Here is a 1146152-nt window from a genome sequence, read left to right as displayed (position 1 = left end):
AAGTTTCTAGCCTCCACCCACTAACATATAAATCAAGTATGGTATCTATCATTAGTGAAGAGAGTCATCAAAAGCTCGTTTTCAGTTTTTTCGGTTCTGAGGTGAAACTCAGAAGATGAAGACGTGATAGTCGGCAATTTACTATATTGAAGGGTAATGGTTGTGCGATAGTGGCGAGGAGATTTTATCGCTTTTTGTTGGGTCAGTATGTTACTATAGACATTAAGTTAGTAGAGAAAATTGTTTTGTTTGCCAAAAAGTTTTAATAACTTACGAGCCATGCGTGTTTCTAAGGAACATTATAATGGCTGTTAGCATGTTATACTGAGTGTGCTGTTTGAAAAGTCAATATCAACTTTCAACGGCTAATGAGATATTTTTACAGCAATTCTAAGATAAAATCAAACATGATATCCATCACGAAATTGTCGTTGAAATCACGAAATTGTCGTCCGATATTTTAGGGGTCCATTTTGTTGAGATAATGTAAAACAATGATTTTGCAAGGTTTTTAAAAGTAGCGAGTTGGTTATCAGCTATGTCATGGAAGTTGAAGATGAAAACGATAATTGATTAAACTTGACATGTTACAGTAAAATAGTGGCTTTAATACACCGAAACAAACCCTTTTTTAACTTTAGCGGTGTTATTATAATTGTTATGATATTTTTAATTGTACTTATATATTTTTTAAAGGTTGGAATAAAGAATAATACTATATAACTACCTATAGAACAGTAACTCTTCGTCCCGCACCAATTCGTATCGAACGCCGACGTCTTAAATGGCCGTAAGTCGCTAAGGAGTAAGGGAGAGAGCACGTAGATGTGTCTCATTCGCACTTACGCGATAGGCGGAAAACGGTAACAATGAGATTTTCGTAGTATTCGGGGTGAGTTTTAAGTCACAAGATTTGATTTGAGATTTAAGAAAGTAAAGAAACAGGTTTGTGAGAGTCGCAATAAGTAGAATATAAAGCTATACTTAGACTTTATGATAAATAATCTTTGTTAAAAATAGACACGGAACCCGCATGCTCTTCTAACCAATAAGTAAGACTCGGAGATGCATTGCTAACCCGTCTGTCAACATTTCTGAGGTCTAACCACAAACCCATATTGTGGTTATAGACCAGCTCAATATGAAAGCTGAGAACTTAAGGTAGTTATTCCGAGTATACGTTTCCAAAAGGAAAGCCTTTGTGGTATCTGACTGGAGTTACGAATCTACGATAGGATGGTAAGGTAAATCAAAAGGCCCTTTTTCACTTGGATACCATGTGCCACGGACAAGCGCCATCTAGCGCATATTTTACGAACCAATTAGTTCGTTTACGATGTCAATGACAAAGATATTTGAAAATGTAAAGTTAACCAAAAAATCTAACAGATGTCGCTAATAACTGACGCCAAAAAAGAAGATTACCAAGATGGAGTGATGACGGAGCACGGATTTAATTTTCTGCTCCCGATTAATATTATTACAACAAACTAAAAACAACCATTTATACCAGTATTATTTAAGGCCTTAATGATGATAAATAAATAATAATTAAATAATAATAATAAACCAATTTTGCGCCACTAACTTCGCTAGCTTCGGGAAACTATTCGAGATTACGTTGCCAGCAACAAGTTGTTTGAAAATCAGATGACCTTTATTAGAACTGCATACATTTTCCTTGCCGTTCTAAGACCTGAGTGGCGTCACTGAGTGAAAAGAGGGGTAGGCAACTTCGAGAAAAATCGTCGGAAAGAGCTCAACGATCGCCAAACATGAAAGAATCGTCTCAAACCTATTGCTACACTTTCAACTCGGATGGACATTTAAGTATTCTGCCTCCAATGTGACCGGGTGTTCAAGATAAAGTTCGGATTTGCGAGCGCACGAGAGAAAAGACAAGGAGAGTTATAACATTGTACATTTTCCTAGTAAGAAAGGGCCTTTAGCGTCTTCATCTTTAACAAGTAGCTACTTAGTTTATACTATTATTAATAACATGATATTATTAAGTGCTAAAGGCGTTTCTCGGTTGGCTATATGGGTTTCCTCACGATATTTTCCTTCACTATTGAGCACGCGATAATCATTTACGATCTAAACATGAACTTTAAAACAAACTCAAAATCATTGGATGAGAACCGTACTGGGATTCAAACCTGCGACTTCACAGTTACAGTCAAGCGTTCTTCTGTAACATGCTTCTGTACTTGGGTACATGTATTATAACATCATTATTTAGCATTATCCTGTTTTCACAGGGTCTGCTTACCTAACATCAACATTTGACAGATCCGGATTTTACAGAAGCTACTGCCTGACTGACTCTCCTCCTGTCAACTTTTAATATAACATTCACACAGGCCTGTCTCCCTTTCTTCCAGTCATCCCGGTCTTAGGCTAATAATAATATCATCACCAGCCCATTAACGTCCCCACTGCTGGGGCACGGGCCTTCCCTATGGATGGATAGGGAGATCGGGCCTTAAACCACCACGCGGGCCCAGTGCGGATTGGTGGTTATTAACGACTGCTAATGCAGCCGGGACCAACGGCTTAACGTGCCTTCCGAAGCGCGGAGGAGCTCGAGATAAAAACTTTTTTTTTTTGTGGTCACCCATCCTTTGACCGGCCTCTGCGAAAGTTACTTTACTTCAACATTCGCAGATCGAGCGTGTTTACCGCTGCGCCACCGAGCTCCTCAATCCTCAAATAATAATATAAATGTTATTAAAAACAAAGAACAATTGCTTAGCCCGAAAATTCAAACTTACTGTTACTTACTGTTACTGTTGGTATAAATGGTTGTTTTTACATCAGATAAAGAATTGTGAACAATTTGTATTGACATCCCATTCTTCTTATTAAAACATCAGCTAACATGCAGCAATCAAATCCGAAAATATCTTTATTCAGTAGGTAATATAGTTACACTTTGAATCGTCATTACATAACGAACGTCTCATACGCCTAAAACTACTGCAGCTTCTCACAACCTGTATACCCGGGGAAAAGAAGCTACAAGAAAAACCTCGGAACAGGGCCATATACTTTCTAAAAATATATAATATATTGTTCTACAATTTCTATAGACATTCTATAGGCAATGAAATGTTCAAAACATACTCTTATAATATTAATAGGCTTTTCGTATATGTACCTCTCTTCCCCATTAGTCTTATAACAGTCGCGGTTATAAATATAACAGAATAAGGGCTATTACAGATGGTCTGTGTTTTAGCTGCAAAATTGCAGGAAGGATGTTTGTGCGGTTTGTCATCGAAGCGACTGCAATGCAACAGCTATAGAATGCAGATCGGTATTTAACTTCTTGAAGTTAATGTTGGAGCCCGATATAATGAAAATGTTATGATAGTAATAATTCCAAATGTAATCTAGCAATATGTTTGTTGTTTTGATGCCAATATGCCAACAACTACACAAAAATTACATACATACAAACTCACACTGGAAATCGCGGGCGGAACCACAAATGATCAAAGATAACTTGCAGCCACTATTGATACGAAGTCCTCAGATGGATATGATGAACCTTACGACGATAAGGTCCATCATGTTATGAAGGACACAAACCCTGTGTCGGATTTTACGACATGCCCAGGAAGACAAGCAGCTGAACACTCCCCGTCCAGCGAAGAAGTTACATCATCTTTGATACTTTGCAAAGTGATACATCTAAAAAAGCAATATCCCACACGTTACTAATACAAAAACTTAGTTATATCGGTATTCATGGCGATCTGCTGCGGTGGCTGGAGTCCTATCTTAGAGATCGTACTCAGGCTGTAGCTGTTAAAGGATTTATATCTAGCTTTATCCCGATTACTTCTGGTGTGCCACAGGGCTCTCACCTTGGACCCCTACTATTTAATATTTTCATAAACGATATTGCTGAGTGTTTTAATCACGCCAATATACTTTTATATGCAGATGATACAAAAATATTTTCTATTATAAAATCGGAGAAAGACTGTTACAATTTGCAAGCAGATCTCGATAGATTATACATATACTGCTCAAATAATAAACTACATCTAAATCAAGATAAATGTCACATAATAACATATACAAGAAAGAAAAAACCAGTTTCCTATACCTACAATTTTGATGGTAAAGCTCTGAGTAGAGTATCCGAGATGAGAGATTTGGGTGTAAATTTGGATAGCCAGCTGTTGTTTGATTCACACGTTAACAAAATTACTTCTAAAGCCTACAGAATGTTGGGTTTTATGTTTCGTCAAGGCAAAAATTTCAAAAAGGCCAAGACGCTGATTTTATTGTATAATTCACTTGTTCGATCGCAGCTAGAATATGCATCAACCGTTTGGAGTCCACAATACGCCAAGTATATTGACGCTGTAGAGAGAATTCAAAATAAATTTATTAGATGGTTAAAATTTAAATTTAAGAACCATAAATTTGAAAATATTGTATCTCTGGCAAAGCGAAGGGAACATAGAGATCAAATTTATTTATACAAAATTATTAATAATTTAATAGATTCCCCATACCTGGTTAGTCAGATTGCGTTTAGGTGCCCAGTTGCAAGATTGCGTTCAAATAGAATTTTTTCTATTCCCAATGCAGCCACCAATTACGCCAGAAATAGATTTATTGTACGAGCATGTTTAAACTATGATGGATTTTATGGTGATATAGATATATTTTCTAGTAAGGTAAATGCCTTTATCAATGCTGTAAAACAATGTAGCTGAAATGATTAAAACATGTAATAGATAGATATATAATGAATGCTTAGATATAGAGGGATTGTTTACAGACGTTTCTTTTTGTACCTATTAATTTAATTCTTGGGCCTAACAGTATAACTTAATATAATTTATAGACTAGTTCACCGCAATTTGCAACGAAATATAATATATGTTAGATACATCGGTGGAAACTGCTTTGGCTTAATGTGTTTAATTATAAGTTTATATCTTTAAGTATCTATTGTGTAAGCTGTTTGTTTCCTTAATAAAGAAAAATAAAAATAAAATAAAAAAATATTGCTATTTGACATAAAATTTGCTATTTGGCAATGTTAAAATGCAATATTGTTTTTTTAGATGGATTTCTTCGACGAGGACTATTTAATCCCCCAGGTGTAATTAACTTATTTTATCTAGGCTCTAGGTTCAAGTATAGTTAATTTATTAAGTTCTTTATTCAGTCCGTTTGTACTAGTCCTAACATACCTACCATTTTATATACTCCAATAACACATATTAAGGTGACTCGCACTCAAGTACCGACATATTTTGTTTTACTATCATAACCTTTTTCATGACGGTATTCGGTCCCGTAAGATGTCATACGGCGAAATAACACGGTATTACGACTGTAAAAGTACCCCACAACACAAATATTTGTCGATACTATACTTTCGGCCATCTTTGGATAATAAAAGTGGTGACATAAACTCAATAGTTTACTGGATGTGGCTTAAAGCTTTTTTTATGACGTGACTTATTGTAGATTTGCCGCAGATGGCATTAACTACTTTGCCGGATAAATGGGAAACGTTGAAGGCTCTCACCCGGTACAACATTTAAGACAACACGCTTGAGGGTGCCCAGTTGGGCGCGAACCTCGGCTCAGGACGTCCTCTGAGAGGAAAAATATAATAAAATATAATCGACTCTAATGGGTCGATAGCGATAAGCGCTGATTGAGGGAAATCGTCGACCACGACGGCGGGGTCGGTATCGGGGTCCTGAAGTTGTGGTTTAAAGCGTTATTACTACTATTAAAGCAAATTACTACTTCATCACAATGTTGCTTACTATTAAGACTCAATACTTTTTTGTGACGAATTATACTAGTTCTATTTGCGAGAACCTTAAATTGGTTCTGAGGTTGTTATTCCAGTCTATAATTTGTTTTTGAAAAATCATGGTTCTCCAAGAATTAATTTTTTTTTTCTTTCGTTAGAGCCTGGCAGTTGAGCGTTAAATTGTATCTATGGATTCGATAAAGTGTAAAAAAATCCAACTAAGTACACATTCATATATATATATATATATATATATATATATATATATGGACATAACATTTTTACACTGATGTAGAAATGTTGTCAACTACTGGAAAAGACATTATTTAAAATTTGATTGAATTCGGAATCTAAAACACGGGTAGTAATTTAAATACATTGATTTATATGGAGTAAAGCGAAAGTGAGAATCAGCTATTTATATATATATATATATATATATATATATATATATATATATATATATATATATAAATATATATATATATATATATAATATATATTTAAATAATGTCTTTTCCAGTAGTTGACAACATTTCTACATCAGTGTAAAAATGTTATGTCCACACAATAAAAGCGGTATCATATAACTGACGACATCAGCTCTGTATTTAGCAGAGCATAGTGTGATATTACTGGTACAAGTCATAACTTCATACCACACGGTATGGCAATGTAGGACAGAAGAGGCGAGTCACAGGGACTGTAACCTAGAACCTGACAGAGGGCAGCAGTAACTGTCAGTACTATTCAAAGGCGGAGGACAGGAGTCCTAAGTACAACTTTGAAATAGACTACTCTGGGCGCCATCTCACTTGCGTCATACAAAATACTGCGGAGCGGAAGGCAAGAGGGAAATCACTGCCCCATTTTTCCCTTCTTCTATGGTGTAGGTTATGAGGTGGATAACCAACCTCATCAACCCTGATGTCACGGTTACTATTGAGCTGGCAAAGGCCCTTGACATGACTCATGTAACGACTACGTACTTACATCAGTAAGTAGTAACCGGGACCGACGGATTAACGTGCCTTCCGAAGCACGGATCGTCTTACTTTCGGACAATCAGGTGATCAGCCTGTAATTTACTAACCAAACTAGGGATCACAAAGTGATTTTTGTGATATGTCCCCACTGGGATTTAAATCCAGGACTTACGGATCGACCCAATGCTCAACCACTGGACCACGGAGGCCGTTAAAAGTATGCTGCCCTAAAGAGTAGCATGGAGAATGCTACACCGACAAGAGCGTGGCTCTTAAATTAGTGATGATGAATACTTGCAGTATCCGAGCTGAGCCACATAATATGCGATGACATATGCTTCGTTATTATGAACCCGCCCTGAACGCAGCAATGTTAATTTGTTACCACAATGTTAATTGAGATGGGGTTATGCGCGAAGTGTTGAAGAGTTTCAGTAAATATGATGGATTTTGAGGCCCTCGTGGCTCATTGAGAGTGCTCGTGGCTTGGTTTAAAAGGTCAGATTGAATACTGAATCCAAAATTTATTTTAGACTAGCTTCTTGCCCTCACATATGGCAATGAAACATGGCCGCTCACGAAAGAGCACATTTATAAAATAAGAGTGGCACAACGGGCTATAGTGCGCGCCATGTTAGGTATCCACCTGGTAGATCGTATACCAAACGTCGGAATTCGGCAATGCACTAAAGTCGAAGATGAACAGGACACTTGGCAAGACGGAAATATAACAGATGGACTAAGGCTGTTACTGAATGGTGGCCAAGGCAGACCACCAGCCCGGTGGTCGGATGACATTGTGAGGTATGCCGGAAAGCAACGGATGAGACTTGCACAGGACCGGAAAGGAGGGCGTGAAACAGAGGAGGCCTATACCTAGCAGTGAGTGGATACAGGCTGAGTAAATAGATAGTTTCCTGCCCGAGAATTTGGTATAATTCCACTTGATATTAACTCAGAATCGTGACGAGCTGCATCATCCACCTCAGTGTTCGGTACGATGAAATTAACACACTCAAAAAATGATAATTAAATGAAAAAAAATCAGACTCGGACGGGACTTGAACCCGAAGTTCTTTCCAAGCCAGCGGTTACCTAACCATTAACCACAAGCACCACTAGGTCCTCCTCGTGCCCATGCAAAAATCTTTCGATCTATGTAACGTCATAAAGCCAATCTGTATATTGTTATGATAAAAATTATCATCCCTAGCAATATGTTGTATGTATGTTGTTGTAATAATATAATATATAAAGATTACGCTCTTCAAAGCATTTTGTACATCTTTGTACACGTGCGGTTTGTGGATCAGCTTTACGAAGCGTATATACAGTGACCTGAGAGTGCAATACAACAATGCGTTCAGGGCGCTGCTGGGGCTGTCGCGACGCTGTAGCGCCTCCGGCATGTTCTGCGAGGCGCGTGTCGACGACTTCCACGCGATCATGCGTAAGCGCTGTGCGTCTCTGTTGCGCCGTGCGCGTGTCAGCCCCAACACCATACACCATCATGAGCGCATTGGTGGACCGGTACGACTCGCCGCTGCTGAACCGCTGGGTGCGATTGCACGCTGTTACAAAGCTGCCCGCGGCTTCGGTGATTCGGGCCGGTCTCATGTGTTTTATTTTTATGTTGTTCGTTTTTCAAATCTGTTACTAATACTAGGTTAAGCTTTTTGTTACTAACTAAATATGGACTAGTTTCCGAAATAAATATTTTGAATTTGAATTTGAATATCCTGTTTTTTTTCACAGGATCTGCTTACCTAACTTGAAGATTTGACAGATCCCGTTTTTTACAGAAACGACTGTCTGTCTGACCTTCCATCTCGCGCAGGGAATACCAATCCAATACAGGTTAAGTCACATACCTCCGAAAATGCATTTCTCCTGAATGTGAGTTTCCTCGTGTTTTCCTCCTTCGCTGAACACGTGAAAATAATTTATTATCCAAACATGAATTCGAAAACAAATTCGATTTAGGCCTGTAATGGATTCGAACCTGCGACCGCAAAGTGAGAGGCAAGCGTTCTACCAACTGGGCTACCACGGCATCACTCTGTATATAGTAAAAATATTATGAAATTTACTTGCTTCCACGACGAATAGAAGATGTTACTTTTTTAAAACTTGTCTCAGTTTTGCATAAAGCTTTCCATGTCGACATGTTGATTGAAGCCCGTCGCTCGAACGTGGACTGCTTCTTGTAAATAATTCAGCCGGCTAATCAATACTCATGACATGGAATTGAGTGTTTTATATGACGAGTTCTGGGTCATAAGTGATCATACCTACACAGTGTGTGAGAAACAGTGTGAAAACAGAAAGATGTGGTGTACAAGACGATATAGTGACTAATATTGAGACGAGAATGTTAACTTGGTTTGGACACTAGAGCGGATGAAGGATTGCGAAAGCAATATATAAAGCGAATGTTGGTAGGGTAGGGGTAGGGCTGGCAACCAATCAGCTCGCGACACCAAACACTTCAGGACCCTTGATACCGATCCCGCCGGCGTAGTCGACGATTTCCCTCAATCAGCGTTTATCGCTATCGACCCATTAGGGTCGATTAATTCTTTCAAATATTTTTCTTCTTAGACGACGCCTTGAGCCGAGATTCGCGCCTAACTGGGCACCCTCAAGCGTGTTGTCTTAAACGTTGTACCGGGTGAGAGCCTTCAGCGCTCCCCATTTGTCCGGCCAAGTAGTTAATGCCATCTGCGGCAAATCTACAATATGCGAGATGCGGCAAAATCTACGAGATGTCCTTTGATAAGTTTCAGTACGATCTACTCTGAACCGGCGTGCTTGTATGAAACGATTGATGAATGTGGTGGAAGCAAGAGAAGTCAAGATCTAAGAAAATGGAATTCTATAGACTCTGCGTACCCCGGTGGGAAATAGGCGTGGCCTTTTTAACCCGCCAGCATTACGTATCGACGTAAGCTGGGCTAACAGACGGAGGCAGGTAATCCTAATAACGATATCGAATCTGGACCCCGTCCAACTGCAACCGTCAACATGCGCTGAGCTCACATTAATTACTCCAATATACCTATGAGGAGCTCGGTGGCGCAGCGGTAAACGCGCTCGGTCTGTGATTGTTGAAGTTAAGCAACTTTCGCAAAGGCCGGTCATAGGATGGGTGACCACAAAAAAAAAGTTCTCATCTCGAGCTCCTCCGTGCTTCGGAAAGCACGTTAAGCCGTTGGTCCCGGCTGCATTAACAGTCGTTAATAACCATCAATCCGCACTGGGCCCGCGTGATGGTTTAAGGCCCGATCTCCCTATCCATCCATAGGGAAGGCCCGTGCCCCAGCAGTGGGGATGTTAATGGGCTGATGATGATGACCTATGCGCAGATTTATAGTTAAACTAGCTTTGGCCGCGGTTTCATCATCTTTGATCGTTGCATGATGCGAATTTAACATGAAAATACGTTCTGAGTTTATTATTCGGTCAGATCGTAGAATTTATTGTTTCATGATGTGTTCGACCATTTCATGAAATGGTCATATTTCATGAAATAGCCAACTTAGGTTGACCATATCGTTGAAACGTCAACGTTTAATGATAACATTTCAATCAACGTTTGGCTATATCGTTAATATAGGCGGTGTCCATGCGGTGTCCATGCGGTGTCCATGCGGTGTCCATGCGGTGTCCATGCGGTGTCCATGCTATGTGGTGTAATACAAATGCGAATAGTCGATTGATTTCATAGGTTCAAAATTATGTACCTATTCGATATGGAAAATTGTACAATTACATTGACGGTGCTCGAGAGGAGCTCGTTGGCGCAGCGGTAAACGCGCTCGGTCTGCGATTGTTGAAGTTAAGCAACTTTCGCAAAGGCCGGTCATAGGATGGGTGACCATAAAAAAAAAGTTTTCATCTGGAGCTCCTCCGTGCTTCGGAAGGCACGTTAAGCCGTTGGTCCCGGCTGCATTAGCAGTCGTCAATAACCATCAATCCGCACTGGGCCCGCGTGATGGTTTAAGGCCCGATCTCCCTATCCATCCATAGGGAAGGCCCGTGCCCCAGCAGTGGGGACGTTAATGGGCTGATGATGATGATGATGACATTGACGGTGTATAGTTTACCCACCCTCGTATATGTTTAAGTTCCATGTAATACAAAACAACGTAAAATCAATAATGACTATTAGCTTTTACTGCTTTAATTGTTTTGTTTGAATACCGGCTCGACCTCTAAGCCCCCGATTTCAACTACGTATATGAGTTTTAATTCTTGTTTGGTTTTACTTTGGGCTAGCTCAGTTGATAATAATAGTCGTAAGCATATTGTTATGTGTCATTACAAAGAGTAAACGTACTTGATACGATCTATTGACAGTTTTAACATTACCACTTGAGTACGATCCATACATACATAAACAGCCTACACACGACCCACTGCTGGGCACAGGCCTCCCCTCAATCAACCGGAGAGGGTATGGAGCATACTCCACTACGCTACTCGACTGCGGGTTGGTGGAGGTGTTTTTACGGCTAATAGCCGGGACCAATGGCTTAACGTGCACTCCGAAGCCCGGAATCATCTTACTTTTTCGGACAATCAGGTGATTCAAGCCTGAAAAGTCCTTACCAAACAAATGACAGTCTCAAAAAGTGATTTCGAAAATGTCCCCATTGGGAGTCGAACCCTGACCTCTAGATCGTGAGCCTGACGTTGTAACCACTAGACCACGGAGGCTGTTAAAGTATGCAAGATGCGACAAAAAATTGCGAAAATTTTCTTTGAGACACAAGTGAAATACACTTCTCATCAAAAAAATCGAAACACTTCCGTTTTCATTGTTTCTGTCCGAATTTAACACAAAAAAGAATTCATACGATGAAAAAAAATACATAAATGTATAGCTGGCAGTTTGGCCATTACAGTAATAAGCGAAAATTCTAAATTCAAAATTAGAATTTCATTTGTTTATCTTATAAACGAAATGAATCACTGTTTTGAGACAAATGTGTGTTTAGGGTTGGAGTACATTTAGCGTTTAAAAACTAAAAATTGGCGCCTATCCTTAAACTTTTTGATTTTTATTTCAATACTGTGACTTTGGGACGTCTGAAAAAAGGTTTTTTTTTCTAAAACGTATGGATACTTCGCCCACAGAAGCCGCCCAAGTTGTGGCATTGCTGGATTCTGGCCTTAGTCAGCGTGTTGTGGCTGCAAGACTGCATCTAAGCCTGTCATCTGTTCATAGAGTCTATAAACGTTATCGGGAGACTGGTTTGTTCACGCGCCGTTCAGGATCTGGCAGGAATCGGGTCACTTCTGAGCGAGATGATCGATTTATTGTAACAACTTCTTTAAGAAATCGACGCCTTAACGCTTTTCAACTGCAGCAGCGGCTTCGTGTTGTACGAAGGGTGGCTGTAAGTGACTCTACAATTAGAAGAAGGTTGAAGGATCGTGGACTGGTACCGCATAAGCCAGCAAATGGGCCGAAATTAACTGCAGACCATCGAAGAGCGCGCCTTAACTTTGCACGTGAGCACCTAAATTGGTCATACCTACAGTGGAGCAAAGTTCTCTTTTCTGATGAGTGTAAAATTATGCTGTATGGTAACGACGGAAGGAACAAGGTCTACAGAAGAGACGGAGAACGCTATGCACAATGCTGCATTGAAGAAAAGGTCAGCTATGGTGGCGGTTCTGTAGGTATGACCAATTTAGGTGCTCACGTGCAAAGTTAAGGCGCGCTCTTCGATGGTCTGCAGTTAATTTCGGCCCATTTGCTGGCTTATGCGGTACCAGTCCACGATCCTTCAACCTTCTTCTAATTGTAGAGTCACTTACAGCCACCCTTCGTACAACACGAAGCCGCTGCTGCAGTTGAAAAGCGTTAAGGCGTCGATTTCTTAAAGAAGTTGTTACAATAAATCGATCATCTCGCTCAGAAGTGACCCGATTCCTGCCAGATCCTGAACGGCGCGTGAACAAACCAGTCTCCCGATAACGTTTATAGACTCTATGAACAGATGACAGCCTTAGATGCAGTCTTGCAGCCACAACACGCTGACTAAGGCCAGAATCCAGCAATGCCACAACTTGGGCGGCTTCTGTGGGCGAAGTATCCATACGTTTTAGAAAAAAAACCTTTTTTCAGACGTCCCAAAGTCACAGTATTGAAATAAAAAACAAAAAGTTTAAGGATAGGCGCCAATTTTTAGTTTTTAAACGCTAAATGTACTCCAACCCTAAACACACATTTGTCTCAAAACAGTGATTCATTTCGTTTATAAGATAAACAAATGAAATTCTAATTTTGAATTTAGAATTTTCGCTTATTACTGTAATGGCCAAACTGCCAGCTATACATTTATGTATTTTTTTTCATCGTATGAATTCTTTTTTGTGTTAAATTCGGACAGAAACAATGAAAACGGAAGTGTTTCGATTTTTTTGATGAGAAGTGTATTTGTCCTAGTTTAGGAACGTCAAATGTTTGTAAGTACCTACTTTACTTAATTTTTAATGTAGTGCATCCACCATGTTCACACAAGCTAGAGTCGATGATTTCTATGCTATGATCAGGAAGAAAAATGCTTCCCTGATGTACAGGTTGCGGTCCAGTTCCAATGGCATTCTGAAGGCGTTGGCATGTAAATTGGAGCTGCCAATATGGAAACAATTTATGGGGGTGCTAATCGCTTCCTATTAAAATGAGATGTGTGTACTTTTATACATTGTTTTAAGTTTACGCGGTTATTATCATAATTAAAGCACATAATAACGGGTTCTTACCGCGTTTAAATGGGGATATGAGACTCCCGATATTTCGACATCGAAAACATAAACAAGCGGCAAAGAAAGAGGGTAGACAGATATGTCTGCCCTTAGAAAATTATGGATCTACCTACTCCACTCCAATCTCATCAGTCATCCCGTGATCATGGCACTTCCAACAGTGTCAAAATATCGGGAGTCTCATATCCCCATTTAAACGCGGTAAGAACCCGTTATTATGTGCTTTAATTGTGTGTACTTTTGATTAAGATTTACTAACCTTAGTGTTAAGTGTTTTTTGTATTTACTAACAATTGGGCCTGAGTTGTCAAAATAAACATAAACATTATTTTTATTTAATTTCTATGATTGCAAAAGGGTAAATTACTTAGCCACTATTAGGTGGAGACTTGTAATTAGCCCTTGGTTATTGTCTGGTAATTATTTTTAGAAAATGTATATGGCCGTAAGTCTTCCTGAAAATAAATAAATACTTCCGGTGAGTGCCCGAATATAAGTTACGTTGCACGAAACCAGAGCACGGATCACGGAAACACGGACTGCTCGCTCGCACGAACAAACCGACACAATATTCTAAACACGAATTCTATTTGCGACCGTTCAGTACAGAGTATGTTTGTTTTCAACGCAACAATTATGTTGCACATTTTGGGGAATTTCAGATAGGTTTCACATTCCGAGAATTTTTTTTAATTTCTGGCTTAGTACGGAATGTTCTTTTTGGCTTGTACCTAATATCGTGTTGCTTGTGAAGGACGATATACGATCCCGACGGCCCGATTACTCTACCCATAGAGGCGGCCAATCAGCTTGCGACACCAAACACTTCAGAACCCCGATAGCCAAGTAGTTAATGCCATCTGTGGCAAATCTACAATAAGTCACGTCATAAAAAAAAAACAGTGTTGATTGTGAGGTAAATTGGGTAGTTTCCTAGGTTAAAAATAAATTATGAAATTCTGATTACTAAATAAATATAGATCTAAAAGGTGACGAAAAACGTTATCTTTTTTCTATTTAACTTATTCATAAAAAAAATGTAATAATAAGTGAGACATTTTGTCACATTTTTCTATGACGTCACAGTGTGCAAATTCCATACTTACTAATTTTGTATTTCGACGTTTAGTAAAAAGTAACTGATTTGACTAATTGGAAACTACTCTATCTGTGCCCAGAAGTATTCAATCAATCAATCAATAGTATTATTCCCAGTGGTATTATTCCTTATTCTATTTATGCCCAGGGTATTACGCAATTTGCAAAGGATTATGACAATCGACGGTGACAGTGATAAAAATATTACTTCTTGTTAAGTTACAACATGACCAACGTCCGGCCTTAAGCGGCTCAATAGTTTTTTTTTTTTAATAGTCACACTAACACCAAGGTGATGAGGTCGGTCATTCACCTCATAACCCTTAGGAGAGAATTTTTTAAAATGTTACAAAATTAACTTTGTTTAGTTAACATTGCATGTTGATAAACCAGTTTTTTGAAAGTAAGATGATTCGTGCTTCGGAAGGCATGTTAAGCCGTTGGTGCCGGTTACTACTTACTGATGAAAGTTCGTAGTTACATGAGCCATGTCAGGGGTATTGGGCGGCTCAATAATAACCCTGACACTAGGGTTGGTGAGGTTCGTTATCAACTAAGCAACCAGCAGTAAGGTAACAGCTGATAGCATACAAGTTTTTTTAGGGTACGGTACCATAATTGTAAAAAAGGAACCCTTATGAGAGTATTTTATCCCAGAAAAGAAGGCAAATAAACACAAAATAAAACGGTAGGGACTTAATTATTATTTATAAAATTCCAACACGAATTTTTCATTTTATAAACACCCGAAATTAGCCTGGACTTTGTAATGTAAGGGGCTATTTACATTCCCTCCCCGGCGTTGCGGTTGAACAATTATTATGTTACAATGTGAAATCAACCTTCTACGGGTAAATATTTTAAAAGGCTCGCTTCTAGCTTTCATCCTTAACAATGAAATACGGGGAAAATTGCGGTAAATATTTTTAAGTCCATTGAATATATCTGATTCGCGCGGTCGTGAAAATGTTTTGTGTAAGATACTGTGATCTTGTGGTTCCTGTGCTTGTTTATAAATAGGAGAGCGCCGGTTTGTACCCCGGTACCGTACTTGCAATAATGAGTTATTAATTTATCTTAAAAGCAGTTTTCACTAATACAGTTGACTCGACCATTATAGGCGGCAATACGGCTCCCTATTTCGCCATAGAGGCAGCCAATCAGCTCGCGACACCAAACACTTTAGGACCCCGATACCACTAGATTTCCCTCATTCAGCGCTTATCGCTATCAACCCACTAGGGTCGATTAATTCTTTCAAATATTTTTCCTCTCAGACGACGCCCTGAGCCGAGGTTCGCGCCCAACTGGGCTCCCTCAGGCCTGTTGTCTTAAACATTGTACCGGGTGAGAGCCTTCAGCGCTCCCCATTTGTCCGGCCAAGTAGTTAATGCCATCTGCGGCAAATCTACAATAAGTCACGTCAAAAAAAAGGCTCCCTATTTAGTCTAACTTAAAGCTCAGTGTGGTGTGGGTTTTTAGTTCATTTTGCGATGGATTTATATTTGACTACTCCAATAAATATAATAATAATAATAGGCTATATAGGTGGCCCATCCAGTAAATGTCCAGTCACCGCCTTTTCATTCTATCTTTATTATTAACATTGGTCGAGACGCCATAGTCCTCCATAACCCCAGTATCCCGGTCCACTAACCCCACAATAGCCCAGTTCCCTTTGTTTCCATAATCTGCAATAGTCCTCCTACACGAACTGAGGATTGTCTTTGGGTGCACTCCCATAGTGCAAACAGGGATAATCGCCGGTTGGTGTCACACCACATCTAGATTGAATTGTCTTAAGGGGCTTCTACGTGTTGGCTTCGGCCCCACGAACGTACGGACTTTTGTAAAGTCCGGGACGCCATATGCCCGAGATGCTAAAAATATAAGAGAGAGACTAAAATATGAGAACGATATGCTTAGATATGGAAACGAAATACATAGGGTAATTCCGGGATAGACGGCCGTACGGGAGAGTTGGCCAGTGCCTAAAAATTGTACAAAGAATCGCTAGATGGCATAACCACGTACTCAGGTTGCTTGCCGAGGTGCGTAAGAACAAACGTACGCCAAAAGTTCCGCGAAAAAAAATGAAAATGTTATTAAAAACCTAATGTTTTGATTTGAATAATGCTAATTCTTTTTTAAGAGTTTACGTACGAAGTTGTGGTCATATTAGTTTTCAAAAATAACATGTTTTTTTTAGTATTTTTACCAGATAATGAACGGTGCTACATAATAAGCTCAAAACTACGGCATGGTTTTGCGTTTTTTTCACTTGGATGGTATGGCCATCTCTCCCGGATGATTAGGAGAGATGGCCTTGGTTTGTCAGTGACAGATGGCCATATGATTGTAGGGGATAAATTTTAATATTTTATTGTGATCGTTATTTTTTTAAATTTATTTCGTCAAAGAATGAACGCATATAACTCCAACACAAATTTTAAAAAATCTTTCTCCGATTCCTGAATGGTTAGAAGAGGTACGCAAACGAGCGAAGCAAGTTGGCAAAGTTCTCACTTCTGAGAATCATATTCATGTAAGAAAGTCTAAAGAAGAGGCTCGACTGCTCAAGGAACAAAAAAAAAGATTAAGAAGGAACAAGAAAGTAATAAAAAATACAATTAAAGGAAGGAAGGATCAAGACTAAGAAAGTAGAAAAGACTGATGATAGCAATAAAATGACTGACAAACCAAAAAATAAATTACCTCTTAAAAGAAAATCGACTAGGAAAATATCTAAAAGCAGCGATGACGAAGAAGAAGAGATAGTTTTAAATGATACAGATGAAAAGAGCGATATGAAAGAAGAAAACAATTGTGTAGGCTGTGGAAAAAAATATTAACAAACACAGCTAATCGAAGATTGGATTCAATGTGCCATTTGTTTTCAATGTGAATTGCACAGAATTTGATACCGTGTGCTCTAAATGCGGTCGATGCAAAAAAAGTCAGATGGCACAAAGTAAAGCTGTGTTAAAAATAAAAAAGTGAGATTTAGTACTGGCCATCTTACCCGTCCTACTATGGCCATCTCACCCTTAGTATCCGGGAGAGATGGCCAGAGCTGTTTTTTTTTTAAAGTTAGTTTTAAGGTTGAACTCTTTAAAAAATATCAATATTATATGTCACTTCCATAAGTTAAATGTTCAGAGTTTAATTAAAAGTACTGATTATCATAATGCATATTGTAGTTTAATTTTTATTAGGCTTCAAAAAAACTATGGCCATCTACCCCGGCTTTACCCTAATAATTACGTAGTCGGTCCCAAAGTTCTGTCACAGGCACATTATTTTTTAAATTTCGAACATGCTTTTACAAAAAATTTATGGCGTTCCATTTTTGAATGTTTGACAATTATTTTAAAACAAAAAATGATCATTTGCCGTGATTTATTACGATGGAGTGGACCTTGAAAGAAAACCGAATCGCAATTTTAGCGTTGCATCGCTGTGGACACTCGCCGAGTACCATTTTCAAGTTGCTCAAAAATTTGAAAATAACACTTAGGTTTGTGTATCGTACCATAAATAGGTATAATGAAGTCTCAAGTGTTGAGGACAAGAAAAGAACTGGCCGGCCTCGCTCCGCAAGAACACCAGCAGTGATCAAAGCGATAAAGGCGCGCATACGAAGAAATCCTGTCCGAAAACAGAAACTGATGGCTTTGCAGATGGGGGTCAGTAGAAAAACAGTCAAAAAGGTTTTAAACTAAGACCTTAAGTTGCGAGCATACAAGAAAAAGAGTGGACACTTACTTAATGCCCGCCTGAAAGCAATTAGACTCAAAAGATCCCGGTTGTTATTAAAACGGTACGCGAGAAACCGACACCGTGACATACTTTTTACAGACGAAAAAATTTTTGATATAGAAGAAAAGTACAATAAGCAAAACGATAGAGTGTACGCAGAGAACTCTGAAGAAGCAGGAAAAAAAGTTCCGCGGGTTCAACATGGGCATCATCCATCTTCAGTGATGGTCTGGTTAGGTGTCTCTTACTATGGGCCAACGGAGGTTCATTTCTGCGAAAAAGGTGTCAAAACCAGTGCAAAAGTGTACCAAGAGACGGTTTTGAATCGGCTTGTCAAAGATCTGCCCAACACGCTATTTTCAGGACATCATTTCGTGTTCCAGCAGGATTCTGCGCCTGCACACAAAGCCAAAACTACTCAAGCCTGGTTCGACCATCAAAAAATTGACTTTATTAGACACGAAGATTGGCCTTCCTATAGTCCGGACCTTAATCCTCTGGATTATAAAATTTGGCAGGTCTTAGAGAACAAGGTCTGTGCTAAACCCCACAAAAATTTGGCGAGCCTGAAGTCAGCCATAATTAAAGCCGTCGCTGAAATAGACATGAATATGGTGCGTGCTGCGATAGATGACTGGCCGCGGCGTTTGAGGGAAGTTATTAAAAACAAGGGAGGTCATTTCGAATAATTTTAAGTTATTTTCATTTCTTAATAAATATACTTTAAATTGATATATAAATTTTTATAAACTTATTGGTACTTTTTATTTTATCACTATTTTCATATATGACAGAACTTTGGGACCGACTACGTATATATAGTCGTAAGCTTAACCTGCAACCTGGAACCTGACAGAGGGCAGCAGTAATTGTCAATACTATTCAGAGGCGGAGGACAGGAGTAATAGTATGGCTTTATAATAGACTACTCTGGGCGCCATCCCACTTGCATCAGAGTACTGCGGGCCGGAAGACAAGAGGGAAACCACTGCCCTATTTTTCCCTAAAAAAGTAGCATTGAAAATGCTGCACCGACACGAGCGTGGCTCTTAAATTGATGATGATGATGAAGCTTATAATTATTATAGTATTAAATACAGCCGCACATATCGTAACAGCGTATGTATTTATCAGAGGAACTACAGAACTAATACTGCCGAGTCGCACCATTATTTACATGCTAAGTTTATTATTTAATCTATAAGTTTAAGTTTGGAGCTGGTAACCAACTCACTTGCCAAAGTTTTCAAGCCGCCCCAAGGCCTTTGACTTACTAGTCGTCCTACTAACTCACGTAAGTCAATGCTAAAGAGAATTAGTGCTTTCTTTTGGTGCGTACATTTCTCTAAAGGTTCGGTAGTTTTTGGAACTTTTTTATTTAGGTACTTACATAAGAGCTAGTAAGAGTAGGGGAAAAGACGCAAATGTAGAGAGTTATTGAGGACATAGAGGCAAGATAATTGAACACTTAATAAGGCACGACATCATCGTGCGCGGAAGTAAAAGTTTTCCTTCAAAACCCTTTAAAAACTGTCCATTGTAGTAATCGTCTATAACTTGGTTATGGTTCATTTTTCAAAAAACTTACAATAAATTGTGAATTAGAAACTACAATTCGATTTTCATCGCGGAGTGTGTGATTAGAAATATTTTGCAACTTTATATTAGTTACGCAACGAACACCAAATTGTCGTTGTAATGTGCAATGGTAGGTTTATTGGTGGTGCGTCCGTGGTATGAATAATTAGTAAAGGTTTACCTTATTTTAATAGTAGTATATACAATAGTATATAATAGTAGTATTCACGGTGTTACTGATATGGTAACGAATACTTGGGATGATTCAGACCATGATTCTGAATTGATATCCAGTGGAATTTCCAGTCGGAAAATTCATGAAAATGCTTGTGTTTTTTTATTATTTTCTGTTTCATACTTTTAATTCGAAATTTGAAAATTTGACTTCATATCAACTCAGAACCGTAGTCTGAATCATCTCTCAAAGTTTTCGTTACGATGTTACCTTCACCTTGTATAGAATTTGCTTTTGGTTTCATACAAGACCATTAACCCGGCCCGAACTCTATTGGCCGGTATTACGTATCGGCAGGGGACGGGACTTCACTTTATTAACGTTACTTACATGTAGTAGATTTTCACCACGACCAATAAACACATTGCGAAAAGATGACAGCTACAGCGGCACAGGCAGATACTTCGCCGTACAAAAGGTACTCGGTTTCCACGATCAAGCGGTCCCATCAAAACTGGAGCACCCTGTAGCACACTCCAGCTGAGCTTTTGTTCTTCACACTTCCCTTTTACCCTGCTTCTAGATTCTATAGCTATTTTTATCATGCAGCTTTTGTTTCGTTGTTAAGTTGAAATTGTTGATAGGCGCTGGGAAGCTGTGGTAGCCCAGTTGGTAGAAAGCTTGCTTATCACTTTTGAGGTCGCAGGTTAAAATCCCAGGCCTAGCATCTATTTTGAATCCAAGACAAACTTTTTACAAAGTACAAACTTCCTATAGAAATAGAAAATCACAAACCAAGTTTACGAAACGGAATTTTTCACTCCAAGACAAAACTCCAGAAACTAAAACAAACATAATCATTATCTACATCACTAATTTAAGAGCTTTAAAAGCTCTTGTCGGTGTAGCATTATAAATGCTATTTTTAAGGGAAAAATAGGACAGTAGTTTCCCTCTTGCCTTCCGCCCAACTAAGACAAAGTGGGTAAATCGTGCAATTTGTTCATTTTGCAAGTACAGGGATGATTGGTTTCATCGCTTAGCGTTTAATTATTTACCCTTTGTACAGGACTAGGTCATTTTCGATGCTACCCAGTAAAATGGTTCGATAGGGGTGGGATATTCGATATGCACAATGTTCATACAAATGGTGCAATACTTCGATTCAGGAAAACTTTTTTGATAAAAATATCATAAACAGCTTATATACGTCCCAATGCTGGGCAGAGACTTCCTCTCAATCAACCGGAGGAGCATACTATACTGCATATACCGCCCACATACTACTACTACACACACACTACACTACACTACACACACTATACACTGCATATATTACTATACTTATTATTATTATTGCGTATGGCAGACAAAAATAAAATATCCTGCGTGGATCATATATCCAGCTGAAGCTCCCCTAAACAAGTCTCTGCCGCATCCGTCACACAGTGCAGCTCGGCTATACCACCTGGGAACCGGTGCAGAGGGCACTCGTTCACTGTGTGAGATATGGTTTGATCCGGGTGACCACATTCACCGTATGGCGACTCCTTTAAGCCCCATTTATGTAGGTGATGCTTTGACTTTCCGCGGTTGGTCCTACACCGGTTATACACATACTACATATACTATTATAATACATAATGGCCCCGATTCCTGCAAACACCGCCTAATTTTATTTTAAGTTATATCCGTCATTTTCATACCCGTCGAAAAGGAAAGGGACGGATGATTCACAGCTCTTAATTTTAGGAAGAATGAGTAAATGAATGTGTCGGGTTATTGACTGATGTAAAATTTTTAGACGGTTGGTTTAGATTTGTGCTTAAAATTGACGTATGTTTCATAAATTTTATGCTTGTCAATTACCCGTCCCTTTCCTTTTCGGCGGATAAGAAAATGACAGATATAACTTAAAATAAAATTAGATGGTATTTACAGGAATTAGCACCATTATGGAGCATGCTCCACCAAGCCGCTTCACTGCGGGTGGAGGTGGTGGCCCGGAGTTCCGACGTGCCAGCAGAGCAGTACACAATTGAAGACAGGAGTCCAACAGTAAACAGTTTATTGAAGAAAATGTAATTGGCACTTCACATACAGGAACTTACACACACATACACACACTCCCGCAAACACTCACACACACACACAGTCACAGTTGTCACATAATCAGATGCAATGGACACGTAGAGACACAGTTAAAGATAGTGGACACAGCCACAGTTAAGTAATATAAATGTTACTCTGATCAAGGTGGCGGATGTATTTTTTTTTAAAGAGCGTCTAGGGCCCTGTGCCGAGGTTTTTCTCGCAGCTTCTTTTCCCCGGCTATACAGTGAGAAGCTGCAGTAGTTTTAGGCGGACGAGACGTTCGTTATGTACAAATTGACACTTCAAAGTGTAGTTACACTTTGTTACCTATTGAATAAAAATATTTTCGGATTTGAATTTGAGTTTGAATGCGTCAGAGCAGAATAAAGGAATTGTGGAATGGAACAGATTTCGCAATTTAAAATGATTGGCGGTAAAGAGAGGCCAGTATGTGCAGAATTTGCGCTCCGCTACAACCTTACCCACGGTGACACCCCTATTAAGGCCAGTACCCGGGGTATTTGCCCGAACTCTTTGTTATTAAAACTTTATCAACGCGGCTTATTTTACAATAATTAAACTAAGCCACGGTTAATAGCTTACGACGTAGACCCCTGTCCGTGGCACTATATTTTTTAATAGAACATAACATTGCATCACGTCTGTATCTTCGAAGGGGTAGGCAGAGGTTTACTGTACACCCACTTCACGCCAGCTATGTTAAAGCACACCCAACTTCATACAAACAACTTCGTTTTACACAGACACGCGCGACTGAGTCTGTGACGTCTGGCGCCATTCGATTAAAGACTAAAGTAAGACCGAGGGGGTGAGGTAAACCTAGCTTAGCCGCTGGTGGGAAGCGTATAGTTGCCGTTCTATACGTAGTATTATTCCTCATTCTATGATTTTAGTTCCATATACAGGGTGTTAGTGACAGCGTAACGAAAACTTTGATGAATGATTCAGACCATGATTCTGAGCTGATATTAAGTAGAAATTTCCGTCGCAAAAGTATGGAACTGAAATTGATTAAAAAAAATCACTAAATCTTTCATAAATTTTCTGACAGGAAATTCCACTTGATATTAACTCAGAATCATGAAATGGATCATCCCCCTCAGTATTTGTTACGGTGTCATTAACACCCATACCCACTTGTATGCCTGCCTGTATGTACTTGTACGGGGTAAAAAAAGTATAGAATTGAAAATAATTAAAAAACTAAAAAAAAAAAAAAATATTTTGCGACGGAAAATTCCATTTGATATTAACTCAGAGTCATGGTCTGAATCATCCCCCTTAGTATTCATTACGATGTCACTAACACCCTTCATGTGGCTTTTTTAGACTGATATCATTACATGACCAGTTAATCATGACACGGTGATACTGATGATAATAGTCTCAGTTGATAACACATACAAAGAGCTAACCCCAGTCAATGTTTATTTGCAGCCTGTCCCAAAAAAGGAAACAAAACATACCCGTATTAATAAACCGCGATAATTTTTCATAAACCACCCACATACCGAGCCAAAGTGCCTTCGTGACTCGCTACAAGCGAACTATTTCACTCAATCATTCAATCACTCAATAGCCAGCTGGCGTAAATAAGAGCTATAGGTAAAGGTGAAATAAATCAATAGAGTGGCGAGTGACTCGTCAAACTTCTAATTGAAATGTTGGGCCGGTTTCATAAATCATTGACGGATCGTGGATGTAGGGTTGAGCGTGGTTTGCTGGTTGATTTGAGCGTGGTTGCACATTTAAATGATATTAAGTAAGAGATAATCATCATCATCATCATCAGCTCATTAACGTCCCCACTGTTGGGGCACGGGCCTTCCCTATTGTTGCGGGCCTTAAACTATCACGCGGGCCAGTGCGGATTGATGGTTATTAACAACTGCTAATGCAGCCGGGACCAACGGCTTAACGTGCCTTCCGAAGCACGGAGGAGCGCGAGATGAAAACTTTTTTTTTGTGGTCACCCGAAGAGATAGTATGGAAGAATAATGAATGGGGATTTGGTTGTTTATGGTATAAGTTATGGCATAAATTTAGGTTGGTTAATTATTATTATTTATTATTTATTTATTTATAAAGGTACATACAACATTACAGTGTAATTTAATGCGCTGTATGACGAGAATGAATAAAATTAATAATATTGTATGTGTGTTAATGAATAGGACGGTAGGAAGTTTTTGAAATATAAAGTGGTTGTCTATTATTGGATTGTAGTCGGAATGTATGGGGCATTTGTTTTTTTTTTGAAAATAAAAGGAGTCAAAATAATAGGGCTAACATGTGCGACATGATAAAATTTTGTCACGGTCATTTTATCGATTCTGGCGATATAATTATGTCGTTTTGTCGATTAGTGTTAATATGTGAACCCACATATGTCATGTTGTTCTATCAAAATGCGAACAAAATCACGAGGCACGCATGTCAGGGGAAAAAATCTTATCAATTTCGAGACAATTTATTGAATCCATCGAGAATTTTATCACTTGTGCGTGTTAGCCCTGCTGATGATGAATTTTGCAATAAAATACCAGATAATATTTTAAATTTGTCAGAAAATAAATTTAATGCTCACGTGAAGCTTACTTTATGTAAAAAAGCTTATAAGATTAATGTGTTTTATTTTTACTTCTTTTTGTATACCCAAGTGCATGCATTAATTCTTGGTGAAAACTTGATTGGCTTCTGTACTACCTTAAGTGTGTTATACTGATACATGTGTTATTTTAAGCTGTCTGTTTTCCTTAAATAAAAAAAAAATGATTACCTAAATGATAAAAATGTCTGGGATTGAATGTGTTTCTCTAGTTATTAAATAACTTGTAATGTACCCTTATTGATTTAAAAGATGTGTTGCTGTTGCAGTGTCTTGTCATTTCTTCTCCTTAGCCATAACACCTTGCAAAATGACATAATTTCAAAAATGTTACATTGACCTTCAACAAGTTTATCCATGACTAGCTTTTGCCCGCGACTTCGTCCGAGTGACGTGTTATAAAAGAGAGATCTATGTGTGTGGAAGTGCATATCAAATTTCAAGCATCTAACTTATGCAGTTTAGATTTTTTCATACAATTTTTTTTCCCGCTTACTCCCATTTTTCAAAATACAGCCATAACTAAACTTTATATTTACTAAGGTATGCATGCGTGCTAGATTGAAAACATCTATCTTACGCGGTTTCGATTTTTTCATACAAATGTTTTTTCCCGCTAACTTCCGTTTCCGTGGGAATTTTGCAATATCCTGTTGCAACTAAGCTTTAAGTTAACTAAGGTATCTGCATGCCAAATTTCAAGCGTCTAACTTAAGTGGTTTTAATTTTTCATACAAAAGGATTTTCCCGCTAATTCCCGTTCCCGTGGGAATTCTTTTCTTAGTGCACCTCTACGGTACCTAAGCTACGTCCCTTCCAAATTTCAAGTGCCTTCGTTTAGCCATATCCAGTAGCTTTATTTCCTTGTTAACCCCACAAACTTCCCTTCAGTGTAAGGTGAAAAATGCTAGGAGCTGTCGGTAATTTTTCACCCGGGTCTGCTTTCGTTCACAATATGGACTAATACAGCCTGTCCGCCTTTGTAAGGATTACGAGATTGGCACTCCTTTCACATTTATGTTTCTGTACTCTAGGATATTTTATAAGGTTTTGTGGTTTAGTTTCGAATGACAGGTCCTTTGTGATTTTATTTCGTTATTATTATGAACAATACGAACTCCTGTTCAACACTCTGTTTCTTCACATGTTTTTTTTGACGTGACTTATAGTAGATTTGCCGCAGATGGCATTAACTACTTGGCCGGACAAATGAAGGAGCGCTGAAGGCTCTCACCCGGTACAACGTTTAAGACAACAGGCCTGAGGGTGCCCAGTTGGGCGCGAACCTCGGCTCAGGGCGTCGTCTGAGAGGAAAAATATTTGAAAGAATTTATCGACCCTAGTAGGTCGATAGTGATAAGCGCTGATTGAGGGAAATCGTTGACCGCGGCGGCGCGGGGTCGGTATCGGGGTCCGGAGTTCTTCACATGTGTTTTATACTTTTTTTGTCAAGCTTGTTGATCTTTGTGCTGTTTATAGCTAGACACCTGGACCAAGGTTCAATTCCTGATGAAGCAATTTAAGAACTTTTTTAAACAGCCTCAAATTTGGGTTCCTCCTCCAACTCCAAAGTTGTTTCCTCTGTTCTGTAAAACCAATCAAAAAAAATAAAATAAATAAATAAATAAAATAAACGAAGCTTAAGTTAAACATGAGAGGTACTCTATTGAAGTAAGCAATTTGCAATGAAATCGGTGTAATGTTTCCAAGTAATATTATATTAGGGCTCGTTCAGGTTAGTTGCCGTACATAATTATCACTTGGAAGCCGCAAGTGCTCATGCTGCAATTTGGTGAAATTCCGAGAAATCCATGTGAAGCCACGGGCTATGACGCACAATGGTGATTCAGTGATTCGGCATGTAATTGTTATTTATTAACTTAATTCCGCCCTGACACCCTGACGCCCTGATACTCTCACACCAGGGTTAATGAGGTTGATAATCCACCTCACAACCCACACGATAAATAATAATAATAATTTTATTGCCAAAAAAGTAGGTACAACACAGGTACAGGTAATAGGTAGGTAGGTGTTTTCCAACTAAATATTAATGTAATGTGTGTATATTTTAATGTTGTGTTGTTGTTAATGCTGTTCTGGGAGCAAATAAAAAACATAGAACACGTTCAGCTGCTTGTCTTCCCGGGCATGTCGTAAAAACCGACAGAGGGATTGTGTCCTCTAACATGATTGACTAATGTTATGGGCGATAGGCTGATCCCTTATCACCATAAGGTTTATCATATCCAGCTTACGACATCGTATCAACAGTGGTTGCAAGTTGTCTTTGATTACGGGCGTGAGTTTATGTATGTATGTAAATGTATATGTGTGTCGTAGATTTTACCTAAATAAACTTTCTTTTTTTTTTACAATTCTTTCCTTAAAATAGCTTAGTATTAGACACAGATATAAATAAGTAGGTATTATAGCTGACTAAGTATATGAATACTTGTATTACAGCCTATGATGCCTCTCTCCTGGATATTTATGTTACTTAAGCTAGCTAGTATACGTACTTATGTTACCAAAACAAAGAAATACAAACGTTTTTAATGATTGACTTATCAAAACAAAAAGACAGAAAGATCCTCTCTTTGTGTATGTCTACGTGAGTGTGTGTGTGAGAAGGTGTGTAAAAGAGTAAAACATAAAAGGATAGAAGAAGAAGACTTAATTCTGCCGGTTTGAACCCCGTGCTTGCACCAGTAATTAATTAATTTAATCTTAAGTGCTGGTTTCACTAACACAGTTGACTCGACCATTATAGTACGGCGCAGGCCATACGGCTCACCACTAGATAAGTCGGTCTTATTCTTCTTATCGTGTGGGTTGTAAGGTGGAATACCAACCTCATTAACCCTGATGTCAACGTTATTACTGAGCCGCCAAAGGCCTCTGACATAGCTCACGTAACGACTACATACATCAGAAAGTAGTAACCGGGATCAACGGCTTAACGTGCCTTTCGAAGCACGGATCATCTTACTTTCTGACAATCAGGTGATCAGCCTGTAAAGTCCTATCTAAACTAGGGATCACAAGGTGATTCTTATGATATGTGTAACCCCGGTACCGGGCTTGCACCAGTGATTAATTAATTTAATCTTAAGTGCAGGTTTCACTAACACAGTTGGGTCGATTATTATAGACGGCGATACGGCTCACCCCTTCTCACATTGGTCTAACAGAAAGCTCGGTGAGGTGTGGGTACTTAGTTCATCTTGCGATGGATGTACTAAGTACCCCCGACGAACTTATGTTATTTTTTAAGTGTTGCAAATATTGTGTTTATTTTATTCGTCTGTAACATGTCCTGAGTTTATGTTATTGTGCAATTGTTGATCGATTGGTTAAACTCTGAAAAGTGGTTTAAAAGTTAGGTGGCAGCTAACTTGCATACACACATACATACATAGCGGTCAAGCACATAACCCTCCTTGTTGCTTTGCCGCAGTCGGGTAAATATGAGCGAGTCAGCCTTTTTACAAGTCATGTTATGTTTCACTCCAACGTTCCTTACCTTATGTATTTCCCTTTATCATTACGGTCACGAGTACTAATATGTATAGTGTATACACTTTGAGACCATGTCACAATTAACTTTTTTGACAAATTAAAACGTAAGTCTCATTAAATGTCAAATATGATAGTGCGACAGGGTTCTAAAGTGGGTACATGATATTGCTTATGACTGTACGTCGTCCCTTACCATTCCCGACATTAACACGCTCGTTTGCAAGGATCGCCGCCCACTGCGCTAATGCTGCACAAACCATCTTGACGTGTCTGATCCGCTATGGAAATTGCAAGTTCGCGTCAACAGTAGATAGGATGGGATGTGAAATGTGAAGTCATAGACCGCGTTAATGTTTAGGTGTAGTAGGTTAGAAAATAGGTTTGTTTATATTTACATAAGATCACCAACTAACGTTGGTCTATCAGAAAACTCAGTGAGATGTGTATAATGTACCTCCGACCAAAGTGAAAGTCATATTCGGTAATTTTCTGTAACAAAACCTCGATTTCTTTCAACCTTTGGCGGCCAGCATAGGATGTTTTCGGGGTACAGAACTGAGCATAGTACCCCGCCAGCCACGGTTTGGTAGTGTCATGTTGGAAGTTGTATATATTCGTCTCGCTGTGTAAACTTCGATACCGCGTTTCACGACTGCATTATTGAATGTGGCGCCATCTGTTACATGTGGGCCGAACTAGCTGGCAAACTAGTTTGGTCCGCCACAAACCAAAACCAATTCAGGTAGGCAAAATGCACAGTTTATTTATGCAAGAAATCTTTCAGCGGAACTTTTTTTTCACGTGAGTTATTGTAGATTTTTCGCAAATGGCGTTTATTACTTGGCGGAGAGGGCTCTTACTCGATACAAAATTTAAGACAACAGGCCTGAACGTGCCCAGTTGGGCGCGAAGCTTGGCTCTGGGCGTCATCTGAGACGATTATATTTGAAAGTAACATTACCCTAGGCGGTCGATAGCGTTAAGCGCTTGGATGAGGGAAACCGTCGACCACGCCGGAGAAGTCGGTATTGGGGTCCTGAAATGATTGTTGTCGGGAGCTCCAGAATAACTAAATAATATAGGCGCCATAGCATGGCTCCATCGCAGCACAAGCTGAGCGATTTCCTTTTGCCCGTAAGTATTCGCAATATTCATTATTATCTAGTTCATATAACAAATGTAAATTGTTACTGGCAATAAATTTATTTTATTCTTATTCTTATATATTAAGATAAGTAATATAAGAAAGTGGTGAGATGAATAAGAAATTAAGCTAAGCGTAACCGATACGTCGTACAAAAATCTTGAGTCTAGGGGCACGGGAGTGCCCCATTTTTGCCTAAAGTGTAAAATATGTAAACTTAGGGTTTGTATAGTTAGCCCGTGTAGAGTTGGAAGCTTGGCTCTACATGAGAACTGATAAGTTTTTGACTTTGCGATCGATATAATTTCATCTTGGCTACATTTTACATCAAAATGTTTTTCGTGGGATACATTTTTCTTTCAATTCGTTACAAAAAGTGTCACCAGTAGACATTGATGTATACCTAATATGTTATATATTGCCATTAGAAAACCCAATAAAAAAACGAGTTCACACCATTCAATTGACAGTAATACATTAACTTTTATCCACTCTCCAATGTCACCATCAAAACAAATATCACAATGAAACGGCAAAAGCCTACTAATTGCCTATTTGCAGAAACAAAATGAACTGGATTTTTCCAAATATAACTGGTTATAACATTCAAAATGGCGGGCATATCGAAATAATGGCGTCCCATACTGCGATATAACATTGTGCTTAAAGCGTTAAGGATTATTAAGCCTTTTGACGTTCATTTTTTACACCCTTAACCCTTTGGGCGAGTTTAACAAATGGTGTCTGCAATATAATGTTTGGTTTATCGCTGAATTTTTTATACATTGTTAGACACAATAGGTTTTTTTTTTATAAAAAGTAGGTCAGATGTTGTTCACTACAAGGGCCTTTGAGACTGTGAAAGGTTTCATGAATAAAAGAGGTTTTATTCTCTATAGTCTATACAGGGTGTTAGTGACATATACATAGACATATAGTAGCGAAAATAAAATATGACATCTACATGATTGTAGGTATTTTTCGTGCCCCAATTTAAATCGAACAACGTAAGGGAGTTAGTAACAACATAACGAAAACTTTGAGGGATAATTCAGACCATGATTCTGAGTTATCAAGTGGAATTTTCCTTCGCAATATTATGTAACTGAAAATGATTAAAAAAACACTAAAATTTACAAGACTAAGAATCACCCGTCTGATTCACCCGTCTCGTTGTTCGTTTCGTTATCACTTACGATTTATGATTATGATTCAGCTCGTTTTTCTAAGAATATCAAGAGAAACTTTCCACCGCAAAAGTATAATAATAATAATAATAATAAAATATTTATTTCAGATTCTGCATCCATATAATGTTAGTTAAACAATAGAGACTTACGAACTATGTTAGTATATTAAATTAAATGACATTACTTGGCCACACGGCGTATAGGTAACACGTGAGTCATAACCCAGTGTTTCCAGAATGGGCCATCCATCCTCTCTGCTACGATTCTTAGAAGACTGTTGGCGCTGCCACGTACTCTCGTTATTAGGGAACTGACTCGCTTGCGAACGATAGCATGGAAGCCATCAGTATGCGCATCAGCAAACATTGCAGACGCACTACAGTAACGTGGAAGCCCCAACAATGATCTAAACACATTGTTATATAGGACCCGCAGAGCGCTGTAAGCTTTTTGAGTAAAGTTGATCCATATGCTGCAGGTGTAAAAAGATTGGCAGTATGCCTTAAACAATGTAATTTTCACTTCTTTAGTACACCGAGCAAACCTACGAATCAACATATTACTCCTCACTGACAACGCCCTACGTTCCCTCTCTATGTCCATGTCATCATTTTGCGATGCAGTGACCCAATGCCCCAGATATTTAAATTCTGACACTATTTTCAGAGGAGTGCCCTCAAGAGTGACCGGCGGCGGTACATATTGTTGCTCTTTAGTACCTACTCTGAAAATCAGCAACTCACTCTTTTTGGCGTTATATCTGAGGCCATGGACCTCCGCGTATCGCTCACAAATGCCGATAAGCTTCCTCAGAGCGCTAATTGATGGGCTCAGCAGCACCATATCATCAGCGTAACTTATATTATTAACGAATAGAATTGAAAATAGTTTAAAAAAAAATCCACTTGATATCAACTCAGAATCATGGTCTGAATTATCCCTGTATTTTGCCATTTTATTTTTTTTTAAATATGGGCTCTCATCATCACTAATTTAAGAGCCACGCTCTTGTCGGTGTAGCATTCAATGCAATGGGCTCTATGCAGCTTAAATCAGAAATGGGACTGAAAATAATTTTAATAATCACTTTATTTTTTATGAATTTTCTGACTGGATTACATTTGATATCAACTCAGTATCATGGATTTAATAGACAATTGGGTCGTGCACTAGGTTCAAGATAAATTATGAAATTGTGATTACTAAATAAAGACAGATATAAAACCAACGGAAAACATTTTCTTTTTTCTATTTAATTTATTTATGAATTTTAATCAAGAAAAACTAAATAATAAGTCCGACATTTTATCATGTTTTTTCTACATAACAGTGTGCTTTTTCATAGAAATTGCATATTAATTTCGTGTTTTGACGTTTAGTAAAAAATAACGAATTTGACTTGTTGGAAACCAGGCTAGCAGTAGATAAGTCACAGTATTATCCATAGCACTATTAACTTATGTAATTTCTGATAGTCTATCGGCATAGAAAAAGGAATGATTCTACGAATAGACTGACAACTCTCCGCTCCCCACCAGCTTCTGAGCTAGGTTTACCTCACCCCCTCGGTCTTACTTTAGTCTTCAATCGTAAAAACGTCAGACGTCACACACACAGATGCGGGCGCACGATAACGCCAATGTATAGTGTCTGTGTAAAACGAGGTTGTTAGTATGAAATATCTTGGAGAAAAAAAAACCCAGTGCAGGAGAAAAAGCAATTGTATTGCTCGCGTAACCAATTTAAATAATTCCCAAACTAAAACTAACCAAATAGAAACCAGAACAACTAGAATATTATCGTTCCCTACCATCGTTTTCTGTTCAAAATCCCGAGCTCAAAGCTTCGTGGTTCCCTAATATTACAATATGGCCGGCAATTTTCACATCAAAGGGAAAAGGACCTCGTCTAAGGAGTACGAAGTATCATGTTTATTTTACCTTTGGAGAGGGCACTATATTACGTTGGTCTAACAGAAAGTTCCGTGAAGTGTGCGTACTTAGTTCATCTTGCGATGGATGTACTTTTGATTACTTAATTTGGGACAATATAATCGAGAGCTTATGCTGTGATGTGATGTGAGATCCGTCAGTCAACGCTACCCATTTGTCCGACCAGATAGTGAGACCATTCGAGGAAAATCTCCAATTAGTCACCTCGTGTCATGATTTATCTTCCAACTATTTAAAATTTATTTTAAAGAATTCAGTAAAGCAAAATAAAGTCAATAAGCAGATTCATTTGGAGGAAAGTTTTCGGTTACAACAAGATTACAACTATGAATGACCAGAGAAAGAAAGGGAAGAGATCAGCTGACAGTGACAGATAGATAGTTCAATTTTAGGTCACCAGAGGCGCGTAGGTCGCTCGTAGAATGAACCGCGAAAGCACATTGATGCGTTTTCTACATGCAGCATTCATAATTAGGTTTATGTTCATTACCAATAAAGGATCGCTGTTTTCTTCAAAACACAACATAACATCACATTTCCGAATTGATGAAAATGCCGCATCCATTTACACATTCTTCAATGTTTATTATAATGCTTATGAATACATTATAAGGAGGCGTTAATAAGGATATTTTATAATAATGTACGAACAAAATTGTGCGTGTACCAAACAGCAAATTACGTAATTACAAGTACCTATCCAATTTCAATTAGGTATATTGTAATCTTTGTTATTTATCTTTGAAATTCGAATTTTGTAACCCTTTGTTTTCAGACTTTTAATTATTATATTCCTTAGTTTGTGGTTCTATGGGTGCTTGTATGCTGGACTGGGAGCGAATAAAAAACAGGAATAAGAAACAGCTAAACGTAGCTGCTTATCTAACCAGGCATGTCGTAAAAACCGACAAAAATATATCATTATGATAGATAAAATACTTGATTGAGCACAATGGACACAAGAATGAGGACAACAGATACAGAAAGGCACAACAGGCGGCCTTATTACTCGTGCAGCAATTTCTTACAGGCAACCTTCGGGGGCAGGAAAATTTTGTACAAAATATAATAGCATAGCAGTAGCGGGTTAGTGCATTCTAACATATTATAAACAAATAAAAGGACTACCTATAAAAATACGTACATTGAACTATCTATAATATACACTATGAAAGTCATCACAGACGATCAGCTGATCATCTATCGACCACTTTGTCGACCAGTTTAGGACTGTCATTTAAAAGCGCCTGCGGCACGACTTCCGCGCGATTTATGTCGTGGGCTTTGACCAATAGCCGTACGACGTTTATCCACGTAGATATAAGTCAAATTCTCGATATCGACTTGGAGTATGTATGTACGTAGTATTAAAGAGAAAAAAGATAAAAACCAAAAAATGGCACTATCTTGGTGCTTATACACTTTTTTGATCTTTTAAGCTCTTAAACACTTTTTCGATCTCTTTAAGAGGCTGAATGGTGCCAATTTGATTTAAAAATAAAAAACAGTTATGACATGAAAAGTAAAACAAAATACTACACATACTACACACGACTTCACTCTACTACTACATACTATACGACTATTGGTAATATACTTAATTCACGAGGCATATAAAAAGTGTGACTTCATAAACATCTTTCAACTCCTGTACTAACTCAATTCTCTTCACCCCATATAAAGCCCCTAACAATACGTACCCTATTCTTCACAGACCATTTTCTTCACCCGCAAACCCCACCTATCTACACTAAAGGCGCATGTTATGTCATTGAAATATTTGTCCCGTCAACCGAAGCACAATACGTACATAATGGACCTTTTTTCCGATTGGATAGTTTTTTAAGCGTCGTCGACGGTGCGGGGCATTGAGTTCCGTCATAGTATAACGAGAACATAACATAAACATAAACTGCCTATATACGTCCCACTGCTGGGCACAGGCCTCCCCTCAATCAACCGGAGGGGGTATGGAGCATACTCCACCACGCTGCTCCACTGCGGGTTGGTGGAGGTGTTTTTACGGCTAATAGCCGGGACCAACGGCTTAACGTGCCCTCCGAAGCACGGAATCATCTTACTTTTTCGAACAATCAGGTGATTCAAGCCTGAAAAGTCCTTACCAAACAAAGGACTGTCTCACAAAGTGATTTCGACAATGTCCCCATCGGGAATCGAACCCGGACCTCCAGATCGTGAGCCTAACGCTCTAACCACTAGACCACGGAGGCTGTCGAACGAGAACAAGGGGGTTAAAACAGCCTTTTTTTGACGTGACTTATTGTAGAAATGCCGAAGATAGCATTAAATACTTGGCCGGAAAGTTAAAAAGGCCACATCGAAACAAATCATATAGAAAAGCAATATGACATTTGCGCATATAAAAGTAAAGCAAGTAAGTAGTTTGCGCAATGCACACAAATGTCATAATATATAGCAATATTGCTTTTTTAGATGAATTGCTTCAATGTGGCCTTTTAACCTCCTGTTCTCTCTATACTGTGGTTAAGTGCATCAGAATTGAATTTATATTACTTTCAGAGGGGTTCCGCTATTATATATGTATTATTTTACGGGAAAAGGACTTTGGTGTCCTTTAGATATCTTAAGTTTCTTTTGATTGATGAGTTAATATTTCGTCACAGGTTGCTTTTTCATACATATTCTATAGTAATTTCGTGTTTTGACGTTTTAGTAAAAAATAACTGATTTGACTAGTTGGAAACTACCCTATTTCTTCCCATTTAGTGCCCACTAACTTATAACATGGACGGCCCGTAAGAGTATAGGGCGGTTAAAATGGCCACATCGAAGCAATTCACCTACGAAAGCAATATTGCTTTTTGACATTTGTTTGTATTGCGCACTTACTTTTATATGCGCTTTTTTTTTGACGTGACTTATTGTAGATTTGCCGCAGATGGCATTAACTACTTGGCCGGACAAATGGGGAGCGCTGAAGGCTCTCACCCGATACAACGTTTAAGACAACAGGCCTGAGGGTGCCCAGTTGGGCGCGAACCTCGGCTCAGGGCGTCGTCTGAGAGGAAAAATATTTGAAAGAATTAATCTACCCTAGTGGGTCGATAGCGATAAGCGTTGAAGGAGGGAAATCGTCGACCACTCTGGCGAGGTCGGTATCGGGGTCCTGAAGTATTTTATATGCGCAAATGTGGAATTGCAATATTGCTTTCTTAGATGAATTGCTTCGATGTGCCCATTTTAACCCCCCAGGAATAAAAGATATCTTAGGTATTGGTTATGTACAACTACTTGTTGTTTTAATTGTTACTGGCCAATACGATTTAAACAATAACGTACCTATTAAAGTTAACACACAAACATTTTCATTCACAAAAGACCCATATAGTAAATAAGTTTCCTAACCGAATTCACACCAATGGAAAAAGCGATTACTTACCTACTCAAATGTATTGAGCCATTGGATACCCTATTTTAAGTTTAGTTTTATTAGAAACGTTTTATGTTAACGGCCTCTGTGGTCCAGTGGTTGAGCGTTGGGCTCACGATCCGGAGGCGCCGGGTTCGAATCCCATTGGGGACTTACCACAAAAATCTCCTTGTGATCCTTAGTTTGATCAGATTACAGGCTGATCACCTGATTGTCCGAAAGTAAGATGGAAGGCACGTTAAGCCGTTGGTCCCATTTACTACTTACTGATTTAACGTAAAATAACCGCCGTTTGAGGCCGCCTATTGTACTAATTCTATTTCTCTTTTGTTTTTTCCTGTTTGTGCAATAAAGTATTTGTTATGTTATGTTATGTAAAATAAGATAAGATATTTATTGCATTCCTGATGTTTTCTCTCTCTCTATTTAAGAGCTGCGCTTTTGTCGGTGGAGTAATCGCCATTCCTTTCTTCTTCCCGCCAAAACCTTCACCTCCCGATACGACACGACGTGCACCTTCTCTTCCTGATGTTTTACAGAGGTCTTAAAAAAAGAAAGTACAAACAGGAACCCTAATCCCCGTAATCGTTACATAAGCCACGTCAGGGGCTATTGGCGGCTTAATAATAACCCTGACACCAGGGTTGATGAGGCACGCGATAAGAAGAAGAATACTAGGAACTGAATTTATTTTATAAGAATGTATTTAATTATGTAGTAACACATTTAAGAGGAAATGTTACTATGGCTGACTGCGTAGGTAGTACACATACATACATACATAAACTCACGCTCGTAATCCCTAATGGGGTGGGCAGAGCCACAAGTAATCAAAGACAACCGACAGAGGGATTGTGTCCTCTAACATGATGGACTAATGTTATGGGCGATAGGCTGATCCCTTATCACCATAAGGTTCATCATATCCAGCTTACGACATCATATCAACAGTGGCTGCAAGTTGTCTTTGACTGCGTAGGTAGTACTTAATTTTAAACTAATAACTCGACTTGTCTATGAACCGGCGTGCGTGTATGAAACTATTTGATGAATGGTGGAGGAAGCAAGAGAAGTGTGTCAGGATCGTAGATCGTGGCAAATGGAATTCCATAGCATCAGCTTACCCCGGTGGGAAATAGGCGTGAGATTATGTATATAATAAATAAAATAAAATAAAAATAAATAAAATATACAGGGTGTAAGTGAAATCGTAACGAAAACTTTGAGGGATGATACAGGCCATGATTCTGAGTTGGTACCAAGTGGAATTTTCCGTCGCAAAGGAACATGGAACGGTAAATAATTAAAAAAAAACACTAAAATTTTCTGGAATTTTCCGACAGGAAAATCCACTTGATATCAACTCAGAATCATGGTCTGAATTATCGCTCTTAGCATTTGTTACGATGTTACTAACACCATATTATCTACTTGTTTGGCTACTTGTATGTACTTGTGTCAGTGAAAGTGACATCGTTATCAAAACAAATACTGAAGGGTGATTGAGCTCATTATTTTGAGTTAATATCAAGTGGAATTTTCTATCGCAACTTTCTCTTCTAATTTAAAAAAGTACATGAATGTTGAGACGAAACATTCATAACATAAACTGCCTATATACGTCCCACTGCTGGGCACAGGCCTCCCCTCAATCAACCGGAGGGGGTATGGAGCATACTCCACCACGCTGCTCCACTGCGGGTTGGTGGAGGTATTTTTACGGCTAATAGCCGGGACCAACGGCTTAACGTGCCCTCCGAAGCACGGAATCATCTTACTTTTTCGGACAATCAGGTGATTCAAGCCTGAAAAGTCCTTACCAAACAAAGGACAGTCTCACAAAGTGATTTCGACAATGTCCCCATCGGGAATCGAACCCGGACCTCCAGATCGTGAGCCTAACGCTCTAACCACTAGACCACGGAGGCTGTGCACGAAACATTCCACTTGATATTAACTCAGAATCTTCTTCTTCTATCGTGTGGTGTCAGGGTTATTACTGAGCCGCCATAGTCCCCTGACATGACTCACGTAACGACTACGTACTTACATCAGTATGTAATAACCGCGACCAACGGCTTAACGTGCCTTCCGAAGCACGGATCGTTTAACTTTCAGAATCATGATCTGAATCATTCCCCTCAGTATTCGTTACGTCACTAACGCCCTGTATACCTACTATAGGTATAATCAATATAACCAAAAGCCTATAATTATAAAAGTTTGAACCACATGTCGTCAACCTTAATTTTAAACCATTAAAGTAATATTTGTATCTATAAAAATGTATGTATTGATAATTAATAAATCAAGTTGGAAGTGGTTTTCCGATACAAATTACCAATGAAAAACATCGGTCGCCCGTAAGTGTGATTAGCGCAGGTTTTCGAAGATCCTTAGGGCTAGCGCAGACAGACTACAAAATTTATGCTTTGATGCATTTTTTTTAGAAACCCTATTGTGAGAACGTTTGGTTCTAACTGTAAGGTGACCAATGATTTCCGAAATTCTTTTCAAATTCTTGTTTAGATCATCAACATCACTAATTTAACAGCCACGCTCTTGTCAGTGTATCATCCTCCATGCTACTTTTTAGGGAAACATGGAGCATGGTTTCCCTCTTGCCTTCTGCTCCGCAGTATTCTGTCTGACGTGAGGGTGATGGCGCCCAGAGTAGTCTATTTCAAAGCCGTACTAAGGCTCCTGTCCTCCGCCTCTGAATAGTGCTGACAGTTACTGCTGCCCTCTGTCTGTTTACAGGTTACAGTTCCTGTGACTCGCTTCTTCTGTCCTGCAATGCCGTACCGATGGCTCCCATCTCTGCCTCTGCAACCGTTGAGGTCTTCACCCGTATCCCCGGGCAAGGATTCTACGGGAATCGGGGCTTAGATCTTAAGCTAGAATATTCCACCTATTATAAATAAATAAAACTGCTACGTATATAACTGCACTAAAACTGCATTCTATTGCAGTTCGTTTCAATCAGTTACGCAAACCGCACATACTTGCGTCCTGGCTGCAGTTTTCCAGCTATCTCACAGTTCGTTTGAAATATCCCTTACTTACGAGTAGCTATCAAAAATATCGGGACACTGGTAACGGTGTGATTAGGACAGGTTTTCAGTGGTCGTTAGCCGAATCGCGCGTCAGAGCGATTAGGATTCGTTCGATGTCCCGTTCCATACAGTTTTGGACTTTTATTTTTCGAAAGGACGGGATTTGAACATGAAGCTCTTTATCAAGCCGGGACGAGTGTGTCAAATGGTTACATTACACCACTGGGTCCTCATCGTGTTCATGGGGTTTGTTTTTGATCTATTTCGCGATTGTGCTGACGACAGGAGACGGGAGAGAGAGAGAGAGAGAGAAATATTTATTAATCAACTGTGGCAGTACTAATTAAATAAATAAAGGAGGGTGCAATCCCGTGCGAGACATTTCGGGTTGATTTTCTCTTTGTGAGTTTTCCTAAGCGCGGGTGAGTGCTAGACCAAAATCTCTGTTATTTTTATGTTTACATTGGCCCCGATACCAGCAGACCTTTATTTTTTTTTAATTTTAAGTTATACCCGACATTTTCTTATCCCCCGAATAGGAAATGGACCGATGATTGACAACTGCTTTTACTGACAATTTTAAAATGAATGTATTCATTCCCCGAGCAATTTAAAAAGGCATCTCGCTGGCATACAACCCGTTCGACTTAATTCTGTCGAGTTATTGGCCAATATAAAAATTTGAGAGGGTTTTCAAAATTCTTGTATAAAATTGACGTGTGTTCCATTTTTATGCCTGCCAATTACCCGCCCCTTTCCTTTTCGGCGGATTAGAAAATGACAGGTATAACTTAAAATAAAATTAGATGGTGTGTATTTGAATCAGAACCGTTATCTACTAACAAAAGTCAAGCTACCCTAACAGGGTAGACAAAGCCACAAATTTTCAGTAATAACAACCCATGATTGTGATAAAGGCTTTTAAGAGCGTACTGTGCCTCGTTTTACACGTACAGCCTGTCAGCGAACTTCACACATCACACAGCCATCCAGTTCAACAACACTTTTAAGGTCTTGTCTCTGCTTACCCCGGTGGGAAATAGGCGTGAGTTTATCTATGTAAGTATCACTCTACCGTCAGCTTAAGTTATGGGTCAAATACAATACATTTCTTACAAACATTATACTTCATTAATTACCGTAATTTATTAATAACTTATTTACAGTTGATTTAAATATTCAGTATTCTGTGGGACTTCATACTCTGACCGTAACCGGCCCCAGTTGCATGGGTTACGCTATCGCGTGGCATGCGACATGTAACTCCATCAAATAAACATACGATGTTTGTCTGCGTAAGCAGCTAACGATAGCTGCGTCTATTGGACGAAACAGGCGACATATATCGCGTTTCGTGCGATAGAGTGACCCGTGAGGACTCGCAAGCGGTTCGTTTTATATATTTTTTATCAGACAACACACGGTGAATGGTAAAGCCAAATCGATACGAATTAACATTTAAAACGAACATTACTGAATTTTCGAGGGAAGTAATTTACACATTGGTTGGCGAAATGTTTTTTTTGTAGTGATGTACTTTTGATTGCCGCATCAATCGCTTATTATCCTCCGTGGTCCGGTGGTTGGGGGATGGGCACATGAACCGGAGGTTCCGAGTTCGATTCCCGGTGGGGACATATTATTACAAAAGTAACTTAACTAGTTTGGTAAGGATGTTGCATGATGCTGATCACACTATTTTCAAAAAGTAAGATAATCCGTGCTTCGCAAGGCACGTTAAGCAGTCGATCCCGGCAAATATTTACTTAGTAACTAAGTACAGCACGTTACTAACAAAATGTATGTAGTTGACACCAAATAAAAAATATGTGGGATTCATATCTCGCTATCGATTGTCATAATTCTTTGCAACTTGGCTAAAACCCCTGGTGTCTTGTTGACTGCGCAAAAAATAAACAATATTTCAAACTCCAGACATTATTTAGGAAGTCCGGGTGTTAAAAACAACTTTATAATAATTCAGTGAAACAAAGTCGTTTATGTTGTCTATCATTAAGTGCAATTATGAAAAATGATACGCGCCCAAATTTCATTATTTTATAATAAACGTATCTTTCTTTCTTTCTTTCTTTCAAATTTACGAGGTGGCTGTTAAAAAATACTTGCCAAGTGCATGTCAGTTCCGAGTAGACTTAGGTTCTGCAGGGTGATTCTCAAAAGTACAGTCATTAGGCTGGATGCCGATCCTGACCCACCGGCGTGGTCGACGATTTTCTTCATTCGACGCTTATCGCTATCGACCCACTAGGGTCGATTAATTTGATTCAAATATTTTTCCTCTCAGACGACGCCCTGAGCCGAGGTTCGCGCCTAACTGGGCATCACTTTTTGAATTTTTTTCAAATAGTTTAGAAGATTAGAAGAAGTCGTTGTCGTATGCTATGGTAAACAAACTCTTACAACAAATTAGCATACGACCACAGCTATATTCTAAACATCACTACTTGAAAGTATTTCTTGTATCATACATTTCAAAGCGTGATTTTTCCGTAGTTGGGTTTTAGTTTTTAAACCCATATTTTTATTTATACTATGTTGTTGTATGACTCAAATGGGATTGTGCCGGACTTGTTTGTCGCATGCACCCTGAGCGGTGGGCACGGATCGTCACGCATTGGGTGCCTCATGACGGGTACAGAGGTCGTGGTAGACCTCGAAAGAGATGGCGTGACGACTTGGACACTTGCCGGAGGGACTGGGCGGAGTACGCACAGGACCGCGAAAAATGGAAAGAGGAAGGGGAGGCCTTTATCCAACAGTGAGATCTTGTAGGCTAGATTAGATGAGACTAGACTATTTTGAGATCTTATTTATTAAGATCACAATTTCCTGATAAAACGAACAAAGAGTATTTTTTTATACTTACTTTGTAACTTAAAGTTTATAACCTAATTATGTTTTTTATTTACTCCCAGTTCAGCAAAGAAGTATCTACAGTTGATGTTTTAATTCCAAAATGTTTATTTTTACCAACGGAACCCAAAAAATCTGAACAAAAGAACAAAAATCGCGGCCATTAGTAATCGTGACGTGAGGAAAAAAGCAAACGGTTTTTTTAATTAAAGGTGTTTTCCAAGGAATTTATCATGGTAGTATCTGGTAATGACTACGAAAACATAAAATATTAGCTTGAGCTTTTGTTTGTAAATAAATGTTGAATGATGTTGCTGTTGGTTAAGATTTACTTGGTGTAAGCTGGACATCATCATACGGGAGGACTTCCGCCTGAAGGGCGTGGTGTATCGCAGTTTCATGAACACCATCGATACAACACAAAAAATGCCTTCTTCTTCTATCGTGTGGGTTGTAAGGTGAACTAACCCTGGTGTCAGGTGACATGGCTCACGTAACGACTACTTACATCAGTATTAATCAGTAAGTAGTAACCGCTAACGTCTTAACATGCCTTCCAAAGCACGGATCATCTTGCTTTCGGACAATCAGGTGATCAGCCTGTAATGTCCTAACCAAACTAGGGATCACTAAGTGAGTTTTGTGATATGTGCCCACCGGGATTCGAACCCAGGACCTCCGGGTCGTGAGGCCAACGCTCAACCACTGGACTACGGAGGTCGTTACTATTGATATTGAAATTATTTTTTTGAAGATAAATCTAGTCTTTGTTCATCAATTAGGCTAAATAATACGCACCCAATAAACCTTTGCTAAAAATCTCCAACCGGAAAAAAATCAAACCCCGAAATTCCCCAAAAAAATCTCTACATCAGAAAAGTGGCTAAAAGGTGTTCGAAACCAAAAACCGTTAAATAAATCATTGAAGTATAGAGGGCGTAAAACGGTTGGGCCGAAGACCGGCAAAAATTAAATTATTCTATTTCTTTAGGCATCTGCGTGCTGCTCTGAAATTCGTAATTGAGAGAAGAAAATTCTTGAATCGACCCTCCTGTATATACCAAGAGCTGATGACACCCCCTAGCTACTATCTAAAGTTCATATTATGGTTCCGAACATTCCGATATCAAATATATAAACAAGTGGCAAAGAAAGAGGGTAGACGGATATGTCTGCCCATAGAAAATTATGGATCTACCTACTCCACTCCAATCTCATCAGTCATCCCGTGATCATGGCACTTGCAACAATGTCGAAATATCGGGAGTCTCATATCCCTGATTTAAACGCGGTAAGAACCCGTTATTATATTATTATATTTTAATTACTATATAAATGTTTGGTAAATTACTTTCAAAATCAAATCAAAATCAAAAAATGTATTTTTATAAATTCAGTCGTACATTAGTTTATTGGAGTTTCCTTTTAAGCAACAAATTGCCTGTGTCAGGAAAAACTCCGCTCTTCCAGTGTTTGTTATTATCAATAAAGAAATATTGTAATGCCAAACTTTGATACGAGCCTTTTTCCAGCAGTAGGATCTCATAGGTTATCTAAATGATTTATCTATCTATCTAGGTTAGATATGGACCGTCTCTCGTTAGGACACCAAGGTGGCGCAACGACAGTCGTATGTACGAGTCACCAGCAAAATGTAACAGTACTTATATGAGTTGCGGAACCAATAAAGCAACACGAGCCAACTGTTTTCTTTTTGTTGTGTCCTAGTAAGATATAGGCCTAACACACAGGCCTAACACAGCCCGAATATCTAAGACTTAGTCCCATCATCTTGGCGGTCAATTTATTATTTTTAATTATTTTATTTTTACTCGACAGCTGTGATTTTTCCAAAGCAATTAAAGTGTTATCCACGTGGACTAAGCTGGCATGACTGTCAGATTCATATTATTATGTAAAGAGATTATATATTTATTGTCCGAAAAAGTAAGATGATTCCGTGCTTCGGAGGGCACGTTAAGACGTTGGTCCCGGCTATTAGCCGTAAAAACACCTCCACCAACCCGCATTGGAGCAGCGTGGTGGAGTATGCTCCATACCCCCTCCGGTTGATTGAGGGGAGGCCTGTGCCCAGCAGTGGGACGTATATAGGCTGTTTATGTTATGTTATGTATGTAAAGAGCATTGACATGTGCCCGATGAAATCTACTAATATAATGTAAACTAGTACAATGTTTACAATTATTTCATTATATTTTGGTAAAATAATTATGTTAGTCAGTACCTAACTAAAGAAGGACGTACATTGACCAAATCCGAAATATCCTTAGAAAAGGCTAAGTAAGATCTCCTTTGAGACGGCGTGCATGTATGAAACGATTGATAAATGTGGATGAAGCAAGAGAAGTATGTCAGGATCGAAGCAAATGGAATTCCATAGTCTCTGCTTACTCCAGTGGGAAATAACCGTGAGTTTATGCATGTATGTAAGTACTTAACTAAAGAATCTTTTAAAACAAAACTCGTCATTTTCGGGTTAACAGCTCTATATAGTTTTTCTTTGCGTGTGACCTAATTCAGGAGGTGGGGTCAGTCCGTAACAAGGTTCAGCCTTTATTTGGAAAGCTTTTTTTTTCAACATTCCAAGTTCGATCACCTTGTTTATACGCATTTTAGGTACCTAATGTTTGCACTGATTGTTTTTGGAATAACCCAGGATTTTTTTGAACGAAAAGTGGTTATAGATAGATAGATAGATAAAATACTTTATTGAGCACAATGGACACAAAATACAGACATAAGGACAACATATACCGAAAAGGACAACAGGCGGCCTTATTGATTATGAAGCAATTTCTTCCAGGCAACCTTTGGGTACAGGAAAATTTACATTTTCTTTTTATTTTTTGTTAACGCATTTCTGAATACTTACACTTATTTTCGATTTCTATTATTATGAATTAAACATGTATGTAAGTATAGTATGAATATGTCGTTATACTGCTTTTATTGATGACGTCACACGACAGTATTTCTATACGGTTTGTATGAAAATTTTCATTTTGACGTTTTGTAAAAACTGTCTCATTTGTTTAGGTTCTCAAGTAGCCTACATTGACTTCCGCTAGTTGGAGTTTTTATTGACGTTAAAGTTTAAAAAATACTTTTAATTTTTTGATGATAATCGTAATTATCGTTTGCAGTCTCTGCAGCTTGCTTGTTTCATGTCGAGAGTTTTCAATTCCCGGTCAACCGAGGGTCGCCAGGTCTCTTTGGGCCGCCCCTTTTTGCGTTCTCATCGTGACAGGTATTCCACAGGTCTTTTGAAGACATGATTAATCCACTGCCACTTTCGTGTGCATATATGAGCCTCCACATCAGGGGGTCTAAACAGGCCACATCGAAGCAATTTATCTTAAAAAGCAGTATTGCATTGTTTTAAGTTTAAGCGGTTATTATCACAATTAAATCACATAAAAAAGGGTTCTTACCACGTTTAAATCAGTCATCCCGTGATCGTGGCACTTGCAAAAGTGTCGAAATATCGGGAGTCTCATATCCCTGATTTAAACGCGGTAAGAACCCGTTATTATGTGTTTTAAGCAGTATTGCAATTTGACATTCGCGCATATAAAAGTAAGCGCGCAATGCAAACAAATGTCAAATAGCAATATTGCTTTATTAGATGAATTGCTTCAATGTGGCGTTTTTAATCCCCCTAGATTGCGAAGAGTGGAAACTTCTTATTTGAGCCCTACATTCCAATAGAGGATAAAAGGATTATAAGAAGAAGAATCATAATGATACTTTAATATAATAAAAAAAAAAAACAATTTAGTCTTAACAGTATAAAAATAGGACTGAATATCGTTTACTGAGAATACCTTTTGTTAATGGAGTGCAATGAAATATAGAATGACATTAATTCCTTTTGAGTGGTTCGCGGACAATGACGTAGAATACAGGAGAGGCGTGATCTTTCTAGGAACTGTGATTTTCAATATGTGCCTTTTGTGCATATTATTATAACACAAAAAAAAGGAAAAGTAAGTAAAGTCATTATTATTGCGTATAGCAGACAAGAATAAAATGTCCTACATGGATCATATATCCAGCTTAAGATCCCATAGCCAAGCACTGTCGCAGCAGTCGAACAATGCAGCTCGGCTATGCCACCCGGGAACCGGTGTAGAGGGCACTCGTTCACTATGTGAGATAGGGTTTGATCCGGGTGACCGCATTCACAGTATGGCGACTCCTTTAAGCCCCATTTATGTAGGTGACGGTTCGACTTTCCATGATGAGTAAAGTCATGATCAAGTTCTATCTTAATGCAAAATCATGAAACTAAATAAATTAAGTCGTGATTTTGTATTCAGATCAATTTTTGTTTATACTTGGAAAATATTGTGGAGTACTTACCTCAGACTGCGATCTCAAATTGCAAACTGAAAGAAAGAAAAGTATGTATTATTAAAGGATACAGTAACAAACCCGTACTGGGTCTAACTTAAGTCTAGATAAACGTAAGTGCGACTGAGACAAAGCAAAAGCTGATGGTAGGGCTGGCAGAGGAAGACCTAGAAGGACGTACATTGCCCAGATTGGAGATGTCCTTAGAAAAGGTTTAGTAGTATCTACTCTGAACCGGCATGCGTGTATGAAGCGAATGATGAATGTGATCCTTCCTTCCTAGGAAGAGAAGTGTGTCAGGATCGAAGCAAATGGAATTCCATAGTCTCTGCTTACCCAGGAGAAAAGAAATAGGCGTGAGTTTATGTATGTGTATATATGTGACCGAGACTGACAGTCCACGCTTACTCCTAAGCGGCTTACAGCTATTCATTCACGACTAAAGTGTAACCCAGAGAGGGTGAAGGCGTCGTCCGATGCGAATAGGTAGGGAGGGGGGAGTTGCCGTTCTATACGTAGTATTACCAATTTTTTATTTTATGACATCGTGTGGCATCGCTCTACGGGTAGTATTAATAAACTAATCTCAGCTTCGACTCTGGCAACTAGACCTGGACGCCAAACTGGCCCAAAACCGACCAACCTATAGAATAAGCGGGACAAGGCTTAGGAATAGAAGAAGAAGCTTAGACTCTGCGCTCAGGATCATGTTATTAAAGTGATAGTTCTTATATAAAAACAGGGACTTGAGCAGAGAAGATCTTGAGTGTTGAAATTTCGTTCTGTGCAATAAAGTTTATTTCTTCTTCTTCTTTATGTGTGGGTTATGAGATGGATTACCAACCTCATCAACCCTAGTGTCAGGGTTATTATTGAGCCGCCAAAGACCTCTGACATGGCTCATGTAATGACTAATACGAAAGTAACTTTTATTTTCTGTAAGTACATTTGATTTGATTTGATCTTGAGGGCAGTCTCATCTTACTGAACCTTGTCCAACGACATCTCCAATGTAGTCAATGGCCTTCTAGGTCTTCCTCTCCCAAGCCTTCCTCCAACCTTCGCTTTACATACAGCTTTCGTAATTCTATTATCCTTCACCCTAACTCTCGAGTAAATTCAACACAAAGCGAATCCAGAGTGAATAGTTATAATTAATATCATTGTGGTAGATAATTAATCATTTCCATTCCGATTCATTACCGTTTCGCCAGTCTAGCACTATTCGTAATGTGGTATAAGGGCAGTCAATACTTGCATTGACTGTATTGAAAGTCATGAAATAAACGATTATCTCCTTCTTCATGACTTTTTGGAAGTCTATAAAAGCTACATGATTAATGGCCATTTGTCATAGCTTTAAGGCATAATCTAGTGGTTCTCAAATTTTAAGATAACAGCACCTTCAGTAACCGTATCCTGATGGTTAAAGGTGAATACATTTCGTTGTTTTGTAATTCTGAAAATAAAAATAGATTATTTCGCGGAACTCTGGTGATTTTACCACAGAACCTGATTTGGGAAACTCTGGTTTAATCTTCTTCTATCGTGTGGGTTGTGAGGTAGATTACCAACCTCATCAACCCTGGTGTCAGGGTTACTATTGAGTCGCCAAAGGCCCCTGACATGACTCGTGTAACGACTATGCACTTACATTCATCTTACTTCCAGACAATCACGTGATCAGCCTGTAATGTCTTAACCAAACTAGGTATCACAAAGGGATTTTTGTGATATATCCCCACCGGGATTCGAACCCAGGGCTTCCGGATCGTGAGCCCAATGCTCAACCACTGGACTACGGAGGCCGTTCAATCTGGTCTGTTTTAATCATCGTTATTAATATAATATAAAAGCTACGGAACCCTAAAAAAACCTATATTCGTCCCACATTCGTCACACACTATATTCGTCGAACTGCACTTAAGATGAATTAATAACTACATACATAAATTCATGCCTATTTCCCACCGGGGTAAGCAGGGACGATGGAATTCCATTTGCTTCGATCCTGACATACTTCTCTAGCTTCCTCCACATTCATCAATCGTTTCATACACGCACGCCGCGCCGGTTCAGAGTAAACCACCTCTAATTTGGCCAACGTACGTCCTTCTAGGTCTTCCTCTGCCAGACCTACCACTAACCTTCGCTTTATATACTGCTTTCGTAATCCTATTGTCCTTCATCCTTTCTATGTTCAAACTAACTTATAACTATCTTAAAAAAAACTAGTACTAAGGCTCTGAAAATTTATTTTAATATGAAAACCAACGTTGAAGTTTATTATTAGCGCTTTATTAGGCGAGCTTGTTTTAAACAATAGGAATGCAAATAGTGCATCCATGCACACGCTAATTATATTTCATACTACCCGCATAAAATTATGGAATAATTTTGAATTTTAATTTGAAATTGCTCGTTATAAAGAGCAAAAACAACTATTGTAGATACAATACAATTATACCTATTGTATTGTATTACAATGAGGAATGTTACTAGGTCAGAAAAACGACTTGAAATGTTCCACAGTAGCCTTTATATATATACAAATATACTAGGTTTTGTTTTATTTAAAAATACCAAGTAATTATTCTCAACAACAACATTTTCATGTATAATTATGCCAAGAAAAGATCTTATCGATCGCAATGTCAAAAAGTCATCAGATCTCATGTAGAGCCAAGCCTATAATAGGGCAGTTTCCAACTAGTCAAATCAGTTACTTTTTAATAAACGTCAAAACACGAAGTCACTATGGATATTGTATAAAAAGCAACAATACTAAAATAAAAAGAAATAATTACAAAAAGTCTCAAGCAACCTGTGACGTCATAGAAAAAAAAAAATGTCGCACTTATTATTATTAGTCGCACATTTTTCTCGATTAAAATTCATAAATAAGTTAAATAGAAAAAAAGAAAACGCCTTTTGTCACCTATAGATCTGTTTTTATTTAGTAATCAGAATTTCTAAATTTATATTTGACCTAGGAAACTACCGGATTCTATACGCTCTAACTATACAAACCCTAAGTTCCCAAACTCTACACTTTAGGCAAATATGGGGTTACGAATATACGGCGGAAATACGAATAAGTGCGGGGCGAGAGTTGCCGTTCTATATGTAGTATTATTCTGTAACAAATGAAACACTATGACGTCATGCGAATTCGCAGTATTTCGTAAATCAAATTTGCAATATGCAAGGTGCAAGCATTTTGATTGCAGCCATCCGTCTTGCGTGCAATGCTGACATTGTTCAGGTACCAATAACAAGGAGGCATGTTTGTGCGCAATGTACCATGAATCCTGAATATACGGGGCATCTTGTGACGTCATAATGTACAGTCATGAGCAGTATCATGTACCCACTTTAGAACCCTGTCGCACTATGACATTTAATGAGACTTACGGTTTATTTTGTCAAAAAAGTTAATGTGACAAAGTTTCAAAGTGTATACATATTAGTACTCGTGACCAAACGGGTCTCCTGTGTGTTGCCAGGTCAGTTCGACAACAACAACATAATATAGATGAAATGCCCGCCGACGTCTAGTTGTCCGTAGATGGAATGGAGTGGGTGGAATTAACTCGTGAAGTTGAACTAGACATTGCTGTCTTTTTTATGTATATTACATAATATATATCAACTAGATATATATATGTGGTAGTGAGAAGTATGCATGAAATGGAACGCAAGACGATGAAGGAAAGGGACGGATGACGTGAGAGGAAGGAGAGACGAGGATATATGGCGGAGAGTGACTAAGTGCGCGCGGAGAAGTTTTGTATCTTTTCTTTGTATAATAATTTAAATAAAAGTGTGTGTGTTGAAAAATACCTTTTATTTTGAAAGCCCGGTCCCACATAATATAAATAATAAAAAATAAACAATAATATATAGGACCGGGCTATATATGTGGGTCGCGTGGGTTGTGAGGTAGATTACCAACACCATCACCCCTGGTGTTAGAGTTATTATTGAGCCGCAAAAGTCTCCTGAAATGGCTCATGTATAGATAACTTACTGATGTAGTAATCGGGACCAACGGCTATATTACACGCTACGAATAAATATTATTTATTCGTGTACGTGTAATCTACGAAAAAAAAAAATAACAAAAAAAATATATACATAAAAAAAAATGCTTGAATCATAGGTAATCGATTAACACGTGTTTTTCAGTATCTATGCCGTTAAGCCGTTGGTCCCGGTTACTTCTTACTGACGTAAGTGAGTAATCGTTAGGCATATGAGCCATGTCAGGGGCCTTTGGCGGCTCAATCATAACCCTGACACCAGGGTTGATGAGGTTGGTATTCACCTCACAACCTACACGATAAGAAGAAGAAGTATTTATGCCCGATTAATGGCAATTGTTTAAACTCACCTCAATTACATGGAACTTAGACATAACAGACGAGGAGTGCTCTGTCTACCCCGTTAAGATACGACTGTTGAGTTGGGAATCGCACTTCATCTCTAGTGATACATAATGCTTTATACTACACTAACAAGGGAAATAGCTATCATTTTTGTATACGTAATATATTTTCACGTTGGAAATTCATAGTAGGTACACCAATATGGGTATATTTGTGGCTCTGCCCACCCCATTAGGGATTAATGGCGCGAATTTATGTATGTATGTGTACAATGGGTCCGCAAGATGTGGTAATAAAACCGTCTTTTATTAACTCGGGAAATTAGTTCCGTCCAGTGATGGGCCGATGGAATCTTCCCACTTTGGTAACGTTCTTGGCAGTAAAAAGCTTGGTGTAAAAATAGGTAATTTTCCTAACCTTTAGGCAGATAAGACCAAAGTACGAGAAATAACAATTTGAAAAAGGTCTTTACTATTTGAAGTGGAATTTGCCATCGCAAAAGTATAGTATAAAATTGAAAATAATAAAAACAAAATTGCGATGGAAAATTCCACTTGATATTTACTCAGAATCATGGTTTGAATCATCCTCTTCAGTATTTGTTACGATGTCACTAACAATTTTTTTTTTGTTTCTTTCTTTCTCACTTTCGGAATATTCCCGGAAACGGAACTGGTCCTGTCAAATGTACTGAAGGTAATTAGAACGTAGCTACCTTTATGGTGATAAAAATAAACATTTGGTCGTTTTCTCGTCCATAAAATAATGTTTTTGTTTCCTAATAAATTACCTACAAAGGATGTTTCTAAACAATTTGTTTCTTTGAAGCCTGGAAGAGATTGCTGATGAGTTTATTTATTTATTAAAGTACAAACACATTACATATAAAAACACTAGCTTTTGCCCACGGCTTTCTACCCCTTTTTGGTTTGGGGCAGATTAACAAAAAAAATAAAAAATGATGCACGATTTTTTCGTTAGTCCGTATACTAATTTTTATCTTTCTACCTTGAAAATTGCGGAATGCTACATACAAACTTCCACCACCCATTTAAGGGAAGTGGGGGGTTAGAAAGAGACGAAAAATAACCTATGTCACTCTCCATCACTTCAACGAGTGAAACGAACTCAACAGTATTATGTTGCATGCCAATAATCTTTATACTTTTAAGATTCAGCATGTAACCTTAATGTACCCAATATTTTTGTTTGAAATAAATAGCTTTAATTCTTTTTTTAATTTAATAGAAAAAAAAACTATCTCAACTTAAAAAATCACGTCAATTCGTCGCTCCGTTATGTCGTGAAAGACGGAAAAAGAAACAGACAGACACAGATATAATATTAGTATAAATAGTTGCCTTAACGACATTAACTATTTGGGTAGATCACAGGTAGTCTAGAGTAAGTCGTCGCAAATTTAGGTTTAACATAACAAATACAAAACATAAGATTTTGTTTTCGTGTGGAAATTTAAATACTTGTTTTCAAAACATGCACGTACCTATTTACAAGATCGAAGAGGACACATCGCCTTTTGACAATATTTTCTAATCTAATCTAATCTAGCCTACAAGATCCCACTGCAGGGCGAAAGCTTCCCCTTCCTCTTTCCATTTTTCGCGGTCCTGTGCATACTCCAGTCCCTCCGGCAAGCGTCCAAGTCGTCACGCCGCCATCTCTATCGAGGTCTACCACGACGCCTGTACCTATCATGAGGCACCCAATGCGTGACGATCCGTGCCCACCGCTCAGAGTGTATGCGACAAACATGTCCGGCCCAATCCCATTTGAGTCTGGCTTTTCGTCCCACATCAGCGATTCCCGTTTTTGAACGCAGTGTTGTGTTTCAATATTTTCAACTTTACTAAAAAGTCTTTTAGAAAAATAACAGCCTTTATTCCTCCCATCAACTAGCTACGAAGCCAAATCCCGTTGGGAGCAAAAAACATGGAAAAATCTACACTCACAAAGAGGATCAATTTTTAAACTTGCTGTTTCTATATCGCTTGCAAAATACTCTGGACATAGAGCAGTTGAGCAGGAATATGTAAACAACTCCCATACCACCCCGGAAACTACATATAGCAATCTCACCAATCTGTCACTTTAGCATAGAAAAAAGAATCTTCTTCTATCGTGTGGGTTGTGGGGAACTACCAACCTCATCAACCTGTCTGGGTTCTTATTGCGCCGCCAAAGGCTGACATAGCTCATGTAACGGTTACTCACTTACATCACTAAGTAGCAACCGGGACCGCCTGTTTAACGTGCCTTCCGAAGCACGGATCATCTTAATTTCAAGCAATCAGGTGAACAGCCTGTAATGTTCTAACCAAAGTAGGAATCACAAAGTGATTTTTGTAATATGTCCCCACCGGGATTCGAACCAGGGACCTCCGGATCGTGAGCTCAACGCTCATCCACTGGACCACAGAGGCCGTTATAGAGAATAAAGAATAGTACTATGTATGAAACGGTAAATCTCCGCTAAGCCTCCGCATCAATTTGGTATCGGACGCCGAATTTGACCTAAATGAACCCGAAGCCACAGCCTCCGTGGTCTAGTGGTTAGAGCGTTAGGCTCACGATCTGGAGGTCCGGGTTCGGTTCCCGATGGGGACATTGTCGAAATCACTTTGTGAGACTGTCCTTTGTTTGGTAAGGACTTTTCAGGCTTGAATCACCTAATGGTCTGAAAAAGTAAGATGATTCCGTACTTCGGAGGGCACGTTAAGCCGTTGGTCCCGGCTATTAGCCGCAAAAACACCTCCACCAACCCGCAGTGGAGCAGGGTGGTGGAGTATGCTCCATACCCTCTCCGGTTGATTGAGGGGAGGCCTGTGCCCAGCAGTGGGACGTTTATATATATAGGCTGTTTATGTTATGTAAATAAATTATTTGAGTCTTGCTTGAGTTGCATTAGCCGTATTTGTATGCATTTACTTATTTATTTAGGTATATATATTGTATTTAGTGTGTATATTTATACGTAAATATATGTTTATAATATATTTATGAAATATATATTATATAATATATAATTTATTTAAATGTGGTTTGTAGGTTTAGGTTAATATTTTGTTTTATATTAGTATAAGTAATTTCTAAATGTTTTGTACGCGTATGTATGTCTATCTATATAATATTATACGTTGAAAGTCTCTCTTGTCACGTAGGTCAGCTGGAAGAAATCTCTTTGTTTAGAGATAAGCTTGCCTGTACTATCTGTTTTCTTTGTATGTTTCTTGTGTCTGTTTTATTGTGTACAAATAAATAAATAAAAATAAAATAATAATTATCTTCCTATCGTGTGATAATAATTATAGTATGGAAATGACATACATAATAAATATTACTATTTTATTCTATGCTCGAATGACAGACGATTGTTGTGTTGATGTTTCAATAAATATCGATGTTTAGAATCTATATGAACCAGAAACTACACAAGAAAAGTGAAAACATCTAAAAGGTGTTCCATCTAATACGTCTTATAACAATTTAAATTATACCATACCGATTTAGTCAAAAATCCATTACCACAAGTAATAAACTCACTTGGAAATCGTTTCACCGACATTATATAACATCGCATCGTTCGAGTGAGCTAGAAATTCAATTTGTGGCCCATCAACGTTACTCGTCTGGATTCCTTTACCCATTTGCATATTAAAATGAGTTCACGGTTCCTTAGTAGGGGATGGGAACTTTCTAGAATATTGATACGTTACGATTGAGTTGCTGAAGTTAAAAAATGTACGATTGAAATTGTGAAAATAAGAAAGAATAAACAACACACATGCAATCAGAAATCATAATCATTTATTCAACGTAATTGTCATGGATAAACTTGTTGAAGTTCAATGCAGCATTATTGAATTTACGTCATTTCGCAAGGTGTTATGGCTGAGGAGAAGAAACGACAAGAAACTGCAACAGCAACACATCTTTTAAATCAATGAGGGAATACATTACAAGTTCTTTAATAACTAGAGGAACACATTTAACACCAGTCTAATAAAATTTATCATTTAGGTCATCATTAATCTCATAATAAGCTTTTTTACATAAAGTAAGCTTGACATGAGCTTCTAATGTATTTTCTGATAAATTCAAAATATTATCTGGTAGATTTTATTATAAAAACGTATTCATAACCCCAAAAAAAGATGAATTTAATGAACATCCTCTATGCTTTTTGTAGTTGTTATGTGAAAATTTTTCAGTAATGTTATTGTCTTGTTTTTGTGTGTGGAATCCTTTTATTATAAACAATTTCTATTCTATTCTATTCACGATGTTTTTTTTTTCAAATTTAATGTATAGACGAAAGTTACTCTCACAGACAAACCGAGGACTTGGTTTTGTGGGGATTTTATTGTATCTATATTTTTTGTATCCCATGATAATAAAAATACCTATATTGCACCGTATATTGCAGTCGGGCAATATGTAGCAAGTTCTTTCACAAGAAATTGATATTCAGCCGCCAGTTGTGCTTCTCTTGTCACTTTTGTAATTATTTTTACTGTTGTGGTAATATGTGCAATAAAGCGTTTTTTTATACGCTTTATTAAAAGAAAAGAAAGAAGCTACACGCGGCTCACAAATACAAATTATCAATAAATAAATCAAACTAAGAACTAGCTAACCTATAAATGAGCAATAACTATAAATCTTCTGTTATTTTAATTCAATAACCTCACCATAAACACGTCGCCTATTCCCGATTAATTTAACACCATAAAATATTCGTTTCACCCCTAATCTTATCTCGAAAATGTAGTGAAGCCTATACGAAATTAGTTAGCGGCACGCGACCTGTTCTGAATAAAGGGGTTGTAAAATAGGGGTTGCTAGTTATAATACTAATAATATATTGTAGCCAGATCATATAATTTTTCAATTTCGTGATAAACAAAACGAAAAAAAACCCACAGAAAAAAAATTCAAAGAAAACAAAAATTAAATTAAATAAACCTCGGCTCAGGGCGTCGTCTGAAAGGAAGTATTCGTATATCTGAAAGAATTTATTTATATATTTATTTATTAAGTACTACTACATCATTGTCTTCTATGCTGTTCTGGGAGCAAATAAAAAACATAGAACACGTTCAGCTGCTTCTCTTCCCGGGCATGTCGTAAAAACCGACAGAGGGATTGTGTCCTCTAACATGATGGACTAATGTTATGGGCGATAGGCTGATCCCTTATCACCATAAGGTTCATCATATCCATCTTTGGGCTTCGTATCAACAGTGGCTGCAAGTTGTCTTTGATTACTTGTGGCTCTGCCCACCCCATTGGGGATTACGGGCGTGAGTTTATGTATGTATGTATGTACTACATCATACATACAAAACATTAACAACTAAGTGAATTACTAAAATTAAGACTTATATATATGACAATTACAGTGTACATAGCATCTACAAATTAGTAACAAATTAACAAAGCAGTATATAGCGATAAGCGCTGAATGAGGGAAATCGTCGATCGTATATACTTACTGTAATTTATTCTTCTATCGTGTGGGTTGTGAGGTTGGAGTACCAAGCTCACAAACCCTGGTGTCAGGGTTACTATTGAGCCGCCAAAGGCCCCTGACATGGCTCATGTAACAACTACTTACTTACATCAGTAAGTAGTAACCGGGACCAACGGCTTAACGTGCCTTCAGAAGCACGGACCATATTACTTTTGGGCAATCTGGTGATCAGCCAGTAATGTCCTAACCAAACTAGGGACCACAAAGTAATTTTTTTTGATATGTCCCCACCGGGAATCGAACCCGGGACCTCCAGATCGTGAACCCAATGCTCAACCACTGGACTACAGTATATAACAACGTCACCCCTGCATCGCCCATTCTGCGTGTTATTTATATATTTCTCTTTCGAAGCGGGCCGCAAATTGAACACGCCTGGCGCTAAGCATAACTGCACTAAGCCGTTATTAACATAATATTTATACTTTGAAACTGTGATTCTGATAAGTGTGTGCTAAGCTCAACCTTACAACTTTGGCACCATAAACCAGTGGGAATAGAAAATGAAATGGAGAAATATTCACAGCTCAATGAAATAATTCCTGTACGATTGGTTATAACTCTAGAAAACTTGCAACAACATTTGATATTGCCGCGTTTGATTTCAATCATAGAGCACCAATGCCCTCCGGCGGATCGGAGTAGGTACTCAGTTCATCTTGCGACGGATGTACCTCTGACTAACCCAATTGGGAATTGAGTCGTGAGTTCATAATGTTGCTGATTCCAGTACGGTCACGAGCATTAATATGTATACACTTTGGCACTATGTCACATTAACTTTTTTGACAAACTGAACTGTAAGTCTCACTAAATGTCAAATATGTTAGTGCGACAGAGTCCTAAAGTGGGTACGTTATATTGCTCATGACTGTACACACCATCTAATTAATTTTATTTTAAGTTATACCTGTCATTTTCTTATCCGCCGAAAACGAATGGGACACGTAATCGACAAGCATAAACTTTATGGAACAGACAATTTTAGGCAGAAATTAAAAAAGAACCCTCGCAAAATTTTACATTGGCCAATAACCTGACAAAATTAAGACAACAGCACACGTCAAACGAGTTGCATATTAGCGAGATGCCTATTTCATTTACTCATTCATTTTAAAATTATCATTTCCTTTCCTTTTCGGCGGATAAAAATATTATGACAAGTATAACTTAAAATAAAATTGGGACGTAGTTACATAGACTTATTTTAATCACCTTATCGCCCATAACAATTTTCTATCATGTTAGAAAAGACACATTCCTCTGTCATATTTTACTACATTCCCGGGAAGACAAGCAGACATAAACATAAACTCACGCCCGTAATCCGTAATGGGGTGGGCAGAGCCACAAGTAATCAAAGACAACTTGCAGCCACTGTTGATACGATGTCGTAAGCTGGATATGATGAACCTTATGGTGATAAGGGATCAGCCTATCGCCCATAACATTAGTCCATCATGTTAGAGGACACAATCCCTTTGTCGGTTTTTACGACAAGCCCGGGAAGACAAGCAGAATAGAAGCATTTCGATTTGTATGACAGCTCACCTATTATATAGCTTCTTAGCTTCGAGAGAGGAGGCTGACAAGTAACTGAACGTTACCAGTCTAGATAAGAACTTAAGTAGTATTTCCTTCAATACTACCTAAGTATTTATTACCTTCAACCCGAAATTATTAACCTACTTGCCATTAATTATATAAACACACATACATAAATAGCCTATATACGTCCCACTGCTGGGCACAGGCCTCCCCTCAATCAACTGGAGGGGGTATGGAGCATCCTCCACCACGCTGCTCCGCTGCGGGTTGGTGGAGATGTTTTTTACTAATAGCCGGGACCAACAGCTTAACGTGCCCTCATCTTCTTATTTTTCAGACGATCAGGTGATTAAACCCTGAAAAGTCCTTACCAAACAAAGGACAGTCTCACAAAGTGATTTGGACAATGTCCCCATCGGGAATCAAACGCGGACCTCCGAATCGTGAGTCTGACGCTCTAACCACTAGACCACAGAGGCTGTGTGTGTGGAGGCAATAATTAATCTCTCCTAAATTATAACCTCAAACACGGGTAATTCAACTTTAACAATTGATAGGAAAGCGGGTCATAGCCAGGCAATATTGTGAAACAAAGGAGCGATATTGAGCGAGTGGGGGTAAGTATATAGCAGGTGAGTATACTGAAGTTTCTAATCTAGAGGAGTTTCATTCGCAGCATTAGAGGCTAGCGTTACACCGAAACGAACCAACATAATATATATATCGTCGTCTCCCTAGCATTATGCCGTTTTTCCCAGGGTTAGCTTACCTAACCTGAAGATTTTAGATAGGTCCGGTTTTTACAGAAGAAGTGTCTTCAGCAAATATTAACACTTTCAAGGACAGAACGTCTAATGACGTTCCGATTCCAAGTTGTCATACTCTCCTATTATAAACCATCAATGACCCACGGTCTGTCCGCGAAAGGGTTAATAATATTAGTAATTATTATTATTATTATTTGTCATTTTTTCCAATTTATTAACTTTCTTTCGATAATAAATTATGTATATTCCAAATAATAAAACTTAAAAATAATTATTTACATGTCAATAGCAAAACGGTTAGTAGAATAAACGCTTAATAAAATGTATAATATTAATAGTTTAATATAATATGTATTACTAAGTAAAAGTTTAATATTTTGAAAGCAAACATTATTAGTAACGGCCTCCGTTGTCCAAAAGTTTGAGCGTTCGGCTCACGATCCGGAGGTCCTGGGTTCAAATCCCGGTGGGGACATTATCACGAAACTCATTTTTCCCTACTTCGGTTAGGACATTATAGGCTGGTAGTCGTTACATGAGTCATATCAGGGGCCTTTAGCGGTTCAATAATAACCCTGAGAACAGGGTTGATGGGGTTGGTAATCTACCTCACAACCCACGCGATAGAAGAAGTTGGGGTGGGCAGAGCCATAAGTAATCAAAGACAACTTGCAGCCACTGTTGATTAATACGAAGTTTATCAAGCCAAGATATCGGTCTATCGCCCATAATAATTGTTCATCATGTTCGAAAAGACAATCCCTTTGTCGGTTTTTACGACATGCCCGGGAAGACATGCAATTTAACTTATTTTATATATAGAAGAAGTCACTTGAAACTTAAGAAATTGAAGCGGCACGGTGTAAGAACGGCCGCTTTAAGGTGGCCGTTCTAGTCTCACTTCCAGGTTACGGGTATTAGGTAGGTAATCAACTCTAGTGAAAGCCTCTTTAGAGAAACTAGCTTTATTATGCCTCTTTATCTACCGGCCTTTGGATTGGATAACTATTGAAAGAAATTGTATCACTTGGAGTTTGTACGAGTTTTCTTGAGTTTTCTTTCTAGACAATATTCAATATCGTCTACTTATAAAAAGAAAGCCAGTCAGTGCCGGAAAGGGGGTTCTAAATGGATTTTATTATTTTACATTTATTTTTAATTCAATATTCATTAATTTTTTATTTTAATATTTAAATTTCATTTTAATAAATAAGATTTTAATTTTAGTTTTGATTTTAATAATTTTCAATTTTAAAGTGACATAATTGTATCTTACAATATGGGTACCTACCCGAAATAAATTCCTTTTTTTTATAAATAAAATACCTATATGAAAGATCGTTCCTCTTACTTCTCTTTTTTCTAGGAATCTTATAGAAGGGATATTATTATGTATAGAGTATTTGTATAAATATTAACTGTATTTTTTATTATACAGGATGTTAGTGACATCGTAACGAATACTAAGGGGGATGATTCAGACTATGATTCTAAGTTAATATCAAGTGGAATTTTCCGTCGCAAAATTCATGTATTTTTTAAGTTTTTTTAAATTAATTCCAACTCTATACTTTTGCGATGAAAATTTCCACTTGATATATTAACTTAGAATAATCAGCTGAATCATCCCCCTTAGTGTTCGTTACGATGTCACTTACACCCCGTACAAGTACATACGGTAGCCATACAAGTATGTATGGGTGTTAGTGACATCGTAACGAATACTGAGAGGGATGATTCATACCATGATTCTGAGTTTAAGTTTTTCCATTCCATACTTTTGCTTTTTTTTGTTCCATGGGCTGAATCATCCCTCAAAGTTTTCGTTACGATGTCACTAACAACCTGTATTTTTTACTCTACTAATCTTATAGATGCATCTGCCACAAACCAACCCCAAGAGCTCAACTTAAACTGTTTTTTACCCACTTGAAGTTCATTTGGCCAAAAAAAGACGTTACTCAATTACCAAGCGGTAGTATTTACATAAAAAGTTATGAAACACCTGAAGCAAACAGAACTAGGTTGAAATTATATTTTCAAAGCACGGATTTTTAGAGGGCGGACCTTTGGCAAATTAACCCAAAACCTGAAGGGTTAACGGGAACATTATAAGAATATATAATGAGAGGCCCGCAGAGGATCACAAGAATCCTCTTGCCCTCTCAATTAACGTTGAGTTGAAATTAATTTATTCTAACCAGAGGATTTTTAGGTGAAGCCTGAGTTGCAGCAAAATAGCGGTGATTATTAAGCACATAATTCTATTAACATACATAACATAACATATACAGCCTATTTACGTCCCACTGCAGGGCACAGGCCTCCCATCAATCAATCGGAGGGGGTATAGAGCGTACTCCACCACGCTGCTCCATTGCGGGTTGGTGGAGGTGTTTTTACGGCTAATAGCCGAGCCCAACGGCTTAACGTGCCCTCCGAAGCACGGAATCATGTTACTTTTTCGGACAATCAGGTGATTCAAGCCTGAAGAATCCTTACCAAACAAAGGACAGTCTCACAAGGTGATTTCGACAATGTCCCCATCGGGAATCGAACCTGGACCTCCATATCGCGAGCCTAACGCTCTAACCACCAGACCACGGAGGCTGTTGACATAATTCTATTAAGAAGTTATTTTTTAATGGAGCTGGAAGAGGAAGGCCTAGGCGTACATACCGCGATCAGATCCAGGATGTTTTAAAGAAATACCACGTCAAGAGTACTCCAAACCGGCGAGCATGCATGAAGTCTTTGATGAGAGTGGAACAACGGCCTCCGTGGTCCAGTGGTTGAGCGTTGTGCTCACGATTCGGAGGGCCCGGGTTCGTATCCCGGTGGGGACAAAACACAAAAATCACTTCGTGATCCCTAGTTTGGTTAGGACATTACAGGCTGATCACCTGATTGTCCAAAAGTAAGATGATCCGTGCTTCAGAAGGCACGTTAAGCCGCTGGTCCCGGTTATTATTTACTGATGTAAGTACATAGTCGTTACATGAGTCATGTCAGGGGCTTATGGCAGCTCAGTGATAACCCTAACACCAGGGTTGATGGGCTTGGTAATCCACCTCACAATCCACACGATAGAAGAAGAAGAAGAGTGGATGAAGCTGAAATAGCTGTATCCGGTTCGTAGTTAGGTTAGGTTAGAATTCCATAGTATGTCTACCCCAACGGGAAAGAGGAGAGATCTTATGTTTGTATGTGTAATTCGATTAATTATCTTTCCTTATCATAATAGTCATATGTCTCAAGGACACTATGGTGGTACCACTACGGTTGCGCCACCAATATGTATGCAGTTGACATGAGTTGTTAGCGGAGTGCTTATACAACTGCATGCATTTTTTTAGTGGCGCCACAACTGTGTCCTAGCGAGATAGGGCCCTAAGTGATTGTATCCTTGCCAAAATAAAGGACCATTGCATTAAAAAAATGCTGGTAAGTTTATAAAATTTACTTAGCTGTCTATTATCCCAGTTGTTTTAGGAATTTTGATCTCCATCTACATCCGTACTGATCTGGTAACTGGTGAAATGAGAACACCCATAAGCTTATCTTTAGACTCCGAAAATGTTACTACGATTTGACGTTTTGTGTCACTCCCCACATCAAAGGGTAGTTCAGACGTGAGTGAGATGACTCAATTGCCTGCTTGCTCCAGAAATTGCTCATCCTCGTTGATCGTTCCGAAACAGAAGAGCAAAGGATTTGATTCGATTGACATGGTCTTTGTCGTTGCATCACAGAATATCGAGCCTTCAAAGCTATGAAGCTGAGTCTGTTTCGATTGATCTTCATAATCATAATTTAATATCAGGCGAGATTCTGTTAATTAAAAAAGATATACGTCATATTTATCTGATAAATGACAATCGCTTTGGGAAAGAAATCCTCAGATGGATGGATAGAATTTAAGTTGTCAAGTGATCAGTCTATTGCCTTAGAATAATAGTTGAGAACGGACACTCTCCGCCCGCACCAATTCGTATCGGTACCGGGCAACATTTACCTCACCCCCGCAGGTTTCAGTTTAATGAGCAACTGCATGTAGCAGCGAATGCCTACTGATGGGCAATGTGTGATTTCTGTTTGCTACCTACCTGTTTCTATTATAATTAAGTAAACACCTAGGTGAATGATAAGGATTTGTTTGTGTAAGTAAGTTCTTTAAATGTATTAATGAGAAAGCGTAGCGTCTGCCGAAGTAGAAGGCATCGAGACAAACCTGTTTAGGTTTAGCGATGTTTGTAAAACAATCAATGTGTAATTTATGAAGTATTATTAAAAAAAATAACATACATACATACATAAACTCACGCCCGTTATCCCTAATGGGGTGGGCAGAGCCACAAGAAAAAAAAATTAAATGGCCTTAAGCCGTTAAGGGGCATGACAGCGCGCGCGGGTTATCGGCTCTTCTGCGTTAGGCGACACAAGGAGCGAGAGAGAGAGAGAAGTTGTGCTGTTGCTCATGTAACGTCCATCATGGTGGACACCACCCTTTCCAGGGTTCTCCCTACTCAGATTTTTACTCGCTAGATAAGGGACCACAACCTATGGGCCATCCAGACTTTCCTTTTTAGGCATAACACGACTTCGTGTCACTTTCACTGTGGACATGCCAAAGTATTAACTTTGACATTAGCAAAATGTCTTGTTAAACGAATGCTTTTAGGATTTCATAATTGTAACAGAATGTTCATTTCCCTTGATTATGTCTAATTATTTCACGTTTAGAATTAAAGATGGCGGGTTGTTATTTTACGAGGTAAAGAATAACTTCTCTTCTGGATTCTGAGTAAGGTATACGCCCTCTCCGACATGGTTGTTAGTGACATCGTAACGAAAACTGTGAGTGATGATTCCGACCATGATTCAGACCATGATTCTGAGTTGATATCAAGTTTCGCTGCAAAAGTATGGAACTGATATTGATTAAAAAAACTCAAAACGATTAATGAATTTTCCGACAAATTTCTTACCGACGGAAAAATTCACTTGATATAAACTCAGAATCATGGTCTGAATCATTCCACTTAGGATTAATTACGAATGTCATTAACACCCTGTATACATACATACACCAAGCTCACGACTATTATCCCAATTGGGGTAGCCAGACGTACACCTATCGTAAGATTAACTAAGTATCCACACCTCATCGAGCTTTCTGTCAGACGAACATGATAAGTTGCGAGCCGTATCGCCTTCTTACTAGTCAAGTTTTACTCGACAATGAAAACGAGCCAATTGTGTTATGAGTTTTGAGACATAACACAAAAATTACTTCGTGATCACTAGTTCGATTAGGAGATTACGGACTGATCTCCTGATTCTCCGAAAGTAAGATGATCCGTGATTCGGAAGGCATGTTAAGCCGTTAGTCTCGGTTACTACTTACTGATGTAAGTAGTCGTTACATGAGCCATGTCAGGGGCCTTTGGCGGCTCAATAATAACCTGACGCCAGGGTTGATGAGGTTGGTAATCCAACTCACAACTCACACCGTATCATCGGGCACATACTTTTTTTGAGGTGACTTATTGTAGATTTGCCGCAGATGGCATTAACTACTTGACCGGACAAATGGGGAGCGCTGAAGGCTCTCACCCGGTACAACGTTTAAGACAACAGGCCTGAGGGTGCCCAGTTGGGTGCGAACCTCGGCTCAGAGCGTCGTCTGAGAGAAAAAATATTAGAAAGAATTAATCTACCCTAGTGGGTCGATAGCGATAAGCGCCGATTGAGGGAAATCGTCGACCACGCCGGCGGGGTCGGTATCAGGGTCCAGGCTCAGACCCTTACTATTATTTTCGCCCCAATAATCCACCACAAAATGTCGCCATGACAAAATCGTTACTAAGTTATACCAGTAAATGTTTTGTTTAATAATTTAAGCGGTTTAATAAAGCGTAGATACTATTTAAAGGCCCCACTCTGACTGTATAAATAATTAATGATTGCATATTGGTCGGCCATCGAGGTATAAATCTATTGGAGGGTGTGTCCAGGATTTATGGTGTATTAGTTTTTGTTAACATTATTTCTGTATTGCACGCACGCACTTTAAGCAGTTGGTTCCGGCTATTAGCCTTAAAAGGACCTCCAGCAATCTGCAGTGGAGCAGCGTGGTGGAATATGCTCCATACCCCCTTCGGTTGATTGAAGGAAGGCCTGTGCCCAGCAGTGGGACGTATATATTATTATTATAGGCTATTTATATTATGTTTCTATGTTTGTATTAGTTATACGTAAGTCGTTTGAGTTATGGGATCGAACGTGTTATTTGTAAATGAGGATATAAGCTAGAAGCTCAAATGTAAGCGGTAGTACTGTTAAGTGTTCCTAAATTTTGACAGTTCTGCATACCTACTACTTATTTGAATAAACAAACATATTGTTTTGCTTATATTTTTATACTATAACGCTTTGAGCAGCGTTTAACGCGACACTTGATGGGAGAAATAGGCAGTTTTTATCCTTATTAGTACTTCCCTATAAAAAAATACACAAAAGAAAAAAACACGTAGAATAATTTCAGTTGGTTTTCTCGGCAAATTCAAAAGGAGTTATAATTTTACGTTTAGAACGGAAACTCCCCGCCCTGCACTACCCCCTCTGGCTTTTACTTATTCGTCCTTACCAAACAAAGGACAGTCTCACAAAGTCATTTCGACAATATCCCCATCGGGAATCGAACCCGGTTCTCCAGATTGTGAGCCAATATTAGGTACTTACAAGAAACATAAATAATTAGACATACGAGTATGAATAATTACGAAAGCGGTATCCATCATCAGCGGTATAATAAAGCGGAACTTGATGGTAAGGCTGGCAGAGGAAGACCAGAAGGATTTACATTGTCCAAATTGGAGATGTCCTTAGAAAAGGTTTAATACGATCTACTCTGAACCGGCGTGCGTGTATGAAGCGATTGATGAATGTGGAGGAAGCAAGAGAAGTATGTCACGATCGAAGCAAATGGAATTCTATAGGTAGTCTCTGTTCACCCCGGTGAGAAATAGACGTGAGTTTATGTATGTATAAATGTATGTATGAATAATTATGTTCTTCCCACGCTCTGTAAGCCATAGCTCAGGACAAAAAGTTTATAACTCATTTTATACCAATAGCCACCTAAGACAAAGGCATAGAAACTTTAACAAAATTCAAAACTATTTATATAAGTCTCAATGGTATTAAATTGTCGCAAGTCAAGCCCTTTGAGAAGGGTCTTGTCACGATAACACCTCAGTGACCAGGTGTAGTACTAAGCCAATCGGTGAAGGCAGAGGTTCTCAACCTGTAGTCCGGGGGCCACTAGGATACCAATGGGAGCCAACTAGACACCTCGTTTGAATGCCCTTAAGTATACCCTTTTCTCTGTTACGTTTTTTACAATACAAATACGCTTTATTGCACATTAAACACAAAACTAAAAACAATTACAAAAGTGACAAGAGACACTACCGGCGGCCGTATTGCTAGATAGCAATTTCTTCCAGGCAACCTTAGGGTGAAAGAACTTGCTACATATTGAAATAAGAGACGGTGCAATAAGTAGTAAATAATGCAATTTAACTCAGAGTAAAGTCCAAGTAAGTATTCCAAGTTTTATGATTTTATTCCAAGTCGATTCACACGATTTATGTTTAATCAATCAATCAATCATCATTTATTTGCGGAAAAAATGGTATCATTGGTTTTTAAAATAATAAAATAGTACCTAAATGTTATACCACAATAGGCACGCAAATAATTATTCATAATTATAACAATAATAAATTAAAAATAATAAAAATCAAAATAATAATAAACTATATAGTACAGTACAGTACAGTATAGTATAGTATCGTAAGTTGTTATTGTAAGTTGATTCTCAAATAAATGTACATACATAATCAATCTTACGCCTATTGTACAGAGGTTATTAAATACTATACAATTCCATTTGCTTTAATCCTGACACACTTCTCTTACTTCCTCCACGTTCATCGATCGTTTCGACCACGCATGCTGAAAGTAAATGTGACAAAATAAATAAACATGTCTTTGGTCATCTACATGCAGGCATCCCGACAATGGGCAGGCATGTCTTACACGCCAATACTGCTTAGTAAAAAGCTGCTTATGGTAGGAAGACCGATCGCAAGTTAGAGAGTCGAAATAAAATGTCTTCTGTGAAGCAAGGTTGAGAACCAGTGGGTTAGGGAATGTTTTAACTTGTCAAACCTTAAACCCTGTATCGCAGGCCTGACAAAACGTAATGCGCGTTCAATGGGGTTTTATCGTTCATTCTATTTGGGGGTAAGAGCTGAGGACACAGACAGACATAAAACCACGCCTGCAATATCTCTGGAGGTAGACAGGCCCAATTCACTAGACGACAAATTGCAAACCACATTCAATATCGAAGTCTCTAGATGGATATGACGCAAAGAGTCTAACGGCTTTCGTAGTTTAGTGGTCGAGGGTTGGGCTCACGATCCGGAAGTACCGGATTTGAATCCAGATGGGGACAAATCACAGAAACCACTTTGTGATCCCTAGTTTGGTTAGGATATTACAGACTGATAACATGACTGTCCGAAAGTAAGATGATCCGTGCTTCGGAAGGCACGCTAAGCCGTTGGTCCCGGTTACTACTTACTGATGTAAGTGAGTAATCGTTACATGGGCCATGTCAGGGGCCTTTGGCGGCTCAATAATAACTCTGACACTAGGGTTGCTGAGGTTGGTAATCCACCTCACAACCCACGCGAGATGAAATGAGTAATCAAAGACAACTTGCAGCCTTGTTGATTGAAGAAGTTCGAAGTTCATCAAGACAAGGGATCAGCATATCGCTCACAATAATTGTCTATCATGTTCGAAAAGATTCAATCTTTTCAGTTTTGTCAATGTCTTTTGTTTCAATTATTGTGAGCGATATGCTGATCCCTTGACTTGATGAACTTCCAATCAATCAACAGTGGCTGCAAGACCTTTGTCGGTTTTTATGACATGCCCGGGAAGACAAGCAAAATTAACTTATTTTTATTCGCTCAAAGAACAGCATAGAAAGTGCTCAGCTGCTCGTAAAGTTTGATATTTCCTTCAATAACTTTACCTCAATTCCGCTTATTTCATTGTATTGAAAACGGATATTTAACCATAAAAAATCGAAGGAAAAGAACTGAGCGCACTCGGGCTGCGCTACCTTGCTATAAAAATAAAAAAGACCTATAAATAAACTACGGAAAAGCCAATAAGAGGCAGTAAACGTTTCCCTTCGAAATTAAAGCCGTTACTTAGATTGGTTCGATTTCTTTTCTTACTATATAGGTGGTAAAGTTGATAACATAATAAAACGGGTTTACACCTTTATTGCTATGTTTTTCTTACAAATCATTTTTTAAAATTAAAAAAATTAAATTAAATAATAATTTATTAGCAGGCATATACCCATAGAGAACAAACACAATAAAAAAAACAATAATAATTACAAGAATAGTCATTAAAAAAGATAAATAAAATTACTAAATTTAAGCGCAGCAAACTCAGGTCAATAAGGACATATAAATAATCTGCTGTGCAAATATAGGCACCTAGGGATTTGGGCTACCTTTTTTAAAAAAAGGTAGGTTCTGAGTATGTTCAACAGGCGAATGTCGGACAGTCAGACAGTCGATATTTACTATACACTGTGATGTGATGTGTGAGGTGTGATGCGGTTTTGTTATGTCAGAATATTTAATCTAGTTATTATTCCTTTTCTGACTGCCTGTTTGACCTTACCACCTTAGAAGACAAAACTAGCTCAATATAGGTTAGGTCACTTACCTCCAAAATGCGATGTTTTTTTTCCTTTGTAATAATTTATGATTCAAACATGAGTTCAAAAACAAATTAGAAAATCATTACTTTAGGCCCGTACTTGGATTCGAACCTGCGACCTCACAATGAGAGTCAAGCGTTCTTCCAACTGGGTCACTGAGACTACTAAAAAGCAATAAAGTTCCAAAAATAAGTCAATTTTATTTATGAACCCCGGAAACTCAGAGCCTACCTAAGCTTTAAAGTAACATAAAACCTCTTTCCAACATTAAACTATGCACAAACAACAATTTTCCCTTTTAGTAAATTACTTAATTACTTATTCATATCCCATTTATTAGCTTTCGTCGCGACTGCACTTGCGTGGTAGTAATTTGTTGAGTCATTCATTAATTTGTCATTTATTAAAAAAATAAGTAACAGCAACTGCTTGTCTGCTGAAATAGATAGGTAGCTACTAAGCATCACGTTTACACATGCTCATAAAGTGGTATGCCACATCTTGTCTTTTTTTTCTTTGCTTGCGGCGAACCCAAGACGGGAGGGGGGCGGAAACGGAGCGGGGGCACAGCGGATTCGAGGCTGGGGCGCAGCGGATTCGAGGCGGGGGCGCAGCGGAGCCGAGACGGGGGCGCAGCGGATTCGAGGCGGGGGCGCAGCGTAGCCGAGACGGGGTGCAACGGAGCCGAGGCGGGGGCGCAGCGGATCCGAGGCGGGGGCGCAGCGGAGCCGAGGCGGGGGCGCAGCGGAGCCGAGGGGGGGGGGGGGCGCAGCGGAGCCGAGGCGGGGGCGCAGCGGAGCCGAGGCGTTCTTCCGAATAGTGATGTTTGAAAGTTAGCCGTAGTCTTATGCCGTGGTAATCAAACTCTATAGACAGATTGGCATTCGACCACCCCCGTGTTCTATTGACTGACTCTTCTCTACCCATCGCAAAACGGATGTGAGTTGTATGAATGTTTGTATGTTGTAGGTCTGTATATGCTACGTTACCCCCAAGGCCCACGCATTTCGCTAAATAACTAGCTAAATTCAACATTAATTTTATTTGTTTCATAATAATTATGAGAATAAATTATAACGTTAAATGAATTAACAGATTACAAAAGTGACGCGTTCCAATTAGCAAATTAAAAAGGGTCGTTTACACAGGATTGGTTTAATTTCTGTGTATCTAATTCGTTAAAAATCCTTTGGCAAATTTGTTTTTTTTTTGGTCCAGTGTTTGTACTAATGAAATAACTTCCTCAAGTTCTTCTTTTTGAGGGTATGTTTTGCTTTTATTGATGTACTAATAACGGACGAATAGGCGTGAGTTAAAGTAATGTTTGTTGATTAGATTGCATTACATATTACGAATACCACTAATACACACTTAATATACAAAAATAAACTCACGTATATTTACCACCGGGATAAGCAGAGTCTATGGAATTCCATTTGCTTCGATCCTGACACACTTCTCTTGCTCAATCAATCGTTTAAAGAGTAGACCATACGTACTGAATCTTTTCTAAGGATATCTCCAATTTGGTCAATGTAGGTCCTATAACTATTACCTACCTAAGTAATAAAGTACTTCTCACCCTCCTTATTTAAGAGCTGCGCTCTTGTCGGTGGAGTAATCGCCGTTCCTCTCTTCTTCTCGCCAAAACCTTCACCTCCCAATACGACACGACCTGCACGATCTCTTTTATTTGTTTCATAAATGTTATCCTAGGTCTACCCCTTTCTCTCTTCCCTTCAATTTTTCCTTCTATAATGTTCGTTATAAATGAATCGTGTCGTATCAGGTGGCCAATCATATTTCCTCTCCGGTTCTCTATAGTCTTCAATATGGTTCTCTTTTCTCCAACTCTTTCCAGCACTTTTTCATTTGACACCATTTCAGTCCAGCTTATACCCTCCATCCTTCGCCAACACCACATCTCAAACGCTTCCAATCTCTCTCTGTCTCTCTGTGTCATAGTCCACGTTTCACTTCCATAGAGTGCAATGCTCCAAATATATAAAGTACTTAAGCTGGACAAAATGACCAACAAGCTTTTTTTTTTTTTTTTTTTGACGTGACTTATTGTAGATTTGCCGCAGATGGCATTAACTACTTGGCCGGACAAATGGGGAGCGCTGAAGGCTCTCACCCGGACCAACAAGCTTATGCTTGTAAAATGTTCTTGTTGTTGTTATCGTTGTTGTTGCTTAATTATTTAAGCAACAAACTTCCGACCTCGCCCCAGATAGTACATTTTACTTTAATCCTCAGACAATAGAGTTCTCACAAAACAAGTACCTATACATGATATTAGTGACATGGTACTAAGAGGCAGGACTGAGCTCATGATTCTGAGTTAATATCAAGTAGAATTTTCCATCGCAAAAGTGTAGAATTGTAAATAATTTAAAAAAAAAACACAATAAGTCGTGATATTTGAGACGAAAAATTCCACTTGATATTAACTCAGAATCATGATCTGAGTCACCTTCAGTGTTCGTAATAACAACAGTTAATATTTATACAAATAAACTTTACAATAATAATTCCTACTATGAGGTTCCTAAAAAAAAGAGAAGTGAGAGGTCTTCCTCAAAAGAGGAACGTTCTTTCATATATTCTATTTGTAAGTAGACGATGTTTAATTGTCTAGAAAGAAAAACTCAAGAATCAACTCTCACTGTTCCTCGCCCTTCTCGCCGCGTACAAAATTCAGTGCAGTTACAAAAAGGCTCGTTCGCGCATATTTAATTTATATGACCACAACTGTAGCACGGGGGTGTGATACAACATTAAAACACCGAAACTGAAATACTGGACACGCAAAGGGCAATATTAATATTATTACAAAAATAACAAAGTATAAACTCACTCAATGGGATAGTACTACTACTTACTGATGTAAGTATGTAGTCGCTACATGAGCCATGTCAGGTGCCTTTGGCGGCTCAATAATAACCCTGACACCAGGGTTGATGAGGTTGGTATTCCACCTTACAACCCACACGATAAGAAGAAGAATGGGATAGTCAGAGATACCCACGTCCATCGCAAGACGAACTAAGTACCCACACCTCAACGAGCTGTCTGTTAAGTCTGTCTGTTTTGTAAGATTTTGCAGTTTTATTTGACAGGTCCTGATGGTTCTAGTAAATTAGAAGTTTACTGAAGCACTTCGCTTCGGAGTGCACGTTAAGACGTTGATACCAGCTATTAGTCGTAAAACACCTCCTTATTATAAGACTAAACAAATTATATATATAAAAAAAATATCACTGGCACAAAGATTCTCGACTCAGCGTAACCCGACCGAATTAAAGATACACACGTTGCGTAATGCTCTTTGCGGTTTTTAATTGCATTATTAAACTTGGTCGATTTATCCATGTTTAAACATAAGGGAAGCTTCACATGTTCCGACTTTATGATACGATTTTTTGTTCAAAAGTCCTGCCAATCTATGTGGGGTCGGCACAACATGTCTAAGAGATAAATAGACATTTTAATTATGCTCACTTCTTTTATTTTCAAAAATCAATTGCCTTTAAATTCCGACGACTATCCAACAATAGACAACCACCTCATACATTGTTTTAAGTTTACGCGGTTATTATCATAATTAAAACACATAATCCAGTAGTAGGTGTTGTAAAAAGCTTGAAACGGCCTAATGTGGTGAAAAAACGTGAGGACAGAGTGAGTGCGGTTTGTCGTAGTGAGTTTGGTGCGAGTTCAGATGGTTCCGAACATTCTGATATCAAAAACATAAACAAGCGGCAAAGAAAGAGGGTAAACAGATATGTCTGCCCGTAGAAAATTATGGATCTACCTACTCCACTCCAATCTCATCAGTCATCCCGTGATCATGGCACTTGCAACAGTGTCGAAATATCGGGAGTCTCATATTCGACACTGTTGCATTATCCCCATTTAAACGCGGTAAGAACCCGTTATTATGTGTTTTAACCACCTTATAATTTAAAAGGTTTCGTCCGTCCCATTCATTATTCATCCTAAATTCATACCATAAACAACTAAATCCCCATTCATTATCCTTTCATAGTCTCTCTTAATTTCTTTCACTTTTATACATGTAATAATTAACATAATATAAGAAAACAAAGTCACAATACCACAATAATTTTATTGGCCGATATAGTCGCGTTGTGTAAAGAAGACGGCCCTTAAAGATTCATTAAACACGCTCCGAAATTATTTACTTCATAGAGTTTAACATAACAAAAACAAAGCATCATGAAATAAACCCTAAAGGGTTGACAGATGTGTATTGTGCATATATCCACTGCTTGCCAGCTATTGTGTAAGTGACATAAGTGGCGAACTTACTGTCATTAACCAGGCATCCTGGAAACCACGTTACCTATATTCCAATCATGAATCATGAACTCATAATGCGAATTCAGTGGTTTAAATCCTGAACTGGGATTCACTATATTATTAATAAAATACTAAAATAATTATAATATTCTTCTTCATTTCTATCGTGTGGGTTGTGAGGTGGATTACCAACCCAATCAACCCTGGTGTCAGTGTTACAGAGCCGCCAAACGCCCCTGATATGGCTCATTTAACGACTACGTAATTACATCAGTAAGTAGTAACCGGGACCAACGGCTTAACGTGCCTTACAAAGTACGAGTCAGCCTTTCGGACAATCAGGTGACCAACCTGTAATGTCCTATAACGAAACTAGGGATCACAAAGTGATTTTCGTGATGTGTCTCCATCGGGATTTGAACCCGGAACCTCCGGATCGTTAGCACAACGCTGAAAGCACTGGACCACGGAGGCCGTTATTATAATTATGAGTAAGAAAAAAGGATATAAAAAACTAGGTACCCATTTAAATTATGGGTACCTATATTTTTATATACTTTTTTCCTACACAACTGCATTCTATGTATATTTATTTTCACTACATTCAACTTTTACGTTTAGAAATGTAACTTATTATTATAACGTTTTATTTTCCCGCATTGCAGCAGCGTGGTGGAGTATGCTCCATACCCCCTCCGGTTGATTGAGGGAAGGCCTGTGCCCAGCAGTGGGACGTATATAGGCTGTTTATGTTATGTATGTTTTGTGTAAGTGACTGTTAATAAACATAAATAAGTAAATAAATAAACCACAATAAATATACCTACAGAAAGGCATTTGAACAAAAAGTAAAGATTATTTCCTAATATTTTCATTCAACTAACTCTTTGACCCGTAATGATCATAATAAAGAGTCATAACAATAAATGTGTTGATACTAATGGATATTACTGTTTAGTGCAAGTTGGTTATTTAGATAATGGACTAACTTTATCGTTCCGTCGTTTTGCTTTGGTGGAAAGAGTGTTAATAACATAATACCATTATGGTTATAAAAAATGGGTTAGGGAATGTTGCGTGAATTGAACGGAAAATACATGTTTTGCCCTTCTTCTTCTATCGCGTGGGTTGTGAGGTGGATGACCAACCTCATAAACCCTGGGGTCAGGGTTATTATTGACCCGCCAAAGGCCCCTGACGTGACCCAAACGACCTCGTACTTACGTTAGTAAGTAGTAACCGGGATCAACTTACTTCTGGACAATCAGATGATTAGCCTGCAATGTCCTAACCAAACTAGGGATCACAAAGTGATTTGTCCCCACCGGGATTCGAACCAGGGACCTCTGGATCGTGAGCAGAACGCTCAAACTGGACGATAGAGGCCGTTATCAGTTTGAATAAAATTTCCGCACCAACTGAATACATTTTTCGCCAAATAATTAGTACAATCATGAACACCTATCACATTTTTGATTCGCATCATTTTGTTTTGTAAGTTTGATTTTTGCTGGAGAGGTTAAAACTATTAATACTACTTACTTCCAGTTCAACATCTTGTAGAGTTACGCATTCTGAAGTTGCACTTTGTAGTTCTGTCAGTGTGAATGACTTTATGTGGGTAAGGTACTCACTACTACGGCCTCTGTGGTCCAGTGGTTGAGCGTTGGACTCACAATCCGGAAGCACCGGGTTCGAATTACAAAAATCACTTTTGAGTTTGATTAGGACATTACAGGCTGAAAACCTGATTGTGCGAAAGTAAGATGAAGCCGTTGGTCCCGGTTATTATTTAATGACGTAAGTGAGTAATCGTTACATGAGCCATGACAGGGGCCTTTGGCGGCTCAGTCATAACCCTGACACCCTTGATGAGACTGGTATTCCACCACACAACCCACACGATAAGAAGAAGAAGAGGTACCTACCTAAGTAATTAAGTTGGAACATTCTGAGATATACCCACACAACAAAAAACTTCAAAATTTCTTCGTACATTCGCAAAACAAACAAACTTTAAAGAAATATATGCGTTTTAAGATTGCTCAGTTTCCTCTCGGAATAATTTTTTATTCCCTTTCCACGATCCATCTCTGGTTCCTTCGAGTGCGACATGAATTATTTAGTCTGGCCCTGTTTTACTTGCCTGTATTACCATACCATTCTTTTTATCTTCCCAATTGTTTTTTTCCGCTTAATGGTAAAAAAGTTTGGCAAGGGATTACTCGTGCTTTTATGCGTGTCTTTAATATTGTATTCGAATCATATTTTGATGATTAGGTGAAGTCGCTTTTTTATTTATTTGTCGTCGTGTTTTGTTTTGTATCAAGGGATTGTGTGTTTGACGGTAGTCCGGCTTTGGGATAACAATAAGAGTTTTAACAAATCGCTCAGATAAGAGTTACGCTCTTGTCGGTGTAGCATCCTCCATGCTACTTTTTAGGGATAAATAGTGCAGTGGTTTACCATTTGCCTTCCGCCCCGCAGTACCCTGTCTGACGCGAGTGGGATGGCGCCCAGGGTAGTCTATTTCAAAGTCGTACTAGGACTCCTGTCCTCCGTCTCTGAATAGTACTGACAGTTACTGCTGCCCTCTGTCTGGTAAATGTCAATGTTTCTAATTGTAAAAATCATCTTAAGCGAAATAATCGAACGCCCATCCACTGACTATTCTAAAAACACATATCGATTACAATTGTCTCCAATCGACAAACATTACCCAAGCTACCTTCTCCATAATCTACATGTTTTAATAGTTCAGCCATTAAAATGGTAAGCCATTAAAGTTTCGCCGTTTCGTCCCAGTATCTCCACATACAAACACTTATGTACAAATCGCTTTATGAGATAAGGTTGCAAGTTGTACTTTGCATCTTGTGTTGGAGGCGATGGTGGCTCCGGTAAATAAAACTTCGAAATATTATTACAAATGTATTAAGTACTGTACTTATTTTTAATAAAATAATAAATAAATAATAAATAAATGGATTATATTGAATTAAAACTAGGAAATAAATTTCTTCTTTTTTTTCTTTTTGTAATTATTTCTTTTTATTTTGGTGCAATAAAGTGTATTTGTATTGTATTGTATTGAAATATTTACATAAATTAGCAAGATAAGAAACATGCCTCGTTGGCAAAGTCCGTGGCGTAAGTCCTGTAATATTGCCATAGCAAAATATATTACAGTAAAGTATAATTATATGACTTTATCTTGCCAACATCTTGGTTAACAGGGATATGCTTAGTTTAAAAAAAAAAGTTTATTTCAGACATGTTCCATAGTGGTTAGTAACAAGCAATAAACAACTTAATATAGTGTTACTAAGAGAACGATTAAAAAAGAAACATTTACACACCACACGGCTCGACAACTATAAATAACAAGAAAATGTACACATTTATACAACACATTACTAATAAGCAGGTTCCCACCGCCTGGTCACCGGTATCTGCAAGTCCACTTCAGTAAAACCTTCAGTTTTATAGTGAAAAATTAAATAAAAAAGAGAAATTTCTTACAGCTCCGTTCGCGACTTTATTTTGAAAGGGACGAATGGAATGAATGTACTTACATAGAGTATGTAGTAGGCACAGATTATAATTTGTATGTTGTGAATACTTGGCTTGTATCTACTTAGAATGCTTACAAGGCCTCTGTGGGCCAGTGGAAATATTCATTTGAGCGTTGGGCTCGCAATCCGGAGGTGCGGGTTCGATTCCCGATGGGGACATTGTCGAAATCACTTTGTGAGACTGTCCTGTTTGGTAATGACTTCAGGCTTGAATCACCTGATTGTCCGAAAAAGTAAGATGATTCCGTGCTTGGCACGTTAAGCCGTTGGTCCCAGCTATTAGCCGTAAAAACACCTCCACCAACCCGCATTGGAGCAGCGTGGTGGAGTATGCTCCATACCCCCTCCGATTGAATGAGGGGAGGCCTGTGCCCAGCAGTGGAACGTGTATAGGCTGTTTATGTTATGTTTAAGTATGTAAAAGTAATTACAATAAAAAATCTAACAAAGCAAGTTTCAAACACTAGGAACATTCCGATAACAATCAGCTGCATTGGATTGCATCGCTTTAAACTTGCGGATAGCACGAATTAAAACGTATTGTTGAACCTGATGGGGTGTAATTACTGCCCAGAACTGCTGATAACCGGGTTTAACCGGATAACTGGGTTTAAAATATCCGGGTAGCTGCGAATATTACGGCGAGTAACTGTTACTTTTGACCATGGTCTTTCTATCGTCTTCTCCCGTTATCCCGCTTTCACAGGATCCGCTTACCTACCCTGAAGATTTGACTGTCTGTCTGACCTTCCAGTCCGCGAAGGGGAAACCAGCACAATATAGGTTTCACATTAATTCACATACTTCCGAAACGCATTTCTTGGGAATATCGGTTTCCTACGTTTTTTCCTTCACTGCTCAGCACGAGATAATCATTTATAATCCAACAATTTTGAAAAGCATTGGTTTAGGCTTATTTTTATTTTTGATTTATTTTCGAATTTAAAATACGAACTGAATTGCAACGGTGTCGATTCGGGCAATCACCAACATAATTATATAACTTAATTAGACAAAAATAATACTAGCACTATCTCTTTCTTGTACTTATTGTGAGTTAAGGACGGCACTAATTTATAGAGTTGTCAGACTGAAACTAGGTTATGTTTGTATCTGTCCGAATAGGCACTAATGAGTACAGTCATGAGTAATATGCACCAACTTAAGAACCCTGTCGCACTATCATATTTGACATTTAATGAGACTTACGGTTTAATTTGTTAAAAAAGTTAATGTGACATGGTATCAAAGTATAATATGCATTTAGTAATTGTGACCGTACGATGGAGGCCCGCTTTTATTAATGACGTCACCGGGTCAGTATTTCCATACAAATTCAATAGAAAAAAATACGTTTTGACGTTTTTTTAAAAGTATCTCAGCTAAGTTGTAAACACAACAAAACAGCCCATTATGTTTACTGGCGCATTGACCAAGTTTAATGCGGGCGAGTTTAAGTGAAAAAGCTGTTAAACAACAAACAGTGCACCTCACAGTTCACAGGAAGTTGGACACATTTGTATGAATTATACAAGACTGTCACAGATTAAAAATTGTGAACCTCGCAGATTTTATTCCCTTTTCTAACTTCCGGAGTTGATTCTGGTTATCTTTATTTTACGCCATTTTTGTATTCACAGTTTTGTCATTTGTTTTAAGTGGTGAGATACTATCATTTAGATATTTAAAAACAAGTATAGATCGAAAATTCGGCGTCATAATTAATTAAACATGGCGGGTTCGAATCCCGGTGGGGCCGAACCACAGAAATTACTTTGTGATCCCTTGTTTGGTTAGAATATTACATCCTGATCACCTTCACCGATTCACCGGTTGTCCGAAAGAAAGATGATCCGTGCTTCGGAAGTCACGTTAAGACTTTGGTCCCGTCATGTCAGGGGCCTTTGGCTGCGCAATAGTAACCCTGGCACTAGGGTTGATGGGGTTGGTAATCCACCTCACAACTCACACGATAGTGATATCGTAATGAATACTCAGGGGAATGATTCAGACCATGATTCTGAGTTGATATCAAGTGGAATTTTAACTCAGAATAATCAGCTGAATCATCGCTTTCAGTATTCGATACAATGTCACTAACACCCCGTACGGCCACGAGCATTAATATGTATACACTTTGGTACCATGTCACATTAACTTTTTTGACAAATTGAACTGTAAGTCTCACTAAATGTCAAATATGTTAGTGCGACAGAATCCTAAAGTGGGCACATTATATTGCTCATGACTGTACAAGTACATACGGTAGCCATACAAGTAGCCACACCGACAAGAGCGTGGCTCCCAAATTAATGATGATGAATATATTTTTCATTTACTACTCATCAAGTTGAATACATTCCTTGCAATAGGGAAACCGTCAAGCGTGGATTACAGAATACTCCTGCAGGAGTTACTTCAAGTTGGACAAGTTGAGAATACATGTGACTTGTTTGTTCCTAGCTACCAGCTTTAATGGGGCACGCCACGGGATTTACAGTTTTAACGCGCTAATTAACCTTTCACATCGGAGAAGTTATGTAGGTTTTTTTTAAATGAAAAATTTCAACGGTTGATTTACAAATCATCCCCTAATAATTAAATTATACTATACAGGTTGTTACTAACATCGCAACGTAAACTTTGACGGATGATTCAGACCACGATTACGATATCAAGTCCAATTTCCCGTCGCAAATTATGGGACTGGAAATATAATATTTATTTAAAAAATAAAATAAAAACGCGTTAGTGACATCGTAACGACATTTATGCTATTTTTTAAGCCAGTTAGAAATATTATATAAAATACAAATCAGTCTACGTAACCTTAAAATTATCAAGTGTCAGCTGTCAGTTTTGACACTTGAAAAAAAACAATTACATTTCGTTACAGCCAGCGGAAATTTCACTTAAAGAGATTTAGTCTTTTTACATTAATTTGAAAATTCTTACAAAATTATTATTACATTCAGTACTCCCAAAGGTACGTAATAATCCCCACCCACGAGAAACATACAAAAAATCCCCTGTTTCCATGCAATCCGTCATCATATCGCACAATCGGACTGGCTGGACGGACAAAGACGGGAAATGGAATTTTCAAGTAGAGAACACTTCACTGTGGCTAGAACAGGAATGCATTTAGGTAAAACGTAGCATGAAAAAAGGGTATCAGAAAAATAAACCTAAGTCTTACACTGCTTAGAAACATTTCAAGTCTTAATATCTCCAATCGAGAATTGCAATTTGAATTTGGAACCTGCTTAATTTTTGTTCTGTTCCCGCGGCAATCAAAACAAACGACGATAAATTAGGTACTAAGTTCTAAATTCAAATTCTGATACACGAATAATTGATGAACATGGAAATAAGCTTGTTTATATTCGAAAAGGCGATAAATGCCGAGGGAATTAATAAAATGGAGGCAATGTACATACATAAACTCGCACGCTGGTAATACCATAGAAACGAGGGGATATGCCCTCAGCACCACACCCCGGACACTTCAGACAAACAATCTCGTTTTACACAGACAACACACACTGACTGACGTTTGGTACACGCCGCGCATCTGTGTGTGTGATGTTTGACACCATACGATTCAAGTCTAAACTATGTTCGAGGGGGGGTGAAGTAAACCTAGCTCAGACGCTGGTGGGGAGCGGAGAGTTGCCGTTCTATACGAAGTATTATTTTTTATTCTATGTCAGCACTAAATTACATCATGTCGCACATTAACTCACATCAGCGTGTGAAGCGACCGCACCGATACATTTCTGACTGGACGGCTACATCGATTTACCCGCCATTTATTACGTAGTAACACAAGCGCGAGTTGTGATTGTGCGAAACTAAAGAAGCAATGTATGATATGGAAAGTTTTATAATACGATCGTTGACTGTCTTCTTCTATCGTGTGGTGTGGGTTGTGAGGTGAATTACCAACTCCATCAACCCTGGTATCAGGGTTACTATTGAGCCGCCAAAGGCCCGTGACATGCCTGATGTAAGTAAGTAGTCGTCGTTGGCAGTTTGAAAGGGTTCTTAATATGAATAGAGTATAAAAAAATCCCTGTTTAAAGAAACCCTAGATTTGTATCTGGCCCTCTGTGAGGGATTACTGAAGGCTTCACGCGTGACAAGTAGCCAGGCTTTTACGTCTAGCAGCTTATTTACAATTGTGATTGTATTTCTAAGTTTTTTACAATTTATAACCATTTATTACAATTGTAATTCATCATTTTATTTGTGTTTGCAAAATTGTTTCTTGTAACTATTCCAATTATGGAAATCTTTTAGACATTGATAGATTTCGATCATTTAAGAAAATACTTTTTAAAAAAAGCTTTTGGAACTTTTATGTTAGATATGTAAATTTTTTTTTCATAATCTTGATTGTTACAAAGTTTTGTTAAACTTATGGATAGAGCTATGTACGCCGTTACTGAGGTCTACATCAGACCCCTTTATAATTTTAATACTTTCAAGGACAGAATGTCTACTGACGTTCCGATCCCAAGGTGTCATAATACCTATTATGAACCATCAATGACCCATGTCCGCCAAATGGTTAATATTAGAGATAAGTAAATGCTTAATGTATACCATGTGGCAGTACTTTATTTAAATAAATAAAAAAAATACTTCTTCGTTGCAATCTGTCCTAAAACTCGGTTAATTTACATTTTTCAATAATAAAGCGTAAGTGCGTAGTCCTAAATCAGCTCAAGTGTGTGATGATTAAGCATATAACCAACACATTGTCTTGAAGACTTTGAAGTCTTGCCCACCAGGTTCGAGATTACAAACATGTATAAAGTATGTTTGTAATATAATAACTTAATGTTATTTATTTATTACAGAAATTAAAAAATATCATTTACATTTTTACCTTTACAAAAAGTTTTCAATTTATATACAGTACTCAATCAAAAAGCTCAATTAAAAATGCTCCCTTATATCACCTCTCTATAATAACTTGCTTACTAAAATTGTACCCTTCCCATCCGAAATATAATACAGACTTGACTACGTAATCTTATTACAGTTTTACCCAATCTCACGCTATCTCGTTCTTACCTGAGCGCCTATCTCTTTCACTGTCTTCCCCCCAAACTCATTCCCTATTATACCTGTTGCCACCTTAAAACAAAGAGGGACAAATCTGAAAATTAACTGGGAATTTCACACGAACCCGCATGTTATGGGCACCTTCCTGAAGGCGCGATTCGATATCGTATTGAAATGAAAGAATGAAATGAAATATATTTATTCGTAAATACTATATTACATTGCACAATAAAAGTCCTTCAGTCAACCATGTAGTGTACGAATATTAAATAATTGAATAACTAATAAAATTAAACTTAAAATCAATAATATAAATTCTATAAATGCACAACAACCAACAAGTACAAAAATTCTATTGAATTGTGACCTTAAAATAAAAAATATCCACAGCGTAAAAAGAATGGTAAATTCAAAATTGTTTTAATTTACTTTTGAAGATTGATAGCGGTAATTCCTTTATACTAAGCGGTAGGACATTATTTTTTTTTATACACATACAGAATTATCTCCGTGTTTTATTTTAGTGTTAATCCTTTCACGGACAGAGACGATGGGTCATTAATGGTTCATAATAGGTAGTAAATACCTTGGAATCGGAACGTCCGTAGACGTTCTGTCGTTGCAAGTGTTAAATGGTCGTAAGTCGCTAAGGATTATATAGTAGAACACATGAACTGTATCTCGGTCGCACTAAGGTGGCACACAGTAAGAATGAAATCGGTGTATATAGTGCCCGAGTTCTGGTCATAGAATAAGAAATAATACTACGTATAGAGAGAGCGGCAACTCTCCGATTTAGCGTCTGAGCTAGGTTTAACCTCCCCCCTCACCCCCTCGAACATAGTTTAGACTTGAATCGAGAAAGCAGCGCGCGGACCGTTGTTTTTACTTTTTACCAGTTTAGTTTATAAGTTCGAATTTTGAAATTGGACGCCGACGACGTTCTTTCGTCTGATTCGAATATTTGATTACACAGTAACTGCTGCCGCTGGTTCGCCTGCGCGGCTCCTATAAAAATATTTATTTTTACTGGTGGTTGTTTATCAAAACGTGCTAATAATTTGAAAGAAAGAAAGAAAGAAACGTTTATTTAAAGGGACACCACAGTAACAAATATAAAACAAATACTTAAATAATATATACATATGCAATAAAATTGAACCTAGTCTCCGGGGTGTGGTGTGGTATAGGGTATATAAACATTTAAGAAACGTATTAATGGAATTTATATGACATAATGAGTGATGACGCCGTGAAAATCCGTCGATATTTTTTTTATTACATGTAGTCCTAGACTGGCAACCTTACCCTAAAATCACTCATCTATACGATATCGAATCGTGTTGCGTGGAAGATCGCTGAGGTAACGTATAGGCTGTGTGGCGTCTACGTGATAACGTGAATTTGCATAGAAATAAACGGAAATAATTTCCCGAGCTTATTTATTGCATGGCGAGCTTAAGCGAGCTTTTTTCGCTTGTAAAAGTTTCAGTCTCACTTTGGAGTGTGGATGATTTTATCTGATGATGCTTATAAAGATAGATAGATACCACCCATCACGTTGGTCTAACATAAGCTAGGTTAGGTCCAGGTTAGTTCATTTTGCGATGGATGTATGATAAGGTGCAAAAGTCCAATCAGTTTCTTGCAAAGTAAAAAATGAACTGGTTGCACTTAAAAACTCCTGGTTACATGTCGTTTCTGTAATAGAACAAAAACACCTACAAAAACATACAATTTCACCACTGTTTACAAATGATTCACTGGGGTCAGTGACTGCACTTTTGCTCTTTGATTGTACCTCTGACTACCCTCTAAAAGGAAAACCTGCCTAATACAGTATGTAGGCAGTCGTTTCTGTATAAAACCGGACCTGTCAAATCTTCAGGTTAGGTAAGCGGTTCTTGTGAAAAACGGGATAATGCTTTTTTTAAATATTTTATGTTCTATACTTTTGCGATGGAAAATTCCACTTGATATCAACTCAGAATCATGGTCAGAATCATCCCTTAAAGTTTTCGTTACGATGTCATAACACCCTGTATAATTAAGCTATAAAGTTCCCAATAAAAAGGACATTGACTTGTTTTCTTTTTCAAATTCTTCTTTTTTGCACTCTGGTCTTATGTGCTCAAAGGTCAGGTTATAAACTTTTGCGTTTTTTTGCTGTCGGGGACGTTCCCAAAATGGGAATATTTCCTGAGACGGCTTATCACTGGTAATATCGCAACTCTGCGTCGAGCGGCCGTCCCGAACGGTCGTTTGTTCAGAGGTCCCGAGCTGCGCCCCGCAGCTCCCCGCGCTGCGCCCCGCAGCCCCCCGCCGCGCGCCCCGCGCCCCGTGCCGCCATTGTCTGCCGGCTACCTGCTGGCGTGACCCTGCCGCCATACATTGAGCCAACAATAGTTCTTCTCAGAACTTGCTGGCTTATCTAAGTTTCAAGGTTAAAATAACGACTGTTATTTTACAGTTGCATCGATCTTAATTTAAAACCACAGTTTCGTGGTCCTCAGTGGATACCTTGCGGTGTTAACTAAGCTGAGTGGGACGTGGCCCTGGGGCGTCCGCTTGCCTCACTTTGAGGCAGGCATATTACCCGGACGGGGCTAGAACCACCGGCCTTGGGGTCTACCCTAGTCGACTCTAGCTGTCACCCGGGGTAGAGTGACCAATCTCTACCCCTTATTCTTTTCTCTTCGTGTTTCGGGGTGTAAAAACCCTCCGCACTTAGAGCATAGGAACCCTCTTGCACAATAAGATCGGCAAAGGGATACCAGCTTAGGGCACACCATAAGCACACATCCTCTTTGTTAACCCCAACCAAAGAGGCAAAACTCACTCTCACACACCCTCGAGCAATCCCACTCGAGTTGCGAAAGTTAGCGAGCGATCGCCTCAGAGTTTCTTGCGCCGCTTATTCTCTGAGGAACGCTTTTGCGAAGCGGTAGTAATTATTCTATAGCAGATTGGCCGTCCCTTAAAAATGGCCGACAGCTCCGAGCTGTGGGCCGAAATCGGTAAACTCATTTTGACGCATATCCTAGCGGATAAAAGCAGCGCGCTTTACGCTGAGATATGCCGTTTAGTACCGCAAGTTGCGGCGTTAACTTTGCCTTCCGCGCCCCGCGTTGATAGCCCTCGTGCCGACCGTGCTTCGTCACCCAGTCTCCCCGCGACCCCCTGCCCCACCGCGTCCTTCGCGTCGTTTCCCGGCCCTGCCCGCCCCGCCGCGTCTCTTGCTTTGTCCCAATCGCGCGCGTCATCTCCTTCCCCTGCTTCCCTCCTCGCCGGTGACGATGAGGTATCGTGCGATGTCCGTATGGACGTTGCCGAGTCCGATTCGTCGTCGGAGTGTGTGGAGTCGTCCTCTTCGGAGGACATATTCACGCTCGTGGAGGGCCGTAAGGGAAAACGAGCCCGCCGTCACCGTGAATCTGAGCCTGCTAAGGTTCAGAAAACGTCCTCGGGAACGTCGATCCCCTCTTCCATCCCCGAGGTCCGTAAGGTCCCTTCCAGCCCTTCTAAGGCTGTCACTGAAGTACAAAAAGGTCCCACCCCTCCGCCCTTGTACATGAGGGACAAAAATAGGTGGAATGAAGTCTCCCTTCGGGCGAAAGAGGAGAACATCGTAATCACCAGCGCCCGCACGACCCAAGATGGGATCAAAATCCAGGTCCCGTCATCTTCTGAGCATAGAAAGCTCACTTCGATTCTAAAAGGTAGAGGAATACAATTCCATACCTACGCCCTCCCGGAGGAACGTATCCTCCGTATTATTCTAAAGGGAATCCCTAAGGAGTGGGAAACCACTCTTGTTAAGGAGGACCTTATTAAAAACGGTTTTCCGGCTCTCGAGGTGCACCGTATGCACCGCGGTCGTGGCCAAGTCCCGTACGACATGGTCACCGTTATATTAGAAAGGACGGATGAGGGCAAGAAGATCTTCAACCTGAAGACTTGTTGCGGTCTATCTGGCCTTAAAGTTGAAACTCCCCATAAGGGAGGCCCCCCAACGCAATGTCATAGATGCCAACTTTACGGGCATTCTAGTAGGCATTGTCATGCCAAGCCTAGGTGCGTAAAGTGCCTAGGTGATCACGCTACCTCGGATTGCCTTAGAGGCAAAAACGAGGTGGAACCCCCTAGCTGTGTGCTGTGTGGTCAGCAAGGTCATCCTGCGAACTATCGCGGATGCACCAAGGCTCCACGCACCCACCATAAGGTAGCTCAACGAAGGGCAGCCCGCGCTGCAGCTTCCCAACCCGGTCCCACTAAGGCCCATATGGCCCCTTCCTCGCACTCTACTCGCGATTTCCCGGCTCTGCCACTCACGCAAACCAAACTCGCGCCACAGCGTCCATCCGCATGGATTCGTCCCCCGGCAATCGTCCGACCCACAAATCCGCTCCGCGCCCAACCTAGTAGCAACTTAGGTATTCCTGCAGCCACTCTTGCGCCTCATCCGGTTCCTGCGATGGTCCCTCAGGCCTCTGCGTTTCCTGTCAACCAGTTTAGGGAATTTAGTATTCTCTTTAAGTCGGCCCTTAGTCAACTTGACAGTTTATTACACTCCCTGTCCCAATTTAAAGCCTAATAATGGATTGTACGAATAAAAGTAGAGTCAAACCGCGTTCCCTTACAATAGGTTTTTTCAATGCTGATGGCATCTTAGGTCAACGTGCAGAGATTCACGAGTTTGTAAAACATCATCAGGTAGATATTTTATTAGTGCAGGAATCTTTCCTCAAACCCTCTAATCGCGACCCCAAGATGGCGAATTATAATTTAGTGCGAAACGACAGGATCTTTGCGCCCAAAGGGGGCACTCTCATTTATTATAGAAAGTCACTTCACTGTATACCTATAGACCCGCCTGCCCTCACTGACATTGAGGCTTCGATCTGTCGAGTGGGCATGACAGGACATCAGCCAATCACACTAGTGTCGGCTTATCTATCTCCTAATAACTCTAAGAGGTTACTTAGAAGTGACCTCGAAGCCCTCTTTAATCTCAGTAATTCAGTCATAATTGCTGGCGATCTTAACGCTAAACATCTTTCTTGGAGTTGCTTAACAACAAACACAAGAGGCAGGGTATTAGAAACTCTAGCCGAGCCCCTCTATTATGATATAATAACACCATTGCAGCCCACTAGATATCCCCCTGACTTGAACCACAGACCAGAAATACTCGACTTGGCGCTTCTAAAGAACATAAACTTACGTTTATGTTCTATAGAAGTACTACACGAGTTACAATCCGACCACCGACCTGTTATATTAAAACTAGGCTCCCGTTTAGACGCCCCTGATAATCCAGCAACCCCTAAGACAGTGCTGGACTGGGAGAAGGTGGCCGAAGGCCTCCAGTCTTCTAGTTCAGTATACTTAGATAGTATCCCAGTAGAAATAGCCTCCTTAGAGGAGGCCTCGACAGCTATTAACTCCCTCACGGATCACGTGAGGTCGGTTTTGAATAAAAGTTCAAAACAGGTTCCGGAGATGGAAGACCATCGCTGGAAACTGCCTACCGATATCCGTGATCTGCTAACGGAGAAAAACGCAGCCACCCGCGCATATGATTCCAATCGCACCGAGGAATGTCGCCGTCATTTGCGTCTCTTGCAGCATACTGTAAGAAAACGTATTAATGACATGCGACAGAATCGGTGGGATAATCTTTTGAGCGGCATTGAGCCCCACCACCAGGCCATCTGGCAGCTGTCTAGGTCTCTTCAAAAGGATACGGTTGTTCCTACTCCTCCTCTCAATAGGCCTAACCAACCCCCCGCTTTTGACGATGACGAAAAAGCCGAATGCCTTGCCGACAGTCTCGAAGCCCAATGTTCGCCCAGTACTCTCCCTATCGATCGTAGGCACCTCTCGACGGTGAACTCTGAAGTTCAGCGTAGGGCTTCTGTACCTCCCACCGATCCTCCTCTTCCACAGGTTACTGAGGAAGAGGTACTAGGTATCATCAAAAGATTTCATACCCGAAAAGCCCCTGGCTCAGATGGTATCACGAATCGTGTCCTTAAAAACTTCGGTGCTCCCCTCATCTGCTTACTAACGGCAATATTCAACGTCGCCATGAGCAACTGCGTCTTTCCACAGCAGTGGAAAGAAGCAATTGTAATTGGTATACCAAAGCCTGGGAAACCTAAAAACGAACCTTCCAGTTACCGCCCTATAAGTCTCCTCAATACCATGGGGAAGATTTATGAGCGGCTCATATTTGCTAGATTACGGGACTACGCCGAATCCAATAGTCTTATTCCACCAGAGCAGTTTGGTTTTAGAACCAAACACTCCTGTGTTCAACAAGTGCACCGTATTGTTGAACATATCTCCAGTAGATTAAACTTAAAAAAACCTGTCGCTACGGGAGCGCTCTTCTTCGATGTGGCGAAAGCGTTCGACAAAGTCTGGCACAACGGCTTGATCTACAAGCTTTATTCACTGGGAGTGCCAGACCGTCTCGTGCACATCATACGAGACTTCCTCTCAAATCGAACCTTTCGCTACCGCGTAGAAGGGACGCTCTCGTCACCGCACCCGATACATGCCGGAGTCCCACAAGGCTCCGTCCTCTCCCCTTTACTATTTTCATTGTATACTAGTGACATTCCCAAATCCCCTAATACCGAATTAGCTTTATTTGCGGATGATACAGCCATCTATTCTTCGTGCCGTGGTCGAGTTATGATGACCGGAATCCTCCAACGCGCGGCCAATGCCTTGGGCAAGTGGTTTCGCAAATGGAGAATCGAGGTAAACCCGGAGAAAAGTGCAGCGGTGTACTTTTCAAAGGGCTATTATAACACGCCACGGTCACGCCGTCAACTTAAAATCATTAAGATGTTTGGCAAGCCGATCCCTTGGGAGGAGCAAGTCAAATATCTCGGCGTAGTCTTAGATAGACGTCTTACTTTCAAGGCCCATATCAAACGTGTGCGCGATCGCGCCGCGTTTGTAATGGGCCGTCTTCACTGTCTTCTTAACAAGCGAAGTAAATTGTCCCTTAGGAATAAGGTGAAAATCTACACGACTTGCATCCGTCCGATCATGACCTATGCAGGGGTAGTTTTCGCTCATGCGAGTCCCTCTCACATCCAGCGTCTACAGGTAATACAAAATCGTTTCATGCGGAAAGCCACGGGAGCTCCGTGGTTCCTTCGCAATGAAAATCTGCACATTGACCTAGGTCTGCCAACCATTGCCCAATGGCTCAAATTAGCTTCCAAACGTTTTTTCGATTCTGCTCCGCACCACCCAAATCCCCTGGTAGTTGCGGCTTCCGAGTACATTCCGCTTAGGGACGGTACTGAAAAGTATCGGCGCCCGAAGGACGTAATATACGATCCCGACGACCCGATTACTCTAGCCATAGAGGCAGCCAATCAGCTCGCGACACCAAACACTTCAGGACCCCGATACCGACCCCGCCGGCGTGGTCGACGATTTCCCTCATTCAGCGCTTATCGCTATCGACCCACTAGGGTCGATTAATTCTTTCAAATATTTTTCCTCTCAGACGACGCCCTGAGCCGAGGTTCGCGCCCAACTGGGCACCCTCAGGCCTGTTGTCTTAAACGTTGTACCGGGTGAGAGCCTTCAGCGCTCCCCATTTGTCCGGCCAAGTAGTTAATGCCATCTGCGGCAAATCTACAATAAGTCACGTCAAAAATACAAAAATACAAGATAATATCGCAACGTTATTTAGAATGTACAAACAATCCCGTGTGTAAGCAAAGACAAATAAAATATGCTGCGATGACTTTTGACGGATGAGACTTGAGATTGAGGAAGTGGAGGATTCTCGGATGTTCCTGCTATTGGATATTAAACGTACATAGTACTGTAAATTGCTTTTTTTTTTAATAAGTTTTTCGTGAGTTACCGGTTGAGAACCCTCAGCGCTCCCCATATGTTATTCATCCCCATATTGTCATTGTTTACAGACAAATTATCTTTATCATAATTAAAACACATAATAACGGGTTCTTACCGCGTTTGTTTGTTTGTTTTTATGTGTTTTAATTATGATAATAACCGCGTAAACTTAAAACAATGTATAAATTATCTTTATTTCCAGAAGTTACGAGTCAACAAACCCTTCTTACATTCCTTAACTGTTAAGGTAAGGAATGTAAGACTTCAGGGTTAGGAGTGTTAAGTTAAGGTAGGTAAGGAGTGTTAAGGTTTCAAATAGTAGGGACTAGTTCATTAGTATAATGTATATACCTAACAATTTACAATTGGTAGTAATGAATATGAATTTTTCAACAGATTTAAGACAGAATGACAAAAATTTTGTAAAAAATGATATTAGAGGTTTACGGTTAGTGACTATTTCGAAGATAGTAATGCATGGGAGTAACTGTCTGGTAACCAATATTTGACATCTTAATTACTTAAATTGTAAGTATTCATTATATTATATATATATATTTTTTATTTTTTTTTTATAAATTGCCTACAACACTTTACTCTACATAAACACAATTTAAGGACGATTTAAAAGTAATTATTAAAATACGATTGGCGGCCTTATTGCTAAATATAAATTTCTTCCGAAGAAGCTTATGGTGCGACGAAGGTTAACCACTGTGTTACATAAATTTCATTATTGAAAATTTTGTGAATTACTGACTAATGTATTTATATACTATTACATGTAACATATATAAAAATCACTATGACTGTAAGTAAATCTTTTACTAAAAGTTCATATTTCCTTGCAAAATAAATTAAAAACATTGGTCGTAGGCAATTTCTTTTTTAACGAAATGGCAACGTGGGGTGGGATGACGTCAGCTGGGCTAACCTTGAAATGTTAGCTGACACTTTTTGTTCAAAAGTGGTTTTTTATACCATGGTAGAGACTACGGAATTCAATTTCCGTCGATCCTGATCTACCTTCCTTGCTTCCTCCACATTCATGAATTGTTTTATACACACAATAGATCGTTATTAAAACTTTTTAAGGACTACCCCAATTTGATCAGTGTACGTTCTTCTAAATCTTTCCAACACACCAACCATTAAACTTAAGGGCTTGCAATGGCGGTTTGTCACAGGATTGAGCATACCTAGTTTTCTTATACCATGGTCTCTGCTTACCACGGTAAGAAATAGGCGAAGTATGTGTGCAAGTTTCATGTTTAACTGGGATAGGACATGATATTTTGACTTTGACATTTTAAGTTACGAAATATCAAATAATGTCGTGATCATTAAATGTTTGTAACAACTTTTCAGTACAGTATGTCAGACAAGTAGATATGTTTTTTTCGTCTCCGCGTAGAGAAAGATGTTTTAAAACTTTGTCGTGACAAAGTATATTTATAACTTATAAATTAAGTAGATTTAAACTTTACCTCGTTATTTATAAGCGTCGTACTCGTATGAAGATTTTAACTCCAAAAAGAGTATTTAAGTCTTCAAAACATCCTTAACAGTTTTAAGTAGAACTTTGTTCATCGGAAGCTGACTTTAGAAGCATTGTTGTGTTCACAAAGAGCTCCGATGGAGTGACACAAAGGAAACTAACAAACAAAGTAGATTTGGAGACAAAAGCACAAAATCACTTGTTTCTCGCGTTCATCTTGAGGAACGAGTCGTTATAAACTTTTTTATAGGCACAGTTTTTTTTGTACCTAAAATATTCTCTCTCTCTTTATTTAAGAGCTGCGCTCTTGTCGGTAGAGTAATCGCTATTCCTCTCTTCTTCCCGCCAAAACCTTCACCTCCTGATACGACACGACCTGCACCTTCTCTTAAAATAGTACAAATAAAACACAAAAAAAAAACACTAAAAAACCGAATACTTAAAATATTGAAAATGAAAATTGCGTAGAAACAATAAAGACATACACACAAACGGTGTTATTACAAAATGAAGACTAAAAAATAATAATTACAAAAAAATAAATAATTGAAAATAATTACAGTCCACGTCACGAAAGATGTCCAGCGGGTGGCGCTGCTGTCGCAGTTTCTGTATAGAATTGGGTAGTTTCCTAGGTCGAAGATGAAATACTGGTTTACTAAATAAAGACAGATCTAAGACTAATGAAAAACATTTTACTTTTTCTATTTAACTTATTTATGAATTTTAATCAAGAATAATGTGTGCGTCATTTTGTTTGCGTATGAAGTAACAGTGTGCTTTTCATACTAATTCCATAGTAATCTTGTGTTTTGACGTTTAGTAAAAAGTGACTTATGACTGTTATTGTCTTGTCAATTAATTTCATTAAAATCCATCGACTTTTGTCGTGGTGTGGATTATAAATTGAAACCTAGTTAGTGGGCTCTGTTTTCCGCATTTAGACTCTAAGATGGCCCATTATGCGTGTAATAGTTGACTACTTAAGCCAACCTATCTCCTTCCAGAAGCTCAGAAGCCTCCTGGGGTTTTCACAGGCTTCGCGGAGCGACCCCATTCCATTGAGGATTTTTACCCGTTGTGCTGACACTCCCGTGCATTCCAGGATTACATGGGGTTTCTTCTGCGTCCAGACAGCCTCTGCAAAGTGGGCTGTCCGTTATCCCTAAATTAAATAGGTGTTTGTTGAGTGGGCAGTGACCCGTAATACTGCCCACTACTATTCGGAGGTCATTGCGGTTGAAATTGAAACCTAATTTAACTTTAAATTTTCGTTTTGTAATACCACTGAAAGTGTTAAGTCTTCGATTTTTCGGGAGAATGCCTAACGTCCTAGTGTTACGGGTTTGAATCCCGGTTCGGTCTCCAAACTATTGATTTGACTTTATCAGTTAAAATTCATGTTTCATGAATTTATATCCGTGTTACATAGGACCCAAATGTAACTAGCGTGTTTTTTTTTTGGATATCATCAATTAATGCATACATTTTAGTGGTATTGCGTATGATATTACGAATGTTAATTAAAAAAAAACTTTTGCGGTCATTCAGTATACATTCTGCCAACTAGACCACCACGGTAGTATCCAATGGAGGTGAGTATATAACTTTATTGAAAGATGAATACGAAGTAATATTTAATCTCGAACCTCAAGATAAGGCCACAGGTGAGAAGATGGTGTGTACATTCACGGGACTAAGTTTTAAGCAAACGCAGAAGCGAGCGAGTTAAACAAATTGAAAGAGGCGCAGGCGTTCGGATTACCTAAAGTATTTATCATATACACAAGATCACGCCTATTCTCTGTTGGGGTAGGCAGAGTTCACGGAAAATCACTTACTACGATCCTGTCACCTTTTTCGCTCCTTCCACTCATTAAAGACTTCATGCATGCTCGCACTAGGGTATTCTTGACCTGGCCTTTCTTTAAAACGTCATCATCGCTCGGTCTGCGATTGTTGAAGTTAAGCAACTTTCGCAATGGCCGGTCATAGCATGGGTGACCACAAAAAAAAGTGTTCATCTTGAGCTCCTCCGTGCTTCAGAGGGCACGTTAAGCCGTTGGCCCCGGCTGCATTAGCAGTCGTTAATAACCATCAATCCGCACTGGGCTCGCGTGATGGTTTAAGGCCCGATCTCCCTATCAATCCATAGGGAAGGCCCGTGCCCCAGCAGAGGGGACGTTAATGGGTTGATGATGATGAAATAACATTACTTGTACTAAAACATAAAAGTGTAAGACCAGTATTTATTTGTCAAATGCAAACCCCATTCGAATGTAAAAATATTTGCAAAGAGAATTTTTCAGTTAGCTCACGTAGGCTACGCGCGTAGCTGTCGTAGCGGATCGTAGCATACGTAGCAAGTTTTACGTAGGCACATGCTGTGGTTTTTAAAATAGACACGATAAATAGTTGCGAGATTCTTATTGTTGTACACGCCCGTATTTCTTAACGGGGTGAGCAGAATTAGAAGTAATGGAGACAACCGTTGAAGCCACTTGTTATGAAGCCTTATGATGGTACGGAGTTTGAACAAGAACAGCATAGAAGACATTTTAAAAAATAATTAAAAATGATGATTATAAGAAAATGATAGAAGAGTTCTAAAGTATTTCGAATCGAACAAATAACTAGTCATTATTTTTCCATGAAAAAGATTTTTCGTTCTATTTTTTTAAACCATTCTAAAAATAGAACATACTAATGAAAAAAACATCAAAGTGATAACGTTGTTATGATGTAAGTACAAATGTTATTTTCATAGAAATATTTAATAAGCCTAAATCCTGAAAGTATCCACATTTTTGTCGTGAATTTCTCGTCGTTATTTTATTAAGTAACGAAATATTCGAGATGAAATTCCTTTGGGTTCAAACTAATTCTTTTATTTCTTTATTAGTCCATACACACATGAACTCACACCTATTTAATAGTCCATAAAAACGATAAATATATATTTTTTAACACAATAAACCTAATATATATGTCGTGGCCAGATCGTAGAATTGATCATTTCATGATGTGTTTGACCAATATCATGAAGTAATCATGCATATAGTTGCTTATATCGTTATACGTTTTGTGTTCATTGATCTGGCCAAACTACATCATGATGTGGCCAACGTATGATATTATACTTCATGAAATATAACCATTTCATGAAATGATCAATTCTATGATCTGGCCACGACATATACACACTTACCGTAGTCGCACACGCCGTCATCGCACGGCAACCCCGCGCCCGCGCACCGCACCCCGCTAGTTCCCTACATGGCCAGTCGCCATCCAGTGTCCCTTGAAAACATTGTTACAATTTGTGTTATCAAGAATAAAATCGATTCCAGACTTAATATGACAAAAGAGACACGGACCCGTTGATCCCTGTTACTACTTACTGATGCAAGTTAGTAGTCGTTACATGAGCAATGTCAGGGGGCCTTTGGCGGTTCAATAGTAACCCAGACAACAACGTTGATGGGGTTGGTAATCCACCTCACAACCCACACGATAGAAGAAGAGACATAGAATAGAATAGAAAAAAAAGTACTATTGATTGGCAGCTTGATCAAGTATTATGCAGATGATACTGCACGATAGTGTAGGACTTCGCATCAAGAGTGGCTGTAAATAGTCTTCAAATTACCCATAGCTCCGCTCTGCGATTAGGAATAACGAGAGTGAATTTATATGCGTGTCATGTGGGGATAAAACACAATTATAACAATAACAAGTTAAGGCCTCGTGTACCATATATGGGCCACGGCAAATTGCATAATTACGCAGTTGGCCCGCGATGAGTAATGTTGACGTACATGTTGTTGCCTCTCGTGGTTTCGAAGGTACGAAGGCTTGTACGCACTGTTAGACGGTATTCTTGAACAGCCATATTCATAAATACAGTTCCATTAAAAAAAAAGAGAAAGAACAGGAGGAAGTTGGGTTAAAAGAGGAAGGCCTAAGCGTAGATACCGCGACCAGATCCAGGATGTTTAAAATAAGGATAAACCAGCGAGCGTGCACTGAGGGTGGTATTAATAAACTAATTTCAGCTGAAACTACCCTCAAGATCATGTTCAAGTCCCTGTTTTTGACATGATCTTGTCACATTTACATGATCTTGACCGCAGTCTCAAAACTGAGATTAGTTTATTAATACTAACCCTAGTCTCTGATGAAAGTGGTAGAAGAAAAACTGCTATCGTGTCTATTTCAAAAAGCTGTGTCAGGATCGTTATAAGTGGAACTCCGTTGTCTCTGCCTACCCCAATAGGAAATAGGCGTGATCTTAGGTATATATATATATGTATGTAGTTCTTTAACACAAAATATATCTCGACCATTTTACACCTCGCCAGGCTCGAGAAGAGACGGATCTTATTAAGGAAAATAAATTAGTCAGTCCAAATAACTATCTTCAAAGCTCACCAGTTCAAGGCAAAAAAGTCTGGAAAATTACTTTTTTATGTTACTTAGTTCTTTTTTGTTATCTCTGTTGACTTTTAGGAGTGACGTTTCGTTCCCACCTTTCACCTTCCACCAATGAGTTATTAATTTATCTTAAGTGCAGTTTTCACTAATACAGTTGACTCGACCATTATAGACGGCGATACGGCTCACCACCTATCACGTTGGTCTAACAGAAAACTCGGTAAGGTGTGGGTACTAAGTTCATCAAGTTCATTATGTACCTCTGACTACCCCATTGGATTACAATCGTTAACTTTATGTAAGTATGTTTATTTCATAAATATATTCGTTCATATAGTGATATAAGGTTCGAAAAACGCCGATTTAAATCTTCAAAAGACGACATAAATAGTGTGAAATCATAAAAAATCGGTACAAATAGGGTCTCGTGTAGACGTAACACTGAAAATTTTCACATCTGACAATATTATTATATGAACCATGCTTGCATTCCTATTGAGTTGCGCAGAGACAAAGCAACGATTGGGCAAGATGATTGGACACTTAACAAGACACGACGAATTTATTAAAAACATCATAGAAGGGAAGCGAGGATGACGTAGACCAAGAAGAGCTTACATGGAACAAATTAAAGAGAAGGCAAACGTCGTGTCATATAAGGAGGTGAAATAATTGGCCTTTGATGTACAAGAATGGAGAATGTTACACCGACACGAGAGTGGCTCTTAAATTATTGATGACGAGAGTCAGTCATCAACACAACACGTAGCCGCTCTTAATATTTTGTCCCAGACACTGGTGATAATTTTAGCTATCTAACCATTTATGATAAGATGATAATTTGGCCGTAATAACCTAAACTGTTTGACAAAAACAACTTATAATTAACTTAAACTTATAAAGTTCAACTTTGATATTTAAAAAAAAATAATAAAAGTAATAATTAATTTTACACACATTTTTTTTTTTAATTTTAGACGCGTGAGTGTGGGGCTTACGATCCGGAGGCCCCGGGTTCGAATCCCGGTGGAGACATATCACAAAAAAACACTTTGGTTATCATATTACAGGCTGATCACCTGATTGTCCGAAAGTTAGATGATCCGTGCTTCGGAAGGCACGTTAAGCCCGGTCCCGGTTGCTACTGTTATGTGTTATGTTAGGGGCCTTTGGTGGTTCAGTAATAACCCTGACACCAGGGTTGATGAGGTTAGTATTGCACCTCACAACCTACACGATAGGATGAAGATAATTTCACACACTCACAATAAATTATGTTTATTCCTATTAACCTTAATAATATTTAGCCACCCCAAAACTGTAAAGGTCACATCACCATACCGACCTAAAAACACATATACCGCATCCAAAATTAAATTATCACTTCGTGCCCTACTTGAAATTCCACAGAGTAATAAAAGTAAACAACGCAACATTGCTTTAATTTCCTCCACAATAACGTACGCTATCTCATACTACAGTACAATAATTTGCAAAACGAAATTATAGCCGAAAACAGCCGAGCTACATTCGTCATAAACTGAGTGAACCTTTATTACACGCATATATTAAGGGTATCTCCTCACTGCGCGACGATATCGCATTAATCTGCGACCATAAAGGAGCTTTGTCTCGACGCGATACAATAAGTTATTTCACTCAGTCAAAGATACGTAGATAGAAGAAAATATATAAATTAATTAGTATAAAAATTGTAATCCATTGGTACTGATTATAATACACACTATCTAATTTTATTTTAAGTTACAACTGTCATTTTCTTATCCGCCGAGAAGGAAAAGGATGGATAATCGACAGGCATAAATTTATGGAACACACGTCAATTTTAGGCAGAAAGAGACCCTCCCAAAGTTTTATATTTGCTAATGACCCCACAAAATTAAGTTAGGCGAATGAATGAATAACCCGAGCGAATAAAATAGGCCGGATTATTCATTCATTCATTTTGAAATATTGACAGTTGTCAATCATTCGTTCCTTTTTTTCGGCAGATAAGAAAATGACAGGTGTAATTTAAAGTAAAATTAGGAGGTGTTTGCAGGAATAAGGACCAATTTACCGTGTTCTTACCCCTTTGAAATATGAATTATGAGATTCCCAATTATTTTTAGTCCCGATTATGATTATAATCGCGTAAACCTCAGATAATGTATTATAATTATGTACATTATAGTTAATAATGTTTTAAGATATTATTTTAATTTATAATTTACTTTAAGACACAAAATGATAATGTAGAAATCAACAACGGTTTCTCAGGCGGAGACGGGAGCCATTGGTACTGCAATGCAGGACGGAAGGGGCAAGTCACAGACAGAGGGTAGCAGTAACTGACAGTACTATTCAGAGGCGGAGGACAGGAGTCCTAGTACGGTTTTGAACTACTCTGGGCGCCATCATACTCGCGTCAGACAGAATACTGCGGGACGGAACGCAAGAGGGAAACCCCTGCCCCATTTTTCCCTAAAACAGTAGCATGGAGACAAATAGCCGTGACATCAATAAGAAGAGAAATAGAAGAAATAACAATAGATAAAAATACATGTTATGACATGTACGTTCACAACATTTATACTTCCAAAGAAAAAATACATACATAAACCGTTTGTAATTGTTTAATATTTTTTTTTCGTGTTTAGTATTGTATTTTATTGATAGAGACTTGTATGGGCTGATCACTTATCAATTATTATTAATATTATTACTTATCAATAATAGAATATTAGGTAATATAAATTGTTTATTATAAAAGGACGCCATACACAAAAACAAGACATAAAATCATTTAAAATTTTCACAAAACAATTACAAAGAAGCAAGACGGATGGAATTGTAGCGTTGACAGCGAATCTCCGAACGGCGACTCTCACGGCGAACGAACCAAAATTGCAATGATTTCAGTGGTAAAAAAATTTTATGTACTTAGCGTAATTAAAATTGTGTTTTGAACTGTATGTAAATGACAGATGTGAGGTCAAGCAGTCGCCGTTCGGGGAGTCGCTGTCAACGCTACAATTCGACGGATGTACATCGAAGTTATCATAAGGTGGTGGTGGACGTCCTGAGATAAACCTCACTCAGCACAAGTCGTGGCGGTAACCGCGACCCTGGTATTTTGTGGACTCTGCTAGGTGAAGCACAAACATCGTGTTCTATAAAATACAGGTTGTTAGTGACATCGTAACGAATACTCAGGGGGATGATTCAGACCATGATTCTGAGTTAATATCAAGTGGAATTTTTCGTCACAAAATTCATGATTTTTTTTTCGTCACTTACATCCCGCATAAGTACATACCGTAGCCATACAAGTAGGTATGGGTGTTAGTGACACCGTAACGAATACTGAGGGGGATGGTTCAGACCATGATTCTGAGTTGATATCAAGTGGTATTTTCAGTCAAATTGTGTTTTTTTTTTAATTATTTTCAATTTCATTCTTTTGCGACGGAAAATTCCACTTGATATCAACTTAGAATCATGGCCTCAATCACCCCCCAAAGTTTTCGTTACGATGTCACTACCAGCCTGTATATCACCCGTCATACGGTTCATCATGCCCATACTGAGGACGAGCGCTCGCCGGCCTCGCTTCACCTGCCCTGTTCACATCAAGCTCAACAGCCAAATTAAATTTCATTGTAAACGAAGCGAACCTTCATTTTACGAAGCTAATAGCTCGGCGCTCAACTGGAGTGAACTAAGTTAACTTGTTAGTCAAATTGTGTAAAGTAAGAGCGGTGGGCTAACTACAAAAAGTGAATCAAATATAACAGATAGGGACGCTTTTTCTTTATTTATTTATTTTATTTTAGTTATTTATTTCACTCACAATCACTATCTTTACAGGATAACCTAATGCGACAGAGTTGGGGACTTATTTATACATATTTAAAATTAATCATTAATTATTTTTTACTAGTACAATATACGATTTCCTTAATTAAGTATAACAGATCACACTCATTGCTATTTTTGCGAATTCACTCTTGGAACACGAAAACAGATCCACTCTCTCGGCTATCTCATTTACTGTGCGCAAGGTTCGAACAAATGGGTCTTTTGACAGAAGGTTGGTGCAGGCCGTCGGTACTGCCAATAGGCGGTATTCTATTGTCTTCGTTATCAATATAACATAAGAAACATTAGGACAGCTTCGTCATTGGAGTCCTTTAAAGGGCAACTCAAGGCGCATTTCCTTACTTCTATTTCCTCTTCATCTTCATAATCTATTTTCTCCTTTTCTTCCATAGTATATGTAGTAGTTTAAGTATTGATTATGTGTATAATTATTATGTAGTTTATGTACTGGTAAGTGCATCTACCTTTGTATTATACGTACAAGTATTCCCATGCTGCACTATCCCGCCATATTACATAATATTAAACATATCCTATACTTAAAGGTTGCCTGGAAGAGATTGCTACTTAGCAATAAGGTCGCCTATTGTACTAGTTCTATTTCTCTTTTGTTTTGTATTTTGTCTTTTCCTGTTTGTGCAATAGAGTATCTGTTATGTAATGCATAAGCTATTTTTGAATTTGGATTTGAGTTTCTTACTTTTGCGACGGAAAATTCTACTTGATGTTAAATCAAAATCACGGTTTACTTACGGTGTCACTAATACCCTGTATGGAAAAATTATCCACACTATTAGGTATAATAATACAATAAGTAGTTCAAACTACCCCAATATCTGTAAATAACTAAATCACAACCAATCAAACATAAATTTACAACCCCACAACAAATTAAACATCAATAACAACCAAATCACAAGCACATTATTAACTAAACTGTTACTAATCATGTTAACAACGGAACTATAACTGTAACAAACGAAGTTACAATGTTACATAATGGTTACAACTTTAATTGTAACATTAATTGTTACAGTAACTGTAAACGTTAACCCGACAGAGTTGCAGTTTGATTCCGATAGTAAAGAATACAAAGTTATAAACATACGATACTCGCGTATCAAAATCAACCCTGCAGATATTTTATAAACCCGAAACATAATTTGTTAACCAATTGATATAAATACACCATCATAGACATTCACGATCACGATCCGGAGGTCCTGGGTTCGAATCCCGGTGGGGACATATCAAAAATCTCTTTGATCATTTTAGTTTGGTTCGGATATTACAGATTGATCACCTGATTGTCCGAAAGTAATATGATCCGTGCTTCGGAAGGCACGTTAAGCCGTTGGTCCCGGTTACTACTTACTGATATAAGTGCGTAGTCGTTACATGATTCATGTCAGGGGCCTTTGGCGGCTCAATAGTAACCCTGAGACCAGGGTTGATGAGGTTGATAATCCACCTCACAACCCATACGATACAAGAAGACTAGTTCATAAGGTTTCTGAGGATGGTTATCCTTTCCGCAGTTCCCTAAATCCGAGGTCCCCTCATTTACCCAACAAAGCTTTCATGACGTCCTAATAAACACACTGTGCTGTGATATTTTTGAAAAAATATTTTCGTTGCCATATGCATATTAGGTGCGCGCGATAGGCGTACAACATCCCTAACAAATGTATGCGCATATATTATTGTGTGTACAGATAGGCTTTGTGGCGCTAAGATGTTGCTTACTGTTCAAATGTAAAAAAGAAAAAAAATTACCTACATATTTTTTTTGTACACATACATACATACATACATAACTCACGCCTATTTCCCACCGGGGTAAGCAGAGACTATAGAATTCCATTTGCTTCGATCCTGACACACTTCTCTTGCCTCCTCCACACTCATCAATCGCTTCATACACGCACGCCGGTTCAGAGTAGATCGTATTGAACCTTTTCTAAGGACATCTCCAATTTGATCATCGTAAGTCCTTCTCGGTCTTCCTCTGCCAGCCCTACCATCAACTTTCGCTTTATATACCGCTTTTGCAATCCTTCATCCGCTCAACGTGTCCAAACCAACCTAACATTCCCTTCTCAATCCTAGTCACTATATCGTCTTTTACACCACATCTCTGTCTTATCACACTGTTTCTCACTCTATCACTCAACTTCACACCGCAGATGCTACGCAAAGACCTCATTTCTACGGCATTGATCCTACTTTCATGCTTTTTTTTTGTATTCTTTATTATACATCATCATCAGCCGTAAGACGCCCATTGCTGGGCATAGGCCTCCCCCAAGGATCTCCACGACTATCGGTCCTGCGCTGCCCGCATCCAGCGGCTTCCCGCGACCTTCACCAGATCGTCAGTCCACCTTGTAGCGGGCCTACCCACTGACCATCGTCCGACACGTGGTCACCATTCGAGAACCTTTCTGCCCCAGCAGCCATCGGTTCTCCTCGCTATGTGTCCTGCCCACTGCCACTTCAGCTTGGCAATTCTCCGCAATTCTTCTTATTATACACCACGTTAAAAAAAGATAATCCAGGATAGCTATCTTCGTAGAACGTGTGATATACTGATGTATGACATCGTGATTCGGCATGGACACTAAACCACTGATTTCGAGTTTATGAGTTAGAAATCATGTTTGGGTCATAGGTAATTTACCACGTTGTGTCCAGGATTTGTACTGGTTAGTGGCAATTACATGGGACTTAAACATAGCTGGTGAGAAGTGGGTCATACTATACACCTCAGTTTACCCCTTCGGGAATACAGGCGTGATGTTACGTTAACAAAAAGAACATAGTTACAAAAAATATTGAAAAAATATATAATAAAATGCGCTGTGTTTTAGAAGCGTGACCATTAAATAAATGGCTTTCGTTTCGGAGAAAAATCATAATTGTTTGTTAATAAATTTAAAATAATAATAAAAACGTGTATAAAATAATATTTATTTTTCTTTTTTTATTGAAAGATGAAAATCTCTTTGTATATTTTTTAAAGCAGCATTTTACCCCCGCGACGTGTTTGTGTCGATAGCTGGGGCCGATCATGAATATGTCGCGCAACTTGCCCGGTTTTTGTACGACACGCTATGTCTGAGAATCTGTTATATCGAGAGACTACTAGTACCCTACTCTGAGTGTGTGTCATTGGCTTTTGTAAGCCTTTACAAAAAAAAAGATACTGATTTTGTTTAACAGTGGAGCAGCGTAGAGACATGCTTCATTTCCTCGTCGGTTGATTGAATGGTGATCGTGCTAACCAAACTAGGAATCACGTAATGATTTTTGTGATATGTCCCCACCAAGAATTGAAGCCGGGACCTCCGGATCGTAAGCCCAAAGCTCAAACCACTGGAACACATAGGCCGTTATCTATGATAATTACTTTGAATAAATGATTCCGATTTCTAATTTCTGTGACTTTGTCTACTCTCATAGTGTGTCAAAATGGTAACATGATTACCTTCTCCTCATTCATAATAATCTCACAAACTCGTGTAGGGCAACTCAAGCTAGAATAGTAACAGCTTAACCGGGCCAACACATCATTTGCCGGATTACATTTCTCCTTCTCTTTAAAGGCCAATCTACACAGAGTCTAAATGTAAGTACCGGAAGAGTTACTGGTCCTACATTCAAGATATTATCACAGCAGGTGCATATCAAAATTTAAAATTTATTAGTAAGTTCAATTAGTTCATCCAAAGATCAAGAAAGCACAAGATTAAAGATAGAAACAGTTTTTGCTGTATTCTCACAGTAGGCATAGAATAAGCAATAATACTACGTATAGAACGGCAACTCTCCGCTCCCCACCAGCGTCTGAGCTAGGTTTACCTCACCCCCTCCAACATAGTTTAAACTGTGTTTAGATTTGAATGGTAAAAGCTGCACGCGGAGCGTTTTTTTTTTATCAGTTTAGTTTATATTTATGTTCGAATTTTGAAATTGCGATGATTCGAGAGATGTCTCGAGCAATTTGTAACATAAGAATAATACATTTTATATCCACTTAACTAAAAATTGGGTAAAATCATCGTCTCGTCTTATCGACCCGTTTTAAGAAATTTCCATGCGGTGCGATCACACAGGAACCCGCTTCCCGGTTCGGCTCGAAACGCTCTTGTTAACCTCTGTGTACATTAGCCTTAAAGACATCCCGTAACTTTATAACACGAAACACAAACGCATACAACATATTCTAGTTTACTTAGGACGAGAATTAGCTACGATTGTGCTGAAGATAATTTCTTGTTTGACTCCTTAATCATCAATTGTACATGTTGTAAGTACATAGTCATTCAGGCAGGGGAGTCAGGGGTCGAACGGATCAATAATAACCCTGAAACCAGGTTTGATGAGGTTGGTCATCCTTACAACCCACACGATAGAAAAAAGAACTCCCCGATACCGACCCCGCCGGCATGGTCGACGACTTCCCTCAATCAGCGCTTATCGCTATCGACCCTCTAGTGTAGATTAATTCTTTCAAATATTTTTCCTCTCAGACGACGCCCTGAACCGAGGTTTGCGCGCAACTGGGCACCCTTAGGCATGTTGTCTTAAACGTTGTACCGGGTGAGAGCCTTCAGCACTCCCCATTTGTCCGGCCAAGTAGTTAATGCCAGGTGCGGCAAATCTACAATAAGTCACGTCAAAAAAAAAAGTTAATATACCCAATTAGCCAATTCATACCAAACTAGGTAAGTGAAGCTAAGCTAGTAAATACACACATTATGTAAACTCACGCTCGAACTTCCTTACAGGGTGGAGCAGAACCAGAAAGTAATTAAAATACAACTTTGGCAGTCGCCTTTGATACAAAATCGCAAGACGGGTGACGTAAATTGTCGTTGATAGTATTATTTATTCCATCGAGATAACTTCATCATCATCATCAGCCCATTAACGTCCCCATTGCTGGGGCACAGGCCTTCCCTATGGATGGATAGGGAGATCGGGCCTTAAACCTCACGCGGGCCCAGTGCGGATTGATGGTTATTAACGACTGCTAATGCAACCGGGACCAACGGCTTAACGTGCCTTTCGAAGCACGGAGGAGCTCGAGATGAAAACTTTTTTTTTGTGGTCACCCATCCTATGACCGGCCTTTGCGAAAGTTGCTTAACTTCAACAATCGCAGACCGAGCGCGTTTACCGCTGCGCCACTGAGCTCCTCAAACGAGATAATGTGTAGGTAAGTAATTATGTAAGCGTGTTTTTATTATGCTCTTGGCACAAAAAAAAGTTCTAAGACACACGTGTTCACAATTCGTCTTCTTCTATCGTGTGGGTTGTCAGGTGATTTACCAACCTCATCAACGCTGGTGTCAGAGTTATAGAGCCGCCAAAGACCCCTGACATGGCTCATGTAAGGACTACTTACTTACATCAGTAAGTAGTAACCGGGACCAACGGCTTAACGTGCCTTCTGAAGCACGGATCATTTTACTTCACTGTGTGTTTCTATACGTGTTTTTAATGTGTGTGACAATTATTCATTTTGTGACAAATGGATTCAAATTTTTACCGACTTCGAAAAAGGAGGAGGTTCTCAATTGGACAGTATATTTTTTTGCTTCCAGATTATTCTTCTTAAACAGCTGTCTGAGTGCTAAGTTTTGTTATAAAGTCGAAATTTTCCGATAAAAAATATAAAATCTATATTTGTATTATTAGTAAGTACCATATTATTATTATCGTTACATTTTTATCCATCAGACTATATTAATATTAATTGTAATTGTTCAGTAGGTAACATAGTTATACTTTGAATCGTAATTTTTTCAATACCGAACGTCTCATCCGCCTAAAACTACTGCAGCTTCTCACAACCTGTATAGCCGGGGAAAAGAAGCTGCAAGAAAAAGCTCGACACAGGGCCCTGGACGTTCGTTCTTTTAAAAATAAACATAAAATATTGTTATACAATTTAGCAATTTGGCTGCCTGATATCGATTCCCAGACAGTTAATCTCGTGCATTCATATCTACACCCTAAATAATTACTAATAATAATGTCGAAATCAATTAATAGTTAATATTTAGTCGATGTAAGTTGCTTTAACAAATTAGTCGACGATAAAAGAACTTTCTTGATAATACTTATTTAGTTTCACTTCAAAGCACTTACAGGTCCTCTTGGGAAGTTCGTTATAGAACTTAGTTGTAGTACGAGTTCGTTTATTTAATATTTCAGTCCCGACATACACTACTAGACACATACATACATACATACGTAAACTCACGCGTATTTCCCACCGGGGTAAGCAGAGACTATGGAATTCGATTTGCTTCTTCCTGACGCACTTCTCTTGCTTCTTCTACATTCATTAATCGTTTCATACACGCACGCCGGCTCAGAGTAGATCATACTAAACCTTTTCCAAGGACATTTCCAATTCGGTCAATGTATGTCCGTTTAGGTCACACAGACACTCCTAAGACAATTCGTAAGTAAGTATATTTGTAGTAAGACCACGGTAACATGATCATTAACTAACATACGGATACCTGGATATACATAAAGCTGCCTCAGGTACATGCTCTATAAATAAAACAACCATTGAAATAATAAATAATAAGTATATTGGTTACTTACTCTAAATTTCCAAAACGCACGCGTGCTCAAACACAAGTGTACACGTGTTCAAAATGGTACGTCTGCCTTCGATGCGTGCTCGAATCAAAAAAGCCCCAATGAAAGACAAACACGCCTTTTTATACCCTTTCTCCTAGTGTTGCCATATGAAGGCAACACAAATTCGCACAAAATTACAGAAAACCTAACATTCGACCATCCTGACGTCGTGCATGTCCTCATGCACGTAGACAAAACGTCTAATGTTCAAACCTAACATTCGGCGGGCCAAGTGATTCCACACTCATCGAGAACAGTTACAAAGCTTCACTTAAAATCTAAAAGTACAACGACATATAATCACATTTACGGGGTGAAACATCAGCTCTTCTTTCTAATCATAATATAAAGCTATTCAAGTTGTCAATAGTTCGCAAACCCTTCCTTCTCACGAACTATTGCAAAGCAATTGAGTGTGAACCTTCTTTCTCACACTTGTAATTATCGTATACAAACCTTCCTTCTTATATACGATAATTAAAATAATCATAATATAAAGCTACTCAAGTTGTCAATAGTTCGCAAACCCTTCCTTCTCACGAACCATTGCAAAGCAATTGAGTGTGAACCTTCTTTCTCACACTTGTAACTATCGTATACAAACCTTTCCTTCTTATATACGATAATTAAAATAATCATAATATTACAAAGCTATTCAAGTTGGCAATAGTTCGCAAACCTTTCTTTCTCACGAACTATTGCAAAGCAATTGAGTGTGAACCTTCTTTCTCACACTTGTAACTATCGTATACAAACCCTTCCTTCTTATATACGATAATTAAAATAATCATAATATTATAAAGCTATTCAAGTTGGCAATAGTTCGCAAACCCTTCTTTCTCACGAACTATTGCAAAGCAATTGAGTGTGAACCTTCTTTCTCACACTTGTAACTATCGTATACAAACCCTTCCTTCTTATATACGATAATTAAAATAATCATAACATTATAAAGCTATTCAAGTTGGCAATAGTTCGCAAACCCTTCTTTCTCACGAACTATTGCAAAGCAATTGAGTGTGAACCTTCTTTCTCACACTTGTAACTATCGTATACAAACCCTTCCTTCTTATATACGATAATTAAAATAATTGTGAACCCTCCTCACAAAATTGAAAGTCACCTTAACTAAATAGCTATGAGCCCTCCTTCTCAAGCTATTACTAAATACACATCTTACAGTTTCATCCAACAAACAGTACCTCTACTTACTTTCTTTTGATTGTATATAATAATGACACAATCAGTCATCTTCATCACTACTTTCTTTATCATCATTAACGTGAATCCAGGGTGACATTCGATTTGTTAAATGAAGTAGTCATCAATCCCAACAAATTCAAACTCAAAAATATGTTTATTCAGTAGGTAACATTGTTACACTTTGAATCGTCAATTTTTACATCTTTAAGGGATTCCCGAACTGACAATAAAGTATAATTTTGCGTTTCGCATACTATTTCGTTCAACATAGGATTAATTTCCGCATCCATCTGAAGTCCAAACATTACCTCAGTCCGTCCCGTTGTTTTCCGACGGGTGTTGTTCATGCCCCATTGGACTCTACCTATCTTGTCATCCCAGACGTTCTTGTCAAAATTAAGATTTTGCGCAGTTAACGACCCTAACATCGTGCGATTACACTGCTCTACTTGTCCATTGGACCTAGGACTTGCAACTGCGTTCAACACGTGTCTAATACCTTTATCCGAGCAAAACGTTTGAACACGTACGATGTGAAGCAAGTACCGCGGTCGCTAATAATTCGATCTGGGTTTCTGAATGTATAGAAAATATCTTCTAATTCTCGTGTTGTTGTAACTGTTTTTGGTATTTCTGACTGGCCTGATAAATATAAATTTCGTAAAGGCATCTACGACTACCAATAGGTAAGAGTTTTCCTCTCTTTGATCGCACAAAAAGGTCCAAGGTGATTGATGTACAGGGTGTGAAAAGGCACCTCGACTTTTCGTTTACGTGGAATAGGCCCTCATTTGAATTAGTTTTCTGTTATGTACTTTAACCCATCTGCATCAATATCAGTGGTAAGAAATTCCCGAATGCGACCCAGTTCACTATCACCTAATTGAAGAGTCTACAACCTGTCCCCCTCATTGATTGACATAACCGTCGGGTAAAGACCAGCGTCAATTTCCATTGAACTAAGATCCTCAATTGGGTTCCGAAATAGAAGGTCCACGTGCGACATTTTCGTGCCAGCACGATATTCAAAAAGCAAAAACAGCCACCAGCGGGCAATACGTCATTTTCATTTCAGTCATATTTGTACATCCCAACTCCTCTAATGATTGCGCGAAGCAATGCTTGTATTCGTTCAAAATGTTAAAATAGACGTCGTTTATGTGGCTCTTCAAGCGTTTTTGCTAAAGTTAACATCTTTAGGCTCTATACCTAAATGCTCGCCAACGAGGTCTGTGGGTGATGTACAAATATGATTGACAATCTGAACTCTATTTCATCTACCTATAATATCACCTTCATCAATATAACAAAAGCTGACAATGGGGTAATATGAACAAAGAGCTGACCTTCCTCTACTTTGTATAACCCGCCGGCTATCGTGAATTCTCGGTTTGGCTTCCCCACGACTCTTCCGCTAAGCCTAACATATCAATTAATCACAACATCAGTACGAGCTCTGATAATCGCCTCTCCACTCAATCTTGCGCATGAAGCGGAGACGACCTTTACACTCGCAGTATCACCACTACCACCGTTAGCAAAAGGGAATTCATCATCATAATAAAACCTCAATTCGTTGGCATTCTTGAATACCAGCACCTGCTTCTGTTCGGTGAAGGGCTGTCCTACTAATATCGGACAATTGAGCAGATTACTGTCAACCACGTGACACAAAACATCCGCACTAACACCGTCGATGCATAAATTAACCTGTGTCCTGCCCATGGACAAAATAAAATTACTACCAAAACTTTTAATGGAGTCGGGGGTTGATCACAAGTCTACCCCAAAATCAGTGTCGTTGTTTGTTTTATGAGCGAAACTTCGCTACCAAAATCTATAAACGATATCATAGAGGTGTCATTTACCCTAACTGTATTGAAATATTTTGAGCCCGACTTAGAGGTAAGTATGCGCATGATTTTAGGAATGTTACCTAGATTATCACGGTTTTCAAAAAAAAAAAAAAAAAAGGGACTCTGAAAGTTTCCATTTTATGACCGAACCTACGACATCCTGTACATGGGCATACGACAGCATTTTTGTTCTGCAAAAGCGGGCCATTCGGGCGATTTACAAATTGGGACCCAAGATGTCACTTAGAAATAAATTTAAAGAAATTAATATTTTAACTATGGCATCACAATATATCTTTGAAAACTTAATATATGTAAAAAAACATATAGGATTATTTGCAAAAAATAGCGATCGGCACATTGTTAATACCCGGAATAAAAATAAACTTGCTTTACAAGTCAGTCGATTACATAAGATTACTAAATCTTTTAAGGGGCAATGTATACGTTTTTACAATAAGATTCCCATTGACATTCAGAATTTGCCTTTCAACTGCTTTAAGAAAGTAGTTAAACAAAAACTTTACAAAAAAGGTTATTATAAAGTTAGTGATTATTTAGAAGATATGAATGCATGGGATTAACTGTCTGAGAACTGATATTAGGCAGCTAAATTACTCAATTGTATATCAATATTTTATGTTTATTTTTATTTTTTTTTTTAAAAGAACGTCTAGGGCCCTGTGCCGAGGTTTTTCTTGCAGCTTCTTTTCCCCGGCTATACAGGTTGTGAGAAGCTGCAGTAGTTTTAGGCGGATGAGACGTTCGTTATGTAAAAATTGACGATTCAAAGTGTAACTATGTTACCTACTGAATAAAGATATTTTTGAATTTGAATTTGAATTTGATTAAATTCATATTGGTCGTCTGGGGTGATAAAGGAAGTTAAGGGTTTCGATTCTTCTGCAATAGGCACCTGGTAGTATCCAGATGCCAGATCCAAAGTTATAAAGTAGGCCTGCCCCACTAATCGAGCAATCTCGTCTTCAATCACTGCCATCAGGTACCTTATCTTAACTGTCATTGAATTCAGAAACCTATAATCAACACAGAGCCTTTGTTTACCGTCCTTCTTACGAACCAACATAATTGGACTCGCATATTCCGATACAATTTCTCGTACAATCCCCGCATTCATCATCTCACCAACCATTTCTCTTACTTGTTGTCGTTCCTTGTGCGACAATATATAAGGCCGGTAAACCACAGGACGCTCAATATTCAATTCAATTTTCATTTCAGTCATATTTGTACATCCCAACTCCTCTAATGATTGCGCGAAGCAATGCTTGTATTCGTTCAAAATGTTAAAATAGACGTCGTTTATGTGGCTCTTCAAGCGTTTTTGCTAAAGTTAACATCTTTAGGCTCTATACCTAAATGCTCGCCAACGAGGTCTGTGGGTGATGTACAAATATGATTGACAATCTGAACTCTATTTCATCTACCTATAATATCACCTTCATCAATATAACAAAAGCTGACAATGGGGTAATATGAACAAAGAGCTGACCTTCCTCTACTTTGTATAACCCGCCGGCTATCGTGAATTCTCGGTTTGGCTTCCCCACGACTCTTCCGCTAAGCCTAACATATCAATTAATCACAACATCAGTACGAGCTCTGATAATCGCCTCTCCACTCAATCTTGCGCATGAAGCGGAGACGACCTTTACACTCGCAGTATCACCACTACCACCGTTAGCAAAAGGGAATTCATCATCATAATAAAACCTCAATTCGTTGGCATTCTTGAATACCAGCACCTGCTTCTGTTCGGTGAAGGGCTGTCCTACTAATATCGGACAATTGAGCAGATTACTGTCAACCACGTGACACAAAACATCCGCACTAACACCGTCGATGCATAAATTAACCTGTGTCCTGCCCATGGACAAAATAAAATTACTACCAAAACTTTTAATGGAGTCGGGGGTTGATCACAAGTCTACCCCAAAATCAGTGTCGTTGTTTGTTTTATGAGCGAAACTTCGCTACCAAAATCTATAAACGATATCATAGAGGTGTCATTTACCCTAACTGTATTGAAATATTTTGAGCCCGACTTAGAGGTAAGTATGCGCATGATTTTAGGAATGTTACCTAGATTATCACGGTTTTCAAAAAAAAAAAAAAAAAGGGACTCTGAAAGTTTCCATTTTATGACCGAACCTACGACATCCTGTACATTGGACCAGAGGTTTGGAGCATTTAAGATACGGGTAACCTTTTCCCCTACAGTTAAAACAAAATAATTTGTAACTTGAATTTTTTTTTGAAGTCTTAACTGATTTATCCCTATTGTCATTATTACTTCCCGCTGTGGATTCAGTCGACTACTTTGTTTTATTAAAATGAAAGCGATCGGGCGGCGGTTGGTTCTCCTTATTACTCATCAGAAAATGGAGTTGATCAGGCTGCGTACATCGTAACGCTTATCGCTGGATCTAATTGTCTTGTCACTTAATCCGTGGATAATGCAGTCCACGGCTCGTTTCCCTTCGATGTCACACCGGTTCACGATGGCTAATTCTTCATAATAATAAACCTCTAGCGGTTCACCAAACCTACTCTTTCGCCTAAGCGTATCCTCCAGGGATTGGCCATAATCATGTTCAAAAGGAAATGCGTCTAACCACTTTTGCTGCCATTCTGCCCAGCTGTACAAAATAGAATTGAAGCTTTCATACCAAACTTTGGCCAACTCCTGCAGTTTCTGCATTGCGAAGTGGATAACGGTTGTTCTCATCCCATCCGTAAACAGTGGCACACTCATTAACTTTCTTTAACCAAGTATCAATCTTTTGACTTTTCGATGAGGGTCCAAATTCGGGTAACATGGTTCATAATACTACTGGAAGGATGTGATGTGGCGACTGCTGTCGGATTAGGTTAAGATCTTAAGTTAACTAATGATTCAACAATATTAAGAACATCTTTAGATGAAAATGTAGGGCTATCTGACCTTTCTATTCCCTTAGCTGCCGACGAACGTCGCACCTCCTGCCCTTCGCCGCGACGTCGTTGGCTGTGTCGCTCGTTGTGCCGACGCGTGAAGCGACGTCTCTCTCCGGCTGCACTCCCGGCTCTCTCTCCGGCTGCGCTCCCGGCTTGTATCGGCTCGGCTCGGCTCGGCTCGGCTCGGCTCGGCTCGGCTCGGCTCGTCTCGGCTCGTCTCGGCTCGTCTCGGCTCGTCTCGGCTCGGCTCGGCTCGTCTCGGCTCGTCTCGGCTCGTCTCGGCTCGTCTCGGCTCGTCTCGGCTCGGCTCGGCTCGGCTCGGCTCGTCTCGGCTCGGCTCGGCTCGGCTCGGCTCGTCTCGGCTCGTCTCGGCTCGTCTCGGCTCGTCTCGGCTCGGCTCGGCTCGGCTCGGCTCGGCTCGGCTCGGCTCGGCTCGGCTCGGCTCGGCTCGGCTCGGCTCGGCTCGGCTCGGCTCGGCTCGGCTCGGCTCGTCAGTCGTCTTTGTGGAACGATCTCGTCTTCAAGAGGCATAATCTGGAACTCGAAAACATTAGAACATGTAAATATTCTTCAGATAACCCTATATGTATATATTTATACAGATATATTTCCAAAGTAAAATATCTCAAAAACGGTGTATCCTGATTAACACATATGGATACGATCCCACTTCTGAAATGTAGTAAGACCACGGTAACATGATCATTAACTAACATACGGATACCTGGATATACATAAAGCTGCCTCAGGTACATGCTCTATAAATAAAACAACCATTGAAATAATAAATAATAAGTATATTGGTTACTTACTCTAAATTTCCAAAACGCACGCGTGCTCAAACACAAGTGTACACGTGTTCAAAATGGTACGTCTGCCTTCGATGCGTGCTCGAATCAAAAAAGCCCCAATGAAAGACAAACACGCCTTTTTATACCCTTTCTCCTAGTGTTGCCATATGAAGGCAACACAAATTCGCACAAAATTACAGAAAACCTAACATATTTAATAAAGTAACTACGTATGTTATCGTTACATGGCTTAACCCGTTAAGAAGCTGATATGATTAAGTAAGATTAACAATCGCCTTTGAACAACACCCAATAACTCCTTTTAAATTGTTTGTAGAATGACTATGTAAAGTGCCTATCGTCAATAAAATACAACCAGAATCAGAATCAGAATCATTTATTCAACGTAATTATCATGGATAAACTTGTTGAAGGTCAATGTAACATTTTTGAATTTACGTCATTTCGCAAGGTGTTATGGCTGAGGAGAAGAAATGACAAGAAACTGCAACAGCAACACATCTTTTAAATCAATGAGGGTACATTACAAGTTATTTAATAACTAGAGGAACACATTCAATACCAGACATTTTTAGAATAGAATAGAATAGAATAGAAAAAGTTTATTATAAAAGGACGCCACACACAAAAAAAGACAACAACATCATATCAAATTTCCACTAAAACAATTACAAAAAAGCAAGACGCATGTTTGTCGAAATGACCATAAGGTGGTGGTGGACGTCCTGAGATAAAAGGGCCTCACTCAGCACAAGTCGCGGCGTGAACCACGACGCTGATATTATGTGGACCCTGTTGGGTGACGCACGAACATCGTATTTCATAAACATGTGTTAATGGTGTATATATTCAAATTCAATTCCAAAATATACATTATAATATATACCAAATTATATTAATAGAATAGAATTAGAGTGTACATAGACAAATATTATTGCAAAGATGTACGTAAATACTTAAGGTTAGAATAAAAAAAAAAAAAAAAAAGTTATTAATATAGGTAAAACTAGTAAACAAATGTAATAATATAAACAAATACGAATTCCATGAATGTGTATTGTGTAGTCTGTCTGTGTTAGTACCTATATGTATATTGCGCGCGCCGCACCCCAATTCTAGCTCGGTCGGTAAAGTAGTTTGGTTACTACTAGTACTTACAAACAAAATATATTTTTTTCATTCGACCGCCGCGCCGCCGAACGGGCACGACGTGTTCCTAAAGTAAAGCGAAATTATATATTTTATCATTTAGGTAATCATTAATCTTATAATAGGCTTTTTTACATAAAGTAAGCTTCACGTGAGCTTTAAATTTGTTCTTTACAAACCCTACAAACCAAAATCACACATGCTCAAAGGAAATTTAAACCTCTTCCATTTGAAATACCTACTGTATATAAATATGAGATATTGTTCAATTTCATGCGAATATTTATTTTATCTCGCGAGGAACATAAAAAAATAGTTGTTTGTTAACAACTTGATTAAAAACTGCCAGTAAATCAGTTTCGTTCAATGCGATCTCGTTAAAGCATCTCATACAGAGGAACTGAATAAAAAATATGAATGAAAATTCACGTTTTTAAACGAAAAACATATTAAAGGTATGCAAAATCTGGTCTGTGTGTAATTTATATGGAAAAATTGTGGATACCCATCAGATGCTGATTCGGTTTTTTGTTTCGGAAACTTTTTTGCCGAAGTGCTTTTATTTTATAAACAATGCAGTACGGTAAATAAAATCGAATAATAGTTTTTAACTGGTTTTGGGGGTGATAGAAGAGTGGAACGTTGAGTGCTAGGCAATCTATTTTGTTTTTTTTTTGTTTTATACGTATTCATAAAGTCACGTACAACATGTACACATACAAATTTACTCTCATACATACAACTCAATTTGCAACCACTGTGCTGAATCATGTTGGAAAATAACATGGGTATTTATACAGGGTGTTAGTGACATCGTAAAGAATACTGAGGGGGATGACTCAGACCATGATTCTGAGTTAATATCAAGTGGAATTTTCCGTCGCAAAATTCATGTTTTTTTTTTAGTTTTTTTTTAATTATTTTCAATTCTGTACTTTTGCGATCGAAAATTCTACTTGATATATTATCTAACTCAGAATCATGGCCTGAATCATCCCTAATATTTTCTTTACGATGTCACAAACACCCTGTACATATTTTAAGTTTGTAACATCTGACTAAAAATATCTTCTAACGACAAAGTCATCATTCGTTTTAATTCCGAATTTCAATAGATTTTCGTAATTTTTCAGAACTATCATACAAACATCATTCGGCGACTGTTTTGGTATGTTTCGTAGATATGAATTTTATCCATCATATTTTATTTTGTTTACAATAAAGTACATTATTAGCAGATCAAAAAATGAAGATGAAGATAAACCATGGTTTTCGATAGCCATCTACCAAACCAGACCCGTAGACTAAGCTAAAATCTATCGCCAAACTTTTTACTGGTGTTTTGGCAAAATTCCAACTCCATGTATTAAGGTGGTGGCTCACCGGATTGTTACATTACACGCCAGCGTCAATCATTACACAATAGGATGATTTTTTAAAGGTGTTATGTTCTGACGTTTCTGTGATGCAAATATTTTTTATAACTATAAAGTGATTGTAATTGCGATGTCTCAGAGGACGCCCTGAGCCGAGGTTCGCGTCCAACTGGGCACCCTCAGGCCTGTTGTCTTAAACGTTGTACCGGGTGAGAGCCTTCAGCGCTCCCTATTTGTCCGGCCAAGTAGTTAATGCCACCTGCGGCAAATCTACAATAAATAAAATAATAATAATAATAATTGCGATGCGATAGAGAATTAAAAGACTTTAATAAAGCTCAAAATGTACAGAATAAGCACCCCTGAAATAATGTAATACGACACTTAATTTTTTTTTATGAATCCGAGAGAGCACTGTCCAGAGAAAGTGTGACGTACATCGTAGCGTCCCGGGTTCGAATCCCTGCTCGAGCCCTAAACTACTTAAGTCGACATTATGAGTTTGAATTCATGTTTCGATCATTATAATTGGCATCACGTGGGCGTGAACCTCGGCTCAGTTCGTCGTCTGAGGTGATAATGAATCAATCACGACACTAGTGGGCCGAAAGCGATAAGCACTGAACGAGGGAAATCTTCTACCAAGCCGGCGCGGTCAGTATCGAAGTCCTGAAGTTTTTGTTGTCGCGACCTAATTGGCTGCCTCTATGGCTAGAGAAAACTGGTCGTCAGAATATTACGTCTTTCAGGACCGAAAAAAGCAACATTGACTGTGGTAAAAATATACGGAATTGACAGTCACAGAGATAAGTGTCAAAGTGTATGGCATTGACATGTCACCTTGTCAATCCCATACACTTTGACCACTGTGACTGTCGCTTTCCGAAATCATTCGCAACTTGCCTAAGGCTCCTAAATTGCTACGTTACACGCTAACGCCCGTTGACTGACCGCCTTTGCGCGCGGGTCCAAAACTTCGGCAGTACGTATCACTCGAAGAGACCTTTGCGCGAAAATTTGGTACCACTTCAGTGGTTTAGTTGGGTCTGGGCATTTCGCTATTTAGCCTAATGACGCTCTTGTGCGTTCACTGTGGACCAGACTAACCTATGGCACAAGTTCACAAACATTAAATTTCATCTTGGTCTTAGAAGTTACGATATAAATTAATCGTTTGGAAAATTGATTTGTAAAATTAATGCTTGCTTTTGGCATCAGTATAAATTAATAAAATTACCGAGCTGGTGACCGCAATCGGTAGAGGTTGGCGTTGGACGACGGTTGCAAACCACACAGGTTCCAGATTTTATCCGACCAGTGCTACAAAAAACAAATCGATTGTTGCTTCACCATCTATACCATCTAACGATTAGAAAGAAAGAAAGAAACATTTATTACTTCCGGACATCACAGACACAGACAGACAGGTACATTACATTTAACACGATTAGACTTTAGACTTTACAGACATTTTAAAAGCTGAGAAAAATACTGCTTAAATCATCAACTTCCCCCTAGCCTTATGCCGTTTCCACAGGGTCCGCTTACCCAACCTGAAGATTTGACAGATTCGGTTTTTTTACAGAAGCGACTGCTTGTTTGACCTTCCAACCCGCGAAAGGAAATCCAACCCAAAAGTATATAATAGTATTGTAGTAGTACAGTATAGTAGTACCAACCTCATCAACCCTGGTGTCAGGTGTCCACCTCACAACCCACACGATAAGAAGAAGAATAAATAAACGATTTTCATCTAAAATGTCAGTCATACTGCTACTGCCGCTCCAGCATTGGACTTTACAGACATTTTAAAAGCTGTCAAAAAACACTGCTTAAATCATTTGATAGGAATGTAAAAGTGTGCCTGAGAATGTAATAAGTGTGTGTGTGAGTGTGTGTATGTATGTGTGTATATTTTGTATTTTTTTTCTGTTTCTTTTACGTTTTTGTTAATAATTGTGATTTTGTGTAATATTTTTTTCCCCTACTGTGTTGGTATTGTTACTGTGGTGTCCTCTAATAATAAATACTTTCTTTCTTTCTTTCTTCCTAATAATACATTTGAAACAAAAGTTTCAATGTTCCATAATTACTAAGCCATGCCTTCTGATAGACCTTTGCCCTAGTGTTTAAAGAAAGTACAGAGAATGTCACTTTTAAAGATTCACGCACTATACATAGTAAGCTATTCGGCTAGATACATGAATAAATGTTTGATAAGGTATTCTTACCTTTTGTTTTCTTGACGTTTTGTTGGTTACGGGACGATGGTTATACCCACTTTGGGGATGACTAGCACAGCGAGTGGTTGCAAAAAAATTGCAAAGGAGTTGTAGGTGTAATTAATAAGGTAGTAGAGTAGATAATGTGTTTGCTTTCCCGCCATATCTTATGTTAAGAAGTTTATAACACTTTTCTAAAGAAAGTTCCATTTCGTTTATCGATTCGTTCAGTCTTCTATCTATCCTATGTGGATAACATGACTTATGCAATGACCATATTGTTGAGTGGTAAGTACTGTCTTCTGATTATTACCATCGCCCATCTTCTTAACAGCAACCCCTTAACAGCGTTGCCTTGTACGGTCAAGCGGTTTTTGTCGTAAAAATACCTAAGGAAAGACCTCTCAAAGCCTCGTCGAAACACATTTAAACATACTTTACAAATAAAAACTTTAATCTACACTTACATAGCTAATCCCTAACATTGCCGGTGCTATTTTCAGTGTACGAAACAGTAACTATTTTCTCTAATAAAGACAGACAGAGTATAATCTGCTTACTAAAAATTTTGCCACGAACTAAAAAATGAACATTTCAACTCGCGTATAGAACCCAACGAGCGTGGAATTCCGCACAAGCCACCGGATTTCCCTGGACAACTAGTGATGTTACTATTCGGCTAGTTACTCAATTTAAGTTCGCTAAGTATTCAAGTCAGAAAAGTGACTCGAGTCATTTTGGGAGCACAGATTTAATGGTAATAAAAAAAATAGTAAAAAATATAATTAAGGGATTGTGCTTAGTTTTTCATGTCGCGTCGTTTAGAGATTCAATTTTTCGTGAACTTTATGGATATTTTTTTGATATTTATTAAATTAAATTGATTTAATTTTGTTACGGCATTTGTGTCGGGCATACCGAGATACATAATATAAAGACGTTTTGTTAAAATTTAATTGTACGGAAGAAGCTGTTAAAAACAAAACAAAAACAATTTTCAAAGAGTATCATTTCCGTTAGTTTTTGTAATGAAACGAAAGAAAATAACCAAGAAAATGAGTGATCGAATCAACTGAATTGAATCACTCGTTTCGATCAATCCCAGCTCTATTACTAACTTTTTGACATAGCACACGACCTCTCCAGGAAACTACTTCTGTTGAATTAGCGGCTTTTCTAACTTCACAGACGAACCCTGCCTGAATTTATGTCACTAATGCTTCTGAAGAGATTTAGTTCAGTTCATATATAATGTAGCCTGTGGAACATTAAACTGTGTTTTAAAGTTGCAAATATTTAGACTACTTTGGTAGAGATATATGGTTTTGCGGTGCTTCGGTATGTTTTGGAATATTAGTTGCAAAATGTTATATTCAGAATTGGGTGATGCTACCAGATTATCATTTATGTTACAACGACGTAACACATTTTCATGTGCCAATCCGGTTGTAGAGGCGATGATGGGAGCCATCGGTACGGCAATACAGAACGGAAGGGGCAAGTCACAGGGACTGTAACCTGGAACCTGACGGAGGGCAGCAGTAACTGTCAGTACTATTCAGAAGCGGAGGACAGGAGTCCTAGTACGGCTTTGAAATAGACTACACTGGGCGCCATCCCACTTGCGTCAGACAGTATACTGCGGGGCGGAAGACAAGAGGGACACCACTGCCCTGTTTTTCCCTAAAAAAAGTAGCATGGAGAGTTAGGAGAACGCTACGCCGACAAGAGCGTGGCTCTTAAATTAGCGATGATGATGAATCCGAATAAATTAATTAATTCATTCTTTGAACTTTTATACAATTCTAACATATCCATCAAATTACAAGATTAAACGAAGGCAACTCTGTACAACGCCATCTATTTTTTTTTTTCTGGGAGCGTAGCCTGGAAAGTTCTTCATTGCAATAAAACAAACGAACACAATATGTGACATAAATTTGAACTAAGTAATCTATGATACAAAATAAAAGAAGACTTACCTCAGATATTAACAGCACCCATTCTCACCTATAACAAAATAAAATTCGTTAGTAATCTTAATTAAAGACAAAATAAAGATAATACGATAAAGGACCTTGACCGTAACTGTATCAGACCCGTCCCCCCCTTCCAACACGTAATTTTTTGTATTTCATTAGTATCTTTAAAAATATTACCAATTAGTTATAATTTCAAATTGCATTGGGTTTAGAAATAAAATTAAAAAAAGGTTTGTCTAAAATCGAAATTGGTTGAAACAATGCTGTATCAGGCGGTACCCAAAATTATACTTAAAAACCCGAATTCCGGCTAAACCTCGCGTATTTCGAGAAAGTCGCCATAGAACAAAAATATCAACTCAGTAAGACGCTTCGAATGAGATGTCTGGAATCTGTTGATTGAGGGGGACGTATTGACACATTGTCCTTTTAAAATTAAAAATATGTTTTTTTTACTTGACATAAAAAACCATCTATCCCCACGAACAAACCATACCAACACATCGAGTAGTAGTCACATTATAAAAGTGGGACTTTTACGAAAAAACCTATTTCGCCCGCCTGTTTCCTCGCAAAAAATATGATTCAAGCTCTAAGTAGGAACATAAGGCGGTCATCGGCAGCCCATATTTCTTTATGAAACCTTGAAGGCACTTAAATTCGATGTCGGGACCCTTTTATTTCGTGCCCAGGGGTAATGTTTTAGAAACAGTCTACCCTTTGATTTTTTTGCATGTTTTCCCAAAGCTTTCAGGAAAAAATCTCGGTTAAAAGATTTTTGTTGTTTATTGCGTTCCTTTTTACGTCGTGCCCTGTGATGTGTTATTTATAATGTTCAGTGGTGCGTTACTGCTGATTGTGAAGAGGGATAAGGGTGATATACTTACATTTCATGTAAACACAAGGTTCAATTCGTGATCATAAACTCTGTTTAAGTAGGATGCTTTGGCTTACCAACATTATAGCAAAGTCTATACCTTCTATAACACATTTGATGAAAGAAATATAAATAATTCCGGTTGCAACCGACTGTAGTCGCAAAAGCATACCAATTTTATAAGATTGAAAGAGACAGTTCATCATCTCCTTAGCGTATTCCATTTTTTATTTTCATCCCACAACCTATGTTGGTAGGAAATTATGTGAAAAAAATAATGTAACGGACTAAAACCGGTCGAATGCAGTAAGTCTAATTTTAATTAATTACCGGAACATACTCAAAGCAGGTATATCTTATTATTTTACCAAACAATCACAGTATTCCTTCCTATTGTGTTTTAATACAATTTAAATTCCACGTGTTACCTTCTCAACTCAACAATACTGGTTTGAAATGAGTAGGTCTTCAGAAAACTCGTGTGTAATTGTAAATTTATGTACAATAGAAAATTTTACTTCCTTAAAATTAATCAACCTAATTATTTATATTTCCTGATGAAAAGAATACGGGCTTAATACAAAGTCTTATTGCTATCTTATTGCTTGACACAAGGCTGCTGACGATGATCAATGATCTCAACCACACGATAGAAGAAAAAACATGCCTTGATGAACCACACTCTGGTACGTCTACGGACTATCGGTAAAGGTCATCAGCGTCTACTATAAAACAAACTAAAATATACACGAAACAAAACAAATCAAGACGGTACCGAGCTAGACAACGGTGAAGCGAGCTAAGATAAATATGTCTGGGATACCGTTTATTCTCAACATAATCGCGTTAGCTTCTTTAACATAACATAACATATACTTTATTGCATAAACAGAAAAATACAAAACAAAAGAGAAATAGAAAGAGTACAATAGGCGGCCTTATTGCTAAGTAGCAATCTCTTTCAGACAACCTTTAAGCATAGGAGACATTTGATATTTGAATTTGAATACAATATAGCGGGATAGTGCAGCATGGGAATACTTGTACATATAAAAAATCCAAAAATACAAAGATAGATACACTTACGAATACATAAACTACATAATATTCATCATCATCATCACCAGCCCATTAATGTCCCCACTGCTGAGGCACGGGCCTTCCCTATGGATGCATAGGGAGATCGGGCCTTAAACCACCACGCGGGCCCAGTGCGGATTGGTGGTTATTAACGACTGCTAACGCAGCTGGGACCAACGGCTTAACGTGCCTTCCGAAGCACGGAGGAGTTCGAGATGATTCTTTTTGTGGTCACCCATCCTATGACCGGCCTTTGCGAAAGTTGTTTAACTTCAACAATCGCAGACCGAGCGCGTTAACCGCTGCGCGACCGAGCTCCTCACATAATATTACACAAAGGTATAATTGTTATAATAAATAAATCTATATATTATTATGTATATACAATAACAATAATGTCAAAAATATTTTATTTTATCGACATGTTATATTTAACAAAGAACACGTTCAACTTCGCCACAGAGGTGGAGATTTAGTCTTTTAAGTCCGTTCCTGTGTTTTGATCTAAGTGCCAATTGGTATCCTAATCAGCCCAGCGACTAAGCTGTAAAAAGGGCGTTAAGGCGAGCTTAAAACCTGTCAAGCTGCTTATTTTATCATCCCAGACGGATTAACTAAATGTGAGGGGCCTACTTACAAATTTTAAAACAAATGTCATTACTTTTAACAATAACTAGTAATATAATTATAGTAAATAGTATTACATATTTTATTTTGTTTTATATCATTTTATTTTAGTTTTATTTTATTTTATTTTTATTGTATCTTTTATTTTTGTATATGGGTTTTTTATGCCTGAAATAAACGACTTATTATGATATTATAATAACACATAAAATATTATTATTTAAAACACGTAACACACAAGCCCAAACAATTACACCTTCAAATAACCCCGCAAAATTCACTTTAATAGCACCTCTTAAACCGGGTAATACTCGACAAAAATCCTGGTAAAATCTAAAACCCGGGTGAAGCCCGCTTTGATCGCGTTTCATTATCAATTCACCACATGAATCACAACTTTACTGTCCGACAAAGCACCAGCGGAGTGACGACGTTATAGGAGATTTGGGAATTGGTTGAACCAGCCAGTTAGCATTTTAGCTGTACGTGATCGGTTTTAGAAATATTTGGAACCGTTCAATGGCTTCTTCGTAACTCATCAAGAGGTTTAAGTGAAACAATTCGCACGTTACCGTCTATTCAGGCGTAATTCTTACCATGGTCCCTCCTATTATCACAACACGTAACATAGGCTCACGACTGTATCCCAATTGGGGTAGTCAGTTCCATCGCAAGATGAACTAAGTACCCACACCTCACCGAGCTTTCTGTTAGACCAATGTGAGAAGGGGTGAGCCGTTTCGCCGTCTATAATGATCGAGCCAACTGTATTTATTTTATTTAACAATTTATTGTACACAGGATAACACAGAAACACAATATGACAATGGCCCCGATTCCTGTAGACGCCAACAAATTTTATTTTAAGTTATACCCGTCATTTTCTTATCCGCCGAATAGGAAACTGATAGATGATTGACAGCTGTTAATTTTAAAATAAATGAGTGGATGAATGAATAACCCGGACGAATCAAATAGCATCTCGCTGGTATGCAAACCGTTTGTCGTGTGCTGTCAACTTAATTCTGTCTGGTTATTGACCAATGTAAACATTTTAGAGATTTCTGCTTAAAATTGAAGTGTGTTCCATAAATTTTATGCCTGTCGATTACCCATCCCTTTCCTTTTCAGCGGATAAGAAAATGACAGGTTAACTTAAAATAAAATTAGATGGTGTGTATTGGAATTAGCACCAGTTGCTCCAATGCTTCAATGGAGATCTTCTTCTTCTTATCGTGTGGGTCGTGAGGTAGAATACCAACCTCATCAACCCTGGTGTCAGGGTTATAATTGAGCCGCCAAAGGCCCCTGACATGGCTCATGTAACGATTACTCACTTACATCAGTAAATAGTAACCGGGACCAACGGCTTAACGTGCCTACCGAAGCACGGATCATCTTACTTTCGGACAATCAGGTGATCAGCCTGTAATGTCCTAACCAAACTAGGGATCACAAAGTGATTTTTGTGATATGCCCCTACCGGGATTCGAACCCGGGGCCTCCGGATCGTGAGTCCAACGCTCAACCACTGGACCACAGAGGCCGTGGAGATGGGCGGGACACATTGCTCGATTGAGCAAAGAAAGATGGACCCGCAGGTTAGTGGCGCCCACGAGCATTCACAAGACCGAGAGGAAGACCACCAATGAGATGGAAGGACGACATCGTACGGCACGCAGGATATTATCATGACTGGATGTCGATAGCCCAAGATCCTCGGAAGTGGAAAAACATGGAAGAGGCCTACGTCTGAAATTGGGTCGTGTACTAGGCTCAAGATAAATTATGCAATTCTGATTACTAAATAAAGACAGATCTAACATACATACATACATAAACTCACGCCCGTAATCCCTAATGGGGTGGGCAAAGCCACAAGTAATCGAGACTTGCAGCCACTGTTGATACGATGTCGTAAGCTGGATATGATGAACCTTATGGTGATAAGGGATCAGCCTATCGCCCATAACATTAGTCCATCATTCCCGTCATCATTTCAGTCCGTCATTAGACAGATCTAAAACTAACGAAAAACATTTTCTTTTTCTATTTAACTTATTTATGAATTTGAACGTAATAATAACTACGACATTTTATCATGTTTTTCTATGACGTCATATTTCCATAGTAATTTCGTGTTTTGACGTTTAGTAAAAAGTAACTGATTTGACTAGTTGGAAACTAGCCTATTGTATATGAATTTAGGCTGATATAGACAGATAGCTTCAATGCGTGGTTACATCTGGCAAAGTACAGAAACCAGTGTTGTGACTTGTGACGTTCATAAGTGACGTATCAGACGCATTAGGCTGATCGATTCTATTCTGTCCAACAGTACTTATGCAAGTATCATTTAAATTATTCGCAACAGTTGGAAATCATGTAAAATTATATAATAATTATATCGTGCTCCATATCCGTCATAAAGTTCATTTCCATCAGAAATTATGAAATGAGGGTAATTTGTAACTGCTTTGTGTCCGTGACGTGTCATGGGTTTAAAAAGTTAAATGTTACCCGAATGTATATAAACTGAGTATGGTAACTGTATAATGTATGGTTATATAATGTGTGTTTTGCGGTCAATGGGATCGCCCCTATTACATGGGACATAAACATAGCTGGCAAGAAGTGAGTGATTGAATTGACTTTAACTGAATTGAAAATAATTAAAAAAAAACAAATAAAAATTTAATAATAAAAATAATTTAATTTATTTTAATTTAATTTAAATGAATAAAAAACTTAAGTTCATTTAAAAAAAAGATAAAATATTATGTATATTGCGACGGAAAATTCTGCCTCAGAATCACTAACAACCTGTATATTATTTACACAGCTCTGCCTACCTGTCCCGTGATGTTGTGTTGTTTTATGTGATGTTATTAATAAAATGATATTGAAGACTCTTTAAAAAAAATAATAATAATAATATATTTTTTTTATTATTTTTTTTAAATATCGCGAAAATTTTAAATTTTGAATTAAGAGTGAATAAAAAGAATAGCCTCATGAAAAATCTAAAGGGAATCGATCGATTTTGATGTTTTATTAATGCGTCTCAGTGGGTTCATGGATGGTTTAGTGATCAGAGATGTTCGGCATTGACATAGTATAAACAAATAGACTCACAATCGCTAAAGATATATTTTTTAATAAGTGTCCAAACCGTCTTATATATACGTACATATAAAGATATGTAGATAACAGTATAAGTTTGTTTCTTCTAATTAAGATGATTATGATTGTTAAAAATAAAGAGCAATATCGGATGTACATTGTCGTCATGATCGTCGTTATATGAGCCATGTTAGGGGCCTTTGGCGGCTCAATAATAACCCTGACACCAGGGTTGATGGGGTTGGTAATCCACACGATAAGAAGAAGAAGAATATTGTCGATTAAATTCGACACGCCGTCGCTTAGTGATAAGATGCGTAGACGCTGTTTTACACAGATATTTAAATAATGGACCCAGGTCCATTATTGCAAATAGATTACCAAAAACAAAGACGACAGTGAAGTTGTCATGAACTAATTTAATTAGCTTTGGTTACCAATTTCGACGAAGTGTATTTCTGTGAGATCAGCTAACCAATAGCTTTATAGAAGCCGAGAAAGCTACCAAAGGTATCGCCTGACTTATGTCTGAAGTTAGAACGTGTAACCGAATGAATTAGTAAAATGGAATAACTTGCAACTACTACTATTTTCTCTACATACCATCACGCCTGTATTCCCGAAGGGATAGAAAGAGGTATTATGTATACCAATGCAAAAGGAAGGAGGAACGGAATGTTAGGTTAGTTTGGACAGTCATGAGCAATATAATGTACTCACTTTAGGACTCTATCGCACTACCATATTTGTCATTTAGTGAGACTTTTAGTTCAATTTGTCAAAAAATTTAATGTGACATGGTACCAATATGTATAAGTACATATTAATGCTCGTGACCGGACACGTAGAGCGGATGAAGGATAATACCTCTAGAATTGCGAAAGCGGTATATATAGCGAAAGTTGATGGTAGGGCTGGCAGAGGAAGACCTAGAAGGACTTACATTGACCAAATTGGAGATGTCCTTAGAAAAGGTTTAGTACGATCTACTCTGAATCGGCGTGCGTGTATGAAACGATGAATGTGGATGAAGCAAGAGAAGTGTGTCAGGGTCGAAGCAAATGGAATTGTTTTAAATTCCTGTTTCCTGTTTTTAAATTCTATAATTTAAAAATGGAAAATTCCACTTAATATTAACTTAGAATTATGAATCAAATCACCCGCGCAGTATTAGTTACGACGTCACTTAAGCCCCGTACATACTTACAGTAGCCACACAAGTGCGTATGAGTGTTAGTGACATCTTAACAAATACTGAGGGAGATGATTCGAAGTTGATATTAAATGGAATTTCTTGTCGCAAAATTCATGAAAATATTAGTGTGTCAGGATCGAAGCAAATGGAATTGTATAGTCTCTGCTTACCCCGGTGGGAAATAGGCGTGAGTTTATGTATTTATTAGTCTTTTTATTATTATTCTCAGTTTCATATTTTTGCGACGGAAAATTTCGCTTGATAACTACTCAGAATCATGGTCTGAATCATCTCTTATAGTTTTTGTTACCATGTCACTAACACCTTGTATCATCATCATCATCATCATTATCAGCCGTACGACGCCCACTGCTGGGCATATGTCTCCCCCAAGGATCTCCACACCTTGTATACCTAAACGCTATTTCTACAATTCGTACGGTCACTATTATGTATGCACTTTGAAACCATGTCACATTTACTTTTTTGACAAATTAAACCGTACAACTCATGAAATGTCAAATATGATAGCGCGACAGGGTTTAGGGATGATATTGCTTATGACTGAACATTACATAGATAATAAAACATACAACTACGTTATTACCAGACTATCAATAATTGAATTTGGAGTTACCTAAGCTACTACACTGTTTATAAATGTATAATTTTACCATTTTCCCTGGAAATTAATATGACAGCTGGCAATCAGTCTCCTCATTAATGTCGGCCATGATGTAAAATTTAAAATATTCCGCTTTTCTGGCAGAAACAAATGGAATTATTCACTAGAAAACATTTATGTCACTCTTCGATAAAAGTTTTAAGCATATTCTTTGTTTATTAATGCTGAGAAAACAAACAATTGGCATTATACGTGAACGAAACTTTCTAGACAAAAACATTGGAAAGTTCTTAAGAAGTCCATGGATATTTTCTGAAAACGATTCCATTTTACTATTGTTTGGTTCAACACTGATATTGATTTCACTTTTCTATTGAGAGAAAAAGCCCCTTTACCAGTTATAAAATACTTTATCTAAGTTACTCTAGTACCCTCGTTAACACAATTATCTCCGTTCAACTCCCTTGTTGTACTAGGCCAGTTTCCAACTAGTCTGACGAAGCGCGACGTCCGACCGGGTCCAGTGGTTGAGCGTTGGGCTCACGATCCGGATGTCCCAGGTTCGAATCCCTGAGGGGACATATCACAAAAATCACTTTGTGATCCCTGGTTTGGTTAGGACATCACATGACATGATTGTCCAAAAGTAAGATGACCCGTGCTTCGGAAGGCATAATTATTAAGCCGTTGGTCCCAGTTATTACTTACTGATGTAAGTATGTAGTCGTTACATGAGTCATGTCAGGGGGTTTCAGCTCATTAATAACTCTGGGAGCAGGGTAGATGAGGTTGGTAATATACCTCACAACCCACACGATAGAAGAAGACTGATTTTTATTTAGTAATATAACATAAAAGACCGAGAAAAAGATGGCTTGACGAGTTAGATGCATACTTGACTTCTTGGAAAGAGAAACCCTAAGATCGGGAGGAGTAGGAGAAAGCAGAGAGGTTTCTGCCGTGCAGTGAGATGGTATAGGCTAGAAATGGAATAGAACATAAAATAACATAAGGTCGCGACCATATCCCTATTGGGATAATCAGAGGTTTCATCCCAAGATGAAATAAGTACCCACACCTCACCGAGCTTTCTGTTAGACCGACGGCTTAGGTGGTGAGACGTATCGCCGTCTATACTTATAGTCGAGCCAAAAAGTACACTTAATCTCCTAAGGCCAAGATTTCCAGACACAATAGTTAGTGTGATAATACTACTGCTCTCAGGTAGGGAGGTGCTCGTCATAATCAAACAATTCAGCAATTCTCTTGAATAATATTATATATTCATAAACAATGTTAACTCTCCAACTCTTCATAACAGATTACCGCAACCGAACAAAATTCCCTTCACCGCCTTTTTAAAAACGTCCCCGTTCGAAAAAGAAGAAATCTAAATAAAAACAAATGAAATAATATGCGAGTTCCAAATTAAAAATAATAAAGTCGTGACACAGATTCACGACTTTATTTCGTCTGTTATTAAGTTATTAAATCTACATACATACATAAACTCACGCTCGTAATCCCTAATGGGGTGGGCAGAGCCACAAGTAATCAAAGACAACTTGCAGCCACTGTTGATACGATGTCGTAAGCTGGATATGATGAACTTTATGGTGATAAGGTATCAGCCTATCCCCATAACATTAGTCCATCATGTTAGAGGACACAATCCCTCTGTCGGTTTTTACGACATGCCCGGGAAGACAAGCAGCTGAACGTTTTCTATGTTTTTTTATTTGCTCCCAGAACAGCATAGAAGAATTATTAAATCTAATAATAATTAAATAATAAAATAAACATTACGAATCCTAACATTAGACAATGAGGTTTGGATTTTAAAAGGACGTTCGGATTTACGACATTAAACAAATTAATAACTCATTGGTACAAGTCCGGTACCGGGGTTCGAAGGCGCTCCCCGATTGAGAAATAAGCCGGACCATATGATCGCAGTGACAAAAACATAAAAAATAAGAGTAAAATACCGCAGCTGTGGGGAAAACTTCTCCATGACGAATGCACACCAATCAAAAGTTTACCAATGGCAATGACGTACATTTATCCATCCCTAACTTCCCACAATCGTTTGGATAAAATTCCGTATAAATGGCAAACGATTTTTCATACAAAACAAACCTGTAAGAGTTGTAACGACAAACTACATTTCTGTATTATATGTGTGTGTATATAAACTCACGCCCGTAATACCTAATGGGGTGAGCAGAGCACAAGTAATCAAAGACAACTTGCAGCCACTGTTGATACGATGTCGTAAGCTGGATAATATGATGAACCTTACAGTTACCTTACGGATAATGATCCGTACGTTTCCTACTGTGTACCAATACCTACTTATACCTAAAATAAATGATTCTATCTATCTATCTATCTATCTATAAGGGATCAGCCTATCGCCCATAACATTAGTCCATCATGTAAGGGGATACCATCCCTCTGTCGGATTTTACGACATGCCCGGGAAGACTAGCAGCTGAACGTGTTCTATGTTTTTTTATTATTTCTGTATTAAAAAAGTTAAAACGATCTGATTTAATTTTTTAAAGCTTGCCACCCCTATTACATGGGACTTAGGGTGGTATTAATAAACGAATCTCAGCTGAGACTGCCCTCAAGATCATGCTCAAGTCTCTGAGATATATGAGAATTGTCACAGTCATGATCCTGAGGGTAGTCTCGAAGCTGAGATTAGTTTATTAATACCACCATTAAACAGCTGGTGAGGTGTGCGGTGTACTAGACACTCCTGCCCACACCTTTAGTGATACAGGCGTGATCTTATGCTAAGTTGTTATTTTTTTTAAAAAGCTCGGTGAAATGTGGGTACTTAGTTCATCTTGCGATGGATGTACCTCTGACTACCCCAATTGGGATTGGGAGCTTATGTTACCTCAATGTTATGTTTTTTTTTTCAGTTTCGAAATGTTTTAACGATTATATTTGGACTTTATCTCTATGCCTCAGTTTTGATTCTCGCTAGGAAACTATCACAATATCTGTTAATACTTCAGGTCTTCTTCTCTCGTGTGGGTTGTGAGGTGGATTACCAACCCCGTCAACCACCAGGGTTGCTATTGAGCCGCTAAAGGCCCCTGACATGGCTCATGTAACGACTACTTACTTACATCAGCAAGTACTAACCGGGAGCAACAGTTTAACGTGCCTTCCGATATCCTAACCTAACTAGGGATCACAAAGTGATTTTTATGATATGTTCCCACCGGGATTTAAACCCGGGACCTCCGGATCGTGAGCCCAAGGCTCAAACCACTGGACCACGGAGGCCGTTAATTTTTCAGGCTAGGCAGCGGACGCCGTGAAAAATGTGATACCGTTAGGGAGAAGATGTGATCCTTACCTACTTATTTTAAGTAATAAGTAATTTTATTTTAAGTTACACCTGCCATTGTCTTATTCGCAGAATTGGAAAATAACAGGTAATAAAAAGCATAAAATTTACGGAACACACTCACAAAATTATACTTCAAGCAATTTATGGTCCCGACAGAATTAAGTTAAAAACACACGTCAAATGGGATGCATATCAGGTAGATGCCTATTTGATTTTGGCCGAGTTCTGTCATTTATTTAAAAAATATCAGATGTCAGTCATCCGTCTTTTTACTTTTACGGCGGATAAGGAAATTAAATAAAATTATCAGGTGTCTGCAGGAACCAGGGCCATTTCAAGCTTCAAGGCTTCTATGTACAGAAATAGATACCAAATGTTCCACCTAAGAATTGGAATGTTTCATTTCATTTTTATTATCAACATATCTATTTCATAAACGACATTATAACGTTTTCCTTATAGTAATATGAATTCAAGGTAACGGTTACTTTAATAAATTATCCATGTTTTATTACCCCACCCCCGCTGCATGGGTTACGCTATCGACATACACGCGACAAGTGACGCAACAAATGCTCAGTCGAGTCATGCTTCGCATGAACGTCACACAACTATTGGTTGAAACTCGATAAACTATGTGGTTTAGGTTATAGTTCTCTATGTTCCACCTAAAAGGTCGATTCCCAACCCTGACGCTGCGCTGGCAAAATTGTCCCTGTTGACAGAAGCCATTTAGAAAAAAAAAAAGGTCGATTAATTCTTTTAAATATAATCCTCTCAGACGCCCTGAGCCGAGGTTCACGCCCAATTGGTTAACCACCAGGCCTGTTGTCTTAAATTTTTGTCAAGTATTTATTGCCATTTGCGGTACATCTACAATAAGTCACAAAAAAGTGCCTATGCCTAAATTTATCATAAAAGAAAAACACAGAGAGGCTCTCTTATAAATGGATCTTAGGGCAACCCGCGGTAACCTTCTGCCTTACCACTTACCCTTCCGAAACGAATGACCACAATTTAGACCAATAAACATGCAGAACCACCAACCAATCCACTTGAATTATTTATTTGAATTTCGAACATTTGCTTTTTCTCCGCGGCTAGTGTAAAATTTTAAAATTGGAATGCGCATTTTTAAAAAAAATGTTGCTTTAGAAAGTTTTTAAAATTCATCCACCACAATAATTTATTATTATTTATTAGTTTTACAATAAAATTATTGAATTTTTAATAATATTCTTTTAAATTCGTATTCGAGCCCATTGATTTTAATATTATTATATTAGAAATAACGTTATTACGTTTTGAAAAATAAGTATTTGCATATTTTTTATTTGCATATTTGTTAGCTAAACATCAGGGTCCTATTTCTCGGGTATGTTTCCTTTACCGCTGAGCACAATTAAAACAGGATTTCGAAAATAAATTCTCAAATCCCATTGTTTGGATTCGAACCAGCGACCTCACGAGAGTCAAGCGTTCGTCCAACTTGACTACCACGGCTCAATTGTGTTTTATTGGCAATAAACATAGCGAGTATTTCCGCTGAGTGACAATTTCTCGCGGCCTATTGATTCCTATGTTGTCACCACATATGATTGATGCTGATGCTCCACCTACAAGCCACCTGGGTTGTAACCCAGTGGTTCAAGACAAAATAATTCTGTTTTTAATACGCCCATTTTTTTACGTGACTTATTTTAGGTTTGCCGCAGATGGCATTAACTACTTGGCCGGACAAATGGGGAGCACTGAAGGTTTTTAAGTATTTCGAACCTGAAAAGGAAAACGGAACGTATAATATCCTAAGTAATACAGTTCATTCAAATGTGTGGGGTTTTATTATAATTACCAGCGCTCCCTACACCTACATAGTCCCTTATCGCTTTCGACCCACTAGGATCGATTCATTCTTTCAAATATTCTTCCTCTCAGACGACGCCCTGAGCCGAGGTTTGCGCCCAACGGAGACCCTCAGGCCTGTTGTCTTAAATTTTGTACCGGGTGAGAGCCCGGAGAGAGAGAAAGAGAGAGAGAGAGAGAGAGAGAGTTAATGCCACCTGCGGCAAATCTACAATAAGTCACGTCAAAAAAAAGAAAAAAAATACACCTACATATAGGACAAACACATACCACACCCTTTTGCTTCGCCGCCGTTAAAATATATAGCGGAAAACGCTACGAAATAGTAACTTAGTCCATATTATTAAGGCATCTATATCTTAATAACCACATATGACTCCAACGATCCATCACTGCCAATAAAACGTTAGCAGAGTGCTCTTTCAGGAGGAACAAAAAAAAATACTGCGTATGTGGGTAGTTGGAAAATCGAATAACTATAGTGATGACAGGTAACGGTTATCTTCCCAGGCATGGCGTCAAAACCGACAGAGGAATTAAGTCCTTTCTAATAATTTATACTTATTCTCTCATACACGCCGAACTCTCACACACCCTCATTTATAAAACATACGCACACACACCCTAACAAACACACGCAAATATAAAAAAAAAGTATTGTAAACCACAATTTATTAACACAGTTTAATTAGTTTTAATTTGTATGATTTTTTTACCTTTGATGGGTTTGCTCTTGGCCCAAGACTTGCCCGAAAGCATTGACGAGGCCTAAGATGGAGCGAACTCGTCCAGAAGGTGCCTGTTATGGTGTTGTGGTGATTATTGTTTAGAATTAAGCATTTTTTTTAGGAGGTATTTTTGGGGCACAGCTGAAAATCAGCGTTGTGGCACTCCCTCAATGTCGGAGTGTCACAACATACTGCTGAGCTGATGTCCCTTTTTAGAAATAAATTTTAATTATTATCTTCAACTCTACTATGTACCTATACCTACTTAAATCTAAAATAAATGATTTCAGAATGTTCAATGACTGACCTCATCAACCCTTGTGTCAGGGTTACTATTGAGCCGCCGAAGACAAGTAACATGGCTCATGTAACGACTGCATACTTATCTAACCCACTAACGTTATCCCTCTTTTTAGAGATAATAGGTATTCAAATGTTCAAATACTTAAGTATAACGCAAGTCGCCAGTCAGAAAGTGGTTCTAATTCAGCTCACTAGATTTGAAAGACTGGACGATGCATGAAGCGCTGAAGTAGCTGAAGCTAAAACAGCTTCGCATATGTTATGTCATTATTCCTATATCAACCCGAATATAATAATTTTCTTCTTCGGGTTGATATAGGATCATCATCATCCCGTTTTTCACAGGGTCCGCTTACCTAACCTGTAGATTTGACAGGTCCGGTCTTTTACAGAAGTGACTGCCTGTCTGACCTTCCGACCCGCGAAGGACCAGCCCAAGTTAGGTTAGATCACCTTCCAATACGTATTTCTTGGGAATGTAGGTTTCTTTACGATGTTTTCCTTCACAGTTGAGCACGATAATCATTTAATTTTATGATTCAAAAATTAATACAAATTTTAAATTCGAAAATATTCGGTTAAGCAAAATATGGCTACTAACTAATTAATGAATAATTAATAATATTAATTATAAAAAGCACCTGTCGTTTGTATGAAATACGATTCGCTTTAATTCAGTCAAATCAGTTATCGCACGTGCTGTTTTTATCGACGATCGAAGCCACTAAAACGTTCGAGATCAGACTTCAAGTTAAGTTCAGAATTCAGGCAAAGTTTTTGTGGTCTAAAGTTGTTTTATTTGTTTTCAGAAACCGCCAGAATTTTCTTTTTCTTACCTTTTAATTGGTTCCTTTCGGATATCATTGATGAGACGTTCGTTATGTAAAATTGACGATTCAAAGTGTAACTATGTTACCTACTGAATAAAGATATTTTTGAATTTGAATTCGGGGCAAGGTAGAAAGCTAAAAATTGGAACACAGACCATAATTTTGTGGAAATCTGCCTCCAACCTCTTCAAAGAGGGGGTAAAACTTTTTATATTATGGAATTTTACACAGTATTCAAGGTAGGAAGCTAAATTTTGGTACATTATAAAAAGGGAGAAGTGTGTAAAGTTCGAAGCAAATGGAATTTCATAGTCTCTGCTTACCCCGGTGGGAAATAGGTGTGAGAGTTTATGTAGGAAAAGGGGCCGTGTTACCTAGAATTTAATGCGAGTGAAACTGCGGGCAAAAGCTAGTATATGTACCTCTATATATAGACCATAATGTGGATAAGATGACGTTATAAGATGTAATTATTATTATTTCTAGATACTACTTGATATCGCTGCTGAGCAAAGACCTTTCCCGTGTTTACCCACATATCCCCGTGCAGACTCCATTATACAGAGTGTTAGTGACATCGTAGGGAATACTGAGGGGGATGATTCAGACCCTGATTCTGAGTTAATATCAAGTGAAAATTTACATCGTAAAGTTATTTTTTTTGTGTGTTTTTAAATTATTTTCAATCTATACTTTTGCGAGGGAAAATTCCACTTGATATTAACTCAGAATAATCCACTGAATCACCCCCCTCAGTATTCGTTACTATGTCACTTACCCCGTACAAGTAGCCATACAGTGCGTATGGGTGTTAGTGACACCGTAACCAATACTGATGAGGATGATTCAGACCATGATTTGTGAGTTGATAAAAAACCAAGTGGAATTTTTAGTTCCATATTTTTACGTTTTTGCTGTTTTCAACTCGATAACTTGTCAACCATAGCTGACACAACCCAGAAAATCAAACTAAAACATCTATTTACTTGTATTTAACTTATGTACAAGTAATTTAAGTTACACCGGGAGTACTTTAGCAGATTGAACGCAAATACCTTTGAATTCCTTACACCTAATGAATAAGTTTTAATTACTTGACTAACAAAGAAATAGCTTTGGAATTCCCAAATTAAGCAAATTTAAGTTATTTGAATAAGGGACGGTTGGGATTCGAGACTAATTTCTATCTAGTCAGCATATCTTGCTTGCTGAAAAGTGACTCATAAGGGATTCAATAAAATTAAGCTCGTAAGGGACGGGGTCATAATTTCATGACAACACAATAATGGAAGCCTATTAATTAGGGTTCCGTAGCCAAATGGCAAAAACGGAACCCTTATGGATTCGTCATGTCTGTCTGTCCGTTCGTATGTCACAGACGATTTTTGGTAAGTAGATTGTATTCTGTGAACCGCATTTGAATTAAGCTGTAAGCTCCCCAAACAAAATAAAATAAATAAATAGAGGAAAGTAAGATGATTCCGTGCTTCGGAGGACACGTTAAGCCGTTGGTCCCGGCTATTAGCCGTAAAAGCACCTCCACCAACCCGCATTGGAGCAGCGTGGTGGAGTATGCTCCTTACCCCCTCCGGTTGATTGAGGGGAGGCCTGTGCCCAGCAGTGGGACGTATATAGGCTGTTTATGTTTTGTTAAATAGAGGAAAAAAATTTTTGAGTTTCAGTTCTAAGTATAGGCAACCCCCAACATTTTTTGCTTTTTTTCTATTTTCGTGCGAAAATGCTAACCCATATGTGTGGAGTATTTAAGGATAGGTCTTGAAAAATTATATTGAGGTTTCTAATATAATGTTATACCATTACCGGCGTATACAACATTCAAGTTAAAATTTTAAACAAATTAATAAAACAACACGTACACGTGTTTGAGATAACTTAAAGTTAGAAGTTAAATAATAACAATGTTGGGTAGGAACTATAGAAAGTAAAATTATAGGAAATTCAATTTTATACAATTATTTTTTTTTTTATACTGGTAATTTTATAATATTTAAAGTAAGTGTTAGTTAGTTACTTTTCCTTATAATCAACGGCTTCCGTGGTCTAGTGGTTGAGTGTTAGGCTCACTATCCGGTTAGGGTTCGACTCCCGGTAGAGACATATCACAAAGATGACTTTTTGATGCCTAGTTTGGTGAAGCCATTACAGGGAGATTCTGTGACATTGACATAATTATACCATTTTAAGCGAATTTTATGCGATTAAATGTTTCTGATTTCAGGCTGATAACATAACATAACAAATACATTATTACACAAACAGGAAAAAACAAAAGAGAAATAGAATGAGTACAATAGGCAGCCTTATTGCTAAGTAGCAATCTCTTCCAGGCAACCCGATCACACGATCACCCGATTGTCCAAAAGTAAGACGATCCGTGTTTCGGAGGGCGCGTTTAGCAGTCGATCCGGGCTGTATGTTTAAAATATGTTAAATTGACCTTTCAACTTTCATAGTTTTGGGGAACGCCGATTGGATATCCGTCATTGTGATATAAAAATAACCTGTATTATCCACCTGAAAGGAGCTTGTATATCGTGATATAACTTACATATTTCATAAGCATACTTTATTACTATACTGCCTGAGGCTAACTCAACACTGCTTCGTGAGAATCTGAATAGGGATAGTTTCTTACAAATTCGTCTTAATAATAATATAGGAGCTGTGGTGCCTCATTATTCTGCGAAAAATACTTTTCTGTTAGGCGAACAACTTCATCTCCCTAGCATTATCCTGTTTTTCACAGGGTACGCTTACCTAACCTGAAGATTTGACAGGTCCGGTTTTTTACAGACGCGACTGCCTGTCCGACCTTCCAAATCGCGAAGGGATAACCAACCCAATGCAGGTTAGGTCACATACCTCCGAAAATGCATCTCTCGAGAATGTGGATTTCCTCGCGATGTTTTCCTTCACCGCTGAGGAGGTGATAATCATTTATGATCCAAACATGAATTGGAAAACAAACGTCAATCATTCATCAATCCTACGACCTCAAAGTGAGAGGCAAGCGTTCTACCAACTGGGCCACCACGGCTCCTTCAACAAATTGATCTATGATAATAATGTTGAATAAATGCTTCTGATTTATTTATCGAAAGTCTGTTGAAGATCACAGATTACTGTTTTGACCTTAATATTACCAGATACCTATGCCTTATTGGATTTGGCATACCAATTATCAGACAGGAAGAACACACCGTTATTATTAATGCTCCATTCCACTGTGTTGATATTTGTTGAAATATAATTATGATTATCTTCTCTTGTGTGGTTTATGAAGTCAGTGACCTCATCAACCCTGGTGTCCGGGTTACTATTGAGCCGCCAGAGGTCCCTGACATAGCTCATGTAACGACTACTTACTTATGCATTATAATATGTAGGTACTTTTTCAAAATTTCGTGATAGTTGGTTGACCAATTAGCAACGTTTCAAACAAAGTCAATCACTACATAGAAAAAACAAAGTAGCTTTTTCTGTCCCTATATTTGTATGTACGCTTAAATATTTAAAACTACGCAACGGATTTTAATGTGTTTTTTTTTTAATAGATAGAGTGATTCAAGAGAAAGGTTTATATCTATAATAACATCTATTAAATAGTGGAGAAATACTGTTATTTTTAAGGTTTTAATGTGATATCGTAAATAATTTCATTTTTTCCTCAGTATAGCACCCGAGTGAAGCCGGGGCGGGTCGCTAGTTTTTGTATATACTTAAGTAAATGTTTATAATGATAACTGGCTCATGTATAATAAAAAAATGAAAATAATTACCTTTTAGAATCACTTTAGATTTATTTAATTATTTATTATGGTCCATGAACAGCAGTAATAAACAAAATAAAATACACAAGGAAAAGTTCCGGTATGCCTGCCAATTATAGACGCACACAACACTGACTAAGATAATAATAATAAAAAGTAAAAACTAAAGTTAACAAATTATAAAAGGAACAATAATTGAAAATAAAATTTAAAAAGACATAGATCGTGTAAACTTTTTTTAAAAGCTTCCTTTTTTCAGATTCGTACTTTATGCCTTAAAACCAAGTGTTTTGACAAAAAAGAAAAAGAGAAAAATGACCCATAACTGAGGACTTTGGGATCCGCTGTTTATATTAAGGTCGTAGGGTCCATTGTTAAGGCCTTCATTGTATACGTGGTCTTTTGTAAGCAAGACATTGGCTGGCTTTATGAAGTTGGATTAAATTCTCTAGTCTAGTACATTGAGGGACTTACTTTAGCTGGATAATGAAAAAAATAAAATTTTAAAAATTAAAACCCAAATACTATTATCGTCATTCCCTGTTTTTTTTTACTCACCACCTAGTTTTCACATCTACTAAAAAGCTGAGGGGATGCGTGTGTAGTCAGTCTGTCTTTTCATATATGTTTTTGTAAACTACTTCATTTTATAAGTAAATATTATTATGTATTCATTTAAGTTGTATTTGTGGGAGACACGGCTTCCGTGCCTCACTTAGCAGGGTCCACAGAATACCAGCGTCGTGGCTCGCGCCGCGGCTTATGCTGAGTGAGGCCCTTTTATAAAGGACACCACCACCATCGTTGACCAGTCCATACACTCAATTATTTCTATTTCTCGTGTATGTTGTTGTTTTTTATTATGTGTTTGATTGTAAGTTATGTGTTACTCCGTGTTTTTATTGTATATTTTTTGTTTGTTTTATATTTGTTGCTGTGGTGTCCCTTTATAATAAACGTTTCTTTCTTTCTTTCTTTCTTTCTTGCGATGCTTGTACCTCTGAGTAGTCCAATCGGTAATGTAGTCGTAAGTGTTTGTATGTTATGCTATATTTTATAAGTTATTTATCCAACAAACACCCTCGGTCTTTATTGAATAAATTATACGAAATGAACTGTCAACGCGTAAGGATTCAAACAATTTCGCACGCAGCGAATCCACACATAGCCACACGAATTCTCGCTGACATTCCCTTTGCTTCCTTCGCTTTGCTTCGCATTCATCTGGTATGAATCACACCCTATAATAAATTTGCCAATACGCAACAGTTGTTCGACAAAATTCATTTTATTTTTACGACAACATTAAGCATCGGAAGGTTCGGTTATTTATGGAACGGCCTAGACTGGATTAATAAAATATTTATGGATCTTCGGATTTTGTTGGGAATTATATTTTGGATTTTTTCGGTTTTAACTTGTGAAAGATTCTCGTGGAAACATAGTAAACTTTGAATAAATACATTGAACGACATAGAATAAGTCTATATTGGTGCTAATTCCTGCAGACGCCAGCTAATTTTGTTTTAAGGTATACCTGTCATTTTCTTATCCGCTGAAAAAGAAACAGACGGGTAATCGACAGGCATAAAATTTATGGAACACACGTCAATTTTAAGCAGAAATCTAAAACCAGTTGTCTAAAAATTTTACATCGGCCAATAACCCGACAGAGTTAAGTAGACAGCATGTCAAACGGATTGCATACCAACGAGATGCCTATTTTATTCGCCCGAGTTATTCATTCGTTTTAAAATTAACTTGTTGACAGTCATCCGTCCCTTTCCTTTTTGGCGGATAAGAAAATGACGGGTATAACTTAAAATAAAATTAGGAGGTGTCTACAAGAATCGGGGCCATTGTGTCGTTGTTATTTATATTTTAACGACTGAACTGCACTGAATTCGACTTGTTTGAATACACGTTTGGATCAATTGATTTTCAGGATTTGTGACCGATTAGGCTCGCTGCCTACCTATTACATGGGATTACTTGACCATAGATGGCGATGAATGTGTGTTAGTAATACTTTACACCTCTGCGTACTGCTTCGAGTATATAGATGTGAAGCAATGTCATGTTATTAACACCTGCAAAAGCTATTCAGTGCTGAAGCGGTTCGTCTAACAAAAGCCGTGCCCAGTTGGTAGAACGCTTGCCTCTCACTTTGAGGTCGCTGGCTCGAATCCATCAAAGGCCTAAACCAATGATTGTCGAATTTGTTTCCGAATTCATGTTTGGACAATAAATGATTATCACGTCCCCAGCGGTGAAGGAAAACATCGTGAGGAAACCCACATTCTCAAGAAATGCATTTTTGGAGGTATGTGACCTAACATGTATTGGGCTGATTTTCCCTTCTCGGGTTGGAAGGTCAGGCAGGCAGTCGCTTCTGTAAAAAAACCAGACCTGTCAAATCTTCAGGTCAGGTAAGCGGACACTGTGGAAACGGAATAATGCTACGGGGATGTTGATGATTTAAGCAGTACTTTTCACAGCTTTTAAAATGTCTGTAAAGTCCAATGTAGGAGCAGCAGCATGACTGACATCTTAGGTTTTTTTTTTCTTTTTGACTTATTGTAGATTTGCCTACTACTTGGCCGGACAAATGGGGAGCGCTGGAGACTCTCACCCGGTACAAAATTTAGGTGAAGATCGTTAGGTGGTATCGATGGCGAAGCAACTCTCGTTTTGTTTGATTGAATTTGATTGAAATCTTCAGGTTACGAAAGCAGATCAGTATCACCTTCAGCATTTCATTTAAAATAAGTTATTCTGCTATTCGTAGCGAACGCACATAAATGCTAAACAGCAATTTTGCTTTTTTAGATTAAGAGCCTAGTATGGCCTTTTAAATCTCTTGCTATCAGACGCTAAACTTTGGCATATATGCCATCACTTTATCAGCAAATCATGAAACAGGTTTTTACTTTCTGCATAAGTAGCTGAGATGAATAAGTTTTAGATCTAACAAACCAGTGTACTCGTAAAGTGGTTTAAAAAAGGCTGGATCTATTCTAAAAAAATAAATAAGTATAGCGTACGTACACTCTTAATGGATTATTATTTAATAATATTCTCAAACATTTTAATGGACTCTACAAAATATATCATATGGCCTAGCAACAAAACGTAGTTTAAACTCTTGCAATGGTGACTCGGCACGTTTCTGGAAATAAAATTACAGTCATCAAATATTATGTAACATTATTGAATAGAGAACGGTAACTTTCCGCCCCGCACCAATGCTTTCAGCGCCTACCTCACCCTCTCTGGAAGAACTTTCGCCTTCAACTGTGGTGAGCCACTAAGGAGTGAGAGAGAGAGCGCGCGGGCTGTGTCTTGTTCGCAATAATGAACTTTCCAGGCTATGTTCACCAAAAACAATATAGATGGCGTTGTTCAACTTTAACGTAATAATTACCTATTTTCTCACTACTCGGGTACGGTCACGAGCATTAATAATGTATACACTTTGGTACCATGTCACACTTTTTTGACAAATTGAACTGTAAGTCTCACTAAATGTCAAATATGTTAGTGCGACAGATTCCTAAAGTGGGTACATTATATTGCTCATGACTGTACATAATCATTCCAAAATACAACGTTATGGCAGAAGCATAATTTAAAAATTATTATTGTTTGATATTTGGATCACATTATTTATAGAATTATGTTGCTACCTATATTGCTTCTCTTTATTTTGATTAGAATAATAATGGGTGGAAGATGTAATTGTGCCTAGGTAAAATAAAAAGGGTCAAAACAAAGATAAAAGATGCAATTATGTCTGTTATCTATGAAATTAGAAGGTTAAACTAAGAAAAATATGTACAGCGCCATCTATATTGTTTTTGAGGAAATTAACCTGGAAAGACCCTCATTACGCGTTAGACAACATGTTAAGGACATTTTTTTTTGTATGGAGTGTTCGGGGTGCGGAAAAGGAAAAGGATCTTCTGATACGTGGTCACAATCGGTATTAACGCCCATATAGTACACGATTAAAAAACATAGAAACCGTTCAGCTGTTTGTCTTCTCGGGCATGTCGTAATATCCGACAGAGGGATTGTGTTATTTCTAACATGATCGACTAATGTTATGGGCTGATCCTTTTTACCATAACCTTCATTATATCCATTTTAGGACTTCCTATGAATAGTGGCTGCAAGTTGTCTTTTAAGTTCCACCAGGACACTCAGGACTCACGGGAGTGTGAGTTTATGTATGTATGTATCGTTACCATCCTGCTGCCCTTAACCTACTCTAAGTGGGTCGGCAAAACTTGTATTTCTCTTTCATTCCTCTTTGTCAGTCGTCTTTTCTGAACTCACACCTTTCACACACAAATCCTTCTTCTTACAGTCCATCTACACTTTCTTGGATCGCCCTCTACCTATATATCCGTCCATTCATACTTATCACTATGATTGTATGTATTTATTACCTATTTTTAGTCATCTTCATCTATTTCTTCGTCGTAAACTGGTTTATTTTTTTCGTACTTAGTCTTCGTCTTCGTCTTCGCTTTGCTTTCGGTTGCGTTTTCGTTTTCCGTCGGACTCGTCTGATCTTCTGTCATCTCCGTCTTCTTTAGTGTCGACTGTTTCAGCTTCTGGTTTTTTTGGCTGCGACCCAAAAAATAAACTCTAAGGAAGTTTTATAGGTCCACGCGGGTTTACTAATATACCAATAATACCGACAATTATAATACACAGTGCATGATCTAATAAAATCATCGACGACGCAACCAAATAGAGACCTTAAAATTTTCTTGCCTAGAATTAATTTGGTAAACTAGCTGAGATAAGAAAGAGACGAGGCGTTTTGATTGGCTTATTCAAAATCCTAACACGTTGGAAAGTTACGTGTCAAAGGAGTCGACTGTCAGGAGGCATTTTATATTATGATCTATATTAGTCAGATAATGTTGGCAAGAGCCTTTCACCTGTGATTAGGAGTCATCTATATTATCAATCTATCTAACATAACATACATAGAAAATATCAAGCGTATTTCTCTTGGGGTAGGCAGATACCACGAAATTCCACTTACTACTATCAGATGCTAGCAGATCCTGGATGTTTTAAAGAAAGGTCAGGTCAAGAGTAGAGGTGGTATCGTCAAGGATTAAGAAAAAAGTAAAATAACATAATGTAGTGAGATAACTAAGATAAACTTGACTATTAAGATTCGAGTGTCCTTTACGACTGCACATGATAATGATCTACTTATGTTAGAAAGGTCAATATACATGAAAGTTATACAATAAACTACATAACGACATTACATCGAAGCCAAACGTTTGTTGTGTTGATGCACACACATGATAGTCGAGTCAATAAAGCTGTAACATCGATAAAACTTCTTAATACTTACTCAAGAACGACTGGACAAAGAGCTGCTTTTGAAGATTAAGAAGCAAAGACTTTAATTGACTCGACTATAAGGAATCTTCGGCCGTTGATTCATTTCATATTTAAATAAACTATGTTTTGCTAGTGAAAAATGCTTGTCACTGACGACAAACTTTATCTCAGAAAGTGTAAACCCAAACAATATTTAAAGCTTTGCCCCAATTGAAGTGGAATTGCATCGTTTGGAGCGTCAGGATTTTTTTCTCCGATAAAGATGGAGTGACGATCTCAATGCCTACCCCGCACAGATTGATGGCAGTTTTCGCTGAAGACTGTGAAAGGTGGACGGATGAAGGGGAAGGCACTTGCTAAGCCAACATTTCGTTTACAATAACGATGAAACGAATGGAAAGTGATGAGTATGAATGCTGACGGATATAGAGGTAGAGAACGACCCAAAAAAGTGTGAATGGATTGTGCGAGGATGTTTGTGTGAACGATGAAAGTACTGAGACAACAAGTGATATGGATGGAAGAGGAATACATGTTGTGCCGATACAAGAGTGGGATAAGAGCAGGTGGATGCTAATGACGAAGTACACAGACGTTTCACTGAAACGTCATATCAATTTGTCTCCATAGCGATAAGAAGTGGAATTCTCTGCCATCTTCTGTATGTCTGAATGCATATAACCCGGGTGCTTTCAAGGCCAGAGTGAGCAGATACCTTATGGGCGAGCTCGTTTCATCTTAGGCCATGTCTATGTCTTCGGGTAAGTGCAAACCCATCAAAGGTAAAAAAACAGCAAAAGTCCGCACAGATATCAAGAAATCCTGACGCTACGTCCACTTTGGTTCCGCTCAGATTCAACGCTTTGCATATTAATGCAGCTATAGCAAGAATAATTTTCCACAGTCTGTGTTTCTAAAACATTTGGAGTCTTTAAGACATCTTCCGTGAGTAGGTACTTACCTACAGGTAACACGACATGCCTATAGCAAAAAAAAAAAATTGACGCGTAGTCTTGTCGTCAGTTTCAAGTGTTAGGCAAGATTCATGATGTGATGTGCTTTCCAATCCCACAACTTACTTTTGAAATGGTGTTAAATGACTGATCTTGTCTAACCTCCAAGTTGGTATCGGGAACTTTTTCGACCTCACTATCTTGACTTTGTTAACAACGCGGTTCCTAAAACAATAAAAATGATTTTGCAAATGTTTACAGATCAGGGGTGTTAAGAAAACGCCATTGAAGCAATTCTAAAAATCAATATTGCAATGTGACATTGTAAGTGTGCAATGTCATCAACCGTCAAATATAAATTTTGCCTTTTTAGAGAATTCAATTACTTTGTTGGCAAAGTGAAAACTTAATATTTATTTGCTCCGATTTTATTACTTTTTTGGAAATGTCTCGGTTAGGTACATTGTTTGCCAAAGGTAGGTATATTATTAGAAAGAAAACATACGTGAATAGGGATAAGAACAAAAAGCTGATGTTTGTATTCATATAATGAATACAATACAATTTATTTTTTATTTGAGTTTATAAGAATTTCCTCAACAATAACGAAAGTCCTGTATTAGGTAAAAATATGCCAGCTAATAATTATTTTTCCGCATCATACACATTGTCAGAATTTTAGGTTTTGTAGGGAATTATATTCACTATCACAGAACAGATAAAGCTCATTTTTGTTTTGATAATTTGAAAAATTCGAATACCATTTAAGATATTACCCAGTTAAATCTTCTGATGACGCCATCGTTAAGATTTTTTCAAATAAACAAAACAACAAATGACAATCTGTTGTGTGATACTGATTTTAATTTCATATTCAACTGAAAATTCTGACAGCTCGTACGATGCAGAAGAAATTTGGTCTGTTTATCAGCTGCACGTGGGATGCGAACGAATGTTGGGCTGTTTATTAGCTTAATAATCATTATTATGGTTCATTTTTCGTGAAGGTAAAGTAAATACGTGAAAGATAACGTACCTTTATTTGAATGATGGAAACAAAAACGGCATGAACATATCCCTACTGTCTCTGTTGAATGTTTTTTGTCCCAACTTGACTTTAATTTCCTTAAATTTCTTTAGATGCCTTCTAAGTTGCAATCTTTTCAAATAGAAAAAAACTACCGTTTAAAAGAACTCTTGAAAACTTTTAACATTTTCGGCTGTGTTAGATGAGATAGAACTATAGCGATTGCAATAAGCAAAGCAACTTTTCAAAAAGTACCACTGTCTCTTTCACTCAACAAAAATAATTGGTGTAAAATAAAAATGTTATTGAGATTATCAGTCAGTTTACATTGCACAAAAATAAGTTGCCTGCTAAAAATTACTACATGAGCAATAATGTCACCTGTTATGCAAAATCTTTTGAACAATCGTAAAATTATTGTTTGGTTTTAATCACTCTTCTTTATTATTAAAATATGAAATTGTACTATAATAGGGTAGTTTTTAATCAGTCAAATCAGTTATTTTTTACTTAATGTCAAAACTAGTGTTTAGTAATTTTTATAAAGAACTTCTTTATAATAAAGGATTTTTTTATAAAGACGCAACATGTGACGTCATAGAAAAACGTTACAAAATGTCGCACTTATTATTATGTGTTTCTTTATTAAAATTCATAAATAACTTAAGTAGGTACATAGAAAAATGAAAACGTTTTCTGTCACCATATCAAGGTGTGTCTTTATTTAGTAATAAGAATGTCATAATTTATCTTTGACCTAGGAAACTACCCAAAAGTTGTTGTTTTAACTATTTTTGTAACTGTTGTTGTTGTTCCCGTATTGTTGTTGTTGTGTTCGTATTGTTATTGTTGATGATGTTAATTGTAGTTGTGTTTCATATACTATACACTTTGTGGTTTTTCAGGCGTGATGCTATGTTATTTTTTGTTTTTTATTGCAATGGCTACATTTCCATCCCATAGTTCCAACACACGCCACAATTTGAAAGTTACTTACTTGTCAGTCAAGAAAGGTTTTGCAATATGAGGTGGTTTATAGCGCCTTTCCAATCCAAATCTATTCCTAAAATAGAAAATTACCAATAGATTGGGATTCCAATAAGAGAATATCAAAATTATGTAAAAGATGATATTTGTTTGAGGTTTACGCGGTTCGGTTCGGTGGGCATATTAAGCCGTTGGTCTCAGCAATTAGCTGTAAAAACACATGACCAACCAGCAATGGAGCAGCGCGTTGCGTGGCGAAGTATACTCCATAACCCCTATGATTGATTAAAAGGAAGTATGTGCCGAGCAGTGGGACGTATATAGGCTGTTTATATAATGTTATGTAAACGTATGTCTACTCTCCTTTGCCGTTTGTTTGCGCATTTGATATCCACTCCAATTTCATCAGTCATCCCGTGATCATGGCACTTGCAATGTCGGGAAATATCGGGAGTCTCATATTCCTGTTTTAACGCGGTAAGAACCCGGTTTTATGTGTTTTGAATTATAATGATAACCGCGTAGACCTCAAACAATGTATACAATAAGTGACGTCAAAAAATAGGAATTGAAATTAAAAAAGCGTAAAACTTTCAAATGTGCATCTCTGAATGAAATTCAAATTATTAATGATACTTTTTTCCTACTAATAATAACGAAGGCTTGTGTGATTCGATAAACTTTAATTTTGAAATTCCTATTAATATTAAATTTGAAATCGTTTGGCCTATAAGAGTATTAATTAGACCGCGCCACAAAATAAGTCCCGCGGCGCTAATGTTGCAGTCATCCCGATTCCTGCAGACACCTTTTAATTCAATTTAAACTTATACCTGTCATTTTCTTACCCGCTGAAAAAGAAATGATCGGAGGATTGACAACGGTTAATTTTAGAGGTAAAATGAATGAATAATCCGGGCGATTAAAATAGGCATCTCGCTGATATGCAGTTTGACGTGTGCTGTCAACTTAGTAGGGTTTTTTACATTTCTGCATAAAATTGATTTTCAAGGTGTGTGCCATAAATTTTATGTGCCTGTCGATTATCCATCCGTTCCTTTCCTTTTCCCAGGTATAACTTAAAATGAAACGTGGACTATGGCACAGAGAGACAGAGAGAGGTTGGAAGCGTTTGAGATGTGGTGTCGGCGAAGGATGGAGGGTTTAAGCTGGACTGAAATGATGTCAAATGAAAAAGTGCTGGAAAGAGTTGAAGAAAAGAGAACCATATTGAAGACTATAGAGAACCGGGGAGGAAATATGATTGGCCACCTGATAGATTCATTTATAACAAACATTATAGAAGGAAAAATTGAAGGGAAGAGAGGAAGGGGTAGACCTAGGATAACATTATTGAAACAAATAAAAGAGAAGGTGCAGGTCGTGTCGTATCGAGAGGTGAAGGTTTTGGCGGGAAGAAGAGAAGAATGGCGATTACTCCACCGACAAGAGCGCAGCTCTTAAAGAGAGAGGGAACTTAAAATAAATCTAGATTGTGTGTACTGGAATCAGCACGATTATCTGCATAAAATGATTATGACTTGTCAACTACAACTTGTTGAATTAAAATCCGCGGGACTACCTTCGTGGCGCGCACTTTATTCAATATCAATCTAGAGTCCGTCGTCTGGCAGATAGGCTATCGGACAGTTTACCAGCAAGAGGTCCTAAAGAAATAAAAATAAAAAACTTTATACTGTAAAAGTGAGAATTTATTTGGTAAGTATTTGTAACGTTTTGCTTAACATATTGACAGTTAACTTACTTTTGCGGGTAATGCATCGTGACTCCCTTCGGTGTGACCTTGAGTTTGCAAGGTCCATTGCTACCACACGGACATCCCCCCTTTCTTCCTCGCATGTTGTAGGCAGGGATAGCTCTTATTCTGTGAAGAAAAAATACTATTATCGTTCACTGTCACCTGATAACAGGTCTACCAACCCGCAATGAAGCAGCGTGGTAATGTTCCATACGCCTTCCAGTTGATTGGGGGGAGGGGGGGGGGGGCTGACAACGCTCACGATCCGGAGGTCCCGGGTTCGAATCCCGGTGAGGAAAATCACAAAAACCACTAAGTGATCCCTACTTTGGTTAGGACATTACATTAGGATTGTCCAAAAGTAGGACGTGCTTCGGAAGGCACGTTTAGACGTTGGTCCCAGTTACTACTTACTGATGCAACTTAGTAGTCGGTACATGAGCCATGTCAGGGGCTTTTGGCGGTTCAATAGTAACCCTGACACCAGGGTTGATTGGGTTGGTAATCCATTTCACAACCCACACGATAAAAGAAGAGGGGGTAAAAAGGGGTGGAAAAGTTTGTATGAAACGTCTATACTTACTTAGTTTTTAGACTAGGGTTTCACGTGAACGAAGTCGCGGGTAACTGCTAGTAATATAACCTGACTAAAATAAGAAGCATTTAAGTGGTCATAACTTACTCTCTCTTACTGAACACTTTCCATTTCGGCTTCTCGACAGCGACATATCGTAATTTTGACAAACTGAAAATTAAACATTGTACTTATTAGTTTGTTTTTTGCTGCTGGACTAAAAATACTTTCAGCAGTCATTGACCTCGTATGTCAATGATGCCAGTATAAAGTCTACAGAGAGATCACAGCATTAACGATAGGCTGGTAACCTGTTGAGACCTCCGAGGTCTCGTGGTCAAGTGTTAGGCTCACGATCCGGAGGTCCCGGGTTCGAATCCCCGTGGGGACAATCACTTCGTGATCCCTAGCTTGGTTAGGACATTACAAGCTGATCACCCGATTGTCTGAAAGTAAGGTGATCCGTCCTTCGGAAGGCACGATAAGCCTTTGGTTCCGGTTAGTTTAGTCGCTACAGGAGCCATGTGACGGATCAATATTAACCCTGACACCAGGGTTGATGAGGTTGATAATCCACCTCACATCCTACGCGATAGATATTGGACTTCTTTACCAAAACTATTGTATTCGTCCAAGAGATTACGAAAAATAGCAGTTTAAAACAATTACCTTGTATTACTGCAAGCCTCATCGACTTGCCTTTGAGAAAAAAAGCCTTTGCTGTTGATTATACCCATTTGGCCGACCGTATGTCTCGTTTCTGAAAACAGAACTAAACAAAATCTTTTGACAGATCAGCTGAGAATTTCTTTTCTCCACCATACACCATGGAGTCACAAAAACGTGTGACTGAACTCAAAACTTAATCGGAATTATTTCATGATATCTTTGGTTCTGTAACATTCTGCTTCGCTTATTTTATTTGGTATTTGGGATGTTTTTCACATTTTCAAATTTATATGGCTTGGATAAGTTTGACAGTATGACAGATGACGGAGAGTTATTGTCTTTCTTTTTTTTAGTTTTATAGCTTTACATTGTGGATTGGCAAGGAGAATTCATTGCGATGAGAGACTTTACATACGGTGTTCCCCGAAAAACACGATAGATGGCGTTGTTAAGTTTTGTCTTCGTGTAAACTTCTAATTTTATGGATAGTTTTATGGATTTTTTCATCTTTTATCTTTGTTTTTGGGTATAAATGATGACCCTTTTTATTACACCAAGGTACAATTACATTCGTATTTTGAGCCATATTTATCTATTACACTAGTTAAATAAAGAAGAAAAAACGCCTTTTTTTAAGTTATCATCATCTTCTTCTTCATAATTCATCAATAATAATTATTCTCGAAGTAAAAAGTATAATACCAATTGATAGGTACATAATAAATGAATAATATTACTTTGATAAAACTTAGAACAAAAAATATCTAATACTTACTTACCAGAACATTTACATGAAAAAATTGCCTTCGATTTCTTTGAAGCACTAATATTGAAGGGAACACAATATTTTTCGTCATGTACCACGTATGAATGTTTATAAATAGGTATGTAAGTACAGAAAACATCTTTCGAGAACCAAAATACATCACAGACTACTGTCTAGACTAAGCGAGGTGTCTTCAAAATTCGTTTTAACCTAACAAGCCGTTTCACCCGTCTATTTTAACCCTTTTACAGACTTCAAAATAAATTTCAATGCCTGTTATTCGGATACCTCTCGACCCTCATTATAACTCTAAGAGCGTTGGTACGAAAAATAAAAGAGATTGATGAATTGTGAACGTAATAATTTCCGCTCGAAGGAAGAGTTGTTTTTAAAACGTTTATGTTTAGCGTGCTTTAAGGAAATTTGGTCAATTCTTCATTGAGTTTCAGATGAAAAATACACCAGTGTTTAGTTTGGTAACAGGAAATGGTTAGGCGATTAAATAATTAGTTCCTTGGGGGTTAAATGGCCATTCATCTAAGATAGCAATTTGAAATTTGTTTGCATTGCGCACTTTATTTTATAATATGCTCAGATGTCAAACTGCAATATTGTTTTGTTAGATGAGTTGCATCATTGTGGTCTTTTTAACCCCTGTTATATTTAAATGGCGTGGTTATATGACCATTATTTGCGAGGATCTTTCCTAATAAGATTGGTTATAAGCCACATGTCGCCGTTGCAAAAACCGGCTGGATGACATCATCAGAAATCAGAATCATTTTATTGAACGTAATTATCATGGATAAACTTGTTGAAGGTCAATGTAACATTTTTGAATTTATGTCATTTCACAAGGTGTTATGGCTGAGGAGAAGAAATGACAATCAATTCATCACTTGTAGAAATAATGTAAACTTCTTTTTAGTAGTATATTTGTGTATATACGTGTGTGTGTGTGTGCGTGCATACGTGTACATAGGGTGTGTGCAAGGAAGTGAAACGTTTGCATGGGATAGTGAGGAAAACCATAAAATTGTTGCTGTTGTTATGAAACTATAAAGAAACTAGCTAAAATAAATAGGATTTTTTGAAGAAAGGTCTTCTTTTTTGTCCTAGCAGTTTTGTCCGGCCGGGTAGTTGATGCTATCTGCGGTAAATCTACAACAAGTCACGTAAAAAACGGCCTAAGTGTTAATGCCATATAGTCGTACAGAATCGAACCAAACCGAATATCCTTGTAACCTAGTGTGCTTGTGAATCTAAACTATTGTGTCTGGAAATCTCGGCCTTAGCACGTCACAATAAGTCACGTCAAAAAAGAGAAAAAGGATAGGTCTTTAGTGATACGAATGTTGGAATTTTTCGTTCATACACAGCAGCCAGAGGACAACTTCTAGTTTGTTTACATATGAAGTCTGAAGATGGACATGAAGAATAAACCGTATGGTGAAAGCATCAGCTTATCAACCACTATCATCATCAACGGCCTCGGCGGTCCAGTGGTTGGAGCGGGAGCTCACGGTCCGGAGGTCCCGGGGAAATATCACAAAAATCACTTTGTGATCGCTAGTTTGGTTAGGACATTACAGGCTGATCACCTGATTGTCCGAAAGTAAGATGATTCGTGCTTCGGAAGGCACGTTAAGCCGTTGGTCCTGGTTACTACTTACTGATGTGGGCCTTTGGCGGCTCAATAATAACCCTGACACCAGGGTTGCCGAGGTTGGTAATCCACCTGACAACCCACACGATAGAAGAATATTATCAGCGGCTGCACAGAATACTTATACATCGAAATAGCATAACTTACTTACCTCTAATATCATCATACCTGAAACAAAAAAATATTGTATGTATTTTAAGGTTAAGGTATTTATGGTATGGGCCTCTGTCGCCTGATGAAAATAAATAAATAAATAAAAAACACGCGAGGAACACAAATCCCTAACAGGAAGCTCGGTGAGGTGATGGTAGGTACTTAACATATTTACGGTTCATTACATTAGTACATTAACAGCCTCCGTGGTCTAGTGGTTAGAGCGTTAGGCTCACGATCTGGAGGTCCGGGTTCGATTCCCGATGGGGACATTGTCGAAATGACTTTGTGAGACTGTCCTTTGTTTGGTAAGGCTTGAATCACCTGATTGTCCGAAAAGTAAGATGATTCCGTGCTTCGGAGGGCACGTTCAGCCGTTGGTCCCGGCTTTTAGCCGTAAAAACACCTCCACCAACCCGCATTGGAGCAGCGTGGTGGAGTATGCTCCGTACCCCCTCCGGTTGATTGAGGGCGTATATAGGCTGTTTATGTTATGTTATGTACATTAGTACTTTACCTCTGACTACCCCAATTGAGATATTGTCGTGAGCTTATGTTATATTAAAAAACTAATTCAATACAGCATCTTCACACGTAATATACCCTTTATGAGGGAAGTATGTCGTGTAGGGATAATCCAACAAAAATAGCTCTCCGTCGATATCCTAAGAAAATTACAAGTTGAAGATTGCCGCGGGAGCTCTCTAAGATATAAATCATTTTCTATTAGATTCTCCATCGGGTAGCGGTGTGTCAGGAATATTGAGCTGAGAGTGTGCTAAGCGAGTCACTATAGTAACTCTATTATAATCGTCCCTCGCGTGGGTTGTGAAATCATCGACCAATCTCTTCAATCCCGTGGCGTTTTTATAACACATACTTTTCTAATATTCGATGTGAGCAATGCGAAAATAAAAGTGTGATTAGAAATAATTATTTTGCAGCTTTATATTAGTTACGCTACCCACTACCAAATTGTCGTTTCAATTTACAATAGTAGGTAAGTTGTAGTTGTTGTTGCTGGCTTTTGCCCAGCAGTGGGACATTTAGGCTAGACAAGATAAATTAAGAAGGACTTGGCTCGACAGCTTAACGTTCTCCAAGAGTTGGGTACTCAGAAAATCGAACCCAGCACGACCGGATCTACCTATGGGCTAATTGGGTTGCAGCCCAGGGCCCCGGGGTTACAAGGGGCCCCCAGATCCCGCTAAAAAGTAGACCATAATTTGAAAAAAAAAAATGTCTGTTAAAATATTTTTTGCTATTAGTTGAGTATTAAGATAGGCCCCCAAGTAGTTTCAGCCCAGGGCCCCACAAATTCACAATCCGGCCATGGAACCCAGGACGTCTGGATTGTGAGCCAAGCTCAACCACTAGACCACAGAGGCTCTGACTTCTTTATTTTTTTACAGGTGTTAAGAAGTCAAAATAAAGCAGCATGGAGAATACTACTCCAAGAAGAGCGTGCGGCTCTTAAATTAGTGATTATGTGAAGAAGTCCAATATCGAACTAGTCTGAAAACATATTTGTGGTTAAGTGGTTTCATGTAATAATAAAACACTACACAAATTTACAATAAATTTAGTGAAGAAACTTATTCTAAGGTGGGCAAAGGCAGCCTTATCACTAAGAGCGATCTCTTCCGGACAACCTTCATGTATTAAAATAATAGTTTAACCCTCTAATAGGTAACTTTTTTAAGTGCAATCAATATCCAGTAGTTTCTCTATCAATCTAGGTTACTGAGACGCTTCCCTACTTTGCTTGTATATCGTGCAAAATTGTCTATTCCGTGGTTTTGTTAACAAAATCACTCTTAAATTTTTCAAAAAGGTGCTTTTGTACGTGGTTTTCACTATAAGGCGATATATTTGCTTAAGAGACACTTTCTAGTTTAAAAAAAAATGTCACACATAGATAAAGTACAAAAATCACCTTACAACACTCGCTCCTCAGTTAAGACACCTATCTTTCCTCCATGATTAGTGGTGTCAGAACCCTTGTCACAATCTGCGGACGAGAGGCAACATATTGCAGAGTTTTATCTTTTTGTCCGAGATTATATGGGCAAATTGCGACGCCGATACTCCCAACTAGTTGGTCTCAGTTAACTTACTTGCATAACATTTGTAATATTTACGTAAAGATATAAAACATATATATAAACTTGTATATTGTAGTGAGGTTAGCGCAGGACCGGAAAGGGTGGTGTGAAATGGAGGTGGCCTATACCCAACAGTGGGATGATGCAGGCTGATAATTGATGATGATTATGATTATGATGATGAAAGTGTATGCAACGGCGTATTGAGTTAACCTCTTAGGATCGAGATTTCCAGACACTATAGTTAAACAGTGTGATTGGATTTTAAATTTATTTATTTATTGCATGTCACATTGTGGCTTACAGTTCTTATAAGTAAATAATGTACAAGCATGTGACACCCTGTAAGAGCACCGCAAAAGTATTCCAACAATAACTTAAAACTAAAAAAATATAAATTATTTTTTATATACCTAAACTTAATTTAGAATTTAGAAATAATATAATATATACTAAGTACCTACTTATACTATTATTATTTTTAAGTAATTATCAGTAACTAAGCTTTATTTTATATATTAGGCAACAATAAAATTATAATTTTTATTTAACTTATTACAATCATCAAATAGCTCTTCTATCTTATAAAAGGCTTTATTTAACAAATACTTTTTTAGTAGTTTTTCGAAACAGGAGAACTTCTCTTCCTTTTTAATATAGTTCGGGATGCTATTGTAGATTGTAGAATGACATTCAGTCTTACGACTATAAGGGAACTTTAGTAAACCCGTCTTTTCACACGTACCCATACATGTCATAGATACATAAAGTCCCGCCTACCTCCCGTTGGGATAGGCAGAGACCACGGAAGATGGACTGTGGAAGGATTCATCATTTCAATCCTTAAATTTCGTTTTTGTTTGGCTAAGCGTCGACGAAAGCGGATGCGTCTTGGCTAGGCCTTTGCTTATTAAAACAACTTATAACACAACATAACATACACAGCCCCTATATATCCCTCTGCTGAACACTGGCCTACCCTCAATCAAGCGGAGGGGATATAGCATACTCCACCACGCTGCTCCACTGCGGGTGAAACAACTTACATCGCATATAACATAAATAGCATATATACGTCCCACTATAGAGCACACTACTCAATTGGAGGAGTATACTCCATCACGCTGCTTTTCTGCGAGTCTATGGAGATTTTCGGACAAGTATTCCTGCACCTATGGCTTAAATCCGAAGGATGGAATTATCTTACTTTTCGGAACAATCTGACGATTGAAGTCTGCAATGTCCTAGCCCAACAAAAATTATTCTCATAAAGTAATTGTAAGAATGTTCCTACGGGAATCGCACCCGGACCTCCAGATCGTGTAAGATTAATATTATACGTGTTTACCACAAAGGATATATTTTTAAACTATTCTTAGACTATTCTTCTAGGTACGTTAAGTCCAGAAATAGTCGCATCGTGCAGTTACCCAATAAATTTCCGATACGTAGCTATTCTTGTTTAATGCTCAGTAATTTATCCGAAGCACAATACAAAAAGACATTTGGATAAGTAGTCCTTACAGAACCCATTATTATAGAATAAATAATAGTACTAAAGACAGTTAGGCTTTACATTATTAAGTGGTTTGTATCATGCTACTTGAATGCCAGTAATTTGTCCGGCCAAGTAGTTAATGCCATCTGCGGCAAATCTACAACAAGTCACGTCAAAAAAAAAAAAGGAATAGTGTGAGAATGATTTAGAAAGGTGTGATTATTCATGGGCGCCATCCCACTCGCGTCAGACAGAGTACTGCGGGGCAGAAGGCAAGAGGGATACCACTGCTCTAATTTTCCCTAAAAAGCAGCATGGAAAATGCTACAGCGACAAGACCGTGGCCCTTAAATTAGTGATGATGATTGTTCAATGAAGATAGAAACTAGAAGCTCAAATGTAGCACTGTCGAGTGTTCCTAAATTTTGACAGTTCTTCATACACTCCAGCTAAAATTCGTAATAAGTTTGGAAAAGGCAGATTTGATTGAAAATAAGTTTTTCTAAGTTTCTTCTTTCCGATCTTTAGGGAATAAATATAACACTATCATTTCGCAGTTAAACGCTGCGCAAAGGGTTATAGTGTAAGTTATAGGTTATAGTGTTTACTCAAATAGTATGGGCAACTGTCAAAATTTAAGAACGCTCAACAGTAGCGACACCTGATGGAAGATATAGGCAGTTTTTATCCTCATTGTACGATACTTTTGCGAAACAAAAGTGAAAAATTAAGGTATATTTTGTACATTGTATGTCTATTTGCTTTCTTTTTATATTTATTCTGTTCTGCGGATTTATTATGAAGATTAGAAGGAGACAATACATAAACTGCCTGTATACGTCCCACTGCTGGGCACAGGCCTCCCCTCAATCGACCGGAGGGGGTATGGAGCATACTCCACCACGCTGCTCCAATGCTGGTTGGTGGAGGTGTTTTTACGGCTAATAGCTGGGACCAACGGCTTGACGTGCCCTTCGAAGCACGGAATAATCTTACTTTTTCGGACAATCAGGTGACTCAAGCCTGAAAAGTCCTTACCAAACGAAGGACAGTCTCACAAAGCGATTTCGACAATGTCCCCATCGGGAATCGAACCCGGACCTCCAGATCGTGAGCCTGACGCTCTAACCACTAGACCACGGAGGCTGTCAACAGTGTGTGAAGGAGACAATAATATCGTCTAATGGCGCCCGTCAGCACATAACCCATAGCAAGTTCTTACATAAATATAACTGTCGATTTTAAATAGAAGATAAGCAGCTGAATTCCATTTATTGTTTTTTATTCGCTTCCATCACCATCCTCCTGGCCTTATCCCATTCTAGTTGGGAACAATATGTATGTAGTATTCACACCTTTCACACACATATCCTTCTTTACACAATCCATCCACACTTTCTTTGGTCGTCCCCTACCCCTATATCTATACACATTCATACTCATAACTTTCCCCATTATATGTTTGCCATGCCATCTTCTTTATTCGCCCCAGTCTAATAAAAGTAAATTAAAATGCATATTTTCTGCAAATTGTACCAAAATACTCATATGTTTTGTAAAGCAAGCAGAAGACATGAATTGGAATTATCCTACTCACGTCATGGAATCAAAACTGTTCGTCGATCGCTTTCCAAATAACCCTTAAATTGCGTCTAACTTCTAACAATCTTTCTTTTATAAATAGGTTATATGTTTTATTGTACCAGACAGATTCTGTCATCGAGATATTACAAGGCTTATCGACAATTTATACGTCCTTCTTATGTAAAAAAAGTGCCTTTACAGGACACGACACAGGACAAGGAATTTACCACTGCATACATAAGTTTCAGTCATAACATAAGTTCGAAAGATGAAGTAAAAAAAAAATGTAAAAAAAAACAAATTAAAAAAAAAATTATAATAAATTTTTGTTTCATAAATTATATATAAATTTTCTTTGTATTCTAAAGCAATAAAGAGTATACAACAAACAAGTAAGTACCCACACCTCACCGAGCTTTCTGTTAGACGAACGTAATAAGTGGTGAGCTGTAACGTCGTCTATTAACCCGTTCACGGACAGAGACCATGGGTCATTGATGGTTCATAATAGGTAGTATGAGAGTATGACAACTTGGAATCGGAACGTTATTAGACGTTCTGTCCTTTAAAGTGTTAAGGTCGAGACCAATGTGATTAACTTATTGGTGCAAGTCCTGTGGTACACCGGCGTACCACAGGCCAACACTGACTCAGATACATTTAGATAGTTATAACATGGATAATTTGAAGCTCCATCATATACATCAACATCAAAATACTGTGAATGTGGTCAAATGGATCAAACTCTATCTCACATAGTGAACGAGTGCCCTCTACACCGGTTCACAGGTGGCATAGCCGAGCTGCATTGTGTGACGAATGCAGCGGAGACTTGGTTGAGGGAGCTTAAGCTAGATATAATATGATCCACGCAGGATATTATTTTCCATAAGTACGCAATAATAATAAAATACAGTTTGGTGACATTTACAATACTTTGTCAATAATTTTCAAAAGAAAGCCCTTTAAATGGTATTTCTTAATAAAAGGGTACAATATCGTTCAATGTAAATTTAACAAATTACGATTGCTAATACCCAGTTTATCGTACTTCGAATGACATTACAGGAATCGTAAATTTATGCATTAAACTTTGTTGTTAATTGTTGTAAGAAGCCGATTTGTGGTGTCGTCGGGGCTTAAGTCTAAGGTTTACAGCGTCAAAAAGATTTACTTAAATACAGATGCGAAAATGGGTATCCATACTAATATTATAAATGGGAAAGTATGTCTCTGTCTGTCTGTTTGTCTGTCTTTCTCGGCAAAACGCAGTGACGAATTCAGGTGATTTATAAGAGGAGACAGTTGAAGGGATGGAGAGTCGCAAAGGCTACGTTTTGTCCCTTTCCTCAAAGGGGTTGAATTTTGTATGGAGCAATTTTCAAGGTAGAAAGCTAAAAATTGGTATGTGGACTATTTTTGACTAACAAAACAATCGTCATTTCTTTTTCTGGCATTCTGCCCCTAACCCCTTCAATTATGGGGTAATATTATGTTATATGGCAGTTTTCAAGGAAGGAATCTAAAAAGTGGTACATTAGGAAAGAAGCCGCGGGCAAAAGCTAGTATAATTCGTATTTTGAACACTTATTTTGCTCCAGGGTAATTCAGAACAATATTATTACAACAGCAGGAAAAATTGACGCTTATGTTTCTTTCTTTGTGCGTTTGTTCTTCTTTCACCTTACGAAGTAAGCTGGAAGAGATTACTTTCAGAGATAAGCCTACCTATTTTAACTTCTTTTTAATTTATTTCTTTTTCAAACATAAAAGCATGTATATAAAGTCGCTCTATAGTGAAAACCACGTAACCACTTTTCCGAAAAGTAAAAAAAAATACTTTTGAAAATGAAAAATCGGAATACCTTAGAAACGTTTCAAATTACGAAAAACTTTCCGTACAAGTCATTGCGTAATTATTTTTCTGGGCTGTATAATTAATAGAAAAAAAAATGGGAGAAAAAAGTACAAACTTACACTAAGGTCGGGAGAGAGCAAAGTTCGACAAAGTTTTTTTTCTTTTTTCCCTTTTCACTTGACGTTTCGAGTAATTACTTCTTTATAATGAGAGTTGTTTAGTATCTGTCTTTGAATGGAATGAAAACCCGTTAAATTTTTGTTAGAATTCGCTTTGAAAAATAAATTGCTGTTTTTTTTTAATAATATGATTAAAAGTTTCAGAAGTCCGCATTTTTCCGTCTTTAAAACATAAACGAAGAATAAAAGTTGTTTTTTTTTTTTGCCTGATGGGAAATGACGATGTGGACTAAAGTGAGACCCGTCGCGGGGGTGAAGAAAATCTAGCTCGTCACCGTTAGGAATTGGTGCGGAGCGGGGAGTGTCCATTCTATTTAGTACATACATTTACATAATTATGGTAGTCAGAGTAAATCCCTCGCAAGTGAACATAGTACAAAATGAACTAATTACCCGCACTTCACCGAGCTTTCCATTAGACCAACGTGGTGATCCGTATCGCCGTCTATAATAATTGTCGAACCGACTGTATTAGTGAAATCTACGCGAACCACGACCTTGGTACTCTGTGGACTCTATGTTATGTTCGTTATTCCATACCTATAGGCTTCTTAGCTTTTATAAACAAGCCACAAACTGTCTCTCGTTTTCACAAAAGTAAAACTACGTATAATCTGCTTACTAGACCATCTGTCGTAAGACGGAAGACCGCTTCCCACAGGAAAACTGCAATTTTTTTGCCACACCATCCACTTTTCGCACCATTTGGCGTTTGTCGTGATCATACAGTAATTTGTCACGATGGACACCCGGGATACGAAGGGAAAACTCAGTTTTCCGGGTAAAAAACGCGTTGGGTTTCGTTTGAAAAGTATTTTTTCGGTGGATTCTTGGTTGGACCAAGTGGTGGTGTTCTTGGATATTTAGCGTTTTAAAAGGACTGTAAATACATTGTTTTAAGTTTACGCGGTTATTATCATAATTAAAACACATAATAACGGGTTCTATGTTAAGTTGGGGGATATGTCTGCCCGTAGAAAATTATGGTTCTACCTACTCCATTCCAATCTCATCAGTCATCCCGCGATCATGGCACTTGCAACAGCGTCGAAATATCGAGAGTCTCATATCCTTATTTTAAACGCGGTAAGAACCCGTTATTATTTGTTTTAATTATAAAGGACTGCTTGTTAGAACAGTCGGTCCCAGTTCTTCATAATTGTCGCTATTTACAGATAGATAAAATACTTTATTGAGCACAATAGACAGATGATAGAGAGATAAGGACAATACATAGAGAAAGGGACAACAGACGGCTTTATTGTGTCAAAATCATAACATAACATCACGCCTGTGTCGCCAAGGGAGTAGGTAGAGGTGTTTATACACCCACTCTTCGCCAGCTAAGTACAAGTTCCACGTAAAAGGGGGCGCGCCTATTGCCATTAAACAGGCACAAATCCAGAAAACCTCGAGACACTAATTACCTATGAGATATCACATAATAATATCACATTCCCAGATATTATTATTTCAAATTTCAACTGTATAGTTGGCTATGTGATAAATATTCTTATTATATACTTAAAATATTATTTTAAAGACGCTTAGAAGTAGAATATTAATTATGTTTAGATTTTGAGAATTTTAAGACTGTGTATTTACTTTTTTTTTATTAGATATAATATTAGGTTAGTTAAGTTAATAAGTAGATTTATACTAGTTAATTAAGTACCTACTTACCTTCTAAATTTTCGCATGCTTATATCTAGCAAATCATGTAATAATGAGAACATAAAACCTACCAACTGTTTGACAAAACCATGAATCCTATATGAATATGATCTAAAGATTTTTATTTTTTTAAAGAGCGTCTAGGGCCCTGTGCCGAGGTTTTTCTTGCAGCTTCTTTTCCCCGGCTATACAGGTTGTGAGAAGCTGCAGTAGTTTTAGGCGGATGAGACGTTCGTTATGTAAAATTGACGATTCAAAGTGTAACTATGTTACCTACTGAATAAAGATATTTTTGAATTTGAATTTGAATTTGAGATGTCAACTGTTTATGACGATGATAATGTTTCTGATACATACAGGGTATGTACCTACATGGTATGTAACTACATGGATTTTGCTTTGTGCAAAGTCTTAACATGACCGTATGACTATATACTTACTTAAGTAACTAGTAGCCGGGACATCTGCTATGCATGCCGTCCGAAGCACGGATAATATTACTTTCGGACAATCGGGTGATCAGCTGGGAATTTCCTAATCAAACTGGGGATCACAAAGTGATTTTGTGATGTATCCCCACCGGAATACGAATCTGGGCCCTCCGGATTGCGAGCCCAACACTCAGCCAATGGACCACGGCGGCTCTAAATACCAACTAATAAGTCTGTTCTAAAGCTAAGTACCTACTAAAGATTAAGAACTAAAGCTACATACATACGGTTCTATATGTGACATATATGCTACGCATTTCAACAAGCATAATACCTTGTCACCGATAATACCTGGATAAAACAATCTTAGTATCAGGCTCGCGTGACGTCACGTGACAGATCGATATATTTCGTGCTTGACGGAGAAAGGGTGCTGTGGAAACACACGGGAGAGTTTTGAGGGGGGAAACCGCCCTTCTCGATATGATAACCGTAAAACCCATTACGTTCTCTAAAAAAACGCGCTGATGTTGGCTAAGGTTTTTGGATTTTCAAGGCAAAACTGACATACATACATACATAAACTCACGCCTATTTCTCACCGAGGTGAGCATTCTATTTGCTTCGATCCTGGCACACTACCACAACAAACAAGAGCCAAGACAAGAGCGAATAGGCACTATTTGAGTTTGTGTGCTTCACCTTCATCATCTCAGGTCAGGCAGGTTTCTGTGGCAGCTTTTAAAATGGCTGTAAAGTCCGATGCGACAGCGACAGTTGCGGCCGCACGATTTCGCCACCTCACCCACGTGCTCGCGCTTCACCTTAGACCACTTCTTAACTAGGATTATCATGCCCAAACGCATTATTTTTCTTTTAATAAACAAAATGGTTAGTGTGTTTATTAATTAGCGCTCTTCAGAATGTATTAAAAGAAACTGACAGACTTCTCAATCCTAAAAAGGTAATTTCAGCTCTTGTCGCTGTATTGTATACAGGATATTATTATTATTGTTATGTCTGATTGTTGAAATTATAGTACTGTGCAATAAAGTATATTTGATTTGATTTGATTTGATATTAGTGACATCGTACCGAATACTAAGGGGATGATTCAGACTATGATTCTGAGTTGCAAGTGGAAATTTCCGTCGCAAAATTCATGATTATTTTTTAGTTTTTTAATTATTTTCTTTTCCATACTTTTACGACGGAAAATTCCACTTGATATCAACTTAGAATCATGGCCTGAATCATCCCTCAAAGTTTCCGTTACATCACTAACACCCTGTATACCCTTGCGGTCGGCGGTAGCCTCGCACAGGCGCCAAGCGTTACCAGTTCAATAAATATCTAAGGGTGGCATTAATAAACTAACCTCAGCTGAGACTGCCATCAAGATCATGCTCAAGTCCCTGTTTTTATATAAGAACTGCCACATTGACATGATATTGAGGGCAGTCTAGTATCTGAGATTAGTTTATTAATACCATCCTTAATAATTATTAACTAGTGGATCCAACGCACCTTCGCGCGCGAGGGACTTACTACCCATAATGGAAGTAGCCATCCTATTCGGAAGTCATAATCATCTCCCTAGCTTTATCCCGTTTTACAGGATCCGCTTACCTAACCTGAAGATTTGACAGGTCCAGTTTTTACAGGAGCGACTGCATGTCTGACCTATAAACCCGCGAGGAAAATTAGCCCAGTACAGGTTAGGTTTCTTGGGAATGTGGGTTTTCTCACGATGTTTCCCTTCACCGCTGAACACGTGATACATTTATAATCCAAACATGAATTCTAAAACACCCTTAATCTTCTAACCCATAGCGGTACCGGTCAGGAAATTCTCTCGTGTATTTCAAGCTCTCATGCAAATGAAGGACCAAATATAAACTGGTAATATTGAATAATTACTTCCTCAGGACATGTCAACGTCAACTCTTTGTATGCCGAGCACCTAAATAAATAAATTATTATTTAGTTTAGTCCTAATTGGGTTTGAGGGACGAAATTTTCTTATATTACACATTGTTTTAAGTTTACGCGGTTATTATCATAATTAAAACACATAATAACGGGTTCTTACCGCGTTTAAAATAGGGATATGGATATGAACCCGTTATTATGTGTTTTTCGTATATTTTTTAAGGATTTTTAAACGTGCTAAACATTGACTCTAAGCAACAAATAATACGAATATACTGCGAATGATTAATAATACAACAACTTTTCACGTGGTCCGCTAACCTAACCTGAAGATTTGACAGGTTCAGTCAAGATCAGAATCGTAAAGATCACAAACTTGTTTTTATTGGAAAAGTTTCCCATCGGGAATCGAACCCGGAACCTAGAGAGTGCAAATTTAATCGTAAAAACGTTTCTTTCAAATCAATTTCGACAAAAATTACAGATACGCCAGTTCGCGACATTTGTGACGATAAAGATCTAAGTGAAATGATAATTATCTAGTCGTTTTGCGATATAGTCTTTAATGTAGTTAGTCATATTGCTATCAAGACCACCTGAGACTTTAGGCCAACCAAGTTTGTGTAGGTACGTAAGTATGTAAAATTCAATAGAAAATCTCTGTTATTACCCGCAAAAGAAATATTAACATAAGCAACAGCTACATGGTACAAAAGGCGGTCTTATTGCTTAAATTAGCAATCTCTTCCAGGCAACCTACGTACGAGAATGTACTTCTACTGGTGTAAGAATGTACGTATAGTCGTTACTTGAGTCATGTCAGGGGCCTTTGGCGGCTCAATAACAACCATGAGACCAGGGTTGATAAGGCTGGTACTCCACCTCACAATCCACACGATAAGAAGAAGTATAATAAAATATTATTTAGTGGTGAATTAAAAAATCTTATCTTAAATTATCGTATCTTATCTTTTCTTAACGTAACATGAGTGTTGCTTTCGTATATTCCTTATGAACAGTGTTGGAAACCGTAGCATGTTTAAGTCCCAATAGGAAAACAGGCAACATTGACAAATGCCAATACATTTTGTCGTCAGATGTCAATAAGTTATGTAGACCCCTTTTTATTCCGTGTAAGGATAGGAAATTCGACATCTATGCAAATTTTATAAGAGTTACAAGGATTTTGCTTCTATGCTGTTCTGGGAGCATATAAAAAACATAGAACACGTTCAGCTGCTTCTCTTCCCGGGCATGTCGTAAAAACCGACAGAGGGATTGTGTCCTCTAACATGATGGACTAATGTTATGGGCGATAGGCTGATCCCTTATCACCATAAGGTTCATCATATCCATCTTTGGACTTCGTATCAACAGTGGCTGCAAGTTGTCTTTGATTACTTGTGTCTCTGCCCACCCCATTAGGGATTACGGGCGTGAGTTTATGTATGTATGTATGTATGTTACAAGGACAGAAAATAATATTGCGTTGAAGACTGATCTTATTATACTCTCTCCTTGTTCGAGAGGTTTTACAGTGTAGTCTACGTCTTATGCTCCAACAAGGAGCTTTGTATAATTGAGATAGAACTTCCCTTACAGATAAATTCGTTTAATCTCCATAATTATGAAGAAAAAGAAAGTGCAAGAAAAAGATATCGCTAAGAGTAAAAGAGACAGGATGATTTACACAAAAATTTCGAGAATTAATAATAAACCAAACAAATAAAAAATAAACCAAACCATACGCAACCAAAGACTATAAAAACGGAATAATGCTAGGGATATGATTGTGTGTATAAAATTCAGTTTAAAAACTCAACTTTGTTCAAAACCCATATTTTAGGTCAAACACAGCGACCTTAACGATACTATCTCTCGAAGTCTAAACCCAAGGGTACTTTCAATATTATGATTGTTCCAGTTTCGTAGCCTATTCTCTCACATCCGTATCAGGACTATTTTGTATTTTGATAACATACGAGGGAATTGAGGGAAAAGGGATTACGGATTATAGGAGTAATCGGGAGGGTCCTTTGTAATCAGGTTATTTCTTACAGCTGTTCCTATGCCAATAGTTCGCTTTTGGTTTTTAGACGACGAGACATTTGAGTAATTTTCATGGATTTTTGGGCTTTAACGAACCAGAAGGTTCGCTGTTTAAGTTATACCTGTTATTTTCTTATCCGCTGAAAAAGAAAGGGACGGGTAATCGACAGGCATAAAAATTATGGAACACACGTCAATTTTAGAAAGAAAAAAAAAACCTTTCAAAGTTATATATTGGCCAATAACCCGACAGAATTAAGTTGACAGCACACATCAAACGGGTTGCGTATGGGCGAGATGCCTATTCTATTCGCCTGGGTTATTCATTCATTTAAAAATTAACAGTGGTTAATCATCCGTCCCTTTCCTTTTCAGCGGATAAGTAATGTTTTGACGTGACTTGTTGTAGATTTGCCGCAGATGGCATTAACTACTTGGCCGGACAAATGGGGAGCGCTGAAGGCGGTGGCGGATAAGTAAATGACAGGTGTATCATTATCACCAGCCCATTAACGTCCCCACTGCTGGGGCACGGGCCTTCTCTATGGATGGACAGGGAGATCGGGCCTTAAGGCCACCACGCGGGCCCAGTGCGGACTGGTGGTTATTAACGACTGCTAATGCAGCCGGGACCAACGGCTTAACGTGCCTTCTGAAGCACGGAGCTCGAGATGAAATCTTTTTTTTTGTGGTCACCCATCCTATGACCGGCCTTTGCGAAAGTTGCTTAACTTCAACAATCGCAGACCGAGCGCGTTTACCGCTGCGCCACCGAGCTCCTCAACAACAGGTGTATCTTAAAATAAAATTAGGATGTGTCTGCAGGAAACAGGACCACCATCACTCTCTAGTAAAGTTGAATGCTCATAAAACATGTTATTGATTTAAGCGCTAAATGGACCCCTGGAATCAAACGTAATGCCCGTCGAATACCAGTGGACAAATTAGGTGGAGCGAACTGAACGGTACTTAATTATCAGTCATGAGTCGAATAAGTGCATTAGCTCAGATTGCGATGTGTAACCTATTTAGTACCAAACCTAAGTAAGTTTCCAGTCGTTACATGAACGTCATGGCCTTTGGCGGCTTAAAAGAACATCTAGTGCCCTGTGCCGAGGTTTTTCTTGCAGCTTCTTTTCCCTTTTTTTACAGGTTGTGAAGCTGCAGTAGTATTAGGCGGATAAGACGTTCGTTATGTAAAAATTGACGATTCAAAGTGTAACCATGTTACCTACTGAATAAAGATATTTTTTAATTTGAATAATATCCTTTACTCCAGGGAAGTTGAGGCTGGTCATCCTTCACAACCCACACGTTAAAAGAGATGTCTATGTACCTATGTGTATACACCAACCTCGACCAACCGCAACCTTGGTGTCAGGGTTACTACTGAGCCGGCAATGGCCCCAGACTTAACTCACGTTAAGACTACATAAGTACTTACTATGATTCAACTCCCCAGCATACATACATAACATAAACTGCCTATATCCGTCCCACTGCTGGGCACAGGCCTCCCCTCAATCAACCATAAATATGTGTAACGCGTATCCTATATATTAGATAATAAGGTTCTGTTTCGGGTACTATCCTGTATTATGTTTTATATTATGCGGTCTACTGTTCCTCATCTTATTAATATTAAGTACTACTACTCTAGGGAAACCTATAATTGGCCTATGTATAAGCACCATTACCATTGTTAAAATTTAATTGTAAGCTGTTGGTTTTCTCAATAAACAATAAAAAAATAAAATAAAACCAGAGGGGGTATGGAGCATACTCCACCACGCTGCAATGCGGGTTGGTGGAGGTGTTTTTACGGCTAATAGCCGGGACCAACGGCTTAACGTGCCCTCCGAAGCACGGAATCATCTTACATTTTTGGACAATCAGGTGATTCAAGCCTGAAAAGTCCTTACCAAACAAAGGACAGTCTCACAAAGTGATTTCGACAATGTCCCCATCGGGAATCGAACCCGGACCTCCAGATCGTGAGCCTAACGCTCTAACCACTAGACCACGGAGGCTGTTAACTCCCCAGCATTATCCCGTTTTTCACAGGATCCGCTTACCTAATATGAAGATTATACAGGTCCAGTTTTTTACAAAAGCGACTGCTAAGCTTGTCTGACTATCCAACTCGCGAAGGGAAAACCAGCCCAACATAGGTTAGATCACACGCCTGCGGAAATGAATTTCTCGGAAATGTGGGTTTACTCACGATGTTTTCTTTCACCATTGAGCGTATGGTATTTCATTATGATCTAAAGATGAATTCGAAAACAAATTCGACAATCATTGGTGTAGGCCTGTGCTGGATTCGAACATGCGACCTCAAAGTCAGAGGCAAGCATTCTACCAACTGGGCTACCACGGCTCTTCGGCAGGTACTTACTGTAAATGCTAGTCAATGTAGTCGTTACATGAGCCATAATTTTGGCGGCTCAATAGAAATCCTGATACCAGGGTTGATGAGGTTGTTCACCCATCTCGTCACCCACTATAGGAGAGAAGAAATAACCCTACATTTTAAGAAACAGAAAAATAATGGGGTGTTAAAAGAACACATCCAAAAATAACATTGCACGTGAGAGTTTGATATCTAATTTTTTATTACTATTTCTAATTTTCAGTTACACAATGAACGGGTTAAACAAAGCTGGCAAAAAGTGGGTGTACTATACATCTCTGCCTAACCTTTTGGGAATACAGGCGTGATGCTGTGTTATGTCATGTTAAAAAAAGAATAAATATTCACCCCACATTTAAATTTAAATCGACCACATTTAATTTGCAGTTCACATATTTGGATTTATAAAAGAACACGATTGTTTTGAACCGCATTTGTAAATTTGCTTAAATATTTCTATGAGAAAAGATTTATAGGTAGCAGACCGAATTCAATTTAATGTTTGGTAATAAATTTCCCCATGGGACCGGTCAAAAGCATTCGTATTGGAATACCGTAAAATGTTTATTTACGGGGTTCATCCAAAAGCTATGTGTATTTTGTCTAGGTATATTTGGACTTTTTTTTGTTTTTTTTTTATACTTAGAATAACAGGTGTTAGTGACATTGTCATTGTTATTTGTTTTTATACATTACATTATATTAGGTTTTCCCCGAAGGGCAAGGCAAAAGGTACTATGCCTATACTGCCTGTACAAACTTTCGAGTTATAAAGCGGTTTGTTGGCACGAAGCGAAAATATACGTACACTTATATTTTCGCTTCGTGCCAACATATGTACACTTTGTTTATTGAATATTCCGATTTAATAACACTATCGCGAATGTTTTCCAACTAACTTAATGCGCTCATTAACCACAAAACATCACTTCGTATTAATTATTTAGATTATTGAAATAATGAAGAAAGCAACCGTGCCTTTCCCGTTCCCGCCAAAAAGCCTGTCACCTCATGTCAACTGATCACTTATCAAAGTCAAATTAGTACACTCGAGTTTAATCTCTTTGGTACTTCATAAAGCAAAAAGTTAATACCAGTTGTAATTGAACAAATTGCTGAAAAGACCAAATTAACTTAGAACAAAAGTTGGACGAGTTTTTATTCCTTCCCGATTTTTAATCCGGCCTGTACCTCCAATTAAGAGATCGCTTAAATCAATCCTTTCTTTAAGTCATTCAACACAGGCCTTTTGTCTCGAAACAATACGTTTCTCAATAAAAGCCTTTTATTATTTGTGAAGATCCATTTGTTCAAGCTAAGATTGGCCTGTTAACAAAGTTTTGGTTACTTACAAAACTTCGCCCCTTCTATCTTTTCAAATGAAAATGTATTTCGCATCCCCTCACTGGTATAAATATAAAGTTATACTATACTCATGGCGCCTTTCTGCCTTTTTTCGGTCGTGAATTGTTTTGGTATACATAAACAAATAAGTACATACTTGCAGATTCTACTTAAGAGGTAAGTCCATAAAATCATGTAAACTATATACTCATAAGTAGCCTTGGCGGCCTTGGTTTGGTGGTTGGCATTTGCCATGTACCGTGTTAAGAGTTTTTTTGTAATTATTTATTTTTATTTTGGTGCAATAAAGTATATTTGTAGTGTATTGTATAAGTAGATATATGGAGCAATCTTCTTCTTCTCTTCTAATCCTTTTATTCTCTCTTGGGGTATAGGGCTCGAATAACAGATTTCAACGCCTCGCGATCTTTTACAGCCTATGTAGCTTGCTCCCATGACAAGCCGAGAGTTTTTAACTCTTGGTCAACCGAGCGCGGCCAGGTCTCTTTGGACCTCCCCTTTCCCGTTTTCCACGCGCACACCAGCAGGGCTACCATGCGCATCGCGATAAAATTATCAATCGATTCAATAAATTTTGTAAAAATCGATAAGTTTGTTTTTTCCCTAACATGCGTTCCGCGTGATTTTGTTCGTATTTTGACATGTGACTTATTTGGGTTCACATATTATACCAATTGACAAAACGACCCTGATTTTAGGTCGTTGCGCATTTTAGCCCCTACTTGTCAGAGCTCGTCGGGACGTGTGTAGCAATCATCATCATCAGCCGTATGACGCCCACTGCTGGGCATAGGCCTCCCCCAAGGATCTCCACGACGATCGGTCCTGCGCTGCCCGCATCCAGCGGCTTCCCGCGACCTTCACCAGATCGTCGGTCCACCTTGTAGCGGGCCTACCCACTGAGCGTCGTCCGACACGTGGTCGCCACTCCAGAACCTTTCCGCCCCATCGGCCATCGGTTCTCCTCGCTATGTGTCCTGCCCACTGCCACTTCAGCTTTGCAATTCTCCGAGCTATGTCGGTGACTTTAGTTCTCCTGCGGATCTCCTCATTTCTGATTCGATCCAGCAGGGAAATACCGAGCATAGCTCTCTCCATTGCCCGCTGAGCGACACCGAGCCTCCTCACGAGACCCATACAATACATGGTATTTGCATGGCATGGTGTAACAATACATGGTATTTATTTATATAGAATATTAATAACCTCACACCATTCTCAAAAGAGATATTATCTCAGCCCTAATTTGCAGGAGTCCGCATGTCGCCTGTTAACTCACGTCAGCGTGTGAAGCTGCTGCATCGATTCGAACTTGAATCGAATTTGATTAAATCACCTTAACATGGTTAAAGTCCCTTGACTATGATGCTACGGAATAACTTTTATGTCTTTGCATCTAATATCTTCTACTTTCTCTTAAAAAATCTAGCGTAACATACTCGTTCATAACATAACGTTCATACAAACACACCCTTACACCTACACATACTTATATTCACATACATACATTGGTAAAACGTAAACCCTCACACACATAAATTCATTCTAACTCTGACCCCCACACATACACACTCACATCATAAATGCATATTATGCATTTATTTTGTCACTGACTTATCGTTATGATTACTTCTACTATTATACTCGCATACACTAAACTCGCATACTCACATATTCATGTTATGTTAAATGGTTTTTTTTTTACCACTGGTTGCCTGCAAGAAATTGCTGCTTTAAGGCCGCCAGATTGTACTGTATCTTTCGTGTATGTTTTGTGTAAGTAAAACTTGTTTCGTATTTATTTATTGCATGTCACATGGTATTGTTGTGAGCAATAAAGTATATTTGTATTGTACGTATTGTAATATAATATAATATTATTTATTATTATTAACAGCCTCCGTGGTCTAGTGGTAAGAGCGTTAGGCTCATGATCTGGAGGTCCGGGTTCGATTCCCGTTGGGGACATTGTCGATATCACTTTGTGAGACTGTCCTTTGTTTGGTAAGGACTTTTTCAGGCTTGAGCTTGAATCACCTGATTGTCCGAAAAAGTAAGTTGATTCCGTGCTTCGGAGGGCACGTTAAGCCGTTGGTCCCGGCTATTAGCCGTAAAAAAAACACCTCCACCAACTCGCGTTGGAGCAGCGTGGTGAAGTATGCTCCATACCCTCTCCGGTTGATTAAGAGGAGGCCTGTGCCCAGCAGTGGGACGTATATAGGCTATTTATGTTATGTTATAATATTATTGTTCTTATGCCGCTCTTTCAATTACGTTTTATAATGTAATCGTACCAGAAAACACAATAACAATAGCAAAAATATATTGTCGCAACGATATGAATATCTAAAGTGGTAAGGAAATCCAATTTCCTTATTCTGTTTACAAAGTTTCAATGTATAAATTTATTTCATCTTCAGTTCGTTTATTATATTTCGCGGTATTCCGTCCCGCGTAACTGATTTATATCTCTAAGAGTAGAATATTATTTAGGTAGGTACCTATATTCTTTAGTATAATATATCAAACTATCAAACAAACAAACATAACTTCAACAATCGCAGATTTTTTTAAAAAAAGTTAAGCATCTTTGAAGTTAAGCAACTTTCGCAAAGGCCGGTCATAGGATGGGTGACCACAAAAAAAAAGTTTTTCATCTCGAGCTCCTCCGTGCTTCGGAAGGCACGATAAGCCGTTGGTCCCGGGTATTTACTTAAGTACGTATTTAAAATATTTATAAATGCATATACCTACAAAAGATCACGCCTGTTTACCGTTGGGGTAGGCAGACACCACGGAATTCCACTTACTATAAAACTGACACCATTTTCACATATTTTAGTTTCATCAGAATCAGAATCAGAATCATTTATTCAACGTAATTATCATGGATAAACTTGTTGAAGGTCAATGTAACATTTTGAATTTACGTCATTTCGCAAGGTGTTATGGCTGAGGAGAAGAAATGACAAGAAACTGCAACAGCAACACATCTTTTAAATCAATGAGGGTACATTACAAGTTATTTAATAACTAGAGGAACACATTTAATACCAGACATTTTTATCATTTAGGTAATCATTAATCTTATAATAGGCTTTTTTACATAAAGTAAGCTTCACGTGAGCTTTAAATTTGTTCTCTGACAAATTTAAAATATTATCTGGTATTTTATTGTAAAAACGTATACATAACCCCAAAAAAGATGAATTTAATTTACTTAATCTAGAATTTTGAACAACAATTTTATTTTTATTCCTTGTGTTGTAAGTATGCCTTTCACAGTTTCTCGGAAGGAGAGATACATTTTTACGCACATACAATAATGTTTTCATAAATATATTGACTTGCGACCGTCAGTATATTTATTTCTTTAAACAGCTCCCTTAAAGAGTCCCGACAACGCAGATTATAAATAGCGCGAACTGCCCTTTTTTGAATGATGAAAATAGTTTCTACATCAGCGGCTCGACCCCACAATAAAATACCGTAAGACATTACGCTGTGGAAGTAGCTGAAGTAGACAAGTCTAGCAGTGGGTACATCTGTGAGTTGTCGGATTCTTCTGACGGCATATGCTGCTGAACTTAGCTTGCCCGCTAGTGATACAATATGTGGGCCCCATTTAAGTTTTGAATCTACAGTAATTCCTAAGAAAACGGTGTGTTCAACAAAATCTAAATTCTCGTCGTTAATTTTAATGTTATTATTTACTTTCTTTACGTTTGGTAGAGCAAATTTAATACACTTCGTTTTCTTAGCATTTAGAACTAGGTTATTTACTGTAAACCAGCTTAGAACCTGCGACACAGCGCTGTTTGCTTCGTCAAGTTCCTCTAACTTTCTATCGATTTTAAATATAAGAGAAGTGTCATCCGCGAACAGTACAATGTCAGCTTGGTTCTGTACTACATAAGGTAAATCATTTATGTACACTAAAAAAAGAAACGGCCCCAAAATGGATCCTTGAGGAACTCCCATTTGAACATGAGAGCCCGAAGAAGTTGTACTATTGATTTGTACCTTTTGTATCCTATCACCTAGATATTAATTTAACAAACTAAGAGCTCCATTATTTAGTCCATAGTGCCTCAATTTCAAAAGCAAGGTCTCGTGATCCACGCAGTCGAACGCCTTAGACAAGTCACAGAATACTCCTACGGCATTCTGCGACTCCTCCCAAGCATCGAAAATGTGTCGAACAAATGTGACACTCGCGTCTGTTGTAGACCGACCCTTAGTAAAACCAAACTGCTTGCTGTGAAGTAAGTTATTTAAATTAAAATGACATAGCAGTTGGTCGAGAATAATTTTCTCGAAAATTTTACTAAGTACTGGTAGAATAGAAACCGGTCTATAATTCGTGGGGTCTGATTTTGTGCCCGATTTAAAAAGAGGTATAACTTTACTGATTTTCATTAAATTTGGAAAAGTGCCATTTTCAACACTCATAATAAAAATGTATGCTAGATATGGTGCTAAGATATCAATAACAGAGCTCATCAAAGTCTTCATACATGCTCAATTTATTTATTTGACGTGACTTATTGTAGATTTGCCGCAGATGGCATTAACTACTTGGCCGGACAAATGGGGAGTGCTGAAGGCTCTCACCCGGTACAACGTTTAAGAAAACAGGCCTGAGGTTGCCCAGTTGGGCGCGAACCTCGGCTCAGGGCGTCGTCTGGAAGGAAAAATATTTGAAAGAATTAATCGACCCTAGTGGGTCGATAGCGATAAGCGCTGAATGAGGAAAATCGTCGACCAAATCATACATGCTCACTGGGTTAGGGTAAATTATAGAAGTATTGTTTAGTTTAAAAGCCATTTTTTATTTTCTTTTTTACCTACACTAAACATAAGCTCACGACCTTATCTCAAATGGGGTGGTCAGAGGTAAATCCACCTTTATTTTTTGACGTGACTAATTGTAGATTTGCCGTAGATGGCATTAACTACTTGGCCGGAAGTACACCCATCGCAACATGAACTAAGTACCAATGGTTCACCATGCTTTATATCAAGTTTGATATGTGTTTCTTATTTATCCAACCTGAATTTTTATTGTGTTAGGTTGAAAGCTAAATAGAGAAAATAATAAGGTGCAGTATTCGAAAGTGATGACAGGCATAAAACTTTAAAAGCTTTCGACGTGGTAACCTCTTTTTCAGAGTTCTAAAAATACATTGTAAGAGAGCCAAAGGAAATTGACATCATATTATGACGGGTTATTCTGATCCTTAAACGATCTTTTTAAAGGTCTTCTATTTTATCGTGTGAGTTATGAGGTAAATTACCAACTTCATCAACTCTGATGTCAGGGTTATTATTGAGCCGCCAAAGGACCCTGACATGGCTCATGTAACGACTACTTACTTACATCAGTAAGTACCAACCGAGACCAACGGCTTAACATGCCTTCCGAAGCACGGATCATCTTACTTTTTTGACAATCAGGCGATCAGCCTGTAATGTCCTAACTAAACTAGGGATTACAAAGTGATTTTTTTGTGATATGTCCCCACCGGGATTTGAATCCGGGACCTCCGGATCGTGAGCCCAACGCTCAACCACTGGACCACAGAGGTCGTCATTTTAAAGGTGATTTGATGATATATAACCTGCCGCTATTGTATATGTGGCGGACACAGTATACGTATACATATATACATGTAGCTATAAATTTGAGTCAGTCGTTCCCTTCACGCGTTACTAGTCGGTTCTATCACATCATACGCGCACAATATATTACTAAGTTGAAGTGTAATTACGTAAATATGTTAAAATATATTTGGACTTTCGTGAACAGAATTTTGGACTTTCTTTCTTCTCTAGACACACAACCTTCACGCTAAGACTGTGTGTCGATTTCCGTGTGGTTTCTGTCCTGTGTTAAATGTAATGCACCTGTCTGTCTGTGTCTGCGGCGTCCGGAAGTAATAAATGTTTCTTTCTTTCTTTCTTTCTTTTTAAAGTAACACACCCGCAATATACATAAGGCGATGAATCGATTCGTGTTTTGGAGGACTCGTTATGCTGTCAGTACTAAAGGCGTGCGCCCACCGCAGCGCACGGAGAAGTTACACACGTGTATTAAGCTTCGCTTTGTAAGAAAATGTATGTGGTTATGTCCACTGCAACCCACGGGGAGGCTACGCATGAATTGGCGCCATTGACACATGGGTGGCTTACTCAAATACAAAATACTTTATTACTTAGAAACTATTTACAATAATAAAGGTGATTGGAGTCTCCTTTTAAGCGTAGTGCCTGCGTCAGGAGACTCCGCTCTTCCATAAAAACAAATTGTACATAAATAAGCCAAATAAGATATATTAAAAATAACTTAATTATCAAATATATTATTTATAAGTAAAAGAGTGTAATTAAAACACATAATAACGGGTTCTTACCACGTTTAAATCTAGGATATGAGACTCCTGATATTTCGACACTGTTGCAAGTGCCATGATCACGGGATGACTGTTGCAACAGTGTCGAAATATGATAATAACCGCGTAAACCTAAAACAATAATAGAGTATAGTGTTGTGTACACAAATAAATAGGCGGTTATATAGCGCAACGCTGTCGACTTTCCACTGGAGTACTTACAGGAATATGACCAACGTCTATGTATATGCCTCCTGCAATGAAGCCCGTGGCCGTGGATTGCAGTGGCACGTGCGTAGCCTCGCGCCGTGACACGTCATACATAATCGTGTGTGGGTCTTCGTGTACTCCAATGGAAAAGTAGACCCAAGCTGTCAAACAAGTTAATACATGTAGCTAAAATGCGCCGCGTGGCCGTGCACAGCATGCGCCGCGGTAGACCCGCGCCTTTATTAAAATTTCAATTTATTTCCGTACCTACTCATCTATAGTACGCATTTTTTCCCCAACATTTAAAAATAAGTCGATAGCAAGTTTTATAACTTACCTATCGACCGTATTATCAGGAAATAAAATTAAATACTTACACAATAAATCGATGGTAAAAGCTAAGTTGTAGGCAACCGCAGCAAGTTTCCAAGTGCGCACTTCACTCGCAAGTGAAGAACTTTAGCGAGTGAAGAATGGGATAAGATTAGCGTTTATCCTTCACGGAAAATGGCAATGCGTACAGTTATGAGCAATATAATGTACCCACTTTAGGACTGTGTCGTACTAACATATTTGACATTTAGTGAGACTTACAGTTCAATTTGTCGAAAAGGTTAATGTGACATGGTAGGTACCAAAATTATTAATGCTCGTGACCGTACCTTAGCGTGTTTTGTTTTACAATAGTACATAACAATTACAAAACCAATTACAAATTAAAACAAAGAGGAACACAGGCCAGTGGCAAATCTCAATTACTACTCCTTTCCCACGTCCTCTAGTGGTTGAGTCCCGGGTTCAAAGCCCAGTTGAGCTATATCACAAAATTCACCTTGTGATCCCTGGTTTGACCACAATATTCATGTTCGAAAGTATTATGATCCGTGTTTCGCAAGGCACGATAAGCCATTGGTCCTTCATTTTGTCAACCTCTTATTATAATATTCTTCTTTTGAACAGCTTTATTACTTTTATTGTCGTTATAATCAATTCATATAATGTACCTAATGTAAGTAAGTAACAGCCTACGTGGTGTAGTGGTTCGAGCGTTAGGCTCACGATCTGGAGGTCCGGGTTAGAATCCCGATGGGGACATTGTCGAAATCACTTTGTGAGAGTCCTTTGTTTGGTAAGGACTTTTCAGGCTTGAATAACCTGATTGTCAGAAAAAGTAAGATGATTCCGTGCTTCGGAGGGCACGTTAAGCCGTTGGTCCCGGCTATTAGCCGTAAAAACACCTCCACCAACCCGCAGTCGAGTAGCGTGGTGGAGTATGCTCCATACCCTCTCCGGTTGATTGAGGGGAGGCCTGTGCCCAGCAGTGGGACGCATATAGGCTGTTTATATATTTAATGTAAGTAAGTATTTTTTGTTTTAATCTATGACTGCTGATCATAGTTATCTATTCAACTACACCATGAAGTATATTATGGAATACTTTCAGTATCCGCCGGTTAATAATGCATAGGTCGTGCTGGGGTTTCGTGATTTGCCCGCTTAATACCCGCCACATAGTTTAAAATATTAAGTTTTCGATAAATCGATAATGCAAGGCGACCAAAGTACCTTTTTAAAGTTCAGATAACGTATTTTTATCACGCCTTGATAGAAGCATGCTATAATTTTTCTCTTTAATTAATATTTTGCTTATACACAAATACTGAATTACGTCAACTCGTTAACAAATTACCTAAATTGGCCTGTAAAGTTTCAATTTTATCGCTTATCCCAGACCCTAGAAAGTAGGTCAAGATGGCAGAAAAGGTTAAAGCGTAGATTTAGCCCTGGAAAGCCTGAAAATGGAACTCGAGTGTTCTGGGAAGGAATATTTCAGCTTTCTTTGAAAGAGAACGAAAGTGGGAAATTTAGGCTGCCGAGGCGACAATGTTCTATTGAAGAATGGGGGTGTGACATGCGCTAGAAAATAGAGTTTGTTTTTACTCGACTGCGGCGAAGTAAAAAGGAGGGTTATGTGTTTTACCGCTATGTATATGTAGTATTTTTTATTCTGGTTTGTGCTAGTGACTCTATTGAACCCAACAGATAGGCTAAATAGAAACAGAGCCTACTGCAATGACCTTACGTTTAGTTCACTATTTCCATTGCATTAAAAAAAAAATCTAAGAAAGGGACCCTTTTATACAACTTTTGTCTTATCTTTAAAAGAAATCGTATACCTCTCTCCATTTAAGTACCAATAAAGGACTAAAAAGGTGGCACCTCACCGATCAAAAGATATCGATTAAAATCTTATTTATTTCACTTGAAATTGATAGAATCGATTAAGAATTGATACTTTGATTGATGCTGTGAGAATAAAATTAATGTTTACAGATACAATTGATACGGTGTTAATTTGACACGGGTATCATGTTCAAAAAACACAAAATAGTGTTAATTGCATACTTTATTTGTTTTAGATTTGTATAAAGAAATAAAAAATAATTAATTATTAGAGGACGCCACAGCTCAACCGCGCTAGTCTAGTTGGTAGAACGCTTGCCTCTCACTTTGAGGTCGCAGGTTCGAATCCAGCATAAACAAATGATTGTCGAATTTGTTTTCGAATTAATGTTTGGATCATAAATGAACCGTGAAGAAACCCTTATTCCCGAGAAATGTATTTTCGGAGGTATGTGACCCACTCCTTTAAGGATACAGGCGTGAAGTTAATCAAATCAAATATACTTTATTGCACAGAACTAAATTGCAACAATCAGACATAACACATGTATACAGTACAATAAGGGTTGTTTTATGTTAGAAATCATTTGAAAACGTCTAACCGTCTAATGCAGTAGAGAACCAATCAATAAATTGATACAGTTTTTGCGTCCCACTGGGCAGCTTTCGTAATTGCCGTCCGTTGTTCAAACTGCGCATTGCAGAGGGCATTGTACTAATTTACTCGCGCACTAAGTGCATATACGCGGAATACAAGTTTTCTCTCTAGTTACATAACACAACATACATACATACATTCATATACTCAGGCCTAATACCCACCCGGGTAAGCAGAGACTACAGACCAATCAAGTGAATATTTATTAATGATCACAATTTTCATTCAATTGATTTTTTTTGCATTCAATTGAAAAGTCAATCAAATGATTTAGTGATCAGTGGATTTTTTTTTTATTTGTTTTGTATGTTGTGTGCAATAAAGTATATTTGATTTTGATTTATGATTTGATTTATTTTAAGCAAGGCAATAATATAAAAAGTTTAATTCCTAAAACAAGAAGCTGAACAGCATTTAAATGTCAATGAGTACGTTGTGTGTGGGTGATATAGCTTGATAATGATATTAAAAGAGGGTTAATTTTCTTGTAAATTTTGTATGATATTGGTGTTACGAGTGAACAAAAAAAACGTAAAAGTTTCTGTCTATTATTCCAGTCGGGCCTGCATGACAACCGCGCCGCGAATTATATTAAATAAAAGATGCTTATCATATCCATGAATTAGAAAGTTAAACGAAAGAAAATATTTACAGCTCCATCTATTTTATTGTTGAGGAACTTAGCCTGCATGAATGTACGTAAATAATGTTATCATTGCATAAACTTTAACTTTACAATGTAAATGTTTTATCACAAACAAGCTAGTTTTGCCTACTTAATAAAATGCAAAATCTAGGTGGTGCCTTTACGCATACTTTCTTCACTTTATTACCTACTTATTTGCAAGATAAGGGACAACTTTGTGCATGTATCCATAACAAGTTTATAAGGAGGTTGCATTTGCTGAACATTCCGTGAATGTTTTAGATGGAATTTACGTGGGCCAAGATGTGGTAAGTATTATATAATGTATATTTTTAACATTTTATATTATATTAAATATTATATTCTTGTCTGAAAAATTAATAAGACCGAAAAATATCTCCACCAACCCGCAGTGGAGCAGCGTGGTGGAGTTTGCACCCCCCATTCTCTCTACCCCCTCCGTTGATTAAAAGAAGACCTGTGCCCAGTCATAGAGCCATTATAGAGGCATGTTATGTTTCATTTTTATACTTCGTGATGGACAGATAAAACGAAAAAGTAGGGATCATAAAGAGATTTTTGTGATATGTCCCCACCGGGATGAGAACCCGGATCTCCGGATCGTGAGCCTATTGGTCAACCATCAGACCACAAAGGCCGATCAATGACTAAATGATGATGATCGAACATAAATTTATGTCTATAAAAAATACCTCAAAAACGACTTGAAATTCTCTCAAGTCTCCACTCTTCGGTCACTTCAGGAGGAGTGATCGTCCCATAAATCTGGTATACCCACATCTACCGATAAATCGGTGGTTGTTTGCTGAAATCGCATGGAAAATCTATTCTGGTGATAAAACTGAGTGCGGTCAAACCTTCGATTGCCTTTACTATGGAAATCAGCTTGAGAAGGGGTCTTGATATAGGTTATATTAACAGTAAGTACCACATCTGGTCACATCTCCTGCTTGGTAGGCTTGTTATTCATTCCTAGGTTTTTCCCATGGCTTTGCTCGCGTTAAATTCGGGGTAACACGGTTCCCCTTTCCTGATGTAGCAATTTTTATCTTCCCACCTTGAAAACTGCGAAAAGTAAATGATGCACAAATAGTCCGCATACCATTTTTTAAGTTCCTACCTTATATTGTGGAGTGCTCCATACAAAGTTCACCTGAGTTCAGTAAGAGAATTCACGAATACCTAATTATTACTGAAGTTTGCTATGTAAGTAAGTATCCAATCTGATCTCAAATGACTATTTTTTTTGTAATTTTCATATTATGTGCTTTTACATTTAATTATAAACATTAGGTATTTAAATATTTGTAAACCTATTTGTAGGTGGAACGTAGAGAACTAACTATAACCTAAACCTGAAATACCAATTTTTTATGCAATTATGTTCAATGCAAATAAAGAATCTGAATCTGAATCTAAGTATGTTAAAATACTGAACGTACAGAAATGGCGTAATGGTCTTCAACTGAATTGGAGGTGGTGGCCCCGCGACAGAGCATCACACCAGAAATGTCTTTACCCTACTCACTCTCTTCTCACTCCTTAAAAAAACCGACAATCAAATGACCACCACAAGTAACCCCATAGCGGTCAGCTGAGATGACTCGATCGGTTACCAGAACCCTTTGATCGCAATAAAAGGGGTGAACCCATATATCTTTTATACAGCTTAGTTTGTTTAAATGGGCGGAATTAGCAGAATGAATGGTGACTGAAAGAAGAATAATGCACGGGTCTCCCTCTTTTCTATTTTTAAATCGATCTCATCTTTTACTAGTAATAAAGTTGGACCGAAAACGAATTGCTTTTATACGGTCGTATTTACATTCAGGTCGTTAAGTAGGTGAGGAACATTCACCGTATTGGAATCAATCGTTATTCGATTCTCGTTAAATCCTGTGCTGGACTGGGATTTGATAAAAAGAATAGAACGCGTTCAACATTTTGAACATACCCAGGCATGACACATTCAACTACATACATACATAAACTCACGCCTATCTCCCACCGGGGTAAGCAGAGACTATTGAATTCCATTTCCTTCGATCCTGACACACTTCTCTTGCTTCCTCCACACTCACCAATCGCTTCATACACGCACGCCGGTTCAGAGTAGATCGTACTAAACCGTTTCTAAGGACACCTCTAGTTTGGTCAATGTCAGTCCTTCTAGGTCAACATTCAACCGAGACAAACCGTATTGTGGTTTAACGGTATCAGTGGTTTATAAAAAAAAAAAGAAAAAAAAAGACTAATCATGGTATAAGAATACCAGGTATTCTCAATCCTATGACAAGCCGCCATTGCTACCCCATTGATGACGTAAGTGTTACCATTAAATAGGTATCCTCCAACATTCGAATAACATAAATTTTATTATCGAAAATTAAGTGAATTTGTCACATATATAAAAAATATTAAAACTGTACGTAAACCTTTTTAATTTTCTTGCAAAGTAAATTAAAAACATTGGAAAAACATGTTTTATTTTCTTATACTCCACTTATACGTTAAGTGGCATACGGTAAGAATAAGAATTTCTACTTTTATATTACAGGATCTTGAATGGCGTTCACTACTTGATCAGACAGATAGCCTCTTTCCCGGCTTTCACCCGGAAAACTTCGTCCGGAAACAAGAAAATTTATACAGAAACAGCGCAGAGAAAGGGTCGTTGGATCTAAGCGACATCTTAGAGAGATTTCCGAGATAACTCTCTGTTCGGGAATTGTTCAAATCATAACACTGAGATACAGTGACAGTGACAAACGCGCTCAGCCTCCAGAGAGAAGAGGTTGCCTGGTGTAAATTACTAGAGGACACGATTTTGGGTTCCTCATTATCAAACTAAGCAGGAATGCATGCATTGTAATCCACACTTTATTAACACATTACAAAAACAGCCTATATACGTCCCACTGCTGGACACAGGCCTCCCCTCAATCAACCGGAGGGGGCATGGAGCATACTCCACCACGCTGCCCAATGCGGGTTTGTGGAGGTGTTTTTTTTTAAAGCTAAAAGCCGGGACCAACGGCTTAACGTGCCCTCCGAAACACAGAATCATCCTACTTTTTCCGACAATTAGGTGATTCAAGCCTAAAAAGTCCTTACCAAACAAAGGACAGTCTCACAAAGTGACCTCCAGATCATGAGACTAACGCTCTAACCACTAGACCACGGAGGCCTACATCCAAAGCTAGATAAATGACTGGCTACGGTGATCAACAATTCTGTGCTCTAAGGTCTTTATTGACCCATTGCATAACGATTCAACGCGCACGCCATTCACTTAGGCCATAACATAGATCGTACATCTCAGGGAAAACGCCTTATGTTTCTAAGGAAACTCAAAATGTACATAATTTTACAAAATAAATGATGACAATAAAGCTTGAATGTCTTGAAAATACACTTCATATTACACTTTTAAAATTATAATCACTTTGCAAGTACACAAAATAAACATTCGAAATAAGAACGACTTAAAAATTTTACAAATATGTCGTTTAATAGCTACAAAGAAAGCTGATAAAATTATGTATAAAACGATTTTTATTTAAAATCTCTTACTTCTACAATTACTTGTATATTTTATACTACATTATCTCGTTTCTGAAGTCATCATCACTAATTTAAGAGCCACACTTTTTTCGGCGCATTCTCCATGCTACTTTTTAGGGAAAAATATATAAATTATCATGAGCCATATCAGGGGCCTTTGACGGGAAAAAATATATGAATAATTCAAGTAAGTACAATTTACTACTTGACAGTTTTGGATAAGTATTTTACTAATTACAATTGCTTATTTTATGCCTCTTAAAATATTTTATTTTTCCGAAAAAACTTAACGAAATTGAAAAAAATATATACATACTTTTTCCTTCAATTATGGTAGCAAAACAACATATTTTGTATAACGTGTAGAGTTTCTATTCTATTAATACGTTACATACATAAACAGCCTATATACGTCCTGCTGCTGGGCACAGACCTCCCCTCAATCAACTGGAGGAGGCATAGAGCATACTCCATCACACTGTGTAACTGCGGGTTGGTAGATGTGTTTTTAACGGCAACAGCCGGGATCAAACGGCTTAACGTGCCCTCCGAAGCATAGGATCATCTTACTTTTACAGACAATCAAGCCTGCAATGTCCTTACCAAACCAAAGGCCAGTCGCACAAAATTATTTTCGACAATGTCCACATCGGGAATCAAACCCGGACTTTTAGACCGTGAGCCCAACTCTCTAACTATTAAACTACGTAGGCTGTAACAACAGGCCACGGACGAAATAACACTATACAGGGTGTTAATGACACCGTACCAAATACTGAAGGGGATGATTCAGCTCTTGATTCTGAGTTAATATCAAGTGGAATTTTTCGTCGCAACATTCCACTAAATCTTCTTCTTCAAGTGCCTCTCCAACTAGTGGAGGTTGGCCATCAGCTCAGAAAATGTATCCTTATCTCCCGCGAGGCGGAACAGTTCGACCGCACTCGTGATCTCTGTCCACTCCCTGATATTACGCAACCAGGCCTTCTTCCTCCGACCCACTTTTCTTTTTTCTGCGACTTTGCCCATCATTATGAGTTTCAGCAGCTCGTACCTTTCGTGTCTTAGCACATGCCCTAAGTATGCAACTTTTTTCTTTTTGACGGTCTGAAAAAGTTCGCTTTTTCTTTGAACTTGCCGTTGACTTCCTCATTGGTAACTCCTTGAGTCCAACCTATTTCACTCGATATTCTGATTTAACTCAGAATCATCCCCCTCATTATTATGGTACGGTTCATTGACACCGTGTCTCTCTCTTTATTTAAGAGCTGCGCTCTTGTCGGTGGAGTAATCGCCTCCATTTTTATTACTCCATAGATAGGCCGTATAGAACGGTGGTTGCCCCAATCGCCTTCCGTTCCGCAGTACACCGACCAATTTCTCAATCGGTGATGTTCTAGCTAGAGCCCTACCAGAATCCATTTCCTCGGCCTCAAACCAGTACTGATACCGCTGCTGTCCGACATTAGGGGTGCGCTTTTGAAGTAGCGGCGCCTACTCGCTACGTCACAATATCGTCATAGAACCTAAGTAGCATTTTATAGGTTAGCCCGTCCCAGTGAGCTACCCACTACGTTCTGCTAATCCTGTCGCTGACACCATGTATAATACCTATATTAACCATTAATACTTGGCAACGAAAGGCAAATCAAGTTGATTAACCCCTAGATTATGCCAGTCAGAGTCAGTCAGTCAATAGATAGCCTGCAGCAGTTATAATCCGGACAAATGGAGAATACTGATGCGGGCAATACGAAACCAACACTGAATGCCATACGCTGAAAACTAATATATCGTGTGCCTTGTCTGACATATTAGATTAGGGCTGCCATTTCCATATCAGATCGGGATATTGCCATTAAATTCTCACATATTATAATTCATACATACAAAGATAAATTAAACACACATGTAAGTACCAAACTGCCAAATACACAGAGAGATATATAGGTATTATGTTAAATGTTTCTTTTTTACCACTGGTTGCCTGCAAGAAATTTCTGCTTAGCAATAAGGCCGCCAGATTCTACTGTATCTTTCGTGTATGTTTTCTTTAAAACTTTTTTGTATGTTGTGTGCAATAAAGTATATTTGTATTGTATTGTATATATTTAGATTGAATAAATTGAGGATGTCCTTAAAAAAGGTTTAGTATGATTTACTCTGAACCGGCGTGCGTGTATGAAACGATTGACTAATGTGGATGAAGCAAGAGAAGTGTGTCAGGATTGATGTAAATGGGAAGAAGGCGTGAGTTTATGTATATTTATAAGTAGGTATCTCATTTTGAGTTTGTAAGAAAAAAGTGATTTATTTCTATGATGAACGCCACATTGGAAATCCTTAGAAACGGTTCAGTACGATCTACTCTGAACCGGCGTGCGTGTATGAAACGATTAATGAATGTGGAGGAAGCAAGGGAAGTGTGTCAGGATCGAAGCAAATGGAATTCCATAGTATCTGCTTACCCAATGGGAAATTGAAGTGAGCTTATGTTTGTATGTATGTATGAATGAATGAACGCCACAATTCAAAACATTATCTTTCAGACCAAAAAGACACATTTAATCAACAATGAGTGATAGTCACAATATTCAAATACTTAAAACTACTTAGTACGGTTTATGCGTAGTCGTTATATGAAGCATGTCAAGTGCCTATGGCGCCTCAATAATAAACAACTCTGCTACCAGGGTTGCTAAGGTTGGCAATCCAGCTCACAAACCACACTTAAGCAACTTTTTCATTTACAATTTTGGTACAATAAAGTATATTTCGAATGTCAATTTGACACATTACACTATTCTCTACTTTATTAAGTAGCAGTAGTTTAACAGAAGCTTTTAAGGCGAACCCGTGTAATTGTAGGCATGGCAACCCTGAGAAGGGTATTCCCCAAAGATTCAGACAACCCTTTACGTTTTGAGAGATTCGTTCCCCGCTGGAGAATACGATAGACTTCGGTTATGTGTTCTGACCTATGTACGGATAGTTTATGGCATTGAGTAGACGGGGCGAACAAAGGCCTTTGGAAATTACGAGGATCTTCGTATTGCTATGGAGATGTATTAATAAATTACCTACATACAACCCACATCATTCTCAAGATGAAATTGTTACCAATGTCAATTTAAGTTTGTATAATTTATATAAACTAACTAACTTTGTAGGTCAGTGTGGTAGTCGCAACTGATTCGAAACTGACTCATTGCGTTGCTTTTCAGTTGCTACTGCAATTAGGGCTTCCCTATGTTTACCATCAGACATAGCCAACATACTTGGTCTATAAAAAAAAAGAACTATTTATAGACCTGCGGTATAGACATGGAATAAGGAATAATACTACGTATAGAACGGCAACTCTAGGCTCCCCACCAGCGGCCGACCTAGGTTTACCTCACCCCCTCTCGAACATAGTTTATACTTGAATCGTGAAGATTTAGATTTTTATCAGTTTAGCTTACACGTTCGAATTTTGAAATTGTGCGTCGACGTTCTTTCGACTGAATCGAATATTTCATCTCACATTAATTGCCCGCTGAATTATCCCTCTCAGTATTCGTTACGATGTCACTAGCACACTGTATGTGCAATTAAAGATTATTCAATGTTTGTTATGTAATATTTTTTTTAACGTGATGTACAGTCATGAGCAATATCATGTATCCACTTTAGAACCCTGTCGCACTATCATATTTGACATCAAATGAGACATACGGTTTAATTTGTCAAAAAAGTTAATGTGACATGGTTTCAAAGTGTATACATATTTTATTAGTACTCGTGACCGTAGAGTAGACAGAAGACTACTCTAAGCATTACTTCCCATTCCGAAAAAAAGCGGCTTAATTTACAAAATCCGAGGCCCAACGAAGCCAGGAACAATATTTTCCGTCAAAATGCAATTCCGTTCGCTCATTGTGTGCGCAAGTGATAAATTAATGCAGATGAATAATACAGATAAAATATATTGTGTTTTAATAAAATTACGACTCCCCATACAGTGCGGTTCCTGGATTGAGAACGAATTTTCACGGTTTAAAAGATATTGAATTTTTCATGACACGTTGCCTGTTTTCTATGTTACCTTGTGAATGTCGAACGTTTGGGAACCACTTCAGAGCTATGCGTAGGTTTTCAGGGCCTTAGCCAAGCTGTAAACAATTATTACAATTGCCAGCGACAATGTATTAGGCATTAGACAACCAAATTATTGGATTTTATTTACAACAATATTTAAGGTTTTTTTTAAAGTCTAGGGCCTTGTACCGAGGTTTTTCTGAGAAGCTGCAGTAGTTTTAGGCGGATGAGACGTTCGCTATGTAGAAACTGATGATTCAAAGTGAAACTACTTATGTTATTTGCTGAATAAAAATGTTTTTGAATTTGAATACGGGATAGACATAAGCTGATATCTCAATCCCATAAGTACATATTATTATTTATCGTGGTCACAATCGATTGTCATAATCGTTTGCAACTTAGCTCACTCCACAAATAAGACACAGGGAAATGGATCGACTAATTTGGCCACGCTTGCGTCATTTAACTATTTTCGAACTGTAGTGTTTAGTATTTTGTTTAGCCGTAGTTTTTGGTGGAGTTTAGAACGTCCTTGCCGCGGGGGTGGCCTTGTTGAGAATGCATACATTGAATTAGAATATCGAAAGCAAAAAAAAATCCGAGCTGTTATTTTAATGTCTTTGTCACTTCAGTAGGCCGAAGTGAGATGGTGGCTGAATTGAGGGTATAACGTAGAACCCTTGCCCAAAGATACGGGTGAAGAACTCAACAGTTCCTAAGGTGGAGATGGGAGCTATCGGTACGGCACTGCAGTATGGAAGAAGCAGAAGCAGCAGTACTATTCGACCCCGATACCGACCCCGCCGGCGTGGTCGACGATTTCCCTGATTCAGCGCTTATCGCTATCGACCCACTAGGGTCGATTAATTCTTTCAAATATTTTTCCTCTCAGACGACGCCCTGAGCCGAGGTTCGCGCCCAACTGGGCACCCTCAGGCCTGTTGTCTTAAACGTTGTATCGGGTGAGAGCCTTCAGCGCTCCCCATTTGTCCGGCCAAGTAGTTAATGCCATCTGCGGCAAATCTACAATAAGTCACGTCAAAAAAAAAAAATGTCAGTACTATTCATAGGCAGAAAACAGGAGTCCTAGTACGACTTTGAAATAGAATACTCTAGGCGCCACCCCACTCGCGTCAGACAGAGTACGACGGAGCGAAAGATGGTAACCACTGCCCTATTTTTGGCTAAAAAAGTAGCATGGAGAATGCTACACCGACAAGAGCGTGGTTCTTAAATTATTGATGTGAGTTATTTTGAGTTAACTTTTCTGTGCCCTAGCCAATTCTATGATGAATTATTTTATAATACCACTGTAACATAATAACTTTATGTACCACATGGAACGCAATAATTTTGATTTGTTTTGTAATTTAGTGCTAAACGCATATATCTCCCTCGTTTTATCATAGACACATCATGTTCGCCCTTTTATCCTTCATATTGATTGGAGAAGATGATCACTGATTTATTTATTTATTAAATCTTAATACTAAAAATACAATTTGTCAATGCCCTGCAAAATTGTTTAAACAGTTTGTCTGTAGGAAAGAGTCTCTACTTGTCACAGACAAGCGCCATCTAGCGAAAAGGGGGTGTAACAATTTTAGCTAGCTGGCCACATATTTTATCATAAAACAATAGAAAAACAAAATGGAGTAGCAAGAACGACGCCGTTTTATTTTCCAGCTCCTTATATTCATTATATTCAACCAAATATATCCAAACCGATTATCTATTTCTTCACTACTAATAATATGAATTTATATCTAATAGTTATTTGTAATTAGAAGAACAGTCAATGTATCACATTATTTAAAAAATAATAATATAACAGAAATTAGCTAGAACACGAGTCTAAAAGGTATTGTTTAAGTATTTTTTTTATATTTACTTTTATTTGGTTCTAGACGGATGTTCTCAGGCAAACTATTAAGTAAGCAGGGAAGTCTCTTTTTTAGAGTTCTATGGCCATAATAATTATTGACTCTAGGTACTTCGAAGTTGCCCGCGCACACCGATCTCGTGCCATAACTATGGCTTGCTAAAGGTAGTTGGTCATGCTCTTGATTGCCATACATTCCGTTGTGTAAAAAGCACTGAGTAAGAATGTCTTTTTTTTTTTTTTTTTTTGACGTGACTTATTGTAGATTTGCCGCAGATGGCATTAACTACTTGGCCGGACAAATGGGGAGCGCTGAAGGCTCTCACCCGGTAGTAAGAATGTCTTATAACGCCGTCACACGAACTAGCAAGGGACTACTGTCCAAAAACTACACTTTGTTTAGAAAGTCCTCATAACATGTGCATAAAAGTATACAATAAGATACCTGATAAATTTAAAAACGGACCCACTAAAGTTATGACTTTTAAATTACGCGAATGGCTTATTACTAAAAGTTTTTATAGTATTAGAGAATTTTTGAATTTTTGACATTTGCATGCTAATAATAATTAGCAGGATAGAGATGCTGTAACACTGCTTAATACCATATTGTGACTCTGTACCTACCTATCCTAAGCGAATAAATGATTTCTGATTTCAATTTTAGACTAGCATTCTCCAAAAATGTAGTCTCCGTTTAGTTACGAGTTTCCTTGTGGCGAAAGAATCTAATAAAGGATTGCAGTAAAAAGAAATGGCAGCATCCTAGGGCTGTATATTAGACTCACTCACTTATATGCTTCCCCTACAGATTCAAGGTAGGGGTTTAGGCGATTCTCACACTGCCCCGCATCATGCTGCATGTTGCGTGTAGACGCACCTACGCGCATATCTGCGGGAGTGCAGATTTGCATCATCGTGCGGGTTTTTTTACGCACTCACGCGCGTAGAGGCGTTTTGTAGATTAACGCACGGCGGCTCTCATTTCATTCAAACTCGTTCCAAAATCACGCGCGGCACTGCGGGATTCGGTGTGCCATACCTTGCGTTTCGCCCCGCACCTACGCGCGGGGGTGCATGTTTCTCCGCTTGTATGCGCGTGATCCGCATGAACGCGTGTAGTAGATACATTTTCTGTGTGTTAGACCGTGCGTGTTTTCTATACAAACGGAGATACTTACAAGCAACGGAAGAACACGCATCCACGCGCTACGCTGCATCATGCGGGGCAGTGTGAGAATCGCCTTAGCACCAGCTTCAGTACCGGCAGATTCAATTCCTAACCTTATTAATATACTTACAACACAAGCTCACGATTCTTCTATCGTATGGGTTGTGAGGTGGATTACCAACCCCATCAACCCTGGTGTCAGGGTTATTATTGAGCCGCCATAGGCCCCTGACATGACTCATGTAACGACTACGTACTTACATGAGTAAGTAATAACCGGGACCAATGGCTTAACGCGGCTTCCGAAGCACGGATCATCTTACTTTTCGACAATGAGGTGATCAGCCTGTAAATGTTCTAACCAAAGTAGGGATCACATAGTGATTTTTGTGATTTTTCCTCACCGGGATTCGAACCCGGGGCCTCCGGATCGTGAGCACAACGGTCAACCACTGGATAGTCATAGTAGAAGCGTACATCGCAAGAAGAACTAAGTACCCACACCTCACCGAGCTTTCTGTTACATCAACGTGATAGGTGAGCCGTATCGCCCGCCTGTAATGGTCGAGCCAAATGTATTAGTGAAAACTGCACTTAAGATAAATTACTATACTAGACTCGAGAGGAGCTCGGTGGCGCAGCGGTTAACGCGCTCGGTCTGCGATTGTTGAAGTAAAGCAACTTTTGCAAAGGCCGGTCATAGGATGGGTGACCACAAAAAAAAGTTTTCATCTCGAGCTCCTCCGTGCTTCGGAAGGCACGTTAAGCCGTTGGTCCCGGCTGCATTAGCAGTCGTTAATAACCATCAATCCGCACTGGGCCCGCGTGATGGTTTAAGGGCCGATCTCCCTATCCATCCATAGGGAAGGCCCGTGCCCCAGCAGTGGGGACGTTAATGGGCTGATGATGATGATGACTATACTAGACTAGTCTAATGTAATGACTCATTTTGTGCAAGTCCGGTACCTGTTCGACCCGGCGGCGGTCCTCGATTAGGAAGCAATCCGGTGAACCACAGTGACTTTTTAATAAAGGTTCTATGAAAATTATACGCACATACAATTTCACTGGTAATCCTAAACCAGTGGGTAGATATGGATTGTAAGATATCTCGACGCTTTATAAGTGACATATTATATTTAAATGCTATAAATAAATATTCTCGACGCTGGTTTTCAGCCTTAAATAAGATATTCGTAACATGTACCTTTGACTTCCCCAATTGTATAGTCGCGAGATTTCTTGTCCTTTTTTTTGTAATCCTTTTTAGAGGTAAATCAATTTGACTAATCGTATTGGTACCGGACAGAGTGTCGCTTCTATTGTTCAATCTATGCTTGTTCCTCACTTTCATGAACTTACCACCAACATAGCATAGTAAGTGGGTAAGTATCAAATGCGTTGTAAAGTCGCCACCTGTAGCTCAGCGCATAAACCGGGTATCCGGGTGAAGGGGGATTACTACAAAATGGCCGTTTAACCGGTTTACCACACAGTGTCTAACACCTTCGACCAAATAACGTCGTCTTATTGAGACGGCCTATAACGGCCTTCGTGGTCCAGTGGTTGAGCGTTCTGCTCACGATCCGGAAGTCCCGAGTTCGAATCCCGGTGGGAACAAATCACAAAACCACTTTGTGATCTCTAGTTTGGTAAGGACATTGCAGGGTTATCACCTGATTGTCCGAAAGTAAGATGATCCGTGCTTCGGAAGGCACGTTAAGCCGTTGGTCCCGGTTACTATTTACGCAGTCATTACTTGAGTCACGTGAGAGACCTTTGGCGGCTCAATAGTCCATTTTCAGTTCCATACTTTTGCGACTGAAAATTCCACTGGATATCAACTCAGAATCATGGTCTGAATCATCGCTCATAGTTTTCGTTACGATGTCACTTATACCTGTATGTTTATTGTAAGTGTCGCTGCAAGTTGTCGTCTGATTTCTTGTGTCTCTGCCTACTCCATTAAGCATTGTAGGCGTGGGGTTAAGATCTATAGTATCGGATCTTTTTAAAAAGCTCTCCCATTACGTCATCCTTGTATAAGAACTACCCTTTTATTCTTGCTTTATAAATTTCGACCCTTTGGAGGTTGTTTATAGGTTTAGTTTTACGAGTACGAACAAAAGTTTCCAGAAGAATTATAGCCGTCTCGTTCCCTTTTCTAGGACCCTTTAAAGACAACGAGACGACGAAGTTTCGTCGTTACGTTAACACAAAATATTGGCCCCGATTCCTGCAGACACCTCTTAATTTTATTTTAAGTTATACAAGTCATTTTCTTAACCGCCGAAAAGGAAAGGGACAGATGATTGTCAACAAGTTAATTTTAAAACGAATGAATAACCCGGGCGAATAAAATAGGCATCTCACTGGTATGTAATCCGTTTGACGTGCTGTCTACTTAACCCTGTCGGGTTATTAGCTGATGTAAAATTTTTAGACTGTTGTTTTAGATTACTGCTTAAAATTGACGTGTGTTGAATAAATTGTATGCCTATCGATTACCTGTCCCTTTCTTTTTCAGCGGATAAGAAAATGACAAGTATAACTTAAAATAAAACAACTAACATAAAAACATTAAAATATACACACATAACTTATGTTATGTGTGTATATTTTAATGTTTTAAATGTATATGTGTGTCGTAGATTTTACCTAAATAAACTTATTTATTATTATTATTAAAATTAGATGGCGTCTGCAGGAATTAGCACCATTAAGAAGATTATTATGAAAGTTTGAAAACGAACACCATGACGTCATAGAAAATTTAAAGAACTATCTAACATGAAACTAACGACCTTCGTGGTCCAGTGGTTGAGCGTTGTACTCACGATCCGGAGGTCCTTTTCCGAATGTAAGATGATCCGTGCTTCGGAAGGCACGTTAGGCCATTGGTCCCGGTTAATAGGTACTTGTGATGTAAGTAAGTAGTCGTTACATGAGCCATGTCAGCGTCCTTGGAGATTGGTACTCCATCTCACAACCTAGATGATAGAAGAACGTGAAAGTTAGTTCATTTTAAACGTAAAAAAAATACTGTACAATAGATTACAATCAGTACAAAACTCTTTATAGCACACCAAAAAAAAAAACATTAAATAAACAATTACAGACAACGAATTGGTACATACGGCGGGCTTATTGCTAACATAGTAATTTTTTATAGACTTCATAATTTATTTTTGATCTAAGAAACTACCCAATTTAGCATGTAAAACTAATTACGCTAATTCTCTTAATTAGCCTTATTTATCCTGTTTTTGCTCTTAAATCCGTCGAATGGTGTCTATTCTAGCAAAAATCTTGTATAATTAATAGTTAAACTTTCATGTGACCTTTAAAGCGAGCCTGTTTACCCAAATTGTTATTGCCAAATGTCGTTTATAATAAATAAAATTAATTATAATACGTGTTCATCACTAGGGTAAAGTGTTCTTAGAGTGTACGGTTAGCAAACTTAATGAAATCTCCAATAGTTACGACCATCTCTAACCCTCACTATATTCATTAGAAGCATAAACTATTCAAACTTAATTAAAGAAATGAAACAAAAGCAAAATTGTATGTATATCTATCTTATTGCGCCTGAGTACTCTTATGGACAGCCTATAGTATGGTCGCATTACCCTAACAAAACGTCAGTATAATAATTTTTAATAGCAACTAAGCAAAGGCAAAGGCGTGTAGTAGGGTGGTCCTTATTTTTCAAAGTAAAATATATCAATGGGGCACCCTCTAATTATGTTCTCTATGATTAAATATGAACACAGTAATTATATTTGATTTTTTAAATAATATTTAGGGGTCGCGACCGACATTTTAAAATTGTAAAAATTACTAAATCAGACTAATGTTTAAGAAAAAAATCATGAATGAATTTATAACAGAATATGAGTTTTATTTATGTATATAACACGTTAATAAGCTGTCTTGTTCTTAATTTGACCTTCCTCGCCCCCCTCGTGCCTCACATGCTCATAGGCACGCCACGCAAATCGCTCAAGTTAGTTCCGTTCCGTGTGAGAGAAGCACTAGGTCCTTCAAGTGGGCCTGATATTTTAATTTTTAACACGTTGACAGTCCAGTGATCCATATAGGGTCATGACGAACTGGCTCCATACGTCCGTGACCCATACATGGTCACTAAGAAACGACCAGGTACGCACTAAAGGCTGGAGCTCCACTTGGATCCCGGGTAATGTAGCAAAGGTTAAGTAATATGCGGGACTTACAAGGAAATTTAAACATTTTTTATGGGGACTGTCAACGTGTTAAACGATTTAAAAACTACTGGAGCAAAATCGACCAAACCAACTACAAAACATTAACATCTGATCCCCATTCCATGACATTTGTTTTCCCAAAATCAACTTAGCCAATATCAACCTCGAGATGATTATTAAAGAGCTTCTCAACCTCACTATTATTTACCTAGGAGGAGTACCTGAACCTGACAGACGAAACTATGCATTGTTTAGAATGCCAGCAGGACTGCATAGGGCTCGTTGGATGGGAAAAGCAATTTATTGCTTAAAAATATTATTATTTAGGCACCAATTCAAAATTACCAAATAGAAGAAAAAGGAATTAAATATACCTGCATATTTTCAGTAATGATTTATGTTAAATACTAGTATCAAGGTTCTATTGCTTCGTCAGCGCCCAAAAATGACTTGCAGCTATTAAAAGACCTTATTATGTTCGAGAATATAAATCCTGCACTAGCCAAAGTTTCATTAAAAAAAATAATGGGCCATTTGTGGTACTTATCAGAGGAGCTCATATGATTAGCATTTTTGATGATGAAATTACCACAGATACCAAACAAAAAATGGTTCAAGCGTTAAATAACGAAGTTCTCACTTCTCTCCGAAGCGAATAAGTCTGGATGCCATAGATATTGTAAGAAAAAATATCGAAGACTGTGTCTAGTAATTCACTTCGTTTCTGTAAAATACTCGGAATATCATCCTGTAAGATACTCGGAATATCATCCATTTTTTAGAAAAAGGAGTTGCTAACTGGCTTTTTGATGAAGAGTACAAAGTTGGAAGAGACATAGTGCGGTCAATGAAGTTAGTCAATGATATTGCAGAACGTGGTCTTGCTTTAATGGAAGCATTTAATAAGTTGATTACCATTAATGAGCAACAAAAGCAGTAACTATCTTCTTTTGATTTTCAAATAATTTAGAAAACATATCCGATAGTAAAAAATCAACCCTAGTTAGTCTCTCTCTCTTTATTTAAGAGCTGCGCTCTTGTCGCGGTGGAGTAATCGCCTTCATTACTCCATAGATAGGGCGTGTAGAACGGTGGTTGCCCCAATTAGCCTTCCGTTCCGCAGTACACCGACCAATTTCTCAATCGGTGATGTTCTAGCTAGAGCCCTACCAGAATCCATTTCCTCGGCCTCCAACCAGTACTGATACCGCTGCTGCCCGGCATCAGGGGTGCGCTTTTGAAGTAGCGGCGCCTACTCGCTACGTCACAAGATCGGCATAGAACCTAAGTAGCATTTTATAGGTTAGCCCGTCCCAGTGAGCTACCCACTACGTTCTGCTAATCCTGTCCTAGTTAGTAGTTAATAGTTAAGTAATCCTAGTTCGTAGTTAAGTATTTTTTTAATTTTTTAAATGAATGTGTGTTAATTTCAAAAAAAATTTTTTTTTTCATTTTCAAAGTCCTGTCGCAACCCCTAAAAATAAAAAATAAATTCTAAAAAAATGTCGTGTTTCTTTCTAAGCCTATAATATCACTTTGCGAGGGTGCCCCAACGACATTTCAAAAATTTTTTTTTTCTGAACAAATAAGGACCACCCTAGCGTGTAGGCATTCAGCCTACTTTAGGAGACGTTTATTTAAAAATTGTAAAATATAACTACTACATGAAAGGCAAGAATATATTTTTTTAATATATTAATCTGTCATATAAAAATATAAAAAATAAACCTTCGAAAATAACTTACCGATTTTTTTCTGTTTTGCTTTTTATTTTTATTATTATTTGACATATTGTATATTATATATATATTTTTTAAAAGTACACAATTATTTTGAACCCCAACAACGACGTCGTACAGTCTAAAACCCATTCGAAAACAATCACGTGCGCGAAAAATAGATTTACGTCACGATGTATCATAGTTTTAGTGAGTTAACAAAACATACGACAGTTTTTGTAAGAGCCGGTAGTTCGGATTACTTGTAGAGTTTGAAGGATTACGCTGCGGGGAGTGATTTTTCTAAAAGTTTTTTTTTTGCCAGTTTTCGCACGGGATTATAAAACTTACTGTTGCTTGAGGGACGAAACAGTCAAACAGAAAGTTTAGGTCTTCTATCATGTGGGTTGTGAGGTGGATAATTAACCTCATCAACCCTGGTGTCAGGGTTATTACTCAGCCTCCAGTGGCAGCTGACAACTAGGTGCTTACATCAGCAAGTAGCAACCGGGAACAACGGCTTATCGTGCCTTCCGGAGCACGGATCATCTTACTTTTGGTATAATCGGGTGAACAACCTGCAATGTCCTACCCAAACCAGACCTCAGTATATTTTTTGTGATATGTCTCCACCGGGATTCGAACCCGGGACTTCCCGAACGTAAGACCAACGCTCAACCACTGGACCACAGACGCCGTTATTACTTACTACTATTTATTTATTAATAAAGGTATACAGCATTACAGTCTAATTTAATGCGTTGTATAACGAAAAAACTGAAATATATATATTTTATTATATTATTATTTTATTTTTATTATATTTTATTATTCACTTTATTTCTCTTTTGTTTTGTATTTTGTTTTTTACTGTTTGTGCAATAAAGTATGTGTTATGTCATATATTAAATAATATACAAAATAAGCAATTAATTAAAAAACAACATCAAAACCAGCAACTTTTGAATCTACACCATAACAAAATCATGTTTTGTTTGTTTTTGGCAAAACAACGCTGTGAGCCCAAAAAGTCGGTGTCAATTTTTATGCAAATAAAAATATTTCCATTTTTATTGGTAATGTTTGAAACTCCAGTTTTTATTTTTAAAAACAATTTTAGGGCATGTACACTGAATTTGATGGCAATGTAATGTTGACCGAAAAACGTAAATTGAACTGCACAGGTTTCCATTTTCGCAAAACAAAACTGTCGAGTTAGAAAATAAAAAAATAAAATAGTGTTTATTGTGATCCACAGGTTTACATAACACAATTATAAAATAAAGATTTCCATCACAAAACGTAACAAGCTCGGGATATGCCGAGATGAAATATCTCGACGCTTTATGTGACAAATTATATTTAAATGCTATAAATAAATATTCTCGACGCTGGTTTTCAGCCTGAAATAAGATATTCGTATCATAAGATCACGTTTATATCCGAAAGAGGTAGTCCACGGATAGTCAGAGGTACATCCAATGCAAGATGGAGTTGAAGAGATGTGTTGCAAAAAACCCTGTTTATTTTTTAAATAACAAACTACACAAATCTAAGATATTGCATCTGAAACTCATTAAAGTCTAATAAGAGTGCAACAAGCAGAAACGGCTTATCTAAAAAACACATAAATTTTCGCCCCGCAGATGTCTCGTAACCCCAAAAAAACAGTTTTTCATTACGCCAGGGACAGTCACACCAAAGCGCAAGTTAATCGCAATACACTGTCAGTGTAAAACGAACTGGTGTAACTCAATTATTTCAGTTTTGAGGAGGAATTATATGAAACAGTTTTTGTGTACCCACATTTTTAAATTATTAGCTGTATTATATTTAGTTTATTTTAAATAGGTATAAGTTTATATGTAGGTAGATATGTTTTCTTTTCTGGATGGAATATAAATTAATTGTGAATATTTGAGTTACCTATTTATAATTGCAGCTGTCAAGGCTAACTAATATATATATTTATTTATTAAATCTTACAACTATCATTAAAGGTATGTGCCTCACACGACAGTGAAGCTATCTTAAATACTAAAAATTATTACAATAACAAATTTATTACATAATATCATTGATAACAAATCACAAACATGATGGCTTTTGCGAATTCACTCAGAGAGCAGCAGGATAAGTCTATTGTCTCTGCTACAGTGTTAAGATATAATTTATAAAGCAATGAAATTAAGACTATTGTAGCTATTATAAAAACGTTCCATTCGATTCACATGCCCCAACCACCACAAGCTTCTGCGCTTTAGCAGAGCCGTGAGGCTACGATTCAAAATTGCGCTAAGAAAGAGAGACGAGAGAAGAGAGGCGAGCACATTAGGTGGTTGAAACCAAAAGAGCTCATGTTGCTGATCGGAATGTGGAGAAAGCTTATGCTCGATAAGCGTTATGCTCACTAACACCTGGTACCATACTCTGACGAGTAGAAGAATGAATCGACACCAAGCCGACAACATTCCAGCTGCCGTGAGCTTCTCCTGCAGGATGTGCGATAGACTTAGATGAAAGAACAATACCCAGTGACAATGATAGTCATAAATCGTTTGAAACAAACGTATGAGGCCTGTTATAAAAATTATAAAAAAGTACAACACTTAAAGACATCCTAAAGATACTTCATCATTATCAGCCGTACGACGCCCACTGCTGGTCATAGGCCTCCCCCAAGGATCTCCACGACGATCGGTCCTGCGCTTCCCGCATCCAGCGGCTTCCCGCGATCTTCACAAGATCATCGATCCACCTTGAAAAGATACTTACTAATATACTAATTCATTCACTCACATCTCTAATCAATTTACACCTAGAAAGGTATTAACTAAATATGCTTAAAGTAATATGAAAAAAAGAACACAGGGAAAAAGAAACCAAACGTTTTCCCAAATTGCATTTAACTACTTGAATAAAAGAACACATTTAACGTTAAATTCCTCCTATTGTTTCAACCTCCGCGACACAATGAAAACAATAACTCTCTATTCATTACCTCTTTAGTCCAAAATGCGAACGTTGTTTGAGTTGTGGTCCTTTGTCGCCGAGTCGTTTTCCAAAAGAATTCCCTCTCGTAAGAAAGCGTCTCGCCAGAAGCGGGAAGATAAAAGAAATTTATTGCCCAGATTAAAGCATACTGCCCCGATTGTTTGGAACGGTGTCAATCTGACTTGGGGAATGTCGGGAATGTCGCCCGCCTTAGATTTTGTTTTCTTTGAGTTATGTCGTTTTTCTTCAGGGTTAGAATAGAATAAAATTTAAAGGTTTTAGTACAGATACCAAATTCAAAGGTTTCCATGATCCTGTTATGTAGGGGGGGGGGGGGGGCAGTGGAGCAGCGTGGTGGAGTATGCTCCATGCCCCCCCAGTTGGAAGAAAATTTGACTCTCATTACGAGGTCGCAGGTTCAAATCCCAGAACGACCCTATACCGATGATTTTAGAGAAAACCCACATTCCCAAGAAACCTAACCTGTACTGGGCTAGTTTTTCTCGCGGGTTTGAAGGTCAGACAGGCAGTCGCTTCTGTAAAAACTGGACCTGTCAAATCTCACTGAAATCATTTTGTGATCTCTAGTTTGGTCAGGACATTACAGGCTGATCAGCCTTCAGATAATCAGAAAGTAAGATGATCCTTGCTTCGGAAGGAACGTTAACGTGGTCCCGGTTACTACTTACTGATGTAAGTAAGTAGTCGTGTCAGGGGCCTTTGGCGGCTCAATAATAACCCTGACACCAGGGTTGATGAGGTTGGTAATCCTATGCGACAGAAGAATATTATAAAATACATCGTACTACTGATTTTATAAACCCGAGATCACGACTCCAAAATCATTTAAAAAATCCATCAGGCAAATAATTCCAAATCCATTTTGAAAAAGTAACAAAAGGCATTAGCTCTGTATGGGGCTTGTAAAAAAATAAAAATCCGTCTTTTCATCCATTGAGGGCGCCATTTGTCTTCAGACGCGGGACAGGTATTACAAACACAATAGGTAATTACTTTTCACAGATAAAGCACTGAAAGGTTTTCGGAAAATGTTTTGTAATTTGAATAATTCTGCGTTTTTTAATGTTCTCGACGTTTTAGAATAATTTACGAATATTAAATATAAATAACATCTTTTTAGTTGACTATTTGTGCCTCCAATGACAGACTTCCTAGGCCACGTTCCCCAAAAGCAATATAGATGGCGTTGTACAGCTTTAACGTGATACATACATACATACATAAACTCACGCCTATTTCCCACCGGGGTAAGCAGAGACTATAGAATTCCATTTGCTTCGATCCTGACACACTTCTCTTGCTTCCTCCACATTCATCAATCGCTTCATACACGCACGCCGGTTCAGAGTAGATCGTATTGAACCTTTTCTAAGGACATCTCCAATTTGATCATCGTAAGTCCTTCTCGGTCTTCCTCAGCCAGCCCTACCATCAACTTTCGCTTTATATACCGCTTTTGCAATTCTATTATCCTTCATCCGCTCAACGTGTCCAAACCAACCTAACATTCCCTTCTCAATCCTAGTCACTATATCGTCTTATCGCTTTAACGTGATAATTACCAATTTTCTCATTACTCGGGTACCCAAATCCCCTGGTAGTTGCGGCTTCCGATTACATTCCGCTTAGGGACGGTACTGAAAAGTATCGGCGTCTGAAGGACGTAATATACGATCCCGGCGACCTGATTACTCTAGGCATAGCAGCAGCCAATCAGCTCCGACACCAAACAGGACACCGATACCGACCCCACCTGCGCGGTCGACGATTTCCCTCATTCAGCGCTTATCGCTATCGACCCACTAGGGTCGATTAATTCTTTCAAATATTTTTCCTCTCATACGACGCCCTGAGCCGAGGTTCGCGCCTAACGGGGCACCCTCAGGCCTGTTGTCTTAAACGTTGTACCGGGTGAGATCCTTCAGCGCTCCCCATTTGTCCGGCCAAGTAATTAATGCCATCTGCGGCAAATCTACAATAAGTCACGTCAAAAAAGAAAATCATTACTCGGGTCCCAGTATAATCCCGGTGGAGACATATCACAAAAATCACTTTGTGATCCCTAGTTTGGTTAGGACATTACAGGCTGATCACCTGATTGTCAGAAAATAAGTAGATCCGTGCGTCCGAAGACACGTTAAGCCGTTGATCCCGGTTACTACTTACTGATGTAAGTAAGTAGTCATTACATGAGCCACGTCAGGGGCCTTTGGCGGCTCAATAATAACCCTGACACCAGGTTTGAAGAGGCTGGTATTCCACCTCACAACCTACACGATAAGAAGAAGATTATTCGGGTACATAATTATTCGAAAATACAGCGTAATGGCAGAAGCATATAATATAAAAATTATTGTTGCTTGATATTTGGATTAGATATGTATTTAATTATGTTGCTGCCTAAGACACCAGATCCAGCAATTGTGCAAAAGAGGATTGGCTTCCAGTAAGGAGTGGTGAGATTGATGAATCCATATGCTCCACACCCGTCTGATGAAATGAAGGAACAGACCTGCTTATGGTCCTCGGACCGATTGCAAGTGGTGATAAAATAAGAAGAAAAAAAATGTTGCTGCTCATATTGCTTCTCTTTATTTTGATCAGAACAATAATAGGTGGAAGATGTAATTGTAACTGGGTGTAATAAGAAGGTTCAACATTTATACCCAAAAACACAAAAATAAAAGTTGCATAATAATATGCAATGCAATAAATATTTGAATTTGAATTTTAATATGTCTGTTATATCCATGAAATTAAAAGGTTAAACGAAGGCAACTCTGAACAGCGCCATCTGTATGTTTTTGTCTGGAAAGTCCCACATTAAGGAAGTCAAGTTAATTATACGATTAACCTGATCAGTGTTCAGTTCATAAGGACAGATTAGAATCAATTTTATCTAAGCTAGTGTGAAATATTTGTCCGTCTGTCAGTCCTCAATTGTACAGTCAGTAACATAGTTTAATGTACGAAATAAAAAACTTTGAAGAACAATAAATTATTTAAAATAAATTAAAAATTAAACATACCATAAAAAGGCAATACACGTTACTTGACTTTAATAAAAAAAAACTTATTTTTATATTTTGTTATTTTTTCTTGTTACCTAAAGTGGTTGGGAGAGATGCATAATTTGTATAAAGTAGTTTGTAAGTTACACTGTTACTAACAAAAATGGGCACTATTAGTCTGAAATAAAAGATGTTTAATTTTATTTTTTATTTATTATTATAATTGATATACCTATATATACCCATTTTTCGTCATCTATGTTTTACAAGGGGCGAGCCTATGCCAGTAAGCAGGCACAAATCCTGGAAACTACGTGCTATCAACTGCCTTAGATAATGTATCTAGGATTCAAACATGAATCAAACCCTTATAGTCAAATTCAGTTGTTTAGAATTCAAACCGGAATTCTTAAGTAAATGTAATTATTCATACGAAATAAATTTTGTATAGGATGACAATTTAAAGGAAACCTACTAAGGTTTTTTTTTATTTGAAAGCCTACCTACCCAAATAGGGACAACTACTGTTTCCATACCTAATAATTTCTACATTTATACGAAATTCCGAAGTAAAAATCAATAAAATCCCTAAAATATTTTGTTTGACGTTCATTCAAATTGAACAAAAATGTTCATCAAACTAATTGTTTGAATTTTTTACAGTTTATACGCGGCTAACGTTACTTCACAGATTAACATCTGTCATGGTTAACATAGCATCGATAGAGATAATTATCAAATACAGCTTTATGTAATATAGTAGCATGGAAATGACGGAGTCATTTAGATGACTTCGTGTGACAAGATCATCTTATAGATATAATATAACTGCCTATATACGTCCCACTGCTGGGTACAGGCCTCCCCTCAATCAACCGGAGGGGGTATGGAGCATACTCCACCACGTTGCTCCAATGCGGGTTGGTGGAGGTGTTTTTACGGCTAATAGCCGGGACCAACAGCTTAACGTGCCCTCCGAAGCACGGAATCATCTTATTTTTTCAGACAATCAGGTGATTCAAGCCTGAAAAGTCCTTACCAAACAAAGGACAGTCTCACAAAGTGATTTCGACCATGTCCCCATCGGGAATCGAACCCAGACCTCCAGATCGTGAGCCTGACGCTCTAACCACTAGACCACGGAGGCTGCTGGCTTCTGAATACAAAAGTCAACCTATCTGTATCTCCTGCGGCCACACGGCAACTATTTTCGATCAAAACATAACTTTGCCCCAACTTAAAGCTATAAATCTGCCGCATCCATCCCTTGTTTATTTCTATGTTAATTTGCTCTTTGTTATCACAACCGACCATAGTTTTGCAACTAAAATACTAGCAACATAGTCCTTTTTGTTTAACAAATATAGTCGGTTTTAGTCGGTGTTACAGTTTGAGGAAGTTTGTAAAAGTGATGTTTAGTTCGGCTGTTTTTGGGACATGTAAAACGTTAGTTGGACACTTGGTAAAGGGGAAAGGTACATATCAGACACGTATGTTTATTCTTGGATTTCACGAAAATAACCCCTCTTCGACCGAACAGAAACCGACTAAAACAAAACAAAATGAAAATAAAACTTCAAACTACTCCTCGAATGGAACCTATTCATCACTTATTTAAGATCCACGCGCCACGCTCTTGTCTGTATAGCATTCTCCATGTTACTTTTTAGGGAGAAATAGGGCAGAAGCCCTCTTGTCTTCCGCCCCGCAGTAGGTACTCTTACTGACGCGATGGCACCCAAGTAGTCTATTTCAAAGCCGTACTAGGACTCCTGTCTTCCGCTTCTGAATATTAATGTGGCGGACCCAGCTAGTTGGCCACCTAGTTCCGCTCACATGCAACAGATGGCGCCACATTCAATAATGCGATCTTCAAGCAGTCGTGAAACGCGATATCGAAATTTACACAGCAAGACGCATACAACTTCCAACACAACACTGTTGGATCGTCGATTCCTAGTCACACTACCAACTTGTGGCTAGCGGGAAACTATGCTCAGTTCGGTACCCCGAAAACATCCTTTGGCGGCAGCACACTCCCGCCGCCAAAATTACTGACAGTTACTGCTGCCCTCTGTCAGGTTTCAGGTTACAGTCCCTGTGACTCGCCTGTATTGACTTACCTTATATAAATGTAACTACATTACAAACAGCATATACACATCCCACTGCTAACAGACCTCATCTCAATCAATCGTAAAAACAGAACACATTCTTGAACAGAACAGCCTATTTTAAAAATAATCGCGCATAGCCAAAGTCGACCCGGGCGAAGTAAGCTAGTGTAGATTTTTATTTATTTATTTATTGAAGATATTATAATAACTCGGACTTAGAATTCTAATGCCAAATGTGTTTTTTATAAATAAAAAAGTATATACATACTTAAAAATATATACATATATAAATAAATAAACACAAGTGTAAATTATATATTAATACTGTTCTATAATAATATACATTTATATATTACGCATTGTGTGATAGATAATGCTTTAAAGAACCTTTAATTATCAAAAGTATAAACTTCAAAGATATTTCAGCAACAAACACGGAGAAAATGATGGCTGCGAGCAGCCAATCTTTTCTTTGGAAGGAAAAGAGCATTTTCTAATAAAAAGAACAATTTTCCGATTTTTTAACATCCCTTTTTAAGGAGAAGAGTTTTATAAAGAAGTTATTATACGTCCTGCTAGGCACAGTCCCTTCGATCAACCAGGGGTTGGGGCGTACTCCACCATGTTGCTCCACGGGAGCGGGTTGGTGGAGTATTTTCTGGCTAAAAACAACAGCTTAATGTGCTTTCAAAAGCACAATTGGGTGATTCACCCCGCGATAATAAAATAATGGACAGTCGGCCAGGCAAATACTAAGTATCTTTATTTTGTCGTATACTAATAATAAAATAAAAATATTTAAAAAAGTAAACTTTATTTTAAGACATCAGCTTTGACTATTTCGTCAATATTATTAAGGACTTTATTTTATTTTATTAAACGCGCGGTAACGCGGCCAGTATAATGGGCACCTTTGAACCAGATACGAGAGGGGGCGGTATTTTAGACTGACCAGTGTTTGTGTAAGAATTTGAAATGTTTTATTATTCGTAATTTTAAGTGACAAATTGTATCTCTTATGCTATAAATCTATTTATTTATTTTATTACAAACATTGATAAGCTAAATTATTGCAATATGAATCATAGTCGTAGCCTTAAATAATCAGGCAAAATTCCCTTAAGAATATTTCAACATCAAATAGCAGAGAACATTTTTAATTAAATTTTTGTCTTGATTGACGTTTAATCTTGTATGGTAGGCAGGGAAAACAGATATTAAACATAAATTAAAATCGTTGTGGGTGTTGTTCACAGTGTATATAACCAGTGATAATTTTCCTTAAAATACTATGACTCGAATACTATTGTATTCGAGTAATTATTATAATTATACTTCTATGTAGCCTTAAAAAAAAAGGAAAAGGTTTAATACGATCTACTCTGAACCGGCGTGCGTGTATGAAGCGATTGATGAATGTGGAGGAAGCAAGAGAAGTTGTGTCAGGATCAAAGCAAATGGAATTCTATTGTCTCTGCTTACCCCGGTGGGAAATAGGCGTGAGTTTATGTATGTATGTAGCCTTTCGACTTCTTTCAAAATTATAGCTTCGAAACCAGCATCGACAAAAACCTGCGTACGGTCACGAACATTAATATGTATACACTTTGGTACCATGTCACATTAACTTTATTGACAAATTAAACCGTAAGTCTTATTAAATGTTAAATAGGATAGTGCGACAGGGTTCTAAAGTGGGTACATGATATTGCTCATGACTGCACAGACAAATAATAAGGAATAATACTACGTATAGGTAACTCTTCGCCCCGTACCAATTCGTATCGGACGCCGAGTTAGAAGTACCTCACCCCTCTGGGTTTTACTTTAGTGTAAATGGCTGTATGGATTAAGGGGTGCACGCGCGAACTTTTTGTCTCACTCGCACTTACAAGGTAAGCCGGAATATAATTTTATTAGTTTTATCTTATTTAACACTTTCAAGGACAGAACGTCTACGGACGTTCCGATTCCAAGGTGTCATACTACCTACTACGAACCATCAATGACCCTTGGTCTCTGTCCGTGAAAGGGTTAAGGAATTGCGTTTTTTAAATTATATGGGCTCATCACTTGTCACCGCAAATGTTTGATCTTGATTATTATATTGTAACCCATCTTAGAAGGTTTAAAAAGAATATTTGCTTTTTTTGTAAAGAAATTATATCATACATACATACTGTGATACCTATTTTTTTCTCTTTAATCAACTCAGTCGCTGGTTGGCTAATAAAATCAATGTTTTATTGGCATCAGTCGTAAGTCGTAAACACGAGTTGGAGGGAGATAGTTGCCTATCAATTGAATGTTTTATATCCGGTCAGATTAAACTGGGTTGATGGAGAATTCAGATCACTGTATGTGATGGATTAATGAAGTGTGGAGACTCTAGGGCGGTTGGCCAAGTTGAAAACAATTATTATTGCAGTCAACAATAACAGTGATAAAAATATAATATATATAAATTTTATAACGTCACCTTAAGTCGCCTTATGTCACCTTATGTCACCTTACGTCACCTTATGACACCTTATGTCACCTTACGTCACCAATTGTTTGCAACTTTGCTAAGGCCCATGATGTGTTTTCATTTCCTTCCTAAACTGATGAACTTTCTGGGGGGTCGCTTCTGTAAAAAATCGGACCTGTCAAATATTCAGGTTAGGTAAGCGGACCCCGTGAGAAAACGGGATAATGCTACGGAGATGATTATGATTAAAATTCATACCTAAATAAGTTAAATAGAAAAATTAACACGTTTTTTGTCACCTTTAGATTTGTCTTTATTTAGTACTCAGAAATTCATGTCATTTTATCTTTGACCTAAGAAAGTACTTCATTGTTATGGTGATAGACTGATTCCTAGTAACAATAAGGATCTTCATAATCTAACTTTAGATTTCGTATCAACATTGGCTGTTGTCTTTGTCTACTTGTGGCTGACTACCCTATTAAGGATTACAAACATGAGTTCGTGTATGAATTTAAAAATAGAAAATGCACAACTATTTTCCTCGAAATTTTCCAAATTCTGACATAACATTTGCAAGTCCTCATATAAAGCTATTGTAAGTAAGTAAGTAAGTAAGTATTTATTTTCCAAAAATAACACAAACAAAAAGTTACAATAGCAGTTGATCGTACAGAGTTTTGATACAAATAGTGATTCTCTGTCCCCCAAACTAGGAAAACCTGTATTTTGGGGGGTCAGCGAGTCCGGAAAGTTTTAGTGCTAAGGTACAGACCAAGGCTTATTATAATAATTATAAAATATAGCAGCATACGGAGTAAGAAACGGTAATATGTTTAGTCTGTGTTATTACTGCATAGTGTGTGTGTGTGTGTGTGTGTGCGTGCGTGTGTGCGTGTGTTCGTGTGTGCGTCTGTGCGTCTGTGTGTGTGTGTGTGTGTGTGTGTGTGTGTGTGTGTGTGTGTGTGTGTGTGTCTGTGTGTCTCTGTGTGTGTGTGTGTGTTGTATTACTAAAGGCCCAGCTATAAAAGTTTAATATACAAAGTTGTAGAACCAAGATTACTAGCCTGCGGCTTTCGGAGTCCCTTGAGTTCTTTTACAACACCATACCCTAGATATGGTTAGTACTTGAATATTTTGAGAATTTTGGAACTATCTCATATATGTGGGAGGGAGCGGAGAAAAACAGTCAAGCCCAATTCCCACTGTTTATTTTTTTAAAGTTTTACAACCAAATGCACACACAATATTATTTTTGAGTAATTCTTCACAAAACATTTCCAGTACCACGCGCACACACTTTCGCCATCTTTTCTAATCCCCCGTCCCTTTCACTCCTTACCTCTCACACTTCCGCTACATTCAGAGCCTTCCGTCTTCGCTCGTATCTTCCGTCCTTCTCGTACACCTGTACCTCGCATATCCTGTTTCTCTGTCTTTCAATTCCGTCTCATTCCTTCTCCTTTATCTTACCATCACCTTACTCTCTTACACCTCAAACACCTACACACACTCATACCCCACATATATATTACGTATGTAAATAGGCGGATAAAATATTATAAATGTGAGAGTAACTCTGTCTTAGGCTAGATAACTGGGTGAAATATTTTTAAACACTAATTCTTGTGACGCTGTCTGTCAATCGGTTACATTTCCACACCTAAACCGCTGAACCAATTTGAATGAAATTTGGTACGGAGTTTACTCGTAAGACCTTAGAAAAAAACAGTTTTTATCTCAGAAATCATCCCTAAAGCTACGTAGGTAATAACCGGGACCAACGGCCTAACGTGCCTTCCGAAGCACGGATCTTTTTACTTTTTGGACAATCAGGTGATCAGCCTGTAATGTCCTAACCAAACTAGGGATCACAAAGTGATTTTTGTGATTTGTCCCCACCGGGATTCGAACCCGGGACCTCCGGATCGTGAGCACAACGGTCAACCACTGGACCACGGAGGCCGTGGTTCCCTGGATTGCTAGATACAGAATGATACCTCCAAAGATACTAGCACAAAATCTTCGCTTCATTCTCTCTCATCAAAATATTGTTTACCAATACCAGAAGATTGAATTTCACACTTAATTTGCGTTTAGTTGTGTATAGCTCAGAATATCTAATTACTGCTGTGAATTTAATAAAGATTATGGTCTGATAATGTTACTAATTATAAGTTACACCGGTGGAATCGTCGGTGGATCGCTTTAAGCGATAAGGCCGCCATTTGCCATGTACTTAGTTAAGAGACTTTTTGTAATTATTTATTTTCATTTTGGAGCAATAAAGTGTATTTTTATTGTATTGTATTGTATGGAGTAAGATATAAGACAGAGAAAGATATATAAGAATAAAAGAAGGGAGGAGAAAAATGAACATCACGTCATTGTCCAGCTCTAAGTCTTCTTCTCATCGTGTGGGTTGTGACGTGGAATACCAGCCTCATCAACCCTAGTGTCAGGGTTATTATTGAGCCGCCAAAGGCCCCTGACATGGCTCACGTAACGATTACTCACTTACATCAGTAAGTAATAACCGGGACCAAAGGCTTAACGTACCTTCCGAAGCATGGATCATCTTACTTTCGGACAATCAGGTGATCAGCCTGTAATGTCCTAGCCAAACTAGGGATGAGAAAGTGATTTTTGTTATAAGTCTCCACCGGGATTCGAACCCGGGGCCTCCGGATCGTGAGCTCAACGCTCAACCACTGGACCACCCAGGCCGTTACGTACATCCAGCAAATGAAAGATTTCTTTGAATTCTACAGACAAAACAGGATATAAAACCCTGAGCTCAAGTTTCGCGAACGTGAGTTAATAGGCGACAATGTAAATCGCATAATACCTTAATGATTACTTTAAATAAGTACTTAAAATTTTATTTATTTTCATGATAAACTGTGATTCTATCATTTATTGAGCGTAAGTTACTTATAAAGTTATTAATTATAGGATACTTAGTTATTTTTGCCAGACCTACGGGGTATAAAGTAGAACCCTTGCCCAGGGATACGGGTGAAGACCTCAATGGTTGCGGAGGCGGAGATTGGAGCCATCGGGTAAGTCGCTACTGTCAGGACTGTAACCTGGAACCTGACAGAGGGCGGCAGTAACTGACAGTACTATTCAGACGTGGAGAACAGGAGTCTTAGTACGGCTTTGAAATAGACTACTCTGAGAGCTATTCAGAGCCTTATTCTTCCTCTCATACGACACCCTGAGCCAAGGATCGCGCCCAAGTGAGCACCCTCAGGCCGGTTGCCTTAAATTTTGTACCAGACGAGAGCCCTCAACGCTCCCCATTTGTCCGGCCAAGTAATTAATGCCATCTGCGGCAAATCTACAATAAGTCACGTCAAAAAATAAAAAAGTCCCCTTATGCGTTAGCGTGTAATGTATATTACTACTGGAAGTTGGTATGTATTTTATATAAGTAAGCTATTTTTTGTTTTTTATTGTAGGTTTATAATTATGATGTTGCTCAGATGGCATTAACTACTTGGCCGGACAAATGGGGAGCGCTGAGAGCTCTCATCTGGTAAAAAGATCCTTGACGATACTTTCTTATAATGTAGTAAGTACCTACAATATATAAATATAATAAATACTTTACCTTATTTTCGTAAATATTCTTAATTATTTATATTATATTGCTAAAACCTAAAACGATTTAAGCTAATCTACCTTTACTCCCTTCGTAATTAGCTTTGGAATTCCTAAACTGCTTACCCAAACCTTATTAGCACCCAATACAGAGTGTTTTATATTCTCATTAAACGAAAATCTACTTAACAAAATGGTAATGTTAACATTCTTTCCGAAGAAAGGAAGAGGCATAAATCAGACGGTTTGGTGTTCATCGCATTGTGCTAAAAACCTCGTTTCTCGTACCATAATTAAGTAACAAAAGCTAAGTAATTATGCAAGGAACGAAACAATCTACTAGGCGAATACCAGGAGCTAGGGCGCTGGATGTGGCATTGGTAAATCGTACAATTGGGTCGTGTACTGTTGACGACAGGTCGACATGGCAATTGGGGCATGAGGTGAGCCGCGGAGGCGGGGTCGCCCCGCACACCCGCACAGTCCCCGCGGCGTCTTAGTCTTAGTGTCGCACGAGTCCGTATCGACCGCTTTTATCGATTATAATCTCGCTCCCATAATTTATTACTATTGTGTTTTAAAAATGGCTACGGTTGCATCTTCGTCGCGTGTTCAAGCAAAAAAAACCAATAATTCACTCTCAAGCTCGAGAACTAGCTAGAAAAGATTTTATTATAAAAGTCGGAGATACCAGTGACGAAGATTCTTTAAGTTTTTGTTGTCGATACGTTAGATGATTCAGATGAATAAATATTAACTTAAATGAAAACGTGGTATTATTTTATTCACATTTTGTTACATACATAATAAAAATATATCGATATTGAAAACGTCACGTCGACCTGTCGTCTACTATACGTGATTCAAGATAAATTATGTAAAACGGCCTCCGTAGTCCAGCGGTTGAGCTTTGGGCTCACAATCCGGAGGCATATCGAATCCCGGTGGGGACATATCACAAAAATCACTTTGTGATCCCTAGTTTGATTAGGACATTACAGGCTGATCACCTGATTGTCCGAAAGTAAGATATCCGTGCTTTGGAAGGCACGTTAAGCCGTTGGTCCCGGTTACAACTCACTGATGTTAGTTTGTAGTCGTTACACGAGCCATGTCAGGGGCCTTTGGCGACTCAGTAATAACTCTGACACCAGGTTTGATGTGAGTGGTATTCTACCTCACAACCCACACGATAAAACACATCCTATGTAACGTCTGCCCTTTAGTTTACGAAGAGCAAGTTTTTCATGTCTCTTCCAGTAAATATTTACGTCTTTCTTGCTATTTTGCTAGTGACATCGCTTGGCGCGGGTTAATTCCATTAAAAGATTAACAAACCGCAGGACCGTTCTCAGATCGAGTAGGGTGCTCGTACAATAAATTAGGAATAGCGGAGACAATAATCATACGCAAAATAGGGACACTCATCCCCGCGCAGATACGAGCATGATTACCTCACCCCTCACTGTCTGGCTACTTTATTCTAAGACTTAAGCAGTTAGCTCAGACTGACTGTTAGAGTTAGCACGCTCAGATTGTTTCTCTCACTCGCACGCACAGGGTAAGCAGAAAAAAAAATATCACGTGTTTTTTTCTAAAGGTGTATGCTGAAATACAAAAACCTCAGTTAGCTGGTTATTTTCATTGGCATGTAGTAAAAAACTGACACAGGAAAAAGTATAACGGCCTCTGTGGTCCAGTGGTTGAGCCTTGGACTCACGATCCGGAGGCCCCGGGTTCGAATCCCGGTGGGGACATATCACAAAACTCACTTTGTGATCCCTAGTTTAGTTAGGACATTACAGGCTGATCACCTGATTGTCCGAAAGTAAGATAATCCGTGCTTCGGAAGGCACGTTAAGCCGTTGGTCCCAGTTCCTATTTACTGATGTAAGTACGTAGTCGTTACATGATCCATGTCAGGGGCCTTTGGCGGCTCAATAATGACGCTGACACCATTGTTGATGGGGTTGGTATTCCACCTCATAACCCACGCGATAAGAAGATAAATTATGAAATTCTGATTTTCAAATAAAGACAGTTCTAAAACTAACGAAAACCATTTTCTTTTTTGTACTTATTTAACTTATTTAAGAATTTAAATCAAGAAAACCGTAATAATAAGTCCGACATTTTTTCACGTTTTTCCATGACAGACAAAAGGTGACAGGAAAAAAAGATGAAGATATATTTATAATTTTAGGCGATGAAAGGTTGAGTTGATCACGTTTCATCGCACTTCACTTCAGACTTCAGGTTAAGTAGGTACTTGTTTGACTGCCCACTATATCAGGAACCACAGGAGTTCGTATTTGTTATGTTACTTGCAACATGTCGCTCCTCTCAACACAGAGGACTAACATGGAATTAAAATACAACTGGCTTGATAAGTCGTTACCACAGCTACGGAACCTATTTCATCGCCACGGTTTTTGCTTATTACATTGAATGCCGAAATAGCGAATAAACGAGGCTTGCTACTAACAAAGAGATAAGATGAAGTAACAGATTTAGCTCCACTTAGTAACAACGTTGCAATACAAGCTTTAGACTGGAGTTAGTGACTAAATTATGTGGCTGGTGAAAATTTCGCATTTATTAATAGTAGGTAAGTGCCTTTTTATTGTGCACAGGGCATTAGTGACATCGTAACATAAAAAATATATTAAAAAATCAAAAATATTTGGCTTATAAAGTTAGCGTTTTTTGAACGTCAAAAACTAAATTAAATATTATGTAACTAGCTGTAAAACTACTACCACATCGGAATCTGTAACGCTGAGGGAAAGACGTGGCCAGAAAACCTCCCAGCACGTGATCAAGGCCCTAGTCCTACTGTTTCATGTTTTCCTTTCTTTTTTAAATCCAGTTTGTATTATATAATTTATAAAATTAAGTACAGTGGTATTCCAATTACAGTCGGTGGAAGGAAATATATATCGAGGGAGATGATTCAGACCGTGATTCTGAGTGATATCAAGTGGAATTATCACGTCGCGCTGAAAGAAGCTAGTGTGGGGGATCTCTAAGGGTGGTATTAATAAACGAATCTCAGCTGAGACTGCCCTCAAGATCATGCTCAAGTCTCTGTTTTTATATGAGAATTGTCACATTGACATGATCTTGAGGGCAATCTCGAAGCTGAGATTAGTTTTTTAATACCACCCTAAATGTTACGGGCAGGGACTCTGGTAGGTAACTGTAACTGGATAGGATAATGGCAACTCGCAGCCACTTTGATAAATGTTTCAAGATGGATGTTGAACTATTTATTTAAATAAATAAATAAATATGACGCCATGGGTCCCTCGTCATACTAGAAAAGTTTCCGCTAAAACGCGCGCAATTGCTGGCAATGATTTCAAAACGATAAGTCATTCCAGACACATATTGTATTTATTTTTGTTTTTTATAGTACTCACTCGTGCCTAGGAAAACCCACAAAGAGAAAAGATATTGTATTTTTTTCTTTACTGGCAGTCCAGCAGAAAAAGATTACCTAACAGCCCTTCTGAAATCAAAATCTTTTATACCCAAATCCTTTAATAATACAATTAATTTAGTCACAAGATTCTTACTTATATTAACACTCTGCGCAATAATTCGTTATTCTTTCCCCAGTGAAGCAACAAAGAAATATTAACACGTGCTGAGATAGGCAGATGTCCGAATCGATAGATAAGCGATCGCAACCATTTGTCCTTGCTAATAATACTGGGACATTGACAAATGGACCTACGAATTCGAGCAACGTGTCGGCAAGTCGAGCAATATTTTCTTTTCTCTATTAGGGTTCCTTGGCATTTCAATTCTTTCGATTTTTTTTTTGTTTATAAGCCTGTATACCTTCTCTCTTGTTGCCTGATTCCGTGTTTATTTTTTCTTTTCTCGTATGTTGGGTGAACCTTATCCTGGTGTCAGGGTTATTATTGAGCTGCCAGAGGCCCTTGACGTGGCCATTATAATGACTGCGTAGTCATAGTGTAAAATCAATTAAAATTTCTTAACGCAACGAAGAATCTTCAATTATTAGACACTACTGACTTTGATGACAAAAGCAAGTATTCTTAAAAAAACGACCTTAAAACGTAGTATCTAATTAACATTTTAAAGGTATTCATTTTGTATATTATAATTTCATATAAAAATAAATTGTTTACGAATTTAAACATATGGAACCCTTCGTTAATAGAGCCGCAACGGTCAAGGCAATTTTGTACTCAGGTCGGGATTAAGTTTCCTTTTCATTTTCATTTATTCTTTTAACATTATTAGTCAAGTATAATGCTTTTTTATTCTTTGTTGTCCTACAGCATATTCATATATCATTGCCTTATAGTGAAAATCACGTCAACGCCTTATGGAAAAATCACATTAAGATGTGCGTGGCTATTGCTAGGTTTTGTTAAGAAAAATCACATTTCTCAGATGTGATTTCAAAAACCCCTACCAAACAGCGTCAGTATTAGCAGAACGTAGTAGGTAGCTCACTATGACGGGCTAACCTATATAATACTTAGGTTCTATGACGATCTTGTGACGTAGCAAGTAGGTGCCGCTACTTCAAAAGCACACCCCTAATGCCGGCCAGCAGTTGTATCAGTTCTGGTTGGAGGCCGAGGAAATGGATTCTGCTAGGGCTCTAGCTAGAACATCACCGATTCAGAAATTGGTCGGTGTACTGCGGAACGGAAGGCGATTGGGGCAACCACCGTTCTACACGCCCTATCTATGGAGTAATAAAGACGATTACTCCACCGACAAGAGCGCAGCTCTTAAATAAAGAGAGAGAGAGAGATTTTAAAAAGGCGCTAACAAGGTTTCAGTTTGAGGAGACAATAGTAACAAACTCGTCCGGATTTGTTCGTGCATCACATAAAAACAACTTATCGAATTCAAATTAAGTTTTGCAGTTTAAGACTTTAGTAACGTGATAAACATCTCAAATAAAATCTATCTGTTTCGTTTATGGTTTTGCGCAGAGTCAAATAAAACGCCAGATCCAAAACATTATTACCCAATGTTCCATATTCGTTCAAGGAAAAATCTGATCATTATTATATTCAGAAATAATCTGATAATCTTATTACTTTCGATAGCTATCGTAACTCTGGATCTTTATATAACTTTCATGTGACAAAATTATCCTATTCACCATTTTACCTGTTTTTAGGATATTGTGTAGATATGAGATCAGAATGGTTATTGTCTGGACGATAAAGTTAATGTTGCAGACAAATTTCTCAAAAAACTCAGTGAAGTACTTTTTGTGGTTATGGAAAAAGTACCATAGATCAACACGGGCTTCCGCGGACCGTAAGTACCCATAACCACAAAATGTCTAAGATATTTCAATGCAATGTGTGTGACGCGAAATCTCTAAAATGCGTTCCTGAATTTACTGCTAAAACATAATTTATTTTCACCAGACTAGAACATTTTGATTTTCTTTTATACCCTCTCAAATCTAAAAGATTCATTTTTCCCCTTCACTTAGCAATTGCATTAGTGTAAGAACCTTTCAAATATATTTTCTCCGAAGTTTATGGTTTTTTAGACCTTTTGTAAATTGATATTTATAACAAATAAGTAGAACCAATTTTCTTAAAGGGTTGCTTCTATGCTTCTTCTTCTATCGTGTGGGCTGTAGAATTACCAACATTATTAACCCTGATGCCAGGGTTATTATTGAGCCGCCAAAGGCCCCTGATATGGCTCATGTAACGACTACTTACTTACATCAGTAAGTAGTAACTGGGACCAACGGCTTAACGTGCCTTCCGAAGCACGGATCATCTTACTGAGTAGACTTCAAGTAGAGTTCTATTTTCTTTTCGTTACGGTGTCAAAATTATCCCCCTCAATATTCGTTAAGGTGTCAGTGCCACTAACAGTAATGTTTTTTGTAAGTATGTCGAAATATGGATCCTGTGATGTCTGAATTAAAGAACATATTACTATTACTTATTACTAACACCCATAGCTTGTATAGCTGCGATAGGTAGGGATATAGGGATGAATCAACTAATTATTCTGAGTTAATGTCAAGTAAAATTTTCTATCCCAAAAGTAAATAATTCAAAACATTAAAAGAAAACCATGAATTTTGCGACGGAAAATTCTACTTGATATTAACTCAGAATCATGGTCTCAATCATCCCCCTTAGAATTCGTTACAATATCACTAACACCCTGTATATTGTATAAGTAGTATTGTATATGCAGTGCACTGTAATTTTCTTGGGTTTCACTGCACGCGCTTTTTTGGGGTAACTTTGATAAACTCCCTCCAAGGGGCCGTTTCATCTTCCCTTGACTTTGAGACATACAGGCAGACAGTTTGGACAACTCTTTAGTCATTGTTCTACTATCTTCTATCGTGTGGGTTGTGAGGTGAAGTACCAACCTTATCAACCTTGGCGTCAGGGTTACTATTGAGCCGCCAAACGCCCTTCATATGGCTCATGTAACGACTACTTACTTACATCAGTAAGTAGTAACCGGAACCAACGGCTTAACGTGCCTTCCGAAGCACGGATCATCTTTCTTTTGGACAATCAGGATCAGTCTTTAATGTCCTAACTAAACTAGGACTTTATTCTACTGGAAGTTGCAAAATGAATATAGGGACGTAAGAAAATGATTTCGTTGCTAATGTTCTACCTTACAAGGTTATACTCGGTTAGCTTACTGGGAACGAACAGTAAACAGAACGCGTCATGATACTTATCTCCTTCTTCTTCTTCGTCGTTCCCTCACTGCTGAGGATCGCGACCACAGGTTATGGATTTTTTTTGTTTTGGTTTTTTTATCTCCTACATAGCATATTATAGCATCACGCCTGCGTCTCTAAAGGGGTTGGTCGAGGTGTGATGAGGTGAGGAAAAATGATCGAGCACATCATGAAATGATCAATTCTAAGATCTGGCCACGGCATATACACACCTACTTCTCGCCATGCTTACTTATTTTCAAATAAAAAAAATAAGTATCCAAAGAAGAAAAACTATGACCACGCCGCCGCCGCCAGTGTCAGTATCAGAGACCTTAGCCAAATCGCAAACGATTTTGACTATCAGTGACAGTGATAAAAATGTTGATATAAGATAACATGGCCATCCTGTATTACATTTTTATCATAGCCACCACAAATTGTTTGTAAGTTGACTAAAGGTGGTATTAATAAACTAATCTCAGCTTTGAGGCTGCCCTCAAGATCATGTCAATATGACAGTTCTTATATAAAAACAGGGACTTAAGCATGATTTTTAAGGGCAGTCTCAGCTGAGATCAGTTTATTAATACCACCCTAAGCTCATTATTAAAAACGTACAGCTCTCTATCCTACCCGACCGTGTGTACCCACCTAGTACGGCTAGCAAAGTAAGAAGCCTCACAGAGAATTGCAAATTACTAAAGTAATGAAAAGCTCGAGTCTTTGAACAATGGCTTGTGAAAAAAACATCCTAAAACCTTTTTAACTTAATTTAAAAGTTGATATTAAAGAATACAAAGTCCTTTTTATTTGGCTACTGTTTATTTTAGACTGTAATGTTTATGGAATAGAGTATATTACTTACAGTCATTTCGCTAAGATTTGTTTTGTTTTTATGTATGTAGTTATTAGTTATACTCAAATCACATACAAAAAAAAGACAATAAATTTCACAGTCAAAAACATCTCTATTCAGTAGGTAACATCGCTACACTTTGATCGTCAATTTTTACATAACGAACGTCTCATCCGTTTAAAATTACTACAGTTTCTCACAAACTGTATAGCCGAGGAAAAGAAACTGCAAGTAAATCTTCGGCAAAAATGTCTATTTTTATAAAATATAAGATTCAGTTATTTGGCTGCATAATAGCAGTCCCCAGACAGACAGGTAATAAAAAAGATATCGCCAAATATTAGTTTTTCAAAGAGAATAGTACTTAATGTCTCGGATAAATGGTGCCGGTGTCAATGTAATAACGATACTGATCGAAAAAGAGTTGATGAGATCGATTGTTTATCTGTGGTTGTTGAACTTAACGATTAACTACTAAACGATTACGTTGTCTTACATTGTAAATGTTGTGTGCACCTATAATTGGGTTATGTAACAGTCTAATTCCTGATGTAACTTTTATTTTATTTAATGTTTTATTATATAAGCTGTCGGTGTACCTTTTTATAAATAAATAAATAAAACTCACAACCTACACTAGACAAGAAGGAGAAGACTTAATTTGCTAACTATACAAAACTCAAAGAGCCCATGAATCAAAGCAGCTATAGCTAATACATTATAACCCTCCCATGTTCAGCAAAATATCGGATGCATCCCTCTAATTTATATCTACGCATTTGTATAAATATTTATATGAGGATAAATCTTCATTGTCAAAGAGGCAAGGTTTCTTAAGGGCTTGAGTTGGTTAAAGTAAGTTGACTGAAAATTCCGTTTCGCGTATAGGATGCCACCATGGTGTGGTCTTGTGGTACATAGGCTTGGTTTTCAAACGGGGAGCGCCGGTTCAAACCCCGGTCTTTCAATGAGTTATTAATTTATCTTAAGTGCAATTGTCACTAATACAATCGGCTCGACCATTATATATGGCGATACGACCACCTATCACGTTGGTTTAACAGAAAGCTCGGTGGCTTGTGGTTACCGAGTTCATCTTGCGATGGATGTACCTCTGATCACTCCAATGAGGGATTTTCCCCAAAAAAATATAGATAACGCTGTAAATTATTGCCTTCGTTTAACCTTCTACACGTAATTTCATGGAAAACAGGCATGGATCTGCCATCTTTGTTTCTGGGAATATATAAATGATGACACTTTTCATTACGCCCAGGCACCACACATCTTCCACCAATTATTATACTGATCAAGATAAAGAGAAGCAACATAGTGTAGCGATAAAAAAGAGGAACTCGCTAACAATAAAGTAAATTTAATAGGAAAATACTAAAAAGGAAATGGTTATGATTTAACATTGATTATTATCAAAATTTAATAATAATGTTAAATAATAATCAAAGAATATTGAATATTCTTTATTTGATAATAATCAATGTTAAATCATAACCATTTCCTTTTTTAGTATTTTCCTATTAAATTTACTTTATTTTTAGCGAGTTCCTCTTTTTTATCGCTACAATAGATAGCAACATATATATTAGGTATATAGCGTGTTAGTGACATTTGCATCGTAATGAAAACTTTGAGGAATGATTTCAGACCATGATTCTGAGTTATTTTTATTTCGTCTGTAATTTTTGTCTGATATTACTCAGAATCATGGTCTGAATCATACCCCATAGTATTCGTTACGATGTCACTAATCTGATCCAAATATCAAGCAACAGTAATTATTGTGATATAAGCTCACCCACACCTACACCTCCACCAACCCGCAGTGGAGCAGCGTGGTGGAGTATGCTCCATATCCCCTCCGGTTGATAGAGGGGAGGCCTGTGCCCAGCAGTGGGACGTATATAGGCTATTTATGTGTGTTATGTATGTATAAGCTACAAAGCTGCAATTTAATTATATCTTTAACACGTTGGCGCGCGGTACCAGCTATAACCGTAATTTGGACTCACAAAATAGCACGGTACGGTCACTTCCGCAAATAGTTGTAGTTCTTATAATCATTGCTACGGTCAATGCAGCCCAGTTTCGATACAATAATCACTTAGGCCACGCCCACTTCTTTTTTAGACACAGACCCTTTTGTTGCTACTGTCAAAATTGAGTAAAATATTTTAAGTTTCTTTGAGCCATAACTCACACATATGCAGTCTACACACACATCCACACTACGGTTATAACAGTAATAGGTGTATGCAATTTTGTTCGCCATAATACGGCTGAAGCTGTACTGAATCTTAGATTGGAGAGATGTGTTTCTCAACAGTGTAAATACGGTCATGACAGCACTGCGGTTGAAGCCGTACTTTGATTCACCTGGATCCTATATTATGCTAGGTAGACACAGTACGGCTATTGCGACTACGGTTTTAGATGTACTGATCCTAGGTAAATATTTTTTCTATATTACCCTTATCAGTACGGTATATGCAGATTACTGTCATAGATGTTACTATCGTTATGTAGTGTTTTGATTTCTCATAAATTTAACAGTACGGGGTCGATAATTACTACTGCTAATTTACGAAAAACTACCGCGCGCCAACGTGTTAAATAATTATATACCCGATTCAGGAGAAAATTACTATTTATCACGTTAAATCTGGACAGCGCCATCTATATTGATTTTATGGAACGTAGACCAGAAAAACCCTCATTGGGATACGTATAAGCATTCGTGAAGTTATGTTTAAGTGACCATCCTCAATCAATAGGGTGAATAGAGGTATCCGAGTGAGTGACTCGATCATTTATTTTGTATGACAATAGCTACGCTACTTAATGTGTGAATAAAAGTGATTTAGTCGCTATCCGTGCGGCATTTAGGTATTCTACATATCTGATATTTTATTTTCGATAACTGTTTTATGGGTTTCAAAACGTTTTTTCGATTCGACTCCGCACCAACGAAATCCCCTGGTAGTTGCGGCTTCCGAATACATCCCGCTTAGGGACGGTTAACGACCTCCGTGGTCCAGTGGTTGAGCGCTGGGCTCACGATCCGGTGGTCCCGGGATCGATTCCCGGTGGGGACATAATCACAAAAATTACTTTGTGGTCCCTAGTTTGGTTAGGACATTACAGGCTGAACACCAGATTGTCCGAAAGTAAGATTTAAGCAATTAAGCCGTTGGTCCTGGTTACTACTTACTGATGTAAGTAAGTAGTCGTTAAATGAGCCTTGTTCCCTGTCACCAGAAGATACATTATAAATTATAATTTATCTTTGACCTACTCAAATATCTAATTACTATTGTGCATGTTCACAACCACTGGTTTAACTCCAAACTCACTTAATTTAGACCACTATGCAGTTCGCTAACGAATTTATTGGTGGCAATTACCAGACGATTAATAAATTGGTAATGCTACCTCCCTAAAGGTTTGCCAGTGTTGCCACGCCTTTGCGAAACGGACGACATACAAATAATTGTACTGCAAATGAAACGTATTCAAATGACGTATACATAAGTTCACGCCTATTTCCCGTTGGGGTAGGCAGAGACCATGGACTTATACTCACTACGATCCTGACACAACATTGTCGCTCCGCTCTCATCAAAAAACCAAGTTGTACAAAAAACACAGCGTGAAAATAAGCGTTGACGTATTAACTTACTTTTCACTTCACTACCAAACTGGTCGCGAAGATAATCGTTTAAAGATGTGATGTGAAAGTCCAGTTACCGGCCTCGATATCGAACTCCTTAATTTTGCCGACTGACATTATTGTTTACGATTAGAAATTGTTTTTAACACACTAAACACTCGTTTTAACGCGTCTAGGCTCAAACTCGTCGCCAGTATTCAGGGTAGTGACTCTCACTTTGAGGTCGCAGGTTCGAATCCAGCACAGGCCTCAACCAATGACTGTCGAACTTGTTTTCGAATTCATCTTTGGATCATAACTGATTACCACGTGCTCATCAGTGAAGGAAAACATCGTGAGGAAACCCACATTCCCGAGAAATGCATTTTCGGCGGAATGTGACCTAACTGCAATCCTAATGTAATCTAACTTAATTCCAACTGTAATCCAACTAAATTTAAACTGCTTTCTCTAAGTGTAAGTAAGATCTCTAACCTCTTTCTCTAACCGCTTTCTCTAACCTAACCTGTATTGGGTTGGTATTCCCTTCGTGGTTTGGCCAGACAGGCAGTCGCTTATGTAAAAAACCGGATCTGTCCAATCTTCAGGTTAGGTAAGCGGACCCTGTGTAAAACGGGATAATGCTAGGAGATAATGATGAAATAGTGAAATAGGTATACGAATTTCCAGTAACAACCTAATTCTTTGTAAGTATTAACAATTCCCTTTGTACCAAATAGGCTGTCGTTAGTAGTTGCGGGCATTGACTAATGTGTGCGGGAAAGGGACACTAGTTAAGGAAATAATTACCGAACATAAATACATACAGACTCACATATTTCTGCGACGGAACACTCCATAAAGGAGTACCGTACGTACAACACGCTGGCGACATACGACACGAGTGCAATAGGAGTAAATTGACCAATTATTTCGCGACAACAAACACTTCAGAACCTTTGTACCGACCCCGCTGGCACGGTCGACGATTTCCCTCATGCAGCGTTTACCGCTTTCGACCGATCATCATCATCAGGCGTGCGACGCCCACTGCTGGACATAGGCCTCTCCCAAGGATCTCCACGACGATCGGTCCTGCGCTGCCCGCATCCTGCGGCTTCCCGCGACCTTCACCAGATCGTCGGTCCACCTTGTAGCGGGCCTACCCACTGAGCGTCGTCTGACACGTGATCGCCATTCTAGAACCTTTCCGCCCCAGCGGCCATCGGTTATCCTCGCTATGTTTCGACCGATCAAATCTTTTAAGTATAATCCTCTCAGCTGTATTTAGTCATTTAGTCAGAAAAAAGTAAATTTAGTATATTTTTTTCAAAAGATCTCTTTGCATCAGAATCAGAATCATTTATTCAACGTAATTATCATGGATAAACTTGTTGAAGGTCAATGTAACATTTTGAATTTACGTCATTTCGCAAGGTGTTATGGCTGAGGAGAAGAAATGACAAGAAACTGCAACAGCAACACATCTTTAAAATCGATGAGGGTACATTACAAGTTATTTAATAACTAGAGGAACACACTTAATAACAGACATGTTTATCATTTAGGTAATCATTAATCTTATAATAAGCTTTTTTACATAAAATAAGCTTCACGTGAGCTTTAAATTTAATCTCTGACAAATTTAAAATAGTATCTGGTATTTTATTGTGAAAACGTATACATAACCCCAAAAAAGATGAATTTAATTTACTTAATCTAATCTAAATCTCTTTGCTTTTAGTACCTCTACGTTGACCTGATATTATTAAGCGAACTCCACGCCCACACAGGCAAACCTTGCTCCGCCATGAAACAGCGTCACAAAATACCAGTGAGGGTCCTTCCAGGCAACATTCTCCAAAAAACAATATAGATGGCGTTTTACATCTTTACCGTGATAATTACCTATTTCTAATTGCTCGGGTAATTCATTGTTTTAAAAGACAATGTAATTTGTATGTTTATTGCACCATCCCGTGCTCCAATGCATACACTTCTTTCACCCTAAGGTTGCCTGGCAGAAATTGCTGCTTAGCAATAAGGCCGCCTATTGTGCTTATTTTAATTCGTTTGTTAATGTCCTTTGTATATGTCGTTGTGCAATAAAGTATATTTTGATTGATTGATGTAATGGCAGAAGCATATACAAAAATTGTTGCTTGATATTTGGATCACATTATGTATATAATTAAGTTTCTATCTTTAACGCTTCTCTTTATTTTGATCATAATAAATAATAGATGTAATAAAAAGGGTCATCATTTATACCCAAAAACAAAAAATAAAAGGTGCATTGCATAAGTCTGTTATCCATGAAATTAAAAAAATGTTGCTTGATATTTGGATCACATTATGTATATAATTAAGTTTCTATCTTTAACGCTTCTCTTTATTTTGATCAGAATAAATAATAGGTGTAATAAAAAGGGTCATCATTTATACCCAAAAACAAAAAATAAAAGGTGCATTGCATATGTCTGTTATCCATGAAATTAGAAGGTTAAACGAAGGAAAATCTGTGCAGCGCCATCTTATTGTTCTTGAGGAACATAGCATGGAAAGTACCTCATTGGCCATTTCGTTTGAGTTGCAACGTTCAAAATAACAAGGGCTTCCTTTTTGTTTTAATTTTGTGAAATCAAAGTGTCCGCAAGTCTCTAATTAAAGGACAAGATTTTAAATTATTAAGGAGATGAGACTAAAGGCTTTTGAGCCCTTTGCGGGTTTTTTGCAGAAAATAAAGCAGATTCGTTTGATGTACGTTCACATTGAATGCAACGCGTCGTTTTAGAGTAAAATAATAACTTGTTGAGGAGCTCGGTGGCGCAGCGGTAAACGCGCTCGGTCTGCGATTGTTGAAGTTAAGCAACTTTCGCAAAGGCCGGTCATAGGATGGGTGACCACAAAAAAAAATCATCTCAAGCTCCTCCATGCTTCGGAAGGCACGTTAAGCCGTTGGTCCCGGCTGCATTAGCAGTCGTTAATAACCATCAATCCGCACTAGGCCCGCGTGATGGTTTAAGGCCCGATCTCCCTACCCATCCATAGGGAAGGCCCGTGCCCCAGCAGTGGGCACGTTAATGGGCTGATGATGATGATGATGACCCCAATTAGAATATAGTTGTGTGCTTATGTCCGTATTTGCTATACTGTTACTCCACCTATTTCACCTTTAAAATCCAAATTGCGCAAACAAAATCGAAATAAAAGGCATCAAAATCCCTCGTTAACCAAAATCTGTACAGTCCCTAACAAAAGTCGGTGTAAAATAATTGTTGAAAACGACTTCGCGACATTGCGGATGTAATTAGCCGAGAGCAGAATAAACTTTTCCTCTGCTCCTTTTAGGGTTCTGTGGGTTAAATTTGTAAGCGGCGTAGGAAAACACTGAATGTTAGATTATGTTATTTTCATGTGCGAAATTATTTTTTTTGCGAAACGTGTATAGATCCTTTCCTAAAGCCGAATTGAGTACCTATCTACAGAAAAAAACAAGCCTTTAGTTGTTTATCATAAGAAATATGTTAAACGCAAAACTAAGGAAACGTCAACTAAGAGGGATTGGCTTATTAAATACAAAATGGGTTATAATGTCCTAAAAATAAATACTTCAATCCCGAAACATAGGTACCTACGTGAAGATGTTGTAATTTTTTTAAAAGTTTTAATTTTAATTTTTTTGCATCAAGCTTTGAACACCTTGTAAATTTTACCCATTTTATAGAAGAATAAGAAGTAGATAGTATAAACATACAGAACCATTAGTGTTCCATAAAATACACGCTTAACTATTTTCTTTTTTAAATTTCGTCAGCGACCGAGTTTTGTGATAGTGCCCAAAGGACTTTAAACCAGACCCCTCTTCAGTTCCGTGAGGAATAGGGTATAAAGTCCTTCAGAGGACTGCTTTCCCGACCACCCTCTTTTTGAAATGGACAAGGTACAAAGTTTTTATGTACTAAGGAATTCATATGTAAAGAAAGTAAATGAAAAAATACTGAACCGTGGTAGCTCAGTTGGGAGTACACTTGACTCCCACTGTGAGGACACAGGTTCAAATCCCAGCGCAGGCCTAAACCAATGATTTTCGAATTCACGTTTAGATCATAAATCATTATCACGTGTTGCGTGGAATAAACATCGTGAGGAAACCTACATTCCCGAAAAATGCGTTGGATAGGTATATGACTTAACCTGTATTGGGCTGGGCTTCCTTCGCAGGTTGGAATCTCAGACAGGCAGTCGTTCGTTACTCGGAGGAATAGAATAGAATAGAATAGAATAGAAAAGGTTTATTATAAAAGGACGCCACACACAAAAAAAAGTCAACAACATCATATCAAATTTCCACTAAAACAATTACAAAAAAGCAAGACGGATGTTTGTCGAAATGACCATAAGGTGGTGGTGGACGTCCTGAGATAAAAGGGCCTCACTCAGCACAAGTCGCGGCGTGAACCACGACGCTGGTATTATGTGGACCCTGTTAGGTGACGCACGAACATCGTAGGACGTTGTTCTGTTACTGGATTTTTGGACTCTGCTCACTGTAAGGCTTATCATGAAATGAATCGTTCTCACGAGGAATAATGTTGCGTCATAATAGTTCAAAGACCTTACATCCGGACTTGTTCATTACTTTTCGCCGCATTTAGGGTTCCGTCACTTAATTAGTAAAATGGTTTTACATTTAAAAAGATTCTCATGAACTTAGAATTCTCATGAACTTTTAACACTTAGAATTTATTTCTATTTTCTAACTTTAATTACCATTCTTTGTGATCTCATTTCAACAATAATGAACGATAATTTGAAAATTTTATGCTTACATAAATCAGACACAAAACAGTTGCTTAATTTTCGTTCTATTTTTAAACCCTAAGAGCTCAAAATAACTCGAAAAGTGGATCCGACTACCATTTGAGGATAAAGCGAACAAGACAGGTAGTGACCAAAATGTCCTACTTCCAATAAAAAAATAAACATTTTACATTTACCATCATTATTTCTAATTGCAAGATGGAAAGCATTGCCCTATTTTTCCCTAAAAAGTAGCATGGAGAATGCTACACCGACAAAAGCGTGGCTCTTAAATTAGTGATGATGGTAATGATAACTAAACACACAATAATGGGTTCTTACCGCGTTTAAATCAGGGACATGAGACTCCCGATTTCTTTATTACGTGTTTTAATTATGATAATGACCGCGTAAACTTAAAACGACGATGACAATGATGATGATTAATAATCTCTATTTTATACAGAACCATTGTATATCTTGGTAGCCATATTTTTCACGAACCATTGTCACCATGATGTCAAGTGGAGCGTGCACTGGACAAAAGTGGACAATAAAAAAAAAGAATTAAGACACTCACCGAGTTCGAGCAAAAAAGCCACCTAAAGATGATACAGTGTATAATTATTGGTATAGTACCTATATGGAAAAGTCACTGTGGTCCGACGGTACAGTCATGAGCAATATCATGTGCCCACTTTAGAACCCTGTCGCACTATCATATTTGACATTTAATGAGACTTGTAATTTAATTTGAAAAACAATTAATGTGACATGGTTTCACATGTATACATATTAGTACTCGTGACCGTCGTGACCGGGAGCGCCGCCGGTTTGAACCTCGATGCCGGATCAATGAGTATAGCACCAAGGTATTAATTTTCGACCATTATAGACTGCGATACGGCTCACCACCTATTAAATTAGTCTGTAGCGGACCCAACTAGTTGGCCACCTAGTTCCGCTCACATGCAACAGATGGCGCCACATTCAATAATGCAGTCTTCAAGCGGTCGTGAAACGCGGTATCGAAGTTTACACAGCAAGACGCATATATACAACTTCCAACACAACACTGTCGGATCGTCGATCCCTAGTCACACTAACAACTTGTGGCTAGCGGGGTACTATGCTCAGTTCGGTACCCCGAAAACATCCTTTGGCGGCAGCACACCCTCACCGCCAAAAGTCTAACAGAAAGCTTGGTGAGGTGTGAGTTAGTTCATCTTGCAATGTATATACCCCGATTGGGATAAAATCGTGAGCTAATGTTACCTATATAGATACATACATAAACTCACGCCTATTTCCCAGCGGGGTAAGCAGAGACATGGAATTCCAATTGCTTCGATCCTAGCATACTTCTTTTGATTCCTCCGCATTCATTAATCGTTTCATACACGCACGCCGGTTCAGAGTAGATCGTACTGAAATGTAAATTTAGATATATTATTTATTTATGTTTTCTGAATTGAGTAGTAGTTTTTGAGTTGAAATATTCAACTCAAAAAATTTAATATATAACTAGATATATTTTTAAACATTTTTTTTTCTCAAGCGTCAATAAATCAAACCGTATACCCTCTCAAATCTATGGCCTAACGGCAACAGTGGAATGATAATTAATTAGACTGTCTGTCTATGTTTACATAAATTAATTGGACTGTGTGATCAGCTTTGTAACAATAATTATTTTATACAGATCCATAGCACTGTAATAAGTTAAAACAAACTGTTTATAAAAGAAAATAATTTAATATTTACCAAAACATCTATTTTTTTTAGTTATACTACAAAATACTCTAACAATAAGCGTGCCGATAGAAAGAGATACATTATCACTCGACCACAAGCTAGAACGGGACAGAGAATATTTCAAGCTCGCATTCAGAAGTGTAAACTGTTACTAATTTGTGGTTATCTGATTTATTTATTTTTGGTGACAATTAATAGGACGTTCACCCTAAACTTTTGAGTTTGGAAAGTGATGCTAAGTGTCTTTTAAAATGGTAAATGAATTAATTTAATTTACTTGGTTCAGTTTTTAAAAGACCGCGGCGAAGCAAAAAGGATTGTCATATTATTATATTTGACCACTATGTATGTATGTGTGTATGCAGGTCTGTTCCAACCTAACTTCTAAACCACCTGTCAGAATTTAACATATGAGGCATCACTAGAAGCGTCTTGATTGTCCGGTGGTTATAGGCTATGTGAAGTCACGCTAATTTTATTGTGGCGCCCTCTACAGGACATAAACGGAGGACGAAAAAAGATTTTTTTTTCCAATAGTATTTTGTTGGGTATCAAATGAAAGAGCTTAATTTGGACGTTCTAAATATGTACATATTACTTGCGGGTTTGCTTGTATTTTTTCGACAATTACCTTCATTGAACTGATAACATAACTGCTCAGACCCATTCCGCATAGGTTTTATTTCCAACTCCTTATAACACATACTGGAAACACGTTATCTTAATAAACAAGACCCCAAAATAATATAACTGAAAATATAAGTTTAAAAACTACAATCCGACTAGGGAAAAATCCGCCCTAATAAGTATAAAACAGGAAATTATTTCTCTGAAAATCTGCTGTGGGGTATGCATGGCACCTGCGCACCGGGCGGCATGAATTTTATCGAGGGCTTCGACAAATAGACACAGCAAATGCTATCTATGTAGATATACGTCGTACGGCTATTGGTTGAAAGCTGGTGTTTGGTAAAGGTGTTGTAAGTATTATTTTAATTATAAATTACATCTAGATACTGTTGATGTGACGACTTTGAGATCATCCTGGCTGCCGAGTTCTTCTAAAAGCTCCGATGACTGGGAGTCTCGTGAGCGTCTTGTTTACCGGGTGAGAGGCAGCGCTTCCCATTTTCCCGGCCGAGTAGTTAATGCCATCTGCGGCAAATATACAATAAGTCACGTCAAAAAAAGTTGGCGCCTTGCACCTAGCACAAAGTTGTGATGATGAGACACATCATCAGCTATGAGGGACTATGGCGCCTAATCGACCAATGTTGGTAAACATGGATAAAATAAGCAGGCGTGGGACTGGTGACTCGCCACTCACTGTATGGGCCACCTATCTAGCCGAAGCGACAGGACGGCAAGGCGCCATGTTGCTGCCATGTTGTTTACCCGCCTCACCAACTCGCGTCTTATGTATCTGAGCGTATAGCTTTAACGCCCCAATCTGGCCCGCCAATAAATGCAAGGCAGAGGTTTTAAGTCCTGCGACCACCGCTAGGGTCCACTCCGGCCAGCCAGTGAAGGCAAGCCGGAGACGGAGGGCCTGACCGACTCTCGGGGTATCTCAGCTCCGTGGTGTCGTCACTCACCAACAGCTCGCCACAAGCTGGCCTGCGGAGACTGACTGCACTGTTGAATTCACCAGGGGGCGATGGAGTTATTATTATAGGAACAAATATAAATATAACATCGATAAACTGCACAGGGTTTCGTATCGGTGTAAAATTCCGCTTAGAATAAGTGCTGTAGCACACCATTCGTACCATTAAGTTACCTAACTTCACTGCTTAACCAAGAGGTAAGTAGGTCAAAACGAGTCGCTGTATAAATAAAAAAACTTCGTAATAACATTGGGCACGGTTTCCTTAGAACTTCGCACTTTGTGCAAATTATGTATTGTTTGTTACAGAAGTTACCCGCCAACTTGTTTAGGACGTATAGGTGCTACGGCAATGCGCATTTGGCCTAGTTTGGACATTGCAGGCTGATCATCCGATTGTTTGAAAGTAAGATGATCCGTGCTTCGAAAGTCACGTCGCCGTTGGTCCCGGTTACTACTTACTAATGTAAGTATGTATTCGTTACGTGAGTCATGTCAGGGGCCTTCGGCAGCTCAATAATTAACCTGACGCCAAGATGATGAGGCTGGTAATCCACCTTATCGGACATTATCCTACACGCGCATCTGTGTGTGTGACGTCTGAAGCCATACGATTCAAGTCTAAACTATGTTCGGGGGTGAGGTAAACCTAGCTCAGTTGCTGGTGGGGAGCGGAGAGTTGCCGTTCTAAACGTAGTATTATTCTTTATTTTATGCCATTACGATAATGATTGACTCATTGCCCATATTTAAGGGGTCCTTGTCAGAAAATTCACAATCTAACTGTCAGCTTTCACAACATACACGAAAAGATGAGCAAAAACACGACTTCTGTTCCCAGACAAGCAAAGAAACATATCATTAGGTATTTAAAAGTAAAAATTCCACAATGTAAGGTTCATTTTATCTCGTTTTGCGGTGCGTAGTTCATCAAAACACATCCGATGGTACATAAGAAACAACAAAGAAAGAAAGAAAGAAAGAAAATATTTATTCCCATATTGTACGCCACATTTACAAACTTATATTACAGAAATAAAAAAATATAGGAAAAAAAAACAAAGACAAAAAGACAATTAATAACACATACATTAATTACACAACATAGCAACAATGCTGTGTCCCTGAGGAGAAGTACGTGAACAAGTAAGTAAAATGCATTAGGTGATAGCTATTACTCAGGTTGAACCAATGAGACGAAAAACTTTCTATTTCTCCCGTCAGGTGTCGCTACTGTTGAGTTGTTTACTCATACTATTTGAGAGTTAACTACTTACTGATGTCAGTACGTAGTCGTTACATGAGTCATGTCAGGGGCCTATGGCGGCTAATAATAACCTTGACACCAGGGTTGATGTGGTTGGTATTCCACCTCACAATCCACACTATAGAAGAAGAAGGGAAAAAAAATCTAAGTACCTAGCTACCTAATTAATTAATAGATCTAGTCCAAATCCAGATCTATTGGGATATAAAGTGATCGATCCCAAAGATCACGATATATAAAGTATCTCGTAAACAAAAATTTTGAGTCGCCTATACTATTTGAGTATTGTTTTGGTTATATTTTTACAGTATAATCCTTAGCGCAGCGTTTAACTGTAAAATTATAGTGTTACATTTATTCTCTAAAGATCGGAAAAAAGTAGGTAAACTAAGAACAACTTATTTTCAATCAAATTTGCATTTTTCAACTGAAAGCTGATTTTTCGTAACATCCTTCAGAAGGGATACACTCCACGTTGCTCCACATTTTATTAGCAATTTGTCACGAATTTAAGCTACATGGATCATAAACTGCCTATATACGTCCCACTGCTGGGCACAGGCCTCCCCTCAATCAACCGGAGGGGGTATGGAGATAAAACATACTCCACCACGCTGCTCCACTGCGGGTTGGTGGAGGTGTTTTACGGCTAATAGCCGGGACCAACAGCTTAACGTGCCCTACGAAGCACGGAATCATCTTACTTTTTCGGACAATCAGGTGATTCAAGCCTGAAAAGTCCTTACCAAACAAAGGACAGTCTCACAAAGTGATTTCGACAATGTCCCCATCGGGAATCGAACCTGGACCTCCAGATCGTGAGCCTAACGCTCTAACCACTAGACCACGGAGGCTGTTGCTACATGGATAACTGTCAAAATTTAAAAACACCTAACAGTGCTGTCGCCTATATTTGAGCTTCTAAGTAGTTTTAATCATACCGACACAGATTTGTAAAAATGGTACTTAAGTAATATCTTGCCACAGAGTAGCAAAAAGTACTTAATTTAAGGCTGAGAAAAGCCTTAGAAAAGGTTTAGTACGATCTACTCTAAACGAGCGTGCGTGTTTCCAACTAGTCAAATCATTTACATTATACTAAGCGTCAAAACATAAAATTATTATGGTAATAATTATAAAATATTTTGTATGAAAAAGCACACTGTGACGTCATAGAAAACGTGATAAAATGTCGGACTTATTACGTTTTTCTTGATTGAAATTCGTAAATAAGTTAAATAGGTAAAATAATATGGTTTTCATTATTTTTAAATCTGATTTTATTCAGTAAAATTTCATAATTTATCTTGAACCCAGCACACGACCCAATTTATGAATGTGGAGGAAGCAAGAGAAATGGATTTCCATCGTGTCTACTTACCCCGGTAGGGTATAAGCGTGAGTTTATGTACCTGTATATAGTTGTTACTAATATAATTGTAGTCGATAAGGGGACGTACTAAGCTATACTAGTTAATATTTATAATATTTATGTTTAAGAGAAGAATAAGAAAATGTAGAACAGAATATTTCATACATAAGTCTAAACATAACAAAAACGCGATTACACACCCTCTTCCCCCTACCATAGTACAAATAAATCAGTAGGTTAACCTCATACACGCGTCTGGCTAGCATATTCTAAATAATATCCAAATGATAACTAATACTCTACCCTACCTTCATGGCAGTGATTTCCAGTTTATGACGTCATGCAAACGTAAAATATTGACATGTTTTTCTTTTTAATTATGAAATATTTTTTCTATTTTAGCAATCAACCAGCGTTTCTTAAGTTATCTTTGACATAGGAAACTGCCTTATTTCGTTGTTGCTACCCAACCGAATAATATGGTTTGAAGATAGTTTATCTACTGTTATTTTTATGCTATGCCCCCTATACAGGATGTGAGGAGATTTGATGAAAATAATAATAAAGATTCAATACGCAGAAATAGGAATCAGCGCCATTGTCTACTGAAAACTTTGTAAAAAAAGTTAGTGACGACAAAATTGATGATAATTTTATTTCGTTGCGCATTTTAGCTCTGCAGGTCTTTTTCTATGTGTGAGTTGTGAGGTGGATTACCAACCCCATCAGCCCTAGTGTCAGAGTTAATAATGAGCCACCAAAGGCGCCTGACATGGCTCATGTAACGACTACTTACTTACATCAGTCAGTAGTAACCGGGACCAACAGATTAACGTGTCTTCCGAAGCACGGATCATCTTACTTTCGGACAATCAGGTGATAAGCCTGTAATGTCCTAACTAAACTAGGGATCAGAAACTGATTTTCGTGATAAGACTTTACCGGGATTTGAACCCGGGACTCAAACCACTGGACCACGGAGGCCGTTATAATGTCTACTGGAAACTTAGTAAATAAGGTTATAATAAGAAGGTTAGTGACGAAAAAAATTATGATAATTTTATCACGTTGCTACTTATATACTACTTGAGGAGCTCGGTTGCGCAGCGGTAAACGCGCTCGGTCTGCGATTGTTGAAGTTAAGCAACTTTCACAAAGGGATGGGTGACCACAAAAAAAAAATCATCTCGAGCTCCTCCGTGCTTCGGAAGGCACGTTAAGCCGTTGGTCCCGGCTGCATTAGCAGTTGTTAATAACCATCAATCCGCACTGGGCCCGCGTGATGGTTTAAGGCCCGATCTCCTTATCCATTCATAGGGAAGGCCCGTGCCCCAGCAGTGGGGACGTTAATGGTCTGTAACTTATATAGTTGGTGGCGCGACAGACGTTGCGCAGAGTCCTATTGAGGTAGGGCCCTTAAGCAAAACCCCTTTGAATTTTGCCTTTCCGCTGCTACTTCGAAATAAAATATTTGCAGGTACACCAAGAACGTAGAGTTGTATGCAATTTCTTATTCCCATTTACATTACACAATCTTCGTATAAGAGCAGTGAGTCACAAAGGATCTGTACACTTCTCAGGAATTGCCTTGCTTACCCAGTGTCTCTGAACGGGCGGAGACGACGAATTTTGGATACGGTATTTAAAAATGTAATAGACAATGAATGACAACACGAAACGGTTTTCGTACAAGCGGTAAATATTTTAGGAAAACTTACAGCTGAATGTTCGAGATTTAAAAATAGATTAATAATTGCAATATATGTATAATTATTTTAATGTTGTAGACAGTAAAAACCTCGTTTTATATAGATACAAGATGTACCTAAGTACCTAGCTCAGAAAAAAAAATCTTCCTACAAGTACGAAAAGTCCCGTAATAGTATTTGTAATAAGACTATTTTTGTTTATCCCTAACCTTTCACATCAGATTTGCGACAACGGAATTTTTAATATGCGATGAAGTGTTCGTGGTGTGACTAAACCATACCTATTGAAGTGGGTACTGAGCACCTAGCCTACTTACAACTCCTCATCATGGTGATAAAATAGCTAAACAATTATAAAACGAAAAAACGCATCACGAAATAACAGAGCATAAAACAGTTAAATATGCATAATTAAAAGTAATAAGAATAAAAAAAAAACTCACCGATTCTGGAACAGCACACTAACTGCCGGCAGACGAAGTCACGTTGCAGTAAAAACTCGAACTACCCTCTCAACTGTTTAACAGGAATTTGAAAGCTGGAAGAAAAGAAATTTTATAAAAAAATTGGCAGCATAGTTTTATGATCTTAGACTGAACTTTGAACGGGAAAATTAACAAAATATAACAATTAGGTACTCACACTGCAATGATAAAATTTTCATAGTTTTCATTGACGATGTACGCAAAATGTTTTTGGCACAGTTTGCAATATTGTTCAATCACAAATGTTCTTTACACAAAATAAATTGCACTACCGACAATTTCGGAACGCGGCAAGTTTGACTCAGAGGGGTGCACCGCGCGACCACCGCGCTCAAGTCCAAACTTATACTGACCACTGACCGCTTACAATGACGGAAGTCGCACACGCACGCCCTCTATCGTTCTTAACCAATACAATCGCAGCATGGCTTGCACAAAAATGTTTTATGACGTCAAAGAATTTTTGAATGAAAACTAATAGTTAATTCATAGAACGACTTATCCTGTAATATTTTTTTGTTTTCTTTTTTTATTGTTTTCTCTCAGTTATGTTATATGAAATGACTATACTCGTGTGCCTGCGAAGGCAAAATTTAGTGAGATGTAATTTGCAACTATTATTTATAACTGTCTCTAAATTTATACACAATAAAAATCTTTATCTTTATCACGTTTCTAATCTTCAATTGAATGACAATAGATGTAAAAATGTTAATAAAGCTATGCGCTAAATAATAAATAAACATAATGAAAGGATTTAGAGAATCGCTATTTTTTTTATTATTTATTTGGGTAAGGCCGATACTTACATGCGTCATTTCTATTTTATATTTATACATCGGTATAAATTTTAACGTCATCGGACGTTAAAAACGATGTATGATTCCATCTTTGGTATTTATAATTAACGAAATGGTGTTGCCAAATGACTGGCATGGATAAAATAAGTAATTTATATTAAATAATGAAGCATAATTTTAATTTTAGCGAGATAAATCCTTTATCATGATTATTTCACGCATCGTTTTTGTGATAACGCCATCTGTTAGCATTCAATAGAAGTTATTAGCATTCAATAGCGTGTGCACGCACGCCCTCTATCGTTCTTATCCAATACAACCGCAACATTGCTTGCACAAAAATGTTTTATGACGTCAAAGAATTTTTGAATGAAATCTAATAGTTAATTCATATACCTACTTGTTCATTGTACATACATACATAAACTCACGCCCGTAATCCCTAATGGGGTGGGCAGAGCCACAAGTAATCAAAGACAACTTGCAGCCACTGTTGATACGATGTCGTAAGCTGGATATGATGAACCTTATGGTGATAAGGGATCAACCTATCGCCCATAACATTAATCCATCATGTTAGAGGACACAATCCCTTCAATTCATTGTATAATTTATATTAAGTATATTCTTTAATCATTTTTTCTTTTCTTTTTTTATTGTTTTTTCTCTCTTATGTTATTTCACTGCCTGTGTGAAATGTGTATATGCCTACAAAGGCAAAATTTAGTGAGACGTAATTTGCAACTATAACTGCAAATTTTATTTATAACTGTACTTATCTAAATTTATACACAATAAAAATCTTTATCTTTATCACGTTATTAATCTTCAATTGAATGACAATAGATGTAAAAATGTTAATAAAGCTATGCGCTAAATAATAAATAAATATAATGAATTTATTTAGAGAATCGCTAAAATTAAATTTTATTTATTTATTTGGGTAAGGCCGATACTTACATGCGTCATTTCTATTTTCTATTTATACATCGGTATAAATTTAAACGTCATCGGACGTTAAAAACGATGTATGATTCCATCTTTGGTATTTATAATTAACGAAATGGTGTTGCCAAATGACTGGCATGGATAAAAAAGTAATTTAAGTATATTAAATAATGAAGCATAATTTTAATTTTAGCGAGATAAATCCTTTTATCATGATTACTTCACGCATAGTTTTTGTGATAACGCCATCTGTCAGCATTCAATAGAAGTTATTAGCATTCAATAGCGTGTGCACGCACGCCCTCTATCGTTCTTATCCAATACAATCGCAACATTGCTTGCACAAAAATGTTTTATGACGTCAAAGAATTTTTGAATGAAATCTAATAGTTAATTCATAGACCTACTTATTCATTGTATAATTTATATTATATTCTTTAATCATTTTTTCTTTTCTTTTTTTATATTTTTTCTCTTTTATGTTTATTCACTGCCTGTGTGAAAATATGTATATGCCTGCAAAGGCAAAATTTATTGAGACGTAATTTGCGACTGTGAGTGCAACTATTTTTTTTATAATTGTACTTATCTAAAATTATACACAATAAAAATCTTTATGTTTATCACGTATCTAATCTTCAACTGAATGACAATATATGTAAAAATGTTAATAAAATTATGCTATAAATAATAAATATATAGATATTATAATGAAAGGATTTAGAGAAACGCTAAAATTACATTTTATTTATTTATTTGGGAAAGGTCGATACTTGCATTCGTCATTTCTATTTTCAATTTATACATCGGTATAAATTTTAACGTCATCAGACGATAAAAACGATGTATGATTCCATTTTTGGTATTTATTAAAACTAAACGAAATGGCGTTGCCAAATGACTAGCATGGATAGAAAAGAAAATTTTATTAAATAATGAAGGATAATTTTAATTTTTCTGAGATAAATCCTTTTATCATGATTATTTCACGCATAGTTTTTGTGATAACGCGATCTTTATCATTCAATAGAAGTTATTGGAAAAGCCAAGCAGTTGTTTTGGGTAAGGACGACAGAGGGCGTGGTTGTACTGGTCAGTATAAGTTTGGATTCTGAGCGTGGCGGTCGTGTGGTGCGCCCCTCTGGATAAAACTTGCCGCGTTTTGAACTAAGAGGGTTATACATACATAAACTCACGCCCGTAATCCCTAATGGGGTGGGCAGAGCCACAAGTAATCAAAGACAACTTGCAGCCACTGATGATACGATGTCTGCGATGTCTCGGTGTGTGTGTACTAAGATGGTTATGTAGTGATAAATCTCGAACTGTGCATTGTTTCGGGTACACCACCATGTCAATTACTCTAATGATGAGGTAGGCGTCTCCAGTAAGTATTTTTTTGTTCATTTTCCCGTTTTTTAAGGCTAAGATCATTTAAAGACCATGCCTCTGCCAAAATCTTTAAACAATTCTATTTCTATTCAATTCTTGTTTGGCTTTTGAATGATCACCATTTTCTTTACTTCTAGCTTTCAAATACGTCTTGCTAAGAAGTTACACCTTACCACGAGGGTAGTACGAGATTTTTCTGCAGAAAATCGTCCGCTGTCCCTGCAAATCGGTGAGTTTTTATCATTATCACTTTTAATTTACGTAATGTTCATCTGTGTTTTAAAATTATAAATGCAAGTGTGATTCTGTATGTCTGTTGCCTTTTCAAGTTTAAGCTGCTGAACCCATTTAGATTAAATTTGGTGTTGTGGTAGTTTAAGAGCTAGGGAAGAACATAGGATAGTTTTTATCTCGGAAATCACCCCCGAACGGGATGAAAAGGGGATGTAAAATCTAGCCGAGCGCGATAATCGAAATCCACGCGGACATATCGCAGGTGAAAACCTAGTTAATTATAGTGGTGAAAGGATTTGGCAGATATATAAATATATCTCATCTTAGCGACACTCCGAAGTACCAATATTTTGTCGTGCACATTCGTCCACACCTCACCGTGCTTTCTGTCACACCAACGTGAAAAGTGGTGAGCCGTATCGCCGTCTATAATGGTCGAGACAACTGTGTTAGTGAAAACTGCACTTAAGATAAATTAATATCTCATTGGTGCAAGTCTGGTGCCGGGGTTTGGCTTCTAAGAAGCAAGCCGATGCACCACAGGACCGCAGTGACTTCAACAGTGTCCAAGATACCTTCTCCAAACGCAACTTTGCTCAGCATTTGCCATCATTTCTCTCGTGCACTTCCCTTAGCTTTGTGCATTATTGTTTCGCAGGCAAATCTCCTAGTTTCTTTGCACTGCCTTATTTAAACCCGGCTTTGCTCGTTCCCTACCGTTTTACACTCGAACGAAATACCAAATTGTTTTGGGGCTGTATCTTTGCGCGTAAGATTTTGTGTTTTAATGCCAGTTATGCCTCAAGGGTCGCTCGTACTCCCTTTGTGAGTAGGAATGGTAACGAAATTGAATTATGTTTCTTTTTATCTTTGTTATTTTATAAATGCAAGTGCTTTATTTATTTTGGGGTGTGTGTGATATTTGGTCTAATTGAAAAGCCAGGATGCAAATTGTTTATTTTTTGACACAACACAATTCAGATGGTCAGAGTGACATCCATTGCAAGATGAACTAAGTACCCACACCTCAGCTTTCTGTTACACCGAAGTGATAGGTGGTGAGCCGTATCGCCATCTATTATGGTCAAATCGGAAACAGTGTTAGTGAAAACTACACTTAAGATAAACTAAAAATAGAAATGATTTATTACGACCATGTGTTCGTACAAATTGAGGTGTTATAAAAAATAAATATATTTTTTTAAATGACAACAAAAAAAAAATACATTTTAACTTATTGGTGGCAAGTCCGGTACCGGTATTCCGATATTACAAACGGCGCTCTATTTCAAACAATCATCATCATCTCCCTATTATCCCGTCTTTCACAGGGTCCGCTTACCTGACCTGATGATTTGACAGGTTCGATTTTTACAGAAGCGACTGCCTGTCTGTCCTTCCAACCCGCGAAGGGAAAACCAGCCCAATACAAGTTAGGTCACATACCTCTGAAAATGCGTCGGGAATGTGGGTTTCCTTACGATTTTTCCCTTCACCGCTGAGCACGTGATAATCATTTATGATCCAAACATGAATTCGAAAACAAATTCGACAATCATTGGCCTAAGTCAGTGCTGGATTCGACCTCAAAGTGAGAGGCAAGTTTCTACCAACTGGGCTACCACTGCTCTATTTCAAACAATATAGTTTGAATAGTTTGCGAGGAGCCAATTATATTTCCAATATTGACGAATCGGTAGACGAATTCGGCAGCAGTACAATAACTATGAAGTGCACACTATTTGTATGCTAAACGTTTACTGGGCTCCAGTCTTCGGTGAAAATGATAGTCCAAAATGTGAGTGACAGCGTGAATGAGACATTATTTTGATACCAATATAGCATAAGATAAACAGCCTATATACGTCCCTCTGGGCACAGGCCTCCCCTCAATCAAACGGAGGGTTCTCCCAAATTGCGTGTGATTTCACCACCGTTAGGGGCTTGATTTTAGGTACCATTTTCACCCCTTTTTAGTACACAGTTCCAAAATAAAATAAGGCATTATATTTTATACTTACTAATCCGAATGTTTTGGTAAATACTCTTTGATAAGTCTATCAGTTTATTTTGAAGTATTTACCTATCTACTTCATCATCATCAATTTAAGAGCCACGCTCTTGTCGGTGTAGCATTAATGCTACTTTTTAGGGAAAAATAGGGCAGTGGTTTCCCTCTTGCCTTCCGCCCCGCAGTACTCTGTCTGTATCTACTTATATTTTGCGTATTTTATTTTCTATGAAAAAAAGGTTCACCGCTGCAGCTTCTCACTCGACTAACTTCGAACACTAGAACCATTGCAAGTCAACCCGTTAACAGCCCACATGGGTTCAAACGGGGCATGGAATTTAAATTTTACCGTGTAGAAGCTTTGAGAATACCCTAGAACATTCTATACCGTTCTAGAACCATCTATTGTTACAGCCCTCTGGATAAAACTGATCGTAACAAAGTCATGACGTGAGACAAGATGGCGACATTTTGAAATTGTTAAAATGTATTCTTGGTACGAAGCCGTGGTAGCCCAGTTGATAGAACGCTTGCCTCTCACTTTGAGGTCGCAGGTTCGAATACAGCACAGGCCTAAACCAACGATTGTCGGATCTGTTTTCGAATTCATGTTTGGATCATAAATGATTATCACGTGCTCAGCGGTGAAGGAAAACATCGTGAGGAAAACCTACATTCTCGTGAAATGCATTATCGGAGGTATGTGACCTAACTGCAATCCTAATGTAATCTAACTTAATTCCAACTGTAATCCAACTACATTTAAACTGCTTTCTCTAAGTGTAAGTAAGATCGATCATTAACACCACAATTCACTTCAAAAACGAAAGAAATTGCAGTTTGAGAGACAAATTAGTAACTAATTAAAAACGATCGTTTGCGACGGGGTACACCCCGGACACTTCGTACAAACAACCTCGTTTTACATAGACACTATACATTGACGTTATCGTACACGCGCATCTGTGTGTGTGACGTCTGACACTATACGATTCAAATCTATGCTATGTTCGAGGGGGTGAGGTAAATCTAGTTCAGACGCAGTCGCTGGTGGGGAGCGGAGAGTTGCCGTTCTATACGTAGTATTATTCCTTATTCTATGGTCGGGGCTAAATCTGTCGTTATTTCCGCCTGCCAAGGCTGCATGTGGTGTGCTAGCGTGATCAACTGACGATCTGACAGCTAATTACTTGCTAATGTAATAAACTTTCGTCCCTAATCCCTATAGCCCCGGCGGCACAGCTACCGCGCGCGGCGTAAAAAACGCACATGCACACACATGCTATCTACATAGATAAACTTCGCGCGTCTATTGGTCGAAGCCCTCGTTATAACTCCAGCTGAGAGAGCGGGAGAAGGCAAGGCACACTTTTTTACAATATTTTTTGTCTAGATAATGTTTATCGAATCCTATAAAGATTCAAATCTATTTTTGTGGTAAGAGGTTCATCCGTGGAACGAAGTCGTCGTAGGGCCTTGGAATTCCGAACAGTAATCAATTAATTTCTTGTCTTCTTGTGTAGATAGATATTGTAATATTTTAATAATTGAATATCGTGTTAGCGCCATTTTAAAAAACCACATTCGAATGCAAGTTTTGTTTACAAAACCACGAGATAGACAAACTTGTTTAACTCCAGGTAAAAAATTGTGTTCTCAATTTTAACCAGCAATTAAATTATTTAAATGAAAACCAGATTTTTTAAAAAGAAAATTCGTTTTTATATTATTTGTACACAATAAAACAGGCACAAAGAATATACACAGAAAACAGACAGTACAGGTAAGCTTAAAAGAAAATATTAACATCAGAATATGTTTTTCATAAAGGCTTTTACACGATTTTCACTAGGATTTCACTATGTCGTATTAGGAGAACTTCCCATTGCGAAAATGTTTTAATAAATGTTAGTTTCTATAACAAAGGCCCATGCCTATATTCCCAATCTTTCAATATACTTACGGAAAGACTCGTCATCTGTAATAAGTCTGGAATGGTTAGGAACTACGTAATTTCTGTCTAGAGTTCGCCAATGTCCTGAGACGATAAGTTAAGCTTATTACTTTCCAAGTTTTCTCATACTACGCACATAAAAAGTACCTAATGAAATACATATATATAGATTAGTGTCTACACTGATCGTCTTACTTTTGTACAATCGGTTGATCATGGGGGTTAAAAAGGCCATATCGAAACAATTCATCTAAAAAAGCAACATTCCTTTTAAAATTTGACATTTGTTTGCATTGCGGACTTACTTTTATATGCGCAAAATGTCAAATCGCAATATTACTTTTTAGATGAATTGCTTCGATGTGGCCTTTTTAACCCCAGTAATGTCCTTACCAAACTTGAGATCACAAAGTTATTTTTGTGACGTGTCTTCACTGGGATTCGAACCCGAGACTTCCGGATCATGAGCCCAACGTTCAACCACTGGACCACGGAAGCCATTACAAAACGGGCATCTGGGGAAAGCAAACGCATTATACTTGCGTACTTACCAGGAAAGCGAAAATTCAATAATTCTTTCCCTGGTCGGTCGTTTCTCCCTTTGTTCGAAGTCACGATAATTGATTTCGTAGAGCCTAGAGCTTTGACAATAGTTTATTTCACGCTTCCCAGAACTCTTTCCTGTACCAAATAGGTTATTTCTATACGAATATAAAGATTTTGGTTATCATTGTGAGATTGAGAATATACGGGAAATACAACACAATTTTCTTTTTCATACATACCCATTATACGAAGCTCGCGACTATATCCCAATAGGGTAGTGAGAGGTAAATTCATCGCAAGATGAACTAAGAACCCACACCTCACCGAGCTTTTTGTTAGACCAACGTGATAGGCGGTGAGAGGTATCGCCGTCTATAATCGAGCCAACTGTTTTAGTGAAAATTATGAACGTATTAATTCATTCTGCAACATACAAAATACATAGTACTTTCGCATTATAGTTGGCTAGAATATAATATATATACAGGGTGGCCCAGAAGTTCAGGTTCAAAATAAAAAATTATATAGAGGGGCTCATTAGCTACCAGAAACACCCCCATGTATGTTCAGCATTTATTTACGGTTTAGGAGATATGACCCATTTTGTACCTTTTTCTAGATTTTCTACCTTACTTCAGAAATAATCATTTTGTCGCTATCCCTTTCTTAATAATTATTTTATTTTACTTCACAACTATGCCTAAGGCTGTGTACCGCTCAATCAAAGATAAATCAAAGTCAAATCAAGTAAAAAAAAAAGAAATCGGAAGTCAAAGTAAGAATTCGACCAAAATTGTTACAGTTGTTAAAACTTCGCCGAAGAATAATAAACACATGAGATTGTCATGGACCCTAAAAGTATTTCTAAAAACTGCTCCATTTAATAGGCTTTTAGAAACATCTAAAAAAAGTACCCTTAATACGGGCAAAAAACTAAGTAATTTGACCTCAAAGATTGCAAGACAGACAGATTTGAAGGAAAATTTGACATTCTCATACAATGTAGCTGCTTCTTTCTAACGTTGTTAAAGGTGCTCAAAGACATATTTTCAGTTAAAAGTAAATAAAAATCACGCTTATAATCGCTAACAGGGTAGACATAGCAACAATCCAAAGACAAAACTTGCAGTCACTTTTGGTATTCGTATTTTAATGAAGGTACATAGATTTCAAGGAAAAAGTTATCCCCAAACACTGTTGGTGATTCATACTATTGGATACTAAAATAAAATCTGTCTTTGAGCACCTTTAACAACGTTAGAAAGAAGCAGCTACATTGTATGAGAATGTCAAATTTTCCTTCAAATCTGTCTGTCTTGCAATCTTTGAGGGCTAATTACTTAGTTTTATGCCCATATTAAGGGTACTTTTTTTGGACGTTTCTAAAAGCCTATTAAATGGAGCAGTTTTTAGAAATACTTTCAGGGTCCATGACAATCTCATGTGTTTATTATTCTTCGGCGAAGTTTTAACAACTGTAACAATTTTGGTCGAATTCTCACTTTAACTTCCGATAACTTTTTTTTTATACTTGATTTGACTTTGATTTATCTTTGATTGAGAGGTACACAGCCTTAGGCATAGTTGTGAAGTAAAATAAAATATTTATTAAGAAAGGGATAGCGACAAAATGATTTTTTATGAAGTAAGGTAGAAAATCTAGAAAAAGGTACAAAATGGGTCATATCTCCTAACCCGTAAATAATTGCTGAACATACATGGGGGTGTTTCTGGTAGCTAATGAGCCCCTCTATCTAATTTTTCATTTTGAACCTGAACTTCTGGGCCACCCTGTATATTACTGCCGAATAGCTAATAAAGAATATATATATATATATATATATATATATATATATATATATATATATATATATATATATAGATATATATATATATAGACGGCTATTCGGCTCACCGCTTATCTCCTTAGGGTAACTAACAGAAGCTTCTTGTGGTTCAAAAAATAAAAGTAACTAGCCAATTCTTTAACAATAAAATAAGCCTTACAATTTAACAAAAACGTCTACAATTCTCTATCGCAATGACATTATTTATTTAAGGCTATAACTAAAAATCTTTCTTACTTGGTAGGTACATTTCTTCGCTGCGTGATTTCTCCGGGGAAAGTAGTGGGTTGTTTGACCGCGGACGTTAAATTCTTAATACCAGTAAAAAGTTCTTGGCATTTGTTTTTTCCCAGGTTTATATCGAGGGGTGAGTGTGTGGTTTTTTCGTTATATGTGTATGAGATGGTTCTGTTTTACATACATACATAGATAAACTCACGCCTATTTCCCACCGGGGTAAGCAGAGACGACGGAATTCCATTTGCTTCGATCCTGACATACTTCTCTTGCTTCTTCTACATTCAATACATCGTTTTCACTTTGGAAACATTCTCTGCGGTAAATAGGCTAAAAATTATGTAAAAAGAGCTTTATTTCCTGGTTAGGTAATAAAACTAAAATAGTGTCTTTAGGCAAATGAAACTAGAATACAAGAAATAACATTTTGAAAAAGAACAGCTACCAGTGTCCTAACTACTAAAAAGTTTCTACTATGGGACATTCCCGCGAACGACATCTTATTGAATAAATCTCACTAAAACCAACCGTAGTAGGTACCAACCTATTTCTAAATTGAGACTGTAGCTATAAGTGATACTCTAACACTAACAATAACTAATTAGTGAGTCCGATCTTGGTATTCAACCTTGAGATTCTCATCTAAATCACAGTGAATTTAAAAATATCTTTATTCATCAGGTAACATTTTGGAATCGTCACTTTTTACAGTTTCTCGCAACCTGTATTAGTAGCCGAAGAAAATTGTACAAGAAAAATCTCGGCACAGGGCACTAGATGTTCTTAAAAAAAACATAATACGAGTATGTTGTCCATACAACAGGCTAGCTTCCAGTTAGTCAAATCAGTTACTTTTTACTTAACGTCAAATTACGAAATTACTATGGATTCAGTATCAAAAATCACACTGTGACGTTATAGAGAAACGTGTCAAAATGTCGGACTTAATATTAGGTTTTCTTGATTAAAATTCATAAATAAGTTAAACAGGAAAATAAAACGTTTTTTGTCACCTTGGAGTACACGACCCAATTCAGTAATTTGACTGCCTAGTAACAACTATCATCATCATCAGCCCATTACCGTCCCCACTGCTGGGGCACGGGCCTTCCCTATGGATGGATAGGGAGATCGGGCCTTAAACCACCACGCGGGCCCAGTGCGGATTGGTGGTTATTAACGACTGCTAATGCAACCGGGACCAACGGCTTAACGTGCCTTCCGAAGCACGGAGGAGCTCGAGATGATTTTTTTTGTGGTCTCCCATCCTATGACCGGCCTTTGCGAAAGTTGCTTAACTTCAACAATCGCAGACCGAGCGCGTTTACCGCTGCGCCACCGAGCTCCTCAGTAACAACTATAGTTTAAAGTATATACTTAGTATATAGTAACAACTATATACTTACCATATTTTTTGTTGTAACTATTTACTGAAATCTAACGCGTTCATACATGCTTACACGGAGTATAGATACGCAACACCGTTCCGTACACTGGCGTGTCTAAAAATCTAGAGTAGACAGCATATCACGTTCCACTTTGCATGTAAATTTAAAATATATTCTCTAAGTTAATTCAAAAATACGCCTTACACGAGAAGACAGGGGAAAAATTGCATGTTCTTTGTAGGACAATGTTTATAAGACTGTATTTATTTTTTAACCTGTTGTCATGTCAAATCTTGTCAGTGGAAATGCGGTTTACAGTCACAGTTACTTGAGCGATGTTTTTATTGCCCACGAGCCCACCGCAGACTAATGATGCTATCTTACTCGTAATTCAATTGTAGATACATTCACTTGTACAATTGTAGGTAGGCTGAGGGAAAAGATACGGCGCGCCATTACAAAAATATTTATGAAAACAGCTTGCTTCTCAATCGTCCGCCGTTACCGGAGTTGCACCAATGAGTTATTAATTTATCTTAAGTGCAGTTTTTACTAACGCTGTTGGCTCGACGATCACAGACGGAGATATGATTCACCACCTATCACGATGTTCTAACAGTGTGATTCTGACTACCCTAATTGGGTTAAAGTCGCAAGCATATCACATAGCACAATTCTGTTTCTACTCAAATTCGTTATTTATTTATTTATTTATTTATTTATTTATTTATTTATTTATTTATTTATTTATTTACTATGGTACATCAACAGCAGTACATACACAAACACACAATATAAAATACACAAAGGAAAAGTTCCGGTATGCCTGCCTTATAGATGCACACAACACTGATAATAAAAAGTATAAACTAAAGTGAGCTTAAAAAGAACAATAATAATTGAAAATAAAATTTAAGAAAGAAAAAACATAAATCGTCTAATACAACACAACAACGTTTAAATGGTATGGTGGTATGGTATGTGAAAATGTTGAAATTACATCGATGCTGCAAAACAATTTTGATCAGTGGCGGCGCGTGTGGAATGTTCGTTCAGTATTGAGCTAAAAACACATCAGCAGGGTCTGCATGACAAACGCGCCGCGTGAGGCGCGAATTGTATCGAGGGCTTCGACCAATAAACGAAGCGAATGCTATCGACGTAGAATTACGTACGTCGATAGAATTAGCCTTTGATATTCGTACGTAAATCGTTCGTAATGTCAGAATATTCAAGCACTTACAATCATTGTTATAGTAAAATAAGATCGATATTTTTTTGTTAATTAACAATTGTTTTAATAACAAATCTTCAAAAATTAGTTCAATAGGCAAATAACTCATCATCAATTTAAGAGCCACGCTCTTGTCGGTGCAGCATTTGCATTTTGCAAAGGCAAATAACTATTTATTTATTATTTATTGGTAACCTTTTCTGTTGAAATTATAATAAGGAGGTAGGCATACATTTCGACTCCTGGGACTTTTTTCTCTGCCTATATTATAAGGTATGTGTAGACTACACGCGATCTCGTCAAAATTTTCGGGATCATTCTCGGAAGCATAATATTTTATGACGAGTTCCAATTCGAGATTGATCGGTTTGGGCGAATCTCATTGCGTTATACTTTTTGTTTTGAGTATGCTGATTTCCACAGAAAACTTAATTATTTAGTTAGTAATGTATAAGAATAAGGGATTTTGTTTTCTGTCAAAAAATATTTTGTTTTAATTAACCTCACTATCACAAACAAGCAGTTTGTGATAGTGATCGTTTTCAGCCACACTCGCTTTTCATTTTTTTATGATATAGACGAGGTTCTGAAAATTTCGAGATCTCTCGGGATTGATTTCCAATCCCACGGGATCTCGAATTTGCAATCTCGAGTCCAGATTACATTTCCTAGTGTACACCCAACCACCCTGGTGATGAGGAAAACACTGGTCTCAACTCTCACGAGAGTTAGCTAAACTTAGTAGGTAACCTTCATTGCCACGGTCAGCGATAGCACCACATCGCTTGCACTGGAAAGCAGCCTTTAGACGGAGTTATAAAATGACGCCTACCATATCTAATGTGTAATATCTGTAGTAATTGCTTCGGTAGCGGTTTGCGTCTGCATGGTTTTTTATACACATTATGAGTTTACGATGTTATTACTTTTGTTGACTTCATTCTTTCGTGCCCAAGACGATTAAATAAACTTAACATACCTACCCCGCTAGCCACAAGTTGGTAGTGTCACTAGGGAACGACGATCCAACGGTGTCACGTTGGAAGTTGTATATATACGTCGCGCTGTAAAAACTTCGTTAGCGCGTTTTAGGCCACATGCGTCGAATCTCCTGCGAAATGTTAAAAAAAGAAAATGAAACAAAGAGATCCTATTAGAATTGCGTTTTTTCTTTGTTTATACACTAAAATAAATACTGCTTATGAACTAGTGTAAATTATCCTTGTGCAAAACATTATAAATGGCGATACGAATTGCCACCCATCACGTCGCCTCCGTCGGTCTAAAAGAAAGCTCGTAAAATGTGGGTACTTAGTTCATCTTGCAGTTGATGTATCTCTGACTTCCCCAATTGTGATATAGTCGTGAGCTTGTGTTTTGATAGTGTTATTCAACCTTCCTTTAAAATGCCCAGGCCCCATACATCTTATCCAAACACTGCTTTAAAAGTAAGTTTTCACCGCAAACGCATTTTATTTTTAATTAGCGTAGGAAAGAAGCCAATTTGGGCCACGGCAATTAAGGTAACTTGTTTCGAACCTGTGCCAAAATTTAAAAAAAAATGCTTGAATGGTAGCCAGTGCTGTGTTAGATTAACTGATGTTAAAAGTCGGGCCCTGGAATGATGCCAACTCGCTTAGACTGATTTATTTAGTAGGCGAAGTGTAAAGAGTTATTCTCTCAATCCTTCTACAGGACATTTATATTGAGTATTTAGTTTACTTGCGTGATGAGTGGCTTATGTAAAACGACTGATGGGGACTAAATAAAGCCTTATCAAATTTCCTACACTTTATTCTTATAAACTTGAAAATTCAGAACAGTGTATAAAACAAAATTGTAGAAAATGTAATAAGCTTTCATTAAGTCGCAATTTTTTTTTCTCTTGAACGCATCGTTTTAGAGATACTTATTAGCGAAAACCTAATAATGGGCCCTTAACTGCGGCTTGCGTGAGGACTTTTAGTTTGTTAGCTCTCTAAACACCCTGAACACATTAACATTTGTCAAAGTTTCGCTTAAGCTCCCTCTCACGCACTCAATACAGTCTATACCTCCTTCTGATCAATTCGTCGACCGAACTGAAACAACATAAAAAAATAATTAATGGTACAAAAGGTAATCACAATATCCTTTATTGTATTATGTTAAATTATAAATATATTATATAAAAATATCGTGAGCTCAGTAGCATATACCGCGCTTCAACAATATAACCCTACCAATAACAAGAATCCAACCACAAAGTACAGTCTGGAAGGTGCAACATAAATCGTCAGGATAATAATTAATTCATCATGCTGTGTTCTGTGTCGCGCAGTATGAATAGATCAGTAAGTTAACTTCATAATAATGTAAACAATTATTACTTATTTTCGCCACGTCACTAATTTTGTGTCGCTACGCTTTTCTTTTGTTTTTGACCTGACTTTTTGTAGATTTGCCGCAGATGGCATTAACTACTTGGTCGGACAAATGGGGAGCGTTGAAGGCTCGCAACCGATACAACGTTTAAGACAACAGGCCTGAGTGTGCCCAGTTGGGCGCGAACCTCGGCTCAGGGCGTCGTCTGAGAGGAAAATTATTTGAAAGAATTAATCGACCCTAGTGGGTCGATTGACGCACATCAGGACATTACACAATGTTTTCTATAAGCACATCCCGGACACTTCATATAAAACACCTCGTTTTGCACAGACATTACACATTGACGTTATCGTATACGCGCATCTGTGTGTGTGTGTGTGTGTGTGTGTGTGTGTGTGGCGCTCATACGATCGAAGACTAAAGTATGACCGAGGGGGGTGAGGTAAACCTAGCTCAGCCGCTGGTGGGGCGCGCAGAGATGCCGTTCTATACGTAGTATTAGTCCTTATTCTATACTTTAGGTGTAGAACTTCAAGCATTAGCTGTTTTATGAGACAAATGGGACTTACATATGCTACTGACCTGGGGATTTGTCATGGTGGTAGGCTTAGTAAAGATACTCCACAATGATGTACAGGTTTTATACTTGGCTCCGTACAACGCCATCTATATTGCTTTTGGGGAACGTACCTTGGATAGTCGCCTATTGACCTACCACAATAGGTAATCGGTTTTATCCTTCCATTAAATAACATTTATATTATCTACACCCACCAAGTAAACTGCCCTATTTTCCCTAAACAGTAGCATGGAGAATGCTACAGCGATATGAATCGCTTTCAAAGACAGAACGTCTACGGACGTTCCGATTCCAAGGTGTCATATTACCTATTATGAACCACCAATGACCCATGGTCTCTTCAAGGACAGAACGTCTACGGACGTATCGATTCCAAGGTGTCATATTACCTATTATGAACCATCAATGACCCACGGTCTCTGTCCGTGAAAAGGTTAAATTAGTGATGAACTAGCAAGTGAGACGTTATGGCTAACGCTGCGTTAGTTATGTTACTGTTTAAATTTTCCTACGTTACAAGGATGGCGTGGTGTACGCGTTTTTCACTTGAGTAGCTTGTAAATATTTTAGTCGGAGGCCGAAGCCTTTGGAGGTCAGATGGAAAATCCCGGCCGTTATGAACTTATGTTGGTGATTTTCCACTTGACTAAGATATATTCTAGCTCCTGTATGTCGGATTGGGTGCTATATAGGTACTAGATAGGTAGGGTTATAACACGAATAACATAACACCTAACATCTTCTTGTCGTGTGGGTTGTGAGGTGGATTACCAACCTCATCAACCCTGGTGTCAGGGTTATTATTGAGCCGCCAAAGGCCCCTGACGTGACTCGCGACTACGTACTTACATCAAAAAATAGTAACCGGGATTAACGGCTTAACGTGCCTTCCGAAGCACAGATCATCTTTCGGACAATCAGGTGATCTGCCTGTAATGCAGTAAGTAGTTTTAGGCGGATGAGACGTTTGTTATGTAAAAATTGACGATTCAAAGTGTAACTATGTTACCTACTGAATAAAATATTTTTGAATTTGAATTTGAATGTCCTAACCAAACTAGAAGTCAAACGTTCTTCCTACTGAACTGCGACTCCGCGGCATTGGACAAAAAAATGTTTATTTTTGTTTTTTTTTTATCTTTATCCTTATCCAAGCAGTGAAGGAAAAACAGAAATCCCCCAACAACTTGTAAGCTCGCGATATTAACACATCAAAATGCTGTCTCAGTATACGCTCTGCCCGCGCCTTTGCTCGCGTTTTTCAGTTATTTTGTAAGTACACTGAATCCTATAAAGTATTCTTAGTTCGTTCGTAGAAAGTGCGGTTTTAATGACCCAATTACTTTTTTAGGAAATAGTCATTGAATATTAAATGTAAGTAATTTCCATACATTGTTAAGTCATTTTAAATAATCTACTGAACTTACCATTGAAACATATAAATTTAAAAAAGTATTATTAAAGCAGGTATTTGCCTTGAATTTCGCATTTTCACGAAGAAGTTGATTGCGCCGACGTGTAAAGGGTCTCTAGAATAATTGATGTCATCATCATCATCACCAGCCCATTAACGTCCCCACTGCTGGGGCACGGGCCTTCCCTATGGATGGATAGGGGAATCGGGCCTTAAACCACCACGCGGGCCCAGTGCGGATTGGTGGTTATTAACGACTGCTAATGCAGCCAGAACCAACGGCTTAACGTGCCTTCCGAAGCACGGAGGAGCTCGAGATGAAAAGTTTTTTTTGTGGTCAGCCATCCTATGACCGGCCTTTGCGAAAGTTGCTTAACTTCAACAATCGCAGACCGAGCGCGTTTACCGCTGCGCCACCGAGCTCCTCGAAAAAAAAAAAATTGATGTAATAAAGAACAATTGTAACATTTATAAAGAGTCTAGATAAGTCGAAATCTCGGCTCAGTGGCGGAGTGGCTAAGGATAGAAGTTGCAAACGATTGTGAAAATCGACAGTGACAGTGATAAAAAAAAGAAAGTGTATTTTTTTAAATTTATGTTTGTTCTTTTTCTAACATAGTCTTCACAAATGACGCATTAGAATAGTCTAATGCAACTTGGCTATTCCTGATTGTCCTATGAAGGACAATAAAGAGCGAAAAATGTATGGGATTGACATAATGAAATATGAGGTGATAGTCAATTTCATACATTTTTATCACTGTCACTGTCGATTGTTATATTCGTTTGCAACTTGGCTAAGGCCCCTGAGCCAGGTTCAGTCTTCCATGGACTCTCAGGCCTGTTGCCTTGAATTTTGTATGGATGAGAGACCTCAGCGTTCCTTATTTGTTTTGTCAATTAGTAATACGCTATCCCGCTATATTATAATAATATAATATCCCCTATACTCAGAGGTTGCCTGGAAGAGATTGCGACTTAGCAATAAGGCCACCTATTGTATTCTTTCTATTTCTCTTTTGTTTTGTATTTCCTGTTTGTGCAATAAAGTATTTGTTGTTACGTTTTCTTAAATGGCATGGCGAATCTACAAAATAGAAGTAGGCAATAAAACCGGGGGGTTAAAAAGGCCACATCAAAGCAATTCTTCTAAAAAAGCAAAAGTGCTATTAGATATTTGTGTGTATCGTGCACTTTTATAGGTGCAAATATCAAATTTCAATACTGCTTCCTTTGATGAATTGCTTCGATGTGGCTATTTTAACCCACTGATTCGCCGATTTCAGATATTCTTCAGATTAGGTAGTGACGTCATCGCCGAATTGTCATTTAGACCAAAAAGATCACAAACAAACCAATATTTCCCTTCCCAATACAAGTTTCTTTCGTTATTTACCGCTGTGTATCGGTGCGTGTAAGTACACCCCTGTCCCGTTATTACATGTCTAACTGTTCTTTATTAAAAGGATTTCTGAGCAACATGCCTTTGCTATTTCTTATCGAAGGTTTTCTTGAGCGTTAAGAAGATAATAAAGGCGTCGGTGCGAATCAAAAGTTTGGGTCAGGAAAATATTATTTGTTTCGCCTTCTTCTGGGCAAAACTTACTGCCTCCTGAAACATACATAAACTCAGTCTCTTCATCTCTAGCAGGGTAGGCAGATACACTAGCTAATAAAATATTTTGCAGCCACTTTTGATAAAAGTTGGATTATGATTCTTTTACACAGTGTGTGTCAGATATATTATTCATCCGCTATTAGCCTCTGATATAGCTCATGTAACAACTACGTACTTACTACAGCGAGTAGCAGCCGGGACTAATGGTTTTATGTGCCTTCCGAAGCAGATAATCATCATCATTTTTCGAACAATTAGGTCTTTTTGCACAATAATAATATATTAAAATAACAATAATTATATATTTATTATTATTTTTTTTTTTTTTATATTTTTAGTAATTCGCCTCAAAACCCACACGATAGAAGAGAAGAAGAAGAGTGTGCAATGTCCTGACCAAACTAAGGCCATTCTCTATCTATATACATATCTGTCTACTCAGCCTGTATCCACCCACTGCTGGGTATAGGCCTCCTCTCTTTCACGCCATCGTTTTCGGTCCAGTACAAGTTTCATCCATTGCTTTCCGACGTACCTCACAATGTCATCCGACCACCAGCCTCGTTGTCTGCCTCGATATCGCATACCATCCCTTGCTCATCATTCAGTAACAGCCTTAGTCCATCTGTTGTCTTCCCATCTTGCCAAGTGTCTTACCCATCTCCGCTTAACATCTTCGGGTCATTCTCACACAGGTGCAAAAGTCCAATCAGTTTCTTGTAATAAATTAACTGGTTGCACTTAAGACCTACTGGTTACATGTTGTTTCTGTAATAGACCAAAACACCTACTAAAACATAAATATTATAATTATGACGAGTAATGGTTCATAATTTCACCACTGTTTACAAATAATTCGCTGGGCTCATTGACTGCACTTTTGCTCTTTGATTATACATTTCGAGCGAAGCGCGACGTGGGTTGCGTCACCACGTTGACCTGGTGAGGTAGGACCCATATTCCAGCTCCGTTGTCCCATATTTCAGCACCAGCAGAGACCTTTCGTGCAGCTACTACGTAAGTTTCAAACTCATTCCCAATCGCCCCAAACTAGCCTACAGCCGACAAATTAACATAACCAACTTAATTTCCAACATTAATCCAACTACCCAACCGTATTACAACTTAAACTATTTTCTCGAAAAAAAGACTCCTCAACTCATAACAACTTTAAGCCTGGCGAAATCGATTTCATATCGAATCGGAATCGGAAAGTGATCTTCAACATTTCCTATTATAGAACTAGACGAAACTCTAAAGTGAGGCTAAGTGATTCAAAGTTAACCACTTTAACTTGGCTTGTTATCGTCGGTTTACATAGTGCGGTTTGAAAAGTGACGTTTAACTTAATGGCATACGGAAACAGTTTTCATTGAATCATTTGACAAGTCTAACTAGGTGTTAAATGCTAATTTAGCGACACATTTCTCAGACATATAAGTTCATAGACAACGCAGAACCAAACTAGAGAACTCATCGTCACAGGGTCCGCCTACTTAATCTGAAGATTTGACAGGTCCGGTTTTTTTACGGAAGCAACTGCCTGTCTGACCTTCCAACCCGTGACGGGTAAAACCAACCCAATACAGGTTAGGTCTTGTATGACAGATATGAGAAGAATAATATATACTGTTGCTAAATGTTTGTATGTTTAGTTTGTGTGAAATAAAGTATATTTGATTTGGTTGGGTTTGGTTTGATTTGATAGATGATGATTTGTATGGCTACATAGCCCTTTTGTGAAGTCTTTTAAAAACGTGCGTTTAACAACAAAGAACGTTTTGTTTACGCATGTAAGTAGATAATATATATTTTACTGTAATTTATGTAAGTCATCTTATACTATAATACATAAAAAAACAATCCCTTGGGCCATATTCTCCATCTCAAAGGCTGTTAAAAAGACCTCTAAAATAAAGGCCTTCATAAAACCTTTCCTATCTAAGGACCTTTTACCTTTTCCGTCGTTTTTCCATCCGATTTGATGTCGGGATTGGGAATATCTGAGAGATGACCACGACTTTCATATTGAATGGTGACAGATTTAACATCAAAGTGAATTCCTTAAGTGAGTGAAAATAATTTCGTGTAAGTTATTTTTCCTTTCAAAGTCTTCCTTATTTTCCTTAAGGAAGTAAAAATTGTTTCTATCTGTGTCTTTCTGTGTAGATACAATGAAATAAATATAATTAAAATTTTTATTAATTATTTATATTTATTTTTTTATTTTTATTCATCATGTGACAGACTTACCTCTGGCTACCCCAATTGTGATGTAGTCGTGAGCTTATGTTATTTTCTTATGAAAAAAAAATAAGGTACTCGTTTTCTATCTTATGGGTTGTAAGCTTGATTTTCAACCCCATCACACCTGGTGTCAGGGTTACTATTGAGCCGCCAAAGGCCCCTGACATGGCCTATGTAACAAGTACTAACTAAGATCAGTAAGTAGTAATCGGGACCAACGGCTTAACGTGCCTTCCCTTACTTTTGGACAATCAATTGATCAGCTTGTAACCAAACCAAACTAGGGATCACATAGTGATTTTTGTGATATATCCCCACAGGGATTTGAACCCGGGACCTCTGGATCGTGAGCCCAACGCTCAGACCATTGAGTTGTTTAATCTGAGAAAATATCAGTCATTAAAAAACAAACATGCATAAACTCACGCCTATTTCCCACCAGGGTAAGCAGACTATGGAATTACATCTGCTTCGTTCCTGACATACTTGTCTTGCTTCCTCCATATTTATCACTCGTTTTATACACGCACGCCGGTTCAGAGTAGATCGTACTGAACCTTTTCTAAGGACATCTCCAAATTGATCCTCTGCCAGCCCTACCACCAACCTTCACTTTATATACTGCTTTTGTAATCCTATTATTTTTTATCCGCTCTGTGTCCAAACCAACATTCCTTTCTATATCGTCTTTCACACAACATCTCTCTCTTATCACACTGTTAAACATCATATTTCCGAAAAATAAAACAATTCTTCAATTGCTACTCCTTTAAGTCTGTTTTAGCTGTATCAAGTTTGATGGACTAAGATATTTCTTACTCATCTCGGAAGGCCATTGTTTAAAGGAGCGAAGATTGAATTTATACGTCTTTCAGACTTCCACATTTCAGCTGCAGTAAATGAGATACGCTAGCTACCTACCCAAAATTTTAACCAGTTTTTTTGGATTCAGACCTTTATTCTTGTGAATTCACAATATAAAACAAAACACAAAATCATCACTATATTCCCGATAGGGCTAGTCAGAGGAACCTACAAGATGAACTACTCACTCAACAAATCCATCATTAGGTATGTAAAAAAAAAATATGTTTACTTTAATCATTCTGGAATACTTATTACGATAAACATGAGCAGAAGCTAATAAAGTCTGCCTTATTGCTAAATAACTAGACTTTGATCACAGAATAAGGAATAATACTACTCCCCACCAGTGTCTGATCTAGGTTTTACAACCCATGGAACATAGTTTAGACATAGATCGTATAGTGTTAGACGTCACACACACAGATGCGCGTGTACGATAACGTCAATGTGTGGTGTCTGTGTAAAACGAGGTTATTTGTATGAAGTGTCCGGGGTGTGCTTTGATGGAAGTGGAAGAAGCGAAATTGCTTTGTCAGAGTCGTAGTACCTGGGATTCCGTGGTCTATACCCACCCCAATGAGAAATAGGCGTGATCTTATGTATACATGTAGCTAGTAGATATCTACCAGGCAAACATAGACCACACACAAACTAGAGAAACAACCCGAAACCAGAAAAAAACTCGCGAGACGCCATGTCGCCTCGTTTTCCAATGTTACGAAATCTATGATAAGAGTGGAATACCAGGCGCTTATAATACCACCGGCTGTCACCCTCAATACTGCTTCAGACACGAAAAGCAATATGACAGGCGATGGCTCTATCGTCACGGAAATGAGTGATAAATATAAAATAGAATAAGCTTACATAATGTGATTGACGTAAAGGAAAAGGGTTTGGACCGGGATCGAAACGGGGGAACTTGTCAAAATAAATTAAGTTGTTAAGATTCATTCTTAAGTGCGCAGACTAGAGAACCATTTTAGTGTCGTCGCAACGCTCTGTGATTTTTCTGAGGCTTTCCATCTACGTTCCCCAAAGAGAAAATAGATGGTGCTGTACAGATTTCCCTTCGTTAACCTTCCAATTTCATGGATAACAGACATATTATGCATATTCTATATTTGTACGAGTGCGTACAAGTCCCCAAGCCCAGGATTTGAATAAAATTCCTAAGTCTCGGAGAGTATAGACATTCATTGGGTGCCACAACTTAGCCTAACAAAATCGTATGCAAATCTTAATATCGCGTTAAAATACATGTGGCAGCATCTATGAGCGTTCTCACGAACTAACTTTTTAATTTTATTACAATATTTGGACAATATTTGTTTTGGGAATAAATGATGACATTTATTATTACACTCAGGCACGATAACATCTTCCACCCATTATTATTCTGATCGAAATAAAGAGAAGCTATGTAGGTAGCAACATAATTCTTTAAGTGTATATTTTTAAATAATTATGTACACCGAGCAATGAGTAAATAAGTTGTTGTCATCTTAAGTCTGAATAGCGCCATCTGTATTTGTTTTGGGGAACGTAGCCAGGAATGTTTCTTAAGTATTCCATACATTTTTATCACTATCACTTTTGGAAATCGTTTGCTACTTGGCTAAACCTAGTACCTAAATAGGTACGGTCACGAGTACTAATATGTATATACAGGCTGTTAGTGACATCTTAACGAATACTGAGGGGGATGATTCAGACCATGATTCTGAGTTGATATCAAGTGGAATTTTCCGTCGCAAAATTCATGTTTTTTTTTATTATTTATTTTCTGTTACATACTTTTGCGACGGAAAATTCAACTTGATATCATCTCAGAATCATGGTCACAAACATCCCTCAAAGTTTTCGTTACGATGTCACTAACACCCTGTATACACTTTGCAACCATGTCATATTAACTTTTTTGACAATTTAAACCGTATTAAATATCAAATATGATAGTGCGACAGGGTTCTAAAGTGGGTACATGATTTTACTCTTGACTGTACAACCAGAGGATTCAGAAGCCATTAGATGCAATGATCGTGAGTGTAGAAGCAATAAGTTCAAAAGTTGAATGACATTTTATAGCGTAACCCAAAAACGTTGCCTAGCAAATAAAAAAGGCACAATCGTAAAATTTAAATAGAGTTTTTAAACTGTACTAAAATGAATACGTTTCGAAATGTCGTGTTGCGAAAAACAAAATGAGATTCGTTTTTTATGACAATTGCTGTTTATGCTATGGAGCACCTATGTGTACCTTTATGTGTGTAACTATGACACGTTATAATTTTTAGAGTAAATTAAACTTTATACCTACTCAGTAAGTGCATTATTTTACGGCATTACTGTTATACAAATAAGCTGGAAGAATAAGTGTATGAAACATTTATTTCTGGCTGCTAATGCGCAAAGCAAAAAAAAACCTGTAAAATGTCGCGAGAACTGGAAATCTGTTATTCCAGCTCTACATCCAGGGGATTAAAAGATTAGAGGTGGTGGTGTTAGAAGAAGAGAAAAGAAGAACGCGGAAAGCAAACAAAAATAAAAATCCATTGCATTTTTTACTTTTTAATTTTTGACAACATCGATAAAGACTTAATAATAATTTTAAAATATTAATACGACTTTCCCCACTGCTGGGGCACGGGCCTTCCCCAAGGATGAATAGGGAGATCGGGCCTTAAACAACCACGCGGGCTCAGTGCGGATTGGTGGTTATTAACGACTGCTAATGCAGCCGGAACCAACGGCTTAACGTGCCTTCCGAAGCACGGAGGAGCTCGAAATGAAAACTTTTTTTTTGTGGTCACCAATCCTATTACCGGCCTTTGCGAAAGTTGCTTAACTTCAACAATCGCAGACCGAGCGCGTTTACCGCTGCGCCACCGAGCTCCTCACGACAATACGACTTTAAAATCTGTCAAAAAAAAAGTAAGACGTAATATTTATCGATTACAATGTTAGAATAAATGAACTGAATGAATGAATGTGTGTTGTTACTAAAGTCACGATTCACAATAAAATTAATAACCTTTCTCTACTGCCGTATAATCGTCAAATAAACTGCCAATTAGTCAAACGCAATTTAGTCGCATTTCCGACATATTATGCAGATGCAGACCTTTCATAATTCCGTCTAAGATACACATTCATAGCAAGATTAAATAATTACGAACATTGCAACTCGAGTCTGGTGGTCGTGTTAATTGAAATTCTGCGAATTAATTTCTGAAGCATTCCACGTAGCAAACTGGAATGAACTAGTTTTAGCATGCACTAAAGCAGTCTATCTCTCTAAACACAATTCCTTAATTACCGCTATGAAGAAGCAAAACGAGACCAAAGAAAAACTCTTTATCCAGAAGAAAAAGCTGAAATAGCAATATACAAAAGCTCCTAACGAAGAAGCGAGAGAAAAGTCATTTAAATTCGTTACTAGCGCCATCTGTTAAATGCAGTTCATTAAAACGTGCTAACTGTAGCACAGTCGAGCGCCGACTGACACGGAGAATTCGAAATTCAAATTGCGCTTCTTTTTTTAAATTTTAAATTCCGCAGTTCTTGCCAGTGACAGAATGAGTTTAATTTGTGTAAGAACTTCCGCTGCAATTTGAAGAGAAATGAAACCTGTTTTGAAAAAGGTTGAAAAATTACTAAAAGTAAAATTACTTTTATCTTCTTACTTACCTATAAATTAAATGATTGATTTTTCTTAAATATTACTATTTCATTTGAAAAAAAGCCTACCAGATAGTTGAATTTAATAATTTTGTACAGATGTTCCATACCAAATTGAGTTCGTAAAAAAACTCTGAAAAAGTATGAGACCTTTCGTAAACAAAATTATCCCACAACCGTAATGTTAACTTTGTTGATTTGTTTTTCCGGTAGCTTAAATTAAGTTGTGAATTTGAAATTCCTTTTTATTTCCTTACACAATTGACATACATGCACAATCATGGGTTGTGTGTGAAATACAATAAATACTTTGAATTTGAATTATTCCAAATTAGGGGTTTTAAAGTCAAATCACCACCAACTTCATGAGATAGATAAGATTTCTTTATTTGCCATAAATGCAGTTTAAAAGATGTATGAGCTCAGCGTCTGAGCTAGGTTTACCTCACCCCCCTTCGAACATAGTTTAGTCTTGAATCGTATGGCGACAGACGTCACACACACAGTTGCGCGTGTTGATATTGTCAATGTGTAGTGTCTGTATAAAACGAGGTTGTTTGTATGAAATGTCCGGGTGTGATCTTAGGATATTTTTTTTCAGATGTTTTGAAAATTACTTTTTCTAGTATCTGTCTCTGTATAAGGAGAAATGAGACATTTTTATTTGACTTCCCTTAGGGAGAAAGGCTTTTCTAGATGTCTTTGCTTTTAAACGGGAATGTTAAAATCCAGGTAAGGGTTTGTCGGTTATATACGATAGGGTTTTAGCCATTACGAAAATGTAACTCCGCATTGCTCTTTTTAACATAATTTTGAATGGAAGAGATTGCTATTTTAGCAAATCGATAAGAATGACAAGGACGAGGAGCTCGATGGCGCAGCGGTAAACGCACTCGGTCTGCGATTGTTGAAGTTAAGCAATTTTCGCAAAGGCCGGTCATAGGATGGGTGACCACAAAAAAAAAATAAGTTCATCTCGAGCTCCCCCGTGCTTCGGAAGGCACGTTAAGCCGTTGGTCCCGGCTGCATTAGTAGTCGTTAATAACCACCAATCCGCACTGGGCCCGCGTGGTGGTTTAAGGCTCGATCTCTCTATCCATCCATAGGAAAAGCCCGTGTTCCAGCAGTGGGGACGTTAATGGGCTGGTGATCATAGCGTCGAAGAAAAAAAATAATCAAAGTCTAATTCGGATGAGACTTGTGTAGTATATTGTAGGTATTAGGAGATAAGCAGTCAAGAATAAACAGAGCTAACGAACAGACGTGCCTTTGATTTCTAATCCCGAGCTAGGGATATAAAAACTTGAACTGGCAACTCTTGTCAAGTCGGGACGAGCATCAAATAAAATATTCCACCAAAATCGCTACCATTGCATTTAAGACTACCTGAAACCACCCACCCACTCCATCCCATCTACGGACAACTAGACGTCAGCAGGCATTTCATCCTTTTGTTGTGCAACAGACCACCACACACCTTGCATACCTGGCGGATTTGTATCCGCACTAAACGTTTTGCCTCTTCCTTTTTGATGCGAACAGCAAAGAACTGGAACTGTTTGCCGTCGTCTGTTTTTCCAACTCGTTATAATCTGGGAGTCTTCAAGGATAGAGTGAATAGGCATTGGCTAGGTAAGCGTGATCCACCCTCGACCACATCGTCACTTGCGATCAGGTGAGATTGTGGACAAACGCGAGCCTATATTATTAAAAAAAAAACAATTGAAATGAATACTGATCAAACCACGGAAATCATGATATTACAGTTTACGCAAAATGTCCTGGATTCAAACGCAAACGCAAGCCTTACGGGTGTTTTGTCAAAAATATCACGTAGCGACTTTATGAGGAGCCGTATTTGCACATAAAAAGAAGTTTACGGGTTACCAAGGTACGGCGGATGGTAAAAAAAAACAAACCGTACATTCGTAAGGCCCTTATAAGTAGTATACAAACAGTTAGGCAAGTTCAACAGGCCTCGATTTATAAGGCACACGCAGCCTGCTGCGTGGCGAATATTATTAAAAAATAATATCTGGAGATACGTAAATAAGTAAGTACTTATCAAAGTTACTGCGTTTCTGCAGTATAGACTTTTATAAAACAAAAAAAATAACTCTCAGTACTGATTAAAATAAAAAAAAATGTGTACCTAATATTTGTACACAAGAATCAGTCAATTCAGTCATGACAGGCTTGCTAAACCCTAATGTATTTCATTAGTGTTGAAGGTGCTCACCCGATACAAAATTTAAGATAACAGGGCTGAGGGTGCTCAGTTGGGAGCGAACTCGTTTCAGTGCGTCATCTCAGAGGATTATATTTGAAATAATCAATCGACCCTAATGGCTCGATAGTGATAAGCGCTGAATGAGAGAAAACGTTGACCACGTCGGCGTAGTTGGTATAAAAAAAACATAGAATTATTTGCAAAAAATAGCGATCGGCACATTGTTAATACCAGGAATAAAAATAAACTTGCTTTACAAGTCAGTCGATTACATAAGATTACTAAATCTTTTAAGGGGCAATGTATACGTTTTTACAATAAGATTCCCATTGACATTCAGAATTTGCCTTTCAACTGTTTTAAGACAGTAGTTAAACAAAAACTTTACAAAAAAGGTTATTATAAAGTTAGTGATTATTTAGAAGATATGAATGAATGGGATTAACCGTCTGAGAACTGATATTAGGCAGCTAAATTACTGAATTGTATACCAATATTTTATGTTTATTTTTATTTTTTTAAAGAACGTCTAGGGCCCTGTGCCGAGGTTTTTCTTGCAGCTTCTTTTCCCCGGCTATACAGGTTGTGAGAAGCTGCAGTAGTTTTAGGCGGATAAGACGTTCGTTATGTAAAATTGACGATTCAAAGTGTAACTATGTTACCTACTGAATAAAGATATTTTTGAATTTTGAATTTGAATTTGAATATAAGTCACGTCAAATAAACGGGTCGTCAGGATCTTATATTACGTCCTTCGGGCCTATACTTTTCATTACCAACCCTAAGCGGGATGTATTCGGAAGCCTCAACTACCAGGAGATTTAGGTTAGTGTTTCAGTGTAGGCTAGTCATACCTAGCAGTTACCATATGTAGGACGCTGTTGGGACTGTCCCGCGCTCGTGTTAATAAAGGATGAGAACTTTTCCTTAGGAGGCAAAGGAAAAGCCTACAACCTGCTACACTAGTAATATATCACTTCGCCCATGATTCTCCTTTCCTCTATGGCAATATTTTAGCGAAGTCATCTTGATGCAGATGTATGATGGTATTTTTTATTTGTGCTCGTATGACGCCATCTGGTGGTTATGACAAACGTTTCTGTTCGTTCGAGTTTTGTTGGTTGATGCGAATATAAGTTTGGTATGTGTCGTTTAGTAGTTACCGTCTGGTAGATTATGTGCTTATAGATACACTTCTAGCCTTCATCGTCATTAATTTAAGAGCCACACTCTTGTCGGTGTAGCGTTCTCTATTCTTATCTATCAATGCCCAAATCTTTGACTTCCTCATAAGACACGACATTCGCCTTCTCTACCGCCAACCAAAAAAAAAAACAAGCGTCTGAAAGTGTGAGTAATTGACTTATTTATTTGATATTTGGGTTCTATTTTGCTTGGTCCACGCATTTTTGTTTCACTATGCACTTATACGTTTACTACTTGTGATTTTTTTTTTTATTAAATTAGTACGAATTAGTATGACGATATAGTGACTAAGATTGAGAAGGGAATGTTAGGTTGGTTTGGACACGTAGAGCGGATGAAGGATAATAGAATTGCAAAAGCGGTATATAAAGCAAAAGTTGATGGTAGGGCTTGCAGAGGAAGACCGAGAAGGACTTACGATGACCAAATTGGGGATGTCCTTAGAAAAGCTTTAATACGATCTACTCTGAACCGGCGTGCGTGTATGAAGCGATTGATGAATGTGGAGGAAGCAAGAGAAGTGTGTCAGGATCGAAGCAAATGGAATTCTATAGTCTCTGCTTACCCCGGTGGGAAATAGGTGTGAGTTTATGTATGTATGTATGTAAATTAGTATGAAATAATTGGGTTAGTGACGCACTCAGTATACGCTGGTAAACGTCGTACTCAATGTTACTTAATTCATAATATTTCGAAACTAAGACGAACAGAAAAATAAAATTGATGTATGGGCATCGTAGACTGGCTTCTATTTAAAGTAAGAATGATTAATTATTAAAGGTCGCGACACATAGAAACAATACAATGGCAATATTGCTAGATCCCATCAAATACATAAATGTGAAATGAGAGCCAAGTTCAATATTATGTTGTACCTATGCCTTGGTTGTTGACGTCAACGACAAAAGAAGTGAGATCTAAATATGCCAAGTTCAATGGTCAGTCCTGAAATTCATTTATAACAACATAAAATATAATTTCTTCTTATAACTTAAGATAATATTTTGTATCCTAAGGTCCGATTTGGCTAGTTTTTATATAGGTACGAATTATTATGTTCGATGGCTGGTTTCCAGCAATGCATATTTTCGGTATAATAAAATAAAAACCGACAAGTTCTTCTCGGTTTAGAACTTGCGAAGGCTATATTATACATATATCACCAATAAATGTCACCAAAAACTCGCAATGACTCAATTTTGGAGAATGCAGCCTTAAACCCAATCAAGTACTTACCTTCTTTCTTCTCAACACAATTTTATTCTCCACACAAAATTCTACACCTTCATTATTTTCCCAAAACCGTAACATCTTAGCTTTACAATATTTAGAATAAAGGTGTCAAGAAAAACTATTTGCCGCAAAATGTTTACATAAACCCCCTTAAATTCCACCCCCTAGGGGCTAGAAAAGGCGAGACCGCACTAAGGGTATAAATTCATGCCCCTTAAGGAGCTAGCGACTTTTCTAGAAGAGTGAGTTTTATTTAGTGGAATAGATGGAGGTAAGGGAATAAGGTGTAGTGGTATAGGTAATACATTAAATGAAATGTTTACTTGTGTTTGCTTACATAAAAAATATAGATTATTGGAAAGGGCTTTAAGTTGAAACGATTATGACAATCGACAGCGACAGTGATTATAGTGTATTGAATTGACATGTCATCTTATGTCATTTTTTGACAATCTCATACATCTTTACCACTGTCACTGTTTATTGTCATAATCGTTTGAAAATTGTAAAAGAATTTTTCTAACTGTTTATCAATCAGGGTCAAGAAACTTTTCAATGTGCTGGTAACAGTATCTTTACAGTGATGTTATCTTAAGGTCGTAAGGCCCAAATTCCTTTCAATGTCAAATCCCCATTATCTATCTATTGTATCCTGATATTCGTGCTTTATAATGCGAAAACATCCTTTGAACTATCTCTCGACGCTTAGTGGTTTTGCTTATAATATCTAAGTGAGATTCTATAATATTGACCACACCTAATTAGATGTTGACTTACTCAAACCGTCTTTTAGATTCCTTCAAATGTAAAACGTGGAAAGCTTACAGGATAAACCCAAATCCTCGGTCCTCAAAACCTCTAAAGGTATCCAAGTCGAAACGCAAAGGTCAGACAATCTCAGCCCGCCTTAACATTATGCAAAACACCAGAAAAGGATGTAGGGAAACTGTCAACGGCAGTTTACGAAACAATGGTTGGGCCTCAGAGAAACTGGGGTAAAAGGTCTTACGTACCTTTCAAATAGTGGTACCGGCTTGAAAGGTCAAAATGAAAGGGAAGGAAACGACGGCTTAAATATTGACGAGGCTTTCTGGGGTAAATAATGCTGTTTTAAGAATAGATTCTTGGTGTCTTAGTGTGAGAAACTGGTAACTAATGTCGGAATCGTCAATAATGTAATGTGTGCCAATGGTAAATCTTCAACTATGATTTGGTATGATTGTGTAGTAATTTTTGTGTAGATTTTACGACGGAAATGAAAAAAAAAAATGACTCGCGAGAAACTCAAAAGTATAATTTTACATGAAAGTATTATTTTTATCATTCATCATTACGTATAATGCTATAAGAAGTAGGAAGAGATGTTCTTATATTTTAAGAAACATATTATAATTACACCTCCGTCAATTATCCCCTCAAATTCAAATTCAGCAGCATTTCGCCCAAGGCGAGATCCGAATCTTAAACTTTCGGGATTTAAGGCTTGCTCCCATTCCCATTAGGACTATAAAAACAAAATACACACTTTAAATGATAATTTTAATCAGCAGAGTTGAATTTCTTGGCATTGTTTCTAAACTCTAAAGTGCTCAGTTCATAAAGTTTATATATCTCCCCTACGCATAAACCCTTTATAATCTGCAACAAAAACTTTCTGTGTTTATAGTGTCCTTTCTCTATTTGAGGGTAGTTTTAATGGTTCCACCCTTTCACTAATCTTAAGTGCGGGTACAAACGACTCGATGTGGTAGCAAGTTTTGACGATGACACAAAGTAGTGGAAGTGAAATATGTTCATTAAAAAGTTCAGATTTGTTTAGTGTCGCGGTAGAATGAAAAAAAAAACTTTAACGGCCGTCTTTAGGTACGGTCACGAGTACTAATATACACTTACACACTTATACGTACTCTTTGAAACCATGTCACATTAACTTTTTTTTAAATTACACCTTGAGGCTCATTTAAACGGTCTTACGGTTTAAACAGGGTTCTAAAGTGAGTACATGATATTGCTCATGACTGTACATGTTATATTTTTTACTGCAATCACCTAAATACCTAATAGTCATGGAACTGGGGGTTGGCCAAGTTGAAAACGATTATGACAATCGGTAATGACAGTGATAAAAATGTATGGGATTGACATAAATGGCATGTCAAACCCAGAGTCATAGTCATAATCGTATTCAACTTGGCTTACACTGTTAACATGTCAACGCATGTTTATGTCAATCTCATACATTTTATCAGTCACTGTCGGTTATCATAATCGATTGCAACTTTGCTAATCTCCCTGTTCCATGACTATTAGACATTAGGTGATCACACTAAACAATGAAACATGTAGTTACCAAAAGATCGTCGTTAAAGTTTTTTTTTTCATGGTTTTTTTTTTTGCTTTATTGGCGTAAATTATTTTAGTTTTGTGGTATTTACTACTACAAATGAACATTTCACATTGTCACTATATTCTACTACCGTTTACTTTACGTTGTTACGTTGACTTCTGATGTGATTAAAATTTCTAGCGATTTACGGATGCCTATCTAAATATAGTAATTAGTTACTATGAAATTAGCCTATCTGTTTGTTTTCTACATCTCGTGTAACACATTAAATCCTATCTTCAGTAAACCTTTAAACAAAGGATTAGCGAAAACACTTTAACTTGTCGGGTCAATAGAGTAAAGGTCCAATGTTCTATTAGGGACCCGAAAAGGTCAAATATAAAATATACTCCACGGATAACAAATCCTGATTGAAAACAAACATTGTGTTCATACATATTCACAATTTTGTGGGTAGTCCAAAAGGGTAAAGTGTCAACATTAGACTTATATGTATTCCTCAACTTTTCGTTATACATAAATTCGTATAATCTTAACGATCTGGAGGCCCCGGGTTTGAATCCCGATGGGGACATATCACGGAAATCACTTTGTGGGTCCTGGTTTGGTTAGGACATTGCAGGCTGACCCGTTTGTCCGAAAGTAAGATGATCCGTGCTTCGGAAACCACGATAAGCCGTTGGTCCCGGTTACTACTTACTGACGTAAGTACGTAGGTAGTCGTTACACGAGTCACGTCAGAGACCTTTGGCGGCCCAATAATAACCTGACTAAATTGAGTATTTCTAAATTTTATCGGTTCTCTATACTGTCTGTAAATTTGTGACAAATTGCTATAAAAAGTGAGTAACGTAGAATGTATCCCGTTTGAAGGATGACTTACGAAAAAGAAAAGCCATCAGTTAGAGAAAGACAGTTTTAATTGAGAAGAAGCTTTTCTAAGTTTTCTTCTTTCCGATCTTTAGGGAATAAATATAACACTATGATTTTGCAGTTAAACGTTGCGCAAAGGGTAATTGTAAAAATATAACCAAAATTATATGTTTGTTTACTCAAATAGTATGGGGAACTGTTAAAATTTAAGGACACCCAACAGCAGCGATACCTGATGGAAGAAATAGGAGGATGTTATAATCAAACCAGGATTTTGAAAAAAGGCTCTAAGGAGGTTTTCACTTTAAGGCGGCGTTGTGCCAGACTCGCGCATGTTGAGCTATAAAGCAGAGTTGAGCCACAACTAACCAGAAGACTACTGCACCCATACGAAGTCCTTAGTGGACAATGATGGAGTCATTCTCTCTATCTATCTCTTATCCTTTCCCAGCCGTATTCGGCCATGGCGACAAGTCTCCAATCTAGGAACGCCTAAGATGCGCTCTTATATGGCTGACGTAACCGATCTTAGCCACATTCACTGCACGTCAGCACACCTCCGATATAATTATATGTTATGCCCGCAGATGGTCGGGTACATCCCCATGTTAGATAGGTTTCATCTCAACTGTCTCCGTAACATCTTAAACATTCATTGGTACGATCATGTTCGAAATACTGATGGAGTCATTAAGCGTATGTTGACAGATGAGATCGCCATCATTAGTTTTATGTGTGTACTAAGTATATAATATCATTTTTTTAGCATTATCCACCCATCTATATTGTTTTTGGGGAACGAAGCCTGGAAAGTCCCTCAGTGGGGAAAAAAAAAGTCATCTTATTGTGAATGACCTCTAGGTTATTCCGTTTTCACAGGGTCCGCTTACCTCGAAGATTTGACAGATCCAGTTTTTTTACATAAGCGACTGCCTGTCTGACTTTCCAACCCGCGAAGGGAAAACCAGCCCAATACAGGTTAGGTCACCTCCAAAAATGCATTTCTTGAGAATGTGGGTTTCCTCACGATGTTTTCTTTCACCACTGAGCACGTGATAATCATCTATGATCCAAACATGAATTCGAAAAGAAATTCGACTATCATTGGTTTAGGCCTGTGCTGGATTCGAACCCAAATATTCGACACAAGACATTCATAACAAAACTCATCTCCAACATTTCTATTCTCCCAACACCTCAGAACAATTCCACCTCATCACGAAGGCACCTTGTGTCTGAACCTAGGCACCGCATTCGTCTTCATAGTACTAACCCCAATGCATTAAACAAAGCCAATCGACCAGGCTTAAGCCCACTGAATTATTTCATCTACGCGGTAAGAATGCTACCTACAACGAGCGGATATCAGGCAATTGTGATTCATCTGTTATACGGACATGCGCGTAAAATGTTTATCGCCGTTGGTGCTGTGGGGCTAGGAAAACGGCGGGTGGGAGACCGGATTTACATTAAACCGCCTGGTGTTATCCCGCGGATTAATTTTCACGGCTCACATATGTACCCTAAAGATTTGAGAGGTCTGGTTTTTTACAGGGAAGCGTCTCCCTAGAAAAATGTCCAGTGATAGGCACTAAACAGCACCTTACATCGGATGGATAATACATGACGAAATATTACAGCGAAAGACCATTATTGATACTTGAAACATTAGATACTTGACATTATATTACTTTTATGCTTCTTCTGGTAGGTTCTGCTTTTCTTTATTGAAGTATACGAATAAAATCGCTTATATGATTCGACGATATGGGCTTCACTCAACATGATGAAATTCGACGAGGGAATCGATTGTTTTCCCTTTTACTCCTACAGCGGTTAAATATAACAAAAAACTGTACCTTTTAACGTTTTTAAAACCCGCTACCCGCTACTCTCTCAGCCATACGCAGAGGGGATCAGAAAGAACAGAAAGTATTAGGGTGCTCCCGTGTTCGCGTTCCGCTTTGGTTATTGGTTATTACGGTAGATATACCTATTGTTCTACTGAGATACGGCCGGAGGCTTATCTCACGCGTTTGAGGGCACCGGGAAGTATGAAGCGGTTTTTGAGTTAATATACACTCAATACGTTCGGAAAATACGAAAATAACAGAGGGTGTTAGTGACATCGTAACGAAAACGTTGAGAGATGATTCAAAAAATGATTCTGAGTTGATATGAAGTGGAATTTTCCGTCGGAAATGTATGAAACTAAAAAATAATTAAAATTGACCCTTAAGTAAGTTCTACCAACTGGGCTAGCACGGCTATATAATATACAGGGTGTTAGTGACATCGTAACGAAAACTTTGAGGGTTGTTTCAGACCATGATTCTCAGTTGATATCAAGTGGAATTTTCCGTCGCAGAAGTATGAAAATAATAAAAAAAAAAACAAAAATTTTCATAAATTTTCCGACAAGAAATTCCACTTGATATCAACTCAGAATCATGGTCTGAATCATCCGCCTTAGTATTCGTTACCGGTGCCACTTATGTTTGATTCAGCTCATTATTCTAAGTTAATATCCAGAGAAATTTTCCATCGCAAAAGTAAAGAATTAAAAATAATTTAAGAAAAACTAAAAAAAAACATGAATTTTGGGACAAAAATTCCACTTGATACTAAATCAGAGTCATGGTCTGAATAATCCCTCAAAGTTTTCGTTACGATGTCACTAACACCCTGTATAGGTATAATACGTTGAGGTATATGTTGGTAATATAAGAGCGAAAGGAAAGATAAGCGACGGAAAGGTGTATTTTGTTTCAAAAATTATTATATTAGCAGCTGTAGGGGCGTTTTGATTTGACTTGACGTGGTATTTGTATATGGAGTATCCGGGATAAGTAATTTCAGTATTATTCATTATTATTATACTTTATTATTATAAGATTATTTATTGATTATCTACAAGATATAAATGCATGGGGTTAGCTGTCTGGGAACTAATATTAGGCAGCCAAATTACTAAATTGTATAACAGTATTTTTGTTTTAAAAAAAGAACGTCCAGGGTTCTGTGCCGAGGTTTTTCTTGCAGCTTCATTTCTCCGGCTATACAGGTTGAGAGAAGCTGCAGTAGTTTTAGGCGAATGATACGTTCGTTATGCAAAAATGACGATTCAAAGTGTAGCTATGTTACCTACTGAATAAAGATATTTTTGAATTTCAATTTCCTTCTTTGACATGTATTTATCCATTTCTAACGCTGGTTGCCTGGGAGATATTGCAGTTAGCAATAAGGTCACTTGCCTTTTATGTGGATGTAAAGAAGTATAAGTAAGTACTCTGTTTATGTTTAATAAGAAAATGGTTCAAATAAAACAGTCACATACATAGGCCAAAGTTTCGTTTTTATTTAGAAAATGTAATTTGTACAATTTTACTAATTTACAAGTCATCATAACTTTACTAACTACGTCTCACTCCACAAAACATAACTGCCATAATTCCTATAGACTAAAGTTCACAATTGAAAGCTTTACACGTTTTTAAGTAATATTTTACATGTAACAGTTTCACTCAATATGGTATAGATATAGCAAGTATTTACAAAACATTTTATTCTATGTATCACAGAAAAAATAATTACATTTTCTAGTGGTGTGAAGTGTAGACAATAATGGAAATCGACTTGGCTACGAACACTCCCATGCCCTCTGATTATATTTAATTTCTCTAACGCGAAATTTTTGCTTTTATTGCTGTTTTGGTAAACAGTGCAAAGGTGTGCTATGGCGCAAAGCAGTGCGAAAGACAAGTTCTTTGCTGCTATAAATGAAAATTATTATTTTTTGACAAAAAGTACTGAATTGATGTAAACCGGGTTTTTCTGTGCATGTATTGTTCACACTTCACACAAATCCCAGGAACATTCCTGTTAAATTTTACACACAGTTCTCCTGCGTCACGTTAAGTTAAAATCGCAAGTGTGTAAGCAGCCTTATAAGATCGTAGTTTACAGTATATCAATTAGTAAATACAAAACTTGATGTTTTGTCATTTCTTTTTAGTTTTATTGTGTTTCAAATAATACAATTTAAATGCTTTTTAATTACTATCACGCGCCGTAGCAAAGACACGTGTAACAAACTTTTATAAAAAACGTTTTTAATTAAGGAACAGAAAAACATTATTTTTTCATTTTTTTTAATAACTGAGTATTATTTTTACTTAATTATTATGCGTAGGCGAAGAAATGACAAAACATAGTCTTTCATTAATATTAAGAGACGGATGAGATGATACAAAGCGACATAACACTACATAATTATGATATAAGAAACTTCAATGTAGGCCATTTATGTACGTTGAATAAGTTTTTATGTAAATACAATCATTTTTTCATTCTGATAAAATTTAAGATTATGAAAATTAAGCATACGTCAATATAAAGAATCGAAATTACATTCTTATTATAAATTTCATCAAGGTTATAGTATACCTACCTACCCAAAGAGTAAACAAAATTGTAGACTTAATTTTAAATTGATGTTCATGAGACCAAAAAAGTATATATTCGAGAGAGTACGCTTTTATTTTTCGTGCAAAACGTTCGAAACGTTGATTTCTTTTAAAAATGATGAATTAATAAAATTACATTAGTGTCTACTAAGAACCATTTAAATGATACGAACTTGGCTGTAACAGGAAACGCTACCTTAAAATTCCAAAATAACATTTTAAAACTCAATTTTTGTATCTATTAGTATTTGTAGGTCGCTATAGGGTAGTTTTCAACTAGTCAAATCTGTTACTTTTTACTAAACGTCAAAACACGAAATTACTATGGAATTTGTATGTAAAAGCAATCCGTGACACCATGACGACCGGTTGCCATACAACCGCATAGATTAAGTTGAACCCGTGACGTCATAGAAAAACGTGACAAATGCGCCACTTGTTTTTACAATTTCTTTATTAAAATAATAAGTAAATTAAATAGAAAAAAGGGAAAGCTTTTTGTCACCTTTAGATCTGTATTTAATTAGTAATCACAATTTCATAATTATCTTTGACCTGGGAAACTACCCAATTGTCATAAGTACCTTTTCAAAACATTATTAGAAAACGATCAATAATTACCAAGGTTAAATCGTTTGATGGAAATTAGTGTTGTACTATATGACTGACATATTTATATTATATTTCATACCACAACATGATAGTTACTTGTTAGGCCTGTAAATATTCGAACTAGTTTGTATGAATATTTTATACCATTCGCTGTTGTGATGTTTGTTGGCACGAGTGTGCATGATAATATTAGAAACGGGATATTGAAGATAATAATCAGTAATATATATATGTTCGTGTCGGACGACGCATAGTGGGTAGGCCCGCTACAAGGTGGACCGACGATCTGGTGAAGGTTGCGGGAAGCCGCTGGATGCGGGCAGCGCAGGACCTATCGTCGTGGAGATCCTGGGGAGGCCTGTGCCCAGCACTGGGAGTCGTACGGCTGATAATGAATGAATGATATTTATCTTTATGATGCGAATTATCACCACTTATAATATAAGTAATGAGCCTTTCTTTCTTTAGATTGATGACTTAATGTATATTTTGAACTACCTACTTGGCCGGAAAAAATGGGGAGCGCTGAAGGGCTCACCCGGTGATAAATTTAAGACACCAGGCCTTACAGTGCTCAAAGTTGGGCGCGTATCTCGCCCCACGCCTGAGGATGCCTAGTATGAATACCATAATCTATATATATATATATATATGCAAGAGTCGCCGTCGCCAGACACGGCTTGGACGCGATGATGATGATGATATATAAGCAAAATAAGGTCCAAAAGGTCATTTACACGCCACTATTGCGACATCCGCCATTTTTTCAAGACGTTGCACACGAAAGAAAATATAATTGTATATTGCCTAAAGTTTCACTTATTTTGCTTTTTAGATAAATTGCATTTTACTCCTCCAGAACTGAAAGATGTCACAGCCAAAGATGAACTGAAATCTTTCAAAATAAAAGAAGTACTTAATTCAATGCGTAGGTGTGAAACACACAAAATGTTAACAATAACTTACATGGATTGATTAGTTTCGTATACATTTTTTTCTGTAAAATATTCAAATAATGACGTATGCTTAAAAATAAAATAACAAAACAAAAAAGTCAAAAAGGTTAATCTAATCAGTCTTAGATCGATTTATCGAAATAAAAATCTTTTTTTTTATCTATAGATCATTGAGCATAATGATTATGTCAAGCAATGGATATATGATTTCAAATATAATTTTATTATATTATACTTAATAATAATTTAAAATATTTTGCTATAAAATAATGATATGAAAAATAAAATATAGAATTGACATTGCACTATTGAATGGAAGAGCGCCGCTAATTTAATGATTTTATTTAATGATGATAGACAAAATACCCGCCAATGCACAACAGATAATTTTCTTAAAAACAGTCTTAAATATATTTCTTCTTTTTTCAATAAATTAACCGCTGTTTTAAAATCAGATTTGAATTGAATTGAATCGAAAACATATTTAAAAGCATATAAAGGCTTGTCTAAGACGGGTTGATAATGAGGGTAGGTTTGAGATCTGATTCAGCCAAATAAACCGGTGATTACGCTTGAAGACTTTGATCAGAGTAGAAGAAAAGTGGCATACAAGGATCGTAGCAATTGAAATTTCTTCGAAAGATAGATGGATGAAATACGTACAGATACAGAAAGACGCAACAGGCGGCATCATTGCTTATGCAGCAATTCCTTCCAGGCAGCCTTTGGGTACAGGAAAATTTTGTACAAATATAATAGAAGTAGCGTGTTAGTGCATAAACAATTAATATAACTGCCTATATGAAATACGAACATCGCCTACCGTTAAAGGGAAAAAGGTGTCAAGTTTCTAGTATGTTTGAAGTTAAAAGTATACACGACTGAATCTTTAATAAAATAAAGCAATAAATACATTTGAATTTTATTAGATTTCCTTTATAAATATTGTTTTGTTTATGCTGTTTTTTTCTAATATTATTATTTGTAAAATTGCTATTTTATTTGTTTTTGTAATGTACTTGTAAAATATAACTGTTTTGCTTTTGGTTTAAATAAAAAAAAAATACATTTTGATTAAATATGTACGTATATAAGATCAACGAGATCGTAGAACTGTAAACTGTATATATAAGCTGTGGATAATGTAGTTGATTGCATCTTAAGATAAGTTTTGCTTTAAGCTAATACAATCTGTAACAACAATATGTCTGTCTGTTAAAAAAAAATCACGCCTATTTCCCGTTGGGGTAGGCAAAGACCAAGGAATTCTACTTACCTACTTTCACTTTCGCTTCTTACCACTTATCAAAGTCTTCATGCATGGTTTAGAGTAAATAGCTACTTATTTAAAGTGTAATGGCGGGTTAAACGAATAATTTTGCCCATTGTTTTTTATTTTAATTTTTAATTTTACCTAATTAATTTAAGATATGTAGGTAATTTACGAGATATGAAGAATGGCACAACATTTTTATAGAAATTAAAGCTTATACAATTTTATTTTAAAAAGAACTGTTAATTTCGTTGGGAATTTATTTTAGGATGACACTGCAAAAATTGTAAAAGATAAATAAGTGGAATTGGGGTCAGGGTTATATTTTCTGATGTCATCCCTCATTTTTTGATAAAATATATCCTCACATTAGATACATTACACTTTAAATTGGGTGATCAGTAGTCGGTCCTTGAATTATGACGTAAAAAAATCTAACGTTACCATCTCCCTAGCGTTTTCACAGTCCGCTAAAGTCTAATAATCGAGTAATATTCAACCAATCTGAAGTATATTCAACCTATAAAAATTATGATTAGGTCTAAAACGTCGTATTTTATTACATCGCTATTTTACGAATTGTACAAAATTTATCAAGTTATGTAAAGGTAGATAAACACTTAATATAATTATAGTACAAACAAGTAAGTACCTAATGATAATGAAAGTATAGACGAGGGATAATGTTGGGTGAAAATGGTGCTAATTCCTGTAAATACCATCTAATTTTATTTTAAGTTATATCTGTCATTTTCTTATCCGCCGAAAAGTAAAGGGACGGGTAATCGACAAGCATTAAATTTATGGAACACACGTCAATTTTAAGCACAAAACTAAAACAAACGTCTAAAAATTTTACATTGGCCAATAACCCGACAGAATTAAGTTGACACTACACGTCTAACGGTTTGTATACCAGCGAGATACTTTTTTGATTCGCCCGGGTTATTCATTCATTTACTCATTCTTCCTAAAATTAAGAGCTGTCAATCATCCGTCCCTTCCCTGTCGGCGAATAAGAAAATGACAGGTATAACTTAAAGTAAAATTAGGTGACTGCAGGAATCGGGGCCAATGTTAAGATGAATTCGGAAATATTATACTGGCATTGTTGTCAATAGAAGTCGTTTCTTTAAACTGTATCCCTCGGCTGCACTTTTTAATCGATTTTCGAGAAGGCCATGGATTTATAAAACGATTATACACAAGTTCGAACGAATTTCGAACAGCTAAAAACTTTATAACTATACAAATATTCATTATTTTAACGTCTATATATTACACTTTCGCATAATTAGTTAATTATAGTAACAAGACATCAGTCAGGTAATTTTGGAATTGACGAGAAGTTTTCGTTTTAATGTTTAAAAAGATCGATCGGGTAGAATTGATCGAAAGTTAAGGACGCCACACACGATACTTTCGACATAAACCGGCACGGCATTGTTCAACATAACCCGTAAAAAAGAGTGGCCAAGAAAATTGAATGAAATTGATTGAATGTTGAGCATGGAAATGCTGCACCGACAAGAGCGTGCCTCTTAAATTGATGATGATAAAGAAAATTGTATTTAGTTTTCCTCAAACAGTCTTAAAATATTAAGAAGAAGAAAAATACAATACGATGCTTTTATGTATTATATTGTATAGGCTATTGGTATGTATGCTTATGTATATGTGTGTAAATATTAGTGTCTGTCTATGTGTGTGTGTGTATTATGTGTGTATATTTATAGAGATATATATATTTATTTACGGTTCTTTTTAGTTATGTTGGTATCATTATTATATTTGTTGCACCATCCCGTGCTCCAATGCAAACTTCTTTCACCATAAAGTTGCTGGGCAGAAATTGCTGTTTAGCAATAAGGCCGTCTATTGTGCTTATTTTTATTCGTATGTTTATGTCCTTTGTATAGTCGTTGTGCAATAATGTATTGATTGAATTGAATTGATGGCTACAATCGATATTAAATCAAGGTCTAACTAATTTAAAAGACATCGTAGCAAACTTATTTATAGACAGACAAATAAATTATGTAGATCCGTCTCCCTTGACAACTTATACATTTGGATTATGTGGCGTCCTTTATGAGAAAAAAAAAGGTTGACCTCAAAGTATTTTTACAATATACACGCAATTTTACCGTCTCGACCTTGGAGGCTTTTCGTAAGCAATCGATCAATCATGTTACCTTACTCAGTTAATCTGACAAGCTTATTTGTAGAAATAATATTTCTCCTACTTAGTATTTCCCGTAAACAGATTTCGAGGAAACCTTATTTGTCTATGGTGATTCTCACACTGCCCCGCATGATGCAATGCAGCGTAGCGCGTGGATGCGTGTTCTTCCGTTGCTTGTAAATATCTCCGTTTGGATAGAAAACACGCACAGACTAACACACAGAAAATGCATCCGCATGAACGCGCGTTGATACGCTGCCTCATGCGGGGCAGTGTGAGAATCGCCCATAAGTTGTTGAGGTCCTATTATGTACTTAGTCCAAAATCAAAACTAGGGAACGTAGTAGGTATTATATATTTTTATACTTGATTAGAAATTCAAACCAGGTATCTATTTTTTAGTAGAAAAACTTGCGTATGTATTATAAAATCATAATGTGATTCACAATATGTTTTATATTTTCACACTTATTTCTCTTAACACAAACTTGGTACTTATTTCCATTTGTTTAGAAGTCATTGCATATACTTACTTAAAACATAATATTACCTGACCCATAGTTTACTTTTGACTAGGGCTAGTTCATGTCCGAATTAAGAAAATGCCCGAATAGGTGCATCTCTCGATTAGTGGGTACACACCTTTATATAGAAAACAAAATGTAGAAATAGATAATTATTTAAACAATAAATTGATACATTTTAATTGACACTGATATTTAAAATCACTTAAAACTTGTACAAGGTACGAAAAACTGACAAACTTCAAAAGTCATAATTACAAGATAAGTTTGTTTGTTCTAAGTCACTTATGTCAACGTTTTTCACACTGTATAATAAGTTTATAACATCACAGGAAATCACTTCACAAACACAGTTTTTTTTTTTGATAAAATGGTCACTTTTCTTTTAATATTTTTCAAAATTTAATTTTTAAATAGTTTTTTAAATCGTTGGTTATACGTGAGTTGCTAGAGGCTGTTGATGACCATTACCTGCGGACAATAAATAAGTTGTAAAATTGCATTTATATTTATATTTTACATTAATAGCTCATGACTATTTTCCCGATTGGGCCCGAGTGGGAATTACCCACACTACACCGAGCTTTCGGATTGACCAACGTGATAGGTGGCAAGCTGTATCGCCGTATATAATTCTCGAACCAACTTGTTAGTAAAAACTGCACATAAGGTAAATTAATAACACATTAGTGGAAGTTTAAACGATTACGTTGTCTTACATTGCAAATGTTGTGTGCACCGATAATTGGCTTATGTAACAGTCTAATTCCTGATGTAACTTTTATTTTATTTTATTGTTTTATTATATAAGCTGTTGGTGTACCTTTTTTATAAATAAATAAATAAAGTCTAGTACACGGGTTAGAACCGGCGCTCCCCGTTTAAGATAAGATTTATTTTTTTTGACGTAACTTATTGTAAATAGAAGAAAGAGGTTGGTACGAAAAGTAGCGATAAAATTGTAACCTATTACATAAAATATACATTGCCGGTAAAGTGGCCATGGAATTTGAGAAGCAGTAGAACTATCTTAGTTATCAGCTTGCAGGAGTAGTAGTAAAAAAGAGCCGGGTTGAACCGGCGACAGTGGTTCTCGTACAAAATGCGCATTAGGACCTTTCCATCCGGTGTCTCCTCAACAAGCGTAGTAAATTATCCCTTAGGAATAAGGTGCACTCACCATTTTCCGGCCAAGTGGTTAATGCCATCAGCGGCAAATCACAATAAGTCACGTCAAAAAATAAACTTTCGACCCTCGTTCCTCTATTCCGTAAAGAAACCACTGCCCTATTTTTCTCTGAAAAAGTAGCATGGAGAATGCTACACCGACAAGAGTGTGGCTCTTAAATAAGTGATGATGCGAATGAACATTTACCTTTCTTAGTAACGGTAGCATTACTAATGGTTCTATTCGACGGCGCTAGTATGTAGTGGGCACTCGGCGACTGCGGTGTGGTCGATGTGGTTGCTACTCCCAGCTGAAAGCATGCTTCAAGTGAATACCACACGAAGTGCAGAGATATCGGATGTCGTTCTTGTAATGCATTGATTTACTGTGGCATCTACGAGTATATTGTGTAATCTCTATTCTCATATAGATACTCGTATAAGATCACTAAATCCTTTAAGGGGCAATATATACGGTTTCACAATAAGATTCCAAATGAAATTTAGAATTTACCTTTAACCAGGTTTAACAGAAAATTTTTAAAAAAGGTTAATATAAGATTAGCGATTATCTGTCATATGATTAATTGTCTGGGCACCGATATTAGGCAGCCAAGTTACTGAACTGTATATGTTTTTAAAGAAGGTCTAGGGCCCTGTGCCGAGGTTTTTCTTACAGCTTCTTTTCCCCGGCTATACGTGTTGTGAGAAGCTGCAGTACTTTCAGGCGGATGAGACGTTCGTTATGTAAAAGTTGTCGATTCAAAGTGTAACTATGTTACCTACAGAATAAAGACATATTTGCTTATTTTTATTCGTATGTTTATGTCCTTTGTATATGTCGTTGTGCAATAAAGTATTATTGATTGATATTTGATTTTGGGACAAAATTAAATGTATTGTAAGTAACTAATTATTTTCGACAGCACAAGGAACTTCAAACAAGCAGTCTCTTCTCAGTAACTTTGGTCATTAATTATGTTGTTTCCACTTAAATGAGTACTTGGGCTTTTATTTGAAGATTTAAAATGATAATTAAGGTACTATAGGTTCGAAGAACGACTCCAGTAGGGCTAACATGCGCTGCTTGATAAAATTTTGTTACGGTCGTTTATTGACTCTGACGATATAATTATGTTGTTTTGTTGATTGGTTCTATCTAATATGTGAACCCAATTAGTCATATCGTTCTGTCAAAATACAAATAGAATCACGTGACACGCATGTTAGGGGAAAAAAACAAACTTATCAATTTTAACAAAATGTATTGAATTGATCGATATTTTTTTTTAGGTTAATTTAGAAAAATAAGGTGTCCCATTATTAACGATACAGCACATTATATAAACACATTTTATTACAGGCGAATAGATGTAGGATTTTACTCTTGTGAGTCATAAAGGTATAATACTCATCAGAGAAAGCGAACTAAATATATAACTTTGCCTCATCAAACTGAAAGCATACTTCAACTGAATACCACGGCATTGGGGATTCGAGGGCAATCGGAGATTGTCCTACATTGACTGTAATTTCATGACTCAGTTTCACTTCAGCAAAGTCGCAAGTTGAAAGTGTAGGTAGTAGGAAATTGATGGTTTGCTTGTTCACTTTGGCTAGTTTAAGTATGTGTTGGAAGATTGTTGAATAGTAAAGAATAAGAAGAAGATAATTTTGGTGTTAATCTCTTCACGTAAGGCATTGATTTCGAGATAATTTTATTGCTAATTGCAAGTGTAGGTCTGTGCAGAAGAACTTTGGATTTGTTTAAAAGAAAAAAGTTTTAAGTTAAGAATGATGTTTAAAAAGAAGGTAAAAAGAAGACAAAATGTACCAGGAACCAGATTGTACTGTAGTCGAAAGAACTCTTACTTAAATATTACAGAGAACTTCCGTATTATATGTAAAGATACAAACAAAAAGATAAAGAAAAAGAAAGACTTATTAATACTATTAAACTTACTGCTGGCTGAGTGCTATCAGTCGACATAGTAGATGTTGTAATGGGACTGGTTGCACATTGTGGCGACGCGAGACTAGTAGGAGATGTTATAGAATGTGATGAAGTACCTGTTGAAGAAGATAAAAAAAAAAATAAGTTATTGTAACAGAGATCGCTATAAATATATAACTAAGAGAAACTGTTCAATGAATTAGACGATATTATAGGCGAATCAAAGATATATAACTTTTCTTAATACACTGGAATGAACGAATAGACATTTGCTAGGTATAATACAATCTTAGCTCGCGTTGTCTTGTCATTTTAAGAAATTAACCTCCTAATTCCTAGATTTCCAGACACATTAGATAAACAAAGGGTTTTGGGTTTTAAAAGGACCTTCGATGTTACGACTTTAAAGTTCCGTTTCTTTTATTAGAAAGAACTTACCAGAAGGCAGTATAACCGAGCTCCTTACAGAAGAATAAGGCGGTGGCGCTGGTGTCGAAGCAGGCTTGGCAGTATTCACTGTAGTAGCAAACCCTAACCCACCACCCGTTCTTAGATGTGGATTCCCATACGTTGCTGCGTATCTTACGTCTACACCATGAATGATACCACCGTTTGGTATTCTGTTCGCTGAAACAATATTGTTTAGGTTATTACCTATGTTTTTGGATATGTTGATAAAGTTCTTGAAACTGGTTATGGAAAATTTGATGTAAATATAATGGGTACCTAAATAATATGTTAATAATAATTACTATCAAAAAAGTCAAAACAAAAGCATGTTCTGAGAAAGAATGCCACTAAGAGAAATGATAACAATTGTGAAGAATTCCCGGCGCAATCTGTAGGAGATACTTGTGTATACTTTAGAGAGTCTAATAAGCAAAATAAAAATAGATTCCTAACTGCGTTTAATATAATGAACATAACAAACATTTGCTATAAAGATATCAATTATAACCGGATACACTGTTTATACCTTATTAACATATTGGGATATTATTAGAAACTGTTCAGCATAAATTTCTAAATTTAGAGCACATGTAAATCCAGTTCTCAGAACTTCCAGACAAATGTAAGGCGGTTAATTCAATTGAATTTTATGAATACAATCAATTTATGAACGCTCTATAAAGCCCGTATTCCTTTCATTGTGTCACCGTGAAAGCAGCACTATTTCTGCAGGACATAAGAAGCTTTGATAAACAGCTTCCTGAGGCTAGCCTTTCAGAAATACTCGTTTATTATATTTTATTTCATTTCCTTTTTCATCGCGGAGTGGCAATAGTTTAGGTAGTTATTTACTGGCAAAAATGTATTTTTTCATTCCAGGAAAATTCAAAGATATTTTACTAGGAATATAGTTCGAAGTCGAGTTTCATTTGCCAATTGGAATCGACTTGTACAATTTATCGTTGTTATTATTTATCTGTTCTATGAAGTTGTTAATGGTGTTGTTACCCTGAATCCAAATCGATGTTAAAATAAAATCAATTTAGATATATATGTTAGCTACTTACTTAATATTGTTACTTCGAATGGGGTAGATAACCTTGGTAAAGGACGCCTTTACCTAAGTCTACCTATACTAAGGGATAAACTTTTTTTCTCTCAATTATCTTTTTTCCTAATCCGCTAAGTCTTAGGTCATTGGCTTTCAGATCCTTTAAGACCCAATTTAAATTTCACCTTTGTTTTTTTAGTCTTTACCTTTGCATAACGAGTAGTTTCAAAGAACAAGTAATGAGTTTTTTGTAATTTACACTTTGTTTGTCTTGAGGAACTTCACAGCTATATAAGTAATATAAAATAAATAAATAATTATAATTATCTTTTTTTCAGGAAACTAATATTATTATTAGCTTTTACTTGTAGGTTTGCTTGTAATTACTCCATAATTATGTTGAATTGATAACATGATTACTCAGACATGTTTCAGATAGGTTTTATCGCCAAATCTTACTTAAAAGACGTATCGGAACACCGGACTTCGGACATCGTACCAATAGTGGTTACTTGTTGACTTTGATTACTTGTGGCTCTAACCATCTCAATGGGCATGAGTTTATGTATGAATGTTACGTGAACAAATCTTCCTTACCTTCAGTGGTAGTAGGTAGTCCTAAGTTGTTCAAAGCATTGCTGCAATCCTGCCTTTTATTGGGGCGCTGTAAGGAATTGTTCTGGGACCCATTACCAGGGTTGAATTGGACTGTCGATGTCGTGTCTACACTTCTTGGTAGACTACCGTTCACTGACCTGTGGAAAAAAAAATGTTGTAAATCTAGATTTTATATAAATCTACAACATTTTTCGAATAAATAGCCATATTATGGGCCCATGGTATGGGATTCGGTCCAAAACTGCTTAAATCAAAGTACTCGAATTGTTTCTTTGTATTTGTTTCTCGAGCAATTTTTTTCGGTATCAGTCTTGGCACTTTGTTGTCAAAAATCAATGATTTTGAAATCAAATCAAATATTGCACACACATACACGAAACATTTAAAAACACAAACAAGAAAGATTACAGCACAATTGGTGGCCCTATTGCCGTGCAGAAATTTTTTCCAAGTGATCAGAAATATTTGATGCAACAGATTATTTGCAACGTAGTAAATCCTATCACAGAGATTTAAAATAAAGAAGATTCTATAATCCTTATTCGCTTAATCAAACTTCGCCCTTAAAGATGCAATTACAAGTTTCACAGTCCCACGTTCTTAATTAGCGTCAGAACATTAAGCACTTACCTATTAGGAGTAAGTTTGTCACTACTTAGTGTGGGTGACTGAACTCGCAGCGAGCCGGGGGTGTAGTCATGTCCGTAATGGACATATGTGGAATATCCATTACTGTAGCCGTTTACCTGAGCAAAGAAAGGTGGGTTGAAAGGCATTATTGGATGCATCGATAAACTGACGAGCTTTTATAATAGTGCTGAGCGGCATTATTAGTGAAAGTGACAGAGGAAGTTGGAAACTTTATACAAATTTTGAATTTGGAAGGGAGGAAGATAAATATAAACCTTACTTAACAAGTTGACATTGGCATGTCTCGAAATGAATGAGATGCTTTTGTAAAGATTAAGGGATATATCATTCTTTTATCAGAAGCACAGAGTCAAAATGCAAGCAAGATAGGGAAAAGTCGCGTCGGGAAGTTTTTTTTAATCATGATGCATCTATAACAACATGCATTTGCAGCGTGGTGGAGCTCCATAACCCCTCCGGTTGATTGAGGGGAAGCCTGTATCCAGCAGTGGAACGTACATAGACTGTTTATATTATTTTGTATGTATAACCTACATTACCTTTCACTTAGTAAAAAAAGGTTATTATAGATATTGACGAACTTTACAGTGACGAAAACCACCAAAATCTCACCTTATAACAATCAGCATAAGCAGGATCGCTGTAATCATTGCTGTATCTATAAGGTTGATATGCGGTTCCCTGGTTGATTGAAGATAGAGGCACGGTGCCAGCTAAGGGTATCCCTGTACCCAGCTTTGCATTCGAGCATAGAGTGCTATCTGAACCGGTGTTGGAGTAATCCTGGGAATAAAACATACGTACATAAGCTCACAACTTCGATTCTTAATGGAGTGGGCAGTTATACTTTGCAAATCTTCACCTAATGTCTTTGCAAGCACATCGCGTTTCAACCTTTTCATAGCCTCTAAAGTTACAACGGCGTCACATCACGTTCATCATCTTGGGAATTTTCAGATAATAGGAAAACTAGTTATTATACAAATTTTTTTAGTTACCTATTAAAATACAGATTTAAGAATTAAGACTCGTATAAAATGATTTGATATTTATTTATTTTCAGATAAAATATTTTTTCATTCAATTAAAATTTGGGTTAAATCTGCTTGACAGTTAATCGAGTCTAAACAATAAATAAGTCTGAAACATTATTATCACTTTTGAATTCCATGTTTTTTTTTTCACTTACCACTTCACAACTCCCATTCGCCTGACGAAGCTCCAATTTCAAATCGCTGATATTTGAATTCCGATCGTTTTCTTTGAACAGCTCTTCGGCCGTCACCGTTACGTCTGGTTTCTCCGCAACTTGGGTCTGTTTATTCTTCCTCTGCTTTCTCTGGCATAAGATGACCAGCATAACGAGAGCCGCGACCATTATCGTCCCCGATGTCACCCCAAACAAGATCAGTAAGAGGGGGAATGTTTCTAAAAATAAAAAAGAAGGTGTTATTATTTGGGAGGACTATAAATATATTGGTGCGATGGATGAGGGTGTGATGCTTTCGGTTGATAAGGGGATTGGATATCTTCTCGAATTTCTAAAAGGAAATTTATATACGTGTACGGTATAAGCAAAGTGTTTACTTTTGTTTGGGATGAAAATGTGGAAGGATGAAAAATTACAACGATGTTATTTCAGGTTAGAATATAAACATGGAGAGATTTAGATTTGGTTATAAGAGGATTAGAAATATTTTTAAATCTGTCTTTGTCTTTGCTCTTATAAATTCTGTCTTTATTCAGTTTATCATGTTATAATGAGCCGTAGTCTAGACAAGTACTGATATGAATTTAGTAATATTAAAAAATCAATCAACCCACAAGTACCAGCTTAGTTTTAAAGCTCTATAATTATGCTACCGTTATCTAACTCAACGCTGCATTATATCGATCTGTGTCGATTATGCAAAACAAACATTTTAGCTTTCTTTGATGAATAGAAACCATTATCTTATCAAATGTGCATCAGCAGCATAAGTTGCATTTAATTCGTTTTTAAACACTTTACCTGACACTTGTATCACCAATTTGTAACCAATGCCCATCGAGTTTGCTACCCAAAGCCGTATTTTTGTTACATCTTTTACAGTGTTCAATAAATTCTTTGAAATAGCCCAAGTTGAACTCAACCTTTCAACCTTTTCATAGCCTCTAAAGTTACAACGGCGTCACATTACTGTAATGTGGTCGTTTTGACCATTAAGGTCGTTCGACAGTCTTGGGGGATAATAGTGATATCCTTCAAAGATATTCGCGATGTGCTTGCGAAGAAATATTGTGGGTATATGAAATATGCCCTTATTGTACTACGCTATAAAGTTCCAAGGCTCCTTAAACAGTTTAAAAGTGCCCTTTTTATGTGGAAGCTAGTCTTTTTGACGAGTTGCTTTTAAAAGGATTAGTCTGCTGAAGCAGCAAAGAAGAATTATTAAGGTTTATGATTTCTTAGGTAACAGCAATTCTAGATTTTAGCTGTTTCAATTTATTTTTATATAAGTACATAGATTTGATTCAGAACCTATCTAAGCACGTTATATTTATACTTAGATATTATGATGCACATTTTTGGTAAACGCATCTTCTACGCGTATTTACGCGTTTATTTAGATAAGTTAAGTTGCTTGCCTTTTAAAATTATAGTATTACAGCGTACCTTGAAAACCTCTTCGAGAAATCACAGTCGGATCCGTTTATTGTCAACAAAACCTTACAACCCGTACAAGTACATACCAGTAACTGAACAAGTGCATATGAGTTTTAGTGAGGGATCATTCAGACCATGATTCTGAGTTAAAATTTCAGTGTATTTTTTTAATTATTTTCAGTTCCATACTTTTGCGACGGAAAATTCTACTTGATATCAATTCAGAATAATGGTCTGCATCATCCTTTAAAGTTTTCGTTACGATGTCGTTTACACCCTGTATACTCACTGTTAGGCTTGAGAACAATTTCCAGGGTGTCACTCCCATACTCGTTGGAGACATTGCATTTGTACGTCCCGAAGTGCTTCGACTGGCTCTCCCTTATAATTAGTGTTGAGTTAATTACGCCTCCCAACTGAACATCTTCGAGGAACGCGTAGTCCTGTACAAACAATGAAATTGTATTACGATGTTTAAATTTCATAAGGGAATTCAAATAAGTGAGGAAGATTATTTTGTTTGTGAGATGGGTTGCGTTTCTTGTTGTCATCTAGTTATGAATTTTGTTAACAACGATCTGGAGGTCTTGGTTCGATTCCCGATGGGGACATTATCGAAATCACTATGTGCGAGTATCCTTTGTTTCGTAAGGACTTTCCACGCTTGAAGAAACTGATTGTCAGACAAAGTAAGATGATTCTTTGCTTCCAACCCGCAGTGGAGAAGCGTGGTGGAGTACGCTCCATACCCCCTCCGGTTGATTGAGAGGAAGCCTGTGCGTAGCAACGGGACGTATATAGGCTGAGTATGTTATATTATGTTTATTTTACCCACAGATTTAATATCACATCTGTGATTTTACCAAAACACAGTGTATCCTGATTTTACCGTGTGCCTACCCTATAACCATCCGAACGGTTCTATATAAATCAACTAAGTCCCTAAATCATGGGTAAACACACATTTTGCATTACACACAAGATTTATATTCCGACCACTGTTATTTATTATTGCAACTTTTTTGGAGGTGAATAATGTATCTTAGTAACGCCATATTAGATTTAGCTGTGATACTTTCCGAGTGGTATTATTATGAAAAGTGACATATGAGTGTAAGGGGAAATGAGTAATTTTGAGTAATCATGCAATCGGTCTTGGTTGAAGAGTTTCCCACCGTGGTATGCAGAGACTATGGAAATCCCTTTGCTTCGATCCTGACACACTTCTCTTGCATCCTCCACATTTTTTTATTGTTCACACACGCAAGCCTGTTCATGTAGATCGTACTAAACCTTTTCTTAGGACATCACCATATTCATTTATTTATTGCAAAGTCCGCCTATAAGGGCTCAGCAATATAAGAGGTGACAGCAGCTTCATTCTAACAATATTTATTATTAAGTGACATAGAAAATTATGAATTAAACAAATTAAAGGTAACAAAATTAATTTGGCCAATGACCGTGAGGATTTTTTTAAATTTAAATTTAACATTAGGATACTTAAATATATGCTTTATAATATTACGATGTGGCATACAAGCTAACAAGCAATTTATCTTTAACCTGAACTACTATTAATAAAATATTATTATTTCCTTAAGAGTTTGTCCTATCGTCTTAGTTTAATTTAAGGGGAAGACACTTTCTTCACGTGTTCTTTTATACACATCACTGTCATTGATTTATATTGTTCCATCTATTTCACAACACTAATTCAAACAGTTTTGTTTTTTTTCATCATCTCACCAAAACTTTATGTCTGTAAAGCATTGTATAATGTGTCTAAATAAGCGTTTGCAGTTAACAACTTCTTTAGACCCCGAGTTAGGTTATTACAAGCAAAGCTGTTGGTTTCGGCTGCTACTCACTGATGTAAGCAAGGTCACGAGTACAAACTAATATGTAAGAATACACTTTGAAATCAAAATGTAAATGTCAAATATGATAGTGCGACAGGGTTTTTAAGTGGGTACATGATATTGCTCATAACTAGTCGTTACATGAGCCGTGCGGTCTTTGGCGGCTGAATAATATGACCTTGACATCTGAATTGTTGAGGTTGGTCATTCACCTCACAATCCTCACAATCGAAGGACGTTTAAAGTCTGTTAATGTTTTATGCTCACCTGATCATGCAGACTGTCAATGTCCCGGCCATCAAAGGTCCACAATATGCTGTCAATCCTGGGTACAGCGAAAGCAGCACACTCTATGTTAACCGTGTCGCCTTGGGACCCAAACTGGGTGTGGTTTGATAGAATTTTTGGAGGACCTGCGAGCAAACATGTTCAATTAATTTCACTTCTAGGGCTTTATCTTTGAATCGCTCGCTTTCAACTCACGTTCGAAAATATAGGGTGTTAGTGACATCGTAACAAAAATGTGAAATGTGGGTGATTGAGACCTTAATTCTGAGTTGATATCAAGTGGAATTTTCCATCGCAAAACTATAATTCCACTTCATATATCTCAGAATCATGATCTGTATCATCTTCCTTAGTATTCATTACGATGTCTCTAACACCCTGTATATTACACAGCTCACGAGTTTATCCCACTAAGGCAGTTTTAAACTAGTCAAATCAGTTTCATTTTACTAAACGTCAACACTCAAAATTAGCATGGAATTCGTATGAAAAAGCAACCTGTGTCGTCATAGAAAAACGTGACGAAATGTCGCACTTATTATTACCTACATTTTTCTTTATTGAAATTCATAAATGAGTTAAATAGAAAAACTAAAACGTTGTTTGTCACCTTTACATCTGTTGTAACGAAGCATTTCGGACCAACGAGCCTTGTAGCGACATCTAGTGGTTTCTGACGATATAACGTTGTTTTTATTTTTACCCGCAGGACATCACAGATGGCGCTGCAGGGTTATCGATGGGCCCGATCTTTTCGATAATTTATTTTTATTCAAAATTAAGTTTTTAAAGTTATCTGCAACATTTATTAAAATTATATTATATTTTATTTAGGTTTTGGATCAAACAAGTCGATCGATTATTGTCGTTGATTCGGCGAATTTATGGTTTGATAGATTTCTATTTTGGCAACATTGATTGTTGGTTCGTGTGTCAGACTGACAGCTGGCTGAGCTGAGAGACAGGTTTTGGAAAGTGGGGACGTCGCGAGAGCGCCGGAGACTCCATTGCCGAAACCCGAATGTGGGCAAATTAAAGCCACAATGTATCGGCGGCATCAAGAGCCGATGTCTTGATTAATAGAAATAGCTTAACCGAGATGGTAAGTCCTTGCAATTCTTCGTGCATATTTTTGCACCAACTTGGTGATAACCTCGAGGTCCTTTGTTTTTCAGCAACATCACTGAAATCCCATCGCCTAAGGTCCAGTGGGTGGGATTAGGTTTCATCCGAGCGATGCCCAACTATCCCGGATGAACCTGTAAGTTATTTTTCTTTGTTTTGCACTCGTGAGTTGCCTTGCCACGCTGTCAGCTGAACCACATGCTAATCATTGCCATTCCTTGTTGCAGATGGGGTTTATAATTGTCTAAAGTTTTAACGTTTTTGCAAGTTTTTAACGTCTAACGTTTTGCTAGTTTAATGTAAGAAGAAGTTTATGATTGGATCAGATGATTTCAACAATGTTTTGTGAATGAAGATTCCTACTGTTTTTCTTCTGCGTTTGCAAGTTATTTCAAGCTTCATTACGGCGGAGCTTGCTTTGGTTGTTTGCACGTCGAAGCTTTTCTTTGTGCGGCGCGCATGTGGATATGCCGCGCCTCCCCTTTTGCCAACACTCCGGATAAGGCCCGGTGAAGGTCTGCGAGGTTGACCGGTGGACGTGCAGCCCGCCAGCTGCGTAACAGTTGGCCCGCTGCGCCGCCATCGTCCAGCACGCCCTGGCCTGAGCCGGCCTCAACGCATCACCTGTACGGTATTCCGGAACGCCTCAGGTAGGCCTGATAGTCGGAGGTCCTCGAGTAAGTGAGGTGCCTACAGGAGGACGGAAAGATATTTTAAAACCTAGTGCTATCTTATGGTCATGTCACAGAGTGATACTTTACCTAACGGCCCACTAGTTTTCATTGAATTCCATTCTCTAAGTAAAAAGATCCGTTTCAGTGGCGCCCTTCTTGGTGAAATTGTTGCTCTGTACAACCATTTTAGTATATAAGTGGTGTTGGCATAAACTTTAAAATAAAATTTAGTGAAAACAGTGTATTTTTTTTTATTATTAAAAGTGATGGGATTTTGTGTGAATTGTTTGTGTTAATGTTTGCATCTTAGGTTAAGTTGTGTGTGTCTTAGTATAAGTAAAGTTATAGGCCTCCTATTAGAGACCTAACTTAATTACTTATTTTGTTTTTTATGTACAATAAGTTTAAACCCAATTTTATGGCCTAAATGGTCTAGGGCTATTGACATTTTTACAACTACATTTGTGTTTTCTCTTTTAAACCTTTATATAAACTACAGGTTAAAACCAAACTTTGAACAATTTTTGATGCTTACTAGCAAATTGTTTATCACAATTGAGTTTTTTTTTTTTGCTAAACATTTGGACTACCTAAAAATAATTAAAAAACAAACAATTTCATTTTAAAAAAACAATTATATATTACCTTCTAGTACTAATTTTATAACATTTACAACAGGACATTGAGTAGAAATTGATATTTTGTTTCTTCTTTGCTTCATCATCATATTATTGACAGTTGTGCCGCTGCTTGGCAAATATTTTGCTTATTTGTTTATTGAAATATTTATAAATCTGTCTTGCAATTAAAACCTTATTCAGTAGTAAACTTACTTTACCATCTTTGCACATTGAATTATTATGTTATATTACAACTTAAAAATAAACATTTACATCATAGAAAACATAACCTTCAACAAACAAAATTAATTAAAAAACAGTTGTTTCTTTTATTGTTTTGAAAATTATTTACAGGAATAAACTAAGAATTGATGTTGTGTGATAATTACAGTTATTTGGTTTATATTATATGAAAATTTAGTACATATTTTAGAAAATAAGTTTTGGAGGCAGACTGGTACATTTTGAGACATAAATTTACTTCAGTTAACTTCAGAACTCTTTTCAAACTTGAAATTATAACTCTTAAACACAACCATGGATATCCAAACTGTTTATTTACATTCACTACTCCGTGATGAGTTAGTTTATGAAGTGAGTATTCGTGCTGAAGCACCAGCTGATACTGTTCTCAAATTGAAGAAACAGCTTAGGGAGTTGATCACTGGTTTCTCTCCGGATGAAATAATGGACGATGAACGAAAGCCACAGGCTGAATTCCCAATCATCACCGAAAAGCTGAAGGAGCTGCAGGCAAAACTTGATTTAGCAGTGAAGTCTAGGGACCGTCATCACCTTATGCGTGCTAGGGCTTTGTATAATCATCTTCATCACCGTCTTGAGCGTGTAGTATGCACGGAGTCTGTCGATAGGGACATAAAATTGAAGCTGAATAAAAATCTTATAGCTTTCAGTCACTCATTGGAAAAATTGTTGACAACAAAAAACGTCATCGACCCGGAAGGGGAAAACCGGCTAAAAGGGACAGATGGTTCAGCGATTAATTTGATGAAGTGGAACATTAAGTTCGACGGCCGTACGAGTCCACATACGTTCTTGCAGTCGATAAGTGAACGCGCCTCAGCGTTCGGAATTAGTGACAATGTACTTTTCAGGTCCGCCTTTTGTTTCTTTTCCGACCAAGGTCTTCTATGGTACAGAGGTGTTAAGGAGCAGGTTTCGTCTTGGCAGGAATTGAGTGAGCTTTTAGTCCAAGAATTCGCACCCGTTGATTTTGATTATCGTTTGCTAGGGGAGATTAGGGCTCGCACCCAAGGACAGGATGAACCAACACACATCTATTTTGCAGTTATGAACTGTATGTTTTCACAATTGAAACGACCTCTTTCGGATAATGACAAATTGGAAATTTTAATACATAATATTAGACCCGTATTTAGTGAGCAGTTAGTATTGCACGACATAGCTACGATAGCTGAACTTAAGGGAAAATGCCGGAAAATAGAATCTGCGCGACAAATGACCCAGCTGTTTGTCGAACCACCTAAGCAGTCTAGTTTGAACAATGATTTCGTTTATAAAGGCAAAACAAAACCTATTATGCCAGTCAGCGAATCCGCCGAAGTTAGGGAAATTGAACAGGTCTCGGCAGTTCAGCCACCAATTCAGGCTCAAACTTTTAGACAACCGCCAAGTAATAAAAAGCCTAGTAGTTATCCTAATACAAAATCTGCGACTAACAACTCTATATTTTGTAAAAGATGCAAGGTGTCTACTCACTCAACTGCAAGGTGTAGGGACAAGACAGTTAAATGTTTTAAATGCGGTCATTTAGGGTTTACGGTGAGGTCGTGCCCTAAATGTAACAACCCAAAAAACTAGGTTGCTCGGACAATAACGCCGACCCTCCATCGAAGGTCGAAGATGGGGACTGGAGACGTTGGTTACAGGTAGTAACTAATTATTTTAAGCTGAACAACGTAGCTTCCGTTTTGTTCGAGCCCAATGATGATGACGTTCGACCATATTTAAAACTTAATGTCCTGGATTTGACAATTTTTGGATTACTGGACTCAGGTGCAGCAATTTCAATTTTAGGAAATGGAGCACATGCATATTTTGAATCTTTAGGTTTTACAGTGCAATCAGGGAAAGAAACTAATGTTACTGTTGCGGATGGTTCCCAGTGTACATCAATAGGATTTTTAATGTTGCCCATTACATTTAATGGTGTAACCAAAATTTTGAAATTTTATATAATACCCAGTATAAAACTAAATGTTATTTTAGGCGTGGACTTTTGGCGGGCATACAATTTAATGCCAGAAATATTTGAAAGTGTTTCTTACATGAGAGGTCCACAAAAGTTTTTGGAAATGCCAGTCAACTCTATACAAGCTTATGACAGTCTTCCCAATGAACACAAAGAGTTAGCGGAGCTAATGATATCGAAATTTCATGACATTTCTTTTGAGCGCAAGGGTTTAGGTAGGACGCATCTTACTCAGCATGTCATCGACACTGGGGTTGCACCACCGGTCAAGTGTAGACCTTATCCCATGTCACCGGAAAAGCAGAAGGAACTACATAAGGAGTTGGACAGGATGCTGGCGCTGGACGTCGTCGCTCCGAGCGAGAGTCCATGGAACAATCCAGTCCTTATGGTTCCTAAAGCTGACGGTACATGGCGATTTTGTCTGGACTGCCGGAGGCTCAACTCTGTGACGAAAGGCGATGCTTATGCCATTCCCTACATACCCCAGATATTGGATAGCCTCAAGAATGCCAAATACATCAGTTCAGTGGATTTTAAATCGAGCTTTTGGCAAATTCCACTCGACCCTAGCTCACAGGAGAAGACGAGTTTTACAGTGCCTGGTAGGGGGTTGTTTAAATTTAAAGTTATGCCTTTCGGCCTATGCGGAGCTCCTGCTCGCCAACAACGGCTCATGGACATGTTGTTTGGACATCCTTTCTGCAGTGACGTAACTAAAGGCATGATATTCGTGTACATCGACGATATTATAGTAGTTGCTGAAGATCTGGAAACACACATACTTCTGTTAAAAAGACTTCACGATAGGATACACAGCGCCAATTTAACTATAAATTTTGAGAAGAGCAAATTCTTCCGTAGCTCTTTAAAATATCTGGGTTATGTAGTGGATGAGTTTGGACTTAGGACGGATCCTGATAAGGTTCGTGCTGTTCTGGAGTTCCCGGTACCCAAAAGTTCGAAGGAACTAAAAACCTTTTTAGGTGTTTGTTCATGGTACCGTAGGTTTATCAGAAATTTCTCCACCATTGCGGCACCCTTACACGCTCTTACCAGCTCAAAAACGAAATTCATTTGGAACCAAGACGCAGAAAACGCTTTTGTCACTTTAAAAAACACTTTAGTTTCAGCTCCAATTTTAGCCTGCCCTGATTTTAGTAAACCATTTTCAGTTCACTGCGATGCATCGAATTTTGGCGTAGGAGGTGTGTTAGTGCAGAACATTGATGGCCACGACCGCCCTATCGCTTATATCAGCAGATCCCTCAATAAAAACGAACGGAATTATAGTGCTACCGAAAGAGAGGCGTTAGCAGTTGTGTACGCGGTAGAGAAGTTTGAACCATACTTGGGTACTAGACCATTCACCGTCGTAACAGATCACGCTTCGCTAAGGTGGTTCATGAATTTGGAGAATCCTACGGGACGCTTAGCTCGTTGGGGTTGTAGGTTATCCCAATTTAATTTTACAATCGAGCATAGGAAAGGGAAGGATAATGTCGTCCCTGATGCCCTCTCACGATTGTTGCATGTGGATGCCATCGATGCTCCAAATGCAGGAACCGGTGATGAGTGGTATGATAAGGTTTACTCTGGTTGTACGGCTTATCCTAAAAATTATCCCAATTATCGCGTCGAAAATGGTACTCTCCTACGATACAGCAAGGGTAAGTATGCCTTGACTCAGGAGTTTGATTGGAAGATTGTTGTGCCAAAGTCAAACCGTCTGCAGGTCATGTCCGAAAACCACGAACCACCGACCTCGGCACACCTCGGAGTGTTTAAAACGCACCGTAGGTTGTGTTTGAGGTATTTCTGGCCAGGAATGTACCGCGACGTGCTTGCTTTTGTCAACAAATGTAGTATTTGTTCCGCTTATAAGCACAGGACCAAACTTACTCCTGGGATCATGGGTCAGCCAAAGCAGTGCTATAGGCCATTTCAAGCTGTATCCGTGGATTTGGTAGGACCTCTTCCACGATCACGTTCGGGTTACATGCACCTTTTAGTAGTAACATGCTGTTTTTCAAAGTACACCATGTTATTTCCACTTCGTCGAGCGACTAGTGCTGCAGTAGCTAAAAACTTTGAGAATTATGTGCTTCTAGCTCACGGGATTCCTGAAACCGTAATTACCGACAATGGGGTTCAATTCACGGGATCAGAATTCAGTGGCCTTCTCAAGAAGTACAATATTCCACGAGTTCACTACGGGCCTAGGTACACGCCACAGATTAACATGGTGGAAAGGTACAACAAAACAGTCATGACAGCTGTTTCGTCTTATGTAGCTGACGATCATAGGACATGGGATCTAAATTTATTTAAGGTGCAGTTTGCATTAAATAGTGCGGTGAACGAAACCACTGGTTTCAGCCCATTCTTTTTAGTTCATGGCCGGGAACCAATTATTAACGGTTCTTTTTATAAAAATGACGATAGGGAATATGAGGTCTCTATGCCAAGAGACGAGTATGCGGGTGAATTTGGGGTCCTTCAGGATATTTTTCAAAAGGTTCGGGAAAATATAGAGAAGGCTCATACGACGAACGCGAAGTACTACAACCTGCGACGCCGTAACGTCATTACTTTGCGCGAAGGTCAAGTAGTGTGGCGGAAAACGTACGTACAGAGTGACGCCGCTAATTTTAAAGCCTCGAAACTTGCCCCAAAATACGAGCAGTGCGTGATTAAAAAGGTCTCATCACCCTTAGTATACGATTTGGTCTCATTTAGTGGCAAGAACTTAGGTTCTTGGCATATAAAAGATTTAAAAGTGTAAATTCCAAATTGCCCCGTGTTCCCCTAGTCATAATTTTTTTTAAACAGTTTTAACCGGCTTGGATCATTATTTTGGCTCAATTTAAATTCATGTTTATGAAGAAAGTTAGTACCTAATTTTCTTTTCATAGGTTTCAAAACATTTTATTAAAAATTAAAAACTTTGGTGTTTACTTGTGTCGCTAGTAAGGACCTAGTAGGTGACAACCTATTTATGACTGTCACGTTTTTCTTTATGTAGTCTTTTGTTTTTTTAATAACACTAGATTTACTTATAAATGTTTTATGTATATGTTTTATGTTTTTTTTTTTAGTGTGTTTATGGTGCGCTGATAAGGCCCATACACACTAGCGTCTGCAACGCAGCGTTTTTATGAACGCCTAACTTAGCGTTTATTTTGTTTGAAAAGGCGATTATAGCCAACTATTTAATATAGTTTATTTTTTCATGTTGCTCGTGTCAACATTTTTTAGGCATTACGTTAGCCATTTATTATAAATTAATTTTAAATTAGAAACCACATAAGGTTACTTTTTTTTCTTTTCGACGGAGCGGGTAGTGACTCCTTAAATAAGCCACTAACACCTGTTGTTTTGTTTTTTGTCTTTGTCTTTAGAATTGGGATTCGAGTGACACTAAGAGAGTCGTCAGCTCAACAGGGGTATGAATGTGGGTAACATCCAGTGAAATGGATACTGGGTGCTACTATACGAAAGAAGTGAAAGGTGATTAGCGAAAGGCGAAGAATAACAGGTCGGGGTAATTGTTGTGCTTAGGGTTGTGCTGTGTAGATGTTGTTTGTGCTTCGTTACGTTTTTTTTATAGATTGTTTAGTTATCTGTCTTTTGTGGCAGAATCTTTATTTTTTTTTTTGATAATTCTTTAAATTTAGACTGGTTGTGCGCTCCAGGCTCTATGGCTGAGGGCAGCCGTGTTTCTCACCCAGTTCGAAACCTCTCGTGGGTAGGGGGGTATTGTAACGAAGCATTTCGGACCAACGAGCCTTGTAGCGACATCTAGTGGTTTCTGACGATATAACGTTGTTTTTATTTTTACCCGCAGGACATCACAGATGGCGCTGCAGGGTTATCGATGGGCCCGATCTTTTCGATAATTTATTTTTATTCAAAATTAAGTTTTTAAAGTTATCTGCAACATTTATTAAAATTATATTATATTTTATTTAGGTTTTGGATCAAACAAGTCGATCGATTATTGTCGTTGATTCGGCGAATTTATGGTTTGATAGATTTCTATTTTGGCAACATTGATTGTTGGTTCGTGTGTCAGACTGACAGCTGGCTGAGCTGAGAGACAGGTTTTGGAAAGTGGGGACGTCGCGAGAGCGCCGGAGACTCCATTGCCGAAACCCGAATGTGGGCAAATTAAAGCCACAATGTATCGGCGGCATCAAGAGCCGATGTCTTGATTAATAGAAATAGCTTAACCGAGATGGTAAGTCCTTGCAATTCTTCGTGCATATTTTTGCACCAACTTGGTGATAACCTCGAGGTCCTTTGTTTTTCAGCAACATCACTGAAATCCCATCGCCTAAGGTCCAGTGGGTGGGATTAGGTTTCATCCGAGCGATGCCCAACTATCCCGGATGAACCTGTAAGTTATTTTTCTTTGTTTTGCACTCGTGAGTTGCCTTGCCACGCTGTCAGCTGAACCACATGCTAATCATTGCCATTCCTTGTTGCAGATGGGGTTTATAATTGTCTAAAGTTTTAACGTTTTTGCAAGTTTTTAACGTCTAACGTTTTGCTAGTTTAATGTAAGAAGAAGTTTATGATTGGATCAGATGATTTCAACAATGTTTTGTGAATGAAGATTCCTACTGTTTTTCTTCTGCGTTTGCAAGTTATTTCAAGCTTCATTACGGCGGAGCTTGCTTTGGTTGTTTGCACGTCGAAGCTTTTCTTTGTGCGGCGCGCATGTGGATATGCCGCGCCTCCCCTTTTGCCAACACTCCGGATAAGGCCCGGTGAAGGTCTGCGAGGTTGACCGGTGGACGTGCAGCCCGCCAGCTGCGTAACAGTTGGCCCGCTGCGCCGCCATCGTCCAGCACGCCCTGGCCTGAGCCGACCTCAACGCATCACCTGTACGGTATTCCGGAACGCCTCAGGTAGGCCTGATAGTCGGAGGTCCTCGAGTAAGTGAGGTGCCTACAGGTGTACGGACAGTGTTTTTTAAACAGTGATATCCCATGGTTGTATCGGAGTGACAATTAACCTGACGGACCAAAGCGCGACCTGTCTCCCTCCATAGGGTTTTTACCTACCTATGGTTAAATAAATTTGTATATTTAAAATTATACATTGGACAAATTCAAAGGGAGTTTTCTTTGTCTCATGCTCACCGGTCTTTAACATCTAGCTGTGCCCTTCAGGTAAACACCACTTTAATAAATTTCTGAAACATATGTGTATTTTTATAACACCTTTTTCTATTCCACCTACCGTTCCTTATAAGGTAGCAAAAGATACTCCGTTTCACTGTCTTTATTTAGTAATCAGAATTTCATAATTTATCTTTCACCTAGGAAACTGCCCAATTGAGGTAGTCAGAAGAACAACCATCGCAAGATGAACTAAGTAGGTACTCACAACTCACCGCACCTCACCGAGCTGTTTGTACATAGGTCGTTAATGTTTATTTGTATCATTATTAGTTGAAGATATAACTTATAATAGTATAAAACAAAGTCGGAAATAAAGATATATTAAGGAAGGAAAACACCGTGAGGAAGCCCACATTCCTGAGAAATGTATTTTCGGAGGAATGTGACCTAACCTGTATTGGGCTGGATTTCCCTTTGCGGGTTGGAAGGTCAGACAGGCAGTCGCTTCTGTAAAAAACCGAACCTATCAAATCTTCAGGTTAGGTAAGCGGACTCTGTCAAAAACGGGATAATGCTAAGGAGATGATGAACTTTGATAATTTAGGTACGTAACTCCTAAAAGGCTTTTTTTTTAATTTTACTTCTGCGTAAATATATTGCGGTTTTAAGTCTATAATATAAAAGACCTTGAGTAAAGTATATTTAGGACCTAAATATGTCGTCTATTTAACTTTGAAAGAAAACAAAAAACCTATTCACTACGACATTTTTACAAGCAAAATGTTGCTATGTCATTCGCCACGTGTTATAACCTACGTTGTACAGCTAAAGCCTCAAGTATGATGAATATGCGGACGCGGTAGCGGACGCGGTAGCGGGCGCGATTATTACCTCTGGGTTAAAATGGTCACATCGAAGCAATTCATCTAAAAAAGCAATATTGCTGTTGAACATTGTGTTTGCATTACGCACTTACTTTTATATGCGCAAATGTCAAATTGCAATATTGATTTTTTAAATGAATTGCTTGGATGTGGCCATTTTAACCCCCCTGCTATGCCAAAAAACGCCACTATTTTTTAGTATAGTTGGAATTCATCACGTCCGCTCCCGCTTCCGCGCATTTACTGTGCACACACGTAAGGAAAGAAGGCCGAAAAATTCTTTTCATTTTTAATGAAAGAAAAATGTTTCCCGTACCTTTTGTATTGCCACAACTGAATTGCTTTTATATACAACGTCATATAAGTAAAATTGTAAGGAAATTTGCTTAATGATACGAAAAGTATCTTTATAGAAATAAGTGGAAACGTGTTATTTTGAATTTTTTGGTATAATGTGGATTTCATTTTGCAATTTTTGTAATTGTGACTGAGCTCGTAATGCCTATTCGGATTAGCAGAGTAACAAATCGTCAGAAAACAAGTACCAAAGACAATTGGTAGGAACTGTAGATATCTCAGGGGACATTAAATACTTGGCTGGAATAAAATATAGCGTTTACCTATTACCCAGTAAATAAATATACAGTACATACAAGTGGTCAGTAAGGACGAGAATCACGGATCTATCATCTCCATAATCTTGTTTCAGCTAAGGACGAAACCATGCATCTCTAACGTTCATTAGACCCCAAGCTGTAAACCTATTATAAAAAATATTCTACAGACAGCTAGTAAATCTCTACTAATATTATAAATGCGAAAGTAACTGTCTGTCTATTTGTAATGTTTCAGGGCAAAACTATTAAACCGATTTCGGTACAGATATATACTAGACTTTGGGAAATAACACAGAAAAGTGTGCAAGTATATTGTTAAGGGATGTAATCGTGATGGAATATATACACCGCGCGCGATAACCGAAATCCACCCAAACGGAGTTAGATTACAGAGAAATAGAATGTGGTGTTGAAGGAGGATAGAAATAATAAGATGAAATGGAAGGGATACTAATGAGGAAGTGCTAGTAAGAGTAGGAGAAAGAAGGAGATAAGTTATTGAGAATAGAAGAGGCAAGATGATTGGACACTTTATGAGACACGACGAATTTATTAAAAAAGAATATTAAAAATATCATAGAAGGGAAGCTACAAGGAAAGAGAGGACAGGGAAGACCGAGATGGCGAAGAAGATAACATGGAACAGATTAAACAGAACATCGTGTCTTATAAGGAATAGAATAGAATAATAACTTGTTATTCTTTATGTGAGGTTAGTTTGATATAGGTTTTATTATCATCTTTAGATAATAAAACTTAGTGATGTTTGTGAGACGAACGAACTGAGGAGACTGGTACCGAGACAAACCGTATTGTGGTTTAACGGTATCAGTGGTGTACCTAATTATGTAATACATGATATAAATAAATTAAAAAAAAAAATAAAAATAGAAAGAATTGACTTGATAGACAAGAATGGAGAATGCTACACCGACAAGAGCATAGCTCTTAAATTAGTGATAACAGTAAAATGAACTAAATTTTACTGTTTGAATACTAACGCTTTCACTTTCTTGCCCTTGTAATGAATATTAGTATCTACCGCTATTAAAATAAAATAAAAAAATTGTTATGTCCATCGTAATCGACATAATTATTAACTGTATATATATAAACCTCCCTCCGGTTGATTGAGGGGAGGCCTGTGCCCAGCAGTGGGACGTATATAGGCAGTTTATGTTTTTTATGTTTTATATAAACCTATTTGGTTTAACAGAAAACTCGATGAGGTATTGGTATTTAGTGTATCTTGCGATAGATGTACGTTTGCTTACCCCAATTGGGATATAGTCGCTAGCTTATGTAATGTTGCTGTTGTGGTTATTTGTTTGATAAGTTATTTATTTAGGACGTTATGTATCTGCACTAGATAAACAAGTATTAGTGGTCCATTGTCAAAGAAAGGTTGGGAACCAGTGGGCTAGAGTATGTGGGTGCTTCAGTAGAGAGCCGCGATTCAGCTTTGATTGGCAGAGGGACCAGAAGTGGTTCTTTGCGAAAACATACTGTTTTCCTCGAAAGTTATTTTTGTAGATACAATAATAAACATCGAACCATTGGATTCCGAAGATACAGGCTTACCCTAGATTCGGAACCTGTGCTCAAAAGTGTCATTATTCTTTGTTCACCTATTCATCATCTTCCTAGCGTTATCCCGTTTTCACAGGGTCCCTAGCGTAACTTGAAGATTTGACAGGTCCGGTTTTTCACAAAAGCAAACTGCCAGTGTTACTTCCCGGGAAGAGTAAGCCAGCCACATACAGGTTAGGTCACATAACTCCGCAACACATTTGGTTTTGTTGTGAGTTTCTTCATGTGGTTTTTCTTCACCGCTGAGCACGTGAATACATTATTCAAACATAAATTCGAAAATTATTACTTGAGGCGCGTGTTTGGATTCAGAGTGAGAGTCAAGCATTCTTTCAACTGGACTACCAGGGTTTTCTGTGTTATTCCATTGTTTTGTTCATCGTATTTTCTTAAAGAAAAAAAAAAACATACATCATCTCCCTAGCTTTTTGTTTTTCACAGGGTCCGCTTACTTAACTTGAAGATTTGACAGGGCCGATTTTTACAGAAACGACTGTCTGTTTAACCTTCCAACCCGCGAAGGGAAAACCAGCCCAATACAGGTCAGGTTACACCTCCGAAAGTGCATTTCTCGAGAATGTGGGTAAAGAAAAAACATACATTTTTCTTTTTTCTTTTCATATTTAAAGAAATGGTGACTCACCTTCCCTGGCGTTATGTTTTACAAAGTGTATGCTCACCTTTGATAAATAACGATGCTTCAGCCTCTATCTCCGGGTAGCCTTCTATACTGGCTTTACAAAGATATCGCCCTGCTGTATGTGTATCCAGCGTCAACGTTAGATTCGGAGTTCTGCCCACCCTCTGTGAACGAAAGCACATTGTTAATAAACTAGCGACCCGCTCCGGCTTCGCTCGGGTGCAATGCTGAGGAAAAAATGAAATTATTTACGACATCACATTACAAACAGTATTTTTCCACTATTTAATGGATGTTATTATACATACAAACCTTCCTCTTGAATCTCTCTATCTAATAAAAAAACCGCATCAAAATCCGTTGCGTAGTCTTAAAGATTTAAGCGTACATAGGGATATAGGTAGGGTGTAGTGATGAGAACTCTAAACCGGCGAGCAAGCACGAAGATTAATGATGTATATGCTAATATATAATATCTTTCTTTCTTTCTTTCTTTCTCTCTCTCTCTCTCTCTCTCTCTCTTTCTCTCTCTCTCTCTTTCTTTCTTTCTTTCTTTCTTTTAAATCTTTGTATTTTTGTATGTTTTGTTTTTGTGCAAAAAAGTACATTTGATGAGAGTAAAAGAATCACTTAGCATGACAGTCTCCAAACCTAAACGATCGTAATACGAAAAATATATAAAGCTAACTCATTGAAATCCCAGTACATGCACTTATGAGTTATTATTTCATCTTTAGTACACTTTTCACTAACAAAGTTGACTCGACCATTATAGACGGCGATACGGCTCACCACCTATGTTGGTCTAACAGAAAGCTCGGTGAGGTTTGGGTATTTAATTCCTCTTGCAATGGATGTACCTCTGACTACTCCAATTGGGATGTAGCCGTGAACTTAGTTTATACGTTGTCGTAATTACAGTTATCACTCATCGTGAGAATCGATAAAAAAATATTTTAATCATATTACTGACTTTAATAATGAATCAATATGTATAAAGTGTTACGAGCATAAAATATTCAAATAATAGGTACTTCTAAGTTTACTTTCAAGGAAATTGTCATACGTCAACGTTCTTGTACAAATATGATAAATTAGATAATACAAACTGGTATTTGCACGTCTAATAGCGAGAAGCGGAAAAAGTTGCCACAACATATACGCTGATTAAGAACATTTAGTACAGTCCGGGTACTTCCATTTTTTTTAAAAAAAGGGACACCAACAGCTTATGTAATAAAACATTAAATAAAATAAAAGTTCAGGAATTAGACTGTTAGATAAGCCAATTTATGCAGACAATTAAAAAAATATATATTAAAAAGAAGTAAAATGTATATAATGCTGGAGGACCTAGATATTTATAATTTATTTATTTATTTTATTTTATTTTATTTTATTTGGGGAGCTATATTGCCGAAGAGAACTGAAAAATAGGTCTAAATCAGACACTTAGTTTATTATGAGCATTCATTAAGTTACGCTTTCTTAAACTATTTTCAAATGGAAACGTTTTAGTGATAGCCCCTATTTACAAAAAATTAAAGCAGTGAAAGCTATCCGAGATGAACCTACCCGACAAAAAATACAAGAAAGCGTTTTTTTTTTTGAAACGTGGAACCGCGACTCGCTGACAGTAGGACGTGCTATTTGAACAGAAAATTTCTATAATTGAACCGATATTATTTGAAGTAGCCAAACCAACAGGAATCGCTCTTTTTACGTCACTACAAATGATAACATAGAATGAAATTGTTGACTGTTTATTTGTGACTTGAAAAAACTGATTATAAACTGGATTAAATATAACAAAAAAAAAAAAACAAATGTATGATGTACTTATTGTGAGAGTTCAATGATGATGTTGATTAAGTTTTTTTACATTTGTTTGCATAATAATGTAGTTCAATCAAAGTGAACTAAAACTTGGAATGAAGAAATGAAGAAACATCAGTACAATTATTACATTACATGCTCGACATGAGACACAAATCACACAAAACATTAACAAATATAATAATTATAATAAATTAATTCATTCCAAATAACCGTATCCAATAAATTAATACAATTGAAATTAAATTTCAAAATAAAAAAAAAATGAAAAACTAAAAATAATAATAATAATTATATAATAATAAGTTTTGTAATAAAATTGTTGGAATATAGCAAAAACATTTTTTTGAATACTTACAATAGTCTGATCTTCCTCATGATGGAGCCATCTGATCTCAGGAGGAGGATACCCCTCAACGTCACAACTGAGAGTCACTGAAGATCCCTTCTCTCCTTCAACATCTTTTGGGCGGTTTCGAAATGTTGGTGCATCTATGGAACAAATATTTGCTTTTAAGATCATTTATGTTGGATACAGAATTAAAATGGATATTTTATGCACATTTGCACTCCGACCTGAATAATCATAGACAAAGAGGAGGTAAGATGATTAGACATTTATTAAGACATACCTAACGATTTTTTTTTAAATATCATGTAATGGAAAATAGAAGTAAAAAGAAAGAGCAGACGTAAAACAAAGCAAAGAGAAGACGAACGTCGTGTCTTATAAAGAAGTCAAAGGATTGGGCTTTGATAGACAAGAATGACAATGCTAAACCGACAAGAGCGTGGCTCTTAAATTAATGATGGGATGATCGTATATTTATATATTATGTTATATTTGATAGTGTAAGAACTCGGTGAAAGTGCCCAACTTATATTATTCAATACCCTGTAAAGTTCGTCCGCTACCATTCTGCTGAAGTGGACATCTAGTTTTATCTACACAATGTACAACTTACAAGTGATCTCCAAAGTCTTAGCCTCTTCACTCTTGCCCACCTCGTTGTAAACTTCGCATCTTATCACAACTTCGCTATATTTTCTAGTCACATTGGGAATTCGCTGAAAATTAAATTCATATTTAGTATTATCAGTTTCACACACAGTTCTTCTACCTGACCTTCCCAATAACCGACCCTGGTTTCAGGGATACTATTGAGCTGCTAAAACCTCCTGGCTTGCATGTAACGACTATGTATTTAAGAAAATAGTAGCCGGGGCACACCCTGGACACTTCATACAAAAATCTCATTCTAACGCATAAGTGCGAGTGAGACGCAGTGTGCGTGCTTTATCCCTTACTCCATAGCAGCTTACGGCCAATTAAAACTAAAGTAAGACTTACAGGGGCGAGGTCAAGAACATCGATGCCATTAGACTCACTCCAGATCGTGGTTACCATGGTTACGCCCCACCAATTTGCAATTTGCTATTCGACTACACGATTCCAATTGACACGCGCGTGACCTTGACGCATCAGGCAGGATGGATTGGCAAATGTAATAACCGCTTAAAGAGGACCCAGAGGAAGTGAGGTAAATCTAGCTTGGCGTCGGATACGAAGTTACCGTTCTATACGTAGTACAATTTTTGTATTCTATGGCCGGGGTCGAAGACCATCAACGGCCTTGTGACCTTACACCCCGATCAATACGATCTCTACTTCTACTTTGACAATAACAAATGTAGGTAATTCACGATTTTGGCCAAATATTTGGAAGACATTAATACTTACAAGTTCAGTTTCATTCTCTCCGACCATAAGTTCATCGTTCATGTACCACTTGAAGGTGAGGTTAGATGGGTTGGCGTCAGCGACACATGCTACAACAAAATCACATTATTACGAACAACACAGTGAATTACACCCCTATTATAAGACGCTTCTCGAAACTTCTTCCACTTCACTTGGGCTCGGAGCATTTTGGTTCAAATCTAAAGACTCGTTTTTAAGGTACTTTTATCTTATTTTTTTTATTCTTTTAAAATCAGTAAATAAAAAATAACATGAAAGTCCGGAAAGCTTATTGAAAAGTTTATTACCAATAACGGCGTCTTCCCCTTCCGGTATTCTACCGTTGACTCCAGATTTTATGCGTAATTGCACTTTTGGCGCGTATTTTACCTGTGAAAAAATAATATTTTAGCATTAATAAATTATTGTTAGGTACTTTAGTAGGTGTCTCCCTATCCATCCGTAGGGAAGGCCCGTGCCCCAGCAGTGGGGACGTTAATGGGCTGGTGATGATGATGATGACTTAAGTAGGTATATTTTATGTCAGGTTATAATTTTAAAGAGAAGTGAGTATAAAGTATAACATTGGCTATCATGATTAATTTAAGAATTAGTATTCAAAACTACGGCCAAGAAGCCAAGTCAACTATAGGAACATATTGCCGATGTTTTCCATACGTAAACATAGTAAATAGCGTATTTTACAGCATACTCTAACACGCTGCTGTGGAGGTGTTTTTTACAGCTGATAGCCGCGACCAAGGGCTTAGCGTGCCCTCTGAAGCACGGAATCATAATTACTTTTTTTGGACAATCAGGTGATTCAAGCCTGCTATATCTTAGACAAACAAAAGACAGTCGCGTCAAGTGATTTCGACAATGTCCCCATCGCGAATCGAATGCGGAACTCCAGATAGACTAGGTACCTAAAATAAAATAAAAAATATATCTTTCGAATACATTTCCATGTATAATTTAAAACACATTTCGTGCGATTCACACATTGGAGGAATTTTACGTAGGATGTTGGGATTCATTTCGTTAAGTATTTGTTTTGTTACCGCATGGAAATCAAAAAGGAAAGACAGGAAGGGGAAGACCAAGAAGAGCTTACATGAAACAGATTAAACTGAACCCGAACGTCGTGTTTAATAAGGAAGACAAAATATTGAGAATGCTACACCAACAAGAGCGCGACGCTTAAATTTCTGCTGATGATGACTTTGTTATTACAATTCGTTTCGCATAAATAGAAATGTGGTGTTAAAGGAGGACGGAAAGAACAAGTTCAACAAAAAGGATAACTAATGAAGAACTGTTAGAAAGAGTAAAGGAAAAGAGACAAATATTGAAAGTTGCCGAGAACAGAAGAGGTAAGATGATTTGACACTTGTTAAAACACGACGAATTTTGTAAAATGATCATGTAATGGAAAATAGAAGGAAAAAGAAAGGGTATATATATAGAACAAATCAAAGGGAAAGCAAACGACGTGTCTTATAAAGAAGTCAAAGAATTGGGCCTTGATAGACAAGAATGACAATGCTAAACCGACAAGAGCGTGGCTCTTAAATTAATGATTCTATGATCGCATATTGTATAAATGATGGGTTGAGTATGTGTTTTATTCTTGCGTAAAATATTTCCTGTTTTATCCTTATAATAAATTTTACAAATGAAAAATGCATACACAACCAGTTCGTATATAAAGAAATTCATAATTATTATTACTTCGGCAGCGCAATATATCTATAAAAAACATAATAAATGTGAAAATAGTGTATAGGATCGTTTGAAAAAAATAGCGATCGGCGCATTGTTAATATCCGGAATAAAAATAAACTTGCGCTCATTTTTAAATGATTTGTCGCTGCCAGACTTAGGATTATTGTAGGTAGAGCAACACACAATACTTTAAATCTATCAGCACTGAGATACGCTATTCTACGCACGCCTGTTATGTAAGTTTATATATTAAAGGAAGTTCTCCAAAAAGAAATCAATCGCAAAAGTAAAGTTTCAATACATCTTCGAATATCCTTCCACATTTCGTACCAAGAATAATGAACACAATCCACTTGAAACAGGAAAATAAGGCTATACGTTTCAATAATAGAACGCTAAACAACATGCTCCATAAACAAAATTCATTGCCTCGTGCGAAACTAAAAAAAAAATCGCCATAAATAACGCGCAGCAGCTAGAACGGCTAAACCGTGAACTTTAGGAATAATATACGAGAGACAGTTTTTGGAGCTGCATTTTTAATAGCTAGGAATGACATGAACTATTGGCATAGAATACAGAATAATACTGCGTATAGAACGGTAACTCCGCCCCGCACCAATTCGTATCGGACGCCCAGCTAGATTTACCTCACCCCCTCTGGGTCTTATTTAAGAGGTTATTACATTAGTCAATCTATTCTCGGACTCAGAATCGTGTGAAGGAGACTCGGCGATCAGAATCGTGTAGTTTAATAGCAAATTCGTGGGCGTAACCATGGTAACCACGATCTTGAGCGAGTCTAATAGCGTCGATTTTCCCGATCTTGATGCTCGAGCCTGTGACCTTGACGGATCGAGCTGGGTGGATTGGATACTATAAAAAACGATTTAGTCCAAATAGCCGTAAGTGTAATATGGACCGCGCGCTGACTTGGTCTCACTCGCACTTATGCGGCGAAACGACACATGAGACCAATGTGATTTTTGTATGGAATGTCCGGGGTAACTATTCATGAACTGTGGCCTAGCTTTTGTTTGGCGGATGCGGAAACATCAATGTATCAATAGGTGGAATAAATCAAATTGGTTCTTTCAATTGGTGAATAGAATTTTCATTTGGTAAGTAGAAATAGGGGTTCATTTTGCCATTTTACAGCGTCATGGATGGCGGCGATAGAATTGAAAATCCTCATAGCCCTTGGCATATTTTTTTTTACTTTTGATGGGTTTGCTCTTGGCCCCAGACTTGCCCGAAGGCATTGACCTGGCCTAAGATGGAGTAAGTTAGCCCAGAAGGTGCTTATTCACTCTGGCCTTGAAAGCACCCGGGTTATATGCATTCGGAAATACAGAAGACGGCAAAGAATTCCACTCCCTACATAACATATCGTCATGACTGTATCCCCGAACAGGTAAACAGAGGTACACCTCTACACAGTGCAGCTCCTCTTCAGCTATGTTCAATTTCTATGTAATAGGGGGCTAGTCCATTGCCATCAACCGGGCAAAAATTCTGGAAACCACGCGATAGCAATTATCTACGATCGAAACATGAATTAACACAACAACTCACAACATGAATTTTACTTCTCTTGTCACTTTCATAATTATATTTAGTGTTGTGTTTATGTGCAATAAAGTGTTGTATTGTAACACACAAAGACTTTAGTGGTTTCAAGTCAGGATTCATACGTTCTCCGTACAAGGCTCTCACGGATTCCATAGCCATTGCTAGATTTTTGTTCATCATAGAATTACGGACCTAACCAAACCATTTCGTTTGCTCATGACTATGTCCATTCCGTTGCGATGCGAGGGCGCAAATTCATTCACACAGATCGGATTTCGTTTAAACATTTAAAATATATTTAATTAATTATCGTTCTGAGAATAATTAAGTTTACATATTCCAGTAATGTAAAATGGAATGCATTTCATTGGGTGTCAGTCGATATTTTCACGTTACCTTTAATAAAGCTTCAAGAATTCAGTGTAAAATTTATACCTCACATAATTTAATGTAATTCAAGACTTTTAAATTTAAATTCAAATGTGGAAAATACTGATAAATCATTGACTGAACCTAACATTCTACAACACGGATAATGATTACAGGTTCACGAAACATTCTAACTTCTATTTCCATCCCACACCATGCTTCTAACATAAAAATAACGACGCCTATAAGTTTTCAATATCCAAAAATAGGGCAATCAAAATTCATACTACTGTAACATTAACGAAAATGGTCGCTAAAGTATTACGTGTACGAATGGCAAGCATCTCAATATCAAAGTAATACCGTTGGCCATCTGATCATAAAAAGTAATTGGGTTCCCCGTAAAAAGGGTTCTTATTTTACGGGCACCGAAAAAATACATGATAAACAAACTGCCTTTTTCGTCATAACAACCGTTGACGGAGAGTTTGATGCCAACTGGAAGGGATAAGCTTTGTTTCTATGCTATACAGCCCTCGTGGCACAGTAAACGTGCCGTGCGCTGTGCGATAAAAATACGACGTTTATCCGCGAAGATAGAATTCGCTGCGTCTATTGATCGAAACCCTTGAAATAATTCTCTGTTGGGAATCTTCTTCTATCAAGTAGGTTGTAAGATGGATAATCAACCTCATGTCAGGGTTATTATGGAGTCGTCAAAACCCTCTGACATTGCTCATGTAACCAACGGCTTAACGTGCCGGGGACGTGTGGGAGCGAATAAAAAAAATATAACGCGCTCAGCTCAGCAAGATAAGGATATCTTTCTGGGCATGTCGTAAAAACAGACAAAGATATTGTTTCCTGTACAGGCCGATAGACTATATGGTCCATCATATTATTACCCTTCTTAGGTGATTAAGATAGTCGTTTTACGTCTGCCTGTGTGTCTGTCCACTGCAAGTTTATTTATTTAACCTTTTTTTGTACACAGAAAAGGAACATAAAGACAAGTTAATTACACACAAAATAGACAAACGATTCAGCTTGTCTCCAGTAGAAGACCGCTTTCAGCAGACCGGAAAAGGAATAAACTTAAATTAGAATAGGACAGATAGGCGTGTACGTTAAAATAAAAATAATGTTATTTGAGGACAATGATAATCTTTTTCTATCTATCTATCTACTCAGCCTGTATGCATAGGCCCAGCAACTGCTGGGCATAGGCCTCTTTCACGTCATCCTTTCCGGTCCTGTGCAATCTTTTTCTAGGTTAAGGTATTTTTTAAAATTCATTTAAATTCCCGAAAGGAGTGAAAACAAACCTTTGCAAACAAAGTTGAACAATTCTAAACATTCCTGTATAAATATACAATTTCAGTGAATACGGACCGAAAAAAACTCAAATAAATAAAGAGACCGTATCCAGTCAGTCACTCCCGTGATCGGAATAGTAATTTCCTTTTAACAGACTATAAGGACGACAATAATTTTTATAACAGCGCTCTGTCCATTGGATCTTCGTATTTATGTCAGTTTTTATGGCTATGTCCGTTCATATCGACTGTCATCTCTTTTATGTCCCGTGTATAACAAAGTATTGCTGCGTATTGCTTTCGGCTGGCTAGGATGTGTTTACGCAGCATAGATGAAGGGGCCAAAATGTTGATCACTTACATACCTATGTACATGTACACGAAATATAAGAAAGAGGATGGAAAGACCCTTACGGGAATTTTGTATGGGAACCGCTGTCGGTTCAATCCCGCTCTGGTTTACTACTTACTCCTGCAAACATGACTATGATAGTTCTAGCGCTTTTCAAATTCCATAGCCAGTTTACCAGCAATTTATATTATGTGATTGGTTGCAATTTTATCATTACTTTTCGTAAGATACCGTCTACAAAAGTTTTTTTTTTTCTTTTTTTTTTTTTTTAAATAGCCGATCATTTTTTAGATGGTTAGCTTTCCTGTGCTAATCAAATCAAAAGCAGTCTATTTCGGCTTTCTTAAGTAAGTATGAAATCTTTACGTGAACTCGCGGTCGCGCCGCCATTAAAATGTATACAGTTGTATAAACGCTACCTAACCTAGTGTCTCATTGGTAGCGCAACTAACAGGACTCCAGGTGTCAACAGTGAGACATGGCTCTTAGACGACAAATACGAAATGGATAATAAAAAATATCGCCTCAAAACTAGATTCAAATACACCTAAAACACCAGATACATTTTGAAGATAAAGAACTCAAGAAATACCTCACAGAAAACGTATAAAATTCCGCGAAAAAAGTAGGAAATGCCAAAGCAAATGCGTATAATAAAATCTGTCTGCTTGTTGTTATGAAAAACGATATTTTTATAGGAAAGAGCAAATTCAACAAAGGACCTGCAAGTTTACTGAAGGAACGGTGAACGATATCTCAAACAGATATGGGGGATTCCATATCAATATTTTATAAGACCCCATTGTGAGTTCCTTACCGATTGCCTTTTTCTGGATACGCAAGGATGTTTTGTGGAATTCCAATATGTACGTGTAGATTGACTGACGAAAAGGATGAACCTTCTGGGAGTATAAGATTACAAAACACGGGATATTTTTTTTTTTCAATATTCCTACAAAGCTAAAAGCATTCATCATGATTACTAAATCATGATGGGATCTGATTTTTTTGGGAATAAAGTCTTTAGCTCATGTTATTAATCCGAGGTGAGACAGCAGCTTTATAAAGCGCATGACCCATCAGCATTTAAGCATGTATCATTTCACCATTACTGGTGATGTATTGTATTGTACTGGTTGGCTTTTAAGTATTTTCTTTTCATTTGTTTATTTCCCTACCTGAATGAAATTCTCCAAAATAAAGTTCTTTTCTTAATTTAATATTTGGTTCTTTAGAGATAACGTTTTATTTTTTATTTTTTATAGTTTCTTGAGGATTTAGTGGAATTCCGTAGTCTCTGCCTACCCCAACGGATACTGACTGAAATACGCATGATCTCATGTATTTATGTAAGTTTAGATAGTGTTAAAAGTTTAAAATATTAATAAGAATCAGCAGTAGAACATGTTATGTAGAAATAAATCAAAAGAAGACTAAATTTACTCAACCTATTAATGTTTCCACATCAATCGCAAACTCTAAAGACCCCTAGGTGATAGCGAAGAAAAACGTTGCAAAGATCATCCGCAAAACAGAAAAGAAAATGGACGAATAGGAACAAAAAAACGCGAACATACGGGAAAATATTTAACAGTAAACAAACCCAGTTAAAAACTCCTAACAAAGTTTCTCGCATTTCTCTCAATTCAAGACTTGGAAACGAAGTATGGAAAACAAACAGAATTCCTTTTTCTCTCTAATTGGAAACTTCTTGTGGCACGTACAACTAACATACTGGTATTGTTTTGTGCCTCTTTATTTATTCTACCCCCGTACGTTCGTTCCAAGGCCCTTTTTTCCAAAGGGTGAGCTAAATTCCGAAGGTAGTGAAAAAAGTTAGTTGACTTTCGGAGGTTGTAAGTTGTTTTAGGAATAGTATTCATAAGTCGGCCGCTTGTGACGGTTCAGTTTTAACGAAAATACAAATAAGTGAAAAGAAAATACTTTAAAAGAAATAACTTGTTTTAGGTGCATCTATCTCATGACGCTTGACAATTTGATATAAATGAAACGATCGAATTTGTTGTAGCACCTTTTACTTCTAATATTGAAATATCGGCATATCCAGAACTTTAAATTCTCCAGTAAAAACTAACGCGTCATTGCTTTGATTGAATATAATACACCCGTGACAACGCTTTTATGTGAATACATTCATACATGATATAATGTTTGAAGTAATCGCGCGACACCGCGCTGCAGCATTCATAACTTAGCTAATCAGCAGCCATAAATTTTAAACGAAGCATAATAACGTGTTTTCTGTCAGTGTCGCTGTTCTAAATTTAGAAAGCATCGCAGTTGATTATCGATCAGATATTAATTAATTAACAAACCCTTCCACGGCACGCCCTAATATTCTCTTTGTATACTTACATACACCCTACTGCTTCATAACAATGTAAAGCTTTTGCCAGTGGAAGGCTGTGAAAGCTCTTTGTGTTATACTGGCTTTTAAGGTACAACACAGCCTTCGTGTAACTCCTAAATTTGGTCCAGCATTTCTTATTCTTTGTGTAAGGACTGCATAAATACCTCACAGAATTGAAGTTACAGTTCCATATAACTACAGTTACGATATGAACTGACCAATCAGCTCGAGACAGCTAATGTTTTTGGACTGTAAACCACCCCGCATTGTGGTCACTTTCTCCATAAACACACTTTCGTTTCAACTCCGTACTGTTTCTCTCCTGCATAATGTTTGCAAAATTCTCTGAGCATAGCGCCCATCTGGGCACCCTCAGGCTTTTTGTCTTAATTGTTTACCGGGTGAGAGCCCCTAGCGCTTCCTATTTATCCAAACAACTAGTGAATGTTATCTAATAAGCCACGTCAAAAAAGTAAAAAAAAAAGATGTAAATATTTACCTCAATCTGTATGCTTGCTGCCCTATAGGCTCTGTCTGCTGTGTTCTGCGCCTGGCAGATGTACGTTTGATTATGGTTCTCTTGTTTTGGAGTCATTTTCAATATTGACCTGTGGAGGAAACAACGTGTTAATAAATTGAAAAGAATAAAAACGTCCCGGTCTTAACTCTGTTACTTTCGATTTTTGGATATACAACATTATCAACCCTGGTGTCAAGGTTATTATTAAGCCGCCAAAGACGGCGCACATGGCTGTTGTATCGTTTACGTAACATACATGCAATAAGTAGTAATCGGGACTAACGGCTTCACATGCTTGCCGAAGCACAAATCATCTTATTTTTGGACAATCCACGTAAACAGCCTGTTATGTCCTAACCCAACTAGGCACCACAAATTAATTTAACAAAGTTTTTTTCGTTATTTGTACCCACTGGGTTTCAAATCCGGATCGTCAATCTAACGCTCAAACACTGGACCACGAAGGCCGTTATCCCTGACAATATTTATTATGTAGTTCAACAAAGATGTAATCTCCACCAACAGACAAGGTCAAACAGAATCTCTTAAACATAGTACCTGAGCCGTATATAAGCCAATGGCTCTTTAGACATACGACGTTTGAGCAGATCTGTTTGGTAGACCCGATGCTCTCACTAGTTTACGTTAGATAGGTCTTGGCGCTTTGTCTGAAGATGGAATGGCGAAAGACAAAGGGGTATTTGGTTTAGTTGTGTGATTGTTCTAGTGAGATATGCATTAGGGAATTAAGACGGTTAAAGCGGGTGCAGCGATGATCTGTTACTAGGCCTTAGACAAATTATTAACGCTTGCATACTTGGAATAGATCATCAATATATTGTTGCCTGTCGCTGCTTATTTGATAAGATGAAATATGATATATACCACATTGACACGATGTAGTCTATACTTCACTAGAATAAATCGCTTTAAGCGATAGGGTTGCATAATTACCATGTATTTGATAAATTTATTTCTTTGTGATATTATAAATAATATAAGTATTAGTTTAGTAGACAGTCGTATTATGATACAATTAAAAATTTTATAAACAAAGTGACTTATGGTCTCTAATGGAGATTTTCATGTCATTCAAAAAGTCGTCTAATCTTAGTTTAATAATAATTTGGTCAATAATATTATGCTGATTGTATGAATGGATCCATTCAATAGATGAATGTATGAAATTATTAGGACTAGCAATATTTACCTGGCTGTGAATCTCTGACCATCTGACAACGCTTCAACACTATATGTGACTCCTTGTGTTATAACGCCAGCATTACTATCTACCCAGGTAATCTGAAAATAAAGGAAATATTAAAATAAAGAGATATATTAGTGTGTTTCTGTTTTCCCAATAAGGAAATAGGTGAGAGCTTATGTTTATAGGTATAAATAGAAAAACAGCGTTATTTATATTTTAAAGACAAAATTATGACAGCGAAAACACATTACGCGAAGCGAATACGCAAAGCCAAAATCTGCAAAATTTTACGTACGTTGCCTGTTTATTTCATTTTATTTGTACGCAAATTTTGGTTTTGCGTCATCAGTTATGCATTTCCGCTTCAATAGGAGTGAAACGAGTAACAATTGACTAAATTATATACGTATTTTTATTTTTGATTAGAAAAAACAATTTTCTCAAGAGTTCTTCTCATTCCCAACCACTGCCAACTAGGTATTCCATTCCCGCTACTCATTAAGTATGTTTTCCCAATGGGATTAGAGAACACAGCGATGGACTCAACGGATCTGATTAAAGACAAGGTGAACGTTGTATCTTTTAAGGAAGTAAAAGAATTGGCTTTTGATAGACAAAAATGGAGAATGCAACATCGACAAGAGTGTGAATTTTAAATTAGTGATGACCCCAATCAAATTACTTTTCTACAGACATTCCAAAGTGAAATCTGCTTTTTCTATTGAACATCATTTCCAGACATAAAACTTTTTTTGTCCTACACTCGGACTAATGGAATTGTGAGATAACAAAAAACTTCAAAGTTCTTAAATCAATTAGTTTTCAAAAAAAGTATATCAAAACAAATCTGCTTTTACCTCTGAGCATCATTTTCGATTTAACCCCTACCTAATTGAACCTATCCCCTTGGGTGACATACCCATTCACAGCACTCGAATGGATTAAGTGGAAATATTCGTTTCAACAACGATGAAAATAAATTGGACGTTGGTACTGGTAAACAATTTGTTTGGAACCGAGGAAAAATCTCAAAGGGATACGGTCGAATTAAGATTGAGTTGATATGAAACGAAATGTTTGTTGTACCCTTAGGGGATGGAAGAGGAATGGAAAGATTTAGACAGACAGCTTAACAGGGCAAGTCGTGTTGACTTGGCCGATAACGTTATGAGTAACGACATAGAAGATCTGGGACAGATTGACTTGGATTCTCGGAAACATGGTTTCGAGACTGCTATTGGTAATTACGGTTGACATAGATAAAACATCGCTCAAATTATATTTGAAACGCAAAGTTCTTTAGGAAGATCAAACATCAGTGAAACCTTATATTAAGTATAAATGAAAATATGCTTCTTCAATGAGCCAAATCTTCTTCAATAACAATAATTTTTCTTTTTTCTCAAACTTTCGCTTTTACGTTATAAATTTTGTTCCATTTGGATACGTGAAATATCCAATCTAAAATTGCCATGTTCTATTTCAGAGTCACAAGGAAAAAGTCCTTAGAGAAATTTAATTGAACAGAATCAATGACCGACTTAAGCTAATTAAATTCCGATCGAAGGAAAAGTAGCAAATTGAATAGCACGGTAAATAGACTTCAAATTAATTTCTACACAGTACAAATCACGCATAGTAGATCCAATCAGAAATACAACGTCCAGAAATTTTCATTGCTTACCTCTGCCGGGGGTTTTCCTCCAACGGACACGCATTCCAATTTGACGTGTCGGTCTTCTATCGTAGAGAGGTATTTCCCTTGCAGGATTTTGGGTGGTTCAGGCGGTACGAGGACTGTGAGGCGGGCGTAACGCGACCTAATTGCTGGCTCACCTGTAGACAAAGCATTTTAATTTATATCTGTGTTGTTACTGTACATTGTTTATACTGCGCCCCCTTTGTTGGGAGCGCCGTTTTAAATTTGTGAGTTGTTTTCGACTCGATTCCGTTGGAATATTAAGATTTGTTCGGCTTCTTTATTCAGGTTTGTTTTGGAAATAAAGTCGTGTTTGGATGGAACTCAATATTGTTTACAAGAATAATAACGTGATAAATCTTCGAGGATGTATAGAGGGCATAGAATTTCAGGAGGTTCTCCAATTTCCGGCGTTACGTAACAATGTATTGGGTGCGCAAATCTAAAGCTGGAACGATCGATACAACGACATTTTGTGTTATGCACTTAAGTTGCCTTACATTTTTGGCTAACAAAGAGCTTAATGTGAAGACTTAGTTACCAAAACGTTAGATTAGTAACATGCAAACGAGTTCTAAAATGAACAAAAGATGTTCACAACTAGGAATCAAGTATTCTGATACCCGCAATCAAACTGAAATAATTGAACTAATAGATCTCAAGTTATTATTATACAATTTGTTAAATTCCCTGTCAACCGTTTAACTCAACTCGACCCTTTTCCGTTAGTGACCTAATTTTGAAGGGTTCAATGTTACCCGGCTTTTTGTATTCAATCTCCTTTGTGTGTGTGTTCGTATTCTGGACCCACTATTCATAGGAGTTAGCCACGGTAATACTATCATACAGTATTCCAACTCCATACAAACGGGCGAAACGCGAGTTATACCTACGTGCTCGGATCTCAGCATGCGCTCGGCATGCAACGAGTCGCGAATGTCGCACAGTGACGAACGGACGGTGTGTTGTATTTTAAAAGATAACCGCGCGATTTTTCATTAAACTTAAAGTTAAAATAAGTACTTCGCAATCTTTTTTAATTGTACCCAGCGATGATTTCGTGGAATGTATAGAAAAAATAGAAGATATATTCCGAACTTCATTTAAAACCCGACATATAAATTGTAAAGTAGCTGCAGGTATCTATAATCAAGTAAAAGATATTCCGTTGTCTCCTCCTTGTCCATGTTTCCCAAAACAATTTTTAATTAAGCTTTATATTCGAATGCGGTTTTTTTATACTTTAAAATTTAATAATAAGGCATTTCGTACGTCTCAATCGAGGCGCAAATATTTTTCGGTCGCAAATTTATACGAGAAACATATTATATTTTTTAAATTAAACCTAAGAATAAAAAAAACATGCATTTTTATTAAACACTTCCTATTCCAATTACAAAGTATTTTATTTGTTTAAATAAAAATAAAAATAATTTACAATCACAAAACTAGATAGAAACTCAAAGTAGATGTAATTAAAATTCTGTAGGTGGGCAGCCCTATCGCATGTTTACGTACCGCGCGGGTGTAGGCATTTATTTCAAGGACACGGCCGAGTTACAATACTGTATGATAGTATTACCGTGAGTTAGCCTTGTTGCGTGGGGTGATTGGAAAAGTCAAAAATTTTTCAGCACTATATTCCGTTTCACGATAGGTTCGCGGTTGACCACAATCTCACCTGACGGTAAGTGATACGGCTTTACGTGGAATATCTCACCTAGTAAATGCATATTGACTCTAATTTTTACTTTAATCTAGTTTTAAGACTTATATCATTCACTCACTTACACCACCACTACCACTTACACTATCAATTTATCACACTACCTACCACGTACCTACTACTTTATCATTTATATCTTTTTATTTCTTTTTTATCGATGGGGATTTGGTTGGTAGTGAGAATGAGATAGATACACTCTGTGGATTCAACTACAATTGCCACAAACTCAATTTTAAAATTTCTTCGCATACTTCATGTAGTAATGTGAAACATTTTTTTTTTGTAACGAAAGAAGGTCGTTTTTGTTAATAAATTACGGTTACTCACGTCTTTTGTAGGAAAGAGAAAGTCATTACTTAAACAGATGGAAAGTATGATAACCTAAGTAATAGGGGAGTAGGTATACCAAGTAATATTACTAATTGAGGGAAAACAAAGTCACTAGTCATGTCAAGTAATTTCTTTACTTGACCTCATTAGTCAAATTGAACGACTCTGAGGAAAAACCAATAATTATTGTTCGGCGTTCCACTTTTAGTAGCGATGATGCCTCTAGTAATCCACATTCGGAATGACATCGATTCGAACTTTGGAACTGACTCAAATCGGCCGACTTAGTTTAAACTCGATAAAGGACATGTAGACACTTATACCTAATTACTTACGTCTGTTACCCCTACTGGATTTATCATACAAATATTAATGCTAAGGAAAACTTGTTTTTCGTATTTGATTTCAATGGATTGGGTTAAAAAGACCACATTGAAGCAATCAATCTAAAAAAGTAATATTGATAAATAATATTGATTGAATTTGACAGTTGATGACATTGCACACCTGACCATTGACCTTTATGTGGGCAAATGTCAAATCGCTACATTGTTTTTTACATGAATTGCTACAATGTGGTCTTTTAAACCAAACTCATGACAATTGAAATCAAATTCGAAAGACAAGCTTTTTAGACTCCCTGGTACCTGGTTTCTTAATTGAAATCTCTCGAGCAAAACTTGCAAATCGGCAATCATTCTTTTTTTACCGGTTCCATGCATATTGCGCGTGTCATTAGGAGTAAGGAACATAGAACACAAACGGACTTCCCCATCTGTTATTATTATGTATTTCTTTCAATTGAGATAATAAGCAGGAAAATATTTTGTATCGTATGATGAGAGAAAATCAGTTTGAATATTGTCTTCTTTGACAAAACGGCAAATAAAATCAAATTGTTATAATTAAGCTCGAAAGCTAATAAATTTGCTTTTAACTTATCGGAAATGTTCTGAAATTAGAATTCTATGTTTAGATTCAGTTACTTCAACGCAGTTAATTTGAAACGTAGATTTTCCTTGAGCTGAATGTCAAGCAGGAAAGACTTCAATTTCCGGAGTATCACCTGTTTCTTTTCGGGCTGCTACTTCTTGCAAAGTATGTTCTAAAATTGATATGGAATGAGATACAATTTTGTTATTAGCGTCAGCGTTTTTGTACCCTCATTTGCGTAGTTGAATTGTGAATAGGCTGAATGCAGAATACTGCTAGAATTCTCCAGGCTCACCAATTACTAATATAATATAAAAGGTCTGAGTTGACAGACTGACACGTATTTAGCCTTATTATGTATCTGTTGCATTAGCTTCTACTGTTGAGATATTTATTTCCGCGCGTTTCTGAAAGGAATTTACTTCAGATCATCAACCCACCAAAATGGCAGACTTCTGTAATAATCTTCTATGATAATCTTGATATTACATAACAAAACAACTAATACCTACCTAATATTATAGTGCTACCTACAAGAAGTAATACCACAAAACGAACCCAAAGGCGACACCGGAATTTTAATATACGAACTACAAAAGCAACAGAGAACTCGTCTTCCTGTACAGCTGAATATATAACAGTTGAGGGTAACAGACAATGAAGGTCTCAGATAGTTCCTACAACTTTCAGTTTCGAACAAAGTTTGTAAGTTAAATAGTGGAAAGTTGTACAATTTTGCCGCAAGCAACGTTGTCCATTGTGCTTTTTGCTTTGCCACGACAAAAACAAAGTTCTTGTCCCGGCTTCATGTAAATCGTCCGTTTTTCTTGCGCTGCGCAAAGTTAAAAAGAAATAGTCAAGTAGGGGTGATAACTTGGGAATTCAGCAAACTAGGTCCAACCTACAAACTGGGAGAAGTGTTGGGGCGAGTTTTAGAAGCGTGTGTTGGTACAAAAGTTGGTACATGCGATGCTGAGAAAATAAGGAGTGGTGAAACGATAGAAAATATATAAATGCGCAAAGGAAATGTTTATTTACAGCCAAACGTAAATGAAAACATAATTGTAAGTGATAAGACTTAGTCGTTCTGTCCGGGAGCTAAGTTTAAACATTACCAACACATATTATCATAACAAAGTACTATTTGATTAAACAATTGAGACCCTTTATAACGTAAGTCATCAGACTAAACTTTTGGAACCAGTGACAAAAGACAAATACAATTATGCCTGCACAGAACCAACAGAAAGACCGTTATAGCTATAAATACGTATTAAGCATTGTCCTTATATACTGACAAAGCCTCCTAACTGTACTCTGTTGACCTTCCATTTCCTACCAGATGATTTATCAACGTCTTTAAGCGTCAACATTGATTACTGTAAAGCTAAATTTGGGACCGACATCACGCGGCACGTGTATCCAAAGGGTAGGTACAACAACTTTCATAACTTTCCGACTTTTGTATGTATGAGTTCGGTACGTTCAAAAATAGGGTAGCTATCCTATTTTGTTATTCTGGACAGGTCATAAGCAAATTACTGTTGTTCGTTGAAGCCGATCAATAATTTCAGTTCTGTAGTGACCAAAAATTTTAAGAATGCTTTATCTGAGAAACGATAAACTATAAGTATGCAAATAGATAAACAAATATGACAAACATAGCACGACATAGCATCACGTGACTGTATCTATGTCGACAGAGGTGTATAGTATATCCCTATAACCAGAAAAGTTTTATGTAAAAGGGGGACAAGGGGCGAGTCTATTGCCATTAACCGGGCACAAATCCTGGAAACGAAGAGGAAACGTTGATAATAGTTGTTATTTCGATGCCGTAAGGCAGCGACCTTACGTGTGGCCAACTAAATATCCTGATGTCTGTGACTGATCACTATCAGTCACAGACATCAGGGCATTTGAAGATTAACAATATTATACATAAGTTCACGAGTACCTATATCTCGTCTGGAGTAGTCTGTGATATAACCATCGTAAGACTAAGTACCCACACCTCACCGAGGTTTCTGTTAGACCAACGCAACGTGATAGGAGGTGAGCCGTATCACAGTCTTTATGGGTCGAGCTAAATGTTAGAGAAAACTCATTAATAAGTCCGGTACCGAAGTTTAAACCGGCGCTCCGCATTTGAGAAGAAAGCTGGTGGACAACAGGACCTTCCTTAAGAATATTATATACCAAGCGATATGGTTCACTACTCGAAGTTTCAAAACACCCTACGTTACAAACATAGATCGAGGCAGTAATGATAGGGACAAGATAGTTATTAATTTATTTTCCATTAGCAAAAATGTTAACGTGCATAGAGTAAATAAGATTACTCAGGATAAACTAAGTACTTATTATTAACTTAATATCTCAGATTCTAAAACTTGATAAAAGTAAATCGTAAGTAAAAAGACGATTTTCCAAGAATGATCTGTGAAAGGCTATCGTTGAGTCGACGATTAATTTTATTCAATTGAATAATAAACAGATTTGTCGAGTATAAAGATTTTTCTGATTTGTTAAAATTTTCGAGGCAAATAATTTGTAAGTGTAACATAATATAAGAGTATTGGTACACACATCCAGCCTAGCTAGCTATTTTTAAGTCCCATGTAATCCTGCTAATCACGCGATACCAATTTATTATCTACGATCTAAAAAATATTCGAATTTAGTGGATTAGAAGCCCGAGCCGAGATTTAAACCCGTGGCACTGCAATGTAAGCCACCTGTTCTCTGAACAGATCTATCACGGATTTAGTTGCTTTTTGTTGAAAACAAAAACTTCCTAACGACATAAACGAGCTGAAAACCCTAGCAAGTCTACCACTATATTTATCCCATCTTTATTTACTTGAAGCTCGTATATTGAAAACGGATCGCGTAGTTTTGTGCAACGAAAAATGAGACAAACTCTGCATTAATATTATGCTGTAGTGCCATTTTGTATTTTTAATATCGCTCGTTCCAAGCGTATATCATTTAGTTTTTCTTCCATTTCCTTGTTCTGATATTCCTCAGTTTTGCTATGTTTCACTGTTTATTAAATTTCTGCAGCGTAGGGTGAATTTGTCTTTTTTACAGTACTTTATTTTATATCAGTTCTAGAAATTTCATTTTTAATAATCGACTATTGAATTTATATATTTAAATAATACAAAATTTTCACTAGCAGAGTTGGCTCGACTGCTATAGACGGCTATACGGCTCACAGCCTATTCACGTGGGTCTAACAGCAAGCTCGGTGAGGTTACTTAATTCATTTTTGGGTGTTTCACTTGAGGATGCCACTCACTAATTACCTACTTTTGTTTGTCAAAAACTTATAGTATTTTATTTTTTTTATTCTGTCGGCAACATAAGATTGTATGCTAGCTATGTTTCTGAGTCTAATCTTCATTAGAGAGGCATCATAGACTGAAATACAAGTACCTATTTCTATACTTAGTAAATTTTAATTCAAACAAAATGAGACCACTGACTGAAGGTTCCCATCTAGCAATTCATACTTACTGCCTATCAAAGCGAGAATATTATTATTACTAGCATATGTGTTCCCGCCTTTAAAGTCAATATTGATAATCAACATGATTGATATTATTAATGATTCTGGACACCTTGGTAAAGTCAATAAGCTCGATCGATTGATATACAATTTTACCTTTAGGTATATCTGATACACGTTTACCGATTTATATGAAAATGATAATTAACATAAACACAAATTTTAATATACATACATAATTTCATAAACGGTGAATAGAGCCATAAGTCATCAGACAAGGATCTCTGCAACCAATTTTCCAAAATTGTGCTCACTATCATCATCAGACCTCATACATTTTTTGTAGATGATTATATGCAATGTCTTGGAGGCATATTTTATCATTTATGACTATATAAGCTAAAGCAAGAGCAGCAAGGTCTACCATACGCTCTGCAGATGTAGTCAGTTGAAATTAGTCCCGTACCACTTTGGCAACTATGCTATAAAAAGCACCAAACAAAGAAACAATCCATCAATCAAGCCATCTTAGGACTTTGATATATCGATAGACACATAGGAATCATTCAAATCAAATCAAATACACTTTATTGCACAGAACTTACTTTTAACAACCAGACATAACACATGAATACAGTACAATTTGGGCTCTAGAGCAATTTTGTCCAGGCAAACACTACCAGGAAACAAACATAAACCAAATTTGGATGCAGGATGGTGCAACAAGAAATAAATAAAAGAATACTCAAGTCAAGAATTAATCAAGTGTATGTTTGAAGTATTTCGTACACTAACCGAATTAATTAAATGAGATATAATGGGTGTTAGTGACATCGTAACGAAAACTTTGAGGGACTTTGAGGAATGTTCAGTCGGAAAATTCATGAAAATTTTTGTTTTTTTTTTTAAGTTATTTTCTGTTCCATACTTTTGCGACGGAAAATTCCACTTGATATGAACTCAGAATCATGGTCTGAATCATCCCCCTCAGTATTCGTTACGATGTCACTAACATCCTGTATAAGTATGTTATCTACTGCATTTGACTCGCTGTTTATTGTTTTAAAGTAAAATGAGAAGGGTTAAACCCTTCCAAAGTTTGTTGTACGTGTATAACATAACCTTCTTGTTTCGTCATTTGTTATGTAAAATTTTGATATATTAGAATCTAAGTGGTAGAGGCGGAAAAGGAAAGGTTGGGCGCACATACCGCGATCCAATTCATAATGTAACATAAGCTCACGACTATACGAATGGGGTCTCTCTCTCTTTATTTAAGAGCTGCGCTCTTGTCGGTGGAGTAATCGCCTCCATTTTCATTACTCTATAGATAGGGCGTGTAGATCGGTGGTTGCCCCAATCGCCTTCCGTTCCGCAGTACACCGACCAATTTCTCAATCGGTGATGTTCTAGCTAGAGCCCTACCAGAATCCATTAACTAGGCCTCCAACCAGTACTGATACCGCTGCTGCTCGGCATCAGGGGTGCGCTTTCGAAGTAGCGGCGCTTATTCGCTACGTCACAATATCGTCATACCTAAGTAGCATTTTATAGGTTAGCCCGTCCCAGTGAGCTACCCACTACATTCTGCGAATCCTGTCGCTGTTTGGTCAGGGACTGTTTATTTTTATATTCGCAGCTAACCATCACATCTGATGGCCGTTCCACTATCCACCACCTGTGGACCCTGTGGATGGCCTACAGCTCAGCCTACTATAAACTACGAATGGGGTAGTCAGAGGTAAATCCATGAGGCAAATCTTGCTCAGCCGCTGATGGGAAGCATACAGTCAGTTGCCGTTCTATACGTAGTTAATATTCCTTATTCTGTATTGCTACTCAAATTCGATGATTTTATTGAATAGGTCAAATCGGCTGTAAAATCGATGATCATGCATCAACGACTATTGAAGTCAAAAATGAATATAAATGATGGACATCATAGTAGGAATGAGGATTGAAGCAAAATATTTACATTTTATAGGATTCTAAGGTATTAATGGAAAGAGAAATGAAAAGTTTTTGGCAAGAATTGAGATATTAGATAAATTAGGTATAAGTATTAAATGCAATAACGTAACATAAAACATAAACAGCGTAAGTAAGTCCCACTACAGGCACAGGGGAGGCCTGTACTAGCTCAACCAGAGGGTGTGGAGCATACGCCACCACGGTGCTCCATTGCGGGTGGTCTTTTTACGTCTAATAGCCGGGATCAACCGAGACCAACGAAGCACTACATCTTACTTTTCGAATAATCAGGTGAGTCAAGCCAGCAAAGTCCTTAACAAACAAAGGGCAGTCTCACAAAGTGATTAAATGAAATAGCTATTCTAAACTTATCTAAATCCATGTAAATCTTCCATTCCATAGTCTCCTGAAACCTCAGACGGATAAAGCAGTATTATCATATTACAAAGCCAAAACTTGACAATCAAGAATTGAACTTGAATTATCTTTAACAAGATCAAATTTGCTTAATGGCCTTTGAGACGATCAAAGAAGGATCACTGATTTCTTAAGATATAATATAAAGTTGAACCTAAATCTTGAAACAATACAGAACGGTTCATGGGAGGGGATCAGGGGTTTGATAAGGTTCTGAAAAGGTTTGTGGATGAATGTGTTTGGTGTGATGATTTGGTGTTATGGTTTTAATGATAATGGGATTAGTGTGAGAGCGTTCTTGTGTGAAAGTAAATATGGCTTGATTGTTTATATATTTATTTGTACAGAATAAAAGTCACAAGAAACATACAAAAACAACAGACAGTACGGGTAAACTTATCTACAGTACAGGTTAACTTAGTTAAACAAAGTGATTTGTTCCAGCTGACCTACGTGACGAGATACGAGAGATATTCGACGTATAATATTATAGAGACAGACATACGCGTACAAATTATTTAGAACATTTTCAAACGTAGTTTTTTTTTAAACCAAGTATATTAACAGGAGAAAATGAATTTGAATTTGGAGAAAAAAATAACCTGGTAAGTCCCAGATTTCCAAAGTTAATAGTAAAACAACAGGGTTTATGTGGATTTTAGCAACGACGCCATCTTCCTCTGTTATTAGTACTATAGTCTGAAGTCGTAAGTATTTTGAGTCAGTGTGATAAGAAAAAATGTGGTTTAAAAGACAATATAGTGACTAAAACTGAGGAAGGAATGTTAAGTTGGTTTGGACATATACGGCAGTTAATCTTTCGAACGCCGGAACGCGGATCTCGACCAGACACAATGTAAAATCTATTGTGTCTGGTATCTCGGCATATGAGAGGTTAAAGGACAATAGGTTTACGAAAGCAGTATATAAAGCGAAGGTTCGTGGTAGACTTAGAAGGGCAAACATTGACCGAATTGGAGATGTCCTTAGGAAAGGTTCAGTACAATCTACTCTGGACCGGCGTGTGTGTACGAAACGATTGGTGAATGTGGAGGAAGCAAGAGAAGTGTGTCAGAATCGAAGCAAATGGAATTCCATAAACTCTGCTTACTCCGGTGTGGAATAGGCGTGAGTTTATGTATGTATGTATTTTGCGTCTCTAAATAGTTGAACTAGTAAGACTACTCGGTAAAACTACTGGGAATAGGGGTAATATTTATATTCGTAGAGCTAAGTGAAACATAATATTCGTTGCAATTGTATGACAGTAATCCCTAGATTAAGAGACAGGATTGGACAGACCAAATCACACCTTCAGTACTTGCAACCAAAGTTCAAGGTGACTGAATTTATCAAAAGGTTACATAGCCGTTTACAATCACAAAGGGGCTATGTAAATTAATATTATGAGCCTTTTCGTTAACATTTGAATGGGGACGTACTTAAGGCAAAAGGGTTCGAGAAATTCAAGAGTTGCAAAGCTTATTCGAAAATTACGTTAAAATAACCGAGAAATGCACTTTTGGAGGTATTGTGACCTAACCTGTATTGGGCTGGTTCCTACGCGAGTTGGAAGGTCAGACAGGCAGTCGATTCTGTAAAAAACCAGACTGTCAAATATTCAGGTTCGGTAAACGGACCCTGTGAAAAACGGGATAATGCTAGGAAGATGATGATGGCGAATAAATTGATGTAGGTCCAGTTGAAAGAACCATTGACTCTCACTGTCAGGTCGCAGGTTCAAACTTAACCAATGATTTTCGAAATTGTTCCCGAATTCATGTTTGGGTCATAAAATGATTATCACGTACTCAGCGTAGAAAAAAATATCGATAGGATTGGTTTTAAATCGTTCAGGATAGCGTTATAAAGAACTGACCCCTAACAGTGTGTGAAAAAAACTTGTGAGTAATGAATATACAAGAAGCAATTGAAAAAAAATGGCAATAGGGTCGGTCCCTATTACATGGGACTTTAACATAGCTTTCGAGGATTGGGTACTTGTACCAAGTAAACACCTCTGCCTACCCATTTGGGGATACAGGCGCGTCATGTTATGTGAAACAATGAACTAAGGAAATGAAATTGATTTTTATTCTAAAGATAAATAAAACTTCTCGTAATTAAATAATGAATAGAAAGAAGTGGACAATTAGTATAACGGTCTGCTATGTAATTACGATTGGATCAGAAATATAAATGGATTAGATAATTGATAAAATTGCCGCAATCATGAAGTTTGTCAATGATGGATTCGTATTTATGAAATAATACTTATTTGGGTGAATCTCAAAATTTCAAGTTTGGTGGCGAAATTTCATATTATTTTTTCGTGAAAAATTGGGTTCCGACATGAAAAAGATCCAAAAGGATCCTCGGTTCCGACATGAAAAAGGAATTTTTCAATTCCCAATTTTCCCAATTTTCCCAATTTCCCCAATTTTTCACGAAAAAATTATATGACAGTTCGCCACCAAACTTGACACATTTTGATATTCACCCATTTATGTCTTCATAAATACTTAGTTACATGACACATTCATGCATGCATTTATTCATGCGTTGCATTTAGGATGCTTACTTCTATTATTATTATTTTTACAAGAAAAACAAACCTAAATTGTTTTTCTTTTTCTTTTGTTTTTTTTTTTCTGTGTATTGATTTCCGTGTGGTTTCTGTCCTGTGTTGAATGTAATGTACCTGTCTCTCTGTGTCTGTGGTGTCCGGAAGTAATAAATGTTTCTTTCTTTCTTTTTTCTTTCATAAACATCAGCTCTGTGCGTCCCACTGCTAAGCACAGGCTTCGTCTCAATGAACGATAAATGTATATTTCTTTCATTTTAATTATCAATAAAAATCTTAAGTATATTATTTTTATTTACAACAGGTACTGACAGGCTTATTCTGGTAAGTTTTTATCTTAATAGCCATGCATGAAATTGACCAGTCCAAATATCTAACAAAACATGACTGTGTGTACATTTGACAACTAAAACTTATTAATTTTGAGTGTTCCTAAACTTTATCAATAAAAGCTAATCACCAGTTAAAAAAATAAAGACGAGATGAAACTAGGCGGCGGACAAAATTATACCCTTGTAGCAAACTGAGAAGAGCGCCCCAAAAACGGAAGGGTCGAGGAAATTAAAAACAAATTACGAGGAGCAAAAGATCCCATTGAGCAACGTGGAGTAGGTATTCCTTAAATATTACACAAAAGGGAAACAAAAGGAGGAAGGAAAGATGAAAAACAAAAGGAAGAGTATGAAAAGGAAAACGCGAAAGATTCCCAGTATTTTAAAAGCAAACATAGTTTTTGTTCGAATTATGAACTGTTACCTATCAAAGCTTACAATACACGGGCGGTTCCGGAGCAAAGGGAGTTTGTACGAAACCGCACCGCATCAAGTGCTGATTTTCTGTGCCTGCAAACTTTAGCATTACCATAGAATAAGGGAAAATGCTACGTATAGAACAGCAGCTCTCCGCTCGCCACCAGCGTCTGAGCTAGGTTTACCTCAATGCAATATTGTTTTCTTCGATGAATTGCTTCGATGTGACCATTTTAACCCCCCTATTCTGAAAACCACTGAATTCTACTTTATGAGTTCGAATTCATGTTTGGATCGTTGATTGATATCACGCGGTTTCCTGGTTACATGCTGCTCGCCCCTTGTTACATGGGACTTAAACATAGCTGACGAGGAGTGGTGTATCTAATTATGGACAGATGGGCAGCGCTGAGAACTCTCACACGATTAAGAGAGCGACTAAATTGGCAAATCCTTCTGTCCCAAAAGCGGTTATTACATTACTCTGTCCATCGGGCACGGATGGTTACCGCTGGTTACTCCCTACCAACTCGCTCGAGATCGTGGTTACTATGGTTACGCGCCGCCGATTTGCTAGACTATACGATCTGATCGGCAAACCCGCGACCTTGACGCATCTAGCGCAGTGGATATGACACTTATATCCGCTAAACTCACAAATTATCAAATTTGCATAGATAAGCCATTTCTACACTGAAATGTACCGATTAAGTATAAATAATATTGCCTCATTACGGGTGAATGGTTTGATAATGATTAATTTGTAATATTGTTTGTATGTAGTTAATTACTGTTTATTGCAGTTCAGGCAATATTGTCATGACATATTAGTCGAATCTGTAAATTAATCTAATGTATAGTCGTACAATTGTGACATATTGATCTAATTGGAATAATGTATAATTATTTTAGCGCGTTCATTATTGTTTGCAACAAAATTCGTAAGGATTTCATAGGTTTTAATTAGCTCTTCTTTTTCTATCGTGTGGGTTGTGAGGTGGATTACCAACCCGTCAACCCACGAACCTTATTTTTAATCTAAACGCAACCTCTCCTCAATCAACCGGAGGGGGTATGGAGCATACTCCACCACGCTGCTTCAGTGCGGGTTGGTGGAGGCAGGTCGCAGACAACCTGTCTCCGTAGAGAATTAGATACTTACCTAAATAAAACCTGTCGCCCTACCCTGGATTCGCTCATGGGCCGCCGGGTGAGAGCCTTCAGCGCTCCCCATTTGTCCGGTACAATAGGTCACGTCAAAAAAAAAAACCAGCTCATGGGCCAAAGCTTCATCATTACCAGCCCATTAACGTCCCCACCGCTGGGGCACGGGCCTTCCCTATGGATGGATAGGGAGATCGGCCCTTAAACCACCACGCGGGCCCAGTGCGGATTGGTGGTTATTAACGACTGCTAATGCAGCCGGGACCAACGGCTTAACGTGCCTTCCGAAGCACGGAGGAGCTCGAGATGAAAACTTTTTTTTTTGTGGTCACCCATCCTATGACCGGCCTTTGCGAAAGTTGCTTAACTTCAACAATCGCAGACCAAGCGCGTTAACCGCTGCGCCACCGAGCTCCTCGACCAAAGCTTAATAACAACGAAATGTGTAACTCGTTCAGCATCACTCAATCACCGCTTTTACGACACCGAAATCTGTGACGAAAATACGTTTTCTTACAATCCTAGTTGAGATCCAAAGGAGGTCCTTTTATGACCTTTTATCCCTTTAGTATGGATAGCATGTAGTCCTTTTATAGTCCTGTTTGTTATCCATATTAAAAAGCGGCCTCTTTTATTTTGCCCAACAAAAAAAAGGCGAATTAGCTTTATGTGACGGGATACTTGAAAGATTAGACGCAATGCAACCTTTATACAACCAATCTCGACATAATGGCTTATAATTGCGTGTGGATTATGTGGAGTTAGAATTAGAACTAGGATTAAGAGTAATTAAGACATCTTATTTTTTCTTTATTGCAAGCAATATAACAGCCTCCGTGGTCTAATGGTTAGAGCGTTGGGCTCACGATCTGGCGGTCCGGGATCGATTCTCGATGGGGACACTGGCGAAAATAATTTCTGATACTCTTTAGTTTGGCTAGCACATTGCAGGCTGAATCACCGGGTTGTCAGATAAGGAAAGATGATTCTGTGCTTTGGAAGGCACGTTAAGCAGTTGATTCCGAGCTGCTAGCCCAAATGCTTCCAACCCGCAGTGGAGTAGCGTGGTGGAGTATTCACCATCCATAATCTCTGGTTGGTTAAGGGGAGCTTATGTTTATGTTATATGTAAGTAATAATACAGATTGCATATAAAAATAAAGACAATTTTACGTACTGTTAAGTACAAAAGGCATAGTCATTATTATAACGGCTCACTATTTAAGTAAATGACTCAATTTCCGTCTTTTCCATTGACAAGGAACAGATCCTCTCATCAAGTACGATTATGCAATGCGATTTTCCACAGCATAATTACATGTTATAGTTTTTTTTTTACAAAAAACAAGTATTAAGATATAAGCTCTATCCAAACAGAAGCTCCGACGTGTTGGTGATATCGTATCGATTATTAAAAGGGATGATTCAGCTTATTATTCTGAGTTAATATTCAAATTGGTCAATGTACGTTCTTCTAGATCTTTCTCTGTCAGCCTTACCAACAACCTTCGCCTTAAAAACCGCTCCTACAAAGTATTATTGTTTATTATAATACAGTATAGTTTTCATTTTTTGCTACCGCAAGATTTAAAATCTTTAATGAAGCAGTAAAATTAAGCCCAAAGTTATCTTTTGCGAAAAACACGAAATTACTTCCTTCACAACGTGGCTTGCAAAAAGTTAAAACATTTAAGTTGTTACAACATCTGGGATCCGCACACTCGTTTCAATATTTGCCTTCCATAATGAATACACGAAATTCAAAATCGTGCGCGTGTACAGCCGGCTACAGGAGTGAATAGGGAATACTCGTATAAAGCGAGCAGAAAAGTGTTTTTATTTTTTGTATAAATCATCGAATATTAATAAAAGCACACTCCCGAATACCTCGTTTTACACAGACACTACACATTGACGTTATCTACATGCGCATCTGTGTATGTGACGTATGACGCCATACGATTGAAGACTAAAGTAAGACCGAGGGGGGTGAGGTAAACCTAGCGCAGCCGCTGGTGAGGAGCGGAGAGATGCCGTTCTATTAGATAAGATACTTATGGGAATTCTTTATAATTCGTAATTTTTAAAGGTTACACAATGAAAAGCTTTTTTATAGTGTAATCTAACTAAACTGGGTAATTTGGTACCTTTTATTATGGTCAAAATTACTAGTATCTCAACATCAACTTCTCAACACTGTATTATAGAAAACAAACCGAGTATTTTTAGTGGATGGTGCCTAAAGTACGCATCAAAGCAGCAATTTTTTTATTTTATTTTTTGTATCTTTACACAAAAATTAAATCTTATTCTTTTTCGATCGTGTGGGTTGTAAGGTGGATTACCAACCTCATCAACCCTGGTGTCGGGGTTACTATTACTTTTATTTTTAATCTAAATAGAACTAATAAAATCCGTAAAATAAAATGTTCTAATTAAAAACATGACTTAAAGCTATTAAATTGACTAAAAGCTATTTTACCCGACACAAAAACTTCTGTCAATCACTGTACTTTTCGAAAGGATCAGTAATTTTACATTTAAAACAGCGTTCTCAGACTACCGCTCCAAGTAATAGGGCCATAATTTATATCGTAAATCAATTGGCAAGCAAATTTTAGTGAAAGATAATTTAAAAAACGCCTGCCAATGTTTTTGGAGCAATATGTAGTTTGTGCGGCTTTAAGGCTCGTTTTGTGGTTACGAAAAGCATGAAATTTAAAATTAGTTTCAATATTGAGGCAACAGGTGCATTTTACCTCCGGCCAAGTAGTTTATGCCATACGGCCAAGTAGTTTATGCCATTTGCTGGAAATCTACCATAAGTCACATCAAAAAAGGTGCACTTTCCCACCGAACAAAATTTGTAATGTGTGATTTGACAATTATGTGACTTTCAGAGCTAAGATCAAGGGTCCATTTTATTTATGCAAATGCGAAACTTTTCTGTGGGATGCCCCGCATTTAAATGTTAGGGACCTTCCTCACAGGACAAACGGTAATCGCAATTTTAGGATAAGCTTGTCATTATTACCTTATTTTTATTTTGTGTAACAAAACAATCGGCGTTTGATCAATTTTTAATGACGCCTTATTAAATAATCACTAACTAATTATTTCATACAAATTCTATACACATGTTTTGACGTATCGTAAAGAGTAAGTACTTAAGTGAAACTTTATTTCCTCTTCAAAGTACAATCTATACTTATAATAAATCTGTAGAGAAGTCAATTCTGTACATTAAATATTTTTTCAAAATAACTATCAGGGGGTGATAAGTGGTCGATACTGATGCCAAAAATGCAATCAGTAAAATTTTTGTCTGTCTGTCTGTCTGTCTGTCTATCTGTCTGTCTGTCTGTCTGTCTGTATGTTCCTTATAGAAACAAAAACTACTGGACGGATTTTAATGAAACTTGGTACAATTATTCTTCACACTCCTGGACAGGTTATAGTATACTTTTCATCACGCTACAATCAATAGGAGCAGAGTAGTGAAGGGAAATCCTTTTGTATGAAAAATCTATACCACTCAAGTTAGACGTTTGAAATTTGGCATGCAGGTACTTTAGTAAACTTAAAGCTTAGTTGCAACAGGATATTATAAAATTCCCACGGGAACGGTAGTTAGCGGGAAAAAACATTTGTATGAAAAAATCAAATCTAAATAAAAGGAGAAACTGACTGACTCAGTGACTGACATATCAACGCATAGCCTGAACGGCTAAACGTAGGCATTTGAAATTTGGAAGGGACATAGCTTAGGTACCGTAGAGGTGCACTAAGAAAGGAATTCCCACGGGAACGGAAATTAGCGGGAAAATCCTTTTGTATGAAAAATCTAAACCGCTTAAGTTAGACGCTTGAAATTTGGCATGCAGGTACCTTAGTTAACTTAAAGCTTAGTTGCAACAGGATATTGCAAAATTCCCACGGAAACGGGAGTTAGCGGGAAAAAAACATTTGTATGAAAAAATCGAAACCGCGTAAGATAGATGTTTTCAATTCAATTCAATTAAATTATTTATTGCATTCCATGTAGTACAATGGGGTGTTACATAGGCATAGGAATTAAAACATGGACCCTGTAGGGCACAGCAACGTTGAAGGGAAGAGAGGAAGTGTGTATTAAAATTAAAACTCAATGAACAATCAATTAAAAAAAAATCAATTCAATCAATTGATTCAATCTAGCATGCATGCATACCTTAGTAAATATAAAGTTTATTTTTGACTGTATTTTGAAAAATGGGAGTTATTGGGAAAAAAATTATGAAAAAAATCTAAACTGCATAAGTTAGATGCTTGAAATTTGATATGCACTCCCACACACACAATGATCTCTCTCTTATATAACACGCCACGCGGACGAAGTCGCGGGCAAAAGCTAGTCAATAATAATATCTTCATCGAGAAGCAAAAGTGCAGTCACTGAGCCCAGCGAATTATTTGTAAGCAGTGGTGAAATTATGAACCATTTTTATTTTTGTTGGTGATTTTGGTCTAATACAGAATCGACACGTAACCTAGGTCTTAAGTGCAACCATTTAATTTATTACTTTGCAAGAAACTGATTGGATTATTGCACCTAATCCTCAATGGTAATATTTGTAGAGGCTGGAGGCAAAATACCCCGCTACCCTGTGTTTTAGGACTCCAGGCCTCCAGAAAATCATGGATAAGGGAACAGAGTACACCTAAGATGTCAACTTGTCATCTATCTTTTATTTCGTATTGTTTCGATATCGCATGAATTACATCGCTCCGTGAGGGAGGTCACTTACAGATATAATAGGTACGTGGAAATGATCACTTACCCTTAGCCCCGGAGCTGACTTGGCACTGGTATTTGGCGTCGTCATCCAACGTCACGTCTCGAATGTCCAAAGAATAGTCTCCTGTAAGTATAACATTCACTAGTTCAGTGTTTCTACGATTATAAAGAGTGCTTTCTAATTAGAATTCAGTTTGAGCCAAGAAGGTATGGACGTCGTTCTAAAAACTAGCCTGAGAAGCCCTTATTATAATAACATCATCATCCCCCTAGCATTAACCCCTTTCTCACGGGGTCCGCCTACCCAACCTGAAGATTTCACAGGTCCGGTTTTTACAGAAACGCCTGCCTGTTTGACCTTCCAACCCGTGAAGGGAAAACCAGCCCAATACAGCTTAGGTCACAAACCTAGGAAAATGCATTTCTCGGGAATGTGGGTCCTCAAGATGTTTTCCTTCACCGCTGAGCACATACACATACATACATAAACTCACGCCCGTAATCCCTAATGGGGTGGGCAGAGCCACAAGTAATCAAAGACAACTTGCAGCCACTGTTGATACGATGTCGTAAGCTGGATACAACAGCTTATTATAATAACCTATTCATAAATACCGAAGAATGTCTTATGAACAACAGTCTCTGTGGCTTGCAATTCTGTTTGCGTGTTGGTGTTAAGTAACACAAAGCAAGATTAGAGAGAGATGGGTGTAGTGCGTATTGCAGCGACGCACTTACATCCTTTAGGTAACATAAACCTCATGACTATATCAGAATAGTCAAAGGAACATACATCGCTAGATGAACTAAGTACCCACACATCGCTGGGTTTTCTGTTAGACCAACGTGATAGGTGGTGAACCGTATCGCCGTCTATGATGGTCGAGCCAACTGCGTTAGTGAAAATAGCACTAAAGATTTATCCCTAACTCATTAGTGCAATTCAGGTACCGACGTTCAAATCAGCGTTCTCGGTCTGGTAACCATTTTAGGACTGCTCCCCAAGTAAGAAAAACCAAAAATCTTACCTTCTTCATCACTCCCGATCATGCGATATCGGTCGTAGCCACTGAGCTCTCGATGGAGACCAAGACCAAAGTCATCCTTCGTCCACTGAAGCTGGCCAGCTTTGTTCTCCACTCGACAGGGGAGAGTCACTCTTGATCCTACTACTGCAGTCTGGAAAAGAAGGGATGATGTTAGAAAGAGAAAAATCTAATCTGATCTAGCCTACAGGATTCCACTGCTGGGCAGATACCTCCCATTTTTCTTCCAGCCAGTCCCTCCGGCAACCATTCAAGTCGTCACGCCATCTCTTTCGAGGTCTACCGCGACTCCCGTTATCATGAGCCAGCCACTGCGTGACGAACCGAGCCTACCGTTCATGTAGCATGTGACAAACTTGTCCAGCCTAATCCCATTGAAGTCTGGCTGCTACGTCCTACATCAGTGTTTCCAGAAAAAAAATAAAGATTGTATTTATTTACACGTAAGTAATAAATAAAATAGTAGGAGGAGGTGGTGATAGTAGTAGTAGTATAGTAGTAGTAGTGGAGCAGCGTGGTGGAGTATGCTCCATACCCCCTCCGGTTGATTGAGGGGATGCCTGTGCCCAGCTATGTAGAACACTCCTTTATCACACTATTTCTTAATCTATCAATCACAAGTTACGCATCCAAGTTCATCTAACTAATACTTAATACAAATATAAAGTTATCATCTGGATCTAAACCAATTCAATTTAACTTCCAATGTATTTATTGAATTAGCACTCAGTTCATCCCCAGACATCAAACTTCAATCGATTTCAAACTGCATCAATATTCAGACTTCATTGAAACGTCGTCGCAAGGATTGGCCAGAGATTGCGCAAAGTCGAGAGGAGTGGAAAAGTCAAGGGGAGGCCTTTGCCCAGCAGTGGGATCGTATAGGCTAAATAAGATAAGATTGAAACGTGGCTTGAATAGAAACCGATGTCCATAAAAAAGTATTAACCTACATACATGGCGGTGTTTCTGGAAGACAATGAACTTTCTATCTCATTTTTCATTTTGAACTTGAAGCTTTATGTCACCAACTTGGAGCTATTTTTGATATGAAGTTCTAATATGGATGTGATTAACCGTATTGTGAGCCAACCAGTTCATAGCTGATTAATTCATCCATACATGGTGTTAAGAAAAACAAGTTCAAAAGCATATAGGTAATATACTAAATGCATACTATATTTATTACTTACATAAACAGCCTATATACGTCCCACTGCCGGGCACAAGCCTCCCCTCAATTAAACGGAGGGGGTACGGAGCATACAGTACTCCACCACGCAGCTCCACTGCGGGCTGGTGGAGGTATTCTACGGCTAATAGCCGGGATCAACTGCTTAACGTGCCCTTCGCATCACGAAATCATCTTTTTCGGACAATCAGGCGATTCAAACCTGCAATGTCCTTGTCAAACAAAGGCAGTCGCAAAAGGTTTCGAAAATGTTGGACCTCCAGATCAGCAGCTCGAAGGTCATTTCGAACCACTGGACCACAGAGGCTCTTAGTATACACACAATACTTCAAAAAGAAAGGTAAACTACAGCCAAAACATGGGGAATCCCACCCTATTAATGAGCACATGAATAGAAGATGAAGCGAACAAATAATTTGTGATCCTATCAACGGTGTTTTATGAAATAGGGTTTGGCTGGCAATTTCCCCATGATTTATGGTATTGGCCGGCCAAATTGGTTGGGTGGGTTTATTTAGACCATTATGTACACTGACCTTCTAACTAATATTTCTATGCTGGATTGGAAGCGAATAGTATAGTATATATAGATAAAATACTTCATTGAGCACAATGGCCAAAAGATACAGAGATACGGACAACAGATACAGAAAAGCACAATAATTTCTTCCAGGCAACCTTTGAGTACAGAAAAAAATAAACTCACATACGTCATAGAACCTTGTTTTTATTAGGCTACCTGATTAGTTGTCAAAAGGTTTATCTTATCCATTTTAGAACTTCGCACCTATATCATGAGTCATCATTATCATCATCAGCCTATAACGTCCCCACTGCTGGGGCACGGGCCCTCCCTATGGATGGATAGGGAAATCGGGCTTTAAACCATCACGCGGGCCCAGTGCATTGATGGTTATTAACGACTGCTAATGCAGCCGGGACCAACGGCTTAACGTGCCTCCCGAAGCATGGAGGGGCTCGAGATGAAAACTTTTTTTTGTGGTCACTCATCCTATGACCGGCCTATGCGAAAGTTGCTTAACTTCAACAATCGCAGACCGAGCGCGTTTACCGCTGCGCCACCGAGCTCCTCATGTATATATCATGAATAACTATATGCACAAAAAAAAATCTTTAACAGAGATGGTACATAATAATATTTGCTGTTGTGACCTCCTAGTAAGTGTGAAACACCTGTGTCAGAAGGTACATCGTATTATAAGTAAACAATGAAGAAAATATAAAAATAAACGTGTGTGTTTGTGTGTGTGTGAAATGTCTTCCGATTCCACACTTGTGGTAATGCCCATCCCTTAAGGGATTACGGGCGTGAGTTTATGTAAAGATTTATCTTTGTATTTCTAGCTGTATGGCGTGTATCATTAGTTGAGCCTAACCTTCATAATTTACAGTTATTAACGATTATGTTCAGTAAGAGATTGTTTTGGGTTACCAAGGATTAGACGGGTTGGTTATAATTATGTTATGGCTTATTTAAAATAGTACCTATAGTACCTAATGTGTGTTTAGGGATCATGTTTTTATAACTAAAACGTTAAAAAGTAAAAAAAGTTCGATTAAAAATAAATCTTACCTGATCCTGCGGCTCCATGGCAAACTTCTGTTCTCTGTATCCACCGCACACCCCAAAAGCACAGATCAGCACTAAATAAAAACTAAAACACCCGTTCCGAGTCCGCAACAACAAAAATAAAGGTGGCACACCCCTAGCGCGCCTAAAGTTCGACATTTTTCACTCACTCACTCACTATTTGTGCTTCCCGACATTCGTTTCCTATATCCGTTGTTATTTTTGAACTTTTACATTTTTAAACGTTCAACTTCCCCTGCCGACTGCGACGCGCTCTATTTTAGAACTGTCAAATTCAAGCGCCATGTTTTTTTGGTTGGGTATTTTCTAATGCAACTATTAATTGTTCGTATGATTTAGTGGGTGTTTTAAGGGTGCGATGATTCACGCGCGACCTGAAACAAATGAAAAAAAAGTTTGTTAGATTTTTCTTTGCAGCTCTTCTATATATAGAAAAGATAAAATTTTATGGATTATTAAAGTCATATTAATTATGATTGGCTTAGAAGTAACAAGGGAAAGGAAATGAATACGAGTTTTATCTCCTTTAAATATATTGCTACATAAAGTCTTGACATGAAGTCGAAATAATAACTTTTAAATCACTAACTATCGTAACATAAAAGTGTCTAATATTCTATCTAGTACAGACAGTTATACGGCAGATAAGCTATCAAATACTATATCAACAAGTAAAAAGAAAAAATAAACACTTAACGGTATTTTCTTCAATATCCGCATTTTAAACCCTCATTCGTGTCATCCAACTAAATTAAAAATGATAATATGCAACAAATTGTAAATAAATCTCTCAAAGTTGGCAACATTGCATCACGCAACAAAATTTTTCATTACAACTGCAGACTCCTAAATCTAGCAAGTTTATAGTTCGCAAGTTGTACTCAGAAAATGTGACGGGAAATTTAAAATGAGGCGGGTGATAAGAAGTGTATCAAGTATGTCCTTTGCTGTGAGGTTATAAGACGGTATTTTGTATACAGCTTTATATATTTTATTCCAGGGTAACGTAAGATGGGAACCTAGAGACTTGTCTAATGTATTTTTCTTCTGTACATATAGTCTGGGTTGTGTGGTGAATAACCAATTTCATCAACCACGAGGGTTATTATTAAGCCACCAAAGGCCTCAGACATGGCTTATGTAGCGGCTACTTACTTACTTAATCAGTAAGTATTAACTGGGTCGCCGCTTAAACATGCCTTTCGAAGCACGGAATCATTTTTCAGACAATCAAGTGAATTCAGCCTGCAATGTCCTGACAAATCCAGGGCTCACGTCCACGTCCCCACCGAGATTCGAACCTGAGACTTTTCCAATGTGAGTCCATCGCTCAATCACATGACCACGGAAGCCATTGCCTCTTACAACTAATTTATTGTAACACTTTCCAAATAATTATTTTAAAAATGTTTATAATGCCTGGAATGTTGCCAATCAACACTTCAATAACTACCGATACGATATAAAACAAGTTTTTTTTTATTTTCAACACAAAATTACCTACACGAAAACATTTAATTTAGATAAAAACCTATCCATTATAGAACGGGATCTGTTCTACCTTCAAATATAATGCGCTCACATTAATCCAATGGCGACTAATAGTTACGATTATGTTTAATGAGTTCAGCGCTCAAAGAAATATGGTATGTGTCATGGGAATATGTACAGAACTACTGTGTATAATTATGGAGATACGCGCTCTAGAAAATCTGTATAATTTGAGCTGTGGTTAGTACAAGAACGTGTTGTGGATAGTAGCTAGTAAGAGAGGTTCCACACGGACGGCGCTCCGTTGCGTCGTCGTACCGCTAGCTTTAACTTACTGAGAGACACAGTTTTGTAACACATTTCAATGGCAACTGGCGAGTGTTTGTGATTAACACTTTCAAGGACAGAACGTCTAATGACGTTCCGATTCCAAGGTGTTATATTACCTATTATGAACCATCCATGAGCCATGGTCTCTGCCCTTGAAAGGGTTAAGCGACCTTCCCTATTTCACTAATCGATATCGCATTATTGTGACATATTACAGTAAGGTTGCTATTATTGCCCCAAATTATGAAGCAAACTAAAACGTTCGACGATATAACGAAATATTCCAGTCTTTTGAGATGACGTAAAATGTATTATAATTTACTCAAAAATAACAGTTTTTTTCACTATTTAATGGATGTTATTGTATTATAAAACTTCCTCTTGAATCCGCATCAAAATCGGTTGCGTAGTTTTAAAGATTTGAGCGTACATAGGGATATAGGGATAGTAAAAACGACTTTGTTTTATACTATGTAGTGGTATGCAAATCGTCTATTGTTTCGATATCCCAAAAACTGCGTCACACCGTGAGATAGGCAACAGGAAACCCTATGATGTCAATGTTCTGGAAGCAATGCCGCAAGGCGTCGTTTAGAATCTCATTGTGATTTATTATAGAACGAAGAAGACGTCGTTTCGACGTCACAACGGAGCTACAACGTATCGTGTGGCCTCGCTCTTAGGGTCTACGCATATTTACGAATATACGCGTCAGAACAGGTATTCGTTTGGAACCATATTTTTTTTGTGTAAGTCACTTGTTTGATCTAGTCTTAATTGACGGTTTACTCAAAACATTTACACAAAACGTGCTTCGGAAGGCACGTTAAGCCGTTGGTCCCGGTTACTACTTACCGGTTGATGTAAGTAAGTAGTCGTTACATGAGCCATGTGAGGGGCCTATGGCGGGTCTATATTAACCTTGACACCAGGGTTGATGAGACACACGATAGAAGAAGAAGATTCGAAATTTTCATCATAAGCAAAATTAGTTAGAAGGTACGGATTATGTTGGGAACACGATTTGACTCTACTTTTATTTCTGCAATCCATTATAAGGTAGCTTTAAATCGGGACAGGGTGTCCAATAAACTGTCAAGTTGACTCTGGGCCGACTTATAAAATAACTGTTGCTTGAAATTTGGATCACATTATGTATAGAACCAACCCGCAGTGGAGCAGCGTGGTGGAGTATGCTCCATACCCCCTCCGGTTGATTGAGGGGAGGCCTGTGCCCAGCAGTGGGATGTATATAGGCAGTTTATGTTATGTATAGAATTATGTTGCTATCTATATTCCTTCTCTTTATTTTGATCAGAATAATAATGGGTGGAAGATGTAATCGTACCTGGGTGTTATAAAGGTCATCACTTATACCCAAAAACAAAGATGAAAGATGCATATGTCTGTTATCCATGAAATTAGAAGATTAAACTAAAAAAAAACTATACAGCGCCATCTATATTGATTTTGAGGAAAGTAAAGAAAGTACCTCATTGCTGTAAAAGGTCAATGACTTGTAACGTTCCTAATTACGCAGAAACGATGCAAGAACGATGGTAATAGGCGTTTTTGTAAGTTTTTGTCACTAGCCACTACAAATAGTGGCTTTGTTAATTTGTTTAATAGCAAATAGCGTGAACGCTTTTAGTTAGAGCATTATAAAAGTGATGAAATTGTTTTTATTTTTTTATTGTGGATAAAAAAACATAAACAGCACATAAACGTCCCACTGCTGGGCACAGGCGTCCCCTCAATCAACTTTCTCAACCTGTAATGTCCTAACCAAACTAGGGCTCACAAAGTTATTTTTGTGATATGTTCCCATCGGGATTTGAACCGGGGACCTCTGGATCGTGAGCCCAACGCTCAAACCTGGACCACGGAGGATGTCCCAACGTTAAAGGGGCCAATCTGACGAATATGATCCATATGCCAGGGAATAGGACATCTAGCTTGTTAATGTGGAATGATTGATCATATTACTCACACGTACGATTAGTAAAGTACTCGGGCAGTGATTAATGACAAAGTTATTCTGACTAGTTCGCGGTAAACTGAATCAGTTACATTATTCGCTTCTATGCTGCAATGGGAGTGATTAAAACATACTTTTTATGACGTGACTTGTTGTAGATATGTGATACAAATCTTGTTAGCCCAGTTGGTAGAACGCTTGCCTCTCACTTTGTGGTCGCAGGTTCGAATCCAGCAAAGGCCTAAACCAATGGGTGTCGAATTTGTTTTCGAATTCATGTTTGGATCATGATTATCACGTGCTCAGCGGTGAAGGAAAACATCGAGAAGAAACCCACATTCTCAAACCCACATGTACGGTCACGAGCATGGATCTGTTGACAAATTGACCTGTAAGTCTCACTAAATGTCAAACATGTTAGTGCGACAGAGACTTTTTTTTTTTGACTTATTATAGATTTGCCGCAGATGGCATTAACTACTTGGCCGGACGACAGAGTCCTAAAGTGGGTATATTATATTGCTCATTACTGTATATAACATACACGTGAGCTCACGACTATATCCCGATTGGGGTTGTCAGAGGTACATCCATCGGAAAATGAGCTAAATACTTACACCTCACCGAGCTTTCTGTTAGACCAACGTGATATGTTGAGCCAAATGTGTTAATGACGACTGCAATTATTATGTATTCATTTAAGTCGTATTTGTGGGAGACACGGCTTCCGTGCCTCACTTAGCAGGGTCCACAGAATACCAGCGTCGAGGCTCGCGCCGCGGCTTATGCTAAGTGAGGCCCTTTTATAAAGGACACCACCACCATCGTTGACCAGTCCATACACTCGATTGTTTGTGTTTCTCGTGTATGTTGTTGTCTTTTTTTTTATTATGTGTTTGATTGTAAGTTATGTGTTACTCCGTGTTTTTTATTGTATATTTGTTATATACATACATACATAAACTCACGGCCGTAATCCCAAATGGGGTGGGCAGAGCCACAAGTAATCAAAGACAACTTGCAGCCACTGTTGTATATTTGTTGTTTGTTTTATATTTGTTGCTGTGGTGTCCCTTTATAATAAACGTTTCTTTCTTTCTTTCTTTCTTTCTTTCTTTCTTTCTTTCTTTCTTTCTTCAATTACGATAACTTTTTAACTAATTGGTGCAAGTCCAGTATCGGGGTTCGAACTGGCTCTCCTCGTTTGGGAAGCAAGCCGGTGTATCACAAGACCTTAGTGAGTAGTGAGTATGTGTATAATAGTTTATAATAGTATTTTAATTACATCGTACTCATTTTATGTAAACTAAACTTTGAGCTAGTTGGAATAACTTCGAAACTTCCGCTTATATTGTAGGCAATACTGAAATTACGTAATCATACTGGTATTAATAACTCGATAACATTATTAATAAAAAATCTGAAAAAGAAAAATAAAATGTCGGATTTTTTTTTATAGCATTCATTTCACCCGTGCTTAGGGAAACTAACAAAGATTAAAAAAAAAGAAATCGAAAAAAATCTGACTCTGACAGTACTTGAACCCGCAGCTCTTGTCAAGCCATTAACCATTACACCACCGGGTCCTCATCCTGTCCAGTCATGAGCAATATAATGTACCCACTTTAGGACTCTGTCGCACTAACATATTTGACATTAGTGAGACTTACGGTTCAATTTGTCACAAAAGTTAATGTGACATGGTACCAAAGAAATTTTCGATCTATATCGTCATAATTCAAATAATTTGTTATCACCTGGTTTTGAGGATTTTTGCCCGGCGTTGGGCTCGCTTCTACGAGCATTACACGGGACTTAAACACAGCTGACGAGAAGTTGGTATATCTATACACCCCTGCTTACCTCTTCGGGAATAGAGGCATGATGCTATGTTATGTTTTACTATGATAGTTCTATACGGTAGCTTTTTAAAAAAAGCAAATGTTTTTTTTTTTTTTTTTCAAAAAATATTTTTTTTTTAGCTCCGGTTCTAACTTCTTACTACAGATCTAAATTGATTAAAATAAAACTCTGCTTAGCGCAACCAGAACATTAATATTTTTTACTATGCCCATTATCAACAGCAATTGACTTTTTAATTTTATCAGTCATAAAATTAATAGTGCTAGATAACACTGCTTACAGATAGGGACCACATGTATTAATTAATTAGTAACCATAGTGAAGATTATAAAAGAGAATAGCGGCTAAGTAATCTAAGGGAGGGGATTTTATTTAGTTCATTCACCTTTTATATCACATGGTTTCAAGTAGAGCTAACATGCGCAACGTGATAAAAATCTGTCACGGTCATTTTATCCAATCTGACGATATAATTATGTCGTTTTGTCGATTTGTGCTAATCATCATCATCATCACCAGCCCATTAACGTCCCCACCGCTGGGGCACGGGCCTTCCCTATGGATGTATAGGGAGATCGGGCCTTAAACCACCACGCGGGCCCAGTCCGGATTGGTGGTTGTTCACGACTGCTAATGCAACCGGGACCAACGGCTTAACGTGCCTTCCGAAGCACGGAGGAGCTCGAGATGAAAACTTTTTTTGTGGTCATCCATCCTATGACCGGCCTTTGCGAATGTTGCTTTACTTCAACAATCGCAGACCGAGCGCGTTTACCGCTGCGCCACCGAGCACCTCCTTTGTGCTAATATGTGAACCCAAATAAGTTAACGGTCTCCGTGGCTCACGATCCGGAGGTCCCGGGTCCAATTTCCGGGGACACATCACGAAAATTACTTTGTGATCCCTAGTTTGGGTATAGGACATTACAGGCTGATCACCTGATTGACAGAGAGAAAGATGATCCGTGCTTCGGAAGCCACGTTAAGCCGTTGGTCCCGGTTACGGCTTACTGATGTAAGTTAGCAATCGTTACATGAGTTATGTCAGGGGCCTTTGGCGGCTCAATAGTAACCCTGACACCAGGGTTGATGGGTTTGGTAATCTACCTCACAAACTACACGTTATGAAAAAAAATGAATATGAAAAATATTTATTCATTGCCAGACCAGCGTGGTAAAAACTATATTAAAAATTAATGAAATGCATACAAAATAACTCGCGTCCTAAATCTAAATCGCTATCAAATCATCACAAAAATGTTTTAAAAAATACTCACCAGTTTTTTTCTAATAAGATATTAAATAAAGACTAAACTTTTATACACAATAACTGAATTTTAAACCAACGATATCACTCTATACTATACTAGTTAACTACTCTACACCGCTACTCATCCTGCACTGTCGGACAGTTAAATTTTAACCTATTGTGGGTATTTTTAACCTACCCCCTCGGGCGTCGGCGGTGACTCAACCGCTGGTTAAACTAACTCAGAAACTTCAGGTTATTTTTAACCATTTAGTTAAATACGGGAAATATGTGGATGAGGGGAAGATGATACTGCATACATACACGAAAACTCACGCTCGCAATCTTTAATGGGATGGGCAGAGTAAAGCCACTAGTAATATACCGTCCTAAGATAAATAAGAGTATGTGAAAGCAAAAAAATATTAGCTGGATCTTATTTCTGCTATTGCATTGTACAACCTGCCTACCCCGATGGTGATTAAAAGCACTTTTTCTTCTTGCCTCATATGGGTTGTAATCGCAATGAACAACCTCACCAACCCTGGTATCAAGGTTACCATTGAGCCGATAAATGCCACTGACATGGTTCATGTAACGACTACATACTTAGTAAATGGTAAGCCGAAATCGACACATCTTAACATGCTCTACGAAGCACATATCATCTTACTTTCTTACAATCAGGTGGTCAATTGCAATTTCCTAATTTAAACTAGGGTGCAGAAAGTGACTTCTTGTGATCTTGTCCCCAATGGGAATCGAACCTTGAACGGCGTTGTAGCTGTACAAATAACCACTATAAATTGCGTGTGTGGTTTAAAAGCAATAGTAAAAAAAAATAAACATTCTTTCCCATGCATGCGTCCTAGGTTTCAAGACACATGCTAAAGTATAGTGTGTGATTAAGATCTATAAAAAATCCTTGTAACTGTAACCATAAATAGGTCGCAAGCGCAAGGTACAGTTTACCATTTTATTTAACTTTGTTATTATCTTTATAAGCAGGTGGTGAACATGCGGTTAAAATCCAGTTTTTTTCTCTAGTTTTGTATTTTTAACTCGACGTGTTTTGAGAATCTGTCCATATTGGATGTGCGTTTTGTTGTTGCTTTGACTGACTGACAGACAGATTAGAGGGTTTGAATGGTGAAATTATCTTGAAGATTTTTTTTCAAAAATCTCTGTAGTCCTGTAGTTCATCGTCTTGTTTCTCAGACGGTGAGCATCGTTTCTAATTTATCTAGTTTTTAATTTATCTCCAGTGCAGTTGTCACATACACTGTTGGCTTGACCATAGACGTCGATACGGCTCACCACATATCACGTTGGTCTTACAGATAGCTCGGTGAATAGTGGGTACTTAGTTCATCTTGTTATAGATGTACCATTGACTACGTCAATGGGGGTTTTTGATGACCCAGCATTTTTCAAAAACATCCTTAATTTGTTCGTTATACGTAATAATTTATCCACGTGTCGGACGACGCTCAGTGGGTAGGCCCGCTACAAGGTGGACCGACGATCTGATGAAGGTCGCGGGAAGCCGCTGGATGCGGGCAGCGCAGGACCGATCGTCGTGGAGATCCTTGGGGGAGGCCTATGCCCAGCAGTGTGCGTCATACGGCTGATGATGATGACGTAATAATTTGACTGTTGCATCTTCCATCCGCTTTATAAATTACGGCTTAAATAGTAATGACGCGTTCCACTGCTGGGCACAGGCCTCCACTCAATCAACCGGGGAGTTATGGAGCATACTCCACCACGTTTCTCCACTGGTGATTTTCCAAGCTAATAGAGGGACCAACGGCTTTACGTGCCCTCCAAAGCACGGAATCATCTTACACTTTCCAACAATCAGGTAAAGCCTGCAACGTCCTTACCAAACAAAGGACAGTCTCTTAAAGTGATTTCAACAAGGCCCTTATCGGGAATCGAACCAGGAGCAGATTGCGAGTTAAACGCTCTAACCACTAAACCACGGTGACTGTTGTACCGGCCTATGCTCCATCTGAAATCAAACTTAATATACCTCGGCCCAGAATCCAATAACCATCTATCCCTTACCCCAATCAAATTATACCAAAACCCGAAGCCTACGAACCGTATAGTTAAGTTTAATTGTCGTAACACTAATTGTTAACGTTGTCACCGGTTTAAACCGAGATTACAGTTCTATAATACATATACAATCAGACTTATGACACTTTAGTAACTAGTTTGAATCACACACACACAGCGACCCTAATAAGCATGTGATTTATTCCATTAACAGAAGGCTTGGTAAAGCGTAGGTACTCAGTTCATCTTATTTATTTATTTATAAAGGTACATACAACATTACAGTGTAACCCAATGCGCTGTACGAGAAAACAAATATACAATAAATGAAAAAAAAAAAACTATAAATAACATGGAAAGCACAAAAAAAAAATTCAAAAATTAAAAAGTAACTATCACACAAAAAATGATGATAATAATAGAAAAATCAAAACAGTAAATCATTGACAAATCTTCTCGCAAAAAGCCAAACACTCTCTCCATACACTCCGCCATCTATCAGCGAACACATCACATTGTGGTGTCGATTCCAATATCGCGGAGAGGAGACGCAAAGCACGCATAAATGGAGAATTCGCGTGAGACACAGTGCGCGCACGCGGCACAGCTAACAGCTGGTGGCTGCGTGCTCTCTTGTGATGGATGCACTTCTGACTACCTACCTTCAAGGCCCGAGTGAACAGGCACCTTCTGGGCGACCTCGCTCTATCTTAGGCCTCGTCAATGCCTTCGGGCAAGTCTGGGGCCAAGAGCGAACCCATCAAAGGTAAAAAAAAAAACCTACCCCAATTGCGATATAGTTGTGAGCTTATGTTATTTTATGTTTGTTTAATTAAAACCGGACCTGTCAAATCTTCAGATTAGGTAAGCGGACCCTGTGAAGAAATATTAGATTTCCTAATCAACCACTGCTGAACATAGGCTTTTCCGAAGGAAAGCCCTACCCTCAGCCTTAGGAATCCAGGCGCTTCCAGCCACCTTCTGCAAGTTGTTCCGCCATCTTGCCAGCGGTCAACCCATACTGCGCGTCCCTGAGAGATCCGGTCTCTATTCCAGAACACGCGACCAGGGGTTTTCGGTTCTATTATTATTTTTTAATAATAAAATTTATTCACTTCCCGCCCTGTCCATGAATGGATTGAATTTATCAATGTCTTGTAATAGACGTGAACTCTCAATACGGATTTTTGCGAGAATTTTACCATAAAACTTGAAATATTATTTTCTTCTTTATTATGTAAAAGGAAGGCAGTAATAAAACCGTCTGTCTGCCTGTTCCCTCTCACATTTCACGACTCACTGTACCAGCTACGCTAAATATAAATACTAGACCATCGGCTGGTTGACTACTAGATACTGTCATGTCGTAAAATTGTCAGAAGGACTGTGTCCAATATAACGGATGAGAGCGATGATGCTAGGAGTTAGCCAAGTTGCCAGTTTTTTTTAATACCAGTGATAAAAGTGCATGGTATTAAAAAAACAAGGTGACATAAAGTGTCATGTCAATGGTATATTTTTTATCACTGTTACCATACGGTGCATCAAATCCAACTAAGGACTTCATATTAGAAGTAACGCTAATGCGACTTCTGGTTACTTAACGCTATGCCTACCCCATTCAGGATAACACGCGTGAACGATAAGATTTTACCTATATTTTTTATATATTTTTTTAGATAAACATTAAACAAACACATGTTTCCAAATACAGGAAGCTATATGATCATTTTAAGAAATAATTGGTAATTTAAATGAACATTCGTTTTACCAATCAGACCACATTTCCTGGATACAATTGATACCACATTCGCTTTAAAGTAAATTAACCGTATAAATAACTAAATTAACAGTAAATTATTAATTAAGTACACATAATTAGGTATCTAAGGGCTCGTTAGTCGATAAACTAGTGTTGTTCCGGAAATACGGTGCATTCTACAGTTCAAATGGATACAACTAAAACCAGACCTATTTTAATCGATTTTAATATCGAGAGCTTCCGAGAACCTTAAGATTCTTGGTGTGAGTATCGTTAGTCGTTTTTTCTCACAGATTCTTTTTTTATCTGTAGATTCGAAGCCATGATTGAATTTTGTTAGTATAATCAATTAGGTACATAAAGAGTGATAGCGACATCGTAACTATAAGTTTAAGAGATGACTCGTAGCAGGATTCTTAGTTGAATTTAAGAGGAATTTTCCATCGCAACAGTATGGAACTGAATACGCGTTAGATAGGTAAAAAATAATATTCATTTTTAAAGAACGAGGATAAACACTGCCTATTCCTCCCGTCTCGTGTCGCTACTGTTGAGTGTTCTTAAAATTTTGACAATTCCCTACACTATTTGAAGAGACAAACATATTGGTTATATATTTATCGGTTATACTTTTAACCCTTTGCGCAACGTTTAACTTAGCAAAATAATAGTATTTTATTTATTTCCTATTTCGTTTCAGTCTCTCTCTCTCTATTTAAGAGCTGCGCTCTTGTCGGTGGAGTAATCGCCATTCCTCTCTTCTTCCCGCCAAAACCTTCACCTCCCGATACGACACGACCTGCACCTTCTCTTTTATTTGTTTCATAAATGTTATCCTAGGTCTACCCTTTCCTCTCGTCCCTTCAATTTTTCCTTCTATAATGTTTGTTATAAATGAATCGTGTCGTTTCAGTCTGAAACGAAGAAACTTAACTTATTTTCAATCAAAACTGCCTTTTTCCAAGTGATGTTTTTTCTTTTTCCTAAGTGACCCTTCAGATGAGACTCCACGTGGCTTCACATTTTATAGCAATTTATTACGAAATTTAGCTGGACAGTATGGAGAATTGTCAAAATTTAGAATCACTCAAGTGCTAAGATTTTTTGATAATTTTATTAGATGTGAAATTACCAAATAATAAATTACTGTTAATAAGTGTGCATTTGTGATGTTTTGTTTTGTCTGTCTGTGTGCTTAATATCGTGTTCTCCTATTTCAGGTAATACAATAGGTGTCCCTGGATTGACTTTGGATACATTTTTCAGACATTATCTATGGACAAGTGTCTTTTCTATACTTGACTTTGGCAGTAATGGTTGTCTACTATACCACGACCGGTTGCCATAAACCATAAAGTTGAAGTTGAAGATGTAAAATTGACTATGACTGTGACTTGAGCTTTTAGTTTTTATCCTCCTTTCTTCCAAACAAGGGTAAGTAAACTGTAATAACAAAGTACAGTTTCTTGTTTCACCGTGTTTAACTTGAACCCTTCCGAGAAACGTAAGTAGGTATAACAAGATAATTGGACCAAAATTGTTGAAGATAATTCAACTACCTTTTGGCTCCATATTGTTCTTAAAATAATACGGTTTTCGATTTGTATGGTGTTGTATAATTATTTGAATGTAAATGGTAGGTTTGGTTTAAACATACGAATTATTTGTTGAAAGTTGTTGTGGGTGATTTGGTTTTCTTTTGTTTTGTTTTCGGAGACTAAGAGTTGAAAATATATTAGGTTCTACGAAAATAAAGGTTGTCCGCTGCACTGTCCAACCTGATAATTCTGTGAACCGTTATAGCATAGAATAATGAATAATACTAAGTATAGAACGGCAAGATAACAGCCGTGGTAGCGCAGTTGGTAGAACGCTTGCCTCTCACTTTGAGGTCGCAGGTTCGAATCCAGTACAGGCACCAATGATTATCAAATTTGTTTTCGAATTCATATTTGGGTCATAAATCATTATCACGTGTTCAGCAGTGAAGGAAAACATCGTGACGAAACCTATATTCCCGAAAATGCATTTTCGGAGGTATGTGACCTAACCTGTATTGGGCTGGTTTTCCCTTCGCGGGTTGGAAGGTCAGACAGGCAGTCGCTTCTGTAAAAAACAGAACCTGCCAAATCTTCAGGTTAGGTAAGGGGACCCTGTGAATAACGGGATAATACTAGGGAGATGTACTACGTATAGAACGGCAACTCTCCGCTCCCCACCAGCGTCTGAGCTAGGTTTACCTCACCCCCCTCGAACATAGTTTAGACTTGAATCGTATGGCGTCAGACGTCACACACAGATGCGCGTGTATGATAACGTCCATGTGTGGTGTCTGTGTAAAACGAGGTTGTTTGTATGAAGTGTCCGGGGTGTGGTTATAGTATTTATGTTCCAAAAACGAAACTTCAAATACAATACTTGTGCGTACGTGCTCGTAGTTACATCTCAAGCCGAGTGAGAGTCCTCAGAGCTCCCCATTTGTCCGGCCAAGTAGTACAAAAAATCACCTCAAGGGCAAATGGTGTACATATAACAAGATTTCACTCAAGTAATGTCCGTTGTGGAACATATGGTTACGTACTTCATCCAATAAAAGGTCATGGGATAAAATTATATGCCTCACTCACTACCAGTGTTGTCAATCTATCGATGATATCGATAATATCGATAGTTGGAAAGCTTGAGTATGATAAACAGCAATAGAGTGGATCTCCGAATACAAAAAGATGTTAAAACTTATATGTCGTCAACTTACATTAACCTGTGTCCGACAGGGGTAGGCAGAAGTGTATATATACAGGTTGTTAGTGACATCGTAACGAATACTCAGGGGGATGATTCAGACCATGATTCTGAGTTGGTATCAAGTCGAATTTTACGTCGCAAAATTCATGATTGTTTCTTAATCATGTATTAATGTGTACAATAAAAAGTAAATAAAAATACCGATATCGATAGTCTATCGATCCACAACACTACCCCAAACGATCATCTTAAAAAACGAGGCGATTCATTTTCTTGTTATCAAGATCCGATCGGTTTCGGCGATGCAATTTTTTCGAAGATTGGTGTATAATTTCAATACAAGATTTACGAACGTGAATTGTGATTTATTTATGAATGTAATTACAGTAATACAAACAATTGAAACGCTTTGTGACGTACAGGAAAGAACTAGAGCTCCGTTTAGATGTATCAGTTTACTTGCTCAAGCTTAGAATGTGCACAAGTAGGTTACACTGCAAGTAGAGAAAAGTGACTGTTTAAAATATATAAATGCTTGCGATTAGGTAGCCAAATTACTGAAATACTAAGGCTAAGGCCCTGTGGCGAAGTTTTTCTTGCAACAACTTTTCCTCGGCTATACAGGTTGTGAGAAGCTGCAATAGTTTTAGGCGGATTATGAGACGTTCGTTATTTAAAAATTGACGATTCAAAGTGTAACTGTATTACCAACTGAAAAAAGATATTTTTTTAATTTATATTGATAGAACTGCGTTTATTTTGTACACTTTTCTTGCATGTAATATGTACTTGATACGTTATTCTGTAAACAGAACTTTAGGAATATTTATATTTGCAAGCAATTTCCGATAAATTATTACAACATCATGCATCATATTTATCTTTCTACACACATACAGCAGAAATGTCACATCCATATTTATTTTTCTGCTAATATGTAGCAGAGTGTAGGAATGGTAGGCGGAATGAAACGTAACGTAAAGGTGTGTGATAGAGAGAGCGAGGAGTGAGCGAGAGAGAAGAGAGGATTGCGGAATGACAGGGAAATGGCGGTCGGTTGTTTAAAAATGGAAAATGTACTAAATTAATAAAACGTTGCCCCATCCCACTCTGCCCGTGAATTACTGGATAATGCTAGGGAGAAGACAATGATAATAAATAACTCGGTCTAGCTCTCTTCTGCTTCTTCTATCGTATTAGGGTTACTACCCCTCTAAAGATTGCAGACGTAGATTTGACGATGTATGTGTAACTCATATTATTACTACGTAGTACTTATTTTTTTTACAAAAATTTTGTTTCCTTGATTAAAAATAATAATATTAACAAAAAAAGTATTTATTTGTATTTTTCAAAGAAACTCCAATAGCCTTTTAAGGCTTCATCGTACGTAAAAGCAACCCAATATTTTAGCTTTCAATCCTGTTCTACTAAAAACAACTTTCGAAAACGAAAAAATAAAACAAAAAAGCATCTTGTTTACACGTAACAATACCCAAAACAATCAACTCATCGTGTCTGGTACCACTAATTTGTTCTTCATCCGACACGCCGGTGTGTCTCACAAAAAAAAAGAAAAAAAAACTCTTTTCTTTTTTCGACCTCAATCCTTCTGGGAACGGATGTTACAGGCATCCGTTTAATCGGGCATTCGATAAAGTGCCCGTTTTACCACCTGTCAAGGAGGCTACGCAATTTTGACTGCTACTTGGTAAGTGTACGGGTCATATTTGTATGAGACTTGAATGAGCGGTGACTCAGTTTGTAATGTATTCGGCAGCCTCTTGAGAGGTATTTATTTTGACAATGGCTTATGGCAATTTTCGAAATTGGAATAAGAAGTCTCGATGAAAGTTATTGAAAAGGTAATAATTTATTTAACTGTAGTATTTTAATATTTTTTGTTGTTAATAAGATAAAAAAAAATGACGTATTCAACAAAAAAAATGCGTTCATTGTCAATTTTATACGACGATAAGCAAAAACGTTTCGTAATATTAGGTATATTTTTTAACGGCTAAAGTCAAAATAATAGTTTTAGAAAAAAATGGCAGGGACTTGGCAGAATGGCGAATTATCTATTGCAAAATTCTTGGAAGACTATTTGAAAAAATAAATCAACCATTAAAGAACAAGTTTTATGTTTAATATAAAATCATTGGAGAACACGAGTTTCTACTTATCCTACAATTAATAATAATTCATTAATAAAAAAGTTTATTTAGGTAAAACCTACGACACACATATTTGTTTACAACATTCTATTCTTTTTTGACGTGACTTATTGTAGATTTGGCGCAAATGGCATAAAATACTTGACCGGAACAATCCTATCATCCACTACCACTTCGAAGATTATCCATGTTTGATCTTCAACTAGATTTCTAGATACGTTGCAGTGTAGCTTTCTAGAAGTTGTGCTGTTAATGCCAGTAGGCTGACCTCCTATTACATGGGACTTAAACAAAGCTAGCGATGACTGGGTGTTTATCCTATACACCTCTGCCTACCCTTCCAGGGATACAGGCGTGATGCTTTATCATGTTATTCTCCTCAGCTAACAAGGCGTGAATGTTCGACATTTATATGACTGTATGAGAAACTATGTGGATTTCCGGCCAACTAGAACTCGTATAACGACCACAGCGACCGACAAAACGTCGATTCGGATTGGTTTAGTATTTTATAACCCGAACCCGGTTTTTTTATGTGACATAAAAACTTCAAAAAGGAAGTCAAACATAACGGTACTTAAAAAAAACTGTGTTTGCCTAAGTAAATGTACACTGTGACTGCACAGTAGTCTAAATAAGCCGGCAAAAACTAATTGCCTGGAAGAGATTGCTCATATTTGGTGTTTTTAACTCCCTCAATCAGCGCTTGTCGCTATCGACCTACTAGGGTCGATTAATTCTTTCAAATATTTTTTCTTCTCAGACGACGCCCCGAGCCGAGGTTCGCGCCCAACTGGACACCCTCAGGCCTGTTGTCTTAAACGTTGTACCGGATAATAGCCTTAAGCGTTCACCATTTGTCGGGCCAAGTAGTCAATGCCATCTACGGCAAATCTACAATAAGTTACGTCAAAAAAAAGGTGTTTCTTAATGAAATTAGAAAAACCGGTTCATCTATTTGTTTGTTTATAAACATGTACTATAAACAATAATAAAAGTATAGTAACAGTAATAACAGTATGTTTAAGTCCCATAAAAGGAGGCGAGCGTATTGCCATTAAACGGGCACAAATACTGGAAACCATCAAAATCAAAATATCAAAATCAAAATAGTTTATTTGCTTTAAATAGTACATCAATATATAACCCGTTATTGGGACTTCCTAGTAAGCCTCATTTAAAGACCTGTGTCAGGAAGCCCCGCTCTTCCTAATCGGTATTACAACTTTGGTAGTACATATATCTATTTATTTCTTTTAACAAAAATAATCAGGACAGGCGACAGGATTAGCAGGACGTAGTGGGTAGCTCACTGGGACGGGCTAACCTATAAAATGCTACTTAGGTTCTATGACGATCTTGTGACGTAGCGAGTAGGCGCCGCTACTTCAAAAGCGCACCCGTGATGTCGGGCAGCAGCGGTATCAGTACTGGTTGGAGGCCGAGGAAATGGATTCTGGTAGGGCTCTAGCTAGAACATCTCCGATTGAGAAATTGGTCGGTGTACTGCGGAACGGAAGGCGATTGGGGCAACCACCGTTCTACACGCCCTATCTATGGAGTAATGAAGGCGGTTACTCCACCGACAAGAGCGCAGCTCTTAAATAAAGAGAGAGAACAAAAATAATCAACGTTTAAATAAAGATAAATACTTATGAGATAAGATGTGTGTGTGTGTTTGTGTATGTGTGTTTGTGTATGTGATAGCCCTACGATGCGACAGCGTCTTGGGATCGGAAGCTGCTATTGTTATAGCAACCATGTGATATTAGTTACCCAAACATGAATTCAAACTTATGAAGTCTTTAATCAGTGGTTTAGAGCCCTAGCTGAGACTCGAAACAATGTCACTGCGATGTAAATCAAGCGTTCAACATTAAAAATACTAAAACGAATAAATAATTCCTTATTCGAATTTTACCATTTGTTCAGGATGGTTAAAAAGGCGTTGAGCATTTTAATTTAAGAAGCAATATTGCTGTTTGATATTAAAAAAGACAGACATGACGACTACTCTTTTAAAAACTGACTTAGACTGTCTTGTCAAATAGCAGAATTGCTTTTCAAGATGAAATTCACTTCGTAGACCTCCAAGATTCGTCTATCGACAAGTTTATCGCGTTCTGATTTGAAGAAGACAGCGGGGCGAGGTTCCCAAGTAGCAACCGATTGTCTTAAAAGAGAATTGTAGATATCTTGAAGGCAAGTAGACTAAATCAAGCCCTTGTCTTGGATAAGTCTTATATGTCTCCAAGATATCCCTCAAGATGTCTTGAAGACACAGTTTAGTAAAAGTGGGCACATACTTTAACTCTTATACAAGACAGACTTAAGACAACGCTAAGTCAGACTTAAACCCTACTTTAGACAATGTTCTTGCGTATTCTAAACTTAGAATTCTTGTAGTATCACTTAATACCAAGAATGTATACTTGAAGATATCTACAATACTTAGTTAAGAGTATAGGATTGAATTGCACTGAGTCAATTGTAACTTAACGAAGTAAAACTTCAGGTCATACTTAAAACGATTTTTACTTCACGCGTCTTTATTTTAGAATATAATGGCGAACATTTACATTAACACAAGAAATGAAGTCTGTAAGAAAATGGCGACTAAAATACTAGTTGTTATTTTAACAAAAGGTTATTCCGCCGTTTCACATACAGGAAATTATAAACGCATGATTGTTTCTCGTGTAAAATCGATAGAAAGTGTTAAAAAACAGAAGGGCCTTGAATATACCAGAAAAATAATAATAAAATTTGTATTGATTATTCAGCAAATAAAAAAAATGGTGACATATGGTACAGAGAAATTCATTTTCTATTAATATGTGACAGCTGAACGCAGTAATTGTTACTACAACAGAAATATTATATTAATTTACTTCAGTTTTTGACGATAATATTGTCAAAAAAATTACTTGTTTTCTTCCTGTAAGTGCAAAATGGCGTTAAGTAATATTTTTCTAAATGAAGTAAGACTTTAGAAACAATTGATTTCGTAAGAATCAGTTTAGAAAAGTAAAGTCAAGTTGCACTTCATCAAGTACTAGTTAAGATAAATTTTACTTCAATTGTCTAGGAGTATACCCACTTAAGACAAAAAGTATTTAGTGAATTCCTACTTAAAACTCTTATATCTAAAGTGATCCTCTATTTTGATTAAGTGAAGTAATGTCGTAAAATCAGGTTTGTTTATTTTGTGCCAGAATTAGCTATGTAACAAGTAACAATTAAAATCGAACAAGCTTTTAAAACGTATGGAAAGTATGTTTGTTTAAGAGGTAAGTTTTTCGACTCGTGGAAGATAAATGTGATTTACTTAATTGTTTAATGTTTATCAGAAATGGAACTAACAAACATAAACTCAATTTGCTAATGAGTCTCCGCGCATACATTCTTATAGGCTACCTACATGGTTCGCTGACGCAAAGTAGGTACGATCACCGCGCTTCTAATTGCCAACGGAAACAATGTAATTATTGTAAAAATTTACGAGTGTCCGTTGAATATTGTATATACGAAGAACCCTTGCAATTTGATTAACGTCGTGTGTGTGCGCGGTAGTTTCCATACACAAAACTTAAAATATATTTATGATTGTGAATAAAGCTTAGTTAAAAATAGGTACATTTTTAAAATTATTAAAAGAAATAATGAAAGAAGAAAGAAAAGTATCTAGACACGCGGTAGCGTGTCAAGCCAAGTTCAAGAAATAGAACTGGCGAGCCGCACCGTGTGTAATATTACACGAACCATCTGGAGCCACTTTTGACCCCCTCATAAATCAAAAACTATTTCATATAAACGTATCAAATTTGGCTCATCTATTGACACTTGCGAGATACATATGTGTTCTAAATTTCATAAGCTTATCTCAAACGGTTATTTAGATATTAATATCCAAAAATCCTCATTTTTATCATTGACTGACTGACCTATAGATCAAAACTCTAACCCAGTTGCAGATGACCTAGAAAGTTAAAATTTGGTATGCAGATAGGTAATTAGATGAATACAAAGGAAAAAAAAACTGGCAACTTTTAAATAATTAGATTCTATTATGAACGCTTAACATAAATACCTAATTAGTGCCTGTACCTAACTATAGATGTAAGAATCAGTAAGTAATCAAAACTCATGACAGCTGGTCTTTTCGTGGTAGGTATGTAGATTAACTTAACATAACATATAATCACGCCTATATGCCCTATCGGGGTAGGCAGAGCACTAAGTGATCATGGAACCACTTGATGCCATATTCGACAAGTACTATGAAGGTAGGTAAGCAAGTTGGAACATGTGTTTAGCGGTGATAGGTTGTCAGCTTTTCGCCCACGATACAACACAACTTTCATCCATTTTACTGGCATATTTTTTTTTAACTTAACGTGAATCTTAAACAAGTTTAATAGGTATTCAAATGTTTTATTTTTATAAAGTCGACTTTTAGTTTTGAATTTGTCCTTTTAAAAGGACCCACGCGTTACGAGGATATGTACTTACCTACAAAAAGTAATGATATCCAATCAAAAACATAAATGTGAAATGAGAGCCAAGTTCAATATTATCGTTAGCAAAGTTTGTTAGTTACAAACAAACTCAATTTGCTAACGAGTCACCGCGTATACATTCTCATAGGTACTTACCTACATGGTTCGCTGACGCAAAGTTGGTACGATCACCGCGCTTCTAATTGCCAACGGATACAATGTGATTTTTGTAAAAATTAACAAATATCCGTTGAATATTATATACACGAAGAACCCTTGCAATTTGATTAACGACGTGCGTGTGCACGGTAGTTTCTAATTCCACCAAAAACATTATTGTTAAAAATGGCGACCAAGTTCCCGATGACTTTATCAAGCTAAAAAATATTGGAAGCGAATCTAATGCCCACTTTAAATGCATTTTACCATACACAAAACTTAAAATAGATATGTTTATGATTGTGAATGAAACTTTGTTAAAAATAGATACATTTTTAAAATTATTAAAAGAAAGAATGAAAGAAGAAAGAAAAGTATTTATTTATTATTAGACTAATAGGTACCTACTTTTAAATTTGAACTTAGCAGGTTTTTAATATAAAACTCGATTTTTCATGGTGTAGTGTTGCCGTGCGCTTAGACTAGGTTAGACTAGTTTAATCATTTTTGAGAAGATTTGTGCGAGACGTAGGTACCTGGGCCGCCACACGCTGGATCGGAATTGAAAAACATACGATTTTTTTGACAAAATTAAATGATTGTGTTAAACTAATCGATAGAAAAAAATTGATAGCAATGAAGAAGATATCGCATCGCTAACAAAAACAGTAGGATGTGCATTATCACAGGTTAATTTTCTGTATTTAATTTTCTGCCTTCGAAAACCACCACTTTTTATTTTTTGTTCTTCCATCTTTCTGCTTGCTTCTATTTCGATTATATCGTCCAGTGAATAGACTTTTCTTATGTTTTACTTATTGTAGTCAAAAACGAATAAAACAGTCTTGTATAAGAGCAACAAATAATCTTAACTAATCTATTCTCAAAGCTTAGTATTAAAATTGCCTTAAGTATATCTAGGCAATTCATTTTTTACTTTACAAGACTAAACTGATACTTCACTAAATCAATTTAGTATTAAGTGAGCCTTCAAATAATCTGAGTAAAGTAAAAATATACTTTTAGACTTAACAGTAGGCTGAGACAAGACTAAATAGTTTTGAGAATACTTAACTTGGTTTTGTGTATTCTAAATTATCTAAAGTAGGATTTGTTGAAAACTATATAGTATTAAAGAAGGAAAAGAATTTATGAAGTCCTAATAAGTCCTATTTGATTTGGATAAATCTCACTTTAGCTAAAGTTTAGACATATATGACTTAATCACAATTCTTGTTTGCTACTTGGGTTCTGTGTTATCTCTGAATACTTCATAAATTGAGTACACAAACTTTATTGTTTTACATTCAGTTACTAAGTGATAGAAAACAGATTAATTTACTGCAAAGTGACCTTGATTAAGTTGAAAACTTAAGTTAGTTAACTCTGGGTTTGCTTGACCTTCAAACTTTAAAGTAATTACACTTACTTTGTGATATACACAACACTTGGGACCTGACATAAGTTAATTACTAAGTTTCAGTTAACAATGCTGTTAACTATACGACAGAATTATGGTCTAGGTCAGTGGTTCTCAAACTATGGGTCGCGACATCAGGGGCCTTATTTTTGAATCGTTCGTCTTCAAGTCGCGTGCGAAAATATATATGTCTCATCTTGCAAAGGACAAGATTTGATGAGCTACGTGAAATGGTACTATGGTAGGTATACCACTAATAGATGTCCGTCTATTCCACTACCGACCTCAGTGGTATAGTTGAGCGTTGGGCGTTGGGTTCCGGAGGTCCCAAATCCGGAATCAAATCCCGGTTGGGACACATCACGAAAATCACTTTGTGATCCCCTAGTTTAGTCAGGATATTTACAGGCCGATCACCCGGTTGTCCGAAAGTAAGATGATACTTGCATCGGAAGGCACGTTAAGCCGTTGGTCCCGGTTACTACTTACTGATGTAGGAACGTAGTCATTACACGAGCCATGTAAGAGTGCTTTGGCAGCTCAAAATAACCCTGACACCTGGTTTGCTGAGGTTGGTCATCGACCTCACAACTCACACGACAGAAGTAGTCCAAAATCTTGACTCTTCACGACAAGATACATTTTGCAAATTATTCATACAGTTTAATTCATAAGCCATCAATACTTTAACAAATTAACTAATATTCAAGATCAATCAATTATCGTTGATTATTATGAAATCGAAAGGCAAGTCTAAGTTATGATCGTATTCTGACAGTTCTATAGATTGATATGTTTTGATCATATTACAGCGGGGGGCCAGCCACTGTATGCCTTCTCATCAATATGTTAATAATCTAGATAGGAACGTACCGAATAGTCGAAAAAGACGACTAATATTTTCGATTTTAGTCGGGGATGAATATAATACTCTGGAAAGGTAGAGCGATAAGTCATGGAAAATAAGGTGCAAAGACATTTGCAGTTCTTAAATCGATGTGATAACCGTCATTAATTAGTATATCATACTAAATAATACAATTATCTCTAAGTCGACTTTTACGATATGTCAACAAGCTATCTACTTCTTTACCTCAACCAAAAAACTCTTTCTACCTGGATTCAAAGTCTTCTTCTATGGTCTGAATTATGTGGTGGATGACCAAGATATTCAACAGGTATAAAATATATGGAACACACGTAAATTTTAGGCAGAAATTTAAACTCCCTTCCAAAATTTTATATTGGCCAATAACTCGACAGAATTAAGTCACTCGTCAAACGGGTTGCAAATCGGCGAGATGCCAATTTTATTCGCTTTAGTTATTAATTCATTTTAAAATTAACAGTTGTCAATCATCCGTCAATTTTCTTTTTCGCGGATAAGAAAATGACAGGTATAACTTAAAATAAATTTAGGAGGTGTTTGTAGGAATCGGGCCTAACTGACTAATTAATTGTAGTAAAACACGTCGGTTATTCAGTGCAGACTAATTTTTTATTTTTACCTTCACACACAATATATGACAGGTTACACATTTCATAAGTTAGATGTCGCTAGTAGGTACATTTTGATACAAACTTTATTCAATATCAACACCCCCACTTATCAAAATAAACAAACTGCTACAACAAAAGATAATTTATATTACAATTCAACAATACCCAAGTCTTTCATAAATTTATAGTGTTTAGTACTACCTAGACCTTTAGTTAACAAATCTGCTGGCATCTCATTTGTAGGCAAATAATAGAGCTGTACCTTTCCATCCTTGACAGTCTCTCGTATAAAATGATGTTTAACATCAATGTGTTTCGATCTACTGTGGCACTGATGATTAGTGGCCATCTTCAAAGCACTTTGATTATCACAATTCAAACTAATTGTAACTAAAGATCCAGTCAGCTCATACAATAATTCTCTTAGATATATTGCTTCTCTACTAGCTTCAGAGAGCGCGACATACTCAGCCTCTGTGCTCGAGAGAGCTGTAACTCTCTGTTTTCTGCTCTGCCATGAAATGGCCGAGCCTGACAATACAAAACAAAATCCAGTGTAGGACTTTCTATCCACATTATCACTGGCCCAATCTGCATCTACAAATCCTTGTAAAGTCTCACCTTGATTACTAAACTTTAAACAATACATTTTAGTTTTTTTTTAAATATTTAAGAACCCTCTTAGCATAGTTCCAATGTTCAATATTATAGCTAGTATTAAACTGACTCAAGTAACTAACAGAGTAAGCTATATCAGGCCTAGTCATGACCGCTAGATACATAAGACATCCTATGAGGTTTTGGTAGTTAATACCTGATATACATTTTTCTGCTTTACTCACATTCAATTTGCTCTCTATAGGTGTATCAGCTGTTTTACAATCAGTCAATTTAAATTTTCGCAATAATTCTTCTATGTACTGATGTTGATCTACAGTTATCTCATAGTTATTACAATTCCTATGTATATTGATATTCATGCCTAGATACTCTTTTACTTGACCTAAGTCTTTTATTTCAAATTCTGAATTTAAAATACATTTTACCTTTTCAGTTTCACTTTCATTATTAGAAAAAATAAGAAAATCATCTACATATAGAGCAATAATGATTTTTACATCTTTATTTACCTTTGTAAACAAACATGGCTCATGAGTACAATTTTTAAAGTTATTTTTACATAATACATCACTGACTCTCTCATACCATGCCAAAGCAGATTGTTTTAAACCATACACTGCCTTTTTGAGTTTAAAAACTTTACCAGCCACATTGGTTGTAAAACCTTCAGGTACACACATGTAGATGTCCTCCTTTAAGTAACCATTTAAATAAGCAGTTTTAACATCCAACTGAGTAATGTCCAATCCTAATTTTACACTTAGTGCAAACAATAGTCTTAGTGTAGAGTGCCGCACCACCGGTGAAAAGGTCTCATCATAGTCAATTCCACGTGTTTGGCTAAAACCTTTTGCAACTAATCTCGCACGATATTGCACTCCACTATCACTTTTGTACTTTTTCTTTAACACCCACCGACACTTCACTATTGTAGCTCCTTTTGGGGTATCCACAAGGTCAAAGACATCATTTTTTCTGAATGATTCCAACTCCTCAGCCATTGCCTTCCTCCATTGCACTCTCTCTGGACTATTCAATGCTTCGGTCACAGTCAGCTCTGGATTTGCAGTGGCCAACCAGGTTATCTGATTATACCGGTCAGGTTTCCGTCTCTCCCTTTTAGATCTGTGGGGTATCTCAGAGTCTGGTTCTGGCATCCTGATGGGACTGTTACTCGTTAACAGTGATTCTGGAACATACGTCTCATCTGCCTCATCCCCAAAGAATGTTTGCTGTGATGATTCACTGTCAGTATAGTACAGCGTATCTGACTCTGATCGTTCTTCACTGCTACATTCCCCCACTGAACGATCATCTACTTCGGGAGTAGGAAAAACTTCTTCCACGCACCATGTTGCTTCACTTGTTGTAGACGTTCCTCCTGAAACTGCTCCTTCCATCACCACTACATCTCGGCTGGTAGTGACTTGATTCTTGACTGGGTCATAAACTCTGTAGCCCTTTACATACTCCGAATAACCAACAAGAATATGCTGTCGGGCTTTCTTGTCCCACTTGGTTCTCTTCTCTTTCGGAACATGAACCATCACGGGACTGCCAAAGATTCGTATATGACTCATTTTGGGTTTCTGTCCATACCACATCTCATGTGGAGTTTTTTCGTTCAATCCTGATGCTATGGAACGGTTCTTCAAGTAGACAGCTGTTGATACTGCCTCTGCCCAAAAGGCTTTCTTTAATTTAGCATCGAACAACAAACATCTCGCTTTCTCAACAATTGTTCTATTGTTTCGTTCCGACATACCATTTTGTTCAGGTGTATAGGGATTTGTCTTTTGGTGTAAAATGCCTGAGACTTTCAAAAAATTCTCCATCATATTTGAACAAAACTCTCCACCGTTATCTGTTCGTAATATCTTGATATTGGCATTTTGTTGTTTCTCCACCATTGATTTGAATTCTTTAAAGTGTCTAAACACTTCATTCTTTTCTTTCATAAAATACACAAATGACATGCGACTATAGTCATCTATAAAGAGTACGAAGTACCTTGCTAATCCAATAGATTGGGTTTCCATTGGTCCACATACGTCAGCATGCACAATTTCCAGCACTTTTGTTGCTCTTGTGCCTGTGGAAAATGGCTGACGACACTGTTTGCCCTCACAACAAACCACGCAGTTTGATTTTGTCACTTCATGGCTGCCTTCATAGTATACACCTTCCACAGCGCCATTCTTCATTTTACTCAAGTCACTTGTATTTATGTGACCTAACCTCCTATGCCACAACATCACATTGTCACTGGCAAGCAAACATCTTGTCACTGGTGTAGTACATATGTCTAACTTGTACACACCATCAATTAATTTTGCAGTAGCTACAAGTTCCTTCTTCGCATTGTATATCTGACACTGATTGTTTGTGAAAGAAACACTGTTGTTATTCTTGATTAATTGACTCACTGACAATAAATTTGTCGTCAGGTTTGGGACACATAAAACTTCTTTGATTGTTATATCATAGCCTTGCTGCGTTGATATTCTAACATTCCCTTTACCCGAGACTTGAAGTTTTTGTTGATTGGCTACCATAATTTCTGGTAATCTCTGTGAAGTCGAAGTGTTTTGCAACCAATCTTCGATAGCCGTCATGTGTACACTTGCTCCAGAATCCACGTACCACTCGTCTTTACTGTACTTAGCACTCAGGAAAACTGCACTAAATGCATTCGTTGTTTTATTATTGCTTGATTTTTCAATCATTGGACATTGATTACGATAATGACCCGGAGTTTTACATTTATAACAAATTATGTTTTTGTTTTTCACTCCTGTCACTTTGACATTTGTCATTGACGTTCCGCCCTGATTGGTGTTGCCATTTCTGGGTTTCTTTTTTGCCCATTTTGAAGCAAATGCCGATTCAGAATTCTGCGTTTCGTTCGATGTTACTAATGTCATTTCTAACGGTTCCGAATCCATCAACTTTGTCTTGATGACGTCAGCTGTGATTGTAATGCCGGAATGTTCTATGGCCATAATCATTGGCGAAAATCTATCTGGTAATCCTGCCAACATTAATGATCCAATCCACTGGTCTGTTATTTCAAAACCTGTACCACTTAGTCTCTGCGATGTTTCCACTATTTGAGTCACATATGTGGTCATATTATCACAATTTTCTCGTCTTATTGAAATCAAGTGACGTAATAACGAAATCTTCCTCGAAAATCCTGAGTCATCAAACAGCAATTTGAGTTTGTCCCACAACTCTTTCGAAGTCGTTGTCTTCTTGATATGCACGTACAAAGCGGGATCGATGGTTAGAGATAATTTAGCCCGCGTCTTCGCATCATCTTCGGGTTTGATCTGTTTTCCCTCCACTGGCTTCACACAATGTAACGTGCCCTCCAACACGAGTAAATTTTCTACCGCAAATGTCCACTCATCAAAGTTTTCTCTGCCTTTTAACTTAGGTACACTGGCTAAATAGTTCATAGACATCTTGCACAACACGACCGTATTAAGTAAAACTTAAAAACACTTGGGAAAAAACGTTAGCCCATAACCTGTAGTAAAACACGTCGGTTATTCAGTGCAGACTAATTTTTTATTTTTACCTTCACACACAATATATGACAGGTTACACATTTCATAAGTTAGATGTCGCTAGTAGGTACATTTTGATACAAACTTTATTCAATATCAACATTAATAAGTCGAATAGTCGGCCGCTGAACACAGCTGAACAGTTACATCTCTATACCTGTTGTAATATTACACGCGTATGTAACATTTATCACCATACGACGACACTATATTACGAGAGAAATGCTATGGTTGATATATTTATAGTTATGTATGGGGATTAATAAGAAATGTCATAGGTGAAGAAAGTATTTTTTTTTATTGAAAAAAAATGTCTTCTTTCGTGTTAAGGGGAATATCCCCGGGGTTTTTAATTTGCTACCGCGGGGAAAGGACGGGGTCTCTTTACACTTAAATTCGATTCAGCATAGTCGTTCGGTCCGAAATATGCACAAAACGATCACATTATACGATAAGGCGTATTATAAAACTTTGCTCATCATTCATCGCCTCTTTGGTATCGCGCAACCACAACTAGTGCTTGTGTGACTGCGCAATGAACGGTGGGAAAATCTATGTTGCGGTCCAGTCAGAACTGTAAAATTTACAACCCCTGAACAGCAAATCTATTAGATTTCCCCATGTAAATTTGTGAAAGCATCCTACTTATTGGCAATTTTATTGTGATGAGCCAAATAAGTGCTTTAAAGAAGGATTCAGTCAATTTGTTTGGGTGGTTTGGAAATTTCTCGGCTGAAACAATTTGGAGACAAAATTGTTAAGAAAAAAAGGGGATTAAATGAAGGGAGTTTTGCTCCTTACACCTAGAAGTAAAAGAAAACTTAACAATTCTTATATACGTTCTCATTGAGGAACCTTTTTGGTTTTTGTCAATTAAAGCTATCCTCTAGTTTGTAAAAGTAGACTCTTAAAAATAATAGTCACTTAAAAACAGACGCGTTCAGATATTCAAAATTCTGTCTTGGCCATTCAACAGTGGCTGCAAGTTGTCTTTGATTACTTGTGGCTCTGCCCACCCCATTAGGGATTACGGGCGTGAGTTTATGTATGTGTGTCTTGGCCATTCAATGGGAGCTAGAGAATAATTTATTCCCAATGATAATTTAGTTTAGTTCTGTAGATAAAGCCAAGGGCTCCTCACAGGATTTTAGACATGACATAATAATTCGAGTAAGAAGATCATTTCAATTATATTATGGTGATTTACATAAAGAGCTGCTCTCGTGGTTTAGTGTCTTCGATTCCCGACGGAGATATTATAATCAAATCATTTTGTGATCCCTGTTTGTTTTTTATTATTAAAAGATTCGAGTGCGTTTGACCACGATCCAATCTGGTCTTAAGCAGCGTTGGGTGGAGTTTGGACATTGAAGGGTGATCACTTGGTTGTGGAATAGTAAGTGCCGTTTGAGGCTAATTGTGGTCTTATTTAAGATAAGTTATGTTAAAAAAGGACTTTGTTTTCACTAACACATTTAGCTCGACCACTATAGATGGTGCATATGAAGTCGATACAGTTCAACAGAAAGCTCGGTGATGCGTGGATACTTATTTCATCTTGCGATGTACAGGGTGTTAGTGACATCGTAACGAAAACTTTGAGGTATTATTCAGACCATGATTCTGAGATGATATCAAGTGGAATTTTGAGAATCATGGTCTGAATCATCCCCCTTAGTATTCATTGCGGTGTTACTAACGCTAACTCCTGTATAGTCATGAGCTGAAAAATGATAAGAAGATGACGAACTTATTACGAAAAATAGGAAAAAATTGAAAAAGACGAATACAATAAATCCGCTGTAGATAGTCATTTTGACCAACATTATACTCGCACGATCAGTTTGCAACTTTTTTTATATTTTAATACACTTTTTGAGCAACGACTTATAATTTGAACCTTGATTCCTATTACTTTTATAATATAGAGAGATCAACGAATACTGGCTATACTTAATCGACTTTTTCATCGATGTTTTTTGCTAAAAGTAAGAAATCCTATACAAACAGTGTTATTCCTTTAACATTTACGTGACGTAACTTAAGAAATAAACCTCTTTGTATCGAGATTGGATATTAGTCGGATATCGAGCAGAACTAATCTTGACAAATCAGATCCATAGTCTAGACTAGCCCAATTTATATTCCTTTAATAATTACTTGAAAAAAATATTTCTTAAGTATTTCTTAAATATTACTTAAGCAAGATTGGAAGGCCTTAAAGAATACTATATCAGTCAGTACCTATGCACTAACAAAGAAGGGGTAAAAGAGATCTCTTCCAGCCAACCCGGCAAGACAGACTGGATTATATTAGTAATTACATACTCACCTATGTAATATAAATTACAATTCAATGTTTTTCCTGTGTTTGTGCTGTTTTTTTTATATTATTAGTGTTTGTAAAATTGTTATTTTAACTATAAGATTTGTTATTTAATGTAAAAATAGTTTTGTTTATGGTGTAAGTAAATAAAAAATATTAAATTCTCAAAAAATAAAAAATAAATAAACTAACATTTCATGTTTATTTCTATCAATCTTCAAACATTATTATCACTAAAGTCGTAATTTGCATACACACAATGTAAAACAAGTTCAAATTGGGCACCCTCAATTTTCTCAATTGTCTTAATTTTAATTATTTTTTTTTGTACCGGCTGAAAGCCCTTAGCGCACCATTAGTCCAGCCAAGAAGTTAATACCATTTGCGTCAAATATAAAACAGTCGTATCAATAACAAAAAAAAGGAAGAGGTAGACCAAAGTATTAACGTCGCCAGAAAACCTGCAATCAAATAATTTCAATAAATTCTGTACAGTATTATAAAAAAAAAACGAAACAAAAAACGTTAGCAGTTTTATACCAATCAAGCTTTATTGTTAATAAAAAACTACATTTTATCCACACGGGGACGGAATATCCATTTGAATGTTCCAAAAATAAAAATATATTTTTTACGAAATTGCTAAAAGAAAAATCTACTATAATGGCCAGTTGTAGTGGAGAGGGACTCTTCAAAAAAACCTCCTTCCTTTTTGAAAGAAAAACACGCCCAAACTCGGGCGATGTCGATCACTGCTATCGAGCGGTTGACTGGTGGTTACACGCCTTAGGAGGTTTTGAATGACTGCTAGCGACAAGCGGATAGCGATTAACTTTGAAATAAGTTGAAAGAGGTTTGAGGTTAAACTGTAAAAGAAAATTTATTAAAAAAGAAATGTAAATAACAATATTATGGCTTCCAATGAAGCTCCAAAACTGTACAAATAAAAAAAAAAAACATTTTTTTTTGTGTACTTTAGTGTAAAATCATTATATAATGGGGGTTTAAAGAGGTGACATTATGACAATGTGTTTCTTTTTTCTGTGTACAATCATTACATAACAGGGAGGTTAAATAAGCCACATCGAAGCAATTAATGTATTAAAAAACAATATTGCAATTTGACACTTACGTGTGATATAAAAATAAGTGCGCAATTTCAACAAAATGTCAAATAGCAAAATTGCTTTTATAAATGAATTGTTTCAATGCGGCTTAATGTACTTATTTTTATCATCTGGTTCGGCACACATACAGAGTAGATAATTACAAGCCTTCATTTATAGAAGTCAGACCTCGTGATATTATTATATTAATACGTAAAAAGTTCGTTCTTTTTTTTGCGACAATCGCTTACACTTGGCACTACTCGACCAAATACTTTTTGCTACCAACTACACGGCACCTTGTGTTTCCGACAAGGTAAAACAAAAAAAGCGGTGTCAAAAGGTGCTTTGGTCTTTCTACTGTTATGGACGTTACGACCAAGTTACCTACGAATAAACTTTGTGTTTTCTGGAAAAGGATTTATTTTTATTATTATTTCGAGTTGGTTTCCTTTGACCGCCGTACTTATAACTCGTTAGAAAAATGTCTGATATACAAACAACTCAAATACATTCTGCCTGTGCAACTTACGTGTTTTAAAAGTTCAATTCCTTTAATATTATGTTAAAAGTATTATTGTGTTTCTACTAAGATAATCCTCTTTTAAGTATTCGGTTTAACATAACAAAATCGTTTAAGATTTCGCAGAAATGTAGCCAGTAAAAAGTATAACCTATAATTCTTTTTAATTTTCTACTTGTGTCACATTTAACACAACAAGTTTCTACTGAATTTTATTGCTATAATAAATAATAATTTCTGCAATTAAATATTATTGTTTTCCGTGGGCTAAAATTCTTGAAGCCAAATGAGTTTTTTTATGATATCAAACTAAAAGTAAATAAAAACGTATATTACCTTAGGAAGAATATTATTTGTAATGGCAGCTGGTTACCTTAAATTAATGATATATGGCTCTGCTCATGCCGATAGTGATACGAGCTTAGCTACATGACTGTATTGTCGAGTTATAGTGAATACCTATCACAAAATCGATATTCTTCAACTAAACCTGGTTTTAGATAGGTAGGTAATTCACTTATATTTATATTTATATATTTCGTAAAACATCTATTATGATGCAACGTCTGCTTAATAAAACTACCTTTAACAGATTTTCACCGTGTATTGAATAAAGATACTTTAAAACACCTTTTTGAGGTCAATGTCTCGAAACGCTACCGGATTTTTCGAATTGATTATACTCGTAAAACGAATGTTTTAAATTCGTACAGTGAAATGCACATAATAAATTTGACTGTGAACGTTTTTTTAATGTTTATTTCTTTTTCAAATTTGGAACGAGTCGTTTATTTGAAATTCTCTGAGGTGCATTTTAAAAGGTTCTTTATAAAACAAAATAATGAAATGTTCTTTTTAAAATTAAATGTTGCATTTTTATTTAAAATCTTTTTTGGTATTTTCATAAAAGTGTTTTTTTTATACTGTTTAAATTAGGTAAGAAGTTTTTAAGTTCATTATGACTATATTATCATAAAAAGTTAAGTAGGCACCTAAATGTTTTGTTTAGTACGAAGGCTTTAAATACATCTTTTTAATTATTTTAGTATTAAGTACACATTTACATTTGTATTATGATTACAATGAATCCATTACAATCATATTTTTTTTATTTTATTTTATTTTTACAATTTTACTGTATCTTTTATTTTCTTTATTATTTAAATTGTAATTCTATGGGTCTGAGCCTGAAATAAAAATATATTTAATTTAATTTAATTAATTAAACAAAAAATATAGTTTAAAATTAGTTGTAGAAAATACAACATATCAACCGTTTTTGAATCTGCTATACCTACAAACTGTTGCGTTTTAAGGACTGCATAAGTGCATATATGACGACATGCTTGTTTTGGTATCAGCGCCAATAAATGGGAAGACCTTGATGGTGACCGAGACCCAGCTTAGCATGGTTTTAATCATTACGAGTATCTTAGTATTATCACATATACGGAAAACATCCTTCCGGTGTAGTATTAACAACTATCTATTATATAAATCGATGTGCCTGACAAAAAGTTTTAGCATTAAAAACACATTAAGCAAGTAAACTAAATGTTGTGAAAGTTGTTCATTGATTGGATAATAATTATATACGACTTTGTATAAACGTCCGTGAACCCACAGTGGAGCAGCGTGGTGGATGATCGATAGCCAATTGGTTCAGGGGATGCATTTGTCCATCAGGGGAGTTCTCAAATGACATACCTGCACTCACTTGATGAACTATAACAATTTATTTTTAACGGCCTCCGTGGTCCAGTGTGCTTTGGGCTCACGATCCGGAGGTCTCGGGTACAAATACGAATATACGGGTACGGTACGAATTCGGTGGAGACATAACAGAGCCCAGAGAACATTTTTTTTAATTAAAATAGGCTGTCGTTCGCTTAGCTAGGTAAGAGTGATCCACCCTCGATTACATCGTCGGCTATCGTTTGACAACAATCTCACCTGATGGTAAGTGACGATGTAATCGAGGACGCTTACCTAGCTAATGCCTATTCACTCCCAGATTACATTGCAGGCTGATCTACCGATTGTCCGAAAATAAGATGATCCGTGCTTCCGAAGGCATGTTAACCCGTTGGTCCCGGTTACTACTGTCTGATGTAAGCACGTAGTTGCAGGCCTTTGGCAGCTCAATAATAACCTTGACACTAGGGTTGATGAGGTTGGTAATCCACCTAGTAACCCACACGATTGAAGAAGACCTATTTTTACTCGCTTTGGCTACTGCCCATTGCCTATAAAATCTCACGTTTGCTAGTTTTCTACGCAAGTGTATAATCGATTATTTTATGCTCCCGTTCATACGTCATAAAGTTCACACTTAATTAGCGCGAGGAAAGTAGTAAAATATATTTTTATAGACAAACTAATTTGCGCGTTCATAAAGTTGAGTATCAGTAAAACTTAAACGATGTTTTGTACGTTTATTTTTAAGTCTATTGTACTATGAAATGCTTGTTTGAAATAAGCAAGAAGCTACTAAAAGAACTTCTTCTTCTTCTTGTCGTTTCGATGGCATTAGATTTCTTCAGCCCAGTATTCCGCCACTCGAACAGCATCCTCGGTGGCACTCATCAGCCCCTCTCGCGTGCAGGTATCAGGGCACGCGGGGCAAGTTATCAGATGAGCCATAGTCTGTGGCGTAACACCACACACGCAGCTCAGATCCGACCCGATGAGAAAACCCCACCTGGACAGGTTATCTTTACTTCGGCCAACCTGTGTGCGGAGTCTATTTAAAGATTTCCAAGTCGGCCTGGTCAGCTCATAACCCGGTGGAAGGTTCTCCGAGAGGGGGACAAATGGAGTAGGTAGCTAAAAGAACTGAGAATAGATTAGCTGCGAAAGACTATTATTGAAACGAATTAACTGTTTTTGAATAGTGTAGGACGTATATGAATGTTGAACGATGTATATGAAGCATCGAGTAAGCGACAAACTGGTTTTAGAGGGAATCTCGTATACGAGATACGCCGCATTGATTGGCATTTATGCCTACTCGGTACGACAGTGCACTGTGTGTGTTTTTGAGTTCATTTCTTTCAATGTTTTCTGTATTTTTATATTATTATTTTTATTTTATTTTTTATTTTTCTGTTTTAATGCGACGAATAGGTGCCGAGACAAACCTCTGTGGTTTAACGGCATCATTCAAACCATGTATTTAGATTAAGGATATAAAAAAAAACATAAACAGAAAATACAGGATGTTCGTGACACCGTACCGAATACTGAGGGGGATGATTCAGCTCATGATTCTGAGTTAACATACATACATACATAAACAGCCTATATACGTCCCACTGCTGGGCACAGGCCTCTCCTCAATCAACCTGAGGGGAGGGGTCTAAATTAACGTCAATTGGAATTTTCCCTCGCAAAATTCTTGCTGTTTTTTTTTTAATGATTTTCCTCTAGCACATTCTCTAAGCATCATGCCAGAACACGAATAAGCGCTTTAATATTATCCCAACAAGATATTAATATTATACTAAATTAGTTTAAATTTGTACTCTAACCTGAAAAGGAGCAGAAATCCGGCGTATTATACTTTGTAACTACTTTCTCCCACCGAAGAATGATAATTCAAATTCAAATTCAAAAATATCTTTATTCAGTAGGTAACATAGTTACACTTTGGTTCGTCAATTTTTACATAACGAACGTCTCATCCACCTAAAACTACTGCAGCTTCTCACAACCTGTATAGCCGGGGAAAAGAAGCTGCAAGAAAAACCTCGGCACAGGGCCCTAGACGTATATAATTTAAGGATTAACTTAACATACATACACACATACATAACCTCACGCCCATGTTCCCCGAAGGGGTGGGCAGAGCCACAAATAATCAGAAGACTATTTGCAGCCACTTTTGATACATAGTCCAACATAGGGCACAGGATTATTAGGTACATAGGATTAACTTAAACTCATGTTTATTTGCTAACGCGGTAAGCGGAGACAAAAAAGAAAAAAAAAGAAACCTTGGTGAGGTGTGAATTTACTCCATCTTGCGACGGATGTACCTGTGACTACCCCAATTGGTATATAGTCGTGAGCTTACGTTATGTAAACAGAGACCCTTCTTATACTTCCTCCACATTTTTTAATCGTTTCATACACGCACGACGGTTCAGAGTAGATTGTACTAAATCTTATTTTTAACGGCCTCGGAGGTCCCGGTTGGAATCCCGGTGGGAAAATATCATAAAAATCGCTTCGTGATCCCTAGTTTGGTTAGGACATCACAGGCTGATCACCTGATTGTCCGAAAGTAAGACGATCCGTGTTGCGGAAGGCACCTTAAGCCGTTGCTCCCGGTTACTACTTACTAATATAAGTATATAGTCGTTACAGGAGTCATTTCAGGGGCCGTTGGCAGCTCATAATAACACTGACACCAGGGTTGATGTGGTTTGGTAATCCACCTCACAACCCACACGATAGAAGACTAAACCTTTTCTAATGACATATCCAATTTTGACAATCTACGTTCTTCTAGGTCTTAGGTTCTCGTGTTCATGTTATAATCTGTTTTGTACAAACGTAAACATGATTAGTTTATTAACATAAGACAGGATTACATTGCTCTAGGTTTACACGGTTATTATCATAATTAAAACACGTAATTCCGGGTTCTTACCGCATTAAATCAGGGATTTGAGAACCCCGATACGTCAACGCTGTTGATGTATGATGTTGCAAGTGCCATCATCACGGGATGACTGATGAAAATCCGGCATTATGTGTTTCAATTATATGACGGGAATGCCACGAAAGATACTCTGACTAAGCATATTCCCTGTTTTGCACATTTAGGTATTTATGTTGATCGATAGGCTTAAGTTGTAACGGTGCGCGAAAAAGTTGTCAGATGAAAAAAAATACATTATTTTTAATAATTTATTCATGACTTAGTAATTTGCCGCATATTTTTGTGATAAAACAGGAGGTTTTAAATTTATGATACTCAAATTAATTGTTTATGTTTTCCTTGTGTTTAATTTGAATAACTTAACATCTTCATTTGGAAGTTATATTTAAAACTTTTTTGTCATTTAACTTCTGTGCGTTACCTATTAGTCGTGTTTTTTTCTGCCATGTGGGTTGTGAGGTCAGTGAACTACCTCCTTTTTTGTGACAGGATTAATCCTGGGCCGCCAAAACACCCTGGCATGGCTAAGCTACGAATGTTAGTTACCTAATTATCATTTGTTATAAAAAATTGTCATGGTAAAATTATGTATTCTTTGCTACAAAATTCACATTTATACCCATTGATGGGATAATAACATACTTAGTATCGATTCCATTCATAAAAAAACATAACATTAACTCACGACTATATTCCAATCGGGGTAGTCACAGGATGAACTAAGCATCCACGCCTCACCGAGCTTTCTGTTAGGCCAAAATAGGTGGTGAGTCGTATCGCCGCCATAATGATCCAGCCAACTGTGTTAGTGAAAATCGCACTTTTTTAATAACTTATCAGTGCAAATCTGGTACCGAATTCGAACTTGCGACCGTTTTAGAAGCAATCCGGTGAACCACACAAACACTTTTTTTTTTGACGTGACTTATTGTAGATTTGCCGCAGATGGCATTAACTACTTGGCCGGACAAACACACGACCACATTGGCAACCTATAGTATGAATGACAACCTATAGTATGAACCTATAGTATGAATCATCTAACTTTTGTCTCGAGAATGTTCCCAGCTCTTCTATCTTAAGTCATTATTCTTTGACGCGTGTTTTATCTAGAAAAACTTCAATCAGTTTGCCATCAAGGAGGCTCTCTCAAGAGATCTAGCTCTAGAGAGAGAAAAAAGATGTTAATTTACTGTATATCTTGTATTAGTGCTATCTCATTCTTATTGTATCAGACTGTTGTTCTTTTGTATTTCAGAGATAGTGTTGTTTCTGTTTTATGAAGTTTTTAGGTAACTAATGCGTAAATAGAGTTTTTTTAAATTTAGAACATTACTGTAAAAATATGAAAATCTTATAATATCCACTGTAAAGTGTCATTTTAATTTTCAATTGTATTACACAGATTTACCTAAAACATACATACATACTCATCTCCCTAGTTTTATCCCGTTTTTCACAGGGTCCGCTTACCTAACCTGAAGATTTGACAGGTCCGGTTTTTTACAGAAGCGACTGCTTGTCTGACCTTTCAACCCGCGAAAGGAAACCCAGCGCAAGATAGGTTAGGTCACATACCTCTGAAAATGCATTTCTCAGGAATGTGGATTTCATCACGATGTTTTCCTATACCCCGGAACACGTGATAATCATTTATGATCCAAACGTGAATTCGAAATCAAATTCGACAATCATTGGTTTAGGCCTGTGCTGGATTCGAACCTGCGACCTCAAAGTGAGAGGCAAGCGTTCTACCAACTGGGCTGCCACGGCTCAAAACATACGTACTTATATAAACTCACGCCTATTTCCCATCGGGGAAATCAGAGACTATGGAATTCTATTTGCAGAGATCCGGACACACTTCTTCCGTCCTACACATTCATGAATCAATTCAATCAGTTAATTAATTTACTTAAGATATTCTCTGATATTCCTTACGAAATACCCCATATACGCACCCTCAATTACACACACACAACTCACATACCCTATATCCAACACTTAAATGTAACCTGTTCCTATTCGGTTTTATATTTATATTTAAAGTTTCTTGTGTTTCTTATTTTTACTTGCAATATTTTGTGCCAAACTTACTTATACGAGTACTGTCCCATTGTCCACGGTTTCCCAAGATACATGCTCCGTCTAGTTTGGGAACCTCTGTTCATTTTGTTAAAGTTATAAATGTACTCTACCTCAGTCTCTTGCCTTTTTTCTTTTTGTATTATTTCTGATAGTAAACACATTTTTGATTTTGATTTTTGAAATATGTATAAACTTACGAAGTCTTTTCATTTTTATGAGAAGTGCATTATTTTATTTTCTACCTCATTAGCTAGAGTGATGATAAGTCTGCTGATGATTACCTGAAAATAAATAACAATATTAAATACTATTATGAAATCAGTTACAAATCAAGAGGCCTTAGCAGCGGGAGTGTAGAGGCTAGTTAAGAGTAAGAAGTCACAAATGAATACAAACAAAACATTGAATATAAGCTCAGATCTATAGGTACCTACAAAGAACAAAATAAGAAATTCGACCGTTATCATAGAGTTCGTATAACAAATAGACAACCAAACCCTGTAAAAAACATAAAAAATACGGTCGAATTGAGAACCTCCTCCTTTTTTAAAGTCGGTAAAAAGAGTCCGCGGTGCATCTTGTCACAAGCGTCGGCGTGTAACGATACAGTACAGTCATGAGCAATATATTGTACCCACTTTAGGACTCTGTCGTACTAACATATTTGACATTTAGTGAGACTTACAGTTCAATTGTCAAAAAAGTTAATGTGACATGGTACCAAAGTGTATACATATTGATGCTCGTGACCGTACAACCAATAATGCACTTTAACAGCGGAACTTATACTATCTACATAACTCAATGTATTATAGACGTTTTTTAGAAAAAAAAAACTCTTTAGCGACTGTGAGTCTATTTGTTTATGTATGATGTCAATGACCGCTATGCATTAATATGATAAAGAATTTGCGTAGGTTGTGAATCGAACGCATGACTCATTGAGAATACTTGTATACTCGTTCTGAACAAAACTTGATAATGCAATTTTATTCGTTTACTGCTTTTTATTTTTAGGATTTATTTTATTATTTATAATAAAAATATTCGGTGAAATACGTTGCAAAATTATTCACCTGGCAACTCATTATTATAACTTGATCGTTTTCGAATTTCGAATTTTATTTTTGACTTTTCTGAAATGCGTAATATTCTATTTCCCCTTCGTGATTTCGGAGAAGTTTGTACCCAGAATTGGGACGTACGTAAAGGCTGTATACATATACATATGTATTTTTATGTGTACGTAAAGTTCTTAGATCTATGTACGAGTAGAGTAATAGATATTGCCTCATTTATTTTTCTTCGCACGAATTCCCGAAACTCTTGAAAGACATTCATTTCCCCTCAAGTTGTCAGAGCTTGCCTTCTGTAAAATTAAAGGAAAAAGTCGAATTTCCTTGTCACCGAGTATTTAATATAATTTTGTAAAAAAGAAACAAGTTCCATATTTCATTGACACGAGGCTTCGCGCCAATACAGTCGCGCCATCAACAAAATGTATGCAGTTGTGTACAAGGTATCGCACAGGGTATTTCAGAGGACCTCAGAACTTCACATTGAAGCAATTCATCGGAAAAAGCAATATTGCTATTTGATATTTGTAGACACTGCGCGTTTACTTTTAAGTATAAGCTACCTATCTTATACTTAATAGATATCTTATTCTTAAAAAAAAAACGTGCGCGCGAAAAACTATCCTTTAATGTTCATATCAAAGGAGAATGGGCGAATCTGGTCCAAGAACCTCCACTGATGAGACTTATATGTAATGAAAGCTTATGCTTTCTCTATGATTCTGGCAAAGTTCTATCAGATTCTGTCCCGGGGTTCTTTTTTTACGGCCATGTTTGTCCTGGCTAAAAATGTGATAAAATACAGTGGGAGCTAAAATCGGCTCAAGATTTGTTGCCGGATAACTAAGTCTACATAAATAATTATGTATCATATTGTATATCATTTTAAAGAGGATCTTTTCCAAAATACGAAACATAAAAAAAAAACAAAAAAAGTCTTTATGTAAGCGAATTATAGTTAATTTGCATCTGCAGCGCCATTGTTTCTCGGTAGCTAAGTTCAAGTTTCATGCCTTTTACCCCTTCCAAAAGTATCTTACCAATTTTTTTTATATTGCTTCCGGAATTTGATCTGAGTGATAATAACAAGAAAAATAAATAGACACCTCTCCGATAGAGACCGCCTAAGCTATTGCCTATTGCAAGAAATCGTCATCATTAGCAAGTCATTACGGTATTGCATATTATAAGCTTATCAGCAACTTGGAACTTGGTCCAAAAACCTCAACTGGTGAGACTTGCATGTAATGATAGCTTATACTTGTCCTATGATTCTGGCAAAGTTCTATCAAACTCTGTCCTAGGGTTTTTTTACGGCCATGTCTGTCCTGAGTGTACAGTAGTGGACTGCAAAATCACCTCAGGATTTGTTGTCGAAAAACTATTTAACTAAGTCTATATACATAATTATATATCATAATGTATATCAATTTTAAAGGGGAAGGTTATCAGAATCAGAAACACAAATAAAAAAAAATGCATTATGTAAACGACTTTTAGCCAACTCACGTCCGTAGCACCATTCTTCTCAGCAGCTACGTACGAGTTTCGCGCCTTCCAACCTTTCCAAAGGAGCCCAATCATTTTTTCCTTCTTCTGATATTGCATTCTTAACCTGACAAGTGACAACAAAGAAAAAAAAATAAGATGAAATAAAATAGATACCATTCCGATAGAGGCCGCGTAAGCTATGGACCTATTGCAAGATAACGTACTCAAAGGCTAGTCATTATAATCCAACAGACGTAACATGATTAGAATGCGGGAGGACGCAAATGTAGTATGTTTTGTTTCACCACAATCTTGTTTTATTAATCCAGGCTTATATCTTGTCTTATAAACAATGCCGAATGGTACAACAAACGTATCGTAAACGTAAGGTTGCCTGGTAGTAATTGCTACCTTGGCAATAAAGCCGCCTTTTGCACCAGTTATTGCCTGAACTTGTTTAATAAATGTGTTTCTTTTGTATACAATAGAGTCATTGTATTGCATCTTGATTAAAATGACTTATTTCTTGTTTCTCTCGTACTAAGCTGTATACTGTTAGTGTTAAAGAGACACATATTTCGTCTCATTCGCATAAGGCGATGTACTTCATTTCCGTCCTGCCGCATTCTAATCATGTTACGTCTGTTGGATTATAATGACTAGCCTTTGAGTACGTTATCTTGCAATAGGTCCATAGCTTACGCGGCCTCTATCGGAATGGTATCTATTTTATTTCATCTTATTTTTTTTTTCTTTGTTGTCACTTGTCAGGTTAAGAATGCAATATCAGAAGAAGGAAAAAATGATTGGGCTCCTTTGGAAAGGTTGGAAGGCGCGAAACTCGTACGTAGCTGCTGAGAAGAATGGTGCTACGGACGTGAGTTGGCTAAAAGTCGTTTACATAATGCATTTTTTTTTATTTGTGTTTCTGATTCTGATAACCTTCCCCTTTAAAATTGATATACATTATGATATATAATTATGTATATAGACTTAGTTAAATAGTTTTTCGACAACAAATCCTGAGGTGATTTTGCAGTCCACTACTGTACACTCAGGACAGACATGGCCGTAAAAAAACCCTAGGACAGAGTTTGATAGAACTTTGCCAGAATCATAGGACAAGTATAAGCTATCATTACATGCAAGTCTCACCAGTAGAGGTTCTTAGACCAAGTTCCAAGTTGCTGATAAGCTTACAATATGCAATACCGTAATGACTTGCTAATGATGACGATTTCTTGCAATAGGCAATAGCTTAGGCGGTCTCTATCGGAGAGGTGTTTATTTATTTTTCTTGTTATTATCACTCAGATCAAATTCCGGAAGCAATATAAAAAAAATCGGTAAGATACTTTTGGAAGGGGTAAAAGGCATGAAACTTGAACTTAGCTACCGAGAAACAATGGCGCTGCAGATGCAAATTGCCTATAATTCGCTTACAAATAGATTTTTTTTTGTTTTTTTTTATGTTTCGGATTTTGAAAAAGATCCTCTTTAAAATGATATACAATATGATACATAATTATTTATGTAGACTTAGTTATCCAGCAACAAATCTTGAGTCGATTTTAGCTCCCACTGTATTTTATCACATTTTTAGCCAGGACAAACATGGCCGTAAAAAAAGAACCCCGGGACAGAATCTGATAGAACTTTGCCAGAATCATAGGGAAAGCATAAGCTTTCATTACATATAAGTCTCATCAGTGGAGGTTCTTGGACCAAGTTTCATACAAAAGTGCCCATTGTCATTTATCAAAATTGGTTCTGTAGTTTTGGTGTGAAAGCGTGACTTTCGCATTTATATTATTAGAAAAGATTGGATGGCAAGGAGTGGATGTTTAAATGATTTTTGTACTTATAGACTTCTGCCTACCCCTTCGGGGATACAGGCGTGATGGTACGTTATATAATGTTGTGTTATCTTAAGGCGCCAATGTCAAGAGTGGCAATAAATTATCTTCTAACGACTTTGCTCTGCCCACCCTAGTCGACACCACCAACGAACTATGTGGTAACTTAAAGAGATGCCAAAGATAATGGTATAAGAAGACCAGGTATGCTCAATCCTATGACAAGCCGCCATTGCTAGCCCTTTGATGACGTAAGTGTTACCACTGTGTTACCATTAAATTGGTATCTCCAACATTACAAAGATGTAAATTTAATTATTGAAAATTAATCGAATTACTGACTAATGTATTTAATTACTATTATTTGTCACAAAAGTACATAAAAATCAATAAAACTGTATCTTTTACTAAAAGTTAAAAATATCTATGCAATGTGAATATAAAAACATTGATCGTGGGTAATTTCTTTTTTACAAAATGGCAACTCAGTGTGGGATGACGTCAGCTGGGCTAACCTTAAAATGTTAGCTGTCACTTTTGAGCATACCTGGTTTTCTTATGCCATGCCAAAGATAATAAATTACAGAACCATCTTTCAAGATGTCCTGTTTTTTCCCCATCATCACATCAACAACTTTTTTATAATAAAAAAAGAATGTCGTTGACTTAACACTACTCGTGTCGCATATCAGGTTTAGCGAAAGCGAATGACTATCATAGGTTGATCGCAACCTACGCGAATTCTTGGGAATTAATGATAGTATGTTATACTAACTGCCAAGTAGTTAATGCCATCTGCGACAAGTCATGTCAAAAGAAAGGAATCAGTACCATCGCGCAATTACCTTACTTTTAATATTGAGTTGCATCAATGTGGCCTTTTAAAACCTCCTGAGCACTAAACATTTCAAAGCATCGGTATAAATATATATATAAACTATATAAATATACAAAAAGCTGACTGTGAATGGTCCAGAGTGTTCCGACCGGTCCGGTATCCGCTAGCACACCTGTCGGTTGGCTCTCTAGATGTACCTTGGACAAGTGTACTCGTACTTGTGAGTTAAAATATTTAAAAAAGAGGGATTAGGATATAACGCGCGTTGAGCTCGCGATCCGGAGGCCTCCGGTTCGAATCCCGGTCGGGACATATCACAAAAATCACTTTGTGATCCCTAGTTTGGTTAGGACATTACATGATCACCTGATTGTCCGAAAGTAAGTGAAATGTGCTTCGTAAGGCACGTTGGTCCCGGTTACTATTTGCTGATGTAAGTATGTAGTCGTTACATAAGACATGTGAGGGGTTTTGGTGGCTCAATTATAACCCTGACACCAGGGTTGATGAGGTTGGTAGAAGAAGAAGGATATAACAAATTGCAGCATCACGTCTGTATCTGGGTGCACTGTGGCTGGGTGCACTGTGGTCGTAGAGAGCTTGATCATTAAGACGTATACAGGAGGGCCCAGAGGTTCACGTTCAAAATAAAAATTAGACAGAGTAGCTCACTGGCTACAAAAAACATCCTCATGTATGTTCAGCGATAACTTCTTTGTCATTTTGTTTTTTTTTTGCCCTCTTATGTCAAACGGCGAGAGTATATTCTTATTGCACATTTTTATTTCAATAAAAGATAATAAAAAAAGGTCCGCAATATTCAGCAAAAAAAATTTAGAAATACCACTGTCAGCACCACTATAGATAATTTTAATTTGAAACTGAATACTTCTAACTGTTTTCTATGAAGACGTGCTTTATCTTCCTTTATATTAGCAATTTGTGTGCAAACCAACCGTTATCACTGAGTTTATTGACATCCTATACCTTAAAGCAAGGTTTGCATATTCACTTATGTTTCAACACCAAGAAACACACTAACATGCAAATATTGATTCAACAAAAGCGCATTGAAATGTATACTCTTTCAATACTGTAGAAGCAGTTTTATTGACACTAAAGAACATTTCTTTAACGTTTTCGCCTTTAGAAGAGAGCGACAAAAATACATATATTTCGCACAAAAAAGAGAATAGCGAAACCTGACGCAAGTACATTACGCGTGGCTCTTATATTCCGCATTTAAAAGTCTTAGGCAACGCCATTTTGCTTTTGAAAATTCGAGCTTAAATCTTCACTGTAAAGTCTTAAAGTAGCTCCAAGACAGCATTTACGGTCGCGTGGCAAAGTATTCAACAGAAACGTCATAAGAGCATAAAAGCTGTTATGCTGAAATAGTACTTGCGTTGTAAGGTAGAAATGTGAATGTGGTGTGCTTGTTTCTAGAAATGTTTACGTGCAGTGTTTTGCAGTGTTCTACCCATCATTTAGCTACTAGTTTTCCTGGAGTGCGTTAAACTTTAGAATAAGGACTCTGGCAGACTTGTAGAATTTCAACTAGGTATAAGTACGTCATACATTATTCAATATCTAAGTCTATCTCTGGATTTTCTAATACATAGTAGGAAGGTCAGCTTACTGCGATGTGTAAAGGAACCTTGACTTGCAGTTACATTTAGAATTGAATTTATGAAATTAATATTTGTTGGTACGAGTAAAGTATACTTTACACATTTTGAACGATGAAACCAACTAAGTTAAAGCTACCAACCTATGTTAACGGTTGTAGCTTTTATTAAATACTCTGGGAATTGCGGCTTTCGAATACATCCTGCTGACGGAAAAACGTCGATGAAAAATATCAGTGTCCGAAAGCTGTATATAGGCACGATCCTTACCACTCTATTTAGGTTGTCATAAAAGCAGCCAACAAACTCTCCAGGACCCCGATACACATTCAGCACTTAATGCCATTGGCGCACTAGAGTCCGTTGATTTTTCCAATATAATTCTTTCTAACGACGCCCTCAGCCAAGGTTCGCGCCCAACTAGGCACCTTCAGGCCTTTTGTCTTAAATAGTGGGGTGAGAACCTGCGGGCGCTGAGGCGCTCCTCATTTGTCTGGCCTAGTAGTTAATGCCATTTGAAGCCAACTCACAATAACTCACGTCTAAAAAAGGTTCCATTCAAGTCTAAACTACACTGGGAGCAGAAAATCCGTACAGCTACATTATCATCCCGACCACGTCATAAAATTCGACTAAGTGAATATGAATTTATTGCAGTAGGTTTCTACCGGAAATGTAAAAAATCTATATAATGTTACAAGAGTAAAAATATTCGCCTGCGTAAACCCTAAGGAGTCAAGTAGAACTGACAAGTTACCTGAGCCGAGCTGTTATTAAGGAAAGCATCATATCGGAAGGAAACATGAAATATGTTTCCCAAACTGAATATTTTACGAGCAAAGGAACTCTTATTTCGCTTCCTTGTGATATTTCTGTTTCGAACATTTTTAAATTCAACTTGTCTGTTACAAATTTAATCTTGATCGAGCCTAATATAATGACAGACTTTTGCAAGGACAAGGATGAAATAGGATTAGGGAAGGGAAGTAATATCTGATAAATATTAAAGTATAAAAGCACTTTTCTATGCTGAAGAGTAAATGGAGGACATAAAACGCGTTCAGCTGCTTATCTTCCTGGAAATATTGTAAAAATAAACTGAGGGAAAATAACTTTTTTCTGTCATTATTAATGGACGTATGGTAACTACCATACGGTTCATTGTATCTATTTTAGGACTTTATATCAAAAGTGTCTGCAAATTGTCTTTTGGTTACTTATGCAATGTTATTACATACTAATCACCGGATCGTCTGAAAGTAAGATGATTCCTACTTCGAAAGGCACGCTAAGCCGGTGGCCCGGTTACTACTTATACTTACTGATGTAAGTATCTAGTCGCTACGAGTCAAGTCAGGGGCCTTTGGAAGTTCAATAATAACTCTGATATCAGGGTTGCGTCTTTGTGAGGTTGGTTATCCACCTCACACACAATCAAAATCACTCACAATGACTTGTGAGGTAGATGACCAATCTCAGATAGACGCAACGGGTTGATGAGGTTGGTATTCCACCTTACAACCCATATAGGTATCAGGGTTATTATTGAGCCACCGAAATTTATTACGACCATCTTTAGGTATAGATAGTATTTACAAAGAACTCAATACTAATGTAATAAAACTACAACCCGTTTCCTGTTACGACGCGAATCTTATTTTTATCTCATTAATTCATAAAAAAACATATTGCCAAAGCATTAAGATATCAAAGGATGTGAGAAATAAATTAAAAAAAATCCCAGCAGGGGCCAGTTACACGATGCGAAGGAAAAAAATGCAATCAGTTTTATGACATATTAATAAATTATTTCCTTTTTGGGATTCGCACTTAAAAGGAAAAAAAAAAGACATGTACTTAAGTGATTGACTTTTTCTTAGAGAACCTCTAACTGTGTTTGGTTTATATTTTATTATTTACAAAGTCCAATAAAGGATCTTGTTTATTTATTTATTTACATGGAAAAAAGTAAAAAAGACAAAACACATAATAACGGGTTCTTACCGCGTTTGAATCAGGGATAATAACCGCGTGAACCTAAAACAATGTATGTGTGTGTATGTTTATTGCACCAGCCCGTGCTCCAATGAATAATCTTCTTTCGCCCTAAGGTTGCCTGGCAGAAATTGCTGTTTAGCAATAAGGCAATCGTTCACCGACTAGATGGACTGACCAAGTGAAAGACGCGTCGTCATGCAAGTTCTACACAATAGTAAGGGAAGCGCTGGACAGGAACCGGTGGAGGCAGATCATACGCTCCAGGTGCAACCCTGATGCTGACCACGATCCTCAGATATGAGGGACCGACCAAGAGAGAGAATAAGGCAATAATTTGGCGAATTTCTTTATTTCCGAATTTCATAAGTACTTATTTAACATTTTTGGCATGCACGGATGAAATTAATATGCTTAAAAGATCTTGCATCAGCATAACTTTGACAGTACATACCTACATGTTTAAGTTTGGAAATAAAATTAAAAATGTAATTTAGAGTGCTAATTACATTGCAAATTTTAACCCACTTTCAAGGCAGGCCACTCGTGATCGTGTAGTGTTAAATAAAGCGGCGCATTTCAGAACTCAAAAATCACTTGCCCCAAATAGCTACACTTCGATGGTTTTAAATTTGTTATGTGAAAGGCGTGGAATGTATATTGATTATTAAGTAGGGCGGAGATGTATCGGGGAAACGACCACGCCGGCGTGGTCGATGATTTTCCTCATTCAACATTCATCGCCATCGGCACACTACAGTCAATAAATTCCTCTCAGACCGCTGAGACGTCTATCACGCCCGTGGAGGTATACTCAGAACTAAGGGGTTAAAAAGGTAACATGAAAGCAATTAATCTAAAAAATAAAAAATACATATTACTATTTGACATTTGCGAATATAAAAATAAGTACGCGATGCACACAAATTCTAATGTCTAAAAGCAATATTGCTTCTTCATCTTTGCGAGTCGATGGCGATCGATACTAAATTTTTGCTGGCCAATAATTGAAAGAAAGAAAGAAAGAAAGAAACGTTTATTATAAAGGGACACCACAGTAACAAATATAAAACAAATATATAATATAAAACACGGAGTACATAACTTACAAAAAATGCACACTACACGCAATTGCAATTGCGTGCAACTGCAATTGGCCACGTTGCCTTAAATTTGGACCGGGTGAGAGCCCTCAGCACTTCTCATTTGCCAAGTAGTGAATGCCATATGAGGCAAATCTACAATAAAAACTCTAAAAACTAAAAAGCTTTGACATTTTAAGATTAAAAAATACTTAGTAAGTAGACCCTGCGTGACAAAACCAAATTTTGCTCCTTAAAACTTCGCATGAAAGTCGGCAAACACCTGGGTATGTTGTGTGAAGAATTTATCGACACGAATTTGCATTTAACACTGCTAACTTTCAGACTTTCATTTACCCTTACAAGTACTAAACGTACTCGTACGTAATAATTAATGTATGCGTAATATTATTTAGTTACTACCTCAAGTAGAGGCTTAACGTTAATGTTCTAAATTTAAAAAAGGCCTACGCTCAAAAAAGTAAACGGAAGTTCGGTGAGCCCTTGTTACTTAGTTCACTTTGTGATTGATGTACTTCTAACTACCCTAACAGGGATATAGTCTTGAGTTCATGTTTTGTCTCTCTCTTTTTATTTAAGAGCTGCGCTCTCGTCGGTGGAGTAATCGCCATTCCTCTCTTCTTCCCCCCAAATCCTTCACCTCCTGATACGACTCTACCTGCACCTTTTCTTTTATTTGCTTCATAAATGTTCTCCTAGCTCTACCCCTTCCTCTCTTCCCTTCAATTTTTCCTACAATGATTTTATGTGTGTTTGATGTTGACTATAGAGAACCGGAGAGGAAATATAATTGGCCACCTGATACGACACGATTCATTTATGTTATGTTACATAGACTAAATCTAACACCGGTTCAAGACGGTAAATTCAAACCTTACTAAATAAACTAAGTATATTTATTCCCGTTATGGACCTATAAAGTTCCGTAACAATCGTAACATATCAAACAAAACATTTTTATAACAAAACTGATATAACGACGAATGAGGAAATTACGAAATTTAACATAACGTTATGCCTATTTAAATGTTATGGCGTAGGCGGATACGCGAGCGTAATAAGTAAAATGGGTTAAGAGTGAGTAAGGTATTTCATCGAGTTCCGTAGGTACTTAATTTAATTTTCCTTTTGGTAAGTATTTAGTAAAAGTGTTTTTATAATAGCATTTTTTCACTTCGCTACTACATTACTTATTTCTTTTTTCTAAAGAAAAATCACAACATGGTACTAATTATTGCAATATGGTATATACATTTTTAAAGGAATTCCTTTCTTAAATAATTATGATGGTTAAGAAAATAAGAAAAAAGAAAGAAAGATGCCACTGTGGTCCTCTGTCGGTTCGGTCTTCGGCACCGGAAATGTACTATTGAGTTATTAATTGATCTAAAGTGCAATTTTCTCTAACACAGCTCAACAATTATAGACGGCGATATGGCTCACGAGTTATTACGTTTATCTATCAGAAACCTCGGTGATGTGTGGGTAATTAGTTCATCTTGTGATGGATGTACCTCTGACTACCCCAATTAGAAATTTTCTCGGTTGAAATGACGATCGGAATGGTCTGGTATTAAGTCATCAGTCCTTTTTAGGATTTGAATATCGACATAATTCGATTTGCACGTTGTCTTTTGACTATTTGTGGTTTTGCCAATTCCATTCGGGATTATGACCTTGATCTTATCCAATAATGTATTACGTACATGGATAAAATCAAGATTAGATTTCGCTGACGACATGTGCTCTGAAGAAAATATCCAAATGTGTTACGGAACCCTAAAATCCCGGTTATAATAGAAGATCCAATTTTAGTAGGCTCTATACGCCCGCGACACGCCCTCATACCAGCATCTTATGAAATGAGTTTACTATTCTACTACCTAAGTACCGTACTTTGACGGGTTTTCTATGCTTTTGTAATATTTTTTATTACAAATGGCATCTAAGGGGTTTACCGCTTATTTTGGTATCATAACTCTTTTTATGGCGTACTTTTTACGAGTAGTCTCAGTGCTTTTAGATACTTATTCCAAATTTAAATGCAGAAAATTATCGAACTTCTACAGTTTAGTAAGTGGTCTGTGTCGCGGATTTGAATTCCTTGGGCTTAAAACTGTCGAAATCAACTTTACGAGTTTGAAATCACGTTTGAATTATAGATAATTGATATGTGGTTTGCAGGATTTGTGCCTGGTTAATTGCAATTGGTCCTCCCACTATTTATATGGGATTTAAATAAATATAGCTGGCGAGAGGTAGGTCAAATCAAATCAAATATACTTAGGTGGTAGGTGTATGAATTGTATATTTGTGTACACTATGTACCTCTGTCTACTCTTTTCTTTCTTTTACGTCTTCTTCTTCTATTGTGTGGATTGTGAGGTGAATTACCAACCCCATCAACCCTGGTGTCAGGGTTATTACTGAGCCGCCATGTAGGCCCCTGACATGACTCATGTAACAACCTACGTACTTACATTAGTAAGTAATAACTGGGACCAACGGCTTAACGTGCCTTCCGAAGCACGGATCTTTTTACTTTTTGGAAAATCAGGTGATCAGCCTGTAATGTCTTAACCAAACTAGGGGTCACAAAGTGATTTTTGTAAGTTGTCCCCCACCGGGATTCGAACCCAGGACCTCCGGATCGTGAGCACAATGCTCAACCACTGAATCACAAGCTATGTTATGTTACAAATGCAAGGAGTAAATCAATCTTTCCTCAAATATACATCATCATCATCATTGGCCTTATACGTCTGTTTCATACGATTTATGACGTCATTGCCTCGAAGAAATGCACTAAATATACATAGACACATGGTAATCGATTAATGACTTCATCAACAATAAAATTCTGAACGCAACAAAATTATTTTTACAACCAATAAAACATCCAACGTGCAATTCTGGGCTTTATAGCGTAGCAAAAAGATAAAACGGGGTGAAACATCGCCTCACGCAACAGCAAAAACAAAATGGGTTATAAATCTTTTTTTTTATAGTATTTTTTGCCTGTACACACGGTAGTATTTTACCAAAAATGGGAGGTTCGATCGTTATTCATATAAACGGCCAATAAACGTCAAAGTTTTCTTAAAACTATCCAGGGTAAAGGATCTCCGTATATTGGACTACAGAAAAAGTGTGAAAAAAATGATTGTTATCTGAGGAAAATGGATCCGGTCGCGTAATTGATATTTTTGATAAAGCGCCATCTTGTGGGAATTTCCTTGTACTTGTAGTGTTTTTAAAATATAATAGATATTAAGGGTGGTATTGATAAACTAATGTCAGCTTCGAGACTGTCCTCAATATCATGTCAATGTGACAGTTCTTATATAAAAACGGGATTCTCTTAAAATGCATAAATGGTTTTGTCATAATTTTAATTATCATAATCCTTTTTGCATAACGTTTTTTAGCATAATAGTACTTTTCCATAATAACATCTAAGAATACTGGTTTGTTAGGTATAACTTATTTTTGGACTAATAAATTTGTTGGCATTTTGATTCGTATCTAAATAGGTATCCATAATTCTTTTATAGAATAATAGTATTTTGTCATAATTTTTACAAGGCATAACAGTAGGTTAGGGTGCGGCGGGGGTGGCCCTTGGGCCACCCCTACGCCGTCAGGATGTTTATCTTACACACGAAAAGTATACTGAATGATGACCAACAGCATGAAATAGAGTCAAAAAATATAAAAAGTCACAATCGTGAACCAAATGCAGCCAAGGAAAAAGTAAGTTTCGGAAATGTTCAAAGTTGTGCCAAAACTTTTCTTATTCGAAGTATTTTCAAAATTATGCTTAAAAAGTTATGACAAATTAATACTATGCGTAACTAATAATATGACAAGTAACATTATGCCATGGTAAATTATTACATAAAATTTTATGAGTAAAAATAGAGAACCTATAAAAACAGGGACTTGAGCATGATCTTGAGTGCAGTCTCAGCTGAGATTAGTTTATTAACACCACCCTAAGCCAGATTAAGATGAGCCATATTATTATGACCGAGTCTTAGTTCATCTTGCGATGGATGTGCTTCTGACTGCCCCAAATGGGATATAGTCGAGAGCTTATGTTCTATGTTAGACACTAAGGCCATTTTGTGGCGGAAATTACTAAATAATACAGGATATTAGTGACATCGTAACGAATACTGAGGGGAATAATTCCTGTTAAAAATTCCTAAAAAATTTAGTGATTTTTTTTTCGATTTAATTTTCTTTTGGTGAGTTTTCGGGTGAGTGCTATAAAACAAAAGACAATTACTTATTAGTCCTAAGTTTTCGTCATCTTAGTTATGTAAATAGTTAAGTAATTAATTAAGTATATTTCTTCAAAAGATCTTAAATTAATTTTATAATACTTTACCACTTTAATAAAATATTTTCCTTATCAATTCCCACAATTTACCGGATTATTAACTCTTTGAAAGTTTTTCTATAAAGAGTGGAGACGGTTAATTTCCGCAAGTTACCGAAGGAAAGTTTCAAGATATTGTTTTCAGGAGGGTAAGAAAAATTTTATACCCTTAATATTTTCGAGTTGAAAGTCACTATGGTCCTGTGGTACACCGGGTTGCTTCTCAATCGGGGAGCGCCGGTTCGATCCCCGGTACCGGACCGCTTATAATATATCTTAAGTGCAGCTTTCACTAACACAGTTGGCTCGACCATTATAGACGGCGATACGGCCCACGACCTATCACGTTGGTCTAACAGAAAGCTCGGTAAGGTGTGGGTATACTCAGTTCATCTTACTACCCTAATTGGCATACAGGGTGGTGGTGACATCGTAACGAATACTTAGGTGGATGATTCAGATCATGATTCTGAGTTAATATCAAGAAAATACTCTTCTTCTTATCGTGTCGACGGCAAACTGAACTGTATCGGCCCAAAACTTGACAACAAGTATGGCGCTATCTGCAGCGCTCATCAGATCCTCCTGCGTACAGGTGTTCGGGCACGCAGGACACGATGTAAGATGTTCCATCGTTTGGGGAACAGTGCCGCACTTGCACTTTAAGTCCGAGCCATCCGAGAAACTCCACCTGAACAAATTGTCCTTACTTCGGCCCACCTGAGTTCGGACTCATTAGGATAAATAGACTTCGGAGTCTATTTAGAGACTTCCAGGTAAGCCAAGGCAAACCAAGACCTGGCGGAGGTCTCTCGGATAGCGAAAAAAAAGGTTTTGGGAGGTGTACCCGTTCCTGCCAGATCCTGCATCTTTCTTTAGAGCGGTCCCTGTCACGTAGAGGCGACACACAAAATACTGAAGATGTTTTACTGAATCAGTCCCTTTGTCTATAATAATATTATTATGTAGTACTTACTAATAAGTAGGTGTTCGTACTTATAATTGTAACAAAAACAACTTAGGTCTCGCCTTGCTTGTCATAGCAATTAAAATGAAAACGTTTGATGGACACTTACAAATTACGAATCCAAACGAATAACGCATGGGCGTATTTTAATTGCTGGGTTCTTTCAAAAGTTACGTAATACAATATCGAACTGTCATTTTATTCTGTTAAATATGACATTTAGCGAAGCATTCATTATAATTACGGAGAAGTACCGTACTGTCCTCCGAAGCACGAAATCATTTTAATATTTCAGACAATCAGTGCGTCACAAAGTGATTTCGTCAATGTCCTTATCGGGATTCGAACCCCGACCTCCAGATCGTGAACCTGACGCTCTAACCATTAGTGGTTAGTTCTAGCCACGTAGGCTGTTCCGGTATAATTTATACTTGATATTTTCTTTAAATATTAAAAATAAAAAAATAATTCATCTATTCGGTTCATTGTATCGATCTAATCTAGGGACTTCGTATAAACAGTGTCTGCAAGAAGTTTGAGGCTCTGCCCACCCCAAAGGGATTGCGGGCGTGAGATTATGTATGTATGCATGGACAAGACAAAAATACTAAAACTGGCTGCACGATGGCATCAAAAATGTCGCTTCACCATATTAGGTAACATCTACAGTTTGTGTATAAAAGAAAATGTTTTATTAATAAAGTAAAATAAAATCTGCATTGTTATTGCACGCCACAAAAAATGCAACCTGAATAATACAATTAACACATAACCGGTTTGAATTAAGAAGAAATATAAACTTAAGAAAAATTACCGTTATATCATTCGAAGATAATTGTGTGTTGATTCACCATAAGTACTTAAATAACTGACCAATGGTACCGGTTTCTTCTTACTGACGTAAATATATAGTCGTTACATGTGTCATTGTCGGGGACCTTGAGTTTGCTGAAGAGTTACTGAGTTGCTGAGTTGGTCATCCACCTCACAACCCACATAGAAGAAGTCATCATCATCATCAGCCGTATGACGCCCACTGCTGGGCATAGGCCTCCCCCAAGGATCTCCACGACGATCGGTCCTGCGCTGCCCGCATCCAGCGGCTTCCCGCGACCTTCACCAGATCGTCGGTCCACCTTGTAGCGGGCCTACCCACTGAGCGTCGTCCGACACGTGGTCGCCACTCCAGAACCTTTCCGCCCCATCGGCCATCGGTTCTCCTCGCTATGTGTCCTGCCCACTGCCACTTCAGCTTTGCAATTCTTCGAGCTATGTCGGTGACTTTAGTTCTCATAGAAGAAGTATATGACACGAATTACCCGAACATAATATAGAGAAAAGTGCTACAGATACTCTAACTGGCCTTGACAGAAAGTTACCTAACACTAAATGTTTCTGAAGTATCATAAATTAGTAGTATAAAGGCCTTTCCTGCCAGTTAATTAGTTTAATCGTTTCCTTATAACTCTAACGTAAGAACAACTTCAAATTTGTCCAGTCAAGTTAGTGTTGTATCCGGCAATTTTACAATAATTCTCATAAAACATACATACGTAAACAGCCTATATACGTCCCACAGCAGCTAGCAGCATACTCCACCACGCTGGATGGACAAGAATGATGAGTGGTGTGGACAATAAGTCAAGTCAAAAAAAAAAAAACAACAAGATTATGAAACTGATTATGAAAGATTCGAAGGCAAAACTAATACATCGAGGGCTTTATCCAATAGCAGTACGATGTATATCTACGTAGATAGCGTCTATTGGTCGAAACCCTCGATATATCAAGCGTCGCGCGCGGCGCGGTTGCCGTTCAAAGCCTGCAGGGACACCCCGGACTCTTCATACAAAATACCTCGTGCAACACACACACTACACATTGACGTTATCGTACACGTGCGTCTGTGTGTGTGACGTCAGACGCCCATACGATTGTGGACACGAAAGTAAGACTGAGCACTTAAACCTAGCTCAGCTGTAGCTATTCTATACGTAGTATTATTCCTTATTCTATGCTGCAGGCTTCATAAATTACACATCCTACTACCTACATTTAACGCTTTGTGCCCATAAAAATAAAATATGACATATGTCATGTTCACACTATCCCATTCGACCCTTAAAAGGTTTTAGGGTTTAATCCTATTTAGTTGACGCCCTCAAGCCCACACTCAATAAATACACCTGAAAATATCTTGAAAGACAGTTTTGGTATCGTAATATAATGTTAACAAATTCTTACATAATCTTTTAGGTGAGCAAATGAAATGATAATTTTATCAACAACAATAATTGTAAATAGTTTTCTTTGCTGTATTGACCGTTAGACTTGTGTTATCCATGAGCTTTTAGTAACATAACGTGACATAGCATCAATTAGCATCACACGTGTATGTTTAAGTCCGATATAATAGGAGGCCAGCCTATTGCCATTAACCTGACACAAATCCAAGAAACCACGTGATATCAATTATCTATGATCTAAATATGAATTTAAAACCCATATTTAAAGTAGAATTCAGTGGTCTACAGTCTGATGAGTTGTTTGCGTGACTCATTAAACCCATATCTAAAGTAGAATTCAGTGGTTCACTGGATTAGAGTCGGATGAGTTGTTTGCGTGCCCTATTAACCCACACCTAACGTAGAATTCAGTGGACTACAATCCGATGAGTTGCTTGCGTACCTAAAGTAAAATTCAGTGGTTTAGAGTCCGATGATTTGTTTGCGTACCTTATTAAATCCATACCTAAAGTAGAATTCAGTGGTTTAGAGTCCGATGAGTTGTTTTCGTACCTTATTAAACCCATACCTAAAGTAGAATTCAGTGGACTACAATCCGATGAGTTGTTTGCGTACCTTATTAAACCCATACCTAAAGTAGAATTCAGTGGTTTAGAGTCCGATGAGTTGTTTTCGTACCTTATTAAACCCATACCTAAAGTAGAATTCAGTGGACTACAATCCGATGAGTTGTTCGCGTACCTTATTAAACCCATACCTAAAGTAGAATTCAGTGGTTTAGAGTCCGATGAGTTGTTTTCGTACCTTATTAAACCCATACCTAAAGTAGAATTCAGTGGACTACAATCCGATGGGTTGTTTGCGTACCTTATTAAACCCATACCTAAAGTAGAATTCAGTGGTTTAGAGTCCGATGATTTGTTTGCGTACCTTATTAAATCGATACCTAAAGTAGAATTCAGTGGTTTAGAGTCCGATGATTTGTTTGCGTACCTTATTAAATCCATACCTAAAGTAGAATTCAGTGGTCTAGAGTCCGATGAGTTGTTTGCGTTTCTTATGAAACCCATACCTAAAGTAGAATTCAATGATTTACAGTCCGATATATAATTATCCTACCTAGCCTATCAAATGTATCAATATAATTTTATTACATTCTTCACCTTCACTCTACCGCCTCGTGCGAGACAGATATATAAAATACTTTATTAAGCACAATGGACACAAGATACAGGAATAAGGATAACAGATACAGAAAGGCACAACACGCGGTGTTATTGCTCATGCAGTAATTTCTTCAAAGCAGGCGAGTATCATGAAGAATTAACGTAACGGATATAATTGCAATTATCCTTATGTTTTTCCAACCGTAGAAATGTCTTTTACGATGTTTTCCTTCCCGGCATAGGTACTTAAGAAGCATAATTTAATTAATTTCTTTATATAATACATACCATTTTTAAACCGATTTCCTGGCCTCTGTGGTTCAGTGGCTGAGCGTTGGGCTCGCGATCCGGAGGTCGCGGGTTCGAATCCCGGTGGGGTCATATCAGAAAAATCACTTTGTGATCTCTAATTTGTTAAGGACATCATAAACTGATCATCTGACAGTCCGAAAGTATAATGCCGTTGGTCCCGACTACTTACTGATGTGAGTAGCCGTTATATGAATCATGCCAGGGGCCTTTGGCGGCTCAATAATAACCGTGACACCAGGGTTGATGAGGTTGGTAATTCATCGCACAAACCATACAATGGAAGAAGAACCGAATTTAAAGCAAAGGAGGTTCTTAATTTGAGCAGGGAAAAAGTGGTACGTACATGTCGGGACTAACGGGAATTTTCTATATACATATGTATGTGTAAAACTATTATTCAATTTCGTTTTCTAGAAAAGTGAGGTAATTGCTTACTACTGGTAGATACTTTTCTACCTAGTTATTATATAAAATGATTCATAGTACGAGGCAACCGCTTATTAAATTGGAAATCATCTACAACAGTATGGCACCAAAATGTTAAATTATAGAAAACCACAACGTACCTTTCTTACGCGGAATTGGTTTCACAAAAACTTTTGGACAGAGTTGCCTCTTTAAAGACAAGATGGTTCCGCACATATATATTAAATTCAAAATTGTTTAAATTTTGAAAAACGAAAATGTTGTCTTCTTCTATCGTGTGGGTTGTGAGATAGATTATCAACCTCACCAACCCTGGTGTCAGATTTATTATTGAGCCGCCAAAGGCCCCTGACATGGCTCATGTAACGACTACTTACTTACATCAATAAGTAGTAGACAATCAGTAGATCAGCATGTAATGTCCTTACCAAACTGGGGATAACAAAGTGATTTTTGTGATATGTCCTCGCCGGGATATGAACCCGGGACATCCGGATCGTGAGCCTAACGCTTAACCATTGGACCATGGAAGTTGTTACAATGATGTGGAGCTCTGTTAGTTATTTAATTACTAAATAGGAAAGGCAAACTCAACCTGCGCTCTGTTTTGAGTCAGCATAGACTTTCAAATTTGCAAATGGCATTAATTACTTGACCGGACAAAATGGCTAGCGGTGAGGGCTCTCCGCCTGAAGAACGTCATGAGAACAGGAGTTTAAAGCCACATTTATGCAAATTGTTGAAATCGAAATATTGCTTGAAACTCTTCAATGTTTTCTGTTTAACCTTCTAGGACCGTTGCTCTGCTAATTGTCTTCTGAACCACTGACATAGAATAAGGAATAATACTACGTATAGAATGTCAATTCTCCGCTCCCCACCGACGGCTGAGCTAGATCTACCTCACCCCCCCCCCCCCCCTCGGCCATATCACACACATAGTTGCGCGTGTACGATGACGTCAATGTGTGGTGTCTGTGTTAAACGAGGTCGTTTGAATGGAGTCTCCCCGGTGTGTCATTGGTCTGCTCAATCATGTTGCTTTCCTGTAAGTTATGAGTAGGTAGACTTAAAGACATTTTAACATCTAATTGTTAAATCTAAACGTGTTTTCTTACTCATAAACGATCTACTCCGATCGATGAATGAGGATGATGCTAAAGAAATATGTCAGGAACGCAGCAAATGAAATTACATGCTTACCCCGGTGGAAAATAGAATTGAGTTTTTGTATTTATTTATGTATGTTTGGTAAATGTGTATGTGTATGTACGTTACCCCCTCCGGTTGATTGAATGTTATCTTATATATGTTATGTATTTTATACATCTTCTTCTTCTTCTAAAACTGTCATGCGCTATCGGGCGTCGGTGACCACCAACGCAAAGTCTTCCCTATTCCGAGCCAGTCTGGAGAGCGCGGCTGCGTCCCTATTTTTTTCTATTTTTTTTTTCTATTTTTTTTCTTTTTTTTTCTATTTTTTTTTATTTTATACATAAACGTCACATAAGGGTTTTCTTCAACGCCAGCGGTACCCCAAATCGGAGGAGCGTAGCGTGGGCGGACGAGATGTTTTCTCTCACATGACGGCTAACGGCTCGTTTCGCAAGTCGACTGAATACAGATTCGTTTTAAAAGACATTGCTAAGGTATGCCTTTAAAATCCAGCTGGTTGATGGAAAATTTTGTATGCCAGTTGTGTAATAGGCACGTACGCTTTCAAGAAGCGCGAGTTGTACTACAGTAGGTATATTTCATAACATAGCATCACGCCTGTATACAATCCTTGCAAGCTATGTTTTAGTCCCATGTAATAGGGGTCGAGGCTATTGCAATTAACCGGACACAAAAGTTGAAATCCACGTGAAATCAATTATCTATAATCCAAACATGAATTCAAAGTTTCAAACTCATAAAGAATTCAGTGGTTTAGAGCCGAAGCGGGATTTAAATTCGTGACATTAAATGTTACACATACATACACATAAACTCAAGACTATTTTCCACCGGGGTGAGCAGAGACTATGGAATTTCATTTGCTTCGATCCTGACACACTTTTCTTGCTTCCCCCACATTCATCAATCGTTTCATACACGCACGCCGGTTCAGAGAACACTAAACACACACACACACACACACTAAATATTATGAGAACATTCAATGTTGTATAATAATATTTTCGTTAAATTCAAAAATATTTCGAAACAATTTTTTTTTCAAAGACCTTTTAAAAGCTACAAAATGTTATATTTTACTGAGAGTAATGGACGTTTAAACAACTGAATGTTATCCCACAGGGGACATATATCAAGTTGATATATAGGTAGTACAAACATGTATGCGTCTGTATTATCCCGGGAGGAAATATTATTGCAAACTCTAGAATATCTTGGAAAATCTGAATAAAATTCTGAAGTAAAACAGTTATTTTCACCCGTTACATGGATGTTTAGAAACAAAATACCGGGTATCTTCTTTATTTTGTTCGAAACGGTTGAGTACAAATAATAAAAATCATTGGAGCAACAAAACAAAATTATATTCAAAAATAGAATTCTTCTAGAACTACAAATAACATAACATTTATTTACTTAGACTTATGATTTATTTATTTATAAATTAACATACTGGCCTCTATAAAAAATAAGCCATTGTAAAAGAAGATGCTAAATTAAATACGAAATAGTTTTTATGTGTATTTGCGCCATTATTTGTTTAACTACTTTTACAATTGCCGCCATGAAAACTAACAACAGCGAATCTACTCTTTTTTTTTTAAACTATAGACTAAAAATGTAGCGAACGTAACAAGTTTAAATTATGTCCTTGCTAGATTATACCAACTATAATCCACCAAGGAGTATTATTCTGATTGTTAAAAAAAAAATAATTGCGTAATAAATAAATAACAGATCAGCTCAGCTTAGCATCGACACAGCACACCACAGCTATACAGCCTATCAGCGACCTCTGTACGGCATTTGTAACACTATATAACGAAAGAATCACTCGTGTATCCCGGAACGAGTAGGCGAAAGTGTAGGTATGTTATACCTATACCTATACACCCACTCTCCTCGTCATTCTAGTCCATGTAATACACAGGGGACGAGTATTGCCATTAAAAGGGCACAAATCCTATAAGCCACGTGATTTCAATTATCTACGTTCCAAATTTGAATTCAAAGCAATAATGTATAATTATGTTACTTACATTCAAAGTCATAAATTCGAATCTGTTTATACAAATCTGTACATTTTTTTATATCGTCAGTCGCAGTTGGTCTACGTGACTTCTCCGATTCTTCTTAGAATTCACAAAAGAATATCTTATGGTATTTCAGATTCAGTTGTACTTTTCCCGGTAGAGCTTACCGATAAGGTAATATCTTGTTTCAAACGCCTGGTGTTTGATTCGTAGGTACTAGTTATGTAGCGTAGTGTGGTAGTCGATATGATAATTCATTTTTATAATTAATGTTAGAAGAACTAAAATCGGAGCTAAGACGTCGCAGCAGATCCCGTTTAACATGGACAACCGTCATCAATAAAGACTTGGAGAAATCCAGCATAGAAACAACGAAGACCCAGAACAGACCTCTCTGGCGACGAAGGATTAGGAGAACCGACCCCAAATAGAAATGGGAAAAGACCGGAAGACAAAGAATGTTACAAAAAGTAACTAGCATTATATAAACTTTTTTTTGAAATCATAATTATTTACTGTAAATTGGATGAAGGAAAATAAAATTACGAAAGTGGTTTTAAGGCAAATATTGCAGGCAGAGAAAAAGCCGACATTTCAGTCGAACAACTGACATGCGAATTTCAATTTCGGATCCACTAAGAAGGGCCTTTCAAGAATACGCACATTGGCCGAATTGAAATGTCAAAATTATCGTCATATTTATAAGAACAAAAAAATTAACAGTAAGTGATAGAAATGTAAATAAAATATAATTTTCTGGGCCATATTTTTTATAAGCTAGCTTAAATGAGACATAGCTGGCGAGGGTTCTGTGTATGTGTACTTTACACCTCTGCTTACCCCTTCTGAGATACAAGCGTGATACTATATTATGTTTTAGTTTTTATTTACTTCCTACAATTGCCATCTAGCTATCGACAGTTATGACAGTATGTGCATCCATAACCAAAGAGTTTTGATTCTATCGACGTCTCTACCTATCGACTATCATCCCAACCCTAGTCGTCTGCGAATAAACTTCGCATGATTGCATACAATAGTATCCAGAGTGCCGATTTATTGTTCCTTATTGCATTCTTATTGCACTCTTATTGTAATCTGTAATAGGCATTTATAAGTCAATAATCTTTAGTGTCGATAGCGATAATGGAAATCTTGATTGAAATGTTGCCAACAAGGTGATAACTTTATGAGGTAGGCCAGCGATCTGTGATAATGATTTAATACGTTTTAGCTAAAGCAACAACAATGTTATTTTACTTACATACATAAACTCACCTATTTCCCACCGGGGTAAGCAGATAATAATGGAATTCGAACAAAAATCAGATTTAGTGGTCTAGCTTACTATTACACCACAAAACGTCTGGAGTACTATTTTAATCGTCAATGAACTCTCGAATTTATTAAACCTCAAGGTCGAAGTAAAAAAAAACACAAAAACATGAGAATCATCTGATATTTTGTAAAAAAAAAACACATTGAGATCCCCTTTAAATGGTTTCCTTCCAACTGGGTACAACTAAACACTTACTGGGACGCTGCTGTTGAAGAGTTACCACTGGCTCTCCCTGAATTCTAATGCATTGTCACTTTCGTGAGAAATTAAAGTGAGAGAATTCAAAATCGATACGGGTAATTTGTCTTATAACGTAGGTCAACTGTCTCTAATATTTATGTAGGAAAGTGAGTAGAACGGAACGTTAGATTGAGAAGAAAGTAGTAAATACTATGGAAGGATAATGAATGTGGATTTGGTGGTTTATGGTATGAATTTAAGAAGGGTTATCTATGATTATTGGGGTCGGAGTGCGATGCTGTCATACAAAATCCCGTTTCTCTAATAATAAATAATATGCATTGGACATTATAGTGAGCTAACAATATAAGTCAGTACGGTATTAAAATTATTTGTTGCACAAACACGCAATTTTAAATAGGTAGCAATTTTGTTACTTCTTTTTCTGTAGGATTCAGAGAATTTTTCTCTCACCGTTAAAAAAAATACCTGAAGATCTTTCGCGAACCAATAGTACCACATCGTACCTGCCATCAAAAGTTAAAACGAGTTTTTGTCGAGATCCCTGACTCTTGTAATTGAACAACAGGTGCCGTATCTTCTTTTGTTTATTTTTCTCCAGTCAAGGGCGAAACGGACCCTTGGATTGAGGGATTCGAGAGCATCATTGCTTCCAACTCCGTATTATTATTCATCCTTCGATTGTCCTTTTTGGGTGTTTGCAAAAGTAGTCCGTACGTTTACCTTTATATAGATATATTGACGTACAGTCATGAGCAATATAATGTACCCGCTTTAGGACTCCGTCGCATTAACATATTTACATTTAGTGAGACTTACAGTTCAATTTGACAAAAAAGTTAATGTGACATGGTACCAAAGTGTATACATTTAATGCTCTTTTATCGTAGATGGTCTGGAAAAATCCTGTGCTTGTTGCAGAAAAAAAAAGGAAATTGCCCCGAAAGTGGGCTGAAATTGGCTTCTGTATTGGCTTGGTTTTCGCGGCTTGGAAGTCCAGACAGGCAGTCGCTTCTGTAAAAAACCTTCAGGTTGATGAAGTGCATATACAATACGCGTCTGCAAGGGGTCTTCGGGGGTACAGGTGTGATAGTATGTTATGTTTTGTGGTTTTGCTTGACTGGACGTCCTGAGCTTCGTTTTCTTCCCAGGCATGTCGTCAAAAGCAGCAGAAGAATTATATCCTCACCAACATTAGGTAGACTCAGTATTAATAATTGAAAACGATTCATTGAACCCTAAAAAAATTACAATACAGATTACGCGAGTGCGGCGTCGGCGTCGATCGAGAAGTGGCGTTGGCGCCGTGACACGAAAAAGGAGCCCTTAGGTATATATTTTTATTCCGTTCTTCTTCTTCTATCGTGTGGGTTGTGAGGTGGAGTATCGACCTCATCAACAATGATATAACATGGCTCATGTAACGACTACTTACTCCGTTCCGTAATTTATTCCGTTTAAGGGTTCCGTTTTCCTTTTAATGTTCGGACGGAACCTTAAAAAATCTAAACCGTGGAACAACAGATTGTTTCACAAAACCTGACGATTCCAAACAACTACTTAAATAAATTCTACAGAACGAAATACGATTCTTGAAAATCTACCCATATTAATGAAACAAGCCGTTTTCATGGAAATGAAAAATAGGTGACCTTCACACACTGTGTGCTATGGGTATGGGTAACGGGTGAAGTGACGTCAAACGGTTCATTCCGAGTATAATGAAGTGACATGTTCCACTAAACGCGATTAGCGAGAATTACTAAACTCCTACACATTACACATAATAAACTGTGTTAGTGAAAAGTGCAAATTAATGATTGATTCATGGAAGTCTTTAGGCTCCGGACACAGGTTGGCCGCTGCAAGGATAATCTCTGCAGGTGGGGATACCTGGTTGATGGTTGCGATGATTGCGAGTGTGGAGTATCACCACAAACTATGGCTCACCTTTTGTGCTGTCCTAAGTGCCCTAACACCTGCACTATTAAAGAACTGTACGAAGCCACTGACAATACCGTAAGCGTGGCCAATTATTGGTCAGCAAAAATTTAGTTTCGATCGCCATCGACTCGCAAAGAAAGAAGAAGAATTACTAATGAAGAAGAATTATAAATACGATGAACCACCGGATCAAAGTGACTATAATGAATAAGCGAACTTGTTGTGCTTAATGTATAATATGAAACGGAAATCTTTTGCTACCTATAGTCAGGTAGGTAAATAGGAAAGGGTGTTATAAAAAATACCGATATGTTTCAGAAATTTATAAAGTGGTGTTTACCTGAAGGGCACAGCTAGATGTTATAGACCGGTGAGCATGAGACAAAGAAAACTCCCTTGAATTTGTACAATGTATATTTAACAATTATAATTATTAAAGTACAACCATGGGCAGGTAAAAACCCTATGGAGGGAGATGGGTCGCGCTTTGGTCCGTCAGGTTAATTGTCACTCCGTAACAACCATGGGATATCACTATATTTAAAAACACTGTCCGTACACCTGTAGGCACCTCACTTACTCGAGGACCTCCGACTATCAGGCCTACCTGAGGCGTTCCAGAATACAATACAGGGGATGCGTTGAGGCCGGCTCAGGCCAGGGCGTGCTGGACGATGGCGGCGCAGCGGGCCAACTGTTACGCAGCTGGCGGGCTGCACGTCCACCGGTCAACCTCGCAGTCCTTCACCGGGCCTTATCCGGAGTGTTGACAAAAGGAGAGGCGCGGCACATCCACATGCGCGCCGCACAAAAGAAAGCTTCGAAGTGCAAACAACCAAGGCAAGCTCCGCCGTAAAGAAGCTTGAAATAACTTGCAAACGCAGCAGAAAACAGTAGGAATCTTCATTCACAAAACATTGTTGAAATCATTTGATCCAATCATAAACTTCTTCTTACATTAAACTAGCAAAACGTTAGACGTTAAAAACTTGCAAAAACGTTAAAACGTTAAAAACTTAAAGAAAAACAAAACTTAAAAAAAAAGAATTAAAAACGTTAAAACAATTAAAAACCCCATCTGCAACAAGGAATGGCAATGATTAGCATGTGGTTCAGCTGACAGCGTGGCAAGGCAACTCACGAGTGTAAAACAAAGAAAATAACTTACAGGTTCATCCGGGATAGTTGGGCATCGCTCGGATGAAACCTAAACCCACCCACTGGACCTTCGGCGATGGGATTTCAGTGATGTTGCTGAAAACAAGGACCTCGAGGTTACACAAAGTTGGTGCAAAAATATGCACGAAGAATTGCGAGGACTCACCATCTCGGTTAAGTTGTTTATTTAAATCGAGACATCGGCTCTTGATGTCGCCGATAAATCGTGGCTTTTAATTTGCCCACATTATTGTTACGGCAGTGGAGTCTCCGGCGCTCTCGCGACGTCCCCACTTTCCATAACCTGTCTCTCAGCTCAGCCAGCTGTCAGTCTGACACAAGAACCACGAACAAAGTTGCCAAACTAGAAAAAATCTACCAAACCATAAATTCGCCGAATCAACGACAACAATCGATCGACTTGTTTGATCCCAAAATTTAAACAATATAATTATAATATATCAAAAATAAATGTTGCAGATAATTTAATATACCAAATTTTGAAGAAAATAAAATAATCAAAAATATTCGGGCCCATCGATAACCCTGCAGCGCCATCTGTGATTTCCTGCGGGTAAAATATAAAACAACGATATATCGCCAGAAACCACAAGATGTCGCTACAAGGCTCGTTGGTCCGAAATGCTTCGTTACAAATAATTTATTAAAAGTTCACTTCTATCGTGTGGGTTGTAAGGTAAATAGCCGAACTCATCAACCCTCATAGTTACTATTGAGACGCCAAAGGCCCTGACACGGGTCATGTAATTACTAGATACTTTCTTTTTAGCAGTAAGGCCGCCGATTGTGCTTCTCTTGTCATTTTGTAATTGTTTTTTTTAGAACAAATCTAGGCGGGACTAACTAATTCACGTGCCCTCCAAAGCTCGGATCATGAGATTCAAGATTCGCTTACATAGCCTGATTGACAGGTCCCGTTTCTAGAGAGTTATACGCCCAAAGTTGACCTTCTTATGGAAAAAACCAGCCCAATGACTAGGTTAGGGCATCGTAGAAAAACCCGTAAACCATATCGTACAAATCAATAGCCCAAATCATGACCCAAAACTACCCAGACCATGTTGAACATGTCACTCAATTTGCAAATTACATAGAAGACAATTTCCTCACGTGACTAGAAATGTTTTGAGAAAACACACGAAAATGTTGTTCTTATGCTAACGAGTTCGCAGTGGTGGTAGCTAGTGGGTACCTAATAATTTAGTACCGGGTATTTTGTGTTCCCGGCATTGCAAAATTAATAATATCTTTAATCTATTACCCATTATAAATCCATTACGTTAGGCAGAATATTAATTAAAAATAAAATAACCAGCCGTAGTTTCCTCTAGGTTTTTCCCAGAATCTACTTCATCTATCTACTTATAGACCGTATGGAATACTGAGGGGGATGACTTAGCTCATGATTCTGAGTTGATATCAAGTGGAATCTCCTGTTGGAATATTATTATATTTTTTGTGTTATTAAAATTATAAAAAAAAAAAGATTTTGTGTTTGTTCCGTGTCTAAAGTGATGTAGGTATATTAATGTGAGAAACGCCCTAAAGTCGCTTCTGGCACTCGCCGGCCACTGCCGCGGCACGCTCGCTTCGCTCGCTCGGCTCGTGCGCTGTATTTATGTCAACCTAACCCGCTCGTCGCTCCGCTTCTCGCTAACCTAAGTGAATTTATTTTGAGATTCGCTTCTGCCACTCGCTTTTTTAAACATTTACCTACTTATAATGTAGAATCACAATGGTATAATAATTATTATACATATTATGGTAATCATGTTATGTAAAAAAAGTTACTTAAAATTAATGTGGATATGTAATGTTGATTATTATGAATAAAAACTAATCTAAATAAAAAAGATATGACTTTGAATAATAGTGTAAAAGACGGTTTTGTTGAGAAAATATAGGAAAACAAAGGATAGTATAATAGATAACTATTGCCACTGTCATTATAAAATTGAATGATTCGGTGTTATGCACATCAGAAACAGAGCAGTTAGGAATTGCGATTGTTAGGATGAAAAATGTTAGGAAGAACATTTTCGGAGTTCCAATTATCGGAGTAGAAAATTTATGTGAACTTTGGCGCACCCCCAGGGTTGATGGGGTTGGTAATCCACCTCACAATCCACACGATAGAAGATGACTAACAACCTGCATAAAAGGTTTGTATTCAAAAGACGTCTAAAGGCAGCCACGTGCAACTGTGTGCAAAAGTCTTGGCAAGCCTTAAGAAAACGACGACTGAAACGCAACATAGCAATTTCCTAATGCCAGTAAATTGTACGACGTCTGTCGTGCTACTTTGAGAAGACTAGTACTTTCCCTGTCCGTCTGTCCACTTTGCCTTCGTCATGGTAATAAGTTCGTCATAAGGAAATTATATCCATAAATTCATTGCTTACGATACAGCAAAGAGTATTAATTTAATTACTTTGAAAGCGGCCTTGAGCTGTGGTAGCCAAGTTGGTAGAACGTCCGACTCTCACTTTGAGGTCGCAGGTTCGAATACAAGCATAGGTCTATACCAATGATTTTCGATTTTTTTTTCTAATTCATGTTTTGATCGTAAATGATTATCACGTGCTCAATAGTGAAGGAAAACGTAAGGAAACTCATATTCACGAGAAATGCATTTCGGAGGTATGTGACCTAACCTGACCTAACTAAAATACACTTTTCGGGAATGTGGGTTTCGTTACGATGTTTTCCTTCACCACTGAGCACGTGATAATAATTTATGATCCAAACATGAATTCGAAAACAAGTTCGGCTATCATTGGTTCAGGCCTGTGCTGGATTCGAACCTGAGACCTCAAAGTCAGAGGCAAGCGTTGTATCAACTGGGCTACCACGGTATATGACATTATATTACTTGATCGGAACAAGAAATATTCCAAAGGCGTTTCTAGTCGTACCCATTACTAATTTCAAACCTACCGTAAATAATATTAGAAAATAATGAAAAAGTATATTCCGATTTCAAATAATTCGCGCTTCGAAGGGCATGCTCAATTAGTCTCAGTTACTGAAACGGTAAACAGTCGTTTTATTAAAAACAACTGATCAAGTGCGTATCGAAAATACAGCCAAGTCCAACCACAGTTGCACCACGATAGTATCTTAGTGAGATATGGGCTTAAGTAATCTACCAATAACATAACTCCTGTATCCATGAAGGGGTAGAGAAAGGTATATTACAGGTGTATAGTCCACCCCCTTTTTTGTATGTATGTATTGGTTGAACGCCTGCCTCTCACTTTGAGGTCGCAGGTTCGAATCCAGAACAGGCCTAAACCAATGATTGTCGAATTTGTTTTCGAATTCATGTTTGGATAATAAGTGATTATCACGTGTTCAATGATGAAGGAAAAACATTGTGGAAACCCAGATTTCCGAGAAATGTATTTTCGGAAGTGACCTAACCTGCATTGGGTTGGTTTTCCCGTCGCGGGTTGGAAAGTCAGACAGGCAGTCGCTTCTGTAAAAAACCGGACCTACCAAATCTTCATTTCAAGTAAGCGTACACCTTGAAAAACGGGAAAATGTTAGGGAGATGATGATATATGTATTTTTAACGCCAAAGGAGGCAAACCTGTTGCCATTAACCGGGCACAAATCCTGAAAACCACGTAATATTAATTAACTACGACCCAAAGATGAATTCAACCTCATAAATCTGAATTCTGTGGTTGAGAACCCGAGCCAGGATTCAAACCCATGACACCATGATGTAATTCATGCGTTTTCCGAACAGGGCTGATACATACATACATAAACTCACGCCCGTAATCCCAAATGGGGTGGGCAGAGCCACAAGTAATCAAAGACAACTTGCAGCCACTGTTGATACGAAGTCCTAAGATGGATATGATGAACCTTATGGTGATAAGGGATAAGCCTATCGCCCATAACATTAGTCCATCATGTTAGAGGACGCAATCCCTCTGTCGGTTTTTACGACATGCCCGGGAAGACAAGCAGCTGAATGTGTTCTATGTTTTTTATTTGCTCCCAGAACAGCATAGAAGCCCTCAGTTTTTCATTTTATCTTTGTCCCGGTCTGCTGGAAGAGATTTCTCGAGAATTGATAAGCGTAATTTGGGTACTGGCAGAACATCAGTGTTGGTGAGAGTGGGTACTCGTACCATACTCTTAGCAACAATATGCTGAGTCAGTCCCATTTCCCTGGGCAGTGTTAGCTACTAGTCACAAAATTTTAATTTATGTAAATGCTTTTGTAACCTTCACTGTTTTGGGAATAAAGTTATTCTACCTATTCTATTTCTTCTAGAAATAAGCTAAACCGATTGTTTGTGTGTTAGTTTAATTGTTTTTATATCCTGATCTGTGTACAAAAAGCTGGTAAACAAATAAATAAAAGCTAAAATTACTTTCGCTTAGTATGGATGAAAGATTTTTACTTAAGTACCTTTATAGTTGACGAGTGAAAAATAAAAAGCTATTAGCCGTTTATCACGTAAAATATTCACAAAATTAATTATTCATAATTATAATACATTTTATGTTAAGCACGCCACATCACTAATCCCAGGCTTAATGTTTTCAGAAGTTGTTAATATTTGAAATTCATAATTACATTGCGTTAATTGCAACTTTGTTGGAGGCGGTTTCTAGGTTGCCGTTAAGAATTTAAACACGCAATGCAGGACGGAACCTGACAGAGGGCAGCAATAACTGTCAATACTATTCAGAGGCGGAGGACAGAAGTCCTAGTACGGCTTTTGAATAGACTACTCTGGGCGCCATCCCACTCGCGTCAGACAGAGCACTGCTGGGCGGATCGCGAGAGAGAAACCACTGCCCTATATTTCCCTAAAGAAGTAGCATAGAGAATGCTATACCGACAAGAGCGTGGCTCTTAAATTGATCATTAGCATCGTAAGAAATTGTATATCTATTGTGTCATTTGATCCGTTTGACCTCTGAATATTAAGTCCTTGTTTTACAATTAGAGCTAAAAGGCTTTAAAGCGTACGTTACAAGTATTTAAAGAGGATTAAGAAATGCGAAACTGGATTGATATTAATATCGTTAAAAGGTTTATAAATAACACAAAAGTTAATTACCTTTATATAATACAATACAAAAATTCTAAACATAACATGACATAGCATCAGGCCTGTATCCCCGAGGGGGTAAGCCTTTTTTTTTTGACGTGACTTATTGCAGATTTGCCGCAAATGGCATTAACTACTTGGCCGTACAAATTGGGAGCGCTGACGGTTCTCACCTGGTACAAAATTTAACCATGCGATGTTACTGACCTAACTTAACCCAACCCATTTATGTACGTGTACCTAAAGTATGTAATACTTGAGGTTAGTTTTTTTCACAGGGGGGTTAAAATGATCATATCGAATCAATTTATGTAAAAAGAATGATTGATACTTGACATATTATGCGCCTATAAAAATATTTCATTTCTAAGTGAATTGCTTGAATGTGGCCGTTATACCTGGCTCCCATGTTCTTTACTTTAATTTATTTTTATTTTTTTAAAATCGGTAACAAGTCTTTCCTTAGTCATTCACACCATCACATGCATAGGTAGGTAAGTTAGAAAACGTATCAATATTAACAAAATAAAATATAAATCCTTAAAACTTAAGAAAATAAATAGGTACTATATTAGGGCTTAGGCTCTGTTTTTTTTTTAAATCTGTGTCTTGTCCTGTATTACTTAAAGAAAGGTATTTCTAGTAAATATTCAGATTAGGGAATACGTATCGGAAGAAAAACAGAAGTAGTACGGTCACGAGCATTAATATGTATATCCTTTGGTACCATGTCACATAAACTTTTTTGACAAATTGAACTGTAAGTCTCACTAAATGTCAAATATGTTAGTGCGACAGAGTCTTAAAGTGGGTACATTATATTGCTCATGACTGTACAAACATAGATAGTACCTAAATCACCAACATATTGCCTCTGTTTTGCAATAAGACGAAACAATTACACTACAGCCCATTGGGATTAGAACCCGGGACCCTTGCGGAAGGAAAAAGAAAAATTCATTTTTATCCAACTAATTACTTCCTCAATATGTAGCAAACGGAAATAAATGGCCGAATTTCTTTTTGTTCCAAATTGAAATTAATGGGTGTTTTTTATAACCTACTAACTGATGTTTCCTGAGAAATGTTCGTTATTCCTTTTTTTTTACATTTTATTAGATTTTGTTGTCAGCCAATATGTATTGTGAAACAAACCGAGGAAAAAAATTGCCTTGTCAATTATCTTTTTGTTTTTTTACTTTATAGGCAGAATTTTATAAAGTATAATTGTACAAATTTTTAATGTCACTTATTATTAACGTCGATATTGCTTTCCTTGTGAGCATATAGTAAGGAAATAAGTAGTCCAGAATCACATTTTTGGTTTCATTTATCATAGTAACATGTTCGGTGTGATTTATACTGAAATTGATTCTCTCAGCTGTCAAATAAAAAGTATAAAACATCCAGTTTTCGCCATAAAAACACCTTCGCAGATAAGATCTCAGCCCCAAAACCATTTGCTTATTAATTACTAAAACACTTTTAAAAAATAAAGAAAATCCACCAACCTGTATTCAAAGTCACGAAATGTACCGTTCAATGCTTAATCCTTCAGGTTAGCTATCAATCACACAACAATTTGTACGTAAAAGCAATCTAAAGTCACAATCACTCTAATTCCACTAAAATAAAGAAAGAAAATAGTCGCTTAATCTACGGCAGAAGATGTGAAAATGGTGAAAATATGTACAGAACACGGCACGAAATACACCTGTATCAGTCAGTTCATTGTTTATTCATAATTCAAATCCTTTTATTCAAATAATAATATTTATAAATCACTGACACTGGTTTGAAAAACGAGTTGACGTTTTACTTTTTTTGTTTATTTTTTTTTGCCGCATTCGAATTGCGATTGCCGCGAAAGCCGTTTGGCGCGCAAACGTACATACATTCGCGTTTGCCGCCCAGCTAGTGACTGAGGGTGTATGTAAGCTACGCTGGCCCGGCCAGCCTGGGGAGCAAAGATTAAAACGAGTACAGACTCGACAACCACCACACTTGGGTTTATGAACATTTAAGAGTATTAATTTAGTTCTTGTAGAAATAAAGAGTCGTTATTAAGTGTGTTTTATAGACCGTTAATGAATATAATTTTCCATACACAAGTGAGTAATTGGTTAAAGTAGATATTCCATTCATTGTCCTCCCTATAAAACAAACTTTCTGAACTATTTAATGGAAAGAATCTTATAGTAACCACTTTTTTTCAGGTACCTACTTGGAGAGTGAGAGAGACATGTGAGTATTAATGTTGCCTTATTTAAAATTAATAAGCATTGTTAATATCTTATATTAATTTCATGGTAGGTATATAAATATGTCGACAAATGAAAATGATAATAATTCTAAAACGATGAACACAAGAAAATACCAATTAAACGATACCAACATCAAAAGTGAAAAGCCCGCAAAACACATTCTACCTACATTTCCTTCTAGAATTTTCCACTACCCCACTCTTTGCCCAACAACGACCTTAATCTGAAATCCCTTTTCAACTCCTCGTGTCTCTCATTATTGATCTCTTTCACTCCTCACTACCGGTGCAATAATAGCGCCTTCTCGCTCGCTCCATTGAAAGCTCTATAGCTCTGTCTCTTTTCAACACCACTGCAGAGCCTCAAAAACGAGGTAGCCGCCGTACTATCACCGTGAGCGTTCGGCATTAGAAGTTTTTCCTTTACAGCGCCACAGTCTAATAAAACACCACACGTTTTTATTACGTACTGGCATATTCGTTTGTATTTTGAATGTATTCGAATTATAACGTGTAAGTACAGTGACGGCGACTGTATTAGAGCGGGTAAAATTATTTTTAAATAAAAAACAGTTGCAATAGAACGGAAGCAAGACTCGTTTCTCTTTTTTAAAGCTTTTTTTTAGTGAACCGTCGATCGGCTTAGTTTGGTATTCTTGTAAGGAAGCTGCGGACTTGAATAAAACATAATACAGTCGACAGGGACAATATTTTCAATTGGGTATTTCTGTGTACGATGCCATTATAAGACCAATAAGGTTTGTGGAATTTGGTTCGTTTGTTTTTAGCTTGATTTCCTTTATGGTAATGTGATTGTCTTTGCGCTTACTACGAGAGCGTTGTAAGAGCTTTGCAATTAATGAGTTTGATAAATTATTGGAACGAATCTAATGTTATAACATAACAAATACTTTATTTCACAAACGGGAAATACAAAAGAGAAACAGAAAGAGTACAATAGGTGATAGGTAGATGATTCCGTGCTTCGGAGGGCACGTTAAGCCGTTGGTCCCAGCTATTAGCCGTAAAAATCCAACAACCCGCATTGGAGCAGCGTGGTGGAGTATGCTCCATACCCCCTCCGGTTGATTGAGGGGAGGCCTGTGACCAGCAGTGGGACGAATATAGGCTGTTTTTGTTATGTTAGGTAATAGTTTAATTTAATATGTCAATGGTGCTAATTTCTGTAAATACCATCTAATTTTATTTTAAGTTATATCTGTCATTTTCTTATCCGCCGAAAAGGAAAGGGACGGGTAATCGACAAGCATAAAATTTATGGAACACACGTCAATTTTAAGCACAAATCTAAACCAACCGTCTAAAAATTTACTCATTCTACCTGTAAGATTTTTTAAATTTTTCCGGGTTACGTTTCCAAAAACAAAATATAGTTGGCGCTGTATAGTGTTGTCTGCGTTTAATTTAATTGATAACAGACATAATATGCATTTTTATCTTTTTGTTTTTGGCTATGTAAAATAGACCCTTTTTATTACACCCAGGCGTATCACATCTTTCACCCATTATTAGTCTGATCGAAATAAAGAGAAGCAATAAAGGTAACATAATTCTATACATACATGATCCAAATATCAAGCAACAATTATTTTTATATATGCCTCTGCGATTACATTTTTGAATAATTATGTAATTATAAAAATAGGTAACTATCACGTTAAGTCTGTACAGCGCCATCTGTATTTACTTAGGATAACGTAGTCTGGAAAGTCCCTCATTCATTTCATTCATCATTCATTCATTTCATTCATCATTCATTCATTTCATTCATCATTCATTCATTTTACGTAGGAATTAACGAAATGTAGAAATTAATAAAATATTATTATTTTCTTGGCAGTTACTGCTAGATACATACATAAACTCACGCCTATTTCCCACCGGGGTAAGCAGACACCATAGAATTCCATTTGCTTCGATCCTGACACACTTCTCTTGCTTCCTCCACACTCATCAATCGCTTCATACAAGCACGCCGGTTCAGAGTAGATCGTATTGAACCTTTTCTAAGGACATCTCCAATTTGGTCATCGTAAGTCCTTCTCGGTCTTCCTATACCGCTTTTGCAATTCTATTATCCTTCATCCGCTACTGCTAGATCTAGAGAAAAAATCTACTAATTTTACTAAATAAGTCGTAACTCAATAAGTTACTTATAATCTTTTTCTATCGTGTGGGTTGTGAGGTGGATCACCAACCCCATCAACCCCATCAATTACTTATAATAATTGTATTGTATTAGATAATAAAATTCATTGATTTTCAGGCAGCTTCGCCTATAGTTATTCCAACACCTATAGTTATAATACCCTAACCAAATCAACAAAAAAAAAAGATAGTAGAGTTCATCTACAGTTGGTTAAAAAAATAATTGAATCGTGTTTTTCTAGTTGGTAACTTTCTACATAACATAACATGACAAATACTTTATTGCACACACAGGAACCACAAGGCACAGAAACAAATAACCCTCCTTATTACCTAGCCGCAGTCGGGTAAAAGGGAATAAACATATATACATACATATTTCACGACTATTTGGCACCGGGGTAAGCAGAGACTATGGAATTCCATTTGCTTAGATCTTCACACACGTCTCTTGCTTCCTTCACATACATCAATCGTACGGTCACGAGCATTATTTTTATTTTATTTTTATTAATAGCCATTAATATGTATACACTTTGGTACCATGTCACATTAACTTTTTTGACAAATTGAACTGTAAGTCCCACTAAATATCAAATATGTTAGTGCGAGAGAGTCCTAAAGTGGGTACATTATATATTGCTCATGACTGTACACACCGTTTCAGAGTAGATCGTACAGAATATTTTATTAGACAGGTCCACTTATTTCAAGATACGTTAATCCCTTGATAACACAGATCAAAGACGCCGGTCATTTGACACTTTCTATCTAAGACAAATAAAATAATTGTAGCAATTTGATTATTCAAATTGATACTAATTACTGAGCGAGTAAGAGGATTTCAAATGTTGATTAAACCTTTAGTCGATATCTCTCGTCTTTCTGGTGGTTTAATCTACAGTTCGATTGACAAATCCGAAGTCTCAGGTTTGATTTCCGGTAGAGTCGATTTAGAAAAAAAAATAGAAGCTTTAAAACTAAAACCCGACTATGGAAAAATCACGCTCTAAGAACGGAACGGGAAAATAGGTATATTTTTTATTTTCTGTTTTTTTTTCTTTCGGTCGTATGCCGTGGTAATTATGATGATGCTTCACAGTCGATTTCGACTACAGCGACAGCAGCTGGTGGTTCATTGACGGTTGTCATTCAAGAGCTTGGAAAGTCTGCTCTCTGATGTGCTCTGTGATGGCTAGTATATCCAATTTCATGTGAAAACGTGCGCCCACAGTTTGTTTCGGATTCGGAAGAATTTCAGAAAATATAAAATGCCAATCTGTCCTAAAAATTGGCTTATCACGGCATACGAACACGGCTATCTACAAAACATTACTATTCAGCAGAATATCAGAAAAATACGTATTCATCAAATCAAATCAAATATACTTTATTGCACAGAACTACATTTAAACAATCAGACATTAACACATGAAAACAGTACAATTTGGGCGGCCTTATTGCTCTAGAGCAATTTCTTTCATTCATATTACGTTTCAATTTGCTTGTTTCATACTTTTTAGAGCGTGATTTTTATGTAGTCGGGTTTTAGGTTTTAAAGTTATATTTTTATTGCTTCGCCACAGTCGGATAACAATTTGGTCAATTTAATTTGTCAGAATATTACAGACTGAACTGCATTTGAACTGCAAGCTGGCTTAAAAATTGCAGCATGAATGCTTTTTTTGTACAGATAGCATAACTGAATCTAAGCTGCAATCGAACCGCATTATTACCGCATTCTGTTGTAGACTTTTGCTCTGCCTACTCCCTTAGGGACCGACTGTTTTTTCTGTCTGTCTGACATTTTTTCCAGAGATCCGCAATGCAGCAATGTAGTGTATAACTACTTACAACAAAGACGTTTTTCGTTTGAACCTGCGCTCACTGATGGGACTATGGGACTTACAAATTACCTACATACATACAACTCACGCCCGTAATCCCTAATGGGGTGGGCAGAGTCACAAGTAATCAAAGACAGCTAATAAGGTAAAAGGTTGGTAGGTTATGGTTCGCATCATATCTATCTCGGGCCTTTGTATCAATAGTGGCTGGATGTTGTCTTTATAATAATTATATAGTTAATTACCTACTAATTATTTACATGTTATGTTATATTTTATAAATGATATTATAGTGAAAATGAATAATGACATTCAATGATATAATGACATTAATAAATTATTTAAGTTTATTATTTTTATGTGACATGTACATATCTGATTGATAATTATCACTATGACTGTTATGAGATATATTTGCATGCCAGTAGAAGTGAAATGTACTTAAAATGTACCATAATTGTAAAAAAGATCTATAACGTATATTTCTTGCAATAAATGATTTCTGATTTCTACATATTGTCAGAAGTTATGGATGGCGATACGGCTCACTGCCTATGACGTTGGTCTAACAGAGAGCTCGGTGAGGTGTCGATACTTAGTTCATCTCGCGATGGATGTACCTCCGACTAACCAATTTGGGATGTTCAAATTCAAATTCAAATTCAAAAATATCTTTATTCAGTAGGTAACATAGTTACACTTTGAATCGTCAATTTTTACATAACGAACGTCTCATCCGCCTAAAACTACTGCAGCTTCTCACAACCTGTATAGCCGGGGAAAAGAAGCTGCAAGAAAAACCTCGGCACAGGGCCCTAGACGTTCTTTAAAAAAATAAAAATAAACAAAATATTGATATACAATTGAGTAATTTAGCTGCCTAATATCAGTTCTCAGACAGTTAATCCCATGCATTCATATCTTCTAAATAATCACTAACTTTATAATAACCTTTTTTGTAAAGTTTTTGTTTAACTACTGTCTTAAAGCAGTTGAAAGGCAAATTCTGAATGTCAATGGGAATCTTATTGTAAAAACGTATACATTGCCCCTTAGAAGATTTAGTAATCTTATGTAATCGACTGACTTGTAAAGCAAGTTTATTTTTATTCCATGTATTAACAATGTGCCGAACGCTATTTTTTGCAAATAATCCTATATGTTTTTTTACATATATTAAGTTTTCAAAGATATAATTGTGATGCCAAAGTTAAAATATTAATTTCTTTAACATACATACATACATAAACTCACGCCCGTAATCCCTAATGGGGTGGGCAGAGCCACAAGTAATCAAAAAAAACTTGCAGCCACTTCAATCACTTTCACTTTAATTTCTTTAAATTTATTTCTAAGTGACATCTTGGGTCCCAATTTGTAAATCACCCGAATGGCTCGCTTTTGCAGAACAAAAATGCTGTTCACATCTGCAGCATGACCCCACAGCAAGATGCCGTACGACATTAGACTGTGGAAGTAGGCAAAATAAACTAATCGCGCGGTTTCTACATCGGTTATTAAACGAATTTTTTTGACCGCGAATGCTGCTGAGCTGAGCCTTTTAGACAACTTATCAATATGGGGACTTCATTGCAACTTAGCGTCCAAAGTAATTCCCAAAAATACAGCAGTATCCGTGAGGTCCAATTCCTTATTTTTTACAATAATAGAATCGAGCGGCCTACTAACATTCGATAACGTAAAATAAACCTATTTTGTTTTATTTTCATTAAGTAGCAGGATGTAGTCAAGAGCTCCTCCAGGTCCAGGTCCTCTAGCTTAATGGTTCAGTCCAGTCATCACACCAAATGCCCAAAGGGACTACGTTTGCAAAAACAAAACGCATTTTAAGATACCATACTAAATGCATCAGAAACGTAGAGTTATGAACAATAATATTATGTACTCACTTTAGAACCATGTAAAAATAATAATAATTAAAACGTTTATTGCATGAATTCAGGGTAGGTACATTGCAGATTACAGTGCATAAAAATAGTAGGTATCACCAAATTCTACTTTTTCAAGCATACAGAATGAAAGAACGGACGGTACAAGTTACATTACGTTAACTTCTACCTATTTTATAAATAACAATTAATAAAATACCTTAAGCTACCCATATTCATAAAATATTAAAACTAAAATAACAGCAATAAAACATCAAAATTGACAGTCTAAATATTCTTCACGCTACGCGGCATTAGGCGCGCTATCATATTTGACATTTAATGAGACATACTTACGGTTTAATTTGTCAAATAAGTTAATGTGATATGGTATCAAAGTGTATACATGTTAGTACTCGTGACCGTAGTCCCGTCTAGGCTACCTAACAACTTTTTTCCCGCCACGCGACAGTCTTCCATCTCTTTCTTTCTCCACTCACCTCTCTGTTTCCGTCTCTTTCCCCCGGCACGCTTAGCCACCCGTCTCTTTCCATTCATATTTTTAAAACCAGCTCGGAGCCAAGATGGGGCAAGTTTCTTATAGATGCAGACATAAATAAAATTTTACCTTTGAGACTGAGAATTTTATGATCAAACTATCGACTCAACTCGACTTCACCTGTACAGCTGAAATGCGCAACGTGATAAAACTTTGTCACGGTCATTTTATCGATTCTGACGATATAATTAAGTCGTTTTGTCAATTGGTGCTAATATGTAAACTCAAATAATTCATGTCGTTCTGTCAAAATACGAACAAAATCACGACGCACGCATGTCAGGGTATTCTTCTATCTTCTATCGTATGGGTTATGAGATGGATTACCAACCCCATCAACCCTGGTGGCAGGGTTATTATTGAGCCGCCAAACACCCCTGACATGGCTCAAGTAACGATTACACACTTACATCAGTAACTAGCAACTAGGACCAATGGCTTAACGTACTTTCCGAAGCACAGGTCATCTTACTTTCGGACAATCAGGTTATCAGCCAACAAATTAGGGATCACAAAGAGATTTTTGTGATATGTTCCCACCGGGATTCGAACCAGGGACTTCCGGATCAGGAGCCCAACACTCAACCACTGGACCACGGACGCCGAGAGACGAGATCCGCCTTTTACGGAGTCGGGTCAGATGAAGGGAGAAAACACGATAAGGACATAATAATTAAGGTACTTCATAAAAAACAGCCTATATACGTCCCACTACTGGATACAGGCCTCCCCTCAATCAACCGGAGGGGGTATGGAGCATACTACAACACGCTGCAAAGCACAGCACGCTAAAGGTACTTACAGAAAAGATTAGAATAGAATAGAAGTTTAACATACCATAACAAATACTTTTTTGCACAAACAGGAAAAAAACAATACAAAACAAAATAAGCAAGCCAAAAAGCAAGTCACAAAGTTTTACAATTTACAATATTCTATTCTACAGGATTTAAATAAGATATTAAGGGAAAGGTATATTTCAGAAAATAATAAACCCACTAGTTATAATTTGGCAACGAATTTTATTGCACTTTTTACTTATTAAAATTAATATATTTAAGGTAATAAAAACGTTCTAAAATTTCAATTAAATTCGGAATTTACGAGCTTACTAAAAGGACAAAAATGGCAATAAATTATGATTAAATATGGTAAATTCTGTTTTGTCGGCCAGTGTGACAATTTTATAGCGCTAAAATCGATTAAAAATATCGATTAATTTTCTAATGAGGCTAATCTGATGGCATGCTGTTTATCTTAGTAACGGTAGTGTGGCGAAATTAATTAAAAGACCGCTCTTATTTGGCGCTCTTAAATTAATCTAGTGTGACTTAATTTTATTTAGAAACGAGTATTAACAGCCATTTTTGTTTGTAGTACAGTCATGAGCAATATCATGTACCCACTTTAGAACCCTGTCGCACATCATATTTGACATTTAATGAGACTTAAGGATTAATTTGTCAAAAAAGTTAATGTGACATGGTTGCAAAGTGTATACATATTAGTACTCGTGACCGTACCTCATCTCCCTAACGTTATTCCGTTTTTCACAGGCTTCGCGTACCTAACCTGAACATTTGACAGGTCCGGTTTTTTACAGATGCGACTGCCTGTCTGACCTTCCAACCCGCGAAGGGAAACCAGCCCAATAGGTACAGGTTACGTCCCAAAGCTCCGAAAATGCTTTTCTCGGGAATGTGAGTTTTCTCGCGATGTTTTCCTTCACCTCCGAGCACGTGATATTCATTTATGATCCAAACACGAATTCGAAACCAAATTCGACAATCATTGGTTTAGGCCTGTGCTGGTTTCGAACCTGCGACCTTAACGTGAGAGGTAATCGTTCTACCAACTGGGCTGCCACGGCTGTCTATGTACCATAGGTATGAATTTAATTACCTAATTTATTGTGGGTAGTAAAGCATGGCGCCGTTTGTCGGTAGACGCGCATTTCACATTCCGAAACTCGATGGTTAAATTTCGCGGCATTTCTCATACCACTGAATTTTGTTATCCTAAAATATGGATAAAATTATCCATTAAAAGCTAAAGGAATACACCGTCAATTCATTACAAGCTTCTTCAATCGCGTGGGTTGTGTTGTGAGGTGAATTATAAAAGTCGTCAACCCTGTTGTCAGCTTTATTGTTAAGGCCTCTTGGCTCATGTAACGATTACTCCCTTACATCAGTAAGGAACCAAAGTTCAAAAAAATCAAAAATATTTACTGTTCAAAATTGGCTTACAAAGTTAGCGCTTTTTGAACGTCAAAAAATTAAATTACATATTATGTAACTAGCTGTAAAACTACTACCACATCGGAATCTGTAACGCTGAGGGAAAGACGTGGCCAGAAAACCTCCCAGCACAGGGCCCTAGTACTATTGTTTCATGTTTTCCTTTTTTTTAACCGGGACTGATCATCTTACTTTCGGACAATCAGATCGGCTGTACTGTGCTAATATTATTTTTCTAAATAGTATCATTTCGTCAGGATTTCGCGAATTTCATGTAAGTATGTTTTATGACCTACATTTATAAAACCACTCATTCGAAAATTCCCAAAATACAACAACAATTTGTCGTCGTGTGGTCACGGTTTACACATTAGTTACATTTCATCCTTTAATCAATTTCAAATGAAAGTATCCGTGAAATGAAACGTATCTCAATGCGGTTGGTTGAAACAGTAAACGCATATTGTGTTTTCAACGTATATTGAGATATATTGCATGCTGGCTATGCATTCTATTCCACGTGAGGAGTTTGTCAGTGATGAAGTGATTATTTATACTACGTCTATTTAGCGAGCCCCTTCTTGATCTAATAATAACAATACCAACTAATTATAAATAGAATATCTTCTCCAGCGCGCCACACTGAGGTGGAGCGCCCAAAACGCTGCCAGCATTTCCCTCTGAACTGCCAGGCCTATTCTCTGCGCAAAATCGCTGCCTGTTCTCGGATCGCCAGTTACTTGCCTCAATGAGACGCGCCGAAATGTCTCTCAAACATTTTTGGTAATCATTAAAATGTAATTGTTCTTAATGGGGAGAAAATATACAATAATAATTATAATATACATTTATAATCATAGGTATATAATATACACTTTAATTCTGCGACCATGATAATATATAATCGAATTACGAAACTTTAATCCGTACTAGCTTATTATCTTAAGCTGATCCAAATTTTTACATAAGCCGCCATAATACCTAATTATTATGCTTATATAATAAAACTATGCCTTAAGGCAGTGCTAATGATAATATAATATATATCAAGGAAGGCGGTTGAATATTTAATTATGTATTCTGATATAAATATTCAATTGAATTTGATCGATTGTTGCCAGAAGGCACGTTATAAGTATGCGATCATTATGTTAATCATTAACTGGGGTATCATTGCTTTGGAAAGTCAAGGTCGTCTTATGATCTACTAACATAACTATATTATGAGATTGATTACTGATTAAGAGTTCGTAGATGTTGCGATATAAACAGTGGCGTGGCTTTCAGGGGAATGTTACAACTTTGAGAAAATTCGCGGCGGTGAATAAAGTGCGAAAGTTGTGTAAAAAGAGCGTTACTATATTATTTAGCCTTAAGGCGATAGAAACTAGTAGGATAAAGAATAAAATGAAAAATATTATTATTAATAATAATAAAGCTTTATTTCAGAAAAAAATCCATACATACAAAATACAACACACTTAAAATATAATAATAAAATATACAAATATAACAACACCTGACAATAATAACAATATTTAAATAACTATCATAGTATACAATGACTACTACTTTTTCCCCACAGAGAGCAAAGTCCAGAATCGCATGATGTGAGAGTCGAAACTTGTCGCAATACTTTTAATGATGGTGTTAGAACTGGACATTACTCTCTGCATGAGAGAAGCAACACGTTTCCTTAATACAGCTGCAAAAACATCTGTGCGCCAAAAACAGACCATCCCAGAGGCACCACAATATCTAGGCAACCGAAACATTGCTCTAAATACATCATTATATTGGACACGCAGGACATTAATTACACGACACTGATTAAGCTGCCAGTGTCCTATTAAAGAGTTTTTTTCAACAGGAACATTCCTACTTTGGAACATAATTTCTTAGTTACATAATAGGCTAGTTTCCAATCAGTCAAATCAGTTACTTTTTCCTGAACGTCAAAACACGAAGCTACTATGGAATTTGTATGAAAAAACTGTGACGTCATAGAAAAACGTGTTATCACATCGGACTTATTATTACGCTATTCTTATTAAAATTCGTAATTAAGTTAAGTAGAAAAAACAAATTGTTTTTCGTCAGTTTTAAATCTGTCTTTATTTAGTACTTAATCAGTAACTCATAATTCGTCTTTGAACTAGGAAACTATCCAATTAGTAATTCCAACTATCATTTCATTTCATTTCATTTCATTTAGCATCCAAACAAAATAGGACACCTTGCGTAAAGGGGATTGCATACTATAATTTATTATATACATATATGCATCTGTCTTATACTTGTATGATTGGAGATGTTCAATTAATTAGCGCGGGTTGTGCCTACTTACTTAGCTCATAGTATCTATCAAGATTAAAAAGCTATTAAATTCCATGTAACAGCCTCCGTGGTCTAGTGGTTAGAGCGTTAGGCTCACGATCTGGAGGTCCGGGTTCGATTCCCGATGGGGACATTGTCGAAATCACTTTGTGAGACTGTCCTTTGTTTGGTAAGGACTTTTCAGGCTTGAATCACCTGATTGTCCGAAAAAGTAAGATGATTCCGTGCTTCGGAGGGCACGGTAAGCCGTTGGTCCCGGCTATTAGCCTTAAAAACACCTCTACCAATCCGCATTGGAGCAGCGTGGTGGAGTATGCTCCATACCCCCTCCGGTTGATTGAGGAGAGGCCTGTGCCCAGCAGTGGGACGTGTATAGGCTGTTGATGATGAAATTCCATGTATTTTTATCACTGTCACTGTCGATTATCATAATAATTTGCTACTTTCCTAAAGCCCCAGAAAACATAACTTCTACTCTAATACTTTGAAAGAACGCGAAGATGTAGGCAGAAACCCGCTATTTCTGCAACCAGATAGCTTGCGCAGTAAAATAGTAACTTTCTATAAAATGTCTTCGAATCTAGGTCGTACCTAGGTAGTGGGTACAGGCTAATTAATGCAGTAACAAGTTTTACGGCGCCTTAAATTGCAATATACTTAAATGTAATGCAGTACTCATGCTGCATAGATATGTTTCGTCATTTATGTACTTTTAGCACCTATTGAAGAATAGGGAACCGGAGAGGAAATATGATTGGCCACCTGATACGACACGATTCATTTATAACAAACATTATTATTATTTATTTTTTATTTTATTATTTTCTTTTATTTCTTCACCAATCTATTACTAGGTACATAAAAAAAATCTTGGAAACTTCTACTTGATATTAACTCAGAATAATGAGCGGAAAATCATCAGTATTTGGTACGATCTCATTTACACCCCGTACAAGTACGTACAGGTAGCTATACGAGTACGTATGGGTTTTAGTAACACCAATACTGAGGGTATGGTTCAGACCATGATTCTGAGTACCTACATAACAAGTGGAATTTCCTCTCAGAAAATTCGTGAAAATTATATTGTCTTTTTCAATTATTTTCAGTTCCATTTTGCGACGGAAAAGTTCGCTTGATATTAACTCAGAATCATGGTCTGAATCACCCATCAAAGTTTTCGTTACGATGTTACTAACACCCTGTATGTATGTAAAGGTGCTGATAAGCTTGAGCATTCACTTGTAATGAGCATTTGTGCGAATGTTACAATACGAAAAAAATACGAGAACACTTTAGCGAGCATTCTATCGAGCGTTCTTGCTCATGAAAACGTTCATAGCAAACGTTCATGCTTGGCTCGGCTCGTTGTTCAGTTCGACAAATATAAAAACGGCGAATGCCCGATGTTCTGTTACAAGTGAATGCTCAAGTCTATCAGTACCTTAATACCTACATATAAGCAACAGTGTTATAAATAAGACTTGTTATAGCCTTGACTATCCCATTCCGTTCACCGGTCGCCATCGACATGACTGCACTACTTAGGATAATCTTTAAACTATTACGTAATCGCAAAACATGCACTAATAATGTCTATACCTGTCTACCATGAACTGCCATCATCATCAATTTAAGAGCCACGCTCTTGTCGGTGCAGCATTTTTCATGCTACTTTTTAGGGAAAAATAGGCAGTGGTTTCCCTCTTGCCTTACAAACACAAATTACACATAGAACAGAACAGACAGACAAACAATTTTATTATCCATTGGAATGAGTAGAATCTTATTTAACCAGAAAAAAACTCGCAATTACTATAGGATACACATACGAATTCAATTAAACAATTGAAACTCAATTAAATTGAACTGATTTTTTATCGATGCATTGAAGTTTTGAATTTGGAAAATTAACATTTTTTTTATACTTTTGAAAACCGAATGAATACCTATGATGTACCGTATTGTGACAAATTATCGGTCTATCGCCCATTCTTCTCTCTTCTTCCCTCATGTGGTTACTTACTATTGAGCCAAAGACTCCTGATATGGTCTATGTAAAGACTACATATTTACTATAGTAAATAGTGGCCAGAACTGACTGCTTAAAGTGCCGTCCCCAAAACGAATTTTCTTACTTTCAGATAATCAGGTGATCAGCTTGCAAATGTCGTAACCAAATTAGATACCACGAAGTATTTTTTGAGCTTTTGGCGACACTGGGATATAAAATTTCGGATCCGAATACAGCGGCTCTATTACGGACAGTAATTACTTTTAGTTTAGCAAAAAATTATTACACTATTCATCACTAATTTAACAGCCATGATCCTGTAGATGTATATCGTTCCTCTCCATGCTATGTTTTAGGGCAGTGGTTTCTCTCTTGCATTCTGCCCCGCAGTACTCTGTCTGACGCGATTGGGATGGCGCCCAGAGTAGTCTATTTCAAAGCCATAATAAGACTCCTGTCCTTGGCCTCTGAATAGTACTTACTGACCGTTACTGCCGTCCTCTGTCAGGTTCCAGGTTACTACACTATTACTGCGCGAAATTATAGAAATAACCAGTTAATTTTATTTACCTACTGTAAAAATATATTGCCGTAATATAATTCAAAACTAATTGTTTACTGCAATTGCCATATTCAAAATACCGCAAGCGAAGCCACAGAAACCGCTAAGTTTTATAATTATGCCCCTGGTCTAATGCTGTGTCGTTCCCGGGGATGCGCCCACTTTGGGAATTTTCCCGGCAGTAAAATGGCGGAAAGCTTTATCAAAAGAGCTGTATTGCCTAATTTTTAGGCAGATAACACCAGAGTACAAGAAATAACAATTACAAGAATAAAAAACTAGCCAGTATCCTTACTATTAAAGAGTTTTTAGAACGGGACATTCCCACTTTGCGAACATTCGCGGGAAACGCACATCACTGATCTGGTCTAAGTCAACAGGTTTTTCTAACGCCTATCATAATAGTTACTCTAGAAAAACATTCTTTCTTGATATTAGTATGGGGAGAAAATCGTGGGAAAGAACTAGTTGTACTAATAAATATAAAGGAATATAGGAACCTGTGTGACTGTTCGCGAGTAGCGAGTCGCTTTTATGATCTTTGACATAACATAAGTTCACAACCCCAACTGGGTTTGTCAGAGGTACATCCATCGCAAGATGAACTAAGTACAGTCATGAGCTATATAATGTACCCACTTTAGTACTCTGTCGCACTAACATATTTGACATTTAGTGAGACTTACAGTTCAATTTGTCAAAAAGATTAATGTGACATGGTACCAAAGTGTATACATATTAATGCTCGTGACCGTACCCACACTTTCTGTAAGACCAACGTCATACGAGGGGAGGTCAAAAAGTTCGCGGAATGGAGGGGTTGGAGGGGGTTGGTTTGCTCGTACAGGTAGCCGCTAGTTGCACACCTCATTAACAGTATATGTACCAAGTTTGAAGCAAATCGGGTCATTAACGTTTGAACTATCGACCAGCAAACAAGTGAATCGGGAAGAACTCAGCGAATATGGAGAAAATTGAACACCGCGCCGTCATTAAGTTCCTCACCAAGCAAGGAAAATCCGCTCAGACGATTTTTCAAGAGCTGTTACCACTTTACGCGGACTCTGCCCCTGGTAAAACCATGGTTTACAAGTGGCATAGTCTTTTCAAGCAAGGAAGAGAGTCGATTGAAGATGACCCCCGCTCCGGACGGCCCATTGAGGCCACCACACCGGAAATCATCGAAAAAGTAGAGAAACTTGTATTAGAAGATACCCGCTTGAAGAAGAAGCAGCTTGCAGCAATGGTCGGTGTATCCGAAACAAGTATTTTAAATATCCTACATCAACATCTTGGGATGACTAAGGTCAGCGCAAGATGGGTTCCAAGAATGCTCACGCCACTTCAAAAAAGCGAGCGTGTCGAGTGTTCTCGCCAGTTTTTAGAGCTCTGTGGAGAGAATAAGGAAGAAGTTATGGCCCGGATTGTTACTGGAGATGAAACCTGGGTTCACCACTATGAACCTGAGTCGAAGCAAGAGTCGATGCAGTGGCATAAAAAAGGCACACCTCCTCCAAAGAAGTTTAAGGTGTCACAATCGGCCGGAAAGATCATGGCCACTATTTTTTGGGATACAGAAGGTATTTTGCTGATTGATTATAAAGATCGTGGTGTGACTATAACGGGACATTACTACGCTTCTTTACTGGATAGATTGAAAGAGGCTATCAAGGAAAAAAGAAGAGGAAAGCTGTCAAGAGGTGTGCTCCTTTTGCACGACAACGCACCCGTCCACACGTGCCATGTTGCGACGGCTGCCATTCACCGATGCGGGTTCGAAGAATTAAACCACCCGCCTTACAGTCCAGACTTGGCCCCCAGCGATTATTATTTGTTCCCAAAAATGAAAAAGGAACTGCGTGGACGAAAATTTGGCGATGATGAAGAAGTCAAGTCTGCAATTTCGGCCCATTTTGACAGCAAAGAGAAATCTTTTTTTTATGATGGAATAAACAAATTATTTGATAGATCCGGAAAATGTGTTAAGGTTAAGGGAGAATATATTGAAAAGGAAAAATAGTTTCGTGTTTAATTTCGACCCCCTTCCCCCTCATTCCGCGAACTTTTTGACCTCCCCTCGTTTGAGAAGCAAGCCAGTGTACCACAGAACCACAGTGACATTTATGATGACGATCTTTGACTGGGTGTTTTGGGACAAGTTAATAGAATAGAAGAATAAAAATCATAATAATAATAAACATTTAAAAAAAATATTTAACGCAACGCTTAGCCGAACAAAAACATACGAATGCAAGTCACGTGCAATGCTAGACTATCCAGGGCCTTAGCCAAGATGTAAACGATTATGCCAATTCGCCAATGATAAAAATAAAATAAGTGGTATTGACGTCAACTTATATCAATCCCATACAATTTTATGTCACCGTGGGGTTGAAAGATGCCCCATCAAAGCAATTCATTACATCAATATTGCTATTTGAAATGTCAAATTGCTTTTTAGAGGAATTGGTATGATGTGGCCTTTTTAACTCCCGAAGTGACATAAAATTGTATGGGATTGACATAAGGAGACATGTCAATCCCATTAATTATAACTTGGCTAAAGCCTGAGTCCATAATTATGTTGTCGCCTTCTCGCTAACACTAAAACAGACGTTTCAATGCACCGATTCGTAAGCATTGAGTGTATGAGTCATCAAGCCTTATATTGGCATTTGAACGGGAATTGCATGACAGAACAGGTGCGATTCGTTTCGTTCTGTTAAATTTATTTTAATGTAGGACATTAAGATTTTATTATTTATTTATAGGTGCTTAACAGTCCCCGAGGGATATTTTATGTGCAAAACCAGCTGTACATAAGGTTTGATTACCGGCTGGATAAAAATTATATAGCTCAATCAATACTGAACCATATTATTTTGTTTCTTTTGTGTTTCGTTTCTCGTTTAATTATGTAAAGTGGCGCCCAATATATCAACATAAAATATTAATTCATCTTTTTTTCTTTCTCTCTTGTCATTCACCATTGGCTTCGCTACATTGTTTTATTGCACGTTGTAGGTACTACAGAAACCAAGAATATTGAATAATTTTTTTTTTTTTTGTATTCAGTTATTTCTGCTTAATCGGATGAATATTCTAAATGACATAATTCATCACTTGTATTTAATCACAAGTCATCTAATGCTAACTTTCACGTTCGGTATTCTTCTTCTATCGTGAGGGCTGTGAGATGGATTACCAACCTTAGCAACCCTGATGTCAGGGTTATTATTGGGCCATAGGCCCCTGACATGGCTCATGTAACGACTACGTACTTACATCAGTAAGTAGTAACCGGGACCAACGGCTTAAAGTATCTGTGTGTTCGGTATTGGAGTTCTAAGATGGATATGATGAACTATTATGGTGAAGATAGCAGTCCACTACTTATATTAAGTAAATAGATGAATAAATAGATCCACCAGTTTGAAAGAGCAGTTTGAAAAAGCGACTTATACGACATGTCCGAGATATAACTACAGCTGAATTCTACGTCTTGTTTAGTACAGCGCGGTTTCCAAGCGCGGTGCGAATCATTGAGGGTCTCGACCAATACCCGTACGACGTTTATCCAAGTAGATAGCTATCGCTGCATTTATTGGTCAAATCCCTCGGTATAATTCACGCCGCGCGCGACACGGGAACCGTGCCGCCTGTTTTGGAACAGATAAGACCTGTTTTTGTATATATTGCGTAAACACTAGCGGCAAAAAAAGATGAAAATCGAAATAGTAGTCGTGTGACGCAAGTTTATCATTATGCAGAATCTTTTTGACTGTCTGTACACTACCTGTCGCGGCGATGGTATCGCATAGCACTACTTGTACAACTGCGGACAAATTAAGTAGATACATGGTTTAAATTAATTAGTAGATATGGCGGAATATAAAAGAGTGGATAATGTATGTTCATTATTTTTACCGATATACCTTTGTTTTCCAACTAAATATTAATTAATGTGTGTATATTATAATGTTGTAAATGTATATGTGTCGTAGGTTTTACCTAAAAACTTTTTTTTTTTGGATTAAAAAATAATTATTTAAATTGCTGTAGTGCCATCTTCTGTCACTCTACATAATATATAAGCAGCTACTAAATCTAACACCGACTAGAAAAAAAATGATAGAAAAAAATAATACAATTATTTTTTGTTATCTTATATTTGTAACAAATGTAATCAATAAGTTAGTTTGCAAGTGTCTTTACCTTTCAGCTCAGAGGGTTAACCAAATTACAAACTATTTCGAAAAACTAAAATATCGTGTTGAAAATGTATGGGATTGACCTAAGGTGACAAGGTAACATATCTGTCAATCCTATATATTTCTATTACTGTTACTGTTGTTTTTAGTACTTATTAATATAAAGTTGAATTTTTCTATTCCACACACGTCTGTGGTGCAAGCCATTTTCAATTAATTAAAAATATTTATAGTAGTCAACAATTTATTTTGTCCTCAAGTGTATATAGGTCAGTTTAATACGTTCACGATGTCAAAGACAGACGTGGCAAAGGATATATAAGCCAAGGCGAGGCCTGGCCTTAAACGTTTTACCCTTCACTTGAATCTATACTAGGCTTAAATTGTTTCCACTTCTAGACTAGATTCGAATTAAATTCCAATTTAGATTCTAAGTTAAAATAACAGCCGCATAGAACATACTAGATACATTTTAAATGCATCCTGACTGACATTTCTGTATTTATTTAATATAACACTTCTCATCTCCCGAGCGTTGTCCTATTTCTCACAGGGTCCGCTTACCTAACCTGAAGATTTGACAGGTCCGGTTTTTTACAGAAGCGACAGCCTGGGTAACCTTCCAATCTGCGAAGGGAAAACCAGCCTAATATATGTAAGGTTATTTAATATGACAGTATTAATTATGACTTTTCCTTCGGGTTGGAACTTCGAAGGTCAGACAGGCAGTCTAAAAACCGGACCTGTCAATTTTTCAGGTAAGGTAAGCGGACCTCTTGCAGACGAAATAACGCTAGGGAGATGATGAAGAATTAATTACGACCAAAACATTTGTGACATACATAAACAGACATACATAAATATAAACACGCCAAAGTTAACAAATGAACTCTAATCACTTTTTCACTGAGAATCTCGGAAGTCTCACAGTAACGTTTTCCGAAATTCAGTAATGTACCTTACCTATTTTACCAGGCGAGAGCCCTCAGCGCTCCCCATTTGTCCGGCCCTGTAGTGAATATAAAAAGTCAGATCAAAAAAATCCAACATAATTATCACTCCCACTTTCCTCTTCATATCGGTTCACACAAAACCAGTAAGGCAGGTGACAATGCAAGCTTGTACGAAACAAAAATAAAAGTAACTCCTCTCAAATTACATCCCGTTGTGCCCCGTTCTGTTATCCTGATAAGTACTTACTAGTTTTTATAAACTCACGTTGGTAATTCTTAACGGGGTGAGCTTGAATATCGTGTTGTCCAAGGGCAAAAGTGACGGTCACCCGCGCTGGCCACCCTCAATTGATATCCCGTGGTTTCCAGGATTACTGCCCGGTTAATGGCCCGGAGAATGAATAAGACAGTTGCCAAGGGTTGGGTGTATAATTACTATACACTTCTGCCTACCCCTTTTAGGATACAGATCATGATGCTATTATTAAAATTTCATGTTAACTTTTTCGAAAGAATAGTAATGAAATGCGGCATGGACCATTGATTATTTATTTCTCATTGATCAAAGGTATATGAAGCATAAAGTGAAACTCAACATTTCATTTTTCATCGGACTTTAAACCCTAAATCTTTGGCTTTTGGCGCAGTTCGTATATTTTCGACTTCAAAACTGCAAACTCTGGTAATATTCCTTGCATTATTTTGCAAAACTGTTGAGTCGGCCAGTATTCTGTTGTCCACAGTTTTTCATTCCTCACTTTCATAATGACAGTATTTGGTATTACTGTGCTATTATACTATATTGTCATTTTATCCAACGTGATTTTTCACCCAATCTCTTTGGGGTTGAATTTTCAGAAACTTTGTTTCTTGTGTTTACTTACTTGCTTATATATCTACATATCTGATATAAATTTCAAATAAAATAATTTTATTGATTTTTAACTTTTTCAAAAGTTCTTATGTTGTTTCTTACATAAATAATTCCTTAAAATATAACTATTATGGTACTCATGCAAAAATATATTTTTAATATTACAGTGTCTACGATTCGTGTCCAAGGAAAAATAAATAAAATAAATAGGTAGGCCATACAATGGATGTCTGAATGTGATTGTTACTTTTTCAATAAGGACTGCATTTTGTGTTATTTACTTATTCTATATGTATGTATATTCTAAATGGTTACAGTTCGAAAATTAATATCTATATCTATAATAATCATTTCGCTTATCTACGATATATATGGCTTTTTAATTTCTTCTAATTTTCAGCCAATATCCAACTCCATACGTTACGATTGCAATATACGATCGTACCAGATTCATTAGCACAAAAAACACCCTAATTACTTTCGAGACACGTACAGGGCAAAACGTAGCCCGTAATTTTTACACACAGCTATTGCAATTTGACATTTATTATGGCATTAAGGAGAGTAATACTCGTATCACAAATACGAACGGCCATTCCGTGCACGAGGTGAATTCATAAAATGGCCGCCGGTTGATGACAGCGACCATTTCGCGCCATTATTTTTAGGACCGCGTTTTGGGAAGTTTAACTAAAACACGGATAAATATATTATTATATACTTATAACAGCATAAGAGCAAACTTATAATATTTAGACTGGGAGCAAATAAAAAACATAAAACCCATTTAGCTGTTTATGTCAGAAGTTTCAAAAAAAAACTCAAAGGAATTGTGTCCCTCCTAGGCCCTTAGCCAAGTTACAAAATATTGATTGTCATCAATCGACAGTGACAGTGATAAAAATTTGATTGACAATATTAACATAAACTTATTGTCATAATCATTAGCAACTTGGCTAAAGGCCCTGACTGCCTGGCGGCCTGATTGTTGGGTCTAACATTTTTGGATTTTTTCGGGGTAATTAAAATTTCATGCTTGACGTTATTGAGGTCCTTAATTAGGGCAGCTGCGCATTGAAAGCTGTAAATTGTATTCTGGTGGCCTATGGCTGTACCCAGAGGTTGAATTTCCTTACTCTATTCTTCTTCTATCGTAAGGGTTACGAGATGAATTACCAACCTTAACAACCCTAGTGTCAGGGTTATTATTAAGGCTCTAAATTCATTAAAATTAAGTACGATGTGAAATTTTCATTTAAAACCTGAAGAAATACAATATTCTGTTCAAGGGAAATCCTGCCTAGTACATTATGCTTTTAGACTGTAACTTACGTATTCCGTTTATAAGCTAAAAGCCTGTAATACATTGGCTGATCAAGTCTGTAGTATGCACTGCTTCAAGGAAATTCGCTTCTAGTGCTCATATTAACATACATAAACAACTAATCTAATCATCCTTGCTAAGTAAGGCTTTCACTTATAGCATATGCTGAAGTAGGAACGAATAATCAACTGAACGCGTCACGCTGCTTATCTCGCTCGGTAGTGTTGCCGAATAATCGATTCTTTTTTTCAATCAGGTGATCAGCCTGTTATGTAACAAAACTAGGGATCACAAAGTAATTTTTGCCGTAAGAGGTTATAATATTATACGGAATAAGGAATAATACTACGTTTAGAACGGCAACTCTCCGCTCCCCACCAGCGTCTGAGTTAGGTTTGCCTCACCCCCCCTCGAACATAGTTTAGACTTCAATCGTATGGCATCAGACGTCACACACATAGATGCGCGTGTACGATAACGTTAATGTGTGGTGTCTGTGTAAAACGAGGTTGTTTGTATGAAGTATTCGGGGTGTACTGTTATGTGAATTCGCCGTCTAATAATGTACTTACTATGTATTACACGCGACATGTTTATTGAATAAATGTGTTCATTATGTGGAACAATTGCTATCAGGTTTCAGTCACTCCTCTAATCAATCTAATTGGCCACGGCTTTTACCTGTAAATAACCCTGATAGGGAATCGATGGAGTAACGCAATATTCAAAGGAAATTAAGTGCCTTTTGAGATATTTGATCATGTTTAAAAGGGTTTAAAATGTGTTTGTCTTTATGTTACTTGTACGTTATTTAGAAGTAGATAAAGGGAGAGAGTATTTAAATCATCGTTTTTATAGAAAATTCGCGGCTGACGTCGCTAACTGACTTATCTGAAATTTTTAGCGAATCTGATTTGCTCCTTAAGTATATTATTGTCAATAAGACACAAAATATGTAACACCAGTTTGGCAACTTCGAGTTTAATCTGAAGATTTGATAGGTCCGGTTTTTCTCCTTATCAATATAAAAAGTACAGTAAATATCAATGAAATATGCGCACATATTCCGATATAAAACCGCAAATATGTGTGGCGTTCTAATAATTATTATATCGTTATGAAATGCCATCGATGTAAACTGATAAAGTTGTTTCTCTAGTTCATAGTAATTCAAATGGAAAAATCTACATTCCGTAGTAGCAATCGTATGGATTATGCAAGGCAGTTATTTTTAGATCGAATGTCTATACACACACACACCCTAATGGGAATCGCCGAACAAAAAGTAATCTCATGACAACTTGCAGCCACATTTGCTGCGAAGACTTTCGATGGAAATGAAGAACCCTAAAAAAGATATGGATAATAATAGGAAAAATATTTGAAAGAATTAATCGACCATAGTGGGTCGATAGCGATAAGCGCTGATTGAGGGAAATCATCGGCCACGTCGGCGGGGTCGGTATTGGGGTCCTGAAGGGTTTGGTGTCAAACTGCTAAAAAAATACAAAGTGCTGTCTAAAACTACAACGAAATTCTCACTAGGAGTTAACCAGGTTGACGGCAAAAAATCGAGTAACCTCTTTACAAGGCTGTACGGAAAAGGATAATTTTGCCAATTGCTTTTGTAGCGTTCGCGTTCCAAATGCCATCTGGCAGATTTCTTTAGCTTGATTTTATTCTGTTTTATTTTTGTCCTGGCAATATTTGATTGCCTACCTGTCCAGAACAAAAAACAGTCGGATTACGTCATCAAGTTGTTTTCATAATAAGAACTGAATTGTGAAAATAACGTATAATTTAGGTACTTATTTTAGCAGTATTATTTTCGTTCTAACGTATTTGAAGCTATTTGGCGAATTTTCAGTACTTATGTCTCTAAATGTGTTATTTTTTAGAACTTGGTTAGAACCACTGAGTCCATAAGATAGAGAGATGGCGCGAGAGAATAGCCGTTGGGACCAAAAATATGCACAAAACGAGTAAATTATTAAGAGGGAACGATTGTATTGTAAACCTTTGTACATCATTCATTGCTTCTTTGATATCGCGCCGCCACATCTAACGCTTGTGTTACTACGCAATGAACAGCTGTTCATTACCACTACATCGAAAAAAAACCAGCCAGAAATGTCTTACTGCGGCCGTGGAGTTGTTTAAATTTTAATAAGTGATGAAGGCATATCTCCCTTGTTTTTAGCAGTTCCATAAACAAGTAGCATAGAGAATGCTACACCGACAAGAGCGTGGCTCTTAAATTAGTGATGTAATGCGTGTGATGTTTCCTGTGTTTATTATTTTTAAAGATAAAGGCTCGGTCTAGTTTGGAAACTCTGTTCATTTTGTTTAACTTATAATGTACGCTACTTCAATCATATGCCTTCTTTCTTTTCGTATTATTTCTGATAATAAACAAATTTTTGATATGATTTTGATTTGGAATCACTTCAAAAAGAACGTAATACAGGGTGTTAGTGACATCGTAACGAAAACTGTGAGGAATAATTGAGACCATGATTCTGAGATGATATCAAGTGGAATTTTCCGTCGCAAAAATATGGAACAGAATTTTCCTGAATTTTCCGACTGAAAATTCCACTTGACATCAACTCAGAATCATGGTCTGAATCATCCCCCTCAGTATTCGTTACGGTGTCACAAACACCCATACCTACTTGTATGGCTAAAGTATGTACTTGTGCGGGGTATAAGTGACATCGTAACGAATACTGAGGGGGATGATTCAGCTGATTATTCTGAGTTAATATCAAGTGGATTTTTTCATCGCAAAAGTATAGAATTGAAAATAATTTAAAAAAACTAAAAAAAAATCATGAATTTTGCTACGGAAATTTCCACTTGATGTGAACTCAAAATCATGGTCTGAATCATCCCCCTCAGTATTTGTTACGATGTCACTAACACCCTGTATATAAATACTTACTCTAATTTTATCAGTATTCCTTGTCGAAGTTGTAGACAAAGAGATGCGAAGTTCAATTCTGGATATTGTAATTTAGACGGTCTGAGCATACCACTATTTTGATGGCAAACTTAGTGGAGCTCTGCATAATACTATATTTTACCCTGAGGTGAGTTTTGGTTCCACTAAGGTCCATTTTCGTTCTTGCACTAACAGAGTTATATTCAATTTCGAGTATGGCTATAGAATAATTTCCGTTCTAATGCTGCACGTTGTGTTTGGATAAAAGTTATGATTTCAGAGTGTTTCATAGTGATCATTCTATCCTAACACAACATAAGCTTACAGGTTCATACGCCTCAAGATGAACCAAGTTCCCCCACCTAACCGAGCTTTCTGTTAGACCAACGTGATATCTGGTGCTGTAATTATCGAGTAAACTTCTTCTATCATGTGGGTTGTGAGGTGGATTACCAACCCCATCAACCCTGGTGTTAGGGTTACTATTGAACCGCCAAAGGCCCCTGACATGGCTCATGTAACGATTACTAACTTGCATCAGTAAGTAGTAACCGGGACCAACGGCTTACCGTGGCTTCCAAAGCACGGATCATCTTACATTCGGACAATCTGATGTTCAGCTTGTAATATCCTGACCAGACTAGGGATCATGAAGTGATTTTCGTGATATGTCCCCACCGGGATTTGAACCCAGGACCTCCGGAACGTGAGCCGAACGCTCAAACCACAGGACTACGGAGGCCGTTATCGAGTCAACTGTGTTAATGAAACAAAAGAAGCATGAATCAATATTCATCAGAATCAATATACCAGTTTATATTGGAATGTGTCCGAGTGATTTAATATGCCGCGAACGCAATGTCTCAACTCAAAATACACTGGTGATGCAATCTATGCCATATTCGAATAAAAAAAATGTGTATATTGTAGCTGTTATTTATCATATACCGTCAAAATGCTTTTGTACGTATAAAGTAAACGCTCCTATTAACGCCACCCAAAAATCGACACCGTTTACCGCCACCTTTTTTAAATTGCGGATATTTTGAATTGTGTCTGAGATAGAAATTTGATTCAAATGTCAAAAGATTCATGTATTAATTGACCATGAAACCAACATACCCCTGAGCGCGCGCAACAACAGTCTAATTTGTGATTGGTCTGTAAGTGTTCAGTGTCCGCGCAAGCAACACGCTCCATACAAGCCACTACTGAAATGCATAAGCATATAACATTTTTTTCTTAAGGTTTTGTGTCCCATGAAACATAACATAAACTGCCTATATACGTCCCACTGCTGGGCACAGGCCTCCCCTCAATCAACTGGAGGGGGTATGGAGCATACTCCACCACGCTACTCCACTGCGGGTTGGTGGAGGTGTTTTTACGGCTAATAGCCGGGACCAACGGCTTAACGTGCCCTCCGAAGCACGGAATCATCTTACTTTTTCGGACAATCAGGTGATTCAAGCCTGAAAAGTCCTTACCAAACAAAGGACAGTCTCACAAAGTGATTTCGACAGTGTCCCCATCGGGAATCGAACCCGGACCTCCAGATCGTGAGCCTAACGCTCTAACCACTAGACCACGGAGGCTGTCCCATTAAACATATTTTTCTTCATTTTAGTAATTGTGACTACTTCTTAATACGTTTAAGAACTTAAAAAGCATGCTATATTTGACATTTGTGAATTTGTATTCTTATTGAGAATAAAGATTTCTTTAAACTTAAACTTCATACAGGTTCCTCTTCACTGTCCTATCTATTGCAAAATTCGTCCGTATAAAGCGAACTATACACAAAACAATGCCATTACAAACGTGTATCCTCGTACAACACGTCCGGTGCACGGTGATCGGTTGCAACGCTAATAGAATATCCGTGAATCCGTATTCGGACAGTGTCCACAGACGTGGCTGTAATTTCCGATGTTCAAATGCAAAGTCAATAAGAGAGTGCGTGAATAACTGGGGTCATGAGCAGAGAGTGCTTGAATGGTATTGGTTTTAGAAAAGGGGTGTTGAGACAACCTGTCTCTTTCAGGTCCTCGATACCGACCCCGCCGGCGTGGTCGACGATTTCCCTCATTCAGCGCTTATCGCTATCGACCCACTAGGGTCGATTAATTCTTTCAAATATTTTTCCTCTCAGACGACGCCCTGAGCCGAGGTTCGCGCCCAAGGGCACCCTCAGGCCTGTTGTCTTAAACGTTGTACCGGGTGAGAGCCTTCAGCGCTCCCCATTTGTCCGGCCAAGTAGTTAATGCCATCTGCGGCAAATCTACAATAAGTCACGTCAAAAAAAAAAAACCTATCTCGCATGTAAATGGACTTTGACAGGCTCACTTATATAATATTACGTATAGAATGGTGAATCTCTGCCCAGCACTGATTTAAAAAAAAAAAAATATTTTTCTCCCTTAGAACAGTTTACATTAACTAACAATGGTGCTAATGAAATTCCTGCAGACGCCATCTAATTTTATTTTAAGTTATACCTGTTGTTAGCGACGCGAATTGATTTAAATAATTTATTGTTTTTCTTGCTCTGCCTACCCTGTAATAAATGTATTAAACTGTAACTAATAGCTTAAAATGCTTGTGTGCTAAATGCTAATTGTAAAATTTAAAAAAAAAAACCTTTCTGCCCACCCTGATGGAGAGCATGGGCGTGAATAATTTGATGGCTTTGTAACACCTTCATTATTTTTAAATAAACACATGTGTCAGAGGGTAGCCTGTCTATACAGCGCGCAGGCACCAGAGACGCGGGCGCGGGGGGTAGATATGTTAATTCTATAAAAACTAGTTCGGTCACGTGGGCCACAAGTCCATCAGCTGATCTCGCGCCATACTCACGCTGCTCTCTGACATCATCTTATCCTCGCAAATTTCGGACTATTATTTCTTCACCGTTACAACTGATACAAACTGGTCTTCGAGCTCGGATTATTCCTGGAACCACATTAAATGTACCGCACTCCAAACCGATCGATGGTTAGTACACGGAGTACGACAAAAAAACGTGAAGAACAGGAGAGAAGAGAACGGGAGGCAAATGAAGGGCAACACGGAAGTTCACAAAGCCTGCCTACAGAAGAAACTGAGAAAAGTCCTGAAACAAAGGTTTTTGACGAAACAATTATTGTCGTAGCAGGTAGTAGCGAAAGCAAAATACAACCACTACCCGCAATGTCGAACTTGCCTACCGCGTCCGAGAGAACAAAGAAGATGCCTACTAAATCGCATTCAGCTACATCTTCGATTACAGCAAGACTGAAAAGGCTGGAATATGAAGCAGCGCAGGAGAAAGCGCGTATTCAATTAGATCTTATCGAGAAGAAACTTGAAGCTGAAAGGGCTGAACTCGAGGATGAAAAATACAGTTCACGACAGTCTGAAGTACAGGAAGATTTCAGCAACGACGTAGATAAGTGGCTGGAGAGCAACGAAAAGGAAGAAAAGAAAGGTCATTCTGTGCCGCAATTTGGTATATTAAAGGACGGGATGACCCCACTATTACTGGCTAAGCAACAGCCACTGCTCTCTCTGCCGCAACAAGAGCAGCCACCGCCGGTGCCGCCAGTAGCCGCGGCGCTGTCGCCGCTGCCAGCATGCCCGCCGCCGCCGCCGCTCGCCTCGGTCGCGTGCCCACAGCACGTGCCCCCTGTACGGAGCGACGGTACTGAGGACACCGTCCGCATGCTGACAGCCGCCGTAAGGGATTTAGCTGCTAACGCTGCTTCTGGAACTAATTCTGCAATGCTTAGCCGTTTAAGTACGCCGCGAGACCTACCTGCATTCTCCGGCGACCCATTGGAATGGATCGAGTTTAAGCAAGCATATGAGGAATCTTCGCAAGTGTGTAACTTCACCGAGAGAGAAAATCTGTGGAGATTAAGAAAATGTCTTCATGGACCAGCAAAGGCTGCTATAACTGCCCTGCTGATCAGTGGTAGTTCACCTGAAACAGTTATGTCTACACTTGAGCTCCAGTTCGGAAATCCAGACATCATTATATCGCGAATTGTACGTGATATAAACAAACTTCGACCTCTGTTACAAGAATATCACAAGGAAATAGTGCCTTTTTCTGTTCAAGTACGTAATTATGTAGCTGCGGTCACTGCCATCGGCCACTCAGAGTACCTACAAGGAATGAACGTCGTCTCGGCTATACTGGCGAAATTACCTACTGTGTTAATCTCAAAATGGACCGAGTATAGTTACCCGCTCATCAACACTGGCTGCAAGCCGAAGCTTATTATATTAGCTGAGTTTCTGACAGAAGAAGCTATAAAAACATCCAGAACCGGTGTGGCGCTGGCTTTTACTCCTACTGATTTTTCTACGCGTCGTAAATTCAGTGATCAGCCTCAAAACCGTTCTCAAACTATATTACTACAAAACGATGAAAGTGTTGATAACGATAAGTGCCGGTTTTGCCGTAGAAATAAACATAATTTACCGGACTGCCCGAAATTCAAGAAAGCCCTGCGTAAGGACCGCTGGCAGTATGTGAAGCGTAACGGAATATGCTTTAAGTGTTTAGTTTCGCACCATAGTCGCGAAACCTGCCCTGCGCCAGTGTGTAATAAGGACAATTGCGGACAGTCGCATCATCGTTTGTTACATTACATTACAAACAATTCGCGAGTGCAAGACAGTGTAAATAATGTGACGGAAACCATATCGACTGAACCGGAATACGAGACTGTGACGCTAAATAAATCGAACAGTTGTAAAGTATTATTAAAAACTGTGCCTATTAACATTCACGGACCAAATGGTGTAATAAGTACCGTTGCTTTGCTCGATGATGGGTCTACTGTCTCATTAATAAGTGCGAGTATAGCGTCGCATATCGGACTGAAGGGAGACAAACAAACTATGCGAGTGTGCGGCGCTTGGGACAGTAACGAGATGGTGTGTGAGAGCGAGATTATGAACTTTAGTGCATCGAACAAGGACGGGACGATGTTTACTATCCGTGCGCGCAGTGTGAAAGAACTTAATTTACCTACTCAAAACACGTCGCTTGCTAATATTATGAACGAAGAACTTATGTCTAAATTAAAACCTAATCTGTGTGATGGACAATCTAAACCGGAATTGTTGCTCGGTCAGGACAACTATCATTTGTTACTGCCCCTACAAGTACATAAAAATTTACCCGACGGACCTTATGTAACACTCACTCCGTTGGGATGGTGCGTGCATGGCCGTGTGCGCGCGCCCGATGCTTACGGCGCGGCACACACCTCTCTGCTCATCACCTCTAGCGCGATGAACGCGGAGAGTGAGCGCATTCTACGAGATCTACAGGAAGACGTTCGGCGCTCATTTACAATTGAGTCGATGGGAATTTCAACGTGCCTTCGCCAGAATTCTGATGATGTACGAGCGTGGGACCATTTGGAAAAAACATCACAGCTAATTAATGGAAGGTGGCACGTAGGCCTACCCTGGAAGAATGTCGACTGCAAGATGCCTGACTCGTACCCAATTGCCTTTATGCGCTTACGTAACGTCGAGAGGAAAATAAAGGCAGACGAAGGCTATGCTCTGCGCTATAAGGACAGAATTAATCATTTATTAGAAAACGATTATGCTAAATTACTTGAAAACCCGGAATGTACACAAAAGAATTGGTATCTTCCACATTTCGGAGTTGACAACCCGAACAAAAAAAAGTTACGTCTAGTATTCGACGCAGCTTCTAAAAGTAACGGGTTATCGTTAAATGATTATTTGTTGACGGGACCAGATTTGCTCGAATCACTATATGGTATAATGTTGAGATTCCGAGAAAAGAAAATCGCCGTAACCGCAGATATTCGCGATATGTTCCTGAGAGTGAAAATTATTTCTACCGATCAACATGCACTCAGATTTATTTGGAGAGACAGCCCTGAAGATACTATAAAAACATACGCCATGACATCCCTAATATTTGGTGCAAATTGTTCCCCGTTTATAGCACAATTTGTAAAGAATAAAAATGCTCGGCGCTATGAGTCATCGAAGCCTGCCGCCGTAGAAGCGATATGTAAACAACATTACATGGACGACTACATTGATTGTTTTGATGACGAAAAAACGGCGATTGAAACAATTTTACAAGTAATCGGGATTCACAGAGAGGGTGGCTTCGAAATTACGAACTGGACGAGCAATAGTGAAGCTGTGATAAATAGTCTACCAACGGAATCTTTGGGATCGACAGCTGTAAAATTTAAATTAGAACAACAGTACGACGGCGAGCGCACGCTGGGATTGATTTGGTTTCCTAAAGAAGATACAATGGGATTTGATGTATCTTTCAAGCGCATTCCTGAAGCGATTTTGTCCGGCGAGAAGAAACCTACAAAACGAGAAATGCTCCGTGTTATAATGTCTCTTTTCGATGTCTACGGGTTTCTATCACCATTTACAATTAAAGGAAAAATCATGTTACAAGAAACGTGGAAAACCGGCATAGACTGGGACGATACAATAACAAACGAAATATTTGTAAAATGGACGGAATGGCTTATTATGTTAAAAGACGTAAACAAGATACGTCTTCCTAGATATTACCCGGCCGCTACGAGAGTAAGCGAGACAGACTATACGGATGGGAGTGCAAGTGCACCGAATAACAGCGCTGGACCGCCGCCAGCACCGCCCCGCACCACCCGCACCGCCCGCGCCGCCGGCCGCGCCGCCTGCGCCGCCGCAGTCGCATAAACAACACGCTCATAACTATACCAACTTACAGATGCATGTATTTTGTGATGCGTCGACTAAAGCTATGTGTGCCGTCGCGTATTGGCGTTGGTTAAATGATAACGGTGACGCGCAGATAGCATTCATTACGAGTAAGTGTCGAGTTGCGCCTGTAAAACATGTCTCCGTGCCGCGTTTAGAATTACAAGCCGCGCTATTGGCCGCTAGATTGGCAGATACCATAATTAAAGAAGGAAAACTTAAGCCTATGAAGCGATATTTTTGGTGCGACTCAGTTACCGTTCTACATTGGATTCACAACCATACACGAAACTATAAAGTTTACGTTGCGCATCGTCTGGGTGAGATTGACGAGATAACAAATACGAATGAATGGCGATACGTACCGACAAAAATGAACGTATCGGATATGGCGACTCGCGACACATGTAACCTTAGTGAGTTGCAAAAAGAATGGTTTTATGGCCCATCGTTTTTGTATGGAGAAGAGATGACTTGGCCCATGGATCGACGGCAGCTTGATGTGCCTGACGTGGACCTAGAATGTATCACAACTCTTAACGTTACCTCTGAGACTGACCTCGCCGCTGCCGTCCCGCAACCTGAAAGATTTTCTTCTTGGCTGCGCCTCCTGAAATCAACATGTTATGTATTATCGTTTATCGAAAAAAAATGTAAGAAGTTTACCGGTCAGATAGATGGCGCGATGATGAATAAAGCTGAACGAATGTTGATAAAATTCTCTCAAGCTAAATCTTTCTCTGAAGACCTGGATCATCTGAAAAAGAAAAAAACATTATGTAAAACAAGTAAATTACTTACCTTAACGCCGTTCCTCGATGAATATGGAATCCTCCGTGTCGGGGGCCGCATCAACGCCGCATCTGAAATATCACGTGACGCAAAGCAGCCAGTGATACTCGATGGTCGTAACCACATCGCTCGGCTCATCGTGCGTCACTTCCATGTGAAGGCTGCACACGGAAACCAAGAGACAGTGGTAAATGAAGTGAAGCAAAGGTACTGGATTATCCGCATAAGGCCCACCGTAAAATACGTCGCTTCACAATGTATGTTATGTAAAATAAGAAAGACGATACCTCGGCCGCCCAGAATGGGTGACTTACCTCCTGCCAGAATGGCTCATCATCAACGTGCCTTTACGTACTGTGGTGTGGATCTCTTCGGACCGATGGAGGTGACAGTGTGTCGACGTCGAGAAAAAAGGTACGGAGTATTATTTACATGCCTCACCGTACGAGCTGTACACATAGAAATAGTCACAAACCTTACTTCCGACACGTTGATAATGGCTCTTCGTCGCATGGCATCGAGAAGAGGGTGGCCATTACAATTGTTCTCTGATAACGGTACAAACCTGAGAGGGGCCTGTAATGAGCTGCAGAAGTCTATCTTGGAACTTAACGAGGACGTGCTGAAAGGGGAAGCTGTAAATTACGGCACCACGTGGAACTTTATACCGCCTAACAGCCCACACTGGGGCGGAGCCTGGGAGCGGCTCATTCGATCTGTAAAAGACAGCCTGAAAATTGTCCTGAAGGAACGTGCTCCCCGCGACGAGGTTCTCAGTACGTTGATGGCAGAAGTCGAGCACATAGTCAATAGCCGTCCACTGTCACACGTCACAGTCGAGTCCCATAGTGACGAGGCGCTCACGCCTAACCATTTTTTGTTGGGATCGTCCTCCAACCTCCCAGTACTTGGAGTATTCAACAACTCAGACACGTACCTAAGAAAACAATGGAGAATTTCTCAACGTCTGGCAGATTTGTTCTGGACACGCTGGGTGAAAGAAATACTGCCTGAGTTGCGCCCTAGAAAGAAATGGCAACAGGAGGAGAGGCCCATACAAGTGGGAGACCTCGTGCTTGTGGTAGACCCTAACTCTCCACGTAACGTGTGGCCTAAAGGGGTTGTGCAAACTGTGTTGCCCGGCAAAGATGGACGCATTAGGGTGGTGGATGTGAAAACTAAGACTGGAGTGTTACGACGATCAGTGGCTCGCGTCGCACATATTCCTATGGGAGATGAGTGCTGCTGAGGCAGCACTGGGGGGTGGGTTGTTAGCGACGCGAATTGATTTAAATAATTTATTGTTTTTCTTGCTCTGCCTACCCTGTAATAAATGTATTAAACTGTAACTAATAGCTTAAAATGCTTGTGTGCTAAATGCTAATTGTAAAATTTAAAAAAAAAAACCTTTCTGCCCACCCTGATGGAGAGCATGGGCGTGAATAATTTGATGGCTTTGTAACACCTTCATTATTTTTAAATAAACACATGTGTCAGAGGGTAGCCTGTCTATACAGCGCGCAGGCACCAGAGACGCGGGCGCGGGGGGTAGATATGTTAATTCTATAAAAACTAGTTCGGTCACGTGGGCCACCAGTCCATCAGCTGATCTCGCGCCATACTCACGCTGCTCTCTGACATCATCTTATCCTCGCAAATTTCGGACTATTATTTCTTCACCGTTACAACTGATACACCTGTCATTTTCTCATCCGTTAGAAAAGAAAGGGACGGGTAATCGACAGGCATAAAATTTATGGAATACACGTCAATTTTAAGAAGAAATCTAAAACAACCGTCTAAAAATTTTACATCGACCAATAACCCGACAGAATTAAGTAGACAGCACGTCAAACGGATTGCACACCAGACAGGTGCCTATTTTATTCGCCCGGGTTATTCATACGTTTTAAATCAATCACAATAGTAAAAAGGCAAATCTACAATAGTAAAAAAAAACTGTTAATAGTTCATTCTGTAAAAAATACCCAAAAAGTAATCAAACGTTCAAAAATATATTACATCGCGTTGCACGTCAAATTCAAATAGTTTAGTTCAATGGTTGCACAGATACCGAATTTTCCGATCGGAATGGGTATCGATGCGGAAAACGTATTCAGCCCTGATTTAATGAAGTAGGTACTAGTCATTCCAAATGAAACTGAAATAAATCAGGATTCCGAATTTCGTGATCAAAGTTCTCATTTCGAAGTATCAAAATGTTGCTTCGATTACTAGCTACGGATTAATACGGAAATACTTGATTCACAGAGTTACAAAAAATGGTTCCGACTACAGTACACCATCTTATTTTATTTTAAGTTATACTTATCAGCCTCTTCTTCTATCGTGTGGGTTGTGGGGTGCAGTAACAAACTCATCAACCCTTATGTCGGAGTTACTATTGACCCGCCAAAAACCCCTGACACGGCTCATATAACGACTACTTTCTTACATCAGTAAGTAGTTACCGGGACCAACGGCTTAACGTGCCTTCCGAAGCACGCATCAGCTTACTTTCGGACAATCTGGTGATCAGGCAGTAATGTCCTAACCAAACTAGGGACCACAAAGTATTTTTTGTGATATGTCCCCACCAGGAATCGAACCGCGCTCAACCACTGGACCACGGAGAAGAGAAAAAAGAGACGGGCCTCTAAAAAAAACCCCTAAAAATTCCACGTAATTTTAGGAATCCTAAAATGTATGGAACACACGTCAATTTTAGGCAGAAATGTATTTAAAATGACCCTCTCAAAATGTTATATCGGCCAACAACTCGACAGAAATAATTTGACAGTACACGTCAAACGACTTGCATATCAACGAGATGCCTATTTTATTCGCCCGGGTTATTCATACATTCACTCAGACATTTTAAAATTTATCAACTGTCGGATAAATGTTTTAGATTGCTTCTTAAAATTTACGTGTATTCCATAAATTTATGCCTGTCGATTACCCGTCCTTTTCCTTTTCGGTGGATAAGAAAACGACAGGTATAACTTAAAATAAAATTAGGAGGTGTCTGCAGGAATCAGGGCTAATGTGTCCTGTTATGCAAGTAGTGTTAGATAGAACAGGAATGAACGTCACAGCACTGGCTTCTGTATTTGTTTTGTATGCTGTGTGCAATAAAGTATATTTGTATTTGTACTATGACTAACACGTATATTCACATTTTAATATCTAAGTACATAAATATCATAACTATTAGTAAATGTACTGAATTAGACGTTCTTGGGATTGAGCATACCTAGTTTTCTTATACCATGTATAATACTTAACACCTCAGTCTACTCCCTCGGGGATACAGGCGCGATGTTATGTTTTTTTCAAAAACAAGAGCTTAGTGACTTATTCTACCTCTTAATATAATGTAATGTATATTATCATTGTTATGGTATGTTATGTTATATATAGAGTAACTATCTATAACATAACATAACATAAGTAACTATTTACAACAACAACAACACAAACACAACAACAACAAATAATACAACAACAACAATACATAACAAATATTTTATTGCACAAACAGTAGCACAAACAGAAAATACAAAATACCTCTATAAAACAAAAGAAAAATAGACAGAGTTCAATATAGGCGGCGGGGGTGTGTTTGCAATAGCGTATTATTTATGTCTCAGTTCATATAACTAAAAACCTCGAAAATATTTAGTTAATTATACTTAATGAATACACTTATTTTAATCCTTAATGAAGCATCGTGGGTGGCTTAAAAAAGGCGAACCACTTACCAAAAAAAAATAGCATACAGAAATGCATATGCAAATGTTGATATAAGATAAAGATCTTGTCAACTTTTTGCTGATTAGCACAAAAACGATTCAGTTCGTGAAATTTAATGATTTGTGAGGCTGGATCAAAGAATAAAAATAGTCAATGGGGTCCTGTAGTCTACGGGCTTGCTTCTCAAACGGGGAACGCCGGCGGTTCGAACCCTGGTCCTGGACATTAACACTGTTCGATCTTAAACGGCGATACGGCTCACCACGTTGGTCTAACAGAAAGCTCGGTAAGGTCGGTAATGGATACTTAGTTCATCTTTCGAAGGATTATACGTATATACCTCTGCACTGCTCGACCATTATAGACGGCGATACGGCTCACCACGTTTGCCTAACTGAAGGTTCAGTGAGGTGTGGGTACTCAGCTCATCTTTCGATGGATGGACCTCTGACTCTAACCTCTGACACACTCATCACCAGCTTATACGTACGTATATTACAATCTTTCCTTGACATTTATTTTCGTGTTTGAGTGTAATTCTAACGCCCGCTTAAACCTAGAAAGGAATTGAAAATCGAATGCCTGTTCTTACAATAATTAAAAAATCTTTAATCATTATACCTACGCCGATAGCAACAATAAGATCGATTTAAAACAAGCCGCAATCCATAAATCATTGCACAGCAACATATACCACCAAAACAATAAAGATCTAAGTATCATTAGGAACTTAAAAAAAAAAACACTTAGATCCCAATATCACGGTCCAATAGAAATATGAACGGAACAAACACGATCAATAATTTATATCATTAATCTAATCATTAATGAGAACGATCTTATTAAATAAAATAACGTTAGGTCAAGAACGGTTGCTTTTGATAGTGTTCCGTAGGTATTAAAAATGATCAGGGAATTGATTGTCAAGTTATGTGTGTATAATGTTATGTGTTATGGTATATTTTATTTATATTGGTAGAATTTTATGTTTATTTTTCTTAATACGTACATAACATAACAAATACTTTATTGCACAAACAGGAAAAAACAAAATACAAAACAAAAGAGAAATAGAATTAGTACAATAGGCGGCCTTATTGCTAAGTAGCAATCTCTTCCAGGCAACCCTTAAGTATAGGAGATATTGAATATTAAGTAATATAGCGGGATAGTGCAGCATGGGAATACTTGTGCGTATAAAAATAAATACACTTTCGACTACATAAACTACATAATAATAATACACATAATTATAATTGTTATAATAAATAAATATCACTACTCAAACTACTACTTATACTATGGAAGAAAAGGAGTAGATAGATTATGAAGATGAAGAGGAAATAGAGGTAAGGAAATGCGCCTTGACTTGCCGTTTAAAGGACTCCAATGACGAAGCTCTCCTAATGCTTTCAGGGAGAGAATTCCACAAACGGACAGCTTGCACCGTGAAAGACTTGGAGTAGAAAGTTGAGGAATGGGAAGGAATATTTAGAGACAGATTGTTGGATGAACGGAGGTTGCGGGTGAGAGTGGAAGAATGAAAGACGAAGCGATCTTTAAGATAGCAAGGAGATTTAGGATTAAAAAGGACGGAATATAGGAGGAACAGGATATGGCAGTCTCTCCGACGATAAATCGGTAACCACCCAAGCCTCGCACGGTAGTCGGAAACATGATCAAACTTCCGCAGGCCAAAAATAAATCTTATGCATAGGTTTTGTAAACGTTCAAGTTTTGCAACTAGTTCCACAGAGAGATCCGGGTAACAAACGTCCGCGTAATCTAAAATAGACAGGCCGAGGCACTGTGCTAGAGTGATCTTGGTTTTGGTCGACAAGAGGTTTTTTAACGACCCGTACGCGGCAAACACCTTCCTGCTAACTTCTGTCACCTGAGGTTTCCAGGAGAAACAAGTCAAAGATAATGCCCAGATTCTTAACAGTATGGCTATACGGAACATATACACCGTCAAACGTTATAGGGGGCAAAGTATTAAAGTCAATTCTAGACACGAACCAGCGACTTCCAATTATAATGGTCTGAGTCTTGGTAGGATTGACCTTTAGGCCATAAGAGTGGCTCCAGTCTGCGATGCACTTTAGATTTCTGTTGGTCACCTGTATTGCATCAGAGAGATCACACAAAGGAGCCTGAGTGTAGATTTGAAGATCGTCTGCATACAAATGATAGGGAGAAAATAGTGGAAGAGTAATTGAATTTATGAAAATAGCAAACAGGAGTAGAGACAACACGCCACCCTGCGGTACACCAGCAGAAGTGTCGCACCACGTAGAGAAGGTATGCGCTGCCGGCGCCCATACAGGTAACTACGAAACCAGTCAACAACTGTTGGAGATACGTTAAGTGAAGTCAACATTGCCAACAAGATATCATAATCAACAGTATTGAACGCATTGCTAAAATCTAGCAGCGTCAACACAGTCAACTTCTGATTTTCCATTCCCTTTACTTTTATTTATGTACTTTACTTTTATTTTATTTTTTTGTATTGTACCATCTCGCGCTCCAATGCATAAACTTCTTTCACCCTAGTTTGGCGATAGGGCCGCCTATTGTGCTTATTTTATTCGTAATTATATATCCTGAGTTTATTTTTATGTGCAATAAAGAATTATTGATTGATAGATCGACAATTCATCACCAATAACGCTTTACTGACGTTGAATGAATATATCATTGTATTGATTGTTAAGTATCCACCAAGACGCGTACCAAAATAATACAGATTCGGTAAGTTACATGAAAAAAAACATAATTAATAATAATTGTTGATTTGCTATAATAATATATGTGTGGTATTCACTACTAATCGAGACAATAATTGGGTAATGCTGAGGGCTCTCATCCGGTAATATAATTAAGGTACCATGTCTGAGAGTTAATAATATTTATATTAAATTATTTAATAAAAATGACAACCCCACCGACGGTTTCATAATTTAATATCCCATAAATCAGAATTGCTTGCGTATTACAACTTTTATAAAAAAAATATACCGCCTCCGATTGATTTGGGCCTGTGCCCAGCAGTGGGACGTAAATAGGCTATTTATATTTTTGCCTAGGGAACCCTAAAAGTCTGAAGCTTAACTGTTCTTAGAAACGATAGCACAGTTTTTCATTCATCAGTCACAAACAAAGTATCGCTTTTACACAGTCTTTTTATAGCTTTCATAAGATCCATTTTGGAATTTATTAAATTTCCCAACCGAAAAGATAAAATTGTCTGTTAAGTACCGATACGCACAAAACAAAAGATAATCATCAATAAGAGCCACTTTATAAATCATTCGAGTTTTTTTACATTTTGACTTACTTCCTATTAGGTACTTTATTGAATTGACCACAGAGTAACAACGACGCAAACGTTCTTTTACATACCCATTTTCTCCTCCTGCAGCTAGAAGAAGATTTTTTCTGCTGTGTTCTTTTGAAGTGGCTTAAGAATTTTCTAAGGTATCTGTTTTGACATATTTAATTATGGGAAGACGTTTTTAAGCTCCCTCTAGGCTATTGTAGCTACATTTGTTATGGCACATTTCGGTGTGTTTTAATTTTATGGTACACTTTAGTGCTAGATATTGTTGATACTTTTATAATGTATTGGTTGGGAATATTATCGATATAATTTTTAGATTGTTATGATTGTATTTTTGAGGAGGTAATCACAGGCCTACTTATATTTCTTCACCTAAATAATATTAGTAACAGACATTGTCTTAATTTCACATTCTACATAATGGCCCCGATTCCTGCAGACACCTCCTAATTTTACTTTAAGTTATACCCGTCATTTTCTTATCCACCGAAAAAGAAAGGGACGGATGATGGACAGCTCTTAATTTCAGGAAGAAATGAATGAATGGATAACCGTGTGAATGGAGAACGGATAAACGGTTTGACGTGTGCTGTCAACATAATTCTGTCGGGTTATTGGCCAATGTAATTTTTTTAGACAGTTATTTTAGATTTGTGCTTAAAATTGACGTGTGTTCCATAAATTTTATGCTTGTCGATTACCCGTCCCTTTCCTTTTCGGCGGATAAGAAAATGACAGATATAACTTAAAATAAAATTAAATTGTGGTTACGGGGATTAGCACCAATACAAACATAAATTAAGGTCCCTCCTATTTGTTATTGGGATAGGTAGAGAGTAGACTCTACAGAATTCCGTTACCTACATTCCTGATTTCTCGTTATTTTTTTCTCATCATACTCTTCATATTCGAAGAACACGTGACTTACATCGAAGGTACATGGGTTCGAATCCCGTTCGAACCACTTAATTCGACTTAAACCGCAATACAATACAATACAATACAAAAAGTCTTTATTGCACTTAAATCATATTAAAATACATTAGGTATTATAATTAGATTGGTAGTACAACCACCCAACCACCTTACAAATAAAAAATAAACCAGGGATGAACGTGGGTTTAAGTATTTGACAGCCAAGCAAAATTGAATCCAATTATGAACTTACCTTCATCATGTTTGGATCATAATATGTATGACGTGGTTCCCAATATTTGGGCCCGTTTAATGGCAATAATTGAGGAGCTCGGTGGCGCAGCGGTAAACGCGCTCGGTCTGCGATTGTTGAAGCAACTTTCGCAAAGGCCGGTCATAGGATGGATGACCACAAAAAAAAAGAAAAAAGTTTTCATCTCGAGCTCCTCCGTGCTTCGGAAGGCACGTTAAGCCGTTGGTCCCGGCTGCATTAGCAGTCGTTAATAACCATCAATCCGCACTGGGCCCGCGTGATGGTTTAAGGCCCGATCTCCCTATCCATCCATAGGGAAGGCCCGTGCCCCAGCAGTGGGGACGTTAATGGGCTGATGATGATGAATGGCAATAGTCTCGCCCGCTATTACATGGGACTGAAAACATAGTTGGCGACGAGTGAGTGGGTGTATAATACTATATACTTATGCCTACCCCTTTGGAGATACAAGCGTGATGCTGTGACCTTCATATTAATTACATTTAATACTCATTGGTTCCTTGAGTTTTCTTAAAAATATCTTGATGTTGATCTAGACTCCTAGACTGAAGACATTGGGGCGAGCTAGGTACATAATATAACTAGTGCCACAGGATGTTAGCGATACCGTACTGAATACTGAGGAAGATAATCCAACTCATGATTCTGAGTTAATATCTAGGAATTATCCGCCGCAAAATTGATGAAAATTATCGTGCAATTATTTTCAGATCCACACTTTTGCGACGGAAAATTCCGTTTTATAACAACGATTGAATTAAAAAATCAAAATCAAATCAAATATACTTTATTGTACAGAAATAAAATTTCAACAATCAGACAAAACACATGAATACAGTACAATTTGGGCGGCCCTATTGCTCTAGAGCAATTTCTTCCAGGCAACCAACAAAAGGAAACAAACATTTACAACTTGGATGCGGGATGGTGCAACAAAAAAAAAAAAAAAAAACTTAACGAATGATTTAAAAGATAAGTTGATGTTGCAGTTTCTTGTCATTTCTTCTCCACAGCCTTATGACAAACCTTGGTCACCTTGCAAAATGACGTAAATTCAAAAATGTTAGATTGACCTTCAACAAGTTTATCCATGATAATAACATTGCACAAATGATTCTGATTTCATCTCAGAATTATGATCTCAATCTTCCTTTAATGTTTTCATTACGATGTCACTAACACCCTATATGTCTAAGCAACCGTTTGCCCTAAGAGTGCCCTAAAAATATATTTACCTACTTATTTATATTGTATTTAATAATAATAATAATAAAACACTTTATTGCACACAAATTCACAAAATAGAATAAGAGAAAAAACATAAATAAATAAATAAAATATATATAATAATATATACGTATATATATATATATATATATATATATATATATATATATATATATATATATATATATATATATATATACATTACTATAAATATATACATACAATGATACATATAAGTAAAAATAGAATATTAGTTGCAAGACGATGATTTAGCCAAGAAATAATAGTGTAATTTAGATTTGAAAATAGCCAATGACTTCGAATGCCTGATATCAGGAGGCAAATCATTCCACAAGTGCGTGGACTTCACAGTAAAAGAATCTCTGTAGTATCCAGACCTTGAGAAAGGAGCCTTCAGCACATTGTCCATCGAGCGAAGTTCACGAGAACAGTCGCTACCTAAGAACTGGAAACGTTCCTTTAAGTAGGGAGGGGATCGAGGGTCATACAGCACATTGTATTTATTTATATTGTATGTATTTATATTCTACATACGACTACTCTAAAACACATCAATAATTACCTAGTTTGACTCATGACATACACGTTTACAAGCATTTTGAAACACAATTTGTCCCAATGACTTTCGATGATGAGGTTTTAAACGCCCGAACGCTGTTATAGTTTTTATCGCACTTATGTTTGTCGCAGTGGGTGGGATAGTATGACGCACGCTTGCCTATAATTTGTATAAACATAATAGCGTACTGTATAAGTACTTATACAGGGTGTTAGTAACACCGTACCTAATGCTTGAGGGATGATTCAACTCATGATCGAGTGGAATTTCCGTCACAAAATCCATGATTGCAATTCGTTTTCTTTTTACTATTTTTAATCCCATACTCAGGGGAAAGGGGCCTCAGGCGCCTTTCAGGGGATTTTTACGGCTCAATAGTAACCCTGATACCAGGGTTGACGGGGTTGGTAATCCACCTCACAACCCACGCGATAGAAGATGAATCCCATACTTTTCTTAACTAACCTGTAAATTGAGGAAATAGAATGTTTCGATGGGAAACTGACATCGTCTATGATACCTAAAAAGTCGAAAAAATATTGAATAAGTTCACATTTTTATAATACATTTTTGTAGCATTATTTTCGTAATGTTAGATAATATGTTCAAAATTGTAAACACACGTTGTCACGTTGGTTTAACAGAAAGCTCGGTGAGGTGTGGGTACTAGTTCAATTGTGATAGGCCGTGAGACAATTCATAAAGCTATAAGTTACCAAAATGTTCAAAAATATTGAGGAGCTTGGTGGCGCAGCGGTAAACGCGCTCGGTCTGCGATTGTTGAAGTTAAGCAACTTTCGCAAAGGCCGGTCATAGGATGGGTGACCACAAAAAATAAACTTTTCATCTCGAGCTCCTCCGTGCTTCGGAAGGCACGTTAAGCCGTTGGTTCCGGCTGCATTAGCAGTCGTTAATAACCACCAATCCGCACTGGGCCCGCGTGGTGGTTTAAGGCCCGATCTCCCTATCCATCCATAGGAAAGGCCCGTGCCCCAGCAGTGGGGACGTTAATGGGCTGGTGATGACGATGATTCAAAAAGAAAGTAGACAGTCTATCCAAGAGTAAAATAACTGTAACATACAAATTAAGTTATTACGCACAACTCGAAACAAAGTCGAATCACAAAAAAAAAACTGTCGTTCTGTCTACTTTGTCTTTTTTTCTCAATTTGCAAATGAAAGCGGAATCTAGACTAATTATGGGACATAGACAGCTATTACATGTCCATTAGCCTGGAAAAAACGGAAAAAATAGCGATCGACAGTTCTGTGGAATTTCTTTTTTCTGTTTCGCTTTTTTCAAACACTCATTTTGTTCCGTCTTTTTGTTTTTATAGAATGTGTCAAATTGTAAAGTTTTGACAGCAAGTCGGGGACCGGGGGTATTATAATCATAATTATAATTAATGATTATAATAGTCACTGCGGTTCTGTGGTACGGTCACGAGCATTAATATGTATACACTTTGGTACCAAGTCACATTAACTTTTTTGACAAATTGAACTGTATGTCTCACTAAATGTCACATATGTTAGTGCGACAGAGTCCTAAAGTGGGTACATTATATTTGTCATGACTGTACACCTCATGACTCCTCATGACTGTACACCAGCTTCATTCTCAAACGGAGAGCGCAGGTTCAAACCCCGGTAACGGACTTGCATCAATGAGTTATTAAGCAGTTTTCACGAACACAGTTGGCTCGACCATTACAGCCGGCGATACGGCTCACCACCTATCATGTTGGACCAACAGAAAGCTCGGTGAGGTATGCGTACTTAGGTCATAGTACGATGGCTACCCCATTAGGATATAGTCGTGAGCTTATGATTGGTTATGAATCTACGATATCCATACAATACAATACAATACAAATACACTTTATTGCACCAAAATAAAAAGAAATAATTACAAAAAGTCTCTTAACTAAGTACATGGAAAATGGCGGCCTTATCGCTTAAAGCGATCCATTAACTATTGTTTTATGTTTCATCATCATCATCATCAATTTAAGAGCCACGCTCTTGTCGATGCAGTATTTTCCATGCTACTTTTTTAGGGAAAAATGTTTACGCGGTTATTATCATAATTAAAACACATAATAACGGGTTCTTACCGCGTTTAAAATAGGGATATGAGACTCCCGATATTTCGACACTGTTGCAAGTGCCATGATCATGGGATGACTGATGAGATTGGAGTGTAGTAGGTAGATCCATACTTTTCTATTTCACTAGTACGTATGTCTGCCCGTAGTGTATATATGTACCGTACCGTGTATCGTGTTCTATGTTTTTATTTGCTCCCAGAACAGCATAGAAGCATATTTTATTAAAAAAATAACCACAAAATCGCAATACATTAGCCATATTTTTTACGCGGATTGAAATTAATTTGAAAAAATCGAAGCTGTCTTGAAGAAAATTACATCAGAGTGTGATTTTGCAAACGGGCGCTCAGGTGCTTGGTTTTCATTATAAGTGGACGATAATCAGCTTCAAGCTAAAAGGCCCCGTGTCAAATCAATAAAGACGAATCCAATTGATAAAAAAAAACAAACAAAAGCACCTTGCAACAAGTAATTTCATACATCAGTTAGCTCTACTAAGAAAATATTTCCCCATTATATAACATTCGACGCAATGCAATGTCATTAAATAAATTTAATCATTAGGCATAGTTCCTTCGCAAAATGCCCGAAGCGTGTAATTAGAAGGTGATTTTAAATAATAAATTACGATCCGTGAAGAAAATCTGATATTTTACACGGATATAACGATACTAGAATAGTTATTGAGCGTACTTATGTGTGTATCTGAAAAACGCCTTTTTAGGAAATCACATTCTTTTGCGTGTAATAATAAAAGCCAGGTAAGAACTTTTTTTAAGTTTACATTCAGAATAAGCACCTCTTTAAAGATTGTACAATAAGTGTATTATCTACTAGATAGGTCAAAATAAATAGAATGTCTCGGATTTTACTAGCGTTAATTTATTACTTATTATTAGTCTGTTTTCCGAAAAGTTGCGAACAACACCACGCTACTTTTAAAATCAACTCAATATGGATTTAAAATTGGCCCTTCCAGAACATTATCATACAGACATCCGCAATATTAGCTCTATAATTTTGTACGGAGAAATATAATTAGATGGCTATTAAGAAATTAAATCATAGATTATAAAAGTCATTATGAAACAATTATCCTATAGAATCATTATAGGTGTGGCATTGCGTAACAAACATAATACAGGATGTTAGTGACATCGTAACGAAAACTTTGATGGGTGATTCCGACCAAGATTCTGAGTTGATATCAAGTGGATTTTTCCGTCGCAAAAGTATGGTACTAAAAATAAGTAATAACAAACACTAAGATTTTAATGCATTTTCCGAAAGAAAATTCCACCTTTTAACAACTCAGAATCATGGTCTGAATCATCCCCCTTAATATTCGTTACGGTGTCACTAAAATCCATATGTACTTGTACGGCTACCAGTACGTATTTGTACGGGGTGCAAGTGACATCATAACGAATACTGAAGGGTATTATTCAGATCATTATTCTATGTTGATATGAAGTAGAATTTTCCATTACAAGAGTATAGATTGAAAATTATTTAAAAACAGTATAAATCATGAATTTACGACGGAAAATTCTACTTGATATTAACTCAGAATCTTGATCTGAATCACCCCCTCAGTATTCGTTACGTTGTCACTAACATCGTGTATTAAGTAGGTATCTCATTTTGCTGTTGAAGTATGATCACTTTTGGGCACGAATTATTTCAAGTTAGATATCACTTCCGACGACGACATCCGTAGTCCAGTGGTTGAGTGTCGTGCTCACGATATGGAGGTCCCGGGTTCCAATCCCGGTGGGGATGTACGACAAAAAATACTTTGTGATCCTGATTATCCGAAAGTTAAATTGATCCGTGCTTCGAAAGTCACGATAAGCCGTTGGTCCCGGATACTACTTATACAAGTAGTCGTTACATGACCCATGTCAGGGGCGTTGGGCGGCTCAATAATAACCCTGACACCAGGGTTGATGGGTTGGTAGTCCACCTCACAACCGACACGATAGAAGTAGTTAGATATCTTGATCTCCCAATGGTACCCATGGAAAACGGTAGCGTTACCTTAACCTTGCATAAACTTAAACGCTAGGACGCACTAGGAAGGGTTTTTTTGATTTGATCCGTAAGTCTCAGGGAAAGGAAGAAAATCCACACAGGCGTACTAGCGAGAAACAGCTAGAAAACTATGACTATAACAGGGTCAAGCACTTGCAACGTTGCAAACTGATCATAGGTTTGGTCTATTTAGTTTAGGTACCAAATGGTACTGCCTATAAATATTTAACAATATGGAATATCACAATTAAGCCCAGCCATTTTGACGCTAATTAGATAAGACCCAGTAACAGTAGCTCGTACACCTCTACTAATTACGAAACAAACCGACGAAATCTGATCCGACGTACCAACATTTATAAACGCACCCCAAACCAATTAGATAAAATAAATATCTTCAGGTAGAAACAATTAGGAACCCTAAATTATACCAAAGAAGGGCTATTATTTCAAATCCCCCAAACTTCCCTTATCAGTCGCTTAGTATCCGAAGCACATAGGCTGTTATACACTATTAATTTCGGTAATACTTTACCATAGTGTAGCTAAATGCACTGTGATATGAATGAATATACTTGTCAACGGGCTATAGTGCTAACCGGTTTGTGGATAATTATCAATAGAAATGAATCGAGAAAAAAAAATATTTATTATTAGTTTATATTTATTATTATATTTACTTTTAATATGACATCACATATTAAAAGAATCGTAAAAAGAACAGAAAAACAATAATAAAATACAAAACGTTGATCGTAGCAGTTTATAATTATTAAGTAATAATAACATTAACATATTATATTATTTATTATAATTAGTCCGTAAAAATCATATAATGAAGCCTGACTTTCTGAAAAGACTTTCGAATTTATATATTTTCTTCTATCGACAAATGGTAGAACCACAAAATGACGTGTCGCAGATTCAAAATAATTTCTTTAGTTTTATATTCGATTGGTGTGTTAATTTTGACTGTGGACCCACTGGAAACCTTCAATGTATCTACTCTATGACCGGAAGCAGCGGAACGGAATGCGAATATGAAATAGATTAATCTGTTTGTTTAATTGGTAAACTTCATGTAATAGTTATTACTTACCAACACTGTGTGTGATCGCTGCTAATTGTTACTATATGGAACAACAATCGTGAATTATTTGTAGGTGAATGTAAATAATTAGTAATTAGTTTTGATTAATAGTTACTAACATAGGCTATTTTGCAACTCATTGAAATGAGATAATTTCTTGGCTTTAGCATTTATCATTTCTGTGGATTCATAAAAAACAATTTTGAATATCTCATTAACTTTCGGTTGTATTTGATGACCACTCTCGCACATACTTTAAAATAAAGTAAAATTTTATTTATCATCAAACATATGTAGAATATTATTGAAATAAAAAATGTCACCGAAATGATAAAAAAATGGCCAACCGTCAAACTCATTGGTTTCGATTCTGGCACACACCAACCTAATTTATATTCAGTTTGACAGTTGTATAACTAGCTTTATTTCCGTTTTATACTCTTTGTAAATGAAGGACAGCACTAGTTTTAGACCTGTCAGACTAAAATAAAATAAAGTTTTGTCTGTGAAATTCTGCCATTGTTGTTTAGTTCGTAATTCAAATTCAAAACTAAATCGTTATTTAGACGTTAGTGGATTCGCCGCAAATATCGCTGTATTTAGGTACTTCCAGTCTAATTTTGTACACGCCATTTTTTCAAATCGTCATTTCCCTAGCGTTATCCCGATTTTCACACGATCCGCCTACCTAACCTGAAGATTTGACAGGTTGAGTTTTTCCTGAAGCAACCACCTGTTTGACATTTCAACCCACGAAAGGAAAACTAGCCCAACAGGTTCAAACATGAATTAGAAAACAACTTCGAAAATAATTGAAAGAAAGAAACATTTTTTTTCGTCATCACAAATACAGACAGACAAGTAAATTACCTTGATACAGTACAGAATGCACACGGAAAACCAACCTAAGCCCGTGCAACTAAGCGAGAGACAAGCGTGTCCAATAAAATAAAATAAAAATAAGACTCTTGGAATTAAAAAAAAAAAAAATATATAAACCCTATTCAGGCCCTCAGCGGCGTCGTATCTATTACTGTTACCCACTCTTAATCAAAGGCTTTCAGAAATTTGAGTTTTCCCCAAAATAAAACTTTAATTAACCTTGCTAAGGCTTGAGTTTGGATTTCATTTCAGGTAAATTTAAATTTGTAATTAAAACTTAGCTGTAAATCAAATACGTAATTAATGATAAACACTTCTGTGCTGAACTAACAATTATTGGGCTGATTTTCTGTAGAAAACGGACCTGTCAAATCTTCAGGTTGGGTATGTTGAAAACGGGAGAATCTATGGATTCATCCCTTCTGTGTTGGACTGAACTTAGACTCTGTAATCTAGTGGTTCGAGTGTTGGATACACTTGCAGGCTTGAATAACCTGATTGTCCGGAAAAGTAAGATGATTTCGTACTTCCGAAGGCAAGTTACCCCGTTGTTCCGAGATAGTATTTTTTTGTATTTGGTATGTATGTACTAATAACACTTGTCGTATCACAATAAAGGTATTATATAGTATTATTAGTGAGCCATACACAATTAAATTAATTGCGATAATAATTATAATGAATCCGATGAGTGACGATTGCGCATTTCATTAAATTATTAAAATTGATAAATTCAATGCACCTATACGATGCAAATTATCGGATTATCGTGGTTAACGGTTTGACGTGGAATTCCGTATCCGATACTCTGTTATCAAAAATAAAGTTAACAGGAAATATATTACGGGATAGCTTTTATTAATTTTGTTCCGTTTTATTTTCAGCGTAATTAATTAATTATATAATTAACTGAAAATTAACTACTTTAATAGCGGTTGCTAAAGCCTCTGCTTTATTTTTACTTATTGTAGATTTGCCGCAAATGGCATTAACTACTTGGCCGGCCAAATGGTGAGCTCTGAGGGCTCTCTACAATTACTGACACAGTCAGCTCGACCACTATAAGAGTCGACGATAAGGTTCGACACCTATAGTTTTATACATACATACATTCACGCCTATTCCCCACCGGGGTAAGCAGAGACTATGATATATTTATTTAGGTAGGTACACACACAGCGATACATATAAAAAAATACAGCATTTAAAAATAATAATTTGGTATTCAGGGTGTTAGTGACATCGTAACGAAAACTTTGAAGTATGATGCTACGTTCCCTAAAAACTATACAGGCGGAGTTATACAGTTTTAACGTGATAATTACCTATTTTCTTATTGCTCGGGTATTGTTAATTCAAAAATATAATGTAATAGCATAGGCATATATGTATAAAAATAATTGTTGCTTGATGTTTCAATCAGATATGGTACAGAATCATATTGCTACCTATATTGTTTCTTTTTATTTTGATCAGAATAATAATGGGTGAAGAATCGTTGTGCCTGGGTGTAATAATAAGGGTCATCATTTATACCCAAACACAAAGATAAGAGATGCATGACCTATGAAATTAGAAGGTCAAACGAAGGCAACTCTGTACAGCGCAGCGCCATTTTTATTTTTTTGAGAAACGTAGCCTGGAAAGTCTCTGATATCAGATGTATTTCAGAAACCTTCGAACATTTTAGAATGATAATAAAAGTTTGTACCACGATTAAATTGTGCCTTTGAAACTTACTGGAAACTTTTCAGTAACGCCGCGTACAGACTAATGAAACGTAACATGTAAGTGCTTTGAAATTTCTGTAATGTATCATGAAATAAAAGCTCTTAAATAGAGACAGAGAGAGATCATGAAATAAAACAATTGGGCTCACGATCTGGAGGTCTGGGTTCACTTTATGAGACTGTCCTTTGTTTGGCTACGTCATTGCAGGTTGAATCACCTGGTTGTCCAAGTAAGATGATTCCGTTCTTTGGAAGACACGATAAGCCCTTGATCCTGGGCTACTAGCCAAGATGCCTCCTCCAAATCTCAGTGGAGCAGCGTGGTGGAGTATGTTCCATATCCCTTCCGGTTGATTGAGGGATCGCCTGTGCCAGCAGTAGGATGTATTGGGTACTTATGTTTGTAACATGAAATGTAACGTGCATGTTACAATGTTCATAGTGAGAACGACTTACGCGCCCGAACTGTGCTTTTAACGTGCACGCTACAAACTAGCCGCGAGAGACACGCTTCGAAGATTTCTAGTCGCGCGCGGAGAGATTCGTGATTTGTACAAACATTAACGGTGCGGTAGAGGTTCGTAGTGAATGCTTGTTTCGCGCGCGATTTATCCACGCGAACACGCAACGAAAGCTAGAATGTAACATTTCATGTTACTTTTCACCAGTATGTGCGCGGCTTTAGAAGGAGATTCAGAATTCATAACTTGTTGGACAGTTTAGTTTGTGAGATAATGAAAAGTCATAAAATTGATACTTTAACGGCTTTTCATGAAATGTTTCTAACTGGTCAAACTTCGCGCTGAAATAGTTTAAGTCAATTATTTTTACCAATGATGATTATGTCGAAGCATTTTTCATAATAGGAGTTTGATTACATATTTCTTATTCTATAATTTAAAGTTACTGTTGTTCTTCTATCGTGTGGGTTGTGAGGTGGAATACCAACCTCATCAACCTTGGTGTCAGAGTTACTATTGAGCCGCCAAAGGCCCCCCGATCATGCCTCATGTATATTACTGTTATGATGTCTTTTACACATGCACAGCCCAGTCGAAACATTTCTTTATAAATTGTATTATGACAAAATTTTCCTGTTCTTAGACCAAAGTAATTACAGTCACGTTTATAATTGTATATCTGTATTATTTTATGCAAGTACGTGAGAGGGTATGCTCTTACACAAATAACAGATTAAAATGTTATTTCAGAAAGCAATTACCACCTGTCTTGTGAAGTTAATGAAACAAACAAATGGAAATGCAAATGTCTCCATGGCGTCGACTTTGATGGATGTGCCATACAATAATCAGAGCGTAAGAAATGCGATAGCTTCGGCCCTTTACACACTGCGACTTTTCGCACCATTGGTGCAAACGCAAAACATCAACCTTTACAAATTATACAAATGTAACATGAGTATGTGTGTGATATGTGTGTGTGTGGTGTCGGTGACGTGTGAGGGTGTGTGACGGTGTGTGTAAATATGTATGAGAGCCTTCTATTGGTCTGGGTCAAAATCTACTAAGTATTAAGTGTTAATATTGTAATTTAAACGTGTATATAAGGCGAAATAAAACGCAGGAAAATCTTGTATTTTTAGTTAAAAATAATGCGTTAATATACCGATATCGTATATTTCCCGTGTCGGTTGATATAAAGCCACATATGAACTTAATCTCAAACTGATTATACCATGTAACAGGGTCAAAAGTATACTAAGATAAAACTTTCGTCATATAAATGGTTAAAATTCGCTTGCATTCAAGGCGTTGGTCTAAATAGTAATCTTATAGAGATTATTATAGTTAATGTTTAGCACTTTCACTCATGGCATTGATGAATCGGAATTGCAGCTTCAAAGAAATATCTCTTTTTTCTTTTAAATAGTAAGATGAATGAATGAATCGCATTTTTATTCTTATTTTTTTTTTAACAACTTGATTTACAAAATTGCAAGCTTGTTTCGTTACCATTCATAATAGCATTAATTTTAACTTTACGATATTCTTAATATTGTTAAGTATATAGAGTGTGGCTATAACGTTCACAAAACGCAAAATCTCGATGAAAATGTTAAAAAAGGCAATTCATGGCGTCGTTATAGTTAAACATAGGATGTGTGTTGGTGGAGATTGCCGGTGCGGCTCCGAATTGTAGTAGGCTTCCGTTTATTTCAAAATAATAATATATGATATGGAGAGGGCTACTTACTGGTTTTTTTTTCATGAACACTCACGGGTTGTCGTGGAGACCAAACTCAACCTCAACAATGTATTTATTCAAATGGTAACAGTTACTAAACTATTTATAATAAAATTCTCTAATTCTAATTCTTTACCTCACCTCACTTCACCTCTAATTCACCTGTAATTCTTTAATTTTCTTTTTTTTTTATAAAAATATAAACATTATATTTTTACATAAATTATATTCTTTGTCGACGAATGAGAATTCGATTTAAACTGCTGCAGCTTTGTGTTCCTGCCAGTACTCGACAAACAAGTATCTATACAAAGGTTTATTTCGGGTTTTAGTGATTGGCTTATAAACATACATACATACACAAGATCGCGCCTATTTCCCGTTGGGGTAGTCAGAGTCCACGGAATCTCATTTACTACGATCCTGACACACCACTGTCGCCACACTCATCAGACTTCACTTCCGTTACTTCTTTTACGTTCAGAGTGGAAATTCCTTTAACAAAGTCGTCTTCCACACCAGCCCAGCTCAAACCAGCCGGTACACAGTGGGTCAAATATCAGTAAAAAACGAAATAACTGGCGGCACAAGATGAGAGGCTTCATAAGAGCAGGTTTGTTGCCTGTATTATATTTATTACGGTTTTTTTTTACCGACAACCTTGAGGTAGCCTGTCAGAACTATTTTTGGTAAAATACGATGTTAATGGAACCTCCACATTACATAGATAATTCAGATGTTTCTATAAAATGTCTTAATTTTTAAATAGATCAGGTGGGTTGAAACGGCCACATCGAAGCAATTTATTTAAGAAAGCAATAATACTATTTGACATTTGTTTCGTCAGGTTGTCGTCTCGTCGCGGGCGCAGCCCGCGACGGGGGGACACCTTCGGGGCATTGCCCCCCTGGTGTAGCGGCTCTCGCCGCTCGCAAATACGGGCGGGGCACGGGGGCGGGCTACGGCGGGCGAGATTCGCCCCTCCGTAAGCCCTGTCGAGTTCGGTGGTGCCGCCGGCGAGTCGGCCCACTGGGTGAGACCCTGTTGAGGGAGGCCCAGTTGAATTGCGCACTTACTTTTATATGCGCAAATGTCAAATTGCAATATTGCCATCTCAGACGAATTGCTTCGATGTGGCCATTTTAACTCCCCGGATATATTAAAATCAAATCTTATAATGAAAAAAAAGGGGTTTAAGTGGGTTTCGTTATAAGGCAGTGATATCTATTTTAGAACTTTGTGTACCAGCCTGAGTTTATATTATCTCTATGTACATTTTAAATATTATGAATTTTGGTCCCGAAGCGTGGAACGAATTTGTATTTATAATCTGTTTTTATATAGCTACCTCAGAAAGGTTCTGTCGGGTTATCCCCATAAGACATAAGTTATGTTACCAGGAAGAGTGTTTTTGTTTAAATTGCCTTTTACAATTCTTATTTTTGTCATTTTGTCGTTACACGTGTTATCAACTCGTGTATTCATACAATATACGTAGATGTATTTTTAATGTGACATTTTTCAAGTTTGTCTCTGATGTCATTTATTAGTTAGTACTTGCTTTTTATTAAGGTGCTGATAGACTTGACCATTCACTTGTAACAGAACATCGAGCATTCGTCAGCAGAGTCGAACTGAATACCGAGCCGAGCCAAGCATAGAGCCAAACATTGCTATGAACGTTTTCATGAGCAAGAACGCTCGATAGAATGCTCGCTAAAGTGTTCTCGTATTTATGCTATTGCTCCAAGATACAAAATCTAATTCTGATAACTTTACTGATAGACTACTGTAGTGTCAAGAAGGAACAAGCTTCACAGGACAGCAAAACCTGCTGCTCCTCAAAGGAACATCAAAATAACAATATTCCTCTAAAATAAAGTCACAAAAACACTTTTCTTCTCGACGAATTAACCCCATTTGCGACAACAAGTCGGGAAGCCAAAAATCCCGGGCGAAATTCCACGCGAAATCCTAGAGAAAAAAAGAAAAAAGCATCATTTATTTTTTTCTGAAGGCAGGAACATAGCAAATAAGAACACGTCTGCAAAGGTAACCTCGGAGGGAGTACATAATTATTATTTAGTACTCGAATCACGTCTCCATAGCGTTAGGGGACCTCGGCCATAGAGTAGGTAAGAGTAAGATGGGGAATCAACTGGTATGAAACTACAACACTTGCAACAGTGTCGAAATATCGGAAGTCTCATATCCCTGCTTTAAACGCGGTAAGAACCCGTTATTATGTGTTTTAATTATAGTCATCATCATGAGCCCATTAACGTCCCCACTGCTGGGGCACGGGCCTTCCCTATAGATGGATAGGGAGATCGGGCCTTAAACCATCACGCGGGCCAAGTGCGGATTGATGGTTATTAACGTTTGCTAATGCAGCCGGGGCCAACGGCTTAACGTGCCTTCCGAAGCACGGAGGAGCTCGAGATGAAAACAGTTAATTATAGTATGAAACTATTATTATCATCATCACTAATTTAAGAGTCACTCTATCGTCGGTGTAGCATTCTCCATACAACTTTTTTTTAAAGGATAAATAGGGCAGTGGTTTTCCTCTTGCCTTCTACTACTACTCTTCCGTACTATATATATGACGCGAGTGGGATGGGGCCGCCGCCCAAACTAGTCTATTTCAAAGCCATAATAGGACTCCTGTCCTCCACCTCTGACTAGTACTCACAGTTGCTACTGCCCTCTCTCAGGTTCCAGGTTACAGTCCCTGTGATTTGCCCTTTCCGTCCTGTATTTCCGTGCCGATGGCTCCCATCTCCGCCTTCTCGTTTTTATAATATACCTATTTTTGTCGTATAAAAATACGTAATGAAATGGTCCGGACACCATGGTTCACGAGGTTAGTAATCCACCTGATGACCAACACGACAGAAGAAGAAGGTCTAAGTATTCCATCTACAGTCATGAGCAATATAATGTACCCACTTTAGGACTTTGTCGTACCAACATAATTATTTGAAATTTAATGTGACTTACAGTTCAATTTGTCAATAAAGTTAATGTGACATGGTACCAAAGTGTATACATATTAATGCTCGTGACCGTACACTATAGTTCTTGTACATAATCGCCGATTGTGAAATTGGGGTATAACATTCAAGATCTTCTCCTATCGTCTGGGTTGTGAGGTGGATTACCAACCTCATCTACCCTTGTGTTAGGGTTCTTATTGAGCCGTCAAAGGCCCCTGACATGACTCATGTAACGACTACATACTTACATCAGTAAGTAGTAACCGGGACCGACGGCTTAATGTGCTTTCCGAAACACGAATCATATTTATGGACTATCAGAGGATCAGCCTAACTAAACAAGGGATTTTAAAGTGATTTTTGTGATATGTCCGCGCCGGGATTCGAACCCGAGACCCAACGCTCAACCACTGGACCACGGAGGCCGTTAAAAATTTGAGATTATAAGTAACTTTATGGAATCGTCTTGTCTGTTTCGTTACCTTATCTATCGTCTAAGCCCACGTGTGAATTTCACTTGAATAACAATGCTATGCTATTTTCTTATTCAGCAACATGTTTTTTTTTGTTTTAGGTCAGACTGGAATATGTAAATTCTGTTGTTTTGCTTTTGTATAGTTAATTTCGTTGAGAAATGTTAGAATTATGATTATGTTGGTATTTATTTTATTTATAAATACGCTGAATTTGTGAAATTATGATTCTGGTCTAGACTAGCATGAGCATAGAATAGATGGAAATAGTAATAGGCTAGTTTCCAACTAGTCAAATCAGTTACTTTTTCCTAAACGTCAAAACAGGAAAATAGGTACTACGAAATTTGTATGAAAAAGTGACAAAATGTCACACTTACTATCGCACTTATTAATTACATTCTTTTTTATAAAATTCATCAATTCAATTCAATTTTCATAAAAGAAGATGGAATATCATGAATAATTTAAATAAAAAAGAAACTAAAACGTTTTTGTCACCTTTAGATCTGACTTTATTTAGTAATCAGAATGTCATAATTTATCTTTGATCTGGGTAACTAACCAATAGAAAGTAAAAATACTTAAATTTCGTTGCGGTTTTTTAATGAAAATATATGTTACTTGTGTCACGTCAGGGGCCTTTAGCGGCTCAATATTAACCATGACATCAGGATAGATGTGGTTGGTCATCCACCTCACAACCCACATGATAGAAGAAAATTGAAAATTAGTGGCCCCGCGCCGAGACCTGATACTTTTCTGACTTTTGTTTTTACTCAAGATTTTTCCCTTCACTGCTGAGCACGTGATAATAATGAACCAAACGCGAATTCCAGAACCAATTCGAAAATTATTAGTTTATGCATAGGCCTAAATCCAGTATAGGCTGCATTCGAATCAATATCTACACCTAATTTAACACTAAAACTAACATACATAACATAAACAGCCTATACACGTCCCACTGCTGGGCACAGGCCTCCCCTCAATCAACTGGAGGGGGTATGGAGCATACTCCACCACGCTGAGCCACTGCGGGTTGGTGGAGTTGTTTTTACGGCTAATAGCCGGGACCAACGGCTTAACGTGCCCTCCGAAGCACGGAATCATCTTACTCTTTCGGACAATCAGGTGATTCAAGCCTGAAAAGTCCTTACCAAACAAAGGACAGTCTCACAAAGTGATTTCGACAATGTCCCCATCGGGAATCGAACCCGGACCTCCAGATCGTGAGCCTAACGCTCTAACCACTAGACCACGGAGGCTGTTACTGTGTCTGACTAAAACTAAAATATAACCTAAAACCACTATAGACCCACGTTTCTTCTGATACGATCACTATAATACATACATAAAATAAGTAATTAACAGACCTTTTGTGTTCATTTTCTTAGCTAAATGTAGGGTCACTATTTATAGGGTCCAAATAAATTGGATGCGAAATAATTAATGGGCCGAACAAAGGAATTATTTCTGAGGCCCAAACGTATTGTAGGTTATAGTTTGTAAAAGAAATAAGGTATCTATGACGGCAGAAGGACTGTTCTTGTTGCTTAGTATTCCATAAGTACCACGCCCATTGTCCCTAATGGGGTTGACAGAGTCAAAATAAACAAGAAAAATAATAAAAGTAGTAACTACCTACGTAGTTTCGAGATTGATTATGATGAACCGTAACCTACTCAGCGAATGAAGTCGTGAGCTTATGTCCGATTGCTGAGTTTAGTTTTCTTCTACATTGTTTGATGTCTAGGTGGTTATTGGTGCTAATTCCTGTAAATACCATCTAATTTTATTTTAAGTTATATCTGTCATTTTCTTATCCGCCGAGAAGGAAAGGGACGGGTAATCGACAAGCATAAAATTTATGGAACACACGTCAATTTTAAGCACAAATCTAAACCAACCGTCTAAAAATTTTACATCCGTCTATAACCCGACACAGTTAAGTAGACAGCACGTCAAACGGATTGCATACCAGCGACGTACCTTTTGATTCGCCCGGGTTATTCATTCATTTACTCATTCTTCCTAAAATTAAGAGCTGTGAATCATCCGTCCCTTTCCTTTTCGACGGATATGAAAATGAGGGATATAACTTAAAATAAAATTAGGCGGTGTCTGCAGGAATCGGGGCCATTATCATAATTAAAACATATAATAGTTTTGTTCTGTAAAAAAAGAACATATGTCTTCTTTCGGAATTACATAACATAAGCTCACAACTATTCAAATTCAAATTCAAAAATATCTTCATTTAGTAGGGGTAACATAGTTACACTTTGAATCGTCAATTTTTGTATAACGAACGTCTCATCCGCCTAAAACTACTGCAGCTTCTCACAACCTGTATAGCCGGGGAAAAGAAGATGCAAGAAAAACCTCGGTACAGGGCCCTAAACGTTCTTTAACAAAAAAAAAAACATAAAATATTTTTAAACAATTGAGTAATTTAGCTGCCTAATATCAGTTCTCAGACAGTTAATCCCATGCATTCATATCTTCTAAATAATCACTAACTTTATAATAACCTTTTTTGTCTAAATACTGTCTTAAAACAGTTGAAAGGCAAATTCTGAATGTCAATGGGAATCTTATTGTCATAACGCATACATTGCCCCTTAACAGATTTAGTGATCTTATTCCCCAATGGGGTAGTCAGAGGTATATCCATCGCAAGGTGAAATAAGCACCCACACCTAACAGGTTTCTGTTAGACCAATGTGATAGGCGGTGAAACATGAACTTTAGATAAATAAATAACTCATTGATTTCGTAATACTTATAACAACATACCTAGTTATAAATATAGGAAAATACTCGTGGGAAGTCAATGAAGCATAACACTAACAAATAAAAATGGTCATCACTTAGAAATGATAATTAAGGAAGTATCTGCTCTGGTTAAGCGGTGTACATTAGTCGTTCATAATTGTGAGCCTTCGGTCGTGAACGATCGTTTTCGGGTCAGGCTTTGTTGACAGGAGGTAGCGAGAGCGGGGTACATAAAAATTAAAAAATATAATTATATTGTTTTTAAACATGTTAAGGCGCATTTACAAACAATGCGTGGGGTGCGGCGAACGGGTGCGTGCGCATTTTGTTGGTAGCTCAACCGTTGTTGCGTTATGTCCTTTGATCATAAGCGTCTGAATACATTCTATATTTATTTTTTAATTCCAGTCCAACAGCCAAACATTTATTTTTACTTAATATCAAAACTTCTTCTCTCGTGTGGGTTGTGAGGTGGATTACCAACTTCATCAACCCTGGTGTCAATGTTACTATTTCAAAACTGAACGACTGCCTATCATTATAATTTATTCTTCACTATCTATCACTTTTAGATCTAACGAAAAAACTGTTAATCCTTATAATTTTATGGTCCTTTCATATCTCCCACAGTGAGTACAATAAAGAATTTGCAGAAAACCCAGATTTGGTGTGTCTACTCTTAATAAAATAGTTTTTTTTATTATATAAAGATACCACACACAAAAACAAGACAATAACATCAACTAAAAGCATAAATAATCTTCGTCGGAAAAAAATGTTTGACGATGTGCTATGAGATAATGAGAAAATATATTGCCTTGAAAGACGGAAGCGATTTCACCTTTTCCGCTACTCGAAAACACACACACCACCGCCTTAATGCGGTAAGCACATCGACTGTGTGTGAACGATATTTATCATTATTTAATTCCTTCACCGTTTGCTCTCATAATACTCATTAATGGTTTGGTAAACGATGCCTCAGTCTTTTGACCTTAGATGAATAATGTGCATACGTTATCATGTGTCGTTATGGTGATCTTCGGGAGGCTTAATTTTGCCTAATGCATTAAGCCAAGGTTTGAAACCATATTACACTGGTACTAGACTTCAGTTTTCACTAACACAGTGACGTTGGTCTAATAGAATGCTCTGACCTTCGTGGTCCAGTGGTTGGGCGTTGGGATCACGATCCGGAGGTCCCGGGTTCGATTCCCGGTGGGGATATATCACAAAAATTACTTTGTGGTCCCTAGTTTGGTTAGGACATTTACTGGAGGATCACCAGATTGTCCGAAAGAAATATGATCCGTGCTACCGAAGGCACGTTAAGCCGTTGGTCCCGGTACTACTTACTGATGTCAATAAGTAGTCGTTACATGAGCTATGTCAGGGGCCTTTGGTGGCTCAATAGTAACCCTGACACCAGGGGTGTTGAGGTTGGTACTCCACCTCACAACTCACACGATAGAATAAGAACAGAATGCTCGGTGAGGTGTGGGTAAGTAAGTAAATAAACTATTACCTCCACAAAACTTACATTGGTACTTAATAATATAACAATGTTGTTACACAATACAGCTATTGTAGAAGCTGGAGCCTAAACTAGGATAACCTGTATTTTAGGACTCCAGGTCTCCACCTCCGGAAAACAATAATGGCAAGTAACATTATTAACGATTCCCAAGTATTTGCAGAAGGTATACAAAATTAGAAAAAAGGGAAATAACAAAAAAAACAGCTGCAACTAAAGTGTGTGTGTGTGTGTGTGGTGTGTGTGTGTGTGTATGTGTGGTGTGTGTGTATGTGTGTGTCTATGTGTATGTGTATGTGAGTGTGCGTGTGTGTTACTTAGATAATCTTGCGATGGATATCCAACTACCCTATTCGGACAGGTTCGTTCGCTGCTACGAAAGCCGTCAAACAAACCAGACTATGGACCGCCGAAAAGGAATGCGGTCAGGCTAAGATGGCACTAACCAACATCAATAGCCGTGTCTCCAAAATACTTCTGAATTTGAAGAGGTTTCATCTAAGACAGGTAACAAATTTTACTACTGGTCACGGTGTACTTAACAAACATCTGTTTACACTAGGTGTTACAGACAGCAAAGCCTGCATGCAGGTGGAGCAGACTATATGTAATCTTCTTCTATCGTGAGGGTTGAGAGGTGGATTACCAACTTCATCAACCCTGGTTTCAGGGTTACTATTGAACCGTCAAAGGCATAAAATGGTTCATGTAACGAATACTAACTTGCATCAGTAATTAGTAACGGCTTAACGTGCCTTCGGACAATCAGGTGATCAGCCTGTAATGTCCTAACCAAACTAGGGATCACAAAGTGATTTTCGTGATATTTCCGCACCGGCATTAGAACTCTAATATAAAAAGAAGATAATCATATGATGAGAATAGCAGATTGTTTTTATGATTTTAGTTTGTTTTTCTTTTTGTTTTGGATATATTTATTTTTATTTTTTTTGTCTGTGTACTTATTGATTTCCGTGTGGTTTCTGTCCTGTGTTAAATGTAATGTACCTGTCTGTCTGTGTCTGTGGTGTCCGGAAGTAATAAACGTTTCTTTCTTTCTTTCTTTAATCTTAAGCTGAACGGTAGAGACACCGATCTCTTACACCCTGTATACTTACATCCCTCTGCTGGGCACAGGCATCCCCTCAATTAACCATGGGTATGGAATATACTCCACCACGCTACACTACTGCGGATACATTATATACAATGTTAACAAACCTATTCAGAACACAGACAAAATATACACAAGAACTTAAATCAATTTAGCGACAGAAAGTTAAAGAATTTTAACCCAATACTAAGTTTGTAGTCTTAAAGTGTCGGCTTTCAGTTCTGTAGTATAAACTTAGGCAACTTGCCATCGACCTTGTATATAAACAAATAGACTACTAATCTCTGAAAAAAATCGCTGTGTGTCTGCAGCGCATCTATTCTTGTCACTAAGCGACGGCGTGTCAAGGTCTAGTCGCAATCGGCGTAAGGCCAGGCGCGCCCTACGAGTTTTTCGCCTTGCGGCAGAAATAAGCAGCGGCATAATGTCACACTGTACCAAACAGTTTTATATTGTATTGCGCACACTTGACGGCAAAGCCACCGCATTGGCGCAGTTTTACAGTGCGACATTATGCCGCTGGTCTTTTCTGCCGCGCGGCGAAAATCTCGTAGTGCGCGCCTGGCCTAATGACGATACTGTACAACCGATATTGTTCTTTTTTAGCAACCATAATATCTTAATTTAAGGGAATGTACTTATACTATCTATATAATGTACACGTATTTACAATAAGGTTCGGAAGCTTTTTAAGAAAAACAAATAGCGATTGTGAATCTATTTCTCTATAGTTTGTCATTGCAACTTGCCGAATAAATTCGCAAACAGAGGAGAACGTGACATTCACAATATATTGCATATACAAGCAGTGTTGTAGGCTAAATAGAATATACAATAATTTATAGTACCAAAAACAAAAACGACAAAAGTAAGAGATCTATTTCAGGCAACCATAAGGTGACAAAACTCAAGTCAAGTAATGTTTTATAAGTCGACATCTTTATTCCGAACTAAGCGAATCAAGTATTCATTTGAGAAATAAATCAATTTAAAACTTAAACTTAGCTTGTATTTTATGGACTTGTTTCCGAAACAAATATATTTAAATATAAATTTTACGATGAACTTATTTGTAAACTGATAGGTAATATATTTTGTTCATCGTTTACATTATCAATCTTACGAGATTAATATCTACGTGTTATTTTTATGTAATGTAGGATTATTTGTTTATTTTTCCTACATCTTATTTAATTAATTTTATTTCTTTATTTCACTAATTGCTGTTTAGCAATACTATAATAGCTGTCCTATAATAATATTTTGAGTTATGTGCAATAAAGTATTATTTAACTTAATTGTAAGCACAAGTTGTCTTATGGTTGATTTTTGTCACTTTTCCCCCTTTCATGAATGCTGAGAATACAGGAATGGAGGATGCAACAGAAGTATGTAAGGATCGAAGCAGATGGAATTCCATAGTCTCTGCTTACCCCGGTGGGAAATAGACGTGAGTTTATGCACGTATCTGTTCCACTCCTATAGGTATTGAGAGCCTTCAGCGTACCGCGGTTGTCCGACGAAGTAGTAAACGCCATATGCGATAAATACACAAATTGGTTACTGTAGCTGCTTGCTACTCCACTGCACGTATACACTTTGTATCCGTAGGCTAAAGTAATTTTCTTGTTATTTAAAATATGAAAACCTAATCACGTAGATGTCAACTACAAATGTACTTTATGAAATTCTTATAAACACTTTTCTTCTCTCCTTTTGTAGTACAATTTGTGTTGTCAGTTATACTGGTGACAACTAAAATTGGAATAGGTACTGACAACAGGGGCTATCACTCAGTCCGAAGTATACTTGGTATTCATTTCAAGGATCGGGTGTTTGTTCTTGGCTGGTACCTATTAATGAGTTCTTTGGAATTCTATAATTGATTCACGATTCGTTGAATATAATATTATTCACTCTTTTTCTCGTCGGGTTGTAAGGTCAATGATTGATGTTAGCAACCAATGTCATTGACTTCTCTGGAGTAGGTTCATGTCGATGATCAACCACAACAATCCTAGTATGATACGGGTTAATACCGAATATAACAAACTAAGTTAAAACAAAAAGCTTGATAAAGTGTGGGTACTTAAGTGTGTCAGGATCGAAGCAAATGGAATTCTATAGTCTCTGCTTACCCCGGTGGGAAATAGGCGTGAGTTTATGTATGTACTTAAGTAGTTCATCTTGCGATGTATGTAAAATCAAAGAGTAAAAGTTGTGTGGCTGAGCCCAGCGAAATATTTGTAAATAAATAGTGGTGAATTTATGAACCATTAGTTGTCATAATTATAAAATTTATGTTTTTGTAGGTGTTTTTGGTCTATACCAGAAACGACATGTAACCAGGAGGTCTTAAGTGCAACCAGTTAATAGTAATTAAATACATTAGTCAGTAAGTAATTCACTTCTCTCTCTCTATTTAAGAGCTGCGCTCTTGTCGGTGGAGTAACCGCCATTCCTCTCTTCTTCCCGCCAAAACCTTCACCTCCCGATACGACACGACCTGCACCTTCTCTTTTATTTGTTTCATAAATGTAATGTAGTAATTCACTTAATATTCAATAATAAAATTTACGTCATTGAAATGTTGGAGATACCACTTTTATGGTAACACAGTGGTAACACTTACGTCATCAATGGCGGCTTGTCATAGGATTGAGTATACCTGTTTTTTTTATACCATGATCCGTAGATCATGTTACATACATCGTGATATCAGAATCAATTGTAAAGATAATGATCGATTTATAAGTTTAGGACAAGGTTATTGTGTCGCTGCACCATTCCAATATGGGAAAGTTCGTTTCGCGCTTGTTTCTACATCATCGTATTTTTTTTAAATTTCTTGCTAGTTATTCACAAAGCTTAACAAAGCGTCACGTATATCCCCGAAGGGGTAGGCACAGGTGTATTGTATACAAGGGATCTTCAGGTTAGGTTAGCGGACCATGTGAAAAACGGGATAATGCTAAGGAGATGATGATGATGAAAGTAGTTAAAAGGGAAAGAGCGTTTTTGTATAGAAGTTAGAGAGGTGAAGCTTTGTTAAATAGATATAACGGATATAACGTCCAGTTGATCAACTGGCGAAATGCCCTTTTCTTTTTTGACGTGACTTATTGTAGATTTGCCGCAGATGGCAATAACTACTTGACCGGACAAATGGGGAGCGTTGAAGGCTCTCATCCGGTACAACGTTTAAGACAACAGGCCTGAGAGAGCCCAGTTGGGCGCGAACCTCCGCTCAGGGCGTCGTCTAAGAGGAAAAATATTTGAAAGAATTAATCGACCCTAGTGGGTCGATAGCGATAAGCGCTGATTGAGGGAAATTGTCGACCACGCCGGCGGGGTAGGTGTCTGGGTCCTGAAGTGTTTGGTATCGCGAGCTGATTGGTTGCCTCTATGGCTAGAGTAATCGGGTCGTCAGGACCATTATATTACGTCCCTCGGACGCCGATACTTTTCAGTTCCGTCCCTAAGGCAAAATGCCGAAGGCCAAACGAAAGACCAAATATTTGGAATGCCGTTTTCTACACCAGTACAGGCTGATTTTCCGCCTAGCGCCTGAATTGAACATAAAACTCGAATCAAGAGGATACAGAGAACGATATAATACCTACAGATCGTGTGTTCATAAATAAATATAAAAAAACGTATCTATTCAGTAAAAACAATAAAAGAAATAGAAGTCTGGAGATCTACAAGTTAGTCTGTAATTAATAACACCGCCCGGAGTCAACCTAGAGGTTGTTTTAATTATTGTTCTCTCTGACGTTCAAATATTTTATTCGTGAATGTTTTAGTTTTTAGGTTTCCCTTGTTATGAGCACTATTGGCACACCCCGGACAGGTCATACAAACAACTTAATTTTACACAGACACTCATCATCATCAGCCCATTAACGTCCCCACTGCTGGGGCACGGGCCTTCCCTATGGAAGGATAGGGAGATCAGGCCTTAAACCATCACGCGGGCCCAGTGCGGGTTGATGGTTATTAACGACTGCTAATGCAGCCAGGACCAACGACTTAACGTGCCTTCCGAAGCACGGAGGAGCTCGAGATGAAAACTTTTTTTTGTGGTCACCCATCCTATGACCGGCCTTTGCGAAAGTTGCTTAACTTCAACAATCGCAGACCGAGCGCGTTTACCGCTGCGCCACCGAGCTTCTCACACAGACACTACACATTGATATTATCAACACGTGCAACTGTGTGTGTGACGTCTGAGGGCTGTCAATTACAATACCTAATTTAACTGTTATTACTTACTTAAGTTGGTTGTACTACTAACGAAAGATGCTTTGATAATAATCAGTGTTTATTTATTTATTTATTTACCACACAAATCATAAATAAGAAATTTTGAACAATAAACGTATACAATGTAAATAAATAGGCTTTACACTTGACCTAAAAAGGTAAACCTAGCTCAGACACTGGTGGGGAGCGGAGAGTTGCCATTCTATACGTAGTATTATTCCTTATTCTATCCTATTGGGTAGTTTCCTAGGTCAAAGATAAATTATGAAATTCTGATTACTGAATAAAGACAGACCTAAAGGTGACAAAGAACGTTTTATTTTTCTATTTCACCTATTTATGAATTTTAATTTAAAAAAAAATGTAATAATAAGTGCGACATGTTTTTCTATGTCGTCACAGGTTGCTTTTATAGTATATTTGTGTTTTGACGTTTAGGAAAAAGTAACTGTTTTGACTATTATATATTTATATATAAAGTACTGTCACGTGGTATACATTAAGCGTTACGTTGCGTTGCGTTGTTGTTAGCGTTGGTTTACTTATTTCTAATCTTAAAATGATAAATGTTGGCAATTTCAAAAAAGGAACGTCACGTCACTTTTTAAGAGAAAAACGTTTTTGGCGGGTGTTCCGTCTGGGAAACGAAGAAAAAAAAAACAAGTGAGGACGATTATGGTCGAGAGAAGCGAAAACTGAAAGACTAGTTGCTGTATTCTTTTGTATAATATATCTTATTATAATTTGTAGTAATAATATTTGGTTTCCGTAATAAGAGTGATATTTGTGGTACTTAACATTTTACTGATTAAAACTGGGTATGTTACTAATATTTACGTTTTATTGTAGAGTTTGCTAACATAAAAGGGTCTGAAGTAAATTTAACAAAACTTTGTAACTTTGTACTTTTGTTGACTAGTTGGAAATTAGCCTATTGTGAGCCCAGACGCACTGACGTTTAAAAAGAGAGATACGTTTATTATGCCAGATGCATTTAATGAGATTTCATTTATATTTTTCAAATATGACGTTGTTTTTAAGCGTAGTACACCATTGTTCGTGTCTGTACCTAATAATAAAAAGTATTCAAATGTTTGTTTTTTTTTTCAGAAATCGTCAAAAGCCGGCACTTACGACGGCGGTAGTGATGTGGGTAAGTCCTTCCAATTCAACTTTGCATGAATATAATTAAATTATTATTAAAAAGACCCGTGGTCTAGTTGTTAGAGCGTTAGGCTCACGATCTGGAGGTCCGGGTTCGATTTTCGATGGGGACATTGTCGAAATCACTTTGTGAGACTGTCCTTTGTTTGGTAAGGACTTTTCAGGCTTGAATCACCTGATGGTCCGAAAAAGTAAGATGATTCCGTGCTTCGGATGGCACGTTAAGCCGTTGGTCCCGGCTAGTAGCCGTAAAAACACCTCCACCAACCCGCAGTGGAGCAGCGTGGTGGAGTTTGCTCCATACCCCCTCCGGTTGATTGAAGGGAGGCCTGTGCCCAGCAGTGGGACGTATATAGGCTGTTTATGTATGTTATGTATTGAAAAGACCGTGCAGTAAGTACAATTTATAAATCTGTTTTTATAAGTGCTAGAACTGGTCTATCCCTAATAGTAGGGAAGAATGGAATGGGAGGATGGTAGGGGATAGACTAGTAGGGATATGTGGAACAGGGGGATAAAATTCGTGAACAGTACATACGGAACAATAACATAACTAGGTCGACACGCTCCAAACGAAGTTCCACAAAATTAATATTACAACTTTTTGCTTTGTATGTTACAGTATTTTTCTTGTCGTACTTTTCGAGGCTTATTTTTGTAACTACGTGAGTACGAACAAGAGAACCGTTTGTTTTGAAATTTCTCTTTGTCGTTTGTCTAGCTTTGTCAGAGAAAAATGAATTATGTAGAGTTTCACATAGGCTACCATTTTTCTAGGTAAATATTACTTAGTGTTTTTTTGTGTCTTTTTTTTTATTGTAGGCTAAAAGTAGCCATAGAATAAGGAATAATACTACGTACTTCAACATATCTGGCAAGAGGAATTAGTATACACGTCACACACTATAAACGTCAGGACATGACACGAAGATGTGTCCATACGAATTGTAAATGGTTGGCAAACAGTGGGCAGAAATAAACAAGAACACTAAACGAATATGACTGTTTATTAATAATTACGTATATTAAAGGACAAGGAAAATACATAAAATAAAAGCGAAAATAAAAACAACTTAAAACAACGACAGTTCTCAGTGAGAGCGAAAATTTGAAGGAGAAAAAAGACTAAAGACACTGAAACCATATAGAAGAATAAAACATAGAAATTCTTATAAAGAGATTGTATATGTATAAATTGACAAAAGTATAAAAGCCATATAAAAATGTTCGTGTGTCGTTCACACGAGTGTATCAAAACAAATGCCAATGCGTGCGAAACAGCCTTATCGCTCAAAAGAATCTCTTCCAGTCGAATTGATCGAGATGTCGAGGCGGTATTATTTAGGAAGCGTATTAAGGTGGGACAAAAAAATCTTGGCTGCTTAATACTTATTATCAACAGATACCTGTCATGAAAAGCTCGCCGTTTGTCCGGCCAAGTAGTAAATGCAGTAAATGTAACACTACAAAAAGCCACCATAGAACTGACGGTCTTTTTTAACATCATAGATAAACTTCTTGAAGGTCAATTTATCATTTTTGAATCTACGTCAAGAAACTGCAACAGCAACACATATTTTAAATTTATATTATAATTTATATATTGGTTTACATTATAAGATATTTAATAACTAGTGGAACACTTTTAATACCAGGCATTTTTATCATTTAGGTAACCATTAATCTTATGATAAGCTTTTTTACATAAAGTAAGCTTCACATGAGCGTTAAATTTATTTTCTAACAAATTCAAAATATTGTCTGCTGTTTTATTGTGTTGGGTGGGAAAGGGAAAACCACTGCCCTATTTTACCCTAAAAAGTAGCATGGAGAATTTTACACCGACATCATCATCACCATTAATTTAAGAGCCACGCTCTTGTCGGTGTAGCATTCTTTATTCTTGTCTATCAATTGCGAATTCTTTCACTTCCTTATAAGACACGACTTTCACCTTCTCTTTAATCTGTTCCATGTAAGCTCTTCTTGGTCTTCACCGACAAGAGCGTGGCTCTTAAATTAGTGATGATGATTACATTGTAAAACGTATACATAAAAAAGCATGTAAGTAGGTATATTATCAAGGTCTTTTGTGATGCGTGTCGATCAATGCGACTTTTTCTCACGACTTTTTCTCATCGGTGACGGATTACGACTATCGTTCATCAGTCGTTGTTTTCAAAGAGTAATTGACAGTTCATATCCATACACGGCCGTGCCACAGTTTAGACAAATTATCAACGATTCGGATCTACCGGTATTTTGGTTTTTCGTATGCCTTCTAAGCGGATTAAGTGACCAAATGTTTGGATGTTAAGGCGATGGGTTTAAGTTCAGAATAATTTGCTGTCATTGTATGGGTAAGTACCGGAACTATTCTACATTTTGGCACAACCCTAAACAAAAATCATTCAAACAAGAGCACGTTTGTTTTTCTTTTTTTTTATAATTATAGGCTCGTTAAGTTAAGTGACGATGTGGTCTACGGAGGATCACACTTACCTAACAAAATGTCTATTCACTCTAGTCTTGAAGACTCAGATTATAGCGAGTTGGAAAAACAGACGACGGCAGACAGTTCCAATCCTTCGCTGTTCGCATCAAAAAGGAAGAGGCGAAACGTTTAGTGTGGATTCCTTTGCGGCTTACAGCCATTTAGAGTAAAGGAAGACATAGAGGGGAGTGAAGTCAAATTACCTACGAATTGGTGCGGGGCAGAGAGTTAGTATTAGATAAGGAATTAATATTCCGTCATTCATCATTAACGAAGACTTTTACCCCTAAAAACCATTTGGTTACTGGAAAAGCAAAATTATGTAAGCACCAAAATAGCCTAAAATATGATTGGTAAAAAAATATGATAAAATAAAATATAAAATACCTAAATAGCTTGGCCGCAGTCGGGTAAAAACAAATTAACGGCTTTTTCTCGAAATGGCCTTTGGCGCTTACGTGATTTTGTCTTTTCAGTTAGGATTTGTATATAAATACGTAAAAATTAACAACTTTTTTGAAAAAAAAAAATAAAAACTATTTTTGGTTTTGGCGTTAGTATGAAGAGCGTTCTGCCTGACTTCGCCTTAAGTGAACCGATTCGGGCGCCTCATATCGATCAACAGGTAAATATGCGTTAACGGTGCCTGTACACGATACCATCAGTAACACCAAGTTAGGAAGTTTGTTGATACGCTGAGCTGTAGTCAAGTTTGGTTTAAGACATGTTTACATAGTTACAATCGAGATGTAAGCTTCTACAAAGGTTTACTTAATAAACATGTAGGCAGAGACCTCATGCCTGTACAAAAGGGTCTCGATCTAAAGACCCCCAAAATACCTCGCAGTCGTACTTGATGTTGTTGATGTCCTACGATGGTACTGATGATATTAGTTATCATCAATTCTAAGCTTTTTTTCAACGATTGGAAATACCTACCGCGCTGGCAGTTTCCAGCCGGTAGAACGCTAGCCTCTCACTTTGAGGTCGCAATTTCGAATCCACCTTAGGTGTAAACCAATGATTGTCGAATTTGTTTTAGAATTCATGTTTGGATCACAAATGATTATCACGTGCTCAGCGGTGAAGGAAAACATCGTAAGGAAACCCGCATTCCCGAGAAATGCATTTTCGGAGGTATGTGACCTAACCTCTATCGGGCTGGTTTTCCCTTCGCGGGTTGGAAGGCAAGACAGGCAGTCGCTTTTGTAAAAAACTGGACCTGTCAAATCTTCAGGTTAGGTAAGCGGACCCTGTGAACAACGGGATATTGCTAGGGAGATGATGATACCGCGGAAGCAGTGGGAGGATCATGTCAGACTTGCACCGATTAAGACCCCCGGTATCCGTACGCATCCGTATCGATACCGGGGGTCTTGGTCGGTGCTAGGGGGTAGCTTAGGAAAAATGGCGGTGGCCACTGGTATGGTTTCGCATAATTCCGCGGCTTAACTAAATATAATTATAACCCCGTAACAACTTTACGTCGACGTTGATGGAGTCGATTGATCTCACCACCAACATGAAAAGCCTTTGATAATAATTAAGCAGCTCAACGGTTTCTGGGGTTTAAAAAGACCAATTTGATGTTTGCACGTGTAAAAGTAGTAGTAAAACTGTTTTTCATTATTCCTGGAATTATTTCATTAGTTTCAATCACCTTTAACTTCAAACAAGTTACTTACTACATCCAAGTAACCGGCAGCGCGTTCTTACCCCACCAGAGTAGCACAACTCGTCGAACTAGTTTGACAAATCATTTTTTTTCCATACGACCGTAGTTTGCGGTCGCACTGATATTCGAAACTTTCAAAGTTTGAAGAAAGTGGTTTTGACATTTTTTGAGATGCTTTGAACTAACAACTTGAATTGGATGTGTTTTAGGAGTGAGAGGTTTAATGTTCAAATTCAAATTCAAAAATATCTTTATTCAATAGGTAACATAGTTACACTTTGAATCGTCAATTTTACATAACGAACGTCTCATCCGCCTAAAACTACTGCAGCTTCTCACAACCTGTATAGCCGGGGAAAAGAAGCTGCAAGAAAAACCTTGGCACAGGGCCCTAGACATTCTTTAAAAAAAATAAAAATAAACATAAAATATTGTTATACAATTGAGTAATTTAGCTGCCTAATATCAGTTCAAGATAGCCTCAATTTATGTGAGGAAGGATATGTGTGTGAAAGATGTGAGTACTGAGATGATTGACAAAAATGAATGGAAGGGAAATACATGTTGTGCCGATCCCACTTAGAGCGGAATAAGAGCAGGAGGAAGTGTTTTATGTTATCGTCCCAAAATAACCATTACACCACTATTAAAGACCATTATACACGGCAATACGACTCACCACATGTCACGTAAGACTAATAGAAAGCTCGATGTGGTATGGGTTCTTAGTTCATCTTGCGATAGATGCACCTCTGACTGTCCTAATTGGAATACAGCTGTGAGCTTATGTTTTATGTATGACAATCACGAATTCTTTTTTTTTTGACGTGACTTATTGTAGATTTGCCCCAGATGGCATTAACTACTTGGCCGGATAAATGGGGAGCGCTGAGGGCTCTCACCTGGTACAAAATTTAAAAAAAAACAGGCCTTACGATGTCCTGTTGAACCTCGACTCAGGGCGTCGACTGAGAGGAATACTATTTGATTCAATTCAATTCTTGATGAATGGAATACTATTTGAAAGACCCTAGTGGGTCAATAGCAATAAGCGCTGAATGAGGGAAGACAATCACGAAGAACCCAGACAGAAATTATGAACTTGATACAAAAAATATAGCATCCGCACTCATAAATCTACCCAAAAACGACCATAATAAATAATTTACCATCAGGTTCCCCACTACTCGTATCAAATCGAATGGTATACGACCTCAATTGAGTCATAAACAAATAAAGATTGGTATCTTATCACGTTTTTTACATTAGTCAAAGCTTCTCTGCAGTGCAAAAGGCCCACATGGAAGCAATTCATCTAAAAACAAAATATGGCAATTTGACATTTGCTCATATAAGAGTAAGTCGCATTGTCAACAAATGTCTAATCACGATGTTATTTTTGAAAATGAATTGCTTCAATGTGACTTTTTAGACCTACTAGATTTCTTCTAAGTTGTCTCTGCTAACACTGATAGGGATTACGAACTCGTATTATCTACTTATACGTACTGTCTGTCTGTCAATTCTATTGATAGAAGCCTCAATACGAGTATAGCAACACAAAAAATGATGGTATCTCGTCACGTATTGAACATTAGTCAAATGGAGATGAAAAGGTTGAAATAAAATACTATTGACGTATCAAATCTGTATCTTTATGGAGCCATTGAAGACGTGAGAGGAGATTGTAGGTCTCAATAGGTTTGAAGCATTGGATTTAGGTCAAGATAATTACTAAGTTAAGGTTAAAGATTTGGACACAAATAATGATATCTTTATATAATCCATAACATTATATTTAAGATTAAAAACTATAAAATTAAATTATGAATTTAAAATTGTACACATAGAATTAAAATTTCAAATTTAAATCTTTGCATTTGCAAAGAGAACATGTGACTGAGTTAAACAGTCATCAAAATTCTAATTTCTATGATTTATTAATATTTTCAACTAGTTTATAGAACAATAAACTTAAATACCCCAAAAGCGAACCCTGAGTGATCACAGAAATGCTCAAGCAAACAGCACTTACAGACAACCAATTGTCGTAAAAACCAACTCATCAAAACACACAGGGCGGCGCATGCAATCGAAAGCCCTAAACTACTTGTAATGAGAGAAAACAGGCAAATGTACACACGCGATCGTAAAGCTGGACGTCTGTTATAACACGCTATTTCCGTATGTGAAAGGTTATATTTTTAGTCTCATGAATCCTGCAGCAGACGAAGAAATAAGCAACAAACTCTTGATCAAATAATCATAGAATTTGGACACAGTACGATACAAAACTAAAATGACAAATGTTTTTTTGCGATCTAAATGAGATGATTAAAACTGAGGAGCTTTTGGTTAGTAGTGAAATATTAATTGGCTACCTACTTTCATTATTATAAATCTTTACAACAATAATTACTTAAGCATTTTTTTTCGAAACAGAAATAGTTCAAATCGCACATCGTCGATATTTTGACCATTATATTTCTTTGAAAAGAAAAGCAGCAACAAGAAAGAAAGTAGAAAAAAGTACAAGAAGACAATATAAAATAAAAAGTCCATGAAGCAATATGTAGATACATGTTGTTTTGTAGCAAGTGGACGCTTAACTTTACCGTATCATATCATTACGCTATCAATGGGCAAACGACGTACGATACACACCCATTAGTAGTGAATATTCATGTTAACAATCTATACAAATGTAAATTTTAAACATATACTACGTAAGTATTTTTTTGTGGCCGGTAACATGGTAGGTAGTACATATCGGCTGAAAAAGTACCATTATGTGGACTATAGATTGATTACATACATAAACTCATCCCTCTTTCCCACCGGGGTTACCGGAGACTATGGAATGTAATTTGCTTAAATCCTGACATAATTCTCTTGGTTCCTCCACATTCATCAATCTTTTCATATACGCACGCCGGTTCAGAGTACATTTTACTGAACCTTTTCTAATTGAACAATGTAGTCTTTCTAGCTCTTCGTCTACCAGCCCTACCACCAACCTTCGCTTTATAAACTGTTTTCGTAATTCTATTATTCTTCATCTGCTCTACGTGGCCAAGCCAACTTAACAGTATCACAGTATTTAGTACTATTGACTGATTACATTTCACAAATTGGGGATGTCTTTAGAAAAAGTTTAGGGTGATCTACCCTGAAACCGCGTGCGTGTATGAAACGATTGATGAACGTGGAGGAAGCAAAAGAAGTCACAATGGAAGCAAATGGAATTCCATAGTTACTGCTTACCAAAATAGAAATAGGCGTTTATGTATGTATGCATTGGTTAAGTTGTATTCACAAAGTGCATCATATTCACATTGGGGCTTCATATCAGAAGTGGCTGCATGTTGTCATTACTTACTTGTGACTCCATCTTTCTCATTAGGAATCACTTCTGAGGAGCGCCAAGGGTTCTCATCTGGTATTTTAACGGCCAGCTGTATCTATCCATCACAGTATGTATACTCATCTGTAAAAAAAATGATATGATGAACGTTATCTCAACTAATCAAATCAAATCAAATATCAAACTGCACACCAACAAAACTTACAAACATTTTTGAAGTGACTTTTTTTAGATTTGCCGCAAATGACATTAACTACTATAAAACATTTAGCAACAGTACAAATGTACTAAAAATACACGAATATACAAAATGTATGTAATGTACTTGTTAACAAAGAAAGATGATTAATCCGTGGATAGTTTGGCAAACTTGTAATGAGATTGGATATCTTGGCTTTGTCCTTATCGTTGTTAGTTACTTAATGTTATTATTCATAGTAATGGATACTGTAGGTGAGATTGTAATAACAATTGGTTAGTTTCCTTGGCCAAGAATAAATTATAAAATTCCGATAACTATAATGAAGGGAAAAATCGTCAGGAAACCGACATTCCCGAGAAATGCATTTTCGGAGGTATATGACCTAACATGTATTGGGCTGGTTTTCCCTTCGCGGGTTGGAAGGTCAGACAGGCAGACGCTTCTTTTAAAAACCGGACCTGTCAAAACTTCAGGTTACACTGACCCTGTGAAAAACGGGATAATGCTAGGGAGTTGATCATGGGATAACTAAATAAAGACAGATCTAAAGGGGTCAAAAAAAGTTTTATTTTTTCTATTTAACTTATTAATGAATTTGAATAACGAAAACTAAGTGCGACATTTTGCCACATTTTTCTATGACGTCCAAGATTGCGGCCATCTAAGTTAAATTTTGTTTGTTTATCTATGCTTACGCTAGTCTTGACCAGAATCTCAGTTTCACATATTGAGGTATTTAATTATCTTATTTATTTATTTATCAAATACCTAAATCATCATATTCTAACATTTCTAACCTAGTTGAAAACTACCCTATTGATGCTAGAGAAAAATGTTTGGTGGTTCCCAATGGACTGAATCATCCCCCTTAGTATTCGTTACAATCTCACTAACAACCTGTATAAGTTTGGATTCACGTTTGGATCATAGATAATTGATATCGTGATTCAAGGGTTTGTGCCAATAGGCTCGTCTTCTGCTACATAAAACTTAAACATAGCTGTGAGGAGTGGGTGTTTATGCTATACATCCGTGCCGGCCCCCTCGGGCGATCAGGCATGATGTTATGTTACGCTATGTTGTCTGTGTCTCATCATCATCAATTTAAGAGCCACGCTATTGTCGGTGTAGCATTTTCCATTCCAGTCTATCAAAGGCCAATTCCTTGACTTCCCTATAAGACACGACGTTAACCTTTTCTTTAATCTGTTCCATGTAAGCTCTTCTTGGTCTTCCCCTTCCTCTCTTTCCTTCTAGCTTTCCTTCTATGATGTTTTTAATTAATTCGTCGTGTCTTATTAGGTGTCCAATCATCTTGCCTCTTCTGTCCTCAATAATTCTGTGTCTATCCAAAAATAAATATGATCCTTCCTTGAATAGCTATACTAAACAATATTTTGGCTTCCAACGTCCAAAGTGCCAAACGCCAGAGTAAACAGGCACCTTCTGGGCGAGCCCGCTCTAGCTTAGGCGTCAATACCATCGGGCAAGTCTGGGGCCAAGAGCAAACCCATCAAAAGGGAAAAAAGTCCTTGCCAATATAATAATATTAAAATTCCATCAAAATTACTTCTATAAATTATTAGCGGTCTCCGTGGTCCAGTGGGTAAGCGTTAGGCTCACGCTCCGGAAGTCCCGGGTTCAAGTCTCGGTGGAGAAATATCACAAAAACTACTTTGAGATCTCTAGTTTGATTAGGACATTACAGGCTGATCATCTGATTGTCTGGTGGTTGGTTGAAGATGATTCCACAGTCGTTGTTTTTCACTTGTCTAGATAACATTGCTATTCTATCAGATGTTCTCGTAAATGCACCTGCTACACGTGTTTATCGTTCATCTACTCTCGAAATACAAATCGCAATGTGAGATTTGATGATGATTGTGATATCAAATTTTATAACTTTCTATCTCACGAGAATGAAAGTCGGCTCTAAACTTTTATGGTAGCAAGTAGTATGAGAACAATTTATCATTACTACGCGTTGAATCCATCATAAAAATATGATATCAAATCATATCAAGTTAGTTGCGAGAACATATAAAATACAAAAGGTGGTAAAATATTTTCCATAACAGTGTTCAGTCCGGTCAATAAAGGGGTTGTAGAGTGCATGAGACGGATCCTAAGGTTTTTCTTCAGCAATTTGTTCAGGGTGTTCAGGGAGCTAACATACTAAACTCCCTAAACACCCTATAATTTGTGAAGCAAAGCATATTATAATTTGTGATATATTATGAGTGGAGGGGCGCCTACCCAGTCACCACCCGAGCGTATAAACCAAGCAGCGATCTCTGTTCCTGTGAAGATATCGGCGAGGAAACACTTTCGCGTGGCCAACTGATATGTTTGCTTACCCTAATTGTAACCCTCGTTTGTTTAAATAGTTGGTTTGCTCCATTATAAATAATTGACGTGTTTCTGATTTTGGTTTTATTTAAAAAAAATATAATCTTTTGTCATTTACAAGATATCATCACAGGAAAAACCATCAGCAGATTTCTAAGGTAGAACTATCCATCAAACTAACTACTACCGATCACGACCGACCGACCGATACTAACTATCGATTTGTATCCTCAATTGTGTCATTACCACCCGTAGATTAAAGTGTCTTCAAGGTCCTTTGTGGTATTAGCCTTCATGCGTGCCTTCCAAAAGTCTAGCAATTAAAAGACTTGAGGCGTGTTACTGTACCTTATTAAATATCGAAAGATAAATTAAACGTAGACATCATTAGTCAAAAGGCGGATGCAAAGATTGCGTGGCATATGAGACGCATGCCTCGTGTTTTGATAGTTGATGGTAGGGCTGACAGAGGAAGACCGAGAAGGACTTACGATGACCAAATTGGAGATATCCTTAGAAAAGGTTTAATACTCTGAACTGGCGTGCGTGTATGAAGCGATTGATGAATGTGGAGGAAGCAAGAAAAGTGTGCCAGGATCGAAGCAAATGGAATTCTATAGTCTCTGCTTACTCCGATGGGAAATAGGCGTGAGTTAATGATGATGAGCCTCGCGTTTTGTGTACCTTCATATTCGTGGAAAGTCACGTTTAACACCTAGAAAGGCGTGCAGGGCACATGCCTCGCATTGTTAGTTTACAAATAAGCAAGCTCCACGTTTAATATTAAGTAAGTATATCTATTAACACATTCATGCTAACAACGTAGGTATACGTCGAAAATCAATCTAAGTGATGTAGCACATCGTTTTATCACGCCGAAATAAAAACATGAGTAAAGCGTAGAACGTACAAGAACGTTGGATATCCGTATAAAAATCATAAAACTACGTACTAGCGCCACACCATATCTAAATCTCGGACTTGTAGCGCCACTGGAAATGTGTTTTATTTCATGATGATTCCCAGTCACTCACACAGTTACAAGTACCCACACCACAAACGCACAACGTCATCACACGGTGACCTTTGTACGCGCCGCCATACTGTCAGTGAGGCTGTTGCGCTCGCAGCGGGAACACGACGCAAACCAATTACGCGCGAAATCACCGTCGTAAGTAAACATTAATTTTCTCGATGTTTTTGTGTATTGTAAGATATATTTCGGTAATAATTTTGATCTACTATCATATAATTTTCATTAATTTTATTGTTTTAGATGGAAAGTAAGAGGAAATCTAAAAAAAGACGACCCAAAGGAAAAGACAAAAATGAGACCTGCAATAGAAAAAATACGACGAAATCTATTGAAATGGACACGGTAAGTTATTTTTTATTTATAAGAACTAGGCAGGTAACTATCTAAATATACAATTTTGTGATAAACAATTTAGGTGTCAGTTATTGGGTTCTTGTGAGCTGATAAATCCTACTAATATTATAAATCTGAAAATTTGTTTGCTACGTTTTTACGCCTAAACCGCTGGTGCAAAATTTCATGGAATTCCATGAAATTTTAATAATAATAATAATATAGTTTATTGTCAACAGTAACAATAACAATTGCACATAGATAGACCATATCCCGAAAAAAACATAGGATACTTTTTATCCCGGGAAACTAAAGGCAGGGCAGGAATTCGACATGGGCGAACGTTATAGCGGGGTAATAGCTAATCCTACTATTATTGAAAGTTTATTTGTTTCTTTGTTTGTTATTCTTTCATGCCTAAACGGCTTAACGGATTTGAATGAAATTTTGAACATAAATTGGTAATGTTTTGAAGAAGAACATAGTATACTTTTTATCTCGGGAAACAATAAGGTTCTCGCGGGATTCCGATGTGAGTGAATGTAGTCGCGGGGCAGAAGCTATAGTTTTAAATAATTTTACTTTCTGCAGGAGGAGAAACGACCACAACGGACGAACAAGGCTTCAATGAAAATGTTTGAAGATAATGTCTCATCACGGCAAAGTACACCAGACCCATTTAGCGACGATGGAGAGTATGGCTCCGATGAAGAATATGATCCTGCCTCTGACGATTCAGACAGTAGTGTTGTTAGTGATTTGGAATTTTGTTGCAGACGCACTAAACCATCTTTGGGGAGCAGTTCTGAGTCTGAAGCTGGTACAGATAATGACGATGATAACGAAACCGATTCGTTTTCGAAAGCTTCAAGTAATAGCAGTATTTTTGATTCTCATCGCCGCCGCCGTTTAGCTCTTAAACGTTCCCATTCAACCACTTCAAACAATGGCACAAACAAACCTAAAACAAAACAGGCGAAAGTTGAACATGCTGATGACAGTGCAGACACAATTTTTTTGCATTCAGAAACTTTAAGGAACAACTTGGGTGATATAAAAGTTTTAGAAATCTCATCTTTGCTTCCTGACCCGACAGAAATAGAAAATATGTCAATTTGTACGAGAAATCAGTCACCTCTGGCATCGCCGCCGCCACCGGATCCGGTTGAAGCTGAAAGAAATGACTCACCTGCGTCGCCTCCGCCACCGGATTCGGTTGAAGCTGAAAGAAATGACTCACCTGCGTCGCCGCCGCCACCGGATCCGGTTGAAGCTGAAAGAAATGACTCACCTGGTTCGCCGCCGCCACCGGATCCGGTTGAAGCTGAAAGAAATGACTCACCTGGTTTGCCGCCGCCACCGGATCCGGTTGAAGCTAAAAAAAATGACTCACCTGGGTCGCCGCCGCCACCGGATCCGGTTGAAGCTGAAAGAAATGACTCACCTGCGTCGCCGCCGCCACCGGATCCGGTTGAAGCTGAAAGAAATGACTCACCTGCGTCGCCGCCGCCACCGGATCCGGTTGAAGCTGAAAGAAATGACTCACCTGCGTCGCCGCCGCCACCGGATCCGGTTGAAGCTGAAAGAAATGACTCACCTGCGTCGCCGCCGCCACCGGATCCGGTTGAAGCTGAAAGAAATGACTCACCTGCGTCGCCGCCGCCACCGGATCCGGTTGAAGCTGAAAGAAATAACTCACCTGCGTCGCCGCCGCCACCGGATCCGGTTGAAGCTGAAAGAAATGACTCACCTGCGTCGCCGTCGCCACCGGATCTGGTTGAAGGTGAAAGAAATGACTCACCTGCGTCGCCGCCGCCACCGAATCTGGTTGAAGCTGAAAGAAATAACTCGCCCCGTGCGTCACTATTGCCATCAAGATCTGAAGATGCCCAAAGAAATAATCCGACCGGAATCCCGGAAGAGGGTAATGTTAGACAGTCTGGTAACGACATTGAAGCTCCAAATGACTGGGAAACTACAAAAGCGGATATACCGTTATTTAAATTTGATGCCCTTTCTGCGGGTGCTCAATTTAATGTCGGTCCAGGTACGACGGTCTTAGATGTTTTTCATAAAACGTTCCCACCTAATATTATTGACTATATTGTAACATGCACTACTAACGCCTATGGAAAAGCACTTTGTTTGTCAAAAAGACCAGCAACCAGGAATACACGTCATTACAATTTAAAGACACGAACCAAGAAGTCCGTAAGTTTCTCGGTTTGTGTTTGCTTATGGGTCAAATAAAAATTCCCCAAAAACGAAAGCATTTTACATACAGTGATCCACTGTATTACCACCCAATATTTTCTTTTATAATGTCAGCAAGAAGATTCGAACAAATTCTAAGATGCCTATGTGCATCAGATTTAACAGCAAAAGGAAAAGAAAAAAATTTGAATTTTATTGAAATGCTGTGTAAGAACTTCAGAGATTGTTATAAGCCATACAGAGATCTCAGTTTGGATGAATCTCTGCTCTTATTCCGGGGTCGACTATCATTCCGGCAATACATAAAAAGCAAAAAAGCCCGTTATGGCATAAAATTCTACGAACTGATATCATCAGATGGTTATGTTCTAAATTTAATGATGTATGCCGGAAAAGACGCTGAAAACGAGGTTCAGAAAGGAAAAAAAACCGAAAAGCTTGTGCATCATCTCATGAAACCATATTTGCTCAAAGGAGAAAAATAATAAAAACAAACATAACCTTTAGTGTTTTATTGACTGAATAATACCTAAAAACTACATAACAATGCTTAAGTACTGAAAAATAACGAAACGTATATTATGTACGTCCTTGTTCATTAAAAAAATAAACTTGATGCAATGTTTTGTAGCACTACATGAATAACCGTTAACGTACATAAGCGTCCCTTTGTATTAAAAACGTGTATTAGCAATTTCTTACAGCAGAACGTAAACATACGTTAACGTACACGTGCGTTTCGGTATTACTAGCTAATATGAAAACTATGCTCTGAAACACAGCGTACACCAACGTTACCGTGATAAAACGTTGTTACATAAGCACAAAATTTAAAAAACCTTTTTGTGACACAACGGTTATAAACGTTAACGTTTATACACGTTCTAGTATTTCTGGCGAGTGTATTAACTAAACTAGAAAGCACAACGTATATTCACGGTACCGTGATAAGACGTGGCTACTTATTCAATAGATAAAATACATGTTTAGTGGCACAACGCCTATAAACGTTGACGTGTTATGACGTTAGGTCTTTAATAGACAAGCAAAATGTTTAGGAACTATGCTGGAACGTATATATACGTTGACGTATAATTACGTTCTTTTTGTAATTCAGGGTGCAATCTTTATTTTGTGTGACAAAACGTATGTATACGTTGACGTTATACAACGTTAGTGTGAAGATGTATGTATGATAATTATTTTATATTTCTCGGGACGTGTATGAACGTCGTTTAATTTTGTATGGAAAGACCATGCGCAACGCCTCATCTGACGGACTTAGTGGGATGCTTGCATGAACGTGTTAACAGACCTATTTACAACTCGGTCTTTCCTCAAGCACGCTAAACATTTGAGCAAAACAAGTTAATGTATATTTTGATGATTTCGACGAATATACTAATTTAGGTTGTAAGGAAAATTGGGCACTATCTAACTAGATCCAGGTACCAACTGACTTCACCTGAATACCGTGGTTTGTGTAAACGGTAAAGTTTTAGCTGCGAATATTAACTACAGCTGTCTGTTACAATGTAGTGTAATGCGTCTCATTCTAGGAGTTTGGTCTAGTGGACTTTTGTTAAATCTTCCCTTGTCATCAGCCCTGATGGGTTATTGAGCCTCAACCCAGGACATACAGAAAGATATGCCTCATACTCGCATCACTTTTTAAGACCCTATCTTGGTTACAAATATTTCACTCGTCATCAACCCTGGTATCAGGGTTATTACTAAGGCTCAATGCAGACCATACAGAATGATATTCTACAGAATTTTATACTCGCATCACTTTTTAAGACCCTATCTTGGTTATTATTATTGCGTATGGCAGACAAAAGTAAAATATCCTGCGTGGATCATATATCCAGCTTAAGCTCCCCTAAACAAGTCTCTGCCGCATCCGTCACACAATTCAGCCCGGTTATACCACCTGGGAACCGGTGCAGAGGGCACTCGTTCAACATGTGAGATATGGTTTGATCCGGATGACCATTTACAGTTTGGTACCCTATCTTGGTCATAAATAATATATTTTACTACAAAGCCATATTAGGACTCCTGTCCTCCGCCTCTGAATAGTATTGATAGTTACTGCTGCTCTCTATCAGGTTCCAGGTTACAGTCCCTGTGACTTGACTCTTCCGTCCTGCATTGCCGTACCGATGGCTCCCATCTTCGCCTCTGCAACCGTTGAGGTCTTCACCCGTACCCTGGACAAGGGTTCTACGTTCGAGCATATCATACTACCAACATAATATTACCAAAATAATGACGTCATGCCCTGCTGGAGTAAATTAGAGATAAAGTTGAGGCGCCGTTTCAAAATACAGATTTTGTGTTGAGTTCGAGGAAGACCTTGAGGTTGCCTCAACTGCCTCAAAATTTGAATTAGCATCTTACTCGTAGAATAAGGATTTTAGTGTCGAAATTTAAAGTGAGTCCGAGTTCTGCCATCGTTATACTCCCTAGTTCGCTTCAGTGTGCAAGAATGCCGTTACAGTTAGCAAGCCGACGAATAGTCAGAGTGCTAACTTCAACTTTTGCCTGTTTATGACTGTTACTCACGATTGAACGTGTCAGCAAACACGTAGTACCGGGGTAATCATGTTGTGTTACCGCTCGAATGGCCATTCAATTTATACTGCGCTGTGTTGAGTGTTTTAATCGAGATTGGGTATAATTTTAGTACATTAGCTTAGAACTAGGTTGGTATTGCAAGATTTTAAGGTCTGCTCACGTGACGTAGGGACTTTATGTTTATTCACAAGTCTTATATTAGGTAATATATCAATGAATAACATTTCTAATCCCAATTCTCATTCAATTCAGATATATGCATCTTTCATCTATGTTTTTGGGTATAAATCATGACACTTTTTACATTGTTTTCAGTTTATGCGGTTATTATAATAATTAAAACACATAATAACGGGTTCTTACCGCGTTTAAAATAGGGATATGAGACTCCCGAAATTATGGATCTACCTACTCCACTCCAATCTCATCAGTCATCCCGTGATCATGGCACTTGCAACAGAGTCGAAATATTGGGAGTCTCATATCCTTATTTTAAACGCGGTAAGAACCCGTGTTTTAATGATGACACTTTTAATTACACTCAGGCACAACATCTTCCACCCAATATTATCCTGGTTAAAATAAAGACAAGGAATAAAAGTAGCAACATAATTCAATATATAATGTGATTCAAATATCAAGCAACAGTTATTTGCTTGTTTCTGCCATTACATTGTATTTTTGAATAATTATGCCCGACTAATTAGATGAATTGATTCGATGTGGCCGAAATAAGTAGTTTTTATTCTCATTAATTATCAAATAAGTATGAGTGACACATTGCATGCCCTAAACTATACATGATTTATGCATGGCTAATTTAATTACTTATAAATAAACTCTACGACCTTACAATTAAGTAAACAAAATGAATTGCACCACAGAAGTTACATTAATTAGAAAACTATTTTTATAACAACTTTACTCAAGTATTTCAGTTTCGTACAAGTTTAATTCTTTTTACGTCAGCATGTAATAACTTGGAACGATTTATGGATAACGCTAATAATTGTTATGGTAAAATATTTTTATAGTAACATATACAAACACGTGCTATATGTATTAGATGTGGAGTAATATAAATGTGAACAGTAATGAAGGTACCTAACCGTCCGTCTTTATTTAATGCATGATAGGCAAGCACTTAATCGCAATCTTACCATATTAATGGCGGCTAAATAATAACTCTGAGGGTTGCTGAGGTTGATCATCTACCAAACAACCCACACGATAGAAGCAGAAATCGAAAAGCCATTAACCTATGGGCATTGTGATTTAGTTGATCAACCTTTTGGTGACAGATTTTTAACTGTCATTTGGTATGGGTAGTCATTAGGAAGCCATGGAAGAGCTTGCCTCTCATCGCAAGATCGCAGGTTCGAATCCTAGCACGGACCTAAACCAATGATTTTCAAATTCATGTTTGGATCACAAAGGTTATCACGTGCTAAGCGATGAAGGAAAAGATCGTGAGGAAACCCACATTGAATGAAGCATGTGACTTAACTTGTATTGGGCTGGTTATCCCTTGGTGGGTTGGAAGGTCAGACAGGCAGTCGCTTCTGTAAACCGGACCTGTCAAATCTTCAGGTTAGGTAAGCAGACCCTGTGAAAATGGGATCACAGGAATAGGAAGATGATGATTGATGATGTTAGGGTGGCCATTGTACAGTCACGGGCAATATAATGTACCCACTTTAAGACTCTGTCGCACTAACATATTTGACATTTAGCGAGACTTACAGTTAAATTTATCAAAAAAGTTAATGTGACATGGTACCAAAGTGTATTAATGCTCGTTACCGTACATACTTAGTTGTTGTACTGAACATTTTATATACATTGCACCTAGTTATGATTTATTAAGGTTTCCTTTTAATGTTCGTTATAATACACATTTTCTTATTGAACAAGTTTTTGAACTGAAATCCGAAAAGTAATTTCGTAGGATTAAACTTTGCTAATGATATAAGTAACGATGCGTTAGTAGAACTAACTACACGTAATTAAACACTACAAAAAGTAAATTAAGCATTTAGTAAGTATCATCATCATCAGCCCATTAATGTCCCCACTGCTGGGGCACGGGCCTTCCCTATGGATAGATAGGGAGATCGGGCCTTGAACAATCACGCGGGCCCGGATTGATGGTTATTAACGACTGCTTATGCAGCCGGGACCAACGGCTTAACGTGCCTTCCGAAGCACGGAAGAGCTCGAGATGAAAACTTTTTTTTGTGGTCACCCATCCTATGACCGGCCTTTGCGAAAGTTGCTTAACTTCAACAATCGCAGACTGAGCACGTTTACCGCTGCGCCACCGAGCTCCTCACTCTAGTTAGTATATAAACAGCCTATTAGGTACGTTCCACTGCTGGGCACAGGTCTGTCGCAAGGCTCTTCGGCACACGGTTCCTTGGGGCTGTGATTTAGTAAGACCCTTATTTGTATTCTTAAGTCTATACATACGAAACCCACCGGGCTAAGCAGAGATTATAGAGTTACATTTGGTTCCCAGTTCCACCCTGACACACTTCTCTTTCTTCTTCCACATTCATCAATCGTTTCATAAACGCACGCCGGTTCAGAGTAGATTTTTGTGATATGTCCCCACCGGGATTCGAACCCGGGGCCTCCGGATCGTGAGCCCAACGCTCAACCACTGGACCACGGAGGCCGTTATCTCTACTACCCCATAGGGATATAGTCTAGTCGTGAGCTTATGATTTATGTTCCAATCCATAATCAACTAACACATTGAAACTTTAAATAAAACAATACAATACAAATACATTTTATTGCACCAAAATAAAAAGAAATAATTACAAAAAGTCTCTAAAACAAAAAAAAACAAAACAAATTAAAACTAAAAACAAAACAATGTATCGCCATAATGCTACACGCATTATTACGCTTCCTAAAGTTTCCCTAAAACAACGTACGAAAATGCAACAGCAATAATGTTGTAATTTGTACGTGTCTACACAGTAAACAGTGGTCGCGTGTGTGTATGTAAATTGCTACGCATGACTGTCCAAAATGTTAGTAAAAAACAGGCGAAGGGATGACGTGGCATTTGAAAATGAAGGTTCCGTATATCGAACAAAAGAGTAACAACTGCGTGCAACGTTTTTGCACAAAATATATTTTGTTGTTATTAAAAATTTTGAGCACACTTAAACGAGGTGTCTTAGTTTATTTTACTGGATGACAGCCCTCAGCGCTCCCCACTTGTCCAGCCTAGTAGTGTATCCAAATGACAAACCATAACAAAAAAATAGAAAAGTTTATTGCATTATGATTAAGTAATAGATTTAATTTTGTTATATTATGCTGAATCGATAAGAATCTTCTTCTCTTGACTTCAAAGGACAGTCAATTTTCTAGGTATTACTTCCTAATCATGATGTACCAACCTGCCTGCGCTAAAACGGTGCTTAGACTACACTCAAACCACCTTACAAATAAAAAAAAATAAACCAGGGATGAACGTTGGTTCAAGTATTTAACAACCAAGCAAAATTGAATCCAATTATCATACAATTCGAGTGAACTTTGCTTGGCTGTCAAATACTTAAACCCATGTTCATCCCTGGTTTATTTTTATTTGTTATGTGGTAAAGTTGCCTGGAAGAAAATGTTACCTAGCAATGAGGCTACCTATACGCTTACCTATTTCTATTTCTCTTTTGCGTTATATTTTTGATTTCTTGTATTTTCTGTGTGTGAAATAAATGTATTTGTCATGTTATCTTTCAATTTTTTTTTTTTACCTTTTTCCTCACCTTATGGTTGTCTGGAAGAAATCGCTTTAAGCGATAAGGCCGCCATTTGCCATGTACTTAGTTAAGAGACTTTTTGTAATTATTTCTTTTTATTTTGGTGCAATAAAGTGTATTTGTATTGTATTGTATTGTATTGTTATGTATATCAACGACCTGGTAACACGCGTAGCCATCATGATTTAACGCCGGTTAACACAGTACGTCAACCACAGTAGTAATTATCCTCCGGCCTCCAAGGCCCAGTAGTTTGAGCGTTGGGCTCACGATCCGGGAGTCCGAAGATCCCATCCCAGAGGGGACACATCACGAAGATCACTTTGTGATCCCTACTTTGGTTATAGAACATCACAGGCTTATCACTTGATTGTCCGAAAGAAAGATGATCCGTGCTTCGGAAAGCACGTTAAGCCATTGGTCCCCGTTACTACTTACTGATGTAAGTTATTAGTCGTAACATGAGTCAGGTCAGGGAGGGACCTTTGGCTTTGGCGGCTCAATAGTAACTCTGATGCCAGGGTTGATGGAGTTGGTAACCCACCTCACAATCCATGCGATAGAAGAAGAAGAAGTAGTAATTATCACAAACCCTACTTAACACGTTGAGTGCCATAACGGACACCATGTGTCTGACAGCATACTTTCCCCTGACGCTTCACTAATAAATCGAGAATTATCCAAAAATCGTTGAGGAGTTTTTTCGCAAATATTGTCAGGAAATAACTCAAAAATTACGGGCGTCTTACAGAAACGACGATTTACTTATTATTTTCCGAGATGTCATATGGCAGACACCAGTGTCCGTCGCGGCCTGCGCGAACGTCCAACCGTATGTTCTTGCGCCGACGCCGAGCGGACAACGCTGTCGGTCCCCCTGATATACTATTTACAAGTACGTAGTTAAAATAAAATAAGTAATGTTTTATTATCCATTTAACAGAGTAAAGACCAAAAAATAATGTCTAACTAACTATAACCTATTGAACGATATAAAATACTTTCTTTATGTACCTACAACATTTTTGAAAACATCTTCTTGAAATGTCCATAAATTCTAAGTCACTTAGTTTTTTTTTGTGCCAAGGGGTCAGATTGTACCGTGAGGCCACGCGGGTCACTTGCCGTAGTAAAAACAGTCGAAACTCTGGCCGACGGCCGCCTAGAGGCTTTCGAAGTGATCGTGGGCATGCGGATACACCGTGACCGACGCGGCCTCCTGGACCCGACATACTGGCGGTCACATGGTGTCCGCTGCGGCTCACTGAACTAAACATGGTTTCTAGTATGGCACTCAACGTGTTAATAACGATAGTGGATCATCATCATCACTAATTTAAGAGCCACGCTCTTGTCGGTGTAGCATTCTCCATGCTACATTTTAAGGGAAAAATTGATAAGTGACTTACTTCTTGCCTTTCGCCCCGCAGTACTCTCTGATGCGAGTGGGATGGCGCCCAGAGAAGTCAAAGCCGTACTAGGACTCTCTCTTCTGCCTCTGGATAGTACTGACAGTTACTGCAGCTCTCTGTCAGGTAACAGTCCCTATGACTTGCCCTTTCTGTCCTGCATTACGGTACTGATGGCTCCCGTCTCCGCCTCTGCAACCGTTGAGGTCTTCTCACGTATCCCTGGGAAAAGGTTTTACATCATACTCCGCAGGTCTAGGACAGTGGATCACAAAGTTTATTCATAATCATAATCATTTATTTGCTTAAAAAATGGTATTTTAACATGGTAAAAAGTGTAAATAAGTACATCATGTTTTGCTTATAAAAATAGGCATGATGAAAATATTTTTGTGTCTCCCAAAATATTTTCTTAAACCTTGTGCCTACTGAACCCTAAAAATAAATACGAGACTCGTGCCTCGCCCCGGGCAATAGTCGAAAGCTTTGTATGAAGCTGCGATAGTTTTTGCTGCGTAAAGTTAAAATTATAAGTTAGTTTAGACATGATTTCATTTGTTTGTTTGACTGTTTGAAATAAATACTATGAAATTAAAGCATTCATTAATAATGAAGCCATGGTAACCTACTCGTAGTTCGGAGAACGACTTACTTACATCTTAGTATCACGGGTTTGAATCCCTACTCACGCTATAAACCACTGAATTACATAATTTGTATCACGTGTGTTGGACATGTTAAGCCAATAGTCTGGGCTAGGTACTAGCCGAAACACCTCCACCAACCCGCAATGGAGCAGCGTAGTGGAGAAGTTGATGATTTCCTTATCTAGGAAGTCTGTAACATCATATGTTTTCATTTGCAAATACCATTAAATAGCTTTGTTTTAATTGAATTTGTAAGCATTCATTGTATTTATAGTTGTTGGTACTCCGAATTAATAAAATAAATAAATAAAATTTTTATAATAATTGTAATTGATTTACTTAAACTACTTCACCATCTCCCCAAGCGTTGCCCCGTTTTCACGAAGTCCGCTTACCTAACCTAAAAATTAGACATTTTACTTAAAACATTTCTTGAAGCCAAACTTTTTTAAACAAACAAAAATGTAAACCATTTGTTACAACAAATCGTATTAAAAAATCTCAATAAATTTAAAAGTAATGACAGTGTTCATCGAGTTGTGATCCAGATAGTTAGAGGGCGTTAACGAATTAATCTTAATCTGAAAAAGTTACGTTTGCATCGAAATAGAGGTGGAGTGTTCCAATGAGCTTGAATACTAGAGAGGCAAAGTCGTCTTGAAATTGTAATCAGAACTTAGAGACTAGGATAATATTTGAACCGTGACTGAACAACACAATTAAACTATATTACAGCGAGTAAAATAAGTGAGCCATCTATTGGTTGTAATAAGCGCGCTGTCCACCCATCCGCTCGCTATAGCTTTTGTACACTGATCTTTTTGTATGTACCTATCACAATAATATGTACTTACATCATCACCCTAGCATTATCCTGTTTTTCACAGGTTCTGTTCACCTAACCTGAATATTTAACAGGTCCAGTTTTTTACAGAAGCGACTGCCTTCCAACCCGCGAAGGGAAAACCAGCCCAATACAGCTCATAGAAAATGCATTTCTCGGGAATGTGGGTTTCTTCACGATGTTTTCCGTCACCGCTGAGCACGTGATAATAATTTATGATCCAAACATGAATTCGGAAACAAATTCTGCAATCATTGGTTTAGGCCTGTGCTGGATTCGAACCTGGGACCTCAAAGTGAGAGGCAAGCGTTCTACCAACTGAGCTAATATTGTGATTTTAACTAAGTACTTAGTTACCGGATTTTGAAAAAAGAACGGGTATTTTGCTACCAAAAATAATGTAAATGGCATGACGTATTCATATACCTAATAACTTGTAAAATGAATATCATTGGTTTGCTGTATAAAACATAATCTTAATGCAAAGTTAGTAATCATACGGAAACCATGATTGATTTAGATTTAATTGCTGTTACGTAAGTTGAATTTCAACTTAATATGTTGTATAGTGGAATACTTAAGTTTAGCATAGTTTACTTAGTATCAATACAGCTACAGTGGAAACTGCGGAAGCGCCTTTTTGACAAATCACATTCTTACGTGATTTCATTCATCTACAGCCCATTAACGTCCTCACTGCTGGGGCACGGGCCTTCCTTATGAATGGATAGGGAGATCACGCGGGCCCAGTGCGGATTGATGGTTATTAATGACTGCTAATGCAGCCGGGCCTAACGGCTTAACGTGCCTTCCGAAGCACGGAGGAGCTCGAGATGAAAACTTTTTTTTGCGGTCACCCATCCTCAATCATTTTAAATTTCGAAATTCTCATTCCATTTCACAATTTATTTTATTCTACTCTGACTCTTCATCCTCGACTTAGTTAAGAGTGACATCTATATTGCTTAACTGTATTCGTGTCCACTATCTTTAACTGTGATGTAAGTGTCCATTGCACCTTATTTTCTTAATATTGTATTCTATTATTATCGTTCAACTGTGACTTTAAGTTCCTGTTTGTGAAGTGCCAATTATAATGTGTTTACTGTTCGACTCCTGTCTTACTACTGCGTACTCCTGGCGTACTACTCTGCCGGCACGTAGGGACTCCGGGCGTCCACCTCCAACTGTTGTGCCGCAGAACGGTAACTCTGCTCCCCGCCAGCGGCTGAGCTAGGTTTACCTCACCCCCCCCCCCCCTTCATTCTTACTTTACTCTTCAAACGTCGCCCGTCACACACACACATATGCGTATGTGAAAAACAATGTCTTTTGTATGTAGTGTCCGAGGTGTACCAGAAATGAGCGTCGCACCTTACATTTTTCAACCCTAAATTAACCCTGTTGTTGTAAATAGTACCGGGAAAGTTCAGTACTAGCTAATTGCTGAAATTTGATCATACTACGCTGAAAGTTCACCGAAAATTGCGTCAGCTGAGCAAACTCTTCCTAAAGTTTTGTTAGGTAGCTCTGCTATCAATTAGCCGTTGGTATTACGTTTTACCAAAATATCGTGATGAATCATGAATTATAATGACTGTATATTTTTACCCGACTGCTAAAGGAGGAGGGGTAATGTTTTTCCTAGTGTTAATGACGGCCTCTAGTTAGTCACTTTGCTATATGGACTACATGAGGCCAACCTAAGTACGGTCGCGAGTACATGTATACACCTTGAAACTTTGTCACATTAACATTTTTTACAAATTAAACTGTAAGTCTCATTAAATGTCAAATATGATAGTGCGATAGGGTTCTAAGGTGGGTACATGATATTGCTCGTGACTGTACCTACCCACACCTCACCGAACTTTCTGTTGTACCCAAATAGGTGGTCGATAAGCCGAAATACAACGGGTGAATCTCAAAATTTCAAGTTTGGTGGCGAAATTTCATATTATTTTTTCGTGAAAAATTGGGTTCCGACATGAAAAAGATCCAAAAGAATCCTCGGTTCCGACACGAAAAAGGAATTTTTCAATTCCCAATTTCCCCAATTTTTCACGAAAAAATTATATGACAGTCGCCACCAAACTTGACACATTTTGATATTCACCCAAACGCATTCTATATAGGTGTTTCCTACACCCTAATTTACGAGGGACTTTCCAGGATGCGTCCTTTAAAATAAGTATAGATGGCACTGTACAGTTTTGCCTTCGTTTTCGTCCTAATTTCATTGATAACACACATAATGTAAGTAAATATGTAAATAAATATTATGGTTGTTGTAGTCATCAGAGTCTGCATTCATTTTGTCTTCGAACAGGGGTTCTTTTTTACTGTCCTTTGAATTATCATCCCCAAATTTTTCGTGTTTTCTACGCTTGAAATCTTTAAAATAGTCTTTAAAGCCAACCTTCTTCGCCATAGTCTTCATGTTGCCGAACTTAGTTCTAAGGACTTTGGCTGAGCGCTTCTGTGGACTCAGCTTATTGTAGGAATTTGCAATTCTGAACCAAGCATCATTCTTGAGTTCAATGGCCTTGCTACTTAGGTCCTTGGAGAAGACATGCTTCTTCTCCTTCTTGACACACTGCAGCAGGAGCCCACACTCTTGTGGGAAGAAGTTCAAAGAGCGGGTAATTTGTTTCTCTCATGTTCATCTCCTTCTTCAGATTCAACACCTTCATCCCAGTATTTTGCAAAGCTGTTAGATATTAGTGAGTCTTTAATTACGTGCGGCCCTCTGTCCCGAGTCCGGAGCTTGGCTTCACGCCCTGCCTTCGCCGCACGTGGGCACGCTCTTGGACGATAACACCCTGAGGATAGGAGTTGCCCTTCGGCTGGGGTGTAGAATGTGTGAGCCACATACATGCCGCTGTGGTAAGCCGGTTGGCTCTGATGGGCGGCACGGCCTCGCTTGCCTAAAGTGCGCGGGAAGACACCCCCGGCATCATGCGCTGAATGATGTCATCCGCCGTGCACTGGCGTCGATCGACGTGCCGTGCAAGTTGGAACCGCCGGGTCTAAGCCGTACAGACGGTAAGAGGCCTGGTGGGCTCACGCTCATACCCTGGGAGAGGGGGCGCGCTTTATTGTGGGACGCCACCTGTGCTTGCACGTTTGCAGCAACGCACCTGCCCCGTACTACTCGAACCGCAGGGGCAGCTGCCGAGTGGGCTGCTAGCCAAAAGCTGGCGAAATACGGGGACTTAACGCGGACCCACGATTTTGTCCCTTTTGCCGTCGAGACTTCGGGTGTGTGGTGCTCGGCGGCCAAGGATTTTATTCGTGTTTTGGGGAGGCGCTTGAGGGACCGCGGTAGTGACCCCCGCGCCAGCTCGTTCCTGGTTCAACAGGTTTCCTTGGCAATAGTGCGCGGTAACGCGGCCAGTATAATGGGCACCTTTGAACCGGGTACGAGAGGGGGCGGTATTTTAGACTGACTCACTAGTCATAGTTTGTGTTATAATTTTAAATGTTTTAATTATTCGTAATTTTAAGCGACAAATTGTATAAATATTTACGTTGAATAAATGATTCTGTAAACTGAAAAAAAAAAAAAATTTGGGGTCTTTAATTATTAATTATTGCGATTAGTGTATTATTATGTATGTATTATTGTATATGCTTGTACACGGTATCTGCCCTCTCCTCGTTAATCTTTCACTCTCACAGGCCTACTGGAAGAAATTTCTGTTAGAAATAAGTTGTGCCTTTTGTCTCTTTTCGTGTTGTCATTTTGTGTTTCTATGTTATCCTGTGTACAATAAAGTACTAAACAAATAAATAAATAAATAAAATAATTCTTGTCTTGTTTTTGGGTATAAATATTGACCCTTGTTATTACACCCAGATAACACAATACATCTTCCATTCATTATTATTTTGATGAAAATAAAGAGAAGCAATATATATTATATAGCAACAAATTTCTATACCATATCTGATCCAAATATCAAGCAACATTTATTTTTATATATGCTTCTGCCATTAAATTATATTTTTGATATACCCGAGTGATGAGAAAATAAAATAAATAAAAATAAAGTTAAATCTGTACAACGCCATCTATATTGTTTCTAAGGAACGTAGTCTGAAAAGTCTCTCATTCGAGCAGAATAGCCACTGCACTGAATACACGTATAAATCAAATAGGTACCCAGAACTAAACCAGGAATAATCAAGCTTTTAGTTTCGCGAAAGCTCAGGCGACCTTTACAATTAGACTCAATTATACCACCAAAACGAATGGCGTATCAAAAGATCACTCCACCGAGCTTAATTACCTTCACTGACAAATTTAATGTGTTCCAAACACGCGAGACATTCCGTGGTTGGTACTTTTGAGGTTATAGAGTCAGCGGGGTGACGGGCGGAGCGGCCTTTGTGGTGCAATGGTTTGGTAAAGTGTCTTCAGAAGCGAGTCGTTCAGAAGGGCGTAGACCGTAGATCATAAGTAGTTTTTTCTTCTTTTAACACTTTTTATATTATTATATAATTTGCACCACTATGAGGGTGACATTTTCTTATAGAAAAAAACCCTTTTCAAAAAAAGAAAAACTGAGTACCAACACATCAACGAACTGTTATTAATTGAATCTTATTCTTCTTCTCTCGAGTGGGTTGTGAGGTGGATTACCAACCTCATCAACCCTGGTGTCAGGGTTACTATTGAACTGCCAAAGACCCCTGACATGAGGTACTTAAAAATAATTACAAAAATACTTATCTGTATAAAAATAAGCATTTTCCGTTCGTTATTTTCCGTTCTCTCTCGCTCGTCTCTTAGCCACAATTTAACTGTACTAGAGCATACTTTATCGTGGCTTTTTACAATAACTTGTAGTTAAAACTTCCCACGGGAGTAAGCAGAGCGAAAAGTTTCAACCCATTTTTTAAAGATTTTATTAGAATTGCAACCGTGAAGTTTGGATGCGGCACTTACTCGGCCATATATCTTCATGCATATTAAAAGTGTTTTTTACAAAACGAAGACAAAGATGAAATAGGATTAAAATAATTGATAGTTTGTGCCACGAAAGAACTCACGGGGCCGCGGTGCTACTGTCGCTATTTCTGCATAGAATTATTATGCCTTGTCAATTAGTTTCATTAAAATATAGTTACATTAAAATGTACGTGGCGCATATTGTTTTTTTATAAGTACCTAGTTATCTTTAGTCATTGTTTTGAAATATCACTGTTAATATTTTAGGTGAATTTATAAGGTTTAACTATTTGAACGGATAGTTTGTCTACAAGTGAAATATGAATAATTATAAAATATTGGCCACGATATCTGCAGACACCTCCTAATTTAATTTTAAGTTATACCCATCATTTTCTTATCCACCGTTAAGTTACATAAATCTTTTAACGACTGAATTTGAATTCATATTTGGATCATAGATAATTGAAATCACGTGGTTTATAGAATTTGTGGCCGGTTATAGTTATATTACAATAGGCTTGGTACGGTTACGAGCATTAATATGTATACACTTTGGTACCAAGTCACATTAACTTTTGTACTCAAACGTACTCGTAGCTGGCGAGTAGCATTACTATGCACCTCTGCCTCCTCAACTCCCAAAGGGGTTTTGGGTATCTACAGTTGATGTTAAATAAATATCAAAATTACCCGCTCCATCTCTTTATTGTTCCATACAACAATCCATAACAAAATGTTAAACAAATGCGCGCTCTACATAGCTACGTTGCTGACCTTGCATTGTTATTTGTTCGTCGTATTGTTATTTGTATTGTTCTGACGATTCTACTCACACAACCTTTCTAGATCACAAGATCGCGAGGCTAGTATCGTTAATGTATGTATTTATAATTGATTAACATCAAATGTCTGCTTATCAATTAATTCATACGATCGCTAGCTGTGTATGCTTGTGTTACTAACACCAAAGTGGTTACTAAGTATGTTATTATGTTATGTTAAAACATATCATACACCAATGCCCATCACTATAGGTGCTGGTGTAGTTGTCATCATCAATTCGGTTGCATTATCCCGTTTTTTTTTCACAAGGTCCGTTCACCTAACCTGAAGATTTGACAGGACTGTTTTTTTACAGAAGCGACTGCCTGTCTGATGGTGTAGTTGTGAAAATTATTATCAGCATGTCATCTTAAGATCGCGAGTTTGAATCCCGTTGTAGATTATTCACTGGAAACTCTTTATAGAACATTCATTAAGTTTAAGTAGAAATCTTAAATAACTGTCTTTTAATTGTATATTGCGCAATAACCCGACAGAATTAAGTTGACAGGACACGTTAAACGGGTTGCATACTAGCGAGATAGCAATTTTTAAATTAAAAGCTATCAATCGTCCGTCCCTTTCCTTTTCAGCGGGATAAGAAAATGACAGGTATAACTAAAAGTAAAATTAGTTAGTGTCTACAGTAGTCAGCTCCATTGATTCAGGACTTCAGTAATGTCCTTTTATCTGTCTATCAAACAATCAATATTTTTTTATTCCATATATATCATAATTATAAAAGTTACAAACGGATACAATAAGAAATTCTATCTATTAGTAATATATTGGTGCTGATTCCTGTACTCACCGTCTAATTTTATTTTAAGTTATACCTGTCATTTTCTTGTCTACCAAAAGACATAGACGGTTAATCGACAAGAATAAAATTTATGTAACACACGTCAAATTTGGGCAGAAAAAAAAGCCCTTCCAATATTTTATACTGGCCAATAATCCGACTGAATTAAGTTGATATCACACATCAAACGGGTTACGTATGAGCGAGATGTCTATTTTATTTGCCCGGGTTATTTTCATTTAAAATTAACAGTTGTCATTCATCCGTCCCTTTTCTTTACGGCGGATAAGAAAATGACAGATAAGTATAACTTAAAATAAAATTAGGATGTGTCTGCATGAGTCGGGGCAAGTCTATCTATTAGAATAAACCACCTGCTAACATATTTTATAATTATGTAAACGGTTCCTTTACGCGTGTGCATTTCTCGCGGCCATTAACCTCTAAAATAGGGTATTACTCATGTTAGAGTTCACCTCATTTTTTTTTTTTTGACGTGACTTATTGTAGATTTGCCGCAGATAGTTGGCCGGAGCACCTCATGGAAATGATGACATTATTATAATTATAGAAGAAGATGTCTGTATATCTATATCGTTCTAGAATGCATTTTACCGACAATTCAATTGCAATTGTGAACCAGGCGTTACATAACTCGTGCACTCAGTATTTTGTGCAACATTTTCTTGAGGTGCATACCAAGTAGCGTGTATCTGTTCCAGACATCTTCCTTCGTATTGTGTGAATGCAATTCTGATGTACGATCTTACTGATGATATTTTTCATTCATTTCATTTTTAAATAATATACGTAAGAATCCAAAGATAATGTAAGACTAACCCCGGTTTCGATAGAATTGGACGCCCAGCACAGGCCTAAACCAATGATTGTCGAATTTGTTTTTGAATTCATGTTTGGATCATAAATGATTATCACGTGCTCAGCGGTGAAGGAAAACATCGTGAGATGCTCGGCCGTGAAAAAAAGCCACATTCCCGAGAAATGCATTTTCAGTTTTAGTGACTGAACCTGTATTGGGCTAATTTTCCCTTCGCGTGTTGGAAGGTCAGACAGGCAGTCGCTTCTGTAAAAACCGGACCTGTCAACGCTAGGATAACGCTAGGGGGATGTTAAATACCTTATCCTATAACACCTGGCTTAGAGAAACTCACAAAATTTACAACAGAGAAAAAAATAATTCGAAAGAAGTCTAATTCGGACGGGACTTGAACCCGCAGCTCCTGTCAAGCTAGGAAGAGCGTGTTAACCATTACACCACCGCGTCCTCACCCGGTCTATGCGAATTTTTGGATCTATATCGTCAAGTCCCGTCCGTTTAAAAAGTAATTACTTTTTCGTGTTAATTTTTTCTGTGTGAGATTCTACTAATGTTCTAGAACACCTTTAAAGTGTTCAAAATCAGTTTATTGGTATCACTTTTTATAATATCCGCTGGAATGTACAAATAGCTACTAATGAGATGAAATAACAAAAAAGATGTTGGTACTTTTCATTGCCTAAGCTTATTGTTACATCTATGATTACGTTCTCGTAGAACTTAATTAAAATCAGAACAATAACTGTTAATTAGTTAAGCAAAAAGTATATAAACTGAAGGAGTATAGATAGATAGATAGATAAAATACTTTATGGAGCACAATGGACACAAAATACAGGGACAACATATACAGAAAAGCACAACAGGCGGCCTTAGTATGTTTGTAACAAGTAAGTATCTAAAAATTTAATGTTTTACATTAAAGCTAATTTCATTTACTTTTGACACACCCCGGACAATGGCTATTAAAAAAAAAATCGGTATGACCACACCCCGGTCAATTCGTACAAACAACCTTGTCTTACACAGACACCACACATTGACGTTATCGTAGATGCGCATATGTGTGTGAGACATCTGACGCCATACGATTCAACTCTAGAAAGTAGAGGGGGGGGGGTGAGATAAACCTAGCTCAGACGCTGGTGGGGAGCGGAGAGTTGCCGTTCTATACGCAGTATTATTCTTTATTCCATGCTTTTACGCTCATATATTCGTTGCAAAGTTACACTGAGTTAAGCTTTATGGCTTAACTTTTGAAAGTTTAATAGTAACATATTACCGCCTTCAAGTTATGGCCAACTCGGGTAGACAGAAAATACAGTGCGGCGAGACAGTTCAACCCAACACACCAATAATTTTGTGATTTTGACAGAACTTATTGTATGTTTGCTACATACTGCTTGACCGGACAAATGAAGAGCGCTGACTCTCACTAGTTTTCATTTTTAATTTTACTCATATGACAAGATAAATCTGACACCAAACCTAAACCTGAACCTGATAAACCTCATGAACCTGACAGAGGGCAGCAGTAACTGTCAGTACTATTCAGAGGCGGAGGACAGGAGTCCTAGTATGGCTTTGTAATAGACTACTTTGGGCGCCATCCCATTTGCGTCAGACAGAGTACTGCGGGGCGGAAGGCAGGAGGAAAACCACTGCCCTATTTTTCCCTAAAAAAGTAGCATGGAAATGCTGCACCGACAAGAGCGTGACTCTTAAATTGATGATGATGGCAGATGAATATTTAACAATAGGTGTAGGAAAAATAATTTGTGACCCCTGGTTCGATTAGGATATTACAGGCTGATCATCCGATTGACCTAAAGTAAGATGATCCTTCGGAAGGCACGTTAAGCTATTGGTCCTGGTTACTGATGTACTTGTTACGTCGTCGTTGCATGTCAGGGACCTTCGGCGGCTCAATAATAACCCTGACGCACCAGGGTTGGTAGTCCACATCACAACCCATACGGTAGAAGAAGAATAGATATTATACGTTATTATACAAACTAGCTGTTGTTACCGGCGACTTTGTTCGCGTGAAACCCTACTATTAAAACTATAGAAGTTTCATTAGTATGAAACTTAAGTTAAGTTAGTACTTAGCAACCCCTTTTTCCCCTTTAGGGGTGAAATTTAGCAAAATCCCGTCTTATTATTGTTTTTTTTTTTTTGACGTGACTTATTGTAAACTTGCCGCAGTTGGCATTAACCACTTGGCCAGACAAATGGGTAGCGCTGAAGGCTCTTACCTGGTACAACGTTCATCCCGTCTTAGTGAACACCTACGTCTTGAAAGGACCCACTATGCAAAATGTAAGACTCCTAAAACTTGTAGTTTTTGAAGTAAAATTTATCTTAACTAGTACTTGATGAAGTGCAACTTGACTTTACTTTTCTAAACTGATTCTTACGAAATCAATTGTTTCTAAAGTCTTACTTCATTTAGAAAAATATTACTTAACGCCATTTTGCACTTACGGGACGAAAACAAGTAATTTTTTTTGACAATATTATCGTCAAAAACTGAAGTAAATTAATATAATATTTCTGTTGTAGTAACAATTACTGCGTTCAGCTGTCACATATTAATAGAAAATGAATTTATCTGTACCATATGTCACCATTTTTTTTATTTGCTGAATAATCAATACAAATTTTATTATTATTTTTCTGGTATATTCAAGGCCCTTCTGTTTTTTAACACTTTCTATCGATTTTACACGAGAAACAATCATGCGTTTATAATTTCCTGTATGTGAAACGGCGGAATAACCTTTTGTTAAAATAACAACTAGTATTTTAGTCGCCATTTTCTTACAGACTTCATTTCTTGTGTTAATGTAAATGTTCGCCATTATATTCTAAAATAAAGACGCGTGAAGTAAAAATCGTTTTAAGTATGACCTGAAGTTTTACTTCGTTAAGTTACAATTGACTCAGTGCAATTCAATCCTATAGTCTTAACTAAGTATTGTAGATATCTTCAAGTATACATTCTTGGTATTAAGTGATACTACAAGAATTCTAAGTTTAGAATATGCAAGAACATTGTCTAAAGTAGGGTTTAAGTCTGACTTAGCGTTGTCTTAAGTCTGTCTTGTATAAGAGTTAAAGTATGTGCCCACTTTTACTAAACTGTGTCTTCAAGATATCTTGAGGGATATCTTGGAGACATATAAGACTTATCCAAGACAAGGGCTTGATTTAGTCTACTTGCCTTCAAGATATCTACAATTCTCTTTTAAGACAATCGGTTGCTACTTGGGAGATAAATCTGACACCAAACCTAAACCTGAACCTGATAAACCTCATGAACCTGACAGAGGGCAGCAGTAACTGTCAGTACTATTCAGAGGCGGAGGACAGGAGTCCTAGTATGGCTTTGTAATAGACTACTTTGGGCGCCATCCCATTTGCGTCAGACAGAGTACTGCGGGGCGGAAGGCAGGAGGAAAACCACTGCCCTATTTTTCCCTAAAAAAGTAGCATGGAAATGCTGCACCGACAAGAGCGTGACTCTTAAATTGATGATGATGGCAGATGAATATTTAACAATAGGTGTAGGAAAAATAATTTGTGACCCCTGGTTCGATTAGGATATTACAGGCTGATCATCCGATTGACCTAAAGTAAGATGATCCTTCGGAAGGCACGTTAAGCTATTGGTCCTGGTTACTGATGTACTTGTTACGTCGTCGTTGCATGTCAGGGACCTTCGGCGGCTCAATAATAACCCTGACGCACCAGGGTTGGTAGTCCACATCACAACCCATACGGTAGAAGAAGAATAGATATTATACGTTATTATACAAACTAGCTGTTGTTACCGGCGACTTTGTTCGCGTGAAACCCTACTATTAAAACTATAGAAGTTTCATTAGTATGAAACTTAAGTTAAGTTAGTACTTAGCAACCCCTTTTTCCCCTTTAGGGGTGAAATTTAGCAAAATCCCGTCTTATTATTGTTTTTTTTTTTTTGACGTGACTTATTGTAAACTTGCCGCAGTTGGCATTAACCACTTGGCCAGACAAATGGGTAGCGCTGAAGGCTCTTACCTGGTACAACGTTCATCCCGTCTTAGTGAACACCTACGTCTTGAAAGGACCCACTATGCAAAATGTAAGACTCCTAAAACTTGTAGTTTTTGAGATTTCGTGATTAATCATTGCTATTTCGCCTTTATGTCATCGTCACGAAAAGTTTGAGGGATGATTCAAACCATGATTCTGAGTTGATATCAAGTGACATTTTTCGCCGCAAATTCACGAAAATTTAGGTGTTTCTTTTTAATTATTTTTAGTTTCATACGTACTTTCGCGACGTAAAAATCCACTTGATATCAACTCAGAATTATGGCCTGAATCATCCCCCCCAGTATTCATTACGATGTCACTAACACTCTGTACAAAAAAGATAATTATAATTATATCTTTATACTTTATATATATATAAAGTATAAAGATACATATATATTATTAACGATGTGCGCATCGTTTTTCCTAATAAACGAGAAAACTTTTAAACTAACAGTAGCGTGATATTAAATTTCGGTTTCCCTGTATTTGCTTAGGCTTTCAATGTTCATCAAAACGCTACGATTCTGTTTTTTCTAGTATCAGATCTATTTATTTTCGCTATGATAGTTTTACTAGAATCACAAAATATACGATAGTACAATAGAAGATAAGTGCCTACAATGTTTAAACAACTATGATATTTTAACAGAAATCTGTACTTATTATTTAGTTTAGTGAAAATATGCGAAGGATTTTTGTTACCATAGCACTCACCCAAAGGAGATCGAAAAAAACTACCAGACCCCGGACACTTCATACAAAACACCTCGTGTTATACAGACACTACACATTGACGTTATCGTTCACGCGCATTTGTGTGTGAGAAGTCTGAGGTCAACCTAGCTCAGACGCTGGTGGGGAGCGGAGAGTTGCCGTTCTAAATGTAGTATTAATCCTTATTCTATGCCATTACACCATCTTTGTCAGGGGACGTACAAGTAGGGACTTGTCCCTGCGAATTCAAGAGAAGTATTACCCCGTTTTTCACACGGTCCGCTTACCTAACCTGAAGATTTGACAGGCCCGGTTTTTTACAGAAGCGACTAACTGTCTGACCTTCCAAGCCGCAAAATCAGCCCAATACAGGGTAGGTCACATTCCTCCGAAATACATTTCTCGAGAAAGTGGGTTTCCTTCACCGCTGAGCACGTGATAATCATTTATGATCCAAACATGAATTCGAAAACAAATTCGACAATCAATGGTTCAGGCCTGCGTCGGATTCGGACCTAAGACCTCAAAGTGGGAGTCAAGCTTTCTACCAACTGGGCTACCTCGGCTCCACAAGTAAATTTCATCCTATGTGACTTGCAAAATAAAAAACATAACACGCGACAAATTTGGTATAAGTCGATGACTACCCAAATATACTTAAGTACTCACGTTGTTGCTAAAATGTATCTATGAAGTTATGAGGGACCACGTCGTCAAGAGATTATCACACGTCTTTCTTTGTGTAACGTGTAGTTTAATAGAAACCTTACCCTTAAATGTCACATCACGTCGTGTGGTCTCTAGCTAGAACACATTTAAACCGTTTTTGGGAAACCGTCCAAGTGAACTGTAACCTTTGTAGACCTTCGACCTTAAAGGTTATTGTGTAGGCGTCCAGGAGAACGAATTTATAGACTGGGCTACAAAAGCGCTGCATATCATTGGGTCTTCATTAATCTATAATAATTGTAGAGAATCCGAATTTATCGGGTGCGAGCCTTCAGCGCTCCCCATTTGTCCGGCCAAGTAGTTAAAGTCATCTGCGGTAAATCGAACGTCACGTCAATAAGAAAACTAATTTAAGAGCCACGCTCTTGTCGATTGGTTTTAGGGAAAAATAGGGCAGGGGATTCTTCATCTGTCAGTTAATGTATTTTTTTAGTCTATGTTGTGTTTTACGTCGTCGAAAGTATTTTTCGTTCGTGCCCTTTCTTACCTATTATTAATATAAATCATAACAATTCAAAGCGAATCACAAAATAATAGTAATTTCGATTCTACTTTCTATTTCTAACAGCGGTCACGTACGGCTCTGATCCGAATTTCATCGGCAACTAATTCAATTCACACTAAACCTAGTGATGTTAGAATGATCTGAGTATGTTAGATATTTTGTAGGTACTAGTTACATTTCAAAATACAAAATCCTTTAGTTACATTTAAAATACTTTATCGCAAAAAAAACTATTTAAATGAGACAAGCTTACAATCTTGGCAATATAATCCAGAGGGAGGTGAAAATTTTTAGAAAAATCTATTTTCCGTCAAAATAATTTCAATAGGTGTTTGTATATCGTTTTCCTTTATTATTATTATTTTTTTATTTTAAAAATGACAATGGGCACTTTTGTATGAAACTTGGTCCAAGAACCTCCACTGATGAGACTTATATGCAATGAAAGCTTATGCTTTCCCTATGATTCTGGCAAAGTTCTATCAGATTCTGTCCCGGGGTTCTTTTTTTACGGCCATGTTTGTCCTGGCTAAAAATGTGATAAAATACAGTGGGAGCTAAAATCAGCTCAAGATTTGTTGCTGGATAACTAAGTGTACATAAATAATTATGTATCATATTGTATATCATTTTAAAGAGGATCTTTTCCAGAATCCGAAACATAAAAAAAAACAAAAAAAATCTTTTTGTAAGCGAATTATAGTCAATTTATATCTGCAGCGCCATTGTTTCTCGGTAGCTAAGTTCAAGTTTCATGCCTTTTACCCCTTCCAAAAGTATCTTACCGATTTTTTTTTATATTGCTTCCTGAATTTGATCTGAGTTATAATAACAAGAAAAATAAATAGACACCTCTCCGATAGAGACCGCCTAAGCTATTGCCTATTGCAAGAAATCGTCATCATTAGCAAGTCATTACGGTATTGCATATATGCTTATCAGCAACTTGGAACTTGGTCCAAGAACCTCCACTGGTGAGAATTGCGTGTAATGATAGCTTATACTTGTCCTATGATTCTGGCAAAGTTCTATCAAACTCTGTCCTAGGGTTTTTTTAAGGCCATGTTTGTCCTGAGTGTACTAGTGGACTGCAAAATCACCTCAGGATTTGTTGTCGAAAAACTATTTAACTAAGTCTATATACATAATTATATATCATAATGTATATCAATTTTAAAGGGGAAGGTTATCAGAATCAGAAACACAAATAAAAAAAAAATGTATTATGTAAACGACTTTTAGCCAACTCACGTCCGTAGCACCATTTTTCTCAGCAGCTACGTACGAGTTTCGCGCCTTCCAACCTTTCCAAAGGAGCCCAATCATTTTTTCCTTCCACTGATACATTTCCGTCCTGCCGCATTCTAATCATGTTACGTCTGTTGGATTATAATGACTAGCCTTTGAGTACGTTATCTTGCAATAGGTCCATAGCTTACGCGGCCTCTATCGGAATGGTATCTATTTTATTTCTTGTTGTTGTCACTTGTCAGGTTAAGAATGCAATATCAGAAGAAGGAAAAAAATGATTGGGCTCCTTTGGAAAGGTTGGAGGGCGCAAAACTCGTACGTAGCTGCTGAGAAAAATGGTGCTACGGACGTGAGTTGGCTAAAAGTCGTTTACATAATGTATTTTTTTTATTTATGTTTCTGATTCTGATAACCTTCCCCTTTAAAATTGATATAAATTATGATATATAATTATGTATATAGACTTAGTTAAATAGTTTTTCGACAACAAATCCTGAGGTGATTTTGCAGTCCACTACTGTACACTCAGGACAAACATGGCCTTAAAAAACCCTAGGACAGAGTTTGATAGAACTTTGCCAGAATCATAGGACAAGTATAAGCTATCATTACACGCAATTCTCACCAGTGGAGGTTCTTGGACCAAGTTCCAAGTTGCTGATAAGCCTATATGCAATACCGTAATGACTTGCTAATGATGACGATTTCTTGCAATAGGCAATAGCTTAGGCGGTCTCTATCGGAGAGGTGTCTATTTATTTTTCTTGTTATTATCACTCAGATCAAATTCAGGAAGCAATATAAAAAAAATCGGTAAGATACTTTTGGAAGGGGTAAAAGGCATGAAACTTGAACTTAGCTACCGAGAAACAATGGCGCTGCAGATATAAATTGACTATAATTCGCTTACAAAAAGATTTTTTTTGTTTTTTTTTATGTTTCGGATTCTGGAAAAGATCCTCTTTAAAATGATATACAATATGATACATAATTATTTATGTACACTTAGTTATCCAGCAACAAATCTTGAGCTGATTTTAGCTCCCACTGTATTTTATCACATTTTTAGCCAGGACAAACATGGCCGTAAAAAAAGAACCCCGGGACAGAATCTGATAGAACTTTGCCAGAATCATAGGGAAAGCATAAGCTTTCATTACATATAAGTCTCATCAGTGGAGGTTCTTGGACCAGATTCGCCCATTCTCCTTTTCACGGTGTGAACTGAGTACCAACACATCAACGAACTTTCTGTAATAAATTAAATATTATTCTTCTTCTCTTTTTCTCTCGTGTGGGTTGTGAGGTGAATTACCAACCTCATCAACCCTGGTGTCTGGGTTACTGTTTGAGCCGCCAAACCCTGACATGACTCACGTAACGACTACTTAATTACATCAGTAAGTAGTAACCGTGTTCAACGGCTTAACGTGCCTTCCGAAGCACGGATCATCTTACTTTCAGACAATCAGGTGATCAGCCTGTAATGTCCTAACCAAACTAGGGATTACAAAGTGATTTTTGTGATATGTCCCAACCGGGATTCGACCTTGGGACCTCCAGATGGTGAGCCCAACGCTCAACCACTGGACCACAAAGGCCATTGACTAACTACTCGTGTACCTACTTATATTATGTAGATTCTTTGGATCCGCACAAAATAGGTCAGCGGTCCGGATCTAATCCGCAGTCTGCCATTTGGTGATTCCTAGTTTGGTATATTATTAATACGTCAAGGCAGAGTGAGGCTGCGTTCGTACTCAGGTCCCTTGAGAGTGACTTGGTAACTAACATTTACACTTTACGATACAAAGGGCCATAGTTTGATATATTATTATCACTTAAACTCACTTTATACATAACGAACGGTCCGTCCGCCTAAAACTACTGCAGCTTCTTACAACCTGTATAGCGCGGGAAAAGAAACTGCAAGAAAAATCTCGGCACAGGGACTTAGATTCTTTAACACAATAACGTAAATTTTATATACGCCCGTAATCCCTAATAGCAGCAGAGACACAAGCAACCAGAAATTTTTCAGTCACTATTCATATGAAATACTAATATGGATGACGATAGCGATTCGCGCCCAACTGGGCACCCTCAGGCCTTGTCTTAAACGTTGTACCGGGTGAGAGCCTTCAGCGCTCCCCATTTGTCCGGTCAAGTAGTTAATGCCGTCTGTGACAAATCTACAATAAGTCACGACAAAAAAAAACTAATTTAAGAGCCACGCTCTTGTCGGTCAGTTTTAGTAAAAAATAGGGCAGGGGTTTCCCTCTTGCCTTCCGCCCCGCATTATTCTGACGCGAGTGGGATAGCGCCCAGAGTAGTCTATTTCAAAGCCGTACTAGGACTCCTGTTCTCCGCCTCTAAATAGTACTGACAGTTACTGCTGCCCTCTGTCAGGTTCCAGGTTACATTGATCTTGCTACTCACAAGATAGTAGAAGAATGGCCATACGATAGTTCTAATCAACATAATTAAGCAACAATAGTTTTCAATCATCGTGTTGCATGATAACCATCAAGTTGGCTTGGTCAATAGCGAATGAATATTCATGATAATTTAAATGGCCGATTATTCGGTTTTATAATTTCATTCTGGGTAGATTACTTTGAGCAAAATTGAGTGTTTAACGCCATATGGGTATTGTGTTTAAGTAGGATAAATTGTAGATAATTTGCCAATATATAACGAATACATAACATTCTTTAAATGCAAATATGTATGGATACTAATGTTCCTAAGAAGCGGACTCAGAACTTGCACAATGTTTTTATTACGTCAAAGATTTTTAAATGAAAACCAATAATTATTTTATAGGGTTATTTTTTTTAACAAACATGATCTATCAAAAAATTCTTAATTTTACTTTCGTTATACTTGATCATTAATTAATTTCATTGCTGAAGTGGCAGTGGGCAGGACACATAGCGAGGAGAACCGATGGCCGCTGGGGCGGAAAGGTTCTAGAATCGCTCAGTGGGTAGGCCCGTTACAAGGTGGACCGACGATCTGGTGAAGGTCGCGGGAAGCCGCTGGATGCGGGCAGCGCGGGACCGATCGTCGTGGAGATCCTTGGGGGAGGCCTATGCCCAGCAGTGGGCGTCGTACGGCTGATGATGATGATGATACTTGATCATAAAAAAAGTTATTGTTATGTTACTTGTACATTTACCACCTTACAAAGAAAAAATAAACCAGGTAAGAACGTGGGTTTATGTATTTGACAGCAAAGCAAAATTGAATCCATTTATCATACAATTCGACTGAACTTTGCTTGGCAGTCAAACACTTATTTGTAAGGTAGTATATTAATATATCATTGCCTGCAAATTAAAAAAAAGAGACGTAATTTGCAACTATAACTACAACAATTATTTATAACCTTACCTATATTTATTCGTAATTAAAATCTTTACCTTTTTTATTCTTGTCTTTAAAAATCGTTTCCAAAATAACATTAACAAAATTCAATCTCATTATTTTATTTTTGTTACGAAACAAAGAAAAACTAATAAATTCTGTCACTACACCATCAATTTATTATAATCAACTCAACAGCTTATCGAAACATCTTTTTAAACTCTCACTTTCCAAGTTAAATAAAAGGTTTTTATAATAATTTAGAATAAAATATACAACGAAGATACAGTTACATAAGGTTTGTATGTTTGTCAGTAACGACCTAAATCTTAACACCTACGCAAAACTACAAGGCTTTCTGGGTAGTGTTTGTGTATGTTGCTAGCATATAGTGGATACGACGAGTTGATCTTTTCCATCTGCCGTCATTCCGAGGCAAATCTATCGCGAATCAAAAACTAATTGAAAAATCCGTTAGTTTATGAAACAAGTTTTTTTTTGTAATGTAATATTCACGCTTACCTAGCAAATGCCTATTCACTCTATCCTTGAAGACTCCTAGATATAACGAGTCGGAAAAACAGACGACGGTAGACAGTTCCAAACATATTATTATGCAGTTCGCATCAAAAAGAAACAAAACGCTTCAAATCAAAATAAAAAATCTTTACTTTCTATAGTCAAAAGGAAACTTATTAAAAAACTGTGATTCTTACAGTAATTACTTAAGTAATTTGTTAATTTTTTTTTGTTTGTTTTAAAATGGTTCTACATCATTATAAATAGCTATCTACTTAAATTACTGACTGATGGACTTAATAACAACATAAGAATATTATTCCATAATTAAAGATTTTTGTTTTGCACTGATAAAATATTAAAGTCATAACTAAGTAATATCTTTCGAAGCCACATTGCCCACAAACTTTTCAATGTTTTACAAATCAACATCGCTAAAATTCTAAGATTGAATTATACAAAAAGGAAATAAAAAACAACTTATCTTAAATCACAAACTCATCTGACATAATATATAGTAACTTTTTTTAAACAGTCTCATCCATACTAACCTTTAGTAATGAGTTAGCAACGACTTTGCCGGCGGGCAGTCATGGCGCCACACTCTTGCGCAACTAGTTTCCAAATTTGAAATATTGAATAGTTTTAAAACAGTAAACTCTATATAGGTCTGTAGTGGCCTATTGTTTGTTCTTTTATGAGATTTAGGGGCCCTTTGATATACTAAAGTTATTATAGAAATAATAATATAATAATGGGAAGAAAATTATAATTCAATTAGGTAGGAAAATATTTTATCCTGTTTGTAGAGACTATTCCGTAAGTCTGGAAAAAACCGGACCTGTCAAAATTTCAGGTTAGGTAAGCGGTCCCTGTGAAAAACGGGATAATGCTATGGAGATATATTCCGTAATACTTGGTTAATGATTGTATAATAAATTAACAAAACTGATTATTTCTATGCTAGACCGGTGTTGTTCACAGAGCAAGAAAGTTGCTTATTACCAACATGTGAGTAGTTTGAGAGCCACCACTACTTTAGATAACTTTGATATTGGCGCCGATTCCTGCAGACATCTCCTAATTTTATTTTAAGTTAGATTGACAACTATTATTTTTAAAATAAATTAATAACCCGGGCAAATAAAATTGATATTCGCTGGTATGCAACCCGTTTGACGTGTGCTGTCAACTTAATTATGTCCGCTTATTGGCCAATGTAAAATTTTGAGAAGGTTGTTTAAATTTCTGCATAAAATTGACGTGTGTTCCATAAAAGTTATGCCTGTCGATTACCCGTCCCTTTCCTTTTCGGTGGATAAGAAACTGACAGAATAACTTAAAATAAAATTAGGTGGGAACTACAGGAATCAGCACCATTAAAAACACAATTTAAAAATGAAAATTACCGCCGTAATGGATTATCATACACATTTTCTTCCCACTTATTTATTTGTTTGACAGTATAATTATAACGCCGTAGGTTCTGTTCCCTTTGCAAAAGAAAAAATAAGAAGGAACTTTCGGTTTCTCTATTTCCCGTTAGGGTAGGCTGTGACCACGGAATTCTATTTACTATGATCAGTTCACTCTCTCCTCTTATTTATTTATTTGTACACAAGGAACATACAAAGAAAACAGATAGTTCAGGTAAGCTTATTTCTAAACAAAGATATATTTTCCAAATGACCTACGTGACGAGAGAAATATTCGACGTATAATAATATACGCGTACAAATTACTACAATTTTTTTTTACTTCTTCTACTCTCATCAAAGTCTTCGTGCATGCTCGCCGGTTAAGAGGACGTCGATATAAACCAGCCATTTTAGGACTCTGTCGCACTAACATATTTGACATTTAGTGGGACTTACAGTTCAATTTGTCAAAAAAGTTAATGTGACATGATACCAAAGTGTGTACATATTAACCCTTTCGCGGACAGAGACCATGGGTCATTGTAGGTTCATAATAGGTAGTATGAGGGTATGACAACTTGGAATCGGAACGTCATTAGACGTTCTGTCCTTGAAAGTGTTAATGCTCGTACCGTACACCTAGGCCTTTCTCTTCCAACTCTTCCACTTACACCCGTGTCATAAATATTTTTTGTAAGTAAGTGATATATATCTTTGACTGTTTTGGGAATAAAGTTATTCTATTCTATTCTATTCTACTTACAAAAGTTTATATGTCCGAACCATCTAAGCATCCCTATAGAACCGATTACGACTTACTAAGAAATAATCTAATAATAAACATCAAGAACCCAGTACAAAACTGTTACCCAGTTGCAGTGTAAGTATAGTAGGTGTGATTCAGATTAATGTCTCATTGTCAGAACACTATAGTAGTTTATAAATGGTAGATCTCATTTATTATTACCACTGAAATGGCATGGCGGCCAAATCTGGAAGTCAGGCAGATTAGTAAGTTAATTTATAGTAAGATGACAGCCTCCGCGGTCTAGTGGTTAGAGCGTTACGCTCACGATCTGGAGATCCGGGTTCGATTCTCGATGGGGACATTGTCGAAATCACTTTGTGAGACTGTCCTTTGTTTGGTAAGGACTTTACAGGCCCGAATCACCTGATAATAAGATGATCTGAAAAAATAAGATGATTCCGTGTCCTGGAGGGCACGTTAAGCCGTTGGTCCCGGCTTTGAGCCATTAAAACACCTCCACCAAGCCGTAGTGAGGTTGAGGGGAGGCCTGAGCCCAGCAGTGGGACGTATATATTATGTTAAGTTATGTTTTTAGATGACTAAATAGAATAGTCAAACTGCATTTAATTCTAAAATACACTAATTTTATTTTTAAATACACTAATTTAACTATAACAGTAAGAGGTTTAAAAAAATAGTTTTATAGACAATTTTATCACCTTTCTTCTTAACTATTAAACTATACAAACTTAAGTAATATTTCGAGTCCCATTTATTTCGAAGGATTATCTTGTGTACCTACTTTAAAAAAATATTAATATTTTGAAAGTATAAGTTAAAGTACTTAAATGATTTTTGAATGAGTAGGGAAACTCACAAAGAGAAATGTAAATCGAAAAAAGCAGTCTCGGACGGGACTTGAACCCAAAGTTCCCGGTACGAGCATGTTAACCATTACACTACGGGGTCCTCCTCCTGTCTATATCGCCATTAAGCCAACGCCGGCGCCATCTATCTAGAATATTGAGTACTAATATTTCTTTTATTTTTCTTGAGTCCTCTCCGAGTCCGTACTCAGCGGTGAAGGAAAATATCGTAAAGAAACCCACATTCCAGAGAAATGCATTTTCGGAGGCATGTGATCTAACCTGTATTTGGTTGGTTTTCCCTTCACGGGTTGGAAAGTCAGACAGGCAGTCGCTTTTGTAAAAAAACGGACTTGTCAGATCTTCAGGTTAAGTAAGCGGACCGTGTGAAAAAGCGATAATGCTAGGGAGATCTTGATGAGTCCCGTCCGAGTCGCATTTTTTGTCGATCTAAATTTCTCTTTGCGTATAGTACTTTATTTCGCAGACCAGTGTAGTTAGTATTAAATGATCCATTCTCGTGCTGACGGAGTAAGCTGTCAACTGTATTCTTACATTATTCATAATATTTTTAACCTACTGCGGCGAAGCACAAAGGAGGTATATGGGTTTGATCGCTATGTATGTGTGTGTGTATGTACATCTGTTCGCTCCTAACCACTTATTAGAATTTAACAAATGAGGTGTCACTAGAAGCTCTTGTTAGTAACAAAATATAAATCAAAATGCAAATTAATATTCAAAAAAGGGCATTTCTTCTAACTGACTATTTTGATTCGCTAAAGACCCAGTAAGTAGACCTAAACAGCCTTTAATTAATCAAAAACTTCATTAACTACTTTAACAGCTTTCCGCGAAAAGCTGAAAAGAAATGAGCTACGAAATATTGCCTGTAACGTATGGGAAATTAGCGGGAGGCCTGATACAGAGAAGTGATGTAGTACCTACTACTGTTACTACCTAAATACTTTGTCACTGTTACTAGTTAACGGCCGCCGTGGTCTAGTGCTTAAGCGTTGGGCTCACATGTCACATACATATCACAAAAATCACTTTGTGAACCCTAGTTTGGTTAGGACATTACAGGCTGATCACCTGATTTTCCGAAAGTAAGATGACCCGTGTTTCAGAAGGCATGTTAAGCCGTTGTTCTCGGTTACTACTTACTGATGTAAGTATGTACTCGTTACATGAGTCTTGTCTGGGCCTTTGCTCAAAAATAACCCTGATACCAGGGTTGATGAGGTTGGTATTCCACTTCACAACCCACACGATAAGAAGAAGAAGACTGTGATTAGTAATTATTTATTTCTTAGCATGACGTAAAATACACTAGGCTTTAAAATTCTGCATTCAGGCTTCGTTTCCCGTTGTGAGAGCCCTCTGTGCTCTCCATTTGTCCGGCCAAGTAGTTAATGCTACATGAGGCAAATGTACAAAAAGTCACGTCAAAAAAATCCACTATAATACCCCCGCCGCCTGTTGTGCTTTTTTGTATATGCTGTCCTTATAATTATCCTGTATTTTGTGTCCATTGTGCTCAATAAAGTACTTTATCTATCTATCTATCTATAATACATCCACTTCTCCACCCGTCATCAATATACACATATTGAATGTGTGTGTGTGTGTGTGTGTGTGTGTGTGTGTGTGTGTGTGTGTGTAAAGAGGGGGTGATAAGAGAAAACCCATACACGCCCGTAATCCCAAATGGGGTGGGCAGAGCCACAAGTAATCAAAGACAACTTGCAGCCACTGTTGATACGAAGTCTTAAGATGGATATGATGAACCTTATGGTGATAAGGGATCAGCCTATCGCCCATAACATTAGTCCATCATGTTAGAGGACGCAATCCCTCTGTCGGTTTTTACGACATGCCCGGGAAGACAAGCAGCTGAACGTGTTCTAATTTTTATACTATTAAAAAAAATTCAAACAAATCACTTTTAAGAACCGTACCTATTAACTTCGCACCCTTCCTCCCCTACGGGAGCCAGTTACCGGCCATAATGTTCCTACTAACGGTTCTTGCTAAACTATCTAATTACAAGTGATGAAAAATTATTACCAGCCCCACACTTGATTTGTAGCCCCTTGTTACGAGTTGTTTCGGTTTTATTACTACTGCCTTTTATATTATTTCTCTGATGGACTCGAAATGTAGAAGGAACAAAGAAACCATTGAGCTGCTTACCAAAATTACGTGTCGTATTCGCCAATATATCCTAAAATAGCAGTCCATGTATGTTATGTATATTATGACGTATGTAATATTATGTTATGTGTTATAACCAGTGATCGTGTTAGGTAGTGCTATTTGCGACATTTGCCTTAACATGGATATGCCTTCCAAATCTTGAATCTCAATACACAACACCTATTTGATTTTTTAAACTTTTTTGTTAATGATTTTAGTGAGTTGTATGTTACGTATTGGTATTGTTGAGGTAATAGCTCAGCCACTGGTGAAGAGCGGAGAGTTACTTTACTTCAGGACTCCGATACCGACCCCGCCGATGTGGTCGACGATTTCCCTCAATCAGCGCTTATCGCTATGGACCCATTAGAGTCGATTAATTCTTTCAAATATTTTTCCTCTCAGACGACGCCCTGAGCCGAGGTTCGCGATCAGCTACGTGTTACTTCCTAATCATGATCTACCTACCTGCCTACGCTAAAATGCTACTTAGGCTATACTCAAAGGTTGCCTGGAAGAGATTGTTACCTAGCAATAAGGTCGCCTACTTATTTTAATTTATCTTTTGTTTTGTATTTTTGTATTTCTTGTCGATAAATATTGTAAATAAAGTAAAAATACAAAAACCCTTAGTAAACTTTTACACTTATACAAGTAGGTATATTCATATGAATACCAAATAGGTGTAAGTCTAAAAATTGAATTTCGCAGCTGAGATATCCCGCACAACGTTGTATCGGATTGACAATCTCTGATATTGCATATTTTGTCATTGAACCGTAAAATGTATTCAAGAATAAATAAAATGTAAAGAAATATGGAAAACAAAGTTATATCTATTATTTTCTGGTGGACTTTTCTTTAGGATATAATAATATTTCTTAAAAATATGATTTCGGCAAAAATCTTTCTTTCTTTATAAACATGACCATTTTTAAACATAAACAGCTTATATATAGGTAACAACAGCCTATATGATTTTGGTTTGTTTTTCTTTTTGTTTTTGATAAATAAAATCCGTGTGGTTTCTGTCCTGTGTTAAATGTAATGTACCTGTCTGTCTGTGTCTGTGGTGTCCGGAAGTAATAAATGTTTCTTTCTTTTTTTATATACGTCCCACTGCTGGGCACAGGCCTCCCCTTTATCAACCAGAGGGCATATGGAGCATACTCCACCACGCTACTCCACTGCGGGAGCTGGTTCTATTAGCTGTGTGTGCGTTATCATAGAGTGCTTCACAATATAACAGACGAGGTCGCAGCCAACAACCGTAATACAAAATTAGCAACAAAGTACTATCGTCCTTCAAACGATCTCGTATAATGATATAAATTGCTATTTAGCAATAAGGCCGCCTATTGTACTTATGTTTTTATTCGTATGTTTATGTCCTTTGTATATGTCGTTGTGCAATAAAGTATTATTGATTGATTGATTGATTGAAACTCTAAAAAAAAAGAACGCCGATATAACGAGCACATTTACTTACAAAGACAAAGTGAAATTAACTTACAAAGTAATGAAATAAGTTACAAATTGATGAAAATACATCTTAAGTTAATTTCGTTTTAGTGTTCGTTAAAATACCTGCTTAATAAGGCCTATAAACTTGAGTAAGTAACTCTAGCTTTATAAGCGTCGAGCTAAGTGGGCTTAAGATTAAACACTATTTCAAAAATGTTTCAAAAGTGTGTCAGGATCGAAGCAAATGGAATTCTATAGTCTCTGCTTACCCCGGTGGGAAATAGGCGTGAGTTTATGTATGTATGTCAAAAATGTTGATACCCCCCCAAACATACTAAAAGTCAGGGGGTTGGCTGAACCAATTTGCAGCAGCTATAAGTACGGTCACGAGCATTAATATATACACTTTGGTACCATGTCACATTAACTTTTTGACAAATTGAACTGTAAGTCTCACTAAAAGTCAAATATGTTAGTGCGACAGAGTCCTAAAGTGGGTACATTATATTGCTCATGACAGTACTTGATACATATTGCATTAATATTTATGGGTACAATTAACTATTATGGTTACAGGTTATCCACAAATCACTTATAATATTAAAAAATAAACTTTAAATTAAAACAATTCTTTGGCAAGAAAAACAAGCCTTTTAAAAGCGTAAAATAATAATTTTCCGCTTAAATGCTTATCAGAATATTTTATTTATTGGCGTGCTTAAAAGAGCGTTGTGAAATGCATAATTAAAATGTTCACTATCTTAATCAACTTTGTCATGTCCGGGATTAAGTTTTTTTTTATATTTCTTTTGTTAACAGCCTCCATGACTCAGAGGTTAAGCGATAGGGCTCATTCGGAGGTCCTACGTTCGATTCCCGGTGAGGACGCGCTTACAAAATTATTCTTTGAGACCAACACTAGTTTGATCAGGACGTTGCAGTCTGTCCGAAATGTCCGAAAGTGTTCTGGCTACTATTTCATTTACTTAAGTAAGTATGTAGTTGTTACTTGAACCATACCACTAGGACTGATGAGAACGATCGTTGACCTCATAACCGACACGAGCCAGCGAAGCGAGAGAATTTACTTGGAATAGTATAATAAAACCATAAATATTAAAAGACTTACTAATTGTAAAGTTATTACTTCATTATTCCTAACCATACCTTTAAAGCTTGAGACATAAATAATTTTAAAAGCCAAATTAGACAAATGAAACATTGGCAAAGTAAGGTCCGTTAGAATAAATTAGAAAAGTTTTCTCAAACGCGTAAACATCAAAAAGTTGAAAAGTCGCAATGAGGAAATTACTCGAGTTAGGCCTTTTTGCGAGGGCCTGAGAGAGGCTTCGAAGGAGTAAATTTACGTTTTTTTAGTAAGTCTAGATTGTCCCACTGCTGGGCAAAGGCCTCCCCTCTGAGCTTCCATTTCTGCTTGTGAGCGATCTCTCTCCAATCCATCTGGAACGCGTCCAGGTCGTTTCTCCATCGCTTCCTGGGTCTGCCTCCGCCTCTGCATCCAAGAGGTGTGTACTCCGTGACAACTTTTGCCCACCTATCATGTTCCATTCGGCAAACATGACCGGCCCACAAAGGTTAAGAACAGAATATTGACTCTTTTTTTTAATTATTGCCTTGTGATAATTAAAACACCTAATAACGGGTTCTTACCGCGTTTAAATGGGGAGTCTCATATCCCCATTTAAACGCGGTAAGAACCCGTTATTAGGTGTTTTAATTATGATAATAACCGCGTAAACTTAAAACAATGTATTGCCTTGTGGTAAGCAATAGGGCATTTGATTGGCTCACAGATGAATTATAAAATGCTAATATAGAAATAGAAGCCAGTCTTACATGATTAAAAATCACATAAACATAAACAACTTATATACGTCCCCACTGCTGGGCACAGGCCTCCCCTCAAACAACCGGAGCAAAAAAGTCTCCTTTTTCGAAATTTAATTTTAAATTAAGTATCGATAGTACAACTTGTACTTGTGTGTCAGAATCAAAGCAAATGGAATTCGAGGTGTGAGTTTATGTTTATGTAAGTACAACTTTCGACTATTTTGTTGATGACGTCACAGGACCGTACTTCCATATTTCGTTTAAATAAATATTAATAATATTATCCCATTTTCACAGGGACTGCTTATCTAACCTGAAGATGTGATACGTCCGGGCTTTTTCCCGCAAAGGAAAAATACTGGTTAGGAACATACCTCCAAAACGAATTATGGTTTTGAAGTCGGAAAACTTTGGTTTAAGCCTAAGCTGGGATTTGAACTTGCGACCTTACATTGAAAGTGAAGAGGTTTCAACTGGGCTGCCAGTGTTACGGGAAAGTACTCATGCTTCAAATTAATTATTTTTTGACGTTAAGTAGTTTTGTGGATTTACAGTCGTGTACTAAAATGATTAAAGTCTACTTTTACGATTTTTGATACGAATATAATGAAACAAAAATTGGTACATTTTTATAATTCACAAAATAATCCGAACCTATATTCGGGATCCTACCTCGTTATAATTTTCTTTTCCAACTTTTTCCTTTTAGCCTTTGGGGATTACGTTTACGTTTGTCTTTGGAAAAAAAAAATGTTAATTATAATTTTGTGTAGGTACTTAACCTTCCCCTGCTTTTATATTTGGATTGTTTTGCTAACATCGAAAATATATTGTTCCTTATTTGAATTTTCTTTTTTAACTTCAAATATATGCCTCGCCGGTTCATAAGTCATCATATTTTATCAAGCAATAGCTGACATGTTTATAAATAGCTGCAGGCATTCTTTGCTGCTTTTATTCGAATTGTAGCGTTGACAGCGATTCTCTGAACGGCAATTCCCGCTACGGCGAGGCTGTTTACGGCGAGTAGCTTGACGTCTCGTCTGTCATTTCCAAATTGATAAAATCCTGATTTTCAAGTTTTTACCATGACTGTACTATACAAAAAAAAAATCGCGCGACGTTAAGCCACTCGCCGTAGCGGGAATCGCCGTTCGGAGAGTCGCTGTCAACACTACAATTCTTTTATTGAATCTAGCGGTCCCCAATCCTGAAAAAAGTTATAAATTAAGAAATAAGCAGGTATTTCTTAATTGATAATAAGAGCAAAGTACAATCGAATTATTTGATGATTAAATTTTGCTTGGCTTTCAAATACCCAAACACACATACACCGCTTACTTATTTTATTTGGTTAAAACCATGAACAAAACATAAACAGCCTACATACGTCCCTCTGCTGGGCACAGGCGTCCCCTTAATCAACTGGAGGGACTATGGAGTATACTCCACCACGCTGCTCCACTATGAGTTGGTGGAGCTGTTTTGCCGGGGCCAAGAACTTAACGTAACCTCCGAAGCACGGAATCATCTTAATTTTTCGGACAATCAGATGATTTGCTGAAAACCATTAATGTTTAATTATGTTAGTATGTGTTTGCTAAAACAGTATCAACCCTACAATTTCTACTACAAACCCATGCATTCAATATTCAAACATGATCAAAACTGAATCTATACTTAAACTCCTACCATTGCCACACTTTCTCACCTTATATAGATTAAACCCATTTGCATAGTAAAGTACAGACTAAAATCAGAACACGTACCCAGATATCTAGTTATCAGAGGCGTAATTAGGGTGTCACCCGTTGATGGGTGTCACCCGTAATAAAAATAAAACCCACACTGAACCTTTGTAACGGACTTCAACGGTGATACACTAGGTTTTTCTATTTGGGTTTAAGCCTAGCTCATATGCTGGTGGTTGCGGAGAGTTACCGTTCTATACATAGAATTTTTCCTTCATCATCATCAGCCGTACGACGCTCACTGCTGGGAATAGGCCTCCCCCAAGGATCTCCACGACGATCGGTCCTGCGCTGCCCGCATCCAGCGGCTTCCCGCGACCTTCACCAGATCGTCGGTCCACCTTGTAGCGGGCCTACTCACTGAGCGTCGTCCGACACGTGGTCGCCATTCTAGAACCTTTCCGCCCCATCGGCCATCGGCCATCGGCCATCGGCCATAATTTTTCCTTATTCTACGCTATAAGGCGGCGATATACTCATCCCTACTACTTCACCACCTATCGTCATACGGTTTGTCACATATCAGAATATCACTACTTATCAGACGTGGCTGCAAGTTACCTTATATTTGAATATATGTGATTTTATGCGTGTATAATTCTTGGGGTGTCACTCACAGTCGGGTGACACCCAACTAGCAACATCTCTGTTAGTTATACGAGTCGATATAATAATGGAGGTGAGGTATAAGTGCTGTCGGTGACAGTTTAAAATTTAAAGAGTTCAGCTGCTTATTCTTTATATTTGGTTGACACCCTTAACAGGGGATAACACACCGGGTGACGCCCACACCGGGTGACACTCACACCAGGTGTCACCTTCGTCAGGTGACACCCAACTAGCAACATCTCTGTTTGTTATACGAGTCTAGATGTAATAGAGGTACGGTATAACTACTGTCTGTGACACTTCAAAGACCCGGCTGCCATTAGCATATTAAAATGGTAAGAAAGCTAGCGCTTACTTTCTAGGGCTGTCCACACGCGTTTGTTACTTTAAAACTTAGGATTTACGTTTTTTTTTTATAATAAATTAGTATATCCGGGACTAGGCTCTTCGTCGTCAAATTAAGGTTACGTACTTAAGAAAATCTCTCAAACTCAAACTCAAAAATATGTTTATTCATTAAGTAACATAGTAATACTTTGAATCGTTAATTTTCACATAAATTATATTTAATGTCTCATTCGCATTTAGGTACGTTTAAGTCACACTTTCACAAAAGTTAAATTTAGTTGTAAGTTATAGTTCCTTAAAAAAACTGACTAAGTACGGTTGGATCTTAAATTTATACTTATAGCATACCCCGGATGACACTTCATACAAAAAAACCTCGTTTTACACAGACACCACACATTGACGTTATCGTACACGCGCATCTGTGTGTGTGACGTTTGACGCCCATACGATCGAAGACTAAAGTTAGACTTATATTTTTAAACCTAATTGCAAATATAAAAATATGAAAACTATTTCACTTGAGATAATACCACACAAAACATGTCATATTTATGTAAAGATTACAGGAAAATTTTGCAGGTACGCAACAAAACAGTCGAAACAGTCGATTTTAAGTACTAACGCTGATCTTGCGACGGATGTACTCATGGGCATTAAAGTTATAAGCTTTTAAAAAGCCCTATTTTAGTTTAATTAACATGAATTTATACAATATTAATTACGTTTATGCAGGTATACTTATATTCTTTAACGTTATTTTGCATTGCCTATCTCGCTACGATTACTACGAAATTCATTTTCTACCTAAATGTTGCTTGGAAGAGTTTGCTATCTTAGCAATAAGGCCGCTTGTTGTACTATCTCTCTCTACGCATTACTCGGGTATATAATTTTATCAAAAAACTATGTAATGACAGATGCATGTATGAAAATAATTGCTGCTTGATATTTGAATCACTGCTGGGCATAGGCCTCCCCTAAGGATCTCCACGAGACGATCGGTCCTGCGCTGGGCGTCGTACAGCTGATGATGATGATTTGGATCACATTATATAAGAATTATGTTGCTACATTGCTTATCTTTATTTTGATCGGAATAATAATGGGTAGAAAATTTAATTGGGCCTGGGTGTAATAAAAAGGGTCACATCATTTATACTCAAAATCGAAGATAAAAGATGCATACCGTACTGTTATCCATGAAATTAGAAAGTTAAACGAAGAAACATCTGTACAGCGCCATCTATATAAATACCCCTAAGATACAGGTTTTTACCTAGTTTAGGGGACAGCGAATCACAACCTTGTATTTTAAGTACAACCATTGTAAACTTCATTGTAACAATTATTTTTTTGGAAATAAATTTATTTACTTATTTATTTATTTATTTATTTATTTATTTATTTATTTATTTATTCATTCATTCATTCATTCATTTATTTATTTATATTTCTTTTGAGGAACATAGCATGGAGAGTCCCTCTTTGTGATCGCAACGCTTTTACTGGCCCGAGTCCCGCGCCCGGTTCTTGTCTAGTTTATAATTCGAGGAGCCAGTTTCTTACCAAGTTCTTGTCTCTTTACTTTGTACTCTTCCCGTAGAATTTCAATTTTCAACGATACAACCTCCACTGATTGTGTTGTTATTGAATTTAAATAGTTTATGTGCAGTGTGCTTGGAGACGGTGCTGTTTTTGTATTAAACGAATTAGTTTGGTTTTCGTATTTTATTAAAATACGATTTAGGTTAAAGATATTTAGTTCTCAAAAGAATTACAAATTCACTTAATATGAGAAACAATACAGTTATTATTTGCTTCATCATTATTATTGCCCATTAACGTCCCCACTGCTGGGGCACGGGCCTTCCCTATAGATGGATAGGGAGATCGGGCCTTAAACCACCACGCGGGCCCAGTACGGATTGGTGGTTATTAACGACTGCTAATGCAGCCGGGACCAACGGCTTAACGTGTCTTCCGAAGCACGGAGGAGCTCGAGATGAAAACTTTTTTTTTGTGGTCACCCATCCTATGACCGGCCTATGGGTATTATTTGCTTATTAGTAGTTATTCAAGAATTTGTAATATATTTAATTACTTGCTATTACTACTTAAAAAATATATATATATATATGAAAATCAAATAATTCCAGTATTTGTTATCTCTTTTGGTAAGCTGTTTCATGTTTAATAGAGACAATACTGATAGAATAGAATCGATTGCCTTAATCGATACGATTACCGATGTGATAAAAATGCAATAAAATACCAGACAATATTTTGACAGATAATATTTAACCAGGCAATAGATGGCGATGCGGCTCACTACATATCACGTTGGTCTAACAGAAAGCTCGGTGAAGTGTGAGTACTTAATTCATCTTATGATGGATGTACCTACGACTACCCCAATCGAGATATTATATAGTCGTGAGCGTATGTTATGTTATGAATAAAAGCAAAATAAAGACGTAATATAGTAGGTACCTACGTAAATAATCGTAGGCTTTAAAATTACCCGCATTCCAAGTCAAAGTTTTCCCATCCGAGCCAATCATTTGTCATTATCCCCGCTAGATGTCACTGTACAGATAGAACAGCCATTTTAAAAATTGCGTCCTTCCTCAGTAACCGCCCTCAAGTTATATCTACTCTTAACCTCCTTGCAACAAAGTTGGAAGCCCCTTGAAAACCTTAACAAGTCTTGCGTGACCGGAGCGCATTTTTACTAAGTCGTAGTTGACAAATGCCTGGCAATATCTTAACTTTTCCTATCGCTTCGAAGTACATTACTCTGCGTCTTTGCTTTTAATTTCCTTCAGGCGTTTACAACCAAGCAAGGGACAGTAAATGATTCAGTTTACTTTTAAGTACGTGATGACATACCTCTGTCGGTTACAGTGTGATTTTTACCGCTTTTCGCACCTTTTTTATCTGTGAAAGTAATTGATATGGATTAGGAAGGAACAAAGACGGATTGAATAGGAAAAGTTAGTTTACTAAGTGATAATTGTGTTTACGGTTTTTCGTGAAAAAGAGTTTTGACGGAATCGGGATATTTTATGTTCCGAGTTGGTTTATATTGAGCCCGCAATCCAGTGATGCATGTGGTTTTTTTTATTTACTTACGGAGCGAACATAAAACATGAACTGCGTTGAGATGCTCACTTATTATTACCCAGGCATTTTGAGAAAGCCAAGAGACCTATTTTTTTTAATACAGGGTGTTAGTGACATCGTAAAGAAAACTCAAGATCAAGATCAAGTGGAATATCCTGTCGGAAAAGCCATGAAAATTGTAGTGTGTTTTAAAATTATTTTTAAAAAGACTTAAAATAAAATTAGGAAGTCTGCGGGAATCGAGGCCTACTGCCAGCGTTTTTAAAATGAATAGGCTATTTTTCTACAAGTCAAATCAGTTACTTTTTACTAAACGTCAAAACGCGAAATTGCTATATAAATTGTATGAAAAAGCACACTGTGACGTCATAGAAATACGCGATGAAATGTCGAACTTATTACTACGTTTTGCTTGATTAAAATTCATAAAGAAGTTAAATAGAAAAAAGAAAATGTTTTCTTTAGTTTTATATCTGTCTTTATTTAGTAATCGGAATTGTATAATTTATCTTGAACCTAGTACAGTCATGAGCAATATAATGTACCCACTTTAGGACTCTGTCGCACTAACATATTTGACATTTAGTGAGACTTACAGTTCAATTTGTCAAAAAAGTTAATGCGACATGGTACCAAAGTGTATACATATTAATGCTCGTGACCGTACGCAACCTAATATTGTACCTACCATACGATACAGTTTGAGAAATTGATAGAGTATATGTACATATATATCTGGAAGACAATAATTATTTGAACAAAGCCGTCATTATACGGGGCGAGAGTGCGTGTGGCATAATGTCGAATACACTAACACTTGTGGGGTGGACAGGCTTACTGTTAACAATCAGGATAAATACTTGTAATTAAATATTAATTTAATATAACATAACATCAGGCCGTAAAGGGGTTGGCCGAGGTTTAGGTATAGTATAGCAGTGTATACAATACAATACAATACAATACAAAAACTCTTTAGTGCACTGAAAACACATTAAAATACATTAGGTATTATAATTCGATTGGTAGCACAACAGGCGGCGTTATTGCTAAGGTAGCAATCTCTTCCAGACAACCAGTCAGGCAGCACCCACTCCTCGCCAGTTATGTTTGAGTCATTATTCTATATGTATACATTTAATAAAGTTTACCTTTCTTTTCAAAGGAAGAAAGGAACATTAATTATTAAGTTAGTACAAATAACAAAAATTATTATAATGTTTTACGTAATATAAAAATAAATGTACAATATCTTTTTTAAAATTATCTTAAAGACCATTTAATGTTTCCCTTCCTTTTCCCGCTCTCTATTCCTGGAACATAATGTCAATTAATGGCGCTAATTTCTCCAGACACCATCTAATTTTATTTTAAGTTATACTTGTCATTTTCTTATCCACGACAGGGATAAAATGAATGAAACATGCGTCAAATTTAAGCAGAAATCTAAAACAACTGTAATAAAATTACATTGGTTAATAACCCGACAGAATTATGTTGACAGCACACGTCAAACGGGTTATATATCAACGAGATGCCTATTTGACCTAAACTGATGATTTTCGAAATTGTTTTCGAAGATAACAGCTAGTCGCGTTCTATAATTTTTCAACTCTCAGTCAACCATAGAAGCAAACTGTCCAAAACCTACTCCAACTTATAGTCACCCTGATATTTCGCATGGCTGTATGTCTAGTGTCGATACCCCACTAATCAATAGTCGACTAATTATCTTCCCTCAGAATAAGCAATACGTATTTCGCGACGTGTACCTTCTATACTTATCTGCGTTATAGGTTATAATGTCTACATTTGTACCTATTAGTCTATACTCGTATTTTGTGTTTGAGCCCAGAATATCATAATATATACAACAACGTGTTCCATGTATATTTGGTACAAATGAAAAGGTATTTAAGACAGTAACTTATTTATATTTGCCCAATGAATGCATCGGTACGATAATGCATGACGGAAGGGGCAAGTCGCAGGGACTGTAACCTGGAACCTGACAGAGGGTAGCAGTAACTGTCGGTACTATTCAGAGGCGGAAGACAGGAGTCCTAGTACGGATTGAAATAGACTACTTTGATATAGACTTACAGAGTACTGCGGGGCGGAAGGTAAGAGGAAATCACTGCCCATATATTTTTCCCTTAAAAAGTAGTGTGGAGAATGCTACACTGTAAAAAAATGGCTCTTAAATGAGTGGCGATCTACAGTTACTATTAAAACCAGAATATTGTCTCCTTTAAGGAAACCGCGAAAGCGCATTTTTGTAATATCACATTTAAATGTAAATTTTGTTAACAAAACCTACCGATATAATTACTGAAATGAAATAAGTGTGTGCATTTCTAGGTTTTGTTAAAGAAAATAAAATCACAATGTGATTTGCGAAAATGCGCAACGAACGAAGATAAGTACGTATTTACGAACACATAACTATTTACTTATGAGGCTAGTATAATTATATTTTTTACGAATTATAACAGCTCCGTGGTCTAGTGGTTAGAGCGTTAGGCTCACGTTTTGAAAGTCCGGGTTCGATTCCCGATGGGGACATTGTCAAAACCACTCTGTGGGACTGTCCTCTGTTTTTTGTTTGGTAAGGACATTGCAGGACAGAGCATTTAATCATCTGATAGTCCGAAAAAGTAAGATGATTCCGTGCTTCGAAGGGGAGGCCGGGTAAGCCGTTGGTCCCGGCTATTAGCCGTAAAAAACACCTCCGCCAATCCGCAGTAGAGCAGCGTGGTGGAGTATGCTCCATGCCCCCTCTGGTTGATTGAGGGGAGGCCTGTGCCCAACATTGGAACATATTATAGGCTGTTTTGTTCTATATCTAATCTAGTCTAGCCTACAAGATCCCACAGCTGGGCAAAGGCATCCCCTTCCTCTTTCCATTTTTCGCGGTCCTGTGCGTACTCCGGCCAGTCCCTCCGGCAAGCGTCCAACTCGTCACGCCATCTCTTTCGAGGTCTGCCACGAAGCCTGTACCCATCATGAGGCATCCAATGCACCCTGTTTATGTTATGTTATCTTTATTGTATTATTTCCTTCAGATGGAATTCCCTACGTGTTACCTACTTGCCCAGAAAAATAGTCTATTAAGCTCCACTACTTGACTATGTACGGTCACGAATACTAATATGTATACACTTTGAAACCATGTCACATTAACTTTTTTGAAAAAAATAAGTCTCATTAAATGTCAAATTGAGCTCGGTGGCGCAGCGGTGAACGCGCTCGGTCTGCGATTGTTGAAGTTAAGCAACTTTCGCAAAGGCCGATCATAGGATGGGTGACCAAAAAAAAAATTTTTCATCTCGAGCTCCTCCGTGCTTTGGAAGGCACATTAAGCCGTTGGTCCCGGCTGCATTAGCAGTCGTTAGTAACCATCAATCCGCACTGGGCCCGAGTGATGGTTTAAGGCCCGATCTCCCTATCCATCCATAGGGAAGGCCCGTGCCCCAGCAGTGGGGACGTTAATGGGCTGGTAATGATGATGATGAAATGTCAAATATTATAGTGCGACAGGGTTCTAAAGTGGATACATGATATTGCTCATGACTGTACAGGCAATTGGATAACAAAGACAGTCGCATACAATAGTGGGACTCGTATTAACCATGACATGAAACTTCCGATGGTTAAATTGTGTGTCATTTTAAAAATGGAAATGGTTATATCTGCCAAGAATGACAGCCATGGTAGGACAGTTAGAAGAACGCCTGACTCTCAATGCAAGGTCGCAGGTTCTTTTTAATCTTCTTTTATCGTGTGGATTGTGAGGTGGATTACCAACCCCATCAACCCTGGTGTCACGGTTATTACTGAACCGCCATAGGCTGACATGACTCATTTAACGACTACGTACTTACATCAGTAAGTAATAACCGGGACCAACGGCTTAACGTGCCTTCCGAAGCACGGATCATCTTACTTTTTGAACAATCAGGTGATCAGCCTGTAATGTCCTAACCGAACTAGGGATTACAAAATGATTTTTGTAATTTGTCACCAGCGGGATTCGAACCTGGGACCTTCGGATCGTGAGCACAACGCTCAAATACTGGACCACGGAGTCTGTTTTTTTTTATAATATAGGCATTTGACTAAAATCTCACCTGATAGTAAGTGACGACGTGGCCTAAGGTAGATCACGTTTACCTAGCAAATGCCTATTCACTCTAGCCTTGAAGACTCCCAGATTATAACGAGTTGGAAAAACAGACGACGGCAGACAGTTCCGTTAGCCAAGGACTGGCTGTTTGCATCAAAAAGGGAGAGGCAAAACGTTTAGTGCGGATTGGTATGTCCACAACATAAGAATGAAATTTCTGACGACTTCTAATTGTCCGTAGATGTATGGAATTAACTCGTGAAGTTCCGGCGCACACTCAACGCAGTGTATCCTATAAAAAATCGACTTCTAAACATCATCATAATCAGCCGTACGACGCCCACTGCTGGGCATAGGCCTCCCCCAAGGATCTCCACGACGATCGGTCCTGCGCTGCCCGCATCCAGCGGCTTCCCGCGACTTTCACCAGATCGTCGGTCCACCTTGTAGCGGTCCTACGACGAGTTTGAATTTATTTCAAGGATAATGCAAAGATCATAGTTATCGTGATTACCAGGAGTGGCTGGCGAGGAGTGCATGTATATAGAGGTATATACAACTCTGCCTACATTTAGGGATATAAGCGTCATGCTATGTAAATTTTTCAAAGTTATCGCATGAGTCATAAGAAAATTTCGCCTTCGAAAAATCGATTCAAAATTCTCTATTAAAAAAAACCTTTAAACAGCTTTATTTTAGGAGATACCCGCACGTCACAAAAGCAAATAACGTTGTCAATTCCGAAAAAAAGATAACACTTTGAAAAATTTAATTTTACGTGGCAATGCCTTTGCCTTTGTGTGTAAATTCACGTATTTATTAGAGCGAGGACGGTGGTCGGACGTAATTGCTACGAGGAGGGTCCGCACCAATATCGACGTTTCAATTGGTACGGTCACGAGCATTAATATATGTGTAGGTGTACACTTTGGTACCATGTCACATTAACTTTTTTGACAAATTGAACTGTAAGTCTCACTAAATGTCAAATATGTTAGTGCGACAGAGTCCTAAAGTGGGCACATTATATTGCTCATGACTGTACAGTCAGTGCAGGAGGAATCGGTCATTAATCACGTGAAGCTCGAAAGGGGGGGAGGGGGTGTTAGAAATATAACAAGGGAGGAGGGGAGGTGTAATGACATGTTCCTTCATTTAACGCATAATTTCTACACCTAACTTTAAGCGGCTTTTCAGACTAGAAAATGATTACAATTTAAGTCAAAAACAACACGCAACCTTGGTTTGTATTTAAATATTGATATTTATTTATTATAACAATTATATGTGTATTTTTATTTCGTAGTTTACGTACTCGTAAAAGTATTTATCTATGTATTTTATTTTTATACGTACAAGTATTCCCATGCTGCACTGACCCACTATATTATATAACATTAAATACATCCTTTACTTTAAAGTTGTCTGGAAGAGATTGCTACTTAGCAATAAGGCCGCCTGTTCTACTCTTTATATTTTTACAAGTACATACAAGTAAATAGGGCGTTAGTGACGTCGTAACAAATACTGAGGGGAATTATTCAGACCATGATTCTGAGTTGATATCAAGTGGATTTTCTACGCGGAAAATTCATTAAATATTTTAGTGTTTTTTTTTTTTTTAATTATTTTCCTTTCCATACTTTTGCGTGTTGTATACTTACACTACACATCTTTGAGTACATCTTCTGGGATACAGCGTGAGACTTTCTTTAAACTTTAAACTTTCTGAAAACATTCCCAAATGAAATCTGTTCAAACTGGTACCAACCCGAGGGTCACTCTGACACAAGTGCTAAAGGTTAATTTAACGCTAGCTGGTTACTACACGTTATACACTGAAACTAGGCGTAGTTAGCCGTTGGGGTTTGTAAGCTCCATAAAATTACAATGCACAGGCTTTCATGAGCCGTGGTAACCCAGAGGTCGCAGGTTCAAATCTCAGCACGGGCCGAACCCATGATTTTTTTTGTTTTCGAATTCACGTTTTGATCATAATAATTATCACATTCTCAGCAATAAAGGAAAACATCGTGAGGAAACCTCATGCCTGAGAAATGCGTTTCGCAGGTATGTGACCTAACCTGTATTGGGTTGGTTTTCCCTTCGTGGGTTGGAAGGTCAAGACAATCACTGTAAAATCTGGACCTGTCAAATCTTCAGATTAGATAAAGCTGTATCACCGTTTATAATGGTCGAGCCAACTGTGTTAGTGAAAACTACACTTAACTACCTAACTCATTAGTGCAAGTCCGGTAACGGGGCTCGAACCAACGCTCTCCATTTGAGAACCAAGCCGGTGAACCACAGGACCACAGTGACTCGCTCTTATTATGACTCATAAGAGTCATATAAAAAAAAATAATAATAATTTAAAAAAAAATAAAAAAAAAAATTTTTTTTTATTTAATTTTTTATATATATATATATATATATTGAAAATAATTTCGTTGTAAGCGGAGTCTTACAGAGTGTGTTTTATCCTTTGTCACTTATTTTAATTATTTTCAGGCTTGAATCACCTGATTGTCCGAAAAAGTAAGATGATTCCGTGCTTCGGGGGGCACGTTAAGCCGTTGGTCGCAGCTATTAGCCGTAAAAACACCTCCACCAACCCGCAGTGGAGCAGCGTGGTGGAGTATGCTCTATAGCCCCTCCGATTGATTGAGGAGAGGCCTGTGCCCAGCAGTGGGAGGTATACATATAGGCTGTTTATGTGTTTTTGTTGTCCAGAGCTCCGCTCTTTTATAGTATGTACTAACCTGTTGTTAATAAACTTAATGAACATGATTCTTACAACTTTGCCTAGTGTAAGAATAAGTAAGAGTCTCAGAAAAACGAAAATTCAGTAAAAAAATTAAACTTACACTAAAAATGTAAAGCTGATTATGTAAAAAATTGTACCTTTTTCTGAATAAAATATTTTTATTTATTTTATTATATTTATTAATGTGTATGTATACTCAGCGCTGATCGACACGACGACTGGGCTATAAATGAAAACGTTTTTCCGTTTGGCAGCGTTTGACGGGCGTTGTGGGTGTGTCAAACCGAACGTCTGCGAGCGACGTTTGACGTTTTAAACCATCGCACAAAAAGTGGGGTGTTACAAGTTTGACACTTACACCCCTGGTGATTTTACGCCGGAAAAGAAGTGACGAATAAATTGATTGTCGTTTAGAGAAGTGGATTTGTCGATATTTTGAATTTCCGAGATGTACGGGGCCTTGAAAGATGCTGGCAATCGACGTTGATAGCTATTAACATTTATTGGATTGATATAAGGTGACATGTCAACAATGTCAATTCTTGTCAAACCTGGCTAACCCCCTCACCCTGGTGACACTTGTTGTTTAAAATTGAAGAAAATAAACACTTACTTAGATAGAAATTAGAAAGAAAATTGTATTATTTGAATATCATTACGTTATAAAATTAATTAAAATTAATTGTAAATAAAATAAATATTTAAATGAGAGTGAAAATTTAAATAAAACGAATATTACATAAAATAAAAACAGTAAAATTGAACCCCTCGTCTATCGAATATCATAATAAATTAGAATTAATTTGCGGTGACAGAAAACGCGAGTAATCTGAATGTAAAATTTAAATTAATTTCGAAAGTCTCGTTGGAATTTACAAAATACTTAATTTATATTTAAGAGTAAGTAATTATATTTTTTAAATTAAAGTGATTTAATGTTACATTGATTTTGTAAAAACATAATAGAAGATTGCAGGATCATCCTTTCTTTTTCGGATAAGAAAATGACAGGCGTAACAAAATAAAATTAAAATGTGTATATGCAGGAATCGGGGCCTTTGTATACTTAATCTTTAAGCAGAAAATGTAATGACTATGTATAATGTGTATGTGTGTGTAATGTGTGTGCCTGTGTGTATATATATATATATATATATATACACACACACATTATATATATATATATATATATATATATATATCTGTATGGTAGTGCGATACAGGGAAAACAGTTTTATTTGGTAAATAGTCGTAAAGGTTTTTACTTTTTTCTAATAAAGTTAGGTTTGTGTCCGTCAATATCGAAACTATTGTATGAAATAATATTTCCAATCTTGAAGATTTCCACTACATTTTACAGGATTCTAATAAAATAAAACCGGAAACGGTTTTCAATAACCTCCTTATTACAAACCGCTCACGTGAACCGGTCATCAGAAATCACTTACAACCAATAAAAACAAACGATCGCCATCTAGGTTTAACTAGTGCTGACAGGGGCGGACTTAGAGCTATAAAAGACGGAATGCATTTAAGCTGCAAGTCAGCTACAAAACTACATTTTTTGTATAACTAACCTAACTGTATCATAACTGCAAACTGACTGTAATCCAACTGTATATTAACCACGCAGTTCAATAACAGTTCGACTGCAGTTCCTGTTTAATTATCGTTGTTTGTATAATCTGTAATCTATCTGTAACTCTAAATAAACATCGCAGTTCGATTACAGTTCAACTGCAGTCTTTTGTTTTAATTAGCCTTTATCTGACGATTGCATGGTAACGGAGGATGTATAAATGTCTAGATCTGGTACCTACCTACCATACCACCTACCATACCATACCCACCATAAAAAAACCAACCATAAAAAAATAGTTGATATACCAAAATGTCAACAACGCTTTTTTGTGAAAAGACTCATCATGACAGTTTTAATTAATTAAGTTGTGAAGATACCTATCAGAATTGATCAACGTAAGCTACATATTCCTTTGCAGTTTTCTGTTGGTGTTTTTAAATTCCATTTTACATTAATATCATGCCTACTTAATGAAATTTAAACTTGCTAATTATTAACATCATAAGCAATCTCAACAATTTTACCTACTAATTCAATAGGGTTGCAATTCCGCCATTTTCCCCACACAACATCTCTTTGTAACCTGTTTGAATCGGTCTGAACCACTTAGAACCACCATGGACCGGTGAAAACTGCCGCCACCCGGCGCATGACAAATAGCGATGTGGTCCCGGATGATTTTGGGACGACAATAAATCTCTAGCCAGAACAAACTTCGCAATAAGTAGGTTGTAATTTCAGTGTTATTATGTTAGGAGTTGTTTTGGGTGGTAATTGCGCGTGTGGTTATGTTGGATCGATACCTAATAGTGGTCGAGAGTTTGAGGGTTGAGTTCACGCACAGAAACTCGGTGCATCACGGCGAAAGTAAGATGATCCGTCCTTCGGAAGGCACGTTAAGCCGTTGGTCCCGGTTACTATTTACTGATGTAAGTGAGTAATCGTTTCATAAGCCATGTCAGGGGCCTTTGGCGGCTCAATCATAACCCTGACACCAGGGTGAGGCTGGTATTCCACAACCCACACGATAAGAGGAAGACGGCGGGGAAATATCACAAAAATCACTTTGTGATCCATAGTTTGGTTAAGATATCGCAGGATCACCCGATCGTTTTCTGGTTCATTTGGAGTTTTATTGTATGAAGTCGAAGTGTCAAGGCATCTATCTATCTAGAATAACGAAAAGGTATCGAATCATGACTTATTATGTTTACGTGCATATATTTTTCGCCATAATCTCTCGTTTAATGGCAATTTTTATCAACATTTATTAAACATAGAAGCAATTCATATAAAAAAAAATAACATTTCTATTTGACGATTTTGGACTTCGTGCATTTACTTTTATATGCGCGAATGTGAAATCCATACGCCCTTTTTAGACCCGCTGTTATTAATTAATTCAGCATTTTGCCCAATCCCAAACAAGCAGGAAAGATCAAATAAAAAAGATCAACGCCATAGAAAATAAGTGGTCAGCAACTTAATGGCTCTAAGCTTGCTAATTAACAACCCAATCAAGCTACCGTAGCAAATAAGAAACAATAAAACCAATAAGAACTTAAGCATCAGTTTCAATAAAAATAAGAGTGTAACAATAAATGCGCTGTTAACATTATTATTCCGATTTACATAATTGCCTTTTGCAATGGCTCGAGCAATGAACGTGGAGGTAAGAGAAATGTGAGAGGACGAAGCATTGTGAAACTTAATTACTATTTCTATCCTATGTATTCTAAAATGCTTGAGAGTGACTAAAATTTATACTTGAAAGTGTGTGTGATCTTAATCGAGGATATAGTTATTGGTTTTTTTGCTGACTTTGTATTTAATTATTGTATTCTAAAAAACACTTAATTTTTTTAAAGAAATTTCATTATAAATGCACTTTAAATTTGCTACTTAATATTATGTATTATATTATATTTATTTATCGTTGTTACAATTTAATGTTACATTTTAAATAGTTAACATCGGAAAACCCTAAGAGGCCCCTTATTTTCCCATGATAAAAAATATGTTGAAGTTTACTATTGATGTTCAATATCAAAATAATGTTTATTATGTACACATAAATACGACGTAACGCTTGCTAATTACAATCATATAAATGAAAAAGCTTACTCAAGATAGCTTTCAACTGATATGTACCTACACAAAGAGTCTCCCAAGGTACAAACCTAGCGACGAATTTTGTCATCCCGTTAGAATAACATTGATTTTCCGCAATACAAAATCCTATAAACGCGGGATTATCTTTCATCTATGAATTCATTCAATCGCTCCCTTTAAAGCGAAGAAAAGGGAACGAATCGTTTTAGTATAATAACGTGAAAAATTGATGTTTTTAAGAAGCTTTTCTCTAAGCGGCTTTATTATGGCGAAAAAAATTTCGAGAAAAAAGAAAACTTACTTAAATGGAGTCAGATGATTTTTTGTGTTCATTGTTGGAACAGGTTTGAACATGATAAATTAACATTTTACATTTTACTCCTTTTGACCCGTCTCGGGAGATTTTTTGGGATTAAAACTTTTGGAAGACATTTTGAAAATTTGAAAGAAAGCGATAACGCCAAGTTAAGTCTGTTTTATAATAATTTCCTTTTAAACAAACATGCATACAAACTAACTCACGCCTATTTCCCACCGGGGTAAGCAGACTATGGATTTACATTTGCTTCGATCCTGGCTGACACACTTCTCTTGCTTCCTCCTAAAATGATTACCTATTATTTTCTGAAATTCTATCAATATATTTGCATTCTGAATGATCAAGATTATGTATCGTTCTATCCTACGTAAATACTTACGACGATTTTTTTATAAAAAAAAAAATATATAATATCTTTGCGTTGACAACCCTTTTACTCTTCCCTTTTACTTCCACCAATGTCATTTCGTGGGGCACAACCCTACAACCTTTGCCTTCATATTCCCATACATTATTCATAGACTGTATTCCGTGTCAGTTTGTCACATGGGTGAAATGTGACTGATGGTTGACTCCAATATTAAAGTACAACCTTTGGTTACAAAGGAATGATACACGGAATAAGAAATGTGTCTGGAAAAATGAATGTGTTGAAGATGATACAGGTGTGCCTGTATATGTTTTTTATTTATCCCGAAATATTTACACTATCTACCTGGCTAAGATTCGTGTATCCATTATTGTATGTATATAATAGAGGTAGGTATATTAGATAGGTCTTGTACTGCAAATAAGTTGTTCTCGGTTCCTAGATGCCGCACAATTCTCAAACAACACTATTCGTTAGTTCGGAAATCAGAAATCAGAATCATTTGTTCAACGTAATTATCATGTATAAACTTGTTGAAGGTCAATGTGACATTTTTGAATTTACGTCATTTCGCAAGGTAACACCTTCAGCCCTCAGCCATAAGGCTGAGAAGAACAAATGACAAGAAACTGCAACAGCAACACATCTTTTAAATCAATGAAGGTATACATTACAAGTTATTTAATAACGACAGGAACACATTCAATACCAGACATTTTTATCATTTAGGTAATCAATAAGCTTTTTTATATAAAGTAAGCTTCACATGAGCTTTAAATTTATTTTCTGACAAATTTAAAATATTATATGGTATTTTATTGTAAAAATATAACCCCAATTAATTAAATAAATAAAAATAACAATAGGATTAATTTTAATTTAATTTACGTAATCTAGAATTTTGAATAGAAATTTTGAATAGTAAATTCAAAATTTGAAAATGTTACATTGACCTCCAACAAGTTTATCCATGATAATTACGTTGAATAAAATGATTGTGATTTCTGATATGACGTACTAAACTAATCAAGCACAAGGGAAGCAAAATTTCCTATTCTAATACCGGTTTCAATGTTTGTAAATCCGTTTTCTCATCAAGTTAGTCTCCTTTTGTTACCAAATCTCAGCTTTCACTCTAATTCTTGCTTTCATAGCGACGTATAGTCGAATCATCCTACATACAACTTAGTACTGCTTAAAACAAAACAGATATTGTTTCAAATACCACTTCAGTTGGAGGGCCTAGAGTTGAGATTCCGTTGTTAACTCAATCTTGAAAATCATTGCATCAGTTTCAGCAGCAATTTAGCTGAGACAGGGATGTATTTAGGAATAAATGAGGGGGTCATATTTTATTGCTGAAAATGTTAGTTTAGTCTGGTTTAGTCTGACGTTGACTTAAACGGATATAAAGGAGGTCTGAATTTGCAGTTTAATCTTCTTCCTCAGATGTAAATACAGAACAATTTTAAATAATGACACTTTATAAAGGTAGGTAATATTAGATAATATAAAGGAATCGACCCATCTAATCTCGACTGATACATCACTATGCTAATGACCGTCTCAACACTAGCTTAGACAGATCTAATTCTTATCGCGCATTCTTTATTGAGTCACTAGTTGCACTGGACTACTTCTTCTGTTTAATAATAAGTACATAAGTAAGTACTGGAAATTTTTTTTCGGTGGAATTCTAACATTTCTCAGTATGTCAAATTATGAAGACTCTACTGGGAATAGGGGTGTCCCACCAAAGTTAGATAATCGTAAGAAACGTATATTAATTAAAATGCAGTTGACAATTTATCGCCCCAAAGTGGCTTATATTTGGTTTAATTATATATTTATTTATTTAGAAAACTTTAAAGATATTACGGTACCTGTTTGGGCTGGTTTTCCCTTCGCGGGTTGAAAGGTCAGATAGGCAGTCGCTTCTGTAAAAAACCAGACCTGTCAAATCAGGTTAGGTAAGCGGACCCTGTGGAAAACGGGATAATACTAGGGGGATGAATCGTGAGTTTCAGTACGATCTTTTTTCAATAACTGTAGATGCTAGTGCCATAACAAGCATGATAGTCTGACCTCCCAAAACCCCCGACCAACTTCGCACCTCTAAGTGAGCCGATTTAAATTTCAAATACAGTTATCCAGATAGGGGTTAGCATTCAATGGCGGTGGTAACGCATTACCCTACCCTCAACCTTCATTTTAATTGGAGATCCGTGTTATTTTAAACGGGAAACAGTAAGTATATTTTGTCATTGTGCCATTCCCTCGCTTATTTGTACGTAAGAATTAGACCTTTGTTTATGTTTCTTGATGAGTTTTAAGGGTTCAAATACGGATGTAATTACCAATGACTACGTTTTGTCGTATACTGAATACGAAGGGCGAAGAACCCTTGCCAAGGGTTACGGGTGAAGACCTCGACGGTTGCAGAGGCGCTGAGAGGCACCAAGTCACAGGGACTGTAACCTGGTACCTGACAGAGGACAACAGTAACTGTCAGTACTATTCAGAGGCGGAGAACAGGAATCCTAGTACGGCTTTGAAATAGACTACTCCAGGCGCCATTCCACTCGCCTCAGACAGAGTACTGCGGGGCGGAAGGCAAGAGGAAAACCACTGCCCTATTTTTAAGTTGTTTTTTTTAATTAAATTGACAGCACACGTCAAATGGTTAGCATACCAGAGAGATATCCGTTTGATTCGCCCAATATCCATTCATTCACTGATTTTAAAATTGACATCTGTCAATCATACATCTCCTTCCTTTTAGCTAATAAAAACGGAAACGTTAGGTATAACTTAAAATTAATTAAGACCATGAGTACTAGAATTAAAACCATTGATATAATATTTAACTTTAAGTATCGACCATACCTTTATCTTTAACTGGCGCTGCTACTTTAAAAGCGCACCCCTAATGCCGGGCAGCAGCGGTATCAGTACTGGTTGGAGGCCGAGGAAATGGATTCTGGTAGGGCTCTAGATAGAACATCACCGATTGAGAAATTGGTCAGTGTACTGCAACCACCGTTCTACACGCCCTATCTATGGAGTATTGAAGACGATTACTCCATCGACGAGAGCGCAGTTCTACAGGCCATCCACTGGGTCCACAGGTGGTGGATAGTGGAACGGCCATCAGATATGATGGTTAGCTGCGAATATAAAAATGAGCAGTCCCCGACCAAACAGCGACAGGATTAGCAGAACGTAGTGGGTAGCTCACTGGGACGGGCTAACCTATAAAATGCTACTTAGGTTCTATGACGATCTTATGACGTAGCGAGTAGGCGCCGCTACTTCAAAAGCGCACCCCTGAGCTGTAGCTCAGCCTAGTACATAATCATATCACGGGTTCGAAATCCGAGGTGGACTCCAAAACACTAATTCCGAGTTTATTGAGTTTGAATTCATGTTTGCATAAATAATTGATATCATGTGGTTTCCAGGATTTGCGCTTGGATTACGTGGGAGTTCAACATAGCTGGCGAGGAGTGGGTGGTTTCTGTACACCTTAGCTTACCCCTTCGGGGCACAAGCGTGATGTTTTGTTATCCAAGAACATACAGAAGTGAGAAATGTTTATGCAACAGTTTATAAAATACTTAAAAAAAGTACATACATTTTTGAGAGGAGCCTTGGTAGCTCAGTTGGTAAAACGCTTGCCCTCACTTTGAGGTCGCAGGTTCGAATCCTGCACTGCTAAAACATTTAAAAATTTGTTTTCGAATTCACGTTTGGATCATAAATGAATATCACGTGCTCAGCGGTGAAGGAAAACGTCGTGAGGAAACCCACATTCCCGACAAATGCATTTTCGAAGGTATGTGACTTAACATGTATTGAGCTGGTTTTCCCTTCGCGGGTTGGAAGGTCGGACAGGCAGTCACTTCTGTAAAAAACCGGACCTGACAAATCTTCAAGTTAGGTAAGGGGACCCTATGAAAAAGGGGATAATGCTAGGAAGATGACATACATTTTTGAGAACTCATAATCATAAGAGTCATTATTCGGACACGGTTTAAATTACACTTAAGAGGATAATTTTGAACGAAACAGTACGGCATTAAAAAGTTAAAATATGGGTTAAACTGGGTAAGTAGGTTTATTGCTCACCCCTAGAGGGATATCTTCCAATATTGCATGGATGGTACCACAAAACTTTTTTGCTTTTAATGTATTTTGTGAACAGCCTCTGTGGTCTAGTGGCTAGGGCGTTGGGCTCACGATCTGGAGGTCCGGGTTCGATTCCCGGTGAGGACATTGTCGAAATCACTTTGTGAGGCTGTCCTTTGTTTGGTTAGGACATTGCAGGCTTGAATCACCTGATTGTTTAAAAAGTAAGACGATTCAGTGCTTCGGAAGGCACGTTAAGCCGTTGGTCCCGGGCTACTAGCCCAAACACCTTCACCTATCCGCAGTAGAGCAGCGTGGTGGAGTATGCTCCATACCTCTCCGGTTGATTGAGAGAAGACCTGTGCCCAGTAGTGGGACGTGTATAGGCTGTTTATGTATTTTATGTAGGTATGTTATGTATTTTGTGAACTGTATCGGCTTGAATAATAAATTTTACTTCTTTGGTGAAATGGAAATTATAACAAATGCCACACGAGCTTTGTACTCCGTAACGATGCGTCGTCGTTGTGCATTCCGTGGTAAGCTGTTGAGATTTTTATGTCGAATAATGGTTCTGTGTTTCGGATGGCACGTTAACACGTTGACAGTCCCCATAAAAAATGTTTAAATTTCCTTGTAAGTCCCGCATATTACTTAACCTTTGCTACATTACCCGGGATCCAAGTGGAGCTCCAGCCTTTAGTGCGTACCTGGTCGTTTCTTAGTGACCATGTATGGGTCACGGACGTATGGAGCCAGTTCGTCATGACCCTATATGGATCACTGGACTGTCAACGTGTTAAACCATTGGTCCCGGCTATTAGCCGTAGAAACACCGTCACTAGAATATAGAATATGTTCCATAACTTCTCCGGTTGATTGAAGAGAGTCAACAGTGGGACTTACATGATGCTGTTTATATTTATGTCTTCTTCTTTGCGAGTCGATAACGATCGATATTAAATTTTTGCTGACCAGTAATTGGCCACGCTTACGGCATTGTCAGTGGCTTCGTGAAGTTCTTTAATAGTGCAGGTGTTAGGGCATTTAGGACAGCATAAAAGGTGAGCCATAGTTTGTGGTGATACTCCACACTCGCACTCATCGCAACCATCAACCAGGTATCCCCACCTGTAGAGATTATGCAGCGGCTAACCTGTGTCCGGAGCCAGTTTAAGGACTTCCATGCCCACCACGCTAGGTTGCTTCCAGGCGGGAGGTTTTCCGATGGGGCGATAAAAGGGGTGGGAGAACACTATATTTATATATGTTACAAACAAAAGAGCCCACTTTGTTTGTTTTGATTGTTTGTTGTTGGGCTTGCAACATTCAAATCCAGCTCGTGTATTTTAATTCGGACTTAACTGCACAAACAAAACGTCCGTGATTTCAAGCAATCTCGAGGACTTTTCGATAAGACTATCCAAGCAATTGTTCACTGACGGCTTAGACGGACTCAGACGGCATGCAGTTAAATGGAACGGCCAAAAATATTATTTGTACTCTTTGTTTATTGCTAGCTTTTTGTGTACGACCCACTAGGGTTGATTAATTCTTTCAAAAACGACGTCTGGAGCCGAGGTTCGCGCCCAACTGGGCATCCTCAGGCCTGTTGTCTTAAATGTTGTACCGGTTGAGAGCCTTGCGGCACGCTGAGAGGTGAGGATATGGTATCCCGACGTGCCGGCAGAGTAGGGGAATGATGGGTGATGACGGGGATAAATTAGAAGCAACAGCAACAGGAGTATATACAGTTTATTAAAAACACTTCACAAACTTAGTAACATAGTCACAAACATAATAGTTCACAATATACACATTTCATAAAAGAATCAGGACTTAGGAATTAGAGGGCACGGCCCTAAACGGTATAACACACTTGTTGTTTTTATGAAGGTCGGGGATTCAGTGAGTCAAAAGTGAGTAGAATGAAAGGAAATGCGAATGGAATGGAATGAGAATTTCGTAATTTAAAATGATGATGGTCCGAACAAAAGGCCAGTATGTGCAGAGTTTGTACTCTGCTACAGCCTTCAGCGCTCCCCATTTGTCCGGCCAAGTAGTTAATGCCATCTGCGGCAAATCTACAATAAGTCATGTAAAAAAAATATGTGTACGACGTTTGCGTCTTCAAGAATAAGTCCGGTGCTTGTTGTGGTAAGTACATCCAGTGCTCTAGCAGAACCTTATCTAGACACTTCATACAAAAAATCTCGTTTTACACAGACTCTACATATTGACATTATCGTGCATGTGCAACTGTGTGAGTGATGTCTGAGGGCAGCCTGTAATTGAACCTAATATACAATCCTTGGTAATCATCATCAATATCACAAAAAACAAATTTAGAACACTCTGAGAATAGGCTTACAACACACGCACACTTGACTTAAAAAATCCACTGACCTAATAAATTGCATTCACACTAATTTTACATGCACTTAGCTTAGTGGTGCTGATTCCTGTCGACAAAATGTAATTTTATTGAAGGTTATATATATACCTGTCATTATCTTATCCGCCCAAAAGGAAAATGACGAGTAATTACATTGGTCAATAACCCGACAGTATTAAGTTTACAGCAAACGTCAAATCGGGTGCATATCAGCGAGATGCCTATTTGATTCGTACGGGTTATACATTCACAGCCTTATTCATTTTAAAATTAACAACTTCTTATCAATGATACGTCCCTTTCCTTTTGGGTGGATAAGAAAGTGACAAGTATACTTAAATTAAAATAAATTTAGGAGGTGTATGCAGGAATCAGGCCTTTTAGCTGTATGTACAAATTATTTGTTTCTGAATTCAATTCAAATTCAAAAATATATTTATTCATTAGGTAACATAGTTACACTTTAAATTGTTTTGAAATGTTTATTTTACGTAATATGTTTCATTAGTATGCAATATAGAGTTTATGTATTATATTGCATTGTATGTCTAATAACCAAAATACCTTCAGGCTAAATTAGCCAAAAAAAATGTAATCGAACATTGTTATCTTTTCTTTTATCTTAATTAAAACAAATGGACGTTGACCTATTAAACTCAAAATCCAAAAACTCACTCCGCAAATTTTCATATGAAAATAGAAAGCAGGGAAAAGGGTAAACCGTTAGATATGAATCTGGCCCAATTTAAATAAAGACCCCAACCTGCACCGAATAAATAAAAAAGTGTCAAGTGCGAAGCTTACTTTTGAATTGACGGTTCCGTACAAGTCGTGTTAGAAATATTAAACACAGATAGTTAAAATTGTCGCATGCACCCTGAGCGGTGGGCACGGATCGTCACGCATTGGGTGCCTCATGACGGATACAGGCGTCGTGGTAGACCTCGAAAGAGATGGCGTGACGACTTGGACGCTTGCCGGAGGGACTGGCCGGAATACGCACAGGACCGCGACAAATGGAAAGAGGAAGAGGAGGCCTTTACCCAGCAGTGGGATCTTGTAGGCTAGACTCATCATCATCATCTCAGGCCTTTACATCTTTATCAGATGTTAGAATAAGTTAAAATTCATTTCTAAAGGCAATGAAAATGATTAAACATTTTATTTGTTGACAACTCGATCTGAAATTAAAAGCTCAAAAAATTTTTAATGTATTAACGTCTCAACTGCCGAAATACCACACACAATAGACTTTACATTGTGTCTGGTTGAGATCTGCGTTCCGGCGTTCGAAAAGTTAAGTTTTTTATTTAGACTCGACTTACAAGTATACTAATTCGTTCAATTTTATCGATATATTATTTATCGTTTATTTCAGGTACTAGTCCCATAGCATTACAAATTACATTTCAATACAATAAAAAATACAATAAAACAAAATAAAATAAAATACCATGCAATAAAATAAATTAAATTAAATGTGATGATGATATAACAATGATGTGAAGATATATGCTTATTCCGTATATTAGAATTGTAGCGTTGACAGCGACTCCCCGAACGGCCACTGCTTGACATCGCGTCTGTCATATTACGTACTAATTATAATGTTGTAATTGGCGTAAATACTCACTTAATTCTTACGATATGCCCTAGAATACGAATAGCCGAACGCTTTTTATGGTTTTTATTTTTGTGATTTTAGGTTAGATAGGCAGTCGCTTTTAATTGGAAAAAGAAACTGGGCCTTACAAATCTTCAGGTTACATAAGCAGATCCCGTAGAAAACGGGATACTTAATGCTCTTGAGGAGCTCAGTGGCGCAGCGGTAAACGCGCTCGGTCTGCGATTGTTGAAGTTAAGCAACTTTCGCAAAGGCCGGTCATATGATGGGTGACTACAAAAAAAAACATCTCGAGCTCCTCCGTGCTTCGGAAGGCACGTTAAGCCGTTGGTCCTGGGCCCGTGTGGTGGTCTAAGGCCCGATCTCCCTATCCATCCATAGGGAAGGCCCGTGCCCCAGCAGTGGGGACGTTAATGGGCTGATGATGAATGCTCTGGAGATCATGTTTTGTGGTATTGATTTACTTCCAGTGAAGCACCTTAAATCTAAATGGAACAATAAACTATCATTCAACAGTTTTAAAGCCCAAATTGTTTTCACCATAGCATTGTCTACGCTGCCATTCCAAAACCGAAAAGCCATATAAAATGTGGGACCCTAAAAAAGAAAAAAAAAATACATCCTTTGATGTGAAACGGCGACGCGAGGAACTTATGAATTTTAGTTTGATGCAAAAAATCTGAATCGTATGGGATTTTAAACCGGTTTTAACTGGATTCATGAAGATACACTTGGGGATTTCCCTTTGATGTTTGAATGGAAAATAAACTTTTGTTGATGATATTTTACCTAAAAGTAAGTAAAAAGTATACACTTTTCTATATACACTTTTGGTCCCGGTGGCACCATAAAACACAAAGAAAACAAAACACTTTATGGTTCCATAATTTTGCTAAGACATCAGCCATCAGCCTGCTGTTATGTTCTAACCAAACTAGGATAGTCATTTTTATTCTATTTCCGCGCCGGGATTCGAACCCGGGACCTTCGTATCGTGAGCCTAAGCTCAATTCTGGGCCACGGGGCCGTTATAAAACCCAATAGGAAGATTATGTCCTTTTGACATTTTTCGCTGATACCTTGTCACCATGTCCATTATATTCATCTTAGGAATTCGTATCATCATTGGCTACAAGTTGTCCTAGATTACTTGAGGTCCTAGAGTAATCTGATAATCAGGTCAGATCATATACATCGGGCGCTGATAATTTTTGATAGGTACCGTCCCTAAATCCAGACTGCAAAGGTTGTATTTGGATTATAATTAATTAGTTTCTTACACTCAAACAACTTAGTGACAGCTGTCTATGGTTTCAAGTTACTTCAAACCACATTGTAAATTATTGGAATCCAAGGCTTCTTATTGAGAAATGTTTATATGCCGCGTATAAATTACGGCGACCCTATTTCTTATATACAAATGTTTAAGATGCTACATAAATTATAATCGGGTGCAAAAGACAATGGTTACTAAGTTACAGTAACTTGTTACGAATTCCTTCTGCCAATAAGACCGCAGATTTGTTTCTGCTATATCACAAATCATCCTATATAAGTCATAGATGAACCGGCAGGGGATATGGAGCAAACTCCACCAAGCTGATCCACGGCGTGGTTTGGCCAAACACATAAATAGAGAAACAAAGAAGGCATGTCATTGATAATAAAAAGGGAGTTTTAATCTCTTTTTAACGTGACTTATAGTAGATTTGCCGCAAATAGCCATAACTACTTGACCAGAAAACATTTTAAGGGGTAGTAAAAAAGCAGACAAATTGCTTCGATCCTGACGTATTTTAAACTTGCGGGCTTAGCACCGTAAGCGCGCGAGTCTTTCTCGCCTCGACATACGTCACCCGTCACTCTCTCACAGTACTGCACAGAAAGAGATGATCTCTCTCGCGGCGAGAAAGAGTCGCGTGCTTACAGTGATAAGCCCGCTGGTATTTATTATCTTTATTTTTTTCTTTTTTTATAACGCGGTAGATACCTGGCAGATACGCTGCCAGAAAGGTTGTCAGAAAATGGTACAACTTAAAAAAAAGTTTGTCATATTTATGTTACAAACCGATGCAATAGCACCAAATACACAGATATATACACACAGATTTTCATCAAAGTCTTCACAAAGTCTTTTAACACCCAAATACCCAACAATAAGTCCTCACTCCTCAGTTTATAACTGAACCGTCACTATTCGTCATATTGGGTAAAGTTGGGAGGCGTAATTACAATCCCGCAAACGAAGCCACGGCCGCTACGTACACGCTCCAGATAGTTTGTCTCTTTGACACGGATGTGGAAATACGCGACCCGACTTTATATTCACAAACTTTTTTGGAGGTATTCAAAAACTCAATGGTTACGAGGAATGAATGGTGAGTGAAAGAAATGCTTTAATCTGGCTGAATTTTGGAACTGGGATTTTAGAGGGACTTATTGTAGATTTTCCGCAAATGACATTAACTACTTGGGCACCCTCCCTGTTATCTTAAATTTTGTACCGGATTAGAGCCTTCAGCGCTCCCCATCTGTACGGCCAAGTTAATGCATATGCAGCAAATCTTCAATAAGTTGCGTCAATAAAAATCTGAATGTTATGCCTACTTTTGTTTCGATTACCTTCATTAATTCAACTATTGTAAATCTATTTACGCCCGTAATTAATTATTTTTGTATAACCAGAACCATGAAAAAAAAAATACTACCTATAGAACGGATATTCTTCACCCCGCAACAATTAGTATCCGTGCCGAACTAGAATTACCTTCTTCTTCTTCTTATCGTGTGGTTAGGTTGAATACTAGCCTCATCAACCCTGGTGACAGGGTTATGATTAAGCCGCCAAATGCCCCTGACGTGGCCCATGTAACGATAACTCACTTTCGTTAGTAAATAGTAACCGGGACCAACGGTTTAACGTGCCTTCTGAAGCACGGATCATCATCTCGGACAATTCAGTGATCATCCTGTTATGTGCTAACCAAACTAGGGATCACAAAGTGATTTTTGTGACATGTATCCACCGGGATTCTAATCCGGGGCCTCCGGATTGTGAGTCCAACGCTCAACCACTGGACCACAGAGGCCGTTATTCTGACTGGTTTGTATAGATAACCAATAGGTTTTGATGATAGTAGAGATTACATGGATGCCTTAAGAAAATTATGGCGAACTCGATCGTACGACAAGATATTTGATCTGTTTTATTGCTGAACCTTTATGTTTTTTGTTGTTTGTTTCACAGGGTTGCATATATTACTAGTGGTGCTAATTCCTTTAGACACAATCTAATTTTGGCCCTTTCTTATCTGCCGAAAGGATAGGGACGGATGATTGATAACTGTTAATTTTAAAATTAATTAATAAGCCCGGCGAATCTAATAGGTATCTTGCTGGTATGCAAACCGTTTGACGTGGGCTGCCAACTCTTCTGTCGGGTTATTTTAGAGGCTGTCGGGCCAATGTTAATTTTTTAGAGTTGTTTTAGAGTAGTGCCTAAAGTTGACGTGTGTTCCATAAATTTTATGCTTGTAGATTACCCGTCCCTTTTCTTCTCGGCGGATAAGAAAATGACAGACATAGCTTAAAATAAAATAAGATGGTGTCTACAGGAATTAGCACCATTGTGTATATATTATAAGTAATTTCGGTGCTACTTAGTAGCTTTTAGTAGCTTTACCTACATATTATTATACGTATAACAATATCTAAAGCAGCAGAAATAGGTACCACTTTCGAATACTTTTTTGTAGATTGTATATTATTATGTTTTTTGTAGTAAAAAAAAAACGTAAAAATCACCGCAATTACTTCAGAAATTAATTTACAGACAATGTGAAATAGCGACTCCATAGCTCTCCCTGTTCTTGAAAACATTAACATTCACAAATCCTAGTTCGCTTCACCCAGTGCAATCGTTTGCATATGTTTAGTTAATTGTTACTCTGTGCTCCGTCAATCCGGGCGAACACTACACGAATTGCGTAGACAGAGTAGTGTTTGGCAATACGCACCCCACTAATTGCTTGTGCCCCGTTTTGATGTAAAACAAAACATTGTCACGGCGTATTTACATACTACACATTTGCAGTGTGGTAGGGTTAACATCGTATTATTGACAAGCGATATATGATTAATATATAATATATGTTATTAGGTAGATAACTTGCAGCCATTTTTGACACGAAGTCCTAAGATCTTTATGACCGTATGGTGACAGAAGATTAGCCATAGAACGATTTTAAAAAAATGCCGTGGAGTATTTTTTTTATTTGATGTGACTTATTGTAGATTTTCCGCGATGGCATTAACTACTTGGCCGGACAAATGGGGAGCGCTGAAGGCTCTCACCCGGTCATGAAGTATAAGCAGCTGAACACATTCTATGTTTTTTCTTGCTCCCCAGTCCAGCATCATTCATCACCAGCCCATTAACGTCCCCACTGCTGGGGCACGGGCCTTCCCTATGGATGAATAGGGAGAGATCGGGCCTTAAACCACCACGCGGGCCCAGTGCGGATTGGTGGTTATTAACGACTGCTAATGCAGCCGGGACCAACGGCTTAACGTGCCTTCCGAAGCACGGAGGAGCTCAAGTTGAACTTTTTTTTTCTTAGTCCAGCATAGTATATAGCATTAATATTGAATAAAATCTTCGATGTTTTTATACTTGGTCATAGAATGCAGAATAAAACTGAATATAGAACGGCAACTCTCTGCTCCCCACCAGCGGCTAATCAAGGTTTACTTCACCCCCTCTGTCTTACTTTAGTTTTAAATCGTACGGGCGTCCGGATGCGAGTGTACGATAACGTCAATGTGTGGTGTCCGTGTAAAACGAGGTTTTTTTGTATGAAGTGTCCGGGGTGTGTTTTAGTCTTAAATAGCGTAAATCACTAAGGAGTAAAGGAGAGGGCGCACAGACTGCGTCTCGCTTTTACGCGTTAGAGAGCACATAGTAAGAGTTAGATTTACTTATGTATGAAGCTACCATACCGTTTCTCTGTATGAACAAATTTATTTAATAGTAGAGAACATTTTGTAGTTGTAACTGATTAATGTTAGAGTGTTTGACATAATGTAATTGGTCCGTTCCATTCCTAATTGAAAATGTTATAAATGTTTTCATATAATAGATTGAATAGGCTATTTAAATGGTGTGCTCACATGCCCGTTATGTGCGAGGATCTTTTCCAAAGATCCTCGCTATAAGATTAGCTGTATAAGCCACATGCGTACACAATGAACGTCGGAGTTGAAGCAGTCGCCATAGCCGAAATCGGCTGGATCTCATCATTATCATCAGAATGGGCTATTTTCTTCTTTTTATTATTTGATTTCAATAATTCTTGCACCATTAGAATGCTGCATTATTCCTTAGTAACAAAGGCTTTATTTTTTTATTAAAAAAATAGAGTTCCGTACTAAAAATTTACTCCTAAAAGATAAATGTCCACTCGTGCGAAGCCGGGAAAAGGAAGTGGTCTGTTCCCCAGTGGCTCGTTGCCTGTTTTGTCAAAATTGTTGAAAAGTTAATAGAATATCACTATATTCCACTAACTTTTTGTCAAAATTGTAATATCTATAGCCAAGGTCTATAGATATCGAAACAAGCGAAAGTAATAAGTTCGCGTTCAATTCAGCCATCCATCAAAACTGTTGCGCTAAAAATAAAAAATAAAAATATCCTTTGACCGACGCGTCGTGTCGCCATTTTGCGAACCCGTTAAATTAACTTGGATGTAATAAAGTGGACGCACTTTTAATTTACAAACTTTATTTTTTACAAACTAAATAGGTTTTTCGAAGCCCAAAAATAATGTGAAAAGCTCTCTTGATTTTATTCGCAGAAATGTTAACTTGGATAAAGTTGGACGTTGTAAATAGAAACGATATTTACTTACCCGACTACGGCAAAAAGGAGGGTTATGTGTTTAACCGTATATAATAATGTATATTTGTCTGTCCGTCTATTCCCGCATAACTTCTTAACTACATATCAAAACACTAAGTATTATGATTGTCCGTTAGTTGTAAGCTATCTGACGGTATATTGAATTCAAACTTCAATCTTCGACTACGACGAAAAAGTAGCGATCTAAAAAACATGCAAGAAAACATATTTCATAATCATCATCATCTCAGGCATTTACATCTTTATCAGATGATTCAAACAGCGTTTCTGTGGCAGCTTTTAAAATGGCTGTAAAGTCCGATGCGAGAGCGACAGTAAATAAATTCTGTGCCTAAAAAAATTCTGCATCTAATAGGTAAGTTGACAAGTAATAAAATTCAATTTATACGGGGTGTAAGTGACATCGTAACGAATACTGAGGGGGATGATTCAGCTGATTATTCTGAGTTAATATCAAGTGGAATTTTTCATCGCAAAATTATAGAATTGAAAACAATTTAAAAAAAACTAAAAAATTTCATGAATTTTCCGACTGAAAATTCCACTTGATATCAACTCAAAATCATGGTCTGAATCATCCCCCTCATTATTCGTTACGGTGTCACTCACACCCATACCTACTTGTATGGGTACAGTATGTACTTGTGCGGGGTGTAAGTGACATCGTAACGAATACTGAGGGGGATGATTCAGCTGATTATTCTGAGTTAATATCAAGTGGAATTTTTCATCGCAAAATTATAGAATTGAAAACAATTTAAAAAAAACTAAAAAAAATCATGAATTTTGCGACGAAAAATTCCACTTGATATTAACTCAGAATCATGGTCTAAATCATCCCCCTGAGTATTCGTTACGATGTCACTAACACCCTGTATACCTACCTATTATAACACCGGACACTTCACTAATTGTTAGTGGTGGTTTTACCAGACACTACACATTGACGTTACCGTACACGCGCATGTGTGTGACGTCTGACGTCAAACGATTGAAGACTAAAGTAAGACCGAGGGGGTGTGAGGTAAACTTAGCTCAGCCGCTGGTTGGGAGCGGGGAGTTGCCGTTCTATATGTAGTATTATTCCTTATTCTGTGCTTTTTTATTAATGATGTTCAGAAGATAGCCGTGGTCGTATACCGCGTCGTAGTAAGCAGTCTTAGGCTGCGTTTCCATTAACGCGGAGCTGTGCGGAGATGAGCAGAGATGTGCGGATTTGACAATCACAGCGTTCGAGAGAGGGAATAACGAAGACGCTCTGTCACTCTCTCCCTCACGATGATTGGTCGATTACTGCACATCTTCGCTCATCTCCGCACAACTCCGCGTCAATGGAAACGCAGCCTTAAGCTGCCTGTTCTCCGGAGCGGAGTGAGGCATTAAAGAGGAGAAACGGGGAAATATTAACCAACAAAATGCCAACCAAGTATTGCACAAATTAGTTCGCAACTCCCTATATTGGTTAATATGTTTCTTCTCTCCGCTGCATCGATCTGCTCCGGTGAATAAATTCAAATATAAATTCAAATATTTATTGCATTCCATGTAGAATAGACATAATTAGGACTTTGAAACTACGTGCAAAAGTTTTTGTACGAATGTATGTATGCATTATAAACCCACATTTTTTGTAATAAAAATTGACCCTAATAAAAATGTTCACCGTTTTCAGTTCGGTGTTCACATAAAGTAAGTTAGCTAGAGAGCCCTTGACACGGACAAAGGTTTTGTTCTGAGAGCTTACTCTTTTTTTTTTATACAAAGCCTCTGCTTTGTGTCTAGTTGTATAGGAAAGAACAAAGCTGTAATTCATTCAGAACCGCAGGAGAGCCCTCTGTGATACTCATCTGTTCGGCCAAGTAGTGTGATATCAAAAAAAGGGTTTAAAACCTCACCAGCTTCAAATATGTCACCTTATACAGTGAAACTTGGTTAAGTGGGACCTGGATAAGTGAGAAACCTCCATAACTGGAACTCATGCTGAGGTCCCAACACTTTGGCACTGAATTACCTCTGTTAGTGGGACGAGGTAAGCCTCTATATCTGGGATTCGTTCTTTCGATTTATCATCATAGTTACCTCTATAACTGAGACAGCGACTAAATTTTTTAGTCTTAAACCTGTCACATTTCATGAACATTTTGTTATATTTGAACGAGATAATTTGACATCTAAGTACTCTTATTTAAGGGGCGAAAAATGAAGAGAAGATTTCATTAAAATTATTACGGCAACCAGAAAATTAATGTGATTTTCTGAAAATAATTCGTTCAAGTACCTACGCACTAGAAAAAAATGATTAAAGTGAGGCAACACTACTGGAGACTTCTAAAAATATTTTCAATTTACTTTGCTCATTTAAAAATAAATATAATTTTAATATACTAAGTAAAAATTACAAAAATGATGATTCTTAGAATAGCACAGCCACAGTGGTTGGAGCGTTAGGCTCACGATCTGGAGGTCCGGGTTCGATTCCCGATGGGGACATTGTCGAAATCACTTTGTGAGACCTTGTTTCGTGAGGACTTTTCAGGCTTGAATCACCTGATTGTCCGAAAAAGTAAGGTGATTCCGTGCTTCGGAGGGCACGTCAAGCCGCTCCACCAACCCGCATTGGAGCAGCGTGGTGGAGTATACTCCATACCCCCTCCGGTAAAAAAGGCATGGTACCTAGTGGGTGTGCAATAAGGTGCAAAAGTCCAATCAATTTCTTGGAAAGTAATAAATTAACTGGTTGCATTTAAGGCCTCCTGGTTACATGTCGTTTCTGTAATAGACCTAAAACACCTGCAAAAACATAAATTTTATAATTATGACTACTAATGGTTCATAATTTCACCACTGTTTACAAGTAATTCGCTGGGCTCAGTGACTGCACTTTTGCTCTTTGATTGTACATAATATTATTATTATACACCTCTGCTCTGCCTACCCCGTATGGGGATACAAACGTGATGCAAATGACGTGTGACGTGTTATGTAAATAATGTATAAGAAATCCACAAAATTTATCTAATTTAATTTTCTTCAATAATTCCCATCATAAACTTAACTAAAGTACCTTTCCAGCCGACTGTTGGAAATAGGGGAAGGAATCAGGGAAAATAAAATTTTAAATGGCGGTCAACTCAGCAGATGAGAAGGTGCAAATAAGCTTATGACTTTTAAACGGAGAAATCAAATTTTGTGAATGAGGTGCTTTCTTTTCCTGTCCTTTTTGGTGCTAGGTGAAAAAAAAAGGCAAGAATTAGGGTATGCACACACAGCGGGTATTCACATACTCTATGTACTAGACAGCGGGACTATTGCGGGATATTTAGTAATTTTCCAGTTTATTTGCACTCATATGCGTTTAACTGCTTGTCTTCTCAGGAATGTCGTAATAGCCGAGCAAGGGATTATGTCCCTTCTAATGTTTATGATAGAATTGAATAGAAAATTAATGGGACATAAAACCTTATAAGGGCACTACTCCTTTGCAGCTGTGTTAAGTCCCATGTTATAGGCGGCAAAGCCATTGTCATCAACCAAACCAAAAGGAAAATGCGATTTATTTCTGATTATCTTAGATTGGTTTCTATTTCATTCTAGATTGGAATTTTATAATTTATATTTGACTCATTCAAATACATATTAGTGGTGAGCGCATCGCTTAAGACAGGAAGCACAATAAGGGAAGTCTTCTTATTCTTCTCTCGTGTTGGTTATGAGATGGATTACCAGCCCCGTCAACCCTGGTGTCAGGGTTACTATTGAACCGCCAAAGGCACTGAACTTGCATCAGTAAGTAGTAACCGGGGCCAACGGCTTAACGTGCCTTCCTAAGCACGGATCATCTTACTTTCGGACAATCAGGTGATTAGTCTGTAATGTCCTGACCAAATTGGGGATCAAAAATTGATTTTTGTGATATGTCCTCACCGGGATTTGAACCCAGGACCTTGGGATCGTGAGGCGAACGCTCAAGCCACTGGACCGCGGAGGCCGTAATAATAAGGGAAGTTAACGTCTCGAATCAGCTTCGTAGAGAAGTCAGACCAGGGCGATATCGGACTACTGCTAGCTCTAATTTGCCAATCGTCGGAAAAATTCACTTGAACTACGTTTGTGCTGAAGGGAACCAAGAAGGTTGGGAATATTAAGATAGGGTCTTCCTTCAATCAATCAATTAATAATACTTTATTGCACAACGACATATACAAGGGACATAAACATAAGAATAGAAACATAAGCACAAAAATGTTAAACAAGGTCGAAATTAGTACTGGGGTGTTAAAATGGCCACATAGAAGCTATTCATCTAAAAAAGCAAATGTCAAATAGCAATTTTGCTTTCTTAGATGAATTGCACGATCACGTGTACTAATAATTATGTATACACTTTGAAACCATGTCACATAAACCCTTTTTGACATATTAAACCGTAAGTCTTATTAAATGTCAAATATGATAGTGCGACAGGGTTCTAAAGTGGTTACAAATGATATTGCTCATGACTGTACACACCATCCAATTTTAACTTATATCTGTCATTTTCTTATCCGCCAAAAAGGAAAAGGACGAATAATTGACAGGCATAAAGTTATGGAACACACGTCAATCATACGCAGAAGTTTAAACGACCCTCTCAAAGTTTTACCAATTACCCGACAGGATCTAATAGACAGCTAACGTCAAACGTGTTGCATACTAGCGAGATGCCTATTGACGGTTTCCACGGATAAGAAAATGACAGGTGAAGGTGTCTGCAGAAATCAAGCCTATTGCAATGACCTCTAAAACCATACTTGAAAACTTAAAATACTTGAACAAAAATATAAAGTGCCTCTTTTTAACCCCCGACGCAAAAACGACGGGGTGTTATAAGTTTGACGTGACTGTGTAAATGTTTATGTGTCTGTCTGTGGCATTGTAGCTCCCAAACGGATGATCCGATTTTAATGCGGTTTTTTTTTTGTTTGAAAGGTATATCAGTCGAGAGTGTTCTTACCTATGTTTGGTGGAAATCGGTTCAGTGGTGTCAACTTCATCCTGTCGGGTTTTTGGCAAATATAATTTTTTGGAAAGGCTTTTATATTTCTGCATAAAAAGTGTGTTCCATTTTAATGCTTATATATGATACCTACCGGACCTGTCAAATCTTCAGGTTAGGACCTGGTGAAAAACGGGATAATGCTAGGGAGATGGTGATAATAAGATAAAGAAATGACAGGTAAGTATAACTTAAAATAAACTTAGATGGTGTGAACCTGAATCAGCACCAATGCATCTTTAAACTTACAAACAGTATAAATATATTATTAGTAATACTAATTCTATTAACATTTGTCAACCTCAAGACAATAATAAGAGAAAACCGCACAAGCAAGAAGCTATCATTGCAGAAATAAAATAAACCATGAAATAACATATTAAAGCGCCTGCAAACGCATTTCAAATACCGGATAATATTCTCAGAATCATGGCTCTTTAACACAAAATTATGGCTAGACATACAGGCGATTGGCATAAACCTATCCCCAACGTGCTCGGAATAGCCGAACCGACAAGAGCGCGCGATTCCCTAACTTCGGTTCTACCTTTCGAATCGTAATGAAGCTAATATCTCGTTTCAGCCGATATCTGTTCAGCCGTTCCAAATATGTAGGTTAATAGTTTCCACTGACATAATTTTGTGAAAGTTGAATTCATATCTGCAAATGTTTCGCATTTTAAATCGGCGAATTTTATTGGGAATGTGATGAATTCATTCCAACATGAGCCTACGACTAGGTATCTCAATTGGAGTAGTCAGGAGTACATTCATCACAAGATGAACTAAGTAGGCACACCTCACCGAGCTTTCTGTAAAAGCAACGTGAAACTCGAGCCAACTATGTTAGTGAAAATTGCACTTAAGATAAATTTATAATTCATTGGTGCAAGTCCGGTACCGTGGTTCCAGCCAGTTCATTCTATGTCTAAACATATTATCTTCTATATGAGACTGGGAGCGATAAAAGTATAGCAATTGAACGTCTTGAGTATGTCGACAGTTGGAGTGTGTTCTTTCTAAATCATCATATTCCTAGCATCATCCCGTATTTCACGGGGTACAGATATCGGATCGTAGTCAGTGGAGAGCTTTGAGGTCGCAGGTTCGAATCCAGCACAGGTGTAAACCAATGATTGTCAAATTTGTTTTCGAATTCATGTTTGGATCAAATGATTATCACGTGCTCAGCGGTGAAGTAAAACATCGTGAGTAGTCCCACATTCCTGAGAAATGCATTTTCGGAGATATGTGACTTAACCTGTATTGGGCTAGTTTTCCTTTCGCGGGTTGAAAGGTCAGACATGCAGTCTGTAAAAAACCGGACCTGTCAAATCTTCAGATTATATATCAGAGTATCGTAGTCAGCGGAATTGTATGGTCTCCTGCCTACCCCAAAGGGAGAAAGGCGTCACTTTATGTACATGTACTACAATTAATGAAAGTTGATGCTATCAATGTAAAAGTTACGCTTTTTATTTGAAACGTATTTATATTTACCACTGAACGAACACAACTTGATCCATAGTATTACGTTAGGAAAATCCTGGAAAATCCGATAACTATGTATTTCAGAATGTATTTTTGCAATTACTTTACTGGATTCGTTAAAATAAATATTTGAACGCATTTTAAAATAACTAAGTATAAATAAACGGTTGACCCATTTAACCACTAAATGACCACTGAATAAATTTAGGATTATGATTTATTTATAATGAGTCGACTCTGTGTATTTCTCTATTAACTCGCTTTGCAGCAGTGTGTTGGGGTATGCTCGCCCAACTGGGCACCCTCAGGCCTGTTATCTTAAACGTTGTACCGGGTGAAAGCCTTCAGCGCTCCCCATTTGTCCGGCCAAGTAGTTAATGCCATCTGCGGCAAATCTACAATAAGTACGTCAAAAAAAAGGGGTACGCTCCACACCTTTCCAAACTATCAAATATCACTTTGCACTTATAACGATGAGAAGAATAAATAATTGCCTCTAAGCAATTAGAAAATGTTTAAGTAGTATGATCTACTCTGAACCGGCGTGCGTGTATGAAGCGATTGATGAATGTGGAGGAAGCAAGAGAAGTGTATCAGGATCGAAGCAAATGGAATTCTATAGTCTCTGGTTACCCCAATGGGAAATAGGCCTGAGTTTATGTATGTATTGTATGTTGTACATAAACAAAACAGAAAGATTTCTTTCCAAACCATGGCACTTTCCACCCCTTCAAGGTCTATAATATTATACCTTGGTAATAAATTATTCAGTTAATGAAGCGAGGTCTGACAGACAGGAAATTGGCCATGTTACCGGTCCTTTATCCTTCCAAGGGGTTTAGATTTTTAAGCCATTTAGTACAGCGTTGACGTGTCAACATTTGGAGGTTATGGTGTTTTTGATTAAGAGGGAGGAAGGTCGGAAATAGGGTGGTGTGAGCTACAATTTTTGTACATTACTTACACATACCCACATACAAGCTATTAGTAATAACGTAGCGATAACTTAGGCGGATGATTCAGACCATGATTCTGAGTAGACACGATGAATTTTTATAAGTAGTTGATAGTTGTTATGGAATCTTCCGTCGCAAAAGTATGGGACAATAATTAAAGAAAACACTAAAATTTTCATGAATTTTCTGACATGAAATTCCACTTGATAGCTTAGAATCATGGTCTGAATCATTCACTTCAATATTCGTTACGGTGTCACTAACACCCATACGTACGAGTACTTGTATGGCTGTACGTTCTTGTACGGATTGTATGTGACATCGTAACGAATGATGAAGAGGATGAATTAGCCCAGTATTCTAATATCAAGTGGAATTTTCTATCGCAAAAATATAGAATTGAAAATAATTTTAAAAAATATCATAAATTTTGCGACGGATAATTCCACTTGATATTAACTGAGAATCATAGTCTGAATCATCGTCCTCAGTATTCGTTACGATGTCACTTCTATTTTGTACAAGTACGTACAAGTAGCCATACAAGTACGTACGGATGTCAGTGTGTCTTTTAGAAAAGTGTTCTGTGGCGTCCTATTTTATTATACAATATTTAGTTTAATGGCGTCCTGTTTGCGCCACTTACGATCGTGAGTCGTATCTATCTGAATAAACTACTACTCTGGCAAATTCGCAAAGGCAGTGCAAAATCAAAATGTATTTACCTGCGCCATCCATTTCAATACATTAGTCTGTCAAAGCTATACCAGTACAAGTTGATAGGAGTTGGAATGATCACAGAAACTGTTCACTGCTTCGTATTCAATTGGAAATTCTGCGGCTCAGTCGTGGATTAGATTAGCAAGTACCTGTTTGAAAGTGGCAGTTGGCTTGTCTGTACACCAATCGTAAAGTGAATTCAAATTCAAAAATAAGTATCTTTATTCTGTAGGTAACATAGTTACACTTTGAGTAGTCGTTTTTTACATAACGAACGTCATATCTATCTAAAACTACTGCAGCTTTTCCTAGTTTACCTTGACCTTCAACAAGTTTATCCATGATAATTACGTTGTTAGTGATTCTGATTTCTCGCTCCCCATTTGCCCGACCAAATAGTTAATGCCATCTGCAGCAGCGTCAGTCACGTCAAAAAAAAAAGTTCAGCGTAGAAGTTTGTAATGTTATCATTAAATTAATTTAGGCAGAAGTGTTGGTAGGCAGGGTTGGTAACTTTTTATTTTTAACATCGGTCCATAGAAATGACTGTTACAGGTGTTTTTCATTATTCGTAGGAATTGTTGCAATGTGTATCTGACACGGAATGACGAGGGTAGAGACTTGATTTAAACGGGGCCCACGGAAATGATTTGTGGACTACGCTCAATGAATACGAAAGCAAATATTCGGTAATGTAGTAAAGTGTACTTTTTCACAGATATTCCATACTATAATACATACATATACGTACATAAACAGCCTATATACGTCCCACTGTTGGGCACAGGCCTCCCCACAATCAACCGGAGGGGTATGGAGCATACTCCACCACGCTGCTCCATACCTCCTCCGGTTGATTGAGGGGAGGCCTGTGCCCAGCAGTGGGACGCATAAAGGCTGTTTATTTTATCGACCCTAGTTGGTCGATAGCGATAAGCGCTGAATGAGGAAAATCGTCGACCACGCCGGCAGGGTCGATATCGGGGTTATGGCAGCAAAAGTAACAGACAAACATATATAAATTAAATTGCCTCAAATTCCTTAAGCCTTCCTCTATCTAAGACGTTAAACAGTAATCCTACCATCCAATCTAAATAAAGATTATATTATACCACATCTAGGAGTAATGCTAACTCCACCACTCCATTGTTGTTCGTCACAATAGCTATTACGGAACATATATTTGAACGATTATCTTAAACGAGCATTCGTCTGTCTTAAGGAACAGGCTCTTTCATTCATTAAGTTTAAGAAGCAGACAGTTGTAACATTAGAATATTTCACTGTTTTCTAATTGAAAATGAGACAAAAATTCTTTATTTACCTTAAATGCAGTGTAAAAAACGTTACAAAGAATATTTACCGTGCATTTAAATTAAAATCATGCAAAAATTATAACAAAGAATTTAATATAATATACAACGTCAATTTATATTTAATAATATTCCCATAAATAAAAAATAAATAATAATTACATTCTGATTATTTTTAAATATGCCGTACATTCGACAGAATTTTTAATTAGTATATTCACTTAAGTAAGTGATGATGAATATCACTTTATGTCAATCAATTATAGGCAGCGATACGGCTCACCACCTATCACGTGGGTCTACCAGAAAGCACGTTGAGGTGTGGGTATTTAGTTCATCTTGCGATGGATGTACTTCTGACTACCCCAATTAGGATATAGCTGTGTGCTTATTAGTTTTGTTATTACCATCTTGTACTTATATTATTTCATAAAAGGTTACTGACGCTTCTTGTTGTGTATCTTCACTTTATGTTATGTTGCGTTGGTCTCATGATCCAGAGGCCCCGGGATCGAATCCCGGTGGGTATATATCACAAAAATCACTTTGTGATCCCTAGTTTGGTTAGAACATTACAGGCTGATCACCTGATTGTCCGACAGTAAGATGATCCGTGCTGCGAAAGGCAGTTAAGCTGTTGGTCCCGGTTACTATTTACTGATGTAATTATGTAGTCGTTCCATTGACCTTTGGCGGCTCAATAATAACCCTGACACCAGGGTTGATGAAGTTGGTAATCCATCTCATAACATCGATAAGAAGAAGACTTTATGTTCTGTAGTTTTTTTTTCTTCGTCTAGTTATAATACTGCATCAGTTTACAATATAAAACACTCAACTCAAATAATAATTTCGAAACGACAAACGAACTGTACATCGCGGCAACAGCAACGCCTTAACCGACAAAAACAAAATGAGGAGGATGCCTCATTTCCACATTGTCGCGGCAAACACAACAGGGGGTTCAGAAACGGCAATGACTTCCTGTCACCCAAAGGGTGTTGTTATTAATGAAAAGGTGTAACTTTGAAATTTTCGTTTTTGAGGTTTGTTATCGATATCACGTGGTTTTCAGAATTTGTGTCGCTAAATTTCACTTTATGACTTTTAATTTACTTATGTTATTAAACAACAAAAATGTTGTTGATTTTGTGTTGTTGTGGAGACCTTTGGCAGCAGAGTTAGGTCGCAGGCTCGTGCGCCTATGTTAAATATTACGTAAGTATATTAAAGAAGGGTGAATAAAGCCGCAAGCAATTTCATCATGAACATAAATATGAGATATTACAAAAATATATTTCTCGGAGTTACATCAATTTACTTCCTTCTCATCCCCCTGTGACGTCTCCCCTTTTCCTTGAGAGACAAGTAATAATTTCCTCAAGCTTTAATAGTTAATATTAATTTTCTCGGCGTACTTGCATTTTGCGAACCATTTTCAATTTCCATACTTTGTTTGTTATACAAAATTCACTTTGATAGTTTCGAGACTTGGCGGTGTTACGAAAGCTTTTCTTTTTGCAAACACTTGTTTAGAAGTTCGTTAGTTCGTTAAAGATGAAATTTTAAAGGATTTTATCGTAGTCTTAAAATTAAAATTCAAAAATATAAGACAATATTCAATAAGTGTCAATTATTTACGCAGGTAAAAAAATATGTTTTCAATTTATTCGAATTTAGAATGAAGGGAAATTCGTATCGGAATTTGATTTAAAAAAGACGCTTAGAGGTTTTCACTAAGTCTTCTTCTATAGTGTGGATTGTGAGGTGGATTACCAACCTCATCAACCCTGGTATCAGGGTTATTATTGAGCCGCCAAAGGCCCCTGAAATGACTCATGTAACGACTACGTACTACGTAAGTAATAACCGGGACCAACGGCTTAACGTGCCTTCCGAAGCACGGATCATCTTACTTTCGGACAATCAGGTGATCAGCCTGTAATGTCCTAACCAAACTAGGGATCACAAAGTGATTTTTGTGATATGTCGCCACCGGGATTCGAACCCGGGGCCTCCGATCCGTGAGTCCAACGCTCAACCACTGGACCACAGAGGCCGTTACTAAGTATACAAGTATTAATGTTTTTTTAAAAGGACGTAGGGCCCTGTGCCGAGGTTTTTCTTGCAGCTTGTTTTCCCGAGCTATAAAGGTTAAAGGTTAGGTTAGGTTAGGTTAGGTGACTTATGTGAAGCTGTAGTAGCTTAATGTTATATAAAATAATGACGATTGAAAATTTAACTATGATACCTACTGTATAAAGATATTATAATTAAAGCACATAATAACGGGTTCTTACCGCGTTTAAATGGGGATATATGAGACTCCCAGGAGTCCCAGGAGTAGGAGTCTCATATATCCCCATTTAAACGCGGTAAGAACCCGTTATTATGTGCTTTAATATTATGATAATAACCGCGTAAACTTAAAACAATGTATAAAGATATTTTTGAATTTGAATTTGATCCTGACACACCTTCGCTTTCTCCACTGTAATCAAAGACTGCAAGCATGTTCGACGGTTTAGAGTACAGTCACGAGTACTAATATGTATACACTTTGAAACCATGTCGCATTAACTTTTTTGACAAATTAAACCGTAAGTCTTATTAAATTTCAAATATGATAGTGCGACAGGGTTCTAAAGTGGGTACATGATATCGCTCATGACTGTACTTGGCCTTTCTTTAAAACGTCATGCAAGGCTAACATATGCAATGTGATAAAATTACCGATCGATTCAACAAATTGTGTCGAAATCGATAAGTTTGTTTTTCCCTAACATGCGTGCCACGTGATTTTGTTCGTATTTTGACAGAACGATATGACTTATTTGGGTTTACATATTAGCACCAATCGACAAAACGACATAATTATCGATATCGAATCGATAAAATGACCGTGACAAAATTTTATCACGTTGTGCATGTTAGCCCCACAGAACAGTGTTTGATGTTTCAACCTTTTTTTTTTGTAGTGACTTATTGTAGATTTGCCGCAGATGGCATTAACTACTTGGCCGGACAAATATGGAGCGCTAAAGGCTCTCACCCGTTGTTTCAACCCAAGAGAAGAAGATTCTTGTAGATGCAGTATAAACTAACAAAATTAAATCTATTCCTTTATCATAATGCAATAAACTTTCTTTTTCTTTTTATTTTGGTGCAATAAAGTGTATTTGTATTGTATTGTATTGTAAACTTTTATATTTTTGGTTATGGTTTGCCATTTGGATTCTACTACTAGGCCGACAAATGGGGAGCGCTGAAGGCTGTCATCCAGTAAAATACACTAGATAAGACACGTCGTTTGAGTGTGCCCTTTTTATATCGTCATCACCAGCCCATTAACGTCCCCACTGCTGGGGCACGGGCCTTCCCTATGGATGGATAGGGAGATCGGGCCTTAAACCATCACGCGGGCCCAGTGCGGATTGATGGTTATTAACGACTGCTAATGCAGCCGGGACCAACGGCTTAACGTGCCTTCCGAAGCACGGAGGAGCTCGAGATGAAAACTTTTTTATTTTGCGGTCACCCATCCTATGACCGGCCTTTGCGAAAGTTGCTTTACTTCAACAATCGCAGACCGAGCGCGTTAACCGCTGCGCCACCGAGCTCATCCATGTCTTTATATGTAAGTACTTATGTGTATTTCTGACTTCTCCAATCTATTAACGAAATACAAATCTTGCCTGAAATCAGGCAACCGTAAAAGCTATTACCTTCTCATAACCGTAGCGATACGATCTAAAGTTAATTCTATTAAATGGTACACTGAATACGTGTTCACGCTAATCCCGGGATTAATTTCATCTTTATTGTGTAGATATTGAGGTGAATTATTCTAATTACTGGTTAAACTATTATCGTTGAGGGTGCAGTCGATTGAATCGTTTGGAATGATTGTTCCGGATTTTAATATCGGTTTGTTTGCCATTGTCGTCATTGTACAGTCCCGCATCCAAGCTTTTTTACGGCTGATTCCTGGTAGTGGTTGCCTGAAAGAAATTGCTTCTGAGCAATAAGGCCCCCCATTTGTGCTGTTGCTAAAATGTTTGTATAATTTGTTTGTGTGCAATAAGATATATAAGGTATGTTTCATTTGATTTATTGAAAATACAAGTAGATACCTAATGCGGGTTGATTTGGGCCTATCATGATAACGAGCCTTCCTGGATTAGTAGTGAGAGCATTAGACTCACGATTAGGGGGTCCGGGTTCCATTGAAGATGGGGACACTGTCGAAATTACTTAGTTAAACTGTCTGTTTGGTAAAAACACAAGCTTGCGTCACCTGATTATCAGAAAATTGCTTTCACTGCGGGCTAGTGGAAGTGTTTTATGGCTAGTAGCCAAGACCAAAGGCTTAACGTGCCTTCCGAAACAATGAATTATCTTACCTTTTGTACATATATGTAAGTAAGTAAGTAAAATGTTTATACTTCTATATACAATAAGTACCCCACAAAACTAATTCCTCGGTTTTTCTGTGGAAGTGGAATGTTTGGAAATACAATCAACTTTTAGCCAAGAAATGCATAAAATGTTTTAATAAACATTTACAGAATTAAGATGTTTCAGCCTGCAATGTACTAGCCAAACAAAGGACAACGCATGTTTAAAAAAACACATAACAAAACACAAAATAACATAACCTCATGACTATGCCGATTGGCGTACTCAGAGGTATATCCATCGCAAGATGAACTAAGTACCCACACTTCACCGAGCGTTCTGTTACACCAACGTGATTTGATGAGCCATATCGCCACCTATAACGGTCGAGCCAACTGTGTTAGTGAAAACTGCACTTTAGATCATTTTATCTACTTTCTAAACATCTACATTCTTTCCAAGCTTTCTCCGTGCTACCTATCATCTTTGTATTACGTCATTCTATTAGTTGTGCCAGGCACGTGCACATTTTATGCACACTATCCCGGCCTAACGGCGTACATTGATGTGGGAATTACTGGATACGACCATAATGCTTTAACGATAGAATGTTTTTCAGATAGGATATAATTCGTTTGACGTGTGCGTGTTGTTTAAGATTTCTGCCTAAAATTGACGTGTGTTCATGCCTGTGAATTTTATGCCTGTCGATTACCTGTCTCTTTCCTATTTGGCGGGTAAGAAAATGACTTAAAATAAAAATAATATGCTGTCCGCTAGAAGCAGTACCATTATCGAACTAAATCTCAACATAGGTAGCAATAAATTATAACCCGACCACAAGCAAAACCCTCCGCTTCTACATCTTCGTCCAACAATTATCGGGAAGCCACTCACCCTTGACCCAACCCTCTTAATATGGCCGCTTGTTAATAATTTGTTAACGAAATGTATTAATTTGGGCGCTTTGTTTTGCGGTTTCAGAGGATTGAGTTAATTTATTGATACCTTATTGAACAATGAGGGATTATAATTTTACATTGATGAAGTTCTGGTGTGTTGTTGGTAAGTAGTTGCTGAAGTTTGTTTAAGTAAATTAAATTCATCTTTTTTGGGGTTATGTATACGTTTTTACAATAAAATACCAGATAATATTTTGAATTTGTCCGAAAATAAAATTAAAGCTCATGTGACGTTTACTTTATGTAAAAACGCTTATTATAAGATTAATGATTACCTATATACGACGACCTAAGACGATATAGTGACTAAGAATGAGAAGGGAATGTTAGGTTGGTTTGGACACGTAGAGCGGATGAAGGATAATATAATTGCAAAAGCGGTATATAAAGCGAAAGTTGATGGTAGGGCTGGCAGACGAAGACCGAGAAGGACTTACGATGACCAAATTGGAAATGTCCTTAGAAAAGGTTTAATACGATCTACTCTGAACCGGCGTGCGTGTATGAAGCGATTGATGAATGTGGAGGAAGCAAGAGAAGTGTGTCAGGATCGAAGGAAATGGAATTCTATAGTCTCTGCTTACCCCGGTGGGAAATAGGCGTGAGTTTATGTATGTATGTGTTACCTAAATGATAAAAATGTCTGGTATTAAATGTGTTCCTCTGGTTATTAAATAACTTGTAATGTATACCATTGATTTAAAAGATGTGTTGTTGTTGCAGTTTCTTGTCATTTCTTCTCCTCAGCCGTATCTAACACCTTGCGAAATGACGTAAATTCAAAAATTTTACATTGATTTTCAACAAGTTTATCCATGATAATTATGACGTTGAATAAATGATTCTGATTTCTGGATAAACGACTCACGACATAAGTACCTAAAGACGTGATGCAATGGAGCCCATTTGATTATTGACGTCATTACTTGTCTATTTGCGCACATGGCATTAACTACTTGGCCGGACATATTATGGAGAGTGCTGAGGCTGAGAAGACAACAGGGCTGAGGGTGCTCAGTTGGGCGTGAACCTCGGCTCAGGGCGTCGTCTGTGATCCAGTGGTTGAGTTTTAGACTCACGATATGGAGGCCCCGGGTTCGAATCCCGGCGGGCACCACGAAAATCACTTTGTGATCCCTTGTTTGGTTAGGACGTTACAGGCTGATCACCTGATTGTCCGAAAGTAAGATGATCCATGGTTCGGAAGGCACGTTAAGCCGTTGGTCCCGGTTGCTATTTACTGATGTAAGTGAGTTATCGTTACATGAGTCATGTCAGGGGCCTTTGGCGGCTCAATCGTAAACCTGACATTAGGGTTGATGAGGCTGGTATTCCACCTCAGAACCCATACGATAAGAAGAAGCAAGGACAGTGATGCTTTTCTTTTTTGAATTGTTCCTTAGGTATTAAAGCTCTTTTTACATAACTTTTGCGCCCTGTCACTGCCTGAAACCTTCCCAAAGTGTGAACATTCCATGTAACGACATATCACTGCTCGAAAGTAACTGTATATAAATAAATCCCCTTATGGTGTAAGAGATTTAGAACCCTCACTCATCTTATAGTGGAATAGACAGGGCTGAACAAGTCTTGATACTACCCCACAGGGCATCACAATAGCGTGTCTCAAACTAACTTGACACTTTTGAGCGCAGTACGGAACTAATATCCAAGTTTATTACCTATTCCAGCGTGCAGGAACGAATAAGGCGGCCGGTGAACGGCGCGATTTTTGTAAACGAATGTCGATAATAATCAAAATTAAAGGTAACATAACGTAAGTGCCCGACTATGGCCCAATTTGGGTAGTTAAAGCATCATACATCGCAAGATGAACTAAACACGCATAGCTCACCGAGCTTTCTGTTTGTTTTCTGTCGAAACACAAGAAATTAATAGTTATGAAATGAAAAGAAATATAATATTTATTCGTTCTAGAGTGGTAAATACAGATCTAATTAACCTTTATACCTTTTTGTGCTTTCTTCTTCCGTGTGGGTTTATTTATTTATTTAGAAGGAACATGCAAAGAAAACAGATATTACGGGTAACATTTAATATTCTTTATTTGCATAAGTTTGCATACTATGATGGTGTACAAGTTTGTAAGTTACATATGAGTTTCACATCATAGACCCTTTCGGGCACAACAAAATAGAAGTTTAAAAGAATGAGGGAAGCTTTTCAAATAGTAACACCAGTATCATTAAGGTATTCGCTAGTGCTGTAGTAACGTTTATTCATTAGAAGTTCTTTTTTTTTAGCTTATGTCTAAAAAAAAAGATTCTTCTCATTAACCGTCAATCGGACGATTTGAGACAGCAATATCTCAACCGATTAGGAAACATTTTCACAAAGTGATTTCTTGACCTGGAACCAGGAGGAGGAGCATTGAAAACCGTTACAGCGCGACTAGTCGGCCAGTCTGTGGCCACCACTTCATCCTGAAGCGTATCTTGCACTAGTCGCCATTCTGGTAGTGATTGAAATTTAATGCCTGTTTACTTTGTTCGGAGTTGCGCGTGGCGCGAAAATAACGTGGAGATATGAGGGTAGTTTACTGAGCCATCGGGTCGGCTTTTGTTTTAATAAAAGTGATGTAAATAGCATATGGAAAGAATAGCTAGTTCACTCCCCAGGCGAATACGAATACAGACTATATTAACAGAGTAAAAAAAAATACAGTACTACCAGTGTCCTGTTTATCAAAACTTACAAGCCCCGTATTTTTTTATTTTTATTTATTAAAATAAGCACAGTACTTAATACATTTTTTTACAATTTTACAAGTTTTTTTTTGTAATAAATTTCATTATTACACGAATGTGTTTATCAAAACTACACATGTAAATTACATGTTACAGTTCCTCTCCTTCTATTGATAAACGTAATTTACACGTACAGTCATGAGCAATATCATGTAACCACTTTAGAACCCTGTCGCACTATCATATTTGACATTTAATGAGACTTACGGTTTTATTTGTCAAAAAAGTTAATGTGACATGGTTTCAAAGTGTATACATATTAGTACTTGTGACCGTACTTATGAGTAAGTTGTAGCTTGTAAACATGTAGACTTGTAAGTTTTGATAAACACGATACAGATCGTATACGACTGATGTGTGTCAGTCGAAGAAAATGGACTTCCATAATCTCAGTTTACCCCTGTAGGAAATAGGCGTGAGTTTATGTATGTGTGTATATACTACCAAATTATATTGAAAATAAGTCATCATCACTAATTTAAGAGCCACGCACCTGTCGGTGTAGCAGGGGAGTGTTAACGACAGCCTCCTTGGTCGTCCTAAGACCTTGTTCAGAAGGCGCGATTTACTCGCGTTTTCATACCACAGAGTAATTTGATTACTTTATAGATTCCTGCATGCTTGGAGATGTGCGTCTATATCCGTACGATGTTAAGTACTCTGTGGTATGACAACGCGCGTAAAGCGCCTCGTCTGGACAGGCTCTAAGTTTTATTTTTTTAATATATTGTCATATTGAATACGTTCTATTGTTTTAAAAATGTCAGTTTTTCGTTCTTAATAAAATCAGCTTACAATGTTCTTTCTCGATCTTTTCATTTTATGTACTCTCAACGAGTGCTCCATGCTACTCTTTTTAGGGAAAAATAGAGCGGTGGTTTCGCTCTTGCCTTCCGCCTTAATATAAAAGTAAGTATGAAAAAGTATCTGGTTAAAAAAACACTATTTTATCAAAAAAATGTACTTGAATTATTTCCATTTAAATCACCTGGGCATGATTCCCTTAGCATTGAACATTTGCAACATGCAGGTGTACATCTGCCCAGAGTACTAGCGATGTTCTATACGTTCTGCATCAGACATACTTACCTTCCGGTCGACCTGATGAAAACTGTAGTGGTGCCAGTAATAAAGAACCGTACTGGAGATGCCTCTTCCATCAATAACTATAGGCCCATTTCGTTAGCCACTATTGTAGCAAAGGTACTGGATAGTATGCTTGACAAGCAGTTGGACAATCATTTGGAACTCAATGATGCACAATTTGGTTTTAGGGCAGGACTCTCTACAGAGACAGCGGTGTTATGTCTTAAGCATACTGTCCGGTACTATACTGACAGGAAAACACCTGTCTATGCGTGCTTTCTTGATTTGTCTAAAGCTTTCGATCTGGTTTCCTATGACCTTTTATGGAAGAAGCTACAGGAAGACACGACATTACCGGGCGAAATGACAGTGTTACTTAAATATTGGTACGCAAACCAGATAAATATGGTGCGCTGGGCGGGCTCAGTATCTGGTGAGTATGGGCTGGATTGCGGGGTGAGGCAGGGTGGCCTGACCTCACCTAAGCTCTTTAGCCTGTATATGAACCGGCTTATTGGTGAGCTCAGCGGCGCCATGGTTGGCTGCTCCATTGACGGCAATTTCGTTAATAATATAAGTTACGCTGATGATATGGTGCTGCTGAGCCCATCAATTAGCGCTCTGAGGAAGCTTATCGGCATTTGTGAGCGATACGCGGAGGTCCATGGCCTCAGATATAACGCCAAAAAGAGTGAGTTGCTGATTTTCAGAGTAGGTACTAAAGAGCAACAATATGTACCGCCGCCGGTCACTCTTGAGGGCACTCCTCTGAAAATAGTGTCAGAATTTAAATATCTGGGGCATTGGGTCACTGCATCGCAAAATGATGACATGGACATAGAGAGGGAACGTAGGGCGTTGTCAGTGAGGAGTAATATGTTGATTCGTAGGTTTGCTCGGTGTACTAAAGAAGTAAAAATTACATTGTTTAAGGCATACTGCCAATCTTTTTACACCTGCAGCATATGGATCAACTTTACTCAAAAAGCTTACAGCGCTCTGCGGGTCCTATATAACAATGTGTTTAGATCATTGTTGGGGCTTCCACGTTACTGTAGTGCGTCTGCAATGTTTGCTGATGCGCATACTGATGGCTTCCATGCTATCGTTCGCAAGCGAGTCAGTTCCCTAATAACGAGAGTACGTGGCAGCGCCAACAGTCTTCTAAGAATCGTAGCAGAGAGGATGGATGGCCCATTCTGGAAACACTGGGTTATGACTCACGTGTTACCTATACGCCGTGTGGCCAAGTAATGTCATTTAATTTAATATACTAACATAGTTCGTAAGTCTCTATTGTTTAACTAACATTATATGGATGCAGAATCTGAAATAAATATTTTATTATTATTATTATTATTATTATTATTTCCTAAAACCACACAACACTATTTGTAAAATGATTGCTAAGTTATTCATCTACCTTCGTTTTGTAATAAGACGTGTATCTGGCGAGCCATAACACTATAAATAAGATATACATATTTACTCAGTTAACCTCTATACTCTACACAAATACCTATTAACTGAAAATTCATGATTCCATACATACTTCACCTTTTACTTGCACTTTTAAAATCTCTCCCTCGATACTTATCACTCATCAAAGCCAACTCTAACTCTACAGCACTGCATCTCTGTCAAAAAAAAATCTATAAGTCATAGGAACCCAGCGTAAAATACGATATAATATTATATATTTTAACATATACATAACATAACATAAATAGCCTATATACGTCCCACTGCTGGGCACAGGCCTCCCCTCAATCAACCGGAGAGGGTATGGAGCATACTCCACCACGCTGCTCCACTGCGGGTTGGTGGAGGTGTTTTTACGGCTAATAGCCGGGACCAACGGCTTAACGTGCCCTCCGAAGCACGGAATCAACTTACTTTTTCGGACAATCAGGTGATTCAAGCCTGAAAAGTCCTTACTAAACAAAGGACAGTCTCACAAAGTGATTTCGACAATGTCCCCATCGGGAATCGAACCCGGACCTCCAGAATGTGAGCCTAACGCTCTAACCACTAGACCACGGAGGCTGTTATTTGTTATTTATTCAAGGCACGTTTAAAACAACTAGAAGCCTACAATGAACAGCCGCGGCACGGGTTCCCAACCGCGACGCGTGATTTATATCAAGGACTTCGACCAATACACGCAGCGAATGCTTTCTACGTAGATAAATATCGTACTCCTATTGGTCGACGCACTCGATTATGATTTGCGTTACGCGCGGCGCGGTGCGAGTTTCGCGAGTGCACATCGCTATCTTGATATATTATGATCGTTCATTGTCTATGGGATTATAATTTTATGTGCAGGTACCCTCAATAATATCAGGAATCATTGTGACATTAGCTGAACCGAATTAATAAAAAAAAATGAAAATATTTATTCAAGATTTGACTTAATGTCTCATTGATTGTTTAATGGGAGTGATAAAGATAATCATAATTCGAGAGATTTGGCAGCATTAAGTAATAGATTATTAAATAAACAAAAATAATAAAATGTATTTATTGGAATTAACAACTATTGGGAAAGTTATGAAAGAAACAAAACCAACAGATAGCAATGCTGGTACTTCCAAGTAAAACATGTCATTGCCACAATAATATTCATAACACTTTGAAAGTAGTTCTAATATACAAGAAGAGTAGCAAGTAAACGTACGAAAATGTATGAAAGAAACAAAAACTGCGGAGCTCTTCTGACTTGCACCACAGATAAAATCCTTCAAATTATTGGGGTTATAAGCAGCATAAATTGGAGGACACTCACTTCCCCTTAGCAAGAAGGCGTATGAAGTGCCCGTGATTTTTTATGATTTCCACGTTGGAATACTAGCAGCATACTTATTGTGAAGAATGGGGTGACTACTGCCTACTGCCTAATCCCTGTATTTTGGGAGGATCTTTGTGTAAGGTTAGCATCGTAGTGGGTAAATCATACTTAGCTTCTTATATGCTGTGGAGTTCCAATTGTGAATGTTCTTTAATCACAAAGTTCACCATCCTCCCCCTAACGTTATCTCGTTGCCACAGGGTCCCTACCCTCAAGATTTCACAGGTCTGGTTTTTTACAGAAGCGACTGGCCTGTCTGACCTTCCAACCCGCGAAGGAAACACCAGCCCAATACAGGTTAGGTCACATACCTCCGAAACGCATTTCTCAGGCATGTGGGTTTTCTCGTGATATTTTCCTTCACCTGAGCACACAAACACATATAATCGCATAGTTATGAGAGAAAATAATTTCAGATAATAATGCGAGAAATATTTGGGTTGTTAGTGACACCGTACCGAATACTAAGGGAGATGACTCAGGTCATGATTCTGAGTTAATATCAAGTGGATTTTTCCGTCGGAAAAGTACACAATTGAATATACACAAAAAGTATCATGAATTTGCGACGGAATATACCACTTAAAATCATGAGCTGAAACATCTTCCTCAGTATTCGTTACGGTATGCCGTAAATGATGGCGAAGATTAATATGAGACCCAATGATATTTACGTTACGTCATTCACGTTGGAAACCTGCTGATATGTTGATTAATTACCTTATGATCTCAAAATAAACAAGTACCTATTTCTGCTGCTTATCTTCGATCATGTCACAAAAACTTACAAAGGGATTGCGTCCTTTCTAACATTTACATCTCCCTTCTGGGTTACAAGGTCAAAGATCGACCTCATAATGGTGTTAGGGCTATTTTGAGCCGTCAAAGGCTCCTGACAAAGCTCATGTCATGCATAATCAGCCACCGAAAAGCAACAATAGTATCTTAACCAATATTTCGCGTCGATGTAATCGATTATTACGATTATCACAGTAATCAATCGTGTCGCAATTATTTTACAATCGATAGCATCTTTTATATTTAACAATTATTAGATTACAATCGATAAAATTGTAGAATTTTCAGGTGGCTATTTCGATACCTAACTTTTATACCTTCTTATAACTTCACTACCTCATGAACACTAAGACATTCCCAAAACAGAGCATCGCTAATAAATATAACGTTTTGGATCCGTGCGAAGCGTACAACTTAATACATAAAGTTAGCTCCAATAGCGAGTTGACTTAACTTGATTTATCAGGCTTTGTCCTTGTGTGGACCAACTTTGCCGGCCCCATCCTTGGTAATAACTTAATGTTCCAACGACGATTACTGTTCGCTTATGTTGTTCAAAACGGAGGTAAAGTGTCCTCGTTTCTCATTGAAGTTACATAAAGGACAATGCATTGATTAGTTTAATGGGTGAATAATTCAATAAATAAGAAAGAAAACACGTAAAAAGTGAAACCCCGAAGAGTAAGAGGGAAATCACTGCCCTATTTTTCCCAAAAAAGTAGCATGGAGAATGCTACATTGACAAGAGCGTGTCTCTTAAATTAGTCATGTGAATTCAATTAATATTGTTGTAGTAAATAAACTCACGATTGTTTCTCAATTTAAGTGGTCAGAGATACATCCAATTGAAGATGAACTAAGTACACATACCTCACCGAGCTTTCTGGCAAACCTACGAGATAGGTGGTGAGCCGTCTCGACGTTGAGCCGTCGCCGTAGTAGTGAGAGATACGTCGCCTTATGACAAAATATAACGTAATAACCAAATTTAAAAGAATTACCAAGATGGTGTGAACGAGGAGGCACGACTTTTATTTCCCGTTCCCGATTAATATTATGACAAACCAATTTATACCAAAATCTACCATTTTTTTCTTATCTCTCTATTTTTTCAACTAGGTTTAACATAATAATCCGCGCGGCGAAAGAATTCGACGGATTTTAATGAAACTAATCAAATTGACAAGTCATACCTACTCTATATAGATAAGGTGATCGGGCCTTAAACCATCACGCGGGCCCAATGCGGATTGATGGTTATTAACGATAGTCAACAATATAAAATAAAGATTTCTAACATTATCGCGCTTTGAAAGCGTAAACACTATATTTCAATATCAAATCCTTTTCCATCGCAAATACTTCAAGCTACATTTAACCCCAGCACTTAAACCATCCGCAATTTAAAAAATCAAACGCCGCAAAATCCTGGCCTCCCAAATGGCAATTCCAGTGAATTAATGTCTGCCCCATTAGGCCGATTCCCACCGATCTACCGTCCAACCGGCCGTCAAATCTACATCTAAATCTGAAGCATATATCCAGTGTCAGTGGCCTCTTGATTGATAGGCCTCCAGTAGTCACCAAACTTTTCCACCAGAAATATTGCGCCGATTTATTTGGGGGATGGTTGAAAGGATGGAATACACGCGGTTTTGGGATGGACTGGTGAAAATCGAGGATTATCGTATTATCCTTATCATGGTGAAAGGGTTTGTCAATCTTGATGTGATTTCGAAGATACTCCAGGGTGCGTATTGGTAATGTTCGACCACTGTCAAGCGTTAGCATAATTGTTTTAAAGTGACTGCATTGTCAGAGTATTCAAATTTCGTATTACATGATATTAAAAAAGACCCTGCGACACTGGCACGTACCTGGCTTAAAGCTTTTATATATTTTATGAAAATATAAGTTTAAAAACGCTCTAAAAAGTATTAAACAAGAAAATAGGTATAGGTAGGATATTTAAGAGATGGCTGGCAAATTATTCGAACAGATTGGTACCTACATACATAGCGGTCAAATACATAACTCTCCTTTTTGCATCTCTGCAGTCAGGTAAAAATTTCGTATCGCCTAAAAGTACTCATTTTATAATTGTCGTCTTCTCATTCTAATTAATAACGTCGATACTTAATTTATGTTTCCAAATAGGTGATCCCCGCTTCAGCTTCTGACATAACACGGAATCCTTCCAGAGAGGAGGGTTCCTAGTAATCTCGATAGGTCGAACGGTGTATTTTATTCGATCGGTTGTCACTCCACGGGATTATGGTGTATGTTTTACAAATATTGGTCGGACCCAACCGATTGATGGTACTGAAGGTACCTTTATTGATCTTCAGGATAGAGTTATAAGTTTTAAAGGGTGCAGAGAAAAGGTGTGGACGAACACTGTTACTTAACACGTTCACGGTGTAACCGAAAATTATATAACGTGCAATGTTATTTTTCGATAAACAAGTTGGGATGTATGTATGTTGACATTCAGAATTTGCCTTTCAACTGTTTTAAGACAGTAAACAAAAACTTTACAAAAAAGGTTATTATATAGTTAGTGATTATTTAGAAGATATGAATGCATGGGATTAACTGTTTGAGAACTGATATTAGGCAGCTAAATTACTCAATTGTATACCAATATTTTATGTTTATTTTTATTTTTTTAAAGAACGTCTAGGGTCCTGTGCCGAGGTTTTTCTTGCAGCTTCTTTTCCCCGGCTATACAGGTATACAGGCTGCAGTAGTTTTAGGCGGATGAGACGTTCGTTATGTAAAAATGGACGATTCAAAGTGTAACTATGTTACCAACTGAATAAAGATATTTTTGAATTTTGAATTTTGGTAAGATTAATCCTGATGCGAAGTTATTTTCGAAGTTACTTTTGAATGACATTTGGGCGCGTCTCATTGAGGCAAGTGGCGATCGAAGAGTTGGCAGCTTTTTTTGCGCAGAGAATAGACCTGGCAGTTCAGAGTGGATATGCTGCCAGCATTTTGGGCGCTCTGCCTCATAAGCTGGTGTTGTTTTTTTTTTTAAATTTACGTACTTATTTATATTCGAAATACAGGGTTGTATTACAATTACTTTTTATAATCGAATCCGGGACCTCCGGATCGTGAGCCCAACGCTTAACCACTGGATCACGGAGGTCGTCTGTGTATTTATGGATGTAATATAGGATGTCAGAAAACTTATGATAAATCTGAATGAGAAAACAGAACGTCGTCTCACCAAATACGATGAGGATCCCTCCGGTGCTGCTAATTGGTCACGCATACTCGCCTTGAGGGCTGCACTGTTTTGATCTGTACTCCTATCCATTCTGATTGGATTGGGGTAAATATTAGGGGAAGTATGCGAGGAAAAACCGAAATATTCAGTCAGATGTAACTAACACCCTGTACAGTTATTTTTACAGTTTCCTTTAGAACCTACAGTCTTGTTTATGTAGTATATTCTGTTCTCTTGTTAATATTAATTAAACATGGATGTGATAGAAGCACTGCTTTATTTTAAAAATAAAAAATCTTTGTTACAACATGTACGTTACGTACAATAGCCAATTTCCCGCTAAATCATAAAGACTTGTCTTACAGTCTTTTTAGAGGCGTCCGTAGTCTATACCCACGCATTATAGGTCAACCTTTTTTATGTCTTTATTATTCAATGACAACTGTCAACATGGCCGTCTGTACTGTTTGCGTTTCGGTTTTCCTATACGTTGCGTTTGGTTACACTGCAGTACAGTTTAGATTCGTTCAGTAAATCCCTAATAGTCCACGATCTCATTTTGCATGACTGTAGAATATTTTTAGAAATTAAATTTAGAATCTATTTAAACAAAGTCCTAAACTAATTTCAACTTTTTGAGTTTGAAATCATGGTTGGATCAAAGATATTTGATATCACGTTGTTTCCAGAATTTGTTTCCGAATAATGCCAATAGGTTCACCCCCTTTTACAAGGGACTTAAACTTAGCTGGCGAGAAGGGGGCGTGTAATGTTGTATATCTCTACCTACCCTTTTAAATACAGGCGTGATTCAAATTTCAAATTCAATTCAAATTCAAAAATATCTTTATTTAGTAGGTAACATAGTTACACTTTGAGTCGTCAATTTTTACATAACGAACGAATTGAGTAATTTAGCTGCCTAATATCAGTTCTCAGACAGTTTTTTTTTTGTTTTTGTTATTTATTGTTGAAAACATTTTACATAATGATACAATTGAATCGCATTGCTAAACCTTGCAGGTTTGTCTCAATGCAATATTCCAGTATTGTTACAGTTTGTACCTCGGAAGTATACTACTAATTAATTACTTACACTATTAAAGTTATCAATATTATAAGTTAATCCCATGCATTCATATCTTCTAAATAATTACTAACTTCATGTTAATAATATATGTTGACAAAACTGGTCTTAACGAACGAACCCGCGTGCCATTTAGCGACTCTTTTGGCGACTAAGATATATCTCGATCGCGGTCTAATAGTCGGCCAATTCTTGCCAGGGCTCGGATGTCGAAGAATAAATGGAAATCCGTTCGCGCCACGCATACCTGTCCACGCACGTAAAGCACGAAGGCGCCATTTTGAAAAATCACATTTGGATTTGGCTTTTGTTACCATGTTTACAAAATACCCGTGGCGGCATGCCAGTCCATCCATCCTGAGTCGACTTACACGGCATACGACCATGGGTATCTTGTAAACATTATTATTCGGAAGTATTTCAAATAAAGAAATATTTTATTTTTATCCATAACATATATTATCCAACAGCAGTTTTACTTAGGCCAATAACAGGATATCATAGATTGCGTTAACTATTGAACCGAAATTTAATAATAAAAAAATAATTACAATATACGTACCTATTTTCTTGTATCATACCTTTTTAGAGCGTAATTTTTTCGTAGTAAGGTTGGGGATTTTAAACATTGTTTACCCCGTATGAAATTCTTCTTTTCTTCCTAAGCTTTGTCCCGCTCATACAGGGTCGGCTCTCCTTTTCCTATTTCTATAAGTTAGTTGGGTTGGGTTGGTTGGTTGATATGAAATTAATTTAATTAAATCGAGGTTTTGTTGAAGAAAATCATCTCAGAATGTGATTAATCAAAAAAGCGCTTAAGTACAGGTTTTCACTATAAAGCGGCGACATGCAAGGTGCAAGGAATCGATACTAGCGCTCCCAGCGGCGTGACCTGAAACTACAACTTGTTGTAGTTTAAATTCGCCTTATATAAGTCAGGCAAAGATCTGAGGACCATACAGCCTTGACTTTAGTGAACTTGTTTGACAGTTTCTTCGAAGCTTCGACAAGGGTCTGTTGTTGATGGTTTTTGAACGAATTACGAAGCTTGCAATATCATTATTACCAGAGCTTTGATGAATGTTACTCTATAGTAACCTTACTACGACATAACGCACATGATAGAAGTCATATACATAGACATAATTTATTAATGGAATTCACTTTTCAACGTTATAATAAAAAATAAATAAGAAAATTTCATAGGATTGGGCATACCTGGTTTTCTTATACCATGGACTAAAGGAACCGAAAAGGGGGATGACGTAAATCAAGCTCATATTGGTGCGGGGCGAAGAGTGTCTCTTCTATGCGTAGTACTTATTATTGCTTATTCTATGGCTTTGTAACGCTACCCCATCTACCTACTACTATTGATACTAATTGGTCACGTGGCGATACTCAAATCAAAGGTTGCCAGGGGATTGACTCCTGTTGTTTACTTTTACTTCCTATTTACCTAACTTGTTTTCTCTTTTTCCTGGCATTCATACTCGTAATCCTAAATGGGGTGGGCAGAGCCACCAGTTTTCCCAATAAATCTTGCAGCCTCTAAGATGGATATGGTGAACTGTATGATTTTTTAACTTTATGATCCCTTGATCCATTATATTAGAAAAAACACATTATCCCTTTGTCTGTTTTAATAATTAGTGACGTTCTCGGGAATAGGCAGCTGAACACGGTACGTTTTTTGTTCGCTTTAGTCTACATAGAATCTGAATAAAGAGCATATCTCACTAGGAAACCATGGTCCTGTCACCAGCGGGTAATATTCACGATTCGTTCCCCGACAACAAATTGGCTGCGTAATTACGTAACCAGAAATGAAATGAAACGAAACTAAACGAAACGAAATAAAATTAAATAATATTCATGTGGGATTTAGGGTGGTATTAATAAACTAATCTCAGCTGAGACTGCCCTCAAGATCGTGCTCAAGTCTCTGTTTTTACATGAGAACTGTCACATTGACATGGTCTTGAGGGCAGTCTCGAAGCTGAGATTAGTTTATTAATACCACCCCTACCCTTACCCTTCCTTCCTATACCCTTAGAAATAAAACGGGATATATTAAATATCTGTACTCCTTCTATTTTAATTAATTTTAACAAAACAAAAAAAAAACTTCTTCCCTTATCCTCTAACCCTGACCGACATCCCAGCATAGACTCCCTTTCTTACTTTTTAAAACTGCCTTACGTCCCATTCATTAACCATCCTCCATTCATACCATAAAAATCAAATTCCTTTTCATTATCCTTCCATAGTATTCTCACTTTCCTACATTCATTCGTTCTACAGTGGTAAATACAGATCTTATCAAAATAATTATATTGCATTGCAAAATAAAAGTCCTTCTCTCAACCCTGTAGTGTACGAATATTAAATAATTGAATTAGTAACTAATAAAATCTAACTTAAAACCAAACCAGACCAATCAGACCAAACCAGATGAGGTACATTTTGTTGGTGACGTAACCGTGGTGGCACCATGGTGTCCCAGTGAGATAGGCCCTGAGAATAAATCGAAGCAACCTATATCCAACTAACTCCATCAGGAGAAGTTCCTGAGTTAGTTGTCAGTCAAATTGACCAAGTATTCTAGTGATTCGAAGGGACCTATTTGTTACAGAAGTAACTGAGGCATTAAATTCCTCACCTGCGCTTTCTAACGCTTTTATAAAAGTGAGTGTAATTTCAAACGACGTTGAATTTGAACAGAAACAAACATGTGAATACCGAACGTTAGAGTTTTGAGCCTTTCAGCGCCTGATGATTTAAAATCCTTAAATTAAAAAATGTACCAGGAGACAAGAACCTCGTAAGAGGTAGGTATATCACGGATTAGGTAATTATTTTTTTCGTCTGTTAAAAATACGCAGAATGAGATATTGTCCGAGTCTGACATTGTGCGAGTGTGACATTGCGATGTGTGACATCGCTCAAGTGTGACATTTATCAAGTGTGACATTGCGCGAGTGTGACATTGCTCAAGTGTGTAATGCGCGAGTGTGACATTGCGCGAGTGTGACATTGCTCAAGTGTAACATTGCACGAATGCGACTTGGCGCTGTGTGACATTGTGCGAGTGTGACATTGCTCAAATGTGTAATGCGCGAGTGTGACATTGCGCGAGTGTGACATTGCGCGAGTGTGACATTGCGCGAGTGTGACATTGCGCAAGTGTGACATTGCTCAAGTGTGTAATGCGCGAGTGTGACATTGCGCGAGTGTGACATTGCGCGAGTGTGACATTGCGCTGTGTGACATTGCTTAAGTTTGACATTGCTTAAGTGTGACATTGCGCTGTGTGACAATGCGCGAGTGTGACATGCGCGAGTGTGACATTGCGCGAGTGTGACTTAGGGCTGTGTGACATTTAGAAAGTGTAAATTTCCTAACCAAATCTAACCCAACCTTGGGACTGCGTGGTAGAACATGCTCAATGAACTCCCCCTCCGGTCGATTGAAGGAAAGCTTGTGCTCGCTGTTTATGTTAAATTTTGACATAATATACGTAAATGTACGCAAAGGGCTAGTTATTAAACGAAATGAGTTTCCAACGGCGCGGTACAAAGGGCCTGTCACAGTTTCTCGCGATTAAAATATGAAGGGACGTTCACGTTTCGCTCTAATTTACATAATTGTATCACGTACACGTATAAATTTTATCTACGTGCTATGTTTCTGAATAAATAACAATAAATAAGAGATATACTAAGTTGGATTAGTGTTTTGGTTTATTATCTATTTTATTGTCCTGACTTGTATTTATAGGTCAAACGTTAAATTATTCCATCCAAATATAGCATCACGTACCCCCGAAAGGCAGAGGTGTATAATAGTACACCTACTTTCGCCGGCTATGTTTATGTCCCATGTAATAGGGGGTTTCCAAGATTTGTGCCTGGTTACCCCATGCACAAATCGTGGAAACCACGTGATATCAATGACCTATGATCCAAACATGAATTCAAACTCATAAAAGTTGAATTCAGTGGTTCAGAGCTCGTGCCGGATTATCCATCCTGCTTATTATTACTATATTCCGCAGAGTCGATAAGAGTGGAATAATCAAGAAAAAGCCTTTGCCCAGCAGTGGGAACATTCCTGAGAAATTCATTTTCAGAGGTATGTGACCTAACTTGTATTGGGCTGATTTTCCTTTCGCGGGTTGGAAGGTCAGACAGGCAGTCGCTTCTGTAAAAAAACCCGACCTGTCAAGTCTTAAGGTTGGGTAAGTGGACCCTGTGAAAAACGGGATAGTGTTAGGTAGATGATGATGATGTTAGATAGATACAATTTTGATCCAAAGTATAATGAAGTTCTTTCTCTGACAAACTTCAATATTATTTAAAAAAAATAGGTAATAGGTAGGTACATTTCTACTTGTATCAAATAAAATAAAATGCAATTGCGTGTTGCCAGTGATGACCTACGGCAGTGAGACGTGGCCGCTTACTATGGGTCTCGTGAGGAGGCTCGGTGTCGCTCAGCGGGCAATGGAGAGAGCTATGCTCGGTATTTCCCTGCTCGATCGAATCAGAAATGAGGAGATCCGCACGAGAACTAAAATCACCGACATAGCTCGGAGAATTGCAGTGGGCAGGACACATAGCGAGGAGAACCAATGGCCGCTGGGACGGAAGGGTTCTGGAATGGCGACCACGTGTCGGACGACGCTCAGTGGGTAGGCCCGCTACAAGGTGGACCGACGATGTGGTGAAGGTCGCGGGAAACCGCTGGATGCGGGCAGCGCGGAACCGATCGTTGTGGAGATCCTTGGGGGAGGCCTATGCCCAGCAGTGGGCGTCGTACGGCTGATGATGATGAAACTGGGTTTTTCTTATCAACCTTTCACTCCACAAACTGAATCTAATTCATACTAGTTGCAACTAATTTGTCTTTAAATTGGCTAACGTATCCGAGGCTAATCTGGTCTGAATGAAACTAAAAACAATTGGAATGACAAGATTTTACGATAACTCGAATTCTATTTAAGCTTCATTCACATAGAGCTGGGAATGCGGGACTAGCAGTAGTACTGTGTTTAATCCTTTTGTTTTCTATAGGATGTTAGTGACATCGTAACGAAAACTTTAACAGATGATTCAGATTATGATTCTGAGTTGACATCAAGTGTAAATTTCGGTCGCAAAACTATAGAACTGAAAATAATTGGAAAAACACTAAAATTTTCATGAATTTTCCGACAGAAAATTCCACTTGATGTCAACTCAGAATCATGGTCTTTATCATCCCCCTCAGTATTCGTTACAGTGTCACTAACACCCATACCTACTTGTATGGCTACTAGTATGTACTTGGCCTGACGGGGTGCCTCCCCGAGTTGGTCAGCAATATGAGAGGATTATTAGATTTCCTTAGGAAATTAAGCTGGCTGGATGATCCAGCCGTTTCAGGTATCACACAAAAGCGCCCAGACGTCGAGTTGCCGAAAACGGCCTTCGAATTCCAAAACAAAAAGGGTGCAATATTTGGCTTGATGTTTCTCCAAATCCCGCGCCCGTCCCGCTATCCCGGCTGTATGTGCAGCAAGCATTAAAACGAATACGGAACTCTCTCGACGTCGCCCATCTGTATATTATCGTAACTCTCTAAATCCAGCCAATAAAATTAGTCCGTTCTACTCTACTGCGGCTAGAGTTGGGCTAAGCCGCTTCTCGATTGTTTTAACCGGTATTGTGTTGCTATTTAGAAATGTTATCATCCTACCCGGTATATACTAGAAATCGACTAACGAATTGTTTCTATTCTAAATGATAATCGCTAATTTTATAATTATAATAATGTGAAACAATACGCTACTTTTCAACTAGTTAAATCAGTTACATTATTCTAAACGACAAAAGACGAAATTATTACGGAATTTGTTATATGAAAAGCACACAGTGACATCATAGAAAAAAAAAAAAATATCGGTCTTATTATTACGTTTTTCTTGATTAAAATTCATAAATAAATTAAATGGAATAAATAAATTGTTTTTCGTTAGTTTTAGATCTGTCTTTATTTAGCAATCAGAATTTGATAATTTATCTTGAACTTAGTATAAGACCCAATTCGTGTTTGTGTAAAATTAAGTATCCATCATATTTTTGTCATTTAATTTTAATACTTATTTTTATCCTTTTTTTATTTTTATTTTTCATCTCCAGCTCCTCCGTGCTTCGGAAGGCACGTTAAGCCGTTGGTCCCGGCTGCATTCGCAGTCGTTAATAACCATCAATCTGCACTGGGCCCGCGTGATGGTTTAAGGCCCGATCTCTCTATCCATCCATAGGGAAGGCCCGTGCCCCAACAGTGGGGACGTTAATGGGCTGGTGATGATGGTGATGACTTATTTTTATAAGAACTTTAAACTCATCGTTATCGATACTTATCATCGCATCACTATATCTTTATCGAGGAGCAGCCAATCGCCGAGGCGTCGTGAAGTGATGTATTTCTGTACATCCCTCTAGCTCAAGCCTTAGATACCTATTTATTTCCGAACACCCAAATCCAGTGGATTTCACTTCACAACCCGCGTTTTCCACATATTTGAGTGGTTAAAAAAATACTTATGTCTCTTTTGTGAATATAAATAAAATACAATATACATAATCAATGATGGGATATTCAGGCAAAAGTAAGGCTAGACTAGGATAAAACGGAATTGACAAGAATCATCATCTCCCAAACCTTATCCTGCTTTTCACAGTGTCCGCTTACCTAACCTGGAGATTTGACAGGTCCAGTTTTTTACAGAAGCGACTGTCGGCTTCCAAACCGCGAAGGCAAAATCTACCTAATACAAATTAAGTCACATTATCTCCGAAACGCATTTCTCGGGAACAAAATTAATTTATGAAAATTAAAATCAGTTCGCATTTAAGTAGTGATGTTTAATTGATAAGTGATTTGTATCGGGCTGGCTTTCCTTACGTGGGTTGGAAGTTCTAAAAGGCATTCGCTTTTGTAAAAAACTGGACCTGTCAAATCTTTAGGTTAGGTAAGCGGGCCTCCGTGGTCCAGTGGTTGAGCGTTGTGCTCACGATCCGGAGGTCCCAGGTTCGAATTCCGGTGGAGACAAATCACAAAAAATCACTTTGTGATCCCTAGTTTGGTTAGGACATTACAGGCTGATCACCTGATTGTCCAAAAGTAGGATGATCCGTGCTTCGGAAGGCACGTTAAGCCGTCAGTCCCTGTTACTACTTACTGATAAGTACGTAGTCGTTACATGAGTCATGTCAGGGACCTATGGCGGCTCAATAATAACCCTGACACCAGGATTGATGGGGTTGGTAATTCACTTCACAACCCACACGATAGGAGAAGAGCGGACCTGTGAAAACGGGATATCTGACGTTAGAGTGATGATGACTAGTCATAAGTATGAGAAGAATGACGAAACATTTTATGACAGGCAATATGGAACGATTTTTATGAACGATATTTATGTTACTTACTTACATAGAACGCGATTCAATATAAGTACTTATGTTTAAAAGTTACAGACGGTAAAGTGAGTAAGCTAGGCTTAATTTTAAGATTGTACCAATGAAACTTAAGATTTTCGAGTGGGTAAAGACAACTTAACTTTTCAATTTGATCAAAGTCAAACTAAATCAATTAATATTCTAAGGTTTTAGCTTCCTGGTGGGATCACATTTCTAAGGAAGCCTCACTTCAAATTTTAAATAATGATTAAGATTGGTACCCTTTTAGCAAGTTGGAATTATACTTAGAAGTTAAATCATTAATTTAATCATGGCTGAATTACCTTTACGAGATTTGTTGCAGTAGTTATGAATAGACGTTCTATAAAGAAGTTCTTGTATTTCGATGTTCAACGAAGTTAATTTATTATCTAAAAGAAAAGACGACCTCCGTGGTCTAGTTATTAGAGCGTTGGACTCACAGTCTAGATGTCCGGGTTCGAGTCCCGATGGGGACATTGTCGACATCACTTCGTGAGACTGTCCTTTGTTTGGTAAGGACATTGCAGGATTGAATCACCTGATTGTCCGAAAAAGTTAGATAATTCCGAGCTTCGCAGAGCACGCTAAGCGGTTAGTCCCGGCTATTAGCCGTTAAAACACCTCTAACAATCGGCAGTGGAGCAGCGTGCTGGAGTACGCTCGACACCTCCTCCGGTTGATTGAGGGGAGGCTTGTGCCCAGAAGTTTATGTAAAAGAAAAGAAAATAAACATATTTTTTATTTTTTTATTTAAAATAATGAAAGAAAAAATATTTATTCGGCCAAACAAAAATGTTAGTTACTTAAAACGAATTAAATAACCTAATAATTACTTTTCTTGATGCCGAAACGGCTTCGTCTTAGCAAATGTCGCCTAAATGTTACCTAGCTGTAGCCAGATTTAAGGTGTTATTCAGAAACAACATTTTGGGGGTCCAAAATGGTCTCCAAAATGGTCTCGTACACACTGCAAAGAAGTTTAACCATGTCTCGAAAAGACCTCATAGGCACTGGCTGAAATTTCATTAAAAAAACTTCGTAGGCAACGTGTTAAATCGTGTCTGGTATCGTGTTCAGTGATGTGTCGTTTCTGTGAATGTTTCCACTCTGGGAACGTTAAAAAAAAATGTAAAATCTCTGCGAACGGTAAAAAGGGGCAAAAGTTATATAAAAAGAGTTTTAGTACCTAACCTTTAGGTAATTAAGATCAGAGTACAAGAAAGAAGAAATTGAAAAAGAAAAGCAGCTGGTGTCTATTTGACATTTGTTTGCATTGCGCATTTACTTTTATATGCGCAAATGTCGAATTGCAATATTGCAATTTCAGATGAATTGCTTCGATGTGGCGTTTTTAACCTGTTTACCGGTTAAATATATTTGGTATCTGCACGCATATTCATTTTGTAGCTCCGTCTTTTAAAAGACGTGGGTCTCCTTAGAAGCCCTAGGGACTAGAACCGTTTTAAACGACCCTTGTATCTTCATTTATTACATTGTCCCGCATTTTATGAGTGGCATCTCTGTCATAAATATTATGCCGTGCACGTGTTTTTAGTATTTTATGTGACTTTATAGCGAATCTCGAAGACGAAGAAGGCATTATTCTAAGAAAGTGTAAAATTTTGCTGTGAAAAGTTAGGTAGGTGTTGTAAATGGCTTTACGGTATCCTTAAAATAGTTTCAGCCCGTTTGTTACATATATATTTTTTAACCCTTTTACGGGCAGACCATGGGTCATTGATGATTCATAATAGATAGTATGATACCTTGGAATCGGAACGTCATTAGACGTTCTGTCTTTGAAAGTGTTAATAACATAACATAACTTCACGCTTGTAATCCCGAAGAGGTAGGCAGAGCTGTATGGTACATAATAGTTACTTTTTACTAAACTTCAAAACACGAAATGACTGATTTTGTACGAAAAAGCAACCTGGGACGTCATAAAAAAAACGTAACAAAACGCACTTATTATTAAATTTTTCTTTATTAATATTCATAAATATGGGCAGCCGTTTAAATTGACTTATCCAGCAGTAAGTATACTATACCGATAATCGAATTTATATCGATTATTTTCTAAGCCCCACAATAATCTAAAAAAAAAATAGTATCGATGATTTTAATCTAATAATTGTTGGATATAATCGATTACGATACTACCGATTATAAAATAAGTGCAATACTATCAAATAAATTAATTATATTGCAATAATCGATAATCGATTATTCGGCAACACTAATGTATAGTTTTTTCTCATCTTTGTAAATGTAGTGCAACCCTTTTTACAACATTTTGAAGCATTCCCGAAGCGCGGAAATTCTATATCTACGACATTACCCCATTAAATAATTTTAAAATAATAATTTCGGATAATAAAATGCCATTATTCCAAGGTCACGTCGTCAACATGATGGAAGGCCTCAATTTCATCTTACACAAGCGATCTTTAATGTTTACGATGACGTCATCGGGAGGATGACTAGTTCAATATGTGATGGGAAATTTTCCTCCTGTTACACCGTTGCGAAAACACATATGTTTTATTTAAACTTTCCAGGATATATGTGAATAGATTGAATGCATCATCAGCATCCTCAGTCCATTAACGTCCCCACTGCTGGGGCACGGGCCTTCCCTATGGATGGATAGGGAGATCGGGCCTTAAACCACCGCGCGGGCCCAGTGCGGATTGGTGGTTATTAACGACTGCTAATGCAACCGGGACCAACGGCTTAACGTGCCTTCCGAAGCACGGAGGAGCTCGAGATGAAAACTTTATTTTTTTTGTGGTCACCCATCCTAAGATCGGCCTTTGCAAAAGTTGCTTTACTTCAACAATAGCAGACCGAGCGCGTTTACCGCTGCGCCACCGAGCTCTTCGAGATTGAAGGCATTTCCCGGGAATGTGGGGTTCCTCACGATTTCCTTCAACCGTTAATTGAAAACAAGTTCGAAAATCATTGGTTTAGGTTAGGTTACAGTGCTGGGATTCTAACCTGCGCACTGTGGAATATTTGGGTGTGTTTCGGATCAAAAATCTGTAACTCCGTCAATTTTAAAGATAGAGCGATGTAATTTTGCACTAATATAAAGGAATATATAAAAATTCATATAAGTAATGTTTGGTGAATTGAAATTACGCGTAATTTTTTTTATTAAATAAAGAAAACTCACAATCGTTTAAAATGCTATATATTTATTGAAATTTATATTTTTAGTTATATTATCTTACCTGTATTTCTTAACACTAATTACTCAATTAACATAACTTATCATATTAATGATAAAATAAAATAAAAAATGGTACAGTACCTATAGCTATACATTATGCTAAACATAGAAATGAATCAAAATTTTCTTAATATTATTAATTTAACTAGCTATGTAATAGGGTTTCTTGTTAGGTTCATTGCTTCTTCATCTGTAAGCGTTTTGATTATTTTTGCGTTATCAAAGTGATTCAAAACGAAATGCTTTTTTTCAGCATCAGCCAACCTTAATTCTTCAACTAGTTTTGCTTCCGTTCCTTCTCCCATAGAACGCAATCCTTGAAGATATCCGCCCAGAATGTGCTCCAAACCATATTCGTTCATCAAAATAGTGTTTCTTTTTTTTTGCTTGATTCTGAAGAATCTCCATATGTCACACACGGTCTTCCTCGTTTACCAGAAGAAGTTAGACGGTGTTGAGTCTGTTGACACGTTTTCTGATGTAGGTATAGTCACGGAATATTCAGAATCCAGCCAATTTGTGTTATTTTTTAAAAATATATTCTTATTGCGTGCTGCTTCTTTCCAGCGTCTATTAAACGCAGGGATGATAGTCTGTTGGATTTTACCAATTATCTTTCCTCCAAATATGTCGAAAGTGCCGCAGTCGTTTTACCGCCTTCTATATAAGATTCTATTAATTCACGTTTACTACAGTTAAAAGTAGACATTTTGAAGAGTAAAATAGCCGTACTATACGAAAATACCACTGAAATTGTAATGGAAACATATTTTGTTACCTCCCTTTATATATTGTTTCAGAATGTGTGAATTAATTCAGATATCTATTTTCTCACGGAAAATGACACCAAAATGATAAAAACTTAAAAATATAAAATAATCAATTGATAAACTATACCACAAAGTATTGTTAAATCAAGTCAACCACGAAACCGCAATTGATAGCAATTTCCGTTCCCTGACTAGGATTCGATTTTATCTCATATCTCCAAAGTTCGCAAAAAATCGCAGCTAATTTTTATATATGTTGTTGATAAGTAACTAAACTATCAATTAACATTAAATTCAAAGCACCGGTAAACGCCGGTAAATGTTAAAAGCTTCGACGAAGTTGAAGAAAACCTTTTTTTTCCTCCATTTCTTCTTTAATTTTTTTTATGTATAAATTCGTATTAAAAACAATCAATTTAATTTGTTTAAATTTTCCGATAGATAAGCTTTTCAAAAATATATAATACCATATACCTTTCATTTTAAGTTTTAAAACTATCTGACTTTGAAAATCGTCAATGAGGAACTTGATATTTCCCAATTTCATGAACCTTAACTTTACCACATGAAAACAACTACTTTCACCAAATATAATATGAATTGCGCTACAGAATATGAATCTTCGACTTTCGAACTATTATATTACATTGATAGAAGGACCTATTTCAATTAGTGAAAAAATGAATTTTGATACGCGTTTGTTCTACCATATTCCATAGTGCTGCGATCTCACAGTGAGAAATAAGCGTTCTTTCATCTGGGCTACTACGGCTACTCATTACTTATTTCATTAACTTACCTTACCTTAATATAAGTAAATGAAAGGGCCCTGCTTGTGTCCAGGTTTTTCTTTCAGTTGCTTTTCCTCGGCTATACAAGTTGATAAGATGCAGTAGTTTTAGGCGAATGAGACGTTCGACAAAAAGTATGGGTACGTATATCAAAATAACAGTTCAAATTGTAAAACTATAATAATTTTTCGCTTTGAGTTGGAAATGCTTCGTTTGAGTTGTGATTTTGTGATATACAATTAAATCAAGTAAGTTCATTGTGACAAATGGTCAGTGAGATGGTCTTCCCCACATTGACCTTCGATCTTATTATTGGTATCCAATTTAATTACATTTCTCTTTTTGGCACATTTTTAATTGGTTCACGTGACCCACATGTGCCCCACATGTGCCCCACATGTGCCCCACATATGGGACATGCACGTATGAGTTTCATATTTATTGCCCCAAATGTGGTCCATACACAGTGAACGTGTTAAGTAACTTGTGGATGGTAGCTGGTATCATTAGCTGTTATAAACTTTTAAGAATACTAGTAGGCATCCTTATTCTCAGCCTGTAAATCTACGTATATAAGCACCTTTTGCAATATTACATTATATTAAAATTTAAGGCTTTACAGAAAGTAGAGACATTGTTATTTTTATAAGTAAATATACAATTCTTTTTTTTTTTTTTTTATTGTACAATTCTCTCCGAAAAGGTCAAGTGGCACGAGGCGCAGCCAAGTGCTTTATTGTCAGAGACCGGAACTTCCTGACAGTGCGGCATGTATTTCGAATTACTGGTTTTTTTTTGGTTCTCCAACAATGAGTACAATAAACACTACAAAAAGAATATAAAAATTATTATGCTTAAATACAATTGCCTCATTACTTAGAGGAGAACAGATGAGGACGGATGTAGTTCTGTGCAATAAAGTATATTTGATTTGATTTAATTTGAGAACACTGCATGCACAAAATGTAACAATTGTTTTTATATTTCTCAAAGAGTGACTGATTTGACTAGGTCATCCAGCGCATTACCATTTTAACAATTCATAACAAATTCCAATAATATTCTGTGTAATATAAAATATAAACTACTCTAATACGAGTTTTTTTTTATTGAATTGAGCTGCTAAATCTAGTGAACTATAATATTATTGCGTGTACAGCAAAAACATTCGAGATAATTGACAATGTATTTATAGACAATTTATTTATTGGCGGGAACTTGTTATTAGCATTGTCTCATGTATATTTAGTACATTTAATGTATAATTAGTCTGTAAGTTCTCCAAATTTTATAAAAAAAAAAAAATGTAATCTGAGATTAGTACGATGTTTTGGAATACAGAATGATGTTTGAAGAAGCGTGAGTATTGATGGACGCATGTTGAAAGTATGGAGACTAGTGTGGACTAGTTTTAGGTTTTTATTATTATTATTATTACTTACAATTAAACTAGAATAGCACAACGGGCTATGAAACGCGCCGTGTTAGGCATCCACGTGGTAGATCGTATGCCAAACGTCGAAATTCGGCAACAAACTAAAGTCGAAGATGTAGGTATACGAATCGCTAGGCTTAAGTCGAGATGGGCAGGACACTTGGCAAGACGGGAAGACAACAGATGGACTAACGCTGCTACTGGTGACTAAGGGATGGTATGCGATATCGAGGCAGACCACCAGGCCGGTGATCGGATGACATTGTGAGGTATGTCGGAAAGCAATGGATGAGACTTGCATAGGACCGGAAAGGATGGCGTGAAAGAGAGGAGTCCTATACCCAGCAGTGGGTGGACACAGGCTGATTAGATAGATAGATAGATTACTTACAGGAAATATACCCGGAACTATATTTACAAGAGGAATATATCAAATATGTGTATAGTTATATATAATAAACTTCCCACCGCATTTAAAAATATGACCAAAGCTGCTTTTAAAGTTAATTTGACAAAATGGTTGCTACAACATTGCTTTTATAGTATTAATGAATTTCTAGATTATAAAACTAAACTTTGACATTTTTAATTAGAGTTTTATTATTATTTTATTTTACGATTGATTTGTATTATATAATTCTTATTTAATTGTAGATGCATGTGTAGCACAACAGCATAAATTTGCATGCTTACTTGTATTGTATACACAATAACATCTGTAAACACTGTTTTCTGGCAAATAAATTATTCTGTTCTATTCTATAAACCTTTTTGATACTACGCTACGGTGTACTAGTCATCCAAAAGGTAACATTTGACGTGGGTGATGAAAAATCACCAGATTCTGAAGTAAATGCTTTCATTAGACCGTCACAGGAGAAAGGTAAAAAATGATCTCTGCCGCCCTCACGTACCTTGGATTAATCTTGTATGGATATGGAATTATGGAACTTATATTTAGATAAGATGATGTATTTAAAAGAAGCGATAAAATGAAATATTGCAGATATTAACGAGCGTTTGTTTATTTGAGTTAGTGTCGATATAAAACTACTCGATGTGTTATTCCTGTACGCACCTTCTAATTTTATTTTAAGTTGTACCAGACATTTTCTAATCCGCTAAAAAAGAAAGGGACGGTTAATTGACAGGCATAGAATTTATGGAACACACGTAAATTTTACGCAGAAACAAGAATCGATCTTATCTGTTCTGTATAATTATTATTATTAGCCTATATGATCCCACTGCTGACCAAAGGCCTCCCCTATATCTTTCCAAGTATCCCGGTTCTGTGCGAGCTCTATCCAGTCTTTTCGATAACCGTCGAGATCATCGCGCCATCGTTTCCGGGGTCTACCACGTCTATAATTCCATACAAAACTGAAATTTTAGACAGCGCTTACAATTCGGAAGAATCCCTGATATGCTTTCAGCTTAAATACAAAAACGAAAGAAAAACGACAAGGTCAATAACCTTAATACTTCTTAGTTCTTCTTCTTTCTTCTTCTTAATCCTTCTTTATAATACTTGTTTAAAATCGTAACACTCTAATCCAAACCTCGTGGTTTAACGATTGTGTCTGGAAATCGCGACCTTAGAATGTTAATAAACAATTATATACCATATAGTATTGTCTACAAGACCATCTATATTCAAATTCAAATACAAAATATTTTAATTCAGTAGGTAGCATAGTTGCACTTTGAATCGTTACTTTTTACATAACGAACGTCTCATCCGCCTACAACCACTGCAGCTTTTCACAACCTGTGTAGTCGGGGAAAAGAAGCTGCAAGAAAAACCTCAGCACAGGGGCCTAGGCGTTCAATAAATATTGTTATACAATTTAGTAATTTGGCTGCTTAATATCAGTTCCCAGATAGTTAATTCCATGCATTCATATTTTCTAGATGATCACTTATCTTACAGTAACCTTTAATAATAAATACAGCACATATAGGATATTTATAGACGGACACTAAAAGGGTTGTACCACTTGAATTCATTTAGTAAATACTTTAAACAACGGATCGAGAGGTAATAAGTAATGCTTTCTATTGTTGGCGAACTGGTAGCGACGAGCCATTGAATTATTAAGTCTGGGCAGAGAGTAGAAGTCAAATAGACAAGACAGATTACTATAAAACAAAATCATCATCTCCTTAGCGTTATCCCGTAGTAACTTAAAATTTGACAGGTCCGACTTTTTACAGAAGCGATTACCTGTCTGACCTTCCAACCCGCGAAGGGAATACCAGCCCAATACAGGTAGGTAATAAAAAGTAAATACGTTCATAAAAAAATCATATCTACAAAAAAGAAACAGAAAATATTATGTTCATAAGTTGTCGCCATACGTATAGTCAAAACCACGTTCAAATAACATTCAGATACTATTTTCTTCAACAAAACCTCGCTTTCATTCGTTAATTTCATTTCGGGTAAAAATTTAGACTAGTTTTTTTTTACCGAGATTGAAACTAGCGTGTTTAATGCGAGGCTTTGTTAACAATAATCACATCCCAACAACAGGTACATAAATTGTCGTCATATAGTCAAAACCACGTCCAAATAACATTCAGATACTATTTTCTTCAACAAAACCTCGATTTCATTCGTTAATTTCGTTCCGGGTAAAAATTTTGACTAGTTTTATTTAGATTGATACAACGTGTCTAATGCGACGCTTTGTTAACAAAAATCACATCCAAACGTGATTTTTCAAATAGGCGCTTACGTAGGTAAGTATGGCGTATATATACAGTCTTTAAGCCCGCTTTTCACTGTAGTTTGCGCTTGCGATTTAAACAGTACATTTACCCAATTTAGCACATAGCAGAAAACGGGCTTTAAATAAGGCTCAGATACTATTGGAAATTAATATCGAATGCTCTAGTTTACACATAGTAGTCATTTTATTGTATCGATATAGCTTCCCTTTCCTCTCTTTCCTTGTAGTTTCCCTGCTATGATGTTTTTGATAAATCCTCCGTGCTTCGGAAGGCACGTTAAGCCGTTGGTCCCGGCTGCATTAGCAGTCGTTAATAACCACCAATCCGCACTGGGCCCGCGTGGTGGTTTAAGGCCCGATCTCCCTATCCATCCATAGGGAAGGCCCGTGCCCCAGCAGTGGGGACGTTAATGGGCTGATGATGATGATGAATCGTCGTGTCTTATTATTATTAATTTTATTTAAACCTAGCATTTATATTTTGGAATATGTTCACATTGTCTAGATAAGAAGCAAATAAATGAATAAGATTTCTAAATACTTAAATGCTTTTTACCATTCCAAATTGCTTTATCGGGGAAGTTATCGAGTTCATTTAACTTGTAAGTACAATTTCACACTCAAATCACAAAGCGGTGTCGGTTCTGTTCAGGAAAGTAAACACTCATTGATTTATTGAGTTCCAGATGAATTTGTGCTGAGAGCTGATGATTTGTATGAAATATTGATTTGAATGGACTACGCTGGGTGATTTAGGAGTTGTGATGTAGTAAGTATACATACATGGAGCACTCATACATACATTGATAATATCAAATGATAAAATGCATAAAAATATTGTTGATATTTTGGGTGGGTAAATTGCTAATCTAATCTTACTAACATCCGTTTTGCTTTTTTTAATTGTTTTGTGAAAATTTAAAATGATCAAGAAAAATGATTGATGAGTGATTTGAAATGATGAATAATCAGAATTTCATAATTTGTATGTATGTGTGAGATCATGTGTGTGCGTGCGTGCGTGTGTGTATGTGTGTGTGTGTGTGTGTGTGTGTGTGTGTGTGTGTGTGTGTGGTGTGTGCGTTTTGTGTCAAGTTTATCCCCCTTTCAGAAAGCCTATATAGAAAGCCTTCCTTCCTTGGTCGTGTCCTGGCGATTGGAACCGATTTGCAAGTTTTTGAATAGACTTCGAACGCAGGAGTACCTGGTGTGAGATAATCTGTCCAGACAGATATTTATGAATAGTTCGGACTATACGTGAATACTGTGTTACGAGTATACGACATGACTATGGTTTTCCTGAGATACAGCTAGCGAAGTTACCTAGTTACGGTTAGTTAGTTTTTAACCCCCGACGCAAAAACGACGGGGTGTTATAAGTTTGACGTGTCTGTGTGTGTGTGTGTGTGTGTGTGTGTGTGTAAATGTGTATGTGTCTCTCTGTGGCATTCTAGCCCCCAAACGGATGAACCGATTTTATTATGACCGAGTAGTGGGCGTCTGGAAGAAATTCAAATTCAAAAATTCAAAATCTTCAAATTCCAAGCCACTAATTTTTACTGAAGTTATTTGTTGTACTTATAAATTTTTGTATGTTCTGTTACTGTGCAACGATTTGATTTACCTGACCGATTAAATTATTATGCCGTCAAAAGGGGCGAACTATAACCATAATAATTATATACCTTTATTTATATTATATTATATATGGGCCGCCTCTGTGGTCCAGTGGTTGAGCGTTGGACTCACGATCCGGAGGCCCCGGGTTCGAATCCCGGTGGGGACATGTCACAAAAATCACTTTGTGATGGTTTGGTTAGGACATTACAGGCTGATCACCTGATTGTCCGAAAGTAAGATGATCCGTGCTTCGGACGGCACGTTAAGCCGTTGGTCCCGGTAACTACTTACTGATGTAAGTATGTGGTCGTTACATGAGTCATGTCAGGGGCCTTTGGCGGCTCAATAATAACCCTGACACCAAGGTTGATGGGGTTGGTAATCTACCTCACAACCTACATGACAAAAAGATGAAGAAGTTCCAGACGATTTATGCAGTGTCTTTTGACAAGACATGAAGATATGAATTGCAAATATAATAGACAGGTAGGTACTGAGTACTTCATATTCATGTAGGTCTAAATATGTATATATCTCTGGAATTAAAATATGTAATAATTCATTATTATTAACATACATTTTTAAATGATACATTATCATTTCCACCCAATTTCTATGGATAATTCTGATGATGAACTTTGACGTTTTTTGAACACATCACGAATTTATTTATTATTTTTTTCTTTCTCCTTATTTTATTTATGTAGGTATACATTTATTTATGTATGTACACATACAGCCATACATATATAAACTTTTACAGACAGCATTATAAAAATAATTATAATATGCTTGCCAATTACATGCGTAGCAATTTATCATAAATGAAACCAACAAACTATATAATTACTGAACTGACATAATTAAATACTAAATTTCTTTCTTTCTATTTACCTTGTCAACTACTTCTCAGCTTTTATCTGGATCCAAAATCTCTCGCTATTCAAACCCAGACAAAAAGAGCTTCCAATATGTAAAATCCGTACCCATTTCCAGCACTGCAAATTACATTCAAACCTTCGGAATGAGCATGAACGGCACAATGGTTAATGGTTAATAATTCCACTGCGATTGGACCAGCTATGGCATATTTGTAGCGGATTCGTGGTATTAATGCAATTTATAATAGATTTACGAATGCATTGTTTCGTGCGGGGATATTCTGTTGCGAGTGACCGACTAGTTTGTTCGTTGGTGTTATGATAATATGATATCCAGTAATGTTGTTTAAGGGATGATAGCTTTATTTTGACGTGACTTATTGTAGATTTGCCGCAGATGGCATTAACATCTTGGCCGGACAAATTGGAAGCGCTGAGGGCTCTCACTCGGTACAACGTTTAAGACAACAGGCCTGAGGGTGCCCAGTTGGGCGCGAACCTCGGCTCAGGACGTCATTTGAGAGGAAAAATATTTGAAAGAATTAATCGACCCTATAGTTAAGCAACTTTCGCAAAGGTTTTTATGTGTTTTAATTCTATTATTATTATTATTAGACATTTTACAGAAGTACGTGATATGAACTCACTCACTCAGACAGGCTTAAATATACATAATAAAAAAAGACAGCAACAAAATAGTGAACACTAAGAATACAAACGCTAAAAATATCACTCGAACAACTCAAATCCTGATCTGATTCCAGAATATTCCAGTGAAACATGGAATTCGCTGAATTATTAAGCCGATCTCGCGATCCACCGTAAATAACTGTTAACAACGCCCCGGCTTGGTCCACGGTTTGGTTTGGCACAGCGATGCTTCAAGCTGATTGTCGATTGCCGATTATAGCAACTATGCTTGTTCCGACATTGTTCCAAACTTGCGTTGTTGCTTGTACTCAGTAATGCAATCAGAATTGATGCCAGAAATCGCAGGTAAATGAATGGCTTTGGTAGTTTCAAAGCAGAGGTGCGATAATTTTAGATATCTACTGACTCTTGCCTATTCTATCATCTTCTACCGGGTCTGCTCTGATTACCAACCTCATCAACTCTGGTGCCAGGATATTTTTGAGCTGCCAAAGGCCCCTGACATGACTCATGTAACGACAACTTAACTTGCAATCTGCAGCACGGACCATCTATGCTTTGATCAGCGCTGACAAATCGTAGAACATACGTCAACGCTGTTCATGGTGCTGAAAGGCGTTAGCGGCGACGATGATGTCAAATGGCAATATTGCTTTTTAGATGAATAGCTTCTATGAGGCCTTTTTAATCCCTGTTATGTTATGTCATCATCATCATCATCACCAGCCCATTAACGACCCCACTGCTGGGGCATGGGCCTTCCCTATGGATGGATAGGCAGATCGGGCCTTAAACCACCACGCGGGCCCAGTGCGGACTGGTGGTTATTAACGACTGCCAATGCAGCCGGGACCAACGGCTTAACGTGCCTTCCGAAGCACGGAGGAGCTCGAGATGAATCTTTTTTTTATGTGGTCACCCATCCTATGACCGGCCTTTGCGAAATGTTATGTTATGTACTTATATTATGATATGTTACAGAAAGTTCGGTGAGGTGTGGTTACATATTTGGCTCGACCATTATATACGGCGATACGGCTCACCTTTTATTTTTATTTGTGACGTGACTTATTGTAGATTTGCCGCAGACGGCATATTAACTACTTGGCCGGACAAATGGGCAGCGCTGAGCGCTTTCACCCGGTACAAAGATAATAGGCCTAAGGGTGTCCAGTTGGGCGCAAAACGTAGCATGAAAGTTGCTCATAGCAGAAGTTTAGACAGGCATACCGCATTACCCTATTGCCGAAGTCGGCAGGCATCGGAGTGGGCATCACAAGTTCAGCCACCACAAACCATCATTCTTATCGTGTGGGTTGTGAGATCTAATCCCATCAACCCTGGTGTCAGGGTAACTATTGAGCCGCCAAAGGCCCCTGACATGGCCCATGAAACGACTAGTAACTTGCATCAGTAAGTAGTAATTGGGACCAACAGCTTTACACGCCTTCCAAAGCTTGGATCATTTTACTTCCGGACAATCTGGTGATCAGCCTGTAATGTCCTAACTAAAATGTGTACCATTCTCCATCGAAGGAAAGCCAAAGAAACGAATGACTCGTCGTGTCTTATAAGAAAGTGAAAGAATTTTGGCTCTTATTATTAAAATCTTTTAATAGATATTAATATTATGAGTTGGCTCTCTACGTATTTGTCGAGCTAAATACAAAAAATTATCTAAGACAACTCTACAAATATTACCATTTACTATCTCTCTAACGTTATCCCGTTTTAAGTCAAATAGCTGCAAAAAGTCACATCACAGGTAATAACTGAAACGACATATCCATCGGCAACTATTTCATTCAAATACTGCATTTTAAATATAAAATTGATTGCATATATATAAAGGCGAATCCATCTTCTGTGCGCGTTGATTAAGGTTTGTAAACAGCGGGCGACGGATAACCATTGGGGGGAATGACCAAAATCAATTATTCGACCCAGGATTATTGTTCAGATTCGATTCGATTGTAAGTCCAATGGGTACTACTGATATCCTGTGTAATTGCTAAATCTAGGTTGAATATGGTGACAGATTGACATAATTCGGCTTTACTTCTGTAGCGCCTTCATATTTTTCCTCTCAGACGATGCCCTGAGCCGAGGTTCGCGCCCAACTGGGCACCCTCAGGCCTGTTGTCTTAAACGTTGTACTGGGTGAGAGCCTTCAGCACTCCCCATTTGTCCGGCCAAGTAGTTAATGCCATCTGCGGCAAATCTACAAAAACTCACGTCAAAAAGAGAAATGTGTAGCGCCTTCAGCAGCTTATATTCCCATATGTCAAAATCAAATATACTTTATTGCACACCAACAAAACATACATTTAGCAACAGTACGAATAGGCGGTCTTATTGTTCAGAAGGAATTTCTTCCAGGCAACCACTATCAGGAATCAGCCGTAAAAAACTTGGATGCGGCACGGTTATAATATTTATACAAATACACTATATATGTCGTTGAAACCTCTAACATAATGAATAATAATCTGAATAATAAGCTGCCAGAGGACCCTGTGATGGTTCATGTAACGACAACGTACCTAGAACAGGGGGGTTATTTTTTTTTTGACGTGTTTTATTGTAGATTTGCCGCAGATGGCATTAACTACTTGGCCGGACAAATGGGGAGCGCTGAAGGCTCTCACCCGGTATTAGTAAACGTCAAAACGCGAAATTACTATGGAATTTGTATGAAAAAGCACACTGTGACGTCATGGAAAAACGTGATAAAATATCGGCGTTATTATTAAGTTTTTCTTGATTAAAATTCCTAAATAAGTTAAATAGAAAAAAAGGAAATGTTTTTCGTTAGTTCTAGATCTGTCTTTATTTAGTAATTAGAATTTCATAATTTATCTTGAACCTAGTACAGTCATGAGCAATATAATGTACCCACTTTAGGACTCTGTCGCACTAACATATTTGACATTTAGTGAGACTTACAGTTCAATTTGTCAAAAAAGTTAATGTGACATGGTATCAAAGTGTATACATATTAATGCTCGTGCCCGTACACGACCCAATTCATCTAAGAAAGCAATGTTTCAATTTGACATTTGCGCATATAAAAGTAAGTGCGCAATAGAAACAAAACGGACACCGAAAATAAATAATATCTTTGTCGCTCTAAAATAATACCAACATCTTGGTATACCTATTGTTAATCTGAAAATTAATAAGCAGAACGGCTTCCTACGAGTTCATTAAACAGAACCCCCCCTAACTCCCGTTGGAGTCCAGAACAATACACTCTCAGTCCCCTGGCAGTGATTATGGCACGTTGCAATTTCATTATGAAATGTGATCCATTGAGGAGCAGTGGGGATTGTGGTGATGTGCTGTTTTATCACGTGTTAACTTCTATGGTAACGACCTCCGTCGTCCAGTGGTTGAGCGTTGGGCTCACGATCCGGAGGTCCCGGGTCCGATTCCAGGTGGGGACATATCACAAAAATGACTTTGTGGTCCCTAGTTTGGTTAGGACATTACTGGCTGATCACCAGATTGTCACGTTAAGCTGTTGGTCGCGCTTACTACTTCCTGATGTAAGTAAGTAGTCGTTACATGAGCCATGTCAGGGGCCTTTGGCGGCTCAATAGTAACCCTGACACCAGCTCTTTTCTGCCGCGTGGCGAAAAACTCGTAGTGCACGCCTGGCCTAAAGATAGTAAATTATGCTGGAGGACACAAATATTTATGAATGTTATCTTTATACTGCCTAAGAGTATTGAAAAATAAGTCTAGGTCAGACATTGCGGCTCGTGTGTCAGAGATGCGACTCGATGCTGCATGACTACCAACATAGGTCCTGTTAGCGGCGTCCGAAGGTCGTAGTATACGACACCTACATTTTTAAGAGCTCGGTTTTTGAGGAGCTCGGTGGCGCAGCGGTAAACGCGCTCGGTCTGCGATTGTTGAAGTTAAGAAATTTTCGCAAAGGCCTTTCATAGGGTGATCACAAAAAAAAAGTTTTCATCTCAAGCTCCTCCGTGCTTCGAAAGGCACGTTAAGCCGTGGGTCCCGGCTGCATTAGCAGTCGTTAATAACCACCAATCCGCACTGGGCCCGCGTGGTGGTTTAAGGCCCGATCTCCCTATCCATCCATAGGGAAGGCCCGTGCCCCAGCAGTGGGGACGTTAATGGGCTGGTGATGATGACATTTTTATGTTCTAGTTTTTAGACTCATTCAAACATGTTACACCGTGTCACATTTTATCATCGACGATTTTTATATTTTTTTTTTACTCATTTGTACATTTCTAACTCGAAGTATGTTGAATGTTATCAAAGGCATTTGCGCGGAAGTATGTAGGTATATTATTGGTTGATCCAGAATGTGCATAATAGTGGAAAACAATTGTTCACCAGTCATCGTGCATCGACATACTAACTCCAATATAACAACAGCGCGATAAAACACATGTTGACAGTTTAACAGTTATAAACATAAAATGATAAAGCTTTACTGGAAGTGACAATGAATAGCACCACCATTTACCGATGCTTAGTAGAATCTTCTTAAGAGAAAATTAATTCGTAAAATGTGTTGTTTCAAGCCCTTTTTTACGTTGGGAAATGCATTTACGCATGCCCGTCGCCATGACGACGGGTTATTTGGGACTCCAGGATCTCTTGTATCCCACCTACGCACTAAAACCCAACGGTGTTCGCTTGCCGCCTGAATGGGATGGGAGTCACGGGAACGCACCCGCATACTTCCGCGACATTGTTGTTTTAAGCCCTGTCCGAGTCAGATTTTTTGTTTTTTCTCTTTGTGCAACAAAAAACAAAAACAATACCTTTGAGCAACAAGAACATAATAGTTAAAATAAATATGGACTTACCGTGAAAATATGTTATATTTTGTGAAGGTAAAAAAAAGTTTTATTAACAGCTATGATAAATATTTATGTAATAGTCTTCTTCCTGAGTTGTCAGAAAATAAAGTACAGGTATTAATATAACCTTGCTTCGTGTTAGGTCCATTATCCGTAGCACAAATCCCGCGTGTAAGGTGTAGCGCTCGTTATAGTGACTCTGTGTTCAGCTACAGATAATTAGTACAAAATAAATGTCGTCATCATTTTGTTATCTGGCAGATAACAGGTGGGTTAAAATGATTGTCACACAGTGGGTTAGAATGATCGATATACTGCTTTCGTAATCCTATTATCCTTCATCCGCTCTACAGTAGATAAAACTAGCCTCAAAAAAATAATAACATTGACTGCCACATCCAGTATAACTAGATCAAACCGTTTAACTATGTGAATAATGGTTCGTACTAAATAACCTTAGTAATGACTTAGTAACGGGTGTCGTGCGAAGTCGATGTTTTTGCCTGAACAAGTAAACACCACGCGATATTAAGACTACCGTTACACCCCGGACACAACATACAAAACGCTTCATTTTACACAGACACTACACATTGACGCGCATGTGTTTGTGTGAAGTCTGACATCCATGCGATTGAAGACTGATATAAAACCGAGAAGGGGTGAGGTAAACCAAGCTCAACCGCTGGTGGGGAACAGAGAGTTGCCGTGATTTATGTGATATGTCCCCACCGGGATTCGAACCCGGGGCCTCCGGATCGTAAGTCCAACGCTCAACTACTGGACCACAGAAGCCGATATAACCAATATAAATATTGATATCACAAGTTATTCCAATCGCGAACTAATTTTCCTGAAAACAGACATCAGCCATTCAATAATTTTAAAGCAGCTACAATTTCTGCCCCGTTTCCATTGACATTTGATGTGAGTATGCCTTTTGTTGTACAACGCGACGTCGTAGCATGGACACGCTTTGTGTTTCAAACAAAGCGAGCGATGGTGAGCAAGACCGTTGCATAGATAAATGCATTTGTTCTACTTGAATGGAGCCAGTTTTTGATGGGCTTAAAGGCTTGTATGTCAGTATTGTTGCCTTTGAGGAACAAATAGTCTACGCCGGAACTGAGATGGTCTTTGCATTTCGTTATTTTTTGTGCTTTACTTCCGAAAGGATATAGCAAAAATAGGTATACTTACTTTAATACTTTACACATTTGGCTCGACCATTATAGACGACGATACGGCTCACCACCTATCCTGTTGGTCTAACAGAAAGCTCGGTGAGGGTACTTAGTTCGTCTTGCGATGGATGTACCGACTTCCCCATTGGAATATGATTTAACTAATATTGTATCACTGTCTTCACATTATTTATAGCTCTGGCGGGTTAAAGAGGCTACATTAAAGCAATACATTTAAATAAGCAACATTGCTATTAACATTTTGTGTATTGCGCAATTTACTTTTATATGTGTAAATGTCAAATTTTTTTTTGACGTGACTTATTGTAGATTTCTCGCAGATGGCACTAACTACTTGGCCGGACAAATGGGGAGCGCTGAGGACTCTCTCCCGGTACAAAATTTAACAACAGGCCTAAGGGTGCCCAGTTGGGTGCGAACCTCGGCTCAGGGCGTCGTCTGAGAGGAAGAATATTTGAAAGACTTAATCGAATAGTGGGTCGATAGCGATAAGCGCTGAATGAGGGAAATCATCGACCACGCCGGCGGGGCCGGTATCAACGGCTCACCACCAATCACGTTGGTCTAACAGAAAGCTCGTTGAGGTGTGGGGATTTAGTTCATCTTGCGATGGATATTCTGAATATCCCAATTGTATATAACTATACCTATCCAGAAATATGACAACGGACTTTTCCAAGGGAAAATGAGTCGACTTCATTGGATAACCATTAATAAATTCTGTCTGTAGTTAGGGATGTTTCAGTAAATTACTTTCAATCTCGCCGTCGATAATTAGAAGGGTACGTAAATCAATCCAGTTCGAGTGGCAGGATCTATCTTTCGGAAAATAGGGGAGGATTTTCTGTTCAGCTTCATTTCAAAGAAAAAAATAAGGAAAAATATTTTATTAATATGTTTGAGCCGTGTTCCAAAAACTCGAGAATTACATCGTGTAGTGTTAAGGTTTGGAATCTATGTTTTTATGGCAAATGGTGTAAACTACTTGGCCGGAGAAATGGGGAGCATTAAAGGCTCTCACCTGGTACAAAATTTAAGACAACAGGCCTGACGGTAAGGAATTCCAGAGTGGGCTCTAAGCCATACTGAATTCGATGTCATGAGCTTGAATTCATGTTAGAATCGTAGATAATTATAATTGATATCACGTGGTTTCCAGGAATAGCCTCGCCCGCTATGTGACTTAAACATGAAACACAGGACTGGGTGTATGTACTTCACCTTACCTTTGCCTACCTATGTCTTTATTTATGTGTCCTTTCTTCATGATAGATTAGGGGATCGGCGTCCGTGGTCCAGTCGTTGAGCGTTAGACTCACGATCCGGAGGTCTCGGGTTCTCATTCCGGTGGGGACATATCACAAAAATCACTTTGTGGTCCCTAGTTTGGTTAGGACTTTACAGGCTGATCACCTGATTGCCCAAAAAGTAAGAAGATCCGTGCTTCGGAAGGCACGGTAAGCCGTTGGTCCCGGTTACTACTTACTGATGTAAGTAATTAGTCGTTACATGAGCCATGTGAGGGGCCTTTGGCGGCTCAATAAAATAGCCCTGACACGACAGTTGATGGGGTTGGTAATTCACCTCACAACCCACACGATAAAAGATTAATAGTTTTAAATATTCTCACGTGAGTTTTCACGAAGCGACTTCATTAGGGTTCGATGTAGAAAGGATTGCTGGTTCATTAATTATAAGGGTTTACAATGTTTATCGGCGAGATGAATCCTCGGTACTGTGAGTCACTTGACATTGTTTCAAGGGCTTTAGTGAAAGTAAACAAACTTATTTAGTTTACAAATCAAAATTGTGAGAAAATACTTTTATACAAACATAGGTGATTCTTTTTCTTATCTTGTGTGTTGTGAGATGGAATACTAGCCTCATGAACCCTGGTGTCAAGGTTAAAGATTGAGCCGCCAAAGCCGTTATATAGTTCATATAGCGATAGAATCAGAATCAGAATTATTTGTTCAACGTAATTATTATAGATAAACTTGTTGAAGGTCAATGTAACATTTTTGAATTTACGTCATTTCGCAAGGTGTTATGGCTGAGGAGAAGAAATGACAAGAAACTGCAACAGCAACACATCTTTTAAATCAATGAGGGTATATTACAAGTTATTTAATAAGTAGAGGAACACATTCAATACCAGACATTTTTATCATTTAGGTAATCATTAATCTTATAATAGGCTTTTTTACATAAAGTAAGCTTCACGTGAGCTTTAAATTTATTCTCTGACGAGTTTAAAATATTATCTGGATAACTCACTTACATCAGTAAATAGTAACTGCTGGGACCAATGGATTAACCTGCCTGCCGAAGCACGGATCATTTTACTTTCGGACAACAAGGTGATCAGCCTGTAATGTCTCAAACTAGGGATTACAAAGTGATTTTTGTGATATCTCCCCACCGGGATTCAAACCTTGGGCCTCCGGATCGTGAGTCCAGCGCTAAACCACTGGACTACGGAGGCCGTTATAGGCGATTGATTCCGATCAAATTGAATATGTGGAAAAAAGCTTGGAGGACAAACAGAACGTGACTTTATATAAGTGATGGTGTCTTAAGCGCTTTTTCGAAAATTCACATCCACGTGTGTTCTTCGTTAACAAAATAATAACAAGCAATGCACTTCACGCTAGATTCAATCCATGTAAAAAATATGACCTGAATTTTTACTCGGATTGATATTAACACACACACACATACAAACATACACTACAAATGTTGTGTGCACCTATAATTGGTTTATGTAACAGTCTAAATCCTGATGTAACTTTATTTTATTTTATTTTTATTATATATAAGCTGTTGGTGTACCATTTTTATAAATGATAATAATAACAACGAAATAAAAGAAATCGAAGTTCGACCAACATTTTCTTTATATTTTAATATCGTTTTTCTGTTCTTTTCATGTCTGTTTATTTGTAATTTCGTTTAGTTTAGTTTTGTTCGCTATTGTTTTTGTATTGTTATTGTAACGTCCTTCAACAATAAATACTTTCTAAGTTCTCTTCATCTTCCTTTTTAAGTTTTGTTGAAGAAAAATGTATATACATATATACATACACTCACGCCTATTTCCCATCGAGGTAAGCAGAGACTATGGAATTCCATTTGCTTCGATCCTGACATACTTCTCTTGCTTCCTCCACATTCACCAATCGTTTCATACGCGCACGCCGGTTCAGAGTAGATCTTACCGAACCTTTTCTAAAGACATCTCCAATTTGGCTAATGTACGTCCGTCTAGGTCTTCTTCTGCCAGCCTTACCACCAACCTTCGCTTTATTATACTGCTTTCGTAATCCTATTATCCTTCATCTGCTCTATGTGAAGAAAAATGAGATTTTTCAAAAAGGGGCTTAGTTTTCACTATGTATAAACCCGTAAAACCCATTTACTACCCACCCACGCATTATTCTAAAAGAAAATACACCCAAATAGATACAATGCACACGAAACAAACATGAAAGTCAAGCTTTGAACCAATAAACCTGCTTGTACCACCGAATGGATTAAACATGTTGTGCCCTTTTACACCCCGTCTCTAAATTTTACTTTAGCCTATTTAATGGTCCGAGGGGGGATGTAAAGAAGTATCTAGAAGTGGCAAGAGCGTGGAATTGTAAAAAAGAAAGCGCGGTTAGTGATAAGAACCAAAGCAAAATAGAAAGTAGCAAAAATTTCGAGTAAAATATACCTACTTGAAGATAAAAGGAGACATGCAATTAATCATGCAAATAGTCAGACAAAACGCAGCTCAATTGGAATGCGCTTGACTCTCACTCTGCCAGGTTCAAATCTAGCAAACCCCAAACCTGTGATTTTCGAAATTCTGTTATCATGTGCTCAGTGGTGAAGGAAACCATGGTGAGGAAACCCAAAACCTGAGAAAAAAGGTTTCGGAGGTATAATGTGACCTAACCTGTACTGGGCTGGGTTTTCCTTCGCAAGAAGGAAGGTCAGACAACTGACTAACCTAACCTTCAGACGAGGTAAGTTGGCGTCGGAGACCGCGAATTTTCCCAGGAAAACGATAGTGAGATGATGATGACGAGTCCAGTAGTCAGACCGCCGACCGTTCTGCATGCAACTCGAATAACCAGGGTTAGATTCCTAATGGGGACATTGTTCAACATAACTTTGTGCTAAAGTCTCTTGTGTAAGTATGTATTTTACGATTTTTTTTGTTTAATATTTACTTTGCTTAAGTACCTAGCTACACAGTCATTACGTGGGTGATGATCGATGAGCTATGTCGTCGCCTTAAAGTGAAAACGACTCTTACGTCACTAACACTCTGTATTATAAACCTAGTTTATCTTTTAGTCTTCGGTTTGTATTTTTATAATAAATAACGACATGCGTCGGACAACGTCCAGTGGTTGAGCGTTGGGCTCACGATCCGGACGAAGGGAAATATGACAAAAATTACTTTGTGGTCCCTCGTTTGGTTAGGACATTACTGGCTGATCACCAGATTGTACGAAAGTAAAATGATCCGTGCTTCGGAAGGCACGTTAAGCCGTTGGTCCCGGTTATTACTTACTGATTTAAGTAAGTAGTCGTGACATGAGACATGTCAGGGGGCCTTTGGCAGCTCGATAGTAATCCTGACACTCCACCTCACAACCCACACGATAGTAGAAGAATAAATACTGAAAAGATTACGAACTTTTCATGTCCAAAACTGAAGAACACTTCCATCTCTTCAAATCTGCGTAGAACCCTGATAATGTTGGCATGTCAGTTGTTTTATGTTAAAGCAAAAGTTTGCTTCTAGAAAACACACTGGAGCGTGTTCTGAAAATTAGGCTGGTGATTCAGGGCGCCTTCAGGTGGCCGTTTGACTGTTAGCGAGAAACCGGGAATACTCCTGATAGGCAGAGGTGTACTTGCCAGCTATGTTTAACTCCATGTATAACTCCCGGCAAACTTCTTGAGCATCGAGTGTCGTAGTGGGGGAAAGTTCGCGCACGTACACTTCCGTGCAAAAAAATGAACTTTTGATTATTTTTTAACTTCCTTAAAAAAAAAACAATAATAATAATATAATAATATTATTTAATTATGCAAATAAAACTAAACTTATATTATTATAGATTATTAAAACTTATATTATATTATTATATTTCATAAAAAAAACTAATCGTCAGGTAAGTATGATATTCCTTCCATGAGGTTGAAACCAGCAATACCAGAGCTAGTGCTAGGTTTTGGATCTGTAGACATAGACCTCGTGCTAGTAACTAATTCTTAAACTTAAACAAATGAGCAATAACAAAAAAAAAACTAACAAAAGAGCAATAACAAAAACGTGACAGTTTCACTGCACGCAAGTGCATTCGGGAGTCAAAGGGACGAAGACAGAGTGCGCGGGGGAAGTCTCGACTGATCTACCAATAGCCGGTCGATGCGGGACTCACCCGCCCCCGCGCCTCGTACCGCACCACCGAAGAGATCTAAAATTCGGTTGTGCGCAGTCAAGGTCGATGCTCAAGAAGTTTGCCGGGACCTATAACATGGGGCGAGCCTATTGCCATTATCTTGACACAAATCCTGGAAACCACGTGATATCTTTTATGCATGATCCAAACATGAATTCCAGCTTTTAAAAGTCTATGTACGGCCCATGCCGCTCTGTAAGTGGAGGTGTCTCCTGTCGTGGCGTGATGCTGGCGGTGGTGAAAACTTAAACTCCTTTGTTTAAAGTCACTCTTTTTTGGGTTTTTTTACAAATATGCGTGCCTTTGACGCTCCGGTAGGGCAGTATTGCCATACAAAAAAACTTATGTTACTACATAGAAATAGTATTGTCAATTAATATTTTAATGTTTCCAACAGTCGAATCGAGTCGAGTCGAAAAAATCGGATCGTTGAAATTCGTTGCACACTAAAGTCTGCACACTTGGCAGGTCGGGAATACATCAGATGGACTAAGGCAGTTACGGACTGGTGGCCAAAGGATGGTATATGGTAGCGTGGTAGTGGACTTGCACATAACTGGAATGGATAACGTGAAAGAGAGGAGGCAGTGGATGGATACAGGCTGAGTAGATAGAAAAGAAGAATCATCATCAGCCCATTAACGTCCCCACTGCTGGGGCACGGGCCATCCCTATGGATGGATAGGGAGATCGGGCCTTGAACCATCACGCGGGCCCAGTGCGGATTGATGGTTATTAACGACTGCCAATGCAGCCGGGACCAAAGGCTTAACGTGCTTCCGAAGCACGGAGGAGCTAGAGATGGAAACTTTTTTTTTGTGGTCACCCATCCTATGACCGGCCTTTGCGAAAGTTGTTTAACTTCAACAATCGCAGACCGAGCGCGTTTACCGCTGCGCCACCGAGTTCCTCATAAAGAACAATATATAAAGGGAAAGGGTAGGGGTAATGTAAAGGTATATTAAGAATGTAGATTGGACGCTAACAGTGGAACAGACGTCAAAGGTACGGATTGTGTGAAGGTGTTTATTACATGGCTGGGATGTTACGCCTAATACTACGCTTTTGTAATTACTAAAATATTCTTTTACGCGGTTATTAAGCATAATTTTGTGTCTCTTTAAAAAGCATATTGTCTATTTGATTTTGTTACTTAATTGTTGCCCTTATTGTTGTCTGGGCCCGCGTGATGGTTTAAGGCCCGATCTATCCATCCATAGGGAAGGCCCGTGCCCCAGCAGTGGGGTCGTTAATGGGCTGATGATGATGACTTAATTGTTTATATTTCACCACGCTCTGGAGAAACATGGTGGATGCTCTGGTCAGTCTCCGCCAGTCATTGGTGTTTCAACCCACACGAGAGAAGAAGTGTGGGGCTTACTTAGATAGTTTATGACCCCGCCAGTGTGGTCGACGATTTCATTCATTCAGCGCTTATCGCCATCGACTTACTAGGGTCGATTTAATCTTTCAAGTATTATCCTCTCAGACGACGCCCTGAGCCGAAGTTCGCGCCCAACTGGGCACCCTCAGGCCTGTTGTCGTAAATTTAGTGCCGGGTGGAAGCCCTCAGCGCCATTTCTCGGTCCAAGTAGTTAACAAGTAGTTACTGCCATTTGCGAGAAATCTACAATTAGTCGTATCGAAAAAAATCCAAGTAGATAATGAATGAATAAATGAATTAACACTTTATTGCACACACAAACACAGAACAGGTACAGGGAAAAACTAAAAGTAGGTAAAAGTGGGTGGAGAATTCCATGCCATAAAACGAATTTCCTCACGATGTTTTCCTTTATCGTACGTGGTGACGTGACGTGAATTTAATTATAATTCAAATATTGAATTCGAATTCTTTAGTTTCTTTTTCTCTTACAAGTTATTTTCTAATATTTATAAGTAATCCCACGAGCGTCAGACAGAGTACTGCGGGGCGGAAGGTAAGAGGGAAACCACTGCCCTATTTTTCCCTAAAAAAGTAGCATGGAAAATGCTGCACCGACAAGAGTGTGGCTCTTAAATTGATGATGATGATGAAACTAACTTTTATGTTTTTTCGCCAGTGATACCCATGGCAAATCCAGGAGTGGTGGTGCCAGCTGGCGTTGACATAAGAGAGTAAGTAATTATACCTTATTTGATAACTACCTATCACTAACTAGCGACAAAAAGTTGTAATAAAAAAGCTTTGGGGATCTTCACTATCTGCATAAGAAAATGATAATTATTATCCACTTATACATAATACACTTTACAACAATCACTCACTCAAACGCAACAATGCTCATAATCCCGTGTATGAAAAGTAATTGTTTCATCAAATGTACATTGCATTCGCTTTCGGAGTTCACGCGAAACGCCACCGTAAGGCACATAAGCTTTGTCCATTACCACATTTTATAGGGTTATGCACCGGAGAATAATGCAAATTAATGCCGCGTGTGAGACGCTCTGCAGTGCGGTAGGGTTGCCACTTAATGGAAATTTATTGGCTAGGAGAAAAGGCTGAATTATGACGGGTTAAAATACGTCTTGAATTTAGTTTGTAGTCAAGATAGATAGAAGGTGACTTGGTTTTTCAGCAGTAAGAGATTACGCGCAGTATGTCTGTCTCACTCACATGGACGAGGTAAGGCGACACACAGTACGAACGAGTTTGTATAGAATTATTGGGTTTTTAGGTTACTTTTGATATCAAATCTTTTTACAACCTTTTTTGTATATTTTTTTTTTATTTAGAATATTTTTTTCGTTTTTATACGATATTGTTTTTCGATCTGTCTTTTGACTTCTGATATACTCGTATGTAACATTGGAAATACATGCATAAACTATAATTGCTGAATTATTTCTCAAAATGACACACTTTAATTCCACAGGTTTTATACCTGAATAACACATTAAATTTTATTATCATTATAGATTGTCAGGGATGTGATTGAGTGCCTACTTTAATACAAATTACAAGCGTAAATCTCTGCTTGGAAATTTTTGCCTAATATTTTGTCCGGCCATGTAGTTATTGCCATCTGAGTCGCTAAAATAAGTAAAAAAAAGTTTTTTAACAACAATAAAATAATAATTATATAAAAGTTTATTTAGGTAAAACCTACGACACATATACATTTACAACATTAAAATATACACACATTAATATTTAGTTGGAGTTGAATTAAGGTATATGGGTGCCGCAGCTCACCAAAAAGGCCAGGGTTCAGTGAAAATTTACCCAGAGGGCAACACTGATTTAAATATATTATTTTATTTATTTTTATTTATTCAAATATAAGTATATGCAATAAAGTTATAGACAACCCTAGGTCCCACGCAGCGTAGAGCGCTCTAAGCCATCCTCGTACGCCCTCAGTGTATTACCACCCTTATACAGGATCCAATTAACGCTAGACTAGACTATGCAAATTCGCTTAACGCATCCCTTTTCCTGGATACTGGGTACCTGGTAGATTACAAGTTATTGTGTTATTATATCAGACAAGAGCTTTTGGCGGACTATTTTGCGTAAATACCTACATATATAGGTACATCACGTCTGTAAACCCTATAAAGATGGATAGAGACACAAAAAAGTGTATATATTTTCATCATCTTCTATCGTGTGGGTTGTGAGGTGGAATGCCAACCTCAGCTACCCTTGTGTCAGGGTAATTATTGAGCAAAAGACTAAGATGACCACGACTACGTATTTACATCAGGAAATAGTAACCGGGACCAACGGCTTAACGTGCCTTCCAAAGCACGAATCATCTTTCTTTTGGACAACCAAACTTAGGGATTACAAGGTGATTTTTCTGATATGTCCCCACCGGGATTCGAACCCAGGGCCTTTGGATCCCACAAGCACTGGATCACGGAGTCCGTTATATCATCATCATCGCGTTTTCGAATACCAACCAATGCTTATTTCTATGTTCATCCTTTATTACCTCCAGGTTTACCGTGAATCAGAATTTGAATTCAGAACTTCACAAGTAACAAATTCGTTGTTGTTTTGTTTTGATTCCGAATACCAAACAACTATACAAAACAACTATAAAGAACTTCGTTCCGAATTCAAATTCTGATACACGATAAAATTTTAATAATGTAATAAATGATGAATTTTGCAGTGCATCCATCACATTTATTTTAAGTTATAGTTATAACTAAATCTGATATTCAAATTAAATCAGACTGGTCTTTTAATTGTTCCGCGCCTACCTTAATCAACGTGACACCTAATCCATCACTGTGACCCCCACTTTAACCCCCCATAGAAGGGGGGTATAGAGTTCTATAGACCCCCTAAAAGCCCCCCTTCGATTCATCACAACTTGAATAGCTTGTAAAACGGTGCAATTTTTCAAAAGATATGATTATAATGGCCCTTTGGTAACATAATAAAAAACGTTCGATGATTTCAGACAATGGTTGAAAAAATGTGATTGCTTCAGATATTTTTCTTTTTCACTCTTAACTGCTTCTTAAAGAATTTTTTTTTTCAAATAAGTAAAAACAATTATGTTATTCGGGAATGGGAAATTTAAATGAGAAAGTACTTTAATTTTAAGAAAAAGGAAAGTTTATTTTTAAATGAAAATCAAATTGAAATGTATTCAAAAAAATACATTTCCTTCTAAAAATATCCAAGCTATTAATAAACTAATTAATTCGCCAGCTGTTAAGAAAACGAACGATATAATTATAGCATAATCGATCTTATTCAAATTTATGCTAAGTTCAGCCACCTTACATGACGCGTTTTAGGGTACCGTAAAAACGGTGAAAATGTAAATGACACGCGCTGAATAACTTAAAAAGTTTCACACTTAAACTGAGATTTTGACTTTTTTGTTGATGAGGTAAACGAGAAAGTAGATGAACTTTGTTATTCCCGAAAAAATACGATAAGTGACTAATTAAAAATAGGTCCGGACTTGCACCAAAAAGTTATTAATTGAATAGAATATATAAGATTGACATCCTTTGCAACTTAGCTAAGACCCCAGTATCAAGTGAAGATTTAGTATTGTAAAAATAATAGTACCTACTTGTAATGTATTATTTATAAAATTTTAAGAAAAATACTTACTTTCATCAAATATTGTTTGAGGTTTACGCGGTTAACTCCGGCCAAGTAGTTAATGCCATCTGCGGCAAACCTACAATAAGTCACGTCAAAAAAAAACGCGGTTATTATCATAATATCTGGAGTCTCTGATTTTAACGCGATAAGAACTCGGTACCTACTATGTTTTAATTACGTAGGTCGCTATTTACATCCGGAACCCTTAACCTCAAAACAGTTTCTCCCCTGGCCGACCTCTTAGTACCTTCTGGCTAGTAATTCCACGCGTAGAGCTTTAGGTATTCTCTCTCATTACCCATTCTTTTTTTCTCCCAAGAAATTATGCTAAGCAGTTCCGTTGAAAACAGCTATCCTCAGACATTTGTCGGATGAGATGAGATTTGAGAGCCTTTCTTGCTACAGGATAAAATAAAAATTCAAGATTTAGGAGAATATAAATTGATGGTCTGTGTACATTTGTATAATATTTTTTTAGGCGGTGCAAAGTGTGGTACAAATTCTTGACTTGATTAGGTGCTGCTTTTTATGATAATAATATCGTTTATTGACTTATAAGTATAATGTATATATACAGCGTGTAAGTAAACAACAATAAACCTCTTTATAAATAAACTTCCGTATTTACTTTTTTTTTCTTTAGTGACATCGTAACGAATATCAACCCTAAATCATGGTCTGAATCATCCCCCTCAGTAATCGTTACGGTGTCACTAACACCCACACGTACTTGTTGAGTATTGTTGACCTCTACGTACTTGTACGGGGTGTAAGTGATATCGTAACGAATACTGAGGGGGATGATTCAGCTCATCATTCTGAGTTAATATCAATTGGAATAATCCATCGCAAAAGTATAGAATTGAAAATAATTATAAAAAACAAAAAAAAAACATGAATTTTGCGACGGAAAATTCCACATGATATTAAGTCTGAATCATGGTCTGAATCATCCCCCTGAGTATTCGTTACGATGTCACTAATACCATGTAAGTATGTATAAAAAGGAGATACCCCTCACTGATAAACGTGTTAACAGGTATGCTATGTTGTTCATATTTTCCGTGCTTAATGTTCTTTGTATTCAATAAGGAACTATATTTAGTGGCCTTGCCTCACACTGCATGGCAAGACAGTCTACTTACCAAGTAAAAAAAATATATATATACTATACATTGCAGGCTGATCACCAGATATGTCGAAAGTAACATACTTGCTTCGAAAGGCACGATAAGCCATTGGTCCCGGTTACTACTTACTGATGTAAGTAATCCTGACACCAGATGAGGTTGGTTACCAACCTCAACCCACATGATAGAAGAGACTTCAAAACCACTCTAACATAAAAAAAAACAACTAAATCCCTCATAGAACATTACGCACCTAAGTTCGCTGTGGTAAAAGAAAATGGCTGACACAGCGAAACAGTTTTTCTTTAAAATGAAAAAGTCATCCTTTGAAAAACAATACCTTCCCTGGGGCGCGTCAAGTAGGCAAGTTAACCCCTTTGTCGCCGGTGCCCGCTGGGTACAACCCTGGTCCCGGAGTTAGGAAAACCGGGTATAGGGAGGCGGTAAGACTGTATTTAAGTTCGTAAGGTTTAAGTTCTAAACAGTAAAATTATTGTAAACTAGCAAAAGTGCGGACCACTGTGTCTGCAGACTGTAGTGCAGAGGGGGTTTTAGTGGGCTCGAGTCCCACATAACCCAGTCGTTTGTGCGACTAGGTATGCATAAGGCATCTCCCTCTCTATAAAAAAAAAGTCTTAACTTGATATTAACTTAGTTTCTCGCTTAGGGCGAGCGATGAGCGACCTCATCAACCCTGGTGTCAGGGTTATTATTCAGCCGCCATACGCCTAGACAAGACTCATGTATCGACTACGTACTTACATCAGTAAGTAGTAACTTGGAATGGCTTAACGCGGCTTCCGTAGCACGGATTATGTTACTTTTGGACAATCAGGTGATCAGCCTGTAATGTTGTCCTAATCAAACTAGGGATCACAAAGTGACTTTTGTGATTTGTCCCCACCGGGATTCGAACCCGGGGCCTCCAGATCGTGAGCACAACCCTCAACCACTGGACCACGGATGCCGTTATATTATACATAATTTATGTGACATTATTCATACTCAAGTCGCGAGCATGTCGATGGGTGAGCGAGGGTATTGTTTGTTTTTAGTTTTCCACGAAGGGCAAGGCAAAGGGAACTATGCCCATACAGCCATGTCTCATGTATTCTTTTTTTTTTGATGATGATTAATGAATTATTAAAGGTGATGACGATGAATGATGAAACCTAAACCCCCATCTTCGGAGCCGACTCTAACCCCAAACGAAATAACTCAAAAGTCCGCATAAACTTTTGAGTTATGAAGCGGCTTGTTGGCATGAAGCGAAAATAGATAGATACATTTTGTTTATTGAATATTCCGATATAATAACACTATCGCGTATGTTTTCTGACTAATTTAATGCGATGATTAACCACAAAACACCACTTCTTATTAATTATTTAGATTATTCAATGAAGAAAGCAACCATCCCGTTTCCGTTCCCGTCAAAAGGACCTTAAATCGTCTGTCAAATTTGACAACTCGCGCTTTGGCATTTATTCGCTCTACTCGCGCAGTTAGCGTAGTAGAGCTGCTGTTCGGGATAAAAATGCGCAATTATGTTATGAGGTGACTTATTGTAGATTTGCCGCAGATGGCATTAACTCTTTGGCCGGACAAATGGGGAGCGCTTAAGGCTCTCACCCAGTACAACGTTTAAGACAACACGCCTGAGGGTGCCCAGTTGGGCGCGAACCTCGGCTCAAGGCGTCGTCTGAGAGGAAAAATATTTGAAAGAATTAATCGACCCTAGGGGGTCGATAGCGATAAGCACTGATTGAGGGAAATCGTCGACCACGCCGACGGGGTCGGTATCGGGGTATAAAATAATACATAAGCGCATCATAAACTTTAGTTACCTATTTAACATAAATTCGATAAATCTCTACCATAAAAATAAGTTAAATAAAATAAATCTTCAAAGCTAGCCTTTTTTTCATAAACGATTTTTTTTTCATAAAATTTCATAAACGATTCTTAGTAAATCGTCTTTTTACTTACGACATTACTTTTATGAAGTCTTAGAATCTGCAATATTTTATTAAACAACTAAATTAATAATATTTTTTCTAAGTAAACTTGTTTATCTGCCTTATTTTGCTCTGGGACATGTTAAATCTAAAGCTACGTTCACAGCAGATGTTTACCCTCCCTATAAGTATACTCTTATACCCTTACTTCTTGGCGAATGACGGCCATTTTAAGACAAGTAAGACCCAGAGGGGGTGACGTCAGCGTCTAATACGAATTGGTGCGAGGTGTAGAGTTACGGTTCTATACATAGTTTATTTTTTTTATATTTGAGGGCAGGTAAATTATCTATATTCGATATCAGGTAAACTTCGCCCATAGGTTATAAATGTGGATGAACATAGAAGTAGGGGACGACCCAGGAAAGTTTTGGATGGATTGTGTGAAGGATTGGTGTGTGAAAGGTGTGAGTATAGAGATGATCCTTCCCTCTCTCTTATCGTGTGGGTTGTGAGCTGGAATACTAACCTCATCAACCCTGTCAGGGTTATTACTGAGCTGCCAAAGGCCCCTGACATGGCTCATGTAACGACTACATTTTAAAAGTATAACCTGTACCAACGGCTTAACGTGCCTTCCGAAGCACCGATCGTCTTACTTTCGGACAATCAGGTGATCAGCTTGTAATGTCCTAACCAAAGTAGGGATCACAAAGTGTTTTTTGTTACATGTCTCCACCGGGATTCATACCCGTTGATGACTTCTGGCAGAGACAGATGGCTGGCTATAGTTTTTCTGCCGTCACTTATGGTTTGATCTTTATCGATACACTTATTACTAAGGATAACTACCTAAATCGACAAATGATATTTAAAAATTCAACTAGAATGCTTCTATGTAAGTACTTATCATTTAAAAGAAAACTTTCAAAGTCTAGACATTCATAATTTTAGACTTCTAATACCATAGTGCCGTTAGTCGAAACATAACATAACATACAATTTGATATGTTCCATAATAACACCTTGTATTACGAAAGTAATCACATTTTATTTGTCCACAATAAATACAAAAAGACCTAAATTGTTAGTTTGATAATGAAACAAAACACATACAAAAATATTTGTTTTCTTTGAAAGTGTTCGAATAATTTTGTAATTGACAAAACCAGAGATCTAGAACTGTAATTTCGCCAAAACACAGTGGACAAAAAATATTGTTAGTAATGATAAAGAAAAATTAAAAAATAATAATAATAAAAGTAAATAATAGTTTTAATAATGTATATATTATTTTATATATTTTAATGTCACTGTAATTCACCGGCTTGCTTCTCAATCGGGAGCGCCGCGCCGGTTCGAAACCAGTATCGGACCAATGAATGGATAAAATTTATCTTAATTGCAGTTTTTACTAAGGCCGGCTCGACCATTATAGACGGCGATACGGCTCACCACCTATCAAGTTGGTTTTTCAGGAAGCTCTCCGATGGATGTATACCCCTGACTACCCCAAATGGGATAGAGTCGTGAGCTTATGTTGTTGGTTTTGGCTGTTTGAAATTAAATTAAAAGTTTGTAGTTCTTAATGGAATGTTAATAATCAGCCCCCACCCACCCTTGCGATGCCCATTTTTTTTTGTCGTGACTTATTGTAGATATTTGCCGATGATGGCATATTAACTGTAACGTCGGTAGATTCATATTACCTATTTATTGTTTATATTGCACGGTGGTGGGTATATTTTACTGGTTAATAAAGCAGTCTGTCGCAAGCCTTGGACTTTCATTGACGTACCACTGGCGACGAGGCGCGAACATTAGCAATAGATTGCAGATTACTTAATAATTGATAATAATTATAGGCGGATTTACTAAATAAAAATGCCGATCGGTAAACTAGAAGCGTTTAACTTAAGTTCAAAACAATGGCCCGCGTACATTCGTCGCGTAAACCAGTATATTTTGTTAAACGAGATCGAGGACGAACGCAAAGTGGCTTTGTTAATTACGGTTGTGGGTGAAGCCACGTACTCGTTGATGTGCGACTTGTGTTCTCCTGCTTTTCCGGAAGATAAAAAATATGACGAGTTAGTGAAATTGGTGACGGATCATTTGGAACCACAACGATCTGAGATCGCGGAGCGCCACGTATTTCGTTTGCGACGGCAACGCGCGGATGAATCGTTAACCGAGTACCTACAAGCGTTGAAACATTTAGCAGCCACCTGTAATTTCGGAAAGTGCGAAAAGTGTTCTACCCTAGAGGAGAATTTAAGGGACCAATTTGTATCGGGGCTGGCAAACGATATGATGCGATCGAGGATATTCGCCGAAAAATCAATTAGGTACAAGGAGGCGGTCGAATTGGCTCTGGCTCTGGAGGCTGCTGAAAAACATGCGGAGGTCAGCGGCACTACGGGAGCGTCTGTGGCGGTGACAGACTCAACGATGGCGGTGGGAGATAGCCTGCATTATGGCCGTATACAGAGCGGCGGGCGCAGTACGGGGCACGGGCCGTCGGCCGGGCGCAGCGGCGGCGGAGGGGCGAGCGGCGCGGGCCGGGCAGGCCAGGCCGCGGCGGAGCAGCGCGTTTGCTGGCGCTGCGGCAAACCGCACCCTTCAGATAGGTGCCGGTATAAAAATTATTCGTGTGATGAGTGTGGGGTAAAAGGCCATTTAAAATCAATGTGTAAACGTGTGCGCGATAGAGGCGGTCGTCAGAATTACGTGAGTGAGGAATCTGAGGATGACATGTTCAATATCAAAGTAGCAGCACAAGGTAACAAACCATACTTTATTAAACTGAGCATAGATCGGGTGATGATTGAGTGTGAGATAGACACCGGAAGCCGTATTTCAGCAATCAGTGAAAAAATGTATAGGGAAGTGTTCGATTATAAAAAAATAAAAACGGACAACATAGTTTTTCGCGATTACTCGGGTTTACAGATTGAGTCACTCGGTTACATTGAGGTTGATGTCAGGCTAGGTCAAGTCATAGCAAAATCCTTAAAATTATATATTATCAAAGGTGGGGCGCGACCCTTATTAGGAAGGGAGTGGATGCGCGCATTAAAAATAACACAAATCAACCTAAATGAAATCGTAGAAGACGGATTCGTAAACAGATTATGTAATGAGTACCCTGAGGTATTTAGCGATAAGTTAGGTACTTGTAAGCGGCCGATTCAATTACAGCTGACGGATAGCGAACCGGTTTATGTGCGAGCTAGACAGGTGCCATTATCGTTGCGCGCGCGCGTTGAACGCGAACTGTCTCGACTCGATGAGGATGGCACTATCTATCGGGTTGATTATTCAGATTATGGGACTCCGATAGTTCCTGTGGTGAAACAAAATGGTGAAATACGCATATGTGGTGACTATAAGGTCACAATCAACCCCAAACTGAAGCGAGATTACTACCCGTTGCCTCGGATTGACGAGTTGTTCGCAAACCTTAGCGGCGGAGAGAAATTTTCAAAAATCGATCTTAGGCACGCGTATGAACAATGTTTATTGACGAGTGATTCACAGCGCTATACCGCGATAACTACACATATGGGTACTTTTGCTTACCGGCGCACGCCGTACGGACTATCGTGCGTGCCAGAGAAATTTCAGAAAATAATGGAGGAAACTCTGCGTGGGGTACCGGGTTGTGTTGTGTTTCTCGACGATATTTGTGTAACAGGGTCGAATAAGAACGAACATATTAAAAATCTGAGAGCTGTACTTGAACGGTTGCGCGACATGGGCCTTACTGTTAAACTTAGTAAATGTAGTTTTTTGCAAGACTCGGTTAAGTACTTAGGTTTTATTATCAATAAGGAGGGGTTACGACCGGATCCGAGTAAATTAGACGCCATTTCCAATGCACCTAGACCAGAGAATGTGACACAATTAAAAAGTTTTTTAGGCATGTTAAATTATTACGGACGCTTTATTCCAAATTTAAGCACAATGTTACACCCGCTACACGCTCTGTTAAAAAAAGGGGTGGATTGGAAATGGAATGTCGATTGTGAAAAATCGTTTGAGGAAGCGAAGCGATGTCTCCTGAGCGAGAGAGTACTAGCACATTACGAGGAGGGGCGCGAGTTGGTGCTGTCGGTGGACAGCAGCGCGTACGGCCTGGGTGCCGTGCTGGCTCATCGCTACGCCGAAGGCGAGCGACCGATCAGTTGCGTGTCGCGCACGCTCAACGCCGCGGAGCGCGGGTACAGTCAGCTCGATAAGGAGGCCCTCGCCATCATTTTTGGGGTGACTAAGCATCACCAGTATTTATTTGGGAGGAGGTTCACGTTGCGCACGGACCACCAGCCTCTGGTACACATTTTTGGTGACAAGGGAGGGATCCCGCAGACCGCGGCTAGCCGTTTACAGCGTTGGGCGGCTCGCCTCGCGGCGTATGATTTTAAAATTGAATTTGTTCGATCAGTAGATAACGGCCCGGCGGATGCTTTGTCACGATTACCCTTAGCTCGGGAGACTCGCTGCGCGGATACATTAGATTACCTGAATCTAGTCAAGGAATCGCTGCCTATTTCATGTAAAGAAATTGCTAGGGCCACGGAAGAGGACGCGATCCTATCTAAAATAAAAGGTTATGTTATGTTTGGTTGGCCGCCGTCGGGACCGAGTTGCGATGCGGAAAAGCCGTACTTTTCTAGAATGGCGGACCTAATTGTGGAACAGGGGTGCCTAATATATAAATATCGAATCGTAATTCCGGATAAAATACGTAAACATATTTTAAGTGAAATACATGAGGGACATTTGGGCATGAACAAAATGAAATGTTTGTCGCGCAGTTACGTATATTGGCCGAACCTGGATAGTGACATTGAGACTTTGTGCCGAGCGTGCGACGCATGCCGAGCCGTGCGCGACGCGCCGCCGCGGGCGCAGCTGCACGCGTGGGAGTTCCCGCTGCACCCGTGGCAGCGCGTGCATGCCGATTTTGCGGATTGCGCTGGCGTGCGGTACCTCATCCTAGTGGACGCACACTCAAAGTGGATAGAGGTAGTGCCTATGAGAGGCACCGACGCGGGGGCTACCACCGGAGTGTTACGACACATCTTTGCGCGTTTCGGGTTACCATCGCAACTTGTGACCGATAACGGGCCACCGTTTTTGTCACATGAATTTAAATTGTTTTGTCAAAATAATTGTATTAAACATGTAACGTCGGCTCCCTATAGGCCACAAGGCAATGGCGCGGCGGAAAACGCGGTAAAAACAGTAAAAAAAGCAATAAAACGAGCGTTGCATACAGGGGAGGACGTGAATACGGCACTCGGCAAGTTCCTTTTACAATATCGCAATTGTAATCATGCCACTACGGGCGTATCGCCGGCGGTGGCCCTACAGGGCCGGCGCCTGCGCAGCCGGCTAGATGCGCTGCGACCTGACCGCGCGGCGCACGTGCGCGCGCAGCAGGAGCGGCAAGCAGCCCGCGCCGGAGGTAGCCCGAGAAGCTTCACAGTCGGAGACACAGTTCTAGCGCGCGATTATACTACAAAAGGGGACAAGTGGGCGGAAGGCCGAGTGGTGAAGGTGACAGGGCCAGTGTCTTATAGGGTAAGTCTAGGAAACGGAGTCGAGTGGCGTAGGCATGCCGATCAAATAATCCCGTTAGAAAATAAAAGTAGATATTCATTATCATTATCACGAAGGGAATTCGAATCGGAAAAGCCCGTACAGACGGAGAGCTCAGAGGCTAATGGGGAGGCCGACGGGGGGTTGTTCGAGGATGCTACCGGAGGTGAAGGTGAGCAGGCTCAAGCCCAACAAGCACCCCGGTCGCCCGAGATGCCGCGGAAGCCCGAGGTTCTCTCACCTCCACCACCGAGCGCATCAGCTCGTGCACTCCGCGCTTACGAGCGAGCTAAACGCGCTTTGCTCAATATAATAGAATAAGTTTAGTATTAAACAGTTAGTATTAAACAACGTTTAAAAAAAAACGTATTAAAAGTTTAAAAGTATTAAAGTATTAAACATTATACAAAAGTATTAAACAATGTATGTACATACATTGAATCTTGAAGGGGAAAAGATGTAACGTCGGTAGATTCATATTACCTATTTATTGTTTATATTGCACGGTGGTGGGTATATTTTACTGGTTAATAAAGCAGTCTGTCGCAAGCCTTGGACTTTCATTGACGTACCATTAACTACTTGGCCGGACTAATGGGGAGCGCTGAGGGCTCGCACCCGGTACAAAATTTAGGACAACAAGCCTGAAGGTGCCCAACTCGGCTCAGGGCATCGTCTGAGAGGAAGAATGAAGCCCACTCCAAAAGGGTACTCTTCTTCCTACATCCGTGTCCAACCTTAACTTCGCCATAGCGCCCCCAAGGGCACTGCAAAAATATTAAGTTTCGCTCATACAAAATTCACAACAAAAGTTCAAACGTAACTGATGGTCATGAATTCTAAGGAAACCACATCAGGAGTTTTGGGTTTGATACTTTAGGGAACATTTATCTTTTTTCGCCTTACTATTAAGGAAGTAATAATGTAGGCAAATAAGTAACTTTATTCTATTCTTATCACAGTTCTTGTGTCATTTCATTTATCAATGTTATCGCACCTATATACGTAATGAAAACTTTGAAAAAAAAAGTAAAATTATGAAATTGAAAATAATTTTAAAAAACACACATAAATCACATAAATAATTTTGCGACGGAAAATTCCCCTTGATATTAACTCAGAATCATGAGCTCAATTATCACTAACACCCATAATCAATTGTATGGCTACCTGTACGTACTTGTAAGTGACATCGTAACGAATACTGAGGGGGTGATTCAACTCATGCTGAGTCAATATCAAGTGGAATTTTTAATCGCAAAAGTATAAAATTGAAAAAAAAATATAAAAAACTTGATTGATGTGCTTGACTAGAAATCATGACCTGAATCATCCCCCTCAATAATCGTTACGATGTCACTAACACCCTGTATTTCGTAAGGGTTATAAAAAATGTTTCGTCCAAATAAAAACTTCCCTAGTTATTTCAATAAGTAACTATTATTTAATACGTTTAATAATTTAAGAGGAAGCAAAAGCCATGTTTGTTAAACGCTACCGGATATTTTGACCATTTCCTTGTGAAAGTATCTTAAAATGACCAATTTTTTTCAATTATATTCAATGTGACATTTTGCGGGTATTTTTTTTATTAATTATAAATATAAGTACCTATTTAAAGCCGTGGTACTCCAGTTGGTAGAACGCTTGCCTCTCATTTTGAGGTCGCAGGTTCGAATCCAGCACAGACCTAAACCAATGATTGCCGAATTTGTTTTCGAATTCATGTTTAGATCATAAATGATTGTAACGTGCGCAGCGGTCAAGGAAAAAATCGTGAGGATACCCACATATCCGAGAAATTCATTTTCGGAGGTATGTGACCTAACCTGTATTGGGCTGGTTTTCCCTTCGCGGGTTGGTAAGTCAGACAGGCAGGCGCTTCTGTAAAAAACGGAACCTGTCAAATCTTGAGGTTAGGTAAGCGGACCCTGTGGAAAACGGGATAATGCTACGAAGATAATGATAAAGAGGTACTTACTATGATATGTTTTCGGTCATAGTAGGTATGCAAATGCACTATGAATAATTATAACCTCTAATACCTACCAACTTTTAAAAATTTGAATTTGAAAAATCTAAAATTAATTAATTTTATTTTTTAATTATTGTTGAAGTTTTATTCTGTGCATTAATTTTTTTTTTTTTATTTTGTTGTGTATATTTGATTTGATAAAGTTTTAATAATGTGAAGATAATGATAAGGAGGTACTTACTATGATATGTTTTCGGTCATAGTAGGTATGCAAATGCACTGTGAATAATTATAACCTCTAATACCTACCAACTTTTCATATTTCGGTACCAATAGATATTATAATGACACATACATAAACTCACGTCTTTTTCCCAACAGGGTAAGCGAAGTCTATAGAATTTCATTTGGGTCCTGACACACTTCTCTCATACAAAAAAAAAAACAAAAAAAAATGAATACTATAAAATGGGCATTTTACAACCTGTCTAGAACATAAAACCAAACGTTATCTCGATTAATCAGAGCAGTTTTAATGGCTGACATACATGCATATCAGAGCAACGCTTTTTTTTTATTATAATAGGACAATTAAGTATTGAAGAGTGTAGAATTAGTTATTTTCAAGTTCTTGAACTTAATTTACTTAACCTATAACTTAGTAACTAAGTAAACATAACATAAAATAGCATCACGTCTGTATACCCGATGGGGTAGGCAAAGGAGTACAGTGTAAACCTACTCCTCGCCAGCTATGTTTAAGCACACCCCGGACTTCATACAAAACACCTCGTTTTACACAAACACTACACATTGACGTTATCATACACGCGCATCTGTGTGTGTGACGTCTGACGCCCATACGATTGAAGACTATAGTAAGTATGATTATTTCGAAGATAGGAATGCCTGTGCCGGCTGTGCCCAGCAGTGGGACGTATATAGGCTCTTCATGTGTATGTTTGTGTAGGAATGCATGTGATTAACTATCCGGGAACCGATATTAGGCAACCAAATTACTAAATTGTATAACAATATTTTTATGTATTTTTTAAGGAACGTCTAGGGCCCTGCGCCAAGGTTTTTCTTGCAGCTTCTTTTCACAGGCTATAGAGGTATGTAGCTGCAGTAGTATAGGCGGATGAGACTTTTGTTATGTAAAAAATGACGATTCAAAGTGAATAAAGATATTTCTGATCTTGGAATTTGAATTAGACCGAGGGGGGTGAGGTAAACTTAGCTCAGCCGCTGGTGGGGAGCGGAGAGCTGTCGTTCTATACATAGTATTATTCCTTATTAGGTTTAAGTCCCGTGTAACAGGGGGTGAACCTATTTTCATTATTCGGGGATAAATCCTGGAAACCAACTCCAGTCAACACTCCTAGAGCTGCTATACTCATAGGCCTTATACATCTATTTCAGACAATTTACGACTACCGATCTCTACTAAAGTAGTTCTAAGTAGACAATATTTTTTTCCGGTCTGGTAGAATGTCATTATTTGCAATCAGAAGAAGAATTTTGAAAATAAAATATTTTCTTGAAGGTTCACCTAAGTGGAGAAAGTGATCCAAGGCAATTCGCAAAAAAATTACGTCATAGAAAATATCCCTCTTTCCCAAAAAAGTAAATCATTCAGTCGTGTCTATACATAAGATTAGATGCCTATACACTTCCCACAAAGACTACCCGAGACTTTATTTCAAAAAAAATTAAGGGTGTAACCTCAGTGCAACCCCCTACTTCACTAGAGAGCCCTCAGTACGTCACAGCCGCCATTGTTTTACGTCATTTCATTGTTCTGACGTCATAATGGCGACTGCCATTTTTCTCCGCTTTTGTGCACCGCTTTTTTGCTACATAATACTCTTTTTATGAGCTAGTTTTGTTAGATTAACGCTTTATGGAAACATCTGTCCCCTCTTCCCTTTTAAGTGATCATTTTCACTGAAAGCTTCTGTGGAGTTAGTGCTGTATTATTTTCCCTTAGGGATTGCTGTAAAAATAAAAATAGGAAAATGTTGTGAAAAAAAATGTTTTTGTTCGAAATTTATATCTTTATGAGAATTAATGTTATATTTTCGTTTTTGTCGACTCAACTGGGAGTATACGCAACCGTTCAGCGAATTTTATCGTTTCAGACAAGTCGAGCACCACCCAAATCCCCTGGTGGTTGCGGCTTCCGAATACATCCCGTTCAGGGATGGTACTGAAAAGCATCGGCGTCCGAAGGACGTAATATACAATCCCGACGACCCGATTACTCTAGCTATAGAGGCGGCCAATCAGCTCGCGACGCCAAACCTCTCAGACGACGCCCTGAGCCGAGGTTCGCGCCCAACTGGGCACCTTCAGGCCTGTTGTCATAAATTTTGTACCAGGTGAGAGCCTTCAGCGTGTAATGTTTGTGGAACTAGCTGATAATCTAACCAATAATCATTGTTCATCACCGCCTCAGAAGCTCACAAGAGTGGCTGCAAAAGTTTTAAAAATAATCACCATAACAAAAAGAAGGTTTACTTCCCAAATAAACTTATAATTCTACTCTCTTTTTTTTCTAACTTGGCAAAAAACAAACTTCTCAAAAATAATCTTCCAAACCTGTTAACTGATAGTAAATGTCCGCCATATTTCTTGCTACCAAAAGCGAGAAAATTAAAATAATAGCGGAGGATATTTTCGGCTCACTTTTACTCACTAGAGACTGCACTCGACTTTGCTTGCTGAATAAAGAATAAAAAAGTTATTGATAGTACACTTTTGATAGAAAAAAGGTTTTCTTCACCACGCTTCTTCATTTCGCACAGACATATAAAACCCTTATTTGTAGATAATTATTACATTTGGTGTGGTAAGTACGTTTTTGTTTTGACTTATTTAGATTTTTCACATCATCATCATCTCCCTAGCATTATCCCGTTTTTCACAGGGTCCGCTTACCTAACGTGAAGATTTGACAGGTCCAGTTTTTTATAGAAACGACTGCCTGTTTGACCTTCAAAACAGTGAAGGGAAAACCAGCAAACACTCACAAATGGCATTAAATACTTGGGCGGATGATCGGAGAGCGCTGAGGGCTCCCAGTCGGTGCAAAATTGAAGGCAACAAGCCTAGAGTGGGCGCGAACCTCGGCTCAGGGCTCTGTTCCTAAGTTTTCCTCAGACAGGTTTAGAAGCTGTAGTAATGTTAGGCGGATGAGACGTTCGCAAAAAATATTTTTATTTATAAAAATTAAGGATCGGATGGAGTTTTCATGTTTAAAAACATATCATTAAATATAAAGAAAAGCCTATTGAATTGAATTTAATCTTATGACTAGAGTTTTAAAGCCGCCTGAAATAATGTTTTTCTTATTTTGTCAATAAGGTTCAAAGAAAACCACGGACAGGCGTATTTTCCTTGCGTAGCCTTTTTATAAGCACCTCGTGATAAAATGAAGGGGGGACGCGGAATCCCAACAATTTTTCGCCCTATTAAAAACGGGAATCTTTCAATTCTTCCCCTTCTTATTAAAGGGCCGATTATGTAAATTTTGAATTACAATGAGAGGCGCTATGAAAACGATTTTTTAAGATTTAATTTTTCGATGCCGCCATTGAGATATTTTTTGATTTGTATTTTAATTTTTCGGTCGATTGGACGTCACTTGTTGTTTGCGTAGACTAATTATTAAGTATAGAGTTACCTCGTTTTTAAATTCTCAATTCTTTCAAGGATCAATTTCCAAACAAGTCAGACCCAATTGCCTCAGTAATTAATCATAATACGGCAAAATGGTCCTAATAAGTAGGTACTTACTTACCTAGTTGTTAAGACTTCCTAAGTCTATATATTTACGTAATCTCACTTTACGTCGGTACAACAAACACAATATAAAATAATTCTTTAAACAGCAAAATGTCTAGACAAATGCTGGTTACATTTTACGTCCCATGTTTCGATGTGATATCTCTGTAATAATATCTGGCAGAGACCAATAAATTATATATATATATAACATAACATATATATATGGAAATTATATATACGAGATAATAATATATATGTATTTTATTTTGTAAATACAAACATAAACTCATGCTTGCGTCCCTAATGGACTAGAGTCAGAAAATAAAATAGAATAGTTATGAGAAAACATTTACGTAGAGAAGAGTAATGAACATTTTTTTCCAATTCCACGGTAGTCTTTGAATCAAACTAACAGACTGTGTGTAAGAAATTATTAAGCAATAATTTTGAAAAAACATTGCTGCCACGGGCAACATTTATCTGTGTGTAGAGACATACAGGGTGTTAGTGACATCGTAACAAAAACTTTGTGGGGTGATTGAGGCCATGATTCTGAGATGATATCAAGTGGAATTTTCCGTCGCAAAAGTATGGAACTGAAAATAATTTAAAAAAACACAAAAATTTTCATGAATATTCAGACTGAAAATTCCACTTGATATCAACTCAGAATCATGGTCTGAACCATCCCCCTGAGTATTCGTTACGATGTCACTAACACCCTGTATATATGCCTGTGTCTCGCTTACACTAGGCTTTAAACTATTTTTCATCCCGCTCTCAAATTAATCAAGCTATATTCAACGCGGTACAGTGACATGTATGGTTATTCAAATTCATACTGATATTATAAATGCGAAAGTGTATGTGTGTGTCTGTTTGTTCGTTTGTCCGTCTTTCACGGCAAAAAGGAGCGACGAATTGACGTGATTTTTAAAGTGGAGATAGTTGAAGGGACGGAGAGTGACATAGGCTATTTTTTGTTTTTTCTAACCCCAACTTCCCTAAAATGGGGGGTGGAAGTTCGTGTTGAGCATTCCTAAATTTTTAAGGTAGAAAGCTAAAAATTGGTATGCGGACTATTTGTGACTAACAAAAAAATCGTGTATCATTTTTTTTAAATCTGCCCGCAACCCCTTGAAAGAGGGGAAGAATTTTTTCAAGATAGGAAGCTAAACCTTGGTACATTAGAAAAGGAGAACCGTGTTACCCCGCAATTAACGCGAGCGAAGCTGCGTGCAAAAAATTGTGTTGAATAAATAATCAGATTTGCACCAAAATCCACAACAACATTAATATCAAATTTTTAATCAATTTGATTGAAACCACTTTAGTACTTTTATGAAATTCCCCGAGGTTCTTTATTGCCAGTTTAATAAATTACATAATTTCAGTTTCTTTTTTATCTTTTAACCTCAAACGTGTAATGTAAATTTAATAAATACATATTTATGCAACAATAGAAGAGGGAATACCAAAATAAATTAGGTTAGCTCGTGTAAATATTTATCGTATAAATCTACATTTGCTTCTTGGAATAATGAGTTTGCTATTAATATGTATATGTTATTAATTTGCCAAGAGGTGTACGCTGTAATAATAAACGAAGTTTACCTTTAATTTGGGATTTAGTTTAATTTGTGGGTAAGGAGGAATATAAAAGAATCTATGATTAAAAGGAAAGAAAAAGACGAATTACATTTCGCCGAAAAAATCCCTATTATTATCTTTCTTTTCAATATGTGAGAGAAGCTTTATATGTTCACATTTTCAATTACATTGGGTAACTAGGGTGCTCAATATTCTTAAAGAAAATATATTCGCTTTCACAACAACAATTGGATTCCACGAACAACATAACTGCAAAAATAAGCCAAGTTCTTACTGGTTGGTTTATACAAAGTATACTATATTTTCAGATTTTACATAAATGATTGATTAATTTTATCAATTTAAAAAAAACGTCGCATTTAAGCTCAGGACTATATCCCAATGGCAAGTTTCAGAGGCGTGTCCATCGCAAGATGAACTATGTACCCACACCTCACCGAGTTTTCTGATGTTTTGCTATATTGTCTCGCATAAATATGAGATTATTAATCGAGCCTTCAAGCAAACGTATGCGTAATTTCAGCATGCAACTTCATACAAATCAATGCAATTACAAAGTACCTAATTGCCGTATGCATGCATGGTCGTGAGAAGATTTACGTTGTTGAAAGTTTTGCGCGAGCGTTTGTACAAGAGCTTTGTAGCGCATAATCCGCTTCTAAAAACTTGGTCGGGACACTGCCGATCGCTTTGATACCATTATCTGTGTATTCAATACTGCTTTATCCATTTATTTGAATAAAGCAATTGTTATAGAGAATTATACGATACGAATACCACTGAAATAGATCCTGGGACTTGCAAATTTGATTCTTAAACGATTTTCTCTGTTTCTCTTTGTTGGTGGTAAAGAATTAGGATTGGTTTCAGGGATTTGTTTTTACCCGAAGACAGAAAAGCAAAGGGAACCCTCCCTTCATTAGATTTAAAGTTTATTCCAAGATTTTATTGGAGTTGGTTTATTTTAGTAAATTGTCATTATTGTTTGTTGATATTTACCTATTGCTTTATGCTTTACAAACAGAGTCAAAATGCCATAACGGTTGGCAATGGCATAGACTTACCCCAATATTGATTCTTGAAAACTCAAACACAAAACTTGAAAGTAGGCACATCATTGCTAAAGATATTTTTTTCGTGGAAAGATGTTAGAAATCATTCTTCATTCAATCGTGCTGGAGCAGTTTAGTGGAGTATGCTCCATACCCACTACGGTTGAACGAGGGGAGGCCTGTGACCAGCAGTGGGACGTATATACAGGCTATTTATGTCTTATTATAAGAAAATAAGAAGGATAATACGATTAACTAAGCAGTATATAAAGCGAAGGTTGGTGGTAGGGCTGGCAGAGGAAGACCTAGAAGGAGTACATTGACCAAATTGGATATGCCTTTAGAAAAGGTTCAGTACGATCTATTCTAAACCGGCGTGCGTGAATGAAACGATTGATGAATGCGGAGGAAGCAAGAGAAGTGTGTCAGGATCGAAGCAAATGGAATTCCATAGTCTCTGCTTACCCCGGTGGGTCGTGTGTATGTAGTTATGTATTTTCTCAATCACCCGTTATATATCGTCACTGGAAAGGCAAAATTACGTAAGCGCCAAAACGCCATTTCGAGAAAAAGCCGTTTAAAGTTTCATTTTTTCGTTTTTTTATCATAACTTTTTACCCAATTATCCAATTTAGATGATGTCAAGGTAAGGTTACATTGTTTTTGAATTTTCTATGTCCAGCAATACATATCATAACAGCTGGATTGCTATTTTAGGATATAGTGGCGCTTACGTAAAAATGACTTCAGTTTACAGTAAAGCAAATTTACTTAACCGCCATCTGGTTTAAATATTATTTGGAAGCAAAACTACTTACAGCTCTTACGACAATGCATACGAGAACGACAATATTTCTTTAAATATAATAATACTGTAATGTTAGCGGAGTAAAAGTTACTGTAACGACTTTTACACATCTGCTTTCATTATGTGAAAATTGCCTAAAAAGTGATCGATTGATTATGTCAGTTCACCAAAGATTCTTTAAAGGAAGTTTTTGTAATATCTTACATGGGTAAAAAGACGTAAGAGACAAATAATTATTCTTAATACCTCCTTAAATTACTTATTACTTCAATTGATTTATAAAAATAGCTATTAAAATACTGAAGTGCCAGAAATAAAGTTTCATAAAATATAAATAATAGCGTACAACCCGTTATCTGTTTGTAAAAGTTTCTTTTTAACACTTTCAAAGACAGAACGTATACGGACGTTCCGATTCCAAGGTGTCATACTACCTATTATGAACCACCAATGACCCATGGTCTCTGTCTGTGAAAGGGTTAAACGGTTTTATTTAGCTAAACCCGTACGGTATATTTGTATCAAAATTAGATATTGCAATTTAAGTACCTTCCTGTTGTCAGATTGATCTGAAATGGTACGCACCTTTAATTCCGATGTCAATACAATATAATAAAATCAATAACATTATAAATCTAAGATGGCAGCCGATACATAATGGGGGATTACATATTTTTCCAAACCCCCTCAATATGGGTATCAAATGAAATAGCTACACAAGTAGAAAACTGTGATTAAGTCAAAATTTAAAATCCAAGATGGCCGCCGTTCCAAAATAGCGGACTAGGTTCATAATATTTTTCCACAACCCCCTCAATATGGGTATCAAATGAAATAGCTACACAAGTAGAAAACTGTGATTAAGTCAAAATTTAAAATCCAAGATGGCCGCCGTTCCAAAATAGCGGACTAGGTTCATAATATTTTTCCACAACCCCCTCAATATGGGTATCAAATGAACTAGCTACACAAGTAGAAAACTGTGATTAAGTCAAAATTTAAAATCCAAGATGGCCGCCGTTCCAAAATAGCGGACTAGGTTCATAATATTTTTCCACAACCCCCTCAATATGGGTATCAAATGAAATAGCTACACAAGTAGAAAACTGTGATTAAGTCAAAATTTAAAATCCAAGATGGCCGCCGTTCCAAAATAGCGGACTAGGTTCATAATATTTTTCCACAACCCCCTCAATATGGGTATCAAATGAAATAGCTACACAAGTAGAAAACTGTGATTAAGTCAAAATTTAAAATCCAAGATGGCCGCCGTTCCAAAATAGCGGACTAGGTACATAATATTTTTCCACAACCCCCTCAATATGGGTATCAAATGAAATAGCTACACAAGTAGAAAACTGTGATTAAGTCAAAATTTAAAATCCAAGATGGCCGCCGTTCCAAAATAGCGGACTAGGTACATAATATTTTTCCACAACCCCCTCAATATGGGTATCAAATGAAATAGCTACACAAGTAGAAAACTGTGATTAAGTCAAAATTTAAAATCCAAGATGGCCGCCGTTCCAAAATAGCGGACTAGGTTCATAATATTTTTCCACAACCCCCTCAATATGGGTATCAAATGATAGGACTACACTAGTAGAATACTGTCATTATGTCAAAATTTCAAATCCAAGATGGACGATATTACAAAATGACTGAAAGAAGGATGTTGCCCTTAATTTTGTCATTGGCATCCACCGTCCATAATATGCAGGGCAGCACAGTGGATCGCTGGGTAATGATGCCGCCGACGAACTGGCAAGGAGAGGATCAGACACCAGGGTATATGGACCCGAACCAATCCTGCCGATACCTTTCAGTCAGTTACGCTCGTGGGTACGGGACCATACCCAGCAACTACACAACGACAGATGGGCACAGCTGCCCACATGCAGACAGTCGAAGGATATCATGCCTATGATATCCAAGAGCTTCACTCGCCGACTGCTTCGCTTAAACCGCAATGACCTCCGAATAGTAGTGGGCAGTATAACGGGTCACTGCCCACTCAACAAGCACCTATTTAACTTAGGGATAACGGACAGCCCACTTTGCAGAGGCTGTCTGGACGCAGAAGAAACTGCCCCCCATGTAATCCTGGAATGCACGGGAGTGTCAGCACAACGGGTTAAACTCCTCAAAGGAATGGGGTCGCTCCGCAAAGCCTGTGAAATCCCCAGGAGGCTTCTGAGCTTCTGGAAGGAGATAGGTTGGCTTACGTAGTCAACAATTACACGCATAATGGGCCACCTTAGAGTCTAAATAAAATAAAAACATATGCAGGGCAGCACAGTCGACCATGCAGTAGTATATTTGGGCTCAAAATTGTTTGAATTAGGACAAGCATACGTGGCTCTAAGTCGAGTTAAGTCTCTGGAAGGGTCAAGTCTTTTTAATTCCTCAATAATTTCTAATTCCTCAATAATTCCCCTTATTGTTGTTCAGAGTATTTACCACGAAGTTTAATACACTTTTCCATTCGCTCGAACCAGGTATTATTTAACATTTATTCCACTCCAAAGTAGGTGTTCAAAATGGCTGACTTGAAAGCGTTGGCCGCTTCTTCATCGCACTGGAACCTTTGACCGCGAAGAGTTTCTTTTTTAATTTTAGGAAATGTAAAGAAATCATTGGAGCTTAGGTCAGGACTGTATGGAGGATGATCAAGAATTTCTACGTTTTTCTGCTTCAAATAATCGTTTGACGAACGGTGTGTGAGCTTGCGTTGTCATGGTGCAGCATCCTGCACCCCTGCGCATCATCATGCGTCGCTTTGGGTTAGATTTTCGAAGTTCGGCGATGACTTGTGGTAAACAAATTGTGGTATACCAATCCGCATTAACCGTCCTACGATCTTTAAGTGCAATTGTCGCAACATGACCGATTTTCTCCACGAAGGTAGCCACCATCTTCTTTGAAGTGCTTCGAGAGCGAACAACTTTAGTCGGCTTTGACTCGTTTTGGAAGACCCAAACTGTGGATTGTTGTTTGGAATCAGGATAATAGCATAAATCCTAGATTCGTCACCATTGATGATGTCGTACACGTGATTTGACTCTCCTCGGTTGAACCTCTGAAGAGTTTTCTTACACCATCTGACGCGGGCTTCCTTATGATCGTCAGAAAATGCGAGATGCAACGGCAAACTAGTTTTCTCACACCAAGTGCCTCATGCAATATCGTTTAAATGGTTGTCCCTGAAATGCCTAATAACGCCTCTATTCTCGGTATGTCACATGACGATTTTTGAGGATTAGTTGTCTCACAGCAACGATATTATCTTCAGTGAAGGCGGATGTCCACGCTCGAATTCTAAATACCAGCGTTCGATGGTTCGCAGACATGGCACTTCATCGTGGAATAGAATTTTAACTCTTTGAAACACTGAAGTCGCGGTAGGCCTCTTCGAAAGTTATAGAAAATTTTTCTTTGTAAGATTCATTTTCGGACGTGACCTGACAGATTCAAACCAACGCTGTGACTAAACAATTGCATTAATCCTAATGCTTTCAATTGTTTTGATATTTGAAATTCCAACAAATTTGAATTTTGAGTTCTCAATTCAAAATTGGCGCTAAATATGCAAACGACAGAATTTAAAAAGTATAACAAAGTCGCTTTTTCTGTCCCTATATCCCTATGTACGCTTAAATCTTTAAAATTGCGCAACGGATTTTGATGCAATTTTCTTTAATAGATAGAGTGATTCAAGAGGAAAGTTTATAGGTATGTATAATAACATCCAATAAATAGTGTAGAAATACTGTTATTTTTGAGGATTTTAATGTGATGTCGTAAATAATTTCATTTTTCCTCAGCATTACATCCGAGCGAAGCCGGGCGGGTCGCTAATAAATTATAAAATCAATTCTAAAATAGTTTTACTTTTAGATCTATTGTTAAAAAATAACTTCCTGGTAAACTTACTGCTAGCCCACAAACTTGCTTAATAACAGCATAAAAATGCGAAGGCAAATTTACGTACACGCCTTACTTATTCTAAATACTGTATGTAAGTCAAAATTACTTATTCGCCATTCACTGCATAAACATGCTAAGACATTTTTTTCTTATACGCCTTACTTATTTTAAAAGCTGTAAATAAAAATGACTTATACATAGTCTATTTTTTATTTTCTGTAGTCCAAAATTACTAATAAAATGATACTTTTCAAACTATAGAATGCCAAATTTACTTAAAGTAAATATGTAGTTATTATATAGGAACACAATATTACTTATACACCAGTCACGAAAAAAACACCAAAATCTTGTCGTTTAAGAAACTGGAATTGAAAAAAGTCAACTATTTTTAAATTTACGTAAGCGCCAAAAAAGTGCTCGTATCGCAATGCTACCCAGACAGATCGACGCAGAATGAAACGCTGATTCCGAATATATAAAAAACCCAAAATACCTATTTTGGCGCTTACGTAATTTTGCCTTTCCAGTGACGATATTATCATAACAAACTGACTAGCTGGTCTAATCCTGGCAATATATTTTGTGATTAAATTCACGTAAAACTTATTTTCAATACTATCTTTCTCTATATGCACACCTGCCGGGTCTCCATGAGAAACGCGCGCGAATTATATCGACGCCTTCGACCAATAGCCGTTTGACGTCCATCTACGTAGAGAGCATTCGCATAGTTTATTGGTCCAAGCGCTCGATATAAGTCGCACCGCGCGCGGCGCTGTAGTCATGCAGAGCCGGCTGAGACACTCCGTACAGAAATCTCATTCCATGTTCCGCCTTACCGCGTTGCGAGTGAGGGAGACAGTTCGCACGCGCTCTCCCTTACTCCTTAGCTTACGGCCATTAAGATTAAAGTGAGACCCAGAGGGGGTGAGGTAAATGTAGCTCGGCGCCCGATACCAATTGGTGCGGGGCGGGGAGTGTCCGTTCTATACGTGGTAATATGTAAGAGTTGTTCGCCATTCCCATTCGCCCTACCTCTGTTCATTTGGATATATTTTTAATATAAGTACCCATCCTATTTTATGTGCCTCATTGTATTGTTTTATGGTAATAAAAATGTTTTTCATTTTTTTCATTTTCATTCCTGTTCTATCTCCTCACCTCATTCTGATACGACATGACGTGCACCTTCTCTTCATCTCCTGATACGTCACGAAATGAACCTTCTCTTTTATTTGTTAATAAACGTTCTCCTAGGTCTACCCCATCGTCTCATTCCTTCAACGAACAATACTATCTACAAATCCTAAATTTAGCTAGTTGGTCGATATCCTTATGGTAGTGAATAATAAAACAAAGTCACATTTTTCGGGAATAAACTGGGTAAGCACGAGTAAATCGTAGGGTTCCGTAACATATTTGACGATCGCATATTATCCTGTTACTTCGGGAACATTCTGTAAAACAAGCGACCAGTAGGGCTAACGTGCGCGAGATAAAAAATTGTCACGGTCATTTTATCGATTATTAGTTTTGTCGATTGGTGCTAATATGTGAACCCAAATAAGTCATGTTGTTCTGTCCTCCACTTGATTAATACCTCTACATAATTCCACTTGATATTAACTCAGAATCATGGTCTGAACATCCCCTTTAGTATTCGTTACGATGTCACTAACACCCTGTATATGGAGGGGAGTTTTCAGCCTTCTTGTGGTAGAATCCAGACAACTTAGTCCTTTAGCCCAAAAGTGGCCATGTGCTGGTTAAAGCATCGCCGCTTAAGCCGACTTTAAAAGACCCTATTTCCTACGCAACCATAAAAGTAACATTTGTCGAAGCCTCCGGCCTTTTGATGCTAACTTTGAAAGGTTCAATAAATTACCTCAAAACTTTGTTCCTACTTCCAAACTTGGGTAATTGCTGGGTCTTATTTCTACTTTTGTTAATATGTGATACGCAGAAGGGATTCGAAAAGGTCCACGTTGAATGTTTCTTGGAATTGGGATAAATAGCAGTAACGGGATATATAAACGTTACTATATACTGACGTAAGTGAGTAATCGTTAGCGAGCAATGTCAGGGGCCTTTGGCGGCTCAATCATAACTCTGACACCAGGGTTGATGAGGTTGGTATTCCACCTCACAACCCATACGATAAGAAGAAGAGGGTCTTGGCTAGACAGACGGACGAACAATAAAGTTATTTTATAAGGGTTACGTTTACCCTGACACCAGGGTCGATTATGGTTTTCCACCTCACAACCCACACGATAAGAAGAAGGAGGGTTCCGTTTTCCTTTTGAGCTTTGGAACCCTAAAACATAGCCACAGGCCAGGCCTTTACATCTTTATCAGATGATTCAAACAGCGTTTCTGTGGCAGCTTTTAAAATGGCTGTAAAGTCCAATGCGAGAGCGACAGTAGCGGCCGCACGACTGGCATTGTAGTTGAGGGTTATTAGATGGTTTAGGTGGTAAATCGGCCCTCCCACTTCCGTGACGCCTCTCGCGCTTGGCGGCTAGAATCTGGAACCAGGTTTTATCGTGTGCTTTGCACCCAACGGCCAAAGACGTCCTCCACTTATTCCGGTCACTGGCCAGGTCCTCCCATTTATCGGGGCTGATCTTAAAAGCGAGCATGTCACGCTTTGTGCAGTCTTTAAATCGCAACAACGGCCTTCCCACCTTTCTTTTAAACATAGCAGGTGCCTCAAAAAAAAACAAAGCTATACGTAAACAAACATTTACTGTCGGATACTGTATCCAGTGATATGCCTTCCCGGGAATTTTCCCGTTGTAAAAACTCTTTAATAGAAAGGACACTGGCTGCTTTTCTGACGTTGTACCGGGTGAGAGCCTTCAGCGCTCCCAATTTGTCCGGCCAAGTAGTTAATGCCATCTGCGGCAAATCTACAATAAGTCACGTCAAAAAAAGCAGTTTTTCTTGGTTTTTCTTTTACTCTAGTCTTGTCTGCGTAAAGGATAGGTAATAAAGTTCTGGAATGAGAAATCAGAATCATTTATTCAACGTAATTATCATGGATAAACTTATTGAAGGTCAATGTAACATTTTTGATTCACGTCATTTCGCAAGGTGTTATGGCCGAGGAGAAATGACAAGAAATTGCAACAGCAACACATCTTTTAAATCAATGAGGGTATACATTACAAGTCATTTAATAACTAGAGGAACACATTCAATAACAGACATTTTTACCATTTAGGTAATCATTAATCTTATAATAAGATTTTTTACATAAAGTATGCTTCACATGAGCTTTAAATTCATTTTCGGACAAATTTAAAATATTGTCTGGTATTTTATTGTATAAAAGTATACATAACTCCAAAAACGATGAATTTAATTTACTTAATCTAGAATTTTGAATAGCAATTTTATTTTTATTCCTTGTAAATTTTGCGTAATTTTGCGTTTTAAGCGGTATATAAAGCGAAAGTTGATGGTAGGGCTGGCAGAGGAAGACCGAGAAGGACTTACGATGATCAAATTGGAGATGTCCTTAGAAAAGGTTCAATACGATCTACTCTAAACCGGCGTGCGTGTATGAAGCGATTGATGAATGTGGAGGAAGCAAGAGAAGTGTGTCAGGATCGAAGCAAATGGAATTCTATAGTCTCTGCTTACCCCGGTGGGAAATAGGCGTGAGTTTATATATGTATGTGTAAATTTTGCGTCTTTTTACTACCGGGAATTTTCCCATCTTAGGAACAGAACATCACTGGCTGTATCCCGGATTTCAATATGCTGTGTACCGATAGGCGGAAAGTGAAATGCGGTGTGTGCGGAAATTGGCACTCCATCCTCCTCCGGATGTGGCGTGAAGGTGTATTTTTAGCCACATATGTGTGAATTGGTGCAGATTACTTTTTTGTTTCCATTGGTATTTGGTAGCGGTAGTTAACATTGTTTGTTGAAAAGCTGCCCTTAACTATATATGAGATTACAACCCTATGACTAAACTTCAAAGTTCGTGCGGCCTCTGTGGTCCAGTGGTTGAGCGTTGTGCTCACGATGCGGAGGTCCCGGGTTCGAATCCTGATTTGTCCCCAATCACAAAAATCACTTTGTGATCCCTAGTTTGGTTATAGGCTGATCACCTGGTCGTCCAAAAGTAAGATGATCCGAGCTTCGGAAGGCACTTTAAGCCGTTGGTCCCGGTTATTACTTACTGATGTAAGTACGTAGTCGATACATGAGTCTTGTCTAGGCCTATGGCGCCTGAATAATAACCCTGACACCATGGTTAATGGAGTTGGTATTCCACCTCACAACCCACACGATATAAGAAGAACTTCAAAGTCATCGTACAGAATTGAACTCTATTTTTATTATCCACAGACAATTTTCCATTAAAAATTCTATTTTATCGATGTAACCTTATTCGAGGTTGTTCCTTTTTAATTTTCTAGTCCAAACATTAATTTCTACAAAGTAACTGTTATCAGAAGCGGCGAAGAATTATAAACTATGGAAGAAAGTAGTTTGTAATCAATGGGTGTGTTATACAGAGTGTTAGTGACATTGTAACGAAAACTTTAAGGGATGATTCAGGCCATGATTCTGAGTTAATATCAAGTGGAATTTTCCGCCGCAAAAATATGGAACTGAATTTTTTTTAATAATAACTAAAAAATACCTTGAATTTTGCGACGGAAAATTCCACTTGATATTAACTCAGAATAAATTATGGTCTGAATCATCCCCCTTAGTATTCGTTACGATGTCACTAACACCCTGTATACTTACCAATATTGAAGTGAAATGTCTTGTCTAGCCGTATTTTAATGGAAAGAAGATCACATTTGGCCTGAATGTCGACAAAATCTGAAAGCCTCTCAAAACACATGAAATTATAATCCCTATCACATCATCAGAGTCGTACGAATTATCAGAATTTACAGTTTTGTATGGAGTTATAATCGCTCTTCCTGGACATATAAAACCGACTTTGGTTTTGTTTAGTTTAAAAAAACCTGTTTCACATTACGCGTCGAATTCTTAAAAAAAAATCTGACAACGCGTACGATTCAGAAGAATCTTTATTATCACCGGAGTACTTTGGTAAACTGCACAAAGATATTATTATACTTAAATTACTTCAAATAGGTTGTAGATACGTTTTTTTACAGCCAGTGTTTGCCCGTACTGGGCAGGCAAAGGAAACGTTGCCTACACAGCCAAGTCATAATGTATAAATAATATATATCCAAAGTTAACAGTCACTTGTTTAAACTTTTTGCGATGTGTCAACTGTACTTTTTCTTTTTTAAACTCTTAGGGTAAACGGAGTAGGAATTTAAGCTGGTAAGCTTAGTCGGCTTACCAACATAGAATAACCTTCAGATATTAACATATAATTATGTATATAATTTTGTATAAAAAAATATGTTTTTTAAAGATTTGAGTGCGTTTTACCGCGATCCAGCCTAGTCTTAAGCAGCTATGTGGTCTAAGCTGGAGTACGCAAACCCAATTAGTGCCTCATTCAGTTCATTCTTGCCTTGAAAATCCTGAATTGATTATATATTCGCATAGACTTAGAATTTTTCCATAAGTAATGTTAGTATTTTTAGATTTCTCGAAAAAAAGGCGCGTATGTCTAACCACCCTTATAACCAACACAGTTTTTCCTATAAAATCGAAGGCCTCAGGGCGAAAGTCTTATCAATTTCGCTAAATTCCTTTTGTTACCTGAGGTGACGAAGAAAGAAGAACCGAGTAGGGACAGAATAAAGTTTTTATCACAGAAACTTTGCAAGTTGCCGGAGAATTTGACGCAAACTTAGGAAGGTTGATAATATTATTTGGTCCTGGCGCGAGTTAGAGAAAATAGCGGGAAGAAAGTTGAATATTACACAATTTATAAGTACTTATTTTCCGGCTAATTTTTGTTCTAAATTTATTTATATCATGAAAGTATTAAGTTTGAGAATAAATTCCGTTTCACAGAAGGTTCTTAATGTGGAATATTTATTAAATCTTAATATTAAATACAATATAATACACGTCAAAGTTTCACAATTCATGTCTATTCAAAAAGACCGCTCCGAATCGCAACCGGTGGGAAAGTGCTCATCATGTTGGCGGAGTCTTTGCGCTGGTTTGCCAGCGAAATGAACTGCACTAGGTATGATTCGGCGCGGGGGACAGCTACATTATATTTTACTATCATTAAAGAATTACATAGGTATAATCAAGTATAGTAAAGTAACAGTTACCAACAGTTATACTACTACTATTTAAGTACTAGGTCACCGGTGAAAATACTAAGTTATTTTACTCATTCACCGCATTTAAAACCAAACTTGCCCAATATATATCTACTAACAAATTTTAATCTTCACTTCAAAACTATTGGTGTTTAAAATACCTAGGTAGATGCGGTGAATGTGTCCTTGTTTTATTAAAATTCTACTGTCTCTGTGAGTTGTCATAATATTTGACTCACCTACATTTTATTGTTGTAACTTTTTTCTCATATATTAAGTGACATTTTATGTCTTGTGTTGAGAAATAAATATTCTTTAAACCTATATTTATATCACGTAAAAAAATTAAAACTGATCAAAAAACTGGACATACATATGTCCGCTCAAGACTTGCCCCAGAAGTGACCATCGGCCCAACCAACCACGCAATAGGCCGTTCCATCAAAACTACACGGAAAGTCACTCCGACCATATCCTCCGAGTTCACATTACGAACAATTAGAGACTCTAATGCGGTCTTATAGAGGGTACACCTTCATTATTTATTTAATAATAATATTTTGGACGGAAGGCAAGAGGTGATTCACTGCTCTAATATCTTTAAAAAAGTAGCATGGAGAATGCTACACCGTCCAGAGCGTGGCACTTAAATTAGTGAAGAATATCTACCAGACTGCAAGCATATTTTTCTTTCAAGTAGAATCTCAAATGACTTAAATTTTTGTACCGGGTGAGTGTCCTCAATACTTCCCACTTGCCTGGCCAAGTAGTTTATACCATCTATGGAAAACCTACAATAACTCACGTCAAAAAAAACTGTAACTAAAGATGAATGCGTTTAGCCATCTTTCTCCATGAAGTAGATAATATATCTCTACTTCAAACCTTCTCAACAGGGGGTTTATTTTATTTTCTTAGGAAGAATGACAGTCAAATAATAACTATAGATCTAGACGATAAATGTAGACAATGCTAATGAGAAATCTCCACAAATAGAGATTTAAAGGCCACATTGAAGCAAATCATCTAAAAAAGCAAAATTACCAATTGACATTTGCGAAAATAAAAATAAGTGGAATGTGGTGTTTTATCCCACCATATCTCAATAACTAAGAGTGTTACCATGGGGTTAAAATGGCCACATCGAAGCAATTCATCTAAGCGCATATAAAAGTACTTAAGTGCGCAATGCAAACAAATGTCAAATAGCAATATTGCTTTCTTAGATGAATTGCTTCGATGTGGCCATTTTAACCCCCCAGATCTCATCAGCACTAAAGTTTATAAGGCATAAATATTGCCATTTTAAAATATACCGCCCAACAAAGCTGTCCAAGGGGCAGTACCAGTTTTATCTGGCTACCATTTTGTTCCACCTGATCGTAAAAAATAATTGAATTGCGCGGGAAAACGGGCCATAATGTTTGTACCTACAGCTACTATAAATGGCGCGGATTATACCTGAAAGCCAAACGAAAGGTAGAGATAGGAAGGAAGGTTTTGTTCTCATACTCATTGAAATTTAAGTTGAGGTACAAAATGCCTTTCAAAGGGTTAAAAAGAGCCTATAAAGACAGTTAAAAAATATTTACACCATAAACAAGTTTAGTTTTAGATTTCTATTGTAATTGAAATAGACTAATCTTAAAAACGGAAAACATAAATTGAGAGTTAAAACATACATAATCATAAACAGCTTATATTATGTACGTCTCACTAATGGGCACATGCCTCCCCTCAATCAACCGGAGGGGGTATGGAGCATACTCCACCACGCTGCTCTACTACGGGTTGGTGGGGATGTTTTTTTTACGGGTAATTTTACTTTTTCGGACATCAGGTGACTCAGTCAGTCGTTTGGTCAAACAAAACCGGGTAGATCTTCGAACACTGGTAGGGTCCACCAGGGTGTCCTAATGAGATAGGGCTATTACCAAAATGCCGTTCATACAATCTAGACCTGTAGTTACATATACAGGCTGTTAGTGATATTGTATTGAATACTGCAAGGAAATTTAGCTCATGATTCTGAGTTAATATTAAGTGGAACTTTCCGTCGCAAAAATATTAAAAAATGTCATGATTTTTGCTGTGGAAAATTCCACGTGATATTAACTCAGAATCAAAAGCTGTGAATCATTCCCCTCAGTATTCGGTACTGTGTCACTAACACTCTGTATAAGGATACAGGGTGCTAGTACAGTCATGAGCGATATAATGTACCCACTTTAGGACTCTGTCGCACTAACATATTTGACATTTAGTGAGACTTACAGTTCAATTTGTCAAAAAGTTAATGTGACATGGTACCAAAGTGTATACATATTTATTAATGCTCGTGACCGTACAGTAGTATTTGAGATTTAAACGTAGCATAACTAAGAAGTTGTATTTATGTTGTCCTTTTTTAAGATTATTTTATTTCTATTGTAACTGTCTTCTTTATGGTGGTGTGGTTTGAACGTAGCATAACTAAGTAGTAATGTACAGTACGCAGAGAAGATTATGCGCAACCACGAACTGATACATTGAGTGGGTTAGAGATTACAACTCAATTACTTAGTAAGAAGGATTATCAATGGCTTACTGCAATTAGGATTATGATTACCCTTATAGGATGACCTAATTGTCAAAGATCGACAATGCTTAGTTGGCGGCTTAATGCTTCTGTGCGGTCAGTGTAATACAAGGATTGAGCGTTGGGCTCACGATCCTCAGGTCCTGGGTTCGACTCCCGACACGTTTACAACAAAAAAAAACACTTTGTACGTCTGTTCCCATTTAGGCAAGAATATTATATTAGAATGGATAACAATAATGTACGTTGCAACGGAGCAACCCTGTTCTATCTCCGTATGTACCTACGGTTATCATGGCCAGTACGTGCATGGCACACTGTGGTGTTGGTCGATTACGGAACGATCTAGTGGGGCCCCAGAAATTCACATAAATAATATTTTTTGCCAGTGCTGGGACGGATACGGTGTAGAGGATACGCTCGGGTAAACAACGGGTTTTTTTTTTAAATGTATCTAAAGTGTTAATTAGTTGAAGCGCCAAAACGTTCTTCCGATTGATCTGAAACTAAGATCAGTCGACGCAGAAAAAATTGCTAATTCCGAATATTACCTCTAAGTCAATTTCGCCCAAAATGTCGCTTAAACCCATTTGCTTTTTAACTCTCGATATTATTAAGTAAAAAAGTAATAGCTACTTTTGATGCACAATCCGCAAAATGATATTAAAATATAGACAAGAAATTATCTAGTAAAGTAATAGTTACTCGTAGTTATACTACTACAACGTCTAGTGAGCGTTGCGCCATAGAAATTCGTACCTTTGTAATATTTTTATTGGCTGTGCTGGGAGAAATACGGTGTAGTGGGCACGGACCTTAGGCTCTAAAGCTTTCCGAACATAGAAGCATACTTTCAAACACGAGCATAGAACAAAAAATAATACCTCGCAAAGAACAGTTAACCCTGCGCTCCCCACCAATTCGTATCCCCACACGAGAGAAGAAGAAGAATTCCATCCTTTCAGTCTCGAGCGATCTCTTTCCACTTCTCAAAACCATTCAAGTCTAGATTTTATAAAATGTGAAGAGCCAGTAGGATGGGTGACCACAAAAAAAAAAGAAAAAAGTTTTCATCTCGAGCTCCTCCGTGCTTCGGAAGGCACGTTAAGCCGTTGGTCCCGGTTGCAAGCAGTCGTCGTTATTAGCAGTCGTTAATAACCACCAATCCGCACTGGGCCCGCGTGGTGGTTTAAGGCCCGATCTCCCTATCCATCCATAGGGAAGGCCCGTGCCCCTGCAGTGGGGACATTAATGGGCTGGTGATGATGAAGAGCCAGTTCCATTTAAGCATGGCATTTGATGTATGCTTAGAAAAAAAATGTCTTCTAACGCGACTTAACGTATTACATTCGCACACGTGAAGTGAGATCATAACTAGTGATGTATCGTTCCAGGGAATCTTCCCACTTTGAGCATGTAAAAAGAACTTTATTACCTTTATTACCGGCAGCCTCCGTGGTCTAGTGGTTAGAGCGTTAGGCTCACGATCTGGAGGTCCGGGTTCGATTCCCGACGGGGACATTGTCGAAATCACTTTGTGAGACTGTCCTTTGTTTGGCAAGGACTTTTCAGGCTTGCATCACCTGATTGTCCGAAAAAGTAAGATGATTCCGTGCTTCGGATGGCACGTTAAGCCGTTGGTCCCGGCTATTAGCCGTAAAAAAACACCTCCACCAACCCGCAGTGAAGCAGCGTGGTGGAGTATGCTCCATACCCCCTCCGGTTGATTGAGGGGAGGCCTGTGCCCAGCAGTGGGACGTATATAGGCAGTTTATGTTATGTATGTAGATAAGATCCGAGTGCAAGTAAGAACAATTTCAAAAAGAAAAGCAGTCAGTTTCCTTAGTTCTTCTTTTTCTTCTATCATGTAGGTTGTGAAGTGGATTACCAACCCCATCAACCTTGGTGTCAGGGTTATAATTGAGCCGCCATAGGCCCCTGACATGACACATGTAACGACTACGTACATACCGAACGACACACGATACGTAGTCTGAACCTCAAAAAGTGTATTATTTCATAAGATTTATGTCTGTAACCTGTCACGTGTGTTTATTAAATAAATAAATAATTCATCAGTAAGTAATAACTGGGACCAACGGCCTTCCGAAGCACGGATCATCTTACTTCTGGACAATCAGGTGATCAGCCCGTAATGTCCTAACCAAACTAGGGATAACAAAGTGATTTTTGTGATTTTTCCCCACCGGGATTCGAACTCGGGACCTCCGGATCGTGAGCACAACGCTCGACCACTGGACCACGGAGGCCACAGTGTCCTTACTATTATTTTTTTTTACAACGGGAACATTCTCACTTTAGTTACATTCCCGAGAACCGCGCATGACTGATCATAAACCTAACGCCTATTCATAATGCCTTTACAAATTAGAAAGCACAGATCTAATAACGTGTTACAAAAACTGCGATCACATGTGACAATGCATCATATCTTCCCTTACTAGGAAGCGTTATGTCTATTGTCTCATAACAATGGGTGCTTTAATACACCTACATCGAGCCACACAGAATTGTGATGTAATGAGCACTCTTCCGCAAGTTCCTTTGTTATTGATAGCAAAAAGGAAGTAAGTATTAACAGAGTTACAGCTGTTTTGTTTTTTATTCGATATTCAAAATTCAAATTTAAAAATTTAAATCCGGAATTAATTTGTCCGTACACGCGTTATGTCATAGAAAGACGTGATAAGATGTCGGACTTATTATTACGTTTAAATAAGCTTAAAAAAATCGGATGATTTCAGTTTGCAATGTCCTGGTCCAACGAGTGACTTTCCAGGCTATATTACTCAAACGCAATAGATGGTGTGTGATGTCTTTGGGTATAAATGATGACCCTAAAACACCCAAGCACAATTACATCTTCCCCCATTATTATTCTGATCAAAATAAAGAGAAGCAATATAACGTGATCCAATTGTCATCATCATCATCAGCCGTATGACGCCCACTGCTGGGCATAGGCCTCCCCCAAGGATCTCCACGACGATCGGTCCTGCGCTGCCCGCATCCAGCGGCTTCCCGCGACCTTCACCAGATCGTCGGTCCACCTTGTAGCGGGCCTACCCACTGAGCGTCGTCCGACACGTGGTCGCCACTCCAGAACCTTTCCGCCCCATCGGCCATCGGTTCTCCTCGCTATGTGTCCTGCCCACATGTCGGTGACTTTAGTTCTCCTGCGGATCTCCTCATTTCTGATTCGATCGAGCAGGGAAATACCGAGCATAGCTCTCTCCATTGCCCGCTGAGCGACACCGAGCCTCCTCACGAAACCCATAGTAATCGGCCACGTCTCACTGCCGTAGGTCATCACTGGTAACACGCACTGGTCAAAGACTTTCGTCTTGAGACACTGAGGTATTTTGGACGAGAAGATATTCCGCAGATCCAATTTTATTGTATGTTCGAATAATTATATACTCGAGTAATGAGAAAATAAGTAATTATCACGCTAAAGCTGTAGAACGCCATTTATATTGTTTTTGGTGAACGTAGCGTGGAAAGTCCTGTTGGAGGCGATGGTTGCTCTGGTAAATAAAACCCTTTGAGTTGTTAAAGCACATAATAACGGGTTCTTACCGCGTTTAAATGGGGATAAGAGACTCCCGATATTTCGACACTGTTGCAAGTGCCATGATCACGGCATGACTGATGAGATTGGAGTGGAGTAGGTAGATCCATAGTTTTCTACGGGCAGACATATCTGTCTACCCTCTTTCTTTGCCGCTTGTTTATGTTTTTGATATCGGAATGTTCGGAACCATCTGAACTCGCACGAAACTCACTACGACAAACCGCACTCACTGTGTCCTCACGTTTTTCCACCACCTTTCAGATGTTAGAAATGGACTGTATTGAACAACTAGGAAACATTTACAAATAAGTTAGCGATAAATAAGAAAAAACATGCCTCGTCGGCAAAGTCCGTGGCGTAAGTCCCGTGATATTGCCATAGCAAAATATATTACAGTAAAATATATTATCATAAGACTTTGATGTTGCCAACAAGTCCCTCGTTAGGGCAATAGTCTCTTTCGTTATTAGGGATAGTCTTAAAAAGCTTTTTTGTTAGACGTGTCTCAATCCGGAATCGAACACAAGACCTCTGGATCGTGAGTCCAATCCTCGACCACAGGTTCACGGAAGCTGTCTTTGTTTCTACCGGCTCCTAGTCGGTAAAAATAAAAGGTACGGCATTGAAGTCTATAAAAGTTATACTATATTGGCTGCCAAAACACTCATTTTCAACTCCTAAATCAGAACAAACGTACTTAGATATATAGCATAACATAACACATAAACTGCCTATATACGTCCCACTGCTGGGCACAGGCCTCCCCTCAATCAACCGGAGGGGGTATGGAGCATACTCCACCACGCTGCTCCACTGCGGGTTGGTGGAGGTGTTTTTAGATATATAAACTCACGCATATTTCCAATCGGAGTAAGCAGAGACTATAGAATTCCATTTGCTTCGATCCTGACATACTTCTCTTTCTTCCTCCACATTCATCAATAGTTTCATACACGCACGCTGGTTCAGAGTAGATCGAACTAAACCTTTTCTCCAATCAACATCATCCATTCCATTGTCCATTTGGACATCTCCAATTTGGTCAATGTACGTTCTTCTAGGTCTTCTTCTGCCAGCCCTGGCACATTCATCAATTATTTATACACGCACACCGGTTCAGAGTAGATCGTACTGAAATCAGAAATGCATATAAATTATTAATTTCGCCTGTGAACTACTTGATTTCGCTACTTTTCGATATTTTCCAATTTGCGGTATTGACTCTTTGTCAAGAGAATACAATGGTTAATTAAAATGCCTTGATTACTGAAAATGAGGGCTGGAAAAGAGGCCTTACAAGTATTCTGATAGATGAATGTTAAGGAATATTAAAAAAGAGAAATAATGTACAAAATATAGTACTTTTTAATAAACTTTTAATTAAATTTATAATGTAATTTAACATAAGCTCTCGACTATATCCCAATTCGGGTAGTCAGAGGTACGGTCACGAGCATTAATATGTATACACTTTGGTACCATGTCACATTAACTTTTTTAACAAATTGAACTGTAAGTCTCACTAAATGTCAAATATGTTAGTGCGACAGAGTCCTAAAGTGGGTACATTATATTGCTCATGACTGTACATCCATCGCAAGGTGAACTAAGTACCCTACGCCTCACTGAGATTTCTGTTAGACCTGTATAATAAACTTTATTAATTTCTTTTTTTTTTCATAAGTCCTTAAATTATTAATAATATACATCGTAGTCCCCCATAGCTCCAGTATCCCGGTCCAATAACCCCCAACCCAATAGCGCAGTTCCCTTTGTTCCCATAATCTGCAATAGTCCTACACGAACCGGGGATTGTCTTTGGGTGCACTCCCATAGTGCATACAGAGATAATCGCCGGTTGGTGTCACACCACATTTAGATTAAACTGTCTTAAGGGGCCTCTACGTGTTGGCTTCGGCCCCACACACGCCTTCCAAAAGTCCGGGATATGGAAACGAAATACATAATAATGATGGTAAAGTAACATAACATAATTTAAGTAAAATGATTTCATCTTGACAATATTTTACATGAAAATCTTATTGTTAGGATAAGTATGTATAATGATTTCACGTGCTCAGCGGTGAAGGAAAACATCGTGAGGAAACCAACATTCCCGAGAAATCCATTTTCGGAGGTATGTGACCTAACCTGTATTAGGCTGGTTTTCCCTTCGCGGGTTGGAAGGTCAGACAGGCAGTCGCTTTTGTAAAACACCGGGTGAGAGCCTTCAACGCTCCCAATTTGTCCGGCCAAGTACTTAATGCCATCTGCGGGAAATCTACGATACATACATACATAAACTGCCTATATACGTCCCACTGCTGGGCACAGGCCTCCCCTCAATCAACCGGAGGGGGTACGGAGCATACTCCACCACGCTGCTCCAATGCGGGTTGGTGGAGGTGTTTTACGGCTAATAGCCGGGACCAACGGCTTAACGTGCCCTCCGAAGCACGGAATCATCTTACTTTTTCGGACAATCAGGTGATTCAAGCCTGAAAAGTCCTTACCAAACAAAGGACAGTCTCACAAAGTGATTTCGACAATGTCCCCATCGGGAATCGAACCCGGACCTCCAGATCGTGAGCCTAACGCTCTAACCACTAGACCACGGAGGCTGTTCCAAATCTACGATAAGTCACTTAAAAAAAAAGCTTCTGTAAAAAACCGGACCTGTCTCATCTTCAGGTTAGGTAAGGAGACCCTGTAAAAAACGGGATAATGCTAGGGAGATGATGATGATGATGAAGTATGTATAATTCAATGTAACAAACCGTAGTATGAGAGCTAAAAATGTAGTATTTAAGTAGATTCTAAAAGGAACGCCCATACATAATTTGGGACTTTCGGCACTAATTGTTTATGAGTATAAGTAGTTCTTTATTGTAGGCTCTGGGAGAACACCAATGTCAGTGAGTCACTTAGTCAGTGGGTCTCCATATAATGTCACACTATATATCGATATAGATACATTATCTCAATCCATATAGTATCCCAAATCCCGGTTATACAATGTTAGCATCTGGATAGAACAGTGAACTGGCGACATGCTATTGTTAAGAGACAATACTGCTATTGATACCAAACACGCCTAGACTGCTACCGTGGAATGATTCTGTCTAGGCTTATGTGAGCATATAATATTATTACCAAGAGTAAACAATACAGATACAATCACGAAATTGTAAACATACATACACGAAATATAAGAAAGTGGTTGGAAAGGCCCTAACGCGCATTTTGTTTGAGAACCGCTGTCGCCGATTCAACCCCACTCTCTTTTACTACTACTCTTTTAAACAAATAACTACGATAGCTCTCATCATCATCAATTTAAGAGCCACGCTCTTGTCGGTGCAGCATTTCTGTAAAATACTCTCCATGCTACTTTTTTAGGGAAAAATAGGGCAGTGGTTTCCCTCTTGCCTTCCGCCCCGCAGTACTCTGTCTGACGCGAGTGGGATGGCGCCCAGAGTAGTCCATTACAAAGCCATACTAGGACTCCTGTCCTCTGCCTCTGAATAGTACTGACAGTTACTGCTGCCCTCTGTCAGGTTCCAGGTTACAGTCCCTGTGACATGCCCCTTCCGTCCTGCATTGCCGTACCGATGGCTCCCATCTCCGCCTCTGCAGCCGTTGAGGTCTTCACCCGTATCCCTGGGCAAGGGTTCTACGTTATACCCCGTAGGTCTGGGTCCCTATTCGAACTCAGCCACCATCACTCCGGCCTACTGAAGTAAGAGGCGCCCACCCCCGCGGCAAGGACGCGCCGAACAGGAATTGCCCCAGTGGAGGGCAGAGAAGATGGAGGACGATAGCTCTACTGCTTTTGAAATTCCGTAGCCAATTAACCGGCAATGTATATTTTATGATATACGCTCGAATTTTATCACTACTTCTCGTAAGATACTGCACACGAAAGTATTTTTTTAATAAATAGCCGATCATACTAAGGTTTTAGCTTTCCTGTGATGAAGAGGGATTTATTTGCATGATAGTCGTTTTTTCTCTGCAGGTTATAATGCACAAGTCGACCTTTTAATACGTGTATATTGTCGCGAAGCCCCATGGAAAGTAAAGTTTGCGGACGATTGGAGTTCAAAATAGAAGTATGAACTATTTGCCCGGACTTGTATGGCGCGCAGCCGACACCGACAGAGGGATTGCGTCCTCTAACATGATGGACTAATGTTATGGGCGATAGGCTGCCCTTATCACCATAAGGTTCATCATATCCATCTTAGGACTTCGTATCAACAGTGGCTGCAAGTTGTCTTTGATTACTTGTGGCTCTGCCCACCCCATTTGGGATTACGGGCGTGAGTTTATGTATGTATGTATGTTGTATGGCGCACGTTTCGCGCTCACTTGGCGCTTCCAACCTCTTTAATCTATTCCGTGCTTACGTAGGTTAACTCGCTCGTTAATTCCTACTGGGGTTTGCCCTGCCAATGGTTCTGTATGAAATCAGAAATCAGAAGAATTTATTTAACGTAATAATTGTCATGGATACATTTGTTGAGGTTCAATTTAACATTCTTCTTCTTCATTTAGCTAATAAATAATTAATCTGAGGTGTTAATTCCTGTACACACAATTGCTTCTATTTTATTTTAAGTTATACCTGTCTTATTCTTATTTGCTAAAGAAGAAAAGGACGTGTAACCGACAGGCATAAAATTTATGGAACACACGTCAATTTTAGGCAGAAATCTAAAACATCATAACGAATACTAAGAGGGATGATTCAGCTCATCTTTCAGAGTTAATATCAAGTGGAATTTTCCATCGTAAAAGTATAGAATTTAAAATATTTTAAAAAATCATGAATTTTGCGACGGAAAATTGCACTTGATATTAAATCAAAATCATGGTCTGAATCATCCCCCTTAGTATTCGTTACGATGTCACAACACCCTGCATAATTGAATGCATGTATTATGTAGAATATTTGTAAAATTAATGTCATTATTAGTCATTGTTTAAAAAAAAGACTGTGTATGCCTGCAAAGATAGTATTTGGTGATACTCAATGAAATGTAACAGCTGTTCGTAACCTAAATACGGTGTACGGTCACGAGCATTAATATGTATACACTTTGGTACCATGTCACATTAACTTTTTTTTTGACAAATTGAAATGTAAGTCTCACTAAATGTCAAATATGTTAGTGCGACAAAGTCCTAAAGTGGGTACATTATATTGCTCATGACTGTACATAAATACATTTCATTTCAATCAACGTTTCATGACATTACATGTGTGTGTGTCACCCTTATCATTTAAAGGTAACCCTTCCAATCAACCTTTGAAGTCGGCACATACAACAATTATAGAAACATGTTCCATCAATTTGCTACATATGAATACAGCCCGAATTTGGGACCGGAAGTGACGCAAACACAGCACTTCCGGCAAATTTGGCGCTGTCGGCACATCCGTATCCGATTGCTGTTGAAATTGCGGGTATGCGACAATTTAGCACTGGTAATAATAATAGAATTTGCATTCAAATAAACTTTGAAACGTATAATTTAAATAATAGTGCTGCTTAAATACGAGTATTACTTACCTACCTTCAAATAGTGTTGTTACAGGTCGAGAGATAGCCGATAGCGAAAATATCCATAGTTTAATCAATAAAAATATTGGTTGTGGGTAATTTATCTTTTTCGAAAAGGCAACGCAGTGTGAGATGACGTCAGCTGGGCTAACCTTGAAATGTTAGCTGTCACTTTTGAGCATACCTAGTTTTCTTATACCATGCTGATAGCATTGTTATACGTGTATAATATTTTACTGTAGTGGTACTCTGACAGTGTTGCTGACTCCAGAAGAAACCCCTTAATTTTAGTTTAAGTATGTTATATTATCATTTTCTTATCGGCCGACAAGGAAAAGAACGCGTAATCGCATACAATTTATAAAACACACGTCAATTTTATGCGGAAAAAAAACCCTCCTAAATGTTTATATTGGCCGATAAACTGACAGAATTAAGGTGACAGCACACGACAAACTGGTTGCATTGATGTTGTTGCCTATTTGATTCGCCCGGGTTATTACACTCATTTTAAGATAAATAGTTGTCTTTGATTACTTGTGGCTCTGCCCACCCCATTAGGGATTACGGGCGTGAGTTTATGTATGTATGTATGTAGTTGTCTAATATCCGTGCCTTTCCTTTTCGGCGGATATGAAAATGATGGGTATGACTTAAAATAAAATTGGGAGTTGTAATACTATTCTCTTTATTATCGTTCCTTGTAATACAAAAGAAGATATAAGAAATAAAATGCTCAAAGATACGACTCTCTTAAAGTATGACGTGTAAACACTACAAAGTTACTGAATTACATCCTTTGTCCATTGTCTGGTATAAACACTGACGATACTCGTAAATTCCGAATAAAAAATAATCGTATTTGTTCACAAAGACGAAACAAAGGGTATCTTGTGGAAAAAAACGTTAGTATGCCTACTTTAAAAATAAGAATGAGACTTATTTATTTTTAAAGAACACCACACGTCATATACAGTGTCCGGGTGAGAGCCTGCAGCGCTCCCCATTTGTCCGGCCAAGTAGTTAATGCCATCTGCGGCAAATCTACAATAAGTCACGTCAAAAAAAGTCATATAGTGACAATACAATAAGTATCATACAAATGTACTTATGTACGATAAGCTGCAAAAGTCCAATCAGTTTCTTACAAAGTAATAAATTAACTGCTTTCACTTAAGACCTCCTGGTTACATGTCGTTTCTGTAATAGACCAAACACACCTACAAAAACATGCATTTTATAATTATGACAACTAATGATTCTTAATTTCGCCACTGTTTACAAATAATTCGTTGGGCTCCGCGACTGCACTTTTGCTCTTTGTACATAAACTCACGCCCGTAATCCGTAACGAGGTAGGCAGAGCTACAAGTAAACACATACAACATGCAGTCACTATTGATACGAATTTGTAATACAGTTTCTTGAGCTTTTTGTTACTTCCATTAAATTAATAACAGTCACTGTGGTCCTGTGGTACATCGGGTTGCTTCTCAAACGGGGAGCGTCGGTTCAAACCCCCGCACCGCCCCCGCCACCCCCGCACCAATGACTTATTAATTTATCTAAAGTTCACTAATATACTTGACTCGACCATCATACACGCGGTAAGGCTCACCACCTATCACGTTGGTGTAACAGAAAGCTCGGTGAGGTGTGGGTACTTAGTTCATCTTACGATGGATGTACCTCTGCCTACCCCAATTGGGATAGTTGGGATAGTTGTTAGTTAATGTTATGGTGGGTTAATGTAGCAATAATTCTAAACATTATAAGGGGCCCTTATTTGGTCTCACATAATTTTTATTAGTGCAGAAAATAGTACTAAACCTTTTTTAAAGTTTTTTACTTCGTCCAATTTGTATTTTGCTATATTTCTGTTTCATAGCAACTATTAATATTAGACCACAGAAAATGTGACTTTAGGGACTATTCAGCAGAATGAGTTCCTGGCTAGATATTATTTATTTAACACAGACCAAACGCCGTAAAGCGCAATACAGAATTGTTAGCGGTTTATCTTTTGTAAGTATTCCCGAAAGAATATAAACGCAGTCGTTATTTGCATAAGCTCACACCTATATCCTAATTGGGGCAGTCAGAGCTACATCCATCGCAAGATGAACCCACACCTCTGAGCTTTATAACGAGGACAACTGGGAAGCACTGAGGGCTCTCACCCGGTACAAAATTTAAGACACTAGGCCTGACAGTGCCCAGTTGGGAGCGAATCGCGGCTGCGGGCGTCGTCTGAGCGAATTACATTTGAAAGATTTAATCGACGTCATAGTGAATCGATAGCGATATGTGCTGAATGAGGGAAATTGTCGACCACGCCGGTGGGGTAGGTATTCGGGTTCTGAAGTGTTGTTGTCGCGAGCTGATAGCCCGCCATTACGGCTAGAATCGGGTCATCAAGACCGTATATCACTTGTTTTCGGGCGCCGATATTTTTTGGTACCGTCCCTAAATGGGATGTATTTGAAAGCCACAGCTATCAGGGGATTTTGTGGTGCGGAGGGAATAAGTGAAGGTTTTAAGCAGTTGTAATGATGATGTATATGTATATGCGTGTAATAGATAAAAAGTTCGAATTATTGGTACCAACAGCATTATGTAGGTATGACTGACAGACGTACAGAACTGGCGTCAGTAATTTATAAACCTTGTTTAAGTACATTTTTGATTCAAATGTGAATTCGAATCTGATTTTTGTTGACAAAACCTCGCAACCACGTTAGTTTCAATATAATTTTTGTCCCAATTTTCACCCGGAATGAAATTGGTGTGTGCACTTCGAGTTTTTGTTGAAGAAAATGACATTTAAAATGAGATTTTAAAAAAATCCGATTACGAGGCTTATGCGTTGACAATACACAGATTTTCTTTTCATTCCACGGTTTTTTATTTGAGGTGATTTATTGTAGATTTTCCGAAAATGGCATTAGGTAACTGCCATGATGATGATGATGGAAATTCATTCATCACTAATTTAAGAGCCGCGCTCTTGTCGATGTAGTGTTCTCCATGCTATTTTTTAGGGAATAATAGGGCAGCGGTTTCCCTCTTGCCTTCCGCCTCGCAGTACTCTATCTGACGTGAGTGGGATGGCGCCCAGAGTAATCTATTTCAAAGTCGTACTAGGATTTCTGTCCTCCGCCTCTGAATAGGACTGCCAGTTACTGCTGTCCTCTGTCAGGTTCCAGGTTACAGTCCCTGTGACGCGCTCCTTCCGTCCTGCATTGCCGTACCGATGGCTCCCATCTCTTTGCAACCGTTGAGGTCTTCACATGTATCCTTGGGCAAGGGTTCTACGTTATACCCTGTAGGTCTGGGTCCCTATCCGAACTCAGTCACCATCTCACTCCGGCTTACTGAAGTAAGCGGCGCCCACCCCCGCAGCGAGGAGGGAGGTTATCTAAGTTGCAAACGATTATGCTAAGTAACAGTGACTGTGATGAAAAATGTATGGGAATGACAGAAGGTGACATCATGTCAATCCCATTAATTTTTATCACTGCCGCTGTCGAATGTCATAATCGTTTGCAACTTGGCTAAGGTCCTTGGTTGCATAAGTAACCACGCCACGGCTGAAGAAAAAAGACATTAATTCTTGCAACATTAAGACTAAACCATTATGACACCTATCACGTTGGTCTAACAGAAAGCTCAGTGAGGTGTGGGTATTTATGTTCATCTTGCGATGGATGTACCTCTGACTCCCTTAGCTAGTTGTGAGCTTATGTTGATACACTTCTTATGTTTAGCCTGATATATCTTGCTGGCGAAGCATTGATCCCAATGCTAAGGCTTGATGAAAACTTAATCCGCACCTCACAGAGACGAAGTGTTTGTCCATGGGTACGAGACTCGCTGAGCGGAGAGCGATTAATTCATGTCTTCATGAAGAGCTCGTGGCCAGCTGTTGTGTTTGTTGATGAATACTGATCATCAAAGTTATGCAGTGTTAAGAACGGTCAGTCAATGAATGGGTTGGTCAATGGTTGGGCTTGCTTTCAAGACCAGAGTGAACAGGCACTTTCTGGGCGAGCTCGCTCAATCTTAGGCCTTGTCAATGCCTTCGAGCAAGTCTGGGCCAGGAGCAAACCCATCAAAGGTAAAAAAAATCGGTCGGATCGGATTGATCCTGTGACATCATATTGAGATTCAAGCGTTCTTTTAACCGCCTTATCATGTAAGTATGAGCGAGACAGACTTTGCGCACGGTTCCCCTTACTCCATAGCGGCTTGCGCTCATTTACTTAGACCAAAGTAAGACTCAGATTGTCCCAGAGGGGGTGAGGTAAATCTAGCTGGGCGCTTGATACGAATTAGCGCGGAGGAGAGTGTCCGTATTATATTATTCTTTATTCTATGGTTATGTTGGAAGATATATTTCAAAAATCTCCACACGCTGTCCCGCTCACACAAACCCAATCCCTCACTAACACGACAAAGGCCGAGCGAGTGTCCGCCATAATCTTATTTCCATAACTATCGCTTTACCCTGACGTTGCTCGAGATTGAACGTAAACAGCAAGTTGATTTGATTTTCGCCAGCAGTCTAGGAGGACGGTAATCTGTATGTTTGTAAATCCATATTGTGATGCAGTTGGACAGCTGGATAGGATTGGGTCATTGTTCCATTCACATGAAATATGTTGTTAGTACGTACAAAGACAACTGATTTCCGAATTAGTGTTCCTCTAGTCTTCTTCTTATCGTGTGGGTTGTGAGGTGACGTACCAACCTCATCGACCCTGGTGTCAGGGTTACTATTGAGCCGCCATAGGCCCCTGACATGACTCATGTAACGACTACTTACTTACATCAGTAAGTAGTAACCGGGACCAACGGCTTAACGTGCCTTCCGAAGCATGGATCATCTTACTTTCGGACAATCAGGTGATCAGCCTGTAATGTCCTAACCAAACTAGGGATCACAAAGTGATTTTTGTGATATGTCCCCACCGGGATTCGAACCCGGGGCCTCCGGATCGTGAGTCCAACGCTCAACCACTGGATCACAAAGACAACTGATTTCCGAATTAGTGTTCCTCTAGTTATTAAATAACTTGTAATAAAATACCCTCATTGATTTAAAAGCATGTTGTTGTTGCACTTTCTTGTCATTTCTTCTCCTCAGCCATAACACCTTGCGAAATGACGTAAATTCAAAAATGGCATTGACCTTCAAAAAGTTTATCCATGATAATTACGTTGAATAAATGATTCTGATTCTAATTCTGATTACAATACGCCGATTATAAACCTAGCATAGTTCTACATATCGGGTTATTGACCAATGTAAAATTTTGCCTAAAATTGACGTGTTTCAAAAGCTCAATTCTTGTCGATTTTCCGTCTATTTGTGAACGCCAGGACCGCCTATGCAGTATAATATAATCTTAATAAAAGATATGCAGAAAGATTGTACGAATTTTGTGCTGAAATGTGCTAAGATTTTATGAACTTTTTTACCTAAAAACTTTGAGTGCTAAATTGTATGTCTCATACTCCACGCCTCCTGAAACACAATTATTTTTGAACAAAAGACCTTTCATATGACATATAGATCATTGGTGTTATTAGCCTGGACAAAAAGTTTTCCTGTATCAGATTCTAAGATCCAGAAAATCTTCTGAAGTACAGCTCTTTCAGAACAGCATTAAGCATTATCCACATTAAAAAAAAAACATTTAAACAAAACGTTCATGTCATTGTCTATTTTCTTTTCGGCGGGTAAGAAAGGGACAGGTATAATGACAGGTAGGTAGTAAGAAATAGCAAAATACATTAAATAGTAAAATGGAAGTTAAAATAATTAACTCAATAAAACGCAACGCTTGCGTTTCTAGTATTTCACAAATGTTTCAAAATTAACTAATGGCACGGAATGCCGCTCACACACAATCCGCATTTGCGGACGCCACAGAGCGGAAGTATCTATTCTAAATGCGGATGGTTATATTATTCCGGACCATGTGCATATTTCATTTAAGTAATTGTGTGTATTTTCTGGTACACATTAGGTATTTTAGTGCATGCACGGAACAAAAGAGAGAGGTTGGAATAGTACGTGAACCGCTGTCGCTGGTTCAACTCTTCTCTTTTTTACTACTCGTGCCAACAGATAACTACGATAGCTCTAGCGACGTAGATTCCATAGCAACTGATATATACTTATATATATTTATGATTATATCAAATATACATTGCCGGTGAAGGTGCTATGGTATATCAATTACCTAGCTGTTGTATCAATAGGCAACAATTGGCTGACTTAGATCTTGGTCCAGCACAGTTTGTAGTATTTATTTATTTATTATATTTATTTATTGTCAAAAAAAACCAACAGCACCAGCATTATTTTATTGATTATTTTTAATGACAGAATATGATTGCATTTATCTAAATATTAACTATTATAATTTGTAATATGTATGGAATTAATTTCTGAAATAAAGAAAATTAAAAAAGATTGATTTCTGTATTTCATTATGATTATTATTATAATGTGGAATATGATTTAAATATTCTAAAATAAATGTGAATCTCACCAGCAGGGCTAACACGCGCAACGTGATAAAATTATCGATCGATTCAATAAACTTTGTCGAAATCGATAAGTTCGTTTTTTTCTCTAACATGCACGGCACGTGATTATGTTCGCATATTGACAGAACATGACTTATTTGGGTTCACATATTAGCACCAGTCGGCATAATTATATCGTCAGAATTGATAAAATCACTATGACAAAATTTTGTCACGTTGTGCATGTTAGCCCTACTGATCGAATGCCTTCTGGTTGTTATTTGTAACGATGAAGAGTACACCCAGTAACCTGGCGATTTATTTACACACCTACGGTCACGAGCATTAATATGTATACACTTTGGTACCATGTCACATTAATTTTTTTGACAAATTGAACTGTAGTCTCACTAAATGTTCAAATAATGTTAGTGCGACAGAGTCCTAAAGTGGGTACATTATATTGCTCATAACTGTACATGTGGGGTATATAGAATTGAAAGGGAATTTTTATTTATCATTTTTTTATTTTTAAAACAAATAAACTTCCTTCCGTCCCATTCATTAACTATCCTTAATTCATACCATAAACCACCAAATCCCTGTTCATTATCCTTCCATAGTATACTCTCTTACTTTCTTATCAATCTTACGTTCCGTTCTACTTACTTTCCTAAGTACATACATTATAATTTAATTTACATAAATAAATTAACAGCCCGACTCATAATATGATATCTCACCTTTTTTTTCATGCGTTTTTTTAAATAAATTGTCTCTTACTAAAACTACTTAATAGGTACAATCACGAAAATATACTTTCTTGCACACACAGCAATACAAAGATACAGAAACAAAAATAAATATTTTGTAAGTTGACTCTTTATTGTGTTTTTTTATTATTAAATTAGCGTGTATACATTAAGTGTATGTTTTCTTATGCGCTGCCATTTTGAAAAGCGAATATGAAATGACGCCTAAAGCAGTGCCTGACATCTAATAAAAATCTTCAAATCTTTTTAAATAAGGAACGATTTTTTTCAATCGCCAGTTTTAAAGCCCCACCACGGAGAGCCCTTACCAAGGCTTCAGATCACAGGCGGAGAGCCCTGAGAGACCCCAGAGAGCTCGTCACTTACCATTGATAGTGTCTCTCTGATGTTTCTCTTTTCATCACGATCCAACAACGTATCGGCTTTTTTAGGATGTGCTTTATTTTCTTTTTAGCATCCTGTGCTTCGGAACACGCTTACATAATTAAGTGAAGTCATGAGTAATAATTTTATGTACCTACCCATTTTACGACTAGAACCCTGTCACCCTAACGTATTTGACATTTAGTGAAACTGACAGTTCAATTTAATAAAAAAGTTAATGTGACATGATACCAATATGTATAAGTACATATTAAAGCTCGTGGCTATTGCCTGTACCTTTTTTTTCACGTGACTTATAACAATATTTTTTTTAAATGGTTCCCGATACAGTTACAACCGGGTGAGAGCCCTTAGCGCTCCATTTGTCCGGCCAAGCAGTTAAAACCTACAAAAAAAGAAGGGTAGAGTATTTATGTCGCCTATATAGATTATCCGTCAACTTAGTGAAGACATAATCCCCGACTCTAAGTAAGATTCTTCAATCAATAATTCTTTATTGCAGTAAAAAAGGATAAAATACTTACAATAGGCGGCCTTATTGCTAAACAGCAATTACTACCAGGCAACCTTATGGTGAAAGAACCTTTAGTGTGGCTATTCGTTCTTGTTATTGTAAAAAAATGTAAGGAAGTAATTTTTGCATGCCAAATTGCGGCAAAACATGAGATTCTCACATTTATTGTAAAACCTTTATTGTACCATGTTTTATGAGCACATAAATAATTTTGAATTTTTGAAGTGACTTATTGTGGATATGCCGCAAATGGCATTAACTACGGAGAATTGTAAGTAGGTACCTACTAAGAAGATTAATAGAACACATTTTATGTAAAAACTCATTTAATCTTACTTCTCATAATCATTTTAATTCGTAAAAACTTTCAGTAGTAACTTAAAATAACATTTTCATTCACAAATTGACATTAACTACAAAGATAAAATTATCATTCTAAAATATTAATCTAAAATCCTTTGGACTTATTCGATTCTATACAAATGGAGTTACCGAAAAAGAGATTAACCATTTCACAGAAGTCATTTTCGAAAATAATTTCTTCGAATTTTAAAACCACATTACAGTAATAACTAACAATAAATTCTTATTCCGAGTGAAATTCAAATATTTATTGTAGTAATTGAAGAAAGTTTATTAGGCCTGTAATTAACTAAAAAAAAACGAAGAATATTGTTTCTTGCATTATTGTAATACAACTTAAAAAAGAAGATAAGAAAAATAATGAAAACGTATACATTATTTTTCATAAACCTATAAACACTTACAGATAATAGTTTAAGCTTAAGTCACGTAATATTTTTATAACATTATCATGTAAAAAGTTACACTCAGTCTCAGATAAGATCTAGATTTTCAAAATAATCTAAAAATTCTATACAAACTCGCTTAAATTCTAAATCAGTTAAGAAATAATTATTTTACTTAATGTAAAAGTATTTAAAAACACAATCTAAATTACTAATTATTTTTTCTTTGACATCAACACTTAAAGCTTTTTCATTTTAGGCTCATTTCAAAACTTATTTAATCCTATTAGAGCGTGGAAGTAAAATAATTCAAATTCCATAAATTTTTACTACCTAGCACTTTTACTGCTATAACATCCAAATAATTGTCTTTTTCTAATTCAGTAAAACATTTGACATATTTTTTTTTATTTCCTATCTACAAAGGTTTGACAAATTAAACGTGAGTTCCAGTCGTTTGAGATCCACTACCTGTAAATAAAACAAAAAAACATTTAAAAACAAAATTCACCCTCTGTTTGAGAGTTATTGTCCAAATTCAACATCATTATGAGGAAAGAGAAGGAAAAAATAAAATAAAAGAAATCTTTCTTCAGGATAATCTTGAACTTAAGTGATGAATTTGTACGATCATTTTACTGTTATGTTCCAAGGCGAAGACAGGTCGAGTCAATACTGACCTGTATGATAGTCTAAAATTTAAAACGTTCAAACAAATAAGGATAAATCTGGCTATTTAATGCATCAGGTGTCGCTTATGTTGAGTGTTTTAAAATTTTGACAGTTTCCCATATTATTTGAGTAAACAAGTATATTGCTTTGGTTATATTTAACACTATAACTCTTTGCGCAGATTTTCACTGCAAAATTACAGTAATATTCATTTCTTATCTTATCTTATCTTATTTAGCCTATACGATCCCACTGCTGGTCAAAGGCCTCCCCTTGATTTTTCCACTCCTCTCGACTTTGTGCGATCTCCGGCCAATCCTTGCGATAAGCATTGAGGTCGTCACACCATCTTTAATATTCATTTATAGATCGGAAAGAAGAATTTAGAAAAACTTATTTTCAATCAAAACTGCCTTTTTCTAACCGGCTGTTTTTTCTTTTGGTAACTAACTCATCCTTCATAAGGGATGTACTTCACGTTGCTCCACATTTTAGAGCAACTTATAGTATGGAGAACTAGCAAAATGTAAGAACAACACACAACAGTGCTCAAAAATGCTGTCGCCTACATTTGAGCTTTTGTTTATATCCCGATAGCATTTTAAGGAATCAAAATCGTAGGGCTTAGAATTTTGGATAATGCAATAGAACGTTAATACACGGCAGATTAAACGCAGAAGAAACGCAATCGTTTGATCCTCGTTTGATCAAACAAATGTAAGACACGAACGCCTTTCTATATACAAATGGTGCTCCTGTACTTGATAAAAAACCTTACGTGTATTGCCACTTTTAAGGTAATGAAGTGAAGAGTACCTAGAATATTATGCAAGCTAAATGTTTACTAAAGGACTTAGAGAAAAGAGATCTCAACTTTGGACCTAAGTTTAAATTAGCTAGCTTTTTGTAACTCATGAATTTTGGAAGGTCAAAATATTAAGAGACATTATTACGAAAAACAAACAAACAAGCCAACTGTTAATTGAGTAATTACTAACAAAAAAAAATTAATAACTTTAGTGGCATAGTTTGAATAAATTAATTAAATTGTTGTCATTAAGTCATAAAAATTCAAAGTCACAGACGCCCACGAAGAGGTGTATTCAGTACAAAAATAATGCAAATCCATTCAAAGACTGTTTTTGAAACCCTGGTGAGATTGGATAAAGTATGGAACTCACAACCCAAACATTAGATGAATCGTACACAAGACTCACTGAAAGACCAGACGACCTAATGATTATACTAATCAGCCTCTCAAGTAACAAATTTCTGAAAAGCAATACTGCAATGAAATTTCATAAAATATTTATATTTTAAATTTACATTTTCGTACCTTTGGTAGTGATTTGACTTGATCCTTGGTTAGGCAGAATGTAAAGAGCCCCAGAAGAAGGTGAAGTCTTAGGTACCTGCAGAACAAGAGATATATGTACAATATTAATGTTTACTTTAAAATTATGGGAATAAAGAAAGTACGAAAGTAATACAGAAAAAAAAGAGGAAAAGTGTGAGAGCGAAGTAAACGTGTGAAAATTCTACTTTATAGAGGTATTAACTCAGAATCATGGTCTGAATCATCCCCCTCAACATTCGCTACGATGTCACTAACATCCAGTATGTGTAATAAAGAACGCAAACATAATAATTGCAAAATAATGATGTCTTTTTGACTGTGATTTTTTTTAATCCATGCATAAATCATCAAAATGTATATCAACATATTCATAAAGACGTTTCTAAGTGAGAGTGTGTCTCTATATAAGGTACACAAAATACTTAAACATAATATGGTGAAGATTCGTCATCAAACCTCAAAACTTTGAAACATTCGCGCTATTAAAAAGACTTAAGGTGATTTGTACCACAAATAAAGAAAAATAAAAGAAAAAAGTGACGAGTCTTACTTGTGGTTGAGCGCCGCTATTTGTGGACGAAGACGAAGGCATAGGACTAGTTACAGGACGCGAAGACGACGAAGAGGACGGCGAAGAACCAGATGTGGCAACTATTAAAATAAACATAAAAAAACACTTCTAATGAAACTATACAAGTGCAACATACTCCAAGTCCTAATGATAGGTACTTATAGGATACTTGACAACATAGTCAAATGAGATACTTGTTACGAAACGCTAAAACGAAAGTTTTCTTTGGATTTTGTATGGAAGTACTATTCTGTGACGTCATCAATGAAGCGGTGAAACGTCGTACCCATTGTTATATAATTCATAAATAAAAATTTAAAAAAAAAATCGAAATTTAAAAAGAGATTGATTTTTGATCATCTTTGACTGGGCTTCTATTTCTAGATAAGTGGAAATAGTAATAATTAATGGTAAGCTATAAACATTCTTAAGACTCTTACGAAATAAAAAGTCCGTTGCAAGTATTTTACTGTTTTTGTTAAAAAACATAATTATTAGGTGAGAATACATACTTTGATACTATCTGTCTATAGCGCAGCAAATAAACCGTCATTCTCAAATTTAATTCTAATAAAATACCAAACAATGTACCTGGCAAGGCTAAATTTGAATTCCTGATACTATAATAAGGTGGAGGAGCTGGTTTTCCTCCTGAACTGGCTGGACTTATTTGTTGCACATAAGCTGAAAGAGAAAATACTGGTTATCAAAAGGTTTCAATACGAGAATATTAGTATGCCCCTCCATCAGTCACATGGCGATCGGTGGGAGACGTCAAGTGCGAACCAAAATCTTAATGGTACCACAAAATGTTTAATTTATTTCTCAATAAACAAAAAGAAAGAACTATTTAAGTAGCAATGTAACTCGTAGACGTGTATTTATGATATATTACAAACTTTATGAGGAAAATAATGAAGAAGTAGAAAGTGACTTACATAATGGACCACTGCCTCTTAAGTAGGGGTTTCCATAAGTGGCAGCATATCTTATGTCAACGCCAGCTGGCACCACCACTCCTGGATTTGCCATGGGTATCACTGGCGACAAAACATAAAAGTTAGTCAATTGACGCTCTTGTCTTGTTTTAGGGAAAAATAGGCTCCGCAGTACTCTGTCTGACGCAAGTGGGATGGCACCCAGAGTAGTCTTTTACAAAGTTATACTAGGACTCCTGTCCTTCGCCAAAAAAAAGTTAGTTTATTATAGTAATAATTATTAGTATAATATGGATTAAACAATTTCGGTAGGTATACTTAATGATTATTATTATTTTTATATATATATATATATATACTTTTCTATGGAACACACCAACTCTTAGTTGTGAAATTAAATCCGTAAATTGACAATAAATCATACATAATGATGATTTTCGATGACAGTAAAACCACTCGTTAAACTTCGTCTGCGACGAACAATTTTGTCTCCTGATAATCGTCCAATAGAGGAAATTCTCAACACTCAATATCTGACCATACAGAAATACACTGAGTATCGAAAGCTTATTAGATAGAGAAAGAGTGACATAAATTTTCTGAGTTAACTGCCTGCAACCAGTAACATTGGAGAATTTTATCACCTTGGACATTTTTATACAATCGGATCGTAGTCGTATCCAATACTAGGCAACGTTATAGCACCATAAATATATATTTTTTTTTCAATTCAGCAAAAGGGTTGTGAGATGGATTACTAACCTCATCAATCCTGGTTTTAGGGTTATTAGTGAGCCGCCAAAGGCCCTTGGCTCATGTAACGATTACTTACTTACCTACACAAGTAAGTAATAACCGGGACCAACGGATCATCTTACTTTCGGACAATCAGGCGATCAACTTGTAATGTCCTAACCAAGGGATTCGAACCCGGGACTTCTGGATCGTGAGCCCAACGCTCAACAACTAGTCCACGGAGGCTGTGACAATAAGTACTTGTTACATTAGAATCAATTACTTGGGCACACTTACCATCAGGTCCTGCTAAGCCCGCCAGCCTTCCGCAACTCGCTTGACGGTTCAATGACCCACAGTGGCTCGGAAAGGTAGACCCGGTGCTCCTGGTCAGCGATCCAGTAAGAGAGTCCCCAGGAGGTACGTAGTCTCTAGCATAGTCTACATATGGCACGTAACCGTTGCTTTGGCCGTGAAGCTATTGAGGAATATGTGAAATTAGTTCTTATGTCGCAGTTTCAGAAGAATTTAATGCATTAGTAATATTCTGACACCAGAGTTAGAAGAGCAGGACAAAAGGGCAGACATTGTTAAGTCAACACGAAGAAAGATTTCACATTACTAGAGTTTTCAAGTCCTCGCGCCCTTTGATGAAATTAATGCATAATAGTTAGTCATCAAGTAATTGAACATATCTAATATTAAACGTAAAAAATCGTTCTCGACTAATTCGAAATCATTTAATGCGAAGGCAATACTTTTGTGAGTGTAATTTTTAAATATTCTTAAGCTACGGAAAAGATTGATTGACTGGTTTTCTAAAAAAATTAAGTTATTAAAGATATATTTATGGTGACAGTGGCATTTATGAGCACATACCTTAAAATTTAAGTTATTGATAGGCTGATTGAAGTCTCCACTATATCTCTGATATTGTTTCATCAATTCATTATCATAACCAGCATCAGGCAGAGGTACAGGACCAGCTAGTGGAAGGCCAAGATTTGTGGTCAGATGCAGAGTTGAGTGAAGTTCTGTATCCGATCCACCGTTTGAATGGTCCTAAAATATTTCAGCATATAATAAAAATCCGATACACAGAGTAGTAGAAAAAGAAGACATGGGTGCCAGTGCACCATCACTCTATCTCTTACGTAGTAAGTAACTATTAAGTAATGTATGGGGGTGTGAAAAAAAATATATATTCATAGTTGCATTTACTGGATTTATAATGTGCTTTTGTTTTTTGGTTAAAATCAGTATATCTACCGCTGCTGAAATGTTACGAGAGAAAGCCCATATAGCCAATTCACGATAAAATAATAAAGAATATTTAACTGGAAAGTGAGACTCACCATATCGCAGCTTCCTTCGACTTGCCTCAGCTCCATCTTCAGGTCACTAATATTGGAACTCCTGTCACTATCCTTGAACTGATCGACACAAGTCTTCCCGACGTCAGTGATATCAGGTTTCTTCTCATCGGACATTCTAGTTCTTCGATGACAGAGCATGATGATCAGCATAATAATTAGGACAAGGATCGCTGCTGATGCACACGCTGAGATGATTAGAATTATAGGGAAGGTTTCTGAAAAATTATGAATTTGTTAATTTGAGTTACTAGTGGACCTGGCAGATATCCTATCCAATCTCAGCAGTGATACTCATCTATGACATCAAAATTTCATACAAATCTTTTGAGTGAATATTAAGACACTTAAAGGGAACATAGCTGTAAAAAAACTTCCACAACAGACAAACATGAATCCAATCTTTTGGGTAAGTTTATAAAATACGGACGAATAAAATTGTCTCTGATTTTATTCAAACATTTCAATAAGGCAAAGATAAATGGAAGAGAATTTCATACTCACTATCAGGTAGTAAGCGAATTTCAATGCTATCTGTCCCATACAAATTGCTGACACTGCAGTTATACGTGCCAAAATGTCTTGTCTGGCTCTCTCGGATGATCAGAGTAGACTTCATCATTCTGTCTGTTAGTGTTTCTTCTAGAAACGCATATTCCTGGTAACATACAACAGACTATTATATACATAAATAAGATCACACCATTTTCTCGTTAGGATAAGCAGAGTCCGTAGAATTCCACTCACTACAATCCTGATACACTACTATCGCTTCTTCCATTGTCATCAAAGTCTTACGACAATAATAATATTATCTTATTTTATCGATCTCAAATCGGTAAGTTAACTTTTATAATGAGTGTGTTTTACCATAAGCTGATGATAAATCTTGGATAACCTACTCATAACTTATCTGGCAGGCTATAAGACACTTCACAGCAAACGGTGTGACAGAACCCCTTAATAACTATTATTTTTATAAATACATTAAATGCTAGTACATTTTGACATTTTAAAGAGTATTTTTAAAGCCGAAAAAAAATTAAAATTTCTTGAATAATTACCTGATTATGAAAGGAATTAATCTCCATGCCTCCAAAAGTCCACATAACGTAGTCAGGTTTAGGAACAGAGAAGGACACACATTCAATCCGAACGCTGTCTCCTTCTACGCCGTACTGTGTTTGGTTTGATAGAATTTTTGGTGGACCTACAATGCAAAGAAATGTTATAAAAACTTATTTATAATTTTAATACTAGTGATTAGTAATCAATATAAATCCAAAGATATTAAGATATTAATACGTTTTTCAATCCTTTGTTTATTATATTTATTTTCAGCCAATGTTTTAACCGTAACCGTGTTTTTTACGTAATGGTATAGAGAAGTATAAATGTTGAATCGCATGCAGATATTAATTTCTGATTTTATTAATCTCTATCTGACACTGTAAATGCATCATAATAATTAATTTTCTAACTAAAAAGCCACCTCAAAACCTCTCGCTTATTTAACTTGCAAAAGGCCATCAAAATCTTTTCATCTCGATCCAAAAACAAAACTACCACACAGGTGTTCCATTGTTGAATTCAAACTTTTATCTCCGACCCACTAGTTCCAACTTCCCAGTTTCCAGTTCCAAAGTTGTCTAGTTCGCAACGCGTTTGGATTGGGAATGGTCTTGCAAACGACATTCTATGCGGCAACTCTGCAAGTCGGCAAGTTGGTTGAACCAACAGGTTGATGTGAGCCCCGCAAATTGACAACCAGCAGTTTGCGATTCGAAAACTTTGATTTATTGCTTTGGGAAGACAGGGGGAATTGATTTGAGGTGTTTAAGGGACGTGTTTGGAGTTACATACTGATCAACTGGCTTTTTCTCATTACTAATTAACTTTCTTTAGATAATTTGAAATTAAAAGTAGGCTACGATAACCAACAGGTTGCAGTGAGCACAGAAAATAACCAATTTTCAAGTTTCAAACTTTAATTTATTGGATAAGGAAGATAGGGCCAATTAATTTGAGGATTTAAAGGCATTTTGAATAAACATAGCGTTTGGCACGTAAAACACGATGACCGTTTTGACATATTGCAATATTAATGATCAGTCGCATCTACAAGTTTTTGGACTATAACCAGTATTGCAAGTAGTATTTAGCTGATTATGACTGTTTTAATTCAACATATATTATATTGTAAATGTTTACTTTAAACTTATATTTGTATATATCAAATATTGGTTCCGAATGGAATAAATTAATTGCTTCTTCAGGAAATAATATTTCTTAATAGTATTTTTATTATATTTATTTAGATATATAATATCCCAAGGAGTATCTGAAGAAATTAATCGAAGATAACCACGATCTTACCTTTTAAGTATACCATGGCGGAAGCTTCAATATCCTGGTAGTTCTCCACGCTAGCTCTGCACCAATACTGGCCTGCAGTGTGTGCTGATATCGTGAGTGTTAAGTTTGGAGACTTGCCGACTCGCTGCAAACAAAATTCAAGCTTAGGAAAACTTGTAAAAGGTTTTATCGGCTTGGCATAATGGCATGAAGTGGATACGAACGCCGTTCATGCTACTCGTACAGACGCCGAACTTTTAACAAAAGACGTAAGTACCTATAAAGACTAGACAACAAAATATTTTATGGTAAAATGTAGAAGTATCATTTAAACAAGAACCGAAGGACGAATGGTTTATTTACTTATGTATTTTTGTTGATGTATTTTTTCATCGCTAAACACGTGATATTAATTTATCAACTTTTGTAAGTTGGATTTCAATGTACTCTTCTACGACTTTAAAATACTTGCCTGTCCTTGTACTGGTACATCTCAAGTATTGATTTGTCAAAAATTGATTTGTCATCTTGAATGTTATCTTTACCAATTTCTTTTTCTTTTTTTCAAATTTTCTTTATCTTTAGTATCTGTTGTGATGGTGAGGAGATGCCATTTTTTTAATTTTCTTTTTCACCTCGCGCTATCGGACGTGTTGTTTATATAAAAACTTTGTATATAACAATGAAAATACTTACAATAACTCTCTCGTTGTCATATCGAAGCCAAAGCACCTTCGGTTGTGGATGACCATTTACCAAACACTTCAATGTTGCCGTTGACCCTGCTTCTCCTTCCACGTTCTCAGGTCTTGATATAAAGGTAGGACCGTCTGTGAAATTCGCATTTATTAGCAGTGATTTTCGAACCAAGACCTATCATAGGAAAATCTCAAGTGTTTCGAATTTTAAATAATGCATTTTCGTTTTATTTTACAATTGAGTCTTTTTTATCAGCTTCATCAGTTTGACACACCTATACAACCACATTTATTTGGGACACTAAAATTGTTTAAGTAGAAACAGATTCTTTATAATAATTGTTTTCCTTATCTACTACATTTTCACACCAAACCCTTGACTGTTTCCTCAAAATTAAGCACACTGCCAATTTTACTGCTAAAATACTTTCTTATATTGAAGTTCTCCTTGAAAGAACAATTTAGCACTTCAATAATATAATTATACCTCATATTGTTTCCTAAATATTACGTTTAATTATAACTGCGACACTTTTCCCTTTATCCGTGAATTCTAAGAACATAAATAGACTGTACAATTTTCCCATTTAGGACTGGTTAATACAATAGTAGTATGAATTCTCTATTGTAATACTGAAGTGACTTGCCGCTGGTTTGTTAAGCCCCATTGTATGTTGCAAGGTTGGGTCATTATTGAGATTTGTGGAATTAAGCTTTTCAGAAACTGACTTATTTACTTAAATAATGTAATACGAAAGGAGAATAAAAAATTCTTGACCTCATTAACAAGTAAACAAGTATTAGAGATTTATTAGGCATCCTATACAGTCCTATGTTATCATGCAAGCGTTGTCATGAAAACTAACAGACTACCATTACTTGTGGTCCAACAAACCGTGGCTGAAATGTTAACTGACGTATCTGTAATTTTTTAAAGCTAAAGTTATTTGAGTGTTATTGACAATTGTAAAAGGTACAAATAAGTTTCGCCAAAAAATACAAATACGTCAAGTTATTATTAGAATGAAAACAGGACAGATGTTATAGTACACCGCTTAGTGAGACATATCTCTCGTCACTGTCGCACTAACGGTTTACAACGTAGTACGAAAGAGACAAAAGATATTTATAACATTTTAATCAAGTTAGGTTTTTTGGACCGCTGGTACGCTGGTAATCTTTGTAGAGGTAGGCAGAACTACAAGTTATCAAAGTTATTGATGAAAGCTATTGATGTCTCAAAATTATGTCTTTAGAAAGGCACATAATTATTCCTTGTGTAATATTAATGTTACCGTTTAATATATTAAAAGCCTCACAAAACAGGCCGTCAATATAACTGGAATAATTCCAAATCGTCTAATTAAGAGTATTTGATGTCTTGACTCGCAAAATTAATGAAATTAATATTACAAACGTAAAGCATTTAGCCAAATTTAATTTTAACTCCCATTGAAATTAAAATACTTACCTGAAATTGCTTGAAGTTATTACCTATATATTTTTTATCTTTGAATCGGCTGTTCTCCTTATTATTGGTACCTACTTTGTTTAAGAAGTTAATACGTAGAACATAATTATTAATGTTGGTAATTACCCACTAAGTATCAATTATTTTAATCTGTAAGTTGCATGACTGATTGTCCTTTTAAAATCCAAGTGTGTGATTTTCGTTCGCTTATTTAAACACTATTTGAACTCAAATTTTCTAATCTTACAATGAAGATGGTATATTCTAAGGTAGTATAATACATTCTACATATCATTGATATAATATAATTTATGATACTAATACCCTCATTAGTACATACGAATAATAGGCAGAAGATAGAACTGTCAAATTGAAAATTAGTGATGTGACATTGGCGTGACTAAATTAATGCTTTCTTAAATTGATTCCTCTTCATGAACCAATATAATCTTCTCAAAGGCTTGACTTTCGAATTGTTGCGAGAAAAAAAATATGTAAGTTTTGTTAAAGTCTATTATAAACCGAACTATGATTACTATAATGTAGATGGTTTAGGACGAACTCTTACTGTGATTTTGCAATAAGAGTTTATGGCAGCTTTGGTGTACTTACAAGTAACTTCAAGAGTTTTGGTGTCAGCACTTTTTCCAACAGCGTTGTGCACCTCGCACTTCACCGTCGCTTCGTTGTATTTCCTTGTAACGTTTGTTATTATCTGTTGAAGAAAAAACTTGAATAAAGTACCTACCACAATAAACTGAGTCTGCAATAAGAGGTTATTAAACACGTTAAAGAATATTTTCAAAAGTCATGACGTTTTCGCCAATTCCCAAATGTCTACTTACTTAAATATTATTTCAGTTTTTTTTTTACTGTTTCTTCGAAGCATTCAAAGAAAATGAATTTGATTATTTTAAGTGGGTTTTCAAGCTGTTAAGAAGAATAAATCTTTTATTGCTCTTTTAAATTACTTTACTTATCATTTTCACTTAGAAATTTGTTTTTCTCAGAATTCAGAACAAATCATTCTTATAATTTTTTGAACTTTTTGTAACTGAGTAACGACACTAATTTTACAGTTGACAACTCTTGCTAAAATAAACATTGATGAATCAAACATAAATTAACAAATCTTTTTCGGAACCAATCCGTTCGAATCGCATAATCTAGGCGTACATATCGTCACTGGAAAGGCAAAATTACGTAAGCGCCAAAAGGCCATTTCGAGAAAAAGCCGTTTAAAGTTTCATTTTTTCGTTTTTTTATCATAACTTTTTACCCAATTATCCAATTTAGATGATGTCAATGTAAGGTTACATTGTTTTTTAATTTTCTATGTCCAGCAATACATATCATAACAGTTGGATTGCTATTTTAGGATATAGTGGCGCTTACGTAAAAATGACTTCAGTTTACAGTAAAGCAAATTTACTTAACCGCCATCTGGTTAAAATATTATTTGGAAGCAAAATTACTTACAGCTCTTACGACAATGCATACGAGAACGACAATATTTCTTTAAATATAATAATACTGTAATGTTAGCGGAGTAAAAGTTACTGAAACGACTTTTACACATCTGCTTTCATTATGTCAAAATTGCCTAAAAAGTGATCGATTGATTATGTCAGTTCACCAAAGATTCTTTAAAGTAAGTTTTTGTAATATCTTACATGGGTAAAACGACGTAAGAGACAAATAATTATTCTTAATACCTCCTTAAATTACTTATTACTTCAATTGATTTATAAAAATAGCTATTAAAATACTGAAGTGCCAGAAATAAAGTTTCATAAAATATAAATAATAGCGTACAACCCGTTATCTGTTTGTAAAAGTTTCTTTTTAACACTTTCAAAGACAGAACGTATACGGACGTTCCGATTCCAAGGTGTCATACTACCTATTATGAACCACCAATGACCCATGGTCTCTGTTCGTGAAAGGGTTAAACGGTTTTATTTAGCTAAACCCGTACGGTATATTTGTATCAAAATTAGATATTACAATTTAAGTACCTTCCTGTTGTCAGATTGATCTGAAATTTGGTACGCACCTTTAATTCCGATGTCAATACAATATAATAAAATCAATAACATTATAAATCTAAGATGGCAGCCGGTACATAATGGGGGATTACATAGGGCAGCGCAGGACCGATCGTCGTGGAGATCCTTGGGGGAGGCCTATGCCCAGCAGTGGGCGTCATACGGCTGATGATGAAAACATATTTTTCCAAACCCCCTCAATATGGGTATCCAGTGAAATAGCTACACAAGTAGAATACTGTGATTATGTCAAAATTTAAAATCCAAGATGGCCGCCGTTCCAAAATAGCGGACTAGGTACCAATAAAAATATGTAATATGTATTGAGGGCAATATGGGTATCAAATGATAGGACTACACTAGTAGAATACTGTCATTATGTCAAAATTTCAAATCCAAGATGGACGATATTACAAAATGACTGAAAGAAGGATGTTGCCCTTAATTTTGTCGTTGGCATCCACCGTCCATAATATGCAGGGCAGCACAGTGGATCGCTGGGTAATGATGCCGCCGACGAACTGGCAAGGAGAGGATCAGACACCAGGGTATATGGACCCGAACCAATCCTGCCGATACCTTTCAGTCAGTTACGCTCGTGGGTACGGGACCATACCCAGCAACTATACAACGACAGATGGGCACAGCTGCCCACATGCAGACAGTCGAAGGATATCATGCCTATGATATCCAATTCACTCGCCGACTGCTTCGCTTAAACCGCAATGACCTCCGAATAGTAGTGGGCAGTATAACGGGTCACTGCCCACTCAACAAGCACCTATTTAACTTAGGGATAACGGACAGCCCACTTTGCAGAGGCTGTCTGGACGCAGAAGAAACTGCCCCCCATGTAATCCTGGAATGCATGGGAGTGTCAGCACAACGGGTAAAAATCCTCAATGGAATGGGGTCGCTCCGCAAAGCCTGTGAAATCCCCAGGAGGCTTCTGAGCTTCTAGAAGGAGATAGGTTGGCTTACGTAGTCAACAATTACACGCATAATGGGCCACCTTAGAGTCTAAATGCGGAAAACAGAGCCCACTAACATAACATATGCAGGACAGCACAGTCGACCATGCAGTAGTATATTTGGGCTCAAAATTGTTTGAATTAGGACAAGCATACGTGGCTCTAAGTCGAATCAAGTCTCTGGAAGGGTCAAGTCTTTTTAATTCCTCAAGAATTTCTAATTCCTCAATAATTCCCCTTATTGTTTTTCAGAGTATTTACCACGAAGTTTAATACACTTTTCCATTCGCTCGAACCAGGTATTATTTAACATTTATTCCACTCCAAAGTAGAGTTGTTCAAAATGGCTGACTTGAAAGCGTTGGCCGCTTCTTCACCGCACTGGAACCTTTGACCGCGAAGAGTTTCTTTTTTAATTTTAGGAAATGTAAAGAAATCATTGGAGCTTAGGTCAGGATTGTATGGAGGATGGTCAAGAATTTCTACGTTTTCCTGCTTCAAATAATCGTTTGACGAGCGGTGTGTGAGCTTGCGTTGTCATGGTGCAGCATCCTGCACCCCTGCGCATCATCATGCGTCGCTTTGGGTTAGATTTTCGAAGTTCGGCGATGACTTGTGGTAAACAAATTGTGGTATACCAATCCGCATTAACCGTCCTACGATCTTCAAGTGCAATTGTCGCAACATGACCGATTTTCTCCACGAAGGTAGCCACCATCTTCTTTGAAGTGCTTCGAGAGCGAACAACTTTAGTCGACTTTGACTCGTTTTGGAAGACCCAAACTGTGGATTGTTGTTTGGAATCAGGATAATAGCATAAATCCAAGATTCGTCACCACTGATGATGTCGTACACGTGATTTAACTCTCCTCGATTGAACCTCTGAAGAGTTTTCTTACACCATCTGACGCGGGCTACCTTATGATCGTCAGAAAATGCGGGATGCAACGGCAAGTTTTCTCACACCAAGTGCCTCATGCAATATCGTTTAAATGGTTGTCCCTGAAATGCCTAATAACGCCTCTATTCTCGGTATGACAGCAACGATATTATCTTCAGTGAAGGCGGATGTCCACGCTCGAATTCTAAATACCAGCGTTCGATGGTTCGCAGACATGGCACTTCATCGTGGAATAGAGATTTTAACTCTTTGAAACACTGAAGTCGCGGTAGGCCTCTTCGAAAGTTATAGAAAATTTTTCTTTGTAAGATTCATTTTCGGACGTGACCTGACAGATTCAAACCAACGCTGTGACTAAACAATTGCATTAATCCTAATGCTTTCAATTGTTTTGATATTCGAAATTCCAACAAATTTGAATTTTGAGTTCTCAATTCAAAATTGGCGCTAAATATGCAAACGACAGAACTTAAAAAGTATAACAAAGTCGCTTTTTCTGTCCCTATATCCCTATGTACGCTTAAATCTTTAAAATTGCGCAACGGATTTTGATGCAATTTTCTTTAGTAGATAGAGTGATTCAAGAGGAAAATTTATAGGTATGTATAATAACATCCAATAAATAGTGTATAAATACTGTTATTTTTGAGGATTTTAATGTGATGTCGTAAATAATTTAATTTTTCCTCAGCATTGCACCCGAGCGAAGCCGGGCGGGTCGCTAATAAATTATAAAATCAATTCTAAAATAGTTTTACTTTTAGATCTATTGTTAAAAAATAACTTCCTGGGAAACTTACTGCTAGCCCACAAACTTGCTTAATAACAGCATAAAAATGTGAAGGCAAATTTACGTACACGCCTTACTTATTCTAAATACTGTAAGTCAAAATTACTTATTCGCCATTCACTGCATAAACATGCTAAGACATTTTTTTCTTATACGCCTTACTTATTTTAAAAGCTGTAAATAAAAATGACTTATACATAGTCTATTTTTTATTTTCAGTAGTCCAAAATTACTAATAAAATGATACTTTTCAAACTATAGAATTCCAAATTTACTTAAAGTTAATATGTAGTTATTATATAGGAACACAATATTACTTATACACCAGTCACGAAAAAAACACCAAAATCTTGTCGTTTAAGAAACTGGAATTGAAAAAAGTCAACTATTTTTAAATTTACGTAAGCGCCAAAAAAGTGCTCGTATCGCAATGCTACCCAGACAGATCGACGCAGAATGAAACGCTGATTCCGAATATATAAAAAACCCAAAATACCTATTTTGGCGCTTACGTAATTTTGCCTTTCCAGTGACGATATTATATTTATCTAAAATGCACTCTTGATAAACTTAAAATTCACTTTGCCAACAATAAGCCTTTTCAGAGCATGCTTCATTTAATATTTTCGGCTACTCACCGCTCGCACAGAGGCGTCTAATGTAAAATGCATCCTGCAGGTATCTGGCGTGCCAAGAAAATTTCTAAATTCTCTCTTGCAAAGAATATTTTTGAGACGAAATGCAAATTTTGGCTTGTAAAATTAATACGGCGGCCACGGAAGAAGTCACTTAAGAGAGCAGAGGAATTATTAATGGTGACTTTAATTCTGGAGTGGGGTGAAAAAATGAGTGTATTAGAGAGTTTTGAACAATGGATGGGAGAGAAAAGGTGGGGTGTTATTTTATGGTGGATTATAGGCACCTCTTGTTGTTAATACTCGGCTCTTTAACTAAACCTCTTTGGTAAAAGGGGGACTCATAATTTTCAACAAAAGCAAAAACAATGTTCAGGAATTAGACGATAAAACAAATGAATGAAAAGTAATTGGCAATTCGCTTCAAGATAAAAAAAAACCCAACAAAATTTAATGCTAACGATAAAAATGGAGCTTTTACATTTTAGAATATTACAAGTTAAGTACTTTTGTATCTCTAATTCTTTTATTCTCAAACTGTAAACGTTGGAAACGTACTACGATAGTTTGTTTTTTTTTCTGTAGCTGTGCTGTTTACATATTTATGAGCATTTGAGTAATCGCATACGTTTGAAATAGAAATTACACAGAAATAGCATCTAGGACTTCTTCAATCTAAGGATGAACAATACATCATCATTACCCTAGCGCTATCCACTTTTTCACAGGGTCTGCTAACCTAACCTGAAGGTTTGACAGATTCGTTTTTTTTTAATAGAAGCGACTGCCTGTCCGACCTTCGGGATGGATCCCGAAGGGAAAACCAGCCGAATACAGGTTAGATCACATACCACTGATACGCATTTCTTGGGGATGAGGGAATCATCCTTAAACAATTTATTGGCTACTTGACAGCTTTCGGATATAAGTATTTAAAAAATTTCAATTGCTTATTTTATACCTCTTAAAATATTTCATTTTAAGAATAAGAATAAAATAAATTTCTCGAAAAAATAATAGAAAAAAACACATTTTTCTTCAATCATTTAAAATTTCGCGCGAAATGTTCGTCACGTGACATCTTGCCCAGTGACGTCACAGTTGAACAAACACAGAAACTGTCAAACAATATCACTTGAAACCTATAGTTTTTGTTTATTTTGTGAAATATGACGTCTCACGAAGCCCAACATGGCCGCCCGTGTTTAGGGTTTTCGTAATACACAGATAAAAATGCATTCTTATTTTATAAAAATAAAATATTTATAAGTGATCTTATAAAAAAAAGAAAAAAATATAATATAATTATCGTTGGTTGGATAATAAAATTTTTATTGTTACAGCTGTCAAGTAGCCAATTCATCAGTTACAATTAATCTTAACTCACCATTTCATTGCCAGCACTACCAACTATTGGATCATTGTTGATGTACCATCTGTAAGTTAAATTGTTCGGGTTTGCAGTTGCTTGACAACCTGTGAACAAAAAAATATAATTTTACCACACCAAATTACTTTACATAAAGTTAAAAGGATTAAAGATTAGATTAGCAAAATTTTACAAACTCTGGATAAAATACATATATATTGTGCTGGAAGACATAAATATTTATTTATTTAAAATGTTCTCCTAAATATTCAGCTGCTACTACCACCTCTATCTTATTTCTTTATCTTTATTATCTCGTCTTTTATTATCGGGTTCCTTGACATACACAGGAAACTTGTGTCTAATATTATTATGTAAAATACAAAAAGGGCAAATTTAGTAATGACACAAAACTCACCAACAGAAATAGTATCGCCTTCCTGTATCTTCGAGTTCAGTGCTCTCGTTTTTACAAACACTCGAACTTTTGGTGCAAATTGTACCTGCAACAAACGCAATGTTTAAATATTTTGAAGTTTTCAGTACACAGGTACATGGTTAGAAGCATTTTATTTTTTAATTTTAGAACGCTCTAACCCGTTTCTATTATTTTTCTACATCATTTTCCTGTATCCAAAGGTTTTCTGTAAGAAATATTATTGCTGTATGGGCAACAAGCCTCCAGTGTCCTTATTTCTGTATCTAGTGTCTGTTGTGCTCAATAAAATATATTTAATATACTTATAAAACCATATATTTAAGATATAATTACATAAACAGCAGGCAAATTCATTTAGAGGACAAACTTCCTCTTATACTATGCGACTATATAATTATTTCTTGGCCACTTGTATATTCTTGAATTAATTTTAATCTTCTTCTTTGCGAGTCGATGGCGATCGATACAAAATTTTTGCTGACCAATAATTGGCCACGCTTACGGAATTGTCAGTGGCTTCGTAAAGGTAATAGTGCAGGTGTTAGGGCACTTAGAACAGCTTCTACACTTTGTAACGACCCCCCCTTACATAATACATAATAAATATAAATAAACCCCACACACTCCACTCACGACTAAACTGACCAGGATTCGACCCTGGGTTATAGTCAAATTAAGTGATTAAAATGGCCATTATTATTGTTGTGATCGTCTAGTATAAAGGTAGGACCTTATGTTGTGTTTTGTAGTAACTCAAATTCTTTTATATGAAGGTAGCTGAGTCAGATATGAATGCATGTTATTGAGGGCATGTAAATAAAGAATAATACTAACTTAATATACTACATATATACTTAATAACAATACAAATAGGTTATAATTAAGTCACTATTGTAAATGAGAAAGTCAAGTAAGTATCTAAGTAATAGGGCAATGGAATGGAAGTTATTATAAATATTTATAGTTTAAAAAACAGTCAAGTCAACGCCAAGCAAACCTAAACTTAATGACACTGATTAAAGCTTATAATTAATCAAATTAAACAAGAGAGACTTACAAGAAGGTAAGAAATAAGTTAGTTATTTAAAATATGTTTAGGAATTTGGTTTTATTATTGTAAAAGATCTAGGAACACAGGAAAAGGATTAGAATACCATACCAACAATGTAATAGTATAGGGTGCCGTTTCGAGCCCCGACCACGCTCACCGGCGAATGAGGCCCTACCCTGATTTAGGCCCCTCTCCGAAAGAACATATGGAATGATAAGCACATAAAATATGTGACATATCAGGAGCATTAGGTAAATAGTTGGTAGGTAAAGGGAAGAGCTTCCCAACACCAATTTCACATATGTAATAAAATTATTTAAGTTAGACAGATTTACATCCAATCTAACAACACAACTCATTGTGATGCATAGTTAGCACCATAGCCATGGCGCAAAAAGGTAAGTATGTGAGCGACTTAGCAACCGGAAGCCAATATGCAGCTACTCATCACTGTCCTCCCCCCAATACACCACAGTGCAAGAGGATCAACAGAAGCAGTGACTACCGAACTGGATTGACCCCAAATATACTAAGCAAAAGGTCCCTAACAAAACGAATGAGCGACTTAGCAACCGAAGGCAATACGCAGCTACTCATCACTGTCCTCCCCCCAATACACCACAGTGCAAGAGGATCAACAGAAGCAGAGACTACCGAACTGGATTGACCCCGAGTATACTAAGCAAAAATGTCCCTAACGTCCCTACTATGGCTTCAGCGGCATTGCAATAACACCAGCCATAGGCATAAGTATGATTGTGAGATGGATGGTCATGAATATGACACCAACCATGAATCACAAGAATATATGCAGTCAAACTGGATGTAATTGTTATGCATAAATGCATTATTGCAATAAAATTGCATGTTAGTAAGCAAACAAGTTGCATAGTGAAATCAGGCCAGGTAAACCCCTGGACAAGGTATAGGTTGTAAAGTTAGGTATGTCACAAACTAGCAGCAGTGACATTAAGGTGTTATCAGGTAGAAGAATAGTAAAATAACACAAATAAATTGTGTTGAATTGGTTTGTATATCAGTGTAATCAAGCCAGGCAGGCCCGGACAATACAGTAAGTATATAGAAGTCATGTTAAGTCACATAGATGAAATAACAACACAGATTCAGAGTATATAAGTTTATTCAAAAGCCATTATCAATACCATTACCTTCATCTCATGGTATCCAGACTTTTATAATTCAATTCAAATTAGTAATTAATTGTATTATTTACATAGCTTAATTAGTCACAATAAGCTGATAGGTCCAGAGTGGGTCATAATAAATTTACATTATATAACACAAGAGGACAAAGTTGACCCATACCATACAATACTACTACTGATTATATGGCATCGGCTAGAGTCTTCATACTCGAAAGCATCGCCACGCACAACCGCTCATCAGGAGGAGGCAATCCAACCTGACTATCCAAGTCGCAGCGCTGGCTCGATACTGATTATCTAGCTTCATCTCATATTGGCGGATGGTCATCCTGTCCCAATATCAGAAAGAAGGTCATGGATAATAATATCTCACCGCCCCACTCCTGTAGATAGCTGTATCTCCCAAAGCACCACTATAGAACAATCCAGAACCATGTTACAGTGGTAACAACAACTGTTCCTACAATTATTCTACATTGACACAGTGAGGTAGCAGGCCGTAAACCATAAAGGTTCACCCTGTGTAACTTCAGATTGGTTTTCGAATAGAATCCTCAGGGGAATTCTAACTACAATAAAACACAGCAAGGTTACAATCCAACCTGGACCAACAGTCTAGGTTCACAATATAAGGTAAAAATCTAAATCCATGAGGATACCTCTAAAACAAGGATACCTCATTCTGTATACTGTTCTCCCCATCTCCAGGCAATAATTATATTACCTCGAAATGTGAATCGCAACATACAGAACTACAAGAAGAACATTTTTGTTCAGTCTATGCGGCAATATGTACAATTTTCATTGTAAACATTGACACACAGCCCAAACATAACCAATAAGAAAAATAAAATCCAGTCAGAATATATCGCAAGCAGTCATTCCCTACGCGTCAGTAAGTGTCAGTCAAAGTTAAATAGATAAACATACATAAACTACATTTAATAACATAAATAATAACAAAACACAAACAAAGGTAAACAATCACAAGCAGCACATGGTCCCTATGTTCGCAAGCTTCCCTACACACTTTTGACACATCCTACTCCTATCGGGCCCTATCTTTAGCGTAAAATTGTACCTGTCGTCTGAGATCTGATGATCTCAGACCTGTTTCCAACGATGCCTGTAAGGAAAAGTAATTAGTACACCACACTTCCTATTTTAAACCTAACAGGGTCCCTACAGCGCACTCCGCGGACTTTTGTCGGACAAAACCCTAAATATTTCACGTAATCTACGCACGGAAACTAATTCTAATCCCTATTCTAGCGCGGTAGACGACCAGCTACACCACGGAAGGTTCGAATAGCTGATTAAAGAGCAAATTTACATATTTTGACAAAAATAAAAATCGCGCACTGTAATCCTGAGCTACGGAGCTCTCAAAAGTCGCGACAGCTGGTAATCCAGCAGAACGGATCCCTACCGACTTACAGAATAGCTAGTCCGACTTGAAATTCCTAAACCGGCAGCACCTCCTGCTGTTCTTGCTCCGAGCGAAGTTCCCAACGAAGTCCCTCAAAAAATCGTGCAAAACCCCTTTTATACCCGTTATGCTCCGCCTCATCTCTCAGGCAATCGCGATATTGCTACCACTAGCGCCTCAAAAACATCCAAATGACATTTACCCGACATTGACAATCGAGGTATTTATTGAAAATCTCATACTTCCTATTGACATAAAAATATTCATTAAATTTTATTTTTATTCCTAAGTAGACTATAATACTAATGATGTTATTTATTTAATCAAATTCTATTTAATTTATCAAATCAGAACTGCAGAATTTTAGATAAAAAATATATCCAATTTTGTAGAATTTCTAAAAAGCCAAACACTCGCTCGACCATTTGCCTGACGTTTCTCGCACACATCTGTAATTTACATAATCTACACAAACCAAGCTCCTCAACCTTATTGGCTGTTTCTCTGTGTACGCGAAAAGTGGCGTGACTTCTGGATTGTTCTATTTTAGGGTCTAAAACGCGTACAATACAACACCTTGTCAACAATCCAAAAACGGTTCCGTTTTTGGAGACAAAAACCATGAATAATACCTAAATTCCTCTATATCTCTTAAACTGTGACAATTAGGTAGCTGAAACTTTCAAAAACAATGCATCTCCATTGCCATCACAACTACAAATTCAAAGAAACACAATAAATCAAACATTTAAAAAGATCCCCCACTCTACAAACCCGATCCTCCAATGCATGTTTTGGCTTGTCATTAACAACGACAACATACTAGCAATATAAAATTCACGATCAATTCACGTTCATGTTTTTGTTCACTAAATGTTCTTTCAATTGTAGGCACGGAACCCCTCAAAATAATGCGATTCACACTTGGCATTATTTTAGTTTTACTTTTTTTTCCATGATTTTTTCAATTTTCGCGAATTACAGTTCTAAAAATTAGAATAATATTTTAAACGATAGGTACGAACTTCGTATGCTTTATAAATCAATTTCAACAAGAAATACTACGTAATATAGCTATTATTTTCAATTTTGTAAAATATACCAGCTCAAAACCCTTCAATCATATATTTTTACATCGACACCCTTTTGGTGCTTGCTACTCCCGCGAAAATTCAAACTATCCCAATGTCAATTTTTGTATTTTAAATAATTTTATTCCATAAATTCATACATATTCTTCCAAAATAACATCCCTATCTCGAATCCTAATTAACGAACTCTAAAATTTCGTATACCTTTTTATAATCTATGTATTCCTGTGACGTAAACTGAACATATCCTTCATTCGTTCTCACAGTTAAACAAAACACTTGAATCAAGTAGTGTGGTTTGTATTGTTTGGACAATTAGTGTACTTTTTGTGTTAAATATAATTATTAAACCTTTCAGATTGTGTTTAATATGACTACAGAATAGTGGGAATCATAATGGAAGGAAGACAAAATAAGATGCAACGTACGGGTTTTAGCTACAATAATTAGTAAGATTGAAGACTTCTTGACGATGTTTATAATGTATCCTATAAAATATTCACTCACCAGGTAAGAAATTAATAAATACCTTTTGTATTCGTTAAGTATTTTATAGAGAAATTCGTAGTGCAAAAAGTCACTGTTTCAACCATTTGTTCCAATTTTTCTTACGATAATTTCAACTATCAAACTGCAATCACACTAAATTTTATTACCTAACTCCATGTGTGGAGAGATAGTTCTTATCAGGACTACAAGAATTATTTGAATCTGTTTAGGATTTAATGAGATATTAACAGATGAAATTTTTCAAATATTCCTTAGATTCCTACACATGCTCAGTCACTAACAACCTTGTTTTATTGATGAGTAATATAATAATTAGTAAATTACATACCTACCAGACATGAAATCAACCAATAGTTTCTGGACTGATACATAAAATAAAAAGTTATTAGCAAAACGGTTTCGCTTAAAACTGGCTTTCATGATGAGATTTGATCTCCCTTCATATTGTTTTGAGAATAAGAATGAATCCTACTCCTATTGTACTTACATGTTTTTATTAGTTTATTAGAATCCTGTGAATCACAAATAATACCTGTAGAAACAATAAGCAAATGCAAGTCATTGTCTTAGTAGGTACTAGACAGTGGTTATGCTCACACATAGAATTTACCCCTAATTTCAGTTTGAATTACTTTCAGTATCGTCCAAAGATCCAGGAGGGACAGATATCTACTCCAAACCTGGAATCTGTTGCAGAATATTAAAGAAAATTATGGGAAAACAAATGTGAATGACGGACAGATTTAGTAAGATGAAAGATTTAAGCCTACAAGCACACTACTGTTTCTCACATCAAAGGTACATTGTTAATTATGAACATCAATAGTAAATAAAGCAGTTTTGGAGAAAAATAGTATGTTTCATTAATAATACCCTGGTTGATTATTTTTATTGATATCGTACAGCTCCATCTATTGGCAAGCTATGGTACTACAATGACTTCTAGCTATCAAGCTGCCTAGAAATGAAGTCCTGCTTTTCACAAATGTCAGTCCTTTTCCCACTCCATCTATGTACGAGTAGATGCACTTATCCAAATCTATTCCCTAATAGATGGCGTTAAATTTATAAAAATAATAAAAAAGTTGCCTTATAGGAACACTAGGTACAAATTAAGAAATAAGTATTTACATAATGGTATACATAAACATAAACAGCCTATATACGTCCCACTGCAGGGCACAGACACACATAATGGTATAATCACTAGAATATCATTATCACTTCCATATAGGTTTGTGCATACATACACACATACATAAACCCACGCCCATCTCCCCTCCAGGGCAAGTAGAGACCATTGAATTCCATTTGTTTGTAGGTCTATGAAATTATGAAACCTAAAGGTGAAACAAAGCCTACATGTTTCTCAAAGTTCTAATTATGTTTTTCCTGTCTAAAGTCATAAAAACAAAAGAATATTATAATAATAAAAATATAAATTCAAAAGACGAAAATAATAAATAAATGTCGAAAAAATATTTCACCCCATAGCCAAACCTTTTAGTTACTGTTAAGTACTAACTTTTCGACAAATATTTAACACATTATTGATGTACATTAAAGTTTATTGAAAATAAACTAGATGACTCCATCCGCGACGATTATTGTGGTGCGTTCTGTTACAATCGCCCCCTAAATTATTACGTAGTTTATCGTAGTGATAATTTATAAAAAATAAAAGAAACACCACAATAAACTAGCCTTAAATAAATAAAGCAAACCTTTATATTACTATAACTTCCGGAAGAAGATCTTATTAAGTCTTTATTAAATCTTATACACAATGACAATTTACCTAATTTCCCCCCCAGGAATGACCGCCCAACTCCCCTCAAGAGTAAAATAAATAAATACTGAAATAATAGCAAAATTTTAAAATAAAATATTTCATTCAAAAATACTGTAACCATAATAATATACAAGTACACTCATGTAAGTATACAGGTATACTAAAATGTTTCCTAATTACTTCCCTAAATATAAGATATAAAATAAAAATAAATAATAATATTATATAATACTGCTTACTCCTTTGAGAACACGAGCGTGATGTCAAAATATTACTATATATAAAAACAAAAATATCATAATTATACATCAATAATATTATTAAATAACCATAATAATTAATAATATACTAATTATTTTAATAATTAAACCTTTACTGAATATAATAATAAATTTAATAAATATCTCTTATAACAATTCCCATAATAACAATAAAAACGTAAAAAAAAAACAAAAATAAATAAATAATTACTCAATAATTGAGTAATAAACAAAACAAAAGTAAACTATTTAAAATTATTTAAATTAAATCTATCAAATTCAATTAAATCTAAATATAAAGATAATGATTTCAATACAACTAGCGCCATCTATGAGAGAACATTGGAACTAATGGAAGTAGGTCAAGTCAATAACCTAACCTATAATCCGGTCAACGACCACTTATCCCTGACCTCGATCAATGACCTCGACTAATGACCCCCGGTATCAATGACCTTGACCAATAAAACCAATCAATGACCCCGTGTCAATGACCCGGTATCAATGACCTTGACCAATAAAACAGATCAATGACCCCGTGTCAATGACCCGGTATGAATGACCTTGACCAATAAACCGATCAATGACCCCGACCATTGACCCTTCCGATTATTGACCTTGATCAACACTAACCCTAGCTAAATTACCTACCCTGGTCAACAATAACCCTATTTAAATTACCCGCGTATCACAACCGCGGTCATCAACACGTTTACGTTAATAAACTAAACATACAATAACAAGCAAATAAAACATTTAAAATCCCTATCTAATTTTAATCTAACTTATTATATAAAATAAAATAAAAAAAAAAAAATACGATAAAAAAAACAAAACAAAACAATTAAATAATACATATCAACGCACTCTAACGGTGAACAACGGAACTAATAATTTGTCCGTCAATATGAGACTCTATGCGAAGTCTAATCTAATAAAATGTCAAACTAATACTCTTACTCGTCACCAGATGGCAGGCAAAATAAAGCATCTATACACGAACCGATTAATATCGATTTTAGTTTAGATCGACCGATTTTGTTAATTATTTTATTAAAAAAAGTAAGATAAACCTACATCAAAACGTAACAAATTACATTCTATAGCCTTAGATAAATTGTATCTATAAAAATACTCAATAAACACGCTTATTTAATAAAAAATGTTTGCCTTTGTCAAAGTATGAACCTAAAACAAGGCTGTATGTAAGATGATCCTTGTCTACGTACTTAGATGAACCAAAAACAAACAAATTTAATGTCAGATTGACAACTGGAGAGAACCATCCGTTGTATTACGATTATTTCGTCGTGATTATTAAATAAATCATCGTAAATAAGAAGATTCTACCTAGTAAAAACATATAAAAGATAACACAAGGTAATTATAAAAGTTTGGTTATTTAAAATACTACGTCATTACGCTAGAAAACCTTCACTTGCATTTTGTTCACAACACGCTTACAATGCTATTTTGTTTTGTTTTCAGTTACGCGCATGTTTCTACATAACCTACAGCTTCGGAATGATAATATAGCCCTGCCTAACTATGCAAGAACGAAACCCTACAATGCTAGCAAGTCAAAATGCCTATCGTCCTACAGCCCTAGCCCTAGCCATACCTACACAGAAAATATATAAATAGATACATAGGGCGGGATACCTGCACCATGAGACCTAAGGCAGCAGGCGGATAGTGGAAAGGAGAAGGTGTAGGAAGGATTTTCTTACTGCCAATCACACAGACTCATGTGACCGTGGTTAGGCTAAAGGTGTCTTGGCCACAGTAAGAGGATACTGAAAGTGACACATAGAACAATATAAGCATGCACAGTGTGATAAAACAAAAGTGACATGGACATACACAGTGAAATTAAAGTGAAATAATAATAAATAAAACAAGCAGAATATGACAACTGTACTTATTATAATATGAATTAATATTAGAATGTTGATGATAATCAGTCTCTTATTTATAATCTTTGATAATTAAACCATAAGATGGAACCGTTTTAACACAAACTTCACCCCTTTATGATATCAGGGTTGGCAGGTTAGTCTCAGACCCTTACTATTCACAAAAATAGAATGCCCCTGCTGGACATTTAAGATACATACATAGCTTCACGCCCCCAAATAATTCTCTAAGTACATACATAGCTTTACGCCTCCATATAATTCTTGAGATACATACATAACTTTACTCTCCACATAATTCTTGAGGTACATACATAACTTTACGCCTCCACATCATTATTGATGTACATACATAGCTTTACGCCTTTCCTAGGTTACATTAATACATACATAAACACTTCACACATTTATAAGCCATAGTTTTACAAACATACATATAAAATTTTCACGCCCCCGCATTAATCTAACCATCCATACATGTCTATGTTTCCCTTAGATTACATTAACACATACATAAACATTTCACATCTTTATAAACCCCTAGTTATATACACATACATATCAAATTTCACGCCCCCAAGACATCCAATCTTTTCCCAGCATTTGAGACCTCATAATCTTGGTCACGGCACCAAATTGTAACGACCCCCCCTTACATAATACATAATAAATATAAATAAACCCCACACACTCCACTCACGACTAAACTGACCAGGATTCGACCCTGGGTTATAGTCAAATTAAGTGATTAAAATGGCCATTATTATTGTTGTGATCGTCTAGTATAAAGGTAGGACCTTATGTTGTGTTTTGTAGTAACTCAAATTCTTTTATATGAAGGTAGCTGAGTCAGATATGAATGCATGTTATTGAGGGCATGTAAATAAAGAATAATACTAACTTAATATACTACATATATACTTAATAACAATACAAATAGGTTATAATTAAGTCACTATTGTAAATGAGAAAGTCAAGTAAGTATCTAAGTAATAGGGCAATGGAATGGAAGTTATTATAAATATTTATAGTTTAAAAAACAGTCAAGTCAACGCCAAGCAAACCTAAACTTAATGACACTGATTAAAGCTTATAATTAATCAAATTAAACAAGAGAGACTTACAAGAAGGTAAGAAATAAGTTAGTTATTTAAAATATGTTTAGGAATTTGGTTTTATTATTGTAAAAGATCTAGGAACACAGGAAAAGGATTAGAATACCATACCAACAATGTAATAGTATAGGGTGCCGTTTCGAGCCCCGACCACGCTCACCGGCGAATGAGGCCCTACCCTGATTTAGGCCCCTCTCCGAAAGAACATATGGAATGATAAGCACATAAAATATGTGACATATCAGGAGCATTAGGTAAATAGTTGGTAGGTAAAGGGAAGAGCTTCCCAACACCAATTTCACATATGTAATAAAATTATTTAAGTTAGACAGATTTACATCCAATCTAACAACACAACTCATTGTGATGCATAGTTAGCACCATAGCCATGGCGCAAAAAGGTAAGTATGTGAGCGACTTAGCAACCGGAAGCCAATATGCAGCTACTCATCACTGTCCTCCCCCCAATACACCACAGTGCAAGAGGATCAACAGAAGCAGTGACTACCGAACTGGATTGACCCCAAATATACTAAGCAAAAGGTCCCTAACAAAACGAATGAGCGACTTAGCAACCGAAGGCAATACGCAGCTACTCATCACTGTCCTCCCCCCAATACACCACAGTGCAAGAGGATCAACAGAAGCAGAGACTACCGAACTGGATTGACCCCGAGTATACTAAGCAAAAATGTCCCTAACGTCCCTACTATGGCTTCAGCGGCATTGCAATAACACCAGCCATAGGCATAAGTATGATTGTGAGATGGATGGTCATGAATATGACACCAACCATGAATCACAAGAATATATGCAGTCAAACTGGATGTAATTGTTATGCATAAATGCATTATTGCAATAAAATTGCATGTTAGTAAGCAAACAAGTTGCATAGTGAAATCAGGCCAGGTAAACCCCTGGACAAGGTATAGGTTGTAAAGTTAGGTATGTCACAAACTAGCAGCAGTGACATTAAGGTGTTATCAGGTAGAAGAATAGTAAAATAACACAAATAAATTGTGTTGAATTGGTTTGTATATCAGTGTAATCAAGCCAGGCAGGCCCGGACAATACAGTAAGTATATAGAAGTCATGTTAAGTCACATAGATGAAATAACAACACAGATTCAGAGTATATAAGTTTATTCAAAAGCCATTATCAATACCATTACCTTCATCTCATGGTATCCAGACTTTTATAATTCAATTCAAATTAGTAATTAATTGTATTATTTACATAGCTTAATTAGTCACAATAAGCTGATAGGTCCAGAGTGGGTCATAATAAATTTACATTATAACACAAGAGGACAAAGTTGACCCATACCATACAATACTACTACTGATTATATGGCATCGGCTAGAGTCTTCATACTCGAAAGCATCGCCACGCACAACCGCTCATCAGGAGGAGGCAATCCAACCTGACTATCCAAGTCGCAGCGCTGGCTCGATACTGATTATCTAGCTTCATCTCATATTGGCGGATGGTCATCCTGTCCCAATATCAGAAAGAAGGTCATGGATAATAATATCTCACCGCCCCACTCCTGTAGATAGCTGTATCTCCCAAAGCACCACTATAGAACAATCCAGAACCATGTTACAGTGGTAACAACAACTGTTCCTACAATTATTCTACATTGACACAGTGAGGTAGCAGGCCGTAAACCATAAAGGTTCACCCTGTGTAACTTCAGATTGGTTTTCGAATAGAATCCTCAGGGGAATTCTAACTACAATAAAACACAGCAAGGTTACAATCCAACCTGGACCAACAGTCTAGGTTCACAATATAAGGTAAAAATCTAAATCCATGAGGATACCTCTAAAACAAGGATACCTCATTCTGTATACTGTTCTCCCCATCTCCAGGCAATAATTATATTACCTCGAAATGTGAATCGCAACATACAGAACTACAAGAAGAACATTTTTGTTCAGTCTATGCGGCAATATGTACAATTTTCATTGTAAACATTGACACACAGCCCAAACATAACCAATAAGAAAAATAAAATCCAGTCAGAATATATCGCAAGCAGTCATTCCCTACGCGTCAGTAAGTGTCAGTCAAAGTTAAATAGATAAACATACATAAACTACATTTAATAACATAAATAATAACAAAACACAAACAAAGGTAAACAATCACAAGCAGCACATGGTCCCTATGTTCGCAAGCTTCCCTACACACTTTTGACACATCCTACTCCTATCGGGCCCTATCTTTAGCGTAAAATTGTACCTGTCGTCTGAGATCTGATGATCTCAGACCTGTTTCCAACGATGCCTGTAAGGAAAAGTAATTAGTACACCACACTTCCTATTTTAAACCTAACAGGGTCCCTACAGCGCACTCCGCGGACTTTTGTCGGACAAAACCCTAAATATTTCACGTAATCTACGCACGGAAACTAATTCTAATCCCTATTCTAGCGCGGTAGACGACCAGCTACACCACGGAAGGTTCGAATAGCTGATTAAAGAGCAAATTTACATATTTTGACAAAAATAAAAATCGCGCACTGTAATCCTGAGCTACGGAGCTCTCAAAAGTCGCGACAGCTGGTAATCCAGCAGAACGGATCCCTACCGACTTACAGAATAGCTAGTCCGACTTGAAATTCCTAAACCGGCAGCACCTCCTGCTGTTCTTGCTCCGAGCGAAGTTCCCAACGAAGTCCCTCAAAAAATCGTGCAAAACCCCTTTTATACCCGTTATGCTCCGCCTCATCTCTCAGGCAATCGCGATATTGCTACCACTAGCGCCTCAAAAACATCCAAATGACATTTACCCGACATTGACAATCGAGGTATTTATTGAAAATCTCATACTTCCTATTGACATAAAAATATTCATTAAATTTTATTTTTATTCCTAAGTAGACTATAATACTAATGATGTTATTTATTTAATCAAATTCTATTTAATTTATCAAATCAGAACTGCAGAATTTTAGATAAAAAATATATCCAATTTTGTAGAATTTCTAAAAAGCCAAACACTCGCTCGACCATTTGCCTGACGTTTCTCGCACACATCTGTAATTTACATAATCTACACAAACCAAGCTCCTCAACCTTATTGGCTGTTTCTCTGTGTACGCGAAAAGTGGCGTGACTTCTGGATTGTTCTATTTTAGGGTCTAAAACGCGTACAATACAACACCTTGTCAACAATCCAAAAACGGTTCCGTTTTTGGAGACAAAAACCATGAATAATACCTAAATTCCTCTATATCTCTTAAACTGTGACAATTAGGTAGCTGAAACTTTCAAAAACAATGCATCTCCATTGCCATCACAACTACAAATTCAAAGAAACACAATAAATCAAACATTTAAAAAGATCCCCCACTCTACAAACCCGATCCTCCAATGCATGTTTTGGCTTGTCATTAACAACGACAACATACTAGCAATATAAAATTCACGATCAATTCACGTTCATGTTTTTGTTCACTAAATGTTCTTTCAATTGTAGGCACGGAACCCCTCAAAATAATGCGATTCACACTTGGCATTATTTTAGTTTTACTTTTTTTTCCATGATTTTTTCAATTTTCGCGAATTACAGTTCTAAAAATTAGAATAATATTTTAAACGATAGGTACGAACTTCGTATGCTTTATAAATCAATTTCAACAAGAAATACTACGTAATATAGCTATTATTTTCAATTTTGTAAAATATACCAGCTCAAAACCCTTCAATCATATATTTTTACATCGACACCCTTTTGGTGCTTGCTACTCCCGCGAAAATTCAAACTATCCCAATGTCAATTTTTGTATTTTAAATAATTTTATTCCATAAATTCATACATATTCTTCCAAAATAACATCCCTATCTCGAATCCTAATTAACGAACTCTAAAATTTCGTATACCTTTTTATAATCTATGTATTCCTGTGACGTAAACTGAACATATCCTTCATTCGTTCTCACAGTTAAACAAAACACTTGAATCAAGTAGTGTGGTTTGTATTGTTTGGACAATTAGTGTACTTTTTGTGTTAAATATAATTATTAAACCTTTCAGATTGTGTTTAATATGACTACAGAATAGTGGGAATCATAATGGAAGGAAGACAAAATAAGATGCAACGTACGGGTTTTAGCTACAATAATTAGTAAGATTGAAGACTTCTTGACGATGTTTATAATGTATCCTATAAAATATTCACTCACCAGGTAAGAAATTAATAAATACCTTTTGTATTCGTTAAGTATTTTATAGAGAAATTCGTAGTGCAAAAAGTCACTGTTTCAACCATTTGTTCCAATTTTTCTTACGATAATTTCAACTATCAAACTGCAATCACACTAAATTTTATTACCTAACTCCATGTGTGGAGAGATAGTTCTTATCAGGACTACAAGAATTATTTGAATCTGTTTAGGATTTAATGAGATATTAACAGATGAAATTTTTCAAATATTCCTTAGATTCCTACACATGCTCAGTCACTAACAACCTTGTTTTATTGATGAGTAATATAATAATTAGTAAATTACATACCTACCAGACATGAAATCAACCAATAGTTTCTGGACTGATACATAAAATAAAAAGTTATTAGCAAAACGGTTTCGCTTAAAACTGGCTTTCATGATGAGATTTGATCTCCCTTCATATTGTTTTGAGAATAAGAATGAATCCTACTCCTATTGTACTTACATGTTTTTATTAGTTTATTAGAATCCTGTGAATCACAAATAATACCTGTAGAAACAATAAGCAAATGCAAGTCATTGTCTTAGTAGGTACTAGACAGTGGTTATGCTCACACATAGAATTTACCCCTAATTTCAGTTTGAATTACTTTCAGTATCGTCCAAAGATCCAGGAGGGACAGATATCTACTCCAAACCTGGAATCTGTTGCAGAATATTAAAGAAAATTATGGGAAAACAAATGTGAATGACGGACAGATTTAGTAAGATGAAAGATTTAAGCCTACAAGCACACTACTGTTTCTCACATCAAAGGTACATTGTTAATTATGAACATCAATAGTAAATAAAGCAGTTTTGGAGAAAAATAGTATGTTTCATTAATAATACCCTGGTTGATTATTTTTATTGATATCGTACAGCTCCATCTATTGGCAAGCTATGGTACTACAATGACTTCTAGCTATCAAGCTGCCTAGAAATGAAGTCCTGCTTTTCACAAATGTCAGTCCTTTTCCCACTCCATCTATGTACGAGTAGATGCACTTATCCAAATCTATTCCCTAATAGATGGCGTTAAATTTATAAAAATAATAAAAAAGTTGCCTTATAGGAACACTAGGTACAAATTAAGAAATAAGTATTTACATAATGGTATACATAAACATAAACAGCCTATATACGTCCCACTGCAGGGCACAGACACACATAATGGTATAATCACTAGAATATCATTATCACTTCCATATAGGTTTGTGCATACATACACACATACATAAACCCACGCCCATCTCCCCTCCAGGGCAAGTAGAGACCATTGAATTCCATTTGTTTGTAGGTCTATGAAATTATGAAACCTAAAGGTGAAACAAAGCCTACATGTTTCTCAAAGTTCTAATTATGTTTTTCCTGTCTAAAGTCATAAAAACAAAAGAATATTATAATAATAAAAATATAAATTCAAAAGACGAAAATAATAAATAAATGTCGAAAAAATATTTCACCCCATAGCCAAACCTTTTAGTTACTGTTAAGTACTAACTTTTCGACAAATATTTAACACATTATTGATGTACATTAAAGTTTATTGAAAATAAACTAGATGACTCCATCCGCGACGATTATTGTGGTGCGTTCTGTTACAACTTAATATATTTATCATAAAAAAGCCACAAACAAACAGGAAGCAAAGTTTTTAAAATATGTTTTTTCAACCAAATAATATTTTATTCTTTCTGAAAACTTGAACTGAAATGAACCTGCAAATTGTAAACATAGAAGATGAATATATTAAAATCTTCAGGAAAGTTTTAAAGTGTAATAGCTTCTTAATATTCATAAGTCTCACTTTGAAGGGAAAATCGTCTTAAATTTAGGCAAATACGTTACGTTTTTATTTTTCTTTTATTTCTTAGAACTGCGGCAATACTTTCAACTTGAAACGACTTTAGTTTCTAGGAAGTAGAAAGGCTACTCGATCTATTGATTTTGTTAGGTTTGTTACTAAGTATATCTGTTTTTACTTCTTGTTTATTAATAAAGGTAAGTGCATTCTCTATATCGTCAATACCACGTAAGCACCTTTTTGAAAAATCACATTTACATATTATTTTTGTTACCAAAACCTAGTTTCATCATCATCATCTCCCTAGCATTGTCCCCTTTTTCACAGGGTCCGCTTACCTAACCTGAAGATTTGACAAGTCCGGTTTTGTTACAGAAGCGACTGCCTGTCTGACCTTCCAACCCGCGAAGGGAAAACCAGACCAATACAGGTCAAATTGGTCAGGGGAAATTGACGCTCACGTGTCCACGTGCCCTCACTGTGCGCGGGAGTTCACTATGATGATACGCTACATAGGTAAGACATCTTCGGGCGCATGAGCGTTGTGCCGACTAGGAGTCGAAGTGGTCGCCATGGCCGAAATCAGTCGGAGATCATTATCATCATGACAACAGAATGTGATTTTCCAAAATGTTGATTAAGTGCTTTTGACTATAAAGTGACGATATGAAATGACTTAAAATTGCGGATATTCCGCTTAGAATATAACATACAATTGGGCTAACCAGAGTTACATCCATTGGGAGATAAATTAAGTACACACGCTTCACTGAATTGTATCGCCACGTCTAAGTCGTATCACTCGTGAAATTTTCACTTTAGATAAATTAGTAGACTAGACATCGTAACAATAGTGTCTGCTATTTGTCTTCTGATAACTTGTGGGTCGGACGTGTCGGACGACGCTCAGTGGGTAGGCCCGCTACAAGGTGGACCGACGATCTGGTGAAGGTCGTGGGAAGCCGCTGTATGCGGGCAGCGCAGGACCGATCGTCGTGGAGATCCTTGGGGGAGGCCTATGCCCAGCAGTGGGCGTCGTACGGCTGATGATGATGAACTTGTGGGTATCTTTGCCCGTCGTGACAGTTGCGGCAGGGAGGTCTTTCAATCTGTCTTTATTATGGTCCTATTCTATTAATCATTCTCAATATTATTATCCTACGAATATGTAACACAGTCCTGATATAACTCTTCTTCTCTGGTGTATGTTATCTACTTCTTCTATCGTGTGAGTTGTGAGGTGAATTACCAACTTCATCAACCCTGGCGTCAGGGTTATTATTGAGCCGCCAAAGGCTCCTGACATGGCTCATGTAACGACTACTTACTTACATCAGTAAGTAACCGGGACCAACGGCTTAACGTGCCTTCCGAAACACGGATCATCTTACTTTCGGACAATCAGGTGATAAGCCTGTAATGTCCTAACCAAACTAGGGATCACAAAGTGATTTTTGTGATAAATCCTCACCGGGACTCGAACCCGGGGCCTCCGGATCGTGAGTCCAACGCTCAACCACTGGATCACAGAGACCGTTCTTAAACCTATATTTATTATACTACCTAGTATAGTATTATAGATTAGTAACATCTGGCGACTGTAGAGCTTCTAGAGTACTGGTAGGATTAGCTGGTGACCATATTTCTTGGAACAAAGGCAAACAAGACATGGGGATACTAGCACAATCGGGGATGTAACAAAAGCGCAACAAAATTGTCGAATCGGTACCATTGGAACGCAACTCGTTTGTAACTCGAAAGAGAAATTGTTTAACTCGGGAAAGAGTTAAACTCTCTACTGGAAGAGATTTCTACTAGAAATAAATTGAACCGTTTCTCTTTCTTGTGTTATAAAGGCCACATCGAAGCAATATTGCAATTTGACATTTGTTTGCATTCCACACTTACTTTTATATGAGCAAATGTCAAATTGCAATATTGCTTTTTTAGATGAATTGCTTCGATGTGGCTTTTTTAAACCCCCAGTTTTGTGTATAATAAACTGTTAAATAAATAAAAGTAATATTTATTTTTGCTTATAAAACAATTTTTGAAGTTACACTGGGCCGGATAAATAGGAAACGCTGAGATCTGTTATCTGGTGAAGGAAAGCGAATAAGAATTACTTATTTATTTAACATAGCCGTGATTCCCTAGTAGGAAGAAAACTTGACTCCATTTTTAGGTCGCAGATTCAAATCTAACACAGGCGTAAAGCAATGACTTTCCAGTTTGGTTTTGAATTCATTTTTGGATTTCAACAGTGTTATTACAAAACGAAGACTAAAAGTTAAACTAAGTTTAAATATAGTCCGTGTCTCGACATAAGACACTGTTTATGAAAAATGACGAATGAAGTAAGCAAATGTGAACGCAATATTCAATTCGACAGAACTATCCATGGCTTATATAGTGTTAAATTTTAAACATTTTGATATGGTAGAGCTAAGCTGTACTAAGTGTATATTTATTGTAGTGTATTCTTATTGACTTGATACCTAACTAGCAAAATAAAACCTTTAACTCACTACAAACTCACTTATATCCACCCCAAAGCGACTTCGAATCGAGACTTCGTAGTAACTTTCTATATGAACCGCAAACATTTCCTTTCCCGGGAAACTTCGATAACGTCTGTTGTCCTTTTCTTTTTATCCAGGATGAACGAGACTCTTATCTTCTGCGATGCCACTGCTGTCACAGTTGCAAGAACTTGTATTGTTTCTTTTTTTAGTTTCAGGCGCTTCACTGGTTTACTAGTTAAGAGCTTAGACACACGCCTTTCTATTCGCTTCAGAACGTAGCACTTTTGTTCCTAGGCTGATTGCAGTGAAACGATACTTTTGTGACAAAATGAAAACCCAAAATCGTAAAATATTCAATCATTATTCCGATCTTTAAAGTATTTACTTGATCATTCGTATACTAGATAAGTAATTTAATGGAAATTAAGCTAGTTGCCTGGTTTTAATAAAGGAATTTACAAATTGATGATATTAATATTTTGACAAGCAATTCATCTACAAAAGCATTATTGCAATTCGACATTTGCGCATATATAAAAATGCAAACAAATTTCAAATAGCAATATTGCTTTTGTAGATGAATTGCTTCGATGTGGCTTTTTAAACACCCTGTTTTTTTTTAGAATTTATTTAATACCTCGTATTTTTGCCGTATGCGCCGACAAAAACGCTATAATATATTTTTTTAAATTCCGAAATGTCAGCACCATCTCCTTACTTTGATGATTGTTATTCTGGACGCCACAATTTTAACCTTAACACCAAGAAAAACAGGACCTGAATACGTAACCTTTGAAATTCAAAACGTAGGTACCTACTATTCTAAAAAGCCAATCACACATTTATAATCTCCCAAATTCAAACATACATACATATACTCACGCCCGTAGTCTCTAATAGGATGGACAGAGCCACAAGTAATAAAGACAACTTGCAGCCACTGTTGATACGAAGTCCTTAGATGAATATGATGATTATTATGGTGACAAGGACACGAAGAGTTTATAACTTAAAAATAAGCCAATATTTTCAAATTTATATTAAGACTCACTTTGAAACCTCTTTGAAACGAAATAATCCTTAGAGAAAACACCTCTACAAGGGTAGTCTAGACGAAGCCATAGTAATAGAGGGAATAAGAGGGAATTAAACTAACAAAGCCTCCCTCGGAGACACGATAAAACCTCTCGCCGCTTTTATAAGGTATTTTAAATAAAATTTCTGAAAATTCTCTGTAACCGTTGCTTTGTGACAAAATGAACAAAATGAAATGAGATATAAACGGGATAAGAGATGAAAGTTTGTAGCAGGCTATTGAAAGTATTGTAATGCATTTATGGTATAAGAGAAGCTTAAACAAAATTCGGCAACATGGTGCTAGGTCTAGCGCGCACGGCGCGTGTGTCAAGATACCCAAAAGCTAATTTATTTTTTTCTAAATCAGCAGCCTCCTTGATCTAGTGGTTAGATCGCGTAATCTAGTGGTTAGATCATTAGACTCACAATCTGGGGGTCTGCTTTCGATTCCCGATGGGGACATTGTCGAAATCATTTTGTAAGACTGTCCATTGTTTGGTAAGGACATTCCAGGCCAGGTTGTGCATCACCTGATTGTCTGAAAAAGTAAAAACACCTACACCAACCCGCAGTAAAGCAGCGTGGTAGAGTATGCTGCATACCTCCTCCGGTTGATTGAGGGAAAGCCTGTGCCCAGCAGTAAGACGTATATAGGCTGTTATGTTAAGTTATAAATAACGCGCTGCAAGCCAGGTTGACTATCTTCTGATTGCTAATAACTGTGTCCAATTCATTAGAGATTACATGCGTGAATTCATGTACCTATACATGCTATTGGCTTCTGTTTTATCTAATAATATCCTTTGCATTAATTCTGCCATCTTTCCAGGCAATGTAGCGTGCAGAATCTTCGGTTTATCCTCGTGAACATTACAAGTTAATTACACAACAAAAAGTTTTCGTGCCATTCCGCTTTGCACAAATAAATTACCTCTAATCCGACCTCCCAATAAACGGGTAGAGGAAAACGAAATAAAGAAACAGAAAGAGAGAAAAAATCACAACCACAATTTCTGTAGACGTTAGAAATTTTCGCCGATTCTGCCAAGCTCACGGCTAATATAACTGGAGCCATGAAGCTTAACGCAATTGCGCGTAGTTCGTTTAATATTGTCAAAGCAACGTCAATTGGGAGGGGCCAATGTTCGTTGGATGGAGTTTCATGCTGGAAAAGTGAAAATAAGAGGGCCGTGGAACTCTAATTTTGTGACAACACGTCCCGTAAACGTCAGCAAATCCTGTGCATCAGCGAAATTGAGACTTTTATCTCCATTCTACATAACTTGATGAGCGTAAACATTCAGAATTTTGCAATGGAACGGGATTTGCGATTGACAAGCCGAAAAAAATGATTGAATGAAAACGAAATTATATTGAGAAATCTTGCCTTGGCGTGGCTTTTTACAAAGTGGATATTGATAGTTTATTTTATTACTTATGCAAAAAAAATACATAGTGTGCATGCAGGTATTTTTCAGGTTTTTTTTTTAAGTCTCGTCTCATCTCCCTGTTATAGCTGAAACCAGCTGGAGGAGATGGGTTGTTCTCCATGTCCTTTCCTTTATCCGACATTCATGGAATCGGATCGAACGAAGAAAACTCCCTTAAAGTACTTCTTCCTGTGTATTTGTAAGTGAACTTATTTTTTTGATTTGACTTATTGAAGATTTGCTTCACATAAAACCTACTTCGTACTAACACAAACGGACTAATTGCAAACTATATTTACCGCTTCTGTTTGCATCGAGACTTAAGACTTGAAGAATGTTTCGTTCCATCGAGGTACGTTAAATATTCCAGGATTCATTCCAATGAAACCAGACTCTCGGAATTACTACAGCAGATTATTTAGGGCAGACCATTCCAACTAATTCTACGCCATTTTTCTTTTCTACCAGCAATTTTTCCGAAATCCTTAAACTAGATTTCAAAGAGATGGATTCTCGTACCTTTAATACAGAAATTATACAAGGGAGATCGTTTCCCAAGGGAAGTTTAGCCATAAAACGGGAAATAAATGTAGGTTTAATCGTGGTATCAAATTATCTCATTCTCGAGGAAGGTAAAACGTTCAGTTATGGAAATAAAGTGGCAGTTACCGTTTTCTACGTATTCCAAGGGTGTTCAGCTAATTTGGAAAGTTGGTCTATGAAAGTTAATGGTAGGTGGTAATTTTTATGACCTTGGGCCTGTTTTAAAGGATATTTATGTACAGACATAGACGCAACTGACGTTTGCGTTTCTATTGGGATGGGCAGAAACGTAGCTACTCAAACACTCTAGGTAACAAAACAACACAACATAAACTCACGACTATATCCCAATTGGGGTAGGCAGAGGTCATCCATCGCACAATGAACTAAGTAACTACACCTCACCGAGCTCACACACACATACATACACTCTAGGTGCGCCCAAGTAAGTACCGGTTAATAACTCATACTCAATAATTTATCACAATTTATTGTTTTGACAATTACTTCCGCACAATATCCCAGGAAGAGGAAATGACTGAAAACCAGCGCTGGATGGCGCCTTAGCATGGCTCCACCACAGCAGAAGCTGAGCCATTTCCTTTTGGGCGTATTCGTAATATTCATAATTACCTAGTTCATATAGCAAATGTAAATTGTTACTGGCAATATTTTTTTTTATTCTTTTAAATAATATATACCCAATAAGTTGTCACGACTTATTGTTTTAATAATAATAATCAAAAACTTCGTTTTGACATTTCGTAAAAAGTATCTTATTTGACTAGGTTGTCAAATAGCCAATTACTCTAGACCTGCCACTTGATAGAGTTCTCACAGGATCGTTACAGCATTTTATGTATTCACTTAAGTGGCAATATAAACATAATCAAGACATCACTATCTCCATAAATGAAAGATTCTACACTTTAAACTAACGCGAGAAAAATAAACATACCTAATACCTACGTATTTTTGAATTATTATTTTATCCTCACTTATTGGATCGGCGTGTGTGTATGAAACGATTGATGAATGCCAAGGAAGCAAGAGAAGTGTGTCAGGAACGTAGCAAATGGAATTTCGTAGGCGTAAGTTTATCTATGTATCTAATCTACTTATTGAAGTTTTCCCACAGATGGAATTAACTACTTGGCCGGACAAATGAGGAGAATACGTACTACTTGATTTATAATATTTTTAAAGTTTGCTATTATGTGATTTTCTAAGCAACGTCATCTTTAGGTTACGAAGTCTGCTAGCTAACAAAGAGAAAATGTTACAGGTTAGCCAAGTTGAAAACAATTTCGAAAAGCTACACATTTTTTTGGGACGTGACTCATTGTAGATTTGCCGCAGATGGCAGTAACTACTTCGCCGGACAAATGGGGAGCGCTTAAGGCTCTCACTCGAAAAGCTACACAGACGACAACAAAAATGGCAGAAAAGGTACAGTCCCTGAGTCTGTTTTTAACACGGTATTCAGTGTTTCTTCTATTGAAGAAAAAAGTTGGAAGCGCCAAGTGAGTGCGAAACGCACACCATACAAGTATCGAGCAAATAGTTCATACTTCAAGTTTGCACTCCCCTCGTCCGCAAACTTTACGACACACGGAGTTCTGTGATAGTATATTAAAGGTCTTCTTGCGCATTGTAACTGGGACGGATAGAAAACAAATGAGTATCGACTATCATGCAAGGAGATCCGTCCTAATCACAGGAAAGCTGCAAACCTTAGTATGATCGACTATTTATAAAAAAGAAATACTTTTGTATGCAGTATCTTACGAAAAGTTGCGGCCTATCACATTAAAATATAGATTTTCGGTAAAGTGGCTATGGAATTTGAGAATCAGCAGAGGTATACAGGAGTAGTAGTAAAAAAGAGTGGGGTTGAACCAGCGACAGCGGATCTCATACAAAATGCGCGTTAGGAACTATCCAATCTCTTTCTTCTATTCCGTGATTTTTAAGATGTCCATGGAAAGATGTTATGCAGCTGGACACGACAACATCATTCGATCCCAGTTAGAAATAAGAAAGAAAAAAATAAACATTCACAGACAGACATTACATTTATCAAAAGACAGAATTCACACGGAAAAAACTAAGATTAAAAATTATTACAAAAAAGAAAATAATTACATGTAACGCACTGACGGCCAAATTAATTGCAGCGGCGTCCGGAAAAAAAGAAAAAGAACCTCGCTCAGCATGAGTCGCGGCTTGTGCCAGCCACGAACTTGGTATTCTGCAGGCCTTGCAGTTCAGCATAGGAGAATATCATAAAATCTTACCTTTAATTTCACGGTAGCCATTTTGAATGTTCTGTCTGCTGTGTTCTGCGCTTGACAAGTAAAGGTCTGGTTGTGGTGATGCCTTCTTGGACGTAGACGCAATATGGACCTGACAAAAACACATGGACTCAATGTTCATCTGCAATTAATTAGTCACACCACCACCAACACTAACCAATGAACCACCGTCACCACAAATCACAATCACAAATAAGCACTGAATTCAACTTCATGAGTTTTGAATTCATGATTGGATCATAGTTGATCGATTTCACGTAGTTTCCAGGATTTGGCCTGGTTAATGGCTTTAATAGGCTTGCCCCCTACATAGGACGGTACTTACGAGGAGTTGGTTCGGGGATGTTCGCCTGATGCTATGATATGTTATGTAGATTTTTCACATTAAACAGACTTAATATACCTTACAGCTAAGTATAGGCCTCCGCTCAACAATCCATCTATCCGAAGAGAGTAAAGAGTATACTTCACTTAAAAGATGGCCAAGAAATGCACAGGAAAGAGTCCTGAATTTCAAATTATTTTGCCTCCACCGGAAATCGACCCTCCAGCTCGAGGACTAACATTCCAATCAATGAACCACGCAGTAGCATGTACTGTTGTTGGCATGATAGACAGGTGAATGCCTTCTTGTCCAGCCTAAGTTATCCCACAGCTGGGCAAAAGCCACCCTCCATTTCTTCCAGGATTCCCTCTCCAGTACTTTCTGCCAATCTTGCAGGAAAGCTTCCTAATAGTTGGTCTGCCACGCCTGCATCTATCTCTACTCGGAAACCATCTTATGGTGATCTTATGCCACAGATTGTTAGGCATCCGAGAAACGTGACCAGCCCAATCCCACTTCAGCAGCAGTTGAATTCCATATTTTTATTTATTTCCCTTCAAACAGTGAAGCAATGATAAATTACCTGGCTGAATATCTTCGTCCGTCTGGTAGCTGGTCTACCGTGTATGTTACTCCTTGGGTCAGAACACCTCCATCGTTCTCTATCCATGTAATCTGAAACAAGAAGATAGGTCAATTTTCATTTTCTACCTAGAGTCCATCCGGTCTTCATGGACTTTTAGAGAAGCTCCCATCTGTAAAAAAAAACATGAAAAGATCGAACGGTGTTGGAGAGTTCCGTAATCCGGCAGATTCGTGGATTGGGTAGATTCTTGACAGCTTCGCCGGATTAGCCATGATATACCAGAAAATGTACTTGTGCACAAAATTTACTTTGTCAATTTAAAGGCTGTAAAACTAGGTAAACTCAGAATCCAGTATTGCAATTATTATGTCATGTACCATGTCACGTAACAGTACATGTCATGCAAAAGTAGTGAAAATAGTAAACACAATAAATCTCAGTTGTCAAACAAAGCTGTCAAAAGTTATAACTACTGAGGCTTTAGCCAAGTTGCAAACGGTTATGACAATCGACAGTGACAAAAATGTATGGGGTTGACATGTCACCTTATGTCAATCCAATACATTTTTGTCATTATCACTGTTGATTATCATAACTGTTTACAACTTAGCTAACCCTCTGGAAGCGTGCACCGTCGCTGTATGGTCCTCTTTGGCAACTAACTTACCTCAGGAGCAGGCTTCCCACCAATAGACACGCACTCCACATTGACCTCTCGGTCCTCAATAGCCTCCAGCACTGGTCCTTGCAGGATCTTCGGGGGGTCTGGAGGGACTAGAACTTGCAGACGAGCATACCTGGACCGGATTGGTGGTTCACCTGGTGACAAAATGTTTTCAAATGAGACTACTATTATTACTATTCTATAACTACATAATATTAACTATAATAGAATAAGGAGAAATAGTCATCAACTCACTATTACACTTAAACTTAAACATTATTATATCTCTAACAGTAGGTTGTTATGTGGTCCTCAGAGCACTGTCCGGAGAAGCAGATCATCGTTGGGTAAGTGCTCAAGGAACCCCACCTACGATGTGGTCTAACATCCTGAAGAAGACGGTGTGAAGCATGCAGAGAGCGGTCCACGCAGCATGTAGCCGTGCTGAGTGGAAAACCATAAAATCTGGCCGCTATCCTCCGCAGTGAGGTAACGAGGAAGAAGAAGAATTGGATAGTTTCCTAGGTCAAAGATAAATTACGAAATTCTGATTACTAAATAAAGACTAAAGGTGAAAAAAAAACGTTTTCTTTGTTCTATTTAACTTATTAATGAATTTTAATAAAGAAAAATGTTAGTTGAGTGCGACATTTTGTCACTTTTTCTGTGACGTCACAGGTTGCTTTTAATACAAATTCGTAATATTCGTAAATTCGTTAGTAGAAATTAACTAATTTGGTATGATTTCAGCACATTATTCCCACTGCATATGAGATTGCACTAAATCCTTTGAAACCTCTAAAATTTCCGTCAATTAATTCCACATAAGTATAAATGCTAATTTGAGATAGCGTTCATAATTCAGCCTTATGAAAATAGACAAGCTTTTAGTTGGGCTTGAATGTGAAATTAAATTATAATCTAAGTTAGTTTTGCGGTTAGAATAGGTCGAATGTGGGGATAGCGAAAATTGGGTCGACCACAGGTTGTATGTTGGTTTATTGGAAACACCGGATTTGGGATTTCGGTAGTATTTTTCTTTTAAATCACTGAGGCGTTGCGCGACATGCTTACTTCTCAAACGAGGAGCGTCGATTTGAACCCCGGTACTGGAGTTTCACCAAGGAGTTATTAATTTATCTTAAGTGCAGTTTTCACTACACAGTTGGATACGTCCCCACTGGGTTCGAACCTGGGACCTCCGGATCGTGATCCCACCGCTCAACCACTGAACCACAGAGGCCGTTGAGAGTGATAGTGATGAAAATGTATGGGATTGACTAATTCAAATTCAAACATGTGTATTCAGTAGGTAACATATTTACACTTTGTATCGTCATTTTTTACATAACAATCGTGTCATCCACCTAAAACTACTGACATAGAAGGAAAAAATTAAGAGAAGAGAGGAAGAAGTAGACCTAGGAGAACATTTATGAAACAAATAAAAGGAAAGGTGCAGATCGTGTCGTATCAGGAGGTGAAGGATTTGGCGGGAAGAAGAGAGGAATGGCGATTACTCCACCGACAAGAGCGCAGCTCTTAAATAAAGGGATAAAATGAGTAGGACGGAAGTTTTAAAAAGATAAGGTGGTTGCCTATTATTGGATTGTCGTCGGAATGTAAGAGGCATTTGGTTTTTGAAAATAAAAGAAGTGAAGATAATGTAAATATCCCTTCTTTATTATATATCCCACATAACTCAGCCTTACTACACCATCCGAGCATACAGTAAACAAGTTCAGAATATAACCGTATTTCTTATTTTCTATTACATTCAAAATGTTCGATATCGAATCATCTTGTCAGCTACAGAAAACCTCTTTTCAGAAATGAACAAATCTAGAAATAAAATGAAATAAACCATATTGGTATAAAAGCGGCTCACGTGAAAACATAGAAACAGAGCTTCAAGTCTGTATCCCAGAAGGGTTAGGCAGTAGTTTATAGTACACTCACTCCTTGCTTTTTATGGAACACGCATATTTATGTATCGACCCACTAGGGTCGATTAATTCTTTTAAATATTCTTCCACTCAGACGACGCCCTGAGTCGAGGTTCGCGACGACGTTCATGCATCACCCAACAGGGTCCACATAATACCAGCGTCGTGGTTCACGTCGCGAGTTGTGCTGAGTGTGGCCTTTTATCTCAGGACGTCCACCACCACCTTATGATCATTCTAATGAACATCCTCCTACGCTTTTTGTAATTGTTTTGGAAAAAAAATTAAGTGATGTTATTGTCTTGTCTTTGTGTGTGGCGTCCTTTTATAATAAATAATTTCTATTCTATTCTATTCTTTTTTTACATTGTCTCTAACACCCTGTATGTGTAAAATAAATAAATTATCAAATCCCAAAATGAAAGCATATTATTATAGTTTTAGAAGAGTGTTCAGGAGTAAAACTATTCGTTGGTACGATTCTCACGTTCAGACGTCGCGGTAGAAAATAATTTATCGGATACAAACTCGGTTCCAGTGAAGTAATAGTCGTTGATTTATGTGCTCTGTGGTCTAGTAGAGATTTCTTTAGGGAGTAAGTTTGACTATAAACTTTTTGTTTGTTGAGCTGAGTTGGTAGAACGCATCTCACTTTCGCAGGTTCGACAGCAGCACAGACCTAAACCAATGTTTGTCGAATTTGTGTTCGAATTCACGTCTGGATTAAATGATTATCACGTGCTCAGCGGTGAAGGAAAACGTCTTGAGGACACCCACATTCCCGAGAATTGCATTTTTCGAAAGTAACCTAACCTAACCTAACCAGTATTGGGCTGGTTTTCCGTTCGCGGGTTGGAAGGTCAGACAGGCAGTCGCTTCTGTAAAAAACCGGACCTGTCAAATCTTCAGGTTAGATAAGAGGACCTTGCGAAAAACGGGATAATGGGAGATGATGAGTTGTACTTGATGATTATGAAGGCGATTGTAAAAGTAAAGCTTCGTTTTTGTGGCTTGATTTATTGTAGAGTTCTACTTGGCTGGACAGATGGGTAGCGCAAAGGACTCTTACTCGGTATAAACAAAACACGGTGAGGCTTGGATATTTAGTTCATCTTGCAATGGATGTACCTCTAGCTACCCCAATTGGGATATAGTCGTGAGCTTATTAACGGTTTCTGTTTGAATACCAACAACGGAACAATTACGCACAAGTTCGTTGACCTTTTGATCCGTTGTATGTGAAGTCGGTTAAAATTAGAGTGGTTATAATTAGAAATAAGGAACCAATTATGTGGAGGCGTAGGTTTTCTAATTGGGTTATTTACTACCAACCAGGATATTATATACCTAAAATACATTCAAGTACATAATTGTGCTACTTACCAAAATATAACAACAACCCTGGGGATTAAAATATCATTACCTCTTATACTTATTCCCGACCTAATGTTACGTTACGTATTTTTCAAAATAACATTTTCCTTTCGCCACCAATGAGTTATTAATTTATCCTAAATGCAATTTTCACTACAGTTAGCTCGACCATTATAGACGGCGATACGCATTGATATGCTACTGAAAGTATAATGAATTTCAGTGGCTATACGGCTCACCACATATTTATCACGTTGGCCTAACAGAAATCTCGGTCTTCTTCTTCTTATCGTGTGGGTTGTGAGGTAGAATACCAACCCCATCAACCCTGATGTCAGAGTTATTACTGAGCCGCCAAAGGCCTCTGACATGGCTCATGTAACGACTACTTATTTACATCAGTAAGTAGTAACCGGGACCAACGGCTTAACGAGCCTGAAGCACGGATCATCTTACTTTCGGTAAGTTATGTCCTAACCAAACTAGGGATCACAAAGTAATTTTTGTGATTTGCCCCACCGGGGTTAGAACCTGGGGCCTCCGGATCGTGAGCCCAACGCTCAACCACTAGACCGCGGAGGCCGATAAGAAAGCTCGGTGAGGTGTGGGTATTTAGTTTATCTGGCGATGTGAGCTTATTTTTTTTTTTTGTTCCAATCATTTTAAACACGGCTTCACGCCGGCATCTCCATAGAGATCTCACCCACCCATCGCCTCGCCATTTAATACGGCTTTTAAGTATATCTTCTTTAGTTATAAAAGTTAGATTGAATGTAAATTTCTCAGGCGTCTATATTCATGACTGTGAAAAGGTAAAGTCGAGTGCACCACAGAGCACTGACCGACACAATAGCACTGCAGAAATGGCCAAACTTTCTGTCGTTTAACACAGAACGCTGTTTAAATTCAGGCCCGTTTTTTTGTGCCTAAAGTTATAGGAGGATTGAAAGGCCGCCTTTTCCCACCTTAGAATAAGTTTAAATTTGCAATATCGGTTGTACAGTGGCGTTACACGACGTCACGTGTGACAAGATACGCCTTTTTTACTGAGATTGGTTGTCAATTTGTTATGTCGAAGTCTATGACTAAAACAAAGAAAATGTGTACTTAAAAGCTTTGAGCGGTAAATAGCAAGTCTCATACACATCCATTCTGCCATCCTGACATCAGGACCGCCAGTGCATTTCTATATCGCGTTAATGGCTACAACGAACATTAAAAAAAAACATAAACATTTATTCTTCAAAATTGGCTTAAATAGTTAGTGTTTTTGAACGTCAAAAATTAAATTACATATTATGTAACTAGCTGTAAAACTACTACCACATCGGAAGCTGTATCGCTGAGGGAAAGACGTGGTCAGAAAACCTCCCAGCACAGGTCCCTACTCCTACTGTTATATGTTTTCCTTTCTTTTTTAAGTCCAGTTTGTAATACACACAAACTTAAATACAAAGCATTCCAATTGCAAACGGTGGAAGGAAAATAAAAAATTAAGAGAGTTTATGTGACTTTTTCACAGAAACAGTATTTTATGAGCTCCCTGACAGGAGAAAATATTTACCTAGTTCTTATAACAAATGTTAATTGTTACTGGCAATAAATTTATTTTATTCTTGTTCTTCTTATTCTTAATGTGGACAGGACATACGCAGCACCCGATAACGAGTTGACGCGAAAGCACACACTGGACACTTCATACAAACAACCTTGTTTTACATAGACAATACACATTGTCATTATCGTACAGTCACGAGCATTAATATGTATACACTTTGGTACCATGTCACATTAACTTTTTTGACAAATTGAACTGTAAGTCTCACTAAAATGTTAAATATGTTAGTACGACAAAGTCCTAAAGTGGGTACATTATATTGCTCATGACTGTACACGCGCATCTGTGTGTGTGACGTCTGACACCATACGATTCAAGTCTGAAATATGTTCGGGGGTGAGGTAAACCTAGCGCAGACGCTGGTGGGGAGCGGGGAGTTGCCGTTCTTTACGTAGTATTATTCCTTATTCTATGGTGAAAGCCAGCCATCGCTTCTTTCGCTTCACATTCCGCTTGTATCTCATTGCTTAACCCAGCACTGAAACCGGGAAAAAGCAGCTGTTCTCCACAATTCGCGGCTTGTTTACTTCGGCAGCTCGCTATAAAACTTGTATTTCCTCCACTTTTCACTGACGCGACGCCATATTGAGAAACTACACAAATGTGTAGCCTCTAAGTTTGTTCCACTATTTTACATCTACGTGGTATGCTTCTTTTTTATTGTATTGGCCAGCCCTAGCGACTGCCTGTCTGACCTTCCAATGCGTGAAAGGAAAATCAACCCAATACAGGTTAGGTCACATACCTCCGAAAATGCATTTATCGGGAATGTAGGTTTCTTCCCGATGTTTTCTTTCACCAATGAGCACGTGATAATTATTTATGATCCAAAAATGAATTCGAAAACAAATTCAACAATCATTGCTTTATTGTTGTAACTGGGCTACCACGACTATCACAGATAGGTATCACATAGCATATTGTATTTGTAAGATTCGCATTTTATATTCATTTTATGCTCGCATGTTATGTTGACCCATACGGTTACAGGTTTTCAGGCCATCACCACAACCTGGACAATTTATACAAAACTCCTCGTTTTATACAGATAATACACATTGAGATTTTCGTGCACGCGCATCTGTGTGTGTGACGTCTGTTGCCATACGATTGAAGACTAAACTATGTCCGAACGAGGGTGAGATTAACCTAGCTCAGACGTTGGTGGGGAGCGGAGAGTTGTCGTTCTATACGGAATATTATTCCTTATTCTATGCCAGCACTATAGTCCATCATTTTGGAGAGGACAGAATCCTAATCCTAATCATATTACGCATCCCTATTTCTTTACTGCCTAGTAGAAAAAGAAGGTAGCTCGAAGAGAAATACATAACCTAGCATTGAACATCAACGAACGTAGAAACAGATTAAATCCACAGTTATTCCCATATTTATGAGGCAGGCAACCCAGAAAGGGCATCCATGTTATTCTGTAAGTCTTATTTTGAAAAAGCGGGCAACTTACGGACCTTTTGTGTTTACGTCAGTGAATTATTTATTTTGTTTCCGAGCAACGCGTTGGAGTAGGGAATAAATAAATAGTGGATCTACCTTAAAAAGGTACACTGGACTCGTAATATCCTCGTAGCTTTGTGGGTAGAATGATATGAATATGGGAAAGAAATGTTTTGTTTACAGGTAACTTTTTACTTTTTAATTTATGTATGTTATGTATGTAATTTAAATTGTATGTCAGTCAGATGTAACACAAGCGACTCAGATTTCCAGACACAATAGCCAAAAAATAGAGTTTGAAGTTTAAAAGGTCAATCAGTTTTACGAATTTAAATGGGTATTATCCACAAAATGTATGTTTTTGTTTTTACATGTTAAATTGAATAAATTAAAAATATAATATTACTCCAAAAAAATATTCATCAACATCATTAATTTAAAAGCCACGCTCTTGTCAGTGTAGTATTCTCCATGCCATGGTGTGACCAAACCAGGTATAATCAATAGTGACCAGCTGATGTAATCCCACCCTGCGTTGCCATTTCGTAAAAAATAAATTACCCACGACCAATGCTTTTAATTTACTTTGCAAGGCAATTTTGAATTTTTAGTAAAAGATTTACTTGCAGTTTTAACGAGTTTTATAATATATTAGGTAATTCACTTAATTTTCAATAATACAATTTACGTCCTTGGAATGTTAGAGATACTAATTTAATGGTAACACAGTGGTAACACTTATGTCATCAAACGGCTAGCAATGGCGGCTTTTCATAGGATTGAGCATATCTGGTTTTGTTACACCATGCTCCATGCTACTTTTTTAGGGAAAAATAGGACAGTAGGTTTACAAAAAATGCAAACCAAATTAAATTACCTTGCCTAATTAAAAAGGTAACGTAATGTAACTGCTACTTTATTAAATGTACAATAAGAATGATAAAATTTACTTACCAAAGGAACAAGTTCATTTTCCGTCTCAAAATTGATTCATCATTTACAATGTTCTTTGCTAATGAAGTTTTGATGCGAAGTCCCACAATTTTCCTACTTTATACAAAGCCATGGAGGGACTTAAGTAACCGAATATTGTAGGTATAGCAAAGTTGGTCTTTGCTTTGAACGAAGTTCTTATCAGATAAAGGTGAAAAATATTGGAGGGTATTCTGGTAAAAGGTAGAATCAGGCGTGAGTTATGATGATCGAAATTTGTGAAAGCTAAATTGTAGAAGATAAGATTGTTCGTAGAATTACAAATTTAGAAGATTTTCAAGTCGAATATCTAATTTTCATGCTTTTACTTTTAGTAAGAAAATATGCAAAACGATGATTTGATTTTCTGGAACAAAACTCGATTTTATTAAAAATAGTATTTGGCCACTTATTTGTAAGTAACGTTTTACAATACAATTTATTGTACTAACACAAGAAATAGAGTAGGTAACATAAAATGCAGTATTAATTGAAAATTATCTCAAAAATATGTCACAGTGCTTCAGAAATATGAAAATATCGAATTACATTTTCGTAACATTAATATCATGCCAAAACTTATAATAATTATGTCAGTGGCCAAAACAAACAAAGAAACTTTTTTTGTGTATGGCGCCCTTTTATAATATTTATTTATTTATTTATTTATTTATTTATTTATTTATTTATTTAGGTACACATACAGCAATACATATTAAACTTTTACAGACAACATTATAAATAGAAAGAAATACTTGGTATATATGTTTGCCAATTACATGCGTACACAGCATTCACCGTAAATGGAAACAAACAAACTATATCAATACTAAACTATATAAATTATAAACTATATATATATATTAACACATTTTTTAACAAAATATTAATGTAAGTACTGTTTAACGCTTATAGCGACAACCAAAGTGATTTAGCACTTTACTTTTGTAGCATCGAGGGGAATCATTAAAAATATCGATGTTTGGCAATTTGTCATTAACTTCGTTGAACGTCGCACACATCCTGGCAATAGGATAGTGTAGGCCCAGATTAGTACGGTAACGGGCTATATTAAATAATTTAGATATGGGCTTCCGAGGATAGTTATATGGTACGGTGAGATTTATTGAACTTAACAGATTTGGGCATGCTATTTTAGTGTTGATGATTTTGTAAAGGAACACAAGATCTTGTAGTTTCCGTCGAGTTCTCAGAGTGTTGATTTTAAAGAAAGACAGCCTTTGGTCATAGGTCCTCTTGTGAGAAATACCGGGTGTTACAAATGCCAAGTGTCTAGTGAATGCACGCTGAAGGCTTTCTATTCTTTGAGAAGGCTCAGTATAAACAGGGTTCCACACAACAGATGCAAATTCTAACCTGCTTCGGATTAAACTATTGAACAGAATTATTCTTGTCTGACTTAGCCTGAAGTCGCGCGAAGTACGTTTGAGAAAGCCAAGCATCTGTGCAGCTTTTTTAACGGTATTGTCAATATGTCTAGAGAATTTGAGCTTACTGTCTAACATTACCCCAAGGTCCCGGATTTCGTCAACTTTTGTTAAAGGGGTGCCATCTAAGAGGTAAGTTGCATTAATTGGCTTCTTTTTTCTAGTAAATGTAATAGACAAACATTTGCGTGAGTTAAGGCTCATACCATTCAAAATACACCATTCTTTAATGTTATCTAGATCCTTTTGTAGTAGTTCAGTATCAGATGGAGTTTTTATTGTTTTATACAACTTGAGATCATCAGCAAAAAGAGAAGCTTTACTATTTTGTATATGTATTGGGATATCATTAATGAATATGAGGAAGAGAATAGGACCTAAGTGGGAGCCTTGAGGGACGCCTGAGTCAGCGTAGTACACTGTGGATTCATATCCGTTTACAGCAACTATTTGAGGTCTTTTTAATAAATATGAACTGAACCAATCCAACAGAGACCCTCCGATACCGCTGTGGTTAAGTTTTTCCAATAAGACTGCATGATTAACTTTGTCGAAAGCGTTACTGAAATCCGTGTATATAGTATCAACTTGTAGGCCTCGATCTACCTCACGGGATATATCAGACACTATCGAAACTAGGTTAGTTTCTACTGACCTACCTCTCCTAAAACCATGTTGAAGTTCCGATAAATCGTTTGCAACGTGATTGTAGAGGTAAGGATACAACAATGACTCGAATAATTTAGAAAAGCACGACAAAATAGAAATAGGCCTATAATTTTTAACGTCAGAGCGATCAGATTTCTTATGTATCGGAAGTATTCTAGCTCTTTTCCATTCGTCGGGAAATAGGCCGTCTTGCAATGACCGATTAAAAATAATAGTCAACGGAAGTGTAATAGCTAATCTGCAACGTTTCACAAATAAGGGCGGTATATTGTCTGGACCAGAGCCTTTATGTATATTAAGATGTTTAATTGCTGCGGATACCTCTGCCTCCCTAAACTTTACCACTGAGATGCACTTATCTGATACTAAACCTGATGTATACCTGGCAGCGACGTCCGTACTGTAAACAGATGAGAAATGGCTGGCAAAAAGATTTGCAATATCTGTCCCTGTGGAAACTACTACATCATCCGATTTCATTTCAGCTGGAAATGTCGAACGGCCTTTGCGCTTGTCTTTTATATAACGCCAGAATACATTTGGGTTTTTGCGTATATTGCTTTCCATGCTATTTTTATATTCATTTTCACAAATGCTCATCAGCTTGTGACAGCGTTCTCTAAGTAAGTCATATTCTATTTTATCACGCGGATTGCCAAACTTACGATATCTAGCACGAATTTTCCCCTTATGGTGCAAACAATTTATAAGCTTTTTATTGAACCATACAGGATATTTTGAAGATCTGGGTCGCCTCTTTGGTACTGTTTTATCGATTATATTATTCAGTGTAGTATAAAATGCTAAAACCATTTGATTGATATTGTCACAATTATTGAATATATCCTGCCAGCGAACGCAAAACAACTCAGTCACAATTAAGTTATAGTTCGCCTTATAAAAGTTGTAATCGATGCGGTCACATGGACGAAGACTCGACACATTATTATTATCATTTTGTAGCGGTACATTTACTATTATGCCAGGGTGGTGAGTATCCAGTATGCTTAAAAGATCTAATGATTCAGAAACACTTACGCCATCCATATTACTAATTACGAGATCCAAAATTCTACCTTCATCATTACGAATATAATTCGCCTGATACAAGTTATTTAACGCAATAAAATCAACCAATGAAAATCCTGTATCTTTTTTATCATAATTCTTTGGAGTAGTGTATGAACAATCACCCAGAAGGCTCCAATCAATAAAGTAAAGATTAAAATCACCTAATATCATAACTGCGTCCATGTTATTATTATTCATCATTATGTCTACGTTATCCAAGAACATCTGCTGCCTTTCTAAATTGGCTGGTGATGGTAAGTAAACTGCACATATAAAAATATTAAATTGGCGATTGTTTATTAATAGTTTAACATTCACCCAAAGGTCCTCGCAGCCGCTTTCCCAGCTTTAATAAATTATTTCTATTCTGTTTTAAATATACCTTACTATTCTGTGGGTATACACCTAAACAAGTATTAAAACAATACCTATGTAGTATCTATGACACCACATAACAAGTTTTAGCATACCTAACATTGGTAATGTTAGCTTCAAATTCAAATTACTGCCGAATGCGACTGTGTAGCGTAGATAACTTCACTAGCTGCAACTACTATCTGATGCTGAATTATTCACAATGATAACGACGCTATCTATCCTGTGACGTCATAATAGGTTGGGAGCAGGAAATAATCTTCTTCTGCCGTGTGGGTTGTGCGGTGGATTACCAACCTCATAAACAGGGTTATAATGGAGTCTACGTACTTACATCAGTAAGTAGTAATCGGAACCAACGGCATTCCGAAGCATGGAATTGTTTTACTTTTTCGATCAATCAGGTGATTCAGCCTGCAATGTCCTAGCCAAGCAAAGGACAGTCTCATAAAGTGATTTCGAGAATTTCCCCCTCTAACCACTAGACCATGGTGGCTGTTAAGGAAATAAAAAAAACGTAAAATTGCGTGTTATCACTGTGGAGGCTTCAATCACCAGAGTAATTTTAAACTTCTATTTTGTTGTACCCGAAAGAGTCTGTGATGTGAAACTCATATGTAACTTATCAACTTACACCATCATAATGCAAATAAAGAATATTGACTATTAATAAACTCAATACGAGTATACTTGATTTCTTTATAAATGAAATTAACTATCGAATAATAAATTACGGTTTAGCAATAAGGACGCTTATTGTGATTATTTTATTCGCTTATACATATCATAAGTCTATATTTTTGTTTATTCATTGATTGATAGAAACAACATGATAAGAGTATTTAGTGTAAAATATGGTATAGTCCCTAAGACTGAGAAGGGAATGTTAAGTTGATTTGGACACATACAGCAGAAAAAGGATAATAGAATTACGAAAGCGGTATAAAAAACGAAGGTAGTTGGTAGGGCTGGCAGAGGAAAAGACACATTGACCATATTGGGGATGTCTGTAAAAAGGTAAAGTTAGTAGGTTTATCTAGTCTGAACCGGCGTGTATGAAACGATTGATGAATGTCAAAAAAGCAAAAGTAATGTATCAGGATTTTCAAATTAGGAAATTCCATTCTTACCCAAGTGGGAAAATGGCATGAGTTTATGTATGACAATTATTATTAATCATCGCTAACCACTCTTTCAAGGCACTTTCTGAGATGCTTCTTTCATTTTCAGTCATCAATTATGATTCTCCTCTAAAATTAAATCACGCTATATGAAGACTTTGTCATACCTTTCGACTAGAGCGATTCTCGTGAATACCAGAGAAGAAGAGTAGTAAATAATCAATTTCGCACCGGCGGTAGGAGCCAACAGCTCTCCTCATTCGTCCGGCCAAGTAGTTAATGCCATATGCGGCAAATCAAAAATAAGTCACGATAAAATAAAAACTAAAAAAAACGTTTATAAAAACAATTTAAACCTATAATTTCTCGTTTGGCGCCCGGGCTATCGCCGCCCTTTAGTCAAGCATTTCGGCGTTCCTATGGGTTCGTTATTGGATGGAAATTTTCATGGCTTCCTCGCCCTTTTCTTATGGGGTGAGGGTAAGGAGTTGCTTGTTGAAGTAAAATAATAATACGATGTTGCGGTAACTAGCTGTTGACCATTTTAGTATGCTTTTTTATTATTTTTTAACGCGTACAGGGCGGTGAGCCAAGTTGCAAACGATTACGACTTGACGTAAAAATGTATGGGATATACCTCTACATAAGGTAACATGTCAACACTATACATTTTTTTCCACTGTACTGTAACTTGACTAACCCCTGAAGAATGCAACGTCCCACTATGGTGCTGTTTAGCACCTAACTTACCTCAGAAAGAGGTTTCTCAGCAATAGACGCACACTCTAAGGAGTTATTAATTATTTTAAGTGCAGTTTTTATTAACATAGTTGGCTCTTAGTGTAACAGAAAGCTCGGTGAGGTGTGGGTACTTGGTACGGTCACGAGTACTAATATGTATACACTTTGAAACCATGTCACATTAACTGTTTTGACAAATTAAACCGTAAGTCTCATTAAATTTCAAATAAGATAGTGCGACAAGGTTCTAAAGTGGGTACATGATATTGCTCATGACTGTACATGTCGCGATAGATGTACCTCTGACTACCCTTTTGGTATATAGTTGTGAGCTTATGTTATGTTATAAGACCCTTCAGCGTACCCCATTTGTCCGGCCTACTTCTTAATACCGTCTGACGCATACCTACAAAAAAGTCGCTTTGAAGATACACAATGGCCCCGATTCCTGCAGACATCTCTTAATTTTACTTTAAGTTATACCTGTCATTTTCTTATCCGCCGAAAAGGAAAGGGACGGATGATTGACAGCTCTTAATTTTAGGAAGAATGAGTAAATAAATGAATAACCCGGGCGAATTTTTAGACGGTTGTTTTAGATTTGTGCTTAAAATTGACGTGTGTTCCATAAATTTTATGCTTGTCGATTACCCGTCCCTTTCCTTTTCGGCGGATAAGAAAATGACAGATATAACCTAAAATAAAATTAGATGGTTTACAGGAATTAGCACCATTATTTACCTAACCTCAGTGAAAACATAAAAAAGTTTAAAATTAACTTAAAAAATTTCCTAATTGAGAAAAGTTTTTACACACTGCAAGAGTTTTTCTTACATGACAAATAGACAGTAAGTGATGTAGATTTTATTGATATTAATAGTTTTTAAGATTTTCATAGTTATTTTTAGATTAAGTTTGTTTAATGTTAAGTACTTATTATTATTATTATTTTTGTATTTCTGGCCTAATGTAATTTCTTGATATTTTTGTTTGTTTTTGCTATACCCTCCCGGGTCCATATGTGATACTATAATATTTCTAACAACTGTTTACCATATGGTGTGCAATAAATACTTTGACTTTGACTTTGAAACATTTCTTGTCAAATATCGCTTCTAGCATACCTACATGACTTGTCAGGTGACACAAATTTAATTTAGCTTGAAATTCTCAGACATGTTTAATAATTAGTAATTGTTTTCGAGTTAGGTGACTTCGCTAATACGATCAGTCTGTTGGCTTGACAGTGTATTTGCAATAATGGATAACTACACATATCTACATATGGGTATTTATTTTATTTATTAATCTCACACATCTGAGGCCCATACATAAGAAAAGGTAACATACAGACAGAAAGAGTTACTTTCGCATTTATGATTTTGGTGTGGATACCATTACTATGTATAAACAGTAAAATAATAAATCTACACGAACATTATAAATGCGAAAGTAACTATTTCTGTAGAGACGGAAACACAGAGGTGTTACCTTTTTTACATAATGATACACTGAACTTGTATATACTGTTTATATACATAATTATGTATAAACAGTAAAATTACAAATGTACACTAATATTATAAATGCGAAAGTAACTCTTTCTGCCTATGGGTATTGTATATTGTATGCGCCTCTGTTGCTTGAGATTAATAATTAAAATAAATACAACGACAATTATTTAATAATAATAATAAATCACTTTATTGCACACAAATATACAAAACATTTACGGGATAAACTTATTCTTATTTATTCTTATTATTTATTTTTTTCTTTTGTTTTTTATTCTTATTATTTTTATATATATTTAAATCTCTCCGAAGAGGTATGGGTGGCACGGGCCGTAGCCAAGTGCTGTTATTGGTTCAATTATCATTATTACAATTCTATACAAAATATTATAAATATAATTATGTAAAAATAACAATTGAAGACCTCACATAATTGGCTTGTGCGCTGGTTTATAAGGGCTATTTATTGCACCTTATAGTTATCACCTATCACGTTGGTCTAACAAAAACTCTTGCTAAGGTGTGGGTACTTAGGTCATCTTGCGATGGATGTCCTCTGTCCATAGGGATACAGCCGTGAGTATATGTTATGTTGTAGTGACCTAGCACGGCAAGTGACACGCCTTAGAATTGCTTGTTAGCCACAAGCTTGTTACCACATATCCTTCAACAATATCTTTGGAAAGCTTCCATCGAACACAATGCAACCCTGTCCTGAGACTAGTTGCGGTTGTGAATTCAGCGAAATTGGTGAGCTTTTGATGCAATGTACATAAACAGGGTACTAGTGACATCGTAACGAATACTAAAAAAAAAAAACATAAATTTTGCGACAGAAAATTCCGCTTGATATAAACTCAGAATCATGGCCTGAATCATCCCCCTGAATCACACCACTTCGCCACTCTCATCAAAGATTGCATGCTCACCGGTTTAGACTTGTTTAGGGTACTCTGGACCCTAACCTGGAATGAGCTATTGATTCTATCGATAGTATCGATGATTTTCAAGGTGAACAATCTTTTTTCTTTTTTGACGTGACTTATTGTAGATTTGCCGCAGATGGCATTAACTACTTGGCCGGACAAATGGGAAGCACTGAAGGCTCTCACTCGGTACAACGTTTAAGACAACAGGCCTGAGGGTGCCCAGTTGGGCGCGAACCTCTGCTCAGGGCGTCGTCTGAGAGGAAAAATATTTGAAAGAATTAATCGACCCTAGTGGGTCGATAGCGATAAGCGCTGAATGATTGAAATCGTCGAGCGGGGGTGAACAATCGAAAGTCTGGCTATAGATACTTTTTCAACAATATCCCACACCTTATTCATCATTGCGGCATTCCGGCTAAGTAGAAACTTAAAGTTTGCGTGTTAACCCGCATTGCAGTTTACCAGAGTTTACCGTACAGCTATAACCCTTTATAGCCCATGATCATATAATTTAAAGATTCTTAGGAATATGATAGGTTTCAACAAATAAAAAAACACGTATTTTTTAGAAATTTGAAAATATTTATTTTTATGTATTTATTTGACATTTTAAGGTATGTGACATTTCTGTTACATTGAGTGAAGCCTTGAGGAACCAAAGCATGTGAGCATTCATAAAAGACCATCTCATGCTACTTCAGAATGGAGTCACATTCACCGCGGGATAATGACACACTTGACATATCACACCAACACGACAGCGAAGACGGATTGGAGGACGATGATGACAGCGTGACCGATCCAGACCCTCAGCCGTTACCAGAAGGTTCAGATGCTTTCTCCGACCGTGAAGAAAATATTGGAGCCGATACAGACGCAACCACTGAAGAATCGGAACACAACGAGCCGACCGCCGGCCCCCGTCCGCCGATCCCGAACGGCAAAGAAGCCAATCAAAAAAAGCCTCGACCAATCAAAAGCGGCACCGCCAATGGACAAAAAAGAACCCAGTTCCGAACGACCAGCAGGTGAGACTCACGGGAAATACCACTTTACCAGCTAATTTACTCGAGCTTGATACACCAATTAATTGGTGTAGCTGGTAAAGTAGTATTTCCCGCAAATCCCACCCGCCGGTCGCCCAGAACCAGGCTCCCTCCATTCCATCGGCAGTGCCGCCCCTGTCGCCCTTGATCAGTCGAGGCTCCCCTTGACTGGCCTCCCTGCCGCCCAGGATCAGCCGACGAGGGGCCAGCAATCAGCCCGCCGTGCTCCGATTCCTCAACAATCGCATCCACATCAACTCCAATACCCCCTCCACAATCAGAAAAAACATCCAAATCCCCCAACAACGGCTGAAAATTTGGATCAATCACGCCACCATTATCGTCCTCCAATCCGTCCCCCTCACGGGAAATACCACTTTACCTGCTAATTTACTCGAGCTTGATACACCAATTAATTGGTGTAGCTGGTAAAGTAGTATTTCCCGCAAATCCCACCCGCCGGTCGCCCAGAACCAGGCTCCCTCCCTTCCATCGGCAGTGCCGCCCCTGTCGCCCTTAATCAGTCGAGGCTCCCCTTGACTGGCCTCCCTGCCGCCCAGGATCAGCCGACGAGGGGCCAGCAATCAGCCCGCCGTGCTCCGATTCCTCAACAATCGCATCCACATCAACTTCAATACCCCCTCCACAATCAGAAAAAACATCCAAATCCCCCAACAACGGCTGAAAATTTGGATCAATCACGCCACCATCATCGTCCTCCAATCCGTCCCCGCTACCATACTGGTGCAATATGTCAAACATGTCATCATCCCGCAGTGAATGCGACTCCATTCCGAAACAACACGAGACAATCCTTTACGAACACCCACACACTCCAGTTCCCCAAAACCTCCGTCGCCACTCAATGTAACAGAAATGTCACAAACATACAAAGTTCCGTTTTTCACACAAAAAACAAAAATATGCTCTGATAACAGTATAATGAAACAAATTATTCACTTACCCGTAGAATTCGGCGAAAACAAAACAATTTTACACACGTTTAATATTTTTTTATGAATTTCAAACTTTCAGCGCGGTTACACTTGTCACTTTTACTGACGTACGAAATTCAAACTCGATAAAGTGAATAAATTACGCCATCTATGATTTTTGTTTGATACTAAATGTTCGGTGTGGTCTGTTACAATACAGTAACGCTGATTTAAATGAACTTATATTATTTAGCGTACATATTAGAGGGACGGATGAGGTTTGTTACAGGAATGTCACAAGAGCCTATAAAGGGATAAGTTGACAGCTCGTTTGGACTAACAAGCAGATTTCGAACCTTAGTTTTATTTAATGGGCTCAAATATTACTGACTGTTATAATATATTTTGTAGCAATTATTTTTGTATATTGTAGCAGAAAATTTGCACCGTTTGTTGCTCGTTTGCCAGTATTTTGTTACACATATCCTTCTACATTTTTATTTATTTATTTATAGTAAAATGCAGGCTCTGCACGGCATCCACGCCGCGACGCAAATTGTTCCGAAAGTTTCTACCAATAGACACAGCGAATGCTATCTACATGGATAGACATCTTACGGCTATTGGTCTAAGCCCTCGATGTAAATCGCGCCGCGCGCGGTGCGGTTGCCGCGCCGTATATACAGGGTGTTAGTGACACCGTAACGAATACTGAGGGGGATGATTGAGTTGATATGAAGTGGAATTTCCTGTGGGAAAATTTATGACATTTTTTTTTTAATTATTTTCCGTTCCATACTTTTGCGACGGAAAATTCCACTTGATATCAACTCAGAATCATGGTCTGAATCATCCCTCAAAGTTTTCGTTACGACGTTACTACAACACACCCTGTATATATTGAAAAGCAATTTAAAAAAGGTTGCTTAGGCCGAAATATTCGTAAACCTACGTCAGCAAAAGTCGTCCTACGACAATCATGTCATAAAAAAAGACTAATTTAATTTAAAGCCTCGTATTCACTAGGCAACTCCGGACAAGTAGTTAATGGCATCTGCGGCAGATCTACAATAAGTCACGTCAAAAAAAAACAAGGCAACAATTAACGCGTAATATGTATGAGGTTCCAAGTGGTGTTGCGGGTCCAAGTCCTGTCCAAATCAGACTTGCGATATAGCGATATAACTGCATATTAAAAAGAAATACTCACCTCTAGGTCCAGAACTGACTTGGCACTGATAAAGAGCATCATCGTCCAGCGTTACTTCTCTGATGTCCAAAGAGTAGTCACCTGCAAACAAATACAACTTAGCAAGAGACATACATCACAATTTGTACGAACACATGGTCGCAATAAATCATTTCTATTCTATTCTATAATCATAGAATAAGGAATAATACTACGTATAGAAAGGCAACTCTCCGCTCCCCACCAGCTGCTGAGCTAGGTTTATTGTCCCGTCCCCCTCCCCTTCCCCACCCCTCAGTCCTACTTTAGTCTTGAATCGTTAAGGCGCGCAGTTTAATGTTTTTATTTCCTACTAGTTTAGTTTATATATTCGAATTTTGAAAATTGGACGCCGATGTAATTTTGTCCGATTCGAATATTTATAATCTCCCAATAACAAGTAAGCCGTAGTTAAGCCGTTGGTCCCGGTTACTACTTACTGGTGTAAGTACGTAGTCGTTAAATGAGTCATGTCAGGGGCCTATGGCGGCTCAGTAATAACCCTGACACTGGGTTGATGTGTTGGTAATTCACCTCACAATCCACACGATAGAAGAATAACAAGTACACGGCGTTTAAAATTACAATAACAAAACGTATCTATCTATATATTATTATATCATCATCATCATCAGCCGTATGACGCCCACTGCTGGGCATAGGCCTCCCCCAAGGATCTCCACGACGATCGGTCCTGCGCTGCCCGCATCCAGCGGCTTCCCGCGACCTTCACCAGATCGTCGGTCCACCTTGTAGCGGGCCTACCCACTGAGCTACACGTGGTCGCCATTGTATTATTATATAAGTTAGTATAAATAAATATTCATAAAACTTAAACATACCTAAATTATCTTCTAAATAAAAAACAGCCATAATTATAATACGTAATGCTTGCGATAAAATTCAATACATTTAATTATGCCTTCTGTTTTCAATCCAGACTAAACATTTTAATTAAATTAAGGTAAAGAAAGGAAAAAAAGGTTTTTCAAATGACCTTTGATCAGTAGAAGTTTCAGCTGGGTAAACAATGTTCTGCAGTCGTCCATTCATCGGCGAACCTTCAACGACAGTATCTTGTCTATGCCAAAGTAATTTTAGTTTCAACTCACTTCGTCATGAGCGCTAGTATCGATTCCACGGTCCATACAGAGTATTAGTGACACCGTAACGAATACTGAGGGGGAGTATTCAGCTTATAATTCAGTTAATATCAAGTGGAATTTTCCATCGCAAAAGTATAGAGTAGAATAAAAAAATGAAAATAATGTAGATCACGCACACAAACTAACATTGACACCTCTACACGCTCAGCAAATACACTGTAATCTGCACCAGTACAAATGTAGAATTAATCAAAATTGAGGGTCTGAAATATGGTACTTCTCGTATTCGGACCCTAACAGTGTTACTACAAAACACAAACTAAAAATAAACTATGTTTGAAATGGTATTTCGTGCCACGTAAGAAGTCGACGGATTTTAATGAAACTAATTTGACAAGTCATAATAATTCTATGCAGAATTTGCGACAGTAGCACCGCGGCCTTCGCAACTTCTTTCATATACTTACGGATTATATTTTAAACATTGTTTATCTTTTAGTCTTTGTTTTGTAGTAACACTGTTAATTTTTGTTAATTAGCGAAAATAATACACCAAAATATTACTATTTATCGGGTTTAAAACAATATTCCTCTATCCGTTTTCCTGTAGTACTGCACCAACTTTTGTATGGAAAACGGATCACCTTAAACATAAATTTTGCGACAGAAAATTTCACTTAATTCATCATGAGCTGAATCATCCCCCTCAATATTCGGTACTGTGTTACTAACACCCTGTATATCCTGGGTAGCAAGTACCTTAGTGCATTGAAGTTTAAGTCCAAGATGAAACTCGATCTACTTAAATAAGTACTATCTTGTCCTATATTATTATAACAAACTTTCAGCTAAACTATTTTTTTTCTTTTTACTTTTGATGGGTTTGCTCTTGGCCCCAGATTTGCCCGAAGACATTAACGAGGCCTAAGATGCACGAGCTCGCTCAGAAGGTAACTGTTCAGTCTGGCTTTGAAAACACCCGGGTTATATGCATCCGGAAATACCGAAGACGGCAGAGAATTCCACTCCCTAGCAGTGAGCATAATGAAGGACGATGCGAAGCGCTTTGTGCTTTTCTTTCTTTTATCGTTTTTATCGTGTGGGTTGTGAGGTGGATTACCAACCTCATCAACCCTGGTGTCAGGTATTTAAATCAGTAAGTAGTAACCGTGACCAACGGCTTAACATGCAACGTGCTTAGTGTTATTTCTTACCTTCTTCATCACTTCCGATCATCTTATACCGATCATAGCCGATCAGATGCCGATGTGTGCCGAGTCCAAAGTCATCCTTCGTCCACTGGAGCTGACCAGCCTTGTTTACCACTCGACAGGGGAGAGTCACTCTTGATCCCACTACTGCAGTCTGTGAAGAGAAAAAAACCATATTATTACTATAACAACTAGGTTTGATTTTCGGCACACGTCAAGTATCACTTTGTGAGACTGACCCTTATTTACTTCGATTATTGCAATTTGAATCAGAGTCGTGGTAGCCCAGTTAGTAGAACGCTTGATTCTCATTTTGAGGTCGCAGGTTCGAATCCAGCACAGGCCTAAATCAATGATTGTCGAATTTGTTTTCGAATTCATGTTTGGATTCTAAATTATTATCACGTGGGTTAGAAGGTCAGAGAGGCAAAAAAATCGCTTCTGTAAGTCTTTTTCGTTTTTTACTTTCTAATTCGCTTTCTTTACTTTCAAAAAGGGCCCCAAATTCTTGAGTGCCCAAGGACCCCAGCCTAGTTTAAGACGGCGCTGAAAATAGTGACCACCACCCACGATTTAAAAAGTACCCCAATGCAAAATTTTAAACTTCTAGCATTTTCAATTTATAAGATTTCTAGAATAAACAGTGAGCGGTATTTCGCTTTTATATTATAAAGATTTTATAACCTGTCAATAAGTCAAAACACCGCCCAATGTCTCCATGAACAAGGCTCAAGTCAATTAACTATTCCCAAAAATAAACACACTACTGGCGCTTCAACATAAATTCAGTGAACATGTGGGTGGTATTAACCGAAAATGAAAAGGACATTCAATGTTCTAGCTTTGCTCAAACCCACACAATCCCTAAATAAAATATTGTTGATAAGCGAAAACAGAGAGTATAGATACACGGCTACTGAGGATTAAAACTGCCTTTTTTCCCATCAGGTGTCGCAAATGTTGAATGGTCTTAAATTTTGACAGTTGAGTTCGATCTGTTTGAGTTGGTTTGAGTAAACAAACATATTGTTTTGGTTATATTTTTACACTATAACCCATTGCGCAGCGTTTAACTGTAAAATCATAGTGTTATATTTATTCCCTAAAGATCAGAAAGAAAGAAACTTCAATCAAAACTGCGTCTTTCCAAGGGATGGCTTTTCTTTTTTGTAACTCATCCTTCAGACGGGATACACTTCACGTTGCTCCACAATTTATAGCAATTATCACGAATTTTAGCTGAACATTATGGAGAGTATTCAAAATTTAGGAACACACAACAGTTCTGCCGCCTATTATATTTGAGATTCTAGTTTGTATCCTCATTCTCTTTGTTAATATTATTAGGAAATCAGTTTAAAAACTATCGATTTTTGATTCGTCAAGATTGTACGTAGTTGAGTATGCTAACCCTTCAGTTTGACAATGATATACTACTCTTTAGCGGAATGTTAATAAGCTTCATATAAAAAAAAATGCAATATTACCAAATTCTTGACAAAACCCAAATAACTCAATCTCAAAAATCATAATTCATATCCCCAAGGAAAAGTTTGCCAAAATCGAAGTAACGTCCTAAAGAATATTAATTTCGGCATACCAGTTTCCATAAATCAAAGTTCTTTGAGAAAATCCGGACGAATAACATTTACCCAATATTATTCAACTACACGTAGGGTATTTGGTTGGATATTAAAAATTCCTTCCGAAGGAATGGAAGAAGGTTTTGTGGATCTTTAAGTGAATGTAGTTTGCCGTTTGACGGTAATTTCATTATCTGCTTTGACTGGAGTAGAGGGAACAAGACAGAACCATAAGTTGTCAACAAGAAAATTTAGAACCACTCGGTATTCCTCTTAACAAAGACGTGATGAAGCAGGTTTTTAGCCCATCGCCCACATAAAAGAAAGTTATTTTTTTGGAAAAAGAACTAATGTCAATGTGTTATTTGGCGATAGTCTTATGATGGATATAAATTATGGTACTATCATTTGCAGAATAAACTAAGGGAGTTCGTCAATGACATTTTTGATCCAAGATCTAAAGAAGGCTGGAAAACACTTTGTCGTCATAAGACAAACTATAAGCCTCAAACACAAGAAGATTACGGTAAAGAATTCTTTCAATTTATTTGTGGGTATTTTTAAAACGAATACAAATCTATCAACAGGCTCAAGATCTTATAACGCACAACAAGGACCCTTATTATATTCCATTGGTTTTATTATTCATACAATGCGTAGATACCGCTCCTCTTTTTTGAATTTAAATCGCAATATTATTAGGTCATATACATAAAAGGTTTTGTTGCCAATTCAGACAGACAACAATGGCTTAAATGAAAATTGTAATTTGAACCGAAACGAATATGTAACCACAGGATTTTGTTTGGGATTCTATATAATATTAATTAACATTGTGAACATGAATAATAAAAAAGACGATCAACTGATGGCGAAAAGCGGGTTTGCATGATTTGAAAAGTGATCGTTCTCTTGTATAAACATAATATAATGGCTGAGTAATATAAAGTGCAGTCGTCCTTCAAACAACCGTAATTTTATACAATGTAAATATTAAATAAAGTACAAAATCATCATAATCTTGATTGTTCCTGGCAAATAGAAATTAGTTAGGAAGCTTCTGTTTTATTGACTCTAGTAAAAGGAGTATGAAATAAACTACTCCATCACACAGCAGTGTTTGAATAAAAGTCAGGAGAGACATTGGTGTGTAGAAACTTATAAATGTTCCTGAAATATATTAGTAAGAAGACGACAGTCGTGTCATAAATATACAAAAGATGATCGTCATATTCGTAATAGTCGGTCCTAACTACTATTTACTTAAGTAAGTACCTACTTTGAGATATGTCAAGGATTTTTTGCGGCTCAATGGTTGCCAACACAAAGGTTCTTGAAGTCAATCAACGGTCTAACAACACAGAAGAACACACGAAAGAAAAAGAATATGAAGACAGTTTTGCATAGAAACAAATGAAAAAAGCTTTAATGATAAGAGCGTGGCGAATAACACATAGCTTGTAAATAATAATCAAACAAATACGCTAAATCACACTGTAATAAATTCTAGTAAGCAAGAAAATGTACCCGTTTGGGTACGTCTTGTTTACTATGAAATATGAACGCTACAAGTATGTAAGCTTAAAGCTGATACACAAACCTTGAAGACGCAAAAGTAAATTGACACCAAGCACTTAGCCAACACGATTAGCATAGAATTACGTATTGCTGATGATAATAGAACATGAACATGAACATGATAATAAAAGTTGTAGTCATATACATTGTAATTGAATGCATTTATTTTGATATCTATTTTTTTAATGTCAATCTAGGTAATCGACGCAAACACCAAAAATTTACAAAATTTCAGTTGATTTTCGCAACTTGTAGTGGAGCAGCGTGTTGGAGTACATCCCCCCCCCCCCGTGCCTTCCTACGTGTGATGTATAATTATGATAGGCTGTTTACATTTATTATCATCTCCCGTCATTTCATCGCTAGCAGTCATCCCTCAACTTATACATTGAATATAATTTATAAGGCGGAAATTAATTTTCAATAGCAACATTTTCCGCAATTCCGGCTTATGTTTATTTAGGTGTTCTACATGTGATAACATCACAGTTTTAACATTGGCAATTTTAGTGGCGTGTTAATTTTGTAACACCAAACTACCAATCTTTCAGAAGTCAATAAACATTGGCTAATTACGTATTAATGCATATTAATGCGATATTATTTTAATATACTGAATACAATAGGAATTGATGATTGGCAAGTGTGTCAGATTGTACAGTATGATTGCTTTTCGAAGTTTTTACCCGTCACATTAAATAAAATGTTCACAGATATATCGTATGAACCGGAAATCGAAGGTTCTTACGATAATACGAAACTCCGGAAAATATGTTTGAAATAGTCGTAAGTCTAAGTCGTATGATTCTAAGAACGTCGGGCATTGGAGATTCACATAATATGTTCCTTTTATAAGGAGGGGCGATCTACTACCTATTTTTGTTTCTGTGTGCAAAAGCAACAAGCTTGCTCTTTTTGTTTGAAATTGGAAGCATCTTCGAGCATCACCCAAGATAACACTAAACCTAAATCTGCGCAATGCAACATTAAGTTCCACTTCAGTGCTACCTTACTTAATTTTGTTCAACACAATGTAACATCATACCAAAACATATTCGAAAAAATATTCGCACTCACCTGATCCTGTGGTTCCATAGCAAATCTCTGCTCTTTCGCACACACACTAATACAAAACACACACATTACCATCCATAGCTTCACTACCATGTTAAAGTTGTTCACTATCCTTAGCAAAAGAAACAGTGAATTGGCACGTCTACTCGTGACCTTCTTTTGCTTCGAAGTCGTTTTATTTCTTATATTTTTTAAGTTATTTTCTATACTGGCCACTAAAATTCCTCTGTCATTCAGTTTGACTATTTGGTCAACATCTTTGTCATCATTTTCATCTTTCATAAGTCTTTCAAAAGATTCATCTTCATTATCTGTATTTGTGTTTTTATTTTCGTTTAAAAGTTGGTTTCTTTCATGGCAAAGCTCTTTGAAAGTTTCTTCTTGTTTTCCATTAGTTTTCTTGCAGTTGAAATCTCCTTTACCAAGAAACGATGCATTTTCTTTGACTCTGAATTGGTGTTTTTCCATTTTGTTTTAAAAAAGTTCGTCTGTTGCGCCATATGTCAATTCCATAAGGAGATTAATTGCTTCGTACAACTGTACTATCTCGCGGGGGTTGCAAGAAGTTAGTGGAAATCTGGAACAAGGAAAGTTTAGATAAATAAAACAAAACACATAAATAGGATACAAACAGACACAAATTTCTTGCGGCCACACTTGGTTATAAAGGCCTTAAAGATAAATATTATGAATATTAAAAATGGCCTCCGTGGTTTAGTGGATGAGCGTTCGTTCTGGGTTCGAATCCATCAGGATTGATCTCTCTACCAAGAAACATAATCAATATGTTCCTTAAGTCGTCCTTTATAATAATGTAGGTTCTTCTACGGATTCGTTAAATAAAGCTGGATTCAAAAGATTTGTCAAACCAGAAGTGGTGGAACATTTTATTTCCAAGATTTGAGCTTTTCCATTGAAAATTTATTGTGATACTTCCCACAGCTAGTGGGAAATATTTTTCTTTGAAATACGTACTTGTATGCTTCTACTTCTCATAGAGAAATATATTTTTCATTTCATAGACACGAGTGGATGTCGTGTGTATTTGTTGCTAACGATTTACGGTTTGCAGTGTCAACGTTTACTTTGAAATTTTTATTTTTCAGTTTATAAAGTTTTTTTTTTTACTTGCCTTATTGCGTCGTGTTGCATTCATTAGTCGATTAAACATTATATTACTGCATAAAAATATAAGTTTAAGAACTAAAACTCGACTATATTAAAATCGCGCTCTAAAAAAATGAAATTATTTTTCCACAAGTCTTCCAAATAGTTAGTGACTACAAATAAATAATAATTAGTGATGATCAAGAGATCGTGTGCTAAATGTAAGAAATCCCTTACCATGGAAGCTTATTCAATAAATTGCAGAAAAAAAGCAACTATATTAATAACGAAATAACGGTCTTCATCTGTTTTAAAAGAATAATGTAAGTTTTAGAAGAATCGTGAAACACATACTATTATTTTTGAAAAAAAAAGGGTCAGAATTTATTTTTTTCTGTATCTAACACATATTAGAATTACAACGTGTGAGATAGGAAGTATTTTTTTTTTTATTATTTATTTATCATAGATACAATTTAATGCTACATTTTAAATTACGTGCTTGATTTTTGTATACCTACCTAACTAGGGACCTTCTAGGGAATGCAATAACCCGCTATTATTATATTCGTACAAAATTTTCCTGTACCCAAAGGTTGCCTGGAAGGAATTGCTGCATGAGCAATAAGGCCGCCTGTTGTGCTTTTCTGTATATGTTGTCCTTATCTATGTATTTTGTGTCCATTGTGCTGAATAAAGTATTTTATCTATCTATCTATCTTCTTTTTTTAATTAATATAAACTCGCATTTGGCCACAATCTCATCTGATAGTAAGCGACGATGTGGTCTAGGGTGGATCACGCTTACCTATCAAATACCTTACCCCACCGCTCTTATGTATGTAACCGTTATCAGAATCCTAATACAAGTACGGGCAAATACTAATACCGTTTCTACCGGTCGCTACCGTTTACAGGACGATCATTAACTGCAGACCACTCTGCAAGGAGGAAATTAATAGATAAAACGACCGACTCGATAGTACCAGTAACGTTACAAATTAACGGTGTAAATAAAATTAATTTCAGGTGAATTCATTCGTTCGCTTATCGAGTTGCGGTTGGTAAATGATTATAATACGAACATATAACCATTTACCAACCACATTGGTTTGAGATGTTTTGCTGGCGAAGAATGGACTGAAATGGTGTCAAATGAAAAAGTGCTGGAAAGAGTTGAAGAAAAGAGAACCATATTAAAGACTATAGAAAACCGGAGAGGAAATATAATTGGCCACCTGATACGATACGATTCATTTATAACAAACATTATAGAAGGAAAAATTTAAGGCAAGAGAGGAAGGGGTAGACCTAGGAGAACATTTATGAAACAAATAAAAGAGAAGGTGCAGATCGTGTCGTATCAGGAGGTGAAGGTTTTGGCGGGAAGAAGAGAGGAATGGCGATTACTCCACCGACAAAAGCGCAGCTCTTAAATAAAGAGAGAGAGAGGTACATATACTAAACTACTACTACTGACTGACTAGTGTTTGTGTTATAATTTTAAATGTTTTAATTATTCGTAATTTTAAGTGACAAATTGTATAAATTATTAAGTGATTAGAAACAATAAATTAAATTATACTAAATATGCATACCCACATAGACATGATTCATAATGCGGTGAGCAGAGCTTGAAGTACAGTCAGAAGTCTTGTATATCAATAGTCTATCGATAATATATATATACAAAACTTTTTTATATGCAGTTTCTAATAATTAAGTAGGTAATATAAGGAACTTTTAAATAGGAAGTTGTCAATAACTTCAGACCCAGAGAAAACTTAAAGAAAATAGGAAGAGTTTATAATATTTGTTATTGTTTTTAGGTTCTCTAGACTTTCAAGTAGTGGTAAAAAGGCATAGAGCTCATTTAGCTTTTATCTATGACAAAAATATAGCAATAGTGAGGGTCCCAACACCCTTAAAGTAAGACGTATCAAAAGTAGTGGTCAAAGGGGGTGAGGTAAATCTAGTTCAGCGCCCGTTACGAATTAGCGCGGGGCGAAGAGTTACCGTTTTATATTACTCTTTATTTATTCTATGCTAATAGTAATGTCTAACACAGGCTTAATCTAAGTTTTATCTAGCTGGATGTTAATCATTGTAAGTTGGTACAAGAAACTTTTTCTACTGTAGAGTTGAAATTAGTACAACCCATTACAAATCGATTAAGAGGGAAATCGAAGTTTTTATCGACTTTGCAGTTTGCATCCTACATATCGTTATGAGAAACGGAAATTCACTGTACTTAAATAGTAGTCATAAATACTACTTTCCAGTATTTATACATAACATAGTGTACCCCCTGTATAGGCAGAGGTGTTTATACACCTCTATATAAAAAGGTGTTAGTGACATCGTAACGAATACTGAGGGGGATGATTCAGGTCATGATTCTGAGTTAATATCAAGTTGAATTTTCCGTCCCAAAATTTGATTCTTACATACTTACACAGATAATACATATGTTTATAAACTCACGCCTCTAATCTCTAATGGGGTGGGCAGACTTACAAGTAATATAAGACAACTTTTAGCGTTTCGTGATACGAAGTCCTAAGATGGATAATTATGATGAACTTTATGGTGACAAGAGATCAGCCTGTCGCTCATCAACTCCTCTGTCGGATTTTACGACATTACTCGGGAAGACAAGCAGCAGAACGTTTTCTATGTTTATTACTTGCAACATTAAGCTTAAAAAGCCTAGCTTTGCCTTAACCTTTTATCTCAGGACATCCACAACCATCTTATGATCGTTTCGGCGAACGTCCGTTCTGCATTTTTGTAATTATTTTGTGAAAATTTTAAATGATATTATTGTTTTCTTTTTGTGTGTGGAGTCCATTTATAATAATAAAAAATCTATCCTATTCTCAGAATCAAAATAATTTATTTGCTTTAAATTCAAACATATGACCGTTATTGGGACTTCCTAATAAGCCTCATGTAAAAACCTGTGTCAGGAAGCCCCGCTTTTCCTTATTGCTATTACAATTTTTATAGTACTTATATCTATACATTTTTTTTTAACAATATTTTTTAACATTTTAGAGAAATACTTATGAGATATATTATATTCTAATATACATATTCAATTCTATCTATCTATCTACTCAGCCTGTATCCACCTACTGCTGGGTATATGCCTCCTCTCTTTCACGCCATCCTTTCCGGTCCTGTGCAAGTCTCATCCATTGCTTTCCGGCATACCTCACAATGTCATCCGACCACCGGGCTGGTGGTGGTATTCCATTCTAAAAAAAAATCTGTATTGGAACCCTAAACATTTCCCAACTCTATTGAAAAGCCGGGTATTACCTAAAGGGCAGTAAAATCAATAGCCCTAAATCACTACTTGTTTTAACCACCGGTTTATAGTCCAGATATTCCTGTATTTAGTTCTAGACCGAGAAATGAGCCTTAACTAGGGATCTTTAGACTATCTACGTAAGTCGTAATTGTTGAGTCTCTACCAGAGAGCAATGAATCAAGTGAGGGACTTTCCAGATCTGGCAACCCCGTTGCTATTTTTTTGACGTAAACTTATTGTAGATTTGCCGCAGATGGCATTAACTACTTGGCTTAGTTTGTTAATTGTATGGCGGTTAGCAACGGGGGTTGATGAGGTTGGTAATTCACCTCACAACCCACACGATAGAAGAAGAAGCAACGGGGGTGTATACTAAGACTTTTTATATTATTATAAGTTTGTGTAAGTACTTTTACACTGTATTATACATAAACACTTTCAAGGACAGAACGTCTAATGACGTTGCGATCCCAAGGTGTCATTATTACCTAATATGAACCATCAATGACCCATGAACTCTGTCCGTGAAAGGGTTAATACTGTATTGGTGAGGTTCGAATCCAGCACAGGTCTAAACCAATGATTATCGAATTTGTTATCGAATTCATGCTTGGATCATAAATGATTATCACGTGCTCAGCGGTGAAGGAAAACATAGTAAGGAAACCCACATTCCCGAAATGCATTTTCGGAAGTGTGTGACCTAACCTGTTTTGGGCTGGTTTTTCTCTTTGTGGGTTGGAAGGTCAGACAGGTAGTCGCTTCTGTAAAAAACTGGCCTGTCAAATCTTTAGGTTAGGTAAGCGGACCCTGTGGGATAAGTTGGTCATCTTTTGCTCGCTAATAACAATACATAAGCATTACACAACTTCAACGTGATAATTACTTACCTTTTTTCTCATTCGAATACACAATTATTCCAAAATATAATGTTATGGCACAAACATAACTCTTTAACGGTTTACGGGCATCTATACTACACAGTGAGACTCAGCGGGGGTGAGGTAAATCTAAATGGATACGAATTGGTGCGGGATGGATAGTGTCCCTTCAATTCGTAGTACCTATTATTCTTTGTTATGCTCCTGCTTTCTCGAGAAAAGCATAAAAGAAATAGGAAGCTACAAAAGCGTTTCACAAGTATTTAAAATGCATCCCCTTAAACATAATCATGGGTCGTAACAAGACTGCAGTCGCCAGTATTTTATTTTCATTTTTCTTAGTGTTTTTGTTTCAGTTATAGGTCAGTTTATCTACTTAACATGTTCACTGGGTATGAACCACATATATTCAAAACTCATACGTGTATGTCCCATATGTGGAGCATATTTTTCTATGTAAGTACATAAATTTCAATGTGTTTATCGAAAAATAACATTGCACGTGAGGGGTTGATATCTAATTTTCAGTTACACAGTGAACGTGTTAAGATTGATGCACACATAGTTGGGACTAAAATTTTGTACCGGGTGTAAATAATGTCTACTGAAGCGAACCTCTTTAAAAACCAGCCAGTACAGAGCGCGGAATTTTGTATAAAACAAAGCGAACCTCGCAACCCGGGCCCGCTTGCCTCTCTTTCGAGCCTGTGTGTAGCAACCATTAATTTAACTCCTCCAATGCTCCAAAATAGCCTTAAGTAAAAATAAATATCTTAAAAAAAATTGCTTCGGAAATAAATTAAAACGTTATTTGGTTCATAAAGCCTATTATGACTTAACAGAGTTTCTCAATAACATAAAATTAGGATGACGACAATATAGCGATGTAATTTGTATATTAATATGATTTTATTGTGATGTAATATTGAAATATTGTAAAGTAATTTATATAATGTATACCTACTCATCGAAATATTTGTTGACGTGTAATATTTATTATGAATAAAGAATTGAATTGAATTGAATTGCACCATTTGAAGCGAAAAAGGTGCAACACAAGAAATAAATACTAAGAAATTGCACCCAAGTCCGTTACAGTTTCTAACTCTTTATTTTCAGTTCCCTAGCGCCATTTTATTTTTATTTTCAGCCTGTAATTACTGCATTTTGAGCCGTCAATCCAGAATAAGTTTTATAACCAGACGATTAGGTTTAATTCTCCCTGTTTTGGTGTGAAGAAAGAAATCCAATGGAATTTGGACTTTAGGCGGTGGAGCGCGAATCAAGTTTTGCTTGCCAGTTCCTAGGAGTTGAATGAAGTGGTACTATTTGAAACTCGAAACTAGTATAATATGAGTAGTTTAGAAAATTGTAAGGGAATGAGTCTTACACGCAACATTAGCTCTTGTCCATAAACCTGTTTAATTTTTAGAGTTTGTTTTGAATATTTTAATCATTTACATGATCTAAGATCAATCATTAATAAAACAAAAAAAAAAAACAAAGGTGCAGACACCAACTTAATTTTATTTTCGTTTTGCATCGTGCGCTCGCTCTCTAACGTGCTTTGTAAACGAGAATCGAGAGACTACCAAAAGTAACACTTAAACAGTTTTTGCTTTTGGATGCAATCCAACCTATTCGCGTGCAATAATTCTATCAGTAGCTGAATTACAGATTATCTTTCTCAAATTATTTCCTGCCTTCTTTGCCTTTCGCCTTATTCTTTTTTTTTCATTTTAACTTAGAACATCTCTTGTATTTTATATACAGGGTGTATATGGGTGTTAGTGACACCGTAACAAATACTGAGGTTGATTCAGACCATGATTCTGAAATGATCATCATCATCAATTTAAGAGCCACGCTCTTGTCGATGTAGCATTAACGCTATTTTTGCATGCTTCTTTTTACATGTGAAATTTCTTCTCGGAAAATTCATGATAATTTTAGTATTTTTTATGATTTTCAGTTCCATGCTTTTGCGACGGAAAATTATATTTGATATCAACTCAGAATCACAACACCTCAAAGTTTTCGTTACGATGTCACTAGCACCCTGCATATAAAATGTAAGTGTACGCAAATTGTCGCCCATAGGCTGAATGCTGAATGTCTGGCATTATACTTAGCCGCGCAGTTCATTTTATTTATCTTAGAACATACTGCATACTTAGGTACGTATAAAGAAAGTAAGAAGCTGCAATTTCATTTTTAAATTGCGATTCTTTCACCAAGGTGACATTTTAAATTCCAAAGGATATAATCATCGGCACGACGAATGTACTTTTGTTTTGACGTGACTAAAAAAGACGTGAATAAAAAGTACGTTGAACATAACATGGTGTTAAGAATTTGATAGCCGCGCAATGTTATCACATCACTATAAAGTTTTTAGTATTTGCTGTTTATTATAGAAAATAAAATCTTAACACCATGTTTTATTTAGCAATATCTTTTAAGATTCTTTTATCGATGCATTTTCGTAGCATCCAGCAAGATGTTATATGTATACTTATATAAGAGATAGTTTCTGTAGACCAAAGTCATAGTATAAAGGAATTGTTTTACGCGTTGTCAGAATTTTCAGATTCTACTTTAGTGAATTATAAAGCAATGAAGAAAACGCTATATTGCATATAAACACATTAAAAACGATTACAAAGTAACAAAAAAGCGCAATCGGCAATCGACGGTGTTGATATGATTTTCTTCGATTTCTTTCGATTATTTTCAGTCCGGGTTTAATTGGAGAACACATTTGTTTTACATGGATTAAATCTAGCGTGTCTATTTCTAAGATTTGTTAACAAAAATAAAAAAGGCGCGCAATCGTAGGGTTTGATTTAATTTTCTTCAAGAAAATTAGAAAACTGCGATTCCGGGTAAAAACGAAGAACACTTCTGTTTTACTTGGATTAAAAACTAGCGTGTCTTCTGCGAGGTTTTGTTAACAAAAAATCACGAAAAACATAAATGTGATTTTTAAAAAGGCACTTACGGGGGGACTTTAAGGCGACAAAATAGTCATCGTAGAAGAAAAAACCCATTTTAAAGTGACAACTATGCTTGAAGCTCAGTACTATTGAAGGCTCCTAGTTTCTCACAGGGTCCGACATAACATAAATCGCTGGTGAATAGCGTCGCGCACCTGCCATTGTGGAATGCCACCTCCGCAGGTTGGGTGGTGTAAGTTATACGATTATAACGATTGACGCTATTGTAGACAAAAAAATCAATAAAAAGTATTGTGCATTTTGTGTTGTTTATTCAGTATTTTTTTATTAATGTTAATGATCGTGACATATGTCATTTGTGGGACGTGGAACGTCACTACAAAGGGGCAGCGGGAGGCGAGGAAGACTCCAGCGCCGCTATTTGGAATTGGACCGCAACAACGCACGCGCGTAACGGGCGCGTCGTCCTAACGTCAAAATGACGACTTTATACTTAATTTGTAATTTCTTTCTATTAACATTATAATATCCGAAGTTGTTACTGGCGTTTTTACTTTATGAAGAACCCCAAACCATCTGTCTCATCGGCATAAGAAGCTGCGGCAGCGACTCTTCCCTGCGGGACTGGAGCGAGAGGAGAGCGTCGGCAGAGCGGTCGAGACGGGCCTTAACAATTAATTTAGGCGCGAACCTATATTAATAAAGAAACGCGAACGCGGTCAAACGCGAGTTTGACCACAATCTCACCTGATGGTAAATGACGATGTGGTCGAAGGTGAATCATGCTTACCTAGCAAATGCGTATTCACTCTAGCCTTGAAGATTCCCAGATTAAAACGAGTTGGAAAAACAGACGACGGCAGACAGAATATATATATTATATAATATATAAAAACTAGTACCTAGTAACAAGTACCAGGTAAACAAGTACCTAGGTACTATCTAAAAACTATTTAACAAATATTACAAACTTAACAAGTAAATATAATTAATCTTAAAAGTACAAATAATTAAAATTAGACTACTAAAACTGAATTAAAAAGCTCAATTAAAGATGCTCCCTTTTATTAAAATATATATTAAACTATATATAATATATTTTTTAAATATAATATTGCAGTTTGCACTCGTAGTGAAAAACCGGAATCGAACCCTCGACTATTATATAAGTCACCCATTCTCCCAACAGGGCTACCGCGGATCGCATTGTCATATTATTAATGCATGGAATGAACACCATTCTCATATAACTTGTACCGCTACAATATCCCCCATGATTGCAGCCACGTGGACTTTTTACAATTTACTAGTTCGACTACTTTTAGCTTATGAAGGTTTTACGTAAACCTTTCTTGCTAGTTGATATACCTATGTATTCATATATATTTAATTATTTATTTATTTATTTTATTAAATCTTAATACTAAAAATACAATTATCAATGCCCTGCAAAACTGTTTAAACAGTTTGTCTGCAGGAAAGAGTCTCTACTAATAATATGAACTTATATCTAATAGTCAATTAATAACATACAATAAGTTAGCTAGGACACGAGTCTAGAAGGTGTTGTTTAAGTAATTTTTTATATTTACTTTTATTTGGTTCTAGACGGATGTTCTCAGGCAAACTATTAAGCAAATAGGGAAGTCTCTTTTTTAGAGTTCTATCGCCATAGTAATTATTAACTCTAGGGACTTCGAATTTGCCCGCGCACACCGACCTCGATTTAAAATAAAATGTTTTTATGATTTTCGATGATTAATTTATGACGTAGGTTTTATGTAAGTATGCATACAATGTACTTAATTCTATGTTTCTAAACAGTTTTGTTTAGTTTCGTTTATGTATTAAGTGGTAATCCTTGATGTCTGCCTATCTTATGTATGACTTATACGGTACCTATTTATACCCTATATAAGTACGTTATAAAAATAAAAACAGTGTATCAGGATCGAAGTAAATGGAATTACATAGTCTCTGCTTACACCGATGGGAAAGAGGCGTGAGTTTATGTATGTATGTATTCTATTTCTCTTTTGTTTTGTTTTTTGTTTTTTCCTGTTTGTGCAATAAAGTATTTGTTATGTTATGTTATGTATGTATGTTTCTACATACACACATATATAAACTCCTTATAGACACAATGCATAAAAACCCTTGTAAATCAAACAAAACTATTTGTACCACAGGCTGTAACAGCTCGCCTCCTAAGCCAAACAAAACAGAAATTAAAAAAAACGGCGGCTTACGATTGGTGCGTAGAGGCAGGTGCACACTGCGGATATGTACCGTTCACATCTCTTAGAGCAAGGTACAGGGTGTTCTTAATAACGATTCGCAGCTGTACATATTGTAACAAACAGATTAATGGCGCGTATATAAGTGTAGGCCCCTGACATTGCTCATGTGACGATTACTCCCTTACATCATCAGTATGATACGTGCTACGGAAGGCACGTTAAGATGTTGGTCCCGGTTACTTCTTACCGATATGATTAAGTAGTCGTTACATGAACCATGTCAGGGGCCTTTGGCGGCTCAATAGTAACCCTGATGCGTTGATGAGGTTGGTACTCCACCTCACAACCCACACGATAGAAGAAGATCATCAGTAAGTAGTAACCGGGACCAACGTCTTAACGTGCCTTCCGAAGCACGGATCATCTTACTTTCGGACAATCGTCTGAAACAGACGTATAAGGCCAATGATGATGATGATGTTGATGATAAGTGTAAAAGGCCCACAGAATACCAGGGTCCTGGCTCTTGCTGAGCATGCTGAGCTGGGTCCGTTTATTACGACGTCTACTAACGCCATATTAGGTACATTTTTTTTTTTTTTTTTTGTATATAGTTAAATCTCGCCCGACACCTCTTTTGTTACTAGATATTGTGTAAGTTTATATTTTATAAATATAATTATGTTATTGTATTGTAGCTGTAGCATCCTGTATTAAAACATATTTTCTTTCTTTCTTTCTTTTCTTGTAAGCAAGGAATCATCATCACATCACTAATTTAAGAGCCACGCTCTTGTCGGTGTAGCATTCTCCATGCTACTTTTTAGGGAAAAATACGGCAGTGGGTTACCTCTTTCCCTTCGCAGTACTCTGTCTAACGCGAGTGGGATGGCGCCCTGAGTAGTCTATTTCAAAGCCGGACGTTGATAATAAATTGTTAAACATGCATACATTCGTGCCACTGCTGGACACAGGCCACCTCTCAATCAACCAAAGTATAAATTGTTATTTTATAAAAAAGAAGAATTACATTATGTGACAAATAAAACAGCAACCTGTATGTAACATGTAGCGCCGTCTATCGATAATTGATAAGGTCGTCTCACTCGCACCAGTTTAATGACCTCTAGAAAAAATCATCATATGCCATTACCCAGCTAAATAAGACCCCTATGTTGATACGAGTTGTATCTAACTATAGGTCTGTTACAATTGGACTGTCATATTGAGTCGCAAGAGTTCGACTAAATTAAGTAGAGCTTTGTTTGAGAAAATGTCGCTATAAAAAGTTGTCTAGGGGATTTCAAAATTTAGTTTAAAGTTCTTTTAAGTTTGGATTAATATGGGACGTATAATATAACATAAACGACATATTAAGTTTCATTCCACTGCTGGGCACAGGCCTCTTCGCAAACAACCGGAGGGGGTATGGAGCATACTCCACCACATTGCTCCACTGCGGTTTGGATGTGCTTTTACGGCTAATAGTCGCGACTAACTGCTTAACGTGCCCTCCGAAGCACGGAATCATCTTACTTCTTTGGAGAATCAGGTGATTCAAGCGTGCAACGTCCTTAGCAAACGAAGGACAGTCTCACAAAGTGATTTCAACAATGTCTCCATCGGAAAACGAACCCGGAACATAGTGAGTCTAACGCTCTAACCACTAGACCATGGAAGCTGTTAAAAAAGACCACATACTCATAATAATGACATATGACATACTAAGAAATGTTATATGCACATATCTACCAAAGACAAGCAGCAGACACTGCGTACAATCGACTCGACGCTTCCACAGGGGCGTATATACATATACTTTTTTTCACGTTCCCGAGATATGCGTTTCAAAAGTATGTGACCTAACCTAACCTGCATTGGTCTTGTTTTCCCTTCACGGGTTAAGTCTGACAGGCAGTCAATGCTGTTTAAAACCGGACCTGTCAAATCTTCAGGTCCAGTAAGCGGAGCCTGTGCAAACCCGATAACGCCAGAGAGAAGAAAATTAATTATTCGCATTAAATGTCATACAATTTATCACCTACACCTAAAGTTGCTTTTAGCCTATTTAGCTTATAGTCTATAGCATATAACAATAACTATTCGGTAGTGGTCCTAGGTCAAAGATAAATTATGAAATTCAGATTACTAAATAAAGACAAATCTAAAACTGACGAAAACATTTTCGTTTTTTTAAATATAAATCCAATTTGTACAACAAATACAAAATAAGAATAAAAATAAAAATATACCAATCAAAACAATACCAGCCCGTTATAAATAGAATACCTTTTCGTTTTTATATTTAAGTATTTATGAATTTAAATCAACAAAAACGTAAAAGTCCGACATTTTATTATTAGGTACCTTTTTCTACGACGTCACGTTGTGCTTTTTCGTACAAACTCCATAGTAATTTCGTGTTTTGACGTTTTGTCCGGGTGAGAGCCTTCAGCGCTCCCCATTTGTCCGGCCAAGTAGTTAATGCCATCTGCGGCAAATCTACAATAATTCACGGGGGCCAAAAAAGCCACTTTTGATGAATCATAAATTATGTTCCTATTATGAATTGAATTGCAAATCGTAAAATCGCCACTTATGGATTTTTAACTAGTTGGAAATTAAGTTTTATTTCCCTTTTTAAACCATTTGACTAACGTATTTCTTAATCCGAATGCTGACAACGCGTACTATTCGGAAGACCCTGTAAGTATCTACCTATTATAGACAGGTCTAGATAAAATGGTGGATATATTCTACGTGTAATAGGATGGAGAGACAAGTTTTTCACATGATTACATCTTCGAGAGTAAATGCGGTTGAATTGCGGTTTAGCAAGTATGTACCTGATGGGAATGTCTATTCGCATGAAAAAATATAAGTTTTAGCGCGTAACCCTCATCTATCCTAAGACGAAAAAGAATGTCGATACGCTAGTTAGGTATATATTTTTTTTATTATTATTTGTATGTCATTTCCACATCTGGGGCCTACGGAGTCCCGGACTTTTGGAAGGCGTGCATGAGGCCGAAGCCAACACGTAGAGGCCTCTTAAGACAGTTTAATCTAAATGTGGTGTGACACCAACCGGCGATTATCCCTGTATGCACTATGGGAGTGCACCCAAAGACAATCCCCGGTTCGTGTAGGTCCCAGATTATGGGAACAAAGGGAACTGGGCTATTGGGTTGGGGGTTAGTGGACCGAGATACTGGAGCTATGGGGGACTATGGCGCCTGCTTGACCAATGTTGGTAAACATGGATAAAATGAGCAGTCGGTGACCAGGTTCGCTGATGAATTCACCAGGAGGCGATGGGGTCGTCACATCCCTACGCCTTATTATTATTATTAACTCAGGCAAGCACTGATAAGTGCCTGCATTCGATTATTCAGTTGTGTTTTCCTTTCTCTGTTTTATGGCAATTGTCCAATTTGTTTTTGAAGGTGTTGATGCTACAAGCGGAGACCACGTCCTTCGGCAGCCCGTTCCACGCTGCTACTACTCTGTTAGTCAGGAAGTGCTTATGGGGGTTGCTGTGTGAAATTCTTTTACAGAGTTTGAGCGTATGACCTCTTGGTGAGAAAGAGGTTGAGAGGGGATTTTGGTGTTATGATTGAACAAGTATAATGCTTCAATGTTGTCCACGTCATAGTAACTGTTTAAGATTTTGTATGTCTCTTTAAATAAAAAAAATGAGTGCGTTTAGGATAATTGAGTCCGCTTTAGCTCCGATTTCAGTTCCAGTTTTATTGTCGTAATCTCCTCATCACGCCACTATACCAGCGAAGTCCTGTTTCTTCTAGCTTTTTGGTTATAGGAGTTACTGTCTTGAACGGCTCCGTGGTCGGTTGAGCGTGGTTGAGCGTTAGGCTCACGATTCGTAGGTCCCGCCGGGATCGAATCCCGATAGGGAAATATCACAAAAATTACTTTAAGATCCTTAGTTTGGTTAGGACACTACAGGCTGATCACCTGATTGTCCGAACATAAGATGATCCGTGGTTCGGAAGGCACGTTAAGCCGTTGGTCCCGGTTACTACTTACTGATGTAAGTATGTAGTCGTTACATAAACCATATCAGGTACCTTTGGCGGCTCAGTGATAACCGTGACACCAGGGTTGATGAGGTTGGTACTCCACCTCACAACCGACAGCGAAGTCTTGTTTCTTCCAGCTTTTTGGTTATAGTTACTGTCTTGACGCTTCCTCTGAGAAACACGTTTGACACTTTGTTGAGAAGAGTTCCTACGCTAGTTATGAATATTAACATGTTGATGTACAGAAAGGTCATAACGATCGTACTTAACGTACTAAATCGGACAAAACTGCTATGCACGTGTCGTTTTAAATTTTGCAGTAACAACATACTGTCTAATAACATATACGTATATATATATATTTCTGTGTAGGCCTACACCTACGGTCATGCGTCAAGAAATACATATCAATACTTAAACTACTACATAAAGTACTATGGAAGGAAAAGAGTAGATAGATTATAAAGATGAAGAGGAAATAAAAGTAAGGAAATGTGCCTTGACTTGCCCATTAAATGACTCCAATCACGAAGTTCTCCTTATGCTTTCAGGCTTGTGTCAAAACATGGTAAAAAAACAGTTCATCAACGTGTTAAGTATAAAGGCTAGTTTGATTCGAATTCAAATGAAAGTAATTCGATCCGTACGGAAGGTAAGTTAAGGCGTTGATCCCGGTTGATACCTGATGTAAGTAGGTAGTCGTTACATGATCCACGTCAGGGGCCTTTGGTTGCTCAATAATAAACCTACGGTTGGTTAGCCACCTCACAACCCACACGATAGATACAAGATGAAAAAAATATAATACATACAAGGTGTTAGTGACATAGTAACGAATACTGAGGGTCAGAGTTAATATCAAGTAGAATTTCCCGTCACAAAAGTATGGAAAGGAAACTAATTTAAAAAGACACTAAAATTTTCATGAATTTTTTGATATAGTATAATTTTCCGTTTAAAGTCGAAAGCCAAAATGTTCTTTAAAAATCCAAAACCCATTGTTTAACTATTGTGACTGGAATATAGTATAGAATGGTACTCAATTGATAAAATGATAAACAAAAAATAGCCTTTTGAAATGAAAATTACCGTAGCTGTGTCCAAAGCGTATTAACAACGTGAAAGCAATTGAATCCTTGCAAAATTAAGTATTACGAATCAATATCAAATACATAATCGGCGTATTATGGGGAAATTATTAAATTGCCAGTATTTAATGATTGTTATCTCACTGTGAAATTTTAATAATTTCACATTCACAATAATTATTGTAGATTTGCCGCGAATAGCATTAACTACTTGGCCGGACAAATGGGGAGCACTGGGGGCTTTCACTCGGTACAGTTGAGCGCGAGCCTCGGTTGAGGGCGTCATCTGAGAAGATTATATTTGGAAGAAGTAATCGACACCAATGGGTCGATAGCGATAAGCGCTGTTTGAGGGAAATCGGCGACCATGTCGGCGGGGTCGGTATCGGGGAAATCATAAAAAAGAAAAACGTTTTCGTTAAAAAACAAAACATCTTAATTAAAGTTATAGACGCAATCCACAAGTCTGTGTACATAACTACATATTTAAAGAATGCCTGATTGTGCCGGATATTGACACGTGTTACTTATTTATTATTATTATTGATAATTATTACAATTACAATTAATGATAATTTCAATTTAATTAATTAATTATTTAAGTGGACAAATTATGTAATAATAATGATATTATGGGTGGGTGTATTAATTGTTTTGTATAATTACTATTATTGCCTGAAATAAACAAATTTTATTTTTATTTTGTATTTATTTTTTGGTGCTTGGATGGTTCTTACCGCGTTTGAGGGGGGGGGGGGGGGGGGGGGGTAGAAAACAATGAACAAAGCATCTTGTTTGTTCCTTTTTCTTCAAATCCTTACTATCCATCAATTATTAGATTTATATCGCAACAAAGTTTCCCAGAACCTCGACATGTAATAGGGGCCTTGTATTAGATTTATTGTGTATCAAAATTTGAATTCAGAACTAACTGAAGACATATTTATTTTACTTATAAGTTCTTATTTTAAATGGTTTTAAATATTAAAAAAGTAAGCACTGTATTGCTTTATTGTTTAAAAATCGAATAAGTCATTGAAGAACACGAAAATTAGCATTCGTTTGTATTCGAAAAAGTAACGATTCCATATTATTAAGAAATTAGAACGATAGATGTGTATCTATTTGTAATAATAACCCACTATCTATACAGAAAACATATTTCCAACATAATTGTGATGTTAGAGGGCGCAATCTAGAACAGATCTAGTACCAGGCCATACCGGTGTGGGAACTAGTATCTTATTATAACCAAGTATTTACTGTTTACTTCGTCGAACAAGCAAAGTAGGGTGTACCTACCTGGTTTACTTATAAATTGTATCTATGTGATATAGTATTATTATTATTAATTATTTTATTTATTTCTCTCTCTACAAATGATCACTTAATAACTAATGGGTACATTTAATGATTTGCAAGAATACCTTTGAGAGAGCTGGAGTCGAAACCCGTATTCACCAGGCGCTCCCTCTCTGAACTACTTACAGTGCTATACTAATTAATTAAGTGCATTATAGTACGTAGTATGTTACAAATGTTACATATCAACTCAAAAGAGAAATAATACATCAAAGCAAAGGATAAGAACTAAAAACAGAACAGCAAAAATTTTTGAAAATAGTAAGGAGAGTAACATTGAGTTTTTAGTAACATATCGTAGCCAATGTATTTCGCAAGATGCGAGAATGGCTGTTCAGAATGCTGTAGTTGTCCCTACACTTAAGTACGGTAGTGAATGATAGATATAGCAAAGAAGCATGAAAGTAGAATTAATGCCGTAGAAATGAAGTCGTTACGTAGCATATTATATTATATGGTGTTAAGTTGAGTGAAAGAGTGAGAAACAGTTTGAAAACAGAGATATGTGCTGTAAAAGACGATATAGTAACTAAGATTGAGAAGGGAATGTTAATTTGGATACGTAGATACAATGAAGAATAATAGTATTACGAAAGCAGTATACAAAGCGAAGGTTGGTGGTAGGGCTGGCAGAGGAAAACCTAGAAGGACGTTGACCAAATTGGAGATGTCCTTAGAAAAGGTTTAGTACGATCTACTCTGAACTGGCGTGCGTGTATGAAACGATTGATGAATGTGGAAGAAGCAAGAGAAGTGTGTCAGGACCGAAGCAAATTGCATAGTCTCTGCTTACCCCGGTGGGAAATAAGCGTGAGTTTACGTATGTAGGTTTTACGTATAATGTAGACTATTTTTGCGTGATATTTTAGCACGACGTAACAGATAGGTACATATCAAAACTAGCGGCGCTCTATGATGGCCGCTTTGAACATTTAGTTGACATTGGACAAATCCTACTTTTGACATCATTGCAAACCCTGGACACCTTATACTAAAACTTCGTTTTACACAGACACCACACATTGACGTTATTGTACACGCGCATCTGTGTGTGACGTCTGAGGCTCATACGATTGAGCCTTCAATTTTTATCCTTATACAGCTGATCATCATCATCAATTTAAGAGCCACGCTCTTGTCGGTGTAGCATTTTCCATTCCAGTCTATCAAAGGCCAATTCCTTGACTTCCCTATAAGACATGACGTTAACCTTTTCTTTAATCTGTTCCATGTAAGCTCTTCTTGGTCTTCCCCTCACTCTCTTTCCTTCAAACTTTCCGTCTATGATGTTTTTAATAAATTCACACACACACACCAGCTGACAGCTGATCATAGCAGTAAAAATCGCATGCAAATCCATTCAGTGCTTGTCGAGATTAGCCTGAACATACATTACACAAGGGACTTCATTTTATACCATATTTTGATAATAATTCATACGTTTCCCCTTTATTTAATGATGTCGTCTAGAAATAGTTTTTATATAAGACCATTCTAGGGTAACCTTTAACATGACCATTTAAAAGGTCATTTTAAAGGTGAATTTAGCCGTTGAATGATACCGATAGTTTAACGCGGAATTCTAATTATAAATATGAACGACACACGACTAAAACAAAAAGAAATATACAGGGTGTTAGTGGCACCGTAACGAAAAATAAATTTTGAACGACTACTTGATCGTACTAAAAGCGATGGTAGGTGTTTTTCTTCTGGGAAATGTTTCTATAAGATTTTGAGGTTTTGCTGCGCCGCGATGTGCTACGAACAACGCGAACAGCCGATAGACAACGTACGTAGGTACCTACCTAACTGCGCGCAATTAAATTAAATTAAAAAATATTTATTTACATGAAATCAATACAATCCTCGTGTTTGGGTCTGTTATAATAATACAATATTTTTTGTACATTGACAATGTTAACCTCTTAAGACCGAGATTTCCAGACACAATAGTTAAACAATGGGGTTTGGATTTATAAAGAACATTCGGTCTTAGGAGGTTAAATATTAGAATTTTATATTAATTGTATATTTTATTATTTAAATATTAGAATAGATAATAATTTATCATTTCTAGTTTCAATTTGGGTTCTTATGGGACAGAAAATACTTAATAAAAATTTTTATATTAATTGTATATTTTATTATTTAAATATTAGAATAGATAATAATTTATCATTTCTAGTTTCAATTTGGGTTCTTATGGGACAGAAAATACTTAATAAAAAATAAAACTAAAATTTTCATACATTTTCCGACAAGAAATTCCACTTGATGTCAACTCACTCGTTACGGTGTAACTAACACCCTGTATAGTCCTATGTGTGGTAAACATTTCTTCTTGTATCTTCTTGTACCATGTGAGAAGTACAGTCATGAGCAATATCATGTACCCACTTTAGAACCCTGTCGCACTATCATTTAATGAGACTTACGGTTTAATTTGTCAAAAAGTTATTGTGACATGGTTTCAAAAGTCTGCATACTTATTAAACAAAACCAACCGCTTGTAATTTTGTCCAGATCATTCGTTTTAAACCGGATTTAAAGTCATTACCTATAATTTTGCGCTCATTATAATCCTTTGCAAAGTCGTACTGGGCTAGTTATTGAAATTATAGTTATTAAAAACGCTTCTGGAAAAGTTGTACCAAGACAACTTTTACGTGGAGCGAATGGAGATAAAAAAAATGCTTTAGATAAACGCGTCAAGGTCATTGCCCCTGTAAGTTTTATAGCGTATGGCATAATACTAACATAACGTCCTCCGTGGTCCAGTGGTTTGAGCGTTGGGCTCACGATCCGGAGGCCCCGGGTTCAAATCCCGGTGGGGACACATCACAAAAATCACTTTGTGATCCCTAGTTTGCTTAGGACATTACAGGCTGATCACCTGATTATCCGAAAGTAAGATTATCCGTGCTTCGGAAAGCACTTTAAGCCGTTGGCCGCGGTTACTACTTACTGATGTAAATAAGTAGTCGTTACACAAGCCATGTCAGGGGCCTTTGGCGGCTCAATAGTAACCCGGACACCAGGGTTGATGATGGTAATCCACCTCACAACTCACAGGACAGAAGAAGACTAATACAGGGTGTTAGTGACATCGTAACGAAATTTTACATTTACAATAATGTATTATTGCTTGTTTAGTATTGCTCACAAGATGATCGCTGGGCGCTGCGTACACGCAATTCTTATTCTACCTTAAATTACTAACACAAGTACCCAAAACGTTCGTTTGTTATGTTGTGTTGTTTGTTGTTGTTGGTAGTTGTTGATCGTTTGTTGTTGTTGTTCTTTGTTGTGTTGTTGTTGTTCGTTCGTTGAGAACGTGGGTGTTGTGTTTTAGCAAAAGAGCTTTATTGCCTAACCTTTAGGCAGATAACACCAGAGTACAAAAAAGAACAATTTCATAAATAAAAAACCAGTCAGCGTCCTTACTATTAAAGAGTTTTTAAAACGGGATTATTCCCAGTTTGGGAACATTCTCGAGGCACATCATTGGTCCAGACCAATAACACTCACCTCAGCTCCCAAGTAAACACCTTAGCAGCAAAAATCCAGTTCCCAGTAAAGCAATCAATAAACTAGGCACGGTTATTTTTAACCACGTCGCCCTAACTGTGCTTTACATCTGGTCTGCTTTCGACCGGCTTAACCTCAACCAGTATTAGTCCGTCAAGGGATTAGTTTTAGCGACTGAACAGCTTTGTAGGTATACCACGAAATTGAGGGTGGTATTAATAAACTAAGCTCAGCTTCGGGACTGTCCTCAAGATCATGTCAGTGGAACACACGGAATATAAGAAAGAGGATGGAAATGCAACGCGCATTTTGTATGAGAACCGCTGTCGCCGGTTCAACTCCACTCTCTTTTACTACTACTCCTGCAAACAGACAACTACCACAGCTCTACTGCTTCTCGAATTCCATAGCCACTTTACCGGCAATATATTTTATGTCATAGGCTGCAATTTTATCATTACTTTTCGTAAGTCATCATCATCAGCCCATTAACGTCCCCACTGCTGGAGCACGGGCCTTCCCTATGGAAGGATAGGGAGATCGGGCCTTAAACCATCACGCGGGCCCAGTGCCAATTGATGGTTATTAACGACTGCTAATACAGCCGGGACCAACGGCTTAACGTGCCTTCCGAAGCACGGAGGAGCTCGAGATGAAAACTTTTTTTTGTGGTCACCCATCCCATGACCGGGCTTTGCGAAAGTTGCCTAACTTCAACAATCGCAGACCGAGCGCGTTTACTTCTGCGCCACCGAGCTCCTCATTTTCGTAAGTAAGTTTTTTGATAAATAGCCGATCATACTAAGGTTTTAAGCTTTCCTATGATAAGGAGGGTTCTTCTTGCATGATAGTCGATATTTTGATTTTTTGGTTATAATGCAAAAGACGAACCTTTTATATACTATCGCGGAGCTCTGTGCGCCATAAAGTTTGCGACGAGTGGAGTGCCAAGTTAAAGTATGTACTATTTGCTCATACTTTTATGGCGTGGGTTTCACGCTCACTTCCAACCGCGTTTTCTTTTATTCCGTGGTGTAATAGTTCTTATATAAAATATGGACTCGTGCATGGTCTTGAGGGCACACCTGATGTTAGGTTATTAATACCACCCTTAGTATGAAAATTATTTACGGCTACGGTTTGGACGACATGATGAATAGAGCCACAAATCTTAGACACCACATGATATCAAGTATCTATTGGTCTGATTTTTTTCCATATCAATAAATTCGCAAGTGCATTAACTACAGTTAAAGTTGCATTACAGAAAGAACAGATTAAAAATACCTTCTAAGCTGTACCTACTCTAACTAAAACAAATAGTCTAATAATTTAAAAGATTCAACCACCATCAAATACCATTAGGTTCCCACACGACTATTCGTATCCATTAAGCTCTAAACCTAGGTCTTACGTCAGGTTACCTAGGTTTAAAAGTGCCGGCGGACGGTGTTCGAATACCTAGGATTCCTAGGATACCTATCTAGGAGATCGGGAATCAACATTCTTTGTTACTAATTACAGACTGATCAGTAGTTTTTTTTTTAAGATACGTCTAGTTTCTTTTAGGTACTTATATAGAGCTATAGAGACTTATAGAGCTATATCTTAGTCAGCAGTTAAACGAAATGATAGATAGCATTTTAGTTAGTTTATTGAACGGGCAGAAAAAAGATTATTCTACTTTATTTCATTTTTATTTTATTTTATTTTATTTTATTTTATTTTATTTTATTTTATTTTATTTATTACAGACATCTTACAAGCTACACTCTGAACATGCAAAGTTACAAACTAGAAATAAGATTAAGATCTAGCTCAATTACAATAAATACTTTCTTTCTTTTTCTTTAATTACAAATAGTCAGTCAGAATGCATGGGATTAACAGTCTGGAAACTAATATAAGGCGATTAATTGCTAAATTGTAGGTATAAACAATATTTTACGAAATTTTTTATCAAAGAACGTCAAGGGCCCTGTGCCGAGGTTTTTCTTGCAGCTTTTTTTCCCCGGCTATACAGGCTGTGAGAAGCTGCAGTAGTTTTAGGCGGATGTTATGTAAAAAATGACAATTCAAAGTGTTACTATTTTACAAACTGACTTAAGATATTTTTGAATTTGAACATACGGATACCACACTCCTACAATAGTCTCCTACATTTTACAATAGTAGTTTTTCAGGTTTCTCGATATATACTTTTGTCACTTAACGGAGTTTTAGCATATGAGTTATATTTTACCGACCTCATGGCACTCCGTACGACAGTCCATTGCGACGACGCAACGACGCGTAAACGCCAGTGTGGCCTCTCCTTTATAACATGAATTCAGTAAATAATGCTGTGTAAAATGAAAGTTTTTCTTTCGAAACACGAACAGAACAAGACTAAATTCAATACGAACTTGGCTTCTTGATTGAAATTTGCTAAGATTGCACAGTCTTCAGTAACTTGCGCTAAACTTAAGCCGAGGCAAAGTTGGAACGTAAATGTGAAATAAGAAAGCGTTATAATTCAAAGAATTTATACAGACACAAATATACTTTATTGCAACAAAATAAAAGGAAATATTCACAAAAGAGACTTAACAACAGTCTTTTAAACGTGGTGGCGGACAGAATTGACTGTCCCATTGTGAGGCATTGGATTGATTGTCTCACACTCAGTTTGTGTCGAGTTAATTTAATATGTGCTTACTAACATAGTATAAGTCCCTTACTAACCATTATGGATGTACAAATGTCCGAAATAAAGTTTTTTATTATTAACTAGGAACATGACAAATGGCGGCCTTATCGTTTAAAGTGATTTCTTCCAGACAACCGTAACGCGAGGAAATATGTAAAAAATGTGCCCCGTTCCCGTGAATGTTCCCAAAGTGTACAAAGGCGAGCTTACCTAACTCTAAGTCGAGTCTTCTAGAAAACCTAGGAAAAAGAAAAGAACACAAAACAAGCCTTGTTTTGCGGATAAATAATAAGAATCGCTTATAATAAGAGGCGGCGCCGGCGGTTTGACAAGTTGCAGGTTCAAATCCCGTCCGAGTAAAATTTTTTTTAAAGCAAATATGAAATGTTTCAAAATACGCATGAAATTCCAATTACACGGGTAATTAGCATTACATTGAAGAAAAGCATTATGATGTACTTTAACTAACATTTTGAAGCGAAGGTCAGTGGTAAGGCTGGCATAGGAAGACCTAGAAGGACGTACATTGATCAAATTGGAGATGTCCTTAGAAAAGGTTCAGTACGATCTACTCTGAATCGTCGTGCGTGTATGAGACGATTGATTAATGTGGAGGAAGCGAGATAAGTGTGTCGAGATCGAAGCAAATGAAATTCCTTAGCATCTGCTTACCTCGGTGGGAAATAGGCGTGAGTTTATGCATGTGTGTGTTAATTTATTTGTGTTTCTAAATCGAAAAGAGTGTTAAGTTTCAAAAACAAAGGTGTCACAGATAAATACTGCTACGTTTCAATATGAACAGGTGTTGAAAACGGATTGGCTTTATCTGAACTTAGTATTAAGTTGCGTCTTCAGAATATATTATGAAATACTTGTATACAACCAGTATAGTAACTTCCTATACCTAAATAATGGACTTATACTGAGCGAGGTCCTTTTATTCCGGACTCCACCGCAGATGATCGGGCCGTCAGTGCGTTGCATTTAGAATACTTACTTAGTTTTATTATTATTGTTTTTATGATTTTGGTTTGTTTTTCTAATTGTTTTGGATTTTTTTTCTGTGTACTTATTGATTTCCGTGTGGTTTCTGTCCTGTGTTAAATGTAATGTACCTGTCTGTCTGTGTCTGTGGTGTCCGGAAGTAATAAATGTTTCTTTCTTTCTTTCTTTAAATGTCTTGTAAATGTGGGTGCAAGGAAGTGTCTTATGATTATTTTGTTTTTTGCTTCCGTATCTCGGGACTATTATAATCCCGGACCTTTGGAAATCGCAGGGACGAAGAAAGCACGTAGAGGCCATTTAAATCTGTTTAATGTGTTCATTATTATTTTTACTCCATCCTAACCAATGCCGGTTACCTTGTCCTTAAATAAAAAAAGAACAATTCATAGTAACCACCTACCTATCACGTTGGTCTAATCAAGTATTTTTTGACGTGACTTATTGTATGTAGATTTGCCGCAGATGGCATTAACTACTTGGCAAGGCTTATCAAGTCAATACTTAGTTCATCACATGGTGGCGGCATCTGTGCCTACCCTAATTGGAAATATAGTCGTGAACGTATATTTATAAAAAAAAATAAGTGAAGAAAAGAAGACATGTACCAGTAGGACTTATTTCTACTCACTACTACTCTAAGATTTTAGTTATTTCCTCGCCTTATGGTTGTCTGGAAGAAATCGCTTTAAGCGGTTAGGCCGCCATTTGCCATGTATCTAGTTAAGTCTCTTTTATATGCAATGAAGCATATTTGTATTTATAAGGTAAAAGGTTAGTTAACTAGTTAGTGAGGTAAGTAGTTACTTACTGTGAGGTTATGTTAGGTGCCTGCCTACCTGCCTCACTGCTGTAGTTTATTCACGGCACCGCTGAACAAAATAATATTATGATGATACAAAATGCGTGTGCGGTCCCTTATCTGTTATGCATGCATGCAACTTTTGCATTAAACTTTGCAATTTTACCAAGAAGATATCTAACCTATTATTTTTGCACTTGGAAGGAGCTAGCGAACCTTTTATGAGGATATGACTTTAGTCGGATTTTAAAATAAGTAGCTTTATTTCTTACCCAACGAAGTAAATCTCAGTTTGATGATATAGCAGTGCCCTGAAGGTCTAAAAAAGCCATTCAATGTGGCAATTCATCTAAAAAGCAATATTGCGGTTTGACATTTATAATAATGAAGCGGTGAAGGAAAACGTCGCGAGGAAACCCACATTCCCGCCAAACCCTAGAAATGTATTTCAGAGGTATGGGACCTAACCTATATTGGGCTGGTTTTCCCTTCGCGGGTTGGAAGGTCAGACAGGCAGTCGCTTTTTTAAGAAACCGGACCTGTCCAAACTTCAGGTTAAGGGGATTCCGTGAAAAACGGGAGATTATGACATTTTATAATATGAACAGGGGGTTAAAATAACCACATCGAAGCAATTCATCTAAGAAAGCAATATTTCTATTTGACAGTTGTTTGCATTACGCACCTACTTTTACATGAGTTTGTAACTAAATTAGATGCACGTTTTCTCGAAAGATTTCGACTCACGAAATCTCGACACATAGTATATCGACAGACTAAATTTCGACACACGAAATCTCGACAAATGATATCCCCACTAACATTATAGGTATCCTATCCGTGTTCATGCGATCTTAGATAAATTGCTTCGATGTGGCCATTTTAACCCCCCAGACATCAAATTGCAATGCGCTTTTGAGATGAATTGCGTCATTATGGTCTTCATAAGCTTCTGTTTATTTTATGGGTAATCATTTAAAGAAGTAGTATATTTAAACTTCACCTTCCTCTATTACACCTACCTCTATTACACAACTGAATGCTACACAATCATTTACTATATTTTTATTAATGGAGATGATGATGTATTACTTTCATCAAATTAAAATTGAAAAGTATCTTTAACACCTTGAATCCGCATGTTTCAACGAACGTCTCGTCCGCCTAAAATTACTGCTGCATCAATCCTTCAATCAATGGACTACACTATCAGTTTTCCATCAATCTGACCAGACTGATGGACTGAACTGATGAAATCTAAATACGAGTACGTGTAACCTAGCTCTAAGTGATGTTTCTAGGTTTTTAGAAAAGGCTTAGTACGATCTACTCTGAACCGACGTGTATGAAACGATTGATGAATGTGGAGGCAGCAACAGAAGTGTATGAGGATCGAAGCAAATGGAATTCCATAGTCTCTGCTTACCCTGGTGGGGAATCGGCGTGAGTTTATGTATGTATTTATGTAGCTCTAAGTGCCGACTCCACAAATTAACATCGACACCCGTCGAACGCTTCACGGCCGTCGACGAATCGAGAAAGTTCTAAATAAAGTTATAATTGTAATTTATGACAGAAAAGGTACAAACTTCGGGCATTTCACAAGTTATAAACGCATCAGTGAACTTATTTAGCATTGATGTAGGTATGAATGAGAGTTTGAAATTTGAACGTTGCCTTCGTATTCTTACAATACATTTTTGAATAATAAAAGCCTAAAATTTTAAGTAAATATCATTTAAAAAATGGTACATTTTGCAAATGGTCCGCATTTAAAAATAGATCTAATACATTTGTATACATTTTTAGTTATTCAAATTATAATTTTGACCCATTATACCACCTTAGTTAACACGTTCACTTACCATCAGATGAGATTATGGTCAAAGACACTCAACGTATTGTAGATTTGCCGCAGATGGCATTAACAACTTAGCCAGACAAATGGGGAGCGCTGAGGGTTCTTCATCATCAGCCGTACGACGCCCACTGCTGGGCATAGGCCTTCCCAAGGATCGCCACGACGATCTGTCCTGCGCTGCCCGCACCCAGCGGCTTCCCGCGACCTTCACCATATCGTCGGTCCACCTTGTAGCGGGCCTACCCACTGAGCGTCGTCCGACACGTGGTCGCCATTCTAGAACCTTTCCGGCCCAGCGGCCATCGGTTCTCCTCGCTATGTGTCCTGCCCACTGCCACTTCAGCTTTGCAATTCTCCGAGCTATGTCGGTGACTTTAGTTCTCCTGCTTTTTTTTGACGTGACTTATTGTAGATTTGCCGCAGATGGCATTAACTACTTGGCCGGAAAAATGAGGAGAATACGTAGTGTTGATTGTTCTCCTGCGGATCTCCTCATTTCTGAGGGTTCTTACCAGATACAAAATTTGAGACAACAGTCGTGAGGGTGCCCAGTTGGGCGCGAACCTCGGCTCAGGGTATTATCTGAGAGGATCATATCTGAAAGAATTCATCGATCGCTGCGATAGCGGTAAGCGCCGAAGTATTTGTTGTCGCGAGCTGATTGGCCACCTCTATAGAATAATCGGGCCGTCAGTATCTCATGAAATCAGAATTCTCAATCTAAGATGACAACATAACCGCAGTGATAGAAAAATAACCGCAGGTAATAAAGAGTCCAAGATTCGATTCCAGGATGGTTAGTATTTTTTATTACGCTTTTTTGGATTGACTACTGGAATTTGGTTGATCAGGTTTTTTGTTTTGGGTTAGGGGTAATCTTAATTAGTTAATCTTTTGTTCTTTTTCTATTCTTTAATCAGTGGTTCTATCTTCTAAAAATAATCTGTGATAGTCCAGTTCCGAGAACGCGTGTCTTACATTTTATCACGGGTTCGAATCCCGACTGGGGCTCTAAACCACTGAATGGGACTTAAACATAGCTGGCGAGGAGTGGGTGTGTAATTAATACCCTACCCTAATGCATTGGACTGCCATTAATTCTGATCAATTTAGATTTAAGTAAAATGTTTCTTTGTTACCTTTTCCACTCATCATCATCATCTTCCTAACATTATCCCGATTGTCACAGAGTCCGCTTACCTAACCTGAAGATTTAACAGGTCCGGTTTTTTACAGAAGCGACTGCCTGTCTAACTTTCCAACCTGCGAAGGAAAAACCAGCCCAATACAGATTAGGTCACATACCTCCGAAAAATGCATTTCTCGGGAATGTGGGTTTCTTTGCGATGTTTTCCTTCACCGTTGATCACGTGAGCATTTATGATCCAAACATGAATTAGAAAACAAATTCGAGAAATCATTGGTTTAGTCCTGTGCTGGATTCGAGCCTGCGACCTCAAAGTGAGAGGCAAGTGTTCTACCAACTGGGCTACCTCAGCTCCCACCTACCACCTACCTACCTTTCCCACTAACAATAAATATTCTGTAAGATTTTCTTTCGATATTATTTACTAACAAAATACTTAGAATAATTTATAGTCCGAAATAAACGATTTGATTTGTGCACTATACCCCTCTGCCTAACCCTTCTGGTATATACGCGTGATGCTAGAGAAAGCAGCTGAACGCGTTATGTTATTTTTTTATTCGCTCTCAGGTAACGTTAGGTAGATATGCACAGTCAGGAGCATAAAATATATGCATACACTTTGGTACCATGTCACATGATTTTTTTTGACAAATGGACTATAACTCGCACTAAATGTCAAATATGCTAGCGCGACTGAGTCCTAAAGTGGGTACATTATATTTAACGACCTCCGTGGTCCAGTAGTTGAGCGTTGGGCTCACGATCCGGAGGTCCCGTGGTTCGAATCCCGATGGGAACATAACACAAAACTCACTTTGTGATCCCTAGTTTGGTTATTACATTACAGGCTGATCACCTGATTGTCCAAAAGTAAGATGATCTGTGCTTCGGAATGCACGTTAAGCCTTTGGTCCCGGTTACTACTTACTGGTGTAAGTAAGTAGTCGTTACATGAGCCATGTCAGGACCCATTAGCGGCTCAATAATAACCTTGACAACAGGGTTGATGAGGTTGGTAACTCACTTCACAACCCACACGATAGAATATTATATTGCTCATGACTGTACTTATCTATATTTGTAAAATAACCTTTCATGTATCAAGCTTGTCATATATACCTTGTAAACTCGTCAAATATGACTCGTGTTTCGTATTAAATGGATTAATTTCTGCTAATTATAACTTTCAAAGAAATTTGTGTGTGTAATGTATCGTTTAGATACTGAGAATTAATCGTATTATTATTCATTAGGCGTAGGCACTGTAAGGATTTATGTGTTACTCATAGTCTATAGTCGTTAGGTAAGTACCTAATTATATAACAACAAATTAAGGAATAAGAAATTACCTAGTATTAAAGAGAACTTTAATTATCCAAACACTTCACTATTTCTCATTGTATTTAAAACCTGTTTGGTACTTGAAAACTAAAATCAGTTTTTAAGATTTTTAAATAAATTAAATTATTATACAGCGTGTTAGTGAAATCGTAACAAATACTGAGAGAGGTGATTAAGCTGATTCTGAGTTAATATCAAGAGAAATTTTCCGTCACAAAAATATAGAATTGAAAATAATTTAAAAAATATAAAAAAGTCGTGAATTTTGCGACGGAAAAGACCACTTGATGTTAACTCAGAATCATAGTCTGAATCATCACGCTTAGTATTCATTACGATGTCAACAACGCTCTGTATTTGTTTGCACCACTCAAGGTGTTTCTGTGGTGGATAACTCATCATCATCAGCCCATTAACGTCCCCACTGCTGGGGCACGGGCCTTCCCTATGGATGGATAGGGAGAACGGGCCTTAAACCACCACGCGGGCCCAGTGCGGATTGATGGTTATTAACGACTGCTAATGCAGCCGGGACCAACGGCTTAACGTGCCTTCCGAAGCACGGAGGAGCTCGAGATGAAAACTTTTTTTTGTGGTCACCCATCCTATGACCGGCCTTTGCGAAAATTGCTTAACTTCAACAATCGCAGACCGAGCGCGTTTACCGCTGCGCCACCGAGCTCCTCATACCAGGTGGATAACTCCATCATATACAGTGGGTAGGCCCGCTACAAGGTGGACCGACGATCTGGTGAAGGTCGCGGGAAGCCCCTGGATGCGGGCAGCGCAGGACCGATCGTCGTGGAGATCCGTGGGAGAGGCCTATGCCCAGTAGTGGGCGTCGTACGGCTGATAATGATGAAGATGATACGTAGAGCATACGCTTCATACCCCCTCGGGTTGATTGAGCGGAGGCATGTGCCCAGCAGTGGTATGTATATAATTATGCTGTTTATGTTTATGCGATTATAAGCACCTTTTAAGGTTTTTTTTTTTTGATTTGATGACTTGTTTTGACTTCGATACCGACCCCGCCGGCGTGGTCGACGATTTCCCTCAATCAGCGCTTATCGCTATCGACGCACTAGGGTCGATTAATTCTTTCAAATATTTTTTCTCTCAGACGACGCCCTGAGCTGAGGTTCGCGCCCAACTGGGCACCCTCAGGCCTGTTATCTTAAACGTTGTATCGGGTGAGAGCCTTCAGCGCTCCCCATTAGTCCGGTCAAGTAGTTAATGCCATCTGCGGCAAATCTAAAATGAGTCACGTCAAAAAAAAGATGACTTATTCTAAAAAAATAATTGCACGTATTTACATTGATGATGATGGATGTTTGTTCAAAATAACAATTTATCAAAGAAAATGTTTGAACGCAAACATTGTTTCTTATAATAGTATAATAATATTGAACATTCACTATAACTACCTAATAAAGCTATTTCCTTACGCTGTTTGATGTAAAATCTAAACAAACAAGGTAGGTATTGAACATATTCTTATCTATCTTTAGATTTTTATCGATACGATAGTAAAATGGTAACTTTTAACTTTTCTTAGAAAAGTAGCAGTTGGTTTGTTTTATCACCTATCACGTTGGTCTAACAGAAATCTCGCTGAGGTGTGGGTACTTAGTTCATCTTGCGACGGATGTGCGATAAGCTGCAAAATTCCAATCAGTTTTTTGCAAAGTATTAAATTAACTGGTTGCACTTAAGACTTTCTGGTTACATGTCGTTTCTATTATAGACCAAAAACATGTACAAAAATATAAATTTCATAATTATGACAACTAATGGTTCATAATTTCACCACTTTTTAAAATAAAGTAAAATAAATAAAATAAAATAATTCACTGGGCTCAGTGACTGCACTTTTGCTCTTTGAACTTTGTACCTCTGTCCCAGTCTAACATAGAATAACAATAATATATACCTATACCAGAATACCTATATGTGGCGTGCGAGTAGGAATTTCAACAGACTGGCAGGTGATCTAGACATTGACCTTTTTAATACTAGTTGCACTGCGGCAAGGCGTCTCTTAAGTCAGAGTTTCTTCGTTGAATAAATCAATAACCTTTTGCATTGTGTTCTACCATATTAATTACATTATTATTATTATTTCTTGTTTACCTATATTGTAAGTGCTCTTTATAGCATTTTTCTTTTTAGTCAAGTTGTGTCTATTGGTGAGGACCTGTAAATGGCTGTTTGTTTTTAATATGAACTATTATTTTGTAATATTAGCTGTTGGTCTTCCAATAAAATAAATAAATAAATAAATAATATAATTTAAGAACAGGTTGAAAGTAGGCGCACGGGTTTAAAATATCAGTGTTACCGTTTTACGAATAAATTAATATCGTTAAAAATATACCGCGAGTGTTACCATAATAAAATGTTTTGGGCGGGCAATATTGAGGAAATAATTAAAAACAAATAAAGACGATTGTATTCTGTGTACGCATTCCTGATTTATTGTCTTTTTTTACTACGCGCCATCTTTGATCTCATTTATAAATTAAAGTTCGTATATAATACTTTGGGTTTGGGTTATTATCTTTTTGTGAGATCTTTATTTAAATATTTTAGAAGGAATTTATGAGAAGATTTATTAATCCAACCCTTACAATGAGTTACATATAGTTATATAGATAGATAGAAATTTTTATAACAATATAAAATATATATTTTTTTAAAGAACGTCTAGGGCCCTGTGCCGAGGTTTTTCTCTAGGTTGTGAGAAGCTGCAGTAGTTTTAGGCGGATGAGACGTTCGTTATGTAAAAGTTGACGATTCCAAGTATAACTATGTTACCTACTGAATAAAGATATTTTTGAATTTGAATTTAAAATAATCGATCGACTTAATATCAACTGATACATCACTATGTTAATGAACGTCACAAAACTAGGTTACTTATTTTGACAGATCGAATTCTTCCCACGCATTGAGACTATTGTAAAATTTTATTGATAATATTGATTGATTAATAATTATGTTTTCATCTTCTTATTCCCGCTTTTTTTTAACCCTCGGTAATCATCGCATCATATCTTCCGAAAAGCTGCAGTAGTTGAAGGCGGAAGAGACGTTCGTTATGTAAAAATGACGATTCAAAGTTACCTACTGAATAAAGATAGTTTTGAATTTGGTTCAAAATTAGATTTATCGTGTATCAGAATTTGAATTTAGAACTAAGAAGCTACTTTTTGTCATTCTGTTTCGTGTGTTTATTGTTTCGTTCGTAATTCCAAATATTCTGAAGACAATCATAAGTTGGTACAGTTTCTTTTGATACCAAGTCCACCCACCCACCCACGAATACAGATGGTAGTGGTGGATGGTGGTGGTGGTGGTGGTTGTATGGTGATGGGTTAAAAAATTAACATAACATAAACAGCTCATGTACGTCCCACTACCGGGCGCAGGCCTCCTCTCAATCAACCAGAGTGGGTATGGAGCATACTCCACCAAGCTGGTCCATTGCGGGTTGGTGAAGGTGTTTTTACGGCTAATACAGACCAACGGCTTAATAAGCCCTCCGAAGCACGAACAAAACAAACAAATTGGCTAATTATTAGTATCCCTACCCATATAGATGCGAAGACATCCAACCAACGAACCAAGTAGCGCCATCTATTGACAATTTCTAGAAGTTTCCTCTTATTTTCTAAAATCACACAGTAAAAACAATAAGTAATGCTGATTACTGCAGATTCCTCCCAATTTTATGTTTATTGTAATTTAGGTTCACCTGCAATTTTCTTATCTGCCGAAAAGGAAAGGGACGAGAGAACTTAAGCTATGGTTTTCAACCCGTAACTTTTAGTCTTTATTACGTTTGATTTAAGCTATTTATTTTACCAATTCACATAAGATATGTTCACGAATATGTCTCAGTTGGGCTAGACAGAGGTACATCCATCGCAATTATACACACAGATCGAGCTTTCTGATAGACCAACGTGATAGGTGGTGACATTAAAAGAACGTCTAGGGCCCTGTGCTGAGGATTTTCTTGCAGCTTCTTTTCCCCGGCTATACAGATTGTGACAAGCTGCAGTAGTTTAAGGCGGATGAGACGTTCGTTATGTAAAAAATGACGATTCAAAGTGTACATAAGTATGTTACCTACTAAAAAAAGTTATTTTTGAATTTGAAATAAATAAATTGGTAAGTCATTGAGAGCAATTTGATTAATAATCATTTTGGATTTAGACTTGAATCATTAGAAATACTGGAATTTTGATACTTCACCACCCAGTGGGGTAAAGCATCAAAATTCCAGTTACAGACTTAATCATTTTAAGACACAGAATTAACCATAATCATAATCGTAAATTTCGAAAACTACGCACCTGTAACCAATAAAGCGAGTAACAAAATCATCGACCATATTTTTTTAATCCTTTTTTTACACAAACGGGTTTCGATGGGAAACGGCCCATAGACAACAGGTGCCGCGCTACTGAATTTAAAAAAGTAGAATGTTTTTTTTTTCAAGGTTCTTTTTAAGGACGAGTTTATTTAGGATGCAAGCGTGATGTGTGTCGAATGATAACATAGTTTGTGATTCGGTATGCTGCTGATAAATAGTATTTAAATGTAAAATGTTTCTTTATTTAGGCAGAAGTTTAGAGAAATAAATGTAGGTATCTATCAAACGAATTCATTAAAAAAAAATATTCGTAAAAAAGTATTCTTATAATTAGACAAGTAGGTAATAATTTTTTTGCCGTATTTTTTTATTTAAACTTAATTATCTCAAGTACTTTTCAAATTATTATTATTATTATTAGCCTATATGATCCCACTGCTGAGCAAAGGCCTCCCCCATATTTTTCCAAGTATCCCGGTTCTGTGCGAGCTCTATCCAGTCTTTTCGATAACCGTCGAGATCATCGCGCCATCGAATTACCCTTTTCAAATTACCCTTTTTAAATATTTTACACGCGGGACAAGTCGAGTATATACCTTACGCCGTTTGTTAAACAATAAGTAGATAAATATAATTATTATACCTGCCGTTTCATTTATCTAAAGTCATGGGTGTTTAGCTTAAAATTGAAGATAGCAGAAATAATGTTACCTAACATTACTTAACAGTAGGTAAGCACTTCCAAATCTATTTTGATGTCACTCATATTTTAATAAATACAATTCTCAGAACTCCAATAACTTAGGCAAATATAACTGTCAAATTAAATAATAGTAGGTACCTATACCTAATGTTGGTATACAGGTAAATTAAAAAAGAAATTGCTGTTTATTTTTAAGTAATTTAACATAAAGAATTCTTTTTGAAATACTTATGAGCAGAATATTGCGTGGGCTCGTTTTATAATAAAACGCTACGTAAATAGACTCCGTGAAATTACATTCTAATTTAATTTCATAGTCGTTATGTCTACGGCAAAGACCATAGCCGACAAAGCCAGTAATTCCAGCTTAATACACTAATAATACTTTGTTCCAGCAATTACTATTCCATAAAAACAAACAACGCTTACCATAAAAACGGCTCATAAAATCCAATTAAATTCCAATGTCCAAAAGTCAGTAATGAAAATAACACACACCACAATTATAATCCGAAAGTCTTCAAATTGTGAACTTAAAAACACTTTTTTCAATTAAGATTAAAAAGAAAGAAATTAAAAAGAAAAACACGTTTCGCGCGCGATTTCGAATGGAACGTTCGAAGTTTAAACGACTGCGTTCTATCGAGCCCGGCAGGACACTGAAAGCTTTTTCCCGCCCTCTGCCTAGAGTAGCGTTGCGTAGATATGACAAAAGCTGTAATGCCTATCAATTTTGATTGACATTTAAGTAATTGACAAGATTACTTCGTTTTGTATTGAGCCGTTTATTTATTAATGACGTAATCTTGTAATTTGTGGGCTATATACCTTTGGTTCAGGTATACATATATATATATATATTAGAAACATAATTAATTATATGTAAGAGAAATCCTTAAAAACCAAAAAAATATAAATCTTCTCTTCTATCGAAACATTGATAATATAAAATAACTAGCTTTTAACCCGGGACTTTGTCCGCGTGAAATTGATTTTCGGGATAAATGCTATACTAAATATCTTATGTTCTTCCCTAGGTCTCAAACTATGTCCATAACAAATTTCATCTAAATCGATCCAGCGATTTATGCGTGAAAAGGTAAGAGACAGTCCTTTTGCATTTATAAGATTAGTGTGAATCTAGACTTATAAGTTTTTTTTTATTAATGTCAGACTTTTATTTTTCCCGACTGTACAAATAAGTTCGCATTCCCAGCCCACTGTTTTCATTTATCAGTCTCCACAAATATAATTGATCATGCTGGAATACCTTTCAACTTTGACTTTTAAATTAATTACTCAGCGCTTTTAGCCCACTTGTTTTTAAACGACCCTGAAAATAGACATACTTTTTAATTATGTAGTCTCAAAACGTTTGTTCGTTCGTAAATTATTTTTTGCTTTCGAGCTGAAACGCTTTTTTGCGTTTAGATATTAACTTAGGTACTAAAGGTCTTTATATCAAAGTGAAACCTAAAAACTCGTCTCTTTACATTATATTTAAATTAATTTTCTTTATTTATTTGTACACAATACAACAGACTGACTGAACATACAAAAAAATAGACAGTGAACAAACCCCCTATGATTTAAAAAGGCTTCATTGAAATAATTCGCCTAAGAAGGCAATAATTATTTCTATTTGACATAATTTGTTGATATTGCGCACTTACTTTTATATGCGCAAGTGTCAATTTGCCTCCCAGTCACGCTAATTATTCCTAAATAGTAATATTCCTAAGCGACCGATTGCCATAACCTAAAAAAAAATATTGCAAGACTTGCAAGGTATAATATTATTGAAATTATATTAATCTACACGATAAATTTTAATCTCAATTGGGTCGTGTACTAGGTTTAAGATAAATTATCAAATTCTGATTACAAATAAAGACAGATCTAAAACTAACGAAAAACATTTTCTTTCTTCTATTTAATTTATGAATTTTAATCAAGAAAAACGTAATAATAAGTCCGACATTTTTATCACGCTTTTCTATGACGTCACAGAGTGCTTCTTCATACAAATTCCGTAGTAATTTCGTGTTTTGACGTTTAGTAAAAAGTAACTGATTTGACTAGTTGGAAACTTTTGAAGCCTATTGAAGTTGTTAGAATCATAAAAAAAACTAAAGCATGGATTAAATGAAACTAAATAAGAAACGTAGCTTAATTCGATTTTAACGAGCACCATCTAATGACACGACACAAATAAAATGCATCTTTCACTAATCTGTGACATGTGTGCATATTTTTTCTCCTTCTAACACATCAAAACGCGTTGTTTGTCTCTCTTTCACTCCCCACTGCAGTTTCAGCTTAAAATACATTCGCTAAAGATATTTAATCTTTTTTATTTTTAAAAGGCGAGTCTGTCAAAACTTCTCGTTTTAGTACTTTAAATAAATTATATTAGTACAGCGAATATTTTTAAACTGACAGAGTATAAATTGACATTTTGCCACCTTTTCAATTACTTATATATAAAAGATACCTACTTGTTTAAAGTTTATTAAAGTTTAAAAAGACGTGATCTTTATTTTTGTTTTTTAAAATATTACTGTCTACTCTACTTAATCTTGGCTAAGTTATAAAACATCTTAAAAAGTACAATAGAATATTAAAGTTTTCTAAGAAAGATACTTACTTAAGTATTTTAAGTGAAATTGTGAACTTAAGAGTCCCTACAGATTGTGTTTTTTTATTGCTGGAGGTAATTGTCTAAGTGCAAGTTAAGGGCTTAGGTATTCGTATTACGATGTCACTAACGCCCTGTATTAACGTCGTGAGTGTATTAGTGATTACAATATATATTTAAAACTCCTCCTCTAGACCGATCAATCAGCTCGCGACACCAAACACTTCAGGTCCCCGATACCGACCCCGCCGGCGGCGTGGTCGACGATTTCCCTCATTCAGCGCTTATCGCTATCGACCCACTAGGGTCGATTAATTCTTTCAAATATTTTTCCTCTCAGACGACGCCCTGAGCCGAGGTTCGCGCCCAACTGGGCACCCTCAGGCCTGTTGTCTTAAACGTTGTACCGGGTGAGAGCCTTCAGCGCTCCCCATTTGTCCGGTCAAGTAGTTAATGCCATCTGCGGCAAATTTACAATAAGTCGAAAAAGAAAAAAAAATCTAGACCGATCCGTTCGATTAGATCAAACATCTTTTTGGGAGGAAGCTTCATGACCTACTGGGGATCCATTATGTGGCGCCCCAGGGTTCGGCTTCTACTGTGTATGAGAGCCTCACAGCTGCACTTCCATTAGGGTAAATGTGGGATAGTTGCCGCACTTTTTGAAATAGGCAAATAAATGATAGAATATGAGTTTTCATAAAAATTAAATGATTGTGATGTGTTGTGTACTTATTAATGAAATAAATAATTAAAGTATTTTAACATTAATAGTTGTATTTTTTTTTGTACAAAAGAAATAAAAAAAGTATTATAATCGGGGATAGATGCCTAAAGTGTGGGTTAGATGCCATAATAATGATTTGGCTTGTGGGATAGATGCCCTATGCATATAATTAAAGATTGTCTTAGATTTATTTATTATGATTTAATTGACAAAGTACCTAAAATAAGTTTCTTAGTATCTTGTTTCACGAAACGTCTTTTCAGGGTCCTGGCAGGAATTCCATATCGACGAGATATTTCATTCAAGCCGTGCTTATTCTGCCTCATTTCTTCAAAAGCTTCTCTTAGGGCATCTTCCGTCCATTCGCCCCGAGGGCTTGCCCCTACTTTGCGCACGTACTTGCGAGGTATATCTAAAATATAAAAAATTGATTAAAGTTTCATACATGCCTCAAAGGGCATCTATACTCACAAAAAACTAGGCATCTATCCTTTTTCGAGGGGATAGACTCCGCGCAAAATATTGTTTACTTCAATGATAAAACATACGTAAATAATAAACAAAATCTTTTATTTAAGACATCTACACTTAAATAAAACAAAAATATAGACACTTACCTCATAAAATCAAAAGTTGCGAGCTTATCAATATTTCAGACGAACCAAATTCACGAATTAATTACCGCAAAAAATGTTCATTGTCTCACAATTCGCGACACGTCCATTCCAGCTAAGTGCGTGGCACTGACTTAAGGACGAGCGGGGGTAGGGTTACGTTAAAACAAAACACAACGGGTCTAATGTTTATACATGTCGCTATGTGTTTACTGAGGCAACTATCCCACTGAGGCGTCTATCCCACATTTACCCTAAACAGAATCTGCATAAAGGGGACTCGGTCAGCTCCATTCAATTCAAAATTATTTATTTATTTATTCGCATTAAATAGGGTTTGTTCATTTGCATAAAATATGCCGATAATAAAGGCCAATTTATCCTATTTAGCTTCTATTTAAAAACGAATCCAGCAAGTCTGAAATATCTCAAATAATCAACATTACTGATGCATCTTCGATCTTGCAATAATGTAGACTCTCTGGGACTCTTCAATCTGCTGTCTCTTTCTCGCTTATAGTTTCGATATCGCCATCTCTCTCTAACACTTGACACTTGCCAATCAAGCTTTCGAAGCGATACACAGGTGCATTTGCAGTATATGTAGAGTTTGTAGATGAAACAAAATGGAACACGCATTTAATGATATACAGGAGTATTTTGTGACTTAAATGATAAAAAAAAAAACATAAAATAAGGACTACAACATTGTTTTTAATTAAAAAAATATTGTTTGTTATTCAAAATTGCGTATATGAAAAGTAACCTAAAATGGAATGTATTTGAAAATACAGTTCGGCATCCATAGATGCCATGCACGTTTGTTAGTTCATTTGACATTCATTGAGTTACTTTATTAGTTTATTTGATATATACATAAACTCACGCCAAATCCCACCGGGGTAAGCAGGGGCTATGGAATTCCATTTGCCTCGCACACTTCTGTTGCTTCCTCCACAATCATCAATCGTTTCGTACACGCACGCCGCTTCAGGTATTGATTGATAGCAAACAATAATTATAAAAAAAATACTGAATTAAAAATAAATGACAAAATAATTACTTAGGTAATATTTTTTAAATTTATTATAAGACAATTTATTTTATTATTACAGCTGGACTGAACGCCCTGTTTTTTCTTAACTCCCATACCAACAGAAAAAAAAACAATCCAATACAATTCAAATGCTTCAACAAATTTTATCTACAAACCAAATATATACTAGATAGAAACTGACCATTCCTAACCAGGGCAGGTACATTTTTTTTAACTCGATCAAATGATACAACCTTATAAGCGTCACGGCTGACAGGTTACAGGGATCGGGTTTATTTATAACAGGCACTTTTTTATGGTGCCATGACGAATTGTTGAAGGTAGCCTTGCAAGAACTTTAGAAGTTCATTGATAGACTGTATTGGTTGTACATTGGTAAGTGTAGTAACTCTTTTGATACCAAGTAGTTACCCCTCATACATTTTAATGATTAGTGGTTTACTTTAGTTTTATGTCTAAATTATGTATACTTGTTCTTATTTATTATGTTTAAGCCTAAAAAATTGGCTGTAACTCTCCTTTAAATTGCTGTGCCCAATCCGGGTCCATAGGTATGTGTCACTTACCTTATATTACCAACCTCTTAACATGTGGAACGCAATAATAATAATAAATTCATTTATTCCAGATTAACATGATATGATTATGATTATAAATTTTTGCTTTCATATATATGTATATGTAAGCCGTGGTAGCCCAGCTGATAGAACACTTGCCGCTTACTTTGAGGTCGCAGGTTCGAATCCAGCACAGGACTAAACCAATGAATGTAGAATTTGTTGTCGAATTCATGTTTGGATCATAAATTATTATCACGTGCTCGCGATGAAGGAAACATCGTGAGGAAACTCACATTCCCGAGAAATGTATTTTCGGAAGAATGTGACCTAAAATGTTGGAAGGTCAGACAGGCAGTCGCTTCTGTAAAAAATCGGACCTATTAAATGTTCAGGTTAGGCAAGCGGACTCTGTGAAAAATGAGATAATGATATACGGTGATGATAACATACGTAGACTCTCAGGCATAGTTCCTAAAGGGGGTGGGTAGAGATACATTTTTTTTGTTGGCCGCATTCATTACATTTTTTGTTGTGAGCTTATGTTATGTTATGATGGACTATAGCCTGGTTGAATAAACTATTTTTCTATTTCATTACTTCATTTTATTTAAATTGGTTATTCATATTTTTCCACATGTCTTCTAAGGACATGACGACCTGTGGAATACCCGTCCCGAAGAGCTCTGACGTGCGCGTGGAAAACGCAAAAGGGGGCGGCCCATAGAGACCAGGGGCCTGTTTAATAAAACTTACAATTGTAAATTACAATGACAATTTGATGTACATTGCGGAGTGTGTGATCACGAATATTTTGCAGTTTCATATTAGCTACGTAATGAACGTCAAATTGTCGTTGTAATTTACAATTGTAAGTTTTATTAAACAGGCCCCTGGCATCGCTCGGTAGACCGAGAATTGAAAACTCTTGGCATGTCATGAGAACAAGCTACAGTGGCGGCAAAAGATCGCGAGGAGTGAAAATCTGTTATTGGAGCCCTATATACCCGAACAGGGGATAAAAGGATTAGAAGAAGAAGAAGATTAATATTCTTCATTTAGAAAAAAACACCGATAATATACAGAATTATTTTTGACATTAACACGTTCACTGCGTATGAACCACATATGAGGCAACAGAAGCTCATACGTGCATGACCCATATGTGGGCCATATTTTTTCTTGCCATGGCGTGTCTATGTACATAAATTCCAATGTGTATATCGAAAAATAACATTGCAAGTGAGGGGTTGATATCTAATTTTCAGTTACACAGTGAACGTATTAAGGAAGGACCCTTTCTTCTTGTTGTTAGAGTTATTTTTTTTTACCAACAGCCTAGCTTGACGTCGCGTCGCTAATATGGTGTCCTTCTGTAATGGGTAGACCGTACTGCCAACCGCTATGAATTAAAAAAAGCCTGGATTAGCAAGGGTCGCATGTCGCTTGCAAAGTGTTTGAGGTTGCAACTTTGTCGTATTAGCTAACTTCTTATTAGTTATTGGAAATCTTTAAAATAACTAAAACTATATCCGCATTTATAAAAAAGAACTTCAAAATAAAACATAATTCCATATTTTTGAATTCCGTATTTTTTTACCGCTAAGCCGTTGTCTGGTCATGTCGAAGGCATAATTGGAATCCGTGCTTCGGAAATGCTCGTTAAGACGTAACGAAATGGCCGGCGGATAAGAAAATGACAGCCTAGGTATAACTTAAAGTAAAATTAAAAGGTGTCTGCAGGAATCAGGAACATCCAAATTCATAACAGTGATATCCAAAATTCCTTATCACCCTAGCATTATCCCGTTTTTCACGGGGTCCGCTTACCTAACCTGAAGATTTAACAGGTCCGGTTTTTTTGCAAAAGCGAATGCCTGTCTTACCTTCCAACCCTCAAACGGAAAACCAGCCCAATACAGGTTAGGTCAAATGCCTCCGAAAATGCATTTCTCGGATATGTGGGTTTTCTCACGATGTTTTCCTTCACCGCTGATTAGGTGATAATCATTTACGTTCCAAACATGAATTTGAAAAATAAAATGTTAATCGTTGGTTCATTATCCAAAATTCCTGTTTTATCAAATATTACTGCAACATCCCTCAGCCGTCACCCCAATGATGTGACTTGACACCGTCTGTATGCGATCTACCTACATACATATACATAAATACAATTACATACAAGTCGGTTTCATCATGTCATACCTGCACACCATAGATGTTTTTTTTTAATCTTTGGGAAGTTTACATACATAAACTCACACCTATTTCATACCATAGGGGGGAGTTTATGTATGTATGTATGTTTGGGAAGCTTAAAATTGTTTAGAATTTTAATAATTTTATATCACCTCTTGCCTTTCGTTTTCGTTGGCCTTTGGTTTCATACAAGACCAACCCAACCCCAAGGGAGACAGAGTCATCTTCTCTGCCCTCCACTGGGGCAATTCCTCTTCGGCGTCCTTGCCGCGGAGGTGGGCGCCTCTTACTTCAGTAGGCCGGATTAAGATGGCTGAGTTCGGATAGGGACCCAGACCTACGGAGTATAACGTAGAATCCTTGTCCAGGGATACTGGTGAAGACCTCAACGGTTTCAGAGGCTAAGACGGGATGTATGTTTAAGTCCCATGTAATAGCCTATTGCTATTTCTTTCTTATGATCCAAACACGAATTCTGTCACCGTACGATTCATCAAACCCATCTAAGAACTCCGCACCGATAGTGGCTGCAAATCTTCTGATTACTAGTTGCTCTGAACGCCCCATAAGGGATTACTAGCGTGTAGTTTTTTTTTATTACTGATTAGGTAGCTCTTTATACACTCTTTAAAAGATACAGTAAGTATAACATTATGTTCGTACGAAGCAAAAAGGTTGTTAAAAGTTTAGCCTGTGGTTTGTTTGTGAGCCCGTATGCGGTAGTAACTTTATACGTAATACACCTATAACAATGTATCATAAGAGTATACAAACCGCAAATGGTCAGAAAATGACTTTCAGTCACCATAACATGGGTTTGATTCTCGGTGGGGTCAATTAAGGAGACGATTTTTCACCCCAACGCCGTGCTAAACAGTGATCTCTTCCAGGTGACCTTAGGCAGAAAAATACAATACGTACATACGTACAAAATACAGGACGCACCAATACAGTAATAGTACCTATATAAATTCACACTATAAATCCACTCACACACACACACACACACACACACACACACACAGAGAGAGAGAGAGAGACAGAGAGACAAATTATTTGCGTGAAATACAGTACGGTATCTACTAAACTTATAAATATAACCCAAAAAAACAATAGTTGTATTTTACGTTCAAAGACAAGCCCAGGTCCGCGAATCAGGTTTTCCTGTCCTTTGTGCAACTATTGTTACCACAGAGCAGAACAGACTTACGACTATCACAGAATTGACGCTTTTGTAAGCCTTTAGATACACAATAAGTACATAGTTCTTAGTTTTGATACAGCTGTTACTTCTTTTTATTTCTAGGAAGAAAGAAAGAAATGTTTATAGCAGAAAGACACCATTAATAGTAAAAACGCAATATCAAACACACAGAACAACACTACATAAATATTTAACGGCGTGGTCGACGAGATTTCCCTTCAGCGCTTATCGCTGTCAACCCACTAGGGTCGATTAATACTTTAAAATATAATCCTCTCAAACTACGCCCTAAAAAAAATTCAAATTCAAAATTATTTGTTCAAAATTATGTATTTATTTTTTAACGTGGAGATTCGCGACCAACAGTACCGGGTGAGAGCCATCAGCGCTCCCCATTTGTCCGGTCAAGTAGTTAAGGCCGTCTGTGGTAATTCTACAATTAGTCACGTCAAAAAAATTACATAAACACACAACAAAGTTACGAATTCAATTAATAATTTGTATTTATTATCCTTCTTACATTTTTGTAATTGTAATATTTTTAACTGGTAACTGAAATAATAAGTAATATGATTTCACTATCTCCCCCTCTCTCTCTGTAGAACAAGAACAAAATTTGAATTTCCTTTGCCACTGTCTGCGTATTTCTAAACTCTACTCTTAAAACGAAAGGCAAATCAACGCAGGAAGTTTGAATTATGATAGTTTTTGCGAGAACATTTATGAGCTGTCCCTTTTGTTACTACGCCTCAACCGCTGTAGTCAATGGGTTTTTTTACCGTCCTTGATAAGTGTTAGGAGTTACGCATCCCATATATTTTCTGCTAACAAAAAAGTTATATACGGAACAGAATACAGTGTTTTTTCCGAGATATTGGATATTGAATACTGCCAAAACTTCTAAGATAATATTTCGTAAGTCGTAGCAGGGATACATTTTATACATAAGTACCTACATAAGATCACGCCTGTTTCCCGCTAGGGTAGGCAGAGACCAAGGAATTCTATTTAATACGATCCTGACCTACCACCAACAGCAGTAGCAGAGATAGTTGTACCTACACACCAGGATTGCTTCATAATACTGTTGTCAAACCATCGTCAGTTTGCCAAAATAGATAATTGACCTTGAAAATTGTCTATACTTACTATCGAAAGCACTATCAATAATAGTATAGATAGAAGTCACGGGTGAATAGGCATCTTCTAGGTAAGCTCGCTCCACCGTCGACCCCTTCTTTACCTCGTGGAAGAATGAGGTCAAGAGTGAACCAATCCTAATTAAAAAAAAGATACCGGCTATCGATAATATCGATTAGGTATTTTTATTTCTTATTTTTATGAAACTGTTCCATACCCCCTCCTGTTGATTGAGGGGAGGCTTGTGCCCAGCAGTGGGACGCATATAAGATGTTTATGTTATGTTATGTATGAAACGATCGTCGTGGAGATCCTTGGGGGAGGCCTATGCCGAGCAGTCAGTGGGCGTCATACGGCTGATGATGATGATGATGTATGAAACTGTAACTCTCTTTTAAATTGCTGTTATTTTATAAAGACAAACTGACAGATGGAATGGGATACAAATATCGGCCCCGGTGAAACGTAGTCAACATTTTCCTTCTTTCAGCGCGTATCGCTATTGACCAGAAAGGGTCGATTGACTCTTTCAAATTATAATCCTATCAGACGCCTTGAGCTAAGATTCACGCCCAACTAAGGGCAAAAAAAGGGCAGTTCGCACTATTTATAATCTGCGTTGTCGGGACTCTTTAGGGAGCTGTTTAAAGAAATAAATATACTGACGGTCGCAAGTCAATATATTTATGAAAACATTATGTATGTGCGTAAAAATGTATCTCTCCTTCCGAGAAACTGTGAAATGCATACTTACAATACAAGGAATAAAAATAAAATTGTTGTTCAAAATTCTAGATTAAGTAAATTAAATTCATCTTTTTTGGGGTTATGTATACGTTTTTACAATAAAATACCAGATAATATTTTAAATTTGTCAGAGAATAAATTTAAAGCTCACGTGAAGCTTACTTTATGTAAAAAAGCTTATTATAAGATTAATGATTACCTAAATGATGAACATGTCTGGTATTAAATGTGTTCCTCTAGTTATTAAATAACTTGTAATGTACCCTCATTGATTTAAAAGATGTGTTGCTGTTGCAGTTTCTTGTCATTTCTTCTCCTCAGCCATAACACCTTGCGAAATGACGTAAATTCAAAATGTTACATTGACCTTCAACAAGTTTATCCTTGATAATAATAATTACGTTGAATAAATGATTCTGATTCTGATTCTGACTAGACACCCTCAGGCTTCTTGTTTTAATTTTTTACCGAGGGAGGACCCTCAGCACTCCCTATTTCTCTCGTCAAGTAGGTAGTTGATAATGATAAGGTAACCCCACAGTGATTTACGTCAAAAAGGGACAAATACAAAATAAAACAAATGACCACGAGGCTTGCCTAAAGAAAATTCGCTCTCAATTTTGCCTGTAGGCATAATTCAGGCAAGTCGCGAAAGGAATAAAAGAAAAAAGACGTTTTGCAACAGTCCTGAATTTTTGGGTCTACGCCAAAATTCATGACACCCAGTAAAATAGCATTTGAATTTCAGCGTAAGAACGTTATGTTACCTACATACTCAACATTATAGTTTTTCTCAAAAAGTAGATACTTACCTACTTAAACAAAATTAACCTACTTATAAAAGTTTAAAAATAAATTCACGTGCGAAGTAAAGTCACGTTATCAAAACCCCTTTATCACGTCTCTATTAACAACAAAATGTACAGTCAACACAAAAAACCAGCGCAAATGGATATTTAAACAAAAGCCGAACAAAATACAATGGAACATTAATCAAATCGAATCTGTCAAATTCGAAATTCAAACGGAACATTCAAAAAAGGAACGCGCCATTCAGCCAGTTCGCTCGGATTAATTAATTCATTTGTTTTCATAATTCAATATTATTCGATTCATTTTCGGTTGGCCTTTCATACGCGTGGGTTTTGTGTGGGGGACGGATAGGGCTGCACGGTTTTGAATTACACAGGTTGGTTAAGGCAGTTTCGGAATTTATTATTTAATTATTCATAAAAAAAACTTAAGAAGGCTTTGTCTTTTAGGCAAAATAATTATGTGATTATTACGTTAAGATTTGAAGCCGTCCATAATAAATGAAATATATGGTTAAACATTTTACTAGGTACGCATTAAGATTGAAGCCTTTTATTTTAGTTTTATTAAGCTATATATTTCTGAATTTTACAAAATAAACGTTTCCATTTCTTCTGAAATAACTTATTAACGCAACACAATCTCTCCTCCCAACAACATATTATACTTTTACATTTCAAAAACAGTGTTGACAATTGATTCTACTACTTAGTAAGTAAACCGTTCAACCCTAGCAGAAAACGTCCATATCAAAATTACCTACGTCCGGAAAAGCGATTATGTCATTAAAGTTGTTGCGCCGACTGACAGTTCATTTATGTCTTTATTAGAATTCTTAGGCGGCAGCCATTTTGTTTCTGACGCGAGTAATTGTCTATGTTTCACTTTGTATATTTATAATTATACCTAAGTAGGAGCATCCTAACATGATATAAATAACATAACCATAAACAGACTATACCCGCTGATGATGTATGGATGTATGGAGCATAATCCACAACACTGTTTAAAGGTGCTGATAGAAATTTTGAAAGACAGCTTTCGTTAAGTAAACAGTTCATTTATTATCAATTTGCCTTTTAAGGCCCATTACCATAGAGTAAAAAAATATTAACGAAGCTTTTTTTAAAAAACAAATTGTTAAAATTTCGATTTATATTTTTATCCTCTATCGAAATTAACGTTCACTTCTTCAATAAATAAATCTTCTAAATTCAAACAGAATTAAATCACCAAAGAGAATATAATTTACTCCGTTTATTTTATAAATCGCTACCATAGAGCAAAACGGACCTCCGCGGATCACTACGTTGTGCATACTGTGACAGTTATACGTATGTATCACAGGGAAGCGGTACGAATACTTAGTTACGATTTGATTTTTACAAAGAAAAGAAGAGAAGGTAAAGAAGAAGAAGGAAGGTAGAGAAGGTGCAGGTCGTGTCGTATCGGGAGGTGAATGTTTTGGCGGGAAGAAGAGAGGAATGGCGATTACTCCACCGACAAGAGCGCAGCTCTTAATAGAGAGAGAGAGAGGACACTAAAATCTATAAAATTCGAATTGTAAATTAATATAAGATAATATTTTAATATTCATTAAATCTCTGATATTTACGTGTTCCTGCATTAAATATTAAATAGTTTTGTATGTGTAGGATTTTATTACTATTTTATTATACGTGACAAAAAGATTATCAAATCATTTTCTTAGAAGTGTTGAATAGGTACTAACGCACATCTTGCTTTACAAATTCGTAGATGGTATTATCGGAATTCAATCTTTAAATTACATACTACATTATATACATAAACTCGCGCCAATTTCACACCGGGGTGTTAGGCCTGCGCTAGATAAGAACCTGCAACCTCAAAGTGAGAGGCAAGCGTTCTACCAACTGGGCCGTCTAGAGTGAAAATAAAAAAAAGTGTTATAAAAGCATTTCCAGGTAAATCCAATTCTTTTTATAAAGAACACAACATAAACATCCACATCCAGTACATCGACAAGTTATCGATAAAATGCCGATAATAGTGTTGTAATTGTGTCAATATCGCGTTATCGATTCCGTTTTATCATAATGCGTTTTGAATTGCGCATTTGTGACGTTTACGACTTGGGGATATTTAAGGGGAAGGTCGGTTCAACACTGGCAGTGTTGGAGTGCGACATGAAGATTTTATCTATCAGTATTCTTATGCCGCTTTCGAATTGGTCCGGAAACAACATCTCTTATAAGTACATTGTGTAAATTATTTGTCAAATAAGGAATAAGGCCTGTAAAATAACATTTCAGTGTAAGTAACTATCAATTCAAATGCAAATTCAAATTAAATATATTCTCATTAAATAGGATTTTACAGATGTAATGTTATTAATTAAATCGCTTATAAACTATTTAGCTTTTTTTATTTTGATTTATTATTATTAAGCCTTAAGTAACACTAGTATAAATGCAATGACCTGCAAAATTGCATAAGCAATTTGACTGCAGGATCAAAGTCTCACTAAGACATGGTTAAATTTAAAAAAATAAGAAATAGGCTTATAATCTATAGCATTCAAAAATAATAGGTAAGTAGTTATAGTTCTAGTACATTTTGCTCCATATCCATAATGCTCCATACCCCCTCCGGTTGATTGAGGGGAGGCCTGTGCCCAGCAGTGGGACGTATATAGGCTGTTTATGTATTTATGTATGTGCATTTTGCTACAATTTAATACAATTCTACTTGTAATTCTAATACATTGTTGTATATAAGAGATTAGCTCGGAAAATTGCAAAGCTGAAGTGGCAGTGGGCAGGACACATAGCGAGGAGAACCGATGGCCGATGGGGCGGAAAGGTTCTGGAGTGGCGACCACGTGTCGGACGACGCTCAGTGGGTAGGCCCTCTACAAGGTGGACCGACGATCTGGTGAAGGTCGCGGGAAGCCGCTGGATGCGGGCAGCGCAGGACCGATCGTCGTGGAGATCCTTGGGGGAGGCCTATGCCCAGCATTGGGCGTCATACGGCTGATGATGATGATAAGAGATTTAATCTTGTATAAATTAAAAATACATAACCAAGTACATTTCATTCAACTACAATTGTAACAACACACCCATTTTAAAAAACAAAATATTGTTGTTTTTATTGTTGTATTGTGTTGCAAGAAATAATTATTGATTGATTTACCTATTACGTGTCATAATTATTATATGGTCGTAAGGCCCAAAGTCCTTTTAAAATCCAAATCCTATTGTTTAACTATTGTGTCTGGAAATCCGGGCCTTACGAGGTTATAACATAAGATTACATAAGCTCAAAACTATATCCCAATTGGGTTAGTCAAAGACACATCCTTCGCAAGATGAACTAAGTACCCACGCATCACCGAGCTCTCTGTTAGATCAACGTGATAGGTGGTGAACCGTATCGCCATCTACGATGAATAATCGGCGATATAGATAATACCTCACACACACGAACATCATTTTCTATTATTTGAAGATAAAACTTCCCCTTATCCCGCTGTACAGGTATAACTTTATCGCGCCGCGGCGCTGCTCCACTGCAGGTTATGACCTTTGCTTAGCTAAGGCTCGGCGCAAACAGGCCACCGACCACAGCCTGCGACAAGCCACTAGTCCTCTGCGACAAGTCCTCTGCCTTATCCCTTTAAAAGTACAAATACGATGCTATGCTCACCATCTCCCTAGCTTAATCCCATTTTCACAGAGTCCACTTACTAACCAGAAGATTTGACAAGTCCGGTTTTTTACATAAGTGACTGTCTGTCTGACCTTCGAAGGGAAAACAATACCCAATAGGTTAGGTCACATCTACATGGGTTTCCCTACAATTTTGTCCTTCGCCACTGAGCATGATATCAAATTCGAAAATCGTTGGTTTAGGCCGATGCTGTGATTCGAACCTGCGACGTCAATGTGAGAGTCAAGCGGTCATCCAACTGGGCTGCCACGGCTCAAGCCGCAGGCGAAATGCTGTAGGTGCTGTGTTGAAACTAACAATTATTATACTACCATTCTAGATAGATATAACTTGAAAGGGGAAGGTATCCATCTAAGGTATTTTTACAAATTGCCGGTATCGTTAACATACAACAAAAATTGACCATATACGTCCCACTCCAGTATATAAAGCTAATGTTGATGGCAGGGCTTTTGCAGAGGAAGACTTAGAAGGACGTACATCGACCAAATTGGAGATGTCCTTAGAAAAGGTTCAGTAAGATCTACTCTGAACCGGCGTGCGTATATGAAACGATTGATGAATGTGGAGGAAGCAAGAGAAGTATTTCAGGAAGCAAATGGAATTCCATAGTCTCTGCTTACCCCGGTGGGAAATAGGCATGAGTTTATGTATGCGTGTAGTACTCCAGGGAGCCGCTGAACAGGAGGCGCACAATAAATTGGCTCTTGGTTACATGGCCCGGTCAAGACTCTTAACAAGTTGGTTCAGGAAATTTGTATGCCGGTTTTATTAGGTTTAGATGTACGGGAGCGACCGTGTAATGTGACCACGGCATATGGGATTTATTGGACATGGAAAGTTGAACTGGTTTTTCGGTCTATATTTGCAAAGTTTAAGTAATTTGAAAATTATAGAAGAAAAAATAATAAGTCCTATCTTATAATTGAGTAGTCTCCTAGGTCAAAGATAAATGATGGAATTCTGATCTCTAAATAAAGACAGGTCGTTAACTTATTTATGAATTTTAATAAAGACAAATGTAATAATAAGTGCGTCATTTTCTCACGTTTTTCTATGACGTCACATGTTGCTTCAAATTCCACACAGTAGTTTCGTGTTTTGACGTTTAGTAAAATGTAACTAATTTGACTAGTTGGAAACTATCCTATTACGATAGACTCCTATCTGGACTGTTGCTATCTCTACCCTTTTAGGAATTATGAGCATGGTGTTATGTATTTTCTTTATTTTTTATTGAAAATGTGTCATTTAGGACTTTAGAAAGAACCAGCTTCCATATATGAGTATGAGAGCATGAAAATAATTCCTTATCTTCGAAAACTGCTCCGCATCTCCACGACCTGACGAAACTGTGAAACCAGAATAAAAGTTTGTTTCGGATATCTCATTTAAACCTTGGTCAAATTCTATCGCCAGTAAAAAATAGCGGAAAAACAAAATAGCCGTCATACAAAGCGTTCCATATTTGGTTAACCGTTAGAAGTAGGTGCGTCATTTTCGAACAAATACAAGACACGTGAAGCTGCTTTAGCAATAAGCGCACCATGCACCATCTAGTTTTTCGTTATAAATAGAAGTACAAACTTTGCTCAGCAGTGATTAATGCTAGATAAGATAAAAAAAAATGTTTGTACAAGAAAATAAACATTTTTGGTCACCATATTCTGTTCTTCTGACCGTAAACGACCCTGTCCAGTCGATGCTTCGTTTCGTGTGTAAAACTACGAGTTTACGATTTGTATCAAAGTTAGGATGTCTTGTCTGGAAGAGACATCATGATTATTATATAATGTGTTTGATTAAGAAAAAACATAGAATACGTTTTGTTGCTTAAATATCTTACCTTACCTTAACTAAGATGCAAATGATAATGACAATGACATAGGGTTGACATGTCCCCTATGTCTGATAGGTCTCTAATCTATGACATGGTTTTTCATACGATGAGTACTATCTTAAGGTTCTTCCCCTTTGGTTGATTGAGGGGAGGCCTGTGCCCAGCACTGGGATGTATACAGGATGTTAGTGGCATCGTAACGAAAACTTTGAGAGATGATTCAGGCCATAATTCTGAGTTGATATCAAGTGGAATTTTAATATCATTAACTCAGAAACATTTTTTGAATCATCCCCTTCCGTCTTCGTTGCGATGTCACTAACAACCTGTATAGGCTGTTTATGTTATGTTTGTGAGTATCTTAGGACTTCGCATAAAAAGTCTGTGCAAGTTGCTTTATTTAGAGATCATTCGCGTAAGTTTGTGTATTGTTAAATTTTGTAGGTATACAGAAAGTAATCTGAAAATGTCGTGAGGAAACCCACATACCCGAGAAATACATTTTCGGAGGTATAGTACCTAACCTATGTTGGGCTGGTCCCTTTGCGGGTTGGAAGGTCAGACAGGCAGGCGCTTTTGTAAAAAAAACTGGATCTGTAAAATCTTCAGGTTAGGTAAGCGGACCCTGTGAATAACAGTATAATGCTAGGGAGATGATGAGACAGAAATACGTCTAAAAAGATACTTCCAGTGTCTTATATCGATGGCAGTCCTTTGCGTTGACTGAATTATTGAATTCCTTACTTTTGTAACAAGTTGTAAGTTACATAGGAGAAATAAAGGGATGAGTATATATATATTTTTTTGGATTTGTTATTTCTAAAGCATTTTGATGACTTAACCAATATTTTAATATTTAGACTTTCGGACAATCAGGTGAACAGCCTAACGTCCTAAAGAAACTAGGGATCACAAAGTGATTTTCGTGATATGTATCCCACCGGGATTCGAAACCGGGACCTCCGGATCGTGAGCCCAACGCTCAACGACTAGACCACGGAGGCCGTTATGTTTGTCAGTAAACTACCGTCTACCTTACAATCTAATTCACCTTCGAACAACATGTTTCTAAAATTTTCCTTAAGAATAAAAACCGCTAAGCTAAAGTTGTAGACAAAAACGTTCACTTTGCAAGCTGTAATATTGTAATCGTAATATTTTAACATTTGCCAACTTGCTCGGCCCGCCGCTACTAATGTAATTACGTACTGGAAACTAGTTGGCATAGGGATGTACAGTGAAGTATAGATATCGATAAAATTATCTGGTCTAAAACTCAAAATGACAAAAGTTACAAGTGAATGTGACTATATTTTTTGTGTGCTAAACTTAATATTTTATAATAAGTAATTTATAATTTATTTACAATACAGATGTATGAATGTTCCAACAAACAAACGTATGTATAATATCTGTGACAGCTAGGTTTATCTCTCTGGTCTTACTTTTGTCTTCAATCGTATGGCGTCATACGTCACTAGGGAATGCAATCTTAATGACGAAATACCATTCGAGATTGGCAAGATTAGGCGAATCTCCTTGAGTTACCTATTCTTTTTGTTTTTATTATGCTAATGTCCAAAGAAAACTTGTTTGTTTAGTTAGTAATGTTGAAGAATAAAGGTTTTTGTTTTCTTTAAAAAGAAATTTAATTAACCTCAGTATCACAAACAAGCAGTTTTCATTGTTTTCAGCCATCCTAACTTTACATTTTTTTATGAACTATACGGCATCTGTTGGTACGTGTACAATAAAGTCAGTGTGTAGTGTCTGTGTAAAACGAGTTTTTTTTTGGTATGAAGTGTCCAGGGAGCGCTATGACGCTATAACCCTGACGCACTAGTTGATAATAATAATTTATCTTTTTATCGACAACCTAACCATCCCACCCCTATTCCCTCTGTATAACATTAACCCGGCGTATGAAGACGGTTAATTTTTTAATACGCAACCTTCCATTGTTGGGTGTTGGAATAAGCGAAAAAAGCTCCATAAAGCTTAGAGCAAAGTCCTGTTAGCTGCGCTCTTAACAACTTAAACAGATATTAATAATGAAAGTAATCATTATAATGCTCATGCTGTTAAAATTTAATATCCACGACTTGTTTCTTTTTCTACTATTTTCTTTTTGGACTAATGTTATGGGCGATAGGCTGATCCCTTATCACCATAAGGTTCATCATATCCATCTTAGGACTTCGTATCAACAGTGGCTGCAAGTTGTCTTTGATTACTTGTGGCTCTGCCCACCCCATTTGGGATTACGGGCGTGAGTTTATGTATGTATGTATGTATGTTTCTTTTTCTATTTCTTTCGTAACAGTACCGTAGCCACCCATCTTAACTTACGGTGCCCAAACTTGTTCACTGACAGAATCTCAGAAGTCCAAGCTCAAGGTCTGCCAAAGAGCAATGGGACGCAGTGTCCTAGGTGTCAAACGAATCGACCTTGTGCCAAAACACTACACTGCGCTACAAAACGGCTGTCACTGATGTAGGGAAAAAGTCCGCCAAACTGTAGTGGGACTGAGCTGAACACGTTTGTTGGATGCATCTGGAGCGATGGGCACGGGTCGTTACTGACTGGATACCTCAAGGCGGGCATATAAGTCGAGGAAGACCGCGTTAAAGATGGTGTGACGACCTTAATGCTTATCGAGTTTGGCCGGAGATCGCGCAAAGTCGAAAGGAGTGGAAAAATCAAGGGGAGGCCTTTGCCCAGCAGTGGAATCGTATCGGCTAGATAATAAGATAAGATAAGATTGTAAGAGTACTCTAAACCAGCGAGAATGTATGAAGATTTTGATGAGAATGGCAGAAGCGAAAGTTGTATGTCAGGGTCGTAGTATGTGCAGATCCGTGTTCTCTGCGTACCCCAATGGGAAATAGACGCAATCATACGTATGTATGTAACATTAAACGTAACTCCACATAGCACACTTAGAACGTCCGATCCACTCGCAAACTAACATAAATCTAACTTAACCTCCCCAAGTTACCGCCGAACAAGTTTTCCTGACTTAATCCCAACTTTCCCAAGTATACTTAGTGTATAATACAATTTCAAATAGCCCCAAGATTTTACTGGGGGATAAAATTTCTTACTTTTGTTAATTAAATATTGAAGTTAATATTAAACGCTATGATGTACAATGAAATATAAAATAATTTTACACACAATAATAATCATTATTATATACTAAACAAGTCAAGAGCGCGTGCCTCTCACTTTGAGGTCGCAGGTTCGAATCCAGCACAGGCCTAAACCAATGACTGTCAAATTCATGTTTGGATCATAAATGATTATCGCGTGTTCAGCGATGAAGGTAAACATCGTAAGGAAACCCACATTCCCGAGAAATGCATTTTCGAAGGTATGTGACCTTACCTGTATTGGGCTGGTTTTCCCTTCGCGGGTTGGAAGGTCAAACAGGCAGGCGCTTCTGTAAAAAAAACGGACCTGTCAAATCTGCAGGTTAGGTAAGCCGGCCTTGTGAAAAACGGGATAATGCTAGGGGGATGATGAAGTCAATAAAACATTCAGCATAATAATTCTATCCTTACACTTCTTCATAGAAGGGAATAATACACTACTTGGACGGAATAAATAAATTGTTAAGTACATAATATAATCTTAGGCACACCACGCATATTTCGTATAAAAAGCCTAGCTTTGCACAGACACTACACATTGACTTTATTTTACACGCGCCTCTGTGTGTGTGACGTCTGACGCCATACAATTGAAGACTAAAGTAAGACTGAGGGGGTGAGGTAAACCTAGCTTAGCCGCTGGTGGGGAGCGGAAAGTAGCCATTCTATACGTAATATTATTCCTTATTCTATGTCTCAGGTAAAAGCAATTAAATAATTGAATTTACTTTTCAAGTACTAACTTGAACCTACTTTTGTATAGTTGTTATACTTCTGTTTTTTTCTGTAGATACACCTACCTAAGTCTGAAAATAACAAAGAGAATGTGTTATTAAAACATGTTCGGTATGTTTCGTATTTATTGTTACGTCCGAAACATGTTTCGACTTGTTTAAACGTTCACGCTCACGTTGCTTCGGGCTGGAATTCAATTTTCAAAGGTCGGCCACTTCCTTTGCTTGGTAAAATAGGGATGCTCTGCTCTTCGGATTATCTTTATATTCTCTGTTTATATTCCTCTTAATTTTTGACTCTCCAACAAATTCTTTTTTTGAGTCATGTTAGGGACCTTTGGCGACTCAATAGTAATTCTGACAGCAGCAGGGTCTGCATGCATGACAACAGCGCGCGCGGCGCGAATTTATTATGTCGTCGGTTTCGACCAATAAACGCAGCGAATAATATCTACGTAGATAGACGTCGAACGGCTATTGGTCGAAACCTCTATAATATAATTCTTTTGGTTGCTGTGCGTCGAGGGCCGAGTTGATGAGGTCAGTCATTCGGTCGGACATGAACCTAAATTAACTTTGACAGATGTTAAATTAGTGCCGTCCTTCGCTTACAATAAGTGCAAGAAAGGGATAATTGCCGTGGGACAATATAGATCGTTTATATACAGGGTGTTAGTGACATCGTAACGAAAACTTTGAGGGATGATTCTGGCCATGATTCTGAGTTGATATCACGAACAGAAAAAAAAACATAAATTTTCCGACAGGAAATTCCACTTAATATCAACTCAGAATCATGGTCTGAATCGTCCCCCTCAGTATTCGTTACGGTGTCACTAACACCCATACCTACTTGTATGGCTACCTTTATGTACTGGTAAGGGGTGTAAGTGACATCGTAACGAATACTGAGGGGGCTGATTTAGCTCATTATTCTGAGTGAATATCAAGTGGAACTTTCAATCGCAAAAGTATAGAATTGAAAATAATTTAAAAAAACCAAAAAAAAAATCACGAATTTTGCGACGGAAAATTCCACTTGATATTAACTCAGAATCATGGTCTGAATCATCCCCCTCAGTATTCGTTACGATGTCACTAACACGTTAATACACTTCGCGTCCCTAAAGACTTCTGCCCAATTACCTATTTCCGTATCAAATTATGTTGTAATAAGCAAAGAAAATTATGAAATTTTACAATCCTTTTATCTTTTTGACCTTAGTCCCAAGCCCTTCGGTGCCTTTGAGAGCGAAATGTTCGTGAAAAATTAAATTGCGGACGCTTCGTTCTTTTAAGAGATGATTAACAAAAACCTTTAGTCTTAACCCGATTCTCAAGAGAATTTCACAAAATGGCAACCAATAAGTATTGCCTGACTTTCTATAGGCAAGCGGCCTCTGTGCTAATGGTTGAGCATTGGGCACGATTTGGAGGTCTCGGGTACGAATCCTAGTGGGGACATACCACAAAAATCACCTAGTAATCTCTAGTTTGGTTAGGACATTACAGGCTAATCACCAAAATGCTTATCGTAATAATTCATGCTATAAATGAACAGAGGTAAATTTTCAAAAGCTTGGAGACAAATACATCCAAAAATAACTCTGTCTGTTTCTCTCTTTTCGTGTTTAACCGGTATACCGATTTGGATGAAAATTTGCTTTGTAAGTAGATAGAACGATCAAAGGCGAGAGAGGGAAGGAAGTAAGTACTCTACAATTTTTGTGCCCTTATTAAGTTTATTTTTATCTATCCATCCACTGCTGGGGTATAGGTCTCCTCTCTTTCACGTGTTTTTTTTTTTTTGTTAAAAGAACGTCTAAGGCCCTGTACCGAGGTTTTTATGGCAGCTTCTTTTCTCCAGCTCTACAGGTTGTGAGAAGCTGCAGTTGTTTTAGGCAGATGTGACGTTCATTATGGAAAAAATACGATTCAAAGTGTAAAAATGTTACCTATTGAATAAAGATATTTTTGAATTTGAATTCCATCCTTTTCGAACTTCAAACAAGAAGGAAGTTATTAACCGATTATTTGAAAAGATGAAGATGCACCAGGGGAAACTTCATCCTGCCAACCTAAAAAAATAAATAAATCTTTATTAAGTAACCATTGACTCATATGTGTTAGTAAATAACTTATCTCTAGTGTTAGTATAAAATAAAAATAACATCTCTCTCTCTCTCTCTCTACTTAAGAGCTGCGCTCTTGTCGGTGGAGTAATCGCCTTCCCATTTTCATTTTTTTTGGAGTAAAAATAACATACAATATCAAAAACTTATAATACATTTGGGCGCGTGCAGCCCACTGCAGCGACGCAAATAGGGGCTCGCAGGCAAAAGGCTAAAGGCTGTACAGACAACAATCTGAAATGAAGGACGCAGTCCGTGAATACTTTATGACGGGTGTAAATCTAGCAAAATCGTAAATTTCCCCCAGCTCGCGACCCCAGGGTAGCCCTTTTGACTACGAAAAGGGTATTAGAAGGAAAATCCCTTACCATACTCTCGCTCTAACAGATAGTCTATTGTCGAGAGAGTTAGACCAGGCGCGCACTACGAGTTTTTCGCCGCGCGGCAGAAAAGAGCAGCGGCATAATGTCGCACTGTAATACTGCGCCGCTGCGGTGGCTCTGCCGTCAAGTGCGCGCAATACAATTTAAAACTGTTTGGCACAGAATTCCAGTGCGACATTATGCCGCTGCTTTTTTCTGCCACGCGGCGAACAACTCGTAGTGCGCGCGTGGCTTTATGCGTGTTGTGTTAGTAGTCACTGGGCCCTCTGGTTCACCGGCTTGCTTCTCAAGCGAGCAGTTCCGGTTCGAACCGTGGTAACGGACTTGCACCAATGAGTTATTAATTTATCTTAAAGTGCAATTTTCACACAGTTGGCTCGACCATTGAAGACGGGAGATACGAGAGAGAGAGAGAGAAAATATTTATTCAACAAATTGTGACACATTGCATACAAAGTGTACGACTCACCACCTATCACGTTGGTCTCAGAAACAAAACAGAAAGCTCGGTGAGGTTTGGGTAGGTACTTACTTTAGTTCAGCTCGCGATGGATGTACCTCTGCCTACCCCAATCGAGTATAGAGACAAAACTAATATTAGTTAGTACTCAATATTATAGATAGATATGACGCCGGCTTCGGCTTAATGGCGATACATAGATCGAAAGAATTTCGCATGGACAGGAGGAGGACCCGGTGGTGTAATAGTTAACACGCTCGTCCCGGCTTGACAAGAGCTGCGGGTTCAAGTCCCGTCCGAGTCGGATTTTTATTTTCGCTTTAAATTTTCTCTTCGTAAACACAGATCTAAAGGTGACAAAAAAGTTTTCTTTTGTTCTATTGTTCTATTTAAACTATTTACGAATTTTCAAATTCAAATTCAAAAATATCTTTATTCAGTAGGTAACATAGTTACACTTTGAATCGTCAATTTTTACATAACGAACGTCTCATCCGCCTAAAACTACTGCAGCTTCTCACAACCTGTATAGCCGGGGAAAAGAAGCTGCAAGAAAAACCTTGGCACAGGGCCCTAGACGTTCTTTAAAAAAATAAAAATAAACATAAAATATTGATATACAATTGAGTAATTTAGCTGCCTAATATCAGTTCTCAGACAGTTAATCCCATGCATTCATATCTTCTAAATAATCACTAACTTTATAATAACCTTTTTTGTAAAGTTTTTGTTTAAATACTGTCTTAAAGCAGTTGAAAGGCAAATTCTGAATGTCAATGGGAATCTTATTGTAAAAACGTATACATTGCCCCTTAAAAGATTTAGTAATCTTATGTAATCGACTGACTTGTAAAGCAAGTTTATTTTTATTCCGGGTATTAACAATGTGCCGATCGCTATTTTTTGCAAATAATCCTATATGTTTTTAATAAAGGACTCACACCTCTCACTAAAGTCCGGCGCAAAGTAGCTTGCTGGGTTCCGTCGCGTGTGTGAGAGTGCCAGTGCCTTTCTGGGTAAGCTAGTTCCACCGTCGATCTCTTCTTTTCCTCGTGGAAGAATGAAGTCAAGAGTAAACCCATCTTAATTTCAAAAAAAAAAGAAAAAAAGTAAAATGTAATTATAAGTGCTTATTGGTTGGTTGGTTGGACTTTACAGCCATTTTAAAAGCTGCCACAGAAACGCTGTTTGAATCATCTGTTAAAGATGTAAAGGCCTGAGAATGAATTGGTTACTTGTAAGTACATACGAATTCCATAGCAATTACGTGTTTTGACGTTTCGTAAAAAGCAACTAATCTGACTAGTTGGAAACTACCCTTAGCGGTTGATGATTGGCTGGTAACCAGGTAATTAGACAGTGAGGATTTGACTAGATAGGTGGTGAGCTGTATCGCCGTCTCGAGACAACTTATAAAATTTCATTTCGTTCATTTTCTTTTTAAAATAAAGTGAGAATAGTTATGGCCAATAGTAGGAGCTCATAAACATAGCAAACGAACACTAAGGTAGGATGTGGTTTGCCTCCATTTAAAATTCCAATTTTGGCCCTTTGATTAAATAGGTACGAGCTCGTAAATTGCTGGACCACACTGAATCATATTCAGACCCTTTCCGTGTTTTGATCGCACTCAGCTACCTTTCTTTGTACAGTTTCGAAACGGAATTCTTAATATGGTTCGATTCCTGGTCTTCTTCTTCTATCGTATGGATTGTGAGGTACGTTAAGCCGTTAGTTCCGGTTACTACTTACTGATATAAGTAAGTAGTCGATACATGAGCCATGTCAGGGGCCTTTGGCGACTCAATAGTAACCCTGACACCAGGGTTGATGATGTCACTAACACCCTGTACATAGGTACATATACCTAAGAACAACACGACTGGTTGCTTTGATTTCTCTTACAACTCTTTACTAGTACAATAAGGTCCTCCGCACCACCCAAATCCCCTGGTGTTGCGGCTTCCGAATACATCCCGCTAAGGGACGGTACTGAAAAGTATCGGCGTTCGAATGACGTAATACGACCCGATTACTCTAGCCATAGAGGCGGCCAATCAGCTCGCAACAACAAACACTTCAGAACCCTGATACCGACCCCGCCGGCGTGGTCGACGATTTCCCTCATTCAGCGCTTATCGCTATCGACCCACTAGGTTCACATATTTACCTCTTTGACGACGCCCTGAGCCGAGGTTCGCACCCAACTGAGCACCCTTTTTATGGATTATTATTATTTTTTTTGGATTATTGTTTTTTTTTTCGTCGACTTTATCTTGAATAGCATTTGTGTCTGTTTTTTTTTAATTTTTAAAGTTATTTCTCTTTCAAGTTAAACTTGAATATTTTTGTTGAAGTTTGAGTTTTGGTTTGTTTGAGGGATCAGCTGGAGGGCCAGCTGGGATTTCCTCGTTTGTTTTATTTTTTTTAATTATTTTTTTTTTCACTCGGAAATCCTTTTGGGTGGGGAGGTATTGTAGTGCCGTTTCTTTCAGCCTCCGGATTAGTTACAGGGGATCCGTTTTATAGCTTTTTTGTGTAGTATTGAACACAGCGCCATCTCGCCTTGTTCGATGGAAGGTCCGTGAGCATCGACTTGCTATCGTTGGGCTCCGCAGTCGACGACTTTCCACCAGTAACCGGAAGATGGCGTGTGCCGATATTATACGGAAGGCTATATCTTGGAGTCCCTTGTCAGGTAGCTGCTGAAGAATGTTGGTGTCAATATTTAACACACGTCGGGAATTTTCGGTCAGTCTCCTGTCCTTGGATTTGTTGATAAGTTGCATTTTGGGTGTGCGACGGTGGCGTCATCTAACGGACGATTGAGGTTGTACTGGCTTTGTCCGTGACGTAGGCGTTGAATTGGGCGACTTATATAGTCCTGCGCCTGCGAGCTGCCGCATTCCCCAGACAGCGCTCCGCCGAGCGGGTGTGTCCACACCTTCGATTTTTAGTGTGAATTTCGGGCGGTTTATAAGCGTGTGACCGGTGGCCCGCAACTCCGTCGCACGCGCCGCCAAATCTTCGTAAATTTTTATTCTGGTGTGGTTTGGTGTCCGTGGCGTGGACACGTTGCTCCGCCATTTTGTCCCAGCGTCGTGGCATCGACGTCATCGTACGTTGGCCGCATACGTGGCTTCTCGACCTCCGACAGGAGGTGTTTTGGGGTGGCTGTTTTGGGAAGGTGTTTTGGGATGGCTGTTTTGTGATGGCTGTTTTGCGAAGGTGTTTTGTGACGGCTGTTTTACGAAGGCTGTTCTGTTATATGACGGGTGTTTTGTACAGCTGTTCTGCTACTGCTACAGCTACAGCTTATTGGTAGCTGCTTCTAGTCGGCTCGGCTTCCTTCCCGCCGCCGAGGGCAAACGAGCTAGGGAGGTTTTTATAATACCTTTCTTATTATTTAATAATGCTTAACGAATGACCAGTGGCCTTGAATACCTGGAATGTACCCTTAGGATTTAAAAGTTCCAAATACCTATTTATATTTTTGTATAACTTTGGTTTTCTTAGCAATTAATAAATTTAAGTAAACCCATTTTCTCACATTTTATTTCTTCATACATCCATTCTTCATCTTCATAATCTATCATTAAATTTTAAACATTACAACACCCGTTGTCTTAACTTTTGTACCGGACGAGAGCTCTCAGCGCTCCCCATTTGTCCGGCCATTTGTGGCAAATCTACAATAAGTTGAGTGGAAAAAAATACAATAAGGTCGTCTGTCCATCTTAAATTTGAAATAAGATAATTTATATCACACATTACAGGCTGATCACCTGATTGTCCGACAGTAAGGCGATCCGTGCTTCGGAAGGCACGTTAAGCCGTTGGTCCCGGTTACTACTTACTAGTGTAAGTACGTAGTCGTTATATGAGTCATGTCAGGGGCCTTTGACGGCTGAATAGTAACCCTGACACCAGGGTTGATGAGGTTGGTAATTCACCTCACAACCAACACGATAGAAGAAGATTTCGAATTCGATTTTCTATCTACATTGCGAATAAACCTTTTTATACAATAATTTGCTAATAGGAAACTTTTGTACCAGTTCGTTACCAGGAACATTACTAAATAATTCCGTACAATTTAACATCGACGTGACGCAGTTACTATTGTTGCAAGTTACATCAATAAAGATAATTCATCAACCATTTACTTTTCATCATGTCTCTTTTGAGCTGTAAGTACATAAGCTCCCGGGTATAATGAATTGTGGCGTTGACAGCGACTTTCCAAACGGCGACTCTCTTTACGGCGAGTGGCCTTATTTTCCCTCTACGTCGAGCGAGTTTTGATGTTATAGTACAGTTATGGTAAAAACTGTTTTGCTGTTTTCTTATACTTTCAGTTCGTGGTTTGTATATAAATCAAAATAAAATCAAATGAAAAATCATTTATTTCAGACATGATGGTCCATATTACATTAATTAATTACAAACTAAAAAATAAAATAAAATTTAAATCAAAATTAAAATACAATAAAATTAAAATTACATAATTACTAATTTAATTTTGAAAAATAATTATATTTACAAATTAATAAAAATAAAATTGTATATTGTAAAATATAAGTATAGTCCATTCAAAAATGATCTTCATAAAAGGTAAACAAACCTGTTACCACAAAGAATGTTCGAATTTCACCTAAACTACGCAACGTATTCTTCTAATAACATCCGTAGCACTCAATAGATGTATGATTTCTTAGCTCAATGTGAAATTAACGTAAAATAATTATTAAAAACACATTTTTTCATGTAAAAACAAAAATCAAACAAAACTTCACACAAAAAAGTTGATTTGTTAATCTGTGGCTAGCTGTCAATTTGACGATTAGTGATGAGACATTTCATTCAGGTCAGGAAAACGAGTCAGTTCCGTGAATAACTTAAGTGAGTGTACTGTACTTAATAAGCCGAAATGCGCAGAAAAAATGACTTACAAAGTGAGTTAGTGTAACCACAAAGAAACGTACAATATATTATATTTTAATATTATCATACAAAATATTCAAACAACCCAAGAGAGTCAGTTCATTTTGATAAAATAACTTGAGCTAAAATCAATTCAGCACTTCACTAGTATGCAGTTTGACACAGATAAAAAATATCGGCAGCCATATTTGTTTACCTTTTATGAAGATCATTCTTGAACGGACTATAGTAGTGTTAGACCTATTCTTTTTATTTATGATTGGGTTTAAATAGACAATAGTTAAGGTAGTCAGAGGTTTATTCATCGCAATAATTCACTGAGCTTTCTGTTAAACCGTGATAGGTGAGCCATCATCCTTAGGGAGATGTCCGTTATCCCGTTTCCACAGCCTATCTAACCTGAAGATTTGACAGGTCCGATTTTTTCAAGAAGCCTCTGCCTGTCTGACCTTCTAACCCATGAAGGGAAAGCCAGTCCCGAACGCATTACTCGGGTATGTGGATTTCCTCAGGATGTTTACCTTCACCGCGGAGCACGTGACTTTTTTATTTTTTTATTTGGGATAACAAACAGTTACATTATTCTAATGTTACAGTTGTAATAAATTAAAGCAAAACTTATCTTGACATGCAACCAACTACATTATCCACAGCTTATAATACACTTTACAGTTCTAGGATCTAACTGACACTGAGACGTGTGCTAACAGTTATAAGTAAATTTAGGTACATAACAGTAAATGCTGTTTGTAATAATGAAGCGAATTATCCTAGGTGGATGGTGCCGGTGTTAGTGATAATCATTCATGATTCAAACATAAACATTACATAAACAGCCTGTATACCTCCCACTGCTGGGCACAGGCCTCCCCTCAATCAACCGGAGGGGCTATGGAGCATACTCCATCACGCTGCTCCATTGCGGGTTGGTGGAGGTGTTTTTACAGCTAATAGGGAGCTACAGCTTAACACCTCCTCCGAAACGGAATCATCTTACTTTTCCGGACAATCAGGTGATTCAAGCCTGAAAAGTCCTTACCAAACAAAGGACAGTCTCACAAAGTGATTTCGCCAATGTCCTCATCGGGAATCGAACCTCGACCTCCAGATCGTGAGCCTAACGCTCTAACCAGGAGACCACGGAGGCTGTGTGTGGATGATTCAAACATGAATTCGTAAATCAAAGTGCTGGGATTCAAACTTGCGACCGCATAGTGACAATCAAGCGCCCTTCCAACTGGGCTGCCACAGCTCCATTACTACAATAGACAAGCTTCAGTAATTCACAAGTCGGAGCATCGCTATGTTGTTTGCGTTCGCACCGTGTTTGTTTTACTTGGATTCTGTTTGCGATGGACGGCGCTGCACGGTACCGATATTCCACCGGTATTTTGTACCGGTATTTTATACCGGTATTTTGTACCGGTACAAAATATTTTTTCTTTTTGACTCGCGAGTTCGTTAGTTTCGAGTGTGGCGCGGCTGTTCATCCACCGATAGTTTTTAGTCGTATTGAAATTGGTATCAAACGATACGTTGCTGTATTTAGGGCAAAATGTAGGGCGGCTTTTTGAAATTGCTTTCGGTTGCATCTTCTTTTATTACTTTGGCTTCGGTTTGTTTTCGTATTTGTGATTTGGCTTTACTGTTTCTGCTTTATTAGCTTATTTTCACTAACACACTTGTGTCGACCATTATATACGGCGATACGGCTCACCACTTATAACGTTCTAACAGAATGCTCGGTGAGGTCATCATCATCATTCCATTAACGTCCCCACTGCTGGGGCACGGGCCGTCCCTATGGATGTATAGGGAGATCGGGCCTTAAACCATCACGCGGGCCCAGTGCGGATTGATGGTTATTAACGACTGCTAATGCAGCGATGAAAACTTTTTTTTGTGGTCACCCATCCTATGACCGGCCTTTGCGAAAGTTGCTTTACTTCAACAAACGCAGACCGAGCGCGTTAACCGCTGCGCCACCGAGCTCCTCAATTCATCTTGTGATGGATGTGCCTCTGACTACCCCAATTGGGATGTAGTCGCCACAAACATGGGAAGTCATATTCGATAGAACTTGTGATGATTTGGCAAGCAACACGACGAAGAAGACTATTATTGTCAATAAATCTTTGCCTGAAGCCAACACGTCCTACACGAACACCCTATTGACAAGTTTCTGCAATTAAAGGTGTGGTCTAATCGACAGCGATTTTGAATCACGTAAGTACACTGAGTACGTAAACGGCTTATATGGTCCAGTGGTTGAGCGTTGGACTCACTATCTGGAGGCCCCGGGTTTGAATCCCGGTGGGGGCATATCACAAAAAACACTTTGTGATCCCTAGTTTGGTTAGGACATTACAGGCTGACCACCTGATTGTCCGAAAGTAAGATGATCAGTGCTTCGGAAGGCACGTTAAACCGTTGGTCCCGGTTACTATTTACTGATGTAAGTGAGTAATCGTTACGTGAGCCATGTCAGGGGCCTTTGGCGGCTCAATTATAACCCTGACACCAGGGTTAATGAGGTTGGTATTCTACCTCACAACCCACACGATAAGAAGAAGAAGATTGAGTACATAGGTATAGATACAATCAAAGAGCAAAAGTGTAGTCACTGAGCCCATTGAATTATTTGTAAACAGTGGTGAAATTATGAACCATATTATAAATTTTTTATTTCGTAGGTGTTTTTGGTTTATTACAGAAACCACATGTAAGCAGGAGGTCTTAAGTGCAACCAGTTAGCAAGACACTGATTGAACTTTTGCACCTCATCGTACCTATACTTCGCATGTAATTTCTTGTTACAATAAGCGGCAAGACAGGAAAGGTAGACAAACATTATCTTCTCTCATTATTTATGAGCTGCGCTCTTGTCGGTGGAGTTATCGCCATTCCTCTCTTCTCTCCGACAAATGCTTCACATCCCGATACGACACGACCTGCACCTTCTCTTTTATTTGTTTCATAAATGTTCTCCTAGGTACCCCCTCCTCTCTTTCTCCTCCTCTCTTTAATTTTTTTCTTCTATAATGTTGTTTATAAACGAATCGTGTCGTATTAGAAGGCCAATCATATTTACTCTCCGATTCTCTAAAGTCTGTATTATGGTCTTTTTATTCAACTCTTTCCAGTACTTTTTCATTTCATTTTTTTATTTTTTACAAACAGCAAGGAACTTTCTAGAATTTATATTTTAAAGTAAACACTTATTTTAGTGATAGCCCATTAGACAGTTTATCAAAAAATTATGGAAATCTCAAAAGAAGTAATTTTGTATCATCCCCGCTTTCACCAGCACCGCACGCTAACCCAAATCGCTTTGTCAACTATAATTACTGTCACAACAATTACAAACGTTCCAACTGGAATAAGGAGCAACAAATTATGGTTTGAGCAGCTGTTCACAGTTTATGGGTCCTCGTGACGACGGTGGTTATCGGAATTCCTGAACGGGAATTCTGAAGACCAATTTTAGTTCATTTAGTGTCAGTGTTAGACTAGAGTAGGACGTCTAGTTTGGATACCTTATTCGTTTCTGTCAATACATACAAAGTGTCACGCCAGTAATCCCTAGTACCTAGATTTTTTTTTTGACGTGACTTATGGCATTAACTTCTTGGCCGAATAATAAAAACCACGGAGGTTTTTCTTTTACGGAGGAGGTGGACCACGGGGTCCAGTGATTAAGCATTGGGCTCACGATCCGGAGGGTTTAAGGCACGTTAAACCGTTGGTCCCGGTTACTACTTACTGATGTAAGTAAGTAGTCGTTACATGAGCCATGTCAGGCCTTTGGCGGCTCAATAGTAACCCTGACACCAGAGTTGACGAGGTTGGTACTCCACCTCACAACCCACACGATAGAAGAAGAAGATAATAAAAATGTATTTGTAATTCATTTAGTCATGTCGAAATTACGTCTTTCATTCAGGGCCTAATTGGCTGTCACTTGCCTTTTGGTGACTTGTGGGTTTGCCTATGTCGATGGAATAGTTTTAAGCTTCTAATATTGCGTTGCATGTTGAACACCTATTCCAAATCTCTTGGCACTTGCAATCTCAGCTGAGCATAAGCAAATCTTCCCGTCGCTCACCGAGCACTTAGACAAACCTGCAAATAAACACAAATACAAGTGGCGCTATAACTCAAACCAGAGGAAACTGCTAAAATATGGAGTACTATGAAATATGTGTGCTATCTCTCACGGCTATAAACAAGTAGACATGCATACGCCAATGATATACTTGCAGTTATGTAACTTGGATGTCTAGAAAGGCCACATTGTTGCAATTCACTTAAGAAAGCAATATTGCTATTTGACATTTGTTAACATTGCCCACCTACTTTTATATGCGCAAATGTCAAATTTCAATATTGCTTTCTTAGGAGAATAGCTGTGATATGGCCTTTTAAGCCCCCTGACAATACTTACGAGGTTACATACATACATAAATACACAACAGTAATCCCTCGTGTGGTAATTGAGGAGGAGTAGGTATGGAGTCTACCTACGAGTCGTTAAGGAAAGATTATAATTGATTTGTGGAACAATTAATCAGAAGATCACTATCATTCACTTCTAATGGTTAATGTAACGATGAACCGTAAAGTGATATTATAGGTGTTCAATCAGCCCATATAATAGTCAAACCGAATCAAAATTTTATTTGCCAGCACACACGGTACAGTCAATGGGTATAAATTGATAAGTTATATTATACAAAATCTATCTATAATTATAATATCTACAATATAATCTATCTATTTCATCCATTGGCCCCCCGACCAACGGTGCACAACACTCGCCGTTCCCTGCTTGTTCAACATATTAAATAATAATAAAAAACATTTTTTTTTGTTTCTTTAGCGTTGACGCATTCTGTTTTTTATTCGCTCCCACTCCAAGCACAAAATAATTATAATACCGTATATTTGTATTTATTGTAAACTGGATTATTTGAACAAAGCTGTACAACTGAAGACATTTATACTGTTCTTAAATAGTCCGCGTCAGGGGTGCAATAGCGGCTTCAATAATATAAACTCGGTAGCTTTAGACACACAATTTAGACTCGTGTACAGACTCACTAGTTACCTAGCATGGTTGTATTAGTACGAGAGCGGACCGTGACATATTCTACGTCATCGACAAGTTATAGTTGTCACTGTTTGAATAGGCTTTCTGGGTTGCCCCACCTAATCCTGCGTTTGTGTAGGAAGCATATGTGTAATTTTATTTGGTGGAATATACGTCATCGGATATTAACTTGAGACCTAGCCCTTTCGAAGTGAAAAAAAAAACTGGGTTGCCTAGTCCTACCCTCGAGCATAGAATAAAGAATAATACTACGTATAAAACGGCAACTCTCCGCTCCCCACTAGGTTTACGACGAGCTAGGTTTACCTCACCCCCCTTCGAACATAGTTTATTAGAATTCAATCATATGGCGTCAAACGTCACACACACAGATGCGCGTGTACGATAAAGTAAATGTGTGATGTCTGTGTAAAACGAGGTTGTTTGTATGAAGTGTCCGGAGTATGCCTGGAGCGTTCCACAGTCAGCCAAAGAAATATAAGAGTGGTGAAAAAAATTGAAAATTTACGTCATCGACTCATCACATCACAAATTTTCATCACATTCTTGTCTATCAAAAGCCTTTACTTCCTTACAAGACACGACGTTCGCCTTCTCTTTAATTTGTTCCATGTAAGCTCTTCTTGGTTTTCCCCTTCCTTTCTTTGTAGCTTCCGTCACGTCATTCAGTTACTCATTGATTTTAAAATTAAGAGTTGTCTATCATTCCTTCCTTTTCTTCTTCCGCGAATAAGAAAATGACGGGTTTAACTTAAAATAAAATTAAGTGTCTGCAGGAATCGGGGCCAGTGTTTATTTAATTTGGTACGCGCATATCAAGAGTGGATGCGGGCATGGGCAATAATACTATGTATGGAACGGTAACTCTCCGCATCGCACCAATATAGTAACATCGGGTGCCGACTTCACCGCCCTGGATCTTTCTTTCTTTCTTTGTAAAATTTCCGTCAGCTGCAAAGGAGTAAAGGGGATAGCGCGCAGACTGTTTCTCGCTCGCACTTAGGTACACGTTAATATTTTTTGTATGGATGTCTCGTGAGAGTGAGAGGCGTGAAATGTAAGTATGTATATGTATTTAATATAGAAGTCGAGTCAAGTCACCCGCTATAACAAAAATGTATTATATTCCCTTTTTCTCAACATTTCGGTGAAGTGGCCGGGAATAAGAAACATATCGGATCGCGCGAGAAGGGCGATGTTTATCGCCGTATATTTATTTAGGGTCGAGAGCTATTTACGTGCGAATTACGGCAGAACCTTATTTTAGGGACATTTGTGTACCTCATGTATTGATAGTGTAGAGTAATGTGATTGGAAGAGAGAGTTTATACACACACTTGATAACGTAAGTAGACTTATCTCCCTAGCATTATCCCGTTTTTCACAGGGTCCGCTTACCTGACTTGAAGATTTGACAGGTCCGGTTTCTAGCGTTGCCTGTCTGACTTTCCAACCCGCGAAGGGAAATCCAGCCCAATCTACGCCAATACAGGTTAAGCCACATACGTCCGAAAACGCATTTCTCGGGAATGTGGGTTTCCTCACGATGTTTTCCTTCAACGCAGAGCACGTGATAATCATTTATGATCCAGACATGAATTCGAAAACAAATTCGACAATCAATGATTTAGGCCTGTTGGATCAAACCTCAAGACCTCAAAGTGAGAGGCAAGCGTTCTACCAACTGGGCTACCATGGCTTCAATGCGTAAGTAGACTAACGTGTTTAATCCCAAACGGCGTTCCCCATTTGACCGGCCAAGTAGTTAACGCCATTTTAGGATAGCCACGTCATAAGTCACGTCAACAACAAATAAAATAAAAGTTAGGTAGAGCCATACTCATCAAGACAACTAAGAATGTTGATACGCCCACCAGTTTTATGGACGCACACAACATCTTATAGCTCTGCCCAACCCTTTTAAAGATAACGAGCGTAAGTTCTATCTGTCTGCATAATGACAACTTACAACTTAGTTTTAACTTAATTTGACAATACTAACAGCCTCCTTGATCTACTGGTAAGAGCGTTAGGCTCACGATCTGGAGATCCGTCGACATCACTTTGTGAGACTGTCCTTTGTTTGTTAAGGACTTTTTCAGACTTGAATCACCTGATTGTCCGAAAAAGTAAGTTGATTCCGTGCTTCGGAGGGCACGTTAAGCCGTTGGTCCCGGCTATTAGCCGTAAAAACACCTCCACCAACCCGCAGTGGAGCAGCGTCGTGGAGTATGCTCCATACCCTCTCCGGTTGATTGAGAGGAGGCCTGTGCCCAGCAGTGGGACGTATATAGGCTGTTTATGTTTTATGACAATACTAAAACTGGATCTTTCTCTTTCTTGCACTTGTTGTAAGTGAATAAGTCGCCAGTATGTCGGTATTCTACAGACTGCATTTCAGGGAGTGTGTCCGCGATCTACACGAGCTCATTCCACCATCCCCCTTTTATCTTCGGTGTTCTAGCCGTACGGCCGGGTTCCATCTTTATTTGGTGGATATTCCCAACTATTCCCACAAAGCGCTTCGCATCGTCCTTCATTATGCGCACTGCTAGGAAGTGGAATTCTCTGCCGTCTTCTGTATTTCCGAATGCATATAACCCGGGTGCTTTCAAGGCCAGGGTGAACAGGCACCTTCTGGGCTAGCTCGCTCCATCTTAGGCCTCGTCAATGCCTTCGGGCAAGTTTGGGGCCAAGAGCAGACCCATCAAAGGTAAAATAAAAGCATGACAATATAGAGCTGTCAAATTAAAATTAAGTTTGTGTCCGAGCGAGTAGGCACCAATACCGCTGTCTCTGTATTTCACCTACTCTGTATCACCCAGTAGACCGTATGAAGTGATTCAACCGCCCGGACGGTTTTAAATACGACCGTATAACCGCGGTAATGTAAATTCCGGAAGGCCCGTAAATTTCCGATTGTCGGAATTGAATCCCGGACGCTTTGTGTTTACACGTTTTATATGCCTAGAGAAAATTACGTGCTACGTGTAAAAAAAACGTTTTCTCGTGTTTGCATGACATATTAAAATGCTAATTTTAATCTGATTCATTTCTCGCTTCGGGTGGAAATTAGGTAGGGCATTGATAAACTATATCAATGTGGTAGGTACTTAATTACTTAAAAGTTTAACATATTACGTCGCTATCAATTACAGTACTTATATACACCCATTCCTCGGCAACTATACATGGTGTTAGTAACATCGTAACGAAAACTTTGAGTGATGATTCAGATCATGTTTCTGTGTTGTTATCAAGTGAAATTTTCCATCGCAAAAGTATGGAACCGAAAAAAAAATTCAAAAACAAATTTGCATGAATTTTCCGACAGAAAACTCCACTTGATATCAACTCAGAATCATGGTCTGAATCCTCCCCCTCAGTATTCGTTACGATGTCATTAACACCATGTATTTAGCCTATTGGAAACCACGTGATATCAATTTATCTATGATCCAAACGCGAATTCCAACACACTAAGTCAAACTCAGTGGTTTAGAGAACGAGGCAGGATTCAAACCAGTGGCACTCTGATGTAAGTCATGCTTTCTTCGAACATGACTATCACGGATTTATTTATATATTATTGTATACAACAGCCTCCGTGGTCTAGTGGTTAGAGCGTTAGGCTCACGATCTGGAGGTCCGGGTTCGATTCCCGATGGGGACATTGTCGAAATCACTTTGTGAGACTGTCCTTTGTTTGGTAAGGACTTTTCAGGCTTGAATCACCTGATTGTCCGAAAAAGTAAGATGATTCCGTGCTTCGGAGGGCACGTTAAGCCGTTGGTCCCGGCTATTAGCCGTAAAAACACCTCCACCAACCCGCAGTGGAGCAGCGTGGTGGAGTATGCTCCATACCCCCTCCGGTTGATTGAGGGGAGGCCTGTGCCCAGCAGTGGGACGTATATAGGCAGTTTATGTTATGTATAGATACTACTCAGCTGGACTAAGAGCTAAGAAAAAACATAGAATTGGAATAGCAATAAAAGAAACATCTTCTATTCTATTCGTTCACTTGCTTTTCATTCTGAGCTTGCTGTAAAGCGATTATCATACCAGCGAAATGCCTATGTTATTAGCTTCAAAATGTCCGGACCAATCGCCTAATGTTGAAATTGTAATCATAAACATCCACTACTGTTGTACTGTAGATGTCTAAACTAAAAAATCTAGTGCCTTTCTCATTCAAAAGATAAACACGTTAAACACTGGCCCGCCATTTTGGCACTAATCATGTTAGACGCCCGGGTTATTCATTTATTTTAAAATTAACAGTTATTATATATTTATTTATTTAAAAAAAGGCATACATACGAATAGCTTATATAATAAAACATTTAAAAAGTTACATCAGGAATTAGACTGTTCCATAAGTCAACAACAGCCAATAACAGTTATCAATCTAGATTAAGGATAAAATTAGATTAAGGATATAATGAAAAAAAAAATCATCCATCCCTTTCCTTTTGCGGCGGATAAGAAAATGACGGGTATAACTTAAAATAAAATTAGGTGTCTGCAGAAATCGGATATAATACCACCCCGTCACAAATATAACGTTTCAAGCCAGGCTTCACTCACATATTGGTCCACTAAATACGTCCACTCGACGTCAACTGAAGTATCGAACAATATTTATATAGCGGAAACTAGGGTCGTATGTGGGTCGAATAATCCCAGCTAAATGACCCATGTGGTATCTAAGAGTGAGTAATGTTCAGATTATGGACCTACTCGTGTATATGAATAATAAATTGATATAAAATGTTTACTTTACCCCTATACGTAGGGTTGGGAAGAGATGAGTCATCTGAATCATAATATAGTTTACTCGAATTGATTGACGTAAATCAATTGACGTAAAGCAGTTCCTCATAAATAATTATATTCATTTGAACAACGTTAAGAATAGCTATAAGATGTCTTCTAATAGATAATATATGTGGGTCATTACCAGTGATCGGGTATCATCATCATCAGCCCATTAACGTCCCCACTGCTGGGGACGGACCTTCCCTATGGATGTATAGGGAGATCGGGCCTTAAACCATCACACGGGCCCAGTGCGGATTGATGGTTATTAACGACTGCTAATGCAGCCGGGACCAACGGCTTAATGTGCCTTCCGAAGCACGGAGGAGCTCGAGATGAAAACTTTTTTTTGTGGTCACCCATCCTATGACCGGCCTTTGCGAAAGTTGCTTAAATTCAACAATCGCAGACCGAGCGCCTTTACCGCTGCGCCACCGAGCTCCTCGGTGTTATTTAGTGCGAGTATGTAAAGATAGCTGGTTGGACGCCATCCGCGTCCAGTTCAACAACGCTTTTAGGGTGTTATTGCGGCTGCCTCGCTTCTGTAGCGTCTCGGGTATGTTCACTGAAGCTCGCGTCGACTGCTTTTATACGACTATGAGGAAGCGATGCACGTCTCTGGTACGCAGGGTACGGGGCAGCGACAACCCCGCCCTCTCGATGATAGGTGCGCGACTCGACTGCCCGTATCTGCGTAGATACTGTGACTTGCATGTCACAGCATCTAATATTAGATAAGGCTACTAACATCTAAAATAAGTGTACTAACACATATGAGACATGTTTCGTGAAATAAATAAATTATTATTAGGTATTTTATTACAATTATTATGGAAGCACTTTTGTATTGAAAAAAATGATTGATTGAATGATTATGATAAATGAATTATTTGTTTTAAGGAAACATTTCAAATGATAAAAAGCGCCCGAATCACTGATCATTAAGTACATTGTTCTCATGAAGGATTAACCAATCCTTTCACCACGGTAGAAACGAATTTAAATACATACTTTTTTAAAAAGAATAAATAAATGACTCAACTCACTCGCGCTTAGTGCCCATGCCTATATCAAAGGTAGGGGATTTATAAGGAATTGTTTTGGATTATCGGCTTATTATTCACCGAAAAAGGCGAAGGAAATCGGGAAAAGTTATTGTCGTAATGTCAGACCAAAGTTGCGTTTCTATTAGACCCTATGTCTAGATTAATAGCAAAAATGTGTTTCAGATTGTTTAGTATATCAAATATACCTACCTACGTATTGGAAAAGAGTGGTATGTTGGGGAAGTAGGCTCTATAATTACTTATAGGTATAGATATACAAAGTGTCACAGACACCGTAACGAATACATTGAGGGATGATTCAAACCATGATTTTGAGATGTTCAAGTGGAACTACTTTCCTTCGTAAAAGTAAAGAACTGAAAATAATAAAAAGACACTAGAATTTTAATGATCCGATAGGAAATTCTACTTGATATCAACTCAGAATCATGGTCTGAATCATCTCCCAAAGATTTCACTTCGGTGTCACTAACACCCTTACGTACCCGTACGTAGTTGTACGGGGTGTAAGTATAGAATTTATAATAAAAAAAAGTAAATTTAAAGTAAATATATTTGATTTGATTTCAATACATTATGATTGTAAAATCTTTTTATTTTTCTTTATGTACTTAGATCAAAACCGGAATACCTTTATATAAGCAAACTCAAACGTCCATTTACTAAATAAGTAATTAAATAAAAGTCAAAATATTTTTAATCAGTATAAAATACAAAACCAAAGTTTGCATAGAATTTCCTTTTCATTTTTACGAGTATTATGTAAATATACAGCTGAGAAATTAATTAAAACAACGGAAGCGGAACCATTTGGAATATTTGTATTTTTTCTTTTGTCAAGATTATTTCGACGAAATGCTGTCGAATTTTGAAAATGGATTCAAAGTATTTTTATTAATTCTCGTATCGGTAAGATTTTTGTTTGCCTTTTCGTTCTATTTTTAAGTTATTTAATCGTGTTAAAAGCTATGTTGACGATAGTAGGTATAAAATAAAAATAGGAACATGATCAAAAAAAAAATGTTATTTTTGAATTAAAAAATCAGTAAAATTAAATAGATAAATATCTACAAAATATAACGTTAGAAAATGAGTTACGGTGTACGGTCACGAGTACTAATATGTACTACACTTTGAAACCATGTCACATTAACTTTATTGACAAATTAAAGCGTAAGTCTCATTAAATGTCAAATATGATAGTGCGACAGGGTTCTAAACTAGGAACATAATATTGTTGATGACTGTACAGAGAAACTTGTAAAACGGTTTATGGGACAACGTATTTTTATTAAATGATATATTGCTATTGTTACTATGGATAAATAAATAAAAAAACGCAATCTGTACAGTAGTACAAAAGGTTACGAAAAAAGTTATTGATTATCAATGTCATCATCATCTCCTCGTTATCACGGTGTCCACTTACCTAACTTGAACAGTTAGCAGGCCCGGTTTTTTACAGAAGTAACTACCTGAATACCATTATCCTGTTTCTCACAGGGTCCGCTTACTTAACCTGAAGATTTGACAGGTCCGGTTTTTTACAGAAGTGACTGCCTGTCTGACCTTCCAACCCCCGAAGGGAAAACCAGCCCAATACAGGTTAGGTCACATACCTCTGAAAATGCATTTCTCGAGAATGTGGGTTTCCTCACGATGTTTTCCTTCACCACTGAGTTAATGATAATTATTTATGATCCAAACGTGAATTCGAAAACAAATTCGACAATCATTGGTTTAGGCTTGAGTTGGATTGAAACCTGCGACAGACTACCTGAATACCAAAAAAAGGAATAGGGAAAACCTGCCCAATACAGATTAGGTTTAATAGCCTAACAAAAAAAAAAACAAAAGCAAAGCCTTCGATTGATTCTTCTAATCCTGGTAATCAATAAAAAATATCAATTTAAAAATATAATTCAAATTACATAGTTTACTAACATAATATACATGCAGAATCTGAAATAAATATTTTATTATCTATACACTTACCTATGACTTACATTCAAAGACACTAGGGACCACTATACAATGGCCATGAGTAGAGCCTATGCAGAGTTTAAACATGTAAATGTATTCCATGCATATGCTAAGCCTGATCCAATTGTAGGGCCATTTAAAGTAATATCTCTGTCTCTATAAAGCCATGATAACCTAGTAAGACATATGGGACAAATTCAAATTCTTCTTCAATCGTGTGGGTTTTGAGGTGGTTGTAAAGTGTGTATAGTCTATTATTTATTATACAGTTCCTTTAGATTATGTTTAGGTATATTTTTTGTAAATGGGTCGTTCTTCTTTTTTATCGACAATAAAAAGACATTTTCTCGATTTATCGGATTTAACATCTTTAAAATTATAACGGCAATAATTATTTTAAAACATCATATAAATATGTGTCTGTAGAGGACTATTTCGTGGTTCTCTTTATCTTGGTAACATACTTTTCTTTGCAGGCGCATTCCAAAAAATATTGTGACAGAGTGGCCCTTTTCATCGGAGACAGCATTTCAATTTACCACTCTGTCACAGAATTTTGTGAAAAACGATCAAGCTACGTTAATAACTAATTGAGGAACCGATTAGTATTTTGCTTGTATTTTGAGTATAATAAGATAACTATATTTTTGGACAATCAAAACATGAAATAAAATTCTAAAACATAACTTATCAGAAGCAGAACGAAGGACAGATATGTATTACATTATATTGAGTATTTGTATGTATAGAGTATTTATTTAGGTATTTATTTCTTGTTGCACCATCCCGCATCCAAGTGTGGTAAATGTTTGTTTCCTGGTAGTGGTTACGTGGAAGTAATTGTTTTAGAGCAATAAGGCTGCCCCAATTGTACTGTATGCGTGTATTATTCCTGATTGTTGAAATTAGTTCTGTGCAATAAAGTATATTTGATTGATTGGATTACCCACCTTGTCAACCCTAGAGTCAAGGTTATTATTGAGCCGCCGGCCCCTGACATGGCCCTTGTAACGACTACTTACTTACATCAGTATTGTGGTCCAGTCGGTGAGCATTGGGCTCATGATTTGGAGGTCCCGGGTTGGAATCCCGGTGGGGATGTATAACAAATTTTACTCTGTGATCTCTGGTTCAGTAGACATAACAAGCTGTTCACCTGATTATCCGAAAGTAAGATAATCCGTGCTTCGGAGGGCACGTTAAGCCATTGGTCCCTGGTTACTACTCACTAATGTAAGGAAGGGCCTTTGGCAGCTCGGTATTAACCCTTAGGGTTGATGAGATCGGCCATCCAACTCACAACCCACATAATAAGAAGAGAATTAGCGCTTATTGTTTTTAACAATAGCCAATATTTGCACAAACCTAAGTAGCTTTCGGCATTTTTAATGATGACACTTAAGTAAATATGGGTGCTAATTCCTGTAAATACCATCTAATTTTATTTTAAGTTATATCTGCCATTTTCTTATCCGCCGAAAAGGAAAGGGACGGGTAATCGACAAGCATAAAATTTATGGAACACACGTCAATTTTAAGCACAAATCTAAACCAACCGTCTAAAAATTTTACATCCGTCAATAACCCGACACAGTTAAGTAGACAGCACGTCAAACGGATTGCATACCAGCGACGTACCTTTTGATTCGTCCGGGTTATTCATTCATTTACTCATTCTTTCTAAAATTAAGAGCTGTGAATCATCCGTCTCTTTCCTTTTCGACGGATATGAAAATGACGGATATAACTTAAAATAAAATTAGGCGGTGTCTGCAGGAATCGGGGCCAGTGAGTCATTTAAAAAAAAGCACGCGTGTAGTAGTAACCGTAACGTCAGCTACGTACGTAGCGTATTCGTAGACATTACGTCGTCGTAGCAATGTCGTACGTACTGTCACGAGCATTAATATGTATACACTTTGGTACATGGTCACATTAACTTTTTTGACAAATTGAACTGTAAGTCTCACTAAATGTCAAATATGTTAGTGCGACAGAGTCCTAAAGTGGGTACATTATATTGCTCATGACTGTACGCGTTGTAAAGTCGTTAGAAAAATGACGATACTTATTGACCTTTCTTCGTATCTGTGCCGATTATAAAATTTGTCAGAGGGCCGAGTTGACTGATTCAAAATGTACATTAGGTAGACACGGCCCCGGGCCGAGTGAGATGTGGCCGAGCTAACTAAAGAGCCCTAACCACCAGACGTGACAGCATAATTGATATTCCAAATAACCTACTTCTTTCTTGAAGGTAAATAGTACAGGTCTTTTTCCAAAGCAAACTAAAAGCAACCTTGTAAAAACCCGAAATATCCCAAGAAGAGGTAATGACTGAAAACCAGCGCTGGATGGTGCTGCATGGTTCCGCCACAGCTTAAACTAAGCCATTCCCTTTTGCCCGTATTCGTAATATTCATAATTAGAAAAAGAAATACTTTATTGAGCACAATGGACACAAAATACAGAGATAAGGACAACATAATATTATACAGAAAAGCGCAACAGGCGGCTTTATTGCTCATGCAGTAATTTACAATTACCTATTTCTTATAGAAAAATGTATACTGTTACTGGAAATAAATGAATTTTATTCTTTATTCTTTATTCTTATTCTTAAAATAAATACACGCAGGCAAAAGTTAATGGCACGAAAATTTTTAAATTTTCCAAAATTTTCTCTTTAGAGGGAGAACTTAATTCTGGACTAAACAATTTATTTACCAAGTTGCCGCATTGTCGCGACATTAAACACGGCAAAGTTCTAACTGCATTTTCACCTGATTCACCCTTTACTGGTACGTCCACCCTGGTAGTTAAAAGCTAGCTGGGATACGATAATTTGATTCACTACAAAATATATAAAAAAATGGTGCTTCAGAGTAGTTTGTTACCTAAACAAGGTAAATTAATCTTACACCTAAATACATACATACATACATATATAAACTCACGCCCAAGTTCCCTAAAGAGGTGGGCAGAGCCACAAATAATCAGAAGACCATTTGCAGCCAATCTATATAAATTCACGCCTATTTCCCACCGGGGAAAGCAGAGACGATGGAATTCCATTTCCTTCGAGCCTAACATACTTCTCTTGCTTCATCCACATTCATCGATCGTTTCATACACGCAAGCCGGTTCAGAGTAGATCCTACTGAACCTTTTCTAAGGATATCTCCAATTTTGTCAATGTACGTTTTCCTCAGCCAGCTCTACTAACAACTTGTGTTGATAAAAATATGATAGTGCCACAGAGGAGCTCGGTGGCGCAGTGAGGAGCTCGGTGGCGCAGCGAGGAGCTCGGTGACGCAGCGGTTAACGCGCTCGGTCTGCGATTGTTGAAGTAAAGCAACTTTCGCAAAGGCCGGTCATAGGATGGGTGACCACAAAAAAAAAGTTTTCATCTCAAGCTCCTCCGTGCTTCGGAAGGCACGTTAAGCCGTTGGTCCCGGCTGCATTAGCAGTCGTTAATAACCACCAATCCGCACTGGGCCCGCGTGATGGTTTAAGGCCCGATCTCCCTATCCATGCTTAGGGAAGGCCCGTGCCCCAGCAGTGGGGACATTAATGGGCTGATGGTGATGATAGTGCCATAGGGTTCTAAAGTGGGTCGTATTTAAAATTGAGTTCAATGTGAATACACCTTTCTCCCAGATGTCGCTTCATAGTTCTTATCTTAAACTGTTACCGGCAATACTTTGGCCGTTAGGCGACACGTTGCCCATAACTGTTATACGTTTTAAGCATTTTGTTGTAGAATTTTAATGTTTCCACAGACATAGCACCATCAGCTTCTCTTGTTTGGTTGTGTGATCAATGAACAACCTTACAAACCCTGGCATCAGAGTGGATATCATAGGAATATCAAGGACCTTTAGCAGCTCAAAAATAACTCCACAAGAAACAACATACTTAAACATAACAATTAATTCATGTCATACACACAGGAAAAGAAAGAAGACTGCAACAAAGACAAATAAAGAACATATTACGCGGCCTTATTGCTTCGTTACAGTATCTTTCAGGCAACCTTTGGGCATAAGAGATATTGAAAATATTTTACTTTTATTGACTAAATCGTTTGCAATGTGTCGTGGCTATCCCATTTGATCGGTTTCAGTGAAGTTCCAGGATGTCCTGGGCAATAGTTACATTTTTTGTTGAATTGGGTCTAATTTCGTCCTCTCTCTCTTAATTTAAGAGCTGCGCTCTTGTCGGTGGAGTAATCGTCATTCCTCTCTTCTTCCCGCCAAATCCTTCACCTCCTGATAAGACACGGCCTGCACTTTCTCTTTTATTTATTTCATAAATGTTTTCCTATGTCCTGGGTTCTAGGTAGGTAGGGTTCTAATTTCGTTATGTTTTTAAAAATTCCCAACAGTTTTTGTATGGGCGTATTCCCATTTTATTACACCATTCGCAGGATTCTAAAGCTTACTATCTGGAAACATCTCGCTTGAGACGCTACGAGCATAAGCTTCCGACTATATGCCAATGACATAGTCAGAGCACAGAGTACAAAATGAACAACATAAAACAAAACATGACAATAACATTTATTTTTCAGAGTGGTACAGCAAAATCATTCTCCGACCGTGGCGATTTCCTGGGCCGTCTATTAAAAACTAAAAATGGTCCAGTAGTGGTCTTCCTCGAATCCCCAAATAGTGATGAAAATGGCGTTGTTACTGTGCATAACAGAGCGAGATATAGCCATCGTGACTATTCCTACAAACCTGAACCTGGTGAAGATGAAGCGTATATGTTGTACTCCGTTCTGAGGGTAAGACTAAAATAATCAATGCTTGCTTGGAGTAAAATAACTCATTTATTGCGTGATAACACCGGTCCACTGAGTTTCTTTCAGGCTGTGCAAGGTTAGCTGGAAGAAATCCCAATTAGGGATAAGCTCGCCTATCAATCAATCAATAATAATACTTTATCACACAACGACATATACAAAGAACATAAACATATGAATAAAAACATAAGTACAATAGGCGGCTTTATTGCTTAATAGCAATTACGAGCCTATACTTTATCTAACTATAAATTATATGTCAATTTCCTTTGTATTTTAAAGCAATAAAGAGTATACAACCAAATAACAAAAACTTCAAATAATAACATCACTAATTTAACGTCACTAGGAGACAAGTCACGAAAGACACTGGGTCTATGGTGTCCTAAAATAAAAAATGTTTGTTTCATTCTTTAATAGAGTCTAACAGGGTCTATTACAATAGGGTCTTGGCTAACGAGAAATAGTGCTAGCGAAGTGAGAAATAGGCGTAAGTTTATGTATATTTCTATGTAATAGAGTCTAATATTGAGTACGTAGTATATTAGTGACATAGTAACTGTCCATAGATTACAAAATGATTGCAGGTTAAAAGTTTTTTTCAATAACCTGTGATGCTTTTTCTAAAACAACAGGATAGGAGATCGATAAAATGGACTCTCTTTAAAAAAAGTAAAAGTGGCCCAGTAGTAGAATTTTTTGTAATTATATTATTAATTATGATTATTCTAACCTTTCCAGTCGGCACAAGAAACTGAAGATCTGGATGCCCAAGCGGACAAAAAATTCGAGAAGACCAAACAATTGCTGCGATCGGCTTTCTCCCAACGATGCTCGAGTCGAGCCAAATGCGAAGATAAATGTCCACCTCCTCCAAAGAAGCAAGGCTGCCAACATAATTGTCAAGCGGTATTTGTTGATTACTCTTAACAACAGCGTCTGTGATCCAGTGCCTGAGTGTTAGGCTCACGATCCAGATCCCTGGGTTCCAATATCACAAAGATCACTAAGTGATCCTTGATTGTTCGAAAGTAAGATGATCCATGCTGCGGAAAGCAAAACCGTTAAACCCTTGGTCTCGTTTACTGCTTACTTAAGTACTGTAGACGACAGGTCGACATGGCAATTCTCTAGTGACGTGACGTTTTCAATATCGATATAATTATTTATTATGTATGTAACAAAATGTGAATAAAATAATACCACGTTTTCATTTAAGTTAATATTTATTCATCTGAATCATCTAACGTATCGCTACAAAAACTTAAAGAATCTTCGTCACTGGTATCTCCGACTTTTATAATAAAATCTTCCATTTCATTTTCCATTCCCATGTCTTTTTCCCAATATTCATTTTCAAGGTTAGGTCACAATAGTAATAAATTATGTGAGCGAGATTATAATCAATAAACGCGGTCGATACGGACTCGTGCGTCACTAAGACTAAGACGCCGCGGGGACTGTGCGGGTGTGCGGGGCGACCCCGCCTCCGCGGCTCACCTCATGCCCCGATTGCCATGTCGACCTGTCGTCAACTATACGTAGCAGTTACATGGGCTATGTTAGGGGAGTTTGGCCTCTCAACAATAATTCTGACACCAAGGTTGCTACAGTTGGTAGGTAGTCCACTTGACAATCCATACGGTAGATGAAGACTGTCCACACATACAACTTACTATGTCCTACTGCTGGGCACAGGCCGCCTTGCGACAATTGCATGGAGTCCAGATTATACTGCACCACTCTGCTTTGCTTCGTATTGGCAGAGAATCACTCAGACCCGAATCAGTTCTGAAAAGCCTGATTCCTTAATTGAGTGGATCGACATTCCCATTTAGCTCTTGTAGATCTTCCATACTCTTATTTATATCCACTAATATACTTGTGTGCGATAGACAAACCGGATCTTCAAACAGAACCGGACTCGCAAATGAAATTTCTTTTTTGCAACATTATTTATATTATGCGCTTTTTATCTCAGGCCTTTCATATTATCGATGCTTATGACAGCTTTTGAAATGTTGACTTCTGATTTATAGTGATTCTAGACTTCATGATGCATTTACCCTCTCTTTTGCTTTACTTATATTTGAACCTTTACTAACTACAGAAGGGCTAACATACGCAACGTGATGAAAAAAAATCTCAGTCATTTTATCGATTCGAATGAGAATAAATGAGCTTTGACAAAGTTTCAATGCAAAAAGTATGCATATTACCAAATACAAAAGTATTCTACATCGGATTCTCGACGTGATAAACGTTTATCATGAAGGTGATTTTATCTATCGTAACCATAGACCAACACGAACTTCCGCGTTCGTAACACACGTTAGGTTAGGTTAGGTGTCTCTCATACACTCGCACGCACTAGGCACGCACATTGTTTATTGGAGATAGTAAGTAATATTAATGGCACCAACTTTTTATTCAATGCAAATGTATATCTAAAAATAATCCACTGTCTAAAGCCAAACCGCAAGCTATCTCTATTCCAAGATTCAGCTATTTTCACCCTTCAACATTTTACCTTTTGGATGACTGGCTGATTCATGTTTTTCAGGTCACTTGGGAGTGATTCCACTGGCACCAAAAACATCATCATATTCAGCGATAACATTAATATCATCTTGTAGCTTCTATGTGCTTGAATAAAAATCTAGAATATCTAAAATTGTTTTTTTGAATTATTCTTCTGTTTGTCAATACTCATTGGTTTCACCTCAGAATAATAGAGGGTCTCACGGTCTCGCTACAAACTGTTCATGACTCATGCAACCACTATAATACTAACTTAACGTGAACAAGAGCTGGAACCAATGTTTCGCGTGCATTCCGAAACACAATATCATCATACTTTTTGGACACTTAGATCCTGCAGCATTTTAAGCAATCAAATACATAAATTGATTTTCGAAAATATCGACCCTCCAAATCGTGAGCCGGATGCTCTAACCATTAGACCAGGTAGACTGTAAATTAGATTTTCAACCGACATCCAAAAAGGAAAGGAAAAAATCTCAATTCGATTGAATTTTTGATGTTTCTACGTTTATAATTACAGGTGTTTGATGAGCTGAATGCTTGCAATGAAAAGCCGAAGGACACTTGCGAAAAAAAGAAGCCAGAACCTACATGTGGAGGGAAAGGAAAGACGATGCCTCCAAAATGGCTGCTGCGGATGCTGAGGAGTAGAGACAGAGACTAGAAAGGTGGCGACGATTTGATTCTGATTGTAACGATTTGGTAGCAAACGCGTGAAATAATAAAAATATAAAAAGTAACATTTTGATTGTTTTATTACTAGGTATTGTCCGTGGTGTGGTATTGTATGGGATGCCAGAAACGTTTAAAGTTGTAAGACCGAATGTTCTTTTAAAATCTCGGCGTTAAGAGGTTAAAAATATGGTATTAAATTCTACTATATACTACTACAATATAAAGATATACGTTTTTACAATAAAATACAAGATAATATTTTGAATTTTTTTTTAATAATATAATAATTGATTATTATATTATTAACGTGGTGTTTAGGATTTTTGCCCAGTTTATAGCAATAGATTCGCCCCCATTTACGAGTACATGAGAAAAAACACAGCTGACGAAGTGTGGGTATATATACTACACACATTAGGCGTGATGTTATATTTATAAGTCAACTCATAGTGAAACTTCAGAAACAATCCACTTAGAAATAGCAAGTTCAGCTGCAGTGAAAAAGACGAGCAATATCTATATATTTCCTTTGAGTCTCCCTATCCATTTTACTTAAAGCAAATTGAATCTAAAATTTTCAGTTAGTTCTAGAGTATGCGCAGGAAATTCTAAAATCGATAATTCATTTTAAAGACGGCGCCAAAAGCATTCCACGGGCGACATACTAAGGTAGAATCTGTGAGGAATGCTTTAGAAAAGTATGTCGTAGTATTATATTCACGCGAGGGGGTAAAGGTGTGGACGTAAATGTAGCGGTAGCGGTGAATAGTTGTCAGGAAAGGACTGGGATTGGTTTTTACTATAATCAGGAATAAAGGGACAAGAAGGGGACGTCAGGGGTGACTAATGCACACCGCTTAACTAGAGCAGTCTTCAATGGCGGCCCTAGCAAAATATTTAGGCGGTGCAAGATCTCAAAATGGCAACCCTCAGCCCTTTAAAATAATAATTTTTGTATCAGTTTACGGCCACCGAAATATACCTGTTTAAATCTTTTTAAAATGTTGTTTATGGCCACTCGGTATGAGTTTTATGTGGCCGCAATCCAACCCGATGAAGTTAGTTTGCGGCCAGGGTGGACCAGTCATGGAATATAGTTGCAAACTTATATTATGCTACAAAATAAAATATTAGAATATTTACGTTGATCCTTGGTCTATTAATTAGAATGTTTCGCTCAAGAGGTCTTAGAGCCGATTTTCGTTTGTGGCCTTAACGCAACACCCACCACTGCGGATTGGAGTTTGTGATCAATGTATCCGTCTTGTCAATGAGGAACTATCCAGAGTACGTTCCCCAGAAACAATATAGATGGCGCTGTACAGTTTTCCTTCGTTTAACCTTCTCACTTAATGGATAACAGACAATTTATATTTGTTTTTGGGTATAAATGATGATCCTTTTTTATGACATGTGTCTTGCTGTCATAAAAAAGGATCATATCTTTCACCCATTATTGTATATCATCATCATCAGCCGTACGACGCCCACTGCTGGGCATAGGCCTCCCCCAAGGATCTCCACGACGATCGGTCCTGCGCTGCCCGCATCCAGCGGCTTCCCGCGACCTTCACCAGATCGTCGGATATTGTATAATATATTGGTCAGCAAAATAAAGAGTAGCAATATTGGTAGCAACATAATTCTGTACATATTGTGATCAAAATATCAAACAGCAATAACTTTTATACATGCTTCTGCCATTACATTGTATTTTGGAATAATTATGTGCCCGAGTAATGAGAAAATAGATAATTATCACGTTAAATCTGTTTATCGCCATCTATATTGTTTTTTGGTGAACGTAACCTGGAAAGTTCGTCATTCAAAAGTACTTTGTGAGACTGTCCTTTGTTTGGTTAGGACATTACTGGCTAAATCACCCAAAAATATAATGTTTTTATTGTCGTTGATCCAGGGTATATTATCCCAAACACCTCCATACCACCACTGGAGAAGCGGGGTGGAGAATGGTTTTTTCAGCTTCGTACCTCCTCTGATTGACTAAGGAGAGGCCTGTTCCAGTGGAATGTATTATTAGGCTATTTATGTAATTTATCTATACGTCCGTCATAGAAATAAACCATTTTTGTTTCTTAATATTAAAGGCCAATAAACCACTAGAAGCTCGCTTCCCCGCTCTTTATAAGACCCAGCCTTTATCCTTTCTTCGTGCTACATAAACCACGTTATCAGGTCAGGTTTTGATTGAAAAACGTAATATGTTAATCACTTTCGGATGTTATGATTTCGAAATTGTTTACAATGTTGCTGATTAAAAAAATTCCTAGCCGAAAATTAATATCAACAAGGGTATTGGGTCTATTGCAACCAAGGAGTAGAAGGAGTTTGGTCTTTCACCATGGCACCTACGATGCAAATCGTAGGGTTACTGCTGGTAATAGTAAGTATTTTTATTTTTCTTTATTTCTACCACATTATTTCATTTGTCTTCTATTGTGTGGGTTATGGGTGGACTACCAACCAGCGGCCCAGAAACCCTGATAGTAGATTTCTACTATCTGTCTTTTGCTTAAGAGCCACCCTCGCTCTTGTCGATGTAGCATCCTCCATTGCCTCATCATCATCATCTCCCTAGCGTTGTTCCTATTTTACAGGGTCCGCTTACCTAACCTGAAGATTTGACAGGTCCGGGTTTTTACAGATGTGTCTGTCTGCCTAACCTTCCAACCCGAAGGGAAAATTAGCCCAAATATTTGGCTCACACGCTTACTATCTCTGATATTACGTGGGTTTCATCACGATATTTTCCTTGCTGAGCACATGACAATTATTTAAGATTGCAAACAAACATGACAAACATGAATTCGAAAACAAATTGACTATAATTGGTTTAGGCTCGTACTGCAATAGCCAGATTTGAGCATTCATTCAAAGAACTAGACTCTTGTCAGTGGAGCTCTTTCCAGAATTGTCGATTCTTTGTAATGCCTTTTAGCAAAATCCACAATTCATGTTCGTTATCCGTGGAATCTCCTTACCTTTCTTCCCTTCAACCTTCTGTTTCTGGATATTTTTGATAAATCCCCGTCTATTGACCAAACATCTAAGTTGCATCTAGGTAGCACCATTTTATTAAAAAAATATTTAAATTGTTCATATTTTTGAATATCGGTGAACATATTTTGCTCTTATGGAATATTTCGTTTGAAGAGCATTCTGTTAAATTCTCATTAATTAATAAATTTACTCGTTGAAGCAAATTCCGTTCTCATCATTTCATAAGTTACCCCCAAACCACACGAAACGATTCACACCTTCCGTTTACGAACACCGAAGAATCACCGCAGTCGGAGCTTTCCAAATGCTTACTGCTTTTGAATTTCCAAGACTAAATGAAATGAATAGAGGCATTTAAGTAAAATGGTTAAAATATAAATACACAAAGTTGTAGAAACTGCCTTATTAGCAACGAGTGCAATGACCTATTCGTCGGTGATACCGAAAATTGTATCGTACCCAGTATTTTCTTCTCTTTCTTTCTCTCTCTCTCTCTCTCTCTCTCTCTTTGAACATAACCATACAAATGTATGCTCGTAATTTAGGCTTCTGTATTCCAGTGGTTGAGCGTTGGGCTCGCGATCCGGAGGTCCAGGGACATATCACAAAAATCACTTTGTGATCCCTAGTTCGGTTTGGACATTACAGGCTGATCACCTGATGGAACGAATGTAAGACGATCCGTGCTTCGGAAGGCACGTTAAGCCGTTGGTCCCTGTTACTATTTACTTATATAAGTGAGTAATCATCACATAAGCCATGTCAGGGGCCTGTAGCGGCTCAATCATATCCCTGATACCGGGGTTGATGAGGTTGGTGTTCCACCTTACAACCCAAACGATAATAAGATACTACTCCGAAACGTATTATGGCAGAGGAGAGGAAGCGGCGCAAAACTCCCCATCAATTTACGTATGACTGATTCTTTTTCAATTATTTCAGAGTCTCGGCATGACCTATGGCGACTACTCGAGCCTCATATCCAGCCTGTACAAGAAGGCGAGTCGCCACAACAAGCCGCTCGTCCTAGTCGTTGACAACGCCAAGCGTAACCCTAGAAACTCACGCTTGGACGACTCTCTTTCAGCCTCCAATGCCATCTTGAATTTGTTGCAGCAATCACAGGTAAATTGACAACCCATGCAAACATGCATTGGTAGCGCTAGCAAAATATTTAGGTGGTGCGAGACCTCATAGTGACACCCCTCCCTTAAAATACAAAATTTTTCGATTAGTTTACGGCAACCGAGAACCTGTTTAATACGTTGACAGTTCCCATACAAAATGTTTTGACTTCGTTGTAAGTCCCGCATATTACTTAATTTTATATACGTCCTGTTAAAAACGGAAATAATAATAAATATATTCTATTTATAAACACTTCACAATACCTATTGAGTGCAATACGAACTAAACCATATCTCTTACTATCATAAAAAAATTAGAACTTTCAAAGACCGCACTCAGGGCTCTGAACAATTATGGGTCACGGATTTATGGTGCTAGTCCGTCATGACCCATATTTGGATCACTGAACTGTTAACGTGTTAAATCTTTTAAAAATGTTGTTGCGGCCACCCTGTATGAGTTTTATGCGGCCGCAATTGAACCCGATGAAGTTAGTTTACGGCCAGGGTGAACCAGTCTTGGTTGATTTTGTGCGACCTCTATTACGGCGCCTGGTGCGGTCGCACCGCTCGCACCGCCCTAGGGCTGCCACTGAGCCCATGCAAATTAAAGACGGACTTTCCAGCCTAAGTTCCTCAAAAATAGTACAGACGGTGCTGTCAAGATTTAACGTGATAATTACCTATTTTCTCATTACTCGGGTAGGTACGATAAGCTGCAAAAGCCCAAGTAGTGTCTTGCAAAGTAATAAATTAATTGGTTGCACTTACGGTTACATTTCGTTTCTGTAATAGACCAAAATTACCTTCAAAAACACAAATTTTATAATTATGCCAACTAATAGTTTCTAATTTCACCACTGTTTACAAATTATTCGCTGGTCTAAGTGACTGAACTTTTGCTCTATGATTGTACAGAAGCGTATATAAAAATAATTGTTGCTTGATACTTTGATCACATTGTGTATAGGATTATGTAACTACCTATATTGCTTCTTCTTATTTTGATCAGAATAATAATGAATGGAAGATATAATTGTGATTGGGTGTAATAAAAAGGGTCATCATTTATACTTACCTAAAAACAAAGATAAATGTTGCATGTCTGTTATCCGTGAAATTAGAAGGTTATACGAAGGAAAAACTTTACAAAGCCATCTAATTGTTTTTGAGGAAAATATCCTGGAAAGTCTTTCATTAGACCCACGAAAGCTCACAACTACTTATATGCTAATTGAGACTATCAAGAGGTACATCCATCGTAAGGTGAACTAAGTACTCACACTTCACCGAACTTTCTATTAGACCAACGTGGTAGTTGGTAAGCCGTATCGCCGTCTATAATAGTCGATCCAACCGTGTTAGTGAAAACTGCACTTAAGATAAATTAATAACTCATTGCTGCAAATCCAGTACCAGGGTTCCAACACAAGCCGGTGAACAGGGCCAAAGTAGCTTCTTACAGATTTCTTCGTGCATATTTTTCACGTATTCTACCTACATTTGCTTCGAATGGCATTGAATACTTGGCCGGATAAATGGGGAGTGCTATGAACTGTCTTGTCCGTTAGTTTAGAGTATTCTTGATCTGACGTGGAATGGACGTATCCACAATTTAATCACAGTCCACCTAGACCTTCCTCTCACACTCCAGTTCACATTTGCCTCACAAATTTGTTTCGTCAGTCACAGGTCAGGATCACCGGCAAAAAAAATATTTTACGAGTAGGAAATGATGCGGAGGCAGACGAGCCACAAACCTACCCGGTAAGTTGGCTTCAATGCTTCTCCACATCTGCCAACCTTTATCATAGTGATATAACTAGCGAACCCCAACACCCAAGCTTACCATTAGCGTGGCTATGTAATAAGTACTTCATGCCATCCGAAGCAAATGTACAGTTTTATTTTTAGTCACGTCGAATAAGTTTTGCCTGAATATTCAGTAGTTTTACGTAAACTGAATCCTCTAGTGTCTATTTAAATCGGCAGAACTAGATATTGTCAGCAGACAACTTACAGCCGCTTTTAAAACGTCTAAAATTAATCCCGACGTTTCAAGCATAACGAATAATTTATTTATTTATTTTATTTTATTTTGGACAACAGACTGTCATAATACAGCATTTGTATCTTAAAAAAAAGTAATAAGTGAAGACAATGAGTGCCCACAATTTCTAGTTGCTAACATATTCTACAAATATAAGTATTAGGTTTTTATATTTAGGTCTGTAGGTATATACCTATATATAACAAATATAACAATAACAAGTTTTCTTACTTTTTTCAGGCAAAAGTCGATAGTAGATCTGACAGTAGATCTTATCACAGTAGCCGCCATAATCGTGCGGATGATGATTCATACAGCAGATGTGATGGTAACCGGTGTGATGATGATAGGTCACATCGCTATAGAGCTGACGATGATGACAGCAGATCGAGTCATCGCAATCGGCACAGCGACTATGACGATAGATCTTACCGTTATAATCCGTATAATCATCACAGGTCCGATTATTACAGATATAATGACGATGATAGCAGGTCTAATCGCCACAACCGCTATAGCGATGATGACATCCGTCTCTACCGTTATAGTCCATCAGAGGACAACAATAGATATAGACACCACTCGATATATCATGACAGTAGGTCTGATCGTAACAATCATTACGATGATTACAGTAGATTACATAGTCACAGTCGATATAGCGATGATGACAGCCATTCATACCGTCCCCGTCGTGATGATGATAGATCTAATCGTAAATATCGCGATTACAACAGCCGACCCAGTCGTTATAATCGTTATCGCCCGGATGACAGAGATGACAGTGACAGTCGCAGCAATAGATACAGATCTCACCGAAGCAAGTCGGACCAGATCGTCAGCAAAGAATATGGCGGCCAAGACGACAGCAGAGAGTATCACAGATCACATCACAGGTCTCCGTCTCGCCATGACCGTCTGAGGCATTACAGGCATCTCAGGAACCATCAACAAAGACTTGAGAGGGACGACATAGACTTTAGATTAGACGACGACCGTTCACGTAGTAAACGGGGCAGAGACAGTAGAAGTGACAGAGATGATAGACGTGATAGAGATGACAGAGACGACAGGGACGACAGGGACGACAGGGACGACAGGCGCGACAGAGACAGGGACCGGTTCGATAGTTATGACAGCAAATCAATAGCCAGATTAAGGAAAGTTGTGCATTCGCCTTTAGTGAAACAATTATTGCGCCAGGCAAACGATATACAATGTGAAGCTAAAGACGAGTGTCAAAACGAATGCGATGAGAAATTAGAAGGCAAGAAGCAGGATGAGTGCGAAGACAAATGTGAGAAAAAATTCGAGTGCGAAGATGAAAAGAAAGAGGAGACTGGGGCAGAAGCGTGTGACCGCGACGAGTGTGCTGAAAGTAAAGAAGATGACAACCCCAGCACAAGGGGCGTTTTACTGGAAGAAGAGAAGGGTAATGAATGTAAGCGGTGTTAAATAAAAAGTATGATACTTAATAAATCCCTTGATTGAGCAGGCGTGTTTTATTATCACCAGATTTCATCAAAACCAATAGAATTAGTTTCCATCTTCTTCGTCTTCCGTCATCTAAAAGAATAGGGTTTTTTTCTATCAAAATAGAATCTGTTTTCTTTGGCCGTACTGGGCAGGCAAAGGGAACGTAGCTCATCCAGCCAAAATATCTATAAAAATATATTCTATTTGTTCTCAAAAAGACCGAAGCAGACCCCTTAAATCTATAATACTAAAAACATAGTAAAACAAATACCAAAGACTGGTCCATGTTGCTTTATGTATTAAAATGTTTAATATCAAACTCTGAGATTCAAGTTTGACAGTTGGCATTGTCAATTAAAAGACCATCCAAAAATTTGAAGTTGTAAACAATAATATTGGAAAACAACATTTTATATTTTTTTATTTGTGATAAATTTTCAATACTGGCAAAATCCCCAAAGGCCGTCTAGATCAAGGCAATTTGTTGAATTGCCTATTTACATTTTGTTATTGTGTCATAACATTTTTTTTACATTTCTTTAAACATGAATGTGGTAAGGATAATTTTACATCTACATCCATTATTTGATTAGTGGCGTTAAAACATAATTATACACGGTAAGCTTTATTGTTTAGCGCTCTGAAACATTAAAAGTTAAAAAAGTCTTATATCCTGCCTTCGTATCACGTGCTCAGGGGTGAAGGAAAACATCGTGAGGAAACCCACATTCCCGAGAAATGCATTTTCGGAGGTATGTGACCTAACCTGTGTTGAGCTGGTTAGAAGGTCAGATGGGCAGTCGCTTCTGTAAAAAACCGGACCTGTCAAATCTTCAGGTTAGGTAAGCGGACCCTGTGAAAAACGGGATAATGCTAGGGAGATGATAATGGTCATGACTTCGTATTTTCGGAAAAGGAAACTTTTATTTTATAAGACTTTTAACGGTGAAAAGATTCCCCGTCAATCTGTATAAGGTATATACGTCCTACTACTGGCTGGGCACAGGCCTCCCCTCAATCGAGAGGTATGGAGCATACTCCACCACGCTGCTCCATTGCCGTTCGGTGTAGGTGGCTAATAGCCGGGATCAACTGCTTCACATGCCCTCCGAAGCACGGAATCATCTTACTATTTCGGACAATCCGGTGATTCATCCTGCAATGTTCTTACCAAACAAAGGACAGTCTCACAAAGTAATTTCGACAATGTCCCCATCGGGAATCAAACCCGGACCTCTAGATCGCAAGCTTATCGCTCCAACCACTAGACCACGGAGGCTGTTGATAAGTTGCAAAACGCACTATTATTATTATTATTGCGTTATATTTTTCTAATCTAAGTAAGTTAGATGTACTTAATCTAATGTCTTAACTTAAATTCTCCTTCAGTTCAAATATTATGGAAAGAGTAAACAGATAATGAAAGATGTAAGTTTTTTTTCTAAACTGTTTTTTATTTTTATTTTAACTAGACTTAAGAACAATATTTCCTATTTTTTTATTAATATGTTATGTAACTTAATTTATTTATCTTTGAATGCATATTTTTTTAATACTTACCTACCTATCTGACTCAGAAATATTTTATATACTTAAGTATTTAGAAGTTCTTCAATATTGTATATTCACAACCTTTTTTCTAGATCGAAGCAGATCCATCTACATATTCGATGAAGACTCCTATAGCAAATTATTTGGAAAATACCTTCTCATCAGCAGAAAGACTACAAAGTTATCCTGGAGTTGAAAGAAACGAATATGATTTTACAAGCGAAAGACACAACCTTTATACAAGCAAGTATGTCATTTGAAAACAGATATTGTTAAAAAGGTACACTTAGACACACTTCACTCACTTTACACTTTCACACACTTCACTCACTTCATACTTTACTCACTTCACACTTCACTCACTTCACTTTTATTCTTCTGCGATGCGGCTCACCACCTATCACGTTAGGCTAACAGAAAGCTCGATGAGGTGTGGGTACCTGACCCCAATTAGGATACAGTCCTAAGCTTATGTTAGTCCCTTCTCTTCAAGGTTAAAAAGGCCACATTGAAGCAATTCATTCACGCTCTTGTCGGTGTAGCATTCTACATGCTACTTTTTAGAGAAAAATCGAATACTGGTTTCCCTCTTGCCTTCCGCCCAAAAATCATAAAGCAATATTGCTATTTGACATTTAATGGCATTGCGCCTTTTTAACTTCCCTGATCAAGAAGTAACGAAACGCAATTATCAGCTCACGATTCCGAACATTTCGTTAAATATACTCATGCTCGATCCACATTCCAGCAATCATTCCAGTCAAGCGATTGAATCCAGCCCTGGAATGTTACTGAAATAATGTCAGCTGTCACTGGAATACCTGATAGCCCAGCGGGCCTAGCACCATAAGCACGCGACTTTTTCTCGCCGCGACAGAGATCGCCTGTCTCTTTCTGTGCAGTACTGTGAGAGGGTGACGGATGACGTATGTCCAGGCGAGAAAGAGTCGCGCGCTTACGGCGCTAAGCCCGCTGTTCGAAGAACGCGTGACATCGTAGTGGCACGGGTTCGAATCCCGGCTCTTTATGAATTTAAATTCATGTTTGGATTATAGATATTTGATATCACGTGGTTACCTGGATTTGTACACGGCTAATGGCAATAAGCTCGCATCCTGTTACATGGGACTTCAACATAATAGTAATAGCCCCAGTATTCCGGTTCACTAACCCCCAACCCAATAGCCCAGTTCCCTTTGTTCCCATAATCTGCAATAGTCCTATATGAACCGGGGATTGTCTTTGGGTGCATTCCCATAGTGTATACAGGGTTAATCGCCGGTTGGTGTCACATCACATTTAGATTAAATTGTCTTAAGGGGCCTCTACGTGTTGGCTTAGGCCCCACGCAGGCCTTCCAAAAGTCCGGGACTCCATAGGCCCAAGATGTGGAAATGACAAACATAATAATAATAATAAAAAGTTTATTTCGGACTTATAAAAACATCCATATTTGTTAGTAATATTACAAACTTAGATCTAGTATTAGTAACAAAGAAGTAATCGAGGCCGGTTGGACCCCTGATGGCGGCAGACTATATTTATTTGACTGCGTGCAGTCGTATCCATCGGGCCAGCAACCGTGAGTCCCACCAGTTCGCGCGCAGCAGGATGGTGCTGGGGCTGTCGCGCTTGCGGCGCAACATGGAGGCGCAGCACAGCTGACGAGGACTACTATACACTTCCACCTATCCATTTGAGGACATATGCCTGATGCTAACATGTTGTAACGACTTGGAGAAGTTGTAAATAAAACACTTTAAAATCACAGTTGTGACAGATACATCCATGGATGTGAAACATCAATTTTGTGTTGTGTCTGTTTGTGAATATGTGTGTGTATATATCTTTCATCTGAAAGATGTATACCTATCACAGAAACCAAACACGTTATACATCATAGCAGTCTCTTCTTCTATCGTGTGGATTGTGAGGTGAATTACCAACCCCATCAACCCTGGTGTCAGGGTTATTACTGAGCCGCCAGCAGCAGCAGCAGCAGCATAAAAATAGCAGTAAAAGCGTATTAAGCATTTGAAAATCCAAAATTTATTTCACAGTTTAATAGAATCCACTGCTCACCTTATCAAAGGCTGTCTAGGCGCTGGTATTCTTGGAATGCACGAGGCATACATGCGTGGAGGACTTTGGGCTTCCCTTGGTGTCACAGGAGTCATAGCCGCTGTTTTGATTTACAATATGTTAGTAAGTAGTTTTCACATATTTGAGGTTATATTCGCTTATCTGCTAAATGTAGCCATCACAAAACAATAAGCAAGAAGACTTAGAAGAATGTAGCTACGGTACAAACAATTAGGCATATGATGTGCTCAGCGGTGAAGGAAAACACTGCGAGGAAAGTCACATTCCCAAAGAATACGTTTTGGAGGTATTCGGAGGTTTCCATCCAGTATTGGGCTAGTTTTCCCTTTGCGGGTTGGAAAGTCAGACAGGCAGTCGCTTCTGTAAAATACGGACCTGCTAAATGTGGTGGTGAACGCGAGATGATGATAATGGCCCCGATTCCTGCAGACATCTCTTAATTTTACTTTAAGTTATACCTGTCATTTTCTTATCCGCCGAAAAGGAAAGGGACGGATGATTGACAACTCTTAATTTTAGGAAGAATGAGTAAATAAATGAATAACCCGGGCGAATTTTTAGACGGTTGTTTTAGATTTGTGCTTAAAATTGACGTGTGTTCCATAAATTTTATGCTTGTCGATTACCCGTCCCTTTCCTTTTCGGCGGATAAGAAAATGACAGATATAACCTAAAATAAAATTAGATGGTATTTACAGGAATTAGCACCAATATTTATTTAAACGGGATGGGAAAAATGTATTTTATAATGCCGCAATACCTTTCGCACAAAATGGCAGAATTAGTCCGTCATGTACAAGATTCTCAATGTGACCAAGGTTTTCAAGATCTAGATCTTTCTGCATTATCCCATTCTAAGTAATCGGGAGAGTATTGTTTTTTTTTTTTTTTTTTTTCCACTCATCCTTATAAGTCATCATGTTATTACCTACTGACACATTTCACACACATAACCTTCTTCACATAATAATAATTCATCCATCTCATAATTTTCCTGGTAAGTAAAGTTGATAATGAAACATTTTTATTTATTTGCAGTCCCTCATCAAAAGTGCTCAAACAATGTATTTGAGATTAAGAGTTCCAAAACTTCCTTACCCTGATCTGGTGGAAGTTGTGATTGCCACTGGCCCGTGGACTGGCTGTCGAAAATTCAGCAAAATATTCAGGTTTCAACAAGCTTTTTCACACCAGGTGGTTAAAATGGCCACATCGAAGCAATTCATCTAAGAAAGCAATATTGCTATTTGTCATTTGCATTCAAAGGTAAGTGCGCAATGCAAACAAATGTCTTATTGTCGAATTGCTTCGATGTGGCCATTTTAACACCCCAGTACATAACTCCCATTAGGTCTATGGAAGTGTGACGTCATAGTATGAAGTATTTACTTCATTGTCTCAGTAGTTCCATGATAGACATCTAACGCTTATTTCGTACGAGGTAAGCAAAGACCACATAATTCCATTTACTCCGATCCTGACACACTTCTTTTGCCTCCTCCTTTCTTACATGCAAGTTCAGACTAGATCGTATAAACCTTTTCTAAGGACATCTTTTTTTTGACCTGACTTATTGTAGATTTGCCGCAGATGGCATTAACTACTTGGCCGGACAAATGGGGAGCGCTGAACGCTCTCACCCGGTACGACGTTTAAGACAACAGGCCTGAGGGTGCCCAGTTGGGCGCGAACCCCGGCTCAGGGCGTCGTCTGAGAGGAAAAAAATATTTTAAAGAATTAATCGACCCTAGTGGGTCGATAGCGATAAGCGCTGATTGATGGAAGTTGTCGACCACGCCGGCGGGGTCGGTATCGGGGTCCTGAAGTGTTTGGTGTCGCGAGCTGATTGGCTGCCTCTATGGCTAGAGTAATCGGGTCGTCGGGATCCAAGGACATCTCCAATTTGGTCAAACTACGTCCTTCTAGGTCTTTTTCTGCCAGCCGTATTATTAGATACATAACGTCATCCGCTCTAAGTGTCTATCCTCTTTGAAAAAACTGATGAAAATGAGGGATTTTTCAGGGTACGTTCCTCAAAATCAACATAGATGGCGCTGTACAGTTCCATCTTCATCTTTGCTTTTGGGTGTAAAGGATGACCCCTTTTGTTACACCCAGGCACAATTACTTCTTCCACCCATTATTATTCTGATCAAAATAAAGAGAAGCAATATAGGCAGCAACATAATTGTATACATTAATGTGATCCAAATATCAAGCAACAATTATTTTTAGATAATGCTTCTGCCATTACATTGTATTTTGGAATAATTATGTACCCGAGTAATGAGGAAATAGGTAATTATCACGTTTGGACTGAACAACGCCATCTATATTGTTTTCGGTGAACGTAGCCTGGAAAGTTCCTTATTGAAAATTGACGTCCCTGTTTCGTTAGAGAACGAACAACTTTACCCTTGAGTTATGGTAAAGCCACAAGTAATCGAACTTGTAGTCACTGTTGATGTGAAGCCGGTCGATTAATTCGTCGCTGACGTCGCAAAGTGACGTATCTCAATTTTTTGGCGGATCTGGTTTGCACCTTATGCTATTGTCAATAAGACACAAATTATTTTAGCAGAAAATTGCAGATACGTCTGTTTGCGACGTCAGCGACGAATTCTTTCAAATATTTTTCCTCTCAGACGACGCCCTGAGCCGAGGTTCGCGCCCAACTGGGCACTCTCAGGCCTGTTGTCTTAAACGTTGTACGGGGTGAGAGCCTTCAGCGCTCCCCATTTGTCCGGCCAAGTAGTTAATGCTATCTGCGGCAAATCTACAATAAGTCACGTCATGAAAAAAGTATGTTGACCATTATATGGCCCAATGTGTTGAAGGGCACAATCCCTCTGTCGATTTTTACGACTTATCCAGGAAGGGGCTACTTGACAGTTGTAACAATAAAATATGGAAATATATCGGATATGGCAGTTTATCTTTTTTTTTATTAAAAATCATACATACATACATAAACTCACGCCTATTTCCCACCGGAGTAAGCACAGACTATAGAATTCCATTAAAAATAAAAAAAAATAATAAAAAAAAATATTTTTTTTTATATTAAAAATCATTTTTTATATATTTTATTTTTACAAAATAAGAATGCGATTTTTTATCTGTGTATTATTAAGGTGATTCGTTTTCCATACAAAAGTTGATGCAGTGCTACAGGAAAACGGATAGAGGAATATTGTTATAAAACCGATAAATAGTAATATTTTGGTGTATTATTTTCGCAAACTAACAAAAATTTAGGGTCCGAATACGAGAAGTACCATATTTCAGACCCTCAATTTTGATCAATTCTACATTTGTAGTGGTGCAGATTACAGTGTATTTGCTGAGCGTGTAGTGGTGTCAATGTTAGTTTGTGTGCGTGATAGTTTTTTTTTCTCTAAAGGCTTTGACTACTTGACAAGTATAATAGAATGTCAGTGACAATTTATAAAGAGATTTTGTATTAATAAATAAAAATACTACAATCTGAGAAAAGGAATATTGGAAAAATATTTTTGTTTTAACGCATGTTATTTAAACATTTTTAAATAATGGGTAAGTACCGTGTTTTAAAAGAGGACATATTATTATAATAAAAAATCAATACATAAAATGAAATGGCTGTATGGGCATAGTTCCCTTTGCCTTACCCTTCGGGGAAAACCAAATCAAAAAAAAAGTTGTTGCATTTGCCGGCCTAAATAGTAGTCATTTATAATTAATTGTTTTTCCATCCAACATACAGATTTATTTATATTCTCTTTGCCGCGGACTTTTTGGTGGGACCGGGAACGGGAAGGTTGCTTTCTTCATTGAATAATCTAAATAATCAATACGAAGTGGTGTTTTGTGGTTAATGATCACATTATGTTAGTCGGAAAACATTCCCGATAGTATTATTAAATCGGAATATTCAATAAACAAAGTGTACCTATCTATTTTCGCTTTGCGCCAACAAGCCGCTTACTTCGTTTGGGGTTCGGAGTAGGAGTCTGTGTGGGGGCTTAGGTTTCATCATTTCATTAATCATCATCAAGAAAAAAAACACAAGACATGGCTGTATGGGCAATGGGCATAGTTCCCTTTGCCTTGCCCTTTGAAAAAAAAAAATAAGATAAATTTTGAAATTCTTATGTATAATAAACAAACATCACAGACATCATGACAGATCTAAAACTAACGAAAATCTTTTTTCTATTTGACTTATTTATGAATTTTAATCAAGAAAACGTGATAATAAGTTCGACAGCAACCAGTTCAGGTCCCCGAAACAGCCCATTTCAGGCCGCGTATATATGGAAATACTACTTCAATACGTCCCAGCCTCGTCTTTTTTTAACGTCCTCGTTAAAAAAAGACGTCCTAACCTGAACTAACTAACCTAACAATAAACACCACGCGTAAATATAAGTCCAGAAATGCGCTGCAAGTCGTCTGGACTGGGCGCGAAAACAACATAGAATTCGATTAGCTGCTAAGTGTCCCGCATGCTATCACCAGCTGTCACTGACATATGTATGAAGTCCCGCGGATTTTATTGGAACTAAATGACAAGTCATAATAATTATATGCGGATACTGCGACATCAGCGCCGTGCTTGCGGGACGTCCTGAAAAGCTATTACATCTTTCAAACGCGATGCGTCAAAGTTTGAACCGACGCAATTTAGGAAAAATCTACCTTATTATTACTGTACTGTGATCGTTATTTGTAAAATCATACATACATATACACAATTCTTTATACACAATATAATTGACAACATTTCATTTTTACTAAGGTGCCTTAAATCGAAAACCATTTCGAGATATTTCTATGATTTACACAAAACACATTTTTTCAGATTTTTTAATTCAGTAATAATAGAAATATATCGAAAAATCCACGAGATCAGAAGAGGAAGGCATAATAAGTTCAGACCTTTACATAAAAATTATAAAAAAGTAAATGTCATACATAACATGACACTTTGTTTGCGACTTGTTTTAAATACGCATGCAAAGGTACATTACATTATACTGCCTTCATTCTATCAATGGCAGAATCCAATTTTCAAAAAATATTTTTTGTAACTTCTAGTGGAAAAATCTTGAAAAGAAAAAATACGTGTCTTCTATTTAAACAAGTACTTTCGAAATAGCACAAAAAAACCACGTCTTAAAAATTTGAAATGTTGTCAATTATTATGACATATTGTGGACTTTTCGGTAGACCTACAAAAAAGGAACAATTCAACCATACGTTGTTTTGTTATATCTCAATGGGCTCAGGCAGCGTTTTCGCCGAAAGCTCCAAGTCGGCTATATTTGTAACGATAATTATGTTTGACATTCATCATCATTTTTGAACCATTTTATACAAAAAAAAAAATACTTGTATAAATTATATACCCTAAAGCACGCCCATGAATCACTCTACTCATTGGTGAAAACCGTATGAAAATCCGTTCAGTAGTTTTTTAGTTAGCCGCATGTTCACTGATGCGATTAATGCCTGTTAGAATTTTACAAAATAAAAATACGGAAATTACGGAAGGTACTTTAGTGCAAAGTACATTATTGTATAATTATAATATTATTGGTAAAACTGATACTTTTTGAAAATTCCGTAACAAATAGACGGGTTCGCCAAATTCAATTGTAAAAAAAAATACAAAAAGTAAAAACAATTAAAACATGCACTTGGGTTTGAACCGTGAAACTTAAGGATGGCGGCGACTGCTTTACCAAATGCGCCATTTAGAAGTTAGAAGTAGACTTCAAATTATGCATCTCTTTTAATAGCTAACCTAGTTCGCATGTGTGTGTGACAGCTTCGTGTTTGTACACAAATTGAAATGACACCAACTTTTGATGCAATGTTTTAATATGATATCTGCAGTAAATACTTCAAAATTGTAGCTTAACTTAAAGATAATGTATGTAAGATTTCGCCACCTAACATTTCACTGGGTCAGAACTCAACACTAAACGAATAAATGGAAAAAAATACGAAAACTGCAGAAGTAACGCCATCTGCTGACGCAGCGTTACCTAGCTGACTGAAACGCATCACCTTAACCTGAAACACGGGCGGCCATTGAGCTTCTTGTGACGTCACATTTCATAAAATAAACAAGATCCATCTGTCAGGTTTCACGTTGACAGTTTGTTTGTTGAACTGTGACAACACTGGGCAAAATGTCACGTGACCAATCGTATTCGCGCGAAATTTAAAATAATTGAAGAAAAATGTGTTTTTTTTCTATTATTTATAAAGCATTTTTGAGAAAATAAAATATGTCAATTGTAATTTTTAAAATACTTATCCAACAAAAACTGTCAAATAAGCAATATAAAAGTGCCATCTATGCAGTAACGCGAGAACTACTCTAAACAAAGTCACCGCACTGCTATTGCCACATTTGCCACTGGTTTTCATAGTGCAAAAATTCGCAGTGAAATGACTAGGTGGAGCTGTAAGACATTAGAAAAAACAAAGTATATTAAAGTAAATTTAAAAAAAAAATTAGTTTCACAATTTAAGCCTGTATACAGTTTGATATTTGTAAAACCAACCTAATGATTTTGATTATACGATTTAGAAGCAATATAAAGGTATAACCCTGAAATTTAAAAAGGTCACATCTGAAAAGCAATAGTGCTATTTGGCATTTGTTGATATTGCGTACTTACCTATTTTGGTATAGTGGAGTACCAACCTCATCAACCCTGGGTCAAATGCTCTGATATGGCTCTTATAACTATGTATTTATATATCAGTAAGTAGTAACCTCGGAAGTTGAGGAGCTCGGTGGCGCAGCGGATAACGCGCTCGACCTGCGATTGTTGAAGTTAAGCAACTTTCGCAAAGGCCGGTCATAGGATGGGACGAGCTCCTCCGTGCTTCGGAAGGCACGTTAAGCCGTTGGTCCCGGCTGCATTAGCAGTCGTTAATAACCACCAATCCGCACTGGGCCCGCGTGGTGGTTTAAGGCCCGATCTCCATATCCATCCATAGGGAAGGCCCGTGTCCTAGCAGTGGGGACGTTAATGGGCTGGTTGATGATGATGATGACATTGCGTACTTACCTACTTTGATGCGCTTCTTCTATCGTTGTTGGTGGAGTACTAACCTCATCAACCCTGGGTTAAACGCTCTGATATGGCTCTTATAACGACTATGTATTTACATATCAGTAAGTAGTAACCGGGACCAACGGCTTAACGTATGTATGTGCGCTAATATTGCATTATAAATTAATTGCTTAAATGTTTTTTTTTTAAAACCTGATCTTTTTTTTTTCTCCACAGACACGGAATGGAAATAATGTTGGTCATAGGATTTTGTTGTACCTGTAATATTTATCAAATCATGATGGCTACCACATTCAAAGAGGTATAATATTTATTACATTACGTAAATAGTGCTGATTCCTGTTGACACCATGTAGAGGTAATTTTATTTTGAGTTATATCTGTCGTTTTCTTATCCGCCGAAGAGGAAAGGGACGGGCAATCGACAAGCATAATATTTATGGAACACACGTCAATTTTAAGCACAAATCTAAAACAACCCTATAAAAATTTTACATTGACCAATAACCCGCCACAATTAAGCTGACAGCATGCATCAAACGGTTTGCATACCAGCGAGATACCTTTTTCATTGGCCCAGCTTATTCATTAATGTACTCATTCTTCCTAACATTAACAGCTGCCAATCATCCGTCCCTTTCCTTTTCGGCGGATAAGAAAATGACAGGTATAACTTAAAGTAAAATTAGGAGGTGTCTGCAGGAATTGGGTACAATGAATACTTAAGGTTTTTTTTGGGAGATAATATAGCATTTGACTACAATCTCACCTGATGGTAAGCGACGTTGTGGTCGAAGATGAGATATGCTTACCTAAAAAGTGCTTAGTCACTCTTGCCTGAAAAGGCCCAGATCGTACTTATCTGGAAACAGATTTACGGGCAGAGAAGTCCAGACCTTTGTCGATCATATGCACAAGGAAGCTAAACGATTCGTACGAGCTGGTGGGATAATTATGACATAGGGGATCCCCAGCCCACTAGTTCCCCAAGTAGAAAAAGGGATGATGGAATTAAGTCGCGTAATTCCGATAGAAAACCAACCATTTAATAAAAAGGAAAGAAAGAAGGAAAAAGGAAAAGAAGAAGAAGGATTTTTCAGATCTTTTCCGTTTTTTCAGGTTCTAGAGGACGTTTCGGAAACAGTTCGAAATTGGAGACTGCTTTATCGAACATACGTGATAATACTCACAATCCCTTTGTTGTTACTCTGCTGCATCAGAAAAATCAAATATTTGTCTGGCTTGTCAATCGTGGCTGATATATTCGTTGGTAAGAATTTGATAAAAACACAGCATATTCAGAATTTTAAATAAAGATTTAAAAAAAGAACATCATAATTCAAAATTTAAAATCCAAAGCGTAAAATGAGAATGATTTTTGAGCAGCTTAAAATAGCTTTTATTTGTAAAATATAAAATGCTAATATAGCATTTTTATTTTTTTCTAAGATCAAGTCATCTAGCGTTTGGGCCTTCACTCCAGCAAAAAATGATTGAATACCTGTGCCTAGACTTGGACAGTTTCCTAGGTCCAAAATAAATTATGATATTCTGATTACTAAATAAAGACAGATCTAAAGGCGACAAAAAACGTTTTCTTTTTTCAATTAACTTATTTATGAATGTAATAATAAGTGCGACATTTTGGCACTTTTTTCTATGACGTTTAACTAGTCAAATCAGTTACTTTGTAATAAAAGTAAAAACACGAAATTACTATGGAATTTGTATGAAAAAATAACCTGTGACGTTGTAGAAAAACGTGCCAAAATTTCACCTATTATTACATTTTTCTTTATTATTCATAAATAAGTAAAATATAAAAAAAAACGTTTTTTGTATTTATTTAGTAATCAGAATTTCATAATTTATCTATTCTATGACCTAGGAAACTACCCAATGACACAGCTGGCAAGGAGTTAGTGCATTTACACTTTTGTACACTGTCTACCCCATTCGGGGATACAGGCGTGATATTAAATATATTTTTTGGTAAAATATTTGTGTATTTCAGTGATGTGTGTGGCAACAGCTTTGTCCTATAGTATTGCTGAAATAGGCGACATCAGTTTACGACCCGCTTTCAAAGATATTAATGGATTGTTCAATTTTGCTGGCGTCTTCCTATTCAGTATTGACGGCTTAGGAATATCGCTGTCAATCGAAAACAATATGTATAGGCCTAAGTATTTCCCTTTGATTACTTGGTTTGGTTAGTATGATTATTTTGTTTTATTGATCAGTAGGGCTAATATGCGCGTAATAAAATTTTGTCACTATCGACTTGATCGATTTTTGTCGCAAAAGTATGGAACTGAAAATAATTTAGAACTTCCACTTGATATTAACTCAGAATCATGGTCTGAATCATCCCCCTCAGCATTTGTTACGATGTCACTAACATCCTGTATGCTACTATTTATAGTTCTTAAAGTTTCACGCCCTTTATGCATAGTGAATTATTTTTAACAGGTCGATACCTGATTAGTGTTGTGTTGGATACTACAATTTTATTTATGTTATGTTATGTTGGATACTTAGTTTAATACATATTTATTTATATAATTATATACACCTAGATATATACGTTTTGTTGTTGTAATTGTGAATGAGTGTGTACCTGTAATTGGGGCACATGTACAAAAACTGAAATAAGACTTGCATTTCATAACTTTACAAAATCTGTACTGTTGGTATACCTGTCTAAATAAATAAATAAATACTACAATTTATGATATGTTATGTTGAATACTACAATTTATGTTTATTTATTTATTATTTATTTATTTATTTGTACACAATGAAACAGACACAAGAAACATACAAAGAAAACAGATAGTACAGGCAAGCTTATCTCTAAACAAAGAGATTTCTTCCAGCTGACCTACGTGACAAGAGAGACTTTCAATGTATAATATTATATAGATAGACATACATACGCGTACAAATTAATTAGAAATTACTTATACTAATATAAGACACAATATTAACCTAAACCTACAAACCACATTTAAATAAATATGTTATGTTGGATACTACAATCTATGTTATGTTATGTTATGTCATGTCGGATACTACAATTTCGTTTGTATTTCAGCCATGACTATTGTTGTATTATCTGTGACAGTTGTGGGTTTCTTCGGATACTGGGCATGGGGCGAGTCATGTCATAGTCCCATCACTATGCACATGCCGCCTGATCCGTAAGTATTTCACGTAATATTCTTCTCTCATGTGGGTTGTGAGATCAATAACTGACCTCATCAAACCTGGTGTCAGGGTTACTATTGAGCTGCTAAAGGTCCTTGACATGACTCATGTCATCATTATCATGTCGATGGCTACACCGACTGCTATCACGGAGTAAGCTAATCCTTCGTGTTACTTTTTAGGGAAAAGTAGGGCTGTGGTTTCCTTTTTGCCTTCCGGCCATGGCTCATGTAACGACTAGATACTTACTTTTAAGTAAATAGTAGCGTGCCCTTTGTAATACATACATACATATACATGAACTCATACATTGTTTTAAGTTTACGCGGTTATTATCATAATTAAGACACATAATAACGGGTTCTTACCGCGTTTAAAATAGGGATATGAGACTCCCGATATTTCGACACTGTAACTGATATCCCTATTTTAAACGCGGTAAGAACCCGTTAAGAACTCATGCCTATTTATTTCCCACCGGGGGAAGCAGACACTATGGAATTCCATTTGCTTCGATCCTGACACTCCCCCTTATAATAAATAATAACGAAAGAAAACGTAATGGTTGAAGCGCACACAAACTTAACCTAATTTTAATTTGGCAGCTTAGCCATAAGTTCCGTCCTTTACTTACAATCCGTGCAAGAAAGAGACGCAGCTACATTTAGGCATTTAAAACGAATGTATGACACAGAGGGGGTGAGGTAGGCGCCCATAAAAACTCGGTGCGGGGCGGAGAATTACCGTTCTTTACTACATTATATGGCTAAAGGTTATTTCTTTCCACAGGTTTCCAATAATACTGCAGTTTGCATTGACAATAGTGTTAGCTGTGTCATTCTCAGTTAATTTCTGGATTCCATTTAAAATATTTTGGCATTATATGTCCAGAAAATTTTCCAAGTAAGTAAAATATAGATTAGTTGGCAGTGTATTGGGCTGGTTTGGTTCCCTTTTAATGACATACCCAGGAAAAATAGTAACTAACCACGACCTATGTTTTATTCGCACCCAGTCTAGCATAGAACCAATTATGGAAAAGTTTGTATATGTAAGTATATACATAACAACACATAAACTATATAACATAACCTCACGACTATATCCCAAATGGGGTAGTCAGAAGTACCATTCATTGCAAGATGAACTAAGTACCCACGCCCACACCTCACCGAGCTTTCTGTTAGACATGTGTTTATGTTATAATTACTTATTCTAAAGTTAAATTATTCAAATCCAAAGATATCTTTATTCAGTAGTTATCATAGTAACTATTTGAATCGTCATTTTTAACATAACGATTGTCTCATGCCCCTAAAACTACTGCACCTTCTTACAACCTGTATGTATAGCCGGCGAAAAGAAGCTACAAGAAAAACTTTGGTACAGGGCCCTAGACATTCTTTAAAAAAGTATATTAGCCTTAGGTGTAGCTTTTGAAGTTGATATTTTAAATTTTAAATTATATTCTGTCTGATTTTAGTCGAAATGGACATTGGGAGAGGTTTTTTAGATGTATCCACGTATTACTAATAACTTGTTTTTCACTATTGACGCCTAATCTCAACAAGTTTATGGGTTTGGTAAGTAGTTTTGATTTCATAAATTATAACACATAAGATAGCTTCACGCCTCTATCCCCGAAGGGATAGTAACGTTGCCTTGGCGGGCATGTTAAGCCGTTGGTCCCTAATAAGAATAAGGAATAATATTATTACGTATAGAACGGCAACTCTCCGCTCCCCACCAGCGTCTGAGCTAGGTTTACCTCACCTCCCCCTCGAACATAGTTTAGACTTGAATCGTATGGCGTCAGACGTCACACACAGATGCGCGTGTACGATAATATAATTGTGTGGTGTCTGTGTAAAACGAGGTTGTTTGTATGAAGTGATGGAACACTAGGTTGATGAGATGGGTCATTCACCTCACAACCCACACGATAGAAGACTTACTAGTAGCTCATTTAGATCAATACTATAGATACACAGCAATAATAGCGATATTGCTTTAGTATACAGGGTGTTAGAGACATCGTAACGAATACTGAGGGGGACGATTCAGACCATGATTCTGAGTTAATATCAAGTGGAATTTTCCGTCGCAAAATTGACGATTTTTTTTAAGTTTTTTTTTAAATTCTTATTTTCAATTCTATACTTTTGCGATGGAAAATTCCACTTGATATTAACTCATAATAATGAGCTGAACCATCCCTCCCAGTATTCGTTACAATGTCACTTACACCCTGTATATATCATAGGGGTCTTCTACTCATTTATTTTCAGGTCGGCAGTTTTTACTTATCAATTGTATCGATAATTATTCCAGCAATTATCGAACTTTTTATCTACTGGCTAGAGATTCGGCCGTGGCGAAAGTAAGATATTATCACTCAGTATTTATTATTAGTTCTTACAACTAACGACTTCAGTTGAGGTTGGTTCATAGAATATACATAACATGACATAAATAAGGATAAACAGCCTATAACCGTCCCATTGCTGGGCACAGGCCTCCCCTCTATAAACCGCAAGGGGTATACAAAGACCATAATCTTAGTAAGCGTAACACGTTTCTAATGCTAGCTTTTTTTTCAGGTTCAGAAGTGTAGTAATTATCGCTATAGGTCTAACTATATTTGGTGGCGGAATATATTCATTTAAACGGATCGACCAACACTTGTAGTACCTATAACGGTTCAGATCGTCAAAATCGACCCGTGAAATAAACGGGATCCTATCATTGACCTCGTATATAAACAAATAGACTACCAATCTCTGTAAGAAAAGCTTCTGCGGCGGACCTTGTCACTAAACAACGGCGTGTCAAAATACAGGTCCTTACTCTTTCCTTACTCTAGGGGGCGGGTAAGAATCTTAATAAGAGCCCTCACTGGGCATTGCAGACTCAACAAGCACCTACATAGAATGGAGCTGACCGAGTCCCCTTTATGCAAATTCTGTTTAAAGGAAGACGAGACGCCATTACACCTGCTGTGTAGCTGTGAGGTTACACAGTAGAAGCCGAACCCTGGCGGCCACATAATGGATCCCCAGGAGGTCATGAAGTTTCCTCCCAAAAAAACGCTCGATCTAATCGAACGGATCGGTCTAGAGGAGGAGTTTTAAATATATAATGTAGGGACTTGGCCACAATAGATCTGACTAGGTCGCAGTGGCTATTCGGGCTGCATTCGTTCGAGCCCTCTCGATGCACGCATAATAACTGCGTGTCAAGATCGAAATTAGTTGCAAAGAGCGTAATGACGATACTGTACGACCCACATTCCTCTTTATTTTCAACGAATTGATACTATCTACATAGTTAACTTAACATACAGATACATTTCTACAACACAATTTAGACGATTTTTAGAAAAATATCTTAGCGATTGTGAGTCTATTTGTTTATAGTATGTCACCCTCGTAAGGTTTATATTACATCGAAATAGTCATGAATTTAGATCTATTTTCCGCGTCTGGATTTTTAATTTGAAAGTAAGACAGAATATATTATATTCTGTGTCATTCTTCAATCATTATTTCGGTGCTATATTTATGCAGTATTTTAAGCCGGTTGCAGACCGCGAGCATAGAATAAAGCTACTAAGTACATAAAGAACGGTAACTCTTCGCACCGCACCAATGCATATCGGGCGCAAGTTCGTTACATGAGCGACGACTGCTTCGCTGAACACCCAAAGTGTGCTCCTGGTGGTAGAACGAGTAAATTTTGTATGATCCGTAGTGCTCCTTTGGTGGTTTGGTGGAGCACATCTTATGTCGTTATATTTATGGTTCCACTTTACCCCTACAAAAGTACTTATTTCATTTTAGTAGTCCCTCCAATGTGTTCATAACTTAAAAGGAGCACGACAGGTAACTCAAAAGTTTCCCTTCTGTACCACTAAAGGGGCACAACAGAGCATTAGAATTTACCCGTTCTACCACCAGGAGCACACTTTGGGTGTTCAGCGGAGCAATCGTCACATGAGCCATGTCAGGGGCCTTTTGCGGCTCAATAGTAACCTGCCGGGGTTGATATTGGTCTTACATCAGACACGAGAGAAAATCGAAGTTGAAGTCGAAACAAATTCGTTTATTATTGTGATAATGGAGAAAGGACTTATTTTGGAAGCATTATTTAAGATTTGCTAAGAAACGGTTCCATGATGGTGATCACAATTTTATGGACTAGTATAGTGATGAAGACGCTATAACAATCAATAAAGAATGTTGTAGATAACAATCCGTTGTTTTTTTAACTCAATAATATCGTGCTTAGGGAAACTCATAACATAGTAGGTACAGTCATGAGCAATACAATGTACCCACTTTAGTAGGTACTCTGTCGCACTAACATATTTGATATTTAGTGAGACTTACAGTTCAATTTGTCAGAAAAGTTAATGTGATATGGTACCAAAGTGTATACATATTAATGCTCGTGGCCGTACTGAACCCGTCCTTAGGTCGTCAGTTTAATGACGATACATAGATCGAAAGAATGAACCCGGTGGTGTAATGGTTAACAGCTCTATTACCCGGTGGACCACGGGTAACATGCTAATAGAGGGGTTAACATGCTCGGCCCCGATTAAAAGTATTCTTTTCTTCGATTTAGTTTCTTTTTGAAATTTTGACACTCACGCCCCTAATCTCAAATGTGGTAGACAGAGACACATATATAACATAAACATAAACAGCCTATATACGTTCCACTGCTGGGCACAGGCCTCCCCTCAATCAACCGGAGGGGGTATGGAGCATACTCCACCACGCTGCTCCAATGCGGGTTGGTGGAGGTGTTTTTACGGCTAATAGCCGGGATCAACGGCTTAACGTGCCCTCCGAAGCACGGAATTATCTTACTTTTTCGGACAATCAGGTGATTGAAAAGTCTTTACCAAACAAAGGACAGTCTCACAAAGTGATTTCGACAATGTCCCCATCGGAAATCGAACCCGGACCTCCAGATCGTGAGCCTAACGCTTTAACCACTAGACCACGGAGGCTGTTACACCCAGAGCCAGAGACACAAGTAATCAAAATACTTGCAGGCACTGATGATAAACACAAGACGAAAAAATGCACTAAAAAGTCTAAAAATATGTATGTATGTCTTTTGTGTATGTGTGTGTGTTTCTGTAATTTAAGTTTGTAAATGTGGCGTCCAATATACATATTTTTCTTTCTTTCTTTCTATGTTAAGGAAAAAACTATTCATCAATGGAAAAGACCATAGATACATCACTACTAATTTTAAATGAAATTAAAAATAAAAACACGCTTAAAAACAGTATTTAAATTAAATTAAAAAAACATTTAGGTACTCCAGATTATATAATATCCGTAATACAAATTAATAAGTCACAAAATTAATAAGATTAAATCCAATTAAAATCTGAACCAAAAGTTAATATTTATATTAACTATTTTAAGTCTTTTAAAAATTATTCAAAATTCTTCAGCATCCGTTTTTGCTATGAACAATCCATACAGCCGTTTAGAGGCTACGCTACTACCTGCTACGAACAAAATTAATCCGATAACAAATATCGTTATGGACATCACCAATCGCCAGTTGTATGCTCCTAGTCCTGGTGAGTCCCAAACTACTACCAAATAAATCGCAGCTGGAAACGTGAACGCCATGTTACTGATACAGAAGCACCCCAGCTGGAAATTAAACAGACTTATTTGACAACGGCCTCTGTGGTCCAGTGGTTGAGCGTTGGGCTTGCGATCCGGAGGTCCGGGGACATATCACAAAAATCACTTTGTGATCCCTAGTTTGGTTAGGACATTACATGCTGATCACCTGATTGTCCGAAAGTAAGATGATCCGTGCAACGAAAGGCAAGTTAAGCCGTTGGTCCCGGTTACTACTTACTGATGTAAGTGAGTAATCGTTACATGAGCAAGGGGCCTTTGGCGGATCAATAATAACCCTGATACCAGCCACACGATAGAAGAAGAAGTACTCGGACACTAAAAGACAGAGAGAGACTAAATTGGACGGAAAGGATTGAAGAAGTGCAAGATCTTTCTTTCTTTTCTTTTTTTTTCCTTACTCTTGTAAGGGGAAAAGAGACAAATATTGAGAGTTATTGAGGACAGAAGAGGCAAGATGATTGGACACTTAGATACGACAAAATTAAAAACAACATAAAAGGGAAGATAGAGCTTACATTGAACAAATTAAAGAGAAGGCGGAAATGGCTTTGAATAGACAAGAATGGAGAATGCTATATTCTGAATTGAAGTGGAATTTTCCATCTCAGTTAATATCAAGTGGAGATATTTACTCAGAATCATAAGCAGCATCATCTCCTCCAGTATCCGTTACGGTGTTACCCTTCTATCGCGTGTGTTTCGAGGTGGATTACCAACCTCATAAACCGGGGTGTCAGGGTTATTATTGGCTCATGTAACGACTACTTGCGGCGTCACCAACACCCTGAATAAACAAGCTTTTGGAAATTCAGCCGTACCTACAATGATTTTAACAGGTAAGTACTTACAAATGCCATCAAATTAGGCACATTCGGGAACAGAAAAGCTATTGCTGTGACTAGAGTCACGAACAAGGGTCTGTAGAGGTACTCGTAGGTGATGTGGTTTTCTGGCTTAATTCGTTGCTTGATATAATAGTAGGTATAGTCAAACGGTATCCAGAAATTCAAAGCATGTGTAAAATAGATCATCATTGCTATGCCAGCTTTCATGAACTTCGGTAACCTGGAAATAAGGGAAAATTGTCTTACATTAACAAGGTGAGTCCATCGTGCCCAATGAGGGAATTGCCTGGCCACGATCCCTAATAAAAGATGGTGGGGATTACAATGGCCACAAAGTGATTTTCGTGATATTTCCCCACTGGGATTCGAACCCGGAACCTCTGGATCGTGAGTCCAACGCTCAACCACTGGACCACGGAGGCCGTTATTCTGAAGGATGGTGTATACAGGTAAGTTGAGAAAAAGCTTCATAATCATAACTGTATAATAGTGCATAATACTCACGTTTCCATAGGGAAATTGAAGGTTATGGGTGATTGACAGTTATCCAGGTATGCAGCGTAACCGAAAAATCCAATTAAAGCGACGAAAACTACGATGATTATCATTCCTAATCAGAAAAGAAAAACAGACAAAATTAAATAGACGTCTAAAAGGAGGCCTGTAAAGTAATTTGTATAAATAAAGTTCACAATGAGCAAAATATTATAAGCACTATTAGTTCGGAGACTTCTAAAGCCGGTTTCAAACATTGCAGAGCATAGTGCTATAAGTCTTAATATTCAGATTCGTTTACTCACCAACCATAAGAACAAAGTTAAATTGAACTGGATTCTTCATGTTATTTTCTATAGCCATAACTCCACCAGCACATGACATACCAAATACTATCAAACCCATAAACATAAATGTACTCTCAAAATCAGTAGATGTCTTCATGTCTGACAGCGTAGGGTTCAGTTTAAAAGCGTAGTACATTGTCATTACAATACAGATCACTGTAAAAATGAAAACCTTGTTAGGTATACCCATATAGGAATAAGATTGATTAGGATTAAAAAGCCATTTGACAACATTTGAAGGGACATTTGTTTTGGCTTGCAAACAAGCAAGACGATTCCGCGCTTCGAAGGCCGTTGGCCTCTCTCTCTCTCTCCTTGGCATTTATTATTCCCATCTCATGATGGAGTGTGCCTTCTTTGTCTTTCTCTTCCACTGCACTCTATCAGACGTGTCGTTCTCGGAGCACATTGCACGAGCACAGGTACTTTTTGACTACATCCGCCTAGGGGTTATTAGCCGTAAAAACACCTTCACCAACCAACCCGCAGTGGCACAACGTGATGAAGTATGGTCTATACCCCCTCCGGTTGATTAAGAGGAGGCCTGTGCCCAGCAGTGGGACGTATATAGGCTGTTTATGTATGACATTTGTTCACATTGCGCACTTACTTTTATATGCGCAAATGTCAAATTGCAATATTGCTTTTTAAATGATTTGGTCTGATATGGTCTTTCACTGTTCTGTAAACTCTCATTCTAATTAAGCTATATTAAATAAGGTATCGATTAATAACATAAGCTCACGACTACATCCCAATTGGGGTAGTGAGAGGTACACCTATCGCAAGATGAACTAAGTACCTACACCTCAACGAGCTTTCTGTTAGACCAACGTGATAGGTAGTCAGTCGTATCGCCGCCTACAATGGTCGAGCCAACGATAGTGAAAATCTTTTGAAGATCAGGAAATATTCACGAACTATGATAGGTGATGACCAGTATCGCCGTTAAAATCTATTAGATAGTGGTAAGACTAGAAATAGTTAAAGTTATAGACTTACAAAGTAACACGTTTCCGATTGTAGAAAATTGTGCAAGATAGTGTAAATGTCTTATCAAACATATAAGAATACAGGGGATCCAAATCATTAGCACGTACATCCTGAGGCTTAGATAACCTGAAAACACATACTAGATAACCCAGTGAACTTCGTAGCAGCCTTTTCTATATTTTCCCACCGCTTAAACCTTCCCTGGACAACGACAAACATTTCAAAACCAAATCAACCAAATCGGCCCAGCCTTTATCGAGTTACATAGGAACAGCAACAGATTTATATTTATAGAATTCACAGCATATCATTATATAAACAGCTCATATCCAGAGCCGTGGTAGCCCAGTATATAGAACGCTTGCTTCTCACTTTGAGGTCGCAGGTTCGAATCCAGCACATGCCTAAACCAATGAATGTCGAATTAGTTTTCGAATTCATATTTGTATCATAAATGGTTATCACGTGCTCAGCAGTGAAGGAAAACATCGTGAGGAAAACCCACATTCCCGAGAAATGCATTTTTGAAGGTGTGTGACCTAACTTGTTTTGGGCTGGCTTTCCCTTCGCGGTTGGAAGGTCAGACAGGCAGTCGCTTCTAAAAAAACCGAACCTGCCACATCTTCAGGTTAGGTAAACGGACCCTGTGAAACCGCCCATAATCGTCTCCTTATAGTGAAAACACGTAAACGTCATTTAAAAAAATCGCATTCAAATTGAGTTCTTATGTTAACAAATCCTCGCAACAGTCACGATAGTTCCAATATATTTCCACACGCGAGTTGAACGCGAGCGATTCCAATTTAACGCACCAGATCTTGTTGTTGCCGTATGCGTGGCTTTATAAAAAAAAGCAAAAGATGAACCAAGTAACATTCCTCACCTGGATACGAGGGTGCCGTCTTGGCTTGGGGCACATCTTCCACCAGCTGCTTTATTGTGCTCGCCATAATTATCTGGTACGTAGCACAGGCACCATACAACTCAACACAAACGATGAAACAAATATAGATTCTGAAAATATTTAGGTACTTATTAAGTTGTTTTAAAAGCAAAACTTGCATATCAAATGATATGACTTTCCAAACTGTGCGTCCAATTGAGCAAAATTGGAACGGACAAACAGCACCTACGGAGCAAGGAATTGCAGTGACTATGATTTGCCAATCTAGTGAAGACATTATTAAAATATTCGTACCGACGGAAAATGGAGAACTGGAGAGTTAAAAAGGCCAAATTGAAGCAATTTACCTAAGAACACAATATTGCAATTTGATATTAGGTATAATGTGTGCAATGTCCAGAAATTTAAGAGCCACGCTCTTGTCGGTGATACGGTAGTGGTGGTAGTGATGGGTCGGGTATCCATGATACTTTTTTTAGGGAAAATTAGGGGAGTGGTTTCCCTTTTGCCTTATGCCCCGCAGTACACTGTATGACGCGAGTGGGATGGCGCCCAGAGTAGTCCATTTCAAAGGCGTACCCCGTAAGCCGTATTTCGTAGCCGAAATGTCAATATTGTTTTTAATTAATTGCTTTGATGTCACCTTTTTAACCCATCTGAGCGTACATACTATTGTCAAATTCAGGATGTTATAAAGAAAGGCCAGATCAAGATTACTCTAAACCAGCGAGAGATGAAGATTAAATGCTGACAATAATTGTAGAAGTGAAAATGGAGTCAGGACCGTAACTGAAGTGAAATATCGTAAAGGCTCATAATCTGGAGGTTCCGGGATCGAATTCCGCTGAAGTTATATAACAAAAAATACTTTTTGATCCCTACTTTGGTCGGAACATTGCGGGCTTATCACCCGATTGTCCGAAAGTAAGATAATCCATGCTTCGGAGGACGAGTGAAGCAGTCGCTCCCAGCCACTCTTTACTCAAGTATGTAGTCTTTGCATGAGCCTTGCCGGGGTTCTTTGGCGGCTCAATATTAACCCTGACACCAGGGTTGATGAGATCGGTCATTGATCTCACAACCCATACGAGAGAAAAATAACTTACCGGAAATATTTCGCACACGATCGCACCTTGGCATTGGAATGACAAGCCAGGGCGGCTTCCCCTATATCTGGATACGACAGCATTGGGATTTGCAATCTTCTATATAAAGTCTGAGCGCTTTGTCCTAATATCTACTAAATTAAATGACATTATTGTACAGGCTACTTATATAGTTTTTATATTTAACAGGTAACTACTTGCGTCCCGTTGCTGGGCACAGATTGAAGAGGAATACGAGGCATGAGTTCTTACTTCTTCACATTGCTCGTTCACATCATCATCCTTCTGCCCTCACCCCACTCTAAGTATGGGTCGGCACATGTATTTCTCTTCCATTTATCTCTATCAGTTGTCTTTTGGTACTCACACTTTTCACACACACACATATTTCTTTACACAATCCATCCACTTTCTTGAGTTCTGCTCTTTCTTTGGTTAATGGAACCCCAAAACCAGATTCATCGTCGTTGACACGTAAATACTAACTTCTAAAGGTCATCATCATCAGCCGTACGACGCCCACTTCTGGGCATAGGCCTCCCCCAAGGATTTCCACGACGATCGGTCCACGTGTCGGACGACGCTCAGTGGGTAGGCCCGCTACAAGGTGGACCGACGATCTGGTGAAGGTCGCGGGAAGCCGCTGGATGCGGGCAGCGCAGAACTTCTAAAGGTATTAGTACCAAAATGGTGGATTTTACTTCTCCCATCTGACTGTAGGTAATTATAATTAATAAAACAAGAAAAGCAAATAAATAAATGGTCCATACTAAGAGGCAATACGTCATGTAGGCTCCAAGGATTGCGCTTAGGATCAAAGATACTACACTTCCACCATACTTGTATGCCACATGAGCATCCAAAATCCCAGCGCCTAGTCCCGACTTCACCATGTGTGTAATAGATGCTAGATTCCTAAAATCATCATCAAAAACATGATAGCCATGTTGTGAGAATACATTACTTACATCATATAAATAATTGACATCAAGTACTTAGCGTGAAGGAAACATCGTGAGGAAACCCATATACTTACCTGAGAAATGTGTTTTCGGAAGTAAGTGACCTAACCTGTAATTGAGATGGTTTCCTATCAGGTTGAAATGCCAGATTGGCAATCTCTTCCAAACTCAGTGTTATCAAATCTTACCCTTAAAGATTGTGCCCAAGTCAAGACGGCACCCTCGTATCTACATTATACGTACGCGAACCCGTTAAAATTTGATGATGAAAAGGGAAAGGCGATCATCAAATTATCTTACGCCTATCATGGTCAGATAAGTTAATTAAGGGACAGACTACAGCACAATATTAAGAGAGATGGCCATAGTTCGTTCCGCTAAGGAAAATGCTGTGCCGCCCCGTTTAGGACCTTCCAGGGGCCAGATTTACAGATAGTTACCCGCTGGGTTTTGTTAAGTGTCTGTTCTGCACAAGATCATATTTGTCCTCTTCCTCTTTCGTCGTGGCTACTACTCTGAATTTTTGTCGCTCCTCCTACAAACAATCAGAGCAAAAAGTAGAGTATGCATAAACCTAACCTTCACCACCTTTTGGTGCTCCCAGGAGTTTGGTTCAACCAAACCTTCCTAATCTAACGTTCTACACCGGTGACTGACCAGACACCTAGGTACGCCCCTCTCTCAGTGTGGCTAGCTGGGATATTATTTAACTTCTCTTCTTTTATCGTTAAAGTTTGTTTTAACAGGAGTCTAAAGGTGGTATTAATAAACTAATTTCAGCTTTGAGAATGCCCTCAAGATCATGTCAATGTGACAGTTTTTATATAAAAACGGGGACTTGAGCATAATATTGAAATGGGACTTAACTTGGGACTGCCCCAGCTGAGATAGTTTATTAATACCACCTTAGGACTATAATATAATTTTGCTCATAAAGGAAGGCAACGGAAAGCAGTCGTACTGCTTCTTTTTTGCCAATCTATCCTAAGAGTTTGCTTACCACGGCATGCGACCAGGGCTATCTGGTAAACGTCACTATTCGGAAGAATTTCAGAGAAATCTATGTTCTTGTTTCATACCTTTTGGGGCGTCACTTTTCCGTAGTCTGATTTTAGTTTTTAAACTTATATTTTTTACATTCACTTACCGGTGTAAAAAGCCTTGAGCCATGTATGTTTGAGTTAGGATCATCCAAAGACATTATTATTATTTTTAGTAACTATTACAATAACACTGTATCTACTATTGATGAATATAAATACGAAACTGTTAAATATTTCAGGCGAATGATCACCATATAATCCAAAGGATCAACGAGATCACAAAGATAATATAAATCACTACGTTTTACCAGATCAAAAATGAGGAGATGACACGTGAATGACACCGAATAATTTCTCTACAAATACTTTTTTATTTGTAGAGAAATTTCTTTGTGGTTGCAAGTTGTAAAAAAAGAGTTCTTCTATCCAGCGGATTGTGAGGTGGATTGCCAACCACATCAATCCTGGTGTCAGGGTTATTATTGCGCCAAAGGCCTTATATGACACATGTAACGACTACATGCTTACATCAGTAAGTAGTAACCGGACTAACGGCTTAACGTGCCTAACGAACTACTTACAGATCATCTTACTTTCGGACAATCGGGTGATCAACCTGCAATGTCTTAACCAAACATTTTTCTTCGGTCTTACTTAATCTGAAGATTGGACAGGTCCGGTTTTTTTACATAAGCGACTACCTGTCTGACCTTTTAACCTTTAGGGAGAACCAACCCGATTACAGGTTAGATCAAATATATTAAAAATATTTAAAATCAGTTACCAAAATAATCAAATAACGCTTTTAATACTTACACTTTATTAAAATAGCGAAATAGGCTACTTGACAACATAGTCAAATGAGATACTTTTTACGAAACGTCAGAACAAAAGTTTTCTTTGGAGTTTGTATAGACATACTGTTCTGTGACGTCATCAATAAAAGCGGCCAAGCTTCGTTATTGTTACTTAATACATAAAATAATAATAAATACTTCGAAAATAAGTCGAAAAGTAAAACGAGATTGATTTTTGATCATCTTAGACTGGCTTCTGTTTCTAGATTAACATTTTATAATTTATCTTTTATCCAGTCAAATCAGTGGCAACCCTAGGGCGGTGCGAGCGGTGCGATTGCACCGGGCGCCGTTTTAGGGGGAGTGCCAAAATCAACCAAATTAGACCTCATAGCCGCCACATAACACTCATACATTTAAATGGGTGGCCGTAAACGACATTTTTAAAAGATTTAATTGGGTATATAGTAAGAGAGCTGGCAAGAATTTTTGGATAGGTATTTGAGGCAAGCTGAAAACTTGTCCTATACCTCTCCTATTATACCCCAACACAGAACTACAGACCTGGCTGGTGAGTAATGGGGCTAAATCAACCCCTACATTTCTAAAAATATGATTTTTTTATTTCGAAAAATATATTTGAGGCAATATGCAATTTATATATGTTGCAGTTTAATGTTTAATGATTAAAAAAAAATAAGCCAGACGATTTAGTCGGGATTTTAAAATTTCTAGATGCGTGCAAAAATATTTTGCAACAAAATATAAAAAATGTATTCACTTGCCTCAAATACCTACCCAAAAAATTCTTGCCAGCTCTCGGACTTATATTTCGGTGGCCGTAAACTAATCGAACTGTATTTTGAGGGGCGCCACTGTGAGATCTCGCACCACCTAATATTTTTCTAGGGCCGCCGCTGAATCAAATAACCTATTAATCTATAATATCAGCGACGGACAAACTCTTTTTCTCGAGGCTATCAAGTTTATCGTTCCCTTGCACATAACTTAGCATATTCAAACCCCAACCTAGAATTGATAGCAATATGACTGATATCATAATTGCACTGAACAATCCTGGCGACATTATGAAGTTCAGGGGTCTTTTACGATCAGATGGTGGACCTTGCGTACTTGTCGCCACAATTTCCCAATCCACGTATTTCGTTGTAGGTTTTAAGCTTGAAGTTGAAGCAGAAGAATCTATTGAAGCCGATGAGTCTAATGATGAAGATGAACCCGATGATGTTGATGATGGTGAAACTTCTATTGTTGTCTCTTCTATCTCCCCCGGTGTTGTTTCAGTGATAACAACTTCATTCTTCGCAGTGATTTGTATCTGGAAATATAATTTTGATGACCGCATGTGAAAATCTGCATTAACAACGCCAAAAGAAGTGGTAAACTGCAGCTCGTAATGATTTTTGTTTTTATAGCATACACCCGTGCTTAGGGAAAGTCACAAAGAGAAAATTAAATCAAAGAAAATTTGAATTAAACCCACAGCTCTCGGTAAACAGGGGACGAGTGTGTTAACATTACACCACCGGGCCCTCATCCTGTTCATGCGAAATTATTTCGATCTATGTATCGCCATTAAACCGACACCAACGACATCTATCCAGAATATTAAGTACTAACATTACTTAGACCTAGGAACATACAGCTCGCAATGTAGATCGATCTTCTAACCAGAAGAATCATAGCAAGGAAAAAGTATTTATTGTTGCATCGACTTATTAGACAAATATAACAACATGATACCTACTTAGGTACCCGTTTCCATACCTGCTTAGACGGTCAAATGACACAAAATCTGCCTATTTCTACCATCAGGTGTCGCTACTGTTGAATGTTCTTAAATTTTGACAGTTCCCCGTATTATTTGAGTAAATAAACATGAGTGTTATAGTTGTATTTCTACACTATAACTCTTTTCGCAGCGTTTAACTGCAAAACCGTAGTGTTATATTTATTCCCGAAAGATCGGAAAGTCGAAAATTAGATTTATTTACAATCAAAACTGACTTTTTCCATCTGGCTGCTTTTATTTTTCGTAACTCATCCTTCAGACGGGATACACTTCACTTTGCTCTACATTTTACAGCAATTTATCACGAAGTTTAGCTGGACAATATGGAGAATCGCCAAAATTTAGGACCACTCAACTGTGCTGCCACCTACTATACCTACCACCTGAAGATTTGACAGGTCCGGTTTTACTAAAACATTAGGATAAAATAGATTGTCCGGAAAAACGACAAGTACTTACTGAATGTGTTATTAGTAGCAGTACTGACCTTAAAGCTGGTGAGAACCAAAGTCGGATGGAACCACTCCGTAGGCGTTATAGACATCGGTCTATGGTTATGGTAAAAGTCATCCCAGCGATGGCTTGCACTCAGTACAATTTTACCTAACTCGAATGAATCAGTCTTGGTCCATTGGATTTCTAAAACGTTATAAAATTCAAAAAACGTTTAGAAAACACATTTGATTGCTTACAAAAAAATATCTAGTTATAATAAGATAGGGAAGAGTCGAAACAAATAAAAATAATGATACTACTAATTAATTTAAAAAAATATATGAGTTATAAAAAACTAATAAAGTAATACAAGCTGTTGTTAATGATGCCGTAATGAAAACTTTGGGGGATCATTCAGATCATTAGGTACTCTGAGTTGATATCAAGTGTATTATTTTCCGACCTTATTATTTTCAATTCCTTACTTTTGCGGTGGAAAATTCCTCTTGACTAACTCAGAATCATGAACTGAATCATCCCTCTCAGCATGACCGGATCTACCTATGGGCTGATTGGGCTGCAGCCCAGGGCCCCGGGGTTACAAGGGGCCCCCAGATCCCGCTAAAAAGTAGACCATAATTTGAAAAAAAAATGTCTGTTAAAATATTTTTTGCTATTAGTTGAGTATTAAGATAGGCCCCCAAGTAGTTTCAGCCCAGGGCCCCACAAATTCACGATCCGGCCATGCCTCTCAGGATTCGATACAGTATCACTAACATTTTTAATTACAACTAGCGCGTAGTACCAGATATATTAAGTTATAATATTGTGCTAAATAAGTAATAATGTAAGCATGTAAGTAGTATTACAACTTACGATTAAGTTTCCACCCAATAGCGGGGTTATCTTGATGAGTGAAGTGGAAGACCAAGTTATACGTCTTCAATACTTCTGCGTATTTTAACGAGTCAAAGACTACAGTGTAGGTGAAAATGTCAACCCCATGATTAGTTTTGAAGCAACGTCGGGGCATCATTCTAGCGTCAAATCCGTTCACCAATTTGCAATCTATTTAAAATTTTCGTAATTTACTTATTAAATTTTGTACACAATAAAACAGACAAAAGGAATGTACAAAGAAAACAGTCCGTACAGGTAAGCTTTATCTTTAATAAAGAGATTTCTTCCAGCTAACCTAGGTGACGAGAGTTATTTAAAGTATAATACTATATAGATAGTAAAACTGTTTCACCACTGGCTGTCTGATTGCTTATCCACTGGATAATAATACTTGCTCTGTTAGTTGCAATAATAATCTGGATAAGTCGTGGATTATGCAGGTCTAGATTTTTTCTGACAAAAGGTGACATTCCTTCAATGCCGCAAATGAAAACCCGGAATGAATTTCAGTGCAGTTTTCTAGAAGTAAACTCAATATATGGGCATCCCACAACTGGCCATATTCCATCTTTTTATCAACTGGATACTTACTATCTACCCTCACGTAACGCAGTCTCGGTTTAAATCCAATGCTTTCATTTAGAACATACATACTTACAACAATAATACTTAACAGTAGGATACAAGGCTTTCATCATTAACCGAGAATACGAAGCATAAGGTAATACCCTCTAGTCTCAGTAGTACGGTTGTTTTGTCCGGCCCCGAACTACTGATACCAAAAAAGTCTCATTAGTACGGTTATGACGTCAAACCGAACTTATGTGACTTTTTTGGTATCAGTAGTCCGGTTAAGGAGGTTATATAAAAATCACAAAAAGTATTAGAAAGCGAAATATTTTTTATTAAATAGTAAATAATATTGAACGAAAATAATTTTCTTTGTAAAAAAACATAACATAACTTACTTACTTCTTGTACTTAACTTCAGTACCTCAGTACTACTTCAGTACTCATATTTAATAGTAAAAATCGGAACCAAAATCATTTTCTTTGTGAAAAAATTAGAACCTGTTCTTCTGCCTAACTTCCCTTCTTCATTCATTTCATCTCTTCTACTCATATTAAGATGCTATATACGATGCAATTTTATGTAAGTAAATAAGTTTCTGTCGATATTTGGTTTGTTACAAGACTCAACTTACAATTTTGGATAAAATTTTCCCGGTCATTATTTAAAGCCCTTCGGACTCGTGGTCACACCAGGTTTTGCCCACCACTAACCGAACTACAGCTATAGGCTCAACAGTTCGGTTTGACGTCATAACCGTACTAATGAGACTAAAAAGGGCTCAGTAGTACGTGACCGGACAAAACAACCGTACTACTGAGACTAGAGGTTCTTATACAGGATGTTAGTGACACGGTAACGTAAACTTTGGGAGATGGTTCAGACCATGATTTTAAGTTGATATCAAGTGGAAATTCTTGTCGGAAAATTCATGAAAATTTTATTGTTTTTCGTAGTTTATATATAGAACCCAAATAAAAAAATATATATGGCAAATTACTACAAACCATCATTGTAAATCAAACAACGCGAACAGTCGCTACGTATAACGTAGTCGAACAACTATTATTCACGTTGTTTTATTTACATTGCTGCGCATCATCATCAATTCAAAATCTTAATTAAACATTTCCGACGAGAGAATCACCTACCATCGTTTTTAGTACAATCAGGTGAAGTAGACGTTCTATTTTTTTTGTTACAGTTTCACTAACATCCTGTATGTGTTTTTTAATTTCTGAAATATAAATAAAAGACAAGTATTTAACTCACCATAAAATCTGAATGTTCCGTTACCACATTGTACAGTAAGCCAACCTTTGACAATACTTCTAGGTGCTTCCTTTACTTCCGTGGCTTTAGGCATATCCATCGTTCGTCTGTCAGGGTTCATTACAATTGGATTTCTTACTCCTGTATATATAGCAGTGACTGGACCTTTGACTAAATGCTTTATTGAAAATAATATCTCTCTCATTGTAGCATCGTGTCTTCGCAAAGTCTGAACCCTAGTTTCATTCCTACCATCTTCGAAATATATATAAGTAAACTTATAATTTTCATCTAAATGTAACCTTGTAACGGTATTTCGTAAGTGGAAAGTGTTGTGACCGAAAGAATCAAATCTCTTTTCGATTATTTTATAAGGTTCCACCACATTGGGAAAGTACTTTGCTTTGTTTTCTGAAAAATATTTATGTAAATGCACGTATGGTGTGCCTTGATTGTCTTTACTACTTACATCTTCGATACTAAACATTTCTTCAATGAAAAGAATGATATTAATACTAAGATTTGCGACCTGATTCGTTATCGCTTCGAAATCATTAAAAGTCGTTAATTTAAAAGGGTTTTTTTCAGTCTTGACTAAGTCCACAAGACCATTATCGATCAAAAACACTGGAATCGTGTTAAATGTGAAACTGAATTTTACACAAAGGAGGACTAAAGAACTAAATAACAACATTTTCAACTTATTTTTGCAGTTTCTTTTTGTTATTTTCTATCATAAATTATTATTTTGCTTCGACTTCAATTTTACATACATTTCTTAGCGTTTGTCAATTTGACAATCACAGATTATATAATTCTTCTTTTACACAATCTATTGCAATGACGACAAACTATGCCTATTATGCCTTGTCGCTGATTTATCGAAATATCTCACTAATACCTCTCACACCACTTCTTACTTTTTTTAGTCAGTCCCTGTTGCATGTGTTACGCTATCTACGAAGACGTAACAAGTAACTCATGATTAAACCAATACACACAGTGTCATTTTGTCTACGTTGACATTTCTTGTGTCCCGCGTGTGAGTGACCTTTGTTGAGCGGGCTAGGCTAGTTGCATAGTTGTTCTATCAACCTTGAATTCGGACCAGATATTAATATAGAAAAAATAAAACTAGATCGTAGGTAGAACTAATTAAATCTTATTTATTTACAAATTGACTATCAACCCTTTAAGGTTGGAGTATGTACCGGCTATGAACAGGAGGATACCGATTAATATGACGAGGACATTCTTCCAAAGTCTCCATTTATATTTACCAGGGCCGGGACTCTCCCATATCACTAGGGTCTCAATTATTGCAGGGAAAATGAAACCCATGTTGGATAGACAGAAGGCTCCCAACTGGAAGAAAACGTCATTCATAATTGGTACAGTATAACAGAAACCTGACAGAGGAATTGAGTAAACGCGTTCTATGAGTTATATCCTACAGTATAGCCATGCTGCAGAACACAGGATAAGCTGTTGGTCTCAGATTAACTAATCGTTACAAGAGCCTTATCAGTGACCTCTGGCGGTTCAATAAAAACATTAACGCCAGACTCACATGAGCTGGTGAAGGCGGAAATCAACTTTACAACCCACGTGATGGGAAATCCTAATTATCAGGTGCTGATGAGTAGAAAAAGCCAATTTATAAAACAAATTAAAAAAAAATTAAGTTCCTGAAATTAACCCGACTTAGTACCATGCTCTGGATCTTAGGTTTGATAGGCTTGTCTTACCATTATACGACGAAAACGTAATCTGGAGGTGATCAGAATTCAAGTGATGTTGATTCAGGTGATTAAAATCAATAAAAAAACTTACCAATCCCATAAGGTTCCCAATATTCGGGAATGCAATAGCAATAGCTGTGATGACCAGTATAAAGGAACCTCTGTAGATCCTCTCCCACATCCAGTGCTTCTTCGGGTCATGTTTCTTGGACATATAGTGCCATACCAGATTGAAAGGCGCCCAGAAGTTCAGAGCAAAGGTTATGAATATCATTACCCCCATCATGCATTTCAAAATTGTTGGGAATCTAGAAAATATTACATACTTATAAACAAATTATTTTTTTACTAGCCTGGATTTATACAGAAATTGACTTAGGAAACCATGGGGAGACGACATGGATGCGTTTAAGACAGATTGGAGAGATCGCTCAGGACAGGGAGAAAAGGAAGGTCATAGGGGAAGACTTTACCCAGCAGTTGGACAACCCAGGCTAGTCTTTACTAGCCTTTATTCATTTGAATAAAACACTTTCAATTAAAGGTTAAGGGTTTAGGTGTCATAAACTCTAGATCTAGAGATAAATTCTACTAGTTTCTTTCTTTCTAGATCTCCCAGCAGACCGAAGAAAGGCTGGTAGGATGCCGTGAAGGTGGAAATAAAAGATAATCTCTCCCTAAATTCTAGAATTATGCTTGGTGCACACAGATGCCGCACCAAAGGCGTCCATATCACAGTGTGACGCTTTATACATAAAGAAACACTCAAGGCACCGGCTCTGTATGTTGAAACCTTTAAGTAAGAAAGTTGGTGGTGGAAAACGCTAGGGAAAAGAAGGTAGTTGAGATAGGTTACTTACATTTCTGAAGGAAAATTGAGCGTAACTGGCGACACTGAGTTTTCTCCATAACCCCAATATCCGAAGAATCCGACGAGAATCAGAAACGATACCACCACAGTCATACCTGAAACCATTGAAGTATAACATGTTACTATATTCGTTAACATCATTGCCTGAATCAGTAACAAATGAGTATCGGATACACATACGTAAGACTCTGAGATTGAGGTGGACAAAAACTAGGGATTTCCACTTTCCCTTCTTCCACTCTCATCAAAATATTGATAACTACTTACTCGCCAGCAGATTATAGTACAAAGATGTGGTAGTCATAAGAGTAATAGACCATTTCACTAAGATTGAGGAACTGTTTCACTTCTTGCTAGCAAGTGTTTGATGGAACATTCACAAAATATGCTGTAGATAGTAAGATATGACGCTGCTATCGGACCGTTTATCAGCAAATGCAAAAGTAATACCAAGACATGACATGTCTATAGTCCGGCAATCTCGTGCGCGACCCTCCTGCGGGGCGACAGACGGTGGCGGGGACGGGGTAGCTAAGATGTCAGCGGGTAGCAGGTGGTGTAGCGGGGAAGGGAAACGCGTGCATCTGCGCGTCAAGTACGGCAGTCTCGGCCGCGCAGCCGAAGCGGCAACACGTGCTTGATAATCTGTTCTACTTTGAGGGCGACGCACACGAGATTAATATCTGAGGATGAGTAAGGCGATCTCAAGACAAATTAAGAAGGTTGTACATAAATAATTAATGAGCAAGACACGGAGAAATCAAAGAGAAGTGACGAAGAATATCAAACGGAGAGTGAAAATGAAAGCGATATGGAAATTGATTTATAATAAAACAATCTTTTAATATTTTAGTTTTCCTAATAATTGGTCCTCAAGCATAATAATAAAAATAAAATAAAATAGTTCTATCTTTTTATTCACTCCTACATATATTACGTCACAAGTAAGTACAACTTATTGCAAGATTTATCCTGGCACACTTCTCTACGTGTGCAGCCGTGTTCTAGAATGACGCGCTACCCCGTCCCCGCCACCGTCTGTCGCCCCGCAGGAGGGTCGCGCACGAGATTGCCGGACTATAGAAGCTCTATATAATATACTTACCTATTATCGTACAGTCTGTCTCTCCTTGTATCTTTATGGCCAACATATTTAAATTTTAAAAATGGAATGCTCCATATTCCCTCCGGATGATTGAGCGGGCCCAGCAATGGGACGTACATAGGTTATTTTTGTATCATCATACGCCTCAAATGTCTGTTTCAGACGATTGATGACATCATTGTCGCACTATGTAACCTAAATACTTACCAGCACACAAAACTTTAGGAAACTGCTTGGGGTCTTTCATATTGTTCTCTATCGGAAGTGATACACCAATTCCTTCCATGCTGAAGATGGCTATGCCGCTGAACTCGAAGAAGCCTAGAGCGCCTTTCCAAGATGGAACTGTGCTCAAAGATGGAGCCACTTGTAGACTGTAGTACACTGTTGCTGCCACGCACGCCACTAAAATTGAAAAGTAAACTTTTTAAACTAAACAGTCTTCTGGAAACACTAAAGAGTTTAGTCTTTAAATTAACATTCCAGTTTTTGTGTGAGACATCATACTTTCAATTTCACCACTTTCTTATTATTTTTTTCCAATGGTTCAAATCCCCTGGTCTTTATTTTTTTGTTAGTTAAGATAGATTTACTCTTGACTTCGTTCTTCCACGAGAAGAAAAGATCGACGGTGGAACACCCGTGATTTAAACCCCAGGTTATAAGATACAGGAAACACCGATGCTGGCAGCCCATTCCATTCCTTGGCTGTAAGCATTATGAAAGATGAAGCGAAGTGCTTGGTGCGGATTAGGTCTACGCAGTTTTTACATGAACTAGTTTAAGATTATCTGGCGGCCAAATTAAAACTCTGTCACTAAGTTTGCTGTGGTCTGTCGAGCGACCCAAATAACAAAATATCTTACTTGATAACAGAAGAAGACGTAAAATAAGAATTATACATACATACATAAGATAAGATTTCCCATTCGAGGAGGCAGAGACGACAAACCTCTATTTACTCCTGACACACCAACTTCGCTTCCACCACTGTCATCAAAAAAATAAAAATCTCACCAATAAAAAAGTCAGCAAGCAGTGTAAAAGGCGCCAAGTACTTGAGTGTAGTGATCATACAAAGAAGCAAGATTGGCACCAGTAAAGCCAGAATATAGAGCCTTAATTTTGATAGTTCTTCTTTCCCCTCGGTCCCCTCTATCACCTGTTCTATCGTCTTGGCTATGATGATTTGGTACACGCAACATGCTCCAAATAGGTCTATGCAGATTATTATGTCCACTGCGTATCTGAAAAAAAATACAAAATAATGTAAGTAAAACAAGTACAACAAAGAGAGTAGAACAGAACGTAAGATTGATGAGAAAGAAAGAGAGAATACTATAGAAGGATAAGAATGGGGAGTTGGTTGTTTATGGTATGAATTTAAAAAGGGTTGCCTATGATGATTCGGGTCGAAGTGTAAAGGTGCATTTGCTTTTTTGTAAAAACGAGAAAATAAAATGATTGGAAATAAATAAAATATCCCTTTTAATTCTAATATCCCACATGTATGCGGGACTAGGAAGGAAAAAAAAACATAGAACACGTTCAGCTGCTTGTCTTCCCGGGCATGTCGTAAAATCCGACAGATGGACTGTTCATGCGAATTTTCGGATCTGTAATGACATTATGCGTACGCGACGTCTCGACGTCATCTATTCGAAACGAAACATAAAAATATTTACCCATTAATTTTATTATGCACAGGGAAGTAATACTTAAAAACCAAATTATGATAATGCATGATCTTTTCAATAAAGTCAAATAGAGCTAAAATTTTCAGTAAGGTATAAAAGACGAAGGTAGTTGCTAGGGCTGGCAGAGGAAGACCTAAATGGACGTATATTGACCAAATTGGAAATATCCTTTGAAAATATTTGGTACGGTCTATTCTGAACCGGCGTGCGTTTATGAAACGACTGATGAATGTGGAAGAAGCGACATGTGTCAGGATGGAAGCAAACAGAATTTCGTAGTCTCTGCTGGTCCAGGTGAGAAATAGGTGAAAGTTTATGTATGTATGTTTTCAATAAACTATCAGTAGGTAATTCATAGAAACGTTCGTATACAAGTTTGATGAACTATTACAATCAAGTCTTGTCTTTGATTTAACTGCGTATAGATAACCCAATGGTTCTGAGACTTGCAACATATTTAATTAATATTCTTAACGTCTTGTAGACATTATGAATTACTACCACATTATTTATTATACAATACAGTCTCTGGGAACTGTCCTCCTCAATCAACTGACAGTATGGAGCATATGGATTATCATAATCACCCAAGGTTCCCCAAGATTCAGGCACTGCCTAGTTTGGGGACCCCTGTAATTTACCTATTTAGAATATAAGCACATTAATTTTTAGTTTTAAGTAAACATATTTGTATTTGTCTTATTTTGTGCAATAAAGTTATTATTATTATTATGTATGTGTGTAGATCTTGACCATTCTTCTTCTTACCAGTGGGTTGTGAGGAAATTTACCAACCCCATCAACCCTGGTGTAAGGGTTACTATGGCCCTTGACATGGCTCATGTATGGACTACTAACTTACATCAGTAGATAGCAACCGGGACCAACGGATTAAATTGCCTTCAGAAAGACGGATCATCTTACTTTCGGACAATCAGGTGATCAGCCTGTAATGCCTTTATGAGTTGAATTCATGTTTAAGTCATTATAATTGATATCACGTGGTTTTCAGGATTTATGCCCCAGTTAATGGCAATAGGTTCGATTCCTAATACATGGGACTTAAACATAGAAGAAGTGATTATCCGCAGTGGAGCAGCGTGGTGCAGCATGTTCCAGACCTGCTCCATCAGACTAAGCCCAGCAGTTCGTAGTCGTTACATGGGTCATGTCAAGGGCTTTTGGAAGCTTAAAAACAATCCTGACACCAGGGTTTATTTATTTATTTATTTAGATAGGTATACCAACAGTACACATATTGTAAAGTTATAAAATACAAGTCTTAAATTAGTTTTTGTATATGTGCTCCAATTACAGGTACACACAACATTCGTAATTACAACAACAAACTTATATATCTAAGTGTTTATATATTTATATATAATTAAATATGTATAAAACTTAAACAGAAATTAACTTCTAAATTAAAACAGCCATAAATCTTCTTAGAAAACATAAGAGTTAAAACTATAACATATACATAGGTATACAACAAAATTAAGTATTGTTGGAAACAAATGAATTAAAATTAAAAATACAAATGGGAAAATGTACGTTATGAATTTATGATGATACAGAGTTTGTAACATGCCTCAGTATCTTAGCTTTCAGGGTTGATGAGGTTGTTAACCCATTCATAATCCACACGATAGAAGAGGTTGCCCAGCCGGGCGGCATATAAGACTGATGATATTTTTCAATGTCATGCTATTACCTGAACCATTTGCTGTATCTCCTCAAAGAAGGGAAAGGCCCCACCTCCAGGGATGCTTCGGCAAGATCTGGATACGACATCTCTGTCAGGTGGAGTCGTTGGTACAACGTCTGCGCAGATTTCACAAGGAGCTGAGGAATAGACAATTTTATTCAATTAATTCGATGAAGAGGTATTTAACTAACTGCCTAGCACACAAACTAGCTGGGTCATGGTGTGGTGATGGTGGTGGGTGATGGTGCTTTGTTAGGCAATTGGGAAGGCGGTTACGTCAGAATGGAGGTGACCCCCGCGCCGAATCGTACCTAGTGCAGCACATTTCGCTGGCAATCCAGCGCGGAAACGCCACCAGCGTAATGAGCACTTTCCCACTGGGGCCATTCGGAGCGGTCTTTTTTACTAGACCTACCTGTTACGTGTGTTGTGTGTGTATTTTGAAATTTTGACATGTATTACACCAGAAGTTACTCCTTTAACTATTTAAAAGTCCAGGAATCTACAAGCCTGAGATATGGAAACGATTTTTTTTTGACGCATTTACCGCAGATGGCATTAACTACTTGGCCGGACAAATGGGGAGCGCTGAGGCTCTCACCCGGTACAACGCTTAAGACAACAGGCCTCAGTGTGCCCAGTTGGGCGCAAACCTCGGCTCAGGGCGTCGTCTGAGAGGAAAAAATATTTGAAAGAATTAATATTACATATCGTCGACCACGCTGGCGGGGTTGGTATCGGGCCTCTCTGACTAGAGTGATCGGGTCGTCGGGATCGTGTGTTACGTCCTTCATATGGAACGATAAACTTACTTAATAATAGTAATAAAAAATTCACTTACACAACATCAGTTAAATACTTAACCTAGAGAAACACAGAATAATGTAAGAAGAGTAAGTATTGTGGAGTTTTTTTTAACGTGACTTTTTGTAGATTTGCCGCAGATGACATAACTAAATGGTGAGCGCTGAAGGTTCTTACCCGGTACAAAAAACGGACAAGCCCCGTATTTTGCCTAACGTGTAGAGGTAAACTTAGGGTTTGTAGAGTTAGCCCGTGTAGAGTTAGGAGCTTGGCTCTACCTGAGAACTGATAACTTTTTGACATTGCGATCGACATGATCTCATCTTGGCACATTTTACATGAAATAGTTTTTGTTGGGATTAAGTCATCATCACCAGCCCATTAACGTCCCCACTGCTGGGGCACGGGCCTTCCCTATGGATGGATAGGGAGATCGGGTCTGAAACCATCACGCGGGCCCAGTGCGGATTGATGGTTATTAACGACTGCTAATTCAGCCGGGACCAACGGCTGAACGTGCCTTCCGAAGCACGGAGGAGCTCGAGATGAAAACTTTTTTTGTGGTCACCCATCCTATTACCGGCCTTTGCGAAAGTTGCTTTACTTCAACAATCACAGCCCGAGCGCGTTAACCGCTGCGCCACCGAGCTCCTCAAGTTGGGATTAAGTAAATAAATAGTTTTATTCCGCCCACTTCTTTTGTGCCGCGGGCTATTATTTTAAACCTAAACTACGTCTTTAATCCTCGTATTGAATAACATAGCTAGAATTTACTTAAAACCGTTGATTAATCGTTTAAATGATGCGTTTAATGACAATTTTCATGCTCATAACCTTGTTCTTGAGAACCGTGAAGGATTGTATAGATCACTTTGAGTAGTTACGTAAATTTAATTATTGTCATCAAAATAATATAAACCGACCAAATACCAAATGCGTTTAGCGCTGCTTGTCATTCCGGCCACGTGTATCGTAAAAGTTGGCTTAGGCGATTCGTGTGAGAATCACGATCCGGAGGCTCCGGGTTCGAATCCCGGTGAGGACATACCACAAAGATTACTTTGTGATCCCTAATTTGGTTTAGACTTAACAGGCTGATCACCCGATAGTCCGAAAGTAAGATAATTCGTTCGGAAAGCAGGTTTAGCTCAGCGCTCATCCACAGGACCACAGAAGCCGTCATTTAATTTTAGCCACAAAAGCCGTCATTATATTTTTATTATCGGGCGAGAGCCCTCAGCACTCCCCATTAAATTTGTCCGGCCAAGTAGTTAAGTTCCGCATGACAATCTGCGTGCTCATGCAGCGATTAGCTGGTAGCCTGTCAGCATAATGTTCATCATTATATAATGAGTCCCCGCGGCATTGAAACCATGACGCGCACGGCGCGATATTACATCGAGGGTCTCGACCGTACCGTACGACGACGTCTATCCACGTAGGTAGCATAAAATACGCTTTGGTCGAAGCCGATAAAATCTGCGCTGCGTGGTTCCAGTATTTTAATTAATAACAGCGCGGCGCGGCATGGACCTTATGCGATATTAACGTCATTAGGCTATATTTTATGTTGCTGCTAAATTCAAAATTAATGATCCATAGCTAACGCTTTAAATTCTTACCTACTTACAGTTTTAATTATATTATACTAGCTTTTGCCCGCGACTTCGTCCGCGTGGCGTGTTATATAAGAGAGAGATCTTTGTGTGTGTGGGAGTACATACTTATGCAGTTTAGATTTTTTCATAATTTTTTTTTCCCAATAACTCCCATTTTTCAAAATACAGCCAAAAATAAACTTTATATTTACTAAGGTATGCATGCATGCTAGATTGAATCAATTGATTGAATTGATTTTTTTTTAATTGATTGTTCATTGAGTTTTAATTTTAATACACACTTCCTCTCTTCCCTTCAACGTTGCTGTGCCCTACAGGGTCCATGTTTTAGTTCCTATGCCTATGTAACACCCCATTGTACTACATGGAATGCAATAAATAATTTAATTGAATTGAATTGAAAACATCTATCTTACGCGGTTTCGATTTTTTCATACAAATGTTTTTTTCCCGCTTACTCCCGTTTCCGTGGGAATTTTGCAATATTCTGTTGCAACTAAGCTTTAAGTTAACTAAGGTACCTGCATGCCAAATTTCAAGCGTCTAACTTAAGCGGTTTAGATTTTTCATACAAAAGGATTTTCCCGCAAATTTCCGTTTCCGTGGGAATTCCGGGAATTCCTTTCTTAGTGCACCTCTACGGTACCTAAGCTATGTCCCTTCCAAATTTCAAATGCCTACGTTTAGCCGTTCAGGCTATGCGTTGATATGTCAGTCACTGAGTCAGTCAGTTTCTCCTTTTATTTAGATTTGATTTTTTCATACAAATGTTTTTCCCGCTAACTACCGTTCCCGTGGGAATTTTGTAATATCCTGTTGCAACTAAGCTTTAAGTTTACTAAAGTACCTGCATGCCAAATTTCAAACGTCTAACTTGAGTGGTTTAGATTTTTCATACAAAAGGATTTTCCCGCTAATTCCCGTTCCCGTGGGAATTTCGGGAATTCCTTTCTTAGTGCACCTCTACGGTACCTATGGTGCCTGCATGCCAAATTTCAAACGTCTAACTTGAGTGGTTTAGATTTTTCATACAAAAGGATTTTCCCGCTAATTCCCGTTTCCGTGGGAATTTCGGGAATTCCTTTCTTAGTACACCTCTACGGCATCTAAGGTACCTGCATGACAAATTTCAAACGTCTAACTTGAGTGGTTTAGATTTTTCATACAAAAGGATTTTCCCGCTAATTCCCGTTCTCGTGGGAATTTCGGGAATTCCTTTCTTAGTGCACCTCTACGGTACCTATGGTACCTGCATGCCAAATTTCAAACGTCTAACTTGAGTGGTTTAGATTTTTCATACAAAAGGATTTTCCCGCTAATTCCCGTTCCCGTGGGAATTTCGGGAATTCCTTTCTTAGTGTACCTCTACGGTATTTAAGGTACCTGCGTGACAAATTTCAAACGTCTAACTTGAATGGTTTAGATTTTTCATACAAAAGGATTTTCCCGCTAATTCCCGTTCCCGTGGGAATTTCGGGAATTCCTTTCTTAGTGCACCTCTACGGTATCTAAGGTACCTGCGAGCCAAATTTCAAACATCTAACTTGAATGGTTTAGATTTTTCATACAAAAGGATTTTCCCGTTAATTCCCGTTCCCGTGAGAATTTTGGGAATTCCTTTCTTAGTGCATCTCTACGGTACCTATGGTACCTGTATGCCAAATTTCAAACGTCTAACTTGAGTGGTTTAGATTTTTCATACAAAAGGATTTTCCCGCTAATTGCCGTTCCCGTAGGAATTTCGGGAATTCCTTTCTTAGTACATCTCTACGGTATCTAAGGTACCTGCATGACAAATTTCAAACGTCTAACTTGAGTGGTTTAGATTTTTCATACAAAAGGATTTTCCCGCTAATTCCCGTTCTCGTGAGAATTTCGGGAATTCCTTTCTTAGTGCACCTCTACGGTATCTAAGGTATCTGCATGCCAAATTTCAAACGTCTAACTTGAGTGGTTTAGATTTTTCATACAAAAGGATTTTCCCGCTAATTCCCGTTCCCGTGGGAATTTCGGGAATTCCTTTCTTAGTGTACCTCTACGGTATCTAAGGTACCTGCATGCCAAATTTCAAACGTCTAACTTGAGTGGTTTAGATTTTTCATACAAAAGGATTTTCCCGCTAATTCCCGTTCCCGTAGGAATTTCGGGAATTCCTTTCTTAGTGCACCTCTACGGTATCTAAGGTACCTGCATGCCAAATTTCAAACGTCTAACTTGAGCGGTTTAGATTTTTCATACAAAAGGATTTTCCCGCTAATTTCCGTTCCCGTAGGAATTTCGGGAATTCCTTTCTTACTGCACCTCTACGGTATCTAAGGTACCTGCATGCCAAATTTCAAACGTCTAACTTGAGCGGTTTAGATTTTTCATACAAAAGGATTTCCCTTCACTACTCTGCTCCTATTGATTGTAGCGTGATGAAAAGTATACTATAACCTGTCCAGGAGTGTGAAGAATAATTGTACCAAGTTTCATTGAAATCCGTCCAGTAGTTTTTGTTTCTATAAGGAACATACAGACAGACAGACAGACAAAAATTTTACTGATTGCATTTTTGGCATCAGTATCGACCACTTATCACCCCCTGATAGTTATTTTGAAAAAATATTTAATGTACAGAATTGACCTCTCTACAGATTTATTATAAGTATAGATGAAGTACTCTTAACCAACAACATATTTATATTTATATTTGAATAAAGATTAATATTATTATGTTGATACAACTTAAACAAATTATTTCGACCAAATTTGGTACCATAAAAACGGTCATTGTGACTAAACCTTAAAAGATAGACATATGCCGTCGCGGACTTTTTTTTAGATCATGTATAGAGGAATAATTCTTTCATACATACTTTTTGTGTATCTTGAACCGTTTTCGCAGCGCACGCAAAGAAAGCCTTCAAAAATGAATAATTTTCCCCGTTTTTTACACATTTACCGCTCTGTCTTTGCTCCTATTGGTCATAGCGTAATGTTATTTAGCCTATAGCCTTCCTCGATAAATGGACTATCCAACAAAAAAAGAATTATTCAAATCGCACCAGTAGTTTCGGAGATTAGCGCGTTCAAACAAACAAACAAACAAACAAACTCTTCAGCTTTATAATATTAGTATAGATAATTATATAATATGATAAGTTCGTATAAGTAGGGTTAGTCACAGTTATTATTCAATTTTACTTTCGTCCTTAGAATGTTTGCAGTAACGTTTTGGTAATAACGTAAAAAAGTCACTTAAAAATTTATCGTTTTATTTACCGCCAATAGCAAGTGTTGCAAGAGATAAATATTGAGAGTCAATGAGGACAGAACAGGCAACGACACTTAATAAGACACGACGAATTCATTAAAAACATCATCGAAAGGAAGATAGAAGGTAGAAGATGAAGGGGAAAACCAAAAAGGGTTTACATGGAACAAAAGAGAAGGCAAACGTCGTGCTGTATAAAGAAGTCAAAGAATTGACTTTCGATAGACAAGAATGGAAAATGCTACACCGACACGAGAGTAATGATGCTTCATATCCTATTCGGTTGATTAAAAGGAGGTCTGTGGCCAGTATTAGTGAGTAGGGGTGGTATTAATAAACCAATCTCAGCTTTGAGACTGCCTTCAAGATCATGTCAATGTGACAGTTCTCATATAAAAACAGGGACTGCAGCATGATCTTGAGGGCAGTCTCAGCTGAGATTAGTTTATTAATACCACCCTTAGACATATATTGGAAAAGGACTTTGCATCCGTGTTTAGGGAAACTCCAAAAGGGAAAATTAAATCAAAAATATCTTACTCGGACGGTATTTGATCTTGCAGCTCTATTTGCTCAAATTTTTATGGACAGGAAGGTCCTCATCCTTCATCGGTGTTGTACTGGCATATAATAAGAATAATACTACGTATAGAATGGCAACTCTCCGCTCCCCACCAGCGGCTGAGGTTTACCTCACCCCCCAGTTGGTCTTACTTTAGCCTTCAATCGTATAGGCGTCAGACATCACACACAGATGCGCGTGTACGATAACGTCATTGTGTAGTGTCTGTGTAAAACGAGGTGTTTTGTATGAAGTGTCCGGTGTGGTAATTGGTAACACGCTCATCCCGGCTTGACACGAGAAGCTTCATGTACCGTCCGAGTAAGACTTTTTAAACTAATTTTCTCTTCGTACACTCATGAGCAATATAATGTACCCACTTTAGGACTCCGTCGCACTAACATATTTGACATTTAGTGAGACTTACAGTTCAATTTGTCAAAAAAGTTAATGTGACATGGTACCAAAGTGTATACATACATAATTAATGCTCGTGACCGTACATTGGTAGTTCATTATTATTATGTTATGTCATACAACTGCATTATTTAACCAATAAGTAATATAGAATTTAACATAAGTTCCTATTTAATTTATTTATGACATTGTTTTTTTAGACTATAAGTTCTTTCTTGTTTATTTAGTACGTAATGTTTCATGTTATGTTATTGTTTCCAATTTTTTCATTAATGTTTAATAATTTGTTTGAAAATAAGAATAATTATGAATGTTAAACATATTTTTAATTTTATAACGTAATTTTTTATGATTGCTATACATATATTTAAGATGTTGTCGAATTGGGACCCTACCTGTAATGAACACATTGTATGAGCATGTAAGAATTTAATAAATAAATAATAAATAAACTTACATGCACACAGTACGTTATGTAGAACCCGAAGATGACTGTAATCACCAAAGCAGTCCATAGACCGCACTTCATGTAGGCTTCATGTATTCCTAGTATGCCTCCACCGAGACAGCCTTTTATAAGATGACCTGTTGACTCGATCATGCTGAAAAAACACCAGTTTTATCATAAACTATTTTAGTGGTCAAAACACACCCTTTAACATCTCTAATGTAGCAATGATATTTTGTCACTTTGATGCAGGGTGTTCTTCTTCTGTCGTGTGGGTTGTGAGATGAATTACCAACCTCATCAACCCTAGTGTCAGAGTTATTATTGGGCCGCCAAATGCCCCCGACATGGTTCATGTAACGACTTTTACTTACATCAGTAAGTAGTAACCGGGACCAACGGCTTAACATGCCTTCCGAAGCACGGATCATCTTACTTTTTTGGACAAACAGGTGAACAAACTGTAATGTCCTAACCAAAGTAGGGATCAGAAAGTGATTTTTGTGACATGTCCCCACCGGGATTCGAACCCGGTACCTCCGGATCGTGACCCCAACGCTCAACCACTGGACCACGGAGGCCGTCGAACAGGCTGAGAACAGGTGGTGACACCATAAAGAAACAAAGTGATCCTATAAGGGTTCCGTTTTTCCTTTTGAGGTTCTGAACCCCAAAAAAAGATCGTCTATCAAACGATGGTCATGTTGTGTGTGTGTGTGTGTGTGTGATATTATGAATATAATGTAAGTAATTAAAACACATATTAACGGGTTCTTATCGCGTTTAAAGCAGGGATATGAGACTCCCGATATTATATAATGTAAGTAAGTAAGTAAAAATATGAAATGAAACGAATCACCACAAAACACCACGTCACCACCACCACGTGTTATTTTTGTCATTTAACATTTAATTAACTATAATAAATAAATTAATCACCACAAACATTAACAACTTCATTTATTTGAATGGCCACAACATTGTCTTCAAATCACATTGATGGTCAGTTCATTTTGACTTATAAATAAAAACGACCTTCATTGCGAATAACAGCAATATCTTAAGATTGATATTTTTTTTTGACGTGACTTATTGTAGTTTTGCCGCAGATGGCATTAACTACTTGGCCGGACAAATGGGGAGCGCTGAAGGCTCTCACCCGGTACAACGTTTAAAACAACAGGCCTGAGGGTGCCCAGTTGGGCGCGAACCTCGGCGAGAGATTGATGTCGAAACGTATAATATTTTGTAATTTTATACACAATAAAACAGACAAAGAAAACAGACAGTAATGTGTACGGTCACGAGTACTAATATCGAGGGTTGAAAGGCAAATGGGTTTAAGCGACATTTTGGGCGAAATTGACTTATATATATATTCGGAATCAGCGATTTTTTCCGCGTCGACTGATCTTGGTTTCAGATCAATCGAAGCTACTTTTTGGCGCTTCAGCCAATTAGCACTTTGGGTACATTTTTAAAAACCCGTGTTTTAACCGACAAAAAAATGCACAAAATTCTGGGCGGGTGGCATATCAGTCGTATTCCGGGATATGAGTCGGTCACATAAGCTGTTATGTCTTTTCATTTTCATGATTCGAAGTCTGTTAAAGCGTTTTCCCTGACAGTGTTTTGTTATAGATAAGTCGGTTAAATCATTTGTCCTTAGACGAAACGAAAATAGATTTGGCGCTTAAATCTTTTTGCTTTAATCCAGATTTTATAAATATTGTCGCTTCAACCGTTTTGCCTTCGACAGTTTAAAAGTAAAATTGGCACTTGAACTGTTTTGCCTTTACCGAAAATATTCATAGAATTTGACTTCAGCTATTTATGCTACATTTTTTTTAAATTTTTTGTCGTATAAATTAACTATCATTTTCTTTTGAAAGGACTTAAAACGTTTTTCCAAAACAAAAAAGAAATAATGTTAACATTTCAGTCATCGCAATTTTGTATGAAACCTTGTGCCCGCATCACTTCAACATATCAAAATAAGTATGGGCAGGTCCTGGTTGGGCGGTTCACACAGCTAAAAATTACGTTTGGGAAGACCGGGAGTGTGCGTGTCATCATGTCACCCAAGCCGTATCCGTTGATGGTGACTTCTATTTGTGTCTATCCCAAGTCGTTGTTGTGGTAGACTTTGACGTGGCTAGCGGAACCGAACTTCGAATTGAAGATCTGGTCACATGGCATACAATCAAGCTGGCCAGCCGAGTTTACCGTGTAATTGTAGGAAGGTTTCCGTTGAGTTTTCCGTATTTGGCGTCTTGGACTAAGATTTTTGAGGACTATATCACGCGCTATTCCAGGTTCAGACACACTCATCCCAACTATCAGTTGGCATGTTGAAAGCCACATGGTTGCGCTTGAGTACGTCTTTGTACCGCAGGTATTGTCCACCTTGTTTACAGTTCCTTCTAGACACCTCGAAATAGAAAACCTTTCTGTCATCCATTCGCATGACGTGACCGCACCATCGTAGGTGATGTTTTATGATGAGAGCTTCTATTCCGAATATGCCAGAACGACGTAATACTTCTGTTATTGGAAAACCATCTTGCCGCTTTATGCGTAGGATGGACCTTAGACATTTAAAGTGTTACGTATCAAGTACGCCGCTGAGACTTTGTACACTAATATTTTAAGTTTTCCAAAGGCTGCCACCGCACCTGTTATCCGGGCTGGCAACTCCGATGACTTTGGAGTCATTTCATATTTGAGAACCCAAATATTTTAATTTTGAAAATTCCTCCAGCTCAGCGCCCTTTAAAGCAACATTGGAAGAAGCTACATCCCCGGAGCATCCTCTGGATGGTTATTTTAGAAGGGTTTTGCACAAAACTATAAATATTCTGGTGTGTGACTTAATTGAATCGGCCATTCCTCGGCAAGTTTGGTTAACTGACGCATAGATGTGAGACGTGAGAGATCAAAAATGATCTTATTCATTTTAGCCTTAATTTCAATTAAGCTATAAATAACAATTCCACAGAGCATCCCACTTATGCGTGATACAGAAGCGATATATAAAGAAAATAGACTAGGAACCATGGCTCCATGTGTTATGACATAGCCTTGTTTCGCGCCGTAGGTAACGACGAATAGCTCTGAAAAGTTACTTCTAAATCAAACTGTCGTCATCATGTCGTCATGATATTGTCGTATCAGGATAAGTCATAACTTTTCAGGACAATCTGTTTCCTTTAGAGCAATACACAAGCCGCGTGAAGCCTCACGCAGCACATAACAACGGCCGATGTTGTTCAAGCCTTTTGGCCTGAGTCTGTTTAATAACAAAACCGTACCCCCATATCTCTGTCCGGGCAAAATCATCATTGGGTTTCCGGAAGTACCTTTTCTGCATCACGGGATAGAATAACGTTAAGGCTAAAATTTAATATCGATCGCCATCGACTCGCAAAGAGGAAGAAGGCTAAAATCATTCCAGCAGCTGACTCCCATATCTTCAGGATGAGTTTGTATAACCAGTTATTAATGTGTAGGCATATTATACAGTTCAGATGGTATTTTTGATGTGTTGGTATTCGTCATCCTTCTTAGCGCGGTAAGAAGTTCTTCAAAGGTCGGGGGTGCCGCTAGATCTTAAGCGAAACCCCCGACCTTGTTGTAACAAACTCGACCGATATGTTGTAACAAACAAGTCACTGGTATTACTATTGGGATTTAAGACATCGTTAAAATGTGTCCAAAGCGCTGCTAATAAGTATTTCTGATCAGTGAGGCGTTGGGTCTTTTCCTTGTTGTAGATTGAAACTCTCTTCAAAGTTTGTGGCCGAAAACAGTCTTGAAGCTGTCGAAAATCTACCGGAACTGGATTGATAGGAATCAGCATAGAGCTGAATTTCACAAGCTTATTCCACCTGGTATTTGTTTTTGAGACGTATGGTGACAGAAAAGCCTGCCTGTAGTTCCCCACGAGCTGATTTTCACGTTAGAACCATCGCACCAATCTTAGTTTTGCGGTCTGGTTTACCAACCAATAACTTCGGTAGAGCAGAGCACAGCTATAAAAATGCTCGGCAAAGGAACACCATCTATTTATTATTATTATCATCTATATTATCTCATCGACAGATGTGTCTGCTGCGATGTCCGACGTATCTCGGCTTTAAAAGCATGATCGAGTTCAGTTATTGTTTGTCAACTTCGACGGTATCTTATGGCCAGCTCGAAGTGGAGGTCTTAGGCGCAAATGTAACAGAAATTTTGATCAAACAAGTCGCTGATCTATCCACCCCTGGCCGCCTCTTAATATGAGAGCAATCAGTACTTCACTGCAGTCTGTCCTAGTACCGCGTACCATCTAGTAGGAGCCAGTGCTTGGAACTTGCATCCAGCCACGTGGTGTTAAATTTTTCAGTAAATCGGAAACAGGTTGTGATAGTGAGATTAAACTCAGCACAGAGTATAAGCATATTAAGACTTTTTCAAAGCTATTTGTTTCTTTTATTGCCCGCATTCAGTTGGTGACAGTCATCTGTCATCCGCCAAAATACGCGGTTTACCATATACTTAAAAAGTCGAATTAAGCATGTGTAACAATCTTTATGGTTATATTCTAGATCCTGTTTCTTAATGAAATCGATTTACTCATTATATCCGCCGTGATTTTTCCTAATATTGTAAGGTACAAATATCTGTAAATGCCTTGCCCGACTAAAATCTCTCCCAGGAAAAACGGCTTAAGGACCGACTTTATTTCCGATCTTACTAATATTTGGATTTCACACAATTGAAATTAGTAGCGGATGGTCACTTAAGATATTTTCCTTCCCTGTCATATAACCTTTTATGGAGGTTAAGCTGATTTGCCTCTAGTCTTCTTTTTTTAAGAAGTCGTTTAACTCATTTAGCTTTAGTCAAACTAATAAGTGAGAGGTCTCTTAAAGCATTTTGCTTTTAGCCAATATTTGCCTCTAGTGGATATCAACCGTTTTTCCTTCAACTGTAATTTAGTTCCATTGAGGCATTTTGTATTAAGCGACTTCTTAAATCTATAACTGATGTGTTTTTCGAACCAAATAAATACAGGATTGTGCAACGTTTAATTTAAAATAATTCTTAGCATTTCGAACACTTTTGATTCAGTAGTTTTTTTTATATGAATTTTTTTCGAAAAAATAAAACTTTAAATGGCTCTCCTGTAAAGTTCACAAAATGTCGCTTAAACCCATTTGCCTTTCAACCCTCGATATGTATACACTTTGAAACCATGTCACATTAACTTTTTTGACAAACTAAACCGTCAGTCTGTTTAAATGTCCAATATGATAGTGCGACAGGGTTCTAAAGTGGGTACATGACATTGCTCATGTAAATAAAGAGAGATACAGTACATGTAAGCTTAATATCTAAGAAAGAGATTTATATATATATATGTCAGAGAATGTCAGAATCGATGGGAAACTAAACGTCAGTTGAGACTGTCAGTCAAGCGTCAGTCATGCATTGGTCATCCCAATTAGTTGGGCTATCCAACTAATAATCGGTACCAACAAATAATCGGTACCAACAAATAATCGGTACCAACAAATAATCGGTACCAACAAATAATCGGTACCAACAAATAATCGGTACCAACAAATAATCAGTTCCGACAAATAATCAGCCCGACTGATATCATGTCAGATATTGGGTGGGAATTATGAAATGTCAGTGGTGCGTCTATTACACACTTCTTCGTGAGTCGTCGCCCGCGCCGGTTGTGCGCACTGACTTTTCAATTGGTCAACATGGCCGACATCGAAGACACCGATTCGGATCCTAATCCGGTTGAATCCGTCTCAGCAGCGGTGGGATTGCTCCCACAAACCTCCAATGAGTCTACCGCGATACCAACTACGCAAAACAAGGAGTATTTCACGTCCGAATACGAAGCACGCCGAAATAAAGCTGCTTCACCGCCTGAGAAGACAACCCCTCAACTGGATGCGATAACGCCTGAAGTATGGAAGGCGTTCTTTCAAAATATGATGGCGGCATCTTCAAGTAACCCGCAGCCAAGAAAACTAAAAGTGAGTGAAGTTTATTTACCATCATTTGATCCAGACGAAAGTCAATTTTCTATTGTGCAATGGTGTGAAGAAATCGAACAGCATCGCAACAATAATTGTTGGACGGATTATGAAACCAGAAACGCCACGTTCACTCACTTACAAGGACGAGCGAAGAAATGGGCAACACATTCATATCCTCTTTGCAAGACGTGGGAGGATTTAAAGGAGCGGCTTACACGGCAGTTTGCGGCTACAAAGAGATTCCACGATTTGTTCCGCGACATGGTAAATTACACCAGCGACCAAGCGACTACGTACGTGGAATATTCTACTAATAAATTGGCGATGATCGACAGGCTCGAGAGCGGTTGGAGTGAGCAGAACAAGATTGAAGTGGTGATTTCAGGTATAACCGATTACCAGGTAAGATCTCAGTTACTTAAGAATACCCCAATCGATTTTGTGACATTTGATCGTCATTTAAGTACGTATCCTAGTATTAAAAATCTTAAGAGATCCTCCGATAACACTCGTGTTCAGGCTGATGCACCACAGTCAAAGCGAACTAAATTTAATGATAAACCTTCTGATAGGCGTTGCCACCATTGTGGTAAATCTGGCCATTTAATACGTCATTGTGCATTGTTACGTAATCAGAAAAGACGCGAATTCAATAAGCAATTTCAATCCCCTAATGAGGAGCCGGATGCGAAGCCTGTTATTACCTGCTCGTATTGTAACAAACCAGGACATAACGACCAAGTGTGCTTTATTAAACAGCGTGACGAAAGAAGATCAAAAGAGGCAAAACAACCAGCAAAATCGGTTAATGTCTGTTCATCTTCGAATACGTCGTTATTAAATATTAAATTGTGTGACTATAATTTACAAGCCTTGATAGATACCGGATCTGAATGTTCCTTAATTACAACCGAAATTGCTGATTGTATACCGGATAAAAAGGAGACCGCGTTCACTCGTCTTTCGGGTATTGGTTCTGCCCCTTGTTACTCCTTTAACAAAGTAACCACAAATGTGGAACTCAGTGGGATTCACACCGAAGTCACCTTTGTTATTGTGGATTCCTCACTCATGCCTTACGACGTTATTCTAGGCAGGGATTGTTTTAGGTCGCCTGGCTTAGTATTGACAATGAGTGCTGACGGACTGAACATTTCTCGTGAAGTCTTTATTAGTACAGATACTACTGGAACCTCTCCAGATTTTGATATTAGTAATATTGACACTGACTTGACTTTAACCGAAGACAAAAATCAACTCGTACAAATACTACATGAATTCAAGACTAATTTTGTTTGCGGGAACTCACAGTCAACTGTTTCTACGGGTGAAATGGAAATTAAATTGAAAAATCCCGACAAAATTGTTCAGCGTCATCCCTATCGGTTGGCACCCGCTGAACGCACCGCGCTTCGGGGAATAATAGCAGACTTAGAGTCTAAAGGTATCATTCGCGAAAGTTCCTCCCCATTTTCGAGTCCCGCTTTACTCGTCAAGAAAAAAGACGGTTCTGATCGACTATGTGTCGATTACAGGGAGCTAAATACAAATACGGTGCGCGACAGCTACCCTTTACCGCTTATATCCGAACAAATTGATACATTGGGTAAATCTTGTTATTTTACGTGTCTTGACATGGCTTCTGGGTTTCACCAGATCCCGATGGCGCCTCAGTCTGTTGAAAAGACCGCTTTCATTACACCAGATGGGGTCTGGGAATACCTTAAAATGCCATTTGGCCTCTGCAATGCACCGTCCGTGTATCAAAGGAGTATCAATAAAGCATTGAAAGATTTAAAGGATCGAGTAGCCTTAGTGTACATGGACGATGTACTTGTTTTTTCAAAGACTAAAGAGGAAGCATTTAACCATCTGAAAATTGTCCTCAAGTCATTGACAGATGCGGGTTTCACGCTTAATTGGAAAAAATGCTCCTTTCTAAAAAAATCTGCAGAGTATCTCGGATACATTATTGCCAACGGTACTATTAGACCCAATCCAAAAAAAATTGATGCTCTGGTACATGCCCCTTTGCCCACAAATGTAAAAGAATTGAGGCAATTCAATGGCCTAGCAGGGTACTTCCGCAAGTTTGTCCCGAACTTCTCATCGATTATGGCCCCTTTGTATGCCCTTACTAAAAAGGACGCTAAGTGGCAGTGGGGAGAGGCGCATTCTAAGGCGCACAAATCCGTGATAGAGTGCTTGACTTCCTCGCCCTTATTGACAATTTTTGACCCAGATAAATTGATTGAACTACACACTGATGCCAGCTCCATCGGCTATGGTGCGGTTTTATTCCAAAGAGATGACAATCAACTAAAGGTGATAGGTTATTTTAGCCAACGGACGACAGATGTAGAAAGCAGATACCATAGTTACGAATTGGAGACGCTTGCTGTGTTTAAAGCGCTCAAGCATTTCCGACATTACCTCCTCGGTAGAGACTTTAAAGTAGTGACGGATTGTAACGCTCTTAAAGCGTCTCGCCACAAAAAGGAACTTTTACCGCGGGTCCATAGGTGGTGGGCATACATGCAAGCGTTTAATTTCGAGATCGAGTACCGCAAAGGGGATAGGATTCCACACGTAGACTTCCTTAGTCGAAACCCTGTAGCCGACGATAAGGAAGTTAACGTGCTTCGCGTCAACGACGACTGGCTGATTGCCGAGCAACGGCTTGATCCAGATATCCGTCGAACGATAGAATCGATCGAAAACGACACGTTAGATTCCTCTTTACGATCAACATTCACGCTGAGAGACAATTTGCTTTATAAAAAATTTCAGTTAAAAGGTAATACTTATAGTCGCGCTATAGTCCCAAAAAACTTTCGCTGGCAAATTATCCAACGTTTCCATGACGGACTAAAACATTTAGGGTGGGAAAAGACATTGACCAAAATTAGGGAGCATTTTTGGTTCCCGAATATGACGTCATGTGTACGCACTTACGTAGAACGATGTTTGGCTTGCAAGGTTAATAAAACTCCGTCTGGTAGAAAGCAATCCGCCTTGCATCCTATAGACAAGGTTGCCGAACCCTTCCACACAGTCCATATCGATACGAGCGGTAAATTGACTGGTGCTAAGCTTGCGAAAGAGTATGTCATCGTAATGGTCGACGCCTTTACAAAATTTTGCCATTTAACACCCGTTAAAGACCTGACTGCTAAAGCTGCCTGTGATGCATTACGAAATTTCGTTACAATTTTTGGCACTCCTAAACGTCTGATTTCAGACCAGGGCACCTCTTTCACTGGACAAGAGTTCCAAGACCTCTGCGCTGAATGGTCAATTGAATTCCATGAAATCGCTAGTGGGACGAGTCGTGCTAACGGTCAAGTAGAGCGATTCATGCCAGTGCTAACGAATTGTCTTACTATTGCAGAAAATCATGAAAAGAGGTCATGGAAGTCTGTCCTTGGCGAAGTACAACTCGCTCTAAATTGTACCGTATCTAAAAATACAGGAAAAAGCCCATTGCAATTGTTGCTGGGCTGTAATAAATGTCCGCCGCGTCTCAACGGCCTTATTTCCGAATTTGACAAACTTGATATTGCCAAAATTAGACACGAGGCTAAAGTTAGGATGGACGAGCAGGGTCTACTCGATAAGTCTCGATTTGATGCTAGTAAGGCAGTAATTAGACCTTTCGTAGTGGGGGATTTTGTGCTGGTACAAAAGAACCCAAGGATAATTAAAAAATTAAGCGAAAAATTTAGTGGCCCATGTAAAATAATTGAGATTTGTCCAAATGACCGTTATAAGATCGTACCAATCGCAGGTGGGCGTGAGCAGTACGTATGTCATGAACGGCTACGTAAGTACCCGGCTAGTTTATCGGAGTTATCGGACAGTTTAGATACCGAAGTAGTTAGCGACCAAAATTAGTGTTCAAGTGTTTTTGCGATTAATCTTGATAATTTATGTTTAAACCAATTTAATTTGTCTATGGATAAAGAACAAGACCTTTATGTAATTTGCGCAATAACTTGCTTAAATGATTACATTAATTACTACGGGTAAGCGATTATGAGTGTTGCTATAGTTTCTCCTCGCGGAGATAAGTTAATAAATGATTTGTAAAACAGTATCGTTTTGTGTTTATGTTGAAAGCTATGTACGCTTTACATGAAATACTGGATGAAAGCTGCTACGCTTTGCTCTGTTGAATTTGGTTGAAAGCTTTTTGTACGCTTTGCCGTGATATGTGTGTATGATCTTATTGAAAGTTATATGCATTATTGAGAGTTAGATGAAAGCTGCTACGCTTTGCTTTTGAGTTTCAGTTGAAAGCTTTATAATATTTTATTAAAAAAAAAAAATGTTTACGCTTTGCTGTGATAAAGCTCTTAATAAAAGTAACTACACTTCGTTGTGGTTTGATGAAAGCTTTAAACGCTTAACTATTACACTGAATTTATGTTCTAACAACGTAACGATGGTTGACTGAAAGCTGTATTGACGCTTTGTCAAGTAAACTAACTTGTCTTATGACTTTGTGTTCTAGTTGGAAGCTGCTTAACGGTTTGCTATGTGATGTTCAACTCAGCTATCAAAATCTCTTATAGGTACTTTACTGTGCCACAGTGTCTTTATACTTTACTTTATGCGTTCCTATATCATAGCGAGTTGCCATTATGAAACAACGCGAGAGCGCGTTGAGCTGCAGAATGGCCGTGTCAGAGAATGTCAGAATCGATGGGAAACTAAACGTCAGTTGAGACTGTCAGTCAAGCGTCAGTCATGCATTGGTCACCCCAATTAGTTGGGCTATCCAACTAATAATCGGTACCAACAAATAATCGGTACCAACAAATAATCGGTACCAACAAATAATCGGTACCAACAAATAATCGGTACCAACAAATAATCGGTACCAACAAATAATCAGTTCCGACAAATAATCAGCCCGACTGATATCATGTCAGATATTGGGTGGGAATTATGAAATGTCAGTGGTGCGTCTATTACACACTTCTTCGTGAGTCGTCGCCCGCGCCGGTTGTGCGCACTGACTTTTCAATTGGTCAACATGGCCGACATCGAAGACACCGATTCGGATCCTAATCCGGTTGAATCCGTCTCATATATATATATATATATATATATATATATATATATATATATATATATATATATATATATATATATATATATATATATATATATATTTGTCTGTGTACTTATTGATTTCCGTGTGGTTTCTACCTGTGTTAAATGTAATGTACCTGTCTGTCTGTGTCTGTGGTGTCCGGAAGTAATAAATGTTTCTTTCTTTCTTTCTTTTGATAAAGAGACATGCAGTCATATTATGATAAAGATAGGGATACATGTGCGTCATCATCATCATCAGCCCATTAATTGAGGAGCTCGGTGGCGCAGCGGTTAACGCGCTCGGTCTGCGATTGTTGAAGTTAAGCAACTTTCGCAAAGGCCGGTCATAGGATGGGTGACCACAAAAAATTCGCAAAGGCCGGTCATAGGATGGGTGACCACAAAAAAAAAGTTTTCATCTCGAGCTCCTCCGTGCTTCGGAAGGCACGTTAAGCCGCTGGTCCCGACTGCATTAGCAGCCGTTAATAACCATCAATCCGCACTGGGCCCGCGTGATGGTTTAAGGCCCGATCTCCCTATATAGGGAAGGCCCGTGCCCCAGCAGTGGGGACGTTAATGGGCTGATGATAATACATGTGCGTACTTTCTAATTATTATTTAAGTATATTCGTTTTTTGAGTTGAAACGCTAGTCTCAAAAAATCGTAAACAGCGGTTTGGTTGAGAAATATTCAAAGAGTCAATTTGATTTCGTTTCCTCAATTTTCCTGTACCCATTAGTTTATCTTCATAGTAGGTATAATGACGATAGACGAATAAGTGCCTACCTCAAAACATTTTATTTAGTAATAATTCGGCCCCACGCACGCCTTCCAAAAATCCGGGACTCCATAGGCCCGAGATATGGAAATGACAAACATAATAATAATAATAAAAAAAATATATATTTCCAAACCACAAAAGTAGGTTACAAAGAAACTTAACTTATTTAATAGCTACAAGCTGTCTTTTTTTGTGGATGGCTGATGCCTAAACTAAGTACTAAACTTGTAATATAGGACACCAGGCCTTCCCCCGGATTTGACTGCCTGTCTGGCCTTCCAACACGCGAAGCGAAAACCAATTCAAAGGTCACATACCTCCGAAAATGCATGCGGGTTTCCCACATTGGGTTTCCTCGCGATGTTTTCCTTTACCGCTGAGCACGTGATAATAATTTATGATCCAAATATGAATTCGAAAACAAATTGGAAAATCATTGGTTTAGGCCTGTGCTGGATTCGAACCTGCGACCTCAAAGTGAGAGGCGAGCGTTCTGCTAACTGGGTTCCCACAGCGTCCTACACAGTATAACAGAATTTATAAAATAATTATCTACAGTATTAACTTACTTGGTGGGTTTGGCTATGTTTCTGTGAGCAGCAAAGTCGTAAGGTTCCTTCTCCGAGTAGATCACATACTTCTTCTTGTCGTTGGTGTCTGGTGGTGGCTGCGGCGGGGGTTTGGACAGCTCCACGTCACCCAGCTGGGTGTGTTTGAGGTCTATCTAGGGATCAGAGATCTTTACATAATTTGGTTCGTAACAATCTTTACTATCTGTTTGGTGTGAATTACACTGATATCCTATAAGCAAAATGCAAAACAAATTACGATTTGCTCACGATAGCTCGTGTCGTTAAAAAATACGCGCGCATAAATAGGCTCACATTCGCTAAGGAGATTTTATAAAAAAAGTTTTTATGTAAAAGAGTTCTAAATAGGTTATGTATAGATAGTATAAGTTCGTTCCCTCAAATTAAGATGTTACGGCTGTTGAAATAAAGTGCATTTTTATGAAAAAGTTTTTATAAAAGAGTTCTAAATAGGTATGTATAGACAGTATAAGTTCGTTCCCTCAAATTAAGATGTTGTGGCTGTTCAAATAAAGTGCAATATCGGTTATACAGGGTCGTTACACACCATCGCCTGTAACAAGATGACCGTGGACTTTTTTTTACAGAGATTGGTTGTCTTTTTGTTATACGAGGTACTTATATGGTGACTTATTTTAGATTTGCCGTAAATATAAGTATATACCCTGGCGTGCAAAAGTATGTAATACTATTTTAAAATTACATTCTTTTTTCTAAAATATAAAAATAGAATTTGGAGATTTCAAAAAAAAAAACATTTTATAGTTAATTTTATTAGCTTTCTTTGTAACTTATATATAAAATTAAACTCTTTTTCGAGACCTTTTCACTTCGTAAGTTTATCTTGTGTACCCACATATAAAGTTATTATAATTTTAAAAGTTTTATAGGCCAGTGTATATGTAGGTATTTTACCCGCTCCAGCATAGAAACAACGTAAAAAAATCAAAACGTGAGTAATCAAACTTACTAAAAAAAAGATAAGGATTATTCCAAAAATGTAAAATCTAGTAAATGATCCGTAAATGTTTTATCTACCTATCTATTCCTTGCTTCGGAGGGCACGTTTAGCCATTGGTCCCGGCTTTTAGCCGTAAAACAATATCTACCGAAGTACCGACCCGCAGTGGAGCAACGTGGTGGAGTATGCTCCATACCCCCCTCCGATTGATTGAGAGGAGGCTTGTGCCCAGCAGTGAGAAGTATATAGGCTGTTATGTTTCTGTTATGAGTACCTACTAATTATAAATAACTAGGTACCAATACATATGTGCTTAGTTCAAAATACCAAGAAGATAATTATAAGTCTTTCTTATCGCAGTGATTTAGATAAAGAGATACAACAGATGAATCTTGTTTCAAAATAAGATAATGTTTCAATGGCATTACAATTAAATGCAGGTGTAACTCTACATACAAGATATATACATAGGTACATACATAAACTCAGGCCTAATAGCCACCGGGGTAAGCAGAGACTATGGAATTCCGTTCGCTTCGAACGTGACACACTTCTCTTGCGTCCTCCACATTCATCAATCGTTTTATACACACACGCCGGTTCAGAGTAACTCGTACTAAACCTTTTCTATGGTAGGTACCTATAGCCATTTTAAGATGAGCAAAACTTAGAGAACATGTATAACTACACAATACAGAGTGTATATCATCATCAGCCCATTAACGTCCCCACTGCTGGGGCACGGGCCTTTCCTATGGATGGATAGGGATATCGGGCCTTAAACCACCACGCGGGCCCAGTGCCGATTGGTGGTATATATGACTATAGACCTGGAAGGACTTACATTGACCAATTTGGAGATGCCCTTAGAAAACGTTTAGTACGATCTACTCTGAACCGGCGTGTGTGTATAAAACGATTGATGAATGTGGAGGACGCAAGAGAAGTGTGTCACGTTCGAAGCGAACGGAATTCCATAGTCTCTGCTTACCCCGGTGGCTATTAGGCCTGAGTTTATGTATTTACCTATGTATATATCTTGTATGTAGAGTTACACCTGCATTTAATTGTAATGCCATTGAAACATTACTTGAGGAGCTCGGTGGCGCAGCGGTAAACGCGCTCGGTCTGCGATTGTTGACGTAAAGCAACTTTCGCAGAGGCCGGTCATAGGATGGGTGACCACAAAAAAAAAGTTTTCATCTCGAGCTCCTCCGTGCTTCGGAAGGCACGTTACGACTGCTAATGCAGCCGTTGGTCCCGGCTGCATTAGCAGTCGTTAATAACCACCAATCCGCACTGGGCCCGCGTGGTGGTTTAAGGCCCGATCTCCCTATCCATCTATAGGGAAGGCCCGTGCCCCAGCAGTGGGGACGATAATGGGCTGATGATGACTCTGAACTTCAGACTAAACCTTTTGTAAGGACATCTCCAATTTGGTCAATGTAAGTCCTTCTAGGTCTTAGAGAGCAATATCTACTTATTTGTACTCTCTTGTGTAAGTTCAAAGTGGCGATTGGGGCAACCACCGTTCTACACGCCCTATCTATGGAGTAATGAAGGCGATTACTCCACCGACAAGAGCGCAGCTCTTAAATAAAGAGAGAGATGACCCATCACCAAATTACACATCATAATATAATAACTAAGTTCACGACTATGTTATGGGTAGACCAGAGGTAAGTACATTCATCGCATGATGAACGAAGTACCTAATTACATAACATAACATTTATAGCCTTTATACGTCCCACTACTGAGCACAGGCCTCCCCTCAATAAACCGGAGGGGGTATGGAGCATACTCCACCACGCTGCACCACCGAGGGTTGGTAGAGGCATTTAGACTAGCAACCCGGGACCAGCGGCTAAACGTGCCTTCCTAAGCACGGAATCATCTTTCTTTATCAGACAATTTGGTGATTCAGCCTGTAATTTCCTAACCAAACAAAGGTCAGTGCCTAATCAAGGAAAGAAAAATAATTTCGTCATCTACAGATGCCCACATTAATAAATCATTTTCCTTAAATTATATTTTCCTACAATAACAACATAAGTTCACGCCCATATAGAAAACAGGTGTGACTTGTACACCTGTTCTGACGATAGAAGAGGAAGAATTCACACATGTTCTCTGGACGTGAACCCACACTACAAGATCGATGATCAACCTCATCAACCCTGGTGTCAGGGTTAATATTAAGCCGCCAAAGGCCCCTGACATAGCTCATGTAACGACTATGTATCTTGTCTGTCACAAGTCTTATAGTTTTGCCGCAGATGGCATTAACTACTTGGCCGGACAAAAGTCTGTTTACCCCTGTCACACTTTGGTACCATGTCACATTAACTTTTTTGACAAATTGAACTGTAAGTCTCACTAAATGTCAAATATGTTAGTGCGACAGAGTCCTAAAGTGGGTACATTATATTACTCATGAATACGTACGTGCATACATGCATGTATGCAAGTTGTATAAGTTTTACTCGGTTATTACTATCACTTAAACATGTATAATGGTCCTTATCAGTTCTTTAAGACACAATATAATGTACCACTTTGAGACTCTGTCGCACTAACATATTTGACATTTAGTGAGACTTACAGTTCAATTTGTCAAAAAAGTTAATGTGACATGGTACCAAAGTGTATACATATTAATGCTCGTGACCGTACACACACACATATTATGCATATGCACATAGTGTGTAGTGGCACAGAGTGAGTTCTGGAAGTTGGAGAATGTTATGTAAAAAGAGTTTTAACCTTTAGGCAGATAGGATCAAAGTACAAGAAAGAAAAAGCAAGAATAAAACCAAAATAGGTAGCTTCCGTGAACCAGTGGTTGAGCTTTGGGCTCACGGTCCGAAGGGCCTGGCTTCCATTTCCGGTTCTTCTTCTTCTATCGTGTGGGTTGTGAGGTGGAATACCAACCTCATCAACCCTGGTGTCAGGGTTACTATTGAGCCGTCAAAAGCCCCTGACATGGCTCATGTAACGACTACTTTCTTACATCAGTAAATAGTAACCGGGACCAACAGCTTAACGTGCGCGGATCATCTTACTTTCGAACAATCAGGTGATCAGCCTGTAATGTCCTAACCAAACTAGGGACCACAAAGTAATTTTTGTGATATGTCCCCACCGGGAATCGAACCCAGACCCTCCGGATCGTGAGCCCAACGCTCAACCACTGGACCACGGAGGTCGTCCGTCGACTTCCGGTAGGGACAATCTTACAAAAAAAAAAACACTGTGCGAACGTCCCCAGCTTAGTCAGGATATTGCTGGCTTGAATCACCTGATTGTCCAAAAAAGTAAGATGATTCCGTGCTTCGGAAGACACGCTAAGCCGTTGGTCCCGGGCTACTAGCCCAGCAAACACCTCCACCAACCCGCAGTGGAGCAGCGTAATGGAGTATGCTCCATACCCCCTCCGGTTGATTGAGGGGAGGCCTGTGCCTAGCCGTGGGACGTGTAAGGTACTTGCACCGTATAAGGACCACCTTTATTAGAACCGTAATAAATTGAAATTATAAAGATTTTTCTACTTATTTTTTTTTAAATAATAAACGTAATTATATGAAGAATCTAACAATGCCGCGACTTTTGGCTATGGGTGGTTTAGGATATTGCAAGGGAAATTTGATGCAGTTTTGAAATTGAGAAGTGTGAGTTTCTGCTCATGGTCAAATCAAATCAAATATACTTTATTGCACAGTACTAAAATTTCAACAATCAGACAAAACACATGAATACAGTACAATTTGGGCGGCCTTATTGCTCTAGAGCAATTTCCTCCAGGCAACCAACAAAAGGAAACAAACATTAAAACATTTAAAATTATAACACAAACTATGACTAGTGAGTCAGTCTAAAATACCGCCCCCTCTCGTACCCGGTTCAAAGGTGCCCATTATACTGGCCGCGTTACCGCGCACTATTGCCAAGGAAACCTGTTGAACCAGGAACGAGCTGGCGCGGGGGTCACTACCGCGGTCCCTCAAGCGCCTCCCCAAAACACGAATAAAATCCTTGGCCGCCGAGCACCACACACCCGAAGTCTCGACGGCAAAAGGGACAAAATCGTGGGTCCGCGTTAAGTCCCCGTATTTCGCCAGCTTTTGGCTAGCAGCCCACTCGGCAGCTGCCCCTGCGGTTCGAGTAGTACGGGGCAGGTGCGTTGCTGCAAACGTGCAAGCACAGGTGGCGTCCCACAATAAAGCGCGCCCCCTCTCCCAGGGTATGAGCGTGAGCCCATCAGGCCTCTTACCGTCTGTACGGCTTAGACCCGGCGGTTCCAACTTGCACACACAAACAAACATTTACAACTTGGATGCGGGATGGTGCAACAAAAAAAATAAATAAAAAAAATAAATAAATTCCTAAAACTAAAAATAAACTAAACTATGGTCCTTATTCGAATCCGACCCTCATTGGGTGCAAGTACCTTATAGGGTGTTTATGTAGTTAATATTTTTTACATATGGCAATAGTACCGACTTGAATGGCCGACGCCTTCCGCGAAAGTGTAACAAATATATGAAATATATATTAAATAAATAGTGCCAAAGAACAAACTGGTGTTTGCACTTGGAAGTAGAACCCTCAACCTCTCACCATCTACTATAACTACAGTCCACACACACCAAGAGCCGAAGAACATTAAAATAAATCCAATAAACATCATAACTTACATGATTCGCTGTCATTTCCATTTTATTATTTTCCGTTTTATTTTTCCTACTTTCCGTGACCGCCTTCTGTCGTATATCCCTTCCGTTCCGACATTAACGTCTTCGTTTTTAAATATCACAACACGAGCTATCTTACCACTGGTTCCGTTACAATTAAGACGACTCCACCTCATTGTCGCGACCTTGTGTGGTACAAGCGATAGGAAAATCTTCTTAGGTTGTTGCAACTAATATGTTTTACGGGAAAACCAACATTATTTTAAAAGAACATCTAGGGCCTAGGGCTTCTAAAGGTTATTATTATAAGGTTAGTGATTATATAGAAGATTATGTGAATGCATGGGATTAACTGTCTGGGAACTGATATTAGCCAGCCAAATGACTAAATTGTATAACAAAATTTTGTTTTTTTTTTTAAGAACGTCTAGGGCCCTATGCCGAGGCCCGTAAAGTCCCAATCACACAAAGGACAATCTCTCGAAATAATTTCTCATCGGGAATCGAACCCGGACCTACAGATCGTGAGTCCAGTGATCTATTCTTATATTATTTAGTCTATTCGATACCACTGCTGGGCAAAGGCCTCCCCTTGATTTTTCCACTTCTCTCGACTTTTCGCGATTTCCGGCCAATCCCTCCGATAAGTATTGAGGTCGTCACACCATCTTTTACGCGGTCTTCCTCGACTTCTATGCCCGCCCTGAGGTATCCAGTGAGTAACGACCCGTGCCCATCGCTCCAGGTGCATCCGACAAACGTGTTCGGCCGGCGGCCCAGTCCCACTTCAGTTTGGCGGACTTTTTCCCAACATCAGCGATACCTGTTTTGAAGCGCAGTCGAAGGACGTAATATACGATCCCAACGACCCGATTACTCTAGCCATAGACGCGGCCAATCAGCTCGCGACTTCAGGACCCCGATACCGACTTATCGCTATCGACCCACTAGGGTCGATTAATTCTTTCAAATATTTTTCCTCTCAGACGACGCCCTGAGCAGAGGTTCGAGCCCAACTGGGCACTCTCAGGCCTGTTATCTTAAACGTTGTACCGGGTCAGAGCCTTCAGCGCTCCCCATTTGTCCGGCCAAGTAGTTAATGCCATCTGCGGCAAATATACTAAGGCCACGTCAAAAAAAAAATTTGGAGCGCAGTGTAGTGTTTCGCACACGGTCGATTCGTTTTACGGCTAGGATATTGCTTCAATTGCTCTTGAGAGCTCTTGAGAGACCTTGAGCTTGGACTTTTTGAACGGTTGTTAATAAAGATAAAATACTTTCTCGATATCATTTAGTGCGCAATAGTACTCTACGTTATTCTAATAAATTAATGTTCAAAACATTGTACCTACTCATACTTATTATACATATCATTAGTCTGTATAAAATACCTCTTTATCTTTCGTAAGTATATATTTGTTCGCGTGAAATTTTATTGCTTATTTCAGGTTTTATGATAACCGTGAAGCGGTGGTAGCCCAGTTAGTAGAACGCTTGCCTCCCACTTTGAGGTCGCAGGTTCGAATCCAGCACAGTATTAAACCAATGATTGTCGAATTTGTTCAGGTCGTTTAATACTAAAATACAGGGTGTTAGTCACATCGTAACAAATACTGAAAGGGATGATTCAGACCATGATTCTGAGTTAATATAAAGTGGAAGTTTTTAAAGTATTTACAATTCTATACTTTTGCGATTGCAAACACTTGATATTAATTTAGAATCATGGTCTGAATCAGCCCTCAAAGCTTTTGTTACGATGTCACTAACATCCTGTATTTGCGTATTATGGATAAACATAATTTATAAACTTTATTTAATAGGCATTTTTTGTTTGTTCTACAGCTGCAAATTGGTTACCTATTAAATACCTATTAATCGGTCATTAGTATTAAAAAAGAGCTCTCGTCAATCGAATGACAATTTCCATTAAAGTAGGTAAACAGAACACACTAGTCAGCCGATACTTAGTTAAAACGTTCTCAATTACGTTACTAGGTCGTTATATATAAAAACAAGCGGCAAAGAAAGAGGGTAGACAGATATGTCTGCCCGTAGAAAAGTATGGATCTACATACTCCACTCCAAACTCATTAGATCAGTCATCCCGTGATCATGGTACTTGCAACAGTGTCGAAATATCAGGAGTCTCATATCCCTGATTTAAACGCAGTAAGAACCCGTTGTTTTTTAATTATTATTAGCTCGTTAGTTGGTAATTTGAAGATATTTCAGAGCTATTACGAGATACTAAACATGAGAGTCGAATGAGGTTATATTTTTATGCAACGATTATCATGATCAGAAAAGTCCACATTGTGTCCAGGAACGAATGAAACGGCAGACCCGGACTTCTAGATGGCTTTTAGTGTTCCGTATCCAAAGACCGTTAGCCTTTGGTCTTGATTCCATACAAGACCGTCAGTAACCCGGCCCTAGGGGGGACAGTCATCTTCTCTGCCCTCCACTGGGGCAATTCCTGTTCGGCGCGTCCTTGCCGCGGGGGTGGGTGCCTCTTACTTCAGTAGGCCGGAGTGAGATGGTGGCCGAGTTCGAATAGGGACCCAGGCTTACGGGGTATAACGTAGAACCCTTGCCCAGGGATACGAGTGAAGACCTCAACGGTTGCAGAGGCGAAGATGGGAGCCATCGGTACGACAATGCAGGACGGAAGGGACAAGTCACAAAGACTGAACCTAGAACCTGACAGAGGGCTGCAGTAACTGTCAGTACTATTCGGAGGCTGAGGACAGGAGTCCTAGTATGGCTTTGTAATAGACTACTTTGGGCGCCATCCCACTTGCATCAGACAGAGTACTGCGGGTCGGAAGGCAAGAGGGAAACCACTGCCCTATTTTTCACTAAAAAAGTAGCATGGAAAATGCTGCACCGACAAGAGCGTGGCTCTTAAATTGATGATGATGTTGATCCAAAGAGTAAACTACGACCCTGTTTTTTTTTTTTTTTTTTTTTTTATTTAACCAAAAAAATGTACATATAAATGGAATAATGCAGACATACCAATAAACCGTCTTGGGTTTGTCCTGGCATGCCATAAACGTTAAACGTTAAAACGGCGTTGTGGAAGGCAAAGAAGATAGGTACAGCAGACTCATAATATAAATTGCAATGATATGACACTTATCAATCGAGTGATATTGATCAATCAGATGGAATCAATGACACATTCGTTGAGTGTTCTCTATATTGGCACAATCGTTACAATACTGTCTTTTAGGTGGGACTTTGAATTGAAAGATCGAACACCGAGTCTTGATTTTGAATACATTATCTGTAATGTTACGAGGGGAGGCTTGTGCCCAGCAGTGGGACGTATTAGACTTACTAACTAGCACCCAATCTGTGGTATTAAGCTACTTATGATAAACCTATTATGTTTCTGTAATCAAATCAAATCAAAAATCATTTATTTCAGCCACGATGGTCCATATTACATTAATTAATTACACACTTAAAAAATAAAATTAAATTAAAACCAAAATTTAAATCAAAACTAAAATACAATAATAAATAAAATTACATAATTACTAATTCAATTTTGAAAAATAATTATATTTACAAATTAATAAAAAAAAAATTGTAAGATTACTAGTAGTTTTTGTTTGTCAGTAAATGGCGTATGTACTGACAGTCAAACCTACTCGCAAACACGCTCAGGACGCTGCTGGGGCTGGCCCGCACCCTGCGCACCAGTGATGTACTGCGTTTCCGCATGATGGTGTAGATGGTGTGTGGGTTGTGAGGTGGAGTACCAACCTCATCAACCCTGGCGTCAGGGATATTACTGAGCCGCCAAAGTCCCCTGACATGACTCATAACGATTACATACTTACATCAGTAAGTAGTAACCGGGACCAACGGCTTAACGTGCCTTCTGAAGCACGGATTATCTTACTTTCGGACAATCAGGTGATCAGCCTGTAAAATATCCGAACCAATGTCCCCACCGGGATTTGAACCCGGGGCCTCTGGATTGTAAGCCCAACGCTCAACCACTGGACCACGGAGGCCGATACTACGTTCCCCAAAAACAATATAGATGGCGTTATACAGATTTAGCATGTTAATTACTTTATAGAATAGGAATAGCTATTTTAACCGACTTTTAAAAAGAAGGAGGATAAAATAATAAAAAAAATAATAAAAAAGTTTATTTAGGTAAAATCTACGACACACATATACATTTACAACATTAAAATAGTTGGAGTTGAATTAAGGTGTATGGGTGCCGCAGCTCACCAAAAAGGCCAGGGTTCAGTGAAAATTAATATCATTATTAATTATGTGTGTTCCCACCAACCCTTACTATTCCATCATTAATTATCATTGTATCAATAGTTTGGACGGAATTGAATCTAATGTGTAGTGTATTAGTGACCTTCAATTTAATTATTTTTGATTAACAACACGTTTCCAAGTTACAAAATATATTGACTATATTGGACATCATTAGGTACCATTTGATGGTATACATCATTCACGTTTTATACGCGTGCCATGGTCTTGTGATACACCGGCTTGTTTCTCGATCGGGGAGCGCCAGTTCAAACCCCGGTACGGTCACGTCACGAGCATTAATATGTACACACTTTGGTACCATATCACATTAACTTTTTTGACAATATGAACTGTAACTCTCACTAAAAGTCAAATACCTATGTTAGTGCGACAGAGTCCTAAAGTGGGTACATTATATTGCTCATGACTGTACCGGATACACCTCTATCTACCCCTTCGGGGATATAGGCGTGATGCAATGTCATGTTATGTAATTCATGATGAAATATGTCAAAACAAACAATGAGGTTAATTTTTGATCATCTTCTCTTTTTACCCATTCATCTACCCTATTACGATCGCCATAAGGTTCATTATATCCATCACATGTTCCGCTTGTTCTATGAAGTGGGTTGTGAGGTGGATAACCAACCTCATCAACCCTGGTGTCAGAGTTATTGAGCCGCCAAAGGCCTCTGGCATGGCTGATGTAACGACTAATACGTACTTACATCAGTAAGTAGTAACCGAATACATTAAAGTGCCTTCCGGACCACGGATCATTTTACTTTCGGACAATCGGGTGATTAGCTTGTAATGTCGTAACCAAACTAGGGTCACAAAGTGATTTCGTGATATGTCCCCGGGTTTCGAACCCGGGACCTCTGGATCGTGAGTCCAACGCTCAACCACTGGACACACAGAAGCCCATACCTTATGTCATAGAATAAGGAACAATACTACCTCTGAATGTGGAGGAAGCAAGAGACGTGTGTCAGGATCGAAGCAAATGGAATTCTATAATCTCTGCTTACCCCGGTGGGAAATAGGCGTGACTTTATGTATGTATGTATGTACTACGTCTTATGTTAATGAACTTCAGTTCGTCTTATACACAAACTCACGCCCGCAACCCCTAATGGGGTGGGCAGAGTCAAATGTAATCAAAGACAACTTGCAGCCACTGTTGGATACGAAGTTATGGTCAGTCGCGGTGGTCAGGTCATCCTATCACCCAAAACAAACAATAAACTTAATTTTTAACATTTTTTATTTAGGAAAAAGATACTTACAGATAATGAAGGACTTTACCAAGCTACGTTCCAAAATATAAATATAGATGTCGTCTAGATTTACGCTCGAGCTCGGTGGCTCGAAATATCGAGACTCTCATATCCCTGATTTAAACGCGGTAAGAACCCGTTATTATGTATTTTAATTATTATTAGCTCGTTAGTTGGTAATTTGAAGATATTTCAGAGCTATTACAAGTCATCCGAGATACTTAAGCTGAGAGTCGAATGAGGTTATAATTTTGTTCGATGCAACGATCATCATGATCAGAAAAGCCCACATTGTGTCGAGGAAGAGCGGCAGACCCGGTCTTTCTACATGATTTTTAGCGTTCCGTATCCACGAAGTGAGGAGCTCGGTGGCGCAGCGGTAAACGCGCTCGGTCTGCGATTGTTGAAGTTAAGCAACTTTCGCAAAGGCCGGTCATAGGATGGGTGACCATAAAAAAAAAGTTTTCATCTCGAGCTCCTCCGTGCTTCGGAAGGCACGTTAAGCCGTTGGTCCCGGGTGCATTAGCAGTCGTTAATAACCAACGATCCGCACTGGGCCCGCGTGGTGGTTTAAGACCCGATCTCCCATCCATCCATAGGGAAGGCCCGTACCCCAGCAGTGGGGACGTTAATGGGCTGATGATGATGATGAGATTTACGTTGGCGGGGTGGCGGGAATCAGCTAGTCTTGTGTAGTCTGTCATAGATGGCCCTGTTCATATTTAACGTGATAATTAAAACACATAATAACGGGTTCTTACCGCTTTTAAAGTGTTGTAAGTGCCATGATCACGGGATGACTGATGAGATTGGAGTGGAGTAGGTAGATCCACATTTTCTACGGGCAGATATATCTGTCTACCCTCTTTCTTTGCCGCTTGTCTCATATCCCTACTTTAAACGCGGTAAGAACCCGTTATTATGTGTTTTAATTATGATAATAACCGCGTAAACTTAAAACAACGTGATAATTGCCTATTTTCTCATCGCTTGGAGTACAAAATTATACAAAAATATAATATAATCTAATGGAGGGATATATTATAAAAATAATTGTGTTTGATATTTGGATCAGATACGTATAGAATTACATTGCTGCTCTTTATTTTGATCAGAATAATTATAAGTGGAAAATGTAGTAAAAAGGTCATCATTTACACCCAAAAACAACGACAAAAGATGCATATGTCTGTCACCCATGAAATTAGAAGGTTAAACGAAGGCACATCTCTACAGCGCCATTTGTATTTTTTTTTGAGAACGTCGCCTGGAAAGTCCTTGGAAAATTATTATGCTACAACTATTCATAATTTATAATAAATCTATATCAACAGTCTGATTATCGTAGATATTGCCACAAACAATTACAATTACTAATATTTTTTACCAGTAAAATATAGGATTATCCATGGTATAAGAAAATCAGGTATATTCAATCCTATGAAAAGCCGCCATTGCTAGCCGTCTGATGACGTAAGTGTTACCACTATGTTACCATTAAATTGGTATCTCCAACTAATGTACTAATTACTATTACTTGTCACATGTATAAAAATCATTAAAACTGTAAGTATTTTTTTTATTAAAAGTTCAAAATTGCCTTACAAAGTAAATTAATAACATTAGACGCGGGTATTTTTTTTTTACAAAATGGCTACACAGGATGGGATGACGTCAGCTGGGCTAACGTTGAAATGTTCTGTCACTTTTGAGCATACGGGCTTAGCACCGTAAGCGCGCGACTCTTTCTCACCTCGACATACATCACCCGTCACTCTCTCACAGTACAGCACAGAAAGAGACAGACGATCTCTGTCGCGGCGAGAAAGGCGCTGGTTTTCTTATACCATGGGATGGTCGATTTTACAAGAAACATTGAAGAACTTAGTCATCCTGATAAATGATCGTCGCGTCGCACTTTCCTACGCTTCTTCCTTGTCTGTCACTAATAACCATCATTTACTAGAGCGAGATAACGAACGGGAATACAACGCATGATCTCGCTCTGGCAAATGACGGTTCTGATTGACAGAAAAGGAAGACTATATCACCTCAATGTGCTGATCATCGTTATAATATTTATCCTAGGACTTCAAACTAAGGGTGTTTGTGATTATAATTAGCTTTTTTTATCACTCTGGTATGTAAATACTACAGTAGAGCTAATCGGATCACAATTTTGATACTCATAATAAACGGGAGCCAGCACGGAAAATTAAACCTTATAACAACGAAGTTAAAGATACGTCAAATAAATGTAATTTATTAAATTGGTTGTATTATACTTCGACATACACAATTATTCATGTAAGTATAATAAATAATATGGTGTGCGTCAAGCTAGCGGCCTCAAAAAAAAAATGGGCACGAAAAAATAATTTGACCATACCAAAAAATAGTACTCTTATTGAAAAAAATAGTACCTGTTGTAAAAAAAATAGTACCATCACGGTTCTGGATTTATAGCCATGTTTTATTGCACTTGCTAGCTTGACGGTGAGCGAAATTTGGCGAGAGTTAACGACAAGGTCTTTCGCTTTGATTTAAACGACAAAAAATAGTACCGAAATAGTACTCACCCCCTGCAAAATACCGAAAGTAGTACTTCAACGGTTCCAAAGTTATAAAGGCAGTTCTTTGATCCCGCTAGCTTGACGTTTTGAAAATACCTATTATCTGGGGAACGCTTGCATACTTCAGTATGTAACTAATGTCAATAAAGTCGTATGAAATAGTACTCCGTACCATCATAATTTTGATCCGATTCTCTTTGTAGAAATGTTAAAAAATCATCATAACCTATGCCATACATTTGTTGTTGCTACAGTCACGTAGACAATTACATAACCTCACAATTTATTCGTAAGTATTGCCATTTTGGAGGTCTACCCTACCATTTCTTTGCACTTCAGAGTGCTGCTATTACAAAAAAATCCTATTGCATACACCCATATGCACTAATTTTAATAGAAAATGGCTGCATGAGTCTAGTTCTTATCGAAAACAATCTGTGATTTTAATACATCATAATACATTTTTAATCTGCTGTTTTATTTTATAATTTATACCTTCATGTTGAATTTGTTACGGATCGAAGTGTTTGTTAATAAACAATTTGCAGTATTTGTAGAATAACTCAAAGAGTTTCAACAATGATATTACTTTCATCTGACAACCCTGGCACTTCACCAATTTTTACCCAAAAATGGGGAAAAATACTAAAATCTGACAACATTCTTGACCATGTATAATAATTTTGTTCGCGACTGTACTTGTCTTGATAAATGTATGACATAGGTTATAATGACTTTTTGACATATTTCTACAAAGAGAATCAGGTCCAAATTATGATGGTAGGGAGTACTATTTCATACGAGTTTATTGACATTAGTTACAAACTGAAGTATGCAAGCATTCCCCAGATAATAGGTATTTTCAAAACGTCAAGCTAGCGGGATCAAAGAATTGCCTTTATAACTTTGGAACCGTTAAAGTACTACTTTCGGTATTTTGCAGGGGGTGAGTACTATTTCGGTACTATTTTTTGGCGTTTAAATCAAAGCGAAAGACCTTGTCGTTAACTCTCGCCAAATTTCGCTCACCGTCAAGCTAGCAAGTGCAATAAAACATGGCTATAAATCCAGAACCGTGATGGTACTAATTTTTTTACAACAGGTACTATTTTTTTCAATAAGAGTACTATTTTTTGGTATGGTCAAATTATTTTTTCGTGCCCATTTTTTTTTTGAGGCCGCTAGCTTGACGCGCACATAATATGTTACTTAGATAATGGTGCTAATTCCAATACATACCACCTAATTTTATTTAAAGTTATAACTACAATCTCTTATCCGCCGAAAAGGAAAGGGACGGATAATCGACAGGCATAAAATTTATGGAATACACGTCAATTTTAAGCAGAAATCTAAAACAACCGTCTAAAAATTTGACATTGGCCAATAACCCGTCAGAGTTAAGTTGACAGTAAACTTTAACCGGTTTGCATACCAGCGAGATAACTATTTGATTTGCCCGCGTTATAAATTCCATCATCCTTTTATAAAATTAACAGCTGTCAGTCATCCGTCTCTTTCCATTTCGCGGGATAATAAAGTGAAAGGTATAACTTAAAATAAAATTAGACGGTGTCTGCAGGAATTAGCATCAATAAATAATTTACTATTTAAGTTTTATATTCAATATTTGCATAATATTTTACTATTTAAGTTTTATACCCAGTAGATTTGTGCCCGAATAATGGCCATAGGCTCGCCTCCACATAGGACTTAAAACAGCCGGCGAGGAGAATGTGTAATAAATACACTTCTGCCTACCCCTTCGGGGATACAGGCGTGATGCTATCTGTTTTATTCCCAGTAAAAGCTCACTTCAATTTGCTCTAAGATTGATCCTCTTTTTTGACGTGACTTATTGTAGATTTGCCGCAGATGGTATTAACTAATTGACCGAACAAATGGAGACCGCTGAGGCTTAGAATAAGGAATAATATTACGTATAGAACGGCAACTCTCCGCTGCCACCAGCATCTGAACAGGGTTACTCGGACATAGTTTAGTCTCCAATCGTATGGCGTCAGACGTCACACACACAGATGCGCGTGTACGATAACGTCAATGTGTGGTATCTGTGTAAAACGAGGTTGTTTGTATGAAAGGTCCGGGGTGTGGCTGAGGGCTCTCACCCGGATTGATGAAGATTGATCCAGTAAACTATAGGTGCCTACAATGAATATCTTTTCCCGATTTGTTCGCGCATCACGCAATACCCACTGAGCGGATTCTAATACAATTTTGCAGTTGAATACATTAGAAGCTTGATCAACATCTGCGATACAAATAATCACGCTACTTCCCTAGGGTTAGCCTAGGTATACGCCGGCGGGGTCGCGTGGAGCAGCTAGTCTTCTGTAGTCTGGCATAGCCCAGTCATAGTAATTATTATGGTTCATATCCCGTCTGTAATTATTAAATCTATACATGTAATACGGTAACAAGCGGTTGGCAAGACTTCGCCTATACCGCGACAAATCACTGTATAAATTAAAATTCATTCCGATGTTAGGATCCACAGCACCGTATTGTCTTCTATTATCTGTCTCTTTCTTCGCCAAAGGAGGAAACTCAACTTTTCCTTCACGGCCAAAGTTATCTACATTATTGGGAGAAAACGGATAGGAGTTTTTATCCAAGGCGAACTGTTTCATATCTAATATCGGATGGGTTTCATGCGAACGGATGTTCGGCTTGAATCGCGCTTCAGGGACTATTGATTTGAAGGAATTGTACGTGTCTGGGCCCATGCTATTGAGCAAAGAAGCGGTGCCTCGTAGCTTCGCGTCGTACGAACCAGGGGAGTACAGGAACTGATTCGGCATCTGAAGATTCTTGGTCTGGTATGTCGGCAACAAATCCGCCGGGTAATGCAGTTGAGTTTGAGATCCTAAAAACAGAAAATCTGTTATAAATCTCACAATAATTCAAGAAAACAATTTCAGATAGACGTGATATTGGTAAAAAGAAGATCCGGTTTCGGCTAAGTAGCTTTTTTTACAGTTACATACGTCCACCAGCCGGGTCTGCGTGACAACCGTGCCGCACGCAGCGCAAATTATATTGAGCGCTTCGACTAATAGCCGTTCGACGTCCCTCTACGTAGATAGCATTCGTATCGTTTATTGATCCAAGCGCTTGATATTGTCATGCAGACCCGGCAGTTATATACAGGATGTTAGTGACATCGTAACGAAAACTTTGAAGGATGATTCAGACCATGACTCTGAGTTGATACCAATCTCATAAAAAATTTTAGCCGATTCAAAAAATTTTCGCCCTGGCCTTTTCTTCAAACATCCTGTATGTAATTGCGGTATTTTCGCCTAGACTAGGCTCTTTCGACTCTACCAATAACACCCAATTAAAAAATCTGTTGCGTTAATCACTCGTTCAGTCATTCACATCTTTACACATCTAAACCACCTCAAACTCAAAAATATCTTTATTTATTGGGTAACACACTTTGAAAGTAGTGCTATTCAGAGGCGGAAGACAGGAATCCTAGTACGGCTCTGAAATAGACTACTCTGGGCGCCATCCCACTCGCGTCAGACAGATTACTGCGGAGCAGAAGGCAAGAAGGCAAGACCACTGCCCTATTTTTCCCTAAAAAAGTAGCATGGAGATTGCTACACCGACAAGAGCGTGGCTCTTAAATTAGTAATTGAACTTTCAATCGCCAATTTTTGCATAAATATATCGAACGTCTCATCTGCCTAAAACTAAGCTACTCTTACTTTAAGCATAATAATATGTCAATTATTTTTTTATAAAATAAAGTGATCGAGTAACTTACCTATTGCACTGTAAGGTTCAAAGGATATGGCTCGAGCCACGATTGGCACTGACAACCTCGTGTCATGATGTCCTCTAGCGCTCTCTAGGGAGCTTCCAAGAATTAAATCCTTAGGATCAATCATTTTCCGTGCACCAATTCCTATATAAGCATCAGGCATTCCAGTTCTTGTCATAGCACCAGAGTTAAACCCATTGGATTCCATGGTTACAGCTTGCTCTTTCGTTGGTATAGTGCCATTAATTTGATCTGCGGTACTAATAGGTGCATTTCTATATATGTTACTTAAATTCGGTAAAGCAGCATCACTTTTATTAGTTTCGACTTCACCTACTGCAACTTTATCACTTGCCTTTGATTCATCTACTTCACTTGTACTTCTTACATCATCTGGTGATTGTCTATTATTCTCAGCGGATAGATCTGTTGTGACATTTTCTCCAGTTTTCATATCTTTAGCAGTATTTTCTTCCGTAAAAGTTGCATTTTCTTCAGCGCTGGTTTTTTCTGCATTTGCTTCAGCAGCATCTTCCAAATTTGCTCTCCTTGTTTCAACTGGTGCTTGGTTTGCAGTAATGTCATCATTACTTCTACCATCTCTTACTTCGGAATCGATAGTTTTCTCTTCATTTACTGCACTCTCAGTATTAGATTCACTTCTTGAACTTGTATCTTCACTCGTTGTTTCTTCAACTGCATATTCTGTCTGGGTTTGATCGACCACGCGTTCTACTACTTCAATATCCTGTTCAGTGATGAAATGATATTATTTAACAACAATTTACTGTTATCTAAAGTATACTTTTAGGTTGAATCTTCTAGTAAACAATCATGGCTGTTGTTTGGTAAAACGTATTTCAAAAATATGATCATTGTTATCAAAACAAGTGTGCCTTATCCAATGTTTAGTGAATTTAAAAACATTTTATGTGAAAATTACGTCGTAGTTTAAGGGAAAACATAAGGTATAGGTACAGTGTGTGTAGTTCGTTTACTAAAAGATTGATCCAAACTTAAAAAGATATATCTTAGGTATGACAATATGACAATCACACGACTGTTACTGATAGCGGCTAGACAAAAATAATTAAAGCGGAACTCAAGACCGTATACAAGCCATCGGAACGCAATTTGCAGCCACAATTTGTATTTAAGTCTTAAGATGGATGGTGAACTGCATAGTAAAGCTTACCGGCCTATATAGTACTTAACTATACATAGGCCAAGTGTAACAGCTATCCATGTTGTGCATTGCGTCATTATTGCAACAAAAAAACGTAATATATCATAGACTGTCATGGCCCATTCCGTCGATGACTGCTCCGAACCCCTCAATCATATATTTCCTACAAAATGTGACTAATAATACTGTGCAACGGCCTCTGTGGTCTAGTGGTTGAGCGTTGGGCTCATGATCCGGAGTTTCCGGGTTCGAATCTCGGTGGGGATATCACAAAAATCACTTTAAGATCCCTAGTTTGGTCAGGACATTACAGGCTGATCACCTGATTGTCCCAAAAAGTAAGATGATCCGTGCTTCTCAAGGCAGAAATCTTCTGTTTTTGACAATCAGGTTACTGGTTATAATTACCGTTCTATAAGCAGTGTTATTCTTTCGTCGAGAGATATTTTATCATACAATCTTAAATTGTTACTTACATCAGCATCAATAACTTGAATTGCGATTAACACAAAAGATAAAATCAAAATTACGAGCTTCATTATGACGTTTATTTTTCTGTCACTCTCAACATATTGTGCTGTGTACACTTACGCTCATTTCCAAAGACTGATTCGAAAGTATCCGAGGGTTGATTAGTAAACTATGAAATCAATTTGTAAAGGTGAATGGTGAATGAATGGCATGCGAAATGCCAGAAGCATTTTTCACTTTAGTTTTACTGCTGATTAATTGTCACGCTTATTAGTAACCGATGGGTAGTTAAAAGTCAACTATTTTGTTAAGCAGCAAATGTTCAATAACATGATGTATCATATCCATATTACATGTTTAAGTAGGTACAATACAATACAAAAACTCTTGCACTCAAGCATATCTCTTCCAGGCAACCTTTAGGTGTAGGATATGAATTTAATACAAAACGGAGCGGGATATAAAAAGTTGAAAAATATAAGTATACCTAAATAAAGTATATTAAAAACAATACATAGAAGACAATAAATAATGATTTTAATAATATATAAATACGTAAATATATACACACCCGTCATTTTCTTACCCGCCGAAAAGGAAAGGGACGGATGATTGACAACTGTTAATTTTAAAATAAATGAATAAACCGGGCGAATAAAATAGGCATCCCGCTGCTATTCAACCTGTTCAACATGTGCTGTCAACTTAATTATGTCGGGTTATTGGCCAATATAAAATTTTGTAATCGAACTCGGACCTCCAAATCGTGAGCCTACCAAACCACCAGACTGTTAAAATTCTTGATTAAAAAAATTAAATCATGTGTATTATGAAAAGTTACGTGACATGGGTGGCGAATGTGGGTGACGTTGCATATCGATCAAGTTTTATCGTGCGTGGTGCTTTATCACGGACGAATCGAATCTCAAAACAGGAAATAAGTATATGTAAGTCGAAATAAATCTAATTCGAATTTAATTTCTACAGATATAATTATGTCGTTTTGTCGATTGGTGCTAGCTAATATGGGAACCTAAATAAGTCATGTCGTTCTGTCAAAATACGAACAAAATCACGTTACACGCGTGTTAGAGAAAAAAACAAACATCGGTTTCGACAAAAGTTATTGAATCGATCGATAGTTTTATCCCGTTGCGCATGTTAGCCCTGCTGGTTGACCCCCCCCCCCCCCCCATTTCGGCGCCCGGTGCGGTGGTATGCCTCGCACCGCCCTAGGGCTGCCACTGCTGTTAAGCTAAAGAGCATTCGCAAAAAATAAGCTACTTTTAAATTCAAAATACGAATTGGGAATAAAATACAAAATAATAATAAATATGTACCGTGCTTGTAATAAAGACATCTTAACCCCACGTCGTTATATCTGCCGATTCAAAATCTTCTATTTTCAACATCTTTATGCTCGGTGGTAGTGTATCTCCGTAAAGTGTCATTGTAGGGTTGTAAGTCCACGGAAACACATGTGTTATGCCACTGGAGTCATATAGAACGGTGTTCTCACCATCATTATTCTTTGATTTGGTCTTTTCCTCTTGAAGCTGGTGGTATAAGTATTCAAAAGCAGGTTGAACTGTATTGTTGTTAGTTCTTTCTTTTGCTGCCACTGAAATTAACAATTTAATCTCATAATAATAAATAAATAAATAAAATAAAAAAGTGTTTATGTCTTGTTTTCAACAGCATAAAGTTATGAGGCAACCCTAACCCTTACCTAGTTATTAAACACTAAGTAGTTGACATGCAAAAATAAAAGAATAAAAAAAAATGTCATCACAGTTCTTTGCTTCTGAGCTTTTAGATCCAACTTTACATTCGCACATTTCAGTCTTTTTATGTCCCAAGAGGATAGGAGGGAGTTGGCTAAAGGATTAGGATGGTGGACCAAATGTCCCTTGCATCTTCAGCGACAGTAGGCAGTTTAGATACAACTAACGTTATAAAGCGCTTAAAAAGAAGCCACATTGTGTAATGGAGGTGAGCTACGACACTGGTTGTTGCTGCAGTCATGCCACCTTTCATGTGTCAACACAACTACCTATAGTCTATTGGCTGAACATAGTTAAACCAGGAAAAAAATACTTTCTGACTAGTTTGGACATTTATTAACTTCAAATAAAAGACTAGTTTCCAACAAGTCAAAGCAGTTACTTTTTACTAAACATCAAAACACGAAATTGCTATGAAATTTGTATGAAAAAGCACACTCTTATGTCATAGAAAAATGTGATAAAATGTCGAACTTATTACGTTTTTCTGAATTAAAATTTAAGAAAATGTTTTTCGTTAGTTTTAGTTAGTCTTTATTTAGTAATCAGTGTTTCATAATTTATCTTGAACCAAGTACAACCCAACTGTTGTAGTAGTTAAATTAAATAAGAGGTAACATGCAGAAAACTACCTAATGTAATATAAGTGGAAATTATAAAAAAATATTTTCTTGGTCTATGTAAAGCAAAGCTACTACGAGTATACTACAATCTTGACCAGAGTTTTTTATATTTTTTTTTAGTTTAGTTTGGTCTGCCTATGGCTCCCCAACCTCCTCCACTCTTATCTGTCTTAAGCTTGATGACACCATGCTGGACCATGTGCAGTCTACCTTTTCCTTTTCCCGTTTCTTGGGTACCATTCTGACACAGTTCTGGCCATTTCTTTTTAATAAATTTACATACTATAAACAGAATAGGCACATACCAATTTCCCTTAGCTGATCGATTTGATCCCTCGTGTAATGAGAGAAGCGGCATATGGCTCCAAACTGACACTGATTGTTAGGGAACCGTGAACACGGTTTCTTTCTACTTTCCTCAGCTAATATTGTTTCGGGATCTGGAAAATATAAATGTGTATCTTTATTACATATATAACATAGTATAAGAATCATCATAGAGAAAGAAAAACATTTATTTCCATATTGGACGCCATATTAACAAAATTTGCTTAAAATAACACAAAGAGGAAAATAATTTAAAAATATCAGAAGCACCTAAAACAACTAAAGAGGACAACTTTTATAGGTTATCTTCAATATATAGAGATCCTTATTGTCGAAATAGATAATTGATCATTTTGGATAGGACTTTATAACTTATTATTACCTATTAATGTACCCCTAACCTTATATAACAACAAAGGTTACTAACTTTAAGGTCCCCAAAAAGATTACAAAACTGTCAAGGCATACCTGGGGTAGGTACTTGTTGCTCTAAAACTATGTAGTTACAAACAGCAGGATACCTTTGTGTTTCTGATAATGTTCCAAAACCAATTTCTGGTGCACCAAACCCCTATTATGTGTTTTCACAATGGAAGGGGCCGCCGCCATTGTTTTATCACAATAATCACAGTAATACCGCTTCCCCATTTTTCTGCCTAACACAAATAGTACAAATACTAACAAATCTTTCAAAAACGAATAAAACAACAAAGCAATTATAAATTATTTTCGTGCAAATATTATTATTTCACTTCATTTCAACGCCAATATAAAGTTAGAATGAATTAGATACTCAACTAAATATCGGTATAGCTATTTCATTATGCATTGACAATAATGCTCATAATTTTAAAAAAAGCGCACCTTATTTGACAGACAGGTGTATGTTTATAAAGCTTGCTTATTGCCTATACTTAGCAATACTTATAACTTTTCACGTGTTGTCATTGATTTACCACTATTATAATACCGGTAGGTATAGGTGATTTATATAGTATGCAACACACGGGTAATTGGAAGAAAACATCTTGATACTTTTTATTTTTTACCTAATCTATGCGTGTTATATTGCGTAGGTTGTGATTGAAGCTCAACCAACAAGCGCGAAATTAAAGTAAAGGCAATTGAACAGGATTCAATTAAAATCACTCTGATCGTGTGGTAGATAACCGAATTCAGCATCCCTTGTGTCTGGAGACCAACGTCTTAACGTGCCTTCCGAATCACGGAATGATTATTTTCGTCCTGAACAAATCAGGGCAATTCTCGTGATCCATTGGGTTTCCATTGGAATCGAACCCTGGGCCGCCAGGTCGTAAGCCCAACGTTGTCAATGAAAATTTTAAACAATACTCGTTATCGGTCTTGTTATGAAACCTTTACGGTTGGTATTTCTCAATACTATAACATTCATAATTAATTACAAGTATAGTACCTTCCTATTATTAATTATGTGCACAGCAGTGCACAGGACAAGTTCTCGATATTCGTTTAAAAACCGTTCAAGATATTTTTGCCTATCTGCAGCTCAGTTGATATTTGAGATACCTGTTCACCTGTACCTATTAAATTCAATTCACATCGCGGTATGCAGCGGTATGCTATGTCTGAGTTATGGGAATAAAAAAATAAGCATACCTAAGTATAATTTAGCAATCACTCAATGATCTAAAAGAACTTGTCAAGATTTCAACATTTTCTATTACTTATTTATGAGTTTCTGTTAACGGCCATGCATCAAGCATCAACGCCTTGGAAAATATTTTTTGTGAGTTGATTTACTAGATCACCACTTTCATTAGAACAATAAGTAAGCTAGCATTCTTCTTCTTCTATCGTGTGGATTATGAGGTGGATGACCAACCCCATCAACTCTGGTGCAGCGTTATTATTAAGCCGCCGGAGGCCCCTGATATGACTCATGTAACGACTACTTAAGTAGTAACCGGGACCAACGGCTTAACGTGCCTTTTGAAGCACGGATCATTTTACTTTTCGGCAATTGGCAGATCAGCCTCTAATGTCCTAACCAATTGGGCATCAGATTTTTGTGATATGTCCTAACCGAGATTCGAACCCGGGACCTCCGGATCGAAAGCCTAAAGCTCCACCATGGAGCACGGACCTCCGTGCTAAGCCTTAAGCTATCATTAAAATGTTGTTTGTATTTTAGATAATCATAAGATTACTCGTTTGCGATTCCAAGCACGAAAAGGATTCACAGGAAGTATTTGCAAAGTACATTTTTAATGAACAGAGTAAAAATCCTCCCGACCAAAATGTACTTGACAGCGAAGACAACTATAAATTAAATTCTGATTCTGCAATTGAAAGGAGAGACGAAGTAAAATATACACTTATTATTATCGATGATGATGATACAATGAAGAACAAAGACAACGTAAAAAAACTTATAAAAGCAATAAAAATGAAAACAGTTCCGAACAATATAAAAAGTAACACCAATGACGATAAACCGCTTAGCAAAATACTGAGACAATCTATTCCGAAAGACCCATTACAATACCTTTCCCCGTTAGAGAGACAAGAACATGATAAAAAAGTTGAAAAGGTTATAGAAATTCTTAAAAGTAATGATAGTTGGACTCCATATATTCTTAATAGCAACGTTAGTTGGGCAGAATATATTCACAGTGAAGTGAAGAGGATGAATGAAACTTCGCAGATCAAAGATGAACTTCGACGTATGGTAGAGTTTATAGAAAAAACGATTAATATTCATAAATCGTTAGTACGTTGTGTACTAAGCTGTTATAGTAAAATAATAGGCACAGTACATTTCAAACAATTTGACAATCGTGACAAAATGTCGACAGCAAATGAGATAAAAAAAGAACGCGAGGTAATACTAGCAGATATCCAAGAAGTAATGAATAGGTGTGTTAAATGCACTGACTATATTTACGAGGAAGCATTAAAATTCAAAACTAAGCATCCTATTTATATTCGCATAAGATCGATGATTCGACAGCTTGATAGACCAGAAGCTCGGTTGGTAAAAGCAAATGTTGTGCGATGCTTCTATTATCAAGCAAAACAAGCGAGAATATTTGGTTAAAATAATCCGTCAAGTACGGTCACTTTGAGAACATATCACATTAACTTTATTGACAAATTAAACCGTAAGTCTCATTAAATGACAAATATGATAGTGCGACAGGGTTCTAAAGTGGATACATGATATTGCTTATGACTGTATCTACTTATATTATTGTAATTTATCTTCTTCTGTCTTGTGAGTTGTGAGGTGCATTGTCAACCTCATCAACATCACGGTTATTATTGAGCCACCAAAGGCCCCCCTACACATGGCTTCATATAACGATTACTTATTTACATCAGTAAGTAGTAACCGGGACCAACGGCTTACCATGCCTTCCGAAGCTCGGATCACCTTACTTTCGGTGATCAGCCTGTAATATCGTAGCCAAACTAGAGATCACAAAGTAATTTTTGTGATTATTTCCCCACCGGGATTTAAACCCGGGACCGCCGGATCGTGAGCCTAACGCTCAACCACTGGACTATGGAGGCCAGAGGCATTAATTTATCAAGACACAATATACACTATACCGTAATGGTGTGGACAGAGATACAAGTAAGTACTCGTACTAATGAAAGACAACAAGATGAAAGACAAAGAAACAACATCAAAGACAAAGAAAATAAGATGGATATTGAAACAAAAGATTTTTGCTTACCTTATAGGAAGGTAGTGTAAAGAGGAAATCGTGTTATGATACTGCAGATATGTTTCAGAAATTTATAAAGTGGTGTTTACCTGAAGGGCACAGCTAGATGTTATAGACCGGTGAGCATGAGACAAAGAAAACTCCCTTGAATTTGTACAATGTATATTTTAAAATATACAGATTTTATTATCCATAGGTAGGTAAAAACCCTATGGAGGGAGACAGGTCGCGCTTTGGTCCGTCAGGTTAATTGTCACTCCGTAACAACCATGGGATATCACTATGTTTAAAACACTGTCCGTACACCTGTAGGCACCTCACTTACTCGAGGACCTCCGACTATCAGGCCTACCTGAGGCGTTCCGGAATACCATACAGGTGATGAGTTGAGGCCGGCTCAGGCCAGGGCGTGCTGGACGATGGCGGCGCAGCGGGCCAACTGTTACGCAGCTGGCGGGCTGCACGTCCACCGGTCAACCTCGCAGTCCTTCACCGGGCCTTATCCGGAGTGTTGACAAAAGGAGAGGCGCGGCACATCCACATGCGCGCCGCACAAAGGAAAGCTTCGACGTGCAAACAACCAAGGCAAGCTCCGCCGAAATGAAGCTTGAAATAACTTGCAAACGCAGAAGAAAACAGTAGCAATCTTCATTCACAAAATCATTGTTGAAATCATCTGATCCAATCATAAACTTCTTCTTAGATTAAAACTTGCAAAACGTTCGAAAATTAAAACGTTAAAACTTTAAAGAAAAAACAAAAACAACCCCATCTGCAACAAGGAATGGCAATGATTAGCATGTGGTTCAGCTGACAGCGTGGCAATGCAACTCACGAGTGTAAAACAAAGAAAATAACTTACAGGTTCATCCGGGATAGTTGGGCATCGCTCGGATGAAACCTAAACCCACCCACTGGACCTTAGGCGATGGGATTTCAGTGATGTTGCTGAAAACAAGGACCTCGAGGTTATCACAAAGTTGGTGCAAAAATATGCACGAAGAATTGCGAGGACTCACCATCTCGGTTAAGTTGTTTATTTAAATCGAGACATCGGCTCTTGATGTCGCCGATAAATCGTGGCTTTTAATTTGCCCACATTATTGTTACGGCAGTGGAGTCTCCGGCGCTCTCGCGACGTCCCCACTTTCCATAACCTGTCTCTCAGCTCAGCCAGCTGTCAGTCTGACACAAGAACCACGAACAAAGTTGCCAAACTAGAAAAAATCTACCAAACCATAAATTCGCCGAATCAACGACAACAATCGATCGACTTGTTTGATCCAAATTAATCCCAAATAAATCTTTAAATAAATGTTGCAGATAATTTAATATAATAATGTAGAACAACGAAAAGAAAATTATTAAAATGTTCGGGCCCATCGATAACCCTGCAGCGCCATCTGTGATGCCCTGCGGGTAAAATATAAAACAATGTTATATCGCCAGAAACCACAAGATGTCGCTACAAGGCTCGTTGGTCCGAAATGCTTCGTTACAATACCCCCCTACCCACGAGAGGTTTCGAACTGGGTGAGAAACACGGCTGCCCTCAGCCATAGAGCATGAGACTCTTAATCTCAGGGTCGTGGGTTCGAGCCCCACGTTGGGCGCCACTGAAACAAAAGATTTTTGCTTACCTTATAGGAAGGTAGTGTAAAGAGGAAATCGTGTTATGATACTGCAGATATGTTTCAGAAATTTATAAAGTGGTGTTTACCTGAAGGGCACAGCTAGATGTTATAGACCGGTGAGCATGAGACAAAGAAAACTCCCTTGAATTTGTACAATGTATATTTTAAAATATACAGATTTTATTATCCATAGGTAGGTAAAAACCCTATGGAGGGAGACAGGTCGCGCTTTGGTCCGTCAGGTTAATTGTCACTCCGTAACAACCATGGGATATCACTATGTTTAAAACACTGTCCGTACACCTGTAGGCACCTCACTTACTCGAGGACCTCCGACTATCAGGCCTACCTGAGGCGTTCCGGAATACCATACAGGTGATGAGTTGAGGCCGGCTCAGGCCAGGGCGTGCTGGACGATGGCGGCGCAGCGGGCCAACTGTTACGCAGCTGGCGGGCTGCACGTCCACCGGTCAACCTCGCAGTCCTTCACCGGGCCTTATCCGGAGTGTTGACAAAAGGAGAGGCGCGGCACATCCACATGCGCGCCGCACAAAGGAAAGCTTCGACGTGCAAACAACCAAGGCAAGCTCCGCCGAAATGAAGCTTGAAATAACTTGCAAACGCAGAAGAAAACAGTAGCAATCTTCATTCACAAAATCATTGTTGAAATCATCTGATCCAATCATAAACTTCTTCTTAGATTAAAACTTGCAAAACGTTCGAAAATTAAAACGTTAAAACTTTAAAGAAAAAACAAAAACAACCCCATCTGCAACAAGGAATGGCAATGATTAGCATGTGGTTCAGCTGACAGCGTGGCAATGCAACTCACGAGTGTAAAACAAAGAAAATAACTTACAGGTTCATCCGGGATAGTTGGGCATCGCTCGGATGAAACCTAAACCCACCCACTGGACCTTAGGCGATGGGATTTCAGTGATGTTGCTGAAAACAAGGACCTCGAGGTTATCACAAAGTTGGTGCAAAAATATGCACGAAGAATTGCGAGGACTCACCATCTCGGTTAAGTTGTTTATTTAAATCGAGACATCGGCTCTTGATGTCGCCGATAAATCGTGGCTTTTAATTTGCCCACATTATTGTTACGGCAGTGGAGTCTCCGGCGCTCTCGCGACGTCCCCACTTTCCATAACCTGTCTCTCAGCTCAGCCAGCTGTCAGTCTGACACAAGAACCACGAACAAAGTTGCCAAACTAGAAAAAATCTACCAAACCATAAATTCGCCGAATCAACGACAACAATCGATCGACTTGTTTGATCCAAATTAATCCCAAATAAATCTTTAAATAAATGTTGCAGATAATTTAATATAATAATGTAGAACAACGAAAAGAAAATTATTAAAATGTTCGGGCCCATCGATAACCCTGCAGCGCCATCTGTGATGCCCTGCGGGTAAAATATAAAACAATGTTATATCGCCAGAAACCACAAGATGTCGCTACAAGGCTCGTTGGTCCGAAATGCTTCGTTACAATATGCTGAACCTTATGGTGCCAAGGGTCAGCCTATTCCCCATAACAAATTGTTCATCATGTCAGAAAGGACACAATCCCTTTGTCGGATTTTACGACATGCCCGGGAAGACAAGCATCTGAACGTGTTCTATAAGTATCACTCCCAATCCAGAATAAAAGCATCAAATTGTGCTCTTTATCAAAATATATTAAGACGTTTATAATATCGGCAGTATTCTTTCGGCGGAAGGCAAGAGGGAAACCACTGCCCTATTTTTCCCTAAAAAGTAGCATGTAGAATGCTACACCGACAAGCAAGATTCTTAAATTAGTGATGATGATGATGAGTATTCTTTCGACCTTTTTAATGCGCGCAGCCATAGGTAAGGTGCATATTAGGAACACCCAGGCGATTATCAAATTAGTTTCGCGGATTTATAGTTTCGTTTTAGAGGAATATCCCTGAAGTAAATATTCCGTGCTTCGGAGGGCACGTTAAGCCGTTGATCCCGGCTATTAGCCGTAAAAACACCTCCACCAACCAGCAGTGGAGCGGCGTGGTGGAGTATGCTCCATACCCCCTCCGGTTGATTGAGGGGAGGCCTGTGCCCAGCAGTGGGACATATATAGGCTGTTTATGTTATGTTATCCCTGAAGGAGTAGGGTGTATAGTAAATACACCCACTCTTCGCCAGCTATGTTTAAGTTCCATGTAACAGGACGCGAGTCTATTTCCATTAAACGGGCACAAATCCTGTAAACCACGTGATATCAATTATCTATGATCCAAAGATTTAAAAAAAAAAAGATGAATTCAAATTCAGTCGTAGGTAAATTATGTTATATTATATAGGTAGTAGGTATATTTGTATTAATTTAAGTACTTATATTAAGGACAAAATAAATGAGAGAAACACGTTTAATGATTCATAAAGCCTCCACTATCGCTTACAATTTCCGTAACCACTGCCCTTTGGTTGGCTTAGGACTAAACTGCCGCATCCACGGTGCAACCCGTTTTAAAGGATAAATCGGATAGTTTATAAACCTATAACCCGGTTGAATTGAAAATCGACATTCTATCTGAAACCAAAAATGAGAATACATGTTAAAAGCTCCATAGTGGGATATCAATTCTCTATATTCCCTTCTGTTGTTGCTTGAGGAGAGGCCTGTGCCCAACAGTGGGACGTATATGATGATGTGATTGAGACGCTTTCCTCCGAACCACCATTCGAGCACATGAACTCTGACGTTCATGTAACTTATACAATAACCAATCTTATTGGGAAAGATCCTCTTACGTACTCGTACGTACCTATGGCGTATATTATACTATTAGGCTATAGTAAAGTGCATTATTGATGTTGCAGTAAGTCTTTTCTATCGTGTGGGTTGTGAGGTGGAGTACCAACCTCATCAATACTGGTGACAGGGTACTATTGCGCCGCCAAAGCCCCTGACACGGCTCATGTAACGACTACTTACTTACATCAGTGAGTAGTAACCGGGACCAACGACGTAACGTGCCTTCCGAAGCACGGATCATCTTACTTTGGGACAATCTGGTGATCAGCCAGTAATGTAACCAAACTTGGGACCACAAAGTAATTTTTGTGATATGTTCCCACCGGGAATCGAACCCGGGACCTTCGGATCGTGAGCCGAACGCTCAACCACTGGACCACGGAGGTCGTTAAGGAGTAAGTGAAAAGAATCTTATTTGGAAAGTAAAATGATTGTGTCGATAGATAATTTTAGGCCGATGAACCCCCTAAATACATTCATTGTAAAGACCCATAACTTCAAGGCGTTACCCAAAATACATTAGTACCCTGCATGCATAACTTACTGTCAACAAAACTCGTATTTACCTACCTGCATTATTGTAAATAAGACTGAAAACACTAAAATATACTTAAAAAACATTCAACTATCCAAAAAAAAACAGTCCGGTGAGAATATTTTTATTATAATATAAATACTTATAGGTAAATATTTTATTACGACATTTTTATCAAGTGACTGTTTTTGTTATAGCTTTAATTTCGAATTGAATTTGTTTGAAATTTTTCGCGAATTTGTAACAGAATATAAATATTGATATCGCCTATTTTATTGATTCTTTAACAAGGCAAAAAAAAACAGATCATGGTCAGCTGCTTAGCTACCCAGGTGTGTCGTGAAAACCGACGACAGAAGGATTGCTTCCTTTCTCCCGTGACGAGCGATGGGCTGACCTGGCACTACAGTTCACGATAATAACATGTCTTCTCATTGATTGTAGCTTTGAAGTAATAACTATACTTACAGTGAGTTATTTTTTTTAAACGTGAAAAGGCTTTTCGACAAAAGCCAATGGTGGTTGACCGGAATTATGAAAACAATATTCTTGTGAGCCACAAATAACATTTATTGTCACTTTAGGATTATGATGATAAATATACAGTCAGTGAGATTCAATAGGATTAACTTATAAAGGTAAAAGTACGGCCATTACGTTTGACAGGTAAAATGCAAGAGAGAACGGGCAGAGAGCACAACCGTCTATTATAAGTACTTAAAAAGTAAAAATAAATAATAAGTAAGTAGGCAATGCACGCAGTTGTTAGTAGCCAATGTATCTCGCAAGATGCGAGGATGGCTGTTCACAATGCAGTGCTTGTCCCTACGCTGAAGTACGGTAGTGAATGTTGGGTATGGCAGAAGAAGCATGAAAGTAGGATCAATGCCGTAGAAATGAGGTCTTTGCGTAGCATCTGCGGTGTGAAGTTGAGTGGTAGAGTGAGAAACAGTGTGATAAGACAGAGATGTGGTGTAAAAGACGATATAGTGACTAGGATTGAGAAGGGAATGTTAGGTTGGTTTGGACACGTAGAGCGGATGAAGGATAATAGGATTGCAAAAGCGGTATATAAAGCGAAAGTTGATGGTAGGGCTGGCAGAGGAAGACCGAGAAGGACTTATGATGACCAAATTGGAGATGTCCTTAGAAAAGGTTCAATACGATCTACTCTGAACCGGCGTGCGTGTATGAAGCGATTGATGAATGTGGAGGAAGCAAGAGAAGTGTGTCAGGATCGAAGCAAATGGAATTCTATAGTCTCTGCTTACCCCGGTGGGAAATAGGCGTGAGTTTATGTATGTATGTAAAAAGTAAAAAGGTCTATGACCACTAGTGGTTTTGCCCACAATAAAACAATTATAAGGGTGCATATTCAATAAAACGCCAATTTTTAGCAGGACTTTAAAGTCCCCAGTTAAGCATTGGCGGCTCTAGCAAAATATTTAAGTAGCTCGTGCGAGACCTCAGAGTGGCACCCGTCAAGCCCTTAAAATAAAAAATGTTCTTTACGGCTACCCGGTATGAGTTGTGGCCGCAATGTAACCCGATGAAGTTAGTTTGCGGCCAGGGTGAACCAGTCTTGGTTGATTTTGGCGCCCAAATAACGCCCCCCCACCTTTTTCGGCGCCCTCGCACCGCTAGGGATGCCACTGCAATTAAGCGTGATTTAATAACAACAACAACAGCACAACAACAGGCGTTTGAGTATCTCACTGTTACATAAACATAACCAGCATTAACATCCCACCGCTAGGCACAGACCTCCCTTCAATCTGAGGGGAGTATACTCCACCATACTACTGCTCCAGTGCGGTGGAGGTGTATGGACTAGCCCGGGACCTACATCTTAATTTTTCGGACAATCGTAATGGTCAAGCCAACTATGTTAGTGAAAACTGCTTCATACAAATTAATATCTTTGTTGATTTTATGCATCCCTGATTGTAATTTTGAAACAATAATAAACGTTCATGTACCTTCTCGGTTCAAGATATTATGAAATTCTGATTAAGTAAATAAATACAGATCTGAAACTAACGGAAAAAATCTTCTTTCTATTTAACTTCTTATTTATTTTAATGAAGAAAAACGTAACAATTAGTCCGACATTTTATCACTTTTCTCTGTGATGTAACGGTGCGCTTTTTCATACAAATACCATTAGTAATTTGGTGTTTTGACGATTAGTAAAAAGTAACGGATTTGACTAATTGGAATCTAGCCAATTGGATCATGAATCAAGTTTTCACTTGGAAATATTTCATTTTTGTAAGTTTCGATTTGTAAATAATTATCTCAACGGTATGAAACAATAAACATGTTTCTAGTGTATGCTAATACTGTCATTACATTTCCAGATTCTTTTAAAACTCGACTCTTCAGATTCAGTACACTCATACACCTTAGAAAACTATAAATATTTATCAAAACATTTGGTCGATCCAGCTTCCATTGGGGGAAGCAAGACAAATGTTAAAAAAAGTTACATTTTAGTACTAATTTATAACGCAACTAATGTCGAACACGAAGCAGAGCATAATAAATATTATAACTACGATCAAGAGAACATAAACGATATTATTAATACTGTTAAATTAATAACAAGAAATAAAGTTGACGATTTATTTCTTGAAAAGGTTCTAAGGAATATGTTTTTGAGTACTTCATCTTCGGAAGCCAAAGAACAAAACGAAGAAATAAAGTCAAAAGAACTTGATTACAGTAATAACAATAACAAAGAAAGAGCATTGAAAGAAAATAAAAATATACTCTTGAGAGAATCAAAAACGCAGATGCTACATAATCAAAAGTTGAAAGATATAGAATATTTCATTAAAGATAACGTTTTAGCTGCTAAGTATGTCAGGTATGAAATAATAAGAATACAGAAGACAAAACAGATATTAGATCCCCTCAGACTGATGATTAAAGAACTGGAGGAACCAAAGTACGCTAAGGCAAAAGTAAAAGTTTTAGATTGTTTCTATAAATTCTTGAGTCAGATTAAAAAACCAGTGGACATATGGAACCATCCAACAAACCAATTGACCATATGGAATACATGGGATGACTCCTTTTCATTTTAGTTGAAAGTAAAGATGATGTATCGTGCTTATCTACTAGAAGTTCTTGCCATTTCATTTATATTTCACTGTTAATAAAGGCTTTCAGAAAACTACACTGTTTGTTTTCTTCAATACTACTATTGCCTGTAATATCTCACAGCTCAGACACTGCATACAAAACTCACGTTCTAACCGTGTGCCACCTTGAGACAGACAGTGCGCTTAACGGCTTACCGCTATTTAGACTAAAATGAGACTGAAGGGAGCGGAGGGAGGAGGGGTAGTATTATCGTAAAAAAACTCAGTCTTATTAATTTTATAATGCTCATACTCTATTGTAAAATCTACTTCTTATCATAAATTGCATAATAATGTAAAAAGCCCAAATAATAATGCTGATTGTGCTATTGTCCATTGTCCTAAATAAGAAGTAAGTAGACGAAAAAAAGAGAGAGAGTAGATGAAGTATTTATTGGTAAAGTAAGGAAATAATATTTAAGCACCTAAATAAACATTTTATCAACTTTTCTAACATCTATGACCAATTTAAATTATAAATTATATTATAATAAAACCAATTAACACAATATATTAATAGCTTTTTTCTAACTGATGCCATTGAGTTAGTACGTTTGTGTCGTGTCTCCACAGGTCAACAGGCAATTTTATTTGCTTGAAGAATTTAGTGAAACACTCCAGAACAGCTAATTTTCCTTTGTGATAACTCGGTTGCTCCAACGTCTGAATCATCTCTCTCAGTGGATCTATTATCATTCTTGTCTTCTGTATCCTTTTTATTTCATACAAAATGTACTTGGAACCGGCCATACTTCCCATAGCAAAATGCTCAATATCACTCAATTTCTTCTCGTGTCTTGCATACATTTGTTGAATTTGTTTTTCCTTTTTTTCCTGTTCCTTTTCAATTTCACTCATTTTCTTATTTTCTTTTGTCGTCTCTTTTTCAACTTTTGATACCTTTTTGTTGTCTTTTACTGTCGTTGTTACGGGCCCGTTCCTTAAGCTATCCTTGACTAAGTCTTTAGCTTCATTTGCATTTGAAAGTTCATCTCGATTATTTTTAAAATTACTGTAGTCTGTTATATTTGTGGAATCATAAAGGTCTATAAAGTCGTTTGATAAAAAACTGACGTTTTCGTCACCCTCTGCATGTTCATTTTCCACCGAAGCTATGTCGTCGAAATGATCTGACATAAAGTTATCCAAAGCATATGGGTCTATCGAATTAGAAAATTGAATTCTTATGAAAATCTGGAAATGTTATAATAAATATTAGAAGCGACAATCACCTACAGAGGACAAAGTATATTGCATATTCTGGACATTTGTTGAAGATGTCTAAATAATTATGTAAACTTACAATAATCGTGTATCTCCACGTAAATAATCTATTCATCGTGTTAATATTGTACACAATATTTCAAAAGCACGTAATTGTTAATTTCGCAAAGCAACGCTTGAGAACGCTTGAAGTAAACAAAGATTATTTCACAATTACCAATAAGATATCAGAAATATCAGAAAAGTGGAATGAGATGTGGAATTAAATAAAACATTACTTATTTCAGGAACCTACATGCATAGTGTAGGTGCACACCATTTAGTTTAGCTTGCTTGAACATTTAGCTTGCGCCTAGGTACTATTCTAATTTTAATAACTTCTATTGACAACCCTATCATTAATTTTTTTTTATGCAAATGACAACATTTGTCTTCTCACTACCGTTTTTTCTTCTACTCCATTGAACCACTGATTGTAAACGTGAACCAAAATTTGGTTAAATTAAATTCAGTGGATTTTACCACACTCTAGTCTAGACGTTTTCTTCTGACTGACAATCCTTAGACAACCAGCCCTCTACGGCCACTAGGAACATCCATGATATGTAGATAGCTGGCAAGGAGGGGTTCTGTATCTGACTCTGATTTTCAGTGTGATATGACTGAAATACTGAATACTGTATAATGCTTATAGCGTTCGTATATAATCGGAAAAAGAGCCTTATTACTCAGATCTATTAGAAGATTATGAAGAAAATAATGGGTTTAGAATCTATAGAATCGCATCCTGCATTGAACGAGTCTAAAAACATGAGATTAATGAATATGAAATAAAAATAGGTATAGGTACTATTGTTATCAAACTAAAAACTAATACATTTTGTTTTGTCACGGTTATCCTTAAGTGACATTGTTAAGGAAACGTGGTACCTACATTTTTTTTCACGATTCTCAGACTTAAAGGAAGGCCATGATTCAAAAAATTTCGTGGATTGGTTTATTTATTGTAAGTTTGTAGCATAAGCACGTACAATAAAACTATAATTTGCAGCAGTGCATTCTTGAACTACTTACATAAGAATATAAGTACTTCTGCATATATGTATAAGTCCATCACATTTTACCTGGGTATTTAAAAAAAAACCCCTATAAATACGTAATTTCTGTAGCGAAAATACAGCTAAATGTTAGTGAAACCGTAAGGAAAGAAAACTTACAGTCTATGCATCTAAAAGGACAATATGAGAATGAAAATAATTTTAAAAATACTAAAATCTTCTTGTGTTTTCCGGCAGGAAATTCCACTTGATATCAATCTCAGAATCATGGTCTGAATCATCTCCCAAAGTTTTCGTTACGGTGTCATTAACACCCTGTGCGTTTTACTATAAAGTTAAACTTATTGTGCAATGAGATACCTTTTGTCGACGGAATCAAATGATCTAAAGGCCCTTACTTGAAACCAACACTTCGCCATAGAAATACGCACTTTCAAAAGTTCACCCATCTAATTTCACCCTGTCAGAAAAGTTAATGTCACTCAGAGTAGCTGCAAGCTACTTTATAAAACATACTTCCATGTTGAAGATTCAACCATACCTTTGAACTATTATAGTAAATAGTGTATTGTATTTATTACAGATTATTTTAAGAACTCGTCTGTGTTACACCGAAAACGAAGATGATTCAGTAAACCCTCAAGATATTATCGCAAATTATTTATTTCGAAACTTAGATCTTAATATAATTAACGCTACACAAGATAGTGTTTCTGATGAGAATGAAAACAGTGATGTAGAGTCTAATGAAGCTGACACAACAGACAGTAAAAAAATTGTCGTTGTAACTACTGACGCAGTTTCAGAGGCAGATATAGTGAATATAATTAAAAATATCCGATCAAAAAACGTCCTAAATATTCATGAAGATAGCATTGCGTTCGATTTAGATTTACCTAAAATGCTAAGAATAGGGCACTCAATAGTTTCAGCAAACCATAAACAAAGAATTGCGACGGCGATAAAAAAGAATAGGAAGGACCCAATAAGAGAAGAACGAATGAAGAAAGAACAAGAGGACAGGGTGGCAGAAATAATAAAATTTCTCAAACCAAATATGATGAGTACACGCTACATTCACGACGAAGTGAAGAGAATAGAAAAAACTCAGGAAATAAGGGACCCTCTACGTAAAATGGTATGGTTTTTAGAAAGGTCAGCTTATAAAAAGTATCCCCTACTAAAAAACGTTAAGATATGTTACAAGAAGAACGTGAAGAAAGTTCAAGAATCGTTAGATTTGTGGAATCATGACACAAATAATCTCATTATGTGGCCGGTTAGGGACCCTATCCGTGATCCTGATCCTATACCATAATAGACTAAGTATTAATAATGTTCACATAGCACGGGTAAAACACACTTGGTGATTCTAGCTAGAATAACGGAAGTCAGGAACTGGGGGCACTGATTTTTTTTACTGTAGGGGTACCTTCTCGATTCTCCGCATCCGCGACTCTGTGTGTAGCATTAATGCTGCTGAAACCGAGCAATATTTGAATCCGTGGTTTGTGTCTCGTTGTTAGAAAATAATTGCATATTTCATAGGGTCTAGTAAAGGCAACTCTACAGTAATAAGTCTTGTTAAAAAAAGTTTTTATTCTCCTCTTCCATCGTGTGGGTTGTGTTTTTATTAAAACTGTGGTTTATGGTGCCGTGTGGTATCTACGTTAATTTACGCAATAGAAGCTTAAGAATGTTAAATTATTATAATATGAATTTGATTTTGTGTTTTATTTAGACAGTCATTATTTTCAGTCAGTATTTTAAAACGTTTAGTAAACTTTTAATTTGTATTTTGAAACATTTAATAAAAAAGTTTACGTGTGCACTTATTGAAATATTTTGCCTTGTGTTATCTTTGACGAAGGCTTTATAATAGGTACGGTTAAGTCTACGGTGAGATTCGACGTTATGGCAACTGGCGTTGAAAAGGCAACATCAAAGCAATTCATCCAAAGAATTAATATTACGCATATAAAACTATTTGCGCAATATCAACAAATGTCAAATAGCAATTTTGCTTTTTAGATAAATTGCTACGGGGCATTTTCTGACTTTTTACACCATGTTTATACATGTCAAGACTCCACATGTTTTACATGTATGCGTTTACATGGGTCGTGAATCACACGGTCGCCTGTGTATGTTAACCCTTTCACGGACAGAGGTCATGGGTCATTGATGGTTCATAATAGGTAATATGACACCTTGGAATCAGAACGTCATTACATGTTCTGTCCTTGAAAGTGTTAAGTTAATAATTATGTTCCAAGATTTTGTAACAATGCCCGACGGGGCACCCTCTAGTTTAGCTTATTGTCGTAAAATAATTTGTACCAGTTGAGAGCCCTCAGCGCTTCCCTTTTCCGCCCCAGTAATTAGTGCTATATTTATGACAATAACAATAAGTGTCACTCTCTTCTGTCTTCTCTTTTTTTGTCGTTTTCTTGTAAGTTTTGTAATTGTTTTTAATATTGTGAATATACATATATGTGCAATAGAGCGGTTGTGTATTGTATTGTAAATTGTTTGAATGACATTCACCACTTGGTCGCATCACCTTGGTTACAAAACCATAAACAGTGAAATGTTTTGTCACAGTATTGGTATCGTGTGATATTAAAAATACACACTTGCTTAATGTCAATATTATTGTTTATTACACGCTTCTTCAACTGTTAAAAACTACCAAGTTTTTCATCGATATTCGAACATCTAATGTTCAAATCATGATTCACGCGTTTACTTGGATATACTATACAGTATTTGTAAGTTTAAATACCTATAAATAAGTTAGTAGTCTAATTTCGTATATACACGAGTTAATACCATTATCACCAAAAGTCTGTAGCCATCCAGTTGATGATAGGCGTTCCATCAATTCGATCTGGAAGGTTAAATAGGCCGCAGCAAAGCAATTCATCTAGAAAAGCAATAATGCTATTTGACATTTGTTTGCATTGCGCACTTACTTTTATATACGCACATGTCAAATTACAATATTGCTTTTTTACCCCCCTGATCACCTGATAGAACTTCGTAGCTAGAGTAGATTATCAGATCCCGTTGCTCCCAACCGACTGAGTGCCCGAAATATTAGAAACTAGGAGTTTTAAAGGGTAGTGATTACCATCAGTGGGGTTAAAAAGGAAACTTCAATTCATCTAAAGATCAATATTTCTATTTGACATTATACAATGTCAATTAATCAAAACAAACAATCAATCAAACAAATGTCAATGTCAAACAGTAGGTGCCTATTATTGCTTTTTACATCAAAATCGCATTGTATCTGACTATACATTTAATACGTTAGCAGAATTAATAAAGTTATAATATATATTATTTTTTATTTCAGTTTATATTATCAATAATATATCTTTCAAATTCTTTAGATGACTTTGCCATTGACAACTTTATGTCAGACCAATGGCACGATATAGCTTCCGTTGAAAATAATAACGTGGATGATGACGTACAAATAACTGTCTATATATTGGATGACAATCACAATATTACATCACATAATGGTAGTAATTTACGGCAAGAAAAACTAGAGGTAGAAAATAAAAAAAGACCAATACCACCAATGCTAATGCAAGGAACAGATGAACAGCGAAGTAAAAAAAAACTTCAACTGATTGCCAACCCAAACCAATCGTCACAATCCACTCAAAAACAAAAAACGACAACTGAAATGCATAATCAAAACGACAAACAAGCGACTTCCACAAAAATAACCTACAAGAAGAAAAAAGATTTAGTAGAACGAAGGCAAATCCTTAACAATGATAATAAAAAACTAAACGAAACAAAAAAACCAAACAAAATATCAAAAAAAGAACAGACAAAGCAAGAGGAAGAAGAAAAAGCGAGACAAGAGAAACTGCGTATTGCACTGGAAAACAAGAAAAAGAGAGAAGAAGCCCAGATAAAGGAGCAAAAGGAGAGAAATGAAGAAATAATGAAATTTCTCAAACCAAACATGTTGAGTACACGGTACATCTATGACGAAATTATGAGAATAGAAAGAACTCATGAGGTAAGGGATGGCCTTCGCAAAATGGTGTGGTTTTTAGAGAGGTCATTTTATAAAAAATATCCTTTGTCACGTAACGTTATGAAGTGTTATCAAAACCACATCAAGTCCGTGCACGATGCTCTTGATTTGTGGAATCATCGGACTAACAACCTTCTATACTGGCCTGTTAGGAGCCCGTTCCATGACATTGATTTCATATAAGTAGGTGCTTAATCAGTCGTGGATGAAGACAATGATAACATTGTAAGTAATGTTTCCATAGAGAGCACGGAAACAAAATCAGTTAAGTACTTACTTAAAGAAAATTTTACCAATTTTTACACTTTGCTTTTATATTAAGTAGTAAATTAGTGTGATAAGTTTTATTTTTCAATATAAATAAATTAGATTGAATTGTATTGTATTTGAATCAATAACCTATTAACTATGAAAGAAATAAAAAGACAGAGAGAGAGAGACAGAAAGAAAAAAGAAAAGATTTATTTCCATATTATGGCGTTTACTTTGAGTCCCCAGACGTCGATTCCAGCTACGGTGCGTGTCTTTACAGTGTTTAAATTTATTCCTAATTAACTTATCTGCTGTATTGACCCCAAAACAACATAGGAACATTCTCTACACGTCAAAATACGTATTAAGCAATGTGAAGGTACCAATGCATAGAATTCGGATGTATACAGTTAAAGATAAGTAAGAAGTGGTGCAAGAAACTCCTCGACGACAGTACTACTCTTACTACCAGATGCGTACCTGGATGTGATAAAGGTCATAATTTAATAACCAAATACAAAGATAAAAGATGAAATGAAATTAGAAGATTAAACGAAGGCAGTACTGGACACCATACTTTTATTTTTAGTAGGGAACATTGCCTGAAAAGTCGCCTCATTTATCTAAAAGGTCACAACAAAATATGTCAAATAGCAATACCTATTGCTTTGTGATCTTTTTTTAGATGAATTGCTTCGTTGTGGTCTTTTTAATTCGCCTACCCGCAAAACACTTCTTATGGTCCATGTTTTCCTTCCTTCAGCGCTTATCGGTATCGACCTTCTCCGAGTAGGGTTGCCAGGTGTCTAGTTCTTTTGCGGTTGTGTCCGGCCAAATATTTGCGTTTTAGGCTTGTCCGGCTTTTGTTAGGCTTTTTGTTAGAGTGGCGATACCTACGACGATGGGCCAGGCGTATAACTGCCTGTGACTACACACACTTTTTTCATCAATCCATCTGGAAAAACAGTCCGGCAAAAAAAAACATGTCCGGCTTTTACGGCCAAATGTCCTCATATAGCGCCGATTCCGGCCTTTGTATTTTAGGGTCTGGCAGCAGAGTACGGTCCGAGCCATTTTTCTCAATCATAATCCCTTCAGATAATGCTCGAGGTAACTCAAGCACATTGTTTCATTTTTTACCTGGCGAATTACTAAATAGTAGCTATAGACACTAATCATCCGAGGGGGAACCTGGGGTTCTGTACTATAAGCTAAAGCCTAGGTTACACAGTGCGAGCTAACATGCGAGCTGACCGAGTCAGTTATTGAGGTGCAGCTACTACGTACGTGTGACAGCATCATACGAGTTACTGTCATGTGCGAGTGGGACAGTTGCTCGCGTCAGAGTTACTTCAACATTTTTTTGTTTTTACTCGCTACTTGCCTTCCCCCACCACACCACTCGCACGCCGCTCGGTCGTCAACTCGCACGATTTTGCGAAATGACAGTAGCTCATACGCTCGGGCCCACGCCGGGTACAGTGTTTCTTGTTTGGGCGACATGATACAAACGAATTATACTAGTACACTGGTATAGTAGCTGTCTTCTGCGACGCCAGCAGTTTGCATAGTGTGACCGTGTGAGGCGAGTCGAGCTACTGTCACACAGGCACAGTAGCTGTCTATTGTCACATCAGCTGCTCGCACTGTGTAACCTAGGCTTTACACTTCTCACATACCCCAGTCTCTCTCACCAACAACTGTAACTTAATATTGTTTTATTGTTAATTAGGTACCAATTATCGTGTTGATGAGAGAGTAATAAACATATTATTATATTTTTTTAATAAATCCGGAAAGAGACACGTCAAAAAACCCCAATTGGTTTCAATATAATCAGTCAAATATGTTGTTGCAGTTTCAGTATCAAGTGGTATTAGTATTTCCAATGTCTTTGTTTATTCCACGCTCCTTTGACCGTTAAAGGTTATCAAGTTTTCTGCGAAATATAGTTTATGTAGTGTTCCAAACATGAACCACGTATTTACTTGGACATACTATATAGTTTTTGTAAGTATGATGGGTTTGTTTAGTTGCTGCTTAACGACCACTGTGGTCCAGTGGTTGAGCGTTGGAGTGTCGAATATCAAATCCCGGTGCGGAGTTATAACAAAAATCACTATTTGAGCCTTGGTTTGGTTAGGACATTGCAGGCTGCTCGCCCGAGTGTCCGAAAGTACGATGATCCGTACTTCAGAAGGCACGTTATGCCGGTGGTCCCGGCTACTACTTACATAAGTAAGTACGTAGCACTACGTGAGTCATGTCAGAACAGGGGCCTTTGGCAGCACAATAATAACCCTGACACCAAGGTTGTTGAGGTTGGTAATCCACCTCACAACCTACACGATAGAAGAAGATTGGTGTCATTGTTTCGAATTTGAATTGGTCTGTCATTGGATGACCACAAAACACAGCAACTTGAATTCGAATCCTTTAAATTTCAAGATTCTTATTGATCATTAGAATACAGATCTTTAAGCAGTAAAGTGTACTTATAAAACTATACACAATATTCTTACCTGTGCTGAGAGTTTAGGAACTAATTCTTTAAATTTTATTTTCAGATTATATCACGAATACATTTCTCATATTCATTAGATAGATTCGTATTAAATAACTCAACGTCAGAACAATGGGATGACCTATCTTCCAATGAAAATACTGATGGTAATGATAATATAGAAATAACTGTTTACATATTAGACAGCCATCATAGTAAAGTTAAAAATAATAAATCTTATAATAATTATAGTGGTATGTACCAAGAAACTAAGGATGTAATCGAGAACCCCGAAGTTCCTAAAATAGCTGCAGAGAATTATGTGGTCTTACGAAAAATGTTTACAATGTCTAAAAAAGAACCTCACGTAAAAAATAAACAGGAAAAAAAAAGTGTAGGGGAAAGAAAAAGCAGAAGATTAGATAACATAATGCCAAAACCGACGCTGACGCCAGAAGAAGAATCAGAAGAGAAACGAATAAAAAAAGAAATAGAAGAGCGACAAAAGCCCTACCCAACAAAACTGTTGAGCTCTACTCAGGAACAAGTAACCAAAACACAAACAAAAAGTCAAAAAGAGAAGAAAGTACCAGCCAAACTAGTAACTTGGAAGGGAACAAAAAGAAATGAAAAGCAAGTGTCGCCTTATCCTACAAAATCGCCTAAGGAGGAAAAAGAATCAAAAATACTACTGGAAAAAATAGCAAGACGACCAAAACCCTACCCTACCATGGAAACAAGAGAAAGTCAAACTAAATCAAAAATAATAGCGTCGAGCGCTACAACAAAAATGGGAAAGAATAACAAAATAAGAAAACTACGCCTACCTAGAATGAAAGTCACGACATTAAGCCCCAGAGAATATAAAGAAAAAATTTTAGAAGCGGACGTGAGAAATCAACGAATAAAGTTACAAAATAAGGAAAAACAAATATTGGAACATGGTTCAAACAAAACAACAAGTAAAAAAAGACCTAAAAAAAATAAAAGAGAGCAAGAAAAGAAAGAGGATGAAGTAAATAAGAAAGTAGAAGAAGAGAAAATAAGACACGAAAAAAACGTAAAAGAAATGTACCAGCGCCACAATAATAAGTTAATAAAAATTGAAAATTTTCTCAAAGATAATTTTGCAGCCTCCAAGTTTGTTAAGTACGAAATAAAGAGAATACAAAAGACAAAAGTAGTTTACGACGAATACAGACAAATGATAGCGCAGTTAGAAATGGGGACATTTCAAAAACCTAGACTAGCTGTTCTTGCATGTTTTAAGAAATTCTTCAAAGAAATCACTTATCCTAAGGATGTATGGAGACATCGTGTAAACAAAATAACTATATGGGATCCGTGGATCGAAGATGCTGATGAATTTCCTTTTAAAATATTAAAAATGGAATCATAAGCAGACCGGATGTTGTTGGATTCATATAAAAAATGTTTAAAAATTTAAACAAAACCCAAAAGCTAAAAATATAAGCAGAAGCGCCTAACGCGTAAACTAAGTGCAAACGAGTCACATTACGCACGCTCTCCCCTTTCCTCCTTAGCGGCTCACGGCCATATAAGGCTAAAGTAAAACAAAGATATGACTTAAATTAGCTTCTAAATGTTTCGATTCTGCACTGCACTACTGATTAAATCCCCTAGTAGTTGCGGCTTCAAAATACATCCCGCGTCTATCTATCTATCTACTCAGCCTGTATCCACCCATTGCTGGGTATAAGCCTCTTTCACGCCATCCTTTCCGGTCCTGTGCAAGTCTCATCCATTGCTTTCCGGCATACCTCACAATTTCATCCCACCACCGGGCTGGTGGTCTGCCTCGATATCGCGTACAATCCTTGGCCACCATTCAGTAACAGCCTTAGTCCATCTGTTGTTTTCCCGTCTTGCCAAGAGTCCCGCCCATGTCCACTTAAGCCTAGCGATTTGTATACCTACATCTTCGACTTTAGTGCGTTTAGTGCATCCCGCGTAGGTACCGAAAAATATTGGCAATCATCGTCGATTACTCTAGCTATCAGGCAGCCAATTAGCTCGCGATAACAAACACTTCAGAACCCCGATATCAACCCCCTGGTGAGTTTCCCTCTTTCAGTACTCATCACTATCGGCCCACTAGGATCGACTTAATGTTTCAAATATTATGGGACTATTGAAGTAAACAAAACAGCAACAGGTTATAGTTTTATTGGTTGATGACGTAAAGGAGTCTCGGAGACAAATCCTTGGTCATCTTCACGAGGTTGTAAATCTTGGACCCTGGAAGTATCTTCACCTGCACGGATTCCTGAAAAGTGATCATTTTGAGTCAGTACCATAGAATAAGGAGTAATTCAGACATCACACACATACGCGTGTACGATAACGCCAATCTGTAGTGTCTGTGTAAAATGGGGTTTTTTGTATGAAGCTAGCATAATATTTAGGTGGTGCAAGACCTGAAAGTGGCACCCCTCAGCCCCTTAAAATAAAAATTGTTGTTTACGGCTACCCGGTATGAGCAATCTAACCCAATGAAGTTAGCTTGCGGCCAGGGTGAACCAGTCTTGGTTAATTATGGCAACCCCCCTCATTTTGCGCCCGGTGCGGTGGCACACGTCGCACCGCCTTAGGGCCGCCACTGTGACCAACTAATGTCTGATCTATACAGGATTTGTCGTTGGTCCTGGTTACTACTTACTGATGTAAATAAGTAGTGATAACATGAACTATGTCATGGTCCTTGACGACTCAATAATAATCCTGACACCAGTGTTGCTAAGGTTGGTCATCCGTCTCACAACCCACGCGAATTTAAGAGACTATCAACTTTTTGGGTTTACTTACTAAACGATTTGAACTTCTCAAAGGCTGCTTGACTGGATCTGGCACGTCCTCTTTCCACACACCATTCCAATAGTCCTGAAAAATTACGTTGGCTTAAGCAATGACACATCCCGGAAACTGTATGTAAAATGCTCGTTCCATACCGCCTGGCGGGTAAGAAGGAGAAGAAGAAGAAGCAGAAGAAGAACAAGAAGCAGAAGAAGAAGAAGTTAAAAATGAGTCCGCGCGCGCTCCCTTGCTCTTTAACGCCTTACGGCAATTTAGACTGAAGTGAGACAAGATTGAGGGGATGCCTGTGCCTAGTAGTACCTATAGGACGTAATAGGCTATTTCATGTGAATAATTTCAGCCTGCAAAGTTCTAATCAAACTAGGAATGGTCTGACAAACTGTTATATTGGTTAATAGTTCCCAATAGGAATGGGTTCTCAGTGGTTGAGCGTAGGATTCCAAACGAACCCGGGCCTCCAGGTCGTGAGGTCAACACTCTAACCACTAGCCCACGAAAGCACTTGGAATTGATAGTTGAATGGTGGATGGACAGTAACACCACTCACCCCACTCCTTAATATTTCCGCCTGCAGTTTCTCATCGTCATATTTCTTTGGACGGGCCCGCTCTTTAAGAAGGGACTGTTTTGCTATAGCCAGTACAAATTCTGGAGATGCCTGTGAAAAAAAAAATAGCAAATACAACACAAAACTAGGAAACTTTATTGCTCACCCAAGCCATCAGGAGTTTTTCATGGCTGATTCCTGTTCCTGGTAGTGGTTTATAGCAATGCAATAGATATTGCTTCAGAGCAATAAGGCCGCCCATTTGTCCTGTTGCTAAATGTGTGTATGTTTTGTTTGTGTGCAATAAGGGTATCTTTGATTTCAAATCAAATCATAAATACATAAATATGGAGAACAAAACAGACGGGCTCATTGCTAAGTGGCAACCAATCTGTTCCTGGCAACCATTGGATATAGGCAGCGTATAGGAGACTCAAATAACAAAGTACCTTCACTGGTGTCAATTTGTCTTGATCTTTCGCTATCTTCTTTAGCGCCTGTGAAAAAAAAGTAAAATAAATAGTTCTCTAGTTACTAATATACTAATTAAAGAATATAGTGAGTGACACCTCTTTGGACCGTCCCCTCAGGGCGACCAGAGGCACCCTGTCCTGTCGTTTCCGCCAGTAGTTATTTCCGCCGCGCATATCCTTTATTTTATAATTATGTCATGTCAGTGTGTGTAAACTCTTACATAACATTTGATCTACTTTATGGTTTGTTTCACCAGAACCTTAACAATTATCTTTTGTCTATGCGCTGTGCGCGGCCATATATTTTGTCTGTGCTCTATCTCTCTCTCTATGGTATTGTTTTTTATATATCGGATGCGTGTGCGCGAATTTTATTAATTAATAAATAGTGTCTCACAGATTGGACTTTAACTACTGAACCCAAATAGACTAAAAGCACATAATAACGACACTGACACTGTTGCAACAGTGTCGTAATATCGGGAGTCTCATATCCCCATTTAAACGCGGTAAGAACCCGTTATTATGTGCTTTAATCATGATAATAACCGCGTAAACTTAAAACAATGTACTAATATACTTACAGGGCTTTAGTGACATCGTAATGAAAACTTTTAGGGATGATTCAGGCCCCGAATCTGAGTTGATATCAAGTGTCATTTTCCGTCGCAAAAGTATGGAACGGAAAATAATTTTCAAAAACTCGTATTTCGTGAATTTTTCCACAGGAAACTCTACTTGATATCAACTCAGAATCATGGTCGGAATCATCCCTCTCAGTATTTGTTACGATGTCACTCTATCTACTTGTATGTACTTTCACCGGGTGTAGGCTGCATTGTTGCCGATTATAGCACATAAAACTGTATTATATTTTCGTTTGTCGATAAATAGTGTCGGCCTTCATTTACGACGAGTTATTTTATTATTTTATTTAATTGTCTCTTTGGTCCAGTGAGTGGGTCCATGGTTAAGCGTTGAGTGTTAAGCGGAAGTACCGGGTTCGAATCCTGGTGAGGACATATTACAAAAATCACTTCGTGAGCTCTGGTTTGGTTAGGACTATGCAGGCTGATCACCCGATTGTCCGAAAGTAATATGATCCGTGCATCGGAAGGCACGGTGACTCGTTAATCCTGGTTACTATTTACGCATGTAAGTACGTAGTGGTTACATGGGTCATGTCAGGGACCTATGGCCGCTCAGTAGTAACCCCTGACACCAGGTTTGATGGGGTTGGTAACACAAACCACAGGATAGAAGAAGAATAAAAAAAATATATTACCGCTTTGACAGCTTCGTCTAAGCGTTTTTCTGCTTCTTCATCGATTTGAAACGGCTCTTTCTGGAAAAAACAGGACATTTTAGTCTGATTTGGTCGGAGGTTCATGTTTCTCTATGAGTTTTGCTAATGGTCTAGTAACATATTATTATACTTAGTAGTAATGGTTATTAGCATTATTTTCCCTAGCGTTATTTCGTTTTTCACAGGGTCCTAACCTAACCTGAAGATTTTGACAGGTCCGGTCTTTTTCAGAAGCTTTTTTTTGGCGTGACTTATTGTAGTTTTAACTACTTGGCCGAACAAATGGGGAGCGGTGAGGGCCTGGTACAAAATTGGTGGCCAGTTTGGCGCGAACCTCGGCTCAGAGCGTCGTCTAAGAGAAAAATATTTGAAAGAATCAATCGAACCTCGCGGGAAATCGTCAACCAAGCCGGCGGGGTCGTTATCGGGGCGTTTATAGAAGCGACTACTAGTCCGACCTTCCAAACCGAAGAGAAAATTAGCCCAATACAGGTTAGGTCTCCGTCTTCTTCTTTGCGAGTCGATGGCGATCGATACTAAATTTTTGCTGACCAATAATTGGCCACGCTTACGGCATTGTCAGTGGCTTCGTAAAGGTCTTTAATAGTGCAGGTGTTAGGGCACTTAGGACAGCACCAAAGGTGAGCCATAGTTTGTGGTGATACTCCACACTCGCAATCATCGCAACCATCAACCAGGTATCCCCACCTGCAGAGATTATCCTTGCAGCGGCCAACCTGTAAGTTTCGTTCATGGAAATTCGCATTTTTCGGGAATGCGTCTTCTCGCGTCGTCACTTCAGTTAGCGAAACAGAACCCTAAACTTAGGAAACTAAGTAGCTAAAATTATAAAAAAGCTGACGAATGAAGATTTACCTCATAATAAGGATATTGCGGTACAAATCGACGACCGAAATCAGTGTAAAGATTTGGCACAAAAGTATGTCTGTTCGATGCAAACATCTCGGCCTTACTGCCAGCAGCAACTTCTTCCGTGAACCGTTTCACGTATTTTTCAGCATCTGCCTAGAAATATAGGTATTAGCATAAGTCGTCAGTATTATACAGGGTGTTAGCGCCATCGTAACGGAAACTTTGAAATAAAAGATGCATTGTGACTGTTAGATGAAGCTGCTGTCATGGCAGCTCCCGATCCCAAGACACTTCGCGTCATAGGGTTAAAACACACACACACACACCTATAGCTGTAATTTTAAAGAGTCTATTTCTATAACAATGCCTTGCCATGTACTATGAAAATAGGGAGGAAGAGAGCCTGGTGATCCGTAACACAGGCATTCCGTGTAGTATGGACACCAGTCTCTCTCACAATAGAAACATGTTCACTGTGAGTATAGGTTAAGTTTTACTGTAATTGTGAGTGAGAAATAAACTTACTTTTATTTATTTATTTTTATTTTTTATCCATGAAATTAGAAGGTTAAACGCTGGAAAATCCGTGCAGCGTGTTAGTGAAAACTGCACTTAAGATAAATTAATAACTCATTGGTGCAAGTCTGACACCAGCACCGGGCTTCGAACCGGCGCGGCGCTCTCCGTTTGAGAATCAAGGCGGTGACCACAGAAACACTGTGACGTTTATTCTAAATACTTATAGATAGCTAATAAATCAATAACTTACCAATAATTTCATGTCTTTTTGTGCTTTTAATTCCACTGCGCTTGAGAAATCTGACTCCTGATTCTGTTGAAGAAAATTATATTGAAAAATTACTTTAAAAACACTCCTGTTACCTTAAATGGGTTGGGCAGATCCACAAGTAATCAGAAGACAACTTACAGCCACTTTTGATAAGAAGTCCTAAGATGATTAAGTACGATAAGGTGCATAAGTCCAATCAGTTTCTTGCAAAGTAATAAATTAACTGGTTGCACTTAACACCTCCTGGTTGCATGTCGTTTCTGTAATAGGCCAAAATCACCTACAAAAACATAAATTTTACAATTATGACGACTAATGGTTCATAATTTCACCACTGTTTACAAATAATTCGCTGCACCTACTTAGACGAATCGGCTCGAAATCTAAACCACTGAATTCGACTTTAGGAGTTTGTATTCATATTCAGAGTTTGGAAAAATAGAGCAGTGGTTTTCCGCCCCACAGTACTCTGTCTGACGCAAGTGGGATGGCGCCCAGAGTATACTATTTGAAAGCTGTACTATGACTCCTGTCCTCCGCCTCTGAATAGTAGGTACTGGTACACTCTGTTACCAAGTTACAGTCCCTGTGACTTGCCCTTTTTGTTCTGCATTAGCGTACCGATATCTCCCATCTCCGCCTCTGCAACCGTTGAGGTCTTCACCCGTATCCTTAGGCAAGAGTTCTACGTTATACCCCGTAGGTCTGGGTCCCTATCGGAACTCAGTCGTAGGCGTCCCGTCTCCGCCTCTGCAACCATCGAGATTTTTTTTATATACTTAAGTAAAACATACTAAAGTGGACTTACAGTATCATTGCAACCTCCAAAAGGGAATTGGCACCAGAAAACACATAACGCACTTATAATAATCCTCATGTTAGACTTAGAATCTATAGGTAATTAAAAAAAAAACCGGTACCTAGTAAAAGTCATTCAATTAAATTTCTAATTTCAAACTGTGATTAGATATTTTAATAGTCATAGGATGTAAAATCTTTAAAGGAAGTAGTACTTACTTAGAATTATGTGTATGTCATGGCCAGGTCTTAGAATAGATTATTTCATGATGTTTTCGACCTTTTCGAATTTTCATGAACTAGAATATCATTCGATGGCCATATCATGATGTGATTCTGACATAACCTCGTAAGAACCAGATGCCTTTTAAAATCCAAATCCCATTGTTTACCTTTTCACGGGCAAAGACCATGGGACATCGATGGTTCATAATAGATAGTATGACACCTTGGAATCGGAACGTCTTTAGACGTTCTGTCCTTGATAGTGTTAACTATTGTGTCTGGAAATCCGGTTCTAACGAGGATAAACAGCCTATGTATATGTCCCACTGCTGGGACTCCCCTCCATCAACCGGAGGGAATATGGAACATACTCCGCCACGCTACTCCACTGCGGGTTGGTGGAGATAATTAGCTTATGTAATGTTATACTCCAAGGTTGCCTGGAAGAGATTACTACCTAGCAATAAGGCCGCCTATTGTATTCTTTTTGTTTCGTATCTTTGCATTTTCCGTGTGTGCAATAAAGCATTTGTTATTTTATGTGATGTACCTACCTACCTATTACCTAGCAAATGTAAATAAGTGTACCTACTTACACTTACCCATTTATTTTCGTTTATTGTTTTACGTTTCACTCATCATGAATCAGCGTGAAAGTACCTACCTAATTAATACCCAAAGTGCCGCATTTTAAAATGCATCATAGAGTTTTATAACAAGTGTATAGATCTACAGAAATCAAGTCTGCCTACCCTGATAAAACTTTCTCATATTTTAACACGTTACTGGTAAAGTTCATCAGGAACTATTTTTTTTTTTAATTCTCCACCCGCCACAAAAAATATGTTTAAAACTACTACATAGCCTTCTTTATAAACGTACAAATTAATGTCATTAAATATTGCCACACCAAAAAATATAGTAGGTTTACCACAGCGAAGAAAGATCAAAGACCAGTTATAAGGATAATTTCATCATATACATTTGAAGCAAAATAAGATTTTGTTGTGAATGTTTATTACGATTTTTTAAAATACATACAAACTCTGTAAATTTTAATAAGGTTATAATGTCTTGGTAGGATTTGCAGAAATTAGGTAGGTATCTGGAATTTAATAGAAATGACATTTTGTAAAAAAAGTCAGCTGAACAATGTATTTTATTTATTTATTAAAAAGCATTATCATATATTTCAAATGTTGAAATCGTTCGCATAGTCCATGTTTTTGCTTATTCATAACTTTCGTGATATATGATTCGTAGGAGTATTTATTCTAGAACCTCTTTTATGGGAAGTCTTTGTGTGTTGTTTTTTTGCATTTTTGTGGATGATCTTGTTGAATAATGTTCGGGAGGCCAAGGTGTAGGGAATGGACACCATTAGCTACACAACAACTTCGTCTACGAAGCCTTATTCAGGTGGGCAAATTGTATCTGAACACATGTAGTAGGTGGCAACTGTTTTTTCTTAGTGATGAGTCAAGATAGGGTTTACTAACAAACGCCTACTGTCAAGCGTTATCTGCATGACTTATGTGCTCCTAGTACAGGATGCAGCTGTTAATTTATTTATTTCTATTATAAAATATAACCTACAATTAACTATTGCAAACTTATTTACTTTTATTGTTAAATTATCTCACTTGTGATAAGAGTGGCCGTTACAATATTTTTTATCGATTAGTATCTGCAGTTATTAAAATAAGTAGATTAGTATGTATATCCTACTTCTTTATTTGTAGAAATATCTGGTTGTGCTTGTTTCGCTGAATGACCTACAAAAACAAAAAAAAGCACTATAATAATTACATTTGTGGCTCTGCCCACCCCATCAGGGATAACGGGCGTGAGTTTATCTGTGTATATAAACTACAATTACATTTAGATACTCTGATATCTACAGATATCCCAAAAGCCTAAATGTTTTTACTTAAATCTACCTTATTGATTACAAACAGAAATATTTTGATCTGAAATACTTAGCTATATAAAACAAAGGCAGTTTCACACACAAAAATTGTAAAAAAAAAGAATAAAAACAAAAAAACGAAACTAAGTTGGTTTTGATTATATTTCCAATATTATTTTACCAATTTCCAGATTGTGGGTTATAACATCAGGCCTCCGGAATGGTGTACGTCCGCATGTAGTTTCTATCTCACTCTGCATCACACTACAATGTCCGCTCCGTTCTACACAAGCGAACGTATCAGCTCTCCACATCCCAAGTGGAAAGAAATTGATTCAGGTAATAATTATTCACATAATACCCAAATATTATACCCAAATTAGACTACTTTTAATACAAAGTTCTAAGATGGTGTTTATCCTGTAAGGTTGCCTGGAAAAGATTGCTACTTTAGCAGTAAGGCCGCCTTTTGTACCATTTATTTTCTTATGTTGCTTGTTGTATTTGCTTTACATTCTTTCTGTGCAATATAGTGTTATTATTTATTTATTATTATTATTGTGAACCATAATAATAATAAATTAAAAGTAAAAGGATCAGATATTGGTTATTATAATGGCTCTTTAAAACATAGTATTGCAATTGGGTTCATATGTGTAAGGTAAAAAACCTTATTAGTTTATATTTTCTGACATTACTACGACCCCTTAAAACATTGTATAATTTAAGTCATCACATTACTAATCTAAGAGCCACACTCTTGTCGGTGTAGGATCATAATCTTAATCATAATCATATCATTTATTGCGTTCCACATGGTAGGAGGTTGGTAATATAAGGTATGTAACACATATGGGCCCGGATTGGGCACAGCAATTTAAATAGAGCAATTTGAATAGAGTTATAGAGTTAGTTAGATTCTCCATGCTATTTTCAAAATTAATATAATTAATATCCTATATATTTAGTAATTACGCATTATGTCTAGACTTTTGACCTATTTTCTAAATGTTATCTAGTACAAAATGATTCATTAGATATTAATAATAATACACGAATACCTTAACATTCCAACCGTCGCTGAAGAGATCAAAAATTACCAAAAGAAACATCTAGAGCGGCTAGCCGATCATCCGAATCCCCTCGCATCAGAGCTTATAGACCTCGTAAATGTGGTGAAACGACTGAAGAGAAGCCATGTCGTATAAAGTGGGAGGCTGTGACATTGGTTGTGGCTCCTGACACGTCATCTATCCACTTAACGAAACTGCTTATAGTCTAGAGGACTGATTGTAGTTTAAACCAAGAAAAAAAAAAAAAAAAGATATTAATAAACTTTGCCTTATTAACATTATTATTTTGAACATAATTTAGAATTAATGGGGTTTTCCTTGTAAACTTATCACACTTAGGTCTGTTGAGAAACACTAATATTACCACTCTGTTACTTCATTCCTAAACTGTCGTACCAATAGGCTAGTTTTCTACCAGTCAAATCAGTTACGGTATACTAAACATCAAAACACGAAATTACTATGGAATTTGTATAAAAAAGCACACTGTGACGTCTTGGAGAAACGTGACAAAATGTCAAACTTATTATTACGTTTTTATTGATTAAAATTCATAAATAAGTTGAATAGAAAAAAGAAAATGTTTTCGTTAGTTTTAGATTTATCTTTATTTAGTAATCAGAATTTCATAATTTATATTGAACCTGCCGCAGGATCTAGCCAACTAAGGCCCAAAACATTACGCGACACTGGTCGCTTACCTAAAATGATACCTATACACCACAAGAAGTGCTTATTATCCAAAGGTAATTGGTAGGATTGCGTGCAAAAGGAAAAAAAAATTGAACCTACACGACCCAATTAAGAAGAAATTGGCAGATAGGGTATAATTTCCTCCAGTGCATCCTTTGATAACGTTTAAGACACGACATTCGCCTTCGCTTTAATTTGTTCCATGTAAACTTTTCTTGGTCTTCCCCTTCCTCTCTTTCCTATTCACCTTTCAATAAAGTTTGTAATTAATTCGTCACGCGTAAATAATTTAAAAAAATATCATTTTTATGAGCTTTGCGACGGAAAATTCCACTTGATATCAACTCAAGAGTCATAAGTTGAATCATCTCCCTCAGTATTCGGTACGGTGCCACTAACATCCTGTATATGTTTTGAATGGATGGATGGATGCAAGATGGTCAAATTCCACAACGGATAATCAATTTACCTAATTAGAATCTATGTTAAGCAAGCAAAGTTGGAGGAATCACCTAAAAACGCTTTTATCGTGAATATTATAATATCAACAATTGTACACGTTTGATTTCAAATTAATGATTTATTGACTATTATCCGCGTAATGCGTAGATAAATTACATCAATAATAAATGCATTATGTTTATCTCGAATTCCATAGTGCCTAAGTGCATATTTTTAGGTATTTTGCTTGGTACTTTTGCAAAGACTAACACAACATAAAATCGATTTGTGTTCTATTCATGATTGGCTATGTTACGACTAAGCATTACCTAGTTATAAGTATTGCTTTGAAACGTTGCTTATTTTTTATTGAAACGGCGAAAACATTGGAGGTTGGAGTCGCTCACGCCCGTTCACGCACGCTGACCTTCGAGACCCTAAATGTGACCCCTAAGGTAGTTCTAATCGAGCGACACATTTACCGGTAGTAGGCTTTGGACGTGGTTACCACCCTTCAAACAAGGTCTTGCCATCAAGCGATAAAACCCCTGTTTCGGCATGATGTCTGGAGAAGCTGCTAGGAGAGAAAGGTCCTAAGGTGAAGCTGGGTCAATAATGTAGTACCTCGCCCCACGGTTTCTGCCTGCCTTTTACTCTTCCTCAAAACTATAGCTAATAGGCATTTACTTGGCAATCGTGCATCAATTTCTGCCACCTCTTCACTTGCCATCAGGTGAGATTGTGGTGAAACGCATAAGTATTTTTTATTAAAAATGAATCATTTTGTAAACTTCACCATCTCAGTTATCATAGTTACAACGCGAATCAGCAGGCTCTGCACGGAAACCGCACCGCGCGTGTTGCGATTCATATCGAGGGTCTGGACCAATAGACGCAAGGAATGCTATCTTTGTGGATAGATGTACAGCTATTGGTTAAAGCCTTCGATAAAATGCACGACGCGTGCGGCGCGGATGTCGTACCGCGACGGCATGTCTGCATGCTTCCAACAACATTTTAACTTCTCTTTACAGAAATTACCCAACGCATGTCGTCAACTAACGTCGTAATAAGAATATGGTGTCACACACTCAAAGAGGAAGACATCAGTCAACCTCAAGACACTGTCATACAAACTTGGGGCGTCTACTTCAGCGGCTTGCGATACATCGGGGCCAATCTTGCCCTCAACTTCACCTCAGATTGCTTTAAAAGCAACACATTAGTTTTCCAAATGCTAGGCGGATACTTCTGCTCCTACAAAAGTCTTAAGTTAGACATAATACCACCAGAAAACGAAATCGAACACGGTTCACTTTCCTCCGATTCATCGGGCAGGACGAACGCATCAAAAATCACTTTGGAGACAAAATTTCTACAGCACCACAAAGTCAAAGAAGCAAGGTCGATATCTCCGAATAAATTTCCCAAGAAACTAGAGAAAGAGTATTCAAAAAGCCACAGTCCCGTCGAGAGGGGTCTTAAAAACTATTCTTCGTTGAAAACATCGACTAGTTTGAACATAAGTCAAAGTCAAAGGCGAAGAGAGGAGAGTGTAGAGAGAAAGCAAGACCCCAACTATATATACGAACATTCGCCGGACAGTATGGACGTCGTCGCTAGTGATATAAACTGTGATAATATAACGAAAAAATCTTCTCGCGAAGATTTGTCTAATAGCAAAATTGATTTGAGTGAGACTGCTGAAAACTACGATTTAAGAAACGAAGCGGACAGGGCGCCTAAGTATCGATATTTAGCTTTAAACTTCTTGAAGTCCGAGATCCGACCGAGTTACAACGCTAGTAAATTACAGAAGCTACATCTACTCCAATACTCTATTAAGAAGAGACAAGAGGCGGTGCAAGAAATAAAGGAGAAGATTTACAAGAAATCCGCAATGGCTTACGACTGGTCACAATATGAAGAGTGTGATGATAAGTTGAAATTCAAGAGTAAATCTCAGAGGAATCTCTTCTCGCCTGAAGAAGAGAGTGCGGAGAAGGAGAAATCTTCTTCGCAGAGTGACTTGAGTAAAAACGGCAGAATTAAGGAGGAAAGACCATTGTCTTCCAACGGACCAAGGCTCACATTGAAGTTGAATGATCTCTTATCTTTTAAGGTAAGTACCACCTTGAGGTGTATTTTATTTTGAGATAAAACTTGGTGAGGAACGGGAGCCTTTTGCCCAGCAGTGGGATCTTGTAGGCTAGATTAGATTAGATTGTGTTATATATGCTCGTACTTATATGTGTGGGGTATAACGAAAGGCGACCAACAAACGCGCTAGTAAGTTGCATACTGATTTATTCATTATGAATTACCCACCAGCGGTCGGGACAAATACATAACAGATTAGAACTATGTAAACCCAAAACGTAACTTATGAGGTTTCTTGTATCATGTCTGGGGTTAGAGTTACTATTTCAGCATTATATTATCGTAAAATCACATTCAGCCTAAATATATTCATAATGAAAGTGGAGGAAGCAAAAGTGGTGTGTCAGGCAGGATCATAGTTAGTGGAATTGCGTAGTCCCTGCCTAACACATTGGGAAATAGGCGAGATCTTATGTGTGTGTGTGATCATATGTTGAGAAACAAATATGTTTAATTTAAATCAGAAAACTTTTATTATTAAGGTGAATCTCAAAATTTCAAGTTTGGTAGCGAAATTTCATATTATTTTTTCGTGAGAAATTGGGTTCCGACATGAAAAAGATCCAAAAGGATCCTCGGTTCCGACATGAAAAAGGAATTTTTCAATTCCAAATTTTCCCAATTTCCCCAATTTCCCCAATTTTTCACGAAAGGTGAAATGATGGTTCGCCACCAAACTTGACACATTTTGATATTCACCCATTACATTATAATAAAGTTACAATAAATTCTTATGTTATGAATTGTTGATATAAGGATCTTGGAATTTTCTTGGTTATGTTTTTTTCCCTAGACTTTTCTATTCTATTTACATTTTTATCCTTTCAGTCAAAACCCTCGCCTTTCCAACGATCGGAACACATTCGGTTGACGAAACAATTAGAAATATTAAGGTTCAAGAGAATAATATTGGCGGATGAAAGAGACAGCAAGCTGGCAAACATTAGAAGACTTAAAGAGATACACGCTAAGTTGCTTGAAGAAAACCAGGATGTTGGTAAGAAAAATGCTATCGGCCTGGTAGTGTCGATTCATTCTTTGAAATATAATCCTCTTAGGTGACGACGCCCTGAGTCTACTTTTTGTGACACCCTGAGTCAAGGTTCGCGCCAACAGGGCATCTTCAGGCCTGTTGTCTAAAATTTTATACCAGGTGAGAGCACAACGGGCACAAATCGTACAGCAAACAAGGTCGCTCCGTGTAGCCTATGACCTATGGCTTCTGAGCATTTGGACGGCGTTAGGTTGGCTAGTATAGCCATGACTTGATGTGATGTGATGCGATCCAGCCGATTTCGACTACGGCGACTGCTTCAACTCCGATGCTTCATGACTTACACGCATAACGGGCCATCTATGTATCTAAACGCCAGCCTCCGACAGCCTCCGTGGTCTAGTGGTTAGAGCGTTAGGCTCACGATTTGGAGGTCCGGGTTCGATTCCCGATGGGGACATTGTCGAAATCACTTTGTGAGACTGTCCTTTGTTTGGTAAGGACTTTTCAGGCTTGAATCACCTGATTGTCCGAAAAAGTAAGATGATTCCGTGCTTCGGAGGGCACGTTAAGCCGTTGGTCCCGGCTATTAGCCGTAAAAACACCTCCACTAACCCGCATTGGAGCAGCGTGGTGGAGTATGCTCCATACCCCCTCCGGTTGATTGAGGGGAGGCCTGTGCCCAGCAGTGGGACGTATATAGGCAGTTTATGTTATGTATGTATCTAAATGCGAAAAATAGAGCCCACTACGATACCATACCGAGTGAGAGCTCTCAGCGCTCCCTATTAGTCCGGCCAAGTAGTAAATATAAAATCTACGATAAGTCACGTCAAAAAACAATAAAAATCTTATTTACTCTAGGCTTGGAACTGCTCCAAGACTACCACGCGCTATCCCGTCGCTCGGAGATACTGAAGGAGACCCGTCAGTCTTGTGGCGCGCTGAGGGAACTCGCTGCTCGCTCCCATGCGGCGCTAGCCTCGCAGCGGAGTCAGTTGTTAAGCCATCTGCATCAGATATTCTACATACAGCAGGTAGGAAACACTTTCTACCCCACTGCCCTAGAAATAAGGTAACATAACATGAGGAGCTCGGTGGCGCAGCGGTTAACGCGCTCGGTCTGCGATTGTTGAAGTAAAGCAACATTCGCAAAGGCCGGTCATAGGATGGGTGACCACAAAAAAAAAGTTTTCATCTCGAGCTCCTCCGTGCTTCGGAAGGCACGTTTAGCCCGGCTGCATTAGCAGTCGTTAATAACCATCAATCCGCACTGGGCCCGCGTGATGGTTTAAGGCCTGATCTCCCTATCCATCCATAGGGAAGGCCCGTGCCCCAGCATTGGGGACGTTAATGGGCTGGTGATGATGAACATAACAAAAGCTCATTCATGGTATTAGAAATCCAGGTATACTCAATCCTATGAAAAGCCGCCATGGCTAGCCGTTTGATAACGTAGTGTTACGTTATCACGAGTCATCATCATCAATTTAAGATCCACGCTCTTGTCGGTGTAGAATTCTCCATTGTTGTCTAACAATGGCAAATTCTTTGACTTTCTTACAAGACACGATGTTCGCCTTCTCCTTAATTTGATTTTCTTGGTCTTCCCCTTCCTCTCTTTCCTTCTATAATGTGCCTAATAAATTCGTGTCTTTTTAAGTGTCCAATCATCTCGCCTCTTTTGTCCTCAAAAACTCTTAATATTTGAACTGAACTGAGCACTGGGAGGTCAAAAAGGCCGCAACAAAGCAATTCATCTAAAAAAGCAATATTGCTATTTGACATAATTATGTTTGCATTGCGCACTTACTTTTATATGCGAGTTTTTGAGGACATATGAGGCGAGATGATTGGACACTTAAAAAGACGAATTTATTAAGCACATTATAGAAGGAAAGAGAGGAAGGGGAAGACCAAGAAGAGCTTACATGGAGCAAATTAAGGAGAAGGCGAACATCGTGTCGTGTTTTAACCCCCTGTTTAATAATGCGTCTTCCATCCCCACAGAAAGACGAAGCGACCTGGACGATATGCGACGTCCCGCTACCCGTGTGCGGTGACGAGAGCCCCCGCGCCCACAGCCCGGTCTCGGACGCGGTAGCGGGCGGGCTGGCGGCGCAGGCCGTGTGTCTGGCCGCCGCCTTCACTGCGCAGCCGCTGCGGTACAAGATCACGCTGCGCGGTTCCGCCACCAAGATCCTCGACGTCGCGCACGACCTGCCTGATCCTAAGTAAGTGATTTATCGATCCATAAGTAAAGCTGTTCCGCTTTATGTGTAAACTAGATGGTGCGTGGTGTGTTGTGTCACATTCTTCTCAATTTGAATAACATTTGTTCGAAAAAGACTCACGTACCTGTAACGGTTGAGCAAATTGTTTGGCGGCCATCTTGTTTTTCCGCCATTTTGAATTCTTTTCACCGGTGATTGAATTTGACCAAGATTTTGAGACTTGGGTGACAGCTTATCCGCAGATGTATTTCATCCGTGGATGAAACGCCACTCTTTAGAAATAGTAGGCGTCGAGTCATCCGAAGTGGTGCTGTTATTCGCAGGAGTCGCCACCTAGCTAATACTACCTTCTGTAGTATTTTCATCCAAAATTGAGTAACACTTATTATTTACTCAATTTTACTTTAATTTTTATTTAACATTTATTTTTAATTAGCACTATAATTTTGTTTCAGCATCCCCCTGTATGCTCGAGGTGGCGATACGGCTTTGTTTCGCTACGCGATGTTTCTTCTGAACAAGTGTATAGCGCAGCTGCTGTGGGGTCGCGGGCTGCCCGTGCCTGACATGAGACCTACCCTCGCCAACCTGCAGAGACTTCTCACTACCACCACCATGTAAGTGCAACGATATCACATTTTGCCGAATAAATATCTTTATTTAAATAGGTATGTAGGTGCTGACACAACGCTAGCGCATGGCTAGCGGAAACAGCTCCTAAGATGCTCCTCTAAGATGATTCCGTGCTTCGGAGAGCACGTTAAGCCGCTGGTCCCGGCTATTAGCCGTAAAAGCACCTCCACCAACCCGCAGTGGAGCAGTGTGGTGGATTATGCTCCATACCCCCTCCGGTTGATTGAGCCTGTGCTCAGCAGTGGGACATATTTGAGCTGTTTATGTTATGTGTTATAAGTACCTACCATATTCTGTATACCACCTATGTAAAACAGTTATGATTAAGTTTGAATTACTTCGGGGCGAAGAGTGTCAGGTCTATACGTAGTAATACTGTTGTTTATTCTATGACACAGGTCCGATTCTTCGAAGCTGTTCGGCACGTATAGACGGTTCATCGACAGCCAATGTCCTAGAACCCAGTCGCTGAGGAGTCTGGTGGCGTCTGAACGAGGGAAATACAACCGCCAGTTTAATAGATTCAAGGTAATCATATTGGGTAATCAATCAATCAATAATACTCCATCAATCAACTTCAATCAATCAATAATACTCCATCAATCAACCTCAAACCAATCATCCTCTTCTCTCTTATGAAAATTGTGGGTTATAGGGTTATCAAAATGACAATGCACTATATGAATTCACACTATACAAGCTCCGTACACCTAGGGTTAATATGACACATACTTCACCACGCTGCTCCACTGAGTGTTTGTGAAGGTGTATTGGACTTAATTAAAACACATAATAACGGGTTCTTACCGCGTTTAAAGTAGGGATGTATGTGATCATGGCACTTGCAACAGTGTCGAAATATCGGGAGTCTCATATCCCTACTTTAAACGCGGTAAGAACCCGTTATTATGTGTTTTAATTATGATAATAACCGCGTAAACTTAGAACAATGTAGAATAACGAACAACGACTTGTAGCTATTTTTTTTTTTACTGATAATTGGCTACTTGGCAGTTGCAACAATAAAATATTAAATATGTCAGATATGGTAGTTCATCATTTAACGATAATTATCCAATAGTTTTTTTATTAAGGCCATTTTTAAATATTTTATTTTTACAAAATAAGAATGCGTTTTTTTATCTGTATATACAAGACCCGAAACACGGGCGGCCATGATTGAGCTTCGTGACGTCACATTTTACAAAATAAACTAAAATTATCTGTCAAGTTACCTATACTGTTTGACAGTTTCTTTGTTTGTTTGAAATGTGACGTCACAGCGAAATGTCACGTGACCTACCGACTTCGCGCGAAATTTAAAATAATTGAAGAGAAATATATTTTTTTTCTATTATATAAAGCTTTTTCCAGAAAATAAAATATTTGAAATGGTATTTATACTTATCTTATAAGATAAGCGTCTGTATTTTTTAAATACATATCTGAAAATTGTCGCCAATTGATATCACGTGGTATCTAGGAAATGTGCTCGGTTAATGGCAATCCCCAGTCACCTATTAGGCCGTATACAGAAAGAAAGCTGGAAACTTATAAGCGCTTACCGGCGCTTGGCAGCGCTGGTCCGTTCTACACTAAGGAAGCAGGTTGAGACAGACCAAGCAAAATGTAATGCAATTATAATGGCAGCGCCCAGCGCTGACCAGCGCGTGTTGAAGCTTGTCGGAACTTGTCGGCACCGTTTAGTACTTATCGGCGCGGGTTCATATATTTTCCTGGGCGGGTCACCAGCGCTGTCAAGCGCCGGTAAGCGCTTATAAGTTTCCAGCTTTCTTTCTGTATACGGCCTTACATCCCATTGTCCCATATTACTTAAACATAGTCGGCTTTGAGTGGCTGTATATACTACACACTTCTGCCTAAGGATACCAGACATGTTGCTATGTTTTACATGTTATGTTTTTTTACGTGACTTATTGGAGATTTTACGTGACTTATTGGAGGTAAATCAAGCTCACTCTACATTTGTCCGGCCAAGTAGTTAATGCCATCTGCGGCAAATCTACAATAAGTCACGTCAAAAAAAAAAGAAAACAGTTCACTTTGAACTATGCTTGTACCTACATCATGACTGAAAACCAGCGCTAGATGGTGCCATAGCATGGGTACATCACAGCACAAGCTGAGCCATTTCCTTTTGCCCGTATTCGTAATATATGAATATTACCTAGTTCTCATAAAAAAATGTAAACTGTTACTGGCAATAAATTTGTTTTATTATTTTATTATAATTTTCCAGTCTACCAGCTGCTCAAATACAGGGTGTTAGTGACATCGTAACGAAAACTTTGAGGGGTGGTTCAGGCCATGATTCTGAGTTAAAATCAAGTGGAATTTTCCGTCGCAAAAGTATGGATTGGAAAATAATTAAAAAGAAAAGAAAACTTTTCATGAATTTTTTGACACGAAATTCCACTTGATATCAACTCAGAATCATGGTCTGAATCAACCCCCTCAGTATTCGTTACGATGTCACTAACACCCAGTATATAAAATAGAAATAGTAATTATTTGCCACAATTAAGACTTAATTTTCAAAAATTTTAGGACGCTGACGATGATTATTACTCGACGTAGCCTAAATCTCCAAAAAATATCAAAAGAGGTCTGTGCCCTTAATTTGAACCAGCTTTGGGGCTAAAATTTAGTTTTCAGCTAGCTAAATGTTCTGTTATGTTCTCTTAACTTGATTTTATTTTAAGTTATTCTTGTCATTTTATTATCCGCCGAAAAAGAAAGTGATGTGTCATCGAGACGTATTTTTTTAAACTCTTACAAAATTTTAACGTCGGCTAACCCGACATAATTAAGTCGATTTTTCTTTCGACGGATAAGAAAATAACATATAACTTAAATTAGGAAATGTCTGCTTGAATCAGCACCAGTGTCCAGGTTTTGGTATCGTATTGTCATTGGGAAGGCTAAAAACACTTTGAATCGCACTCATAAAAAAAATCTGTGAATGACAGTACACACCATCCAATTTTATTTTAAGTTATACCTGTCATTTTCTTATCCGCCGAAAAGGAAAGGGACGGGTAATCAACAGGCATAAAATTTATGGAACACATGTCAATTATATGCAGAAGTTTTTGTATTGGCCAATAACCCAACAGAATTAAGTTGACAGCAAACGTCAAACGGATTGCATATGAGCGAGATGTCTATTTAATTCGCCCGGGTTATTCATTCATTTTAAAATTAACAGTTGTCAATCCGTCCCTTTCTTTTTCGGCGGATAAGAAAATGACAGGTATAACTTAAAATAAAATTAAAAGGTGTCTACAGGAATCGGGGCCATTATGTTAAACATTCATTCTACATGTATGAGCATAGTATGCTAGGATGAAGAATACATGCTTTGTCGATGATGTTTTATGAACTGCGCCCTCTCCCGTTTTCCTCAACCAGATACGGACATTTCTGACTAAAGTAAAACCCAGAGGGGGTGAAGTGAATCCGAAAATACGTTCAACGCTTCATACGCCCAACGGTGGGACGTATATAGGCTGTTTATGTTATGTATGTGCTTCCCTAAGCACGGGTAAGTGCTATATAAACAAATCGTGTAACTCTTTTTACATAAGTTTTGCCCCTTTTTACTGCCGGGAACGTTCCCAAACTGGGAATATTCCAAGGAATGGTACATCACTGAGTACAACGTTTGACCGCTTGTATTGATGACGTCACAGGACAGTATTTCCATACAGACTCCAAAAAAACTTTCGTTTTGACGTTTCATGAAACGTAACTCTTTTGACTATGCTGTCAATTAGCCTATTATTCTTTATTCTATGACATAATGTAGGATTTGGTAATAAAAATAAATATCATCGACAAACGCATTCTCCATACCAAGCTCTCGTATTCAGCTAGTAAAGTAACCCATGTGACAGGATGCGGTTGATGGGCAATCACCAGCCACGGCTATGAGCTTGCGGAGACACCGACACTCGAGGAGTGTTGGTAGCTATCAAGATGACCAGGTAACCTTCACACCGATTTCAACTAATTTTGACAGTTTAAAAAGATTTTCTTATTCAGCATGAGGATGAATTTTGAATTAACTTCATTGTTTTACCAGATGACCATTGGCCTAAAAAGGCAACATCGCAATTCATCTAAAATAAAAAGCAATTTTGTAGTTTGACATTTGCGCATATACAGGGTGTTAGTGACATCGTAACGAAAACTTTGAGGGATGATTCAGACCATGATTCTGAGTTAATATCAAGTGGAATTTTCCGTCGCAAAAGTATGGATAGGAAAATAATTAAAAAAAACAAAAAAATTCATGAATTTTTTGACAGGAAATTCCACTTGATATCAACTCAGAATCATGGTCTGAATCATCCCCCTCAATATTCGTTACAGTGTCACTAACACCCATACCTACTTGTATGGCTACCGTTTGTACTTGTACGGGGTGTAAGTGACATCGTAACGAATACTGAGAGGGATGATTCAGCTGATTATTCTGAGTTAATATCAAGTGGAATTTTCCGTCGCAAAAGTATAGAATTGAAAATAATTTTAAAAAACTAAAAAAAATACATGATTTTTGTGACGGAAAAATCCACTTGATATCGACTCAGAATCATGGTCTGACTCATCCTTCAAAGTTTTCGTTACGATGTCACTAACACCCTGTATATAAAAGTAAGTGCGCAAACGCAAATAGCAATATTGCATTTTTGGATGAATTGCTCCGATGTGGCCTTTTAACCCCCTAGATTAACAACTTTTTTTAACACTTTCACTGACTCTGATTACCGATTGCCTTGAGAGTGGACCACGGCTTACTGTGGCCAGTGAAAGTGTTATTATATTGTTTTTTTTGCACAGAATAGTTAAATAATTTTTGTGGCCTAAATGACTACATCTTTAGCACTGACTAACTTATTTAATGCGATGAAAAAGCTTAAAACTAATTGAATGAATGCACACGAATGAAAATAAAATAATATTGACACACTATTTTCACTAACACCACAATTTACAGCATAAGATAAGCCTTCGACTATATACCCAATTGGGTTAGAGAAGGGTACACCGTATGACGAACTTAGTACCGACGCTTCACCAGAGCTTTCTGTTAGACCAACACATAATTTTCATTAGTCATCAATAGGTACGGTCACGAGCATTAATATGTATACACTTTGGTACCATGTCACATTAACTTTTTTGACAAATTGAACTGTAAGTCTCACTAAACGTCAAATATGTTAGTGCGACAGAGTCCTAAAGCGGGTACATTATATTGCTCATGACTGTACATACGTTATATTTTTTTCTTCATAAGTTTTGCTTTATATGTAAAGTGGAAATAACGAGTAAGTGCACTGTTTTGTTGTTTTTTTGTATGTTACGCTGTTTGCCACCTGCTTTTTTGTTATGTTTGCACAGCTTTCTTGCATGTGTGTGTATGCTTTGCGGTAGTGTTAATGCCAATTGTCCCGGTGAATAAGGTACCTTAATATATTGCAGTATCTTCTAATATTATTCCTTTATTTAATTACAATCCGATCACATTTTTCGAAGGTACTGGACAGGTATTGAACACATAATAATATATAGTCATTGTCGAGCTCCAGTTTGCCGTTTAGTGTGGTCCCGTCATCTTGACGTCAAGATGATGGGACCACACAAAACAGGACCACAGTAGAACGTGTGTCTTTTGAATGAGAAGGGTACTAGATTTTTAGTTTAAGTATCAAATAGTACTGGTACAGTAGCATATCTAACAATGTCCATTTTCAATATACAGCAATTGGTCCTGCCGTTTTGGCTCTAAGGAATATTTCACTAAACTACACATTCAAAAATTGATGAATGTGTTTTGTCGCACATTTAAAACTTCGGTTACAGTATTATCAAAATTAAGTCGCTTCGTATTAGATAGACCCTAGTAGAAATTCCTTGAAGCCAAATAATGACTCATAATTTGTCTTCTCCAGGAGTTACCCGCTTTAGACGCTTCTACCACTTCCATAATGGGAAGTGAACCCAATATCTACGACACCAAACTGGCCCGGTCGAACTGCGAAGAACACACGCTGAAAACCCACAACTCCGATTCGGAAATATCCAGAATATCACTAGAACACACACTAGAAGAGACTGAAACAAAAGTCGTTTTCACATTAGGAGACTGCACTACGTTACAAAAAGAGAGATTAGTTAGAATATCAAGCAATAATGGCGATGAAATGGCATGTTCGAGTTGTTTGAACGACAATGTTGCCAGAATATGTTCGGAAATAACAGATTTCTGCGCTAAAGACGTCCAAGAAGCTCTGGACATAGCTCAACACATGGAAAATATGGACATAGCTGGACATATGACAGAGAACGATATAGCAGAGCATATGGCAAGAGCGAGTGAGATAGAAGAAACCGATATGTGCGGAAACTGTGAAAATAACAAGGACGGAGTGTGTGACTTATCGTGTGCCAAAAACGTGATGGATGTAATTGTAATACCTAGTGCTGAGGCTATATTGGACACGGGGCAGAGAGAGATGGCAATAGAGGAGATGATAGCTACTGAGCTACATGAGTGCGAATGAGACCAATATATTAAGACAATAACGCTTGGATTAAATATAATCGTCACTTGTTAAAGCGATACCTCAATACAAAGTTTGCGGTACTTTTGTAGGTGACGTTACATTATGATAAAAATAAATATTAATCGTGTCATAACTTTGTAAATTAAGTGCGTCGCCTTATGTCGAAGTCGCAATTATATTCATAAAATAACTGAGACTTAGTAATAAAGTAACAAAAAAAAGAAGTGAAAATCTTGTAGCGCCATCTACATTTCAAACCGTGAACTTTCTCGCAGTGTCCTTATGTCAAAAAAAGCAATAATACAGTTACAAATCTTAATAGTCAAACCCTTAGATACTTTCGGCTATATGATAACTCTGAAATACTCTATAGATTTAAAGTAATACATCTGTCGCCTTTTTTATTCAATAGATGTCGCTGCCAATTTGACAGAAATGGGTTGTGTTTTTTTTTTTAATTTACCTTCGAACTGGTGCTGGTTTCAGCACACCATTCAATTTAATTTAAGTTATGCCTGTCATTATCTTATCCGCCGAAAATGAAAGGGATATTCAATCGACTGGCATAAAAGTTAAGTATCACACGTCAATTTTCGGCAGAAATATAAAAAAAAACTCCTTTCCAGTTTCTATTACATAATTTATAAACTTAAATACAATGGTATTCCAATTGCAGTCGGTGGAAGGAAAGTGAAAAATAAAGAGTTTATGTGACTTTATCACAGAAACAGTGTTTAACTGTTACACTGTGTAACTCCCAAAATTACATTGGCCCACAGCATACTTCAAACTTGTTGCATATCAGCAAGTTGCCTATTTTATTCGCCCGGGTTATTCATTCATTCATTCAATAATTTTAAAATGAACAGTTGTCAATCAGCCGTCCCTTTCCCTTTCGGGGGATAAGAAAATGACGGGTATAACTTAAAATAAAATCGGGAGGTTTCTGCAGGAATCGGGACCACTAATTGACTTGTTCTTTAACTACTGTGTATTAACGTAAATACTATATTAAAAATGGCAACACAATCTGTCAAAGTGACAGATAGATTGTATTGTTTAAAAAAGAAACATCGCGCCAATAATTATTTCTGTTAATATAAAAAATATAATTGTTTAGTTTATAATGTAAAGGTTACAAGAATAAAAATATGATTATGTTACAAGATATTAATATTAATTTAATCGCTTTCATATTTATTTACATAAAAATACTTTTTTATTTAAGTATAATATATATTTGTAGTTTATATTGATTTATTTAATTATTAATTATTATTATACTTATTATGTTATACAAACTATACATACGTACGGTCACGAGTACTGTATACACCTTGAAACCATGTCACATTAACTTTTTTGACAAATTAAACCGTAAGTCTCATAAAATGTCAAATACGATAGTGCGACAGGGTTCTAAAGTGGGTACATGTTATTGCTCATGACTGTACGTATAAGTTCATTCAAAATGAATGGTGCTGATTCCAGTACACGCCATTTCATTGAATTTAAATTATACCTGTCATTTTCTTATCTGCCGAAAAGGAAAGGGACACAATCGACAGGCTTAGTTTTTTATATAAAAAAGGTACACCAACAGCTTATACAGGGTGGCCCAGAAGTTCAGGTTCAAAATGAAAAATTAGAAAGAGGGGCTCATTAGCTACCAGAAACACCCCCATGTATGTTCAGCAATTATTTACGGTTTAGGAGATATGACCCATTTTGTACCTTTTTCTAGATTTTCTACCTTACTTCAGAAATAATCATTTTGTCGCTATCCCTTTCTTAATAATTATTTTATTTTACTTCACAACTATGCCTAAGTCTGTGTACCGCAAAGACTGTTACAGAAGCCAATTATAGGTGCACACAAATTTATGGAGCACCCATCAATTTTAGGCAGAAATTTAAACAACTCTCTGAAAATTTTACATTGGTCGATGACCCGACAGAATTAAGTTGACAGCTCACGTCGAACGGGTTCCATACCAGCGAGATACACCAGCGTAGTGAGATGTCGATTTGATTGTGGATTCAAATCAAATATACTTTATTGCACACAAACATTTAGCAACAGTACAAATGGGCGGCCTTATTCCACTAAAGCAATTTCTTCCAGGCAACCACTACCATGTAAAAAAAAATATTCCTTAACTGTTCGAGTTATTCATTCAAATTAACAACTGTCAATCATCCGTCCCCTTTCCTTTTCGGCGGATAAGAAAATGACAGCTGTGTAACCTCGGTGTAACTGGGTAGTTTCCTAGGTCAAAGATAAATTATAAAATTCTGATTTACTAAATAAAGACAGATCTAAAGCTGACAAAAAACGTTTTCTTTTTTCTATTTAACTTATTTATAAATTTGAATAAAGAAAAATGTAATAATAAGTGTGACATTTTGTCACGTTTTCTATGACGTCACAGGTTGCGTTTTCATACAAATTCCATAATAATTTTGTGTTTTGACGTTTAGTAAAAAGTAAGTGATTTCACTAGTTGGAAACTACCCTACTTAACACTTTAACTGTCCATGCATTACATGTAAGTAATGCACTGAAGACCTAGCTCGGTGCGTCCGTGCATGACATATAATGCACTATTGGACGTATGGCAATTGTATAGACAATTGCCGTGGGACAGTCAAAGTGTTAAATAAAATTAGGAGGTGTCTCTTGGAATCGGAGCCAATTATAATATGTATTAAAAAGCTATAAAGATAAGTTTTTAGTGGCATGGTATAATTATTGACTTTCCTTATGGTGTTGTTTTCATTGTTTAGTAACATTTTGATTTGTAAATAAATAGTCTAACATCACTTGTCTCTGTGATTCTATACTAAAATAAAGCTGGCTTTTCATAAGTTTTGATAAACATACATAAACTCACGCCTGTTTCCCACCGGGGTAAGTAGAGACTGCGGCGATCAAGTATGCATATTTAAATGGTGTACTCACATGTCCCCTATGTGCGAGGATCTTTGCCAACAAGATTGGCTATATAAGCCACATGCGAGCACATGAACGTCGGAGTTGGAGCAGTCGCCGTAGCCGAAATCGGCACATCATTATCGGGTAAGAACCCGGTATTATGTGTTTCACATAATACCGGGTACTTAGCGGCATTAATCAGGGATATGAGACTCATATCCCTGATACCCTGAACCCGGTATTATGTGTATCAATTAATTCATAGCTACCTGCATAGTTACTAATGAAAGGTCAGTTTAAAGTTGCTATTATTAATTATAGTATTGTTTAAAACGAACATTAGCCGAATTTAAGTACAGAAAAGGCTGTCGTCACCCTCATTTTGTACCTACATTTAGATTTTAGTTGTCTTTCTCATTATTTAAGAGCTGTGCTGGAGTAATCGCCGTTCCTCTCTTCTCTCCGCCAAATCCTTCACCTGATACGACACGACCTGCACCTTCTCTTTTATACATACATAAACTCACGCCTATTTCCCACCGGGGTTAGCAGAGACTATGGAATTCCATTTGCTTCGATCCTGACATATTTCTTTTGCTTCGTCCACGTTCATCAATAGTTTCATACACGCACGCCGGTTCAGAGTAGATCGTACTAAACCTTTTCTAAGGACATCTCCTTTTTGGTCAATGTACGTCCTTCTACGTCTTTCTCTGCCAGCTCTCCCACCAACCATGGCTTTATATATCTGTTTTATTACTGCTCATAATTGATATATAATATTACAATCTGTTTGCAATTTTTTCTCTTTTATTTGTGTCATAAATGTCCACCTACGTCTACCCTAAAGAGAGGAAGCTCTCTTTCCTTAAATTTTTCCTTCTATGATGTTGTTTATAAATAACTTGTGTTGTATCAGGTGGCCAATCATAGTTATCTCTTTAGAATAAATCCAAACTCTGTTGAATAACAATAATGGTTTATCTATTGTAATCATTTAGCTGTCATTATGTTAATACTATTAGTGCTAATTCCTCCAGACGCCAACTAATTTTATTTTAAGTTATACCTGTCATTTTCTTATCCGCCGAAAAGGAAAGGGACGGATGATTGACAGCTCTTATTTTTTGGAAGAATGAGTAATTGAATGGGCGAATCAAAAAGGTATCTCGCTGGTATGCAAACCGTTTGACGTGTGCTGTCAACATAATTCTGTCGGGTTATTAAAATTTTTTGACGGTTTTTTTAGATTTGTGCTTAAAATTGACGTGTGTTCCATAAATTTTAAGCTTGCCGATTACCCGTCCCTTTCCTTTTCGGCGGATAAGAAATTGACAGATAAAACTTAAAATAAAATTAGATGGTGTTTACAGGAATTAGCACCATTGACTATTTAAATATATATAATAACATTTAAAAAATATTTGTCTCTTTTTGTTTTACGTTGATTAATCATGTGTGCGAAAGAGATCGCAATATGTTTCAATTTCTTTTCAATGTTTTGTTTGTAGATTTACATTGTCAATGGTATATTTCGCTTGTATATTGTTTGTAAAAAACTGTAAATGTGTAGTGAGTACTTCTTGTATTGTATTTAAACACATAATCACATTGTTATACATAAATACGATTAAATATTTATTGAAAAACCCCCTCTAATTTTTGTTTTATTGTAAACTAGTTAGCTGCCCGTGGATAGTACATTAAATTAGTCCATGGAAATTGTTCAATATCCGTCCCTGGTTTTTAATCTATCTACATATAAATATAATGTTTAGGGCGGTCAAGAAAATCACTGTGGTTCTATGGTACATCGGCTTGGTTCTCTAACGGGGAGTGCCAGTTCGAACCCCGGTATCGGATTTGCACCAATCAGTTATAAATTTATCCTAAATGCAGTTTTCACTAGTTAGATAGATAGATAAAATACTTTATTGAGCACAATAGACACAAAATACAGAGACAAGGACAGCATATACAGAAAAGCACAACAGGCGGCCTTATTGCTCATGCAGCAATTTCTTCCAGGCAACCTTTGGGTACAGGAAATTTTTGTACAAGTATAATAATAGCGGGTTAGTGCATTCTAACAAAATAAATAATTAAAAGTACAACCTACATAAAATAAGTACATTTAACTACATACTAGCACAGGCCCGACCATTATAGACGGCGTTAGTCTAACAAAAAGCTCGGTAAGGTGCGGGTACTTGGTTCTCCATGCGATGGAGGTATCTCTGGCTACCCCGATTAGGATATAGTCGTGGGCTTATGTTTATGTGGATAAGATAATGATGCTGATTCCTGTACACACCATCTAATTTTATTTTAAGTTATACCTGTCATTTTCTTATCCGCCGAAAAGGAAAGGGTCCGGTAATTGACAGGCATGAAATTTATGGAATACACGTCAATTTGAGGCAGATATTTAAAAAACCCTCCTAAAATTTTATATTGGCCTATAACCCAGATAAGAAAAGGACGGGTATAACTTAAAATTAAATTAGGAGGTGTCTACAGGAATCGGGGCCAATGACAGGTATACCTAATTTAAAATAAAGTTAGAATGTGTCTACAGTAATTGGCTACTTGATAGTTTTCGGATATTTTAATGATAAACTAGCATATACCTCATATTTCATTTAAGACACTACAAATAGACCAAAAATGAATCATACGGATTTACACGTAATATATACGCACTACATATATCTACGTACATGTTATTAAGTTAGAATTGATATTAATTTATATGGATAGTACTATATTTTCGGATAATGAGCACGTGGCTAACACGCCGGTTGTTACCAAGTTATTTTTAATCGCCTCAATGTTCATTTTATAACTAACTAGCGACCCGACTAGCGGCTTCGCTCGGGTGCAATGCTGAGGAAAAAAATAAATTATTTACGACATCTCCTCAAACCTCAAAAATAACAGTATTTCTCCACTATTTAATGGATGTTATTATACATATAAACCTTCCTCTTGAATCACTCTATTTATTTAAAAAAACCGCATCAAAATCAGTTGCGTAGTTTTAAAGATTTAAGCGTACATAGGGATATAGGGACAGAAAAAGCGACTTTGTTTTATACTATGTAGTGATAGAATAGAAGAAGCGAAAGAGGTGTGTCAGGATCGCAATTAGTGGAATTCAGCCATCTGTGCCTAACCCAACGGGAAATAAATTAAAACATAAAATTACGTAATTTTATGCATCTGTGAGGAGCTCGGTGGCGCAGCGGTAAACGCGCTCGGTCTGCGATTGTAGAAGTTAAGCAACTTTCGCAAAGGCCGGTCATAGGATGGGTGACCACAAAAAAAAAAGTTTTCATCTCGAGCTCCTCCGTGCTTCGGATGGCACGTTAAGCCGTTGGTCCCGGCTTAACTTCTACAATCGCAGACCGAGCGCGTTTACCGCTGCGCCACCGAGCTCCTCACGCTTATGGCTTAAGTAAACTGAAATGGCTCAATACATCATCCTCTCTCTAGCATTGTCCCGTTTTTCACAGGGTCCGCTTACCAAACCTGAAGATTTGACAGCTTTTTTGCAGAAGCGACTGCCTGTCTGACCTTCCAACCCGCGAAGGGAAAACCAGCCAATACAGGTTGGGTCACATACCTCCGAAAATACAATTCTCGGGAATGTGGGTTTCCTCCTCATTCCTGGGGATATTTACCTTTTGTGTTTTTTGTTGATGGAATTAAAACACACTACACTTACATAACATAAGCTCACGACTATATCCCAATTGGGGTAGCTAGAGGTAACATCCAAGACACACACACCTCACCGGGCTTTCTGTTAGACCAACGTGATGGGTGGTGAGATAAGTTCAAATCAAATCAATTTATTTGCGAGAACACATAAAATACAAAAAGGTGGTAAAATAATTCAAATAACAATGTTGTGATGGGTTCTTAAAACAAACTTTATAAAATGCCCTAAAATATTGAAAAAGACGATTGGAAGCCGAAACGATAATTTAGACCGATGTTTTCAGACAAATTCCAATTCGTGGCTTTCATCTCTAAATACTTTATTATTCGTCGATGTGATGATGCTGGTATTTTATAATAAACATGAATAACGAATAACATGTGTATATTCCTAGTTCTATGTAATTGAATTCCGTAGTAATATTTAATTTAATTGAATTTTGTAATATCTGTAACGTGTAATTATTATTATCAATAAATTACTATGACTATATTGAAACCTATATTTCCTAACACATTATGATAGGGTCGACGACATTTCACAAGGAAGCCAACCGCTTTCAAATGGAAAAGATCACGCCCGGGATTGATATTTATTTCGCAGTCAAAATATAAAACTACCAGTTAGCACAGACCTCTGGCTAGGTGGTTGGCTAGAGAGTTTAGTATGGTGGGTTTCGAGGCGGGAAGATTTCGGGAGGTCTGTGTAAGTTGGTCGCGGTGTTACCCGGCCACCGTTGGTATAAATAGATGGTGTGCGCTTGAACATGCTCTGGCTCTAAATAACAGTCCGGAGCGGCAGCGTCCGGACCTAACCGAAGTCGAATTTTAAATGTAAAATTCGAATTTTAAATCCCCGAATCCCGACTGGAAAGGCCACCAGTTTTTATTTTTTTACGTGATATTCGTTCGGAAATCTGACTATTAGTGATTTCGAGTGAATGAGTGAAAATGTGTGACAAGTGTACTCAGCGATAGGAGAGGATTTTGTGCGTTATTTCGCATGTGGTAAGTCATTATTTTCATTATTTTCAACATCAAATTATTTCTGAAATTGCTGCGTACTTAATTGCGTTCAAAAATCGAAATTTAAACCAAAGTCCTACTCCCTCAGCAGTGAATGCGAAGAGATATAAGTTACATAACAACTACACTTCTCATCAAAAAAATCGAAACACCTTGCAAGTTTACGTTTTGTCAGGATTATCAGAAAAATGTGTACATTTAGGAATAAATGTTAAATGTCGTTTAATAGTGAGTAATATGAGCTTATCAAATCTTAATGTTAATGTTCTAAATTTAAATGAATTTTTCATAGGTTTCGTTTTTTGTTTAATGAGTCATTTTTATTCCGTATGGAGTATAAAGGAAATGGATAAAACAACACACGTAAATGAAAAAAAAAGCTAAAAAACGTTTATTTAATAACTTGTATTCCCTCCCCGAGCTCTAATTACTGCTTCCATACGGTTCTTCATCGATCGGATAAGAGTCACGATCACATGCTGTGGTATATTGTCCCATTCCTCTTGGATTGCATCTTGCAGCTGGCTAAGTGTTTCTGGGGCAGGATCTCTTGCTCGAATTCGTCTCTTTAATTCATCCCACAGATGTTCAATGGGATTCATGTCCGGGCTTCTTGCTGGCCATTCCATAATAAAGATATCGACTTCGTTAAGATAATCTCGTACGACGCCCGCGGTGTGAGCCCTAGCATTGTCGTGCATGAATATGAAGCCGTTGCCAATAAAATGTGCATAGGGCATCACATGAGGCTCGAGACACTCTTCGACGTACCGATGACAGTTTAGTGCAGGCAGACGTGGCCCAGACACGAAAGCAAGCTCTGTCTTACCGTCGGCGCTGATTCCTCCCCAAACCGTCCACGAACCGCCACCATAGCTGACCTTTTCTTCAATGCAGCATTGTGCATAGCGTTCTCCGTCTCTTCTGTAGACCTTGTTCCTTCCGTCGTTACCATACAGCATAATTTTACACTCATCAGAAAAGAGAACTTTGCTCCACTGTAGGTATGACCAATTTAGGTGCTCACGTGCAAAGTTAAGGCGCGCTCTTCGATGGTCTGCAGTTAATTTCGGCCCATTTGCTGGCTTATGCGGTACCAGTCCACGATCCTTCAACCTTCTTCTAATTGTAGAGTCACTTACAGCCACCCTTCGTACAACACGAAGCCGCTGCTGCAGTTGAAAAGCGTTAAGGCGTCGATTTCTTAAAGAAGTTGTTACAATAAATCGATCATCTCGCTCAGAAGTGACCCGATTCCTGCCAGATCCTGAACGGCGCGTGAACAAACCAGTCTCCCGATAACGTTTATAGACTATGAACAGATGACAGGCTTAGATGCAGTCTTGCAGCCACAACACGCTGACTAAGGCCAGAATCCAGCAACGCCACAACTTGGGCGGCTTCTGTGGGCGAAGTATCCATACGTTTTAGAAAAAAAAACCTTTTTTCAGACGTCCCAAAGTCACAGTATTGAAATAAAAAACAAAAAGTTTAAGGATAGGCGCCAATTTTTAGTTTTTAAACGCTAAATGTACTCCAACCCTAAACACACATTTGTCTCAAAACAGTGATTCATTTCGTTTATAAGATAAACAAATGAAATTCTAATTTTGAATTTAGAATTTTCGCTTATTACTGTAATGGCCAAACTGCCAGCTATACTTTTAGGTTTTTTTTTTCATCGTATGAATTCTTTTTTGTGTTAAATTCGGACAGAAACAATGAAAACGGAAGTGTTTCGATTTTTTTGATGAGAAGTGTAATTATAAATCTCGCAATGTTACCACGGCAATAAAAACGTGTTTATTTGGCCCAGCACTTCTTTAAATATATTATATTAATTATATCTTAAATAGCAATACTTAAAGGCCGCTCTACACTTTGTACAATCTAAAACATTGTCTTATTGAACTCCGGTTGAAACTGTCTTAATTTAAATACTCGAAAATTGGTTTGTACCTACCTACCTATATCTTGTTGTATTGAACACTCAAATTCAAAAATACCTTTATTCAGAAGGCACTTTGAATCGTAAATTTTTACATAGCGAACGTCTCATCCGTCTAAAACTACTGCAGCTTCTCACAACCTGTATAGCCGGGGAAAAGAAGCTGCAAGAAAAACCACGGCACAGAGCCCTAGACATTCTTTAAAAAAAATATATAATGCTGTTATACAATTTAGTACTTTGGCTACTTATCGTCTGTTCCCAGACAGCTAATCCCATGCATTTGTGTCTTCTAGATAATCGCTAATCTTATGCAAATTGAATTCTATAGACTCTGCTTACCACCGTGGGAAATAGGCGTGAGTTTATGTATGTGTGTGTACTAATCTTATAGTAATCTTTTTTACAAAGTTTCTGTTAAATTACTGCCTTAAAACTTTCTCTCATTCAGCGCTTATCGCTATCGACCCACTAGGGTCGATTAATTCTTTCAAATATTCTTCCTCTCAGACGACGCCCTGACCCGAGGTTCGCGCCCAACAGGGCATCCTCAGGCCTGTTGTCTTAAATTTTGTACCGGGTGAGAGCCCTCAGCGCTCCCCATTTGTCCGGCCAAGTAGTTAATGCCATCCGCGGCAAATCTACAATAAGTCACGTCAAAAAAATGTCTTAAAACTGTTCAAATGTAAAATCTGAATGCCAATGGGAATCTTGTTGTAAAACGTATACATTGCCCCTTAAAAGAAGTGATTTTATGCAGTGTAGACTGCATAAAATCACTTCTTTTCATCTGAGTCACATGTAAGGCAAGTTTATGTTTACTCTTATTTATTTATTACTCTTCTACTTTTCTTCTGCCTCCACTGTTGTGTGGTTTCACCGATTGCACCTCGGTGTGTCAGGGTTATTATTGATTCGCCAAAGGCCCCTGACTCATTTTATGTTCATGTTTCGAACGCTGAATCAGTTTATGCATCTGCATCAGTTATGTGCCGTTCCCGAAAGTATTTCCATAGTGGTTATGTTCCCGTTGTAAAAACTCTTTCAAGTAAAGGTTTTTTTTTTCAAATTGTTCTTTCTTGAACTCTAGTCTTATTTGCCTAAAGGGTAGGTAATACAGGGGGGTTAAAATGGCATCGAACCAATTCATCTAAGAAAGCAATATTGCAATTTGACATTTGCGCATATAAAAGTAAGTGCGCAATGCAAACAAATGTCAAATTGCAATATTGCTTTCTTAGATGAATTGCTTCGATGTGGCCATTTTAACCCCCCAGCTTTTTTTACAGAAGTTTTGTACGCCCCTTTTTACTGCCGGGAACCTTCTCGAAGTGAAACCATTCACGGAAACGGCACATTATATCACTCATCTGCATAATAGAACAAAACAGGTTCGAGTCTATCGCTTATATACCTATAAGTAGTCCAGCGTTTTACACAGCACATTATCCTTCAAGTTGAAAACAGACCAGGAGGTCTGAAAAGGCCATTTGTAGCAATACTTCTAAAAAGCAGTATTGCTATTTGAGATTCGTTGACATTGCGCACTTATTTGTGTATGCGCAAATGTCAAATTATGCTTCAATGTGGTGTTTTTAACCCACGTGTAAAAAAGCCACATTGAAGCAATTCATCTAAAAAATCAAAACGATTTGACATTTACGCATGAAAAAGTTAGTGCGCAATGTCAACCATTTTAGACCGCTAGGATTCTTCGGCATCCTACGCACTGCTACGCTGCTGCTGTGAGAATTACACTATTACAGAAATGAGAGGGTCGATTTTTGTTTTGTTTATTTTGAAAAAATCCTATGCCATCATCATCAGCCGTACGACGCCCACTGCTGGGCATAGGCCTCCCCCAAGGATCTCCACGACGATCGGTCCTGCGCTGCCCGCATCCAGCGGCTTCCCGCGACCAATGCCATCCAATGATATTACGCGCAACATTTATACATCAATGCATTATGCGTTGTCTACTGATGACGTCATTATTTTTTTAAAGCGTTCGCATTTCAATGTGTTTTGTCACTTACAACGAGGTATCTCACTTTAAATATAGACGCCATTTCCTAATATTAAATCTTGTAGCAATGCCAAGTAGAGCGGGCGCATTGGCAGTTCGGTCAAGTAGTTACTTAGTAAGAAAATAATATTTATGTTTCCATGTACGGCCCTGCCGACGTGGTCGATGATTTCCGTCATTTAGCGCCGATGGACGTCGGCTAATTCAGAGCCGCTTTTATCAAACATAATTCTTCTCAGACGACGCTCTGGGCCGATGTTCGCGCCAACCGGAGCACCCTTAGGCCTGTCGTCTTTTTTGTACCGGGTGAGAGCCCTCAGCGGCCAAGTGGGCATAACAAGCTTCAAGCTTGATTCCAAATCTTTGACTCAGAACAAATGACACATACCCTAATTTATCATCACCAATTCCGTACGGATGACCGAATCGAGTCAGTCAGGTACCCTCACCAAGCACCCTTGCCAAAACCCTGGCCTAATATTTTAAAAGCTAATGATTGGCAACTGATTAAAAAGCACTTGATGTTTATTTATTACTTTTAATTTAATGTTCGGTATATCTTGACTAATGGCAGTTTCATGACCGATTTGTTTATGTACTCGTATGTATTAACCTTGATTTTAGAACTATTACAAAATCGATTATCGCATGTTTGCATGTAACCTTTATAATATTTAACGTAGCATGATCAGATGACGTAAGCGCGTTTTTGAAAACTCACATTGCGTGTGTGTGTGTGTGTGTGTGTGTGTGTGTGTGTGATACACAGGTTGTTAGTGACATCGTGGCAAAACCTTTGAGCTAATTCAACTAATGATTCCGAGTTAATACGAGTATCAAATGGAATTTTCCATCGAAAAGGTTTCTAATTTTAAATAATTTAAAAAAAGCACATGAATTTTGCGACGAAAAATGAGCTGAAGCATCTCCCGTACGGTGTCACTAACACCCTTACGGAATTAAATATTAATTCCGCAGCTGACTACGCCATGTCCTGTCCGTCATTGGGTTTCGATCTAAACAGGTTACTCTACTTAGGAATACTAGGTATGTAGGTAACCTAAAATCCGCGACTTACCAACCTGCAATGAAACATCTTTGTGGTAATGCTCCAAGTCGATCTGATTAGTAAAGGAAAGAAAATAATGTTTGAAAGATATAACATAAGTTCACGTCTATATCCCAATGAGGTAGTTAGAGGTACATCCATCGCAGGATGAACTAAGTACCACCACTTCACCGAGCTTTCTGTTACACCAACAAAGACTTGTCCTAAAACTCCGGGATGTTTGGCAACTCTACTAAACATGCAACGTAATCAATCTTTGGTTGATAGTGACAACAAACTTGGCAATATAGCATAGTGCTGTAGTAGGTGCCCACAAGAAATACATTACACATTAAATGTGCCACTAATGATGTGACTAACACGCCGTAATTGTTTCTGTGACCTAATAAATGAATGTCTTATTATGTTTGGGCACAATTTCAACGTAGTAATATAGCTGGACGCTCTCAAGGAAATGCTCAATGAAAGGTTTTTGCACCACCGCACAAGAAGCTTTGGTTCCTGGTTTTTAATGCGAATACTTCACCTCACTGTTATTCTGTAGTACCTACACCTCCTTGCTTCTCAAACACCGGACTTACACCAATAATAAAGCTTTATTTTTCTCCCACTCCCAATAAGTTCACTCAAAAAGTTAACCAATAAGTTAAATCATTTTGTGATCCCAAGTTTGATTAGGACATTACAGGCTGATTACCTGATTGTCCAAAAAGTAAGATGATCCGTGCTTCGGAAGGCACGTTAAGTTGTTCCTGGTGACTACTTACTGATGCAAGTACGTAGACGTCACACGAGTCATGTCAGGAGCCTATGGCGGCTCAATAGTAACCCTGACACCAGGGTTGATGGGGTTGGTAATCCACCTCACAACCCACACTATAGAGAAGAAGGGGAACGTAGGCTGGAAAGTCCCTCATTCCAGAAACATAATAGGTTTATTATAAATAGCTTAATACCACAGATTGGGTACTAGTTAGTAAGTCCAATACGTCCCACTGCTGGGCACAGACCTCCCCTCGTAACGTTACAGATAATGTATTCAAAATCAAGACTCGGTGTTCGATCTTTAAATTCAAAGTCCCACCTAAAAGACAGTGTTGTAACGATTGTGCCAATATAGAGAACACTCAGCAAATGTGTCATTGATTCAATAAGTTACTAATTTGTTAAGCACAGTTTTCACTAACACATTTGGCTCGACGGCGATATGACGAGCCACCTATCACGTTGGTCTAACAGAAAGCTCGGTGAGGTGTGGTACTTAGTCAACTCGCGATGAATGTACCTCTGACTACCCCAATTGGGATATTGTCGTTAGCTTATGTTATGTTATGCTTCACCACTGAGCTTCCTTTTTAATGTGGACAGCGAAGGCCTTTCATTAAAACAATCTGGATCTGATCGCGGTTTGTACGCCTAGGGCTTCCTCTTCCAACTCTACCACTTACACAAAAAGGACAGTGAAAGTCCACTTTCGCTCAGGAAACCATCGTGAGGAAAGCCACATTCCCAAGAAATGCATATACTGCATATACCTGTATTGCGCTGGTTTTCCCTTCGCGGGTTGGAAGGTGAGACAGGCAGTCGCTTCTGTAATAAACCGGACTTGTCCAATCTTCAGGTTAGGTAAGTGGACCCTGTAAAAAGCGGGATAATGCTAGGGAGATGATGATGAAGTCTACTTTCACTAGTTCTCTTTATGTCCGGACCCTCTAAAAATTGTATAATAATGTTTATGATGCAAACACGAATGCGAATGGCAATAGGTTCGCCTTACATGATACTTAAACTATGATCTCTCCGACCGATTTCGGCCATGGCGACCACTTCGACTCCTAATTGGCACGACCCTGATGCGCCCAAATGGCTTATGTAGCCTATCTTTACAGAAAACTCCCGCGCACAGTGTGGGCACGTGAGCACACCGTTTTGGTAATTATAATGAATAGCGGCAGGGGAACCGGCCTTAAACTCATCACGTTTAGCGTCGAGGTCTGCCGTGCGCTGTTGCTCGAACTCGTGTACTCGCCTCATCACCAGCCTGCGCCATTCTGGGCCTGTGCTGCCAAACCCTCCCATTGAGAAGGCCTAATGTTGTATCTTCTCAAACAAACGGACACTTAAACATACGGACGAGGAATCGGTGTATATAATATTTACACTTCTGCTGTCTACCCCTTCGAGAATATATGCGTGATGTTATATTATGATTTCAAAAAATAATTCGGATTCAGTGGCTTAGAATATTTCTGACACGTTCTCCCAATTGAAAAGATGTGAAGACATCTGTTACAGAAATTTTCCTTTTCAGTTAAATTAATCCGCTATCTTGGCCCATTTTCCACTCTGGCAACACTGAGCTTTGATATATCTGACATTAATAGGATTAAAGTTTCGTTTGTAAACTTACCAATCTCAAAGCTTTTCATATGTTTGTTCGAAAACGAATTTGATTTAAATGAGCTTTTTTAAAAGCTTTCATTATAATGCGGAAAGAGAGAAATGTTCGAATTTAGAAATAAATATAATAAATAGGACTCTTAATAAATAGGATTTATTTTGCATTATTTTGCATAATCATGTTGGTGAGGTGTGGCTGTAAAATGATTTTTTATTTTTATTTTTAGATATATTATTCATATACCTATAGCACCTTACAAATAAAAAATAAACCAGGGATGAACGTGAGTTTAAACCCACGTTCATCCCTGGTTTATTTTTTATTTGTAAGGTGGATAATGTTCAATTGTATGTTATTTTTGTCTTTCTGTCTACACCGGTTCTGACACCTTTATAACGAACGCTTTATCCATCATCATTTTCCTAACGTTATAACGTTTTCACGGGGTCCGTTTACTTCACCTGAACAAATCCGGTTTTTTACGGTAGCTGTTACCAATCTGACCAACCCTAAGGGAAATCCGGCCCAATATAGGTTAGATCACTTACATACGTATAAACATTTATGGCTTATTGAACATTTACTACATTTGACTAGATAATTTAAAACCTCTCATATTAAAATATACACATAAACAGCCTATTAAGTCCCACTGCTGGGCACAGGCCCCTCAGAAACCGGAGGGGTATGGAACATACCACCACGCTAGTCCACTGCGCATTGGATAAAAAAACATATAACACTAACCCCGTAAGGCCTGAATTTCCAGACACAATAGTTAAACAATGGGACTTCGATTTTAAAAGGTCTGTCTGTGTCTTACGACCCTAAAAAAACATTGAATATTTATCAGAATTGCAAAGTATCTAATTTATGTCACTAATTGGGAAGTATCCTAAGTCAAAGATAAATTATGAAATTCTGATTACTAAACAAAGACAGATATAAAACTGACGAAAAACATTTTCTTTTTTTATCAAGAAAAACGCAATAATAAGTCCGACATTTTATCACGTTTGTCTATAACTGCACACTGTGCTTTTTTATACATAGAAAACCATAATAAAATCGTGTTTTGACGTTCAGAAAAATGTAACTAATTTGACTAGTTGGATACTAGCTTATTTCCCTGAGTTTTCAGCTACGAAAAGAATAAAATGTCGAGCAAGAGAACCCAAATCTCGAGCATAGTTCAGAGTTTACGAGTTAACAGCCCAGTTTGCTGCGGTAATCGCAACGCGGCAGACGTGTTTGTCCCCTCTGAAATTTATCCAAAATTGCCTAACAAAACATTTGTTTATTTGTGAAAATTATGCGTGATTCCTTTTACGAGTGTGTGCAGTGAGTGTATTTTTAAGTGTTTATGTAGGCGACTATGTGATTGTTTCATTTGACGCATAAAATGTTGCATTGGTGAGTTGCATGCACTTTTTTGTTGGAATAAGTTAGGTAGTTCCGAATTTGAATTGGTAATCTAGTTTGGTAGAGTTGTATTGTAGTGAACTTAAGTTTAGTACAGTGAAACCTGGATAACTGAGTTCAAGGGAGCAGCTTTGTCTTGCGTAAATAGGTATTCCACTTAGCATATCAGATATGTAGGTTTAAAAAACCTATCTCACTTGCAGAGGGTCCCACTGATATACTATATTTGGAGGTGAGAATAGTGGTAACTTTTCTTTTATCGTATGGTTTGTCAAATGGACTACCAACCTTATCACCCCTGGTGTCAGGTTTATTATTATTGACCCTTCATGCGACATGACTCATGCAAAGACTACTTATTTACATCAGTAAGTAGTAACCGGGACCAACGGCTTATAGTGCCTTCCGAAGCACGGATCATCTTACTTTTGGACAATCAGGTGATCAGCCTGTAATGTCCTAACCAAACTAGGGATCACAAAGTGATTTTTGTGATATGTCCCCACCGGGAATCGAATCCGGGAGCTCCGGATCGTGAGCACAGCGCTCAACCACTGGACCACGGAGGCCGTTAATGGTCAGGTTCGTTTTCAAATTCACCTGGTCGGGAATCGTACCTGAAACCTGTTGGTTGGTCAAGTCACAATACAAAAAGTAAGCATGTATGTACTCATGTCAGGGGCTACCGGAGGCTCAATAGTAGCCCTGACACCAGGGTTGATGAGGTCGGGATTGGTCTCACAACCCACACGAGAGAAGATTGCTGGCTTTATTGCTACACGACAATTAAGAAATATTTTCATTTCAGTGAAGTAAGAGGTACAGTCATGAGCAATATAATGTACCCACTTTAGGACTATGTCGCACTAACATATTTGACATTTAGTGAGACTTACAGTTCAATTTGTCAAAAAAGTTAATGTGACATGGTACCAAAGTGCTCGTGACCGTACTTTATTACGTAGAGCCATATTAGAACGCACCTTAATTTTATACTGTAAATACTTCCTGAAGCTACTTGACAGTTTTTGGAAAAGTATTCTAAAAATTACAATTGCTGATTTAAAACACATAATAACGGGTTCTTTCCGCTTAGCAGGGATATGAGACTCCCTCTTTCATATCCCTGCTTTAAACGTGGTAAGAACCGCGGTATTGTGTGTTTTAATTATGATAATAACCGCGTATACTTAAAACAATGTATAAAGAATAATAGATGATCAAACTAACTTCTAAGTGAAGTGCGATCATTATTATATGAGTCGCTTCATTCGAAGATATAATAATTTACGCGAATGTTGCCATGCAAGTTAAGGAAAATACCTGGAAAATTATTGTATCTGAAGAATGAAGCGAGGAAATATAATGATTTGATTTAGAATACGTATTTCGAATAAGCAGACCACTCAAACTTTATAATATTATTTATGTTCAGAAATTCACCAGTTTCTTATATTCCTCATGAATATATATTGTTTTTTTCTGAAACATATTTTGAATCGAATATCTGTATGAGTACTGGAAAAGCTCTGCGGTTTTACATAATAGTTCCGAGCACTGTAGAATTATGGATGGAGATATATTTTTCTGCTGAAACGGTCTGTGTCAAAAATTTTACAGATTTATTGTTCCATTTCTATCATGATGGATCCTTATATGGACGATAGGCTGGTCGCCTGTCATCATGCGGTTCGTAATACTCATCTTAAAATACATAATGTCACGCCTATTTCCCGTAGGGGTAGGCAGAGATTACGGAATTCCACTTAAGTGTAATTCCATTCTTGATAATACATACTTGCGGCACAACGGCTGGTGGGTGCAATGGACACGTAGGTAGATCACAGTTAAAGATAGTGGACACGGCCACAGTTAAGCAATATAGATGTTACTCTTATCAAGGTCGAGGATGTAATGAGTCAGAGCAGAATAGAAGGAATTGTGGAATGGAAGAGGAATTCGAAATTCAAAATTATTAACGGTAAAAAGGAGAGGCCAGTATGTGCAGAGTTTGCACTCTGCTACAAACTGTTCCACTTTTAAAATCTTATTGGTTTGATTATGTCATGAATCCCAACTTGGGCTTTTCCACTAAATTCAACTATACGTTTGGGCCGTAGATAATCGATGTCGCGTCCCTACCATAACCCTGACACCAGGTTTGATGGGGTTGGTAATCCACCTCACAACCCACACGATAGAAGAAGATATCACGTCAGAATTTGTGCCCAGTTAATAGCAATAGGCTCACCCCCTATCACACGGGACTTAAACATAACTGGCGACGAATGTGTGTATTGTATATACTAAACACCGCTGCCTACCCCTTCGGGGGTGCTAGACGCTGTGTTATGTTATGTCTTATCTTCTTCTATCGTGTGGGTTGTGCGGTGGAAAACCAACCTCATCAACCCAATGTCTTATGGTTATGTGTTATGATTTGTAATCACTTGATATTGGGTTCCATAATTAAACGATGTTTTATGTGTGAACCAATTATTTTTAGAGTTTCGGAACCTTTTTGACAAATATGTGTCATGAATCCATGACCCCTTTGACCTTTCGAACAGAATATTCTGCGAAGAATTCAAAAACACGTCATTTTGTAAAGGGTCCCCGCAATAAACGACAACCCTTTTCCTGCATTCTCAAACGTGCGGTTTTGGATTTGGGACAAAATGTGGTTTACCCCTGAACACAGAAATCTGTGTAAACGTAATGGATTGACCCTGGGTTTTGGACGACATACATACTTTAACTTACGCCTTTTCTTACCGCGATAAGCAGAGACTATGGAATATCTTCTTCGCGATCCTGACATACTTCTCTTGCTTCCTCCACATTTATCAATCGTTTCATACACGTGCGACGGTTAAGAGTAGATCCTGGGTTTTTGTAGAAAATTGTTTCAACAAATCTAGCATTTCTGAAAAGGGTTCTTACTTCCAGAGCACACATTTGTCCGGCCAAGTAACTAAACCCAAACCTCCAAAAAGTCACGCCAAAGAAAATATCCGACATAATCGTACCATTGCTTTTCGCTGTAAAATTAATCCTTATCCAAAATGGCGCCTGGCGTTTTGCCAGAACAACGGTAGTTTAAACTGTACTGTGTGAAAAATGCTGAAGTGGACTGTATACTTTACAGGTATTTTGTATGGGCTATTTTAACACCTGGTTATTTTCAAACTATTACTATACTCACGCTGTAAACTCACCCGGGTGAGAGCCTTCAGCGCTCCCCATTTGTCCGACCAAGTAGTTAATGCCATCTGCGGCAAATCTACAATAAGTCACGTCAAAAAAAAAAAAGCTGTAAACTCGCCCGTAATCCCTAAGGGACTGGGCAGAGTCAGCCTAATACGGATATGATGAACTTTGTGGTGACGAGATCCGGCTATCGCCCATTACAATTGTCCGTTTGTTTCTGTCGGATTATACGACATGCCCGGGAAGACAAGTAGCTGAACGTGTAAACACGGCACATGCACGGTAACTTAAAAAAAGAAGGAACACATAAAGATAACATAAGACTGAGGTACATCCTTCGCAAGATGAACTAAGTACCCACACCTCACCGAGCTTTCTGTTAGACCAACGTGATAGTTGGCGAGCCGTATCGCCGTCTGTAATTGTTGAGCCAACTGTGTTAGTGAAAACTGTTTAGTAACTCATTGGTACAAGTCCAGTCCGGTTTAAGGTAAAAGGATTTAAACTGACGCACGTTCTTTGAGAAGCAAGCAGGTCTACCACACGACAACCGTGAGGTGAAGCGTTTGCATTGTGTGTGGTGGTACAAAAAACTTGTACCAAACAAGTCCGGTGGTACAGGTAACAGGGACAGTCATGAGCAATATAATGTACCCACTTTAGGACTCTGTCACACTAACATTTTTGACATTTAGTGAGACTTACAGTTCAATTTGTCAAAAAAGTTAATGTGACATGGTACCAAAGTGTATACATATTAATGCTCGTGACCGTACCATGGTTCGGACCGGCGCTACCCGATTACGAAGCAAGCCAGTGTCCCACAGGACCACAATGGCTATAGTGTTTAAAAAAGAGTCTACATTTGCCAAATCTCTTCCAATACACAGTAGTACGAAACAGCTGAGTATATTTCGTCGCTTTTACCAACTGGTGGGATATTTTTAGCGCAACAATATAGGTCAACAAATCGTTCGAGAAGATTACATGATTCGCGGCGCGGCAATCTTGAGATAACGTATCGGTTTTGAGAGACTTGTCTCTTCCAGGGTAGAGAGACACGGAGATAGAGTGTGAAACATTTGTCAATGTGTCGATTCGTGCAACCACCAACTGAATTTGACAGAAAACTAGCTGCATCTCTTTCTTGCGCGTACTGTAAGTGAAGGACGGCACATATTTAAGAGCTGTCAAACTTCTTCTGTCATGTGAATTGTGACAGGTGTCAGGGTTACTATTGAGCCGCCAAAAGCCCCTGACATGGCTCATGTAACGACTACTTACTTCATCAGTAAGTAGTAACCGGGACCAACGGCTTAACGTGCCTTCTGAAGCACGGACAGTCAGTAATATCCTAGCTAAACTATGGACCATACAGTATTTTTTGTGACATGTCCCCACCGGGAATCGAACCCGGGACCTCCGAATGGTGAGCCCAGCGCTCAACCACTGGACCACGGGTCGGTAAACTGAAATTAGGTTAAGTTTGTGTGCGCCCCAATAGGGAAACATTGTCGAATTTACCGTGGTTGACTTTGCTAAACTGATTTGTGTCTTACTGACAATTGTAAAAGGTGCAAATCAGGTTCGCCAAAAATTACAGATACGTCAGTTCACGACGATACTATCCACTACTACTATAACTGCGAAAGTACATCTGTCTGTCTGTTACCTTTTCACGCTTAAACCGCTGAACTGATTTAGATGAAATTTGGTACGGAGGTAGTAAACCTACGGAAGTACATAGAATATACTCGTATTTAATCCCGGAAATCCATCCCGTAAAATACCGGTGTTAAAAGGGGAACGGAAAAACCCGATAACCGCGGTCTTTGGTAGCGGAAGGCAAGTCTATTATCTCTTCGCGGGTTGGTAGATCAGACACGCGGTCGCTTCTGTAAAAAACCGGACCTGTCAAATCTTCAGGTTAGGTAAGCGGACCTTGTGATGACACGACTTATTGCAGGTAAACCACTTAGCCGGACCTTTTATCAGTGTACAGATTTACATAAACCGCCATCCACACACACACATACACACACACACACACATATATATACACACACACATAACATCCACACGATAACACACACAGATATCTGTCTTATACATCTTTCATTAAAAAACTATTAACAAAAAATACATAAACAAGTGCATTCCATTCAACTACAATTGTAACAACACACATCACACACACAAAAACAACAAAAAAACAAAACAAAAACAAAAATGTCTTTGAAATTAAGATATCAAAAAGTAAATGGTTATATTTTTATTTGAATATCATACAATAACACTTAGTTACAGCTTTGCATAAATTAATTTACTCACCTACGCAAGAATAGACGTTGTGAATAAATAATTAATCGACAGTTAGCCATAATAGCTCGATACAATTCTGTAAATAACCACATCAATCAATGACTTTTACAGCTGTTTTCTTCCCATACTTGATACCTGCGTTAAATTATGAATGCACACTTAAAATTACACTTTATGGCATAGATACTCTTGTACTTACGTATTACTATACAGGATGTCGTAACGAAAACTTTGGGTGGTGATTCAAATTCAAATTCAAAATATCTATTTCGGAAACTAGTCCATATTTAGTTAGTAACAAAAAGCTTAACCTAGATTAGTAACAGATTCGAAAGACGACAACATAAAAATAAACTACATGAGGCCGGCCCGAATCACCGAAGCCGCGGGCAGCTATGTTACAGCGTGCTATCGCACCCAGCGGTTCAGCAGCGGCGAGTCGTACAGTCATGAGCAATATAATGTACCCACTTTAGGACTCTGTCGCACTAACATATTTGACATTTAGTGAGACTTACAGTTCAATTTGTCAAAAAAGTTAATGTGCCATGGTACCAAAGTGTATACATATTAATGCTCATGACCGTACCCACTTTAGGACTCTGTCACACTAACATATTTGACATTTAGTGAGACTTACAGTTCAATTTGACAAAAAAGTTAATGTGACATGGTACCAAAGTGTATACATAATAATGCTCGTGACCGTACCGGTCCACCAATGCGCTCATAATGTTGTTGGGGCTGGCACGCGCACGGCGCAACAGAGACGCACAGCGCTTACGCATGATCGCGTGGTAGTCGTCTACACGATTCAGACCTGAGATTCTGAGTTGATATCAAGTGGAATTTGCTGTCGGAAAATTTATGAAAATGTTAGTATTTTTGTAAATTATTTTCAATCACATATTATGCTGTATCCTTGCATAAAACCTAATTGTTAAAAACCATGAATGTACATCGAATAACGCGCTGTTCGATTTACATTGCGGCGCAGAGAAATCTTAATTAAACATTTCCGACAAGAAAAACATCTACCATCGGTTAGTACAATCAACTAAAAGTTCTAAATTTGATTTTGTAACTAACAAAAAGGTACCTATTTTGTTCCGCGGAGGTCCGTGTTTGCTCTATTATTTTGGTAATTCATAATTACGAAATAGGTAGCTTTTTTGGTAATTGCTATTGTTTACTATTTATTTATATATTTATTACAATGGCTTTTGTTTCTCCAACTCAAAGTAAATTCCATTTTCACGCCGATCTATCATTCTGTCTTACAATATCTTCTGAGAACAATTTATAATATCAATCTACGGATCTAAATGTCCCACGAATTTTTACTTGTCACGACGAACTGAATAGCGTACAAATGTATGGAAAATAAATAGGGGGATGATTTAATATTTATTTTATGTTAAACAATATTACTATACTGCACTATTACAATTAGAACCCGCCGTGGTAGCCCTGTTGGTAGAACGCTCGCCTCTCACTATGAGGTCGCAGGTTCGAATCCAGCATTTTCCATTTGCTTATATCCTAACATACTTCTCTTGTCCTAAACTTCATATTGAATACCTACAGTCTTTAATTATGTTATAGCAATGACTGATTAATAAATCGTCTCGGAACACGTGTGAACAACCTTGAACTTGTTGTCCTTTTTCAGCAACTGTTTTGTCGTATTTTCTTCTCTTTCCCTCGTTACATCAATGACGTCAGAGTATGTATTTTCAGGTCTATCGTGTAGGCCATCTAACTTCCTAGACTTGAACTTTTCCTTGACCTGACTGGACCTTATAATGAAGCCAAGTTGTGAAACATGTCTCCATAATGAATAAAACATACATACACACCTAAACTCACTCGCCTAAAGCCAATATTAGGCAGCCAAATTACTGAAATTATATTCAACATTTTTTGTTTTTTTTTTTAAGAACGTCTAGGGCCCTGTGCTTAGGATTTCTTGCAGCGACTTTTCTTCGGCTATACAGAGTGTGAGAAGCTGCAGTAGTTTTAGGCGCACGAGACGTTCAAGGAAAATATTATATATTATGCTACCTAATCAATAATTTTTTTAAATTTTGAGTTTGAGTTTGAATGGAGTGGACCTCTGATACGAAGTTCTGAGATGTATACGTTCCCTATATCCATCACGTATAAAAGACACAATCCATCTGTCGGTATTAACGACATGCCCGGGAAGTCGGTATTAATGATAAGCAGCTGAACACGCTAATAATTCCTCCATACGATTTTTATAAAGTCAAAGTTATGAATGCACCAGAAGCGTAGCTAAAATGGCGAAAAGTAGAACCATAAAATACTTTTGACCGGATTGCGCTCTACGTCACATCACTAATTTAAGAGCCACGCTCTTCTCGGTGTAGCATTCTCCATGCTACTTTTTTAGGGAAAAATAGAGCAGTGGTTTCCCTCTTGCTTTCTGCCCCGCTGTACTCTGACGCGAGTGGGATGGCGCCCAGAGTAGTCTATTTCAAAGCCATACTAGGACTCCTGTCCTCCGGCTCTGAATAGTACTGACAGTTACTGCTGCCCTCTGTCAGGCTCGTTCCTCGGCAGTTATGATTTTTAAAGCCTTAAGTCAAAGGCATCTTGATTGTCGTACTTTCACCCTTGACCTAAGCCAACCATTGAGGTCGGCCCCAATTTGGGCGCCAAGTCGGTTGCAATAACTTCGAAATTGCGCTTTAAATTTTACGAAACAATCATAATATTTTATGCAATGATTTATACTAAATTATCTTAAGGTCATGAAGAGTAGGAATAGATTAATTGCAAAGTAGTATCGATTTTTTGAATTCGTTTAATAAAATGTTCAAGCAGTGGGTGAGTGGGTAGATCCCGAGTAGTATCGTTAATAATATCATAAGTTCATGTAGAGATACTTTTTATTTATTATTATTTTTTTATTTTTCTATTCACACCTGCACCACACACCTCTGTCTTTCCCTTCTGTGTGTCCCCATAGCTGTGATGCTGTTGTGTTTTTTTTTTTTTTTTCATTTTTATGCCCATACATGCGATCGGTCTGTCCTTCAGCAATTATTAATTATTCTTATTATTTAAGTAGACTAGCAGCATAAGCTAAGCTACTTATTATGAGTTTTATTTTAGTGGCGTGTACGATAGGTCCCTTCATTAGTGGGCTGCCTTCATTGAAGTGTTATTCAATGTTTGTTTGATGCCTAGACATTGTTCGATGTGTGTCCTTTATCGACTCGTCTCAAGTAGGGTGTCTCACTTACTCCGGACCAGTTTTTGCTAAGATAAGAAAGTAGACGTGGTCGACGATTTCCCTCATTCAGCGCTTATCGCTATCGACCCCCTAGAGTCGATTAATTCTTTCAAATATTATCCTCTCGGACTACGCCCTGAGCCGAGGATCACGCCCAACTGGGTCTGAAGGCAGACCTGTTGTCTTAAATTTTGTACCGGATGAGAGCCCTCAGCGCTCCCCATTTCTCCGGCCAATTAGTCAGTGCCAAAAAATAGTATGGGTATATTATATAATCTCTGCGGCCCTGTTCTCAAACGAGGAGTGTCGGTGTGAACCTCGGTACTGGACTTGCGCTAATGAGTTATTAATTTATCTAAAGTGCAGTTTTCATTAACACAGTTGACTCGACCATTATAGACGACGCGGCGATACGGCTCACCACCTATCACGTTGGTCTAACAGAAAGCTCGGTGAAGTGTGGGTACTTAGTTCATCTTGCGATGAATGTATCTCTGACTACTATTGGGTCGTGTGCTTATGTTATGTTAATCTGGACTGTTTGTCCGTACTGTTTTGTTGCAAAATGTTCCAAACTTCCTGGTACCAACGATTGCATGGCTTCGGAACTTTATCATGTCGACAGGGTTGTAAATTTTATGCCCTTGTTTTTACGATTTGTTATTCTTATGGCAGAAAGTAGGACAGTTTATCTAACCACCCGTAATAGGTAGGTATCATTGTTGCAAAATATTATCTTTGAGTTTTTTTAGTAAAGTTCACTTTTCAGTGCAAGTTTGTACATATACACTTCTCATCAAAAAAATCGAAACACCTTGCAAGTTTACGTTTTGTCAGGATTATCAGAAAAATGTGTACATTTAGGAATAAATGTTAAATGTCGTTTAATAGTGAGTAATATGAGCTTATCAAATCTTAATGTTAATGTTCTAAATTTAAATGAATTTTTCATAGGTTTCGTATTTTGTTAAATGAGTCATTTTTATTCCGTATGGAGTATAAAGGAAATGGATAAAACAACACACGTAAATGAAAAAAAAGCTAAAAAACGTTTATTTAATAACTTGTATTCCCTCCCCGAGCTCTAATTACTGCTTCCATACGGTTCTTCATCGATCGGATGAGAGTCACGATCACATGCTGTGGTATATTGTCCCATTCCTCTTGGATTGCATCTTGCAGCTGGCTAAGTGTTTCTGGGGCAGGATCTCTTGCTCGAATTCGTCTCTTTAATTCATCCCACAGATGTTCAATGGGATTCATGTCCGGGCTTCTTGCTGGCCATTCCATAATAGAGATATCGACTTCGTTAAAATAATCTCGTACGACGCCCGCGGTGTGAGCCCTAGCATTGTCGTGCATGAATATGAAGCCGTTGCCAATAAAATGTGCATAGGGCATCACATGAGGCTCGAGACACTCTTCGACGTACCGATGACAGTTTAGTGCAGGCAGACGTGGCCCAGACACGAAAGCAAGCTCTGTCTTACCGTCGGCGCTGATTCCTCCCCAAACCGTCCACGAACCGCCACCATAGCTGACCTTTTCTTCAATGCAGCATTGTGCATAGCGTTCTCCGTCTCTTCTGTAGACCTTGTTCCTTCCGTCGTTACCATACAGCATAATTTTACACTCATCAGAAAAGAGAACTTTGCTCCACTGTAGGTATGACCAATTTAGGTGCTCACGTGCAAAGTTAAGGCGCGCTCTTCGATGGTCTGCAGTTAATTTCGGCCCATTTGCTGGCTTATGCGGTACCAGTCCACGATCCTTCAACCTTCTTCTAATTGTAGAGTCACTTACAGCCACCCTTCGTACAACACGAAGCCGCTGCTGCAGTTGAAAAGCGTTAAGGCGTCGATTTCTTAAAGAAGTTGTTACAATAAATCGATCATCTCGCTCAGAAGTGACCCGATTCCTGCCAGATCCTGAACGGCGCGTGAACAAACCAGTCTCCCGATAACGTTTATAGACTCTATGAACAGATGACAGGCTTAGATGCAGTCTTGCAGCCACAACACGCTGACTAAGGCCAGAATCCAGCAATGCCACAACTTGGGCGGCTTCTGTGGGCGAAGTATCCATACGTTTTAGAAAAAAAACCTTTTTTCAGACGTCCCAAAGTCACAGTATTGAAATAAAAAACAAAAAGTTTAAGGATAGGCGCCAATTTTTAGTTTTTAAACGCTAAATGTACTCCAACCCTAAACACACATTTGTCTCAAAACAGTGATTCATTTCGTTTATAAGATAAACAAATGAAATTCTAATTTTGAATTTAGAATTTTCGCTTATTACTGTAATGGCCAAACTGCCAGCTATACATTTATGTATTTTTTTTCATCGTATGAATTCTTTTTTGTGTTAAATTCGGACAGAAACAATGAAAACGGAAGTGTTTCGATTTTTTTGATGAGAAGTGTATATGTACATACTGCTTTAAAATGGGGTATTTGAGTGGGTCAAAGTCAAATTATAAAATGCTAATCTAGAAATAGCCAATCTAAGATGACCAAAAATCAATCTCATTTTACTTTTCGACGTATTTTCGAATTTTATTTATGAATTAAGTAAGAATGAGTACGACGTTTGACAGCTTTTGTTGATGACGTCTCAGGACAGTATTTCCATACAAACTCCAAATAAAACATACATTTTTATCACTGTCACTGTCGATTGCCATTATATTCTGCAACTTAGCTAAACCCCAATTGTCTTGATATCAATATTCTCAAGCATCTTGTCACAATTCTACGAAATCTCCAACAATTCTTTTTAGAGGCTATCGAGACCCAAACATGACCTTGAAGGTCAAATCAGGCTGCAAAAATGAAATCCTCGACCCTTCCATTGCAAGGTCTGTATATTTGATGCCGTTTCTTGTTGTTTATTTCAGGGACCGTACACTTTGATTAAGACTAAAGTGTCTTGGGACGACTCGCGTACAGATCACGTAGATTTCAGTACGTAATATGTGGGTCACATTTGGTTCTAGAGGTTTTCTTCTACAAGATGTTTCATTTGATAAAGAAGACGATGAAGTTTTTTTTGCATTCAGTTCTTTGCCGGCCAAGTGAAAAATGTATAACAGGGGAAACTCAAAAATCGTAAAAGATTTTGATAAACGGAATTCATGCGTTGAATATAGAACGTCTAAACCCGTCTAAAACATCATCTCCCTAGCCGTTTTCACAGGATTCACTTACTTCACCTATATGGCAGGTCCAGTTTTTTACAGAATGTCTATCTGAACCTTCCAACCCTCGAAGGACAAGCTAGTCGAATGCAGGTTATGTCACCTGAAGATGTGACAGGTCCGGTTTTTTACAGAAGGTTTATCTGACCTTCCAACCCGCGCCGCGAAGGAAAATGCGAACCCACATACTTCCGAAACGCATTTGTCGAGAATGTGGGTTTCCTTACGATGTTTACTCTATCTTCCTGTACTGCTGTCATACATACCTTGCTAGATCACAAATAGTATAGTGTGATTTACCATTTCTAAGCTACCAATAAATAATAATTTATTAGGAATACAAAATATAAATAATAATTTATAAAAATAAATAATAATTTATTCGTAGTTTCTAAGTAAGTAAAAAAAAATGTAAATGTACTTAATATAATTATATCATTTTTATTTGAGTATTTTTCTAATTTGATTTAATATTAATTTGATTTTACTAATTTATTGATTATGGAATTTTAATTTTGAATTTAAAATTTTATTTTATAATTGCTAATGTAAATATGGGTTACATGCCTGAAATAAATTAATTTTATTTTATTTATTTATTAATTCCTCACAAATATATTTTGTTTTTATATCTAAACAGTGTAGTAAGAAGAGAACAAGCTTCAAAACGTTTCCATTCAAATGGAAAAATGCTTCAGGCGAACATAAAAGTAATACATGATTACCTACGTGTGAACAGAAAGTCTGGAACAGCTCCAACTCTTGGAATGCGGAGACCAGACTGCACTTTATATTGTCGCCATTTACCATTGACATTTCTAGGGTTTCATAGATGGCGAAAGGGTGTCATGGATTTTGCGACGGAAACTTCCACTTGATATCAACTCATGACTGTCAAATACTTAAACCCACGTTCATCCCTGGTTTATTTTTTATTTGTAAGGAGGTTAAAGTTTTCGTTACGGCGTCACTAGCACACGGTATACTATACATACATATACCTTATGTTATTTCTTGGAATTACGTTGTATACTTCGTCACTCCTCGGACACTACAAAACACCGTTTTACACAGACACTACACTTTGTTGTTATCGTACACGCGCATCTGTGCGTGTGTTGTCTGACGCCCATACGATTGAAAACTAAAGTAAGCCCGAGGGGGGTGAGGTAAACCTAGCTCAGCCGCTGGTGGGGCGCGGAGAGTTGCCGTTCTATACTTAGTTACCTTACCTTATACATACACATACACATACACACACACACACTCAAGAGTACCTACTTATAATTTTAATTGATTGTCTTTTTATTGTTTATTTTTTCTACCTAAAGCTACTGTATAATTCTATTTAATATCCTCTAGCCCTCGTTGACAATTACTTCCGCACAATATCTCAGGAAGAGGAAATGACTGAAAACCAGCGCTGGATGGCGCCATAACATGGCTCCATGGCAGCACAAGCTGAGCCATTTCCTTTTGCCCGTATTCGCAATATTCATAATTAAGTACTTAGTTTATATAGCAAATGTAAATTGTTACTGGCAATAAATTTATTTTATTCTTTTTTATTCTTTATTCTTATTGAATGGCTTCCTTGTTGAATACATGTCCATTGGCCAAAGTTTTACATTAGCCAATAATCCGAGAAACTTAAGTTGACAGCACATGTTGAACAGGTTTCATATCAGCGACATAGGTATCTATTTTATTCACCCGGGTTATTCATTCATTCACTCATTCATTTTGAAATCAACAGCTGTCAATCATCCGTCCCTTTCCTATTTGGCGAATATGAAAATGACAGGTGTAACTTTAAATAAAATTCGAAGGTGTCTACAGGAATTAGCACCATTATCTATATATTTATACTTTCTTGTATTGGGCTGGTTTTCCTTTCGCGGGTTGGAAGGTCAGACAGGCAGTCGCTTCTTTGAAAAACTGGACCTGTCAAATCTCCAGGTTAGGTAAGCGGACCCTGTGAAAAACGGGACAATGCTAGGAAGATGATGATTTCAATCAGGGTCATTAACACACCATTGTCGCGCCAATCCGTAGTGACCCTAACGGTCAATTTGGATGCGTTGTTTCTCCTAATGAAGTACAAACGTCTCATTAACTCAGGTTCATCTGTTATTCAAGCGAGGTGTTATTTCCCTTGAGAGTAGGGATGGGATGCGTATCGATAACACTTATATCGATAGTTTATAAGTTATTCTTATATTTACGTTTCCTACTCATCTATTTTTTAATTGCATCATTCCGCTTTCCAATACGTTGAGTACTTTCACCCTAAAATTGCCTGACAAAAATTACTGTTTAGCAATAAGGTCGTCTCTTGTGCTTATTTTATACCTTTGTAACTGTCTGTGAAATAAATATTTTTTTCAATGATTGATTGATAATTAGATTACGTTATACCTACATAAATCAATCAATCGATGAAGTTTTAAAAAATAAAATTATTATTTCTCTTTGTTCAAGTTAGACAGGACATAAATCATAAAAAAAATAGTATGTTTAACGTTAGAGTCTGTCGATTTGATATTGACATTAGTGTTGCCATTTCTAAGATTGCAATAAATACGATTGTCTACTTTCATTGGCCAGACTCTAGTTAGGTGCAGCTCTTACCAAAACTACAAATGTTCCGTATTAGGATACTGAAGTACCTAAAACGAGGCCTAAAATGTTGGTTACATTGTATATCATCCAGAAACGAACAAAAGTTGAAAATGTGACCATAGTAATGATAATCTATTTCGAGACAAAAGCCCTTTCTTACTGAAACAAAACTCTTTCGTATCCATCGCTAAAAACAATGAAACTAAAACATTAATAATAATTTAATGGGACCGTTAAAAATAATCCAATTAAACGAACAACAGCAAGTATCATCCCTAGAGACTAGTGATGTACCATTGACCTATCGATATTCTACTTTTATTACCGTTCCGAAACGAATGGTCGTGAAACTTTTACTATCCGTTGGCTAGCGGATTATACCTATGAAATTTTATAGCTGTTTACTAAGAGTTTAGGCAGTAGTGTATGGTATCAAGACGGTTTTTGTTGTAGCTGATAAGAATTTAGTGCGAATGGTAATTCTAGAAATAGTTGTATTATTGTCAAAGATATGCACATTTTCTTTTGCGGAATTGTTTCTGTTTTTTTTTATGAATGAAAGTAGAGTTACAGAGAATATGATGCGGGTATAAGTGGTAGAGTTGGAATTAATTATACACTTTGGTACCATGTGACATTAACTTTTTTGACAAATTGAACTGTAAGTCTCACTAAATGTCAAATATGTTAGTGCGACAGAGTCCTAAAATGGGTACATTATATTGCTCATGACTCCAGGATCTTTTAAAGAAAGGGCAAGTCAAGAGTACTCTAAACCGGCGAGCATGCGTGAAGACTTTGTCAAGAGTCATCATCATCATCATCAGCCCATTAACGTCCCCACTGCTGGGGCACGGGCCTTCCCTATGGATGGGTAGGGAAATCGGGCCTTAAACCATCACGCGGGCCCAGTGCGGATTGATGGTTATTAACGACTGTTAATGCAGCCGGGACCAAAGGCTTAACGTGCCTTCCGAAGCACGGAGGAGCTCGAGATGAAAACATTTTTTTTTTGTGGTCACCCATCCAATGACCGGCCTTTGCGAAAGTTGCTTTACTTCAACAATCGCAGACGGAGCGCGTCAACCGCTGCACCACCGAGCTCCTCAACTTGTCAAGAGTGGAAAAAGCGAAAGTGGAGTGTCGGAATTGCAGTAAGTGGAATACCATGGTCTCAGCCTACCCCTCCTCCCGCCTCCGTGGTCCAGTGGTTGAGCGTCGGGCGCACGATCGGGAGGTCCCGGGTTCGAATCCCGGTGGGGACATATCACAGAAATCACTTTGTGATCCCTAGTTTGGTTAGGACATTACAGGCTGATCACCTGATTGTCAAAAAAGTAAGATGATCCGTGCTTCGGAAAGCACATTAAGCCGTTGGTCCCGGTTAGTACTTACTGATGTAAGTAAGTAGTCGTTACATGAGCCATGTCAGGAGCCTTTGGCGGCTCAATAATAACTTCGGTAGCAGGGTTGATGAGATTGGGAATTCACCTCACAACCCACACGATAGAAGAAGAAGCCTACCCTAACAGCGTGATCTTTCTCTGTCTTCGTTTCTGTTTGCGACTTTTAATCTCATGATTAGATTAGTAGAGTTACGCTTTCAAAAGAAACAATGATGTTTCTTTTGAAACAGTAGAGTTACGCTTTCAAAAGAAACAATGATGTTTCTTTTGAAAGCGTAACTCTACTGGCCAAAGAAAATGCTTTATTAGAAAGTCCGCGAGTGCACATTCATTGTTCAAGTTTTATTTCCTTATTCCACCCACTATTATGGTGCAATGTTATAAATCTAACTTAGAACAGGAGCTCCAAGGAACTTAGTAGAAAGGGAACAACTGTGAAATTACAAGCCAGCAAAGTTAAGTACGTAGGTATATGGTTTAGCTAGTATATAGGTGCATTGTACGTAATATAGCAGTGTTATACGGTACAGGTATAATTTTCACTAACACAGTTGGTTAGACGGCGATACCACCACCTATCATGTTCATACATTGTTTTAAGTTTACGCGGTTATTATCATAATTAAAAACGCGGTAAGAACCCGTTATTATGTGCTTTAATTACCTATCATGTTCGTCTAATAGAAAGCTCGGTGTGGTGTGAGTACTTATAGATACATAACACATACATAAACAACCTATATACGTCCCACTGCTGAGCACAGGCCTCCCCTCAGTCAACCGAAGGGGGTATGGAGCATACTCCACTACGCTGCTCTAATGCGGGTTGGTGGTGTTTTTACGGCTAATAGCCGTGACCATCATCATTATCAGCCCATTAACGTCCCCACTGCTGGTGCACGGGGCTTCCCTATGGATGGATAGGGAGATGGGGCCTTAAACCATCACGCGGGCCCAGTGCGGGACCAACGGCTTAACGTGCCTTCCGATGCACGGAGGAGCTCGAGATGAAAACTTTTGACCGGCCTTTGCGAAAGTTGCTTAACTTCAACAATCGCAGACCGAGCGCGTTTACCGCTGCGCCACCGAGCTCCATACTTACACTCACTAAGTAGTAACCGGCTATTTTAAGTTTGTCTACGTCAAACTGTGAATGATACGCATCGATCTTAGCATTGCGTAATGAAGTTTATGAATTTAACACGTGTTCTAATGCACACTCTTAATTCTTTTGGTGCGTTACAAAGAGGACTAAAAGCCAGATGTCAAAATTATTTCAAGGCAACTCAAAAGTCATCATTATGATTCCCTTTTATAGGTATTATGTCACTTTGTATTGAAAGTACTTAATGTCAACAATCGCAGACCGAGCGCGTTTACCGCTGCGCCACCGAGCTCCTCGGCCGTGACCAACACTGTACTTATATTATCTTATAACGGATGCACCTGAGAATTCCCCATTGGGCTATAGTGTTGAACTTATTTTACACGTATGAAAGCACAGTTCAGCACAATAAGCGATTATATTTAAATAAATAACTTTTACAACATATTTATTGCAACGTGGGAGATAAAACTCCCTTCAAATGCGAAATTAATGATGTGACATTATCGTGACATAGTATAATTAGTGATGTATTTATATTAAAATTTATCGATAACTTATCAGACATTTTTCGGATGAGTTTTTATATACATACACAATACACATACGGTCACGAGCATCAATATGCATACATTTTGGGACCATGTCACATGCATTTTTTTGACAAATGGAACTGTAAGTCTCACTAAATGTCAAATATTTTAGTGCGACAGAGTTCTAAAGTGGGTACATTATATTGCTGATGTGCACATACGTTAGATCACACCACTTTCGCTATTTCCACTCTTATCAAAGACTTCATGCGTGCTCGCCGGTTTAGAGTACTCTATAAGTTTTTTTGTAACTTATACAGATATTTTTTTATGTAAACCGATACCAAATTGGAGATGTCCTTAGAAAAGGTTTAATACGGTCTACTCTGAACCGGCGTGCGTGTATGAAGCGATTGATGAATGTGGAGGAAGCAAGAGAAGTGTGTCAGGATCGAAGCAAATGGAATTCTGTAGTCTCTGCTTACCCCGGTGGGAAATAGGCGTGAGTTTATGTATGTATATATTTTTTATGTAAAAAAATACTTTTTGTTTTTTTTTCCTTTTACGTGACTTATTGTAGATTTACCGCAGATGGCATTAACTACTTGGCTGGACAAATGGGGAGCGCTGAAGGCTCTCACCCAGTCATCATCATCAATTTAAGAGTCACGCTCTTGTCGGTGTAGCTCACCCAGTAAAACCTTTAAAATGTCTAATTTTGTTTGAATAACCTCGTATTGTGGTTATGTAAATCGTTGTCTCCGGTTTCAGCGAATTTTGCGTCATTAATTATGAATAATTATGCTCACACAACATGGATACTATTCGCGGGTTTAAAGCTCGTATTTATTTATTTATTTATTTATTTATTCAATCTTACAACTATCATTACAGGTTATACCTAATGCGACAGTGTATCTCATATAATGTGTAACTTATAATAACTTATAAATACGATCTTAATTTAACTAAACATTATAACAAATTACAAACAATATTGTCCTTGTGAATTCACTCTGAGAGCAGCAGAATACATCGATTCTTTCTGCCACCATATTCATATTGCATAACGCGCGCGTGAACGGTGCCTTCGCGAGCAAGTTAGTACGAGAACGTGGTACCGCCAGCAAGCTCGGCCGTCGCCGCCGCCACACATACCTATCAGGCGCATACAGCCCTATTAACAGCAACACCTCCGGGTTGTGCATCTTTCCCCGCAACAGTTTAAATATATAATCCGCGAGTGCTGCGTCCCTCCGTGTCTCCAGCTTGTTGTACCCCACCATACCGAGCACGAATAGCGTAGGATACATCAACGGAAAGAATGGATAGACCCCGTACAACCTCAGATATAAGTGACGTGTGAATTTATTTTGTACGCGTTCAAGCATCGCCTTATACTTAGCCTCATGAGGTCCCCATATCATTGCATTATACTCCAGATTACTCCTTACTAAAGCGTCATACAGAGCCTTCACCGCTGTGATGTTTGTAAACTTATATGTTTGCCTAAGTATGAACCCTAAGTTTCTGTACGCTTTCTTGCAAATGTTAATTATGTGTTCACGGTATGATAACTCAGCATTAATATTGACCCCAAGATCCCGTACTTTCGTGACACGCTGCATCGGTACCGCTTCTACCATATACTGGTTGTGCAGAGGAGATCTAGCTCGACTAAACGTGATCACCGAGCATTTGGCCGCATTAAAAAACAATTTGTTAGAATGACTCCACTCTACCACTCTATTTATGTCACTCTGCAAGCGGTCGCAGTCTGAGCTGTCTTTTATGGCTAGCAATAACTTAAGGTCATCTGCAAATAGTAAACATTTGCAGTACTTAACGACCTCTGGTAAATCGTTCACCATTAATATAAATTCGAGGGGACCCAAATTACTCCCCTGACTTATACCTGAACGAGTGTAATATGGTTCAGACTCATACCCATTGAACTCAACATACTGTTGCCTATCTCTCATGTAACTTGCAAAGAATTCGAGCAGATGTGAGGTGCAGCCCACGGTCGCCAGCTTCTCTAACAAGATGTCATTGTCAACGGTGTCGAAAGCCTTCCTAAAATCGAAGTACGCAACGTCCACCTGCTGTCCCGCATCCACTGCGGGAGCTACATAGGTCATGAAGTTGAGCAGGTTGGTCGCCGTACTGCGCGCTGGACGAAACCCGTGCTGTGCGTCCGCTAGCACACCGCACACCTGATCGTAAACTTTGCTATGGATGGCCGATTCAAACACCTTCGCCGGAGTTGACAATACAGCCACTGGTCGGTATCCACTTACTTCCGCCCCCGCACTGCCCTTGGGCACGGGAATTACTCGTGTCGTTCTCCAACGAGCGGGAATGGTTGCGCTCTCGAGACAGATATTAAAAATATACTGCAACGGTTCGGCCATTACTAGACCGCAATCCCTAAATAAGAACGCCGGTATGCCATCCGGACCAGCTGAGTGCTTCGGCTTTAGACGTGTCAGCGCGTCCTTGACGTCCCGCAGGCTCAGGCTGTGCACCTGCACGCACGCGCTGCTCGGGTCGGCGGCCAGCGCCGCCGCTCTAGCGTCCAGCTTTGGCACCTCCTTGCTATATACAGTCTGAAAAAACGACGCGAATTCCTTAGCACATTCTAGATCATTAAGAATTTCCCCGTCCCTAACAATACTCTGCCTATTTCCTGCACTCCTTTTAGACCGAATGTAATCCCAGAAGGTTCTTGGGTCTTTGGCGAATCTAGTTTGTATTGCTTTACGATACTGCTCGTGCACGTGGTTTATTTCTCGCTTCATTAACGCTCGGTATCGCGCAAACTCATCATAATCAGCTGGCGATTTACTCATTTTATACTGTTTATGAAGACTAGCCTTTATTTTTAAACCCCCAATGATTACGCTCGTATACCACACGGGATATACATACTTAGTACCTTTCCTATTTCGTTTCTTCCTAGGAATGCAACAATCTAAAATGTCATACACTGTCTGATAGAAATAATTAAGAACCTCCTCAAGGTCTCGCAATATATACATTGGACTCCAATCGACTTCTCCGAGCATTGTATATAAACACTCAAAATCGGCCTTAATAAAATTCCACTTGGGACGTGCTTGGTCATGCGGCGGCGGGGGGGGTATTATGTGGTTATATTTATGGGTGGGTTTAGTAAGGAAAACCTTATTATCACACTGATAGTTACAAACCCGCAGTATAGTAACGTGTTGGAGTATTCCCGAAATATTATGTATTAGGGGATTATTCAGACCATGACTCTGAGTTAATATCAAATGGAATTTTCCGTCGCAAAAGTATGGAATTGAAAATAATTTAAAGAAACACAATAAGACATGTAGTTTACAACAGAATCATGTTCTGAATCATCCACAGTATTCGATACGGTGTCACTAAACACCCTGTACGTATATTTGGTCATTTTCTTTTATTGATCGAATAAGTGTAACTCACTTCACATAATGTTCAGTTTTGTGTGTCACTAACACCCTGTATACAAGGGTGAACGTAATCCTGAAACAAACAAAGTCATCTGATATGAAGTGGTTTTCGACATTCGCTAGATAATACATACATAACAACATAAATAGCCTATATACGTCCCACTGCTGGGCACAGGCCTCCCCTCAATCAACCGGAGGGTGTATGGAGCATACTCCACCACGCTGCTCCACTGCGGGTTGGTGGAGGTGTTTTTACGGCTAATAGCCGGGACCAACGGCTTAACGTGCCCTCCGAAGCACGGAATCATCTTACTTTTTCGGACAATCTAAAATAAGCTAGATAATAAAATAGATATAAAAGTATTTTGCTAGTAGTACATACATACATACATAATATCACGCCTATTCCCCGTTGGGGTAGACAGAGACCACGGAATTCCACTAACAACGATCCTGATACACCACTTTCGCTGATCTCATGGGATTGGAAATATCAATTCCCTTTTCCGGGATCTCGTCTAGTTCATTAAAAAATGTAAAATGAGGATGTCTGAAAACGATGAAAACTGCTTGTTTGTGATAGTGACGTTAATTAAAACAAAAAAAAATGAAAGAATACGAAAGCCATTATTCTTCAATATTACTAACTAAATATTTAAGTTTTATTTGGAAATCAGCATAATCAAAACAAAAAGTGTAGGTAACTAAGAGAGATTCGCCCAATCCCGTCAATCTCGAACGGGATCCGTTATATTATGCTTCGGGATCGATCCCGATAAATTAAACTAGACCTCGCGAGATCGGGATTGCATTCTCTAGTGGCAAGGCAGCTTTAGAATGTCGTGTCAACCGCTTCATTGAAGTTGAACCAAGTTTAGTACTACTGAAAGTTTCGACCAAAGAACATGTGGGTTAAAGTTAAACGTTCGGAACTGAGATGAACTTGCAAACCAGTTGTGCTAGTGAATTGGAAACTTTAAATCCTGGCTGTGAAGTATTTTTTATTGTTAAGTACCTACCTCAGGCCTCAGGCGCCTCAAGGGGGACAGAGTCATCTTCTCTGTCCCTTCTGTGTCCTCTACTGGGGCAATTCCTCGACGCGTCCCTGCCGCGGGGGCTTCTTAATTCAGTAGGTGTGCGATGGTGGCTGAGTTCGAATAGGGACCCAGACCTACGGGGTATAACGTAGAATCCTTGCCCAGGAATACGGGTGAAGACCTCAATGCTTGCAGAGGCGGAGATGGGAGCCTGTAACCTGAAACCTGACAGAAGGCAGCAGTAACTGAAGTTTCAAACGAATTGTAGCGTTGACAGCGACTTTCCGAACGGCGACCCGCGCTAGTCTCAAACTAGAAATCACAAAGTGACTCCGGATCGTGAGTCCAACGCTTAACCACTGGACTACAGAGGCCGTTATAAACAAAACAAAAATCATTGAACGAATCGCTGACTCAAGAAAACAGATGGGGCTACGAAAGATTTCGAAGCCTGTAACCCAGATAATTCTGAAAGGTCAGACTGCTGGCTGCGGGTAGATAATAAATCTTGAATATCGACAGGCGAGCTATCATATAGCTCTAAATCATTTATAACGCGCAACAAGTCTAGGTTCCTTTATTGATCTAACTTGGAATGGAGTGCGGAATTATGTATAAGTACATAATACATAATTCAAACATTCGTAATAAAAACTTTTCTCGTCATTGACCTAACTCTAGTTTTCTTCCCTGCGAATAAATATGTTATGTAAAGCACTAACATAAATTACAGAGCTCAATCTACATACCCAAGGTACTTGCCAACTCCTGTCAGTAGTAAATCCTTCCATCCTTTTACCCTCAAGGTTACGAGTGTACCATTTTTTACTCGACTGCAAAAGAAGGGTTATTAGCGTACCATAAATTTGCCTGCGATCACCTTGGTACCAAGTTTTAACGTACCAGTTTAACTTATAGTATCACACTGGCGGCGATTCCTGCAGACACCTAATTTTATTTTAAGTTATACCTGTCATTTTTTTATTCGCCGAAAAAGAGACGGATGATTCACAACTGTTTATTTAAGAATGAAAGAATAACCCGGGCGAATAAAATAGGCATCTCGTTCATATGCAATGTGTTTGACGTGTGCTGTCAGCTTAATTCTGTCGGGTTATTGGCCAATGTAAAAAGGAAGGGTTTGTTAAATTACTGCATAAAATTGACGTGTGTTCCATAAATTTTATGCCTGTCGATTGCCCGTCCCTTTCCTTTCTGGTGGATAAGAAATTGACAGGTATAACTTAAAATAAAATTAGACGATGTGTACGGTCACGAGCATTAATATGTATACACTTTGGTACCATGTCACATTAACTTTTTTGACAAATTGAACTGTAAGTCTCACTAAATGTCAAATATGTTAGTGCGACAGAATCCTAAAGTGGGCACATTATATTGCTCATGACTGTACTGGAATCAGCACCACTGTAACAGTATTTTTTTTTCTTATTTTGAGTTTGGGGTAGTAAGAGGTACATCCATCAGAAGATGAACTAAGTACCCACACCTCACCTAGCTTTCTGTTAGACCAACGTGATAGCTAGCCAACTGTGACAGTAAAAACTGCATTTAGATATATTGATAACTCATTGTCCCTGATTCCTGCAGACATCTCCTAATTGTACTTTAAGTTATACCAGTCATTTTCAGGAAAGGGAAGGAAAGGGACGGATGATTGTCAACAAGTTAATTTTAAAACGAATGAATAACTGTGGTGAATAAAATAGGCATCTCGCTGCAATCCGTTTGACATGCTGTCTACTTAACTCTGTCGGGTTATTGGCCGATGTAAAATTTTTAGACGGTTGTTTTAGATTTCTACTTAAAATTGACGTGTGTTCCATAAATTGTATGCCTGTCGATTACCCGTCCCTTTCTTTTTATGATAAATAAATAAAAAAAAAATAAGAAAATGACAGGTATAACTTAAAATAAAATTAGCTGGTGTCTGCAGGAATTAGCACCACTGGTGCAAGTCCAGTAACGGGGTTCGAACCGGCGCTCCCCGATTGCAAGCTGGTGTACCACAGGACCACAGCGACTGACATCCAAGTCTCCAGCCAAATAATGAATGCTATCTGTGGCAAATCTACAATAATTCACTTAAAAAAAAACACTTCAGATTTCCATGAGAATAGTTTTAAAATTCTTCCCTTTACACAAAACAACAGACCAAAACTTTCATGACTAATACTAGCTAAAATAGTTGCCTGCGTTCCTGTAATGCGGTCAAAACAAATTATTCAAAAAAGCGCGCACTTTGGCGCATTATTTAAAGTAGGTCTCACATAACATTATGAAAATTAACCTTCTATCGTAGCCGCCATAGGCCCCTGACATGACTCATTTAACGACTACGTACTTACATCAGACAGTAGTAACCAGGACCGACGGCTCAACGTGCCTACCGAAGCACGGATCATCTTACTTTCGGACAATCAGGTGATCAGCCTATAATATCCTAACCAAACTAGTGATCACAAAGTGATTTTTGTGATATGTTCCCAACGGGATTCGGGATTGAAAATAAATGATGAGATAAGATTTAGTTATTCGCCGTAAAATATGTTACAAAGAACAGTAATCGAGCATCCAAATTATAAAAATACATGCAAATATTATAAAAATATATAAAAAATGTTAAATTAGTAAGTACAATAATAGACCCATAAATAAAAAGTAATAATTAAATTATATAAATTAATGATCATATCAATATAATATTTGGAAATAATAAAATTGCTTTTTTACGTTTTTCGTCATAAACATAACTTGAAGTTAAATAAAACCGTAACGTCTACGGTGTTACGACGTAGCAGTCATTCCTAGCTCGTAGCGCGTAGTATCTGGCAAATATTCGGCGCGTGACATTCCGAGCATTGTTCGAGTTTCATATAAAGTGCTTCCATCAACGATACTACCAAATAGACACCTTACTCATTCTGTCAACTAGCGGGGGGGGGGAGTCTTTGGGGGAAGCGGAACGCTGTATTCTGATTGGCTCACGCAAGAACCTAAACACGTTGAAACGTCACGAAAGTACTCGCGATCGAACGTTATCGGACATCATCTTATATCTGACCTATTAGTCGGTTGACAGAATCCGTTCGTGTGTTATTAAATGTCTAGAGGTTATATCGTCGATGTGCGAGAGTCGCGTGCGATCAACTTACGCTGGGCGATGAAGAAGTTTGTAGAATTATCCAGCGTAAGTTGGTCGCTCGGTCTCAGCATACGCCCTGAAAGTAAAATATTTCATATTTTATAAGGCCACCTTATTTTTTTTTATTTATCAGGTTTACCAACACATAAATATAAATACACATAAATACACTTTTATTTTTAACTTTTTATTTCAAATAATTCAAATTCAAAAATATCTTTATTCAGTAGGTAGGTAACATAGTTACACTTTGAGTCAATTTTGACATAACGGACGTCTCATCGAATGTGGAGGAAGCAAGAGAAGTATGTCAGGATCGAAGCAATTGGAATTCTATAGTCTCTGCTTACCCTGGTGGGAAATAGGCGTGAGTTTATGTATGTATGTATGTTGTAGTTTACCTTTTCGTATTTTTTCTATTCTTTGTTTATTTTGTTTACTAGTTTATATACTGTTTTTGTCGTCATGCAGCGCATTAGGTTAAAAAGTGATGCTGTATGTACCTTTATAAATAAATAAATAATATTCTTAGCATGTATTCAATGATAATATGAAGTTCTTACATGTTACAGACATGTAGGCGCCCCGACAAAGAGACGATCCATCACGTCTAAACAGTTCATATATGTCAAAGCAAATAGATTCCTCTCACATTGTCATTTTTGTGCTTCTTCTAACACTTTTTCGGTGTTTGAAGTAATGTAACAGAAAATGGTTCGCTTGTTAGATAAATGGCAAAATATATATTTAGGACTGTTTTTTGTGGCAAAATATATATTTAGGACTGTTTTTTGTGGCAAAATATATATTTAGGACTGTTTTTTATCTCGACATATTTTTTGTTCATTCTTTCCCAGTTGGTATACGTAGCTAGACTGCAACTCCACTAACTATATATATGTTTTTTTTTTATTTTTTTTTGTATAAGCATACATAGCAATAAAAGGACATAATCCTTCCTCCACCAATCTACAGTGGAGCAGCGTGATGGAGTAAGCTCCATACCCCCTCCGGTTGATTGAGGGGAGACCTGTGCCCAGCAGTGAGACGTATATAGGCTATTTATGTACGTGTCTCTATCTGAAAAAAAAAAACAAGTATTTTGTTATGAGCGTTTTGAACCCCATTTTCATATGAATAGTTCTATATATATCTAACCAGTTTTTAATATGTGTCTCTGTTTGTTCCAGCTATGCATTTCCCGAGGAGTGGAGTTGGAGTAACATTTGACAGTTGAGTGAAGAGGACGCAAGATGGCGGAACCGGAGGGGGGAGCGAGCGAGCAGGATGATGTTTCATTCCTGCGTACGGTGAGTACCCCTTTTTCTTCGTCCTTATTATTGGGCCGCCAAAGGCCCCTGACATGGCTCATGTAACGACAACGTAGTTACTTAAGTAAAGATTAAGCAAGATATACTGCTTAACGTGCCCTCCAAAGCACGGATCATCTTAGTTTCGGACAATCTGGTGATAATGTCTAACCAAACTATTGATCTTTCCTCACCGGGGTTCGAACCCTGGACCTCCGGAACGTGAATTCAACGACCAACTGCTAGACCACGAAGGCAGTTTATATTGGTCCTATATTTTCAGTTCAGGAGAAAGGTTTGACAGTGAACTCCGCAAACAGCGCTCGCTTTAAAACACGACCCCGCTTAAAAAGCTTACTGATTTTTCAAATAAATAACTTTGTATAATCCGACTATTTCAGCAAAAAGTTATGGCGAAATAAAATTCCGGGCTTATGACAATTTACAGCTTAATCGACATTTTACGCGCAAAATCATGATTAATATTTAAATAGCGTGGAATTCCTAAAAAATCACGCAAAAGAGATTAGAGAGATCCCTCATCATTTTGTCTTTCCAATAAGGCTTATAAGGAATGCAATCCGCGTCCGAATTTCATTATAACAAATAAAACCGAGGTCGTCCACAGATTATGGAAATTCGCTTATCAGGGGGTTGAAAAGGCCACGTCGAATCAATATTGCAACGGTCTCCGTGGTCCATTGGTTGAGCGTTATGCTCACGATCCGAAGGTCCCGGGTTCGAACCCCGGTGGGGACAAATGGCAAAAATCACTTTGTGATCCCTAGTTTGGTTAGGACATCACAGGCTGATCGCCTGATTGTCCAAAAAGTAAGATGATCCGTGCTTCGGAAGGCACGTCAAGCCGTTGGTTCCGGTTATTACTTACTGATGTAAGTACGTAGTCGTTACATGAGTCATGTCAGGGGCCTATGGCGGCTCAGTAATAACCCTGACACCAGGGTTGATGGGGTTGGTAATCCACCTCACAATCCACACGATAGAAGAAGAATAATGTTGCTATTTGACATTTTGTTCAATTTTCGCTAACACAGTTGGCTCGACCATTACAGACGGCGATACGGCTCGACACCTATCACTTAGGTCTGACAGAAAGCCCGTTCTTTCCTGAGGTCCACCTGTTTAGTTCACCTGGTGGACCACGGGAAAACATATTCTTCCGTGGTCCACCCGGTGGACTAAGGTGGACCATAGGAAAAAGCTTTGTGAGATAGATAGATAGATAAAATACTCTATTGAGCACAATGGACACAAAATACAGAGATAACGACAACATATACAGAAAAGCACAACAGGCGGCCTTATTGCTCATGCAGCAATTTCTTCCAGGCAACCTTTGGATGAGGTGTGGGTACTTAGTTCATCTTGCGATGGATTTGCCTCTGACTACTGCAATTGCGATATAGTCGTGAGTTTATGTTATGTTGTCTACCCTACAATCCTGTCGGTTATTGCCGCTATGAATCTTAAACGTTGTACCGAGTGAGAGCCTTAAGCGCTCCCCATTTGTTCGGCCAAGTAGTTAATGCCACCTGTGGCAAATCTACAATAAGTAACGTCAAAAAAAATACCGCTATGAAACTTGTTATAGCTCAGAAGCGGCGCAAGAAACTATTCACCAACCCAATTAATAGAGACCAGACTATTGTCAATTGAGCTAGCTAATTTTACTAGCGTCGAGTACGACAGTGCATGGTTGTGCCAAAACCCGGGATGAACTAAATGATTCGGAACAAAAATAGATGTGGCATTTAGTGATTAAACTTTAGGTAAAAGGTTAAACATTTGGCAAATGGCCGGACGTATTGGGGACAATAGATCTACTGTTTGAGATTTGGGAGTGGCGGCTGATGACAAATTGTTTGTTACATTTTGTACTGTTTCGTACTTGATGGGAAAACGTAGATAGAGGGATACAAAACACGCAAAGTAATTCCTTTTGAAGAAGTTCAGTTCTCGCCAGCTATGTCTAAGTCCCATGTAAGAAGCGGCGAGTTTATTGCGATTAACCGGGATCTTGAAAATCACGTGACATCAATTATAGATCCAAACGTGTTCAAACTCACAGTGGTTTAAAGCTTGAGCCGAGATGTAACTCGAAACAGGGTTATTTCGAATTTATTTTTACATAATTTTGCAGTAAACATAATTGGATCAATACATATATTATATACTCTTTTTAGAGCCTCCGTGGTCTAATGGTTAGAGCGTTAGGCTCACGATCTGGAGGTCCGGGTTCGATTCCCGATGGGGACATTGTCGAAATCACTTTGTGAGACTGTCCTTTGTTTGGTAAGGACTTTTCAGGCTTGAATCACCTGATTGTCCGAAAAAGTAAGATGATTCCGTGCTTCGGAAGGCACGTTAAGCCGTTGGTCCCGGCTATTAGCCGTAAAAACACCTCCACCAACCCGCAGTGGAGCAGCGTGGTGGAGTATGCTCCATACCCCCTCCGGTTGATTGAGGGGAGGCCTGTGCCCAGCAGTGGGACGTATATAGGCAGTTTATGTTATGTTGTTATATACATCCCACTGCTGGGCAGAGGCCTAGCCTTCAAATGTTACATTTTAGGACAACCACGTGATTCAGCCTGCAATGTCCTAGCCAAACAAAAGACCAAACAACGTGATATTTAACAGTGTCCATCGGGAATCGAACCTGTACTACCAAATCGTGAGCCTAATGCTCTAACCACTACACCACGGAGGCTGTTCTTTACAATAAGTCATTTCAACTAAAACATCCCCATGTGGCAATATATTGCCGCTTTGGTATATCGTTATAGACATGTATTTGTAAAAACAAGCAATCTATGCTGCGCGAGCAACTTCGTTGAGTGTCGCAATTGATTGTACTTGTTTTTAGTATAAGATGTACTAGTATAATAATATGTGGGATTAATGTCGGGACAAACCCTTTTAGGGTTTTTCGATGTTAACTATTTAAAATGTAACATTAAATTGTAACTATGATAAATAAATAAAATAAACAATAAAATATGGAACTTGATTTACAGAGAATTTCTACTTATTTTTTATTTTTAAGTTAGGTACTTATTGTAGATTTGCCACAAATGGCATTAACTATTTGGCCGGAGATCTTGCTAAATAGTCATCTTATCTATGTTTTAATGCAATTGATTATTACATTATATTCAACTTACATATTATTTTTACAATATTTTAAATTAAAATATATCCCTTCTTCTAACTATAACTAAAAATGTCCGCCGCGGAACGCGCCCTGTCCAAATGTGTCATGCTAAGAACCAAATATTACGGAGTCAGGTTAGAGATGAAAATGAAGTTCGCCTTTAGTAAAATAATGTAATAAACGACACACAAAAATGACAAACAGACAAAAGAATAAGACATATTATTTTATTATAAATCCATAGCCAACATTCATCTATAAATTAATAATTTATCTCACTCGTACTTCCAAAGTTTGGAACAAAAGCCGCCTCTCTGGTACATATCGATTTAAATGTAGATTTCAAAGGTCAGGCATTTGGCGAGAGGCCCGGGTATCGAGAACAATAGATCTGAAGCCTGTAGGCTAAGTCTGGTGACAAAGGCGCGTCATCTTACCTGTTATTATCACACTTCCTTTATAATGCAGGCACACCAAGCTCAGCACCTTACCATGCAGGGCTGGCAGGGCTGGGCTGGCTGGAAGAGCTGTCTTTCAGAGATACGCCCACCATTTGTTACACATGTATATTGTTGTTTTTGTACATTTATGCAATAAAGTGCGTACATATCTACTATTCATCTTTTTTTTTATTTATTTGTACACAATAAAACAGAAAGAAACATACAAAGAAAACAGACAGTACAAGTAAGCTTATCTCTAAGTAAGAGATTTCTTCCAGCTGACCTGCGTAATAAGGAGACATGCAGTGTACTCGTATAATACTACAGATAGACATACCTATATACACGTACTAATCTTATGAAATTACAAGAACAATAATTATACTTACTAATATACATTTCAAAGACCTGGAGTCTCTAACTATGTATTGTTTTAATTTTTCATTTAATCGTCTAGCCTCAATGGGGTTTTTGGCCTCAATTAAGTTCATGTCAAAGACAACACCGCGGTCATGGTACAGTTCTATATCGTGACTTTTGTAAATGTTGTCAAGGATTTAATACGCGTGCAGGTCGACAGAACTGTGTATAGTCACGTGATACTGTTAATGACATATTCAATAATACGGCCTCCGTAGTCCAGTGGTTGAGCGTTGGGTTCACGATCCGGAGGTCCCGGGTTCGAATCCCGGTGGGGTCATATCACAAAAATCACTTTGTGATCCCTAGTTTGGTTAGGACATTACATGCCGATCACCTAATTGTCCAAAAAGTAAGATGAACCGTGATTCGGAAGGCACGTTATGCCGTTGGTCCCAGTTACTACATACTGATGTAAGTAAGTAGTCGTTACATGAGCCATATCAGGGGCCTTTGGCGGCTCAATAATAACCCTGACATCAGGGTTGATGAGGATAGTAATTCATCTCACCACCCACACGATAGAAGGATTCCTTTAAGCAAGCAGAATGGAGTTTTGCTTACCTATTGTGAATAAATTCTACGGAAAATATTGTAACATTCGAATCTAAGAAAGGCACTCAAATACTGAAAGCATTTTTTCATATTGGATACCTCTTGCATTATCTTATTTCCAAGAATATATTCACGTTACTATAACTTGGACTTTCCAGCCATGCGTCATAGAAACATTGTATAAATCATTCAAGTTGTAAAGGCCTATGATGGTGACTATAACTACCTGACAAAAAAAAAAGCTTATTAAGGTAAAAACTTGGACTTTACAACATTGAAATGAGTCATGTCAGGGGCCTTTGGCGGCTCAATAATCAACCCTGACACCAGGGTTGATGAGGTTGGTAATCCACCTCACAACCCACACGAGAGAAGAAGACATTAAAATATACACACATTAATATTTAGTTAGAAAACACAAAACGTAAAGGTTCAGTCCCGGTCATTCCTATTCCGATCCGGGCTTTAAAACCGCTGAATTCGACGTTATGAGTTTCATACATAAACAGCCTATATACGTCCCACTGCTGGGCACAGGCCCTCAATCAACCGGAGGGGGTATGGAGCATACTTCACCACGCTGCTCCAATGCGGGTTGGTAGAGATGTTTTTATGGCTAATAGCCGAGACCAACGGCTTAACGTGCCCTCCGAAGCACGGAATCATCTTACTTTTTCGGACAATCAGGTGATTCAAGCCTGAAAAGTCCTTACCAAACAAAGGACAGTCTCACAAAGTGATTTCGACAATGTCCCCATCGGGAATCGAACCCTGACCTCCAGATCGTGAGCCTAACGCTCTAACCATTAGACCACAGAGGCTGTTAATTTGAGTGATGAGTTTCATAAATTCATCATACCATACCACGTTATGTAACGTGGTTTCCTTTGTGCCCGGTTAATAGCAATAGGATCCCCTATTATATGGGACTCAAACATAAGTAGCGAGGAGTCGATGTCTTATACGTAATATCTTTTGTACCATAAGCTGCAAAAGTCCAATCAGTTTCTTGCAAAGTAATAAATTAACTGGTTGCACTTAAGACCTCCTGGTTACATGTCGTTTCTGTAACTCCTCTGCAGTATACAGCTCGACACTGAAATTTTTTCACGTCATTTTTCACATTCCCTAGAGTCCGCAGGGGTGACATTTTAATTAGATTTGCGCTTTTTGTGAATATAATAACGATATTTATAACGCGAAGTGGGACTGAAAGCATTTTCGGGTTATTTTTTATCTTTCTGTAATAGACCAAAAACATCTACAAAAACATAAATTGTATAATTATGACAACTAATGGTTCATAATTTCACCACTGTTTAGAAATAATTCGCTGGGCTCAGTGACTGCACTTTTGCTCTTTGATTGTACCTACCTACTTAGACGAATTGACTCGAACTCTAAGCCACTGAATTTGACTTTATAAGTTTCATAAATTCATCATAACATAACGTGTGTGTGTGTGTAAAGTGTGTGTGTGTGTGTGTGTGTGTGTGTGTGTGTGTGAGTATGTGTGTGTAGTGTGTGTGTGTGCTCGTGACCGTACAATAAGCTGCAAAAGTCCGATCAGTTTCTTGCAAAGTAATAAATTAACTGGTTGCACTTAAGTAAGTTAGTAAGTTAGGTTCATCATATCCATCTTTGGAATTCGTATCAACAGTGGCTGCAAGTTGTCTTTGATTACTTGTGGCTCTGCCCACCCCATTAGGGATTACGGGCGTGAGTTTATGTATGTATGTATGTATGTATGTTGCACTTAAGACCTCCCGGTTACATGTCGTTTCTGTAACTCCTCTGCAGTATACAGCTCGACACTGAAATTTTTTCACGTCATTTTTCACATTCCCTAGAGTCCGCAGGGGTGACATTTTAATTAGATTTGCGCTTTTTGTGAATATAATAACGATATTTATAACGCGAAGTGGGACTGAAAGCATTTTCGGGTTATTTTTTAAATGTAGTGTAATGTAATGTCGCTGAGGACGATTCATTTTTAACATACACATCGTCACTGGAAAGGTAAAATTACTTAAGCGCCAAAATATCAATCAATCAATAAATAATACTTTATTGCACAACGACATATACAAAGGACATAAACATACGAATAAAAACATAAGTACAATAGGCGGCCTTATTGCTAAATAGCAATTTCTGCCAGGCAACCTTAGGGTGAAAGAAGTTAATGCATTGGAGCACGGGCTGGTGCAATAAACATATAATGATACGAACAAAAATAAAAAATAAAAAAATCATTATTATATTATTATTACTATTTTCTTATTTTTAATTTTTGTTCGTATCATTATATGTTTATTGCACCAGTCCGTATATACATACATACATACACACACATACATACATACAAATAGCCTATACAATATAAATATCCTAAAATAGCAGTTCATGTGATAATATGTTATTGCTAGACATAGAAAATGAAACAAAATGTAATCTTACGTTGGCGTCATCAAAATTGGATAAATGGGTAAGAAGTTATGATAAAAAAACGAAAAATACTTAAAACGGCTTTTTCTCGAAATGGCATTTTGGGGCTTACGTAATTTTGCTTTTTCAGTGACGATGATGTAAATTGTTAGTGACATCGTAACGAATACTGAAGGGGATGATTCAGACCATGATTCTGAGTTGATATCAAGTGAAATTTCCTGTCGGAAGAGTGTCAATTTTAGTGTCTTTTTAAATTATTTTCAGTTCCATACTTTTCAGAATCATCTGAATGATCCCTCAATGTTTTCGTTACGATGTCATTACAACCCTATATTTGTTACATAACATAAGCTGACGTCTACATTCCGGATAGGGGTAGTCAAAGGTTCGTTCATCGCATGATACACTTTGAATTGTACTTAGTACTAAGTACAGTCATGAGCAATATCATGTACCCACTTTAGAACCCTGTCGCACTATCATATTTGACATTTAATGAGACTTACGGTTTAATTTTTCAAAAAAGTTAATATGACATGTTTTCAAAGTGTATACATATTAGTACTCGTGACCGTACCCATGCGTTGCCGAACATTCTGTTAGACAAACGTGTTGACTTCAAAGGTCCGTGTTGCTCTATGGTTGGCTTTAGAAAGAAAGAAAAATATTTATTTCCCCACACAAAAACATTGTACATGACAATTTGCTAGTTTAAACTGACAGATTTTGTGAAAGGGCTGATGCCTAAACTAAGTTAAAAACTTGTAATATAGGTCATAAGGCTTTCCCCCGGCATAAAACAGCAACATTGAACCTTATTCTATATGCAGGCATGTAGACACATAGGTACTTATATAGTTTATATAATAATAATCATAAAAAAAAAGTAAAGTAACTCTTGCCACATTCGCATTCGTGTTGGCCTCTTAAAATTTCCAGTATTAATGCGAAAGTTTCAAAGTGTCGACCTGCAGTATGTATTCAGACGATTAAATCGTCAGTTGAATACAAAAAGCGGTTTTAATGAAAAGCTCTGCCTGAATGGAGCCGGTAATTGGTGGCGAGGAGCACTCCTTGTAGGGTTGACACCAGTGTCAACAATGTTGATTTGATGCCAGCATCAAAAATTGAAGAAACTTAGGCATAGTAGATATTACTTTACCTACAGTTAATTTCTTAGACATTAAAAAAAATCTTAATATTTATTAGAGTCTCCGTAGTCTAATGTTCAAAGCGTCAGCCTCACGACCTGGAGGTCCGGATTCGATTCCCGATAGGACTGTCGAAATCACTGTGAGACTGTCTTTTTTTTAGTAAGGACATTGCAGGCTGGAATCACCTGATTGTCTGAAAAAGTAAGATGATTCCGTGCTCGGAGGGCACGTTAAGCCGTTGGTCCAAGCTATTAGCCGTAGAACAGCTCCACCATTCCGCAGTGGCGCGGCGTGGTGGAGTATGCTCCATACTCACTCCGGGTGATTGAGGGAAGGCCTGTGCGCAGCAGTGGGACGTATATAGGCTGCTTATGTTTTTATTTTGTGTATTTTTTAATAGTTGGGTATTTAATAGTATATTTGGATGCATTTTGAAGATATGTGACCTAACCTGTATTGAGCTGGTTTTCCCTACGCGGGTTAGAAGTCAGACAGGCACTCACTTCTGTGATAAACCGGACCTATCAACCACTTCTCAATGAGCAATCTTCTAGACTCAAATTCTATATAACCATGTTTACCTTAATTGGGTATGTAAGGTATTTTTGAAGGTATTTTTTTTATACTGATCCTCATTATTACTGAAGCTAAAAATAGAGAAATAAAGCTAATTAAGACGAAATCTCGAAATTCGAAATCTAGGCGTTACTTTTTTCCCTTACGTACCAGGAGCTAGATCTATTTACCCACTTTCCGGCTTGCTACAAGTCTCATCCATGCAAAGAACTATTTTAAGTTCATTTATAAATAACCACGTACCCAATAATTCTAAGATAGCTTCGATAAATACGTCTATATTTAAATGCCGAAGCCAATAATAAATGCAATCTATATTTATGTTCGTACCGACGCGTTTCGTATCTTCTGAATATATAATAACAAATTGCCGACATATGACGCAAATACAGATATACGCTACATTTACTTAGCTGACGGACTGGAAGCATAGAATAAAAAATAGTAATACGTATAGAACGGCAACTCCGCTCCCCACCAGTGGTAGGTTTACCTCACAAACCCCCCTCCTCGATTTTACATAACATAACATAACAAATACTTTATTGCACAAACAGGAGAAAACAAAATACAAAACAAAAGAGACATAGAATGAGTACAATAGGCGGCCTTATTTATTTATTTATTTTACTTTAGTCTTCAATCGTATGGACGTCTGACGTCACGCACACAGATGCACGTGTACGATTACGAGAATGGGTAGTGTAGTATGATGCGATCCATTCTCAGAGCCAGTGATGGGTCGGTCGTAGTGGTGCTAATTCCTGTAAATACCATCTAATTTTATTTTAAGTTATATCTGTCATTTTCTTATCCGCCGAGAAGGAAAGGGACGGGTAATCGACAAGCATAAAATTTATGGAACACACGTCAATTTTATGCACAAATCTAAAACAGCCGTCTAAAAATTTTACATCAGTCAATAACCCGACACAGTTAGTAGACAGCACGTCAAACGGATTGCATACCAGTGACGTACCTTTTTGATTCGCCCGGGTTATTCATTCTTTTACTCATTCTTCCTAAAATTAAGAGCTGTGAATCATCCGTCCCTTTCCTTTTCGACGGATATGAAACTGACGGATATAACTTAAAATAAAATTAGGCGGTGTCTGCAGGAATCGGCTGTGTAAGACGAGGTTTTTTTTGCATGAAGTGTCCGGGGTGTGACTTTAGCTTAGATTTCCTTCAGTCGCTAAGAAGTAAGTAGGAGCGCGGACGGATTGTCTGTTTGTATTGCACTTACGTAAAAAACATTAACTAGCATTAACTACTTGGCCGTACAAATGGGGAGCGCTTAAGGCTCTCACCCGGTACAACGTTTAAGACAATAGGCCTGAGGGTGCCCAGTTGGGCGCGAACCTCTGCTCAGGGCGCGTCGTCTGAGAGGAAAAATATTTGAAAGAATTAAAAAAGAATTAGGGTCGATTGCGATAAGCGCTGATTGACGGAAATCGTCGACCACGCCTGCGGGGTCGGTATCGTAAATAACCGCACACGCTAGAAATGAGGTTTCTTATATGGAATGCTCCTGGCCGTGTTATAGAGAGATCGTTGTCGCGATGGACTAATTATCGAGCGTTTAATCGACAAATGTGTCATTCTACAAATGTTAAATTCTACTAGGTCTTACTATCATAAAGAAAGATTAAGCCTATTGTTATTTATGTATGATTTGTTTGGTTTTAAACCAATTTCATTCCTTTTTGGTTTGTAAAACGCTCCACCGGCGTGAGTGGCAACCCTAACAATGAAAGAAAGTCATCGTTTGAAATAGAATTGGAGGTTATACTCAAAGGAAAGGCTTTCTATAATAGTATAAGAGATAGCGACAAGTTTTCTTTTATTAAGAGAAGTTTTGTGTGTGTTTTTTATATTTATTTTCAATTCTAATTATTTACTTTTGCGATGGAAAATTCCATTTGATATCAACTCAGAATAATGAGCTGAATCACCCCCTCAGTCTTCGTATTTATTTAGGTACAACTACGTATTTGTGTTAGTGATTCAGAATCATGGTCTGAATCATCCCTCAAAGTTTTAGCTGTATATATGTGAACTCTTCTCGATACCAGAGCAAATTCCACCATATTGCTTCACTTACGATTGATATTGAAGACGAAAAAAATCACCTATTCTTTTTTACTGCCAACTTTCAAAACTGAAGTAAGTATAAAACGAAACGAAACAGTCTACACAAACTCTTACTCTAAAACATTCATAACAGGCTAGAAAGTAAATTGGCGGAAATTCTCCTTTCAAGTACCAATTCCATCCTGCTAGTTAAACTTTAACAAAGTCAGACTTGATGCTATTACTACTAGTATTACTAAGGCGATATAGTTGAAGTTTGCTTTAATAGTGAATGTTATGTTATGTTGTGTTTTAGTGGGAATGTTAGGTTGGTTTGGACACGTAGAGCGGATGAAGGATAATAAAATTGCGAAAGCGGTATATAAAGCGAAAGTTGATGGTAGGGCTGGCAGAGGAAAACCTAGAAGGACTTACATTGACCAAATTGGAGATGTCCTTAGAAAAGGTTTAGTATGATCTACTCTGAACCGGCGTGCGTGAATGAAGCGATCGATGAATGTGGAGGAAGCAAGAGAAGTGTGTCAGGATGGAAGCAAATGGAATTCTATTGTCTCTGCTTACCCCGGTAGGAAATAGGCGTTAGTTTATGTATGTATGTATGTTGCTTTAATAGTTTTTGACAAAGAGATTTAGTAATACATATTTTTATGAGTATAGCGCAATGGTTTTAACCCCAATAGGGCGACAACAAATACTTGGAACCCCGACCTCATTCAGCACTTATCGCTATCGACCCACTATGGTCGATAAATTCTTTCAAATACATTTTATCCTCTCAGACGACGCCCTGACCCGAGGTTCGCGCTTAACTGGCCATCCTCAGGCCTGTTGTCTAAAATTTTATACAGGGTGAGATCCTTCAGCGCTCCCCATTTGTCCGGCCAAGTAGTTAATGCCATTTGCCGAAAATCTACAATTAGTTACGTCAAAAAACAAAATGTACCCAATAGGGTAGGTGACTGTAAAAAAGTGTAAATCGGACTTATTACTACGTTTTTCTTATTTAAAATTCATAAATAAGTTAAATAGAACAAAGAAAATGTTTTGTTAGTTTTACATCTATCTTTATTTAGTAATCAGAATTTCATAATTTATCTTGAACCTAGTACTTATACCCATTTGACTTGGTTGTCTTCTTGCAATTAGGTATGCAAATTGGAGTAAATTTTTGCGCTAAGAGATGTTCAGTACTTTAGATAAGTTTACGGTTTAGTGTAGTTTAGGGTTTTGGATAGGTTTGAAGATATGTATGTCTGTTATCAATGAAATCAGAAGATTAAACGCATGAAAATCTTTACAGCGCCATAAAATCATTTCAAATCAAAAACAATTGAGCAAGGTTGTCTGAAAAGTCCCTGATTGTAAATTTACTTAAGTCCCGTCTTCATTGTATTAAAACAATAAGAAAATATGGCAGCAGTTTTCCATTCATACCGGATTAGCACAGTAAACTTGCTCTTCCCGCAGGAATGAGAAAGACAAGTAAGCGACCTTCCACACAGCGCGATTCAAATTCAAAAATATCTTTATTCAGTAGGTAACATAGTTACACTTTGAATCGTCAATTTTTACATAACGAACGTCTCATCCGCCTAAAACTACTGCAGCTTCTCACAACCTGTATAGCCGGGGAAAAGAAGCTGCAAGAAAAACCTCGGCACAGGGCCCTAGACGTTCTTTAAAAAAAAATGAAAAGTTTCAAATTTCAATAGATTAATTTCAAAAATTAAAAAGAAGATTCAATATCGCATTGATCTGCGATATCAGCGTAAGGTCATCTTCTATCGTGTGGGTTGTGAGGTGAATTACCAACCTCAGCAACCCTGGTCAGGGTTATTATTGAGCATCATGGTTCATGTAACAACTACATACTTACTTAAGTAAATAGTAACCGGGACTGACTGCTTAACCTGCCCTCCGAAGGTGTGCATGTCCTTACGAAACTGGAGACACTAAGCGATTTTTGTGACATGTCCCCATTGCGATTCGAACATATGGTCCGCTTACCTAACCTGAACATTTGACTGGTACGGTTTATCACAGAAGCGACTGCCTATCTGACCTTCCAACCCGCGAAGGCAAACCAGCCCAATGCAGGTTAGGTCACTTACCTCCGGAACACATTTCTCGGAAATGAGCACGTGATAATAATTTATGATACAAACATGAATTCGAAAACAAATTCTTAAATCATGAGATTGTATTTGTCACCTTAGTATCTTTCCTGTACTGAAATCTTCAATAGTTTTAATATCGCATGAATCGCGTCGTGCAGTGAGGAAGGCACTAAAGGAACAGAAGTTGCAGAAACAAAAGTATTCTCTCGTGTAAAATTAATAACTACAGGGGAACTACTTTTAAACTGCTGGGAATGGCTAGGCAAAGCGGCGTTGGGGTACAGTTATAACATATTTATAATACTATGGTTAGGGGCTTTTTAACGTGGCTTATTGTACATTTGCCACATATGGCGTTTATCACTTGGCCAAACAAATGAGGAGCGCTCAGGGCTCTCACCCAGTACATAAAACTTTTGAAATAAACTACACTTTACATTTGTTTTTGTTATTTTTACTTTGACTTCGTTCACGTGGATTTCAGTTATCGCGCAGATTTTTTTTCCACCCCCTTTTCATCCCCTTCAAGGGTGAATTCCGGGATAAAATTATATTTTCTGTGTTGGACCTCTAATTATCTCCACGCCAAATTTGATCAAAATCGGTTAAGCGGTTACAGCGTGAAAAGGCAAGAAACAGTGTTACTTTCGCATTTATATTATTAGTGTGGATGTAATTACTACGTTTAAACATAGGAAGTAGCGAGGCGGTCTACGATGGAGGTAGTCTAGAAAATGGAAATACGTTCTTGTTTGTGCTAGTAACCACTTAACTGCATATTCACGCAGTATAAACAAATACAGTAGACACACTGCTCATAAATGCCGAACCAGAGTAGACTGGGTGAGTGTGTTCCCGCGTAATAAATGAGTGAGCGAGAGAGAAAATGCTCTGTGAGTACAGTTTATCGCTGTGAATTTAGTGCGAGTTCAAATTGTTCCGAACATTGCGACGTCAAAAGTGTACAAATGGCAAAGAAGAAAGGTAGACAGATATTTTGGCCCTTATAAATTTATAGATCTACCTACTCCACTGCAATTTCTTGAGTGATCATAGCATTTGCGACAGTGTCCAAATATCGGGAGTCTCATACAAACAAAACCCACGCCTATTCGGGGTAAGCAGAGACTATGGAATTCCATTTCCTTTGATCCTAACATATTTCTCTTGCTTCTGAGTCTCATATTCCAGAGTTAACCCGGTAGGAACCCGATGTTTTAGTGTCTATACTGTTTGTCACTATGCTGTGGCGCTAGCGTGTTGAAATTGCATTAGCACTTAAGGTGGGTATCATTTAATATTATATAACGTTACGTATGGCATGAAATTAGGCCTCCGGTTGCATATAATATGCAAAACGTTTTGCTGTTAGAATATTAATATTTTTAATGTAACTTTAAATTCGTTGTAAAGTTGTAATAATTATTTACGTCCGTGTCGTTTGATTAGTCTGCAAGGTAATAGGTGTGAATTGTTTTACAAAATTATTGTGGAAATCTCATGGTTTCTAAGTACTCACATATAGAAAAACTTCTCTATTTTTTAAACAGATTCAGACTTAACATGACATATGCTCGCGAATATATCCCAATGGGGCAGTCAAAGGTACATCCATCGCAAGATGAACTGAGTACCCACACCTCACCAAGCTTTCTGTTAGACCAACGTGAGAGGTGGTGAGCCATATCGTCATCTATGATGGTCGAGCCAACTGTGTTAGTGAAAACTAAACATACATAAACTCACGCCCGTAATCCCTAATGGGGTTGGCAGAGCCACAAGTAATCAAAGACAACTTGCAGCCACTGTTGATACGATGTCGTAAGCTGGATATGATGAACCTTATGGTGATAAGGGATCAGCCTATCGCCCATAACATTAGTCCATCATGTTAGAGGACACAATCCCTCTGTCGGATTTTACGACACGTTCGGGAAGACAAGCAGCTGAACGTGTTCTATGTTTTTTATTTGCTCCCAGAACAGCATAGAAGCAAAACAGCAAATAGTGAAAACTAAACATAAGATAAATTAATAACTCATTGGTGCAAATCTGGTTCCGGGTACAAACAGGCGCTACCCGACTAAGGAGCAAGTCGTTGAACCACAGCACCACAGTATAATTGTTTCTTATTTATAATCTTCTTCTATCATATATCAGGGTTGTGGGGTGAATTATCAACCTCATCAACCCCGGTGTCAGGGTTATTATTGAGCCGCCAAAGGCCCCTCACATGGCTCATGTAACGACTACTTACTTACATCAGTAAGTAGTAACCGGGACCAACGACTCCTATTTATACATAACATAACATAAACACTTAAACAGCCTATACGTCCCACTGCAGGGCACAGGCCTCCCCTCAATCAACCGGAGGGGGTATGGAGCATACTCCACCACGCTGCTCCAATGCGGGCGGGTGTTTTTACGGCTCCTATTTTTAATTAATTGTATATTTTTATACGGACTTTTTTATTAGTATTTATCTTACAAAGAGAAAATTAATCGAAAAAAAATCTGACTCGGACGGGACTCGAACCCGCTCTTGTCAAGCCGGGACGCTCTTCCTCTTCATGCGAAATTCTTTCAGTCTATGTACCATTATTAAGCCGACGGAGATTTAATTTTCTCTTTGTGAATTTCCCTAACCACGGGTGAGTGCAATAAAAACAAAATAATTAGTTCTTTTTTTAATTTTCTGTCTTGTTTACCCCACAGGAAGACATGGTATGCCTGTCCTGCACGGCTACCGGTGAAAGGGTATGCCTGGCGGCAGAGGGCTTCGGTAACAGGCACTGCTTCCTCGAGAACATCGCCGATAAGAACATACCGCCCGACCTGTCGCAGTGTGTGTTTGTTATTGAACAGGTATGTATTTTTTATTTATTTATTATGGTGGTCAGTACTATTCAGAGGCGGAGGACAAGAGTCCTAGTATGGCTTTGAAATAGAAAGAAACGCTTATTATAAAGAGACACCACAGTAACAAATATACAATATAAAACACGGAGTAACTAGATTTTGTTGAACACACAGTTTTCTTAGGAATTACTGTAGATTCAAAACTTCAATGGGGCCCACATATTGTATCACTAGCGGGCAAGCTAAGTTCAGCAGCATATGCCGTCAGAAGGATCCGACAACTCACAGATGTACCCACTGCTAGACTTGTCTACTTCAGCTACTTCCACAGCATAATGTCTTTCGGTATTTTGCTGTGGGGTCGAGCCGCTGATGTAGAAACTATTTTCATCATTCAAATTTCGCGCAGTTCGCGCTATTTATAAGCTGCGTTGTCGGGACTCTTTGAGGGAGCTGTTTAAAGAAATAAATATACTGACGGTCGCAAGTCAATATATATATGAAAACATTATGTATGTACGTAAAAACTTATCTCTCCTTCCGAGAAACTGTGAAAGGCATACTTACAATACAAGAAATAAACATAAAATTGCTATTCAAAATTCTAGATTAAGTAAATTAAATTCATCTTTTTTGGGGTTATGTATACGTTTTTACAATAAAATACCAGATAATATTTTAAATTTGTCAGAAAATAAATTTAAAGCTCACGTGAAGCTTACTTTATGTAAAAAAGCTTATTATAAGATTAATGACTACCTAAATGATAAAAATGTCTGGTATTGAATGTGTTCCTCTAGTTATTAAATAACTTGTAATGTATATCCTCATTGGTTTTTAAAAGATGTGTTGCTGTTGCAGTTTCTTGTCATTTCTTCTCCTCAGCCATAACACCTTGCGAAATGACGTAAATTCAAAAATGTTACATTGACCTTCAACAAGTTTATCCATGATAATTACGTTGAATAAATGATTCTGATTTCTGATTTCTGAGTAACACATAACTTACAATCAAAACACATAATAAAAACAACTTACACGAGAAATACAAATAATTGAGTGTATGGACTGGCCAACGATGGTGGTGGTGTCCTTTATAAAAGGGCCTCACTCAGCATAAGCCGCGGCGCGAGCCACGACGCTGGTATTCTGTGGACCCTGCTAAGTGAGGCACGGAAGCCGTGTCTCCCACGAATACAACTTCAACGAATACATAATTATATTTACTTAAACTGTGAAAATAAAGTAGTTTACAAAAACATATATTAAAAACATGTGTGTGTGCAGTGTATCTACAAATACATGAAAGTAAATTTAGTAAACAAATAGACTACTCTTGCCATCCCATTCGCGTTAGACAGTATTATTGAGCCGCCAAAGGCCCCTGACATGGCTCATGTAACGACTACATACTTACATCATCATCACCAGCCCATTAACGTCCCCACAGCTGGGGCACGGGCCTTCCCTATGAATGGATAGGGAGATCGGGCCTTAAACCACCACGCGGGCCCAGTGCGGATTGGTGGTTATTAACGACTGCTAATGCAGCCGGGACCAACGGCTTAACTTGCCTTCCGAAGCACGGAGGAGCTCGAATGAAAACTTTTTTTTGTGGTCACCCATCCTATGACCGGCCTTTGCGAAAGTTGCTTAACTTCAACAATCGCAGACCGAGCGCATTTACCGCTGCGCCACCGAGCTCCATACTTTACATCACTAAGTAGTATTTTAAGTTTGTCTACGTCAAACTGTGAATCATACGCATCGATCTTAGCATTGCGTAATGAAATTTATGAATGGAACACGTGTTCTAATATACACAAAAATAGTTCCCTTGGTGCGTTACAAAGAAGACTAAAACCCAGATGTCAAGGCAACTAAACAGTCAACCATATATTATATTCCCTTTTATAGGTATTACGTCATTTTGTACAAAAAGTACTTAAAGTCAAGTATGTAATATAATCCGGCGAGCATTTGGTACACTGGGGAGAGCGAAAGTCGTGTGACAGGATCGTAGTAAGTCATCATCATCCCTAGCATTACCACATTTTTCACAAGGACCGCTTACCTAACCTGAAAGTTTGACAGGTCCGGTTTTTTACGGAAGCAACTGCCTGTCTGACCATCCAACCCGCAAAGGGAAAACCAGCCCAATACATAGGTTACATACCTTCGAAACGCATTTCTCGGATATGTGGGTTTCCTCACATTGCTTTCCTTCACCGCTGACTCAGCGTTTATGATCTAAACATAAATTCGAAAAATAATAGGTTTAGGCCCATGCTGGATTCGATCGATGTGGGTTTCTTCACATTGCTTTCCTTCACCGCTGAACTCGTGATAATCATTTATGATCCAAACATGTATTCGGAAACAAATTCGACAATCATTGGTTTAGGCCTGTGCTGGATTCGAACCTGCGACCTCGAAGTGAGAGGCCAGCGTTCTACCAACTGGGCTATGATGGCTTCATACTTCTTACTACTTATATACTTTAATAATGACTGGAAAAACCTAAAGTGGCGTGACAGGATCGTAGCAAGCAAAATTTTGGAATTCCGTGGTCTCTGCCTAACCCGGCGGGAAATAGGCGTGATCTTATATATGTGACTGTATATATAATACCTAAAGTATCTACCTAAAATACCAGTCCTTTCCAACATAATGCGCGATTGGACCTAACTTCCACACCATTTGTAGCATTATAACCAGAAACTATTTGACAGTAGAAAAAGAGTAAAAAATTCAGTGTATCCACAAGTTGTCGGCCAGCTTAGTAGAATTTTAATGAATCGCAATGCTGAATACGCAACCCTTTCCTAGCTAAAGGAAAATACACTGTAAAAACTTCGTCATATTTGTGAAAATTGCTTGGAAAGTTGCGGGGTAATTAGACAACCCCATTTTGCTATTGTTTACTAATTAATTTTTGTAGGCCTGCAGATAGCAAGCGAGCGGCCTACTTTAAAAAAAAAGTACTTACTTGTCATTTTTTGTAGTAAGGTGTGGCAGACATAATATAACATCACGCCTGAGGCCCCGACGGGTAGGCAGATGTGTGTAGTGTATAAGTCGTGGCCAGATCTTAGAATTGATCATTTCATGATGTGTTCAACCATTTAATGAAATGGTCATATTTCATGAAATGGCCAACTTGGATAATGTTACTAATTTTACGATATGATTGCCAACGTTTGGCCATATCATGAAGTAATCATGCATTTAGTTGCTCATATCGTTAAACGTTTTGTATTCATTGATCTGCCCAAACCACATCATGATGTGGCCAACGAATGATATACTATTTCATGAAATGGTCACATTTCATGAAATGGTCGAGCACATCATACCAGGGCTTAGACCAAGAGGACGGCCAAAAACAAGATGGGCGGATGTGGTCAAAAAGGACCTGTGTATGTGCAATGTCTCCGAGAACGACACGTCCAATAGAGCGAAGTGGAAGAGAAGTACGAAGAAGGCAGACCCCGCCATCAGATGGGAATAATAAATGCCAAGGAGAGAGAGAGAGTCGAGCACATCATGAAATGATCAATTCTACGATCTGGCCACGACATATACACCCATTCCTCGCCAGCTATGTTTAAGCCCCATGTAATAGGGGGCTAGCCTATTGCCATTAACCGGACACTGATCCTAGAACCCAAGTGATATCAGTATACATCAGTGTTAGTGACATCGTACCGTATACTGAGGGGGATGATTCGGACCATGACTCTGACTCAATATCAAGTGGAATATACATTGTTTTAAGTTTACGCGGTTATTATCGTAACTACCTACTTTAAACGCGGTAAGAACCCGTTATTATGTGTAATTATCAAGTGAAATATTTCGTCGCAAAATTCATGAAAATGTTTGTCTGTTTTTTCATTTCCATTCTTTTGCGACGGAAAATTCCACTTGATATCAATTCAGAATCATGGTCTGAACCATCCCTCAAAGTTTTCGTTACGATGTCACTTACAAATTAAATTTTTAATGTAATTTTCTTCTTTTCAGGCTTTGTCAGTGAGGGCTCTACAGGAATTGGTGACGGCTGCCGGCTCTGAAACTGTAAGTTATATATTTGACCACAAATATAATGTACATTTAATTTATTTTACATTTCTGTGATCCTGTAAGATTAACTGTTAAACACCTGTACGATTCTCGTCACCTTGTTGAAATAATTTTCAAAATAGACATAGTCGTGTCAAAAATTTAAATTTATTTTAAGTTTAAAATAAAATTACTATTATTAATTTCATGATAATTATTGTGTATCACACATTTTACAGATTTTTGACGCGACTACGGGTCTATTTAAATAAATAAATTGTTCTAATAATACGAGTATTGTCCTAAAAAGATTTCAAGTGGCAAATCTCACTTGTTTATACACACTTTAATTTTATAATATGTGTTTAACAATATATATTTATCCTTTTGTGAATAATATCCCTTTTACGTATCGCTGTCGTGTTTAAATTTTTCCAGGGCAAAGACAATTTAGTGAGTACTCGGGTTTTCGGTAAAATGCATGCAAAATCATTTTTCATATATATTTGGCATTGATTGGCAAAAAATAAAAATTATCGTCTTCATAATATCTATAATTAGCTTTATAAATTTCATTATTTTTCCAGTACAATTACATAAAATTTAATTTGTATTCATTTACTTAATTAAATAAACCTTAAAAATAAATTTTACTCCTTTTTCCAAATTAAATGCATAACTCTCGCTAGCTTTTTAATCAGTAAATAAATGTAATATATATTTTGGAACTAACACACTTTAATATTCGTTTAAATATACCCGCATGTTGTATATATATTCAATTTATATCAGTATGCGTAACACAGATTACAAGTAACAGTAGCATAACTAATAAAACTACTACCCACTTAAATAACTACTCTTCTTAAATACTGTTTAGTAGCTAAACGACCTTGCCTGTAAAACTAAGTACTACACTAATTGTTTTTGTTTTTATAGCACTTACCTCAGGGGAAACTCATAAAGAGAAAATTCAATCGAAATAAAATTCGACTCGGACGGGACTTGAACCCGCAGCTCTTGGCAAGCCGGGATGAGCGTGTTAACTATTACACCTGGGGCCTGTTTAATAAAACTTACAATTGTAAATTACAATGACAATTTGATGTACATTGCGGAGTGTGTGATCACGAATATTTTGCAGTTTCATATTAGCTACGTAATGAACACCAAATTGTCATTGTAATTTACAATTGTAAGTTTTATTAAACAGGCCCCAGGTCCTCCTCCTGTCCATGCGAAATTCTTTCGATCTATGTATCGTAATGAAGCCGATATCGGCGCCATTTATCTAGAATAATGCGTACTGTTAACTTATAAATATATTATTTTATTTACTTATTTAATTTTTAAATTTAATATATTTCTAAACTATACAAGTTAGAGATTTAAAATAAAAAACTTTTATAGATAATTTTTTGTAACAGCTTTGTTTGTAATTAATTGACCATACATTAGTAATATTTCGAATACTTTTTATTTCGAAAGTATATCTTGTGAACTTGAAAAGTTATTTTAATTTTGAGTGCAGTACTTAGCTTCGTAGGCCAGTGTAGTTTGACCTAAACAGTAGTAGAATAGTGCATAAATAACAGTAGTTTAGAAGTATCTATCTAAAAGTCCAGTAGTATGTAAACCGATAATTAAGTAACAAAATACATTTTAAAATTATACATTAAATATTTTGTTATTTTTATTTTATCTCATTTTTTCTTACAATTTAATTTAATTTTGATTTTAAATATCATAAAATCATTTGTTATTGTCTTAATATTTTATAAACAATTACATGTTTTCCTTTTCATATCATTGTCCCAATTTTTTACTATTTTTTATTTTTTTAATGTTCATGGGTACGTCTCGTTTTATATGTATGTATGTTTGTTTGTTTCCAGGGCAAAGGTACAGGGTCGGGCCACAGGACCTTGCTTTACGGCAATGCTATACTTTTGCGGCATCTCAACAGTGACATGGTACGTACATAGATAAACACAACTTATGCGAGTAATTAGTAAAATGTTTAACCCTTTCACGTGCAGAGACCATGGGTCATTGATGGTTCATAATAGATAGTATGACACCTTGGAATCGGAACGTCATTAGACGTTCTGTCCTTGAAAGTTTTAAAATACCTCATACAAAAGAGATTCTCTTCAGTACAAAGACTTTTTTTGATTACATTTTGCACCTACCTACAACATAACTACCATGGTCGAACACTGCTTCCACACACACAAGCCACCACCACTGCCACACAAGCCACTGCCACAAGGTAAACCTAGTTTCGGAGGCAGACTGTATCTTTTGTAATGTCAAAATGTCTAGTATGTAAAAAAATCTGTAACTTGTAATATTTGAAGCACATAATAACGGGTTCTTACCGCGTTTAAATGGGTAAGAACCCATTATTATGTGCTTTAATTATGATAATAACCGCGTAAACTTAAAACAATTGTAATATTTGGTCAAATAAACATTTGTTAATACATACATACATAAACTGCCTATATACGTCCCACTGCTGGGCACAGGCCTCCCCTCAATCAACCGGAGGGGGTATGGAGCATACTCCACCACGCTGCTCCACGATTTGTTAATGATTCATTTAAATAGTTCATTTAAATTTTAGTAACAGTAAAATCCAACGGCTTAACGCGCCCTACGAAGCACGGAATCATCTTACTTTTTCGGCAATTCAGGTTGTAACCGCCGGGTCATTTAAATACCACATTGACAATTCTAATCTTACAAAGTGATATCGACAATGTACCAATCAGGAGTCGAGCCCGGACCTACCGATCGTGAGCCTAATGCTCTAACCACGAAGGCTGTAGTTAGCCGTAAAAACACCTCCTCCAACCCGCAGCGGAGCAGCGCGGTGGTGTATGCTCCATACCTATATATATATATATATATATATATATACTAGGCCAGACAAACGGGGAACGCTGACGACTGACTGATTGATTAGACTATTTGGATTTAAAGGGGACAGGTAAAACAATAGCCTAAATAACGAACTGTGGAAGTCTTTCCCCCTTTACTCAGCTGGGACACGATAGACTAGACAAAAAAATCTAACCAATCATGAATGTTTCCAGTATCTGGCTTGTCTGTCGACGTCGTCATCCCAGGACAAGTTGGCTTTCGACGTGGGTCTGCAGGAGCACTCCCAGGGTGAGGCCTGCTGGTGGACACTGCACCCGGCTAGCAAGCAGAGGTACGTTATCATAATATATATGTCACCGTAAAATTGTAAATAACGAGAATTAGATTATAATCTATCTCGCGAGATTGTGAACTGTCGAAAAATTGTGAAACGTAATATACTGCTTACAATTTAACGTATTATTATTCGTCAGATTATAATCTATCGAAGTAAAACTGTTAAATCACAATCTTACAATTGTCAAATTGTCAACTGTCCGACGGCTGTCCCTGATTGGTCGGCCTTACAGTAGACCGTTCTGTGTCCATAGAGTTAGGAATAAAACACAGGTGTCAGTCAAATAAAATAAATGCTCTTCAAGATTGTGAAATCAAGTACGTATTTATTAATTATTTAGTAAGTAATCAATAATTCTGACATCACATGGTAAGAAAAAATTTATCAAAATTAAAAAATCTGAAACGTATCATTCAGTATACTTTTCGTGTGTAAGATAAACATGTTGGCGGCATTGGGGTGGCCCAAGGGCCACCCCCGCCGCACCCTAACCTACTGTTATGCCTTGTAAAAATTATGACAAAACACTATTATTCTAAAAAAGAATTATGGATATCTATTTATTAATCCCAAAAATAAGTTATACCTAACAAACCAGTATTCCTAGATGTTATTATGGGAAAGTAAAACTATTATGCTAAAAAACGTTATGCAAAAAGGATTATGATAATTAAAATTATGACAAAAACATTTATGCATTTTAAGAGAATCCCAAATTAACATTATGCTCACTCTAATAGTTTTGTAACTCTATGGTATAGCACGCGAGGTGCGTTTTGTATCACAATTTGACGGTTTCACTTCGATAAATTATAATCTACCGAAAAATAATACGTTAAATTGTAAGCAATATGATACGATTCATAATTATTCGACAGTTCACAATCTCGCGAGATTCAAATCGATAGATTATAATCTAACGTTATTTACAATTTTACGGTGACATATACATACCGTAATCTGTCAAATGTAGAATCTGTTAAACGTAGACAATGTCAAAAGTAGAATCTCTTAAAATTCAGCTTTTTTGACGTGACTCTTTGTAGATTTGCCGCAAATGGCATTAACTACTTGCCCGGACTAATTGGGAGCGCCTGAGGGTTCACACTCGGTACAAAATATAAGACAACAGGCCTGAGGGTGCCCAGTTGGATGCGAACCTTGGCTCAGGGTGTCATCTGAGAGGATTATATTTGAAAGATTTAATCAACCCTAGTGGGTCGATAGCGATAAGCGCTTAATGAGGGAAATCTTCGACCACGCCGGCGGGGTCGGAATCGGGATTAATTTAACACCAATGCGACTCAAAAACACACCTATACACAACAGGGTCCACATAATATCAGCTTCGTGGTTCACGCCGCGACTTGTGCTGAGTGAGGCCCTTTTATCTCGGGACATCCACCACCACCTTATGATCATTTCGACAAACATCCGTCTTGCTTTTTTGTAATTGTTTTAGTGGAAATTTGATATGATGTTGTTGTCTTTTTTTGTGTGTGGGCGTCCTTTTATAATAAACTTTTTCTATTCTTTTATTCTATTCTATACACACGGCAATTTATGATTTTGCCAACCAAAACATACATACATAAGCTCACATCATAAGAGTCATCAGTCACCAGAAGATATAAAATCCTATCAATTTTAACCGCGAACAGGCCACCTTGGCTTGCTTTCCCGGCGCATCAAATTTCAACATTTCACCCACAAAGTTCCTTAAACATTTAACCTACCTAATAATAAAGTTTAGGTTACAAACTAGCAAGTCTTAACCTTTATAAAATATCTTCTTAAAGTGTCTTCATAATGCGAGTTAATATTCTAATGTATTCGCCAACTTCGGTGTGAAATTTATTAAGATGTGTATTTTCAGATCTGAGGGCGAGAAAGTTCGCGTTGGTGACGACCTGATTCTTGTCTCTGTGGCTACTGAGAGATACTTGGTGAGTTTTAAAATACATACATAGAGTTACACCTATTTTCCAGTGGTGTAAGCAGTGACTTTGGATGGAAATCCATTTGTTTCAATCCTGACATACTTCTCTTCCTCCACACACGCCAGTTCAGAATAGACCGTAAAATCCTTTTCTAAGACCATCTCCAATGTGGTCGATGTACGTCCTTCTAGATCTTCCTCTGCCAGACGTAGCAACAGCCTTTGCCTTATATATACAGCTTTCGTAATCCTATTATCTTTCATCCGCTCTACGTGTCCAAAACAACCTAACATTTCCGTCTCAATTTTAGTCTAAGACGATTATAGAATCGGCTTTTATACCACATCTCTCTCAGTTTTTTTTTCTCTCAGCTGTAACATTTTCTAATCTAATCTAGCGTAAGAATGGGATCCCGCTGCTTGGCAAAAGCCTCCCTTTAGTGATGACAGAGAAACCGATCAAATGTTACGTTAGGTAGATATAAAAAGAACTTTTATACGAAATGTAGCATGGATATGATTAACCTTTTGTAATCAGCTTAACTCCCGTAATTGGGTCGTGTACTAGGTTGAAGATAAATTATGAAATTCTGATTACTAAATAAAGACCGATCTAAAACTAACGACAATTCCTTTTTTTAAATTTTACTCATTTTAGAATTTTAATCAAGAAGAACGTAAGAATAAGTCCGACATTTTATTACGTTTTTCTAAGATCATTTCCTTAGTAATTTCGTGTTTTGACGTTAAGTAAACTATTGTAGCTGTATTATATATTGGTCATTAATTTTGAAGTCGGCGTAATTTTACGACATGATTCGGTAACCAATAACCAGTTATATAAGTATTTCAATAAAGTTTGAAGTCATTAATCACATAGAACTTAGGGCTGAGTACACAAAAACGTCACAAGGCAAATGGGCCTCGACTCGACTTATGTTGCTGACTCATGGCGTCTAAAAGTAAGGTCTTTTGTAAGTGCTTAGTTCTAACTGGGACTTTTTATAGAGGACAATTTATGTAAACTTTACACAATGTTGCAGAGAGCGGTTGAACTTTAAAGATTTTTGCTTATTTGTCTTAGAATAATCCAAAAATATCACGTGTTCTGTCGATAGCACTAAAATTCCAAATCACGAAAGCTATAAAACTGTTGCAGAGGTAAAAATATCATTTTCAGTAGGTCGTGGTGAGGGCTATCAGCCGGTAAAGGGTTATACATACATACATAAACTCACGCCCGTAATCCCTAATAGGGTGGGCAGAGCCACAAGTAATCAAAGACAACTTGCAGCCACTGTTAATACGATGTCGTAAGCTGGATATAAACCTTATGGTGATAAGGGATCAGCCCATCGCCCATAACATTAGTCTATCATTTTAGAGGACACAATCCCTCTGTCGGTTTTTACGACATGCCCGGGAAGCCAAGCAGCTGAACGTGTTCTATGTTTTTTATTTGCTCCCAGAACAGCATAGAAGCAAAGTAAGTGATAAGCTATATAGTTAATGTTTGCATAGAGCAAGGTAAATTCCCTACGGCTTTGAAGGTCTCAATACTGAAGCCTATATTTAAGAAAGGGAAGCGAACCGACATGAACTGCTACCGACCGGTGGCACTTCTACCAATTTTCGCAAAAGTATTTGAGAAAGTGATATACTCAACTCTGTACACATTTCTTGAGGTAAATAAAATTTTGGTACCTACGCAATACGGTTTTAGGAAAAATAAAAATATTAATCTTGCCCTACACGATTTCTTGAAGACTGCATTGACAAGTATAGATAAAAGACTGCCTACTGTTGCTCTATATATGGATATGACTAAGGCCTTCGACTGCGTTAGCCACAATATCCTGCTACAAAAATTGTATGCATACGGAGTAAGAGGTACAGTATATAGCCTACTAGAGTCATACTTAGCGGATCGTAAGCACGTCACAGAAGTTACAAAAATTTGTCCAACTACGAAAACTGAAGAAACATATACATCTAATCCACGACTGTTGAAATATGGGGTCCCCCAGGGCAGTGTTCTGGGCCCTTTGCTCTTTTTGGTTTACATAAATGATCTGCCTGCCATCACAAATCATCAGATGACATTATTTGCTGATGACAGTACTGTTTTATTTGTTGGTAATAACCCGAACGACTTAGTTTCTGACATTAATCTAACTCTAGCATGTATAATGGGCTGGCTCAATAATAATAATCTAAAAATGAATCTTAATAAGACAAATGTAATGAATTTTAGACAGAGACAAAATAATAATAATATGATTTTGGACATTAAATATCTAGGTGTACAAATTGACGACATTGCGGTCACAAAATTCTTAGGTGTGTACATTGATAACAAAGTAAACTGGAAAACACAAATTGAAGCCGTCTGTAAAAGAATAAATCAAGCATCGTATGCTCTCCGTAGATTAAGTAGGATCGTGGACAGGAAAAGCGTTCTTACCGCATATCACGGCTATGTTGCGTCAATCATTCGTTATGGTTTAATATTTTGGGGCAATGCATCAAACATACAGCATGTGCTCATAGCACAAAAACGATGTATTCGATCCATTTGTAATATAACAGTAACTGAATCATGTAAGCCTCATTTTAAGGAAATGAATATTTTAACTGTAATATGTATGTATATCTACGAATGCTGTGTATTTGCAAAATCTAATCCAAGTTTATTTAAATTCCATACCAGAAAACGACTGGCGAATAGATTAATGTTAGTCAAAAATAATACTGCACTAATGCATAAAAGTATTTTTTGCAGAATTTCCCATATTTTTAATAAACTGCCTAAATCAATGCGTGAATGTGATAACATGAATATTTTTAAAAATAAACTGCATGATATGTTAAAGACCAAATGTTACTATAATCTAAATGAATACTTAAATGATATTATATGAATTAAATTAAATGTATATGTGGTGACAATTTGATTGTATTATTATTGTATTTGACATTATGAATATTGTAATGCTAATAATGATTATGTGTATAATATGTTTACGAGCATGACTTTAGATTTATAAGACCTAACATTGTATGCCTATATGGCGGGATATAGCTGGATGAAACAATTTATAATTGATTATAAACGCCTATACTGTACCTATGATCCACAATAAATATATTTCATTTCATTTCATTTCATTTCAAGGGTTATCCGAGACTTTAATCTGCTTATTTATCCCCAATACCAGCACACGACAAAGGAGAACGAAGTATCGATAGTGAACGCGTCGTTCCACGTGACACACTGGTCGGTGCAGCCCTACGGCACGGGGATTTCCCGTATGAAGTACGTCGGCTACGTGTTTGGAGGGGATGTCCTGCGGTTCTTCCACGGCGGCGACGAGTGTCTCACTATACCTAGTACTTGGAGCAAAGATGGCGGAGGGAAGTGAGTATAGTCTATTTTGTGAAGATATGAACACGAAACTCCGGCGGACTGGAGATGTACACCTTATTATTAGGTGGAGATAATAAATGCTATATAATGGAGAGAGAGTTTTTCAGTTTACTGCGATCCTTAACTGGATCGCATCTGGAACAAATCTCAACATGGATTTTTTAAGACAATTTTTCGCGCCTGCTATTTATGCAAGGAAGTCTGTGAGATTAATTATTTCTTTTTCAAAGTAACAGAATAGTTGTGACTTTTTTCAGAACTTATTCAAAATGTTTTTTTTTTACCGTACAAAATCCTTGAGATGTATATGTATCCGAAGACTGAAAGATACTATTTATACTTTTCTGAAATTGAAGTAATTCAATCAGACACTTTTGCAAATATCACTTCACCAGATTTCTATGTATTCTCACATTTATAATCTTAATATAACCTTGATCAACAGTATCGTAGTCTACGAAGGCGGCTCCGTCATGTCCCAAGCCCGCTCATTGTGGCGACTAGAGCTGGCGCGCACCAAGTGGGCGGGCGGGTTCATCAACTGGTACCACCCGATGAGGATCCGGCACATCACTACCGGCAGATACCTGGGTGTTAATGACCAGAACGAACTGTATTTGATCAGCAGGTTGGTATCTCTCTATCACATTTTTTAAGGAGTTAGAAGTCATTCTTGAAATGGGCGATGTTCGTGCATGTCAGTTCTATCTTGACAAATAGAAATCCTTTTCTGTTTATAGATTAAATGACAGGATTTAAAAAAAACTGAAAGTATTTAATCTCGTAAGACCGTTTAGATTTTGAAGAACATTTGGTCTTACGACTTTAAGTCTAAAACATTTCATTGTAATTGAAAATTGAAGTCACGTTTTGGTCTCTGAGCTAATAATTCAATAAAAATTTAGTCCCAATCTAATAGCAGTAACAATGTTTAAATTCATCTATATTTTCTAGTTTCCACAACTTTCGCAAACTGAAGAGAATAATTAAATATAAAAAGGAACATTATTTATTTTATGAATCAATCATATAACATTTCTTATTTATCAGTCCCAAAAATTTTGAATCATGAATCATTCTATTTTGATAAATAAGCTTTATTTTCTTCTTTCATCGACTACATAAAAACTTCTCTTATTTAAACAACTTTCCGCACCCAAACAGAGAAGAAGCAACAACAGCTTCTTGCGCTTTCTGCCTGCGGCAAGAGAAAGACGACCAGAAGGTGGTACTAGAAGACAAGGACCTGGAGGTTATCGGAGCGCCTATCATCAAGTATGGTGACTCCACTGTCATTGTGCAACATTCCGAGACTGGGCTGTGGCTTTCTTACAAGGTATGATTTAAAAATAACACATCATAACATCCCGCCTGCATCCCCGAAGTGAAAGCCAGAAGTGTTTAGTATATACGCTGCAGTATCCACTCCTAGCCAATTATGTTTAAGTCCCACGTAATAGAGGACAAGACTGTTGTCATTAACCAATTATATTATTTTTTGCTGGGTTTAAGAATGGCTTGCAAGACATGTTGTGTCTTTCTGATTCATTTGCAAACATATTTTGTGTCACTTCCTGACATTCCAAAAAGCTCAAAGTAATGTTTATTTTGATCTGATTTTTCTGTTATTCTGAACTAGTTAAATGAGTGGCTGTGAAAGGTTTAATGTCTAACTTCCAGAAGCACCCTTATCCTTCATTATGTAACATACATAACATAAATAGCCTATATACGTCTCACGGCTGGGCACAGGCCTCCTCTCAATCAACTGGAAGGTATATGGAGCATATTCTACCACGCTCAATATGTAAATGCCCATTTTTTTGCACATTATTCTAGTGTTAGCTACGAATCATCCAGGAATCATTTTATTCCATCGAAAAGGGCAGGGTAATGCGCAGTTACTGCCGCGTACCGTTTTCACCGAATTTAAGTACAGAGGAACTTTCAAATCTTCACCCTATTTTATACTTCCGACAAATATCCTTATCCAAACCATATCTGTCTTTTTAGTCCTACGAAACAAAGAAGAAAGGCGTGGGTAAGGTGGAAGAGAAGCAGGCTATTCTCCACGAGGAGGGCAAGATGGACGACGGCCTGGACTTCTCACGCTCACAGGAGGAGGAGTCACGCACTGCCAGGGTCATCAGGAAGTGTTCGTCACTCTTCACCAAGTTCATCAAGTGAGTCAATTTGGTTCACTTTGCTGGATAAATGGGGAGCGCTGAGGATTGTCAGCCGGGACAAACTTTGGGTCAACAGATCTGAAAACAGGAACCTCTATTAAGAGCGTTATGTGAGAGCAGTATAAGGACGGCCTCCGTCGAATAGTTTGGGTTGATCGCATGACAGTAAATCACTTTGAGAAATTTTACCTAAGTTGATTTCATTTGACAAATAAATTATGTTTTTCAGTATTCCACTTCCAAAACAATAAACGGTGTTTTCGACAAATGATACTACAACATACACATAAATGTATTTTTAATTTTAAAAATCTTTTGACGATGACCTTGAAACACAATTGTCATTTTCTCTCGAATGAAATCTAGAAAATTTAAGCTCATAAGCTCACGACTGCATCCCAATGGAGTAGTCAGTCAAAAAGAAAAAAAATATTTGTGTAAACAAATGGGTACAAACTAATGTGTTCCATTCCATCATCAGTGGCCTGGAAACTCTACAAGAGAACCGTCGCCACTCGATGTTCTTCGCGTCAGTCAACCTCGGAGAGATGGTGATGTGTCTCGAGGATCTGATTAACTACTTCGCTCAGCCTGATGAAGATATGGGTGAGTTACTTTTAATATTATTTTCCTGGAGATATCGTGAAAACTGTCAAAACTGTCAATTGTCCAGTGTGGGTTGTGAGATCAGTGACCTACCTCGTCAACTCTATATCCTGATATGGGCAATATCATATCCATCGGAAGTTTTTCTGATTGCAGGAATTACGATTCGAGTTTAAGTATGTAACGTGTAATATGGATTTCATCCTAGATTTGTTGTAAAAGCCCGCTAAGAGACACCTACGTAATGACCATCTATATTAGCATTGGGCTGGTGTTGTCTCATGATCCTGCATTGTGTTGGCAACACCAACTGAAATATATTTTTATTGTAATTATTCTTAAGATGGTAACACATTTCTGTAATTCTCTACCTGTGCAACGATAATACAGAGTGCATCGTTCTATAACTGCCCAGCAGTTTTATTAGTAAAAACCCTAGCAAGTGTCTCTGCATAATATTATACACTAAATGGACCTGTTCACATTGAACGTAAACGATTGTTGATTTATAACCGAACTCCTCAACAGCCCATCTCAATTTCAGAACATGAAGAGAAACAGAACAAGTTCCGTGCTCTGCGCAACAGACAGGACTTGTTCCAAGAGGAGGGTATCCTCAACCTGATCTTAGAAGCCATTGACAAGATCAACGTCATCACATCGCAAGGGTTCCTAGCAGGGTTCCTAGCTGGGGACGAGTCTGGGCAAAGCTGGGATATGATTTCTGGATACCTCTATCAGCTACTTGGTAAGTTTTAAGTAAGCTCTTAGAATTTTCAGTCTACCATGGATTTATAGGCCTCACCAGTGTCAGTTGTGTCAACTGAATAACCTCACCTGATTCACCTCACCAGGCTCAGTAAGAAGCAGATTATTACGCCGACAAAGGCCTCGGTCATGCGTCTTGGTCAAATCGAGTTCTTGCCCGATTCTGTTGATAGAGGATCTTTCCCTAAACCACATGTTCAAACTAAGCTTCGCAATTCAATGCAGAAACAATGTTTGGCCAGAACTTTGTGACATTGTTTGGTGATGACCATTCGCTTAGATAGAGTCAATAAGTATTAGGCCACTATCTGTACCTTAAGAATTTTCTAAATTAATTTTCTGTTTTGCCCCACAGCCGCAATAATCAAGGGAAACCACACGAACTGTGCGCAGTTTGCCAACTCGAACCGCCTCAACTGGTTGTTCTCTCGTCTCGGCTCGCAGGCTTCGGGGGAGGGTACCGGCATGCTCGATGTACTGCATTGCGTGCTGATAGACTCGCCTGAGGCCTTGAATATGATGCGGGTAAGTCAGTCTTTACAAACTTGTTACAAGAGCTAAAATGTGACTATGATTATTAGTCTGTATGTCTAGTCTACATGGGGTGAAATATTGATGGTGTTTGAAGCAAGAAAGTGTAAAACAAATGAGGGTGTTCGTGAAACTCAGTTTCTATCTTGACAGTTAATTGTCAGGAGTTGTCACATTCAATAATCTAAATCGTAGTAATTTTTATTGTGAAACTAATGTTACCCGATCAGGCCTCTGACAATAACATTTTTGTATCAAGCGCTGTATCTACGGTAGTGGTAAATCAATGGATTTTTACAACGAGAAGTTCCTTGACCCTAAAAAATAGGACGACATTATGTATGTATATTGACGTCTACAAATTCAAATCTTACCCTCTCCCCCCTCCAGGACGAGCACATCAAAGTTATCATCTCGCTCCTCGAGAAGCACGGTCGTGACCCTAAAGTCCTGGACGTGTTGTGCTCTCTGTGTGTCGGTAACGGAGTAGCGGTGCGGTCGTCTCAGAACAACATTTGTGACTATCTGCTGCCTGGGAAGAATCTGCTGTTACAGACGGCATTGGTGGATCATGTGTCCAGGTGAGTTGGACAAACATATGCTTATGAAGAGTGAAATAAAATAGACCTTAAAACTATAAATAGCTAACAAAGCTAAGCTTAAAATAATAGATTTGGGGGTTAAGAAGGCCACATTCAATGTGGCCTTGACAAGACAGGTTGGGGGAATCAATTCATCTAAAAAGAAATACTGCTATTTGCCTTTTGTTGCCACATACTTATATGCGCAAATGTCAAATTGCAATATTGCCTTTTAGATTAATTGATTCTCCACCTAGTCTGATCTAAATCTTTGACCACGAGATCAATTTCAATTGTGTCAAAGAAGAGAGGCCCCGTACATCATTAAGGGATTGTTACAGAAGTGGACTGTAAAGTGCTGACATTCTGATGATGTATCATTTGATATAATTTTACTAAGTATAACAGAATTTACTAAGTATACTTACAACAAGATTCACTACTCCTTCTATACGCCTTTTACCCTCAAATAAAAAAGGTTATTATAAGGTTAGTGACTGGTTAGAAGATATCAATGCATTGGATTAACTGCCTGGGAACTGATATTAGGGAGCCAAATCACTAAATATGTTATGTTTTTTAGAGAACGTCTAGGGCCCTGTGCCGAATTTGTTCTTGCAGCTTCTTCTCCCCGGCTATAGCCGTTGTGAGAAGCTGCAATAGTTTTATGAGACGTTGGTAAAAACTGACGAATCAAACTGTAACTATGTTACCTACTGAATAAATATATTTTGAATTTTAATAATACTCTTAACTAATCGTCGGTCGGAAAGCAGATCTCGACCAGACACATGTAAAATGTCTTGTGTCTGGTACCTCGACAGATGAGAGGTTAAATGAGATGAAATGTGTTCCAGTGTCCGTCCAAACATCTTCGTGGGTCGCGTGGAAGGTTCAGCGGTCTACCAGAAGTGGTACTTCGAGGTCACCATGGACCACATTGAGAAGACCACACATATGATGCCGCATCTACGAATTGGCTGGGCTAACACTGCTGGGTAAGGCTATATGCTTTAATATCTTTCATTCAAGAATTCAACCTGAAAGGTTGTAAAAACTTATGGTAAAACTTTTCAAAATAGTACATAACACACATACATAAACAGCCTATATACGTCCCAGTGCTGGGCACAATCAACCGGAGGGGGTATGCAGCATATTCCACCACGCTGCTCCAATGCGGTTTGGTGGCGATGTTTTTACGGCTAATAACCAACGACTTAACGTGGCCTCCGAAGCACGGAATCATTTTACTTTTTTGGTCAATCAGGTGATTCAAGCCTGAAAAGTCCTTACCAAACAAATGACAGTCTCACAAAGTGATTTCAACTATGTCCCCATCGGGAATCGAACCCGGACCTCCAGATCGTGAGCCTAACGCTCTAACCACTAACCACTGTTTAAAATAGTATTTCTTCAATTTTAGCATACCGTAGGAAATAAGAATAGTACACGGGAATAGTATACGGTATTAGAACTAGTCCTAAGCCTATATTATCTGTCCGTCCGTCTGTTCTAACTTTAAAAGGCTTGTATCTATTGAACCAACTTTTAATTTATTTTCCGCTTTTTAAAGAATATCTCAAACTTAAACCAATTTATCGTCGTATTTGCCAGGTACGTCCCCTACCCGGGTGGAGGAGAGAAATGGGGCGGCAATGGAGTGGGCGACGATCTGTACTCGTTTGGTTTCGACGGCGCCTACCTGTGGTCCGGAGGGCGCAAGACTGCCGTCAACAGGACACATGCCGAGGAGCCCTTCATCAGGAAAGGTATTCTTCGACCTAGCGTTTTTACAGGGTCTGCTTACCTAATCTGAAGATTTGACAAGTCCAGCTTTACACAGAAGCGACTGCCTGTCTAACCTCCCAGCCCGCGAAGGGAAAACCAGCCCAATACAGGTAATATCACGATCAACGCATTTCTCAGGTATGTGGGTTTACTCGAGATGTTTTCCTTCATCTCTGAGCACGTGATAATCATTTACGATCCCAAATATGGATATGAAAAACGATTTTGAAAATCATCAGGTTTAGGCCCGTGCTGGATTCGAACCGGGACCTTCCAACTGGGCGCGCAACATCGCGCCAAATGTTGCCAAGTGGAAACGCGGCTTTATGATTATTTATTCCACATGGTAAACGATTACGCCATTTGTAACTGTTATTTATTTGAATCATAAGTATAAGTATCACTGGTTTCCCAAGATATTTATGTCATTAATGTCATTTTTCGTATGTTTACAGCTCTTTATGCCTTACGTTTTGCTTTGTTATATTTCCCATAAAATAAAATATTTCATTTTCATTTTTCTATCTATATTATACTATAAACCGACAGAGGGATTGTGTCATCTAATATGATGGACCAATGTTATGGGCGATAGGCTGATCCCTTATCACCATAAGGTTCATCATCCAGCTTAGGACTTCGTATCAACAGTGGCTGCAAGTTGTCTTTGATTACTTGTGGCTCTGCCCACCCCATTAGGGATTACGGGCGTGAGTTTATGTATGTATGTATTATACTATACTGTTGCGCACATAGCCAATACCAGAAGTTGTTCATCTTTCTCCATCGTGTTTACATCATTATTTATCTTTTGTAGGTGACGTCATCGGATGCGCCCTCGACTTGACCGTGCCGATTATCAACTTTATGTTCAACGGCATAAGGGTCACAGGTTCATTCACCAACTTCAACTTAGAAGGCATGTTCTTCCCGGTCATCAGTTGTTCCAGCAAATTAAGGTAAATATTTAAAAAAATACTTATTTACTGTCCTCACCGGGAATCGAACCTTTAGATCGACAGACTAGTGCTCTAACCACTAGACCATGGAGGCTGACTATGGTCTATAGCATAACATTAGCTCACCAATTGGGGTATATACCAATTGGGGTCTTGGGGTAATATACCAATTGGGGTCTTGGGGTAATCAGAGGTGCATCCATCGCAACTTGAACTAAGTACTCACACCACACAGAGCTTTCTGTTAGACCAATGTAATAAAATAATAAGAAAATAAAATAAATCTTTATTTTCTCTTCACAAAGATAACACAAATTATGTAATCTTAACTAGGGTAATGATACATACTATAGTGCCTATGTGAGAGCCTGGTGTCTATACTAGGTGTGACCCTGTGTGACAGATCACCAGGCTCCCAACCTCTAATAGGTTAGCCGTAAAGTAAAGCAGTACTTAATAAATAAATAAAGAGGTGGTTACTTCAAAAATGTTTCAAATTCTTGTGGCAGTCCTTTTTAAATAATAAATAAATTCTAACCTGAAGCTTCCCTTTCAGTTGTCGCTTCCTCCTAGGAGGTGAACACGGTCGACTGCGCTACGCGGCGCCTGAGGGCTACTCCCCGCTAGTAGAGTCTCTATTACCACAACAGATACTGAACCTGGAACCTTGTTTCTACTTCGGCAACCTCGCCAAGCGAGCCTTAGCTGGGCCGCCCCTTGTTCAAGACGACACTGCGTTTGTGCCCACTCCTGTTGATACTATGTTGGTAAGTGTTCTAAGGCTACTAAAACTAGTAACAGTGTGCAGCTGTGCGTAAGTGCGAGGGAGATAGATAGTTAGCGTGCCCTCCCCCTTACTCCTTAGCGGCTTACGACTATTTAGACTGAAGTAAGACCCAGAGGGAGTGAGGTTAATCTAACTCGCCGCCTGATACGAATTGCTGCGGAGCGGAGAGTTACCGTTATTACGCAGTTCTCTGCTGGCCCAGCAGAAACTCAACCAGATATGTCAACTCGTCAAAAATGGCAAGTGAATGAAAACCTCGCTAACAACACGATATTAGCGAGCGAAATCAAAGATGACCAACTCAGTATTAACGTATAATAAAGAGTAAAAGATCACAAAATTATAATAATGTAAAAGCCTTACTTTACACCCCCGTTGCTATGCGCCATATAATCAACAATACCTAGGCAACGGGGGTTGCCAGATCTGACGCCAACATCTCTCCCCCCTGGTAAGAACCGAAGGTCTTACCAAGCTATGGCGTCAAATCCAGCTTAGTCAGTTTGCGCGCAGGTCGCCTAAGGACCCCTGCGCTCTGCGATCTTATTTGATTATTGCTTTATCGTTACCTTTAACGTTTCAGATCACACTGCCGTCGTACGTGGAACAGATCAGAGACAAGCTAGCAGAGAACATCCATGAAATGTGGGCGATGAACAAAGTGAGTAGATAAAATAAAACTATTAATACACACGTAAATATAAGCTTAATTGTAATAAAGTACATTGAAAATGCCTGGCTTAAGTATGTATAATTTATAAGCATTAAGAATAATGTTACGAGTATTTCAAGATAAACCTAAATGTAGTAAAATTATTGGGCTCATAAAGTAATTACGTAACATATAAATCGGAAATATACAATACGCATACTTAACTTAAATTATTCGGCGACACGGGGTTTCTCAGACAAGTTATCTGATCGACGTCCCAGCAAAGAATCACGAAGCTCAGCCGTTATTTTGCCGCGTCGTCGTAGACCTCTAGTGGTGATTTTGCGAACTATTTGTGCCACCAATCAGCATACACCGGAATAGTCTAGTGCCGTACTTCAGTGTTGCCAATTTAAAATGACGACAACAAAGATACAGTAATCATAATCAAAATCCGCCTAAACTCGTCCACTGCTGGCCAATTATGGCTAAGAATTATATCGCGGGTTTCCACTAATAGACGTAGGTAATGCTATCTCCGGACGTGGTTAGACGTCGAAAAGTGATTGGTCAAAGCCTCAATATAATTCGCCGTGCCTAAGGGCAGTTTTGAACAAAAATACTTCCGATGTTTAGATTGAAGCGGGCTGGATGTACGGTGATCAACGCGAGGACCTGCACAAGATCCACCCGTGCCTGGTGCCCTTCGAACGTCTCCCGCCAGCTGAGAAGAGATACGACATACAACTTGCTGTGCAGACTCTCAAGTAAGATTATTCTTCTCTAGAAGCCTGAACCCTGGTGTTAGGGTTATTATTGAGCCGCCAGAGGCCTCTGACATGGCTCATGTAACGACTGCGTACTTCCGGATAACAACCAAAACACACGGCTTAACGCGCGTACTGCATCGCGGAATCATCTCACTTTCAAAAATTTCATTTTATTCAACCTACAATGTCCTAACTCAACATAGAGACAGTCCATGGGCTGATCCATGGGCGAATCCAGGGGATCACGACCCCCCCAAGGGGTGACAGGTCGGGCCCTAGGTACCCACTACAATTTATCTAATTCTCCACGAAGATAGGCTGTTTGCGACCTGGTGACATACTCTGGCATGGATCCACTCCTGAGACAATCTCATTATATTCAAACGATTTTTATAATGTCCATACTCAGAATGCATCCTAGATCGGCAGCCGAGCGTTCTAGCCATCTAATAATGGTAATAATTTGCTCAGGACTATTCTGGCTCTGGGCTACTACATCAGCCTGGACAAGCCACCGGCGCGTATCCGTAATGTTCGCCTGCCCAATGAACCTTTCATGCAAGTAAGTAACTGTTTTATTATACTTTGGTCTGGTGACCTCATCGTTTATGACCAGGGGGGTAAAAAAGCCACATCGAAGTAATTCATCTATAAAAGGAAATATTGCAATTTGACATTTGCGCATATAAAAGTAAGTTCGCAATGCAAAACAACTAACCCCCCTGGTCTACAATAGGGTAATTTCCAACTAGTCAAATCGGTTACTTTTACTAAACGTCAAAACACGAAATTACTATGAAATTTGTTTGAAATAGCAACCTGTGACGTTATAGAAAAACGTGCTTAAGTTAAGAAAAACTTATTATTACATTTCACTTCATTAAAATACATAAATAAGTAAGATATAAAAAAAAATGTCCTCTTTAGATCTGTCTTTATTTAGTAATCAGATTTTCATAATTTATCTTAACCGTAGTATAAGAGATGTTCAATACTTTCTTTTTTATTTTCTCCCTTCTTTGACCTAGGAAACTACCCAATACTATATGTTTAATATGTTTATGTTCCCAGTCAAACGGCTACAAACCAGCACCGTTAGATTTGAGTGCTGTCACCCTAACACCGAAGATGGATGAGCTGGTCGACCAGCTAGCAGAGAACACTCACAACCTGTGGGCCAGGGAGCGGATACAGCAGGGGTGGACTTATGGCCTTAACGAGGTGGGTTACAGACTGAACAAAGTATGTACATTTATTTGGGTGATTAAAGTCAGATTGTTAGTAGAATTATCTGGCAGGTTTCAGTATGTATCTTTTTATTTTTTTATTTAGATAGGTATACCAACAATACACATATTGTAAAGTTATAAAATTCAACTCTTAAGTTAATTTTTGTATATGTGCCTACACACTGCATTCACAATTACAACAACAAAACGTATATTATATCATGTTATTTAAGTGCATTCATAAGAGCCGAAGAAAAGAAACTGCGAAATCAAAGAACAACTAGACCTTGAAGAATCGACCATTTTTACTATTTTCGGATATCGGACTAAATATCTGGACGTTTTCACTTCAGAAATAAAAAATATTGTATAGATATTATTGGCCTATACAAAAATAAATGTTGTTTGATATTGGCCCCGATTCCTGCAGACACCGCCTAATTTTATTTTAAGTTATATCCGTCATTTTCTTATCCGTCAAAAAGGAAAGGGACGGATGATTGTCGACAAGTTAATTTTAAAACAAATGAATAACCCAGGCGAATAAAATAGGCATCTCGCTGTCGGGTTATTGGCCGATGTAAAATTTTTACCCAGTTGTTTTAGATTTCTGCTTAAAATTGACATGTATTCCATATATTTTTTTTAGCACCATTGATAATTCCTGTAGACACCATGTAATTTCATTTTAAGTTATACCTGTCGTTTTCTTATCCGCGAATAGGAAAGGGACGGGAAAAAAATACATTGGCCGATAACGCGACAGAATTAAGCTGACAGCAACAGGTCAAATGGGTTGCATACCAGCGACATATCTATTTGATTCGCCCGGGATTCATTTATTTACTCATTCATTTTAAAATTAACAGCTGTCAATCTTCCGTACCTTTCTTTTGAAAAATTACAGGTACTTATAACTTAAAATAACATTAGATGGTGTCTACAGGAATTAGCACCATTTTATAGATGTATTACATTTAATATTTGATTTTTTTAGGTTATTGACTATTTTTTATATGTATATTTTTTGTGTCTGTCTTCATTTATCATTTATATATTCTGTGAATGTATTTTTTAAATTACTTTACGTTTTTTGTAAACAAGCAAAATACTTGTTCTCTTCTTATTTCTTTATATACTTATGAATTTATTTTTAATGTGTTAATGCTACATATTTGTAATTATCATTGTCAATTCCTTCTTCTGTGTTTTCTTTTAGTTTACTTGTCTTAGTTCGTGGGCAGAAAGAAGAGTCAAGCGTGTGTCGGCCCCGTCTGCTGTGACTCTCACATCTGGGTATGTGATGACAATATTAGGTGTGAGGGTCACAGCAAGATAGGGTCGACAAGAGCTTCGGGTGATGAAGAGGAGTCCGGATTTGCTGCTTTTATATTACTGATATATGTTTTTTTATTTTATGTTGTGTTAGAATTTTTAATACGTTCTTACATTATTTTCGGCTTGTATTTAATTCATTTTTGAAATAAAGAAAGAAAGAAAGAAAGAAAGAAAGAAAGAAACATTTATTACTTCCGGACACCACAGACACAGACAGACAGGTACATTACATTACAATACTGGATTTTATTTTTATTATTATTTAATCATATTTATATAGTTGAATGTAATTTATATTTCTCAATTTTATGTTTTATTGTATTGCTAAATATGTTTGGCTACTTTCCATATTATTAGGTAACGATGAATAGAAATAAATTTCAAATTGATTTAAATTGAAATGGTCAGAATTATTTTGATTTAATTTTCTCTTAACAATGAATAATTGTTCATCATGAACATATTCATTTATTCATGTTTATTGTATTCATAATGAACTCTTATTTATTAAAAATATGTTGTATACTTTTTTTAAGTAAAGCTTAAGATCCCTTTGTCGAACTTTCGTCATTCGAATGATAATTCGATATTCAAATAAATGTAAACCGAAATAACTCGTATTTTTTTTTGTTTACGTAACGTGAACATGAAATTTCTTGCTCGTTTGAGTTAAATAACACTTTTAGTTTATATTTTTTTTTGTTTGTCATCACAATTATTTATTAACTTATAAAATAAGTTGTAATAGGAGTAAACAGCGTAAAAAATATTCTCCGGGTGAGAGCCTTCAGCGCTCCCCATTTGTCCGGCCAAGTAGTTAATGCCATCTGCGGCAAATCTACAATAAGTCACGTCAAAAAAAAAAAAGTTAAAAAATATTCTAATATTTTTTTCTTCATTCATATAATTCGAACGCCTCTTTCCTATAGGCCATACCCATTCGAACTAATTATTCATAGTCGCTCATCAGTAGATTATTATGACTAATAGATAAATAAATTATTTCTGACGAACGTTTCCCTGCCCCCAGGACTCGGACATGCACCGCTCGCCTCACCTGGTGCCATACCCGAAGGTGGACGACGCTATCAAGAAGGCCAACCGCGACACCGCCTCCGAGACCGTGCGCACTCTGCTGGTCTACGGGTACAACTTGGATCCACCCACCGGGGAACAGCATGAGGGTAATAGAACCTGTAACCTTTTTTTACCTCTGATGGGTTTGCTCTTGGCCCCAGATTTGCCCGAAGGCATTGACGAGGCCAAAGATGGAGCGATCTCGCCCAGAAGGTGCCTGTTCACTCTGCCCTTGAACCTTAATTGTTATTGTAGATTTGCCGCATATACAATAATAAACTGGGAGTCTTCAAGGCTAGAGCTCACTCTAGCCTGGTACCTCTCAAGGTACCAAAGAAAAAACCCTAGAAAAACATCTTTCAAGTTTAAAATTACACATCTTTAATTACCTCTAACGCCTAGTATCAAGATAATTTAAAGAAATATATACTCAACTTCTTGGAAGTTTTCTTCGATTTTCCAAAGCTTTTATTTATGTTCCTAATGTATTGTATTTCTCTTGTAGCTTTACTACTGGAGGCGTCAAAACTGAAGCAAGCAGACTTCAGGACATACAGAGCTGAGAAGAACTACGCAGTCAGTTCTGGCAAGTGGTACTTCGAATTTGAGATCCTCACCGCTGGACCGATGCGGGTAAGTGACAGTACAAACAATAATTTGCACATTTTTACCATAAAAGCATCATCTCCGTTTTTCACAGGGTCCGGTAACCTAACCTTAAGATTTGACAGGTCCAGTTTTTAACAGAAGCGACCGCCTGTCTGACCTTCCAACCCGCAAAGGGATAACCAGCCCACTACAGCTTAGGTCACATACCTCCGAAACGCATTTCTCATTCGAACCTGTGTTCTTCAGACTGGGTTATCATACCACATTTTTTCCATGAAAACTTCAGGGTTAAATGAAAAATAACCCTTATGTTAGTGGGCTCATGTTTCCGCATTTAGACTCCATGATGGTCCATTATGCGTGCTGTTGTTGGCTATGTAGGCCAACCTAACTCCTTCCAGAAGCTCAGAAGTCCGGAGTTTTCACAGGCTTCGTGGTTTCGTTGTGCTGTCATTCCCGTGCATTCCTGGAATGACATGGGAGGCAGTTTTTTTCTGCAACCAGAAAAACTCTATTTCTTATGTTATTAGGTCGGCTGGGCCCACGCTGACATGCCACCAGGAATGATGTTGGGCCAAGATGAAAACTCTTGGGCGTTTGATGGATATAATGTAAGTTGATATTTTTATTACTATCGTACTGCTGAGAATTGTTATGATTACCAGATGTTACGTGGTCTAAAACGGCCTTGTAGAAATTCATCTATAAATTTCCATATGAAATTTGCACAACTCTCGTCCTATAGTGAAAAAAATGTAATTTACGGTGCGTTTGAATTACAGAAGAAAGACAAGATAAGAATGTCAATTTGTAAAAGCGCTATTAGGGCGAATATAACTTTGAGAACCTGTGGTTCAGACTAAATAAGTAGAAAAATATTAACAAAATTACCGGGAAGTAACATAACATCGTGGCGGTCAGTGTATACGAAACGCACACAAACATTACAAAGGTCAATGCTTAAAAAATCCAAAAATGTAATTAATTGTTTAGTTTTAATACATAAACATCCTATATACGTCCCACTGCTGGGCACAGGCCTCCCCTCTATCAACCGGAGGGGGTATGGAGCATACTCCACCACGCTGCTCCACTGCGGGTTGGTGGAGGTGTTTTTACGGCTAATAGCCGGGACCAACGGCTTAACGTGCCCTCCGAAGCACGGAGTCATCTTACTTTTTCGGACAATCAGGTGATTCAAGCCTGAAAAGTCCTTTCCAAACAAAGGATGTCGACAATGTCCCCATCGGGAATCGAACCCGGACCTCCAGATCGTGAGCCTGACGCTCTGACCACTAGACCACGGAGGCTGTTAGTTTTAATAAAAAACTGAAAGTAATAACATACAATTACCGGGCAGTGTGTTAAACGTCATGGCGGGTCGAGCGACATGTTCGGCCAGCTGTTCAAAGTGGGAGACATTGTCGGGTGCTTCCTAGACGTCCCCGACCAGACTATTAGTGAGTTACCACCGTAGGGAGGGTACTGCTCTGGAGGTCTCGGTAAACTGGTCTTTGCGTAAGAGAAAACTAGATTTATACACCCATCATAAACACATGCTTTTTATTTTAAATTTAAATTTAAACGATGTAAATTTAAACAAATAAATAAAAAATAAATAAGAATGTATTTTCAGCATAAACAATTAAAATAGGCATATTTGGTTGCTTATTTTAATTATTGTATTTCACGGAAATAAATTAAAAATGGAATATATTTCAATCTGGTGTTTTAAAGTAAAAAATGCACCCTTCTCTTTATTTCACGGAATGGGAAGTGACATCAGCAATAAATACAGAAAAATTTTAGTGAAATACAAAAAAAATATATAAAAAAGAATATTTGATTTGATTTAAATGTGTGGGGCCCGCTTCATTAGTGGTACAGCCGTTCTTTAATTCGTAATTCAGACATACATACACCAACATACAAAATTCACTCCCGTAATATCTATTAAAGATTTATAACCAAGGAGTTCAGAGCAGTACCTCGTAATTAATGTGTCTATATTATTGTGGTTAACTAGTGGTAACAAACTACTCTTATAGTGAATATTATAATCATACAAAGTGTCCTATGGTACGACACTATAATGGTCCAGTATTATTTATGTGTTGCTGTGTCCCCATATATTATCATTTATGTTATATGTGTTAAGCGAAATGCACTCAAAGGCGGTACCGGGGGAGCGAAGGAAGATTTCTCTGTGAATATACAAAATTACTATCAACAATTCCTTGCACTACTACTACTATTCCATGAGTACCTACTTCTTCATTGTGTCCATTGTGCTCAATAAAGTATTTTATCTATATATCTTCCCGTGCGACCTCTGTGTGCAGCTAGCTTTAATATACAAAGAATTCTAGAGTTTTCTAGAGCAATAAGTAGGTACATGAGTATCTGTCTAAAAATTAAGTTTGTAAAATTAAGCGACCCATTGCTATAACCTACAAAAAGATCGTATCAAAATTTAACTGACATCTTGATAAAGTACTATTCCAGTTCTCAAATACTTTAACTTTACAAGAGTAATAATTTCCCCAAGTGATTTTTTTTTCCTGAAATGAGAAAATATTTTCCGTAAAATACAAAATTTTCCCCGTGGTAAAAAGGATGTTTTCCGGATTTTTCAAGGAGGAAAAAGTGTACAGCGGTAACTGTGAGTCGTTCGGGAAGCAATGGGCCGTTGGCGACGTGGTGGGCGTGTTCCTAGACCTGATCGATAAGACGATAAGTAAATATCTACAGGAAAAACAACGATTGAACATTAATTAGGAAATTAATTGGAGTTTTTATTTGCTGAAAAGTGGCAGGATTATTTTTGGAAATGTATAAAATTATTATTACTAATATTTTATTTATGAAAATTGAACTGTAAATAAACAATTCTTATTAATATTTCGATATTTTTATAATTATTTCATATGAATAATGTCATTAATTATAATGGATTGTTTGTGCTGTTACTTAGATAAATCAGCATAATAATATAATTTTAATCAAAAACTGTTCAGTACCTACCTAAATATCTTTATTTTATTTCTCTAAACATCGGTATCTATTTACGCCTCAAATGGTCCTGTCGCTATAATTCAAAAGTCAACTCAAACTGACTTGCAAAATCGCTTTGGAATTCAAAATTAATATTCAAAGTATTTTAATGCCACGCATTGCTTCGCATCATTTTCAAAAAGAAGGCGTCTATATGCACAGCTTTAGGCACCTATCATTACATTTAGATTAGAACCTGACATCCATATTGGAAAGGCATGTTAGTTCTGTAGGCGTTAGAACTGTAGCTATATCGAGTAAAACACTTGTAAAGCAGTGTTATAGGTGTCCTAGGCTTACTAACAGTGCTAACTTCATCGTTACTTGAACATGTTGATAATTATACTAAACCGTCGCTTCCTGCTATCCTTTTGAGGTTGTGTAACGCTAATCGATTAATATTTCCATTATAATAATCGTATGAATGTTTGGAAGGGTTTTGGGATAACTGAAAGATGCACTTAATTTTCGCAACTACACTTATAAGTGATACTCAAAATCTGCCGTATTTTGCAATTTTAACGTAGTTCCAATGACTCTTTGCTAATTACCAAAAGACTATCTAAGCTGTAAAATGTGCTGTTGAGAATCGCCCAATTTCTGTTCTCTTAGTGGACGCATATTCATATAGAGTCATGCCATTCTCAAAAGCGAAATTAATTTTCTTCACATTAGCTGGCAGCAAATTATAAAATGATTCATTACCTTTATAAATTGTAATCCATTTCATTCAAAGACCTATTTAGCACTGGTGTAAATAGTATTCATTCTTTTTTCATAAATATAAGATTTATAAAGGAAACTTTAAGGATGATTCTTGTATCAGGTTTCTCGTTAAATGGAGAGTTGTTGATGGACGCTCTTGGTGGGGAGACGACGTTCGCTGACGTGCAAGGAGACAACTTTGTACCAGCCTGCACACTTGGTGTTGGGCAGAAAGCCAGGTAATTTGTACATTAAACATCGTTTGGCAATGTGGTCTTGTGGTCTACCGGCTTGCTTCTCCAATGGGGAGCGCCCGTACCGGATTTGCACCAATGAGTTATTAATTTATCTTAAGTGCAATTGTCACTATCACCGTTGTCTGGACCAATACAGACACGGTTCACCACCAGTCCAACAGAAAGCTCGGTGAGATATAGGTACTTAGTTTATCTTGCAATGGATGTACTACCCAAATTTTAACATGATTCTCCCGACATAGACTTTGTCCAGTGTAAGAATCTTAGATATTGTCTGAGAAAAACGTAAACTAAGTAAAACTTGTAAGCTTACACTAAAAAATGTAATGCTGATTATGTAAAAAATGTGTATTTATTTTTTTCTTAATAACATATGTTTATTATTGTTAATTGGGATATAGTCGGGGGCTGATAATCGTTAGAATTAGTATCACCCACAGCTTAAAGGAAAAGAATCACTGAACTGCAGGGAAATATTACAGCCTGTGAATTGATGATTTATTATATTTTTTTTTCCTATTTTTTGTACCTTGTATTTTTTTTGCTCAATATAATATATTTATCTCATCTTATTACGATTTATTTCTTAAACACTGTCAAGAATTATAAATAGCATTGATTCAAGCGTGTATAAGTGTTTGGTTTACTAAATTTTTTTTGTATTACCTCTATTTCAGATTAACATACGGTCAAGATGTGAACACTCTGAAATACTTCACAACCTGTGGTCTTCAAGAAGGCTATGAGCCTTTCTGTGTGTAAGTAAATCGCCATCTTTAATGTTTGTATTCAGAGTTATATAGAACAAAGCAGATTCTTAAAATGTAAATGATTAGGGTAGATTACTAGGATAAAGTTTTTTTGACGTATTCTTCAATCGTGTGGGTTGTGAGGTGGAGTACCAACCTCTTCAACCCTGGTGTCAGGGTTACTATTTAGCCGCTAAAGACCCCTGAGATAGCTAATGTAACGACTACTTACTTACATCAGTAAGAAGTAACTGGGATCAACAGCTTAACGTGGCTTCCGGAACACGGGTATATTTTTGTATTTTGACCTTGCCTGACCTCATTTTTCTTTATTCCAGCAACATGAAGAGAGACGTGACTCATTGGTACACCAAGGACCAGCCGATCTTCGAAAACACTGATGAGATGGCTGATACGAGGATTGACGTCACCAGGATACCAGCTGGTTCTGGTATGTTTAAGATAAGATAAGATATTTATTGCATTCTTGTTGTTTTACAGAGGTCTTAAAAGTAGAGGAAAGTACAAACAGGAATCCTATAAGGGTACTTCATCATTACTATCCTGTTTTTTCACAGGGTCCGCTTACCTAACCTGAAGATTTGACAGGTCCGGTTTTTTTACAGAAGCGACTGCCTGTCTGATCTTCCAACCCGCGAAGGCTTACGATCCGGAGATCGGGTTCGAATCCCGATGGTTACATATCACAAAAATCACTTTGTGATCCCTTGTTTGGTTAGGACATTGCAGGTTAAACGAATGAAGAACACAGTCTGTAACATAAAGCAGATATAAGTTGGTCGTCCCAACATCATTGTGAAGCAGTCGACAACATGGTGAAATCCGCGAATCAAGTTTGAATTCTGCTGGCTCAGTTCGAAAATAGAGATAAACAGATAAAAGGCTGATAATAATTATTCTGTTACTCTTCAGATACTCCACCGTGTATGAAGATCTCACATAATACTTTCGAGACCATGGAAAAGGCTAACTGGGAGTTCCTTCGACTGTCTCTACCTGTGATATGCCACGCCCAGTTCATAGAGTAAGTTCTTTTAACATTTTATCACACGTTCGTGCTATTTGTTACTTATTTTAATTACGAAACCATTGAATTCGACTGTATCAGTGTTATTACAAAACGAAGACTAAAAGATAAACTAGGTTTAAATATAATCCATGCCACTAAATAAGACCCCCTCAATTCCATCGCCTACGGATAATACAAAATCGTTTCATGCGGTTAGTGGAAATGTTTGGGCTATTAGCCCGGGGCATTCGCCGTAACGTGACTTGAGAAGAAGCAGGAAGAAGCCAATTCCAATTCTTAACTGAACTTATTGCTTTTATGACTCTAGTGAACAAGAAAAGTCTCGTCGTTGGGTAGAGATTAAAGAACGCCAGCAGATCCTCATGAAGGAAGCGACGGAAGCCCAAATGCCAGCTCACATTGACCAGATCATGAGGAGTGGATTCACCATGAACGATATCAAAGGTTAATGATTTGACGAAAATACTGGTGGACAAAAAAAATCGACTCAAGTTTTGTTACCCGGCCCAAAAAATGCCCTCTTTTAAAATACTACATACATAAACTCACGCCTATTTCTCACCGGGGTAAGCAGAGACTGGAACCATTTGTTTCGATCCTGACATACTTCTCTTGCTTCCTCCGCACTCATCAATCGTTTCATACACGCACGCGGCGCCGGTACAGAGCCGGAGGAACCAAGATACACACCAACCAAGATACTCCAAGATATTTAGTTTTTAATACTCTGGTTCTGAATACTTTCCGCTTTAAAGTAATAGGTCTTTCTACCTACTACATGTAATCAATTTTGTATATAATTATTTCCCTAATGCCCGGTACGATATCTTGGGGTGATTTTTTTGTCCACCAGTGTAGTTCATGCTGTGGCAGTGAAGGTTCAGTAGTAGTTCGACCCCTTTTGGTTTTACCACTTAATATGTAATGTTCCTTTATAATATATCAATATTAGTACTGATTCCAGTACACACCGTCTAAGTTTATTTTACGTCATACCTGTCATTTTCCTATACGCCGTAAAGGAAAAAGACGGGTAACCGACAGGCAAAAATTTATGGAACACACGTCAATTTTAGCCAGAAATTTAAAAATCCCTTCCAATATTTTATATTGGACAACCCGTCAGAATGAAATTGACAGCACACGTAAAAAGGATTGCGTATGAGCGATATGCCTATTTTATTCGCCGGGGTTACATTCATTTTAAAATAAACAGTTTTCAATCATCCGTCCCTTTCCTTTTCGGTGAATAAGAAAATGACGGGTATAACTTCAAATAAAATTATGATGTGTATGCAGGAATCGGGGCCGTTATGCTGTAATTTTAATAAAGTTTCCCAAAAAAGATGAATCTTTGGTTTCCATTGCCGTCTTTTGAGAAATCCAGATCTTTTGGACGTGACTTATTGTAGATTTGCTGCATGTGGCATTAAAAGTGTCAAATTTTATTCCTATTGGTGGACATACCGAGATCGGGTGGGTTAAAAAGACCACATCTAAGCAATTCATCTAAAAAAGCAATATTGCTATTTGACATTTGTTTGCATTGCGCACTTACTTTTACATGCGCAAATGTCAAATTGCAATATTGCTTTTTTAGATGAATTGCTTCGATGTGGCCTTTTTAACCCGCCCGATCTCTTTGGGATACTTCATCAAGTTAATTTTTATGTAAAATCTCCACAATAATTTGCGTTTAGCTGCAAATTTCACTAGTAACATTCTTTACTTCAAAATGATCTGTCAAATATTTGCAAAGCAAATTTCGCTTTGGCCAATGAATAGTTGCGAAATGAACATCCTAATAATCCAAACCTATTGAAACACTTTCACTGATACTGATAACGTTTAGTTGACATTTCTTTCATAAGTTTGATACTTGGGATCTACGGCTATAGACGTAGACACACCTCGAACTCTCCATACAACAATTGTGTATGACGACTAACGAGTAAGTGAGAGCGAGACACAGTTCCTTACTCCTTAGCGGAGTACAGCCATCTAAGGCTAAAGTAACTCACAGAGGGGGTGAGGTAAATCTTGCTCCGCGCCTGATATGAATGGGTGCGGGGCGGTTACCGTTCTTTCCGTAGTATCATTCTTTATTATATTTTTTTAAAGAACGTCTAGGGCCCTGTGCCGAGGTTTTTCTTGCAGCTTCTTTTCCTCGGCTATAAGTACAGGTTGTGAGAAAATGCAGTAGTTTTAGGCGGATGAGACGTTCGTTATGTAAAAATTGACGATTCAAAGTGTTACTATGTTACCTACTGAATAAATATATTTTGGAATTTGAATATTCTGACGTAGTGTCAGTGAAGGTGTTAATTCTGAAACCACCCAGCACCTTTCGTTATCGCTTATTCACCTGTTTTCTCCTGGCAACCCCAAGGTCTGCACTACGACGAGAATCAAGAGGAGCCAACTACCTCCAAGATGAAACGTCAGCCTTCGAGGCCGCCTCGCAAGGGGTCAATGACCCGGGGGGTCACGATACAGAATTACAATTTGCAACCAGGTTACCCCACACAGCTTTGATTTCGCTGCTTCTTCTGAGTGTGTTGTCTGGCTTGTTTACTGTCGCACTTTTGTTTCAGTACAATGCTGCCTATTCGGGTAGACACAAACTTAACCTCATCTTAGTTTGACAGTTAGTGCCGTCCTTCACTTACAACAAGTTTTAGAGAGAGACAGCTAGTTTCAGTCCTGTCAAATTAAGTTGAAACTAAGTTGGTGGTTGCCCAAATTGGCACCATTGATACCACTCAAAAATAAGTTTCACTCGATATTTCTCTAAGATTACACTGTCAATACATACGCATTAAACATAATTAATGAAATAAACATACTTTACTGTCATTTGTATCAAATTCAGTGTCGTATACATTATTATCGTGTTATGACAATAGTCAATAAAAGTCGAATTGAGTATCTGACTTTTTACGTTTTAATAACATTTCTCGTTTAGCCATTTCATTATTAATAAAATAGCCATATTCATATTAAACAGAAAGTTCCACGGAGAAGCTTATTCGGAACCGAAAATAATTTTTCAAATGTCATAATCTTATTTTATAAATCAACAGCAAAAATAACTTTCACACTTCACATAATAACATGGTCAAAACATATTGTCATAGTAGTAACGTGCGAAATTAATGTTCTTTAGGACAAGTGAATGGTATGCACCGGTCAACGAGTGAAGCCGAGATGGCGAAGTATGAACTGGGGGCTCAAAGCGTGGCTTCTGATGAGAAGAAGGACAAGAGAGGACGATCGCCTTTTAAGTAAGTTCAAAACTCATTCGATACATATTCGAGCGTCACGCCAATAAAATTATACATAATGGGATAATAGCATGGAGTATATTCAATATTCAATATTCTTTATTTGCATACTATGATGGTGTACAAGTTGGTCAGTTACATTTGAGTTTCACATCACAGACCCTTTCGGGCACAACAAAAGAAAAAACAAGAGAGAAGGAGGCTTTTAAATGTTTAAATCTGAATCATTAAAATATTCATTAATACTATAGTAGCATTTATTAATTAGGATTTCTTTTAGTTTTTTAATAAATATTGTATCGGCAGTTTCTTCCTTTAAACCGTTTGGCAATTTATTATAAATTTTGATGGCCATAACGTATGGGCTAGAAGAGTGTAGAACCAGTCTAGATTTTGGTATATTTAATCTATTTCTATGACGCAATGTGTATTTTACTGGGAGGTCTTGGCGACGTGTGAAAAGGTTTTGGTATTTGCGAACAAATTTACAAATTTCCAATATATAGACGGAAGGAAGCGTAAGAATTTTATGATACCGGAAGTGCGGTCGACAGCTATCCGTTTGTTTTAGATTTTTTAGGATTCTGATTAGTTTTTTCTGCAGAGTAAATAGAGCAGGTGCTTCGGTACTATTACCCCATAGTATAATCCCATAGGTAAACCATGAGAAAGCATAGGCGTAGTAAAGAGTAAGAGCGCTAGAAAAATTTGTAGATTTTTTAATTTCGTTAAGAGCATATTTAAATTGGGATATTTTATTTGTAATTTTTTGTATATGTTTCTTCCAATTTATATGTTTGTCTATATCCAATCCTAACAGTGTTGATTCATTTACTTCTTGAATTTGGATTCCGTTGTAGCTGAAGTTTATATCCAAAGGCCGTTTTTGTGGTGGGTGAAAGGTCATAAGTTTGGTTTTTGCATAATTTATTTGTAGATTGTGATCGAGCATCCACGTTGAGACTGCTTTTAAAATAGAATTCAATTTATTTGAGAGATTTGAATTGTTTTCACATTGTGTTAAAATTGAAATGTCGTCTGCGAATAAGACACAATGTTCGTTTATTATCTTGGGTAAATCATTAATATATATCAAAAATAATAAACACCCGAGCACACTTCCTTGAGGGATTGACGAGTTAATGGTTATTTTATCTGATTTTACCATTGAAATTAATTTTTCATTTTTACGATAATATTCTAATTCTACATACTGTACTCTATTTTGTAAATATGATGTAAACCATTGGAACGTTATGCCCCTGATCCCAATGCCATAGAGTTTATTAAGTAATATATCGTATTGAACCGTATCGTAAGCTTTTGTCATGTCCAGTAATATCCCTACAGCGTATTTTTTATCATTTAATGTATTTAAGATTTCTTGTACGTATTTGTAAACAGCTAATAAATATTAGTAGTAATTAATATACTACGCAAAACAGAGGGTCCCTCGCATGCTATTTATACCTATTTATAATCATAACTTAATCATGTGAATAATTAAAACAATTACCATTATCTTATTATGCCTTCTTTGGAAAGAATACAGGACGACGAAGACGAAACGTAAGTAATTCGTCATCTAAAACCCTGTATCAATTTTTAAACGTGTTGCGAGAAATACGTATGTTAGCAATTCTTTCACCACATCTTTTCACCACAACCTCAACACTTCATACAAAAAATTAATTAAACCGTAAGCTTCCGCGTGCCTTTACTCCTTACGGCCAATTAAAACTAAAGTAAGACCCGAAGGGGGTAGGTACGGGGCTGAGAGTTATCGTTCTATATGAAGAATTATTCTTTATTCTATGCTGTAACGTCACAAAACCAAGTCACCGGAGTTCACAGGCTTTTAATGTATTTGCTCTACAAACTTTGCTTGAAATGTACAGATTCTTCAAAAAACGCGGCGAAAGCGGCGATCGGGCAAAGTCTCGGAAATCCAAGACGCCAGATCCGTTCAGTGATGCTGAGGTGTCTCCAGAAAGAGGCACAATGAGGCGGCCTAACCCGCAAATCCGAGTATCCCAGGTATTGCAAAATATTTTTTCCAAGTGTGAAATATATTTTCCAATTATGATTTTTGTGCCCAAAGAATGAAGTTTGTTATTTCCTTGACGTGTGATTTTTGTCCCCCAAGAATTAAAATGGTTTTTCAAATGTGAATTGCAGAACATATGTAATTATTCCACTTAAAATGCTATATATTGCTTCAATCCAAAAAACAGATTTCCATTTTGTATTTCATTCAATAATGAATGACTTTCCAATCGGCGTTCCCCAAAAACACGATAGATGGCGTTGTTAAGTTTTTTCTTGGTTCTAATTTCATGGATAACAGACATAATGCATTTTTTATCTTTGTTTCTGGGTATAAATGATGACTCTTACTACAATTACAACTTGCACCCATTATTGTTCTGATCACAATAAAGAGAAGCAATATAGGTAGCAACATCATTCTTTACATAATGTGATCCAAATATCAAGCAACTATTGGTTTTATACATGCTTCTACCATTACATTACATTTTTTAAAAATTATGTACCCCAGCAACGAGAAAATAGGTAATTATCACGTTAATAGTGAACAACACCATCTATCGTGTGTTTGGGGAATGTCGATTGGAAAGTCCCTGGTTGCTTTTAATCAGACATAACACATACAGTGGTGGCGTTAGAAGCTACTAGTTGACATTTCAGATTTTAGACATTGGTTGATTGAACCCTAAAAGGACCCTTGATGTGCACAGAGCCATGAAACCGGGATGATGCGGGCCAATGCGTAGAATTTTGTTTGCGGTCATACAAAATCTCTCTCCCGCTTTCCTGACTCTGTATGGATCAAGCGTTATATTTTGCCCAAATGTTTGTTTCTTAACAGTTTGTGTTGGGTTTATTTTGTTTTAAAAGGCAAATCAGAGGTATAACCAGTATAACGCCATGCAAACACGACAAAGTCGCGGCAATGTATACGAACCACAAAGCCTAGTAAGTTTATTCGTTTTGATGTGATGTGTACTAATAATTAGGCTTTTCCTAGTACTAACGAAGATGATCCGTGCTTCGGAAGGCATGTTAAGCCGTTGGCCCCGGTTACTACTTATGACGTAAGTGAGTAATCTTCTAGCCATATCAGGGGCCTTTGGCGGCTCAATAATAACTCTAACATCAGAGTTGATGAGGTTGGTAATTCACCTCACAACCCACACGATAGAATAAGAAGAGAGCTATCTTCTCTCGTGTGGATTAACAACCCTAGTGTCAGGGTTACTATTGACCGAAGACCTCTGACATAACTCATGTAACGACTATATACTTACATAAGTAAATAGTAGCCGGGACCCGACCGCTTAACGTGCCCTCCGCACGGATGATGAGGTTGATAATTTACCTCACAACCCACACGATAGAAGAAGAATATCTTCAATACCTCCAAATCGTATCTGGCGACGGCGACTCCTATCATCTATGGAACTTCGACATCTAAATCTAATATACTGTTACTTACACTTACTTTAAATAACAATCAAACTTGCAATATATTCCCCACTCTACAAAACTTTCCAACCATACTTGCAGACAAACTTGTCCGTGCCAGTACCTTCGCCACAGCAAGACAGGAAACAGATGACGACCGCCACTCTTGCTCAGTCCACCACAGAGACAATTGGAAACGAGATCTTTGACTCGGAGTGTCTGAAGCTCATCAATGAGTACTTCTATGGTGTCAGGTAAGAGGCGTTGAGATTATTTTATCATCTATATTCTTTTTCGATTCAGATGGACTTAGAATGCATTCTGCTGCTTATTATACTCGGTGTATACGCGCTGGTATATTTCCCCGATACCGACCCCGCCGCCGGCATGGTTGACAAATCGTCAACCATGCCCTCATTCGACGCATATCGCTATCGACCACGCAAGGATAATTCTTCGAAATATGACGACGACACCCCTCTGACGACGCCCTGAGAGAGAGAGAGAGAGTTCACGCCCAACTGGGCACCGTCAGCCCTTTGTCTTATGCTCTCCATTTGTCCGACCAAGAAGTTAATGCCATCTGCGGCAAATCTACAATAAGTCACGTCAAAAAATAAACTGGTATATTTGGATGTTAACACCCACATAAAACATTTAAATGCTCTTAAATGCAGTTGTATTTTTAGGATTAGGTACGCTTGCTTACGCGCTAGAGATGTAACTGATCTACTATAGATCATAGATTTTAGGTATATCTCATACAATAGGCGTATACAGTAGTTAAAACATCAACCTCTCAGTTCTACTGATAGACTGTTAAAAATATGTCATCGCTTTTCTCTCTTCTTGATATCAAATTGTCTTTCTATCATCCTATATGTAAATACACTATTCCAGAATATTCCCCGGCCAAGACCCGACCCACGTGTACATCGGCTGGGTGACCACGCAGTACCACCTGCACTCCAAGGACTTCAACCAGGGCAAGGTCATGAAGTCTTCCGTTATCATCACCGATGACTACGATCGGGTTGTTGAGAGGTAAGTATTATATAAAGCTTGGATGGATATGGGCAGAGTTTCATACAATAATCAAACAAAATATTATTGGTTAGCAAAAATTTAGAATCGATCGCCATCGACTCGCAAAGAAGAAGATTATGAGCAGTGTCATTCGTGCCTGATCTGCTCGGAATGACTGTTCAGAATAGTTCTATCGACTATAGGCTAAGGAACCTATAAAAATGTGATGCTGTATTGATGCAATCTTATCGATGTTCGAGTTGAAGGCATATTTGACAAACAGGATTTTTGTCATGTTCTAGCATAGAATGATAGACGTAGAATCTTGACGCTCAAAAATAGTTCAGAAAAATAAACGATATTAAATTTCTTCCTTTTTTAGGGCAAACACATCTCATTTTTCCATCCTTATTTCCATCCATAAAATTTTGTCGACATCGATAAGTTTGTTTTTTACCCTATTTAGTATTTTGACAGAACGACATGACTTATTTGGGTTCACATATTAGCACCAATCGACAAAACGACATAATTATGTAGTCAGAATGGATACTATGACCGTGACATTATTTTATAACGTTGCGCATGTTAGCCCTACAGGTCACACACTGCTTCCTAGAATATTAACCAAATAAAACAAACATCATCAGCCCATTAACGTCCCCACTGCTGGGGCACGGGCCTTCCCTATGGATGGATAGGGAGATCGGGCCTAAAACCATCACGCGGGCCCAGTGCGGTTTGATGGTTATTAACGACTGCTAATGCAGCCGGGACCAACGTGCGTTCCGAAGCACGGAGGAGCTCGAGATCAAAACTTTTTTTTTTGTGATCACCCATCCTACGACCGGTCTTTGCGAAAGTTGCTTAACTTCAACAATCACAGACCGAGCGCGTTTACCACTGCGCCACCGAGCTCCTCAAACATCACATATTCTGTAATATTGTACGCCCGACAGGAACAAAAATAAATATAATATTATGATTTTGTACTTTACACAGTTTCAGAATAAATGATCCTTATTCTATTCTAGTCTTTCCCAACACAAGTAAATTATTTTACTTACTGGGAAGGCTTATTTTAAGTCTTACAATGTAATTAAGCAAATAAATGCCTTTTTCATTTTTTTTTTTCATTTTCATTCTTCATCCTTCCAGTGTAAACCGCCAATCATGCTACATGGTGCGAGCTGACGAGCTGTACAACGAGGTGATGGCCGAAGCGACGGCTAAGGGCGCCTCACAGGGCATGTTCATCGGCTGCTCTGTCGACACCAGCACCGGCAGTGTCTCCTTCACCTGCGAGGGCAAGGACACCACCATCAAGTTCAAGGTAATGCAAAGGGCAAACAAGCTGAGTAACATATGATACTGCCAAACTTCTAGGATTAGAAAATTGAGCTACGAACTCCAAAATATGCAATACTTTGGCATTTTTATAAGCACTAAACACTACTTTCTGTGGTCCTATGCTTCATTGGCTAGCTTCTCGAATGGAGAGCGCCGATTCGAACCCTAGCATCGGATTAGCGCCAATGAGTTATTAATTTATCTAAATACAGTTTTCACTAACACAGTTATGAGACTGAATCCTATATCCCAATTGGGGTAGTCAGATGTACACCTATCGTAAGATGAACTAAGTACCTACACCTCACCGAACTATCTGTTAGATCAACGTGATAGGTGGTGAGCTGTATCGCCATCTATAATGCCAAATATGTTAGTAAAAACTGCGCTGAAGATCAATGAATAACTCATTGATGCAAGTACAGAGCCAGCGCTCCCCGTTTGAGAAGCAAGCTGTGTACCACAGAACCACAGCGACATATACCCGTCGCCACGAAAGATGGTCTTTACATGTATTCGGACGACAATTATAAGTATTTTGAAATTCAAAGAAACTGTCCCTTTTCAGATGGAACCAGAGACGAAGCTCTTCCCAGCGATCTTCGTGGAAGCGACATCGAAGGAAATACTTCAGATCGAATTAGGTCGCTCGGCCACCAGCCTGCCGCTCAGCGCCGCCGTGCTACCGACCAGTGACAAGCACGTCATTCCGCAGTTCCCGCCGAGGCTTAAAGTGCAGTGTCTTAAACCGCATCAGTGGGCTAGAGTGAGTTTTACTAAGGAACAACTTAAAAAAAATTTAGAAAGTATGTAAACAACCTATATACATCCCACTCCCCTCTCCCAGGCTACGTTAGAAATCAAAAAACCCATTTAATTTGCAGGTGCCGAACCAATCCCTACAAGTGCACGCTCTGAAATTGTCCGACATTCGTGGTTGGTCCATGCTGTGCGAAGACGCCGTGTCTATGCTTGCTCTGCACATACCAGGTACAGTCAATTGTATTTGAAATGAAACGACATGAAAAATGTTTTTATTACCAGAAAACAAAACAATGAGGCACATAAAGTAGGATGCGTTCTTATATTAAAAATATAACTTTTAGAAGAACCTTTATGTTACCCAAACCCACCTTAACTTTCCTACAAGAAATGCCCATATTATATTATCTCTCAGATATTTCTTGAACAAAATGTCCATATAGATAATTCGTAAAATGTATGTTCTCAGGTTTTTAGACATCTAGGGAAAGTTGACGATAGAAGGAGAAAGTTTAGAAAATAGAGTTATGAGAAAAGAATCATTTTGAAACTGGTGGATATATAAAGGAACTTAAGCCCAAACCAAGACTGCTGTTGATAGATAGATAGATAAAATTTCTAAATATATATACGTAAATTGGATAAAATAAATACTTGGAATTGCTCAATTAATATTAACGTACCCACTCCACACTGCTCCGGGGCAAGTTGGTGGAGGTGCTTGGACTAGCCATTAAATGAAATGTGTATGAATTCCCAGAGGAAGACCGCTGTATAGACATCCTGGAGCTGATTGAAATGGACAAGCTGCTGAGCTTCCACTCGCACACCCTCACGCTATACGCTGCTTTGTGCTACCAGAGTAATTACAGGTGAATAATGTTTGCATCATCATTTGGCTGCTCAATAATAACCCCGATACCAGGGTAGCTAAGGTTGGTAATCCATCTGATTACCCGCACGATATAAGAAGATCATTATTAACTTAAGAGCCACGCTCTTGTCGGTGCAGTATTCTCTATTCCTGTCCATCCAAAGACAACTTTTGTCTTCTTTATAAGACACGATGTTCGCTTTTTCATGCCTTCTTGAGTTTGCATATCAATTTTATAATACGGTATTTTATATTTAAGTAATTGTAGCAATAGTTGGAAATACCCTAGACTATAATTATAAACTGAAAAACGTATCGAACCAATTAATCTTCAGAGAACATTATATTTATTGTAATACTATAATTAATAATTGTAACAGCCTCTGTGGTCCAGTGGTCGAGCATTGGACTCACGATCCGGAGGCCCCGGGTTCGAATCTCGGTGGGGACATGTCACAGAAATCACCTTGTGATCCCTAGTTTGGTTAGGACATTACAGGCTGATCACCTGGTTGTCCGAATGTAAGATGATCCGTGCTTCGGAAGGCACGTTAAGCCGTTGGTCCTACTTACTGATTTAAGTATGTAGTCGTTACACGAGTAATTTCAGGGGTCTTTGGCGACTCAATAATAACTCTGACACCAGGGTTGATGAGGTTGGTAATCACCTCACAACCCACACAATAAGAAGAAAAGATGAGAAGTCTAGACATTCTGATTAATAGTAGCAATTTCTTCCAGGAAACTAGATAATATTAAATGTATTCTAACCCCTACATTTCCCCACCAGAGCCGCGCACGCGCTATGCCAACACGTGGACCAGAAACAGCTGTTGTACGCTATCCAGTCTCAGTACATGTCCGGACCTCTGCGACAGGGCTTCTACGATCTTCTCATCGCCCTGCATCTGGAGTCACACGCTACCACCATGTAAGTACTGTGTACATATTGTACTATTTTTACTGTATCTATCATGGTAACTACAGACGTTTATAAAAGGAATAACTTACTGACATATCGTGCCTGACTTTGCAGACTGAAGTAGCTGCATTTTTTGTTAAATTATTTTGTGTTATTGACAATAGCAAAAGGTGCAAATCAGACTCGCCAAAACCATTTTTGTATTTCAAATACGTCTCTTTCGAATCGAATTCTTTCGTTTTATCCAGGGAAGTATGCAAGAACGAGTTCGTCATCCCTCTGGGACCGGAGCTGAAGGCTTTGTACGAAGATCCCGAAATGGGCCACAGCCTGCGGTCGCTACAGACTGAGAGCGTCCGGCCGCAGATGAAGATGACGGATATCGCGTAAGTTTTGTGGGTTTTTGATAAGTTTTGGGGATATATGATTATTTGATAATCATTTTAGTGGGTCTTATTAGTTTCGGGTTAGATTAATCATGGGGTCTTTGATTAATTTTGGGGGTGTCTGCTTAATTTGAGGGAACCTTTGTTTTGTTTGGGAGATTTTGAAGGTTAAGGGTTGAGTTAGCGATATGTGTTTTTTTGTGGAGATTTTTGATAGGTTTTCGGGGTATTTCATAAGTTTTGGGAGATATGATACGCATGTCGCTGATATTTTCATTATGTATGCCTTCAAAGGACTATGACAGCTCTGCAGTGCGACACAAGGTAACTGGAAAAAAATTCTGACGGAAAAAATACTTGCTGTATTTGTTTTATTTCGTCATTGCTTGGCGATAGATAGATTAGCTTATGTGTAAGAAAACATTAAATAAAAATAACCATTAAATTTTCTCGCTTCCACTTAGGCGCAACACCCATCATGTCATCTCATTTTATTTGTTTGCGATTGCGTCAGCCAATCATTTAGGTCTTATATAGACTACCCAGATTTGATTTTATTTTGGCAGAATTGTTGTCAAATAACTTCCTCTATAGTGTACATGCTCTATGTTACTTTATAAATATCAAATCCTTCCCCAGTGAAAACATATCGGACATAAGCAACCTGTACTCGCCCTACTTCCCCCTGGAGGTGGTGCGCGAGTTCGTGATGCAAGCGTTGGCTGAAGCCGTCGAGACCAACCAGGTGCACAACCGCGACCCTGTAGGAGGCAGCAATGAGAATCTATTCTTGTGAGTATAAAACTGTGGAGAGTTTTAAAGATAACGCTGGGCAAACCTTTTGTGCGTAGCCAAAAACGAAAGTATAAATGTCTCACTTAGCTAATCATTATATAGTGGAGATTGATGAACCCACTTTGCATCTTCTTGTATTATATTTCTACTAGGCCAACCATCTCGATATTGCACAAACAAGGCTTTCAAGCGACGGCATCAACATACATGATGGTGTCATCTAATAAAGCCTACAAGATCCCACTGCTGGGCAAAGGCTTCCTCTTCCTCTTTCTATTTTTCGCGGTCTTATGCATAATCCGGCCAGTCTATCCGGTAAGCGTCCAAGTCGTCATGCCATCTCTTTCGAGGTCTACCACGACGCTTGTACCGGTCATGAGGCACCCAATGCGTGACGATCCGTGCCCATCGCTCAGAAATAAAAATACAAACGATCAAGAAACAATCCTCATCCAAGCTCTCTTAAACTAGTGTACCTACCTTGGATGTAACGTATTTTTATATATTATGATTCTTCCCGTCTTACTTGTTTCGCGGTTCCTGCTTTATTACTCTCTTGTGCAGGCCTCTAATCAAGCTCGTAGACCGTCTGCTACTGGTGGGCATGATGCGAGATGAAGATGTTGAAAAGCTACTCATCATGACCAACCCAGAAACCTGGGACCCTACGTTTGATAAAGGTAATTATTACTTCTGTTGGCGGTGCTGGTGCGTCGCCCGTTTGGCGAACTTGGACAACACATTATTATTTTACCTATACTTCAACATCCTTCACAGAGGGTAAAGACGAGCACCGCAAAGGTCTCCTCCACATGAAGATGGCGGAAGGAGCTAAACTTCAGATGTGCTACCTTCTGCAACACTTGAATGACATCCAGCTGCGGCACAGGGTGGAGGCCATCATAGCCTTCGCTCATGATTTAGTTGGGGATCTTCAGACTGATCAGTTGAGGTGGGTTGGCAAAATTTTTATCTTCTTCCTACTTAGTGATAGAAAGAAACATTTGAAAGAAAGAAACATTTATTATTTAGGACACCACAGACACGGATTACATATATATACATTATAATGACATCACATCAGAAGTTAACGCAAACACGAAATATTTTCTATATAGAAACATGGAAAACGAACACAGAAACTTATACCTAAATTAAAATGTGACGTCATATCGGCTTACCCATGTGTACATGTTCACGAATAGCACGTTCACGAATCGGTACGGAGCATCATTATTTCTTGCTTTGTGTTGAATCTTTGATTTTTTGGTCTGTCCGCTCTGATTCTCATCATCGACCCACTCTAAGTGGAGTGATATCTTAGTACTCACACATATACACACAATCCATTTACACTTTCTCTGTCCTATTCTGCTGTCTAATAAATGTATTATCTAATGATAAATAACAAATGTCCAAAAGAATCAAAACATCACTGCTCTGGTATCTGATGTGCCTAATAAGCAGTAAAAGCTAAAGATAACTATGTATTTGTTCCCAGACGTTACGTAGAGATCAAGCAGTCTGATTTACCCAGCGCAGTGGCCGCTAAGAAGACAAGAGAATACCGTTGTCCACCGCGAGAGCAGATGAACGCTATACTGAGTAAGTTGAGGATGATTATAGAAGGTTTATTTCGTGTAGATATAGGTCAGTGGATAGACCAGCGGCTTGGTGGTCCGACGACAGGTAGGTTATGTGGTTGGGGTCGTTCAGAATGGCGTAGTAAAGAAGATGTCTGTACCCAGCAAGGAATGTCTTTTTTTCTTTGACGTAACTTATCATAGATTTTGTCACTGATGGCAGTAACTACTTGGCCTAAAATCAATGGATGAGAAAGGCTGTGAACTATTCCTTCTCCAAGATGGTTTCCTTTACCGCCGATACTTTGTACATGGCCAGTTAAAGGAAAAAAGAGGTTTTTTTTAGCAGCCCAACATCAAAGTCGTGTTTCGCCGTTACAACCAGCAACTCCACAATAAATATAGGAAATAAATATTTCTTGATATACCTATACATTATCCATTATAGACGGCAACACCTAACACGTTGGTATAACAGAAGGCACGGTGAGGTGTGGGTACTTAGTTCATCTTTCACTCCAATTGAGATACAGCCGTGAGCTTGTTATGTTATTATGTCATCAGGTTTCAAACACATGGACGAAGAGGACAAAGAGAATGTCCCATGCGGCGAGGACCTGATTGCCAGAATGAATGAGTTCCACGGCACGCTGATGGCGCACGTCTCACTCACCGCGCTGCAGGAACCTGACGGCGATGTAAGTGGACCAAAACTATCAAGATGATAGACGAAAGAACGGTTTGAAAGATTTGAGTCCCAGTACGGGCTTAACCAATGATTTTTGAATTTATTTTCGAATTCATTTGGATCATAAATTATTATGACGTGTTCAAGGGAAAACATCATAAGGAAACCTAAATTCCTGAGAAATGTTTTTCAGATGTGTGTGACCTGTATTAACAGGTTAGGTTAAATTAGTAACCTACCGCTGTCTACCTCTTCCGGTGACAACAAGTGATTATTAACAAACATAAGATGGCGCTGCATTTTGTACCTCTTTTAATAAATCCAAATTAAAATCTAGAAATGATATAAAATATCCTCGTTGTTATCTCAATGTGAAATGTTTTCTTTTTTACAGGAGTCAAATGAGCCTGCAACGAAACCCGGTGCATTTGGCAAGCTGTATAATATAATTAATACCGTCAAGGAATTGGAAGAAGAGCCAAAGGTAAAGACATTTTGTAAATTGAATGTGTTCCTCTAGTTATTTATTAAGTTGTAATGTGTACCATTGGTTTTTAAAAGATGTGTTGCTGTTGCAGTTTCTTGTCATTTCTTATCCTCAGCCATAACACCTTGCGAAATGACGTAAATTCAAAAATGTTAAATTGACCTTCAACAAGTTTATCCATGATAATTACGTTGAATAAATGATTCTGATTTCTGATTTAATTACTAATAATGTAATTCATAGTTTCTCTTATATAAGATCTTTATTTGCTCGACAGCCTATCGAAGAGCCACCAAAGAAGACGCCAGAAGAAAAGTTCCGGAAGGTGCTGATTCAGACAATAGTATGCTGGGCAGAGGAATCGCAGATAGAAACTCCCAAACTTGTTAGGGAGATGTTCAGGTACTGATTTATATTCATTTTATAGTTTTCCTTGCTAAGATAAAGAAATGAGAAATAAGTGTTCAGCTGCTTGTCGTCCCAAGCATGTTGACTAAAGGACTGTGTCTAATTTTAACAAATAAATCATTATGGGCGATAGGCTGAAAACTTGTCATCATACATCATGACCATCTTAAGATGTCAAATCTAAGAGCGGACTGGTCTTGAAAGTTCTGCCCAATCAAACATGGATTACAAGTGATTAAAAATGTAGATTTTTTGCCCTGCTTATTTCTGTTACGGAACATATTTTTTATTTCATTCTGTTAATCTTTGATATGTCGAGATGTACCAGCGCAATACAACATATTATGTTATATTGCACATCCATCGAAAGATGAGCTTCACCGAGCTTTCTGTTAGATCGACGTGATTGGTGGTAGATGGTGTATTGTTTCATGTGTAGATATTCATTCCAACATTTTAAATAATGATTAGGTAAATAACCAAAAAATACCCTTCAACAGCCTCCTCGTCCGCCAATACGACGCTGTTGGCGAACTGATTCGCGCGTTGGAGAAGACATACGTGATCAACTCGAAGACGAAGCAGGACGTGGCGGAGATGTGGGTCGGCCTCAGCCAGATACGAGCGCTGCTGCCGGTGCAGATGAGCCAGGAGGAGGAAGAGCTCATGAGGAAGAGGCTTTGGTAAGTAGCTTACCCAACTGGACAGGGGATTGTCTCCTCTTGGATTTTTTAAATTATTTGTGTATAAAAATTGAATTTCGATTCATTAGACGTTTATCGCGCCAGGCTGTGTTAAGGGTCCTTTTGATTTGGATTCTCACATATAGGTTTTTGCTACTACTACTATACTATACTATTTGTATTTGGTATTTGGTTTTGCCTGTCAGCATATTATCTGGATCTTAGGACGTTGCTCCCCATGAATGGGCTGATCACGTGTCACGATCTTGATCAAGGATCAAGGAATAAGTGTCAAATTCCAATGTGTGTGTTTTTAGGACATTTTTTGGAATGGGACTAGAGTAAAAAGCATAGACATTGTCAGTATTTTTTTCTACTTTATCTTACCTAAATAAAATAAAAAGATTTTTTGGTAAAGCTGAATAAAGCATCTATCAATTTATCAAAGAATTTAACATCTAATATAATTGTTTTTTTTTTTTTTTTTAAGGAAACTGGTCAACAATCACACTTTCTTCCAACATCCTGATTTAATTCGGTAAGTACCGCGAAATATTGTAAAACCAATTTGTCTTGTTTATGATAGATGTAACTTGGATTTAACTGTTAGCTGATTAAATTACTAACTGTAATAATAATCTGCGCAGTGTTCTCCGCGTGCACGAGAACGTGATGGCAGTGATGATGAACACTCTCGGCCGACGCGCGCAGGCGCAGTCCGACGCCGCGCCCTCTTCGCAGCCCGCCGCCGACGAAGGCAAGGAGAAGGTAAACTCTTCTGTTCCACCTTTACACTGCGAAATTGCAAATATACGTTATGAAATTCAGATTACTAAGTAAAGACAGATCTAAAACTAACGAAAACCATTTTTTTTTATATTTAACTTATTTATGAATTTGAATCAAGAATAAGTCCGACATTTTATCACATTTTTCTCTATCGTCACAGAGTGTGCGTGTTTTGAGATTTAGTAAAAAGTAACCGATTTGACTAGTTAGAAACTAGTCTTTTGTCACAGTAGTGCCGACTGCCATTGTCTTACGTGGCAATGTCCATTTTTTTAATCTTCTTTTAATTCTCCAGATACCCTGGTAATAGATATGCCGAAATTGAATAATAAATATAATAATTAAGCATTATTCCTCTCCAGGACACATCTCACGAGATGGTGGTAGCCTGCTGCCGCTTCCTCTGCTACTTCTGCCGCACGGGCCGTCAGAACCAGAAGGCCATGTTCGACCACTTCGACTTCCTTCTAGAGAACTCCAACATTCTGCTGTCTAGACCATCGTTGAGGGGATCCACGCCCCTTGATGTCGCTTACTCTAGTTTGATGGAGAATACTGAGCTGGCTCTTGCTCTGAGGTCAGTTTGGATGTTTATTTTAATATTTTATTGTTATTTATTGTAGTCTTTTTCTTTGGTGTGTATTATAAAGTCAATGACCAACCTCACCAACCTTGAAGTCAGGGTTATTATTGAGCATCTAGAGATCATCTGCCTTCGAGAGATCATGTAACGATTATGTAGGCACTTAATTCAATAAGTAGTAGCCGGGAATAACGTCTTTAAAAATAATATTTTTTTTACATCTTTACGAGCCTTCCAAAATACAGAAACATCATAGTTCTCAGACAACCACGATATACCTGATCCAAGTCTATAATGACCTAACTAAACTAGGGACAGACTTACAAAGTGACATTTTATTTGACATGTTCCTATAGGGAATCGACCCAGGAAACCCAGGATGTCTGGATCGTGTGGTAACCGCCACCACGGAAAGTACTTTATACTTATATTAACCATTTGGTTGCAGAGAACACTACCTAGAGAAGATAGCAGTGTACCTGTCGCGATGTGGTCTGCAGAGCAACTCTGAGTTGGTAGAGAAGGGATATCCCGACCTCGGCTGGGACCCAGTCGAGGGTGAACGATACCTTGACTTCTTGAGGTTCTGTGTTTGGGTGAGTACACATATTGACACGACGATAATTGCTCGGTGACGCGTGGGTACTTTGCTCATCATGCGATATATCTCTGACTACTCCAATCAGGAATATGTGTGTATTTAATCTGTGGTTAGTTCAGCTCGACAGTTGCCTTCACTGGACAAAAACCGTAGGTACGCAAATGAAAAGTGATAATAAATAACCAACCAAAACATCTTTCCCTAGGTTAACGGCGAAAGCGTAGAAGAGAACGCAAACCTGGTGATTCGCTTGCTGATCAGAAGACCAGAGTGCCTCGGCCCCGCGTTGCGAGGCGAAGGCGAGGGTCTGCTCAAGGCAATAGTGGATGCCAATAAGATGAGTGAAAGGATCGCTGATCGGAGGAAGCTCAGGGAGATGGAGCAAGAAGGGGATGTTACCGTGAGTTGCTTTTTGTGGATTTATTTTTAAATACTTCTGAATAGGAACTTCTATCTTCACTCTTTACATGTTGTACTAGATAAACTGCTTCTGGACGGCAAACACTGACTTAAGGAGTATGATGACCTCTATTAAGGTTCATCATATCCATCTTCAATACCAAGCATTCTGGTGATTCGTGACTCCGAGTACAAATCACCGGCTTGATGTCAATGATTATCTGCGAGGCGGCTGAAATCCCAATCGGCTAATACCCCCTGAACAATATTTGCCAGTTACATAATGAACTCGTCAAAGTCTCAATATTATAGAGGGTGTTAGTGACACCGCAACGAAAACTTTGAAGGATGATTTTCCATCAAAAAAGTATAAAATAAAGACAATTAAAAAAGCACAAAAACGTGAATTTTGCGACGGAAAATTCCACTTGATATCAACTCAGAGTCATGGTCTGAATCATCCCCCTCAGTATTTGGTACGGTGTCGCTAAAACCATGTTTCGCAAAGTGTCCATAATATTGTAGACTCGACAAATAAACAGCTGTTATTCCGCCATTTTATTTTATTTTTATTTTTTTTATTTATTCCAGTTCAGCCACCCACTACCGGAGTCAGATGACGATGAAGATTACATTGACACCGGCGCAGCCATCCTCAACTTCTACTGCACGCTCGTCGACCTACTGGGGCGGTGTGCGCCTGATGCTGCTGTTATCGCTCTGGTGAGTACAGGCTATTGTTTTATTTCAAGATTTACGTCTTTTATTTATATCACACACACAGCCTCCGTGGTCTAGTGGTTAGTCACGTGACACGCATGTCAGAGAAAAAAATGAACTTATCGATTTCGACAAAATTTATTGAATCGATCGATTCGTTTATCACATTGCGCACGTTAGCCCTGCTGGTCCTTAAGAAGTTTCATTCGATTTCTTTAATTCGCATTAAAATCTCCAGGGCAAGAACGAGTCTCTCCGAGCGCGCGCCATCTTGCGGTCGCTGGTGCCACTAGAAGATCTGCAAGGAGTGCTCAGTCTAAGATTCACGCTCAACAACCCAGCCATGGGGGAGGAGAGACCTAAGTCAGGTTAGTTACTAATATTACTAAATACTCTCCGGCTATCGCGTATTTGCATTTAAGGATATTAATGGTTTTAAAAGTAAAGACTTTCTAACCCACACGTTTCTTTTAATGCTCTCTGTTTTATTACTTTCACATTACATTATACTGTTTATAACTGATTCTTGATGCGCGTGTACGGTACGACGGTTCTTGATGGAGTGAGATTTGTGGTTGCGCACGCAGCCATCCTTACTACTCTTTACGAACTCACGCTTTACGAACCTTATTCGATAAGGTTTGTTTCCTCTTTCTCTGTTTCTCCCGTGTTACTTATATCATGTCTTATTTTCACACGTTGTTCTCATTACCCACAGATATGCCATCGGGGCTAATCCCGGGCCACAAGCAGAGCGTGGGTCTTTTCCTGGAGAGAGTATACGGCATAGAGACCCAAGAACTGTTCTACAGACTGCTGGAGGAGGCATTTCTTCCCGATCTGAGGGCTGCAACTATGTTGGATAGAGTGAGTTCTTGCTACGAAAAGATTGACCACATGTAATAGAATGTTGAAAATAGCTAGTTTGACAGAAGAACTGTAGGTTGCTACCGACTTCAAAAAGGAAGGTTATATTTTTTATCTATAGGTTTAACCAAGTTCGGCTTTGAAATAGACTTCTCTGGGCGCCATCCCTCTCACATCAGACAGAGTACTGCGAGGCAGAAGGCAAGAAGGAAACCACTGCTCTAATTTTCCCTGGAAAAGTAGCTTCAAGCTACACCGTCAAGAGCGAGGCATTTAAATTAGTCATGTGATGAAATTTTACCCGCTTAGGCCGCTGTGAGTGGCCAGATCTTTTACCTCACTATCGAATTCCCGTGCCAGGAAAAATGTCTACTTTGACATTTGTTCGAGAAGTCATATGGTCTATGCCTTTGATGGCTCAGTAAAATGGCGATCTTCGACCACAGACAACGCACCCGAAAAGAAGTCTTCGTTGTCAAAACTACAGCTTTATTTAATTAACTTTAATTTCCCTATCAGAACGACGGCTGTGAGTCTGACATGGCTCTGTCCATGAACCGCTACATCGGCAACTCGATCCTGCCGCTGCTCATTAAGCACGCGTACTTCTACAACGAGGCGGAAAACTACGCCAGTCTACTCGACGCCACGCTGCATACTGTTTACAGGTGATCGGGTATCATTCTTTACCTAGAAATGCCGGTAATCAGCTCGCAAACTATCAAGTTACATCGTCCCCTCAATAGGTACCGTTCCTTCCAAACGTATCCCTTCAACCACCATAGGCCGGACAACATCACACGTAAAAACACCATCAAACAACATTTAGATAGATCAAAAAAAAATATAAAAATTAACCTCGACATAGAAGAAGAAAAACTATTTAATGTTTCTTTTTACCCACGACGAAACGGAGCAGGTATAGTAGACGACAGGTCGACATGGCAATTCTGTAGTGATGTGACGTTTTCAATATCGATATATTTTTATTATGTATGTAACAAAATGTGAATAAAATAATACCACATTTTCATTTAAGTTAATATTTATTCATCTGAATCATCTAACGTTAATTTTATTTCTAAAATATTATTCTTAGTTTTCAATAATTTCTTATATTTATAATTTTGATTGACCATAAATATTTAGATTAGATTTCTTTTAAATCAATTGTTTTTCTTTTGTGTTAATGTTAATTTCTAATTCAATAAATTATGTGAGCGAGATTATAATCGATAAACGCGGTCGATACAGACTCGTGCGACACTAAGACTAAGACGCCGCGGGGACTGTGCGGGTGTGCGGGGCGACCCCGCCTCCGCGGCTCACCTCATGCCCCGATTGCCATGTCGACCTGTCGTCAACATTATATGCGTTTAGGGTGAGAGATGTTTGTGTGTGCGTTTTTGATTTATAAACGAATGCTCAACTATCAAATTCAAAATATTTATTTCGGAAACTAGTCCATATTATGTTAGTAACAGAAAGCTTAACCTAGTATTAGTAACAGATTAACATAAAAATAAGCAACATGGGACAGGCCTGAGTCACCGATGCCGCGGGCAGCTATGTTACCGCGTGCAAACGCACCCAGCGGTTCAGCAGCGACAAGCCGTACCGGTCCACCAATGCTCTCATGATGGGTTGGTGATGAGACTAACATCATCAGCATTATAAGCTTCAGCCGTGTTTTCCAGTGTCTAGGAGCCACTTTTTAACCACATTTATTAACGAATTTTCATTTTGACTTTTGGTATAAAGTATCTCATTTGACTTATCCTGTCATGTAGCTTTTTACTAACTTACAACCCTTTTCCAGGTTGTCAAAGAACCGCATGCTAACAAAGGGTCAGCGTGAGGCCGTTTCAGACTTCTTGGTGGCTCTGACCTCGGCAATGCAACCCGCCATGTTGCTGAAGTTGTTAAGGAAACTCACTGTGGACGTGTCTCAGTTATCCGAGTACACCACTGTTGCTTTGCGGGTGAGTATTGGGTAGTTTCTGAGGTCAAAGATAAATTATGAAATTCTGATTACTAAATACAGATCTAAAGGTGACTTCTTCTATCGTGTGGGTTGTGAGGTGGATAACCAACCTCATCAACCCTGGTGTCAGGGTTACTAAGCCGCCAAAGGCCCCTGACATGACTCAGTAACGACTACGTACTTACATCAGTAAGTAATAACCGGGACCAACGGCTTAACGTGCCTTCCGAAGCACGGATCGTCTTACTTTCGGACATTCAGATGATCAGCCTGTAACGTCCTAACCAAACTAGGGATCACAAAGTGATTTTTGTGATATGTCTCCACCGGGATTCGAACTCGGGACCTCCGGATCGTGAGCCCAATGCTCAATCACTAAACCACGGAGGCTGTTTTAAAGGTGACAAAAAACTTTTTTTTTTCGAAATATAAACGATTACTATTATTATTACTATGCTAATGAACGTCACAACACTGGCTTCTGTACTTTGTCAGATCTAATTGAGTCGTGTACAGTCATGAGCAATATCATGTACCCACTTTAGAACCCTGTCGCATTATCGTATTTCACATTTATGGAGACTTACGGATTAATTTGTGAAAAATGTTAATGTGACATGGTTTCAAAGTGTATACATATTAGTACTCGTGACCGTACTAGGTTCAAGAAAAAATATGAAATTCTGATTACTAAATAAAGACAGATCTAGAACTAACGAAAAACATTTTCTTTTTTCTATTTAACTTATTTATGAATTTTAATTAAGAAAAATGTAAATAATAAGTGCGACATTTTGTCACGTTTCTATGACGTCACAGGTTGCTTTTTCTTACCAATTCCATAGTGATTTCGTGTTTTGACATTTAGTAAAAAGTAACCGATTTGACTAGTTGGAAACTGCCCTATTGTCCAGTCAATATTTCCCACAGCTTCTAACCCTCCACTACGAGCGTTGCGCGAAGTACTACGGCAGCACCGGCGCAGGCGGCGGCGTATACGGCGCGTCCTCTGATGAGGAGAAGCGTCTAACCATGATGCTGTTCTCAAACATCTTCGACTCGTTGAGCAAGATGGACTATGAACCCGAGTTGTTCGGGAAGGCATTGCCTTGTCTCATTGCTATTGGTAAGTTTGAAATGAAATGAATGAATGAAATTGACCGAAGTAGTATGGGACCTATTTACCAAAATAGTTCTCTAAATATAGAAATAATAATAGTTCTTCTATGCTGTTCTGGAAGCAAATAAAAAACATAGAACACGTTCAGCTGCTTCTCTTCCCGGGCATGTCGTATAAACCGACAGAGGGATTGTGTCCTCTAACATGATGGACTAATGTTATGGGCGATAGGCTGATCCCTTATCACCATAAGGTTCATCATATATACATCTTTGGACTTCGTATCAACAGTGGCTGCAAGTTGTCTTTGATTATTTGTGGCTCTGCCCACCCCATTAGGGATTACGGGCGTGAGTTTATGTATGTGTATGTAGTTCTCTAAATACCGAGTAATAACCACCGCATACCAAACCGCAGTCAAAAATATGCTGTCTGAGATATTGGGAACTTAGACCAATAGACGTACGTCGTTTATCTATACAGGGTGTTAGTGACACCGTAACGAATACTGAGGGGGATGATTCAGACCATGATTCTGAGTTGATATTAAGTGGAATTTCCTGTCGGAAAATTTATGATTTTTTTATGTTTTTTTAAATTATTTTTCGTTCTATACTTTTGCGACGGAAAATTCCACTTGATATCAACTCAGAATCATGGCCTGAATCATCCCTCAAAGTTTTCGCTACGATGTCACTAACACCCTGTATAGACATAAACAGCGTCTATTAACTGCCCGCGTTATTTTTCGTGTCTACGTAGTACTAGATAGTGTAATTCAAGCAGTAGTAGTTTCCGTTTGGGACATTGCGTGTCCGAAGCGCGAACTAAGTATATCCAATTTTCAAGGTCAAGGTCACTTTATGTTCTAATATCACTGCTAAATATCAGTGCTGAAATAAATTATTGCAGTTGCGGTGCAAATTCCAAAGTAAAAAAATGAAATAAAAGTAATTCTTCTATCGTGTGGGTTGTGAGGTGAAGTACCAACAGTGTCAGGGTTACTATTGAGCCGCCAAAGGCCCCTGACATGGTTCATGTAACGACTACTTACTTACATCAGTAATAGTAACCGGGACCAACGGCTTAACGTGCCTTCCGAAGCACGGATCATCTTACTGTAATGTCCTAACCAAACTAGGGACCACAAAGTAATTTTCGTGATATGTCCCCTCCGGGAATCGAACCCAGGACCTCCGGATCATGAGCCTAACGCTCAACCACTAGACCACAAAGGTCGAAAAAAATATTTAAAAAAATTAATCCGTATTTGAGTAAATGTCTATACAGATCACCTTATCTATCATCGATCAGATGACCTTATGAGTTTAACCTTCAATCTAAAAATAACTGTTAGCCACAGTCAAGGTCAAGGTCAAGTATAGACAATAAAACATCAAATCAGTCTAGATTCCCCGAGAGAAGCATTTTTTTTTATAAAGCCTTGCAATTACTTTTTGCTTGATGTCAATATGATTAATTTCTTTAGAATCAAGTTAGTATTATGTGTTATGTTATTATTGTATTTTAACATAACATAACATAAACTGCCTATATACGTCCCACTGCTGGGCACAGGCCTCCCCTCAATCAACCGGAGGGGGTATGGAGCATACTCCACCACGCTGCTCCAATGCGGGTTGGTGGAGGTGTTTTTACGGCTAATAGCCGGGACCAACGGCTTAACGTGCCCTCCGAAGCACGGAATCATCTTACTTTTTCGGACAATCAGGTGATTCAAGCCTGAAAAGTCCTTACCAAACAAAGGACAGTCTCACAAAGTGGTTTCGACAATGTCCCCATCGGGAATCGAACCCGGACCTCCAGATCGTGAGCCTAATGCTCTAACCACTAGACCACGGAGGCTGTTATTGTATTTTACTCTATTATTGTATTTTACTCTATGATATTGCAGGGCCGCTTTCCTAACCTGAAGATTTGACAGGATCGGTTTTTTACAGAATCGACTACCTGTCAGACCTTCCAACCAGCGAAGGTAAAACTAGCAGGTTAGGTCAAATGTGGGTTTCCTCACGATGTTTTCCTTCACCGCTGAGCACGTGATAGTCATTTATGATCCAAACATGAATTCGAAAACATATTCGACATACATTGGTTTGGCCTGTGCTGGGATTCGAACTTGCGACCTCAAAGTGAGAGGCGAGCGTTCTACCAACTGGTCTACCACGACTCTAGGACTTTACATTAATTGCCTTTATTCTTTCAGGTTGTGCTCTGCCACCGGACTACTCGTTGTCTAAGAACTATGATGACGAATTCTACGGGAAAGAACCGCAATCCACCGGTACGTAAAGAACTACATTGTATTTTGAAGGTTTTTAATTGGAATTGGTTTTCCAAATTGGAGATGTCATTAGAAAAGGTTTAATACGATCTACTCTGAACCGGCGTGCGTGTATGAAGCGATTGATGAATGTGGAGGAAGCAAGAGAAGTGTGTCAGGATCGAAGCAAATGGAATTCTATAGTCTCTGCTTACCCCGGTGGGAAATAGGCGTCAGTTTATGTACGTATGTATGTTTGACGGAATGTTCTTAGACAAATTAACCAATATTATTCTTCAATCGCAATTTTTCAATTCTGGTATGAATGTGTCTCCACTAATCGACAGAGTAATGTGATCTGTGCTCCTTTGTTTCAATAAGGGTTAAAGCGTGAAGATGTTTGCATACAAGCAAGTTGTCTAAAAGGGCGGGCGCTTTTAAATGCGCTCTTTATAAATCGACGCAACTATAATGTAGAATGATTAGAATGGCAGCTGGATAGAGATATAGCATATCATCTTGCACGGGGTCTTTCACGCTCATATACAGCATAGCACGAAACAGACAAGATATATGTCACTCTAATCTTGCTACGTTTTAAGGAGTATAATCTGAAGACGTCGGAACTCGCAGGAGATATATTGATTTCTATGTGTTTGTCACAGGTGGTCCAGACAACCCCCAGTACGACCCGCAGCCCATCAACACGACGTCAGTGGCTCTCAACAACGATCTCAACACTATTGTGCAGAAGTTCTCAGAACATTATCACGACGCTTGGGCCTCCAGGTACGGTGACAAAAACTCGAAAGTCATTGGTTTAGGCATGCTGGGATTAGAACCGTTTTTGACAGATGGGGTTGTTATTATTATTGCGTATGGCAGACAAAAATAAAATATTCTGCGTGGATCATATATCCAACTTAAGCTCCCCTAACCAAGTCTCTGCCGCATTCGTCACACAATGCAGCCCGGCTATGCCACCTGAGAACAGGTTCAGAGGGCACTTGTTCACTATGTGAGATATGGTTTGACCCGGGTGACCACATTCACAGTATGGCGACTCCTTTGAAGGATGGGGTTGTTGTCAAAATCGTATTGAGAAACTGTTCTTAAGGTTCTTTTTGGTTGGTTATAATTCTTGTTAAACCGTTATTATCTACTAAAAGTCCTATGTTACAGATCCATTCCTTAGGCTAACTGAATGATTTGTTTTCAGAAAAATCGAGAATGGCTGGGTGTATGGTGAATCTTGGTCTGATAGCCAAAAGAGTCATCCTCGTTTGAAACCCTACAATATGCTCAATGACTATGTAAGTATTACATTATTTGTCTTATAGATAGATTTATATTATTGGAACTGAGTACATTTCCTGTTATTTTTGACAATTATGACATTTGGTAATTACCAAATCCAACATAACTGATGCTGATGCTGTTGGTCCTGATAAAAATAAACTACACAACATAAGAAATACTTTATTGCAATCACAGGAAATACAAAAGTACAAAATAAAAGATAAATAGAAAGACTACTATTACTGGACTAGACTATTATTAGATTTAGTATTTCAAAACGTAGGTAAGGTACATAAAAATATTTCTATAGCATTTTTTAATATTGTGCAGTAAGCAAGAAGCCTATACCCGGCGGTTGCAAAATCTAACTCTTAAACCAACCAAACAACAAATGACTGAGTCAGCCAATTCTTCAACGTTTCGGTTGATGGGGTTGATTATTGTTCAGTGACCTCTCAAATCACATGAAAGATGAAGATTCGACGTTTATGCTCAACCCTCAACAGGAGAAAGAGCGCTACAAAGAGCCTGTTCGCGAGTCCCTGAAGGCTCTGCTTGCTATCGGCTGGTCGGTGGAGCATTCCGAGGTGGACATCCCCAGCACCAACCGCAGCTCCATGAGAAGACAGTCCAAATCTGGCGGGGTGAGTATTGCGGTTCATTATTGATGTGGGTACATGACGATGTAATGTTACGTGCATCAGAGGAACGCCTGAGCCAAACTTCTACCCGGTCTTATTTCATGCACTGTATCACTGCGACTTGTAAGGTCTATTGTGGTTGCCGCCTTATGGTACAGTTGAATTTTTCAGGGGTGAAAATTAGAACGCCTTTGCAGCCATTAGGTATCCTCAGATTTTCATCGGGGACACACATTCCCCTAACACCAGGGGTTCTATCCAAGTTGCTAATGGTTATGACAATCGACAGTGAAAGAGATAAAAATATATGGTATTGAATATCACCTTATGCCACAGGAGGCCTACTGTTAACCTAATAAAAAGCTATTCAGACGATTAAATCTCTTTTTGTGGATCGCACGCAATAAAAAGTTCACGGTTGTCATATTGTCGACGCATATTTTAGCGCGTTCAAATATTACATCCATGTCTACGTCGCGTATTGTACATTCTATTTGTAAATCCAACGCTACCTGGGCAATCTGCAAAAACATATGATGGATAAGTGGCCAATCCTTCCTTCCTTACTCGTGTTAACGTCGTCCACTAAGCGACATTTGTTGAACGACATTATGTCCTCGGAAACATCAAGCGTTACCGATGACATGGGAACTATATAGCATAGTTGCAAGATTAGATGTCGAGTGACATCTGGTAACGTCGTTCGATATAGCCCGACGTCTGGAGACAAATGTTGCTTGACAATTGTCGCCTAATGCAAGGAGGTTTTATATTGTATTATATTTCGTAACAAAATGTTGTTTTAACAACTAATTATTATTAAAGGCAAAGGTATATGATTATGATAAAGTTATTAACTTTCAAACAATGCTTACATAAAAGGATGAGGAATCTGATAAAAAGACGGTAATTCAATTAATTGCACATCAGAGTTATATTTTTCACTATATTTGTATTTTTAAACCTATAATATTAGACCCTTTGTAATTAAAACTTGTCCCGATGAAACTATTCTGAGAAGAGAAAAATAAAAACGAGTTACTAAGTATATATTTTTTGTCACAATCAAATAAATTTGAACATGGTTTCTGAAACACCGACGTCAAATGAAGCAAAATTATGAAGATACATACACATACATACATAAACTCACGCCCGTAATCCATAATGGGGTGGGCGGAGCCACAAGAAATCAAAGACAACTTGCAGCCACTGTTGATACGATGTCGTAAGCTGGATATGATAAACCTTATGGTGATAAGGGATCAGCCTATGAAGATGCCTCCTTTTAAGTTCGTAAACTCAATATTTTTCTCTTCTTACCTTCTGACCCCTTGATTTACTCAAGACATCTATAGATGTATAAACACTCCAAGCATGATAGCACCATGTGTTAACTTATTTGTTGTTTCCATATTATCCCTCGCACAGCAGCGCCCTACCGATATAGTGGTAAGTTCCTGATAATCCGAAGGGCCACATTCACAATCCTGTAAACAAGACTAGAGGCGAAAGGCGTAATAATTTCCATGGCGTTTGAAGTGTGCGTGGTTATTATCATAATTAAAACACATAATACCGAGTTCTCGGCTCATAAACTCGGTGAGGTGTGGGCACTTATTTCATCTTGCGATGGATATACGTCTGACTATCCCAATGGGGATATAGTCGTGAGTTTATGTAATACTGGGTGATAGAGAGAGACTCCTAGTCTAGAAAGTCTCATGTCCCTCAGGATTTAACGCGATACCCGATAATGGCCCCGATTCCTGCAGACACCTCCTAATTTTATTTTAAGTTATATCCGTCATTTTATTATCCGCTGAAAAGGAAAGGGACGGATGATTGTGAACAAGTTAATTTTAAAACGAATGAATAACTCGGGCGAATAATATAGGCATCTCGCTGGTATGCAATCCGCTTGACGTGCTGTCTACTACTACCACTCTGTCGGGTTATTGGCCGATGTAAATTTTTTATGGCCGTTGTTTTAGATTTCTGCTTAAAATTGATGTGTATTCCATAAATTTTATACCTGTCGATTACCCGTCCCTTTCTTTTTCAACGGATAAGAAAATGACAGGTATAACTTAAAATAAAATTAGATGGCGTCTGCAGGAATTAGCACCATTATGTGTTTTAATTACCATATCGCTGACTTTGTATGTATTGACCGCTAGCGCCATGTTTTGCGTACAGGATCGTCAATGACCCATTTAGTGCTCCCGTATCGATGTTGCTAGAAAGTTACAATAATTTTTACAAACATTTATGAGCTTATCGGTCACTTTCATTTCTTGCAAAGTACCCTGAGCCGAGCTTTGCATCCAACTGCGGACCCTCAGGCCTGTTGTCTTAAATTTTGTACCGGATCAGAGCCCTCAGCGCTCCCCATTTGTCCGGCGAAGTAGTCAAATATCATCTGTTTTCACAGTACAAATACCCCTCCTCCTACTTTTTTTGTGACCTCCAGGGCCCATAATGATTCTTATTTTATAATGTCACCTGTATCTGCAACTTATTGAGTGTCAAGTTTTTCAAAAGTTTTGCAAGTTTACTTAATTATTTATTTCACACAAAGAAATTACACAGAAACGAGTACAAAGGCGAGCTTAACTCATCAACATCAATATGGGAGGACATAGAGAAACTGAAACTGCCAAAAACTACGCAGTTTTGTCTTGAATACCTAAACATGCTTAACTAACCCGGTGGCTTTTTGTTGCGTTTGTAAATAATCATATTAGGTATTTACTAGTTTATGAACTATATCTAATCTCACCTTCTTTTACAATGTCTTGTATAATGTGATAATGTTTAAAGTAAGATAATGATATATTTTCTTTTGTTTGGTTAACAATTTCGCGCGAAATATTCTGCTCTGAACAGGGGGGTAAAAATGGCCACATCGAAGCAATTCATCTAAACAAGCAATATTGCAATTTGACATTTGCGCATATAAAAATAAGTGCGCAATGCAAACAAATGTCAAATAGCAATATTGCTTTCTTACATGAATTGCTTCGTTGTGGCCATTTTAACTCCCCTGGCTTAAAAGCTGTTTGTAGTTATGGAAATACAGAATGGCAAAAGTGAGTAAGATGTTGCCAATATCTCTATAATACTATAGGTTATTTTTTTAATCGTCAGCTCCGTAGCTTTAACCCGTTTCTCACGGGGACCTGAAGATTTGACAGGTCCGGCTTTTTACAGAAGCGACTACCTGTCTGACCTTCCAACTCGCGAAGCGAAACCAGTCCAATACAGGATAGGTCATATACCTACGAAACGCAAAAACAACGTGTAACTTCTTTTTTATGTTATTTATTTGTTACACCTGTATTGGGCTGGTTTTCCTTTCGCGGGTTGGAAGGTCAGACAGGCAGTCGCTTCTGTAAGCGGACCCTGTGAAAAGCGAGATAATGCTAGGGGGCTGATTTATTACACCTCCAATCATTATGTTTTTACTCCCTTTCTTGGATAACGAATGTATCTTAAAGTACCTTTGCGTTAAATATCCTTATAGTACGCCAGCCTCGCAATAAGATATCGGACGTTACGGTTGGCGAGATAGGTCAGTTTAAGAAGAGTTTCTGCTTATTTTTGCCAAGCTTAGAATTATCACCAGCTGTATCTCCAATTACATAACGTATGTTACTGTAAAAGCCCGAACTACTAAAGACTTACAGTGTTACTACAAAACAAAGACTAAAAGATAAACTATGTTTAAAATATAATCCGTATACGAAAGAAGTCCCGAAGGCCGCGGCGCTGCTGTCGCAGATTCTGCATAGAATTATTATGACTTGTCAAGTTAGTTTCATTAAAATCCGCCGACTTCTTTCGTGGCGCGAAATACTATTTCAAACCTAGTTTATTTTTAGTTTGTGTTTTGTGGTAACACTGTTAAGGTTTACTAGGCGGTTAAAAAGGCTACATCGAAGCAATTCATCTAAAAAAAGCAATATTGCAATTTGTGCGCAATGTAAACAAATCTCAAATACCATTATTGCTTTTTTAGATATTTTTTTTCGATGTGGCCTTAGCCTAAGATTTGGTGGATACCAATTTGGTGGTAATAGCCAGAATCGTTCTCCAATAATAGGGAATTTCTTTTTTGTCACACGTGTCCAATCGATCATGTCTTGTTCAGCATTTACTCTCACTGGTAAATCCTAAGAAAAAGAGGTGCCTAACTGTAAAAATGCGAAATGAACCATTATTGAAGAACGAGTCTGTCTTTTACCGCCATCACTCGGTAAATCCTAGGATTTACATGTATATCTTAAGATTTGCCGAAGTTCGGGCTTTTACAGTAACATTTATATTGAAAAGTCAACATTTCGACCATTCAGACGGACTCGGCGACTCCGTTCAACTACAACCCACACCCTGTGGACATGACCAACTTGACACTGTCGAGAGAGATGCAGAACATGGCTGAGAGACTCGCGGAAAACGCTCATGACATCTGGGCGAAGAAGAAGAAAGAAGAGTTGGTTACTAACGGAGGTAAGTGCAGAAGATTTCTAGAAAAATCCGGAATCCGGCTTGTAATCATAAATTCAAAATACATATAATATTTATTTGCAAAATAAGATGATATAGTGAGTTAGAACAGTCCCATACATAAACAATGAATGCCTTTCTTACGTAACTTATTGTAAGTTTGCTTGACCGGACAAATGAGGAGCGCTGATGGCTCTCACTCGGTAAATAAATGCCATGTACCATTATTAAAAAAAAACAAACAGTAGAACATTTTTAATTTAAAAGCCCAATAGACACTAAACTTTTAATTGGCTTAATAACTATATTTTAATTTATGGCAACAACTTTTTTATCTGACTATTTTGTCTTGAAATCGGCTAATACTGTAAAGGGAAATCGCCTTTGCAAAACATTTGTTAACTTTAGACAATTATATTTTTTAAATAGTTGGAGCTTTCAGTCTAACAAGCTGCTTTACATCACTTCCCTTACTCTTCATAACACCCCTTTGAATAACAACAAATAATCATTTACTCCACAGGAGGAATCCACCCACAACTGGTACCATACGACCTTCTCACCGACAAGGAAAAGAAGAAGGATCGAGAACGTTCTCAGGAATTCCTGAAGTACCTTCAATACCAAGGATACAAGCTGCATCGACCTTCGAAAGCCTCCCAGAGTGACACGGAACAGACCACTGCGGGCGTGGCAATAGAGCTCAGATTCGCTTACTCATTGTTGGAGAAACTCATCCAGTATATCGATAGAGCTACTATCAATATGAAGCTGTTGAAACCTTCTACGACGTTCAGTAGAAGGTCTAGTTTTAAAACTAGCACGAGGGATATTAAGTTCTTTTCTAAGGTGAGTTTTTTTTTTAATATCAGCTTATGTACATCCTTTATTGTACATTACCTTAATACCCTATAGGTACCTAGATAATCAGATCAATGATAAAATATTACAAAAGTGGTAGAGGTACTTTGGTCATAGAATAAAGAATACTATAGAACGGAAACTCTTCGCACCAATTCGTATTGGTGTCGAGCTAGATTTACCCCTCGCTTACCGTTTAAATAGCCGTGGGCCGAGGAGTAAAGGAGAGAGCGTGGATTGTCTGTCTATAAGGCGACACACGTTAAGAACGAGATTTTTCTATGGAGATGATTTCTATGGATGTCTGGGCTGTGACTATACATTACGTTTTCTTTAAAAATCTCAAGAGGATGAATGATGAAACAAATCGAATGTCAGTTAATTATCTCACATCACTAATTTAAGAGCCACGCTCTTGTCGGTGTAGCATTCTCCATTCTTGTCTATTAAAGACCAATTCCCCCCCCCTCCCCCCCCCCGTACGTACGTATTTCGTACCAGCACAACTACAATATTACATAAGACATGAACACTCGACCATTATAGACGGCGATACGGCTCACCACCTATCACGTTGGTCTAACAGAGAGCTCAGTGGGGCGTGCGTACTTAGTTCATCTTGCGATGGATGTACCTCTGACTACCCCAATGCATATAAATACTCATATATACCACCTAATGTATTTTTATATTACAAGCAATGCAAGTCGGAAATAAAGTATTTCAAGAAGGTATTAAATATGGACATTATACTACAAGTCGTACGCCAACATAGTTGCGCATGGCAAGAACTCATTTTGCAGCTCATGGTCAACAAGAAGCTTTTAAGGTTTGCGCAGACAGTGGCGGTACCGGGAACGATCCGGCCAAGTTAAGGCCACCTTTTGGGTTTAAAAAGGCCACATTGCAGCAATTGACCTAAAAAAGCAATGTTGCTTTTTGACATTTGTTGAAATTGCCCAAATCTCAAACGTCAATATTGCTTTTTAGATGAATTGCTTTGATGTGGCCTTGTTAGACCCCCTGAGGTAAAGCATGTTAAAAAGCGTTATTAAAATTTCATAAACTCCCGCCCCCACAATGCTCTCGGCACCGATCCTGTGTGTGAAGACCTTTACATAAAATTGGAGGAAACGTCCACAGAACTAAGTGATGACGAATAATTTGATCTTAGGGTATCCATTTGATTATAAAATTCCATGCATGAAAGGCATTAAGATAACATTAAGAACCTGTCTGTCTTAACTTGTTTTTGAACGAAAGATGGCACTATCTACTCCAGCACCCGCGGCAATAGAAATTGCGAATGCTATCTACGCAGGTCATCTACATAATCATCAATCAATCAGCGCGCGGTTGGTCAGCCGCGGGGGCAGGTGTAGAAAAATTTATCGTCTTCACTTCATTCTTTGAAGAGTTATCTCCAATTTTTTGCTTCATGTTTGCACGTCAACATGCCAAAATATAGTCGTCATACAAACCAAAGCATGTATTTGAATAGAACATCTTCAAACAACTTCAAAAAATATCAAGCACTCAAAATGTCTAATTTTAAATGGATAAATGTGAAATTGCAGAAATGTGTCATTGCTATTCATATCAAAGAAATATATTGTGTTCGTTTAAATATATACGATCGCTTGCATTTAGTTCAGTCGTGTGGAATGAAATGCAGAATCATAAATGCCAAAACGCTCAATAAAGACTACATCGGCAAAATGAGTTAAAACGTAATTGAATGTCTTAAAAGCGATCTACTTTAGTTAACCTTTATCTGAACTTTGATTATAATTCCGTTAAATGGTTTGAAATAAATTAAGCCAAGAGGTTTCAAAAGCTGCTAAAAGAATAATTAGTGCAACGTACTAATTTAACTTTTTTTGCCAAATTATTATATGAGCTAACTCAAAATTGAAATCAAGTTTTTTTGACATATCTTCTAACTCCTTTTCGACTTATAGGTGGTTCTCCCACTAATGGAGAAGTACTTCTCAACGCATCGCAACTACTTCATAGCGGTAGCAACTGCGACCAACAACGTCGGCGCAGCCAGTTTGAAAGAGAAAGAGATGGTTGCAGCTCTGTTCTGCAAACTGGCTAGCTTGTTGAGATCTCGGTGAGTTCATTGCCTTCTGTTGTATTCAAGTCACTATCAAACAATCTTTGCTTGCGCGCTAGCTCAAATGATATCCTGTGTGTATTGGCTGGTAGATAGGACTTCCTACATAACATACTAAACATACAAACAGAAACTCACGCCTTTCCCACAGAGGTAAGCAGATGGAATTCCATTTACTCCGATCCTGACACACTTCTCTTGCATATTAAACTTTATAATTTGTCCAACAGATTAGCGGCATTCGGGCCAGATGTCCGAATCACAGTGCGCTGCCTGCAAGTCCTGGTGAAGGGTATAGACGCCAAGTCCCTGGTCAAGAACTGCCCCGAGTTCATCCGAACTTCAATGCTGACATTCTTCAACAATGTCGCTGATGACCTCGGGCATACCATACTTAATTTGCAGGAGGTATGTTGTTTGTAATCAATATCGTCTTAATGACATCCGTGGTCCAGTGGTTGAACGTTGAGCTCACGATAAATCAGTATCATTTATGCAACTTAATTCACATGAATAAACTTGTTGAAGGTCGTGGGTTCGAATCCAGCACAGGTCTAAACCAAATCAAGCCTATTAAGTCTATTATTGATTGTCGAATTTGTTTTCGAATTCATGTTTGGATCATAAATGATTATCACGTGTTCAACAGTTAAAGAAAACATCGTGAGGAAACCCACATTGCCAAGAAATGCGTTTTCGCAGGTATGTGTCCTGTATTAGGCTGGTTTTCTATTCGCGGGTTGGAAGGTCAGACAGGCAGTCGCTTCTGTAAAAAACTGGACCTGTCAAATCTTCAGGTTAGGTATGCGGACCCTGTGAAAAAATAACGCGAGAATGCTAGTGAGATGATGATGATCAAATTTGTTGAAGGTCAATTTAACATTTTTTATCTCCGTCATTTCGCAATGTCAAGTAATTGCAACAGCAACACATGTTTTGTATCTTGTATATAATAATAAATATTGCAAGTTTGCGAGGCCCTCAGACCACTTGATAACAACAGCTTGCTCTCTCCAGGGTAAATACGCGCACCTGCGAGGCACACATCTGAAAACCTCCACCTCCCTCGGCTACATCAACGGCGTGGTGTTGCCAGTACTCACTTCCATGTTCGACCACCTCGCCAACTGCGAGTACGGGGCGGATCTGCTTTGTAAGTATATCTCTTTAGTCAATCACTCTCTCTTAGAATAAACAATCCTCCATGATCGATTATCTCACCTAGGAACTGCGAGTTAGGGGCTAATCTGCTGTACCAGTCGTTCCCTCTCTGTTGAGGATTGTGACTGTATTTCATTTTTTTATACTGGGTCCGGTCCTGTACAGTCATGAGCAATATAATGTACCCACTTTAAGACTCTGTCGCACTAACATATTTGACATTTAGTAAGACTTACAGTTGCAAATTTGACATGGTACCAAAGTGTATACATATTAATGCTCGTGGCCGTACCATATGTGCAACTCCTTGTTATTTGCTCGAACCCATCTTGTCAGTGCTCTTTTTTCTGGCACGCTTATCCTCAATGGCCCAGAATAATCAGCTTATGATGTAAATGGGGTCGCATTTTATGTTAGATAGCAACTACAGTTAATGGTAAGTCAAACTTTAAAAGGATATTATATAGAATAATTATCTGGGTTGTTTAAAACTCTTTGTTAACCCTTTAAGACCTTTAATAATAATCTGCGCGTTTGAGTTATTCAGTTAGAGTTATTCAGTAGGGATCTTTCTTATAACACAAATAATCATATACCAATATTCATCTGCGGAAATAATCACGTACCTACCTATATTGTTTCGCTGTAAATTAAAATGTAAAATAATCACGGAAAAATCAATATCAATCCCACAGCACTATAGTATATTTTATAAAAATATTTTTAACATAAAACTATTGTTTCTTATTATCCTAGCTTCGCTCTTTGGAACGGCGCGTTCTTACGTTGTTTAGGAGAGATTATAATCTTCTTTATCACCGCTATTCCTGTGGATTGTTTTGTGGTTGTTTTATTTTTTTCATCCAAATCGATGTCGGTATCTGAGTCTGAACCACTGCCCGACCCACTACCTGATCCTGAATCTGACCCAGATCCTGAACCACTACCGCTTTCGCAACTTCCAGAATGTTTGTCATGCTTTTTCTTACTATGGGAACCTCCATATTTATACGCAGCCTTGCATTCCTTCTTGCAAGCCCTGGTGAAGGCACTCAACCGGCCTCCGGAGCAATCGTGCAACTTACACGCTTCATCGAAAGATGTTTCGCAAGCTTTTGTGCATTTGTCGCTTGAAATCTTTTGACATGCCTCTTCGAATCTGTCGCGTAGGATGTTCAGTTGTGTTTCTGTATTGCTCATTGTATTTTTATCTTTCTGGAAGTAAAATAAAAAATATTATTAACGTGTTAGCCTCTTCTTACACAACATACGCAAGTATCTCACGCTCATAGGTTCAATCAAATGCTTAAAACTGAATAAATTATGTCTAGTGTGGATTAGCTTATTGGAATATTTCATACTAACCTCTTCGTGTTTATTTAACTTCGCCGTTGGCAGACAAGCAGCCGCTAAATATCCATTTCTCGTTATATCTTGGAATTGTCCTGTGAAAATAATGCAGTGTTTTATTAGGTCTATTACTTTTTGTCTTGTCTGTGTTTTCAAAAAGAAGGTCAAGGAGTGCAATCGCTAAACAGATCTACAGTGGTCATAGAGGCCTGGACTTATCTGAGATATTGTTGAGCACATTTATTACAAGTTTTACTGCAATCATTCATGTGTTATCTGCGGGGTAAGGTAAGGTAAGCGGGGTCTGCTTACCTTACCTGAAGATTTGACAGAACTGGTTTTTACAGAAGCGACTGCCTAATTGACCATTGATCCGTTACTTTTTACCTCCGTAATCACATTATGCGGGTATGTCGGTTTTTCAAAGTTATTCTCCTTCACCGCTGAGCAAGATATGAGAATAATTTATGATTCAAAAAAATATTTCGAAAACAAATATCAAAATGGGCTCGTTACAGAAATTCTACGACGCACAGTGACAGACAAGCGTTCTAGCTAAGCATAGAGTTGTAAGACCGAATGTCCTTTTAATATACAAATCCCATTGTTTAACTACTGTTTCTGGAAATCTCACACAGAGATTGGTGTGAATATACGTATTAAAGAATACTTACTATCATATGGTCCATCGTTTGTTCTTGTAGTTGCGGGAGGTACATCCCTGAATTCCTTAATACAATTTGTTTTAGCTTTACTTTCGAAGTCAGTCTTAAACTTTGTCTTGCAGTTGTATTTTTTACACGCAGACTTAGTTGATGCCTTGCATGCCTACAAAAAATATAAAATTACGACCTGATTGAACGGATATCCTAAGTATTTAATTGTAGGATGATTAATTTGACATCAGATTAGAAATATAGGGTATTATAGACTGGTTGCGAAAAAGATAGTTCACTTTTCTTACGTACTTCGGGAGGGGGTTTAAAAAGCCTTTTCTTTTTTTGCCGTGACTTATTGTAGATTTACCGCAAACTATTTGGAAGGCTACACTGTTACAATTCGTCTAAAAAAAGCATTCTTGTAATTAAACATTTGCGTAAATAAAAGTAAGTACGCATTGTTAACAAACAGCATAACAATATTATTTTTTTAGATTTTAAACACCCCTGCAGTATTTTTTTCTAAATAACATAGGCTTTATTACTATACGTATTCTTGGCTATTTCACGTACCTTATAACATTTCTTGACCACAACTTTAAGACAGGCATCTCCGTATGCTTTCCTCAGTATGCGTGTCTTGAACTGTTCTTTCATAATTGTCTTTTCGTCCTCGAGAGACTGCGCTGAATGCTGCTTTTGAATTTTTTTCTGAAAGAAGGTACTTAATTATAACAGTGCTGGTGTAATGTTTAGTCGCGTCGTCCTAATTAAATTCAAAAAATGAATCAAAAAATGTTTTGTCAGTTGCTTACAGTAAATCTAAATTGTTTTTATAAAGGACTTGATATAAAGAACATTGATAAATATTCACTATACACGTAGCTTCGGTCTTATTAAGATTTAGCCAAGACTAAAAAAAACATAAGACGATGGTTGCATGGCTTTGAGAACAAGATTTTCCGAAAAGCAAAAAAATATCGTGAAGTGCGGGTAGTTACACCTACAACACCTTCGCAATGACAAGCACTCGCATCGCCAGTCGTCCCGCTCCCGCGACCGCGGCCGCTCCGACGCTGCCGAAACGTGGGTAAAACAAATTAATAAGGTAATTGTCTACGGTCGACAGACTTTCGTAGCTCTGTCGATGCCAGTTTTAACATCTGAGTGAGTAAATTTCGGTCGCCCAGGTACTGTTTGTTAATTACGCGTATAGTATTGAAAATAATAGGTAAGTATGATTTTTCGGCAATGTTTTTCCAATGCTAATTAAATACTTCGGCAAATATATTTTGATTTTCCTACAAAATACCTTCATAGCTTTCGTTCTAGGTTTCTCTTCTGATCTCATCTCCGTCTCGGGAGTAACTTCCTTATATTTCCAAGTTGTTTCTGGTGTTATTTGGTTTCTGAAATATATCTTAGGTTGTTTGTAATACACTATCTCCTTTTGTGTATCTAAACGCACCGGTTTATGCAAAACTTCATCCCAAATCCTGTCGTAAGAAAATTCTTCTGCTTTTATTACTTTCTTTAGTGTTCTAGTGTTATTTACCGGTCGGTATAACTTTTTTGGTGTATTATTTGGGAATACTTTTTTCTCTTGCCGGTTTCTATTTGGTTTAGCTTTTTCATTTTCAAAAGATTTTTGATGGGATGTGTTGTAGCCTTCGTCTTGATTTTGTTGTCTCTCTTCTGAACTGTCTTCTGAGAGTGAACCAGAGAGTCCTACATATGTCGAGTCATCCCTATCGCTGTCACGAGATTGTGAATTTTCATCTTCCGCTTCTGGTCTGAGTCTAGAAATCAATTTCATTTTTCCAGCATCAATTGGTACTTTACTTCTTGTAACGGCTTCGTTCAGATTCTTGAAAATAACTACCGTTTCGTTAGTCTGTTGTTTAGGTTTTTCAGCTTTCTGCTTAGCACTAAATGGTTTAACAATAAGTTGTTTGGCCGGTTGGTCAGTCTTCGGTTCCATCTTTGTTGTACTGCTTTTTACTGTATTGCTTTTGGAATTTCCACCTTGTACTACAAATTCTACTTGAGGTAGCCGTTCCCTGTCTTTTTCGAGCACTTTGTCCTTCGCTATTTTTATTACAAATTTATTGTTGGTGGGTTTATCGTTGTTGGGTTTCTGGCTCTTTGGTTTTTCGTTAAGTTTCTCGTTGTCTTCTATATCGGATGCGTTTGTGTCGTCGCCGTCGTCATTATTTGCATGTTCTTCAGATAAGAACATTTGCGTTGCCAAATCATTAGGATTCCTAGTTGTTGATGACACAAGCCCTTTTGCTCTCTCTCTTACTCTCTTTTTCTGTTTATAAACCTCGTCTACCTCATCGTCTGTTGTGTAGTCGTTCATCGTCTCTTCACTTTTGTACAAAGTCTTCAGTTTTTCATAGTTCTTTATTAGGTCCTCTAAAACGTTATTGACGCGGGTGATATTCTTGATGACGTCACTGAATAATGCTTTGTCGTCTGCACCCCTCTTTCTTGCAACTGAAAGACGCAACTGAAAAAGGTCATAAGAGTAATTCAATGATAATTTTCATTTGATAACGCCTTCAAAGAACACATATAGTTTTACATGACTAGAAGGCAGCTCTAACCGTATTTGTTAATTAATTCTCGGAAATTCTATAGGCATCATCGCTGCTTGGCTAGAGGAAGACACATGATGTCTATGTTCGTTGCTTAAATCTCATTCCAAATCTTGAAAGTTTTGATGATCAACTATTAATCTATACGAGTAAATACCAATGTTAATTACCTCTGCTTCTGGCGTAAATAAAACGACCAAAATTGTAAAATAATAACAAACTTTGTACAACATTTTGATAAAATACAGCTAGGAATATTCTTTACACATTTTCATTTCAAATGAAATTTTTATTTTACGAGATTTACATTTTATAGGTATTTTATTTTTAATGCAATATTCGCTGATTTTGTAATTTTATTTATTCACACATTCACTGGTATGTTAATACATAGTCACTTGCAGTAAAGATGCTCTTTTACGAGTCATAATTTTTATTAATGTAGGTTCCATAACTCGCCACAAGACACCAAAAAGTTGAAATATAACTAAAGGTGGGACAAAGACTAAAATAGTAAATAAACTGGCAATTTCTAGCTTATGATTTCTTCCAATCCCTCAGGAACAAAATTTCCAAGTTTTTAGTTCTTCTCCATATTATAAAAGAAAGATTTGTACATCAATTATAACTTTTGAATGCCATCGGTTTGAGATATCCGGTGATATGTCAGCCATGTTCGCCCTTTGTAACTTAGATGGCGCTGTGCATATTGTTTATCAAGTATACGTTTTTACGGAATGGAGCAACGTGGTGGAATTCCATACCCTTGATTGAGGGGAGGCATGTACCCACCAGTGGAACATAGGCTATTCATGTTTTACGTTTACGTTTTATATAAATATAACCTTTTCTTTCAGTGGATGAGATCCAAGTGGCGTCTTACAAGATGTTGGGGTCATTGTACGCTCTGGGCACGGACGCGACTCTCACGCACGACAGGAAGTACCTCAAGACGGAGATCGAGAGGAACAAGCCCGCTTTGGTGAGTTACGAACCAATACTGATCGACAACAGTCGGCGGGGTCCACAGTAACCCTTGCTGGGGTCAACAGTTCCTTTTATGCTGAAGTATGTGAGATTAAAAAACATAGAAAGCGTTCAGTTGCTTGTCTTCCCGGGCTAGCTGTATAAACTGACAGAAGGATTGTGTCCTTTGTCACATGTTAATGATTATCTAGTGATTATCTAGAAGATATGAATGGATGGGATTAGCCGTTTGGGAATATTAGGCAGCCAAATTACTAAATTGTGTAACAGCATTTAAAAAAAAATGTCTAGGGCCTTGTGCCGAGGTTTTTCTTGCAGCTTCTTTTCCCGGCTATACAGGTTGTAAGAAGCTGCAGTAGTTTTAGGATGAGACGTTCGTTATGTAAAAAAAAGACGATTCAAAGTGTGACTATGTCATCTACTGAATAAAGATATTTTTGTATTTGAATTTGATAGATCATAATTAAGGGTCACCATAAAGGTGGAAACCAATCGCCCAACTAGGTCATTTATCATTGCGGCCACACTTGAGATTAAGTTTCAAAGAGTTGTAAGGGTTCTAAAAGATGTTGACTCATTATGTTCTTCTCCTAGGGATCCTGTCTTGGAGCGTTCAGCTCGACGTTCCCGGTGGCGTTCCTGGAACCGCATCTCAACAAACATAACCAGTTCTCACTGCTCAACCGAATCGCTGACCACTCCTTGGAGGCTCAAGGTAATAATATATTACGTTACTTTCGTGTATCCAATGTCTTGTCTCTATTTGATCAGTACGTAATTTCAGCTGGATACCTTCCAAAGAAAGTGGCAAACGAAATCGAATACAATACAATACAATACAAAAACTCTTTATTGCACTTGAATCACATTAAAAATACAAACCATCGAATACCATCATAATATGGAGATAAATTCATGATAACTCTTGTGATGGACTTTTAACTATAAATAATATAACATAAGTATCCATTTTTCCGAATACTTATGAAATAGTACTTACTCAATGTACCTGCATACTCTTTCTTAGGCTAATAATCTGTGTAAACACTGTGTCATTGGAGGGTGCCTGGTGCTTAAAGTAGGGATCCTTTCTTATATTACTTATATTTTTTGAACGTGACTTATTGTAGATTTCCCGCAGATGGCACACTAATGGATGGATGGACGATACTTAATAAAGTCATCATTATTAATTTAAGAGCCACGTTCATGTCGGTGTAGCATTCTCCATTATTGTCTATCAAAGGTCAATTATTTGACTTCCTTATAAGACACGACGTTCGCCTTCTCTTTCATCTGTTCCATGTAAGCTCTTCTTGGTATTCCTCTATTTCCTTCTTTCTTCCCGTATGTGATGTTTTTAGAATGTACTAAGTTTTGTGTACATTTGAACAGAAACCAATTCAGAAAGAACTAAACTCATCCAAATCTTCCTACAGATATAATGGCCAAGATGGAGCAATCAATGCCAACTCTAGAAACGATCCTGGGTGAAGTGGACCAGTTTGTCGAGTCAGACAAGACGTACACTGACGCACCGCACATTATTGATGTGGTGCTGCCTCTGCTGTGCTCGTATCTTCCGTTCTGGTGGGCTCAGGGTCCTGACAATGTTACGCCCACTGCTGGGTAAGTGGGTTTAAAATATTTAGAGGCAAATGTCACACACCCACAAACTTAAGCAACTTTCGCAAAGGCCGGTCATAGGATGGGTGACCACAAAAAAAAAGTTTTCATCTCAAGCTCCTCCGTGCTTCGGAAGGCACGTTAAGCCGTTGGTCCCGGCTGCATTAGCAGTCGTTAATAACCATCAATCCGCACTGGGCCCGCGTGATGGTTTAAGGCCCGATCTCCCTATCCATCCATAGGGCAGGCCCGTGCCCCAGCAGTGGGGACGTTATGGGCTGATGATGATGATCACACACCCTGCAGGGCTAACATGCGCAACGTGATAAAATTATCGATCGATTCAATACATTTTGCCCAAATCGATAAGTTTGTATTTTCCCTAACACCACGCCACGCCACGTATTTTTACAGAACGACATGACTTATTTAGATTCACATACTGGCACCAATCGACAAAACGACATAACTATATCGTCAGAGTCGATTAAATGACCGTGACAAAATTTTATCACGTTGCGCACGTTATCCCTAGTGGTCGGCCATAGACAGGAACGGAGAACCATCGATATAATAAGATTTAGTTTGAGTTGTGAGTTGTGGCTTTCAATTTGGTACCTATTTAACGTCTTAAATTAAACACTTACCACAAATGTTTTTTATCATTCGATCTTTAGAGGCATTTTTTGTCAAACAAACGACGATCTGAGTTCTTGTACTACTTATAACATTGTGTCTACCTCTATATTATTCTCTGTGGTTGACTATGTTACACCTCAGCCGTTTCTCTACCTATTAAAATCTGCTTATTGTAAATGCAAGAGTATTTTATGCATTTATTGAATCTTCAGGCAAAAAATATATAAGTAGCCTATACACGTCCCACTGCTGAGTACAAGCCACCCCTCAATCAATCGAAAGGGGTTTGGAGCATGTTCCACCATGCTGCTCCACTGCGTGTTGGTGGAAATTTGGTCTTTAGGGAAACATATCCAAATTAATTCATCCATAAATTCCTCAGAAACCACGTCACCATGGTAACAGCTGAACACATGAACCAGCTTCTGAAGAACGTCCTAAAGTTAATCAAGAAAAACATTGGCAATGAAAGCGCTCCCTGGATGACACGCATCGCCACATACACCCAGCAAATAATCATCAATAGCTCAGAGGAGCTCCTGAGGGATTCCTTCCTTCCTCTTGCTGAGAGGGTGAGAAAGAGGACCGATAATATGTTCCATAAGGAGGAGAGCTTGAGAGGATTTATCAAGGTACGTAGTTGAAAATAATATTGATAATTTTTAACTAGCTCTTGTGGTTCATCTGTGTGGTATAATCATCATCACCATTCCGTTCACCACGTGCATAGAATTTATAAAAATAAACGCTTCTTAGTACTTTTCTACTTTATACCAGAAAGCTTTTGGGGCAAAAGAAATTAGGGGTTGAATTTCTCACAACTCCATCTTAGTCTACGTCCTAAAAGGCAAACCCTCATGCAAAATTTGAGACTCAGTGAGTCAAGCAGTCAGTGACCTTTGGCTTCTATATCATAATATAGATTAAATGTAAAAAAAACTAACATAGCAACATTCTCCCATAACTTGCAGTCTTCAACTGACGACACGTCGCAAGTAGAGTCGCAGATACAAGAAGACTGGCAGCTGTTAGTGAGGGACATCTACTCCTTCTACCCGCTGCTTATCAAGTACGTCGACTTGCAAAGGAACCATTGGCTCAGGAACAATGTACCAGGTAAGGAATATCTTGCCAACTTCTAAGGTGGAGTGGGAGCGAATAAAAATCATAGAACTAATTCCGTTCATATATAGCACTTTGGTACTGTGGTAATCGGCTTGCTTCTGAAACGGGAAGCGCCAGTTCAAACCCCGATATCGGACTTGCACCAATGAGTTATTAATTTATCTTAAATGTAGTTTTCCCTAACACATTTGCCTCGACCATAATAGACGACGATATGTCTCACCACCAAAAGCTCAGTAAGGTGTGAGTACTTAGTTCATCTTGCGATCACACCTCTGAATACCCTAATATTTCTTTTATTTTCATTTTTAACTTTGTATACTAACGTAGTTCTAACATATATTAACATAATTTGTATTTAAATGTATCCGATTTAAATAAATAAATAATAAATATTTCCAAACAGAGGCGGAAGAACTGTACAACCATGTGGCTGAGATATTCAACATCTGGTCTAAGAGTCAGTACTTCTTGAAGGAGGAACAGAACTTCATATCGGCGAATGAAATCGACAATATGGTGAGATGGATGTTTTGCATGTGCTGACATTACATTGGTACAGTATGACATGACTTAAGAGGGTTCTAGGGACTTAGGTGTTTTTATTCTCAGTCAATCAGACACAGACGATAGATTTTAGATGGCGATACGGTTCACCGCCTGATTGGTGGTACTGATGGTGGCAATGTAGACTAAAGTATATCTATCTATATACATAACTCTCAATATTCTCATATAGACCACATCACACACAGACACACACATCATGGGCCGCCGTTTTTGAAAATCTGCCAGATGGCGTCACTTGACCATGCCAACCTCCATATTCAAACTACCGAACCGCCTTCGTAAAAATTCTCAAATTTATTTATTAGGCTCATAAAAATATTGGGTTTACAACACTAAAAAAGGTACAAAATAATAAACAATAATAGTTTTAAACTAGATACAAGCCCAAGGCATGTGTACTGTGTGTGTAAATATTAAAATTAGAAATCGGCCAAATTGTCTTTGCCAAAATGCATTGAAAGGGATGGAGTATACTCCATATCCTGTGTGATGATCTGATTAGTGTAGAAATATCTGTGATTATTTGTACTGTGATCTATGTCCAGCAGTAGATCAAATTTTCACACGTTTATTTAAATTTACAACTTCTGATACCTCTAAGTTATGTTGTATTGTACAATGTCTTTCTTTAAATTAATTTAATGTCTTTTAAATAAACTTGCGCTGTCTTTATCATGTTCACGTAAAATTTCAATGTCTGTTACTGTCTTAAATGTTTGTGTCCACCATAAAGGATCTTCAGAAATGATGCAATGGTTACCTACATATTTGGTTTTTATTTCTTTTTGAGGTATTGTATAATTTGGGAAGAAAATACCGTGAGAAGAAATTCAAAATCTGTTTTTCACTAGTACTTTGATTATAACCAATATTTTAGTAACCAAGTATCTAGGTACCATACGCAAATATTGCTAATTCTACCATGTCCACGCTATTAAACTGTACGAAAAATTCTGATCTTTCTCTAAGTATCTCTATCTCTAATTAAAGCACATAATAACGAGTTCTTACCGCGTTTAAATGGGGAATTGAGACTCCCGATATTTCGACACTGTTGCAAGTGCCATGATCACGGGATGACTGATGAGATTGGAGTGGAGAAGGTAGATCCATAATTTTCTACGGGCAGACATATCTGTCTACCTTCTATCTTTGCTGCTTGTTTATGTTTTTGATATCGGAATGTTCGGAACCATCTGAACTCGCACCAAACTCACTACGACAAACCGCACTCACTGTGTCCTCACGTTTTTTTACCACATTAGGCCGTTTCAAGCTTTTTACAACACCTACTACAGAAAAAAAATATGTCTGCCCGTAGAAATTATGGATCTACCTACTCCACTCCAATCTCATCAGTCATCCCGTGAACATGGCACTTGTAACAGTGTCGAAATATCGAGAGTCTCATATCCCCATTTAAACGCGGTAAGAACCCGTTATTATGTGCTTTAATTATGATAATAACCGCGTAAACTTAAAACAATGTATCTCTATCTCTTTCTACGAGTATTATATCTCTGTCTCGTTATCTCACTCTCTCGCTCTTGCCCCTATCCTTAAGTATAATAATATTGTCCATCGTAACAATTGTTCCATCTCAATGTGTCAGCCATTCGTGTTCATTGCAGGTGCTAATCATGCCTACAGCTACTCGAAGAGTCACCACTGTGGTCGATGGTACACCGCAGGGTGGTGGCAAGGTAATTTGGTTTGTTTTGTGTTTAGATTACCATCTACTGCTTATAGTAAGTATCGTCTCCGAAATTCGTGTGATTTTTGTTAATAAAACTTCACAGTAGGCAAGCTAGTTTCAAAACAAAAGTTTAAGATAGAATAAGTTATAATACTACGTATAGAACGGCAGCTCTCCGCTCCCCACCAGCGTCCGAGCTAGGTTTACCTACCCCCCCCCCCCCTCGAACATAGTTTAGACTTGAATCGTATGGTGTCAGACGTCACACACACAGATGCGCGTGTACGATTATGTCAATGTGTAGTGTCTGTGTAAAACGAGGTTATTTGTATGAAGTGTCCGGGGTATGCTATAGGGTAACAATCAATGCCTAGAGCAGATAGAACTAGTTCATTGGCTAAACAAACGTAAAAGTCTAGTAAGACAAGAAGTTTTCACACCAACGTCATGAACGTGATGACACCCATAATAGGTATTGTATAATGTTGCGTAGATTTATAGTTCCATCGATTCGTCGTATTCATTTTAGGATTGTCAAACCTTTTGCGACGTTGTTCGCACCGATAGTGACATGAGTTCATGTATGTCTTTTTCGATCTCGGTGTAGATGTAGTGCAAGCGAATGAAGACATTTTAATTATATTATCGATGTTAAATGTCATCGTCTGCCTAGCATTGTCCCGTTGTCACAGGGTCCGTTTATAGAAGCGACTGCTTAGCTGACCTTCCAACCCGCGAAGAGTAAACCAGCTCAATACAGATTAGGTCACACACCTCTGAAAATGCATTTTTCGGAAATGTGGGTTTCCTCACGATGTTTTCCTTCACCGCTCAGCACGTGATAATAATTTATGATCCAAATATGAATTCGAAAAGAAATTGGACAATCATAGGTTTTGGCCTGTGCTCGAAACTCAACGTGTGAGGCAAGCGTTCTACCATTTAGGCTACTACGGTTCCATGTTAAATTATCCATGTTAAATGTAATATGTGAGACTGTCCTTTGTTTGGTAAGGACATTTCAGGCTTGAATCACTTGATTGTCCGAAAAAGTAAGATGATTCCGTGCTTCGGAGGGCACGTTAAGCCGTTGGTCCCGGCTATTAGCCGTAAAAACACCTCCACCGTGGTGAAGTACGCTCCATACCCCCTCCGGTTGATTGCGGGGAGGCCTGTGCCCAGCAGTGGAACGTATACAGGCATTTTATGTTATGTTATGTTAAATGTATATCTTAAAAACAGAAAAAGAAGAAGCACCGTGACAAGAAGCGAGACAAGGATAAAGAAGTGCAAGCGTCGCTGATGGTGGCGTGTTTGAAGAGGTTGCTGCCAGTTGGACTTAACCTGTTTGCCGGTCGCGAGCAGGAGCTCGTGCAGCACTGCAAGGACCGCTTCTTGAAGGTAACACACAGTACTGTCATGAGCAATATAATGTACCCACTTTAGAACTCTGTCGCACTAACATATTTGACATTTAGTGAGGCTTACAGTTCAATTTGTCAAAAAGGTTAATGTGACATGGTACCAAAGTGTATACATATTAATGCTCGTGACCGTACACAGTAAGAACTCGTACTATTATAGCCGGATATACTAGATGATTGGCCACTTATTAAAATTCGACGAATTTCCATAGTCCCGATCATAGATCTGGGGGGTTAAAATGGCCACATCGAAGCAATTCATCTAAGAAAGTAATATTGCTATTTGACATTTGGTTGCATTGCGCACTCGCTTTTATATGCGCAAATGTCAAATTGCAATATTGCTTTCTTAGATGAATTGCTTCGATGTGGCCATTTTAACCCCCCAGTTTTTAATTTATGGATGAATTATGAATGAAGGTCCGCTTCGTAGTAATATTTGCTTAATAAGCAAATAAAATAAATAATAATAATAAATTGCATTTCATTTCATTTCAAGCGTTGTGAAAACGGCCAACAATAGGATAGTTAATTTTAAAATGAATGAATAAATAACCCGTGCGAATAAAATTGACATCTCGCTGGTATGCAATCCGTTTGACGTGCTGTCTACTTAAGTCTGTCGGGTTATTGGCCGATGTATTTAAACTTAACTTGTTGACAATCATCCGTCCCATTTCTTTTCGACGGATAAGAAAATGACGGGTATAACTTAAAATTAGGAGGTGTCTGCAGGAATCGCGGCCATTATTTAAAAAAATCAAAACGTTTTTCCTACAGAAAATGTCCGAGCAAGATGTCTCCGAATTCGCTAAAACCCAGCTGACTCTACCGGACAAGATAGACCCTGCTGATGAGATGTCGTGGCAACACTACTTGTACAGCAAACTGGGGTCGAAGAGCAAGACCGCGATAGCCGTGGAGACAGCTGAGAACAAAGCCAAGATTATTGATGATACGGTCGAGAGGATCGTCGCTATGAGCAAGGTCTTATTTGGGTTGCATATGGTGAGTTGCACTGACATACTATGTTTTTTATACGAGTACAATGGGTGATTGGGTTCTTATTTTTTGAAATTATTCAAGTTATTTCGAAGGGCACGTTAAGCTGTTGGTCCCGGTTATTAGCCGTGAAACAACTCCTTTTTTTTTGACGTGACTTATTGTAGATTTGCCGCAGATGGCATTAACTACTTGGCCGGACAAATGAAACAACTCCAACAATCCGCAGTGAAGCAGCGTTATATCCCCATATGCTTCATACCCCCTCCGGTTAGTAACCGGGACCAACGGCTTAACGTGGTAGCATTATTTTTTATTATATTTTTTATGTATTTATATATATCTATGATTTACATTCCCTAGATCGACCATCCTCAACAAATGAGTAAGAAAGCGTATCGCTCCGTCGTGTCTATTCAGAGGAAGAGAGCGGTCATAGCTTGCTTTAGACACACACCTATACATTCCTTACCAAGGTTCTTATTTGTGTGAATTTGATTGGTTTTTGTCGTCTAAAACTAGTGTTAAATAACAGCTCAGTAGTATGTTATCTTAAGTGCAGTTTTCACTAACACAGTTCGCTCGACCATTATAGACGGCGATACGGTTCGCCACCTCACGTTGGTCTTGCAAAATGCTCGGTGCAGTATGGGTACTTAGTTCATCTTACGATGGATGTACTTCTTACTACCCCAATCGGGTTATAATATGTATATATGTAGACAAGCTAAGTATCTGTTTGGTGTTGAAAACAAAACACAATTTTATTAACAAAAAATATGTATGATTGAGCCTTAAAAACGTTAATGTAGCATGGAATGTGGAATTCGTCCTTCCAACTAGATATTATTCTACGTTTTAATTATTTATTTTTTATTTTTCTGATTACATCTACGTTGCAAGCTTATTGTACTAAAATTACTTTGTACAGTTATGAGCAATATAATGTACCCACTTGAGGACTCTGTCGCACTAAAATATTTGACATTTAGTGAGACTTAAAGTGCAATTTGTCAAAAAAAAAACATGTGACATGGTACCATAATGTATGCATATTGACGCTCGTGACCGTACCTATTTAAAATCAAATATCGAAGTTAAATTGTCAGAATTTTAAGTATTTTTTTTGTAGTACTTGTTTAGCAGACGATTGATTACAAATATGATATTAGATATTTGTAAGTAAACAAATTAACAAATATTTATCGTGTTAATAAGTTTTCGTTGTTACTATGCATGCTGCGTTTGGACTAACTAGGCTACTAAACCGAAGCTGCGTTCAAACAACTGGAAGCGAGTGCTGTGCGCCGCGAGGAAACGGGCCGCCGTCGCTTGTCTGCGATCCGTACACCTTTATAAAATTAGTTTGTATGTAGCTATCACTTTGTGAGACTGTCCTATGTTTGGTAAGGAGTTTTCAGGCTTGAATCACCCGATTGTCGATCAGCCGTAAAACACCTCTACCAACCCGCATTGGAGCAGCGTGGTGGAGTATGCTCCATACCCCCTCCGGTTGATTGAGGGGAGACCTGTGCCCAGCAGTGGGACGTATATAGGCTGTTTATGTTATGTATGTATGTATCTATAGGTACTCTACGTATATAAAAACAAATACTACTAAGTATAACGAATGGTACATTGAGTATTCTAAAATGTTCACTCGAACCTAACTCGACTCCGTCCTTAGTTTTTTTTTTAAGTCTGAAGATAATAGGGGGGTGGTGGAATGAGCTCGTGTAGATCGCGGGCACACTCCCCGAAGTGCAGTCTGTAGAATACCGACATACTGGCGACTTTTCGCCGATGTGCTAAGGAGTGTAGCTTAGCCGTTAGCCTGTGCTCCACTGAGTCCAAAGCGGCAAGTTGGTATTTAGCTGATCCGTCCCATAAATGGCTGCAATACTCCATACATGATCGGACTTGAGCTTTATACAGTGTTAGAAGCTATCCAAGTGTGAAGTAACGCTTAACCTCGGATAAGGCAGGCTTGGTTTAGTCAAGGTGAACCTCGAGGTCTTCTTTGAACTCCCCTCAAAATCGGCATTCTTCATTTTTATTTTTTGTATTGTTTATTGGCAGTATGATACGCTCAACTCCTGTGAGTAAAGTCCGCAAGTCGAGGATGTAAATGTCAACTTAAAATACCAAAATGCTGCAGCGGTAAACGCGCTCGGTCTGCGATTGTTGAAGTTAAGCAACTTTCGCAAAGGCCGGTCATAGGATGGGTGACCACAAAAAAAAAGTTTTCATCTCGAGCTCCTCCGTGCTTCGGAAGGCACGTTAAGCCGTTGGTCCCGGCTGCATTAGCAGTCGTTAATAACCACCAATCCTTACTGGGCCCGCGTGGTGGTTTAATGCCCGATCCATCCATAGGGAAGGCCCGTGCCCCAGCAGTGGGGACGTTAATGAAATATTAAATAAGAAAATTAATTATATAATTTTGTTTGAAATCCTCGGCTTAAACAGACATCGCGCTTGCAACATCTTCGCCCGCACTTACTACGAACTGTGGCTGCAAGAGGAGAATGTGGGACAAGAAGTCATGATTGAAGATCTTACTGTGAGTATTCCACATATTCATCATGGGTCTCATATTATACCTCATTAGATAAAGCTTTATTAATAACAGCAACGCTGGCAGCGTTGCTAACATGCGCAACGTGATAAAATTATCGATCGATTCAATGTATGTTGTCGAAATCCATAAGTTTGGTTTTTTCCTTGACATGCGTGTCACGTGATTTTATTTGTATTTTGACAGAACGACATAACATAACAAATACTTTATTGCACAAACAGGAAAATACAAAACAAAAGAGAAAACGACTCATGACGACATGACATATTTCATTTTTACAGATATTAGCACCAATCGACAAAACGACATAATGATTAATAATATCGTCAGAATCGATAAAATTACTGTGACAAAATGTTATCACGTTGCGCATATTACAGAAGAGGTCTAAACAGACCAAATTGTAGCGACACATCTTTAAATCAATATTACTATTTGATTGCATGTTAACTTTTATATGCGCAAATGTCAAATTGCATTACTGCTTTTTTAGGTGAATTGCTTCTTCAGTGTGGCCTTTTTTGTGACCGTCCCTTAGTATATTTTTTCACTACGCTTTCCCTTGCGAGAGCGGCGAGGTCTATCTCGCTTTTGGCAGTAAAAAATACTGTTTATTCGACAAACCCGTGTAATAAAATTTAATAAGTAGACCAGTCAGTATTGGCTTCTGTAAAAATCAGACTTATCAATGTTTTTAGTGTGTTATATTTATTTTATTTTAGGAAGATTTACAGACAAATAGCATTAGTGTATAAAACTGTTTGCTTGACTATGTGCTAACAAAAAATCTCCACAGTTAATGATATAACCTGTATACAGTGTTTTATAACTTGTACCTACTTTTAAAGAACTAAAATCTCGATGTTTTCGGATTCAAAAGTTAATAAATATAAAATAGAGTTATAAATATAAACATTCTGGTTCTGGAATTAGCCAGATTCGGCTTGGAACCATCTCATCTTCTCATGATTATCCATGTAGCACGTGTATGTAATAAAACTAACCTTATAAATGTGTTTCCAGCAATCGTTCGAAGATGCAGAACTGAAGAAGAGCGACGTGGTAGAAGAAGAAGGGAAACCCGATCCTCTGACACAGCTGGTGACCACATTCTGTCGAGGAGCTATGACAGAGCGTTCGGGGGCGTTACAGGTAACCTGTCGTTTTTGAAGTAAATATAATAATAATAATAATAATCTTTGTTGCACAAACTTACAACACAATGACAATATATAGTAAGACATTAAAAACAAGTGCAATTACAAAAATACAGATAATAACAATGGTTAATTAAACAGGGGTCCCCAAACTAGGCTAAGCCTGTGTCTTGGGGAACCAATTAAATAGGTATTACAATTTATCCTTAATTTAGGCATCCTTTTTAATAAGACTTATTATTAATACAGTGGGTAAGTAAGAAAAATATTTAGAAAAAGATGTACTTAAAGGAGAAAACTTAAAAAAGAAAAATAAAAAAATATATAAAGCACTTGACGGAACCATTAGCCCAGTTGTATTTGTTGATTGATACCGATCAACAAGCGGTGTTGGGAGCCATTTTCGGATTGTTCGAACGGCACGTAAAATTGTCGGTCATTAACACAATAGTCATTAAAACAAGTCGTAGGCCTTCGGGCAGGTTGAAAACTCTGGCGAATGGATTGACTACTACAAAAACATTTCCAATGACACGTTTGTATGTAAATCTGGTTCCTTGTCTTGTAACATAGAATAAATAATGCTACGGTAAAACCTATGGAACGGTAACTCTCCGCCTCGCACCAATTCGGGCGTCTACCTCACCCCCTCTGGGTCTTTAGTCTTTAAAGCCGTAGGCCGCTAAGGAGTAAGCGGGTGAGCGCGCAGACTGTGTGCCGCTCGCACTTTCGCTTTCGGCGGCATAAGGTAAGAATGAGATTTTTGTATCCGGGGTGTCATCTTTTACCCCTGTACTTTAGTCCTGACCAATCATATGACAGTTCACATTTGTCGAGCATAACAAGTTCCACCAATATTTTAACAGGAGGATCCCCTCTACATGTCGTACGCGTTCATTATCGCGAAATCTTGCGGCGAGGAGGAGGAGGAAGGTGGCGGTGAGGAGGAAGAAGGTGGTGGGGAGCCTGAGGCCGAGGATGAAGGGGGGGCTAGTATACACGTGAGTTGTCTGAACAAGCTTATTTTATAATAATACCTAAAACACTCCACAATAGTCTCAAAACTATCAACATGAATCCATCCACACTCACGCTTCTTCAAAAGGCAGTAATTCTAAATACATGCCGCATCGTCAAGATGTTTTTATCGCTGAAACAATAAAAACACTTAGCAACGGCCCGTGCCACTTTAACCTCTTCGGAGAGAATTATAAATATATAAAGATGAATAAAAATAATAATAAAACACTTTATTGCACACAAATTTACAAAACATTTACAGGATAAACTTATTCTAAGGTGAGCCTTATCGCTGAGAGCGATCTCTTTCCAGACAACCTTCGGCAGAGGATATAACACCACACACACCTACACCTGCCTATTATGTGTATGAAAGGGCATCACAAGGGGCAAGTTGTTTTCTCTAGAGACGGATGCGGTTTACAGCTTACCTGCGTCTTAGCTGTTCGTACGAATGATGCTACCACGGTAGCAGTATTTAGTAATACTAGTTTCATTCGTGTGTAAGTTTAAAAAGGCACCAAAATTCTTGATTCTAAGTTTGGCGGGATCGAGATTTTCCTCCTACAACGCCTGAAAAAAAGAAATAGTATTTACTTACTTAATATTATAAACTGATTTTTGAATATTATCTAACTTTTACATGCAGAAAACTATGGACACATTTATGGTACGTAAATCGTTTTGTAACAAAACTTTAGTTTGTAAGATATTTTGCCTATTTTTATTATCTTACATTGTATTTCACTACTTCTGTATTATTGATAGCATACTATTCGAAGCTTGCCAAATTCTGCATAGGAAATCATACACTTGTGGCAGGCATAACTAGTTGACAATATAGTTCCGCTGACTTTCAACAGATGGCGCATATGTTCTGAAACGCGTTAACGAAGCTTACACAGCGCGACGGATATATAAACCACCGCTGGATCGTCGATCCCTAATCACAATACAAACTTGTGGCTAGCAGCGTACTATGCACAGATTGGTACCCCGGGAACTTTGACGGCAGCACGTCCACGCCGCTCAACAGTTCCTAAATCTGATCTTCCACCTTTCAGGAACAAGAGATGGAGAAACAGAAACTCCTCTTCCACCAAGCTCGTTTAGCAGACCGGGGAGTAGCAGAGATGGTGTTACTGCACATCTCCGCATCCAAGGGGGTCCCCAGCGAGATGGTGATGAAGACTCTACAACTGGGCATCTCTATACTGAGGGGCGGTAACATTGATATTCAAATGGTAAGTGTATAAAACCGAACCAAGAACTTCAGGTTAGGTAACTCTAGATGGTAAATTGATAAAAAGGCATTGATATAATTACCGTGAGACGCAAAGTTAGTACACAAATACCGATGCGTGCTCAAATTCTCCTGCCAACTGTCAACATAGACATGCCCGCTTGGACTACACTGTAACGTCATGACTCATACTCGACCTTCCTCACTTTCCAGGGTATGCTGAACCACCTGAAAGACAAGAAGGATGTGGGCTTCTTCACCTCGATAGCTGGGCTCATGAACTCTTGCTCCGTGCTCGATCTGGACGCCTTCGAGAGGAACACCAAGGCTGAGGGTAAGAGCCAAAAATATCCTTTTGCTTATTATTGCCGTATTACAATACCATTTCTACGTTACTTTGTAGAGTAAACAACCTCTAAAGGACTTCGACAGACCGTACGGATGTCGACATAATTTACGAATTGCCTCTAAACATATGATAGCATCCAATACGTATTTGTCAATATTGTAAACACAGATCTATAGGAATCAAAGAATCCATCAATCCCTTTTTATTGCACATAAAAACAGAACAAGTGATCAAAAGAAGGACAATCGGCCTTATTGCTAAAGAGCAGTTCCTTCCGGGTAACCTTAGGATGAAAGAATCAAAACAAAGCAAGAAATCGTGTGTCTCATGTAGACGCGTAACTTAACTCGTCGTTTTATCAAAAAAACAAGGTTATACTTTTCGCATTTCCTTTTTTTTACATTTATATATTTAGTCTGCGTCCCGCAAACATTATTATCTAGGAGTTTTTAAGGCTAGAGTAACAATTTGCTAAGTTAACCTTGCTACCTTTGGCCACATCGTCACTTGCCAGCAGGTAAGATTGTGGTGAAACGCATTTAAATTACAATGTTGAAGTTAGATTGTAATAACCCTGATCGAATATTATTTTCCTTTCCCAGGTCTCGGTGTGGGCCTGGAAGGCGCGGCCGGTGAGAAGAACATGCATGATGCAGAGTTTACCTGCGCGTTATTCCGGTTTATACAGCTCACTTGTGAAGGCCATAACTTGGGTAAGTTACACAGATTACCCAATAAGTACTGTACCAAAAGAGTTAGGTTCTGATTAGAATTAACTGTAAGTTGCGAAGGTTGAAGCAATGCGTTTTAGTTGGCTATTTAGATAGATAAAGTTTCTAAACGACGATTTATATAAATGCAAATGCATAGATGAACGGTTGCTCTCTTCTGTGTCCTCGAAATCTTATAAATCTTTAATTTTTTTCAAAATTATTTTTATATAATGAACATTGTAATCCTTCCCCATTTGATCATTGCCTTTGGTCACTTTACGACTGATATAATACTGTTCATTCCTCTTTCTGTCTCTCATTATAGAATGGCAGAACTACCTCCGTACCCAGGCCGGTAACACGACGACGGTGAACGTCGTCATCTGCACGGTCGATTACTTGCTGCGGTTGCAAGAATCCATCATGGACTTCTACTGGCACTACTCCAGCAAGGTATACACAAAGAAAATATATTATAAGGATACATTTATAATTTCGGACGTCATAACACAAAACAAAATCTCACGTAGCAGAAAAGGTCTTTATCACCTCGATTTTGGGTGAAAACCAGTCAATACTCGTTAAACCTTCTCCAAGAACTTGACAACAACTGGCGAATGGATTGGCTACGATCCTAAACATTTCCACCAACTTACAATGCCAATGTAACATACATTGACATGTTTATATTTATACGTAAGAACTCATTGCATTTCTCCAATTCCTCAGGAACTAATCGACCCGGCCGGCAAAGCCAACTTCTTCAAGGCAATCGGAGTGGCCTCGCAAGTGTTCAACACACTTACTGAGGTCATCCAGGGACCTTGTACGCAGAATCAACAAGCTTTGGCGCATTCCAGGTATTGTAACATATTCTTTTTCATTTCGTGTGGACTGTTAGGTCGATATTCTGAACCGGCGTGCGTGTATGAAACGATTGATGGATGTGGAGGAAGCAAGAGAAGTGTGTCAGGACCAAAGCAAATTAAATTCCATAGTCTTTGCTTATCCCGGTGCGAAATAAGCGTGAGATTATGACTGTATGTGTATGTATGTAAGGTTGATATTACTTTTTTACCTGTATGTAAGGTTGTATGTATGTAAGGTTGATATTACTTATCTACCTATATGGGAAATAGGCTGATAATCTATCCCTACCTCATATGAAACGGAAGTGTAAAATGGCCTTTTTTCCAACTTAAGTAATCTGAAATGTGAAGCCCTTGTCAATAAAATTATGATCATAAATCAACTCTTACTCCTTATAACTCACCTTCACTCTCCCCACAGGTTATGGGACGCGGTAGGCGGTTTCCTCTTCCTTTTCTCGCACATGCAAGACAAGCTGTCGAAGCACTCCTCGCAAGTGGACTTGTTGAAAGAACTGCTCAACCTTCAGAAGGACATGATCACCATGATGCTGTCTATGCTTGAAGGAAACGTTGTTAATGGTACGTACAATATTGTTGCTTTTTTCAGGTCAACCCAACTGTGTTTGTGAAAACTGCACAAGTCCGGTACCGGAGTTCAAACCGATGCTCCCTGTTTGAGAAGCAAGCTGGTGTACCACAGGACCACATTCACTTTATGTACGTCAATAATTATACCCTATGTTTCCCCAGGTACAATCGGCAAACAGATGGTGGACACTCTAGTAGAATCCGCATCCAACGTAGAGCTGATCCTCAAATACTTCGACATGTTCCTCAAGCTGAAAGACCTCACGTCCAGCCCCAGTTTCCAGGAGATTGATGGAAACAATGATGGATGGGTGCTGCCCAAAGACTTCCGCGAGAAGATGGAGCAACAGAAGAGTTATACGCCGTAAGATATACCTGCCTTCGTTATATATCAAACAGTTTCTTTGCTGGACACGCAGCGAATAAGACACTATAACGCGTTCATTTGCTTTACTTCGCGTGTCATAAAAATTTACAGATTGATTTTATAAGGATAGGCCACCTGCCACTATACGGTTCATCATATGACACCGACCTCGCCGGCGATGCAACGCTATGGCCCCCTTTCAGTGTTTGTCGCTTCGGGTCCGTTTTCTCAGAAGACACTCGTAGTCGAGATTCGCGCTCATCTAAGCACCCTTTATAATGTTGCCTTAAATTTTGAACCGACCAAGTATAACAAGTAACGTAAACAAATATCTCACCGTATCTCCTCTCTCCGCAGCGAAGAGATAGAGTTCTTGCTGGCGTGCTGTGAGACCAACCACGACGGGAAACTGGATTACATCGGCTTCTGCGACCGGTTCCACGAGCCCGCGAAGGAGATCGGGTTCAATCTCGCTGTGCTGCTCACCAACTTATCCGAGCATATGCCTAATGAACCCAGGTACGTTTAGAACCTTGCAGCATTAACATATTTGCCGTTCAGTGAGATTTTCCAACCAAAATCTGTTAAGAAACTCGGTCAAATCAAATAAATCATTTATTGTATGAGTTTGGGTAGTAATTAGCGTTTTACGATAAAGAGATTCAATTGAAATATTTTTCTCCAGGTTGGCTCGTTTCCTAGAGACCGCTGGTTCGGTCCTGAACTACTTCGAGCCCTTCCTGGGTCGTATCGAGATCATGGGCGGCTCGAAGCGCATCGAGCGAGTATACTTCGAGATCAAGGAGTCCAACATCGAGCAGTGGGAGAAGCCGCAGATTAAGGTAAAATTGTAGTTATTATCTAAATTCAACGTCTGTCGTAATCGCATCGTATCGCCACCCAATAGGTGCCAATATGCCTTTGGTGGCTCAATAGTAACCCTAACACCAGGGTTGATGAGGTTGGTAATTCACCTCACAACACACACGAGAGAAGAAGATCGTAGAATTAAGATAACAATACACTGCGTCACTGCTGGTTGGTGGAAAAATCAAAGATCCGGGTCAATACTCTTAGAACATTTCCTCAGCTAAATTGCCTTGACCCGGAATCCAACAGGACAGAGCAAAAAAATCTACAAACCCGTCATTAGACAGCCACGCATCTATTCCTCACATATCAAGTAATAACTCTTCTAAAAATAACTTCCAGGAATCGAAACGCGCGTTCTTCTACAGCATAGTAACTGAAGGTGGTGACAAAGAGAAGTTGGAGGCTTTCGTAAACTTCTGTGAAGACGCTATCTTTGAAATGACGCACGCTTCCGGCCTGATGGCGGCTTCCGAGGAGTCCGCCGGAGGACCCAAGAATAGGGAGGCCGCTTACATGTACATGGGCGATGATGATGATGAACGGTGAGTGGTTAGAATACTAATAGACATATGATGATTATTAATGAAGACTCATTTTTCAAGGGCATATTTCCATCTTAGGAGTTATCCCAAAAGTGGCTGCAAATTATCTTGTGGCCTTGCCCCTGTGTTACAGATTATGGGTAAATATGTAGCATCGCGTTCATATCCCCGAAGGGGTAAGCAGAAGTGACTAGTATATACAGCCACGCCTTGCCAACTATGTAATAGGGGGTAAGCTTATTGCCCTTGAGTAAGCACAAATCCTGGAAACCACGAGATATCTATAGGATATATTATTCTTATAGTACAGTCATGAGCAATATCATGTACCCACTTTAGAACCCTGTCGCACTATCATATTTGACATTTAATGAGACTCACGGTTTCATTTGTCAAAAAAGTTAATATGACATGGTTTCAAAGTGTATATATATTAGTGCTCGTGACCGTACGTGGAGAAACTACATTTTATCTTCTTTGCAGTGGCAAAGATCCATTCCGGCGCGGTCTTCAATCGGTAAAGGACGGCATTTCCACGGCATTCTCGTCTCTATCACCTTCGAACATAAAGCAGAAAATCGGAGATCTACAACAGATGCCACCAGCTGAATTGGCAGTTGGTTTCTTCAAGATGTTCTTCTATATGTTCTACTACTTGGGATATGGCGTATTGGTTGTTGTTAGGTGAGTTATGATGCTTGTTTTATAAGGGATGTTACTAAAGGCCGTCTTTAGGATAGCCAGAGAAAAATGCCAATGAATCGAATATACTTTATTGAACAGATTTATTTTTAGATAGAGACAACACATGTATACAATGCAATTGGGCGTATAGCTCCAAAGAAATTTCTTCCAGGCAACCCTAGGCAAATAAACTATAGACATGCCGTAGAACAAAGAATAATACTAAGTATAGAACGGACACTCCACGCCGCACCAATTCGTATCGGTGCCGAGCTAGATTTACCTCACAAATTCAAATTCAAATTCAAAAATATCTTTATTCAGTAGGTAACATAGTTACACTTTGAATCGTCAATTTTACATAACGAACGTCTCATCCGCCTAAAACTACTGCAGCTTCTCACAACCTGTATAGCCGGGGAAAAGAAGCTGCAAGAAAAACCTCGGCACAGGGCCCTAGACGTTCTTTAAAAAAATAAAAATAAACATAAAACATAAAATATACACACCCGCTGGGTCTCACTTTAGTTTAAATGATGAGCCGTTAAGGAGTGAGAGAGCACGCAGGAGCTTTCTATCTCGCTCGCACTTACGAGATTTTTGTATGGAGTATCCAGGCTGTGGTATCGCTAAAGGCAATAAGCATAAGCGTCAAAGGAGCATTAACGTTGTTGAAAATAAAAAGAAGAAGAAAGTTTTTACATGACGTTTCTGAAAGCGGTATAGCCCTTTGCATAGTTTTATTTCGATGCTAACATAATTACATGTATTTTTTTGCCAGTAATAAAAAATCTTTATTAGGGAAATTGGTAAAATTATTGCTAAAAAGAAGACAGGTTTTTGAATTATACATATTTCTTACTTAGGTAATTTTTGAAGTCCGTCAAAAATATGTACAAAAGGGGGGCTTACCTCCCCCTTCTAGTATATTGGCTTGTGCCTAATAGTGGGATGTAATGTACCTCGGCTGTTGATACTTTCTTTTACGCAAATAATTTTATGGCAAGGTCAAGAATTGGCTGCCCAGTTAAAAAAAAATATTGTAACAAAATTAATTTCTAAAATGGTTATTTTTATTGTGTGCTTTATTTTATTCCACGCTACATTGGTGCACAGTCATTGGTAAATGGATCATTTATTCATTTATCTATGTATAGATATAGTTTTTCTTTTTTTACTATAGGTATAGGCTTTTTTACTTATTTCAAATGAATTGTTTATTTATTGAAAAGATTTAGGTGATAGCATATAGCAAAATGACAGTTAGTACCTACTTAAGATCCTTATAAACTGAAGGTTAGCGGTATTTTTATATTGTTTTGATTTTAATGGCACCTGAAGCGGTTTTTAATTGCTAATACAATAATATACAACTCAACTTCACTTGTAAAATGCATGCTGTCACAAAATAAATATTAAGTTTTAGAGTTCCGCTGTACTAGTAAGAATAATGAAACATTGAACGCGTGTATAAGTATCCGCTAAGCAAAGTTGAATCTAATTATCAAATAATTCGATTGAACTTAGCTTGGCTGTCAAATACTACGTTCACTGCTTGTTTATTTTTATTGGTAAAGCGGTGTGTATTTATCTTCGCGATAAAAGTTTTGACACATTTATCAGCGATGGGGTGGCAACCTATCCCTATTACAGTTCACTTGTAGTCTACCATATTAGTCATCAGACAAATTGCTCTACTACTTAATCGTTTCTGATGTTGCGAGCGAATCTACCTAATATAATATGTAGTTTACCTGAAGCACTTTTCCCTTTTCCACGCTTTTTAGTTTCCGATTATGTCTTATAAACACTTCTCCATTTAATGCCACCGTTAAGCAGCAATATGCTATTTCTGTATACTACTAATTTCTCTTGAATACACTGAAAAATCTCATATATTTATTTACACGTATAGATTCTATGCACAAAATTTCTAACAGTGCAAAACATCGACTCCTGGAGCGTTCGCGGTATCGGTTCTATGTACATTTTTTGCATTAGCTAATGAAGAAAAACCGTTGTAACTGGCGTACTAGCACTTACCTACATTGTACGAATATTTAACAATACCTTTTTAATATATATATTTTTTGTTGTGTTTACGTTTAACTTTGTTAATGTGGCGTCGAAAACATACATCAATGTTTTCTTCTTTTCTAAAATACACTTATGTTCTCTATGGTCACCAGGTATATATTCGGCGTACTCCTCGGCTTGATGCGAGGTCCTCAGTTGGACGAACCGCCACCAGAACCGACGGAGGAGGAGAAAATTGGTCAGTTGAAGCTCAGATTGCTCACACAGTCAAGTAAGACAACACATTCTAGGCATCCACCGTGTGGACGCTTCGGCTTGTGCGTGCGGTCACTGGTTTTGAGGTTAGGTCCGGTTTTTTGAGGTTAGGTCCGGTTTTTTGCGGTTAGATCAGGTTAAAGGTAAAATATGAGACTTAAATTACGTATTTTACGATGAGGTATTAATTAGGTTGAGAATATCACAATGAATTAGTGAGTTTGAAAAATATACATCCAACCTTATCAGTATTTTATACAACAGAATTATCAGTGTCTAAATTTTTTTTTATAATTAAAAAATAGCTATGAATTGAATCCAGAATTACCAATAGTTTCCATTTTCTGACTTAATTTTCCACTTATCTGAAAATTCGTTTGATAAGTAAGTACTTTTAAATTAATTATTTGTTTTAGTTTTTATGTTGTAAAGTTTTATTTTCAGGTTTTATACAGTGACTAAACGCAATCTCGGATCAGAACATAATCGCCAAACGCAGGTTTAACATAACAGTATAAAAACAACTTTAATCTTTTTCCAAATTTAACGTGCATACGATATTTTAATAAATTAATACAATTATCTGCAATCTTTTTACAATAATTTCGTAACAAAATTGAATGTTAACATTTTAAAAACTGTAACAAAATCTGCTTTTGGATTTTAACACGCGGGTAACAACACATCTTCACTTATTTCTTATAATGTATATATTTAATTTACTATGTTTAATAATTAATATTAAGTTATTTAATGCGATCAGATAAATAAAACGAGATAAAGTTTTTTTTCAGTTACGATTAATAGTACTTTTTACTCCAATGAAGGTATTTTGTGTTTATAGTACCCAACCGTACTTAGGGAAACTCACAAAGAGAAAATTAAATCGATTAAATTAATTAATTTACTCTTTATACTCCAACGGATGTGGGTTTCTAAATTTTATTAATAAATCTCTAAGTTTTATTTATCTAATCAAACTACACTTAAAATACGGCGAAAAATTATCATCTTTGGAAATGTAAATTGTAATTCACAGAAAAAAAGCTCTGTTAATGACTGTTATCTATCTGTATTTCTGTGGGTTACATAACATAAACTGCCTATATACGTCCCACTGCTGGGCACAGGCCTCCCCTCAATCAACCGGAGGGGGTATGGAGCATACTCCACCACGCTGCTCCAATGCGGGTTTCTGTGGGTTATAATCATTAAACTGTCATCCAGTGATGTGACGTCCCCAGGAGTTCCCAATTTGGGAATGTTCCCGGAAGTAAAAAGGCGTAAAAACTTAAGTAAAAAGAGCTTCATTAAGTTATATTACTTTGTAGAAATAAATTGCAGTAACTGTTAATTTCATGTTTTTAATTTTGTAAGATATTTGGGTCAGATACGTATATAATTATGTTGCTACCTATATTGCTTCATTTTATTTTGATCAGAATAATAATGGGTGTAATAACAAGGGTCATCATTCATACCCAAAAACAAAGATAAAAGTTCCTTATGTTATCTATTTATAGGAAAAGTAATTAAAGGGATCGGTTATTTTAATTATTCTTCCCATAAATAGATATATACGTAAACTCACGCCTATTTCCTACCGGAGTAAGCAAATACTACGGGATTCCATTTGCTTCGATTCTGAAACACTTCTCTCGCTTCCTCCACATAAATACCTTTACATAAAGTAATGTTATTCAACAATGATGCGTAGGTCCAACAAGACATCTACCAGCGTTACCACCGGCGGATGACACGGGACAAATACCTTCTGCATTCGGCTTGGATATCACTAAAGAAGATAATGGACAGTGAGTGTAACTGAAGAATTTTCTTATTCAAATTCTGATCTTCTGTTGTGTGAGTTGTGAGGTGGATTACCAATCTCATCAACCCTGGTGTCAGGGTTATTATTGTCATCAAAGGCCCCTGACATGGCTCATGTAACGACTGCTTACTGACAGTAACCAGTCGTTACATAGCCTAACCAAACTAGGGATCACGAAGTATTTTTTGTGGTATATCCCCACCGGGATTCGAAGCCGGGACCTCCGGATCGTGAGCCTAACGCTCAACCACTGGACCACGGAGGTCCTTGAATATTATTGTGATATTGTTGTACATTGATTGTATCTGATTTTTAATAATTTGACATTTTTATTTTAAATTTCGGGCTATGCTTGAAAATAATTAAAAAGAAAACGAAAATGATCATGTTTTTTCTGACGGGAAATTCTACTTCAATATCAATTCAGAATAACAGTCTGAATCATCCCCTGAAATTTTCATTACGATGTCACTAACACCCTGTATTTCGTAACAGGATACAAGTGAAGCCCCACGAGTCACCAAGTACATCATCACCGTCATCCGGCGAGGAGGCAGAGGTGTCACCGGACGAGGGAGCCGAGCAAACCGTAGAACAACAACCGCCCTCACTCATTGACTTGTTGGGGTGAGTGTACTGTCACGAGCATTAATATGGTACCATGTCACATTAACTTTTTGACAAATTGAATTGTGTCTCACTAAATGTCAAATATGTTAGTGCGACAGAGTCCTAAAGTGGGTACATTATATTGCTCATGACTGTACTTATTCTGTCGTGTGGGATATGAAAAAAACAATTGTAAAAAAAAGCAGCCAGAGTCCTTACTATCAAAAATATTTTACAACAGGACTATTCCCACTTTGGGAACATTCAGTTGAGAAGTAGATTACCAACCTCGTCAACCCTGACGCAGGGTTATTATTGACCCGCCTTAGGCCCCTGACATGGCTCATGTAATATCAGTAAGTAGTAACCGCACCCACGGATAAATCGTGCTTAAAAAAACGTAAAAAACCGACAAAGCCTAATTCTTGTAACATTAGTGTTTTTTTTTTATCAAATACCACCTTCCATGGCTCCACATTCAGTTCAACAAACTGGTTTGTAATTTATTTAATTTGATACTATTACAACCTGCAGTGCTCCACATCCCCTCTGGTTGATTGAGGGGAGACCTGTACCCAGCAGTGGAACGTATATAGACTGTTTATGTATTTACGTTGATACTATTTTTGTAACATTTCAGCGGTGAGCAAGCGAAGGCGCAAGCACAGGAAAGGATGGAAGCCCAGGCCGTACAACAGGCCGCCATGTCTGCTATTGAGGCTGAAAGCAAAAAGGTAATATTGCTATCACATTTTAACCTAATTCACTTGGAACTATGTCGCATTAATATATTTCACAAATTGAAACAAATCGGCAACATTGCACAACAGCGCGCAACGTTGCACAGAAGCGCGCAACGTTGCACAGCAGCGCGCAACGTTGCACAGCAACGCGCAACGTTGCACAGCAGCGCGCAACGTTGCACAGCAGCGCGCAACGTTGCACAGCAGCGCGCAACGTTGCACAGCAGCGCGCAACGTGTCGCGCGCGCGTTTTGTTGTTTGTTTAGAGAGCATACTCAGTTGAGCATCAATTGTGGTTGAGTGGAGACGTGAAGCACAACTACACTAGTTCCTCTGGCGTTATGTTGTCGGCGACAGACGTGTAGTAGATGCGTAGACAGAAACTTTTGTTAAACAAAAGCTCCGCGCTAACTTTCAACATGTTGCGTAAAATGTTGTGCGCCAAATGTTGCTAAATGGAAACGCGGCTACATTAGCATAGTTTCTTTTCTATCTTACAGTAGGTACTTACCTTGTATAACATAATTTAAGTAATATAATGGCCGCGATTCCTGCAGACACCTCATAATTTTACTTTAAGTTATATCTGTCATTTTCTTATCTGCGGAAAATGAAAGGGATGGATGATTGACTGCTCTTAATTTTAGGAAGAATGAGTAAATGAATGAATAACCCTGCAACAAATAAATAAATAAATAAAACCCGGGCGAGTCAACTTAATTCTGCCGGGTTATCCATAGTATTTTTTTTATAGGGTTGATATAGATTTGTTCTTAAAATTTACGTGTGTTCCATAAATTTTATGATAGTCGATTACCCGTCCTTTTCCTTTTCAGCGGATAAGAAAATGACAGATGTAACTTAAAATAAAATTAGATGGTGTCTACAGGAATTAGCACCAATATAATACTAACTGTTTTTTCTAACATTGTACGCAGCTGCCTACGGGCGTCGAAGGTGACCAGGTACAAACAATATTTGTATGAAATCGTTACTTAAATTCATTATTAGCAATCCACATAAGCTAAGTAAAGTTGCTTGCTTACCATTTTTCTACATTTTACGCAGCAAGGACTTAAAAGAAAATACGGTCGGAAAAAGGTAAAAAAATCATGTTGTCATATCTGTGTTATTATTTCTTTGACGTTCGATTTTTTTTTCATATAAAGTCGCCTTTTATTCGTAGTTTTCTATATCGCAATTTTTATCGACTACATTATAATACACATAATGTTTTAACGATCGTCTATGCACATTTGAAAGTATTTTTCACGAAAATCATACATACGTCATAAATTTATTAGACCTATACCCATGCCGCCATATGTGTGGTGAAGTTTTTCTGTTTTAAATGTCTCATTACAATAGATAGTTAAAACGGTATTAGGTTAAAACTATATCTATCTAATTGTGGAGCAAACCTGTATATCAGTTGTATGAAAGTGTTTCATAATTGGGTAGTTACCTAGGTCAAAGATAAATTATTAAATTCTGATTACTAAATAAAGACAGATCTAAAGATAATAGTAACTTAGTACCTACACACTAACACTTTGAATCGTCAATTTTTACATAACGAACGTCTCATCCGCCTAAAACTACTGCACTCCGTCCAACCGTGTAAGTCCGGTACCAGGGTTTCCGGGTGAGAGATTTCAGCGCTCCCCATTTGTCCGGCCAAGTAGTTAATGCCATCTGGGTTTGAAAAGCTAACCGGCGTCGTCTGAGAGGAAAAATATTTGAAAGAATTAATCGACCCTAGTGGGTCTATAGCGATAAGCGCTGATTGAGGGAAATCGTCGACCACGCCGGCGGGGTCGGTATCTGGGTCCTGAAGTGTTTGGTGTCGCGAGCTGATTGGCTGCCTCTATGGCTAGAATAATCGGGTAGCCGTATACCACAGGACAACGACTTAGATGATCTAACGGTGTGTCTCTGGTTCTAGGCCGTGCAAGTGCCCGCGCCGTCAGCGTTGTCCTCAATAGACCTCTCGCAGTACACACGCCGAGCAGTCTCGTTCCTCGCCAGAAACTTCTACAACCTGAAGTACGTCGCGCTCGTGCTGGCTTTCTGTATCAACTTCGTGCTGCTGTTTTATAAGGTATGTTCTTCTCCTTCTTTTTTATAGAGAAGAGGAGGAGATAAGGTATATAGTTGGTTGTCGAATGTGCGTCTCTTGTCACTTTTGTGATGAGATCATCAATTTAAGAGCCACGCTCTTGTCGGTGTAGCATTTTCCATTCCAGTCTATCAAAGGCCAATTCCTTGACTTCCCTATAAGACACGACGTTAACCTTTTCTTTAATCTGTTCCATGTAAGCTCTTCTTGGTCTTCCCCTTCCTCCCCTTCCTTCTATGATGTTTTTAATAAATTCGTCGTGTCTTATTAGGTGTTCAATCATCTTGCCTCTTCTGTCCTCACTAATTCTCAGTATTTGTCTTTTTTCCCTTACTCTTACTAGCACTAATTACTAGTGCTTCTATGCTGTTCTGGGAGCAAATAAAAAACATAGAAAACGTTCAGCTGCTTGTCTTCCCGGGCATGTCGTAAAAACCGACAGAGGGATTGTGTCCTCTAACATGATGGACTAATGTTATGGGCGATAGGCTGATCACTTATCACCATAAGGTTCATCATATCCAGCTTACGACATCGTATGAACAGTGGCTGCAAGTTGTCTTTGATTACTTGTGGCTCTGCCCACCCCAGTAGGGATTACGGGCGTGAGTTTATGTATGTATGTATGTCTTACTAGCACTTCCTCATTTGTAACCCTTTCTGTCCAACTTATTCTACTTGCTTTCCAGGCTACGTTCCCCAAAAACAATATAGATGGCGTTGTACAGATTTAACGCGATAATTACTTATTTTCTAGAAAGAAGAAAGAAAATATTTATTTCCATATTTTTTCTCATTGCACGGGTACATAATCCACACAGCCATCCAGCGCAGGCCGAAATCAACGATTGTCGAATTTGTTTTCGAATTCATGTTTGAATCATATATGATTATCACGTTCTCAGCGGTGAAGGAAAACATCGTGAGGAAACCCACATTCCCGAGAAATGCATTTTCAGAGGTATGTGACTTCTGTATTGGGCCGGTTTTCCCTTCGCGGGTTGGAAGGTTATACAGGCAGTCGCTTCTGTAAAAAACCGGACCTGTCAAATCTTCAGGTTAGGTAAGCGGACCCTGTGAAAAACGGAATTACGTTAGGGTGATGAGTACCTTTCCTAATGCTAGGAGGCTGCACGGGTAAATAAATAATTATTAAAAAGTATAATATCAAAATGTGTATGCAGCTCTGTATATCTCTGTTTCTATGAATTTTAATTATCAGGTGTCTACCCTGGAAGAGGAGGGCGGCGAAGGTTCCGGTCTGGGAGATCTCATCAGCGGATCAGGATCTGGTCAAGGAGGGTCAGGGTCCGGAAGTGGGGATGGTAAGTTTTTGTTATTTCATAATATAGCATCACGCCCGTTTCCCCAAAGGGGTAAGCCTCTGCTTACCTCTTTATTCTTTATTCTTTAGTCTCACCAGCTTTATTTAAGTGCCATTTTATTCTGTGGTCTTGTTATTCACCGGCTTGCTTGTCAAACGGGGAGCGCAGGTTCGAAAACCCGGAACCGGACTTGAACATATGAGTTATTAATATATCTTAAGTGCAGTTTTACTAACACCACCGTCACCATTATAGACGGCGATACGGCTCACCACCTATCATATTGCTCTAATAAAAATCTCGGTGAAGTGTGGGTACTTAGTTCATCACGGTGTACGGTCACGAGTATTAATATGTATACACTTTGGTACCATGTCACATTATCTTTTTTGACGAATTGAACTGTAAGTCTCACTAAACGTCAAATATGTTAGTGCGACAGAGTCCTTAAGTAAATTATATTGCTCATGACTGTACCTCTGACTACGCCGATTGGGATATAGTAAGCTTATATATATATCTGTTATTTTCAGGTGGTAGCGGCGAGTCAGGCGAAGACGATGAACCGTTAGAAGTGGTACATATAGATGAAGACTTCTTCTACATGGAGCATGTGATCAAAATAGCTGCAGGACTCCACTCTATAGTGTCGCTCGCCATTCTCATCGGTTACTACCATCTGAAGGTAGGATTTTGTGCCCGTTTCAGTGGTTACGCGGGTGATTTGCCCGATACCGACCCCGCCGGCGTGGTTGACGGGTTACCTCATTCACTGCTTATCGTTATAGACACACTAGGGTTGATTAATTCATTCAAATATAAATAAAAATATTGCTGTAATATTTAGTACATAGCATTAATTAAGGGGTGGTGGTCTCCTTTTAAGCAGACATTGGTGCTAATTCCTGTAAATACCATCTAATTTTATTTTAAGTTATATCTGTCATTTTCTTATCCGCCGAAAAGGAAAGGGACGGGTAATCGACAAGCGTAAAATTTATGGAACACACGTCAATTTTAAACACAAATCTAAACCAACCGTCTAAAAATTTTACATCCGTCAATAACCCGACACAGTTAAGTAGACAGCACGTCAAACGGATTGCATACCAGCGACGTACCTTTTGATTCGCCCGGGTTATTCATTCATTTACTCATTCTTCCTAAAATTAAGAGCTGTGAATCATCCGTCCCTTTCCTTTTCGACGGATATGAAAATGACGGATATAGCTTAAAATAAAATTAGGCGGTGTCTGCAGGAATCGGGGCCAATATGCTTGTATCAATCAGGTGGCTCCAGAGTATTAGCTTGATTCTTATTCTTACGTTTTTTTGTGTGAGTTGTAAGAATTGTATATGTTTTTTAGGAAAATCGGTGACCCCTGAATTATTTTACTTAGGTAATTACTTCTAGTATCGTGTCCGGATATAATTTTTGCCATAAAATTATTACATATTATATTTAAAAAAATTAGAAGTCATAAATGTCACGGAACGTGTCGTGTGAGATTGCCAGAATTGCAGATAAAATGTTTTTTTCTGAAGATGTGGCATGTTATTTTTCGAAATATTACAACAACTATGCAAGACGAACCTTTGTTCTATAAGACTGTTTAACAAAATATATAAATAATGCACACTATTTATGATTTTGAACAACATACATTTTGTGAGCAGTTTTTGTGTCACGACCGTGTGCGACACTTTAAAATTGCAATACTCGGTAGAAATAAATCTATGACATTGACAACCATTTCTAAGTTTTTTTAGAACGGCAACAATATCATCTTGTCAGTATTACAAATGGCTAAGAGCGTTGAGACCAGTATAAAATCAATCTGCTTTTACATTTTAAAAAAAGGACAACCTTAACTCGTCAACGCCGTGTAAGAGTTTTAAACTTAAGTATCAGTGTTACACTATTGTTTGAAATATAATATGCACGTCATACAGTGTAGTTTAAAATAATTACTGAAGATTTGCAGTATCGTGGATAGCTTTTGGGTTATATCGAACACGTTTCAAATTGTCACGACCATGTAATGATAAAAATGTCACAGCCGTGGACTTTTTAAACACATGGTTGTGACATATAATGCACGATCGTGACATTCTTTTTATTTCAATAATTTTGTGGGTTTTGTTGCTTTTATAAATTATATTATTGTTTGATATGCTTACACACGAGTACTTACTTTACTAGTCCATATAGATCCTAGTATAGGGCAAGGGCCTCTTCCAAGATATTTGGAAGGAAATTATTCATAGCCACACTAGGCAGGGGTTTTTAGGCGGTTGTATGGTATTGTTACGGAGGTGGATTTCGGGATTGGAAGGAAACTAACTGAGTTCAAGAAGAAACATTTGTTGGTCAAATTGTTAGTATAAATAACGACAACCCTGATCCCCCTTACTACACTAAATTTACTAAGAAGAAGTATCATAGCGTGATATCAGGAGACACGGTCTTTACCTGGAATAGCAACGATTCTGCAGATCTTGGCCCTGAAGTTCCCAGTAGAAATAACCTCCTTAGAGGAGGCCTCGACAGCTATTAACTCCCTCACGGATCACGTGAGGTCGGTTTTGAACGAAAGTTCAGCACAGGTTCTGGAGATGGAAGACCATCGCTGGGAACTGCTTACCGACATCCATGAGAAAAACGCAGCCGCCCGCGCATATGATTTCAATCGCACCGAGGAATGTCGTCGTCATTTGCGTCTCTTGCAGCATACTGAAAACGTATTAATGACATGCGACAGAATCGGTGGAATAATCTTTTGAGCGGCATTGAGCCCCACCACCAGGCCATCTGGCAGCTATCTAGGTCTCTGCAAAAGGATACGGTTGTTCCTACTCCTCCTCTCAATAGGCCTAACCAACCCCCCGCTTTTGACGATGACGAAAAAGCCGAATGCCTTGCCGACAGTCGCGAAGCCCAATGCTCGCCCAGCACTCTCCCTATCGATCGTAGGCACCGCTTGACGGTGAACTCTGAAGTTCAGCGTAGGGCTTCTGCACCGATCCTCCTCTTCCACAGGTCACTGAGGAAAAGGTACTAGGTATCATCAAAAAATTTCAAACCCGAAAAGCCCCTGGTTCAGACGGTATCACGAATCGTGTCCTTAAAAACTTCAGTGCTCCCCTCATCTGTTTACTAACGGCAATATTCAACGGTGCCATGACCAACTGCGTCAAAGAAGTCAAATAAGCAATTGTAATTGGTATACCAAAGCCTGGGAAACCTAAAAACGAACCTTCGAGTTACCGCCCCATAAGTCTCCTCAATACCATGGGGCAGATTTATGAGCGGCTCATATTTGCTAGATTACGGGACTACGCCGAATCCAATAGTCTTATTCCAACAGAGCAGTTTGGTTTTAGCTTCATTTGCGGATGATACAGCCATCTATTCTTCGTGCAGTGGTCGAGTTATGACGACTGGAATTCTCCAACGCGCGGCCAATGCCTTGGGCAAGTGGTTTCGCAAATGGAGAATCGAGGTAAACCCGGAGAAAAGTGTAGCGGTGTACTTTTCAAAGAGCTATTATAACACGCCACGGTCACGCCGTCAACTTAAAGTCATCAAGATGTTTGGCAAGCCGATTGGAAGGAGTAAGTCAAATATCTCGGCGTAGTCTTAGATAGACGTCTTACTTTCAAGGCCCATATCAAACGCAATCGCGCGGATTTGTAATGGGCCGTCTTCATTGTCTCCTTAACAAGCGTAAGTAAATTGTCCTTTAGGAATAAGGTGAAATTCCGTCCGATCATGACCTATGCAGGGGTAGTTTTCACTCACGCGAGTCCCTCTCAAATCCACTATCTACAGGTAATACAAAATCGTTTCATGTGGAAAGCCACGGGAGCTCCGTGGTTCCTTCGCAATGAAAATCTGCACATTGACCTAGGTCTGCCAACCATTGCCCAATGGCAACTTAGCTTCAAAACGTTTTTTCGATTCTGCTTCACACCACCCAAATCCCCTGGTAGTTGCGGCTTCCGAATACATCCCGCTTAGGGACGGTAGTGAAAAGTATCGGCGTCCGAAGGACGTAATATACGATCCCGACGACCCGATTACTCTAGCCATAGAGGCAACCAATCAGCTCGCGACACCAAACACTTCAGGGCCCCGATACTGACCCCGCCGGCGTGGTGGACGACTTCCCTCAATACAGCGCTTATTGTTATCGACCTACTTGGGTCGATTAACTCTTTCAAATATTTTTCCTCTCAGACGACGCCCTGAGCCGAGGTTCGCGCCCACCTGGCCACCCTCAGGCCTGTTGTCTAAAACATTGTACCGGATGAGAGCCTTCAGCGCTCCCCATTTGTCCGGCCAAGTAGTTAATGCCATCTGCGGCAAATGTACAATAAGTAAAAAAAGGTCCTGAAGACGTTGTTTCTGTTTTGCAAGAACCCCCTACTGGTAGGCGAAAGTATAAAGGTTTTTGTTTCCACATCATTTGCAGATAAGAGAGCATTACAGTTTTTAAATATAGGATTTTACTTTTTTATGACGCGATCTCAATTATTGCGATTTAGTTAAGTATCTAATAATCAGAAAGAAGATTACCAAATAAATACTTTTGATTAAACCTTTTAAATAAATAAATAATAAACGTTTATTGCATCAATTCAGGTTAGGTACATTGCAGATTACAGTGCATAAAAATAGTAAGTATCACCAAATTCTACTTTTTCAAGCATACACAATGAAAGAACGGACGGAACGGAATTCAGTGTTTGCTTACTGCCTAATCGCTCCAATCAATTGAGACAAAAAACTAAGATGACAAAAAATAACAGCAACAGTTACAATGAAAAATGCAAAACAGTCACATCCATGTCATATTGTGTCACAGCCATGTTTAGTGATGTCACGACCGAGGCACAAATGTCACAACCGTGTTTTTCTACCCTTGTTTTTTAATATTCCTGAGGGTATTAAGCTTGTCCATATGCATCTAAAATATGCTTTTGACATAAACTTTTGATTTGCATCATAAAAACTCATAAAAATATATATTTATTTTTTTTGGGTTCTCTGAAAACTATTTAAGAATCACCCATTAGCTATAGTTTGATAAAAAAGTGGTGTGTCTATCTTTTTGTCTTGTCTTGTCTTTTGTGTAAAAGACACATAAATATTACAATAATTTTACAAAAGGCGACCTTCGTTTTTATCTTATAACCTGACCAGCACTTCTTAATATTCGCTCTGCCATAGCAATTTATAATCCTTTCGACGCCCTGAGCCGAGGTTCGCGCCCGTCTATTATTATTATTTGACAAAGATAAAAGTTCTAATCTAGAAATATAATCCAGCCTAAGATGCTAAAAAAATATATTATTTTTAACTTATTTTCGGATGTTAGTTTTGAATTTAGTGAAACTAAGCTAAAAATTCCCAATGTACTCGCCAGGTGCCGCTAGCTATCTTCAAACGCGAGAAGGAGATCGCTCGTAAGCTGGAATTCGACGGCCTATACATCGCCGAGCAGCCTGAGGACGACGACCTGAAGAGCCACTGGGACAAACTCGTCATATCCGCCAAGTGAGTCTCTTGAGCGTCTTGTTATTTCCACTGTGGTCTACTACACCGGCTTGCGTACCGGACTTGCACCAATCTTCTTCTGAGTTGTGAGATGAATTACCAACCTCAACCCTGGTGTCAGGGTTATTATTGAGCCGCCAAAGGCTCCTGACATGGCTCATTTAACGACTACTTACTTACATCAGTAAGTAGTAACCGTGACCAACGGCTTAACGTGCCTTCTGATGCATGAATGATCTTCCTTTCGGTGATCAGCTTGTAATGTCCAAACCAAACTAGGGAAAAAAGTTCAAGAATGAAAGACTGACTTTGAAATCGCCAGAAAGACATCTAACCTTTTGTTTTACATTCCAGATCGTTCCCAGTGAACTATTGGGATAAGTTCGTGAAGAAGAAAGTTCGCGCGAAGTATTCGGAGACCTACGACTTCGATTCCATATCTAACATGCTTGGCATGGAGAAGACATCGTTCACGGCTCAAGAAGATGGAAGTACCAAGGGTTTTTTCCATTAGTAAGTATTTAATTTTAATTACTACCCTCAGAACATATAAAAGGGAGAGGTCACTCACTCACCGACTAATGATCACAAAATCTTAGAAGCTACAAGTGCTGGGCGTCTAAAATTTTGCATGTGGGTTCCTTTTAGGACTTAAGTGCTCACTATGACGGGATTTTGTGAAATTCAACCCTCAATGGGTTAAGAAAGGGGTTGAAAGTTTGTATGAAACTTTGTCATTTATTAGGTAGTGTTCTAGGTCAAAAATAAATTGTGAAATTCTCATTACTCAATGATGGCAGACCTAACACTGACCAAACAGTTTTTCTATTTAACTTATTTATGATTTTTAATCAAGAAAAAACCTAATAAGTCCGACATTTTATCACGTTTTTCCATGACGCCACAGTGTGCTTTTCCATACAAGTTCCAGAGTAATTTCGTGTTTTGACGTTTAATAAAAAGTAACTACTAAATAGTTGGAAATTAGCCCGGAAAATGGAAATTATTACTACACCCCGGACACTTCACACAAACAACCTCGTTTTACATAGACACCACACATTGAAGTTTTCGTACACGCGCATCTGTGTGTGGCGCTTGACGTCATATGATCGAAGACTAAACTAGTCCGAGGGGGGGGTGAGATAAACCTAGGTCAGACGCTGGTGGGGAACGGAGAGTTGCCATTCTATACGTAATATTATTCCTTATTACTGTTAACTTTGGAAACCGCCCTTTTTTGTTTTATTATTCAACCTGAATCTCAATCTTATACAAACATTACCTTCCAGCATAATCAACATCGACTGGCGCTACCAGGTGTGGAAGGCGGGTGTGACATTCACCGACAACTCGTTCCTCTATTCTCTATGGTACTTCAGCTTCTCCGTGATGGGCAACTTCAACAACTTCTTCTTCGCCGCTCATCTGCTGGACGTCGCTGTCGGATTCAAGACTCTGAGGACCATCTTGCAGTCTGTCACGCATAACGGGAAACAGGTAAATATGTTACGATTTTTTAAAATTCTTTTCTTTTCATTCGATCAATGTCACCAATACGTATTCAGCTGTTTATGCAGCTGCGATATTTTGGTTTTAAGTAAAGAACAGAGAATGATTTTAGCTGCTTATTAACTTATGTTGTAAAATCTATTAACATAATGTGTGTACTTGAACACTATGGACCATTATTATGGGCGATTTGCTGATCACCTGTCAAAATTAGAATGCTACTTTGTATCTGTGTATTACAAAACCCGAAACACAGGCAAAATAAACAAAATCTATCTGTCAGGTTTCAAGTTATACTTGTTTGGTTTTCCCCGAAGGGTAAGGCAAAGGGAACTATGCCCATACAGCCATGTCTGACGTATTTTTTTTCTTGATGAATAATGAAATGATGAAAGGTGATGATGATGAAACCTAAGCCCCCACCCTCGGAGTAGACTCCTACTCCGAACCCCAAACGAATTAACTCAAAAGTCCGCATAAACTTTTGAGTTATGAAGCGGCTTCCCGGCACGAAGCGAAAATAGGCAGATACACTTTGTTTATTGAATACTCCAATATAATAACACTCGCGAATGTCTTCCGACTAACTTAATGCGATCATTAACCACAAAACACCACTTCGTATTAATTATTTAGATTACTCAATGAAGAAAGCAACTGTCCCGTTCCCATTTCCCGCCGAAAAGCCTTCAAGTTATACTGTTTGACAGTTTCTTTGTTTATTGAAATGTGACGTCACTGGGCAAAATGTCACGTGACCAACCGTTCTCGCGCGAAATTTTAAATCAGTGAAGAATAATTATGTTTTTTTTTTCTATTATAATAAAGCTTCAGTGTCTAGGTAGTTCACCAATCAGGTTAAAATGGCCACCACATCAAGCGATTTATCTAAGAAAGCAATATTGCTATTTGACATTTGTTTGCGTTGCGCAGTTACTTTTATATGCGCAAATGTCAAATTGCAATATTGCTTTTTAGATTAATTGTTTCGATGTGGCGTTTTTAATCCCCCTGTTATGAATGTGGTTTTAGATGAATTGTTTCGATGTGGCCATTTTAATCCCCCTGTTATGAATTAGGTACTCTTCATCTACTATTTTATTTATGATAATATTAATTCCTTAATCACTTTTCCATTCCAGCTGGTGTTAACAGTGATGTTGCTGACTATCATAGTGTACATCTACACTGTGATCGCGTTCAACTTCTTCCGCAAGTTCTACGTGCAAGAAGAGGATGACGAGGTCAACCGGAACTGTCACGACATGCTCACGGTCGGTATATTACGAAATATCCAGGGGGTCAATCAGGTCAAATAGAAGCAATTCATCTAAAAAAAGCAATATTGCAATTTGACATCTGAGCTATGAGCAATTTTGCTTTTTTAAAAGAACTGCTTCGATGTATCCTTTTTAACCCCCCTGTAATTTATATTTAAATATTTTAACACTCTTGATCCTCCGCAACACAAACAAACCGCCTCTGTGGTCTAGTGGTTAGAGCGTTGGGTTCACGATCTGCTATAAACAGACTATATAGGTGTGATAATAAAAATCGTTAATACGATAGCTGCAAAAGTCCAATCAGTTTCTTGCAAAGTAATAAATTCACTGGTTGCACTTAAGACCTCCCGGTTACATGTCGTTTCTGTAATAGACCAAACACGTACAAAAACATAAATTTTATAATTATGACAACTAATGGTACATAATTTCGCTGTTTACAAATAATTCGCTGGGCTCAGTGACTGAACTTTTGCTCTTTGATTGCAGAAATCAGAATCATTTATTCAACGTAAATATCATAGATAAGCTTGTTGAAGGTCAATGTAACTGGTGTTATGGCTGAGGAGAAGAAATGACAAGAAACTGCAACAGCAACTCATATTTTAAAAACCAATGAGGGTATACATTACAAGTTATTTAAAAATTGCATTCCAGTGCTTCGTATTCAACTTGTACAAGGGCGTGCGCGCAGGCGGAGGCATCGGCGACGAGCTGGAGCCCCCCGACGGAGACGACTCCGAGGTGTACCGCATCATCTTCGACATCACCTTCTTCTTCTTCATCATCGTCATCCTGCTCGCCATCTTGCAGGGTACGTGCTTGCTAATTACTTGTATTTTTTTTTTGTCAACTACCCACGCCATCGGTACGGCAACGGCCTCCGTGGTCCAGTGGTTGAGCATTGTGCTCACGATCCGGAGGTCAAGGGTTCGAATCCCGGTGGGAACAAATCACAAAAATCCCGTTGTGATCCCTAGTTTGGTTAGGACATTACAGGCTGATCACTTGATTGTCCAAAAAGTAAGATGATCCGTGCTTCGGAAGGCACGTGAAGCCGTTGGTCCCGATTACTACTTACTGATTTAAGTACGTAGTCGTTACATGAGTCATGTCAGGGGACTATGGCGGCTCAATAATAACCCTGACATCAGGGTTGATGGGGTCCACCACACATCCCACACGATAGAAGAAGAAGAAGGTACGGCAATGCCGGAAGGGGCAAGTCACAGGGACTGTAACATGGAACCTGACAGAGGGCAGCAGTAACTGTCAGTACTATTCAGAGGCGGAGGACAGGAGTCCTAGTACGGATTTGAAATACTCTGGGCCCCATCCCACTCGTGTCAGATTGCATAGCGGAAGGCAAGAGAGAGACCATTGTCCTATTTTTTCCGTAAAAAAGTAGCATGGAGAATGCTACACCGATGAGTGCGTGGCTCTTAAAATAGTGATGACCCCCAGCCTTAGTTGGACTACTGTTTAAGTGTCATAATGGCACTTTGGTGTATATCTTGAATAGTTCTCGTATAATAAGTGATTTCACTTTTCCGCGCTGTCGGACCATATTAGAAAGAAGAAAGAAGACGAACCTTCTTTCTTCTGTGGTCTATTAAATTGACCCTACACTTCAGTAGATTTATTATATTGTAGGATTTATTTAATATTTAGAACACCAACAGCTCTCAAAAAAAAGGATTCAATTACAATAGAATCTTGACTTTCTCTTTACATTGATAAATTACAAAATTGAAAAAATACTGACTGTAAAATATTTCAGCCGCCATCTTTAAATAATAACTTATCATGGGGTTCCAGGTCTGATCATCGACGCTTTCGGAGAGCTTCGTGATCAGTTGGAGTCGGTAAAAGAGGACATGGAGTCCAACTGCTTCATATGTGGCATTGGAAAAGACTACTTTGATAAGGTGCGTATACCTTTTTCTATAGGATTACTAATAAGAAGTGCTAGTGAGAGTAAGGGAAAAGAGGCAAATATTTAGAGTTATTGAGGACAGAAGAGGCAAGATGATTGGACACTTAATAAGACACGACGGATTTATTAAAAACATCATAGAAGGTAAGCTACAAGGAAAGAGAGGAAGGCGACTAAAGAGAAGGTGAACGTCGTTTCTTATAAGGAAGTGAAAGAATTGGCCTTCGATAGACTAGAATGTAGAATGCTGCACCGACAAGAGGGTGGCTCTTAAATTAGTGATGATGTGACCTTTTTCTTTTCTTTGTGTTCAATGAAGTATAATAGGGTATGTGACTGATTCAAAGATAAATTATAAAATGCTAATCTATACAAATAGAAGCCAGTCCAACATAAAATCAATCTCATTTTACTTTTCGACTTATTTTTGATTTTTATTTATGTATTAAGTAACGAAAGAGTACGACGTTTGACCGCTTTGACAGTATATACAAACTCCAAAGGAAACTTTCGGTTTGACGTTTCGTAAAAAGTATCTCATTTGACTAGGTTGTCAAGTAGCCTATGCATCATCCCACTAACATTATCCCGCTTTTCACAGGGTCCGCTTACCTAACCTGAAGATTTGACAGGTCCGGTTTTTTCAGAAGCGACTGCCTGTCCATACAGGTTAGGTCACATTCCTCCGAAAATGTAATTTCTCGGGAATGTGGGTTTCCTCGCGATGTTTTCCTTCACCGCTGAGCAGGTTATAATCCGAACTCGTTTAGGCCTATGCTGGATTCGAACCTGCGAACTCAAAGTGAGAGACCAGCGTTCTACCAACTGGGCTACCACGGTCAAGTAGCCTATTGTCTTATCTTATTGGAATATAATCATGAGCTTATATTTTTTTTTATGTATGATGTTGTTTGTTTCAGGTGCCACATGGGTTCGACACCCATGTGGCCAGAGAACATAATTTAGCCAACTACATGTTCTTCCTCATGCATCTTATAAACAAACCGGACACGGAATATACAGGTAAGCATAAATAACATAGTATCACACCCGTACGGTCACGAGCATTAATATGTATACACTTTGGTACCATGTCACATTAACTTTTTTGACAAATTGAACTGTAAGTCTCACTAAATGTCAAATATGTTACTGCGACAGAGTCCTAAAGTGGGTACATTATATTGCTCATGACTGTACCTATCTAAGGTGTAGGCAGAGGTATACAGGGTGTTAGTGACAACGTAACGAAAATTTTGAGGGATGATTCAGACCATGATTCTGAGTTGACGTCAAGTGGAATATTCCGTCGCGAAAGTATGGAACTGTAAAAAAAAATCATGAATTTTCCAACAGGAAATTCCACTTGATATCAACTCAGAATCATGGTCTAAATCATTCCCCTCAGTATTCGTTACGGTGTCACTTACACCCCATACAAGTACGTATGGGTGTGAGAGACACCGTAACGAAAACTGACGGGGATGATTCAGCTCATTATTCTGAATTAATATCAAGTGGAGTTTTCCATCGCAAAAGTATAGAATTGAAAATTAAATTAATTTTGCGACGGAAAATTCAACTTGATATCAACTCAGAATCATGGTCTGAATCATTCCCCTTAGTTTTCGTTACGATGACACTAACACTCTGTATAGATAGGGTTGCGACCTTTAGAAGTGAACTATAGTACAAGGCGGCGATCACAACAGATGTTACAGGTCGCAGTGATGCAGTGCAAAATTATGATGATGATGATGCGATCCAGCCGATTTCGGCTACGGCGACCGCTTCAACTCCGACGTTCATGTGCTCGCATGTGGCTTATATTGCCAATCTTATTGGAAAAGATCCTCGAACATAGTGCAAAATAATACGGGCTGTGACACTTGGTTGATAACATTTTATATGCCATCGAAACGTTAAAAAGATTGTGTAGTAAAATTGCAACTTACCCACAATTTCTAATTCCAGGTCAAGAGACGTACGTGTGGAATATGTATACGCAGCGGTGTTGGGACTTCTTCCCAGTGGGAGACTGCTTCAGGAAACAATATGAAGACGCTATGGGCGAGTAGACGGACACAGGCTACTGCATGCAACCCTGTCGCATTTACATATTTGGCATTTAATAAGACATTTGTTTCGATCTGTCAAATATGTTAATGCGACATGGTTCTAAAGTAGGTGGTAGCAGGGTGTAAGGAGGTGGCTGTAGGTTGGTGGTGGGTAGTAGATGGTTCTTGTTTGTGTGACATATAAACATATAATTATTGCGTGTAGGGATGTACTTTGTTCACTAGATCGGTCACCAACGACTAAGTATTTTTATATATATAGGTACCTATTTAGATTTTTCAGAAATTAAAAGCTTTTTACTTCTCATACCTTTTATAAGAAAGAAGGTGTAGTTCTTAAATTAAATAAAAAAAGTACTTTAGAGCTCAGAGAATAATTATGTGTTCTCTATTCAAATAAATAAATATATTATATTTCCTTTTAATTAAAAAGGTCTTTCGTCTCAATGACGCCATCTAGTGAGCAAGCTCTGTAACTCCCTTTTCTATCGACATCATAATACTACCCAACCCCGCGCCCCGAACGTCTTTTCGAGCGGCGACAGCGCCAAAACCAGGGGGCCTATGCCCCGAAGGTGTCTCGTCGCGGGCGAAACCGTGTGTGACGACAACCACACGACATAATACTAGTAAATACATGAGATCAATCGTTTAAAAGATTGTAGGTACTTAATATGCATTATATGTAGATCGTTTGAGCAATGTTAATGTTTTGACAAACTATTTACGAAGTGTATGGAACGGAGAGTACAAAAGAGAATACAGTCCATATGTATGTTGTATAGAAGGTTTAATTTAAAATGGCAATTTAGTAAATTCCATTGCTCAAAATAACACCAAATTAGAATATTAAATGTTTTATTTCGGTTTGTATAAATATATAAAAATTCAATAAATTTTGAACATTTAATAATAATTCCTTTCTTCTCAAGATTCTCCATAGAGTTTAAAATAAATAGCTTTGAAAGTTTAAACTTATCAAAGATTTATAAACGAACTAATAATATATAGATTATAAATAAATACTTTTTCTATTTTACTTCTTAAGTATAATTGTAAAAGTAATAATTAAGGTGGCCTTTCCAAGTAAACTTTTCTATTTTTAACTATCTCGATATAGTTTATGTAAGATATAAAATATCTTGTTATTTAATAAATTATTTAATTAAAATATTTGTGTATTTATTTGATACCTTACTGAACTTATGTAACCGGATATGGAATGTACTCCACCACAATGCTCCAGTACGCGCTGCTGGTGTCATCATAGTCCATCCATAATAAATGGTATATCTATATGTGTATATATATTATGTAATTGTATGTATATATTTGTGTACTAAATTTGTGTGCGACAAAAAATTGCGAAAACTTTCTTTGAGACACAAGTGACTTATCAGCCCTAGTTTGAGAACGTCAAATGTTTGTATCTACCTTACTTAACCTGCTTTAACCTACCTACTTACTTAATTCTTGATTTTTATAATTGTAAAAGGGTAAATAACTTAGCCACTATTAGGTGGAGACTTGTAATTAGCCTTTAGTTATTGTCTGGTTATTATGTTAGAAAATGTATATGGCCGTAAGTCTTCCTCAAAATAAATAAATAAATAATAAATAAATAAGTTATTATATAAAAAATATATAAAATCTATCTATATGCGCGCTACACTGCAGTCTCGCCTCTTTCGAAGTTTGTCAGGAAGACATTGCTTTTAGCGATGAAGCCGATTTTTCCTTGTACCTTTTCTATGGTTATGTGCAAGTGTTTATTCATTCCATCATCTAGCGTTAATGTTGGAGAAGGCGAAAAACCCTCAGTCGACATTCGAAATTCAAAAATATTTATCAATTCGAATGATCAAAAGCTACTTAAACACATGCCTATTTCCCACCGCGGTAAGCAGAGACTATGGATTTCCATTCGCTTCGATACTGACACTTCTCTTGATCTTGATCTCTCATCCACATTCATCAATCGTTTCATACACGCACGCCGGTTCAGAGTACATCGTACTGAACCTTTCTAAGGACATCTCCAATTTGGTCAATGTACGTCCTAAGTCTTACTCCGCATCATCAAAAACTCGACAAATAAAAGCATTGCATTATTTCGATGTAATTTTATTTACAAGTTTTTTTAACAATTATTACATACTTAGATACGAACAGTTATTACACAGACTTTGTCTTTTATAAATACTATAATAGTTACTTTATATACTAGGGCCTCTAGTGACTTGGTTTTACAATAGATGTTTTATTATCTCTACCAACCCGCAGTGGAGATAATAGAAATGAGATTATTTGCCATTTGGCTTCTGGAGCGCCTCTATACTCTCCACCATGCGCTGCACACTTTGTGAACAACTGATTAAGCGTATTTTTACACATACATACACACATAAATAAACTCACGCCTATTTCCCACCGGGGTAAGCAGAGAATATAAAATTCCATTTGCTTCGATCCTGACACACAGCGTATTTCTAAGTATTGATTAATCATGATATGATGACCACAAAAAAAAGTTTTCATCTCGAGCTCCTCCGTGCTTCGGAAGGCACGTTAAGCCGTTGGTCCCGGCTGCAATAGCAGTCGTTAATAACCATGAATCCGCACTGGGCCCGCGTGATGGTTTAAGGCCCGATCTCCCTATCCATCCATAGGGCAGGCCCGTGCCCCAGCAGTGGGGACGTTAATGGGCTGGTGACGAATCATGATATAAATATTTATTTTACTATATACTAGCTTTTGCCCGCGGCTTCGCTCGCGTTAAATTCGGGGTAACACGGTTCCCATATCCTGATTTAGAACACAGAAGAGAACCCGAATTAGAATATTATTTTAATACGCTTATGCATACTCCACCACGCTGCTCCACTGCGGATATTTACATAACAGAAAAGCAATATTGCTATTTGGCATTTGTTTCCGCCATATAAGCAAAAGTCATATTGCAATACAGATTTTTTTTATGAATTACTTCAATGTGGTCGTTTTAGATACCTAGATTCCACCTTAGCTACACTTTTCACTTAATTATGTACACATTCAGTCTTCAGCAAAACTTAAGTTATAGTTAAGTTAAAAGTATTCTACGTAGGGCTTGGAGTGAACAATATTGAAGTAAAGCTGAATATAGGGAGAAGTTATAAAATATATTATAACGCCCTCCGTGGTCCAGTGGTTGACCCGGGTTCGAATCCCGGTAGGGACATATCCCAAAAATTACTTTGTGATCCCTAGTTTGGTTAGGAAATTACAGACTGATCACCTGATTGTCCAAAAAGTAAGATGATCTACGGAAGGCACGTTAAGCCGTTGGTCCCGGTTACTACTTACTGATGTAAGTAAGTAGTCGTTAGATGAGCCATGTCAGGGGCCTTTGGCGGCTCAATAATAACCCTGACACCAGGGTTGAGGTTGGTAATCCACCTCACAACCCACACGAGAGAAGAAGATCAAAGGTATTTTTTTTTATTAACTTACTGGGATTAATTGAGAGAAATCGAGGTTTTGTTGAAGAAAATCACATCTTAATCAAAATAAAAAAATGGTATAAGAAGCCCAGGTATGCTCAAAAGTGACAGCTAACATTTCAAGGTTAGCCCAGCTCACATCATCCCACTCTGCGTTGCCATTTCGTAAAAAAAAATACCCACGACCAATGTTTTTCATTTACTTTGCAAGGCAATTTTGAACTTTTAGTAAAAGATTTACTTACAGTTTTAATTATTTTTATATAATATGTGCGTAATTCACTTAATTTTCAATACTTAATAAAATTTATGTCCTTGGAATGTTGGAGATACCAATTTAATAGTAACACAGTGGTAACACTTACGTCATCAAACGGCTAGCAATGGCGGCTTTTCATAGGATTGAGTTTCCTGGTTTTCTTATACCATGATCAGAATGTGATATTTTGAAAAGACGCTTGCGTGTGTTCGCTACACGGCGTAGAATTGTACATTTTTTTCTATAGCACCAGTATATTCTTGTGTCAACCAAAGAGGTCCATCTATAAGAATATAGAAACTCCAAGCCCTAAAAACATAAAGGCTCCCCTAACCCCTAACTAACCGAGGGTTGCTTATGAGCGAGATACAAGGTAAATATACTAGTCAAGGCACTGACTAAGAATATTACATCAAACCATCTATGGTAGAAGTTAAACTGCAAGTCTCCTAAGACCTGGGTGATGATGATACGGTATTCCGGAGGCATATTCATGCGCATGAGCAGGACGGAAGAACAGAAGTACATACCCATTATCTGTGCTAGAATGAGAACGATGATGTTCGATGATTTGGATGAAGAGATCTTGTAGAAGAACTGGAAAAGAAATGGTTTGAATTCGTTTTTAATCATTAAATTCCAGTGGTTGAGCGTCGGGCTCACGACCCGGAGATCCAGGGTCCAATCACATCACAAAAATCACTTTGTGATGCCTAGTTTAGTTAGGACATTACAGGCTTCAGAAGGCACGTTAAGCCGTTGGTCCCGATTACTACTTACTGATGTAAGTAAGTACTCGTTACATGAGTCATGTCAGGGGGTTTTGGCGGCTCAATAATAACCCTGACACCAGGGTTGATGGGGTTGCTATTCCCCCTTACAACCAACACGATAGAAGAAGACGTTGGTCTAACAGAAAGCTCGGTAAGGTGTGGGTCACTTAGCTTGAAATGGATGTACCTCTGAGAAGTAATATTCTATGCATTCCGTTAGAAATACGACCGGCCATAATAAGTATGTATACCTTAGTAAGTGTAAGCAGCAAGCCCCTAATGCTGGTAAGCGCGATTGCGCCCACCAGTATGAAGGAGACGTGTTGCGACCAGAAGCCCACGTCCAGCCGCCAGCCCACCCAGTGGACGACGATCTCCAGCCCACGCGTCACCGGATCCTTCTTGCCAACCCGGTCGAATACTATGTTTATTGTCGACTGGAACAATACATATTATATTGTATAATATACTAATGAGGATTGAGGAGCTCGGTGGCGCAGCGGTTAACGCGCTCGGTCTGCAATTGCTGAAGTTAAAAGCAACTTTCGCAAAGGCCGGTCATAGGATGGGTGACCAAAAAAAAGTTTTCATCTCGAGCTCCTCCGTGTTCGGAAGGCACGTTAAGCCGTTGGTCCCGGCTGCATTAGCAGTCGTTAATAACCACCAATCCGCACTGGGCCCGCGTGGTGGTTTAAGGCCCGATCTCTCTATCCATCCATAGGGAATGCCCGTGCCCCAGCAGTGGGGACGTTAATGGGCTGGTGATGGTGACTAATGAGGATAAAAGCTACCCATTTCTCCCATCAGGTGTCGCTACTGTTGAGTGTTCTTAAATTTTGACAGTTCCCATACTATTTGAGTAAACAAACATATTGTGTTGGTTATATTTTACACTATACTGTCTACAACCCTTTGCGTAGGGTTTAACTGCAACTGTTATATTTATTCTCTAAAAATCGGAAAGAAGAAAACTTAGAAAAACTTATTTTGAATCAAAACTACCTTTTTCCTACTGGCTGCTTTTATTTTCGAAACTCATTCTTCAGACGGGATACAGTCAACGTTGTTCCACATTTTAAAGCAATTTATCAAGATTTTTAACTGGACAGTGTGCGAGAACTGTAACACTTAGGAGCACAGTTGCTGCCGCTTTTGAGCTTCTAGTATTTAACCACATTAATTAAATAATTGTAGGAAGGGACTTCGTCGTCTTCAATCAAAACACTCTTATTTAATACGTCTTTTATTTTAATCACACCCACGCTACACACCTTCACAATTCGCCATCTTCTATATATCTATAATAAAAAGTAAAACAACTTCCGCTTCCTATTTCCGTCTCTCTCTCTCTCTCTCTCATACTTTCTCGCTCCAAACGTTCCTCTCCATGCATCATACCTTTCCATTCCCACATAATCATGAATTAACCAAGCCGAGCCGTGAGCTGTAGTAGCCCAGTTGGAAGAACGGTTGACTCTCACTGTGAGGTCGCAAGTTCGAAACCCAGCACGGGCCTAAACCAATGACTTTTGATATTTTTTTCGAATTCATGTTTGCAGCAGGGGTGAAGGAAAATTTCGTGAGGAAATCCACATTTTAAAGAAATCTGTATTGCGCTGGTTTCCCTTCGCGGATTGGAAGGTCAAACAGGCAGTCCCTTCTGTAAAAAATGACGGTTCGAGTGGCATGAACTAGACACATAATACTCACAATAAAAATCTTCCAAATACAGTACAAGGAGAAGAAATAGCCGAGGAAGTTGAAGTACTTCCCCTGGAACGTTCTAGACCATTCTATCCTCTCTCTCATTGTTCTAGCGTCGTGCGCTTCCAGGAACAGCTGGCGACTTAGCTCCTCTAAACCCGCTATCTCTTGGCGAAGTTGAGTTATATCTGGAAATGAATTGAGTTTTATTATACTTATAAATACCTAGCTCAACCTCAACGGTTGCAGAGGCGGAGATGGGAGCCATCGGTACGCCAATGCAGAACGGAAGGGGCAAGTCACAGGACCTGTAACCTAGAACCTGACAGACGGCAGCAGTAACTGTCAGTACTATTTAGAGGCGGAGGACAGGAGTCCTAGTACGGCTTTGAAATAGACTACTCTGGGCGCCATCCACTCTGCGTCAGACAGAGTACTGCGGGACGGAAGGCAATAGGGAAACCACTGCTCTATTTTTCCCTTAAAAAGCCTACACGAAAAAAGTCCAAGGACATTCTCAATTTGGCCAATGTACGAACTTCTAGGAATCGTAATAATTGTAATACATAATCATTTCTACTTACATATTGTGTCCTTCACACTTACTTTCAGTCCCATGTCCCAATGGGTTGGCTATACTCCCAACACTAGACAATATATTGGTCCAAAACCCTCTGTTCTTGGCATTAGACTGGTCTAACATGCTATATTGCTGTCTCGCTCCCACACTGTTGGCTTCGGCTAGTGCTATCCTTTTCTTCTTCACTAATATCATGTCCATCGTTTGAAGCAACTTCTTCTCTATTGATAACACATCTGATTGTGTTACAGGTCTGAAAGAAGAGTAACCATAATTAGGAAAGTTATTTTCTTCATAAATAGAAAAAATACGCACGCAGAGAATTGAAAACTAAAGAATAGCATAAAGTTTTAAAAATTCCATACTTTTGCTACGGAAAATTCCACTTGATATTAACTCAGAATAATGAGCTGAATCATCCCCCTGAGTATTCGGTACGGTGTTAGTGTCAATAACATTCTGTATTATTTTTATAGCATACCTTAAAAATATAGCCATAGATGTGTAAGGATAGTTCACGGCACCAAAACCAGAGAGAAGGGCCATCACGGTGACTCCTATAACACCGATACGAGATACACCTTGCTCTATCGAAAATATGCCCTGGAAATATTAGTACACAATATAATTGACTGTCCTTTGTTGGGTAAGGACTTTTCAGGCTTCAATCACCTGATTTTCGGAAAAAGTAAGATGATTCCGTGCTTCGAAGGACACGTTAAGCCGTTGGTCCCGGCTATTAGCCGTAAAAACACCTCCACCAACCCGCATTGGAGCAGCGTGGTGGAGTATGCTCCATACCCCCTCCGGTTGATTGAGGGGAGGCCTGTGCCCAGCTGTGGGACGTATATAGGCTGTTTATGTTATGTAATATGACCCATTGAAAGGAAGGTACATGATTACATAGCATGTAGTATAATAGATAATGGCCCTGATTCCTGCAGACACCTAATTTTAAGTTATACCTGTCATTTTCATATCCTTTTCGGCGGATAAGAAAATAGCCCCGATTCCTGCAGACACCTCCTAATTTTATTTTAAGTTATACCCTTCATTTTCTTATCCGCCGAAAAGGAAAGGGACGGGAGACTGACAACTTAATTTTAAATGAATGAATAACTCGCTTCTATGCTGTTCTGGGAGCAAATAAAAAACATAGAAAACGTTCAGCTGCTTGTCTTCCCGGGCATGTCGTAAAAACCGACAGAGGGATTGTGTCCTCTAACATGATGGACTAATGTTATGGGCGATAGGCTGATCCCTTATCACCATAAGGTTCATCATATCCAGCTTACGACATCGTATCAACAGTGGCTGCAAGTTGTCTTTGATTACTTGTGGCTCTGCCCACCCCATTAGGGATTACGGGCGTGAGTTTATGCATGTATGTAATAACTCTAGCGAATTATGTAGCTAGGCATCTCGCTGTTATGTAACCCGTTTCAAGTGTGCAGTCAACTTACCTCTGTCGGGTTATTGGCCAATATATAAATTTGGGAGGGTTTTTAAAATTCCTGCCTAAAAAAGACGTGTGTTCCAAAAATTTTATGCCTGTCGATTACCCGTCGCTTTCCTTTTCGGCGGATAAGAAAATGATAGGTATAACTTAAAATAAAATTAGGAGGTGTCTGCAGGAATCAGGGCAATTGTGTCTATAATATTATGGTGATTTGATTGTATTTACCTGTTTCGGACTTAAGATCGGAAATGGATCGCCGATTTTCCAGAAGAAATATAGATATATGAACCAAACAAACATTGTTAGTGGTCTTATTACATTTTGAGATACTGAAATAAAAAAAAATACACTTAGATTAAGTTTACGTCAATGATCAGATCAGCATCATAAATGATTATCACGTGCTCAGCGGTGAAGGTAAACATCGTGAGGAAACCCACATTCCCGAGAAATGCATTTTCGGAGGTATGTGACCTAACCTGTATTGGACAGGTTTTCCCTTCGCGGTTTGGAAGGTCAGACAGGCAGTCGCTTCTATCAAATCTTCAGGTTAGGTAAGCAGACACTTTGAAAAATGGGACAATGCTAGGGAGTTTAAGTCTGATATAGGTTTCTACAGTCTGAAGGCTAAGTTACAAACATTTCTTTTTACCCGACTGCAGCGAAGCAAAAAGGAGGGTTATGTGTTTGACCGCTATGTATTTATGTATGTATCTATTTTCTTGTTTCATACTTTTTAAAGCGTGATTTTCCGTAGTCGGGTTTCAGTTTTCAAACTTATATTTTTATCACATACATATTTTTAAAGACATTTTATAACGAAACAAATAGAAATAAAATTCAGAGTGAATAGACATTATTGTGTTTGCATTTTAAGGTGAGTTTAATATGTCTATTCACTTTTAGGTTTCTTTCCATTTTTAGGTTTCTTTATTTAATAATAATGAATTATAGAAATGCTACTTTACCTAGATTTAACTTACCAAATCTAATATTGCTTATACAAAAGTAAGCTATGTAGAATGGTATGAGGGCTATGACCATGAACAGCAGTGAGTACAGCCCCATATTCCAGTGGAAATATCTGGAACTTAAATAAGAATAAAAATATTAGTACTTATAGTAGAATAAGTCTCTAACAGATGTAGATTAGTCACAGCAAAGGGAGATAATGTAGACTGTTTTGTTTTCGAGGTTTTAAATCGAGATTTTGTCATAGAATGAAGAATAATACTACATAATAGAATGGCAACTCTCCACTCCCCACCAGCAGCTAAGCTATGTTTACCTCACTCTCCCTCGCACATAATTTAGACTTGAATTGTATGGGGTTAGACATCACACACAGTTGCGCGCGCGTACCATAATGTCAATGTGTAGTTAGTGTTTGTGTTGTTTTGTATGAAGGCTCCGGGGTGTGTTAAGGTGGCATTAACAAGATATTCTCAAGATAACACATAAGTTCACACCCATACCACATCCATTGCAAGATGTAGGTACTAAGTACTCACAGCAGCTACACCTAACCAAGCTGAATTAATTGTATTTAAATTAAATATACAACAACTTACCTGGTGTCCAAATACCCAATGATTTCAAATATGATCAACTCAAACATCGTGCAGCTGAGAGCAAATGTAATGGAGAATATGAGTTGTACTAATAGGTGGTGAACTTCATAGTCTCGAAACAACTGCTTCACAAAAAATATCCATCCTCCTACGAAGAATATTACCTGGAAATAATAAAAATAATAATAGAGTACTCAAAAAATATCAAAAATAACAAAAGTGAAAAAAAATAAATTCATTAAAAAAAATAGTTACAGCCCTCTGAAATCAGGGAGTTAGAAAGAAATGGCAATAGAAACTTGTGACGTCACATGCTCTATGTGCCATTAAAGCTACAATCAGCTAGAGTAGGTATTCACCTACTCTAGTTCTAATGAAACTAGCTGTGTGCTGGGGGAATCCCCAGCACTGACTTCAAACTATCAATATCCCAGATATCAGACAAGATATTAAAAAACGGATGCAACAACTGCCACTATAGCATAGTAAATAAAAATAATTTATTTCTCATTTCTTTTTCTAGAATACAAAACTTATTCTAGAAAACAGGTCTATCTATTCTTTAAAATTGCACACGGCTGAAACTTTTTGAGGTCAATTTATGATGCTCCTAGAATATGAACTAGATAATGGGAGGTTCTCATAAATGTAAGGAAGTTAACAGGAGGTTCCTATTAATCAGAGTAGGTAACTGTTGTGATTTGGATGGCGTGAATAAAAGATATAATTATAATATTATTCGGTGTATAATTAAATAAAGAAATAGAACAGAAAAAATGTACAACGGCTTGGTATTACAAAAAGGAGGGAAGAGCAACAGCGCCACAAGTGACGAAACATAGGAACTAAAAAGCGATTGCGTTCCATTTCAACACCCACCCCTGGAACGCAAGCCCATTTTCGTAACACAATACAAATGTTTATCTGCACTAGTACCTTTAGTAAGAGAATCAGCTATCATCTTATCACCACTAATGTAACAAAACTTTATCTTTAAATTATTTACATGATCCTTCAGAAAATGGTAACGAATGTCTATATGCTTAGACCTAGGTAGGTAACAGTCACTAGTAGACAGTCTTATGGCACTCTGATTGTCACTGAAGATCACAAGGGGGTTCTGGTTGCTCTGTTGCTGAAGTTCGCCGTGCAGTTGCTGCAGCCACAACGCCTCTTGTGCTGCGGAGGACATGGCCATGTATTCGGCCTCGGCCGTGGACAGCGCCACAGTCTGCTGCTTGTGCGAGCGCCAGGATATAGCTCCACCCTGTAACATAAAAGTATAACCCGTGCACGATTTACGGTCACGGACGTCGCTCGCCCAATCTGCGTCACAGTATCCTGTTATATCTTCATTACCATCTTTGGTGTAAATTAGCTTCATATCTTTTGTGCCCTGTAGATATCTAAAAATCCTTTTAATTGCATTCCAATGCACAGATTTAGGCTCTTTATTAAAGCGGCTTAATGTATTGACAGCAAAAGATATGTCTGGTCGTGTACCTTGCGCCAAGTAGAGTAGGCTGCCGATAACTTGCTGGTAAGGGCAGTCTAGTACTTCTTCCTCTTTGTCTTCATTAAACTTTAAGCCAACTTCAATGGGAGTCTTCACAGGTTTGCATTCTGACATTCTAAATCTGACTAATATTTCTTTAATATATTTTTCTTGATCAATCATTACTTTATCTCCTTCTCTTGTTATGTTTATACCAACACACTGACTTGCCTTTCCCAGGTCTTTCATTTCAAAGTGTTGTTTCAATTCTTCTTTCAACCAATCTTTGGTAGCCTTGTCTGATGTAAACATAATCAAATCATCAACATATACAGCAATGAAAGTCTTCTTCTCTTTATCGTAATAGACACAGGGGTCAGTTTTTGACTGTTGCATTCCTAATTTATGCAAAACATCATTCAGCTTGATATTCCATAGTCGGCTCGCTTGTTTCAGTCCATATATCGATTTGCGTAAAAGACATACCTGAGATCCTTGTTTATATTCATCTGGCTGTAGCATATAAATGTCTCTATCAATCTCGCCTTGAAGGAACGCCGACACAGCATCCATCTGGTCAATCTGGAGACCATATTTAGCTGCTAGAGCAAACAGGTAACGTATGGTAGTGTATCTTACGACAGGTGAGTATATCTCTTCAAAGTCTGTGCCCTTGATCTGCGCGTAGCCTTTAATAACAAGCCTAGCCTTATAACGAACAGTATTGCCATTCTGGTCTGTTTTCGTCTTAAATACCCACTTGCATGGTAGTGCCTTCTTCCCAGTAGGGAGCTCTGTTAAACTCCAAGTCTCATTCTTAATCAAGGAGTTGTATTCGGCATCCATGGCGCTCTTCCAGTGCGCGGCTTGCGGGGATGACAGAGCCTCCTCTACTGTCTGTGGGTCAGTTAAGTCAGCGGACAAACATAAATAACAATTTCCAGAGTCATCACATTGCCTACAATGCGGTTGGTGTCTCTTATCACGCGGTCTCAGTTGATAAGGGTGACGGTAAGTTTCTTCAAGGTCATCAGTGTCAGTTTCATATTCACTTGAACCTGAAGCTGTTGCTGTGGCTAATTCTTCAGAGTGACTTGGTGCTTGCTCCCTGGTACAGGTGGTATTGGGCTCCTGGTGAGCTGGTGCTGGACTGACGCTGACAGCTGGTGCTGGACTTACGCTGACTGCTGGTGCTGACTGTCTCTCTTCAAGTGGTAAGTGTACTGGAACATTATTTTTACATGACATTGGTATACTGATGTCTTTATTTCCTTCAATAAAAGAAACATCCCTGCTCTTTACAACTTTATGCGTTTTCATATCCATTAAGCGGTAACCCTTTGTATTTTCGCAGTAGCCAACAAGTATCATTTTTGCAGATTTTTTATCCCATTTTTGGCGTTTTTCCTTAGGCACATACACCATACTAACAGAGCCAAATATTCTCATGTGAGACAAATTAGGTTTCTTACCTGACCACATCTCATAGGGTGTTTTACCTTGCAAAGCTTTAGTGGGGGAGCGATTCACAATATATGCAGCAGTTGACAGTGCTTCAGCCCACATGCGTTTGTCCAAGCCTGCGTAAAACAACATGCATCTTGCTCGCTCTACTAGGGTCCTGTTCATTCTCTCTGCCATGCCATTGTGCTGAGGGGTGTATGGGGTAGAAGTCTGATGAACAATTCCATGATTAGACAAGAATTTCTCAAAATTGCTGTTACAATATTCTTTGCCATTGTCAGTTCGAATGATTTTAATTTTATGTTCATGTTTATTCTCCACTTTCATTTTAAAATCTTTAAAAATCTCTGTCACATTCAATTTATCTTTCATAAAGTATACATGAACTTTACGAGTGAAGTCATCTATGAAAGTGATAAAATACTTCATACCTCCATATGATACATTCTCCATTGGGCCGCATAAATCTGAATGTATTAGTTCTAACGGCTTCGTTGCTCTGGAACCAACATTTTTAAACGGCAACCTTGCCTGTTTACCTTCTAGACAATGGATACAGCTGGTGACATCACTTTTCTCCGGAGTCAGAGTCACACCCTCGGCACAGGCAGGCAGCTTCTTTACATCTGAAACATTTAAATGGGCCATACGGAGATGCCAAAGGTAAGTATCATCATAATTTACATCATTTACTGACAGGTGAGCTCTTTCATTATTATCTGTGTCCATGATGTACAGATTATTGTGCAGTTTCGCAGAACACAGGAACTTCCCATGGGCATCATGTATTTCACACCTCTGGTCACCAAATGTGACTTTGTGTCCACTTTTAACTATCGTGCTGACTGAAAGGAGATTGACAGCTAAACCAGGTACGTACAAAACATTTTTTACCTGAATTTTGTGGTCTCGGTTTAGATGTATATCGACACATCCAACTCCCTTTACAGCTAGTGGCTCCTTGTTAGCCACTGTAATGTTTTTCACTGATGGCTCGGTGATATTGTACATCCAATCACTCCTGCACGACATGTGCATGGATGCACCTGAATCAATGTACCATTTGTTAGTTGCTTCTCCGGTAGTGGCTGAAAACGCTGCAACAAAACTAGAACTTTCTCCTTTATCATGTTCCTTGTTCTGTTGTTTCTTTGGGTTTCTACAAAACTTAGCAAAGTGACCAAACTTGTTGCAGTTATAGCATCTGGGTCCCTTTGGCTTTGATGACTGTGACTTGTTCTTTGTATTTTTAGAATTTGTATACAATGCAGTGCTCTTATTTGTGACTTCTTGTATTAGTTTAGTCTTCACCAAGTCTGCGCTGATTGTAGTACCGGAACTCTCGAGCCCCATTATCATAGGCTTGTATTCATCAGGGAGACCAGCCAACATCAGGGTGCCAAGCCATTCGTCATTGACATCAAACTTTATGTTACGAAGTTTATGAGCGGTCGTCATTATTTTGCTAATGTAATCTTCTACGCTGTGACTTGACTCTAATGTGGTGTTGATTAAGTCCTTAAGGAGGCCCACCCTTCTTGTCAAACCATTATCATCAAATGCTTTTTGTAGATTGTCCCACACTTCTTTTGCCGTTGTGCAATCTTGTACGTGAACGTAGTTCTGTGGGTCCAGTAGTAAAACCATTTTAGCCTTCGCTTTCACGTCCTGCGTCGGGTCAACTGGTTTGCCGGCACTCGGTTCCACACATTGCCATAAGTTTTCGTGCTCCAGATATGTTTTCATACTGAACTTCCATGTCGCGAAGTTTTCACGCCCGGTCAATTTCTCCAGGTTAAACATATTTGAGCTCATCTTCCTGCTAGTATTGCTCACTAGTTTTACAATATGTACTCGGCGTCCACGCACTAACCTCACTTTTGGTTTAAAATTTTCTGTCGAACTATTTTCGGTTTATTCACGCTTTCGGATCCAGACAGACACAACTACGCTCTGCTACCATGTTGTGATTTGGATGGCGTGAATAAAAGATATAATTATAATATTATTCGGTGTATAATTAAATAAAGAAATAGAACAGAAAAAATGTACAACGGCTTGGTATTACAAAAAGGAGGGAAGAGCAACAGCGCCACAAGTGACGAAACATAGGAACTAAAAAGCGATTGCGTTCCATTTCAACAGTAACAATGTCTGCAGACAGCTTATGGCCGCTTTATAGGTATTCGTGTCGAAAAGTAATTATTACGGTTAACACGATAGTAGCAGGTTATAATTCGTGAATTTTACTAGTACAAAAGCGATAAACAAGGAGATATAAATCATAATACACCAATAAAAACACCATAAATATTGTTAAAAAAATAACCTTAAAACTCTGTTTACGTACCTGAGAAATCAAAACAATTAACGTATCTTCGAAAAAAGTCATTTCACACTATTTTTTGTAGTCCACGAGGTATTGTTATAAAAATAATGTCATGAAAATTAGAATAAACAGCAATACGCCAACGAAGAACAACTTAAACCATCCATTGCCATCCACAGATACAAAAAATCGAAATGCCGGATTTTAAAATGTCAATTTTTTCTCTTTATCTTGTTTGAAGCAAATGTTTTCTATTATTAAGCCTTTGCGTTTAAGGGAGACTATAATTGAGACTGCTTCATAATCACGTCGAATCTTCATTTCATTATTGGAAACGGTAAATACCCCTCGCCACTCGTGCACCCACTGGCTTCACCCACCGGTGGGTGTATGGGTAACATAAACATAAACTACCTATATACGTCCCACTGCT

At 37.8% G+C, this 1146152-nt stretch overlaps 15 protein-coding genes, 3 long non-coding RNA genes and 2 other non-coding genes across 53 annotated transcripts; 11 read left to right on the top strand and 9 right to left on the bottom strand.

The window, feature by feature from the left end:
• Nucleotides 1-123454: 123454 nt before the first annotated feature.
• Trnav-cac (transfer RNA valine (anticodon CAC)) lies at nucleotides 123455-123526 on the bottom strand. The gene has a single exon. It is a non-coding gene; the product is annotated as a tRNA-Val (tRNA).
• An 18742-nt stretch (nucleotides 123527-142268) lies between these two features.
• On the bottom strand, nucleotides 142269-149221 carry LOC126378003 (uncharacterized). The gene is made up of 5 exons (XM_050026023.1): nucleotides 149154-149221; nucleotides 148593-148655; nucleotides 147917-148036; nucleotides 144300-144362; nucleotides 142269-142443 (listed from the first exon to the last, which is right to left on the bottom strand). Exons 1-5 carry the CDS (start codon nucleotides 149219-149221, stop codon nucleotides 142269-142271), a joined length of 489 nt encoding a protein of 162 aa, XP_049881980.1.
• Nucleotides 149222-277263: 128042 nt separating this feature from the next.
• Nucleotides 277264-410679, bottom strand: LOC126378059 (irregular chiasm C-roughest protein-like). Its single transcript, XM_050026177.1, has 22 exons — nucleotides 410314-410679; nucleotides 338211-338602; nucleotides 335407-335557; nucleotides 334422-334502; nucleotides 316199-316350; nucleotides 314518-314609; nucleotides 313287-313395; nucleotides 305391-305472; nucleotides 305083-305171; nucleotides 304307-304409; nucleotides 303700-303833; nucleotides 301546-301669; nucleotides 287973-288118; nucleotides 286133-286286; nucleotides 284386-284624; nucleotides 283809-283979; nucleotides 283176-283291; nucleotides 282525-282682; nucleotides 280865-281053; nucleotides 280436-280542; nucleotides 278681-278783; nucleotides 277264-277776 (listed from the first exon to the last, which is right to left on the bottom strand). Exons 2-22 carry the CDS (start codon nucleotides 338364-338366, stop codon nucleotides 277739-277741), a joined length of 2694 nt encoding a protein of 897 aa, XP_049882134.1. The 5' UTR covers nucleotides 338367-338602; nucleotides 410314-410679; the 3' UTR covers nucleotides 277264-277738.
• LOC126378249 (uncharacterized) lies at nucleotides 288839-297753 on the top strand. The gene is made up of 3 exons (XR_007568064.1): nucleotides 288839-289254; nucleotides 289346-289804; nucleotides 297595-297753. It is a non-coding gene; the product is annotated as an uncharacterized LOC126378249 (long non-coding RNA).
• LOC126378248 (uncharacterized) lies at nucleotides 296629-297217 on the top strand. The gene is made up of 2 exons (XR_007568063.1): nucleotides 296629-297044; nucleotides 297136-297217. It is a non-coding gene; the product is annotated as an uncharacterized LOC126378248 (long non-coding RNA).
• A 77408-nt stretch (nucleotides 410680-488087) lies between the features above and the next one.
• Nucleotides 488088-491103, top strand: LOC126378087 (uncharacterized). Of its 14 annotated transcripts, none has more exons than XM_050026244.1 (6): nucleotides 488088-488260; nucleotides 488366-488467; nucleotides 489050-489647; nucleotides 489699-489800; nucleotides 489852-490106; nucleotides 490209-491103. In XM_050026244.1, exons 1-6 carry the CDS (start codon nucleotides 488102-488104, stop codon nucleotides 490706-490708), a joined length of 1716 nt encoding a protein of 571 aa, XP_049882201.1. In that variant the 5' UTR covers nucleotides 488088-488101; the 3' UTR covers nucleotides 490709-491103. The 14 variants fall into 14 exon arrangements, with proteins under 14 accessions (XP_049882201.1, XP_049882198.1, XP_049882195.1 ...); XM_050026241.1 differs by having other exon boundaries at nucleotides 490158-491103; XM_050026238.1 differs by having other exon boundaries at nucleotides 489852-490241; nucleotides 490293-491103.
• A 118764-nt stretch (nucleotides 491104-609867) lies between these two features.
• LOC126378235 (uncharacterized) lies at nucleotides 609868-625782 on the top strand. The gene is made up of 3 exons (XR_007568050.1): nucleotides 609868-610322; nucleotides 618129-618183; nucleotides 625645-625782. It is a non-coding gene; the product is annotated as an uncharacterized LOC126378235 (long non-coding RNA).
• Nucleotides 625783-626120: 338 nt separating this feature from the next.
• On the top strand, nucleotides 626121-630161 carry LOC126378002 (uncharacterized protein K02A2.6-like). Its single transcript, XM_050026022.1, has one exon. It carries the CDS (start codon nucleotides 626121-626123, stop codon nucleotides 630159-630161), a length of 4041 nt encoding a protein of 1346 aa, XP_049881979.1.
• Nucleotides 630162-670167: 40006 nt separating this feature from the next.
• Nucleotides 670168-1086760, bottom strand: LOC126378047 (irregular chiasm C-roughest protein-like). Of its 4 annotated transcripts, none has more exons than XM_050026146.1 (22): nucleotides 1086757-1086760; nucleotides 738076-738234; nucleotides 733841-733991; nucleotides 731503-731583; nucleotides 713082-713233; nucleotides 712412-712503; nucleotides 711486-711594; nucleotides 687238-687322; nucleotides 686838-686926; nucleotides 680718-680820; nucleotides 678633-678766; nucleotides 677958-678081; nucleotides 676646-676791; nucleotides 676086-676239; nucleotides 675564-675799; nucleotides 675088-675270; nucleotides 674506-674686; nucleotides 673474-673575; nucleotides 673127-673219; nucleotides 672515-672615; nucleotides 671944-672019; nucleotides 670168-670406 (listed from the first exon to the last, which is right to left on the bottom strand). In XM_050026146.1, the coding sequence occupies exons 2-22, from the start codon at nucleotides 738163-738165 to the stop codon at nucleotides 670372-670374; spliced, it is 2517 nt and encodes an 838-aa protein (XP_049882103.1). In that variant the 5' UTR covers nucleotides 738166-738234; nucleotides 1086757-1086760; the 3' UTR covers nucleotides 670168-670371. The 4 variants fall into 4 exon arrangements, with proteins under 4 accessions (XP_049882103.1, XP_049882100.1, XP_049882099.1 ...); XM_050026143.1 differs by lacking the exon at nucleotides 1086757-1086760 and adding an exon at nucleotides 874666-874676 and having other exon boundaries at nucleotides 738076-738649; XM_050026142.1 differs by lacking the exon at nucleotides 1086757-1086760 and adding an exon at nucleotides 772953-773158 and having other exon boundaries at nucleotides 738076-738649.
• Nucleotides 677982-911779, bottom strand: LOC126378203 (zinc finger matrin-type protein 5). Of its 3 annotated transcripts, XR_007568042.1 has the most exons (5): nucleotides 911622-911779; nucleotides 911079-911213; nucleotides 909707-909987; nucleotides 906713-907457; nucleotides 904910-905803 (listed from the first exon to the last, which is right to left on the bottom strand). XR_007568042.1 is itself a non-coding variant. In XM_050026423.1 (4 exons), exons 1-3 carry the CDS (start codon nucleotides 911746-911748, stop codon nucleotides 909728-909730), a joined length of 522 nt encoding a protein of 173 aa, XP_049882380.1. In that variant the 5' UTR covers nucleotides 911749-911779; the 3' UTR covers nucleotides 677982-677991; nucleotides 909707-909727. The 3 variants fall into 3 exon arrangements, 2 of the variants coding, with proteins under 2 accessions (XP_049882380.1, XP_049882379.1); XM_050026423.1 differs by lacking the exons at nucleotides 904910-905803; nucleotides 906713-907457 and adding an exon at nucleotides 677982-677991; XM_050026422.1 differs by lacking the exons at nucleotides 904910-905803; nucleotides 906713-907457 and adding an exon at nucleotides 909594-909621.
• Nucleotides 773561-822602, top strand: LOC126378202 (uncharacterized). The gene is made up of 4 exons (XM_050026421.1): nucleotides 773561-773622; nucleotides 819134-819349; nucleotides 820109-820276; nucleotides 822432-822602. The coding sequence occupies exons 1-4, from the start codon at nucleotides 773611-773613 to the stop codon at nucleotides 822573-822575; spliced, it is 540 nt and encodes a 179-aa protein (XP_049882378.1). The 5' UTR covers nucleotides 773561-773610; the 3' UTR covers nucleotides 822576-822602.
• LOC126378001 (putative uncharacterized protein DDB_G0281733) lies at nucleotides 824949-830239 on the top strand. The gene is made up of 4 exons (XM_050026021.1): nucleotides 824949-824984; nucleotides 826550-826732; nucleotides 829025-829134; nucleotides 829258-830239. The coding sequence occupies exons 1-4, from the start codon at nucleotides 824949-824951 to the stop codon at nucleotides 830237-830239; spliced, it is 1311 nt and encodes a 436-aa protein (XP_049881978.1).
• On the top strand, nucleotides 830806-856866 carry LOC126378000 (proton-coupled amino acid transporter-like protein pathetic). The gene is made up of 11 exons (XM_050026020.1): nucleotides 830806-830814; nucleotides 831904-832058; nucleotides 833872-834016; nucleotides 834953-835083; nucleotides 841207-841291; nucleotides 842110-842260; nucleotides 843005-843202; nucleotides 844088-844193; nucleotides 844990-845103; nucleotides 845684-845783; nucleotides 856813-856866. Exons 1-11 carry the CDS (start codon nucleotides 830806-830808, stop codon nucleotides 856864-856866), a joined length of 1248 nt encoding a protein of 415 aa, XP_049881977.1.
• LOC126377999 (uncharacterized) lies at nucleotides 858305-862461 on the bottom strand. The gene is made up of 5 exons (XM_050026019.1): nucleotides 862362-862461; nucleotides 860495-860686; nucleotides 859671-859822; nucleotides 858505-858709; nucleotides 858305-858399 (listed from the first exon to the last, which is right to left on the bottom strand). The coding sequence occupies exons 1-5, from the start codon at nucleotides 862459-862461 to the stop codon at nucleotides 858305-858307; spliced, it is 744 nt and encodes a 247-aa protein (XP_049881976.1).
• On the bottom strand, nucleotides 863510-894907 carry LOC126378116 (proton-coupled amino acid transporter-like protein pathetic). 2 transcript variants are annotated; one of them, XM_050026297.1, is made up of 9 exons: nucleotides 894765-894907; nucleotides 889086-889255; nucleotides 876600-876744; nucleotides 869491-869621; nucleotides 867097-867326; nucleotides 866287-866484; nucleotides 864964-865069; nucleotides 864195-864411; nucleotides 863510-863726 (listed from the first exon to the last, which is right to left on the bottom strand). In XM_050026297.1, the coding sequence occupies exons 3-9, from the start codon at nucleotides 876741-876743 to the stop codon at nucleotides 863532-863534; spliced, it is 1221 nt and encodes a 406-aa protein (XP_049882254.1). In that variant the 5' UTR covers nucleotide 876744; nucleotides 889086-889255; nucleotides 894765-894907; the 3' UTR covers nucleotides 863510-863531. The 2 variants fall into 2 exon arrangements, with proteins under 2 accessions (XP_049882254.1, XP_049882253.1); XM_050026296.1 differs by having other exon boundaries at nucleotides 889086-889240.
• Nucleotides 898721-898792, bottom strand: Trnav-uac (transfer RNA valine (anticodon UAC)). The gene has a single exon. It is a non-coding gene; the product is annotated as a tRNA-Val (tRNA).
• On the top strand, nucleotides 927888-929546 carry LOC126378164 (inner centromere protein-like). The gene is made up of 2 exons (XM_050026361.1): nucleotides 927888-927967; nucleotides 928558-929546. Exons 1-2 carry the CDS (start codon nucleotides 927929-927931, stop codon nucleotides 929440-929442), a joined length of 924 nt encoding a protein of 307 aa, XP_049882318.1. The 5' UTR covers nucleotides 927888-927928; the 3' UTR covers nucleotides 929443-929546.
• On the top strand, nucleotides 940994-960330 carry LOC126378049 (uncharacterized). Of its 2 annotated transcripts, XM_050026149.1 has the most exons (10): nucleotides 940994-941280; nucleotides 941962-942109; nucleotides 945012-946099; nucleotides 946966-947134; nucleotides 947996-948168; nucleotides 949142-949365; nucleotides 949821-949982; nucleotides 950397-950526; nucleotides 953916-954005; nucleotides 955980-960330. In XM_050026149.1, the coding sequence occupies exons 1-10, from the start codon at nucleotides 941206-941208 to the stop codon at nucleotides 956589-956591; spliced, it is 2871 nt and encodes a 956-aa protein (XP_049882106.1). In that variant the 5' UTR covers nucleotides 940994-941205; the 3' UTR covers nucleotides 956592-960330. The 2 variants fall into 2 exon arrangements, with proteins under 2 accessions (XP_049882106.1, XP_049882108.1); XM_050026151.1 differs by lacking the exon at nucleotides 953916-954005.
• On the top strand, nucleotides 964045-1131703 carry LOC126378014 (ryanodine receptor). 14 transcript variants are annotated; one of them, XM_050026041.1, is made up of 113 exons: nucleotides 964045-964260; nucleotides 999658-999777; nucleotides 1015480-1015629; nucleotides 1019650-1019703; nucleotides 1020127-1020141; nucleotides 1021584-1021661; nucleotides 1022790-1022908; nucleotides 1024791-1024860; nucleotides 1028072-1028271; nucleotides 1028726-1028908; nucleotides 1029445-1029616; nucleotides 1030294-1030463; nucleotides 1030948-1031072; nucleotides 1031617-1031820; nucleotides 1032196-1032365; nucleotides 1032762-1032952; nucleotides 1033810-1033950; nucleotides 1034570-1034724; nucleotides 1035561-1035702; nucleotides 1036259-1036469; nucleotides 1037073-1037150; nucleotides 1037778-1037908; nucleotides 1038383-1038473; nucleotides 1038983-1039132; nucleotides 1041509-1041662; nucleotides 1042061-1042188; nucleotides 1042695-1042775; nucleotides 1044802-1044901; nucleotides 1046045-1046162; nucleotides 1046858-1046938; nucleotides 1047268-1047380; nucleotides 1047863-1047974; nucleotides 1048288-1048424; nucleotides 1050370-1050495; nucleotides 1051147-1051264; nucleotides 1053163-1053301; nucleotides 1054184-1054261; nucleotides 1054853-1055004; nucleotides 1055651-1055794; nucleotides 1056935-1057109; nucleotides 1057695-1057892; nucleotides 1058011-1058116; nucleotides 1058649-1058760; nucleotides 1059553-1059693; nucleotides 1059933-1060070; nucleotides 1060710-1060862; nucleotides 1061430-1061545; nucleotides 1061643-1061817; nucleotides 1062367-1062470; nucleotides 1063013-1063146; nucleotides 1063531-1063620; nucleotides 1063901-1064025; nucleotides 1064532-1064714; nucleotides 1065205-1065252; nucleotides 1065362-1065482; nucleotides 1065866-1066080; nucleotides 1066535-1066682; nucleotides 1066893-1067087; nucleotides 1067678-1067809; nucleotides 1068045-1068174; nucleotides 1068525-1068673; nucleotides 1069193-1069341; nucleotides 1070493-1070655; nucleotides 1071588-1071783; nucleotides 1074005-1074082; nucleotides 1074727-1074850; nucleotides 1075281-1075374; nucleotides 1075867-1076004; nucleotides 1077436-1077453; nucleotides 1080357-1080513; nucleotides 1081034-1081359; nucleotides 1083333-1083487; nucleotides 1083721-1083898; nucleotides 1084508-1084643; nucleotides 1090118-1090242; nucleotides 1090842-1090962; nucleotides 1091687-1091876; nucleotides 1092895-1093144; nucleotides 1093484-1093628; nucleotides 1094044-1094156; nucleotides 1095839-1095910; nucleotides 1097146-1097304; nucleotides 1098108-1098335; nucleotides 1098693-1098805; nucleotides 1100796-1100889; nucleotides 1101931-1102059; nucleotides 1102931-1103065; nucleotides 1104149-1104328; nucleotides 1104541-1104661; nucleotides 1105279-1105389; nucleotides 1105715-1105842; nucleotides 1106119-1106249; nucleotides 1106680-1106840; nucleotides 1107012-1107213; nucleotides 1107574-1107735; nucleotides 1107902-1108058; nucleotides 1108429-1108631; nucleotides 1109115-1109315; nucleotides 1111505-1111590; nucleotides 1113325-1113421; nucleotides 1113934-1114065; nucleotides 1114688-1114781; nucleotides 1116736-1116891; nucleotides 1118132-1118234; nucleotides 1118768-1118919; nucleotides 1123664-1123794; nucleotides 1124149-1124307; nucleotides 1125087-1125294; nucleotides 1126449-1126580; nucleotides 1127247-1127403; nucleotides 1128408-1128517; nucleotides 1129446-1129548; nucleotides 1130500-1131703. In XM_050026041.1, the coding sequence occupies exons 2-113, from the start codon at nucleotides 999721-999723 to the stop codon at nucleotides 1130601-1130603; spliced, it is 15393 nt and encodes a 5130-aa protein (XP_049881998.1). In that variant the 5' UTR covers nucleotides 964045-964260; nucleotides 999658-999720; the 3' UTR covers nucleotides 1130604-1131703. The 14 variants fall into 14 exon arrangements, with proteins under 14 accessions (XP_049881998.1, XP_049881994.1, XP_049881997.1 ...); XM_050026037.1 differs by having other exon boundaries at nucleotides 1111505-1111623; XM_050026040.1 differs by having other exon boundaries at nucleotides 1077433-1077453.
• Nucleotides 1131704-1132711: 1008 nt separating this feature from the next.
• LOC126378118 (Golgi pH regulator) lies at nucleotides 1132712-1145902 on the bottom strand. The gene is made up of 9 exons (XM_050026299.1): nucleotides 1145741-1145902; nucleotides 1140432-1140595; nucleotides 1139844-1139950; nucleotides 1139086-1139189; nucleotides 1137883-1138004; nucleotides 1137428-1137654; nucleotides 1136828-1137009; nucleotides 1135369-1135554; nucleotides 1132712-1134941 (listed from the first exon to the last, which is right to left on the bottom strand). The coding sequence occupies exons 1-9, from the start codon at nucleotides 1145780-1145782 to the stop codon at nucleotides 1134681-1134683; spliced, it is 1395 nt and encodes a 464-aa protein (XP_049882256.1). The 5' UTR covers nucleotides 1145783-1145902; the 3' UTR covers nucleotides 1132712-1134680.
• Between the last annotated feature and the right edge of the window lie 250 nt (nucleotides 1145903-1146152).

Source organism: Pectinophora gossypiella, chromosome 25, assembly GCF_024362695.1.
Source record: "Pectinophora gossypiella chromosome 25, ilPecGoss1.1, whole genome shotgun sequence".
Taxonomy (NCBI): domain Eukaryota; kingdom Metazoa; phylum Arthropoda; class Insecta; order Lepidoptera; family Gelechiidae; genus Pectinophora; species Pectinophora gossypiella.
The sequence above is the reverse complement of the archived record's forward strand: the minus strand, read 5'-3'. Positions and strand labels throughout refer to the sequence as shown.

Excerpts from the sequence above, each read along its gene's own strand:
- LOC126377999 (XM_050026019.1), bottom strand. The coding sequence starts at position 862,461 with ATGGATATGCCTAAAGCCACGGAAGTAAAGGAAGCACCTAGAAGTATT. Across the intron at positions 860,687-862,361 it reads CGGAACATTCAGATTTTATG|ATTGCAAATTGGTGAACGGA; the intron begins GTGAGTTAAATA and ends AATTTTAAATAG. Across the intron at positions 858,400-858,504 it reads TTGGGAAATTGTGGCGACAA|GTTGGGGTTTGAATATGCTA; the intron begins GTACGCAAGGTC and ends TATCAATTCTAG.
- LOC126378001 (XM_050026021.1), top strand. The coding sequence starts at position 824,949 with ATGGCACCTACGATGCAAATCGTAGGGTTACTGCTG. Across the intron at positions 826,733-829,024 it reads ATTTGTTGCAGCAATCACAG|GCAAAAGTCGATAGTAGATC; the intron begins GTAAATTGACAA and ends TACTTTTTTCAG. Across the intron at positions 829,135-829,257 it reads AACCGGTGTGATGATGATAG|ATATAATGACGATGATAGCA; the intron begins GTCACATCGCTA and ends CGATTATTACAG.
- LOC126378014 (XM_050026036.1), top strand. The coding sequence starts at position 999,721 with ATGGCGGAACCGGAGGGGGGAGCGAGCGAGCAGGATGATGTTTCATTC. Across the intron at positions 1,057,110-1,057,694 it reads ACACCACCATCAAGTTCAAG|ATGGAACCAGAGACGAAGCT; the intron begins GTAATGCAAAGG and ends GTCCCTTTTCAG. Across the intron at positions 1,127,404-1,128,407 it reads CCTGCTCGCCATCTTGCAGG|GTCTGATCATCGACGCTTTC; the intron begins GTACGTGCTTGC and ends ATGGGGTTCCAG.
- LOC126378000 (XM_050026020.1), top strand. Across the intron at positions 834,017-834,952 it reads TTTTGATTTACAATATGTTA|TCCCTCATCAAAAGTGCTCA; the intron begins GTAAGTAGTTTT and ends ATTTATTTGCAG. Across the intron at positions 835,084-841,206 it reads AAATTCAGCAAAATATTCAG|ACACGGAATGGAAATAATGT; the intron begins GTTTCAACAAGC and ends TTTTCTCCACAG.
- LOC126378118 (XM_050026299.1), bottom strand. The coding sequence starts at position 1,145,782 with ATGACTTTTTTCGAAGATACGTTAATTGTTTTGATTTCTCAG. Across the intron at positions 1,137,655-1,137,882 it reads TCTATGGCTATATTTTTAAG|ACCTGTAACACAATCAGATG; the intron begins GTATGCTATAAA and ends CTCTTCTTTCAG. Across the intron at positions 1,134,942-1,135,368 it reads TGCTGCTTACACTTACTAAG|TTCTTCTACAAGATCTCTTC; the intron begins GTATACATACTT and ends TTTCTTTTCCAG.
- LOC126378164 (XM_050026361.1), top strand. The coding sequence starts at position 927,929 with ATGATTCACGCGTTTACTTGGATATACTATACAGTATTT. Across the intron at positions 927,968-928,557 it reads GGATATACTATACAGTATTT|TTTATATTATCAATAATATA; the intron begins GTAAGTTTAAAT and ends TTTTTATTTCAG.
- LOC126378087 (XM_050026236.1), top strand. The coding sequence starts at position 488,102 with ATGATGATTCCCAGTCACTCACACAGTTACAAGTACCCACACCACAAA. Across the intron at positions 488,261-488,365 it reads TTACGCGCGAAATCACCGTC|ATGGAAAGTAAGAGGAAATC; the intron begins GTAAGTAAACAT and ends TTATTGTTTTAG. Across the intron at positions 489,648-489,698 it reads AGCTGAAAGAAATGACTCAC|CTGCGTCGCCGCCGCCACCG; the intron begins CTGCGTCGCCTC and ends GAAATGACTCAC.
- LOC126378003 (XM_050026023.1), bottom strand. The coding sequence starts at position 149,221 with ATGGGTATAATCAACAGCAAAGGCTTTTTTTCTCAAAGGCAAGTCGAT. Across the intron at positions 148,656-149,153 it reads GAGGCTTGCAGTAATACAAG|TTTGTCAAAATTACGATATG; the intron begins GTAATTGTTTTA and ends TTTAATTTTCAG. Across the intron at positions 142,444-144,299 it reads TTCCCGATACCAACTTGGAG|CCAAAAAAACCAGAAGCTGA; the intron begins GTTAGACAAGAT and ends TTTGGGTCGCAG.
- LOC126378059 (XM_050026177.1), bottom strand. The coding sequence starts at position 338,366 with ATGTCGAACTTTAGGCGCGCTAGGGGTGTGCCACCTTTATTTTTGTTG. Across the intron at positions 335,558-338,210 it reads CCATGGAGCCGCAGGATCAG|ACTGCAGTAGTAGGATCAAG; the intron begins GTAAGATTTATT and ends CTTCTTTTCCAG. Across the intron at positions 334,503-335,406 it reads GATCGGGAGTGATGAAGAAG|GAGACTATTCTTTGGACATT; the intron begins GTAAGATTTTTG and ends TTATACTTACAG.
- LOC126378047 (XM_050026143.1), bottom strand. The coding sequence starts at position 738,540 with ATGGAAAAACACCAATTCAGAGTCAAAGAAAATGCATCGTTTCTTGGT. Across the intron at positions 678,767-680,717 it reads CAAAACTCTTGAAGTTACTT|ACGGTCCTACCTTTATATCA; the intron begins GTAAGTACACCA and ends CGAATTTCACAG. Across the intron at positions 678,082-678,632 it reads ATGACAACGAGAGAGTTATT|CGAGTCGGCAAGTCTCCAAA; the intron begins GTAAGTATTTTC and ends TTTTGTTTGCAG.
- LOC126378202 (XM_050026421.1), top strand. Across the intron at positions 819,350-820,108 it reads TGTTGTACTCCGTTCTGAGG|TCGGCACAAGAAACTGAAGA; the intron begins GTAAGACTAAAA and ends TAACCTTTCCAG. Across the intron at positions 820,277-822,431 it reads GCCAACATAATTGTCAAGCG|GTGTTTGATGAGCTGAATGC; the intron begins GTATTTGTTGAT and ends TTATAATTACAG.
- LOC126378203 (XM_050026423.1), bottom strand. The coding sequence starts at position 911,748 with ATGGGGAAGCGGTATTACTGTGATTATTGTGATAAAACAATGGCGGCG. Across the intron at positions 911,214-911,621 it reads ACATTATCAGAAACACAAAG|ATCCCGAAACAATATTAGCT; the intron begins GTATCCTGCTGT and ends TATATTTTCCAG. Across the intron at positions 909,988-911,078 it reads CGATCAGCTAAGGGAAATTG|TGGCAGCAAAAGAAAGAACT; the intron begins GTATGTGCCTAT and ends TGTTAATTTCAG.
- LOC126378002 (XM_050026022.1), top strand. The coding sequence starts at position 626,121 with ATGCCGATCGGTAAACTAGAAGCGTTTAACTTAAGTTCAAAACAATGG.
- LOC126378049 (XM_050026149.1), top strand. The coding sequence starts at position 941,206 with ATGTTCGGGAGGCCAAGGTGTAGGGAATGGACACCATTAGCTACACAA. Across the intron at positions 941,281-941,961 it reads GTCTACGAAGCCTTATTCAG|ATTGTGGGTTATAACATCAG; the intron begins GTGGGCAAATTG and ends ACCAATTTCCAG. Across the intron at positions 949,366-949,820 it reads CACGACCTGCCTGATCCTAA|CATCCCCCTGTATGCTCGAG; the intron begins GTAAGTGATTTA and ends ATTTTGTTTCAG.
- LOC126378116 (XM_050026296.1), bottom strand. The coding sequence starts at position 894,785 with ATGGAAATGACAGCGAATCAT. Across the intron at positions 869,622-876,599 it reads ACATAACGTACTGTGTGCAT|CTCCTTGTGAAATCTGCGCA; the intron begins GTAAGTTTATTT and ends TCTATTCCTCAG. Across the intron at positions 865,070-866,286 it reads TCCTAAAGTTTTGTGTGCTG|GTATGACTGTGGTGGTATCG; the intron begins GTAAGTATTTAG and ends CAATGGTTTCAG.